Source organism: Schistocerca gregaria, chromosome 6 (assembly GCF_023897955.1).
Source record: "Schistocerca gregaria isolate iqSchGreg1 chromosome 6, iqSchGreg1.2, whole genome shotgun sequence".
Lineage (NCBI taxonomy): Eukaryota > Metazoa > Arthropoda > Insecta > Orthoptera > Acrididae > Schistocerca > Schistocerca gregaria.
Window position 1 is genome coordinate 339,089,963 of NC_064925.1, and position 1,153,433 is coordinate 340,243,395.

The following is a 1,153,433-nucleotide window of genomic DNA, read 5'->3' on the forward strand; positions in this document are numbered from 1 at the left end:
ATGAGCAAGAATTTTATATGTTAAAAAGGTCTGTTAAATATTTTAATTAGATCTTTGTATAATGAATATTATTGGAAGTTTGATTTGTGAGTTGTAAGTGTCTGTGGCGCCTTTAATTTGGGTTAAAGTAAGTGTCCGCCTCTACAAGGAAGCTTGTTGTGAATTTCGTTGGCAGTGTGGTATTTATGTGTATTTAACTGCTCCTACCTGCCTCTTATTATTTCTCGCTTTCCTTGAGGCAAATAACTATCAGCTGATACCAGTTCTGGCGCACGGTATTGGTCGATGTTTCATGTTATCACAGATTATCTATTCCTGGTGCGAAACGTGACTTTCGTGTTGTGCGAGTGTTATCAGGGTCACTGTTAAGAAACGTGTGACGTATGTTTAATTCAAACATTTTGGATAAATGTTGTTTTCAATTTTCTAGTTGTAGTTTGGAGAAACATTAGCCGTTTCTCTCTTACTCATTAAGAGTAATGTACTGCTTATTCTGTTTCAGGTCGTGTATATCTTGTGTCTATTTTAAGTAGTTTGTATGGAAATTTTAGTTTGCTTGAAGACACATTGTCGTTTCTGGGCTTAAGTTGGACTGGCCGTAGATTTTAAGACAATTGTCTCTGGGTTGGCTAAATCATTTGTTCCAGGGGGATTTCATATAACTACTTAATTTTGAAATTTCCTTAAGCCGGTTGTAAGTGGTGTCTTCAGTTTACTGCTAACTTGTCAGAAGGCTTGTAATGTCCCCACAGCAAATACCATCTACCACGCACCAATTAATCATTTTCAATCAAACCATCCACATTCATTCACTTTGGAAAAGTTATCTGATCTGATTTTCTCGTAATATATGCGGCGACAGCTCGTCTACGCCTAAGTATTTTCTAGTGCATTTATTCTTTGAAATAACAGAGACGCAGATGTTTGTGATATCCTTAGGTTAGTTAGGTTTAATTAGTTGTAAGTTATAGGCGACTGATGACCAGAAGGTAAGTCGCATAGTGCTCAGAGCCATTTGAAGTAAGTGCTAAAGCATAACTGTGATGCTCAGCCGACTCCAGTGGCAGATGTTGCAAGAGAGGAATTCTGCATCATGTTGTGGGTTGACGTTAAAGTTCAGAGAGCGTACGATCTTGGGCGAGTCAGCCAATATGTTTCTTCCTCCTACGTATATCTGGCGAAAGAATCAAGAAGGTGACTTTAGATACATTAGAGCTCACACAGAGGCTTATCAACAATCGCTTTTCCCGTGGAGTTTTCGCGACTGGAACAGGAAAGGTGGGAAGTGACAGTGTTACAAAAAGTACCTCCCACCACACACCGTAAAGTGGCGTGCGGATTATAGATATACACTGAGTGCCAAAGAAACTGGTCTGGGCATGCGTATTCAAATACGGAGATATGTAAACAGGCAGAATACGGCGCTGCGGTCAGCAACGCCTATACAACACAACAAGTGTCTGGCGCAGCTGTTAGATGGGTTACAGCTGCTACAATTGCGGGTTATCAAGATTTAAGATCGTCTGAAGTGGTGTTATAGTCGGCTCAAGAGCGACGGGGCACAACGTCTCCGAGGTTGCGATGAAGTGGGAATTCTCCCGTACGACCATTTCACGAGTGTACCGTGAATATCAGGAATCCGGTAAAACATCAAATCTCCTAAATCGTTGCGACCGCAAAAAGATCGTACAAGAACGGGACCAAAGACGGCTGAAAAGAATCTTTCAACGTGACAGAAGTGCAACACTTCCGAAAATTGCTGCAGATTTCAGTGCTGGACCATCAACAAATGTCAGAGTGCGAACCATTCACCGAAACATGAGCGATATGGGCTTTCGGAGCCGAAGGATCGTGTACCTTTGACGACTGCCCGATACATAGCTTTACGCCTCGCCTGAGCCAATCAGCACTGACATTGGACTGTTGATGACTGGAAAAATGTCGACGAGTCTCGTTTCAAATTGAATCGACCGGATGAACATGTACGGGTACGGAGAGAGCCTCATTAATCCACTGACATCGCCTGTCAGTAGGGGCCTGTTCAAGCTGGTGGAGGCTCTGTAATGGTGAGGGCGTATGCAGTTGGAGTGACATGGGACCCCTGAGACGTCTAGATACGATTCTGAGAGGTGACGTGTAAATAAGCATTCTGTCTGATCACCTGCTTCCATTCATGTCCATTGTGTATTCCGACGGACTTGAGCAATTCCAGTAGGACAATGCGTCTCCCCTACGCGTCCAGAATCGCTACAGAGTGGCTCCAGGAACAGTGTTCTGAGGTCAAATGCTTCCGATGGTCACGAAACTCCCCAGTTATGAGCATTATTGAGCATATCTGGGATGCCTTGCAGCGTGCTATTCAGAAGAGGTCTCTACCTCCTCATACTCTTGCGGATTTATGGACAGCCCTGCAGTCGTCATGGTGTCAGTTCCCTCCAGCACTACTTCAGACATTAGTCGCGTTGCGGCACTTCCGCGTGTTCGCGGGGACCCTACACGATATTAGGGAGTGTAGTTGTCGCTGGTATTGCAGTTGTGCAATGATGATAGGTATATCATATATGAGGATTGGTATTGAGGACAACAGACTAAGAATGTAATTAAGTAATTCGTGACAATAACGAACTTGATGGCCTCTTCCCCTCGATGCGCTATACAATGACGTTGCCTGTTCCGAAGCACCCCGCACGGTGTGCTCTGCCGTACTGAGCTACGGTCCTGCCCCGCTCAGGCTAAGGAGGAAGCCCTGCAAGCGCTTGCGGGCTGAGCTACAAGGCCGCCATTGTCTCGCCCTCCATACGGCCCGTGCACAAAGTAGACAATGGCGGATGCAAATGGACGCAGTGACGCACGCCGCGCTGCTGTCATCTGCACGGCCGCTGTCCCTCACCCTTGTATAAACGCGCTGTGGCCCTCATCATTTCCTTGGCGGTGGCTCTAGTCATACCGTTTCAGAAAACGCGTGAATTACACAACAGTCTATGTGGTATTCACATAAGAGGATTTTATCTCATGACTACTATCCAGCTTGGGTTTTGGGTACGCTTTTCGCATTTGTTAGGTCCATAATATTTTCCAAATACACTAGATGAGTGTTCGTCAAACTTTTTTGCTTAAGAGCAAATACTGATATTGTAGGACGACACCTCGGACCACAGAGGAAGTGGGGGTGGTGGTGAGGGAGGTGTGGAGGGAGAGGAGGCTGGGGTAAAAAAAAAAAAAACAATTACATATTGTGAATGTACATATTATAAGGTATCACACCAAATATTTTCGAGTGAAAAAGAACATAATGTATAGGAACTACCTGCATTTTTCTGAAGGCTTACATAGGGAGCAATTTCCTGTAGCCAAGCTGTTCCTCGAAATGTGAAAATATGGCCTCTTAATTTGGCCAGTAAGGGAAACGAGGGAAGGCTGGAACAATGGAGATTAGTCACAGTTGATTCACTGTTAACAATATACAATTTATTTTGCACAGCCTGAATTAAACAACAGTTAATTTGAGTCCAGAATGAGATTTTCACTCTGCAGCGGAGTGTGCGCTGATATGAAACTTCCTGGCAGATTAAAACTGTGTGCCGGACCGAGATTCGAACTCGGTACCTTTGCTTTTCGCGGGCAAGTGCTCTACCAACTGAGCTGCCCAAGCACGACTCACGTACCGTCCTCACAGCTTTACTTCTGCCAGTACCTCGTCTCCTACCTTCCAAACTTTACAGAAGCTCTCCTGCGAACCTTGCAGAACTAGCACTCCTGAAAGAAAGGATATTTCGGAACCTGGGGGATGTTTCCAGAATGAGATTTTCACTCTGGTGCGGAGGAGAGCTTCTGTAAAGTTTGGAAGGTAGGTGACGAGGTACTGGCAGAAGTAAAGCTGTGAGGAGGGGGCGTGACTCGTGCTTGGGTAGCTCAGTTGGTGGAGCACTTGCCCGCGAAAGGCAAAGGTCCCGAGTTCGAGTCTCCGTCCGGCATACAGTTTTTATCTGCCAGGAAGTTTCAGTTAATTTGAATACTGAACAATAACCAATGGTGGCAGAAAATATCAATTATAACTAGCACGCACTCACTGTTTGCCAAAGATAAAAGACGCATCATACAAAGTTCAAGTCAAATATAAACAGCCACAAAAATTACTAAAACTTCGTGAGCAGAAGACACCAATAAACAATTTAATAAAACTGAACCGACTACATAATAGACCACTGCCAAAAAATTCTTATGCGGCAATACAAAGTGACCAAAGAAGAAGAAAAAAATGTTAAAGCTCATAAAACAGACGTGGTAGCAAGGCTTTCAGGATTCCAGAACAATATTCAAATAATTAAAATTTACACTAAATAAGAGTGATCGCTGGGATCTCAAACACTAGTAAAATGTTTAAATAACTTAAAGAAGCAATAAGGTTGCAAAAAGAGCCACTTTCAATTAACAAATAGAATGTCTCAGCATAGCTCTAAAATTGCAACTTAACTTTAAACAGCAGTATTAAAGGCTACGGCAATCTAATGCCTGCCCACAGAATCGCATAAACAGGCGGCTGTGTAAGTGGACTGGGCCGAGAATGAATGGGCCTGACAAGGATCGGTAAACAACACCGGCGCCACGCACAAGCAGTGTTAACAAAACTCACTGCAGCACAAGTAAATTCCAATATATGCAAGCTCAAATCACAGCTAATATTCTAATAAATAATGATTACGCTCATAATAATGCAATTTCTTACAGAGCGATACCCTACATTTAGCATGCTTTAACATTTTTACATGGACGAATAATAAGTTGCCGTCTCTTTAATCTAAGAATAGATGATCAATGCAGCTAACCGCAACTCTATGTAATGTCTTGTCTGTATAGACGTGTATCTGTTGTCTCTAAGATCCCTTCACCTTAACACATACATCTATACAGTAAAGTAAGGCCCTCCCAGTTCTTGGCTGATCCGTGATAAGACAGGCGAAACATTAAGACTAATGGAGGATTCTTAGTATTATCTCTATTTTCATTCGCTCTCTCTCTTTCTCTTCTTTATCTATGTATAGTTTTTAATATAAGATTTCATTACGTGATATAGTGATAAAAAGAATCAGCCAAGTAGAATCTTTGGTGGAGTCCTTCGTCTTGGTAATCAGCGGCTGGCTTGCTGTAAGAGATATTTACATTTATTACTACTGTTAAACAGTGCAGTCAGTCGGGAGAATCAATCGTTTGGACAATATGTTCCTTTTACGAAAGATTGCGAATTCCAGCCTTTTTGGACGATTTAACACAGACTTAGTGATTGCAGGCTCTCATCGACACAGCTGACACTTCCGCACTAATTACAAGGCCAACGTGATCAACAAATGATTCAGAAAAAGGTCATTCGTTCATTCACTCCAGAAAAATAAAGCCACAAACCTTATTTATGGAGGAAATCGTGTATTAAATCCATCTCCATTACATGTCGAGATTTCCGGTGATTCCACGCCTTAATTATTTTCCTTTTACAATCTCTTTCTCTTAAAAAATAACCGCTAACGGCACAAAGTTAATTGGCTCGCTTTAGATAGAAGAAAAGCAGAATATGTATCTCTCAGAAACACGTCAATCCCTCAACAGATACTCCAGAAGCTGTCCTCGTTGCCCCTCTAACAACCATGGAGAATGCATATATGCGTCTCTGTTATTTCAAAGAATAAATGCACTAGAAAATACTTAGGCGTAGACGAGCTGTCGCCGCATATATTACGAGAAAATCAGATCAGATAACTTTTCCAAAGTGAATGAATGTGGATGGTTTGATTGAAAATGATTAATTGGTGCGTGGTAGATGGTATTTGCTGTGGGGACATTACAAGCCTTCTGACAAGTTAGCAGTAAACTGAAGACACCACTTACAACCGGCTTAAGGAAATTTCAAAATTAAGTAGTTATATGAAATCCCCCTGGAACAAATGATTTAGCCAACCCAGAGACAATTGTCTTAAAATCTACGGCCAGTCCAACTTAAGCCCAGAAACGACAATGTGTCTTCAAGCAAACTAAAATTTCCATACAAACTACTTAAAATAGACACAAGATATACACGACCTGAAACAGAATAAGCAGTACATTACTCTTAATGAGTAAGAGAGAAACGGCTAATGTTTCTCCAAACTACAACTAGAAAATTGAAAACAACATTTATCCAAAATGTTTGAATTAAACATACGTCACACGTTTCTTAACAGTGACCCTGATAACACTCGCACAACACGAAAGTCACGTTTCGCACCAGGAATAGATAATCTGTGATAACATGAAACATCGACCAATACCGTGCGCCAGAACTGGTATCAGCTGATAGTTATTTGCCTCAAGGAAAGCGAGAAATAATAAGAGGCAGGTAGGAGCAGTTAAATACACATAAATACCACACTGCCAACGAAATTCACAACAAGCTTCCTTGTAGAGGCGGACACTTACTTTAACCCAAATTAAAGGCGCCACAGACACTTACAACTCACAAATCAAACTTCCAATAATATTCATTATACAAAGATCTAATAAAAAATATTTAACAGACCTTTTTAACATATAAAATTCTTGCTCGTACAATTTACTTGCAAATGCCATGGAGGCGCGGAGCCGGCCGGAGTGGCCGGGCGGTTCTAGGCGCTACAGTCTGGAACCGCGCGACCGCTACGGTCGCAGGTTCGAATCCTGCCTCGGGCATGGATGTGTGTGATGTCCTTAGGTTAGTTAGGTTTAAGTAGTTCGAAGTTCTAGGGGACTAATGACCTCAGAAGTTAAGTCACATAGTGCTCAGAGCCATTTGGAGGCGCGGACTTCAGTACCAATAAATAGAATTGGAGCATCCAGAAATTCCGGGAAAAACGCCTTTGAGTAAGTTTTTAGTAACCCATTCCTGAGGTTTGTCGGCATTGCAAGCCGAAAACAGACCAATATAACTCCTACATATCCTTCCCAGTTTACTCGGATACAGGGACAGGTGGGTGGCGTCTAAAGGCCTCTTCCCCTTGTTGTTCCACCTTTACTCCCCTCATCATGCTTTCATACTGACCTTGCAAGGCCCAGCAAGCCGACCCAGCAGGCTACGCTAGATGGAGCTGCTGCCGCTGGGCGACATCTAAGAGCAAAAGCTAAGAGCATATCGATACCGGTACAGTAGGACAATTCGCCACGGCACAGTATTGCGGCCAGAGCCGTCGCAACGGGGTCCTGTCTTTGTTCTTCTAATTTCAGAGCACATTTTCTAGCCATCTCGAAGCCCTTGTACATGAAATCGTTTGAAATCGGACTTTTGTATTAGGCCTAATATAACAGAACAGAGACGGTTTTAAATTATATAAATTAATTAACAATTGTCACAAAGGAATAAAATAGTGGTTTAAATGGATCTGAGCACTATGGGACTAACATATGAGGTCATGAGTCCCCTAGCACTTAGAACTACTTAAACCTAACTAACCTAAGGATATCACACACATCTACGCCTGAGCAGGATTCGAACCTGCGACCCTAGCGGTCGCGCGGTTCCAGACTGAAGCGCCTAGAACCGCTCGGCCACTACCGCCGGCCTCCTTGCTGACTGAACGACACAAAGCTTTACGCCTCGCCTGGGTCCGTTAACACCGACGCTGGACTTTTGATGACTGGATACATGTTGCCTGGTCTAGTTTCAAATTTTATCGATCGGACAAACGTGTACGGGTACGCAGATAACCTCATGAATCCATGGACCTTGCACGTCAGCAAGGGCCTGTTCAAACTGGTGGAGGCTCTGTAATGGTATAGGGCACATGTCGTTGGAGTGATATGGGACCCCTGAAACGTCTATGTACGACTCTGAAAGGTGACGCGTACGTAAGCATCCTGTCTGACCACCTGCATCCATTTATGTCCAATGCAATTCTGAAGGACTTGGGCAATTCCAGCAGGACAATGCGACACCCCACGCGTCCAGAACAGCTACAGAGTGGCTCCAGGAACACTTCCGAATTTAAACGCTTCCGCTGGCCACCAGACTCACTAGACGAACATTATTTGGCATACCTGGGATGCCTTGCAACGTGCTGTTCAGAAGAGATCTCCACCCTCTCGTACTCTTATGGATTTATGGACAGCCCTGCAGGATTAATGGTGTCAGATCCCTCCAGCGCTACTTCAGACATTAGTCGAGTCCATGCCACGTCGTGTTTCGGCACTTCCGCGTGCTCGCGATGGCGGTACACGATATTAGGCAGGTGTACCAGTTTCTTTGGCTCTTCGGTGTATATCTCCAAAAGCTGAGCAATAAGGCAACGAGGGATGAGGTGTGGTAGGAGTATGGTGCTGTTAGGATCGGTACCCATGTAGAGACGTGTTACATAGCAGAAGCAAATCAGTAGAAAAAGCTTAAGGTAAAATGGTCAACCCAGCAGGAATAACAAGATACACATTTCAGACAGCACTTTGTATCACATAGTACCAGACGTAATAAAAGTAAGCGAGGAGTAAAAGGGGCTATAAACTGGGACTAAAGAAACCAAGTAAGAATATTAAGCCTATGAGCAGTGGATGAGATCCGTGTGGTTGGGATACAATAGGATTAATGCAACAACAGAGTCCTTGAAATGAAATAAAGTAAAGTGACTGACCAGACCGCCACACATTTATGTTTGCATAATTATGTGAGTACACCACTTTCCACAATTGTATCTCGCATTTTACTATGCCAATCCACCAGTACTTATACTTGAGTACCCCTCCTCTTTTTCACGATCGGTGGCACCTTAAAATGAAGCTTTAAAATATTAAATTATAAAATTACTGGCGACTGAAGTGGGTTTTTACTTTACGAAAACCTCTAACGAAACGCGCTGCTCTTCTTTAGACCTTCTCTAATTCCTCTATCAATCCTACCTGGTACGGATCCCAGACTAACGAGTAATAGTTATTGGACGATCGAGGGTTTTGTAGGCTGCCTCCTTTGTGCGTGATCATACTTCTGTGCAGTGAGTCTGACCATCTGCATTACCTGAGATTAGCATTACTTGGTTATTCCAATTTAAATTGCGACATAGACAAATTCCTAGGTATTTTCTGGACATAAATCCTTCCAGTGATAGCTCTGCAATCGTTTAATTATACAATAACCGGTCTTTTCCCCTAATTCATCATAGTACGTTGTTTTTTTATGTTAAGGATCAGGTGCAAGTCCCTGCTAAAGGCGTCGGTTCCCTGCACGTCTTCCTGAATTTAGCTACAATTTTCTAGCGATGCGAATTCTCTGTATAAAACAGCATCATTCACGAAAATCGTCATGGAATTTCCGACTTTATCCACTAGATCATTTACACATACTGAGAAATGGAATGGCACTACAAGACTCCTGTATGAAGATTTCTCTTCCTTGCGAATGACGTGCTGTGTTCCGTTTGCTACAAACTCCTCTGAAGCATCCGTCGACTGCGTATACTCACAAAAAAGTAGCCCAGAAGGCGTTTAAGAAAACTTAAAAATTTATTCACAGTTTTCAAAGTTCCAGAGAAAATAAATATGTTACCGAAAGTTCGCGATTCTCGCGTCTTTTTGCGAAGTATCAAGTAAACAGAACTCTACTTGTGCGGTCTCAAGTCTGGAGTACTGAAGATTAGAAAGAAAACAAGTTGAACAATTAGTACACTGCCACGACGCACCGGATTAAAGTCGTGGACTCACTATCACCTGACAATCTAAAGAGCAAGCAGTGAGTGAAAGAGTTCAAGGCAAACATATTTTCGCTGTACTTCTCAGAGACCTGCTATAGAAACAAATTCCTGAGACAACGAAATATAAGAAGGAGAAAGTGTTATGTTTTCAGTACATCGCATCACAAACTTAATTGAAAAATCGACTGCCTACAATTGACGAATCGCCTTGGTTCTTTTATTTTTGCAATATCTTTGATTACTGCTGTAAACTATTTAATAATTAAGAAACTAGTTTTGCGTATTCCCATTCACTAATACCTTCTGCAATTATTTTCTTGTGGTCTTCAAGTTACAGGGTCAATATTTTCAGAGTACAAAAACGTATTATAAGGATTATATTTGGCATCAATTCAAGGAAGTCTAGTTGGGACTTCTTCAAAACTGATGATTTTGCCAACCACTACAAAATATATATTTTCGTTAATATACGACTAATAGTTCTCTTTTCACAGAAATGTACTGAAAAGTATGAGTATAACCGCAGGTCGAAAAGCAAACTCTGCAAAGACTTTATGGGGTTAACATTAGTACAAAAACATATCAAATACATCAGCATCCCTGAATGCAACGACCTACCAGACCACATTGACATGCAAAATTATGTCTTCCTACATTACTAAACGAAATACATTATGAGTTACTATGTGTGTATTTATTTCTGCTGTCTAAGAACTAATACTGCTAATTACATCTTTTAAGTGCTTATGAAGGGCATCACCATTGCACTATTTGTGTCACTATATCTAGACGTATTACATATTTTATGTGTGCTATCATGTTGTATGTTCGTGTGTGTGGTACTGTTTCCTTTAACTCGTACCATAGGCGGGAGCCAAGCCTCCCATTATGGCGTATTTCTTAAATATGATTGTCTCGACGCTTATATTATGTAGTATTTCGCGTTCGCAGCTACTTCAGGTGGGACAGGGTAGATGATTCTGCCGAAACCCTCTTAGCTAGAATAGCAACAGCTTGAACAATAATTTAATGCTATGTTTTGTTTTAAAGGTAAAAGAAAATCTGTAGAGCATCTCTTTCCTATATTTCTATTATTTTCTTCGAAATTAGTAATATTTATTATTTTGACATTCGATTTCCTACTAATAATTTAATTTTATGTGTAACTCATTGTTATTACTGTCATGTATGAGGTGGAACTATGTGCCTCATGGAAAAAGTGTGACCCGGCTGAGTCACGCAATTTGAGACTCTTAGTCTGATCACAAGAGATGTGGCCATTGCACACGTTGATCCCGTAAGCTGACGTGAGGATCAGTGAAGTATACTTGACGGGATGCATCTGTAACATCTTAGGTGATTAGAAGGTTAGTAGACAGGAATACAATTAAATACTTAGGTTTATTTCAGCATCAGCGCTGAACGTCGATCTTGACTTTGTGCAATAATATTTACAAGTGCAGTTATAGACTGAACTGTGAATACTTCTTTGCAAATCTGATTACTTCACACATATAGATCAATTGGCAGTGCATAAACTGTACGTGTTGCCTGGCTAGGTCGTAGCTACTGACTTAGCTGAAGGCTATGCTAACTATCGTCTCTGCAAACGAGATCTCTGAAGCTCTAACAAGTGAACCATTCCTATTAAAGTCGACTATAGAACTGGCCAGTGCGCTAGGTTGTCTCGTTAAGACCAGCCGAGTGGCGGCGCTCGGTCTGCTAGCGTCGACAGTGCCAACTCGTGGGTCCGATGTGTACTGACGGACCGCGGCCGATTTGAAGCCTACAACCTAGCCAGTGTGGTGCCTTGCTGTGACACCACAATTATTCTTGTTTTATTACTAAAAACAAATTTTGTATGTACGGTAGACTAGAGTACTATTACTTGTAAAATTGTGTAATGTATAACCTGCTTTTTAAAATATCAGGCACCAGATCTGAAACATGAAATGTCACAATAAGTCTTTCACTCCCTGTATACCAATCATCCCAAACGAATTTACCCATTTATTTTAAGTGATTTGAATTCCCAATTAATGTTTCGATTACATCAATAACAACAAAGAAGGCTCAAGGGCAGAGAGAGCGTTGCCAGTTGGGCTAATGTAATGTAAAAACCAGAGACGTGAACTGAACTCGTAGCCACGAATTTTAGTTAGCAACTTTCGGACCTTATTATTTGCTGGGAATGATGGATCACTTCAGAGAAATCTTCTGTGAGAAGTGTCGCCGTGGTGCAAGCAGTTACGCTACCAATATACACTGAGATGAGAGAAGTGGGACACCTCCCAATATCGTGTCGGACCTCCTTTTGGTCTGTGTAATGGAGTAACTCGACGTGGCTTGGACTCTACAGGGGGATGGAGGCCCCCTGCAAGAAATATTGAACCATACTCTCCTATAGCCGTCCATAATTACCAAAGTGCAGGATTTTGTGCACGAACTGACCTCTCGATCATCTCCCATGTACCAAATCATTCATTTGAATTGTCCAGAATGATCTTGAAACTAATCACGAACAGTTATGGCCCGATGACTTGGCACATTATCATCCATAAAAAATCCATCTTTGTTTGTGAACAAAAACATGGATGGCTGCAAGTGGTCTCCAAGTATCCGAACATAACTATTTCCAGTCAGTGATCGAAGCAGATGCATCCGAGGATCAGTGCTTCCATGTTAACTCGGTCCACATTATTATCAAGCTACTACCAGCTTGACAACTTGGATCCATGGCGTCTTGTGGTTTGCACCACACTCTAACCCTACCATCAGCTCTTAAAATCTGACATCGGGTCTCATCTGACCAGGTCAAGGTTTTCCAGTCGTCTAGGTTCCAAATGATATGGTCACGAGCCCTGGAGAGGCACTGCTGGCAAAGTCGAGCCGTTAGGTACTCGCATCGGCCGTCTGCTGCCGTAGTCCATTGAAGTCAGTTTCCGCCACACCGTTCGCCGTACGTCCCACATTGGTCCCCACTTTTACGTCACGCAGTGTTGCTTGTCTGCTAGCACTGACAACTCTACACAGACGCCACTGCTCTAGGTCGTTAAGTGAAGGCCGTCGGCCGCTACGTTGTCGGTGGTGAGACGTAATAGCCGAAATTTGGTATTCTCGACACACTTTTGACTGCTTAACGATTTCCGTAGCTCCAACTCTGCGTTCAATGTCTGCTAATTCCAGTCGTGTGATCATAAACACGTCCGAAACGTTTACGCATGAATCACCGATTACAAACGACAAGTCCACCGATGTACTCCCCTTTTAGACATGTGTACGCGATACTACCGCCATCTGCATGTGTGCGTATTGCTCTCTGTCTCATGACTTTTCTCACCTCAGTGCATGCGCGTTTTGTTTCGTGTTGCGAGTTGAAAGAGGTGGAATTCGCCGTGGATAGCGATGTTTGGCCAGAGTTCGCTATATGATACCTGACACTATACGGTATTCCGCAGCGCCGGCAAGCGACCTGTGTGCGACAGAAAAAGAGGAGCGCCGAGCTGATCTCTGGCCGGTGGACGGGCACCTGGCCCCGCCTCTCCTGCTCGCCCTCTCCCCACACACACACTCGCTGCCCCCGATGTCGTTTCACAGCAATCCGGTATTTTTCCGATACGCGGTTTCAGAGAAATTGTCACAGCGTGCTCTTTTTTCTCTGGACCCCAATTTACTCTCCTATTTGTTTTATCGATTACAGACTGCGGAGGCCGTCGCCAATTGGCGCTCGGCAGACTGCTGTGCTCCATTTGGAGACCGGGGTCCGGATCTGGGTTTGCGGTGTCCGGTTACGCGGGTAGCCTACCCACGGCCGCCCCGCGGCGCTGCCGAACGGCTCCGTAATCAGCCTGTTTGGTATCGGTGGCGAACCCCTGACAACAGTTGACTTACTGCAAGCAGTGCTCCACTCAAAATACTGTGTACCAACGCTCGTGTCCTCGCATCCTTGCGGTAAGAACATTCAATCTACTGCAAGAAAAATTACGTAACTTCAGCTTCTTTCAAGGAGGCAATGATTCACAACTTCTAAATTCTTCCCAAATTTCTTGATTTGGCGCAGCAGCCTATGACATTTCCCTTACTTTATGAACGCATATTATTTATTTATCGGTGTGTTAATATAATTCTACAGTCCGGAACGGTCGCAGATTCGAATCCTGCCTCGGGCATGGGGGTGTGTGATGTCCTTAGGTTAGTTAGGTTTAAGTAGTTCTAAGTTCTCGGGGACTGATGACCATAGCAGTTAAGCCCCATAGCGCTCAGAGCCACTTTGTTAATATAATTATATATTTCCACCAGGAGTGGACCTAAGTAAGGGCGAGGCCCTTATTGTACTTATCTTGTAATTTGCCTGAGTCAGCTAGCTGGTGATTCCTTCTAATTAAAACTTATAGCGTCCCCAGCAACATAATAAGAAAGGACTTAAAAAACAGTATTTATAAAGAACAGACATTTAAAAATTGAATAATATACTTTTTTCTCATGTACCCGTAAAATAATAATTTCTCTGTGTAAGTTTCGAGGGCAAAGAAATATAACAAACTGATCTAAAGAGACGACAAGATACGCTCTTTTGTTAATTTTTTAGTCGTTTTCACTTCTTCTCTTGTCTTGGTTGCCGGTAGACGGACATCTTGCGAGTGCTGGCAAATGTAAGCATATTTGTACTAATTAAGCAGATAATATACTGATTTAATATTATTGTTCACTTTTAATGTGTAAGAGGTGATCCCGATTTCATGTCCGCCTTCCTTCAAGTAGCCTGCCTTCGTGTAATTTACAGTGCAACAATCGCAGCGGCCGATGCAGACAACGACGCCATTACGTGGCGATATTAACTTATAAAAAGATGACCATAATACACATTTTTCTCCACAGCCGACGTTGCAGAAATACATAGCTCTAAGATTCTTATTTTCAGTACCATAGCCGAGAGTCAGAGCCAGGACTCCGACTACAATGCAATGGTTAACGGAGGTAAGAAAAAATACTCTCGCGCGTGTGTGGGCCGCAATTGTAATTAATAACTAAAGATTTTTTGCTTTAAAGTGAGCTGGCTAGACGAGGAAATTAATATGAAAAGCTTATTCCATTGTTCAACTTAGGTGCTCATGTTTTAAGATTCTGTGAGTCTAACGTTCATTAACGTGACAAATAATTTATACTGAAGATTAATATTGTTAAAAAGGGGAAAACTTCGAAAAAGCGTTTAATCGTAAAACAAAATAAAATGAAATTTCATTTTTATTAATGCCCACCACGTAAGTCGGCAAGAATCAACATAATAATAATAAATTAAATTACGACGACCGACGGACTCGAGAAACTCCAGGTATACAATTTGTGGAGGTTTATTTGTTGATGATAATTTTTCCAAAGTCATTGCAGAATACATCAAACTTCAGATATAATCTCTTTGACAATTCAACAGCTGACAGACTCACTTACTGACCGAAAAGACTTGACTAGAAAGTGAACCCCTAGGCGAACTGATGCTGCATTGACGCGTTTGCGTATAAATATTGCAAACAATGAGTGTTCATTACTTCAATTATTACACCATCGTGAAATCAATAGTTACAATTAAAAGTTACAAATTTACAAAAGTTTGACAATCAGATTATTTACAACATAAAAAATTAGTTCATTACAGATGAGTTTTAAGTTAAAAATTGTAAAATTTAAGATTGAAACTTAAATATGACTTTTTTTACAACAATGCGTTTCATTAATTTAATAAATACAAATGAATTATCGATCGGAAAAAATTGCTAACATTTATATAATATATACACAAGTTGTTTAATCTCTTTAATGGCTCACAACTTTGAAATATGCATCCAAACGTAAGTAATGGAGTTAATTACATGTGCAAACAATGTTCAATTAATTATTTTAGTAATGATACAAATTCTGGTTTACAAATTTTGGTTTGAAATTGCATATCACTTGAAATTACGTGAATTTAAGTTTGGTTCTTGCTTTCTGATCGATTTACAATAACGTTTTCCAAACTGAACTTTCGAGATCTAATTGCAGTTAATTAACGAAAGTAATAACGATGCTAACATTTATAAGTACTTCTAATCAAATGAATTACATACTGATTATTATATTCCTGAGTAAATGTTGATGGTTCATAGTGATTATTATGTCACATATGTACATATTATTTAATTATTCGTAAATTTTGTTTAAATGTCATTCACAGTATTATATAGTACAATTACATAAGAGGAAAAGGTGCCATAGTGGCATGATTTTTATTCTTTGTGTAACAGAAAGTACCGATACCCGGTTACAAATTCCGGGTATCGAATATTATAGTATTGTTGGGGGGGGGTATTTTATAAACTGTATGTTATTTATTAAAACTCCCTATTTAGATGAAATAACAGACCATCCTCAAGCAGTAAAAACTACGTTAATTACAGGATATCGTGATCATGATCAGTTGTGTCTAGGTCAGAGTTGTACAGGGTGAACCAAAATTCACGCTGTCTGACGCCACAGAGCGATTCCCTGTATACTAACAGTACCGGTACAAAACGTCTCCAAAGTTTTCGTCCTGTACACATTTAAATTATTACTTTATGTAGATAACTTCCTACATCTTTTTAATATTTGAGAAGAAACATTTTTATAGCTGTCAGCTGTAAACATTCAGCGTCATTCTTCACCGGTTTCGAATTTTACAAGCATCCTCACTGGAACGAAATCAGTACATCAGATGGGTCAAAAATGCATACTACTCGCAGAAGACTCATTAGCATACCAAACCCAATGATATCTTACAGTGTCTGGTAAAACACATACAATTTAGCTAATTGCAGAAATCACACAGACACGTCACGTAAAAACTACTCACAGTTAACAATTTCGGTAGAAACAGAATAGACGTCAAATAAAGGTCATCTGACAACATTATAATTCCTTGTATTTAAACTATCTTCTATCAGCACTGTGTATATATGCTGTCCAGTTAAGCAAGACGCAGAGCTTTGCGTTAGAACACTCGAGCACAGGAGATAGATCTTAGGTGGTAAGTGTACATTTTTTTCTTTAATTCCCAGATTATTTCCCTCTCAGATATTCAAATGTGTGTGAATTCCTAAGGGACCAAACTACTGTCGTCATCGGTCCCTAGGCTTACACACTACTTAAACTAACTTATGCTAAGAACAACACTCACACACCCATGCCCGAGGGAGGACTCGAACCTCCGGCGGAAGTGGCCACGCAATCCGTGACATGGTATGTCAAACCGCGCGGCCACTCCGCACGGCTTTTCTTCTCAATAAAGCCGTAGTACATGCTGTTTCTTAAACGATACACATTACACATCTCACAACTACAGTTCTGACAAAAGTACCATGATTTGTTCATTGAGTCAAAGAGCGTGGTTTCTGACCTGTAGCTGGTGCCAGACATCTATTTGCTTAGAATATTGTTACGTGGCGCTTCACAAATGCAGTGCAAACGAATGAGTCGAATTAGAGAATTATTAGCATAGCGCTATTTCATTGTTAACATTGCTATTGTGCATCATTTTATTTGGACTTTAAACCTAACACTGTTAAATTGAAGTACATTTGCAGAAGATAGTATACTCTTATACATGTTTGAGATACATAAATTTTAAATAAAAAATCATTAACTTCATTTCATAATAATTCTCCAGTCGCTTAGTTTTATTTTCCTTTTGAGCCTATATGTAGTTCCACAATATCAGTTCGAGAATATTGTTAAAATAAGAATAATATTAAAAGTATATGTGTCTGAGATTGACATATCACGTACTCCAGTTATTTACCGTTTTTCGCGAAGAATGACAAGACTGTTTGTGCACAAGATTTCAAAACATGTCGGGCAGATGTGTCCAACTCCCGTCTCCAATTCCTTCCTCTTCAACATCCTACGAATAAGAGGGCTGCACAGTATTTCGCGCTCACGCTGCAGTGGAGAGGAGCAAGTGGCTAACATCCGGTGCACGCGAAAGTTTGATAGCTGTACTTTCAGAAGGTAATAACTGCCTGCTACCAAAATTATGGACCAATTTTCGCTCGGAATCGATTGCTGGGGGCTGATATCTTGCAAGTGTGCTTTTTCCTCTTTAAAATACAAGGTCAAATTGTTAGACAGCGTGGCCGTGTGATTTACGCAGTTGCCGCGGAGCTACCTAAAAAGAAAAAAAGAAGAAAGGATAGACAAGGAAGAAGAGCGATGAAGATTTCTTTTTACTTTGGGGAAAGGTGTATAACTGAAGAACAGAGCACTGGAACGAAAAACTCTATCCACTGCTCTGTCTCCTGCCATAGCGAGGCAGTACTGAATGAAGGTATTTGTTACTCATATGGTTGCGAATTTGCCAGACGGTCTTCTACTGAAAACATGCACTGGACAGAATTTTATAGGAGACACTTTTGTTCTGTTAGCATCGTGCTGTCACGTCCTAGTATGTGAATTTTGTTTCACCCTGTATATTAACTGAGTCAAAATCATAGTCACATCAGTTACATGTGCTTCGAAAATGCTGTGCAGGGAACACACACGGAAAGAAATGAGCCAAAGTAGAAGTCGACAGTACGGTCACTAACAACGTCATTAGAGAACGAGCTCGAAACGGTGTCAAACAAGGATGGGACGCGAAATCGTCTGTCTCTTAAAAAAGCGCAGAAAAAACTGAGTCAGAATGGCTGGAAGACCAACGTACGTCGAACTCGTGACAACTGTCGTTCTGCCTTCGCAAAACATTTAACAAAACACTATCACACACCAGCGAACTTGACCGGGATAACATGGACATATAAACAACCACCGTTCGAATTTCACGACAATGCAAAAGGCTTATCGTGCAGACAAGGTGATAAACCACATAGAAAACACAAGTAGATTATCACGGATTAGGAAAACAGCAAAACCACAATAATTGAATTAATTCTATACTTCACCATCTTCATTTCCCAGCCTCCTGTGTCTTACTCCTCTCCCCCAGTCCCCGCTTACCTTTGTATCCCAAGTTCTTTAGCAGACACAGACCTGCCCCTGCCCCCATAAACACCACTACACACAGATACACATTTCAATAAGTGTTGAATCTCTCCCTCTCCCTTCCTTCTGCAACTCCAATTTCCTTTCTTCTTGGCTATACACAAGGTTAGGAAACTTGATGGAACACTTAAGCGAACACCATAAAGTCAATATATCGAGATACCGATTTTCTCTTAGTTATAAAGAACAATGTGGCGAATTCGCTGACGTAGGGAAGTAACTTTTAAAATGATCTCTCAGGTTCTCTTATGGCATTATTGTTCTGCATTTAGAATGACACATAATATGGAGACGCATATTTCTTATTGACTTGTGTAAACCCCATGGCAGTCCACCACAATCTTGCATCTGGAAAGCAATGAATAACCAGGACATACACGAATGTTATATACCAGCCGTTAGAAAGCTGCATTGGGATAATATCTTTTTTATCTTTCCAATGATACAGTGTTTGCTTCGCCACAAGCACTGTGCAGTTTTAAACTGGTAAGTCCCCAGGGTCCATGAGAAGAAATAAGAGTGAAGCAGTGAAGTAATAAAAAGAGAAAAAATGAGAAATGAAATACTACGAAAACAAACGGGAGTCACCAAGGACATTGTAGACACAACTGGAAACGTCGGACATTGTATGGTCATCTTAGAAGAAAACCACAGGAAAGATAACTTTGTAAAGTACGAGTATGTCAGTGGAGACCTCCACGACACATAAAAAGAGGAAGACCCGCACCTACAATGGAATGATGGATTGAAGCTGCGATGCATGACAGAGCCATCCAAGAAGAGGGCTGGGAAGGCGGAAGATGGAAACTTTGATGCTACAGATGCCGCATTTTGTAGAAAATTCGCAGAAAGAAGATTTTGTTTGTGTGGCATTGGAAAGAGCCTTCAAAGAGAACTTCAGTGGCATAGCATGTGTGGAACGTGATAAATAGTAGCAAGATAGCGCCACAAACTTCCGTCCCGCCATCTGGAGACGTAGTCCCACAAAATCTACTGAACTGCACCTGTTGTGGTCCTCAGTCCTGAGACTGGTTTGATGCAGCTCTCCATGCTACTCTATCCTGTGCAAGCTTCTTCATCTCCCAGTACCTACTGCAACCTACATCCTTCTGAATCTACTCAGTGTATTCATCTCTTGGTCTCCCTCTACGATTTTTACTCTCCACCCTGCCCTCCAGTACTAAATTGGTGATCCTTAGAACATGTGCTATCAACCGATCCGTTCTTCTATTAAAGTTGTGCCACAAATTTCTCTTCTCCGCAATTCTATTCAGTACCGCCTCGTTAGTTACGTGATCTACCTATCTAATCTTCAACATTCGTCTGTAGCACCACATTTCGAAAGTTTCTATTCTCTTCTTGTCTAAACTATTTATCGTCCATGTTCACTTTCATACAGGGCTACACGCCACACAAATACTTTGAGAAAAGGCTTCCTGACACGTAAATCTACACTCAATGTTAACAAATTTCTCTTCTTTATAAACACTTTTCTTTCCATTACCAGTCTCCATTTTATATCCTCTCTACTTCGACCATTATCAGTTATTTTGCTCCCCAAATAGCAAAACATATCTACTACTGTAAGTGTCTCAGTTCCTAATCTAATTCCCACAGCATCACCTGATTTAATTCGACTATATTGAATTATCTTTCTAATTGCTTTTGTTGATGTTCATCTTATATGCTCCTTTCAAGACACTTAACTTCTTTACCTGGCGATAAAACAGACATCGCAGGACTGCACTAGCGGAGTGCACAAGGAGGGAGGAATTACTTTTTAATACTGCACGATGGCAGTCCTTCATACTGAAAAATTTGATCGTATAATTGTGGATTTCTTTATCCTTCACATGGGTTAGTCAACAGACGAAATTTGTTCTGATGCACCGTAAAACATCGTCACGTCAGTCAAAAAGATTTTGTATAAGGCTGTTGTAAATTTCTCAGGTTTTGATAAAGTAGTAAGGACATTTCCATATTTTGTCCTTTTCTAGTGGGTGGCTTACTTTGTTCACATCCTATCGTTTCACGAGAACTACTTTTACCAATCGATAAAAATGTCCAGGGTTCTCTTGTAACCTGATTGGTACTGACATCCTGGAAATAGAACACGCTAAGGTAATTTTTTTTTTTTTGCACCTTAAATTAAAGAAAGTATGTCGACTTACCTGTTTGATTAGATATTTTAACTGAAGTTCCTTCTTCGAAAATTGTTTGTAGAGTGCTTGTGGACACTGTAACTACAATCCTTGGAAATTCATCTGCAATCTCAAATTTTCCTTTTCATGCCTTTTATAAAGTTTATTTTGGTTCATTTGCAGTGCAAGTAACGCAAAAATTGAAAAAAGAACATTTTTTTCGGTGACCTGTCAACAGCATCACATTTTTGAGAAATGCGTGATACGCACTGTGCTGTATTACAATATGTTTATTCACAACCAGTTTCGATCATGGACCATCTTCACAGTGGAAAAGTATCTGTTGTGATAACTTCATACGTCAAGCATGCTATTTAACCAGAAATGTATACTCCATAACTGACTTGAACCCGTCATAAGCAGGTATTGCCGCGTTAGGTATGATTTTATGATGTTTTCAAAGTCAGCAATGGCGTATACTTTCCTGGTTAAATAGCTTGTACGACATGTGAAGTTGTCACAACAGATATTTTTCCACTTTCAAGATGGTCCATGATCGAAATCGGTTGTGAACAAATATATTGTTAGAGAGTACAATATATATCATGCATTTTTCCAAGACGATAAGATAGTGTCCAAACAAAGGCTCGACCCCAAGCGCTCAGATTACTGTTATGTACTATTCTCGCTACGTAACAGTTTCCTGGAAACTACTCTCAATTCACTGGCACATGCTTCGCCCGTCCCGCGCCAGTAGCGCTATTCTTTTTAAACGCTTCACTTCCTGGAGCTCCTATTTCTGTCACTTTCGTTCCTGGCAAAGCCCTGCATGTATCATAAATTGGGGCGAAACCAGTGATGACGAATAGGCGCGGTGCTCTTGTGAGTTAACAGCGTCGGTCAAAGCACCGCACGTGACTCCCTGCGACACCAGACAGCTGACGGCGGCTACAAGTGCTGCGGCGCGTCGCGGGGTGTCGCACTCTGAAATGACGGCAGGAGAGCCGCGGCAGGTGCCTGGTGGAATCCGACGGTACAGTGCTGGTAGCTCGTCCCTTCATTCGCCTTCCAGGGACAGTACCAAGTACAAGGTCTGTTCAAAAATTCCGGAACTTCGTCCACACAGTTTTTCTACGCATACCTTGTACTTATTGTGCACCCTCTCCTTCGAAATGCTCTCTTCCGCAATTGATACACCACTCCCAACACCGTTTCCACCTAAGTGCGTATGGGCCAGGTCCGAAGAGTATGGAGGATGAGGCAGCACAGTGATTTCGTCTTTTGTGCAATAGGCACACATCAACAGGGATGAACGTGAGGGTGCGTACTGTGATGAATTGTCTCGCCACATTTGAGTTCGTTTCCTTCTAATATGATCCACCTGAAATTTTAAAATCTTCGATTGGCACGCACAATTTCGTTGACATTCCTGGCACGAGCGGTAAACGTCGAAGGGCGTCCTGTACGAGGGTCATCTTTAACTTCTGTCCGAACATTTTTAAACCTTGTGAACCATTCTTAACACGGAGTATAGCTTATGTACTCATCACCGTAGGCTTCCTGCACCATTTGGTGTGTCTCTGTAAAGTTTATCGAGTTTCACGCAAAATTTTATGCAGACGCGTTGCTCTTCTAGCTCCACCATCTCGAAATTCGCAAACTGTTCGACACAGCACTGAACAGTAAGTAACAGTCATATAACAATTAAATTTTCGGCAGTTACACATTAAACACGGATGTGTGTAGGGGTGCCAACAGAATTTCGCTCCAACACATTATTGGCCCGAAATTACAAATGTTTCGGACTTATTTGAGCAGGCCCGTACATCGGCGAGCTGTCTCATTGAGAAAGAGTGCAGACTGACAGAGGCTTGGCATTCAGGCAACGCTCTATAGTTCGTGGTCCAGGGACTGTAGCAGTGGTGCCGGCGGGTGTAGCCGTACGGTTCTAGGTGCTTCAGTCTGGAACCGCGTGACCGCTACGGTCGCAGGTTCGAATCCTGCCTCGGGCATGGATGTGTGTGATGTCCTTGTGTTAGCTAAGTTTAAGTAGTTCTAAGTTATAGGGGACTGATGACCACAGATGTTAAGTCCCATAGTATTCAGAGCCATTTGAACCATTTTGTAGCAATGGCGGCAAATCCAGTACTGCGGCTGACGGTGTAGGCGCAGCTACGTTACCCTTCTAGTCGCTGACGACGGCTGATCCAGGAGCGTTTTGAATGCAGATGCTCCCAGCTGACTTTACAGAATTATCCAGGCTTGTGTCTCACGAGTAAAGGTCCAGAGCAATGGCCAAAGCAACTGTCATCTTGCATAAGGCTATCAGACTAGAGTGACTTCCCAAAGGGTGCCAACTTGAATGTGTGAATGGTCTCAGCGAAAGGATTGATCTAGGAGTATTATATTACTACACACTTTACCCCTTCCACATTTCGCTCCGTCAATAGCTTCATGACAAAATCGAATTCTTTTCTTTGAATGCTGTCCAATACAACTGCAAATTGTTGAAGTTTCTACGCTACATATTGTTTGTACACGAAACATGGTTTACAAACCATGGGTAACTCAGCTTTTGCAATATGCATTACTTAGATGCAAATCCACGATACTTCAGAGAAGTTGCTTATCAACGGGTGGTGCTGGGATTTTCAAAATCGCATCGTTGGTCCCCGTTGTATTGTTGGTACTCTAAATGGCCACAGAATCTAAATTTCCTAAATTCCTTCCAGTTATACATAAATCAGTCCACGTGGTAACAACATAAGGATGTATCACGCCTGACACGCAGACAGTTATCTTCTTCTTCTCCTCAGCGATCACAGGCCCCATAGACGACGCGCTGCGTCAACTATCTGCTTCCACCACCTTCTGTCTCTCGCTGTCTCTCTCCACCCTGCGGAAATTGCTAATGCTGCGGTGTCCTTCTCTATGTCATCTTTCCGCCTTGTACGAGGTCGGCCCAATGACCTTGTTGCCTGGAGAGTTCCAGACAATTATAGACCTTGTTAAAAGACAGTTGAAGGTCGTTGGACCAGTGTTCCGGAAAGCACAAAATGAGCTGCATTCTCAGCAGATTTAACATCTCTAGACTTTTGCTGAGGGGAAAATTGAAGCAAGAGGTCTAAAAGGAAAACCCAACGACTCCCGAAGACCTGTAACGATATAGGCCACAACTCTGTCTGCAGTAAGATCATATGCAGTCTAACATTCTCTGTTGTCTGGCCAGAATTCTTTTATGTTCAAATGTGTGGGAATTCCTAAGGGACCAAACTGCTGAGGTCATCGGTCCCTAGACTTACACACTACTTAAACTAACTTAATAACTTACGCTAAGAACAACAGACACATCCATGCCTAAGGGAGGACTCGAACTTCCAGCGGGAGGGGCGGCGCAAGAATCGTTTTATAACATACATTAGTGCTTCAATGTCAACATTTTGAGCACTTGCTATAATAATCAGAATAATAATGAACACATATACCTGTGTTACAAGCATCTGTATTTTTGGTAAAGCAGAGAAAATGTTTGGGACCTCCTCTCCCGAAGTCGGCACAGTGGTTTTTGGCGCTGTTATGTTGTTAATACTTAAGGAAACTCAGAACATGTTATGACATTCAAGTCCTTCTCTACGAAGGCTCTTTCAAATTCGACAGAAAAGAAGTATAGCTCCATTTTTTAAAGAAAAGTGCGTCTTGTAATTCAGCAGCTGTTTTTTTTTCGGTTATAGCCCTTCAGACTGGCCTGACGCGGCCAACCCTCTTTATCTCAGAGTAAATGACGTTTTGGATACATCCAACCCTGTTTTCCCCTACAGTATGCAATCGCTACAGCTCCCTTTACTGCCGTGCAAGTTATTGCCTGATGTTATTGCCTCATCTCTAATCAACTTATTTTTAGCATTCTCATTGGTTCTGCGGTCAACCTCTTCTTTTGTCTTATCAGTGACCTAATTCTCAACACATTTCTGTAGTATCCAACATCACACGCTTCGATTCCATTTTTTCACTTTTCCCACAGTCTGTGGTTCATTTGCATACAAGTATCTTTTCCGATCGTACATTTTAGCAAATTTCTTCCTCAAATTAAGGATGATGCTTGATACTGGCAGACTTATTTTGGCCAGGAATGCCCTTTTGGTTATGCTAGTCTGCATTTTTTACCCTCCTTGCTTCGTCAATCAAGTGTTATTTTTTACATATACGTCTATATGATTACTCTGCAGTTCACACTTAAGCCCCTGGCCGAGGGTTCACGAACCATCTTCACATTATTCCTCTACCTTTCTACTCTAGAACAACGTGCGGAAGAAACGACACTTCAGTCTTTCGATGTATTTTTGCTTCTTAAGTAGCAGAATTTATTACTTGGTCATCACCAATTCTGATATAAAGTTTATCGCTAATCTCATTCCTGCAAGCCACATTGCACATGCATCTGAACAATCACAGTTAGGAAGACGGGTAGAGCTCACGATGAGACTCAATAGAGTAGCTGTACATCACAGAACGACACATCTGGTCATTCGGAACAACCCTAATCTTTCAAGCGTTTAGACAATGAAGGTGACATATCAGGCAGATTGGCTAATTACAACACGATCGTATATATCGGCGAAAAATAGTGCACCAATGTTTCGAAGTTTTCCTATACATCTCGTTTATGGTTTTCTTAAATTTATTCATACTTGGACGAGTTACAACCCAAATCAACAGGATCTCATTTTCATTGAAAGCCACCAGTGATGATAGAAATTTTACCCTTAATTTTTTGGACACCAAGAGGAGGACAGGTGGCGTACAATTTCTGATCCTGAGACTGTGTGTCTATGCCCTGAATGACACTGCAAACCTCTGTCCATTGTCCCGTGGTGTGAGAGCATGTGACACCGTTGAAAGTGTTCTGTTCAGCGCATGGTTTATGAAGGTCACTGCTGTTCGAAAGGAACAGACTGTGTGTCACTGGTTGAACCCTCATGGTAAAACAAAATGCAGGTAGACCATTAACCTCTACACGCGTCCATCAGTTACATCTTAAGACACTATAATCATACTAAGGGACTGTCGCTGTGCACAATGAGAGAAATCATTTTCAGAAATCCTTATATCCACTTCATTTCAGCGATTCTCGTTATTTATACACACACATCAAAAAAAGTTTTGCATCACCCCGGTTCTCAGAACTCCTGAAGATAGAGATCGACTGTGGATACTGTATCACAGACACAGGCCTTTGACTGTTCAGAGATGTCACTAAACCAGCTCAAAGATGTAGACAACCATTCACGAGCAGCGCCTATTAGACGGAGGGGGTCCGACAGCCGATCACTTCCAGTCATTCCATCAGGAAGGAGGTAGACGGCTCGTGTTGTCTGTAATTCAACCAAGCCTAGACAGTCAATACCGCGGTTCGATCGCGTCCGCATTTTTACTTTGTGCCAGGAAGGGCTCTCAGCAAGGGAAGTGTCCAGGCGTCTCGGAGTGAACCGAAACGACGATGTTCAGACATGGAGGAGATACTGGGAGCCTGGTACTGTCGATGACATGCCTCGCTCAGGCCGCCCAAGGGCGCTGCCTACGGATTATGGGCTCGGAGGAAACCTGACAGCAACGTCACCATATTGAATGCTTTTCGTGCATCCACAGAACGTCGTGTTACGACTCAAACTATGCGCAATTGGCCTCATGATGCGCAACTTCACTCCCGACGTCCATGGCGAGGCGCACCTTTGCAACCACGACAGCATGTTGCGCGGTACAGATAGCCCCAACAACATGCTGAGTGGACGGCTCAGGACTGGCATCACGTTATTTTCACTGATGAGTGTCGCATATGCCTTCAACCAGACAATCGTCGGACACGTGTTTGGCGGCAACCCGGCCAGGCTGAATGCCTGAGACACACTGTCCAGCGAGTGCAGCAAGGCATTATGTATGGCCGACGTACGCCGCTGGTGTTCATGGAAGGTGCCTTAACGGCTGTACGATACGTGAATGCCATCCTCCGACCGATAGTGCAACCATGTCGGCAGCGTATTGGCGTATTCGCGTCCCCATCGTGCTCATCTTGTGGATGACTTCCTTCAGAATAACGACATCGCTCGACTAGAGTGGCCAGCATGTTCTCCAGACATGAACCCTATCGAACATACCTGTGATAGATTGAAAAGGGCTGTTTATGGACAACGTGACCCACCAACTGCTTTGAGGGATCTACGTCTACGTCGAATCGCCGTTGAGAAGTGGGCCTTGATGAACTTGTGGATAGTATGCCACCACGAATACAGGCATGGAACAATGCAAGAGGACGTGCTACTGGGTATTAGAGGTACCGGTGTGTACAGAAATCTGGACAAACACCTCTGACGATCTCGCTGTATGGTGGTACAACATGCAATGTGTGGTTCTCATGAGCGATAGAAGGGATGGAAACGATGTTTATGTTGATCTATGTTCCAATTTTCTGTACAGGTTCCGGAACTCTTGGAATCGAGATGATAGAAAACTTTTTTTCATGTGTGTAGATTGAGTCTTATTATTTCCCTTTTAAGTACTTCTAGCTTCGCTACCACATTCAGACTTATGACATTCCATGCTCATGCGCGTAGAGCGTCAACCTTTCCTTGGTTATTCAATCTTCTTATGTTTAGCTCATGTATGACAGTCACTTCCCGGCTATACGAATAAGGAACTATTCGTGAGTCTTTTGCTGATGGAGAGATTATCATGACAGTTTCTCACTCATAGACCACATGTCCATGTCGACACAAATTGTGTGTCTTTAATGTATCCTCATGCTGTTGGTCATTGTTGATTCTTCCACCTTTAGGGACAGTTTCCCGTTCCAAGGGCAAGAGGGAGCCCCAAACTCTGCATGCTCTTCCTCCCTCTTTGTCAAGGCAGAGCCAAGTCTTCGGCAGCCATTGATGATTACAGCGGCTAGTCTGGAAAAGAGACTTGTCTTCTTCATTGCTAGTCAGACACGCTATCCCTAGACAACTGCTCCACTATTCTGAGCCATATCAGCAGTATACACCACGGTGACAAAAGCCATGGAAACCTCCCAGTAGTGTCGGGACTCCTTTGCCCGGCGTAATGCAGCAACTCGACGCGGCATGGACTCAACAAGCTGTTGGAAGTGCCTTGCAGAAATATTGAGCTATGCTGCCTCGATAGCCGTCCATGATTGCGAAAGCGTCAGCTGTGCAGGATTTTGTCCACGAACTGACCTCTCAATTATCTCCCATTAATGTTAGACGGGATTCTTCTCAGGTTATCTTCTTGGCCTCCTCATTCACTCGAATTGTCTAGAATGTTCGTCAAACCAATGCCGAAGAATTGTGGCCCGGAGACATGTCGCATTGTCATCCATCGTTGTTTTGGAACATCAAGTTCGTAAGTGGCTGCAGATGGTCTGGAAGTAGCCGAAAGTAACCATTTCTAGCCAATTATCGGCTCAGTTGGACCAAAGCACCCAGTCCATTCCATGTAAACACAGCCCACATCATTATGGAGCCATCACCAGCTTGCACAATGCCTTGTTGATAATCTGGATCCATGGCTTCCTGTGTCTGCGCTATAGTCGAACCCTACTATCAGCTCTTTCCAACAGAAATCGGGACTCTGACCAGGCCACAGTTCCCCAGTCGTTCAGGTACCAAGCGATATGGTCACAAGCGGCGTTGCAGGCGATACCGTGTTGCTAGCGGAGGCACTCGCGTCGCTCGTCTGCTGCCACAGTCCATTAACTCCAAATTTCGTCGAACTAATCTATCGGATATGTTAGCGGTACGTCCCACATTCTCTTCTGCTGTTATTTCACTCATTGTTGCTTGTCTATTAGCACCGACAACGCTACGCAAACGCCGCTTTTTACGGTCGTTACGTGAAGGCCTTCGGCCACTGCGTTGTCCGTGGTGAGAGGTAACGCCTGGAATTTGGTATTCTCGGCACATACTTGATGCTGTGGATCTCGGAATGTTCAAACCCTAAAGATTTCCGAAATTGAATGTTCTAAGTTTCTAGCTCCAACTACCATTCCGGGTCCAAGTCTGTTACTTCTCGTCGTGCGGCCATAATCACGTCTGAAACCTTTTCACATGAATCACGTGAGTACAAATCACAGCTCTGTCAATGCACAGCCCTTTTATACTTTGAGTACGTGCTACTACCGCCAAATTGTAACTGCCCTGTGACTTTTATCACTTCAGTGTATAGAGAGGTAGAGACAAAACACTTTGTGTCACTTCAGTGTGTCGTTGAATTGTATGGGGTTGGGCAGGGTTTACTGAACAAAAGAATTCCGGCGTGAGAGAAAGGAAGCTCTAAGATGGACTTGTTCTGCTGGAAATGATTGGAGGTGCGTAGGTTTGTAGACGCCTTTAGGTGTTTGTGGAAACACTCGCGTAGCTGAGGTTCAAAGACTGAAGCAGTTGAGCTGATATTTCGAGAGGATAAAGTCGGCTTCCCCTTATGAAGGTTAAGATCTCTTCACATCGCATATTCACTGTGAACCGATAACCTTTTACACGGAGCACATACCTGAATCAGCTACTTTTACATTTTTCGCGTATGAGGAAAGATGTTACGAATTTCCCTATTTTGTCAACGTTACTCCAAGTGTACTGTACCCCTCGAGGCATGTGCCAGACAGAAGCTCCCTCCACTCTGACAGGCGAGTAATCTGCTGCAAGGGTTGTCTTGTGATGGGCTGTGACAAAGGAAATGAGGTCGCTCTCGGCTTAATCCCTCTGCCGGAAGTCTTCTCTCGCATCCGGCGCTCTCTGGGCTCCCAGAAACGCTCAGCACATCGTCTGCTCTCACCATCTTGGTCTGTGCTAGAGACATCTGGCAGCAGCTTCATGACACTACCTCTACGTCTCAAGTAAAAAGCAAAAAGACTATGCGTAGGTCTGTTGTGCAACTATTTCGCTAGGAGTAGAAAATCTGAGACACTATTTTATTACTCTCTATAGAGACTTTTATACAACATCCTTGCACTACTTCATAAAAATCGGAAAGTACGAGCCGTTTTTGATCGGTTAACAATACCGTAACTCCCTTTGGTATTAAATCAACGATCGTAGCGAGAAAATCACTGAAAGGAAATTTCTTCAATATGGCCAAAGAATTTCAAGTAGCTTTCGAATCAATTTCTGACTAATGATGAAACAGCATTCTGGGCAGTGTCAGATACTTCTGACTAACTCGTACTATACGAGATTTTAAAAAAGAGTACTCTTTGCCCATAAGTCTTTATCTGTCGATATTAGTTTTGTCCCTCTCAAATCACTACCCAGAACAAATAATACATTTTTACTAGTACTTTTCCAATTCTTCGAAGCGTTTTTCGTACCTCAGTTTTCAGAATGCCGATAACATGTTTCAGACAACTGAAGATCACTCTCACAGAAGGTCGTATAACAATAATATAATTTTTCAGTGAGTAAAAATAATTGTTTTAGTTTGGTGCAGTTTATTTATATATTTTTTATGTATGCTCAAGTGATACAGTATGTACTATGGAACAGAAAAATATATTTAGTATATTTCACAATATTTAGTAAGTTATCCTAATTTTTACGTAGCTTTCCGTGTAAGAACGTTGCGTATGCAGTAAAAGTCGTCGTGGAATACCGCTGAATATCAAAAAAACTTCCCGATATTGTACAGCAAGATATACACAAATGCAATAGGACTCTCATTTTCCATGCCGATAGAGGAAGAAGCTCTATATATAAAAAAGTATGCACTCACCATACGAGAACCAACAATTTTCCCACAATGGAATTCGTTTACCTCGATATAACGCACTCGCGACTTCACAGAACACCGTTCTCAGCAAGCCTGACACTCGGAATGTATCGAAGGATTGCACAGGCACTGCACAGGTAAATGGATGTTAACTTCAGTTGATTTGCTCTTTCGTTTTTTTACTGGGAATGACACACTCAAGATCGAATGAATCGTGCGTAAGATGCAGATACACTGCATCTTGATCATCAGCAATGATATTCAGCCACGTAACTAATAAGTTTCTAGGTTCGGTCAGACTTCATAATTACTTCAAGAACACTGACAGCAACAAAGTCTTTTTGACTCAGTTCCTCTGTAATGAAAGGCGTACTTAAACAAGCTTCAGATATTGCATACTTCCTTTCATATATAATCATGACATACGTTATTTTTTTCCCTGTTAATACAAAAGCTACAGTCCGAAGACGGAATGTAACCCGAAACAATAAACTTCTGCTTTACTGTTGTAAAATATCCTGTCAAAACAAGGTAGTTGTACAAATGTACTGCCCAGCTGTTTTGCCCAAACCAGCGGAAAGACCACGCAAATCATTCTAGTGCACAATTCCTACGTCAGAATGATATACAACGTTCTTATACGTAGTACTTTTGATATGCTTTTTTTTCAGGTACATGATTACAATTTGATGGATCTGCTTTCCTTTTTATGTTCATATTTAACGCTACAATATCCTTTGGAGCGAAACTTACATCAGTCACGCCCGCCACTTTCATTCATGTACAACGTTCTTCTAGGATGGTCAACTTGCAAATAGACCAACTTGTAAACATAAAAAAGAAATCCATTGCTATGGTAGCATGTTTCAAGTGATGTACCACTTTACGCCGGTGAAAACTCATCCTTACCAAACATTTGATATACTCGTACAATCTTGTTTGAGGAAGGTCTTGGAAATTCTGAAAGTACACATGTCCCCCCCCCCCCCCCTCCTTTCCCATATACCCAAATCACTCTCGGCAAAAAAAAAAAAAAAAAAAAGGTTCAAATGGCTCTGAGCACTATGGGACTCAACTGCTGTGGTCATCAGTCCCCTAGAACTTAGAACTACTTAAACCTAACTAACCTAAGGAGATCACACACATCCATGCCCGAGGCAGGATGCGAACCTACGACCGTAGCAGTCGCACGGTTCCGGACTGCGCGCCTAGAACCGCGAGACCACCGCTGCCGGCCCACTCTCGGCAGCCTGGAAACATCGTTAGCTTACACTCTGATATTTCCTCTATTCATAAATTTCCATCTTGATGGCACACACCAGAATAATTGAGGATGATCGGTTTTGACTTACTTCCAACATCAAATCTGTTATAAGACTAGAAAACACACTAAACTGACAATAACAAGTTCAGTAGAATGAAGGCAAAATATACAGAAAACCTATCCATAAAAAAAACCTAAGAATATACAAACAAGGATAACAGACCATTAAAATTTTCTAATACATGTAACAATTTCAAATGACTAACAGTCTTAAAATAAATTTTCATGAGAAACCAATCTGAAACTGCGTATTTTCACAAAGGGTTAAAATCTTCCATCACATAGCTGAGGCAGTTCACGGACGTTACCTTACACCGGCGTAAAAGATCTAATTGGATACGTTGATTTGGTGTATGCCGATGAGAGAGAATCCTTCATAAATATTCCAGTAGTTGAGTTGTTGGGTACCATGGAAGACAGTGAGAAATATGCAGGGCACGAAATATGTAGGCCTAGAATCACAGATGACTATGATTATGACGACGACGGTGTTATCAGCTCTTTGGATGTCTCTTCTATCCCCGGATGCAAGTCGTCCAGCGAGTCACATTTTGCCCTGTCAAATTTTTAGTTTGAAACTCTGAACACGGTCAGAGCAGTAAGTCACAAATGCCTGATGTAGAATTGTTATATACGATCTAGCTACAACCAGAATGAATGTTTTACTGTGCAACTGAGCATGTGCTGTTTTGAAACTTCCTTGACATTAAAATCGTTTCCAGGACCAGGATCCGAACACTGTACCTTGCTTGTTGTGGGAAGATAAATCATATTCATCACGTGTTTCATCTGATGAAAAACGTCGGCTTGTTTTTAAGGCACAAAACATTTTTTTAAAGAATTTTGCACGTACATTCCAAGGGTTATTAAAAAATAACGCAAGTCGCGCAAGAAGGACATGACCAATAAATTTCCACCGATTTTTCGGTGTCTGTTGTTGTTGATCGAGTGAAGGACAGGTAGCCACAGTAGTTATACAGCCCAGCAGATCTGAGAAATTGTCAACGTGCCCGACTTGCCTCATCGCGTTTATCGGCCTGGCTCCTACCGTCATATTTTTGCATCTAGTAGTGGATCCGAGTGAAACTTTCCCATTTTTATAGTTTTAAATAATGACAGTATCTGGAGTAAGTGCAGTTGCGGTGGTAGTTGTGAGAACGAAGAGAAAATAACTTTAAAAATGAACTGAGCGCTGTGAAATAATAAACAAGAATTTATGGTACATCCTCGTATATACATTTCCAGGCAATATTGCTTATGATTTCTAAACGTCGGCCGTAATATTTACATTTACCTGTTGCTGAAGAGAAGTTTAACGAGAAATACCAATATAAAACACAGAAAAGTAAATAATGTGAAACTTGTAGGTTGGAACGTGATGTTCGTTTCTTACTTGGTATATCACTAAGGTCAGAATAAGCCCTAACTTTATTTTAAGACTGTAATTGCACTTTGTGCTTTATATAACCACGTTAATCTGTAAGAAAAATAGGTAAACCACAATTAAAGGTGACAATGACAGATATATTTGTCACTTCGGAATGTATTCTCATTTAGAAAAATCTGATTGTACGACGAGCGAGTGAATTAAATAGTGAGATAAAGCCAGTTCTTTCCCTCTTTTATATCAAATTGGTAACAAATTAATTATGCAAATTAATTAATTAATCAATTATGTACTCCCATCCCCAGATGACATCAAGGGCTTTGCCTGGCTGGCGCATGGCTCCCCCTTAGCTCACTCCCTCCCCCTCCCGTGACGTAATCCAAGATGACGGCCCAGAAAAAGTGGCGGGAAATTCAAATTGATTGGTGGGAATACCAAATTTTGTGTGTTTTCACCCTGAGGTTCAGAGACAAACTGGCCTAGTTGACATACCACCAGTAGCGAGCACTATTGGCCCTCTCCAACTCCCCTCTCCCTTCGCCTCCCCTCCCTCCTATGATGTAAGCCAAGGTGGCAGTGCAGAAACAAAGAGCAGGTATCAGTAGGATTGCTGAACCCAGTCACTTGATAGGCTTTGGCCAACAGGTTCGTTGTGTCTGGTGATGCCATCGGAGGATATAGAGGGTGGTCAGAAAATGTGTGAAATGCTTGTAGGGATGTTACAGGGCAGGCTGTACTGAGACATAAATGTTAAGAAATAAATTCGATACGTTGCTCCATTTCCGAGTTATTTAGCATAGAATTTAGCCAATCGGGGCGTTGTGCGCTCGCATTCAAGTGGCCTGCCAGGGGCGGCGTTGCTCAACGAGTGCTTTGACTCGTTAGCTGAAACTTGAATTTACGCGCTCGACGATCTCATTGGCTAACTTCATTGCTAAATAACTCGGAAACGGCGCAACGCATCGATTTTTTTTCTCTCCACAACCTCAGTCTCACTCAGACAACCAGCAGCAGCAGAGGCAGAAGAAGAAGAAGTCGAGATCGAGCACAGCCCTGCAGAACAGAAAGAAGTGGAAAAGTAAGTGTCATGTATTACATCTTTGTCTGGACTGCTGAGGTCATCGGTCCCTAAGCTTACGAGCTACTAAATCTCACTCAAACCTACTTACCCTAAGGATAACACTCACACCCATGCCCGATGGAGGACTCGAACCTCATACGGGGGGAGCCGCCCGGACCGTGACAAGATGCCAAAGACCGCACGGCTACCCCGCACGGCTAAGAATTTAGTATGCCAATCATAAACCAGTTTGTGCAGAGGCCGATTCTTGATGAATCGACGGCGGAATACACGTTGCACTTGAACAATGGACTGACTTCGAGCGAATTAAAACACACTACAGCGCAGCTCTGTCAAAACTTTGAACCTCCCTCTCTCCAGTGACATGCACAAAGTACACTCCTGGAAATTGAAATAAGAACACCGTGAATTCATTGTCCCAGGAAGGGGAAACTTTATTGACACATTCCTGGGGTCAGATACATCACATGATCACACTGACAGAACCACATGCACAAAAACACAGGCAACAGAGCATGCACAATTTCGGCACTAGTACAGTGTATATCCACCTTTCGCAGCAATGCACGCTGCTATTCTCCCATGGAGACAATCGTAGAGATGCTGGATGTAGTCCTGTGGAACGGCTTGCCATGCCATTTCCACCTGGCGCCTCAGTTGGACCAGCGTTCGTGCTGGACGTGCAGACCGCGTGAGACGACGCTTCATCCAGTCCCAAACATGCTCAATGGGGGACAGATCCGGAGATCTTGCTGGCCAGGGTAGTTGACTTACACCTTCTAGAGCACGTTGGGTGGCACGGGATACATGCGGACGTGCATTGTCCTGTTGGAACAGCAAGTTCCCTTGCCGGTCTAGGAATGGTAAAACGGTGGGTTCGATGACGGTTTGGATGTACCGTGCACTATTCAGTGTCCCCTCGACGATCACCAGAGGTGTACGGCCAGTGTAGGAGATCGCTCCCCACACCATGATGCCGGGTGTTGGCCCTGTGTGCCTCGGTCGTATGCAGTAGGGATTGTGGCGCTCTCCGGCACAGCGCCAAACACGCACACGACCATCATTGGCACCAAGGCAGAAGCGACTCTCATCGCTGAAGACGACACGTCTCCATTCGTCCCTCCATTCACGCCTGTCGCGACACCACTGGAGGCGGGCTGCACGATGTTGGGGCGTGAGCGGAAGACGGCCTAACGGTGTGCGGGACCGTAGCCCAGCTTCATGGAGATGGTTGCGGATGGTCCTCGCCGATACCCCAGGAGCAACAGTGTCCCTAATTTGCTGGGAAGTGGCGGTGCGGTCCTCTACGGCACTGCGTAGGATCCTACGGTCTTGGCGTGCATCCGTGCGTCGCTGCGGTCAGGTCCCAGGTCGACGGGCACGTGCACCTTCCGCCGACCACTGGCGACAACATCGATGTACTGTGGAGACCTCACGCCCCACGTGTTGAGCAATTCGGCGGTACGTCCACCCGGCTTCCCGCATGCCCACTATATGCCCTCGCTCAAAGTCCGTCAACTGCACATACGGTTCACGTCCACGCTGTCGCGGCATGCTACCAGTGTTAAAGACTGCGATGGAGCTCCGTATGCCACGGCAAACTGGCTGACACTGACGGCGGCGGTGCACAAATGCTGCGCAGCTAGCGCCATTCGACGGCCAACACCGCGGTTCCTGGTGTGTCCGCTGTGCCGTACGTGTGATCATTGCTTGTACAGCCCTCTCGCAGTGTCCGGAGCAAGTATGATGGGTCTGACACACCGGTGTCAATGTGTTCTTTTTTCCATTTCCAGGAGAGTATTTCTGTCTTATATAGTTTGTCTGCAATAAATAATTGCAATCCGTTCTTTCTTTTTCAATCACCCGGTATTTCTTGGGACATAATCGCGAAAAAACACGTCCTATATGAGGTCACAAGTTATTTATAGAGGATGCTAGCAGCGTGTGTTATTCAAATACAAATACAAAACTACATATGATTAAGCAAGCACGTAAATGTTAGCAATATACGTTTTAATTATCAGCACTACACTCCTTTACTATTCCATATTCTGCTGTTTCTTATAACTTTGTAGCTCAGGCTTCTAACTATGTGCAGGCCGATTCTTAGGATTCAGCACGTAAAATGTAAACAATGTCTCCTTCGAAAAAATCAATTTGTAAGTGTAAAGCGGAGTTGGACACCGCACGTTACTCTAGTACATATTTTTAGTGCTGGTTGCAAATCTGTTTAATGCATAAAGGGTATTATTCTCCTTAACACCATATTGTTTCGTAACCTGTTCTGTAAACCAAATTTTGTTTCTACATCGGAAGTCGTTTCCAAGTTATCGTCAAATAACGTGTGTCAGGTCAACACATTCTCAGGCGCATAGTTCTCTCTAAGCATCATTTTACACTATATACTGCCTACAGTATTGATCAAAAGTATTAGAACGAAACTATGTAATGCGATATTGAGCAATAGATGGCAATAGAGATAGATGTACCAGTGTAAAAGAAGACTGCGAATATTGTCAGTAGAGAAACAGTAACAGCACAATGAGTAGAAAAGAAAAGCTCATTGTTTTCGGACGTTGACTAGTCATTGGATGTCACCTGCGCATAAATCCATAAGGGACATTTCAGCACTTCTAAAGTAGTCCAAGTCAATTGTTGCATATGTGACTGAAGGGGAAAGCGAAGGAACATCCATAGCTAAACGAAGTCTAGGCAAATGACATGTACTGTCGGAAAGAGGCCGATTAACATCGTAGAGTCTGGTTGTCAAAAAGAAAAAAAAGCGTGAAATCAACGATAGAATCAATCTTGAGATACACAGTGCTATCATCAGTTCAGTTAGCTCAAAGAGTGCGTGTAGGGAGTGAAAAAGAATGGAGAACAATGATCGAGCAACTCCTCATACTCCAGACAAAAAAATGGCTCTGAGCATTCTGGGACTTAACTTCTGAGGTCATCAGTCTCCTAGCACTCAGAACTACTTAAACCTAACCAACCTAAGGACATCACACACATACATGCCCAAGGCAGGATTCGAACCTGCGACCGTAGCGGTCGCGCGGCTCCAGACTGTTGCGCCTAGAACCTCTCGGCCACTCTGACCGGCCATACGCCAGACGTTTCTGTAGTCATTGCTAAGCGACGCTTGGTGTAAAGAGAAACTTCACTGATCGGTGGATGACTGATAACGAGTGGTTTCGATTGATGAATCATTCGTTTGCTTTGGAAATGCCTGGAGAAAGCTACCTGCCGTCATGTACAGTGCGAACACTGAAGTACCTTGTCATAAAGCAACATCCGTGAGGCAATGGTTCATGGACAATAACGTTCCTGAAATTATCTGGTCTACTCAGAGACCCGACGTGAACTCAACGGAACACCCTACTGTTAGAACGTCGACTTCCCTGCAGACCCAAGAGTCCAACGTAACTATCTTCTTTGGTTTCGGTTCTTGAGGAGGAATAGGCTGACTCCGCAGACATTCAGACACCTCAGTGAAAGTGTTCCCTGCAGAGTTCAGTGCGAACACACCCCTTATTAACGTCCACGAACAGCGATCCGCTTAGTGTACTAGTATGTGTATTCCTATTTATTCATCCCAAGGTACCTTGATCTTGGATGCTTACCTAGTTACTTCAATAAAATGGAGAGATAGAATCTGAAAAGAGGAGAGCTGTTGGTTATGTGTTTGTTTACCCAGAGTAAGTCGTAGAAATGGTAGTGGTAAGTTCCTATGGGGCCGAACTGCTGAGGTCATCGGCCCCCAGGCTTAAACGCTACTTAATCTAACTTAAACTAACTTACGCTAAAGACAACACACACATACATGCCGAAGGGAGGACTCGAAACTCCGACAACCGTGACAAAGCGCCTAATACAAATCTGTAACAAACTCCAGAGGGAAACACGGTATGAAGACCAGATTTGAAGGGCCCACGGAAAAAACAGGGCAAGTAAATTTCATTAAAAAATGAGTTTATAGCAAACTCTGATGGCCAGCCGTTGGTTCTAAAGGACAGTTAAACTTACTTTCAAGTACAGACGGTTTTACTGTTAGTGGTAGCGGAAAGAACCTTCTAAGTCGGCCTGCTCACGGAAAGAATGGGGCAAGTTCGAGGTTTGCTTCAGCTGTTTGCAATACATCTCTTAGGTCAGTTGGGTTGTGACTGCAAACAAGATCGGTTGAGATTCTTACTCTGTATTGTTTTTTATAGTAACAATGTTTAGTTTGAAGCGTGATAGTAGTATGGTCTCTTAGAATCTATAAAATGTGTGGATCGTCACAAGATGGTGAGAGGCCACCTGTTAATCAGCTAAAAAGAGGAAAAGTCATGACAGAGTAGGTAATACAGTAGGGCAGTGTCTTACGAGTTAAGCAATGACTGCAAATGCTCACTGTTTGCGTGTTTCAAAAAAATTAATCCCACGAAAGAGGACAGCTTATCATTTCGTTAGGTAACAGATGACAAATCTTCCTATTTAACCAGCTCAATTTCTGTGATGATAATTACTCGTAGAAGGCCTCGACATGACGATTCCAATGCCAGAGACTGCTCTTTACGATGAAGTGTAAGAATCAGACTAAATGATACCATGTGTGAAATTCCTGTTTGCCAAAACGTCTTCATTGCTTTGCATCGAATCATAGTTTTGCCTTTTCAATACTCATCAAATGTCCAACTTGAATGCAATTTTTTTTCCTTGAAAGTCTTCGGGAATAAAGGAGCGAATGATTTTTTTTGCACCATTATGTAAGTGAAATCTGTAATATAAAAATAAGAGTTCTTGTGATATTTTGTGATCACTACACAGGACAGAATTAAGTGTTCATATACCATTGGTATATATCAATCACGCCATTAAGAAATTACAAATCGTCAAAATATTATTTCCAATAAGAGGACATTCTAACATGGAAAGTGATAAAAACTTGGTTTGACACAAAGAAAGCTATTGTTGAGTTATAAAAATTCTGTTGAAACCGCAAGCATGAATCTAATGCCTTATAATATCATTGTTGTTCAAAAAGAAAGTACACAAGATGGGACGACCTTCTTAAAACCATGTTACAAATCATAGTTCTTTCAAGATACGACCACTCAGAGAAGCTCTGTCTGTGAAGGCAGATAAGCTGTTCAAAGACACGTTTATTTACAACTGAGACTGAACACCAAAACATATGGAACATTCCGTTGGCGTACAGGTAGACATCAGCCTGAGTATTAACCACAGGAAGATGACAAATTTTTATTGCATCCTGAATATTAACCACAGGGAGATGACAAATTTTTATTGCCACATTGAGCATGTAATGGTGTTATGTAATATGAAATTTTTCAAAGGTATATCACGATTGTTTTGCAAATGGATAATTCAGGGGGTATATTTTCAGAATTCCTGCCAGTACCTCATGGAAAATATGCAGACTTATAAGAACAGTTTTGTGGTCAGGGCTCAAGGAAATTCTATTCCAGTCTGTCACATAAAGAACCAAAATTCAAGACCCATAAATACAAATTTCCAATGCTAAACAACAGAAACAATGGATGAAAGTGTACCATAAACTGATGGGCTTACTATATTCTTTACGTGGTAAAGATGTACGCCTTTCGCATGTATTGTCTTTTCCACCATACAATTTCTATTGCCATTTTATCTGATGTACATCCTCTACAACCATTAAATTTGCCTTCATAATTATATTGGTTGCACTTGAGTGGAGTGTTTCATGTATTTTTTTGTAGCCCTGACAGTTAAAATCTCCTCTCCTGAGACCCTCCCCGTACTCTTCATTTGTTTTTACAATCCGAAGACTACATTTCCAAAATCAACAACACATTTCACGTTATGATTATGAAGGTAAGACTAAAGACATCGAGCAAGTACAGTAGGTCTTTGCAAGATACAATTTCCTTTATTTTCGTCGTGATATGTAGTATATGAGCCATGATCGGCGATCTATTCAATGTTCATATCCAGCCTGCGTGTGGCAAGTCGTTGTATGATTTCACGGAGCGGCTTTGGGAGTGGATGAATGCGTGGGCAGGGGCGATTTGTGAATGTACACCCTGTGTGTAACGCGGAGAGAGGGGTCAGGAATGCGTCTGACTGCAGAACTATGCTACATGGAAACGAGGGGTCGAGCTCCACGCATGGACTGCGCACAGTTGGCGGTTATTGTCTGAGGCGGAGAAAGGCCACGCTGCACTTGCAGGCGGCGGGTCTTTGTCCCGTTCAGAGACAATCGACAGACCACTGGGCCGCCACTGTGAGCCTTGCATTCTGGCGCCGCACTTCCTCGCTTGGCTGAGTAAATGTTGTCGGCATATGACTCAATGACCATCGCCCACGACAGTAAAAACTACCCTGTTCCTAACGGGGACGATTTCATTACTCACGTTCAGTTCTACGGAACTGCTACATTGCCGTAAACTATAGCTTTATCCATTTCTGTCTAATCATCCCTTAAAGGTCAGATTCATGACAGTACCATTTATAGAAAAATTTCACTGTTAATTTTGTAACTGGTTTATCTTTTTGGTTTTAAGACAAATCTTTCAATTCTGTACTGTCTCCAACTCTGAACGCCCTCCACTGCAAAATAAACCTTTTCCAATCGTCGCAGTTTCCTCTTCTAGCACTGTATAAATGACCCAACCTTCTCATATACTTTAACTTATCCTTCACGATGCGCACACACAAGAACACGATTTATGCTGATTTTAGATGTAGTTACATTTTGGATCGCTTTATGTACTTCAGCGTTTCGGTTCAATTTGAATGCCACAAGCACTCCTAAAGATGAACTTGTGTAATATGTAAACCGATCGTGTGAATTAAATATCGACAGGATAACAACTGACTGGGTTATACAGTAACAGAATATTAATGAAATACAGCTGAACGTCAGCGTTCCATCCATGAACATGATAAACGAAAAATTATTAGTTGAATTTTACATAAAACGATAAGAATACTACATTCATAGCATGAAATCCATTGCCTGTACATGTAACTGTATATAATTCTGTGAAAGCAGCTGTTTATTGCAAAAAGAAAATATCTACTAGTACATCATTTAAAGAAATGTCATGCATATGCGGGAAATTGCTGGGCCCCTTTAACAATCTAAAATCAATTATATAAAACACTGAAATTGTGAAGCCAAGTAATATCGACTTACAATAACTAACTGGGAGTACCGTCTTTGACTAATAATCAAAACGTCCTCAGATTTCTTTTCCATTATTCTATGTTTTATTATTGTCAGCAACTTGGACGCATCAGCTGTTAAACTGATTGTGCGATAATTCTCGCACTTTTCGGCTCTTGCATTCTTCTTAATTGTGTGGACGACGTTTTTCCGAAAGTGTAATTGTATATAGCCAGCCTCATACATTCTACACACGAACGTGAATAGTAGTTTTGTTCCCATTCCCCTCAGTATTCTAATACTGGATCACCTATTTCTTCTCTATCGAATTTCGTTTGTTCTTCTATCATGTTATCAGTCAAATCTTCCGCCTATTATAGGCCTTCAGTGTAGTTTTTACACATTCCGCTCTCTCCTCTGCATTTAAATGTGGAATTCTCACTGCACTCTTAATTTTCCCGAGTTTGCTTTTAATTTCACCAAATGTTATATTGACTTTCCTATATGCTGAATCAGTCCTTCCGACAATATCTTCACGTTTCTCATGCAACCATTTCGAAAACAGTCACTGCTTATATTCTGAATAAAAATCATCAGCAATGGCTGCCGAAGACTTCGGCATAAGAAGTCGCCCTCGTTCTCCCAACTTGTCAGAGAGGGCGCAGTGGCGCACAGAGGTTCATGGCGGTCTCTTGCCCTTGGGGTGGGAAACTGCCCCTAAAGGTGGAAGAACCAGCAATGATCAACGACACGACGAGGATTCAGAAGGCAATGGAAACCTTTGCATTAGAGGCAAGTGTATCCCCAGGGCATCTGGCATGTAACTGTAAATGTGTCATGATGGTCTCTCTCCATTGCCAAATAATTTTGGTTTAGTCCCCATTCAGATCTCCGGAATGGAACTGTCAAAAGGGAGATGACCATGAGAAAAAAGATGGAATAGTCAACGAAAGGGTAACTTTCTAGGGTCGCAGCGGGAAACGTTAGAAGTTCGCAGGTGGTGGGGAAGCTAGAATATCTGGAAAGGGAAATTCAAGATACAGCTGGGGTCGGTGAAGTGAAATGAAAAGAAGATAAGAATTTCTGGTCAGACGAATGTAGGGTTATATCATCAGCACCAGAAAATAGTATAACGAGAGTAGGACTCGTTACTGAATTCGAAAATAAGACAGAGTGCATTACTGTGAACAGATCAGTGATAGGGTGTTCTCATTGGAATTATTGTCAAACAAATGCCGACAGCAATAGCTGTCATACACAGCCCAACGTCGCAAGCAGGAAATGAAGAGGCAGAGGATGTACATGGGGATACTGAAAGGGTAATTCAAAATGAAAAGCGAGATGAAAATCCAATAATCGCAAGGTTGGCTGGCTCTGAGCACTATGGGACTCAACTGCTGTGGTTATCAGTCCCCTAGAACTTAGAACTACTTAAACCTAACTAACCTAAGGACATCACACACATCCATGCCCGAGGCAGGATTCGAACCTGCGACCGTAGCACTCGCACGGTTCCGGACTGCGAGCCTAGGACCGCGAGACCACCGCGGCCGGCAATAATCGCAAGGAACTGTGACGTTATTGTAAGGGGAATGAGCAGAAGAAAGAATTCCAGGAGAGTATTGGCTTGACACTAGAAATGAGAGTGGAGAAAGACTAATTGAGCTCTTAAATAAATGTCAGCTACTAGTAGCGAATGCACTGTTTAAGACTCACAGGAAGAGGAGATATACTTGGAAAAGACCTAGAGACATTGGAAGATTTCAGATGAATTACATAATGGTCAGACAGAGATTCTGAATCAGATGTTGGATTGTAAGGCGTACTTGGGTGCAGATATAGACTCAGGTCATAATTTAGTAATGATAAAGAGTAGACTGAAGATAACCTGAATATTCCAGAAGAATCATTGTGGAAGGGAGTGGGATGCTGAAGTGCTGAGGAATGACGAGATGAGTTTCAAGTTTGATAAAGATGTTCATACTGCGATAAGGAATGCTACTGTGGCCCCCCAATTCAGTTGAAAAGGAGCGCACGGCTCTAACAGGAGCAATCATACATATTGTAGAGACAAACATAGGTACAAGGAAGGTAACTGCGAAGAAACCTTGCGCAATAGAAGAAATACCTCAACTGAGCGACGAACGAAGAAAGTGTGAAAACGTTCAGGGAAGACAAAAATACAGTAATACAGTGAAGAGCCAAAGAAACTGGTACACCCGCCTATTATCGTGTAGGGCCCCGCGAGCACTCAGAAGTGCCGCAACACGACGTGGCGTGGACTCGACTAACGTCTGAAGTAGTGCTGGAGGGAACTGACGCTGGGCTGTCCATAAATCCGTAAGAGTACGAGCGGGTGGAGATCTCTTCTGAACAGCATGTTGCAAGGCATCCCACATATGCTCAAATATACTCAGTAATGTTGATGTCTGGGAGTTTGGTGGCCAGTGGAAGTGTTTAAATTCAAAAGAGTGTTCCTGGATCCACTCTGTAACAATTCTGGACGAGTGGGGTGTCGCATTGTCCTGCAGGAATTGCCGAAGTCCGTTGGAATGGACAATAGACATGAATGGATGAAGGTGATCAGACAGGATGCTTACGTCCATTGATTCATGTGGTTGTCTCCATAACTGTACACGTCCATTCACTCGATACAATTTGAAACGAGACCAGGCAACTTGTTTCCCATCATTAACAGTCCAGTGTCGGTGGGGACGGGCCAAGGCGAGGCGTAAAGATTTGTTTCGCGCAGTCATCTAGGGTACACGAGTGTACATTTGTCTCCGAAGGCCCATATCGATGATGTTTCGTTGAATGGTTCGCACGAGGACACTTGTTGATGACCCAGCACTGAAATTTGCAGCAACGTGAGGAAAGGTTGTGCTTCCGTCACGTTGAACGATTCTCTTCAGTCGTCGTTGGTCTCGTTCTTGCAGTATCTTTTTCCGTACGCAGCGATGTCGGAGATTTGATGTTTTACCTGATTTCTGATATTCTCAGTGCACTCGTGAAATGATCGTACATGAAAATCCCCACTTCATCGCTGCCTCGTACATGCTGTGTCCCATCGCTCGTGCGCCGACTTTAACACCACTTTCAGACTAACTTAAATCTTCATAAACTGCCATCACAGGAGCAATAACCGATCTAACAACTGCGCCAGACATTTGATGTCTTATATAGGTTTTGCCGACCGCAGCGCCGCATTCTGCCTTTTTACACATCTCTGCATTTGAATCGCACGCCTATACAAGTTTCTTTGGCGCTTCAGTGTATAATTCACTTAGGAATGAAATAAATAGGAGTTGCACGGAAGCCAAGACGACATAACTGCAGGAAAACTAAATGTGAAGAAATCGAAAAAGAAATTATCGTCGAAGGGGTTGACTCGGCGTACAGAAAAAAAAACAACAACCTTCGGTTCAATTAAAAGCATGGGTTTCAACATTAATACTGTAAAGGTAATTTCACTGTTGAAAGCAGAGGAAAAAGCAAACATGTGAGAGGAATACTACACTGAATGCCTCTATGAAAAGGGGGGAGGGGGGAAGGGAAGAGAGGAGGAGAAAGGGAGGAATTGCCTGATGAAGCGACAGAGGAAGAAATTTGAGTCGATGTGGAAGAGAGAGGAGATCTAGTATTAGACTGAGGATTTAAAACAACTTCATCAGATATGGGATGAATTAGCGCAGGATGGATAGATAACATTCCATCGGCTTTTCTACAATCACTGGAAGAAGTGTGAACAAAACGACTACTGACGTCGGTGTGTAGAATATATTAGACAACCAATGTAAATCAGACTTTCGAAAAAGTATCATTCACACAATTCCGAAGACAGCAAGAGGAAATAAGAGTCACAAGTGTCGCAATATCAACTTAACATCTCTTGCATCCAAGTTGCTGGCATGAATAATATGCAGAAGAGTGGAAAAGAAAATTTAGGACACGTTACATGACGGTTAGATTCGCTTTAGGAAACGTAAATGCACCAGGGACGATGTCCTGACGTTGCGCTTGATAAGGGAAGCAAGACTGAAGAAAAATCTAGACACGCTGAGGCGTAGCGCCTTACATCGTTCCCATTGAAAGCAGAATAGATAGAGCAGATAGCGTCATACACACGATTCGTCTTGGTCCTATCACTGCAGGTGTGCATCTACGACCGAGCAAACCTATTACTTCCAAGTGGTAACGGGTTTGGCCGAAAGGTGTCAGCATCTTATGGACTATGAAGTTTCTATCCATCAAAACTTATTTTGGAAACGAGACCTTACCTTCTGTGAATATTATGACTTCTATTAATTATTACTGCCTCAGTATGTTTGATTACTAGTGTAAATGAAGGGGTGACTGAATAGTAATACAATGCATGATAACTGTTATTTTTATTAAGTGACTGTACATAAGCATGAAAAGTCTGTATGTAAAAAGAGAGTGAATCACATGCTCAGGGGAAATTTGTAAAGTGTAATCCGCCAGTTTATGGATTGGGGAAACAAACATTTTACGATTATTCATTTATTTACAGAGGTAGTTATTTTGATATATCACTACTGTGCTGTGACGGTTCATAGTAAAAGGTGCGGGTCTGCGCGGGTTAATACTGATATCGGATTGACTACGATATATATCAGCTAATCATAGAACAGTATATTAGTGTGTAAGATGTGGTCTAAAGAATTGCTTTGTGAAGTCTAGATTAAGTTCGGAGTTATCTAACCGTGATGGTAGGATGTGTGCATTAGAATCTTTGAACAGGTGTAATAATTTTGCGAAATCATGACTTAAAACCGACCGTGGAGTGCCACAAAGTAATCGCGAATGGAAGCTAAAGACGAACGCGCGAAAGTCCGATTTTTATGAAGTGTGACTTTTTAACTAACTAAAATTCGCGTGGCTTATTGTGCAAGACGGGGCCGAGAACTGAACGTTCAAAGGAATCGATGCGGAACATTTGAGGGAGCGTTCTGTCACAGATAAACCATTTTCAAAAATTTTCTGTTAACAGTTTAGGTTCATTACAGTAACCTGGCTATGAATGACAGTGTTTGTGTGTGAATATCGAAAACTGTAACTTCAGACTTCTTTTTGTACAAAAGAAATAGCACTATATCAAAATTTTCACTCAAAAAACTATCTCTCATTTAATAGGTCAATAATCCTGATATTAGAAATCTTTTTATGCCTCCTATAGGGACGTGTAGTGCGGCTAGTTTCTGCTAGCCGACGGAAATTGCTCTTTTGCTAACAAGTCAGGTGTGGACTGAACTGCAAAATAAGAAAATTCCCAGAGGATGAGTGGACGTTTTCTGCAAAAGGAACGTATAAGCGCGCAGTCGCAACGTTCATAGGATTTGTCGACCTATAAGAAGCGTCCGTCAATATTAAATGGCACAAGATGATCGAAATTACGAGAAAAGTAGGAGCAGGCTGTAGATAAATACTGGTAGTGTGCAATATGTACGACAGCCAAGAGGGAAGAATAAGTATGGAAGACGAAGAACGAAGTGGTCACATTATGAAAGATGTGAGACAGGTTTCAGCCTTTCATCCCTACTGTTCAGTCTATATATAGGAGAAACAATAACGTATATAAAAGTAATGTTCAAGAATGGGATTAAAGTTCAGATTGAAAGGAAGATTCGTTGATGACATTGCTATCTTCACTGAAGAAGAATTACAGAATCTATAGAATATGGACTGAGAGTAAGACCTAAGTAATGAGAAGTAACAGAAAAGCGAGAAGCCTAACATCAAAGTTGTTGATCACGACTACACAAAGTTAAGAAATTGGAGAAAAAAGGGAGAAAAGAAAGAAATGACTGATGAAGTAAGGACATGAAAAGCAGATTATCAGAGGCAAAGAGGGCATTCATGACTAAAGTAAGTTCACTAATATTATACATAGGCCTCAAAGGAAGGAATAAATTTCTGAGGTTGTACGTTTGGAGCACACTGTTGTATGGTAATGAATTACGGACTATGGGAAAATCGGAACAGACGAGGATAGAAGCGTTTGAGATGTGGTGCTACAGAAGAATGTTGAAAATGAGATGGACTGATAATGTAAGGAATGAGATTTTCCACAGAATCGGCGAAGAATATGGAAAACACTGACAAGAAGAAGTGACAGCATGTTATGACACGTGTTAAGACATCAGAAAATAACTTCCATGGTACGAGTACTACGGGGTGCTGTGGAAGATAAAAACGGTAGAGGAAGAGAGAGATTGGAATACATCCAACAGATAATTGAGGATGTAGGGTGCAAGTGCTACTCATATGAAGAGGTGCATACGAGAGGAATTTATGGTGAACTGATCAAACCAGTCAGAAGACTGATGACAAAAAAAGAAGGAAATTTGCGATTACTGGGAACATTAAAAACTCATGAAATTAGGAAGGTATACGAAAAATATTGTAACAAATGACGGAATTATTAAAAAGTATGGAATTATTTGCTATGAGAATTTGAACCAGTACGATTCATTGTCTAAATCGTTATTAGTAATACATAGGTACCTAGCAAAGACCACTGAGAACCGTATTTCCAGCTCTTTTCAGCTGTAGGTGACATTTTCGCTTTGGTATTCCCAGTTCTGATCTGTGTGCCATTGTATACTGCATAACGATATGTTTCCAGTATCTTAATAAATTACTCTGCATTGTGGCATTGCTTTTTTTTTTTTTAATTTTGTAGGGGAGGGGGATGTCAATAGTCTTATGATTGGTTTGATACTGAACTCTACTACTTCCTCCCCGGTGCCAACCTGTTCCTCTCTGAGCAGTACCTACATCATACGACCTCAATTATTTATGAATGTATTCCAGATTCGGTCTCTCTTTACAGTTTTACTTTCGACAAGGCCCTCTGGCAACATGGAAGTTTCACCTTGATTCTGGTGTCCTATCCCCGCCCCTCCTTTTCAGTCTTCTCGATACATTTCTTTTCTCTTTGATTTTGCGGAGAGCTTCGCGCTCTTAATCTTATCATTCCAATTTTTAACCGCTTTATATATCCCCATATATTTCTTTTTGGATTTTATCACAGTCCAAGATTCACCATAACCTAATATGGTGCTCCAGAAGTAGATTCTCCCAAACTTCATCTAGTTAATGTGGATATTTGGTACTAGTATACTTTTACCCAGGAATGCCCTCTTTGCTTGCTTTAGTCTTTTTCATGTCTTCTTTGCTTCGTCTGCCGTGTATTTTGTTTTCAATTCCTTAACTACGACTTCTTCGTGATCACCAACTTTGATACTGTGACTCTCGCTGTCCTCATTTCTGCTGCTTTTCGTTACCTTTGTCTTTCTTCAGTTTACTCTCGACGCGTATTGGCGACCAGTACACTGTTCACAACTATTCACTTTACTCAATGTGTTCTTTAATTCTTTCCCGCTTTCACTGAGAATAGGAACGTTATCAGTGAAACGTAGCAATGATAGTTCTTGAACTTGCATTTTGATACCACTACTGAACCTTTCATTGCTACTATCACTTTTTCAATGTACTGACTGAACAGTAGTTGGGAAATACACTCCTGGAAATTGAAATAAGAACACCGTGAATTCATTGTTCCAGGAAGGGGAAACTTTATTGACACATTCCTGGGGTCAGATACATCACATGATCACACTGACAGAACCACAGGCACATAGACACAGGCAACAGAGCATGCACAATGTCGGCACTAGTACAGTGTATATCCACCTTTCGCAGCAATGCACGCTGCTATTCTCCCATGGAGACGATCGTAGAGATGCTGGATGTAGTCCTGTGGAACGGCTTGCCATTCCATTTCCACCTGGCGCCTCAGTTGGACCAGCGTTAGTGCTGGACATGCAGACCGCGTGAGACGACGCTTCATCCAGTCCCAAACATGCTCAATGGGGGACAGATCCGGAGATCTTGCTGGCCAGGGTAGTTGACTTACACCTTCTAGAGCAAGTTGGGTGGCACGGGATACATGCGGACGTGCATTGTCCTGTTGGAACAACAAGTTCCCTTGCCGGTCTAATAATGGTAGAACGATGGGTTCGATGACGGTATGGATGTACCGTGCACTATTCAGTGTCTCCTCGACGATCACCAGAGGTGTACGGCCAGTGTAGGAAATCGCTCCCCACACCATGATGCCGGGTGTTGGCCCTGTGTGCCTCGGTCGTATGCAGTCCTGATTGTGGCGCTCACCTGCACGGCGCCAAACACGCATACGACCATCATTGGCACCAAGGCAGAAGCGACTCTCATCGCTGAAGACAACACGTCTCCATACGTCCCTCCATTCACGCCTGTCGCGACATCACTGGAGGCGGGCTGCACGATGTTGGGGCGTGAGCGGAAGACGGCCTAACGGTATGCGGGACCGTAGCCCAGCTCCATAGAGACGGTTGCGAATGGTCCTCGCCGATACCCCAGGAGCAACAGTGTCCCTAATTTTCTGGGAAGTGGCGGTGCGGTCCCCACTGCGTAGGATCCTACGGTCTTGGCGTGCATCCGTCCGTCGCTGCGGTCCGGTCCCAGGTCGACGGGCACGTGCACCTCTCGCCGACCACTGGCGACAACATCGATGTACTGTGGAGACCTCACGCCCCACGTGTTGAGCAATTCGGCGGTACGTCCACCCGGCCACCCGCATGCCCACTATACGCCCTCGCTCAAAGTCCGTCAACTGCACATACGGTTCACGTCCACGCTGTCGCGGCATGCTACCAGTGTTAAAGACTGCGATGGAGCTCCGTATGCCACGGCTGACACTGACGGCGGCGGTGCACAAATGCTGCGCAGCTAGCGCCATTCGACGGCCAACACCGCGGTTCCTGGTGTGTCCGCTGTGCCGTGCGTGTGATCATTGCTTGTACAGCCCTCTCGCAGTGTCCGGAGCAAGTATGGTGGGTCTGACACACCGGTGTCAATGTGTTCTTTTTTCCATTTCCAGGAGTGTACTACAACACTGGCTTCGACCCCTTCTAATTGGAGCACTTCGTTGTGGGTCTTTCATTTTTGGTTCTCGTAAAGACTGTACGTTAACCGTCTTCCTTATAACTTACATCTACGTTTTTGCGTATTTCGAAGCTCCTACTCCATTTTACTCTGTAAAACCCTTTTTCTAGGTATACAAATCCCATAAAGGTGTCTAGATGTTTCCTAAGTCATGTTTCCATTACCGAACTTAACAGTAAGACTGCTTCTCTGATGCCTTAACATTTAAGAAAGCCAAAGTGATTGTCCTCTAACAGATCGTCTATTTTTTCTATTCCTTTATATATTATTCTTGTTAGCAAATTGCTTGCTTGAGTTGTTAAACTGACAGTGCTATACACTTAGCTGCCCTTGCTGTCTTCGGGATTGCGGTTTGATATTTTTTCGAAAGTCTGATGGCATTTCTCCACCCTCAGTTTCCTCACACTCGACTTGAATTGTCATTCGGAAGCCATTTCCCCGAACGATTTTAGAAATTCCGAAGGAATATTTTCTATTCCTTCCACCTTCTTTCATCGGAAGACTTCCAAAGCTCTGTCAGGTGCTGATTGTAAGACTGGATCCCCATGTCTTCCAATTTTTTTTATTTCTCGTTTTGTCACTTCAGCAGATAGTTCCTTCCCATCGTAGTGGCTTTTAGTGCACCCTCTACACCTATCCTCTCTCCCCTCTAAACATAACAACGGAGAGCCTCCACCACTCCAAAAGCTGACGCCTTCGGTTTTCATACTCGTACTACCGACGTTTATTTTTATCGTTTTTGTTACAGCCATTTCACCTTAGCTTCCTTCTACTTCCTATTTATTTCATTCCTGAGTGATTCATTTCTGTATTCCTGTTTCACCCTGTGAGGTAACGGGCGAGTTGCGGTGCCCTGGAAATATTCTAGCAATGTGAGGTTTGTCCGGAAAATACGTATAAAAGTTGAATAATGTCTTTATGTTACAAGTTGCAGTCACCGCCAAGTGGGATTACTGCAGTAATCAATCCCATCAACGCTCAGTTCGAGTCAGAGCACTCTGCGTGAAGGTGGGAGTGTGCGGCAGCTTGTTGACTGTTACCCTTTTCCACCTGCCGTCGGCATGGACCTGTCTCTGATTGAGGAACAGCGCGTCAACATCAAGTTTCTTGCAAAGCTAGGCAAGAATGGCCGTGAGATTTTTGAGTGTTTGAAACAGGTTTACGGAGACAATTCTCTGAAGGAACCAACCGTGAACAAATGGTTAAAAAGGTTCCGAGATGGCCGAGAAGAAGTGAACGATGGCCCTCGCCCAGGACGCCCGTCGACATCGAGTTTTGATGCAAATGTTGAACGAATTCGGGCTTGTGTTCTTAAAGACCGTAGATTGACAGACAGAATTATTGCTGACGAGCTGTCAATCCCCAAAACAATCGTTCACGAAATCCTGACACAAAAACTGGAAATGAAGAAATTGTGAGCGGAAACCGTACCGAAGCTCTTGAAGCCAGAACAGAAAGCAAAGAGGGTTGAGTGCTGTGAGGATTGGTTGGAAGCAGAGGAACGAGGTGGACTTTCTCAACCGAGTCATCACTGGAGACGAGTCCTGGTTTTACGAATTCGATGTGGAGCTCAAATCTGAAAGCAATGAATGGAAACTAGCAGGAGAACCGAGAACAAAAAAGTCGCGAAAATCAAGGTCCAGTGTGAAGACAATTTTGATTCTTTTCTTTGATTCTAGGGGCATTGTTCACAAGGAATTTGTCCCTCCCGGCCATAGAGTGAACGGAAATTTTTACGTTGAAGTTGTGACACGTCTCAGAGCTCGTGTGGCCCGAGTTCGACCGGAGCTGGCAAAAGGGGGCAGGTGAATCCTTCATCACGACAATGCGCCCGCTCACACGTCGCTCGTTGTGCGCGAGTTTTTGGCCCGAAGCTTTAATCACCGTGACAGACCACCCGCTTTATTCACCCGATTTAGCCCCGTGTGACTTCTTCATGTTCCCGAAATGCAAAATGGTGCTTCGGGGGCGGCACTTGGGAGATGTGGAAGCCATCAAGGCAGAAACGACACGGCAACTGAACAACATCACAACTGAAGACTTTCACCAATGTTATCAACAGTTGAGACGGCGTTGGCAGAAGTGTATCTCGTCTCAGGGCGAGTACTTTGAAGGAGACCCTATTGTAATACCTGAATAATTGTAAAATAAAGTTATTATTCAACTTTTATACGTGTTTTCCGAACAAACCTCGTAAGTTCAGAGTTGGCGGCCACCGCTCGGGCCGCGTGGCAGGGCAGAGTTCGTTAGCGTCCGCGTGGTGGCTCACAACGGCCGGAGCACGTGGTCCATCGAGCACGTGGCTGTGAGTTCCTTGGTGACGCTGTGCGTCGGGACGGCAAAAGTTGGCGGTCTTTGTGAAACCTTAATGGCAGACAGTTCACAGTTCGTATAGAAATTAATAGTAGGCAGATGAATCATGGTACCTCAAAAAAGAAACATGTACATTACCGTTATTTGCACGACAATTCTGATGCTGTAATCAGATTTACAATATCTTTATTAGTTTAAAGTGTAGTATCTGATGGTAAATTACACAAGTAACACCCAGCAACGAATTTCAAAAATATAAACGCTTCATCCGATTTTTTCGATCGCCATGTCTTTAGAAAGCTGTTAGTGTAAACCTAAATTGGTATGAATAACAGGCATGTAACTTGAATAGTACGTGAGTTATTGGGGGTGAAAGTGGCCGATTACTATCGATCGCGTCAAGCCATAAGTACTCCACAGTTACACGTAAAAACGGTAGCAGCATGCTTATAAATGTATTTATTCATCTATGTCTTTGTTTTTATCCGAAGAAATTGGTTAAATATTTACTGTGTTTAGGAAACACAGAGACATTAGGCTACTGGCCTACCTTTTGTTGCTAGTCCTTTGGTATTTGTTTATTTAATTTGTTTATGTATTTAATAATATGTGTTTGAGCGTGTTTATGGTACAGCTGTAGGAATATTTATTGATTTTCAAGTTATTTAAATGTAAATTTCGAATGAGTTTCATTATGTTTGTGTGGATACGTTGGCTTGAAGACATGGCGGGAGCGCTCTAGCCAATCACAGCGCTCGTTAATAAGAGAGACGTACGGAGGTTGGAGAGGATCACCTTTCTGGAGAGGACACGAGGCAGTTGAGGGGAGTACAGCACAGGACATGGGAAGTGCTGGACACGGACAGTACAGCGCGTTGGACGCACGGTCAGCGGAAAGCCTTGGACAGTAGAGCAGTTTGCGCGTGGTCGCGGAGGACAGAAATATTTGGGAGTGTCGACCTGTGCTCGTGTGTGATTTCCGTGCAGTAAAGACGCAGTGTGCGTTTAGAAGTGAATATCTCGCGAGCTATGTTGTTGTTCATAACTAATTACGTGCAGTTGGAATCTATTGTTTTCCTGTTATTCGACTTATATTTTATTTTATTTCTGGACGATCGACACCAATAAGTGTTTTGTAGAAATATAGGGCATTCTCAAAAGTACTTCTGCTATCGTACTCATCATATAAAGTTGTTAAGATAGTACCTTTAGATTCTATTTAATTGCAATCTTTCATTTATAAAATCATACGTTACAATCATAATTCGCAATTGCCGAGTGATAGAAACCTTCGACCATTCGATTCATGTTTGTATTCTTATCGTATACCGTAGACTCAGCAGTATTTGGCCTGTAATGCGGCAACTACGTATCCCAGCCCATAGACAACGAAACCAGCCAAAACTTTTAATATCTTAGCGTTGAGTCGGCTGGTACGTAGTTGAGGGCCACAACATCTTCACCATTTCGTTTTAATGTGAAAGCCCACAACCGTGAGCATTCTTATACTTCCTTCCTTCGTCGAAAATTTGAATTATTCCTTCTGTTGCCCAAGGTGTCTTCGTCGTTAACTTCGTTGTACCGATGTCTGTGCGTTTGTCCAACTTCTGTTATAGCCCTTTTTAGAGATGCCCATTCCTCTTAAACCGATCTGCCTACTGTGATATTCATGTTTGCCGCATCTATCGCCTCAGTAAACATGAAACGCATCCCATCATAAATTGTGATCTGTGTCTGTATCTGCTCCCGGATATACCTGATTATCCATTATCTGATTACTGACCCTCACTGCCTGACCGTGACGCAATACAGCTGGTATCTTCCAGTGCCTCAGGCCATCTACGTCCATATTCTGCAAAGCACTGTGAGGTGCATTGAGGAGGACACGCCCCATTACAGATTATTCCAGATATCAGGGCATTTTGCTGTTGCAGTCACATACTGAGCGCGGGAGGAATTGCTGCTGAAACATCTCTGTGTTGTAATTTTAGTACATGCCAAGTGGCTCTCCTATTGGACGTCAGGCACATTTTCTCTGATGTTTCAGCATACAATCGCAATTTAGTTCTTCAGCCGGTGTCAGCTCAAACAAATACTGCCCATTCGTTTTTTATGCAATTCCCAGTGTGATGGAAAGTGTCGGTTTATTTCCTGTTACAAGGAAAATGATTTTTAAATCTTAATTTTACGTACCCTTTCGACAGAGAGGTCTCGAATTTGTCAAGTGCGATATTTGTTATATCGATATGTGTTAACAGATAACAGGGACAGTAAAACACGAAGAGCATCTCAGTAGTCTAGCAGCGACTGAGCAGCGCTTCTGGATAGCAAAGCAGTCGGTACGGGCCAGGGCAGTGCAGTCGCTGCTTGAGTAGAGTTTATTCTTTATGTTTCTCTGTTTCCGCTCATACATGTAGATAAAACAAATATCGCACTAGACTTATTTGGGACCACTCTTTTGAATGGGCACGTAAAATGCTGATTTAAAAATAATGTTCTTTGTAACGGCAAGCAAATCGACGCCCTCCGTAGTCGCTGGGCGTCTCATGAAAGACGTGATGAGCAGCATTTATTTGGTCTGACTCCAGCTACACTTCACAAAAACGAAAATGCAAATATCTGCTGAAAAACTAGAGAAAATGCACCCGACGACTGTTAGGACAGACCCTGTATATGCGCTGCTTGATAACTACACTACTGGCCATTAAAACTGCTACACCACGAAGACGACGTGTTGCAGACGCGAAATTTAACCGACAGGAAGCAGATGCTGTGCTGTGCATATGAATAGCTTCTCAGATCATTCACACAAGGTTGGCGCCGGTGGCGACACCTACAACGTGCTGACATGAGGAAAGTTTCCAACCGATTTCTCATACACAAAGAGCGTTGCCTAGTGAAAAGTTGTTGTGATGCCTCATGTAAGGAGGAGAAATGCGTACCAACACGTTTCCGACTTTCATAAAGGTCGGATTGTAGCCTATCGCGATTGCGGTTTATCGAATCGCGACATTGCTGCTCGCGTTGCTCGAGATCCAATGACTGTTAGCAGAATATGGAATCCGTGAGTTCAGGAGGGTAATACGGAACGCCGTGCTAGATCCCAACGGCCTCGTATCACTAGCAAAAAAAAAAAAAAAAAAAATGGTTCAAATGGCTCTGAGCACTATGGGACTCAACATCTTAGGTCATAAGTCCCGTAGAACTTAGAACTACTTAAACCTAACTAACCTAAGGACATCACACACACCCATGCCCGAGGCAGGATTCGAACCTGCCACCGTAGCAACCCCGCGGTTCCGGACTGCAGCGCCAGAACCGCACGGCTACCGCGGCAGTCGAGATGACAGGCACTTTATCCGCATGGATGTAACGGATCGTCCAGCCACGTCTCGATCCCTGAGTTAACAGATGGGGACGTTTGCAAGACAACAACCATCTGCACGAACAGTTCGACGACGTTTGCAGCAGCATGAACTATCAGCTGGGAGACCATGGCTGCAAAAAATGGCTCTGAGCACTATGGGACTCAACTGCTGTGGTCATCAGTCCCCTAGAACTTAGAACTACTTAAACCTAACTAACCTAAGGACATCACACACATTCGAACCTGCGCGCCTAGAACCGCGAGACCACCGCGGCCGGCTACCATGGCTGCGGTTACCCTGGACGCGGCATCAGAGGCAGGTGCGCCTGCGATGGTGTACTCAACGACGAACCTGGGTGCACGAATGGCAAAACGTCATTTTTTCGGGTGAATACAGGTTCTGTTTACAGTATCATCATGGTCGCATCCGTGTTTGGCGACATCGCGGTGAACGCACATTGGAAGCGTGCATTCGTCATCGCCCGGCGTGAAGGTATGGGGTGCAATTAGTTACACGTCTCGGTCACCTCCTCTTCGCACTGACGGCACTTTCAACAGTGGACGTTACATTTCAGATGTGTTACGACCCGTGGCTCCACCCTTCATTCGATCCCTGAGAAACCCTACATTCCAGCAGGATAATGCACGACCGCATGTTGCATGTCCTATACAGGCCTTTCTGGATACAGAAAATGTTCGACTGCTGCCCTGGCCAGCACATTCTCCAGATCTCTCACCAATTTAAAACGTCTGGTCAAAGGTGGCCGAGCAACTGCCTCGTCCCAATACGCCAGTCACTACTCTTGATGAACTGTGATATCGTGTTGAAGCTGCATGGGCACCTGTATCTGTACACACCATCCAAGTTCTGTTTGAGTCAATGGTCAGGCGTATCAAGGGCGTTATTATGGCCAGAGGTGGTTGTTCTGGGTACTGATTTCTCAGGCTCTATGCACCCAAATGGCGTGAAAATGTAATCACATGTCAGTTCTAGTATAATATATTTGTCCAATGAATACCCGTTTATCATCTGCATTTCTTCTTGGTGTAGCAGTTTTATGGCCAGTAGTGTACTAAGGAATAACTGACACTTGCTAAGAAACAACAGCCAATTGCTACCGACTAACCAGCAATTACTACGGAACACCCCGTCAAAGCCAGTAGAAGGGAATGTAGAGGGCTGTTTATTGTTAACTGCAGCGAAGCACGTGCACGAACGCTCCGTATTGCAGTCGACAGTTCATGTGATGCAGCGTTTGACGAAGGTTATTGTGGAACCGATTAGTGTGACATTGCATGTGGCAGCGTAACATGTCTGCAACACATCATTTTACGATCGTGGACGAGCATTTGGACGACTCAAAGCCGGCCCAAGTGTCACTCCTGTGATCACAGAAATGTTGTGTCCAAAAGTGTTGTCTCGCGATTATAAAAGGCTGCTGATGCTGCAAACGCCGTGTGAGAGCATGCAGGAGTTCGTAGACGGACCAACACACCTGAGCCGTGCTGACCCCGCTTTATGCGTTGCTTCAAAACTTAGCTGTTACTCTGCGTTTGGATTCCCGCGGTTATTGCGATTATGCCGTGGTTCTTCCTCTTTCTACGTGTGGCAGCAGCGGTGTGTATCGATATTTGCACCGTATACCATCTTTGGTCTGGTACTTATAGTGCCGGCTTGGCAGTGTGCAGCCAGCCGGTCGGTTGGAGCGGATCAGCAAGCAAGCCTCCACGCGGCACAGTCTGACGGGACTGCTGGCGGTTTCTACGCAGTGTCGGAGCGCGTGGGCGCTGTTCCGAGTACTATGAGGTTCGTGGCACACCGACCCAGGACATGAAAGTTGAGTGGTGATTTTATTACGGAAGCCACGTCTGTTCACGTTGTCCCGTTGGTTGGTGGTTCGCTGTTGGTGGTTATCCTAGGAGTGTTCAAGTTGGTGAAGATTTAGCCGCCGTGTGTTGGAATTAACTATTTTTGTAGGTTTCAGATTCAAGTGCCCCAGCGGAATTTTCTGCCTTGTGGCCGTTAGTGTTCCGGTGACCTGCCCTGGTCGCTGACATAAATTGAGGCAGTGTCCTTTCCTCACCTGTTGCTGCTGTCTAACATGGTGTGTAGTTTTTGACAGCTTAATGTACTTTTGGTTGTGGGCAGCTATGTCTAACGTTTTGGCTTTGGAATTCTCGTATACTGGTTAGTGGTTAGCAAGTCGTCTTGTCGGTGGGTCCCTGACTGTCTCTTGGTTGTGTTGCCAGCGGATCGAGTATACTTCGGCCGACTTCTTGTCTCACCTAAGCGAACGTTAAGATTTAAAGGGCAGACCGTGCCCCATGGAAACTTCTGAGCGCCGTTGCCTATACCGCCTTCAAATGGTTCAAATGGCCCTGAGCACTATGGAACTTAACATCTGAGTTCATAAGTCCCCTATAACTTAGAACTACTTAAACCTAACTAACCGAAGGACACCACAGACATTCATGCCCGAGGCAGGATTCGAATCTGCGACCGGAGCGGTCGCGAGGTTCCAGACTGAAGCTCCTAGAACCGCCTAGAACCGCTCGGCCACGACGTACGGCTATACCGCCTTCTTATTACCGTTTAATTGTGTATTTTTAATGACTCATAGCCGATGGTTGGAATTTGTATGCTTGTAATTATGCTTAAAAACAAAGGCCTTTAGCCACTTTCAAAACAAGTTTTTCTAAATTGGACAAATCTTACGTTGTCTGGAAATAAAGCTTGGGCCTTCTGCCTGTTGAAAATTTATTGTATTGTTTTTAAAAGCATGAGCCTTCAGTCGCTTTAAGTGTTAAGTATCCTACGTATCAAGTATTATACATTTGAGCATAAAGCTGTGGGCTTTCTGCCTGTTGAAAATTTATTGTCGTTGTATTGTTTTTAATAGGAATGGGCCTTCAGCTGCTTTAAGTTTTGGTTCTTATTTATTAAGTCTTACATTCTTTGTAGATAAAGCTGTGGGCCTTCTGCCTGTTGAAAATTTTTTGTAGTTGTGATGTTCTTAAAATGATAGGCCTTCAGCGGCTTTAAAATTTTGGATTCTTACTTAAGGTCTCACATCACTTGTGCTTAAATATATTTAAGGTTAGAAGCTTTGGGCCTTCTCCCTTTTAAAATTGGTTGCAGTTTTTTTAAAACAAAGGCCTTCAGCCGTTTGAAGTAAGGTTTCTTGTTGGTGATAAAGCAGGGCCTTGTGCCTATTGAAAGGTTATTGTAGTTATGTTGTTTTAAATTTATGGGCCTTCTGCCTCTTTAAAAATTTAATCTATCTGACTAGTCAAGTCTTACATAGCTTGGCCTTGAACACTATTAAAGGTTGAAACCTAGAGCCTTCTGTCTCAAAAGAATAATAATATAATTATTACTATTATTATTATAGCAGTTGTATTTAATTCATGGGCCTTCAGCCGTTTTAGAACTAAAGTTTTATGACGATCGTCAAGCTTAGACGGTGCGCTGTAATGTTTGGACAACTAAATAAAGTGTTATGTTTGGAGTGTAAATGACAGCCGCTCATTCTGGCCACTTTCCACAGTTCCTACTACTTGTCCTGTCCTGCGGGTTTAGCAGGGCGTCTGAATACCTAGTGGCGAAAATGAACAGACATCTCACTACTAGGGAGATCGCTGCAGACCTTGCAACGGCTACCAGTGCACAAGTCTCTGCCAGAACCATTTCGCAGCGATTAATTCAGGTTGATTTGTATGATCAGAAACCTGTTGAATGCATCCCATATCAACCACGGCATCGTCCTGAAAGAGTTCGTTGGTGTAGGGAGCATGTTGGTTTGGGGGAAGTAACAGCAGTCTAGAGTTACGTTCTCCAACGAAATCCCTTCACAGTAGCAAGTGATTCCGGCCACCATTTGGTGTGGAGGTAGAGGGAGAGGAACACGTTGCACACCACAGAATGTCCGTGAACGTTATCGATAAGGACCGCTGAAGTGCCAGATACGCTGGAGAGTGTAAATATTGGATGTATGAAATGGCCTGCGTACTTACGGACCTAATCTCTGCAGCACGTACCTGGGATGATCCTGGCAGACTTTTTTTCTGAACGAACTCCCCCTCACAGATCCGCGCAGGAATTGCAAAACGCCTTGAGAGAGCAGTGCGACAGTATCCTCAAAGACTGCTCAACACCTTGGTAGCGAGCGTGAATAATAGATGATTCCACGAAAAGCAGTAACCATACGTGTATTTAAAAAATATATATATTTGAGTGCGACAAAATGTAGTAAAGGGTAATGAAATATATCAACAGCGGTGCCCTACACAGTACTTAAGGAAATTTGCATTTTATCAGTGGGTGCACTAGGTTAAATATGGCTACCCATCAGCTGGTTTGTGTATGCTGAATTACTATATCTTCAAGTGGCACAACTACATACCTAGGGTGTGATACACTGAAAGTGGTTGTAGTTTCTGAAAATTGTAATACTTAGATATTAACGTATCTATAGCTTAAGACCATATAATTTTGAGTTCAATTACTCAAAATCAGTTGTCCTGCACGTAACAAGAATAGGGTTATGATTCAAATTACATCCAGAGAAAAAGTTCAAAATCAGGACTGTCCTCTTTCCTAAGATCGGAGCAGAAGTACTGTCATATGACAGCAATAGTTCAATCAACTGTTCACTGTAGTCATGTACATCTTAGTTGTACTTTTTCCCACGCGTGACGCCATGTACATATGAACGTATGTAAAGGATGCTGATTTTACTGAAATAATGCTCTAAGAGTTTGAAATTACTCCTTTGCGTTGGTATTTAGCTTCAGCCAAAGGGAAGTAATTTAATTTTAAGACGCTCATAAGTATAATTTTCTTTATGTTTTGACAGAAACGGCAGATCAAGCAAAACAACATCCACAAGCGCATCCAGGACGAGTTTCATAAAAAATAAAATAAAGTTATAAACTAAATTAAAAACATAAAAAGGAACGTATGACAGAACTGGAACTCCAGGTGCTTCGAAAGAAGGAGCTTGATCTAAAGCGCCATCAGAGGACAAAAAAGAATGGTACTCTTCTGACTATCCCAGTGCCAACTGTATCACCATAATGATGTTCACAGACATTCTACAATGCTGTATCAAAATCTGTCCAGGCACTTCCCACATCCCCTCGGAAGAAGACAGCTGTAGTTGAAGAACTGGCAAAGAAACTTGGCCTGGCCCTTACAAATGAAATGCACAAGCAAATGTCCACTAATCACAATAAAGATTATTCCCAAGTTGCAGAGTTGTTCTTTCGCAATGATATTGTATACACATGTCCAGGGATGAAAGACGCTACGTATGTTTGGTTAAATGGAAGAGAACAAATTTTGCAGAAGTATTATCTGACAATGTTTTTCTGAGAGGCCTTACAGTTCTTTAAGGAAGAATGTAGTACAGATTTATATATAATCTTTTCAAACTTTTGCTCCTTGAGACCAAAGAGTGCTCTACTTTTGAAGTCTACTCATACTGACCAACGCTAATGCAAACTTCATGAGAATTTCACTACAATGATGACTTTTGGAAATCCCGTCTGTGTGAGTCTACTTTATATTATAATTGTTGGCAAAATAAATATTCCACGTCTACTTCTCGGAGTAAACTTGTAGCTCCAAGTGAGCCTGAAAAAAATAACAGCTCGGAAAGAATGGAGAAAAGACGATACTGGGAGGTTTCAGCTCCTCTGTACGGAAGGGTGTTTGGGAGAGTTGTGTGAATTGCTTGTAGAACAATTCCCTAAAATGTTGCATGATGTGAAAAAATGGTTCAAATGGCTCTGAGCACTATGGAACTTAACTTCTGAGGTCATCAGTCCCATAGAACGTAGAACTACTTAAACCTAACTAACCTAAGGACATCACACACATCCATTCCCGAGGCAGGATTCGAACCTGCGACCGTAGCGGTCTCGCGGTCCCAGACTGTAACGCCTAGAACCGCTTGGCCACTCCGGCCGGTGTCTTTATGAATACATGGTAATACACAATTTGCCAAAATGTACTCATATCTGATTCGCTAGAGGTGGTAGTTTGTAGTCGTGATCCATCCCCAGAATTTAAGAATCGACTCATGGCTACACTTCTTGATTTTGTGTTCGCAAAGAATTCCAAGAAATTTACTTGGAAATATTTTGCCACTTCACATGGAAAAGGTGTTGTGGATGGAGTGGATGGAAATGCAAAGCGTCTTTTACTCCCGAAGAGCATGGCTCAAGGAGAGTAAGCAGTCTGCAGATGACATCTACAAAATGGCATCTGAAGTTTGCAAAACACTAACTAAAACAAACTCTGGAAAAATGTTCCTGAGAGTGGAGGAATATCTCATGTGATAGAAATAAGTGAAGAAAGAATAATGCGCAAAAATTTACTCCTGCATCCACAATCAACATGACAGTTGGTCAGCGGACATCGGGTAATTTTGTCATACAATGGACAAAAGATCCTGGAGAGATTTGTAAGATTGACTCTGAGGGGATCAAGATATCAGTTACGCGCAAAGCTGCCTCAGCTACCTTCAGTTGGCCAATTCCCCCGACCACAATTTTTTACAACAATAATGAAATTTCAAAGATTACAATACCAGAAATTTTAAAAAACCGTGAACACTTCCGCTTCATGGGACACATTTAATTGCCACTGTTTATATTCATATTAAACCGAATCTAATAACCTTAAAAAGTGTTAATTTTAAATATTGCATTTTGTTTATCTTGGTATTTTTATAAAATAAGTCTGTCACAGAGGTGACCATTTCCTAAACTGTACTCTACAACTTCCTTCGTCACTAGATCTCAAATATTGCATAAGCTATACATGTTTATTATTGGAATATAGTTAGCTGATCCCTTTACATACTAGTGTCTTACCAAATGTGTGTATAGAGTCCTGTACGTGACAGATCTGTCCTACACGTGACAGAAATAAATTATTTTATTCTAATTTCCAGGATACTCTAATTTTAGCAATGTTTTATTTATATCATGCGAGACACTCCACATTCAAAACAATTGGCATTCGAGTAAGATTTCTGAATTAGCAGAATTTTTTTAGTAACTCTTGTCATGTGCGTTTTGTATTTTGTGCAATGTCCTGCGAGTGATATGTATAGAGCATTTCATCGAGAGTGTGTAAAAGTACAAGATAGTAATCCATAGCAAAAGAAAAGAATGTTTAGTACTTGAGATATGCCTTACTGTTTTGATATTTTTGACAGTAACACATAACAGTGTTTTATGAACAAAAAAACACTATACAAGTGTCCCACACGTGACAGTGGAATTCCCACTTACAGTCCGATATCGACCTTAATGTTGGGAGTGTGACCTGTGTCAAACATGAAAGAAATATGTCTGTTACCCTGCTTCCCCATGTGGTGAAATAGGTGTCATATTGAGTTATAAACATACCACTCCATCTGTGTTACTAACGTACTGTGTTCCGTGTCGACCATAATTGCCTGTGATTATTGCTGTACAACAGCATCTCCATTCTTTAACAACTGTCAAATACCACTTAAAGTTGGTATTAGATACGTTTTAAGTATGTTTTAGAAGGATTGTTTGCATCTACCTTCAAGCGGCTGCCTCATCAGTTCTTTGAGGAACTTCATGGTACTCTCCCACGAATGGAACACACTTTTGAGCCTTTTATATCCGTTCCACGTCACCTGTTAGTCTTACTTGGTATGGGTCCGATACAGTTGAATAATATTCTACGCTGGGTCACACAAGTGTGATTAGTAATGTGATGTGAAATAATAGTGTAAGATTTGCTTTGGGATTATCAGCTAACTTGTTTGCAAGCATGTGTGTGTGTAAACTATGTAACAGCATTTAAACAATGTATAAATATACAACTTCTAGGACATGTAGAGGGTAGTGAGTACATAACATTTTGAATAGGAACCCTTGTCCGGAATAGTATCGTTTCCGTTCTACGACAGTTTCCGTTCAGATGTGTACCTCGTCAACATCTTCTTAGGGCAAGAGAAACGTGTCAGAGTTCGCTCTCCTGGTATGCAACAGGGTAGAAACGATGACGTGTGCTACGTCAAACGCTGCCCAGATGTCACTTATTGTCTGCTTTGCTGTGAGACCGTGTCAATATCGGTGCATCACCGATAGAGAAAACATGGTGCAGTACATGTTTGAAGAATACACAGACATGCTCCTTGTGTATGGGGAAGCTGGAGGTAACGAAAGAGCTGCTAGTCGGCTGTATCAAGAACGTTTTCCACACCATCACACTCCATCGCACAAACTGTTTGCCCAAGTTACACAACGGCTACGAGAAACGGGAGGAGGCAGGACTGTGGTGCTCCACGGCGACGCCGCACTCCCTAATTTGAAGAAGGTGTACTGCGTTGCATTGAAGACAGCCCGCCAACGAGTTCGAGAACAACTGCAATTGCAATGGCTGTTAGTCACAGCACCGTCTTGGACGTCCTGCATGAGCAACAACTACATCCGTACCACTTACAAAGGGTACACGCTATGGGTCCAGCAGACTTTGCACAACGCGTCGCCTTCTGCACATGGTTCCTGCAGCGTTGCATCGACGCGCCCCTGTTTCCACACGTCGAGTTCTCTTCACAGATGAATGTAGGTTCACTAGGGATTGTGTTCTGAATGCTCGAAATAGCCATGTCTGGGCAGGGGAAAACCCTCACGCCACGCACATTCAGGGATTTCAAGACAGGTTTGGAATTAACGTGTAGGCAGGTATTCTGGACGGTCATGTAATTGGACTATTCCTGCTTCCATCCTAGCTCACGGGTCTCTCATAATTAGTCTTCCTACGACTCTAACTGGAACTGTTCTTGCAAGCTGTGCCATTGAATGTTCGCCAGGAAATGTGGTTTCAGCATGATGGAGCACCACCTCACTTTTCACTGGCTGTCCGGAGACATCTCAACAGACGATATGGTGGAAGATGGATAGGCCGTGGTGGTCCAACCGCGTGGCCGCCACGATCGACGGATTTAGCCCCTATGGACTACTTCTTGTGGGGTCGTATGAAGATCCTAATTTATGAGACACCTGTAGAGATAGAGGAGGATCTGCTGGCACCAGTTCTGGCCGCTGCACAAGACACTGAAGCGACACCAGGTGGGATGAAGAGAGTGTACCAGGAAATGCTTCGGAGGTACAATGTGTGTAACAACGTTGGTGGTCGGCACATCGAGCCGCTGTTGTAATGCATCGTTACGTTGCGGCTGGTGTCGTAAATGCTGGGTTCTTGTTGTTTTCGACTAATGTAAACCATAAGGTGTAATAAGTAATAACGGATCGAGTCAGTATTCTTTTCAAATAGATTGCAACAATTGTACTGCGTCACGCCTAAGTACATTCCTCACGTGCGTGTGGATGAGATAATCATCTGCATTGAAACTGTCGTAGAACGGAAACGATATGTTTCCGGTCATGGGTTCCTATTCAAAATGTTATGTACTCACTACCCTCTTTATGTCCTAGAAGTTTGTAACGGGAATTTCCGACCACCCTGTATATAAAGCTAGAACTGTAAGTAATTAATGTCTGTACTCACCAATTAGTTAACTTTTATTTTTTTTTACCGATACATTTTAACTATATTTCACTATCGTATTAAGTTAATACGCACAGTTTCAGTGTAAAGTCATCTGCGGACGAATAAACTAACTGTATTACTTAATCCTCAAATATGTTGCTTTTATATTCTTTATCCCGTCGTAGGATTATTCTCTGTTTCCAGAATTGGCAAATTTATTTTTTAACTTTGTGGCCTGACGCCCAACCTTTCTCAACAATTATCATTTAACTAGGCGAAGAATCGTATTAACTATGTTCTCCGTTTCACCGTACTTTAAATGAGTCTGTATCGTGTTTTCTGACTGGAGTTTGGGGAACCGCTCAGAACTTTTCTAAACGGCCATGAAAAACCGCAAAACAACCACAATGGTCGGTGTGACCCACCTCTGTCTCGTAAACGTGATAGCGGCCTTCGCTTTAGGCTATACGCGTTTAAATATATTCTTAAATTTGGGTGAGTCATTCTCTACGTTACGAGCTCTTTTACAGTGCTTGCACCAATTCTACGTTTTAGCCAGGACCTCTGTTAGTCCATCATAGATGGAGGTCATCGACTGGTTATGTAACTGTGAATGTCAATGAAATTCACCGACAGCCTTGTATCTTAATATGTTATTTTATTTTGAAGGCTACCAGTTTCAGCATTACACCATGCCATCTTCAGGCCTCATATTCATCTCTTCCGTAAACTAAAATGCCATTCACAGCCATAAATTTCTGTATGTCGTGAATTCAGTCGTTACACTAGTGCTTCATTCGAAGACTTATGGCTGTGTATAATGAAATGCTTGGGTGACAGAAGAAATAGTGAATTCAATTGAAGAAAGGAGAAAATATAAAAATTCTGTAAATGAAGCAGGCAAAAAGGAATACAAACGTCTCAGAAATGAGATCGACAGGAAGTGCAAAATGGCTAAGCAGGGACGGCTAGAGGACAAATGTAAGGATGTAGAGGCTTATCTCACGAGGGGTAAGATAGATACTGCCTACAGGAAACTTAAAGATACCTTTGGAGAGAGGAGAACCACTTGTATGAATGTCAAGAGCTCAGATGGAAACCCAATTCTAAGCAAAGAAGGGAAAGCAGAAAGACGGAAGGAGTATATAGAGGGTCTATACAAGGACGATGTAGTGATGGACAATATTATGGAAATAGAAGAGGATGTAGATGAAGATGAAATGGGAGATACGATACTGCGTGAAGAGTTTGACAGAGCGCTGAAAGACCTAAGTCGAAACAAGGCCCCGGGTATTGACAACATTCCGTTAGAACTACTGACGGCCTTGGGAGAGCCAGTCCTGACAAAACTCTACCATCTGGTGAGCAAGATGTATGAGACAGGCGAAATACCCTCAGACTTCAAGAAGAATATAATAATTCCAATCCCAAAGAAAGCAGATGTTGACAGATGTGAAAATAATCGAACTATCAGTTTAATAACTCACAGCTGCAAAATACCAACACGAACGCTTTACAGACGAAAGGAAAAACTGGTAGAAGACGACCTCGGGGAAGATCAGTTTGGATTCCGTAGGAATGTTGGAACACGTGAGGCAATAGTGTCTCTACGACTTACCTTAGAAGCTAGATTAGAGAAGGGCAAACCTACGTTTCTAGACTTAGAGAAAGCTTTTGACAATGTTGACTGGAATACTCTCTTTCAAATTCTGAAGGTGGCAGGGGCAAAATACAGAGAGAGCGAAAGGTTATTTACAATTTGTACAGAAACCAAATGGCAGTTATAAGAGTCGAGGGTCATGAAAGGGAAGCAGTGGCTCGGAAGGGAGTGAGACCTAGTTGTAGCCTCTAGCCGATGTTATTCAGTCTGTATTTTGAGCAAGCCGTAAAGGAAGCAAAAGAAAAACTCCGAGTAGGTATTAAAATCCACGGAGAAGAAATAAAACCTTTGAGTTTCGCCGATGACATTGTAATTCTGTCAGAGTCAGCAAAGAACTTGGAAGAGCAGTTGAACAGAATGGACAGTGTCTTGAAAGGAGGATATAAGATGAACATCAACAAAAGCAAAACGAGGATAATGGAATGCAGTCGAATTAAGTCGGGTGATGCTGAGGGAATTAGATTAGGAAATGAGACGTTTAAAGTAGTAAAGGAGTTTTACTATTTGGGGAGCAAAATAACTTATGGTGGTCGAAGTAGAGAGGATATAAAAGATAGACTGGTAATGGCAAGGAAAGCGTTTCTGAAGAAGAGAAATTTGTTAACATATAGTATAGATTTAAGTGCCAGGAAGTCGTTTCTGAGAGTATTTGTATAGAGTGTAGCCATGTATGGAAGTGAAACGTGGACAATAAATAGTTTGGAAAAGAAGAGAATAGAAGCTTTCGAAATGTGGTGCTGCAGAAGAATGTTGAAGATTAGATGGGTAGATCACATAATTAATGAGAAGGTATTGAATAGAATTGGGGAGAAGAGGAGTTTGTGGCACAACTTGAAAAGAAGAAGGGACCGGTTGGTAGGACATGTTCTGAGGCATCAAGGGATCACCAGTTTAGTATTGAAGGGCATCGTGGAGGGTAAAGATCGGAGAGGGAGAGCAAGAGATGAATACACTAAGCAGATTCAGAAGGATGTAGGTTGCAGTAGGTACTTGGAGATGAAGAAGCTTGCACAGGATATGGTAGAATGGAGAGCTGCTTCCAAACCAGACCCCAACAACAACAACATGACATTTTCCTTTATTTGACGAGATGCGTATGGAGCCTGAAAATGGCCTAGTGAAATGCTGAAACTGGTAGCCTTAAAAATAAAATAACATCTCAAGATACACGACTGTTGGTGAATTTCACTGACATTGACAGTTTTAGCCAGGAGTTCAGTGTGTGTAAAGCTTAAAGCTGGTGAAAACGTCACAGTGCAGTTCATTACTCGAGAATACGGAACCAAGCGATGCCTGCACCAATGGCAGTTCTTTTACGCCAGCGAGCAGTGTACAACCGAACAGTGACACGTTACGTCGTCTTTCCGCGATTACGCTCGTTACGCAGGCATTCCGCACAATACCGCCATAAATCAGTTACATCATGAGACACAACATCTTCCTAGTTCCCTATCGCACATATGCTGTCCGCCAAGTCTTAACCCCAGCGAGAGAAGAGATAGCTCAGTGAAAATAGTAAATCAACAGGACAGTTACAGATGTACTTGTCATACACTGTGGTAATGTTGCAACTCGCGTCCATCCCAACACACCTTAACGTAACTTTCAAAATGTAGACGTAGATGTGCAGGGGTTTGATAAAAATATGGAAACAGAGTCGAACAGATTTCACTGTTGCATTTGACCACGAAAATTGCAAATGGCAGTCGTCGTCAGACCAGTGTTCTGCGCAATTGTGAGAGCGTTTATGTCGGAGCTAAGGAAATTCGAACGTGGGCAAATTTTTGCTGCTCATACGGTGTGTCCTTCCATAATGAAGTTAGCTGCAGTGTTTGGTGTTTGAAGAGACACCACATCGAAGTCCTGCGTACAGGAAACGCGGAAAACATCCGCTATCTCATAAAGAGAACGAAATTGTGTATTGAGTAATCGTGGCAGACGATCATTCAAGAGAATTTTGACGAAAAATAAGAGTATGACAATTGCAAAAGTCACTGCAAAACTGAATGTCGCACTCGCAAACGTTGTTAGCACCAAAACAACGCAAAGGGTGCCCCATTAGCTGGGAAATGCACGGCGAGCTGGGATTCCGGAACCACGCAACAGGAAAGCATATGTCCGTAACTGGTAAACTAGGTGGTTAAATCATAAAATCCCAACTCTGTAACAACGGAAGAAAGTCATGTGGTAGAATTAATAGTGCTTCACTTTGTTTCCAACTTGGGAGAGTGTTCACGTCCCAAGAGTGAAACTTGACAGCAGTTTAGCGATGATGTGGGCAGCAATATCGTGGCATTCCATGGGCTGCGTGGTTATTGTGCGAAGTCACATAACTTCCAAGGATGTCCGCCCCGATAGCTGAGTAGTCAGCATGACGGATTACCGTCCTACGGGCCCGGGTTCGATTCCCGGCTGGGTCGGAGATTTTTCTCCGCTCTTGGACTGGGTGTTGTGTTGTCCTTACCATCATTTTATCCTCATCACAGGCACGCAAGTTGCCCAGATTGGCGTCGACTGAAATAAGACTTGCACTAGGCGGTCTAACTTCCCCAGATGGGGTGTCCTGACCAACAATTCATCATCATTTCAAACCCATCCGGCGCGCAGGTCGCCCAATGTGGCGTCGTATGTAATAAGACCTGCCCCGCAAGGGGTCTCCCCGCCAAACGCTCATTTTCATTTCACTACCAAAGATTGTCAGCGTTTTGGCTGATCAGGTCCATCCCATGGCACAATGTTTGTTCCGCATTGGTGATACTGGGTTGCAAGACGACGGAGTCACTGTACACAGCTCACCATCCTTCAGGACTGGCTTTGTGAGCAGGAGGATGAACTGTCACATCACCCCTGGCCACTGCGGTCACCATATCTCACTATTATTGAGCCTTTGTGCTCTACCTTAGATAAAAAGGGGCATGATGGTTACCGACCAGTATAATCGTTCTCTCAACTTGCCACTATTTTGCTGGAAGAATGGAATAAGAATCCCCTGAAAACCGTACAGGAATTACGTAGCTACTTTGAGACGACTGTAAGCATTTTTAAATGCCAACAGCTGTCCTGTAAATTACTGGACTTGGCAGTGTTTAGCGTTTTCGGTGTTTCCATATTCTTTCCCACGTCCCGTAAATGTAGCTTTTTCTAACGTCTTATTAATTGTCATTTACAGCAACAGGTTTCTATGTAATGTCTATACTGGATGAACGATAGACAGTAATCGATAAACCTTTAAACTTTTCGACATCTTTTCAATCAGTGCCACATAGATATCCGGTCCTTTCTGTAGTGGCAACTTCCGGCCCACACCTAGCTAAACGTGTGCTCATAATATTGCACAAACCTAACCTTCTGTTGTGTACATAGTTCCGCGTAGTCAGAGCGTACACAACTTTCCCACTAGTGCACATCCCGCTAAGCACAACAGCATAGGCGCCGTACTCGTCCGTCTCCGCACTATGAGATGGCGCTGCCTTAGAGACGGACCAAATTCTGCTTCCGCCGATCCGCTTATTAATATGTAACACAGCCAATGAGATTGCTGCTAATGTAGAACCTTTTCTCCTTGCAGATCACACTCGCACAGTGATATCTGAACGCCCGAGGTATTATTATGAGTGTACAGACCTCCAATTAGTCAGTCTGCATTTGTCTGCAACACTCTGTACCAGTCTGCATTAGTCTGTACCAGTCTACATTCAAGTTTCAGTCTGCGCCTAATAAGATTACCATATTCCTGTATGTAGCCATGAAGATAAATGAATAGACACTTTGTCAAGTATGAGAGATATGTGAGAATAAGATTAACGTACCAAAACCAAAGGAACTTCAGATTGTCAATTGTAAACAGCATCCAGAATCAAGTTACCTAATGTCTATCGTTTATATTATTTTGATGAACGTGGGTGAAAATTAATCAAGTTCTGTTTAAAGTTGGTCACCGTCAATCTGCTACTCTAAGCGTGCAAGTGGCATTTCTGTCGTCTGACCTAATGGCAGAAGATACACACGCCACAATAAGACCACGAGACATATTGCTGACACTCGCCTACTTCGTTAGAGCGACAAGTCAAATAATCTGATGGTGTGTGTACCGAAGGTCTTACAGTACGCACACCACACTTTCCCTATCCTAAACGGCTGTGCCGCTACATTTCAGACAGAACTGCAAATTACTGTGCTGTAACTTCAGTTGCTCGGACGGTTATCACTAATTGACCGTGCGACTGCTACGGTTGCAGGTTCGAATCCTGCCTCGGGCATGGATGTGTGTGATGTCCTTAGGTTAGTGAGGTTTAAGTAGTTCTAAGTTCTAGGGGACTGGTGACCACAGATGTTAAGTCCCATAGTGCTCAGAGCCATTTGAACCATTTTGAACTAATTGACCAATGTTTCTGACTGGTGGAAGAGGTGTGAGATGTACGTCAAGTAAGAAAACATAATAGCTGTTTACACACGTCGACATGAAATAGCCGCTCACAGACCGCTGATGGCAGCACTAGCAGTGAAGCGTATAAAAAAGGTGTTGGGGAGACGCAGAAATGAGTGCAGTCCTCGTCGTAATGCGGAAACGGAGCGATTTATCTGACGTCCAAAAGGGCACGGTCATTGGCTTTTGGAGAAGGCTGGAAACGTTTCCGAAGTGGCTCAAGTTTTAAAGCATTTTTATGCTGCCGTAGTTGAAATATACTGCGTATGGCAAAATGACGCTATCCAAAACCGGCGCCTAGGCAATTGTGGTGCACCAAGGGCCTTACATGACAGAGGTGAACGACAGCTGCAGAAATCTCTACGGGGTAATTGACGTGCAACTGATCACCCAGACGAACCACGGGGCTACCAATAGTGTTTTCCGAACATTGCTTCGTATAGGCCTCTGCAGCAGGTGCCAGTTTCTTGCACCATTGCTGACTGCTGTCCTCAGTGACGAGGGCTGGAATTTGCACGCCAGTTCTACAACAGGACATCCACTACGTGGCGACAGGTGGCCTTTTCAGACGACAGATGTTGTTGGTATGTCGGAAGAATCTAGGCCGGAGGAGAGAGTGTTATGGTGTGGGAATGTTATCAACGCATTCTCTGGGTGGTCTGGTCATTCTCGAAGGCACAATGTATCACCTCAGGTATGCCTCAGTCCTTGATGGCCATGTCCAATCCTACATGCTGTTTATTTTTCCTCGGCACGATGGCATTAATAGTAGGACAATGCAATGTGTGACACGGCTCAAAGTGTACATACGCGATTCGAAGAGCTCCAGGATGAGCTTACCGCACTCCCCTGGCCACCAGACGTCCTGGATCTAAAGTCAATCAAGAGTCTGTAGGACCATCTCGATCTGGCTGTACCCACAATGGGCCCTCAATGGATAAACCTAGCGCAGCCAGCCACAGCACTGCACCGGAGCCAACATAGCTCCACACCTTGGCGATGTCTTCCAGAACCTCACTGACTCCTTCCTGTACGTCTCTGAGTGGACCTCGCTACAAAGGTGGTCACATTAATGTGATTGGGCAGTGCACTACTTTAAAACCAACCGATCACGTACAAAGACAGAGGAACTTATTCAGTTAACCTGTAGTGATTCAATATCTCTTAACAACCTTAACAGGGCGTTAAACCCTAACCTCTCTTCTACGTCTACATCTACATACATACTCGGCAATCCACCATACGGTGCGTGGCGGAGGGTACCTCGTACCACAACTAGCATCTTCTCTCCCTGTTCCACTCCCAAACAGAACGAGGGAAAAATGACTGCCTATATGCCTCTGTACGAGCCCTAATCTCTCTTATCTTTTGTGGTCTTTCCGCGAAATATAAGTTGGCGGTAGTAAAATTGTACTACAGTCAGTCTCAAATGCTGGTTCTCTAAATTTCCTCAGTAGCGATTCAAGAAAAGAACGCCTCCTTTCCTCTAGAGACTCCCACCCAAGTTCCTGAAGCATTTCTGTAACACTCGCGTGATGATCAAACCTACCGGTAACAAATCTAGTAGCCCGCCTCTGAATTGCTTCTATGTCCTCCCTCAATCCGACCTAATAGGGATCCCAAACGCTCGAGCAGTACTCAAGAATAGGTCGTATTAGTGTTTCATAAGCGGTCTCCTTTACAGATGAACCACATCTTCCCAAAATTCTACCAATGAAGCGAAGACGACTATCCGCCTTCCCCACAACTGCCATTACATGCTTGTCGCACTTCATATCGCTCTGCACTGTTATGCCCAAATATTTAATCGGCGTGACTGTGTCACGCGCTACATTACTAATGGAATATTCAAACATTACGGGATTCTTTTTCCTATTCATCTGCGTTAATTTAAATTTATCCATATGTAGAGTTAGCTGCCATTCTTTACACCAGTCACAAATCCTGTCCAGTCATCTTGTACACTCCTTGTATACAGTCACTCAACGACGACACCTTCCCGTACACCACGGCAGCATCAGCAAACAGCCGAACATTGCCATCCACCCTATCCAACAGATCATTTATGTAGATAGAAAACAACAACGGACCTACCACACTTCCCTGGGACACTCCAGATGATACCCTCACCTCTGATGAACACTCATCATCGAGGCCAACGTACAGGGTTCTATTACTTAAGAAGTCTTCCCATAGTGATTCAACAATAACTCGAAAAGAGACTTTTGTCTCTGACAGATATTTTCGATAGGCTCTCAGTTCCAGTCTTGAGGGCACTCACCAATCTAATGACTGAAGAGGACGTCGGTATCTTTGTCAAAACTGCCGTAGAAATGTAACAACGGTGACTGGAATTGATCTTGCAGTATATAGTTATCGTGTGTGGAAATCACTCGAGAGTATTGTCTCCCGTTGGTGTGGTTAGTGTTCAATTTATTGGCTTAAACTCCTTTGGCAGAAAGGCCGTGGCGTTATCACTCACCAGGTCTTCAGGAGATCCGAATGTGGAACAGATTTTGGAGAGATGGTGGATGGTAACGCCACACTACTACGGACAAGCCAAACGAAACGGCAAAATGCATTTACCACAACCATAACGTAACAGATTCCTCCCTTTGTGCGAGAAAGAGGCCCCACGTAATCAATAAACAACTTATCCATATGGTGTTGCTCTCGCTCGGACTCTAAAAGTCCCTTGCATGAGTTGTGATTGGATTTTCCCCTCTTACATAGCTCGCACTCCCCCACTAGTGACGGCAAGTCACGTGTTGCAGTTACTTAGCGATAGTCTTGTGAGGCCTTAAATGCCTCTCAGACAAAGAATCATGAAAGTGATAAAAATGGAAGAAACAAGCTCCACAGGCAAACAAATCCTATCATCAGTAGATCTCCTGACCTCCCGACAAACGTGCCCTTCTCCAACAGGTCCCAAGTTCGATTCCCGACTGGGTTGGGATTTTCTCCACCCGGGGACTGGGTTTATGTGTTATCCTCATCATTTCATCATCATTCATGAAATTGGCGACATTTGACTGTGCAAAGGTTGCGAATTTGTACAGGCGCTGATAATCGTGCTGTTGAGCACCCCACAGACCAAACATTTTCATCATAATCATTCTCCAACAGGTAACCGGGTACACGTTCTCCAGCTAGCAAACGTTTTCTAGTGGCTTCCAGAAAAGGTCCTGGCCCTCTTTTAACATAAAATCAGTAATAATTTCCGGTACCTCGGCCAAGACACCACAAATAGGATTCACAGACGAGGAGTGACACACTCCCACTCCGTCGGTGCCTTCCTCGAAGATGCGACTAAGTGCGTCGGTCGCCTAACAGTCAGCCCCTTAATGTGCCGAACTCTGAAACGGAATATGGATATCCAAACCGACCCTCTGGCGATCCTACCGGTCTTTCTAGGTCACGCTAAGACCCAGCTTAAGGCTTGGCTGCCAGTCTCCAAATCATACTTCCTGTGCTCAAGGTAATTCCCTAACATGTTCAGTAGCTGCCTATCTTCAACATCCCCCAGATGACTCACTCTGAATGAAATGAGTTAAGCAAACTGGCATTGCTAAGAGTACGGCAAGAACAGAGGGTTATCTTTTCTGAAGGACAAAATTTAAAGAAAGTCTTGCTACCTAAATCCACAACCACACCAGTCCGCTCCATAAAGTCACAACCGAGAAGTAAGGTGACAAATTCTTTACAACGATTAACTTATTAGGCCAAGAAAAATTACAAATAGGTCATTTCCCTCGCACCTCACTGATTATTATTCGTGAGTAACAAAGATTCTGAAAAATTACTTAATTGTAGTATTTTTGGCTGCTATGTATGTTTTCATAGTAAATAAAATCCTTTACCTGTTTACGTCACAAGTGGGATAACTTCATTTGAGCTCTTGTATCTGGTCTATAATCTGATAGAATTTATTGGAATTGTTATTGCGAGTTATAAAAAGAGGTTCTGATAATGTATCGATCCAAAAGCGGTATGAAAAGTACAGTTAAATTTTGTATTATAGTCCAAGTAAGCCATTAAATATATCAAAACAAGAATAATGTGAGTTACACCACTTGGGCTCTAAGGGGCTCATGTGTACGTCAAGAGATATATATGTTGATATAAAGATCCTGTATAATTGACACATGTGGCTCAACCACAATCTCAGAACAGCACTGTAGAATATGAGATGGCTGCCAAAAATAGTAGTGCTGATTAAGAAGAATGTGTAAGTTTACTAGACGGTTTACGTACATCATCTGGACTAAAAAACACATCACAATCTGCAAGACCTATAACCTTTTGCACACAGCAAATTGCGACAGATAGTATCCAACCGAAGATAAAAATTTAGTTCTGACTAGCTCTCGAAAGAAAGTAATCAAAATGAGGAGCCAAAGCAAAAAAGAAAAATATCTAAAGCTGAAGAACCATGCCTCCACTTCCTACAAATAACCTATGAGATTGTTTCCCTTAAACTTTTAGTAACAGAAACCTTGGTCAGAACCAACAGTGGATGCAGTGGTTGCAGTGCAAAAGATTATCTTAAGAATGACCCATATTATATTTGTTGTAACCAAAAATCAGGCTGCGAAATTTGAGAGTTTAGTAATTATGATACTTGATAAATATGACGCATTGTTCTTTTCTACACTCCTGGAAACTGAAATAAGAACACCGTGAATTCATTGTCTCAGGAAGGGGAAACTTTATTGACACATTCCTGGGGTCAGATACATCACATGATCACACTGACAGAACCACAGGCACACAGACACAGGCAACAGAGCATGCACAATGTCGGCACTAGTACAGTGTATATCCACCTTTCGCAGCAATGCAGGCTGCTATTCTCCCATGGAGACGGTCGTAGAGATGCTGGATGTAGTCCTGTGGAACGGCTTGCCATGCCATTTCCACCTGGCGCCTCAGTTGGACCAGCGTTCGTGCTGGACGTGCAGACCGCGTGATACGACGCTTCATCCAGTCCCAAACATGCTCAATGGGGGACAGATCCGGAGATCTTGCTGGCCAGGGTAGTTGACTTACACCTTCTAGAGCACGTTGGGTGGCACGGGATACATGCGGACGTGCATTGTCCTGTTGGAACAGCAAGTTCCCTTGCCGGTCTAGGAATGGTAGAACGATGGGTTCGATGACGGTTTGGATGTACCGTGCACTATTCAGTGTCCCCTCGACGATCACCAGAGGTGTACGGCCAGTGTAGGAGATCGCTCCCCACACTATGATGCCGGGTGTTGGCCCTGTGTGCCTCGGTCGTATGCAGTCCTGATTGTGGCGCTCACCTGCACGGCGCCAAACACGCATACGACCATCATTGGCACCAAGGCAGAAGCGACTCTCATCGCTGAAGACGATACGTCTCCATTCGTCCCTCCATTCACGCCTGTCTCGACACCACTGGAAGCGGGCTGCACGATGTTGGGGCGTGAGCGGAAGACGGCCTAACGGTGTGCAGGACCGTAGCCCAGCTTCATGGAGACGGTTGCGAATGGTCCTCGCCGATACCCCAGGAGCAACAGTGTCCCTAATTTGCTGGGAAGTGGCGGTGCGGTCCCCTACGGCACTGCGTAGGAGCCTACAGTCTTGGCGTGCATCCGTGCGTCGCTGCGGTCCGGTCCCAAGTCGACGGGCACGTGCACCTTCCGCCGACCACTGGCGACAACATCGATGTACTGTGGAGACCTCACGTCCCACGTGTTGAGCAATTCGGCGGTACGTCCACCCGGCCTCCCGCATGCCCACTATACGCCCTCGCTCAAAGTCCGTCAACTGCACATACGGTTCACGTCCACGTTGTCGCGGCATGCTACCAATGTTAAAGACTGCGATGGAGCTCCGTATGCCACGGCTAACTGGCTGACACTGACGGCGGCGGTGCACAAATGCTGCGCAGCTAGCGCCATTCGACGGCCAACACCGCGGTTCCTGGTGTGTCTGCTGTGCCGTGCGTGTGATCATTGCTTGTACAGCCCTCTCGCAGTGTCCGGAGCAAGTATGGTGGGTCTGACACACCGGTGTCAATGTGTTCTTTTTTCCATTTCCAGGAGTGTATAATACTTCATTATTATTATTATTACTATTATTATTATTGAGGATACTGTACATGCCATAATTTATAAATATTCTGCATAAAAATCACAATTATCAAGGAAAAAGTAGCATCACTACGGTATTATTTCTAGGATAATAGTTTTCAATAACTCTCCTGCCATTGTGAAGCATTACTCAATCAGGGAGCAAGTAGTTACACAAAGCGACTATGAGCTAAAAGCTATTTAAGTAACAGTATCAATATCGACGAAGCTAAATGACGTTTAGAATATACCGAGACGATTAGTCTTCTAATTCTCCTACTGTAAGGATTTTCTAGCAATTGAGATAATTATAAAACATTTTAAAAAATTTCACGCTTTTTTAACGACTGTCGTCAGCCTCATCTAATCTATTAATGCCCTCTCATAACTCAGCATTTCATAGAGCAACCCAATACCGTTATTTCCAGCATATTTTTCCTTTGAAAATAGGCCCAAAAACTGGATGTGTCTTACACAACGGTAACAAGTTAACGTTCTTACCCAATACTCGGATTTTAGAGAGCAGACAAGCAAGAATATCTGTTTCTACGTAAACGCTCATTCATCAAGAGAAAGTAATATCCACTGACAAAGGGATCACCAAATTTACTAGATCAACATCCATGTTATTCAAGATTGATGAGGAGGTATCGGCTTTGTACGTGGACCAAAAAAAAATATCACACAACATGCCGAGCACCAAGAACAAATAGTTGAATTCATCGATTTGTCACTAACGCAAAGAAAAGCGAAAAGTTTTAACCTTCAAAAAGTTGAATTTTCGGACATTGCAAACATCAACGAGATGTCCCTTCTAACAGAACTGTGGATTCCAAACGCACAAAAAGCGTTATTATTAAAACTTCCTGGCAATGAGAAGATTCAGTACACAGTCGTTTTATCCCGCTGTGCTGAAGGGACTAAATTACAGTCACTTTTGATTTTAAAAACAAAGACGCTTCCTATGGAAAAATAGCCGAAAAGAGAATTTGTCCATGTACAAATAAAGGCTGGACGCATAGAGGGGGAATGAGATTGTGGATAGATAAAATTTTGTCTACGCAATCTGGAGGCCTAATGAAGAAGTCTGCCCTGTTAGTACTGGATCAACTTCATTTTCACAGAACAGAAGATGTTAAAAATAGAGTAAACTGTAGACTAAGTTAGCTGCAATTCCATGAAGGCTAACCAGTTTCCTTTAACCATTAGATGTATGTAACATTTAAGCAATTATGAAGGAAGAGAGAAACAAATGTATGCAATCTACAGTTTCTGAAACTGCTGGAAGAGACCTAGCATTTCTCAAGATTGTGAGTCGGTCAAATCTTCGTGGAACTCTATAAAAACTAAAGCAGTGATTAAATCGTTTCAGAAGTGTGGAATCAGTATACCTTGGACGATACAGAGGATAACTTATTTTATAAGGATTCAGTTTCTGTCATGATGGATTCAAGTACTTCTTCCTTCAGCTCTGGGCATGAATTTTGCGGATTTGAGGACGAAAATTATATATGGGCACTTTTTCCTATATACATTGACTAAATATTCGTATTTGATGTACGTGGACATATGTGTTATTATTGTTTTGCAGTAGACGTATTAAATGGGAATTTTTTTCCTAAAATAGCTCTTAAAAAGTGGGATGTGTGTTTTACGCCAGGGCGTCTTATACGCCGGCAATACTCATAGTTAAACGTGTTACCGAATGATGTTGTGGAACAAATACGGTGAACGGTTATCGTGTTACCACTGCTTCAGCACACATTCGCGTTATCGTGCTCCTTTGCAGAGGAAAAAATCCCTAAACAACATTTTATCGGAACGGACAAACACTTCTTGTGAGCTCAGAAGGTCAGAATCACTGCAGAGTATGTTGCGTAGATGTAAACTTGATCAGTGCGCTGTTACGCTTCTGGTTATCTCTTGATACACACTGACGTGTTGAGTGTGATGTGTGTAAAACAGCGCAAAAAGGAAGGGGAACCGGGAGATGGCTGATAAAAGGATACAGTGCGGTGCTGACACAATGAGGCGCTTCATGTAAAGTGGCGAGCCAGCACCTCATGTGTACCGCTCGCTGAGTTCGCTTCCGGAGAAAGTGCAGCTACACTTTTGCGGAAACAGTTAAGGTCAGTAAAAGCACGCTGAATTACTATGCACTGCCATTAAATGCGAATAATTCTCACTGATAAAGTCCTTCATCAGAAAATTGTGTGAGCTGAAGAATAGGCGCACTTTTTGCCCTAAAAGAATGCTCTTGAAGTTTTCTAAACTGGAATGTAAGCTATAAAGATTTTTCAACATTGCTCTAATACTTAGTTTCTAATCAATCAACTACTGAGGCCGCTTTTTCTCCCTATACGCTCGATGTCTCCTATTAATTCGACTTGAAATACACCCATTGCATTGAGCAGTATTTTCCAGTATAACAGTACAAATGTTTATTATTATTATCGTTAATTCTTCATTTAGGAGAGCGTTAAAACAAAATCAATTTCCATGGCACTTTGTTTTGTCTATTTCTTTTCATACGTTCACTTTGTTTCACCTTCCTCTCTTCTGTCCACTTCTTTCCTGGTTTCTTCTCTTTTGGTGTTTCCTCGAATTCCTGTTTTCTGATTTTTTTCTCTGTATTTTTCTGTGTTTGTTATTTCTTCTGTGGAGATAGTTTTCATTGCATTACTCATCACTATGTTAAAAATCTACTTGATGAGCCTATTTTCGTTCATCCTATAAATGTGGCCGTAGAATTTAGCCCTTCTTTTTCTGATGTTATCTGTAATTGTGTCTGTCTGTTTGTACAGTTCTTTTGTCGGTCTTTTTATCCAGCTAGCCTGTCTCTGAACTGGCCCATAGATCTTTCTTAGACTTTTCCTCCTTTGCTTTTCCATTTCTTTGATTTTCGTTCTTTCTTTGATTACTGTCGTTTCTGAGGCATACAAGGCTTCTGATAAGACTACTCTTTTGTAATGTCTTAATTTAGCATCAACGGAAATACTTTTTTGTTGTAATGGTTTTATGTCTGTAAGCTTTTTGTAGCTTTGCAACTCTTCCTTCATTGGCTGTCGAGTTTAGTCCTGTTTTCTGTGTAATCTCTCCCAGGTATTTGAAACAAATGTTATGTATAAAATGGTTCAAATGGCTCTGAGCACTATGGGAGTTAACGTCTGATGTCATCAGTCCCCTAGAACTAACCTAAGGACATCACACACATCCATTCCCGAGGCAGGCTTCGAACCTGCGACCGTAGCAGTCGCGCGGTTCCGGACTGAAGCGTCTAGTACCGTTCGGGCACCGCGGCCGGCGTTATGTTTATTTTCGTTTAATATACGAAATGCAGTGTTGTAGTGTCTTGCAACTTCGTCAGGGTCTGCCAATTACTGGGTTGGTGCTTAATTCGTAACGTTTTTCCATAAGTTTAGTAAACACAACAGATAGAAATTATATTAAAACAGTCTACCACCGCTGAGGTAACTTTTCAATTGTACGACTGTAGAAATGACTTGGTTTTGAGGCAAAGAACTCGTCGAACCATGTTCGAAACACATTTTCATCCCGAAAGAAAGTTTCTTGAAGGTTGTTCGGTAGAGAGTGGAAAAGGTGAAAATCTTAGGGTGAAGATTAGGTAGGTGCAGAATGACTTACCAAGCCAACTCCTCCAACTCCTGTGCAGTGTTTCTTGTCAGTCTGACCGAAAGCGGGCGGGTGTTATCGCGGAGAAATACCATCTCACGCAGTCTTCTTCGTCGTTTTTGGATTGCGCCTGCAAGGCGTCTCAGTTGCTGTCAGTAAATGTCAGCAGTGATGGGAAATCTTCGGGGAAGCCATTCGTAGTACACCAAACAGTCGCTGTTCCACGAGACGCATAACGTTATCTTTTGTGGCTGCGCACAGGTCTTTGTATGGGCAGTTGATGTTTTGTTTGGGTTCAACCATTCTTTGCTTTTCCCAGTGTTAGCATAAAGGTACCATTCCTCGTCACCAGTAATGACACAGGATAGGAATGATCGGTGTTTTTCACGAACCATTTGATGACGAGCAAGCAGAATTGCACATATGGCCACCCGATGATTTTTGTGATTTTGGGTTAAAGCGTGCGGTACACTTACATTCGATTTTTAACCTCCCCCATTACATGCGAATGTCACGTGGTGCTGGAATTATCACGATTCATCATATTTGCCGGTCTTAAGTACAATGACGTGAATCACTGTGAATTAAAGCGTTTAAAAAGGCCTCGAAGACCTCTAAGGTCTTCCTGAACATGGGGAGTCACTAATGTCAAAACAATCCTCCTTAACACGAAAAAACAATTTTGCATTCGCTTCCACCCCTCTATTCAACTCAAACAGAAGAATATGTCGGAAACGTTCCGATTTCTCCACTTGGTGCTCCATTTTCTAGCGTCCACAGTTCCACTCCCTATCCCTAAACGACAATATGAAATCTCAAATAGCAACAATGAACTACAAATGAAAATGACAATCGATAAATAAACCATTAGCAACCGGAATACCAACAAGCAAAACAAGAACGCTTCGCCCTTATGCACCAACCTTATACTTTATCTACAACTGTTCCTATGTGATTGCTCACTCCATATCTCTAGAAGCTATCCTGGAAGACATTTGGTGTTTGGAATTTAGGCTGTGATCGTAAGCTGTCTGTAACGTTTTGTCTCCTGCTGGAGGAACTTGTGCAGACAGATTTTTAAATCCTCTGATATTAATTTCTTTGAAAAACGAATACTTGAAACTGGTAGTTCTAGTTACATCAGATGTACTGCATCTGTATCTCGCAGCATGGCCTATATCCCAAAAACCCTATGTACCAAGGCTGCCATAAAGAAAGCTGTCTGCTGCAAAACACCATTGATACAGAATTTGAGAATTTCAAATGGCATGTGTATCATTCGCCGCATCTTTCGCGGTTACTTGTTTATTCAAATGAATTTTCACACCTCATGCTGCCCCAATCACTAAGTGTTCTTTAATCGAAAGGTCTGAGGGGACCACTTCGGTGATCAATAATAACGTCATGGTACTCTAATTCAAGCTCATCCTGCCATCTCTTCCACGGCTTCACTAAATCTCTTCCACCAACCGGTTTGAAGAGTAAAAACTTCTTCTTAGGTTTCCAGAATGAGATTTTCATTCTGCAGCGGAGTATGCGCTGATATGAAACTTCCTGTCAGATTAAAACTGTGTGCCGGACCGAGACTCGAACTCGGGACCTTTGCCTGGAAATATCCCCCAGGCTGTGGCTAAGCCATGTCTCCGCAATATCCTGTCTTTCAGGAATTCTAGTTCTGCAACGTTCGCAGGAGAGCTTCTGTAAAGTTTGGAAGGTAGGAGACGAGGTACTGGCAGAAGTAAAGCTATGAGGACGGGGCGGGGGTGGTTGGGTAGCTCAGTTGGTAGAGCAATTGCCTGCCAAAGGCCATGGCAGGAATTTTCTTCTTACGTCCTTTGCCCTGCACTTGGGGCTTGTATCAGTTGCGTTTTATTTTCCATTTATATCAGTTATCTTTACTTCTTGCCTGTTGTTTTCGATCCTTATTTGACCTCTAAGGGTATCTCCAACCATTTGTGTCAGGGATTTCATTTCACACTGTCTCAACAGGTTACTTCTCTTTATAGTGACACACATGCTGAAATTTATTTTTCAGATCTTCACTGTCGGAAATTAAACATTTTTTTGTTTCTTTTTTTGATCAGTTTTCTGGATGGCGCTAACTTCAACTCAGAGCAATACTTGCACCCATCGTCTTCAATTATTTCTTGGAATTATTCCAATTTCTATTTTCCCCTACAGTTTTTACCAACAGTATCTCCCTTGTGTACAATGGAAGTTATCTTAAGTAGTTAAATTTGCCAACCTGCTTAATTAAGCGGTTTGCAATTCCAGTCTTTGAATCGACTGGACATTGTCTCTTTCCTTAGACTTGTTGAAAGGTATATATAGGTTGTAGCTTCAAACAGAGTTAAATACTTGATAACTGTGTAATTAAAGGCCCTGTTAGTACCTGCATGTAAAACCTGATCAACAGTAAATAAAATCGTGTTTCAGACTGAACTGCCGACTCTAAAATGTTGTATATCTTTTGGCAAGCCTCTATAGTTGTATTACTACAGATTTTAAATATATTCAGTGACACGGGAAACTTATGTCTTAATCCATCCTCATCCTCTTTTAGTCCTCTCCCTACATCGCTTTTTGAATAGCCCTTAGCCGCCTTTCCGTGATTTCCTGTTCTTCTCCTTCCGAGAGGTTGCCATTAAAATGGTCTCTTTGGATATCTGTCTTCTTACATTCTTTCGACTTGTCCCAACCATCACACCTGTCTGTCTTTTATTTTGTCCTTAATACTATGATGGGTTTGCGTCCTTTCTCTTATTTCTTCAATTCTTCAGTGGTCAAATCGAAAAATTCTTCATACAATTCTAAGGTGGTCCATTTCTAAGACTCTAAGCCATTTTTTATTTCCTTTGGTAAGTTCTCAACACTCACTTCCATAACTTTTTATTGGTTGCTCGATGGATTTGTTTAATCGAATTTAACTTTTAACTCATTTTTAAGACCAAAGTATAGGATTTAATTTTTGGATGCCCTCCCTTTCCTGCCTGATCCCTTATTGGGTATTTTTGTTGCATCACATAATACGATACTATCAACGCACTTAAAGTGTCTGCACACTTTAATTTGATGACTGATATGTCAAAGTTGCTTCCTTCCTCTCCACAACAAAGAAATTCAGTCTTCTTATTCTTCTCAGCATTAGTATTCCACTTTGTATATTCTCCAGTAAGACATATCCTCTTTCTCGTTTGCTGCAACGAACCTATCGAGAGTGTGCATATGCTGGTTCCCACTTCAGTCCTTGCTCACGCAATCTCTACACAAGAGAACCGAGAGGGATGGCGCAGTTGTTAGCACAATGAACCCCCATTCGGGCCATCCTGATTTAGGTTTTCCGTGATTTCCCTAAATTGCTTAAAGCAAATGCTGGAATGGTTCCTTTGAAAGAGCGCAGCCGCTTTCCTTCTCCATCCTTCCCTAATCCGAGCTTGTGCTACGTCTCCAACGACCTCGATGTCAACGGGACGTTAAATACTAATCTCTTCCTCCTCCTCCTCCTGCCTCCCTCCCTCACCAGAGACCGAGTGCCTTCTGCGTGGAACAAATGGTACTAATCATGGAAAATATTTTTTGTAGTCATTTATTTATTTATTTATGCATTTATTTTACCTGGCAAGATTAGGGCCTTCAGGCCCTCTCTTACACCTAACCAGGCATACTCAGATTGAACGAGTTACAGTTTCTACATAACATTAAGGACATATAGCGTATTATGCAGTATTGATGTTCAAGAAAAAAATAGATATTATAACAGTAGTACAATGATAATTATAACAATAAAAATAATTATAACAATCAAAAATAATAGTGATAATAATAATAATAATAATAATAATAATAATAATAATAATAATGACTATGTATATGAAAGTAAACATGCTTTTCTTTTGTCAATGTTAGACCCATTGTTAGTTGGGAATTTTCTCGTTATGTTCTTGTGAGTCATTCTCATCGAGCAGAGACATAAGACGATAGAATGGGGTGAAAGAGATATATAAGAGGTAGATAGGTTAGAGGAAGAGAAACAGAATGGTAAAATGTGGGTTGATAACCATTGTCTCATTCAGTCCTTGCTCACTCAATTTCTACACAAGAGAACCGAGAGGGATGGCGCAGTTGTTAGCACAATGAACCCCCATTCGGACCATCCTGATTTAGGTTTTCCGTGATTTCCCTAAATTGCTTAAGGCAAAAGTTTCAATATTAACAAACAGTGCCTTTTGTTCATCGTATTACGAGGCGTCTTTTTTAAGTAAGTACCGTTTTGTAATTTAAAAAGACGTGCCAAGATATCTCAATAATTTTATTTTCACATGAAAGCCTGTACCTTAATCTACTTTTCTACATAATTTCCATCAATATTGAGGCACTTGTCATAGCGTTGTACTAGTTTTTGAATACTCTCCTCATAGAAGTCTGCCGCCTGACTTATTAACCACTGCATCACCACTGTTTTGACTTCGTCATCGTCTTGAAGACGCTGACCGTCCAGGTGTTTCTTCAAGTGCAGAAACAGATGGTAGTCACTGGGCACCAGATCGGGGCTGTACGGAGGATGATCTAGAGTTTCCCATCGAAAAGATGTAATGAGATCTTTGGTCTGATTCGCCAGATGCGGACGGGCATTGTCTTGCAGCCAAATGACGGCCTTGCACAACTTGCCATGTCTTTTGTCCTGAATGGAACGGCGCAGATTGTGCAATGTCTTACGATAATCTGCTGCATTGATTGTCTCATTACAAGACGGAAAGTCCAGAAACAATACTCGTTTTCTGTCCCAAGAAACTGTGCACATCAATTTCCGGGCAGAAATTGTTTGCTTAAACTTCACTTTTCTGGGTGAATCTGAACGCTGCCATTCCATGGACTGTTGCTTTGATTCTGGTGTGACGTAGGCTATCCATGTTTAATCGCCAGTAGCAATATGGCTTAAGAAATCATCACCATCGCTGTGGTACCGCTCAAGGAAAGTCAGTGCACTGTCTAAACTTTGGTTTTGTACACATCCGTCAACATTTTCGGTACCCAACGTGCGCACAATTTTCGGTAATTCAAGTGCTCGGTCACAATGCCACACAAAACACTATGAGAAACATTAGGAAAGTCATCCCACAAGGAGGAAATCGTAAAGCGTCTGTTTTCCCTCACCTTATTATACACTTCCTGCACCAAACTTTCATTAACGACTGAAGGACGCCCACTCTGTTATTCATCATGCACATTTGTGCGGCCATCTTTAAATGCTCTCACCCACTTTATTACCATTCCATTACTCACAATGTTTTCTCCGTAAACTGCAGAGATCTCATGATGAATATCGATCGCTTTTAGGACTTTAGCACTTAGACATCTTATAACAGCCCGTACTTCATAGTCGGCGGGACTCACGATTATCGGAGTCATCTTCGACGCTAGCTACACAACGTAAACAAGGAAGAATCAGACTGTAATGGCGTCAGTGCGTAGACAACAGATGTAGATACCCAGTGCACATGCGCAGAACGCCGACTGCAGCGCTGCGGCCACAATGTGGCAAAACGGAACTTACTTAAAAAACACACCCCGTATATTCTTATAAATGAAGTACACTACAGGACATTAAAATTGCTACACCAAGAAGAAATGCAGATGATAAATGGGTATTTATTGGACAAATATATTATACTAGAACTGACATGTGATTACATTTTCACGCGATTTGGGTGCGTAGATCCCGAGAAACCAGTGCCCAGAACAACCACCTCAGGCCGTAATAACGGCCTTGATATGCCTGGGCATTGAGTCAAACAGAGCTTGGATGGCGTGTACAGGTACAATGCCCATGCAGCTTCAACACGGCACCACAGTTCATCAAGAGTAGCGACTGGCCAAGAGAAGTGACTGGCGTATTGTGACGAGCCAGTTGCTCGGCCACCATTGACCAGACGTTTTAAATTGGTGAGAGATCTGGAGAATGTGCTGGCCAGGGCAGCAGTCAAACATTTTCTGTATCCAGAAAGGCCTGTATAGGACCTGCAACATGCGGTCGTGCATTATCCTCCTGAAATGTAGGGTTTCGTAGGGATCGAATTAAGGGTAGAGCCAGGGGTCGTAACACATCTGAAATGTAAAGTCCACTGTTCAAAGTGCCGTCAATGCGAACAAGAGGTTACCGAGACGTCTAACCAATGACTTCCCATACCATCACGCCGAGTGATACCGCCAGTATGGCGATAATACACACTTCCAATGTGCGATCACCGTGATGTCGCCAAACACGGATGCGACGATCATGATGCTGTAAACAGAACCAGGATTCATCCGAAAAAATGACGTTTTGTCATTAGTGTACCCAGGTTTGTCGTTGAGTACACCATCACAGGCGCTCCTGTCTCTGATGCAGCATCAAGGGTAACCGCAGTCTTGGTCTCCGAGCTGATAGTCCATGCTGCTGCAAACGTCGTCGAACTGTTCGTGCAGATGGTTGTTTTCTTGCAAACGTCCCCATCTGCTGACTCAGGGATTGAGACGTGACTGCACGATCCTTTACAGCCATGCGGATAAGATGCCTGTCATCTCGGCTGCTAGTGATACGAGGCCGTTGGGATCCAGCACGGCATTCCGTATTACCCTCCTGAACCTACTGATTCCATATTCTGCTAACAGTCATTGGATCTCGACCAACGCGAGCAGTAATGTCGCGATACGATAAAGCGCAATCGAGATAGGCTACAGTCCGACCTTTATCAAAGTCGGAAACGTGATGGTACGCATTTCTCCTCCTTACACGAGGCATCACAACAACGTTTCACCAGGCAACGCCGGTCAACTGCTGTTTGTGTATGATAAATCGGTTGGAAACTTTCCTCATGTCAGCACGTTGCAGGTGCCGCCACCGGCGCCAACCATGTGTGTGTGCTCTGAAAAGCCAATCGTTCGCATATCACAGCATATTATTCCTGTCGGTTAAATTTCGCGTCTGTAGCACGTCATTTTCGTGGTGTAGCAATTTTAATGGCCAGTAGTGTACTTTCAAGTTTGCTTCAGTTGATCGATTTCTAGACGTAAATCATACAGTATTTCGACAGCTCGCTTCTTGTCTTCTCCTACACTTCCAGCAGCTAGGAGAACACCTGTCCGCTGCGCCTGCCGGAGCTGAGGCCGCAGCATGAGCGTGTCGAGGGGCGAGGCGCCGCTGCTGGCCGTCGTCGACTACACGGTGTTCGTGCTGATGCTGTCGGTGAGCGCCGCCATCGGCGTCTACTACGGCTTCTTCGCGCGCTCCTCCGGAGCTGACGACTACCTCGTGGGCGGGCGGTCCATGAGCACCATCCCCGTGTCCATGTCTCTTATTGCCAGGTCGGTCACGAGGTTACACACGTCTTCTAAGAGTCTCTCTGCGTCCTCCTCGACCCCGTCTTTCGCCCCTCTACCTCCTCGCTCCTCTTAACCCTTTATCTCTCTTTACCCTATTTCCAGCTCGTTTCCAAATCTTTCTCACACCTCTCCCCCTTTCTTCTCCTCCCTCTGCCCTCTTTGCCCTCCCTCCAACTCTAACCTCTCCATTTCTCTCTCTCTCTCTCTCTCTCTCTCTCTCTCTCTCTCTCTCTCTCTCTGTCTCTCTCTCTCTCCCTGTGTGTGTGTGTGTGTGTGTGTGTGTGTGTGCGTGTGTGTGTGTGTGTCTGTCAAAAGTATCCGGACACCTGGCTGAAAATGACTTACAAGTTCGTGGCACCTTCCATCGGTAATTCTGGAATTCAGTATGGTGTTAACCCACCCTTAGCCTTGATGACAGCTCCCACTCCCACAGGCATTCGTTCAGTGAGGTGCTGGAACATTTCTTGGGGAATGGCGGCCCATTTGCTGCGCTGAGGAGAGGTATCGGAGTCGGCCGGTGAGGCCTGACACGAAGTCCGAGTTGCAAAACATCCTAAGGTGTTCTATAGGATTCAGGTCAGGACTCTGAGCAGGCCAGACCATTGCAGGGATGTTATTGTCGTGTCAGCACTGCGCCACAAACCGTGCATTATGAACAGGTGCTCGATCGTGTTGAAAGATGCTATCGCTATCCCCGAATTGCTCTTCAACAGTGGGAAGCAAGAAGGTGCTGAAAACATCAATGTAGGTCTGTGCTATGATAGTGCCACCCAAAACAACAAGAGGTGCAAGCCCCCTCAATGAAAAACACGACCACACCATAACACCACCGCCTCCGAATTTTACTTTTGGCACTACACACGATGGACGTTCAGCGGTCATTCGCCATACTCACAGACCCTGCCATCGGTTCGCCACATTGTGTACCGTGATTCGTCACTACACACAACGCTTTTCCACTATTCAATCGTCCAATGTTTACGCTCCTTACACCAAGCGAGGCGTGATGTGTGGGTTATAAGCAGCCGCTCGATCATGCAATCCAAGTTTTCTCACCTCCCGCCTGTCATACTACTTGCACTGGATCCTGATGCAGTTTGGAATTCCCGTGTGATGGTCTGGATAGATGCCTGCCTATTACACATTACGACCCTCTTCAACTATCGGCTGTCTCTGTCAGTGAACAGACGAGGTCGGCCTATACGCTTTTGTGCTGTACGTGTCCCTTGACGTTTCCACTTCACTGTCACATCGGAAACAGTCGACCTAGGGATGTTTAGGAGTGTGGAAATCTCGTGTACACACGTATGTCACAAGTAGTGACACACAATCACCTGACCATGTTCGAATTCTATGAGTTCCGCGGAGCGCCCCATTCTGCTCTCTCACGATGTCTAATGACTACTGACGTCCCTGATATGGTATACCTGGCAGTAGGTGGCAGCACAATGCACCTAATATGAAAAGCGTATGTTTTTGGGAGTGTCCGGATACTTTTGATCACATAGTGTATGTCCAAAGAAGTTCACTAGCAAAGTGTGAATATGATGAGTATACAATAGCCGCTTTCAGAGCACTACAGTTCTTGTGCGGCGACAGCGACTAAACACGTTAAAGGAAAGAAAGTTGTCATTGAGCTGCACCTCGTTCTTTTTGTTTTTGTTTTTTTTTTTTTTCATACGTAATACTCCTGCAGTTCTCGTCGCTATGACAGTTGACACTATTGGTAATAAGCAAACACGTGTCAAAATTCTACAATCATGTACTGATTGTATGTTCCATTATTGAACCTTATAATTATGACAAGAATGAAGCAGTTATTATAAAAGTTTCAAACTTCATTAATAGTGCAGAAATTGTGAGATACGACTCTACGGTTACAATTTTTACTTTAAGAAATACGAACTTTCTTTTAATTAAAAGAATTAATAAAATAGGCCAGTTGCGAGAAGGACTCGCACACTGAGGCCTCCATACAATCTTTATTACGTATGCAGACAGTTCATCTGTTTCGGAAATCGTGAGTCTCAACCATTTTTGCCTGCTATCGATATTGATACTGGCAAGATATCGATACGAATTGCGTCTTATGAGCAATAAAGTCATTTCTTACTGATGTTTGGCCTTCACCATTACGGCCCACTCAGCCAGAATGCAAACTACTGATAATTTGAATTTAAAGTTTGACGTCGGATAACAAGCGACAAAAGAAATATTCTATGTGATAAAGTTATAATTAACAATTTTCGGATCTTTTCATTTACGTGTACTGTACAAGCTTGTTTTTCGCCAAATTTCATGATTCTAGGCCAACGGAGAGTATCGATAGGTTTTTATGAGTGAGTTTGCAAGTATCGAAATATGTGACGTAAATGACTGTGTTTTTCGACTGCGATGACTTAGAAACGTCAATGTTTTACACCGATGTTTTAGACCTCAGTATGTGACACACATTTCTGCTAGATATCTCTCTACTCGTTCCTGAGAAAAGAGGTTTTTAACAGACGGATAGACAGACAAACTGACAAACAGATGAACAACAAAGATCGTATGAGGCTACCGTTTTTACCGACTGATGAACTGAATCCTAAAAAAACAGTTTGACTTGCTTTTGATTTTATGAGAACCAAATAGCTCGTAGCGTAAATAGTAGATCAAGCAAGCGCTGTACAATTATACAGGACAACACAAAGCTGTGATGAAGAACAGACTCATCTCAGAGTAGTAATGTACCAGAAATTATTTCAGTCGGTGATCCCCATCTGTTACCAGTGCGAGTGGAGGCGAAAGTGTCAACCAGCTCAGTCAGCAATAAGAGAAAAAACATCTAAGCTTGACCTACACACCACACCAACGCGTGCCTTTCTTATAGTGAACAAGCCCAGTTCGTCGATGGCCAGCTCGTAGCATCCACACAGCTGACGTAGCGGATCGCCGTACTGTCGCACGCCCACTCACGTAACACAGCAGACGTCACTAAACTACGCTGGTGTGGAGGCAAGTCCAGTCCAGATTCAAAAATGGTTCAAATGGCTCTGAGCACTATGAGACTTAACACCTGACGTCATCAGTCCCCTAAAACTTAGAACTACTTAAACCTAACTAACCTAAGGACATCACACACATCCATGCCTGACACAGGATTCGAACCTGCGTAGCGGTCGCGCGGTTCCAAACTGAAGCGCCTAGAACCGCTCGGCCACACCGGCCACCCTCTTTCAGTTGTTTTTCTGTGCCAGGGATGCTTGTTACAACGTGGTCCTCATGGGACTCTGTGCGATTGTCAAACGACGGTACATTTTTACGATTCTCCTGCGTAAACGATTTCTTAAACGTGGAAGTTAAAACATCAACTTTAGTTTTGTTATGTTCAACTGCCGCACGAGTGACTGGATAGACGGCTTAGATCTGCTAACCGATTTTACATAGGACTCCAATTTTCAAGGGTTCTCGGCCAGATAGATCTTTGGCTAGGGTATGAGTGGCTATGCTTCGCGCATAGATCTTTTCACAGACACACTTCTGCGTGTCATCATTTGCTCGTTCTCCTTTGAACCGAGAGTGCAACAAAAAAAAAATGTTCAAATTGCTCTAAGCACTATGTGACTTAACTTCTGAGATCATCAGTCCCCTAGAACTTAGAACTACTTACACCTAAGTAACCTAAGAACATCACACACGTCCATGCCCGAGGCAGGATACGAACCTGCGACCGCAGCGGTCGCGCGGTTTCAGACTGCAGCGCCTAGAACCGCTCGGCCACCACGGCCGGCGAGAGTGCAACAGACTTGTCTTCCCCACCATTTTCCGGATTTCGTTGCTGTACCACGGTGGGTCTTTTCCGCCCTTAATCCGCTTACCAGGCACATTATCGTCCAGAGCACGATTTACAGTCTATTTAAACTTTGCCCATAATTCTTCTATGCCCACCATACCGGAACTAAATTATTGCAATTCATTATCCAAGTGAGATACGACTATTTATCTGCTCTTTCTGGCACACACGCTCTTCTAGCCGTCTCGACTGATATATTAACTTCCGTAACCACAAGGAGGAAGGCAACGGCAAACCACCTCCACTAGGAGCTTGACTAGTACGGCGGTGCGGGTCTCCCGCATCGCTCCCCTACGCTCTGTCCATGAGGTATGGGACTTTCATCATCATCATCATTAACCACAATAACTACGATTACATCATGATCACTAATCGTCGTCTCTATAGTCACGCCACCGACAAGGTCCTGCTGTTTATACACTACTGGCCGTTAAAATTGCTACACCACGAAGATGACGTGCTACAGACGCGAAATTTAACCGACAGGAAGAAGATGCTGATTATGCAAATGACTAGCTATTCAGAACATTCACACAAAGTTGGCGCCGGTGGCGACACCTACAGTTTGCGGACATGAGGAAAGTTTCCCACCGATTTCTCATACACAAACAGCAGTTGACCGGCGTTGTCTGGTGAAAAGTTGTTGTGATGCCTCGTGTAAGGAGGAGAAATGCGTACTATCACGTTTCCGACTTTGATAAAGGTCGGATTGTAGCCCATAGCGATTGCGGTTTATCGTATCGCGACATTGCTGCTCGCGTTGGTCGAGATCCAATGGCTGTTAGCAGAATATGGAATCGGTGGGTTCAGGAAGGTAATACGGAATGCCTTGCTGGATCCCAACGGCCTCGTATCACTAGCAGTCGAGATGAGAGACATCTTATTCGCATGGCTGTAACGGATCGTGCAGCCACGTCTCGATCCCTGAGTCAACCGATGGGGACGTTTGCAAGACAACTACCATCTGCACGAACAGTTCGACGACGTTTGCAGTGTCACCTCGGAGACCTTGGCTGCGGTTACCCTTGACGCTGCATCACAGACACGAGTGCCTGCGATGGTGTACTCAACGACGAACCTGGATGCACGAAGGGCTAAACGTCATTTTTTCGGATGAATCTAGGTTCTGTTTACAGCATCATGTTGGTCGCATCCGTGTTTGGCGACTTCGCAGTGAACGCACATTGGAAGCGTGTATTCGTCATCGCCGTACTGGCGTATCACCCGGCGTGATGGTATGGGGTGCCATTGGTTAGACGTATCAGGGCCGTAATTACGGCCAGAGGTGGTTGTTTTGGGTACTGATTTCTCAGCATCAATGCATCCAAATTGGGTGAAAATGTAATCACATGTAAGTTCTAGTACAATATATTTGTCCAATGAATACCCGTTTATCATCTGCATTTCTTCTTGGTGTAGCAATTTTAATGGCCAGTAGTGTAGGTACAAGGTCTAGCACAGTCGACCCAACGAGGTGGCGCAGTGGTTAGCACATTGGACTCGCATTCGGGAGGACGACGGTTCAATCCCGTCTCCAGCCATCCTGATTTAGGTTGTCCGTGATTTCCCTAAATCGTTTCAGGCAAATGCCGGGATGGTTCCTTTGAATGGGCACGGCTGATTTCCTTCCCAATCCTTCCCTAACCCGAGCACGCGCTCCGTCTCTAATGACCTCGTTGTCGAAGGGACGTTAAACACTAACCACCACCACCTAACACAGTCCCGACTTGGCCCCACCCGATTTTGATGTCTTCCCAAAACTTAAAGAACACTTTCGAGAACTTAACTTCTATGGAGATGAAGTGGTTCAAGTAGAGATCAACAGAGTCAGACATTCTACAGTGATGGTACTAACAAAATGGTCCCTCGTTGAGAGAAATGTGCTCGTCACCAGGGTGACTACAATGGTAAATAAATATCTATACATGAAGAACAAAGATATTCAATGATGATAGCGTTTATTTTGTTTAGAAAATTTTAAGAGTTTTCGGATAAAAAATCCAGAGGCAGCTCTCTTCACTATGCCCTGGCAACAGCCATTTGTTTGGGAACTATGCTTCTTCCGATGATCAGGTTGTCGTGTTCTGATCTCATCCTAACAAAACCGGTGTTTCTTTTCTAGAAAGTGTGTCAAAAGCAGAATCATTGCCATAATTCTTACAAAAAGTGTGTGTAAGCCAGTCTTATGGTTATCTGTATACAGTGAGGCAAAGTATTCTTGTCTGTTGGTAGGAATGTACCGCCCTGTACGCAAAATGATTCATGATAAAAATGGAGGTATTCTACAGCACTAAATGTACCGTACCAAATTCCAGTTGGCATTTTGATACTCTTTATACTATCTACGTTGCCAGCAGTGAAGCAGTACCAGCCAAATGGGTCGGTAAGGAGAGCTGCAGGAAATCAGTGGAAGGAATCATTTGTCAGCTCGGAAGTGCTATCAGCAATTCAGCTCGCACACTGAATGTGCATAGGTAGTTAAAATTAATGGAAAGCAATGTTCAAGCTTCTCCTCATCAATACACACACATCAAAAAACTTTTCGTCATCCCTGTACCCAGAACTCCTGAAGATAGACGTTGACCGTAGATATTGTTTCACAGACACAGTTCCTTTGACTGATGTCACTAAAACCGCCCAAAGATGTAAACAACCATGCATGAGCAGCGCCTATTAGACAGAGGGGGCCCGATAGCCGATCAGTTCCAATCATTCCACGATGAAGGAGATACACGGCTCTTGTTGTCTGTAGTTCAACCATACGGAGACTGTCAGTACCGCGGTTCGATTGCGTCCGCATTGTTACTTTGAGCCAGAAAGGGCTCTCAGCAAGGAAACATCCAGGCGTCTCGGAGTGAACCAAATCGATGTTGTTCGGCCATGGAGGGATACAGAGAGACAGAAACTGTCGATGACATGCCTCGCTCAGGCCGCCCAAGGACTACTACTGCAGTGGATGACCGCTACCTATGGATTATGGTTCGGAGGAACACTGACGGCAACACCACCATGTTTAATAATGCCTTTCGTGCAGCCACAGGACGTCGTGTTACGACTCAAACTGTGCGCAATAGGCTGCATGTTGCGCAACTTCACTCCCGACGTCCATGGCGAGGTCCATCTTTCCAACCAGGACACCATGCAGCGCGGTACAGATGGTCCCAGTAACATGCCGAATGGACCGCTCAGGATTGGCACCACGTTCTGTTCACCGATGAGTGTCGCATATGCCTTCAACCACACAATCGTCGTAGACGTGTTTGGAGGCAACCCGGTCATGCTGAACGCCTTATACACACTGTTTAGCGGGTGCAGTAAGGTGGAGGTTTCCTACTGTTTTGGGGTGGCAATATGTGTGGCCAACGTAAGCCGCTGATGGCCATGGAAGACGCCGTAACGGCTGAACGATACGTGAATGCCATCCTCCGACCGATAGTGCAACCATATCGGCAGCGTACTGGCGAGACATTTGTCTTCATGGACGACAATTCGCGTCCCCATCGTGCACATCTTGTGAATGACTTTCTTCAGGATAACGAAAACGCTCGACTAGGGTGGCAAGCATGTTCTCCAGGCATGAACACTATCGAACATGGCTGGGATGGATTGAAAAGTGACGGCGTGACCCACGAGCTACTCTGAGGGATCTACGCTGAACCGCCCTTGAGGAGTGGGACAATCTGGACCAACAGTGCCTTGATGAACTAGTGGGTAGTATGCCAAGACGAATACAGGCATGCATAAATGCAAGAGGACGTGCTACTGGGTATTAGAGATACCAGTGTGTACAGCAATCTGGACCACCACCTCTGATGGTCTCGTTGAATGGTGGTACAATATGCAATGTGTGGTTTTCATGAGCAATAAAAAGGGCGGAAACGATGTTTATGTTGATCTGTATTCCAATTTTCTGTACAAGTTCCGAACTCTGGGAACCGAGGTGATGCAAAACAATTTTTGATGTGTGTAAATATGACTCTAAACACGATGATAGACTGCTGAAATGAAACAAATCCAGATGTTAGTAAGTCCTTTATTGTGTTGACGCGTTTCGGGTATCAGAGTTCCTAGTAAAAAAAAAAAGCGGTACAAATGGTACAGTAACATAGCACTTGAAGTTGTTGAAAACGAGCGGAGCAACTAAAGGAAAGGAAATACATACCACTTCTCACGAAAGAATTAAAAGTACGCAAAATGACGTCCTTACAAAACTGACAAACAACATTTGTTGTCGTATACAGTAAGTGACACACCAGTCGAAGCCAAAATATGAAGTGAGACTGGTTGTCTACGAAGCCATAATGAAAGCACAGAGTACATAAGCTGAGCTCTTTCTACATCGTACTATACGTCATAAGTTTAAGAAATAAAATCAATAGAACAATTTTTATGTTTTGCCACTTGTCATTAAATGACAACATGTTAAAAGAGCCTCCTGGAAGTTTGTAGTTTCTCTTGAATCAAACTTGCCACAGCTGTCAGAGGAAAACTTACGATACTCCCACCAGAGGTGCTCACGGTTGACCATAGCTTTAAATGCAGAAAGTCTAAAGCTAACATGTACGGAATTTCACAATTTTTAGATTGCGACCTTAATACGAAGCGGTAAATAACAAAGCAGTTGAAGATCAACATACAGTTTAAAAAGTCCTCTTTTATTTTTTTATCGGCTATCGAAAAACCATTTACGACAGTTCGTTACCTGCTCATTTGTCAAAAAGATTCATACCCTCCTGATAGCTGACGTAAGTTTCAATCTCCCCCGCGCGGGATTAGCCGAGCGGTCTCAGGCACAGCAGTCATGGACTGTGCGGCTGGTCCCGGCGGAGGTTCGAGTCCTCCCTCGGGCTTGGGTGTGTGTGTTTGTCCTTAGGTTAATTTAGGTTAAGTAGTGTAAGCTTAGGGACTGATGACCTTAGAAGATAAGTCCCATAAGATTTCATACGCATTTTTTTTTCAATCTCCTCCAAAATATCCAGGGTCGTGCATTTACTACCATAGCGCAGGATCGACATGTAAGTAACGCCTGACTGCTCCTCATCAGCCATGCATTTCTTTACGACTGCTAAGAGACGCTTGAGGTGGCGTAAAAATCTACACCACTGGACAGTGGATGACTGAAATAGAGTGATTTGTAGAGATAAATCACACTGTACCCTCTGGTAATCTAATGGAAGGGTTTGGGTTTCGCGAATGCCTAGAGAACATCTGTCATCGGTGTAGAGCTAACAGTGAAGTACAGGAAAGGTAGTGTTACGGTAGCGGGGTGTTTTACAGTCCCCTTAACACGCTTAAATAAACGCTAAATGGGAGAAGGATATTAACAACTTTTACACAATTGTGCACTGCGTACAGTAGAGGAGCAGTTTGAAAAGGACGACTGTATCAGTGTGACAGTGCCACCTGTCATAGACCATCTTCTGTGAATCAATGGTTGTGAATAATAACATTCTTCAAATGGAATGACTTACACAGAATCCTGACCTGAACCCATTGGAACACCTTCGGGATTAGTTAGAAAGTCGACGAGGCTCCAAATCCGAGCAGTTAACATCAGCAGCTTCTCTGGTTTTGGCTCCTGCGGAAGAATGGATTGCCATTCCTCCACAGACATTCGCGTACCTTGTTTAAAGTGTCTCCAGCAAAGGCGAAGAGTGGTCACACCCAGTATTCGTGGCCACTAATAGTTGTCCCGACACTTTGGTCTGACATTGTTACATCACTTTTCTTCTGCACACATTCTTTAGATGGAATGACCTTCAAGGAGTCCCGACCTGAACCTATTGGAACACCTTTGGAATGAGTTAGAAAGTCGACGCAGCTCCAAATCCCAGCACCTAACATCAGCAGCTTCTCTGGTTTTGGCTCCTGCGGAAGAATGGACTGCCATTCCTCCACAGACATTCGCATACCCCGTTTAAAGTGACTCCAGCAAAGGCGAAGTGTCCTCACACCCAGTATTCGTAGCCACTAATAGTTGTCCCGATACTCTGGTCAGGCATTGTTGTATCACTTTTCTTCTGCCCACATTCTTCAGATGAAATGACCTTCACGGAGTGCCGTCCTGAATCCATTGGAACACTTTTGGGATGAGTTAGAAAGTTGATGCAGTTTTAAATCCCAGCAGCCAACATCAGCAGCTTCTCTGGTTTTGGCTCTTGCGGAAGAACGGGTTGCCATTTCTCCACAGACAATCAGGGACCTCGTTGAAAGTGTCGCCAGCAAAGGCGAAGAGTGCTCACACCCAGTATTCGTGGCCACTAACAGGTGTCCCGATACCTTTCTTCTGCACACATTCCTTAACGTAATCGCATCTGATGATCGTTCTTGTAATTCCCAAGCGTAAATAACTTCAAAGACGCTCAACACGATGGTCGCAGATGTGATACATCCAATACTAGCTAACGTGATAAGTGGTTTATTTTGGTGAGTTTTCGTTCTCAGTCCGTGTGACTTCAATACATTAAATTTAGAAACAAAATGGTCAAATTTTTGGTTTTATTACGAAACCGATGCCTCATTCAACTGCGTGTTGGGTCCTCGTTGACGGCTGCTGAGTCAGCTCCTCATCTGCAGGCCCAGGCGAAGAGTGAGTGAATTCGCGCCACGGCAAGTATCCGGCGCGGCTAGGGTCCAGCAAGAATGGTCTTGTATTAGCTACTGGAGTGTGATCGATCCCACTCCGAAGTTTATGTTGACGCTTGACGACCCATGTGCCATGTAGTGTTGTCGGAAGTAGTGTGATCGATCGATCTCCTTCCTATTGGCCAGATAGGCTTCAGAACCCTAAGGCGCCTAATTGTTGAACAGGAACGTGGACCCCACAAAGCCCTACTGCCGGTTTCCGCGCTGATGTTCAGTGCTGTCAGGACTCCGCGCCATGCTGTGGTCAGAGGACAGTCAGCTTCTCCATCAGCAATGATAGGTTGGCAAACAGTAGGAAGTTCATCAGGCGAAGACCGTCATCTCAGGTACAATTTCGGCTGGTTCGTAGACTGTTCTGGAGAATCTACATCTACGTACACATCTACATGGATACTCTGCAAATCACATTTAATTGCCTGACAGAGTGTTCATCGAATCACCTACACAATAATTCTCTGTTATTCCAATCTCGTACAACACGCTGAAGAGACGATCATCGACATCTTTCTGCTTGAGCTCCGATTTCCCTTATTTTATTATGAGTATCGTTTCTCCCTATATAGTTTGGTGTCAAAAAAAGATTTTCACATTCGGAGGACAAAGTTGGTGATCGAAATTTCATGAGAAGATTCTACTGCAATGAAAAACGCCTTTGTTTTAATGATGTCCACCCCAAATCCTGTATCATTTCAGTGACACTCTCTCCCCTATTTCACGATAATACAAAACATGCTGCCGTTCTTTGAACTTTCTCGATGTACTCTTTCAATCCTATCTGGTAAGGAGCACACGCGGCGCAACAGCACTCTGAAAGAGGACGGACAAGCTTAGTGTATGCAGTCTCCTTAGTAGATCCGTTACATTTTCTAAGTGTCCTGACAATAAAACGCAGTCTTTAGTTAGCCTTTCCCACAAAATTTTGTATGTGTTCCTTCCAGTATAAGTTGTTCGTAATTGTAATTCCTAGATATTTAGTTGAATTTACGGCCTTTAGATTTGACTGCTTTATTGTGTAACCGAAGTTTACCGAATTCCTTTTAGCACTCGTTTGGCTAGAACATAGATTCGCTACAGCATCTTAATCGTGGAATCGAGTGCTATTACTGTGAACTCCGTCGATCCCAATGGTAGACTCTTTGAGAGCTGGAGAGCTCGATTATTTAAAGGGAGCTAATGCGAGCCTATGGCGCGATGTTCCGTCCGCAACGGCCGCATGTGTCCTACTTCTTCTGTTATATTCGCTTAACATGCTCTTAACTGCTGTATAGGTTCTCTGATACTGGTTCTTAACAAACAGGCACAGTTTGTTTCGACATCTCTTACGAGCTAATGAATATGTTGTCACATTTTCTTTGGTTTTCTTTCGCATGCTATTTTCTGCTGAGTTTGTCCTCTCTCTCGGCACGGCGTTGTAACGTGCTGACGCATACCTCTTATTTCTTGGTTCTGTCTCTGTCTCTGACATGACTGCACTTTGCTTGTAGCAAGGTGAGTGAATTTTAATCCTCCAGACTGTGAACTAGTGTTCTGAATTAAATATTAAACCTTTGTATGATATCTCGTGGCGCGAGGTCATGTGACCTTGCTGACGCCGATCTATCCACTGAAAACAAAAGTTAACGAACACTAGAAGACGTAGTTATCTTTGTTACCCAAAACTAAAGCTGAAAGTCTCTCAGAAAGTGCAACAGATAGCCAAAAAATGACCAGCAACAAATTTCTGACAGGTACCAAAGGCAGTTTTTAAACTTAGCCTACATCAACTTGTTTTTGCCAATTCATACTGCTCCAGAAGTGGATTTTTAATTATAAACTATCATTTGTATGAGATAAAAAGAGCATGTTAAGAACCTTGAGAATGTTGCTTTTGTACGTGACCTCTTGGTTTTCAGAGGTAATCAAAAATAAAAATGGTTCAAATGGCTCTGACCACTATGGGACTTAACATCTGAGGTCATCAGTCCCCTAGAACTTAGAACTACTTAAACCTAACTAACTTAAGTACATCACACACATCCATGCCCGATGCAGGATTCGGACCTGCGACCGTAGCAGTCGCGCGGTTCCGGATTGAAGCGCCCAGAACCGCTCGGCCACCGCGGCCGGCAGAGGTTATCAGCGAGGCTGCAAAACTTCATGGATTTTATATAACTTGATGTGTGTTGGAGTATACCTTGAACTAATTCACAAATGACGTCAGATTTCTGAATGAAAAAAAAAAGTTCGAATGTGTGTGAATTCCTAAGGGACCAAACTGCTGAAATCATCGGTCCCTAGACTTATACCCTACTTAAACTAACTTATGCTAAGAACAACACACACACACACACACACACACACACATGCCCGAGGGCGGACTCGAACCTCCGGTGGGAGGGGCCGCGCAGTCTGTAACACGGCGCCCCTTAGACCACTCGACCACTCCGCGCGGCCTTTATCAATGGAGACAGCAGAAGTATAGACGACTGTCGTGTAACTGATCGCGGGGAGACAAAGAGGCAATCAGGCACGTATCGAATTGTTAACTAAATACGAGGACTATTTTTTCAAACTCCGGGAGCTCACGAAATTAAAACTACAGTGAAAATCCGGCAAAGCTACGCGCAGACGCACCGCTGTCCCTAGTATGCCCCTCTGTCGCATCACGTCGCATTTTTAAATTCTGAGCTCACGGTTAGCACGTAAAGATGTCTGGAAGACAGTGTCTCCTGTCTGGTGTGAAGTCAGGCTAAGGAGTTTCGGCTGATGTCATGCAGCCTACATAACATAACCCTGAATCGTTTCTTTCTTCATGACAGTTCTCGGCCACAGGGAAGAAATTCCTGCTACCTTTGCAATGGAAGTGTTTGATCGCCCAGAATTCATCCCTGACTTTACTTACCGAATAGCTCTCGTAAATAACTACTAAACCTAAAGTGATGGCATGAAACACTTCTTATCTGAGACAAACGCCTCAAAACAGATTATTTACAAGCTTAGTTAAACGAATAATTATTTAATCTGCTTTGGTAAAGATGATCCATGCTGTCCACTTCAAGAAGGTATACTTTATAAATGCTTCGATTTTATTTGTTACTTTTTTGTTTTGTCATTTTCTTCCATTTCCCCAAAAAAGATCTATTCTGGAAATTAGTAGAAAATGATCTGATCCTATACCTCGTCCTCTATGAATTCTTGTATCCTTTATTTAACCTTCTAGCTTATCATTTACTAAAATGTAGTCAGTTGTTAATCTAACACCTCAACTGGCCCAAGTGTAATTAGGTATATCTGTTTTCTTAAAACTTGAGTTTGTTATTTTGAGATTATTGTTAAGTGGTGAAAACTCTCAGTATTTTTCCATTTTCATTAGATACCGTTTCTCCAAAAGGCCCCTTAATATTCGTTACTGGGATATTTCCTATACGATCATTAAAAGTATAAACAAGCTGTTAGCGTGGCAAGTTGCTATTAAACTGATCAACCGAGAGGGCAGTCCGAGAAGTGCACGCCTCTAAACCTGTGTTTTCTTGCTCTTGGGTTGGGCAGCTTCATCTCGGGCATCATGCTGCTGGGCATCGCCACCGAGAGCTACCTGTACGGCATGCAGTACGCCTACGTGTGTCTCGGCGTCATCCTGAGCGCCGCGATAAACGGCTTTGCCTTCCTGCCTGTCTTCTACGACCTCGGCATCACGTCCACGTACGAGGTAAGGACACACTGCCATCGTTTCTTCATCTTCAAGACTACTCTGCTACTCACAATTAAGTGCCCGGCACAAGATTCGTGGAACTATCTTCGATTATTTCCCTACTGTTTCACTTTCAAAGTGCGAGAAAAACGGACACTTAAATCTTTGTATCCACCCTCTCATCATCAGTGTTCTGCCTAAAGGCAGATTTCCACAAGGTAGTTCTCCAGGCTGTCCGGTCTTCTGCCATCCTCTTCCCTTTATGTCGTCTATCATCTTGTATCTCCTTCTTCCTCTCAGTCTTCTCCCACAAACCAACCCTTCCAAAGGATCTACTAGCAAGCATTCCCTTCTCAATGAATGTCCCAACCAGTTGTTTTTCCTTTCTCTTACAACCTTCAGCAGACATCTTCTCTCACCAACCCTTTCCAATACTCTTTCATTACACACTCTTTCCATCCAGCTTATTCTCTCCATTCTCCTCCACATCCACATCTCAAATGCTTCTAACCTTTTTTCATCCTCTCGTCTCAGTGTCTATGTTTCTGCCCCATATAGTGCCACAATCCAGACAAAACATTTGCCAAGCCTTTTCCTTAGTCCTCTATCTAATTTGCCACATGAGAGTCTCCTCTTTCTGTTGAAAGCTTCCTTCGATATGGCAATTCGAGTTTTCACCTCCTGGTGACATCTCAAGTCTTCAGTTATTGTGCTTCCGAGATGTTTAAATTCACTTACTTGGCTAATGGTAGATTGTCCTATTTTAATATTGGACAGTCTGCGTCTTTTGCTGATGACCATACTCTTTGTTTTTGCTGTGTTTATTTGCATCCCATATTCCACACAAGCTTCATTCAGATCTTTGAGCATGTTATTCACTGTGCGCTCACTTTCTGTCACATCAGCAAATCTTATACATTCTATTCTCTTTCCACCAATTCATATTCGTCTTTTCCCGTCTAAACTTTTCGCAATAATCTCTTCAAGGTATACGTTAAACAACAGTGGGGAAAGGCAACAACCTTGTCTAACACCTCGTCCAATGCTGATTCTTTCTGACATTTCATTTCCAATCCTTATCCTTACTTTCTGGTGTAAATATAGATTCTGTATCAGTCGTCTCTTTTTCCAATCTACTCCTTTCCTCTTCAAGATATCCATCAGCTTGTTCCACTGAACTGTCAAAAGCCTTTTCTAAATCTATAAAAACAGCAAAGATTTCTCTACCCTTTTCCATATATCTTTCCCCTGTAGTTCTTAGCAGGCCAATAGCATCTCTTGTTCCTTTTCCTCTTCCAAATCCGAACTGCTCCTCTGCAATCCCTCTATCCAGCTTGCCATATAACCTTCTATTCAACACTCTCAGCAAGACTTTAGCTGTATGAGAAATTATTAGACTGATGGTCCAGTGCTCTTAACATTTTTTAGTATTTCTCTTTTTCTCTATTGGTATCATAACTGTTGCAGCTAAGTCCTCAGGCCATTCCCCTTTGTCATATATCTCGTTGCAGAGGTAGACTATTTCTTTTCTTGCCTTGTTTCCCAGACTCTTCAACAGTTCTGCTGGCAAATCATCTATTCCACATGCCTTCCTATTCTTCATCTCCTTCAGCGCCTTTTCTACTTCTACTTCCAAGATGGTAAATCCCTTTCCATCTTCCGGCACATATTGCTCCTCTTCAACCTTAATTTCGCTTTGCATTTCATCCCCCTTATACAGACATTCAATATATTCTTGCCATCTGTTCAAAACCTCCTGTGGTTCTTCTGCTAGAGTACCATCCGCTCTTTCTATTTCCATATTATTCCTCTTTCTTTTACGTTCAAAAACTATCTCACTAGCCAGTCTATACATCATTTCATACTTTCCCTCTCTCTCAATTTTCTCTATTTCGTCGCATTTCTGTTTCATCCATTTCTCTCTTGCTAATTTACCTTATTTTATGATGATGATTTATGGCTACGTAATTACACCCAAAAGAAGGCTGCTGCGACCGTGGCCGAAACGTTGGATTTTCTACAGCAGCAGTAGTTTTACACATTTTGACGTGGTACCATATCAAGAAAACTTTTATGTCGAATGGTGACAATTATTTGCTTATTTTATCTCAAATATGTTTCTTTTAAGAGTCTGCTAGTTACTATGACTTCCTTGTGAGATGGCAAGGTTTATGTATTGCTCGTAGGCTCTCTCAATAGGCAGATGAATGAAAGTGCCTGGCTTGGCTTCACCGAGCGTCAGTGATCGCTTTCAAATTTTAACGACTGTAGAAAGAACGCCAAGCGACTGAGGGCCACATGGTAGAAATGTGGACAGCACCCTTCCCCGCAGAGTGGATGAGCGCAGAAGTCGCTCAGCACATTCCCCTCGTGCTAGCCAGAGCCAGGAGAATTGTTCCGAGGCTTGCAGTTCAGGCACTAAAAAGGCTCTTCACGGCATCTTCTCTGTTGATAGCCGCAGAATACCTGGTTAACTGACAACCTTACGTGTCAAAAGTAACTTCAGACGGTTGCAAATGGTGTGGAGAAGGATTGAGCTGTTTGGAAAGTGTTTATTAGTGTTCAGGGTACTCTGGGAGTCTGTGCACTGCGATTATTGTTTCTTTCGTTGTGTGAAACATGGCGCACGACTACAATTCAGGGGCACAAGAGGGCAGTACGCTTTGATTCGTACCAAATGCCATGCTGGCACATTTCGCAAACCACACACCATAAGGCGGCTTTCGTAGTATAAATGTAGAATACCCATAGTGTCACGCTGGCTTTTTGGCAATGGGAAACGTTGAGTTCTTCAAACCGTTTACGGCGTAACTGCGACTGAAAGTTTATCATGATGGCGTGAACCACTACTGTGTGCTCGGTATCTAGGCTTAAAGCCGCAAGACATCAACGCCGTTAAGTCCCATAGTGCTCAGAGCCATTTGAACCATTTGAACATCGACGCCGGCCGTTCGCCACCTATTTAAGAAGAAATCTGAGAGGTATGTGCATTGCTTGGAGATATGGAACATGCCGTGGTCTCCCGTAAACTAACACACATTTTCGGAATAGTTTCATTGTTTTCTGTAAAAATTGAAATCCGAAATGAGTCGCATGAGATGGCAAATTCAGTGGAGGCAATAAAACAAATTTGGAAGTCAATAAAGCTGGATTCCGCGTGCTGTTAAAATTATAAAACAAGGTCAACAAAGAGCTATGTGGAACAAACAAGAACCAAAAGTGGGCTCGGTGCAAGCCGAGGGCATTAGCAGCAGGTGTCCTAACTGTGTGCAGTGCATTAAGTTGGAAAATCTTCGATGGTATCAACAACTTTACCTAAATAAGAAGGTAGGTAAACGATAGAGGCCCTTTATGGGAAATTTCGAAGGGAACATCCAGTTTTGGCATTCGTGTGGTAATCAAGACAACCTCTGGAAACCTTGGACAGATTTGGGAGATTACGACTTTCAATTCAGTGACTCTACTACCCTGTTACAGATAAGATACACAATATCACATCTGTATCAGACTAGTAAAGCGTCTGACATTGTGTCATTTCTTTTGTATAAGAACCTGCACCTGGGATTCAGGATGGATGCCCCAACGTTCCATGTTGAGGTGCCATTCCAGAACATGGAGGTCCTCGGCAATTCAGTTCATGCCTAAGGGAAAATTTAAGGTGGACTGGGACGGCAGTGATAATTTGAATCCAGGAGGGAGGCGTACCAGGATAATCCGTGGAGTTGTCTGAACCGCTGTGCCATGTTGGCTTAGTGGCTAACGCAGATGCCTACTAAGGAGGAGACAGTGTTTGATTCCGGCCTCGGTACCAATTTTCACTCGCCGCTTCTGCCTATATACATAAAATCAAATTTTTAAATTTTTCCGAGCGAGATGGTGCGGTGATTAGCACACTGGACTCGCATTCGGGAGGTCGACGGTCCAAATCCCCTTACAACCATGCAGATTTAGGTTTTACGTGATTTTCTGAATCACTCCAGGCAAATGCTGGGAAGGCTCCTTTGGGAGGGCACTTTCTATTTATTTGATCTTCCTTTTCTTAAAAAAAAAAAGAAAAAAACCACTTCTACTCCGTCTCTAGCGATCTCGTTGTCGAAAAACGTGTGTTGTAAGTGTGTGTGTGTGTGTGTGTGTGTGTGTGTGTGTGTGTGTGTGTGTGTATGCCGAACTAAGTAATCTCCGTCTTGTTTTCACTGTGAGGATAGAATAACTGCCGGAAATAGGAGCACGTGCCCTGCTTTATCTCCGGCAGCGTTATCTCATAGTTCATCGAGGACAAGGATACTGGAGAGTACAACTATTCACGCCAGGCAAGTGCACTCACTTCTGCCCGTTTACAGTGCTGTGAGAGACACAAGCACTGGGCCACGGATTACGGGAAACCGTTTCCTACTCAGACGATTCGTCTGTAAGCGGGTGATGAGTGTTGACGGTAACGTACAGGAACATATCCAGGATGATATCCGAGTCATTGTGCTGTAGAATCAAATATGGAGAAGAATCGGAGAGGAGGGTGACCGGGGGGGGTTTGTGACCCGAGGATACCTCCTTCACGTATAAATAGTACTTCTGGCTCATTTAATGGGTACTTTGCTAGACAACCAGTATCTCCATTTTGCTGGTACCCCTAACGTGGGTCGTAAAATTAAGAACCTGCGTTTCAACCACGACAGTTATATCGGGTATAATTTCTTGCTATTTGGAGAAAGGGAAGAGAGGTAAAGTTCCTGCGTTTTTCCTCGAATCTTATTGAAGTTATTGGTGTTTATAAAGGCATGTGACACATGGCGTTCGTACAACTCTTATTAGAGGCCTCATCCGTCGATCATTATTTCGGAACGGACTGGCTCACTAACATGGGAGGCCATCACTTCTCCGCCCATAATCTTGGAAAATTAGTTGTGATATGTTTTCAGTTTTTAATGTAGTAGCCGTTCCACGTAGGATACACTTGTACAAGGGGTATTCAAATGCAGCCCTTTTTTCTGAAAGTAGATTTTATTTAGGATTCCAATACAGCACATTATTCCAGAATTAAATTTTCACTCAGCAGCAGAGTGTGCGCTCATATAAAACTGAAATTTCCTGGCAAACCAAAGTGTGTGCCAGACGTAGACACGAACTCGGGGCCTTTGCCTGTCAGTAGCTAATGCTCTACCGGAAAAGACAAAAATCTCGGGTTCGAGTCCCGGCCAGGCACAGTTTTATTCTGACAAGACCTTATTGACTACATAACTGTATTTTTCAACGTAATATCTGTTCAATTCGATGGCCTTACGCCATCTAGAAGGGCCTGTATGTCCCCATGGTACCACTCTATTGGTCAACATTGGAGCCAACAACTTGCTGCACCAGTAACCTCCCCGTCATCCAGGTACTGCTTTACGCGTAGTGCATTCTTCATTTGGTCAAACTAATGGAAGTCGAAAGGTGCGAGATCCGGGCTGTAGGATGGATGAGGAAAAACAAACCAATGCAGCTTTGCGAGCTCCTCTCGGGCGCACAGAGTCGTGTAAGGCCTTGCGTTGTCATAGGGAAAACGTTGGTTTGACTTTTTGTGGCATTGAACACGCTGAAGTCGTTTCTTCAGTTTTCTAAGGGTAGCACATTACACTTCAGAGTTCATCATTGCACCATGAAGGAGTGCATCAAACATAATAAGCCCTTCAGAATCCCAGGAAGCTGCCACCATGACTTTAGCGGCTATGAACTTTTTCCTCGGAGGAGAGATGGCGTGGCGCCACATCGTGGATTGCTGTTTTCTTTCCGGTTAAAAGTCATGAACCTTTGTTTCATCACCTGTGACGACGTTGACGAAAAATTGTCACCATTACCCTCGTAACTCCGCACAATGGCTCTTAATTGTTTGTTATTGTCTTCTGTTAGGCGGCGAGGAACGCAACAGGTATATACCCTTGAGTACCCCAAATGGTGGACGAGTGTATTATCACTACGCACACAGATGCTCTGTTGTGCACCAAGGTTTCTGACTGTAATCGGTTGATCACCTCGAATGAGAGAGTCCGCACGTTCCAACGTTGCAGGAGTCAAAGCTGTGTGTGGCCGGCCAGCAAGAAGGTGATCGAACAAGACTGTGCGACCTTATTGCGATGATAACAGACGCCTCGTCCAAGGACTAACCGTACTTCTGTTCACTTCCAGCTCCCCACAGACATTCTCCAAGCGTCTATCTGCGATGCCGTGGTTTTCCGCCAAAAGGAACTCAATTATGGCTGTCTGGTTCGAACGCACCTTGAAGGCTACGTACAGAACGGTCACCTATCGGAACTTCATGAAGATGCAGGGGCCGAAGCGGGAATATTCCACAAATTCTCACAACAAATTTCGCATTTTTTCACCGAAACTGGCGGAGAAAAAAGTGTGTTACCTTATTTACTGAACGCTGCTCGTATTTACAGATGTGTCATAACTTTAATAAAAACTACACTACCCTCCATAAGTTCGGAAACACATATTAATTATAAACAATGGAAAGGAAAAACAGTAGTAAAAATGAATTTTATTGTTTTCTAAATGTTTATTAAGCTCAAATAATGTTGTGGTTGGCAGGAGAGCCAACCCTTATAACTAAAGGAGGCCGAAATGCACGCGTTTTAGCTCACGCAGGCTGGCGTGAGGTCTGGAACATGACAAGGGAATTACAATTGAGAAAAACGGACGTAGCTGGTGGAATACTTAACTTTAATCCATTAATGGAGAACGTCGCTCTTTGTGGTACATGATTCACAATATCAATAGTACGGATACTGGCGCCTTGCTAGGTCGTAGCAAATAACGTTGCTGAAGGCTATGCTAACTATCGTCTCGGCAAATGAGAGCGTAGAAGTCAGTGAACCATCGCTAGCAAAGTCGGCTGTACAACTGGGGCGAGTGCTAGGAAGTCTCTCTAAACCTGCCGTGTGGCGGCGCTCGGTCTGCAATAACTGAAAGTGGCACACGCGGGTCCGACGTATACTACCGGACCGCGGCCGATTTAAAGGCTACCACCTAGCAAGTGTGGTGTCTGGCGGTGACACCACAAATAATACACAGGAAGATGCAACAATAAAATTTTCGATTCCTCAAAATAACCACCCTTTGCTTTCATCACTGCCTTGCACTCTCTCGGCATGCGCTGCGTCAGTTTTGCCAAGTTTTCAGTTGGAATTAATCTCCGTTCTTGCTGCAGGACCTCCCACAATTGTGACCCACTCATGATTTCCCTTTTTCGGATCCTCCTGTCCAATTCATGCCATAGCAGCTCGATTGGGTTACAATCAGGGGATTGGGGCGGCCATTCCATGTTTTGCAATATTTTACGAATCTCTAGAGACTTCACATAGTTCTGACACAAGCGAGACGTATGTTTCGGGTCGTTGTCTTGCTGCTAGACAAACCCTTTCCCTATCAAACGCAAACCAGATGCCTTAGCATGTCCCTGCAGTATGGAATGATAATCCTTTTGGTTCATTTTTCCATCTGTTTTCATCAAATCTCCGACTTTATTCCCTCCAAAGGATCCCCATACCATCACAGAACCCTCTCAATGCTTTACAGTTGGAATTACGCACTGAAGATTCAAGCGTTCATGTGGTAAACGGCGTTTACTTCCAAATATTTTGAACTTGGATCCATCAGTGAATAAGACTCTTTCCAATCCCCCGCTGTACAATGTTGGTGTGTCTTAGCCCACTGAAGCCTGTTCTTCTTGTTAACAGGGCGCAACAGTGGTTTCCGTGTTGCCACATAACCTAGGAGGTTGTTGTGTGCCAGGCGTCGTCTCACTGTTGACTTCTCAACGGTGTATCCCTCGTTGCGTTTAGTTCTGCAGTCAATTCACGGACAGTTTTTAATCTGTTATGTTTACTGTTCACTACCAAATACTTCCCCTGGCGTTCTTATATTTTCGTGGGTGCTCCTGAGCGAGGACGATCTCCATTGGAGCCTGCTTCTCGATGTCTATGTATGGTTTTGACAACTCCGCTGATGGAAATCATCAGTTTCTTTGTTATTTGTCGGACACTATTGCCTTCTTGGTGCAAAGTGATTATCATTACCCATGATTCATAAGGAATCTGGCACTTTGGGGCCATTTTCAATTACTTTCGCGGCGTGTTATACCTTTATGCAAACGCAACTACAACTGAACAGAAATATAAACAACGTACCTCTACATAGCCATGCGGTCTACTCGCGCCACCTTGCGTGTTTAGTAGAACTGCTTCGACATGTAGCGTCGGTTTACATAAAACGCAGCAATACTAGCATGTTCCAATATGTATGTATCTGTACAGTAATTAATTGTAAAATACTGTACTTGTCATTATTAACCGTTATTTGAGTTTGCTATTCCGTATTCTAACTAATAACTCACGTATATCACTTCCATCTTGCTCTGTTGTAATACGCAGCGTGGTGTTTCCAAACTTATGGAGGGCAGTGTAGCTGATATTGTGTTTTCCCGTTCTGACGATAGTACTACGTTATTGGTAGTAGTGCAACATGTGGTTTGCGTATTTTACTGACACTCTGAAGATGAGTGGAAAAAGCGGACAAGAAACACTGAACTGATCGACGATAATGCTACAGTGATGATACTATTTGGCGAGTGTTTGGTGTTTCGAGAGGCATCGTATCGAAGATTTGTACCGCATACGGAAAAAACGGATATGCATCATCCACTACGTAACAACGCAGACCAAATTGTGGGCCGGCCGGGGTGGCCGAGCGGCTCTAGGCACTTCAGTCTGAGACAGCGTTACCGCTCCGGTCGCAGGTTCGAATCCTGTCTCGCGCATAGATGTGTGTGATGTCCTTAGGTTAGTTAGGTTTAAGTAGTTCCAAGTTCTAGGGAACTGATGACCTCAGAAGCTAAGTCCTATAGTACTCAGAGCCATTTGAACCAAATTATGTGTCAAGTGACAGTGATAGACCGTCGACAGCTGCAAAAGTCACTGCTGAACTGAATGTCGCACTCACGAGCGCTGTCAGTACCGAAACAGCACGAAGAGAACTCCATAAGACCTAAACACCAGTGATGCAGATGCCTACAACGGAAAAACTCGGTGTCGAAGCCACAGAACCTGGACTATGGAGCAATGGAAGAAAGGCATTTTGGGTGGATGAGCCTTGTTACACACTGTTTTCGAGTTTACGACCCAAGAATGAAACTTGGCCGGGGGGGGGGGGGGGGGGGGGGGCGGGAGGGAGAGAGGTTAGTTGATGATTTGAACAGGAATATCATAGCATTCCATGGATTCTGTGGTTACTCTCCAAGACCGCATTATTGCCAAGGCTTATGTGACCGTTATCGGCTGGTCCCGTCCCACGGTACAGTTGCGTTCCTCAGTGGTGATTCTGTGTTCCAAGACGATAGGGCCCCTGCTTACACAGCTCTCAACGTTCAGGACTGGTTTTGTGAGTACGAGGAGAAAGTGTCGCATCTTCCTTGGGCCACTACACTCACCAGATCTCAACATTATTCAGTCTTTGTGGTCTACTTTGGTGAGAAGGGGGGAGGTGAGACGTGACTGCTATCCACTTTCATCATCGATACCTGAACCGTACAGGAACTGTATTTATCCGTTCCGAGACGACTGGAAGCTGTTTTGAATGCCAACGGTTTTCGTACGCCGTATTAGGCACGGTAATGTATTGCGTTTGTGACGTTTCCATATTTTTCTCAAGACCCCATGCACATACCTCATCGCACCGGCGGCGCTGTCGCTCCACTTGCCGTCTTGGAAAATCGCGAATGTCGTGCCATACCGTGCACCTCCAGCCAGCTATTGCCCAGGTTCTGTTTTGTTCGACCCATTGAAGACGTGCCGATTTATGAGCAGCAGCAAGCAGTGTCTTCCTGTGACGCACAAGACATCGCAAGTCCCACGCGCACAGTTCACTTCGCAACGTTCTCTGGGAAACTGGGCGACATTGATCTGCATTCACTGCCAGCAGCCATTCTTGGAAGATTTAAAACAGACTCTCATTGACAAGGTGCGACACTCCTCTTCAGCTCCTTCATGATAGGACATTCTTATTACCAAAGCTCTTATATCCTTTTACATGGCTGCGACTTGTACCAAAGCAGGTGAATGCTTTCCTCCTATTATGTTTATCTCCCCCCCCCCCCCAAAAAAAAAAATTAAATTTCACCAAATATCTCCAGTAATGTTATTTTTATGGTATGTGCTGCTAGGTATCCAAAATCTTGAATATTAACTCAGGACTTAGCCACCTTTATTACTCATTACCTTCTTTTAGACAGTTAGAACTCATAAGTATAATTAGATTACCTAGAAACTTTGCTAATTGCAGAATACCAGTAATATAAAACTTCTTTGTGATTGTTCCTATGTAAACATGTTTCCAACTGTGAGACCTGGGCTTCTCCTGATGTATACAACTTTCAAATGACTTCCGAGAATTCACCCAGGTAACACTTTCAGCGACCGCCGATACTTAGGCGGGAGAACATAATAAGGAGGCAGTTGAGATTAAATTAGCGAGCTATCTCGTTAACAGGGATGGAGGTTTCTGTTTAAACTCTGTTTGGTATCCGACACTCTCGCTTGTCAAAAAACAGAGGGACAGAGTCAGTGCTACCTCACCTGCGAATTCATAGTCTCACTATCGATAGCTCTGACTTTGGTTATCTTTGGTGGCACTAGTGTTCAGTGTGTGTTTTATCTTTCCTGCTTCAGTCCGAGAACCGAGGTTTCAAATTTGCATGTACGTTGCCTGTCGGTTGCAGTTGCCTTGAAAATGGCGGGGTGTTCTCCCACCGAAATATCGGCGGTCGCTGAAAGTGTTACCTGGCTGAATTCGCGGAAGTTATTTGAAAATGTATCCAACTGCTAACTTTCAGATAAGGCAGATCAAAAGTTTATGTACAGTATATATACTGTAAATAAGTGAAGTACCTATATAGCTAATGCTGGAAATATGTTAGCAATTTTTTCACTCATTTATTTTCAGAATAATTAGCATTCTTAGTTAAAACACTTTTACTGAAGTAGAATCCTGTATTTCGGCAAAGGCAAAATAGACAGCAAAATTCAATAGCAATTACTGCTATATCTAAAACCTCACCACACCATTCAGTTGTCCAGCAATGTAAGTTTTTAATTTTAATTTGTATAAAGACGGCAAAGAAAAGTAGCTGAATATATTGCTAATTATTTTAATCTTACTTGTAAAAGATAGGCTGTTGGAAGCCATTTTAGTCACTGTGTGGGACGTTATGAAATGAGCATGATCTGTGGCAAAAATTACTGCACAATGTACACAGCAGAGTTGACACAAAGCACAATTCGTAAAATATGCCGAGTTTTATCTAAATGTGTTGATACATTGACTATTTTTCAATGATCAACTGTGAACTCGCAATTAATCACACGAACTGTTTTAATTTTGAGTAATGCATTCTGCAAACTGTAACAATAGTATTGTACTGTGAAGTGTGGTATTTCCAAATGACATTTCCTGCGTACATGCTTCTCCTCTTGACATGACTATTTCGAAGGACAGTGTACTCAGGGAACGTGTTAACGACTTACTTGCCACACGTAAACTTTTGGGACATTTCAGTGTGAAATTACTGCACTCTAACAATCACAATACAGTGTGTTTGAGAAGCAATGGCCAGTATTCAGGGATATGACAGAAATGACCATTCGAAATAAAAATGTCAAGTAGACATGGGATCTAAAACGCATACCTTAAGAGTTATGAGCAATTACTGATCTTTGAAATTGTGAAACAAATCTCTTCTATTGCAAGCTCTTCGTTTACCATATTTTGAGAGGTGGTAGTATGGACCAAAAAAAAGAAAAAAATGTCCAGTGAACACGTGCTCTAAAATGCATACCTTAAAAGTTATCAGCACTTGTTCATTAGGAGAGTTGTGTTTCAAAGCAGCGAAGATCAACAAGTGCTCATAGCTCTTAAGGTATACGTTTTAGATTCAAAATGGTTCAAATGGCTCTGAGCACTATGGGACTCAACTGCTGTGGTCATTAGTCCCCTAGAACTTAGAACTACTTAAACCTAACTAACCTAAGGACATCACACACATCCATGCCCGAGGCAGGATTCGAACCTGCGACCGTAGCTACGTTTTAGAGCACATGCTTACTGGACATTGTTTTCTTGTTTTGGTCCATACTACCACTTCCCAAACTATGGAAAACAAAAGAGCTTGCAGTAGAAGAGATTTCTTTCACAGTTCCAAAGATCAAGACTAGGTCGTGGCTCTTCAGTGATGCGTTTTACAGCTCATGTTTACTTGACTTTTTTGTTTCGAATGATCATTCCCGTCACATCCCTGAATACTGACCATCACTTATGAAACACCCTGTATATGACATCAACAAGCTATGGCTTACCCTTTATCTGTGAACAAATTATAGAAACTGAGACTCGACCTGGTCGTAAACAGTAGGTTATTCAACATCAAAGTGCTATTGAAGTATGTGTACTGTAAATTTTGTGTAGACCATGTCATTTGAAACAGTATAGTTAATATACCCACTTTTCAGTAATTTCTGAGGACGTTTCTCGTGGAGAACAGCAGTCTGACAAACAGTACTTTAAAAATAGACACAAACAGTCTCGACAGCAAAAACATTTATTTTTATGGTAACCGGTTTCGCACATTTCCTGACCATCCTCAGACCGTCGTATCGTGATTGTAGGCTATAGCTGTGAATGGAGCGGGTGTTGTAACGTCGACTGTTGTCAGTTAACGTTCATGGAGTTACAACGCATGCCTAATGTACCGCAATCCCCTACCGTCATGGTATGTGGGTCGGAGGATGGTCAAAAAGTGATCGAGACCGGTCATCCTTAAAATACATGTTTTGCGGTCGAAAGTGTTTGCGTACAGTTTTAAATCACTTTTCAGCCAGATCTACTGATGACATGTTAGCAGAGGTAAATAAGATAATGCTACAGACTGATATATCATTACATTGGGAAACCCGTGTTGGAACACCAACAAATCGGATAACTTCATTCACGGTGAGCTCACGGCATAGGCGGAACTTAGAAAGTTAACAGTGGCTTACACTACACATTAGTGCTCGCTAAACAGTCGAATCACGAGCTACCACACTCGCCGTGGACTACTCAGTGTCGCCGGTTGCGTCTCAAAGCGCACCGCCATTGCCCCTGCAGTGTATCTGTGCCACGTATCGGCTGGTCTGTCGTCACAGTTTCGCTACTTCCGCATGTTTTCTTACATTTTGTTCCGTGAACTCGTTGCGCTTTACATACAATTATGATTGATACTATTTAACTAGATTACAAAATTTAATTTGAGGGCCCGGGAAAGTACGTTCTTCTCCATAAAAATTACATCGGTTTCAGGTCCAGAAAATGTGACAATCGACGCAGATTTATTATGGGATGGAGGGTTTCTTTCCTCCTCGAAGCTACTTTTTTTTCAGACTATGCATTAATTGCATACGGAGGGCAATAGACCTATCGTTTCTCTGGATAGAAGTTGGCTTTCGTAAAACATACACAACAAATATTATATATTTGGACAATACCAAGGAAAATGGTGGCCCGAAAATATTTACGGACACTTTTGTACAGCGAATATCAGCGTTTCCGGTGATGGATGTAGTGATGAAGAGTCTGTAAGAGATGCAAATGTAGTCCTGTCGAGCGGAAGGGAATATTCTAGTCTTATTAAGGCGATCCATCGGAACAATAATCCTGTAAGCGACGGGCAAGCCCTTCCGAGTATCTCAGTAAACCTCGTTCATACGCGTCACTATACAGGAATGATGTCTTACATGTTGCTAATATTAATTATACAAATTTCTTAACAGCTTTCTCACCGGAAGTTTCTACGGGCTCAAACAGAGCGCAAACTCATCAGCGACGACAATTTTTTTTACACAGGTGAAACAGTTCCACACCTCTTACCGTATTTTACTTTTAGTCTTCATATACACTCCTGGAAATGGAAAAAAGAACACATTGACACCGGTGTGTCAGACCCACCATACTTGCTCCGGACACTGCGAGAGGGCTATACAAGCAATGATCACACGCACGGCACAGCGGACACACCAGGAACCGAGGTGTTGGCCGTCGAATGGCGCTAGCTGCGCAGCATTTGTGCACCGCCGCCGTCAGTGTCAGCCAGTTTGCCGTGGCATTCGGAGCTCCATCGCAGTCTTTAACACTGGTAGCATGCCGCGACAGCGTGGACGTGAACCGTATGTGCAGTTGACGGACTTTGAGCGAGGGCGTATAGTGGGCATGCGGGAGGCCGGGTGGACGTACCGCCGAAGTGCTCAACACGTGGGGCGTGAGGTCTCCACAGTACATCGATGTTGTCGCCAGTGGTCGGCGGAAGGTGCATGTGCCCGTCGACCTGGGACCGGACAGCAGCGACGAACGGATGCACGCCAAGACCGTAGGATCCTACGCAGTGCCGTAGGGGACCGCACCGCCACTTCCCAGCAAATTAGGTACGCTGTTGCTCCTGGGGTATCGGCGAGGACCATTCGCAACCGTCTCCATGAAGCTGGGCTACGGTCCCGCACACCGTTAGGCCGTCTTCCGCTCACGCCCCAACATCGTGCAGCCCGCCTCCAGTGGTGTCGCGACAGGCGTGAATGGAGGGACGAATGGAGACGTGTCGTCTTCAGCGATGAGAGTCGCTTCTGCCTTGGTGCCAATGATGGTCGTTTGCGTGTTTGGTGCCGTGCAGGTGAGCGCCACAATCAGGACTGCATACGACCGAGGCACTCAGGGCCAACACCCGGCATCGTGGTGTGGGGAGCGATCTCCTACACTGGCCGTACACCTCTGGTGATCGTCGAGGGGACACTGAATAGTGCACGGTACATCCAAACCGTCATCGAACCCATCGTCTACCATTCCTAGACCGGCAAGGGAACTTGCTGTTCCAACAGGACAATGCACGTCCGCATGTATCCCGTGCCACCCAACGTGCTCTAGAAGGTGTAAGTCAACTACCCTGGCCAGCAAGATCTCCGGATCTGTCACCCATTGAGCATGTTTGGGACTGGATGAAGCGTCGTCTCACGCGGTCTGCACGTCCAGCACGAACGCTGGTCCAACTGAGGCGCCAGGTGGAAATGGCATGGCAAGCCGTTCCACAGGACCACATCAAGCATCTCTACGACCGTCTCCATGGGAGAATAGCAGCCTGCATTGCTGCGAAAGGTGGATATACACTGTACTAGTGCCGACATTGTGCATGCTCTGTTGGCTGTGTCTATGTGCCTGTGGTTCTGTCAGTGTGATCATGTGATGTATCTGACCCCAGGTATGTGTCAATAAAGTTTCCCCTTCCTGGGACAATGAATTCACGGTGTTCTTATTTCAATTTCCAGGAGTGTATATTTATGTTTTCAAGATAAAATATGTATCGCACCCACTTGTAGACTTTGCGAATGCTTATACATTTTTTCATTTCAAATACGTTAGTGCTTCTTTTAAAACAAAAAAGTAATTCTTTAAAAATTACTTTTACCGTTAGTTAGTAATTTTTTGATGACTACTGTGTAAGGTGGCTATAATTTCGTACCTTACAAGAACTCATCCACATACTTTTCCGTGATCTATTAAACAAAATTAGGTATCGTGTGATAGACTGTACATCGTATATATGAATATATAATGGAGACTGACAATGTCACGTATGTCTTGTAACTAATTGTTAACGCTTATTGCATGAAAGGTGACGGAGTGTCTTTATTATAAAAACGGCGTAATGAATGACTGCCTATATTAGTAGAAGTTCGAACGCCAGTAGAGATGAAACAGCAGGCAGAACTCAAGTTTCGGGTGGGAAGACGCACAGGTGTTGGTCCTGCTTAAGCACAGGAAGTAGCTAGACAGACGTCGTGGCACCTGAGCTCTGGAGCACAATAGGGTGACAGCCCGCCGCTATTGTAGTAGTGACCGGAAGGACAACTTGATGATATTTCAGAACGCTGGGAGGAACGAAGAAGCGGCAGCTCGGAAACTACGCAGGCTGGGTTATTTCCAAGCATTTTTACTCAGAAGGTTACCATTGTACGTGTATAGGTTTTTCCTCGCAAACTTTCCGTGCTGCACGACAAAATACTAAAATATGGTTGGTCGTCGTTCGGAAGAATCTGTAGAGAGGGAGAATAGTCCATGGTTTCGGGAATATGTTTCGTTTTACGAATTATGAGGGTGGCGAGCCGAGCCTTGCTGGGAGGCCAGCGCTGGAGAGACGACGTCTTCCATTGTGAGCGCCCGTGTGTGACGGTCGCTCGATATCATCTTTGCTGGTACTGACGGACTTGCTGTCTTACCTCTCAGGAGAGTTCATAGTTAGAACAGTTAGGCACTGTACTATTGCTAACCTATACGATCTGGATTTCACCTCCAGGTTCGAAGTCGTCGTTGAGTACGCGGCGTTCATTAGCTGAAAGCACTTCCTCTGGCTGTACTTACGTTGAGACGTTATCTGAACTCCGTCCTTGTGGCTGGGAGTTCGGGTTTCTCGTCTGTAGAACACAGAGAGGAGAAGACAGTATTAGAATATATTAGCCAGATGACCGCCTTCTGCCGTCCTAGCATTTGAAAGAGTTTATTTGTGGCTGGACTTCTTCCATCGTCGCAGACGAGTACGAGAACCATCACTTCGACACACCAGATGCAGTACATACGGTTATATCGCAAATTGCTTCTGCTTATTAGGGCTATAAAGCTAAACATTTGTGACCACGTTAGTTTATTTCCACTGACGTTCCACACCACCGTAGATCATCTTTGAAAGTAGTATCCTCTAGTATTTGGTACATAGATGATGACAGTCATTTCGCGTTATTGATATTAGGTCGCGCAGTCATAGCAAGGGGCAGAATTGGGCAACTGATTAGTAATTTTTCTTAGGAAATGTAAACTTTATATTACAAAGTTTTTTTAATCTACAATAAATATGTAAGCAGGAACAACATTTATCATTTAGTATTATTAATTGCCTAAATCGTTCATTTATGTTTAGGTTGTAATTTTATGTGTTAAAGTCCATTAAGAGAGCCTAAGATCTGCTTCAGGGGTAGTCAGATAGGACCAAATCATCATTTTAGCGTTAATTATTTTCCGCTGCTCACATTCATTTCACACCCGCCTGGAGTAGCATCTTGGAACTGACTTTTAGACTAAAAACAGAGATGTATGTCATTTTTATTAACATTTGAAATTATCACTAACTGGCAATACTGTAAAAATGTCGTACATCTCTATTTTTATTCTAAAGGTGACCTTGATCTTGTAGTAGTTTGCGGGGATATTGTCGGTAGCTCACGGTACCGCTCAGGCTGGCTAGCCTGGATTGCTCCACTAAGGAACGGGATCTGTTGATCACGGAGCTTGATGAGTCTTCGGTATGTTGCTGAGAGCTTTGCATGTGACGGCCGCGAGTTTGCGAGAAAATCGATACTGTAGTTTCATGCATACCCGTTATTTTGATGAGTATGAACTGCTTGGTTATCAGCGTCCGTACAAGTTCCCAAAATGTGCTCAGTCCACACTCGCCACTTTCCTGAATGATGATGAAATGATGAGGACAACACAAACGCCCCGTCATCTCGAGGGGGTGACAATCTCTGACCCCGCCGGGAATCGAACCCGGGACCCCGTACTCGGGATGCGAGAACGCGACCGCGAGACCACGAGATACGGACTCGAAATAAGAGAAGCTGGCAAAGATTACACTAGCAACCGGGCGCGTTACAGGACAGGACTAATTTTTAGCGGTTAAAGATCTTATCATCTCTTAAAATATTCCTGTGAAGTTGGTGGGCTTAGAAACGGATGGAGCTTCTGCGATGGTGGGAGCAGAGGAGTGATCCGCAGCCTTGTGTGGTATAGACGACAGCTTTCCGAAATTTCTTTCTTATAATTGTTTAATACATCAACACTCATATTGTGGGAAGTTTTTAAGTATGAATAATGGACCGCAAGTAGTCATAAAAGCAGTGAACAAAGTTAGAGATGATGCAATTCAGAGGCATTTCTTCAGAGAACTGACTGATACTCTGGATCCCAGTGTGTTCACCTAATACTTCATGCGGAAGTTCGTTGGCTTGGTAGAAGCAGAATCTTATAACGGTTTAAAGAGTTGTTTGGTGCCTTAGTAGACTTTTTGAAAGGGGCAGGCGAGTCCTTCCTTGAGTTAGAAGATTCGGTTTTGCTCCAGGGTTTTGGTTTTCTCGCAGACATCACTGAAAAGTTATTTTGTTTAACTTGCAGCATGAAGATAAAAATAAAGATAATGGCGGAACAATTTCAGATTGTGTTTCATTCTCATTAAAGCTGAAACTGTGGAAAAAATATCTCATCCAATGTGAAAGTAAACACATTGCCTGTTTGAAACAAACCCCTAACAAATAAAGCTTGTCTCCCTACAACAACAAACAATACATTGAAGTTCATTCGGGTTTGAGATATCAAGTCAACAAACTCTTGTAAGATTTCAGAAACATTTCAACTAGTGCATAGTTTGTGAAAACGCCTTATCGAGATTGATATCGAAGAGCTCTCTACTCTTGCCATGGAGCATTTTGATTTCTAAGGAGACAATGTTGCAGTGGAGTTGGAACAGACTCATTTTCAAAATGATTTGTCTTTAAAATTCCTTGCTTCAAGCTCTGAACAAATTTGGCCTGTTGTTACTATAGAAAAATATCCTATTAGGGTCCAGGTTGTTCTCAAAGTGAATGCAGTGTTCTGTTCGACATATCTGTGTGAGGTTTCTTTCTCGTGTGTAAAATTTATAAAAAGCAAATACAGAAAGAAACTGATGAACAGTTGAACAACTGCATTCGAATGGTAGCCACTACCTATTCTCCCAACATTAAAGAACTTGGCTTAAAAGAGTCTTATAAAAAGATTTGTTTTTACATTTGTAATTTATTATGAACTACACTTCAGTTTCTTTCTTATGAACAACTCAGTTTCAATCTCTTTTTCTTATATACAGTTTAATTATAAACGGAAGTCAAATGAAAATGAGACAGATGGAAAAAAGGTAAGTAAACTGTGCATTATTTTAAAACTAATCACCATTACTCCTGTAAGTAGGCTGTTTAGGTTTTTTTATTGGTAACGCCGCCGCCACGTAGCGCTGTGTATAAAAATCACTGGCTGTGCCGTGTGCAGTCTGTGGCTGGTTTGCATTGTTGTCTGCCATTGTAGTGTTGAGCAGCGGCAACTGGATGCTAACAGCACGTAGCGTTGCGCAGTTGGAGGTGAGCCGCCAGCAGTGGTGGACGTGGGGAGAGAGATGGCAGAGTTTTGTAATTTGTAAGACTGGATGTCATGAACTATCATATATATTTTGACTATTAAGGTAAATACATTGTTTGTTCTCTATTAAAATCTTTCATTTGCTAACTATACCTATCAGTAATTAGTGCCTTCCGTAGTTTGAATCTTTTATTTAGCTGGCAGTAGTGGTGCTCGCTGTATTGCAGTAGTTCGAGTAACGAAGATTTTTTGTGAGGTAAGTGATTTGTGAAAGGTATAGGTTAATGTTAGTCAGGGCCATTCTTTTGTAGGGATTATTGAAAGTCAGATTTCGTTGCGCTAAAAATATTGTGTGTCAGTTTAAGCACAGTCGCGTATAATTTTTACAGGGGACGTTTCACTCCTTATACATTTATCCCACTGTGAGACAAGACGGTCAATGCCTCCATGGAAAGATGTTCGTGGTTGCGTATGGAACAATGATTGTACCCAGGTGTACATATCTTCGTCTGAAGCAAACCGATGGCCACGACTCTTTCTTCAGGGCTCCCGACGTACGCAAATAGCGTGTGAAGAGACCGGGACTGTGTGGAGGATGTGTAAGAGTTTCTCACCGAAACTCCTACAGCGTTCTCGAAACAGCCTTGGAAGCATGTGGGCCCGAGGTCGTCCGGAAGTTTCGCTGGGAAACCCTTATGCATCTTCCATACAGTACCGATCTCTACTTATGCGACTTCAATACTGTTGGGGCCCTGAGGAAAGACACTCATGGCCGTAGATTTGATTCGGACGAAGAGGTGCACACCTGGATACAAACATGATTCAGTACGCAATCGCAAAGAAGGCATTGACCATCTTGTCTTACCGTGGGAGAAATGTATTAACAGCAACGGAAATCACTTTTGATGTAATAAACAGTTTACTTACCTTTTTTTCCATGTGCCTCCTTTTCATTTGACTGTACCTTCTAAAATTGATCTCACGTTTACTACGAGTCTTCAAAAATGGTTCAAATGGCTCTGAGCACTGTGGGACTTAACATCTGTGGTCATTAGTCCCCTAGAACTTAGAACTACTTAAACCTAACTAACCTAAGGACATCACACACATCCATGCCCGAGGCAGAATTCGAACCTGCGACCGCAGCAGTCGCGCGGTGCCGGACTGAGCGCCTAGAACCGCGAGACCACCGCGGCCGGATACTACAAGTGTAAGTTTACAGGCAATAAATAAATGTAAGATGCTTTAAAAGGGTTTTTATGCCTGTCTTTTTTTGGCAGTTCACCATAGGATTTAAAAACGGTGGGATAGGTGAGAAGCTTCATAAGTTTACAGCTGCTACGCATCATGAGTTTGAAAACAACTTGTAAGACCTTATAGCGACAATAATATACGGTACAGATACACTGGAAATGATCTACATGACACGATTTTTCTTTGACCGCAGTGCTTCATTTCTAAAATTTTAGATGCCGGAAATAACACATTCACCCCCACACCGGTCCCCCTCCCCAGCCGTAAGAATCACAAGTTTCGATTTTTGAAATCGTGTGATAAAGCTTAAAAAACATTTCTTATAAACAAAACAATAAAACCACTCAGTTGCTACTGCCCTTCCCCGTAGCAGCATCAGTTTACTCCTGCTCGATACATATCGGTAAAAATTGGTCGTCTTCGGACTATGACGTCACGTTCTCAACTGCTGCCAGCTGCAACGTTCAGAAAGTTGCATTGTAACTGATCGGTGAGCGAGTGTCCTGTATTAATTAATAAGGCATTTAGCGATGAATGAGTGACGATATTCCTGGTCCATCGAGCCTACGTACTATTCCGACTTCCCCAAGATCAAGGAAAAACAAAACTATATATGACATGAAACACAGAGTTAGATGTTTATTAAATGCTTTAAATGTCATTTGTTTCTCCTCACTGAATTATATTCCAACTGGATTGATTTAAGTTCATAGTCATTGCTACAAACAAGCAACACGCCCCTATAATACGTCTCATGTGTCAGCGTCAAGTTATACAGCAGTTATGTTGCGCTTTAAAGCATGTGTACTAGTTTAAATCTCCAGTGCTCACTTGTTCTAGTGAGTTAAAAAAAATTCGCTGAGAGGTGCTGGAACATTGTTGCTGGAAAGCCGTTCCTACTCGTTGCGGACGAAATGAGGTCCTATATGACAGTGATTCTTGTGGTGTCACCGCCAGACACCACACTTGCTAGGTGGTAGCCTTTAAATCGGCCGCGGTCCGGTAGTATACGTCAGACCCGCGTGTCGCCACTTTCAGTGATTGCAGACCGAGCGCCGCCACACGACAGGTCTAGAGAGACTTCCTAGCACTCGCCCCAGTTGTACAGCCGACTTTGCTAGCGATGGTTCACTGACTAAATACTCTCTCATTTGCCGAGACGATAGTTAGCATAGCCTTCAGCTACGTTATTTGCTACGACCTAGCAAGGCGCCATTATCAGTTACCATTGATATTGTGACTCATGTACTGTCACGAGCGACGTGCATCATTAATGGATTAAAGTTAATTATTCCACCAGCTGCGTCCGTTTTTCTCAATTCTAATTCCCTTGTCATGTTCCAGACCTCACGCCAGCCTGCGTGAGCTAAAACGCTTGCATTTCGGCCACCTTTAGTAACACGGTGTTGGCTCTCCTGCCAACCACAACAATTCTGTTCCCCAATTCTGACTTCACCAATACACCAACTTCCAGTGCATGAATAAAAAAAAAGAATGGGTTTCGATAAATAAACGGTACCCATGGGAAAAGGGAAGGTGGAGCACTCTGATTATCGTGTAAAAATCGAGTCGAGAGCTACGGCCTTTTCTCATATGCATGTATTCAAAAATTCGTTAGCAAGGGCTCACGCGATTCACGGACAAATTAAAAACTATCGCAAAATTGACAGATAAATTTATAAAGTAGCACAACGGCCAATGTTAGCAGCAACAGCTGAAGGCTTTCGATAATCGAACGTACAATAATGCATTGACCACAATGAGCGTAATACTTATACAGCTCAAAGCTGTAGTGGCCGAGCGGTTCTCAATCTGGAACCGCGCGACCGCTACGGTCGCAGGTTCGAATCCTGCCTCGGGCATGGATGTGTGTGATGCCCTTAGGTTAGTTAGGTTTCAGTAGTTCTACGTTCTAGGGGACTGATGACCTCAGCAGTTAAGTCCCATAGTGCTCAGAGCACTTCGAACCATTTTTGAACGCACATTTATTCAACAAATGAAAAAGATAGGACACATCAAATACAAATGTTGCGGTAATTATTCAACTATGAAATTCACTGAGTGCATTGCGTCAAATTTCCCAAAGGATCTTTATACTCAGACCACAAAGTGTATTTCAAAAAAATCTAAATGTCATAAAACCTCCGCAAATACAAGGACTCATCTTTGAAACGCTGTTCTGAACAGTGTTGACCTCAAAGAAAGAGCCGTACGTATCGAGATTATTGAAACTACCGTGTCTTAGCACATGTGTACTGAACGACACGACGCAAAAGCTGAATGGCCGATGGTCGCGTCCACCTTATCCCGTCACGTCCCGGTTTCGGACTGAGGCGCCTCGAACAGCTGGGCCACAGCGGCCGACGTGTTTTCTTCGTGTTAATTAAAATCTTATGACTACCTTTGTGCCCTTCCGTATGCTGCACCAAACTGGTGAAAGTGCTCGTGACGTCACGTCATATGACTTTCGGAAAAAGAAAAAAAAAATTCACGCGATGTGCCCCCATCCCTTGGGTACGTCACAGATGCTAGAACTTCCTAAAGACATCTCTTTCTTCGCCTATTATCTAGACTAGTAAGAGAAAGACGTGATGGAGTGCCAAGATATGCGCAGGCAGTGATCCTTAAATTGTTGATCTCTGCATTGCTTGTCATCTGCCACAAGGTAGCAGATATCAATGTCTTACGTCTCTGATATGAGTAAAGGTTACAGTTATAACAGTCACATACCGACTTACATAGTCACACATTTACTTTTATCTGTCCTACTACATCTAAGCATAAGACGTTTAAGGCTGTTATAAAAAATCTCGAAAAGTTGTCGACCAGTTTTCATTAAATTTTTACATGATGCTCAGATAAACATTAGAGTAACACCTAAAAATTTTAAGTAAAACGCTCAAGAACTTTTCAAATTTTTGGAAACAGCATTTCCCCTTCATATATAAATATATAACAATAAAACGTTGTTTACATAAATCTTCACCGAGTTACTTCAAAATTTTCACATATAACCCTAGGAAAATATAGACAAATGTTGGCTATATATTTTAACATACATATTACTATATATCTCTACCTATACTAATATGGAAAGACGAACTCCTGTTTAGCCATTGTTTCCAAAAATCTACGCCATGTCATGACCGATTTACTTCAGATTTTTACACGAAACCCTAATAAACGTTCAGATGGACGTAGACTACATATTTCTTTAGACAACAACGTACAGGTTTTCTTTTTAAAACCGACTATGATAAAGAAAATGCCGAGCTGTCTTTGCTATGAAAACATCCGGTCTTTTTTCTTTCCCGCAGTCAGTTTCAGAGACACAGAACGAAGTGTTCAGATTAAAAAAGATATTAAGACAGGGATGTAGTCCTTCGCCTCTACTGTTCAGTCTATACATAGAAGAAGCAATGATGGAAAGGAAAAAAAGGTTCAAGGTTGGACTTAAAATCCAAGGTGAAAGGATATCAATGATAAGAATCGATAATGGCATTGCTATCCTCAGTGAAAATAAAGAAGAATGACAGGATCTGCTGAACAGAATGAACGGTCTAATGAGTGGAATTGAGCGCAAATCGAAGAAAGACGAAAGACAGCGAAATAATCAATCACGGACGGAACAAGCAGGACATCAGTAGCTGATAGCACTGGCACAAACAATATTCCTGGCCACTAGAAGGCTACTAGTATCAAACATAGACGTTAATTTTTAAATTTTTTTGTACAAAAATTATATTCATGATTATGTACTGTTTACTTTTTCACAGCCAGTTTGAACAGAAAACTGGAAAGTTGTATTTATGGCTTATCGACCTATGATGAGAATACCGTTACGGAATCCGATTGTCTGAAACTTTTGTAACTGTACCCACCCGCAGATTACAACTTTGGTAATGTTGTCAATAAAGCTACTGTCCTCACAGATTCAGCAGTTGGAGCGGTCTCTTTCATATCCCGTAGACCATGGATCCTGACTGAGACATTCACTTTTAGGAACTTCTTCCCTATCAAGTTTACTTTAGCAGTAATAATAAGTCAGAGAGAGGGGGCAAGAGGAGATGCAGAGAAGTACTGTAGGAGGGGTTGCAAATGGACAAAGAGAGGGGGAAGAAGGACATGGACAGAGAGACAGGGGAAGAAAAGATGATGAGAGAAATACAGAGGGAGGAGGTGGGCACGAGCTCGGGGGGGTGGGGGGGAGGGGGGGTTATGACAGAGAGACAGAGAGGGGGGTAGGTGTAGGAGATGCACAAGGAGAGGGGGAGGAGGATGGGGACAGAGAGAGGGAAGACAAGGAGATTAGAAAGTACATCCAATTCCCATTCACATTTACCAATTGCACTGACAGGTTCGCATAGTTTACGTGCACTGAAGTGACAAAAAAAGCATGGGATACCTCTTAACGTGTCTGATCTACTTTTGTCCGGCATAGTGCAGCAACCCGGAGTAGCATGGACTGAACAAGACGTTGTAAGTCCTCTGCAGAAATATTGAGCCACGTTGCCTCCGTTGCTGTCCGTAATTGCGAAGGTGTTTCCCCTGCAGGATTTTGCGCACGAACTGACCTCTCAATTATGGCCAATAACTGATCGACGGTTTTCATGTCGGCGATCTGTGTGACCAAATCATTCACCCGCATTGTCCAGAACGTTCTTCTAATCAATCGTGAACAATTGTGGCCCGGTGAAGGCCTGATGATATGGTGCATTGTCGTTCACAGAAATTCCATAGTAGCTTGGGAACACGAAGTACATGAATGGCTACAAATGGTCTTCAAGTAGCTGAATATAATCAGGACCCAATCCATTCCACAGCCCATACCATTATGGAGCCACCACCAACTTGCACAGGGCCTTGTGGGCAACTTCTATCCATGTCTTCGTGGGGTTGTGCCACACTAGAACCCTACCATCAGACCATACCAGCTGAAATAGGGGCTCATCTGACCGGGGCGCAATTTTCCAATCGTCTGGGGTTCAACTGATATGGACACGAGCCCAGGAGAGGTGCTGTAGGAGATTTCGTACTGTTACTAAAGACACTCATCGTCTGTTGCAATAACCCGTTAACGCCAAACTGTGCCGCACTGTCCTAACGAATCAGTTCCTCATACGTCCCACATTGATTTCTGTATTTTTGCCTCTCTGTTAGCAGTGACAACTCTATGCAAACGCTGCTAGTCTCGGTCGTTAAATGAAGGTCCTCGGTCGCTGCTTTGTCCATAGTGAGAAGTAATGCTTAAAATTTTGTATTCTCGGCACATTCTTGACACTGTGTATCTCAGACTATTGAATTCCCAAACGATTTCCGAAATGGAATGTCTCATGCATCTAGCTCCAACTACCGTTTCTTTTTCAAAGACTGTTAATTGTCATCACGCGGCCATAATCATGTAGGATACTACTCCACACAAGTCACCTGAATGCAAATGACAGCTCCCTTTTTTTTTTCTTTATTGTGTTTTCATTCCCCTGCCCCATATGGGCAGGAAAGTGCTGTAAGTGCCACAATCTTCTGCTCTTCAGCCAAGTTACATGACAACTAAGACAAGAATAAAATGTTATGTGTAAGGCGATAAAAAAGGGGGACATAAAACAGAGTAAGTGGACATAATGGAGGAAAAAATACACTGACATGGAGACGTTTGTGGGGGGACAGTTAAAAAAGTCGACATAAAGTTAAAAAACACAGTTGGCGGTTCGTATAACACAAAAAAGACACTGAAGTCACATGCACAGGTTAAAAGCTGGCCACAGTACTAAAAAAAATGCATAACAACACACTTTAAACCCACTTTGAGCACACACAATGAAGAATAAAACTGCGAGGTGGGACCTGCTGAGGGAGAGGCCTGAGAAGATGGAAAAGGAGGGGAGAGCTAGGTGCAACAGGGGAGGGGGCGGGATGAAAAGAGTAGGGGAGGCAGCAGGTGCATCAAGAAGCAGGAGACAGGTGGGGCAGGAGAGGAAGAGGGAAGACAAGGCAGGAGGGAGCGCAGAGACAGTGAAGGGGAGCACAAAAGAGGGATAGGGAGTAGGAGGGGAAAGCCAGAGGGGGAGGAGAGGTAGCCCTGAGGAGGAGGCAGGAGGAAAATGGGGTTCAAGTTGGTAGGAAGGGTAGATGTCAGGGCGAAGCTCATCATCCAGGAGGGGTAGATGGTTGAAGCTGTGTTGGGAAAGGAGGTTGAGGGTGTGGAGATAGAGAGAGGGTGGGCTGCAACGGTAAGGCGCGGCAACGGGCTGGGGGTGGAGGGGAAGGGAGACACCAGGGGGTGAGACAGCTCCACCAATGCACTGCCATTTTATACCATGTGTACTTGATACTGCCGCCATCTGTATACGTGCACATCCTTATCCCATGAATTTGGTCATCTGAGTGTATAAGAGCGCACTCTTTCCGAAATGGGTTTCTTCGATTTTGTGACTGATGTCTGAATAGAAAACGAAGAATGAAGCTCCTGCGAGCGAAACGATGAGCAATGACATTTATATTACTTGCTTATCACATATATTTGGCTGTTTTTTGCAACTGTGTCATCATTTCCGAGGGTGTGGTTAGGCAAGAACCAAAGTGCACAGCTTAAATCGCTGCGAGCGAAATATTTAGCCATTCACTTCTGCGATTTCCGAGGGTCGACACGCCCAGGGGAGAAGCTGGTGTCAGTACCATTCTCGGTTTGCACGAGATGTACTGGCGGACACGTGTCCTCCCTTGATAAAGTGGTGATTGGCTGTTCCATTTTGTTTATAGGTTCCTTTAATGGCATTCTATGGTACTGTGGCGAGGGTATTTCGATGTGTACTGGGACTCCAAACATATACCTCAGAACATACAAAAAATTGCGTAATTTTAAGTTTTCTTCGTGTTAGTTAAAATCTTATGACTACCTTTGTATTACATCCATCTAGTGGAACATTATTACGTCGGAACGGAGAGAAAACTTCCTTATGAGTAAAGACACTCTTATTCTGTGCTCGTAATTAGAGAAAATTTTGTCAGTAGCTATTGATTGTGTGCTACCGAAGAGTGGACGTAACAGTTTAGGAATTATCTGGCTAGACACCATGCAGGGTCGTTACTAAGCACCTAAATTTTATTGAGTGAGGAAGTGCAAAGCATCAAAAAAACATTTAAAAAAAGACTTAGCAACCCAACAAACCAGTCACGTCGCAAATTCGATAGAGCGTTTACATGACGCGAAAATAAATTGTGGACTATGAAATCCAGCAGCAAAATTCAAACATAACCACCCCGAAGCGATACTGAGTAAATGTTATACGGCAAAAATCATATTTCGGTGCATATGTAAGAGGCATTCTGAAAAGTAATACCTCCGAATTTTGCATGTATGAACCCTTAAAGCTTTTTAAGTAAAACAAATCTTATTGACGTTCTACATCTTTATTCTTCATTTCAACGTATTTATTTCTCAACAGTTCAGTCTGGTGACGTACACATTTCTCCAAACGAGAGACCAGGATTTTTGATTCCGTCGCTGTAGTATGTTCGTTGACGTAGCCACATCATCACCTCTGTTTGCATCACTGCATCACCATCAAAGAGAAATGATCAAAAGTGTTCTTTAAGTTTTGCAAACAGATGAAAATGTCATGGGACCAACTCGGGGCTGTATTCAAGATAACCGATGACGGCAAACCCATTATTGCAGACATCGCAAAGCTCGTATATGGTCTCAAATTGTCATGCTAAAGGACAGGGTGCCCTATGTATGGACGAACTGTTAGAATTCGTGCTTTCAGAAACCCAATTACAGAATGCTGTTTCTCATGCACCGACATAGTTACGCTACAAACCACCATGTTACTCATTTCAATTCAGAGACCCCAAGAGGCAGAGTGTTATGGCTAAGACCAGCGAAGCGAGAAAGTCGACAGAGTAAAATGCGTGTCGTGTAATAACTCAATCCGATACTGAGAAACGAAAAAAAAGTCGGAGGCATTACCTTTCAGGACGCTCTCGTAAATTTCGTTATTTGGTCTTTGATGATGCAAAAAGGTATAATACCATAGAAACCATAATACTGTTTCATAGAAACTATTACCAGAGATTTTTCACCTTCCGTTCATTTTCTTCTTTCCACAGTACTTGGACATGAGGTTCGGCAGAAGCGCCAGACTTCTGGGTTCCTTCTTCTTCGTAACTTTTACGGTAAGTACTCTCAGGTATCGTGTTACACGTAAGACCCTGTATGTAACGTTTTTTGTGTTTATTTATAATTTTATATGAAAAATGATTTTTAAATTTCCTGTTGTCGCTATCAGTTTTCCTCTATTAAGAAATTCTGATGTGTCGTCATTCAACCATGTATTTGCTTCGCATACGGTGTTCTCTCTGCCTTAATCGCTCCCTTCTTTATTACAATATTTTTTTTTTAGTCGTCTGTCCTCTGATGGGTTTGGTACGGAACGTCATTAGTTCCTGCCTTGTGCCAACCTTTTCATCTCGGAGAAGCAATTCCACGCTACATCATCAATTATTTGCTGAATGTATTCCAATCTCTTTCTTCCCCAGCAATTTTTAACCTCTACAGCCCCTTCTAGTACAGTGATAGCTATTCCCTGATATCTTCCGCACACCTTATCATCCTGTCCTGTCTTCTCCTCAATGTTTTCCATACATTGCTTTCTTGGCCGACTCTGCGAAGAAACTGCTCCTTCCTTACCTTATCAGTCCAGATAATTATCAACATCCTTCTATAGCACCACATCTCAAACGTTTCGATAAACTTGTACCAAAGTACTCTCAGCACTTCCGCTTAACCCCGTGTCACTGCCCAACAAATGTCGAATTAATATCATTATTTCTTAATTTATGTTACTTGTACATTTGCATTCACCCTCTCTCCCATGTACCTTTGAATTTCAGGCTAAAATTCGTCACAAAGGCCTTGCGATCCGAATCCATACTGCAGTCTCAACGAAGTCAACTTCCTATAGAATAAGCCTTTTCGTATCGCGTGCCGCAGCAACACATTTATTAAAACACAATTTCATTATCCATTTTTGCTGTTATAAAATCGCTGTTGTCATTCATCTTACACGATCAGCCTATTTCGGCGGTATGCAATTTTGGAGTGCTACTCCTACCGTTGTAATTTTACACCATTATCCTATACAAATCTCTTCTAGCGCAAGCTCTTCGCTTTCCATATGTTGAGAGAGGTAGTGTGGATCAAAGCACAAAAAAAAACATACCCAGTAGGCACGGGCTTTAAAGTGTATACCTTAATAGTTACGAGCACATTTGCGGCTTCACTATTGCGAACGTCTGCTCGTATCTCTTATGGTATGCATTGTAGATCCCATTTTATAAGATAACTTTCCTTGTTTTGGTCCATACCATCTTCACCCAAAATGTGGAAGGTGAAGAGCGTGCAGCAGAAGAGATTTGTTTCATAGTAGTGGGTGCTCATAGGTCTTAAGGTAAGCATTTTAGTGCCCACTTTTAGTGGACAGTTCCCTTCGAATGGTCGTTCCTGTCACATACCTGAATATGAACCATTCCTCCTGGGGCACCCTGTACAACCGCTGCCCTAGTACACTCGACCGACAACAACTTTACACATTCATCAACGATTTAAATCAACATCACAACCGAAGTGGCATACGTACGTAAACATAAAAACTCGTAATGCGTAGCTCACGGTGTACTCGAAAATGGAATAGCAAAAATCAGCAGTTCGTTTAATATAAATGACAGTGGCTTAATGACAGTCAAGGTGGAATTGTAATCGCATAGAATTATGGAAAAGGTTATGTGGTCGTGAACGACGTATTTCTAGGCGATCGAAAATCTCTACTGTGATAATAAAAACGATTCCGCAGTCACACGCCTTCTGAACGTCTGCTCTCTGTGTTCACACACGAAATAAAGAAGGTAATAAAAGCGAACCCCATATTGATGCAATGTTAGTCAACCTTCGGAAAGCATTCGTCTTCAAGTAAATAAAAGAGGTACTTACAGAAAATCAGAACAAACGTGCCACGAACCACCAAATGGTATAAGTACATCGTTTTTTATGGGAGACATTATCATAAGCTAAATTACTGCCCGACAAGTACCAAGTAATTTAGAGAGTACTTTCATTGATGACGATACATGTGAACAGCCCAGCAGACAACGCATTTACTCTCTGAAGCCAGTCGCAGACGATACAGTTATTGTGTACAGAGAAATCGAGGCTTTAGAAAATTGCTCCGAAGTGTAGGAAGTGTTGATGATTAGAAGTAAAAACAGTGAGTGGTAGCTGAACCTCAATCCTGAGATTAGAAAATAAAACTCGTAAGTAGTACTGAAAGTTGCTGTTTGGGTAACAACTGAAGATGGCCGAAGTACAGAATATATAAAATGCAGGTCTGCAATAGCACGAAAAGCATTGCTCAATTTCTCAACACCTAATATAAATTTAAGATTTACAAAGCCTATTCCGAAACCATAGCCTTGTACGCAAAAGAAACGTGGGTGATAAGTAGTACACAGAAGAACAGAAAGAAAGCTTTCAAAATGTGACACTACAGAAGAATTCTGAATATTAGGTGAGTAGATAAATAACTAATCAAGTAGTGATTCGAGTCTGGAAGAAAATACGTTTCTGACACAATCTTACTAATTGAATGAGTCGGTTAATACGACACATCCTCAGGCATCAAGAAATAGTTAGTTTGGTTATGAACGGAAGGGAACAATGGGGGAAGGGGTAAATTTTGTAGAGAGATACCAGTAAACAGGTCCGAATGCATATAACCAGCAATGTTTATGCAGAGACAAAGACTACATCCAGCTAATCTTCGGACTCACAAACATTATAAGGCAACAAGCAGAAGAAAAGACTCGATATCGTTACACATTTAAAATACTTTTTCAGACGACAGTCAATAGCCGAAATATATCGTATAAAATGCATTGACACAGTGCTGATATTTAATTTCGCGTTTATTCTGACCGGTTTCGCTCATAGTTCCTGCAGGAACTATGCAACCGTCAAGAAACAGAACGTCAACACACAAAATCCTAAAACACATGTGGTAAACAAGTCTTAATTTGATACTTGCAAAAGAAAAAGGAAGTAGCTCTCAGATGCAATACGTTATACAACATAAGATTATCATCCTTACCGCAATCACAACTACTGTTAACATGATATCAAAGCATCCAACAACATGTGGACCACTCAGTTAAACATTATAATTTCTGGTGGACGTAAACAAGCATATATGGAAAAATACCAAAGAAGAAATGTGAGAAAGATACTCTTATGGCAGTCATCACACAATTGGCACAGATTCTAAGAAAAATTTTTGAACAAAAACAGAAACTGATGTACTCATATAAACCTAAGTATATCTAGATTTTACTAACACAAAGTGTTGTACAGTGCTTACACACAAATAAGTAGGCCTTAAAAGTACAGCACTGTGTTAATGTACACCATAAAACTTGTCATGCCTATAACGTAAATTAGTGTCATCTTACAATCATGAAATAACATACTCCATGTACATGATACATTTAAATATTCGATGCCAAGAATTCATGAAATACAAACTAAAACAAGGTGCAATACAATGTATGTATCTCAAGAAATCTGGAGCCATCCTGTACAATGATACTCTATACCAGAAGTGTGTTGTTATTAATTACAGGGAGGTATCATTATGCATAATTATGTTATGTTCATCTCTTATTGCTGACATATGCCAAAGTGCATCAAGTCATATTATGAGAATGGATATTATTCCCCAATCCAGGAACAACAGAGGTAATTATTGCTATATTAATATAATCATACCTGAAAAACATAAAAAGAAAGGATGAAAACATTGCTAGTGTCTCTCACTCATTGGAGCCAGAACGAATATTGAGAAATTCTTCTAGAGTTACAAAGTCCTTATATAAGGAAGGTTCACTTATGAACTTCAGAATTCACAGAAAAGTATGAAACATATTACTGCTTCTATTACATAATAAACAAGTTATTAAAGTATCTAAGTGACTAGTGGAACAGCAACAGAGATAACGTTTAGAAATGTTTATTTCCACTTACAATACATTGTTAACGCAATCTCAGATTCTATACTTCATCCACAGGTATCACTGTTCATACATCTCATCATTCCAATACACAGTTGAATTTACTTCTGACATTACAGACATACTGTTTCAGTATATATGCTAAGGTACAAACATAATTCATACATATCAGTCAAAATACAGCTTCTCAGTAACTGACCAAATAACCTTCACTCTGATATTTGAAAATTAAACCAACATTAGCCAATTATAAACTATGGGGATAAAGCTTTTATTACCATCCCTGACTCGTCACAAAGGTCAGATAGTTAAAACCAACATAATATTTCCAGTGATTAAAGATAGTTACACATAAAATAAAGTCAATTGTGTGATACTTTGAGATATATCATAAAATGAAAACAGTTATTATAAGAAAGGACAAAGTTAGATATAATCCATGTGTCACTTGGTAGGTAGAGCCTTATGTACAGAGAAATTCACCATATAAATTGTTCACATATTGTATAGGAAATACAATAGTAAAAAAACATGCTACATATATAGTTAAATGCCAGCCAAACATAAAAAATATTCCAAGTCATATAATATAAACAAATAATGAAGGGCGAAAGCAGTCCAAGTGTGTCTCTTTAACCGGAGCCACTGCACGAAATGAGAATCATCTGTAGAGTTCTGCAGTTCCTTCATGAGAGAGGAACAATCATGAAAAAGAAGATGCTCAATAAAGTACAAAATTACAGTTATCAATACATTATATAACACGTTAGTGCAAATTTCTAAAATATCCTCAGAGGTGAACTAAACTGTGTGCATGTGCACTAGACGTACATTGATGAGATTTTCTGAAATTTTATCTCATCCTACGTCTTCTTGACCATGAATTACTACTATAATATGCTGCAATATGAATCCATGCCTGTCATTAAAGGCATACTCAACCAGTGCATATGATAAATTAAAACCAAACTAGATGGTTTCCCCAAAGGTGGATATTACAAGCTGTAGACCACATAGACCCACCTAGACCATATGTGGTGAATATATGGTTGTTGAATATGTCTGTAATGTCACGCAATAATAAGTTCACCTTCCTATTGAAGGGATAAGATTTATGAGCAGCGATAAATGGATGAGATAAAGAATTTGAGAGTGCCTTACAAATGTATTTGAAGTGTAAATAAGCATTCCTGTTCTTGTTCCACTACTCACTTAAATGTTTTAGAGATACATATTTAATGATTTATAGTAGAAGCTGTAACATGTTTCATACTTTTCAAGGAATGATGATGTTCATAACTGAACCTTCCTCACATAAGGACTTTATAACTCTAGAGGAACTTCTCCGTTTTTGTTATGGCTTCAATGAATGAGAGACACTAGAAATGTTTTCATCCTTCTTTTTCCTTGTTTTTCAGGTAACTTTATTTCTTGTTATATTAATACACCAATAATTGACTATGTTGTTTCTGGATTAGAAAATGACATCCAATCTTATAATGTGACTTGAGACATTTTGGCGTATGTTGGCAATAAGAGATGGACATAACATCATTGTCCATAATCGTACCCTAGTGTAATTAATGACTGTATATTTCTGGTGTAGAGTATCACTGCAAGGCTGGCTCCAGCTTTTAGAAGATACATTCATGGTATTGGACCTTTTTTTAATTTGTATTTCCTACATTCCTGCCATAACATATTTTAATGTATCACATACATGGAGTATGTTGTTACATAATTGTAAGCTGACATAATTCACGTTTTAGACATGACAAGCATTATAGTGTACATTGACATTACGCTGCACTTTTAATGCCTATTACATCTGCATATATCAACTGCACTACACCATGTGTTAAAAAAAAACTGAATGTACTTACGTATATAAGTGTATGTGGGTTCATGTTTTGGCGTAAAAACTTTTCATAGAATATATGTCAGTCGGTATTATGACTGCTGTAGGAGTACCTATCCCATGTGTCTTCTTTGACATTGTTCCTTATACACTTATGCCGACCCACCAGACATTATAATGTTAAGGTTTTCTTTTGCCTCTGAATGAACACGTCATCTAGTTGGGTGCTTTGATATTATGCTGCGTACAATAGTCGTATTTGCAAGAAGGATGGTAACCTTGTGTTGTATAATGTATGACATGTGAGAGCATTATTTCTTTTCTTTTGTATGTATCAAATTACGACTGGTTTACCGCACATGTTTATGAATTTGTACGTTTTTCGTTCTGCCTTTTCTTTGTCTCATGTTGGTATGGTCCTTGGATGAAGACCAAAACCGGTTGAAATGAATTTAAAATTAAATAAGAGCACAGTGTCTTGCCTTTTATATAGGTTATTTAGTTATTTAGTCAGTGACTCATCCATAGATCATTTGACAAATCTTAGTCACATCAGCTTAATTCAATAATAAAACATTATTAAAAATAATGAAATGAGACATTGTATAATTAATTGCAAATCTCTTTAAATCCAAACCTAACCTTACACTAGTTTTTAAAGTTTCATGAGTCTCTTCACACATTGCCCTCACCACCCACATTTCATACGCATGCCTTTAGCTGACGTCAGGACAATGAAGACAGGCCTACTTCTCCGTCACGGCCTTGGCTTCCTATTTGGTGACTAAAGCAATGAAGCAGTATTCCTCCATATTGAAAGTAATGTTGAGCTCACAAAAATGAGAACTTAGCATTCTCCACCACATAGTTTGCCCATACAGATTTCTAGTAACATGCATGGTACTCATAAAGAATAATGCGGAATTACTGAAATTTTTATTTTTTTTATTTTTTCAGTTTCAGTTTTTTTAATAAAAACTTTTTTATATTTAAGTAATTCTTTAATTGAATAGTATGAGATGTATACTAATTTGACTGTCCTTTTTAACTATGTTGATTTTAATTCTGTCATTTCCTTGGACAAGTTTATGGTACAATTTGCTTCATGACAGGAAGTGGTATTTGAAATATTTGTTTTAGTCTAAATCTTATTTCTTGATCATTAATATTCCTGTTAATGTAAAAACTTTTCGCTTTCTGTACTTTACCCCTGTCATATTGAAAATTTCTAAGATTGTATTACTGGCAACATTGTCTGAAGCTTTCTCTAAATTTACAAATGCTATAAATATACGTTTGGCCTCTTAAGGTTCCGTGCATAAATCTGCAAAAACAGAACACCTTATGGGATCGGTCTGTTGTCCGTCCTTCTGACTGTTCGTCTGTTGTCCAACTGTTAAGAACCCTTTTTCACTGGAATGAGTAGAGGTATCAATATCAAATTTGTATCATATGATAAGGTCTACGGCCACTTTGTGGTGTAATAAATGTAAGCGTCTGAGTCAATGCATTCTAAAAATACGGCCATTTATATTATGTATTTTAATACCAGCAAATTCAGTCATTAAAACCTGTTGGATACTACCTCTTTACCTGGAATCATCATATTTGGCAAGAAGCAAGGTTTCATAGTACAGGTAAAGGAAAAAATCCTAACTTTTTTAATTTGTAATTACGTAACAGGATAAAATATTTATTGCCGTTTTTTAATCGTCTGTCTGTTTGTCGCTCTGTTAAAACTCTTTGTCTCTGTAACGGATTGGCGCATCAAGTTAATTTATGTCACATACTAAGGTCGACTGTATCTTGGCGGTGTAAAAATTTTAAGCTTCTACATCATTTCAGTCAAAAGCTGCGGCCTTTTCTGTCATACTTTGGCACTGGAAAACTCACTCGTCAGAATCCAAGTTAAGGGAAAATGCCGAAATTATTAATTTGCAGTTATAGGAGACGAAAAAAGTATTTCTTTTGTGACTTGTTATCACAAGTCAAACTTGAAATTAAAACATTCTCGAAAAACTTGGAATTCTTAGGACCGATATCTTGTCTGTACCAATGTCGAAAACAGGCAAAAATCGTCAATATCTTCGATTCCCGGAATGGATAAACTTCCTATGTACATAATTAAGTTTGTACAGTCCTGAGTGCGCGAGTCTCCCTGGTCAATTTGTTAAATACATTTTTAATATAAATCTTGGATTTAGTCTTGTACTGCGTGTTCCTACATTTCCTCGGAATCCAAGCTAATCTTCCACGAGCTTAGTTTCTGCTAGCCTTCCCATTCTTCTGTACATAACTAGCGTCAGTATATTGCAACCACGACTTACTGACCTGATGGTTCGGTAATATACTTGTCAGCACTTGCCGAAACCAGACTGCAGTTATAATAATCGAAAGACATGGTATGGAGCAAGTAGCTGAGAAGAGTGTGAGACAGTGTTGTAGCGAATCCTTTTTATTCAGTCTGTACATTGGGCATGAAGTAAAGGTAACCAAAGAGAAATTTTGCAAAAGAATCGAACAAGATGAAACAAAAACATAAAGGTTTGTCTAGAAACTCATAATTCAGTACCAGAGGGCGAAGAAAGGGAAGGTGGTTTGAACAGAATGGACAGTCTTGAAAAGAGTAAAAAGAACATAAACAAACGTAAAATAAAAGTGTAGTCGAATTAAATCAGGCCCTGTTGAGGGATATAGATTATGAAATAAGACACTAAAAGTGTCGAATTTTTGTATTTGGGGAGCAAAATACGAGGGTAATCCCAAAAGTAAGGTCTCCTATTTTTTATAAGCACATAGACCTGTTTATTCCTTCCATTGTTTACATCAGTTTACAGCTTCAACGTTTAGCTATTTTTCGACATAATCATCATTTCCGTCGATGCATTTTTGTAGACGCTGTGGCAGTTTTTGTATGCCCATGTCATGCCAGCTCACCGCCATGCAGTGACTATCACCTGTTCCCTAGGTTAAAAGAACATTTCGACGGAAAGCGATTCAGCTCCGACGACGAGGTGAAAGGAGAGGTTCATAACTTTCTGAACAGCATGGCGGCAAGCTGGTATGACATGGGCGTACAAAAACTGCCACAGCGTCTACAAAAACGCATCTACAGAAATGGTGATTATGTCGAAAAATAGCTAAACGTTCAAGCTGTAAACTGATGTAAACCATTGTAGAAATAAACAGGTGTATGTACTTATAAAAAAAATAGGAGACCTTACTTTTGGGATTAACCTCGTAATTGATGATGGGTGAAAAAGTATATGAAATTAAGACTGGTAATAGTTAGCAAATCGTTTCTGAAGATGATGAACATTTGAACTTCTAATACAAAGTTAAGAGTTTGGAGTTCTCCTCTAATAGTACACGGTCCAGTAACATAAATGTGACCACTTGTGAAAAGCCTGATTCAGCGCGGAGAGGCAGGTAGAGAGTTAGTGAAGTTTTGGAAGGTACCAACAGGGATGTGGAGGCATGCCGACTCCAATGGCTTGGTCAGCTACGCTAGGTTTCACGTTTGAGGGTCCATGGCGCGAGCAGGCAAATCGAGGTGGTCTCTAGATTCTAAATTGCGTTTACATCCGGGCGGTATGATGGCCAGCGGAGTACGATGAACTCATTCTGGTGCTCTTCGAACCACGCACGTACACTGCGAGCTGTGTGACATTTTGCGTTGTCCTTCTGATACATGCCAACATGCCGAGCAAAAACAAACTGCATGTACAGGTAGACATGGTCCCCATGGATAGGTTCATACTGGTGTTGATCTGTTGTGCCTACCAGAATGACGAGGTCGCCCAGCGAATGCCACGAAATCATTAACCAGACCATAACGCTCCCTCCTCCGGTCTGAACACTTCCTGCGATTGTTGCAGGGCATTAAACGCCAAAGGACTCATGTCTGATGAAGCATAAAACGTGATTCATCTGGAAACGCCACTTGTCGCCAGTCAGTGGACGTCCTGCTGCAGTACTGGGGTGCAAATTCCAGCCCTCATCGCCGATGAAGAGGAGTCAGCATTGGTGCATTTATCAAGTACCTGCTGCTGAGACCCATACGCAGAAACGTTCGCTGAACGGTCGTTGGTAGACCGTTGGTTCATCTGGGTGTCAGTTCTCTGTAGTTTCCCGTCTATTTTCAAAAAACGGTTCAAATGGCTCTGAGCACTATGGGACTTAACATCTGTGGTCATCAGTCCCCTAGAACTTAGAACTACTTAAACCAAACTTACCTAAGGATATCACACACATCCATTCCCGAGGCAGGATTCGAACCTGCGACCGCAGCAGTCACGCGGTTCCGGACTGAGCGCCTTAACCGCGAGACCACCGCGGCCGGCGTCTATTTTCCTGTACAAATCTCCGCTGCCGTCGTTCATCCCTCTCGTCTATGGCCCGTGACGCATTCACGTTGCCCAGGCCCGGTTTTGGATAGCGCCATTCTGCAATGGATGGTATACATTAGCTACGGAGGCAAGCCATCAATTTAGAAACTTCCATCCTTATCCAATGGTTAGACGTCCGATAAATCACTGTGTTTCTGTATTTAGAGCCGCGCGTGGCAGCCGCGTGCTCTCAGGCGCCTTGTCACGGTCCGCACGGCTCCCCCCGTCGGAGGTTCGAGTCCTCCCTCGGGCATGGGTGTGTGTGTTGTCCATAGCGTAAGTTAGTTTAAGTACTATGTAAGCTTAGGGACCGATGTCCTAAGCAGTTTGGTTCCATAAGATCTTACCACAAATTTACAGTTTTTTTCCGCATTTAGACAACGACTGCTCTGCTTTCCGCGTCCCAGCCCTCCCAGAAACGCTTTATACCCCCCCCCCCCCCCCACCCAATTGCTAGTGCTACCACCTGCCGTGTGTTAGTGGTTATTGCACGTTGACGTCGAATATTATTAATGTGACTGGACCGTGTATTTGTTGGTAATATTGTACAGAATATTGTACTCAAGAGAGAGGTGAGTTATAAACAGTTCGGACAAGCAGACAACTGAAGTTTCCGAAGTATGATACTGCATAAGAACGCTGAAGACGTGACCGGTATACTGAGTTCATAATGAAGAGATACTGGGTGTAACTGGGGAGAAAAAGTCTTTATGGCACAACCTGACTAAAGAAGGTAAAAGTCTTATAGAACACATCCTCATGCATCAAAGCATTTTCAATTTCGTCTTGGAGAGAAGCGCGAAATGGGGAGGGACAAAAATTGTAGTGGGAGACTAAAGCTCTACTGCAGTACTACAGTAAGCTTGTTAGAATGGTAGAGACCAACAGGCTTGCACGGCCTCAACTAGCAGTGAGAGCTGCATCATACAGGTCTTCGAACTGAAGGCTACAATGTACACTGCCTAGCAGAAAACAGTGAAGTGCGCAGAAGGGGAGGAGGAAACTAAATGAAATTTCACACATTGAAAGGGTATGAGACGTTATTGCAGTGATTGTAAAACTGAGCCAAATTTACAAGGAACTTGGTAGCATGAGCTCACATATCAGTGTTACGCTGCATCTCATCCAGCCTGCATTCATGCACTGAAAGCGGTGTCATAAGGCCAGTGTATCGTCTCCTGAGGCAAGTTGGCCAAGAATTGGTTTGATTGGTCCCTGATATCCCGGTCACAGGCTGTGGAACGGAGATGTCTTCTGAGCGCATCACACTTTTTCTTGTCTGGTAGCATAATTATGTATACACTTTCATATAGAGCTTCATTTTTTACAGTCATACACATTAGTTCTTAAATGGTTAGACACGAATGTCAGATAACGTATAAAGTTACCCTCTCCGTTTCATTACGACATTATTGTGGTCTTAGTTCGAAAAATGATTTGTGGGTGCTCTCCACGCTGGTTTGTCCTAAAAAAATTATCTTCACCTCTCTATCGACCACTCCCTTCTTTTAGTAAAATAGGGCCATAAATTTCCATTCTTCCCGATTTGATTCTTCATTATTTATCCGATTTGTACGTCTAACCTTCAACAGTTTTCAGTACCGCCACGTTAGAAAAGACTCTAGTTTTTGATTAAGGTACAGAAAAGACCCACTAATTACGTAACTAATTACATTAAACAAAATACTTGCTCAACATTCCTGAATGTTTAGTACAGTGAAAACGTCCATGGTACGTATTTCACTCCTGAAACATCACACAAGATGTCGTTAAGCCATACTGTCCATAGCGGTCTTTCTTTCAGGAGTGCGAAGTCTGCATGGCGTCAAGGAGAGCATCTAGAAAGACTGGAATGAAGGGGGTGGGTTAATGGCAAGCTGCAAATCTGATGTTATCTACGTAAATTTCAAACTATATATTGCTGCGGAGCTCTACTAAGTTACAAATTCATATACGTGAAAGAATTTTCATAGTTCTCTTCCATCCCGTTTCTGAGGTTTACTTCAAGTTCTATCCAAAATTTAATGGTATTCATTCAATGATTATTTACCAACGTACATTTTTCTACTTTCACAGCCTTTGCGGGAGAGGTGAAATGGGATTTAACTGCAGAAATAGAAAGACAATAACAGCATAAGAATAATTCTCATGCTTTCCGACTTACTAGTATGAAATATTTAAAACATGTTTCGTTTCTACCTTTGCAGTAAAGACGGTATATCCGTTGTTTCAGCTGGTGTGGATTCCCATAGTGATCTACGTCCCTGCTGTAGCGTTCAACCAAGGTGAGTCGGAGTTCCTTAAGGTCGAACACGCTTCACTTATATTTAAGGAGCTATCATAATGTAGTGCATTCAATATTCTTGTAAATATTCACATCCGATGCTCGTTATGTGACATCCAATAAGCATTACATCTGGAGTTTAACTTTTTGTAGATTGCAGCTGCATCACAGACAACCAACTCAAAGGGGTCGATTGTCTAGAAGTGTTACTGAACTGATGACATTCACTACTTTTTGAGAAAATTGGTCATATGGGATTTCATGTGGTCCAAATATTTCCTATAATAATATACACTCCTGGAAATTGAAATAAGAACACCGTGAACTCATTGTCCCAGGAAGGGGAAACTTTATTGACACATTCCTGGCGTCAGATACATCACATGATCACACTGACAGAACCATAGGCACATAGACACAGCCAACAGAGCATGCACAATGTCGGCACTAGTACAGTGTATATCCACCTTTCGCAGCAATGCAGGCTGCTATTCTCCCATGGAGACGATCATAGAGATGCTGGATGTAGTCCTGTGGAACGGCTTGCCATGCCATTTCCACCTGGCGCCTCAGTTGGACCAGCGTTCGTGCTGGACGTGCAGACCGAGTGAGACGACGCTTCATCCAGTCCCAAACATGCTCAATGGGGGACAGATCCGAAGATCTTGCTGGCCAGGGTAGTTGACTTACACCTTCTAGAGCACGTTGGGTGGCACGGGATACATGCGGACGTGCATTGTCCTGTTGGAACAGCAAGTTCCCTTGCCGGTCTAGGAATGGTAGAACGATGGGTTCGATGACGGTTTGGATGTACCGTGCACTATTCAGTGTCCCCTCGACGATCACCAGAGGTGTACGGCCAGTGTAGGAGATCGCTCCCCACACCATGATGCCGGGTGTTGGCCCTGTGTGCCTCGGTCGTATGAAGTCCTGATTGTGGCGCTCACCTGCAGGGCGCCAAACACGCAGACGACCATCATTGGCACCAAGGCAGAAGCGACTCTCATCGCTGAAGACGACACCTCCATTCGTCCCTCCATTCACGCCTGTCTCGACACCACTGGAGGCGGGCTGCACGATGTTGGGGCGTGAGCGGAAGACGGCCTAACGGTGTGCGGGACCGTAGCCCAGCTTCATGGAGACGGTTGCGAATGGTCCTCGTCGATACCCCACGAGCAACAGTGTCCCTAATTTGCTGGGAAGTGGCGGTGCGGTCCCCTACGGCACTGCGTAGGATCCTACGGTCTTGGCGAGCATCCGTGCGTCGCTGCGGTCCGGTCCGAGGTCGACGGGCACGTGCACCTTCCGCCGACCACTGGCGACAACATCGATGTACTGTGGAGACCTCACGCCCCACGTGTTGAGCAATTCGGCGGTACGTCCACCCGGCCTCCCGCATGCCCACTATACGCCCTCGCTCAAAGTCCGTCAACTGCACATACGGTTCACGTCCACGCTGTCGCGGCATGCTACCAGTGTTAAAGACTGCGATGGAGCTCCGTATGCCACGGCAAACTGCCTGACACTGACGGCGGCGGTGCACAAATGCTGCGCAGCAAGCGCCATTCGACGGCCAACACCGCGGTTCCTGGTGTGTCCGCTGTGCCGTGTGTGTGATCATTGCTTGTACAGCCCTCTCGCAGTGTCCGGAGCAAGTATGGTGGGTCTGACACACCGGTGTCAATGTGTTCTTTTTTCCATTTCCAGAAGTGTAGAAACATTTGTGAAAACTGCAGCGCTAAGTAGGATACAAGTGAATGAAACGTTTAGCAGATTATTTCGAAATAAATTCGCTGACTGCGAATAACTTGGCATCGGCTATGTTAGGTATAGATATACTACCTATTACTGGCCTACCAAAATTTGCGTTGGACCGGGACTCGATCCCAGATTTCCCGCTTACTGCGAGCAGTCGCCTTAACCCTTTGTTTTTTCTTCAACTCCAAGATTTGGGGCACAGTTTTAATATACGTTATCTCTGTTATAGAGAACACAAGGTAAATAATTTAAATAACATAAATCACATAAAGATGAAATGAAATTTGAGCACATTTGTTTCGTGCGTCCATCTTCCATCACACGGCTGAACTCCAAACACCCAACAACAAATAAGAGAATGGATTCTGCTACTGTTATATTGCTTAGACAACGATGACACAGTCGAAGGAACTCGAAATAATGATGTAAACAAATACTGCACGCCATTCTAAGCGCACTTCTCATCTGACGACAGTGTTCAATAAGCATTTCGCCCCGTGTCAAGGTCAACTACGGAGATTGTCCCCTGCCCAGTATTCTCCACTGTTAGGGGGGTTTACGAGGACACTGCACAGCTAATTTGCGAAGAGCCGGCCGCTGTGGCCGAGCGGTTCTAGGCGCTCCAGTCCGGAACCGCGCTGCTGCTACGGTCGCATGTTCGAATCCTGCCTTGGGCATGGATGTATGTGATGTCATTAGGTTTAAGTAGTTCTATGTCGAGGAGACTGATGACCTCAGATGATAAGTGCCACAGGGCTTAGAGCCATTGAACCATTTTGAATTTGCGAAGAGTCGTTGATGCAGAAGAGTGCTCTCAAGTGTGCTATGATGGTCTTGGAGATATTTCCGATAGTCAAGAACCAACTTCTCATCATCTCGAAATAAGTAGTAAATAGACATGCCTTCAAACCATGTGAGAGAGTGAATCTTTGCGGTCGGGAAGTAATGCCTCCAAGCGTAGGAGGAGCAGTTGTTTGAGGCGGGGTGCGAAGATAGCACGCGATGATTTTCTGCGCCAGCATCCATATATCAAATGCTGAGCCACTTGTTAAACGATGTTCGTCAGTGTCTGGCAGGTGGCACTGCGAGCAGACGGGAGAATCTGTTAGCCCAGTAGTGTGCAACCTGTGTCACGCCACCTATTTCTGGCTAACCACATGGTACGACATTGCTTGAACCCGTGTAGGGAGGAAAATCTGTTAGATTGTCTATCGGTTCTCTTTTAATATTCTGTATGGTTTTATACTTTTTGATACTACGTAGGATAGGAGATTAGCATTAATTGTTTTCTTTACGTAGGTGAGATCGTTAGTAGCAGAGTATCTTATAGGAGGCCTAAATAAATGTTTGTTTTCAGTTTAAATGAGCGCCAGGCTCCCTACAAGATTGTCATAACTGGTTTTCATCTAAATACCGTCAAGGCCGAGGTTCACAGACCTACAACAAATGGTATCACTGAATGTATTTGAACTCTGGCAAAATTAACTCATGGAACTATTCATGTTTAAATTAAACAATGTTTTAAAATGATTTTATCACTTCTGCTCTTGTGGGAAGCTGTAAGAAAAGTTCATATTAAGTCCACCGCTTAATGGCGGCCACTTGCCAGTCAGCGATTACTGCTTTCACCTTCTTGATAGCTGTAAATAGTTATTATTCTATCTTTTCAATTAAAACATTGCGATTAGTGACTGGCATGTTCTTGAAATAATACAATGAACTCACTTTTACACATATATTTTCACCAATAACCTGACACAAACCTTTTTTATCGTCTAGTCGAAAGAACAAAAAGAACATCTGCTAGCATTCAACGCTACACACAATATCTGTCTAACAATAGTAACATGAGAATCAGAAACAGCAGAAGAGTGAGTAATAACTTTTTTTCCGTCTTCTATAGTTATACAAAGATATAAATGTTTTATTTCACCCTATTCTTTACTGCGATATTGTTTATCATCGTCATTGTCTTTCCCTACCGTAGTATCGACGTTATATTTTTTGTAATTTTTTTTTCCGGAATTGACCTAAAGTCTGGTCTGTTTGGTCTTATTCAGTATTTTAATACACACTTCACACGTATTATTCTTAACCATCGCAAAAGGGACACTGTAATTGCTCTCCACGCCGCAGCCCATAGTGCTGCAATTACGTTGCGAAGCATGGATGTCAGTAGCAACGATAGATGCCCCTCGCTTTCGGAGCTCGAGTGGTGCAGACATAGCGAGCCATTTAAGTGCATTCGAGTATGAATGTCAAGATGTTGGAAACAGGGGGAGCGGTGTGCAATCGTAACAGGTGGGATGGGGAACGCAGGCATCAGTTCCTATAAGTGATGTATGTTGACAGATCCACAGTTTCGCCATTATGCACAAATACACTCCTGGAAATTGAAATACGAACACCGTGAATTCATTGTCCCAGGAAGGGGAAACTTTATTGACACATTCCTGGCGTCAGATACATCACATGATCACACTGACAGAACCACAGGCACATAGACACAGGCAACAGAGCATGCACAATGTCGGCACTAGTACAGTGTATATCCACCTTTCGCAGCAATGCAGGCTGCTATTCTCCCATGGAGACGATCGTAGAGATGCTGGATGTAGTCTTGTGGAACGGCTTGCCATGCCATTTCCACCTGGCGCCTCTGTTGGACCAGCGTTCGTGCTGGACGTGCAGACCGAGTGAGACGACGCTTCATCCAGTCCCAAACATGCTCAATGGGGGACAGAACCGGAGATCTTGCTGGCCAGGGTAGTTGACTTACACCTTCTAGAGCACGTTGGGTGGCACGGGATACATGCGGACGTGCATTGTCCTGTTGGAACAGCAAGTTCCCTTGCCGGTCTAGGAATGGTAGAACGATGGGTTCGATGACGGTTTGGATGTACCGTGCACTATTCAGTGCCCCTCGACGATCACCAGAGGTGTACGGCCAGTGTAGGAGATCGCTCCCCACACCATGATGCCGGGTGTTGGCCCTGTGTGCCTCGGTCGTATGCAGTCCTGATTGTGGCGCTCACCTGCACGGCGCCAAACACGCAAACGACCACCATTGGCACCAAGGCAGAAGCGACTCTCATCGCTGAAGACGACACGTCTCCATTCGTCCCTTCATTCACGCCTGTCGCGACACCACTGGAGGCGGGCTGCACGATGTTGGGGCGTGAGCGGAAGACGGCCTAACGGTGTGCCGGACCGTAGCCCAGCTTCATGGAGACGGTTGCGAATGGTCCTCGCCGATACCCCAGGAGCAACAGCGTACCTAATTTGCTGGGAAGTGGCGATGCGGTCCCCTACGGCTCTGCGTAGGATCCTACGGTCTTGGCGTGCATCCGTGCGTCGCTGCGGTCCGGTCCGAGGTCGACGGGCACGTGCACCTTCCGCCGACCACTGGCGACAACATCAATGTACTGTGGAGACCTCACGCCCCACGTGTTGAGCAATTCGGCGGTACGTCCACCCGGCCTCCCGCATGCCCACTATACGCCCTCGCTCAAAGTCCGTCAACTGCACATACGGTGCACGTCCACGCTGTCGCGTCATGCTACCAGTGTTAAAGACTGCAATGGAGCTCCGTATGCCACGGCAAACTGGCTGACACTGACGGCGGCGGTGCACAAATGCTGCGCAGCAAGCGCCATTCGACGGCCAACACCGCGGTTCCTGGTGTGTCCGCTGTGCCGTGCGTGTGATCATTGCTTGTACAGCCCTCTCGCAGTGTCCGGAGCAAGTATGGTGGGTCTGACGCACCGGTGTCAATGTGTTCTTTTTTCCATTTCCAGGAGTGTATAAGGCTGCATCCCTCACACGTACGACTACAGGCCACAGTCTGCCTTCACAATGAGGGAGAGTGAGGGTATCATAGCGAACTTTAAATGAGAATCCAGCAGTAAGTGTGCCATCGCTGTAGGTAATGGGAATAAATCAGCCACGTATATGAACTTGGTGGCCACATGTAGGTTAAGATATTCGATACACTCTAGCAGGTCCATGCATTGAAGTAAGTTCCAGAGGACGTCTGTGCGTGTAGCCTGCAGTAGTTCCCTGTAGTTCATGACAGCCATGCCTTACACTTCCCACAGAAAGGTATGCCCAAAAATATGATCACTTTCAGCTGTGAGAGAGGCACCACGCAGCCCTCCTGGAGGACCCTTACAATTTGCATCACCACCAACTTGGCTACATTCATGTGGCTTCTCACCACCGATCCATATCGCTTGACCCATTCAAGCACAGAGCCCCCCCCCCCCCCCCCTATTACCCGATCGGACCAGCAGTAGACGGCGATCAGCAGACGTTCTGCAGCGGAAAGTGTTCCTCAAAGTTATCCCCGAAAATCTGCTTTTCAGCCCTCCTATAAGCAGTTCCAGTGCGATCGTGAAAAAAATCATGGGAAGTAGGCATCCATGTTGAACAGAACACTGGACTGAAAGTGGTGCGCTGTACATCCCTTTACCAGTAAATGGCCTGCCCGTATGACCGACCGGTTCTAGGCGCTTCAATCTGGAACCCCGCGACCGCTACGGTCGCAGTTTCGAATCGTGCCTCGGGCATGGATGTGTGTGATGCCCTTAGGTTGGTAGGTTTAAGTACACTACTGCCCATTAAAATTGCTACACAACAAAATATGACGTGCTACAGACGCGAAATTTAACCAACAGGAAGAAGATGCTGTGATATGCAAATGATTAGCTTTTCAGAACATTCACACAAGGTTGGCACCGGTGGCGACACCTACAACGTGCTGACATCAGGAAAGCTTCCAACCGATTTCACAAACAGCAGTTGACTCGCGTTGCCTGGTGAAACGTTGTTGTGATGCCTCGTGTAAGGATGAGAAATGCCTACCTTGATGGTACGCATTTCTCCTCCTTCGATAAAGGGCGGATTGTAGCCTATCGCGACTGAGGTTTATCGTATCGCGACATTATTGCTCGCGTTGGTCGAAATCTAATGACTGTTAGCAGAATATGGAATCGGTGGGTTCGGGAGGGTAATATGGAACGCCGTGCTAGATCCCAACGGCCTCGTATCACTAGCAGCCGAGATGACAGGTATCTTATCTGCATCGCTGTAACGGGTCGTGCAACCACGTCTCGGTCCCTGAATCAACAGATGGGAACGTTTGAAAGACAACAACCATCTGCACGAACAGTTCGACGACGTTTCCAGCAGCATTGACTATCAGCTCGTAGGCCATGGTTGCGGTTACCCTTGACGCTGCATCACACACAGGAGCGCCTGCGAGGGGGTACTCAACGACGAACCTGGGTGCACGAATGGCAAAACGTCATATTTTCGGATAAATCCAGGTTCTGTTCACAGCATAATATTGGTCGCATCCGTGTTTGGCGACATCGCGGTGAACGCACGTTGGAAGCGTGTATTCGTCATCGCCATAATGGCGTATCACCCGGCGTGATGGTGTGGGGTGCCATTGGTTACACGTCTCGGTCACCTCTTGTTCGCACTGGCGGCACTTTGAACAGCGGACGTTACATTTCAGATGTGTTACGACCCGTGGCTCTACCCTTCATTCGCTCCCTGCGAAACCCTACATTTCAGCAGGATAATGCACGACCGCATGTTGCAGGTCCTGTACGGGCCTTTCTGGATACAGAAAATGTTCATCTGTTGCTCTGGTTAGGACATTCTCCACATCTCTCATTAATTGAAAACGTCTGGTCAATGCCAGCCGAGCAACTGGCTCGTCACAATACGCCAGTCACTACTGCTGATGAACTGTGGTATCATGTTGAAGCTGCATGGGCAGCTGTACCTGTAGACGCCATCCAAGCTCTGTTTGATTCAATCCCCAGGCGTATCAAGGCCGTTATTACGGCCAGAGGTGGTTGTTCTGGGTATTGATTTCTCAGGATCTATGCACCCAAATTTGCGTGAAAATGTAATCACAAGTCAGTTCTAGTACAATATATTTGTCCAATGAATACCCGTTTATCTTCTGCATTTCTTCTTGGTGTAGCAATTTTAATGGCCAGTAGTGTAGTTCTAAGTCTAGGGGATTGATGACCTCAGATATTAAGTCCGATAGTTCTCAGAGCCATTTGAACCAGTAAATGGGACGAGGCACTGCGTAAGAGGTTCAAAACTACGTCGTGGGAAACCTATGCTAGCCACAAGTAACGTAAGAAACTTGTGCACTTTGTCGAAAGCATCGTCGAAATCAACTGAGACCACAGCAGCTCAACGGCGTGGCGAGAGCTATCAAATCACTAGATTCGTCGATGGCAATTTGCATGTTGGCCTCTCCTTCTTGTGTCTTTGTTCCATCAAAATGGTTAGTGGCAAGACTTTCTTTATGCTCTCCATCAAAGCCGGGAGAAGAATCCGCCTTTAATATTGTAATCCGGCATTAGTCCTCTTGAAGGCTTGTGTTTTGGGATGAACAGTCCATCGACAAAGGCAGGTGGCACGCAAAAACAGGGGGGGGGGGGGGGGGGGGTATCATCTCTCGCGGATCACTTGCTAAGTGCTCCCTTGTCTAGGGTGTCCTCAACGGCATCCTGCGCAATCTCCGCTAATAATAACGATGCTGCTATGTCGTCAAGGGTGTCATACACTTACCGCAAAACATCGTTATTGTCCCCCTCCTCTATATTCTCCTTCTGATAAGAGTCCACAGTGGTCTCCTGCAAGCAAGGTCCACGATGAGCTGGGCTACCGTCGGCGTCGACGACTATCGACCACGTTGAGCGTAGATGGGATTTCGCGACTCGCTTGGTCTTGACGCCGCGACTGTACGATGACCTCTTCCAATTTTCGTCTTGTAAGAGGCAGTGTCTTGGCTTACTTCGATGGCTTGCAAATCTGTTGGTCTGGTTACAGTGGTTACGATGCGAGTGTGCAATAGAAGTAGAAAGTATGACGATACTACGCAGTGATGTCCTTTCCGTATTGTATCAGCAACCGCCGGAACATCCAAGGATATTTCAAACGACGCCGTCTGCAGTCTACCCACGCGGCTGCGGCAACCTGAGGGCATCCCGGGTCCAGGTGCTGTGACGCATTCATCTTCCTGATACCAACATGTTGTTGGTGGAGGGTGACCGTGCTCAGAACACACTATTGTCTGAGAAGGGAAGTGGTCGTCATTCTGCGTCATACACTCGCAATACAAGATCATGTGGGACATAGATGCGATTAAGATGAGTGTCCGAGTGAGTGGTAAGATACATGTGTCCTGGACGGTCACTTTGCGTCATATACGTCGCATAACTACAGAAGTCGTGCAGCCACTGTAAGTGCGCATATTGCAACAAAGCAAAGTCAGTATGTGACACAAGAAGCATCTCTCGCCATTGTCCCAGTCGTATTGAGGTTAATTGTGGCGATACATTAGGCCTATCGTCGGACTGCAGGTGCTAAGTTATTTATTAGGTCGGAAATCTGTATTGACTATCAAGCTGCGTCGGCACTTCCAGCCACCCCCAACGTCTCAGTTGGAATTTCTCCCGAAGTACCAGAGCCATTAGCGTGAACCCTGTCGGAGTAACTTATGCTGCGTCATCGTCCTCCCCAAGGCCGTGGAATGCAAATCAAGACCATTTTCCATCGTCTCCTCGGCACAGAGATGGGTTGCCGCACTCCGGCATGTGGGGAGCAGCACCAGTCTCACGTATCGATGTTTGATCACTCAGCTGCAGGTACATACAAAACTTCCAAGTCCCATTCTGCGTTCCCACGATGCAGCCGACGACGGTTGCCTCTGTGGAAGCACCGTAGTGGTGTGTGGAGCCGTCGTCGCTGGCAGCTGGTCGTCAACTTGTTCTGAAGTTGTCCTGCATTGAGGTCATTCCATTTGGGTGTGTCCTATGTCAGACAATCAGACAAAGGCAGCGATTCATGATGCTTCAGCACAAAGGCTGCATTTGACACTATTAGTGAGCCTACCACCATTCTGTCGTCAGAAACATCGTCATCTATCCACGAGGTCTTGCTGCAACAGAGGATGCTAACGTCGGGCCATCAGGGAGTGCTGGATGCAGTGGTGAAGCGGCATCAGTCCTATGGGAGGGAACATAAATCACAGGAAGCTACGTCAGAGCCATGTCCGCTGGCGGTAGTTGCATGATCCGGCGTTAAATGAATTCGGATGGGAGGTGCCCCTTCTTCCCACGTCCGGAACAGTTTTCTGGTTGTTCACCGTAAATGGGGATGGCACGACAGCCACCGATGTAAAGATACGAGGGAATGTGATAAAACTCTCTCGGGCTTCCAGCCGTGCCAAGTGGTTAAAATCCACGAGTTTTTGGCTGTGTGCTCCTCGTCCATTGTCAAGTGGTGACTGCTGCTCTCCTTATGTACTCGGGCTGCGTTCAGTGACGTCACTGGAGCACACTCCAGCACCAGATATGGTAATGTTTTCATTGCACGCATGCCACGCCGACTTCAAACTTCCAATGGTCGGGTTCCAAGCTGCGCTAAGCTGCAGGCCGCCGTCTTAACTGTGTTCTCAGAAACTTTTATCTCGATCGCTTTTATGACGTTGTCCCAGAAACTTGCAGGCCGTGTGGTAAAGATGTCTCGGCGAATGAAATACATCAAGTTTTTGTACGTCCATCCTAGTGCCTGGAAGTCTGGGGGACTACGGCCATTCTTGCAGGGTTCAAATGGCTCTGAGCACTATAGGACTTAACATCTGAAGTCATCAGTCCTCTAGAACTTAGAACTACTTAAACCTAACTAATCTAAGGACATCACACACATCTATGCCTGAGGCAGGATTCGAACCTGCGACCGTAGCTGTCGCGTGGTTCCAGACTTTACATTTACATGATTACTCTGCAATTCACATTTAAGTGCTCGGAAGAGGGTTCATCGAATCACAATCATACTATATCTCTACCATACCACTCCCGAACAGCGGGTGGGGGGAATGAACACCTAAACCTTTCTGTTCGAGCTCTGATTTCTCTTATTTTATTTTGTTGATCATTCCTACCTATGTAGGTTGGGCTCAACAAAATATTTTCGCATTCGGAGGAGAAGTTGGTGACTGAAATTTCGTAAATAGATCTCGCCGCGACGAAAAAAGTTTTTGCTTTAATGACTTCCATCCCAACTCGCGTATCATATCTGCCACACTCTCTCCCCTATTACGTGATAATACAAAACGAGCTGCCCTTTTTTGCACCCTTTCGAAGTCCTCCGTCAATCCCACCTGGTAAGGATCCCACACCACACAGCAATATTCTAACAGAGGACGAACAAGTGTAGTGTAAGCTGTCTCTTTAGTGGACTTGTTGCATCTTCTAAGTGTCCTGAAGCGCCTAGAACCGTTTGGCCACCACGGTCGGCCATTCTTGTACGACGTCACATGCGAAGTCGAGGATTACGACCCTCCATCAAGAAGACAAAATTTGCGGTAAGTTCCTATGGGACCAAACTGTTGAGGTCATCGGTCCCTAGGCTTACACATTACTTAACCTCGCGGATACCTAGAGCAGCCGTCGTCCATGCCCTCCGTCTAAACGCAGATTAACTATGAGGGTTTCCAGTCAAATCTGCAATGGGAGAAGCTATCTTCCTTGCTGGCCTTAGTGATGAAAGACCAGAAAGCGAGATTCCACCAGGGCTGCCATATAGAGGATCACTGACAACATTCTCATTCAGGTTGTTGTAGTCAGCTCTAATGAAAATTTCTGAAACATCAGGTCGCTATATCTTCATAATATGGAGCATTGCGGTGTGGCAAAGCAGTTAGCGTCGATATTTGGCGTCTTCAGGTCGCCCATTCAAACTAGACCACCTGAAATTATTTTTTATTTAGGATTCATCCTTTATGGAAGGTTGTCGAAATTTCTTATGTTTGTAATATTTGTATAATCTGGAATACTCGATGTCTTTATAAATATCTACACTCTCTGTCCAAGAGTTCAGCTCTGTATTGGTGTTCGTAATAAGCGTGCTTTCAGTGTTGAATGTTGAGTTTCACTGTCGACGCATCTTTCGGGTTTGGACGTGACACTGTTCTGCGCTATGTGTTTTCACGTGATTAAGCGCACAAAAAGTTTTCACTGAAATCAGAGGACACGAGTACACTTGTATTGTTCACTAACTGCAGGGTCTCTAATATTTGCCATAAAAAGTGATTGTCTCTGTGCCTCGTCAATACTCAAAGCGAATGCAAGCCGCATGGGAAACTGCAGTTATTTTAAATGGAACGGCATATTTGAATCACCGGGTGTCAACGAAATGCGACATATAAATACGTCTTCACATGTATGAAAAGATAAGTTGCACCATCTGTTGTAACATTTTGCGTTGTGAGTCTCATCGTGTTTTTGAAGATTTGCCTTCTATTGTTTCATATCAGTTTTCATTATCTCCAGTAGGGCTGAGTTGAGCACGACCACATTAACGCGTCAAGGTCACTGATGTTCCACTTGTCGCAACCATCGTGGATTTTCCGTTGCCCAGTAGTGCATATTATGCCGGTTTACGTTACCGCTGTTGGTGAATGACGCTTCCTCGCTAAATAGAACGCGTCCAAAAAATCTGTCATCGTTCCGTAATTTCTCCTGTGCCCAGTGGCAGAACTGTATACGACGTTCATAGTCGTCGCCATGCAATTCCTGGTACATTGAAATATGGTATTGGTGCAATCGATGTTGATGTAGCATTAGCAACACCGACGTTTTTGAGAGTCCCGATTCTTGCGCAATTTGTCTGCTACTGATGTGCGAATTAGCCGCGACAGCAGCTAAAATACCTACTTGGGCATCATCATTTGTTGCAGGTCGTGGTTGACGTTTCACATGTGGCTGAACACTTTGTTTCCTTAAATAACGTAACTATCCGGCGAACGGTCCAGGATACCGAGCAGCATACATATCACACGCCCGTTGGGAATTTTAATCACAATAGCCATAGATCAACACGATATTGACCTTTTCCGCAATTGGTAAATGGTCCATTTTAACATGGGTAAGGTGTCACGAAGCAAATACCGCCCGCACTGGCGGAATGTTACGTGATACCACGCACTTATACGTTTGTGGCTATTACAGCGCCATCTATCACAAAGCGAAAAACGTGGTCCAACTAAAACATTCATATTTCTTTACGTACTACACGAATATGTAATAAAAACGGGGGTTCCTGTTTAAAAAAAAAAGCGCAGTTCATTTTCGTTTGACCTATGGCAGCGCCATCCAGCGGGCCAACCATAGCGCCATCTGGTTTCCCCCTTCAAGCTAGACAAGTTTCGTTCTTTGTAGTTTTTTTCGTTTGACGCTTATTTCGTGAGATATTTGGGCCAGTCACGATCGATGGACATTCAGCCCGCGCCCGGTTTTTGGTAACAACTTTTCCCATTTATATATTACGTACGCAGACGGTTCAAGTAAAACAACGAAATCTTATGTACGTAGTCAACTTCCTCTTGGCTTAAAGGTGAAGTGTGCATAATTTCATCAAGATAGAAATAAAACTGTAGATTTGAATGAATTACAAACCAACAAACGGACACTCGTCTTTATACATATAGAGTAGTTAGCAAAAGCATCTATTTTAAAAAGTTACATATAGTGTCTGATTTTTTGAGACATACTTTCGGGTTGACACGACCGAGAGAGAGAAATGAGAAACAACAGTAGAAAATGACGGCGTGTTACCTAACCTGCACTATGGGGTGCCATCTAGACATGTAGCTACACACAGGGGACCGACAGATCTTCCAGTAAATCACGAAGGTAATACCCCTTGCGAAAGATACGCCACGCTTAAAGTTCCTCTCTGTGTATGAGCCCTAAGTACCAGTCCTTGGGATCTAGACAAGGCCATGCCAATGTCATGGAGAGGTAGACCCCAGGAATGGGAAAAACCGACTGGTTAAAACTGATACCGGTATTTTAGTTCTGAATAATCTGTTTTTTCGGTATTTGTTTGGTCTCGGTTATAACAGGTCTTTTTCAGTGGTTATTAAGAACTGGAAATAAACCGGTAGTTATAAACCAGTCTGTCATTTTTCATTGCAGTGGTGCTAAAATTGTTGGTTTTTAAACAAACCATTTTTTGGAAAACGATTTATATTTATTCATAAAAATTCCATTGCTTTCAAATATTGGAATATTATAAAAATGGGAAACGCTATCAGTGCTCTTTTAATAACAACTCCGAAGGTTAAAAATTATCAACAAACACATTACATAAGAATGGGTACTGCACTGCTGGGACAACAATGTGCCTGATGTTCTTAATTACCCAGAATTAGTGATCCTTTTGTTTTTTGGGTGCAGAGTAGATGGTGTACGCCAGGCTTTTCATTCACAAACACACACAAAAATATCAATGGTAGAAAGTTTTATGGCTTTTGAAGGATTTGTTTCGTCTTGGAATGATATAGTTCCTGGTGAAAGGAGTCGACTTATAGACCACATTATGGAACAAGTATTTATGAACAGACTGGACAATACTGGCCTATGGATTAATTCATTATTCAAATTTTAACTATTGTCAAATAATTATTCCGGGTAAATGTTTTATTTTGTCAACTTTCTAAACTGTACAACTGAATTTTTGAAAAAAACAATTTTATTTTTGTTATCAAAAAATCGTTTGTATTCGAATTCCTACTAAAAGTAAAGAAATATATATGACTGCAAAATACGATTACCTTTGGAGATAATTAAAGAGCAAGAAGACTACAAATTTTACACGAAAGCTTATTATTTGTCTTTATTATTATTACTGCGTGAATTGAATAAGGAAGGGAGAAGGAGGAAAGAAAAGAAAGGGAAGGGAATGTTGATTGTATGCAAGCGTGGTGTCTGTTGTTTTTGACATGTCCGAAAGAACAGACACTATGCGGAATCCGCAGCTGTGATACATATCATATGAGTTAAAATAGAAGGGGAGGGAGAAAGGAAAGAAAAGAGAAGGGATTATTGATATCAGCTGCATCAGGACTTCCGTCTGCCGTTTCTATGAAATTAGAAAAGAGAAAGTAAATTAAGGCAACAGTAATAAATTAAAAACTTAGCAATTCATACATTGTTTATAATAAAAGGAAAAAGTAGCTCAACTGCTGCCTGTGTCTATACAGTATGTATTTATCTGTTTGTAGTCTTTGAAAATACGTAACAAGGAAAACAGAGTTCTGCTACCACAGTTTTCACCCTTTAGCACTAACTTCTCGTAATGGGCAAACAGCTGTATGATCCTCGATTATAGCATGATTTTTGAGCAGAGTTCCAAAGAATTAGAATCAATTAGAGAATACTGATGACTTTTTTAGCATTCAACCACTCCTTTCCTTTCGAGATTAGCCTCGAACGGTATACAGACTAAGTTTTCTTTTAGTTACCCATTTTATTTGACATTTGGATTCCAGTTATCTTGAAACGTATATGATATCTAAGTTTAATACTGGAAAAATATCAATTAAACCGAAAATAGATTATATCAGAAACAGGTTATTTTGAGCAGTTATAGGAGTCAGGTTAAACTGGAGATGAAAAAACCGGATAACCAAAAACCGATTGATTCAGCGATAGGTACCATCACTAAGAGACCCCCACCAAGGGTTCAGGGACAGAGTGGGCGCAAAAGCTGACCAAGAAAAAGTGATTAAAGGACCAGGAGATGTACGTGAGTTCTCCCATTTCTTGTGTTCCTGTCTTTTCCCTGAGAGAAGACGCAGTTCCGTCGTTCTGAGACTGTGAACACATCTCGTTGTCACCGCGTCATTTCGTCCAAGTAGCATGACAAAGAAATGATTACTATCGAACAGGTGGCATGCGGGTTATGTGCCAATAGTGCGCTTTAGTGATACAGATGGCGCCTACACAGCTGGCTCGTGTTCACCGAAGGAGTCTTGCTCTAATTCGCTAACGTACCGTAGGACATCAAAGGCTGGACAGCTGGTGCGGAAGCAAAGATGCTAATTGACCCAAGACCCGACATTTGCCGGTTTCTGCCAATTGAGGACTGAGGGGAACTGAGCTAGAGTGTTGTAAAGTATTTGTTACAATAAGAAGAAGATTCATCATATAATAAACCCTCACTTTAATGTACCCATGGGAACATGAGCGACCGCAGATATTTTTCCAAGAGGACGGTAATATTCCAAAATTGCCTGTTTTGAAGTTACTTATTCGGTTATTTTCAAAACGCAAAACTTATTGTACCTCAAACGATTGATAGCTATCCACTTGGTGCTCTTAAGGTGGATTATTTTGATTCGCAAATAGTAAGCATATTTCGTTGTTTTGCGTTATTTACACGAATATAGATACCACATTTCTGATTCGACGACCTGAAATTTAATTGTCATATAACTAAAACTGGGATATCCAGTAAGTTGGGAAATTAAGCTAAAATGTTCCCAAAAAATAGTCATATCCCCATTATGCTAAGCTGAAACTGAAAATTAAAAATCTGAAGTTGAAAGAAAGTCATAAGGAATGGGAAGATCCTGCTGCATATCAACAAAACTAACCAACAAAAAATGCCAAAGTATATTGCTCGAAGTGGACAAACAGGAAATAACTTAAAAAAAGATTTATTTACAACACACTTTTCTTATAACACTTCGTGTTTGGTCACATTAATGGACTTATTGTATTACTTTGAGGCTTTCCGGTTTTCGATGTTTACTGGCACAACTAAAGTTGAACACAATGAGTTTTGAAAGGCATATTTTTTTGGGTCTGTTGGCTAACGTAAAGGCGTCACGCGTGGTCTAGGGGTAGCTTCTTTGACTGGTCCTGAGTCACGGCTTAGATCCCAGCCAGTGCTTAAATTTTGAATAAAATTTATCACCAATGACGGATACAGACTGACGCGTAATAAGTCACCCCCGCTTCCGCTAAGGGCCTTGTCAAAGAGAATAGAGCAACAGTCAGCGGTTCAGGCACTCTCTTGCTCTTGGGATTGGAAACTGCCCTAAAATGAGGAAGAATCAGCAATTAATAACGACATGAGGGTACAAAAGGCAATGGAAACCACAAATTAAATACATATGTTTATCCACAGACAATAGATTAAGAGGTAGAGAAAGTATATGAGAATATTGAACGGGCAATTCGATACTTAAAGGGAGACGAAAATCGAATAATTATAGGAGGTTGCAATGAGATTGTACGGGGAAGAGTAGAAGAAAGAGTTACGGGAGAATATGGGCTTGGCCTTAGGAATTAGAGAGGAGAAAGACTAATTGAGTTCTGCTATAACTTTCAGCTAGTATCAAAGAAAATTCTGTTCAAGAATCACAAGAGAGTGAAAGAAATTGAAAAAGGCAGGGAGATTTCAGTTATATTTACATCGTGGTCAGGCAGAGTTTCCGGAATCAGATATTTGATTGTAAAAAGTAGATATAGATTTAGATCCCAATTTAGTAATGATTTGAAGAGTAGAACGAAGTTTATGACATTAGTCAGGAAGAATCAATACGCAAAGAAGTGGGATACAGAACTACTAAGGAATGACGAGATACGCTTGAGGTTCTGTGAGGCTGTAGATACAGCAATTAGGAATAGCTCACTAGGCAGTACAGTTAAAGAGGAATGGACATATGTACAAAGGGCAATCATAGAACCTGGAAAGAAAAACGCAGGTACAAAGAAGGTAACTGTGAAGAAACTTTGTGTAACGGAAGAAATACTTGAATTGATCGATCAAAGACGTAAGTACAAAAATGTTCCCGGAAATTCAGTAATACAGTAGTACAAGTCACTAAGGAATGAAATAAATAGGAAGTGCAATGAAACTAAGGCGAAATGGCTCCATGAAAAATGTGAAGAAATCGAAAACGTAATGACTGAATGGGTGTCCGAAGGACTAACTCAGCATATAGAAAATTCAAAATCTAAATTGTACAACAAATGGTTCAAATGGCTCTAAGCACTATGGGACTTAACATCTGAGGTCATCAGTCCACTAGACTTAGAATTACTTAAACCTAACTGACCTAAGAACATCACACACATCCATGCCCGAGGCAGGATTCGAACCTGCGACCGTAGCTGCAGCGCGGTTCCGGACTGAAGCGCCTAGAACCGTTCGGCCACAGCGGCCGGAAATTGCACAACAACATTTCCTCCAGCTTTCTATGCAGACAGGAAAGGTGCCAAGAAGCAACTGAGTGATACAAGAAGAACTGAGCTAGACGTTGTTTGAAAACAAAAAGATAACGAAAATATTACACAGAGGTTGTAATTACTATATCATCTCAGATATTGGGTGGCTGTGGTTTCTCTTTCCTAATGTTCTATTGTAGTATGTAATCTTTGGCTTTTCCTCTTAAATCAGCCCCATGATTCTCTCGAGAAATTGTGACTTATTAGAGTTTCTGAGGCGCTCGCAGCGAAATGTCTCTGCTAGTTGGTGCACTTCTCTGTCACCTTTTTTAAGAAATGGAGAACTGGTGTCTTCAGCGAGACAGTATGACGAATAACGGAATGGAAAAAATTAATAAATCGAAAGAACTCTTGTAACCTACCCCACTGTCACTGCAAACTTAACTGTCGACGACAATGAAGACGTGAATATGTAATCACTTTGTCAATCTTGGTGCCTCTTGTTTATCGTTCTCTACGAATGGTTTTTATCACAGCTGGTGAGAGATAACTGTTCATCTCGAAGTGGTGCGTCTGTTTACAGTACTTTCAAATAGATATCGAATCTGACGAGGTGTACCATATCGTTATCAAACATCTTCCCGAATTAACTGCACTGCTTTTTTAGCGATGTCTATATAGATAACGATATCGAATTAAAACTGTATTTCAGATCAGTATTACTGAAGCCACTCAAGAATTATTACATCATTTGCTTCTGGCACATTATTATCACTGTTGAGTCCGTTGATATCAAATGCCTGGATTCTTCAGCATGAATTTAGTAATTGGGAAATTTTCTAGGAGAGTAGAAGTTTTCGTCTCAGATGTGATGGTAGAGTAACAGAACATCTACATTTTATGAACTTGATTGATACCTTCGAAAAACACATACTTTTTGCACTGAGCGTAACGGCATTGGGCATGATCTGATAACACCACATTTTTTGCATCCTTTGGTAGATTTAGTAAAGCAGCTACAATCAGTACGCACCAAGCGTACTGTGACATGATACTGAATTCTGGAGGACAACGGTTCAAATTCCTAAGCAGTAATCCAGATGTAGGTTCTCCGTAATTACTATAAATCGCTCAAGGCAAGGCCTGCCTTCCCAATATGAGCGTGTCTTCCGTTTCTCGTGAACACGTCGTTGGCGGCATCAAACAAAGTCGGGATTTTGGCTATAAAAATGGATTGGTTAAAAAAGTTGTTAAGATTCTTTTGCAGGAGGACAACAGACACGTGCGTCAGTTTGAAAAATTGGAAGCGCTAGAACCACCCAATTTCGCAACTTGTAAGGATTCATCAAAATCCAATGGTTCGTCCTTCCATATATCCGCATGAGGGATATCTGTTTAATCTCACCAACGAATATTTCACGTGAACTTTTTTGAGCTGGAATAGCTAGTAACCAGAAACCACCGATTCATTAAAGAATCAAACTCCCATGTATAAAATAGCTTTAAACGTCTGATTACTTTACCAACAAGTTAATGTGTTAAATACTTCATGTTGTTAAGATTGTAACCTAGAAGAAATTTAGGAAGGGTTTGAAATTCTGCTTAAAGTTTGCTGGATATCGTTAAGTGTTCTCATTATGAAACACTGAATGAATGTAGTCTGTGTAATCTACGCCCCAATTTATGGAGAAGTTTGTTTTTAATGTATCTAAATGTTTACGTCATATCTCCTGAAATGTGTGTCGCACAATGATATAATTTTGCAGGTATACTCAAGCAAGAAACTATTAGAGGCATACGTATTCAAATACAGAGATATTCAAAGAGGTAGAATATGGCGCTGCGGTCGGCAACGCCTATTAGACAAGTTTCTGGCGCGGTTCTTAGATTAATTACTGCTACTACAATGGCAGGTTATCAAGATTTAACTGAGTTTCAACGTGTTGTTATAGACGACGCACGGGTGATGGGACACAGCATCTCAAAGGTAGCGATGATGTGGTGATTTTCCTGTACGATCACTGCATAGTGAATATCAGGAAGCCGGTAAAACATCAACTCTCCGAATCGCTGTGGCTGGAAAAAGATACTGTAAGAAAGGGACCAGCAATGACTGAAGAGAATTGTTCAAAGACAGAAGTGCAACCCTTCCACAAATTGCTGCAGATTTCGTTCTCTGAGCCATCAACATGTGTCAGGGTACGAACCATTGAACGAAACATCATTGATATCGGCTTTCGGAGCCGAAGGCCGACTCGTGTACCCTCGATGACTGCGCGACATAAAGCTTTACGCCTCACCTGGGCCTGTCAACACTGTTGATGACTGGAAACATGTTGCCTGACCGGACGAGTCTCATTTCAAATTGTATCGAGCGGATGGATATGTGCGAGTATGGAGACAACCTCATGAAAACGTGGACCCTGCATCTGAGCAGAGGACTGCTCAAGCTGGTGGACGCTCTGGAATGGTGTGGTTGGAGTGATATGGGATCCCCGATACATCTAGATACTACTCTGACAGGTGACATGTACGTAAACATACTGTCTGATCACCTGCATCCATTCATGTCCACTGTGCATTCCGATCGACATGGGCAACTCCAGCAGGACAATGCGACATCCCACACATCAAGAATTACCACAGCGTGGCTCCAGGAAAACTCCTCTGAGTTTAAACTCTTCCGCTGGCCACCAAACTCCCCAGACATGAACATTATTGAGCTATACGTGGGATACCTTGGAACGTGCTGTTCAGAAGTGATCTCCACCCCCTCGTACTCTTACAGATTTATGGACAGGCCTGCAGGATTCGTGGTTTCATTAATCGAGTCCAACTCTTACAGATTTGAGCTGCTCGGGGAAACTAAATGGTAAGCGCCAAAATCACAGTTTCGAGATACAGCACATCTAAAGTTTCAATTGATCTACAAATCTGAATAATTATTTTTTTTGAACAGTCCTTTTATTCTGTAGTAATTTTAACATCTATCTTATACTATACAGACATAAATGAAACTCAGAACTGACTAAAACAAATGAAATATACAAAAATTATTACATTACCATACACAATTAACAACACATAATGATAGAACATTACATATTAAATTTTACAGTAAGTCTTCAACACTTTACTGAAACTGCAAAATCATTCATCACTCTCATTACTAATAATCTTTTTCATCCAAAACTGTTGGCTTTAGTGACAGGAAAATCCATGGTGGACAGGAGGTATGTAATTTAGGAGCGACAGGACGTCAGCAACTTTCTTCTTTCCAATAAGCCTTGGCTCATTGTATTTGTCGGAGCGTAGGAAGTGGTCCTTGCCTTCCACGTTTCCTGAAGCTTATTTCATGCTTAATGTCATGACAAAATGTCTCTCTGATGAATAAAGATGATGGATATTCGGAGGTCGCATCCACCTACATACTTTCCTTAGGTAGACATCTCGACCATCAACTGTCTTCAAACGCTTCTTTAGAGTGTAGTATTTGATAGAAATACTCTGCACCAAATAAGTATGCATTGTGAATGTTAAAATCACATGCTTCCAAAATGTTTTGAATAGTTTCATCACATTCAAATCTCCTACTTTTTCGAAACATTTACGAGGTCACTGGCAATTAGATCCCACAGTTGTTTTACTTACAGTTGCTCCCAAATTACGCCTCTTCTGTTTAATTGTACGTTGAGAATCTACTCTCAGCCTTTTTCTGAGACGACCTCTTTGTCTGTTGGAGGGCCCCTTCCTGACTGGTTTCTGCAGGAGCGATACACTGTTCGTTGTTTTCGGCAACATGATCTGATTCGCTATTAACCTGTACAACAACAAAAACTACTATTACCGTTACCATTATCATTATTACATGTAACAATATGAATGAGAAATGCGCATACACACCCCACTTAGCCAAAAAAATGTAGCCATTCTAAAATAACCTCAAAATTAACGTAGTTCAGGAACATAATGGTATGTACATGGACTTACCATTATGTTCGTGAAACCTACTAAAGACAGTATATTTACAAAATAACATACCTCTGAGTCATCTGAATAATTAGGAATGTATTCTGGATACCTCTCGAAGATATTGGTATCATTGTAAGTATATTACTGGTCTTCTGCCATGTTCACTGTTGCCATAATCTCGGAGATGTTTTTACTTGCCGCCATTCTCTCTGTCACTTACCATTATGTTTCCGCAACAGACACAGTGGCGCTTACCATTAAGCTCCCCCTGACATCTGTTGAGTGAATTTGGAACTAGTAGTAAGTTCACTGCATTGTGCATCCCACAGGGGATGTCATCAGCCATCTACCGCAAAATACACGGCGATGGTGCTTACCATTGTGTTCCCCCGAGCAGCTCATTTATGGACAGCCCTGCAAGATTCGTGGTTTCAGTTACCTCCAGCACCACTCCAGACATTAATCGAGTCCAACTATTACAGATTTATGGACAGCCCTGCAAGATTCGTGGTTTCAGTTACCTCCAGCACTACTCCAGACATTAATCGAGTCCATTCCACGTCGTGTTGCGGCACTTCTGCGTGCTCGTGGGGGCCCTATAAGATACCGAGCAGGTACACCAGTTTCTTTGGGTCTTCAGTGTACATTCAGTAGTAGACGTGGATACTATCTGCAAACTGTGTTGCGAATAAAGTCCATAGTACAGAAGTAATAAATTACAACGTGATGCCTAGTTGCTAAAGTCTGACTGCATTCACACTAAAAATATAGTAAGTACAGAAAATTTTTTCCTTTCATCATTTTGCGTTGGGTGTCAGCGATATACAGGTTTGTAAAAGTTTGAAATCATGTGTAAATCCTGTTGGAAGTCGCAAAGTGTTCTCATTCCCAAATACTGAATTACTTAAGTCCGGTTATTTATGTACTGTAAATTACGCTGCCTCAAGAAAACCCACTTTCTAACCGTACTTCTTGTCTAACTGTATTAAACTTTTAACATAAGATTGTACCTCTTAATGAGTAGATTATGCCTGTATTTTAAATTTTTTTTATTCGATGGATAATTACTTTTTTTTTCTTCCCTGGAAGCCAATAGACAGGCAACGTCCAACTAATAGCGGGCTCCGAGATAGCGATTTAGTAACATAGACGTCCAGTCTATGGCCTGTACTTCTGCCAGCGTGCTACCGCTTTTGTGGAAGTGCTGGGGTCAGTATCGCTTGCTGTGTACAGTAGCCTTTGGCTCTATCATGGTAGAGCCCCAACCCATTTCAGTGAACACGGCCGAGCGCAGCCGTTGACTTTGTAAACCAGTGAGTAGGCCGTGGCCAGCTTATTAGCTATATTGAACGCCTCTTTAGCTTCTGCACGTGAAGAGTGTGGTGTACATTACTCTTATTTTTTAAAAGTACGTGAGAGCTACTTCTGGCCCTAACTGTGGAGAGCTGTAAAAATCATAAGTGGTGCGTGGATAGCCCAGTCGGTATTGACATTGCCCCTAAAGCTGGATTTCTCAATCGATCCTCAGTGCAGCACACAGTTTTAATCGGCCTGAACGTTAATTTACTCCACAAGTTCCACAAGAGATTATCAGATTACCCGTTTCAGTGATGCGTCCCATTACACGGAATGGAGCACTTCTGTGATTGACAGATCCAATGAATCTCATTAGTGTGAGGAGGATAATGATGCATAGGTCGCACATTTTGTAAATTTGTTCAACCATGACTTTAATGAAATTTCTGCGTAATTATTATTCATTTTAGAATTTTACAGGAATCTCGTCTGAAACGTAATAAATGAAGAGTATAAAAAAATTGTTCTTCAACAGAATATGATTATCTGTGTCGCCTTACTTGCTCCACGCCACTGATTAAATTTGCTACTGGAGGAATTTAATTTATTAATTTCTCGCGCAGTTACCGTATATCACGGTTATCTTAATTTTCGTGAATCATTATAAAACATTTTGCACATCAAATGAAATTGGTTTAAATTGTTCTTAAGACGTTTTGCAAGACCCATCTTTCTTCCTTTGTTATCCAGATTCCTTATGGCTGCTGGTACACATAAGACGGATTCTGATACTTATACATCAATTCATAATACGCCTAAGTGAGAAAAATTGAACATGAAATACATTCGCAGTTGCAAATATGGACAACCCTCAGCTACACTACTGGCCATTAAAATTGCTACACCAAGAAGAAATGCAGAAGATAAACGGATATTCATTGGACAAATATATTATACTAGAACTGACATCTGATTACATTTTCACGCAATTTGGGTACATAGGTCTTCAGAAATCAGTACCCAGAACAACAACCTCTGGCCGTAATAACGGCCTTGATACGCCTGGGCATTGAGTCAAACAGAGCTAGGATGGCCCATGCAGCTTCAACACGATACCACAGTTCATCAACAGTAGTGGCTGGCGTATTGTGACCAGCCAGTTGCTCGGCCACCATAGACCAGACGTTTTCAACTGGTGGGATTTCTGGAGAATTGTGCTGGCCGGGGCAGCAGTCGAACATTTTCTGTATCCAGAACCCGTGCATTATCCTGCTGAAATGTAAGGTTTCGCAGCGATCGAATGAAGGGTAGAGCGACGGGTCGTAACACATCTGAAATGTAACGTCCACTGTTCAAAGTGCCGTCAGTGCGAACAAGAGGTGACCGAGACGTCGAACCAGTGGCACACCATACCGTCACGCCGGGTGATACGCCAGTATGGCGATGACGAATACACGCTTCCAATGTGTGTTTACCGCGATGTCGCCAAACACGGATGCGACCATCATTATGCTGTGAACAGAACCTGGATTTATCCGAAAATACACTCCTGGAAATGGAAAAAAGAACACATTGACACCGGTGTGTCAGACCCACCATACTTGCTCCGGACACTGCGAGAGGGCTGTAAAAGCAATGATCACACGCACGGCACAGCGGACACACCAGGAACCGCGGTGTTGGCCGTCGAATGGCGCTAGCTGCGCAGCATTTGTGCAGCGCCGCCGTCAGTGTCAGCCAGTTTGCCGTGGCATACGGAGCTCCATCGCAGTCTTTAACACTGGTAGCATGCCGCGACAGCGTGGACGTGAACCGTATGTGCAGTTGACGGACTTTGAGCGAGGGCATATAGTGGGCATGCGGGAGGCCGGGTGGACGTACCGCCGAATTGCTCAACACGTGGGGCGTGAGGTCTCCACAGTACATCGATGTCGTCGCCAGTGGTCGGCGCAAGGTGCACGTGCCCGTCGACCTGGGACCGGACCGCAGCGACGCACGGATGCACGCCAAGACCGTAGGATCCTACGCAGTGCCGTAGGGGACCGCATCGCCACTTCCCAGCAAATTAGGGACACTGTTGCTCCTGGGGTATCGGCGAGGACCATTCGCAACCGTCTCCATGAAGCTGGGCTACGGTCCCGAACACCGTTAGGCCGTCTTCCGCTCACGCCCCAACAACGTGCAGCCCGCCTCCAGTGGTGTCGCGACAGGCGTGAATGGAGGGACGAATGGAGACGTGTCGTCTTCAGCGATGAGAGTCGCTTCTGCCTTGGTGCCAATGATGGTCGTATGCGTGTTTGGCGCCGTGCAGATGAGCGCCACAATCAGGACTGAATACAACCGAGGCACACAGGGCCAACACCCGGCATCATGGTGTGGGGAGCGATCTCCTACACTGGCTGTACACCTCTGGTGATCGTTGGGGGGACACTGAATAGTGCACGGTACATCCAAACCTTCATCGAACCCATCGTTCTACCATTCCTAGACCGGCAAGGGAACTTGCTGTTCCAACAGGACAATGCACGTCCGCATGTATCCCGTGCCACCCAACGTGCTCTAGAAGGTGTAAGTCAACTACCCTGGCCAGCAAGATCTCCGGATCTGTCCCCCATTGAGCATGTTTGGGACTGGACGAAGCGTCGTCTCACGCGGTCTGCACGTCCAGCACGAACGCTGGTCCAACTGAGGCGCCAGGTGGAAATGGCATGGCAAGCCGTTCCACAGGACTTCATCCAGCATCTCTACGATCGTCTCCATGGGAGAATAGCAGCCTGCATTGCTGCGAAAGGTGGATATACACTGTACTAGTGCCGACATTGTGCATGCTCTGTTGCCTGTGTCTATGTACCTGTGGTTCTGTCAGTGTGATCATGTGATGTATCTCACCCCAGGAATGTGTCAATAAAGTTTCCCCTTCCTGGGACAATGAATTCACGGTGTTCTTATTTCAATTTCCAGGAGTGTATGACGGTTTGCCATTTGTGCACCCAGGTTCGTCGGTGAGTACACCGTCGCAATTCGTGCAGATGGTTGTTGTCTTGCAAACGTCCCCATCGGTTGACTCAGGGACGTGGCTGCACGATCCGTTACAGCCATGCGAATAAGATGCCTGTCATCTCCACTGTTAGTGATACGAGGCCGTTGGGATCCAGCACGGCATTCCGTATTACCCTCCTGAACCCGACGATTCCATATTCTGCTAACAGTCATTGGATCTCGACCAACGCGAGCAGCAATGTTGCGATACGATTAACCGAAATCGCGATAGGCTGCAGTCCGACCTTTATGAAAGTCGGAAACGTGATGGTACGCATTTCTCCTCCTTGCACGAGGTATCACAACAACGATCCACCAGGCAACGCCCGTCAACTGCTGTTTGTGTATGAGAAATCGGTTGGAAACTTTCCTCATGTCAGCACGTTGCAGGTGTCGCCACCGGCACCAACCTTGTGTGAATGCTCTGAAAAGCTAATCATTTGCACATCACAGCATATTCTTCCTGTCGGTTCAATTTCGCGTCTGTTGCACGTCATCTTCGTGGTGTAGCAAATTTAATGGCCAGTAGTGTCTATAATGGAATGATGACATTGAAAATTTGTCTCTGAACGGGAGTCGAATCCGGATTTGCCGTCTGTTGCGAGCGGTCGCCTATACCACTTTTTTTTAAATCTCATTTTGTTCGTTATTCGTCGTTGTATTTACTTGGAGCGGATGTCCCATGACGCTTGTTCAAGTTAATAATTGTTGATCCAGTCACTCAGTTTCTATTGATTCACAGGGCATCTATCATTCTGACCCAACACGCTGAGTTACCGTGCCGGCGCCACTTGGGCTATACGAGCCTGCTTGACGGCTAGACTGAAACTTCCATATGCCGTTGTTCAGATGTCTACAACCTGCACTCGTAGATTCATTATGTGTGTTTCCGTACAGGGTAATTGAAACTGCTTGCCCGGTATCTGCAGATAAATACGATTTTGCGATGCATGCGACCGCGGCTGGTCGCGACAAGCGCGTATTTCGGCACAAATCTTCACCATTGTCATTCCGTTGCACAGCTGAAGGTCGCCCATATTTGCAACTTCGAGTACACTTCATAACAGCTGTAGCCGACGCAGTACTCGTCCCTTCGGACATGCACGCACTGCAGTATCAGAGAAAAATTGTTCCTCAAAGTCATATCACAAAAGCAAACCTGTGTCAAGAAATTTTATGTGAATGTTATGTACGATTATTTAACTGAATATGTTTTAATTAATTTCATAAAATATAATTTTCTGCACTAAATATGAATTAAGATATCACGAAGACTGTACATATTCGAGTAAAAGTGCCATCCTCGTTCATTACGTTTTATTTTTGCTTTCCCAGTTACCGGCATCAACATCCACATCGTCTCCTGCGCAGTATGTGTGGTGTGCATCTTCTACACCTGCGTGGTAAGTTGCTCTGCTTGCTCTTCATTCGTGAATTTAATTCCTCTGTCCGCTGTGCCGACTGTTATTTTTCTCGAACAGTTCGCGGACCACGGAAAGACAAACACTCAACTACATTGTATTTTTTTCGGGGAATTGAAGCTTCCTAGTTGTATACCGTCACTATTTACAGGTCAAAAGCTCCTGCTTGTCTGTATGATTTGTTTTATTTGCCAGCACACAACACGGTCATTCTGCAAATACCGATAGAGCAGGCGCAGTGGCAAATGGACTGGATTCATATTCTGCAAGAGCACGCTTCGAACCCACAAAAAAAGTCAAATGGCTCTGAGCACTATGGGACTTAACATCTATGGTCATCAGTCCCCTAGAACTTAGAACTACTTAAACCTAACTAACCTAAGGATATCACACAACACCCAGTTCGAACCCACAGCTGGCCTTTCTAATTCAGATTTGCTATATCACCAAAGTCAAATGCTGGGATGGTTCCTCCAACAATCCTATGGCTAGTTTCCTTGCCATGCATAAGTAAGTCATCCAGATACAAATAATGACGCTGCTTTCCTCATGCAAGGCTCAGAGGTCATCTTCTCAGACCTTTGCGCCTCAGAAAAAATCTATTATGATAACCAAATTTGAATCCTGGACTGTCATAGTCAAAAAAAATGGCTCTAAGCACTATGGGACTTAACATCTGATGTCATCAGTCCCCTAGACTTATAACTACTTAAACCTAACTAATCTAAGGACATCACACACATCCATGCCCGAGGCAGGATTCGAACCTGCCACCGCAGCAGCCGCGTGGTTCCGGACTGTAGCGCCTAGAAGCGCTCGGCCACAGCGGTCGGCCTGTCATAGTCAGCAGTCATCTACTCTAACCACCAGTCCACATAGAAGTTCTCCAACTGAGCCACTGTTCCGTCCGTAACAACATCGAAGTCGATAGTAAATTCCAATCACTCCTCCTCTTAAGGAAAGTGTTCAATAGCTATTGTTGTTGAACTTCATTAAGACACTAACATCTGATTCGACTAGACTTTGGAATTTTGGAACGAAATATCATCTACAATGAAGAGTCAAAGAAACTGGGGGCCCCCGTGAGCACGCAGAAGTGTAGCAACGCGACTTGGCATGGACTCGACGAATGTCTGAGTAGTGCTGGAAGAAACTGACACCACGAATCCTGCAGGGCTGGACATAAATCCGTAAGAGTACCAGGGGTTGGATCTTCTGAACAGCGCGTTGCACGGTGTTCCAGATACTCTCAATAATGTTGATGACTGGGGAGTTTTGTGGCCAGCGGAAGTGTCTAAAGTCAGGAGAGTGTTCCTGGAGCCGCTCTGTAGAAACTCTGGACGTGCAGGGCGTCGCATTACTTACTGCTGGAATTGCCCAAGTCCGTCAGAATGCGCAATGGACATGAATGGATGCAGGTTCAAAATAATGTTCAAATGTTTGTGAAATCTTATGGGACTTAACTGCTAAGGGCATCAGTCGCAAAGCTTACACACTACTTTATCTAAATTATCCTAAGGACAAAAACACACACACCCATGCCCGAGGGAGGACTCGAACCTCCGCTGGGACCAGCCTGGATGCAGGAGATCTGGCAGGATGCTTACGTACGTGTCACCTGTGTGAATCGTATCTAGATGTATCAGGGGTCTCATATCACTCTAACAGATGAGGCGTAAGGCTTTATGTCGTGCAGTCATCAAGGGTACACGAGTGGGCCTTCGGCTCCGAAAGCCTATATCGATGATGTTAATGGTTCGCACGCTGACACTTGTTGATGGCCCATTATTGAAATCTGCAGCAATTTTGAGAACGGTTAAACTTCTGTCACGTTGAACAATTCTCTTCAGTCGTTTCTAGTCCCGTTCTTACAGTATCTTTTTCCAGACGCAGCGTTGTGAGAGATTTGATGTTTTACCGGGTTCCTGATATTCATGGTACACTCGAGAAATGGTCATACGGGAAGATCCTCACTTCATCGCTACGTTCAGACTCTCTTAAATCCTGATAACCTGCCATTGTAGCAGCAGTAACCTATCTAACAACTGTGCCAAAGATTTGTTGTCTTATATAAGCGTTGCCGACCACAGCGCAGTGTTCTGCCTGTTTACATACCTCTGTATTTGAATACGCATACCTATGCCACTTTCTTTGACTCTTCAGTGTATAATTTGTACATAAATCCGATTGCAGATACAAGAGTCGAAAACATGAAACGTAAGCATTTATTGCGAGTGATACAGGGTTGTAGCCTTAACGTGAATAGCAATACAGATAATATTAAAGGTATTCGCGGTATAAATCCGGTTTGCCTTTCTCTTTGTGTCACAATACTGGCTGCGACGATGTTAATCTGCAGTTGTTTGATGTAGAGTCTTGTACCGAGTCTTGCGCTATTACACAGTTTCGGCCAATTCAAATTCCGCAGTATAATGACCGGCGAATCAACAATCAATTTGAGGCAAAGAAACGGCATTCCTGGAACATTAACGAATTTAAAAATTTAGTACGAAAATTTACAATTTCATTTTCAACGGTCATGGTATCAATCGACATGTAAATTTTCTCTGCTCCCGATATTATTTCTTAGACGGTCTTGTTGATATCGTCGTCGATTTCGGTTTTCATCGCTAGAATAACCCGGTCGCTTAACTATTCTGAATTCGTATAGTTTTCGACAATATCCTGGCATATTTCGTTCATGAGTTGTTCAAGTGTTTCAACAATATTACACAATTCATTTGTCAGTATGATTTGGTCAGAATTATCGTCTTTTGGATATGTGCCTTCATCTATTTGTGAAAGGTATTCGCCAAGTTCTCGCGCTCTTTCGTCTCCCGATATTTCCGTTCTCACATTTTTTGTTAACCTGATTATTTTTACGTGCTCCCAAATGAACGACTTTTTTTAAGCAGGCGTTCATTTCATTCGCTCGCGTAGATTTCGCAATGACAGGCAGCGTTTGACGAAATCCACCTGACAGTGTCAGTAATACACTTCCAATTAAACTCGCGTTATCTCGTAAGTCCTGGAGTGTTCTGTCCGATGGTTCCTAGGACTTTCTGTGATGTCACATATCGGAAGTTCTTGTTCAGCTACACTTAAAGGCAATTTTAAAGCAGAATATGCTGTCCGTACGCCATTCATAAGAGCAGCCACTGCTGGCCATTTGCCAGTACAACGTTGCACACCCTCTGGGCTGGACCCATGAATGATTCGGCCATTATATTCTCACCTGACGCAAACTGGCCCACAACTGTTGTGACTAGTCCTTCATATCCTGGAAACTGGCACTGAAACGGAGTAGTCATCCTGCCTGGTTCCACACGTGTATCTGGAATAGATCTGTGGTTCTTGCTAACCAAGGGAGTAACTTAACGTTAGGAATTAGACGAGTGTCACGAGTAGACGAGCATTGTCCTGTTGGAAATTGGCACCAAAACACAGTCACATGAGAGGTAACACACGAGGATGCAGTATGTCTGTGACGTACCGTTGTGCCATCAGAGTTCTCTCTTCCAGTACCAGCTGTGACATGAGTCGTACCCGATGGCGCACCACAGCATGACGCCGGGAGCAACACATCCAAAGAATGGGAGGTATCATACTTGCCAACGATGGTCACTTGGTGTGATGCAGAACCGCGATTCATCACTGAACACAGTACGGCGCCATTCATCAGCAGTCCCTGTGTCCCAGTCACGGTACCACTGCAAACTTAGCCGTTTGTTTTGGGGTGTTGACGGCAACCGATACATGGCAAGTTAGTTCCTTGGTCTGGCTGTTACCAGTCTCCGACCAATAGTGCTGGATGACGCTGAATGTGGCAAGGACTGTATTAATTGTTCTCGGATGGCAGGCTCAGGTGTAAAGCGGTTTCGATGTGCTTGGTACATAATACTTGCGGTGACCGGATGTGGTCAAGCACAAACTTGACGACAAATATGCCTGGCCTCATGTTCCCGTCCAGTCCAACGAAGGATAACTGTCACATACGAATACTCCACAAACTTTGAAAGTGCACGATTCGATCAGTTGGCGAAATTGAGCCCCACAATGAGGCTCCTTTCACACTATGTCAGTTGAACAAAACCCTGTGTTTCACGAGTACCCGGCATCTTCGTGTTTATTGTGCAGGACGAAATAGCACTCGTCGGCACTGTAATGGGCTCTTAGATTTACTTCCGGAGAAGGCTTAGTTGATACTACAACACACACAAAATTTTAGATCTCTTTATTATGATTGGAACAAGATGAAAGAAGTGATTCTTCAGTTTCTCCTGGCGTATTTCTTGCTCTAACAGTCCACGGTTGTACTGCTGGTCCATACCGTCCAAGGGGCACAATATTTCGGCGATCAGATATGTCGCCATCCTTAGGTGCGCTGACGGACTGAGTTCGTGAGAGCGGATGGCAGATCAGATGCGCTCTGGGCCCCACACCTACAGTACAGCGTGCGGAGACAGAAGAAGTCACGGAAAAAGAGATAGCCACTGCCTATATACCGTATACTGGCGCACTATCGGGGAAAATAGGACGAATATTGAGGAACCACCGAATAGGAGCTGTCTTTTGCCCACCAAATAAAACGCGAGCATTATTGGTATGTGTCAAAGACTATCTCGGTTTGCGGAAGGCCGACATATACCAGATTCCGTGGGAAGACTTGTATTGGACAGGCAGTGCGCACCATCGAACATCGTTGCCAAGAACATCAGAGGCACACTCGACTTGGGTACCCAAACAAGTCGGCTGTCGCAGAGCACTGTTTGTTCGAAAATCATGAAACGGACTACCAACCTACCAGGGTCCTGGCACATACATCTAAATACTGGGACTGCGTCGCTAGAAAGGCTGTCGAAATTCGTATCAGGGACACACTCATCAACCGAGATTGCGGCTACAGCCTCAGCAGTTCATGAGAACTAGCACTGAGCCTAATTAAAACTACGCTCAGCCAAGGAAAGGAACGGGCGACTAGGGTGCAAGAGGCAATTACACCGACGCCACCACAGACGCCGACGCCAGCGTCTCACCGATTGCTGACACGCGGACCGCGGAGAGAACACCTCGCGAGGGGAGGGGATTTAAGACATCCGCCCGCCCTCAGGAGCTCAGTTAGTCAGCATACCTGACGACGGCGACATGTCTAATCGCCGAAATATTGTGCTTCTTGGACACTATGGACCGGCAGTACACCCGTTCACTGTTTGGGCAAGATGAAACAAATTCTTAACAACCGCCGGCCGGAGTGGCCGAGAGATTCTAGGCGCTACAGTCTGGAACCACGCGGTCGCTACTGTCGCAGGTTCGAATCTTTCCTCGAGCATGGATGTGTGTGATGTCCTTAGGTTAGTTAGGTTTAAGTAGTTCTAAGTTCTAGGGGACTGATGACCTCAGAAGTTAAGTCCCGTAGTGCTCAGAGCCATTTGCAACAATCCATGGCCACAGACAATGTCTTGTGCATTTATTACGGTCACTGAACACTGACGTATCACTTGATACTGTACAAGATAGTAGTCTTATCTCTCAAAGTACAACTGGTTATAAGCTTTGCTGCATGGTTCTGTCTGATACAACTCTCATACTGCTGGCTGTATTGAGACGATGCTGTCGTCTTCGGCGATGATCGCAGAGTGGACCGTCCTGACGTAAGAAAGCATGCTGCACGAGTTCCAAAAGAAAGACAGGTAGCGGCGCTTACGTCACAGCACGTAACACTACGGGTCTTACGAGTTGCAGCGACCGTCTCCATTAGGAAGCGACTTACTATTTGAGACACCTTTTTACTCAGGTGCGGATGTGTTGTAGAGTTGTTTTAGAATGTTCTCTACTTTATATTCCTATAGTTAGGAGTGTTTTGTAGATTAGGCTACCTCTATGTGCTTACAGTTTCTATGTATGAAGATGATCGTTGTGAACCAAGACTGGAATTATAAGAAAGAAAATTAAATCGAGATGCCCGATGTGGTAGTTTTCACTCTTCTCACTACTTATGACGTCCTTCTCTCCTATATCGTATATTTTGATATTGTCTGCAATAAGTATTACTAATATAGTTATAAATAAGTAACTAATAAAAACGTCGTGCCTGATGCAACCGTTGTACTACAAGAACAGGGAAAATGCAGAATGCAGTAAGCAATAAACTTTTCTGATTTCATCATTTTATGGGCGGGAGGGGGGGGGGGGCGGAGACAGGGGTGGGTAACAACAAGGAAATGTTCCGTAATGGTTTGAAATTATGTGTATAGTTTGTTCCAAGACGATAAGTGATCTCACGCTTAAATAATGGATGAATATACTTGCGCGTGGTTCCTTACGCTTCTTCTTCTCCCAATTCCCACTCTTAGGTTGTTCTTACCATCCTCTCCCCCCCCCCCCCCCCCCCCACACACACACACACACGAAGTGCTTCTTTCCGGATAGAAGCGATATGTGTTCCATGAACTGTTGAAGTCGATCCAGCGGTTTAGGATGAGACATTGAAGATACACATATAAATACATTTTAATTAGATACAGAGATTTTGACATAGGGATGTAAATTCTACGTAACTGTGACGTTCGCATTAAACAGGTTTTGATCCAGCCCGTACATATACCGCTGATAATGTTCTGTTTAAAGTTCCGTAAATGCTTTAAGTATCACATAAAAACAGCTGCTGAGCAGAGTAAGAGGAGAAGCATAGGCTTTTTTTTCCTTTTTTAAGTAGCTGCTATTTTCTTAGTATTCATACACACATATATAAAGCAATCTAACACTAATTCTCATAATTATCTGAATGAGTAGATTAATATAATTTAAGCTATGAATTATTGTTAGAATACAGAAATAGCCTGCAGTGGTTTATTCTGCTTTTTAATGTACAAGATGTTCAAAAAGTAACGCAACCTTGTGGATAAATGACTAATTTACAAAAATTGATGTAAGTCGCCTTTATTATGCAATTCATAAATTGAATAAAACGTTGCTTATTCTTAAATACATGTTGAAACGCTTTTTGAGGAATTGCAGAAACACGTATTTCAGTTTCTTTCTGCCATTCAAGAATGATCTGAGAATGAGTAACATTTTCAATATATCTCTACCAGATGCGAATAAATCGGCAGATTGACAAGGCAACAACACTTCAGAAGTCACTTGCCCACTAAAACACTGAAACTCATAGTGTTATTAGCTGTGCGATCCATTGCCTTGTTCTACTGATAATACGTGCAAATGTAGCTGATCTGCTCCGACAGTGTTCACAAATCATTGCACCGTTTACATTACATGTAGCACGCGCTCTTCATTCTATCAGGAAACAATGTGATGAATATTCGTATACCTGATAACAATGCACACCAAACACACCTTATATGCATGCAGGGGCCTCGTGCAGCTGGTGTATATTTTGTGCTTGCTTGTGGAAGATAGTCTCAGTTACGTGATTGGATTCGTGATTGCCTGTCAGAGATGTCAGTTCGTAGTAATTGACGGAAAGTCATCGAGTAAAACAGAAGTGATTTCTGGTGTTCCCCAAGATAGTATTATATGCCCTCTACTGTTCCTCATCTGTATAAATGATTTGGAAGACAATCTGAGCAGCCGTCTTAGGATGTTTGCAGGTGGCGTTGTTTGCAGATGACGCTGTCGTTTATCGACTAGTAAAGTCTTCAGAAGATCAAAACAATATGCAAAACGATTTGGAAAAGATATCTGTATTGTGCGAAAATTGGCAATGGATCCTAAATAACGAAAAGTGTGAGGTCATCCACAAGAGTGCTAAAAGGAATCCGTTAAACTTCGGTACACGATGAATCAGTCAAATCTAAAGGCCGTAAATTCAACCAAATACCTAAGAATTACAATTACGAACCACTTAAATTGGAAGGAACACAGAAAATGTTGTGGGGAAGGCTAGACAAAGACTGCGTTTTATTGGTAGGATACTTAGAAAATGTAACAGGTCTACTAAAGAGACTGCCTAAACTACGCTTGTTCGTCCTCTTTTAGAACACTGCTGCGCTGTGTGAGATCCTTACCATACAGGGTTGCGGGGTACACCGAAAAGTTCAGAGAAGTACAGCACGTTTCGTATTATCGCGGAATAGGGAAGAGAGTGTCACTGAAAAAAAATACGGGATTTGGGGTGGACGTCATTAAAAAGGTGTTTTTCGTTGCGGCGGAATCTTTTCACAAAATTTCAGTCAGCAACTTTCTCCTCCGAATGCGAAAATATTTTGTTGATCTGGTCAGCATAGGGAGAAACGGTCGCCATAATAAAGTAAGGAAAATCAGAGCTCGCAGGGAAAGACATAGGTGTTCGTTTTTTTCGTGCGCTATAAGAGATTGGAACAACAGAGAATGGTGATGGTGGTTCGATGAACCCCCTGCCAGGCACTCAAATGTGATTTGCAGAGTATCTATGTAGATGTAGATGTAGACTAGTCCAAATGTAATCTGCACATTGTAACGATGCTAAATTCTTCTTGATCGTTACGTAAAATTACTTAACTTTTACTTGGAGTTCATTTTGGTGAAAGCACATAAATTTGGAACTTCTCATTATTTATAGATAACAAAACTGCATTCTTGACACATTTAAACAAAGCACTTCACAGACATCACTGATCTCTTTGACAAACAGACTCAACAACAACAACTGACTGACTCACAGCCTCGCTGCTTTCCCTTATATAGAATTTTAACAATTGCTCACAAAATATTCCATTATTAATTTTGATTAATTTTAATGTTACAATTAAAATTTACAAAAAGTAAAGAAACTGATGTTACAGCCGAATAAGGTATAAAATACAAATCTTTAGTTTTCCTTAAGAAAATCATTCTGAACTTTAATTACAATAATGTGTCTCGTATTATTTTAGTTACATAACTAATTACAATTTGGATTTGGTTACTAACATTTAATGGTATTACAAATCTTCTGCTTTATTCGACTGCATACGAGGAAGTTACAAAGAAAGCTTCAAATTCTGAAATTGCAAAACTGAAATGTAAACAACTGGAGAGTTAATTAAAAATGTAATTACAAGGACTATTAATTGCAGAGGAAGACATAAAAATAAATAACAAATGAAAATGCATCGTCTGCTAATAACTTTCAAGCCTTTTCTCAAGATAATGAGATTCTTTGTGTTAACTGTTTACTCGATTCTAATTACGGTAATTAGAGGCGCCCACAGTATTTTAGTATTTTCCGCCAAACATTTATCCCTTCAATTTCTTTATTATACATTCAATACAGCATTTGTACGTGATTTTGTTAATGACAACAATCTCTTGATAACGATGACAACGCACGATCTTCTAGAACATTCCATACGCCTTCGCAATGAATATCAAGTTTTTTATTAAATAGGACAGAATGATATATACAAAGACATACATACAAGGCCTTACGAAGCACTGAATTGTCTGACAACTATGGAGATGCATATAAAAAAATAAGGTGGTATCAGATATTTCATATGAATCTTGGGGAAGGCTGCATCGTTACAACATTCACATATCCATTGAGATGGAGCCATGCCTCATCAGACCAAAACTTACATCATGTCTTTATTGGACTATCAATAGCAGAATCACATGCTCAGATGTTCTCCTAAATCGTTTATGTCATGGTCAATTGCTGCGTGCCACACTCCACACGAGCACGATGTGCTCAGTACTTCTCGGCTTTGCTCAGTCCTTCGTGGAAGTACCCAGCACAACGTGACGTATCATTCAGTACTGTGGTGCAGCACGTTTTGGTCGACACGACATTCTTCAGATCGGCAGAATCGTGGTACAAAGGAACTTCACAGCTCCAGTTGCTGTCCTCACAAAACGAGGAATTCTAGCGATCTATTGTCAGAAGCCTTTAAAAAATGAATCGGTAGGGCACAGACAAGAATGAGAATTCTCAATATCTTATGTGCAGTCGCATAATCAATGGTACCAAAAGAATTGAAGATGTAATTGACAATGAAAGAGGAAAATACTGCACTGATCGACAGACGGAATTCATTGTTTGTACATCAAATGCATGTTGTGATGAATTTGCAAGCATAGAGGACATGATGAAATTTGCGGCACGCATTTTTACACATGTCAGTTGCAACAATCTTCGATAAACTTGAACGAAGAGTAAGGAGACTTTATATATTACTGTAAAGTACGTTGGTTAAGTCGAGGGTCATGTTTAGTACGATTTTTCGGTTTAAAACCCGCTATTGTTGAATTTATACAGGAAAAAGGAGTGCAGGAAGGAAAATATGAACATTCGGAATGGATTGCAAACCTCGCATTTAAGTGGACGTGATTGCACACAGCCCATACTAATACACTGAAAGATCAGAAACAACTTATTTCAGATTTTTCAGAAAAAATCTGTCCATTTCCCTAAGGTCACAGGTGTCGAAGAAGACGCGAGTTTTAAATAATGCACTGCATCCTTGAAAGAAGTACAAGGACAGTTTTCTAAAGGTTTTGCCAATCCTACGCCTGGTTTAGAGACCGTATGTCGTTTCAGGTTAAACTGCCCCTGCGAATGTGCAGATGTAACGGCTTGATCTGCAGTGTAATTCCTAGTTAGAAGGCAAATACTTTTACGTTAAAAATGTGCACGAAGAGTTTCCACGCCTCCATAACGATGTTGCGAACGTGACAAAATATTTCAATCAACGCATATCTATGGAAGGGTATTTTCGATTATAGAACTAAATAAGTCATGATTACGTAGCAAGCTGTGTGCGGAAATCTGTGAAATTGACTGCGTCTGTCGATAAGCTAACAATTTGCACTAGATGAAACTGCATTACTCTTCAGCGCGCCAAAAATAATTAAATAATAGCATAAAATTGTTTCGTTTGTGGTCTTGAAACGTCCCCTTTGAACAATTTATACACGACTGTGCTTAAACTGACACAGAATAATTTTTGGCGCAACGCAATCTGACTATCAAAAATCCCTACAAAAGAATGGCCCTGACTAACATTAACCTATACCTTTCACAAATCACTTACCTCACAAAAATCTTCGTTACTCGAACTACTGCAATACAGCGAGCGCCACTACTGCCAGCTAAATAAAATATTCAAACTACTGAAGGCACTAACTACTGACAGGCATAGTTAGCAAATGAAAGATTTTAATACAGAACAGACAATGTATTTACCTTAATAGTCATAATATATAAATCAGTTCTTGACACCAATTCTTACAAATTTTAAAACTCCACCATCTCTCTCCCCACGTCCACCAGCAAATGAAAGATTTTAATACAGAACAGACAATGTATTTACCTTAATAGTCATAATATATAAATCAGTTCGTGAGACCAATTCTTACAAATTTTAAAACTCCGCCATCTCTCTCCCCACGTCCACCACTGCTGGCGGCTCACCTCCAACTGCGCAACGCTACGCGCTGTTAGCATCCAGCTGCCGCTGCCCAACACTACAATGGCAGACAACAATGCAGACTAAACACAGACTGCACACGGCACAGCCAGTGATTTTTTTATACCGAGCGCAATGTGGCGTTACCAATAAGAAAACCTAAACAGCCTACTTACAGTCTGAGCAGTTGAGGAACATGAAGCATAAAACCAAGTCATATATAAAGCCACTGCTTTGCAGTTTAAATGCGACGCATTCGCAATTTCCCCTTTTCCACCTCCTCACATTCATACAGCGTGACGTAGCGGTGGGGAAACTGTGCAGCCAGGAGAGACAGCTTCGGCACTTGTCAAGGGTCACAGCTCCCCTGCTCAATTCCTGACAGTCCCTGGTTTGTACACGTTAGGAACAGCAGAGTGCCTGCAACACTTCCTTGGAGAACGCCAGATATTATTTCCATTTTACTCGATAACTTTCCATCAAACTTCCCGGCAGATTAAGATTGTGTGCCAGACCGGTACTAACTCGGTACCATTTCCTTTCACAGGCAAGTGCTCTACAATCTGAGCTACCCAAGCACGACTCACGAGCCGTCCTCACAGCTTCACTTCCGCCAGTACTTCGTCTCCTACCTTCCAAACTTCACAGAACCTCTCCTGCAGACCTTGTAGAAGTAGCGCTCCTGGAATAATGGATATTGCGGGGACGGCTTAGCCACAGCCTGTGGGATGTCTCGAAAATGAAATTTTCACTCTGTAGCGGAGTGTGCGCCGATGTGAAACTTCCTGGCAGATTTAAACTGTGTGCCGGACCAAGACTCGGTCCTTATTTCGAGTCATGGTCAGACACAAAATTTTTATCTGCCAGGAAGTTTCACATCAGCGCACACTCCCCTGCAGAGTGAAAATTCCATTCCGCAACTTTCCATCAGTTACCATGAACTTTGTAACGGGAAACCACGAGTCCAGTCGCAAAACTGAAAAGGGAAATTCTCCATCAATCACTCTCTGGCACAGCTTTGGTGCTACGTCATCAGTCTGCGCGCGTAGCAGTAAACCAAGCGAATTGATATCGTACTAGCTCAGTTTCGAATTTTTGCACTCCGTGTTGTTTTTTGTCCTTCTGTTATTAGGGAAGTATGTAACATCAACGACATCAAATTTTTTGTGACATCGATACAAAACAATGGGGATTATTGATAAAATAAATAAACATTTCAAATTTATTAATTTTATATGAAGATTTCAACTCATTAAAATCGATTTTATCATCGCTAATCTTATACAACTTTATACAATAACTGAAAATGAAAGATATATAAATTCTAGTATTTCATTGTTTCATTTTTTACGTTTAAACTCAAAGAGTGAGATATATATAACAGAAACATTCAACGCATAAAAGTTCAGAGCACCACGAATAACGAACGTGCCACAGTAACATTTGTAGTGTGAATATCATTGCCTCGTTAACGTTGCGCTTTCGCGATAATTTAGTGGTAAACAAAGCATACTAAAGCATTTTCTCGAAAACTGGAGTCTGCAATTGATTACAGATACAGGCGAGTATTTTATTAATTGCTTCGATTCCTCTTATGATTTCCGGTTGCTGTGCAGTGAGAATAGGACACTTCTGCAATAGTCAAATGTAATTCTTCACCTGTCAGTAAAAGTATGCTTCATAGGGTTCATAGAACGGCATACTCTTTGGCGGAATAAACACGCCCATGCTCTGATTTCATCGATAACCACTCAATCGCTTAAGGAGTCAACCATGTACAAAAGCGGCTCCATATATATTCGTAAGATCGCAAAATTATGTCCAAACGCCGATGATAAGTATATTTTATGAGCTTTCCAGGTTTTGTAGCTGTTGTGTACACATTGTGATGAGGTTCCATTAACTGATTTACGTCTTGATGGACTCGAGGACCAAATTTACACTGACTTCCTGGAGACATACAAAAACTGTTGGTAACAGTTTTCCGGAAAGAGTTAAGCCCTACGTGTACGAGTGCACAAGCTCACAAGTATGAAAGAGCTATCGCGATGCAGGTGCCAGGTGACAATTGGACAATCGATTCGAAACAAACATAAAATGATCGACTCGTGAGTGTTTACTAAGGCTAGATACAGCGGTTACTATACGAAAACTACGGCAGTGGACAATGCTGCAGCAGCCTTATTGTTGTCGGATAGTTTTGAATTCAAAGCGACAACTGCCTGGTGCGAGTCACGCAAGGGGGAAAAGAGAATTCAGCACCGTCATGTCGCTAAATACATCTAAATACATCAACACCAAAGACAAGCGTACGTTTGATGAATTATTGGGAACAGACTCTTTGAACATCAAACCTCCACTACTGTTCCTGAATCCAACCATTATTTTGTTACAAGTACAGGTCAACAGAATGTATCATGTCTCTAGCAAGAGAGTCATCGCATTGATATGAGAAGGCTACGGAAATCATCATCAGTTTTTGGACAAAATTTTGAGACCTTAGATAAAAATGGAGCTGCTTCTCTACATTATTGGCTCTTGGGATGAGCAAAGCTATTCAACCATATACGGCGGCGCGGTTGTCGAAGAAACTTGATTATCCATGTGTTCATTAAAAACAATTCCGCCATGGTGAACGCCGTTATGTCATCTCTGCGAAACGTACTTTTAGTGATAGGTGAAGTTCTACATTCGCCCATTTCAGAAGTGCTCATTTCTCGTGGCGTAGTAAATGGAAATCACAAGTAGAAGCTGAGAAATTAATAAAATATACCCTTTCATTAGTAATCAACTGCAGGCTCCAACTTTCGAGAGAATGCTTTGATATGCTTTGTTTGCCGCTTTATTATCGCCAGAGTGCGAGGTACATATCAACAAAGTTGCTTTTCTTATTGCTATTTATACTAAAATAATGTGACTGTGGCACATGTGCTTTCACACATTGCTCGTGGTGCTTAGAATTTTCTTTAATGTTTTTCTTGTACATATCACCCTGGAGAAGGTAATGATTCTCTTGAAGTATGAAAGTAAAAAAATAAAAGCAAACAATGAAATACTAGAATTTATGTTACATTTTCAATTACTGTCAACTACATAAGGTTGTATAAGATTAGTGATCATAAAATCTATTTTGATAAGATTTGGACTGCTTATTTCTTTCATCAATAATCCCATTGTATTTCTCGACGTCACAAAGAAAAAACTGATGTCGATGTTACATACCTCCCCAACAACAAAAGAAATAGAAAATTCTTATACGACTGGATTTGAACACGGAACGCAAATATTCGAAACTGTGCTCTTAGCTAGTACGAGTGATTTGATGAAGTACCATCAAACCTTTAATTATCATCTTCTCAGGAACTACTGATTGTTGGCACCTAAGGCGAAACAGGTTCACCAAGCGAAGTTTCGACTGTGCCGGAGGGCGACTTACGATGGCTTGCCCTTGTGGGACCAGACACGGGAGGACGACAATTCAAACCCGCGTCCGGTCATCCTGATTTAGGTTTTCCGTGATTTCCGTAAATCGCTTCAGGCAAATGCCGGGATGGTTTCTTTGAAAGCGCATGGCCAATTTCCTTCAACATCCTCCCATATCCGATGGAACCGATGACCTCTCTGTGTTTGCTCCCCTTCCCCAAATTAATCAACCAACCAACGAGACTCCATAGGCATGCAATTTTATTAGAATACGCTTGTGAGGAACAATGTCAAGGACCTTCTGAAATATCTATAAATATGGAATCAATTTGAGATCTGCTGTCAATAGGGGATTATTCACTATTAGTAAAATATTAAGTGCTATTGTGCAGCGGTCGAAAGAATTTCGTGTAGAAACCCCACGTTTCGTTCCCAATTGCACACAACAGATGGGTATGAAACTTCAGGTTTCTCCAGGAAATTCTTTCAGTCGCGGCACAATAGCGAGTAATATTTTAATAACTATGACATTTCCGGCGGGAAACTTACATTTCAACAAAAAAAGACTTCCATATGGTTGCGTCGCTTGAAAGTTGTTCATTTTAACTATAAAAAATGATAATAATTATTATTAGCCTGGTCAAAGACGTACGGAAATGTGTAAATCTCCATCTCTAACGCCGGCCGCTGTGACAGAGCGGTTCTAGGCGCTTCAGTTCGGCACCACGCTGCTGCTACGGTTGCAGGTTCGAATCCTGCCTCGGGCATGGATATGTGTGGTGTCCTTAGGTTAGTTAGGTTTAAATAGTTCTAAGTCTAGGGGACTGATGACCTCAGACGTTGAGTGCCATAGTGCTTAGAGCCATTTGAACCATCCAGTCTAACAATATTATCGTTATCTATACTTTTCTCTAAAAACAGCAAGGCAGTCTAGTGAAACTGAAATATCGCTATCACAAAATCTGATATGTAGCAGTACAATTTGAATTGAAAACCCGTATTCTGACATGCCAGTATTCAAACATTTTCTGGGAAGTCCTACTATCGAATATGTCAGTATTCAGATTGAGAACAGGAATCGGAAATTAATTACTCTTCCTGCAAATCATGAAAGATCAATTCTCTTGTACCTGCCTGAGAATTTTAAAATATTCTCTAATGCCTCCCAACGATTATACTGCAATGCTTCTGTACGCAACACACAGCTTACCTCGTCTTGCCCCTACAACTGCGTGACCAGAAACAAGCTAAAATACACTCCTGGAAATTGAAATAAGAACACCGTGAATTCATTGTCCCAGGAAGGGGAAACTTTATTGACACATTCCTGGGGTCAGATACATCACATGATTACACTGACAGAACCACAGGCACATAGACACAGGCAACAGAGCATGCACAATGTCGGCACTAGTACAGTGTATATCCACCTTTCGCAGCAATGCAGGCTGCTATTCTCCCATGGAGACGGTCGTAGAGATGCTGGATGTAGTCCTGTGGAACGGCTTGCCATGCCATTTCCACCTGGCGACTCAGTTGGACCAGCGTTCGTGCTGGACGTGCAGACCGCGTGAGACGACGCTTCATCCAGTCCCAAACATGCTCAATGGGGGACAGATCCGGAGATCTTGCTGGCCAGGGTAGTTGACTTACACCTTCTAGAGCACGTTGGGTGGCACGGGATACATGCGGATGTGCATTGTCCTGTTGGAACAGCAAGTTCCCTTGCCGGTCTAAGAATGGTAGAACGATGGGTTCGATGACGGTTTGGATGTACCGTGCACTATTCAGTGTCCCCTCGACGATCACCAGAGGTGTACGGCCAGTGTAGGAGATCGCTCCCCACACTATGATGCCGGGTGTTGGCCCTGTGTGCCTCGGTCGTATGCAGTCCTGATTGTGGCGCTCACCTGCACGGCGCCAAACACGCATACGACCATCATTGGTACCAAGGCAGAAGCGACTCTCATCGCTGAAGACGACACGTCTCCATTCGTCCCTCCATTCACGCCTGTCGCGACACCACTGGAGGCGGGCTGCACGATGTTGGGGCGTGAGCGGAAGACGGCCTAACGGTGTGCGGGACCGTAGCCCAGCTTCATGGAGACGGTTGCGAATGGTCCTCGCCGATACCCCAGGAGCAACAGTGTCCCTAATTTGCTGGTAAGTGGCGATGCGGTCCCCTACGGCACTGCGTAGGATCCTACGGTCTTGGCGTGCATCCGTGCGTCGCTGCGGTCCGGTCCCAGGTCGACGGCCACGTGCACCTTCCGCCGACCACTGGCGACAACATCGATGTACTGTGGAGACCTCACGCCCCACGTGTTGAGCAATTCGGCGGTACGTCCACCCGGCCTCCCGCATGCCCACTATACGCCCTCGCTCAAAGTCCGTCAACTGCACATACGGTTCACGTCCACGCTGTCGCGGCATGCTACCAGTGTTAAAGACTGCGATGGAGCTCCGTATGCCACGGCAAACTGGCTGACACTGACGGCGGCGGTGCACAAATGCTGCGCAGCTAGCGCCATTCGACGGCCAACACCGCGGTTCCTAGTGTGTCCGCTGTGCCGTGCGTGTGATCATTGCTTGTACAGCCCTCTCGCAGTGTCCGAAGCAAGTATGGTGGGTCTGACACACCGGTGTCAATGTGTTCTTTTTTCCATTTCCAGGAGTGTAATTGAAAAGAAATTCTGCGATCCATGCAGAGTGCAGTGTATCGTCACAACTACTGATACAACTACTCCTGTGTTTGTTTTTATACAGAAATCGAATGATGCTCTCAACAACTGTTCGCTCGCTACTACTCGCGATAATAATATCTCAGACTCAGAGTTTGTCTATTCACGCCACAGCAGCAGCAGCGGCCAACTTTTTAAAAGATATGAACCTCCAACTTCACACTCTTGAAAAACCTATAGAACTTGAACGTTCCACCCCGTTCAACACTCTATTTCATGAATGGGTTCGCGGTACACGATGTGTGATTGAAAGAACGATTGGACCTCTTTTGCTGCAGCGTTGTGAGGATGGTACGACCCTTTGTTAAAACCTGCACATTTGTTCATCCCATCAAGTGTACTTCTGTTTGGCTCACAGGGTGGCATCAAGGCGGTGGTGTGGACGGACGTGGTGCAGACGGTGTTCATGTTCGGCGGCGTGCTGCTGGTTATCTTCAAGGGCACCGCCGACGTCGGCGGCTTCGGCGTCGTCTGGAGTCGCAACCTCGAGTCGGGACGCATAGAGCCTCCAGTGTGAGTGCGTCTCTGGCCTCGCCTAGGGAACCTACACAGTGTAGACAGAAAGTGGCCAATGACGGCTAAGAGCTCTAGATGTATATTTTTACCTGTCTTTCGTAACTGAAGGGTCCCATTTTCGCTTTCAGAGTCGTGTCGATAATATATAAAACAGTAACTCTACTTTGGCAGTTTAACGCTGCATTAAAGTGGCATTAAACAGCGCAAGTGGAGTCATTATTTCGTATGTTATCGACATGGCACAGACCAAACAAAGTGGAACCTTCAAGATTCTGCCCTACCAGGTGACAGCTTTTAAGTAAAAAGGCTGACTCAGCATTAGATTAAAAATGGTTCAAATGGCTCTAAGCACTATGGGACGTAACATCTTTGTGGCCAAGCTGTTCTAGGCGCTTCAGTCCGGAACCGTGCGACTGCTACGGTCGCAGGTTCGAATCCTGCCTCGGGCATGGATGTGTGTGATGTCCTTAGGTTAGTTAGGTTTAAGTAGTTCTAAGTTCTAGGGGACTGATGACCTCAGATGTTAAGTCCCATAGTGCTCAGAGCCATTTCGACTTAACATCTGAGGTCATCAGTCCCCTAGAATTAGAACTATTTAAACCTAACTAACCTAAGGACATCACACACATCCATGCCCGAGGCAGGATTCGAAGCTGCGACCGTAGCAGCAGCACTGTTCCAGACTGAAGCGCCTAGAACCGCTCATCCACAGCGGCCGGCTACATTAGATTATTCCACGATGCACGCTGTATGGAGCTGTGGGTGACAGGACCGAACTCTAACTGTCACGTTACATGCATCATCTGATCAAAATTATATGGACACCTATTAGCAGACATATAGTGTGTCCCCCCCTCCGCATTTTTGATGTCTTGAACTCTACTAAGGAAACTTTCAAATGTCTGAATATCTGTGGAAGAATGGCAGCCCATTCTTCCTCAAGAGCCGAAACCAGAGAATGTAGTGGTATTGGACGCAGGAATATGCACCAAAGTCGACTTTATAGCTCATACCAAAGGTGTTCCATGGGGTTCAGGTCGGGATTATGCGCAGGCCACCCCATTTCGGGAATGTTGTTATCCACAAACTACTGACCCACAGATGCTGCTGTATGAGAGAGGTATTGTCTTTCTCCTATAACAATAGTTCCTCTACTGTACACAGAAAACAATAACACGACAACAAATGTGTTCATATCCTTCCGCATTCAGCATTTTCTTAAATGTAGTAACGGGAGCCTAGTCTGACGACGAAAGATATTCCTTGTAGTTTAATAGCACCACCATTCTTCAGCGTTGGCACTACACTTGGCGGCAGATAATGTTCTCGAGGAACTTAACAAACCCAAACCCTTCCGTCGGAATGTCACAAAGTATAGCATGATTCATCACTACAAATCACTCGCTTTCAGTCATCCACTGTCTAATGAAAGCACTCTTTACATCACATTAATTATCACTTACAGAAACGTGTGGCTTATTGTACCCCATTCTTTTTAATTCACTAAGCACAATCATTGTGCTGGCTCACAGGTGGCCAAGATTTCTGCTTGCGGTCCATGCCGGGGTCCGATCGCCAAAGCACTCAGCCACGCTTCACACTGCTCCCACCACCACACCGCGCTGCCTGAGCGCGATGGGGAACAGGGGAAGACTGCGAACGCGCCGCATTTAAATGGCAGTACAGTCGTACTGCAGATGACTTGGTTTAATAATTCATATTTCTCAGCATCATAGATCACAAGCTAAACAAGTTTCTGTATTAAACAATTTTTTTGGCGCGCTGAAGACGTAATACAATTTTTATCTGATACAAACTGTTGGCACACGGGCATACACAGACAATTTTACAGAATTTCACACTTAAGTTGCCACGTAATCGTGACTTATTTATTTTGGTAATCGAGGAAAGGTCTTTCACACAAATATGTCGATCGAAATTTTATATCACTTTTGCATACTTATTATGGAGACTTGGAAAACCTATCCAGAAAAGCAATATAGATGACCTGGACAGTTTTAACGCAAAACTGGAATTGCCTTGCAGGCCAATCAGTTACATCTGCACATACAGGGGCACGGTCTCAAAAATAGCTCAAAAACAGTAGCTGTAAGATTGACAGTGTCCTCAAAACCTTTATAAAATTACCATTGTAATTCTTGCAAGGCTGCAATGAATTCTTCAAGCCTCTCACTTTCTTTAACATCACTGAACTTAAAGAACTGGACTGTGCCAGAATAAGTCCCTTGTACAGCGCGATGTCTTTTTTTTTTTTAATGCATCTCCATCAAGATAGAAAGAAGTTACCTTGCAATGTCTACTGTGGGCAGTGTGTAGTCGAGTCCATTAAAATGCGAGGTCTACAATCCATTCCTTCCATTCCTGATGTTCTAATTTTCGTTCCTGCACTTCTTTTTCTTTCATAAATTCAACATTAGCGACATTTCAATCGACAATCGTTCGACTGATACCCTTTGACTTAACCAAAGTACTTTGCAGGAATATATGAAGTCTCCATACTCTTGCTTCATTTCCAGTGAAAACTCTTGCAACTAAATATGGAATAATGAGTGCGACTTCAGAAATTTCAGTATTTATACCATCAATTTCTTCAAGTGCTCCATGCCTACAAATTTAGCATAAAGTGCTGCCTGATGTACAGAACAACGAATCCCATCTCTCGATCACTGTAATGTTTTATTCTTTCAATGCCACCTAAATGTTCTAAATTCTTTCTTCAGTATAGTGCTGTAATGTCATTTTATAGAAAATTAGCAGTACCTGACACTTATGCTAATTGAGAATTCTCATCCCTCTCTTCTATCCTTTCCAATGATTTTAAACGACTGTGAAGATAGATCGCTAGACTGCCTCTTCTTGTGCAAACAGCCACTCGACCTGTGAACGTCCTTCATGCAACGAACAAATAGAGAAGGATAAATAGCGCTGACACCACGACTCTTCTGAACTCAGAGTGTTGCGCCAACCGCAAAATGCCTCACTGCAGTGCTATATGAAATGTCAAGCTGTTCCGCATACTTCCGAGGACTGAGCACAGCCGAGCGACAGGCCGCGCTTTGCACCACAAATGGCCCTCACACGGTGCACGCATGAAGTCTGGCAGGCCGTGGCCGGCGCTGTGCTAGCTAGGCTGCTGGTAATGCTTTGGAACTATAGAGTGGCTTCGTGTGATTTTTTACAAGCGCTCTTTGCAACGCTCCTCAGTCTCTGCCCGTCACTACGCGAGCTCAGCATGGTTTTCATTTATCTGTGGTTGTTTCTTCTCGTTTACACTTCACAATTATATCACCAACACTCGACTTACACAACTTTAGAATGATAACTCTGGGCAACATGGTCCAAAGGAATAACAGTGGTCTAGTGATACAGCTGGGTTAAAACAACGGTCTAGATGGTAATAATATACTGCTGCCCATTAAAATTGCTACACCACGAACATGACGTGCTGCTGGCCGCGGTGGTCTCGCGGTTCTAGGCGCGCAGTCCGGAACCGTGCGACTGCTACGGTCGCAGGTTCGAATCCTGCCTCGGGCATGGATGTGTGTGATGTTCTTCGGTTAGTTAGGTTTAAGTAGTTCTAAGTTCTAGGGGACTAATGACCACAGCAGTTGAGTCCCATAGTGCTCAGAGCCATTTGAACCATTTTGAACATGACGTGCTACAGACGCGAGATTTAACCGACAGGAAGAAGATGCCGTAATATGCAAATGATTGGCTTTTCAGAGCATTCACACAAGGTTGGCGCCGGTGACGACACCTAGAACGTGCTAAAATGAGGAAAGTTTCCAAACGATTTCTCATACACAAACAGCAGTTGACGGGCGTTGCCTGATGGAACGTTGTTGTGATGCCTCGTGTAAGGAGGAGAAATGCGTACCATCACGTTTCCGACTTTGATAAAGGTCGGATTGTAGCCTATCGCGATTGCGGTTTATCGTATCGCGACATTGCTGCTCGCGTTGGTCGAGACCCAATGACTGTTAGCAGAATATGGAATCGGTGGGTTCATGAAGGTAATACTTAACGCCGTGCTGGATCCCAACGGCCTCGTATCACTAGCAGTCGAGATGACAGGCATTTTATCCGCATGGCTGTAACGGATCGTGCAGCCACGTCTCGATCCCTGAGTCAACAGATGGGGCCGTTTGCAAGACAACAACCATCTGCAAGAACAGTTCGACGACGTTTGCAGCAGCATGGACTATCAGCTCGGAGTCCATGGCTGGTCAATGGCGGCCGAGCAACTGGCTCGTCACAATATGCCAGTCACTACTAGTGATGAACTGTGGTATCGTGTTGAAGCTGCATGGGCAACTGTACCTGTACACCCCATTCAATGCCCACGGGTATCAACGCCGTTATTACGGCCAGAGGTGGTTGTTCTGGGTACTGATTTCTCAAGATCTATGTACCCAAATTGCGTGAAAATGTAATCGCATGTCAGTTCTAGTATAATATATTTGTCCAATGAGTACCCGTTTATCATCTGCATTTCTTTTTGGTGTAGCAATTTTAATGGCCATTAGTGTATGTTATCCCTATTTATTTATTTATAGATCTGAAGATGATCATAATATGACCAAAACTAGTTATCATTTGTGATAGTTTGCAACTGAGACTGTTGTAATAAATAGTTCTTATAATTTACAGTTGCAGCATTTTTCGTGATAAAATCTAAACTATTACAAAAACAAAAAAAAGAGGTGGCTTTCTTTCCTTTTGCCCATAGCCTGGATCCTGACCCTACAGTTCGCACAGCGCTGCCCAGCCTCGTTCTAGGAGGTGCAATACATTGGCTGGCAGTGTCTGGCATCCACCAGATGATGATACAGCGCTACATGTCACTGCCCTCGCTCTCCAAGGCTAACAGGTAACTACACGGACTTAATCGAACAATGGTGCAACAAATCTCTTGCAATTAACGAGTCTGTCGTGATTCGTCCAGTGTTGCTAGGAAAATACCAGCCAAACGTTTCCACCGCAGTTATCTTGTTTCACAGTAACGTATAACTATTCTCGCATCGAAATTCTTGTATAGAACACTGTCCCTTTTTTTCGTGTCAAATCGGAGCAAACAGCTCAAACATTCGACCAAGATCTCCATCGTCTTCGTCAAGAGTAACTAACTATCGTGCCTGGTGGCTGCTTTTGTGGTGATATTTTGTAGCCCAATGGCAGCTTATGATTGGTCGGCGTACATCATCATGACGTCATGCCGCCAGAGATTATGCATCACCAGCGCAGAACCAGATACAGTCTCTGACAGCGTGCCGTAATGGCGATGTATATTGACCATTCACAAACTATGGGCTATAAGAGGTTATAACAACAACAGCCACATTTCAGGCGAAAACGATGCAGGTGATCATTGTTTGGATTTTTACACCGATCTGACGAGGAAAAGAAACCTAGAACGTTTTATTCGCTTTCATTTAATGTGCCTTGTGGCTAGCAAAACAAATTCGTATTTTGGGGGAACGTGATTCTGATAAGCCATAGTCATCCAGATTTAGCTTCCCATAAATTGCAAGTCTTTTACAGATCAAACGTTTTGCTTGCGTACTTATTGTTGAATTCAGTCTCATTGTTTATATTTACATTATAAGCATATTATAAGTTGAGATAACAAGTTTCTTAGAACTGTTACAGTAAGTAATTAATAACATTAGCTTTATAATAATAATAACAACTGTTACAGTAAGTAATTAATAACATTATCTAAATAATAATAATAACAATTATTATTATTATTATTATTAAATAATACAAAAAATATTATGTGTTACAAGTGAAGGATTCTATCGTTCTTGAATTATTAACGTGTGTTACCTTCATATCATCTTGATCGTCATCTCTTGTAAGGAACTTCCGTTGCTGTTCATAAAAACTATACTACAAAACCAAACTTCCATTAAATAACATTGGAAGGTCATCTTGGATCCATAACTCATCTATTAACTCTTCAAATATGCATTTTCATACAGATTACAACAGGACCTCTTGCAAACATTAACATTCCACCTTGGAGTCCAGACACGAAGCAACGAATGAAAATTAAAAGAACATGTCACCTATTTTCTAACACAGAGTAAACGTCGTTGTCAAAAGTGTCTACATAGCCTCTTGGAACTTCTGAGTCTCTGCAAAGCAGTTGATCTATCCTCGGAACTTACACTTTCGCTCACAAGAAGATGTTTCCTCTCACGATGACACCCCTCGTCCCTCGTGATGACTCGCCACGAGCAAATAAAAATATCGGTACCATACGACATCTGTGCTCTTTCTTACTTTATTTTATAGTTTTCGTTCGAGAGTGTCACTTGTCAGTAACAATCCTATACGCTTCACTTCTCTGGAGTGGTGTGTATCACCACACAGGCCTAAGTAATATGAACTGAGATTTGTGTATATGCATTGGCTAAAAGTAAAGTAGACGAAAATTTGCAAGGAATGGATGAGTACTGCACAAATACAATTTAACGATAAGAAGCATTATAAACATAGTTCAACAGACGAAGGATACAAGCAGTGAAATAGAAAACTGTCCCTTATACACTCCTGGAAATGGAAAAAAGAACACATTGACACCGGTGTGTCAGACCCACCATACTTGCTCCGGACACTGCGAGAGGGCTGTACAAGCAATGACCACACGCACGGCACAGCGGACACACCAGGAACCGCGGTGTTGGCCGTCGAATGGCGCTAGCTGCGCAGCATTTGTGCACCGCCGCCGTCAGTGTCAGCCAGTTTGCCGTGCCATACGGAGCTCCATCGCAGTCTTTAACACTGGTAGCATGCCGCGACAGCGTGGATGTGAACCGTATGTGCAGTTGACGGACTTTGAGCGAGGGCGTATAGTGGGCATGCGGGAGGCCGGGTGGACGTACCGCCGAATTGCTCAACACGTGGGGCGTGAGGTCTCCACAGTACATCGATGTTGTCGCCAGTGGTCGGCGGAAGGTGCACGTGCCCATCGTCCTGGGACCGGACCGCAGCGACGCACGGATGCACGCCAAGACCGTAGGATCCTACGCAGTGCCGTAGGGGACCGCACCGCCACTTCCCAGCAAATTAGGGACACTGTTGTTCCTGGGGTATCGGCGAGGACCATTCGCAACCGTCTCCATGAAGCTGGGCTACGGTCCCGCACACCGTTAGGCCGTCTTCCGCTCACGCCCCAACATCGTGCAGCCCGCCTCCAGTGGTGTCGCGACAGGCGTGAATGGAGGGACGAATGGAGACGTGTCGTCTTCAGCGATGAGAGTCGCTTCTGCCTTGGTACCAATGATGGTCGTATGCGTGTTTGGCGCCGTGTAGGTGAGAGCCACAATCAGGACTGCATATGACCGAGGCACACAGGGCGAACACCCGGCATCATGGTGTGGGGAGCGATCTCCTACACTGGCCGTACACCTCTGGTGATCGTCGAGGGGACACTGAATAGTGCACGGTACATCCAAACCGTCATCGAACCCATCGTTCTACCATTCCTAGACCGGCAAGGGAACTTGCTGTTCCAACAGGACAATGCACGTCCGCATGTATACCGTGCCACCCAACGTGCTCTAGAAGGTGTAAGTCAACTACCCTGGCCAGCAAGACCTACGGATCTGTCCCCCATTGAGCATGTTTGGGACTGGATGAAGCGTCGTCTGACGCGGTCTGCACGTCCAGCACGAACGCTGGTCCAACTGAGGCGCCAGGTGGAAATGGCATGGCAAGCCGTTCCACAGGACTACATCCAGCATCTCTACGATCGTCTCCATGGGAGAATAGCAGCCTGCATTGCTGCGAAAGGTGGATATACACTGTACTAGTGCGTCATTGTGCATGCTCTGTTGCCTGTGTCTATGTGTCTGTGGTTCTGTCAGTGTGCTCATGTGATGTACCTGACCCCAGGAATGTTTCAATAAAGTTTCCCCTTTCTGGGACAATGAATTGACGGTGTTCTTATTTCAATTTCCAGGAGGGTATATACACTCATGCTCATAAATTAAGGATAATGCTGATACATGGTGAAACGACGCTCTGGTAGGCGGTTTGCGGGTTTAAATCATGTCGGGTATGACCATGCGGTGCAAATTTGACCTGCGGTCGTCGCACGGTGGCGCTGGCAGCAGTCCACATACGCAGAAGTGTGTTGGTGCGTGTCAAGAGTACGGCGCAGTAAGTAAGTGTGCAGACGTTTTCAGACGTGCTAATGGTGACTGTGTGTTGAAAATGGCTCAAAGAACACATATGGATAACGTTATGAGGGATAGAATACTAGGGCGACTGGAGGCTGGACAAACACAGCAGGTCGTAGCACGGGCCCTCTGTGTGCCACAAAGTGAAATCTCAGGATTATGGCAACGATTCCAGCAGACAGGAAACGTGTCCAGGGGCTACAGTAAGGGACGTCCACAGTGTACAACACCACAAGAAGACCGATATCTCACCATTAGTGTCCGCAGACGACCACGGAGTACTGCAGGTAGCCTTGCTCGAGACCTTACCGCAGCCACTGGAACAGTTGTCTCCAGACACACAGTCCACAGACGACTGAGCAGACCTTGTTTATTCGCCCGGATACCTGCAAGGTGCATTCCACTGACTCCTGGTCACAGGAGAGCCCATAAAGCCTGGTGTCAAGAACACAGTACATAGTCATACGAACAGTGGTCCCAGGTTACGTTCACGGACGAGTCCAGGTATAGTGTGAACAGTGGTTCTCGCCGGGTTTTCATCTGGAGTGAACCAGGAACCAGATACATACACTTTAATGTCCTTGAAAGGGACCTGTATGGAGGTCGTGGTTTGGTGGTGTGGGGTGGGATTATGATTGGTGCACGTACACCCCTGCATATCTTTGACAGAGGAACTGTAACAGGTCAGGTGTATCGGAACGCCATTTTGCACCAGTATGTCCGCATTTTCAGGGGTGCAGTGGGTCCCACCTTCCTCCTGATGGGTTATAACGCACGGCCCCACCGAGCTGCCATCGTGGAGGAGTACCTTGAAACAGAAGATATCAGGCGAATGGAGTGGCCTGCCTGTTCTCCAGACCTAAACCCCATCGAGCACGTCTGGGATGCTCTCAGTCTACGTATCGCTGCACGTCTTTACACCCATAGGACACTTCAGGAGCTCCGACAGGCACCGGTGCAAGAATGGAAGGCTTATGCCCCAGCAGCTGCTCGACCACCTGATCCAGAGTATGCCAACCCATTGTGCGGCCTGTGTAAGTGTGCATGGTGATCATATCCCATATTGATGTTGGGGTACATGCGCAGGAAACAGTGGCGTTTTGTAGCACATGTGTTTCGGGACGGATTTCTCAACTGATCACCAATACCGTGGACTTACAGAACTGTGCCGAGTGTGTTCTCTGTGTGCCTATGCTATTAGCGCCAGTTTTGTGTAGTGCCACGTTGTGTGGCACCACATTCTGCAATTATCCTTAATTTATGAGCATGAGTGTACATTGCTTTATATGCTCTGGAATAGTATCGTAACATATTGCGGTAGCACCTCTGCTTTACCACACACTACAATTTTTTGGTCTTAGAAAACAGCCTAGCTAAGATAATCTAGACTGTTTGCAGCGTCCCCATGAACACTAGAAAAAAAAACAACGCACCACGAAGAAATTATCCCAATGGTACAGAAATAAGCAGATGTGATGTACATTTAAAGTCAAAAAAAATGATTACAATTCCAGAAAATCTGAATGATTTATTCAAGAGAAAGAGCTTCACAAATTGACCAAATTAAGCTCCTATGCAAGCAGTTATTGCAATGATTGAAAGAGTTGATTGATGTCCTGCTGGGGGATATTGTGCCAAGCGCTGATAAATTGGCGCGTCAGATCGTTAAAATCTCGAAATTGTTGGAGGGACCTGCCCATAATGCTCCAGATGTACTCAACTGGGGAGATATCTGCCGATCTTGTTGGCCAAGGTAGGGCTTGGCAAACATGCACGGAGGCAGTAGAAACCCTCACCATGTGCAAGTGGGTATTATCTTGCTGGAATGTAAGCTTAGGCCTGCTTGCCACGAAGGGCACCGAAACGGTGTGTACAATATTGTCGACGTACCAATGTGTTGTAGGGGTGACGAGGATGACAACGAAAGGACCTTGCTATGAAATGAAATGGCAAAGACTATCACTACTGGTTGTCGAGCCGTACGGCGGGCGACAGTCAGGGTGACATCCCATTGCTCTCCAGAGCGCCTCCAGACCCGTCCTCAATGGTCATCGGGGCTCAGTTCGAAGCGGAACTCATCACTGACGACAGTTCTACTCTAGTAAATGAGATTCTAGGCCGAAGACTTGGAGTTGCACCTTGGATCGGAATCCACGTTTAACTGCAAGCCCCCGTCAGATCACCAAAGTTAAGCACTGTAGGGCTTGCCTAGCATTTGGATGGGTAACTGTCCAGTCTCCCGAGCGCTGTTGGCAAGCGGGGTGCACCCAGCCCTTGTGAGGCAAATTGAGGAGATACTTGATCGAGAAGTAGCGGCTCCGGTCACGAAATCTGACAATGGCTAGGAGAGTGGTGTGCTGACCACACGCCCCTCCATATCCGCATCCAGTGATGCTATGGGCACCAGATGATTGGTTCAAATGGCTCTGAGCACTATGGGACTTAACTTCTGAGGTCATCAGTCCCCTAGAACTTAAAAGTACTTATACTTACACACATCCATGGCCGAGGCAGGATTCGAACCTGCAACTGTAGCGGTCGCGCGGTTCTGGACTGAAGCGTCTAGAACCGCTCGGCCACTCTGGCTGGCGGCACCAGATGACACAGCGGTTGGTCAGTACCGTTAGGCCTTCCAAAGCCTCTTCAGCCGGAGTTCAGTTTTAGTTTTAAGTCTGCTGAAAGGTCGGAGGAAGACAACAGCATAATATCATCTCCAACAGGACTATGCCTAGTAAAGCACTGTGATGTGCAAAACAACTTTTGAATTGGCTAAAATGGTTCAAATGGCTCTGAGCACTATGGGACTTAACATCTACGGTCATCAGTCCCCTAGAACTTAGAACTACTTAAACCTAACTAACCTAAGGACATCACACAATACCCAGCCATCACGAGGCAGAGAAAATCCCCAACTTTTGAATTGTTCACTACTTTACTTTACTAGTATCACACTGAACTCCACTGTAAGTACTGAGACTTCCTGAGAGATATGGAACTGACCGACTGGCGTGCCTGTTTATAATACGTGACAGCTTCCACAACACTGGTTAACACCACATATTCATGTTCGCAATCGCGCTATCACTTTCACTGCTGCTACTATTGTGCCAAGGGGGCTTGAGGGGAGAGGGTTTTGTAATTGTCATACCCTGGCAATTATTTTCATGTCGGAAATGTTGTTAGTGATATTGTCTACTGCCGTCCACCATTCGTGACAGCAAAGAAATTCGTAGTGTGGATGGTTTATCTCGGTAGATTCCCCAATTCGCCATAGGCGTCACAGTAAACAATGGTGCGGTCAGGTGTTCGCTTACGACAACACTGTTGATATCATTATTTTTCCTGTTGAATTTGCCTTGGTAAATTGGATATGGAGAAGGGGTATGTAGTTTTAGTATTATACCATGCCCTAGCCCCAGAATGTATGGCCACACATAATTTTAAATGTGGTTCTGATGATGCGTATAGCCGAAACTCGTTAAGGTGTATATTTTTTTTAAATAAAAATATAAATAGTGATCAATACTGACAATTATATTGACTAGTGATAATAATCGTGGGCACGTACAATGGTTTTATGTCATTTATAGCAAAAAAGAGTTTCGGTTGGGAAATCCTAGAATACTGACCGCTCCAGTCGATCACTGTGTGCACCATTTCGTAGCTTTCTCTATTACCTTTGATGTGACGGCTGTGCATTGCACAACTCTACACCTGTTTGTAAAGCTTTAGTACAGGCACCATGATAGTTGCAACTATCGCATTCGCGCAAACAACGAGAGCCACCATAGCAATAGATACAATGTTGCAGTGGCTATGTTATTCCGAATTGCGATGCAAAGTTACTTTGGATATACATGCATGTCCAAAGGACCAAACACTGTGGTGACTGCAGCCGTTATGAAATACATTAAATGTATTCGCATTTGCGAATATGAACAACCACCAGCTGTAGAAATTTGTGCCAGACTAGGACTCTAACCTGGAGTTATCGCTTATCGCTAGCGGTCGCCTTATCAGTTGGCTATCCGTGCACGAATCACGGCCAGACACAAACTTGCATACGTCTTCAACCACGCGCCTACAGCCTGTACTCGTACATCCATTATGTTTATTCCCGTACAGGTACGATGTTTTACCTGAAAGTCGCTTGCCCGGTATCGTCGTACTTCGGAATAACAAAGGCACTGAAATACCGTATTTATAAGCCGACACCGCACAAATGACTTTCAAGTAAACTGTCTCCCCTGTACGGGAATATACACTAGTGTTCAAAATTAAAGAAAAGAAACACTATTTCTCCCTTGTGCGTCTAATTCACGATATATTCATACAAACTGTCAATAGATATCCGTACGATCGTGTTCTGCACCGACGGGCAACCACGCCAACAATGACATCACGACACCTACTAAACGGGGTAGTGTTTGTCGGATAGCCTCACACCCACAATCGCTGTGCACACAGCCACAGACGGTGCAGTATAGCGCAGAGAAGACGCCAACCAGACTTTCTGCAGTGGAGGGCCATAGGAAGAAAGGATGCAGTTGTTGTTGTTGTTGTTGTTGTTGTGGTCTTCAGTCCTGAGACTGTTTGATGCAGCTCTCCATGCTACCCTATCCTGTGCAAGCTTCTTCATCTCCCAGTGCCTACTGCAACCTACATCCTTCTGAAACTGCTTAGTGTATTCATCTCTTGGTCTCCCCTACGATTTTTACCCTCCACGCTGCCCTCCAATACTAAATTGGTGATCCCTTGATGACTCACAAGTGAATGGTCAAACTTGTCATGTCGAAACCTTTGTTGCTTTTTGTACCACTGTGAGGTAACATTTCAAGAAGTCTGTATGCAGAATTTTAGCTGCTGACATGACCTGGAAGTCTGTAAACAATTTTAAGAAGGAAGACATTAATGTCGCATGTTTTACGCGCTTATGACTGCCTCTTGTACAACCCTGACCTCTCTCGCTACATTATACCAACGCCATCTAGGGACAAGGTGGCGTTAGCTACGCGCCGCTCTCTTGCCACAGCTGTGAGAGAACTGATTCCCCAGTGAAAGCGATCACATGAAAATTAAACATTCGTTGACAAATATGGCTGATATGTTATCTAGAACATTCTTTCCAAATAGCTATGAAATACACACAAATAAATATACGGTTTAGAACACGTCGCGAACATGCGAAATATTGATACAATGTTCAAAATTTAGGTTTTTTGTGCACCAAGAACATTCACTTCATTTACAGACGACATATGACAACCCTGCGAATCATAGACGTTGTTAGATGTCACTGCAAGCGCCAAGCAGGAAACACAGCCATGTTCGTGATTTTTTTTAGGTGACTTCCAGTTCATGTCAGCAGCTACAATTTTGCATACGGACCTTTTGCACAGTAAATAACAGTGCTAAAAAAAACCAATACATGTTTCGGCATGACAAGTCTGACCATTCCCTTGTCAGAACATGTCCTACCAACCGATCCCTTCTCCTGGTCAAGTTGTGCCACAAACTTCTCTCTTCCCCAATCCTATTCAATACTTCCTCATTAGTTATGTGATCTACCCATCTAATCTTTAGCATTCTTCTGCAGCACCACATTTAGATAGCTTCTATTCTCTTCTTGTCCAAACACATTTCTCTCGACGAGTGACAACTTTGTTGACACCTTCACTACAAAATGTTTGACTTCGTTGACGGATCCACACCTTTACCTTGCGTGCACAGTTTCATCTCTATCAAAGTGAAGTTCTCGAAGGTGTTCGTTAAGTTTAGCAAACAGATGAAATTTGGATGGGGCCAAGTCGGCCAGTATGGAGAACGATGTATAACAGTGAACGCGATGCTTCTGAATGTGGCAGAGGTCGCAGCGCTCGTGTGTGGTCTCGCATTGTCCTACTGAAGGAGAAGGTGCTCCATGTGCGAACGAACTCTTCGGTTTCGAAACTCGTTAACAGCACACTCTTTCTCTAGCGACAGAAGATCGCTGAGCCGTGCACGGCTCGCGTTCATCCCACTCATTGCTTGTCATCTTCTATTACGGTACTGCCGCCTCGATTTCTTATTGCATTTACTGGCGTCACTAACTTCCTACCTTACTTGCCCGTGAGCGGCAGCAGCAGCGCGTATCGATAAGTGCACTGTCGTACCATCTCTGGAGCGATCGGTAGTCTTTCCGGCTCGTCGTGTGTCTGGCGGTCAGTTCGGGACGGACCAGCAGCGAAGTCGGGGGACGGAGCGCCGGTGAGGCGCCGACAGCCAGCCAGTGCTCGCCGACCACTGGCGACACACATGAACTGCCCGACGGAGGGACATTGGAGCGGGGCGACCGTTGGTTGGTCGTCCCATCGGCGGACGTGTATTTGTTCCTTTCACCATTTCCGGGCCTGGGCAGTTGGTCGGTTGGCGTGGGACAGCGAGGAATTCTCCACGGCGCGTAGTTTGGCCCAGACCGCGCGGTCGGAGTGTGTGGTGCTGTTCCCATTGCTACGAGGTCCGTGGCTCACCGATCGTGGACACGAAAGTTGAGTTTTGACTTCATCTACCAGCAAGTCACGACTGTTCATATTGTGTCGTTTGGATTTCGAGGTCGGCTGTTGGGTCACTCCCGCGAGCAACAACGTGTGTTTTCAAGTTGGTAAATTTTAGCCAACTTCTGCTGGAGTTTAACTGTACTTGGTTATTTTGAATAGAAGTGCACCAGCGGAATCTTCTGCCTTGAGGCCGTTAACTTTCCGGTTACCTGCCCTGGCCGTTGACGTAAATTCAGGCAGTGTATTTTCCTCACCGTGTTGTCGCTGTCCAGCACAGTGTGTAGTTCAATGTATAATTGGCTGTGGGCGCCAATACCTTCTACGTTGTTGTGTGCTGGTCGGGTGGAGCGGAAGTTATCTTGTCGGTGGGTCCGTTGAATGTCTGTCGGTTGGGTCGTCGTCGAATCGAGAATGGTTGGGCCGACTGCCTGTCTCACCTAAGCGAACGTTAGTGTGGAATTCCAAGCCGACTCTCGGAAACTTCTGAGCGCCGTTGGGTGTACTGTCTTTTCTTATTTGTCCTTGTTGTTTGCATATGTATGGCTTCTATCCGATTTTTAAATTAAGTTTGTTTTGCCCTTAAGGCGTAAGATTATTTGAACCTTCAGCCTAATTTAAAGAACTGTTTTAAGTAAGGCCTTTGGCCTTTTTAAAAATTTAATTTTGTTGAGTCTTAAGTGATGGACCTTCAGTCGATTTTGAATTAGTTGTTTTGCTCTTAAGGTGTCAGACTCTTCGGGCCTTCAGTCTAATTAAAGAACGGTTTTAAGGTAAGGCGTTCTGATTTTGGTTTGAGTTTTAAGTTATTGGCTTTCAGCCGATTTTAAATTAAAGTGGTCTTGCCGTTAAGGCATGAGATTGAATGGCGTATTCAGCCGGTTATTAAGTTCCAAAAATTAATGCTATGTTTTTTTAAATTTTCTTGGCTCTTGTAATGTTTGGTCAAATAAATAAAGTTGTATAAACTACCTGTCCTGTGCTGCGGGATTAGCACGGCATCTCAATCGCAAATGTATGGACTTGAAGGATAAAGATGTAGAATGTTAGTAACATTCGTTTTATTTAAAAAGATTTAAAAGTTTTCACGTAACAAATTCGGAGACATTACTTTACAGCACGCCCTCCTATGTTCTCGTTTCTGTATAGATATCTTCTGAAACGGAAATATGTAGCCCAGCAATCTGATGAGTCATCATCCACGACGGTGACGGTGTTTTCTGTTCTGCTCACAGAGCTCTGTGCATCTTCACAGTGGGGTCCATGTGCCTGGTGCTCATCTGTTCCTACTGTGGCCTGCTCATGTACGCCAGGTACTTCGACTGCGACCCACTCACCACCAAGGTATGCGCCGTTTCGACTAGTAGACTAAGTCACACCTCCTAACGGCAGTCACTACCCCGCAGGATACCGCTGTCATTAAAATATCACGATGTAATACGCAAGAAATATTAAAAACATTGGAGGGGGGGGGGCGGAGTTCTCCACCATAAGGAGGTCCTTATAAATAAAAGGTAATATCCTCCATTTTTAATGTTCAGCGGGTTTCGAAGCAAAATCAGACGGCTGCAATTTGTAGGCCTAATCATTAATTAAAATTCATTTTGTTAGATGATGGAGTGATATTGTCGACTCAAATCAGTCGTCAAGTGTACTCATAACTTCGTATGACATCTTGAAAGTAACCGACACAGCCACTTGATTTCCGAAAAGCATTTGACTCTGAACGATAGAACGACCACAGGAGAAATCAAACAAAATTTATGACAGCATTGAGGATTTCTTGGTAGGAAAGATGCGGCTTGTTATCTTGGACAAAGAGTCGTCAAAGATGTAGAAGGTACTTCAGGCATACCCCATCGAAGTTTACTCGGACCTTTTGTAACAATCTTTCTTTCCTTTTACATTGTACTTTTCATGCCATCCCTCATAACCATTTTTTTTATATTTTATGATCATTTAATGTTTCTGGCTCTAGTATAGCACGAGGAATATGATAAACAAATTTACATCATCTAGAATAGGAACCTGGGAATAAAACTCTCAATACATGTTAATAATGTACACAATACGCTGAATAGATTTTTACGATTATTTTTTTCATTATTATTACTACCAATATGTTCAAAAACGCCGCGCTTAAAAACGGGATTTCTCCAGGGCTCATACCTCTGCTTCTGTTGATGGTAGAAAGGTAGGATCAAGTCTTTTGTTTAGCCCTTGGACTAGGAACCATTTGTATATCCAACAGATGGATCGTCTTATCGTATCTATCCTATAGCACAGGGTCAAAGTTTCCCCCCTGCGGGTTCGGGGGTACGAATAGGCCCGCGGTATTCCTGCCTGTCGTAAGAGGCGACTAAAAGGAGTCTTCAAAGTTTCGGCCTTATGTGATGGTCCCCACTTGGGTTTGACCTGCCATTTTCAAAATTTCCGTTGTTAGTGCGTGCCATTTGGGGAAGGACGCCTTACGTGGTGTTTTTCTATTGGTCCATCGTGCACCTCCATATTGCATGCTATCTATTGTCGTGTGGAGGGATTTACACCCCATGTCTTCTGGGTTGCCTCCTCGTCTTGTGCGCAATCCCCTTCTTAGCGCCCACGGCAATTGTGGACCCTTTCAACACCTAAAATCCAGCACGGTAGCCAGTCCGTTGTGGTGGGGTCGTCATGTACCCTCTTGGTGGTAGCCCCCTGACCACGCAGGGATCGCACTACAGATGCCAGAGCTGTTTCCTCCCCATGCATGCCAAGGAGTATGTGCCCATCTTGTCTGGGGCACGGGGACTCCGGGCAATGGGATATCGGCCAGGTACCCGTTGCTTTGGCTGGGTGGCGCCCTTGGGGAGAGCCCTCGTTCGGAGTAGGTGGCATCTGGGCGGATGTGGCGCAATGAAGCGCAATAAATCTCAGCAAGCTGGTGGCCGCACTGCCACCAGCGTCTCTAAGCGAGGTAAAATTGAATTCGATGCTGCACAATATGATCCTCAGTCGTTCCCCTCGTTGGCTGCGCCATGGGAGGGACGCAGATCTTTTGCCAAGCAGGAGCCTTATGTACCACAATACCTTGTCTGCAGCAGAAGTGATGGTGACTCCTTTCTTTCGACAAAGCCTATGTTTTTTGTGGAACACCTGGAGGATAAGTTTGGGGAAGTGGCGGGTTTGTCTAAAATGAGGAATGGGTCCATCCTCCTCAAGACGGCCTCCCCAGCCCAGTCACGGGCGTTGCTCTTGTGTGATAAGCTGGGAGATGTCCCTGTTACCGTCACTCCCCACAGTAGCTTAAATATGGTCCAGGGGATTATTTACCATCGCGACCTCTTGTTACAGTCCGATGACGAGCTGAGAGCTGACTTGGAACGACGTGGTGTGCATTTTGTCCGTCGTGTGCACAGAGGACCCAAGACCAACAGGGTGGCCACCGGTGCCTTTATCTTGGCCTTCGAGGGTGCTGTATTGCCTGAGAAGGTCAAGGTAATGGTTTACCGTTGTGACGTCAAGCCATACGTCCCTCCCCCGATGCGGTGCTTCCAGTGCTGGAAGTTTGGGCATATGTCCTCCCGTTGCCCATCCAGTGCCACATGTCGAGATTGCGGACGCCCCTCCCATCCCGATTCTCCATGTGCGCCTCCGCCTGTCTGTGTCAACTGTGGGGAACACCACTCTCCATGCTCGCCGGACTGCCCCGTTCTTCATAAGGAGCGGAAGATTATGGAATTTAAGACCCTGGACCGGCTTACTTATCGCGAGGCAACACTGAAATTTGAAAGGTTGCATCCTGTCCCTCTTCAAACTTCTTATGCTGCAGCTACGTTGTCGTCGCCCTCGCGGGCGGCAGTTGTCGCCTCCTCTGTGCCGCCTTCAGTTGGCCCTCGGGGCCGTCCATCTCTGTCTGCCCCCCTTGTGTCTGGGGGCAAGCCTTCCTCTGTTGCCCCCTTAGCAGTTGGGGGCAAACCCCCTTCTGTCACTCCCCCCGCACATGCTTCAGGAGTGACATCTGCTCCAAAACCAGGGGGCTCGATCCCTCCCCCTCCCCCTCCCCCTTCTCTGCCGGCGTCGTCTCCGCCGGCGTCGTCTCTGCCGGCTCCTCTCTCGCGGAAGGGGTCCCTCGGGGCCCTCCCTTCTTCCGTTTCTTCTGCTACCCCGCCGGATGTCAGCCAGTGGCTGAAGGTTCATCCACCTGCTGGTCGTAGGGCTTCTGCGTCGTCGTCAGCCTTCGACGCTCCTTCAGAGAAACTCTCCCAGCCCTCTAAGCCAAAGGACAGACGCGAGAAGAAGGACCGGAACGTGTCCAAGAAGAAGGACGCTCCGGCAGTTTCAGTACCGCCTGCTGTCAATAGCTCTGGCTCTGGGGATGCGGTGGAGATCCTCGCCTCTGCCGCGGATCTCGCCCTCACGGAACCCTCGGGGACGTCTCCTATGGACACAGCTGACTCTCGCTCGGTGGCGGCCGTTGACTCTGCGGCGCCGTCTGCCTCTTAGTGGACTTAACGCCCTCCCAGTCCCTTCCTGCTTCCATTCTCCAGTGGAATTGCGGCGGTTATTTCCGCCACCTGCCTGAGCTCCGGATGCTTTTGAGTGTTTCCCCTGTTCTGTGCATTGCTCTTCAGGAAACTTGGTTTCCAGCAATGCGGATCCCTGCCCTTCGCGGCTATCGGGGATACTATAAGAACCGCGCTGACTGTCAACGAGCTTCAGGTGGAGTTTGCCTCTTTGTTCACCACTCTGTCTGTAGCTCACCAGTACCCCTTCTGACGCCTTTAGAGGCAGTCGCTGTCAGGATTGAGCTCTCGCCGGCTATTACTGTTTGCTCTGTTTACATTCCTCCATATGGGCAACTCCCCCGACATGTCTTGGCTGCGCTGCTGGCTCAACTCCCGCCGCCATTGCTGCTTCTGGGCGATTTCAATGCCCACAACCCTCTATGGGGTGGGACTGTCTCCGATGACCGTGGTCGCGCTGTGGAGCATGTGTTGGCTCAGCTCGACCTTAGCCTATTGAACACCGGTGCTCCCACGCATTTCAGTGTGGCCCATGGCTCGTTCTCGGCCATCGATCTCTCTCTTTGCAGCCCCGGACTTCTCCCATCCCTTCACTGGAGAGTGCATCCTGACCTGTGTGGTAGTGACCATTTTCCCATCTATTTGTCACTGCCCCAGTGTCATTCTTCTGGTCGCCTGCCCCGCTGGGCTCTCAACAGGGCTGACTGGCCGGCTTTTACTTCCGCTGCCACCATTGCTTCTCTCCCACAGGGTGACATTGACGAGGTGGTCCGTGTCTTGACCTCGTCAATTATTTCTGCGGCCGAGACTGCCATCCCTCGCTCTTCTGGACTCCCTCGGAGGAAGTCTGTCCCCTGGTGGTCGCCGGAGATTGCTGAGGCTATTCGCGACCGTAGGCGGGCTCTCCAGTGTCATAAGCGGCACCCGTCTCTGGAGACCCTCATCGCCTTTAAGAAGCTCCGTGCCTTGGCCCGTCGTCTTATTGCACGGCGTAAGCAGGAATGCTGGGAGAGGTACATTTCATCCTTGGGCTCCCGTGTCTCCCCGTCGCTCGTGTGGTCCCGCATCCGGCGGATTTATGGATACCAGACCCCTATGGGTGTCCCTGGAATCTCCCTGGATGGCGCTGTCTGCACGGACGCCGCCACCATTGCTGACCACCTTGCCACGCACTTTGCTACGAGCTCTGCGACTGCAACTTACCCTCCTGCCTTTCGCTCTCTAAAGGAGCGCGCCGAGCGGACGCCGTTATCGTTCCACACACGTCGTTCTGAAAAATACAATGCTCCTTTCAGCGAGAGGGAATTCCTTGCTGCCCTCGCCAATTGCCCTGATACAGCGCCAGGACCGGACTGCATCCACGCGCAGATGCTGAAGCATCTCTCCAGGGACTGCCAGAGACACATCCTCACCATCTTTAACCGCATTTGGAGCGAGGGCGTGTCCCCGTCGCAATGGCGAGAGGGTGTTATCGTTCCCATCTTGAAGCCCGGTGCGGACCCTCTGGCGGTGGACGGCTATCGCCCCATTACACTAACCAACGTTTTGTGCAAATTGCTCGAACGTATGGTGGGGCGGCGTTTGTGTTGGGTCCTTGAGTCGCGCGGTCTCCTCGCTCCATCCCAGGGTGGCTTCCGTCAGGGCCGGTCTGCTGCGGACAATTTGGTGCGGCTGGAATCTGCTATCCGTACGGCCTTTTCCCGCCGTCAGCATCTCGTTGCTGTATTTTTTGATCTGCGGAAGGCATATGACACAACATGGAGGCATCACATCCTTGCTACGTTGCGCGAGTGGGGTCTTCGTGGTCAGCTTCCAGCTTTTCTTCAAAACTTTTTATTGCGCCGATCTTTCCGGGTGCAAGTCGGTGCCGCCTCTAGTTCATCTTATATACAGGAAAATGGGGTCCCGCAGGGCTCGGTATTGAGCGTTTCCTTATTTCTAGTGGCCATTAATGGTCTGGCTGCAGCTGTGGGGTCGTCGGTGTCTCCTTCTTTGTATGCCGACGACTTCTGCATCTCATTTAGCTCAACGACTACGGGAGTCGCCGAACGCAGGCTGCAAGCAGCCGTTCGCAAGGCGGCATCATGGGCTCTGACTCATGGATTTCAGTTCTCTGCGGCCAAGACTCGAGTTATGCACTTCTGCAGGCGTCGGACGGTCCACCCTCATCCGGAACTTTACCTCGACGGTCACCTACTTGAAGTGGTGGACACTAGCCGCTTCTTAGGACTCGTCTTTGATGCCCGGCTCACATGGGTTCCTCATATTACTCAGCTGAAGCAAAAGTGCTGGCAGCACCTCAACGCCCTCCGCTGCCTGAGCCATGCGTCTTGGGGTGCAGATCGCAGCACGCTGTTGCGATTGTACAGAGCCCTTGTGCAGTCCAGGCTTGATTATGGGAGCCTGGCCTATGGGTCTGCATCGCCCTCAGTGTTGACGTTGTTGGACCCCATACACCACTGTGGGGTTCGGCTTGCAACTGGTGCTTTCCGTACGAGCCCCGTGGATAGTCTGCTGGTGGAGGCCGGGGTTCCCCCGCTGCGGATTCACCGCCACCGACTGCTCGCCGACTATGCTGTCCATGTGCATTGCTCACCGGGCCATCCCAATCATCGCCTGCTTTTCCCTGCCAGGGTCCTCCCTCTGCCCGACCGGCGACCTAGGTCTGGGCTTTCCATAGCTGTCCGTGTCCAGTCCCTGCTGTCGGAACTGGGGTCGTTCCCTCTTCTGCCGCCCTTCCGGGCCTGTGCACCCACGCCTCCCTGGTGTCGGACCCGTCCGTCCGTCCGCCTGGACTTGGCACGGGAACCCAAGGACTCGGTTCCGCATGTGGCCCTCCGTCACCGTTTTCTTGCGCTCGTCGCCTCGTTTTCAGGCTGTGAGCCTGTCTACACTGATGGTTCCCTGGTGGATGGTCGTCCTGCCTACGCTTTTGCTCACGCTGCCCATGTTGAACAGCGCTCCTTGCCGGCTGGCTGCAGTATTTTTACTGCAGAGCTGGTGGCCATATTGCGCGCTCTTGAGCATATGCGTTCCTGCTCAGGTACGTCCATCGTCATCTGCAGTGACTCCCTGAGCAGCCTCCAGGCTATCGACCGCTGCTATACCTCTTGTCCTCTGGTATCCTTTATTCAGGAGTCTGTTTTTGCCATTACCCGCTCTGGTCGTTCGGTGGTCTTTGTTTGGACGCCAGGTCACGTTGGCATCCCGGGGAATGAACGTGTCGACAGGCTGGCCAAAGGGGCGGTCGACGCCCCCACTTTGGCGATCGGCCTCCCGGCTCATGATTTGCAGCTGGCGTTGCGCCGTAAGGTGCTTCAGATGTGGCGTGACGAGTGGCGTAGCCTGACTTCTCCGAATAAACTGCGGGCTGTCAAGGAGACGACCGATGTGTGGCAGTCCTCCCTGCGGGCTTCTCGCAGGGACTCTGTCGTCCTGTGTCGGCTCCGCATCGGCCATACCTACCTGACGCACGGACATCTTTTGCGTCAGGAGGATCCCCCCCTGTGTCAGTGTGGGTCCCGGTTGACGGTCGCCCACATTTTGTTGGAGTGTCCCTGCCTGCGCATCCTCCGGCAGACTTTTAATCTCCCGGGCACGTTGCCTTTGGTTTTATGCGACGATGCCTCCATGGCTGACGACGTTTTAAATTTTATTCGTGGTAGTCCTTTTTATGGTTCCATTTAGGGGGGACCTGTCCCTTTCCCTTTCTGTGTATCTTGTCCTCGAGTGTCTCATTGGTTGCAGATTTTAATGGTATTCGGATGGTTGACTCTTTCCCAATTTTTGTACCCATGGTCAGTCAACCAGTCTCCGACCCTCTTATTTTCTTCCGTTTCTTTCTGTCCAGTGTTCGTCTGTACTCTTCTTGTCTCTAGTGTTCGCTGACACATTGGTGTTCTTTCAGTGACTGGGGGGAGGGGCGTCTCCTCCCCCCTTGGGGTTTTACCTGTTCCGTAAATTTTGTTTCGCCGGTTTTTTGGAATGGGGGACTGATGACCTTAGCTGTTTAGTCCCCCTTAAACATCCCAACAACAACAACAACAACAACAACAGGGTCAAAGTTTGAATATTACACACTTCCTCTGGCTTAGGCGAACGGAGAAAATCGGTTGGTTCTTTTGGCATTAGATGTAGTATAGGGTGCGCCTTAGGGATTTAAGGATGTACCGTTTAGTTAATGGGCGGTTCCTGATAAAACTTTAAAACTATGTTTTTTACCATTTTTTTCGACGTCAACAGCGGATACGTAAACAACTAACCGTGGAAAATTGCTCAAATTTCAATGATGCATGTCTAGGCATTTATCTAGAACTACCGTCCTCCAGTTTTAAAAAAATCTTTGTTTTTTATTGAGAAACGTCTCAAAAACATGATTTTTGGGTAACAAAACCGGACCGCGGATTCCAAGACGGGTATTCACAGCCGACAGCTGTAATTTTTGCGATATATTCCTAGGATCCCGATGTCGAACAACCTTGAAAAGTTCATTGATATCACGTCCGTTTCCGAGATATAGAGGTTCAAAATTACCCTACTGCACACGTAAAATACACATATAAAATCCGGTGTGAGGAGAAAACGTAGTTCACAAAGTGGCATAACACAGAGAATATGCTGTAAAACGTCTCCATTACAATCAAAGGGTTGTGGGAACCCTATGTTGTAGTACTGATGTACCTGAAAAATTTTTGTGCACGAAAAACCAGGTCTGAAGTATAAAATTAGTTTGCACTATTTCAGTTTCACGTAAGTAAAGTATCGAAATTTTAAACCAGCGTAAGAATACTCGTATCGGAGCACAAAAGAGGCGAATATGATCCTGTTGAAAAGGTTCTGATAAGTGAGATACCATTTGACTCAGACTACTTTCCTCAGCACCTTTAAAAATTTTCGCAAAAGTTTTGGCATGCGAAGACATTCGCGCTTTTTATGGGTGAGAGAGAGGGATGCAGTGGCACTGGGAAAGAGACGGAAAATTAATAAATACTGGGACATAGTAAGCAGTGATTGTGGTATAGGAAGGGCGAAGGAGACAGTGGCATCGTGAGAGAAAGAGAGGGACATAGTGGCAGCAAAAGATATGTGGCAGTGACAGAACATTGCTAGGAAAAGAGTGAAGGAAGCAGTGCCAGTAGAAGAGTAATAAAGAGAATGAGAAAGTGGAAGAGGAAGACGCTGGAGATAATGATCGAAAGCTCGAGTTTTCACCTCGTTCTGACGCGGCAAGAAGACCGAGAACATTTCCACCTAGATCTGTTCATAAATAGGGACCCAACATGCTAAGAATAACTTCATTTGCTGTACACAGTTATAAGAATTCGTCAAGTGAGTTTTTTCTTGTATGTGTACTAGGTTACGACCTGGTTGTGGTACTCAATAAATGTCATTCACAGTTAAAGCTCTTCATTACTCTCGTGATGCTTGGGCTATGACAACCTCGACTCGTTCTGTGTGTGCAGATGGCGCGTGCCAAGGACCAGCTCCTCCCTCTCATGGTGGCCGACTCGCTGGGCGGTTTCCCGGGACTTCCCGGGCTCTTCGTGGCCAGCGTCTTCAGCGCAGCACTAAGGTACGTCGTCTGTACAGTTTCCACGAAATTCCTCCCTAGGCTGTGGACTTCCGTTATCTCATTCCTCCTTAATTGGAGTATTCCGTAACCTCTAGCATCCAATTTACAGTGGCTTGTGGAGCATAATTTTGGTTATTGGATGTTGGGAACAGCAGTAGCGAGTAGCAATTTGCAGAGATTTTAGCTGTGATATCAGTCATACATAGCCAGTGACACGTTGTGGGTCGAGCCGCTTTGTATCTAATGCGATGGTGGTCACGGAGAATACCACGAAACAAGAAAGTGTGTACAGTAGCATTTATAGTAGAGAGATTTGAAATCGCCTCGGGAATTCCATGTACGGTCAATATAGCTTATATATGAAGATGGTGACCATGCAGCTCTCTCAGAATGAAATGATAATTAAAAAGCTATCGACAGGCATTGATGTACATCAATGGGGGCAGTTGAAAATGTGTGCCCCGACCGCGAATCGAACTCTGGATCTCCTGCTTACATAGCAGACACTCTATCCATCTTTTCTTTTTCTTTTTTTTTATCCCATTTTGTTCGCTTTCGTTCGTTGCATCTGCTCAGGGCGGACGTCGTACGACATCAGTTTAAGTTCGTTGTTGATCGATTAACTCAGTTTTTTTTTTTTTTAATTACAGAGGGCAGCTAACCGTCTGACCGAGCACGCTGAGCTACCGTGCCGGCTCCATCTGAGCCACCGAGGGCACAGAGGATAGAGCGCCTGCAGAGACTTACCCCTTGCACGCTCCTCGTGAGACCCACATTCCCAACTTAATGTCCACACACTTCATTGGTAGTGCCCCTGACCATTACACTCATTACTCGGGCAGACAATCTTACCGAGTCCCGTAAGAGTTCAGGGAATGCATGTGCATCCAGCATAGAAGAAGGACGTCAATGGTCGGTTAGCCGTAACTATATATGAAGGGCTTATTTCAGTAGTGGTACAAGTCAATTTTTGTTCGTTCTGGGATACAGAGTCCTAAAGTTAAATGAGCGTTGAAAAATCTGCAGTTGAGATACCAGAAATATTAAAGTATATATAGTTAATGCTAACCACCCATTGACCTTAATCTTCCGTGCTGGATGCACACGCATTGCCCGGACTCTTACGGGAGTTGGGAAGATCGTCTGCCCTGAGTAATGAGTGTAATGCTCAGGGGCACTACGAATGTAGTGTGTGGACATTAAGCTGGGAATGTGGGTCTCACGGGGAGCGTGCAAGGGGTAAGTCCCTGCAGTCGCACTATCCTCTGTGCCCTGGGTGGCTCAGTTCATTCCCGCTTCGCGCGTGGGGCGACTAGGTTGTGCTATTAGTTCAGCCTCTACCGTAGCGCTGCGTATTTTCCTCGTGTCCGTTTAGTGCCGTGTTGGTCTCCGCGCGCGTCACATCGCTGGTTGTCGGCTGGTGTTTGGTGTTCGTGCGACCCTTCCTGTCGCGGCGTCGTCTCGCGCGGTGATGTCCACCACAGTTCCCACGAAAATTCCGCGTACAGGTACTGCCAGCTTCACCTTCGACAAATCCACGCGTCACCTCCATCCCGGTTATTTGGAGATACATGACTGGTTAGCCGACACAATTAAAGTCACTACTGATCAGGTGCATAGTGCATATTTTGACAGCGAATTATATCTGTTTTTTGTTAAGTTTCTTGACCCGCTCCAGGTTAGTAGGATACTTTCTCGTCACGTTTCTCAGGTACTCTTTGCGCACCGTGATGGTTCCACTAGTATGTTTCTCTTGGGGAATGCAGAAGTGCTATATACGAATGTCCGGTTCTTTAACCTTCCGCCCGAGGTAGGCGACTGTTTCCTGAGGCCTGTTTTGCTTCCGTATGGGGAAATACGACACATTCGAAAGGAACGCTGGTCTGCTCAGTACCGCTTACAAGTCTATAGTGGTGTTCGGTCGGTGGAAATGTTGGTCAAAAGATTTATTCCTTCTCATCTAAAGGTATGTGGTTATAGGATCCATATTACAGTGGGCAAGAAGGAACATGTTATTACTGTAATCAATCCGGTCATTTCCGTACTAATTGCCCGCGGCGTGTGGTGGTATTAAAAACTACATACGAACAGAGTAAAAAATTGACTTTAGCTGATCTTCTCCCGCAAGGATCTCAGACTGAATCGCTCCCTGTTGCTGAGGGACGCAGTGATCCGATGACCGACACCGCCCGTGAACCCCCTCCCCGCTGTTCTTGCGTAGGGATGTTGGTGCCTTTAATTCCGATGTGCCCGCCATGATTTCTCACAACAAGCGTCGCCGAACACAGGATGATGCGGCTGGTGAACCTTCCCTATTGGCTCGCCCTTCGGATGGGCCTCCAGTAGCGGACCCTCCTCCTCAGTCTGAAACCGTGGATGCGGACGCCACAGGTGCTTTCACGCCTGTACAGAAGATCCGTGACAACTTATCAGGCGTTGTTCCTGTTGTCGAGGCCGCCCCTTCGGAGACGCCAGTGCAGGAACCTGCTTCCGGTTCCCACGTGTCTTCTCCGGTTCTCTCGGACACTTCTCCTGTCGACTCTGTTTCCAATCCCTCTTCTGCGACTTCTGCCGCCTCCTCTGGGTCACAACCTTTTCCCATGAAACAACTGAAGAGCCCGTGGATCACTTTGTTATTCACCAACCGTCCCTCTGTGAACCCATGCCTGCGGACGAGTGGGATGTAGAGGCCTCTCCCTCGCAATCTGAAACGGAATACCTACATGATGCTCCCACGCGACCGGACGCGGCAGCGTCGGCGCCGCGGAGCCGCAGTAGGCTCCGCAAACAGCCAGGGAGAGCCGCATCACGGCCGAAGAAAAAGCGGGAAGATTAGCGTTCTGTTTCGTAGTTCTTCTCTCCGGTTCAGCGATTGACTCTTGTATGTTGCTCCGTCAACTGACGGATCTCTACCGTTCTTTGTTCTTTTTTCTCGGTTGAAGTTCCGTGCAAGCATACACATTTCTTATTCTGAATAATAACAGAATACGTTCTGAGCTTAGGCTCGCCGCTTTGCGACAGTTTATATGTTAATCTGGGGCAGATGTTGTTTTTTACACGAAGTCTTATTCGACCAATTTTCCATTCCTGGGTTCTCCACCTTTTTTTCCGAACTTTCTACGAGCACTGCTGTGTTTTATAGGGAAGGCATACCGTTGACGGATTTCGAAGTACTCGACACTGGAAGGGGGATCGGGTGCACGTTTTGTGATCTCAGTTTACTCCTTCTTTATGCCCCAGTCTGGCACAGGTCGTACTACCGCACGTTCGAGTTTCTATAAAAAAGAAATCATTTATCTGCTTCGCAATTCCCCGACGAAACTTATCTTAGGTGGGGACTTCAGTTGTGTTCTACGGCCGGTGGATCAGTCCCCTAATTTTAATTTCAGTAAAGAACTCGACGATCTGGTGCGCTCCTTGCGCCTGCGTGACTTGTTGGTTTCTCGCTATCCTACACTTGTGCGACATACGTGCTTTACTCTCACGTCTAGCAGTCGCCTCGATCGCTTTTACCTTTCCGATTCCTTGTGTGGGCAACTTCTGGATGTTGATGTGATATCAGCCTTTTTTACTGATCATTGCGCCGTAGTCGTCACGTTTAATTACGAGCAGCAACTGGTAAAACTGTTTCGTCCTCCCTGGACGCTCAATATGGCCTATTTGCAAGATACCTCTCCTGGTGTCGCATGAGTTCGTTATTCTCGTACTATGTACCAGTACTCGTCTATTGTGGCATGGTGGACACTGCATGCTAAACCACAAATCTTTAGGGCTCTCATGCGATTTGGAGCTGCGAAGGTGGCAGACGATCGACGAACGCAAGAATTTTACTACTCAGTCTTACGTCAACTGCACGATAGTGCTACGCATGCTCCCCTACGGGTTATTGATATACAGCGCGTCAAAGCCAAATTGCTGCAGTTCAAACGCCTTCAAATGGAGGGACTGCGGACGAGGACTCAACCACGTTCCCTTTTACGAGACGAACTGACGTCACTATACCATCTAGTCCGTTTACGGGCGCGCCGAAAACGTGTGGGCCTTGCCTCCCTTACAACCGCTAACGGCCGCAGGTTCACCTCTCACCGTGACATTATCCAACTTTATTTACACCTGTTTTACTGATCTGTACGATACCCGCCTGAAAACAGAATCGCGTCGTCACTCCTCAATTAACTGACGCCTTTCTGCGTCCCTTTCACAAGGATGATATATATGATGTTTTTAAGGATCTCAGTTCCACAAGTCACGATTAGATGGTATTCCTAAGGAGTTTTGTGTTAAATTTTGGCCACTCATTGGTGACAACATAACGTCAATGGGAAATGAAGTGATGCGGGGAGCCTCACTTCCTGCTCCTTTTCAGGAAGGTAAACGGGTCCTCGTCTCGAAATCCACAGGTCGACCTGCGATTGATTTCCTCCGTCCTGTTACTCTCCTTAACTTCGATTACAAAATTGTCGCTCGAGCAATTAATATCCGTCTCTCTAAGCTGCTCTATTCCATTATTGCCGCCCACCAAAACTGTGTGCCTAGACGCACGATACTGACTTCTGTTCTCGAATGTCGCGATGTAAATTCGGTGGCGGCTGCCGCTAATATCCCAGTGGCATTGCTTTTTCTTGATTTCCAAAAAGCGCTTGATCGTGTCGGCCATGATTTTTTAACGAGAGTGCTCACCGCTGTCGGCTTTAATAATGATGCTAGACAGGTCTTAACTCGCCTTTTTACCGGTATGAGTGTCTCGATGATTGTGAACGCCGGCCGCAGGTTCGAATCCTGCCTCGGGCGTGGAAGTGTGTGATGTCCTTAGGTTGGTTGGGTTTAAGTAGTTCTAAGTTCTAGGGGACTCATGACCTAAGATGTTAAGTCCCATAGTGCTCAGAGCTCAGAGCCATTTGAACGATTTTTGATTGTGTTCTGTGACCCTAACCCCCCCCCCCCCCTCCCGGATATCGATTCGACGGGATTTACCCCAGGGAGGCCCTTGCCACCTCGCCATGCAATTACATGGCTGGACTATATTGGGGGAACTTTTTTCGGTCCGTGCATACGCCGATGACGTCATGGTTTTAGTAAGACATGTCGAGGACATACCGAGGTTTAAGGGTACCTTGGATTCATTTTGTCGTCTTGCTGGTGCTCGCATTAATGATCGTAAATGCACGTTTCAACCGTTGCGAGGCTCCGATCATGTCGTCATTCCTTGGGCGACGGTTGTCAGTCGCCTTAAGACCTTAGGGATGTTAGTGGATCGCAATCCGATCAAAATGGCGACACTAAATTGGCGTGCGGTTACGAGTCGTGTTCACGGGGAGATCCTTGAACACGAACGCCGTTCCCTTAGCCTCCTTCACAAGGTATGGGTTTTAGAGACCTACACTCCTGGAAATTGAAATAAGAACACCGTGAATTCATTGTCCCAGGAAGGGGAAACTTTATTGACACATTCCTGGGTTCAGATACATCACATGATCACACTGACAGAACCACAGGCACATAGACACACGCAACAGAGCATGCACAATGTCGGCACTAGTACAGTGTATATACATGCGGACGTGCATTGTCCTCTTGGAACAGCAAGTTCCCTTGCCGGTCTAGGAATGGTAGAACGATGGGTTCGATGACGGTTTGGATGTACCGTGCACTATTTAGTGTCCCCTCGACGATCACCAGAGGTGTACGGCCAGTGTAGGAGATCGCTCCCCACACCATGATGCCGGGTGTTGGCCCTGTGTGCCTCGGTCGTATGCAGTCCTGATTGTGGCGCTCACCTGCACGGCGCCAAACACGCATACGACCATCATTGGCACCAAGGCAGAAGCGACTCTCATCGCTGAAGACGACACGTCTCCATTCGTCCCTCCATTCACGCCTGTCGCGACACCACTGGAGGCGGGCTGCACGATGTTGGGGCGTGAGCGGAAGATGGCCTAAAGATGTGCGGGACCGTAGCCCAGCTTCATGGAGACGGTTGCTAATGGTCCTCGCCGATACCCCAGGAGCAACAGTGTCCCTAATTTGCTGGGAAGTGGCGGTGCGGTCCCCTACGGCACTGCGTAGGATCCTACGGTCTTGGCGTGCATCCGTGCGTCGCTGCGGTCCGGTCCCAGGTCGACGGGCACGTGCACCTTCCACCGACCACTGGCAACAACATCGATGTACTGTGGAGACCTCACGCCCCACGTGTTGAGCAATTCGGCGGTACGTCCACCCGGCCTCCCGCATGCCCACTATACGCCCTCGCTCAAAGTCCGTCAACAGCACATACGGTTCACGTCCACGCTGTCGCAGCATGCTACCAGTGTTAACGACTGCGATGGAGCTCCGTATGCCACGGCAAAATGGCTGACACTGATGGCGGCGGTGCACAAATGCTGCGCAGCTAGCGCCATTCGACGGCCAACACCTCGGTTCCTGGTGTGTCCGCTGTGCCGTGCGTGTGATCATTGCTTGTACAGCCCTCTCGCAGTGTCCGGAGCAAGTATGGTGGGTCTGACACACCGGTGTCAATGTGTTCTTTTTTCCATTTCCAGGAGTGTATGTCTTCAGTAATGTATATTACGTTGCGCAGGTCTTCTCGCTTCCCGCGATGAAGGCCCGCAGACTGAAACAGCTGACTGGCCGATTCCTGTGGCCATATCTTTGTGTCCGTTATGAAGTAGTGGCCAGGCCTCGAAAGTTTGGAGGACTGGGTCTTTCCGATATCGAAATAAAGACATCCATCTTATTTGCCGGCCGCCATGTTTTAACCTCCACGCGGGCTCAGTTACCTCTCGTTTACTTTCCCGCCTCTGGCCGGTCAGTCTGACCCCCCCCCGGTTGATGTTGGACGGATTAATCCTAAACTGCGGCACATTCGTGAATACTTTCTAATCATCGTTATCTTAGGTGCTGATATACTTTCTATGACGCATATTCCTACCAACATGTTATTACCCCGTTGGGGTGCACCATGTCCCCTTTCCTCCGTTGAACTTGCTTCCCCGTCAACGTCTTGGAAAACGGTCTGGTCTCATCTTAGTCTTCCTATATTGCCGATGGAGATTGTTTCAACGTAGTATAAGGTCATTCGCCGTCTGATACCTACTGGTGATAGTCTTTTTCGTATTGGCGTTCGACCGACTGATCAGTGTGAGCAATGTCATCAGACTGATACCTTACTTCACAGGCTTTTTACTTGCGGACGGGATCAATGGCTCTGGGTCCGCCGTCAATTACCTTTCCTTACTCGAGGGCCTGAAACTGCTTTCCCAGACGACATTTTCTTACATCCGGACATATCCTTTTTTCCTCAGACGAACACGATTGTCTGGTTCTTGGGTTACTATGTTCACTATGCCGTTGAAGGCAGGAATGACCCAGATCCCCTCGTTTTTCCCCATTATCAGACAACTGCGCATTGGCAATGGCAGCGGTTGTCACGATACCGATCACTTTTTGCGAATATGCTTTTCTTGTGATTAACCGTCAGGGTGTTGGTTAACTTCCCCTGTGATCCCTGTTTCTTCCCTGAGCTTGAGTCCCCTCCCTTGTAGCTTTATTTTGTCACTTTTTCTCTTCCACACACACACACACATATATATATATATATATATATATATATATATATATATATATATATATATATATATAATGTTGACAAGAAAAGTGGGATAATGGGTTAGTCTTCCCGTTCAGAATTTAATAATTGTTTGTGCTTGAACTAATTTGATTTTCTTTTGCAGCTCATATTAAATGATGATTTGACTACGGTTGCCTGATTTTCATGAAAATACCAAGTAAATATGATAATTTAAAAAAAAGATGGATAGAGCGTCTGCTATGCAAGCAGGAGATCCCAGGTTCGAGTCTCGGTCGGAGCATACATTTTCAACTACCCACGTTGATGTATATCAACGCCTGTCGACAGCTTAGGATCCTGATTTAATTATCATTTCAATACAGATTCGTTGTGGAGCTATTCAAGTTCATTCAGTGAACTCTTACACAATTCGTCTCTGGAAACCTATACATACTGCTGTGTGTCATTGTTAATATATAGCACTGCCGAAAACAAAGTCGAGACAGAACCGAGCAGCACCGAATGCAAGCCTAGGGGCGAAGATTAAAGTGAGCTTTACTATCATAAACAGCAAGTACTGTCAAGTACCGTAACTATACGGAAAACTTTTGTTTTCAGACAAGACACACAAAACATACCGTCCATATTTTGCGCTGTATCTAGATATTTTCAATGCAACGCGGTGGAAGCTAGGTTTGCCTCCACAACGAAATAACATTTTTCTTTCCAACGTTGTAGGGACGGGTTATACAAAATACGTTTAATCAGAGAAGGAAAACCCATCAAACGCTTCTATTGAATACTCGTGACCCTAGCGGTAGGTGTCACAATTCCTGTGATTTTATTGTGTAGGAGTTTCAAATTCTTAAAGTTCGTTGGCAAAATGTGTCCTTACAGATCTATACACTTTAGAATAGTATGTCGTGACTTTTTTCTTGTTGTCTTCCAGATCATTATGTCAGGGACATATAGAAAAGAAAAGCGATAATACCATCACGCTGTAACCTATGCACTGTACAGCGGCTTGTATGGAATTTGTGCAGGTGTAGATGTAGGAGGAGGCATTTGTCTATAAGATCATAGTAACGAACTGCAGGAAGTCCTGTGGGGGTTAGGTGTAGAGGCCGGCTGTTGACATCAGGGTAAATAAATGTAAATATTACATCTAAATAGGGCCAGTTGTCCTCTACACCGTCACTGGCAACATTAACTGCCACAAAAAATTGCAGGGACTTGCGGTTGACTCTGAATGTAATGTAAATTACTGTGCATAAATAGATGGACAGATCCATTACTGTTCGATTATGATTTTGATGTAGCAGCAAAGCTTACTTGATCAAAAGCAGCGCCCCATAGCATTACTTGTGGTTATTTACCTGAAAAAAAATGTTTGGGTAAGTATTTATTCCAACCTTCTATTTGTCCATCCACTCCTTCTCCTTTTCTGACCATCTCCACCCTCCTCCCCCTCTCTGTCTATCACCACTTGCCCCTCTTTCTGAGCACCTGCTTCCCCACCCCCCTATGCCCAACTCCTTCGTCACTCCCCTCTCCTAGACCATCTCCTCCCCCACCCTACCTGTCTCCATCTCTTCCTTCCCTCCTCCATGTCCATCTCCTCCTAATCCCCTTCTCTCTCCACTTTATCACTTCCATCCCAATAAAAGGATGGTGGTTCTTACTCCCAAAGTATTTCTTTTCCAGATCATAACTAATATAGATTTCGTTGAAATCGTTCCAAGGGTTTAGGAAGAACTTTTTAGCCATGGTTTTGCCCAGGTACGCACATAACAAATAGATTTCATATATATTACCATATTTCACGCGAATTGGTACCTATATTTCATTGTGAAGTCGTATCTCCTGAACTCTGTCGTACAGTGATATAATTTTGCAAAAACATACTGCTACGGTCTACGAAATGTGTTGTGAGCAGAATTAGTATAACTGAAGTAATAAACTAAGTCGTCATACATGATGCGGCAGATTGTCACGCATCTCAGAGTTTATAACGTCGTATTTTCTGAATTATGTGTCGTACAGTGATATAATTTTGCTGGAACATTTAGTGGTAGGGCCTATATATGAATGTTGTCCGCAAAATGCGTCATGAATACAGTTAGTAGTAAAGAAGTAATAAACTAAAAGTCATGCTTCTTGCGGAAATTTTACTACATGAGCAGCGGAAATGTTGTAAGTAATAAACTGCTTCCCTTTTACAAGTCTCTAAGTACTCTACTTCTTAAAAACTGTTTGATTCAAACATTCGCATGTCACAGGCTGCACTTCTTTTACATCGCCACCTGTTTGATAGGCAGATATATCTAAGGTAGCCCATGTGTAAATTCGGGAATAAGCTATCTCAAATTCCAGATTTCTTCCAAATCTATCGTTTCAGCGTGAAACGCTGTGTGTAACATACACACTCACAAACTTTCTCATTTATGAGTTATAAGATAGCTCTGGGGAAACCATTAATCCACTATGGACTTATTCTCACCATTAACAAAACACTCATTAAAAGCTGTAACCTTTGATAGGAAGAGTGGTCAGACTTGACGTATGGCAATTTAATTTTCTATGTATCTGCTGTAACTTCGAAGTGTTATTTTGTGTAATTCGTTAAAGTAACGCGTTGTGTTGATTGACAAATACGAGGGGCGTTTGAAAAGTCCGTGCAAAATCCGAGAGAATTGGAAAGAACCCACACCAAGTTTCAGCCATGTTGGCCTATTGCTTTGTGTTTAGAATTCGTGTGAATCAAGGAAGTCGAGTGAGTGTCAAAAAATGGACGAAAAAGAATTTCGTGTGATGATTAAACATTACTTTATGAAAGGCAAAACGCCTCAGAAGTCTAAATAGAAGCTTGATAAACGTTATGGTGACTCTGCACTTTCGATTAGAACAGTTTATAAGTGGTTTCAAAATTTTCGGAGTGGCCATATGGGCACATGTGATGCTGAACGTTCTGGACGCCTTGTGAAGGTTATGACTCCAGAAATCATTGATAAAATCCATGATATGCTGATGGATGACAGAAGGGTTAAAGTGCGTGAGATTGCTAGTGCTGCCGGTATCTCAAACAAACGAGGACATAATATTTTGCATAAACATTTGGACATGAGAAAGCTATCCGCAAGTTGGGTTCTGCGACTGCCCACGCTTGACCAAAAACGGAATCGTGTGAAGTGTTGCAAGGATGGTTTGCAGCTGTTCAGGAAGAATCCGCAGGACTTTCAGCATCGTTTTGTCACTGTGGATGAAACATGGATACATTACTATACTCCTGAGATCTAAGAACAATCCAAACAATGGGTTACCAAGGGATAATCCGCACCAAAAATGGCGAAGCCCATTCCTTCGGCCAGAAACGTTATGGCGACTGTGTTTGAGATTCGCAAGGGATAATCCTCATCGACTATCTGGAAAAGGGTAAAAATATTACAGGTGCATATTATTCATTGTTACTGGACCGCTTGAAACCGAGCTGCAAGAAAAACGCCGGCGATTGGACCGCAAAAAGTCCTCTTCCATCACGACAATGCACTAGCACACAACTCAACAGTTGTGGTCTCAAAATTAATGGAAATAGAATTCCAACTCGTTTCACATCCCCCCTATTCTCCAGACTTGGCTCCCTCGGACTACTGTTTGTTCCCTTATTTGAAGAAATGGCTGGCGGGACAAAGATTTTATTCACACGACGAGGTGATTGCAGTAACTAATAGCTATTTTGAGGACCTGGACAATTCCTATTATTCGGAAGGGATCAACAAATTAGAACAGCGTTGGACGAAGTGTATAAGTCTAAACGGAGATTATGTCGAAAAATAAAAAACACTTAAGTAGTTTTTATTTTTGCATGGACTTTTAAAACGCCCCTCGTATTTTGCGTGTCTTCCTGAAAAATATGGCTAGTTGTGAAACATTGCTAAACAATCAGTAAATCCATAAATAGTGGCGGTGTACTTGTTGAAGGTACCTAAGAGGATTTTATTTGTTGCTAAATAATGTGTAGCTGAAATTTTTAAACATTCACAGTCCAGTATTTATGTGTGCATTCTTGACAAATCGGTGAAAGTATCCCAAGGCCTACACAGAGTGCGCGAAAGAACTTCCCCCCTTCTAACAGCCGTGTACTGCAAGTCTGTAGAGGAACGGAAGGTTCCAAATGATTGGAAAAGAGCACAGGTAGTCCCAGTGTTCAAGAAGGGTCGTCAAGCAGATGCGCAAAACTATAGACCTATATCTCTGACGTCGATCTGTTGTAGAATTATAGAACATGTTTGTTGCTCGAGTATCATGTCGCTTCTGGAAACCCAGAATCTGCTCTGTAGGAATCAGCGATCGTGTGAGACCCAACTCGCTTTATTTGTTCATGAGACCCAGAAATTATTAGATACAGGCTCCCAGGTAGATGCTATTTTCCTAGACTTCCGGAAGGCGTTCGATACAGTTCCGCACTGACGCCTGATAAACAAAGTAAGAGCCTATGGAATATCAGACCAGCTGTGTGGCTGGATTGAAGAGTTTTTAGCAAACAGAACGCAGCATGTTGTTATCAATGGAGAGACGTCTACAGACGTTAAAGTAACCTCTGACGTTTCACAGGGGAGTGTTATGGGACCATTGCTTTTCACAATATATATAAATGACCTAGTAGATAGTGTCGGAAGTTCCATGCGGCTTTTCGCGGGTGATGCTGTAGTATACAGAGAAGTTGCAGCATTAGAAAATTGTAGCGAAATGCAGGAAGATCTGCAGCGGATAGGCACTTGGTGCAGGGAGTGGCAACTGACCCTTAACATAGACAAATGTAATGTATTGCGAATACATAGAAAGAAGGATCCTCTATTGTATGATTATATGATAGCGGAACAAACACTGGTAGCAGTTACTTCTGTAAAATATCTGGGAGTATGCGTGCGGAACGATTTGAATTGGAATAATCATATAAAATTAATTGTTGGTAAGGCGGGTACCAGGTTGAGATTCATTGGGAGAGTCCTTAGAAAATGTAGTCCATCAACAAAGGAGGTGGCTTACAAAACACTCGTTCGACCTATACTTGACTATTGCTCATCAGTGTGGGATCCGTACCAGATCGGGTTCACGGAGGAAATAGAGAAGACCCAAACAAGAGCGGCGCGTTTCGTCACAGGGTTATTTGGTAACCATGATAGCGTTACGGAGATGTTTAGCAAGCTCAAGTGGCAGACTCTGCAAGAGAGACGCTCTGCATCGCGGTGTAGCTTTCTGTCCAGGTTTCGAGAGGGTGCTTTTCTGGATGAGGTATCGGATATATTGCTTCCCCCTACTTACACCTCCCGAGGAGATCACGAATGCAAAATTAGAGAGATTCGAGCGCGCATGGAGGCTTTCAGACAGTCGTTCTTCCCGCGAACCATATGCGACTGGAACAGAAAAGGGAGGTAATGACAGTGGCACGTAAAGTGCCCTCTGCCACACACCGTTGGGTGGCTTGCGGAGTATAAATGTAGGTGTAGATTTATGCGCTTCTTCTTTAAAAAAATTTTAAAATAGCAACGAAACATGCATTTATGGTTATCTTCTTAAAAAGTGATGCAAAATCAATAAAACAGCCATGAAACCTATTTTTATAAGAGTCTTCTTAAGAAAATCACTAACCCATTCCAATAGCCCTGGTGCAGTACTCTTCCAGTAATTTGTGAAAATGACGTAGATATCACTGGATGCAATACTACGCTTGAAATTTGCGAATATCACCTGCACTTACTGCTGTTGTGGTTGCTCGAGCGAGACACAAACTACGATTGCCAAGTCCCCTCTCAGGATGCTGGGCACAGGGGTGGTGTTGGGGATTCGACAAATAAGAGCGCACTGTACCACAGAGGAAGAGGGAGGGTAGAGGAAGTCATCATTTTTTGGCTAATAAATTACTGTCTTTATGATGAGTCATCAGTTTAGGCCAAAAGCAGTTGACTATTAGTTAACACCTGAATCAAAATGAGCGCAAGTGCACTACTCGGAGCACACTTGACTCGCATTCAGGAGGACGACTGTTCAAAGCCGTGTCTGGCCATTCTGATTTACGTTTTCCGTCATTTCCCTAAATAGGAACAGGCAAATGCCGGGATGATTCCTTTGAAAGGGCACGACCAGCTTTCTTCCCTGTCCTTCCCTATTCGATGGGGCCCATGACATCGCTGTTTAGTCCCCTCCTCCAAATCAACCAACCAACCGGCACTACTCTGCCACCATTTTGATTGCAATTTGTTGTAATTGTATTAACTATTGTGGATCATTAATTGTGATTATAATGACAGTTATAGCCCGTTAGTAAACAAAAAATGAGCCATTTGTTTATATTAGAGGTATGGCAAGTGGCCGGTTTATTTACATAAGGAGAACAATTTGGCTTTTGTTGCAGGACGGGCTTTGTCCCACTACTTACGTCCATAATGGTTCATCGACAGACGTATAAGTAGTTTCGGATGTGCCCAGGGAAGTGCGCTTGAACACTTGCTGTTCATGTTAATATTCAGTCGGATGATTTTATACTGATGCAAGGATTGGAAACGAGCTTCAATTATTCAGAAATATAACATTGTGTACATCACCAAAGGAGAAAAAATTAGTATCCTGTAAGAACCATGTTTACGAGTCACAACTGGACTCGGGCAACTTATACAAATGTCTTGGAGTAACAGTTTGTAGTGGTATAAGATGGAACGATCATAAACATTCAGTCGTAAGTAAAGCAAGTGGCGGGCTTTGGTACATTGGTAGTATACTACGGAAACAAGCAGTTAGTCTGCAAAGGAAAGCTTGCAGAAAAATCGTCCGACCCATCTTAGAATGATGCTAAAGTGTGTATGATGCGTACTAAGTAGGACTAACGTACACAGGGAATGGCGGCAGGTATGGTCACAGGTTTGCTTGATCCGTGTGGAAGTGTCAAGGAGATCTGGAGAAACTGAACTAGCAGACGCTTGGGGATTGACCTAAACTATCCCGAGAAAGCCTACTTAGAGTTTCAGGAACCGGCTTTAACACCCACTTATCGCTTCGCTTTGGTATGCTGTTTCTGGTAGTCAAATTATTTGCTCAGTATTATATCAAACTACTGTCCATGAAAGGTAGTACTGGTTTTCCAGCAAGATGCAGCTTGTAAGCGGTGCTGTTATCGATAGGCGTATGACGTAGTAAATCATACCCCTTACACGTCTCTGATTATTTGCAGTTTTCTGAGCTGAGAGCATCTTTCATCGGCAGGGACATTGTCTTGCTGTTACTTCCAACAATGCGCAAGCACTACCAGCTACTTGCCAGAATGTGCATAGGTAGTCGTTGTTCGGGTTTCGTGCGGAACGATCGCGTGTAGTCGCATTGCAACAAAATCATTTGAACGGTTTGCTGAAGTAACGAATTATGCGTTTGGACGTATTGCATCATAGCGGGTAACGATTCGGTGTATTCGTGGATGGTGAAACCGGTGAACGAAACAGTATGTTCGCTCTTTGTCAGTAATCTCCGTTGATGGAAAATGTTGTTATTTGAACAGTTATAAAAAGGTTACTCTCAACAGTTATAAAGAAAAGAGATTAATTTATGCCAGCCTTTCAAAGTAACATTTTTACTCCTAAAATTTTTGTGGAACTTCAATACTCATTAAGTAAAGAGTAACGTTTTCGTATTAGGCAACATGGTCAGATTTCTTTTGCAATGAATTGTGTTCTCTCTCTTAACCACTTCCCAACCATTCCGATCACCACAAATTAATCGCCGCAAAATAACGTAAGATGGTTACAAGGTACTTATACATGTCACACATCTCGCCAGCCGATGTCTAGTGACCATGAGGCATTGTCAGAAGAACACACAAAAAGCAAAGGTTTCTACTCTCTTCGATCCCCGGAGTTGCCTGGTTGTTGTTTTTTATCGACGAGAATACTTAAAACCAAAAATGTACGAAAATAACAGTAGATGAACAGGAGTGAGTTTAAGTATGGTTTCACGGGGACAGAAAGTCGTGCGGGGCGATAATTTTTAACGTACGTTATTCTGTAAAAGGTATACGAACATCTGTTAGCGGACATTAATGAGGGGTGAGTTCACCCTTCGTCTTTCTGACAGTTTGAAATCTGCTGGGAATACTTTCAGTGATATTTCTGAATGTCTTGTGAAGGAACGGCAGTCCAACAGCGAAAATCAGAGAAGGTAGACGCTGGTGTCCGGAGCGAAGTCGATGTTGTAACTCATTCCAGAGATGTTCCTGAGCAGGTCAGTCCATTGTAGAAATGTTATTGTGCATGAAACATTGTCTCACAGATATTGCTTTATGGCAGGGTGCTTCGTCATGTTGATGCAAATGGTCATCACGGATGCAGTACTCAATGCTGTAAAATGTGTGCGTATCATTCCGCATTTTGCGGTTTCTAAAGAGAAACAAGGGGACCATACCTTAACCATTAAAAACACTACCAACTGCAACACCCCTGTACAACGAAGTTTCACTCTGTGCACGGATATGAAACTTCATTGCCAGATTAATTACAAATGTGTGGTGGACCAGGGCTTGAACCTGGGGATTTTGTCTTTCGCAGGCAAGTACTCTACCTACTGAGCCATCCAAGCAAGATTCACGATCAGGCCGCACGGCTTTACTTCTGCCAGTACCTCGTCTTCTTCGTTCCTAACTCCGGCAATGTATGCGAGACAACTTCAGTGAAGTTTGGAAGGTAGGAGATAAGGTTCTGGCGGAAGCAAAGCTGTGAGGGCAGTTCACGAGTCGTGCCTGGATAGCTCACTCGGTACAGCTCTTGCCTGCAAAAGGCAAAGGTCAAAGTTTCGAGTCCCATTCCAACATACTCTTTACATCTGCCAGATAGTTTCATAATACCACCTCTTTCATATTTCACTGTTGGCACTACACGTGATTGTAGACTAGGTTTTCCAGACGTATGCCAAACCCAAACCTTTCCATCAGATTGCCACGAGGTATTCCATAATTCATCACTCCAGATAACTCTTTCCAACCCGGTGCCATCACTCTCTTAAACCATCTCAAGTGTCATTTGGCACAGACTACAGAAAAGTGTAGGTTACGACTAACTGTGTGACTATTGCAGCCCTTTCTTTATTAACTCCCTATTGTTTTTAATTTCCTACCCGCAGTCATTGTGCTAGATAAACTTATGGTAGCACATTGGAACTGACCGGTCATTCCTACTGCTGTTTCCATACGATTTTTTGCAATCACCTTACATAATGCTCAATGGTCCCTGATCGTCAGTGCATGAGGTCTGCATGGTCTCGGTTTAGCTGTAGTTGTTCGTTCACATTTTCACTTCAGAATCACATCACCAACAGTCAGCTTCGGCAGCTTCACATGGGACATCCAAAGACAAGTTTGTGTTCGAAGTCACTTAGTTCTTCTGTCGGACGCATTCTGCTGTTATTGCTTCTCTAATGACTACGCAATACTCCTCACCCCCTTTTTTGCTGGAGGATCCACATTTCGTGACATCTAGTCGTCAATTCCACGTTATGTGTGGGTGTCCAGATACTTTTGACCAGATAGCATACGTTTCTCACGATACGAACCATTTTAACACCCGATATAAGAACGTAGGCTTCCGCGGCCAGTGTCATAGTGATTAAAATTCTTCTGGGTATTATGCCACGTCACTACTAAAAACTAACAACAATAATAAACTGAAACCGACGTTTCGGTCGAATTGCAACGGCCTTCATCAGGTCACGACTGGTTTTTCATGGGCATAGATGCTTCTGTTTACTACAGATTATCGATGTCTGACGTCACTGTTGTAAAACTTTTAATTGGCCCTCTAATGTGATTGGCTAGTCATGACGTAAGGGAAGACGGAAGTAAAGAGGCTATTCGTGGATGTCCATGTCGCCAACGATTGGTAGCTGTCCGCCAATCAGCGTTCGGCTTCTGGTCGGCAAGTTTTCCTCCTGGTGTGCGCGGAAGTGGACTGACAGTTGCTCTACAGCTGTTTGTGCAGATACGTCAGTGTCCCGTGTAGCTTCTGCCAAGCGACGTCTCGTGGCCCGTTGGACTGCGATGGCCGGCAGCCAGGACGCCGGGAGTTTGTAGCCATTTTCTCTGTTGATGTTGTCAGGCTGCTTAATAATTTCGATCGCGTCCCGTATTTAGCGTTCTCGCATCCACGATTCTTTCGCCAGTACTCAGACTTCCTGGAACCTAATAGGTTGTCCACAGTCACGGTGGGGTTGTGCTATCGCCGATTTATTATACTGTTGTAATCGTACATAGCGTTCATGTTCTGCTACTCATAAGCTGACAGGTCTCCCTGTTTCTCCTATGCAGGCATCTCTGCACTCACACCGTAGTTTGTAAACACCTACAGTGAGTACATCCTCGATGGAACCTACCATTTCGTGGATCCTGTGACTGCTTCGAAAAATCGGTTTGAAACTTCCTCCAGCACTTAAATAGCCTGCACAAAAATATAAAGTTCACACATGAGACTGAAAACAATGGTACCTTGCCATTTCTGGATGTGGAAGTATACAGAGCTGCCGAAAGTAAACTGGGACACAAAGTGTACCGGAAACCAACGCTCACTAATTGGTACCTGCACGCGGAGAGCCACCACCACCCAGCTCAAAAGTATTCTGTTCTGCATACGTTAACTTCCCAAGCCTACCGGATAAGCGATGAGAATAACATCAAAGAAGAATTAAAGGATCTACAACACATGTTTCGTGCCAACGGCTATGATATCATCACAAGAAAGGTAGCTAAAACCAAAGGGAGCAAAACACGAGAAGAAGGCAAAGAAAAGAAGCTTCCATTGGTACACTTACCATATGTAAAAGACGTCAGTGAACGGCTAGGCAACGTCCTCCGCCGACGAGATATCAAACCGATTTTTCGAAACAGAGGATCCACGAAATGATAGGTCCCACTAAGGATGTAGTCAACAATCTTAACACTGCAGTTGTTTACGAACTACGGTGTGAGTGCGGAGATGCCTATATAGGAGAAACAGGGAGACCTATCAGCTTACGAGTAGCGGAACACGAACGCTATGTACGATTACAATAACATAATAAATCGGCGATAGCGGAACACCACCGTGACTGTGGACAACCTATCAGGTTCCAGGAAGTCCGAGTACTGGCGAAAGAATCGTGGATGCGAGAACGCAAAATACGGAACGCGATCGAAATTACTAAGCAGCCTGACAACATCAATGGAGAAGATGGCTACAAACTCCCGGCGGCCTGGCTGCCGGCCATCCCAGTCCAACGGGCTGCGAGACGTCGCTTGGCAGAAGCTACACGGGACACGGACGTATCTGCACAAACAGCTGTAGAGCAACTGTCAGTCCACTTCCGCGCACACCAGGAGGAAAACTTGCCGACCAGAATCCGAACGCTGATTGGCGGACAGCTACCAATCGTTGGCGACACGGACATCCACGAATAGCCTCTTTACTTCCGTCTTCCCTTACGTCATGACTAGCCAATCATATTAGAGGGCCAATCAAAAGTTTGACAACAGTGACGTCAGACATCGATAGTCTGTAATAAATAGAAGCACCTATCTCCATGCAAAACCAGTTGTGCCCTGAGGAAGGCCTCTACAATTCGGCCGAAACGTCAGTTTTAGTTTATTATTGTTGTTAGTTTTTAGCAATGGCGTGGCATAATACCCAGAAGAATTTTAATCACTATTTTAACACCTGTTCACCTATTGCTTCTTGCAGCTCGTTGTCGACAGCACTCAATTCGATGTCGGCCGTGGTGCTGGAAGACTTCTGGAAGGCTTTCTTCCCATTGCGGCGACTGTCAGAGCGCCAGACAGACCTCCTGATGAAGGGTGTTGTGGTGGCGATGGGTGTCCTCTGCACTGCACTTGTCTTCGTCGTCGAGAAGATGGGCTCAGCAGTTCTCCAGGTATAGCTGTTACAAGTTTACATTTCAAATGAGTCTTTCAACTCATCTGCAAACGTCCTCCATCTCTCGCTATCCACTACTATTTGTTTCTTCTCTATACACCTGCTACAGCCTACATTGTTCATACATTACTTTGCATATCCTAGTCGTCTTTCACCTTTGTCTGTCCTTACAAATATTCTTCTTTGAACTCCCTCTCAGTTGTGACACCGATAACGAGTCCAGCTAATACATATTACCATGTCAAGACGCTCCACCATTAAACTCTACGACAGTAGAGCCCACCGTAATTAACTTCATTGGGTGTAGCCTTTATCCTGCTGCACCCAGTCAATGAAGAGGAAAAATAAATGTCGAATACTTTAATAAAATAGTGTAGTCGCAAATTTTTGTGCAGTAAAATGATGGAGTACCATGTGCAAAACACGAAAAATCCCCACCTGTGAGGAGGGGGGGGGGGGGGGGAGGCTTTTAGTGTCACCTTCTTTATGTTTTTCCTACATGACTCTAAAACTGAAGCTACTAGCAAAATATTTTCCGTGGACAAAATTAAACTATATTCGATTTCCTACAAAAGAGTCCTATTCATTTTTTCTCTAGAAGTAACTGTTTTCTTGTTGCAGGGAATGGGAAAATCGCTGATTACTAAAAATTGTGTTTTAATAGTATAAAATTACTGTTTACTGTAAAATTAAGTGGGTTAAGAACAAATATGAAATATGTGTATCACGTCTAAGTGCAGTAGAGTGATATCAAGGGATAAATTGTGTTCTGGGGATGTAACAGGGTTGAGGAGTGGAGGTGGAGTGCAGAAGCATGAGGGACAGTAGATCACTAGACTGTGGCCATCTACTTCCCTCCTTCAAAGGTTTGCAAATTGAAGAGCAAACAGATGATTCTCCATTCTATCTACCTCACGACATCAGAAGATACAACTACAGGTGTTTATTTTCCAAAAAGTGTGTTAACACTACATGGAATACAGATGTGAGTTGTGTTGCTTGAGTATGGCTGACAGCTACTGCAAGTGCATCGAAGTTTTCAGTTCATTGTCTGACACGTGGCATAGCTCTCGCCATCAATCAGCACAATTGGTCACCAAATTTGGCACATTGTCATCTGTGTAGTTTCTCCTTACACTGGTATAAATAGAAGTCTTTGGCCACAACCTCAACAGTGTGTTAGCTGCACATCAAGAGTCTGTCAGTTGCACTGTGGAATATTGTGGAAATTTCACAATGACATTCAGCATCTTGCTTGAGAATCATATTTACAGGTATGAGTTGCTGATAATACGAACACAAGAAACAGAAATGGAAAGGATCTATGTATATTTCTACACTTCTAGAGGGGAAATTGACTTTCAGTCAGCTGTAGCATTCTTCCAGCAACTCATCCCATCATGAGTGCTATTTGCTTTTCAGTTTGCAGGCTGAATGTTATATTCCTCCCCAGAATTTCCTGTCCAGTTGTTTTATATGAGCGGACAAAATAGCTTCACTGAGCTTTTGTTTATATAGTGGAGTTATTTCCAGTTTATTAGATTAGTACTTATTTTCAATTGTGTAAGCTGTTGCTGGTGGGAGGTGCTTTATATTAAATGGTTTAATTGAATACATTAATGTGGCCCTGTATAAGTGACATAAGTAAAACGTTAGCCAACAAAAGAATGATAAAGGGAGTTCATTCTACTATGAAATAAAAGCAGGATTTAAGATAACTCGGTTTATTACACAAAATCCACAAGAAATGATTTAAAAGTTGTTGACAATAATAAGCTTGTGGGTAGATGGTAGTACAGGCTAGTATTTGCAACTACCATAAGTAATGAATATAATGGATCTACATAAACTTTATTAGCCAACATAAGTAAATGCAACTGCCTCGGACCAAGACTCAGATTGCACTAGTCTCTCTTTCCACAGCCCAAAAATTGTTCTCTTCTCATGGTGGAGGATCTCTGGAGATTGCACTGATATCTATACTCCTTGGTAAACCTAGACAAGAGATCTGTAATATTATGTAAATGAATTCATATCTGGAGTAAAACAATTACATTCAAGTAAGCTGTACCACGATTACCAAAGGTTAGTGTGTAAAGATAGAAGACACTACTTAAACGTATGAGTTTGCAACTATGCATGGAGTTGATAGCATGTTGAACCTCTAACTGCAAACACTTCTTCATGATGAGCTTGGAAATTACTGAATGGCTAAACTTTCCCTACATTTTGCTTAGCTTCTCTGTTGTGGCTGGATCATGCCATGCTCATAATCTGCAAGCGGTAGCTGAAGCAGCTGCAAAATCAGTCACTGGCTCTGTACCAACAAGTTACATCTGCACCTAAGTTTAACTCAGTTTGATGAGTACCTTTCATCTCCGAAGTAAAGTCCACCCGTGGAGTCATCTGTCTGAGAAGCCAGTCTGCCTAGATGCTGAAGTCAGAAGTCTGCCTGTGAAGTTTGCCAGAGAGAACTTCCCGCAGTACATTTTCAACAACAAAGACTCGGTTCTCTACATTTTCCTTGCATCACATAATTTTGACTGTCTGAATGATAGTATTGTGATTGTTGGCCAGTAAGAAGTTCTTTTAAAAGATGCTTGTCTCACTCCCTTACTCTAATTTCAGGAGGTTAATCAGTTGCAAAGTTTGTTACACCTTGTGCTTCAAAACTGTGTCCTACTCTCTCACTCTATGGTCATATGCTGGCCAATAAGGGTGGATATGTTAAGCACAGCCATTTTTCTTACTCCAATTTCTAAGTTATTTAGGCTAGCTGTTTTTGCATTTCATTACACATTGGGTCCTGTGAGACCTCAGCAAGGTGTCAGCACATCATGGTTTTCAAAAGTGCCCCAAAGTTTTCTGTTTCCATTCCACTTTCTAAGATGCTATCTCAGTGGCCCCTGTATTTCTACAGATTCTTTCTGCATGCAGTACCATGTGCAGTACTCACTCTTCTGGGACACAGCTTTAAGACTCACATCCCCCGACCAGATACAGCTTATTAAAAACAGTCTCTGGTCTCTTCCCCCCCCCCCCCTCCCCACAGCTTGGAGATACAAAGTGTATTGTGACTTTGGGGTATCTGGTGCCAAGGCTCCTTGTTGCAAAGCACTGTCCCATCTGACCTCCTGGCATGGTGCTTTGCATGTGCGTGAGCATTCTGCCTGTGACTTCTGCTAGGGGCTGTTACTGCCAGTCTTATGATCCATGGCACATCCCCTTGCCTGCAGCAAAGTGTAACTTGTTTTCATAGAGGCTTCATATTTAGTGTACATGCAATTCAGTATAGGAAATTATAATCTAAATACTAGCAGCCACTGGTGCTGATAGATATTTCATTTACTGGTGGAGATTAAATTAAACTTGTTTGATTTGAATTTCTGATTTGATTTTACATCAGTTATGAGACAGTTTGGGAAGATAGTCAAGTAACATCAGCCCTTCCTGCTCTTTTTAATTCTATGCAGATGCAGTCGCACTCTGAGCTTATTATAGTGTAAGTGCATCAAAGAAATTTGTCGTCATGTGGCATTGGAATTATATGCTCATCGTTGGTTCTGTTTCCTTGGAAAAGGATAGGACTTTTCCAAGGGGCCATATTATTTATGTTTCTTACCAATCTAATCAGTGTGCTCCCTGCCGCCGTTGCATAAGCAGCTGCAGCAGCAGATCGTATACTCCTAGATCACTTATTTGTTACATAGTTTAATTCTTAATTTCTTTGCGTGTTTTTGGTACTTGCATTGTTTAATTCATAAATTTGGGTGTATTATAGTATTTGAGAGTTGTAGCATCGCGTTTTAGTACCTGAATAGTGTAAAATCGCGTAGTCTCTTTCCGCCGCCGAGCAGTGTGTCAGCAGTGCGCAAGTAGCAGCATTACAGCATTTACTAGGCAATCTTGTATTTTAATAACGGTTTAAATTTTGTGTCGATTTGTTTGCACTCTCTGTAGATTAGTTCAGACATTCTTTGCACAACAGTTTTTAGCATGGATAGGGACTGCAACTGCTGTGTTCGGATGCAGACTGAGTTGGCATCCCTTTGCTCCCAGCTTCAGGCAGTGTTGGCTTTGTTCACACAGCTTGAAGCTGTTGCCAATGGGCATCATTTTGGTGGTCTGGATGGGGGTTTGTCGGGGACGGCCAGCTCGTCCCACGCATCCCCCGATCGGACTAAGACTGTGGTTGCCCGGGATATTGCTCGCATTGATGATGATCCCTCACCTGTGGTAGAGTGGGAGGTCGTCTCAAGGTGTGGCAGGGGACGAAAGACATTCCGGAGGGCTGAATGGAAGGCCTCTCCAGTTTGTCTGACGAACCAGTTTCAGGCTCTGTCTCGTGCTGCTACTGATCTTCGGCCTGACATGGATGCATGTCTTGTTCCAGAGGTTGCCCCTCAGTCTGCAAGATCCGGGCGGTCACTGAGGGTGGGCTTACTGGTAGTTGGGAGCTCCAACATCAGGCGCATAATGGGGCCCCTTAGGGATATGGCAGCAAGAGAGGGGAAGAAAACCAATGTGCACTCCGTGTGCATACCGGGGGGAGTCCTTCCAGATGTGGAAAGGGTCCTTCTGGATGCCACGAAGGGTACAGGGTGCACCCATCTGCAGGTGGTTGCTCATGTCGGCACCAATGATGTGTGTCGCTATGGATAGGAGGAAATCCTCTCTGGCTTCCGGCGGCTATCTGATTTGGTGAAGACTGCCAGTCTCGCTAGAGGGATGAAAGCAGAGCTCACCATCTGCAGCATCGTTGACAGGACTGACTGTGGACCTCTGGTACAGAGCCGAGTGGAGGGTCTGAATCAGAGGCTGAGACGGTTCTGCGACCGTGTGGGTTGCAGATTCCTCGACTTGCACCTTAGGGTGGTGGGGTTTCGGGTTCCGCTGGATAGGTCAGGAGTCCACTACACGCAACAAGCGGCTACACGGGTAGCAGGGGTTGTGTGGCGTGGGCTGGGTGGTTTTTTAGGTCAGATGGCCTCGGGCAAGTACAGAAAGGGCAACAGCCTTAACGGGTGTGGGGCAAAGTCAGGACATGCGGGGACCAAGTAGCAATCGGTATTGTAATTGTAAACTGTCGAAGCTGCGTTGGTAAAGTACCGGAACTTCAAGTGCTGATAGAAAGCACCAAAGCTGAAATCGTTATAGGTACAGAAAGCTGGCTGAAGCCAGAGATAAATTTTGCCGAAATTTTTACAAAGGCACAGACAGTGTTTAGAAAGGATAGATTGCATGCAACCGGTGGTGGAGTGTTCGTCGCTGTTAGTAGTAGTTTATCCTGTAGTGAAGTAGAAGTGGATAGTTCCTGTGAATTATTGTGTCCGGAGGTTACACTCAACAACTGAGCTAGGTTAATAATTGGCTCCTTCTACTGACCTCCCGACTCAGCAGAATTAGTGGCAGAACAACTGAGAGAAAATTTAGAATACATTTCACACAAATTTTCTCAGCATGTTATAGTCTTCGGTGGAGATTTAAATTTACCAGATATAGACTGGGACACTCAGATGTTTAGGACAGGTGGTAGGGACAGAGCATCGAGTGACATTATACTAAGTGCACTATCCAAAAATTACCTCGAGCAATTAAACAGAGCACCGACTCGTGGAGATAACATCTTGGACCTACTGACAACAAACAGACTCAAACTTTTCGACTCTGTATGTGCAGAACAGGGAATCAGTGATCATAAGGCCGTTGCAGCATCCCTGAATATGGAAGTAAATGGGAATATAAAGAAAGGGAGGAAGGTTTATCTGTTTAGCAAGAGTAATAGGAGGTGGATTTCAGACTACCTAACAGATCGAAACGAAAATTTCTGTTCTGATACTGACAATGTTGAGTGTTTATGGAGAAAGTTCAAGGCAATCGTAAAATGCATTTTAGACAGGTACGTGCTGAGTAAGACTGTGAGGGACAGGAAAAACCCACCGTGGTACAACAACAAAGTTAGGAAACTACTGCGGAAGCAAAGAGAGCTTCACTCCAAGTTTAAAGGCAGCCAAAACCTCTCAGACAAACAGAAGCTAAAGGATGTCAAAGTTAGTGTAAGGAGGGCTATGCGTGAAGCGTTCAGTGAATTCAAAAGTAAAATTCTATGTACCGACTTGACAGAAAATCCTAGGAAGTTCTGGTCTTATGTTAAATCAGTAAGTGGATCAAAACAGCAGATCCAGACACTCCGGGATGACGATGGCATTGAAACAGAGGATGACAAGCATAAAGCTGAAATTCTACACACCTTTTTCCAAAGCTGTTTCACAGAGGAAGACCGCACTGCAGTTCCTTCTCTAAATCCTCGCATGAAAGAAAAAATGGCTGACATCGAAATAAGTGTCTAAGGAATAGAAAAGGAACTGGAATCACTCAACAGAGGAAAGTCCACTGGACCTGACGGAATACCAATTCGATTCTACACAGAGTACACGAAAGAACTTGGCCCCCCCTTCTAACAGCCATGTACCGTAAGTCTCTAGAGGAACGGAAGGTTCCAAATGATTGGAAAAGAGCACAGGTAGTCCTAGTCTTCAAAAAGGGTCGTCCAGCAGATGCGCAAAACTATAGACCTACATCTCTGACGTCGATCTGTTGTAGAATTTTAGAACATGTTTTTTGCTCGAGTATCATGTCGTTTTTGGAAACCCAGAATCTACTCTGTAGGAATCAACATGGATTCCTGAAACAGCGATCGTGTGAGACCCAACTCGCTTCATTTGTTCATGAGACCCAGAAATTATTAGATACAGGCTCCCAGGTAGATGCTATTTTCCTAGACTTCCGGAAGTCGTTTGATACAGTTCCGCACTGTCGCCTGATAAACAAAGTAAGAGCCTACGGAATATCAGACCAGCTGTGTGGCTGGATTGAAGAGTTTTTAGCAAACAGAACGCAGCATGTTGTTATCAATGGAGAGACGTCTACAGACGTTAAAGTAACCTCTGACGTTTCACAGGGGAGTGTTATGGGACCATTGCTTTTCACAATATATATAAATGACCTAGTAGATAGTGTCGGAAGTTCCATGCGGCTTTTCGCGGGTGATGCTGTAGTATACAGAGAAGTTGCAGCATTAGAAAATTGTAGCGAAATGCAGGAAGATCTGCAGCAGATAGGCACTTGGTGCAGGGAGTGGCAACTGACCCTTAACATAGACAAATGTAATGTATTGCGAATAAATAGAAAGAAGGATCCTTTATTGTGTGATTATGATAGCAGAACACACTGGTAGCAGTTATTTCTGTAAAATATCTGGGAGTATGCATGCAGAACGATTTGAAGTGGAATGATCATATAAAATTAATTGTTCGTAAGGCGGGTACCAGGTTGAGATTCATTGGGAGAGTCCTTAGAAAATGTAGTCCATCAACAAAGGAGGTGACTTACGAAACACTCGTTCGGCATATACTTGACTATTGCTCATCAGTGTGGGATCCGTACCAGGTCGGGTTGACAGAGGAGACCCAAAGAAGAGCGGCATGATTCGTCACAGGGTTATTTGGAAACCGTGATAGCATTACGGAGATGTTTAACAAACTCAAGTGGCAGACTCTGCAAGAGAGGTACTCTGCATCGTGGTGTAGCTTGCTCGCCAGGTTTAGAGAGGGTGTATTTCTGGATGAGGTATCGAATATATTGCTTCCCCCCCCCCCCCCCCCTACTTATACCTCCCAAGGAGATCACGAATGTAAAATGAGATTCGAGTGCGCACGGAGGCTTTCAGACAGTCGTTCTTCTCGCAAACCAAACGCGACTGGTACAGGAAAGGGAGGTAATGACAGTGGCATGTAAAGTGCCCTCCGCCACACACCGTTGAGTGGCTTGCAGAGTATAAATGTAGATGTAGATGTAGAATAAGTGTTTTAATTGAATCAACTAAGAGTTCCTTGTGAAACAAGGCCAAAAACAGTGTTCATTTAGTTAATCTGATAAGCCATCACTCACAAATTCTTTTTCTTGCTGGCATTAAAGTTAACTCCACTTATTAAACACATCTGATTTATCTGGTGCACCAGCTCACAACTCATTCACTCTTCATTTACAATTAATATTACAATTTGTACTCTTGGTTGGACTCAAATTCACACTCACTGACTTTATATAACATTTATTTTTACTTTCCTTACTCATTCACTCGCTGAAGACCTACACTAACTCATACCTTTTCATTCTTTAAACTTCAACTTATCATCCATTCTCTCTCTCTCTTAAAAACTTTTTTGTAATTTAACTCACTAATACTTTTTGTAAATATACATGCTGTGATATGGCAAACAAAATAATGAATTTCAACGTACATTGTCAGGCATACCAAGCATTTTTTTTTCCATCCTTAGATAATATACATTGTATGGATGTCATCAGTGAATGTACAAATTCTGGTATGAAGTCTAAATATTTTCTTAGCAAATGCCATTTTACATTGTTTAATAAGCATAGGTATTTTGATGTAGAACTAACATACATAAATACAAAGTCCTGCATACATATTACATAAATGAAAAAAAGGTAATTTATATTGTTTAAATAAATATATTAGATGTGTTAATATGGAACTGGCAGACATAAATACATAGGCATAAATACAGAATGTTGTTGTTGTCTTCAGTCCTGAGACTGGTTTCATGCAGCTCTCCATGCCACTCTATACTGTGCAAGCCTCTTCACCTCCCAGTACCTACTGCAACCTACATCCTTCTGAATCTGCTTAGTGTATTCATCTCTTGGTCTCCCTCTACGATTTTTACCCTCCACGCTGCCCTCCAATGCTAAATTTGAGATCACTTGATGCCTCAGAACATGTCCCACCAACCGATCCCTTCTTTTTGTCAAGTTGTACCACAAACTTCTCTTCTCCCCAATCCTATTCAATACCTCCTCGTTAGTTATGTGATCTACCCATCTAATCTTCAGCATTCTTCTGTAGCACCACATTTAGAAAGCTTCTATTCTCTTCTTGTCCAAACTAGTTATCGTCCATGTTTCACTTCCATACATGGCTACACTCCATACAAATACTTTCAGAAATGACTTCCTGGCACTTAAATCTATACTCGATGTTAACAAACTTCTCTTCTTCAGAAACGCTTTCCTTGCCATTGCCAGTCTACATTTTATATCCTCTCTACTTCGACCATCATCAGTTATTTTGCTCCCCAAATAGCAAAACTCCTTTACTACTTTAAGTGTCTCATTTCCTAATCTAATTCCCTCAGCATCACCCGACTTAATTCGACTACATTCCATTATCCTCATTTTGCTTTTGTTGATGTTCATCTTACATCCTCCTTTCAAGACACTGTCCATTCTGTTCAACTGCTCTTCCCAGTCCTTTGCTGTCTCTGACAGAATTACAATGTCATTGGCGAACCTCAAAGTTTTTACTTCTTCTCCATGAATTTTAATACCTACTCCAAATTTTTCTTTCGTTTCCTTCACTGCTTGCTCAATATACAGATTGAATAACATCGGGGAGAGACTGCAACCCTGTCTCACTCCTTTCCCAACCACTGCTTCCCTTTCATGCCCCTCGACTCTTATGACTGCCATCTGGTTTCTGTACAAATTGTAAATAGCCTTTCGCTCCCTGTATTTTACCCCTGCCAACTTTAGAATTTGAAAGGGAGTATTCCAGTCAACCTTGTCAAAAGCTTTCTCTACGTCTACAAATGCTAGAAACATAGGTTTGTCTTTCCTTAATCTTTCTTCTAAGATAAGTCGTAAGCTCAGTATTGCCTCACGTGTTCCAATATTTCTACGGAATCCAAACTGATCTTCCCCCAGGTCGGATTCCACTAGTTTTTCCATTCGTCTGTAAAGTATTCGCGTTAGTATTTTGCAGCTGTGACTTATTAAACTGATAGTTCGGTAATTTTCACATCTGTCAGCACCTGCTTTCTTTGGGATTGGAATTATTATATTCTTCTTGAAGTCTGAGGGTATTTCGCCTGTTTCATACATCTTGCTCACCAGATGGAATAGTTTTGTCCAGACTGGCTCTCCGAAGGCCATCAGTAGTTCTAATGGAATGTTATCCACTCCCGGGGCCTTGTTTTGACTCAGGTCTTCCAGTGCTCTTTCAAACTCTTCACGCAGTATCGTATCTCCCATTTCATCTTCATCTACATCCTCTTCCATTTGCATAATATTGTCCTCAAGTACATCGCCCTTGTATAAACCCTCTATATACTCCTTCCACCTTTCTGCCTTCCCTTCTTTGCTTAGAACTGGGTTGCCATCTGAGCTCTTGATATTCATACAAGTGGTTCTCTTCTCTCCAAAGGTCTCTTTAATTTTCCTGTAGGCAGTATCTATCTTACCCCTAGTGAGATAAGCTTCTACATCCTTACATTTGTCCTCTAGCCTTCCTGTCGATCTCATTTTTGAGACATTTGTATTCCTTTTTGCCTGCTTCATTTACTGCATTTTTATATTCTCCTTTCATCAATTAAATTCAATATATCTTCTGTTACCCAAGGATTTCTAGCAGCCCTCGTCTTTTTACCTACTTTATCCTCTGCTGCCTTCACTACTTCATCCCTCAGAGCTACCCATTCTTCTTCTACTGTGTTTCTTTGCTCCATTCCTGTCAGTTGTTCCCTTATGCTCTCCCTGAAACTCTGTACAACCTCTGGTTCTTTCAGCTTATCCAGATCCCATCTCCTTAATTTCCCACATTTTTGCAGTTTCTTCAGTTTTAATCTACATTTCATAACCAATAGATTGTGGTCAGAGTCCACATCTGCCCCTGGAAATGTCCTACAACTTAAAACCTGATTCCTAAATCTCTGTCTTACCATTATATAATCTATCTGATAACTTTTAGTATCTCCAGGGTTCTTCCACGTATACAACCTTCTTTCATGATTCTTAAACCAAGTGTTAGCTATGATTAAGTTGTGCTCTGTGCAAAATTCTACTAGGCGGCTTCCTCTTTCATTTCTTAGCCCCAATCCATATTCACCTACTACGTTTCCTTCTCTCCCTTTTCCTACACTCGAATTCCAGTCACCCATTACTATTAAATTTTCATCTCCCTGCACTATCTGAATAATTTCTTTTATTTCATCATACATTTCTTCAATTTCTTCATCTGCAGAGGTAGTTGGCATATAAACTTGTACTACTGTAGTAGGTGTGGGCTTCGTATCTATCTTGGCCACAATATTGCATTCACTATGCTGTTTATAGTAGCTTACCTGCACTCCTATCTTTTTTATTCATTATTAAACCTACTCCTGCATTACCTCTATCTGATTTTGAGTTTGTAACCCTGTAGTCACTTGACCAGAAGTCTTGTTCCTCCTGCCACCGAACTTCACTAATTCCCACTATATCTAACTTTAACCTATCCATTTCCCTTTTTAAATTTTCTAACCTACCTGCCCGATTAAGGGATCTGACATTCCACGCTCCGATTCGTAGAACGCCAGTTTTCTTTCTCCTGATAACGACATCCTCTTGAGTAGTCCCCGCCCGGAGATCCGGATGGGGGACTATTTTACCTCCGGAATATTTTACCCAAGAGGACGCCATCATCATTTAATCATACAGTAAAGCTGCATGTCCTCGGGAAAAATTACGGCTGTTGTTTCCCCTTGCTTTCAGCCATTCGCAGTACCAGCACAGCAAGGCCGTTTTGGTTAATGTTGCAAGGCCATATCAGTGAATCATCCAGACTGTTGCCCCTGCAACTACTAAAAAGGCTGTTGCTCCTCTTCAGGAACCACACATTTGTCTGGCCTCTCAACAGATACCCCTCCGTTGTGGTTGCACCTATGGTACGGCCATCTGTATCGCTGAGGCACGCAAGCCTCCCCACCAACGGCAAGGTCCATGGTTCATGGGGGGAAATGAATAAAAAAAATATGTCAGTTATAACATAAGCTAGGTGTTACTAACAATAATCTGGCTTTCATTTAAAATATTTGTCCAAAGTGTAGAAACAATGCTCTTGCAAAAACAGTTTTAGAGTTTTTATAAAATAATGCATACTGCTAATTTCTTTTATATTCTGTGGCAGCTTATCGATTATCATGCATCTATAATCAACTGTTCTGAGCCTTTAGCTTATTCTTTCTATCTAAATGGAGGCAATGACTCAACCTTGTGTTATAATCATGAATAATGTTAAAAAGCTATAATAATCCAGATTTATTGTGATACACATTTTGGTCTGAAAAATAAACTCACAAGGAACAGTCAGAATGCATAGGTTTTTCAATAATTCTTTACAGTGAACCCATTTATTGCATTTTGTCACTATTCTTACAGTTCTCTTCTGTAATATGAAAATTGATTGTAGATCCTGGGTACTATTTACCCAAAAGATTATTCCGCAGCTAAGGATGGCGTGCACGTAACCAAAGTAAGCTAACCTTACACAGATGTCACTGCATGCTGATGCAAGAACTCTAAGCATGTAGCATGCTGTGGAGACCCTCTTTGAGTTAATGACATGTTCATTTCATTTTAGTTAGCTGTCGATGTACAGTCCTAGGAATTTAGTGCTGGTTACATCTGTTGTTGAAGTGTTGGGTAGTTTTAAATTTATGTACTTGTAGTTCTTGTTTATTCTAAAGAACATGCTGTTTGTTTTCTTAATGTTGAGACTTACTCTGTTCTCTGCAGACCATTTGTAAACATCTGCAAGTGCTTCATTGGCTTTTTCCAATAGCAAGTTAAGTGTTTTGCTGGTAATCAGTATATTACTGTCATCAGCAAAAAGTACTTTTTTTCTACATGCTCTACACATAGTGGGAAATCGTTAATATAAATTAAGAGCAATATTGGGCCCAGAACACTTCCTTGTGGGACTCTTATATTAACATACTGTGGGTAGGATAAGTGATATACCACATATTTGGATGGAAATAAAATAAAAGAAACTTCCACATGGGAAAATATATTAAAAACAAAGATGCCAAGCGGGAAAGCGCTGGTAGACAGGCACAATAAAATAAAACACACACACACACACACACACACACACACACACACACACACACACACACACACACACACACACACACACACACACACATATCCATCCGCACATACACAGACACAAGCAGACATATTTAAAGGCAAAGAGTTTGGGCAGAGATGTCTGTCGAGGCGGAAGTGCAGAGGCAAAGATGATGTTGAATGACAGGTGAGGTACGAGTGGCGGGAACTTGGAATTAGCTGGGATTGAGGCCTGGCGGGTATCGAGAAGAGAGGATATATTGAAGGGCAAGTTCCCATCTCCGGAGTTCAGATAGGTTGGTGTTGGTGGGAAGTATCCAGATAACCTGGACGGTGTAACACTGTGCCAAGATGTGCTGGCTGTGCACCAAGACATGTTTAGCCACAGTGATCCTCATTACCAACAAACACTGTCATTTTATCGTGCCTGTATACCAGCGCTTTCCCGCTTGGTACATATTTGGATGTGCTATATGAAATTTCTACTCTCTGCACTCTGTTATTTAGGTACAATTGGACCCATTTATTTACCACTCCCCTGATTCCCAGAGACACAAACATTGTGTAGATAAATGTCATGATCAATGGTACAGAAGGCCTTCGATAGATCTAGCAAAATTCCAGTTACATAACTGTCCTTGTCTTGGTGAGTCAAGCTCAATTTTTGAAAACTGAGCTATTGAGGTTTCAGTCCTTCTGCCCAGTCTGGAGCCATGCTGTTCCTTGCAAAGATTATATTTATTTAAGTAGCTCATAAGTCTATTTTTTATTAAAGTCTCCACTATATTAGAAAATGCTGGAAGTAAAGCAATTGGTCTGTAATTTTCTATGTTTTCAACATCACCTTTTTTGTGAAGAGGTGTGATTTTAGTTAGTTTCAGGTAGTCTGGGAAGCAGCCAGTCTTAAAAGACTGGTTAATGATGTCAGTTAAAGGGGATTTAATGCTGTCTATGCACCCTTTAAATACACAAACTGGAACTTCATCCAGTCCTGTTGAGGATTTGTTTTTTAATTGTTTTATGGTACTGCTTACTTCTCTATATACTGGGGAGTAGAACCACTGAATTTTTTATGCAATTTTGCACTAGAAGATCTTTTTGGAAACTTGCTCTACAGGTCTTTTGCAATGTTGGTGAAGCATGAGTTTATGGAGTTAGCCAGCTCTTTTTGATCCCTGATTGTTTTGCCTGATTTCTGGATTTTAATGTTTGAGTGTCTCTTTTTTTTTATTTCCAGTCTGACATTTAACTAAATTTAAAGCAGCTTTACTTTAGTTACTTATATTTTTTATCAGTTTGTCATTAGCTGACTTTTTAGCTGCCTGAAGTACCTTTCTGTAAATTTTTTGTAGTTTTTGTAATAGCTTATAAAACCAGTGTCACTACATCTATTCTTTATAGAGCTGAGTTGTCCGAAGGTTTGGGCAGATTCCCCTGTAATCCATTTTGTTTTGCTCTGAGCTCCAACAGGAAGTAGGACTTTGGGAAATGATTCTTCAAATTTGAACTTAAACAATGACATGAAATGACAGAACGTTTTGTTGGCATCTGTTTGTGCATATTTATTGTCCCAGGTTTCCTGACTTAACTGTACAGTAAAATTTTGCATGTCTGATTTGGAGTAGATTCTTTCATATGCATGTAGCTTGGTTGCTTTGCCCATAGGAACATTTATTTGTGCAATTTGACAAAGATGATCTGAAATTGTAGTAGTAGTAGTAGTAGTAGTAGTAGTAGTAAAGCTACATAAAATGCTCAGAAAAGCATTAGTAACATATCTATTTTTACTGTGTTTGTTAATATTTCCACATAGCAGGATGTTACTTTTAATATTTGATGCTTGCTCTAGAATCTGTATTAGTCTTGCACAGACTATATCAAAATCATCACTATAAAAACAATATACACATAATATTAAAACTTTTTTGGGAACATTTTGAGGTGATAGCTCTATTTCTGACATTTTAAAGTGTTTTTCTTCACCAAGAGAGTCAATGTCACTTCCAACCTTATATTGGAGTTCATTCTTAATATAAATAAATGACCATCCCCCTTTGGTTTAAACTCTACAATAAAAAGATGCTAGTATACAGAGTGTCCGATTTTTCTTGATCACACTATATAACTGTTTATCCAGATGCAAATTGCAAAATGTTTCAAGCAAATATTTTTTAGCTGTCAGAGGGACATCAATCAGCATGACTGCCTACGTTGTAGCTTTGTTTTTGTTTATAAAGATATGAACAGCAGTAATACTTCTTTAAATGGCACCCTGTATTTTTATTTGGTAATTCATTTCCTCTAAAGACCTATTCAAAAATTATCACAGTATACCATTCACTGAAACACAATATTATTAATTACGTAACACAACATTGACATTGACGCTCCCAGTGCTTAGTGCAGGTACTCGGAGTAATGGAACACATCCATGTGCTGACATTGTCAGAGGACAAATGTAAACATAAGCAGAATGCACACCTGTCATTCCATCAACCATCATCAGTTGAAGAGTTGTGAGAGTAGAATGTACAACAACGAAGAGAAGGTAGAAATGCTACTCATCTATTTAGAACGTAAGTTAGCAAAACAGTAATTGCAATATTGTTTTCTTACATATGGGTACATTTTGTACAGTAGTTTAGTCCTTTTAAATACTGTTGTGTAGAGTAGGCATACAGTTAAGGCTGTCCTTCCTACAAACTGCATTGGCATAACATTTCTTTTATTGTTGTTGTTGTTGTTGTTGAAGGTAGGTGAAATGATACGCAGCGGAAGTGCACAGAGAGCAATATCCTGATATGAACTCACCTTCCCGATGGAAGTTTTCTCATGTTGTTGTGACGCTTCAGGAAATCTGAAGTTTCAACCCACAACAATGCAGTCATCATAGCACTCGCACAGGTGAAGCTGCCGAAGTTACTGTTCTTGTTTCCATTGCTATGAATCCATATGTGATCACATGACACCTTGAACACAAGATTGGCATTCCTAAAACCAGTGTGCATTGTATTTTTACATGTTACTGGTTCCATCCTTACCATGTACACCCACATCATGAAGTGTATGGGAATGATTTCCAGGATTGTGTACTGTTCTTGCAGTGGGCACAAAGCAAATCCTCACCAACCTGAACTACTTCTCCAATGTTCTATTTACCAATGTATGTTACTTCTCAAACAAAAGGCAGGTAAATACAGTAACATGCATTATGGATCCAGCGACAACCCATGATGGCTTAGACAGGTGGAGCATCAGTGTCAATGGCGAGTTAACATCTGGTGTGGGATGCTTGGTAATACAATTATCGGCTCTTATTTCATCAATGGTAGTCCAAACAGCACACCGTATGCCAACTTCATCAGATGAATTCTTCCTCCTCTTCTGGATAAAGTGTCACTAAGAACCAGAATGTTTATGTGGTATCAACATGATGGATGTCCAGCACATAATGCCTTGCATTCTCATCGTGTTCTGAACTGAACGTATCCTGCCAGATGGATTGGTCGAGGAGGAACAGTTACTTAACATGCTAGCTCTCCTGATTTAAATCCTCTGGACTTTTTTCTTTGGGAATGCATTAAAGACGTTTCTATTGTGATATTCCAACAACTCCAGAGAACATGTAGGAACGTGTCATGCTTGCTTGTAATTCTCTTCAGCAGGCAACACTGGAAGCAGTAAATAATTCTTTCATGCAATGAGTGCACCAGTGTATTTGTGTCCAGGGTCACCACTTTGAGCACCTTTGAATGTTCTCCTCCTGGGCAATGGTACAGGAGATTCAGTCAATTTTGTGTTATGTTTTTATTTGGTTTTCAAAAAATGGTTCGAATGGCCTGAGCACTATGGGACTTAACATCTGAGGTCATCAGTCCCCTAGAACTAAGTTCTTAAACCTAATTTACCTAAGGACATCAGACATTCATGCCTGAGACAGGAGTCGAAGCTGCAACTGTAGCGGTCACACGGTTCCAGACTAAAGTGCCTAGAACCACTCAGCCACTCCGGCCGGCATTTTGTTTTCATTTCTTTTCTGACAACTCCAGCAAGTTGACAAGTTTGTGATCCCAGCTCAGTCAATGTTGTGTAATTAATAATGTTTCAGTGAATGGTGCACTGTGATACATTTCTGAATAAGTCTTATGGAGAGGAAATGAATTACCGAATAAAAAAATACAGGGTGCCATTTAAAGTCATACCACTGTTCATATCTTTGAAAAAAACAAAGCTACAATGAAAGCAATGATGCTGATTGATATCCCCCTAATGGCTAAAGAACATTTGCAACTCAACTTCAAGCTGCTGCACTTTGTTTTTGATACACTGAATGTTTTGGTGGAACACTGTTAGACATGTAATTGTATGTGTGGGTGTGTGTGTGTGTGTGTTTGTGTGTGTGTGTGGGTTTTTTTTTTTTTTTTTTTACACACGCACACAAGAGCACAGCTATCTGTATGAAGTGCTTCACTGCAGTTACCATTAGACACTAACGCGTTGTTTAAGCTTAAGCTACTAGAAGAATCAGCTACGTAACATAAATTAATTTGCATAAGACCATTAGCTGTTAAGCCAGTTTAGCACAAGATATATGGTAAATAAATATATACAGCATGTTTGTTTCAACCTGAGACAGCTAAATACCTCATAAAAGATGCATTGTACAAAAGAAATGTTCAAGCTCAAAAGTAAATATTAGCAAAGCGTAATCTGTCTGACATATCTGGCCACCTCCTAACTATCTGTCCTGTGTGGTTGGGGTCAATTTTGTATTTTCAAATGGGAACCCCAATTTTTATTGCAGATTTGGATTATGTGTGAAAACATACTTAAGTATTACTCGGACTATTGTTTCCCACTTGCGGTATGGCAGTGTAATCGACAAACATCAAGTGTGCCAGTTTGTTATTAAGAAACAATCCATTTGGCTCTACACGACTTTTACAATGAAAATGTAAACCTTTGTGTTCTAATGGTTAAAATTGATTGAAATTAAGCTTAATTAGAAGTTGAGACAGGCAGGTACTAGAGATGTAAAAATATCACAAGAGCCTCATAACAATACAGTGAAACATAATGTTAGTATGTCACAAGAGTCACATAAAAGTACAGTGAAAAATAATGTTAATATATTGCATCAGAATATCAGGGGGTTAAAAAACAAAGTAGATGAGCTTCTGGTTTGTTTAGAAGATATAGAAACTGAGGGTGGAATAGATGTACTATGCCTGTCTGAATATCATAGTCACAGCTATGGAAATAGTAAATGTAGCTAGATAAAAGCTATCAGCACATGTAAGAAGAGACACTATGGAGAGAGGAGGAGGTGCCATCTATGTTAAAATCTGTCATAGTGTGAAAAATTTGGAAACTAAAAAATTTTTGTGTAGAGCAACATATAGAAGCATGTGCATGTGAACTCAAACTAAATAATTGCACTTTTACAACTGTAGCCATGTAAAGGTCCCAATTGGGAAATTTTAAACTGTTTTTGAAAAACTTGGACTCTTTGATGTGCTATGTGTCAGACAGAAGAAAGGAAATTATTATTTGTTGAGATTTCAGTGTAGATTTCCTGAAAGAGTTCGATAGAAAGCTTGACCTTGATGTATTACTTGGTTCTTTCAATTTGACATCAGGTATTGATTTTCCTACTTGAGTGGTACAGGAAACTGGCACACTGATAGATAATAGTTTTATAGACGAAGATAAATTTAAACAAATAAAAGCGAATCATCTATCTGACCATGATGCACAGCTAGTTACAGTATATGATATAGCACCATGCAGTACTGAAAGACAGTCCTCCAAAATGGTGCATTCAATTAATGATTTAAAAATTCAAAATTTTAGGGAAAGCTTGCAACAGTTCGATTGGGATGAGGTGTACAGGGAACATGATGCTGATTTAAAATTTAACCTATTCCATTATACTTTTTGTGAGTATATTTGAGAACAGTTTCCCTAACAAACCGGTCAAACATAATTGTAAGAAACCATGTAAAAAGTAAAAAGCCATGGCTTATTAAAGGGATAAAAATATCTTGTAAATGAAAAGGGAAATGTATCTTATAGGTAGGAGAAGTAATGAGCCCAAGACAGTGCAACACTATAAAAACTACTGCACTGTATTAAGTCCATTATGTCTGAGATTAGCACATCTGATGATAAAATTAAAACAGTTTGGAATGTTATTAAAAGGGAAACAGGACAACTGAGAGCACAAGAAGACTGTATTTCTATCAAACACAATAAAAAGTTTAACAAGAAGTCAGAAGTAGAAAACATTTGTAATAATCATTTTTAAGTATTGTAGAGAAAATAGGATCCAGCTATTCATTAGAAAATGCAAGGCAGTATATGGAAGAGGCAGTACCTATGCAATTTGATAAAATTGAAAGTCAACCCATCTCTTTTACTGAAATTAGTAAAATAATAGTCACATACCCATCCACACACACACACACACACACACACACACACACACACACACACACACACACACGGTGTCTGTGTATGTGCGGATGGATATATGTGTGTGCGCGCGAGTATATACCTATCCTTTTTTTCCCCCTAAGGTAAGTCTTTCCGCTCCTGGGATTGGAATGACTCCTTACCCTCTCCCTTAAAACCTACATCCTTTCGTCTTTCCCTCTTCTTCCCTCTTTCCTGAAGAAGCAACCGTTGGTTGTGAAAGCTAGAAATTTTGTGTGTGTGTTATTTTATTGTGCCTGTCTACCGGCGCTTTCCTGCTTGGTAAGTCTTGGCATCTTTGTTTTTAATATATTTTTCCCATGTGGAAGTTTGTATAATTTCCCTGAATCGCTTCAGGAAAATGCCGGGATGGTTACTTTCAAAGGGCACGGTCGACTTCCTTCCCTAATCCGATGAGACCGATGACCACGCTGTCTGGTCTCCTTCCCCAAAACAACCAACCAACCCAGTTCAAAAGTAATAGCAGTGTGCATAGCTATAACACCAGGAGAGAGGATGATCTTCACTATTCAGGGTTAAATCTGACTTTGGCACAAAAAGGGGTAAATTATGCTGCCACAAAAGTCTTTGGTCACCTACCAAACAGCATCAAAAGCCTGACAGATAGCCAAAGAACATTTGAAAATAAATTAAGACTTTCTAGATGACAACATCTTCTACTCATTGGATGAATTTTTAGATATAAATTGAGGGAGGAAAAAAAAACTTAAACATTAGTGTCATGCAATATTTTGTGTAATGTAATATCTTGTACAGACATCTTTTATTAACCTGACACGTTCTTCATCATTATGAATTGTTGTATTCATGATCTATAGAACAATTATTAATCTAATCTAATCTAATTTGCGGCTGTATAGACTTTCTAAATTATACACTGTTGTGGTGAACAATTTTCAGGATGTGGTAAGGTCCACAAAATACATAAAAGAATTTACTGCTTATATTGGCTCTTCTTTGATTGTTTCCATGATATCAAAACCTTCTTGCTCAAATAAGCTTCATCTTTATCAGTCCTCTTTGATTTTTCTTTTTCTTAGCTTTTGTACTTATCTTATCCTATGCTAATTTTACAGTTTCCTGGTGGCATTTATATCTAACAAGTGTGAGGTCTAAAGTTTCTCTTATTCAATAATCTTCATTCTCTAATCTTTCTCATATTCTGCTGTGCAATTTTCATTTAAAGTGACCTCACTAAGATTCTTCACATTCTTGAAATTCTGAACACAGATTTACTTTCCAGTTATTTCCATTGAATAGGTTACTCCACAGATCATCTCTGCAGTCACTAGCTGTTACATCTTCATTGTTCTTCCCTTTCACCTCCATAGCACATCTGAACACTTTCCAACTTCAAAAACTCTGTTGTACTCTCTTCATCTTCTGACACATTTAACAGGGCATCAACAAATCTCCTCAGGATAAAAATGAGATACTTCTCTTCTACACTTGAGTCACAGCTTTGATCAAATCATCTGATGGAACATCATCAATCTCTCCCTCGTTTGCAGTTAACTTCACCTGCTGCTTCTCCCACCTGTTCCTTTTTATTCTGTAATGCTATTCCCTCTTTTTTTCAGTGACAACCAGGTCTAATGAATAACTCCCTTCTCCTGATGTTTTTACATTATCTACGAATTTTAATTTGATCTTCTTGTGCTTCAAATTCACAAGTGCAAATCTCTCCTTCAAAAGTGGTTCAATGCAACAATGTTTCAGAAAATTAAGTCCTAATATGGTTTTTCCTGTCAAATTCTTTGCAATCAAAAATTTGCACCAAATGTATGTGGACCTACAGCATAAACCTGGTTTACAGAAACTGGGACAACATTAAAATTGTTAGTTACCACTGCACCTGCTATTTTTCCTGCTATATTGATGTTCTCCTTTTTATCTTTCTTGTTTTCAGCTACTTGTCATCGCTTCTGCTTCTGTTTTGTTTGTCCTTAACATGAAATCTGCATTATATGTCTATAGTAACATAATCATTGTGATGCCAACAGGAAACAGTGTTGTCTGCTTTTTAAATCTGTAAAGATTTTGGATGCTTCTTCTGCTTGCTAAGCTTGGTACTGGTTGTAATAGAGCACCCTAACTTTAATACTGTTTCTTTCTTCAAATCAACTGCTGTCTCTCTTCCTTTTTTTACAGATGACTATTTCTCTAGGATCAATGTCACACGGACCATCATTGGCACTTTTTACCAGTGGGATGTTCTTCCCATGGGTCAATGCCAAGGTAAGCAGTGAAATTACATTTACTTTGTACAGTTCCTTCATTATTTCACATAGTTTATAGAAATTAAATGATTGTAGTAGCCTTACTGTAATTAGCCAAATCATAATGCTTCCAAAGAGCAACGTTAACAACAAAACTGAGAGTTTTCTGCAAAATTCCACACTCAGACATGCACGTACATCTATGGCTGAAATTTCATACCCATATGGAGAAGTCAGTTGTCAGACAGGGTGAGTCTATTTTGGTAAAGTGGCACTAGGCAGGAGTGCAGATGAAATTACCATTCCCTCTCAGGACTCCAATAATATGCACTCTTTACCACCCACACTGCTATTACTGCTTGTGACAACGTTTTTGAAAATAGGGGCAGGCAGGGAGGGTGGGGTGGGGTGGGGTGGGGTGAAGGATAATGCTTTAAGTCAGGTGCATGTGCTGAATCAATAGAAAGAATATGTATTCTACTGAAGCGTGTGGAACTGTTTCTCATGAAGTGTGGGATCAAGAACAAAAACAAAAACAAAAAAAAGAAAATTATGTTAATACTTGACTTACAAGTGATTAATTGGAAACTCATTTAATAATAACTCTGAGTTCTAGAATGAAACACATATCACAGCTAAGTGTGCCAAACAGTTGCACACAGTGTACCCCATCTGGCAGTGATGCAGGTGTGTGTTCTCATGTGCAAACATTCATAAAAGTGCCAGATGTGATAGCTTGTCACCACTACTTTGCACCTTTTGTTGCAGTTTGGCAGTGAATTTTGCAGCCTCTAAGGAATGAGTAAGTTCCTGCTTCATCATGTCCCATATGAGTTCTATTAGCAAGAGATCTGGTGATGTACTGGGCAGGGCAATTATACACCACGAAGAGCACACTACATTGCAGCAGCTGTAAGTGGATGTGGATTGTCCTGCTGAAAAAGCACATCACTTTCATGTTGAAGAAATGGCAGTAGCACAGGGATAACAGCCTGTGCAAAAGTAGTGGATACTGGTTACTTTAACCTGCAGAAAGATCTGATGTAACCACAAGTAATCACAATTGGCAGTGTCATGGTGTCAGTGGAAGTGTAGCCAGATTGACATATGTTCTGAGATCTGTTGCAAGCAGACAGTTCCTGATGGTCCCTGATGACACAGAAGGTGAAAATGGTGCCCAGCTCTCATTCCTGGATGATGTTCGGTCAGCCACCATTGTCTGCACACTGCATCAATCTTGATGTGCATCTGTGCTGCGCTGATGTCCAGAACTTGGTCTACCGTGGGGGAATGTTTCACAGACCACTATGGCACCCCACCATTACACTATGCCCAACATATGCTCCAGTGTGTCAACACATGCATCCAATTTCCCACAGGCCCACAGTCTGACCTCTCTCAAATGACTGAAGCTGTTCAACAGGAGTATTTATTCATTGGTGGATCATAGTTATACTATAGAATAAATGGTGCAAACACCATACATGTCTAAACTCGGACAGCTAATGCCTGCAGAATCAAAACTGAGGATGCATAGACAGACTTCCTGAGTGCCATCTGATCATCTATGTCAATGAAACTGAATCACTAACACTACAACCCCTCATTATACACATATTGTACCTAGGTGCCACTGAACACAATACTTGAGGGTGTTTCACTTTTTTTCTGGCAGTGTAGAAAACCTATGCACACTGACCTCATCTCCATGTTTCTAGCCGTCACTATCCATCACAAATAAATCCTAAATACTATGGTTCACAGAGCTCAAACTCAGTTATAAACAGCGGGGCAACACCAACAACAGTTCACAGTCTGAAGTAAGTCCAGGCAGCAAATTCACATAATAACAGCAGCTAACAACGATGGCTGGGTCAGTTATCGAAATACTGTGCATAAAATGGAAACAATGACTTGGCAGAACACCCAGAATTACACCATTAAGCAACATGGATCAAAAAACATACTACAGCCATATGAGAATCATTTCCATAGAGCATACAAAGACAGGATTAAAGTTATTACTTTCAGCATGTACAGAGTAGTTGCACCATGCTTTTGCCCTCCCCCCTCCCTCATCCATTTCACATTACTATCAGTGTTAAGTACTGAAGGGATAAACACCTCAGTCCTGAGATCTGTTATCCAGAAAGCACTGGCATTGTTTCTGTTTATTTAATTTGCTTGCTGTAGTAGAGCATCTCTGTGCCACCAGTAAATCTGGAATCATTGCGGTGGTTTCTTGATTTTCCAAAAGGCCATGCAGGTGGCATATTGCTGTCAATGATTTCAGATCTGGTGTTTAGATGTCATCTCAAATGTGAAATGTAAATCATACCTGTTGGTACAGTTGTTGAACTGGAGCACGGAATTTATCTTGTCAACCTTTGAGATGAATGAGGGTATTTGAAAGAATTTGTAATATGCCGCCAAGTCGATGGCAGTGCGATATTGTGCCCAATGTGAGGATAGCACATGGAAAACCTCTTTTCACAGGTACTTGTTGAAAGACAGCTTGTTAACGGCATGAGCTGTATGAAAAAATTTGCATTAGCAAGATGTCTTTCAGCAGGACGTGGATGACATGAGGGATCAAAAACTGGAAATTTTGTTTATTATTCAATAAAATTCTGTGATTCTTCCTGATTCTAAAAATACATGCTTTGTGTATATTACCTCATCATTTTCATGTTTAAATGCAGTTTCAAAGTTAGTGCAGTGCATTTTTTTCTTTTATAATGCCTAGCTGTCACACTAGTGCGAAACACAAAACCTTGCCTAAAATGTCTCATTATTTAATTTTGGTGCCAGTATTTCCATAGCAACGCATTTGTGAAATACCCTTGAAGAACAGATTCTATACTCCGGGAAAGAATGTTTACATGGCAAAACTCATAATCCAAATAAAAGTTTCAGTAGTTGCATTTGGGAGTACTTAACAAAAACTGTTTTTGTTGGCATGTCCGCTATTGAGACTGATGTGATGCATGCCATAATGTTTTAATGGTGGAGTAGCAAACATATTAAAAACCATGAGCAGACTATGCATAAAAACTGGAGACAATGTGAAGAATGAGCTGCTGAAACCATGAGAAAGATGGCCCAAAGAACAAAGAAAAGAAAGAAAGCTTAACAAGATGAAGAGAACACTCAGAATCAACAAGATTATGAAGCTGTGATGTTTTCATATGTTAGCATTGAGAAAAAATGACAAGCAAATCTTTAGTTCCAATTTCCCATAACCAAATTTTTTTCAAACTTAGGTATCCCAATATTAAAGCTAAAAAAATTGTATGAATAATAATACAGAGCTTGCTTACACAGTAAGCCTGAGTATTAAAAAATATATTAAATAATTTAAGCTGCAGCATTTCATATGTTCTTAAATTATCATGAGAAAAAATTGATTTCTAAAAAACATGTTTTTAAATACACAAAACAAGGAATTGGTAAATACTTCCACTTTATTCTTTTAAAACATTAATAATTAAAAGAATACAATTTGCTTTGACCTTTAATTCTAAATAGTGTGGATACACAGGGTACTTAAAATAAAAATTACATGTAATTCAGTATGTAAGATAAAAGTTAATTTTCACCCATTTATGACTTCCACAGTACTTAAGGTTTTTATTACATACAGTTCACAATACACTAATTATTTTATAAAAGTTTCATTTCAATATCTATTAAAATGTTTGTTATTATACTTCAAAATACTAGTAAAATTACAGAGCATGATGTCCAGATCTCATAATCATATACTTACAACCTGTGGATCGCAAAGCAAACAAGATTTACACAGGTATTAGCATATAGTAGATTATAACATGTACTGTGCTGATGTAGTATTGTATTTCTTGTTGAGGTAGACAATGAGTAAAATTTGAGTCCAATTAGATGATGATGTAACTGACAGGTATACATTTCAAACACATTTGAACTAACTAGGACAATATTTCATATGAAAGCCAGTGGCAGCTCGTAACCACATGTTTGCATTGATCACACAATGACTAATTTGCAAACATAAGTTTTTGCTTCTGTTGTCATATATTTTAACCCAAGTCAGTTTCCGTGATCAATCATTATGCATCCTGCTTAGTTACTGCATTTAGTGCCATTAACAACAATATAATTTATCTAACATATGAAGTCACACTGGGAAGAAAGTTAATGGATGAATAATTTATATTGCATTTATTGTAATTTTTGTTATTACCTGCCCAACTACTGTGATGAGGAATTCACAATACTTGGAAATATTAGTAACAGGATCACCACTGGGATACCTTCTGAAATGATGATAATCATCTGAAATAAATATTATAAGTGTATTACTGAAAAGACCCACCCAGTAAGCACGTGTGTTCAAGTGCCACTTCCAGAAGTGGGAGCTGCACTGGCTCCTGATCGAATGTGCATAGTGGATTAACGACAAGGGTTGGTGTGCTGATCAGCCTGAATGTGGTTTTTACACTGTTTCCCACATCCCAGTAGGTGAGTACCAGGCTGATACTGAAGGCACTTAAATGTGATCTGTAGAGTATCCATGTAGAAGTACAACCTCAGTTACATGAGTCACAAACATTTAGAAAACATTCACATGAACAACACTACATGTAGATAGTTGAGGTACACATATTCCATCTCAGGGTGTAATGGGATGGTGACAGGAGGGGGCATCCATCAATCTTGTGCCAGTGAGAGACAAAGACACAAGAAAAAGATAAAGAACTATAATGCAGAAAAGATCTAAATTCAATCATTGCGGTTGAATACATCACAGAAAGAACAAATTACCTTCAAAGAAAGGGGCAGCAGAGCAGGCATTGGAATACTACAGTTGTAATTAATGAAAAAGGAAACGACGAAGCAAAAAAGTATTTGCAAAATCCTGACTTGAAAGCTGATGATAATGCAAACTATAATGAATTCTGTAACATAGACATTGACCACTTTGGTAGCTGTTGTTCTAGGAAGTTAATCTATGGAAGTAGATTAAATGCACCTAAGCCCTGGGATGCATATGGAAGCTGAATGCCACACAAAACTAATGAAATATTTGAAAACATCAGCAGATGGATTACCATTAAATTTTGTTAAGTATCAGCATATTCAACTCAGTATTTCTCATGAAACCCCAATACCTATGAAAATAACTAAAACAATGAAATACAAGAACTAATTTTCAGAACTATAGATAGATCACAACTTAGGCTGAAATCCTACCATCTACAATTAATTATCTGAGTCCAGTAAGTGTGATTCCTACTATAGGTGATTTTATAAATGAAGAAACTAATTGATATGACATATTTCCATTTAGTAATGGGTTACAGAATTAATTTGTCAGAAAACAAAACACAGAAGTGTTGTCATAATCATACATGGTGTTAGTTCTAGGACATCCTGTACAGACTTACATTGAAAATGAAAACCTTGGTATTGTAACAATTGCTATACAGTATGCAGGGGATGGACAAAAATTTGGAAACCAAAAGCACAACACAGTTCCATGCCCAAGACCGTGTAGGAAATCCCTTCTAATTGAAAACAGCTTTCAGTCACCTTGGAATGGATAAATAAAGGTCCTGTGTGGTTTTCAAGGAAATCTTATTCTCTTCTTCCTGCAAAATAGTGGCAAGTTATGGTAACGATAATGAAGGTGGATAGCAATCATACACTTCCAAAGTAAACCACCAAAGCTCTATAACACTGAGATTGGGTGACCGTGGTAGCCAGGAGATATGCGACAATTCATCCTCATGCTCCTGGACAATGCGAACTGTGTGAACAGAGGCTAATCATCTTGGAACACAGCAACACCATTAGGAAACAAATATTGCACAGTGGGATGGACATGATCAACAAAACTGCCACATAGTTCTTGGCAGTAATGCAACCTTGCAGAGTAAGCATACAGCCTATAGAATACCACAATATGGCTGCCCAAATCATCACTAAACCCCCACCAAATTTCATTCTCTGAATGTAAACTCAGACAGAAGTTGGAAACAATGTGAAATGAGACTCATCTGACCAAATGGCTTTCTTCCATTGCTCCATGGTTCACATTTTACAGCTTCATTTGCACATTTCCCTGTTACAGGGATTTACATCACTGATGTGTTGTATTATTGCATCTCACCCTAGAGTTCCCAGCTTATAGAGTTCCCTCCATGTTGTTGTGTTACTGACATGGTTTGTCAGTGTGACAGTCAGTTCTGCAGTGACTTTTGCAGCTATCGTCCCTTTATATTTAGTCACACTTCTCTTCAATGACCAACTGTCACAATAATTCAACATACATGTTTTGACCTAGTGGATGATATGTTTATACTTTTCCTGTATACACTATAAAACTTCAATACAGTACCTCGTCAAACACACAAAACTTCAGCTATCTTGGTTACAGAAGCATCCACCCATAATAGCACCAATCATTACCCACATTCCATTCATTTAACTCTGATATAATTCACTCAAAACTCCACAGAACACTATTCTGAAATTGACTGATACTTGCTTCATATTGAGAAAATTGCACAGGTGCCATCCATAACCAAATACAACAGTGCAACATACAGGTTTGGCTAGCATTTGCATTCATGTTCAAGCATGCATGTCTCACGGTGTTTCCATATTTTTGTCCAACCCCTGTACACATAGACTGATGTCCTTTCTCATTATTAATATTTCTCTTTTGCCAAAAATAATGAAATGCAGGAATAGAACATTAAGAACAAAAACAGCTTTGAATACATGGTTTATCAACACAGCTGGAAAGTACATAGGTAATTGACGTCAAAACAGTTTTCTCATCAACTAACAATTGCTAAGTCTGAACACATGTACACAGTTTACAAGATACCAACCCATTGACCACAAAAACTATGTCAAAAATGTGTCCTTGTTATTCCAGTGCAGCTTGGCAAATGAAGGATCTTTTTGATTGATTTTATATTGGTCCAGTTTTATCATACAGCACAAATTGTACAATTGATATTGGACAGGTCAAATATAAGTTACAATAATACATAGTATTAGCAAAATATTAGGCAAATTAAAATTAGGTACTTATTAAAATTAATTTTGTTACGTATTCAGAAATTCTCTGACAGAATAGAAACAGAGCTTTATTAGAAATGCCTTTAGTTTAGCTTTGAACATTGGATGAGTAGCATTTTTTATTTCCTCTAGTATCTTATTGAGTAGTATTACACCAATGTTAATTATGCTCCTCTGGTAGGAGATTGTTCTGTGATATTTTTGATGTATATTTGATTTTCCTCTGGTACTATAGTTGTGTACATTTTTGTTCTGTAGCAGTTTGCCTGTTTTCAGGAGGTAGTCCCTAGTGAACAAAATAGTTTCATAAATGAATAAATTTGGAACATTTAGAACACCAAGCTCAGTATATAAAAGTCTTGCTGAACCCATAGACCCAAAACTTTTGTGACACTTACATTTTCTAGGGGATCATTTTTTAATTGGGCTTGAATAGACATTTGATTAATTGGAGGAATTAAATGAAAATTGACACACACAGTTTTTTCAGTATTTATGAGTTTGTTTTTTGGTGAACCACTCAGAAAGTCTTTTCATAGAACTTTCTGTTGTGGACGAAGTTTCTGGACTGGATCCAGTGAGCATTATGCTGGTGTCATCGACAAACAGGATAGTTTTTGTGGGACTCATATATTCAACTAAGTCGTCCACATAAATTGGAAAGAGTAGTGGACCTTAGATTGAGCCCTGTGGTGCACCATATTTTTATTGGTAATTTCCTAGAAGGAAAGAAGTTGTTTCTTGTTTTATTCATTTTGTTGAATTCATACTGAAGTGATACTTTCTGCCTGCAGTTTTTTAGGTATAAACACAAACAGCTATGTGCTACACCTCTTAGGATCCCCTTCACTGTCACTGTGGTGCAAACATGACGGTGGCCCATATATTGTTGGAATGTCCTCTTTTAACCACCCTCAGGTGAACTTTTAATCTCCTGGGTGATTTATCATCTCTTTTAGGTGACAATGTCTCTATGGCAGATCATGTTTTAAGTTTTATTCGAGCAAGCGGCTTTTATAGGTCCCTCTAATTTTATTGCGCCACCCTCTTTTGTGCTGCATATTTTACTTAGTTTTGTGTTGTAATTCGACTCCACCCTAATCTTTTAGAATGGAAGTTTTAACATGTTGCAGAGTGGCTGCCTCATCCTATTATTTCCATGATCAGCCAGCCACAGTCCTCTGCTGTACAGTTTTCATTCCTTCTGCCTTTCTTCTACATCTTGTTTTTGTTGCTGTGCTCAGTTTTCCATGTTTTCTTACCACTGACCTTGGGGCTTTTCTTCCCCTGGAATTTTTATTTTAGTGCTTAGCCTGACTAGTGGATAGTTTCAATATGCTCTGTGTTTTTATGAAACAAGGGACCGATGACCTTTGATGTTTGGTCCCTTTAATCTTTAAATCAACCAACCAACCAGCTACACCTCTTACTCCCCGTCTTTCTAATTTTTCAAGCAAAATGTTATGGTCCAGGACTTTGAAGGCTTTTGATGGATCTAGAAAAATACCTGCAGCTAATTTATGTTGATCAAGGGATTTTAAAATGCAGTCTAAGAATTTGAAAATTGATGTCCATGTAGATTTAGACTTTCCAAAACCATGTTGTTGTATTGTAAGAGGTGCATGTTTATGTATGCAACTTAAAAGCCTGTCATAGAAGAGTTATTTTAGAATTTTTTAGAAGGAACTTAACTGTGACACAGGTCGGTAGTTTGATATTTTTTCAGAAGAACCTTTTTTTTTACCAGTGGTGAAACTTTTATTTTAAAATATCTGGAAATACATCATTTTTTAAAGAGAGGTTGAAAATTTTTGTTAAGGGTTTGCTATGTGGTGAGCACATGCTTTTAATATGAAATCACGTACTTCATCAAGACCACTTGACATTTAATTGCTTAATGGTTTAATTTTAACTGTAATTTCATTGGGGTTTGTTTCATACACATACATAGAAGCAGTCGAGATCACTGACTTGCTGAAGAAACTTGGACTGGTTCTTGACAGTGTACTTGAATGAGGTTTTCAGCTAGTGAGGTGAAATATTCATTGAATTTTTCCACAACTGAATTTGAATATGTGGCTTTCGAGCCTTCTAGTGCTAATGATACATTCTTTTTCTTTGGCACTGAACTAAAAGTTTCTTTCTTTACAACTCTCCATATGGATCTCATTTTGTTAGATGAGTTTCTTATCAAATTGTCATTCCACATAATTTTTGCCTCTTTGCCTACTCTACCATAGGCTTTTGGATAATCTGCGAATTCTTTGGTTACTCTATATTTCTTACAACAGTACAGCTGAAATCTGTTTCTATCACTGGAAATTTTTATGCCTTTAATTACCCATAGCTTATTATTGTTAGGTTTTACTGGTTTTACTTCTTTTGGAAATGCTACATTAAAATAGTGAAGAAAGATACTCTGAAAACTCATTTACATGCTATCAACATTGTTCTGAGTGGCAATGCTTTCCCAGTTTTCCTTCACCAGTAAGAGATTAAAAATTCTAACATTATCTTCAGAAAAGGTTCTATATTGAACTACTTTTTCGGATCTGCTACTACTTGTTGACATTTCTATACACATCAGCTATGCCTTATGATCACTATAACCCATGCTGAGTAGTCTGCTTGTAAATCTGTAGTTTGTTTCTGAAATGAATATTTGTTCAATAATGGAATTTGTGCATTCTGTTAATCTTATTGGGCAGTGTATTGTGGGGATCATATTGAATGTGTTGGTCATATTTATCAAAGCATCTCTGGTTCTGCTGTCTTTTGAAAAATCAATATTGAAATCGCCACAAAGCACTATCTTCATATTTATTGTACTGATCCTGTTCAGCAGAACCTCTAGTGGAAAGTTCAAAGTCTCTTTCAATTGTCATATAACTTTTACTGACATCACAGAACTTTATTCGTTCTTTCACAAAGATAGCAGAGCCACCATGTTTGGAAAACTCTTGGCTAAAATGACTTGCTAATCTATATCCTGAGATTGAGGTTAATTTTACTTGGTCATTCCATAGCCAATGTTCAGTAATGCAGATTATGTCTACAGTTAGTGCATACTGGAGTAGTGCTTCCAACATGGAAATTTTATTTGTGAGTGACTGAACGTTATGGTGTAGTATAGCAAAATTTGGGTATTAAGTAACTTTAGTTGAAATGGTTTCTGATTCTTTATCTAATGGCATTTCTAATACAGCACTTACCCTAAAAAAATTCCAGTATCTTTCTTGTGTGTGGCTTCTGTTTGCTTGTGGCAATCAGCAGATGAGTTAACTTCTGGAGCTTGTATAAGTTTTGTTACATCCATATCTGTCCCCTTCGGTTTAAACTATTTCGTAATTTTCATTTGGCTGATGACTTAATTGTTTGTTTCTTGCCTAATTGGTTTAAACCACTTGGAAATTTGTATTTGGCCAATGGCACAGCTTGTAACTCATCTAAAGCACTTCTTAATCTCCGTTTGTTTGTCGCTTACACTTTTTTCTTCACTCTTCTTCGAAATGCGAGTACATATTTTTTCGGCTAGTAATTTCTTTCCTGGCGGATTTAAATGGAGTCAATGGACCGTATGGAACCTTCACTCCAATCTGTTTATATCTACAATACCGACATTCTTAAAGTTAGTGCATATTTCAGCGATAAACTCGTTTGCAACATCAATTTCGCGGTTCACACATGACCAGGGTGGTAAATCATGACGATGTGGGATGTTCAGAATGAGTACATATGTGTGGGTTAAATTATTTAAACATTTCCTCATTTCTGTAATAACCTTGTATGTCTTGTTTCTATAGACGTCGTTTGATCCTCCTATTAACATTGAGGAATCGTCTTTATTCAAACTAGCTACGTCAGTTGATGATGTTAGGTCCGTTATTTCACTCAATGGAGCCCCTGGCTTTAAGAAACCAGATGCCTTGAAACTACATGTTCTCATCTACATTGCAGAAATTTCATGGCAATGACTGTCACCTGGCACACAGATTGTTTTGTGTTTCACAACCGGAGGATTTAAGGTTCTTCTTCTCACCTGACTAGTGTTGTTTTTTTGCTGCACATATTCTAAATGCCCTTCAGTTTGCAGTTTCAGTAGCTCAGTTCTGTCACGACACTCAGAAGTCTCTACTCACTCATTAGTTCCCATCCTATGCTCATCTGACAATTAATTTATAATACAAAGCAAGGCACTTGTAGCTAGTTCCAATTGATATAATTATACAAGAAAGTAAGTTTGATTCTTCTCTACAAACTTTGCTATTTGCCCTTTGGTTACAATCTTTATGTCAAAGTGCTTTTTCAAAGGTCATTGTTCTCTCAAATTATGGTTGTGGTCTGGTGTTGCTTTGGTTGCAATCTCCCACACCTTTTGGCCCATATAAAGGGAGGTCACTGCTCTCTAGCTGCATCGAATGTCAAGTATGCATTGACTGCAAAGAGACAAAACGCTGCATGCTGTTTTCATCCAGACACAATCAAACTGTAACTTCCATTTTATCATGCTTGTGGCTTAGAGTTATTCATGATATTTCATAATGTTCACTTTATGGTATAGATACTAGGTTGCATCTTGTGAGCTGTTGGTGTCCCCTTTCAGACTACTTGAACTATCAAAAATCGGTTTGTTGACCCCCACTATGAAACAGCCATTGTCAGTTTATTAAATTATTGTTGTAAAGCCTTTGTGACCTGTAACTAAAAACAATGAAGAGTGCATTAAGTTCTACAGTATCTCTATTGAATTTGATTTGTTTATTCTAGGAAAATGTTGTAATAACACTGTCAACCACCATCCATGAGCTATCTCTTGATAAACAGCAGAATTAAGGCTGTTTTTGCTGTCAAAGATGTTCCTAAACAATACTTAGTGTTTATATATATTCTTCCCTCCATATCCAATCATTTAGTTGTGTCTCCCATGAGTTTTCTCTTTCTAGTATGCGTGCCTGAAGAGTTGTAGGTGTAATCTGTCTCTAATACACTTGCTGTTTTTCCACAGAGTGCCATTGTGGGTAGCATGACTGGCATGGGAATGATGGGCTGGTTGGTGATTGGTGCGCAGCTACACCAAGCTCGTGGAAACATTGGCTTTGCCACCAAGCCGCTGAGCACTAATGGCTGCCTCTACGAATTTGACCACTCACAGAATGGCACTGTAGCTGTATCCAGTGATTTTTGCACCAGGTGAGGCCGACTCCTTTTTCTTTGTACTTCTCAGCGGTACGATATAGTCCCCCTGGATTTCCTCTACTGTGACACGTGCTCTTATTCTCCAAACAATGTGTGGAACCATACATGGCACATGGTCCAATCTCAGCTTTCCCCTATAATTTTTGCCCTTTACGACTCTCTCATCAACTGTATTTACTCGAATACCTTTTTCCGGTTTTTGTAATCCAAAACATCTGCCTGCGGCTTAGAATAGAGTGCAAAGCAAGCGGAAGTTCTGAAAAAGGTTGGTAGGTGCCGCTACAACTAACTTCTGCCGTCAAATATATGTAGCGCTACACAAGAATGCTTTGCAGGCACAAATATAAATAATGGTGCCAAAACCTCTGTGTCAGTAAATAATTTTTTTTGTAGTGGAAGATGAGCTTTTTTCTCTGCCCTGAGTTTTGACCACTGCATTTTCATACATTTCCCAGTTAAGTAAATACAAATTCTGTATTGTTCATCTCCGAATCTAGCAGCATTCCAATGTACTATGAAAATCCAACTGACAAGACTGTTTGCGATGTTTGTCAATATGGCCAACTCTACATTCTGAATTTTTTCCTACCTGTGAGAAGAGGTGGTTGTAATAGGAACTTTCATGAATTTTGAATCACATGCAGTATTCTCTTCATCATAAGAATAATACGAATATAAATATTTTGCCATGTATTGTTTCATGTTTGCTGCTATCTCATTTAAATCCTGTCTGCCTAATAAACTACGAAACTAGAGTGAGACAACAGCAAACGTGGAAGAATATACATATCATGTCATGTTTATAATCGTATTATTCTTATGCCTAATAGTGATACAGTCAGAAATGAAGCACAGCAATTTACTAGATTTTTAAATCTAAGATGACTCTAATTTCTGTGTAGAATGTAGTGTACTGAAGAGATGCCTGCAAAGATTTTCAAACAGAGAAAAATTTTCGCTAAACTCTCATTCAGAACATCTTCTATCATACGCAGTCTATTATTTGGTTCTTGTTTATCATTATCAAAGAAAGCAGCAGTGTAAGTAATAACAAATAGCGGTTTCTTGCCATTGTTTAGGTTATGAGAAAATTCCTCTCATTCTTTTTTTTTACATTTTTTTTATCGTAAGCTGCAGTAGCGTGCACAAAAGCGAGCCATGCCGCGACAATGCATGACACAGTACAGTAATGAGTTTTCAGTTAAGAGTGACGTAAACACCTATAACAAAGAGAACGGCACTTATTAGATCAAAGAAAAATATGCAATCAGTTCAAACCAGACGAAGCACGTGAAAAAGGAATGGTACCCATATAAATACAGACGGAGCGCCTGACACATAGCAATGACTACCTGGTAAAGCTTAACTGCTAAGCTTACGACTCGAACCAAACTACTGTAGCTGTATCGTCATTCATTCAACCTAAATTGTGCCTCATATTACAATGGACCAACTTTGTTTCAATTTGGAGGTACGGCCTAAAACTTTTCTCTCCCCTTGAATTTCGAGTCTCATTTTTCAGGTGCGGCTTACATTTGAGTGTGGCTTAGATTCGAGTAAATACGGTACATCCACATCTAGATCTATGTCTGTACTCTGCAAACCACTGTGAAGTGCATGACAGCGAATAAGTCTCACTGTATCATTTTTTTCAGGCTTTTGCTCCTCCAAATTACATATGGAGCATAGGAAAAATGATTGTTTAACTGCCTTGTGCATGCTGTAATTAATCTAATCTTATCCTCACAATTCCTATGGGAGTGATATGAAGGGGTTGTAGTATATTCCTAGGGTTCTCATTTATAGCTGGTAAGGTAAGGTCTTATGTGACCAAACTGCTGAGGTCAGCGGTCCCTAAGCTTACACACTACTTAACCTAACTTAAACTAACTTATGACGAGACACACACACACATAAAGAGTCTGCCAGTTCAGTTCTCTCAAAATCTGAATAATAGTCTTCTGTGGTCAAACAAACCTGTTACCATTCATGCTGACTTCTCTGATGGAAGGTATTCACTGATGTACTGACATATATTCTATAAACCTCACCCTTCTTCCAATCAGTGTTTCACATATGTTTCATTTCTCACCAGTTCTGTGGATACCCATCTCATTTCTTATCTTATTAGTCCTCTTAGTTTTCAGCCTTTTTGTATAACACATTTCAGACAACTTGATTCTCTTATTTTCCAGTTTTCCGCTAATCGATTTCTGAATATATGTCCAACTTCCAACTCTTGCAGCTTTCTGAAATCCTACTGTACCTGTCTACAAAGAAGGACCATAGTATTTCCAAACTTGGCTTCCTAACTGAACATGATTATAGGCAAACAAAGTTTTAATAAGTGCAGAAAGTTCTAAATGCTAAGTGAGGTGTAACTGATTTGTTTGGAACAATTAATAATTTGGAATTACTAGCACTTTTCTGCCATTCCACCTTTTGCACCAACTTACATGGAGCATACAATAAGCAACATAACACTTTTCTCCTGAAAGCAAGTTGGTTTTATTTTAGATTTCAACACACCATATAATTCTCCCACTCTTTTGGCTACAAATTCCTATTTTTAACATTATCTCCATTCAACACAACGGCCTTACACCACCTTATTCGGGGGTCCTGTATACCTGCATAGTACCACTCCACTGGTCAATTTCAGAAGCACTGTCTTGCTGCATCATTAACTTCCTCATCATCCACGTACATCCCTCATTAGACCAAACAGATGGAACTTGGAAGATGCAAAATTTGGGTTTGTATGGTGCATGAGACTAAACAGTCCAATGAAATTTTGAGTTCGTCTCAGATGCACAGACTTGTGTGAGGCCTTGCATTGTCATGAAGGAGAAGTTCATTTGCATTTTAGTGGTGATGAACACACTGAAATCATTTCTTCAGTTTCCTGAGGGTAGTACAATACAGTTCAGAGCTGATCATTGCACCGTGATGGAGGACATCAGAGTGCCAGAAGCTTGCAACCACAACTTTACTGGCTAAGGGTGTGACTTCGAACTTCTTCTTCAGAGAAGAGTTGGTGTGGTGCCACTCCGTGGATTGCCATGTTGTTTCCAGTTCTAAGTAAAGAAATCGTGTTTCATCATCTGTGACAATGTTCAACAAAAAATTGTCATGATCAGCCTCATAATGTGCAAGCAATTCTGCACAAGTGGCCCTTCATTGGTTCTTTATGGTCTTCCACTATGCTGCATGGAACCCAGCAGGCACACACATTTGAGGACCCCATCTAATGGACAAGTGTGTCAGCCCTACGAGCAGAGAAGTCCAGTTGTGAAGTGAGATGTTTGATTGTGATCTGTTGAGCAATTTGAATGAGAGTGCCCACACATTCCAACATTGCAGAAGTCACAGCTGCGTGTGGCTGGCTAGCATGTGGAAGATCAGAGAAGTTTATGTGACCTTATTATGATGATGACAAACACCTCGCCCAATTACTAACCATGCTTTTGTCACTGCCAGGTCTCTGTAGACTTTCTGCAAGCGCCTATGAATATCTGTGAAGTTCTTGTTTTCTGCCAAAAGAAATTCAATGACAGTTCTCCATTTTAAAGGCTACATATAGCACCGCCACCTATCAGAACTTCATGAAACTATGGAGGATGAAGCAGGAATGTCCCACAAAAGTTCCACACTTTTCAACAGAAAGTGGCCAAGAAAAAAAAATTTTCTGCATTATTTATTGAACAGTGACCTGCAGCTTGAAGGTAGGAACTGCTAGAACAATAATGTCAAATTTGCTCTCAGATATCAACAGATGTATTTACAAACTCTGACAATAAAGTTCAGTGAATAGTCCTGTGACATTCACATAGATGAACTATGAACTAAAGTTACCTTACTGTTCTTTGAAATAGTCACCTCCCATAACCATGCACTGCTGAGCTCTGCGATACATGTCGTGGAAACTTTGCTCGAATCTTCCTTTGTGATGCTGCTCAAAAGCTGTGTCACATTTCATTTTATGTCAGGAATATCATCAAATCTCTTTCCTATCAAACGAATTTGAGCTAAGGGAATAGGAAGAAGTCTGAAGGATTGAGAAGCGGTAAGTATGGCGGTGTTAAAGTTGCACCACCCCCTTTTTGCCAGGAACTGTTTGATGATATTGGCTGTGTGGGGGTGAACTTTTTCATGAACAAATAACCAGGAACCTTGTTGTGAGTACTGGGGTCATACCCTGCATGAAAATCGCATGAAACAGGTCAAAATTTTAACATATTGTGCAGCATTCGACGTCATTTCCTCAGGAAGAAAGTCCTTGTGGATAATGTCTTGAATATTAAGAATGATTGTTTTAGGGTCATACTGGAGACACCAGGTTTTGTCCTTAGTGATAATACAGTTCAAGCAATTGTGTGTCACATCTACCATTTCAATAAAATCCTGTGAAGCCTCTAAATGTGTCTGCTTCTGATTGTCAGTCGAGTGATGTGGCACTAGACAACAACACGTTTTCCTCTTCCCTAACTCCTGGGTAAGGATTTGTCACACAGATTCACATTCATCTGCAGTTCATTCACTATCATGTGCACAGTTAATCAATGGCCATTCATGATTAATGTCCTCACTTTCTCAATGTTTTTGCCACTGGTAGCAGTCACCTGTTGTACACTATGGAGATTGTCAGAAACACTTTCCCAGCCTCCTTGATAACAGGCTAACCACTCATACACCCACTTCATAGACAGTGCTTGATCCCCATAAACACATACCAGCATTGCATGCATTCCTTTCAGTGTCTTGCCAAGCTTAAAACAAAACTTTAAATTGATCTTTTGCTCGGTCATTGTCCTGTTCTCAGTTCTGAATCAACAAGCCAAACAAGCACTTTGTCCAACAGGTCTAACACGGAACACACACAGTGCTGAACTTAACTATGTTGGGGGCAGGTTATCAACACTGGCTGCTATGCAGGTGCAGTGTTGTGAGTCACCAGTGTTGCCCAATTGACCTTTCTGACTTCATTCATCGAACTTTGTCAGATGTTGTATTACAACTGAGAAGTCAACAAAAAGTGTATTCATAAATCGTGGTTGCCCCACTTCAAGTCATTCATTAGCCAGTTTTATATCAATAAAGGATTTAGTTTAACTTCCTTTTTAATTTATTGCTTCCTATAAACATAGTGATTCTTACAAAATCTAGTGTGAGACATCAGCTGAGTAATTATCATCTCCCTGAGACACTACAGAATTGATCCCTGGTGATCTACAGTGATAGATAATTCCTCTTGTTTTGCAATGTTTTTACAACTGGATGCCCTTCCTGCTGCCAACCCCCTTCCCTTGTTAGAGGGGTGGAGGCTTGCTAGTTTGATCCACCCTGAGTATTTATTTCCCCGGTACCCACCATTGTGAAGGAAAAGAAAGACGCTAAGAGGAAGTGGGAAATGTCCGGAAGTGCTGAGGATGGGCAAGCATACAAATGTGCAAAGAAGGAGGCAAAACGAGATATGGCTAAAGCTAAAGCTGAATCAGTAAGGGAGGCATACGAACAACTACAGAAAAATCAGGATATGAGACAACTGATATGGATAGGCAAATCAAGAGATAAAGCTTCTAAGGATCTAACAACAATAAAACAAATGAAAGATGAAACAGGAATAATTCTGAATGACCATGGAAATATAATCTAAAGGTGGTTGAATTATTTTGAGAAATTGCTGCATGAAGAAAATGTAAGAGTGAAAACTGAGGAAGGAGGGACAAACAAAGGATTAACTATGGATATAAGAAGAGATGAAGTTGAACAGGCAGTTGAAAAGATGAAAAATGGGAAGGCAGTTGGCCCAGACCAGATCCCCATTGAGGTATGGAAGTGTCTTGGTAAAAAGGGAATTGAGTTCCTTTAGGATTTAATGAAGAAGATTTGGCGACAGGAGGAGATGCCAGACGAGTGGAGAACTAGTGTATTGATCCCAATATTTGAGAGGAAAGGTGATGTGCAGGACTGCAGTAACTATAGAGGTATTAAACTGATGGCACACACAATGAAAATTTGGGAAAGAGTTATGGAAGCAAGATTATACAAGAAGACTGTGGTGTGTGAAGAACAGTTTGGGTTCATGCCTGGAAGAGGAACAACTGATGCAATACATGTTTTAAGGTGGATAGTGGGGAGGCACGGGGAACTACAAGCTGATCTACATATGGCTTTCATTGATTTGGAGAAAGCATATGACAGAGGCCCAAGGGACAAAATATGGAGAAGCATGAGAGAGCAGTGCGTGCCAGAGAAGTATGTGAGGTTAGTAAAGGAAATGTTCAGAGGAGCAATGACACAGGTGAGTAGTAGTGTGGGCATGACAAAGGAGTTTCCAGTAAAAGTAGGGTTACATCAAGGGTCTGGGTTTAGTCCCTACCTCTTTGACCTGATTATGGATGTGCTGGTGAAAGATGTGAAGAAGGAAGTGCCGTGGAATATGATGTTTGCGGATGATGTGGTTCTTTGTGAGTAGAGCATCGACAGACTTGAGGAAAAGCTGGAGGATTGGAGGAAGGCACTACAAGAAAGAGGGATGAAAATTAGCAGGACAAAGTCAGAATAATCAGCACTGAAGGATGTGCAGATGAGGTCTTGCAAGATCCAGGATAATGAGCTGAAATCAGTCTGCAAATTTAAATACCTGGTGTCGTACATACAGAGGGACAGAGGACTGGAAAGCAAGATATAACACCTAATAAATTGCGGTTGGAACAACTGGAGGAAAATGAGTGGAGTGTTGCGTGACAAGAAGGTGAGCATTGGGTTGAAAGGGAAAGTGTACAAGTCAGTGGTAAGGCCTGCTATGATATACGGGGCAGAGACATGGCCAATCACAGTAGTCCAGGAAAGGAAGATGGAAGTGGCAGAAATGAGGATGCTGAGGTGGATGTGTGGGGTAACAAGGAAGGACAGGATTAGAAATGAATTTTAGAAGAGCTGTGAAAGTGAGACCCATGGGGAAAAAGATACAAGAGAGCAGACTAAGGTGGTACAGACACTTACAGAGAAAAGGGGAAGAGTATATCGGAAACAGAGTTGAAGATATAAAGATTGAAGGGGCGAGAAGGAGAGGGAGACTGAAGATGAGGTGGAAGGATAAGACATCCAGGGACCTAAGGGAGAAAGGATGGAAGAAGGAAGAGGCAATGGGTAGATTACTACGGAGGAGAAGAATCCAGAAGAGCAACGCCAACCCTACGTGACATGGGACAAGGTGACAATAAAGAAGAAAGAAAGAAGAAGAAGATCTACAGTGATAGATAATTCCCCATAAGATCATGTAAATTAAAAGAAAAGTCATGCAACAGAAAATGGCTTGTCTAATTAAATTGCAAAGGGTGAACAAGTAAAACCAGTCCTCACACAGACATATTGATAACAGGAACCATCAAATTAAGAAAAGATCTTAAGTGACACTGTAACAATCTGATTTATTGCTAAAAGACAACAAAAATATTTTAGCCACTGAATCAAGGATAATTATTTATCAAAGGAATAAGGGACTGAATACATGTATGACAGCCTTGGTACAGATGGGTGGATACGTGATAGACAAGACTTAAAACTGTGTTCATGAATATGACCAATCATTGTGAAATAAGTTAATGACCCAAAGGAGAGTCCCAGAAAAGCACGACCAAATACCAGTACACTCACCTAAGCACATCATGGGTGCAGCTAGCTGGCTGTGAAAATCAGATCGGCAAATGCAAGTATGGTCCATGCTTACCACTCCACTGATGTATGAGAGCAGAGAATGGCTTCAGTAATGGCTGAGAATTCTAAGTTCAGCATTTGATTTCTGCTCCAAGTTGAAGAAATCTCATTCTGCAGCTCTAGGGAAAGCATACTGTATTAAGCCCTGTGGAGAAAAGCCCTCTATGATGCTCCTGGAACAAGTGTACTCTTACCGACCCCTATAAAACTTATCTCGTTCTGCCAATATTGGAATCTCGCTGGCCAGTTGCAATAGAACTTTCAGTTTCCAACTACTGATAATTTAATAAATATTCTAATAAATTCCCTACGCTTAAGGATTCTGCCATGGCTAACCAATGAAGTACATCTCCCTGTTGGAGTGGGTAAAACACAGCAAATCTCCTCCACTGGCCAATGAGGGAGCATGCACATACACTTGCACATGAATTATCCCCTGATACGAAAATAAGTTCTATGAGCCAATCAGGGATCTCCTTGCTAAGTTTTGAACAAAATTTCCAGCTGGCACCCTTTGGGCCTAACGGTTGGGTCCAATGATAGCAGTAGTGTTTTTCCTCTTGTCCTTCAGATCTTACGTTTGGCAAAAGCCATTCTTTGTGCTTCACACTCACTGAAACTTTATAATGGGCTGGGCAAGCCTCGCTTGTCATCCCCAGTGCATCCTGCCAGAAGAGTGCTCTTCCCAGCATATACCTGGTTCACGTCTTGGCTCACAGCAAAAACATTTTTAAGACCCGTGGAGGTCTCCCAATGACTATCACCTTTTGCCAACCAGCTAAAAGCCCCAGGTTGAGTGCATTAGAAGACATCTTCACTATATCAAAAGGGAAAGGGATAGAGCTAATCAGAGATTTGCATTCAGATTTCATGTAGCATTGATTGGATTTACTAGTTGGATCTGCATATAAGATTATTAAACAGATTATGTGACTGTTTTGGAAAAAAAACATCACCTAACACTAAGAATAATAATTGTGAATTTTCTAAAGCAATTGTCATGGAAGTTAAATTTTAGTAATGAATAACTTTCTTATTTTATCATCTTTATTTGTTCTATTGCTCATAGGTGAAACAAAGTTCACAAATTTGCAATTTGGATCATTCCTCTCTTGGTTCTAAGCGATAACTTACAAAATTTATATAAAATTGCAGTGAGCATTGTTATTACAACGATAACAGAGGTAATTTTAAAACATACACATTACCAACTAACTGATGACTGTACACTTCCAGATGTTGTATACTGTAATAGCAGGATACAAAAACATTCAGCATATTACAATTTTTGGAATGGGATGTTTGTTATTAGCTTATTTCATTGAAATAGCTGTTAGCATATGTAGCTGAACTATTGCTTTCCTTGTGCAGTGAGGTGTGGGCAGTGTACTGTGTGTCGTACCTTTGGTACACAGCACTGGGCTTGGTGACATCGGTGACAGTGTCTCTGGTGGCAAGCATATTTCTACGCCAGGATGCCTCCAGACCAGATGCTCGCCTCATCAGCCCATTGGTGCGTCGGTGGCTGCCTCCAGCATCAAGAGCACAAGTTTACAAGGTGAGTCTCTGCTGACCAACATTCTTGCACTGGAGTGGTGAATTAGTTCCAATGAACATTCCATCCATTCACTGCTGAACAAAGCTGACCCAACCACACAGGACAGATGGTTAGGAGGTGGCCAGACATATCATAGATAGATTCCACTTTGCTAATATTAACTTTTGCGTTATGGTGAAGCACTTGTACCATCTTAAAGCATGACGGCAAGAGCCTTCATAGATTAGGCCATGTATAATCCTTAACCCTCTTTTTTGTAGCAATAGTACTCTGTTAATGTGAATGACTGCAGCACAACCCCATCTTTCTTACAGTTGCTAAGATGGGGATAGATTGTCCCATAATACAGTTTTAAGCTTGTGGGTGGGCCACCATTTTGGACAGTTGGCTAAGAAGATACAGCCCATTGCTGACTTTCTTACATACAGCATTAATGAGGGTAATTAACCAGAGGTATGAGTCCAGATGGACCCCTAGAAATTTACACACATTAGCTTCCTCTACCATTATGCCACATACCTCATTTATGCATGAGTGGCATAAGCTGCCAGTTGTAAATATTAGCATCTGAGATTTATTTACATTGACCTTTAATCCTTGTGCATGAAAACATGAACTTCATTCTAATATCCCATTACATGCTGAAAATTGAAGTTCCTCACAATTTTTACCATGAAATAAAACTGAGGTGTCATTGGGGAGAGTGGGGCACCCTGAACCATGGGGCACAATGAATCAGGAAGCATAATTTCAGTATAAGGTGGTCAATAATTTTTTCCTCTGTGCATATGTTGTCAGTACTGCTCTACCAACTGCCACTTGTTTTCTGCAGGATCTAGTTCCCTGCCATTAGAGTTGTACTGGTGATATGTTAGTTTCGTGACAGCAAAGTAATTTTTGGGGACATAGATAGATTGAATTTGGTTCAATCCTTTGTCACCAAATTTTAGAGAAAGTAAGCCATTGTAACAATGGTTCATTGTGCCCCAGGAATCTTTTAATTGTCCAATACAAGCACTCCGTACTTTGTTTCCTTAGCATGGGTAAAACATATGTGTAGGAATTTAAGGCTTTTAAATCACAGACATTCAGCAGTCCTGTTTTATATTATCAGGTTTGAAGATGGTTCTTTCATACCGCAGGAAGATGGACAGAGGTAAAACTGACCATTACGTTGTGCAAGAAGCTGTACAGGATATTCTTAATAAGAGTATGGCAGTTCACCAAGCAGCTAAATCTCATTTAATGCCTTCCCCAACTCTTCATTGATATGTTCAAGACATTAAATGTGGTTCCAGAGAAAGATTGACACCAAACTATGACAATAGTAGGGTATTTTCTGTGGAGCAGGAGAAAGAATTAGGTAAAGGATGAAGCTTTTGTTCCAGATAGCAACATCCTTTGTGTTCCGATGTCCTTCTACCGATGGTGTGACAAAGAGACGAACATCATATTTCAAATTTGGAATCAGCTTCGAGTCCATTGATGATGTTCGGTAATTCCAAAATAAGTAACATGATTGTGTGCCTACAGATTTAATTATGATTCACACATGGAATATATGCACACATTATGTTTAAAGTATATTTACACTTACTTTGTATGCTAAATAGGTTCTTTCAATGAACCTGTTTAAAGTGGTTCATTGTATCCCACATGTGGGGCACAATGAACCATTTACCAAATTTTCTCTAAAGGCCTGCACCTAAAAAACAATGACATTGCAATCATATAAGGCCATTTCATACTTGAATGATTAAACTGTAATATCTGTAAATCACAACTCTGTAATAACATTACTGGATGAGTAACACGGAGAAATATTTTTATGGTTCAATGTGCCACAATATCCCCTATGCTAGAAAGAGGAAAGGTCCAAGAATTGAGCCTTGAGGGACTCCCTGTGTCACTGTTGCACTTTTGGATTTAAAAGTTAGGATCTTATTGTCAATTTGATGTGTAATACCACCTGTAAATAATGTTGCACTAAAAACAATGATGTTACTTCCAACCACAGAGAATGAAGTCAGTAAAACAATTCAAAAACTAAAAAATTAAAAGGTCAGTAGGCTTAGATGAAGTACTAATGTGTATACTGAAACAATGCATGGGGATTATACAAGGCCTCTTAACAAATATAATAAATGAATCCTTCACGTCAGGAACATTTCCAGAGCAGTTAAAACAGCAAGAGTTGTACCTTTGCTTAAGAAAGTTAATGCAGAAAACATAGAAAATTACTGGCCCATTTCCCTGCTGTCAGCATTCTCAAGAATAAAAGAAGAAATTATGAAAGACAGATTAATGAATTACCTGAATAAATACAATCTTTTAAGCGAATCACAGTTTGGTTCCCGAAGTGGCAAAATTATGGAGTCAGCCACAGTACAATTCACAAAAGTTGTACTTGATGCTCTTGATAAAGATGAGTGTGTCACAGGCATATTTTTGGATCTTTCTAAGGCATTTGATACAGTCGACCACAAGATTCTATTAAATAAATTAGAAGCTTTAGGAATAAGAGGGGTAGTTAATGGCTGGTTTTGATCATACCTAACAGATAGGATACAAAGAGTAGAGATAACACATACTTCAAATAGATCTAAACATTTAGTAAAACACTTTTCAGAACCAAATAGGTGTTCTGCAAGGAAGCACATTTGGACCAATACTGTTCCTGATATATGCCAATGACTTTCCCAGTAGTGTTACTCATGGTGAAAAAATCCTCTTCACTGATGAGAGCAATATTATAGTCACTGAGAAAACAAGGGAACTCCTTGCCGAGAAACAAATGAAACTCTCAAGGACGTTTATGACTGGTCAATAAGTAATAAAGTGACATTGAACATAAAGAAAACTAATGCCATGAATTTCAATTTGAAGAGAAAAAATGACCATGTTAAATTAAATGTAGATGGCACCTCTATAGACTGTGTAACAAATGCAAAATTTCTAGGAATGAATATTGATTCTCAGTTGAAGTGGTGTGAACATGCAAAGGTACTTGCAGACAGAATGTCATAAGCATATTATGCCCTTAGATTCCTATCATCAACGTATAACATGCAATGTCTTTTAGTTCCATATTATTGACATGTGCACTCAATTCTTAGCTATGGAATTCTTTTTTGGGGAACAAATACACAGAATATGAACACAATTTTCAAACTCCAGAAAAAAGCTATAAGAATAATAACCAAAAATACTAGTCGAGCTCATTGTAAAGATCTGTTCAGAACACTGGGGATTTTAACTGCTCCATGTGAATACATTTACCAGTCAGCTGTGTACATCAAAAATAACATTGTTAATTACTGCACAAGCAGCTCTGTTAATGACCATGCAGCAAGAGACAGACTCAACTTACCTTTACCAAGAAAAAATAAACATAAAACTTGAAACAGCATTTTCTACCAAGAAATGAAACTGTACAATAAATTACCAAAAGAGATTAAAGAAATTGCAAAAATACACTTATTTAAAAAGACAGCTAAAAATTACCTGTTTTACAATACATTTTATACTTTGAAGAATTACTTAGCTAAAACAGATCAGGGGTTTTTATGAAAAATGTTATACAAATAATAATGATGATGATGATGATGATTATAAAATATCCAACATTCCACATAACACCTTCATTTTGTTTTTTCCCCTTTTTAGAAATACTTATCCCCAAGCTATGTGTAGCACAGTAGTGAAAGCTCTTCCTCTTTCTGAGCTCAACATCTCACTCATTATGGAGGGATGCTGACTCGGCTTTTAAGGATAGCAAATGGGAAGTTGCGGCACAGAAAATGGCCCAGAGATCACCAGTGTGTGTGTGTGTGTGTGTGTGTGTGTGTGTGTGTGTGGTGAGTGAAGTATTAGGAAACAATGTGTGTATAGTGTGTGCTGTGACTGATAGTGAGATATGAGTAAACAATGTGGCATTACATTATTTAATAAGTTATTTGTAAAAAAAGTGTTGTATAACAATAGTAAATCTAATGATTGTCTCTAACTACAATTCTGTAAATATATGTTTGTACGAATTAGCTTATTTTAAATTGATCTAAATTTGTAAATACTTTGACATGTCCTATATCCTTGTAAAAGAGATCTACAGATGAATACAACTACAACTACTACACTGTTTCCAAGTCACCAGATAGATGGATAGAAGTTTCATTGATGCACCACTGATATTGTATGCCTGCAGTTTTTTTTTTTTAAGAGAAGCTCATGGTTTACTGAGTCAAAAGCTTTGCTCAGGGTCAAAGAATATTCCAACTGTCTGCATACCCTGTTATATATTGCTATATACTTCATGGAAGATACTGGTAACAGCAGTGGCTGTGGTGCTTAGGTCTTTCCTAAACCCATGCTGCATTTCATTAAGCATTTCGTGTCATGAGAAAAATGTTGTGAGTTGTGACAGGACAACAGTATCAAATATTTTACTGAAGGTAGGGATTAGTGATATTGGTCTATAATTTTAAACTGCTTCTTTACTTCCCTTCTTGTGGACTGGCTGAATTACACTTATTTGTAAGGCATATGGGTATATGTTTGCATAACACTACAGTTGATAAGATAGATAGGGGTTTAGTTATTTCATTGGCACATTTCTTTAACGTCACACTTGAGATACTATCCCATCCAGATGAATGCTTGTTCTTTAGTTTCTGTATTGTGTTAAATATTTCCTGTTGATTCACCTCCATAAATTCGAGCTCTATCTGTGACATCATTTGGTGTGCCAGTCTGTAGATCTATAATAGGGGCTGGTTGGTCAAAAGGAGAGATAAAATGCTTATTGAATAAATTACATACTTCATTTGGATCTTCCAATGTGTCTCATGTCTAATGCTAACTGGTTCACTCTGTTGCTTGCTGGTGGCTTTACGATGTTCATTGATTAGTCTCCAGAATGCCTTACCTATGTAGGCTGAATGCTGTGTTCCATCATTGCTTTATCTGTTTGCTCAAGTTAAAAGGTCTGTCTTAAAGGTTTTTTTTGGGTTAACTGTACTTTTCCTTAAATATATGTAGCTTTGTTTCCTTATATAAACAGTCAAGATCATATATATTCAGCCTTAACTTAATCAGCCTAGGTGTAAGTTTCAGCCTATTATTAAAGAGGAGAGTTGATTTGTACCATGGTTATTTCTTTGAGAGGGCAGCAGCAGTTGAAATATTCTAACATCTGACAATAGTGATCTGAGTAATGAAAATCAACACTTTGAAAGTTAACACTGTCTTTTACATTTTTGTTGACAATAACATAACCTGTGTTACTGGAGCTTGACTCTGTTACTCTAGTGTCAGAGTTCACTATATTTGAGAGATTATATGAGTTAAATATATCTCTTATTTTCAAATAGGTTATAGTATAGGAGTCTGCATAAATATTTAAGTCTCCAACTATGCTAAGGTTAGTGGGCATGTTTGTCTAATTGCCCTGTTAAGTCTATCAAGATAGTACAACACATCTGTATTTGGTGGGCGGTACATACCAATAACTTTGTTTAGCTAACCTGCTTGAATGAGTATTTATGTGGACCACAACATCAGCCATTTCAATTGTTCCTTCTTTCCAGTATTGTTCAATCAATGACATTTTCTTAAATGGTAATGGTCATTTACAAAAACTGCCACCCCACCCCCTTTGTGTTGTTGCTTGCAGTAACTATGTGCTAACACATAACCATCTAGTTTGTAATACTCAATTTCATTGTCATTTGGTTCATGTTCTGTAATTACTAACAGGTGTGGTGAATTCTCATCCATGAATACTTGCAGCAAATTGAGTGTATTCCTAAGATAGTTCACATTTAGATGCATTATCCTAAAGGACACTAAAAGTTGTTCCATGTAATTTAACTTTAGATAGTGTATTTGTGAGAATCTATTTAATTATTTCCAGAGATTTCCTAGAGAAAACAAATTTCTTCAAGGTTTTGAGAGGGGAGATTTTGTATATTGAATCATAAGCCTTTTAAAGCAACAAATATTAGCACTTTCAAATAACTTCCAAGAATTAAGCCAGGTAACATTTTCAGCAACCGCCGATATTTTGGCAGGAGAACACCCCGCCATTTTCTGAAAGTTATTTGAAAGTTGTATACACTAGGAGAAACTTGGGTCACAGAATATTAGCACTATCTTTTAATTTGATATTTTCATATATCTAACTGTTTGTTTCAGTTGCTAATGACAGGATTTGTTTCTCCTAAAAAGCCAGCTTGATACTCACCAATTTGTTTATCTAATTGAGGATTTAATATGTCCAGAAGAGCTTTTAATAAGATTTTGTATTCTAAGAACAGTAATGAAATTCCTCTGTAGTTACTAATATCTGTTCTGTCTCCTTTTTTATAAAGTAGGTAAATTAATACTCCTTTGAGTTTTCTGGAGTTGTTTGTTTGATTTATTTTTATTGTTGTAGAGACCTCAGAGATCATCCGAGGCATTACAAAAGTCAACATTACACAGTATTATTGACTTTTGTAATGCCTCAGATGTTTTAGTGTCCCAGGCTGTATCCCGTTTTTCTTTTTTAAGTGACATATAGATCATCATGAGCTTTTAGAATTTCTGCTGTGAGACCATCTTCACCTGGGCTTTGTTGTGTTTTCATAGACTGAAGTAATTTTTAATCATATCAGCACTTGGTGGTTTTCAGTTTTTATGTGGAACATTATAAGGGATTCCCAGTTGTTTGCTCAGTTTTTCACAGTTCAATAGCTTTTCAAATTATTGTGCCAGTAGCTCATAGTTGTCTTCATTGTTAAGTGCAAGTTTTCTATTTTCTCTTTCTGAAGAATAGTAAGTCTAATTATTATGTCCTTTATGATAATAATTGAAAAGTAATAGAGATACAACAGATAGTGAAATGAGTTTGTTTCAGCAAAAGATACATAGCTATAAAGTGATGCGATAACAGGCACTACTTTACTAGTGGGAAGTTATAATGTGATGTGGATCCCCAAAATTCACGAAGAATTTTTAAGACAGTGAAAACTTCTAATTTGAATAGTTAACAAACAAACGCGTTATTTAAATAACACTGGATATTTTTGGAAACACAAAAATTAAGGCTATAAAATTAAGACACGGAGTTTGGGATGTAATAATTTTAGGATTGGAATATTTTTGAAAACAAACAACTTTTGAAATTTTAAGGTTTCAGAAAAAATAAAACAATTCCTTGGAAGACGTGAATGAAGGTGCTCTAATAAGCTATGACAAACTTAAAATAGACTGTTTCTGAAAAGATTATGAGCAAGAATTAGCTTTTGTTCTAGAAGCAGTGTATCATTGGTAATTGAAAGAATGAAGCATTTCTAGTGATTTGAAAACTGCAAAGGTCATTCCTGTACTGGAGAAGGGTTGCCAAACAGATGTACATGTCTATATACCTGTATCACAGAAATCAATCTGTTATAACTTAGATCACACTTTATACTTGCATATTAACAAAAATTCTCCAAACAACCATTTAGTGCAACATAGCTTGCTCTATTCGTTCAAGAGAACCAAACGGTAGTAGACACCAATGCATCTGTTGACGCCGGGTTTCTTGCCTTCTGGAAGGGGTTAGATATAATTTCATACTGTTTGCTAATGAACAAAATACAGAATACAGAATATCAGACCAGGCTTGTGATTGGGATGAAGAGTTCCTAGTAAACAGAATCCATCATGTTATTCTTAACAGAGAGAAATCTTTAGAAATAAAACATAGCATGTCCTCAAAGAGTGTTACTAATCACAATATATACAAGAAACCTGTAGCATAACATCAGAAGTTCAACAGGCTGTTTGTGCTTGATGCAATTGTAAATAGTTTAACAGAATAAAGTAAGATTATCCTATTTGTTTGTATGCCAGTATTCCATGTCTGACGTATTTTTATTAATAGCAAGTATACAAGATTTTTATGTACTTATTTCACTAAACTTCATTATTAACAGAAGAATTTACAGAAATCTGATGATGACATTGTAAATAGTTCACATAAAAACATTTCATTTATAGAAATATTCACAATTTACATTACCTGCAAGTCATATGCACATTGAAATTCAGTGCAAATGACATGGATAGGTCTGTTTGTTAGGAACTCTTCATTTGAGTCATATTTCTTTGTTTAGCAGCTTATGATGTACATCTATGGAGTAAGCCCAAGTACATATTTGGCTTTGTCAGTTTTCCAATAAAATACATTACTTTTACTGATCCTAACTATAGTTTTGCTAAGATAACTAATAAATTGTAGCCACAACATCTCTGGAAATTAACAACATAGTTACAAAATTTTAGATACTGTAAACTGAATGGATTTTATGAGGCATACATAATCTATGTACCTAAATTACAGAACATTTAATCGCAATAATTCTATGCTATGGGTCCATCATTTTATATATACAGTATAATACAGTCACATAACACATACATATTCTAGATCCTGTTTTGTTTCCATTTATAAAAAAAAGATAACAGCAATAATACTGGAGGAAAACAAAATCTTTAGATAAAACAATGCTGTTAAGTTAACACACTTTACTTTTTCTCTATACCTGTGTATGTTTTTCTTTTAGTGTACTATGCCTGTTTGCTTCAGTTATTTTCATTTGAAAGAAATTCTCTGATTGAATATAAAGGGGTATCTAATAGTAATTGTTTGATTGACTCTTTAAACTTATCCTTCGATTTGGCATTAGTGATGTGTGGTGGTAAAGAGTTGTACAACTTTACTGCCATATAACCACTGCTTCTCTCATATTGAGTTGTGTTATGCTGTGGGATTCTTAATTTCTTGGTGTTTCTGGTGTAGTGGTGGTGTACATCTTGAATTTATCTTTATGATCCCAAGCAAGGAGCAGAATTTTATGTATAGACTCATACAAGCTGTAGAAGGTTAGAATCTTATATTTTTTGAAAAGAGGCTTGCAACTATCTCTTGTTCTTTTGTTTCCTATTATTCTAATTGCTCTCTTTTGTAATTTGAATATTTCAATTGCCTCAGTCAAGTGGCCCCAGATTCCTATACCATAGCTCATTATAGCATTGAAGCATGAAAAATGCACCATGCTCACATAATCTTCAGATATTAGTGGCTTAATTTGTCTCAGAGCAAAAACAGCACTGCTAAGTTTATTGCTTATATTGGAATTATCCTTCCTTTCCAAACAACTGTCCATGGTGATCCCTAGAAATTTAGCACTTTAAACTACTCTTACGTCTAGCTCTTACAAATTTGTTAGTTCACTTGTTTTTCTTTTGTTTTTACTAAATAGGATTGCATTAGTTTTCTCATAATTGAGAATTAACCTATTCACTTCATGTCAACAGGTGATCATTTCAACTGTTTGATTACTTTTACTTATGGCCTTCGGTAAGCTCAGTCTCACAGTTATGCTTGTTGTATCATCTGCAAAGAGTATCAGTTCACTGTCCATGTTACAAGGTAAAGTATTTACATATATAAGGAAAAGGGTCCTAGAATACTACCCTGTGGCACCCCATGTTTTATATCTCGTAGTTCTGATAGCTGTTTCCCTTGATTGTGTGACACTTCCACTGCTTGTTTTCTGTTCTGCAGAAATGACTTTATGATATCAAGAGCAGTTCCTCTAATGCCATAGTGGTGTAGCTCCATTATTAATATGTGCTGATTGACAATATCAAAAGCTTTAGATAAGTCAGAAAAAACACCAACCGGGATTTGGCCTTGATCTAGGCCGGCAAAGATTATATTAATAAGTTCAAACGCAGCTCACACTGTAGATTTTTCCTTCTAGAACCCAAACTGTCTACCATTTATGTTTTTATCAAAAATGCCATTAACCTGACAAATATTATTCTTTCTCGGATCTTTGACAAAATGGGAAAGAGGCTAACTGGTCTGTAATTATCCGGGCAAATGTGATCACCTTTCTTGAATAGTGGTAGTACTGTGGCAATCTTCATTCTGTCTGGGAAAATTCCTTTTTCGAGACATGATTTGACTAGGTGACAGAGGGTTTTAGCGATTTCCCTAGTAATCAGCTTCAAAATCTTATTTGACAGGCCATTCATGTCTGTGGATGCTTTATTTTTTAGTTTCTCTATTATTTTTCTTATCTCTTATTCAGTTGCCAGATACAGGTAACATGAGTTAATGGGTGACTTTTTAGTTCCATTTTATATTTTGATTCAGATAGGGAGTCAATATTAAAGTCTCCACATAAAATTAACTTGTTCTGCCAAAATTGTGATAGCAGCCTATTAAGGGTTTTTTATGAACACAATGAAATCACCACTGCAAGCTCTGTATAAAGACATTATTACATAGGTTATATTTTGGAGTTTAATTCTTATACCACAACACTCAAAATGTTTTTCAGTTGCATACCTGCCCAATGGAATTGCAGTTACAGGGCAGGAGATGCAATCTCTAACAAATATGCAGCTACCACCATTTTTTAAATTCTTTCTGCAAAAGTAAGATACTAACTTATAATTGTCTAAGTTTATACAAGTTATTTCATTGTTTTTTAGCTAATGTTCAGTTACGCAGAGAACAGCAGGTCTTATACCACTGCTTTCTATAGGTACTTATAAGTTTAAGATTTAGTTTTTGATTGATTGAATGTTTTGATGTGTAATTATTAATGTATAGACTGAAGTATTTACTCCTCCTGTACTTAACGTTTTGTTCTTTTTATGGCACCCATCAGAAAAAAGTCTCTTAAGTGAGATGGAGTTACTGCTTTCCTCTTCTGTATCTGAACCATTGTTGTCTCTCTTGATGCTGAGCACTTCACTTCTGGTGAGGCTGTAGTCTTCCCTCTCGGCACTGGAACTGCTGTCTTATTCCTCTTCTGTTGCTCATCACTAGATGGTGCTCATCATTAGATGGTGATTTTGCTGTCTTCTTTTTCTCTTGCAGAGGATTATTTGATGTTTTTCATGTCCAATTCAATTCTTCGGTGGCAATGGATTGGTTTATATTTTTTGTATTGTTTTCCATTTCTTTTGTTTCCTCCAATGAAGAATGACTTTGTAGTTTTGATTTAGAATTCGCTGAATTTTTCTGTGCACTTGAATTGGGAGGGTAATGTCAACAATGAATCAGCTTCAATCAAAGGATTTTTTCTGCCTTTCTGACACAATATCAGCTATTTGTCTGGCTACCGCCTGTTTCCACAAAATCTTAAGATGTAGGCAACGCACAGTATAAAATCTTCGACCAATATTGCTAATGTCTATAGTCACCATGTTTCTGAAATGCTTACATACTCCTCACAGACATTTATTTGCCTCTGCAATTTCTTTGTTCACATGGGACCAGTCTGGTTAGTCATATCTACATGGAATATTGCATACTACCATGTGTGGGTAAGGTGGCTGAAGCATCTTTTCAGACTTCGTATGACCTTTTCAGTTTTGTTTTTATATACATAATTTGACCCTCCTAATAATGCAACAAAATCATTTTAATTAAGACTGGTATAATCGGCAAACTAGCTTCCCTCCTTCAGAAAATGGGGCGTTTGGTTTAGTAATACCTGTTGATTTTAGTTGGGTTGTCTGGTTGAAAATTTCCGCTAGTCCGCGACCATGGCTGTCCACCAACACTATTACTTTGCTTACGTTATTTATCATTTTGTCTTTATCTGGAGTCACTGTTTTGATGTTTATTGGTCCACTGCTAGTATATGCACACAAATTGTCACAATGTTATTTTGTTTTTGTTTCACAGTTTTTGGATACACTGTTTTCTTTTTCTCATAATAATTTATCATTTTCTTGCTTTAGAGCCAAGACTTCTTTTCAACACCTCAATATCACCTTTAATATTTTGATAATTTTGCTTTTTGTTTTCACTGCTTTTTCAAGTTTGGATGTTTCGAAATGTAAACAGCCGAGCTTGTAAAATGTAATAAGACTTACAAAACTTCCTGGCAGATCAGTGCACACTACGCTGCAGAATGAAAATCTCATTCTGGAAGACTTACAAAGAAGGCCCATTTATATGGGTTGAAACCTAGGTCAACTGCTTTTTACTACTAACTTCCACAGCTGGTGACTGTTTTTATTTGATATATCACATTTTTACAATTGCTGCTCCAGCCATGCTTCAGAATCTAAGTAGCTGCCTTCATGTGTCAGTTGTTTGATTAATTGATGAGGCCATTTTCAGATAATACATTTAGAAAAATTTCACATGATTCACCCACTCTCACTTGACTCTCCCACTACATCTACATATATACTCTGCTAGCCACCATGCAGTGTGTGGCGGAGGACACAATTGGCGCCAAAGTCACATCCCCCCCCCCCCCCCCCCCCCCCCCGCGCCTGCTCTGTTCCACTCGCGGATCGCACAAGGGAAAAATGACTCTGAACGCCTCAGTACGAGCTCTTACTTCCCTTACATAGCTGGTAAGTGGAAATCTCCATGAATATTGTAATATGATCAGGTCATTTACACAAAACCTTCTCCAAGATGTTTTTATTACTATGGGAGGAGGTCTAAAAAAAAAAAAAGCATCTGATTACCATGTTAGAAACACTTATCTTCATCCAACATGGAGTTTCCATTATTTTATCTTCATCCACATTATTTTATACATGTATTCTGTATTAACCTCACTACACATTACCATATTTACAGCTATAAACTCTCTCCCACCACCAACATCCTACCTCACTTTGTAATACATACTATTTGGAACATAGATTTTCATTACTACTAACACCCAGATAAAGACATTTTCCTGTCCCTGGTACTACATGGGCTTTACTACCATAGGGCATTATTACTGTTTATAAACAAGGCCAGATCTGCGACCCTTCCATTGATGTTCCTGCAATTAAGTATTACTATATTAACATTTTAATAATTAATGGAAAATCTCATGTAAAGATGTGAAACAAATACTAAGAAAGAGGTAGGGGAGCTGGCCAGTACTAACCTCAGCTCAGTACAGCCAATAGATACACAAAAACAACCGAAAATTTACATTCCTAGTTTTCGGAACAAATGTTACTTCATCAGGGAGGAGAGAGGGGAAAGAAAGGGAAGAAGGGAAAGTATATTTAGTTACTCACAACCCAGGTTATGAAGCAACAGGTAAAGGAAAACAGGGTGGGTAGCAAGGATGGAGGCATGGTTGTCAGAGGGAAGCCAAAGGTATTCTACTGTAGGTACTGTGCCAGCTTCAAACCAGAGGATTCATACACAAGTATAGAGGTATATAGTATAAAGATGTAGGATGAAAAGATGCATGAATGGCTAAAGAGAAGAGGGAAAGAGGACAAGACTGAAGAGTAAATGGGAGTGAGGTTGTTTAATGTAGGTTCAGTCCAGAGGGATGGCGGGATGAAAGGATGTGTTGGAGTGCAAGTTCCCATCTCCGCAGTTCAGAGGGACTGGTGTTGGGTGGGAGGAGCCAAATGGCACATACGGTGTAGCAGGTTTCTAGGTCCCTAGAATTATGCTGGAGGGCATGCTCCGCTACTGGGTATTGGACATCGCCTAGGCGGACAGTTCGTCTGTGTCTGTTCATGCGCTCAGCCAGTTTAGTTGTTGTCATACCAACTGTATGCTATATAAGACAGAAACTGGCCAAGGCTGTGCAGTGCAGGCATGTCAGCTGATAAATGACATGTGTAGTTTCACACGTGGTCCTGCCTTGAATTGTGTATGTTTTACCAGTAGCGGGGCTGGAGTAGGTGGTTGTGGGGGGGATACATGGGGCAGGTTTTGCAGCGGGGTCGGTTACAGGGGTAGGAACCCGCTGGGTAGAGAAGGTAGTCTGGGAATATTTTAGGGTTTAACAAGGATGTTACAGAGGTTAGGGGGGAGATGAAAGGCAACTCTGGGTGGTGTGGAGAGAATTTTGTCAAGGGATGATCTCATTTCAGGGGTTGACTTGAGAAAGTCATATCCCTGGCGGAGTAATTTATTGATGTATTCGAGGCCAGGATAATATTGGGTGACAAGGGGGAAGCTTCTGTGTGGTCTGGGGGTAGGACCATTGCTGTTGGACGGGGAGGAATGTATTGCTCAGGAGATGTGTTTGTGGACAAGGTCTGCAGGATAGTTGCGGGAGAGGAAAGCACTGGTCAGGTTATTGGTGTAATTGTTGAGGGATTCGTCACTGGAGCAGATACGTTTGCCATGAATACCTAGGCTGTAGAGAAGGGAGCATCTGATGTGGAATGGATGGCAGCTATCAAAGTGAAGGTAATGTTGTTTGTTTGTTTGTGAGTTTGATATGGACAGAGGTGTGGATGTGAGCTTCAACAAGATGGTCAACATCCAGGAAGGAACACCTCATATCCATTCCCACTCCTCTCCCACCTGAAACGTTTCTTGTCACCCATGAAGAGGTTGGCATAGGACAGAGCCATCCTGGTTCCCATGGCAGTTCCCCTGATATGTTTGTAGGTCTGGTCTTCAAAAGTGAAGTAATTATGGGTGAGGATGAAGTTGGTAAGTGTGATAAGGAACAAGGTTTTTGTAAGATCATCGGGTGGGCATTGGGAGAGGTAGTGCTCAAGGGCAGAGAGACCATGGGTGTGTGGGATGTTTGTGTACAGGGATGTAGCATGTATGGTGATAAGAAAGGTTTCAGGTGGGAGAGGAGTGGGAATGGATTTGAGGTGTTCCTTCCTGGATGTTGACCTTCATCTTGTTGAAGCTCACATCCAATGCTCCCTACCCTACAGCCTAGGTATTCGTGGCAAACGTATCTGCTCCAGTGACGAATCCCTCAACAATTACACCAATAACCTGACCAGTGCTTTCCTCTCACGTTACTATCCTGCAGACCTTGTCCACAAACAGATCTCCCAAGAAATACATTTCTCCCCGTCCAACAACAATGTTCCTATCCCCAGACCACACAGAAGCATCCCCCTTGTCACCCAATATTATCCTGGCCTCGAATACATCAATAAATTACTCCGCCAGGGATATGACTTTCACAAGTCAACCCCTGAAATTAGATCATCCCTTGACAAAATTCTCCCCACACCACCCAGAGTTGCCTTTTGTCGCCCCCCCCCCCCCCCCAACCTCTGTAACATCCTTGTTAAACCCTACAATATTCCCAGACTACCTTCTCTACGCAGTGGTTCCTACCCCTGTAACCGAACCCGCTGCAAAATCAGCCCCATGCATGCCCCCACAACCACCTAGTCCAGCCCCGCTACTGGTAAAACATACACAATTCAAGGCAGGGACACGTGTGAAACTACACGTCATTTATCAGCTGACATGCCTGCACTGCACAGCCTTTTACATTGGTATGACAACAACTAAACTGGCTGAGGGCATGAACAGACACAGACGAACTGTCCGCCTAGGAGATGTCCAATACCCAGTAGCGGAGCATGCCCTCCAGCATAATTCTAGGGACCTAGGAACCTGCTACACCGTATGTGCCATTTGGCTTCTCCCACCCAACACCAGTCCCTCTGAACTGCGGAGATGGAAACTTGCAGTCCAACACATCCTTTCATCCCGCCATCCCCCTGGACTGAACCTACATTAAACAACCTCACTCCCATTTACTCTTCAGTCTTCTCCTCTTTCCCTTTCCTCTTTAGCCATTCATGCATCTGTTCATCCTACATCTCTATACTATATACCTCTTTACTTCTGTATGAATCCTCTTTGGTTTGAAGCTGGCACAGTACTTACAGTAGGATATCTTTGGCTTCCCCCTGACAACCATGCCTCCATCCTTGCTACCCTCCCTGTTTTCCTTTCCCTGTTGCTTCATAACTTGGGTTGTGAGTAACTAAATTCACTTTCCCTTCTTCCCTTTCTTTCCCCTCTCTCCTCTCTGATGAAGGAACATTTATTCCGAAAGCTAGGAACGTAAATTTTCGGTTGTTTTTGTGTATCTATCGGCTGTACTGAGCTGAGGTAAGTACTGGCCAGCCCCTGTATATTAACATTTTCTCTCTTCAGTCTGCCATAACAATTGCTACTCTCTGTAATTAAGGAGGCTGATACTCTTTTCTCTCTGAAATTTGAATGTGACCTATTGGGCCTGAGGATGGCTTTCTCTACCATAAAAGCTCATAAGCTCATGCTACAGGTGCTTTGCTAGCCTAGTAGCCTTGTCCTATGTGTAAGCTCATACCTGACCTATTAAGAAGGGTCATGTCAAACTCCCATTTAAACCTTCCAGTCAACTCCAAACAAGAGGACCACAACTGGTTATAAGAATGATGCTGCAGATTGCTCCCAATAACTTAACAAACCCACCCTCCACTCTTGTCCGGACCTTCCAGGAAGATCAGCCCCAATCCCAACAAATGAAGCTTCCCATGCTGGCTCAGATATACTTCAAGCCATGGGAAAGACCTCAAACCTGTTTTTAAGGCATAATGGAACAGCTGTGAGACCAGTAGCTACTTTCACCTTCCACCCACAGACTCTTAACCACAACACTGTCCATTACTTGCACCCAAGTGAATGTGGACCAGGCAGAAGATGTAAGTAACATCAGGGATCTCAGGTGACCAGAGGTGTCACAGGTTTCTCCATCTTAAATCTGCATTCATTTATGCAGCAAGGAATGTAATACTAACCTAGGCATTCACTGCTGCTATGCTGCTACATTGTCACCTAAGATAGACACTTCTCAGAAGCACATGAAACAGACAGCATTAAATGCTGGATATGTTTTTGTCCTAAATGGATTATAAACTCACATTTCAAATTTCCCACAGCAGCCACACATTCTTCCTGGTTTCTTCAAGAATAAGCATACTGTTGAATTATAACATAAAATCTCAGTGCGACCTAGCTTCTGTGCCTCTGTTAATTACTGATTTTGTTTTGAATTCACTTGCATCTGTCTTTCTCATGTTTGTGATTATAATTGCTCATCTTTGTGTTTTCTTTCTTACCTACACCATGAGCTTCAAATGTATTATTTACAAATAATGACTTCAGTTATCAGCATACAGCAATATATTCAATTTTCTCAACAAATATTTTAAATGAAAAGCTTTGTTGCAGCGACACTCATCCCCAGAGTCAGAGATGTTATGCCACCACAGTTTCTTTACATTTTTTGTCCATATCTTACAAATAATATTCCTTTCAGAATTCAGCCTTAACTCCAATAGTATTCTCCATCACAAAACCAACATATAAATCTTGCTTGGACAGCAACTTTCTTGTTTATCAATGAAATGTCTTGTCAAAGCTTCTCCTCTAAATGGTTAACTTCTGGTACTTACATCACTTAAAACACAAATCCTGCTCACTGGAATACTGGCATTGCTTAAATTTCTGTCAGTTATTCGAATAATTTGGCCACTATGACATCCAATAGGCTCACACTTTATGGAAGAATGTGAATTTTAAACTCCACATATTTCACATTCTCTTATGGGTGTTGGTATTTATTTAACATCAACTTCATTTTCACACACAACATCAATCCGAATCTCCCTCCTATCTACACAGCACATTGTCAAAATCAGCACTGTTTTCTGTTGGAGCCTCATCAAAACTTTAATTAATTTTCTAAATATCTTCATCTTGTGCCACATTTTTCCCAATCTTCATTTAGGGCTATGTGTTCAATGTAATTGTGTTGACTGTCCTGCTAATGTCCTCTTACTTACTGGTAGTTCAAATAATTTTGTGATGCATCTTCTTATCTATAAATTCTGTTGTGATGCTGTGCAGTTTTTTCATCTTAGTGACATAGTGTGAGTGCTAATCATCCCCTATAATGACATGTCATTCTGCCAACATAATATTCATAATTTGAAAATGATTCACTGATTGTGATTTCTGCATTCTTGATGTCTGCAACCCAAATTTTGGATTCTTCTTCACCCTCTTCCCTGTCATGTCTTCTACTTCCTTCTCCTGCAATTGCTTCAACATAATCTAATGGAAATATTAGGCTCTTTGGCATCCCAGTGTGACAGTAATGACAGTTTTTGACATACTACAACTGGCAGTCCCTGAATCAGAGTCTTAATTAATTGTTCTTCACAAACAGGAATGTCAAAATACACATTCTTGTCACAAAGCTTCTTTATAAATTCTTTCATTTTCTCAATGTTTTGCAAGTATGCAAACATCATTAACTGACTGAACATTATTTATATCTTGACCAGTACTTGGTTAAAAATACAACTCCCCATGCATGTGATTCTCCTTGTAATGCAGAATCTCATTTCTTGCATTTGCCAATTATGTATAAATGCAACTTTAAACTGCTTTATATATCCAATTGAGTGAACACTGTCTGATGGTGAGAACCATTGGAGTTGCTGCACATTTGATGCAATTGTCTTCTATAGCACCCAAAGTGATAGTACATTCATTTCTTTAATCTTCCATCATTGTAATAATTTCTATGCCTAATTTGATCTTATCAATTTCACAATTTGCAAAACTATTTACTGCTGTATGTTTATGCAATTTATTTATCCTTTGCTCCAAATAGCGACACTGATTTTGCATGCCTCCAATCATCTTAATGAAACTGCCTTTATTGGATTAGAAGACATCTTGCTCTTCGCCTTTTGCCATGCCCTTTGACACAACTTTCTGATTTCATGGTAATCTCTTCAATTAGATCCTCATATTAACGGTATTATTTTTTTTAATTCTGCTACTTTGGCCTGCCACTTTTTTATTTATTATTTTGAGAGATACAGAATTCCTCTTGAACTTATCTAATACTCTTAGTAGATGACTCTGTGAATGAATATTTAGTTCACAATTACTTTCTTTACTTTTTTGCTTTTATCAAGTTTTAAAGAAACTCTCCTCAATTTGAAAATTAAATATTTCAAGAAACACATTGTTTAAATGTCACACCAAAACACTAATTACATAAATGAGATAATTTAACATTTACACAGCTTTTGTATGCATAATTCTAATTGTGTGTTTGACTTTTCTAAAATTTTCATGTTTATTTCAGAATAGAGAGACAACGTTTCCAAGTTTTCCAAAAGTTGATAAATGCAAATATGGAAGATGGAAGTTTTCTGAATATACAAATTCAAATTGCCTTTTCTCCACTTCTTTTTTATCTTTAACATTAATTACAAAGAAAGTTACTTTATTGTTCATTTTGTATAGAAATACAATATGTAATATTACATGTTAGTTTCATACTTTTCCACAAATGTTTGATGAGCTGAAGTGTGCAACAGGAACAAATACTATTGAAATACAACACAAAGTAATGGCTATAGCAATACTAGACTGGACATCTACTGACCACTTTCAACATGTCTTTATAAAACACTTATGTTCCTTATGGTACATTACAATGCCTCAGAAGTTTTAAGAGATACTTTTTCATTTCCAAGATGGCTACTGTCCTCATTTCCTGGCTGTAGTTTCTGGATTTCTGTGCCTCATCCTTTACAGCACTTTCATTTCAAGTGTCTGATACTGAGAACAATACCTTCTTCATACCTTCAATCCATCTCTCACTGAGCAATTATTTTCAAAGGCATCTTAAGATTGTAGGGCTTTTGGTGCATTGGACTTGAGGTCCTCTGCTCTACAATATTTAATTATTGTCTTGACTTAACCATGTTGTTCCAGTACTTCACAGTACTCAGACAGTGAAAGAATATCTTCATTTTCTGGTACTCTACCTACTCTACAAGACACTACATCAGTATTATAGCTGTGACCAGGGAAAGAGAAATATTGTACCAGTTTATTAAATTTTCTGCATTCTTCCATGAAGGTCATTAGTGTGCACATCATTATTATACTTCTTTTTTGCTTGGTACAGGAATCAGAAAATAAATAAATTTAATTTGCATGATTTTCTTGCTGTGATGTCTCAAGGTTTCTTAGAAAATCTAATACAGCAAAGGCTACTTGATTGCATATTTTCAGTCCTTCTGTTTCAATCCAAGTATAAAACACAACCCTTTCCTTTCCCTGCTTTCAGGAATGGATCATAATGCACAAGTTGTATAGCTGAACCTGTCTTGAGTAGAATACTTCACCTATGAGGAGCTTTGGAATTGGCTGATTCTGTTGTATATCAGATACACTTTACTGTATTGAAACAGATTCTTCCTTTATGCTTCTTTCTTGATATTCCTTCTTCCTCACAAAGCTGATTCGAATTGATCTATAATCAGGAGTTTGTGTTGTGTAAGCTACTAATTTATTTCTATAGTTGGTTATGGTGACAAGTACTTGCTTACATTTCCTTTTTTTCCAGAAAACTTTCTCACATTATCATTGACAATACATTCCACATTGTTAGTCGTTCTTCAGTTCTCCAAGAAGCATAGCACAGTTTGCATTTATCAACTTCTCCGTTAACTGGTTGAAAACAAACAGGGAGTTTTGCAAAAATTTGTAGTTTTCAGTATGCTATAAAAATTAATGGGGTAGTGAGGGGGGTGAAGATTGTGGATTGTGTTGCAGCATGGACCACATTGTGGAAGCAGAGGTTAGTAGAGGGCTGCCTCTTTTAAAATGCTTGCGCTAATCAGCATTGCATTTCAGGAAAGGTTTAAATTTTTATCTAGAAAATCAATAAATATAAATATAAATGATATAAAATAGTGGCAGTTTTATTCAATTTATTTATTGTGCTAATTTCATTTAATCTACAATTGCAATCACATGTAATTTTTGAATCAGTTTAACGAGGCAGTTAGTGTACCATATCACGCTTTTCTACAGTTTTTTTTTTTTTTTTTTTTTTTTTTTACCAACAGTGAGGTTTCTTTTTGAGACTCTCATCACAGCCTGCACGTTAATGTCAGAGCATTTAGGAGCCTACATTTACTCTCATTGTTTTTCAAGCAAGAAAAGCTTTGCACACAAATTTTGCATTCATGGAATTTTTTCAGCACACAAAGATTTATAAAAGTCAATGTCACACCATTAAATATGCCTTTGAATGTGTGTTCTAACTGCATGTCCATCAGTAAAGAAAAATGTCTTTATGGGTACTCCCATGAGCTATTGTGCCAAGTGTCAACTTTGTTTGTGCTAGTACTACACTGTGAATTCTGCATATGAATTGACATGGCCATCCTAGTGGAAATCCTCAGTTGAGCACAGGAAGGAAATCTCAGTTCAAGGCAATTTTTTTCTGACTGTGTTGGCAAGCAACACAAAAGACCTCTGGGGGCCACATGCAGACTGTGGGTCACCATTTGTCCACCTCTGACATATAACAACATTAAATATCATTTTTGACAAAACTGTTTCAACAGGCTATGCTTACAACTAGCTTGATTTGTAACTATAAAAATCCTAAATTTTGAACAATTGAGCATTTACTGACTTTTGAAAAAATGCTCCTAAATTACTGGTTTCAACTGTTTCCAGCTTTTGATTCATAGTTTGAGAAGATGCAGAAATACCTGCGCTCCTGAAGTACTTATTCAAAAATTGCTTTCTCTTCCAACATTCGAGAACCCATTTTGTTTTCTACACTGTTTACATTTATCACTGAAATATATGTACCTCTATATTCCTGATCACTCTGTTCTACATTAGCCACAACATCTAGGAAATTGGTCATGAAAGGGATAATCAAGTTATTTCAACAATGCTCAAATTTAATTAGTATTTTCTGCACTTCTCATGCATACAATGTTGATTTTATATTCTACATGTCCAGAGCCAGCTCCAGAGATTTTACCCCCCCCCCCCCCCCCCCCACACACACACACACTCACACACACACTCTCTCTCTCTGCTGACTTCCCCTCCTTGCATTTTATTTTCTGACACAGTGAACCTTTTCTGCAATGTCCATCAATATGCCATTTCATTTTCACACATCACACATATTCCACTTGCTGATGTGTGTTATTGATGTGAATATGTCTTGAGACCAAAGCCAGGTATGAGACATCACTCAGTGAAACAGAAATAAAGCACTTAGAGTGTAATACATTTTGAGTTATGATTCCAAAATTAATTATGTCAACCAAAATAAGTTATGTCACTTGCAGAATACACAGTGTCCCACGAGGAATGGACAATATTCAGGGATAAGACAGGGATGATGCCTACCTTAAGAATTATTAGCAGCTCATCTTCAATATTGTGAAATAAACTCTTCTACTGCAAGCTCTTTGGTTTGCATATTTTGAGAGGTGGTAGTATGGACACATAAAGGAAAAAAAATGCCCAGTAAACAAGGGCTCTAAAGTATATATCTTAAGAGCTCTGAGCACTTGTTCAAATTTGCTACTGTGACATACCTCTTCTACTGAACAAAATCCCTTGTTTACTAGGTTTTCTTTGAGTTATCATTCCTGCCATATCCCTACATATTGACCATTCCTTCTGAGACACGTGGCGTGAGACCTGTAGCGATCGGCACAGCTGAATATTGTACTGTCAGCAGTATCAGTGGCACTTCTGCTGTACAATGTGGAAGACAATAGGACACCAAGTGACTTACATATAAAGGCTATTTTGTGTGTCCATAATACATAAAGAAAAATGTTTACAGTCAGATATCGAGAAGGCACGCTTTCCAGCATGTCTCGAACTGATTTATGGCTCAGAACAAGCAGTTTTGATAGCACTTTTATTTACTGAAGTGAAAAGTAACAGTTAAATCCTAAATAAAGTTGTTGGAATGCAAACAGTGTGAAATACAATTAAACTAGTTAAACACTTTGTGCAATTCAATTTAGTTGCTTCAGCTCCAAAACAAGTCTGATAGGTATTTTTTCCACATGGTATTAATATCAATATCCACTGCTTATAGTTTCAACATCTGGCAATAAAATACACTCCTGGAAATGGAAAAAAGAACACATTGACACTGGTGTGTCAGACCCACCATACTGGCTCCGGACACTGCGAGAGGGCTGTACAAGCAATGATCACACGCACGGCACAGCAGACAAACCAGGAACCGCGGTGTTGGCCATCGAATGGCGCTAGCTGCGCAGCATTTGTGCACCGTCGCCGTCAGTGTCAGCCAGTTTGACGTGGCATGCAGAGCTCCATCGCAATCTTTAACACTGGTAGCATGCCGCGACAGTGTGGACGTGAACCGTATGTGCAGTTGACGGACTTTGAGCGAGGGCGTATAGTGGGCATGCGGGAGGCCGGGTGGACGTACCGATGAATTGCTCAACACGTGGGGCGTGAGGTCTCCACAGTACATCGATGTTGTCGCCAGTGGTCGGCGGAAGGTGCACGTGCCCGTCGACCTGGGACCGGACCGCAGCGACGCACGGATGCACGCCAAGACCGTAGGATCCTACACAGTGCAGTAGGGGACCGCACCGCCACTTCCCAGCAAATTAGGGACACTGTTGCTCCTGGGGTATCGGCGAGGACCATTTGCAACCGTCTCCATGAAGCTGGGCTACAGTCCCGAACACCGTTAGGCCGTCTTCCACTCATGCCCCAACATCGTGCAGCCCGCCTCCAGTGGTGTCGCGACAGGCGTGAATGGAGGGACGAATGGAGATGTGTCGTCTTCAGCGATGAGTCGCTTCTGCCTTGGTGCCAATGATGGTCGTATGCGTGTTTGGCGCCGTGCAGGTGAGCGCCACAATCAGGACTGCATATGACCGAGGCACACAGGGCGAACACCCAGCATCATGGTGTGGGGAGCGATCTCCTACACTGGCCGTACACCTCTGGTGATCGTCGAGGGGACACTGAATAGTGCACGGTACATCCAAACCGTCATCGAACCCATCGTTCTACCATTCCTAGACCGGCAAGGGAACTTGCTGTTCCAACAGGACAATGCACATCCGCATGTATCCCATGCCACCCAACGTGCTCTAGAAGGTGTAAGTCAATTACCCTGGCCAGCAAGATCTCCGGAGCTGTCCCCCATTGAGCATGTTTGGGACTGGATGAAGCGTCGTCTCACGCGGTCTGCACGTCCAGCACGAACGCTGGTCCAACTGAGGCGCCAGGTGGAAATGGCATGGCAAGCCGTTCCACAGGACTACATCCAGCATCTCTACGATCATCTCCATGGGAGAATAGCAGCCTGCATTGCTGCGAAAGGTGGATATACACTGTACTAGTGCCGACATTGTGCATGCTCTGTTGCCTGTGTCTATGTGCCTGTGGTTCTGTCAGTGTGATCATGTGATGTATCTGACCCCAGGAATGTGTCAATAAAGGTTTCCCCTTCCTGGGACAATGAATTCACGGTGTTCTTATTTCAATTTCCAGGAGTGTAGAATGAGGGTAAACTTGAAAGTAGTGACAGACAAAGCAGGAAAAGTTAATTTGAAGGAGCATAGCAAGAGTAAGAGCAATGTAAATGATATTAATGGCATATCCAAAGGAGACGGAAAGGTGGGGAAAAATTTCATGCATCTTTTTGTAAACACCACTTAATCACACTGTCTAGTTTCAAAATACTATATGTGACAGGCAGTGGATATTTTATTTATTCTTTATTCATTAGAAAGTATTTTTCTCACCAATAATGTAATAGGTGTTTAAGGTTACTGTACAAGAACTGTTAGGCTGTCATATGCTGACATTTACCTTTATTCCTTAATTATAAAGCTTTTCACTTCTGTAGGGCCGGCCTTTCAGGCTGACATGGGTACATTTCCATGTTGTGCAGGCACATGATGAAAAATGAGTTGGCAACAATGCCACAAGCAAGCTGTGCTATTTTGAAAGATGCACCCAAGGTGACCAACTCCGGAACTTCAGCTGTCACCTGTTTCACAAAAGCATAGATAATTTCCAGTAAGACACTAGACTTTATGAATAACTAATATTTCCAACTTATTATCACACTTCCTCATTTACACAAAACTTTCATAATCTTGTCTAATTGATTGTTTTTTGGACTTTAATAAAATTTTAACATTTTTACACCCACAGAAAATTGCCACCCTGAGTGGCGACACAGTCCTACCTCCCTACAGGTTTATAGTGTTACAGCACCATTTGACTGCATCTGTTCATTGCTGACTGGCCACTTCCTAAGACTGTCAAGGTGCCAGGAGCATGGCATCAAATTGTGAGATTTCAGAAGTCACAAAATAATCATATCTATAAATTCACATTTATTGTTCATCAGAAATATTAGAAAATTAATGTCTGAGCAAAATTCAGCATCAAAGGTGGGCATAAATTTATTATTGCTAGCTACTGTTAGCTACCAGAATCACATTCTGATATATCTGAAATCTTAGTAAGAAACTTTAGCCCACTAACACAAACATTCATGAATCATAGTGTCATTGACCAATGAATCTTTATAATCACTGAACATTTGAATGGGGTACTACAGCTTTGTAAGTGGTGAACATAACAAGACAAACTGCTTATTTGCTTCTGTCTCGGGTTCTTCGGCCGACGTTCGTGTGATGATTTTGCTGACGTTTCGCCAGCACGAGTGGCTGGCATTGTCAAAGCTTCACCCTCCATTGCCGGAGGTGAACTGGAGCCGGGCTCGCGGCCGCAGACTATATGTACCTTGCGCGCCAACGTCCGAGGGCTTCTCCGCGGTCATTTCCGCGGTCATTTCCGGTGCGTTTCTCCTCTTGCTACCTGCTACGGTCGTTCTCTGCAGTACGGGAAGCCAGGAGCCGTTTACCTTAAGGCTTTCTTCTTTCTTGTTGAAGCTGTTCCCGTGTTTGTGTATTTCTACAGCTTCTCTGTACAAGCGGGTGTGATAGTGCTTCTCTACAGCCAGAACTTCCGTGTCGGTGAATTTTATTACATGTACCTGGTCGGTCTCACTCAGTGCGTGTTCTGCCACGGCCGATTTTTCCACCTGTCCCAACCTGCAATGTCGCTTATGTTCTTTGATCCTGGTGTTGATTGATCTTCCAGTCATTCCGACATAAACTTTCCCGCATGTGCATGGTAAGCGGTATATTCCTGACATTGCAAGTGGGTCCCTTTTATCCTTTGCCGATCTAAGACATTCTTTGATCTTCCTTGTCGGTTTGAAAATTGTCTTTACGCCGTGCTTGTGTAATATACGGCCGATTCTGTCCGTCACTCTGGGAATGTATGGCAGAAAGGCCGTACCCGACATTTCTTTTTCTGGTTTCTTACTTCGCCGGTGGTTTGGCTCTGTTACACTTCTAATATCATTTGTGGAGTACCCATTGCTCCTCAGAACACTTTCCAGGTGTTGCATTTCGCGTTTAAGGTGCTGCGGCTCACATATTCGTGCTGCTCGCGTTACGAGCGTCTGAATCATGCCTCTTTTCTGGCTCGGGTGGTGGTTTGACAGTTTGTGCAGATATCGGTCCGTGTGCGTCGGTTTTCGGTACATGCTATGTCCCAGGTTTTGGCCATCCCTTGTGACCAGCACATCTAGAAATGGTAGTTTTTTGTCCTAAACTAGAAAGATTTACATGTTCACTAAAGTAGACAAAATGGCAGTAGTCTCATATATTGAGACAGAAATGAAAACTTTTAGATCTGAAAATGATCATGTAGAGGAACTGTAGCTCAACCTTAGAAAATTAATTGACCACATATTGGTAAAAGAATTCATCCTGGAGGGGGGGGGGGGGGGGAGGAGGAGATCCTGAATGTTGGTCCACTTTAAACCAATTTCTAAAGAAATAACTACTACACAATAGGTGTAAAACAAAGTATAGGGCTATAGAGAGACAGATTTCTTTAATTGTCAAAATGGTGGTCTTAAGGTTTCTTGCATTGCCAAAGGGCCTCTCACAAAACCCACAGAAACTCTGGACATAAGTAAAAACTGTCAGAGGCATCAAAGCTACTGTCCAGACACTCACAGATGAAACAGGAACAAAAACTGAGGGGAGCAAAGAAATTTTGAACTCAGTTTACAAATGTGCCCCTTTGTAAAGAAAGGTCAAATACTACTGCCTCGGTTTAATATTCACACCACTGAAAAGATGAGTAATGTAGATGCTAGTGTCATTAGCATTGAGAAACAGCTGATATCAAAAAATTGATCAAGGACGCAGGACCTGATAGAATCCATGTCATGATTCTTTATGGTGATTGATACTTTGAAAACAAAAACTGCGTCCTGTGGCTGGTTCACAATATCGCTGACATCCATCTGTCATAGAATCTTAGAAAACATGAGGTACCCCAAACACAATGACCTTGTCTACAATATCCAGCATTGATTTAGAAAAGCCAACTGGCACTTTCTCACATAACATTCTAAAAGTTATAGTTCAAGACAATTGGGTGGATACAGTGTTCACTCACTTCTAAAAAGATTTTATTCAGAATGACATTAATAGTTAATAATGGAACTATGATTAGAGTATCAAACAAAATTTGTGATGGGACTGAGGATTCGATGGTAGAGAGAACGTAGCTTTTTGCTTTCAAGGAGAGTCACTGACTGATATAAAATTAGCCTCAGACATGCTCTGAAGAAGTGTGTTGGAACCTTGGTTCATTTGGTATATTAAAGACCTTGCAGACAATATAAATAGTAATCACAGGCTTTTTAAAGGTGATGCACTTTCCTAGAAGGAAGTATTTTCCAGAAAAGCTCCACAGATATGCAGTAAGATCTGGATTTCAGTGTGTTGCAGTGTTTGGCGTCTTTCTCTAAGTGTTCAATAATCTAGGCAAATGCAGTATCCAATGATGAGGTTAGCAGTAAATGGTAAATTAAATTAGTTAATTCATATAAATACTTGGATGTAACAGTTGGTGAGGATATTAAGTGAAATGCTCACAATATAGGCTCAAACACAGGTAAAACAAATGGTGGAGTTGATTGGTAGATAACTTGGGAAATGTGATCACTCTATGAAGGAGATAGCTTACAAGACAATCGTGCAGTTCTTGTTGCAGAACACCAAGGTAACACTGTGAAACCTGAATAGGCACATGATTGGTAACTGACACCAAGTATCTTATGAATGTGTACTTACAAAGTTTTGAGAATCAGTATCAAGTGAGGCTCTAGGAATATGTTGCAATCCCTTATGTATTTCTCCCATATGGTCCAATTAAAGTGCGCGCATAAAGACTCATTTAAGCAGTCTTTCTTACTGTATTCCATATTTGAATGGAGCAAGATGAAACCCTAATATTTGATGCAATGGAGGGTGCCCTTTGCCAGGCCATTCATAACAGTTTCAAAGTTTGAATGTTGATGTATATTATAGGAATCACACGTTGTATTTATTATTGAACAATTACTGAAGTGGTACAACATACAATAGGAAAAATTAAGATATTTTTGATGCACAAATATGTGATCCAAATGAGGCACAACTGCCCTTCTCAGTGAGCAAATACTAAATACACTCATTGCTTACATTGTTTAACAGACACATACATTAACTGTTAGGTTCAACAACTTCAAATATTATTTACAATAACCACTGATGTCTACTGCCAGAGTATGCTACGCCCATCAGAGTAAATCTAATGACTCTGCTTTCCGCGGTCCTATTTTGTCCCTGAATTTTCTGCCAATGTTGGCAATAATTCATTGAACTCAGTGGCCAATGTGAATCATCAATAACTGTAATACAGTTACAGTCATTATGGAGCTGAATATCATTTGCAATGCCAAGTTTACTGATTTCACATCTAGCAATGCTTTGCCATTCACCACTGAAATTATTGTCAAAAGAAATCATATCACTGTGCACTGTGCACAGTAATTCTCCTACTCACAAAACAGACAAGAATAACATAAAACTTTTTCAGAAATATTGATTATCATCTTAATATCCTGACTCTTGCAAAATGATAAATTGAGTTTTGGAACAGGTGGTGGTGGTTAGTGTTTAACGTCCTGTCGACGACGAGGTCATTAGAGACGGAGCGCAAGCTCGGGTTAGGGAAGGATTGGGAAGGAAATCGACCGTGCCCTTTCAAAGGAACCATCCCAGCATTTGCCTGAAACAATTTAGGGAAATCACGGAAAACCTAAATCAGGATGGCCGGAGACGGGATTGATCCGTCGTCCTCCCGAATGCGAGTCCAGTGTGCTAACCACTGTGCCACCTCGCTTGGTTTTGGAACAGGAAAACATTACTAAATCTTTACTACTTATCTGGTTGAAATGGAGGCATTGGAGAATGACAGACATTCCTGCAAAAGTCTAGAGATGAATATTTTGAATTTTTTAAATATTATGAGGATTTTGTTGAAATGAAAATTTTAAAGGAAAAAAACTCACTTCTTCATTTATCCATACAAATCAAACAGTACTTATAGTGATTCACATTACTGCTACTAGCAATAATGTTACTTCTAACAATGCCATGTGAACACAGCCACTGTCTCGTATATAACATTCTGATAATGTAAACAATCTTAGGCATTAGTAAAAATTGTATTTTTAGTGTCTTAAAACGAATAATAATCTGTAAATAAACAATCATTTAAGCACGGCAGGAAAACATACACATATTTCATAATTAGTTTTGAAAATATAGAATCTTGCAGCATTGAACATTGCTCAAAGGTTATTTTTAACAATCAATTGTACAACATTCAAATTTCAATTACAGTAAATAAATATATCATTTGCTTGCAATTGTGGTATTTCCATTCATAAATCCTAACTAATTTACACAAAACACATCATCCCATCTTATACTTAAAACTTCATGGTCAATAGGGCTTGAACAAAATTGTATTAAGATGTCTTCTGTAGTCTCTCAAATGTCATTAAACAATCATTAGTGTAAGTTGAAAAACAAGACATCATTGATAGTACACATATAACCACATAATAAAATTATGGTGTAAAGTGTTCTTCATTAATCAGATGTGTGTTGTGTACTACAAGAAGTGAATTTCAGTCTGTTAGATTGTAACACACACATTACAGGTATCTGAAATGCTGTTTTGGAATGCCAAAGAGACAAATAGTCTCCAATACATGCTGCTTACAACAAACTGAGTCATTACATAGCAGTGCAACAGTACACTTGTTTCCTTGAGTGTATGTTCTCTAGATGAATTGTGGATTACTTCAAAATGTCCCAACAGGAAACTAGAATTTTGTCTTTTCTATATTGTTACATTCCATCCTGGATTTTCGATTGTTTGACTTTGTATTTTCTGTGTGTTTTAATACATTTTAGGCATAATATGATAAATTTATATGATTAGATGCCACTCAGTAAAACTAACATATTGATGAAACACTAATCAGTTACTTAGAATACGAATTTATATTACATTTATGAATGAATGTTTACATGCTAAGTTTTAATTTTAAAAAAAGCAATATTTTGTTTTTAGGTGGTAGAGATGGAGACAGTACCGACCATTCAACAGAGAAAAGTGTATGATCCTGCAGACAATGCACTGTCACAATGATTAAAAAAAAAGAAAAACTGGTTTTCTTGCAGTATTAATATGGGTATGACCTTTCCCTCGATAACTGTAATGTGAATTTTTATTTTGGTATTTCTGCTAAGTGCTTTCATCCCAGTTACAATATACCTTTCCAGAGGCAATAATATGAAGCACCTGTTGTACAATATACTGTCTGCAGAGCCAGAAGTGTTATATTTCATGTAATTTTTTAAAAAAATAATAAATGCAACTTACTTTATTAATAAAAGAAAACCAATATTTTCATTCACTGAGTAGAATATTCTTCGAATAAGTGCACATCATAAGTCATATTTTAGTATCTCTTTACTGACCACAAATTATTATTTTATTGTGACTAAACATGCATAATGTTAACTTATGCATCTAAATGTTACTTGTGTACCTGAAAAATCATCACAAGTGGAGGACCAAACAGTTAGGTCATCAGTCCCCTCAGAGTCGGGAAGGGTTGGGAAGGAGGTCTGCCATGCCTTTTCGAAAGAACCATCCCAACATTTACCTGAAGCAATTTAGGGAAATCAAAGAAAACTTATATCAGGGTGGCTGGATGTGGCTTTGAACTGTCGTCCTAACCACAGTGTCACCTTACTTGGTTCAGTAAGCTAGAACTGATAGTATTTACAGAATTAATACACTGTCACAATGAAACATAGGTACACACTTTTAATAAGTTTATCATACATAAAATACCTAACCCTGACTGTTGTAAGTGCTGTCAAAACTGAAATCTAACAGAAATTTTTACTTAATCTGGTTTAACAGTCCCTGTTCAGATATTTATCCATAGAGTAAAAGAATTTGCTTTGAAAAAGTCTTCCAAACTCTGTTTAAACTGTGCTTTTCTGGAACCAAGTTTTTAATGGTTGCTGGCAATTAAGAGATTTTAGCCTTTTATGTAGATCATTTTTAGTCATAGTATTAATACTATGTATTGGTAGGAAACAGACACATTATATGCAACAAATTTCAATAAGGAATAAACATACTGAGAAGCAGTGGTCAGAATACCCAGTTCCTTGAACAGATTTCAGCATGATATTCTTGAATTATTATTATCTTGTCTTATTCCACACTTTTGCATTCTAAAAACTTTTGCTCAGTTTGATGAGTTACCCCAGAATATGATCCCAAATGTAAGTAAGTATAATGTTGTATGTTAGGACTTTTACCAGCCTATAATATAAACAGTGGTCTTAATCATTTTACAGGGTGCCACTAGGATGATTGGTTCTTTGTGAAACTGGAGAATTGCCACGTGTGTGTGTGTGTGTGTGTGTGTGTGTGTGTGTGTGTGTGTGTGTGTGTGTGGAGAGAGAGCAAGGAGAAAAGAAAATAGATTAATAGTGGAAGAGAGAGTGTGTGTGACACATTTATATTGACATCCTGTAATCTAGTGTTGGTGCCATGTCCTGTGGTGTCAGGAGTTTATTTAACGTGTTGTAAGAGGGTTCAAATTTTGCAACCACTATCTGTAGCACAGTGTTCAAGCATGGGACAAAGGGTGGGCTTTTGGTAGAACATCGGCGAGGGAGTCTTCCAGCAAGTTCGTCATGATTGTCCATGTTTAGTAAGGGTTGCTAACGTGGAAAGGTGACAGGTTTTTCAGTCTGGAACAGGCTGTGTTGCTAGCCACATATAAACTCTTCAGTTCCTCTGTGGCCTTCTATTGCTGATCTGGAACATTTCCATATGGTGGATCCCAGTTCTGATCCAGTCATGAAGGTAGTTCAGTGATGTGTACCCTCTGTGAGGTCATTGCAGTACTCATTATCAGCATTTGATGGCAGTCAGTGCTGAGCTTCCAGTGGCCAAGTTACATCATAACTGATGCCAGTGGTTTTGCGTGATTGACTGTCCCATCATTAATGTGTTGCCAAAGGTTGGTTCTGTGTTTGATGTTTAGAAATCAGGGGCCAAGCATGGAGGTACAATGTTAGATTTATGTGTTTCTTTTACTTTATAATTCAAAATGGAGTGTTAATAGTAATTTGTGTGCTCCTCTCACTTATTTTAGCCTGGAAATACTGTTCCCCTGGGTGGGATCTAGGTCCGAACTTCATTTTGCTAATTTGATGTATGCTGTTGAGTTGTGGAAATGGCGCAGGTCTGGTTCCTTCTATTAAATTATACGTAATATTTTTAAAAAGTTATGCCATGTGGTGTAACACTGCTTTTTCTGTTTTAGAGCTCCAGAACCTAATTTTTTTGTGGTACCTGCATATATCTGTTGGGAGGGCCTATTGAGATCTGTGCCATACAGTTTCTGAAAGAAGTTTTTTCAGATCAGTCCTTGACATGCTTCATTGGTTTTTCATCCACCTTTCGGAGCTGAAAATAATTTATGGGTTGTAATTTAACTCTTGTTATTGGTGTTCTGTCAGTTATGAAGTTTAAGGCACAGAGATCCTTTTAAAGAAAAGTTTTTTGAGTGTTTTGTTTTAAAACTATATTGAGGTCGACAGTGACTGATTTATTTATTGGTTAAATAATTTTTTGTACGTTTGAATTGTTTGTTTTACATACTGACACCTTTAAACTACTACAATTTTCATAGTATCTGATTTATTTATTTGTGACCTGTAAAATGATTTAACATGGAAGTTGCCCAAAAAGGGAAAAGAATTCAAAATAGAGTTATTCACAGCTCTGTCTCAGGAAATAGATATGCTACATAAAAAGGTAATTGATATTGACAAGGCAAAGGAGGAAATGACACAAAAGTTGAAAAACGTAAGAGACACATAGATTAAAACAAAGGGCAGACAATCAGAAATTAAGATAAATGTAAAGGAGATGCAAGATACTATTATCTAGTTGCATCATCACTACATGCCAGGATTTGCCTGAAGTACAGGAACTGTCCGTACAAACGAATAATTTAAAACTGAGCAATAAGTTCATGAAGAAAACCCAAGAAAGAATTGATAAGGACATAAAGAACTTCATGGAGAGATCCAAATCAGGATTACTGGATAAGGATGCAGCCTAACAAAGAAGGTAGTGCAAGAGTATAAGACCTACATAGAAGGGATCAAAGAGGTAGTCAAGGAGAAGGAAAATGAATTAATTGCCAGGACTGAATCAGGTTTAAATGCAGCAGAAGAAAAATTGCAGAACAGTTTAACTAGAGGTACTGATACCACAAAGGAGCCACAAGTCACTAGCAATCAGGTGCAGTCAGGCAGAGTAGAGAACTGCAGTACCTATCCTCCATTTACCCTTAGGTCTTCAGGTGGAGAGGAAGGGGATTATAAAATGCAACAAGCACTACCAATGTCAATATCAATTGCACCAGCAAACTTGGAATTCTCTAACATTCTGGGAAGTTAAAGTGTGAGTGTGGGTGTGGGTGTGGGTTATATTGATTTATTTCCCTAAACCACATTCCACTTCTTTACGAGGTGACTGACTTGAAATTTTGTGACCCCTCTTCTTTACAGGATAGCCGGCTGCTTGAAATTTTCTTAACTTCTTCCCCGTTGAATAGTGTTAGGTACAGGAACTTTTAAGCCTCTTTCTACTTATAAAATGAATAGGCGTACAAACTTTCCTTTGCATCAGTTAATGGTGTATTTGACTTTCATGCACAATATAATTCACACTCTGAACATACATATATAACTTTCTGTAAGTACCTTGTATCGTCGAACATTAGGAACAAAATGCATTAACAGTTCAAAGAAAGTTGGCTTGACTACCATAACTTTCTTAAAATGAATCAGAAAATACGTCTCGCTTCTACCAAGGCTGAGTCAAGAGTGTATAATAGTACTTTTTCAACTGTTCTTGCTTCATACAACAATAGTCAATGACACAACAAGCACAAAGCAGCATAAAAACTCCATGATTCTTCCTTAAACATGCACTAAAGCTGCTATGGATTTCCCGACAGGTACTCGTCAGAGCCGTTCGACTGCCGCATCTACTTTCTTCCTGAGATTGATTTTAAACCTGCACACACAAATATGTGATGCACAATAGGTAGAATTTTACCATCCCAAACTCATATCTAGAATATCATGTGTTCAAGATGGTAGAAGGCTGAGAGGTTATAGAATTTACACAGAAATTCTCAAATCACTGTGTATTCCCCCCCCCCCCCCCAGATTGAATGCAATATTTTATACATAATCATTATGCACGTAATATAACTCATAGTAACATTTCATATCTTAACAGTATACATTTTTTTTACATATGTTTATATACAAATCTCTCCTTTCCATAACAATTCTCTATCCTCTCTGGAACAATCTTTTGCTTATTGTTTCTCTATTCTTTTCGTATTTTTCTTTGTTATTAAGACATGAGCATTTACTTGTGTTTTCAGTCAGCTTTACTAATATTTAGGAATTGTGAGGACTCTTTTTCTTTTCTTTATTTCCTTTTTCAATTGAAAACTTTTGGTGTTTATGACACATGAGTAATCTATTTTCTATTCTTATCTTTTTGTACTACTGTTTTCCTAGTATGTACTATTTTTATTAGTTGTAGCTTGAAGGAACTCTGGGTGAAATCAAAGTGTTCTTTTGATACTCGTTTACTACCACAAAACATAATAATGCTAGTTGGTCATAGAGTTTACACTTTCCAGAATAATTCCTATAAAATTTGTGACTTTTGCTACAGTACTGTCCCCTTTTCCTAGGATCAGCACCTATTGCTTGCTTGTGGGTTGACCTTATGAGATGAGAGCACTTCCTCTTTCCATTCTGGTAGGTATGCCCCTTATAAAAATCCCTATTTTTTATTACGGTATATTCATAATTTTTATTTATGGACCGTCTGACAGCAACTGAATAAAACACCATTTTAGTGCCATAGGGGTTTCACCTTTATTTTCTGCAAGGCATCATCAGTGGCCTGGAATATGTACATATGTTAGCTATTTTATTTACATTTTTGTCATTGTGCCTATAGGTTATAAACAGTTCTGGTGGTTGGTATTTCCTATTAAGTAGGAATGTTTTGAACTGTACTTACAGGTTGCATGAACAATTTCTTACATATTACACCCCCGTAGTGTTTTTGGTGTTGTTCTTCTTCTTATGAACACCAATTTGCGTTGTTTCCCACATTCCACAGCACTATGCACTGAACACTTGTTTTAATGCAATGTTTTGGTTTCTGTTGCCTACTGTAAAATGTTTTTGCCAAAGATCGAATGTTATTGCCAAACTTATGAGTGTAACTATTGAAGTATCTGTGGTCTGTTCGTGTATGCATTTGTATGCATTTGTGTGTGTGTGTGTGTGTGTGTGTGTGTGTGTGTGTGTGTGTGTGTGTGTGTGTGTGTGTGTCCAGACGGTGTGGGGAAGAGTTTTTTTATTTTTTGTTTTATGTTATAATTTCCTTCACTATGTGTAGTAGGGAGCCTGTGCTGATGTGTGTTTGTTCATTTATTACATGTTTGTTTTCTGCTATGGCTTTCTGGATGTGGAAGTTTTCTTGCATTTGTATAAGATGTTTGTCATGGTTGCTTATTCTCATTATTTTCACTTCTTGTTCCATGTTTGTCGGATGATAGTTGTAGTGTTTTAAATGCTCTGCAAATGTGGAATGGTTTGTTTCATACTTCCAGCATCTGATATGTTCTTTGTATCTTGTTTCAAAATTCCTGCATGTCATGCCTATGTATACTGCATCACAACTTTGTCATTCAAGTTTATATATTCCTGATTGTTGGAATTTGTCCCTCTTGGTAGCTGGCTGGCTTAGGTGTGATTGAAGGGTTTGCCCAGGCTTATATGCTATTTTGAAGCCCTGTCTCTTTAGGATGTTTGCAACTCTGTGTGTTAGTTTGTGTGTAAGTCATGGTGTACCATCTGGTTCTTTTCTGCATGGTGTTGTCATTGTGTGTGTGTTTGTTGAGTGTGTTTGTAAGTTTTCAGCTTGTGAGTTCTTTTGTATTGTGGAACTGTTGTGTTTGTTTTTTATTTGTGTTTTTATTTTTTGATTGAGCTTGTGTACCACATGTGTGTCATACCCGTTGTTCCTAGCTATTTGTATGATTGTACTCATTTCTTGTCCATAGTTTCTCTTACTGAGTTGGATTCTGTTTAATCTATGTAACATGTGTCTTAGTGCTGCAAGTTTCTGGCTGTGGGGGTGGTTGGATGTGGAATGTATTATTGTGTCCGTGGCTGTTGGTTTTCTAAAGATGTTAAATGTATGTTTACCATTTTCTTTTTTAATTGTAATGTCAAGAAAATGTATTTGATTTTCTTTTTCTTTTTCAAGTGTGAATTTTATGTTCTGATGAGCTATGTCTATTTCTGAATGGAGTTCATCTATTTTTTTCACTTGGCTCATCTACCAGGCAAATAATGCCATCCACATATCTGTACCAATATATGATTTTGAAACTTTCATTTGCGGTTATCTTATCAAATATCTGATTTTCTAGGTGACTGATCAAAATGTTTGCTAGTATTCCTGATATTGGGGATCCCATGGGCAGTCCATCAGTTTGTAGATAATATTCTTTCTCAAAACCGAAAGTAGTTTTGTTCATTTGTCAGTCTGAGCATATCTGTTATTTCTTTTATTGCGTCTGTGGTGAGGCTGCTGTGGGATGAGAGATTTTGTCCTATGATTTCTATTGTTTCTGTGATAGGGATGGAGGTGTAGATATTTTCTATATCAAATGAAATCAGTGATGCTGTGTGTGGTACCTGTATGTTCTGTATGTTTTCTATTAGGTTTCCTGTGTTTATCACTGTTCTGTTGTTTTCTACTTAATAGTGTTTTGTAACTAACTTTTGGAGGTGTTTGACTATGCAGTATGTTGGGGCTTTCTTGAAGTTGATAACAGCTCTCATTGACATTCCGCCTTTATGTACTTTCGGTTGACTGCGGAGTGTTGGTGCTTGTGGGTTTTTCTGTGTTAAGTAGTTTTTCTGTTTGTCTGTGAGTGTGTGTTCAACGTTTTTCAGTGTTTGTTTCATATTTGCCTGGAATCGTGTAGTTGGATCTGACTTCAGTTTTTGTATGGCGTTGGTGTTTATGTATTCCTTGGTTTTTGTGATGTTTTGCTCTTTATCCATGAGTACTGTTACATTTCCCTTGTCTGTTCTTGTTATTAATACATCGTCTGTTAACTTTTGTTTTAACTTTTTTTTAGGCCACAGATTGTCCTATCTCCATGTAGGTATGCCTGCCCTTTATACCTAGTAAATGCCGGGTACGCCCCCTTATCCTTTCTGAGTAGGCCTCATGGTTCATTACCCTAGTATACATTTCTATGTAAACCATTATTAAGTATCTTCCAGTAAAGCTATAAATCTATTTTAAACTTCACATTGTTCTTTAATATATCATTCACTCCCTAGAGTCCTCCTCTACTTATCAACTTCTATACTTTCAATAGATATTATGTCTATATATGCTAATTACATCCCCCTATCCTTCAATTCAACAGAGTTTTTATTGTACTGACATTACTCACACCTTTCTCTTATTTATCTATTACTCATTACTATTTTATAGTTGTTAGTTATGTATGTGAACCAATTCTTATGTATATTCAATGTAGAATGTCATAACTCCCCATATATGTGCACATAATTCCCTATGTACACACCTTTTCCCCTATTACACCTGATGGTTCTCACTTCATGACAAGCTTTGTCTAATAACATTTAATGTTTACATACAAGTGTATATTTGTGTATATGTGGATGTGTGTTCGTGTAGTCTGATTCTTTGGCCTTCTTATCTAAAGATAAGATGTATGTTATTAGTAACCAATGAAATAAGGAAGGACTTCAGTGATAGAAGTTTATGAATATGGAAAGGGGGAAAAGATAGACACATCCTCAAAATAATACGGAAGAAAGAAAAAAATAGATGTGGTTGCTAGGATCTAAGAAGATAGCGCCAATGACAGGAAACCCTTCCCACCCCCATTCCCCAGGATTCCTACCTCTCAGGTACTTCAGTGAGATGCCAGAAGAGGTTTGGTGTTAAATAGTCTCCTACAGAATGGAATTGTCCCACCTCCACCATTTGAAGTCCCTGAAGGAAACCCTAGCAGCAACCCTACGGAAATGGCAAATGAAGAAGAATCTGGCACACTTGTTTTGTGAGCATTGTTTGAAAGGTTTAATGTGTGTTTTGTGTTGGCCATGATTTATCTGTTCTTGTAAATCAAGCTTTTGTTACAATACCCACCCCTCTCAAAATTTATACAAACCCTCCCTTCTATATCATATCTCATAAAAAGTATAAAATACTCTATACAAAATAGAAAAGCCATACACTTCAGTATGACAGTTATTCAGCTAGTCATATCATATTATATTTTCCACAAATATAATACTCTATTCAGTTATTTCGTTTAGATATCACATTATTCCTGTGATTCTCTTAAGTTGTTCTCTATTTTGTAGTCGTATCTGGTTTTCTAAGCAATAAGATTACAGGATAGCTATAGATCTTAAAGGAATTTGGTGCAGGAAACTATTTTGGAAGAAACACTGAAAACAACTCCGGATCCAACGATCATCACTCCGTGCGTTAACTCAGAATGTTAACATCCCTGGGGGGATAGATGACTCCGCCCATGTCCCATGGATCTGATATTAACTTTGCTTGTGCACTGGCACACCAGTAATTTTCTTTAAATTTATTTTGAAAGTCCTCCCAAGAAGAAAAATTCTCAATATTTACTGTACCCCATTCTGAGGCTGCCCCTAAAAGGTACACCACCCCCCCCCCCCCTCCCCTACAGCAAGTTCGATCTTCTTGGAATCTTCCCAATTTTTTTGGTAAAGCTCGATTAAATCTTTTTAAAAAATGTGTCGGATGTACATCTCTGTCCAACTTAAATTTAGGGAACTATCTAGATAACCCTAGAATCCCCATTGCAAATCATTCACCACTTCACTAGTTAATACCACATAAGGTGAAGTTACCCTATTTTCTACTTTGTCATGGATAAGCTTACTCTCTTTCCACAGGTTGTCCATACCCTTCCCGGTATCATTAAGTTCGTAAAAGAATGAATAGGTGATATGTTCTCGGATGTTATTCTCTCGATAACTTTTCGACCTATAATTTCTCCAAATCATTCCTCCAAACTAATTACATTCATAATATCAGGGTTGGCTATTTTCTATTTGAAATCCCATTCTACATTATCCACTCATGTACTGACACCTGTAATTTTTAACTGAATGATTGACATTAATTCATTATTCTTCTCTACACTCTCTTTAAAGTATACAACCGATGCGCCTTACATCATTAGACAGGGTGGTCCATTGATAGTGACCGGGCGAAATATCACATGAAATAAGCATCATAGAAAAAACTACAAAGAACGAAACTCATCTAGCTTGAAGGGGGAAACCAGATAGCACTATGGTTGGCCCACTAGATGGCGCTGCCATAGGTCAAATGGATATCAACTGCTTTTTTAAAAATAGGAAACCTCATTTTTTATTGCATATTCATTTAGTATGTATGGAACTATGAATCTTTTAGTTGGACCACTTTTTTCGCTTTGTTATAGACGGCGCTGTAATAGTCACAAACGTATAAGTACGTGGTATCACACAACATTCTGCCAGTGCAGATGGTATTTGCTTCATGATACATTACCCATGTTAAATGGACCATTTGCCAATTGCAGAAAAGGTCTATATCATGTTGATGTATGGCTGTTGTGATCAAAATACCCAAAGGGCGTGTGCTATGTGCAGCTCGGTATCCTGGACATCATCACCCAAGTGTCCGGGCCGTTCGTGGGATAGTTACGTTATTTAAGGAAACAGGAAGTGTTCAGCCATATGTGAAACGTCAACCACAACCTGCAACAAATGATGATGCCAAGAATGTGTTTTAGCTGCTGTCGCGGCTAATCCGTGCATCAGTAGCAGACAAATTGTGCAAGAACTGGGAATCTCAAAAATGTTGGTGTTGAGAATTCTACATGAACATCGATTGCACCCTTACCATATTTCTATGCACCAGGAATTGCATGGCAACAACTTTGAATGTCATGAACAGTTCTGATACTGGGCACAAGAGAAATTACGGGACGATGATAGATCTCTTTGCACGCATTCTATTTAGCAACGAAGCGTCATTCACCAACAGCAGTAACGTAAACCAGCATAATATGCTCTATTGGGCAACAGAAAATCCACAGTGGTTGCAACAAGTGGAACATCAGTGACCTTGGTGGATTAACGTATGGTGCGGCATTATGGGAGGAAGGATAATTGGCCCCCACTTTATCGATGGCAATCTAAGTGGTGCAATGTATGCTGATTTCCTACGTAATGTTCTACTGATGTTACTACAATATGTTTCACTGCATGACAGAATGGCAATGTACTTCCAACATGATGGATGTCCGGCACACAGCTCGCATGTGATTGAAGCGGTATTAAATAACACATTTCATGACAGGTGGATTGGTTGTCAAAGCACCGTACCATGGCCCGCACATTCACCGGATCTGATGTCCCCGGATTTCTTTCTGTGGGGAAAGTTGAAGGATATTTGCTATTGTGACCCACCGACAATGCCTGACAACATGTCAGCACATTGTCTGTGCATGTGCAAACATTACGGAAGGCGAATTCCTCGCTGTTGAAAGGAACGTCGTTACACATACTGCCAAATGCATTGAGGTTGACGGACATCATTTTGAGCATTTATTGCATTAATGTGATATTTACAGGTAATCATGCTGTAACAGCATGCATTCTCAGAAATGATAAGTTCACAAAGGTACATGTGTCACATTGGAACAACTGAAATAAAATGTTCAAACGTTCCTACATTCTGTATTTTAATTTTAAAAACCTACCTGTTACCAACTGTTTGTCTAAAATTTTGATTCATATGTTAGTGACTATTACAGTGTCATCTACCACAAAGTGAAAAAAGTGGTCCAACTAAAACATTCATATTTCTTTATGTACTACACGAATATGTAATAAAAAATTGGGATTCCTATTTCTTTTAAATGCAGTTGATATTCGTTTGACCTATGGCAGTGCCATCTGGTTTCCCCCTTCAAGCTAGAAAAGTTTCGTTCTTTGTAGTTTTTTCATTTGATGCTTATTTTGTAAGATATTTGGCCCGGTCACAATCAATGGACCACCCTGTACATAATATTGTACACATTTTCAGAAGATCCTAACTTTTCAATAAGTTCTGATTCTACATGGTTACATTTGTTCTCAATGTTCAGTACTAACCTTTTTGATAAATCTTACAAATTGTCATTCTGTTTCTGACTAAGGTCAGCAAACATATCATTTATAAGAGTGGTTAAAGAACTTGTCAAGTCGTTCTTTAAATCTATTTTTAAATTCTCTACTTTAGTACTTATAGCGTCAAATTCCGTCTTCAAAGCACCCACACCTTCACATAGATTACTAAATTCTTTACTTTGAGAGTCTACTTTGGCACTTAACAAACCTATATTTGATGTTTGAATATTGAGAGTTTCCCTCTGAGCATTTAAAGCCTCACTCTGGGTATTTAATTGCAGACTCTCAGCATTTAACTGAGAATTTACCAAGCCTACCTCTTTCCTTAGAGTCTCACTTTGAGCATTTAATTGCAGACTCTGAGCTTTAACTAAATTTATCAACTCAGTCCAGTCAGGCACTTCTTTGCTAACTTTCAAGGCCATAGCCAGTTCTTGAGTGTCCCCAAACTGCTGTATATTTTCCATACACTTGTATGCTTCAGCTCTTGTAAGCATTTAAAACTAACTTTAAATATGATAATCACACAAATAAAGCGCACTCAATGGTATCTTGTACCACTTCATGCTAAAGTAATGAAGTTTTGTTTCATGCTCACCCGGCATAGAATTCTTGTAGCAGCAGCATTTAATTGCAGACTCTGAGCTTTAATTAAATTTATCAACTCAGTCCAGTCAGGCACTTCTTTGCTAACTTTCAAGGCCATAGCCAGTTCTTGAGTGTCCCCAAACTGCTGTATATTTTCCATACACTTGTATGCTTCAGCTCTTGTAAGCATTTAAAACTAACTTTAAATATGATAATCACACAAATAAAGCGCACTCAATGGTATCTTGTACCACTTCACGCTAAAGTAATGAAGTTTTGTTTCATGCTCACCCGGCATAGAATTCTTGTAGCATAGGTGAGCGAATGTGGAGGCAGGTCAGCACTGGAGAACAGCAGTTGGTGCCCCCGTGACATGTGAGAGCTGTATACTCCCTGCACTGGATCTTCTTGGTTGAAGCATTCCATGCATATTTGTTCTTAGACAACTACGTCAAAATCTTCTTCGATGATTTATTGTTGTGAATTTTTCATGTCTTCAACATTTTTCATTCAAATTTTGCTCCATTAGATACCTGAACATATTTCAATGTCTCAGAGTAAATCCCTTATCGTATTATGTTTGGTAGCTATGGCGACACACAACAGCAGCTTTTCTCCTTTTTGACTGAAAATTCCTGTTTTTACGGTCATTTCACACAGGTTGTCATGTTCTAACATTTTGTGATGTCCTAAAGTGTGGAAGTAGACATACAAACTTTCCTTTTTGACAGTTAACAATGTAGTTGACTTTAAAGCACAATATAATTCACACTTTCAACATACATATGTAACTTTCTGTAAGTACCTCATACTGTCGAACAATAGGAACAAAATGAGTTACAGTTAAAAGAAAGTTGGCTTGACTACCATGACTTTCTTAAAATGAATCAGAAAATACATGACTTTCTTCCCACGACTGATTTCAAACGTGCACACACAGACATGTGACGTGCAGTAAGTAGGACTTTACCATCCCACACTTGTATCTAGAATATTGTGTGTTCGAGATGGTAGAAAGCTGAGTGGTTCTAGAATTTACACAGAAATTCTCGAATCTCTACAGTTCACCCATATGCAACCAAATAATGCAACAGCCTTAGCAGATGGTACCTACTGACTATCTACTTTTCTAGCTGATGAAGGGTTACTCTGGCACAGACAGTTTACAATTTTTACTACAGATGATAAAAGAACAAACCCTACAGTATTCATCAGAGCCTTCCATAACATGTTACCATGGAATTGGACTGTAGCACAGAAAATCAGGTTCATTGTGGAATACATCCAAGTTGATGCTTTATTATGGGCAACAGATATGACCGAGCTCTGCCACACTTATGAACAGTTTTAGTGTGCCTTTTTCAAGAAATTCTTATCCATAGCAGTTCAAGAGTGGCTAAGGCAGGAGGGATATTAAAGCCAGCCCCATTCAAAAGTGAACTACAGGAGCATTTTGAAAAATACGTGCACAAAACAAGGTATTGGACAAATCCAGTATCTCATATGGATGTACTAAAAATACTCAAACGTCAGTTTCCAGCACTTATCAAGGAAAAATTGATAACAGTACTTGAGTATGACATAGAATACTTTTCATCCATTCTGGACCCAACTGACCTGATGTATGAAGAGAGGCAATCACAACTCCAGAACAATAATGTGAAAAGTGAACCTCCAAAAATGGTGATTCACAAAGTAGTAATGACAGAAGCAACTGACACAATGGGCACCCATACCACCTGCATAATAATAATCACACAAGAGTTAACTATGGTAACTAGGGAAACCAAGGACAAAAATGAAGTTTTACAGGAAACCACAGCTCAAACTACAATGGACCAACACATGATGAACAGAGGGGTTTTGGACAATAGGTTCAAAATATAACCCCAGCACGCAATGGCTGACCAGTGGGAGACAGCCAGGCAGCTCTCCTGTCCTCCTCTTGGTAGTTATAACCAGCAGAACAACAATTATGTACCAGGCAGAGGTCAAGACCAAAGAGAATTTAATTCATGGGCATCGCAAGACACAAATTAGTGAAGTCAAGGCCACACAGTGCATATAGTGGAGGTTACCCATAATGAGCAGATTACCCTCCACCAACTAATCAGGAAAACCAAAATAGGTTGCAATACATCCCTGTTCACCCATCGAGGAAGAGGATGGGGACGTACAATTAAATCCTAATTATTTTATGAAATATGACAAAAAAGTTGATATCAAGGATGACTTATCCCAGGAAAATGTGAACAAACTGGAATAGAACAGAAGGGAATCTGTCCAGGCCTTAATAAATGCCAGGATAGCTGATTTAGCTATATACATTGCAATTTAGGTGCATTGACAAATGTATCTCACAAGGTTTATTTAATGACTTGCAAAAGGGAACACGCATGCCAACCTTCCTGTGAAGAGCTATCGAATCATGACTGCAGTAAGGAGTAAATCTAAAGGAGAGAAACTGCAAGCATTAATACTCATTACTATCGAAAAGTTTTCTTTAAAATGCATTTTTCTAGTGGTGGAAAAACTCTAAAATTGTCTTACTGGGATGGACTGATACCTTCCAACGGTGCAACAGTACAAGGGACAGATTGACACAGGACAGCGAAAATGTTTCTTTACAATTAACAAACAAAGGTTATCAGTAGATTAATCACAGCTAGTATAACAGAAAACTAACCTTTGCCAAATACAGACATTAGAGTACAATCGTCTTATTCAGATGTATTGTTCTGCAATACATAAAATGGTCAACAGCTACAAGGAAGAAGTATGGATCTAGCATTAGTACAAGTGAAGGTAAGTGAATCAGTTTGTTTGCTGGAAGACCAGAAAGAGTAGCTACAGAAATTAATACTTAGGTATGTGCATGAATCTGAAAAGTGCCCAGGAGTAATTAAAGGTTAAATAAAATGGGTGTTTACCCACAGGAAATGTTCTGTTTTTCAGCATACCATAGCATGATACCTAGGCATGTCATGCAACACTCATATTCACTGTATTGTAGGCCTGTTTTAGCTGTTGCCAAAGCTGCTGGTAGTGTCAGGCTTATACTCAACGTGCGGAATATAAAGGGGATCATTCATCTTAGGACACATCCCAACAACAACTTAAAAGAACAGTTACTAAAGTTCCATCAAGTGAATTATCTTGCCATAATCCATTTAAAGGCGCCATACTGGCGGATAGGTCTCCATGAAGACAGTAGGAAGTACATAGCCTTTGTATTGGTCCCTATGAATATTGTGTCATACCTATGAGGTTAAATGTGAGCACAGGTGTCCACATTTCCATGTTAGACAAAATTTTAGATTCAGAACTACTTAATAAAGTCATTGTCTATGTGGATGGCTTGCTAATAGCAGTGCCTTTCTGGGAAGAGCAATAGCAAAAAGTACTATACCGAGTCTCTGAATGTGGTGTTATAGCAACCTTAAATAAGTCTGAATTTCAGAAGGAAAAGGTCATATTCCTCTGATACATATCATCACAAGGTATTTTGCCAGGTCCGAGGAAATTAAATGCAATCAGACATTTTCCTCTGTCTCAGCACAAAAAAACACTCAAAGCTTATCTGGACTGTGTCTTTATTTAGAAAATTTATAAACTTGTTACAGAAGAAAAACTCATGGATATGACCAATCAATGTCAAATTGTCTTTGAAACCATAAAAGAAGCTCTACTCAATGCAAATATATTTCATCACCCAGACTTGTCACAAGAGTTTTGTTTAAGCTCTGATGCATCTTTGTATGGTGTGGGGGCCATGCCTATTCCGAATCACCAAGACAGGACAACAAACACCCAAGATAATTAGTTCTGCAAGCAGAACCCTTACTGAATGTGAGCGATCATATTAAGTAACAGAGCTTGAAGCTCTCTCTATAATAAGGGCTTTTAAGAAATTAAAGTATTATTTGTGGGGAAAACACAACAAAGTTTACTGTGATCACCAAACACCTTATTTTTTCAATGTGCAAATTGCTGCATAGAAGAATAGCCAGATAGTGTCTTTATCTGCATGAATTCAGTTTCGAGGTAGTGTGTATCAGAGGTAAACAAAATATAATTGCTGATGCCTTGTCAAGGCTACCCCCAGGGTTACATGAATTTGTAGAAGTCACTGAACAGAATTCTGAAATCTGTGTCACTTATGCAAGTCAAAACATACCAACCATGTTATGTAAAAATACTCAAGACTGGAGCAATTGCAAGAAGAAGATAGACATTGGAAACAGGTAAGACTCAAACTATGTGAAGGAGATGATGATAACTTAAACAATTTTTATACTATTTATAAAGGAGTATTGTTTTACCAATTTACACCTAATCATGAATGGTGGTGCATGTCTACCTGGAAAGTATGTAGATGAATTCATTCTTTACACTCACAACATACGGGGTCATTATGGTGTTTCTAAATGCACCAGTAAGATAAACATGTACCACTATTTCCCCAACATGTGCCAAATTCTCCAAGTAATTCAAAAATGTATTACTTGTCAGAAGACCATACACCCCAACAAATCAAAATTAATTGAACTGCATCCAATAGTTCTCACATACCCTTTAGAATTAGTATCACTGGATGCTGACGGTCCTTATCCAAAAGGAAAGCGGGTATTAAGTACATAATTGCCTTACACGATACCCCTATCATTAGAAGGATTACATACAACTATCTCCCAAGAGCAGGGAAGCCACAGATACTGCCAATTGATAATGCATCATACGTTGGATGTAACAGATGGAACGAATTCATGACCACAAATAAAATAAAACACTTATTGGTATCACAATTCCACCCCAAAGCAAGCCCCATAGCAAGCTTATTTAAGGAATTTAATAAATTTATACTCTGCTACATGCCACACTAACATATAAAATGGATCGAGTTTATCTCGCCATTTCAGCAAATCATCAATAACTTGTCACATACTTTGACAGATATTACACCAACTGAATTAATGTTTACAAAACAAAAAAAGACAAGCAAAAAAAAAAAAAGACTGCCTAAAGTACCCAAGGGAGATATGTATGTCATTTGGATATATATATATATATATAAAATAGAAAGAAACTTCCACATGGGAAAAATATATTAAAAACAAAGATTCCAAGACTTACCAAGCGGGAAAACGCCGGCAGACAGGCACAAAAACACACACACAGAATTACTAGCTTTCGCAACCGATGGTTGCTTCTTCAGGAAGGAGAGGGAAAGACGAAAGGATGTGGGTTTTAAGGGAGAGGGTAAGGAGTCATTCCAATCCCGGGAGCGGAAAGACTTCCCTTAGGGGGAAAAAAAGGACAGGTGTACACTCGCGCACACACACACACACACACACACACACACACACACACACACACACACACACACACACACACGCGCGCACACATATCCATCCGCACATACACAGACACAAGCAGACATGTCTGCTTGTGTATGTGCGGATGGATATGTGTGTGTGTGTGTGTGTGTGTGTGTGTGTGTGTGTGTGTGTGTGTGCGAGCGAGTGTACACCTGTCCTTTTTTTCCCCTAAGGGAAGTCTTTCCGCTCGCGGGATTGGAATGACTCCTTACCCTCTCCCTTAAAACCCACATCCTTTCATTTTTCCCTCTCCTTCCCTCTTTCCTGACGAAGCAACTGCCAGTTGCGAAAGCTCGTAATTCTGTGTGTGTGTGTTTGTGTGTTTTGTTCATGTGCCTGCCTGCCGGCGCTTTCCCGCTTGGTAAGTCTTGGAATCTTTGTTTTTAATATATTTTTCCCATGTGGAAGTTTCTTTCTATTTTATTTATATATATATATAAGGGAGAGGGTAAGGAGTCATTCCAATCCCGGGAGCGGAAAGACTTCCCTTAGGGGAAAAAAAGGACAGGTGTACACTCGCGCGCACACACACACACACACACACACACACACACACACACACACACACACACACACACACACACACACACACCATTCACACATACACAGACACGTGTATGTGTGAATGGATATATGTGTGTGTGTGTGTGTGTGCGAGTGTACACCTGTCCTTTTTTTCCCCTAAGGGAAGTCTTTCCCCTCCCGGGATTGGAATGACTCCTTACCCTCTCCCTTAAAACCCACATCCTTTCATTTTTCCCCTCTCCTTCCCTCTTTCCTGATGAAGCAACTGCCAGTTGCGAAAGCTCGTAATTCTGTGTGTGTGTTTGTGTGTTTTGTTCATGTGCCTGTCTGCCGGCACTTTCCCGCTTGGTAAGTCTTGGAATCTTTGTTTTGAATATATATATATATATATATATATATATATATATATATATATATATATATATATATATATGCTAAGCCTTGATTAGCCTAAGAGAAAAGGCCAAGCACAGGAAAAAGTCTTGCAACAAAAGATTAGAGTGCAGTGCACAATTCCATATAGAACAAGAAGTATTACTGCAAATGCACACAAAGTCTACCAAACACAGAAAATTTAACTGCAAATGGCAACTGTTATACACTTCCCCATCTGTAATTACACAAGTCCCTCATCCAGGGTCATACACTCTAGCTTACTCTACAAGCAGAAAGCACAAGGGACTTTATCAACACAAGGAACTAAAGAGATTTGTACGCTGAATGGGTTTGACAGGTTACACCAACTCTTGAAGTTATTGGCTTAACTACTGTGAAAATATTTTACTATAAATGACGAAAAATGTTCACTTAGTTTTAGGATAAGTTTCTTTCTTGTTGTTTATATGTGTGCAAATAGAAATAAGGTAAGTCATTAGTTATTTGAGATTTTACTCACTGACAAAAGGATATTGTGAAATAAGTAATAAGCTATATTTAATTGCCATGGTATGAAATCAGTACTAAAAAACATACAACATACAACATACAACATACAACAACAAACTGATAAATGTGGTGGGGAGAAATAAAAGATGTAGCATTATGACGAGAGGCAAGGCACAACTGCAATGCAGGACAGTGACTTAAGTGGATGTGCAAAGGCAGAACAAGTCTAAGATGCTTCTTAACATGCCAGATGCTCAGCTAATACTAGTATCTGTATGCTGAGTAGAATATACCCAAAAGATTATGAATATAAATTTATTACTAAAATAAATACTGAGGTTTATGCCATAAGAATAAAACTAATATAAGAAAAGACAACGAAGATATGGAAATATTTATACAGATGGAAAGAAAACGAACCTAGGCTACTATGTACAATTTATACACAAAAATCTACATTATAGCTGTATACAAAATAAACTAAGCACTACAGTATAGGAAATCTGTATATACCATGAAAGAAATAGAATAATTCTAGGGATATGCTCACACACTGTATGAGCTATGAGAGAGGGTAAAGACACTGTGCCTCATCTAGGAAGATACCTATTAGTTTCATGTGGACTCACTGTATGACTATAGAAGAGGCAGAAAAGGTATGTTGAAGCAATAAACATGCTGTTAATATTCCTCTCACAAAAAGGTTTGAATTCTGTGAATCTGTCAGAAAATATTGAACTAAAAACATCTGCTTAGTGCATGATTTTATATATAAGAGTTATACAGTGGTTGATCTTGGAGCAACAACATACTTAGTTCATAAGTTAATACTAAGTTTTTTTTACAGGGAACAGTGCAAGGACATGTTCTAGTAATGAGAAGAAAGAATTTAGGTAGCTGGTACCATAAGAAACAGGCCACACTGCAATAAGAGTAATTATTTATAAATATATAAATTTGCATTTGAATGTGATAGTGTGAATGTTATGTGTGAATATAAAGAATTTACAGTACGTAAAATGTTGCAGAATGAAGTCTAGGTCCTGCACTACTTAAAAAAATGGGGGTGGTGGGGGGTCAGAGCGAATTCAAGTAACAGATACAAGTCTTCAAGACACATTTACGCATGATCAGAATGTCCTTCGATGAACATTTCTTTTACAAGTCCAGCAAAGCTCTTCTTCCCTCTTCCCTCTTTCCTGATGAAGCAACCATTGGTTGTGAAAGCTTGAATTTTGTGTGTATGTTTGTGTGTCTATCAACCTTCCAGTGCTTTCATTTGGTAAGTCACATATTAAAAACAAAGATTCCAAGACTTACCAAGCAGGAAAACGCCGGCAGACAGGCACAAGAACAAAACACACAAACACACAAACACACACACAGAATTACTAGCTTTCGCAACCGATGGTTGCTTCTTCAGGAAGGAGAGGGAAAGACGAAAGGATGTGGGTTTTAAGGGAGAGGGTAAGGAGTCATTCCAATCCCTGGAGTGGAAAGACTTCCCTTAGGGGGAAAAAAAGGACAGGTGTACACTCGCGCACACATACATACGCACACATATCCATCCGCACATACACAGACACAAGCAGACATATTTAGGCCTCCGCTGTGATGGAGGACGGAACTGTTGCGGGCAAGGTTCAATTTGGATAGTGTCTTGGGGAGTTGGATCATTAGGAGTGGGATCAGGATTATTTTTCTTCGTGGCAAAGTGATATTTCCAGCAGAGACTACGAGTGTAGGACAGTAAATCTTTGACAAGGGCAGTTTGGTTGAACCTGGGAGTGGGGCTGAAGGTGAGGCCTTTGGATAGGACAGAGGTTTCGGATTGGGAGAGGGGTTTGGAGGAAAGGTTAACTACTGAATTGGGGTGTTGTGGTTCCAGTTTGTGTTGACTAGAATTTTGAGGTGTTGGGGGGACTGGAGCTGGAAGTGGGAGATTGAGTAGATGGGAGAGACTGGGTCTGTGTGCAATGAGAGGAGGTTGAGGTTTGTTGGAAAGGTTGTGGAGGTTGAGTGAGTTGCCTTTCCGGAGGTGGGAAACCAGGAGATTGGATAGTTTTTTGAGGTGGACGGTGGCATGCTGTTCTAATTTGCGGTTGGCCTGTAGGAGGATGCTATGTACAGCCGGTGTGGATGTGGGAGAGGAAAGATTGAGGACTTTGATTTGGGATAGGAGTTGACAGGTGTGTTCATTGGCCAAGTCGATGTATAGGTGAAGGATTAGGCGGGTGAGGGCTATGGATTGTGCTGTTTGGAACTGGTATAAGGACTGATGGAAAGAAGGATTGCAGCCAGAGATGGAAACTTTAAGTGTGAGGCCTTTGGGAGTAATGCCAAATGTCAGACAAGCCTGAGTAAATAAAATATGGGAGCGTAATCTGGCTAGGGTGAAGGCATGTTTTCGGAGGGAATGAAATAAAATTTAATGGGGTCATTGTAGGGATGTTGTGAGGTGGACATGGTATTAGAAGGTGGAAAGGGTAATATGAGGTTAAAGTGAAAGTAAATAGAAATTTATATGTTGTTGTTGTTGTTGTCTTCAGTCCTGAGACTGGTTTGATGCAGCTCTCCATGCTACTCTATCCTGTGCAAGCTGCTTCATCTCCCAGTACCTACTGCAACCTACATCCTTCTGAATCTGCTTAGTGTACTCATCTCTCGGTCTCCCTCTACGATTTTTACCCTCCACGCTGCCCTCCAATGCTAAATTTGTGATCCCTTGATGCCTCAAAACATGTCCTACCAACCGATCCCTTCTTCTAGTCAAGTTGTGCCACAAACTTCTCTTCTCCCCAATCCTATTCAATACCTCCTCATTAGTTACGTGATCTATCCACCTTATCTTCAGTATTCTTCTGTAGCACCACATTTCGAAAGCTTCTATTCTCTTCTTGTCCAAACTAGTTATCGTCCGTATTTCACTTCCATACATGGCTACACTCCAAACAAATATTTTCAGAAATGACTTCCTGACACTTAAATCTATATTCGATGTTAACAAATTTCTCTTCTTCAGAAACGCTTTCCTTGCCATTGCCAGTCTACATTTTATATCCTCTCTACTTCGACTATCATCAGTTATTTTACTTCCTAAATAGCAAAACTCCTTTACTACTTTAAGTGTCTCATTTCCTAATCTAATTCCCTCAGCATCACCCGACTTAATTTGACTACATTCCATTATCCTCGTTTTGCTTTTGTTAATGTTCATCTTATATCCTCCTTTCAAGACACTGTCCATTCCGTTCAACTGCTCTTCCAAGTCCTTTGCTGTCTCTGACAGAATTACAATGTCATCGGCGAACCTCGAAGTTTTTACTTCGTCTCCATGAATTTTAATACCTACTCCAAATTTTTCTTTTGTTTCCTTTACTGCTTGCTCAATATACAGATTGAATAACATCGGGGAGAGGCTACAACCCTGTCTCACTCCTTTCCCAACCACTGCTTCCCTTTCATGCCCCTCGACTCTTATGACTGCCATCTGGTTTCTGTACAAATTATAAATAGCCTTTCGCTCCCTGTATTTTACCCCTGCCCCCTTTAGAATTTGAAAAAGAGTATTCCAGTCAACATTGTCAAAAGCTTTCTCTAAGTCTACAAATGCTAGAAACGTAGGTTTGCCTTTTCTTAATCTTTCTTCTAAGATAAGTCGTAAGGTCAGTATTGCCTCACGTGTTCCAACATTTCGACGGAATCCAAACTGATCCTCCCCGAGGTCTTCATCTACCAATTTTTCCATTCGTCTGTAAAGAATTCGCGTTAGTATTTTGCAGCCGTGGCTTATTAAACTGATAGTTTGGTAATTTTCACATCTGTCAGCACCTGCTTTCTTTGGGATTGGAATTATTATATTCTTCTTGAAGTCTGAGGGTATTTCGCCTGTCTCATACATCTTGCTCACCAGCTGGTAGAGTTTTCTCAGGACTGGCTCTCCAAAGGCCGTCAGTAGTTCTAATGGAATGTTGTCTACTCCAGGGGCCTTGTTTCGACTCAGGTCTTTCAGTGCTCAGTCAAACTCTTCACGCAGTATCATATCTCCCATTTCGTCTTCGTCTTCATCTACATCCTCTTCCATTTCCATAATATTGTCCTCAAGTACATCACCCTTAGATAAACCTTCTATATACTCCTTCCACCTTTCTGCCTTCCCTTCTTTGCTTAGAACTGGGCTGCCATCTGAGCTCTTGATATTCATACACTTGGTTCTCTTCTCTCCAAAGGTCTCTTTAATTTTCCTGTAGGCAGTATCTATCTTACCCCTAGTGAGATAAGCTTCTACATCCTTACATTTGTCCTCTAGCCATCCCTGTTTAGCCATTTTGCACTTCCTGTCAATCTCATTTTTGAGACGTTTGTATTCCTTTTTGCCTGCTTCATTTACTGCATTTTTATATTTTCTCCTTTCATCAATTAAATTCAATATTTCTTCTGTTACCCAAGGATTTCTAGCAGCTCTCGTCTTTGTACCTACTTTATCCTCTGCTGCCTTCACTACTACATCCCTCAGAGCTACCCATTCTTCTTCTACTGTATTTCTTTCCCCTATTCCTGTCAATTGTTCCCTTATGCTCTCCCTGAAACTCTGTACAACCTCTGGTTCTTTCAGTTTATCCAGGTCCCATCTCCTTAATTTCCCACATTTTTGCAGTTTCTTCAGTTTTAATTTACAGGTCATAACCAATAGATTGTGGTCAGAGTCCACATCTGCCCCTGGAAATGTCTTACAACTTAAAACCTGGTTCCTAAATCTCTGTCTTACCATTATATAATCTATCTGATACCTTTTAGTATCTCCAGGGTTCTTCCACGTATACAACCTTCTTTCATGATTCTTAAACCAAGTGTTAGCTATGATTAAGCTGTGCTCTGTGCAAAATTCTACTAGGCGGCTTCCTCTTTCATTTCTTAGCCCCAATCCATATTCACCTACTATGTTTCCTTCTCTCCCTTTTCCTACACTCGAATTCCAGTCACCCATTACTATTAAATTTTCGTCTCCCTTCACTATCTGAATAATTTCTTTTATTTCATCGTACATTTCTTCAATTTCTTCATCATCTGCAGAGCTAGTTGGCATATAAACTTGTACTACTGTAGTAGGTGTGGGCTTCGTATCTATCTTGGCCACAATAATGCGTTCACTATGCTGTTTGTAGTAGCTTATCCGCATTCCTATTTTCCTATTCATTATTAAACCTACTCCTGCATTACCCCTATTTGATTTTGTGTTTATAACCCTGTAGTCACCTGACCAGAAGTCTTGTTCCTCCTGCCACCGAACTTCACTAATTCCCACTATATCTAACTTTAATCTATCCATTTCCCTTTTTAAATTTTCTAACCTACCTGCCCGATTAAGGGATCTGACATTCCACGCTCCGATCCGTAGAACGCCAGTTTTCTTTCTCCTGATAACGACATCCTCCTGAGTAGTCCCCGCCCGGAGATCTGAATGGGGGACTATTTTATCTCCGGAATATTTTACCCAAGAGGATGCCATCATCATTTAATCATACAGTAAAGCTGCATGTCCTCGGGAAAAATTACGGCTGTAGTTTCCCCTTGCTTTCAGCCGTTCGCAGTACCAGCACAGCAAGGCCGTTTTGGTTAATGTTGCAAGGCCAGATCAGTCAATCATCCAGACTGTTGCCCCTGCAACTACTGAAAAGGCTGCTGCCCCTTTTCAGGAACCACACATTTGTCTGGCCTCTCAACAGATACCCCTCCGTTGTGGTTGCACCTACGGTACGGCCATCTGTATCGCTGAGGCACGCAAGCCTCCCCACCAACGGCAAGGTCCATGGTTCATGGGGAGAGATAAAGGTGTGAAAAAAGTCGAAAAAGTGTTGGTTTGAGATGCGTTATGTTGATCCTGTGCTGAACTTAGGTTGGTGAACAACAATGGGTGCAAAGGTTAGGTAGTTATGTTGTCTCCAGATCACGTTAAAGGGTGGGAAAATTGTGTCTGTGTATGTGCGGATGGATATGTGTGCGTGTGTATGTGTGCGCGAGTGTACACCTGTCCTTTTCTTCCCCCTAAGGGAAGTCTTTCCGCTCCCGGGATTGGAATGACTCCTTACCCTCTCCCTTAAAACCCACATCCTTTCGTCTTTCCCTCTCCTTCCTGAAGAAGCAACCATCGGTTGCGAAAGCTAGTAATTCTGTGTGTGTGTGTTTGTGTGTTTTGTTCTTGTGCCTGTCTGCCGGCGTTTTCCCGCTTGGTAAGTCTTGGAATCTTTGTTTTTAATATATATAATGATGTAAATAAAATAGAAAGAAACTTCCACATGGGAAAAATATATTAAAAACAAAGATTCCAAGACTTACCAAGCGGAAAAGTGCCGGTAGATAGACACAACGAATAAAACAAACACACACACACACACACACACACACACACACACACACACACACACAGAATTTCGAGCTTTCGCAACCGATGGTTGCTTCTTCAGGAAAGAGGGAAGGAGAGGGAAAGACGAAAGGATGTAAGTTTTAAGGGAGAGGGTAAGGAGTCATTCCAATCCCGGGAGCGGAAAGACTTCCCATAGGGGGAAAAAGGGCAAGTGTACACATACACATACACATACACATACACAGGCACAAGCACACATATTTAAAGGCAAAGAGTAAGGGCAGAGATGTCAGTCGAGTGGGAAGTACAGAGGCAAGGAAGTTGTTGAAAGACAGGTGAGGTATGAGTGGCGGCAACTTGAAATTAGCGGAGGTTGAGGCCTGGCGGATATCGAGAAGAGAGGATATACTGAAGGGTGAGTTCCCATCTCCAGAGTTCGGATAGGTTGGTGTTGGTGGGAAGTATCCAGATAACTCGGACGGTGTAACACTGTGCCAGGATGTGCTGGCCGTGCACCAAGGCATGTTTAGCAACAGGGTGATCCTCATTACCAACAAACACTGTCTGCCTGTGTCCATTCATGCGAATGGACAGTTTGTTGCTGGTCATTCCCACATAGAAAGCATCACAGTGTAGGCAGGTCAGTTGGTAAATCACGTGGGTGCTTTCACACGTGGCTCTCCCTTTGATCGTGTACACATTCCAGGTTACAGGAGTGGAGTAGGTGGTGGTGGTGGGAGGGTGCATAGGACAGGTTTTGCACCGGGGGCGGTTGCAAGGGTAGGAGCCAGAGGGTAGGGAAGGCGGTTTGGGGATTTCATAGGGATGAACCAAGAGGTTATGAAGGTTAGGTGGACAGCGGAAAGACACTCTTGGTGGAGTGGGGAGGATTTCATGAAGGATGGATCTCATTTCGGGGGGGCAGGATTTTAGTAAGTCATATCCCTGCTGGAGAACCACATTCAGAGTCTGATCCAGTCCAGGGAAGTATCCTGTCACAAGTGGGGCACTTTTGGGGTTCTTCTGTGGGAGGTTCTGGGTTTGAGGGGATGAGGAAGTGGCTCTGGTTATCTGCTTTGTACCAGTTTGGGAGGGTAGTTGCGGGATGCGAAAGCTGTTTTCAGGTTGTTGGTGTAATGGTCCAGGGATTCAGGACTGGAGCAGATTCGTTTGCCACGAAGGCCTAGGCTGTAGGGAAGGGACCGTTTGATGTGGAATGGGTGGCAGCTGTCATAATGGAGGTACTGTTACTTGTTGGTGGGTTTGATGTGGACGGATGTGTGAAGCTGGCCATTGGACAGATGGAGGTCAATGTCAAGGAAAGTGGCATGGGATTTGGAGTAGGACCAGGTGAATCTGATGGAACCAAAGGAGTTGAGGTACCACGACCGTGGTACTTGATCGTCAGGAGTATGTGGCTGAGGGACTGCGTCAGCTTTCAGACAACTCTACATACAAAGTTTGCCAAGGTAATCCCATTCCTGATGTCCAGGGAGAGCTTCAAGGAATCCTCAGAACCTTAGGCCCCCTTACAAAACCTTTCACCTGACTCCATCAAACTCCTGACTCCACCGACACCTCGCACTCCTACCTTCTACCTACTTCCTAAAATTCACAAAGCCAAACATCCTGGCCGCCCCATTGTAGCTGGTTACCAAGCCCCCACAGAACGTATCTCTGCCTACGTAGATCAACACCTTCAACCCGTTACATGCAGTCTCCCATCCTTCATCAAAGACTCCAACCACTTTCTCGAACGCCTGGAATCCGTACCCAGTCTGTTACCCCCGGAAACCATCCTTGTAACCATTGATGCCACTTCCCTATACACAAATATCCCGCACATCCAGGGCCTTGCTGCAATGCAGCACTTCCTTTCACGCCGATCACCTGCCACCCTACCTAAAACCTCTTTCCTCGTCACCTTAGCCAGCTTCATCCTGACCCACAACTTCTTCACTTTTGAAGGCCAGACATACCAACAATTAAAGGGAACAGCCATGGGTACCAGGATGGCCCCCTCGTATGCCAACCTATTTATGGGTCGCTTAGAGGAAGCCTTCTTGGTTACCCAAGCCTGCCAACCCAAAGTTTGGTACAGATTTATTGATGACATCTTCATGATCTGGACTCACAGTGAAGAACAACTCCAGAATTTCCTCTCCAACCTCAACTCCATTGGTTCCATCAGATTCACCTGGTCCTAATCCAGATCCCATGCCACTTTCCTTGACGTTGACCTCCATCTGTCCAATGGCCAGCTTCACACATCTGTCCACATCAAACCCACCAACAAGCAACAGTACCTCCATTATGACAGCTGCCACCCATTCCACATCAAACGGTCCCTTCCCTACAGCCTAGGCCTTCGTGGCAAACGAATCTGCTCCAGTCCTGAATCCCTGGACCACTACACCAACAACCTGAAAACAGCTTTCGCATCCCGCAACTACCCTCTCGACCTGGTACAGAAGCAGATAACCAGTGCCACTTCCTCATCCCCTCAAACCCAGAACCTCTCACAGAAGAACCCCAAAAGTGCCCCACTTGTGACAGGATACTTCCCGGGACTGGATCAGATTCTGAATGTGGTTCTCCAGCAGGGATACGACTTCCTAAAATCCTGCCCCGAAATGAGATCCATCCTTCATGAAGTCCTCCCCACTCTACCAAGAGTGTCTTTCCGCCGTCCACCAAACCTTCATAACCTCTTGGTTCATCCCTATGAAATCTCCAAACCACCTTCCCTACCCTCTGGCTCCTACCCGTGCAACCGCCCCCCAGTGTAAAACCTGTCCTATGCACCCTCCCACCACCACCACCTACTCCACTCCTGTAACCCGGAAGGTGTACACGATCAAAGGGAGAGCCACGTGTGAAAGCACCCACGTGGTTTACCAACTGACCTGCCTACACTGTGATGCTTTCTATGTGGGAATGACCAGCAACAAACTGTCCATTCGCATGAATGGACACAGGCAGACAGTGTTTGTTGGTAATGAGGCTCACCCTGTGGCTAAACATGCCTTGGTGCATGGCCAGCACATCTTGGCACAGTGTTACACCGTCCGAGTTATCTGGATACTTCCCACCAACACCAACCTATCCGAACTCTGGAGATGGGAACTTGCCCTTCAATATATCCTCTCTTCTCGTTATTCACCAGGCCTCAATCTCAGCTAGTTTCAAGTTGCCGCCACTCATACCTCACCTTTCATTCAACATCACCTTTGCCTCCACACTTCCGCCTCGACTTACATCTCTGCCCATACTCTTTGCCTTTAAATATGTCTGCTTGTGTGTGTGTGTGTGTGTGTGTGTGTGTGTGTGTGTGTGTGTGTGTGTGTGTGGGCGCGCGCGCGCGTGCGTGCGCGCTCGAGTATACACCTATCCTTTTTTCACCCGTAAGATAAGTCTTTCCGCTCCCGGGATTGGAATGACTCCTTACCCTCTCCCTTAAAACCCACATCCTTTCATCTTTCCTTTTCCTTCCCTCTTTCCTGACGAAACAGCCGCCAGTTTCGAAAGCTTGAAATTTTGTGTGTGTGTGTGTGTGTGTGTGTGTGTGTGTGTGTGTTATTTTATTGTGCGTGTCTACCGGCACTTTCCCACTTGGTAAGTCTTGGAATCTTTGTTTTGTATATATATAAAGACGATGTGACTTACCAAACAAAAGCTCTGGCAGGTCGACACACACACACACACACACACACACACACACACACACACAAAATTCAAGCTTTCACAACCAACAGTTGCTTCATCATATAGTACACATATCTATATCCTCTAGTGAAAAGTATAAATTAAGTACCTGAAGTACAATCATTACAGGTACTTTTAACAAATGACATCAGTAAACTTGTACGACACAATGATGTTAGAATTTTATCCATAGCGCTGCAAACACTGAGTAAATAGTTTGTTGCAAGACACAAAGAAGTGTTCACAGAGAATTTTCTCAATTATTGTGTGATGTGTAAATGATAGATTTCACCAGGAGATGATAAATGCTTCCTTCCACTCCTTATCAGAACTCCCAGTACATTCACAGATCACCTCCTTGTAGATTTGAGAGAGGCATGGCTAAGCATAGTTAAGCTTGGTTGTGTTGGAAATGCGAGAGTGCAGTCTCTATTCCTTTCACTAGCAATCCAGAATTACAAACACTTGACTTAAGTGAGAAGATGGTAGTAGCTCATGCATATTATCAGATTGCTTGTATGTACATTTTTTTCTATCCTAACATGCAACATGTTCTGCAAATCATTCATGTAACGTCATAAGTTAAAAGTTAAAGAAAGTACCAGTTAATCATAAAAGTTGTAAACATTAATGATTTATTAATGATAAGAATTAATATGAAATAACTTGTCACAGAAATGTTGCCTTATTAATTTTGGAAGCAAAAACAATTTTTAAATGTTATTCACTTGTATTTAAATATTATTATGCAAACACAAAAAATAAGGTGACAAATTCATGTAGAAACTTGTATATAAGTCAAATGTATTAAAACTCATGTATCAGCTAATATTATGAGAGTGGTTTGAAAAGTTCTCGGAATCACCACAAGAGGTCAGCATTAGCACAACGAGTGTTTACATGATATTCATAGGACTGTTGCCTGTAAACACGTGCCACGTCAGTGCTCTTGCAACAGTGCTGTGGCGGTGAGATGGCTCTGTTGTTGTTCCCGTGTAGTGATTTGCGAAGGTGGACAAAATCGAGATTCGAGCAGTGATTAAGAACTTTGTTAAGAAAAGTATGAAAGCAAAGGACATTCATGCCAATTTCCAGAATCCAACGATGGACTCTGCTTCTTCATATTCAACTGTTGCCAAATGGACAAATGAATTTAAATTTGGTCGGGAGAGCTTAGATGACGATCCGCGCAATGGGGTCGGCCAAGATGTGTCACTACTCCAGAAATCATTGCAAAAGTGCACAAAATGGTCATGGAGGATCGCCGATTGAAAGTGTGTGAAATTGCTCGTGTTTGCCAGATGTCATCTGAAAGGGTATATTACATTTTATTGAAGAATTAGAAATGAAAAAATTATTTGCAAGATGCGTGCCGCGACTCTTGATGCTGGATCAAAAACACGTAAGAATGGACATATTGGAACAATGTTTGGCCCATTTTAGGAGAAACAAACAAGATTTTTTGCACTGGTTTGTGACCACAGATTAAACTTGGGTGCACTGCTATTCGCCAGAGACGAAACAACAGTCAAAGCAGTGGAAACATGCTGATTCTCTGCCACCAAAGAAAGCAAAGACAATTGCTTCTGTGGGAAACGTCATGGCATCAGTGTTCTAGGATGTGAAGGGAATTCTGTTTGTAGATTACTGGACAGTACTATGCTAACCTCCCAGACAAATTGCAACAATAGATACATGAAAAAATGCCAGGTTTAGCAAGGAAGAAAGTCATCTTCCATCAAGACAATGTGCGCCTGCACACATGCCGGCCCTGTGGGAAAATTACATGAACTAAGGCATGAATTGTTGCCACACCCACATTATTCACCTGATATGGCTCCGTTAGACTTTCATCTCTTTCCAAAACTGAAAATTTTTCTTGGTGGACAAAGATTCACTTCAAACGAAGAATTGATAGCCGGAGATGACAACTGTGTTGCAGGCCTGGAGGAAACTCATTTACGAGATGGGATCAAAACACTGGAACATTGTTGGACCAAGTGAATAAATCCACAAGGAAACTACATTGCAAAATAAAAAAGTTTCAGTGATGTAAGTACTTTTTTTCTATTCCGTTCCGAGAACTTTTCAAACCATCCTCATAAAATGACATTTACATGTAGTTATAAGGAGCAAATTTATGTCTTGTTTTAATTTCTTTATGCAAGTCATGTAAAATTTTACACACTCGTAGAGAAGACAGATACGGAAAACTGCATATGAAAAAATGTTTAATATACGTGAAATGAAAAGGGACTTCAAGAAAAACTATCCACATATCATACATTTAGTGCGTGTTGAATGAGGAACACACACTCATGTGAAATAATAATAAAACTTGTGTTTGCCTACAGCAATGAAAATGTTCTAACTGCCCTTTGTAGTGGTGGTGGTGGATGCCACAGTTTACTAAGGAGGAAAAATTAAAGCAATTTATTTATTGAGCTATTGACGTGATGCCGATGATACAGGATGGCCTTTTGGACATCTTATAGATGATGTGGTCTATATAACCATGGTCAGAATTTCTCCATTGCAACATTGACCTTTTTAAACAAATGCACATCAATGTGCTCTTATCCTACAGAGCTACCCTCTGGACACTATAACGATAGGCAATTCATTGTTGTCTACAATTTTTTAGGCTGAACTGTTCTCTGTAGTTGTGCCAGTGATACAGCGAGGCATGCACACAACGAACAATGCTTAAAGTGTGGAGATGTGGCCGCGCAAACTATGGGTGGTGGTTACATCTCAAGTAATGGAGCAAAAGACTCTTAATTCAAACACGCCCTTTGTTGAGTCATGATCTCTTAGAAACTGAACCATTGAAGTTTTGTGCGTTTCATGTCAATTAACTGTAACATAAATAAAGTCGACACATGCAAGGGATAATAAGATGTAAACCTAGCAACAAATAAAGTGATTTGATTCCCAACCAGGCCATAAAGTACTTTAAGTGGTACTTCCACATGAAATTTGATTATTTATGTTATGTATGTTTGTAAAATGCACCACTAATGCATACTGTTGGCTAATAATCATGGACAACGCCAGTATACTATAGGGGGGCAATTGGGGTAGATCTTATTTTGGTTTAGCCATAAAGTGTATGTCATTCAACAAGCATCAGAATACATTGTGGAGCAAGATGCAATATAAACTTGCCCATGCCAAGAAATGATATGAACATATATCTGTACTCCAATGTTTCCTTAAGCTAATATCAAATTTTTCACTCTTCAGCTATAGGTCTCTGACCAACTGTGAATCTGGATGGACATACTACATGTATGTCAGACAATAATATATACATTTGTCTAAAAGTTCTGGAAAGGAAGGCAGTTTCTTTAATCTCTAAACTGCTTCATCCTGAAAATGATACCTGGATACACCATAGTCTGCAAACTTAGGAACACAGGGTGACATTATTTACAACTATATTATACTGCAATTCTCCATCACAGAGCTGGAGGCTGCTTCTTCTTCTTCTTCTTTGTCTTCGAGAAAGAAGAGGTAAATATCACTCTGTTCAAAGCAGAATTAATACATCAATCAGTTTATATTGTTACAGTGGTAATTGAAACAACAGATTACGTAGGTGTGAACTTACATGTATTAATTGCTGCTGGTGAAAGTACCCACCACCCAAACAATTCCAAACAATCCACATTATTCGCTCCTCCTTATGGTGCCAGTATTTAAATACCAGGATGAAATACTGAATGTAATTGAAGGACACCTGACCTGGTAAAGCATGAACTCAGATATTAAGAAATTAGTAGGTCAATATCACTAAGATAAGAGTGCTAAGCCTAACACTAGCACCAGAACGGATTTTTTGCCGTCCACTAGGGAACCTCAGCCCATGAATAAGTTTTTTATTGATTATGTACTAGAACTCATATGTACATTTTAGTGATGGTTGATGCTTTTACAAGGCTTGCATGTTTGGTGCCTAGTAAAGGAATGATGACTGCTGTTAGTCCTCAAGCATTATTTTTGATAGTTTTGGTCCTCCTAAGGCCTCAGTAAGTGTCAATGCTCTCACCTCCACGTCAAGTGAACTCCAAAATTTTGTTTTAGTAATGGTATTTATCACATTATTATTGCCCAGTATTACCCTAAGAATTTTGTGGAATGTATTAACAGAAGTCTGAAATCTGCCTTAATAATTTATCATTCTCATTTACAGAAATGATGGGATACCTCTGTAGATTGGTTTATTCTTGCCATGAGGCAAATAAAACGATAGCTGCCAAACAAGTGCTCACATCCTCCTTTAATTCACCACTGAGTAACTTGTGGCTGTTAAATGGTCTATTACCCAAGTATATTAATTCTGTGGATATCAGGGCTAAATCAGATGTAGCGAAAAATCTCTTGCACATCAGAGAGGCTCATAGGTACAATCGAGGGAGACGCGTGAAGAATTACTGTGGGCAAAGTAAAGGGACACAGGGGATCACAGGGAAACAGCTGGTCTGATTTCTCAGGCCATGTAGGGTCATTCAGAGATTGTACCCTTTCAGCTTCTTGCTCTAAGACCTTAAAATGCATACGAAAAACAGGTCACATTTGGGTCAGCTGAAACTAGGTAGTGCCAAAGAGGAGGCTGGTGTGAAACGGCTTAAAGAAACTGGGCTACTCACCTCAGCTTTCAGTTTAAGAGGCAGGAAATTGATAAATTTGCATTGATATCCATTACGCCAGCATTGGTGCCTTGACCTGTGGTGTAAGAAATTTCACTGGCATGAGTTTTGCATGTGCTAGTTTTAGCATGGTGTGATGGTACAGTGCAGAGGATGTGTTTTTCATAGGACATTGGTCAGGAAGTCTTCTGGCAGTAGCGAGGGCATCAACATAGCCCATGTTTAGTAATGGTTGATAACTTGGAGAGTCAACAGGTTCCCCAGTTTGGGGTAATATATGTGATTGGTATCCACATATAAATTCTACAGGTTCTTCATGGCTTTCTATTGCTGATCTGAAACACTTACATATTGTAGATCCATGTTCCAATCTGGTCATGAAGGTAATTCAGAGAGGTGTACCTCCTGTGAGATCACTGTAACAGTCATTACCAGTATTTGATGGAAGTTAAAGTTGAGCTGCCATTGCCCAAGTTTAATTGTAATGATGATTAGATGTACCTAAGTGAATGAACATACTACTTGTGTGGGTTAAATTTGACAGTATTTGCGGATAATTGGTTGTCCCATCACATACGTGTCACCAAAGGTTGGTTCTGTGTTTGACGTTTAGAAGTCTGGTGCCAAGCATTAAGGTACAATACATTAGATTTGTTTAAGATTCAAAATAGAGTGCTAATGATAATTCTTGTGCTCCACTCAGCTAGTTTACCCAGGAAATAGGACATCCCTAGATGAGATCTTACCACAAACTTCACATTGTTTTGCTAATTTGGTGTATGGTGTTGAGTTGTGGAAAAGGCAAAACTGTTAATATTGTTTTTTTCTGTTTTAGAGCTCTAAAACCTAATTGTTTTATTGTACCTGCTTACATCTGATGTGACAGCCTGTTAGGACCTGTGCCAAATCCAAATATGCCTGTACCAGCTTCTGAATGAAGTTTCTTACAATGAGTCACAGACACACTTCATCGTTTATTGGTCCACATGTTGGAGCTGTAAATAAGTTGTGGGTTGTGATTTAACTCATTTATTGGAATTCTGACAGTTACTAAGTTTAAGGCACAGAGACTATTTTAAAGGAAAGTTTTCTGGGTGTTTATACTGTCTGTTCTATTTATTGGTTCCTATAAAACAATTTGAGGTCATAGTGTCTATTTATTGGCACTTTTAAATAATTATGTGGTTTTTTTATGCTGACTGTTTTATTTATTGGTATCTTTAAAATTAATTTTAGGTTTCTTTATTGGCACTTTTACATTTTTTTATATTTGTAGTGTTTGTTTTACTTACTGATGTGATGTTGATAGTATTTAATTTATTTATTGGTGCATTTAAACAATTCAATAATTCTCTTACAAATGATTAGCTTAATAATGAAGTGTGCTCAGGTTGCCAATGTGCACCTTGTGTAATTAGTTGGAGCGAAATAAATTGTAAAAATGTTCTGCCGAGTGTGATCTCTGTCACTTACCACTCTCGTATCCCCATATACTTACCATTTCAGACTGAACATCGTCAAGTAAGAATCTGTAAGTATATATGCATGCAAAAATTAAAATAAAAAAACCTCAAGAAATCATGTAAATTGTTAGCATGTTGCCATATATTTTGCTCAGAAAGCGTGATATTATAATTGTAAAACTGACTTATTTGCATCACAGAGAGAAGTCAAAATTGTGATCAATCAAATGCAACTAACTGTCGATGCCATGTGGGGCTTCACATTACATTTGAGTGTCATTACAGGGGTACAGTGACTTTAGAGTTATTAACATCACTGGTGCATCCAAACATTATATAAAACTATTATATAGAGGGATAGCAATATACATCACTGGTAGGGAATTTGACAGAAAATTGCTCATTGCCCTACAGCACATTTTCACACATTGAAAATGACTTGCGACATGTAACTTGACCAGCTCGTCAAACCAAGCTTCACACATCTACACACAGAGATCAGATGTTACACACATCACTACACATTATTAAAGGCATTTCTGGAAACTCAATTGTTATCAATCCTCATATAGCTTTTTGTAGTGATAACAGATAATGAAAATATGATTGGTCGATTTAGGAGAGGGGACCACACAGCAAGGTCATCAGTCCCAAGAAATTTGAATGTCAGTTTAATGTCTAAATTAACTTTTGAAGTATGGTATCCAAAATAACTTCCTACCATTCTAAAATGTTTTGTGTAAAAGATATTAAAGAGCTTTATCTAAATACTTGAGCCTTAAATAACTGAGTAGACAGCATCTTGATCAAAAAGATACAAGTCTCAGTTTCATACAGCTACTATTACTTTATCCACTGGTTTACATTATTTTCTTTTTTGTGTTGTCAGAAACAACAAGGGGGTGAATGCAACATGTATGTGAAGCATGAATTATTGAAACTGTCAATAACTAAGCATGAGTGAGCTTGGGAATCAAACTGTGCAGCCTTGATGTGAGTCATGTGCACGGGGGAATATGGTATTTGCAAAGCAGCCAGTTTTATGTACTTTAGAAATATGGTATTAACTTAAGTGTAAAGATGAGGTTAATTTTATTTTATATGCATTTTTGGAATACGTTAGTCTGTGTTTCCATGTAAACTGATTTTTGAACTAGTTTTGATTTAAAGAGGGAGAGTACTGGATTATGCAAATTTAAATGGGAAGCTGACTGGCTACCATGTTATTCAAACAACCGGAGAGAGATTTTTCATGCATTTTGGTACTGGAGAGGTCTGTCACGATCGAGTCTGTGGTCAGCTGTGCTGATGTAAGGTTATGTAGCCTAGTGCTCTTATCATTTTTGTGACAATGTGCAATAGTTATTTTACAAAAAAATGGATTAATTGGTAAAAGATCTGATCAGCCAGGGAGGACGGCTACAGAAATTTTGAGTTTTTAAAGAGAAGTGAGACTTTCTTTCAAGGTATAAAATTTGCATGGCATACTGTGTACTCATAGGCACAAACTTTCAGTGTCCTAAACATGATGAACTGCATATTATCTGTGCCAGTATTCAAAACCATGAAATGCTTTCTGTTTTTACAGACTACTTATTAACTGACAAGAGTGTGGTTTTCTTAGTAACAGGCCCTGACTTCAATCTTCAAGCTGGCTACTGGGGAAGGGAGGGAGGTAGGTAGTGTACTTTAAGTGTGGAGGAACATGAGTACTTTCAATGCTAGCAGAAAAATGAAAGACAATGTGCCACCTCAGTACGGTCGGCTCATTAAATTTAGAGTATTCAAAAATTCTAGAGGGCTATGAACTGAATCTTCTGTACATATCACTGTCTTTAATGAATTGCACACCAGTTATTTTGCCATAAATGATTCCAAGAGGATGCCACTGATGACCTCCACTTAATCATTTTTTGGAGTAAGAAGTGCTCTACCCCACAAAATTTCCATAGGCTTGTTCTTAATTTGGATAACATTTGAAATAAATTAATGCAGTTGGTCCTGAACTGCAGCCACTAATGGGCAAAACTTGTTGGTATAGATACCCTGACATGTATTTTTTGGACAATCACTACTTCGCAGTTTAACTCACATGGAAATCCATCAGCTGATAACATCTCTCAGATGCAGTCTCACATTTTTGTATATTATTAAAGCTTCAGATATTCTTATGTTGGGTAGCAGTTGACAAGCAGACGTGTTTTCATTTTGTGTTTAGGGTTGATTTTATCTGTTAAATTATTTACACCACTAGGTAGGTGGTAACGGGCTGAAAATCTCTCTCCTTTTTGTGCCACATTAAGACTGAAAGGAAGTCATTTCTCCTTCTAGTTTCATACTAATGAACTTTACTGCTGTTCTTAAATTGTGATTGATAGTCAACAACTAATTGCATAAGGGGCTAACTGTCTAGTGGACTAAATGTATGGTCAGATTGTGGTCAGTATGCCCAATTATATAAAGAGATGTCTAAAGAGGCTCAAAAGTGGACATCAAGTGCTTCACATGCTTATCAATACAAAATCAGATATGGATAATGCAGGAGTAGGTCTAATAATGAATAAGAATTTTTGTAATCTCCTATGAGCTTCATAGTGAACACATTATCTTTGGCTCAGCCAGCACCCACTACAGTAGCACATATTTATAAGCCTATAACTCCACAAATGATGACGAGGTTGAAAGAAGTATGGTGAGGGAAAAGAAATTATTCAGATAGTTAATGTATACAAAAATGTAATTGTGATACAGGACTTGAATTTGAGAGCAGAAAAAAGAAGAGAAGGAAATGTAGTAGAACATGAAGTGGGGGAAAGCACTGTAAGGAAAGCTATCTGGTAGAATTTTGCACAGAGCATGATGTAATCATTGCTGACACTTGGTTTCAGAATCATTAAAAAAGTTTTACATGGAAAAGACTGAATACATCAGAAGATTTCAGATCATTTATATGATGGTAATTCATGGATTTTGAAACCATATTTTGATCTACAAAACATTTTCAGGGGTAAAAGTGAGCTCTATCCATACCATATTGGTTATAAATTACTGATTAAAATTTAAGAAACTGCAGAGAAGTCGGAAATTAAGGAAATGGGACCTGGAGAAAGTGAAGAAAGATAAGTTATTGACAGTTTCAAAGGATGCATTGGACCACAACTGACTGAAGCAGTGGAAATGAAGACAACATAAGATGAATGGGTAGCTTTGAGAGATGAAATACACAAGGCAGAGAGGATTAAATAGGTATAAAGACAAGGCCCAATACAAATCCTTAGACAAAATGTGAGATATTAAATTTGTTCCATCAAAGAAGAAAACATAAAAACGCAGCACTGAAGTAGGTAATAGCTAATACAGATGTCCAAATAATGAGACTCGCATAATTAGCAAACTGGGCGTGCAGGAATGACTAGAGGAGAAATGCAAAGTTGTAGAAGCATGCATGATTATGGGAAAGATAGATACTAATTTGGGGGGGGGGGGGGGGGGATCTTTGGTCTAGGGGTAGCGTCTTTGATTCATAATCAAAACGTCTTCAGTCCCGGGTTCGATCCCCGCCACTGCCTAAATTTTGATAAATAATCAGCACTGGCAGCCAAAGACTTCCGGCAAAAGAAGTCAGCCTCATTCTGCCAACGGCCTTCTCAAAGAGAGTGGAGGAGCGGATAGAGGTGAGAAATTGCCCATGATCAACGACATGAGGATGCAGAAGGCAATGGAAACCACTGCATTAAAGACACGTAACGTGTATCCACAGGACATGTGGCCTGTAGTTGAATAAGTGTCATGATGATCTCTCCATTGCCAAAAGATTCCAGAATAGTCCCCCATTCGGATCTCCGGGAGGGGACTGCCAAGGGGGAGGTTACCATGAGAAAAAGATTGAATAATCAACGAAAGGATAATGTTCTACGAGTCGGGGCATGGAATGTCATAAGCTTGAACGTGGTAGGGAAAGTAGAAAATCTGAAAAGGGAAATGCAAAGGCTCAATCTAGATATAGTGGGGGTCAGTGAAGTGAAGTGGAAGGAAGACAAGGATTTCTGGTCAGATGAGTATCGGGTAATATCAACAGCAGCAGAAAATGGTATAACAGGTGTAGGATTCCTTATGAATAGGAAGGTAGGGAAGAGGGTGAGTTACTGTGAACAGTTCAGTGACCGGGTTGTTCTAATCAGAGTCGACAGCAGACCAACAACGACAACGATAGTTCAGGTATACATGCCGACGTCGCAAGCTGAAGATGAACAGATAGAGAAAGTGTATGAGGATATTGAAAGGGTAATGCAGTATGTAAAGGGGGACGAAAATCTAATAGTCATGGGTGACTGGAATGCAGTTGTAGGGGAAGGAGTAGAAGTAAAGGTTACAGGAGAATATGGGCTTGGGACTAGGAATGAAAGAGGAGAAAGACTAATTGAGTTCTGTAACAAGTTTCAGGTAGTAATAGCGAATACCATGTTCAAGAATCACAAGAGGAGGAGGTATACTTGGAAAAGGCCGGGAGATACGGAAAGATTTCAATTAGATTACATCATGGTCAGACAGAGATTCCAAAATCAGATACTGGATTGTAAGGCGTACCCAGAAGCAGATATAGACTCACATCACAATATAGTAGTGATGAAGAGTAGGCTGAAGTTCAAGACATTAGTCAGGAAGAATCAATACCCAAAGAAGTGGGATACGGAAGTTCTAAGGAATGACGAGATACATTTGAAGTTCTCTAATGCTATAGGTACAGCAATACGGAATAGCACAGTAGGCAACACAGTTGAAGAGGAATGGATGTCTCTAAAAAGGGCCATCACAGAAGTTGCGTAGGAAAACATAGGTACAAAGAAGGTAGCTGCAAAGAAACCATGGGTAACAGAAGAAATACTTCAGTTGATGGATGAAAGGAGGAAGTACAAACATGTTCCGGGAAAATCAGGAATACAGAAGTACAAGTCGCTGAGGAATGAAATAAATAGGAAGTGCAGGGAAACTAAGACGAAATGGCTGCAGGAAAAATGTGAAGACATTGAAAAAGATATGATTGTCGGAAGGACAGACTCAGCATATAGGAAAGTCAAAACAACCTTTGGTGACATTAAAAGCAACGGTGGTAACATTATGAGTGCAACGGGAATTCCACTGTTAAATGCAGAGGAGAGGGCAGATAGGTGGAGGCAATTCTGACATTACAGATAATAATGGAAGCAAGGATAAAGAAAAATCAAGACACGTTCATAGGATTTGTCGACCTGGAAAAAGCGTTCGACAATATAAAATGGTGCAAGCTGTTCAAGATTCTGAAAAAAGTAGGGGTAAGCTATAGGGAGAGACGGGTCATATACAATATGTACAACAACCAAGAGGGAATAATAAGAGTGGATGATCAAGAACGAAGTGCTCGTATTAAGAAGGGTGTAAGACAAGGCTGTAGCCTTTCGCTCCTACTCTTCAATATGTACATCGAGGAAGCAATGATGGAAATAAAAGAAAGATTCAGGAGTGGAATTAAAATACAAGGTGAAAGGATATCAATGACACGATTCGCTGATGACATTGCTATCCTGAGTGAAAGTGAAGAAGAATTAAATGATCTGCTGAACGGAATGAACAGTCTAATGAGTACACAGTAAGGTTTGAGAGTAAATCGGAGAAAGACGAAGGTAATGAGAAGTAGTAGAAATGAGAACAGCGAGAAACTTAACATCAGGATTGATGATCACGAAGTCAATGAAGGTAAGGAATTCTGCTACCTAGGCAGTAAAATAACCAATGACGAACGGAGCAAGGAGGACATCAAAAGCAGACTCGCCATGGCAAAAAAGGCATTTCTGGCCAAGAGAAGTCTACTAATATCAAATACCGGCCTTAATTGGAGGAAGAAATTTCTGAGGATGTACGTCTGGAGTACAGCATTGTATGGTAGTGAAACATGGACTGTGGGAAAACCGGAACAGAAGAGAATCGAAGCATTTGAGATGTGGTGCTATAGACGAATGTTGAAAATTAGGTGGACTGATAAGGTAAGGAATGAGGAGGTTCTATGCAGAATCGGAGAGGAAAGGAATATGTGGAAAACACTGATAAGGAGAAGGGACAGGATGATAGGACATCTGCTAAGACATGAGGGAATGACTTCCATGGTACTAGAGGGAGCTGTAGAGGGCAAAAACTGTAGAGGAAGACAGAGATTGGAATACGTCAAGCAAATAATTGAGGACGTAGGTTGCAAGTGCTACTCTGAGATGAAGAGGTTAGCACAGGAAAGGAATTCGTGGTGGGCCACATCAAACCAGTCAGTAGACTGATGGAAAAAAAAAGATACTAATTATAGTCAAATTAAAGAGACCTTTGGAGAAAACAGAAGCAACAGTATGAATATTAAGAGCTCAGATGGCAAGTTGGTTCTAAGGTAATAAGGGAAAGATGAAAAGTGAACAGGAAGAGGAAATAAATGAAGATAAGACAAGAGATATGGTGATACGAAAAGAATTTGAGAGGCCACTGAAAGAACTAAGTCAAAACAAGGACCCCAGAGTAGATGTCAGAATTGATGAGATCATTGTAAGACCTAGCTATGACAAAAACGTTCTACCTGGTATGGAAGATATATTAGACAGGCGAATTACCCTCAGACTTAAATGAAATAATTCCCATTCCAAAGAGGGCAGATGCTGACGTGTGTGACTATCACCAAATCATCAGTTTAATAAGTTGAACTAGTCAAATGCTGAAAATACAACATCTTTTGTTTGTAACATTGGAAAAAAAACAATCAGTCATGAAATTGAAACCACAGTGAAAATCAAAAGTGTTTTATTTTCAACATTTAGCTACACCTTCCAGCTAATTCTCTACATAGTCGCAGTGCTGACTTACACATTTGTCACAGCAAGATACCAACTTTCCAATTCTCTTGTCATAGAAGGCAGCTGCCTGTGACTTCCACCAATTCCCTACACTGGTCTGCAGCTCATAGTCTGTGCCAAAATTCTTTCTTCTCAGTCTGCGTGAGTGAAGAGATGGAAATCAGAGAGAGCCAAGTGAGGGCTGTGTGGTGGGCGATCAAACACCTGCTGTCAAAAATGCTGCAGGAGTGCCTTTGTTGCACCTACAGTATGCAGCCAAGAACTATCCGGAAGAAGATGCATGACAGTAACACCCTGCGGGCTGCATGAAATCAGGTGATATCTCTCACAAGGCAGTTCATACTTGGCAGGAGATGCTATTTTCTAGGCATTTTTACATGCTCTATGTTCTAAGAAATGAAAATGCGATGTGATGAAGTACACAGGTGCACTAAAGACACAGCACAATTCATCTGCACAAAGCTTCACTGGATTTTAACTGTGTGTATTATTTTGCAATCCATCAGAGATGGAAAAAAATGGCCCTTGTATTTTTCAAGGAACAAATGATGAACTGATAAAAGCTGAACTTGGGCAACATCAGTTTAAGTTCCATAGAAATGTAGGAACATAAAAGATGATGCTGACTGTATAACTTATTTTCAAAGATATATTGAAGAAAGACAAAACCACAATTACAGTATTTGCAGATTTAGAGAAAGATTTTGACAATACTGACTAGAATTCATTCTTGAAATTCTGAAAGTATCCGAGATAAAATAATGGTAGCAAAATGTTATCTACAGCTTGTACAGAAATGAAACAACTGGATGAGTCAAAGGACATGAAAGGGAGGCAGTAGTTAAGGTCTTTGTAACTCTACTTTCAGGCTGAGTAGCATCTTATTTTTATTTCGCTTCAATCCTCACCAATGAAGTATATCCACAGAAATTGAGCAGAGTCCCTAGTTTGTGATAATAAACTTCCAGTTAATTGACAGATGTGCCATTGAGCTTTGGTAGTTAGCATGAACTCATGTCCTGCCCATTATATTAATGGATATTAACAATAAAGTATCTGTGATCAGGGTGCTGACCGATTAACAAACTTTGAAGATTTCTGGGAAGACCATATAAAGGTTCAAGTTGCTCTCTCTCATCACTACAACACATACCTTGTTTTTCCACTGAAGTGCATTACAGTTGATCAGTTGGTTGGTCGGTAGGTTGGTTGGTTTTGGGGGAGGGGAGCAAGAAGGGAGGTCATGTCCCATCATCTACAATGGCAGGAATCAAGGGAGAAACAACAGAAAGATCAAAGTCCAGTCAAGGGGAATGGATAAAAGGCAAAGAGGGAAAAGGGATGTCAGGGCAGCAGAAAGAGGATAGAACAGAAGAGGGGTGGGTGGAAATAGGTAGAGCAGGGATGAACAAGAAACGCTACACGTGGTGGGGCACCAGCACCACCACCGATCCACCTTGACAACAACACCAAACCATACAATGGGGATAACACCAGGGGAAGAAGACACAATAAAAGGGGAAACAAAACTGTGCAGCAGACTACATAAAATGTAGGGAAAATGCAGGGAGAACCTGGCCAGTGTGATGGCAAGATCAAGGCTTCCGTAACCAACGCATATACTTACTGAGGGGCTCAAATTTCAGAGGAAAATTCAAGAACTTAAACCTGAGAGGACAAACGACTTCCTCAAGAAAATCAAGGACAGATGTAACCATGGGAAAGTTGTCTGCTAACAACCGAGACAAGGAAGGTGGGAGGGCATACTCAGTACAAAGGACCAAAAGGCAGGGCAGTCCAACAAAATATGAATCACCATGGAGGAAGCCCTACAGCTACAAAAGGTGCAGGGTGAGGGAGGTGGGTAGATTTCAATTCCCACTGGGAGAGGCAGAGGAAGCAACACCATACGGTGGGAATCTCCTTGATTCAGCAAGGGTGTCGGTCCACAATTGAGAAAAAGGGATCTGATGTACAGCCGCAAATCTGTCGTCAAGAACGTGGAGAAGAGGACAAGGAGGGGAGATGGAAGTCACAGTGGGAAGCAAGGAGTCCTCCCCCCCCCCCCCCCCGCCCCCCTTCCCCCTCCCCAGCCAGACGAACCATAATTTCATTACCCAGAGTGTCTATGTGGACAGGAATCCAAAGGAAGTCAAATGAACAAGCAGCATCAAATCAACTAAATCAACTGAACAAGTAGCATCACCAAGATCAATGAGAAGGTTGTGGATGGCCGAGACCACAGGGTGGAAGGAAAAACTATGAGTTATGGCCTGAAAACCAGTCATTGAGTCTGTACATAACAAAACCAAGGTGAGTGAAGATCATTTAATGAAGCAGAGGAGCCAACAGATGGCCACCAATTCTGCAGTAAACACCCCACATGTGGCAGGCAAGAGATGGCGTTCCATGTGAATGAAGGCATATCCCACATGACTGGTGAATTTAGAACCATCGAAGTAAAAAAAACAATGGCATCCTGAAACTCTCATAAGAGTGTTTGGAACGAACAATGGAACACCATTGGGGGAGGGGGCGGTGGGGTGTCAGGAGAGAACGTGGAGAAGAGGTCAAGGAGGGGAGGTGGAAGTCACGTTGGAGAGAAGCGAGGTGGGGCCCATCCAGTAAACACACACAAGAGCATGCAGCAGGCAGACAACGGCCCAAAGCCGCAAAAAGAATAGAATAGGAGGGATGAGCAGGGAAAAAAGCAGATATTCGTGCTCAGGAAAACAGGAGCTGGGACAACCGAATGGAAACAATAGGGATCCCTCCATCAAGCACAAAACTACTGACAGGGCTAGTGAAAAAGGCACCGATGGCTAAACTGATACCAGGATGATGAACTGGAGCAGTGCAGAAGGGCCAGCATAAACTCAACAACCTTTTTCCGGACAAGACAGAACTAATACTGGGTAAATGTGGAGAAGGGCTGAGCCATCTGTAGCCCAAGAGGTGTGAGCAATCCATTTGGGTAAGATTATTTAGTTATCAGCAGAGTTGAAGGCTTTGGAATAAAATCAGTTGATACTTACAACTAAAGGAAGTCTATAAAATCTAAAAACAATATTTCATAGTTTCAATAAAATCAAATAAATAGCGATTGCTCACCTTCAAAGCAAATTACAGAATGAAGGGGAAGCAAATGAAATACAATATATGTCCACTATTAGTAACTAAATGACTTATCAGTAACAGCTCTTATTGAACTTCACTGTTTCCATTAATTTTTTTTCTCCACAGAAAATAATTCTTTATGTATCAACAACGGAAATTGCAAGTTGGAATATCAACAGTATACTTATTGTATAGATGACATGTTAAGTAGCAGAGAGACAAAACTAAAAAACACTTACACATTTGCTTTTGGCCACAGCCTTCGTTCATCAGAAAAGAAAAAAAAAACACACACACACACACACACACACACACACACACACACACACCACACATCACACATCACACACACAAGCATGCATCCACACATGACCTCCATATCTGGTAGTTCAGATCGGAATGTAGAAGTCACATACAACAGAAGCAGCAGTATAGGTGGGGGGGTGGGGGCAGCAGTATAGGTGTGGGGGAAGATCGAGTGCTCTCTGGCAGAGCATGCAGAGGCTGGACTGCCAACAGGCATAACTTTGGGAGGCAGTGGGGCAGGGCAGAGGGGAGGAGGAGGGGGAGGATGAGGTGGCCACGAAGGAGAGGAGCAGGAAAGGGGAAAGATAGTTGGGTACACTGGCATAGGAAAGCACACAAAGACGGGGGGTAAGGATAGTTATGTTACCGTAGGTTGACACTGGGATAATTTTGCAAATGGAGAATGCATTGTAAGGATAACTCCCATCTGCACAGTTCAGAAAAGCTAATGGTAGAGGGGAGGAACCATATGGCTCAGGCAGTGAAGCAACCATTGAAATGAAGCATTTTATGTTCAACTGCATGTTGTGCCACATGGCAGTCTACTTTGCTCTTGGGCACAGACTGGCAATGGTCGTTCATCGTAGATGACAGCTGGATGGTAGTCATACCAATGTAAAAAGCTGTGTAATGACTACAGCAGAAGCAGAACTGGTATACGACATGACTGCTTTCACAGTTAGCCTGGCGTCTGATGGGGTAGGATATGCCATTGAAAGGACTGGAATAGGAAGTGTTGGGCAGGTAGATTAGGATATGATTCCTATGGCAAGGGGTTGGGACTGGGAGTAGCATAGGGATGGGCTAGGATGTTGTAGATGTTGGGTGGGTGACTGAACACCCCTTTATCAGGGGTACTAAGGATCGTAGATTAAAACTGAAGAAACTGCGGAAAGGTGGGAATTTAAGGAGACAGGACCTGGATAAACTGAAAGAACCAGAGGTTGTACAGTTTCAGGAAGAGCATAAGGGAACAATTGACAGGAATGGGGGAAAGAAGTACAGTAGAAGAAGAATGGGTAGCTCTGAGGGATGAAGTAGTGAAGGCAGCAGAGGATCAAGTAGGTAAAAAGACGAGGGCTAGTAGAACTCCTTGGGTAGCAGAAGAAATATTGAACTTAATTGATGAAAGGAGAAAATATAAAAATGCAGTAAATGAAGCAGGCAAAAAGGAATACAAACGTCTCAAAAATGAGATCGACAGGAAGTGTAAAATGGCTAAGCAGGGATGGCTAGAGGACAAATGTAAGGATGTAGAGGCTTATCTCACTAGGGATAAGACAGATACTGCCTACAGGAAAATTAAAGAGACCTTTGGAGAAAAGAGAACCACTTGTATGAATATCAAGAGCTCAGATGGAAACCCAGTTCTAAGCAAAGAAGGGAAAGCAGAAAGGTGGGAGGAGTATATAGAGGGTCTATACAAGGGTGACATACTTGAGGACAATATTCTGGAAATGGAAGAGAATGTAGACGAAGACGAAATGGGAGATACAATACCGCGTGAAGAGTTTGACAGAGCACTGAAAGACCTAAGTCAAAAGAAGGCCCTAGGAGTAGACAACATCCCATTAGAAGTAATGATGGCCTTGGGAGAGCCAGTCCTGACAAAACTCTACCATCTGGTGAGCAAGATGTATGAGACAGGTGAAATACCCTCAGACTTCAAGAAGAATGTAATAATTCCAATCCCAAAGAAAGCAGGTGTTGACAGATGTGAAAATTACCGAACTATCAGTTTAATAAGTCACAGCTGCAAAATACTAACACGAATTCTTTACAGACGAATGGAAAAACTAGTGGAATCCGACCTGGGGGAAGATCAGTTTGGATTCCGTAGAAATATTGGAACACGTGAGGCAATACTGATCCTACAACTTATCTTACAAGAAAGATTAAGGATAGGCAAACCTACATTTCTAGCAGTTGTAGACTTAGAGAAAGCTTTTGACAATTTTGACTGGAATACTCTCTTTCAAATTCTAAACGTGGCAGGGATAAAATACAGGGAGCGAAAGGCTATTTACAATGTGTACAGAAACCAGATGGCAGTTATAATAGTCGAGGGGCATGAAAGGGAAGCAGTGGTTGGGAAGGGAGTGAGACAGGGTTGTAGTCTCTCCCCGATGTTATTCAATCTGTATATTGGGCAAGCTGTAAAGGAAACAAAAGAAAAATTCGGAGTAGGTATTAAAATTCATGGAGAAGAAATAAAAACTTTGGGGTTCGCCGATGACATTGTAATTCTGTCAGAGACAGCAAAGGACTTGGAAGAGCAGTTGAACGGAATGGACAGTGTCTTGAGAGGAGGATATAAGATGAACATCAACAAAAGCAAAACGAGGATAATGCAATGTAGTCAAATTCAGTCGGGTGATGCTGAGGGAATTAGATTAGGAAATGAGACACTTACAATAGTAAGTGAGTTTTGCTATTTGGGGAGCAAAATAACTGATGATGGTCAAAGTAGAGAGGATATAAAATGTAGACTGGCAATGGCAAGGAAAGCATTTCTGAAGAAGGGGAATTTGTTAACATCGAGCATAGATTTAAGTGTCAGGAAGTCATTTCTGAAAGTATTTCTATGGAGTGTAGCCATGTATGAAAGTGAAACATGGATGATAAATAGTTTAAACAAGAGGAGAATAGAAGCTTACGAAATGTGGTGCTACAGAAGAATGCTGAAGATTAGATGGATAGAACACATAACTAATGAGGAGGTACTGAATAGGATTGGGGAGAAGAGGAGTATGTGGCACATCTTCACCAAAAGAAGGGACCGGTTGGTAGGACATGTTCTGAGGCATCAAGGGATCACCAATTTAGTATTGGAGGGCAGCGTGGAGGGTAAAAATCGTAGAGGGAGACCAAGAGATGAATACAATAAGCAGATTCAGAAGGATGTGGGTTGCAGTAAATACTGGGAGATGAAGAAGTTTGCACAGGATAGGGTAGCATGGAGAGCTGCATCAAACCAGTCTCAGGACTGAAGACCACAACAACAACAACAACAACAACAACAACAACAACAACAAGGATCGTAGGTAAAATGTCTCTCATACCAGGATATGACAATCGGTAATCAAAGCTCCGGCAAAGGACGTGGTTCAGTTGTCCCAGTCCAGAGTGGTACTGGGTATCCATTACCTCCTCTCTAATCTTGTCTCCCACCCTCTTTGTGTCCGCCCCCTGCCAACGCACCTGCCCATCTTTCCTCTTCCCTCCCCCTCCCCTCCCCACCTCCTTGGTCCACAGCCTCCCTACACTGCGTCTGTTGGCAGTCTAGTCCTTGCATACTCTGTGAGACAGCACTCTTTGCTGCTCCCACCTGTACACTGATATCCCTTCCCCTTCCACAACCCCTCCAGACTGCTGCTTCCATTCAGTGTTACAGTTACATTCCAGACTGTAAGAGATTGCAGTCATGTGTGTGTGTGTGCGTGTGCGTGTGCGTGTGCGTGTTCGTGAGCGTGAGTGTGAGTGTGAGCGTGTGTGTGTGCGCGGGCGCGCGCGTGCGCACTTCCTTTGTCTTTTAGTTGTGCCTGTCTGCATCTTAATTTTTTATGTATCCCATTCTTAAACTACAAAAATAGGACAACAATCGTGATACAATAAGTAATATGGTCTCTAAAAACAACACAGAGATGCTGCACTCTATTAACAAAGATCTAATACATATCATACAAATAATTTACATTTAACTTGTGAAGAGTAATTTGATTTCCTTGTTGTGTGAATTGTCTAACATAGCAATCCAAGATCTCTCTGTAAGAGTGACTGCAGTGATGTAATATGGATGATATAACCCATTACTACATTTCAAACATAACTTTTTAGAAGAGACAATGAGGACCCAGCAGATTCAGGAGTGCAGCCATAACATCTTTGGAAGTACCATACTTTTTTGCATTATTCAAATTAGTCCATGTCACTATCTAAATTTTTTTGTCTTAACGTGTTTTTATGGTCTTCTACACAGGTGTGTTCATCACACAGGAATGATAACATACAGAGTAAGAATTTCATATTTTTAGTTTTTAAGTTAAATGTGGGTTGTAATACGAACATCATGTGGTGATGTCACAAGATGTTGGTGGCATACATGAGTGAATGTCCCTATTAGCAAAACATGCATGATAGATCAATTTCTCTGTGTAATTTGTACACAGAAGAATCTGCTTTTTATGTTAAATGATGCAACAATCACTGCATTATAATCGTTAATGCATATTTAACTTAACTGTGAATTTTCTATAAAAAATAATGTCACTCTATCTCACTTGTTACTCTGCTACAGTTAGTGCATACTGTTTGTATTTCACTAGTGGTTTCCACTGCAAAAAAATAATGTATAATGTGCTGCGAAAGTAAAAGCGATTAGTATTGATATTATTGGCATAATAAGTATTGCTATTACTTTAGTTCATGGTATTAATTAATGAGGAAGCTTAGAGAGGTAATTGTGACGGTTTATTGCAGTGGTTAGTTTTGGTGCCTGTAAACGATCCACGATATATTTTAATGAGATTGTGAGCAATGTTTGATTTAGTGAAAGCTAATATCATACAGTTTGTAATGTTGGTTCATAGACTGAGTGAAACTACGTTTTGTGTATTTATTTTTGAGAGAGATAAGATTATCCATTTGCACAGTATCACAAAAAATTATGAACTGGTCCAACAAAAGTTATTACTTCATTTTAATTTTAATTCCTTTGTTTTACATGTCAACTTTTGGACTGTCACTTCCAATAATCAACATATTTGTTTACGGAATAGTTCATTTGCTTAAAATTTTGTTTAAAGGCATTAGTATTTTGTATTTGGGTAATAACATTTTCAGTGCAACTGTATAAACACATATCCATATATATTACAACTTCTCTCATAATCAATACTCCGGTGTGTATTACTCTATTTCAGAAATTTCCTTATCTCCTACTGATGTACCCTTCAATTATTTTTTAACTGACAAATATTTTTAATAGCAGATGCTACAATTCGTGTTGTTGTTGTGGTCTTCAGTCCTGAGACTGGTTTGACGCAGCTCTCCGTGCTACTCTATCTTGTGCAAGCTTCTTCCAGTACTTACTGCAACCTACATCCTTCTGAATCTGCTTAGTGTATTCATCTCTTGGTCTCCCTCTATGATTTTTACCCTCCAATGCTAAATTTGTGATCCCTTGATGCCTCAGAACATGTCCTACCAACCGGTCCCTTCTTCTAGTCAAGTTGTGCCACAAACTCCTCTTCTCCCCAATTCTATTCAATACCTCCTCATTAGTTATGTGATCTACCCACCTAATCTTCTGTAGCACCACATTTTGAAAGCTTCTATTCTCTTCTTATCCAAACTATTTATCGTTCATGTTTCACTTCCATACATGGCTACACTCCGTGCAAATACTTTCAGAAATGACTTCCTGACACATCTATACTCTTCTTCAGAAATGCTTTACTTGCCATTGTCAGTCTACATTTTATATCCTCTCTACTTCGATCATCATAGTTATTTTGCTCCACAAATAGCAAAACTCATTTACTACTTTAAGTGTCTCATTTCCTAATCTAATTCCTTCAGCATCACCTGACTTAATTCGACTACATTCCATTTATGTATGGACAAGTTCCATTTACTTTACATGATGAGTGCAGTTCAAATGTTAATATTTTGTGAAGTATCTGCAAATTGACAGGATATAGGTTTCAACTAATTTAGAGTGGCCAGCTCTTTCCCATGGATAATTACTTCACCTTTTGACATTTTACTTTAACATGCTCAAAGGATAAGCTTTTATTAGTTTTATAGCTCATTCATGTCTACGGATAGTGTGTTTCACTGGTAATCAAGGACCCAGATTCAAACCGAGCCACTGTCTGAATGAAAATCATCGACAACGGTGGCCAAATACTTCAAGAATAAGAGTCCAACCTTGCTTTGCTGTTGACCTTATAAAAGAGGGTGGAAGAGCAGACAGAAGTTCAGGGAATTCTCTTGCACTTGGAATGGGAAACTGCTGCTAAATGGTGGCATGAGGATGCAGATGGCAATGGAACTGCTGGATTAAAGAAACATAAGATGTACCCACATCACATATGGCCTGTAACTGAAAAACTGACATGATGCTCTCTGCACAGGCTTAAGATTCTGAATAAGTCCCCCATTCGAATCTCTGGGAGGGGACTGACAGGGAGGAGGTGTCCATGACAAAAAAGGTGAATAATAACAAAAGGATAACATTCTATGATTCGAGGTGTAGAATGCACGAAGTTTTGCTAGAAAACCTCAATAGGGAAGTGCTAAGGATTAATTTAGAAATAGTGGTGGTCACTGAAGTAAAATGGAAACAAGACAAGGATTTCTGGTCAAGTGAATGTAGCATAATATAAACAGCGGCAGTAAATTTTATAACAGGAGTAGCATGCATTATGAATAAGAACATAGGGCAAAAAGAGAGTTACTGTGAACAGTTCAGTGCTAGGGTTGCTCTCATCAGAATCAACAGCAAACCAACACTGACTACAATAGTTCAGCTGTACATGCCAATGTTTGAAACAGAAGATGAAGAGATAAAGAAAGTATATGAGGATATTGGACAGGTAATTCAGTATGTAAAAGGGGAAGAAAATTTAATAATAATGGAGGATTAGAACATTGTCGTAAGGGAAGGAGTACAAGAAAGGGCTACAAGAGAATATGGCTCTGGCAGTAGTAATGACAGAGCAGAAAGAGACCGAGCAAGGTGGTGCAGTGGCTAGCACACTGGACTCGCTTTCGAGAATATGACGGTTCAATCCAGTGTCCAGCCTTCCGGATTTATGTTTTCCGTGATTTCCCTAAATCGCTCCTGGCAAATGCTGGGATGGTTCCTTTGAAAGGGCACAGACAACTTCCTTCCCTATCCTTTCCTAATCCGATGAGACCTATGACCTCACTGTCTGGTCTCCAAAACAACCCCAAACCAAGTATAGTAATTGAGTTCTGCAACAAATTTCAGCTAGTAATAATGAATACTCTGTTCAAGAATCACAATGGGATGAAGTAGACTTGGAAAGATTACAGCTGGACTTCATCATCATCATCATCATCATCATAGATTCTGAAATCAGATATTGGGTTGTAAGGCATACCCAGGAGCACATGCAGACTCAGTTCATAATTTAATAATGGTGAAGAGCAGGCTGAAGTTTAAGAGAATCATATAGAAAAATCAGTGCAAAAGGGAGTGGGATACTAAAATACTGAGATGCATTTGAAGATCACTGAAGATGTGGATACTGCAATTAGGAATATGAGATTGAGAGGTCAGCTGGAAAAGAGTGGGCATCTCTAAAAAAAAAAAAAAAGGGCAATCACAGATGTTGGCAAGAAAAACACATGTACAAGGAAGGTAATTGCTAAGAAACTTTGGGTAAAAAAAGAAATCGATTAATCAACGAAGGAAAGAGACACTAAAAGGTCAGGGGAAGACAGGAATACAACAACATAAATCACTTAGGAATGAAATAAAGCCAATGTGAAATAACTGCAGGAAAAAAGTGCGGAAAACGATGAACAAATGAACGTTGGAAGGAATGACTCCACATACAAAAAAGCCAAAACAATCTTTGGTGAAATTAAATGAAACAGTGGCAACATTAAAGTGCAATGGGAATTCCACGATTAAACAGAGAGGAGAGAGCAGAAGCCTCCGTGAGGGGGACAAATTGTCTGTTGATTTGGTAGGAGAAGATGTTTAGAGTCAATATGGAAGAAACAGGGCTCCAATGTTAGACTCAGAATGTAAAAGGGCTTTGCAAGACTTGATATCAAATATGGCAGAAGACAGATAACATTCCATTGGAATTCCTACGATCATTTGTGGTAGTGGTAACCAAACGACAACTCAAGTTAATATGCAGAATACATGAGACTGGTAGCGTACTGTCAAGACTTTCCGAAAAATATCATCCACCCAATTCGAAGATAGCAAGGGCAGGTAAGTATGAGAACTATCACACATCAGAGCTTAACGGCTCATGCATCCAAGTTGTTGTCAAGAATAATATACAGAAAAATGAAAAAGAAAATTGTGGATCTGTTACAGGATGATCATTTGGTTTTCTTGGAAAGGCAAAGTCCAAAGAGGCAGTCTTGACATTGCACTCTGCGGCGAGGTGGGGCGGGGTCAGTTGTATGTATTCTCTCTTTCATTTATCGAAAGTCCATCTACCTAGATATGCTTCTTTCTTATGTCCCTTCACTCTGTAGTAGCAGATATGTGTTAGGCAGTGTAAAGCAATGTTGATGAAACCACTACCTAATACCTACCACACAGAGGCTGCGTAACTTGAGTTGAAAGTCAGTTCCTGAAAGTCCATTTTTAAAAAGCTGGGCATTTGGAGGATGCAGTCTACTTGCAGAAAGCATTTAAAATTAGATTGAATCTACTTTTTATTCATATGAAAACACGTGAAATGGCTAAAAAAGTCCATATTTACTATGGTACTACTCTATCATTCAAAGTTCACTGTCTGTACAACATAGATTCACTTGAAAAGCGGCCAGAATTTTTGCAGGTTTGACCTGACTAATCTTCATGTTGTAAGTCACAGACCCAAAAGTAATCGTGAGTTTAACATTCGGTCATTTCAGTGATCTTCTTAGTAAGAAGTGCTTGCCAAAGTATTCCATACAGAGAACGAAACACGCCATGCGGAATTGTTACTACCCGAGAAAGGTCACACGCTCATAACTTTCAGACTATTTTATTTGGAAATACCAAACTTTCATTAAAATATTCATAACTCCAGTTGCTTCAGTCATGAGATATTTAAATTGCAATTAACTCACTATTTCTTAATTTTACAAAGTATTTTTAAAGATCTATCCAACATGATGTTATCTGTAGGCCGGTTAGCAAGTGACTATCTCGAACTATTCTACTCACTGCCCACCCCACTATATTCGCACGGGAACAGCTTAATTCTGATTGACCTTTGGAACTAATCGAATAATCAGAATGGTTCTTCCAGATCATTCTCACGGCAAAACTTGCCTTATCCAGTCAATAAAGAGATAGTAATTAATGTAATTAAAACTTCAATTTCTAGTATAATGTTTGATAAAAATTCTCAAAGTATGAGTTATTCTCTAAATTGATAAATAAATTTATTCTGTCTCTAACTTTCATTCTGGCTGCTTTCATACAAAAGCTAGCTCACACTGCCATATGTCATCTGAATCATGGTGCACTATAACTTTCCCACAGTCTATTTGGACAAGTTTTAATGTATGTTCCACACACACTCCCTCAATCATTCTTAAACACTCACACAGTAAAATATAATCAAATAATAATTTTGAAAGATTTTTGTATTATGTAATGCACAGTGACTAAAGTGTTAAAAAGAAAATTCTAATTAATTGATTTTTGTGCACTGGTAACTATGTAATGGCTTCAAAAGATAATGCAAGTCAATCTGTATTCGTTCCTAACTTGTTTTTTAAAAACCAGCACTGGGTTTAGGACTTTTAGGTAATTTTCTTTACCCCCAATTTGGATGGCATCATTCCATTAATAAAAGAAGGCTGCATACCAAATTTGAACAAAATTGGATAATAACTAATATGGATTATTTAGATTAATAGAGAGTATGACTCTTCATATTGACTGACCGTTACGCTATGCAGTTCTTACGGCCGGCAGCGTTAGTTGCGCTGTGAGTAAAGCGACACACACACACACACACACACACACACACACACACACACACACACAAACCATAGCCATCCTGCAGCCACCACACCAAACGGCTGCATGCCTTACTGCAATGAACGTCTTCTCATAACAACTTGCTACATTACATATGGAAACAAGGCTGAAGAGAAATAAAGTAACATTCATAGGATATGTTGTCCTAGAAAATTTAACAATGTACAATGTTGAAAGACATTAAAAATTCTGAGAAAAATAGGATTAAGCTATAGGAATATATCAAAGAAGCAATGATGGAAATAAAACAAAGGCTCCAGAGTGGGATTAAAATTCAGGGTAAAAAGATATAAATGATTAGACTTGCTATAGAAATTATCATCCTTAGTGAGGGTGAAAACAAATTACATGACCTGCTGAATGGAATGAAGCATCCAATGAGTACACAATATGGATTGAGAGTAAAGTATAGAAAGACAAAAGTAATACAAAGTAGCAGAAATGAGAAAAGCAAGAAACTTAAAATCAAAATTGATTATCACAAGCTGGCCATTGTGACCAAGCCGTTCTAGGCACTACAGTTTGGAACCACGTGACTGCTACGGTCGCAGGTTCGAATCCTACCTCGGGCATGGATGTGTGTGATGTCCTTAGGTTAGTTAGGTTTAAGTAGTTCTAAGTTCTAGAGAACTGATGACCTCAGATGTTGAGTCCCATAGTGCTCAGAGCCAATTTTGATGATCACAAAGTAAATGAACTTAAGAAATTCTGCTATCTTTGGAAGCAAAATAACTCTAAACAGATGCAACAAGGAGGAAATATCAGCATACTAGCACAAGCAAACAGGTCATTCCTGGCCAAAAGAAGTCTACTAGTACGAAACATAGGTCTTAATTTGAAGAAATGATTTCTGAGGGGTATGTTTGGAGCATAGTATTGTATAGTAGTGAACCATGGACTGTGGGGAAAACCAGAAAAGAAGAGACTCAAAGCATCAGTGAAGGCAGAAAAATATGGAAAACACTTAACAAGAAGAAAGGACAGGATAGTAGACATGTGTTAAGACATCAGGGAATAACTTACATGGTACTAGATGTAAAAACTATAGCGGAAGACAGATTGCGATACATCTAGTAAATAATTGAGGATGTATGATGCAAGTGTTACTCGGAGATGAAAGTTTGCCACAGGAGACAAATTAGGTGGCGTGCTGCATCAAACCAGTCATATAAGAAAAAATGATGGTACATGTCTTATGCCCGGGTTATAAACATGATTCGACTCAAAGAATAGTGCCAGGAAGACATAGGAGCTAAAGAGGATTGTGTTTAATGTTCCATTGACAATTTAGATCATTATAAACTGAGCACAAGTTTGGACTAGGGAAATAAAGTAAGGAAATCAACTGTGCCCTTACAAAGGAACTATCCTGGTATATGCCTTAAGAAATTTGCACAAATCACAGAAAATCTGGATGGCCAAATAGTCATTTGAACTGCCATCACCCGGTTTGACAACCTTTTTTTTTTTTTTTTTTTTTTGTGGTTACAGAAAGATCTTGGGAAGGACATAGGAACATATGCATTTTTTTTAATACCAAATCTTAAATGTAGTGGCACTCTGATAACTGGGCTCTGCAAGAATCTCAACACAAAATGATAGTTATCTACATAAATGTCTATAGCTCATGTGTTTATGAAGCTTTTGATTTGGATATTATTTTTTTTAAGTTAAGAGAAGCACATACTTAACAGAAATGTAATTATTTAAGCAGTTAAGTTACAAAGAACAACACAAAAAAATTTAAAATGCGTAACTTTCCATTTTCCGGAAAAAGGACAGATACATTGGAAAATCTATATAGCACATTTTTCCATCCTGATGGGAACTTAAATAATTCCCAAAACAGTGCACATTGTAATAAAATAAAATTATTAATAAGTTTTTTGCAAATGGACATACAAATCTGAAATCACAATACCTTGTGCTGTGCTGAAAAAAAATCTATGCAAGATCATCCATACCTGACACCAATTGTTTCAGATTTTCACAAAACTTTTTCTACTTGTTACTTTCTGCATAGCAATACTCAATGAAAATTTCTCCACTTACTTCATGCAGATTAAGGGTGAAAAAAAAATGGAAATTTTTTTACAAATGTAAATGCTGCAACTGAAGTTTGTCATTTGTATTACATTACTTCAGACAGAAACAGTAATAACAAAAATAATAATAATAACAGAAAGTATCTTCTTTTCAACACATCACTGTCATATTTCCCCAGGTGTCACAAAAGTAGTGTGTCTTTATTGAAAATCTTTTAATAACTATTTTTGACTTACAGGAATATAGAAAATCAACTTAAGATGATGTGGTCCAAACTATGATTTTTGAATACATAAAACACTTTCTGTCAGCTGATACAAGAATTATTTTTATTGAAACAAAAAGAAGAAGAAACACCTGTAATTTTTATAAATATTGGATGTTCATTTAACATACATCACATCATTGTTCAGAATATCATTCAAATCAGATTACATAAACTGACAACCTATATTAAGGCTCCCTCATGAAAGTATAGAGCGAAAAGTTATAAATTAAATTGAAATTTTTTTAATACACGGATTAACTATATTTAGATATTCAAATTAGAATCTTTAAACAACAATTATTCTAGCCACACTAATGTTAATTTAAAATTTACATGTTCAGCAGTGCAGGTCACTGAAACTATCAATGAAATTTCTTAAGAACATCTTTGTTTTTAATGCACTGTGACAAAATATGTCCTGTTAACTTCATATCCTTTTCATTAACGTAATACATTCTGTCTAATGACGTTGATTTAGGTTCACCAACATCACACAAAATGTTTTCCAAAGGCACAAAACAATACTCTTCCTTCTCAGGTCATAGAATGACACAGCTGGTCCAGGAGGGTGGAGAAAAAGCAGTTCAACATCTCCTCCTCCAACACAGGCATTACTGACGAATGCAAAAGACCACCTGTCACCATATACAGCTGCTACAAAAGATTTTTGTTGAGGAAGATTGCATGTCCATTTTCAGGCACTTTCACTGAATGAAAAAAAATCAAGGAAGGCTTTTCAGAAGACGTTACTCTTCTAATCTCTCAAGAATAACAAGAAAGTGGTTTGTAACGACGAAAATTCCTAGTACCAGGTACAAGGCGTCTTGGCGAAAATCTCTTCTAGAGGTTCACACACAGGGAATCTACATTGACTTTCTCCCAAAAAAAAAAAAATAATAATAAATAAATAAATAAATAAAAATTGCAGAAATCGTAAACACCAGGCACAGTTGTTATTTGCGTATCATCCCCTAGTTGAAGAGTAGCTCTTCTCAGTATGCATTTTATAGTTCCTGCCAAACTATCACACACAGATTTACCATGACTAGTAGCAAAACAGGAATACTTAGCATCTATAGAAAAATCACTTTTTTATTCTTATGTTGAGCAGCACAACCATCAGTGAAATAGTGTACTTTCGTCACTTTTGGGTAATGCTCTGCCAGACACTTAACCATTTTTTTCTGGACACCATTTACAAATCCTGCATCATGCTCCATATCACCACTTATAAAGCAGTAGCTCACTACTGCCAATTTACTTTCTTCATTTATCACATAACCACACACGGGATGGGTTGTACAGCTGTTTCTTGCCCAGTGGTAACTGGGAATTTCATTCTGAATTACGAAACTGTAGTTTTCTGAAAAGTCCATTAACAGAATTGCTTTTTCCGGGGTTATGCTTTCTTTCAATTTTTTTAATGATTTTGACTGACATTTAGATATAAATGTGTGTGGTTTATGTTCCTGTAATGTTGTTGCCAACAAGTCTATGTATTCACCAACAGATGCAGACTGCTTTACCAGTCATGCCTGATGATCTGTGTTTATTCAATGGCTGAATTAAGTTTCATCATCAGCACCTGTGTAAGCTAATTTCTGTTTTACTAATTCTGACAGTTTGTCGTTACTGGGACAACTATCAGGTTCACTTACAAGAAATTTTGCATGTTCTTTGTATGTTTCTTCAATGTGTTACACACACACACACACACACACACACACACACGCACGCAACACACACGCACACACACATACACACTGAACAAGTTCCGGCAATACCAGCTAAGATACACCACTTCGGTCTTAGTGAACAAAATTTAGAAACAGGAGTGGGTCATTCCATCCCAAATCAACTAACAGTTTGAATCTTGATATCTCAGATTCGGATGAATTTTTTTTTCAGGTAATGTAACCACTAACACTAGTTTAAATTTGAAATTGTAGTTGCACTACGTTTTTCAACAGTCAGATCCTAATATAACATGAAGTATAAATAGAAATAAAGTAAAGACTGACTGGTTGCCTTACAAATAATTGTTTTACCTTCCCTTAAAATCTGAGCATCAGAAGTTTACAAATTGAGCTGTTATTCGTCTTTAAAACTTTGTCACAGGTAGGACAGCAAATAGACGTAGTGCTGAATAACCACCAACATTTTAAAAGAAATCTGTGATTTATGCACTTATTTTATTTTGAAAATATTGAATTCACATTAGTAAAACAATTCTCTACATGACATAATATCAATAAATATTAGATTAGTAATACTTACTTACAATAATTGCAATCAAAGAGTCGCGGGTGGGACTAGGAATTGTCACGGGTGGGACTCATGTTAAGTACAATCTGTTATATTTTTTTTTATTATTATTTAAACTAATTTTATTATGTCAGTTAGCTATGAATCAGTAGGTAACATATACTCAGAGGACACTAAGTTTTAATAACTTTGTACAGCATTTTTGTTGCTTTTAAATAATATAAATTTTGGTATAGTATTAGTTTACAGTTCTGAGTACTTCATTATTTCACTTGAAAAATGTACCACTTCGAAAAAATATACACTTAACCTCTCACCCACTTTTGAAAATGTCTAAATTACCGGGAAACTCGTAATATAAGGTGTCCCTAACATGTTTGACATTTGGATTCAGGAGAATAGCAAGAACTTGGGGAAACTATGTAGGATACATCCTGCTCATCAGCTTTAAATACTTTTGCCGAGTCCCCAACAATCGCATACACATAACCTATATTTCCCCATTGTCTTCTACACTTCCCTGTGCAATTGCAGCATATCTATATGTAGTGGAGTTCTTTCATGCAGTTTGGAACTCAACTAAAATAAATGTTCGTGGCATGATTTGTTCCACAGCTGGTGTCAACAGGGCATCAGGATATGATTCCTCATCACTCATCTCAGAATCTGTGTATATTAGTGAATACACATAGGCATCAAGGGATCACCAATTTAGTATTGGAGGGCAGCGTGGAGGGTAAAAATCGTAGAGGGAGACCAAGAGATGAATACACTAAACAGATTCAGAAGGATGTAGGCTGCAGTAGGTACTGGGAAATGAAGAAGCTTGCACAGAATAGAGTAGCATGGAGAGCTGCATCAAACCAGTCTCAGGAATGAAGACAACAACAACAACAACAACAACAATAACAACAAATGATCATTTACAATTTAGAAGGTGTCTTATGGTTCATTGGATGTTTTTCTTACTTCTAACCTAAAATATATACAGAATTACTATAATTGCTTAGTTAGAAGGTAAACTTTTTCATGTTTTTTGTCATGGGTGGGACACTAAATACATAGAAACTTTTGTGAATTATTTAATAACTTACCTTTCTTTAAAAACTGAAGTTTGTCAGAAAGATAAGATTCTGCTCTTGAAATTTAACAATTAAAACATCAACAATCGCTGCAACCCAAATTTAAACAGCTGCCAACACAAAAAGCAAACCTTTTGTTTGCCTTCCTCATCTGTAAAATCGTCAACTTTGTTTAACTGTATTTCCTCAGCTAATTATGGAATTTTTATAATTTTTTCAGGACAGTAAAATTCAACTTTTGTAGATTCGAAAAACTATAACATTGTTAAATTTGGAATTTTTTCAAAAAATAAGCCTCAGGCTGAGTTTGGCATGGAATGACCCACAACAGAGGACTATGAACTGCCCAAAGAATACTTACTTCCTCGGTTTAGTGACTCAAAAGCGATTGTCGGAACACAAAAGTTTCACTCATATAAACCCTGCACAGAGAAGCCTTATTTTGGTCTGGATGAGTCTCTTGAATATGTGACAACACTGAACCAAATAACACCATCACATATGGAAAATATTACTGCTGGTTATGTAACAGTAGCATATGATGACTCTTGGTGGCTAGGATGCATTGAAGAAAAATACTATGACATGTACCAAATAAATTTTTGCACCCAAAGGGTCCAGACAAGTCTTTTTACTATCCACAACCAAGAGATGTATTAGATGTCCCAGGAAATACTCTTTTACAAACAGTGAATCCAACAAAAGCTACACTTTAAAAGCTAAAGAAACGAATTTGCCTTCTTTTGCTTTGGAAAAATATCTTAAAAGATCATAAAAGAAGTATGTTTAAATTATGTTACACCTACTCTCACTAAACATTAAGTTGTATAAATACCATGTGTATTAACTTTGTAAATACCAATTGGTATTAGAAATACAGTTCTATTCATGCAGATATCAACAAGTTAATCTTTTTCCCAAGTGAAATTACTTACTTGCCAATTTCAAATATAAGGAACTTCTTGTACATGATTACAAACAACACTGGAAAACCAATAAAAAGATAATCTATAATCTCTGCCATTTACAACTAAGGATGAAGGTGATTTGCTTTATTCAAAATTTTGACTTGTAGCACTTATATTACCAATTAAAATGTGTTCACTTCCTTCTGATGCATAGTTAAAAGAATCATGAACATTAGATTAAAACAATACTATATGATTTAATGAATTAACAAACAATAAGAGGGTAATGTTGCATAAAAAGGCTAACATAATAATGTACATTGGTTAGAATTACATAGGCCTCACTTAGTATTCATAGCGTAGAAATAGTCTGCTTTTCACCTCACTAGTGTGTATTGTAGTAGTAAAATATTATTTTACACAAGAACCCATTGAGATCCCATCTTGAAATTTTGCATGCATGTAGTCAGTTAGACTGGACAACACACACAATTTTTATAAAAATATCCAAGGGTATATTTTGGAAACTTCAAAAAATGTTTTTTGGAACAGTTTAAAATTTTCAGATTTAGGTAGCATAGTCATGTTACATATCAAATTGAAGGGAATTTTTAGAGGAAAACAATGGTGCAAGTTTGAGCTCTAGGTTGCATAGTTTTTGAGCTACAGCATTTTAAAACAATCATCGATTGATCAAAATGGAGGTTTTCTTTTATTTTTAAACCCTTGGAAACTCAAATACCAAAGATCAGAAAAATTTAAAATCTCAGATTTAAACTAGTGTTACTGGGTACATAACCTGAAAAAAAAAAAAAAAAAAAAATCATCCAAATTTGAGAGGTCATGGTTCAAATCATGTAGTACAATTGGTTGATTTGACATGGAATGACCCCAATGTTAATGTTTGGATTTTCCCATTTAAAACAGGATTACAGTTCTCTTAAGTTACAAAGGATGAGTCTTTTTTTGCAGATACACATTCTTCTGAATGCTACCTTTGGCTTTTGCTCCTGGTAACTTTCAAGTATATTATCATTTTAGTAGAAATTAGTGACAATCTTTACCACTTCATCAGCAATAACGTCCTCCCTTTTTGGTTCAGGAATTGATAAAATACTCATTTCTGATTTCAGTTTCCTTGCTTGTTGAACCACATACTCACTAACATTGAATTCTAACTTTATGTTTTCTTTTGACCAAGAGGATGGAGTTAATGTTAAAATTTGATTTTTAAAGGTTCTCTTACACTAGCCACTTTTTCTTTCATTAACAATATCATGGCATCAAAATCTTTGGCTTTCTTAATAATGTATCATCAAATTTGTGTTCTTTAGGGTGAGAATCTTCAATACTACAATCTAATGCCCAGCACACTTTTCTTTCCAAACCATGCTTCACCTTTTCTAGCTTCTTATGCCATATGAAGCAGCAATGGCATTTTGTTGGTCTTCACTCAGCTCTTCTGTTTTTTTAAGTATTTTTACTAAGGTTTAGGTTGTCAAATGACATGGTGTTTTTAGTACTTTTCCAACAGGACATGAATTCACATTTTCCAGTGCAATTAACTGAGCACTAATTCATTTAAAACATACTTTTGTAAATGGAATGATAGGGTTGCACCACAAACAGATATGACCTAACTCACAGAAAGACAAAGAGCAACTGAGGCTAAATAGACTAATTGTTGCATGCCAGTTATTCTCAACAATGAATTTCATCAATTGTTGCATTGTTTTCATGTCTATATAGGTTTCAAACAAGCTACTGCTGTATAAGAACACTTTTTCATCACTGTGAGCAAGTGATTTGCTGAATACACAAACCATATATATTATAGTCTTAAAAAATTACTGAATTAGTCAAATAAAAGGAAATAAATTTTCAAACTTAAAGTTAACTTGCCTGCTTAGAAGGAGTTGTACTTCAATATGCTAATTTGATACCTTTGCATCTGAAGCAGAGACACAGTGAAAGGATCAACTTACTTAAAACATAGCAGAAAGTATTTTTTTACAGCGTAAAGTCAAGCGCCAGCAGGCCAGTCAGGAACAATAGAGAAGAGATGGCTGTGAGAAGACAATAGCCAATTGCATACTGACCGTTCCCTCTCCAGGACAATAATGCGACAGCTGCAGCCCCTATGTGAGGACGACATTAAGTGCCATGCCCGAATGGTTGCAGCCCAATACAGACTTGTGACTGTTTGTACCAAAGAAGATTCTTTATTTCACATGTCGCCCCTTGCTTGTGACACGTCTGTGTAACACAGACTTAAGTATGATGATTTGTAAGAAGAAGCTGTAGTGACAACCTGTTAACCAGCCACCACATACTCTTTGTTTTCTCTAATGGGTTTTTGTATTTTTCTGGCTCCTTAATTCCTACTTGTCTTTTCTTTTCAGAGGTGTGTTTCCATGTATTAACAGTGTCTCTTACAGTGTTTATATGAATCAGTATTACCAGGTGGGCATTAGAGAAATTTTCTTTGCTGGACTACTTATTGTTTGCATTGTCTGTTTACTGAATTTGCCTCTTCCAACATGAGCAACCCACCTCTCCCACCCACTGCTCAGACACCACAGCTGCAAGCAACAGATGCAATGCAGCTAACAGAGATGTTTAAGTTGCAGACCCAGCAGATCGCCACACTACTAAACATGGTACAGCAGCTCCTGGCGAAGCAAGCCACGAATGCTGCGAGCCTAACAGAAGAACCAGCAATACCTGTAGTTCCGAGTGCCATAAGACCTTTTCGCCAGTTTAATGAAAAAGATGGGGAATGGCTCAAGTTGTTGCAACAGCATGGCACCCACGTAATTGTCACAAAGTATCAAGTACTGTGAAACTACATTACTTATTGTCCATGTTAGGAAGTGCAGTCTTTCGTCTCATTCAGAAATGTTTCCCTAATTCCACTCTGAGAGGACTTTCCTATGATCAGGTTGTAGATTCACTAACTATTATGACCAACAAGTGAATTTGGAGGCAGCTAAGTATCAATTCTTTCGTTGCAAGAAAAGGTGAGAACAAACTTATCACGTGTGGGTAACAGATTTGGAGGGTAAGACGATGAAATGCAAATTCATATGTGCTTGTGGTGCTTTATATTCAGATGAAATGTTGTGCAATGCACTCATATCCAATGTAACTGATGTCATATTCAGAGAACAGATTTTGAAACAGTCAGATTTATCATTTCAACACTTAGTGCAAATAGCAGATCAGTACAATTCAGGTGCATATCAGCCGATAAATTGAGAAGCCACCAATTTGTTGGGTTTAGTCGCCCCTTGTCCGTGACCGCTCCATTAGGCAGCAACTGCCCACATGCACATTGCTGCATAAACAGCACTCTGCACACACGAACAGAATTAAGTCATGCCCTCAGTGCTATTCATGGCACAAATGTCAACACTGCCCGTCCAGACTAGCACAGTGTCACACTTGTGGCAAGAAAGGTCAGAACAAACATAAGAATTCTGCCCATTCACAAAAATCTATTTCACAAGACCCACATAATCAATGCAGTGTATTCAAAGCCTGCTGCAGTGCAGGCATTAGCAAAACTAACAAGCAAATGGTTTCTTCAGGGTTATGACAGTCCAACAATCTTTTTGTTCATTTGCATATTAGTGGAAAACGTGTGAAATTTCAGTTGGACATGGTTGCCTCAGTTACATTGCTGAATCGTAACACGTTATGAACTGTTAGGATCCCCATGCCTGTCTAAGACTAGCACGCACCTAATGGCTTATAATGAACAAGACATTGCAAGATAATGGTGCTATTGTGCCCATACAAGCTAGTCATTGGAAAAGTTCACTGGCTTTGCTCCCCAAACCTTCAGGTCGCATTCGCCTCTGTGCTGACTTAAGTCTACAGTCAACCAACAAACTGTAATTCATACTTATCCATTGCCACATCCAGAGGATCTCCTGGACAGATTAGGCACTGGTCACTTCTTTTCAAAAATTGATTTGTGCAACGCACATCTTCAAATACCACTACATAAAGCATCTCAAAACATGTGTGTTGTGAGCACTCATTTGGGCTGGTTTAAATACTTGCATTTGCTTCTGGCAGTGCTTCTGCACCCACTATTTTCCAGCAGTATGTGGAACAGCTGACTGCTCAAGTACCAAACTGCTCCAATTATTTGGACAATATTGTCATGGCAGGTTGTACACGTGAAGAACACATTGCAAATTTGCGTGCTTTGTTTTCATGTGTTATCTGATGCACGACTGGACAAGTGTGATTTTTTAAAGCCTGAGTTGCAGTATTTTGGTCATGCCATAAACAGTCAAGGTGTACATCCTGCGCAGTCACATTTGTTAGCCATCCGTGACCTGCCAGTTCCTAGCAGTGTCACAGAATTGCGGTCAGTCATAAGGAAAACGAACTATTATATTCAGTTTATACCATATGTCGCACAAATTGCAGCTCCATTGCATCCCTTTAGTTGCAAGAACATTCCCTTTGTTTGGGACAGGTTAGTGCCAAGAAACTTTTCAAAAACTTGAAGATGGATTGCTCAGTGATTGATGCTTGGTTCACTTTGATACTGAAAAACCATGTGTTACAAGTTGATGCTGCTTCTTAAACAATCAGTGCAGTGCTTTCGCACAGATTTGGTGATAAATACAAGCCTATTGCTTTCACGTCAAAAGTGTTGTCCAAAGCACAGTGTAACTATTTACAAACATAGAAAGAGGCACCGGCTGTGGTGTATGGTGTCACCAAATTCCACCACTATTTGTATGGCAGAAAATTTTACTTAGTACTGTATCACAAGGCAATGCAGTCCTTGTTTCATCTGATGAAGCTGGTTCCTGTACAAACTGCCCAAAAATTGTAACGATGGGATGTGTTATTGTCTCAAGGTCAATACAAGATTGTGTATCACCCGAAAGCTCAACATGGTACAGCGAACGCACTTTTACATCTTCCAGTTGGCCCTGATACAGACTTTGATGCTTCTGCTGCATCTTGTTGTCACACCGATGCTCAGGATTCTGCATTGCTTCAAATCTTTCCTCTGAACTTTAGGAAAATTGCACAGGCCTCGGAAACTGATCCAGATTTGAACATTTTGCTAAAATACATTTGCACATCTTGGCCTCACTCATTGCACTGCATAATAACTCTGTAGTGGGCCAATACTTTACTTGTCAGCATAGCCTCACTATACACCAAGGTGTGATTCTTGTTCAAATTGACAGTGGACAGTTACGTGTTGATCCCCAAATCTTTGCAAAAGGAAATGCTGCAGTTACTTCATCAATGGCACTGGGGGATTGTTCGTATGAAACAGTTAGTGCATCGATACTGTATTTGGCAGGGTACGGACACCTAAATAGAACAGGCGACATCACAGTGTCACACATTTGTGAAAGATCAGTCCGGTCTGCCACAAAAAATGCTCTGCTTGGCCCACGCCACAGTAGTCGAAGCCTTCTATATCTTATGGGTCTCAGGAGGTGGACACATACCCTTCTAGCATTTTCCGTGGGACATTTCCACCAGAGTGTAGGCGTATGGTGGGTACGACTGGAAGACAGACGTCCCCTGCAGCCACAGCTTCCAGCCGACCAGAGCATCCACGCTCCTGCCTCCCCCACCATTGATGTGCTCCCTATACGATGATGGTCCATTGCTTGGGGGGGGGGGGGATGTTACGGCATAAAGTCAAGTGCCAGCAGGCCAGTCGGGAATGATAGAGTGACTTGGATAGATGCATCAACTCTAATCACTTGCTTGTACTGTCTATGTAACACAGACTTGTGATTGTTTATACTAAAGAAGATTCATTATCTCATATGTCACCCTTTGCTTGTACATATCTGTGTGACACAAAGTATTGTATCTTTTCATTTTATAAAAAAAACTCATTAATACGATTAGTTTCAACTGTCTGTCTAGCAATCCAAGAAATCAGGTTTCCTAGACACCTCAAATATTGGACGACTAGGCTGGATTTAACAATTTTAATTTCAGATGTGTGTGTCAATAAGCAGAACACCAATTAAAAATTTTATTTTATCAGAAAGCTTAGAATCTAGGGGATTATTTAAGACCAAAATCAGGTTCCCAGCAAGTTGGAGAAATGTGATATAGGCCTACACATTTTTCCACATCCCCACAATTTTTCTGAAATCAAAAATTGACACACATTAATATCATAAAATTTTCTTTGTAATTTTACTGCTTCAATAACTGGATATCCATTAACTATATGCCTTACATAAATTCTGAAAAAAATGCAAATCAAAAGCTTCACAAACAGCTGAGTTATGAGTATTACTAAAGATAAATACCATTTTGCATTGACATTCTTGCAGAACCCAGTTATCAGAGTATCACCACATTTAAAATTTGATGTAAAGTTGTAGTCTGAGACCAAAAAGATTTTGCAGAAGTTCCTACGTTACAAATATAAGCAAATGAGCAGAGTTACATGAAAATCTGAGACAGAGGGTTACAAATCCTTGAATTATTGTGTGTTTTGACATCTAATGACCCCTCTCGCATTCACTGGGAAGTAAAGCAGCTTCAGTTCTGTGGCACCTCAATGTTCTCTGATTCAATATAAATATTTGCTTACATTTATTCAGCAACTTTTCCAGTTTACTTATCCCTTTGGGTTCCAAATTTTTTTATTTAAACATACAGAGTTGAAAAAGTATATCTACAGATATCTACACTGCACCTGAGTGAACAAAAAGACTGAAAATCACAATCTTATAATTTTTTTATGAACACAAGTATTTACATTACTAATCCAAGGACAGACTTCTTTCAGACTTTGATTAAAATTACCTTGTGATTGATATATTGCAATGGTATGGGGTAGTGCTGATGAAGCACAGCCAGTCATGCTTCACAAGGTGCTGCATGTACCAACAAAAAAAGCAACACTGGGAGCATGTGGCACTCGAGAAAGAACTACAATTGAACGGCAGCTGGCCCTTACCACATGACTCACTGAAACATCAATCACAATGTAATTTTAATCAGGGTGTACTTCTGTGGAGGGGAGGCATAGAGACGGACCACAGATATATATATTTTTCAGTTAATCACAATATACAATTCTGTAATAAAATAGAAAGCAAGTTTAATTAAGTATTCAAATAAACATTTCTACAATGAATAAATACTGGAGTGTACATCATTCAAAACTGTGTAGTACTTGACTAAATTACACATGAAATTAGGCATCACACTTAACATGACTACAAGAAACCAGAGTAATACAACAGAATTCTGAACACAGCATTCATGACATAATTCTGCTAGTACACAGAAGGTATACCAAAGAAATATAGAGGACAAAAACTTAGGGCATCTCACTTTGTTTTTCATATCCATATTTTAATGTACTCTCTCTCAACCATAGGCACCCAACAAAATTTTGAATTATGAATGAAATAAAAAATCTGTATAAAGAACAACAATATACAAAATATGAATATAATCAGCCACAAAGAAGTGTCACCAGGAAGTACATACAAAAACTATTCGGAGAAAGAGAAGGCACTTTTATCCCTTATTTTACACCTAAAGTAAATACATTTCTCTAAAAATAACACACTATGCACTGGAACAAAACACAGTGTTCTCTATATCACAAAAGATTTAGAACAGTATAAAAGTAATGAGCGTAACTTCTGATCTAATATACATATTTCATCTCCATCAGTTGCTTCTACTTCATTCCATAAAATACTTTTCCTACAAATTTGATGGACACAAACACACACACACACACACACACACACACACACACACACACGCACGCACGCACACACACAGAGAGAGAGAGAGAGAGAAGTTGGGGGGAACACATACAATTGAAATAATGAAAACATTAATAATTTCTTTATCATCTACTCTCGAACCTCTTATGTATGATTATATACATTAAGGCAAATATTACACTGTAAAAGTTCTTTGATAAATCCTTTACAAAATCTAAGCCCACATTATAACTTTCATAAAACATAAGACAAATATACCCCAGACACTGTCAAAGTTTTCACAAAGTTTTGACATAATCAAATAATAGCAAGTCAAGGATGGAATAACAGCAATATGGAAAGGACTTATTACTACTCATCACAACAGACGAGGTACTGACTTGTAGACAGGCACAATGAAGACAACTGCTAAAATATTACAGCTTTCTAAGTTCTTCTGTCATATAAAACACACACACAAGCACAACTCGTACACACATGGGCACTGTCTCAGAATGATGGAGCCTGACTGTGACTGCTTCTGGCAGAGACTGCTGCTCTGACAGACACAGTCACAGTCAGGCACCAGCACCCTGAGACAGTATTCACTTGAGTGAGAGTTGTACTAGGGTGAATGTGTGAATATTTGATTAAGATCCTTAGCAGAGTAACACAGGCCTACCTACAACTGACAGTTTTCTTCCTTTTAGAATTCATTTCTTGAAGATGCTTATTCTCTATGTACTTAATCTGAGTTGGTGGTTTAGTATATCACCCCACCCATTTTTCTCCTTTAAAATACCTATTGTATCCTCTTGCCAAATTAGTAACTTTGTTAAAATCTAGCAGAACCTAAATTTTACATAAGCATCTACAACCTAAGCAACTGTCAAGAATGGAAAAGAAACTCATACATCATGCAATACCATGTATTCTATGGGGAATTTCAATTACATGAATTCTTAGCTGTCAGTTATTGTGCTGTTACAAGGAATGGTTTGGTGCAAGATGGAATCAATGATTTGCAACATAAAGAATGGATGCACACTGTACCTGGCAATAAAAGGATGAAGTAATCAACAACTAATATCAAAAATATTATCCATTACCTGTATGTATATGAAACTGGTATCCCACAACGAAGAATGAAAGCTCCTTAAAAAGATGGATGTAATGCTTTCAGAACAATTTTGTTTGTCCAAAGAAAAAAAAGAGTACAAGAAGAGGAAGAGAAATGCAAAGACGATTAAGCAATACAGCATAAAATCAGCCACACTCTTTACTCAAATGGGATGTAACAGAAAGTGATGGTCCACAGATAATTAAGAAATATCAAAATAATCAAATGAAAGTATTTCCACTGCAGACCATTGAAATATGTAATCACATGTAAATCATTGTGATTATAAAAGCTGTGGAAATCATTCAAAGTAATCTGAAGAATAATGGTCATTAAATCTTCTCATCAGAAATCGGTAATCCATGGAGTGTGAACTTTACTTCACATGAGCATTAGGGGTCCCAACAACCATGACTGACTCTATGATACAGTTTTACCACAACACAGAAGAAAACACTGATGGTTTAAGTTCAATAGTTCGCTGGTATTATTGGCATTTAGAAATGGAGCACTACCTTGGAGGCAGAACGATGAAGGCAGAAAACAGCTACATGAATTTCAATTCTATTAATCCACTGCCTTAATTTCTGCAACTTACTATGCAGTCCTTATCTTTCTCAGTTGGTAGAAGAGGCAGGATAGATTCCATGATGTACTATGAGGATTATAAAAGTTACTCAAGTAACTGTGAGAACAGAGTAAAAATACTGCCTGATATGTACATCATGATATACAGAGGAGGGGGGGGGGGGGGGGGGCTTAATCAGAGCACTAGCAATGTTTTGTCTTGCATGGAAATTGCATGTCATGACTTCGGTGTAGCTTCTTGATAAAATGCCCAAGACAATACATACGACTGATGAAGTACAGAAGTCACAAGTGCACCAAGTATCTAGACAAGTGATCTGAACACACTTTATGAAAAAGAGCATTTTGTGCCACTCATACCATTGCTAAATTGTTAGAAAAGTAATTGTGGGTTCAAACTGTAATAAACATCAACAGACAAGAGAAGCATTATTGGTACAACACAGTGCATTTAACCAAAGCCGGCATAATACAAAGTAAATCTATAAAAAGCAGAAACTGTTATGAAAATGCAACAACATTCCAGACTACAACACAATGCTGAGACTATTGCTTAAACAGAGGTTGGTCAAATTTTCAACTGTCAAGTGGAAGCTGCACTCCCAATTCTTAAAAGAACAGAAAACAGTTTAACAGTCATATCCATTTGTGGGAAGCTCTGAGAGAACCAAATAGTGAAAACTAAAGAAACACAACTCTACACACAACAGAATTATACCAAACATACATAAAATTTTAACAGTTACACACTGATTTTTAATAAAACTTCTTTCTCATGAAATAATCTCTAAACATGCCAGTTTTCCCAACCTTGTCAGTTACCCAAAATTATTACTAATGATACTGAACCAACATATTACACACATCAACCTCTAACAATTTCTGACAATGGTTCTAGTTCTTGTCCTTTGCAGGCAATGCAACCTGCAACAGTACAGCCTATTTTCACACAGATCATGTGAAGACGAAGAGATACCTCGAGGTATTCAAGAGGAAGTTCTCTTACTTTTAAAGACAAGGTTAGGTTAGGTTAAGGAGGAGGTAGGAAGTTATTCACTACTTTCACCAGTTCACTGAAAATGAGCCAGTTGATTGTGTTCAATTCATACATAAGGAAAGTGAACAATGAACCAACATTTGGTTAATCTTTAACTACTTATGCAATTCTCTCTCTCTCTCTCTCTCTCTCTCTCTCTCTCTCTCTCTCTCTCTCTCTCTCTGTGTGTGTGTGTGTGTGTGTGTGTGTGTGTGTGTGTATTTGGATCCAATTTATATGAGACAAATAAGCAGCTTAATGTTTCAGTTTTCATCAGTGTGCAAATTGCATATCTAAAAAGCAAGTCAACTCAACATACAAATATATGCATGTGTCATGTATCACACAGTACAGTGTGTTACCCATGAGGAAAAATTTATTACTATAATATTTGCGAGAAAGTTACTTTCCCAAGTTAACGTGCTTTGGGGTATCCAGCAATCACTTGTAAAGCAGCACCTGTATCAAATGGATATTTAAAAAAAGCCAGCAGTCTTACTCTCCACAAATATATACCCAACTGCTCGATTTCACGGTGACTGCTCATTAACAACACACTCTAAATACTTATTACATAGTAAGTACTATAACATGGAAGCATATACATTGCAAATATAAAACATTTCTCTAAAAAATATGTTCCACACTTTCATTCCCTCAAAATATCTCTCAATAATGAAAAGTAATTCTTGTAAGGCTGGGGTTAACATCTCCTATTCTGACACTATTGATGTCACTGTCCAATCTCTTCTCCATAAAAATCTATTTTACTGTCTTAACATACAGAAAAGTAGCATTTTTTGCATTTAAAAATATACATTTACTTCCCAACCTTAAATGATTATTGCATCATTCATGGAAGAAAAACTTGCAAGGAGAATATAATAAATGTAATAATGAAAGTTCTTCAAAGTAAAAATACAGGCTATAAAAATATATTCTAATCTCTCAAACAACCATTACAAATCTTTGTCTACTGCTGTTTCACATGTGCCTGTAACAATGTTATAAGGAAGTGCCACTAATTTGAGAAAACTGGATTTACACAGTGCACTTAAGCATAAAAATACTTGATATTTGTAAAAGTGACAGTTGAGTAATTTACAAAATAGTTCATATCTTACATTTCATCTTTCATATACAAAAATATGGTCATATCTTTTGTCACGATTTTCTTTTACAAGAAAATTTATTCCCTATTAGTGCTCCTAGTTGTCACTTGGCTCTCTGTATCAGTCAAGGCAATGAGTATTCTCAAACTGTAATTGAAATTCATGAAAATAGGATTTACTATTTTATTCAGAAGGAAGAAACTTAATGAATTTCATGGTCCCTCAAGATAATCTACACCAGTCTCATTACAAATATGCGTGTTCTCTGCAACTGTGCAGGCCTGAGAATGGCAGCATCTCTTGATTACATCTGAATTCGACAGAAATTTTTGATCATGCCAAACAGATATTCCCTTGCGCCATGCAGAAACTAATTAGTTAATCAAATTATTTTACATAATGGAGGAAACAGAAGACAAGGCTATTATAATTAATTAATCTTATACAGTGGAATGCAGTTTTCAACTGAATGGTGTAAATGTGAATGATTTGAGTATAAGAAAGAGAGGATAAATCCACTAGTAAATGCAACTATCAACTGTTATGCAAGTCTGGGGGGGGGGGGGGGGGGGGGGGGGGAACTAGAACTAGATGTGAAAGCTTTACTCAAACTTTACAGCTAAATCCTTTATGATCCAGTAGTAAGCAAACAGCAACGTTCTTACAATGAACCCCTACACCTGTGTTAACAATATCTTTGACTTCAAACTCTGGATGTAATGTCTTTATTGAAGAAGGATGAAAAAGAAGAGCAGCCAGTCAAAGGCACCAAATGCAATCAAAATATACCTCTCAAAAGACTGAAATGAATTCAGTGTCTCCTGGTTCAATAGAAAATATGTCTGTGACAGAGGAACTAACACACACACACACACACACACACACACACACACACACACTTTTTATGACTTGGCGAGACGAAGTACATGCAAGATGACTTCATCAACAGTCTGATTGTTGAGCAAAGTCTTGACAGCAGAGTCATCTATGACAACAGTGAACAGCAGTTTGGCATTTTCACGCAGTCTATCTGGGTACAAAAGTTCCTCTGAGGTAACAGGTTGATGGCCACATCGACGAATTACTGCTTCCAGCAACTGGTCCACTTGAGTTTCCGGCCATCCAAAAGCCTTTAGAGTGGCTTCATCAACCAGTAGGGCCAGGAGCTCACGGACTGAGTCAGCGAGAGCAGCTTCACTGAGTGATGGTGTGCTACCAGGGCCACCAGAACCCCCATCACTCTCACTACCATTCACACCCACACCAGTCCCACCAGTGCCTTGAGCTGCTGCTGCAGCCAGAAGCTGCTGTTGCAGTTTTTTCTTTTCTGTTTCAGCCAATATCTCCTCCAGCATGTCTCTATGCTTGGTGCGCATATGACGAAGTAAACAATCTTGTCGAATGAATGCTCTCCCACATTCATCACAAGAACGTGGTGGTTCCTGTTGGAAGGATTGAATATTTTAATTTAATGTCATTTCTAGTTATTTTTCTCTTTTCCTTTGTAACTATTCTACAATGATTATTACTTATGTTTTCCACAAATGGGCTACTGACATTTTCACATTTGAAAAGTGCTGATAAGGTAAAAAAACACAGGAAAAGCACTCAACAATGGAATAGATTTCTCTATTCAAGAATGGAACATATATTGCCCAAAATATTATTTACCAATTTCTTTTGTTAAAACTCAAGAATAAAGAAGAATTTATGTCAAGAGTGTACTGCACTCCATATGCATACTGCTATAGCTTTCGTATTCTGTCTAGTTAATGTGCACTTTTAAGAGGTTCCTATCAACTAGCCTTGTATAAAGAATTCTTACAACTAACTTCAGGTCACATTATGATATCCAGATCAAATCAAACACATACAAAATAAATGATGAAGTACATCATGACAACTCATGAGAAATGTAACCTTCACACCATAGAATTTACTGATGAAAAAGTTGAGCAGTTTATTTTGCCTGTTTTAAAAGCTATTATAACAGTAACAAAACAAATGCTCCACAGCCCTTTGTCTTCTTGTTTTCTGAGATTACTAAATCACCTAAAGTGCAGTACTTAAGTCACAAGAATTTGCTGTAAAGGTAACTTTTATCCATGGAGCTCAGCTGCTGAAAGTAAATATTCTCAGGAACATTTTCTAATCACAAAATAACATTCAAATTTAATTAAATAAATTCAAACTATTAACAGGACTGTGTAACCCAAAGAACTAATCAATTTTATAGCTGCATATCTTATTTTAAGGTGGGAGGTAGGCAACACCAGATCCCTTCTTCTACAATCTATCAGGAAACAATAAATCAATTCTGGAAATTGACCATCGCATGCTCTTTTTTATTTGCCATTTCCTGTTTTCAAACATGGTGCTTCAATTATTTTTCATTTGCTCCATATTGTAATTAGTACTGATGGAGGATTTTTTGGTTTTCATGCAATATTGACATGCTTAACGTGTGAATTTTTTACCACTTCCTGAGTAATGATCCACTTTTCTTCGCTTGTTAACTGTCTCGCTATCTTTTTGTCCATAGCAATTGATACACCATTCAACACAAAACAATTAATGTACTGTGAGTCAGTCAAATGCTAAGCAATACAAAAGAACACCAGTGACTCAGTTACATGGTAATAAATATTTGGTTTACTGTTTGCCGCTACCATTTCAATCCTGCTTCTGATTGGTGCTTACTGTAAGTCGTAGGAGCTGCTGCCAACCTATGCAAATTACTCCCTTGTGTCATTTCTACCCTAGCAAATGATCTGAATGATGTACAAAGTTGACAGCACTGAACAATGCTGTCTCCTCACACATTTACTCCCCCCGTATCAATAAACATCCTCCTCTCGTCACTTCCCGAACTCTCGGTGGTAAAAGTTGCAATGGCCAAACAGTACAGATCCTGCCACATTAAAATGCACTAACTGGGAATGGAGAACATATAAACAAGTTGTTTTTACATGAGTTTAATGCAACTGGGACCGAGGCTTGCAAAAATAGATGTACTATGTGGGAATACACAGTAATGAGGAACGTACTATTGGGATTCCATTGTACCTCAAGAGTTCTTAAAATTTGTTTTGAATAGCATAACTAACTTGATGTAGCCATAAATAATCACTTTCCAAGCCAATTTATGGAATACCTACAGCAATTACTGTGGTCAAACTGTATCAGTAAATTTTGTTCTGTAACTACTATACAGAAACTGATTAAATGTAATACCTTTGTATGCGTCAGAAGATGTATCTTCAATGAAGATTTCATTGCGAAGTTCTTCTGACAAATTGGACATTTGTGTGCTGTAAAAATGAAAAGAATTAATACTGAAAATAAAAAAAATAAAAAAGTCTATTGTAATATACTACATAATGGATTTTACTTACCTTTTACACCTGAGTGAAGAATCGTGTGACGAGCCAAATCTTCCTTTCGAACAAATGTTTTTGGACATTGTTCACATTCAAAAGGTTTTGCACCTTCATGAACATATTTCACATGCATAAGAAGACGAGATCTGCGATTGAATGCCTTGCTGCAGTGAACACATGTAAAGCCATTTTCACCTATACAATCATCATCACAAGTGAAAAACAATACTTCTACATTAATGGAACAGACAAAATCAAGCTATACTGAAAATGGTTTGTCAAATTTCAAAGAAATTATTTAATCCCTTGGTATTTCCATATTTCCATATTTGTATTTACATATTTTGTACTAGTGCTACCATACAAAACTTTAAATAAAAATTGTTATTCAGCTTTCAGTTGCAATGTGCTGGGAGTAATGGTTGAGAAACTTGAGAAGGTGGGAGTAACTAAAGTACTGAAAAGTGAGTTTCAGTGCATGACTTAACTACCAAATCGAATACACAGCATTTCCAATGGCAAAAACATAAAACATATTCTGCTAAGTATGTGAATGAGTGGAGTAATCAATAAGTGTGGAAAAACAAATGATGCTAATAAATCATATTAGCAACCCTTTGTGTGTCTTCCAGCAACTAAGAGAACAATTGCTTTAAGAGATATTTATCTACCACATAAAAACACTAAGAAAGTGAAGTTGAACAGGATATAAAATCATAAGCTGCGACATGGTCACAGTGATTAAAAAAAAAGTGTAGAATAAATTTCTTTATTTCCGTTTACGATCTCAAACTTGTTAGTCCTCAGACTACTGGTTTCGGACAGCAATGACCATTTTCAAATCTGCAGCAAAACATGGGAAAAACACAAATACAATTAGTGGATTGCCTACAGTTTAAAACAATAAAATAGTCCACAATGAAAAGTTTTACTCAAATACATGTGAAAATTATTAGCTTTATGATGAGGATACCTTTTTTAAAAACATGTCCTAATATAATGGAGCCATAGTTGCATCACCAACATAGGGCGCTGACTGCTTACTAAAGTATGTTTCCATTCATTTAGCCTCTTTCCCTAATTATTTTATCATTTTTATATTATTATGTGAACTCCGTGAGCTTGTTCTTATTTATGTCATTATATTTTTATCTAACATTTGCCATAAGGGCACATCGGAATTACTGTCACTTAACTATTCCCCTTTTAACAATCTAACTTTGGTCATGTTTTTAATTTACGGAATTTTATTCCTGTAATGACTTACACACCTGATAACCGCACTACAGATTTTACCAATTTTACACAAACACAATGTGTTTGTCATATTAACGATTCTCTCAAGATGACTCAACATGTTGAGCAAAGATACTGAATCAAATTTTGTCAAAAACTTGGTGATTCTCAAAGCGAAATAATTTGTAAGATTTAGTAGGTATTTGGAGAAGTTGCAATGGGTGTAACACAAATTAAGGAGTTGTTCAACCGATTCAAAAATGGCCGCACATCAGCGGAGAGTGACCAGCGTTCTGGCAGGCCCCAAACTGCTTGGACTGCAGCTGTTGTTGAGAGGGTGCAAAATATGGTGATGGCAGATCGTCGTTTGGCCATGCAGGAGATTGCCCAAGAGGTTGGAGTGAGTACAGATTCTGCACATGCAATTTTGCATGATGATTTGAACATGCACCGAGTGGCTGTGAAATTCGTTCCCAAGCTGTTGTCACCAGAACAAAAAGACCTCCAATTTGACATTGCACAGAAACTTCTGCGCACCACCAACATTGATCCTGGGCTTCTGAACACCGTGAAAACTGGAGATGAGTCATGGGTGTATTGGTACGACCCAGAAACAAAAAGACTGTCGTCGCAATGAAGGCACCCCGAGTCTCCAAGGCCGAAGAAAGTGTGGCAGGTGCAAAGTAAAATCAAGGTGATGCTGACGGTCTCCTTTGATGTCTGTGGAATTGTGCATCATGAATACGCACCGGAAGGACAAACAGTGACAAAGGAGTACTATGAGATGTTCTCCGGCGACTCAGTGACACAGTTCGGCGCAAAAGACCAGACGTGTGGACAGAAAAAAAACTCACAACACAATCACAACAATGCTCTCGCACATTCATCCCACTTAATCCAAAATTTCTTGGCCAAACGTGGAATTACAGCCATTCGCCAACGTCCCTACTCTCCAGACATGGCTCCTTGCAACTTCTGGTTGTTTCCAAAATAGAAGACACCACTGAAAGGATCCCGTTTCGTGAGTAGAGAAGAGAGAATGTGGAACACTATGACGGAGCTGAACACCATTCCAAAAGACAACTTCCAGTCCACTAGTTGTATTTGTGTTTTTCTCATGTTTTGCTGCAGGTCCGAAGATTGTCATTGCTGGCCGAAACTTTTAGTCTGAGAGACTAAGAAGTTTGTGATCATAGACAGAAATAAAGAAATTTATTCTACGGAAGATAATATTTCTGTTCCTGAAATTGCACCAAAAATGTACAAATAAAATCTGCACTTTGGCTGAAGTAAATGCATGTGTATGTTATTGGAGAGTTACGAGTACTGTAATTGGGTAACATAATATATACCAGGTGGGGGGTAGATCCATTAGTATAAAAAAAGTGAAATGTAGAATCAGGATATTAGTTCCACATCTGTATTTTATAGGATTAGTAACAAAACAGGACATTTATATGTTAATCATAAAAAATACAACAATTAAGTTATTGAAGAGTACTTCTAATAACAATTATGTGATGTGACCTTACAACATAACAACATTGGATTCAACTGTTAAAGAATTTTCTTGGAAAAGGGAGAAGGCAGGGTGGGCAATCTGAACACAAACTAAAAATTACACTTTTTTTCATAATACCATAATTAAAATAACACTAACTATCGCTACGGAAGTTGACAAAACAACAAATGTGAATAAAGGCAGTGACCCACCTGCAGGTATCAATGGATGGTGCACTGGCACATATATAAGCTACAAAAAAATTGAGAGGGAGCGATGGAGGGAGGGAGGAGGAGAGGAACACACAAGGATTTGCTCCTTTCTGGTATGATTCTCTGAGCTTTGTGTGTGTCCCTGAGCCACTCATTATTCATCTGCAGGTACTGGATTGGTGCCTAACTTTCGTTAATTTAGAAATAAATAGTATCTTGCCATCAGGTTAGGTATAGATGAACCATCTGATAGTGACACGTGAAAATCTATACCAGACCAGGACTCAAACCTGGATTTCCCACTTATTGCAAGCAGCAACTTAACCATTTTGGCTTTCCTAACACGTAGTACATCTTTGTCTAACACAGCTGATATCAAGGTATTCACATTCAGCAAACTTATTCGGAATTAATTTTAGACAGCTGTTGATTGTTACTAATATCTGTTCATTTAGGCGTGCAAATAAATAACTTTTGTTTGTTGTTTCCACCTAAAAGTTCTAATAATGTAACAAAACCTGATAGAAGAAGTACAATGGTACTAATATGTGTAGATAATTAAAATAAAAAACATCATTTTCTTTAAGGAAAGCATAATTTTTTGAGCCACTAGGCTAATTGGAGACAGGTAAAATGATGTTAAATTTCAAATTTGATCATAAAGTACTCTGTAAAACCTTCTGGCAGAGTTTAATAATGGCTTTTATGATTAAAATGTTTAATAATACAATGAATTTGTAAAAGTAACACTTTCTGCCATTTGTGTGTTATATACTTATAAAAAAAAGTAAATAAAATAACTTTGATTTTACACTACCAATACATTTGATTCATTTTGCTGCCTATAAAAGAACAGGATAACCAGGAAACAAGTGAGATATCAGTTCTTAAACTACCGAAGCAAGTGATTATGACCACAATTTGTAGAATACATAAGTAACAAACAGCAACATGACAATGACGACCTGGTAATTAAAAAAACTGTTAACATTAAGTATAAATTCATCATTATGATGTACTGAGGTATCTAATCCGATAAACAAATACCTTGTGATTATTTGATGAAATAGAGGTTATAATATAATTTTGCACCGACACAACTATTGGGAGAATCTAATACATCACAAAATAGGAGTAAAATACATGATGTACAGTAAGAGAAATAAAATGCAACATCTGCAAGACATTTACCTGGCGATAAAGTGAAGTTTTGTGGCAAAGTCATCATTTGAAAAATACAGGCCTGTCTTGTATTCACAGATTATACTATTGTTGCTGAGATCAACATTTTTATGTTGTGTAATAGATTAATATAACATTTAGGAATGAAACTATGGCAATTGAGGTCAGTGCAAATTTAATCTGAAGAATTCAGAAGCTTTGGTGGTGGACCATGACACCAGTTGGTCTGGGCACTGGGACAAATGAGAGGAAGGGAATGATGAATGGGCAGTATGATACTATACATTTCTATAAGAGACAAATTAAAGTAAAAAAAAAAAAAAATAATATGCTTGCACAGAGCAATTTAAATGCACCACAGCAAATGAAACATGAGATTCAACAAAGACCAGAAAACTGCTACTATTGTACAGCTCTGCTGATTTTCAAAGTTGGCTACTGTGTTGATCCAAAGTGGTAATAGTTTCTCATATTTAGCTGTAGGGAGCCGAGAGGACAACATATTGTCTCCATTCAGTTTGTTTATATTATCAGCATTGTAAAACCTGTAAATTATAACAATTGATAATGGATCTAAATACAGCCAGGACTCTTGTTAAGAAAAGTAGATCTACAAGTTTGTGGTTCACAATAGATAACCACAGACAATATATGAATTTTAAATGAATGATGATTCACGAAGCAGAGGCCACAAACAACTATGCAGCAGTAAGAAAATTTGGAGTCACAGAAGTGGTGGTCATAGGTGGAATTAGATATAGAATTAATCTACTTTCATACTCTACAAAACACTGAATAGCATGACAGAAGGTACTTCCCATTGTACCAGTTCCCATTCCATTCACATAGGAGCGCAGGAAGAATTGCCTTTTAAATGCCTCTGTCTTAATTTAATCTTATCCTCATAACTCCTACAGGAGTGACATATTCCTAGTCATCTGGTTCTTGAAACTTTGTAAGTAGGCTTTCCCTGAAGTGTCTGCTGGTACAATTTCTTCAGCATCTTAGTGACACACTTCCATATGTCATACAAGCATATAACAACCATATGTGCTGCCCTTCTCTGTATATGTTCCACATCCCCTATTAGTCCTATCTGGTACATGTCCCTCAAAATTGAGCAATGTTCTAGGGTGAGTTACACGAGTGGTCAGTAAACAACCTTCTTCATAGACTGATTGCAATTTCCTAGTATTCTACTAATGGATCAAAGTCTGCCACCTACCTCATCTATGATTGAGACTATGTGACTGTTCATTTTCATATCTCTACAAAGTATCAAACCTAGGTATTGCTGCGAGTTGACTGATTCCAGCTGTGGCTTGTTTATACTGTACCACAGGATACAACTTTATTATGTTTTGTAAAGTGCACAGTTTTACACTTTTGAGCATTAAAACTAAGTTGCCAATCTTTGCATGAATTTGATATCTTATGAAAACCAGAATGAATATTTGTGTAGCTAATCCATTAAATTTTGGGCATACAATAAATACTACTTCTTCAGACGATATTTTGGGTGAGTACCATCTGGCCATCCTCAGAGTGACTCTTAACTCCAGCAAAACAGATGCTGGCATATCTGCTAAATTCACCTACAGCAAATTTATGGAACATTAATAACTTGTTGCCTGAAAAAATTTATACCAAAATGGTTAAAAACAACTGGTCTAGAGCATTGACAGATTTGGCTTGCACACCAGAGAGAAGTGAGGAGATACAGCCAGGGAACTGGTAATTTGGTTCTGTGCCCAGAGTAAAGCTATGGAAAAGATTTCAGAAAAATTTTTGGCGTGTTTCATGTGGCCCCATAAAAATTGTGGAGATCCTTACACCATTCAGTTTTTGGGTACAAAGCATGGCCAAAGGCAAGGTAACAAGGGTCCATTGGAATCAAATCTATGATGGAAAAATGTCAGGTCCACGATATATATAAAAACAAAGATGATGTGACTTACCAAACAAAAGCGCTGGCAGGTCGATACACACACAAACATACACACAAAATTCAAGCTTTCACAACCAATGGTTGCTTCTTCAGGAAAGAGGGAAGGAGAGGGAAAGACGAAAGGATGTGGGTTTTAAGGGAGAGGATAAGGAGTCATTCCAATCCCGGGGGCGGAAAGACTTACCTTAGGGGGAAAAAAGGACGGGTATAAACTCACTCACTCTCTCTCTCTCTCTTTCTCTCTCTCACACACACTGTATTACGCCTCTACGGGGAGGAGATTTGCACATTGTACTGACGCCTTGACCAACGACGGAAAAAGAAAGCCCGACTGATGTCCTCTCTCGCCTTTGTCATGGTGCCGAGATGAATGTGCTACACCGAAGTTCTTGAGATGTAAGCGCCTGTTCACCACTGTCCAAGCACATCGTATGTACGACAGAATGGAATGAGCTTTTCTTCCTGAGTGAATACATACAACACGGAGAGACTTGGCAAGAACGGATCAAGAACTTCTGGACATTTTCTATCAACTAAGTAGCAGAATGCATCGAGATGACTGGGAAAAGATAGACAGCATCACTCACAGGAGCATGCAGAACGAACTCGAGCGCTGCACCGAGCGACAGAAGAAAAAGTTTGAAAGATGCCAGAAGCAGACCGACAAGGCGATTCCCGACATGTCACACACAGTGGTCAACCTCACTGAACGACAATTGACCAAAGAGGAAGTGTCTTTTCTTCAAAAAGGAGGGAATTTCGATATCATCCCGAGAAATATACCTATGGAGGATATCATTGCTAACACCAAAGCAACCATTCGGGCCCTTCCTTGTGAAAGGGCAGAGGAAATACGCACGGAAACAGCCAGGATACTGCGCCGAGCAAAACCACCAGCTTGCAACCTGAAGAAAGAAGAGGTACAAGCCATTAAGAATCCCCCATGCCGACAAGAGTATATTGGTACTGCCTGCCCATAAGGGGAAAGCGACCGTCGTAATGAAGACCGAAGATTATGAGCAGAAGATCCGAGACCTATTAGATCCGACGACGTACCGAAAACTAAGCGCAGATCCGACACAGCGTATCACACGGAATATGAATCGATTAATCACGGAGTCTTCTCTGCCGGCGGACATACAGAGAAACCTGCGCAACACAGAAGCCCTACCACCTTGGCTGTATGGATTACCCAAGATCCATAAGAACAACGTTCCAGTAAGACCAATTGTTAGCGCTCCTGGATCACCGACATATAAAATGGCAAAACACTAGGCCTCTCTGCTCCAGCCACACGTGGGGAAGACTGACACATACATTAAGGACTCAGGACATTTCATTGAGAAGCTGAAGAAACTGAAACTTGCACCAAACGACATCTTGGTCAGCTTTGATGTTGTTTCGTTATTTACGAAAGTGCCACTCAGTGATGCTCTGGAGCACATTGGTTCCATTTTCCCGCAAGACATCAGAAAGCTCTTCCATGCATGTCTCACCACGAGCTATTTCACGTGGAATGGCGATTTCTATAAACAGCTGGAAGGCGTCGTCATGGGTAGTCCTCTCAGTCCAGTGGTGGCCAACTTCTTCATGGAACAATTCGAAGCACAGGCACTGGACTCGCCGACTTGCAAACCTAAGGTGTGGTACAGGTACATCGATGATACTTTCGTGGTGTGGAGCCATGGTGAAGAACAGCTCGGTGACTTCCTAAGACACTTGAACAGCCTCCATGCCAACATAACATTTACCATGGAAGTAGAAAAGGACAAGAAACTGCCATTTCTAGATGTGCTGGTCACAAGGGACGGTGAAAACCTGGGACACAGCGTGTATCAAAAACTGACACACATGGACCAATACCTGCACAAACTGTCAAACCACCACCCGAGCCAGAAAAGAGGCAAGATTAGTATGCTCGTAATGAGAGCAGGACGAATATGTGAGCCGCAACACCTCAAACGAGACATGCAACACCTGGAAACTGTCCTGAGGAGCAATGAGTACTCCACAAGTTATATTAGAAGTGTAACAGAGCCAAACACTCGGCGAAGTAAGGAATCAGAAAAAGAAATGTCAGGAACGGCCTTTCTGCCATACATTCCCAGAGTGACGGACAGAATCGGCCGTATATTGAGCAAACATGGAGTAAAGACGATTTTCAAACCGACAAGGAAGATCAAAGAGTGTCTTAGATTGGCAAAGGAGAAGAGAGACCCACTTGCAATGTTGCGAATATACCGTATACCATGCACATGCGGAAAAGTTTATGTTGGAATGACTGGACGATCCATCAACACCAGGATCAAAGAGCATAAGCGACATTGCAGGTTGGGACAGGTGGAGAAATTGGCCATAGCAGAGCACGCACTGAATGAGACCGACCACGTAATATAATTCGCTGACATGGAAGTTCTGGCTGTAGAGAAGCACTATCACATGCGCTTGTTCAGAGAAGCTGTAGAAATACAAAAACACACGAACAGTTTGAACAAGAAAGAGGAAAGCCTTAAGGTAAACAGATCCTGGCTTCCCGTACTGCATCGAACGACCGTTGCAGGTAGCAAGAGGAGAACCGCACCGGAAATGACCACAGAGAAGCCCTCGGACATTGGCGCGCCAGGTACATATAGTCTGCGCCCGCGAGCTCGGCTCCAGTTCACCACGGGCAATGGAGGGTGAAGCTTTGACAATGTCAGCCACTCGTGCTTGTGAAACGTCAGAAAAATCATTAGATGAACATCGGCCGAAGAACCCAAGACAGAAACCAATAGGCAGTTCGTTTCCAAACTGTCTCTACTGCGTAAACAGATTTTCGTGACTTTTGTGATCATTGTGTCACCTTGGTCGAATCATATTTGTCATGTTTCGGCGTTTGACCACTTGTAGCACTAGCTGACACCATCATTCACTTTTTGCTCAAATGGGTTACTTTTTAGCATACACACAGCACTGATTATGCAAGTTCTTCATGCTGAGCAAAATGTGTTTTGAAAATTCATTCTCATTGTGAAGTGCAGTATTTAAGTGTATCCCCCCCCCCCCCCCCCTTTTTTTTTTTGGCGACGTTACACAAACAATGTGAGTGATAGTTTGCGAGTGTGTGGTTTTCTACATAACTGAAGAGGCACAGTACTTGATAACCTCAAAAAGACAACTACAGGAAAGACGCAGAACACCACATGCAAATGCAATACAAAATACTTATCTACATATCTGCCTTTGACAAGGAGAAAAAATTCTGGAAACGTGTCATGCTAAGCATAAAAAAATACGTAAAAAATACATAACTAGTGCAGTATTTCAGTATTTAAATAACGAATGGCAACAGCTGCAGGTTTTCAAAAGCATCAATTATGACGTATGAAATTGAGTCAAATGTTCCCACTCCCCAGACAGTTATCAGTTCCAGTTACATCAGCAGTTTTTATTAGATAATAAACAAGTCCCTAACAAGTCTTTCGATGCCTATAATGTACATATATCACACACAATGTGCAAAAATGCGAAAGGGTATCCTAGACACAACTTTTACAGCTTAAAACATTATTTCCCACATTTTACATTTTCCAGCATTTTACACCTTCTTAAGTATCTTGGAAATTGTAAAAGCAGGGTTTCACTGTAACTAAAATCACTAATGAGGGAGATTTTTCTCTATATCTACCAAGGATCATACATATTAGAACTCTTTAATGTAATGTTCTTAGTGCACATTGTGTGTTAATTTTTCATAAAAATCCAATCTTTCGGCAATATACACCATTGCCCTCTACAGGAAAACAAGTCTCAAAAAAGTAATGGGGTCATACTGATGTAAATGATGCAGTCATGCCATTGAGACACAACATTACATTGGTGCCAATTATGATACATTGCCTGCAGTGAATTTGTTTCCATCACAACATATTACACAGGACCTAATCCTATGAAGTCTCTTGGCATCGTCGCCCACTTCCACGCGTAGCTGAGTGTGTGAAACATACCTCTATCAAAAGCTGTTGACTAACATTCAAATTTCCAAAACCTATTTGATGACAGTAGTTTGATGGATGGGCTAGAATCAGCTTTTGCTCAAACAAGATCTAGTGATTATTCATAAAGCTGTGTTCAGCAACAGGAGTTATTTTTTTCCTAGATTCCGTGATTTCTTTGGCAGTCAGTTGCTTATAAATTAGAACTAACAATTCTGAGGTCACTGCTCCATGAAAATTTTCTACAAGTCCTGGAAGTTTTATGTAATAGATAAATTCAATTTCTTATAACTGCACTACAAGATATCAAGATCAGGAAATAACTCCTATAATCAATTCCTTACTGTAATTTTTACAGTAATTATTAAACGCATTCATGACTGTAACTTGTACTCCACTTGCCAAATAATTTTGAGTTTATTAACAACATGCTTTGCATGATCAACAACTTCATGCCTGTGGGCAGGAAACAGCCAGTAAGAGGGTAGTGGACAGGGATGGCAAAGCTATACATCCACTGCTGAGGAGCACACAAGTGAACAATGTGAGCCATGTGCGACTGAACTTCTTGTAACATTGAGCTTATCACAATACCATCTTGTTACTCCAACAGTCCATCAATGTTTTAAATTATACATTTCACATTGTTATTTAAATCTTTTGACAAATATGAGATATTTTCTTTTTCTTTTCATATATATCTTTTAACAGCTGTACATAATGTTATCATATCATATTAGCATACTGAATGCTTATTATCTTGTGACACCAGAGTGCTACCGAGCAATGGCAGTACTCTTGATGTGCCTTTAATTACATCTTCTTACACTTTAAGCACTTAAATCCTTGTTGATACAAACTTGGATTCTTGCAAGAAGATATGTAACTTGCTTTCATTATGGTATTTCATGTGTTGTTATACACAATTTACATTTTCTCATAATTGTTTTAAATTGTAACTTTAATATCAGTGGGAGCTATGTCAATGCAGTTTTGTAAGTATTGCACATTGACTGAAGATATTATGAAATGACATTGGTCATAGCCTAAAAATTATCACACAACTGTGACTTTATAGTGTGCTATAAAATACTGGCCATAAAATCATGAGCCTTATTAATTTGTTGTGATCTTTATGACAGTCAGACTAATTATTTCTAACATCAACAAAACAATACTTCCTCTAAAGTTCAATTTAAAGCTGTAAGTTCATGAACAATTGTGTAAGACTCTTTGTTTTTAAAAATACCTGTATGATGGAAGATGTGAGCTCGAAGCTGAGAAGACTGTATAAAACTCTTGCCACAAAACTGACAGATATGAGGCCTGATACCTGTGTGCGTACGTATGTGACGATTTAATGTTTCCCGTGCTGCAAATTTGGCATAGCACTGCAAAAAAAGAAAATAGTTTATCTGATGCACATGTACAAATATACACACTGGTTCTGTGCCACCAAAACAATACAATGGTGTACCACAAAAATTTTAATGTTATTTTGTAGAAGATAGCAGATGCGACACTGCTGCAGAAATACTAACACACCTGTTTCTGTTACAGATACTATGTACAACTCAAGGTGCAGATTGCTTTCGTATTAAATTACAACTGTTGCTTAAAACAAGACTTTTGCCTGAACAAGTTCCAAGACATAACACTTAGAATCTCTCTCTCTCTCTCTCTCTCTCTCTCTCTCTCTCTCTCTCTCTCAGCCCAAATTCCACAGACACTCTCCTGCATACCTTACTAAACTAACACACTGTGCTGAAAGCATTTGATAGTCTTGTACTCATTATGTTTATACAGTATTTCCTTCTGGATGCTATTACCTGACAGTAAACTATGTAAGGAAATGAATTCACTTGAATGCCACCAAAGTCATGTGCGTGTACTATGATAGTGGTTTATCCTAGCATACTTCCTGGTGTTCTCCACCACTAACATTTGAGTTATTCAGTGAACCTCCAGGACACATTAACTACCAAGAGATATTCACCTCTGAAAGTCTTTGTTTCTGTTTGACTCTAGAAGAACCAAAAGTTATTATTTTCTGTGATTTATTTGTACACATCCTTGTAATGCTGAAGAGGCAGCTATGTAACAACTTATTTTGTCGCCACAAATTACTACACTACTTCAAAGGATATTGTCTGTTTCGTGAGAGGTATAGGTCCACGTCTTTCAGATTCATTGACATGTTTGTTGCATGGGATTACTGTAAATGTAGTATGTGTGTTTTATATCAAACATCTGACATGTGTATTTACTGCCTCACTTTTTTTCATAGATGATAACTTTTTTTTTATCTTTCTCTCTTGGCTCTATTACCATACATTAAGGACACAAAAATATTAGTACTTCACTTAGTAATTTCCTGCTTTTCCTTTGCAAACAGTCTGTGTTTTAAACCACTGTTACTTCTTTGCAGTTGGATCTGTTCTGATGCAAGGTAGTCAGTAACTATGCTTGTATGTCACAAATGCCTGCAATAGGGCCATCTGGTGGGTAGCCTACACTACGTGTGCCTGCCTACTAGAATGGTTTTTAAAAGTTAAATTGTAGTTCATTTCGCAGAAACAGAGTGTTACAAAAATGATAACTAGTTACAAACATTTTATAAACATTTTCAGTATGTCACGTCTGGCAGCTCTCAAATATTGGAAAAAAGACTAACACCAAAGCTGCTGTTTACTTACTCGATGACTAGTTCTGGGACTTGCCAATTTACAAAAGCCACATATTACAGAGAACCAAATTCGTTATTAGTGGATGTGCTTGAAGTGGATAATAAAGGTATCAGTGATAAGAAGGTTCATATGATAACTACCTACATATTTGTATTCAGAGTTGGTTGGTGTGGACACTTCTGTTTATGTCATAACACTTAACTATCTCACGTTGTTGTTGTTGTCTTCAGTCCAGAGACTGGTTTGATGCAGCTCTCCATGCTACTCTATCCTGTGCAAGCTTCTTCATCTCCCAGTACCTACTGCAAGCTACATCTTTCTGAATCTGTTTAGTGTATTCATCTCTTGGTCCCCCTGTACGATTTTGACCTTTTTTATGCTTTTTTTTTTATCTCATATTTGTGTTCATAATGTCACACCTTACAATTATTATATGAATGTACATGCATCATATACATTTTTCTTTATTTTGGTACCTTCATTATCAAGCAAAATGTGATCCACATGATAACAGTGTTTTATACACAATGGAGAATTTGTTCTTACTGGATTACACTTTGGGTCACACTGGCTTATTTACCGTATGCTGGATGATAAAGGTATCAAATTTAAGGAAACAAATATATTATACACATACATAAACATAATACTTAAGGTGTAATTACATCCGTGACATCTTTTAATGCAGACGTGAGATAAGAGTTAAGTACGATGATGTAAACTAAACTGTCCACACCAACCATATCCTAAATACAATTAAATGAAGCAGTTACGATATTAACCGCTTTATAACAAGTTTCTTCTAGTGGTCATTTTCACAGCAGCTGTATTCAAATTGCATTAGTTTCAAAGAAAAATGCCTTTTTGCTTCCTGCACGTAAGGTAAAACACTTATAGGTGCACAAATTAAATAAAAAACTTAAGGTGCAACAAGCAAGAAGATACTTTTACTTTTAAACTACTACAATTTGAACCATTTTATTATTGATGTCTTCATCATCAACATCCAGTTTTAACAAATTTTGTTCTTTGTTATAGGTGGCTCATGTTAATGGGCAAAGCCTGTAACAAGTCAACTGGTAAATAAACAGCAGCTTTGGTGTTAACATGTCTTTTCTTCAATAGTTACAAACAAGCACTAATCAGCACAGTGCCTGAGGCTGTTGAACAGTACTGAGGCTGTTGAACAGTAGTCAGGCCGGTCAGAAGCCACTTCAAGAAGGGTGTCAGTGTTCAGGCATGCTTCTGTACATACCAAAATGTCACACAGTTAGAACTTCTAATCCTACCCTAGATCATTAGGATTAGCTACATGACTTTTCAAAATGCAACTTATCAGCTTATCCACATTTAGTGGAAAAAACATGGATTTCAAATCCATTGCCACTGGTTGTGAACATGAATACAACAATTTTCATTGTTCTGCTCCACTTTTCGACATTGTCAAAAATATTTAAATTATGTGATTCAACCAATGGTAATGATCACACTGTTTCATTTATGTGTATTTGTACACTCTCCCCTATGTCACTCACTGACATGTTTCTTCTTGACTAATATTCAGGGAATTAAAATAAATGCCAAGGAAAACAAATTACAATAAAATAAAAAATTAAATTATTTATTCAATAGAAAGAGCGTCACAAATTGAGCAAGTCTAAACACATTGGTCCACCTCCGTCCCTTATGCATGCAGTTATTCAGCTTGTCATTGATTTACAGAGCTGTCGGACATCCTCCTGACGGATATCAAGCCAAATTCTGTTCAACTGGTGCTCTGGAGCATCCAAGGTGGTTGGATGGCCTTGCCCATAATCAAAATCCCAAGATGGTTGGACAGCCCTATCCACAATGCTCCTAATGTTTTCAATTGCGGAGAGCTCCAACAACCTTGCCGACATAGAATACTGTTGACAGCACTTCTGCTGCTGTGAAGGTGCCATGGATGACACCAAAGGGGTCCTGAAAATGAAATGGCACCCCAGACCATAACTCCTGGTTGTCAAGCTGCATGGCGAGTGACAGTCAGTTTGGTATCCCACCACTGTCAGGGGTGTCTCCAGACACGTGTTTGCTGGTCATCAGGGCTCAATTCGAAGGAGGACTCATCGTTGAAGACAATTCCACTTCAGCCAATAGGAGTCCAGGCTGAATGTGTCCAACAACACTGCAAATGTGCCTATTGGTGTACAGAGTTCAACAGGAGTCATAGCAAGGGATGTCATGGTCTCAATCCTCTTTCTGTGAGCCACCTATTAATGGTCCCCCGTAGTCACTGAAGCCCCAGTTGTCCATCAGATCAATGATAATGATGATGAATAAAGCATTTTGAGTGTGCCTCTGATGACTGCTCAGTTCCTACATTCTATTGTCTCTCTTCAGGGTGTGTTCGGCCATGGTTCACCTACGAGGTGCGACAATAAAGTAATGAGACTGATTTTCTTTGAAAGATGTGGCAAGCCTGCAGGCTTGTGTAGGCACAATATCTTTGACCTTGGTCTATAAGCTGCTTCTAGCCAAGCGGCACATCGATGCAACTGCCGTGTCATGAGTTGTGCTGTAATAAGTTAACATAAGCTTCAGAAGGCTTTTGGAGAGGAGACAAAACACCAAAGTTCGCAATGGTACTCAAAGGGAGTACCCAGACCAAAGAAAGTTTGTATGTCAAAGTAAAAAGTGAAATGCATGCTTGTGTGCTTCTTTGATTCTAAGGGAATTGTTCATAAAGAGTGGGTGCCTCCTGGACAAACAGTTAACAAATATTACTACAAAGAAATATTAGAAAGACTTTGTAAAAGAGTTCTTAGAGTCCGTGCCAGCATTGCTGATAATTGGATTCTGCACCACGATAATGCGCCATCCCATACTGCTCTGTCAGTACAGCAATTTTTTAACCTCAAAACAAATTTCAGTACTACCACAGCAACCTTATTCGCCAGATATTGCTCTGTGTGACTTTTTCTATTTCCGAGAGTCAAAACAGCGGTCAAGGGATACCATTTTCAAACAACACAAGGTGTCCAAAAAGCTGTGACGGGGGTCTTGGTGGATATTACGGAAGATGAGTTCCAGAAATGTTTTCATCCATTGGCAGAAGTGCTGGAAAAAGTGTGTGCAATCAGAAGGGTACTACTTTGAAGGAGACAACACTAAATTTGACTAAAACGGTAAACAACATTTTTTTTTCACATCAGTCTCATTACTTTATTGTCACAGCTCTTATTCCTGGCAAAGTCATTGTGACATCACTCCTATTTAAATATCGAACAATTCACTGATTATTTCAACTAGCTTCTTTGAGCCCAAATACACGTCCTCTCTCAAACACTGACAACTGTGTATATTGTTCACACGTTGGTCTACAGGGCATAGTTCCTGTCCAACTGAGTGCACGGAATGAATTTTGCATTCACACGTTGGTCTACAGGGCATAATTCCTGTCCAACTGAGTACACGGAACGAATTTCGCAAAGACTTTATGGCCTGATATTGACATGTCCCCTGTTTGCTATCCTTGCCAGCTGCAGCATCACAGATTCATCCATCAGCTGCCAATGTTTAAGACTTTGCATTTTCCTTCGATACATGTATGAATATTGCTTTGCGACCAATTTGAATAACTCCTTCATGGTGCATTGTGTATATTGCAACCCAATGACAGCATAAAGCTGACATCATGGCAGGCAAAAGTGAAAAGATGGTCACCATCCAGAATATACAATTAATAAGTGCTAGGGCAGCAAGGAGTGAAGTTATTTATTATTTATCACTGTGCAGCATATGAAAGGGCAGAAATTATAACAATTTTAAAAATCACCACCACCCAAAAGTGTATTTAGTGTCAAATTTGTATATGTATTCTGCAAACATGTTTTGGCACAATTAGGGAGGTGGTGTAGCTGTAGAACATACTGTGAATAGAGATCTTTATTATGTACTATTAATGAAAGCTCTCTTTTTTATTAGAAGAAAGATTATATTATTTGTTTAACAGGAATTAATCATGGGCATCTACAAGTATCATTTGTAAATAGTACTAACATTAATATGTACAGTCTGGGCAGTTAGGCATAAGACAAAAAGAGCATACGACAGTTATAATTTACTTTTTTTCTGGATTATTTCAATTTTTTACTTCAAAAATTTTATGTATTTAAATATTCCACTAGACAAAATGTGTGGTATGATCAGCTTTGCTCGTCAGACCATTTCAGAAACTTTACGAATAGGCTACAGCTGATGGTAGAACAAGCTGGCTTCAGAGAAGCAGTTGTGAAGAATTCCTCTACCTTAATTGACTAAATTACTTTTTTTAAAGTTTAGTTCTAATGTATTTCATAAAACAAAAAATGTTTGTTTCTCTCTTCCTCACAACAGTTGGGAGTCCCCTTCATCCTGGCGTACAAGTGGTCTGCAGCTGCTTTCTAATCTTCCCGACTTAGCCCCCTTCCCTCTCTGAGGAAGAAGATTGTCGTTTTCACTTTTACATGTACTTTAAATTCACCTCCTGAAGATAAGCATTTGTCAGTCATTCTGTGTCTCTGTAAATTACCTTGTGTTTGAAATGTGTATGTTATTCCTCCAATGGTTCATAGTACATACACTAACCATCTAAAAAGTTCTGAGACTGATTTTATCCCTGGCGTATAAGCAATGTCCACACCGTAACTGTGTTGGCACCTTGAACTACTGACTGTAAACAACAGACACGCATTCAACCAGATGTTTCGGAGCACGCGCTGTTAAGTAGCGGACATGCGACATCAGCTTGCCCACATTGTTATGCCACAAATTGCAATGAAAGCAACATCTCTAAATCAAGTGTTCACTGTATTCCTCCATAATGTTTTGGAGAAAAGTGTCTGCAAAGTTTGTGTCACACACCTGGATTTCCAAACAAAAACGCATGGACACATGTCAGAAATTGATTGATATGCAAAATGCAACAATTCTTTATGGAAAAAATCATCACGGGTGATGTAACATAGTGTTATCTACATGAACCTACTACAAAAAGGCAAAGCACAGAAATTCACATGAAGGGTCAACGTTTTCATGAAATAACCAAAATTCAAACCAATGTGAAGCACCAGTTGAATAACATCACAAAGAAGGACTTTTTGATGGTCACTTGTTTGTATGAACTTTCTGTGCACTGTATTCAAGTCGGGGGTGGAGATGTGTAGGATACCTGAAGCATTAAAAGAACTATCTTAACGTTTCTCTATTATTTATTAATTCAGTCTCAAAATTTTTTGGACTCGTGGGGTATCTCTTCAGCAAATAGCTGCTGCATGGTTTCAGTACTCCAAAAGTTTGATAACCTATGTCACATTACACAGTCATTTCTTGGTGGTGATATATACTTTTTGTATACTGGTCTAGCCTTGGTGTTGCAGATGCTTTTTCCACTCTTCTGTTAATAATATCACTTAACTATCAACTTTTTTTTCTAATATATTTCCATCTCTAGCACAGAAACTCCTAATTTCAAACTAGACTTTTAGTGAAACTTCCTGGCAGATTAAAATTGTGTGCCCAACCGAGACTCGAACTCGGGACCTTTGCCTTTCGCGGGCAAGTTTCATATCAGTGCACACTCCGCTGCAGAGTGAAAATCTCATTCTGGAAACATCCCCCAGGCTGTGGCTAAGCCATGTCTCCGCAATATCCTTTCTTTCAGGAGTGCTAGTTCTGCAGGAGAGCTTCTGTAAAGTTTGGTAGGTAGGAGACGAGATACTGGCAGAAGTAAAGCTGTGAGTACCGGGCGTGAGTCGTGCTTCGGTAGCTCAGATGGTAGAGCACTTGCTCGCGAAAGGCAAAGGTCCCCAAGTTCGAGTCTCGGTCGGGCACATGTTTTAATCTGCCAGGAAGTTTCATATCAGCGCACACTCTGCTGCAGAGTGAAAATCTCATTCTAGACTTTTAGTACTTTTTCATTTGCACTTACCTCCTTGCATTCATAAGGCCGCTCGCCTGTGTGCATCCGTCGATGTTTCTTCATTGCACCACTTGAAGGAAATCTCTTGGGGCAGAGATCACATGCATATGGCCTCTCACCTTAAAAGAAAAAAATCCTTTTCAAAATTCACAACTTCCACATGATAATCTACTGTTTCCAAATGTGAAAAGTCACAATTTTCCTAACAAAAAAATAAAAGTTATCTCTGGTTTTTATCTGTAAGGATTATCTGGTGAAAGGATTCAGCCAGCTGTTAGATTTGTTCACCAACAGACCCAATTCCAGAAATCCAACATGATCTCCAGTCTCTCCTCAAATCCTCAAGCCCATCCCAGAACCTCTCTCTGGAGTCTATACATCTCCTCATCCCTACCACTTCCCACACTCCTACCTTCTATATGCTTCCTAATTCCATAAACCCGACTACCAGGACACACCATTGTGTCCAGTTACTGTGCCACTACTGAGAGAATCTCTGCTCTTGTAGACCAACACCTTCAGCCTATCACCCACAATCTACCCACTATATAAAATCCACTAACCATTTCCTCCACTGACTCTCCACAGTACCTGTTTCTTCACCACACAGTGCCCTGATCGTCACTATTGCTGTCACCTCCCTTTACACTAACATCCCTAATGCCCATGGCCTTGCTCTGCTACTGAATACTACATTTCCCAATGCCCAATGGATTTCAAAACTACAACCTCCTACCTGGTCACCAAGACCAACTATATCCTCACCCACAATTACTTCACCTTTAAAGGCATCACCTATAAAAAAAATCCTTGGTACAGCAATGGGCACCTGTATGGCACCATCCTATGCCAGCGTATTCATGCACCGGTGAGGAATTCTTCCTAACCACCCAGAATCTCAAATCCCTCACCTCCTTCAGATTTATTGATGACATCTTCATGGTCTGGACCAAGGGTGAAGACAACCAATCCACATTCCTTCACAACTCAACATAATCTCCCCCATTTGCTTCACCTTATCCCCTTCAAACCAACAAGACACCTTCCTTGATGTTGATCTCCAACTCAAAGATGGCTACATTAGTACCTCCGACCATATCAAATCTACCAACAACCAGCAATATCTCCACTGCAACAGCTGCCATCCATTCCATACCAAAGAGTCCCTTCCATACAGCCTAGCTACCCATGGCCTTTGCATCTGTAGTGATGAGCAATCCATCTCAAAACATACCAAGTGTCTCATTGAGGCATTCACAGACTCAGATTACCTTCCAAATCCTGTACAGAAACAGACCTGCCGTATCTTCTCTCTCCAGTCATCGCCCACCACCTCCCAAAGTCCCATCATCCAGCTATTAAGGAGCATTCCCTCACCACTCAGTATCACCCAGAAGTGGAGCAATTGAATCACATTATACATCAGAGTTTTGACTATCTGTTGTCATGCCCTGAAATGAGGAACTTCTTACGCACTATTCTATGCACCCCTCCCACAGTGATGTTCCGCCGTCCACTGAACACACACAACATCTTCGTCTATCCCTACTCTACCCTGCTCCCAACCCCTTGCCACTTGGCTCATATCCCTGCATGCAAGACTTGTCCTCGCAGATCCTACCACCACCACCACCACCACCACCACCACCACCACCACCAACACCACATACTCCAGTCCGGTCACAAGCATCTTATAAAATGCAGGGCTATCTATGAAACTAGTCATGTGATCCAAAAGGTAAGCTGCAACCACTGTGCTGTGTTCTACATGGGCATCACAATCAACAAGCTGTCTGTCCATTGTACACATGAATGGCCATCAACAAACTGTCGCCAAGAAACAGCTGAACCACTCAGTTGCTGAGCACACTGCCCAACACTGTTCTTCACTTCAATGACTGTTTCACAACCTGTGCCATCCGAATCCCTCCTACTAGCATTTGCTTCTCTGAACTGCGAAGCTGGGAACTCTCCCTGCAGTATAGCTTATGTTCACATAACCCCCATGCCTCAACCTTCTTTAATCACTGTCCTTCATCCATCTATCCCCTCCCCTGTTCCACTACAGCACTACACAGCCTTGCATTGCACCAAAACACTCACAGTATTTTTATTTCTCTTCTTTTCTGTTCAATTCACTCTTCACCGCCCCCACCTCCCCGGACTACTCCTGCTCTCCTTCTAACCTCTCATCTGCACATAGCTATCCTACCACTCTCTCCACCACATCACTGTACGCACCATAAACAGCACTTTACTGTTCCCCCTAACTTGCTATCCCTCCCCCTCCTCTCCCAGCCACTTCCTTACCCCCACCAACCAGACCGCTTCTCCCATCATATGCAGTTCCTCACAGTCTGGGCTCAGCAGTGAGAAACAGTGATCATGTGCAGTTGAGTTGTGTTTGCATGAATGTGTGCGCGCGCTACATCTGTCTACGTCAGAAGAAGGCCTTTCAGGCCGAAAGCTCACATATTTATCAGTCTTTTGTTGTGCCTGTCTGTGACTCAACACCTTCACTATATGGCGAGTACCAATCTATCCTTTTCATAATATTGTCTTTATTGTATTTTCTGCTTTTTAACATTGATGTTTATAGCATTTTTACTAACCAGCAACCAAGAAATGATGTTAGAGCAACACCTCTAATCCTCAAGTGGGCATGCCTATGTATAAAGTGCCCCAATCACAAAAAAGTTGTTTCGTACCATTCCATTGCTGTTTTACAATTGTGAGCCTTTACCTGTTTCTTCATTACAGTTTCAGCTAACGCAGTGAGAAGTTGTGTTGTGATATGTCCACGTGATCAGCAGTAACATAAAATAAACAGCGAGCTATGTGAGGAAAAAATTACGAGCTGTGCAAGAAAATGACCCCACTTCCAAGGTGGCAGCACAATCCCACAGTGATAGTCAGTTATCCTCGAGATTATTAGTAATCGTGTAAGCAGTTGACAGGGATCTGACAACTGTGTCCACCTGCTTAGCTGGATGGTAACGTGCTTGCCTCCTATGCAGGTTTCTTTATTGTTTAATTAAACAGTAATTTAGCTCATATGATTTAAGTTTATTTTATCACTGTGTAATAAAACTAGGACTAAACTATGATTCTGCTCATCCATGTTTCTCTTGGTAACATAACAACAGCTATTCATTACATGTGTATCAGATATGTCTCATGCTCACTCGTGTTATCAAAAATGTCGTGCCCGCTCGAGGATTAAACTGACAACATAAATTATAAAGGACTGTATCTTGTATTCAATGACAACATTAATACTCTGTGTTACAAGAGCCACAGAAAGCAAAACACATCTTACTGGACAAGAGAATTATCCTCATAAAACTCAGATAGCTATTTAGCACTGACTATCATAATACAAATAGTAAGAAAGAAAAATATATGTTAAGCTTATATATTTTCTTTCATCAGGGAATATGGGAATAACTGAAAACAAACAAAACATTACAGGAAGCCCTTATAAAAAATAATTTTATTGTTCAAAATGCTTAACATTTTCCTGGATATTTTGATTCAAGGATGTAAATTTGAGTTAACACTAATGTTACCTAACGAGGCCCCGTGCAAGTGTTATAGCACACTAATGACCCACTTGCAGCATTAAACCATACCATTGCATCGAAAAAATAAGGAAATGATCATATGGCATTGTTGGCAGGGAGGCCCCATCAGGGAAATTCGGTCACCGAGTGCAAGTCTTATTTCAGTCGATGCCACACTGGACAACCTGCGTGCCGGTGGTGAGGATGAAATGATGATGAGGACAACACAACACCCAGTCCACAAGCGCAGAATATCTATTGACATAACAATATACTTTCATTGCTGAAATTAAGAATATGAGTGGGCTAGTACTAGTTTCAATTGGTTTATTATTATTATTATTATTATTATTATTATTATTATTATTCATATCATCATCATCATCATCATCATCATTATTATTATGTGTGAGTGGACCTTATTGGATCACACAAAGTTATTATGGTTCAGTCTTCTGAGTTTCCAAGCAGCTCTCATTTCTTTTTCCTGTGGGTTTTTTTCCTTCTTCAGTCCTCTTTGTCCCCGATTTACATGAGCCTATACTAAATCATTTTTGAGTTGTGGGATCCAGGGTATGGCTTTGAGTTGTTCTATGTACATCCTCCACCCACAAACTAATTTAATGTTCTCATATTATGTTTCAGACTATTGCCAGACCAATGGCTATAAAGTCTAAAAGAACAATAAAATGATAATTTAATGTATTCATATCATTGTTCACACTATTTGCAGACAATGGCTATATACTCTAAAGAACAATAAAATGATAATCAGTCATAAATAGTGTCCGAGTCGTATGAAATTCAGCCTTTTCTTGTTGGAACTTGGTGGAGATGCCAATAAAATTTCAATCTCCTTTTTCTTATGTCTGTATCCAGTTTTTGTTGTTTTGGAGCCCAAGTATCTTACTTAGAATTTTGTTGTTCTTTTAGGATACCTTCCAGATCACCTTCTCTGTAAAGTGGACGTGTTTTGCTAGCATACAACACTTCAGGCTTGAAAACTCTAAATAGTGCCCAATTTTTCTATGTATGGACATATATTTCTTTGTTTGTGTTTTTTTTTTTTTACATTCAATTTTTTGTGCCATTTTAATTCCCTTATAGGCTCACATATTTCACGTACGTACTAGAAATACAGAACATTCTCGATTTGTCCATATTTTGTGATTAGTTCTTGAACAGGATGTTATGAGCAGATGTAGCTGGTTTTTTTGGAAGGATATTTAGAGATCAACTCTTTCAGCACATTCCCTGTTTAATTGCTGTCATTGCATTATCTGCTAGTGTTACCACATCATCTGGTACTGGCTGCTCCTGTCTATTAATGTCTCTTGATTTCTTCCACATCCTAGAAGGCTTTCCTTCAGAATGAAGATTTACAGAAAACAGTTTGTGAATTAATGAATGAAAAGTGTACAGACACATATGATATGGAAAATTTGTTCTAAATGTGTCAAATGCAATATAAAAATATTATCAAGGTGAGGGCAGGCTGCAATGAAACACACGTGATCTACAAAGTAATATGCAAAGTTTGTCTAGCTTTTGACATTGGCATGACAATTACGAGTATTTTTACTCAAAACAGTTGAGAAAGAAACTGCCTACAGCAACAACGTCCAACACCCTGTTCCCAACCTGGCTATATTATTTTGTTTTCATCTTTGAGCTTCACATTCCTGTTAGTGTTATATGGGAGCTCCGAAACTTAACTCGGATATTTCAGCTCCGTGTTACTTCCAGGTGCATTGCCTTAAACGATGCAGAGAAATTGCCAAACACCTACACATGTGTAGGTGGACAGAGATCTGAACCCCAATTCTCCTGAATGTAATGTTAATCACTGAGCCAGCTTGCTTGGTTTCCTTGTGCAGTGCAAACTGAATCATTGTGTTTCTATTTCTTATGTTATTTCTTTGAGTACCAATCCACCTCCAATAATCAATATTTCTAGTTTGTACAATGCTTTGTATAACCATGCGTCATTATAATGTTCTACATCGGTTTTGCATTTTCAGATAATAATTTTTGTTATATCTATTCCATATCATATTATTGATTGTTTATAACTTAGATGTTATGTCTTCACCCGGTGTAATTCTCTGGGTTGAATCACTTCTCCTGCATATTTGAATCATAGATTAATATGAGCTGCTAATGGGGGCCATCAACACAGTGTGGGGCTCTCATTTTGCCCTCTGCCTGCAATGTTTAAGTATTGATGTTTATACAGCTGCTAGTAAGAAAGCTGCAAAGAAAGCCTGGATCAAAATTATTTACACAGCTGCTCAGTAATTATATTGGCATCAAAACTGAAGATGACAGAGAGAGAGAAAGCCAAATATTGAATTCAGTCTTCCAAAATTGGTTCACTGAATATAATAATAATAATAATAATAAAATGGTTTCTGTTTTCACTCACTGCACAGCACTGAAATGGTATGCCTGTGGTAAACAGTAATTTTTTTTTAGTTTGTGACAGTATAGGTTAATTTGAATAGAACATTCTATATATACCATGTCTTCACTATTTATTGGTTACAGAGATCCAGCTGCTAAAATTCAACCCAAACAAATACTCAGAAAAGGTGTTAAGAAAATGCAAATAATTGTGTTAATCATAAATTGCACCTCCAATGTCAGTGGACTTCGAAATTCTCTTGATACCACCTTCGAGTACTGTAGCTCTGCTAAGGTGACTCTGGAGTAACTTATGGGGGGCAGCCCTAATCATGATCTGCATTATCATTTCATCTCTTGTGTGTACTTTTTATTTGTAGAGTTCAGCTTTCAACCACTATCCCAGGAGAAAGAAAGAAAGAAAGAAAGAAAGAAGTAATATCCAGATAGCTGGGTGGCCAACAAACATCATCATTCTGTGGATCCATCTGCCAATGTATTTTAAATTTATAAATATTTCACCTGATGACTAGAATGTGCAGTGGCCCAACATGCTGGAAGAACATACAGCCTCATAGCCAAAAGAACCTCTTCCAATATTGATAGAAGCTGATTTATAAGATATTCTAGATGTTAGGGGCCTGTAAGATTATTCAATAACATAACAAGTCCAATCAACCATTGTCCATCAACAATATAATGAAAAAGATAGATTGCTACTCACCATACATATAAGATGTAGAGTTACAGACATGAACAACAAAGAGGCTGCTATACATATAAGGTTGTGACCAAAATATCATTTTCCAAAATGGAAAAAGCACACACATATATATATATATATATATATATATATATATATATATATATATATATATATATATATATAGATTCCAAGACTTACCAAGCGGGAAAGCGCCGGCAGACAGGCACAGGAACAAAACACACAAACACACACACAAAATTACGAGCTTTCGCAACTGGCAGTTGCTTCGTCAGGAAGGAAGGAAGGAGAGGGAAAAATGAAAGGGTGTGGGTTTTAAGGGAGAGGGTAAGGAGTCATTCCAATCCCGGGAGCGGAAAGACTTCCCTTAGGGGAAAAAAAAAAAGGACAGGTGTACACTCGCACACACACACACACATATCCATCCGCACATACACACACATATATATATATATATATATATATATATATATTCACACAAGCACAAGTACCACACAAATTACCACTGTCTCCAGTGGCCAGCGACAGTAGTCATCTGTGTGCGAGTTGTGATTTCGTGTGTGTGTGTGTGTTGTTGATCCCACATTCCTTGGCTACCAGAAGATATAGACGTAGTTTCACATTGTGGCCTAGTGAACAAAACAACAGCTTATGAAACACTGGATCAGCTTTGTGACTGAATTCAGGATTTCCTCACAGACTTCAAAATGTTGTTCTTAATGGAGTAACATCTTCACATATAACAGTAATTTCGGGAGTACCAGAAAGGAGTGTTTAAGGTGTGTTACTGTACATGAAATACATAAATGAGCCTCTGAAAGCTTCAGAACACTGCTCACAGGTGATACTGTTGTATATAGGAAAGTTTCAATTTAAGAAAATTGCAGGCAAACATAATGTTTACCCATTAGTATAGTAAACATTTAAATAATATGTGAATAGTAAGTAAATACAGGTTCAGTTTCCAAAACAATAACCAAATTAACTGTAAATTAAACAACATTCTGCCACCTTTTTGTAATTTTACAGATGACTATCAGTAGTGTTAATGCTAACATGATTTAATATTTAAATACAAGTGAGGGACTATCAATGCACATGCACAGACATTCACTGTAAATCAAATGAAAAGTGACAAGTTAACTGTCAAAACTTAAAATCATAATGGTGCATTAAAGCACGGTGTTTCTGATGAGAGGTATTTATCAAAAATGTATTACAGATTCATAAATTTTTAAGAATCACACATGTCTGACACAGCATTTTTGTAATACACAATAAGGTCCTTTAGTTATATTTTAGATATTATAATATTAACTAATGGTTAGAAATTATTTTATTGTCAACACAGTTAACACATCTGGTTGGAATCTTTCATGAAATATTCGTATCCCATACAGAAAGGAAGACATTGAAGTTATGAGCAAGATCTTAATAGAAATTTGAACAAACAAATTTCAAATTACTTTGCTAACCTGTATGGGTCCTCAAATGAACCTGCAAGAGTGTAGCACCCTGGAACTCTCGATGACAATGTTCACAAGTGTAAGTCTTCTTGCGTATCACCTGACCTGCATGAGCACGTAGATGCTGCCTCAAATTATCTTTGCGGCTGAACATTCGCCCACACACCTGAGTAATAGACATAAAAATTGTAAAGAAACTTATAACGCGATATGATGAATAAATACAAAGTTTAGGTCAACTACAATTACCTGACATGGAAAATTAGTCCTTGACTTCCCATCACAGCCTGTTTGTGAAACGTGTCTCTCTAAATGATATTTTCTACTAAATGTTTTCTGACACCGTGTACATGAGTAGGGTTTCAGACCTGTCAAACAAAAGAAATAAACATAATGTTTTCTCTTAATGACATACATATTTCTAATAAAGATTCTGCATTAACTGCCGTTACAAGTCAAATCAAAATAGTAGCTGTAAACATTCAGTCAAATATGAAATTGTGGCTAGTGAATGCCACTGCTAGCATTTATAAGTTTTTCTTTTACATGTGAATCTGAATTACTTTCCCAGATGTGATTTACAGTAACATCACCAAACAGCTGTCCCTAATTCTTTGTCTGGATCATCCTATGTCAACTGATTAAAGTAAAAACCAGTTTCCAAAAATGGTTCAGCAAATGAACCATCAGAAATGACCAAAAACTGATTTGGTATACACATTCCAGGCACATTAATGTGGCCACATTTTTCAGTGCTCATCACTGCACGATGTGCAGGAAGTGTGTCAGTGAGGTTCTGTAAGGAACAGAAATGAATGTGGAGGCATGCCAACTGTAGTGCCATGGCAGGCTGCACCAGGTTTCTCAGTTGAGGAACCAGGGCATGAACAGCTCAATCGGTGTGGGCACAAAGATTCTCAATTTGATTTGAATCCAGCGAGTTTAGTAGCCACGGGAGTATGGTAAACTCAAGTGCTCTTCAAACCAAGCACACATACTGCGAGATGTGACACATTGCATTGTCCTGCTGGTAGATGCCATTGTGCCAAGGGAAAACACATGCATGTAGTAATGTACATGGTCCCCAAGGCAACATGCATACTTGTGCTGATCCATTATGCCTTCCAGAATCACGAGATCACCCAGGGAATATCACAAAAACATCCCCCGGACCATAAAATCCCTCCTCCAGTCCGGAAACTTCCGACAATTGTGAAAGTGTTTGTACCATCTGTCTGGTGGAGCATAAAACGTGATCCATTTGGAAAGGCCACCTGTCGCCACTCAGTGGCAAATTGTAGCCTTGGCCACCAATGAAAAGCAGTCAGCATGGGTGTATGAACCAAGTGCCTACTGCGCAGGCTCACACACAGCATTGAATGGTCATTGAGGAGAAACCATTGGTAGCCCCTTGGTGCACCTGGACAGTTAGCTGCTCAACAGCTGCCTGTACACATCTCTGCAGCTGTCATTCACCACTGTCATCTACGGTCTGTGGTGCACCAAAGTTGCCTCGGCACCAGTTCTGGATAGTGCTATTTTGCCTTCCATGGTATACTATAACCTTGGCAGCATGGGAACAGTTTACAGGCTTAACTGTTTCAGAAACGCTTCCAAATCTTGGCCCAAAAGCCGATGTGATAGGACATCACAAGAAATTGCTTCATTTCTGCATTACAACAATGACTGCCCTGATTCCCGCATCTTCCACAACATAATTTATACACCTACCACTTTTAGTGCTGCCACATTTGTGAGTGCTTACTATGCTTCGAGATTGAACATAGGTGGTGGTCACATTAATGTTACTGGACTGTATACTAAGTACATTCTTATGTTTTGAGTATACTGAAATAACCAAAAAACTGCCAAGATTCACTAAATATCCAAGTATATAAAGAAAGAGAAGCTTTATAAGAACTGAATAAGAAGTTGTTTAATTATATTGTATGAGGGTTGAATGAAAAGTAATGCCTCCACTTTCATTAATTGTGTTTGGGTGGTAATATTTTAATAAATCAAACACTGAAATAATCCTTAGAATGTGATATTCAAGTACCAATATTCACACTTCCACATGGTCACCAGCCAATTGGATACATTTCTGCCAATGACAAACAAGTTTTCTGGCGCCGTCATGGAAGAAGTCAACATACTGTTTCCTCAACCACAGTCGCACAGTTCTCTCAACATCAGAAGCATAATGATGTCCCCACTGATAGGCTTTCATTATTGGGAACAGATGGAAGTCAGACAGTGCTAAATCTGGATTGTATGGACGATGCCGTACGGTGGTGAGATTCAGTCTCTGAAGTTCTGCTGTGATGGCACGTTAAGTGTGTGGTTTGACACTGTCATGCCACAGGAAAACATTTCCCTTTTCCTTTCGGACCCTTGGTAGCCGTCGTTTAAGAGTTCGCAGCATTTTGATGTAATGTTCTGAATTTACTGTTGTTCACAATCAAGGAAATCAACATGGATAACACTATCTGCAGCCCAGAACACAGTGGCCATGATCTTTCCAGTCGAGAGCTGTGTCTGGAATTTCTTTTTCTGGGGCGGGTCTTTGTGTTGAAATTCCATAGACTGGCATTCCGTCTCCGGGTCGTAATGGTGTACCGGCTTTTGTCTCCTGTCACAATTGAATGGAGAAAAGCATCAGCATCTGGGGTACCCAGCATGCACAGATCTTTCAAAAGCCAAGCAAAGCAATAATGTGACCCACATGTTCTTGTGAAATGCTGATTGTGCTTCTGATTTCTCTCTGAGTGATACGACGATTATGCTGAATCAATCTGTCAACATTTAGCTTGTGAAACACGGTGGTTGCTGTGACAGAACGTCCACTCTTTGTTTGTCATGTAGGTCTGATGTTCTCGCCTCAACATCTTTACACTTACTTGACCAACGACACACAACACTCAAATCAACTCAATGACTATAAACTGCTGTCATACTCCGATGAATCTCTTGTGGGGTGACACCTTCTGCTGTCAAGAATTCAGTGACTGCATGTTGCTTAAATTGCACTGACTGACCGTCCAAGCAGGGTTCCATACTTTACATGATAACAACATAACCGTTCAATGCTAAGGCTTCCTGCCAACTGGAGTTGTAGAGAAGAGGCTACGAAACAAGCCAGTACCTGCCACATACCAACACTGCCAACTGAAGAGTTACGAAGGTGGAGGCATTACTTTGCCGTCAACCCTCGTATATGATTTATGTAGCACATTTAGCATTTAAAGTTTTTAAGATTAATTGCTCTAAATCCGTCTATTTCGTTACTTTAAAATCCATATTTTTCACTAAAAATATACAAAAATTATGATCTTTTTTAATTTTAATATTCACATTCATTTACAGTCATGTTTATTGTCTATAGTACTGGTAAGATGGACACACACACACACACACACACACACACACACACACACACACACACACACACTGTTTTTTTTTTTTTTTTTGACCTCTTTATTTTGAGACTCCTAAATTATGTGAATCCAGAAACTTTGAGTATGGACCACAATATTGGTCTCACCATATTTCCTTTCATGGCCAATTTGATGTGTTGTTTTAGACAGGTATGTCGCTGATGTTCCTTACATCTTTCCTCACCTATCCTGATAGACAGTACACCTCTATCAAAACATGGCATCCAGTGTCTTTTGTTCGCTTCAACTAAGGTAAAAATTATTCTTTGTAAATTTAAAGATGATCCAGGTCTCTGAAAGCTTGGTGTGTATCACATTCCATGTGTTGTGCTTTGTTTTGTTTTAGGGTGCAAAACCAACTAGGGTCATACACTCCCATGTCAAAACAGTAGAACATGAAGACAAAGAAAGGAGTTAAAAATGACAACACATTAATCCCAATCGACAGAGGAGGAGACAGCTATAAACATGGATGTGGAGAAAGGTCTATAAAATACGCCATAGAGAAACGGAGGTCCTGAATTAAAAATTAAATGGGCTTCACCATACTGCTACAACGGTTAAAAAGTAAAACGTGGTCAAAAGCCTGCGTGTTGTTCAATAAAACGGTTGATAACTCAGAAGGCAAACACAAATAACAATATAAGTGGTTAAAAAAAGGGCATTCTGTCAGGAAATGGCTGACCATCTAAGGCTGAGCACAATGAGCACAAAGTGGTGGGGGAGCACCACTTAACAAATGGTGGTGGCTAAAAAGACAGTGCCCGATATGCAACCTATCTAAAATTATCTCATCAGGCTGAGAGGAGGTTCTCCAAGCCGCTGGGAGAGGCTTAATAACCCAGAGCATGTTCCATAAAGGGAGGACCAGTGACAGATCATTAGAGGGAATGTAAGAACTAGCGGGCTGAAGTATGAGGACTGCAGCCTTGGCGGCAGTGTCAATGGCCTCGTTTCCTGTCAGACCGACATGATCAGGAACCCACATAAACATCACAGTGGCCCCATCAAGAGTGAGTAAATGACAACTTTCCTGGACCCGTTGCACTAAGGGATGGATGGTGTACAGCTCACAGAAGCTTTGAAGGGCACTGAGAGAATGAGTAGATGACCCTATTGAAAAGCCTGTGTAGCCAGATGTACTGTGTAGCTTGATACAGGGTGAAGAGCTATACTGTGAACACTGAGCAGTGTTCTGGAAGTCAATACTGAAAAATGTCAGTGCCAATGAGAAAAGCATACGAGACACCAAGGTCTTGCATACCTGTCACTGCGGTAGGACAGCAGTAGATCGACATCTTCTGCATACAGGCACTCAACCAGGCTTGTGTAAAAGACGCCAGTGGCCAAATGGATGCCATGATGGTGAGTAGTATTGAGACAGTGTAAGAGGGACACACGTGCAGATGCATGAACGAAACACCCATAGTCTAGTTTCGAACGGACAAAGGACCGGTACAAATGCAGGAGGGTGGATTGATCTGCCCCCCAGGAAGTACCACTGAGGGGACAGGACACTGAGGGACCGCATACAGCAGGCTGCTTGGTAAGAGATGTGGGAGGACCAGGAAAGTTTCCTATCGAGCATGAGCTCCAGGAATTTCGTAGTTTCAATGAACAGAAGAGCTACAGGCCTAAGAGGTAAAGATGATGGAAGAAACCAACCACGCAGCCAGAAATTCATACAAACAGTTTTTTCAGTGGAAAAACAAAAGCCGTTGTCGATACTCCATAAGACAGACAATTGAGGCATTGCTGAAGACACCACTCAATGAGATAAGTCCATGGAGAACTGCAATACATGGCAAAACCATGAACAAAAAGGGAGCCGGAGATGCCCGGCGGGAGACAGGCCATCACAGGGTTAATGGCCATAGCAAAGAGGACAAAGCTCTGGACAGAATCCTAAGGAACACCGTTTTCCTGGATAAAGGTGTCGGACAAGGCAGAATCCACATGTACCTTGAAAACTCGGTCTTTTACAAATCCCTCAAGGAAATGAAACATGCGGCCTCAGAAGCCCCTTGTGTAGACATTACAGAGGGTACCAGTCCTTCAGCAGATGTCGTAGGCTTTCTCCAAATCAAAGAACACAGCAACAGTCTGGGATTTCCACAGAAAACCATTCACGGCATGGGTGGACAATGACAATATGGTCAACTGCAGAACAGCACGCTCAAAAACCACACTCTGTAGTGGTTAGTAAATTGCAAGACTCGAGCCACCATACCAGCCAGGCATGAATCATGGTGAGAGAAATGGGGCAGTAGCTAGAAGGAGGACGTTTGTCCTTATGGTGCTCAGGTATGGGTATGACAGTGGCTTCACACCAGCATCTGTGAAACTTGCTCTCTGCGCAGATGCCATTGTATGCATGAAGTAGAAAGTGCTTGTCCACACGAGAAATGTGCTGCAACATCAGAATGTAAACATCGTCTGCCCCTGGGGCGGAGGGTCAGGATGAAGTGAGAGCATGATCTAGCTCCCTCATAGTAAATGTGGCATTGTAGCACTCACGATTCTAAGAAGAGAAGAATATCGCCTGAGTCTCCTCTACTCGTTTTCGATGGAGGAAGGCAAGGTGATAGAGGGAGGAGCTCAAAATCTCTGCAAAATGGTAACCCAAGGTGTTGGAGATAGCAATTAGGTCCACTACAACATCATCAGATACCGTCAGACCAGAAATTCAGGAATGGGTCTTGTCCCAGAGAGCTACAGGAGGTTGGTCCACATGACGGAAGAGGGAGTGGAACTGTTAAAAGAACTATTGAATGAAACCCAGCTAGCTTTTTTGCTATCCCAAAGAACGCGACGATACTCTGCACACAACTGTTTATAATGAATGCAGTTTGCCATCATGGGACGACAGTTAAACATTCGAGGAAGCACATCTCTGCACACAAATTGTGTCACAGCATGCCTCAATCCACAAAGGTGACTGGGACACGGCATGGTAAAGAGGAAGTGCGAGTAATGGCACATTCTGCGGTAGTAAAGATAATGTTTGTAAGATATTCTACCTGCTCATCACAACTGGAGAAATCTTGTTAACCAAAGGTCACCAGGGACGAGTAAAGCCTCCAGTAGCTGGGCATTGCAGAAGGTTAGGTCAAAATGGGAATAGATGTGTATGGACTCTGAGAGGAACATGGATGCTCCTGTGTTAAGGCAGGGGAGGTTAAGTTCAATGATAAGATCAGCAAAGAGGGCACCTCTTGGACAGGTTCCAGGAAAACTCCAAATGGGATAGTGCGTATTAAAGTCACTGGGCAGCAGAAAAAGGTAGCTGCCCAATCAGCTGGAGGAAGTCTGCCCTGGTAACATCAAATGATGGAGGAATGTAAACAGTACAAAGGGAAAAGGTCAAATGAGGAAGGAAAATGCGAAATGCAACTGCTTGAAGGCGGGTAGTCTGGCAGATGGGTTAACTATAAATGTCATCCCGTGTGAGCAGCATGATTCCCCATGAGATGGAATGCCATCCTTGGGGTGAAGGTCAAAATGGATCAGGAAACAATTCAAGAGCTCAAAGCAGTCATGAGAACGCAATTTTATTTTCTGAGAGCAGAGAACAATCAGAAGCTGTGATTCTAAGAGCAGTCATAAATCCTCTTTGTTTGATCAAAATCCAGAAATATTCCACTGAAGGAGAGTCATAATGAGGAACGACGAGTGGGAAAAAAATGGGAGGGGTGTCACCTCGGCGGTTGCCAAGTGCCAGCCTTCAAAGTCTCACTACTACAGGGCACAGAGGCTGGAGGCTCCTGCTCCATCAGATCTACAGAGGCATCGGCGTTTCCCTTCTGTCGATCTGCAGAGTGCATGGCAGAAAAATGGTTGGCGATGCGCACCAGCAACATGGAGGTCCGTTAGGCGAGAGTATCAAGTAGCGACACCGTCAAAAAGGATCTTCAAGCTGGCGAAGGAGAAGACCATTTGCCTTTGTTTGACTTCCTGAAGCCTTTCCGGTTGGCTGAGGAAGACTCACAGGTTTGTTGGCCGGAGGGACATAGGTAGTCTTTGCAAAAGTATTCCTTCTGTCCTGTTTGGCCTGCCGATTGTGTAGCAGGTGACTTTGTCCCGGGAGGCAAATGTTTGATGGCTTGTTGAAAAGCTGGAGGAGGACATAGCAATGCTACCACGACACTGGGCAATTTCACAAACACAGTGCTGAATTTGATGCCGCATGTCCACATGGCCATGTTCTTCATGGAGCGAGATGTAGCAAGAACAGTACCGTAAGTGACAGATGGTAGAATGCACTGTTTGTGACTAACCAGTAACTTGCGAGCAGCCGGGTAAGCCACTTTCTCCTTTACCTGGATCTTCTGGATGGTCCGCTCATCGAGATACACGGGACAATCATGGTCGCTATTGCAATTGATACAGCAGGGAGGAGGAGGCAATCACCCTCTTGCGCACCCTTACCACAGGTTACACATTTGGTCAAGCATCGACAATACATCTGGTTGTGGTTTAAATGATGGCACTGGCAGCAGCACATTGGGTTCAGAATGTACGGTCGACCTGTGATAACTTCATAGCCTACTTTGATCTTGGACGGAAGCACCACTCTACCAAAGATGACAAAAAGAGTACATGTGGGCACTAAGAATGCATCTCCCTTTTTCATCACCCAATGGATGGTGATGACACCGTAATCTGGGAGGTATATTTCAATTCAACAATCGGACCATCAAGCAGCCTAGTGTAAAAAAAAAAAACACACACACACAGGAAGAATTCAGGGTTCTGTGGGCCTCAACACAAACAGGATAGCCATGGAGAAGTAAAGTGCAAACAGTTGTTGTGCTTGAGAATCGGAAGTAGTCTCCAAAAGCAAATTGCCATTGCGTAAGTGAGAGCAGGATTTCATGCAATTGCGTAAGTGAGAGCAGGATTTCACCGCACCGGCAATTGCATTAATACCTTCCTGAATAAGAAATGGATTTACCGTTGCAAAGTACTGACCGCCTCCAGTACGCGAAACCATGAGGAACCGTGGTGCAGCTGAGAGGGTCTTTGAATCGGGATCTCCATTCCGTTTTATGTTGGGTAGATGTGGACTGTGAAGATGATGATTGGCTCATTGTGAGAAAATATCTCATGATGCCAGCATCTCCGATGGTGCGCTCCTCCCAACAAGGAGTCCCCCATCATAGAGGCTCACCCATCTTAAGTGATTGTTCACACCTCAGATCACACCTCCTGAACACCTGACAGGTGGACCAATCGACAATTTGGAAAGGTAGCAGCTCAGGGACCCTATTCTGTATCTTTCTGCCATTTTGCCGATTGGTTCGGTATGCGAGCGCATCAAACAGTCTTGTTTTCAAAGGAGAGCCCCAACATTATTCTGTAAGCATTTCAGATGTGATTCTGAATGGTCCTAAAGAACCAAAATGCTGCTGTCAGTTCTCCTCGCGCCAACCAACCAAAAGCAATATGCTTCAGATCCACGCATGCGCACTGCAGCCCCACAGCGGCATGAAAACGAAGCAGCTAGCAGCCGACACAGGCACGCTATTCTTCACAGTGGCGAAAAGTGTGGTTAGAGTATGTAATACTGTTCAAATTTCGCTGACCATGTGCTACCATTAATGCATTATAGTGTTCTAGAAACTATCATAAATGTCACATTATGTCATTTTATTCTCATTCACATCGACATTTTGTTTTCGGATGTAACGTTTTGGAATGTGCTTCACAAATAAGAGAAGTGAAACATATATGGCAAGAAACAAACTGCCTTCTGCTAGTTGCATAGACAAAACACATCGCTACGAACTCGATAAATTGTTTAAGAGAGTGTTAAAGAATAGAAAGATGCATAGAATGTGGTTGTAACTCGCTCCTAGAGATCCAAATGATAAAGCAGCCTACTTGTCTATATGATAAAACAACAATTTGGTTCATAAAAACAAAATTTAAAAAATCGACTTTTCAAGAGCATGTGGCGAGTCTGATGAATCAAAAAGTTTCATATATGGGACTATAGTCTGAAAATATTGTGGCAGGAATCTTTCAACTCTGTCCACTGTTGTTAAGGATTCGATCACAGATAAATACTTGTGACAAGCTAGAGTACAAAGACGCTTGCTGCTAGTTTCATTTGCAGTAATTTACGATAAGATATTAGTTAGATTCCAGTCTGAGCCCACACTCGGTAATCACTAGGTATCCAGAAAGAATGGTGAATTATATGTGACAAGAAAAAATATAAATTTCACTGTCAGTTGTTTCATGCACAGCACTTTTATCATTCATTTCTTACACAAATGGAAGTCACAAAATCAAAGATATTCATTACTGAGAAGGTGCACTCTTATGTGTAAATAACAATGAATATTTCAGAAAAATGCTTAACTTTGATGATGAACGAAGTCTCAGAAAGTGTTACAAACACGAAGAGGGAAATAAAATGTTTTGGTATCATGGGATATGAGAACCTATGACCTTCGAGACAGCAGTTTGTTGCATTATCAACATCACTATTACAACTCGCATGCCTTTGGCGCTATATTCCACGTAACACTCCTGAAAGATGCAGGCTGACTTCATTGCCGAATGATGGCATGAGCCGTATATGTATGAAATTTTGGGAGGTTGCCTCCATCAGGCTTCACAAAATTCCTTTGCATTGTCACTTAAAAGTTTTAAATGTGTTTTGATAATTAATAAGTAAACCATTTGCAGAAAAAAGTACATTAAGTCACTAGTAATTTCAGCTATCACCCACGTGATGTACGTAAGCAGAGCCAACCTTTTGAAATTTAATGACTTTTTAAACTCTTAATTACACAAAAATAGCAAGTATTTTGTGAGAATGTTGACCAAAACTATTTTTTATGTTATAATCATTCACAGTAACACAACAAACCATATTTCTAACAAAGGTAAATAATCTGTTATGAACTCACTTTCCACCTGGATGCATCCTTGTGATTCTTCAGTGACACAATCACCAATTCCGAAGCTTAAACTGCTCAATATGTTTAAAATAACAAATTGTAGGTGTAAATAAGCCACACCGAACCAAACGAGAGGGCCATACTGAAATCCAAAACCTCTCAGTACAATTGTCGAAAAATTGACAGGAAGACCGATCGGTGGCAGATTTCAGAAGCTTACTGAATAGGAACTTCAGATAAATAACCAAAAATGACGTAACTACCGAGGTTAAACTACTGCACCGACCGGTATGAACAATACAGAATAGGGCTCCAGGCAATCACCTCTCTCTGGGCCTGGCTTGTTCCAGGGTCACATGCAAACCCTAACTGTCAACGCGGGGCTGGGAATTATGCATTACGCAATCACCTGTTAAGTGTCAGACACGTGAGCCAGCCTTCAAGAGGGCACAGGGAGGAAGAGGAAAACAGAGGAGCTTCAAACGAAGAAGCAAAGGAAGGATAGGAGAAGGTAAATGAAGAAACGAAGAAAGGAAAAAAGGAAAAACCGTGGTGAGATTGTAAAATGCGGAACATATTCTCAAAAACACCCCAGACATGTTCCCCAAGGGAGGGGAAAAGGAATAGCAAAAGGACAGACATCCAGCATGGAAGGGAAAAGATGTTACTAAGGCTAGGGACTCGTGGAAGTCAAGCACGGACTCGCCAAAGAGTGGCAAGCCCCCCGGGTGGAAGGGGCGCATTCCATGTGAATGTGGCATGTCTTAGGGCGTCCAGAAAGGCAGTTTGAAAGAATAGTTACAAAATCTGCAAACAGATGGCGCTGTAATCGCCATACGTAATGCCTAGTATAAATAGTGATCCGAAGCCCAGAGCGATCAGTTCAACTATTGAAACGTGAAAGGAGGTTAGTGTACCAAAGGAAGAGATTAAAACCATGTACTCCATTGAACAACACGTTTTTCTGGTGCTAGAGTACCACATGTTAGAAGAGAGTCGTACGGCAACAAGGCAAAGTTTTCAAGCACGATTTAATGTTCCAAAAGGACCCGATGTGAAAACCATTTGCACACTCTTCGGCAAAATTTCAACAAACAGGCAGCGTAACTGATGATCTAGTGAAGCAAGTTGGCCGCAAGCAAACCGCAGTTACACCTGAAAATATCGACACAGTTTCTGGAATTATTCAGCGAAATCCAATGTCATCCATCTGCAGAATTGCATCTGAGACTGGTTTGAAGCGTTCCAGCACGCAGAAAATACTGAGAAAGAGCCTACACATGTTTCCATTCAAAATTCAAACGCACCAGGTCATACCCGTAAGAGCTGTGCAACAAAGGGTTGCCTTTGCTAATCAGATGCTCACAATGATTGATAGTGAAGGATTTGATGTTGGCTGCATCTGGTTTACAGATGAAGCACACTTCCACCTGAATGGATACGTGAATAAGCAGAACTGGCGATTTTGGGGTTCTGAAAAGCCATATTGGTGTGAAGCAAAACCCCTGTATTCTCCTAAAGTTACTGTGTGGGCTGCAGTATGCAGTAGAGGCATTATTGCCCTTTTTCATTCGAGAAACGGTCACTGGTGCACATTACATTGCGATTTTGGAACAATTTGTCAGCACACAGCAAGCGTTAGAGGATCGACCAGGTACTGAATGGTTTATGCAATATCGAGCCCGACCACATCAGACCGAACAAGTGTTTTGCTTTCTTGAGGACTACTTTGGGAATCGAGTCATTGCTTTGGAATGTCCCAAATTTACTGGTGCAGGCATGGATTGGCCTCCATATTCGCCGGATTTGACTCCTTGTGACTTTTTTTTTTTTTTTGTGGGGCACAGTGAAAGACATGATCTACCCGAAGCACCCCACCATGTTGGACGAGCTTCTATCGGTGATCTCTGTGGCATGTGAATCCATTTCGGTTGAGACACTACGAAATGTGATAGCCAATTTCATTCTTCATTTGTGCTACCTCTGTAGTGCCAATGGTGAACATTTTGAAAACAGTGTGATGTGATTGTTTGCAAAGGTTGTTTTCATATGATTATTTCACTTACGTATTCTAATATGAGCTGCACAGCGTACAGCGCCGTCTGTCAGCAGCTTTTGTAACTATTATTCCAAGGAGAGATGCAAGGAACATTAGCAACATACCCGACAATAACCACCAAGCAAATCAGCTGTTATCGAACACTGCCTTGATTACAATTATGAAATTAAATACAGTAAAACCGGTATCGTGATGCAAATGTAAAGTTAGTGGGACAGCATAATTAAAGATTCTATTGGAATAAGGATTTGAGAAAACTAATAAACACGGACAGTGGTTTCAATTTAAATACCGCTTGCAGTGCGACAATCAATTTATTACGATCTCATCAGCCACCAAATTCACCAGAGTTACCAAATTCACCAGAGTTGGAAAGAACTGAGGGACATTGTGTTCCACTGAACAGAAGTGTGAGCTCCAAAAAAAAGAAAGAATATCAAAGGATGCTGGGAGTCAAAGGTGGCCGTATATTGGTTGTGAGTTCAACAATAGTTCACAGTCTGGTTGGAGTCCACAAAGTGAGTACACTTACCAGAAAAACTCACAGTACCTCACAAAAACGGTTGGGTCTGTCATCTAAATACTGCACTTTAAATTAAAGCAATAGACGAAAACTGCAGAAACTGCAAAAAGATACAAAATGTAGAAGGTGGGACCTGATAAAGTTGAAAGATGCAGAGGTTGTTGAGAGTTTCAGAGCAAACACAAGTTAACAACTGACTTGAAGAGGGAAAAGGCACACAGTAGAAGACAAATGGGTGGCTTTGAGAGATGAAATAGTGAATACAGCACTGGATCAAATAAGTAAAAAAACAAGGTCTAGTAGAAACACCTGGATAATACAGGAGATATTGAACTTAATTAACTGATGAAAGGAGAAATAAAAATGCAGTAAATGAAGCATGTGAAAGGGAATACAAGTGTCAAAAAAAGAGATCGACACAAAGTACAAATTGGCAAGCAGGAATGGCTGGAGGACAAATGTAAGGAGTTTGAAACATGTATCACTAGTGGAAAGACAGATATTGTCTCTAGGAAACTTAAAAGAGGCTTTTGGAGAAAACAGAAGCAGCTGTATGAATACCAAGGGCTCAGATGGAAAACCATTTCTACTCAAAAAAGGGAAATCTGAAAGATGGAAGGAGTATTTAGACGATGTGGATGAAGATGAGAAGGGAGACATGATACTGTGTGAAGAATTTGACAGAGCACTGAAAGACCCAAGTTGAAACAAGACTGCAGGAGTAGACAACACTCCTTCAGAACTACTGATAGCTTTCTGAGAGCCAGCCATGAGAAAACTTTTCCATCTAGTGTGCAAGATGTATGTCACAGGCAAAGTAACCTCATACTTCAAGAAGAATATCGTAATTCCAATCCCAAACAAAACAGGTGCTGACAGGTGAACTATCCATTGAAGAAGTTTTGGATGCAAAATACTAACACGTTATCTACAGAAGAATGGAGAAACTGGCAGAAGCCAACCACAGGGAAGATCAATTTGGATTCAGGAGAAATGTAGGAACATGCGAGACAATACAGACCCTACAAATTTTCACAGAAAATAGTTTAAGAAACAGCGACCTATGTTTATAGCATTTGTGGACTTAAGAGAAAGCTTTTGACAATGCTAACTGGAATACTCTCTTTAAAATACTGAAAGTAGCTGGCGTAAAATACAGAGAGCAAAAGGCTATTTACAATTACACAGAAACCAGATTGCACTTATAAGAGTAGTAGTAGTAGTAGTAGTAGTAGTAGTAGTAGTAGTTGTTGTTGTTGTTGTTGTTGTCTTCCGTCCTGAGACTGGTTTGATGCAGCTCTCCATGCTACTCTATCCCGTGCAAGCTTCTTCATCTCCCAGTACCTACTGCAGCCTACATCCTTCTGAATCTGCTTAGTGTATTCATCTGTTGGTCTCCCTCTACAATTTTTACCCTCCATGCTGCCCTTCAGTACTAAATTGGTGATCCCTTGATGCATCAGAACATTTCCTACTAACCGATCCCTTCTTCTAGTCAAATTGTTCCACAAACTCCTCTTCTCTCCAATTCTATTCAATACCTCCTCATTAGTTACATGATCTATCCATCTAATCTTCAGCATTCTTCTGTAGCACCACATTTCGAAAGCTTCTATTCTCTTCCTGTCCAAACTAGTTATCGCCCATGTTTCACTTTCATACATGGCTACACTACATACAAATACTTCCAGAAACGAATTCCTGACACTTAAATCTATACTAGATGTTAACAAATTTCTCTTCTTCAGAAAGGCTTTCCTTGCCATTGCCAGTCTACATTTTATATCCTCTCTACTTTGACTATCATCTGTTATTTTCTCCCCAAATTGCAAAACTCCTTCACTACTTTAATTGTCTCATTTCCTAATCTAATTCCCTCAGCATCACCTGACTTAATTTGACTACATTCCATTATTCCATTATATGTATAGAATTAAATCAGGTATTGCTGAGGGAATTAGATTAGGAAATGAGACACTGAGTACTAGATGTCTTTTTGTCACTTGGGCAGCAAAATACTTGATGATGGCCAAAGTGGAGAGAATGTAGACTTTCAAAGGCAAGAAAAGTGTTTCTGAAGAAGAGAAATTTGTTAACATCAAGTATAGATGTGTCAGAAGTCTTTCCTGAAAGTATTTGGCTAGAGTGTTGCCATGTATGGAAGTGAGACATGGACGATAAACAGTTTAGACAAGAAGAGATTAGAAGCTTCTGAAATGTGGTGTTACAGAAGAATGCTGATGATTAGAGGGGTAGATCATGTAACTAATGGTGAGGTACTGCACAGAACTGGGGAGAAAAGATATTCTGAGGCATCAAGGGCTCACCAATGAAGTGTGGGGAGTAGAAAATGTAGTGGGAAACAAAGAAATGAATACAGTAAGCAGATTCAGAACAGTGTAGGTTATTGTAGTTATTTGGAGATGAAGATACTTGCACAGGATACAGTAGCATTGAGAGCTGCACCAAATCACTCTTAGGAGTGAAGACCACCCCCACAACACCAACAGCCACAATTTGGCAAACACTCAGAAGCACACTATTAACCTTTTTAAATATCTTCACTGAATTCTTAGTTGTATCTTTATTTATAGACATATTTTTATATAAGTTTTACATATTCATAGCTTGATGCTCATTTTACCATCATGGCTGCTCTACAAAATAATTTTATCTGTTGCTGTTAAGGTGAAGGTGCTTTTGTAGAGCGTACATATATGGTTATCAACAGATAACTCATAGCTACATGACTATCACAATATTTTGTGATCAAGTCATGCATATTATCACTATGTCACACGTTTCTAAATTTATAATAAGTAAATAAAATAGAAAGAAACTTCCACATGGGAAAAATATATTAAAAACAAAGATTCCAAGACTTACCAAGTGGGAAAGTGCTGGTAGACAGGCACAATAAATAAAACACACAAACACACACACAGAATTTCTAGCTTTTGCAACCAACGGTTGCTTCTTCAGGAAAGAGGGAAGGAGAGGGAAAGACGAAAGGATGTGGGTTTTAAGGGAGAGGGTCAGGAGTCATTCCAGTCCCGGGAGTGGAAAGACTTACCTTGGGGGAAAAAAAGGACAGGTGTACGTGCACACACAGGAGACCAGTCACCGAACAGTAGAAGTGTTGACTCATTGACAGGCACACACAAAAGAATATGAGAAGTTACTAGCTCCCGGAAGACAACATGGAAATGAGGGACATCCTACCCAAGACCCTTCCCATTGCTCTTAAAGTAGTATACTGTTGCCCAGGCAACCTACTCTACATCCTGGTCCATCCATATACCATTTCCACTCCCAACCAAATGCCACAGGGGCAAGTCCTTGTGGAAGAGACAGGTGAAGACCTGTCCAATTCACCAACGCAGCACTTCCTACTTCAGTCATGACACAGGCTTATCCTATCCCATCAGAGGCAGTGCCACCTGTGAAAGCAGTCGTGTTGTATACCAAATCTGCTGCAATCACTGCCCAACAGCCTTTTATGTCAACATGACAATCAACCAGCTGTCCTCCAGAATGAATGGTCGCCACCATACTGTAGCCAAGAATGAAGTGGTGCACCTAGTGGCACAATGCACTCATGTGCACAATATGCTGAAGTTCAAACATTTTCTTGATCATGTGTCTTACATGCTCAGCAAATATTGCTTTTGCCACCATGTGATACACAAATGTTACATCGGCAAAAAGTACCAACTCAAAACATGGACCTTTCCTAAGATTCGATAATGCACACAAAGTGTTCCAAATCATGCTTCAAGGAAACAAGAGTCATATTTTTTGACATAATGAAAAACAAAATGCCAAATCAAAATACAGTGAATATGACAAATAAGACACATGAAATAACTGCTTAAACAAAAATAAAGTCTTTCAAAGAAAACATGGCAAGTGAAATAACTATGTACCCAAAAACAACGCCTTTTAGTGGATAAGACAGGTGAAATAACTACGTACACAAAAATAAAGTCTTTCAGTGATCTGGGAAAACAAAATAACACTCATACCTCCCCACTTTAAAGATTTATATTGATAATAATAATGCTGAATAATAAGCAACTTCACTTCAGCACAGTGACAACATACGTACACAGATCCAAACAAAGCACAGCACTGAGCAATATGAGTACAAAGTGCATGAGAAAGAGGAAAAATAAGAATTGATGTAGAGGTCGCACATGACTTACTTATCTTTATAAATTTTGTAACGTATATTGTGATAATACAATTAATGAGTGAAGGACTTCTGAACTCTGACCACTAGCCAAAAAAGCTGAAATGGTAGATTTTCACAACAAATGTGTTAGGTTTGAGAACAATTACCTAAAATTTTGGAGATCTAATGGAATAATTGGAAGGCAGGAGAAAAAGTGTAGAATTGAGAGTCTCCTCCTAACTCAGGAGAGTTGGCAGATATGCAATAAGGAAGTGTAACAAGACTGTGCAGATCCTTGGAGGTAAGACCACACTTTACAAGAATGCTCAAGGCTCCTCCAGGCCTGTCAGTACTTAACATAGTTCCCTGTCAAGTTTTCCTTGAATTCTTGTTTAACATGTATTTAGAGCATAGATCCATTAGGATAAATACAATTACTATTTTGGTTACTGTTTGCGATGTACCTCTCATTTTGGACAAAATTTATTTGTTAGTTTTAAGACTGTATTTGGATGCTGCAATTAACAGAAATAACTTGCTTTCTCAAGCAGCAATGCAGAATACTATAGCGGCAAGTAAGAAGCAGTTTCCAGATTTGGAACACAGGCAGTGAGATGGACTGCATCATATGGCACCCAAAAGGGGGGGGGGGGGGGGGAGGGGTCACGTTTTGGGAAGATCTTTGATGTGCAGCAACATGTACGCCGCATATTTTCGTATTACAAAAGTATAAATGTGAATCCACCAAACAGCGAAAGTTACTTTCCGAAGCACTGAAATCAAGATGTGATGCACTTTTGTAAGCCAGTCACAGCCCATGTCACATGATCTCGCCAGCTGATGACAGCGGATATTCAGTATATAGGGAACACATGACATAGTCAGCCAGTAGCAACATCACAATTAAGTAGCGCGAACACACAAACAGGAAAAATTAATGGTTTAAATTAATATACATAGTGTAGCTTTCACATATAACATTGATCTCTAAGATTTGTGAGAACGTAAAAACCACTGGCTTACCCCCCAATAATATCGCTACCCTACCGCAGCAAGAACAACTGTCAGATTAGTTCTCTGTAGTCGCCCTGTATGCTACGTGCATTGTGTATACGAGAATAAAAGTATGCAAGAGAAGCTAAGCTTTCACATAGAATGTTGATCTTTTTTTGTGCGTGTTATACTTTAAGATACATCACACAAATGTGCCAGTAACATGTTTAATAATGACATAAATTTCTGATGTGGACTCTCAATTCTTCTAAATGGCTCACCTCAAAAAGTTGATTTTTAAACGAGAGTCAAATGCTCCATGATTTACGAAATTCATCGTACATTCTCGCACACAGTTCATCTTGTGTAAAAGGAAACTCACTTTGAAAGTCAAGCCTAGTTTACACGACGACACTAGGTTGCAGGCAACTGCGCTACCATCCACTGCACACACGCGCCCCACATTTGCCCAACTCAATGGTGAAACTAAATGCTTTCGGCATATTCCAACTTTGCCGACACTAGTTGCAGGAGTTTTCAGTTTATGTGAGTTCATAGCGTGTGCACAAACTGCAATATGAAGTGGGGAACAGAGAGTAATGTTCGCTTTTTGGATATCTATGGTTTGCATTGGTGTTTGTGGGATTTCAGTGATGCTGATTACAAAAACAAGCAACATATTGCTGCTCCTGAGACCGTCATGTGCGATGAGAACATAGAGGTTTTCACAATATCTGACAAGTACAATTCTGGCTGTGGAAATGCTCTCATCTACAAGACTAAAATCCCATCATTCTAGTTGGCCAACTCTTTTTTTAAGATATATTGCTGACAGGAGGGAAGGGTACACAAATCAAGAAACTGCATTTTTTATTCAATATTCATCTATTTAAAACGTTGCAGCAGTGCTCCCCATTCACATATGTTTGAATTTTGAAATATTTGCACTGTACAGATCTATCTCTAAGACAGTAGTTTGTAAACCATTCTCTTCTTAATTCGACTTGCTTTGAATAATTATTGCTGTTAACGTTTATAATTATCACTGTTAATGTTAATAATATCACCAACTAAAACTGCATCTTCTAGCATGCCGAGTGTTCTTGATTTTAATGCACGAAATGTGATGTGTAATTTCAGATCTAGTGACAGTGCTTCATGCATTACAGTATCTTTTCCTTATCACATAATTAACACTATTTACAAAAAACGTGAACACTTCTGGTGACATTCTAAGATAATTAAGAGAACTTCCTGGGTCTTCCACTATAAATTATTTCAACAAGGCTACTGAGCAACTGATCTGACATCTTCTCTTCTTCCAGTCACGAATCCTAACACGTTTCTTATTTTCTTATTATGCAGCAATTTCACACAGCAAGCTCCAACTCTGTCTTAACTTGTGTGACGTGCAGCTGCCAGAGCTTTCATTTCAGACAAGACTCAGGTACACACAAAACGATGAAACTGAAGTGTATGTTGATTTCGTCATGTCTACAGTCATATATGAAAGCAACTGCATGCAACTCATTCCACACAACGAGTGGCGCAACCCAATGTTGCCGTGTAAACTAGGCTTAATGCTTTTCAAACTACGATTTGCAATATTTTCCCATGACCTGTTAGAAACAGGTTCATTTCAGCAGTTGCCAGAGAGCTGTGCAGCTATGATGACATAGGAAGCCCGTATGATGATTTTTGTAAAACATTAAAAGATCTTACATTATGTCATAAAAGAAACAAGACATCAGACGATCTCCAAGAGCATTGGAATTTCGTAAACGATAGTAAAATGTGTAATTCGGCCTATAGTACACATTCGCATGTCCAGATTCCCAATGAAGTAGGGCTTGAGCTGATTTATGTTAAGCTTTTCAGTGTGGCTTCCAGGATGTAAATTTTACCAGTACCGTATTATCTCCAGTTTGGTTCTTTATTACGGACTAATGCCATGTATGCTAAAAGACGAAAACGTGCATTTGAAATGCAACGAACAGTTGAAACTAGACAACAGAGTGGAATTTAACACTTTGTTTTGAATAAATTCACTGCCTCAGCAGAAAATATCAATAAAAGCACAATTTCTTTAGCAAACTGACAAAAATAACTTCATTGTTTTGCCAAGCGATTAATGTTTGACTGTCATAAAGGATAAAATAAATTAATATCTCAAACCAATAACATTATAGCCCTCAGTAATTGTGTGAATGTATTTTGATTTACTTGATGGCTCCTGGCCACATAAACCAGTTTTGTTTTCATTTGACATTAACATGAGAGAAGGAAACAAACAGGAAACAGCAAAATCACTAAACGTAAACATGGGTCACGTGGACCCTATCCACCTCCCTAGTACATCTCAGACTGCTCTGTGCACCTGCACTGGATTTGAAGTATTTCCTAACACCCCCTGCCCCCCAAACGTTTGAGATAGGACGCTAAAAATTTAAAAAATAGACTTTTCAAACAAATGTTCATTTTGTAGTGCACATTTTCTGAACAGCCTGATACATAAAACATATATGTTCAAGAAAATGTAAGACATGTTATTCAGCCTTAAAGTGCGCCAAAGTGCAGTGCCACCCCTCTTCACACAACATTCTTCTATTGTACGTCGCTCTATTTTGCTCCGTGGAATTCAAACACATGTATTTTGTAATGGATGCCATCAAACTATATTCATGGCAGTGGGAATTAAAATGTCCTGCGGTGCCTCTCCTGCTCCCAGTCAGCCAGTCTGACATCCTGCCCCTCTTTAAAAACTTGCAATTAATACTGGGTGGGATTATTTGTAACTGGGAGAACAGGAACTCTTCCGAAAATTAGCACTCTTTATTGCCTATTAGCTAATAACTTGCTGTTTTGTGTGACAAAATTAAATACAGGATATATAAAGACAAGAGACAAGCAAGACTGTACACATTTCTTCAATCCTCAGGTCCTAGCATGTTTTATCTCTAATCTTGCAACAGCTTTACATGGCATGCTTGCCTTTCTGTGAAAGGATGTATTACCTCACCGAAGTTCATCAAATGTTTTGCTATATGAAAACTCAAAATGCTGTCTAACACGGAGAAAGCTGTTAATACAAATAGTACCCAATAATGGTGTGATTTCTCAATCTGATTACGACTATTTTGTCACTGTCTGCTAGATGAAACAAAATAGGCCTGTCTAATATTGCAGCAATTGTAACACACACCAAATAAACATGACTGTTTTGGCACAAATGGTCATTTTTATAGCACAACAGAATATAATTCACACAATAACAATATCAAATGCCTATTGGGCCTACTAAAAGCAAAAAGCTTTATGTTAGGAAATAGTTTCACATTTCATTCGTACATTCCAGCTTCTCAAGCACGAAAGTGAAATGTAGTAGTACGAAATTTTTATATAAATTTGGAATAGTCTTATTCTTCCATAATTTGAGTGATGTCCCCGTTTCTTCGCCTTGCTTGATCTAACAAACAATCTTGTCATCACTAATTTTGAAACCATTCCTGACAGTGCAAGACTCATTCTCTGGTTAACTTTACTAACACTGCAACAACAGAAATGAATGGAAATGAGCATTTGGTGTCATTGGCCAGAGGGCCCCTTAAGGGGCAAGTCTGGCCGCCTTGGTGCAGGTCTTGTTACACTCAACGCCACACTGGGCGACCTGTGCGCCGGATAGGGATGAAATAATGATGAAGACAACACAATACTCAGTCCCTGATCGGAAAAAATCCCTGACCCAGTCGGGAATCGAACCCGGGCCCGTAGGATGGCAATCCATCATTCTGACTACTCAGCTATCGGGGCGGACACTGCAACAATCACCGGTTTAGTTATCCCATGTTTATTCTCCAGTTAGGCATTATTACATGTTCATACAATGCGTTTTCCGCACTACTCCCAGAACAAAACTTACACAGCTGCTGGCTAGGTCTTTACAACTGGCCCTTACTAGTGTAGAAATCAAGGTCAAAACTTTTCTGACAAAATTTAATTTTCTTGGATACACCGAGAAGATAAAACATAACCTTTCTTATCCGTTATTCCTGTTTGTCGTTTATTTCCTCTCTGGTAGTCTGAATCTATGGCTTTCGTTAGTAATTATAAAAGAGCTGATCATTCACAAACCCAGACAGCGATTGGCATTCACCCCTTCGGCTTTATTCACCTCAGCTCATTATAGCCCCGTCCCCTTTTGTCTGCGATGACTGGGCTTCCTCTGAGAGACACCATGTACACTGTGCATGCATTAAAAAATCAAATTATGATTCATTCAGAAATCAATTTAGAATGTGTTCCAAAATATTAAAAAATATATATATCAACAGGGATATGTTTCAAAATCATATGACCAATCGATAGACCAACGTGTGCTGGATGCTAGGCGCTTTGTGAAACAAGGTTTTTTTCCCCCTCAAGAATATGAATCTAGTGCCCTCCCTGAAATTGCCGCCTGAGGCAGACGCCAAGGTTTGCTCCCACCCCCACAGATCCAGGCCTGCTGTGGAGGTGTGAACCTGGCAGCTTGTGGGTGGCAGCAAAATTTTTCCACGTAGCATCTAGCTGCTTACTGCTGCTGCTTATACACCTAACAGCCACACTTCTGCAGCCAGTAGTCGGAGAAGGTACTATTCATAGGTGACTCAACTGTGCATGCGCATGAGCCTGCTCACAACTGCTAGAAGGAATCTAATTTAAACAGTTGTGACGTCACGCTCATCGGGGCAATTTGTTGTTATGAAGAATTGCATAGTCTTCCTAAAGCCTTTGACACATTTTGCTGTTGGCAGATGCTTGTATGAGTGATGTGTTTTGTTGTTGTGTGTGGCCCATTTCCTTTGCAACTGAAGTTTTATTTTCAATTTTTGCTCATGTTCTTGTTTTACTGCTGCAGTATTATTCTGCAGCAGCAGGATACAGTAATATCCTTTGTTAGAGTATTGGTTCATACCAGAAAAAATTACAAAAATTTAACTGAAAACTATAACAATGAAAAATTCCCAGGTTTTTCCCAGATCTTCAAGTTGTCCCAGGTCGTACACACCATGATAAAATATCACACATTACATTATAACTCCATAGTATTTATTTTTTTATTGAACTAAAAATGGTATTGAATATTACTACTGCAAGAGAGTGACAGGTAGGATATAAATCTCACCATAATCTGATGGAAAAGAAAATTAGTATGGACTTTTATGTATTTCTGTAATTTTGTAAAATTTATTTATTTTGTAATAAGATTCCAAAGAAATAGCTAATGAAGAATTTGTGTTTAGGGAAGTTTGTAATGAAAATACACTCCTTAATTACCAAAGTTAAATAACAGCTCAAAAGGCTTCACAAAAATTCCTTGTACAAGCATTTAGGTTTCTGCTGATTCCCTAAATTAGTTAACGCAAATTCCATAAGGTTTCCCTCAAAAATATAGGACCATTTTCCTTCCCCAACCTAGTCGTAGTTAAGTTTGTTTTCAATCTCTAATCTTGACACAACAGTTTGTTAAATGCTTGTTTCTTTATTTTTTCATTCCTGGCTACCCTCTTGTCCTGATCTGTCAGAGTTGACATGAATTTATGTTTGTGCCAAGATACATTTTCTATTCTCAATCTTCAAGGAATAAGTCACAAAAAGGAGTCTTACATTTTTGCACACAAAATCAATGTACAAGAACAGTGAATATATTTTGAAAATATCCAAAAAGCGTTCCTCAACTGATCTCACAAAAGTTTTTTCACTGCACAGCAATGTGAGAAAACTGCACAAGCACAGACAGTAACAGAAATGAGACATTGCTTACCAGTATGAGTATACATGTGCCGTGCAAGAGTTCCTTTGTCTGGACATCTTGCATTACACTCTACACATGCGTATGTTTCTCCTTCCATATGAATCACTCTTCTGTGCCTCTCCAGACTAGACTTCAACTTGAAGCTTTTAGAACAGTCAACACATTCAAAGTCACCCCCCTGCAAAATATATTGCACTAAATGTAATAAAAATAAAATATATTTAACATTAAGCACTATATAGATTCAAATACATAAAGCAGTTCAATTAATGAATATATTCAAAAATAACCACACAGGACATATCCTTCACATTTTCAGAACTATTTTCCAATTCTCATATAACTCCTGGACACTGCTGAATGGAATTATAACCTGGAGCTTTGATTTTTACAAAATGAATGTGTTACACCAGCTGGCACTGAAATTAAAGTGAAGGTGGTTATTTTCTTGACCTCAACAACAGGTAAATGATGAAGTCATGTCCTGTTGCGATGCACACCATAATAAATGCATTGGCAATGTAGTCTTTGGGCAGATAGTAAGAATTCGATCCACTAACATTGAGTGTTCTGGGATTTTTCTGTCTCTACACATAAGTTATAAGCTATTTCAATAGTTGAGTAAAGAGTTTACATACCGAGTGTGCAGTGTCAAGGTCTTCACCACAGCAATGACATTTCCCTGGACCCAAAGCTGAGGTCTCGTCTATAAGACCATTTACTTTATCCAGCATCATACCTGCGAACAGAGTTTTGTATATTAGAAGACATACTATATTTTTAGCATGCTAGAAATGAACTAAGATATTATGTCCTTTCATTTTCTTTCCTTTAAAAAATAAGTAAACAAATAAATATAATTTTTAAAAAAATGTGAGGTCGAAACTCATGGACCCAGCAAATCACTTGAATTCTCAATGCACAGTGAGTGATATTACATATAGTTCAAAAACACTTATAAAACAGTGGGCTGCATCAACACTACAAAATATTTTACAGAAAGCTTAAATAAATATTGGCTCACGTAAAGTTTATAATGAACACAAAGGCAACTCTAAATCTAACATATTTCTTGACACTTGCATCAAGCTCTAGTGCAAAACTATATCAACCGGATCCTGCTTATTGCAGACAAGCTTTGGTTTTCCTCTACATTTTTACACCCTATACTTACCTACATTGCAAAACTGACACTTTTTTGATGTCTCAATAAGTAACATACCAACCAATACCCATTGTGGATTCATGGATAGGAACAAAATACGACACTCAATATTTAAAGATTTTGGAAAATGTCCTCCTTTAGTATATTAAGAAGACAAACTAGAAACTTAGTGTAGATAGACAAACACATTTCATCAGTTAAGGTGACAAGTGGCACAGTAACCAACTACAGAGAGAAAACAGAACATTCAATTTGTGTGTGTGTGTGTGTGTGTGTGTGTGTGTGTGTGTGTGTGTGGACAACAAGTATCATAGGCTATCCCCAAATCAAAGAAAAGGCCACTGTTTGTCGCTTCTGCAGAAAATTATTCATGATGAACATAGACAGGGTGACGAGATGATTAACCGCGGAGTGGCGCTTTCGGAACACACACTAAACATTAGTGAGAAGATGGTGCGAATCCAACCACGACACTAATTGACCATTGACCATGCGTTCCATCACCTTACAAATGCTGCTGCTACGAGAAATTGGACAATAGATGGAAGGAAGAGATTTGCCTTTACCAGGCTTAGGTAGTGGAACAATAGTAGCTTCATGCCAAAGCGTGGGAAATACGCCGTCAGTCCAAATACAGTTGTAGGCATCGAGGAGAAAGCATTTTCCCACAGGAGGAAGATTCTGCAGCATGAGGACGTGGAATGCATTGGGCCCAGGAGCAGAAGACCTGGATGAGGAGAGAGCACGCCTGAGCTCCCTCATAGTAAAAAGAGTATTGTAGCATTCTCAATTCAAAGAGAGAAAAGAGATGGCACGAGCTGCCTTCGCCCGTTTCCAAGGGAGGAAGGCAGGACGGTAGTGGGTGGAGCTTGAAACTTCTGCAGAGTACCAACCCGAAGCATTGGAAACATCGACAGGGTCAATTACGATGTTTCCCACCACAGTCGGACCAGAAATCGGGGAATGGGTGGTAGTCCCAGAAAGCTGGCACAGGCCACCCCAAACAAGAGAGGACGGGGTAAATCTGTTGAACAAGCTGGTGAAGGAAACCCAGCATGCTTTCTTGCTTTCCTTAATAGTACGACGGCACTGTGCACATAGTTGCTTGTAGCGGATGCAGTTCGTTAACGTAGGATGACGGTGAAAGACACGAAGCGCATGGCCACAGTCCACAGTCCACCAAGGGACTGGGACCTGAGGGGGAGAAGTAGTGGTACAAGGGATAGAGGATTCGGCTGCCACGAGAATAACATCCACGAGGTGCTTGACCTGATCATCACAGCTGGGAAACAGCCGGTCGTCAAAGACTGCCAAGGAGGAATATAGCCTCCAGTCAGCAAGATAGAATTTCCAATGAGTGGACCACTGTGGCGAGTCACACAAGGGAAGTGGTCACTTGAGTAAGTATCGGAAAGAGCACACCACTCGAGACATCGAGCGAGCTGGGCAGAGCAGATCGAGAGGCCAAAGTGGGAATAACTGTACATGAAATCGGAGAGAAACGTGGCTTCACCAGTGTAAAGGCACACGAGATTAAGATGATTAAGAAGATCCGCCAACAGAGAACCTCTCGGACAGGCGACAGGCGAGCCTCAAAGAGGATGATGGGCATTGGTGTTACCGAGGAGCAGAAAGGGTGGAGGAAGCTGAGCAACAAGCTGCATCAGGTCCGCCCTGGTGACAGCAGAAGATGAAGGGATATAAATGGTGCATAGGGAAAAGGTAAATTAAGGAAAACACAGGCAGCAACTGTTTGCAGGTGGGCGTGCAAGGCGACAGGATGACGACAAACATCATCTCGTAGAAGCAGCATGACGCAACCATGAGCAGGAATACCTGCCGTAAGGGGAAGGTCCATCCATAGCGAAATGAAATGGGAAAGAGCAAAATGGTCTTGAGGAAGCAGCTTGGTTTCTTGGAGACAGACTACAAGCGGACATTGAGATCGCAGGAGCAGCTGGAGGTTTGCCCTGTTAGATCGAAGGCAACAGATATTCCATTGTAAAAGGGCCATAAAATTTAGGAACACCAGAGAATGAAGAAGAAACACTCACCTCGACGGCTGCTTAGGGGGAGCCACTGAGCCACTGGAATCCACAGGTGGAGGATCTTGGTCCATCAACTCAGCGAGATCAATGGAGCTTCCCCGGTGTCTGTCAGTTGAAAGGGACGAATGAGTCGAAGAGGTCCGACAAGTCAGAGAGGGGGAAGACTGTTTGCCTTTGGATGATTGTTTTGGCTTTTGGCGATTGGCAGAAGAGCCAGACGGCTGTGAACTCAAGGTATGGTATGCAAGATATCTTCCCGGGAATATTCCTTTTTGAATTGATGGTTCGCTGGCTGCACTGCAAACGTCTTCGCTAGTGAGGGCGAAGAACAGGTAGCGGAATCTACAGCCCGGGAAGCAGGAGACGGAGTGTCAACTTGAAGGCGAGGCAACTTTGCCACCATCGAACTGAACTGTATGTCACAAGTTTGCTTAGCCATGTTTTTCGTGGAACGGGGAGAGACTAATATGGTGCTGTAGCTTCCAGACGAAGGGACAGTCTGTTTATGGTTTGCCAACAGTTTCCGGAAAACAGGAAAAGGTACCTTCTCCTTCACCCTTATCTCCTGAACAGCCTGTTTGTCTTGATAGATGGGACAATAACGAGAAGAAGCAGCATGATCTCCATGACAATTAATGCAGCGGGGGGAAGGAGGTGGACTTCATAGCCTGCCTTCATCTTGGTAGTAAGCGTTAACAGAGGAACAATGTGCGAGTGGGCACCAAATCGGCAACTTCCTTTTTCATAACTCTATCCGATAGATACCTAGTTATTTCGTCCTCCATCACACCATCCAACAGCCAGGTGTAGATAACACCGCGGGACAATTTAAGTGTGCTGTGAGCCTCCACTTTCACAAGATATTCGAGGAGAATTTGGGCCTTGAGTAGTTTCTGGGCCTGGAGAGACTATAAATTTCCGAAAGCAGAGTACCATTGTGGAAATGAGAGCATGACTTCACAGGGCCGGCGATGCCATCCATGCCTTTCCGTATAACAAAGGGGTTAACAGTAGCAAAAGTCTGCTCTTCGTCTAAATGTGAGACTACTAGATATCAAGGGCAACAGGAAGAGACATTGAGGCAGGAGCCTCATTCCAGTTTTGTTTATGGGAAAGACTCGGAAAGTCAGTCATTGGGAAGAAGTCCACCATGATTGTCAGCATCTCCGATGGCGTGCTGCTTCCAGCAGGGGCCCTCCAAAGGGGAGCTCCCTGCCTTACGTGATTGTCCTCATCTTAGGTCACACCTCCCGAACGACAGATGGTGGGACCAATAGGAAAGAAGGAAGGTAGCAGCTCAGGCAATCACCAGTCCCTGGGCCTGGCCTGTACCAGGGGGTATGTGCAGGCCCTACATGCCAACCCGGGGCTGGGAATTCGCTGTTACCCAGTCTCCTGCTATGTGGCAAATGCATGGGTGGCTGTCAGGCACACACAGGGAGGAGAAGAAAAGATAAGAAGGAAAGGAGGAAAGAAAGAATGGCCTCAAATGACACAGCAGAGGAAAAAACAGATCAGAACAGGAAAAGAGCAGTACAGCAAAATAAGGGCAGTGCGGAGGGGGGGGGGGGGGGGGGGAAATAAGGGCGGTGCGGGGAAATAAGGGTGGTGCGGGGAAAGAGAGATACAGCAAAAGAGCAGTGCAGGGAAAGAGCCATACAGGAAAAGAGCAGTGTAGGGAAAGAGAGATACAAAGAAAGAACAGTATGGGGAAAGAGCAGTACAAGAGTGAAGAGGCCTACAAGTAAACCAATGCAAATGAGCTTCAAGAGCCCATGGAAGCACGAGACATCTCCCCAAGAGAGGGGAAAAGGACAGAAGAAGAGGAGACAAGCAGCACTGAAAAATAAGTGGTGCTGTGAGGGCTGGGGCCCCATGGTCACCAAGGACGTACTCACGAAAGAGCGGTGAGCCCCTTTGGGGGGGGGGGGGGGGGGGGGGGGGGGGGAAGTAGTCCAAAACTCCATAAACAGACTGGGCTGTCCATAACTGAATTCCTGAACTAAACACAGATTCCAAAAGCATGTTTCTCATGTGAATGGAAGAGAAGGCTTACAAACAGTATCGACTATCTGTTCTGGGCTCCCCTTCTAGGCAGGAAGTCAGCATGAAAGTGCTACATCCATGATAGATGGCTCCCATTTTCCTATGGAACATTAATAGGTTCAGGACACAAGAGGAGGAACTAAAACTCCAAGTACAGAAAAACCTCCTGTGCTTATGTTTGCAAGAAACTCACTTGAAGGCAGCTGATGTCCCTGTACTACTACGGGTCTATACCTCTATCACAGCTATGATCTAACTGAGGAAAGAGCCAAAGGAGGGGTCACTGTCCTGTCTGGGGAAAGGGCCAAAGGAGGGGTCACTCTGTTTGTCAATAATGCACACCACTCCTCTGCTCTCCCTCCTGGCTGCTGAATTACAAGCAGTTGCAGCTTAAATTCATGTGTGTTAGAGGATCACTTTTTGCACACTGTATTTACCTTTGCATGATGCAATAAACCCTGTTGCTATCACAGATCTTATGGGAAAACTCTCCGGACCATTTCTCCTACTGGGACACTTCAATGCTCATCATGTCTTTGTGGCTCAACCTCTACTTTCCCTCACAGTCAAGTTTTGGAGAGTCTCATGAGTTGTGCATTCTCAACACAAGTACCCCACTCATTTTTGTGCTACTTACGGGTCATTCTTAGACATCAACCTCTCTTTCTGCTCTCCAGCTCTCACAGACTCTGTTCAGTGCGAAGTCAACGACCACTTCCCACTCCGCATTCACAATCTGGATGGAAAATTACCTGAACAGAAGCCAACAAAATGGATGGTCAGCAGGGCTAACTGGATGCCGACCAGCCAGCTGGCTGCCTTTGTTTGCCTACTGCAACAACATGCAGGAATGGGTGGACAACACCACACAAATGATCCATCATGCCCCTGACTTATCAACCCCAAAGTCCTCAGGTCATCTTAGGTCACCTGCTCCTTAGTGGACCAATGAGTGCCACTCAGCAAACCAGGACAGGCATGGGATCTTCAACAGTTTAAGTACTGCCCAACATCAGACAATCTTCAGTCTTTTGGGGCATGGGGCCCCAAGGCTCGAAGCAATAAAAGGTCATGGGAAATGTTCCTGGACTCCCTCAACTGTTCCACTTGTTCTACAAAAACATGGGAAGCATTCTCGAACAATTCCAGTAAATATAGTCATTTAACAACAGCAGCAGTGCTGAAACAGGCCCTGCCCCCCCCCCCCCCCTACACACACACACACACACACACACACACACACACACACACACACACACACACACACACACACCACTTATAGCTTGGAGTGGGGGGGGGGGGGGGGGGGGAAAGAGACGCCTCACTCTCGTGGGGGTTGGGTAGAGGGCACAGGGAGAGCAAAATGGACAGAGAAAGTTGGAAGGATGAGATGAGCATGGACAAGGGGGCTGAAAGAAGGATGTGGGTGATGGCTAGTGAAACGGGGAGGAGGAGATGAATAGAGATATAGGGAAGGAGATGGACAGAGGTATGGACACTGATGCAGAGGAGGAGATAGACAGAGAGAAGGGTAAGGAGTGGGAAGTGTAGGACATGGGTGGAAAATGGAGTGGGATAAGAAAGGAAGGAAGAGTAGAGTTCTTTCCATAGACAGCACAGTCACTACAGTCAGAGCAAAAGCTCAGACTTCTAAAGGGTGGGGAAGGAAATTGACCATGCCCTTTTCAAACAAACCATCCCAGTGCTTGGCTGGAGCAATTTAGGTAGATCAGTGAAAACCTAAGTCTGGATGGTTGCAGAAGGATTTGAACCACTGCCCACACAAACTTTACAGTGGACTGTCAGATTACACTGCTAAGTTGAATTATGGAAAAAATTGAAAGCATAATTTTAAAAAATTGCTCAAATAATGTTTTTACTCAGTATGTTATTATGTTGGTTAATAACATTTTTCTTATAATGTTTATATTAAGCTGAAGCCGAAAATACTGTCTTTCACCCATTTACATTTTCATTGTTTTACATATCTAAATGGAAACCTGCTGTCTGACTGTCTATGATTACTCAATTGTTGTGCATAACAGGATTTGCTGGTTAGTATGGGTAAAAGTAAAGGCTTTGATGAACAGAACAAATAAATGTCACATAGCATGAATATTTTGATTTATTTTTGTCATGACATTACAACCATTTCTCTGATTGTAAGCTTAACGATGCAGAAGCATATATTGTTATTTGATATGAATGGGGGAATCATGCCACAGGGATAGTGATACCAGTTAGTTTATAGATTTAAAGATTAAATGAGAGAGTGGTTCCCAAAATATGGCACACTTATTTTTAATCTCAGAATTCTTTCCAAAAACTTTAAAAGAGGGGTAGTGTGTAATGTAAACATCCAGTACTTTTATCTGATAAATTTTCTTTTATTTGCTATAATATTTTGTAGCCATTGTTAAAGTACTCTTACACAATAATGGCTAACCAGACTATGTATGTCTAGTATTGGCCATAAAAACTAATGTACTGTATGTGTTATGCAGGGATCAAATTCAGAATGGGCAGTACTGCAGTCAAAACTTAATAATGTATCAAAAAGGAGGGGGGGAGGGGGGTTGAGGATTGTGATGGCATCATTATAAACTTGGCTCATTCAGTATGAAACTTCTTTTTGCAAAGATTAATCACAGCAATGTTACGAGCAAACATGTAAGCTGCTAAAAATAAATGTAACTGAGTAAAATATTTTTCCAAAAGTCTGTCTTTCAACACTAAACAGTAAAAGAAATTGCTTCCATAAAACAAGGCACTGGTCTTAGGAAACGTCATAATGAATATTATTCAATAGTCTACACTAGGATTCCAGTGACCACTGACACTTGGAGTAATGTGAGTATGAAAGAGAGTGGGGACAGTCTTACAAGAACAAAATAAAAATTATATCTAGAAACATTAATGTGCTTGTTTATGTTGATCATTAGTCTCATTTTGTCAGTTGTAGTGATGACTACAATGAAATAACCAAGAAGTGTGTACCATTCATCTGTTGTTGAAGGCTGCCACCATCTTGTGATTCTGGTGGGTTATCAACTTCCCTTTCCTCTGAACTCTGTCTGCCTCTTAGATTGTTCTCATGTGCACTAGAGTCATCAATGTTCCTTTTGTCAACTACAAATAATGACCCATCAGCAGCTGGGCAGTAACGCATGTGCCTCTTGCAACCCTGAAAAATGTGTGTGTTAATCACGTTTAACATGACATAAACAATTTGATGATTACTATACATAGTGTCACTGGAAGGAAACTACCAAACTAAATGTTTCATAAGAAGAACAATTTAAAAAAGCATCATCTTAAGTTTTCTTACTTATTTTGCAATACAATGCAGATAGTCACATTATTTTTTAACAGTAGTTGACCAATTTCTCCAAAATCATGAGTGTTTTGATATTTTATTAAATTATTTCATAGTTATTTGCACCACTGTTGCTGACAGACTACTGGTTACACCTGTTAATCACTGGTAAATTGATCATTGAGGCAAATGAACTTTCATCTTGTCACACATATGACTATGGGTAAAACAGTAAGCACCAATAAATTTCATGGCTACAAAGTGGAGTCTTTTAAGACGACAGCACTGCAAACATAACACATTCTGGTTCAAATGTGTTGGAGATATGAGGAGATATTATGGCAACCAGTGTTCAGCTTTTTGCCTTGAGATTGTCATGTCTTCACACAGCTGAAGGACATCTGAAATAGAGGGAAGACTATGGTTTGGTATGATGAGATCATTAGAGGTATAACATAAGCTTGGATGGCGAAAGGATGGGCCTTTTCAAGGAAACCATCTGGCCATTAGCACATGGGTAGGTGGTCCTCACTAAGTGTAACTTTAGCACCTTAACCACTGTGCCACTTCATGTGTGTAAAATACTTTCCCTATGGGTCAATGAGAAAGGTGTCAATTTTTAGTGCAGATTGATGGATCAACAGAGAGATCAGAAATCAGTGAAGTGACAAAACAATGGAACTATCAAAGACTAGATCAAAAAATACTGTGGACTATCTGCATCATACTGTGACCACCACACCAACACCACCACCACGATCAGAAAATTACTGCTCATTGATAACAAAATGTAAATTACAACTGTTGCAGCTTTTAAGGAAATGCCTGGCAAATGTTGCTTGATCTTAGGAGTGGTTTTTCCTGACAGAATTAAAATATGACTAAAATTTTTTCAGCTTTCATGGCATGTTCGACAATGAAGATTTACAACCAGAAGTGTGAGCACAGCTGGAAATGTTCTGTTATATGCATGAAAAAAATATATCTGTTGAACTAACTTTGATATTTACAGCAATGATTATACAGCTTGTGATTGCTATCACAATAACTGTATACAAAAGAAAAAACTAACTGCTGCTGGAAATGGACAAGGTACCCTGACTAAACATGCAAAATAGCAGTTTCAAATCTTCCAGAATTGGGCCACATTTGCACAAGTGAAGGAAAGTGAGTTCAGATTCTTTCATAATGATGAAGTTAAGTATGTTCTTACTTCCCTTTTTTTTGTCTGCCTTCATCTACCCCGCACCACTACTAGTTATTTCCTTTCTTGTCCCACTCGCAAATAGAATGAGGGAGAAACAACTGCCTATATGCCTCTACATTAGCCCTAAAATTTTTTTGTCTTGTCTTCATGGTCCTTACACACAATGTATGTAAGAGGCAACAGAATCATTCAGCAGTCAGCTTCAAATGTTGGTTATATAAATTTTCTCAATATTGTTCCTCAAAAAGAATGTCACCTTCCCTCTAGTGATTCCCATTTGATTTCCCGAAGCATCTCTGTAATATTTCTGAGTTGTTCGAACCTAACAGTAATAAATCTAGTAGCCTGCCTCTGAATTGCTTCAATGTCTTCCTTTAATCTGAGCTGGTATAGATCCATAGTGCTCAAGCAGTACTCAAGAATAGGTTGCAGTAGTGTCTCCTTTTCAGATGAACCACAGTTTTCTAGAATTCTAGCAAAAAACAGAAGTCGCCCATTTGCCTTTCCTACCACAATCCTCACATGCTCATTCCAATTCATACCAGTTTGTAATGTTATGCTCAGCTATATAAAAAGACATGACTGGGTCAAGCAGGGCACTACTGAAGCTGTATCTGAACATTAAGCATTTGTTTTTCATACTCGTCCACATTAACTTACAGTTTTCTACATTTAGAGCTGGCAGCCATTCATCACACCAACTATAAATTTTGTCTATGTCAGCTTGTATCCTCCTACAGTCACTCAACTTTGATGCCTTATCGTACAGCACAGCATCATCAGCAAACAACTGCAGTATCAAACAGAATTGTGCCAGTAACAGTTTGAACAGTGGTATAAATTGATGCTTTTTTTCGGTCCCCAATTTGTTCTAAGTGATTGGACTTGGGCAGTTTGTAACTGGGAGGAAGCAAAGAATTTAAGCAACTACCTCTATACAACATATGTCATAAGTACAGTCTAGGTAGAACAAATGAAGCATTCCTAACACACAGATTTTTCAGAAGTGAAAGAATCACCACTATGAAAGTTCACATGTAAAGCGAAAATTCACGCCTAAAGAGAAAATTTTTAGGTCTCTGTAATGCAAAAGCATTTCAAATAATACTAATACTACTTCAGGACATTTATCTTTGGCCATTTTGAGACAAGTGCAACAGAGCATTGGGAACAATCCTGTGCACTATTTTCCACGGAATGAATAAGTTAGGCTTTATCTTTCTTAAGTAACAATGCCATTATCGGAAATATAATCTGTACCCAATGATTTGTGTGGAACAACTTGTCAAATGTAATCTAACATATGCAGTAAACAAAGTCTAAATGTTCAGCAATTTAGAATTGAAGTTATTCTGCTTAGGAATGCTGTAACAGAACAAGACAAATAAAAACCAGCAAAACAGAAGAGACACTATTTAACAGCTGTGTTTTGGCGGCACAATTAATTTAGCATGTTTTCACATCTAACAAGATAAATGTGGGACACTTTCATTTCTTTTAAATACTCTATACGATAAATATTACTTATTTTAAAAGTAGTTATTAAAAAAGTGAAAAAACCAACTCAGTGGGCAGAAGAAAAAGAAAATCAACGCAAAAAGGTTGCTAAGGACTGACATACTGCCTGAGTGCTAAATGTTCTGTTACAGCCACAGCAGGCAAATGGTTCTTCACATTCATTTTCTGTATTATTTTGTTGTCCATTTTGTTCTTCCTTATTTTTCTCCACATTCAGCATTGTTTGTCTTCTTGTCCCCATTCTTGTAACTGTAAAAGTAATCATTGACAGAAAAAATTATATAATTAATATGAGCAGTGAAAGGAAGGTCATTAATGTCCATAAATATAATAGTAATAAACAAATATGGAATTAATCTTAGATATCTATCAAATGCTATTCTAACCTGGAAATGCAATAAAAACAGTTGTTACCAGATTAAGAGTTAGGATACAAAAATGCAAGCAAAATAATATAGAAAAGTAAAAGGTAACATACATAATATATTAAAGTAAACAAACCTCATTTCTCAGAAATATGGTGATTGTAATATGTAGAACAGGGGATTCAGAGGTAGGGGAACAACACTCCAAACTAATGTATGGTATGTTCCAGTATAACAGTCTGATGACCATACAGTCACTATGAAAGGGAGCACAAATTTGAGTGGAGGGTAATGGGTTATACCCTTGGTTATGGAACCATCCATGTAATTTAGAAATACCGCAGAAAACAAAGTGAAGAGTGTTTTTTAGTCACAGAAATTGTAATTCAATAACTGCACAGCAGACAAATTTCAGGTTCACACCTCCTGGGATGCATAAATTTTTACAAATAAAATTAGTGTGCTTCTTCTCACATGCAATTAACTTTCTTTAAAGAGAGTCTGGTCTAGTAACACACAACACATTACACTGATATGAAGTAGTAGATGTAGCACTTTAACAAATACTACCAGCATGTCTGTGATAAGTACTTAGCATTCTGAAACTGATAAATGTTTTCATCTGTCATCTAATGTCTTTAGTCCTAACTGTCACAAGTGCCTATATCACAATTTGTACAGAAATTGCAGATCTGTATTACAAAATGGCTAACTTAGTTCATAGTTCATTGTGCACAGTTCTAGCTACACATTGCATATCTAACAGCTTCCAGGGACCATAAAAATTTGATTTTCAATATTTCATATAATTGTTGCTCACACTTAAAAATTCAAAATGCCTTCTTAATCTACTCATTTAGAGGCATAATCTTATGTTAAATTTTAATACAGTAAGACAAGTTTACAGTTACAAACTGTGCATAGGTTGTGCGGTATCACATTTGCATTCCAATCAGCATTTAGCAAAATCTGCCAATAGTTTGTTCTTCAATGTCACCTTTTTTTTTTTTCCCTCAGCACTCCAAACAAATACAAACTTGCCTTTTCAGAGATAATAAAATGCACTACTATATGCAACAGGAATTACAACATTTACAATTCAGTGTAACTGAACACTTTTGTGCATTTAAGTGAAGTAAGCATTTTATTATTTTTGTTCAATGTTCTTGGTCCAGATGAAAAGTCTGGAGAGACTGGGGGGGGGGGGGGGGTTGACTGATGTTTTTGGATAGCTTGAAGCTTCATTGGCAGCTACTAACCTGAGGCTTTATATTACCACCACAGACAGCATCAATGGAGAAGTCATGAAGCACTCTCTTGTTGCTGACATAGTCCACAGTAAACCCTGGTCTCACATTAAGCTGTTACTGAATGGCAGTTGATGGGTCATGCACAGATATAGAGCTGTTTCATAGGAAAGGGCCAAGATGTAATTCCCATACTTGTAACAAACAGATTTTATGCACGCATTCCTACTTATAATGAGACAGAGCAAGTGGGTCCTGTCTCTCCTGATCTGGCGGAGATCTCTCATCTGTCACAGTCTAGGCACCGAAAGAGCGGAAACGGGGTTATTAGTTATTCGTAGTTTCACAGTTAGGTTTGTGATGAACACCACTGAAAAAAATTCCACTGCGGGAGGGGAACAAATCAAACGTGCACTAGTGTGTATACTGGTAGGAACTGCCCATTAGGTGGAAGAGCCCATCCTGGGAACTACTGACAACACAGGTTGCAAGTAGTGGCAATTGTCACCACTGTCCGTCATCTGACATATGAGACGGTTCTCGGTTCTTGACCTGTTGTCAGAGACTTGCAAAAGTGGTGAGACAGGGAATTTCATTTTTTGGGTCTCAGCATAGTAGTTGATCCGTAGCACCATTCCAATAACTGGTTCGAGCACTCTGGTTTGCAATGGAGTTTGGAGTGTGTGTGTGTGTGTGTGTGTGTGTGTGTGTGTGTGTGTGTGTGTGTGTGAGCACGCACCTGGGGTTTTTTATACCATACGCTTCATCCAATTATGTGATGAGCTTGACTGGTGCTATGGGATGGACACTTGTTAAGTCAAGTCATGCTGCACAAGTCAGGTATATAGCTAACAGAGTATTCACAGCCAAGTCCCGGAAACCATGTGTCTTACACTGATATCAGAGCTTTCTACTGGTCATCATATTCAGATACACATAGCTCAGAATTATTCAAAGATAGCTTAAATTTGATTGCACATAAATAGTCTGAATATACAGGTGATGAGTAACTTGCTTAGTATTAACTGGAAAAGCTACGCACCTGTTATTTGAGACTAATGAGTAACAGTCTTGAAAATACTACTGAATACTTTGCAAAACGACTGCCTCACCTCAGTATTTCGATATCTCAGATGCCAAGGAAATATTTTATTATTACAATCTTCTACATATGTAAGGTATACCTCTGTGACTAGACAAACGGCTTTTTCATTGCCATATGTGTTTCGTTTCTTTTATTCATGAAGAATCCTTGCTGGCCTGTGCGGTAACCATTAAACTACTAACTAGGGATCAATCACGCACCAGCCGACACCTCCATTAGCGATCACTAGAAGGTGACACGGCGGCCAAGTGACAGTGCACAATGACCATGTAGGCACATTCACTGCTCCCTGCCACACGTCCCTATGTAGGCAATTGCCGACCAACACTCACTATTGAACTTGTTACTGTTTTTTGTCACGTGGCACTCTAAATATTGTACTCACTTGTTCTATCTTATACTTGCGATCTGAAAAATATAACTGCTCTAGCAGAGATGATGTGTTTCAATGTTGTGAGTTACTATGTAATTGGTGAGACTGTGGGAATTTTTCGTGTTTGTTTCACAATCACAGATCCTGTGCCCCAGGCTACATTGCTGGGGGTGTCAATGGTAGTTGTGTTTCAACAATTTCTATGACAGCAGTATGACAAAAGTCAAGTCACACCTGAGGATGCATCTTTAATTGATGCAAAATCGGTCATGACTTTCAATAAAAAGTATTCTGCAGCCAGCGTGGACCATTTAATTCAAAACCTCTTATTTGTGATAACCTCCCAACAGTCAGCTGTGAATATGCTGCTGTTCCCACAAAACAATGAGTCAACAGAAGCCCTCCAACAGCTTTTCACTGTGTTACAGGTAATGGGTCCAGGAGTGATCAGAGCCCTTTTCTTCTCATGGATCGCGCCAATCACACTATGCGATCAGAAGTATCCGGACACCCCCAAAAATATATGTTTTTCATATCAGATGCATTGTGCTGCCACCTACTGCCAGGTACTCTATATCAGTGACTTCAGTAGTCATTACATATCATGAAAGAGCAGAATGGGGTGTTCCACAGAACTCACGGACTTTGTACGAGGTCAGGTGACTGGATGTCATTCGTGTCACATGTCTGTACAGAGATTTCCACACTCCTAAACATCCCTAGGTCCATCTGATGTGGCAGTGAAGTGGAAACATGAAGGGACACATACAGCACAAAAGCATATAAGCCGACCTCGTCTGTTGACTGACAGAGACTGCTGACAGTTGAAGAGGGTCGTAATGTGTAATAGGCATACATCTATCCAGACCATCAGGAATTCCAGACTGCATCAGGATCCACTGCAAGTACTGTAACAGTTAGACGGGAGGTGAGAAAACATGGATTTTGTGGAAGAGCAGCTGCTGATAAGCCACACACCACACCAGTAAGTGCCAAACGACGTCTTGCTTGGTGTAAGAAGCAGAAACATTGGACATCGGAAAACGGTGGAAAAATGTTGTGTGGAGTGACAAATCACAATATACAATGTGGCGATCCGATAGCAGTGCGTGGGTATGGCAAATGTCCAGTGAACATCATCTACCAGTGTGTAGCACCAACAATAAAATTCGGAGCTGCTGGTGTTATGCTGTGGTCGTGTTTTTTCATCCAGGCGGCTTCCACCCCTTGTTATTTCGCATGCCACTATCACAGCACAGGCCTACATTGACATTTTAAGCATCTTATTGCTTCCCTCTGTTGAAGAGCAATTCAGGGATGGAGATTGCATCTTTTAACACAATGGAGCACTTGTTCATAGTGCACGGCCTGTGGCAGAGTGCTTACACGACAATAACATCCCTGTAATTGACTGGCATGCCCAGAGTACTGACCTGAATCCTAAAGAACACATCTGGGATGTTTTGGAAGGCTGACTTCATGCCAGGCCTCACTGACCGACATCGATACCTCTCCTCAGTGCAGCACTCCATGAAGAATGGGCTGCTATTCTCCAAGAAACCTTCCAGCACCTGAGTGAATGCATGCTGGCGAGAGTGGAAGCGGTCATCAAGGCCAAGGGTGGGCTAACAGCATACTGAATTCCAGCAGTACCAATGGAGGGCACCACAAACTTTTAAATCATTTTCAGCCATGGGTCCAGATAGTTCTGATCACATAGTGTATGTAACAGCTTTTGTGCAAACTGATCCCTCACATGGAACGAGTGTACCTGTCCTTCAATAAAATTTCTGCTTTGCTATCTGCCTACTTTCAACGCCACTGCCATGTCAACTATATCCCATGAGGAATTTTATCCAAACTAATCATACCATGCATGGATGGCTTAATTGCAGGGACTCAACGGGAAATGCCATTTTGCGGCTTGTGTACATAATGAATTGTATGCCAAAGTCATAATTTAGAATTCCATTATTTGGGGGGAGGGAGGGGCTTTGGATAAGGAGGTGTGTTAGAAGCTTTACACTTTGAAGACCCTACTTTGAAGGACTTTTAAAATTAGCTCAATCTTTCGAAGTATCCTGTCCCATGGGCCGTCTGTTAGATTTTGGATACGAGGTGGCATCTCTCGCTTCAGACCTGGAAGAGAAATTCGACCTAGCTGAAACAGCAAATGCAGCAACCGCTGGGGGCAAATATTACCACCATCCAGCTCAGTCTCGTAAAGTAGGAAAGCAATCTCGTCCCCCTGACCTGTGCACATTTCCATCATGCCCAGAATGTTTTCAAAAACGTGTCAGAGATGACTGCCCCAATAGGTGAGCACAGTGCAAGGCATGCTAGATGGCATGACATCTCGTATCACTTGTCATGCTCAAGATAAACAACACTCACCATTTCAGAACAAACTGGATATTAATTGAGCTAATTATTAAGTCATCGAAATCCTCCAACCTGGGAGTCTACCTTCAGAAATTGTTCATCATGCTCACTTTTTGCTACAAACAAGTCCAGCCGCAGGTTGATACAGGTCCCTCTGTCCCTGTTAAACTTTCAAACATATCTGCAACTGGGAGTGTCTCCCCTGCCTCCTACAGCTTACCGCTTGGTGGCATATAACATGAAAAATATTCCACTTAAATGATAAATTATGACTGTGGCATCATGCACACAAGATGTACACCACCTCACCTTTCTGATGGTTCACTGCACAGATAGAGAGAATCTTTTTGGCCTCAACACTATCTCAGCCTTCAGATTTGCCACCAAGGTGGCCCATCTGGTCTCTGAACAAATGCTGTTTCAAGAACTGTAAGGAATACGCTGAGATTTTTTCTGGGTGTCTTGGCAAGGTGAAGATCTTTATGGTCCTCATTACCTTAAAAGTGTTAGCACGCCCCTGCATCTTATGTGCACTACTGAAGCCCGTCGCATTGTGGAACACCATTAAAAATTAATTGTACAGGCTGAACTGCCTTGAATGTCACTGAACCAGTGTCTTCAAGTTAGTGGATGACATCATTAGTTAGCAGAAAAAAGCCACTGGGAAAACTGTGCCTGTGTGGAAATTTTAAGGTTACCATCAATCCTGAATCAAAGATCGACACATATCCCATTCTGAAACCTATGAACTTTCCTCAGCACTAGTGGACAAACAGCATTTTTCAAAAATCGATCTCACTGAAGTCTGTTCAAAACTACTTCTGGACAAAGAATCACAGAAAGTCCTCATAGTCAACCCGCTGCATGGGTTGTGTGGGTTAAAATGTATAGTTTTCACGGTGGCCAGTGCCCCAGCCATTATTTCAAAGATTCCTTGAACTACCGCTGCAGGTTGTGCCAGTATGTGTACATTAACTCGACAATATCATGGTGATAGTACGCACTTAGCACACTTGTGGTAGCTGTTTAACACCCTCCAGTCTGCAAGCCTCAAATACAACCTTGAGAACTCAATTTTCTTTCAACCTAGGGCATGTTATCTTGCACAACAGTATTCAACCCACACAGAAGCTGGTAGAAGCTAGCATCGCACTTCCTCAACCCAGAAACCTGAAAGTGCTTCAGTCTTTCTTGGGACAGATCACATATTACAGTAAATTCAACCTAGGCGTGGCATTGTTTAGGCACCCGTTAAACAATCTCCTGAAGAAGGCAATACTTTTCGTCTGGTCAGAAGTGGATGAACAGGCTTTCAAGACTTTGAAACTGGCCCTCATATCCACCCTGTGTCTGGCAACATTTTAATTGGGTAAACAGTTGGTGGTGGTAGCCAATGGACCCTTCTGAATGGGGGCCTGGAGTTGTCTTGGTGCGTAGAAATGCAGACAGCTGGGAACATCCAATCACATTCAAGGACACTCATTGCCACACAAAAGAGGTATTCACATATCAAAAAGGGTGCCCTTGTGATTACCTTCACATGGAAGAAATTCCAACATTTTCCTATATGGAATGAAGTTTTACCTCATCATGAATCATAAACAGTTAACAGCAAAACTACCTGAAAGGTCTCCCGACCGCCTACAGCACTTGGGTCTCTCTCTCAGCAGGTATTATTACGATATTCACTTCCACAACATCACAGCACAAGCCAAAAAGGCCTGCTTTGCCATCTCCAATGGGACTTGACCTGGAGTTTGACCATGATATGACATTGTGCTTTCATTTTTAGGAAAAGATTGAGAAGATGCTACAAACTTTTCCAGTCATGGTGCTCTGTGTGATGACAGTAATCATGGAAGACACAATTTTACAGCAGTTGCTCTGGTCCTTCCAACGGTGCTGGCCCGACCGTGTTCCTGGTCAGGACTTCAACCCATTGCATCATTATTTTCATCTTAACCACTGGCTCATCTTGGCAGGTAGCATCCTCCTCTTCACTACTGACCAGTGGTCTCCCCAGAACCTTTGTACCCAACAATATTACAGTCCCTGCACAAGCATATTGTTCCAGCTGTTCTCAGTGTGAACAGCAGCACATGGTGTCCTGTCAGATGTTCTCTTCCACACCGACACTCTCCCACCCATAGGATCGGGTTCATGTCAACTTTGCAGGATCCTTCTTGGATACAATGAGACTGACTATCGTTTTCGATGCGTATTATAACTTTCCGTACATGGTCAAATGTCAGTCCACGAGTGCGGAAGCTACAGTTGCTGTGCTTGCCAATTTCGTTTTCACGTTTTCAGCAAGTTCAGCCATCGCAACAGCGTTCCCACACTCACTGTCACTGCCTTTCCACCCCCAGTCAAATGGTGAGGCCATAAGCTCATGCACACATTCAAGAAACAGATGCTAAAGTACATAGCCAATATTTCTCCAGAGGAGGCTGTCAAGGTGGCCTTGTGTCTGTGTATGTGCGGATGGGTGTGTGTGTGTGTGTGTGTGTGTGTGTGTGTGTGTGTGTGTGTGTGTGTGTGTGTGTGTGTGTGCGCGCGCGCGAGTGTACACCTGTCCTTTTTTCCCCCTAAGGGAAGTCTTTCCGCTCCCGGGATTGGAATGACTCCTTACCCTCTCCCTTAAAACCCACATCCTTTCGTCTTTCCCTCTCCTTCCCTCTTTCCTGAAGAAGCAACCACCGGTTGCGAAAGCTAGTAACTCTGTGTGTGTATCCGTGTGTTTTGTTCATTGTGCCTGTCTGCCGGCGCTTTCCCGCTTGGTAAGTCTTGGAATCTTTGTTTTTAATATATTAAAAGCGCCGGCAGACAGGCACAGTGAACAAAACACACGGATACACACACAGAGTTACTAGCTTTCGCAACCGGTGGTTGCTTCTTCAGGAAAGAGGGAAGGACACACACACACATATCCAATGAATGGATGGATATGTGTGTGTGTGTGTGTGTGTGTGTGTGTGTGTGTGTGTGCGCGCGAGTGTACACCTGTCCTTTTTTTCCCCTAAGGGAAGTCTTTCCGCTCCCGGGATTGGAATGACTCCTTACCCTCTCCCTTAAAACCCACATCCTTTCATTTTTCCCTCTCCTTCCCTCTTTCCTGACGAAGCAACTGCCAGTTGCGAAAGCTCGTAATTCTGTGTGTGTGTTTGTGTGTTTTGTTCATGTGCCTGTCTGCTGGCGCTTTCCCGCTTCGTAAGTCTTGGAATCTTTGTTTTTAATATATTTTTCCCATGTGGAAGTTTCTTTCTATTATATATATATATATATATATATATATATATATATATATATATTAAAACAAAGATTCCAAGACTTACCAAGCGGGAAAGCGCCGGCAGACAGGCACATGAACAAAACACACAAACACACACACACAGAATTACGAGCTTTCGCAACTGGCAGTTGGTATGTGCGGATGGATATGTGTGTGTGTGTGTGTGTGTGTGTGTGTGTGTGTGTGTGTGTGTGTGTGTGTGCGCGCGAGTGTACACCTGTCCTTTTTTTCCCCTAAGGGAAGTCTTTCCGCTCCCGGGATTGGAATGACTCCTTACCCTCTCCCTTAAAACCCACATCCTTTCATTTTTCCCTCTCCTTCCCTCTTTCCTGACGAAGCAACTGCCAGTTGCGAAAGCTCGTAATTCTGTGTGTGTGTTTGTGTGTTTTGTTCATGTGCCTGTCTGCTGGCGCTTTCCCGCTTCGTAAGTCTTGGAATCTTTGTTTTTAATATATTTTTCCCATGTGGAAGTTTCTTTCTATTATATATATATATATATATATATATATATATATATATTAAAACAAAGATTCCAAGACTTACCAAGCGGGAAAGCGCCGGCAGACAGGCACATGAACAAAACACACAAACACACACACACAGAATTACGAGCTTTCGCAACTGGCAGTTGGTATGTGCGGATGGATATGTGTGTGTGTGTGTGTGTGTGTGTGTGTGTGTGTGTGTGTGTGTGTGTGTGTGTGTGTGTGCGCGCGAGTGTACACCTGTCCTTTTTTTCCCCTAAGGGAAGTCTTTCCGCTCCCGGGATTGGAATGACTCCTTACCCTCTCCCTTAAAACCCACATCCTTTCATTTTTCCCTCTCCTTCCCTCTTTCCTGACGAAGCAACTGCCAGTTGCGAAAGCTCGTAATTCTGTGTGTGTGTTTGTGTGTTTTGTTCATGTGCCTGTCTGCCGGCGCTTTCCCGCTTGGTAAGTCTTGGAATCTTTGTTTTAATATATTTTTCCCATGTGGAAGTTTCTTTCTGTTTTATTTACATCTATATATATATATATATATGGATGTGTGTGTGCGCGCGAATATATACCTATCCTTTTTTCCCCCTAAGGTAAGTCTTTCCGTTCCCAGGATTGGAATGACTCCTTACCCTCTCCCTTAAAACCCACTTCCTTTCATCTTTCCTTTTCCTTCCCTCTTTCCTGACGAAGCAGCCGCCCGTTGCAAAAGCTCGAAATTTAGTGTGTGTGTGTGTGTGTGTGTGTGTGTGTGTGTGTGTGTTTGTGTGTTATTTTTATTGTGCCTGTCTACCGGCGCTTTCCCACTTGGTAAGTCTTGGAATCTTTGTTTTTAATATATTTTTCCCATGTGGAAGTTTCTTTCTATTTTATTTTTATAGGGCAAAGCCAATAGGGGAAAGGCACTTGGTGGAAATTCCTTACGATCAACAGATCCGCACCTTTCTAAACTCAAGCTGTGTTGCCTGTGGGCTCGTTCACAATGCCACCTTGATATTTCTGGGTGGCACTCACATGTGGGCATGGGGATCTAGGTGCCATCAGGACAGGTGGATTCCAGCAGTTGCACGGCGGCTGCAGGGCTACCACGTGTTCACTCTGGAGACCAGGTAGTGACTCGCCATCAAAATCAGCTGCATTTGCGGCAGGGGACCCAGCTGCCTCCTCCTCTGAGCCCTCTGCGATTTTGCCACCAACCTTCACCCCTTCTAGTACCCTCTGCTTCCTCCCCTCTTGTTCCTAAGCTGTTCCTGCCTTCAACCTCTCAGCACTTTGTGCCCTCCATGACCCTGCTCCCATCTTCTGCTGTCTGCGGGCCGCAAAGATAGAACAGATATCAATGACAACCAGGCTACAGTACTGGTTTTGTTGGCACCGCCCTCTTCTCTACTGTGTTTTTTCAGTGCCAGGACCAATATGGACATGGCATGGCCTCCACTAAATATGGCAGAGACACAGTGACAACTTCCGTGCTACCAGGAGGGATCCTTCTGACCATATACTCCTGTCTGTGCTGACAAGAAGTTCATCAAGCCGGAGAGGTCATCTAATGCCCCCAACATCATCATCCTGATTCAGGGCACTGCCGAGATGTCAGCCAAGCATGGGCTGTGGTGCCGAGATACAACTCGTTGCTGCTCCACGGACGAAGGGTTGTGGTAACCAACGGATTACCACCTAGGTGTCAGGCACCAGGTGATGTCTCCATCAGTGGTTGTAGGAGGGAATATGGCAGCCGAGCGACAATGCACAATGTCTGCGCGGCCACACTCAGGGCCCCCGTCACATGCCCCCATATAGGCAATCACCGTCTGGCACTTGCTCTCATTCAGTTCTGGCTCCACATGCAGCTGACATTGTTACTGGGCTCCATATGCAGCATACATTGTCACTGAAATGTGTGAAACTGTTGGCACACGGACTGTACAGTCAAACACCAACACTGTGGTTCAGCATGCTGCTGAATTCTCAAATGACATAACTTGTGCATATTTTTACGCTTGCTTTAAAGTGGTATACGCAAGCATAACACACTCCAGTGGCAATTGTCAGCTGTAAATCACACTGTTTGCAAAATGAATGAGCACAAAATTCCTATATTAGCTCTATTACAATTTACTTTCGTCCCTTGTCTACCTGCTAGTCAGGTTGTTCTGTCTGTAGTACACATGAATAAAAACTTAAATATCAGTAAAAATGTCATAAAACATTGGGAAAGTACGATGTCCAGGACATTGGCTTATAAAAGTCCCATTACAAATAAAGCAATGCAAATTTACAATAGTTATCCACATAAGATAAAAATTTTTCATCATTCTCACTTTTTAGTAAAAAAAGGTCATTCTTACTTGATCAATGTTCCTACTCAGTACCAGAATCTTTAGAACATCTAAACTACAAAACTTAAAAGAAAAAAGGGGCAAAATTTCTTACTGCAGGTGGTGCAAGCTGTTTAGTAGATTAAGCTAACCGAAAAAACTAACTCCTCAAAAAGAACACACTTATATTTACATAACATTGAATATTATAATATATTAATCTAACAAGAAAGTATAAAAACCTATTAAAAACACAAAGGTTAGAAAAAAATATTTGCATGTAGTGGGACGCAAACCGTCACCACATCAAAATGTAGTCACAGAATCTGTGATGCTATTCATTGTGCTAAAGCAACCACGTACTAGAGCGGACCGTATCCAGCTTCTTAACGTTTACTGGAAGCTTCAATTATAGCTACATTGATAACTGAATTTTTATCATAACAAATTGAACCAAAACAGCGAATTTCTTAATGGATCATCAACGTGTATTTGACTTCAAATTACACACTCTCAATATATGTAAGTAACAATAATTCTTTTCCCACGAATATGACGTTTCTTATCATTTTATTACACCAAATCATACAATTAACAGTGGGTTTTTGGGATCTCCTCGGTTCGCTGTTGTTCAGAAACGGCACATGTACATATGGGTTTCAACTGAAGGCCAATATGGTGCCTTACAAGTTTGCACCGAAGGGAGATGGCATGCATGTAACATAGGTGGCATGCTGGCATCTCATTGATCAATATTTAAACACATTTTCAGAGTATCTAACATGCTATACATTTCTCTACATGTTTGGAAAGACTTCCCAACATGCTATTCCACGCCATGACGTCAGAAATTCGGCACGCTCAATGCTCATGATTCAGATGCATGGCTCGTGTGCCAACGACTTTACTGTTTCTTGCTACATGGCACCCCAAACATTGTACTTGCTGTTCTACCTTATACTTGTGGTCTGAAAAAGATACTTAATCTAGCTTGATTGTGTAGTTTTATATATTCAGTTACAATAGCCCAAAACACATATTTTTCTTCTTACTGTAAGTATATACAGGACATCTGCTAAAATCGTTCTAAATCTGTTTCTACACTACATTTTCCACAAGTCATCTCCAATCATTAGGTTAAAAGAGCTTTTTTGATGCACCAGTTACAAGATTTTAATGACTGTTTCACTTGCAATTCTGTGTAGCACAATTGTGCCACTATGGGACTGTGTTTATTTACCTGAACAGACATGGATGTCCTATTCTGAAAACTTGTATGATTATTTCAGTATTTGCTGTTTCAAATTTATTCAAATGTGTATTTTTAGAACTGTATGTTTACCATCTGTAGTAATTTCAGTCACAAGCTATTACCTTCTATCATCTTTTCTTTATGTTTTGGTAGCTGAGTAAAATTGTTTTCGTTTGGGAATGATAGAATTTAAACAAAATAAGTATTTTATACCTTCAGGCTACCTCCAAGAATGATTTTTTTCAAGAATATCACCAATGAGACAAAATTAGCAACTTTGTGGTTCTGGGTAAGAGGAGGAAAAGGGTAGGGGGAGAAGGAGGGAGTCTGAGCTGCAGTAAACACTGTAGTCTCTGGTGTTTGTAATGAGCGCGATTTCATTTTAACCTTGACACTAAGAACTTCCTGTTTCCCTCGCCTTCAAGATTTCTCCCAACCCCAAACTTTCTCCATTCATCAACGTCCCCCCCCCCCCCTTTCTCGTTCATCAGTTTCCAGTTTCTTTCAGTTACAAATAAGCAGTTAGCATTGCAATGACAGTGAGTGTTTGCGAGAGAGAGAGAGAGAGAGAGAGAGAGAGAGAGAGAGAGAGAGAGAGAGAGAGAGAGAGAGAGGAGAGTGAGGGGTGTTTTCCTCATTCTCCTTCAATATTTCCATCCTGTAAGTGCCATTAGTGATGCTGTGCACAAACAGCACGCACCAGAAGCTGCCTGCACAACACACATCACAGCATCAGTACCAGAGCCCACATGCCAACAGACCAGAGGCCACAACAATTCAAAATGGCGAGCTCCAAGATCAAAAAAGAGCAACAGCAGTGGCCATGAATTGGCGTGCACAGGCCACACTATTTCCTGCTACCAGATAAATCAACTGGAGCCAATGACATATGGGGTATCACTTCACAAGGCAATTACTTGGGCTCACAATCTAGCTCCAGTTTCAGCACAGCAAGAGGCACTGCAAAGGCTTCACCAGAGCATCACTCGCCACACTCCAAATGCCTCTCCACTCTGCACGTCACTGAGGAACAAGACTTTGTCAATTTAACAGTGCCATACCAGGAGGTCTCAGCAATCTCTGCTTGACTACTTCTTCGCAGCTTTGAAATTTCGGTCTTAGTACTGGTAGTATTTGCACAAACTCAGACAATTTCTCTGGTTGTCTCATAAGGAATTCATCAGGTAAGTATGATCCTGAGAAATTCCAAGTATTGTAATTACATTACAATTTTTTATTTTTTATTTTAACACCCGCCTAAGACTCTGGACATTAACTTTTGGATTCTATTTCAGAACTTAACTTTGTTCAAGTAATTGGGAAATTTTATGTTAAACTTCAGGCTTTAATTTGGTCAAACTTACAAACTTTAACTTTGTGGAACTCTGAAGCTATTTTTGTTGTTAATCACTCACTTCCAGAGGACTCATGTTGTTTCTTTGGAAGTTACTCATTGTGTTATGACAGAGCCAGTACATGATACATACTTCGTTTACAATAAAACTTTTACTTTTTAATGCTGCGTCTGATGTATTTCCATGTATTATTTCCATTGGGATGGGAGATATCAATTGCAATATAAGAATGTAATAAAGCACAACTAAGGGTTCAAAGAATTAAAAATCACTCATCTTGCAGATTTCTTTCATAACAAGAAATGGAAATTCAAACTGAAAATAATAATTCAAAATCTTTAAAATTGCACAAGCCAGTTTTTGTAGTGTTCATTGCTGAAGGTGGTTATAAAAGTGAGGAACCCTTGAAATTTCATTCACTTCACTTCAGGAACTCAGTTCCAACAAAATTTGATCATTTTGAGACCTGCTGAGATATTAGTATCTACATCACACACAGGTACTGCAGTAATTCATATTTCTGGGATAGCATTTGATATGATCACTGTGTTTCCACAATTATTTGTGAGCATAAGTGTCTTATACTCAAGCAAGCATTTGATAAGACAAGCATAAGCAAACAACATAACCAAAAACATCTTAATAGTTGTAAAATGGGTTCTATTTTCACTTTGAACAGGAGCATATACATCACTCATTTATCTCTGGCTAGCCAACAACATAGTCCTATGTTGCATTATTTATGCTGACTGTGTTTTTACCACATATTTCATGCTTTGTACTGTTGTTGTTGTTGTTGTTGTTGTTGTTGTTGTTGTTAGTATTCAGTCCAGAGACTGGTTTGATGCAGCTCTCCATGCTACTCTATCCTGTGCAAGCTTCTTCATCTCCAAGTACCTACTGCACCCTACATCCTTCTGCATCTGCTTAGTGCATTCATCTCTTGGTCTGCCCTCCAATACTAAATTGGTGATCCCTTGATGTCTCAGAATATGTCATACCAACCAATCCCTTCTTCTAATTAAGTTGTGCCACGAATTCCCCTTCTCCCCAATTCTGTTCAGTACCACCTCAATAGTTATGTGATCTACCCATCTAATCTTTAGCATTCTTCTGTAGCACCACATTTTCAAGCTTCTATTCTCTTCTTATCTAAACTATTTATTGTAAATGTTTCACTTCCATACATGGCTACACTTCATACAAATACTTTCAGAAATGAGTTTCTGACACTTAAATCTATACTTGATGTTAACAAATTTCTCTTTTGCCATTGCCAGTCGACATTTTATATCGTCTCTACTTTGACCATCATCAGTTATTTTGCTCCTCAAATAGCAAAACTCCTTTACTACTTTAAGTGTCTCATTCCCTAATCTAATTCCCTCAGCCTCACTCGATTTAATTCAACTACATTCCATATCCTACTTATGTTGCTAATTGGGTAGATATTCATCAGATCATTTACCACATCAAAACGACAAACTTGTGACTTACAAAAGAAAAGAGACAAAAGGCCTGGTTCTCAGAGTTAGTTCATTTGTCTCCATGACAAAATGATGTTTAACACTGCCTGAATACTTTGTATACTTTCCCATTTCTTCATAAAGTGAACATAATTGTACACTAACATACCATAGGCAATTAAATACAACATAGATTCGAGGTATCTACTAGTGAAGTGACCACTGATCTGATGGATTGTGGGCACACTAATATTTGAAATATATTGTATCTCAAGCTGATAGAGTGGATTGTGTGCACACTAATAAAGATTGTTGTTGTTGTTGTTGTTGTTGTTGTTGTTGTGGTCTTCAGTCCTGAGACTGGTTTGATGCAGCTCTCCATGCTACTCTATCCTGTGCAAGCTTCTTCATCTCCCAGTAAATACTGCAACCTACATCCTTCTGAGTCTGCTTAGTGTATTCATCTCTTTGTCTCCCTCTACGATTTTTACCCTCCACGCTGCCCTCCAATACTAAATTGGTTATCCCTTGATGCCTCAGAACATGTCCTACCAACCGAACCCTTCTTCTGGTCAAGTTGTGCCACAAACTTCTCTTCTCCCCAATCCTATTCAATAGTTCCTCATTAGTTATGTGGTCTACCCATCTAATCCTCAGCATTCTTCTGTAGCACCACATTTCGAAAGCTTCTATTCCTTCTTGTCCAAACTATTTACCGTCCATGTTTCACTTCCATACATGGCTACACTCCATACAAATACTTTCAGAAATGACTTCCTGACACTTAAATCTATACTCGATGTTAACAAATTTTTCTTATTCAGAAATGCTTTCCTTCCCATTGCCAGTCTACATTTTATATCCTCTCTACTTCGACCATCATCAGTTATTTTGCTCCCCAAATAGCAAAACTCCTTTACTACTTTAAGTGTCTCATTTCCTAATCTAATTCCCTCAGCAGCACCCGACTTAATTCGACTACATTCCATTATCCTCATTTTGCTTTTGTTGATGTTCATCTTATATCCTCTTTTTACGACAATGTCCATTCCGTTCCAAGTTCTTTGCTGTCTGACAGAATTACGATGTCATCGGCGAACCTCAAAGTTTTTATTTCTTCTCCATGGATTTTAATACCTACTCCGAATTTTTCTTTTGTTTCCTTTACTGGTTGCTCAATATACAGATTGAATAACATCGGGGAGAGGCTACAGCCCTGTCTTACTCCCTTCGCAACCACTGCTTCCCTTTCATGTCCCTCGTCTCTTATAACTGCCATCTGGTTTCTGTACAAATTGTAAATAGCCTTTCGCTCCCTGTATTTTACCCCTGCCACCTTTAGAATTTGAAAGAGAGTATTCCAGTCAACATTGTCAAAAGCTTTTTCTAAGTCTATGAACGCTAGAAACATATGTTTGCCTTTCCTTAATCTTTCTTCTAAGATAAGTCATAAGGTCAGTATTGCCTCACGTGTTCCAACATTTCTACGGAATCCAAACTGATCTTCCCCGAGGTCGGCTTCTACTAGTTTTTCCATTCGTCTGCAAAGAATTTGTGTTAGTATTTTGCAGCCGTGGCTTATTAAACTGATAGTTCGGTAATTTTCACATCTGTCAGCACCTGCTTTCTTTGGGATTGGAATTATTATATTCTTCTTGAAGTCTGAGGGTATTTTGCCTGTCTCATACATCTTGCTCACCAGCTGGTAGAGTTTTGTCAGGACTGGTTGTCCCAAGGCCGTCAGTAGTTCTAATGGAATGTTGTCTACTCCGGGGGCCTAGTTTCGACTCAGGTCTTTCAGTGCTCTGTCAAACTCTTCACGCAGTATCGTATCTCCCATTTTGTCTTCATCTACATCCTCTTCCATTTCCATAATATTGTCCTCAAGAACATCACCCTTGTATAAACCTTCTATATACTCCTTCCACCTTTCTGCCTTCCCTTCTTTGCTTAGAACTGGGCTGCCATCTGAGCTCTTGATATTCATACACGTGGTTCTCTTCTCTCCAAAGGTCTCTTTAATTTTCCTGTAGGCAGTATCTATCTTACCCCTAGTGAGATAAGCCTCTACATCCTTACATTTGTCCTCTAGCCATCCCTGCTTAGCCATTTTGCACTTCCTGTTAATCTCATTTTTGAGACGTTTGTATTCCTTTTTGTCTGCTTCATTTACTGCATTTTTATGTTTTCTCCTTTCATCAATTAAATTCAATATTTCTTCTGTTACCCAAGGATTTCTACTAGTCCTCGTCTTTTTACCTACTTTATTATCTGCTGCCTTCACTACTTCATCCCTCAAAGCTACCCATTCTTCTTCTACTGTATTTCTTTCCCCCATTCCTGTCAATTGTTCCCTTACGCTCTCCCTAAAACTCTTGTACAACCTCTGGTTCTTTCAGTTTATCCAGGTCATATCTCCTTAAGTTACCTCCTTTTTGCAGTTTCTTGATATTGTTCTGAAATTTGGCTGAATTAACTCTTTGGATTGTCCACAAGGTGTAATAGGCTGATTTTTTCATTTTAATTTATTAATTAGTTACTGCAAAAAACATGACCAAAACACATGATAAAACTACATCTTTGTTTCAAACATACACTATTTTATAATTTTGCCAAATTTCAAAAAACTGTGCTACCAGTCTGTGCACAATACCCTATAGATTAAGAAAATGTTTTTTTTTTCTTTTTTTCCAGTAATGATTTGCAGACTGCATGATTTCCATCTGGGTACACCTCATTTTGGACAGAGCAACTTTTAAATCCTCACATAGGGGGAGCCCTTAATGATAATTGATTTTTTTTTTTTTTTTAAAAATCAGAAAATGTTGTCAATAAATCAGAAAATAATTTGCAAAAAGATTTATGCTGATTACTTCACTAGTTTTTTAAACAAAAAATCATAAAAATTGTTTATATTACAGGCTGACTGAGGGGAATTGGCCCTTTAGAAGTCATTTACTCCTGTAGTGCACAACAACACTTCACTTTAAAGAATACCACAGTACATTTGCTTTATCTCTCAATCTCTGTCTCTCTAGATGTGAAAGCACACATGTAATACATCAGCATATCTCCTAAAATTGTTGCACAAAACTACAGACTTAGTATTTGACCACCATAACACAGACACAAAAATAAAATACTGATAAATGATTTTGAAACTGAAAAGTAATTGAAGTAGCTTGATAATAAGAAAGGAACTAGACCCAATACGCATCTTCTAGCAGCTGTTGTTAAAGGTCACCAGAGCAAAGTAACAAGGTATCCTATGCAACTGAAAAATGCAGTTCATTCTAGCTTTTATTTTTTATTTTTAACAAATGTCATGAAACGTGTTATCTATGTTGTTCACCCTGCTTGTTGCAGGAACCAACAAGTATTTCAACAGATGAGATAACAAAAAATTAAGGTCTGCTATTTATTAATAAGATCCAAAACTATACCATGGAGAGCAGTAATCAGGATGGTACTATGTTTGTTTGTTTTATATTCTGGGAATCAACAAACTAGCATTAACCCTTTAACTGCTCTGGACATGTGAACACTTGAGCCTTTGTACCTGTCCCTGTGTGCTCTGAATGTGTTTACACATGCCACTAGTCCTTCTACCTCATATTCTGAATGTGTGTATGCGTAGACACGTTCAGAGTACCAGATAGAAGGACTGGTGGCGCGCATAAACACGTTCAGAGCACACAGAGACAGGTACAAAGGCGCGCACGTTAACACACCCAGAGCAGTTAAAGGTTTAAGTAACCAAAATAAGTACTGACAGAATATCAGACCAGGTATACCATGAGTGAGTGTAGCAAGGAAATTACTTAAAACATTTCAAGACAGTTATTAAAATAAATGCTGGATGAACACAGTTTTACATCTCACGAGCAGTATGGTCATTAGGTATTAAGCATATGCTCAAATCGCCCAAGGATGGGGGAGGAAATTGAGCACATTCTGTGCATACGAACTAACCTTGTGCGCCCCTCCCCTTCTCCCACAACAGTTTTGTGAAATTATGAAAACCAAAATTTTTCTTGCAATCGATACCATGCTACCTGGCTCAGTTAATAAAATTACTTTGGTTACACATAAATCACTGTGCAGATAATGTCACTTCCTCTGTGAGATTAAAAACCAAAAGTTGTTGTCCTATATCACAAGATATTCCAATATCACTTTGTTAAGTGAAGCTGCACTTACAGATAATCACCACTCAGAACTGATATCAAGCTTCCAAAATAAGTCAGGATAAAGTAATGTGCATAAATTGATAAAGGTTTACACACTGTTTAATTAAACTGTATATGATCAGTCATTAGCTACAGACAAACCAAATAATTTATACTTAAAATTCACAGCAATATAAAATGAAACTGCCACCTAAATCAAGTTGCTTAACAGCATTTGCCTAGATGAGATTTGATGAAAAAGTCTTGCTCTCAGTGTTTTTAACAGCCCCTTCCTTAAGTTTCTCAGCCTGGGACACACAAAACAAAAACAACATACAACATACTGCAGGATCAAAGATCTGTATTAACAATCACAGGTTTTTGAACATATACTTCATGGAGTTGTTGTCATGTCATTAGTGTCAGTCTTGAGCCGAAATTTTCAACGCACTTCAGCAGGAGATTCTAATGTAAAGGTGTTGCATATCACAAAAAGAGTCATCTTAAAACAGTAAGAATCCAATTACGAAGAGTCAAGAACGGTAGGAGTCAAGAAAGGTGGTAGAGGAGTCAAGAAAGGCGGAGGAATCATTTTAAAAAAAAAGGAAGAACACTGTATTTTTCGATTCCATATGAAACCAAATCCACCAAGTTTTAGTCACACTGTGCTGTAATGAATGTCCCCCCTTCCCCCAACTCCTGCCATTGTAAGTGCTGACACGATTGTAAATGACACCGTGATGATCACCAGTGCACTGGTGCGGAATGTACATGTGTATTCCAATTTCATGAAATGCTATGGGTGATCAGTGCCGTATGGGCTGTCATAGAGGTAATACAAAAGGTGGAGGGTTAGACTTATGACAATATTATTGGAGACAGGGGACAAGCTTGGATTTAAACAAGGATGGGGATAAAATTAGATGTTGCCTCCTTTATGGTAATTTAAGTGATTAAAGGAAACCCTGGAAAATGAGGATGACTGCAGAGAAAATAATTTCTGTTGAATGTGAGTGGAAGCAGTTAAAGTATGCCAACCAAGATTTACTGAAATGGATTTTAAGCTACTTGCAACATCAATATAACATACAGAAGGTTCTGTTTTCGCTGTACAAATCAGAAATAGCATCACTCTTATCCCTAAGAAATCAACATGATATACTTTCATCAAAATGGTATTCCACAAATGACTGACTGACACATTTGCACAACACTGACACTAATACAAATGATTTCTCATATAAATAAATTGACAGTTAGCAATTTTGTGTGCAAATGTTTGACCAAATTAGAGACAATGAGACATTACTCTGTACAGTGATAGTTAATACTTCATATCACTGGCTATATAATCACAGGCTACTGCAGGATCTGAGATAGTGGAGACCAAAACAAAACAGTGTTCTGTGAATGTGATGGCACAAAAAAAAAAAAAAAAAAAAAAAAAAAAGAGAGAGAGAGAGAGAGAGAAAGAGAGAAAGAGAGAAAGAGAGAAAGAGAGAGAGAGAGAGAGAGAGAGATTTTATATTTGCTGACTGAATTCCCCAATGTTTAGTAGACACAAAAATATTTTTTAAAAAATTTTTGCTCTTTATTATTTTGAAATGGCGGTCATATTTGTTCCAGGCCGCATGCGTTTCTTTTGTATTTGCAAGCATCTACATTATTTACAATTATTCAGTACTGCATTGTCCTAAGCGTTTCAGATAAAATGGATTTAGTTCAACACACTCTGGACTACAAATTAACATCATTATCACTAAGCTGAATGTATTCTTTAATATATTTTTAATAATTCAACATTATCAGCCACAAATTAAAAAAAACTCAATTTTTGAACAGTAGTTTTCCAAAGAAAGATTAATTTCTCAGTTTTAATATTTTTTCTGCTATTACACTGTATAGTATAGTTACTTTTTGTAGAGTATCAATGGTGAGCAGCTTACACTTAAAAAAATACACTATTTTAAAAAATTGATTTTTTTTATTTTTCCCTTTTGTGGCCTGCAATATCTTTATTGGGGGACCAGATAAAAATCTGAAAATTTCACAGTTAATAGACCTTTATGATATCAAACTTCAGTTTAAATTTCAACTTTGAGATTCAATTGGAAGTTATGGAAAAAATTACAAACATGAGTCAAAAATAGGTTTATTTAAAATCTGCAATATCTAGGCTTATGGAATAAAATATATCAGTTACAGTATATAATTTAATGATATCTATGATTATTTGCTTTTTTATTGAAAATAAGCCTACCAATTACATTATATTGTTGTCGTTATTCGTTTTTAGTACATCGCTCATTGAACATTTGAGAAATTTGTTCACTCAGTTTGGGTGTTAAGATTATAACCTCGCCCAGTCACAGTTGTAAATCCCATGGGATACAGGTTCCTTAGTACATTTTAAGTGGCATCCAAACTTGATCCTTCTCAATTTTTTTAAAAGATGTCCTTGGTCCTGGAGGGTGATAAAATACAACATGTACATCTTGCTTTTGACAGTCAATATTATCAGCTTCGCCAATCCACCACTGTTCATCGTAAACACAAGCTGCTAAGTCTTTATTTTGAAGTAGCAGTTGTACAAATTTCCCACTCTGATGAAGTTCACTATCAGGGGAAGTTGATGTGATCTTACACTTCTGTAAGTTGTGTGAATAGGGTACAAAACAATGAAAAGATTGAGTGTCTTTAATCTTCTGACAAGTGTTGTACCTTTCCTTCAAGACACTGTCATAGACTTCTCATATTTCCTGACATTGTACATAAACATAGGTAATTCCTCTGATATTTTTTTTACACAATTCAAACATTTCTTGAGGTGTTATGATATGATTGTCATCGGTCCGCTGCGGACTTGCTTTTGTGAGAACTCGCTTTGTTGTACCCCCGACAACATCACAAGCATTCTTCCATTGCATGAAGTGAAAAAGTGCCATTCTACATCAAACTTTAACCTTCCTTATGAAAAGAGCTGCTAATATTATTTTTTTTTATTGACTTGCTGCCCCATCCAAACAGTAAATCAGTTTTTTATGGGAGGGTGGTGCTGTTTAGTGTAGTTTGTTAATTTTAGTTGAAAAATGTGCACTGCCGTAGTGTTGTGTTCAAGGTAGTCACTTATGACACAAAAGCTGTAGCTCTTTTGTTTATCTTCATCTTTATAATAGAATACAAATGGATGAACTGTGGTCAATCTGTTTACCCAGTGGTGCCCTTGAAATTCATCTTGAACGACAAAGGAATAATTTTCCGAAAAGTCAGCAAGAACTAAGAATTCATCAGCTGCCAAGGTTTGCTTTCTGTCTTTTAAAAATTTATTTTGAGCTTTTGCAATAAAATGATGCATTTTCAGATTTTCAAGGTTACCGTATTTATTCGAATCTAAGCCGCACCTGAAAAATGAAACTTGATATCAAGAAAAAAAAAATTTCCCTAGTCTAAGTCGCACCTGAAATTTGAGACTATAAATTCAAGGGGGGAGAATAATAACATGAGACACAATTTAGGTCGAATGGACGAAGATATAGCCACAGTAGTTTGATTCAAGTCGTAAGCTTATCAGTTATGCTTTACCAAGTAGCCATTGCTATGTGTCAGGCACTCCATCCGCATTTATAGGGGTACCCGTCCTTTTTCACATGCTTCGGCTGTTTTGAATCAATTGCTTGTTTTGCTTTGATCTTATATGTGCCGTTCTCTTTGTTATAGGTGTTTACGTCACTCTAAGCTGAAAATGCATTATAGTACTGTGTCATGCATTGTTTGTTGCATTCTGATAATGAGAGTTTACGACTTGTCGCCGCTCACGGCACGGCTTGCTTTTGTGCGCGCTACCGCAGCTTACAATTAAAAAAAAAATGTCTTGTAAGCGAAACAATGGCAAGAGACTGCTATTTGTTGTTACTTACACTGCTGCTTTTTTTGATAATGATCAACAAGAACCAAATAATAGACTGCGTATGATAGAAGATGTTCTGAACGAGAGTTTAGCGAAAAATTTTCTCCGTTTGAAAATCTTTGCAGATACCTCTTTAGACATTCTGCATAGAAATTAGAGTCATCTTAGATTTAAAAATTTAGTCAGCTGCCGTGCTTGATTTCTGACTGTATCACTATTCAGCAGAATAATAATATGAATATAAGCATGACATGATATGTATATTCTTCCATGTTTGCTGTTGTCTCACTCTACTTTCATAGTTGAATAGGCAGACAGGATTTTAATGAGATAGGAAGAAACACAAAAGAATACATGGCATAATGTTTACGTTCTTCTACCTTTTCTTTTAATTTATTTACTGACGCAGAGGTTTTGGCACCAGTATTTATCTTTGTGCCTACAAAGCATGCCTGTGTAGCACTACATATATTCAATGGCAGAAGTTGGTTGTGGCGGCACCTACAAACATTTTTCAGAATTTCTGCTTATTTTGCACTCTATTCTAAGCCGCAGGCAGTTTTTTGGATTACAAAAACTGGGAAAAAAAAGCGGCTTAGATTCGAGTAAATGCAGTAGTCACCAACACTTCAAAAAACTCTTCTCGTAATATTATGACTGTCACGCATTGTTTGTATTTCATACTGTCAGGCATCAAATCGTCGTCTTCCAATTCTTCAAACATGTCAAGTAAGGCGTGTTTTCCTGGACAATCTTCACATTTTCCCTTGGTCATATAATTGTAACTGTCAATATTGCATACCATAACTTCCAAAAGGTCTTTATAGTCAACTCTAAGATTGGCCCCATCTATCATCAACTTTACGTTCTGATGATACAAACACAAACATTATGGGTGCCAGATGCCCCTGCAACAATACACCATCTTGGTCTCAACTCACAAAACTCTGATCTTCCAATTTTAAGGTCAGGATTTTCCTTTTTTAAATTCAGTGAATAGTTCTTTTAAATTAAACAATATTAACCTTTTTTTGTCTTTTCTTTCACAGAAATACAGTCTTTTTTGCCAGACTTCAAATGGCTATTATTGTCATCATCGTAATACTTAATAACTTTATAGATTGTGTTTTCATCTACCAAATTAGATGCCCTTTTCTTTTGTAATGCTGGTAAAATTCCCTGTTCTTTTACTAATTGCCTTGTTAACTGAACAAGACATTGTGACACATTAAATTCATCATTAACTTTTGCTCAACTCCACCAGCAAACTGATAATCTTAATTTTATCCTCTTTGTTTAAAGTACTGCATTTAGTTTTTCTATCAAATAATCATATTTGGTTAGTAACATTTTAGAACTTCCGTCTGTTTTAGTACAAATTGTATTTTTAAATGAAGCTTCCAAATTCTTTTTGACTGTAACTGGCACTTTCTCAATTTTTGTATTCAAAGCACTTGGTCTTTTATCTTGACTTAGTTTTCTAATTTCACTAGCATGTGATATATCCAGGATTTCACAAACTGTATCTACTTTTTTAGTGGTTGCTGATAAGTCAAAAATTCTGTATCTGAGGTTTCACTATCCTTTCTCTTGTGAATTGTAAATATCTTAGAGTAACTTGTTGGACACAATAATTTTCCTGGAATGTGATGGACAAAAGGGCTTTTAATTTTACAATGATAATCAAGTGTTATTTCTCGCAGACCTTTTTTATAGGTTTCTTATGTTTCTCAAAAGGGTCCACGCAAGCCTGGACAAAAAGGTGATTTTTTTTTTTTTTTTAAGTATTTCACCATGGTACTTGCATGTTGATTTGACCTCTGGGCCAACTCAAAACTATTAAAGTAATGTCTTTAGGATACACTCCATACACACTTTTATGACATGCTTCATTAACACCAACAGAACCCCGAGACACCATTTTTCAACTGAACACTTCAAGAACTTCTAGCTAAATAAGTGTGAGTAGACAATTGTTGGTGTATGGGGGAAGACAACAATCAGACTTCTGTAGGCTTGCAGATGCAATTGTTAGCCTGCTGAAATAATTACCACAGCATTGTTTCGACAAATAATCATTAGCTAGTGTAACGTGGTGTGTTACATTATGCAATTGGTATACTTTATTTCATTAACTTACTAGATATCACATGTGCTAAAGAACGTATTTTTGACTCCTATTTGTATTTTTTTCCATAACTTCCAATTGAATCTCAAAGTTGAAATTTATACTGAAGTTTGATATCATAAAGATCTATTAACTGTGAAATTTTCAGATTTTTATCTGGTCCCTAAACAAAGATATTGCACGCCATAAAATGGAAAAATTTTAAAAATCCATTTTTAAAATTGTGTATTTTTTTAAGCGTAAGCTGATCACCAGTGATACTCTATAAAAACTAACTATACTAAACCATGTAATAGCAGAAAAAATATTAAAGCTGAGAAACTAATCTTTCTTTGGATAACTACTGTTCAAAAATTAAGTTTTTTTAATATATGGTTGATAACTTTCAACTATTAAAAATATATTAAATAATATATTCCGCTAAGTGATAATGACATTAATATGTAGTCCAGAGTGTGTTAAACTAAATTCATTTTATCTGAAAGGCTTAGGACAATCCACTACTGAATAATTGTAAAAAATGTAGATGCTAGCAAATACGAAAAAACGCATGCAGCCTGGTTCAAATATGGCCACCATTTCAAAATAACAAACAATTTTTTTAAAAAAATATTTTTGTAACTACTAAACATTGGGGAATTCACACGGCAAATAAAAAATTTTCCTGAGATGGTCAAGCAACCAGTGCTGGACCACTTGGTATGGATTGACCCCAAGTGCTTTTCATTCCCTGGTTGGTTTGTGGGATTAAAGGGACCAGACTACTATGGTCATCGGTCCCTTGTTCCATAAAAACTAAAACCACCCGAAGAGAATAAAAAACGAACAACAGGAAAGACAGCAGATGAAACAGGACATGAAATACTCTCTAAGAGACCAGACAAAACAAATTAAAACACACAGTGTGACGGTGGTTGGCCGACCGTAGACAAAAAGAGGAAAAGCCAACCACCAAGAACACTTTAAGAACTCAGTTTAAAATCAGAGGCTAAAAGCCAGAATCAACACTAAAAAACAAACACTCAGATTAAAGGATAAAAAACCCCTGCCCGAATAAAACACTAAACCAAGTCCACCATGGCAGAGTCATCTGATAAAAGAGCAGAGAGCGTGTCAGGCATTGCAAAAGTCTGCCCGAGCACGGTTAAAAGGGCGCACTCCGACAGAATATGGACCGCCGTCAAGGACGCCCCACAACGACAAAGAGGGGGATCCTCACGACACAGTAAATAACTGTGCGTGAGTCGGGTGTGGCCAATGCGGAGCCAACAAAGGACGACTGAGTCCCTGCAGTTGGCTTGCATGGACGACCGCCACACAGTCGCCGTGTCCTTGACGGCACGGAGTTTGTTATGGGTGGTCAGACCTCGCCATTCAGCATCCCAAAACGAGAGAACTTTGCGGCGTAAGACTGTCCGCAAATCAGCTGCCAGGAGGCCGATCTCCAGAGATGGCGCACTGGTGGCCTCTTTCGCCAGGCGGTCAACAGTTTCATTGCCAGGTATACCAACATGGCCTGGGGTCCAAACAAAGACCACAGACCTGCCGCTACGGGCGAGAGTATGCAGGGACTCCTGGATAGCCATTACCAGACGAGAACGAGGGAAACACTGGTCGAGAGCTCGTAAACCGCTCAGGGAATCGCTACAGATAACAAAGGACTCACCTGAGCAGGAGCGGATATACTCTAGGGCACGAAAGATGGCGACCAGCTCAGCAGTGTGAACACTGCAGCCAGCCGGCAACGAACGTTGTTCAGAATGGTCCCCTAGAGTTAGTGCATAACTGACTAGACCAGCAACCATCGAACCGTCGGTGTAGACAACGCCAGAGCCCTGATACGTGGCGAGGACGGAATAAAAGAGGCGTCGGAAGGCCTCCGGAGGGACTGAGTCCTTCGGGCCATGTGCCAAGTCGAGCCGAAGGCTCACACCACGGGGGTGTACGCAGAGGGGCCCGGAAAGGAGGTGGAACAGGGAAACACCCAAGCCAGGAAAGAAGCTGTTTGACACGTACGGCAACCGGACAACCGAACCGGGGCCGACGTTCTGGCAGATGAACGACTGACTGCGGGAAGAGGACACGATAATTTGGATGCCCGGGCAAGTTAAAAACATGGGCAGCATAAGCAGCCAGTAATTGTTGACGTCGTAACCGTAGTGGACGGACACCTGCCTCCACAAGTATGCTGTCCACAGGGCTGGTCCAGAAGGCACCAGTGGCAAGGCGTATCCCGCTGTGGAGGATTGGGTCCAGCACCCGCAACGCAGATGGGGATGCTGAGCCATAAGCCAGACTCCCGTAGTCCAGACGGGACTGGATTAACGCCTGGTAAAGCCGTAGTAGAGTAGATCGGTCGGCGCCCCACCTAGTGTGGCTTAGGCATCGCATAGCATTTAGATGCCGCCAACATGCCTGTTTAAGCTGCCGAATATGAGGCAGTCAAGTCAACCGGGCATCAAAAACCATCCCCAAAAACCTATGTGACTCCACCACTTTAAGAGGCTCGCCGTCAAGATTGCACCTTGCGGATTGCGCCCTGTAGCTGACATTCAGCAGCTCCAATGCCAATAGAGCTGTAGTAAAGGCAGAAGTCGTCAGCATACAGGGAAGCGGAGACAGTATTTCCCGCGGCCGCAGCGAGCCCGTTAATAGCTATTAAAAACAGACACACACTGAGAACAGAACCCTGTGTCACACATTTCTCCTGGAACGACGTGCACGCAGAAGGTACGATACGACAGAAAATTGCGGATATAGATCGGCAGAGGGCCCCGAAGACCCTATCCATGAAGCGTAGAAAGGATGTGATGACGCCATGTCGTATCATACGCCTTCCGCATGTCGAAAAAGACAGCAACCAGATGCTGACGGCGGACAAAGGGTATACGGATGGCCGACTCCAGGCTCACCAGATTGTCGGCGGCGGAGCGGCCTTTACGGAACCCACCCTGAGACGGAGCCAGAAGGCCTCGAGACTCCAGTACCCAATGCAAGTGCCGGCTCACCATCCGTTCAAGCAACTTGCAAAGAACGTTGGTGAGGCTAATGGGACAGTAGCTGTCCACCTCCAAAGGGTTCTTCCCTGGTTTCAAAATGGGGACAACAAGACTTTCCCACCATTGCGACGGAAGCTCACCCGCGACCCAAATGCGGTTGTAAAGATCGAGGAGGCGTCGCTGGCAGTCCACTGAAAGGTGTTTCAGCATCTGAGAGTGGATGCTATCTGGCCCAGGAGCAGTATCAGAACAAGCGGCGAGGGCACTTCGAAATTCCCACTTACTGAATGGAACATTGTACAATTCAGGATGGTGAGTGCGAAAAGAAAGACTCCGACGTTCTATCCGCTCCTTAATGGAGCGGAAGCCCAAGGGGTAGTTGGCAGGAGCGGAATTCATAGCAAAGTGCTCTGCCAAGCGGTTTGCAATGACGTCGGAGTCAGTACAAACTGCTCCATTCAGTGAGAGCGCAGGGACACTGACAGGGGTCCGATAGCCATAGAGGTGGCGAATCTTGGCCCAGACCTGGAATGGAGTGACATAGAGGCCAATGGTGGACACATACCGCTCCCAGCACTCCTGCTTGTGTTGGCGGATAATGCAGCGGGCTCGCGCACGCAGCCGTTTGAAGGCGATAAGGTGGTCGATTGAGGGATGTCGCTTGTGATGCTGGAGTGCCCGCCAACGAGCTTTAATCGCTTCAGCGACTTCAGGCGACCACCAAGGCACAGTCCGCCGCCGAAGGGACCCAGAAAAATGGGGAATGGCAGAGTCGGCGGCAGTAACGATGCCGGTGGTGACCGATTGAACCACTGCATCAATGGCATCATTAGAGAGAGGCTCAATAGCGGCAGTGGAGGAGAACAAGTCCCAGTCAGCCTGGTTCATAGCCCATCTGCTAGGGTGCCCAGAAGACTGACGCTGTGGCAGTGACAGAAAGATCGGAAAGTGGTCACTACCACACAGGTCGTCATGCACTCTCCATTGGACAGACGGTAAGAGGCTAGGGCTACAGATGGAAAGGTCAATGGCGGAGTATGTGCCATGCGCCACACTGAAGTGTGTGAAGGCACCATCATTTAAGATCGAGAGATCGAGCTGCGCCAATAAATGCTCAACGATGGCGCCTCGACCTGTTGCCATTGACCCACCCCACAGATGGTTATGGGCGTTAAAGTCACCCAGCAACAGGAAAGGTGGAGGAAATTGAGCTATCAGAGCAGCCAGGACATGCTGCGCGACATCACCATCCGGTGGAAGGTAAAGACTGCAGACGGTAACAGCCTGTGGCGTCCACACCCGAACAGCGACAGCCTCTAAAGGTGTGTGGAGAGGTACAGACTCGCTGTGAAGAGAGTTCAGGACATAGATGCAGATGCCACCAGACACCCTTTCATAAGCTGCCCGGTTCTTTTAATAACCCCGATAGCCACGGTGGGCGGGGGTTCGCATTGCCGGAAACCAAGTTTCCTGCAGAGCAATGCAGAGGGAAGGGTGAAGGCTGATAAGTTGGCGGAGCTCAGCTAGATGGTGGAAGAAACCGCTGCAGTTCCACTGGAAGATGGTGTTGTCCATGGCTGAGAAAGGCTTGACGGGACTGGAAAGGGAGATTACGCCGCTGGGTCACCTGCTGCCTCTGATTTAGCACCTGTGATAGTGCTTTCCATGGCGTCAGATGGACCGGCGAGATCGACGTCCTCAGCGGACGCCAGAATCTCCACCGCATCCTCAGACGCAGAGCTGGAAGGTTGCGGTGGGATGGCTGCCACCGCGAGTTCCTTGGGCTGTGCTGATTGTGGGCACTTATGCCATTGTCGGTCGTCAGGCTTCTCGCTGGCGGAAACCTGGGAAGGGAGGGACCCAAGGGACCCCTTGCGAGCATGAGAAGCCAAAGAAGTTGGACACTTCTCCAGCTTAGAAGTGGGGACGGACGTCCCCGATGGGTGGGATGGTGTTGCTCCTGAGGTAGGTGGCGCAGGAGCAACCCGGTGGGTAGAGCCCCCCACTGGCAGGGGCAGGAGGAGTTTTACTACTCGTCGATCCGGCCACAATTGGAGAAACAGACGGGGCTAGCAGAGGTGTTGTAGCAGCAGCGTAGGAAGATGTCATTCTCACAGGATTGAGACGGTCGTATTTCCTCTTGGCCTCAGTATAGGTTAGTCGGTCCAGGGTCTTGTATTCCATGATTTTACGCTCTTTCTGGAAAATTCGGCAGTCTGGCGAGCAAGGTGAATGGTGCTCCCCGCAGTTGACACAGATGGGAGGCGGGACACATGGAGTATTGGGATGTGATGGGCATCCGCAATCTCGACATGTGAGGCTGGAAGTGCAGCGAGAAGACATATGGCCAAACTTCCAGCACTTAAAGCACCGCACTGGGGGAGGGATATAGATAGGGCTTAACGTCACCTTCACTTTTTCCGGTAATGTATCCCCTTCGAAGGCCAAGATGAAGGCACCGGTAGCAATCTGATTTTCCTTCGGACCCCGATGAACGCGCCGGACAAAATGTACACCTCGGCGCTCTAAATTGGCGCGCAGCTCTTCATCAGACTGCAAAAGAAGATCCCTATGGTAAATAACTCCCTGGACCATATTTAAACTCTTATGGGGTGTGATCGTAACGGCAACATCCCCAAACTTGTCACAAGCGAGTAACCGTCGTGACTGGGCAGAGGATGCCGTTTGTATCAGGACTGACCCAGAGCGCATTTTTGACAAGCCCTCCACCTCCCCAAACTTGTCCTCTAAATGCTCGACGAAGAACTGAGGCTTTGTGGAGAGAAAAGACTCCCCATCAACCCTCGTACAAATTAAGAAGTGGGGCGAATAACTGCTACTGCCGTCCTGAGACTTACATTCCTCCCACGGTGTGGCCAGGGAGGGGAACGTTTTCAGATCGTACTTCTGAGCATTAAACTGAGCCCGAGAACGCTTAGAGACTGCTGGCGGCTGGCCACCAGCGAGAGATGATGTACCACACTTCATTGCGGGTCATCCGCCCTGATGCCACCTACTCCGACCAAGGGCCCTCCCCACGGGTGCCACCCAGCCACGGCAAGAGCCACCTGGCAGGATGGCCGTTGCCGGGAGTCGCGATACCCCAGGAGGATACGCATCTACTCCTTGGCATACGTGAGGAGTTAACGGCGCAGGCATCAGTAGAGCGATCCCTGTGTTGTCAGGGGGCTACAACCAACAGGGTACATGGCGGCCCCACCACAACGGACTGGCTACCGTGCTGGATGTTAGGTAACATGTGGTCCATGGTCGCCGTCGGTGAAGAAAGAGGCACTGCACAGTGCAAACTGTTATCTGCACGCAGAAAAAGAGTCATGCCCAAGAGATGGAGAGCGGACAGGACTGCAGTTCAACGGTGTATAAGCTGGCGAAAGGTCTGATCGCAAGATGGACACAATGCACCAAGTAAGGCGCCCATCCCCAATCGGTTCGCTCTTTGGAAAATTTTGAGAGATGGAGGTCAAACCCAACAGGGGACCATCATATAAGGCCGAAAAGTTTGAGACTCCTTTTAGTCGCCTCTTACGACAGGCACGAATACCGCGGGCCTATTCTAACCCCCGAACCTGCAGGGGGCACTTTTCATTCCCTACATAAAATTCAATGTTGTTTATGCAAATAAACATAGCTGGACTTGCTTTAGAATTGTGTAATTCCTGTTAGACTTAACCATCCAGATTAAGCTACTTTGTCATCTGCAAGACAAATTACCAACCATTTCACCTGACAAGTCAGAGTTTCATGATACTCAATTCCAAAGTATTTCAACTGGCCATCAATCTTCTTGACTTTTTTAGATTTTGTTTTCAAATGGTAAGAGTATTTGTTTCACCTTCATCTACAAATATTGATATTATTTTTCAGTTGCAATGTGGCATCCAACCTATTAATGAACCGTAGAGACGAAACAGACACAGAACAAATTATATAATAGCACTTTAACAAAAAAGCACATTATATTTTTTGCTTTCACATTATAGCATAACCAAGCATATACAAAATGTGTAGAAATTAGTATTTTTTTTAATAGTTGTGAACAGCTTTTTGTATCACACTGTATTATCTACTTTGACACATCCAATGATGAAGATTATAAAATTTAAGAAAATTGGTACCTTCTGGCACACACTGAGCAATGGTTACAATTACAAATACAGTACACATTGTGTTCTAACTCATGGCACTAATTCTGAAAAATTATCTGCACTTAAAGAGTATCACTCTTCTTGTAGGCTAATTCCACTACTTAGAATATTGTCTTTGGATTGTGTCATAGTCTGATCTTTTACTAATTGCTTATTTTTACTACCCTCTTTTCCACTGGGAAAACTTCTCGAAATGTCAGTACTACAAATAACTTTTTATCAGCCATTGGCCAATAATACTGCTATTTTAAGTAAGAATTACTTAATCTACAGAAGTTCTAAACCTGTTGCCTAAAATTACATCTAGTTCTACCTTTTATACTACCAAAAGATCTCAACATACTAGGAAATGAAGGATGAGCAACAAAAAAAAAAAAAAAAAAAAAAAAACATCCAATGTTTTAGAATCATACAGATATTCGCCATGAGCAACTGAATTAGCAAACAATGAAATACAACAGTTAAGATCTGTCACTTGGAAGAGTCAGTAATTTTAAACACATTGAACTGCTAACCAATAAGTGATTGTGCGTAATATGATGCGGGAATGGAAGAAGTGGTGCTTCGATATATATGTGGAAAATAATTTGAGATGAAAGAAAAGAAGAAAGTAGATACGAGGAGGTGTGTAGTATACAAAGAAATTTTAAGCAGTTTGATTTTCATTCCTGAACTCAAAGTAAGACATACCATATTTTTCTTGTTTTTTTTACCAATGACAATTTCATTAAGGTAGAGACTATTTTAGATTATAATGCAACACTAAGAAACAAAACAAATTTTTTCAGAAAAATGCATATTCACCTTCAGTTGTATGTTCGTCAGCCATTTTGAAAGTCTGCTGGTGAATCAATTCTGTAAAAAGAATGTACAGTATTAGGTGGAAACAAAAATAATCTGTGAAAGTTAACAATGAGGGCAAATATTACTGCAGTCAATAACTTACAAGGCATAATTAATCACATTACTGACTCATTTCTGAGTGGAGTAGTGAGTAGCACAGTTGGCTCTCATTCAGAGGACAATGGTTCTAATCCCTGCCCAGTTATCCAGATTTAGGTTTGAAATCATTTCTGTCAATTGGTGAAGGTAAATGCTGAAATGGTTCCCCTGACAAAAAGTCCATTTCTGATATCTTTACCTGTCCTTCCCCAAAACCAAGTTTGTGTTCTATCTCTAATGATATCAATGTCAATGGGGAATTAAACCCTAATCGTCCTTCTTTCTTCAGTGGATTTCAAAACAACATAAATATTTGAATGGGCTAAATGATAGCCTAGTATACGTCTTCTGCATGACTATTTGCCATACACCAGAGTGCCAAGTTTCTTAAGTGATGGTGGACATTGAAACAGGCTCCAAACTGTATGCCCTAAGCCCCACTAGACACTGAGGTGACTAAAGTCATTGTTTAGGTGCATATCGCTGTCCTATGACAGCGATATGCACCTAAACAAACGGAGGTCGTATCACAAACACAGGGTATAAAAGGGCAGTGCATTTGCGGAGCTATCATTTGCAATCAGGTGCTCAACGTCAAAAGGCTTCCAATGTGATTATGGCCGCACAATGGGAAATAACAGACTCTGAATGCAGAATAGTAGTTGGAACTATGAAATGGTAGTTGGAGCTAAACGCATAGAACTTTCCATTTTGGAAATCGTTAGGGAGTTCAATATTCTGGGATCTAGAGTGTGAAGAGGGTTCTGAGAGTACCAAATTTCAGGCATTACCTCTCACAATTGACAACACAGTGGCTGACGCCCTTTACTTAAAGACTGGGAGCAGTGGCATTTGCATACCATTGTCAGTGCTATCAGACAAGCAACAATGCATGAAATAACAGCAGAAATTGATGTGGGATGCATGACAAACATATCTATTAGGACAGTGCAATGAAATTTGGCATGGACAGGGTATGGCAGCAGACAACCATCCTGAGTGCCTTTGCTAATTGCACATCACCTGCAGCACCTCTCCTAGGCTAGTGACCGTTACTGGTTGGATCCTAGATGACTGGAGAACCATGGCCTGGTCAGATGAGTCCAAATTCCAGTTGGTAAGAGCTGATGGTATGGTTTGAGTGTGGTGGTGACCCCATGAAGCCATGGACCCAGCCTATCAACAATGCATTGTGCAAGCTGGTGGTAGCTGGTTGCAGCTTTGTAATGGTATGGGCTGTGTTTATATGCAATGGACTGGGTCCTTTGGTCGAACTGAACTGATCACTGACTGGAAATGGTTATGTTCAGTTGCTATGACATCATTTGCACCCATTTGTGAAAGAATCTTTAGGGATGACAATGCGGCACGTCACCGGGCCACAATTGTTCACAATTAGTTTGAAGAACATTCTGGACAATTCGAGCAAACAATATGGCCACCCCAATCGCCCAGCATGAATCCCATGAACATTTATGGGACATAATCGAGAGGTCAATTCGTACACAAAATCCTGCACTGGCAATACTTTCGCAATTATGGCTGGCTATAGAGACAACATGGCTTGGTACTTCTGCAAAAGACCTCCAACAACTTGTTGAGTCCTGCCTCAGTGAAACACTAATATGGTCAAAAGAAGGAAACAAGTATAACTGGGAGATATGGTGGCCTCAATCAGCGTGTTCTTCAACTCAGGCCTGATGAGAATTTAACACTGAGAATTGGCTCACTGATGGACAAATAATTCTTGTGTTTCTGAATATTTTCCTGCCACTAATGGGCAAATAATTCTCATGTTGTTGACTATTTTCCTGCCATTATTAACAAATCATACTTACAGTCATTAAATTATGAGTGCTCACAAATTATGCAGTACTCAAAAAGAAACATGTTTTCATCTTCTTCATAATCTGGAAAAAGGAACATAACCCTTGATTATTCTACTTTAAATGCCATACTATCTCAATGAGGCTACCTTCATATGACTTTAATCTATGTCTTCAGCTGACATAAAGACTGCAGGATGTTACTAAATATAGCTTCAGTGAATAAATAGCATCTCAAAAATTCTCAAATTTCTCTCAGAAAGGATCATTATTTACGCAGAATGCCTTAACTGAAAGGAACTTTAAGATACTACTACAAATAAACACAAAAGTGTACTTACTGAATCAATAAAGCTAGTGCTCCAAAAAATGTATACTTTTTCCTCAGTCTTTTGAGTCAATGCAGTCTAAAATGGTACAAAAGAAAAAAATATTACAGAGACTTTCAAGCAAATAGAGAGAAAAATGAGGTAGTTAAAAAGCCAAAAAACTATGACTCAAAATTTTATGTTTACAAAAGGAATACAATTTAAAAGAAAAATTATTAATAACTTCCTTTGTGATCATTGATATAAATTTATCACACACATTTATAAGAAATTTCCTTCTCCACTGTAAGGTCACCAATGTTGTCTGTGGTACAACACATCCAGGTTATAATGTATGCACATTATCCATAAAGCATGTTGATGTTAAAATGTAAAGCCAATTGTAATAATGACACAGTTTTTATTTCTAACAATAGCTGAGTACCCAGATTTCGCTGGATACATATTCATTCCAATTCTGATAGTCCGATTCCTCCTGCCATTCTCTCTGTCCATTTGCTAGCCCCCCTCTCTCTGACCATCTGCTCCTTCCCGCTCTGTCCTCCTCCTCTCCCTGTCACAGCCCATCTCCTCCATTTCCCTTCCTCAGTCCATTGCCCCTCCCACTCTCTCTGTTTACCTCCTCCCTTCTCCTGCCTATCTGACATCTTCTCTTCTGTCTCCTCTCTCCACATTATAATAGAAAGTAGCTGATTCTCACCCCCACAGTATTTCTTTCCGGATAGTAAATAATGTGTGTACCAAGTTTGGTTGAAATCAATCCAGAGGTTTAGAAGCAGTCTTTTTTTACCCATGGCTTTGCCAGTGTATGCATGTCACATATATTTAACACATTTCACACATTTGCACACATATTTCACCTGTATCTACAACACGCTGCAGATTCGTTTCCAAGTAGTTCAAAATTTATGACATATCTGTTCATCTGTATGTCATAAAATGATATGATTTTGCAGTTATATCCAATTATATACGTGAATACTGTGTGCAAAATGTGTTGCAAACATAATTATTAGTAAACAAGTAATAAATTTAAAGGTCATGTCTAATGTAGCAGTTTTACTGCATGAACAGTGAAAGTGTTAGTGATACACTTGTTTCCTGCCATCATTTTGTGGAGGGCGTTAAGCGAGATAGTGTCTCGTAAAGGTCTGACATTATGTGTAAAAGAGTCACTGATTGTTCTCATTCTAAGATACTAGATGAATGTAGTTTTTCTATTGGCACGCTGTGAGCTAGACTTCTTTCCCCCCCCCCCCCCCCCCCCCCAACCCTTTGAGAAGTAGGTGGATCATACACCCACAGTGATTTTTTCTGGACAATCAGTGATATCTGTACTAATTTTGGTTGAAATTGATCCAGTGATTATACACACACACACACACACACACACACACACACACACACACACACACACTTTTATAATTTGTATGAATCAATAAGAGGAAATTTATTAAAATTAGATTTCCATCCTATTTATATTACTGGCAATTGGACATCTGATTTCCTACATAACTGGTGGAGCAGCACACTCTCTGTATGGAGCTGAAATAGCTGTGATGTTCATAGCAGAGCCTAGCCGGCATAACATGCACTGTCTGGGATCAAAAAATGCTTCAGCTACAAACTTTTAATACTTGCACATTTAAAAAAAAAAAAAAAAAACCTATACGACCTGTGTTGAAAGTTCTTTACATGGAGGAATAGTGTGCACTGGAGTGACAGCAGTGCACTTAGAAATGTTGACTATAGGGCTACCTCCATCTCCTCTGAATTGAATCGCATCTATTGTTTGCCCATTGCCCTGCCTGTCTGTATTATTACTCAAGTACAAGAGTGGCTCCAAGGAAAGGGGATTGGCACGGCGGTCATAATCCCACCAATGTGCTCCCCAAAGAATATTTTAGTGAAAGTATTTATATTTTTTACAGTTTCCAAATTACACACCTAAATTTCGGGGAATAAAGTAGCATGAAAATTAAGAGCCTCAAAAATGGCAAGAAATTCCAGGAAGTTAGGAGCTATACTCAACGGACAATATTTTTCAGTTGCTTGTGTGAGGGCCTGCTCCTGTGGATAAACTTGCGACCTGAACTCCTGTACAAAACATTCTCGCCAGTTAACGGTTCCCATTACCAAGCTGACCTGCTGCCAGCAACAAATTTGACACAGTTTATTAGTCTACTGATAGAACTGGAAACTACAAGTAGTTGAGTGGGGCAAGGTGGAAAATTAAAAAAAATTACAGAAAAATTTACTTTCCCAACACAGGCAAAAATGTGTGAAAGAAACAGCAACCATCCCGCCCTCTCCAAGTATATACCCACGCAGGACATAATCTGAAGACCTGCTTTCACAAGCACAGCACTAAGTGAAATACTGATAATCATGAGGGTACACAATATTTACCAAATTGTGCATGTTTGTTGCTACTATAGCTCCCAAATCAATTCATGTCACCTGTACTACTTAAATTTTCTGCCAAATTGTTTTCTAATGGCATATTTTTGTAATTACAATTCTTAAGTACTTTTGCTGAAGAAATGTAAACAATTTGGAAAAAGACAGAATGCTACACACCATAAAGAAGAAATATTAAGTTGCAGACATGCACAATTAAAAGACACTTACATAAAGCTTTTGGCCACAGCATTCATCACCAAAAGAGAAACATACACTATTTATACATACAAGCAAGCATACCTTGTGCACACGACCGCCAGCTCCAGCATCTTGGGCTGGAATTGTTTAGTCTGATAGTGACTGAAAAATCAGTTCTGAGATTTCAGAAAAATGGCTCTGCTACTAGCCAATATTCATCACTGTGAATGCTGTTCTCAAGCACGGGATGAATTGGTTGAATTTCAAAAGCAGCTGGAAATTGCCCTGACTACTGTCAAACTATTGGCAGCTGCTGTGAATCAGTGTGTCGGAAGAGCTCCCAAGAGCCATGTACCTGTGATACCGGTACCAGAGATATCTCAGATACTATCCTCTCCTGTGGATGCTGTCTCCTCTGAAGGAAGTACAGCATCTGTTGTTTCTAGTCCACTTGGCTGTGAGCACTGTGTCAATGGTAGGTCTGGGTGCCCTGTACAGGGACCAGGGAAGTCAGTGTGTTGTTCCAATCACCACAATCAACAAGTTTGAAGTGTTATTTTTCACTGAATCTGAAACAGTGGGATTCACTTCACCTGTTTTGGGGAAACCTCTTTTGTCCAGTGTCAAGAGGAGGCCAACTGAATGTTTATGGGTCTATAAATCGTCAACAGTTCAAACATACAGCAAATGATGGCGCTCCTTAGGGAAATGGCAGCAAGGGACAGAAAAGGGCAGCAAGTGCACTCCGTGTGTATGCCCGGGTACCTATTCAACATGTTGAAGAGGCTATTCCAGCACCCACTGATGGAACAGGTTGCAGCCAACTACACATTGTGACGCACATTGGAGCAAATGATGCCTGTCACCTGTCATCTGCGTTCTGAGGTCATGCTCAGTCATTCCGGTGAATAGCAGAGAAAGTCGAGAAAACTAGCAATGTGCACGGAGTTTCAGTGAAGCTCATAATTTGCAGCATTGTCCCCAGAGCTGATCACCCTCTGGTTCCGAGTCGAGTGGAAGGACAAACAGACTCAGAAGGTTCTGTGACAAGATAGGCTGGAACTTCCTGGACTTACACCATAGGGGTGAGATCTGTAGGATCCCCCCTAAATAGGGCAGGTGTGAACTACACAATGGAGGCTGCCACTTAGGTATCTGACTTTGTGTGGTGTGCATACAATGGTTTTTTAGATTAGGCGACTCTCCACTCATCCAAATAACCATAGCTGTAGGAAACCCAGAAAAATTAGTGTAAGATCGAAAGAAATGCTTCCAAAGAGTGAGAGTATTAAAATCCTAATGGTAAACTACTGAATAATTTGCAAAATAAGTGCCCAAGTGGAAGAGCTCATGAAAAGCAGTGAAGCTCACATAATGCTGGTTGAAACCTGAAATTGATAGCAGTGAGATTTTTGTGGAAAAAAAAGAGTATATCAAAATGCAAGGCAAATCGCAAATGGAGGTGGCGTATTCGTCACTGTAGACAAGACACTCAAATCCATCGAGATAGAAATTGGAGTTGCATGTGAGGTTGTTTGGACAAGATTCTGTATCAGGGATGGACATCAAATGATAATTGGGTCGTTCTATCGCCCCCCAGACTCATCTCCTGGTGTAACCTCAGTTCACTTGTTCATAAGTTCCTCAATCATATTGTAATCATCAGTGGAGACCTTAAATCATTCACCAATTAATTGGGAAAATTACAGTTTTGTTAGAGATGGATGTGATATGTAATCATGTGAAACATTACAAAACGCCTTCTCTGAAAACTATCTAGAACAAATAGTTAGGAACCCCACTCACGATGGAAACAGAGTGTTTCAGAAGTGACAGTCAATAATTCACACAGGGAAAGCACAGGACAAAAGTAGCTAAAAAGCTCCAATAAACATGGGTTCACAAATCAACAATTGTCAAGATACAACATATTTTCTGTTGCTGTTCAACAGTGTCTCTGAACACATGGCATCTGTAAATGTTGCAGTAGGTGTTCAAAGTGTTGTCCATGCATCTGAATGCAACACTGCACTCATCTCTGAAATGAGTTGTGAATCTTCTCAGGCAGTCATGGGGAAATCTGTGAATGCTTGAAGGCTGCTTCAATCCGCAAGCGTAATTCCTCAAGAGAGTTGACCCTGGTAACATAGACCAGGTTTCTTACATGATCCCACACACAGAAATCCACGAGACTTAAATCTGGAGACCTTGGAGGCCATGGCATGGGCCCTCCTCTACCTACCCAATGTTGACTATATGTCCGAGATAGATGCCAGAGCACTCACAAATGAAAATATGCTGGAGCACCAACATGCATGAACCACATGTTCATACATTGGTTCAGTGGGACAACAATACTGTACATCTGGAAGTACAGTCCACAGAAACCACATGTACTGCTGTCCAGTCAGTCTCTGTGGTAGGAAGTGTGGTCCACGAATGCAGTCTCTAAGTGGTCCTGTCTAGACATTCTAAAAATAATGCTGCTGCTGTCATGAAACGTGTGTTGCATTAGGATTGACATCAGCCTCAATGTCACAGTTATGGTGGTTAAAAATACCATCACGGGTAAACCCAGCCTCACCCATTAGCAGAATACTGCTTCCAAACAGGGGATTCAGGGTAAACTGTTGTTGCACACATTGGTAGAAATTCTCTCTATGAGGAAGCCTGCAATTTGAGGGTTTGCACTCACTGGAGATTATATAGGTAGAGTACTAGCCAATGTAAAATCCATCACGCACTGCTATGGCTCAGGGCAAGCTCTTGGGTAGCAATCCTCAGACGTTCGCGTACAATGTGTAACACCCTTTCCTGAACATCAGGTGTTATGGGTCTGGATAGGCCTTCTCATACCTGGTTTCTCTAAGGCGCTGATGTAACTGGCTAAATGTACGTCTTAGAGGCTGCCTGCAGAGAGAAAAAGCTTCTCTTCATACAATGGTGCAGCCTCAAAGGCACTTTGCCATACGTGAACTGCATGTCAGCCAACTCTGCAATGGTGTAACCTCTGTCCATGGTGCCTTCACGTTTGTAACTGACTGTGAGGCTGGTACAGCACAGTGCACAGGCGATCAAAGGGAAGTACTTGAGCAAGCATAAACAAACGGGGAGTCGGTCCCAAACCTTGAGGTACCAATGTAAGTATCACTGTTTTCATGGCCATTCACAGTTGTTTAGCAGCTCAAATTAGAGCAATACCTTGGCAATGGTTGATTTGCACATCCATGTTTACCAGAGCTTTTGGCTACTTTGGTCTGTGCTTTCTATGTGTGAACTATTGACCATCACTTCTGAAACCTCCTGTATATTGCATCCAATGACAACAAATAGACCTGACCTCTTTGAGGATGTCCGCATCGGAACTGATATTAGTGACCGTGATGAGGTTTTGCAACAATGATAACCAATGTACAAAAGACTATTAAAACAAGCAGAAAGATATATATGTCCAGTAAACTATATTTAAAAAAAAAAAAAAAAAAAAAAATCAGGAGTATCATATCTCAGTAAGGAACTTAAAACTTTCAGCACAGGGCAGGGCAGAAGCATGTAGAGGAACTATGGCTCAAGATTAAAAGAATAATTGACCATGCACTGGATATATGTGTACCTAGTGGAACAGTTCATAATGGAAGGGACCCTCCACAATATACAGACACAGTCAAGAAACTTCTAAAGAAACAGATTACTGAATAATAAATGTATAATAAAGCATAGGGCTATAGATAAATGCAATTGGCTGGCAAGAGTGCAATGTGTGATGCCTTCAGTGACTACTGTAGTAGAATACTGTCAAATGATATTTCACAAAACCCAAAGAAATTCTGACCATGTGTAGTGGCTGTTACTGACACCAAAGTTAGCGTCCAGCCCCTAAAGAATAAGACAGGAACTGAAATTGGCAGTAGCAAAGCAAAAGGTGAAACACACAACTCCGTTTTCAAATGTTTCTTTACAAATGAAAACCCTGGAGAATTGCCTCAATGTAATCTTCATCCCACTGAAGTGATGAATGAAATACATATTAGTGTCAATGGTGTTCAGAAACAGCTGAAATCATTAAAATGGAACAGAGCTCCATGCCCCGATGGAATCCCTGCCAGATACTAGACTGAATTTGCAGCTGGGTTAGCCCGTCTTGTAACTATAATCTATCCTAGATAGAAGTCGTGCCCAGTTCTTGATAAAAAGCACAGATTATACCCATCTACAGGAGAGGTAGTAGAACTGATCCACAGAACTATGTCCAATATTCTTGACATTGATTTGTTATAAATCTTAAAACATGTTCTGAACTCAAACATAATAAGGTATCTTCAACAGAAAGACATCCTCAGAGCCAACCAGTATGGATCTTGAAAACATCATTTGTGTAAAATGCAAACTCGCACTTTTCTCACAAGACATACTGACAGCTTTGGATCAAAGCAGTCTGTTAGTTGCAGTATTTCTTGATTTCACGAAGTATATGACTCACCACCACACCTACTCAAAGGTACAATCATATAAAATCCAATCTGTGACTGGTTAAGTTTGGTAGGGAGGATGCAGCATGTTATATTGGATGGGGAATCATCATCAGATGTAGAAGTAACTACAAGTATGCCCTGGAAGCGTGTTGGGACCATTGCTATTCACGTTATATATTACTGACCTTGCAGACAATATTAATAGTACCCATGGATTTTTTGCAAATGATGCAATTATCTATCAAAGTACCATCTCAGAGTAGCTGCTAAATATTCAGACAGATCTTGACAAGATTTCAAAGTGGTGCAAAGACTGGCAACACGCTTTTAAATGTTCAGAAATGTAAAATAGTGCATGTCACAAAACAAAAAAATGTAGTATCCTATTATTATAATATCCATGAGTCACTGCTGGAATTGGCAAACTCACACAGATATCCATGCATAGCACTGTGTAGGGATATGAAATGGAATAATCACATTGACTCAGCCGTGAGTAAAGTAGGTGGTAGATTTGGTTTAATTGGCAGAATACTGGGGAAGTGCAATCAGTCTACCTAGAAGATTGCTCACAAATCACTTGACTGGTTCTAGAATATTACTCAGGTGTGTGGGACCGAATCAAATGGGACTGGCAGGGGACACTGAACATGTACAGAGATCAGTATGAATGGTCACAGGTATGTTTGATCCGTCGCAGTGTCAGAGAGATACTGAAGGAACTGAACTGGAAGACCCTTGAAGATAGACAAACTATCCCAATACAGTATAGAAACTAAGTTTCAAGAAGTACTGCTCACATAGGAATCTTGAGGATAAGATTAGGAATAATTACTGCATGCACACAATCATTCAGAGAATCATTCTTCCCGCACTCCAAATAATGGAACAGGAAGAAACGCTAATAACTGGTACAGTAGGACGTACCCTATGCCACACACCTCACAGTGGTGTGCATAATGTAGATTTTCCTCTACTTAATTATGAAAAGGGAAGTTGCCACTCACCATATAGCAGTGATGATGAGTCGCAGTTAGGCACAACAAAAAGACTGTCACAAATAAAGCTTTCTACCAGTAAGGACTTCATCAAAAATAGACCAGTCTCAAGCAACTGAAACCACTTGGTTGCCTGAGACTGCAGAGAGTGTGTGTGTGTGTGTGTGTGTGTGTGTGTGTGTATTTTTGACGAAGGCCTTACTGGCTGAAAGCTCTATTTGTGACAGTCTTTTTGTTGTGAGTATCTGCGACTCAGCATCTCCACTATATGCTTTTCGTAATATTGTTACATCCCATCCCAGATGTTTCATTGTTTGATTAAGCCAATTGCTGAGTGGATTTTCAGTCACCTCAGAGGAGTTTTGACTTACTAGTTTCCACCATATTTGCAGAGAGCTCCTGCTCATCAACCCTATACGAACTGATGAATAACTGTTCCACTTTTTTTTCATCCCATTGATACCCACTTCTGTCGTGTGAATCTAACTAACATCTACACGAGACACAGCCTTCCCACAATCTCTGTTTGTCGATTTCTGTCTGCCTCTGCTAATGTTAGATCAAACTTGTCAGTAACAGCTGTAATAGTTCTACCCTGTGCTAACTTACTTGCTTACAATGGGGCAAGTTGGTAAAGATCTCAAACACATTAGCCTCAACAATTCCGAACTTAAGTGGTACTCTGAAGAATTGGTTACCCCACAGCAGACAGCAAAAAAAGATCCCTGACAATGGCAGTGCTGTCGCCAGCTTTCAATTCTAAAGCGCAAATGGCTGCAGATGTGAACAACAATACCTTATAGAGCTGCAACAATACTGAAACACTGCTATATAGATATTTATAAAATCAGGTTATATGAGTGGTCGAGGCAGACATGAAAAGCATCCACATCAAGCCCATTGCAACTGTCAGGAATCTGTTTTCATTGTGTCTACTACAGCACTTCGCACATTTGTAGATGCACTACTTGTATTTAAATTACAACTTACTCACAATGGTCAATGCATTCCTTACAGCTCCATAGCTTTATCACTAAGATAGGGGATGTGATTGAGTCTAGATACTAGTGTTGCGTTTTCAAATATGCTGATATACTTGTATTTAAGTCCCAGCTGAATGATTTGCGGATTCATCACCCAGCCTAAACTACTAACGACAGAAACTTGAAATTTGCAAGCATTGATCTTATACTTCAGACATGGTTTACGAATGGATTTTTCAAAATTCAACCCCCAAGGGGGTGAAATAGGGAATGAAAGGTTTTTTGAAAATATGTAGCTATTAACTCAGTTTTTAAGCTAGACCCACGAAAATTGATATTTGGTTCCCTCGTCAGAAATAAAGAAACGTGTTTTGGCATTTTTGGATATTTAACCCTTGTGAGGGTTAAGTAGTGGATAAAATAAATTATTGGAGAACTACTAAAGTATTTTAAAACTGCTCTGTGAAAACTGGTATATGACTTCTCAGTTACAAATAAAGGAATACTTGTTTTAGAGTTTTTGGGAATTCAACCCCTAAGGAGGTGAAATAGGGGATTAAATGTTTGATGAAACTGTTCCATTATGAAAGCATTTTTAAAGCTAAATCTATGGAAATTTGACTTCTTAGTGAGAAATAAAAAAATATATGGGTTTCACTGATTTTGTGAAGTCAACCCGTATACGAGGGGAATTGAGGACGAAATTTTTTATGGAAATATTTCATTATGCAAGCTTTTTTAAAGTTAAATCTGTGAATATTTGTATTTGGCTTCTCTGTTAGAAATAAAAAATACACATTTCACTGACTTTGGAAATTCAACCACTCTGGAGGTGGAATAGAGGGTGAAATGCTGTATGCAAATATTTCACTGTGCGTGCATTTTTAGAGCTACATCTTTGAAAAATGGTATTTGGCTTCTCATTTGCTTATAAAAAAAAACAGACTTTTGCTGTTTTTGGAAATTCAATTCCTAAGGGGTGAAACAGAGCAACACTGATTCAGCGACACATTCTCACTCAGCCCAAACTGCTAAGGATACAAACTTGAAACCTGGAGAGGGTGTTGATCTTATACTGCAGGCATCATTTAAGAAGAGATTGTTCAAATATTCTGCTCCTAATAGGGTAAATTCGGGGTTGAAAGGTTTTTTGAAAATATGTCACTATTAAGATCATTTTGAAGTTAGAACTATGAAAACTGGTGGTTGGTTTCTGTCAGAAAATTAAAAAATTGTGCTTCAGCACATCTGGACTACAATCACTAACAGGGAAAAGCAGTGTGGGAAAGTTTTTTTGGAAATAAATCATTATTAAAGAACTACTAAAGCATTTTTAAATGCTACATCTACAAAAACCGGTATCTGACTTCTCGCTTGGGGGGGAAAAAAAAAAAAAAAAAAAAAAAAAAAATGTTACAGTGTTTTTGGACATTCAACTGCAGAAGAGAGTGAAATGGGTGATGAAAAATTTTATTAAATTATTTCATTATGAAAGTATTTTCAAAGTTAAATCTATGAAAATTTATACCTGTTTCACTGTTCTGGAAATTCAACCCCTGCACAGGTAGAATGTCGAACGAAAATGTTTTGTTATATTAACGATATCTTGAAGCTAAAAGTATGAAAATTGATATTTCACTTCTCAGTTATATATAAGGAATGTGTTTTATCGAATGAAAGTTTCTATGGAAATATCACCGAAAGAATGCAAAAGGAACGATTACCAAAAAACTTTGAGACCAACTACCAGAATCTCTGTTTGGTCAGAAGTACTTTCAGAAAAAACCATGCTTTTACTGTCTTAATTAAGATGAAAAGCTTAGGTGCTACAATTTTCTCCTCTTAATCCAGTACTGGTACTATCTGTTCAGAAATTCATGCCAGGAGTAGGTGTATTTGTCAGACAGGAGATATTTCCATTTGTTTTTAAAACTTCTGTTACATACTGGAACTATAAGTCAAAAGGGAGGTGGTCAAACATTTTAATGGTTGCATACTTAAGTCACCTTCTGTGCAACACTGACATTAAGTTGTGGGCAGAAGATGCTATGTTTTTGTATTTTGATATAGCATCAAAACTTTTTTAATTTTTTTTTCCTTTACAGCAATGTTTATGAAATGTATAGAAAGGAAAATCTAAAGAAACACACTATGTCCACACAGAGACAGATTAGCATTTCGTTCATATATTCAACCATTCACTGTGTTCAGCAGATCCAATTAAACAAGGAGAACCTTCAGTGATGTTGAAAAAGTCAAAGTACACGTTAAAAAAATAAAAGCAAATAGTTAAAACGTAATCTGTGCTCCGAATTAGAAATAAATTATCATCACATTGCTTAATTGTATCCAAGCTTATGCTACTTGCTACCCAAACTAAATTATCTGGTCCTTTTCTGGGACTGAAGGAATTACTGCAAGTCGGATTGTGCTGGGCCAATATGGAAGGTTTCCAACCTTAGCTACTGAACAATACAACATGTCACAGCACTGCAATAGATAATGTGAATACAATATCGATTACAGAGTGCTGCTTGCTTTTTGAGAAAGAGTCAGCACTTGTTTCCCCTACATTTGTCCCAGTATCCCCTGGAAAGGCATCAAGAATGAAGTTCTGCAGAGTTTTGCAGGAGAGCTTCTGTGAAGTTTGGAAAGTAGGAGACGATAACAACAACAAGAACAAAAGCTGCAACTTTGAAAAGAGTTGCTGTTTACCTCCCATTGGTACCCTAATATTTATCTCATGGTCTAAATTTTCAAAGCAAATGGTTACTTATTTATGACAACACACAATCCTGCTTACAATACATTATTAGGCCTAATTGTCATGCAGCTTTATGACAAAAACTGCTACCTGCCATGTAGCTAAAAGCAATTTTTAATGTTGGTGTATAGATACTCAGATAACTTGTAAAAAGAGTAGAAAAATCGACATGTTTCAAATTTATATTGACTTGTTGAGAAATCTTAATTTCTCAATTTGCTTAGATGTGAAATGTGCCTATGAACAAGCGTACATAACCCACTCTGAAACCTAGACATGGTAGCAAAATATAAATGAAAATTATTTTTTGTGTCTAGTAAATGTATAGATCACAATTGATTAGAAACTGATTTTTTATTGCAAACAACAAAAACCATTAAGCAGTAAATGTACTGGGAACTGAGTTTAAAAATACCAGGATAATTAAAAAGGGCTCTTCACCACACATATCTCTTTTTTAAGGATATTGGAATTCTGAAATTCATTTCTCCAGACATTTACTCCTTGTTGGTATATGTTGCTTCCAATAAAAAATCATTTCCAGCTGAACTGCGATCGGTAGTTACAAGACACAAAAAAATCCTTTTCATGTAGACTTTGCTTCCTTGTGTACGATTCAAAGTGGATGTATTTGCTGGAACACAAAGATATTCAACAAGGTCCCATCCAACAGGAAGCAAGAAATTTGAAATCCCTACGAATTCCAAAGAAAATTAAGAACATACAATTTCACCCACTCTTTATCTGTACGTCTAGATTCAAGGACTGAAAAGTTCTGAGATTTACTCTGAAAATAAGGGTTCACTGCAAAGTAGTACGGTGAACAATAATATTAGTAAACAGGACTACGCACATACCGACATGGGGACTACTACAAATACTACAACTATTTTCTTTGATAAATACCAATGAAATGAGATAAATGTTAAGCTACAAATAGTACCGAAACAGCAGTTATTTAAATTAGCCAAGGAAGCAGCAACACAGTGTACAAATTAAAATTTGATGATTTTCTCGTCTGCTATTAATGTACACAATGACTCCTGGGACATCCGTGAAAGTTCTCCTACATGTAACATATACACAATCAATGAATATGATTACTGGAATAAACAATTTGGAAAAAGGGGTGCATTTCAGGATTTTTTCCTTTATTGTGTGACATGTGTTTTATTTCCTTTGTAAATCAGTCTTTATCAGATCAACCTGTTACCTTTAAAAGTAATAGGGCTATTAGGATACCTACATCAATATAGATCCCTTGTTCAAAGACCTTCTATTAAATTTAAGTATGTTCTGTACAGTTTTTTTCCTTTTATCTCAGAATCATTAACATAATCTCAATACTGTTGTCATTATTCACATTTCAATTTTTCAAAGTACTCGCCACTTTAAAAATTGCTCTCATTGATACTCACATACTTGATCTCATTACTGTATGTGGTCTGTTCATGAATTCATGGCAAATTTAAGCAGAAAGTGACAAATCACGAACTGAACATCTTCTAAGTCTATTGCTATACTCCTTTCTCATGCATTTCTCTTTAGTTTGTAACTTAGATTATTCATCAAACTACCATACTAAAAAATTATCAATCACAACTTTCCTCAACTTATCTAACTGAAAACACATAACAGATATTAAATGCATTTTCAGTCACTGCCACATTAACAATTCTCTACAAATGATGTAACTTACTACAACTATAAAGCATGTAAACAATCACAGACGAAGAACCTGTCCATGAAATGAAAACCGGATTTTAAAAACGAATGAGTGCATTTATTGAGCATTCCTTCCGTTACATCAAGTAAGACGAATTATTGCAAATAATATATGCAAATATAAATGTTTCACATTTCTGTCTTTAAAAAGCCTGATAATTATTTCAGTCTGCTCGCCATCGAACAGTTTTGAATGCCCTTCCACTTCCATCACTGAATGGACTAAAATATGTTCTCACAGTGACTAACTTTGAAGTTTCTCTGGATCGTAAAAATCAAAACGCAATATAAGAAACATTTATCACAAGCAATAAGTCTCTCGTGACCTACACACTTCTGTCCGACTGTCAACACATCACAAACTGTACGGAAAACTGTATAACTTACAGGCGCTGAAGGTAAGCATTATTTCTTTGGAATGGTGTTCACTTTCTTTAACACAATTCTTCCCCAATATCTGATAAAATGAAAATATAAACACAATAAGATGAAAGAAAACACACAGCTCAAACGTTTCTTCGTAGAGCAAGATACTCACAGTTCATTGTAGGTGCAAATCTTAAATAATAAGTCTTAAACACTGCTTCCACGCCCCTGATACGTTGTCAACCTCAGCGTCACCATTACAGCACAAGAAAGCTACATATCAGGGGCGAAGATATGCCTTGTTTTGAACATGACGAGCGTAGGAAATCTGCACAGGCTCTAGATTTCTCTTTTTTGTGGAAAACTGTGCAGTTTGTAACTTAACAATTCTTTAACCCATGCATACACTAACATTGCGATATTTTTTCCAACAATGGAGGACATTTGCTACAGTTGTGCTTTGTAGAAGAAAATACCTGGGCGTGCCTAGTGGTTGTGTCGGTAGCAGAAGAAACATTGTTTCATGCCAGCTGAAACGTATCGTCACAGCACTTCGCGGCGCTAGCTCATTTTTATGCCTTCGTTGCGATTGTATGAGTGCGGGACGAAATTAAGTAGACAATTCAACAAACTATCGAATTAGCAACTTTGTTGAGTCAGTGGAGTGCATGTGGACCTTTACCAGAAAAGAGACATAACAGAAAGCACTAATAAAGCATAAATGATATGAGGTTTGTGTAAAGCGCAGTTGAACTTTTGCAACAAAAGTAGGGGTTCTTTAGTGTGTGTGTGTGTGTGTGTGTGTGTGTGTGTGAAGATATCTGATCTATTGTACACTAATTTCAAATAAAATTTGATGAAGGGTGTTTCAATGATAAAATATATCTTTGTTGGTGGAATGTTTGATCGGGGCGATAACAAGGCTCCTAAAAAATTACAAAATGAGTTTTGTTCAGTATTTGATAGCCAAATGAAGGGTCGTAAATGAATAAATGAGGTATCAATTTAACCAGCGTGAAGCCTAGTTTTCTGAAAGCTATTTAATTGCTTGAAAGCAATCAGGACAGTACGATATGGTGATTTGAAGGAAAATTGAAATATTTCACAAACAGCTTCAGCTACCGATGTTAATGAAGTCTCACGAGCTTCATCATTTCGAGGCCTAGCTACATTGTGCGTAAAAAGTTACATTGGTGTAAACTGGTAGAATTATTTCTTTCACGTAGAAAAAATGAAATAAATACCAAATTACAGCATATGTTTGAACATCCTTGCTTTCTTGATGTTTACTTTTATCTACGTTGCCTTTTGCTATGCTTCTTGGAATAAAGCGAGTTGTCGAAAACTGGACGGTATTTATTGTGTACGCTAGAACAAGTTAGCGTTGCCAGAATGGTGGCCCTGAAAAGAAAAAAAAAGCAAAGGATAACAGGGAAATACATCGTTGAAAACGATGGATATGTTGACACAAACACTGGACATGGGAATCGAAATGGAACAAGACTTACCATTTGGCCCTTGATCACAATCCGTGACCTTCAATTTGACACAAAATGGTATGATAGATGTAAATATGCAAGGGAGGGAGTACAATGTAGTGGTGATGTGGAAAATTTTAATACGAACACTTGTTGTTGTGGTCTTCAGTCCTGAGACTGGTTTGATGCAGCTCTCCATGCTACTATATCCTGTGCAAATTTCTTCATCTTCCAGTACCTACTGCAACCTACATCCTTCTGAATCTGCTTAGTGTATTCATCTCTTGGTCTCCCTCTACAATTTTTACCCTCCACGCTGCCCTCCAGTACTAAATCGGTGATCCCTTGATGCCTCAGAACATGTCCTACCAACCAATCCCTTCATCCAGTCACGTTGTGCCACAAACTCCTCTTCTCCCCAATTCTATTAAATACCTCCTCATTACTTATGTGATCTTCCCATCTAATCTTCGGCATTCTTCTGTAGCACCACATTTCGAAAGCTTATATTCTCTTCTTATCTGAACTATTGACCGTCTACGCTTCACTTCCATACATGGCTACACTCCATACAAATGCTTTTAGAAACGACTTACTGACACTTAAATCTATACTCGATGTTAACAAATTTCTCTTCTTCAGAAAGGCTTTCCTTGCCATTGCCAGTCTACATTTTATACCCCCTCTACTTTGACCATCATCAGTTATTTTACTCCCTAAATAGCAAAACTCCTTTACTACTTTAAGTGTCTCACTTCCTAATCTAATTCCCTCAGCATCACCTGATTTAATTTGACTACATTCCATTATCCTCGTTTTGCTTTTGTTGATGTTCATCTTATACCCTCCTTTCAAGACACTGTCCGTTCCATTCAACTGCTCTTCCAAGTCCTTTGCTGTCTCTGACAGAATTACAATGTCATCGGCGAACCTCAAAGTTGTTATTTCTTCTCCATAAATTTTAATACCTACTCCGAATTTTTCTTTCGTTTCCTTTACTGCTTGCTCAATATACAGATTGAATAACATCAGGTGACTAATTCCTTATCGATATGGGTTTGGACGTTGGTGTCTGACCAAGAGGTGTCAGTGTAACACTGACTGCAGCAATGAAACATTTACTTACTGCAGCCTTAATTCGAGGATCGCTACCTACGACAAAGAAAGATTAACTCTACACCTATGTTCAAGCTTCCACCCAATAGGGACTTTTGTGATAGCAGATGTTCCTGATCACATACCCAGATCGGACCTTTTACGTTATTATCGGCTTATGGCCAACATAATCGAGCTTCGATTAGTATCAATAGCCACAGAACAGATACCTCATACTGTGCTTTTGGCATTACAGCTAAAACACTGCGACATGCCAGTGGTCTACCGCACGTATATGCCCCACGCCACTACCGTGTCATCAATGGACCTAACCAAAGGGGAATCTTAAAGAAGAATTTAGGATGCTCTAGAGGGAGACATTGGGCACCCATCCTATTGTCCTGCTGTCTCCACAAGACTCACTATATGCAATTCAGAACCTGTAAGAGCTTTCCACCCAGCATATGCATAAAGTACGAAGAAGAGCAGATAGAAGAGGTTGACAGTCTTAAATTCCTGGAATTACAACTTGATAATAAATTCAGTTGGGAGGAGCACACTACAGAACTGCAGAAACGCCTTAACAAATCTGTATTTGTAATTCGATTGTTAGCAGACATAGGCGACATAAAAGTGAAAAAGCTTGCATACTTTGCTTACTTTCATTCCATAATGTCATATGGTATAATATTTTGGGGTAACTCTTCAAGTCAAACAAAAGTTTTCAGAGTCCAAAAGCGTGTAATACGTATTATTTGTGGAGTAAACTCACAGACGTCTTGTAGAAACCTCTTCAAAGAACTGGGTATACTAACTACTGCCTCTCAGTATATTTACTCCTTAATGAAATTTGTCCTAAATAATATATCTCTTTTTCCAACAAACAGCTCAGTTCATACATACAATACCAGGAACAAAAATGATCTGCACAAGGACTTAAAAGCACTTACTTTAGTTCAAAAAGGGGTCCACTACTCAGGAACACTCATCTTCAATAATTTGCCAGCAAACATAAAAAATTTAGTTACAAATAGAGATCAGTTTAAAAGGAGCCTGAAGGACTTACTAGTGGCACCCTCCTTCTACTCCATAGACGAATTTTTTAATTGAAAAATGGTGTGTTGTATATATTTATACTATTAGTATTAAAAAATTTAAAAAAATAAAGGTGACATGTTCCACACCCACGAGGATCTCCTCAACAAGGATCTATGGAACGAAAACTAATCTAATCTAATCTAACCCTTATAAAAAGGCCTTGCATGGTTGACAATTCCTGTTGGACAAGCAAATGCAGAAGCCGTTTACGAACTTCTTCATGTAGCAGGATACGATTGTTTTACCGAACAGCTATCTTCAATTTGGTACATCACTAGGATGTTTTCCTAAATACCCACGGCCATTTTGAGTGGGTGACATACAGATTTTGGGTTGTGTGGCCTACCAAAGGAAACTTTTTGATCGCCCCTTGTATTTTGATTTTCAGTCGTATGACGAATAAGGGATACCCATTATCGTTATGCAACAAGACTATCGATAGATTTAAACTATTGATAGCACTATTGGCTTTCGCCTATCCCTACTTTTAACCAAGATCAACTATTACATAATGTTGGCATTATCTGAGCTCAGTTTTTGTTTTGTTAATCATTTCAGTTCTTACTTGCAGTTTAATTTAATATTGGTGCTGCTTTTTATAATTTTTGTTCTGTGTGCTGTTCTGATAGTTTCCAATTTTGTATAAGTTTGTAACAAGAAAGAAGAAGAACCAACTTTGATTTGTCCACTAGCGTTATGATAAATTTAAAGAATGTATGCACTACTATAGTAGCCTAATTACCCATCTGTAGTGGTTTATTGTTAACACTCATGTCGATATTTGGAGACTGATAGAACTTAGACGCTGAAATATTTCAATAGTTAGCAAGGCAGCATAGTGGGAAATATAATTGCAATTAACATTAAACTAAACTCAGTGCATAAAATATATTTACATTTACATGATCTATAATTCGTTCGTTTCTAAAAGATTTTTTTCTGCAAACAGCTTGAATTTGTTCAAGCTGGCTGCATGCTAAACAGTCACCTGCTTTAGTACAAAATATATTTTCACTCCTGTAATATTGTAATAACTGAAGCCACGAATTCTTGAAACAATTACATCTTAAAATGCATTACCAGAATTCCATCTTTTACTGTGATGCATTTTATTTTATTTGTAAACAATGTATATATCCTTTCTTTCAAGAGTGCTAGTTCTGCGAGGTTTGCAGGAGAGCTTCTGTAAAGTTTGGAAGGTAGAAGACGAGATACTGGCAGAAGTAAAGCTGAAGCTTCCTTGCAGATTAAAACTGTGTGCCCGACCGAGACTCGAACTCGGGACCTTTGCCTTTCGCGGGCAGAAGTAAAGCTGTGATTACCGGACGTGAGTCGTGCTTCGGTAGCTCAGTTGGTAGAGCACTTGCCCGCGAAAGGCAAAGGTCCCAAGTTCGAGTCTTGGTCGGGCACACAGTTCTAATCTGCCAGGAAGTTTCATATCAGCGCACACTCCGCTGCAGAGTGAAAATCTCATTCTAGAAGTAAAGCTGTGAGTACCGGGCGTGAGTTGTGCTTCGGTAGCTCAGATGGTACAGCACTTGCCCCCGAAAGGCAAAGGTCCCGAGTTCGAGTCTCGGTCGGGCACACAGTTTCAATCTGCCAGGAAGTTTCATATCAGCGCACACTCCGCTGCAGAGTGAAAATCTCATTCCGGAAACATCCCCCAGGCTGTGGCTAAGCCATGTCTCCGCTATATCCTTTCTTTTGGGAGTGCTAGTTCTGCAAGGTTCGCAGGAGAGCTTCTGTAAAGTTTGGAAGGTAGAAGACGAGAAACTGGCAGAAGTAAAGCTGTGAGTACCAGGCGTGAGTCGTGCTTCGGTAGCTCAGATCGTAGAGCACTTGCCGCGAAAGGCAAAGGTCCTGAGTTCGAGTCTCGGTTGGGCACACAGTTTTAATATGCCAGGAAGTTTTAATGTATGGTCAATCTGGGAGAGATATGGCATACGATCAAAATGGCATATTTAATGTCTCATGGTGCATATTTAGTAAAACTTCTTTTTGTACACTTAAACATACCAATTTTCTATGACATACAGTTTTTAAATTTTTTCAATGTAACATTTAAACACAATGTTTAACCACGAAAACATCTTTAAATTGCCTCATTTAGCTCTTATGCAATTGATGATATGCGAAATGCCGAAAACCGAAAAACTACCCTGACTTTTAAGCCAAAACACACACATAGTTTTATACATATATGGTTCAAATAAGAGAAAACGATTAGATGTTAACAATAGTTAACTAGTTTATATAACTACACTCCTATAAATTGAAATAAGAACACCGTGAATTCATTGTCCCAGGAAGGGGAAACTTTATTGACACATTCCTGGGGTCAGATACATCACATGATCACACTGACAGAACCACAGGCACATAGACACAGGCAACAGAGCATGCACAATGTCGGCACTACTACTGTGTATATCCACCTTTCGCAGCAATGCAGGCTGCTATTCTCCCATGGAGACGATCGTAGAGATGCTGGATGTAGTCCTGTGGAACGGCTTGCCATGCCATTTCCACCTGGCGCCTCAGTTGGACCAGCGTTCGTGCTGGACGTGCAGACCGCGTGAGACGACGCTTCATCCAGTCCCAAACATGCTCAATGGGGGACAGATCCGGAGATCTTGCTGGCCAGGGTAGTTGACTTACATCTTCTAGAGCACGTTGGGTGGCACGGGATAAATGCGGACGTGCATTGTCCTGTTGGAACAGCAAGTTCCCTTGCCGGTCTAGGAATGGTAGAACGATGGGTTTGATGACGGTTTGGATGTACCGTGCACTATTCAGCGTCCCCTCGACGATCACCAGAGGTGTACGGCCAATGTAGGAGATCGCTACCCACACCATGATGCCGGGTGTTGGCCCTGTGTGCCTCGGTCGTATGCAGTCCTGATTGTGGCGCTCACCTGCACGGCGCCAAACACGCATATGACCATCATTGGCACCAAGGCAGAAGCGACTCTCATCGCTGAAGACGACATGTCTCCATTCGTCCCTCTATTCACGCCTGTCGCGACACCACTGGAGGCGGGCTGCACGATGTTGGGGCGTGAGCGGAAGACAGCATAACGGTGTGTGGGACCGTAGCCCAGCTTCATGAAGACGATTGCGAATGGTCCTCGCCGATACCCCAGGAGCAACAGTGTCCCTAATTTGCTGGGAAGTGGCGGTGCGGTCCCCTATGGCACTGCGTAGGATCCTACGGTCTTGGCGTGCATCCGTGCGACGATGCGGTCCAGTCCCAGGTCGACAGGCACGTGCACCTTCCGCCGACCACTGGCGACAACTTCGATGTACTGTGGAGACCTCACGCCCCACGTGTTGAGCAATTCGGCGGTACGTCCACCCGGCCTCCCGCATGCCCACTATACGCCCTCGCTCAAAGTCCGTCAACTGCACATACGGTTCACGTCCACGCTGTCGCGGCATGCTACCAGTGTTAAAGACTGCGATGGAGCTCCGTATGCCACGGCAAACTGACTGACACTGACGGCGGCGGTGCACAAATGCTGCGCAGCTAGCGCCATTCGACGGCCAACACCGCGGTTCCTGGTGTGTCCGCTGTGCCGTGCGTGTGATCATTGCTTGTACAGCCCTCTCGCAGTGTCCGGAGCAAGTATGGTGGGTCTGACACACCGGTGTCAATGTGTTCTTTTTTCCATTTCCAGGAGTGTAGTTTACTTATTGGTAGTTGAAAACATTACAACTAAGACAAATGATCCATTTATCTTTCGTTATCACACTCAATAATTCCCAGTGAAATATTATCAAAATAAAATAAATAGATTTACATGTTTAGTTCATTTGGTTTTCTTACTATTATCTCGACCACTATCAACACAACACATATCAAACGTTGTGCAAACATTCGCTGGATAACATAACCAACCTTCGCTATGAAATCTTCACGGGTTATCAGCTGAGTGGCGTCGTCTTCTAGTCGCAACATTTCAATGGATTGCATATACATCATCTTCAGGGGAAGTGTTGGGATGCTCTCTCTCTTCGCACTTGAATTCTTCTTCTTGAGGAAGATAAGGAGGAGTCTGTTGTTATTAGATATTTACTCCACTTAGATGGATTGAAAGTTTGCTGGGGTGTTTAGGAATAACTGGGATGGTTGTGCGTGGTTTGGTAGACTGGTGATTGGCCGTCAGAAACAGGGGCCTTTACTTGATTGGCCCTGTTGACGCCTAGGACTGCCAGTCAACGACTAACAGGGCGATTGGTTGATGATGTGGCGATGATGATGGGTACTTCTTCTTGTCCTTCTTCTTCTTGGATGTGTCTGCTTGTGACACTTCGGGACGTGGCACGCCCTCCTAGCTCGCAGCTTCAGCGATTTCAGCAGTCCTCGCACCTTGTTCTTTGCTTGCGTGCTCGTCTTGAAAGACCTGAGAGTGAGAAAACGAACGAACACTAACTTCTGCGTCTGCATCTTGGAGTGGGGGCATGGAGACTTCTCTGTAATGACCTAGGTTGCCTTGGTCTTCGCCGTAACAGCTATCTGTACGGCGGCGTCTTATGTTACCATCCCCATGGCTTCCTGTATTGCTACAGGCTCCATAGAGGCGGCAGTCTGTGTGTCGGCGTCCTTCTGTGCTTGGTGGTGCTGGCTGGCAAGTGCATCACGGAGACTGTGCACCCGATGCTGAACCTCCGCCAGTTCGGCTTGGAGTGCCGCTGTCTCTTCCTCCATTGCGGCTTTCAGGGCAGCAATTTTTCCTTCGGCGGGGACGCGGACCCTGGCTCACGCATCGCTGACTGCATCAGGTGGAACAGCCACGTCATCGACCAGCCCGGATCCGCCGAGGGCGGGGGGTGGCGAGGACGCAGCGGCCGCCGTTGTATCCGCCTTCTTGGTGGTCTTGCGTCTCCATCTCCTCTTCACACCACGACTCCAGTTCTTGATATAACTGCAGCCTTGGTAATTCGCTGAGTGAGCACTGCCACGGTTGGCGCAGCCGCGTGTGGCGTCCTTCTTCGTACAGTAGGGCGAATCGTGTGCTTGCGCACACCAAAGGCATGCCTTTGGGTTCTGGCAGTACTTGGCAATGTGGTCAAGTTTCTGGAAGAGAAAGTACTGCTCCTGCCGTTCCGTTGTCTTCTTCTTCTTGCATCCCGCATATTCTGATGTGCCGAGCATGAGGCCCAGCAACTGCAGCAGGGCTGCTGCTTTGCCTCCCTTTCCACTTCGTTCAGGCATGCTGGGAAGCGACAGCGTAGGTAGCTAGTTGGGGGGGGGGGGGGGGGGGGGGGAGCGCTTGTGGGCGTCGATTGACGGTGTCTGTTCATATCAGTGCCGGCCGCAGTCCCCTTTCGGACCCGAGCGTTCTTGCTGAATTTTCCTAATTGCAGGACCCTAAGATGAACTGAGATGGTAACCACTGTCTCGATTAATTAAATTTTCGTGCAGACGAATCTCTTCTTTTATCACTGAATCCCAAAATCCGCTGGAGCTGCATAACTTCTTTGTTTCTTCCAATTCGAAGGTATGCTTTTGGTTGATGTTGTGATCTGCCACTGCAGACTTGTCAACCTGTCCAAGACGCACGTTTGTTATATGTTCCATACGGCGCTGTGTAATGCAACATTGCGTCTGCCCTATGTACTGCATTTTACATTCGCATCCAAATCTATAAACACCCAGTGTCATTAGTCCTAGTGGGTCTATGCTCGATCCAAGAATATCGTTGATTTTCTTTGCTGTGTGAAAGACGATCTTCACTTGGTGCTTCTTAAGGATTTTTGCGATCTTCGCCGTTGGTGGTCCCGCATATGGGAGGAATGCACAACCTCTTGTGTAGTCCTCTTCTAGTCTCTCCCCTCCTCTCTTCTTATTGTTCCTCAAAGCTCTTCCTATTAGTTTCTCGCTGTAGCTGTTTCTTCTGAAAGTTTCCGTAAGATGTTATAATTCACTTGCATATAATCAAGCTTTTCGTTTTTGCTTTTCTCAGGTGCAATCATGACGCTGAAAAGGATTTTGAAGGGATGTTTACAGACTTACCTCAGTTACACATCTCAAGCTTAAGTAAAACTTCCTCGATCGAAATGTCAATGCTTTTGTTATGACCTGGAATCCACTGACCAGCTGCAGTGCCGACAGGCGCTCACTGTGTCGGTATTTGTCAAAACTATGAAGAGCACACAGTCTTTTCCTCATGCAGTACCTCTCACAGATTTACTCTACAATAACAAGTTTGTCACATTCTCCACAAAACAGGATCGCTCTGCACCTTGAGGTGTTGAGCTAGCAATACCTGGCGAGATGGTTCTAATACATCCACCAACAACAATGGATATGGTGTACTGTGGTTTCCCATTTTTATTTTAGGCAAATGCGTAGATTAGACCCCTACTAGAGGCCAGAGGCAATTCCTTCTAAAATCCTTTCTCTCCTGACAGATCCCATTTCCCATAAAGATGCAGACTCTATGCTTAAATGAAACCAGGTGCATCGAAGGCAAGCATCTTTGCAGAACCTTGAGACTGAAGGCCATATTTACATTGGAAGGTAGCTAGCGATGGTCATTTTGTACTACATTTTTATTCATAGTGATGGCTCACATGTGGAACTGCAACATATCATGTCTTCAAATTTTACTACAAGAAAGATATTCTTGTGTGACTTGTCTATTCATAATATCCTTGGAACACAGCTCTAGCATACTTGTAAACAAACGGCCATATAAAGACAATGTATGTCATACATCCTAGAGAATTTTATGGCATCTAAGACTGTTGTTGTTCTTGTGGTCTTCAGTCCTGAGACTGGTTTCATGCAGCTTTCTATACTACTCTATCCTGTGCAAGCTTCTTCATCTCCCGGTACCTACTGCAACCTCCATCCTTCTGAATCTGCGTAGTGTATTCATCTCTTGGTCTCCCTCTATAATTTTTACCACCCACGCTGCCCTCCAGTACTAAATTGGTGATCCCTTGATGTCTCAGAACATGTCCTACCAACCGATCCCTCCTTCCAGTCACGGTGTGCCACAAACTCCTCTTCTCTCCAATTCTATTGAACACCTCCTCATTACTTATGTGATCTTCCCATCTAATCTTCAGCATTCTTCTGTAGCACCACATTTCGAAAGCTTATATTCTCTTCTTGTCCAAATTATTTATCGTCCATGTTTCACTTCCATACATGGCTACACTCCATACAAATACTTTCAGAAACGACTTCCTGACACTTAAATCAATACTCGATGTTAACAAGTCTCTCTTCTTCAGAAACGCTTTCCTTGCCATTGCCAGTCTACATTTTATATCCTCTCTACTTTGACCATCATCAGTTATTTTGCTTCCCAAATAGCAAAATTCCACTACTTTAAGTGTCTCATTTCCTAATCTAATGCCCTCAGCATCACCCAATTTAATTCGACTACATTCCATTATCCTCGTTTTGCTTTTGTTGATGTTCATCTTATACCCTCGTTTCAAGACACTGTCTGTTCCGTTCAATTGCTCTTCCAAGTCCTATGCTGTCTCTGACAGAATTACAATGACATCGGCGAACCTCAAAGTTTTTACTTCTTCTCCATGGATTTTAGTGCCTACTCCGAACTTTTCTTTTGTTTCCTTTACTGCTTGCTCAATATACAACCCTGTCTCACTCCCTTCCCAACCACTCCTTCCCTTTCATGTCCCTCGACTCTTACAACTGCCATCTGCTTTCTATACAAATTGTAAATAGCCTTTCGCTCCCTGTATTTTACCCCTGCCACCTTCAGAATTTGAAAGATAGTATTCCAGTCAATATTGTCAAAAGCTTTCTCTAAGTCTACAAATGCTAGAAATGTAGGTTTGCCTTTCCTTAATCTTTCTTCTAAGATAAGTCGTAGGGTCATTATTGCCTCATGTTTTCCAACATTTCCCAAGGTCGGTTTCTACCAGTTATTCCATACGTCTGTAAAGAATTTGTGTTAGTATTTTGCAGCTGTGACTTCTTAAATTGAAAGTTCGGTAATTTTCACATCTGTCAACGCCTGCTTTCTTTGGGATTGGAATTATTATATTCTTCCTGAAGTCTGAGGGTATTTCGCCTGTCTCATACATCTTGCTCACCAGATGGTGGAGTTTTGTTAGGCCTGGTTCTCCCAAGGCTGTCAGTAGTTCTAATGGAATCTTGTCTACTCCGGGGCCTTGTTTAGACTCAGGTCTTTCAGTGCTCTGTCAAACTCTTCACGCAGTATCATATCTCCCATTTCACCTTCATCTACTCCCTCTACCATTTCCATTATATTGTCCTCGAGTACATCGCCCTTGTATGGACCCTCTATATACTCCTTCAACCTTTCTGCTTTCCCCTCTTTACTTATAACTGGGTTTCCACCTGAGCTCTTGATATTCATGCAAGTGCTTCTCTTTTTCTCCAAAGGTCTCTTTAATTTTCCTGTACATATACATCTACATGACTACTCTGCAATTCACATTTAAGTGCTTGGCAGAGGATTCATCGAACCACAATCATACTATCTCTCTGCTATTCCACTCCCGAACAGCGAGCGGGAAAAACGAACACCTAAACCTTTCTGTTCGAGCTCTGATTTCTCTTATTTTATTTTGATGATCATTCCTACCTATGTAGGTTGGGCTCAACAAAATATTTTCGCATTCGGAAGAGAAAGTTGGTGACTGAAATTTCGTAAAAAGGTCTCGCCGCGACGAAAAACGTCTATGCTGTAATGACTTCCATCCCAACTCGTGTATCATATCTGCCACACTCTCTCCCCTATAACGTGATAATACAAAACGAGCTGCCCTTTTTTGCACCCTTTCGATGTCCTCCGTCAATCCCACCTGGTAAGGATCCCACACCGCGCACCAATATTCTAACAGAGGACGAACGAGTGTAGTGTAAGCTGTCTCTTTAGTGGACTTGTTGCATCTTCTAAGTGTCCTGCCAATGAAACGCAACCTTTGGCTCGCCTTCCCGGCAATATTATCTATGTGGTCCTTCCAACTGAAGTTGTTCGTAATTTTAACACCCTGGTACTTAGTTGAATTGACAGTCTTGAGAATTGTACTATTTATCGAGTAATCGAATTCCAATGCATTTCTTTTGGAACTCATGTGGACCGTCTCACACTTTTCGTTATTTAGCGTCAACTGCCACCTGACACACCATACAGCAATCTTTTCTAAATCGCTTTGCAACTGATACTGGTCTTCGGATGACCTTACTAGACGGTAAATTACAGCATCATCTGCGAACAATCTAAGAGAACTGCTCAGATTGTCACCCAGGTCATTTATATTCACTCCTGGAAATGGAAAAAAGAACACATTGACACCGGTGTGTCAGACCCACCATACTTGCTCCGGACACTGCGAGAGGGCTGTACAAGCAATGATCACACACACGGCACAGCGGACACACCAGGAACCGCGGTGTTGGCCGTCGAATGGCGCTAGCTGCGCAGCATTTGTGCACCGCCGCCGTCAGTGTCAGCCAGTTTGCCGTGGCATACGGAGCTCCATCGCAGTCTTTAACACTGGTAGCATGCCGCGACAGCGTGGACGTGAACCGTATGTGCAGTTGACGGACTTTGAGCGAGGGCGTATAGTGGGCATGCTGGAGCTCGGGTGGACGTACCGCCGAATTGCTCAACACGTGGGGCGTGAGGTCTCCGCAGTACATCGATGTTGTCGCCAGTGGTCGGCGGAAGGTGCACGTGCCCGTCGACCTGGGACCGGACCGCAGCGACGCACGGATGCACGCCAAGACCGTAGGATGCTACGCAGTGCCGTAGGGGACCGCACCGCCACTTCCCAGCAAATTAGGGACACTGTTGCTCCTGGGGTATCGGCGAGGACCATTCGCAACCGTCTCCATGAAGCTGGGCTACGGTCCCGCACACCGTTATGCTGTCTTCCGCTCACGCCCCAACATCGTGCAGCCCGCCTCCAGTGGTGTCGCGACAGGCGTGAATGGAGGGACGAATGGAGACATGTCGTCTTCAGCGATGAGAGTCGCTTCTGCCTTGGTGCCAATGATGGTCGTATGCGTGTTTGGCGCCGTGCAGGTGAGCCCCACAATCAGGACTGCATACGACCGAGGCATACAGGGCCAAGACCCAGCATCATGGTGTGGGGAGCGATCTCCTACATTGGCCGTACACCTCTGGTGATCGTCGAGGGGACACTGAATAGTGCACGGTACATCCAAACCGTCATCGAACCCATCGTTCTACCATTCCTAGACCGGCAAGGGAACTTGCTGTTCCAACAGGACAATGCACATCCGCATGTATCCCATGCCACCCAACGTGCTCTAGAAGGTGTAAGTCAACTACCCTGGCCAGCAAGATGTACGGATCTGTCCCCCATTGAGCATGTTTGGGACTGGATGAAGCGTCGTCTCACGCGGTCTGCACGTCCAGCACGAACGCTGGTCCAACTGAGGCGCCAGGTGGAAATGGCATGGCAAGCCGTTCCACAGGACTACATCCAGCATCTCTACGATCGTCTCCATGGGAGAATAGCAGCCTGCATTGCAGCGAAAGGCTGATATACACTGTACTAGTGCCGACATTGTGCATGCTCTGTTGCCTGTGTCTATGTGCCTGTGGTTCTGTCAGTGTGATCTTGTAATGTATCTGACCCCAGGAATGTGTCAATAAAGTTTCCCCTTCCTGGGACAATGAATTCACGGTGTTATTATTTCAATTTCCAGGAGTGTAGATCAGGAACAGCAGAGGTCCCAGGACGCCTCCCTGGGGAACACCTGATATCACTTCAGTTGTACTCGATGATTTGCCGTCTATTACTACGAACTGCGACCTTCCTGACAGGAAATCACGAATCCAGTCGCACAACTGAGACGATACCCCATAGCTCCGCAGCTTGATTAGAAGTCGCTTGTGAGGAACTGTGTCAAATGCTTTCCGGAAATCTAGAAATACGGAATCAACTTCAGACCCCCTGTAGATAGCGGCCATTACTTCGTGCGAATAAAGAGCTAGTTTCGTTGCACAAGAGCGATGTTTTCTGAAGCCATGCTGATTACGTGTCAATAGATCGTTCCCTTCGAGGTGATTCATAATGTTTGAATACAGTATATGCTCCAAAACCCTACTGCAAACCGACGTCAATGATATAGGTCTGTAGTTAAATGGATTAGAGCTACTACCCTTCTTGAACACCGGTGCGACCTGCGTAATTTTCCAATCTGTAGGTACAGATCTATCGGTGAGCGAGCAGTTGTATATGAGTGCTAAGTAGGGAGCTATAGTATCAGCGTAATCTGAAAGGAACCTAATCGGTATACAATCTGGACCTGAAGATTTGCCCGTATCAAGCGATTTTAGTTGCTTCGCAACCCCTAAGGTATCTACTTCTAAGAAACTCATGCTAGCAGATGTTCGTGTTTCAAATTCTGGAATATTCCATTCGTCTTCCCTGGTGAAGGAATTTCGGAAAACTTGCGTTCAATAACTCCGCTTTAGCGGCACAGTCGTCGGTAACAGTACCATCGGCACTGCGCAGCGAAGGTATTGACTGCGTCTTGCCGCTTGTGTACTTTACATACGACCAGAATTTCTTCGGATTTTCTACCAAATTTCGAGACAATGTTTCGTTGTGGAACCTATTAAAGGCATCTCGCATCGAAAAACATGCCAAATTTCGATCGCCTGTAAATTTTAGCCCATCTACGGGATTTCGCGTTCTTCTGAAATTCGCATGCTTTTTCCGTTGCCTCTGCAACAGCGTTCGGACCTTTTTTGTGTACCACGGGGGATCCGTTCCATCTCTTACCAATTTATGAGGTATGAATATCTCAATTGCTGTTGCTACTATATCTTTGAATTTGAGCCACATCTCGTCTACATTGGCATAGTCAGTTCGGAAGGAATGGAAATTGTCTTTTAGGAAGGCTTCTAGTGGCACTTTATCCGCTTTTTAAAATAAAATTATTTTGCGTTTGTTTCTGATGGGTTTGGAAGAAATGGTATTGAGCCTAGCTACAACGACCTTGTGATCACTAATCCCTGTATCAGTCATGATGCTCTCTATCAGCTCTGGATTGTTTGTGGCTAAGAGGTCAAGTGTGTTTTCGCAACCATTTACAATTCGCGTGGGTTCGTGGACTAACTGCTCGAAATAATTTTCGGAGAAAGCATTTAGGACAATCTCGGAAGACGTTTTCTGCCTACCACCGGTTTTGAACAAGTATTTTGGCCAACATACCGAGGGTAGGTTGAAGTCTCCACCAACTATAACCGTATGAGTGGGGTATTTATTTGTTATGAGACTCAAACTTTCTCTGAACTGTTCCGCAACTGTGTCATCGGAGTCTGGGGGTCGGTAGAAGGAGCCAATTATTAACTTAATTCGGCTGTTAAGTATAACCTCCACCCATACCAATTCGCACGGAGTATCTACTTCGACTTCACTACAAGATAAACCACTACTGACAGACACAAACACTCCACCACCAATTCTGCCTAATCTATCTTTCCTGAACACCGTCTGAGACTTCGCAAAAATTTCTGCAGAACTTATTTCAGGCTTTAGCCAGCTTTCGGTACCTATAACGATTTCAGCTTCTGTGCTTTCTATTAGCGCTTGAAGCTCAGGGACTTTTCCAGCGCAACTACAACAATTTACAACTATAATTCCGACTGTTCCTTGATCCAAGCACGTCCTGTAATTGCCATGCACCCTTTGACATTGCAGCCCACCCCATACTTTCCCGAGGCCTTCTAACCTAAAAAACCGCCCAGTCCACGCCACACAGCCTCCGCTACCCGTGTAGCCGCCAGCTGAGTGTAGTGAACTCTTGACCTATTCAGCGGAACCCGAAACTCCACCACCCTATGGCGCAAGTCAAGGAATCTGCAGTCAACACGGTCGCTAAACCGTCTGAGCCTCTGATTCAGACCCTCCACCCGGCTCTGCACCAAAGGTCCGCAGTCGGTTCTGTCAACGATGCTGCAGATGGTGAGCTCTGCCTTCATCTCGTAAGCAAGACCGTCAGCCTTCACCAAGTCAGATAGCCGCTGGAATCCAGAGAGAATTTCCTCAGATCCAAAGCGACACACGTCATTAGTGTCGACATGTGCCACCACCTGCAGCTGGCTGCACCCTGTGCTGTCCATGGCATCCGGAAGGACCCTTTGCACATCAGGAATGACTCCTCCCGGAATGCACACGGAGTGCACACTGGATTTCTTCCCCTCCTTAGCCGCCGTATCCCTAAGGGGCCCCATTACGCGCCTAACATTGGAGCTCCCAACTACCAGTAAGCCCACCCTCTGCGATTGCCCGGACCTTGAAGGCTGAGATGGATCCTCTGAAACAGGGCAGGCAGCTGCATCTGGCTCAGCCAGAGACAGTGCCTGAAACCGGTTTGTCAGACGCACCGGAGAGGCTTTCTGATCAGCCTCCGGGGACGCCTTTCGCTGCCTGCCACGTCTTGGAACGACCTCCCAATCAACCACAGGCGAGGGCTCAGCCCCACTGCGGGCAGCAACCGGGGCAACCACAGCGGCAGACCGATTTGGGGACAGACGGGACGAGGTTGACATCCCCCTGATACCCAAGTCCGGCTCCCCACAGTGGTGCCCATTGGCAACAGCCTCAAGCTGCACGACCGAAGTCAGCGCCGATTGCAGCTGTGAGCGAAGGGATGCCAAGTCAGCCCTCATCCGAACACAGCAATCGCAGTCCCTGTCCATTCTAATCGATGTTGAACAACAGTTACTGAAACACGAGTCCGTGCCTAGATAACGCAAGCGAAACACGCAAAGAATGTATCAACTAACCTGTACAAATGCCTAACGACTGCTCTACAATCTCCTGAATTTACGATTACACTAACTAAAACTCGAAATTGCACCTCCTATACGAAACTCACACGCAATTTAAATAAGAATCTACCAAGTAAACACTAAAGCGCGATGCTACAACTGTCAAATACTATAATACGCCCGAAATATATGAATTAAACAATGCAAGTACCCAAAAACACGCAAAGAAATTAATTAAACTATCTAACAAATAAGTAAGCTAGGGTTATACGACTTGCTGCTGCAGCTGCTTATCCAACGGCGGCAGGGAGCACACTGACTGGCCAACCGACACTGGCCGTTCACAACAAAAACAGAAGACAGACGACTACGCGAATTTGCACTATTCAGGTACTAAGGCGCGATGCTACAACCCTCAAATACTATAATACGTCCGAAATATATGAATTAAACAATGCAAGTACCCAAAAACACGCAAAGAAATTAATTAAACTATCTAACAAATAAGTAAGCTAGGGTTATACGACTTGCTGCTGCAGCTGCTTATCCAACGGCGGCAGGGAGCACTATCTATCTTATCACTTGTGAGATAAGCCTCTACATCCTTACATTTGTCCTCTAGCCTTCCCTGCTTAGCCATTTTGCACTTCCTGTCGATCTCATTTTTGAGACGTTTGTATTCCTTTTTGCCTGCTTCATTTACTGCATTTTTTATGTTTTCTCCTTTCATCAATTAAATTCAATATTTCTTCTGTTACCCCAGGATTTCTAGTAGTCCTCGTCTTTTTACCTACTTGGTTATCTGCTGCCTTGACTACTTCATCCCTCAAAGCTACCCATTATTCTTTTACTGTATTTCTTTTCCCCATTCCTGTCAATTGTTCCCTCACGCTCTCCCTGAAACTCTCTACAACCTCTGGGTCTTTCAGTTTATCCAGGTCCCATCTCCTTAAATCCCCACCTTTTTGCAGTTTATTCAGTTTTAATCTACAGTTCATAATCAATAGATTGTGGTCAGAGGCCACACCTGCCCCTGGAAATGTCATACAATTTAAAACCTGGTTCCTGCATCTCTGTCTTACCATTATATAATCTATATGAAACCTTTTAGTATCTCCAGGGTTCTTCCATGTATACAACCTTCTTTCAAGATCCTTAAACCAAGTATTAGCTATGATTAAGTTATGCTCTGTGCATAATCCTACCAGGCAGCTTCCTCTTTCATCTCTTAGCCCCAATCCATATTGATCTACTACGTTTCTTTCTCTTCCTTTTCCTGCTGTTGAATTCCAGTCACCTATGACTATTAAATTTTCGTCTCCCTTCACTACCTGAATAATTTCCTTTATCTCATCATACATATCATCAATTTCTTCATCATCTGCAGAGATAGTTGGCATATAAACTTGTACTACTGTAGTAGCCGTGGGTTTCGTGTCTATCTTGGCCACAATAATGCTCTCACTATGCTATTTGTAGTAGCTTACCTGCACTCCTATTTTTTTATTCATTATTAAACCTACTCCTGCATTATCCCTATTTGATTTTGTATTAATAACCCTGTACTCACCTGACCAAAAGTCTTGATCCTCCTGCCACCGAACTTCACTAATATCCACTATATCTAACTTTAACCTATCCATTTCCCTTTTGAAATTTTCTAACCTAACTGCCTGATTAAGGGATCTGACATTCGACGCTCTGATCCGTCGAACGCCAGTTTTCTTTCCCTGATAACGACGTCCTTTTGGGTTTTTCTTATTATGTTATATTTTTTAAGTAAAGCTTTTTCTGCTTAATGTTTTAGACCAAATACCGTTTGTATGAAGGCTTCCTGAAATCAAATTATGTACATAAAATTTTTAAATAAATTAATGTAGTTTCAGAATGCAATGAAAAACCTGAGCTTTTTTAAGGTCCTCTTTAATAATTTGAACCTCTCCTTTGACAGAATCCTGGTTACGTCCTTGCATCATCCATGCCGGGGTATACTGAATCAGTTCCTTTCCTGCAACTACACGAGCTGCACAGGTGTGTCACATAAGAAGATCTCCAGGCATTATAATGTGTCTTGTGCGGTAGAAAAACGCTTGGCGTCACCAGGGAAGTCACATTTTCATACTATACTTCTAGACTTTTCAGTACTCACCTAAACCTTTTGTGACATCCTAGAATGCTAACACAGTACTCACATCACATCCACATGACACAAGTTCAGTTCGTTGCATTCGGCTTTGTGGTATCCGCATTGAGAGAAATTACTTGCAGCACAAGCAGAGTTCGACAAACTGTTCAAAGCAGGTATTCCGACCAGGATGATTAGTCAGTGGGCTTTACCAATCCATATGGTTTGTAAAAAGGATAATATATGAAAAATATATGGAGATTGTAGAGTGCTTAACAGAAGCACAATTCCAGACCATTATCCTGTATCAAATGAAACTGATTTTAGCATCACTATCAGTAACAAAAAAATTTTCAGTGTAACAGTCCATGCCAAAGCATATTCATAAATTCCCATGGCACCAGCTGACATTGAGCAAACAGTAGCGACCACACCATTTGGTTTGTACGAGTACCATTTTATGCAATTTGGTCTGCGGCATATCTGCAACAGATTTTCAACCGCTTACAAGAATATGGCATAATAATCAATAAATGTACTGGGAAAATGCAGGGTTAAATTCCTGGGATACTTGGTCTCACCAGTACGATTGTCACAATTGCCAGAGTGGATCAAAGTAGTATGACAGATGCTTCTCCCCAAAATTTATAAGAGACTTTACAGATTCTTAGGCATGCTGAACTGTTATTGAAGGTACCTACCTCACATAGTTGCCATCCAAGAGCCGCTCACAGCAAGAACACTGCAGGTACCGAAACAGATTTCCAAGACCTCAAGAGACTTCTAGCACAGGCAACAACGCTGAGACAGCCAAGACTGGACGTCCCCTTGGCACATGTGGTAGATGCAAGCAAAACAGCTTGAGAGCAGCAGTGCAACAGACAGTAGACAGCAATTGTTCTTTTTTCTAAGAACCTAACTTGACGACAGCAAAAATGGAGTGAGCAGGAAAAGACAGCCTGGCTGTAGATTGCCCGTCTCGGAACTGTGCCAGCATAAACTCTGTTCGTTGGGTAGAGGTAGCTTTAAACCAGTGGGAGAATCCCCTTTTGTTCAGTCTCAAACAAGAGCAGCGAACAGCGTTGCAGCTCAGGTATGCACCAGTCGAAGACGCGCTGGATGGTATTTAGTGTCATGTAGCAAGAGTGGGGCAGCGACCTTACATACCCGAACAATACTGTAGAAAGGACTGTGACATGCTGCAGAACTTAGCTTACCCAGGAGTCAGAGCAACAGCTAAGTTAGTCTCCACTGGAGTTGTGTGGCTTCGAGTACAGAAAGATTGCCATGCATGGGCACGTACGTGACTGACTTTCAAGTGTAATAAGATCAGCAGATGTGGTTTCGCACCTGATGTACACTTCCCGATCCGCCAGATTTCCCACATACCTTGGACATCATAGGGCAACTACCATACTCTGTCAGACAGTGCTATTTATTATCATCGATCATTTAAGCAGGTGCCTAGAGGTTGTAGTGTTACAGGATAGAACCATGGAATTGGTTGTGAAAGCGTTGCTGTGCACTTGATTCAATAGGTTTGGTGTACTGCAAGACATAACTAAAGATCACAGAAAATAATCAGTAAGCCAAGTCTAAAATGAACTTCTCCTATTGCGCAGCTGCAGTCACCTCTCCACTATAAGCTAATATCCAGCTAGTGATGCAACACTAGAGTGACTCCGCCGTACCATCAAAATGACCTTGAGGTGCAGTTTCCCATCATTGTCTAAAGCATTGGCGCTGGTTCTACTCAGTCTGAGAACAGCATTGAAGGAGGGTTTCCAGTGTTCACCAGCACAAATGGTATACGGCGAACATTTGACGATTCCAGGAGAACTAATATTCTTAGTACTCACGCAACCGGTTCTTCTGGAGCTTGGCACCCAGTTTTCACAGTAATTCAGTCTCAGAGATCGGCCGATATTTGTGCACAAAGACTTAGCAAAAGCGACGCACGTTAGGCTCATGGATTATACCATAGATCCTCCTCTCGTTTCAATATATTCAGAATAATCAAGCATGAAAACCACACTTTCAGTATCGAGGGATATGGTAAAGAAGATAGAATCTCAATAGAACGAATCGAGCCTGCATATATCTTTGCATACCATACATCAGACTTCAATGAGGAGGCAGAGCCTTTAGCAGCAGCAGAAAATATCAAAGCGTCTACCTCGCATCAGGAGCAAACATTGCTTCCACCAGCCATTTGTTCGAGGACCGGCATGTAGATTAACTGCAAGTTCCTTCACATACTCGCAGCAATCGGTTTCAAAGAAAGAGGGGGGGCAGGGGGGTCTGATGTTGCGACACAACAGCACACTTCGTTGTGGTAAGTGGGTTAAACCATTACAAACGATAATAAGCATCGTTGCCGCTGTTGGCATATTTACTGTTGTTACATACAGTTGTTGTTAAGCTTTCTGTGCTTTGCTTCTTATAGTACGTGTTGGAACAAAGATTATTACCGAGTACTTAGCGACCTTTACTGTGAAGGTTAGAACAAGTTAGTGTATTCATAACCTAAAGCGGTCCCTAGATGACCAATAATATCGACAGTATTTCGCAGATGCACAATAATTTTGACCACGTAGTGCTGAGATTGAGATATTGTGACACTGATAACATCGAAATCTTCGGAATTACCTTGCACTGCCTGGAAATATTGTGGACAGTATTGATACTAACTTTGGACTGATTCTCGCACTGCAACCTGCTGTCTTTAACCAATTTCTGTTCGTTGTTTGTTTACCATGTGTGGGCGTGGCGTGTACCTTTAAAATTAATCAGAAAGAAGGGACGGATATAATTCATTGACCACATTGTGAGGGCTGAACAATAGAAACATCTTGTGGCCGAAAGTATTTCTTACGATATTTTACTTAATAAATATAGGGAGTGCTAGCCCCATGCACCTAGATTGTCTTAAAGCAACAAAAAGTGGTGTGTAGGTTATCTTATACTACTTTGAATGAGTGAGCTTTCTATTGGGCCAGGAAGCTTTGACATCAGTGAGTACCATGCAAGCAGTGGACGAGGTGGAAGTATTAGTATCAGTATTTTTTTCGTGAACATATTATAGTAAAATGAAACATACAACAGTTAATTATGATACACATCTGGTCATAATTCATTCATTCAAATAAAATTAACAAATATTATCTTGCCAAGCAAATTTACCCTCACCATTACAGTAATTACTGGAAGTATCTGATAATTTTGCTACATACCAGCGAATTTCTTGATCTTATAGGCTGCAGATTAAATAAACTGCCTCTTTTTCTCCATGTGCTGACATAGTACACATCTCCTTATTGTCACTGTCTGTCTCACCTAGATGACAGTAAGATACAATTTCCTCCTTAAGTAATTGTGTAGGCCCTAAATAATAACATGCCAGTACTGCTACTCAAGCTTTGTCAATAGACAGAGCAACAGGCACTTGAAGTACATCAAATATGGAACTTAAAATTTCGCAAGCATTTTCCACTATCCAGAATGCATGACAGATGGTAGATGAAAATTCTTTGTTCCATAGTCAATCCTATCTGACTACATGGTTTCAAAAATTTTCTGTAATTGCAAATGACCTGACAAATACAAATGGAGCAGAGTTGTGTTGTTTGGTATGTCTTCTTTTGGTGAGATGTTTAAGTTGTTGGATCTGTAGGATTTTTAAGTTCGCGAATAAAGTACACAATACAGTTATTAAGTAGATGTGATCTCTAAATACACATCTTTATTTTACCTCACTTCATGCTACAAGAAAACTTCATATAACAAGCAAAGGTGCGCAATGGGCAAGAAAATAGGGCACAACACAGAAAAATACAACACACTTTGCCTTTTGTTTGTTTGTGACTGATCGGTCGATCCTGTGGTCGCTACATCAGCCCCTCCCATTCCCTCCCCTCCTCTTGCTTTTAGTAGCCTAGGCATGTTGGAGAACTGGCATTTTACTGATCTTCCTGTTCTTGGTACCACTTTCAGATGCCGTGGAGAACTTTGTAATAAGTGATACTTATGCACCAGCAAGTTTTCCACCACATTGTCCATGGACCCCATTATTTGCGTTGGACGCGATGGGCTGAAGTTAAAGCCCAATGGAGCAGGCGGTGTAACCTGTGGCTTCTGATCCATTGAGCCATCCTCCATGTGGGCTAGCTTCATCCGTTTGATGAAGACCATTCCTTCCCTATCATTCCATGCTGCTTGAAAATGTTTGCTCCATCTTAGGTAACTTTATATTGTCCTCTATAAGGAAGTCTTAAAAGTTGTTGTACGATAACATCCTACAATCAAATAGGCTAGGTCTTTTGTAGGTCTTTGTGGACAAAGATAGGTTCAGTACCATGCATTTTTGGGGTAAATGTCGAATTTGGGCCATGATTCTTTCAAGAAGCTTCCCAAATTCCATTGTGGCTTCATCAGTAGGCGGAAGTCTCAGTTTGACAGAGATGTTTTCATTTGGAAGTCTCAGATGCTCTCCATACACCAGTCGAGCTGTGATGTAGCCTAGATCTCCATTACTGTAGCATCAGAGGTAATGCCTCAGTCCACTGCTCTCCTTGGCACATAATGGCCACCTACAAGTTGCTGTAGAACCTCTCTACCAGCCTGTTGATGCTTGTTAGAATATGCAAGCAGTTACAAAGTCGTCGGAGCTCATGGGACAGTAACAATTTGAATTTCCTTCCACAGCCTGTTGTTACCATTTGAGATATCCCAAATCATGCAATCCAGCTATTTACAAAAGCTCCCACATGCCAGCTTGTAAATCTGTCAGCCACTATTAATAAGTAACTAAAGTGTCCTGTACATGGCAAATGTCCAACCAGGTCAACATGAACATGTGCAAAGTGTGACATAGGTGTGATTAGGGTGCCGATGTGTGCTGATACATGGGTAGCAATCATGCACTGTTGATGTCTATGGCTCGCTGGAGCCCATTTTTGGCTGTCTTTATTAATTCCTGACCAAATCACTTTTTGTTATCTACTTGACAGTAGCTCTCACTGTCTGATATACCAAATTGTGGAAGGCCATGAAAACTTGGTGCTGGACGTAAAAGTGCCCACTGTGGTTTGCGATACAAATAAGCTTGTAGTTTGGGCGCATGTCTCTGTGGCAAGTTGAGGCTGGACTGCTGTTACTCAAGCATAAAACATAGGACTTTATCATACTGTTATTGTTCTGGAATGTCATCCCACAGAATGGCCTTCATGCTAGTACAACAATGTGTGAAAAAATCAACCATCACATTTCTGCAGCCACTGATGTGTGTCTCATTAGTAGTGAATTGAGAAATGTATTCAGTTTGTCTACATTGCCTTGGTGATCTGTGTGTAGAGATTTTACAAAAAAAAGAGGATATGATTGAGGCATCACTTATGGCCATTTTGAGGACAATTCAATATAGGCTTTGTGTTTACTATACGAAATAAGTTCACAAATTACTAGAAGAAATCATATCTATTTTTTAAAAGACTGTACGTTGCAGCTATGTAGGAACAAATGTTCTAAAATAAATAAATAAATATTGAATACCATGGGGCATACTTCCCCAGTTTTGGCCACATTAACTCCAGGTGTCGCCAGTTATTCCCCAGTTTTGGCCACAGCATATTATAATAAAACAGGCTTTTAAATAATTCTAGACTCAGTTTGCTAGAAAGTAATTTGTTCTTTATACGAGCATGCAAGAAAATTAACATGCATGAAGTAAGTAAAAGTTACTGAAATTGAGTGGAAAAGAAAATAACCAATCATCCATATTAAAGATCATTAAGACCATCTAATGTATTCTTATCACTCAGCCTTTAAGGTACTTCCTGGAACTAATTTCTTGTTTTTGTCCCTTTTAAAAGAACCTGTAGTCCCATTAGCATCTGGTATGTGACAAAACTTAGTGTTTCTTGAGAATGATCTGTTATCACTTTTTTGAAGCTGATTGTGCGCAATGCAGCCGTAGAACTTCTCGATTCTGCGTTTTCAATACGTTTTTGCATAGGTACCTAGATATTTTCCTTAGTAAGTTGAAATACCATGTAGGAAGAGTCCAGAAGTAGGTCCATCAACATTTTTGTTTTCTCCCAAGACGGTGTTTTTACTGTTAAATCTATATAAACTCTATAGTTCCTTTATTCTGTGCTCCTTCGTAGAACGTATATCTTTCTTTGCCTTTCGATACTTATAAATTTCGTCATTTTCAGTAAAAACACTTGATAACGCTTAACCACAACACAACTTACTCAGCTCGAATTATGTTATGGAGCTCACTCACAAAAAACAATGAATGTTCTCTGCTTTTGACTAAGTTCCCTGATTTTATTCACACAAAATCGGAGAATATTCTTTGTTTTGAGCAACTTCCCCCACCCTTCAACCCACACTGAGAACATATTTTCAGTGAAGCATGTTCTTAGACACGCTTTATTCATGCCAACCAGAGAACTTTCTCCGAACTTCAGAGTATAAAATATATTCTCCGTTTTATTATTGTGGATTATATGCAGGAAATAGCTGTGATGCGGCAGCTGTTAAACTAAAAATTATTTATTCGAAATGCTGATATCAGCGAATAAAATAATATTCTAAAATCTTGGAAGCGTGACGTGTCTGCAGACGATATTTTCATGCCAGCTGTTGGTTACTTTGCCACTGCAGACAGCATTTTTGTCTCCTAGTATTATTATTTTTATAAATATGTTTTTGGCCCCTGATTTAACCCATTGCGATTTTTTTGGGATCCAAAAGTGCTTAACTGTTGTCACACATGCCATAACTTGCACTAAATAATCATACCGCCCATATGAGTGCAACTACGTAGAATTTGTTCATCCTGCATGAAATGTAGCTCATGATGCCACTACAGAAAGCCACAATCTGTGCTGCCACGTAAGATACGTGTGTGAATCCTACTTAAGGACGAAGACTGCAATTCTTAGTAACAATAAACTGCTTTCGATGAGCGTGACGTCACAACTGCTTACATTTGTAAAAGATCGCGGGAAAAATATTGCAAAAAGTGGTTTGCGGAGCATTTATTTTTCAAAGCAAATTTTCTTTTACATAAGACAACTTACGTTACGTGTGAGTATGAGCAATGTATTTCTTAAATCAAGGAGTGTTTGACTCTTTCAAAACAGAACACTTCGAGGATCAGTAAAATTTTGGGCGCAGAGCATCGGCTGTTTATGCCATCATTTAACATTTTACTGGCACATACATGTTTGATATATCTTAAAGGTTAACAAACGCTAAAAAGATCTATCTTCAAGGCTAGTTTTTCATATTTTGGTTGTCTCAGAGATTACATATGCAATAACGATGGCAAAAATTATAATTATCCTTAAAAAATGTAATATTGTGCAATTTCAAGGTAATCAGCTTTTCTGTGGAAAAGTGGAAGTGTTCGATAGAATAAGTATTCAGCCTGGTAATCCAGGAAATGTCCAATTTACAGCAATGAAATTTACGATCGTCCTTCTTGGAAATGTTCAACTGCCGCAATTTAAGCTGTGCTCTTAACATTCTACCTTAACTTCATAATAAAAAAAATTGATGACAGTATTGTAAGCTTCGTTTTCCTTGATATAAAATATCGTCTAGTAGTCGTATTTCCCAAAGCAAGAGAACATATTATCGCGCCATATTTTCCCGAATTCGAAGTTCACTGTCAGGCCATTCCAAGCGCTTATTGCTGTTTCTGTTTCAGTATCGTAGCATGCCGTGCTGTATTAGGTGAATTCGTATTTATACTTTCGTAGTACGAAAATACCGTAATCTAGGGTGAAGTGATTCAATGGGTTGAAATGAGAGAAAATGCAAAGTTTTTTTTGTAATTTGTGCCTGTATTAGCAACTGAAAGTAAATGTTGGTAACAATAATGTATCTCTGACCCTCCAGGTCTGTTCTAAAACCTGTGACAGTCAACTATTTTTCCCTGCCAATTTTGCTGCTCAGTTATATTATTTACTTTATCAGGTTAGTAGTGCTTTTTTTAAGGTCTGGAAACTTTACTCGACCAACACATATCCCATATTTGAATAAAGCTGAATTTCCACTTCACTCCATTGAACATAAATTCTACAGAATTCAAATTTTTTTCATTTTTGTTATGGCTAGATTTTACAAGAGGCCCCTTGGAACTCAATTTTTGAATCAGTGCAATGCTGATGATTTAGATAAAGTTGTGAGTGAAGTGAAAAGCGGAAAATAAACTTTGCGTGCTGCTTCATAAAAGTATCACATAGACAAGATGATGATATATTTAAAGTGCAGAAACACTGACCAAAAGTCTCACAGTGGGCAGACAAATTTACGTTCTGTGGAAGAGTCTGTTTTAGAGGTAGTTCTTATTAATCTGCTGCGATGAAGCACAGTACAGTACTGGTTTCATTCAAAGTTATTAAAAAGTTACCATAGACAATTGTAGTACCTACCATGTTTAGGCAGAGCCCGTTTAGGCCACATGCACTATACTATAATTAAATTAGCTTATGAGGCAAACATACCACGTTATTTAAACATATTTCGTTTTCAGATAAAATCGTTCTTCTCGAAGAATGGGGTTTTCAATTAACTTACATGGATTTGCTTGTTGTTAAAGGATATTTGAACAAGCAAGGCAGGACTATTAAGAAGTTCAAAACTAATCTATGAGGTGAAGATAAGGTCATTTCTTTTCTGATGAGGCAGCAAAAGCAGCTTAGCTCAAGAATGAGCCAAAATATCAAAAGGGACAGAGTGGGCATTTCTGAGCAAACAATAAGTGACTATTTTTACGATCTGGAAGAACCATTTAATGGTGTGGAGTCTTGCAGTATTGTAAACTATGATGAGACAAATTTGACAGACAATCCAGGAAGCAAAATAATTATTTGTAGAAGGGCTCAAAAGCACCCTGAAAAAGTAAATGACTTTGCGAAATCAGCAACAAGCTTAATGTTTCCTTGCAGCGATGCAACCAATTTACCATGTTTACAAAGCTGAAAATTTGTATCACTCATGGCACATTGGAGGGCCTAAGGGCACACGTTATGAGTGTACAAAGAGTGGCTGGTTTGATCAAAACCATTTTTGAGGCCTGGTATTGTACAGTAGCCTTGCCTTACCTGCAGAAACAACCCCAACCAAGAGTTGTCATTGGTGATTATTTTTCAAGCCATTTTTCTGGAGCTGTTTTGACATCTTGTGCAAATAATGGAATCACATTTAAAATGCTCATCTGGCCCAGCCTGTAGATGTGGCCTTTTTTAAGCCTTTAAAAAGTAAGTGGGAGTCACTTCTCCAAATGCGGAGAAATCAGGGTAATCGAGGCTGTCTGGCTAATATTCCACCAATGTTGAAGAAAGTCACTGAAGAGCTCAGTGAAAGTCATGGAGACAACATTAGGAGTGGTTTCAGAAAAACGGGCATTGTCACATTAGATCGCCAGGAATTACTGAATGTGCTGTCTAACAAAGGAGTGGCTGCAAATCCTGTTGGTACAGAAGAAAACATGGATGATTTTTAAAAGGTCTGCTTTGGGAACTACGATATGGGAGAGAAAACCCAAGACCAAGAACCAAGTGTCTAACGTTTTCAGACTACAAGAGACAGTGTGGTATTGGGTTGCAAGGCACACACGTCTCCCAGTTCAGTTAACTTGCACGTTGCGTGTAGCCGATCCTCTTCTCTGGGTAATAAGGTACCTCATTCTCCCATAAGTCTCACTGCAGACTATGGCTGGTTAAGAGAATTTATTAAAATTCTTTTCTATTCTTGAAATAATTTTGGCACTCGTAGAATACTTTCAACTTTCTCGGATAATGACTTCTGCAAGCTAACTTATTCCTTACTCAGTAGACTCATTTACACATATTCAAATAGCATGCATGTGTCTTGTTTCGTTCACAGCCAAGACATGAAATAATTTAAAACTCTCTAGTCTCAAGCGAGTCCAATACATAAATGTGCATAGCACTCTATATTCAACTGTTCATTAGTCTTTTTTACAATCAACACAGCACTAACACATCAAAGAATACTACGTAATTATTACCTGAGTGTTCATCACGTCTTCTGTGATGCTGGCTGCAAACACCTATAGTCTTCAGTGACTCGCCCTTCTTACAGTCTTCTAATAACAAACTTCCGACCTGCATATAGAAACAGGTGGATCGGTAGAAACGTTCTCTCTCTCCCACACTCGTACCTAAAATATAGGGTGGTCGATACGATGGAAGGCCGAGTGTTTCTAGAATTTACACCGAAATTCTTGAGGCACTACATATCCCTCTCCTTAGCTCGAACATGCGATGTTTTATACATATTCATTATGTACAATAATATTAAATGAGATAATTCTTTATCATTTAACAGTACCTCTCTTTTTACTATAACTGTGGATATTTTACCACGATTCCAAAATAACGATGCAGAACCGTCACATTTGAACAATGTAATATGTGCATCCACTCAGATGTACATACTTCAAATCCCTTGGCGGTTCTGACATAACTTGAGATTTCTAATTCGTAATTCTCCAGTTTGTGTTTAAGTGTATGTTTGTGTGTATGTAGATGTCTGTTTGTGCATCCTAATTCTTCGGCCTACTTATATGAAATAAGTTGAATGTTACTGAAAACCACGGAAAATAAAAAGGACTTCAGCGATGAAAGTATATGAATATGGAAAGAGGATTAGCTAGGCCGGTACTCAAATGAGACGAAAGAAAAGAAAAAAGAGAACTGGTTGCTAAGATCGAAGAAGAGAAAGAAGATAGCCCCAAAGGCAGGAAAACCCTTCCCACCCCCCTTCCCCAGGATCCCTACTTCGCCGGTACTTGAGTGAGAAGCCAGAGGAAGTATGGCGTTAAATGCCTGCTACAGAATGGACAGTCTCACATTCACCTTTGAAGCCCCTGAAGAAAAATCTTAGCAACACCTATGGAACGACAAATAGTAAAGAATCAGTTACACTTGTGTGCAAGGGCTTCTGAAAGGTGGGTTGTGTAACTAGTGTTAGTCATGCCTGTACTTACACTACCCACCCCTTCCAAAAGTGAGACCAACTCTCCCATTTCCATTATATCTCACAAAGGGTAAAAATTATGTATCATGTTCTCACAATTATGTAATGATTCATATAAACTTCCATTTTCTATAAATCTAATATTCCTTGATTACGCTCAAAGAATAACTTAGACAAAATTAAGATGTAAGTATACTCTGATGCTGGGATTCGAGACCACCCTTGACTTGAGCGGAGCGTTCAGGCGACTTAAATACTTATTGGGCACTAACAACCGAGGACGTAACTGCCAATATATCAAATCGGAATCCAACTGCTTCTAAGGAGCATATTATGGAACATTAGTAGATGCTTCAGTCCTGACTCGATATAACAACAAAATTTGTCAAGTTGATGACATAGTGTGGACCAGAAGCCCACGTAACTCATATGAGACCATGAGTATGATACAATCACTTATTGCTATTACTGGAAGAAGCAGTATGGCCTTGATATCAATGACTTCCAGCAGCCATTGCTTGTCAGCCAAATAAATACAAGGATGCAGAAGCAATAGGATAGTATAAGAATTAAAGAATATATTACAGAATAGTTTAAGATTTGAAGGGAATTCGGTGCAGGAAAACTAAATTTGAAGAAAAGCTGAAAACAACTAGGGATCCGGCGGTTGTCACTTTGTCCGTTAACATAGAACGTTAACGTCCTTGGGGGACAGATGTGACTCCACCGGGATCTCATGAATCTGATATTAACCTCAACTGATTACACATGGACGAATAGTTCTGGTCCGATTTTTTTTGAAAATGTCCCCACAACAAAACAATCACCCTTTTACTGGGTTACATAACAGCAGGTAAAGTTGTTCTATATTCTCATCTGTCATGGACAGGTTTGAATCCCTCGTACGAGTCGTCTATAACCTTATTAGCATCATTAGGTTTGGAAAAACAATAGTCGTACTGTTTCTGGAGACAATACTCGCGGAAATTTCCCGATTTATAATTAGCTCAAAAGTTTCCGCCAGACTACTTACATTTATAATGTCAAAACTGACTGATTTTCCTTTGAAATTTTGTTCTACATTATTTACTAGCGAGCTGACAGATCGTGTAGTAACAGCTCGTATACCTGGAATTCTCGATTGAATAATCGATATTAATTCCATAGGCTGGTCTGTGCTCTCTTCCAAAGTAATCGTTTCCTGTCTTACAGAATTAAATTTAATATTAGATACATTTTCACAAGTTCAGCTGAAGTTACGCGACTGTTTAAGAAGGGAGACAAAGAAATAGCATCAAATTTCCGTCCAATTTCACTGTTGCCAGTATTCATAAAAATTTTCGAAAAAGTAGTGTACAGTTGGCTTTATAACCATTTTACTGTCAAAGTCACAGTTTGGATTTCTAAAAGGTCCTGATATTGAGAAGGCTGTCTACACTTACAGTGAAAATGTGCTCAATTCATTAGACAAAAAATTGTAGGCTACTGGTATATTTTGTGATCTGTCAGAGGCATTTGACTGTGTAAATCACAATATTGTTTTAAGCAAATTAAAATATTATAGTGGAACAGGAAATGCTGAAAAATGGTTCAAATCTTATGTCTCTGGAAGGAAACAAAGGGTGTTATTAGGAAAGAGACATGTATCAAGCTATCAGTCCATTTTGGGGCCCTTACTTTTTCTTGTGTATGTCAATGGCCTTTCATCAGTAACATTACCAGATGCCAAGTACGTTTTGTTTGCTGATGATACAAACATTGCAATAAATAGCAAATCAAAAGTAGTCTTAGAAAGGTCAGCTAATAAAATATTTGTGGACGTTAATCACTGATTCTTGCCCAATTCTTTGTAATTAAACTTTGAAGAAACACACTACATGCAGTTTAGAACTTGTAAGGGGTTTCCCACGAGTATATGTCTATCATATGATGACAAGAAGATAGAAGAAGTGAATAGTGTTACAGCTTGATAATAAATTCAACTGGGAGGAGCACACCACAGAACTGCTGAAGCGTCTTAACAAATCTGTGTTTGCAATGCGAATTTTGTCAAACATAGGGGATATAAAAATGAAAAAGCTGACATACTATGCTTTCATTCCATAATGTCATATTGGATTATTTTTTGGGGTAATTCATCAAGCCAAGCTAAAGTTTTCTGGGCACAAAAACGTACAGTAAGAGTTTTATGTCGTGTGAACTCAAGAACATCCTGCAGAAGCCTGTTTAGGTAACTAGGGATACCAACTACTGCTTCCCAATATATTTATTCCTTAATGAAATTTGTCATTAAAACTATATCACTTTTTCATACCAACAGCTCAATTCATGGAATCAATACTAGAAATAAGAATAAACTTCACAAGGATTTAAAGTCACTTAGTCTTGTACAAAAAGGTGTGCATTATTCAGGAACACACATTTTCAATAACTTGCCAGGAGCCATAAAAAGCCTAACAACCAATGAAATTTAGTTTAAGAGAAGCCTAAAGGATTTATTGGTGGCCAACTCCTTCTATTCCATTGATGAATTTCTCAGTAAAACCAACTGATATATATATAATATATAATATATATATATATATATATATATATATATATATATATATATATATATATATATATACACACACTCCTGGAAATGGAAAAAAGAACACATTGACACCGGTGTGTCAGACCCACCATACTTGCTCCGGACACTGCGAGAGGGCTGTACAAGCAATGATCACACGCACGGCACAGCGGACACACCAGGAACCGCGGTGTTGGCCGTCGAATGGCGCTAGCTGCGCAGCATTTGTGCACCGCCGCCGTCAGTGTCAGCCAGTTTGCAGTGGCATACGGAGCTCCATCGCAGTCTTTAACACTGGTAGCATGCCGCGACAGCGTGGACGTGAACCGTATGTGCAGTTGACGGACTTTGAGCGAGGGCGTATAGTGGGCATGAGGGAGACCGGGTGGACGTACAGCCGAATTGCTCAACACGTGGGGCGTGAGGTCTCCGCAGTACATCCATGTTGTCGCCAGTGGTCGGCGGAAGGTGCACGTCCCGTCGACCTGGGACCGGACCGCAGCGACGCATGGATGCACGCCAAGACCGTAGGATCCTACGTAGTGCCGTAGGGGACCCCACCGCCACTTTTCAGCAAATTAGGGACACTGTTGCTACTGGGATATAGGCGAGGACCATTCGCAACCGTCTCCATGAAGCTGGGTTACGGTCCCGCACACCGTTAGGCCGTCTTCCGCTCACGCCCCAACATCGTGCAGCCCGCCTCCAGTGGTGTCGCGACAGGCGTGAATGGAGGGACGAATGGAGACGTGTCGTCTTCAGCAATGAGAGTCGCTTCTGCCTTGGTGCCAATGATGGTCATATGCGTGTTTGGCGCCGTGCAGGTGAGCGCCACAATCAGGACTGCATACGACCGAGGCACACAGGGCCAACACTCGGCATCATGGTGTGGGGAGCGATCTCCTACACTGGCCGTACACCTCTGGTGATCGTCGAGGGGACACTGAATAGTGCACGGTACATCCAAACCGTCATCGAACCCATCGTTCTACCATTCCTAGACTGGCAAGGGAACTTGCTGTTCCAACAGGACAATGCACGTCCGCATGTATCCCGTGCCACCCAACGTGCTCTAGAAGGTGTAAGTCAACTACCCTGGCCAGTAAGATCTCCGGATCTGTCCCCCATTGAGCATGTTTGGGACTGGATGAAGCGTCGTCTCACGCGGTCTGTACGTCCAGCACGAACGCTGGTCCAACTGAGGCGCCAGGTGGAAATGGCATGGCAAGCCGTTCCACAGGACTACATCCAGCATCTCTACGATCGTCTCCAAGGGAGAATAGCAGCCTGCATTGCTGTGAAAGGTGGATATACACTGTACTAGTGCCGACATTGTGCATGCTCTGTTGCCTGTGTCTATGTGCCTGTGGTTCTGTCAGTGTGATCATGTGTTGTATCTGACCCCAGGAATGTGTCAATAAAGTTTCCCCTTCCTGGGACAATGAATTCACGGTGTTCTTATTTCAATTTCCAGGAGTGTATATAAGTACAATATAACTTCTGATCATTTCAGTGCAGTAATGTGTTCATTGTAAATAAATATTATATTAGTTGTATTACATGTTTATTCCCTTATAAATAAATAAAAAACTTTTTTATTTTAAATTCAGTGTATTAGTATTTGTAAAATCACTCTTTCATACAGTGTTCATTAAAAAATGACGATCATTCGATTTGGGACCTGTGGAATGGTACATTAGCTTATTTGCTTTAGCCGTAAATATTTGTCATGTTTTTCTGGCATGTTCCACATCCTGGAGGACCTCCTCACTACGGATCAATTGGAATGAAAGTAGCTCTAATCTAATATAATCTGTTCCTATATTGTTATTATTATATTTGACGTCGCATTCAGTCTCCAAAGTAACTATGCCTTCACATCGGTTACTAGATTCTTTGCTTTGAGTGTATATTTTGACAGGCAAGAAACCTATACAGTATTTGTCATTTGAATATTTAAAGTTTCATTCTGTCTCTGAGTAGAGTCAGAGAACAGTTGATTTACGAGTGTATTTAAAGAACTAGTGAGCTCACTCTTTATACCTAACTTCAGATTTTCTACCTTTTATTTAAAGAGTCAAATTCAGTCCTTGATAAAACGACCGTCTAACATAACAGTCGTGACACTTCGCCTCGATTTTGTTGCCTTCCGCGCCCCCAGCGGCCAGTAACTTAAACTGTGAGTTCGGCGCGATTTTGAAAGCGAATAGTGGTTGTTTATTTCGATTTCTACAATGGTTTTTACAAGCAGGAGTGTTTGCATTGCAATAAATTGCAGCAACAACCGGAAGAGGACGCCACAGTTGTCTTTTTTTAGGTTTCCTAAGGATCCTGAGAGGTATATACACCATCATGTTACTAAACTGTATCGTCAGGAGTCACTTGCAAACTACATGTGTATTAATGATTGTTTCGTTTTAGGAGCAGAAATGGCTAGTTAATAGCAGACGAGATGACCTTATGAAAATAGACCCAGTTTACCTGTATAATAATATTAGGTTTTGTTCGCTACATTTCGAACATAAACAGTTCATGAACACAGACAATAGTAAACTCGTATGGAATGCAGTACCCACACTGTTTGACATCCCGAATAAGCCGCCTCAACTGACGATGAGGAGGAAACTGCCACAAAGATTTGACAATCCATCTAAAGCTGTAAAAAAGAAGCAATCAGTTTAGCTCTCCATGTATCAGCGCTAGATTCGTGTGAATCGTCAACACAGACCTTCTTTGACGATGAAGTGGTTAGATTAAGTGCAGTTATTCGTGTCTTACAAAATCATAATGTTTGGTATGTATTTCATTCACTTCTGCCGTTAGTGACATAATTTTCCTTGCCTCCTTCGTGTGATGACGTTATTTTGTTAACACCTTGTTCACTGACAGATTGTTTGAAAATTATTCAAATATTTGGTTTTGCGTTAAATGTAATGTAATCAGCTCATTATAAAGTTTTCAACATATTTCACCCACTATTTGGCAGTTGCTTGTCCTACTTAGAATATAAAGTGAAGGTAGTACTTGTGGCAACAGGTGACAGTAGGCCTAGAGAAGTATAAATGAGCTGTCGATCTCTTTTCCATGTAGAGGTACATGTCTGTGTTTCTTATGTGTGAATATGTGTGTTTGTATTCTTTTGATATCAACGAGGTGAGCTGCAATGCTACCCAACATCACAAGTGTTTCTTCACGAATGTGTTGTAACTTGCCACTCGATTCATGTTTTTTTCCATACTTACGCTTATTTTAGAATCAGTTTTAGAAACATATATGCATTCTGGTACTACACAAACCGTTGGAGGCACGAAAATATCTCAAATATTTCGAAAATTACGTAGGTAATGGATGCAAAACAAACATTATGCTCATGACTCGTCTGATGTTCACCTTACTCGCCGCTTGGAGCGCTAGTGTCACTCAATCTGTCAAACAGTAACAACTTTTACAGCAGTGAGTGTCGCGACTGTTATGTTAGACTGTGATAAAAGTATACAGGGTGTTACAAAAAGGTACGCCCAAACTTTCAGGAAACATTCAAAGAAAGAAAATATGTTATGTGGACATGTGTCCGGAAACGCTTACTTTCCATGTTAGAGCTCATTTATTACGTCTCTCAAATCACATTAATCATGGAATTGAAACACACAGCAACAGAACGTACCAGCGCGACTTCACTTTGTTACAGGAAATGAAAATGTCCTCAGTTAGCGAGGATACATGCATCCACCTTCCGTCGCATGGAATCCCTGATGCGCTGATGCAGCCCTGGAGAATGTTGTGTTGTATCACAGCCGTCCACAATACGAGCACGAAGAGTCTCTACATTTGGTACCGGGGTTGCGTAGACAAGAGCTTTCAAATGCCCCCATAAATGAAAGTCAAGAGGGTTGAGGTCAGGAGAGCGTGAAGGCCATGGAATTGGTCCATCCCTACCAATCCATCAGTCACCGAATCTGTTGTTGAGAAGCGTGCGAACACCGACTGAAATGTGCAGGAGCTTCATCGTGCATGAACCAAATGTTGTGTCGTACTTGTAAAGGCACATGTTCTAGCAGCATGTGCCTTTACAAGTACGACACATCATGTGGTTCATGCGCGATGGAGCTCCTATAAATTTCAGTCGAAGTGTTCGTACGCTTCTCAACAAAAGATTCGGTGACAAATGGATTGGTAGAGGCGGACCAATTCCATGGCCTCCACGCTCTCCTGACCTCAACCCTCTGGACTTTCATTTATGGGGGCATTTGAAAGCTCTTGTCTACGCAACCCCAGTACCAAATGTAGAGCCCCTTCGTGCTCGTATTGTGGATGGATTTGATATAATACGCCATTCTCCAGGACTGCATCAGCGCATCAGGGATTCCATGCGACAGAGGGTGGATGTATGTATCCTCTCTAAAGGAGGACATTTTGAATATTTCCTGTAACAAAGTGTTTGAAGTCGCGCTGGTACGTTCTGTTGCTGTGTGTCTCAATCCCATGATTAATGTGATTCGAAGAGAATTAATAAAATGAGCTCTAACATGGAAAGTAAGCGTTTCCGGACACATGTCCACATAACATATTTTCTTTCTTTGTGTGTGAGTAATGTTTCCTGAAAGTTTGGCCGTACCTTTTTGTAACACCCTGTATGCTGCTTGACTGTCCAAGGTTTCACTTTGATTACTTAAAATTTCGCTCTGAGCATCTAATTTACTTTTTGATTGGGGATTCACTGAATCTAGCGTAAGACTTAAATTTGCACTCACTTCATCTATCAATGAAGCATTTTGAGCATGTGACTCAGGTCATCTAACTTGGCATCTAATCTAGAATGTACTAAACCTATTCCTCTCTTTAGAGCTTCATTCTGAGCATTTAATTATTCATTTAAATTAGCAATTTGAGGGTTTACAGCTGCTGAATCTGCTCACTGGGCTTTCATTAAATTCACTAATTGAGACAAGTCTGGCATTTACCTGGTCACTCTAATTGCTGTGAGCGGTTCTGCTAGTTGTTGGTCTTGAGCCATATTTTTATTGATCTTAGACCTAGTAACCATTTAAAGAAAATTCTCCCTTGAGTACAATAACTATAATAACAGTTGGTAATTTCCAAGAATGATTGCCTATGAGCGTGCGATAGTAAATCGATCATGAGACTCCGCTGGCGGGCGTTCTGATCTATTACTTGTGATAACCATTTTTATCTGTTTTGCATCGTTCCCGTAGTTGCTCTAAATTACAAGCCTCTGCGAATTATTCGTGAGTTGCTACGGAAACCCAGACGAGATATGTCGTTAGTGAGTTGGATGTCTTGTGTACTTAACGTTTCTTCGGCGGATTGTCTCACATGGAAGACTCTAATTCCGTTTATCCACCGTAGAAAATTGTTCGACTTTTCGTCGCAAATGTGTACTACCAGACGAGGAAAGACGGGATTGTGAGACGATGGTGGTGCGAAGTGTGTAAAACAGCGTCAGAATATTTTCGATGCTTAAATACCGTTACACTTTCATTGCGGACAGTGCGGAAAACGATCGAGTTTCAGAAAGAATACATGGTTCGACTCATCCAAATTATCCATCAAGACCACCGTAATTGACTTTCACAAGGCGACAATACCGACGACGAGTAAGGTAAGTCGTCTCCTTTTGCAGTGTCAAGATTAGACTGTGGTGTGAAGTCTTCGACCATAGTATCTATGATCGAAGTGTCAAGTATTTTTGTAACGCTTATCTTTTGTCGTTACAGTAGTGACCAATGTAAACAGAAGGAACACTTGCTTCTAGGCACGGCCGCCCTTCGACCATAGGTCTATGGTCGAAACGGCCGCCTCTAATACAGGCGGCCGTGTTCTAGGGGACGCCGTGGAATTGGGTTTCTGATTGGCCATGTCGTCTCCCACACCAGCCAATACAGATCATTGTTACTTTCTGAAACGCGCTGTTCTTTGAACGAGGCGATACGTTGTGTGGCTTACTCGTCATATTATTTCAGTGTTGACGTTAAGTGTTCTAGGCCTATGTCTATAATTGCAGATTCCAACACGTCTTTTGTGTGCGGTAAATCATTTCAGCTTCAAAAAAAGACTTTATACGCGCACATCAGGTAAATGCATGATGTAGAACCAAATACAGAATGTACGATTAAGTGCACACAAGACGACTGCAGCTATTCCTTCAATACATTGGCTAGTTTGAGAGCACTTGTGGAGAAAAAGCAAAAGGTTCGTACTGCGGTTGAAAAGATTGTGTTCCAGTCAATGGACGGTAGGAAACATCGTATAATAATTAGTTGTTCATATTGAATACTAGGAAAGTTTCTGGTAAAACTACAGAATTTCGTTTTTTGTGCATTCAGTAATCTGGTGTAATGTTGTGCTGCAAAGTTTCTTTCAGTTCATATGAAAAGATTATTTGTATTAACGGCCTAGTCTCAGAAGACATTAAAGTCACAATCATTGTAATCTACAATGGGTAATTAATAAACTTTATTTTAACCGTCCATAAATTGTGTAGAAACTGTTTTTTTTGTTTTTTTTTTTCGTACTGCTCAAATATTTGTTTTCAGTAACTTTCTTGCACACACGAAAACTTTTAATGTTTAGAATTACAAGCTGTTTTAGCCGTTCTTTTTTCCAGGCAAATTGGTAGGATTGATTTACAGTGAACAACCAAGGCTTGCAAATAGTGCAATGTTTTTCGTATTTGATGTTTCAGACTTTCTAAAGTGGAAGTCAAAAAGGAACAGTTAGCGAGATGTAGCTTTGCAATGCATGGTGGTGCTAAGATTGTGAAGGGTGGCGTCAAAATCATTTGTGTGTGTGTCTCAGATCTGGGATATTCGTATCTTGGTCAAAGGGCAAGAGGCTACTGAAGTCTTAAGGCAGTAACAAAATGGGTGGCCACACCACATTTGCCATTGAGATCAGCCAAGATAAAAATGGAATGTGTACTTGTTTATTTCAAAACAAATTTTGGCCACGAACTGAATATTGGTTTTCTGCACCTTAGTAAATCTGAAAGGGAGATTATTGCTGGTGAGTTTCAGCTCAACATTAGAATAAATGTTTTTGCAGCAGTTTTTATAATTTTTAAGGCAATTAAATTTAGTTGCCTATCTGGAATCAGCCAAAGACAAGGTGTGTATTATTCATTCAAAAGAGATTTCTGTGGGTTCATATGTATGCATTATGTAATGTTAGTGTTATTGGATCAGAAATTACGCATTATTTTCGTAACAAATGTTGGTGGTGGAAATACTACCATCTGATGTGTCGTAATGATTGGCATTCCTGGTTGTGGAATTCACATGGGGAAATGTAGATAGTGATTAACTTAAATCATTGTGTGATGGTAATGCTATTTTCTTGGAAATGAATAGTTCGTTTTCTACAATCAGAAAAAGTCTGGGAGCACACTTTGAATAACCTTTTAGGCTGCTTGAATAGGTTGTGGGGCTAAATTTTACACTGAGTGATTCATGCACACTTCATGCTTGTTGACTCCAACTTGTAGTGACGAACTAACCTATAGTGCAGCCCGAGGTCTAGGTTGGTTGGGTATGCAACTATTTTGTTGCAAGTAGGCAAAGCCAATGAGTGTGGTAACAAAATTGACTGTTAGTGAAGCCTTCAGCAATAGAGCCTCATTAATCAACAGATGCTCAGATGACCTTAGTCATATTTTAAGCTCCTTGCCTTTTAAAAGATAGTATTTGCAACTGTTATATGCACAAAATGCTTACTTTTTTTGCTTAGTTTCCCTGCATGTACTAAGATGGAGTAAAATAAAACACGGATATATCTTTTATAGACGACACAACACTGACAATACTTGTGCATCAACAGACTAGAAAGAATAGGTGCTGTACATGCCAGTATGCAATAAAACTATATAATGTCATAATGATGATGCATTCCCTAACCAAATGCTAAACTAACGAAATTCTGAGTAATGTCACAATGCAGCTGTGGAGTCAGAACAAAATACATTGAATGTCTGAATTTGTTAATATCTTTTTCATGAAATATTGCTAAGTTCTTGATCATGAATTTTTCATAAATTTCCACCATACTTTCTCTATTGTAATTATAACTAGTTCTGTAGTTTCCTCCACTGCTATACCCATGTTTCCTATAATAGTAGATAAGTTTAGGGACATAAATGCTTATCCTGTTGAGAATGGTCTTTCAGATCATAGTGCACAGCTTGTTACAGTACATGACATAGCTCCATGCAGTATAAGAAATCAGACTTTCAAAGCAGTGCGTTCAATTAACAATATAAATATTGCAAACTTTAGGGAAAGCCTACAGCAGCTAGACTGGGATGAAGTGTATAAGGAACCCGATGCAAACTTGAAATATAACTTATTTCACAATACATTTTTAAGGGTATTTGAAAATTGTTTTCCCAAGAAAATAGTTAAACATAATTCCAAGAAAACATATAAAAAACCTTGGCTAACTAAAGGAATAAGAATATCTTGCAACCGCAAAAGAGAACTGTATCTAACAGCAAGATGGAGTACTGACCCCGAAATTGTTCAATATTATAAAAACTATTGTGCGGTACTAAGAAAAGTTATTAAAAAGTCCAGAAGCATGTGTATCATGTCTGAGATCAGTAACTCTGATAATAAAATTAAAGCAATTTGGAATATTATTGAAAGGGAAACAGGGCAACCAAGAGCACAGGAAGACTTTAGTGCAATAAAATTGAATGACAAGTGCACTAACAAACAATCAGAAATTGAAAATATTTTGAATAATCATTTTTTAAATGTTGTGGAGAAAATAGGATCTAGATCTTCACTAGAAGAGGCAAGGCTATTAATAGAAGAGGCCATACCTGCACAGTTTGAAACAGCTGTAATTCCACCAACCTCTCCCTCTGAAATCAGTAAAATAATAAACTCACTGAAAAGTAAAAGCTCTTACGGAATTGATGGCATTTCCAGCAAAGTACTTAAAGCTTGTTCCCCACAGATAAGTAGAATTCTCAGCCACGTATGTAATAGCTCTTTGGAGCAGGGTGTTTTCCCTGATAGACTGAAATATGCCATTGTAGAACCATTGCATAAAAAGGGGGATATGTCGGATGTCAACAACTACCGCCCAATCTCTCTTCTGACAGCTCTATCAAAAATTTTTGAGAAAGTAATGTATTCAAGAGTAGCCTCCCATATTTGTAAAAATAAAGTACTAACAAAATGTCAGTTTGGTTTTCAGAAAGGCTTTTCAACAGAAAATGCTATATATGCTTTCACTGATCAAATATTAAATGCTCTGAATAACCGGACATCACCCATTGGTATTTTTTGTGATCTCTCAAAGGCCTTTGATTGTGTAAATCATGGAATTCTTTTAGATAAGCTAAATCATTATGGTTTGAGTGGGGCAGTGCACAAATGGTTTAATTCATACTTAACTGGAAGAATGCAGAAAGTTGAAATAAGTGGTTCGTGTAATGTTAAAACAGCTGATTCCTCAAACTGGGGTGCTATCAAGCACGGGGTCCCACAGGGTTCGGTCTTAGGTCCTTTACTGTTCTTGATATACATTAATGACTTACCATTCCACATTGATGAAGATGCAAAGTTAGTTCTTTTTGCTGATGATACAAGTATAGTAATAACATCCAAAAACCAAGAACTAAGTGATGTAATTGTAAATGATGTTTTTCACAAAATTATTAAGTGGTTCTCAGCAAACGGACTCTCTTTAAATTTTGATAAAACACAGTATATACAGTTCCGTACAGTAAATGGCACAACTCCAGTAATAAATATAAAATTTGAACAGAAGTCTGTAGCTAAGGTAGAATTTTCAAAATTTTTAGGTGTGTCCATTGATGAGAGGTTAAACTGGAAGCAACACATTGATGGTCTGCTGAAACGTCTGAGTTCAGCTACGTATGCTATTAGGGTTATTGCAAATTTTGGTGATAAGAATCTCAGTAAATTAGCTTACTATGCCTACTTTCATTCACTGCTTTCGTATGGCATCATATTCTGGGGTAATTCATCGTTGAGTAGAAAAGTATTCATTGCACAAAAACGTGTAATCAGAATAATTGCTGGAGCCCACCCACGGTCATCCTGCAGACATCTATTTAAGGATCTAGGGATCCTCACAGTAACCTCACAGTATATATATTCCCTTATGAAATTTGTTGATAATAATCCAACCCAATTCAAAAGTAATAGCAGTGTGCATACCTATAACACCAGGAGAAAGGATGATCTTCACTATGCAGGGTTAAATCTGACTTTGGCACAGAAAGGGGTAAATTATGCTGCCACAAAAGTCTTTGGGCACCTACCAAACAGCATCAAAAGCCTGACAGATAGCCAACTAACGTTTAAAAATAAATTAAAAGAATTTCTAGATGACAACTCCTTCTACTCATTGGCTGAATTTTTAGATATAAAGTAAGTATAAAAAAAAAAAAAAAAAATTAATCATTAGTGTCATGCAATATTTTGTGTAATGTAATTTCTTGTACAGACATCTTTTATTAACCTGACACGTTCCACATCATTACGAAGTGTCGTATTCATGATCTATGGAACAAGTATTAATCTAATCTAATCTAACAAATTCCTTCCTGAATTTTTTTCTGTGACTTCTTGGAGAGATGTCCAGGAAGTATCTTTCTACTAGTCTTTTCCGTTCTGGGTGCATATGCTTGAATAATTGCATATTCCTGGGTAAATCATGACATTTCAACTGGAACAATATATTTACTGATCAGTTCTAATTTTTTAATTCTTTGATATTTTCTTTCTATATCTTTGATATAAATAATACTTTCATATATATATTACATGGTAACCCAATATATTGTACTAGGCCTAATTCAGAATGAAATAAATTTTTAGTTTGAGGTGACAAAAGTCAATGTTCCTTGTGGATGTTTTCTGAACGTTTGATTTGTCAAGTACAGTTGACTGTCAATTTTAGCACTGTGCCATGACTCCATGTGCCAGCCTGTGTATAATAATATGTTGGCAATGAGCTGACGTTTGAGGCAGTACGTTTGTTAGTGAGTGGACTTGCATTTCATAGTATGTAGGAGATTTCTATTGTCCGTGTTGTGCACATGTAATCACTTTTCACTAAACACCTGCTGAGGACATTTAAGTCCATCCACCCTGTTGTAATTAGGTGCTGCTGTGACCATAGTTTTTCCCACCACCTGTTGTACTCTTCATCTGGTACATTATACTCAAATGAACACATGGTGTCTGGATACCTTACCAATTTAAATTAGTAGTAAAGATACAGTTTAGATCTGTGAAAGGTGTAACTTCTATATACTTGATTTGAACTGACTGTTTTTGTGGCCGTAACATCATAACTTGCAGCGATGATGATGCATTGTGTGAACCGGTATTTGTCCTGACAGAATTGCAGAAACAGTGAAATATTAGGTATAGGTAGTAGTATTTGTTTAATGTTATGGTTGTAGTATTTGTTTAATGTTATGGTTGTAGTTTTATTCACAGTAGAAATGTTGCAGGGAAAATAGGTGAGGGTGTGACATTGCAGAGGATTTTGGATAATGTTCTAGATTCCATACATTTTGAAAAGGTTGAGAGACTGCACCTCCTTACTTGTAAGGAATTTGTAATTGATCTTCACCAGTACCATTCAAGTGAAGAAATTAGTGAGTCACTTTCTAAAAAGTATGAAAGGCTGTGCTCTGATGCACAAACAAGCTGGTCAAAACATGGGAAATTTATCAAGTGAAGAGACAATGGTAGTGTTAATGACAGCATTACAAAGTGAATTTCTTAGAAAATTCGGTTCCAATATTGTTTTGTGGACTTGGCGCATTGCACAAACATATACAAATTATTAGTGACAACATTGTTGGTTATAGACTAATTTGGAAGTGGTATTCCAGTTGCAATTTGCCTTTGTAAGAAAGAAAATACAGCCATAATGACAAGTTCTTTACTTGTGTCGGGGAGGAAGCAGGAATGATCAAATCAATTTTGTTTATGTCGGGCGACACAAATGTTTTTCGATGTGCATGGGCAGGTGTAATGGGTCTGGCAGAACACAATTTGCTATGAACATGGCATATTCACTGCAGTTGGAGGAGCAGCTTGAGGAAGGTGCATGGCAGCCCAAACAAGCAAACGCAAGTTTACGAAGCTTTGCGTATGCTGTTAGAAGCAGCAGATACAGAAAAGTTCAGTGGATTGCTAGAGTTGTTAGAGAGGGAGCTTAAAGAGGATGAAGACACAAGAGAATCTGGAATGTATTTCACAAATCATTACAGGTTCAGGCCCCAACATTGGGCATATTGTTATCTTCGTAATTTAAAGATCAACACAAACATGCATCTGGAAACTATGCATAGAGTATTAAAGTACTGCTACCTTGATGGCAAGACCAATAACAGATTGGACAAGTTGCTGCTGGTACTAATGAAATTAGTAAGGGACAAATGTCTTGAAAGAATTATTAAGCTTTATAAGGGTGGACATCCTCATCGAATAGAGCAAATTCAAGAATGGCATAAATAATCTGAAAAAAATTGACAAAGGCCAAATCATGGCATATAGTGATGGCAAATGATTTTATGTGAAATTGCAATCGATATGTGGCATCACATTTTACTTTACAAGCACTAGAATGTAACTTCAGTTGCAGACTTTTGTGTTGCACTTGTAATATTTGCATTCAGTTTTTCTTGCAATTGTCCGGACAGTTTAATAAATTTGAACATTTGTAAAAACATTCATGCTGTATCAATGACATATGACATACATTTCAGTAAAACAGTCAAAGATAAAAATAAAAAAAACACTTTGATAGAAGAGGAATCTGCTATTTTGTCCTTGATGAAAAAGCAAAATGATGAGGCAACTGCTTCTTGGGGAACACAGTTAAAAGTAAACCATGTCGATTCATTAGATATTGAAATGGAGGAGACAGTGGAAAAAGCTATTGACCGTTTGCTGTCACTTCTTAACTCTCACTCCAAGAAAGAAGGTCCACACAAGCTGAAAAGTCAAATGTTGCAAGTGCTTTGGTGCAACCTGACAGTGAATTGTTGAGTGTGCATGTTTATGTATCATGGTTTATAGGCCTACTGGGCAAACTCGCCATGTAAAAAATGAGTAATGCATCATACTTGGTACCTCAGGCTGATGTGGAAATCAGTGTTCTTAGTAAAGAAAATGTCACTGTTAGTTTCTTTTTACTCATTTATGCTATTGCATATAATTAACAAAATCAAACTGAAATATCTACTAAACTATAACATTAATTGGAATATGTACATAGTCATTTTAAATGGTTCTGTTATTTTTTACATGTAAAGAATGAGTATTCACCAGAATCCTCCAGTACAAATGTTTTCCAGTTAACTGAATGAAGTCAAAAAGCAAAATTTTCTTGAACAAACTGAAAATTGTTTATTCAGTTCCAGTTATTATTTTTTATATTAACAGTCTCTGAGAATTTATTTTGCTGACTTTCTTGGTCTCATTTTCTATATTTAACATGTTGATTATGACATGCTTGGCGATGGCTGTTTGTCACCAGGCATATGGCATCAGGTGTGTGGCTTGTAGTGACAATACTGCAGTTGATGTGTTAACAGCTTTTCAGGACCTTGAGCATGAAGTATATGCCTCTAGAAGTCTTGTTTAAAAAGTGCAGCCAAAATTCTAATGTCTCGCTCAGAAATTTTTCTTTAATGGAATGCTTTTGTCCAATAATTCAGTTAATGTCTGCTAATTACTTAACATGGTAAGTGTTGTGAGACCAACACCAGACACTGCACAGCCATCTGTCATGGTTGCTGGCAACTTCGTGACAGTTAAGGGATAATATACAAAAGTGGGCTAATTTAAATGTTTACATTGAAATGATTCTGACATGTGCACAATATATGGAAATGTGATATTTTCTTGAAACCTTAAGAACCAAACCTATTGGTTGATTGAATTAACATAAGAGTAAACCAATCACAATAGCACAGTTATGCATAAATTAGCTGTAGTTACAGGATAAGTAAACACGTACAGAAAACTTTTCATATAAAAGAAAAGATGGACCGCCAACATTAGATAAACTTGTGTAGGGATCATTGTAAATACATTTTTACTTTGAGAAAGCTGAATAGGATAGTAATCTCAAGAGTGCCTTAAATTGTATGACATATATCACCAATCAGATATTTTCTGTTGGAGAAAGAGTTCAGTGTTTCAGAATGTGTGTGTGTGTGTGTGTGTGTGTGTGTGTGTGTGTGTGTGTGTGTGTGTGTGTGTGTGTGTGTGTGTGTTTTATTGTCTATCTACCAGCACTTTCCCTTTTGGTAAGTCACAGCATCTTTTTTAATATAATTTTCTCATGAGGATATAACAAAAAGAAACTTCCACATGGGAAAAATATATTAAAAACAAAGATTCCAAGACTTACCAAGCGGGAAAGCGCCGGCAGACAGGCACATGAACAAAACACACAAACACACACACAGAATTACGAGCTTTCGCAACTGGCAGTTGCTTCGTCAGGAAGGAAGGAAGGAAGGAAGGAGAGGGAAAAATGAAAGGATGTGGGTTTTAAGGGAGAGGGTAAGGAGTCATTCCAATCCCGGGAGCGGAAAGACTTCCCTTAGGGGAAAAAAAGGACAGGTGCACACACACACACACACACACACACACACACACACACACACACACACACACACACACACATCCATCCGCACATACACAGACACAAGCAGACATATTTAAAGGCAAAGAGTAAGGGCAGAGATGTCAGTCGAGGCGGAAGTACAGAGGCAAAGAAGTTGTTGAAAGACAGGTGAGGTATGAGTGGCAGCAACTTGAAATTAGCGGAGGTTGAGGCCTGGCGGATATCGAGAAGAGAGGATATACTGAAGGGCGAGTTCCCATCTCTGGAGTTCGGATAGGTTGGTGTTGGTGGGAAGTATCCAGATAACCCTGACGGTGTAACACTGTGCCAAGATGTGCTGGCCGTGCATCAAGGCATGTTTAGCCACAGGGTGATCCTCATTACCAACAAACACTGTCTGCCTGTGTCCATTCATGCGAATGGACAGTTTGTTGCTGGTCATTCCCACATAGAAAGCATCACAGTGCAGGCAGGTCAGTTGGTAAATCACGTGGGTGCTTTCACATGTGGCTCTCCCTTTGATCGTGTACACCTTCCGGGTTACAGGACTGGAGTAGGTGGTGGTGGGAGGGTGCATAGGACAGGTTTTACACCGGGGGCGGTTGCAAGGGTAGGAGCCAGAGGGTAGGGGAGGTGGTTTGGGGATTTCATAGGGATGAACCAAGAGGTTACGAAGGTTAGGTGGACGGCGGAAAGACACTTTTGGTGGAGTGGGGAGGATTTCATGAAGGATGGATCTCATTTCGGGGCAGGATTTTAGGAAGTCGTATCCCTGCTGGAGAGCCACATTCAAGGTCTGATCCAGTCCCGGGAAGTATTCTGTTACAAGTGGGGCACTTTTGGGGTTCTTCTGTGAGAGGTTCTGGGTTTGAGGGGATGAGGAAGTGGCTCTGGTTATCTGCTTCTGTACCAGTTTGGGAGGGTAGTTGCGGGATGCGAAAGCTGTTTTCAGGTTGTTGGTGTAATGGTCGAGGGATTCAGGACTGGAGCAGATTCGTTTGCCACGAAGGCCTAGGCTGTACGGAAGGGACCGTTTGATATGGAATGGGTGGCAGCTGGCATAATGGAGGTACTGTTGCTTGTTGGTGGGTTTGATCCGTCCACATCAACAAGCAACATCCCCTCAAACCCAGAACCTCTCACAGAAGAACCCCAAAAGTGCCCCACTTGTAACAGAATACTTCCCGGGACTGGATCAGACCTTGAATGTGGCTCTCCAGCAGGGATACGACTTCCTAAAATCCTGCCCCGAAATGAGATCCATCCTTCATGAAATCCTCCCCACTCCACCAAGAGTGTCTTTCCGCCGTCCACCTAACCTTCGTAACCTCTTGGTTCATCCCTATGAAATCCCCAAACCACCTCCCCTACCCTCTGGCTCCTACCCTTGCAACCGCCCCCGGTGTAAAACCTGTCCTATGCACCCTCCCACCACCACCTACTCCAGTCCTGTAACCCGGAAGGTGTACACAATCAAAGGGAGAGCCACATGTGAAAGCACCCACGTGATTTACCAACTGACCTGCCTGCACTGTGATGCTTTCTATGTGGGAATGACCAGCAACAAACTGTCCATTCGCATGAATGGACACAGGCAGACAGTGTTTGTTGGTAATGAGGATCACCCTGTGGCTAAACATGCCTTGATGCACGGCCAGCACATCTTGGCACAGTGTTACACCGTCAGAGTTATCTGGATACTTCCCACCAACACCAACCTATCCGAACTCCGGGGATGGGAACTCGCCCTTCAGTATATCCTCTCTTCTCGATATCCGCCAGGCCTCAACCTCCGCTAATTTCAAGTTGCTGCCACTCATACCTCACCTGTCTTTCAACAACTTCTTTGCCTCTGTACTTCCGCCTCGACTGACATCTCTGCCCTTACTCTTTGCCTTTAAATATGTCTGCTTGTGTCTGTGTATGTGTGGATGGATGTGTGTGTGTGTGTGTGTGTGTGTGTGTGTGTGTGTGTGTGTGTGTGTGTGTGCGCGCGCGCGAGTGTACACCTGTCCTTTTTTCCCCTAAGGGAAGTCTTTCCGCTCCCGGGATTGGAATGACTCCTTACCCTCTCCCTTAAAACCCACATCCTTTCATTTTTCCCTCTCCTTCCTTCCTTCCTGACGAAGCAACTGCCAGTTGCGAAAGCTCGTAATTCTGTGTGTGTGTTTGTGTGTTTTGTTCATGTGCCTGTCTGCCGGCGCTTTCCCGCTTGGTAAGTCTTGGAATCTTTGTTTTTAATATATATATAATCTCAGCTCAGTACAGCTGATAGATACACGAAAAACAGAACCAAAAATTTACGTTCCTAGCTTTCGGAACAAATGTTCCTTCATCAGGGAGGAAAGAGGGGAAAGAAGGGAAAGTGGACTCAGTTACTCACAACCCAGGTTATGAAGCAACAGGGAAAGGAAAAAGGGAGGGTAGCAAGGATGGAGGCATGGTTGTCAGAGGGAAGCCAAAGATATTCTACTGTAAGTACTGTGCAAATGATTAATGGAAAATCTCAAAGATGTGAAGCAAATACTAACAAAGAGATAGAGTGGCTGGCCAGCACTTACATCAGCTCAGTACAGCCAATAGATACACTGCGGAGATGGGAACTTGCACTCCAACACATCCTTTCATCCTGCCATCCCCCTGGACTGAACCTACATTAAACAACCTCACTCCCATTTTCTCTTCAGTCTTCTCCTCTTTCCCTTTCCTCTTAAGCCATTCACGCATCTTTTCATCCTACATAGTTGTTTATCTTTATACTATATACCTCTTTACTTCTGTATGCATCCTCTTTGGTTTGAAGCTGGCACAGTACTTACAGTAGAATATCTTTGGCTTCCCTCTGACGACCATGCCTCCATCTTTGCTACCCTCCCTGTTTTCCTTTCCATGTTGCTTCATAACTTGGGTTGTGAGTAACTAAATCCACTTTCCCTTCTTCCCTTTCTTTCCCCTCTCTCCTCCCTGATGTAGGAACATTTGTTCCGAAAGCTAGGAACGTAAAGTTTTGGTTCTGTTTTTTGTGTATTTGTCGGCTGTACTGAGCTAAGTACTGGCCAGCCCCTCTATCTCTTTGTTAGTATTTGTTTCACATCAGTTAGTGTAAACAGGCAAGGAATCGGAGTCTTTTTGCCGCCAAGGAAAATTAAAGAAAGGTTGTGACTTGACAAGCATACTCTCAGGCTCAGTGTACCAGGGATTTATATTCCTTGTGAGTATGGTATCAGTTATGTGGGACAGCCTATACAAACTAATTCTAATTGCTGTGTTGATAACCATCACCTTAAGCATGAAAAAATGAAAATCCACAGTTTCTGAGAACTGTTTAATGAGTAAATGCAAGATAGTCTTTAAGCAGATGAGGATCTGGCCCATATTTCTAGCTGTTAGGTCTCTGTAATTACAGAAGCAGCTGAAATTAGACTGTATGATCACAACAATACACACACTGGCTATGTAATTATCAATTTGTTTATTTGCTATTTTCTAATACTAGAACAGACCACATGTTGCACATGAGGCAGTGTATATGAATATAACACAATATTTTCACACAATTTCAAATTAATATAATTAAGCAATGCATGGGAGCATGCACTTCGGAAAGAAAAATTACAGAGAAAACCTTCACATAGTTCACAACCTATTACAAGTGATGGCACTAGAAGTTATGCTGGACAGCTTGCAAAAATGTGACCTATAGATGCAGAGGGTGTTGCTTTAGCATATGCTTTCTCCATGATGTAATTTAGCCAATTGCATTGTGTCTACTTGGCATAAGTGTGGACCTCATTAATTTTATGACATTCAGACTTGACATTCAGACTTGGCCCCTGACAATGCTGATGGAGAAAGTAATCAAAAGCATGGGATTCTATTCAGATTTTATGTGGAATCTTATGAGAGAACTTTCTATCCATGTGAGTAAGATTATTGTGTGAAAGTGATAGTTTGACATCTTACAGAAGCCTCCTCATTGTCCTTGAGTTTTACACTCTGGCAATATATTAACCCTCTAATTTTATTTGCTGTTACTAAGAAGTGTGAATTTAGGATTATCTGTGAAATTAACTGGCATAATACTTGCATAGACTGTTTCTCTGTCTGGGCTTCAGAATAGAAATTTACATTCTGGTGCAAAATGAGAATATTATCCGTGATGGATGGTGGTGATCTCCATGACTGTTCCTTTATTCTACACCCTGTAGTCTAACAGGTTGCTGACAGTCAACAGACAGAAAACTGGAAACCCCAGATATTAAATAAATGTAATTACTTTTGAAACAGTGATTTACTGCCACATGGAGTTCTCCTGCTCCACAAACAGCTGCTGCCAATGGGCCTGAAGATGACCACGTAAGTGGTCGAAACTGGTCACCACAAAGAAATTAAAATTGTGATAGAGAATGATTTAAAGTAAATTATCCAAAATAAATATAAAGTAAGAGTGTTTCATTAGCCTCCTCTCCTATAATTAAACATAATGTTTGGACTCAGGGATGCATGTACTGGATAACAGTAATGTTCATATTAAACAGATACTTAACTTTACAGTTATATGAACAGTTGATGGTGCTTTCTAAAAATTATAAAATGTTTTGTATGAACTTTTAGAGGAAACAGCAGTTGAGTAAAAAAAACTATTTCTAGCTTTCTGTACTCGTAGTTCCTTCCTATGGGAAGATTGGGAATGAGGTGAGTGTCGCTCAGACCACAAGTTGAGAGAAACCCACCTGTATTCAACACTGATGCAATTCATTCTGGAGTACCACTTGAATTTTTGGGATCCCCACTAGGTCAGTTTAAGGAAGAAACCAAGCAGTTCAGAAGTGGGCTTCTGGATTTCTTAATGGTAGGTTCAGTCAACATGCAAGTATTATGGAGATGCTTCATGACCTCAAAAGAGAAAACCCTGGACAAACATGTTTTTTCATGGAACACTATTGAAAAAATTTAGAGAAATGTCATACAAAGTACCCATCACCACATACTGTATTGTCAGGGTGATCCCCTCTTCCTCCTCCTGTTCAACTTTATGGTGGACTATGTTTTAGGTCAACTCCCCTCCCACATCGGAGCTCAGATTCTCGGCTGCAGAGTCAACGCTGCAGATGACATCCTGTTGTTTGCATCAACTCCGAGGGGCCTGCAGTCCCTCATAGATGCAGCTGTCACAGCCCTCGCACACCTGGGGCTGCACATCAATGCCTGGAAGTGTTTCACCCCATCCTTGTTCACGTCAGGCTGTGATAAGAAGGTGAAGGTGGACGGCGATGTCACCTTAAAGGCAGGCAACACCACCGTGCCTGCCTTGTGCGTGAGTGAAACCTTCTGGTAGCTGGGGCTGCAGTTCTCCACCTCGGGTTGCTGCATCTTCAACCCCCGATGCCACCTGGGGGAACAGGTGGATGTCATCTCCCGAGCTCCGCTTAAGCTGCAACAGCCCCTCTACGCTTTCGTCAACGTACTTCTCCCTGGTCTGTGCCATGGGCTGGCCCTCAGCCGCCCCCTGGGTGGGTGCCCTGAAGCCGGTGGACATCTCCATCAGGGCCACCGTCAGGAGATGGTTCCACCTCCCGGCGAACACTCCCCTGGGCTACTTCCACACTCCTGTTGCCCAGGGGGGTCTTGGCATCCCATCATGCCGCTGGATGGGGCCAACCCTCCGACGTTCCCGTCTCCTGGCGCTGAAGAAGATAGGGCCAGCCTTTGACGGTGCAGGCCTGGACAAGGTGCAACAAGAGATCAAGATGCTGGAGCAGCACCTGATGTGGGAGAGCCACCTCCTCAAACCATTGACGCAGATTGGAGAGATGTGGGCCGTGTGCCTGCATATTGCCATTGACGGTGCGGCGCTGTCTTCATCCGCCACAGTCAGAGGGCAGCATCAGTGGTTCGCCGACACCAATCGACTACTATCTGGGTGTGACTACATCAACGCCCTCCGCACCCACATCAACGCCTTCCCATCGAGGGCATGCAGTTGGGGGCGTGAGGCGGACACCAGATGTCGCGCGGGCTGCCAGGCCATCGAGACTGCCAACCACTTCCTGCAGGCTTGCTACAGGACGCATGGGTCCCGAGTCAAGTGACATGACGATATCGTGCGGTATGTCGCTCGTGGGCTTGTGCAGAGGGGCTTCAAAGTCTCCATGGAGCCCCACCTTCGAACGCCTGAGTGACTATGCAAGCCTGACGTGGTGGCGGTAAAAGACGGCATCGCCCGCGTGATAGACGCCCAGGTAGTCGGCGACTCTCTTTGGCTCGACTGGTGTCACACACAGAAGGTGACCTACTATGACACACCGTCTGTCCGGTGTGCAGTCTCCAACCTGCAATGAGACATCCAGGAGGCGACAGTGTCCACCGCAACGTTGAGCTGGAGGGGGACGTGGTCTTCTGCGTTGGCTAATGACCTCATCAACCTGGGGTTGCGACCCCGAGAGCTGGTGGTTCTAAGTGCCAAAATCCTGCAGAGCTGCATGACAGCGAATAGGCTGATGCCACGTGCCGGCGTCGGATAGTGTGCTGGATATCTTTAATTCCCTGACTCCTGGGGACCATCACAGGAGGAATATTGTATTTATTCCACTTTCTCTTCCTCTATCATTTATATGTTGTTTCTTCCTTTCCTACTGGTGTATCGTCCATGTAAGTCCCCGCTTAGATCGCGGACATGGCGAGGTATCGAACACCTATGTGTACCATATTTTACCACTATGTATATATGTATTGTATGTTATTGTTCGGAATAAAGATGGCTTCATAGCTAGCAGATTAGGTCCTATGTTTGTAATACAGAATACAAAAAAGAACTAGGAATGAATGTCTAATACATTAAAACATATGGTATCACTCTGAAACTTTGTGATTTATTTCAAATGTTCTGTTACACATTTCACTGTAACTGATAAACTGTGATTACCAGTGACCTACATCTATAACAGTTTTGCAATTTGGAGATGTGAGTATTGTCTAGATCTATTAATAATTCCTCATTAAGCTTTATCATAATGCATATGAACAGAACCCAGATTCTGAAAAACTAAGGTATTGGAAGATGCAGTTCGTGCACAACATTGACATGTAGTTCTTTGTTTACACGACGACCACCAGCACAATTGAAGCATATCACATACTTCGCTTAGAGCACACTATTGGGACACTTAGGTCTCCACACTCTAACGTTTTCCGGTGACAGAAAATATCTTCTGATTTCTGTAATCTTTTGAACACATATATGAACTTTAGTGTCAACGTACTCACTAATTAATGATGTATAAAAACTGCTATGTAGAATAACATTTTCTTCTTAGACATATAAATATCTTCGGCCTCTCACTCGTACCTCGAACTTTAGAAATAATTAAGTATATTGGGATGTAAGAATTGGTTTAAAAACCATATGAAAATATGAACATGCATCTTGACTTCTCAGAGTCCAAGACATGACTGTGCATAGCACTGTATATTTGACGGTGTATATTCTTTTTTACAATCACTGCTGACACTAACACATCAAAGAATAGTACATAATTATTCCCAGAGTTTTCATCACGTCTTCTGTGGTGCTGGCGGAAAATACCGTTATCAGTTATTCGCCATTCTTACAGTCTTCTAATAACAAACTTCTGACCTGCACACGCAAACAGGTGGATCGGTAGATATGTTCTCCCTCTCCCGCACTCGTGCATAAATTTTGGGTGTTAGAGACGGTGGAAGGCTGAGTGTATAACAAAAAAGGACAAGTTATATTGTTTGCAAGTTTCAGGTGTGTCAGAAACAAGCAGCGGCAGTAATAGAGATATAAAAACAAGTTTTCTAGAATAGTACAGTTGCCATAGACACTTCCATGTGACCAGAAATAAAGTAGTCCAGTTTTGTACCCTCATGATATTATCGCATATCTTCCAAAGCCAGCAACTCTTCAGTATAGTTGCCTTCAATTTACAAAAAGTTTTCAAATTTGTTGTGAATAAAGAGTAGTTCTTAAAAAAAAATACTGTGTGCGCCTCGTTTCTCCTCAACACAACATGATACAAGAGTAATTTCATATGTAGGTCCACTTCACCCCCCTTTCACAGTGAAGTGATACAAGGGATTTAAAAAAAAAATAATAGGTAAAGCAAATAAAGTTAAAAAGGATTATACAGAAAGATACCCCTAATATAGATCTAAGCAGCCATTGGCATAGATTAAAAAAAAAATTGTGTGTGTTAATGTCGTACCCCCTCCCATGAACCGTGGACCTTGTAATTGGTGGGGAGGCTTGTGTGCTCCAGCGATACAGATAGCCATACTGCAAGTACAACCACAATGGAAGAGAATCTGTTGAGAGGCCAGACAAATTTGTGGTTCCTGAAGAGGGGCAGCAGCCTTTTTCAGTAGTTGCAGGGGCAATAGTCTGGATGATTGAACTGACCTTGTAACGTTAACCAAATACTGTGAATTGGTGAAAGCAAGGGAAAGCTACAGCCATAATTTTCCCCCAAGGGTATGCAGCATTACTGTATTGTTAAGTGATGGCATCCTCTTGGGTAAAATATTCCAGAGCTTAAATATTCCCCCGTTCAGATCTTTGGGCGGAGACAACTCGGGGGAGAAAGAAAACTGGCGTTCTATGGATAGGAGCATGGAATATCAGAGCCCTTAATTGGGCAGGTAGGTTAGAAAATTTAAAAAGGGAAATGGATAGGTTAAAGTTAGATGTTGTGGGTACTAGTGAACTTTGGTGACAGGAGGAACAAGACTTTTGGCCAGGTGAATACAGGATTATAAATACATGTAAATAAAATAGAAAGAAACTTCCACATGGGAAAAATATATTAAAAACAAAGATTCCAAGACTTACCAAGCAGGAAAGCGCCCGTAGACAGGCACAATAAAATAACAAACACATACACAAAATTTCTAGCTTTCGCAACCAACAGTTGCTTCTTCAGGAAAGAGGGAAGGAGAGGGAAAGACGAAAGGATGTGGGTTTTAAGGTAGAGGGTAAGGAGTCATTCCAATCCCTGGAGCGGAAAGACTTACCTTAGGGGGGAAAAGAGGATAGGTATATACTCGCGCACACACACATCCATCCATACATATACAGACACAAACAGACATATTTAAAGGCAAAGAGTTTGGGCAGAGATGTCAGTTGAGGCGGAAGTGCAGAGGCAAAGATGATGTTGATTAACAGGTGAGGTATGAGTGGCAGCAACTTGAAATTAGCGGACATTGAGGCCTGGTGGTTAACGAGAAGAGAGGATCTATTGAAGGCCAAGTTCCCATCTCCGGAGTTTGGATAGGTTGGTGTTGGTGGGAAGTATCCAGATAACCTGGACAGTGTAACACTGTGCCAAGATGTGCTGGCCGTACACCAAGGCATGTTTAGCCACAGGGTGATCCACATTACCAACACTGTCTGCATGTGTCCATTCATGTGAATGGACAGTTTGTAGCTGGTCATTCCCACATAGAAAGCGTCACAGTGTAGGCAGGTCAGTTGGTAAATCACGTGGGTGCTTTCACACGTGGCTCTGGCTTTGATCGTGTACACCTTCCGGGTTACAGGACTGGAGTAGGTGGTGGTGGGAGGGTGCATAGGACAGGTTTTACACTGGGGGTGGTTACAAGGGTACGAGCCAAAGAGTAGGGAAGGTGGTTTGGGGATTTCATAGGGATGAACCAAGAGGTTACGAAGGTTAGGTGGACGGCGGAAAGACACTCTTGGTAGAGTGGGGAGGACTTCATGAAGGATGGATCTCATTTCGGGGCAGGATTTTAGGAAGTCGTATCCCTGCTGGAGAGCCACATTCAGTGTCTGATCCAGTACCGGGAAGTATCTGGATACTTCCCACCAACACCAACCTATCCGAACTCCGGAGATGGGAACTTGCCCTTCAATATATCCTCTCTTCTCATTATCCACCAGGCCCCAATCTCCGCTAATTTCAAGTTGCCGCCACTCATACCTCACCTGTCATTCAACATCATCTTTGCCTCTGCACTTCCGCCTCAACTGACATCCCTGCCCAAACTCTTTGCCTTCAAATATGTCTGCTTGTGTCTGTATATGTATGGATAGATGTGTGTGTGTGCGCGAGTATATACCTATCCTTTTTTCCCCCTAAGGTAAGTCTTTCCGCTCCCGGGATTGGAATGACTCCTTACTCTCTCCCTTGAAACCCACATCCTTTTGTCTTTCCCTCTCCTTCCCTCTTTCCTGAAGAAGTAACTGTTGGTTGTGAAAGCTAGAAATTTTGTGTGTGCATTTGTGTGTTATTTTATTGTGCCAGTCTACCGGCGCTTTCCCACTTGGTAAGTCTTCGAATCTTTGTTTTTAATATGGAAGAGGATGTAGATTAAGATGAAATGGGAGATACCATACTGTGTGAAGAGTTTGACAAGGCACTGAAAGATCCAAGTCGAAACATGGCCCCGGAAGTAGACAACTATCCATCAGAGCTACTGATAGCCTTGGGAGAGCCCTAGCCATGGCAGAACTCTACCACCTGGTGAGTAAGATGTGTGAGACAGGCAAAATACCCTCAGACTTCAAGAAGAATATAATAATTACAATCCCAAAGAAAGAAGGTGTTGACAGGCATGAAAATTATCTATCTATCAGTTTAATAAGTCACGGCTGCAAAAATACTAACACAGATTCTGCACAGATGAATGGAAAGCCAGGTAGAAGCTAGCCTCGAGGAAGATTAGTTTGGATTCTGTAGAGATGTTGGAACACGTGAGGCAATACTGACCCTATGACTTATCTTAGAAGAAAGATTAAGGAAAGGCAAACCTACATTCATAGCATTTGTAGACTAGAGGAAACTTTTGACAATGTTGACTGGAAAACTCTTTTTCAAATTCTGAAGGTGGCAGGGGTGAAATACAGGAAGTGAAAGGCTATTTACAATTTATACAGAAACCAGATGGCAGTTACCAGTCAAGAGTCATGAAAGAGAAGCAGTGTTTGGGAAGGGAGCGAGACAGAGTTGTAGCCTCTCCCTGATGTTATTCAATATGTATATTGACCAAGCTGTGAAGAAAACAAAAGAAAAATTTGGAGTAGGGATTAAGATGCATGGAGAAGAAGTAAAAAACTTTCAGGTTTGCCGATGACACTGTAATTCTGTCAGAGATAGCAAAGGACCTGGAAGAGCATTTAAGTGGAATGGACAGTGTCTTGAAAAGTGGGATTTAAGGTGAACATCAACAAAAGCAAAACAAGTATAATTGAATGTAGTTGAATTAAATAAGGTGATGCTGTGGAAATTAGATTAGGAAATGAAACACTTAAAGTAGTAAAGGAGTTTTGCTATTTGGGGAGCAAAATAACTGACAATGGTTGAAGTAGAGAGGATATAAAATGTAGACTGTAAATTGCAAGGAAAGTGTTTCTGAAGAAGAGAAATTTGTTGACATTGAGGTTAGATTTAAGTGCCCGGAAGTCTTTTCTGAAAGTATTTATATGGAGTGTAGCGGTGTATGGAAGTGAAACATGGATGATAAATAGTTTAGACAAGAGGAGAATAGATTACAAAATGTGGTGCTACAGAAGAATGCTGAAGAATAGTTGGGTAGATGATGTAACTAATGAGGAGGTACTGAATAGAATTTGGGAGAAGAGAAATTTGTGGCACAAATTGACTAGAAGAAGGGACCAGTTGATAGGATATGTTCTGAGGCATCAAGGATCACAAATTTAGTATTGGAGGGCAGCATGGAGGGTAAAAATTGTAGATTGCAAGCATGCCAAGTGGCAACTCTGTGTCTGCTGCCAAAAAATACAAATGTGTGTAGGGAGGCATTTGAGCCACAACATCAATAAGAAATTTTCTGGTGACAAATCTGCCCCCATTGGTGACCTAAGCTCTCACTATAGTTGCCTGGGCGATCTGTTTCTTAACTGCTCGCCTGTAAGTAATCTTGGAAGCCGTGTTTGGGCATTGGCATGAAACACTAGATAAGGCAGTTTTTTAAGGCACAGTAACCGTGTTTTTTTTCCCCCCCCTCTCTCTCCTCCCCCCCCCCCCCCCCAAGTGGACAATGACACAGTGAAATTGAAATTGTTTCGTATCATTCGTGACGACCTGCTAATGGAAAATGATTTCTATTTGAGCAAACCACAACTCTGGTCTCATAATCACAAATGGAAGCAATTTAATGTGGCTGGAGATTGTACCATGTACTGACATCATAAATTACATGGGATGCTGATCTGTTGATATACCTCCCTCGGAATGCTGTACTATATGCATTTCTTTACGTGTATCAAGCTGCTTGACCTTGTGCTGTCTTTGAGACTATTCCTTTCCTGTGTTCTTTTGTGGGGTCACCAGTGTAGAATCTTTTCATTCACAAAGTAAACAGACACCACAGTGATTATGGACACACAATCTCTGAATACACATGTTTATTTTACTTCACTTTACATCACGTGAAAACTCCTTACAACAAGCAGAAGGGCATGATAAGTGAAAAAGTACAGAGAAAACAACACGGAAAAATATCACTCATAATATGTCTTTTGTTTGTTCACAACTGATCAGTCAACCCTGATACAGATTTAAGTAAGTTACTATACTTGGAACAGTGCACCTTATGCATGATCATTCATTCTGACATCCGCAATTAAGCACTCATGGTTGGCATTTACAACTTGCTGTGTAACTATCCTGATAAAGTGTTTATGTTTGTAATAAAGAAATCCAGACTCAGCTAGTTTTTTGATGGCTACATGTTTCCCGTATATAACACCGAGAGAATGTGGAAAATTTCATTGTAGCTCTGTCTATGTTTCTGGTATACCAGGCAGCTAAATAAAAGTAGTAGTTAAGTTTGTAGGCTTTCAGTTTGGTGTGATTCTAATTACTAGTAAACTTTGTTTTTTTATTTTATTTATTTACAACATGCTCCATTATATTATTTGTATAATCTTGTGTGTGTGTGTGTGTGTGTGTGTGTGTGTGTGTGTTTAGTGTATTTTTTGTAATGCATGATGATGAAGGGGGCCGCTCAGCTTAAAATCTCCATCCAATGGATGGGTCACCATCAACAGTGCCACACACCTTCACTTCTTGGGACATTTCAGAAAGATTTGGTATTTAAAGCAGGACATAGAGCAAAGATTGGTGGTCAGGAACTTTACACCACCACCTCTACTCTTCACCTTGCTGGCCAAATACTGGCAATGAAACTTTTTTCCACCATCAGGATTCAAACTGGCTTCCCCCCTCCTGCCGCCTACACCCCCTCCCCCCGAGTTGAGCATTTGAGTTGGTGACCATGGAGTCAGGTTGTAATCTTTGTTGTAGATCACTGAAATGAGCAGACAGACAGTCTGATGCCTCAGTTTGTCAAAAGAAAGAGGGAAAAATTATGCCAAAATAAATTCATAACTGGGCAAGGTCGTGCCTACAATGTGTAGAAAATGATGCAATGCACATTGCCAGAGTGTTGGCAGTAAAGCTCAAGAAGCTAGCTCCAGAACAACTTCATGCAAACAAGGCAATCAATGACATTTTATATGTTGATCAACTTGGCAATTTCCATCAAAATTGCAAATCATACCACTGTCATCAACCACACCTACAAGTTAGTGCACTGCATCCCCTTCCACATCAGACAATAACAGTGTATGCACCAGATATGGCACAATTCTTTGTTCAGTTTAAGTGAAATGATCTATTTATTTATAATTGCAGTGATATATAGACAAGCGAGGGCATGCATGTTCACACACACACACACACACACACACACACACACACACACACAGGGTGATACAAAAAAACTTTTACAAACTGACATGGTACATCAGGTGTACAACAAGGATCAGTAATCACATAGTAAATGGGGCTCACAAATGCCACACTAGGATGCTATGGTCATGGGAGAGCATTGCTACATAAAACAAGAACTGAGTGCTCGGAGACTGTCGTCATTCTCAGTGTGGAAGCGTTGGGAGTGACATGGCTAGCAACATGTACCACAAAATGGCTAAGATGCATTTCATTTATCATGTGGACAACTAAGTGGAGGAGAAGCCATGCAACTGTATTGTTCGAAGTATCCTAATAGAAATGTGCCATGCGACACATTATTCGCCATGGTGCACCACCACTCGTATGGCTGTATTCTGTGCCACTGATATCACCTAGCCCTCCATCTGGTGCACTGAACACCAGGAAGGACATCATCTGTTTCATTTCCAATGCATTCAGGCATTTCAACTGGGGGACCACAACAAGCAGATGGGATTTGCATGATGGTTTCTGCAGGAATATGCTGCAGACTGAAGCTTCACAGTGAGTGTTCTCTTCATTTAGGAGAGTGCATTCTCACTCGAGGGTATGATAACCATTCATAACCTGCATACGAGGGCAGATGTGAACCCACTTCCTACATATGCACATGATTCATAACGCAAAGTTACCCTTAATATGTGGGCTGGCATTATCGGAGACTGTTTAACTGGGCCATACATTTCCCAGGACTGACTTCATGGTTGGACATATCTTGTATTCCTGCGAGAGGTTCTGCAGGACATGCTGAATGATGTTCCCATGCCTATTTGTCACCAGGTTTATTTCAGCACATGGAGTGCCCGTGCATATCAGCAGATATGATAGATAAACTCCAGTGGAAGACTCTGCAGGAGAGACGCTCAGTAGCTCGGTACGGGCTTTTGTTAAAGTTTCGAGAACATACCTTCACCGAAGAGTCAAGCAGTATATTGCTCCCTCCTACGTATATCTCGCGAAGAGACCATGAGGATAAAATCAGAGAGATTAGAGCCCACACAGAAGCATACCGACAATCCTTCTTTCCACGTACAATACGAGACTGGAATAGAAGGGAGAACCGATAGAGGTACTCAGGGTACCCTCCGACACACACCGTCAGGTGGCTTGCGGAGTATGGATGTAGATGTAGATGTAGATGAGTCAGAGCAAACCTGGAGGCAACCTTTCCCAGCCACTGAATTGGTTGCAGTGGGCTAGTTGCATGGCCACAATGTTCACCTGATCTGTCCTCAATTGATTTTTTCCTGTGGGAATAACTGAAGGGTCTTGTGTGTGAAACACCTGTTACATCACTGGCAGACCTAGTGGGCAGGATGTCTTTGAGATATACCACATGTATTTGAGAGGGTGCACCATTCAATGCAGCATTGATGTCAAGAATGCCTTGATGGATCTGGGCAAAACTTTGAGCATTGCCCATAGTGGGTGTGTCCATTTGTAGCACGTAACTAACACACCATTTGCAACACCATTTAGTAGCCCCGGATGTCTCCCTTACAATGCCTGGTTCGTATAAGATTACCAGTTTATGTTGTATGACCAATGTGCCACGTCAGTTTGTAAATATTTTTTGTATGTATACGCAAGCTGCATACCTAAATATAATCCGTCATTGCATGTATTATTGCACGACACATTTTCACAACTATTTGTCCAGTACTTTGAGTTGAACCTGCACTTGTAAAATTCAAGCCTTTGAAAAAATTGCCAGTAGGCAGATATTATAGCATAACAGATAAGTACTGGCTTGGCAAAATTGTGTGTCACATTACAATGGTTTATTTTCCAGTAATGTATCAAATGTTGGACCATCAACATATAAAAACTTATGATAATTTTTCATTTCTTCCATAATTTTCCCAACAAGTTTTCATGAATGAATCTTTAATGCACCATGTACCACTTTATGATCCTCTTTCCTTTTTTTCAGTTCACAACAAAGTAGAGCAATTATCACACCAACAGTGTCTTTATTGTCCAACATTTTGAACCTCAATATTATTGCACAATATTGTTGAGCAGTCTAAGGGAGAATCACAGTAATATGGCATAATATAATTGTGCAGTATTATTGACCATCTAGGGGCTACTGAAAAGTAAGAAATAAGGTACATTAGAGAACCATTTGATGCACAAGAAAAATTGTGACATTCACAACCATGACACAAGACAGGTGAAAAATTTCCACCAAGGCTCTGCAACTCTTACAGGAGTTCATAACAGAGTTACTGATCCCCGTGTGGGTCCAAGGGTTAGAATAGGTGCGAGATATTCCTGCCTGTCGTAAGAGGTGACTAAAAGGAGTCTCACACGTTTCAGCCATTATGTAATGGTCCCCTGTAGGGTTAATCTCCATTTTTCAAATTTTTCCTGAAGAGCGAGCCAATTGGGGAAGTGCGCCTTATGTGGAGTATTGTGTCCATCGTGCATTGAGATCTTTTGCCCATTTTCTCATCGTCACATTGCAGTCCTGCCCATTCTCCATCTCTTGTGTAAGGGACACCTTCCTGTGTGCGTTTTCCACCATGCACTATGCAATGTCACTTTCTGTGCTGACAATGACCATGGACTTATTTGCACCTCATATCCAGCATGGAAGCCAGTCCATTGTGGTAGGGCTGCCATGTACCCTGTTGGTACACCTTCCTGTGTGCGTTTTCCACCATGCACTATGCAATGTCACTTTCTGTGCTGACAATGACCATGGACTTATTTGCACCTCATATCCAGCATGGAAGCCAGTCCATTGTGGTAGGGCTGCCATGTACCCTGTTGGTAGTAGCCCCCTGAAAATACAGGGGTTGCTCTGCTGATGCCTATGCCATTAACACTCTACGTATGCCAAGGAGTAGATGCCCATCACCCTGGGGCATCAGGACTCCCAGAAATAGCCATCCTGCCAGGTGGCCATTGCTGTGGCTGCGTGGCACCCATGGGGAGGCCCCCTGGTTGGAGTGGGTGGCATCAGGGTGGATGACACGTCATGAAGCATAGTACATTATCTCTTGCTGGTGGTCCACTGCCAGCAGTCTTTAAGCGGACAAAGTCTAACTTCAATGCTAAGAGATATGACCCCAAGTCAGTCCCCTGCCTGGCCTTACCATGGGAGGAATACCAGGCTAAGGCTGGCAGTGAAGCTTATTCGCCCCGGTACCTTATATGTACAAGCATTGATGGGGAATCTTTCATGTTCATGAAGCCTCAGTTTTTTGTGGAGCATTTGGAGTACAAGTTTTTGAGGTGGAGGGCTTGTCCAAAATGCGCTCTGTGTCAGCTTTGATAAAAACAGGATCCTTTGCCCAGTCTCAGGCATTACTCACTTGTGGCAAGTTGGGGGATGTTTCTGTTATCGTCACGCCTCATAAGAGCTTAAATATGGTCCAGGGTATTATATACCACAGGGATCTCCTTTTCAGTCTGACGTCAAGCTGCACACCAATTTAGAGCAGTGAGGTGTTCATTTCATCTGGCACATCGATCGGGGTCTAAGGGATAACCAGGTAGCTAGCAGTGCCTTCATCTTGGCCTTTGCGGGTGACACATTGCCCGAGAAGGTCAAGGTGATGGTCTACCACTGTGACGTCAAGCCATATATCCCTCCCCTGATGCGGTGCTATAACTGCTGGAAGTTCGGCCATATGTGTTCCTGCTGTACTTCCAGCCCCACCTGTCAGAATTGTGGACGTCCATCACATCCCAATACTCAATGTGCCCCACCTTCCATCTGTGTCAACTGCGGAGAGCACGATTCACCTTGCTCATCAGACTGCAGGATTTTACAGAAACAGAGGAAAATCGTGGAATATAAGACCCTGGGCTGACTGACTTACACTGAGGCTAAGAGGAAATTTTAGCACCTACATCCTGTAGCTGTGATCTCCTCAACTGCCACCACTAAGAGAACAGTTGTTGCTTCATCAGTTCCTTAAATTCCTGTCGTCTCTCAGAACCGGGAGACTACACTTGCCCCCTTGATGGTGGGGGGCACTTCCCTCCCTGTTGATCGTGCACCACCTACTTTATGAGCAACACCCCCCCACCCCAACCATCAGGGATTTGAGTTCCCAATTCTGAGCCAGAGAAGTGTGAAGCTTCTTCGGCTTCTCTCACTAGGAAGGGGTCCCTTGGGTCACTCCCTTCCCAGGTTTCTGCTAGTGGGAAAAATGACACCCGCCAGTGGCTGCAGAGCCCAAAAACAGCTGGTCGTAGGGCTTCACGCTCATTCTCAGTACCGGAAACTGATTCAGAGAAGTCCTCCCAGCCAGGGAAACCCAAGGAACAGCACGAGAAATCGAAAAAGAAGACCCCCAAGAACAAGGAACTTGCGGTGGCACCCACACCACCGCTACCTACAACCTCTGCATCTGAGGATGAGGTGGAGATTCTGGCATCCACTGACGACATGGATCTCGCCAGACCCTCCGACACAATGGATATAGACTGCTAAGGCAAAAACTCGGTGGGAGCAGGTGACCCTGAGGCATAATCTGCCTCATTTAATGTTCCATGCCTTCCCAGTCTCATGGTGATGTCATCTGCCAGTTCAAATGCGGTGGTTTTTTCCACCACCTGGCTGAGCTACGGCAACTGTTAAGCTTTACACCTGTTTTCTGCATTGCCCTCCAGGAAACCTGCCCTCTGCAGCTATAAGGGGTATTACAGGAACCGTAGTGACTATAATCGAGTGTCAGGTGGAGTTTGCGTTTATGTCCTAAACTCAGTCTTAGTGAAACTGTGCCCCCTTCAAACCCCTCTTGAAGCAGTCGCTGTCATAATACAGAAAATGCAGGGAATAACTGTCTGAAACATATATATCCTCCAGATGATGCAGTATCCCTGAATGTATTAGCTGCAACTCACTAAACCTTTTCTGCTTTTGGGAGATTTTAGTGCCCATAATCCCTTGTGGGGTGACATCATGCTTACTGGCCAAGGCAACGATGTCAAAACTTTACTGTATCACTTCGACCTCTGCCTCATAAATACTGGGGCCGCCACACATTTCACTGTGGCTTGAGGTAGTTACTCAGCCATTGATTTATCAATTTGCAGCCCAGGACTGGAGAGTACATGACGACCTGTGTGGTAGTGACCACTTCCCCCATCTTCCTGTCACTGCCTTGGTATGAGGCCCACAGATGCCTGCCCAGATGGGTTTTAAACAAGGCGGACTGGGAAACATTCACCTCTGATGCCACCATTGACTCTCACCCACATGCTAACATCAATGTGATGGTTGAGCAGGTGACTACCACAATCGTTTCTGGGACAGAAAACGCTATCTCTTGCTCTTTAGGGTGCCCCCAGCAAACGACAGTCCCTTGGTGGTCGCTGGAAGTCGCTGAGGCAAGTACGGATTGTCAGCAAGCTCTACAGCAACATAAGTGGCACCCTTCCCTAAAGTTTCTGATAGCCTTTAAGCAGCTCTGTGCCCGTGTATGCAAACTTATAAAACGACAAAACAGGAGTGTAGGGAGAGGTATGTGTCGACCATTGGGTGCCATACGTCACTTTCAAAAGTCTGGACGAAGATCAGACGTCTTTTTGGGTTCCAGATCCCAACAGATGCCCCTGGCAATACCATCAATGGTGTGCTATATCTAAATCTGCATCTACATTTATACTCTGCAAGCCACCCAGTGGTGGGTGGTGGAGTGCACTTTATGTGCCACTGTCATTGCCTCCCTTTCCTCTTCCAGTCGCGTATGGTTCGCGGAAAGAAGGACTACTGGAAAGCCTCCGTGTACGTTCGAATCTCTCTAATTTTACATTGGTGATCTCCTCGGGAGGTATAAGTAGAGCGAAGCAATATATTCAATACCTCATCCAGAAAGGCACCCTCTCGAAACCTGGACAGCAAGCTACACTGTGATGCAGAGCGCCTCTCATACAGAGTCTGCTACTTGAGTTTGCTATACATCTCCGAAACGCTATCACGCTTCCAAATAACCCTTTGACGAAACGCGCCGCTCTTCTTTGGATCTCCTCTGTCAACCCGACCTGGTACAGATTCCACAGTGATGAACAATACTGAAGTTTAGCTCGAACGAGTGTTTTGTAAGCCACTTCCTTTGTTGATGGACTAAATTTTCTAAGGACTCTCCCAATGAATCTTAACCTGGCACCCGCCTTACCAACAATTAATTTTATATGATCATTCCACTTCAAATCATTCTGTATGCATACTTCCAGATATTTTACAGAAGTAACTGCTACAAGTGTTTGTTCCGCTATCATATAATCATACAAGAAAGGATCCTTCTTTCTATGTATTAGCAAAACATTACATTCGCCTATGTTAAGGGTCAGTTGCCACTCCCTGCAGCAAGTGCCTATCCATTGCAGATCTTCCTGCATTTCACCGCAATTTTCTAATGCTGCAACTACTCTGTATACTACAGCATCATCCGCGAAAAGCCACATGGAACTTCTGACACTATCTATTTGGTCATTTATATATATTGTGAAAAGCAATGGTCCCATAACTGTCCCCTGTGGCACGCCAGAGGTTACTTTAATGTCTGTAGACATCTCTCCATTGAGAACAACATGCTGCATTCTGTTTGCTAAAAACTTTTCAATCCAGCCACACAGGTTGTCTGATATTCCATAGGCTCTTACTTTGTTTATCAGGCCACAGTGCAGAACTGTGTCGAACGCCTTCCAGAAGTCAAGGAAAATGGCATCTACCTGCGAGCCTGTATCTAATATTTTCTGGGTCTCATGAACAAATAAAGCGAGTTGGGTCTCATACTATCGCTGTTTCCGGAATCCATGTTGATTCCTACAGACTAGATTCTGGGTTTCTAGAAATGACATGATATGATATGCGAGCAAAAAAAATGTTCTAAAATTCTACAACAGATCGATGTCAGAGATATAGGCCTATAGTTTTGCACATCTGCTCGATGACCCTTCTTGAAAACTGGGACTACCTGTGCTCTTTTCCAATCATTTGGAACCTTCCGTTCCTCTAGAAACTTGCGGTACACAGCTGTTAGAAGGGGGACAAGTTCTTTCGTGTACTCTGTGTAGAATCGAATTGGTATCCCATCAGGTCCAGTGGACTTTCCTCTGTTGAGTGATTTCAGTTACTTTTCTATTCCTTGGACACTTATTTCGATGTCAGAAATTTTTTCGTACTTGCGAGGATTTAGAGAAGGAATTGCAGTGCAGTCTTCCTCTGTGAAAGAGCTTTGCAAAAAGGTGTTTGGTATTTCAGCTTCACACGTGTGATCCTCTCTTTCAATGCCATCATCATCCCAGAGTGTCTGGATATGCTGTTTCGATCCACTTACTGATTTAACTTAACACCAGAACTTCCTAGGATTTTCTGTCAAGTCGGTACATAGAATTGTACTTTCAAATTCACTGAATGCTTCACGTGTAGCCCTCCTTACGCTAACTTTGACATCCTTTAGCTTCTGTTTGTCTGAGTGGTTTTGGCTGCATTTGAACTTGCAGTGAAGCTCTCTTTGCTTTCACAGTAGTTTCCTAACTTTGTTGTTGAACCACGGTGGGTTTTTCCCGTCCCTCACAGTTTTACTCGACACATACCTGCCTAAAATGGATTTTATGATTGCCTTGAACTTTTTCCATAAACACTCAACATTGTCAGTATCAGAACAGAAATTTTCGTTTTGGTCTGTTAGGTAGTCTGAAATCCACCTCCTATTACTCTTGCTAAACAGATAAACCTTCCTCCCTTTCATTATATTCCCATTTACTTCCATATTCAGGGATGCTGCAACGGCCTTATGATCGCTGATTCCCTGTTCTGCACTTACAGAGTAAAAAATTCGGGTCTGTTATCACTAGGTCCAAGATGTTATCTCCATGAGTTGGTTCTCTGTTTAATTGCTCGAGGTAATTTTCGGGTAGTGCACCCAGTATAATGTCACTCGATGCTCTGTCCATACCACCCATCCTAAACATCTGAGTGACCTACTCTATATCTGGTAAATTGAAATCTCCACCTAAGACTATAACATGCTGAGGAAATTTATGTGAAATGTATTCCAGATTTTCTCTCAGTTGTTCTGTCACTAATGTTGCTGAGTCGTGAGGTCGGTAAGAGGAGCCAATTATTAACCTAGCTCAGTTGTTGAGTATAGCCTCCACCCATAATAATTCACAGGAACTATCCACTTCTGTTTCGGTACATGATAAACTACTACTAACACGACAAACACGACACCACCGGTTCCATGCAATTTATCTTTTCTAAACACCGTCTGTGCTTTTGTAAAAATTTCGGCAGAATTTTTATCTCTGGCTTCAACCAGCTTTCCATACCTATAACGATTTCAGCTTTGGTGCTTTCTATCAGGGCTTGAAGTTCCGGTACTTTAACAACGTAGCTTCAACAGTTTACAATTACAATACTGATTGCTGCTTCGTCCCTGCATGTCCTGACTTTTCCCTACACCCTTTGAGGCTGTTGCATTTCTGTACTTACGTGTGGCCATATAACCTAAAAAAACCGCCCAGTCCATGCCGCACAACCCCTGGTATCCATGTAGCTGCCTGCTGGGTGTAGTAGATTCCTGACCTATCCAGCAGATCCCGAAGCCCCACCACCCTATGGTGCAAGTCGAGGAATCTGCAGCCCACATGGTTGCAGAACCGTCTCAGCCTCTGATTCAGACCCTCCACTCGGCTCTGTACCAAAGGTCCGCAGTCAGTCCTGTCAACGATGCTGCAGATGGTGAGCTCTTCTTTCATCCTGCTATCGAGACTGTTCTCACCAAATCAGATAGCTGTTGGAAAATAGAGAGGATTTCCTCCGATCCATAGCGACACACATCATTGGTGCTGACATGAGTGACCACCTGCAGATGGGTGCACCCTGTACCCTTCATGGCATCCGGAAGGACCCCTTACACATTTGGAATGACTGCTCCCGGTATGCACACGGAGTGCACATTGGTTTTCTTCCCCTCCCTTGCAGCCATATCCCTAAAGGGCCCCATTATGCGCCTTATGTTAGAGCTCCCAACTACCTGTAAGCCCACCCTCTGCGACCGCTCGGATCTTGCAGACTGAGGGGCAACCTCTGGAACAGGACAAGCAGCCATGTCCGGCCGAAGATCAGTATCAGCTGGAGACAGAGCCTGGAACTGGTTTGTCAGAAAAACTGGCGAGGCCTTCTGTTCAACCCTCTGGAATGTTTTTCGGCCCCTGCCACACCTCGACACGACCTCCCACTCTACCACAGTTGAGGGGTCAGCCTCAATGCGGGCAGTATCCCATGCAGCCACAGCTGTAGCCCGATCGGAGGATGTGTGGGACAAGCTGGCTGTTCCCGACAAATCCCCATCCAGACCCCCACAGTGATGCCCGTGTGACCGAAGCCAACACTGCCTGAAGCTGGGAGTGAAGGGATGCCAACTCAGCCCACATCCGAACACAGCAGTCGCAGTCCCTATCCATGCTAAATACTGTTGTGCAAAGAAAGTCTGAACTAATCTACAGAGAGCACAAACAATTCAACACAAAATTTCAACAGTTATTAAAATATAAGATTGCCTAGTAAATGCAGTAATGCTGCTACTTGCACACTGCTGACACACTGCTCGGCGGCAGAAGGAGACTACTTGATTTTACACTATTCAAGTACTAAAATGTGATGTTACAACTCTCAAATACTGTAATATGCCCAAAATGTGTGAATTAAACAATGCAAGTACCCAATTAAGAATTAAACTATGTAACAAATAAGTGAGCTAAGAGTATACAACTTGCTGCTGGCAGCTGCTTATCCAAAGGCGGCAGGGAGCAAACAACACAAACACGATTGCTGAACACTTTGCTTAGCACTATACTCGAGCCTCTGCATCAGAGAACTACCCCCACAGCCTTTCGCATCCTCAAATGGCGGATGGAAAGGAAAGTCCTCTCATTCACTACACGCCACAGTGAACCCTATAGTGCCCCATTTACACAGTGGGAGCTCTCAGCACATTTGCACATTGCCCCGACACAGCTCCTAGGTCAGATTGGATCCACAAGCAGACGATTAACCATCTTCCTTCTGACTACAGGTGGCATCTCCTCGTCATCTTCAACTGGATCTTGGGTGATGGCGTCTTTCCTTTGCAACGGTGGGAGAGCACCATTATTCCGGTGCTCAAACCCAGTAAAAACCCACTTGATTTGGGTAGCTATCGGCCCATCAGCCTCACAAACATTGTTTATAAGCTGCTGGAATGTATGGTGTGTCAGCAGTTGGGTTGGGTTCTGTAGTCACATGGCCTACTGGCTCCATGTCAGGACGGATTCCGCCAGGGGCACTCTACCATTGATAATCTTGTGTCCTTCAAGTCTGCCATCCGAACAGCCTTCTCCTGATGCCAACACCTTGTTGCCATCTTTTTTGATCTACGGAAAGCATATGACACCACCTGGCAACATCATTTCATTGCCACATTATACGGGTGGGGTCTCCAAGGCCCGCTCCCGATTTTAATCTAGAATTTCCTATCGTTCTGTACTTTCTGTGTCCAAGTTGATGCCTCCCATAGTTACTCTTACATCCACAGGGCTCTGTATTGAGTGTATCACTATTTTTAGTGGCCATTAATGGTCTAGCAGCAGCTGTAGGGCCGTCCATCTCACCCTCTCTGTATGCCAACGACTTCAGCATTTTGTGCTGCTCCACCAGTACTGGTGTTGCTGAGTGGCACTTACAGGGAGCCATCAACAAGGCGCAGTCATGGGCTCTCGCCACGGCTTCCAGATTTCAGCCACTAAGTCGTGTGTTATGTACTTCTGTCGGCGTCGTACTGTTCATCCAGAACCAGAACTTTACCTTCATGACGATCCACTCACGTCAACTCATATTGATTCTTAGGACCGGTTTTCGACCTTGATTGACTTGGCTACTTCACCTTCGTCAGCTTAAGTGAAAGTGCTGGTAGCACCTCAATGCTCTCTGCTGCCTGAGCGACACCAACTGGTGTGCAGATCGCTCTACTTTGCTGCAGCTCTATAAAGCCCTTGTTCAATCTCACCTTGACTATGGAAGTATGGTTTGTGGTTTGGCGGCACCCTCAGCATTGCATGTACTTAGCTCAGTGCACCATTGTGGTCTTCACCTAGTGACAGGAGCTTTTAGAATGAGTCCGGTGACCAGTGTCCTGGTGGAGGCCAAGTCCCTCCATTGCAGATCCAGCATCCACAACTGCTCGCCAGTTACATTGCACACATTCGTAGTCTTCCTGAACATCCAAATTACCGTCTCCTTTTTCCACCTGTGGCAGTTTATCTCCCGCATTGGTGACCTAGGTCAGGGCTAATGATTGTGGTTTGCAAGCGATCCCTTCTGTCTCAACTGGAGTCCTTCTATTTACCACCACCTATCCAGGCCTGTTTGCATACATCTCCATGGTGTACACCTAGGCTGCAGATTCATCTGGACATTTTGCATGACCCTAAGGACTCAGTTACTCCTGCCACTTTCCGCTGTCACTTTCTCTCAATTCTTGACGTGTTTGCCTAGGTCCACAGAGGCCATTTTGAACTGCATTTCTGCCTGATGGCTGCAGTGTGTTCACTGCAGAGCTGGTGGCCATCTCTCATGCACTTCAGTATATCCATTCAATCTCTGAGGAATCCCGTCTTCTGTGTACTGACTCCTTGAGCAGCTTACAAGCTGTCAACCAGTGTTACTCTCATCATCCTTGGGTAATGTCCATCCAGGAGTCCATCTATGCCCTGGACCAGTCCCGTCATTCGGTGGTGTTTATGTGAACCCCAGGAAATGTTGGCATCCCAGGCAACGAACTTGCCGACAGGCTGACCAGACAGACTATGCGCAAACCGCTTCTGGAAATGGGCATCTCTGAATCTCATCTGTGCTCTGACTTATGCCATAGGGTTTTTCAGATTTGGGAAATGGAATGGCATAACAATACACACAACAAACTGTGTGTCATTAAGGAGACTACGAATGTGTGGAAGTCTTCCATGCGAGTCTCTCACAGGGAATCAGTTGCCTTCTGCCAGCTCTGCATTGGCCATGGTTGTGCAACCCATGGTTACCTCCTGCACCATGAAGACCCGCCTGAGTGTCAGTGCAGTGCCTGGTTGACAGTTGCCCATATCCGGGTGCACTGTTCCACTTTGACTGCACAGCGCCAAAATCTTGGGTTACCGGACTTGTTGCCGCTAATTTTATCTGTCAATGCCTCATCAGCTGATTTAGTTTTATGTTTCATTCATAATCTAAGTTTTAGTGCATGTCCTTTGTCCTTCTGTGCCCTCCACCTTAGTGCTTCAAGGATGGAGGTTTCAATGTGTCGCAGAGTGGCTGGTTTCTCCTTTTTTCTTCTTGTGGTCAGCCAGCCATGGTAATCTGCTTTGTTGTTTTATCTCTTCTTCCCATTTCTTGGGTTTCTGTGGTTTGCTTATCCCCTGTTGTCGATTTATGTGTTTGTTGCTCTTCATTGTTCGTGTGAATTTTCCTGTCATTCCATTTTGAGTTGTCAGTCTCGCTTGTTGTATTCAGAACAAGGGACTGATGACCTCGTAGTTTGGTCCCTTTCCCCCTGTTTTAATCCAATCAACCAGAGCTACTGAGTCAGGTATAAAAGTATATAATAATCTTTCCACCAATATAAAAAAGGAAATTAATAATTTAAGGCACAGAAAGGAAACTGAAAGCATTCCTCATTAATCAAACTTTTTATAAAATGAATGAATTCTTTGAATTACAAGGTATCCTCTAGTATAAGATTAGAGGAAACCATTTAGATAAAACCACACTGTTGAAAGAAAAATAAAAAGTTGACACTTTTACTTATGTCATGAAGCCAAACTTTTATTGTAGGAAAGTTCTTGTTGAATGTAATTACTTTAGAAATAAAGGAGAACACTCACCAAAAAGCAGAAGCATCTGAGTTGTAGAAAACACTCATGTAATAGAGTATTATTTCATTTGACTATCCTGTATTACTAGTAAATTATTTGTACTATACATAATCAGCTGGACCAAATGAAATTTAAGTCATTCATTTGCTGTACATGATTACAATCATAATTGAAAGCTGCATCAAATGTTTCTCTAATCTATTTTATTTCTTACTTTACGCAAATAATTTCACAAAACATTGGCCTTTTCCATCAGGTTTTTTCCTGGCAATCTTTGAGACCTTCAACTAGAGCTCCACAAAATTCATGCAGTATTTTGGATATTGTGTGCTTTGAAATTTCGATTGAAGGAAGGTTCAAAAATGTCCAAGCAGATTAAAATCATTCTTGAAAAAAAAAAAAAAAAAAAAAAAACCACATAAAAGTAAGATAACAATATTTTCTGTATTACTCTTGGAAGCAGGTCACCATCAACACAGTGTTGTGTCTGGAAACGTCACAACTAATTTAAGACATGTCACATTAGTGTTTTAAATGTCACATCTCATTAGCCACTCAAATAATCTATCAGTATATTAGGACAACCAACAATTGTTAGCCCTACTGGAGGAAATCTGTTACATATATAGAGCAGAGAGTGTTTGTATATGTCTGGGATCTTGTCCCAAACCACAGGATCAATTTCGAATAACTCTGGCACAGAAACAGCAGGCCCCACAATACCAGCAATGTGGGATTTATAACCTCCTAGCTCCAGTAGGAGCGGAGATACTGGCAAAAACTTTTTTTTCAGTGCCTTGGCATGTGAATTGCTCTGCACAACAGGCATTTAATGTGGGAACAGTATTGGCCTGCCACATCAACCTGATTTTCAAGGCAACCTACATGACAGAGGTAAGAAATGGTTTTCCGGCCCCAACATGTAGATTGCCCTGGACAACAGGTGTGTTGTGAGAGTAGCATTGGCCTGATTTATTGAAGTGTACTGCAGGGGCTACATCTGCTGATGAGCATGACTGGGGAAAGGCTGAGGTGGGTAGTGGAGGGGATGGACAGAGTGATGGGGAGGGGGGAGGAGGAAATGGACAGAGAGGGGGAAGGAAGGGGAGATGCATGAGGCAGGTGGAAGGTGTAGAGGGATAGTGGGCAGGTGAAAACGGAAGGAGGTGAGGAAGAGATGGAAAGAGAGAGGGGGAAGAGGATGTGGTCAGAGAGATGGGGTGGAGGAAGTGGGCAGAGAGAGAAGGAGGAGGATATTAAGACAGAGAGAGTGGGGAGGTGGAGAAAGACAGCTAGAGGTAGGAAGATGAGGTGGACAGGCAAAGGAAGAAGAGATGTGTTCAGAAAATGTGTTGAATGCATAGCAGGAAAAGTGGGAAAAGACTAGTTTTAAAATAATTATTTTCCCACTATTCATAGTAAAGTACACCTCTATTTACCAAGACATACTCCACTGTTTTCCATATAGAAGAGCACCAATGGAAGACTGAAGTTAGAAGATAGATGATGGCTGAATTACATAACTAAAAAATAACAGCCCTTATGTTCATAAAAATTGTAAGACTTTTGCTTCCAGACGCTCATTACACTCAGTTAACTAATAACGTCAAGTATCTTTGGATGAGGCCAAGCGAAGTATGTTAGGAACCTTGCAGACAGCATCAATAATAGCATCAATTTTTTGCAGATGATGCATTTATCTATATTTACATTTATACCTATGTCTATAACCTGCAAACCACTGTGAAGTGCATGGCTGAGGTTACATCTCATTGTACTTGTCGTCAGAGCTTTTTTTTTTTTCATTCTTTTCACATGTGGAACTTGGGAAGAACGAGTGCTTAAATGTCTCTTTGTGCACTCAAATTAGTCTAATCTTGTCTTTATAATCCCAGTGGGAACAATATGTAGGGGGTTGTAATATATTCCTAGATTAAATGGTTAACCTCGGTTCTAAAAACTTGCACGCTAGTCTGTCTGAAAGATACCACACAAATATTCACTCATATCTCAGTAAGATTTCAGAGCTGTGCAAAGATTGGCAACTTGTTTCAATTGCTCAGAAATGTAAAACACTGTACTTCACATAACTAAAAACATAGTATCCTATGACTGTTATACTAATGAGTCACTGCAGAAATCAGTCAACTCATACAAATACCTGGGTGCAACACTCTGTAGGGATACAAAATGGAATGATCACATTGGCTCAGTCATGGGTAAAGCAGGTGGTAGGCTTCAGTTTACTGGTAGAATACTGGGGAAGTGCAGTCATTCTACAAAGGGGATTGCTTACAAATCACTTGTGTGACCCATCCTAGAATATAGCTAAAAAAAAGGGTAGCATGAATGGTCATAGGTTTGCTTGATTTTAGGAGAGTGTTACAGAGATCCTGAAGAAAATTAATTGGCAGACTCATGTAGATAGACCTAAATCATTCTGCAAAAGCCTCCCTACAATGTTTTAAGCACCATCTTTAAATGATGACTCTAAAGATTTACTACAACTCCATATGTATTACTCATGTAGCGATTGTGAAGACAAGATTAGATGAATTGCAGCAATCATAAAGACATTTAAACAGTAATTCTAGCCTTGCTCTATGTGTGAATCATTCTTCACACAAAACATATGCGAGTGGAATGGAAAAAGCCCTAATAACTGGTACAGTGGAATGTACACTCTGCTGTGTGGTTTGCAAAGTATAGATATAGATGTAGAAATTATGATCAGTCAAAATTTAACAAGCGGAGAGCAAAGATAAAAGTCATACTAAAAATATCAGAGGACTAGCAAAAATAAAATATGAGTGATCTATCTCATACTGGTTTTTAAATGAGACTGAACACAGTTATTTTTTGTCATAGTCCTATATACATAGTGCTAGCAACGAGAAACAGTTCCTCAAAATGTCAGGGATTTTAGTTCATCCATTTTTGAGATGATGGGTGTAGCATTCAGTGGCGGTGGGATTAGTTATTGGTGGCATACAAATCAATTTGATGCCATGAACATTAACAAGTCTGAGAAACGGTCGACTGAAGTTAAATGGGAAACTGTCTCAAAGAATAACTTTAACATCATCACATGTCTGGCATGTGGTAGAAAAGGTCCTTCCAGCCAGCCCATCAATGTTGCCTCATAAATTCAACCATGTGAAGTACAATGGTCTTGAACCCCCACAGTAGAATACAAATTGTTGCAGCAAGGCTAGCCTTTGTGGCCATATTATTTGCAAAACTTCTGAATGTGCTCACCTCTGTTTTAGACTGGGAGCACATCACCAGTATCCGACCAATAGATAATGCAACCATTGCAGACTTTGAGTGACTGCATATTTGATGTATGGAATATCTTGTGGTCTGTTGTGTCTGCCTTCCCACCTTTTTGGCATGCTATCTACCTGTTGTCTATGCTGTTGTCTTATTTTCATGTACCAGCATGTGAGTTATAATAAAGTATGTTATCTCACTATTCGTAAGTACTTACTGTACACACTGTGAATTGATGTTTTCTGCAAACGGTGACACCACAGAAAGCCATGGATCACAAGGAGCATGTCAAGTGTGAATTTACAATGCTTGCTACAACAGACACTGTCTCCCTAGAACAGGTATTGTGCAAATCGGATGGAACAACTACTGCTCCCATTCTTCAAGTGCTTCCAACCAATGGACATTCACTGGAAAATCCAGATGCTTTGCAGCCCGCAGACAATTTACCAGGTAGCTGCATCACATCTTTCATACCGTGTAACAAAACTGTTGTTACACTATAAAAGCTGCAACAACTGGATGTGTGGTTGAAACTGTTGGAATTTTCGTTTACTGCCTATGGTGTATATGATTTTAATTGACAAATTGTGAATACCATGAGTTTTTTAGATACTCAAACCCTTTTGTTATTGTCAGATATTATTCATAACATACCTGCTGAAGTACGCACACCTCAAAGATAATGTGCTTAACTGTGTTCAAAAATTATGAGACCCAGACATTCAACAAGTGTTAAACCTGAGGTTACTGGTAACAAACCCCCTTCAGAATTTTGATGCTACGTATGATCCGTAGTGACTAAATCTGAAATTTCAGATATTACCTTAAGACAAATGCGGTATAATCAGTTACCTTTCACTTTTAAGAGTGCTGCAAGTTCAAATAACATCATAGACTTGGGTGATTTATTTGTTTGATTTTAAATGGTATCCACCTATTAACCAGCCAATTTTATTTATACATAAGATTTACAGATTACATATTCTGATGCTATTGTCTATAAAAAAACTGAAATACACATTAATGTGATATGCATAACATATATAACAATTCTTATCTAATACAGTTGAATATTGATGCTGTATCTTTGACATATGTTCCAGTAATGTGATAATTTATACTTATGCTGTGTCATCTGAATGATGACACACAAGAGCACCACAGATGTAAAGATGCAGGCTAGTGCCAATGCCATAGAGACTCACCACTTCTGTGTGTTCCACCAGCACCACAGGCAGCACTGAGGATGAAGATATTGACTTTGCCTCAGCCAATTGCTGGCCAAGTACAATCGGCCAATGACCAGACGACAACTGACAGAAGCGTACTCAGAAGATAGAAGAGCAGTTCTCACCAAATTGGTTATAGATCATTGTCCAAGGCTGACCTGGACAGGGAATGTAGTTTAGTGAACTCTTGGAAGCAAACAGACAGTTGTTAATTGCATTTGCTATGTACTATGAAGTTTACCTTTGATAATTTGCACTTAGCCATTGATGGCGTTTTTTTATTTTATATTACGTGCAGTGTTGCAGACTTCATTATTCAACAAGCCACAAAGATAAGTAAACCTTTTTACTCATTTGTGTGACTTTCTTACTAATTTGTTGGAGTGTTGTAGAACCTTTGTTCTTCTATCCTGTACCTGACCCTATGGCATAACTGTGTAATAGTGCCTTAGCGGTGTACTGCATCAGAAGCCATTTCACAAACTCAGTCTACTGTAACAACAGTGGCATCTCGACCTCCACAGCAGTAGAATGAGGGCTTTACAAAACTGGTAATGTGGGTTTACAAAACTTAGTAACATGTAATGGATTTCAGCCGGGAATCTTTGGCTGGTTGAGCTTTTGATATAATGTCATTTCTGTGGCTGGTATTTGGTGCATGCAAAAATTACATGATGTAGTCAGCTTTTTCTTCACTACCTTGGTTGGACATTGGGGAATCAACAACTGAAATATTATAAAGGTGACTGGGGTAACATCCAGGTCCTATTTACATTAGTATTATTATGGAGCTCTGGTACCCAATGCTCATTCTGGTTCTGTCTAACCACTGTTTTCCCAGCAGTTTGGGTCAAATACAAGCACAAAATCAACCTATGTTCCACCTAGTAATTTTCTACTCCCTGTTCCATTCTTCCTGTGTTTGGTGATTTGTTTCCCAACTAAAATCACCACAGGGTGGTGTATTTTCTTGGAATAGAGATATACTTTCTTTAGCATAACTGACAGTTATGTGTGAGACCCAACTCTCTTTATTTGTTCGTGAGACCCAGAAAATATTAGATACAGGCTCCCAGGTAGATGCCATTTTCCTTGACTTCTGGAAGGCATTCGATACAGTTGCGCACTGTCGCCTGATACACAAAGTAAGAGCCTATGGAATATTAGACAACGTATGTGGCTGGATTGAAAAGTTTTTAGCAAACAGAATGCAGCATGATGTTCTCAATGGAGAGATGTCTACAGACATTAAAGTAATCTCTGGCGTACCACAGGGGAGTGTTATGGGACCATTGCTTTTCATAATATATATAAATGACCTAGTAGATGGTGCCAGAAGTTCCATGCGGCTATTCGCGAGTCATGCTGTAGTATACAGAGAAGTTGCAGCATTAGAAAATTGCAGCGAAATGCAGGAAGATCTAGGCACATAGACAAATGTAATGTATTGTGAATACATAGAAAGAAGGATCCTTTATTGTATGATTATATGATAGCGGAACCAACACTGGTAGCAGTTACTTCTGTAAAATATCTGGGAGTATGCATACAGAACGATTTGAAGTGGAATGATCATATAAAATTAATTGTTGGTAAGGCAGGTGCCAGGTTGAGATTCATTGGGAGAGTCCTTAGAAAATATAGTCCATCAACAAAGGAAGTGGCTTACAAAACACTCGTTCGAGCTAAACTTCAGTATTGCTCATCACTGTGGAATCTGTACCAGGTCGGGTTGTCAGAGGAGATCCAAAGAAGAGCGGCGCGTTTTGTCAAAGGGTTATTTGGAAGCGTGATAGCGTTTCGGAGATGTTTAGCAAACTCAAGTGGCAGACTCTGTAAGAGAGTTGCTCTGCATCGTGGTGTAGCTTGCTGTCCAGGTTTCGAGAGGGTGCATTTCCGGATGAGGTATCGAATATATCGCTTCCCCCTACATATACCTCCCGAGGAGATCACGAATGTAAAATTAGAGAGATTCGAACTTGCACGGAGGCTTTCTGGCAGTCATTCTTTCCGCGAACCATACACGACTGGAACAGGAAAGGGAGGCCCTCCCCCACACACCATTGGGTGGCTTGTGGAGTATAAATGTAGATGTAGACATAGCATGCCATTGATGGTAATGTCAGCAACACCTGTTGGCATCTGGTACCCAAAAAGATGTCTGATCTTCGTCCAGACTTGGGAAGGTGACATATGGCACCCAATGATCGACACGTAACTCTCCCTACACTCCTGTTTCCATCGTTTTATAAGTTGGCATACACGGGCACAAAGCTGCTTAAAAGCTATCAGAAGTTATAAGGAAGGGTGCCACTTACGTCGCTGTAGAGATTGAGGAAGATCCGTACTTGCCTCAGCGACTTCCAGTGACCACCAAGGGACTGTCGTTTGCTGGGGGCACCCTAAAGAGCAATAGAGAGCATTTTCTGCCCCAGAAACGACTGTGGTATTCACCTGCTCAACCATCACATTGATGTTAGCATGTGGGTGAGAGTCAATGGTGATATCAGAGATGAAAGTTTCACAGTCTGTGTTGTTTAAAGCCCATCTGGGCAGGCATCTGTGGGCCTCATACCATGGCAGTGACAGGAAGATGGGGAAGAGGTCACTACCACACAGGTCGTCATGTGCTCTCCGATCCTGGGCTGTAAATTGATAAATCAATGACTGAGTAACTACCTCGAGCCACAGTGAAATGTGTGGCGGCCCCAGTATTTAAGAGACAGAGGTCGAAGTGAGACAGTAAAGTTTTGACATCTCTGCCTTGGCCAATAAGCATGGTGTCACCCCACAAGGGATTATGGGCATTAAAATCTCCCAAAAGCAGTAAAGGTTTAGGGAGTTGATCAATCAGTGCAGCTAATACATTCAGGGATACTGCATCATCTGGAGCAAAAATATATGTTTCAGACAGTTATTTCCTGCATTTTCCGTATTCTGACAGCCACAGCTTCAAGAGGGGTTTGAAGAGGGCACAGTTTCACTAAGACTGAGTTTGGGACATAAACGCAAACTCCAGCTGACACTTGATTATAGTCACTACAGTTCCTCTAATATCCCTTATAGCTGCAGACGGCAGGTTTCCTGGAGGACAACGCAGAAAGCAGGTGTAAAGCTTAACAGTTGCCGTAGCTCAGCCAGGTGGTGGAAAAAACCACCGCAGTTGAACTGGAGGATGACATCACCATGAGATTGGGAAGGCATGGAACATTAAATGAGGCAGATTATGCCTCAGGGTCACCTGCTCCCACCGAGTTTTTGCCTTAGCAGTCTATATCCATTGTGTCGGAGGGTCTGGCGAGATCCATGTCGTCAGTGGATGCCAGAATCTCCACCTCATCCTCAGATGCAGAGGTTGTAGGTAGCGGTGGTGTGGGTGCCACCGCATGTTCCTTGTTCTTGGGGGTCTTCTTTTTCGATTTCTCGTGCTGTTCCTTGGGTTTCCCTGGCTGGGAGGACTTCTCTGAATCAGTTTCCGGTACTGAGAATGAGCGTGAAGCCCTACGACCAGCTGCTTTTGGGCTCTTCAACCTCTGGCGGATGTCATTTTTTCCCACTAGCAGAAACCTGGGAAGGGAGTGACCCAAGGGACCTCTTCCGCCCTAGAGGAGCCGAAGATGCTTTACACTTCTCTGGCTCAGAATTGGGGACTGAAATCCCTGATAGTTGGGAGGGGCGGGGGGATGTTGCTCCCAAAGTAGGTGGTGCACGATCAACAGGGAGGGAAGTGCCCCCCACTATCAAGGGGGCAAGTGTAGTCTTCCAGTTCTGAAAGGCGACAGGAATTCAAGGAACTTATGGGGCAACAACTGTTCTCTTAGTGGCAGCATTTTAGGAGGTCACAGCCACAGGATGTAGGTGCTAAAATTTCCTCTTAGCCTCAGTGTAGGTCAGTCGGCCCAGGGTCTTATATTCCATGATTTTCATCTCTTTCTGTAAAATCCTGGCAGGATGGCTATTTCTGGCATACGTGGGGAATTAATGGCATAGGCATCAGCAGAGAAATCCCTGTATTGTCAGGGGGCTACAACCAACAGGGTGCATGGCAGCCCCACCACAATGGACTGGCTACCATGCTGGATATGAGGTGCAAATAAGTCCATGGTCATCATCGATACAGACAGTGACGCTGCATAGTGCATTGTGGAAAACGCACTCAGAAAGGTGTGCCTTGCCCAAGAGATGGAGAATGGGCAGGACTGCAATGCGACAACAAGAAAGTGGGCTAAAGGCTGAAACATGTGAGACTCCTTTTAGTAACCTCTTATGACAGGCAGGAATATCTCAGGCCTATTCTAACCCCTGGACCCACAGGGGGACCAATAGCTCTGTTATGAACTCCTGAAAGAGTTGCAGAATCTTGGTGGAAATTTTTCACCTGTCTTGTGTCATGGTTGTGAATGTCACAATTTTTCTTGTGTGTCAAATGTTTCTCTAATCTACCTTATTTCTTACTTTTCAGTAGCCCCTAGATGGTCAATAATACTGCACAATAATATTATGCCATATTACTGTGATTCTCCCTTAGACTGCTCAACAATATTGTACAATAATATTGAGATTCAAAATGTTGGACGATAAAGACACTGTTGCTGTGATAATTGCTGTACTTTGTTGCGAGCTGGGGGGGGGGGGGGGGGGGGGGGAAGAAAGTGGGTCAGAAAGTGGTACACGGTGCATCAAAGATTCACTCATGAAAACGTGTTGAGTAAATTAAGGCTGGAAGAAATGAAAGATTATCATTAGTTTTTATATGTTGATGGTCCAATATTTGATACATTACTGGAAATGGTTGTCGCTATGATAAAAAAATAAACCATTGCAATGTGACACACAGTTTTGCCAAGCCCATACTTATCTGTTGTTGTTGTTGTAGTCTTCACTCCTGAGACTGGTTTAATGCAGCTCTCCGTGCTACTCTATCCTGTGCAAGCTTCTTCATCTCCCAGTACGTACTGCAACCTACATCCTTCTGTATCTGTTTAGTGTATTCATTTCTTGGTCTCCTTCTATGATTTTTACCCTCCACACTTCCCTCCAATACTAAATTGGTGATCCCTTGATACCTCAAAACATGTCGTACCAACCGATCCCTTCTTCTAGTCAACTTGTGTCACAAACTTCTCTTCTCCCCAATCCTATTCAATACCTCCTCATTAGTTATATGATCTACCCATCTAATCTTCAGCATTCTTCTGTAGCACCACATTTCGAAAGCTTCTATTCTCTTCTTGTCCAAACTAGTTATCATTCATGTTTCACTTCCATACATGTCTACAGTCCATACAAATACTTTCAGAAACGACTGTTTTACACTTAAATCTATACTCGATGTCAACAAATTTCTCTTCTTCAGAAAGGCTTTCCTTGCCATTGCCAGTCTACATTTTATATCCTCTCTACTTCGACCACCATCAGTTATTTTGTTCCCCAAATAGCAAAACTCCTTTACTACTTTAAGTGTCTCATTTCCTAATTTAATTCCCTCAGCATCACCCGTCTTAATTCGACTACATTTCATTATCTTCGTTTTGCTTTTGTTGATGTTCATCTTATATCCTGCTTTCAAGACACTATCCATTCCATTCAACTTATCTGTTATGCTATAATATCTGCCTACTGGCAATTCTTGCAGATACTTGAATTTTACAAGTGCAGTTTCAACTCAAAGTACTGACAAATAGTTTCGAAAATGTGTTGTGTAATAATACATGCAATGACGAATTATATTTGGGTATGCAGCTTGCATATAATACAAAAAATATTTACAAACTGACATGGCACATTGGCCATACAACATGAACTGGTAACCTTATACGAACCAGGCATTGTAAGGCAGACATCCTGGGCTACTAAATGATTTTGCAAATGGTGTGCTAGTTACATGCTACAAATGGACACACCCACTATGGGCAATGCTCAAAGTTTTGCCCAGATGCAGCAAGGCATTCCTGACATCAATGCTGCATTGGATGATGCACCCTCTCAAATACATGTGGTGTATCTTGAAGACATCCTGCTGCTGCAACAATCCTGCCCACTAGGTCTGCCAGTGATGTAACAGGTGTTTCACACACAAGACTCTTCAGTTATTCCCACAGGAAAAAATCAATTGGGGACAGATCAGGTGACCATGATGGCCATGCAACTGGCCCACTGCAACCAATTCAGTGGCTGGGAAAGGATGCCTCCATTTGCACCCTCACTCATCTGCTGATATGAACAGGCACTCCATGTGCTGAAATAAACCTGGTGACTATTAAGCATGGAAACATCAATCAGCATGTCCTGCAGAACCTCTCGCAGGAATACAAGATCTCTTTATTACCATTATACAATCTATCTGATACCTTCTAGTATCTCCAGGCTTCTTCCATGTATATAACCTTCTTTCATGATTCTGGATCCAAGTGTTAGCTATGATTAAGTTATGATCTGTGCAAAATTCTACCAGGTGGCTTCCTCTTTCATTCCTCACTCCCATTCCATATTCAGCCATTACTTTTCCTTCTCTTCCTTTTCCTACTATCGAATTTCAGTCACCCATGTCTATTAAATCTTCATCTCCCTTCAGTATCTGAATAATTTCTTTTATCTTATCGTACATTTCTTCAATCTCTTTGTCATCTGCGAGCCTAGTTGGCATATAAACTTGTACTACTATGGTAGGTGTGAGCTCCATGTTTTATCTTGGCTACAATAATGTGTTTACTATGCTGTTGGTCATAGCTTACCCATATTCCTATTTCTTTATTCATAATTAAACCTACTCCTGCATTACCCCTATTTGATTTTGTATTTGTAACCCTGTATTCACCTGACCAGAAGTCTTCTCCCTTCTGCCACCAAAGTTCACTAATTCCCACTACGTCTAACTTTAACCTATCCATTTCCCTTTTTAAATTTTCTGACCTACCTGCCCAATTAAGGGATCTGATATTCCATGCTCCTATCCATAGAAAGCCCGTTTTCTTTCTCCTCCTGAGTGGCCTCCGCCCAGAGATCTGAATGGGGGGCTATTTAAGCTCCAGAATATTTTACCCAAGAGGACGCCATCATCATTTAACCATACAGTAAATCTGCATGCCCTCGGGAAAAATTACGGCTGTAGCTTCCCCTTGCTTTCACCAATTAGCAGTATCATCACAGCAAGACAGTTTTGGTTAATGTTACGAGGCCAGATTAGTCAATCATCCAGACTGTTATGCCAATGGCTGCTTAGATCTGTATTAGGAGTATCTGTCCGTATAATCCGTTTTCATTTTTTTATTTTCTTTAGCTACTATTTTTTTAAAAATCCCTTGTTTCACTTCACCCTGAAAAGGGGGGGGGGGGGAAGTGGACCTTCATATGAAATGGCTCCTGTATCATGTTCTACTGAGGTGAAATGAGGCACACAGTAAACTTAAAAAAAGAAAACTTTTTTGGAAATTGAAGGCGACCATAGTGAAGAGTCGTAGTTGCACTTGCAGTACAGTTATCTGTATCGCTGAGGCATATAAGCCTCCCCACCAGTGAAAAGGTCCATGGTTCATGGGGAGGGGGGACATATTGACAGATATAAAAAAAAATATCTGTCCATATAAATCTTTTTTCATTTTTAAAATTTTCTTTACCTATTATTATTTTTTAATCCCTTGTATCATTTCACCCAGATAAGAGGGGTGAAGTGGAACAACATACGAAATAGCTCCTGTATCATGTTCATCAGTCTACTGACTGGTTTGATGCGGCCCGCCACGAATTCCTTTCCTGTGCTAACCTCTTCATCTCAGAGTAGCACTTGCAACCTACATCCTCAATTATTAGCTTGACGTATTCCAATCTCTGTCTTCCTCTACAGTTTTTGCCCTCTACAGCTCCCTCTAGTACCATGGAAGTCATTCCCTCATGTCTTAGCATATGTACTATCATCCTGTCCCTTCTCCTTATCAGTGTTTTCCACATATTCCTTTCCTCTCCGATTATGCGTAGAACCTTCTCATTCCTTACCTTATCAGTCCACGTAATTTTCAACATTCGTCTATAGCACCACATCTCAAATGCTTCGATTCTCTTCTGTTCCGGTTTTCCCACAGTCCATATTTCACTACCATACAATGCTGTACTCCAGACGCAAATCCTCAGAAATTTCTTCCTCAATTTAAGGCCGGTATTTGATATTAGTAGACTTCTCTTGGCCAGAAATGCCTTTTTTGCCATAGCGAGTCTGCTTTTGATGTCCTTGCTCCATCCGTCATTGGTTATTTTACTGCCTAGGTAGCAGAATTCCTTAACTTCATCGACTTTGTGACCATCAATCCTGATGTTAAGTTTCTCGCTGTTCTCATTTCTACTACTTCTCATTACCTTCGTCTTTCTCTGATTTACTCTCAAACCATACTGTGTACTCATTAGACTGTTCATTCTGTTCAGCAGATCATTTAATTCTTCTTCACTTTCACTCAGGATAGCAATGTCATCAGCGAATCGTATCATAGATATCCTTTCACCTTGTATTTTAATTCCACTCCTGAACCTTTCTTTTATTTCCATCATTGCTTCCTCGATGTACAGATTGAAGAGTAGGGGCGAAAGGCTACAGCCTTGTCTTATTCCCTTCTTAATACGAGCACTTCGTTCTTGATCGTCCACTCTTATTATGCTCCTGGTTGTTGTACATATTGTATATGACCCATCTCTCCCTATAGCTAACCCCTACTTTTTTCAGAATCTTGAACAGCTTGCACCATTTTATATTGTCGGACGCTTTTCCAGGTCGACAAATCCTATGAACGTGTCTTGATTTTTCTTTAGCCTTGCTTCCATTATTAGCCGTAACGTCAGTATTGCCTCTCTCGTGCCTTTACTTTTCCTAAAGCCAAATTGGTCGTCACCTAGCGCATTCTCAATTTTCTTTTCCATTCTTCTGTATATTATTCTTGTAAGCAGCTTCGATGCATGAGCTGTTAAGCTGATTGTGCGATAATTCTCGCACTTGTCAGCTCTTGCCGTCTTCGGAATTGTGTGGATGATGCTTTTCCGAAAGTCAGATGGTATGTCGCCAGACTCATATATTCTACACACCAACGTGAATAGTCGTTTTGTTGCCACTTCCCCTAATGATTTTAGAAATTCTGATGGAATGTTATCCATCCCTTCTGCCTTATTTGACCGTAAGTCCTCCAAAGCTCTTTTAAATTCCGATTCTAATACTGGATCCCCTATCTCTTCTAAATCGACTCCTGTTTCTTCTTCTATCACATCAGACAAATCTTCACCCTCATAGAGGCTTTCAATGTATTCTTTCCACCTATCTGTTCTCTCCTCTCCATTAACAGTGGAATTCCCGTTGCACTCTTAATGTTACCACCGTTGCTTTTAATGTCACCAAGGTTGTTTTGACTTTCCTGTATGCTGAGTCTGTCCTTCCAACAGTCATATCTTTTTCGATGTCTTCACATTTTTCCTGCAGCCATTTCGTCTTAGCTTCCCTGCACTTCCTATTTATTTCATTCCTCAGCGACTTGTATTTCTGTATTCCTGATTTTCCCGGAACATGTTTGTACTTCCTCCTTTCATCCATCAACTGAAGTATTTCTTCTGTTACCCATGGTTTCTTTGCAGCTACCTTCTTTGTACCTATGTTTTCCTTCCCAACTTCTGTGATGGCCCTTTTTAGAGACGTCCATTCCTCTTCAACTGTGTTGCCTACTGCGCTATTCCTTATTGCTGTATCTATAGCGTTAGAGAACTTCAAATGTATCTCGTCATTCCTTAGAACTTCCTATCCCACTTCTTTGCGTATTGATTCTTCCTGACTAATGTCTTGAACTTCAGCCTACTCTTCATCACTACTATATTGTGATCTGAGTCTATATCTGCTCCTGGGTACGTCTTACAATCCAGCATCTGATTTCGGAATCTCTGTCTGACCATGATGTAATCTAATTGAAATCCTCCCTTATCTCCCGGCCTTTTCCAAGTATACCTCCCCCTTTTGTGATTATTGAACAGGGTATTCGCTATTACTAGCTGAAACTTGTTACAGAACTCAATTATTCTTTCTCCTCTTTCATTCCTTGTCCCAAGCCCATATTCTTCTGTAACCTTTTCTTCTACTCCTTCCCCTACAACTGCATTCCAATCGCCCATGACTATTAGATTTTCGTCCCCCTTTACATACTGTATTACCCTTTCAATATCCTCATACACTTTCTCTATCTGTTCATCTTCAGCTTGCGACGTCGGCATGTATACCTGAACTATCGTTGTCGGTGATGGTCTGCTGTCGATTCTGATTAGAACAACCCGGTCACTGAACTGTTCACAGTAACACACCCTCTGCCCTACCTTCCTATTCATAACGAATCCTATGCCTGTTATACCATTTTCTGCTGCTGTTGATATTACCCAATAGTCATCTGACCAGAAATCCTTGTCTTCCTTCCACTTCACTGACCCCTACTATATCTAGATTGAGCCTTTGCATTTCCCTTTTCAGATTTTCTAGTTTCCCTACCACGTTCAAGCTTCTGACATTCCATGCCCCGACTTGTAGAACATTATACTTTCGTTGATTATTCAATCTTTTTCTCATGATAACCTCCCCCTTGGCAGTCCCCTCCCGGAGATCCGAATGGGGGACTATTCCGGAATCTTTTGCCAATGGAGAGATCATCATGACACTTCTTCACTACAGGCCACATGTCCTGTGGATACACGTTACATGTCTTTAATGCAGTGATTTCCATTGCCTTCTGCATCCTCATGTTGTTGATCATTGCTGATTCTTCCGCCTTTAGGGGCAATTTCCCACCCCTAGGACAAGAGAGTGCCCTGAACCTCTATCTGCTCCTCCGCCCTCTTTGACAAGGCCGTTGTCAGAATGAGGCTGACTTCTTATGCCGGAAGTCTTCAGCCGCCAATGCTGATTATTTATCAAAATTTAGGGAGTGGCGGGGATCGAACCCGGGACCGAAGACGTTTTTTGATTATGAAACAAAGATGCTACCCCTAGAAGGTGAAATGAGGCACACAGTAATTTTTTTAAAAAAAAGCTATTTATTCACACAAAAAAATTAGAAATCTTTTTTGGAAATTGAAGGTAACCATAGTGAAGAGTTGCTGGCTTTGGAAGATATGCGATAACTTTATGAGAGGGTACAATACTGGACTACTTGATTTCTGGCCACACAAAAGTGTCTCTATGTCATCTGTACTATTTTAGAAAACTTACTTTTATAACCCTATTACTACCGCTGCTTGTTTCTGACACACCTGAGACTTGTAAACAATATAACTTGTCCTTTTTTGTTATTTGGTCTTTTACTTTTACAAGCAAAAGTTTCCTACAGTGAGGACCATGTAATCAACTTCTTTGGTTGGCTCAACTACTTCAGTTTCTTTCTCACTTTCTTCTGGGGCAGCCATATAGTATTTCTCTCTTTGCTGCCATGCGACATCTCCAACTCTTCTGATTCTGGTTCATCAACATTCCAGACACTTCTTCCTGGTTAAACATGGAGCTTTTCCGTCCACCTGTAGTGCCTCAAGAATTTGGATGTAAATTCTAGATACACTCAGCCTTCCACCATCTTGAACACCCGATATTTTAGATACGAGTGCGGGAAAGGGAGAACGTATCTACCGATTCATCTGTTTCTATGTGCAGGTCAGAAGTTTGTTATTAGAAGATTGTAAGAAGGGCGAGTCACTGACAACAGCTGTTTCTCACCAGCCCCACAGCAGACGTGATGAAAACTCAGGGAATAATTATGTACTATTCTTTGATGTGATAGTGTCTGCGGTGATTGTAAAAAAGATTATACACAGTTGAATATAGAGTGCTATGCACATTCAAGTCTTAGACTCTGAGAAGTCAAGATGCATGTTCATATTTTCATATGGTTTTTAAACCAATTCTTACGTCTCAATATACTTAATTATTTCTAAAGTTCGAGGTACGAGTGAGACGACGAAGATATTTATATGTCTAAGAAGAAAATTTTGTTCTGCGTAGCAGTTCTAGAACTGATTTTCCTTTACCTTTTAAGGAGTGGGTACACAGTGTACATTAATGTAGTGAGAAGGAGTGGGGACTGATGGAGTGTATATCAATATTTACATATTGTTAGTACTCTGTCTTCCATGCGAGGAGAATCCCTGTCGATCCTTGCTACAGGTGTAACAGTTTGTCAGTAGCAACTTAACCCGTCAATGTATCTTTATTAATAGAAGATAGTGGCTTATCATTTATTAAATCCACATTATGTGTAATCAGTCCACTATCAGAGATTTCTACAATAGCTTGTAAATCATCTATTGGTTCCATATTGTTTCTAGTTATTGTAACAGTCTCCACATTCTTAAATGTAACATGTTCTGAATATCTGATATTTCTAATAATTCTGTTTCTACCATTTGTTCTTCATTCACTGTAATATCTTGCACTGTGTTAATAGTAACCAAATGTTCAATATTACTTTCTACTGTTTCTTTTATTACATTTAAAGAATCATTAAAGTCTGGTACCATTTTATCATCTATGTTTGTTATTCGTGCCCTTTCCTTTAACAGATTAGACTCATTATAAAATCAATAACAACTATTTGCTGTTATGTGGCTTCTGCTTCAAGGAACCAAGCCATATCCCCAAAGTGTTGAAGTTTTCCTCTTTATCTTTAATGCTATTGTGAAACAATTTTTTAAAAATATTCCTTATTTTGTGTATTAAGTTTCCATTTGCATTTTGTCTTCTTATACCCTCGATTATGTTCTGCTTTTTCTGTATCATGTTCATTATCCTGGTTTGTTTCATTTGATATTTTATTATTTGAACTATTACTGTTTTGCCATTTGTTGGATAATTTCTCTAGCATGCCAGTCTGTTCAATACTATAATATATTGATAGCTTTACCCAATCTTTATAAAGTAGTTTATTCTTTACTCTTCATGATAACTTACTAATAAGTACTGCTAGGGTCGTCTAAATAAATTGTTTTATTTAAATGCCATTCAACAAAATCTCTATATCTTTTCCAATTACTATTGCCAGGCTTTGAACTAAATAATTCTAAATGTAATTTATTTTGTTCACTTTCATGCCAATGCTTGGACTTAAAAGTTGTAAAATCTCCCAATTGTAACATACCCCATCATGCTGCATCCCCTTCTAACTGGCTTACAGTAAAATCGATTTTCTTTTGGTCACTGCAGATCTTGGGTAACATACCCTTACATGATTTCAGAAATGAAATTGGGTATACCTCTCCTGATGGAGTAGAAGCTGGGAATCTACGGCTTAACCTTTTACCATATACAACAGAGAAGTTGTCACAAATGTTGTACTGTAATATATGCTTGGCTATTGCATGTCATTCTTTTCTTATCTCATGACTTGCACATTCAGAGTTTACATAATCATTAATTGGTAATCCCTGTGTAGTATCTCTTTTATCCCTTTAGTACTTGATACGGATCCCACATCTCCCAGTACATTAGTAGGTGAAGACAGTAACAACTTTATATCAACCCCTACGAAAGCCACTGAGTCAATCTGCTAACAAATGCTAACATACAAGATTGAAGTACAAAACTTACAACTACCACTATCATACCTTAGCAAAAGATCTTGCTGAGCCGACGTACAAAGCTTACAACTACCACTATCATACCTTAGCAAAAGATCTTGCTGAGCCGACGTACAAAGCTTACAACTACCACTATCATACCTTAGCAAAAGATCTTTCTGAGTCTCTGAGAAAATTTTGGTCTTGGGCAGGCCTAAGGCTTTTATTGGTTCACTTGTTGACCAATCTGGTGTTTCAGAACAAGATAGCTAAAGGAAAGATGAATTTTTAAACTTTGCAGTTAAGAAATAGTTCAAAACAAGAATTATGTCGATAGGTGTGTTACTAATAAACTGTACACCTGCCCTGTAGTAATCGTGAAACTCCCAGCTAGATGAATTCTTCTTAAATCTTGATTCAACATCAATGTTTACTAGATCAGCATTCTGACAACTTCGAGTTACAACTGGACTTTATTACACATTGACTACTATACATCCGACAGAGATCAGTCATTAGCATGTGTCTCTATGTTAAAGTGACACCCAGTCTACGATGTGATATTCAACCAATCAAACAAAATGCTATTTCAGAACAAGTAATCTGTTTGCTGCACTTCTGATGATGTTAAGCAGAACATTACGGTTCTCATCGCCGCACAATGCCTATAAGGAATACCTCAGCCAAAAACATAGAACACTCACAACAGAACATGCTTTGTAATAAACCTTCATGCATAATAAGGATCCATCGAAATGACCTACTCTGCTTTACCAAAACACACCACTATGTATGCCTGTTCATTTTTATATCAATTTAGTTCAGGATTTTCCCATTAATAAAATTGATTCCTGATTTGAAATCTTTACCAATACAATAGTGGAAGATCTCATACCCTCTCACCTGCCATCCCATATAAATGAACCAGTGTCAAACTGCTTAAGCACATATAATAAATAACAAATTCGTGTGAAAACAATTTCAGTTATTAGCTTTACAACTGTTGGACTGTTGTTCAGTATATTGTTTCATTTTGACTATTGATTACACTAGTGTATAATACCTTTTTTCTCAAATCAACCTAAGTCTGTATCTCATACATAAATAAAACTGTATATGTATTAAGTCATTTTCTATCACATCATGTTTGCAAAAGGTGCCAGATAGATGATTAAGAAAAATGAATAAAACAGCAGCTCATTGGTTGCATAAAAATAGAAAAATGGCAGTTCGATTATACTGTGGTTGAATTCACCTTTGAAAGATTAGTAGTGGTTGTTAAAGTATTTCACACCAATCTTAAAATATCTGTATTCATGACTAGTAGAGTAAATCAAAATACACCACTGTCCAAAATTAAAGCAACAAACAGAAATTTTGCAAGGTTGCATTTATTTTGTTACAGAACAGTGCAAACAGGTGACAGTAATGTAGAAACGAATATAAAGAATACAAAAAGCAACAACTGCTATGTGCATAACAGTAGACCAAAACAGTCTTCATTTTTTCCAACTTAATGGATTTGCACACACACTCTGATGACTGGTTAATGTGCTCAGCATGGAGTGTAGTCATCTTTGGCAGCAGTACAGGCCTGACAACAATGAGGCATGCTGTGAATGATGTCATCAATCTCATGCTGAGGCAATAAAACCCACTATTCTTGCAAAGCTGCTTGCAAGTCTTGGAGAGTGGTTGGTGGATGCTGACATGACGCAATCCATCTGCCTAGTGCATCCCAGACATGCTGTAAGAGATTACAATCAGGAGTACGATCAGGGCCATGCCATTAGTGCAATACCTTCAGTTTCCAAGAAAACAACACCTCCCTGTGCTCTATGAGGTCAAGCATTGATGCCCATCAGTATGAAGTCTGCCCTTGTGACAGTTGCACATGAGGTCTCTAGATCTCATCACAATACCACCAGATAGCAGTTAAAGCTTGCTGATTCACCCGTACAATTTAATGAAAAGATGTTCGATTGGTCAACATAATCTTTGCCCACACCATTAAAGATTCTCCTTGATACTGGTCTCTTTCCACAATAATTGGGTCCCAAAATCATGTTCCATGTTCCCTCCAGATGCGGATCTGTTGAGAATCACTCTCCAGATCAAATCAGGACTCATCTGTGAGAAGAACACTGGCCCACTGTTTGACCATCCAGATGACATGTTGACGACTCCACTCTAGAAGTTTCCTTCTAAAGACGCATCACAGATGCACTTACAGCAGGTCTCCAACAATAAAGGTCACTCTGCTGAAGCCTTCTGTACACCATTTACCTCAATACAAAATGTTCAGCGGATGCTGTGAGGTCAAAAAAATGGCTCTCAGCACTGTGGGACTTTAACTTCTGAGGTCATCAGTCCCATAGAACTTAGAACTTCTTAAACCTAACCAACCTAAGGACATACCACACATCCATGCCTGAGACAGGACTCGAACCTGTGACCGTAGCAGTCGCGTGGTTCCAGACTGTGGCGCCTAGAACCATTCGGCACTGTGAGTTCAGATGTCAGTTTCTGTGCATTACTAAGGCAGCACAATCTTGCTCTTACAACCAAATAATGTCTTCCATACTGAACATAATTGTATGGACATCTGATGACAGATGTTTGGTTATACCGTGAATTAGACACGGGAATGGAAAATAGCAGTTTGTTGCTTTAATTTTTGGACACCAGTGTAGATCTGTGGTGACTACTGAGAAGAGATAAGCATCTTTTATCTGTGAACGACTTTCTTTGGACCAATTAGATGCCAGCTTTCTCATGTGCTGTAACACTCTTGTTTTCTGTTGTATTGTGTCCAGTAAGTGTTTGATAAATGTATTTCCATTGAAATGCATGTTATTAGTGACATAAGTTACCTTGATAGCATTAACAACTGCAGTAGCAATCCCTTGTTGTTGTCTTCAGTCCTGAGACTGGTTTGATGCAGCTCTCCATGGTACTCCATCCTGTGCAAGCTTCTTCATCTCCCAGTAATTACTGCAACCTACATCCTTCTGAATCTGCTTAGTGTATTCATCTCTTGGTCTCCATCTATTTTTACCCTCCAATGCTAAATTTGTGATCCCTTGATGCCTCAGAACATGTCCTACCAACTGATCCCTTCTTCTAGTCAAGTTAGGCCACAAACTCCTCTTCTCCCCAATTCTATTCAATACTTTATCATTAGTTATGTGATCTACCCATCTAATCTTCAGCATTCTTCTGTAGCACCACATTTCGAAAGCTTCTATTCTCTTCTTGTCCAAATTATTTATCGTCCATGTTTCACTTCCATACATGGCTACACTCCATACAAATACTTTCAGAAATGACTTGTAACCTCCCCCTCACTTATCGACCTCAATGACAGTGAAAAATTAAACCACGTGTACCTAATGGAAATTTGGGAAAAGCAATCGTCACTGAAGTTAATCTGTCGGTAAAGAGGGAGGAAAGGGTTACATCTAAATGAAAGGAAAAATGCAAATGAAACTGGTGGAAATTAATTTTGAAAAGGGGTAAAGTCAATAAAGAAAGTAAATGTGCGGCCGTTACGTTAACAATTAACTAACAGTAATTAGATATTTGAGATTTGGGGGAAATTACGGTCGCCAGTCCTATGGACAATTACTATAGTAACTGAAAAAGAAAGGTTATTATACATATAATTAGCACTAGAAGCATGGCAACTGAAGGTTGACATGTGTAGTGTGAAAACTGAAAGTTTGTCAGAAGTAATAAATTTTGCTACACTGACTTAATTTAGCAAAATAATTAATAAAACCGGAAAATTGAAAGTTAATTTAGTGACTGAAATTAATAGTGAGCTTTGTTTCTGAAGCACATCGAAATTCAGTAAAATACGGTTAGTCTTGGGCTACCTCAACAATCATTTCAATAGCTACTTGAATCTACACAATTTAGAAATAAGAGATTTAACTTTGAACTTGAATTAAATGATTCTGAACAGTTAACAATAGTAAAATTTAGTACGTACCACGCTGAGCTGCAGTCACAGGTAAGCTAAAATACGGTAACAAAACTCGCACTCTTAATTTGTGCTTGTGTAATCTCAATATTGTAGCCAGCTATGAATACCTTAACTGAAGTTTGAAATTAAAGCAGTGAAATCGAATGATATTACTTTAATGCTGGCATTTGAATTTCAACGACACTTGGGTTCATTCTGGAAAAGGAAGGGACCCTGCTTGGTAATGCAATTGGGACAATGAACAACAAAGGTTCATGGTACGTTGCTGTAATTTAGTGGGAAAAATTTAACAGCTTGAAAAGCTGAGGTCTGCCATACAGTTCTAAAACTTTAAGTGCTACCAGTCTTCCTTGTTGGTTGATTAAAGGTTTGAAGTCGTTGATCGAGGAGGTGGCGACAGTCACTCATTGTCGGCTGTCGCTGTTGCAGAAGCTGGATGTTGGCGCGCCTTCTTCTTGACACGGTCTCCAGCCAAAACGGGCTCTTGATGTGTGCCAGCTAATGCACCTGTCCGCGACACCATGTCAGAAACTAACATAGCAAGTCGAGCGCAATTACATGCTGCCAAACCCCGAACGCGCGGCAACTCGCAGGAGCGTCACACAACACACCTGCTCCACTGCACTACTCCAGCCAGACTCTCTCTGCTCTGCCCGCACGACCTATCGATGTAGTTGTTCGATAGCATAGTTTTCCCTAGGCCAGACCCAGCGTATAAATACAAATAATATTCACAAAACAACCCAATTATACATCAACATAATTGCATATATATACAAATAGTAAAACAATTACAGTATACAAAGACACAGAAATGTTATATCTTCAGGTAACAAAATAAGGAAAAAAATTTGCAGTGCAATAGATGGAAATAGGAGGATATGCATTTCCAGCGTTACAGACTTCCTGGCACTTAAATCAATACTTGATGTCAACAAATTTCTCATATTCAGAAATGCTTTCCTTGCCATTGCCAGTCTACATTTTATATCCTCTCTACTTCGACCATCATCTGTTATCTTGCTCCCCACATAGCAAAACTCCTTTACTACTTTAAGTGTCTCCTTTCCTAATCTAATTCCCTCAGCATCACCTGATTTAATTTGACTACATTCCATTATCCTCATTTTGCTTTTGTTGATGTCCATCTTATATCCTCCTTTCAAGACTCTATCCATTCCGTTCAACTTCTCTTCCAAGTCCTTTGCTGTCTCTGACAGAATTACAATGTCATCGACGAACCTCAACGTTTTTATTTCTTCTCCATAGACTTTAATACCTACTCCGAATTTTTCTTTTGTTTCCTTTACTGCTTGCTCAATATACAGATTGAATAACATCGGGGAGAGGCTACAACCCTGTCTCACTCCCTTCCAAACTGCTGCTTCCCTTTCATGCCCCTTGACTCTTATAACTGCCATCTGGTCTCTGTACAAATTGTAAATAGCCTTTTTCTCCCTGTATTTTACCCCTGCCACCTTTAGAATTCGAAAGAGAGTATTCCAGTCAACATTGTCAAAAGCTTTCTCTAAGTCTACAAATGCTAGAAATGTAGGTTTGCTCCCCCCCCCTCTTCCTGCCGTGATGACCTCTGGTCACACGATTTCAATTTCGCATGCTTACTCAGCAGTGCTGGTCACTTCTGCCATGCTGGTTCATCTGCATCCTCACCAGGCATTAGATTTCGGCTCTTCCTTGTTGCTGCCAACTTTTGCGGTAATGCCAGTTGCCCCCGCTGCATCGGACACCTGCACATCTCACCTTCCACTCGCAAGGATTCTCAGCAACACTGATCGCTTCTGCTGTTTCATATACATTTACTCTTGCACCTTATGCACCTCTCACCTGCACAGATTTCCACTGATACTGATTGCTTCTGCTGCACCAGATGTCTTTGCTCTCACACTTTCTGCATAGGTTCCTGTTGCAGTGATCTACAGCACCCACACTCTGCTTGCACCCACTTCAAATGCACCGGACCAAGGTGCTACAGCCTTCGTGCCTGCCTCGATTGTTCCCACCACTGCTTCTATAGACCATGGCGTCCCTTCCTTGTTTGCGCCTGCATTGTTTGTGCCTGCTGCCTCTGATTATGGTGCCACTGCCTTGTCTGCACCTGCTTGGTTCGCCACTGCTGCCCATGTGCTCAACCCTGCTGTTATGAACTACGCCACCCCTACTCTGACACCCTCCAATGCCCTGTTGTCGGCACAACTGTTTTGCCCATGGCCATTCTGGACATTAGCATACTTCAACAGGCCAGACCAGGCTTCCACTGTTTCAGTCACTGGTCTGGTAACATCCTTTTGCCCCTCAACCAAAATTTCGCAACACATCCCAGTATGGCTCTCTTGCCTCAGTGCATGTTGGTTGCTTCCTCGTACACTCATAATACTACCTTCTAAGGTTTCCCAAGCTGCCAGCCCTGCAAAAGACAGTCCTAAGATGTGGTTTGCTCTAGTGGACAATATCCTCGATTTCCATTGCATCTCAGATGGTAGCACAAGGTTAATTTTCTTAATCAGTCACTTGCACTACCACATCGACCTCATCAGTGATATATTGATTTTGCTGCCTAAGGATTGCAAATATATGTCAGTTAAAAATTGCCTCATCGAGTGTCTCTCCCATCCTCCCATGGAGGCAATACACCACATTATTCATAACTAACTATTAGGCATGCGAACGCTGTCCCAGCTCTGGCGGCACCTTCAGTCCCAAATCGACAGTGAAGTTATGTCTGACATCACTCTCTGAACTCTTTGGCTTCTCAAACTTCCTTATGATCTACAGCCGCAATTGCTTTCACACGTCCTGGTCCCTCTGGAGTCATGCTTCCATTTCACTGACCAAGCATTCACTATTAATTGCCACTGCCAGTGCATGCCTTGAACGCTATCACCGGCAGCAGTGGTGGGGGCAGTGACCTCCTCGCTTCCCCCTTCCTTGTGCGGCCACAACGGTGTCTGCCCAGGCCAGTCTGCTGTTGCTACAATGCTGCCACCTGGTGGCCTCCAGCCTGCACTGCCGTGTCAACAACCTGACGTGCACTGGCTTCAGCTGAAGCCGTGCTTGATCAGCTCTTGAGTGCTCAGCAATGACGCGACCTGTCCTCCCATACTGCCTCCCCGCACTACCCCCCTATCTATCTCCACTGTTGATTTCATGTAATGTTTGACACTGCTGCTCACAACTGCAGGCCTCCATGCAGTCACCCAAACTCCAATGGCAGGAATGTTTAGGTGTTGTTCATATGGCTCTGAGCACTATGGGACTTAACATCTGAGGTCATCAGTCCCCTAGACCTTAGAACTACTTAGACCTAACTAACCTAAAGACATCACACACATGCATGCCCAAGGCAGGATTCGAACCTGCGACCGTAGCAGCAGCGTGGTTCTGGACTGAGGCGCGCCTCGATGAACATGGTGCCTACCAGCTCAGGTCACACAGCATCTGCCTCAGGCACACGCTCACCACCTCTATGTGCAGGACATCGTATCCAGCCTCTGCTTTCTCATGGACACAGGGGGGATGTCGGCATCATCCCTGCCACTGGGATTACTATTAATACCTCCCTGGCTTTGCCACTCTTCAGGTGCTTTAATCTCCTTTGATGTCAGCCACTGCCGCACCTGCTGCCTGCTCCTACATCCCTGCAACTGGCAGTCCTTACAGAATGCATGTCACTGACCTCTCAGATCCTGACCATGCTCTTGCATGAGTGACCTCAGACAGCAGCCCTCCGTGCACAAAACTCGGAGCTGCTCTCACACATCACAGGGCGTTGCACAAACTGCCATGTGTACTGGCACACTTTCAGCGGCTCTCTACTGATGCCAGGGCTTTTGACCGTGATCTCAACCTGACGTTGTGATCCAAGCTGACTCACTGCTCCCTCTATCCACAGCAACTGTACGAACTCCAATACTCGGGACCCAGCAACCGCACCCACTTCCGTGTGACGTGCATACTGACTGCAACATTGTTCTTGCTGCCACACACACCGCCAGCTGTTGCAGTGCGCCTCACTAAGGGTCTCCTTACATCAGCTGCCACATCACTGGCAGGCCCCACCCCTGCCTCCCATGTGCCAACACTCTGTCCTTTGTCAACGCTATGTTTCATTGGTAATCAGTGACCCGCAGCTCTCGCCACATGACACCCCTCCCCTCCTGCCTCACCTGCTGCTCAGGCATCATCACAAGTGGCACCTGTCATGAAGTAAGTACCACAGAGGGTGCTTCCATTTGATGCAATGCTTGGTGCCTTAACACATCCAAGCTATGCTGTGCTAAAGACATTGTAAAAGACTCATTCGATATGGGTATTTTATGGCACTTGAACACTAACTGGTCCTCACCAATACACTGCGTGTTGAAGAAAGATGGTACATTTCGCATGTGCAGCAATTACAGAACATGATCTTGTATAACTACCCTGTTCCCCACATCCAGCACTTCATACAGTTGCTACATAATGCCCCAGTGTTTATAGTGTTCAACTGCTGTAAGGTGTACCACCAAATTCCCATGCACACAACCAACATGTCTAAGACTACTATCATTACACTGCTTGGGATTTTTGAATATCTGTTCATGCCTTAAAAATGTTACCCAAATGGGGAAACATTTTATCGACTCACTGTTGTTTAAATTTACCTTTGCCTATGCGTGCCTCAATGATATTCTTGTGTTCTCATAATCTATCAGTGTGCATCAACAGCATGTTGAACAAGTTTGTGTGGCCTTGGAATTGAATGGCATCAAAATGAATCATGAAAAGTTGCATCTAAGTAGCACCGCTGTCACTTTCCTGGGTGCTACTGCTTTGTCTGATGTCGTGCACCCCACTTTGGACCGAGTTGACCTCATTCTCAATTTGCCTCTCCCAGAAGATTATTCTGAACTAAGATGCTTTCCAGGTATGGTCAGTTTTTATCGTCAACTCCTCCGCCATGGGGCTTCCATACCGATACCTTTGACTGATGTGTTGGCTGGGAAGTACACATCAGGCAAACGGCGTCTTTCTTGGACAAATGATATGACTTATGCATTCAACAATCAGAACACCACACTTTACAAGGCTGTTACCCTTGCCCACACAATCCTGGAAGCACACATGTCCCTCACAGCAGACACCTGTGACATGGCCATCGGTGTCATGCTACAACAGCATGTGGGTGACACTACGGAATCACTCCGCATCTTCTCGAAAAAACTGACATCTCAATACAAGTAGTAAGTGTTTGATCAAAAACTTTTAGCGGTCTATAAGGCAATGAAATACTTCCATAACAATATCAAAAGGTGTCCCTTCACTGTATACATGGACCATAAACCTCTTGTTGACACCATTGACAACCCTGTCTCAGGATCTCCTTCCCCACAGGTTTCATCATCTTGACTTCATATGCCTGTATTCCACAGACATGCAATGCATCCATGGGGCATAGAACATGATGGTGGACTGCCTCACATGGGTCAATATCATTAATGTGCTTATCAACGTCAATGACGAGGCATGCCAGCATGCCGTTGCCACGTCAATCCAACAGCTACGCGCTGACTGATTGAGTGCATTTATGCTTAAAATGCGCCACCGTCCCAAAGTGATGACACCAGTGCTCTGTGAAACATCAACAGGCAGGGTCTAACCAATCATCCCTGTCACATTACATCTTCAACACCTTACTACAGTGCATAAGAGCAACCACCACTCTGATAACTGAATGCTACATTTGACCAGGAGCCAGGCACGACTGCTGCACATGGGTGAGGGCATGCACCCCCTACCGCCCACATCAGTCTCGAGGGTCCACTCTCTCCAGCCAAGGGTTTCAAATACGACAACATACTGCCTGCGATCAACCAGGGCACCCAGTGGGTTAAGGCCATTCCTCTGAAGGTCATCACAGCTTACACTGTTGCCCGCATGTTTATAAACATGTGGATCTCTTGACTTGGCTGCCCTTTGTCCCTGATGATGGACCAGGCCTGCGAGTTGGAGTCTAACCTGTTTGACTGGCTGTGTGCTCTGTGCAGTGTGTTAAAGTTCCACACCAGGCCCTGCCACCCACAGAGCAACAGCCTGATCAAATACTGGCACAGGATACTTAAGGCTGCACTCATGTGCCATAGTGGGCTGTAGTTAAAGGAACTTCCCTGGAGACTTCTAAACATAAGTGTGATGTACAAGGAGGACCTGGATGCATCACTCGCAGAAATCCTGTGCAGCAAGCCACTAATCCTGCCCACCACATTTGTGGATGGCATCCCACTTCCCTCTCAAGACTCACTACCTGCTCTGGTCAAGCATGTCTGTGCGCCATCTCTAACCTTCGGACACCACCACCTAACCCTAACACCGCTCCACCTGTGTTCCTCCATAAGAACTTGGAAACATGCTGCTTCATCATATTATAAGATGATTCCATACATGCAGCTCTTCAACCCCACTATTCGTGACCACATAAAGTGCTCACGTGTGACACGAATACTATGTGCATCATGCTCAGTGGCAAACCTCAAACAGCATCGGTGCACCGTGTGGAACCTGCTTGGACCCTGGGAGACTCTCCTAAGGCATTGGCTCTCCCATTGCTCCAAGGTGACACCCCCTTGTGTCCACCCTCAGTGTATGAACACAATGATAATGCTCCCACTAAACCAATGCATGCTGATATGCTTCCCATCTCCAGACCCAGATGCCTTATTTCACTACCCCGCTGGCATGAAGACTACTATGTCTCTGCACATCCAGTATAGGGGGGTGCCTCAATGGCAACTATTGATAAGTGAAAAGCTGATGCTGCCTTTCTCCTGTGCTGTAACATCCATGTTTTCTTCTGTATTGTATCTAGTTATTCAGTGTTTCATAAAATGAATGTAACCTTAACTGCTTTAATAACCACAGATCCTTCCAGTCTTACTGCAGTACACACTCATACCCACCAATTAAAAGCTAACACTACTAAGGTCAGAAACCTTGTGGAGCTGCACTACCTTGGTTTGATTTATGAAGAGAAACAAAAGGAAAGGAAACTTAAAACTATGGTACTAAGATTTTATACCACATATTAAAAAGGTTCAGAGATGTCTGCTTGTTTCTGTAGAATGGGAATGATTTCTATACAATACATTCCCTAAAAAAAATATTTATGCAACCTGTGCCATTCCACTTCAACATATCAACAAAAACAGGTACAATGTCTTTTCCTACAACACTTATTCAAGCTACAGCTGCTACCTTCCCATAGAAAGATATACACTTTACCACCTAATGATCTTACCTGATTGGTGTCCATGGGGAAAAGACCAAAAAACATCTCCTCATGTTCTGATCTCAACAAGTCATGTGACCAACTACTTAGTCAAAAGTCTATCTGCAGCCTACTGCATTTGATCATAACAGTCATTTACACTTAACATTTTAAATACAGCCACAAAAATCGTTAGGCAAAAATATTTTATTTTTTTAGATTGTTATATCACTGGAATCAGTACTCATTAGTCAAGGCTCTTACTTTATTTACTCCTGGTGTTTCCATGCTGCATTATTCTAATGTCTTATTTTATGATAGTAATATCCAATTTTTCACATAATAAACATACAATCAAATCTTATTACAATAATCGATGCAAAGCCTTAACTGTTTTTCTGTGGATGAAATGTCTTGGCATATAGCATCAATATCTTATGTTTTTTATTTATAAAAAACTAACTTAATTTACTCTATTGTTGATATACTTATTAGTTTCCCAGTCTCACACATTCACAGTCGTGATTTTAAGAGCATTGGCAACATATTGCTTTGGCAGTTAATGATTGTATTACCAAATGAGATTCCTCTAATTTTGTCAGAAAATTCTCGGCAAAATTCCACACAGTACACATGTTCAGCAGACTATGCGATGACATAGCTGTGATATCTGTGTTATTATATAACACTGTCATCTGAAATCTTACAACACCCTCATTTCATGAAGTCATCAACATTATCTCGGTAATACATGTTCTCTGTAAGGCAAAAAAGAAACGACACACCATGAAGGAATTATCTGAATGGGATTGAAATCAGTATATCTGATGTACATGTACAGACAAACAAATGAGTACAATTTCAGAAATACTGGGTGATTTAATCAAGAGAATGAGATTCACAAATTGAACAAGTTATTCAGCTTGGCATTGATCGAAAGGGTTGTTGGATGTAATCCTGAGGGATATCATGGCAAATTATGTCCAACGGTCACATCAGATTGTCAAAATCCTGAGATGGATGGAGGGACCTACCCAGAATGCTCCAAAATTTTTCAATTGGGCAGAGTTCTGGCAACCTTACTGGCCAAGGAAGGGGTTGGCAAGCACAAAAACAAGCAGTAGAAACTCGCGCCATGTGCACAAGGGCATTACCTTGCTGAAATGTAAGCCCAGAAAGGCTTTCCTTGCAGGGCAATAAAACGAGCCATGTACCTGCTGTCCACCTACAGGGATCAGCAACCCCTCAGACACTGTTGCATCATGGGTTAGCATATGTATGAGGCGTTGCCTCTCAGGACTGCATTCGTCACAATAAGGACAACAGATAACAGATGGCAGGACAAGTGTCACCAGAGGTCCTGTGTGCCAGGGAATTCTCCCACACCCCAGCTGTATAGGGCAGTGCCGGTCAATATGTTGACAGTTCGCTCCACTGCAGTTCTGGGCCAATTCATGCAGCCCGTCAGTCAGAGTCTGGTCACAACAGAACCTTTGACTTTCCAGCAATACCATGAGATGTATGTGTCAGCCAACTACACTGAAAGCTCAGCATCCATTGTTGGGCATTAACAGTGATATAATCTTCACATCCTGCTATGTTTATTCACTGTGTGTTCCAGGCATAGCCTGTTAGTGGCTGAGAAAATGCTTTATATTTTACTGAGAAGATTTTTCCTTTGGTGTTAAATCTTTCTACTGTGGTCATAATAAATCGTTGTTCTAGTTTACCTGACATTATTTTTTACAGTGGGCCTTATTTTACACCCACCGAGTTCATATCTTTCTGCTAGTCAGATGGAATTGCTCTTGTCCACACAGCTTATTTCCACCTGGCATCTAGTGGTCAGGTGGAGTGGTTTGCTTAGACATTTGAGGATCAGCTATCAAAGCTTCATCATCTCCACTCTCTGGACAATGAGCTCTCCACCTTTTTGGCCTCCTATCGACTGACACCACAGGAGCTGACAACAGTCCAGCTGAACAACTCTTTCGATGGCTGCAGCGATCACTTGTGTCCCTCCTCCAACCACGGCAGCTGAAGGAGCTACCATTAAGGTCATACACACCACTTTTCCATCTGTGATGACATTTGGATCCTGATGTCCTCCCGTCAAGGCTGCCATTGGATTCCAGTAATATTACATAGCTGTTGGGATGGGAAATGGTCAAAGTACAACTATCGGATGGGTCATGCAGTCACGAACATCTGAATCAAGTCCAACCCAGGTTCATCTGCACCACAGTGGAACACTGTAGCCCAGACACCATCTCCGATCGCCCCTTTGTCTTGGACTTCAACCACACTGCAGTGGAACACTGTTGCCCAGACACCATCTCCGATCGCCCCTTTGTCTTGGACTTCAACCACACTGCTTTGGACCCAAGCCTGCCAGGGGGCCCTCCTGACACCATGGATATTGAGCCTGATAGCAAAATCAACTACCATCTCTCTCATTCTTTTTTTGGGGGGGGGGGGGGGGGGATCCATGCACCCGCCGTTCACCTAAAGGGATTGGCAAGCCCTCAGCACCGAAGCATCATACGTTTGCATACGTACAAGGTGTTGTTTCCCCAGACTGTATCGATCACAATGATGACAGACTACAAGGCAAGCACCACCAGAGGTCTTCTGTGCCCAGGACCTATTTTCTCTGCTGTGTCACATGTGTGGAACTGGATCGGTATGAGCCAACACGTCTCTCTACTTCGACCAACATCAGTTATTTTGCTCCCCAAATAGCAAAACTCATCTACTACTTTAAGTGTCTCATTTCCTAAACTAATTTCCTCAGCATCACCTGATTTAATTAGACTACATTCCATTACCCTTGTTTTGCTTTTGTTGATGTTCATCTTACATCCTCCTTCCAAGACAAAGTCCATACCTTTCAACTGCTCTTCCAGGTCCTTTGCTGTCTCTGATAGAATTACAATGTCATCAGCAAAGCTCAAAGTTTTTATTTCTTCTCCATGGGCTTTAATTCCTATTCCACATTTTTCTTTTGTTTCCTTTACTGCTTGCGCAATGTAGAGATTGAATAACATCAGTGATAAGCTACATTCTCCTGTTAACAGCGTCTTCTTGAGTGGCCCCATATGGAGAACCAAATGGGGGACTATTTTACCTCTGGAATATTTTACCCAAGAGGACGCCATCATCATTTAACAATACAATAAAGCTACATGCCCTTGGGAAAAATTACGACTGTAGTTTCCCCTTGCTTTCAGCCTTACGGAGTACCAGCACAGCAAGGCCGTTTTGGTTAGTGTTACAAGGCCAGATCAGTCAGTCATCCAGACTGCTGCCCCTGCAACTACTGAAAAGGCTGCTGCTCCTCTTCAGGAACCACACATTTGTCTGGCCTCTCAACAGATACCCTCTATTGTAGTTGCACCTACGGTACAGCTATATGTATCATTGAGGCACACAAGCCTCTCCACCAATAGCAAGGTCCATGGTTCATGGGGGGAGGGGGCGGGGGGGGGGGGGGGGGGGGAGGGGCTTGCAGTCATATCCCGAGACATACCTGTCAGCCAACTACGCCGAACAATCAACCTCTGGCTTTAGGGATTATCAGTATTAGAGTCTTCATATCCCACTATGTTTATTCTCTTGTTCCAGGTATATGCCTGTTAGTGTCTGGGAAGATGTATTGTTTTTAAGGAGAAGAGTTTTCCTTTGTTATTAAATCTCTCTAATGTGGTTATAATAAACCCTTATTCTCCTTTACCTGTGACATATTATTTCATATCAAGCATCTCCCCATGGGAGATAAAACAAAATTGGGCATAGAATTCATCGATATACCACTGTGTATAAGCAGTAAAAGAAACAAAAGAATAATTTTGAGTATAAATTAAAATCCAAAGAGAAGGAATAAAAACCTTGAGGTTTGCTGGTAAAATTGTAATTCTGTCAGAGACAGCAAAGATCTTGCAAGATCAGTTAAGTGGACACTGTCTTGAAAGGAGGATATGAGAGGAACATCAACAAAACCAAACAAGGATAATGGAATGTAGCCAAACTAAATCAGGTGATACTGAGAGAATTAGATTAGGAAATGAGACACCTTAAGTAGTAGATGAGTTTTGCTATTTGGGCAGCAAAATAACTGATGGTGGCCAAAGTAGACAAGATATAAAATGTAGACTAGCAATGGCAAGAAAAGCATTTCTGAAGAAGTTATTAACATCAACTATTGATTTAAATGTTAGGAAGTGTTTTATGAAGTATTTGTATGAAGTATAGCCATGTATGGAAGTGAAACATGGACAATAAACAGTTTAGACAGGAAGAGAATAGAAGCTTTTGAAATGTGGTGCTACAGAAAAATAATGATCAAATAATCAATGGGGAGGTACTGGATGGACTTCGAGAGAAAAGAAATTTGTGGCACCACTGGACTAGAAGAAGGGATCTATTGATAAATACATTCTGAGAAATTGAGGAATCACTAGTTTAGCATTGGGAAGAATTGTAGGGGATAAAAATTGTTGAGGGAGACCAAGAGATGAATACAGTAAGCAGATTCAAAAGGATGTAATTTGCAGTAGTTATTCCAAGAGGAAGAGGCTTGCTCAGGCTAGAGTAGCATGTAGAGCTGCATCTAACCACAATACAATATGACTGAGGTTACAGGGAACTTCACACTTCCGTCTTTTAATAGAAAAATCCTGAATTAATTGTGTACCATCACAATAGTGCACACCATTTTGTAAAATGTTTAAGGAAGTATTGTGCAAATGCATATTGCTTTTCTGTTTAGTATTCACTCAATGAATGTTACTGTTTCATTGTCAACAATGAATCCTGTGATGTGAATACATGCATAGGTATCACAGAGTTAAAATTCTAAGAAACCTCAGTAAGTGTTACGAGAAACCTTAATTGAATCTTAATCCATGAAACAATTTTGGAAAAAAGAAATTTAATATTTTGGCCTTCCCTCTGATATGCTCCACTTCAATTTTATGTCAGATTTATAGAAATAATTATGCTTTAAAATTCACTGAATGCTTCACATGTGACTCTCTTTACACTTATTTTGGCTTGGGACATGTTTTGTCTTCAAGGCTTTGGCTAAATTTAAATCTGTGACGAACCTCTCATATATATGTTCACTCATGACACGCATGGTTTCAGAGATCACCATGCAGTGCACAGGTCCTCTTATAGAGGTTGTAACACCAAGGTCGATTATAAATAATTTATACAATGTAATTATGTCTATGTAACTATGAAGGTCTTTACTGATTAAGTTCATTGAGTTGTGAAAGGGAGGTTGATATGTGTAATATATGTAATACAAAAACTTAAAAGACGTTTAAAAATAATGAAATTTTGTAAATTATGTCTGTTTATAAAAGAGAATTTGTAATTTGAATAGCGGTTCACACTTATGGAAATTGTATGATGTAACTTAAAAGATGTAATCCCCTCCACTATAGAAGGGGTTTGGCACGTGGGAAAAGATAACCCTGGTGGTCAATCTGGGCAGCAAGAGAGAGAGCACATTTTGCAGTCAGTGGCTAGACGTTGTACTGTTAACAACACGGGTGCCAAGTAAGGCATTTGGAGGCAAATTTATGTTGAAATTGCCTCAGATGTGGTTTTGGCTGTCATGTGGTGCTGTTGTTATCATGGAATGGCTCCAAAATGAAGGAAATATGTCACCAAGAAGAATTTATAAACAGCATTCAACTTCAATAGCATGGGACCACTTAACCGCCACGTGCTTGCCACTACCATTGCGCCACTGCTGCACCATCTGCAGTTCAGATATGTAGCACAGTATGGGACAGTATATTGATGTGAGTGTTTTTCAATAATAATTCCAGTGACATAAAACTGTGTTTGCACCTTAAAAACTGTCCTAATCACAAACCATTGCAGGGTCCTGTCCTTAATGTCCAGATAACCGAGCTTCCTGTTTCTGAAAATATAATGGTTTGTTTTTGCACTAAAGGTGCTAAAGTTCATTGCTAAAATGTTTAAATGTTGCTATCAAAGTTACCTGCTTCACATGTAGTGAGAAAGGTACATATATTGCACTATTATGAAAAGTAAATTGCATTGATTTTTCTGAAACTAATTGAGCTTAATATTTGAATAACTTGTTTTAAAGCATTAAAACATAAACAAATTTAAGTGGGGGTTAGAAATCCACTATAGTGTAAGGTAATTTGTCTCTGAAATAGTTACAGAATTTCCAGTAGAGTAACTGACTGTTTATGAGCACCTGCTATATTATTTTCTATTATGAGAAAATTAAACTAAAGATTGTTTTGCTAAATAAATCGGAAGTATTTCCATAAATGAGAGAGAGTAATAAAGTGTTTGTACAGTGTTATTTGTCTGCATTTATGGCGTGTGTGTTAGTTAAACCAGGACTATTGTCATACTTCATTTAGTCTCGTAAGGTCTCTGATAACTTTTTGGTGCTGAATAAGTTAATGGTTCAGGTGGTGATTATTATCAATAGGAGTAAAGTCCTCCCCCCTTGAACCATGGACCTTGCCTTTGGTGGGAAGGCTTGCGTGCCTCAGCGATACAGATAGCCGTACCGTAGGTGCAACCACAAAGGAGAGGTATCTGTTGAGAGGCCAGACAAACGTGTGGTTCTTGAAGAGGGGCAGCAGCCTTTTCAGTAGTTGCAAGGGCAACAGTCTGGATGATTGACTGATCTGGCCTTGTAAAAATAACCAAAACGACCTTGCTGTGCTGGTACTGCGAACGGCTGAAAGCAAGGGGAAACTACGGCCGTGATTTTTCCCAAGGCACGCAGCTTTACTGTATGATTAAATGATGGTGGTGTCCTCTTGGGTAAAATATTCCGGAGGTAAAATAGTCACCAATTTCACATCTCCGGGTGGGGACTACTCAAGAGGATGTCGTTATCAGGAGAAAGAAAACTGGCGTTCTACGGATTGAAGCGTGGAATGTCAGATCACTTAATCGGGCAGGTAGGTTAGAAAATTTTTAAAAGGGAAATGGATGGGTTAAAGTTAGATATAGTGGGAATTAGTGAAGTTGGGTGGCAGGAGGAACAAGACTTCTGGTCAGGTGACTACAGGGTTATAAACACAAAATCAAATAGGGGTAATGCAGGAGTAGGTTTAATAATGAATAGGAATGCGGGTAAGCTACTACAAACAGCATAGTGAACGCATTATTGTGGCCAAGATAGATACGAAGCCCACACCTACTACAGTAGTACAAGTTTATATGCCAACTAGCTCTGCAGATGATGAAGAAATTGATGAAATGTATGATGAGATAAAAGAAATTATTCAGGTAGTGAAGGGAGACGAAAATTTAATAGTCATGGGTGACTGGAATTCGTCAGTAGGAAAAGGGAGAGAAGAAAACATAGTTGGTGATTATGGATTGGGGCTAAGAAATGAAAGAGGAAGCCGTCTGGTAGAATTTTGCACACAGCACAACTTAATCATAGCTAACACTTGGTTCAAGAATCATAAAAGAAAGTTGTATACATGGAAGAATCCTGGAGATACTAAAAGGTATCAGATAGATTATATAATGGTAAGACAGAGATTTAGGAATCAGATTTTAAATTGTAGGACATTTCCAGGGGCAGATGTGGACTCTGACCACAATCTATTGGTTATGAAATGTAGATTAAAACTGAAGAAACTGCAAAAAGGTGAGAATTTAAGGACATGGGATCTGGATAAGCTGAAAGAACCAGAGGTTGTACAGAGTTTCAAGGAGAGCATAAGGGAACAATTGACAAGAATGGGGGAAAGAAATACAATAGAAGAAGAATGGGTAGCTCTGAGGGATGAAGTAGTGAAGGCAGCAGAGGATCAAGTAGGTAAAAAGACGAGGGCTGCGAGAAATCCTTGGGTAACAGAGGAAATATTGAATTTAATTGATGAAAGGAGAAAACACAAAAATGCAGTAAATGAAGCAGGCAAAAAGGAATACAAACGTCTCAAAAATGAGATCGACAGGAAGTGCAAAATGGCTAAGCAGGGATGGCTAGAGGATAAATGTAAGGATGTAGAAGCTTATCTCACTAGGGGTAAGATAGATAGTGCCTACAGGAAAATTAAAGAGACCTTTGGAGATAAGAGAACCACGTGTATGAATATCAAGAGCTCAGATGGCAACGCAGTTCTAAGCAAAGTAGGGAAGGCAGAAAGGTGGAAGGAGTATATAGAAGGTTTATACAAGGGTGATGTACTTGAGGACAATATTATGGAAATGGAAGAGGATGTAGATGAAGATGAAATGGGAGATATCATACTGCGTGAAGAGTTTGACAGAGCACTGAAAGACCTGAGTCGAAACAAGGCCCCCGGAGTGGACAACATTCCATTAGAACTACTGACGGCCTTGGGAGAGCCAGTCATGACAAAACTCTACCAGCTGGTGAGCAAGATGTATGAGACAGGCGAAATACCCTCAGACTTCAAGAAGAATATAATAATTCCAATCCCAAAGAAAGCAGGTGCTGACAGATGTGAAAATTACCGAACTATCAGTTTAATAAGTCACAGCTGCAAAATACTAACATGAATTCTTTACAGACAAATGGAAAAACTGGTTGATGCGGACCTAGGGAAGGATCACTTTGGATTCCGTAGAAATGTTGGAACACGTGAGGCAATACTGACCTTACGACTTATCTTAGAAGAAAGATTAAGAAAAGGGAAACCTACGTTTCTAGCATTTGTAGACTTGGAGAAAGCTTTTGACAATGTTGACTGGAATACTCTCTTTCAAATTCTGAAGGTTGCAGGGGTAAAATATAGGGAGCGAAAGGCTATTTACAATTTGTACAGAAACCAGACGGCAGTCATAAGAGTAGAGGGGCATGAAAGGGAAGCAGTGGTTGGGAAAGGAGTGAGACAGGGTTGTAGCATCTCCCCGATGTTATTCAATCTGTATGTTGAGCAAGCAGTAAAGGAAACCAAAGAAAAATTTGGAGTAGGTATTAAAATCCATGGAGAAGAAATAAAAACTTTGAGGTTCGCCGATGACATGGTAATTCTGTCAGAGACGGCAAAGGACTTGGAAGAGCAGTTGAATGGAATGGACAGTGTTTTGAAAGGAGGATAAAAGATGAACATCAACCAAAGCAAAACGAGGATAATGGAATGTAGTCGAATTAAGTCGGGTGATGCTGAGGGAATTAAATTAGGAAATGAGACACTTAAAGTAGTAAAGGAGTTTTGCTGTTTAGGAAGTAAAATAACTGATGATGGTCGAAGTAGAGAGGATATAAAATGTAGACTGGCAATGGCAAGGAAAGTGTTTCTGAAGAAGAGAAATTTGTTAACATTGAATATAAATTTCTGTATCAGGAAGTAGTTTCTGAAAGTATTTGTTTGGAGTGTAGCCATGTATGGAAGTGAAACATGGACGATTACTAGTTTGGATAAGATGAGAATAGAAGCTATCGAAATGTGGTGCTACAGAAGAATGCTGAAGATAAGGTGGATAGATCATGTAACTAATGAGGAGGAATTGAATAGGATTGGGGAGAAGAGAAGTTTGTGGCACAAGTTGACTAGAAGAAGGGATCGGTTGGTAGGACATGTTTTGAGGCATCAAGGGATCACAAATTTAGCATTGGAGGGCAGCGTGGAGGGTAAAAATTGTAGAAGGAGGCCAAGAGATGAATACACTAAGCAGATTCAGAAGGATGTAGGTTGCAGTAGGTACTGGGAGATGAAGAAGCTTGCACAGGATAGAGTAGCAGGAGAGCTGCATCAAACCAGTCTCAGGACTGAAGACAACAACAACAACAACCTCTACTCATTAGGTAAAAACACAGTCAAATACAAAATTCCTCTCTGAGGGTAACACTTATTGTGTGATAGTGTCATATTTAGCTGCTGACGTACAGTGTAGGTGTTATAAGGCCATCTGGGTTGGCCCCCTGGCAGCTCTGGTGAGTTGTCAAAGAAACAGTATATTTAAGTGATTGCAGACAAATGCTCAGCCTGTTCTCTAGCCTATATTACTGCCGTCCAGTCAACGTGTTCAGTGCTATGCACTATTTGTGATTCATTGCACCTTACGCGTTGCTCTATACAGAATTACATCCCATGATTGCGTTTGTTCTTTGCTATAGCAAAATTGGCGATGAGTGAGGGTTACATTTTCTCCATATGTTAGTGTCAGTGCTATGTCACCCGGCAAATCTCTCAATGGGAGAAGTAGTCCAATGTATCATTGCCCAGCAACAAGCTTTTGTGAAACAACAGCAGGCTCTCACTACCGCTCTAAGTGGCAGCTACCTGCTAGCAGCAGGTTACTCTTCTATCAGTGCAACCATTGTCCTTTTCAGCACATGGTGAATCGGCTGAAAATTGGAACTTCTACAAGACATGGTTATGCCAACATTTCCAGGTTTTTTGCATGGACGATGCCAACCTGTGTAGGGGTTTCTTTTTTTCCTGGCTTTCACTGCACATTTACCAATTGATATGACAACTTGCATCTTTGCAGGAACTGACCAGCTTATCACCTAATGGAATGTGAAAGTTTCTCTCAAACTACTACTGCGACAGAATGCATGTCATTGTGATGTGTGTAGAAATTGACGATTGTCAGAAATGCCCAAACCAATCTTACAAAAAATATGTGGGTTGATCCATCATTATAATTTGTCAGTAGTACCCATTACGACTCCTACACCGATAACATGATGTGTGATGTTGTTATTCATCTGGCCCTGAATAGTGAAATCCACAAAAAAGCAATTAAGTGTGGGAATCTGACACTTATGGATGCGTTCAGTATAGCACAGTCCTTTGAAGTGTCATACGCCCCAGGTGATCAGATTGCTGCGTGCGAGGAGATATCGGAAGTTGCTCAGTCAACCCCTGTTAGGCATACTGCAAGTGTTAAGGATGATGGGCGAGCCATTGCAGCAGTACAACCTTCAACTCAGGGTCACATGGGGCAGCTTCGGTTGCGGCTGCAGCATCAACAAAATGCATCACAGCAGGGGCCACGTGTCTCCCTTCCATCTTGCCCGTGCTGCTTCATATAAAATGAGTGTCCTGTGTGCATTAAGCATTGGGCAGTTTGCAACAAGTGTAAAAAGAAAGGCCACATAGCACGAGTTTGCATCTCCTCTTCAAACATGGTGGACACAGTAGTACCAATAGACATAAATTTTATCTCTACAATGACTGTTTCCCCAAACAAATGGTTTATTGACTTGCAGTGTTTAATAAACCACTAAAAATGGAAGAGGACACAGAAGCTGTGGTGACTTTAGTAAATGTACAAACGTATGTGGGCTTTGGCTCCCCTCCCCCAACAAAGGATTCATGGAAGTTGGTTAGCTACAATAAACAGCAGTTTCTGGTGCTAGGTCAGTTCTCCATTCCTGTCTCTGACAAATTTGTTGCATGCCTCCTCAACTTCCTTGCTGTGGATCGTTCCCAGATCACAGACCTGTTTTTGAGTCAGATGTGTTTAATGCTTTTGTTTTCTCCATTGGTAATGAGGTAAATTTAGTGTCATATCAAGTTTTGTATCAGCAACTGGAGTCCCTCTGCTCTGAGTTTTTGTCTCTGTTTTCCCTTGGGCTCAATTGTGCTACCAGTTTCCAGGCCCACATTACCATGAGAGTCTGCCCACCCTTGTTTTTCTCAGGTGCCTCTCACACTGCACAATTCTGTCAAGGCCAAATTAAACTATTCGATATTGCTCAGTCTCATTTGGCGTTTTTCTTCCAGTGAATGGACTACACCACTGGTCATCATTAAGAAGCCGATAGGTATGCTTTGCTCTGCAGCGACTTCAGTGTCACTATTAATGCACAGTGTATTAAAAACAAAGATTCTAAGACTTACCAAGCGGGAAAGCGCCGGCAGACAGGCACATGAACAAAACACACAAACACACACACAGAATTACGAGCTTTTGCAACTGGCAGTTGCTTCGTCAGGAAGGAAGGAAGGAGAGGGAAAAATGAAAGGATGTGGGTTTTAAGGGAGAGGGTAAGGAGTCATTCCAATCCCGGGAGCGGAAAGACTTCCCTTAGGGAAAAAAAGGACAGGTGTACACTCGCACACACACACACACACACATATCCATCCGCACATACACAGACACAAGCAGACATATTTAAAGGCAAAGAGTAAGGGCAGAGATGTCAGTCGAGGCGGAAGTACAGAGGCAAAGAAGTTGTTGAAAGACAGGTGAGGTATGAGTGGCGGCAACTTGAAATTAGCGGAGGTTGAGGCCTGGCGGATATCGAGAAGAGAGGATATACTGAAGGGCGAGTTCCCATCTCCGGAGTTCGGATAGGTTGGTGTTGGTGGGAAGTATCCAGATAACTCTGACGGTGTAACACTGTGCCAAGATGTGCTGGCCGTGCATCAAGGCATGTTTAGCCACAGGGTGATCCTCATTACCAACAAACACTGTCTGCCTGTGTCCATTCATGCGAATGGACAGTTTGTTGCTGGTCATTCCCACATAGAAAGCATCACAGTGCAGGCAGGTCAGTTGGTAAATCACGTGGGTGCTTTCACATGTGGCTCTCCCTTTGATCGTGTACACCTTCCGGGGCCTCGCTGCAATGGAGCACTTCCTTTCACGCCGATCACCTGCCACCCTACCTAAAACCTCTTTCCTCGTCACCTTAGCCAGCTTCATCCTGACCCACAACTTCTTCACTTTTGAAGGCCAGACATACCAACAATTAAAGGGAACAGCCATGGGTACCAGGATGGCCCCCTCGTATGCCAACCTATTTATGGGTCGCTTAGAGGAAGCCTTCTTGGTTACCCAAGCCTGCCAACCCAAAGTTTGGTACAGATTTATTGATGACATCTTCATGATCTGGACTCACAGTGAAGAACAACTCCAGAATTTCCTCTCCAACCTCAACTCCTTTGGTTCCATCAGATTCACCTGGTCCTACTCCAAATCCCATGCCACTTTCCTAGACGTTGACCTCCATCTGTCCAATGGCCAGCTGCACACATCGGTCCACATCAAACCCACCAACAAGCAACAGTACCTCCATTATGACAGCTGCCACCCATTCCATATCAAACGGTCCCTTCCCTACAGCCTAGGCCTTCGTGGCAAACGAATCTGCTCCAGTCCTGAATCCCTCGACCATTACACCGACAACCTGAAAACAGCTTTCGCATCTCGCAACTACCCTCCCAAACTGGTACAGAAGCAGATAACCAGAGCCACTTCCTCATCCCCTCAAACCCAGAACCTCTCACAGAAGAACCCCAAAAGTGCCCCACTTGTAACAGAATACTTCCCGGGACTGGATCAGACCTTGAATGTGGCTCTCCAGCAGGGATACGACTTCCTAAAATCCTGCCCCGAAATGAGATCCATCCTTCATGAAATCCTCCCCACTCCACCAAGAGTGTCTTTCCGCCGTCCACCTAACCTTCGTAACCTCTTGGTTCATCCCTATGAAATCCCCAAACCACCTCCCCTACCCTCTGGCTCCTACCCTTGCAACCGCCCCCGGTGTAAAACCTGTCCTATGCACCCTCCCACCACCACCTACTCCAGTCCTGTAACCCGGAAGGTGTACACGATCAAAGGGAGAGCCACATGTGAAAGCACCCATATGATTTCCTTTCACGCCGATCACCTGCCACCCTACCTAAAACCTCTTTCCTCGTCACCTTAGCCAGCTTCATCCTGACCCACAACTTCTTCACTTTTGAAGGCCAGACATACCAACAATTAAAGGGAACAGCCATGGGTACCAGGATGGGCCCCTCGTATGCCAACCTATTTATGGGTCGCTTAGAGGAAGCCTTCTTGGTTACCCAAGCCTGCCAACCCAAAGTTTGGTACAGATTTATTGATGACATCTTCATGATCTGGACTCACAGTGAAGAACAACTCCAGAATTTCCTCTCCAACCTCAACTCCTTTGGTTCCATCAGATTCACCTGGTCCTACTCCAAATCCCATGCCACTTTCCTAGACGTTGACCTCCATCTGTCCAATGGCCAGCTGCAAACATCCGTCCACATCAAACCCACCAACAAGCAACAGTACCTCCATTATGACAGCTGCCACCCATTCCATATCAAACGGTCCCTTCCCTACAGCCTAGGCCTTCGTGGCAAACGAATCTGCTCCAGTCCTGAATCCCTCGACCATTACACCGACAACCTGAAAACAGCTTTCGCATCCCGCAACTACCCTCCCAAACTGGTACAGAAGCAGATAACCAGAGCCACTTCCTCATCCCCTCAAACCCAGAACCTCTCACAGAAGAACCCCAAAAGTGCCCCACTTGTAACAGAATACTTCCCGGGACTGGATCAGACCTTGAATGTGGCTCTCCAGCTGGGATACGACTTCCTAAAATCCTGCCCCGAAATGAGATCCATCCTTCATGAAATCCTCCCCACTCCACCAAGAGTGTCTTTCCGCCGTCCACCTAACCTTCGTAACCTCTTGGTTCATCCCTATGAAACCCCCAAACCACCTCCCCTACCCTCTGGCTCCTACCCTTGCAACCGCCCCTGGTGTAAAACCTGTCCTATGCACCCTCCCACCACCACCTACTCCAGTCCTGTAACCCGGAAGGTGTACACGATCAAAGGGAGAGCCACATGTGAAAGCACCCACGTGATTTACCAACTGACCTGCCTGCACTGTGATGCTTTCTATGTGGGAATGACCAGCAACAAACTGTCCATTCGCATGAATGGACACAGGCAGACAGTGTTTGTTGGTAATGAGGATCACCCTGTGGCTAAACATGCCTTGATGCACGGCCAGCACATCTTGGCACAGTGTTACACCGTCAGAGTTATCTGGATACTTCCCACCAACACCAACCTATCCGAACTCCGGAGATGGGAACTCGCCCTTCAGTATATCCTCTCTTCTCGATATCCGCCAGGCCTCAACCTCCGCTAATTTCAAGTTGCCGCCACTCATACCTCACCTGTCTTTCAACAACTTCTTTGCCTCTGTACTTCCGCCTCGACTGACATCTCTGCCCTTACTCTTTGCCTTTAAATATGTCTGCTTGTGTCTGTGTATGTGCGGATGGATATGTGTGTGTGTGTGTGTGTGCGAGTGTACACCTGTCCTTTTTTTCCCTAAGGGAAGTCTTTCCGCTCCCGGGATTGGAATGACTCCTTACCCTCTCCCTTAAAACCCACATCCTTTCATTTTTCCCTCTCCTTCCTTCCTTCCTGACGAAGCAACTGCCAGTTGCAAAAGCTCGTAATTCTGTGTGTGTGTTTGTGTGTTTTGTTCATGTGCCTGTCTGCCGGCGCTTTCCCGCTTGGTAAGTCTTAGAATCTTTGTTTTTAATATATTTTTTCCATGTGGAAGTTTCTTTCTGTTTTATTTAATGCACAGTGTGTAATAGATACATATCCTTTGTCCTGCTCTGATGCGTTGCTTGCAAAATTATCAGGTGGCCACTACTTTTCCAAGATTGATTCATCGGAAGCGTAGCTCCAGCTCCCCTTGGATGAGGTCATTAGGTGCTTTCTCATTGTCAATACATCTATTGGCAGGTGCCTTCTCATGATCAATATATCTGTCAGCCTATACCAATACCAATGCTTGCCTTTTGGTGTTGCTAGCACACCTGCAATTATTTAGCATTTTTTAGAACAGCTGACAGCTTCTGTACCAGGATCCACCAATTAGCTTGATGACATTATTGTTTTGCGTTCTTTCCAAAGATAATCTTCGATCATTGTTTTCGGCTTTGTAGTCTGTGGGTCTCAAGTGCAACTGTGCAAATCTCAAATTTTTTCAGCTGTCAGTTGAGTACCTAGGTTTTGAGGTTTCTCGCACAGGGGTGGTCAAGCTTGTGTCACAATGTTGATGCAATTGTGGCTTTGCAATGGCTGACTGCCATTAAGGAACTGCAGGCATTTCTAGGTAAAGTTGCTTATTACCATAAATTATTACCAGATACATCCACCATTGTGCAGTGCTGTATGTGCATTTTTGTAACAATGAGCCTTTTTTCTGGTACTCAGCTGGTGAATGAGCATTCACTTTGCTTAAATCTAAGCTCCAATTTGCCCCACGTCTGACCACTTTTCAGCTGGGTCAGCATCTCGTGCTAGCTACAGATGCCTCTCAAGACAGTCTTGGTGCAGTGTTGGTGCACAAATATGGGGACAGGTCTGAACAACCCAATACTTATGCTTTTAAGACTTTAACTACTGCTCAGCAGTGGTATTCTCAGATTGAAAAGAAAGCTTAAGTGATTGTGCTCACCCTCAAGAAATTTCAGGTTGTCTTGTATGGTTCTAGCTTCCATTGCACCATGGATCACAAGCCATTGGTTGCTATTTTTAACCCTTCAGCTTCCATGCAAGACAAGGCAGAACGTCATTTAGAGCAGTGGGCTCTCTTTCTTTCCCGTTATCATTATCAAATCCATTATTGGCAGAGAGTGCAACATGCCAATGCCAATGCCTTATTTCTGCTTCCAATCAGACTGGAGCTGGCACTCAATCAGGACAAGTTGCTTTGTTTCTATTTACATACTAGGAACCAAAACAGTGTCAATGGTTTTCCCATCCCTCATGCCATGATAGCATCGGACATTGCCATGGATCCTGCACTAAGTCAGGTCCTCTCTTTTGTGCAGTGTGTTTGGCCGGAAAAACCTCTGAGCTGTGCCTAGGATCCCTTCCATAATTACTTTGTCCTCCAGCACCGACTTTCTGTGTTTGATGGGGTTCTTTTGTTAGCTACAGAGGATGCTGCTCCATGGATTGTGATTCCCTCTTCCTTATGTCATAATGTAATGCGGCTTCTGCATGGCAGTTGTTTGGAGACCTGTCACACCAAAGCTCTGGCCCACCTGCATGTGCATTGACCAGGCATAGATGGGGATATTTCACAGCTTATCACCATTTGCACACACCGTTCAGCAACAGGCAGCCCTGCAGGTGCCATTTTCCCCCTGGCGAATGCCACAGTGCCTGCGGGAGCATCTATGTGTTGATTGTGCGGGGCTCTTCCTAAATTGGTATTGGTTCATTGCAGTGGACACCCATTCCAGGTTCCACTACATGGCACATTGTCCGTCAATGTCTGCAGTGACCACTATTTCAGCCCTGTCTAAGATTTTTACTATTGAGGAACTTCCGTATACCGTAGGTACCAATAATGGCCCCCAGTTTGTTTCCTGAGAATTTGCATCTTTCTGTCAGGGTAGTGGTGTTTGCCATCTCATAGCTCCCCCATTTCATCCTCAATTTGATGGTGAGGCCTACCCATGGTTCGAACATTTAAAACTCAAATGCAGAAATATGTATCTGACAGGCCCCTTGAAGCTTCTCTAAACCATTTTTTTAGTTCATACCATTTCACTCCAGTATGGGGACAAGAGCCCAGTGTAGCTGCTACATTTACACCAGCCACAGACCCTCCTTCACCTGCTTCAGCCGATGCCATGTCTGCTGTCTCCATGATGGCTCCAGCTGGGTGCACCTGTCTAGCCTCCAGGCTTAAGCTGCCAGCAAACTGGGTTACTGCCAACATCAAGCATCAGCGGGGCTGGTGCATTTGCGTTGTCCACACTCCTAACAGGTGGACATCCTGTCACTTTGACCAGCTGTGTCTGTGCACAACGGGATCTGTTCTGAAGGCCCACTGCCTCTCCTGCCCTCACCACCTCCAATGCCTGTTCCTGTGTCGCAGATGGTCCAGTTCGTGCCGCTGTGGGGGTCACTGCCATAAAGATTACTGTTTGTGGTTTCTGCTTCTGCCTCCACTCCTCGACTGCTGTCGCTGTTGCAGTTCCTGCTGCACCTGATACCACATCCACTACCATTTCTGGTGCTGCATTCTGTGCAGCCATCATCTCTGAAGCCTCCCCCCCACCCCCCTGCCCCTGCTGCTGACCATTGACCTTGCTGTGGACTTCACTAAGGAGACTTTGTTCCTGGTCCTGCCCTATAACCTCTCATGAGAGGATGTATGCTGCACCAAACCACCCCCTCATCATTTCCACTTCTGCTTGCCAGTGCCTGCCCACCACATGCTACAGCAGCCACCATCGTCAGGCGATGGAATGGTGTTTGGTGTTTTCCATTACTTGTAATCTCAGTGCCTTTTCTCTGTACCATCTATACCATGCATTTTCTCTGTACCATGTCTTTTTCTGTGCCTAGTGTTTTTATGGAAATGTTTTCCCGCCCCTGGAAGGGAGGAGTGATGTACTTTCTATCAGGTTGGACATGATTTCAAAGATTGCTTGTCCATATAGTTCACAGGTGCTCCTATAGAGGCCACATGCATTAGACCCTGGCCAATGAGTGCTTGGCCTAGTCTGTAACCTGTATTACTGTTGTCCAGTCAATGTGTTCAGTTGCAGCGATGCAAGGGGCACCGAATTTGTTATAAAAGTCAGTAAATAACTCAATGGACAGTATTTTTCAGCACAGGTATTTCACTAATTCCAAGCAATTGTTGATTCATGACGACATTGTCCAGACGTGAGTTGACTGTAAGCTAAATCCGTTTTAGCAAACTAATAATTTCTCTCAGGCGATAAAATTTTATTGATTATGAAATACAAGTTCTTGAAGTATATTCAGAATCGGAAAAGTTTAATTACTAATTACATGCCACAATTTATTTGTTTAATACAAAGGTGTTTTGAATTTTTCATGCATAAAAAAGTGTGAATTTATGAGCAGCATTTACTCTGAGACAAGTTATCACTTAGAGTGCTAAAAGTGCATGTGTACAGTTCGCTGACCTATGTGGTGAATTTTATTTTGTGATCTTGAACCAAATGGAGAGTAAATCCAGTTTCATTTAAACTTTACATGAGATAAACACATTACGCTATTACGAAAGAGTCGTTTGGCCCATTAGGGAAAACTGAAACCTGTGTGCTCGATTTGAAATACTTTACATGTCAGTGCATGATCGAGCTGTCCAGTAAATCGCATACAATAGTTACAAATGAATTTGGACTTAATGAACAAAGTTGGAAATTAATTTTGAGACAAGTGCTGATTTTGACAAAAAATGAACCAAAAGAGTTTATTCAAAATATCGAGGTCCAGTTTTAATTGAGACACATATCACATTGTTGATTACGTTGCCTAGCAACACTCTAAAGCGGCTTAATAAGTTCATTAGAATGATTTGCGACTTAGTAAGGCCCGTTACACACACAAAATGTTACACGAAGTTTGCTGACTGCATGAGAGTATGAGAGTGTTTTTTTTTCCATAAATGCCAATAAACTGGCAGTTTCAAAAGTTAATAATTTAACTGTTGTGTAACTTCATTGATTGTCCTACACCACTACAGAACTTGATATATCGTGTCTCTTCACAAGTGGTCTCAAGAAGCCGGGATAAACAAGAATAAGATAAAGACTATAGAAGAGGCATTAGTATACAGTGCTATGCACAACCTGTGCTTATGTGTTTCTCTATACAGCACTAGTTCCATGAATCCTGTTTGTTCTTATTATAGCACTCTCTTTTCTTTAGGAGCAGTTATTTAAGGCAGCTCTCTTGAACCATGGTGGGTCTTTCCCAAGCATCACCGTGTAGTGTTTAGGAATTTCCGTGTAAATTCTAGAACCACTCAGCCTTCTACTGTCAGGAACACATGATATTTTAGATATGAGTGCGAGAGAGTGGAATCCTACCTACTACGCACCACACGTCTGTGTGTACAGTTTTAAATTCAGTCGCAGGAAGACTGTAGATGCGGCGGCAGTTGAACTGCACCGACATGTACCTGTCGGGCAGTCCATGAATGCTTAGTGAGTGCATACAAGAGGATGGAGTATTTATGTAACTCTATGATAATAGTGTCAGTGGCTATTGTTAGTGAAAAAAGAACTCTTAAAAAACTCTTATTCCAAACTTGTTAGAAGCAAGACATGTTTATGATTCTGGTGTAATAGAGTCGTGGTTATTTTATCAACTCTGTTGTAAATGTAACTTAATTATTTTTAATGTGAGACGACATGGCTGACTTACAAGAAGTTGAATGTTTATGTGAGAAGTGTGAATTTTGTTCTTTGTTGAAGTTAAAATATACAGACAGTGGACTAAAAGTATTCTTTGAATACCTCCTTATTTCACAAATAAAGAGGGAGTCTTAGAGGTTCCTTTAACTAGCATCATCCTTCGGAGAAGTAGTTTATAGAGATTTCAGCAGCTGCCTAACCAGCGAAGAAGATTGTCTGCGCACTCCCAAGTAAGTCAACTTGTGTAAAGGAGGTGGGAAGGTAGCATACATACACTTCACACACTCTTCTGCCGTCGAAAGCGTTAGAACTGACATTGCCACATACATGTCTAAGGCATATTGTACAATACTCTTGAACTTTATCCATTTGTAGCCAACATTTTCAGTCTGATGGCTGAAGTTGATGTTGGCTGCTCAGGTAATCTGTTATCTATTTCTTGTTAGATTTGGGAAGCAGAAATATCTTTCTTTATACTCCTACTAAAACTCTAGTCAGCAGTATTATAACACCCTATGGAAGACTAGCTTCCTGCCCTGGATTAACTGAGCCAAAAGCTTCAGGCCTATCTGTAACCAGGAGATCTAAGATGTTACCCACATGAGTTGGTTCTCTGATATGAAAACCACTAGGGTTTACAGCTTGGTGATAAAACTGAGATACTGCAACATTTCGATGAGTTTCATATCATTATCTTCAGACAAAGTGTCAAGACAGTGCAGCTGTCCCTATATGTATATTAGTGGGGTGGCTGCTCCCTCCAGCTGGCTGTGGTACCAGGGTCTTGCATGGCCACAGAACAGGGAGGACCATTGAGGAAGAGAGGGGGATGGGGTGAGTGAGCTGGAGCTCACAATTTTATATCTCCATGAATATTCTTGATCATCTTGAATCATGCCCACTGCTGGACGCACCCTCAGTGTAAGGCTGCAAACACAATAGGATTCCATGCCAAACACAGTTGACAACTTTTGCCCCCATTGAGGAGATTCTCATGGATCTTATTTTTATGGATTTCTTAAAAATGCTTTCCAGACAACCTAAACCAACTTGGTTGGCACAGCATCCAGGTGTTCACAAAATCAAATGTGTGTTCTTCATTTAGACTGTGCTCCAGCATAATTGATTTCTCTGTGTGTCTCATATATACATACCTGATATGTTTCACGCAATTTTTCGAAATATAGTGCTACATTTTCGCTGAATATAGATGGCTGAATTTTGCTATGTACCTCTTGCCTGTTACGTTACTCTGGGTGGAGCAAAGAATATTTTTTGTCTTCTGCTCTGGTTCAGAGGATGATTTTAACTGAGTCACTTAAGCAGCATCCTCCATCAAAACATAACTTTCATGTTTGTATACCTTCCCTTCAAAGGAGTAGTAGTTCAGTGTTACAATGTAGTTGGTAAAGTGTATAAGGAATGAGGAAGTTCTCCTTCGAAGGAAACGTATATCAACAAATCTACAGCACAGCCATGGGCACCCACTATGGCACCCCCCCCCCCCCCCCCCCTCCGCCCCTCCCAAACACATGGTCGGGTTCAGTTTCACTAATGATATTTTCATGACCTAGAATCAGAGCCAGGATATCCTAACTTCATTCCTTCAAAATACCTATATTTTTACATCTGCCATTCCTTACACACCAAAATATCCCCCCTACAGTCTGACAACTTGGAGACGGTGGATCTGCTGTGACAATAACTCCCATGCTCAGTATGCTTTAGGTCCCACCAAGGCCATCACCAGACCTAGTCCGCAAACATATCTCCTGTGCCGTTTCCCCACACACTACCAATCCTCCCACAACATCCATGAACCAGCTACAAAGGAGCTCCCCCTTCATCACCCAATACGGCCCCGGACTGGAACACCTGAACCACATCCTTCATCAGAGCTTCGACTATGGAACATCATGTCCTGAAATAGAGGATATCTTATCCAAGAACCTTTCCATTCCTTATAAAGTGGTGTTCCATCCCAAACCTCAACAACATCCTGGTTCTATCTCTGTTGATTCATTGTGGATGCAGGACAATGGCTCATCAAATATTTAACAAGGAAAACGGCCAAGCAGCCATGCAATTTGAAAATTTATTTTATTTTATTTTCACAACCAGTTTTAGCGATTTAGAATACCATCTTCAGGCTCATATGTGAGTGCCTATACACGAGGTGCACATGGGGCCTGAAGATGACACACTGAATTGCCGAAACTGGTTGTGAAAATAAAACAAAATAACTTCTCAAATTGCATGGCAGCTTGATGGTTTTCCTTGTTAAACACCTAGTTCATCCCTATGCTACTCCAAATCACAACCTATGCCTCAGAGATCATATCTGCATGGAAGACCCAAGTGCAAGACCTGCCCAATCCATCCACCCAGCACTTTCCATTCCATTCCTGTTACAGGCTTATCCTACCCCATCAGAGGCTGGTGAAAGCCACTATGTCGTATACCAACTCTATTGCAGTCATTACTCAGCTTTTCATATTGGTGTCACCACCAACCAACTGTCAACCAGGATGAATGGCCATTGCCCAACTGTGACCAAGAGCAAAGGAGTCCACCCTGTCGCATAACATGCAGCTGAACATAACATGCTTGATTTCAAAGGCTGCTACATGATCCAGGCCCTCTGTATACTTCTCTCCACCACAGCTTTTCTGAACTGTGCAGATAGGAGTTATTCTTGCAACACATTTTCCACTCCAGGAATCATCCCGGCCTCCTATGGTAACCTATTGTCCCCACACCTGCTATCCAACTCTTTCTGCCCCATGTGACCTATCACCTCCACCCAACTCATGTCCTCTTGCTCTCATTGGTCTCTACTCTCTGGCTACACAACTCCTTCCCACAGCCTCCTGATACTGTTTTTGGCAGCCTTATTCTGCCACCTCTAGTTCCTGCACACTTGCCACACACCCTACCCTACCCTACCCTCCTTGTTCCCTGCCCCACTGTGGATTGTTGCTCCCATTAAACGTGTTTCAGATGCGTTCTCATTGGAGCAGCTGGAGACAGTGGTCATCTGTATATGAGGTGTGCTTGCTTGTGTGTTTTTCTTTTCCGAAAAAGGCTTTGGAAAAAGCTTAATATATGAGAGTCTTTTTGTATTCCCTGTCTGCAGCTCAACATGTCATCTTTACGGTGAGTAGCACTCTATCCTTTTCAAAATATTGTTGATAACCAAAGTAGAAAAGATATGAAATGTAGACTGGCAATGGCAAGAAAATTGATTCTGAAGTATATAAATTTCTTAACATCGAATATAGATTTAAGTGCTAAGAAGTCTTCTCTGAAGGTATTTGTCTGGAGTACAGGCTTGTATTATAGTGAAGCTTGGATGGTAAACATTTCAGACAGTTAGAGAACAGAAGCTTTTGAAATGCAGTGCTAGTGAAAAATGCTGAAGATTAGATGGGTAGAACATGCAATTAATGAGGAGATACTGAACAGAACTGGAAAGAAATGAGATATTTGGCACAACTTGACTAAAAGAAGGGATTGGTTGATAGGACATCTTTTGAGATATGAAGGAATTATCAGTTTATTACTGGATAGAAGTGTGGAGTTACAAACCAGTAGTTACAAACCAGTTTTTGGATGGAAGACCAGTAACAACCAGTCCACAGTTATTATGGCGGCTTTGGTTAGTACCACAGGTCCCCCAGAAACCCAAGTGGTGTTCCCTATAGCTTAATATTGCCTCCATCAGCCAATGTCTGTGGCGCAGTGCTTATTTTGAGCAGTTGTTCACCTGGATGACAGTGTGTCTGGAAAAGAAACACGATTCCTTTGATCAGGCAACATGTTTCCACTGATCCACTGTCCAATCTCAATGATCCTGTGTGCATCACAGCCATAATTTATGGTGTTGTTGGGCCAGCTTGGGAATATAATGGGTTGTATGATGCGGAGCGCCATTTTCGACAATGTGTACTGAACAGTATTCTCTGAAACACTTGTGCCTCCAGCAGCATTGTACCCTGTTGCCAGGTCTGCAAAGATCACAGAATATCATGCTGTATAGCTGTGTGCTCCCTGCCGCCGTTGGATAAGCAGCTGCAGCAGCAAGTCGTATAACCCTAGCTTACTTATTTGTTAGATAGTTTAATTAATTTCTTTGCGTGTTTTTGGGTACTTGCATTGTTTAATTCATATATTTCGGACGTATTATAGTATTTGAGGGTTGTAGCATCGCGCCTTAGTACCTGAATAGTGCAAATTCGCGTAGTCGTCTGTCTTCTGTTTTTGTTGTGAACGGCCAGTGTCGGTTGGCCAGTCAGTGTGCTCCCTGCCGCCGTTGGATAAGCAGCTGCAGCAGCAAGTCGTATAACCCTAGCTTACTTATTTGTTAGATAGTTTAATTAATTTCTTTGCGTGTTTTTGGGTACTTGCATTGTTTAATTCATATATTTCGGGCGTATTATAGTATTTGACAGTTGTAGCATCGCGCTTTAGTGTTTACTTCGTAGATTCTTATTTAAATTGCGTGAGAGTTTCGTATAGGAGGTGCAATTTCGAGTTTTAGTTACTGTAATCGTAAATTCAGCAGATTGTAGCGCAGTCGTTAGGCATTTGTACAGGTTAGTTGATACATTCTTTGTGTGTTCCGCTTGCGTTATCTAGGCACGGACTCGTGTTTCAGTAACTGTTGTTAAACATCGATTAGAATGGACAGGGACTGCGATTGCTGTGTTCGGATGAGGGCTGACTTGGCATCCCTTCGCTCACAGCTGCAATCGGCGCTGACTTCAGTCGCGCAGCTTGAGGCTGTTGCCAATGGGCACCACTGTGGGGAGCCGGACTCGGGTATCACGGGGATGTCAACCTCATCCCGTCTGTCCCCAGATCGGTCTGCCGCTGTGGTTGCCCCGGTTGCTGCCCGTAGTGGGGCTGAGCCCTCGCCTGTGGTTGATTGGGAGGTCGTTCCAAGGCGTGGCAGGCAGCGAAAGGCGTCCCCGGAGGCTGATCAGAAAGCCTCCCCGGTGCGTCTGACAAACCGGTTTCAGGCACTGTCTCTGGCTGAGCCAGATGCAGCTGCCTGCCCTGTTTCAGAGGATCATTCTCAGCCTTCAAGGTCCGGGCAATCGCAGAGGTTGGGCTTACTGGTAGTTGGGAGCTCCAATGTTAGGCGCGTAATGGGGCCCCTTAGGGATATGGCGGCTAAGGAGGGGAAGAAATCCAGTGTGCACTCCGTGTGCATTCCGGGAGGAGTCATTCCTGATGTGGAAAGGGTCCTTCCGGATGCCATGAAGAGCACAGGGTGCAGCCAGCTGCAGGTGGTGGCATATGTCGGCACTAATGACGTGTGTCGCTTTGGATCTGAGGAAATTCTCTCTGGATTCCAGCGGCTATCTGATTTGGTGAAGGCTGCCGGTCTTGCTTACGAGATGAAGGCAGAGCTCACCATCTGCAGCATCGTTGACAGAACCAACTGCGGACCTTTAGTGCAGAGCCGGGTGGAGGGTCTGAATCAGAGGCTCAGACGGTTTTGCGACCGTATTGGCTGCAGATTCCTTGACTTGCGCCATAGGGTGGTGGGGTTTCGGGTTCCGCTGAATAGGTCAGGAGTTCACTACACTCAGCTGGCGGCTACACGGGTAGCGGAGGCTGTGTGGCGTGGACTGGGCGGTTTTTTAGGTTAGAAGGCCTCGGGGAAAGTGCGGGATGGGCTGCAATGTCAAAGGGTGCTTGGCAATTACAGGACGTGCTTGGATCAAGGAACAGTCGGAATTATAGTTGTAAACTGTTGTAGTTGCACTGGAAAAGTCCCTGAGCTTCAAGCGCTAATAGAAAGCACAGAAGCTGATATCGTTATAGGTACAGAAAGCTGGCTAAAGCCTGAAATAAGTTCTGCAGAAATTTTTACGAAGTCTCAGACGGTGTTCAGGAAAGATAGATGAGGCAGAATTGGTGGTGGAGTGTTGGTGTCTGTCAGTGGTGGTTTATCTTGTAGTGAAGCCGAAGTAGATACTCCGTGCGAATTGGTGTGGGTGGAGGTTATACTTAACAGCTGAATTAAGTTAATAATTGGCTCCTTCTACCGACCCCCAGACTCCGATGATACAGTTGCGGAACAGTTCAGAGAAAGTTTGAGTCTCGTAACAAATAAATACCCCACTCATACGGTTATAGTTGGTGGGGACTTCAACCTACCCTCGGTATGTTGGCAAAAATACTTGTTCAAAACCGGTGGTAGGCAGAAAACGTCTTCCGAGATTGTCCTAAATGCATTCTCCGAAAATTATTTAGAGCAGTTAGTCCACGAACCCACGCGAATTGTAAATGGTTGCGAAAACACACTTGACCTCTTGGCCACAAACAATCCAGAGCTGATAGAGAGCATCATGACTGATACAGGGATTAGTGATCACAAGGTCATTGTAGCTAGGCTCAATACCATTTCTTCCAAATCCATCAGAAACAAACGCAAAATAATTTTATTTAAAAAAGCGGATAAAGTGCCACTAGAAGCCTTCCTAAAAGACAATATCCATTCCTTCCGAACTGACTATGCGAATGTAGACGAGATGTGGCTCAAATTCAAAGATATAGTAGCAACAGCAATTGAGATATTCATACCTCATAAATTGGTAAGAGATGGAACGGATCCCCCGTGGTACACAAAAAAGGTCCGAACGCTGTTGCAGAGGCAACGGAAAAAGCATGCGAAGTTCAGAAGAACGCGAAATCCTGAAGATGGGCTAAAATTTACAGACGCGCGAAATTTGGCACGTACTTCGATGCGAGATGCCTTTAATAGGTTCCACAACGAAACATTGTCTCGAAATTTGGTAGAAAATCCGAAGAAATTCTGGTCGTATGTAAAGTACACAAGCGGCAAGACGCAGTCAATACCTTCGCTGCGCAGTGCCGATGGTACTGTTATCGACGACTGTGCCGCTAAAGCGGAGTTATTGAACGCAGTTTTCCGAAATTCCTTCACCAGGGAAGACGAATGGAATATTCCAGAATTTGAAACACGAACATCTGCTAGCATGAGTTTCTTAGAAGTAGATACCTTAGGGGTTGCGAAGCAACTCAAATCGCTTGATATGGGCAAGTCTTCAGGTCCAGATTGTATACCGATTAGGTTCCTTTCAGATTACGCTGATACTATAGCTCCCTACTTAGTACTCATATACAACCGCTCGCTCACCGATAGATCTGTACCTACAGATTGGAAAATTGCGCAGGTCGCACCAGTGTTCAAGAAGGGTAGTAGGAGTAATCCATTTAACTACAGACCTATATCATTGACGTCGGTTTGCAGTAGGGTTTTGGAGCATATACTGTATTCAAACATTATGAATCACCTCGAAGGGAACAATCTATTGACACGTAATCAGCATGGCTTCAGAAAACATCGCTCTTGTGCAACGCAGCTAGCTCTTTATTCGCACGAAGTAATGGCCGCTATCGACAGGGGATCTCAAGTTGATTCCGTATTTCTAGATTTCCGGAAAGCTTTTGACACCGTTCCTCACAAGCGACTTCTAATCAAGCTGCGGAGCTATGGGGTATCGTCTCAGTTGTGCGACTGGATTCGTGATTTCCTGTCAGGAAGGTCGCAGTTCGTAGTAATAGACGGCAAATCATCGAGTAAAACTGAAGTGATATCAGGTGTTACCCAGGGAAGCGTCCTGGGACCTCTACTGTTTCTGATCTATATAAATGACCTGGGTGACAATCTGAGCAGTTCTCTTAGGTTGTTCGCAGATGATGCTGTAATTTACTGTCTAGTAAGGTCATCCGAAGACCAGTATCAGCTGCAAAGCGATTTAGAAAAGATTGCTGTATGGTGTGTCAGGTGGCAGTTGACGCTAAATAACGAAAAGTGTGAGATGATCCACATGAGTTCCAAAAGAAATCCGTTGGAATTCGATTACTCGATAAATAGTACAATTCTCAAGGCTGTCAATTCAACTAAGTACCTGGGTGTTAAAATTAAGAACAACTTCAGTTGGAAGGACCACATAGATAATATTGTCGGGAAGGCGAGCCAAAGGTTGCGTTTCATTGGCAGGACACTTAGAAGATGCAACAAGTCCACTAAAGAGACAGCTTACACTACACTCGTTCGTCCTCTGTTAGAATATTGGTGCGCGGTGTGGGATCCTTACCAGGTGGGATTGACGGAGGACATCGAGAGGGTGCAAAGAAGGGCAGCTCGTTTTGTATTATCGCGTTATAGGGGAGAGAGTGTGGCAGATATGATACACGAGTTGGGATGGAAGTCATTACAGCATAGACGTTTTTCGTCGCGGCGAGACCTTTTTACGAAATTTCAGTCACCAACTTTCTGTTCCGAATGCGAAAATATTTTGTTGAGCCCAACCTACATAGGTAGGAATGATCATCAAAATAAAATAAGAGAAATCAGAGCTCGAAAAGAAAGGTTTAGGTGTTCGTTTTTCCCGCTCGCTGTTCGGGAGTGGAATAGTAGAGAGATAGTATGATTGTGGTTCGATGAACCCTCTGCCAAGCACTTAAATGTGAATTGCAGAGTAGTCATGTAGATGTAGATGTAGATAGAGTGAACAAGCCTCTGATCCCTACATTCTGCGATGAAGCGTGGATTTACAACTCCTTGTTGCTTACTCATGGTTTCACTTTCCATTGGTGCTCTCATGACAGTAGTATGCGAACAGCTGACCTTTTTAATCAGTTCCGAGATGCCAAGCCATAACGACCTGCCATTTTTCAAATTGTTTATGTCAGTGGATTTCCTCTTATGTGGTCCATATCATCTCATGAATGAGTCCACTTGTATATTTTGTTTGCCACATGTGTTTGCAATACCACCAGGTCACATTAAATCTCACAATGGGGCAGCAGTCGTAATGGAAAGCACCCCAGCTTTTAGATTTCTTTGGTAAAATGAATATTTTTATGGATATAGTTGACAGCTGTCAGTAGCACAGTTTAGAGTGAATAATTATCCAAGAGAATGGCTGGTTGGTTATTATACCAACATACAATGAGTTGGAATATATGTAACTTCTGTACTCATAGGTTGCTGTGTCTCTAATGAGTTTCCTCCTTAGCCTAGAACGCAAACCACTCTATGGTGCTTGTAGTGTTCCAGTATCAGTGTGCCACAATCAAGTTGGTTTGTTTTATTAGTTTACAATAGGGCAAGCCTACAATTATGTAAGACTTGACATCCAATTTAAGTGATGAGTGCGGCACACCACATTTTAGGTGGCAGTGCTTTATTAGCTGACAAGAAAGCACTCATATAATTAGCCAGTGGCCTGGCCACCATTTTAAGTAAAATGATGTGCAGATGTTAAAATTTTCTAAAGTGTCCCTTGGGTATTAGGATGTAGATTGTAACCAGTATCAGAGCAGCTGGCTGAATTATTTCACTTTATGACTGTTCCTGTTAACATCATTACAGAAAAGATTTTATCAGTTTTAAAGCTCATTCATCCTTGAAGAATTTTTACACCTCAGCATGAGTACATCAAAACTGAGGACCATGTAATAGAGGAAATGAAGCTGCAAAGTGAAGCATGTCAAATGAAGGAAGGAGGATATAAGAAGCAGACTGTAAAAAGCAAAGAGGGAATTTCTTGCTTAAAGAGTGTAGTGTACCAAACGCAGGCCTTGAGTTCAGGAAGAAATTTCTGAGAACATTCATCTGGTGCATAGTGCTGCATGGACAGAAGATTATCAAATATTTGAAATATGGTGATGTAGAATGATGCTGAAAATTAAGTTTACTTACCAGATAAGAAATGAGTTGGTTCTCCACAGGCAAGGAATGAAAAAATTGTGGAACACAGTGAGTAGATGAAATGACAGGATGGTAGAATATTTGTTGGCTGCCATGTCACTAGAGGGAGCCACAGAGGGCAAAAGCTGCAGGGGAAGACCGAGATTGTTGTGTATCAAACAAATAACAGAACATTAGGTGTAAGTGCAGCTCTATAAGGGGTTGGCAAAAGAGAGGATCTCAAAGTATGGTGCCATGAGAAGGAAGGAAGGAAGGTGTGGTTATAAGAGACAGAGCATGAGCTCAGCAGACTGGAGAATGAAACCAGCCATACCCTTTTCAAAGGAACTATCTGGGAATTTGCCATGAGTGATTTAGGGTAATCATAGAAAACCTAGACAGCCAAAAGGGGAATTAACTTAGCATCCTCCAAATTAAGAGTCCTGTATCTTACTACTGGATCACTTAATAGGTAGTTTGTTGGAGGATCAGGAGTGGTTTATAGCAAATCATTATTGGGGGATTAGAGACCTATTTTGGGAAGGATACGATCGATTTTATGCACAGCACAAGATGATAGTTGTGTTTGTGTTTTAACATAACATTTACTCTAGCATTTATGAGCACAGTTAGCATTTCATTTTCTCTGGAGAATGTAGTGGCTTCAAATCTATGACACTTTGATGTGTTACAAAACACTGTAATTCTTTTTTTACATTTATTCAGAAAATGCTTTCAGAATGCTGCTTCTTAATATTTGTGATAAACTCAGGTAGTTACACTGCTGATACAGAGACAACATTCTTTCAAGAACTACTGCTTTGCATAGCGAAACAGGGTCTCATTTCAAAACAAACATTTTTCAGGTTATCATAATAGAAATCACAAAACTCTGTAATTAAATAGAAAGCAAGTTTAATCAATGTTTAAACAATGTGAATATCTGCAACAAATAAATATTGACGTGTACAGCATGCAAAATTGTCTGGAACTTCAGTAAATTATACATGAAATTAGAGAATGTATTAACAAAACCACAAGAATCACAGTAATATAACATAATTTTGAATGTAGCACTCATATTATTACTCTACTAATACATAACAGGTACATCAAAGAAAAAAAGACCCAAAAATATAGCATCTCTTTGCCTTTCAAATTTGTATTTTTATATACTGTCTGTCAATAATACTTCAAACATTATAGGCATTGAACAAGATTTTGTATTGTGAAGAAAATAAAAGTTCTGCATTAAAGCACCACAGTATATAAAGTCTCAATACAACCAAGTGCAGAGTAGCGAAACCAGAATGTACACAGAAAAAGTGTTTAGTGAAAGAGAAGGCACTTTTATCTCTTATTTTAAGCCTAAAGTAAATACATTTCTCTAAAAATAACACACTATTCACTGAAACAAAACAGAGTGTTCTGTATATCCACAAAAGATTCAGAACAGTATAAAAATAATGGGCACAACCTCTGATGCAATATATACACATATATATCTCATTTTCATTGGTTACTTCTTTTCCTTCTATGAAATATTTTCCCTCCATATTTGATGAACACATGGTTAAATTACCAAGAATGAAAGTTCATACAGGTAAATCTTTACACACACACACACACACACACACACACACACACACACAAGGGGGTGGGGTGGAGGGAAGGGGGGGAGAGAGGGGGAGGGGGAGAGGCAGGGAGGGGGGGAGGGAGGGAGGGGGAGGGAGGGAGAGAGGGGGGGGGGGGGGAGAGAGAGAGAGAGAGAGAGAGAGAGAGAGAGAGAGAGAGAGATGACTAATATCACATATTTCTGCAGTAACTGTTTACAGCTGAACATGATCATGTTTAAACACTTTGGTGCAAAAAAAGTGTGAAATAATGATTCACAATGTAAAGTATGCATGCACAAGGTACCTGTCAGTAAAAGGGGTTAAACAATCATGTATCATGTCCTTTAGGATTACTTGTAAAGTTCGTATACAATAACTAAGAATGAAAGGATCTTAAAAAGGCATATCAATGTTAAGCTTTCAGAGCGAAATTAATTTGTCTAGAGAAAAATAAGAGTGCAAAAAGTGGAGGAGAAGGGAAACATTTTTAGAAATTACAAGGTATTAAACATCCACAACTTTAGCTCAAATGGATTCAACACAAATCATCTACTACGAGGCAAATGAGAAGTGCTGAAATAAATGAACAAAAGTATTTTCTTTGCAGAGAGGACTACTATCTATAACTGAAAATTTATGGTTATGTGGAAATCATTTTTATTATTAACTTTGAGGAATCACACAATGTAGTGTGAAGAGTGGTGATCAGTGGCATGATGAGAGCAGGAATCAGCTACTAACATGGAATGATTTCAAGAAAGTGAATTTCCATAAATCCAATACTTCAATGACTGCATTAGTTAGCAAATTTGCTATTTAGACCTTACCTTTTGAATTGGTAGAAGAGACACAGTGGGTTTCATTATATGCTCCAAGGATTATAAAAATCCATTGAGTTATTGTGAGAAAACTGTAGAAAATTTTGACTGATATAAAATTTGATACACTGGAGGAGGGAGGGGGCACGAATGTTTATTTCTCATATGATAACAAATATTTTTTCATGCATTGAAAAATACCTTAAATGAGTTCTGCAGAAGTTCTCGGAGATGCCAAAAGCACTTCAGTGATTTTTAAGATAAACAGAATGCTTATGTATAATGCCTTTCTGGGGTGAAAACTGTAGAATACTAACAAGAATGACATGGAATAGAGTGACTTAATAAGAAGTATCAGAGAGTGACTGTGTACTCACTTTATGAGAAAGATAATTTCATGTTGCACATACCATTACTGCCAATTCCTTAAAAACTATGCCATAAACTGGAGTGAATAGGGACTCAGGTGTGAATTGGGACAGCAGTTCAGGAAAAAGTTTTATGTGTTACCAACGCAATGAAAAATCATTTGTCTGTAGTGAAATCTGATATCCAAAACACCTTATGAGTTTGTTTCTCTGAAATACTTGGTTACTATCATCTTTGACTTATTTCAGAAGTTTGCAGCCTTGTTCAAACTTGTCATCTGTTTGTGTTGTTTTCATTTTGGCGGAAAAACTTCAGCTGTACATGCTACATACTTTTGAGGAATCTTTTCAAAAGTTTCCAGGTAAATATTATCATTATACACGAGAGACATGCTCAGATATTTATGAAACAATCATGTTTTTTTAGAAACTGTAATATATTTTCTCTTATGCTGTAACTTTATTTAACTTTCAGGGGTGATTAGGGACAACATGGTTAGGAAATATCAGTGTGATCCTAGAGGTCATCGCCACAAAAATGTTACACAAGAGGACCTGAAAGCGCTATAGAAGCCATTAAAAAAGGGATTTAACTCTGAAAAGCTTCAGAAAATGAAGAAAAAAAATTGAAATCTGCATTGCAAAGGTACAGCAAAATGTCTAAGCAGGAAATTGAAAACAGAAATAAGAAGGGAGGACAAACAGCTCTTAGTGTGCCAACTGAAGTGAAGATTGTGGAAAGTGTTGTTACTTGTGGAAGATGGTGATATCCACTATGCATGTTTGATGTATGATGTTATGTTTTGTGAAGTACTATTTGGACAGAGAAGGAAGAATAATAAAGCAATTTAAAAACAATCTTCCAGCTCCAGATTGGGCACAATTTTTCATCGAGAGACACAAAGTTATTTCTTCACGAATATGTCAAAATATATCCCAAACCAGGGCTAAAGTTACCTCACAGGATATTGTTTGTTATTTTGAAGAGTTGAAAATAACTCTAAATGGTGTTCCCCCAGAGCAAATATTAAAGCATGATGAGACACCTGGTGGACGGCCCTGGAAGGAAAAAAACTTCTGTACAAAAGAGATTGCAAATATCCTGACAGGGTTATGAATCAAACAAAATCCAATGTAAGCACGACATTTGCCGCTACAGGCGATGGCACACTATTGCCACCTTTCATGATATATGAGTTCTCATCTGTCTCCAGCTATCATTGATTTGTGCAAAAAGCATGACATTGAGTGTGTTTTCTTACCACCAACCTCAACTCATCTTGCACAACCTCTAGATGTCGCACAGAACTAACAAGTGTTCAGGAATTGATAAGAAGTACTTTCCTTGAATTTTGAAAGAAACCCTTGACATGTTATCACCAACCATAGAAAGAAACATTTGTTCAGGTTTCAAGAAGACTGGTGTTTATCCTTTCAATCAAGACCAAGTTCTTGGAATGTTGCCATCTGAAGAAAGTGGAGAGGGCAGCACTGGCACTGTTAATGGCAGCCTGGTTGAATTCTTAAAGCATCAAAGGGGAGCTGATGGTAATTTTCCAAAACCAGGTAGAACAAGGAAACTGATCATACTGCCTGGCAGGAGTGTTCATGCACATGACTTGTCAAATTCAGTGACTGAATCAGAAGAAAATAGTGATGGTGACACCAGTGACCACAGTTCTGAATAGAGAGAAGACTCCACACCTACTCAGAAACCAGAAGAACTGTCTACTGATAGGGTGTAACACATTGGGGATTGGGCGAAAGTGAAATTTGAGAGTGTAAAGGGGGCTCCTAAATATTTTATTGGTAGAATTACTGAAGTTGTGCTTGAAGGAAAAACATATGTGGCATCATTTTTGAGACAAAACTCCAAAGACAATAGTGTTTATGTTTTCCCAGTTGTAGAAGATGTATCTGAATTTGATTCTATTCAAGTGATTCAAGTCATGAAAGAACCGTTAATAAGATGAGGCACACATATGTTTAAATGATGTTTTAATATTTTAAAGTATTTAAGGTTAATTTGTGTTTTTAAAAACTATTTTTGTGTCCCTTTCGACCCCTGTACCTGTTGCATTAAGGTTCTGTGAGTTACATTTATCACTGTCCCTATTGACCCCTATCAAGGGGTAAATAGGGACACTTTACAATTGCTACTTACTACAAATTATATTAAGCAATACCAAATATACCTAGTTTCAAGGTTGAATGACTATACCATCTTCCACTTTAATGATTAAAAACTCATATTCTGACTGTATTTATTATTTAAAAACCTGAAATTCTGCCCCTATTCACCCCAGTTTATGGTATTAAAAATGAGTGAAATGGTAGATTATATCACAAAAATAATATAATTTTCCCTTTAATTTCAACTCAGAAAATAATACTTGAATCAAGTAACTAACAGACAATGTTTACTGTAAAATACAAACTACTGAATCAAAACCAGCATAGTATTAATTACAATGACAAAAATCAGAAACTCCTTAGGAGTCTTTAAAAATTGGATGTGTAATGATCCAGACCATAAAACTTTAATGCTGAGCCTCCTACATGGACAAGGGTTGGTCAAACTTTCAGCTGTCAAATGAAAGTTACGTACATCATTTTTAAATGAAAAGAAAATAGTTGCAGCCATACCTCTTTGCGGGATGATTCAAGGCAATCTGACACACGTTCGTAGTGTCATGTTATACATTTCTTTCACTTTTTGACGGGTTTGAAACATTACTACAGTTACAGAGAAAAACATGAGCAGTTTACTCATCTACACAACTTGAGTACAGCAGTAAAGTGACCAGTCCACACTGCATTCTCAACATCAGTACTTATGATTTCAAAGTTTTTCTGCAGATGGTAGAGATATTAGTACAGAAAAGAGATAGTGTATTTGCAGACAATGTGTGCTTGGAAGGTGTCCCAGTTTTTGTTGTACAGTCATCAATACAAAATGTAAGTGACTCTTTATTGTTCAGTAACGTGTCTATAACAAAAAAAGGTGTGTGTGAAAAGGAAGTCCTTTTCTGCAAGATGCAGTCTTTATGAAATTGTTTATAGCAAACTGAAAGGTCAAAATGCAATGATACTAATTTGGGTCTAAGTTTATGCTCCTACCTATTTGACATTATACATTGATCTCAATGCAGAGGGAGAAGATATTCTGGCTTCTGCTTCAGGAAAAAATATTGATTGTGATATTCAAGTAACATAAAATCCAGAATGGAATAACAAATGTGCCTGTCTGCCGCTCAACATCACCTCTTTGTCGTGGGTAAACTCTATTCTTTGTCTTAAATGTCTTTTTTAATATTTAGAATGATATTATTTTATTCACTAAATCATAATGGATAACAGACTATCAAAAGAAATTTTGTGTTTGTCTGTTTGTTTATTCTACTATGCATGAGAGAGAGAGAGAGAGAGAGAGAGAGAGAGAGAGAGAGAGAGAGAGCAGACAGGCCACAGCAAATAGCAAACCACAGAAATGACTCACGTAGCCCTCCATGCAGTTAAAAGTCAAAGGTGTATAGTGCATTGAAACACCATACCAAGAACGAATATTACATGACATGCTTGTTAAAGGCTGATGTAGAGCAAATATCATCTTTTCCTGAAAATTTAGTACTCTACTAAGAATTTTATGACTGACATTGTCAATCACAGACTTAAATTTTGTTTGTTCTCTTTTTGCCTTGCCTCTTTAGGAGATATACCAATTAACTGTGAAACAGAATTCAAAACATTCAATGCAGCATGGTTCACGAGGAAAATATATACACTACAACTGTACTGTATTATATGCACCAGATGATACTGAGCTCTGACAAATCTATACAAATCATCTATTTTTTTGTGGAGATAAAGAATACAAAAAGTGATATCTAGTGTGGTAGTCTAATGAAATGTATATCTGTCATAAATAAATAAATAAAACATCTGTAAAGTCTCAAACATGAATTTAAAAAAAAAAAAAAAAAAACACTCACCCTTTTAAAAACTGGAAGAGGTGTCCAAGGTACAACAGTACGATACTTCAAGCAGCAGGAAGGGGATAGAATCCTAACCATTTCTTCTACGAAAAGTAGTTAATCTTATCAGATATGTGCCATATAACAGAATTGTATCAAACACTTCAAATACATACATTATTTTTAACAAAACCTCTTTCCCTTGAAATTTTCTCTAAAAACATCAATTTTTGCAACTTGATAATGTGCCCAACAGGATTATTACCTGTGCTGAACCAGCATATTACATACATTAAATATAACAATTACTAATAATGGTTTTAGTCATTTTCCTTTGTAGATGAGGCATACAGATCTGTTCATGATACACTTTTGGAAACCCACACGTATGTTTCAATTACATAACCTATTTTCCCACAAATCACACTAAAAATGAAATACCTTATTAAGGTATTCACATGAAGTTCTCTTGCATTTAAAAATGCAATAAATAGGGAATTTCACAACACCTTGACCAGGCCATTAGAAAATGAGTTAATTAGTTAGCACTTTGATTTAACAAATACTGAGTGTCACAATTAGCACTTTGATTTAATAAATATTGAGTGTCACAGTTTGGGTAACTAATCTATCTATCTCTCTCTCTCTCTCTCTCTCTCTCTCTCTCTCTCTCTCTCTCTCCCCCAACCCCAAAAAATCTATTAATATTTGGATCCAATTCAGCTGAGACAAATAAGTGATTTTATGTTTAAGTTTGCATGTAAAAAAAAAGTGAATCAAAGAACATGCAAATATATATTCATGTGTAATATATCATATCACACACTACAGTGTGTTACCTGTGAGGAAAAATTTAGTATTGTAATATTTGCAAAAAAGTTACTTTCACATATCAACTTGCTTTGGAGCATCCTACAATCAGCTGTCAAGCAACACCTATATCAAATTGATATGAAAAATAAGACAATAGTCTTAGATTGGACTGTTAATACATTCAGCTGCTTGATATCCAGGTAACTGCTATTTAACAGCACAGAATAAATAATTATTACACAGTAAGTACTACAACATGGAAGCATCTTCATCTCAATTGTAAAATGAAATACTTCTCTAAAAATATATTCCACACTCTCACTCTCTCAGAGTGTCTCTCAAATAATTACATGTATGTCCTATGAGGCTGGGTTCACGTATTCTTTTCTGACACTTGTGTTGCCACAATCCAATCTCTTTGCCAGAAAAATTTACCTTATTGCCATAATATACAGTAAAGCCGTATGTTCCTTTGTTACAAAATATATATTTGCTGGCATTTATTAACATTTTCTCACCAGGCCTGAAAGATTACTGGATCATTTGCGGAAGAAAATGTTGCAAGGAAAATATAATCAATGATAGATATAAGAGCTATTCAACGTAAAACCACAGCTTATCAAAATACAAAAAATGCTATAATCTCTCAAACGAGAATTGCAAATCTTTCAGTGCTGCTTTTTCATATATTTCTGTGACTATATTACAAGAAAGTGCCAGAAATTTTACAAAATTGGATTTGTACAGAGCACTTATGTATCAAAAGACTTTATAATTGTAAAAGAATGAGGTCAATATCTCAAAAAATAATTCATATCTTACATTCTCATCATTTACATACAAAAAATATAGTTACATGTTTCATCATATTTCTTTTTACAAATAATTAATTTTCTGCTGGTGCTCTTAGTTGCCCGATGGCTCTTAGTATCAGTCAAGATAACGAGTATTCACAAAATATAATCTGTATTAATAAAAGTAGGATTTGATATTTCACTCTGAAAACAAACTGATAAATTTCATGGTCCCTAAAGCTAACATACATTGGACTCCTTACAAATACGGCTGAATTTTGCAACTGTGCGAGCCTCAAAGATGTCTATACTTTGTGATTACATCTGCATTTGACACAAATTATGGATCATGTCAAACAGATACTTCCCCAAACCATGGAGAAATTATGATCAGAATGATTTTACATATGGAAGGAAAATTGCAGACAAGGAAATTTCTAATCAAGAAAACTCACACAATGGAATGCAGTTTGCATAGAAATGGTGTAAATGTGAACAATTATGATATAAGAAAGAGGTCTGTAACAATTACCCTAAGGTTAACTGAGATATCTCCATTATTAAATGCAACAATCAATTGTTACTGAAGTCTGAAAGCAGAAAGAGAAAAAAGAACAGTTTGTAAAAGCATAACAGAAACTTCATACCTGAATCCTTTGATTATTCGGTGGTATGCAAAGAGAAATGTTCTGTGCAAGAAGCACCTACATTTGTGCTAACAAAATCACTGACTTCAGGCTCTGGGTGTAATGTGTTCATTGAAGAAGAATCAAAAAGTGAAACTTTAAGTTCAACACATAAGATGCCATCAAATATATATCTGAAATGACTGAAATGAATGCAACAGGTTCTGTTGAAACAATATAAACACCAGGGAGACAGGAGCTAACTAAGTGCACGCGCGCACACCCATCCACCCACCCAGCCACACACAAAATTATTTTTATGACTTGGCGAGACGAAGTACATGCAAAATAACTTCGTCCACAGTCTGATTGTTGAGCAAAGTCTTGACAGCAGAGTCATCTATGACAACAGTGAACAGCAGCTTGGCATTTTCACGCAATCTATCTGTGTACAATAGCTCCTCTGAGGTTACAGGCTGATGACCACATCGACGAATGACTGCCTCTAGCAACTGGTCAACTTGTGTTTCTGGCCATCCAAAAGCCTTTAGAGTGGCTTCGTCCACTAGCAGTGCCAGCAGCTCACGAACTGAGTCAGCGAGAGCAGCTTCACTGAGTGATGGTGTGCTACTAGGATCACCTGAACTTCCATCACTTCCGCTACCATTCAGGCCCACACCAGATCCAACAGGCCCTTGAGCTGCTGCTGCAGCTAGAAGCTGCTGTTGCAGTTTTTTCTTTTCTGTTTCAGCCAATATCTCCTCCAACATGTCTCTGTGCTTGGTGCGCATGTGACGGAGTAAACAGTCTTGCCGAATGAATGCTCTTCCACATTCATCACAAGAACGGGGTGGTTCCTGCAAATAGTTGAATCACCTATAGTTTCCTCTTATTTTCTTATAACTATTCTAATGTTTCTTACAAATGAGCTGCTAACAAATATTCACATTTAAATGTGCAAGCAAGGCAAATCCTTAGCGATAACATTTTACAAAATAATATACATTATTTTTTGTGAAAACTCAATAAAAGAAAAGAATTTATGTTAAACCTGCTAAGTATTATTGCAGATTTCAAATTATGCATATGTAATGTGAACTCAGTGTTATCTGCAGGTCAACATTATGACTGTCACATCAAATCAAGCACAAAACAAATTATGAAGTTGTCATCATAAAATCGGAATAAACATACATGTAAATTCATAGAATTTACTCAGGATAGAGTTCAACAGTTCACTCTGAAAGCCTGATTTCCTTGTGTCTCCGAAGAGATATTAGAACAATAACAATACTATTTGCTTACTAAAATGTAGTATTTGACCTACAAGGGGATGGCTTGGGCCCTACAGGCGATATATATTGATGGATATTGCGCAGTGAAAGTACAGATACTCACTTTATGATCATAAAATAACACTGAAACTACCTCACTCGAAACATCTCTGCAATGGCTACTATTGGTGGTGTCCAACCATTGGATTCACTACACTTCAACAACACTGTATAGCCCAAGAACTCATCACTCATCCATATCTCACTGTCGTATATTATATTAAGGTGGTCAAAAGCAAACCACTTTCCCAATGACAGTAATACGAAATACCCATGGGCGCCTCATACTCATTAATGAGTGCAGAATGTGAACTATCCATTACATGTGGTATATCTGTGGTCAGATGCTCAATGCTGATGACACTATACAACATGGTGAGAGAATCTTACAAAATAGGGAAATAAAAAGTATTTTCAATAATATGCAAAATAAATGAAAGTCACCTATAGCTGACTGATGAATAGAAATACACAACAGAAAACAATATTCACTCTAGCTTTTGAGTTCTTACTTTTTCTCTAGCAAAAGTATACATTTATCTATTTTGCCCATGTGATCAGATAGCACACACTGTTACAGGTGATGGATAAAATTTGTTAACATATATTATGGATAGATCATGGTATTATAATACACTGCAATAGTCTGATTAAATAGCTTCACTGAATAATGAATGTTTTGTACTTAAAGATAACCAGCAAGATTAATTTTCTAGGTATTCTATTACAGAGTAAAAAGAGTCACACAGCAAATAAGATGTCACAGCTTTACTAGATGGTATGTTCTCTTCAACAGACTTAAGCACAGTTTATGTGTACTATAAAGTTACACACAAGTGATTAATATTTTAAATGACTATTTTTGGCACAGTCAGTGAGTTATGTTTTCTCTTTGTTTTAATCTGTTGCTGGATGTACTATTAAAAGGAGTTGTATGAGTTGCAGTTTAGTTTTATGTTGCAATAAAATTAATTTGTCTAGCCCCACAACAGTTGGTGACGTCGATGTGGTCACCCATGTGAAACTCGATGGTCACTAACACTACATATTGTGCCACATCACACTAAGTACAAACATTCATGTCAACTGTGTCTGGCATCTTCTGCAACCCAGTTCACCATAACTCCACAATGTCAAACCTGCCACCAAGAGTGGGTTGTCTGCTGCATAGTAATTAATCATGTGACAGTAAAACTGCCACTGTTTTAGCAACAGAATCCCGTACTGTGGTTTGTGCAACAAGAAAGACAGTTTAGGCTAGTAGTTTAGACAAGAAGCACAGTTATATAGTTGCTGCACTCAAGGCCACAAAGGTGCAAGACATTCTGGTGTCATCGAGTACTGATTGTTACATAACCATCAAGAATGCCCAGATTACCTGGCTCTTGCAATTCAAAGGAGAAGTTACTTTACACCAAAGAGCTAGTTGATCAACCCCCAATGCAGCTATTACACCGAATGCATACATTAGCAAGCAATACAGTCAGTGACACAGTTCTGTGGAATATTTGGTTATTGCGTCTATCACCCTGTGCGCAGAAGATACTGACAGTGTGCACCGGTGATCTAGATGTACTCGCGCAACCAACGAATCACATAGCAGGAATGTATCTGTACATATGTGTCACAACAGTTTTCCCCTAGCCTTGGGCAGATAACAGCATTGCTACCCTACAATCATAGGCTTACAAGCTCACTGGAAATTGTTGCTGCATTATGGATCTAGACTACTAGTCACCAATCTTGTCATCCTCCTTCACAGGGAAAGCACAACTGCTCACCTTCATCAGCAAAAGTCTGCTGATACCATCGATGGTATGGTTCCAAGGCGCAGATGTGTAGAATAGGGAAACTCAGCAGGACGATGGCCAATGTTTCTCCAGGCAGCAGCCAACTGTTTGTAATGCAACATGGCACAAAGTTACAGTTTTTGGTAGAAGGGTGCTGACATCTCAGTCTATCCATCTGCCCACCTGTGTGTTGCAACTGTGATTACTGCCACTTTTTTCCCACCTATGGTTCTACAATTGTAATGTATGGTCATGTCAAATTAGTGCTGAACTTAGGCCTATGGTGCAAATTTGAAAGGCAGTTTGTCATAATGGACATGACACACCCTGTACGCTAAGCAAACATTTTATCGTTTTATGGACTCCTACCTGACCTCCATCATTGATGCCTTCTTGACACTAACACCAACCTAGCAAGCTAAGGGCGAATGTGCCACGTGGAAGACGCAGCAATACAGATGATTACTGGTGATTCTCCATTCATAAGCTCTTCAGACAGTTTTCAGAGATCGCTTGCTAGACTCCCACACTGGTATCTGCACAGCACTCGATGGCGCACAATATTTTGTCTTCCCTGGACCACCACTTTGTCCTTGACCACAGCACTTGACACCCCAGGAACTGAAGATAGTTAAGCAGGAATTCTCATCCATGCTTGCACAAGGAATCTGCCACCCATCAAGCAGTAGTTGGGTGTATCCGCCGTACTTGGTCCCAAAGAACAACAATAAATAGCATCTATGTGGTGACTACAGGCAGCTCAATGTAAGAGCCATTCCAGATAGATATACAGTAACACTGGATGACATTACTAAGACTGCCATCTAAACACCATCTTGACGGTTTGAATTTACCTGAATGCCTTTTGGACTTATTAATGCTGTCCAAACATTTTAACAGTTCATGGATGAAGCCACATGTGCTTAGACTTTTGTTATGTATGTATCAACATTATTCTGGTCATGTCAAACTAAGAGGCTTAAACTAGACACACTTATGACAGATCTTCACTCATCTATGTGCGTATGGCTTGCTCATCAACCCTCAAAGTGCATCTTTGGAGCACCTAAGGTGCAATCCTAGGCTATGTTATCAATGCACAAGGCATAAGGCCAGTGTAAGAGAAACTATAAGCTATACTTCATTTTCTGCAGCATATGACAGTTAAAGAATTATGATTATTTCTTGGCATAACCAATTTTTACCATTGTTTTGTTCACACTCAAGGTCTCTTAGCTGCACCACTGAATAATTTCTTGCATAGTGCACTTAAACCGAAGGCTCCAGTGAAATAGTGAGGCCGAGTTGGCATTTACCAAGCTGAAGAACACCATCACAGAAGCTACACTGTTGGCGCACCCAGTTCCTTGGGCACCTCTTGGCCTGATGGTCAAGGCGTCTGCCACTACAATCAGTGCTTCATTGCAACAGCAAATAGATGTGTACTGGCAGCCCTTAGTCTTTCGTAGTAAAAAGTTATCACCATCTCAACAGAACTGGCCCACCTATGATCATGAACTATATGCTGCCTGTGTTGCTATTAAGAAATTTCATCCCCTGTTGGAGGGACAGCAGTTCACTTTCATCACAGATCATAGGCCACATACATACACTTTCTGCCAGAACACAGAGGAAGTGTCACCATATCAGCTGTGACATCTCAGCTATATCAGACAGTTCACTACTAATAGTGTTCACATTGAAGAGGTACTTAATATGCCAGCGGATGCTCTCTCTTGGACAGAAGTGATCACTTAGGCTGTTCATTCTGAAACTCTCGCCACAGCCCAGCCATCAAATAGTGAGATACAAGATTTGTTGGAGCAATCATCAGGCCTACAACTCTGCTATATTGTGTTGCCACCACCAAAAATGCTGCTGTATTGTGATGTTGCCACTAACAAACCATAACCATTCCTGACTATTGACTTTCACCACCAGGCAATCACCTCTTTATATAAGAGTACGATCCACTACCAGCATGGTAAGGCGAGCTTTTTCCTGGTCACACATAGACAAAGATTGCATGCAATATGTGCGACAATGCATGGTATGTCAACAGGATAATGTTTGCCTGCATGTTAGGTCACCTCTTGACACATTTCTTCCTCCGAATGTCCATCAAGACCTTGTAGGACCTCTCCCGGCATAACAAAGATATACCTACTGCCTTACAGCCATTGATCATTTTCCATGCTGGCCTGAGGTACTCCTGATTTCTGACATTACCACAGAAACAGTTTCAACTGTGTTCTTCCACGAACTGATCACCCATTTTGGTATATCTTTACAAATTACAACAAACTGGGAAAAATAATTTGCATAATATCTTTTTAAAGCACTAAATGTCCTACAAAGTATGAAGCACATTAGATCTACAGATTATCACCTGGCAGCAAATGGTTTAATTGAGCACATGCACTGCCAACAGAAAGTGTCACTTCAATGTTACGACTCACAGCGGTGGACAGAGATGTTGCCCATTATCCTGTTGGGTCTTCATGCATCACTGAAAGGAGACCTGAAGCAATGATTGCAGAACTTGTTTATAGCCAGCTGACACAACTGCCCAATGAGTTCTTTGACAAATGCAATGCAACTGCATTGCCCTTTCAAATTTCATACAAAAGCTGCATACACAAATCTGGTAACTATGCTCAGTTGCTCCAAGGGATCAGTGGACCGATCCTTCTTTTGCTTTTGATGAGCTACGGAGTGCCATCTTGTCTTTGTGCAGCATGACACATACACTAGCCACTGCAGCCACCCTACAATGGACCTTACTGTGTCATCAAGGACGACAAGATATTCCAAGTCAACGTAATGGGTATGCCAACCATCAACAGGCTAAAACCAGCTATACATGCATCCTACACTGGTATGAACTCCTCTACACAGACCACACGCTCAACAAATGATCCAGCTGCTCCATCACCTGTCACAGAGCAGCTGCAACGGATGTAAGACGCTACCTCTAATGTACCATTACCAGCCTGTGTGTGGCTCATTGTTACCCGGCCTGGATGACCCATCTAATTCAACAGAAAATATCATTGACAATAAGGGAGAAGGATGATGGAGTTCAATGTTATGTGTATGTAATGCTAGATGCAAGTGATTACTACTTTTAATTATTATGTTTGGTGCAGTCGCTGGCTTATGTTTTATATGTGTTTTATGCTGTTGATGAATGTGCTATTGAATGGGGCAATGAGTTACAGTTTAGTTTTTATGTTGCAACAAAGTTAATTCAGCTTGCCCTGCAACATACTTAACAAATTTTGAAGCTTGTTGAACAGCTCAAGCCCCCTGTATAATGCACAGTTTTTATGACGTTAAGTGTTTGCACATAACACATGTAAATCTGAGATTAATTGCTGTTGTATTTATGTATTTTACTATTTTCTTTCTCCAGTCTCGATTCTGTTGGCACCGTGTGGTCTTTAAAAATATTTACAGACTCTAGAAGGCGGTGTTACGATCTCCAGCTTCCTGAAGATGGGTTTGCAGGAGTCTTTAGGTTTGCTTCCATTAATAATCTTCATGGTTCTCTTCTGTATTTTGAAAGTGCTCAGAACACTTGAAGAATTTCCCCAGGACATCACAACACACAGACACCCAAACACGCACACCCATGGCGAGACTGTCCTCAATAGGGTTGTATGCATCTATGCATTTGGGTAACTGTGTGGTTGTGTGCAATTTTGCTAGAAAAAGAGGAAGAGCTTGAAAACTAGTGTGAATACTGTTTCCTATTGTGTGTTTCTACACATCACACATCAGTCAGCAACAGGTGAGCCATTGCCTTTCCTTTATTTTAAGTATTATTCTATCCAGAAATTTCCATTGTTATTATACATATTCAATAATGATGATTGATTAGTTTAAATAACGGAAAATCCATGATGGAATAATGACAATATTTTGAAATGGATAGACTGCTACTTACCATACAGCAGAGATGTTGAGTCACAAATGGTAGAATGTATAAGGGGTGTTCAAAAAGAAACGAGCCAGAGTCTGGTATGCGCAAACTGGTGACAGGAGGGTAATATCATGGTGTGTGTAATGAGGTGTGCTTCCAACCAGAGAATGAAAGTTCACAGCCCGTCGCTAGAGGGCACACGTGCACGTCACGTGACTGAACAGAGTAAGCAGCAGCATGCATCAATTGTCCAGTGCTGCTAGTCACATTGCAAACAGTGACATGGAGGCATCAACTGAAGAGCAAAGAGGTGTTATTCATTTTCTGACAGCGGAAGGTGTAGGAAGAATGGACATTCATTGACAAATGTCACAAGTGTTACGGCGAACACTGTATGTCCCTTGCAAAGGTCAAGGTGTGGCACAAACGCTTCAGGGAAGGACTGATGTCGTTAGCCAATCATGCATGGTCTGGAACGCCACACTGCATTCCTGATGATATCATCAAGCTGGTGGATGCACTCATTACCCAGGACCACTGAGTGACAGTGAAAGCCAAGCCCAGTGTTACCCACAAACCTTGACTACCCTTCACCAGGCGATCAAATCAAAGCAACCAGGCAATCTCACCCATGGGGTCATTCTGCTCCACAACAGTGAAAAGCCTCATATGGCCAACACAGTCGTGGCACTCCTGCAGAAATTCAAACAGGAGGTTCTTGGCCACAATCCATCCAGTCCGGACCTCTCTCCCTGTGATTACGCCTTTTTGGTCCCCTGAGGGTCAAACGATTCACCTCAAATGACGATTTCCAACTGTATGTGCAGAACTGGTTAGCATTGCAGCCTTGGGAATTTTATGAGACAGCCATTCACCACCTTGTGTCACAATGCGAGAAGTGTTTCAATGGCCAGGGTCAATACTTTTAACATATAGGTACTGGTTTCTGTAATTATGCCTCTGGCTCGTTACTTTTTGAACGCCCGTTATAGTTTATTCGTCTCATAACTACAGTTTAAAATCAAAGATTTTTGTACTGGAGACATGTCAAATTACTTTAAAGAAATAAAGTTATAATAATATATTCAAGCAGGCATTTTTGAGTTTTTAGATAAGAACAATTTAACAAGAACATATATAACATTTACAGTCATTTTGCAGCTTGCAATACAATTTCTACAAAATATTAACAATTTATTATAGAATACACAATCTTTATTGTTTCTTTTCTTTACAAATTGCCAAACTGTCCTGCATGAATTCTTCAATTGAATAATAACATTTTTCCACTAGTGTATTAAATAACAATCTTTTTAGTGAGTCAAACTCCATATTTAACAGATTTGTGTTATTTTTATTTACTGTAAATTTTTAACACTGTGTACGATGGTGTTTAAGTATAAAGTTTTAAATTATGAGATGGAAGTTACAAACTGTGTCAGTGATGAGAATTGTAATTGTGGTTGAAATGAAAATTGTCAAGTAACTTTTGTTTTTTATACATGGAAATAAGAAGGATTGGTTAGTATTTTTAATTTTTTAAAGAATGAGTACGATGTTCTTTTTTGGACTAAACATGTTTCATATAATTCTCTTTTGAAGTGTAAGTAATATCAGGCTGCTTGTAGAACTTCCCCAGAAAATTATTCCGTATCAAATTATAGTTTCAAAGTAGCTGTGGTAGACCATCTTCCTGATGTCCATAAGGGTGGAACCAGATAAGACATTCATCACATAAGCTAGGCTGTTTAGTTAGTTTGTTAACAAGTCTACATGTGCCTTCAAATTTAAATTTTTGTTGAGATTCAGACCTAGAAGTTTTACATAACTTGCTTCAGTCATTTCCTGATTGCCATGCACTATTTTTATGGAGATGCTGATGATGTTTTAACACTGAACTGCACTAATTGTGTTTTTGTGACATTGAGTTTTCAACCATTTTGCTGAAACCATAATTCTAGGTTTCCCATTATATTTTCCACAGTATGATGAATTTGTCCTAAAATGTCATTTTCAATTAAAACTGAGGTATCATCTGTGAATAAAACAGAGTGAACATCAATGCTTAAAGGTAAATTGTTTATGTACAGCAGAAAAAGATAAAGCGCTAAAACGGAGCCCTCAGGACCCCTGTACAAATCTTTTTCCAGTATAAGAATTATTTTTTCCCATTTGAATTTAGAATAACTCTGTTTTCTTTCAGACAAATAAGATTTGAACCACTGTAATGCCCTGTCCATAATCCCATATCTCTCTAACTTGTGTAGAAGGAGTAAGTGATTGACCAAGTCAAAAGCTTGGGTCCAATCACAAAAAATACCTGTGTCCTTTTCACACTTGTCTAAAGCAGAGTTTATCTTTTCAGTGAATTCCCTGATAGCATTTATTGTATTTTTCCCCTTTGAAATCCAAATTGATATTTAACTATAATATCACTTTCTATAAGAAAATTTTCAAGATGTTTTGCAACAATCCCTTCTATCACCTTAGGAAAAACCGGTAGCAGGGAAATAGGGCAGTAAGTCCCCATGTCATCTGGTGAGCCTTTCTTGAACAATGATCTTATTTCAGCATATTTTAAAACATCTGGGAAGTATAATTCCACAAATGACTGATTAATACTTTTAGCCAATGGATGAGAAATGATGTTAGAAACAGCCTTGACTACAGTGGTTGGAATTTCATCCCATCCAGCTGATTTATTGTTTTTTAAAGAAACTATAGCATCATCTAATTCTTTTGAATGTTTTAAGGCGCGCAATCACAGCAAAAAGACTACTAAGCTTTCAAGCTTTCAGCCAGAAGGCCTTCTTCTGAAATAGGCAATAAACACACACACACACACACACACACACACACATTAATGTGAAAGCAGCTCAAATGCACATGACCACACGAGAGACAGTGGTCTGTTTGAGCTGTGTTTGCTTTGCGTCTGTTTCAGAAGCAGGCCTTCTGGCTGAAAGCTTAAGTGATTTGCAGTCTTTTTGTTGTGCCTGTCTGCAACTCATTATCTCTGCTATATGGTGATTAATTAGTTTCATGCTCATGGTGAGCATGTTGGTAATGATGGAACGTGAATTTACTTACTGTATTGGCAGTTGAGTGTACCCACCTAAGTTTACAATGATAATTAAATGAAGTGAAAATTAAATAATAGTAATAATGATAATAAAGCAACAGGAAGGGTTGAAAATGGTGTACTGAACAATGGGACATGAAGAGGAATATGAAAGTCTGTTGATCCAACTATCATTGTTGGTGGCTCATACCTGTATCTGAGTTTTCATTTTTCTCCTCCATTTCTATTACTGCATCACAGTTTAGGTATGGAGACTCCTTTGATGGTTTAGCAGACCAATCTTGGCATGAAAAATGTGGCCACATGTATTACACATAATAGAGAGTGGAGGGTGTGGCTGGGCCTAGCAAAGCTTGCGTTTCTGATGTTTTTCATTTTTCTGCCTCTGACATTCCTGCTCAAACTGTAAGACAGCAGCTTAAGTAGTTGTGCGGCAATGTTTACATTCTGCTGCTGCAGTGGACCAGTTACTTGGGTCAATGTTTAGATTCCTTAGGTTCTTCTTTAACAGGTCCTTATAGCAATTCAGATAAGCACCATAAGGCCTACTGTCTGTGCTCACTTCACTATACAAAATTTGTCGAGGAGGTCTGTTGTTTCTTATCCCCTGCACATGCCAAATCCATCTCAACTGGCGACCAGTAATGGTGGCTTCTGTACTTTATATATTTGCATGCAAAAGAACAGTAGTGTTTGATATGAAATCATTCCATTTGGTGTTCATAATATATCTAAGCTTCTGTTTGCTGAAGTGTTCTAATTTTTTATGATCACAGTGATGAAGAGGCCAAGTTTTGTAACCACAGAGTAGGGCAGAAACAATTGCTCGATGCATTATCAGTTCGGCTCAGTGTCAGATCTTTATTTGAGGAAGACCCGAAGTAAGATAAGTCCAAATGCAACATGTGCAGCATGCATCCTGTTCTCCACATCCTTTTCTGATGAGCAGTTACTTGATAATATTCTTCCTGGATATAGAAAGTGATTACTTGTACCAAAGGTGTGCTGAAAATAGATATATTGAAATCCAGGAAGGCCATTACAGGAGCGGGCTGTGCTAGTATCTCTGCTTTTTGGATGTTGACAGTCAGGCCATACCATTTATATGCAGTACCAAAAAAATTTACAGCTGCAGTTTTGCGGGTGTGAGAGATGGACAATCACTGTTGGCAGCATACGGCAGTTCCGTTTCCTGAGTGAGACTTGTGAACTTTTTAGAGTGCTGTCTGGACTGACTAAAATCGGAAAGGCCATTCGAGGAGCTGGCTGTGCTAATACCTGTATTTTTTTTATGTCAATGGTCTGACCAAACCATTTATATGCAGTACCAAAACTATTTACAGTTGCAGCTCTGTGGATGTGTGAGCTGGAGAAGTACTGTTGTCAGCATAATCCAGTTCAGTTATATGAGTGAGACTTATGAACTTGTCTGGACTGACTAAATCGCCCTGTGTCAAACATGTATTTACGTTCTGCTCCTGCATTGTTTACAGATGATGTCTCATAAAGAACTGTGGCTAGGTACCGAGCAAAGAATGCTGGCATGAAGACACAACCTTGTTTGAGCCCATTAGTAATAGGTGAATTGTCAGATGTTTCATTTTGGTATAGTACTTGCCCAGATATATCATAAAGAAAAGCCAAAATATTTTAAGACCCTCCACAGTACTTCTCTGGACACTTTATCAAAGGCCTTTTCGAGGTCGTAGAACACAAATAGGAAAACTTATATTGTACCCTGCGCTTCTTCTGCAGTTGTCGTTCACAGAAGATCATATCACTGGTTCCTCTGAAGGGGCAAAATCTGCACTGAGATTCAGGAAGTACAGTCTAGGAAAGACTCTAGAGGCAATTGAATAGAATTCTAGTAAACATTTTACCAGCCACAGAGAGCAAGCATAAGCCACAGTAATTCCCACAAGTGCTTCGGTCACCTTTTTTTAAAGATGTTCGCAATCGTGGAGTTCTTCATGTCATCTGGTAACTTATGGGTTTCCCACATTAAGGAGATGTCTGGGTTTTAGAGATGAGTCACCATTCTGAATGATCTCCAAGGGAATGATATCTGGTCTGGATGCCTTTCTTGGTTTCATACTATCTAGAACCTTGCTGAATTCATGAAATGTCAGTGGGACTGCCTTATAAGGTTTTGTTGAAGGTTGTGGGTCATGTTCGAGAAAGTCACCGGCAGCAGTAGAACTACAGTTTAAGAGTGAGCTGAAATGCTCTTTCCAGCAATTCAAGATGCCCTGACTGTCAGTGAGGGTTGTCGTGCTGACTGTGACTTTCAGGGTTCCTGATGAAGAGCAAACAGGCCCATGTATTTCTTTTATTCCAGCCTTCCCTACTGTAGGGGGGGAGCGAACATGCTAAACTTTTACATGAATATTCTAAGCATTTTTCATAGGTCTGTCCAATGGTTTTCATACAAAATCATTGCAAATTACACAATCCATGTTTGTTGAAGATTGTAGGAAAGAAAATAAGCCACAAGAAAAAGTACAGCTTGTGAGCTACTGTTTGAACAGTATAGGACTGATCCAAGTTTATGAATTATCATACAGAAATCATATGAAACCAACTTCAAAGTATCCAAATAGGTAACTGGCATAGCTACATGGGTACTTAGAAAACTGATTTCTTGTTCTGAAATGACAAAGTACAAATACTTGGGGTCAATATCATCACTTGGTACCACTGGACTGTAACTTTTGCAGTAATCTTACTTAATCTTGCTTGTAATTCAAATCCGAATTTATGTACTACTTTGGTGGACAAGCCTGAATGCAACTCCAGCCAAGACACTGTGATGAAAGAACACCAGTGTATATTTTGGGTCGTGATGTTCCATGACAAAGTTAAAACAATATGGAATATAGTTAAAAGGGAAACAGGGCAACCAAGGTCACAGTACAACAATATTACTGTTAAGCACAATGGAAAGCTTATAAACGAAAAATCACAGGTTGAAAATATTTTTAATAATCATTTTATAAATGTAGTGGAAAATATAGGCACCAGCTGCTCACCAGATAGGGCAGAACTCTATATGAAAGAGGCATTCCTGGTGCAAACAAATGAAATTAAAATCCTACCCACCTCACCGTCTGAAATTAAGAAAATAATAAATTCACTTAAGAATAAAAACTCACATGGACCTGATGGTATCTCGCATAGAATACTAAAATCTTGTCCACACCTGATAAGTCGAGTTCTTAGCCACATATGTAATAGCTCATTGAATCAGGGAATATTTCCTGACAGATTGAAATATGCCATAGTTAAACCCTTGTATAAAAAAGGTGACAAGACAGACGTCAACAATTATCGTCCTATTTCACTTCTGACATCCTTCTCAAAAGTGTTTGAAAAAGTAATGTACTCAAGAGTAACTTTATACATTAGTGGGAATAACATTTTAACAAAATGTCAGTTTGGTTTTCAGAAAGGAGTTTCAACAGATAGTGCTATACACACTTTCACTGATCAAATTTTAAATGCTCTGGATAGTAGAACATCACCAATTGGTATTTTCTGTGATCTCTCTAAGGCTTTTGATTGTGTGGATCATGTAATCCTCTTAGATAAGCTGAAGTACTATGGAATGAATGGTTCAGTACACAGATGGTTCACTTCATATTTAACTGGTAGAATGCAGAAGGTTGAAACAGTAAACCCACATAGTACACAAAGGGCATCAGATTATTCAGACTGGGGATGTATCAAGAATGGGGTACCACAGGGTTCTGTCTTGGGGCATTTATTGTTTTTAATATATGTTAATGACTTGCCTAATTATATTCATGAAGATGCAAACTTGGTTCTCTTTGCAGATGACACAAGTATTGTAATCAAGCCTAAAAAGCAAGAATCAGCTGAGGAAAATGCAAATGATGTTTTTCAAAGAGTTATTAGGTGGTTTTCTGCAAATGGACTTTCATTGAACTTTAAAAAAACACTGTACATACAGTTCAGTACAGGGAAAGGCATAACACTGGAAATAAATATACAGTGTGGGGGAAAATCTTTAGCTAAAGCAGATTGTTCAAAAGTTCTGGGTGTCTGTATTGATCAGAATTTCAACTGGAAGACACACATTGACAATCTACTGAAACGATTGAGCTCAGCTACCTATGCTATTAGTGTCATTGCAAATTTTGGAGACAAGCACATCAGTAAGTTAGCTTACCATACATATTTTCATTCGTTGCTTTCTTACGGAATCATCTTTTGGGGCAATTCATCACTAAGAAAGAAGGTATTTATTGCACAAAAACGTGTTATTAGAATAATGTCTGGGGCTCATCCAAGATCATCTTGTAGACAATTATTTAAAGAATTAGGGATATTGCCAGTAGCTTCACAATATATATACAGCCTAATGAAATTTGTTGTTAGTAACCCAGATCACTTCAGAATTAATAGCACAGTCCACAGCTACAATACTAGGAGACAGGGTGACCTTCACTACCATTCACTGAATTTGACATTGGCACAAAAGGGGGTGAATTATACTGCCACAAAGATTTTTGGTCAATTGCCAAACAATATCAAAAGTCTGACAGACAACCAATCGGCATTCAAAAGTAAGTTAAGGGAATTCCTGAATGACAACTCCTTCTACTCCATAGATGAATTTTTAGACATAGGCCAAAGAAATACAGTAAGCATTAACAATTGTACCGTATATGACTAACAATGATTATTTGGGATAAATGAATCTTGTGTACTTTGACACGTTCCACATCATTACGAAAGAATCGTGTTCATGATCCATGGAACAAGTAATATAACTAACTAACTAACTGACACAAGAGTCATCTATCGTCCAAAAACTGGACTGGTTTCATATGAAAACAATGTATGGACATCTTACTACCCATCTCTTGACAGGTGCTGCCCTCTGTTGTAAGTTATAGAATTACTTTGACAGAAGCAGTGGCAAAGGTAAGAGCTGCTTTGAGACTGACTGAGTCATAGTGTGCTTGTGTTATTGTGATATCAGTGCAAATACTCATTAAGTTTTGATGTCTTCTTTAACTCTGCTAAAGTTTGTTGCCTGAGTAAGAACTTTTTGAGGAGGAATACAATGATTCTGAACTGAAGGGGGAAATATATGAATGGGCAGGGTCTGATGAAATTTGTGAAGGACTCTTTCCTGCAACTGAGGCAATCCAGCATCCAAGCTGGGTTTGCAAGATTGTTCAGAGAAGATGAAATAGTCTACTAGTAAAGCAATCAGTAAAGAAAAAGCTGGTACTGCCCCAATTGCAACATACTTTTCTGCATGTCAGAAAGTTTCATACTTTTCTATACAAAAGCCAAATGCACATGAAATTGCTTAAGAACTCACCTTGTACTTTTTTAAAGGATGGGTAGACTTTCTGTCATCATTACTGTAAAATTTGTAATGTATCACAGAACTAAAATAAATAAGTTAGTGTGTATTACCCCTTTAGACACACCAAAAACAATTGTGCCAGAAGCATTTTAAAGAATGGCATAAATTCTGGTTTTTTAGACCCAAAATTTTGCTAACTGGCTGGGTGTCAAAAGTGTTAAGGAGGTTATACAAGGAATAAATAGGTGTACTGGAAACTCTGAAGAACTTTACTTAAAGGAATAAAACCACACACTAGCTTATGCCAGTGGTAGCAATTGCTCTCCTGTAGATATGAATTCATAGAAACTAGTAATAACTGTTTAATAAAAAGTTGATTATAAATGTTTTGTTCATATGGTAATAGAACACTATCACTGCTATCTCCTGTGACAGTAAGCTGCCTTCCTATTTTTTTACTTCTAGCATGATGATGAATCCACCCTCTCATTATGCAAAAGTTGGCCAATTTGAGCTTAATAATGGCTGTATTCCAAGAGTGTTATAATAGCTTACCATTATTGAAATGCCTTTATAGCAAATTAATTTTGCTCCACTGGAGTTATACCTGGAGAAATAGTTAAAGATGAAGTATTCAGGAAAAAGGGCAAAAAATACTGAAAAGCTGAAAGAGTGCTCTGAGGAGGCCAGTGACACTTTAAATGGAAATGCTAATCCTTATCTTTATTTGTCGACACTAATGTTTGTGAAAACCACAACACAAGATGAACACATGTAACAGAGACCTTTGTTACAGGAAAAAACACCATGTCACGGTTTGAGAATTCTGTATGGTGTCCTGTAGCAATCGGAGTCTCTTAACATCATTGTATGGAATGAATGAGGATCTGAATATTCATCTGACAAATCCCCTTCTACATGATTAATACGTAAGTCACAAAGCATCAACAATGATTGCTGAAATATTGTGGTGAATAAGGTGGTAATCCAACCAAATCCATGTCAAATGGCTGACAAGTCAGGTGAACACAAAGGCCAGGGAAGTAGCAGTATACTTCATTTTCTGAAGAAAGCTTGCACATTCCTTGACAGACACAGATATGCTAAAATTTGGTATGGTGATTCAATTTAATAATGGAGTAGTGCGGCGTCAGGGATTTTCACCTGCCCCAAGATGACTGGGTGTTGCTATGTTGTCTTCTTCAGCATGATTCATCCCCATTACTGATGGAGGAAGACAATGGAAAACCACCTCCATTAGGACCTTGCATCATTCCCTTACGCTCTGTCAAGAAGCATGGGACTTCATTTCCACTCAAGCACTAAAACCTCTGTGGTTTAGCGACTGCTCTCCAAATTGCTCTCAATCCACAGATATTGAGATCACATAGTGTATCTAATTGCACTCTGAACTATCTAGATTTTGCCACTCAGCAGGCCAGTGATGGCATTCATATGTCAATTGCTGTCTGATGTTTTCATACTCCTAGGAGAATGGGAGTTGATGTAATAGCACATATGTAACCAACATAGCCAGTAAGGCATCAAATCACTGACCAACACTGGTCCATTTACAATGCAGCATACCAACACTGACTCAACACTGAAACTAAAACCATGCCTTTCACAATGGAAACATCATGATATGATAGAACCAATTTCCTGCACACTTATAATACAGTTATATTAAAACTGATTCACCTGCTAACATTGTGACCTTTTGCATATGTAAGACATAATAACAATCAGCATTATACTTTAATTCTGTGTGGTGGATCTTCAGTATTTGGCCTTAGTTTGACACCGAATTGCCATCTCCCTGCATTCATAATCACTTAAGCTATTACATTCTTCAACACATCCTCTGAATTTCAATAATTTTTTTAGGTTATTGTAAGTTTCACAATTTTTAGGTGTTATAAAAATAAACTTCCATTCTAAAATGTGTAACCATGTATATTTACTCATATTTTGTTAAGTATCAATTTCCTTCCATGCCAAAATGCGCACACATTACAATGTCAGCAAGTGTACACTCCAAATTATATGCAAAATGCACAATTGTATGAATGTGTTTGAACATAATATTAATGTTTCATTTTAAAAATGTAAACCTCTTCATGATTTGTTTTAAAAATGTATTACTTCTTTGATTGCTTCTTTTCCTGCATTTTTCTTCTTCTTTAGTTCTTATCATGTTGCTGCTTTTTCCTGTCTGTTATAATTTTTGAGTTTGAGTCTGTTTTTCCTTGCTGATCCATTTGCCACTTCTAAGTAGCAGTTGGGGATTGGAGGCTTACCAAGATGCATGGAGAGCACAAGTGCAATCTAGAAAGAAGTCTGCATACCATTTTCACAAGCAATGGACTTAGATATGTATAAAACAACATGAACTGTGTGTGTGTGTGTGTGTGTGTGTGTGTGTGTGTGTGTGTGTGTGTGTGTGTGTGTGCTTCTGTAAGGAGTTAGAACAAGTCATACTGCCCATCTCTGAGTCATTAAGGAAAAAAAAAAAAGGTGTGAGACATACGGATTCTTTATAAGTAAGAGTCGTGAAGCAGTACTTGTCTCTGGCAACTAGGAACCAATATTTTTAGAGTAATTAGGAGAATTTGCTATACCACAACTGTCTCTTGAAGGAGTTAGGCTCGTAAGCCTTAAAGATAAAGCCACCATAAGACACATCTCCCAATAAGGTCAATATGTGAAGTAAACTGTTTAACTATTTATGTGTTACCTGAATATTTATTTATGTGTTACCAGAATACTTCCTAAGCTGGTAACAACCCTCTCCATTTCCCTCACCTTTCCTAAGTACCTGAGGAAGGCTTTTGGTCCCTCTCACTGTATATGACTACACAAAGGACCCAGCCCATAAGCAACTGTCACTCAAGTCCTGACAGGAACTAATGGGGATGTGAAATGTCAAAGAATTTTTGGTGGCAGATGTGGGGGTGGAGGCATTTTGGTAGCCAAGACCAGAAATTAGATGAGGGAATGGGAAGAATACCTAGTCACACTTACAAATGCTTACAGCAAGACGATAGAAGATATTAAGTATAAAGGTAATATGGAAAGAAGAAGCAGCCCATTCTGAAGCCCAGCCAAGCTTATTGAAGGCAGAAAAATTGAAGAAAAATGAAAGAAAAACTCAGAAGGACTTGTAAGAGCACAGAAGGCAACACCAAAAGAAGAACAACACAGCTATCACTACTGCTATGTAATCAAAAACCGCTGGTCCCTTCAACCCCCCCCCCACAAACAAACCAACTAAACTAAGACCACACAGGCGAGCAACAGCAGCATTAGTATTAAGATCTTATATGGCTGTATAAAATGAATCTTTTTAGAAGTAATGAAGTTAGTGGAATCAGTGCTAGCGAAATACCAATTTTAACAAGTAAGTCTACTAAGAGCAATTACTGTGGACCTGAATGCAGCATTTGGGGACATGCAGAGTGAAGATAAGATATTGTTACAATATGGAAAGTCTAAAATTACTTGGGATGGAAGGGTCATGTGAACTGTAAGTGATAAGACTAGCACTGAAAGCCAGATTTGCAAAATGTTAGAAGAGAATTACTCGGATAAAAGAACTAGACGTTTGAAACCAGACAATGCCCATATGAAGCAATAACATCATGGGGAGAATAAATGAGTGGTCCAAATCAGGCAGAGTGGCTATATCCAAGGTGACAGATGTGGTCCAATTTTAAAGGTGCTTTACACATTTATGCATTAGTATGGGCTTATTTTATTCAGGTTTTAGTTAGTAATTGAATTCAAATGATCACACAAAGTAGTAGTGAAAAGATCAGTCCCAAAGAGAAACAAAAAAAAGAGGGGGGGGGGGGGAGAAATATTATAATTATAGACAAAAAGGTCACTTAGCTATAAACTGCTGAAAACCAAAGAGAAATGCAAAAATACAATGAGTAATAGCACCCACAAACACACAAGGGACTAGAAGTTTCAAAATTACTGTCATCATTGTGATAAACCAGCCATACAGATGCTAAGTGTAGAAAGAAATGCCAGAAATGTTGTAGTGCCTCAGGAATTTCGACGCAAGTTCTAGAGACCCTCAGCTTTCCAGCAACTTGAACACCCGATATTTTACGTATGAGTGTGAGAAATGGGAGAGTGTCTACTTCGTGCCAGTTTTGTGAGTGCGCAGGGCGGACATATATCGGGAGAATACGGCAATAGAAACGGTCGATCGGCGGGGGAAGTGTTTGCCACACTCATCAAGGAAATTACATGACCAGCACCAGAAGCAAGCGCTCCTTACTCCGTGGCGGTGCTACGTCTGTCACTATTGTGAACAGTTCAAATGTGTAAAAGAAAAGAAAAGAAAAGACACTACTTACTTACTTACTTACTGCCTATCTAGAATTGCAGGTGGCGGACTTGCGAGAACCTTGAGAGATTTTTGGAACTGTATTTATTGTAAAAGTAATTACAGAAAGAACCAAGAGGTCTTACAGAGTTTCAAGGAGAGCATAAGGGAACAATTGACAGGAATGAGGGAAAGAAATACAGTAGAAGAATGGGTAGCTTTGAGGGCTGAAATAGTGAAATCAGCAGAGGATCAGCAGAGGAGTATATATAGAGGGTCTATACAAGGGCGATGTACTTGAGGACAATATTATGGAAATGGAAGAGGATGTAGATGAAGATGAAATGGGAGATATGATACTGCGTGAAGAGTTTGACAGAGCACTGAAAGATCTGAGTCGAAACAAGGCCCTCGAAGTAGACAACATTCCGTTACAACTACTGACAGCCTTGGGAGAGCCAGTCCTGACAAAACTCTACCATCTGGTGAGCAAGATGTGTGAGACAGGCGAACTTCCCTCGGACTTCAAGAAGAATATAATAATTCCAATCCCAAAGAAAGCAGGCGTTGACAGACGTGAAAATTAAAGAACTATCAGTTTAATGTCACAGCTGCAAAATACTAACGCGAATTCTTTACAGACGAATGGAAAAACTAGTAGAAGCCGACCTCGGGGAAGATCAGTTTGGATTCCGTAGAAATGTTGGAACACACGTGAGGCAATACTGACCCTACGACTTACCTTAGAAGCTAGATTAAGGAAGGGCAAACCTACGTTTCTAGCGTTTGTAGACTTAGAGAAAGCTTTTGACAATGTTGACTGGAATACTCTCTTTCAAATTCTGAAGGTGGCAGAGGTAAAATATAGGGAGCGAAAGGCTATTTACAGTTTGTACAGAAACCAGATGGCAGTTATAAGAGTCGAGGGACATGAAAAGGAAGCAGTGGTTGGGAAGGGAGTGAGACAGGGTTGTAGTCTCTCCCCGATGTCATTCAATCTGTATATTGAGCAAGCAGTAAAGGAAACAAAAGCAAAATTCGAAGTAGGTATTAAAATTCATGGAGAAGAAATAAAAACTTTGAGGTTCGCCGATGACATCGTAATTCTGCCAGGGACAGCAAAGGACTTGGAAGAGCAGTTGAACGGAATGGATAGTGTCTTGAAAGGAGGATGTAAGATGAACATCAACAAAAGTAAAACGAGGATAATGGAATGTAGTCGACTTAAGTCGGGTGATGCTGAGGGAATCAGATTAGGAAATGAGACACTTAAAGTAGTAAAGGAATTTTGGTATTTGGGGAGCAAAATAACTGATGATGGTCGAAGTAGAGAGGATATAAAATGTAGACTGGCAATGGCAAGGAAAGCGTTTCTGAAGAAGAGAAATTTGTTAACATCGAGTATAGATTTTTCTGAAAGTATTTGTATGGAAGTGAAACATGGACGATAAATAGTTTGGACAAGAAGAGAATAGAAGCTTTCGAAATGTGGTGCTACAGAAGAATGCTGAAGATTAGATGGGTAGATCACACAACTAATGAGGAAGTATTGAATAAGATTGGGGAGAAGATAAGTTTGTGGCACAACTTGACCAGAAGAAGGGATCGGTTGGTAGGACATGTTCTGAGGCATCAAGGAATCACCAATTTAGTATTGGAGGGCAGTGTAGAGGGTAAAAATCATATAGGGAGACCAAGAGATGACTACACTAAGCAGATTCAGAAGGATGTGGGTTGCAGTGGGTTCTGGGAAATGAAGAAGCTTGCACAGTATAGAGTAGCATGGAGAGCTGCATCAAACCAGTCTCAGGACTGAAGACCACAACAACAACAACATATGTGAAAACTGTTATGTGGTGTTCTGTATGTGGAAGTGAAAATATAGTAGTATTGATATAAAAGAATCTTGACTGTACACAATAGTAGTACAAAAAATTCCTTCAAACAGCATCATATCTTTGGAGAAGTTGGGAGAGATTGTTGCAGCTGGCTATCCTGGAAAAGAAGATTGGATTTGTTGTTTTGGGGAAGGAGACCAGACAGCAAGGTCATCGGTCACATCGGATTAGGGAAGGACGGGGAAGGAAGTCGGCTGTGCCCTTTGAAGGGAACCATCCCGGCATTTGCCTGGAGCGATTTAGGGAAATCACGGAAAACCTAAATCAGGACGGCCGGACCCGGGCTTGAACCATCGTCCTCCCGAATACGAGTCCAGTGTTTAACCACTGCGCTACCTTGCTCGGTAAGAAGACTGGAAAAGCACCTCCAAGTAAGTGCAATGAAGAGGACGTGTGACTCTTGCGCACCAACACCACATGGCTGCCTCTAGTCGCCAGAACCCACCAGAATGTGGGCATCAAGCAAAGGATTGACAGACACGAAAACACTACTGGTACCTTACGTATGGGCATATTAAGCCTCAGTGTACAGAGAAAGTGACTGGAAACTTGGTGGGAAACACTGAACATGAAGCAGTCACATGTTACCACAATAAAGTACACAAAAATTACCATCATAGGATGCAAAGCAAAGAATGAGATAATTACGACATAAAGCTATGATTAAGCTAAAACATTATGGTTATTAGCTGATAGGGGGTACATGCAAGTCTCTTGAAGAAAGAGAAAAGAGTAATTAACGTGAAGAAATTTGTAGGCTGAAAGGGGTCTTGCAAGATACGATGGATACATTGGCAACCATGGATATGTGTTTGCTCATAGCAGAGAAAGTGCAAGTAGAACACAAATTTCATGCCATGAGACAAGTGCCTGACATTTCGTATGAAGGTTTAATAGGAAGATATTTTTTGAACAAACAAGAGTCTATAATCACTTATGGTGAAAAAGTGTTCAGAATATGGGATAGAAATAGTCTGCTGTTGATAGTGTCTAAAACAGTAACACTAATAGACAAAGTAAAGCAGCAAGTTTTTGAAATACCCATGGGTTGGGTGAAATCAGAATGTAATACAAAAAGAAGTATTACTAGTTGGATGAAAACAAAGAGTGGTATGGCAGTCAGTTCTAGGGAGAGAAAATCTTGAGAGTATATGTAGATAAAAAAGCAATTTTCATGGATGGAAACACAGTGATTACTCCCAAGCAGAAAATAGTATAAGTGTACTAAATATGAACAAGGCTGAGTGTAACCTATATTCAGTGAAAATAATGACAAACCAAATAGTAAATATTGGGAGGATACACGAAGGAGCAGACAGAGTAGACAAATATAAGAAACAAGTGACTCAAGTAAGACTGGCAAACAACAGAGAAGAGAAATATCAATTAGGAGAACGATGTAGAGAGTACTGTGACACATTTTATTTGAAATGTGATTTATTATCCTATACCAAAACAGCGAAGCATGCTCTGCCTACAGTGCACGGGTACAAAGGAAATGTAAATGTATGTCCTTACAGAACACCAGAGGCAAAAAGAAATTGTTACAAGAACACAGTGAGAAAAAGCTAAATGAGGATACATGGTCTCAGACACAAAATGATGTTCCATGGAGTAATTATCCAAATGGGATGGAAATTGGTAGATGTGATGTACAAGGGTCGTTCAATATGAAATGCCCCAATTTTTTTTTTTTTTTAAAAGAAAAAGCCATTGGTGCTTCCCATTTGAGGTTTGTATTGTGAGGCCGTGAAGTTTTGAACCATTCTGGTAGATGGTAGAACTGTAGTACACCATCAAAATGGTGTCTACATATGACTCGCGTTACAAGCAATGTGCTGTTATTGAATTATTGTGTGCAGAAAAAGAAACCATTGTGAACATCCATAAACATTTGTGTGCTGTTTATGGAAATGCTGCTGTTGACAGGGTTACAGTTGGGCAATGGGTGAAGAACGTAACAGCCTCAGGAAATGTAGAAACAGAGCTCCATGAACAGCCAAGCTCAGGGCATTCTGTCACAACCTCTGCTCCAGACATGCTGAATCATGTGGATGCCATTATTCGTGCCGACAGGCACATCATAACTCGACAATTGGTTCTATAGTTGCTGGTCAGCATTGGAAGTGCATCTGCAATTATTGAGACTCTAGGATATTCAAAGAGGTGCTTACGATGGGTTCCACGAATGCTCACAGCAGACCACAAGATTCAAAGAAAGGCCATTGCATCTGAATTATTGGAGCATTTTGAGACTGACGGAGAGGCCTTTCTATCACAGATTGTTATGGGGGACGAAAGCTGGTGCACCACTTTGCGCTGGAAACAAAAAGGCAGTCCATGGAGTGGCATCATCCTATGGAGTGGCATCATCCTAATTCACAACAAAAGAAGAAATTCAAGACACCCGGTCCGTCAGAAAAGTAATGGTTACAGTCTTCTGGGATTGTGATGGCATCATCTCATGGATCTGATGCCAAGAGGGTCAATCATCAATTCAGAGGCATACATGAAGACTCAGAATATTGCATTGGACTGGTTCTGGCCCTTAAGCAAGCCATTATTCAGCTTATCAGTGATTGATAGAGATGTTCGGTGTCCTCCTGAGGGATACCATGCCGTATTCTCTCCAAATGGTGTGTTAGATTATCAAAACCCCAAGATGGTTGGAGGTCCCTACCCTTAATGCTCCAAATGTTCTCAACTGGGGAAAGATCCAGTGACCTTGCTGCCCAAGGTTGGGTTTAGCGAGCATGGAGACAAGCAATAGAAACCCTTACCACATTTTGGCAGGCATAATCTTTCTGAAATGTAAGCCCAGGATGGCTTGCCATGAAGGCCAACAACATGGGGCACAGAATATCATTGATGTATACTGTGTAGTAGGGAAGCTACAGATGACAACCAAAGGGGTTCTGCTATGAAAATAAATGGCACTCCAAGACCATCACTCCTGGGTGTTGGGCTGTATGCTGGGTGACAATTAGGTGGTATCCCATTGCTGTCCAGGGCATCTCCAGACAGGTCTTCACTGGACATAGAGGCTCAATTCAAAGCAATGCTCATCACTGAAGACAATTCTACTCTGGCTACTGAGATTTGAGGGCAAAGATGTGGCTGCAGATGCCCCGAACAGCAGTGGGATACCAGCCTGATTGTTGCCCGCCATATGTCCCAACAACAAGGAATAATGATCTGGAGCACCACTTCTTCTCATAGCCTGACCTTTTTGGTCAGTATCCACAGCACCTTTAAGGCACATGATACATCGACAATATTCTACCCACCATTTTGTTGCCCTTCATGGCAAGCCATCCTCAGGTTACATTTTTGGAAGATAATGCCTGCCCCGCACTTAGCGATAGTTTCTACTGCTTGTCTTCATGTTTGCCATATCTTTTGGGTAGCAAGGTCACCTGATCAGTCCCCAACTGAAAAGATGGGGTACATTATGGGCAGAATTTGGCACAATATACTTCTGGAGGACACTGAACAACTCTATGAATCAATGTCGAGGCGAATAATTGCTTGCATCCAGATGAGAGGTGGACCAACACATTATTGTCTTGCTCAACTTTTGAAGCTCTTTCTTTTGAATAAATCATCCTAGTTTTCTGAAACTGTAATCATTTGTTTGTCTGTTCATGTGCATCATGTGTACCAGTTTCATCACACCTACCAGTTTCCATTATTATCAGTAATTCTTTTATGGTGAAACTTTTTTTTCCTCTTTGAGAGCCAACATCTTTGGACTTCAGCAGCATTGTTAGTACCAAAGAATAGAGATGCATGTGTACAGTGAAATACAGGTCTGTGACAGGTTGTAGAAAGTTGAATGAAATTTCTGGAAGGGACACTTTTCCATACACAATGTAAGTGAAATATTAGATCTGTTGGGAAATGCAAAGTATTTTTCCATTTTAGACTTCACATGTGGATACGATCAGATCTTAATGGAATGACGGAATAGCAAATTTCCTGCACTATGAATATAAAAGAATGCAAATGGCATTGAGCAATCACAGGAAGAGGACATAGGCCCTGAGATCATGCACGCCAAGGTAAATGATCAGCATGTCTTGCGGAAGAACAAAAGGAAGAACTGCATGAGCTTTTAATACATTACACTCATGTTTTTGAATGATGCCCTGGCATAATCAAAGGATACAAATACTAAATGGAGATGTACCAACACAAAACATTTTCGTCTTATGCCATTCCATGGGCCAAGGAGGAGGCTGTGAGGGAAGAGATCAACAGAATGCTAAAATTACAAATAATACAACCATCCTTATCTTCATATTGCAGCCCTATTTTGGCCATTAGCAAATCAGATGGTAGTGTCCGGCTCATTCTTGACTCAGGACGTGGCCTGGCAACCTGAAAGAACAATTTCTAAAATTCCTTAACATTAAGTACTTCACCATAACAGATCTCCAAGCCTCGTACTGCCAAATCGCACTACATGAAGACAGCTGTAAGTACACTGCCTTTTAATGTGGGGGCAGATGCGATGAGTTCTGTTTCTACCTTTTGGTTTAAACATCAGTGCAGGCATTTTTTTTTCTGCTTTAGATCGAGTTTTAGGACCTGAATTATTAAGTAGAGTTGCTGTGTATGTAGATGATTCACTGATTGCTACCCCAACATGGTCAGAACACTTACGGTTCTTGGCTCAAGTCTTGTATAGGTTTACAGAATATGGAGTCACAGCCAGCTTAATTAAATCACACTCTGGTAAAAGAAGGGTCATCTCAAGGCTCACCTCCAGACCCTACGAAGTTCGATGCTATCAGACGCTGTCCTGTACCTGAATATAAGAAACAGCTTAAGGGATATCTTGGATTAGTATATTTCTTCAGAAAATTTATACCACAGCAGCTTTTAAATAGTGATGCTCCACTGAAACTTCTATGGAAGAATCACCCCTGGTCATGGATCAAGCAATGAGAAACTGATTTTTACGACATTACAGAAGCTCTTTCGAATGCCAACATCTTACATCATCCTGACGTGACTCAAGACTTTTGTCTGTGTACAGACGTGTCCTCCCAAGGGCTGGGCACTTGTTTATTTCAAGTCACAGACATGAATGGGGAGTTTACCCCCCAGGTAATTAGTTTTGCTAGTATGACCCTATCTGAAGCAGAACAAGCATATCCCATGACCAAATTGGAAGCTCTTGCAGTAATATAGGTGTTCAAAAAGTTCCAATATTACTTGTGGGGAAAGCATACCAAGGTGTATTGCAACTGTCAGTCTTATTCCTTCCTACTCACTTGTAAACTCTTACACAGGAGGATCATTAGGTGGCATTTGTGTTTACAGGGATCTGATTTTGAAATTGTGTATATCAAAGGTAATCAAAATGTAGTTACTGATGCCTTATCAAGGCTTCCACAAGGTCTAGACCAATTCTTGGAATTCCTGGAGAACAATTCAAGAAATCAGGGGTTTTGTTGATGAAAGATAAAACACAACAGACATACTACATTAGGATGTGTAAAAGCCTGGAGCAACTATAGCAGAAGAGTCCCAGATGACAAAAGTAAGGATAAAACTGCTGCAGAACAATTATGACAGGTTGAAAAAATCTTTTACGATTTACCAAGGTATATTGTTTCACCAACACCACTCACAGCAGAGCCAGTGGTGTGTTTGTTTACCAGAGGATCTTGTTAACAACTTTATATTATACACTCACAATGTTTGGGAACACTGTGGTGTCTTCAAATGCCTTAGTAAGATAAGCACTTATTGTTACTATCCAAATTTAAGACAAAATGTTCTGCAGGTAATATGGAAATGTGTTGTAAGTCAGAAGAATAAGTATGCAAATAAGTCAAAACTAATTGAACTACACCCGATATTGCATAAAAGACCCTGGGAGATAGTTTCCTTGGACATGGCTGGACTGTATCCCCAAGAGAAGGGAGATGTAAGCTATGTTGTTGCTCTATACTGTTTGCTCCAAGTATGCCAAATTGTATACTCTATGGTCAACAACTGCAAGCACCATCATCAGAAGAATTACAACAGATTATCTACCCAAGTAGGCAAGCCAGAAATACTGATGACGGACAATGCAACATACATTACAGGCACCCATTGGAAAGAATTCATGAACACTCACAACATTAAACATATACTTGACTCCAGGTCTCACCTAGAAGGAAGTCACACAGAGAGAGAACATATAAGGATTTTAACAGATTTACCCAGACTTACACCCCTCACAAACAAGCAATGTGGATTGAATATGCTACCACATTCCAGAAAGTTGTTAACCATCTCCCACATAGCTCAACTGGCTTTATACCTAGGGCACTGCTGTTTGACAAAAGACAAATAGACAACTGGGGAAAAACTCTACCCATGGTTGCCAGGAAGGAAATATTGCACGAGGAGAAAATACGCTGAGTACTGGTTAGCGCTTAAGAAAAGGTAGAGTATAGAAAAAATTGTGTGGTAAGTTATTAGAATGCACTGTAGAGTACCACGAAGAGCAAAGAGTACTCCTCAGGCATCATCCAAAATTGACAAAGTATGGTAAGTTGAATAGCAAGTGGTGGAGTGGAATGAGGACAGAACTGTGCACGCGCAGTAGCTAGCTTTAAGGTTGACAACTTCCATGCATGCGGAGAGCACAGTGTAAGACGATGAATCGCTGCTACTGACAACTACCGTAGCCTAGCAAACAAACACCAAGCAATCTACACTTACAGAAAACTTTATAATGTGAGTTGACTACTAAGGAAATAAAATGTCTACACTACAGAACTAAACTAAGATTAAGAAATTAGGAATAACTAATCTAAGGAATACATAACAGAGGACAAAGTAAACACCATCTACAGAACACTAGCTACAAAATTTGATACTATGTACAAGCTACTTATATTTATACAAGTGGATATTTACACACTACGTGCAAGGGAATATCTACATGAGGAATAAAGGAATATAAATTAAGTCTTGAATATACTATGAGAGAAAGGATTGTGCCCTGCCTATGACAACACTTTTCTTTCCTCGTGCAAAAGGATACGTCAAAATGACAACTGCAGCACAAACATGTGCACTCTTACAACACATAAAAAAATTGATAAAGAATGAACTGCATGCTGACAGAAATTGAATATGCGAATACTGAATGTGTGACGTATTAGTAACCAGCGAGCAGCTTGTAGTGCTTCCGCCTGCTTTATTTATTTCATTTGTAGTCCTCGGTGTCGACGTACCACGTGGCTACATTGGCTGAAAAATGGATTGTGGATTCCGACACTGACTACTGTAAATAATGTAGCCGACAGGAGCACAGTTGTGTTTCAAAGTACTTTAATTTCACTTTTCACAACCCCCCCCCACCCCCTCCCATGAACCATGGACCTATAGTCGTTGGTGGGGAGGCTTGCATGCCTCAGCGATACAGATAGCCGTACCGTAGTTACAACCACAACGGAGGGGTATCTGTTGAGAGGCCAGACAAACGTGTGGTTACTGAAGAGGGGCAGCAGCCTTTTCAGTAGTTGCAAGGGCACAGTCTGGATGATTGACTGATCTGGCCTTGTAACAATAACCAAAACGGCCTTACTGTGCTGGTACTGCGAACGGCTGAAAGCAAGGGGAAACTACGGACGTAATTTTTCCCGAGGGCATGCAGCATTACTGTATGATTAAATGATGATGGCATCCTCTTGGGTAAAATATTCCAGAGGTAAAATAGTCCCCCATTCGGATCTCCGGGCGGGGACTACTCAAGAGGATGCCGTTATCAGGAGAAAGAAAACTGGTGTTCTACGGATCTGAGCGTGGAATGTCAGATCCCTTAATCGGGCAGGTAGGTTAGAAAATTTAAAAAGAGAAATGGATAGGTTAAAGTTAGATATAGTGGGAATTAGTGAAGTTTGGTGGCAGGAGGAACAAGACTTCTGGTCAGGTGACTACAGGGTTATAAACACAAAATCAAATAGGGGTAATGCAGGAGTAGGTTTAATAATGAATAGGAAAATAGGAATGCGGGTAAGCTACTACAAACAGCATAGTGAACGCATTATTGTGGCCAAGATAGATACGAAGCCCACACCTACTACAGTAGTACAAGTTTATATACCAACTAGCTCTGCAGATGACGAAGAAATTGAAGAAATGTATGATGAAATAAAAGAAATTATTCAGATAGTGAAGGGAGACGAAAATTTAATAGTCATGGGTGACTGGAATTTGGTAGTAGGAAAAGGGAGAGAAGGAAACATAGTAGGTGAATATGGATTGGAACTAAGAAATGAAAGAGGAAGCCGTCTGGTAGAATTTTGCACAGAGCACAACTTAATCATAGCTAACACTTGGTTTCAGAATCATGAAAGGAGGTTGTATACATGGAAGAACCCTGGAGATACTAAAAGGTATCAGATAGATTATATAATGGTAAGACAGAGATTTAGGAACCAGGTTTTAAATTGTAAGACATTTCCAGGGGCAGATGTGGACTCTGACCACAATCTATTGGTTATGAACTGTAGATTAAAACTGAAGAAACTGCAAAAAGGTGGGAATTTAAGGAGATGGGACCTGGATAAACTGAAAGAACCGGAGGTTGTACAGAGTTTCAGAGAGAGCATAAGGGAACAATTGACAGAAATGGGGGAAAGAAATACAATAGAAGAAGAATGGGTAGCTTTGAGGGATGAAGTAGTGAAGGCCGCAGAGGATCAAGTAGGTAAAAAGACGAGGGCTAGTAGAAATCCTTGGGTAACAGAAGAAATATTGAATATAATTGATGAAAGGAGAAAATATAAAAATGCAGTAAATGAAGCAGGCAAAAAGGAATACAAACGTCTCAAAAATGAGATTAACAGGAAGTGCAAAATGGCTAAGCAGGGATGGCTAGAGGACAAATGTAATGATGTAGAGGCTTATCTCACTAGGGGTAAGATAGATACTGCCTACAGGAAAATTAAAGAGACCTTTGGAGAGAAGAGAACCACGTGTATATCAAGAGCTCAGATGGCAGCCCAGTTCTAAGCAAAGAAGGGAAGGCAGAAAGGTGGAAGGAGTATATAGAAGGTTTATACAAGGGTGATGTTCTTGAGGACAATATTATGGAAATGGAAGAGGATGTAGATGAAGACGAAATGGGAGATACGATACTGCGTGAAGAGTTTGACAGAGCACTGAAAGACCTGAGTCGAAACAAGGCCCTCGGAGTAGACAACATTCCATTAGAATTACTGACGGCCTTGGGACAACCAGTCCTGACAAAACTCTACCAGCTGGTGAGCAAGATGTATGAGACAGGCGAAATACCCTCAGACTTCAAGAAGAATATAATAATTCCAATCCCAAAGAAAGCAGGTGCTGACAGATGTGAAAATTACCGAACTATCAGTTTAATAAGCCACGGCTGCAAAATACTAATGCGAATTCTTTACAGACGAATGGAAAAACTGGTAGATGCAGACCTCGGGGAGGATCAGTTTGGATTCCGTCGAAATGTTGGAACACGTGAGGCAATACTGACCTTACGACTTATCTTAGAAGAAAGATTAAGAAAAGGCAAACCTACGTTTCTAGCATTTGTAGACTTAGAGAAAGCTTTTGACAATGTTGACTGGAATACACTCTTTCAAATTCTAAAGGTGGCAGGGGTAAAATACAGGGAGCGAAAGGCTATTTATAATTTGTACAGAAACCAGATGGCAGTTATAGGAGTCGAGGGACATGAAAGGGAAGCAGTTGTTGGGAAGGGAGTAAGACAGGGTTGCAGCCTCTCCCCGATGTTATTCAATCTGTATATTGAGCAAGCAGTAAGGGAAACAAAAGAAAAATTCGGAGTAGGTATTAAAATCCATGGAGAAGAAATAAAAACTTTGAGGTTCGCCGATGACATTGTAATTCTTTCAGAGACAGCAAAGGACTTGGAAGAGCAGTTGAACGGAATGGACAGTGTCTTGAAAGGAGGATATAAGATGAACATCAACAAAAGCAAAACGAGTATAATGGAATGTAGTCAAATTTAATCGGGTGACAGTGAGGGAATTAGATTAGGAAATGAGACACTTAAAGTAGTAAAGGAGTTTTGCTATTTGGGGAGCAAAATAACTGATGATGGTTGAAGTAGAGAGGATATAAAATGTAGACTGGCAATGGCAAGGAAAGCGTTTCTGAAGAAGAGAAATTTGTTAACATCGAGTATAGATTTAAGTGTCAGGAAGTCTTTTCTGAAAGTATTTGTATGGAGTGTAGCTATGTATGGAAGTGAAACATGGATGATAAATAGTTTGGAGAAGAAGAGAATAGAAGCTTCCGAAATGTGGTGCTACAGAAGAATGCTGAAGATTAGATGGGTACATCATATAAGAGGAGGTATTGAATAGGATTGGCACAACTTGACCAGAAGAAGGGATCGGTTGGCAGGACATGTTCTGAGGCATCAAGGTATCACCAATTTAGTATTGGGGGGCAGTGTGGAGGGTAAAAATTGTCGAGGGACACCAAGAGATGAATACACTAAGCAGATTCAGAAGGGTGTAGGTTGCAGTAGGCACTGGGAGATGAAGAAGCTTGCACAGGATAGAGTAGCATGGAGAACTGCATCAAACCAGTCTCAGGACTGAAGACAACAACAACACCACAACCCCCCAATAATACACAGTTATATATGGCCAGTGCACTATTGTTCTAAATTCCTACAAGCCTCATTAATAATTATCAGGCGTATCATCCACATACTGCTACAATAGTTTACTGTTGAACTTCTACAAGCAGTAAAAACATAACTGCATAATTCAGAGTTCTTTGGAAGAATAAGGTACATATGGAAGAGACACTGTCATTGCTTTAACACACGGTCTATTGGTGTAACACTTCTTTCACTGTTAATTTGATGCATTGTTATCTTTCTAACCAACACAGGTTTCTCGTCTGAAACTCGGCCATTGACTGACTGTCTCGTGACCAAAAATCGAGCCCTTATATATCATCACAATAATAGGTGCTGAAACTACACATTGTTCGAAGTTACAATTAAAACTTAACTCATTAAATTAATTGAATATATATATAAAAAAATTCCTTTTAGGCCACACCTGCAAGGTTTAGGCCAAATTATTTGTTTAAATCGCGAAATTAATGTATATAGTTATGCAAACAATACTTTTGACAAAAAAAGTTAATTACTTTGGAATTAATTAAGGGCTGGTTTTGCTAACATGTTTTTGAATAGAGTCAAATACATACTTTAAAAATACTAGCATTTCATCTTCAAATTGTTCATAATTAGTACAGAATTTATATTTGTTTATACGTCAACAACAGAATTTAATTTATGAAACAATTACTGATTTCACCCTATAATGAAAGATACTAACTAGGAATAGTCAAAATGAATTAGAAAATCAATTCTATATATAAAACTAAGCACAAAATTAGATCTGGTATCATGTTCTTTAAAACTGAGAGCCATATTTTCCCTTTTATGAAAATACAGATTATACTCGAGTGTGTTAATGGTAATTAGTTCAAATTGAAAAAATGAATTTAAGGAGGCAGATGGCAATACAAGAGGGGAAGTAAAATTTATCCCAGTTTTGCTTCGTTACAAACTATGCACTTAGTGTTATGTTTGTATTTAAGTGTCCTTCCAGCAAACGATGCAGAATTACATAGTGGGTAAAACAGGAAACACAATAGTCATGTGTTTGGTACCAAAGCATAAGAGCCACACCAAAATAGATAACTATGTGTATAAAAATATGTGTGCATGTGAAGTTGTGAATGTGTGTGTAAATAAGCTACAGTGTGCCAGATGAATCAGACCAGGTATTACAAGCACGTGTAACCGAGTTATTACAGTACATTTGCACATGAAGACAAGTTATCTCAATGTTGTTTTACACTGTTTCACTGGCATAATTCTCATAAAGCATGGCAGAATACGCAAGAGTGATATCACGTAGCAAAAGGAAGTGTAAGTCACTGACACTGAATTACATAGTTTGCTGCTGCTGATGACACTTTTATAACACAATAGTGTACTGTCAGAATGTATCAGTACATAGTAAACATGAAGTAAGTGGATTGATAAGAGTAGATAGTCATGAAATGATGTATTCAATAGTTTTCTAATGATGAACAAGGGCTTGCAGTAGCAGAGTAAAACTGAATGCTTCTTCATGTCCATAGCATTTTCTGTAGACCAGTAGATACATCCTAATAAACTTGTCAGAGGCATAGCTAAATGTAGTTTCTTTCAGGAGTGCTAGTTCTGCAAGGTTCGCATGAGAGCTTCTGTAAAGTTTGGAAGGTAGGAGATAAGATACTAGCAGAAGTGAAGCTGTGAGGACCAGGCGTGAGTCATGCTTTGGTAGCTCAGATGGTAGAGCACTTGCCCGCGAAAGGCAAAGGTCTCGAGTTCGAGTCTTGGTTGGGCACAGAGTTTTAATCTACCAGGAAGTTTCATATCAGTGCACACTCCACTGCAGAGTGAAAATCTCATTCTGGTAGTTATATAGGTTTATCATGATTTCATGTTATGAAGCTCTCTTTCCTCAGCATATGTAATGATGGATACTTGTGTCAGGTGTGATGTAAGAACACAAAATTTGTGCACATCATATGATAATGTTGTATGCAAATATTATGTTAATACTGGAAAATGAGATTGAAAAATATGACAACCTGTGCAATGTTATGGTGAGACTATGAATACATATTGTTCACAAATGAACATTTAAAAGGGCAATGTCAGAGAGCAATATGGGATAAAAAACTAGATAATGCAAAAATGGAAAAATGTTACACGAGACAAAATCACAAGAAATGTACGTAAACTGTCTTCTATGTATAATTTCTGTGCCGTGTTATGTAAATTTTTGTACAATATTTATGTAAAGAAATGTAATGTCATATGAAAATGTATGTGTACAGAGTAAGAAATATGCAAACCCGACGTGCCAGTATATTTTAAAATTTAAGTAATTAGGTTATTGTAATAATGATGAAATGTAAAAAGTATGTAAATGGTGAATTGTAAAGCTGAATATGTTTTCCAGGACTGCATACATGAACTAATAACTGTAAATGAGCTACAAACATTTTCTCAAGGTTTGAAAGCAAGAATTCCATATGTTCCCATGAAAAATGTGTGCCAGTGCTAGACAGTGATGTACAGTTATATTCTAGGTGGACTCTGGTATCGAAAACACATTTTATCACAGAGGGGGTATGGAAACAAATACAGGCATTGTAGACTTACATTGAACCTATTCATGTGTCTTTGGGATGCTGATTGTGTGATCCTGGTTCAACAACTGAAATGTGTGGATTACAACACGGCCATAAATGACGATCCTACTTGCTACAGCATTGATGGTTTCACTATGCACAGTACACAACATTGCAACAATGGGATGAACACTTTTATTGACTCTGGGTAAATAAGTGAAATTGTAGCACACTCATGGACAGTTCAACTTAATGACAGAGTTAACAAAATCAAGTGCGTATGCAGCATATGTCAGATAAGCTGTGTATGACAGACAATGTCGCAATAACAGTGGTTGGATTCCAACAATCAAACTACAGACTCTGAATTCAAATGCAGCTGTTGATAAAACCCTTAAAATTTTTTTGTAGTAGCAGTAGTAAAGTGTACATTCAACAAAAATGGATATATATGTTATGTGATGTCATGTTCCAGGAGTAAATGAGGTAAACTTGGCCACGAATAGAGGTCTCAGTACCCTGACAGGCCAAGAGTTTAAAGTACAAAAAAGATGAAAAGGTGCATATAGTGTAAATGCATCGCAACTGCATACGGATGTCCAGTTATATGGGTACACCAGTATACAGTGGGCATGGGAGGGGAGGAGGGGGGGGGAGGGGGGAGTTGTGTAGGTTCTTTAAATGGAGTATGCAAATAAAAAAAAAATTGTAATGATTCTTATTCACGCTATCCCTGTGCAGCAAAAATATTGTAGGGAGGCATGATTATACCTGAGTAAGCTGACAGAAAATTTAAAAGTATACCACCAGTTTTTTTTTTCCTCAATTGTTTTTTCCGCCCATGTTGGTTCTTTCAGCTGGTGCAATGAAGACATATGTACTTGTACTGATTAAAAGTTAGAATATGCAGAAGTGACAAGTTTTCATTATCTTACTGAGCTACACCCTCATCCCCTCATCCCCACATCCCGGTGCTATGAGGACTTGCATTTTTGAATGGACATTTTCGGAGAAGAAGATAACATAAAATGAGAATACCCAATGCAGACACTCTGGCATTATTGTACATCATTGAGGAGATGAGATAAATATAAAACCATACACCAATACTCAAAGGAATAAATCTTCAATCAGTGTTCCAGGATTGCCACAACAATTCTTAAACCGCAAACATCCATATCTGTGTCTGGACTTACAACTTGTGTGGTTGCTAAATATGCATCAGCATAGCTACATCAGCTCTGAACAATTAACATCATCTCTCTCCTTAACTACTACAGCCTCTTGTACAGACTGGATTACGTCCAAAATAGAGATATTTGAATTTGAAAGTTGATGCAGTGTTTTAACACTGGATATTTACATTTGCTTTGTGATAATAGTATAGTATTCACCAAATGAAACAGTAGTCAAAATTGTTATTTCTATACCCGCTTTTTACTGGATGATGCTCATTCTGCACAATTAAAAAACTCAACTTCCTTTTACCGCCTACAGACCTTATTCACAATGTGTTTGAAACTGTCAACAAATACCATAGCATCAGCAACCAGCATCCAAATAAGTAAGCTAATCTACCTCAGTTACATTGTTCATGAAGTTTAAATATGTTTCCTACAGTTCTACAGCTCTGATTCCACAGTATTCCTACCATCTACATTCTTCACCTGCAGACTAAAGCACTTACAATATGTCTAAGTTTCCCAAACAGCATCACACACAGTATGTGAATGCAGAAGTCACTACAAGATATGAAGTAGCTCCTTCTATATCTACAACTACATCTACATCTATACTTCACAAGCCACTGTCCAGAGCATGGCAGAAGCTACAACTGCTTAAATGCCTTTATAGGTGTAGTTAATTACTTTAATCTTGTCTTCATGATCTCTATGGGAGCATTATGTAGAGGACTATAATGTATTCTCAGTTTCTTACATAATAATTATTTCTGAAACAAAGTACATAAGCTCTGATGGATCTATTGTTGTCTTTCTTCAAGTGTCTGTCACAGATGTCTTAGCACTTCAGTTATATCCTCCCTTGGGTCAAGCAGAGGCAACGGCCTTGCTGCAGTGGATACACTAATTCCCATCAGATCACTGAAGTCAGGCGTGGCCGGCACTTGTATGGGTGACCATACGGGCCGCCATGCGTTGTAACCATTTTTCGAGGTGCACTCAGCCTCGTGATGCCAATTGAGGAGCTACTCGACCGAATATTAGCGGCTCCGGTCACAGAAAACTTAGCGACCGGGAGAGGGGTGTGCTGACCACACGCCCCTCCTATCTCCATCATCAGCTGAGGATGACACGGCAGTCAGATGGTCCTGATGGGCCACTTGTGGCCTAAAGACTGAGTGCTTTTGTGTCAAGTAACATGAGTGTTATGCTAATAATCTCCTCTGCAGACTGACTGAATTCTTCCAGTATCCTACCAATGAACAACAGCCTGGCACCCAATTTACCTATGACCGAGGTTATGCGATCATTTCATATCATATCTCAACAAATTGTTAATCCCAGGTATTTGTATTTCCATGATATGAAATCAGCTCATAGCTACTGTGAATGCTGACACCATAGCTCTTGATACAATTAACTAACAAGAAACATTTATTTTTTACCAGTATTATGCTGTGGATTCACTTTACCAAGTGATGTAATAAGTTCAGATTTTATTTGTACAGCTGAGTATTTTCTCTTATAATTTTATGTTTGCGGAGAGCCTGCACAGTTGTGTAGCCATTTGTTTTATATTAAAAGTTTTCTCATTACATTTGATGGGCAAACTCAGAAATTTCCAGGTTTTCACAAATCACTTTGATGGTCCTAAGCATTACATAAGGACTAATCCACCAGTTTGAGAGATAAGCAAGTGGTATGAAGCAGTTTGTATAGCAGCCACTGCTCTTCCACATGACAGCAGTCTCTCAATGAATTCAGCTAATTTCTTTTGCTTTCATCAACTGTATAAAAGTTAATATTTCTGGAACTCAGGATCATATGGGAGGCCTTACATGAATTGTTGTACAAGCTCATAACAGTACTTGACAATGTATGCAAAATAATGCAACTGGATTTTTTTGTAGACTGACATTATCAGTGTATTACTGGTGACAAATTACACCAGACGCCTTAGGCAGAAGGATTCATTTACCTGAATTTGTCATCAACTGATTTTGTTATTCTGTCCTGTTAACATAAATCTGAAATAAAATATCTTCAGAAACATCTAACATATTGTAAAGAACATAAAAAAGACAGAAACAATGTGCATTATTAATAGCAATCATGTTCACTTCATTACTCTAATTAACAACAGAATGTACTAAATGTAAACTATTTTCCACAGCAAATAAATCTGGGTCTTTCTTTGTGTGTTAATAGCTGTTACACGAGGCCTTTGTGTGTCATGTCTTTTTCTCAATTTCATCATTTCGTCTGTATGTACAAGATGTGTTTTTATAAGTAAGGTCCGTTTTGTTGTAGACACTAGTAGTTCATGCGCATACTGCAACGAGTGCGTGCGCCGTGTACTGGAATGCCTCGGGAAAAACTGTGCTCAGTTTCAGCTCTGTAGCTTACATGTACGGTTCTATTCTGTGCTTTCAAAATGTTTAAGACTATCAACTCGCCTGCCCCGTGTGAGGTTCCATCAGTGATATGGTTTTCATCAGCAAGGAACCTGTCTACTGCAAAAATTTATCGACAGATTTGCGAAGTGTACAGTGATACTGTTATGAGTGAAAGCAAAGTGCGTAAGTGGGTACAAGAACTCAAAGATGGCCATGACAAAGTCCATGATGAGGACTGCTCCAGCTGCCCTTCTTTGATTACAGACGATTTGGTGGCTTTAGTTGAAAGGATTCGTGAGAACAGGTGCTTCACAATAACAGGTCTCTCAAATGAATTTCCAGATGTGTTGAGATCAGTGCTTTACAAAATTATTTCTGAACACCTAAAGTTTAGGAAACCATGATCCTGTTGGGTCCTGAAACTCCTAACAGGAGACCACAAAAACCAAAGATTTGAGTGTGTGATGAAGTTCTTGACACATTGTCACAAAGAAGGTGACAGCTTCTTGAGTCAGATTGTAACTGGAGACGAGACATGGGTTTCGCATATCACGCTCAAATCGAAGCAACAGAGCATGGAATGGAGACACACACACTCGCCTGTAAAGGCGAAGGCCAAACAGACTGTGTCTCAGTGCATAATCATGGCGTCGGTGTTTAAGGATAGGCATGCAGAAGTGTACTGCCAAACCCTGAGAAAGCTACGCAGAGTAATTCAAAACAAAAGACGTGGCATGTGGACAAATGGAATTGTCCTTCTCCATGACAATGCAAGACCTCACACTGCAGGTCAGACCCGCAATTTATTGGACAGTTTTGGCTGGGAAGTTTTAGACCATCCACTCTACAGTCCTGATCTTGCACTGAGAGATCACCACCTGTTCCTCCACTTCAAACAACACCTCAGTGGCAACCGTTACAATGATGACGATGACATGAAAACGGCGATGAACTCTTGGTTATCGGAGCAGGTGGCAAGTTTTTATGAAGACACTATTTTAACATTAGTTGAGGGGTACGATACATTTTTGAACAAACTTGGCAACTATGTCAAAAAATAGAGTGAAGTATGTACTTTCTGAAAATAAATTTACTTTTTTAAATAACCTTTGATTGTGTACTTATGTTCAAATGGATCTTACTTCAAAAATACGCCTTGTATATCATGAAATTTACTACGAATGTTGTCATATTTACATATTACTTTTTTATTAAAGATGCAAGAAAGGTTAATGATCATATACTTACAAATTTTTGTTTCAAATAGCATGACTTACTTCATATAATCATAAGCAAGTAGTTTGGAAACTGGTTTACGTCTAACACACATTAAGGACAGTATTCAGAATGTATCAGTGAATTTCCTTACATAACAACATTAAGAAAACTGATCAAATGTGATACCTTTGTATGTGTCAAAAGATGTATCTTCAATGAGGATTTCATGGCAAAGCTCTTCTGGCAAATTGGGCATTTGTGTGCTAGAAACATGAAAAGAAAGAATCACAGTTTTGGAAAGAAGATTACAAGAAAGCCTACTACAATATAATACATAACGGTTTCACATACCTTTTATGCCTGAGTGTAGAATAGTGTGACGAGCCAGATCTTCCTTTCGGACAAATGTTTTTGAACATTGCTCACATTCATATGGTTTTGCACCTTCATGAATATATTTCACATGCATAAGAAGACGAGATCTGCGATTGAATGCCTTGCCGCAATGGGAACATGTGAACCCATTTTCGCCTACACAATCATAATCAGGAGTGAAAGACAATATTTACATATATGTTTAGTGTGAAAATGAACTATACTAAAAATAAGTTGTGAAATTAAAAGAAATGTTTGAATCTATTTAATGTGCATATAATTTTTTTAGTCTCCCCCACACATCATACAAACATGAAAGCCAACATCAAATATGGTTATTCAGCTTTTGGTTGCAATATGCAAGACATCATTGGTGGAGAAATCATCCTAAAACACTGACAGTTGAGTTTCAAGACATTGCTTGATTTGCAAACTGAATGTACAGTGTTACTGTACATTTATTCTGGTCAGTTTATGAATTTGCTGCATGACAACTAAAGTATGGGAAAAGGCACAATGTTAATATATCATTTCTGGAATCCTTTATCTGTCTTCCAGCAAAATAATGGGAACAAAACAGATATTGAGATATTTGTCTACTACATGAAAACATTGACAAAATCAAAGTTGAACATGACAAAATATTTCTATTTAAGAATTTGCACGAAAAAAAATCTGCAAGGACAATCTAATGTGTAAAATGAGAACTTTTATGCTTGCATTTCAGAGAACACACAAGATAATGAGAATAAAGTAGTAAGCACAAAAGTCAACAACAGCAGCAATCAGCACACGGATACAGTACACAATTATATCTTTTGACAGCAGCAGTAGGCAATGACAACTTAATCACTCTATCAGGAATCAATAAGAATGCCTAGGATGAATAATCTTCGGTTTTCGTATGAAGCGATACATGTCAGGTACCAGAGACAGTCAAAGGTCATGACAAAATAAAATCAACAGAATGTCTCAAGTAAATGCATGTGTTTGTCACTGAATAATTACTGTAACTGGGAAACATATATGATATTGATGGTTCAGAGCAATACTATTATAACTAGCCTTTCTTAAAAGTTATTGCATGATGAATTGAAAGGTCTAGTATTTCCCAGAAATCAACTGGAAACTTAAACTTGCGAATGCTCCTTAAAATATCTTGTTGTTCCATTGTTATTAAGTACTTTGTACCAAAAAACTTCGGTGAAGTTACCGTTCTAACATATCTTTCTAAAGAATTCAAAAGGTTGGTATGAATGTAGCAGACCAATTATACTTCCATAATTTCACTTGCCTGTCCTTTTATTTACAGTTGTTTTGGCTGTTTTATCAGCGTTGTCTGTTGACTGCCCGTGGACAACATTATCTACCCCATCTGAATTCTCACTTATGAGAGCCCGCACTAATTGGCAGTCATGTGGAATAATAATAATAATAATTCCTCATGACAGTATAACTCCATTGATTTACTATAATAAGATTGCAATATTACTAAAAGTATAGAGTAGTCCAATAAATTAAGCTTACGCACACATTTTCCTTCGTACATGAAACCAATGGTTCACAGCCGGCTGCGGTGGTCTCGCGGTTCTAGGCGCGCAGTCCGGAACCGTGCGACTGCTACGGTCGCAGGTTCGAATCCTGCCTCGCGCATGGATGTGTGTGATGTCCTTAGGTTAGTTAGGTTTAAGTAGTTCTAAGTTCTAGGGGACTAATGACGACAGCAGTTGAGTCCCATAGTGCTCAGAGCCATTTGAACCATTTGAACCAATGGTTCACCACCATCACTTGCAGAATTATGTGATGGTTGATATTCTGATGAATCACTGACACTGGAATTTCTTCTACAGAAGAATCACCACTTTTCTCATCATCAATATCTAAACAATAACAATCGTAATCATAATATTTTAGACCAATCTGTGCCAATAGTGCTTAATGTGCAGCTGTATTATTACCTTCTTGATTATTTTTTGTTTCCCACACTTTTTGGCAAGCATGTGGAATTTCTATATAATAATAATTTCTCATGACAGAATAACTCCATTGATTTACTATGACATTTTTGCAGTACTGCTGAATGTATTAGTGCAGCCCAATAAATTAAGCTTAAACTCATTTTCCTTTGTACCTGAAACCAGTGATTTACTATCATCACTCTCAGAATGATGTGATGATTGATAATCTGATGAATTGTCTGACACTGGAATTTCCTCTACAGAAGAATCACCACTTGTTCCATCATCAATATCATAATAATAATAATAATAATAATAATAATAATAATAATAATAATAATATTTTAGACCAATCTGTGCAATAGTGTTTAGCCTAGAACCACATTACAATATTACCTTTTTGATTGTTGTTTGTTTCCTGTTTGGATGAAAGACTACTCCTACGGAGCATACCTTCATGTTTTGCGTTTTCTGATGAAGGGTCTGGTTGTGGAAAGCTTTCTAAAGCCATTTGTAACATTAATCTGGAATGTCTCATTTTATGCTCTCAACCAAAAGACAGAATGTAAGCTAGGTTAGGCTATACAGTCAATTAGGATAACTTTGTACCACTTTTTACCATTTTTGAAAATACTGGACATAAAATAAATTACACTTCACAACAGACTTTCTGACATTTTACATCTATAGTTACTGAGTGCTTTGAAAAGTGAAAATGTGTGCTAACTACACCACATTAGAGTAAAATTTCATTTTTAATGCTGGTACAAAGTTACACCATTGTTCAGGATAACTTTAGACCAGTCTCAAAAAACAAAGAATTTTTCCTATTTCTAATGCTCTGAGTAAAATTAGATTGTGCTAGAAGGTAATCAGGTGTTAATAAGAGGTAAGCACAAACAGTGTTAATTCAATACTACAGGTTTACTTTGAAATATCAAGTTACTCGTATCGACCTGGTATTGTTCAAATTAAATCACTGTCACCATAAACAATGTTCATAGCCATTGCAATTAAAGGATAATCATAAGCCTAAGAGCTTGTAGGACACTGGAAATACAAGTGAAATATTAACTAGAAATCACGGAGGTAGTAAAACTGTTACTTTAAGTAAAAAATAATGCAAGTAGGTGAAGCAGCAGCCATCTGAAACAAATTTGATAAGTAGTAAAAAGATACAATGACTGGTAAAAGTTACCCTGATTGACTGTATACAACACAACACATTGTACTGTAATCTGATTCATTGATTGTTACTACAATACCTCTAATATGATCATTCAAATACAGTAATCATGCTTATGGCACTTATGACTGGTTGATACTACACAATAAACACAGCACAAAATGGATAAATATCTTCAAAAACAATCTGCTGCTTCAATTTACTCCTTTTCCTGTGCATTATAATGACAAAAGGGTTCAGTGATACCAAAGTAATTGTGCCATGATATAAAAACTTGGTTTTTTGTTCAGTGAAGCAAAATCATAAAAGGCAGTTATGTTAAAAGGCAACCAAGCTGCTGAAGATAAGAATACAAAATGATTGTAAAGGCAGTTGTGATGGTATTACACTGAGAATATATGAAGTTTATACTTAATATGTCTGGACACCTTCTTTGTACGATGGATCAGTAAGCGGGGCTGTTATGATTTTATTTCACAGACAAAACATTAGCTTGGACAACACAGTGGCACTGTAACTTCATTTTCTCCTAAAGTATAGTTATTATAGTACTGCTCTGAATCATCAGTATATCAGGTATAAAATATATCCATTACCAAAAAATATCAGTTTCTAATCCACACTCTACAACATTGCCAACAGTACCTTCACTTTGATAGCTGCCATCCTTTCCACATCAAACGCTCCCTTCTCTACAGCCTAGGTATTTATGGCAAATGTATCTGTTCCAGTGACGAATCCCTCAACAATTACACCAATAACCTGAACAGTGCTTTCCTCTCCCGCAACTATCCTGCAGACCTTGTCCACAAACAGATCTCCCGAGCAATACATTCCTCCCCGTCCAACAACAATGTTCCTACCCTCAGATCACACAGAAGCATCCCCCTTGTCACCCAATATTATCCTGGCCTCGAATACATCAATAAATTACTCCGCCAGGGATATGACTTTCTCAAGTCAACCCCTGAGATGAGATCATCCCTTGACAAAATTCTCCCCAAACCACCCAGAGTTGCCTTTCGTCGCCCCCCTAACCTCCGTAACATCCTTGTTAAACCCTACAATATTCCCAGACTACCTTCTCCACCCAGCGGTTCCTACCCCTGTAACCGACCCCGCTGCAAAACCTGCCCCATGCATCCCCCCACAACCACCTACTCCAGCCCCGCTACTGGTAAAACATACACAATTCAAGGCAGGGCAACGTGTGAAACTACACATGTCATTTATCAGCTGACATGCCTGCACTGCACAGCCTTTTACATTGGTATGACAACAACTAAACTGGCTGAGCGCATTAACAGACACAGACGAACTGTCCGCCTGGGAGATGTCCAATACCCAGTAGCGGAGCATGCCCTCCAGCATAATTCTAGGGACCTAGGAACCTGCTACACCGTATGTGCCATTTGGCTTCTCCCACCCAACACCAGTCCCTCTGAACTGCGGAGATGGGAACTTGCACTCCAACACATCCTTTCATCCCGCCATCCCCCTATTTTTGTGTATCTATCGGCTGTACTGAGCTGAGGTAAGTACTGGCCAGCCCCTCTATCTCTTTGTTAGTATTTGTTTCACATCTTTATATGAGATTTTCCATTAATTATTTCCTTCAAAAGAGAACATACATATTAATTCATTAAAGGACATTTTGAAATTATTCCTCTCAACTGTTTTTAAAAAGTATTCAGTTTGTTATATATTGCATGATTGGCCAGTTTCTGTCTTATATAGCATTTTCAAATGCAATAGGTGTCAATGTCTTGTACAAATACCCTGTTACTAAACAGTGGATATAGCCAAAAACAAAGTGAGCAGATAACATGCAAGGATCAGAACTAAAACCACAAAGGTTCCTGCCTGAAGTAATAGTCATATTCATTAAAAATTTTGCATTACAGGACACTATAAGTACTAGCCTTTGTTGTTGGACACCTTTTTGAAACAATTATTGTGGTATGTCCTTACATCACAACAATGTTAGAAGGAACCATTAAAAAAGTGTAAAGATGGGGGGTAAAATAACTTTTTGCCAAAATATTAAAAAAAAAAACCACAAAATTTACAATTTAATTGATAAATATACTGTTGTAAGGGAACAGGTCAATGAATTAATCAAAATTTAAATAATAATTGAGCTGCTACTGACTACAAAAGTTTTAAAAGAAAAAAATGAACAGAAGCAACGACTCATCTGCAGATAATGGATAATTGATGCATTTCCATTTTAGAACCACCCTGTGACAAAGCAAGCTGGGATAATTTTAAGTCCCCTCTTGTTTTGCCATCTGCCTCCTTAAATTAGTTTTTTTTTTCACTTTTAACTAATTACCATTAGCATATGTGAGCACCATCTGCATTTTCATATAAGAGAAACGTTGGCTCTCAGTTTTCAAGAATATAACACCAGATCTAATTTTGTACTTAGCTTTATGTATTAATTGATGTCTAATTTATTTTGTCTATTCCTAGTTAGTATCTTTCATTATAGGATGAAATCAGTAATTGTTTCATAAATTAAATTCTATTGTTTACTTGTAAACAAATACAAATTCAGTACTAATTATAAACATTTAGAAGACGAAATACTAGTAATCTTAAAGTATCTTTTGAGCTCTATACGAAAACATGTTAGCAAAGCTAGCCCTTAATTAATTCCCAGGTAATTAACAGTTTTGTCAAAAGTACTGTTTACGTAACAATATCAGTTAATTTCACCATTTAAACAAATAATTCGCCGTAACTCTTGTAGTAGAAGAAACTGTTAAAATGGTGGAATTTTTTTATGTATTCAGTTAATTTAATGAGTTAAGTTTTAATTGTAATTTCTGTAAATTAAATATCGAACAATGTGTAGTTTGTGTGCCAACTATTGCGATGATATATATGGGCCCAATTTTTGGTCACGAGACAGTCAGTCCACGGCCGAGTTTCAGACAAGAAAACTGTGTTGGTTAGGACGACGACAATGCTTCAATTTAGCTGTGGAATAAGTGTTAAACAATTATGCATCTAATTATTCTTCAAGAACTGTGAACTTTGCAGTTAGGTTTTACTGCTCGTAGATGTTCAGAAGGAAACTATTGTAGCAGTATGTGGAGGTTTGCCTGCAAACTATTAATGAGGCTTATCGAAAGTTACACAATACTGCACTAGCCATATCACTGTGTATTATTGGGGGGTTGTGAACAGCAAAAGTAAAACACCGTGGAATGTAACTGTGCATCTGTCAGCTACATTACTTACCGTAGTCAGTGTGCAAATTACAAACCCCATTTTTCAGCCACTGTAGCAACGCAGTATGTCTACACCGAGGACAACAAACGAAGAAATAAAGCAGGTGGAAGTGCTACATGTGGTGCCCTGCCGGGTGAGGATTATTGTAGGTAGCCACAATAAAACAAGGTTTCGCAAACTTTGAAAACTGAAACCAAAAGTGGTTTACAGTGAAGAGGTGACAGCCAATCAACGCTGGAGTTACATAACAAAGAAGTGTGACAAATATGTATGACAGCAGCCAATCAGCACGTGGGTGGACACACCTGACTGGAGGTAAACAAGACACCTTGCCGAGAGAATTACAACTTGCCACAGACGTGCACACAAAGGACCGAGACGACAACCACAACAACAACCACAGCAGAGCAGCAGCTGATGAGTGATTAAAAAACAAGGTAATTAATTGCAAAAGCTGTTTTATATTAAGTGATAAATAATGAGTGGCCTTAACGAACAAGACAGTGTGACTGAGGACAAAGCTATAGAGGTTAAGTTGTTAAATGAATAGAAGGACCTAAGTGACTGGTTCTGTAGCTGATTATAAATCAGACATGAATGTAACTTTGCAGGATGTGGACGAAAGTCCTATTGCAAGGAGCAAAATGGACAAAAACAGTACCGAAGTGGGTGGCATCATTAAGGTTAAGAAGGAGGAATCTAGTAATGACAGTCAGCAAGGGCCAAAGTTTATGACATATGGAGAAGTGGAAGTGATGTTGAGGTATATTATGAATAATACAAATATGAAAGAAGACATTAATAATTTGATAGAAGACTTAGCAGGGTGGCAAATAGTATAAAGAAAGAAGTACGTAATACTAATGAGAATATAACATCAAGTAGTTAAGGTGTAGGAGAGAGAGAGAAACTTTGTGACGACGATAGTAGGAAGGTGGAGGTTTTCGAGAGACAATGTTCTGAAAATAAGAGTTAAACTTGAGAACGGGATTGATTACATAAGAAATGATTCAGAAACTGAGGTAGAAAACAAGGTGCAGTAGTGGTAGAGGAAAAACTGGAATAAGTAAATAAAACTGTAGATTCAAAATTGACTGAAATAGAGAAAACAGAGGAAGAGGTACTAAATATAAATCATAGTGCAAGTGAAAGTGTGTCTGATTCTGACTGTAAGTGTAATGATGATAGCCATGACAAATCTAGGAGTGATGAGAATGGGGTATTTGAATCTGTAATTGATAATGAGGGCAATGTGTTTAGTAAAGAAAAAATTAAGGAGGATTTGTTGTATGACGATCACATGATAAGTAAAAAGGAAATGTATCAACCTGTAATAACAGAAGATGTACAATATATACATGTTAAGTGTTTACTGGACAGTGGTAGTGACTTGAATGGTATTTAACAGGCATTTTCTGAATCTATTAAGAACACAGGGGGCATGGTAGTGATGCAAGTTTCTAGAATAAAAATTGTTGGTGCTACTGGTAAGCTACTACAGAGTGTGAAACAAGAGATACTATTAATTGTGGAATTGGCAGGACGGTTGTTGAAATGCAATTTCTTGATGATTCAAAATCTCAGCATTTATGTAATGTTTGGAACTAATTTCTTGTGCAATTAGCTGGTAGGGGGTTCAACATTCTGTGTTGGATTCATAATGTGGTGACAATGCTTCTCCCAGCTGTCTGTCTCATTTTTCATGTTTCATGAGGCAGTCAAACTCTTCTTCTATCCTATCTGCAGTTTATAAGTGTATCACAAACATTTTATCTTCTACTTTCAAGTGATTTTGTGCAATAGCATACTTTAGTATAGAAACATGTTAGAAAAATTCTTCAGTGTTATCTAAATATCTATTTATATTATATTAAAAACAAAGATTCCAAGACTTACCAAGCGGGAAAGTGCCGGCAGACAGGCACATGAACAAAACACACAAACACACACACAGAATTACTAGCTTTTGCAACCGATGGTTGCTTCTTCAGGAAGGAGAGGGAAAGACGAAAGGATGTGGGTTTTAAGGGAGAGGGTAAGGAGTCATTCCAATCCCGGGAGCGGAAAGACTTCCCTTAGGGGAAAAAAAGGACAGGTGTGTGTATGTGTGTGCGCGAGTGTACACCTGTCCTTTTTTTCCCCTAAGGGAAGTCTTTCCGCTCCCGGGATTGGAATGACTCCTTACCCTCTCCCTTAAAACCCACATCCTTTCGTCTTTCCCTCTCCTTCCTGAAGAAGCAACCATCGGTTGCGAAAGCTAGTAATTCTGTGTGTGTGTTTGTGTGTTTTGTTCATGTGCCTGTCTGCCGGCGCTTTCCCGCTTGGTAAGTCTTGGAATCTTTGTTTTTAATATATTTTTCCCATGTGGAAGTTTCTTTCTATTTTATTTATATCTATTTATTTTATGTCATATTAGTTATGAATAATCAAGCGGGAAAGCGCCGGCAGACAGGCACACCAACAAAACACACAAACACACACACAGAACCACCAGCCCTCGCAACCGATGGCCGCCTCCCCAGGAAGGAGAGGGAAAGACGAAAGGATGCGGGTTTCAAGGGAGAGGGTAAGGAGTCATTCCAATCCCGGGAACGGAAAGACTTCCCTTAGGGGAAAAAAAGGACAGGTGTACACTCGCACACACATACACACACATATCCATCCGCACATACACAGACACAGCTTGGACAACACAGTGGCACTGTAACTTCATTTTCTCCTAAAGTATAGTTATTATAGTACTGCTCTGAATCATCAGTATATCAGGTATAAAATATATCCATTACCAAAAAATATCAGTTTCTAATCCACACTCTACAACATTGCCAACAGTACCTTCACTTTGATAGCTGCCATCCTTTCCACATCAAACGCTCCCTTCTCTACAGCCTAGGTATTGGTGTCTGTGTATGTGCGGATGGATATGTGTGTGTATGTGTGTGCGAGTGTACACCTGTCCTTTTTTTCCCCTAAGGGAAGTCTTTCCGCTCCCGGGATTGGAATGACTCCTTACCCTCTCCCTTGAAACCCGCATCCTTTCGTCTTTCCCTCTCCTTCCTGGGGAGGCGGCCATCGGTTGCGAGGGCTGGTGGTTCTGTGTGTGTGTTTGTGTGTTTTGTTGGTGTGCCTGTCTGCCGGCGCTTTCCCGCTTGGTGGGTCTTGGAATCTTTGTTTTTGGTATATTTTTCCCATGTGGAGGTTTCTTTCTATTTTATTTACATCATCATTAGTTATGAATAATGATTCACAAGAGGATGGAAGAAAAGAAATGATATCATGGTTAAAGATTTTCTGTCAAACAAAGAGGTAAGTTAAACTGAAAATGAAAGGTGTCAGCATGTGTGGAGGATAATATGTGAAGTAATGAGCTCATTGGTGCAGCAGCAGAGACAGTGTGCAGTATAAACTATCTTAAATATGAGATCTTAATATTAATTTTGGTATAAAAGAAGTTTTTGTGTTCAATGCGATCAGTGTATGTGAGATAACTATTTATCTGTGTCAAGGTACAGCCTTTTCTAACATTAAGGAATTCTAACTTTAAACATAGTTGCCTGGAGTAATGCATGTGGAATGAGTAAACAAGGTTTGTACGTATATCGCCTTTCAGGCTAGACTATAGTGAAACAATGGTTTGTCTAAGTGTTGATTTAGTCTGATCTGTAATGAGAGTTAAGTTTGTCTTAGCATAAGGATCTGTTACTGTTGGGTGTTTTTCAGTATAAACAATTTTGCAATAGATAAGCAGAGCAGGTGTTTATTTATTAGACAATGCAAAAATAAAGAAATAATAAAATAATAAATAATGTTAGTGTATTAATGGTTAGGGAGACTGTCTCTACTGTAGGGATATTTTTTGAGAATGCACTCCACTAGCTAACAAGGTAAGAAATGTTGAGTGTAATAATGGAGCAGACAGACAAGATTAATGAAAAAGGTAACTGTATACAAACAAATGTTGTGTAACTTTACTGATGATCTAATTGTGAACTAGGCAACATTGAGTACTGTTTATATTGTGCATTTCATGACACTGCAGCTGGGAATGAGAGCTTAACATAAAGAGGAATCTTTTTGTGAGGTACAAATAATATAATGCTGCATCATTGGACCTATTTGTTATCTGAAAACTGGTTTTTGTGTTCTAAGGAATTATGAGCTTGAAGAGGTAACACTGGGATGAAGAACAATAATTTTGCTGATTAACTGCTAACTGTGGTGCTAGACTGATGTGAATATTTGGACAGGTCCACCATTTGGTAACATTTTGTGATTTTTGTGAGGATTTAATTTTCTCGTTGATTGAGAGTATTGCTCAGAGTTGAGTGGAGAATTAGGGCGAAGATTTATTTACAACTTCCGTCCCCAGTAAGTTTGATTTGAATAGTAACTAAGTTTTTTAATGGTGACACTATTCTTTTTCATAGTGTAATGATAAGAAAATCTAAGCTACTGCACATCTTGAGTTTTTACTAGAGGTAATGTACATCTTGAGTTTTTACTGGAGGTGATGCACATATTGAGTTTTTGATATTTTGCAAATGGGAAAGAAACCCAAATCTTTCAAGTTTAACCAGTTTCAGACAGTTATGATTTAAGAGTAATGTTATGTAGTGTAACGTGCACTTGATTTTGAATCTTTACTAGTCCACACCTTTCATACTACAGTCAATTTTTTGATAATTATAGTAATATCATGAGAACTATGTAATGTATGTATATTCATGAAGTAATGACTATCATTTGTCATTACTGTTAAACAATATTTTCTTAGACTTATGGTAGAAGCATACTTGTACTAAAGTAGTGAGTGTATTTTGTCTCATTTTTTCATGAGGGGAACCACCTCCAAGGGAAGTGACATCAGTGCATTTCCTTGTTAACTGCCACTTGGACCTGTTGAAGGCATGGACAGCTTGGTGAGAAAGTGTGTAAAGGCTCATTAAAAATGTGAAAGTGATTGTGAGAAGTACTAAACATTGACAAATGAAATTTTCTGTCTATTACAACCCATGACGATTTATTTTGTTTAGCAAGACAGAACTTGTACAAAGTGATATGTATTTTAAAATGTAATCTTTGCTTAGCAAAAAAAGGACATCACTTATGATGAAGATGCATAATTTTTGTTAAAAGTATAACTTGTGGGTATTTTGTGATATTGTACAACAATACACTGTATGTAATTATTTTGTACGGTGATTTTTGTAAGACCAGTTCTATTTGCAATATCTATCTGGTCAATCCAATGAGGGGGTGATGTGATGAAACAAGCTGGGATCATTTTAATTCCCCTATTTTTTTTCCCTATGCCTCTTTAAATTAGTTTTTTCAATTTGAACTAATTACCATTAACATATGCGAGTATAATATGTATTTTCATAAAAGAGAAAAGTTGGCTCTGTTTTAAAGAATATAACACCAGATCTAATTTTGTGCTTAGTTTTATATACGTAATTGATTTTCTAATTTATTTTGACTATTCCTAGTTAGTATCTTTTATTATAGGGTGAAATCAGTAATTGTTTCATAAAATAAATGCTGTTGTTGACGTATAAACAAATATAAATTCTGTACTGATTATAAACAGTTGTAATATGAAATACTAGTAATCTTAAGAGTATCTATTTGACTCTATTCAAAATCATGTTAGCAAAACAAGCCCTTAATTAATTCCAAAGTAATTAACAGTTTTGTCAAAAGTATTGTTTGCATAATTATATATGTTAATTTCATGATTTAAACAAATAATTCGGTCTAAACTTTTTAGTAGAAGAAACTGTTAAAAGGAAAGAATTTTTTTTACGTATTCAGTTAATTTAATGAGTTAAGGTTTAATTGAAATTTCTGTAAATTTAACTTCAAACAAAGTGTAGTTTCAGCACCTATTATTGTGATGATAGGTGCTGATTTTTGGTCACGAGACAGTCAGTCAACGTTTGAGTTTCAGGCGAGGAACCTGTGTTGGTTAGAACAAAAACAATGCTTCAATTTAACTGTCGAATAAGTGTTGAGCAATTAGGCTGTGTGAAAAAACAATGACAGTGTCTGCTCCATACGTACCTAATCATTCTTCAAGAACTGTGAACTTTGTGGTTAGGTTTTACTGCTCAAAGGTGTTCAGCAGGAAACTATTGTAGCAGTATGTGGAGGTTTGTCAGCAAACTATTAATGGGGCTTATTGAAAGTTACACAATAGCGCACTGGCCATATCACTGTGTTTTATTGGGGGGTTGTGAATAGCAAAAGTAAAACTCTGTGGAATGTAACTGTGCATCTGTCGGCTACATTATTTACCGTTGTCAGACTCCAAATTATAAATCCCATTTTTCAGCAAATGTAACAACGTAGTACGTCAACACCAAGGACAACAAACAAATGAATAAAGCAGATGGAACTGCTACAACCCCCTCCCCCATTCATAATCTTCTGTTCCTTTCTAGTCAGATTTTCTGAGTTTTGAATAAGTCTCTCTCTGAGACACCCATCATTCATCTGCAGGTGAGTTTGTTCCCTTGTCTCTTTTTTGTTTTTTGTTGACATTCAGAAATTTTATTAATTTAACAGAAACTGACTGATGAAATAGAATGGTACAAATCTGTATAGATAATTAAAAGGAGAAACATCAGTTTCTTAGGGTAGCTATACTGTTTTATGTGTTGTTAGATTGTTTGAAGACAAACAAAATAAGATTTATTTCCAAATTTAATCAAATAGAACTCTGTAAAATCTGCTGAAATTTTTTAGAAAAAGGCTCCAAGAAATCATTCTTCATCATATACACATACATTTATATATGGACCTTGCAAGGAACTGGAGCACATGGAAGGTTACAAATAGGTGGTGTAATTAGTATGTGCAGGCATTCAAAAGTGTTGCTTGAACATAATCCTTTTTCGGAATTCTTGGTCCTGGTGTTGTTTGCTGTTTTGAGTGAAATTAATATTACAAATAATAAAATACTTAACTTTATTAATTAGAGAAGGATAGATTGCTCATCACTGTAAAGAGTAGCAATCTATCCTTTTCCCAATATTGTTGATATTCCAACCTGGAGATCCAATGCTTTAACTTTAGTATTTGCATGCTTTACTTACACAAATAAAAAAAAGTAATAATTAAGCTTATCCAATACAGACATTTAAAAACCTTAAACTGTTTATTCAATATAAATACAGAAATCTTGTTTATTCCATAAACCTGTTTTTGAACCTTTTCAGGGTCATCTTCAGATGGTGCCCTGGAGTTTACATGACAGTTTCTTTGTGTAATGCTAGGTGCTGGTTCTGTGACAAGAAGATGGAATGTGCTTTAATGTACCACCATGAGTATTATCTTTATGGTGATTTGGATCCAAAAGCTTACTGCAACAATATGAGTGGCTTTGTTTTTAGTATCCACCTATCAGCTACCATTGTCGTTGACGGTTGGTAACACACTCACTCACTTTTCACAGGATGTGTATATAAATACTGATATTTACAAAACTTAGCTAGTATCCAGCATGTGACAATAAAGGCATGAAACTTGACCTTCTCGAAGAAATTGAAATCTTTACAGCATGTGACTACCTATTCACTGACCAGACTGAACTAAGAAACAACCCCTTCTATCTCACAGTAAACACTGCATCTTTTGAACGTAATTCTGCTTGTCCAAAACAAAGGTATCGTTGCCCTTGTTTGTAAGTGAAATAACTGTCTATTCAGCCTACCACAGGTTTGGTGTTGACCCAACAAAAAGTGTGGATAGAAAGACTAATAACCTCCCGAAGAAAAGTTCCTTGTCGCACAAGACTATCAAGAGTCTTAATTCTTACTGTGCTGTTCCCCCTAAGTTATATGGCATTCCTTAGGTCCACAAGGAAGGTGTTCCTCTTTGTCCAATTGTAGCATTGGTGCTCTGACATATCATGTAGCAAAATGCCATGCTATTCTGTTGAGCCCTTTGGTGGGTAAGTGTGAGCGTCACATTAAGAACACGGCTGATATCTTACATTGATTAGAGGGAATGTGTTTAAATGACTATTATTCCAGTAAGTTTTGATGTGGTCTCTCTCTTCACTCATGTTCCTCTCTCTGATTCGTTAGAGTTGATTAAGGTTAGGTCTGATGTTGAATTAACAAACCTATTTCAACAGGTATTGACTTCTACTTATTTTTTCTTCAATCACCAGTACTACAAGCAGGCAGATGTAGTTGTGATGTGAAGCATCTTGTCATCTATTATTGCCAATTTGTTTATGGACGACTCTGGGGAAGATATCTGGGCATAAGCAGCTTTGAAACATACATTTCTGATACACAGATGATACTTTTATTGTTTGCACTCTTAGCAGTGGCTTTTCAGAACACGTGAAATCAATCCACCCAAATGTTTGTGTCACAATGGAGGTGGAAAAGGATGGCTGTCTTCCCTTCCTTGATAGGTTGGTCAGGAGGAAGGTTGATGATATGCTGGGACATACCATTTATAAGAAGTCTTTTGACACTGACTTGTATCTGCAGGCTGACAGTTGCCACCATCTGGCTCAGTGTCAAAGGGTACTTCGTGCCCTGGTTCACAGGGCCGTATCATCTCAGACCCTGAGAATTTATCAGCTGAGGTGGCACATCTAGTCACCTTTTGTCAGAATGGTTACAGTAGAAGATAGAACAGACATGCATTGTACTGTCGAACAACTGTGCTCCGGGTGAGTGATAATAAAACTGAGGTGGCACCAAAGATTACAGCCTTTTCGCCTCTAAGTTCTGTAAAGGATAACCTTCGTTTGCATAAGGCAGGTGTCTTCCATATTCCTTGCAGTTGTGGCATATGATACATTGGTCACACTATCAAGTCAGTGGAGGACCAGTGTACAGAACATTACAGGCGATCACGCTTACTACAGCTGAGCAAATTCGCCACTGCAGAATATTGTCTTGTTACTGGTCATCCTACAGAATATTCCAACACACAGATAGTGGCATGCACTTTCAGATTTTGAGATAGTGTTATTAAGGATGCAGTTGAAATGAAATTATCAAGTAACCTTATAAAGTGAGATATAATTCTGCAAGAAATCCTGCTCTCCTCTCTCTCTTGTCAAAAGACAGTAGGACAAAATTAATTCTACTTCATGCATTGATTATTAATTTCGCTATCAATAACTTCTGGCATTGGAAATCTTTGGTTTGTGATGGCCCCAGTGTTTGCAGTGTGTGTGTGTGTGTGTGTGTGTGTGTGTGTGTGTGTGTGTGTGTGTCTGTGTGTGTGTTACCTTTCTGGAGTTTCTGTGTAAATCGAGGTTTTAAATTCCCTTGTGTAATGCTTACTTGCTGCAGTTTTGCTGGAATCCTGCCGAAATATCAGCAGTTGTTGACAATGTCACCCAACTGCATTCCCGTAAATTATTTGTATACACCAGGAAAAATTCAGGCCTCATATATAGAATATGATGAAAAGAGTATCTAGGAATAAATATGTGTTTGATAAAAAGAAGAAAAACTGCATCTACATGCATCAAAAACATACATGAGAAATCACAGGCCTCAGGAAAATGTAAATGTCATGTGCCTAGGGTCTCCTGTAAGGTACACTGTTCACCGGTCGCAAGTCTTTCGATTTGATGCCACTTTGGTGACTTGCGATGGGGATGAAATGATGATTATTAGGACAACACAACACCCAGTCCCTGAGCGGAGAAAATCTCCGACCCAGTCAGGAATTGAACCCTGGACCTTAGGACTGACATTCTGTCATGCTGACCACTCAGCTATCGGGGGCAGACAGGCCTCATGTAACCCCCTAAAGTAAATCTGCGTAAGGAAAAATTTGCTGACTAACTTTTTCTCCTAGATCCAGAAGTTAGATGTAAATTATAGTAGGGCTTTCATAGGTAATCGTGGAATAATTAAAATAATGAATCCCTTAATATATTTTTTGAGCCATTTTTAAAACATTGTTTGATCTTTGATTGCTGTCGCTTGATTATGACACCACACAGTAGCTTGTACTCTTCTTTCAAACTGACTTTGAATTTAAGAGTTTGTTTTGCCTAGTAGACTATTATATGACTGTGGACAGGAGCCAAAAGTCTGAGAGCAGAGTTTTTTGTAGGACTGGGCAGGGATGGCATGAATAATAATCTGCAAGTTACTACACAGCAAATGTAAGTTGTGGCACAACAGCAATGCAGTGTGCAGCGACATTCATTGTGCAGTTTAAGGATAGTCTTTGTTCAGTGCCTTGTCTTGCAATACTTCAACCCTGAAAGCATCTGGTCCTGGCCACAGACGTGTCCGAGTACACGGTGGGGGCAATTCTGGTCCACTGCCATTCAGATAGTGCTAAATAGCCTTTCCATTGAAAACACACAGCTCTGTTCAGCAACATTATTACCAGGTGGGAAAAATAAGCCATGCCTTAAAAGAAATGTGTGTTCTTTTATGTTGCAAAATTTCATTTAATTACCAACCTTAAGCTCTTTGTTTCCCTCTTTATCCTGTCACCTATCTTACTGGACAAAGCCAGTCATTGTCTTCAGTGTTAAGCTCTGTTCTTGTTCCATCACAATTATATCAATTTTCACCCAAAGTTGCACCATGTGAATGCAGATACTCTGTTCCAGCTTCCCACGGGCTCTGACTTCTCATTTGACTAGGAGGAACTGCTTTGTTTTCAACTGGATATGGAGGTGAAGCATCAGCAGTTCCCCCGTTGACTCTGCTGTGGCAGCGGATCCAGCACTCTGGCAAGTCATATGCACGATATAAGAACGGTCGCCCGACAGTCCACCATTGGACCCGCTTCGGTATTTTTATGTGATGCAGTCTTGGTTCTCTTTCTTGGATGGCACAATTCCCCTGTCTACAGAACAGTTCACTCTCTGCGTAGTGATGCCAATGGCTCATCAATGGCAGATGCTTCATTTATTACATCAGGGTCACTGAGGAATCTCTCACACAAAAGTATTTGTGTATTGTCAGGTGTTTAGGCTGGGCATCGATAAGAGGTAGACTGCTCCAAGTGTTCAGGTCAACAGGTGGCACCGCACATTTTTTTATGCTATGGCCAGCCCCTACACAGCTTTGGGAAAGAGTCCACATTGACATCATGGGTCCTTTCCAAACACTTTCTGTTTATTGGCAACCAATGTTTTTTCTCATCTTCCTTATGTTGCTCATTGTCCATCCCCAGTGGCAGATATGACTGTCAAGGCCATGTCAAAGATATTCTCCTTAGAAAGCTTAGCTTTTGTCCTGGCTCTGGACAATGGTCCTCAGTTTGTGGTGCAATCTTTCAAGGACTTCTGTACACACAATGGATTTTGCCACATTTAGGCACCTCCCTTCCATCCGCAGTCGAACTGTGAGGCAGAACACCTTACCCGAATGTTTAAGATGCAGATGCACAAGTCTGTACAAGATTTTCTGGCTGAGGAGATACTTTTACTAACAAAGAGATAGAGGGGCTGGCCAGTACTTACCTCAGCTCAGTACAGCCGATAGAGACACAAAAAACAACCGAAAATTTAAGCTCCTAGCTTTCGGAATAAATGTTCCTTCATCAGGGAGGAGAGAGGGGAAAGAAAGGGAAGAAGGGAAAGTGGATTTAGTTACTCACAACCCAGGTTATGAAGCAACAGGGAAAGGAAAACAGGGAAGGTAGCAAGGATGGAGGCATGGTTGTCAGAGGGAAGCCAAAGATATTCTACTGCAGGTACTGTGCCAGCTTCAAACCAAAGAGGATGCATACAGAAGTAAAGAGGTGTATAGTATAAAGATGTAGGATGGAAAGATGCATGAATGGCTAAAGAGGAAAGGGAAAGAGGAGAAGACTGAAAAGTAAATGGGAGTGAGGTTGTTTAACGTAGGTTTAGTCCAGGGGGATGGCGGGATGAAAGGATGTGCTGGAGTGCAAGTTCCCATCTCCGCAGTTCAGAGGGACTGGTGTTGGGTGGGAGAAGCCAAATGGCACGTACAGTGTAGCAGGTTCCTAGGTCCCTAGAATTATGCTGGAGGGCATGCTCCGCTACTGGGTATTGGACATCTCCTAGGCGGACAGTTCGTCTGTGTCCGTTCATGCGCTCAGCCAGTTTAGTTGTTGTCATACCGATGTAAAAGGCTGTGCAGTGCAGGCATGTCAGCTGATAAATGACATGTGTAGTCTCACACGTGGCCCTTCCTTGAATTGTGTATGTTTTCCTAGTAGCGGGGCTGGAGTAGGTGGTTGTGGGGGGATGCATGGGGCAGGTTTTGCAGCGGGGTCGGTTACAGGGGTAGGAACCACTGGGTAGAGAAGGTAGTCTGGGAATATTGCAGGGTTTAACAAGGATGTTACGGAGGTTAGGGGGACGACGAAAGGCAACTCTGGGTGGTGTGGGGAGAATTTTGTCAAGGGATGATCTCATTTCAGGGGTTGACTTGAGAAAGTCATATCCCTGGCGGAGTAATTTATTGATGTATTCGAGGCCAGGATAATATTGGGTGACAAGGGGGATGCTTCTGTGTGGTCTGAGGCTAGGAATATTGTTGTTGGACGGGGAGGAATGTATTGCTCGGGAGATCTGTTTGTGGACAAGGTCTGCAGGATAGTTGCGGGAGAGGAAAGCACTGGACTAAACCTACGTTAAACAACCTCACTCCCATTTACTTTTCAGTCTTCTCCTCTTTCCCTTTCCTCTTTAGCCATTCATGCATCTTTCCATCCTACATCTTTATACTATACACCTCTTTACTTCTGTATGCATCCTCTTTGGTTTGAAGCTGGCACAGTACCTGCAGTAGAATATCTTTGGCTTCCCTCTGACAACCATGCCTCCATCCTTGCTACCTTCCCTGTTTTCCTTTCCCTGTTGCTTCATAACCTGGGTTGTGAGTAACTAAATCCACTTTCCCTTCTTCCCTTTCTTTCCCCTCTCTCCTCCCTGATGAAGGAACATTTATTCCGAAAGCTAGGAGCTTAAATTTTCGGTTGTTTTTTGTGTCTCTATCGGCTGTACTGAGCTGAGGTAAGTACTGGCCAGCCCCTCTATCTCTTTGTTAGTAATTGTTTCACATCTTTATATGAGATTTTCCATTAATTAGTGAGGAGATACTTTCATTTTTTAAGCTCTTACATAACTGTACCAATTGGGGCCAAGAGTCATGCTGAGTTCCTACATGGCCATTGGCCACAACCACTGCTCAACTTCTTGTTACCGGGCAGGTGTTTCCCAGCAGTCCTGGTTTGGTTGATATCATGCCCAGCACACCAGTTTGGGCCCCGGCATTTGAACCTTGCCCTGAATGGACTGCGGTCATCACCTACAGTCAGTCCAGGAATCAACTTGAGGCAAGCTGCCAGAACAGTTGAATCCCAGGACAGCCACAGTACCAGGCCGAGGGCCTGATGCCACACTCTGTGTTAGCCCTGGACACTCCAAGGGGTTGCGCAGGCCGCATCATGAATGCCTGTGCTTGTGGACTGGACTTTGTCAGCACTGATGGCAAATTTGCTTCCTGCAGAGGGAGCTGATGCCTCCCACCGGACTGAGCACGTGTCACAGTCAGTGGGGACGGAAACCCTGTCTCTGTCGCCAGAGCCCCTCTTCTTTCAACTGCCATAGTCGCTGCCCATGCCAGTGCACCTCGTAGTGGACTCCAATGTTGAGATGGCTCCCTCTCCTGTTGCCGGTCCTGTCCACTGGTTGCCCCGGAGTCCACAGGCAGCAGGGGTGCCCTTGTTCCACTCATTTTTGCCAGTAGGCGCTAGTCTAGGTAGATCGAGAATTTCTCACACCTGTGGCTGTCCCACCCACACTGCCTTGGGCGCCATGGACATCTCTTCAGTCACAGCTGTGTGGATGGCAATGCCTGCTTCTTTCCTCTGCAAGGAATGAGGTGTGTAGTAACCTGACGGTTACAACATGTACTACCCGCAGCAGATGTAAGTTGGGCCACTACAACAAGTTTAGCATGTGTCAACATTCATAAGGCACATCCACAACTACCCGAGGCAGTCCAGTTACCAACCACCATCGCCTGGTTCGCCGTGAGTGCTCAGCACAACATGAGATACCTGACAGTGATAGCGTCTTTATGAGGATAGGCACAGGGCTCTGGGCCCTCAGTTCAAAGACTATTTATGTCAGTTTTATAAAAAGGGTTTTTCAGTTTTCTGTTGGCTGAGCACTTCTTCACTCATTTGTGTCTCAATTTTCTTTCTCTATCTGAAATGACACTTGTCAATGTTTGTTTGTTGGTCTAGATTTTTTTTTTTTAATTACTTGATTTTGTCTGCCTTGTTTTTTAAATCTTCTACTGTAATTTTTTGTGCCCTCTAATCTTTCTTTATTTCAATATCCTATGTGATATTTCTTATCTATATTTTGCAGCTGTGAACATGGCTGCATTCAATAGACAGGAGTTTTGAATAAAAACTTCTTCGGTTACAATATTTTTTGTGTTTTATTAAATTAAATGATGCATTTAAGATCTTGTAGTCTATATTCAGGTGCAAATTGTACATTTGTTCTTGATTGAAGTGAAATGCATTTTCCTGTTATGAGACAGTTAGATGTTAGGTTTGTATTTTGTGAATCGAGTGTGGAAATATGTGAGAAACAGCGGAAAAAAAAAAAACCAGTGAAAAACTTATCAAAGAAACAAGGAAGAACATTTTTGACCTGAGGTCAGCACATGTTGATTTATTCATACTGTCATTGCATATTGTCTTACTTGAGGTGCACATTTGTTTATGATTGTTTAAAAATAATTCAGAGATGTAGTTTAACCTGATTAGATCAAATGTAAAGTTTATCATAAAGTGTCAAGAGAGCTAAGCTTTAAGAAGCTTAAGGAACAAATTCACAATAAGTCTTTAAAATTACAAAAATAACTGAGGCTAGCAAAATCTGTTTGTTCGTTTAACAAAGATTCAGACTTTTTGGGCTTGTGGAGGTCTATTTACGATTGTTCTAATAGTTTTAGGGTCTTACCACTGGCTTCATTGCGTAGTACGAGGGTTGTACCAAAAGTAAGGTTCCCAAAGAGTACAGCCTCAGGTGAAGGTGCTTGACTAAATTTGACAACAGTGCCATGTGCAGTGGTTCCTCCACTCCTGAACCCGTCCATCCATGGTTCGCTACATCGCCCAGTGTTAGCTTGGCAGCCGTCAGAGATGGAAGTGTTGACTGCTGCTCCTGCCACATGTGAGGTTCAAGCAGTAATCTGGTTTCTCCACACAAGGAAGTTACCACCTGTGGAGATTCATTGTCAGCTGACTGAGATTTATGGTGAAGAGTGCATGTCCGTTCAGCACGTCCACAAATGGTGCTGGGCTTTAGCTGAGGGTTGCATGGAAGTTCACGATGAAGAAGAGAGTGGAAGACTGCCGGTTTCGGATGCGATTGTCCAGAAGATCAACAGTGAGCTGCTCAAAGATCGGAGGGTCATGGTCTGTGAACTTGTTGAATGCATTCCTGAAGCTTCCCATGCCACAATTGAAAGAACTTTACCAGAAACGTTGGGTTATCGCAAGGTTTGTGCTCGCTGGGTGTCCCGGATGCTGACTGATGGACACAAGGAGCAATGCCTTGACTGTACTTGCATATTCCAACAATGTGATAGGGGAGGCAACAAGGAGAAGTTGTTGGTCTCTATCATCACGGGAGATGAAACGTGGGTGTTTCATAACACCCCCAAAACAAAACAACAATCTCGTCAGTGGCGTCAATCCGGTTCACCGCCACCACAGAAATTTAAACAAATGCAGTCGATAGGAAAGATTATGGCGACAGTGTTTTTGGATCGAAAGGGGGTACTTTTAATCAATTTCATGCATCCTGGGACGACAATAAACTCAGACAGATGTTGTGAAACATTGACCAAACTCTAGCGAGCAATCTAGAATCGCTGGAGAGGACGACTGACGGAGGGAGTAGTGCTTCTTCAGGACAACGCTTGACCCCATTTCGCTCATCAAGCACAGGAGCTTGTGAAGAAAGATCACTGACACTAAGTGATAAACTTTATCTTTGATCACATCAGGTTAACCTGCATCAGTGAAGTGTTTTTATGCATTTTAAACAAATATGCATCTTGAGTAACATTATGTGCAATGGCAGTATGAATAAACCAATGTATGATGACCTCAAAAGGTTAAAAATGTCCTTCCTTGCTTGTTAATTAAGCTTTTCACTTCTTTCCCCGCTGTTTCTCACATTTGAGCACTCAATTCACAAAATGAAAAACCTAACTCACGCAATTTTCTCATAAAATGAAAATACATTTAACTTCACTCAAGAGCAAATGTAAATTACATATTAATTTATTTGGCCCTGAAGATGGACCAATAGGGTCTGAAATGTGTCGTGTAATTTAATAATACATGAAAAAATATTGTCACTAAATAAGTTCTCATTCAAACTTCCTGTGTATTGCTCTTACTGTTCCTCAGGTTCTCTACTGACTTCCTGGCTCTTGTTTTCTGGTGTGTTGATTTGATGTCCAGTAAACAAACTGTATTTTTCCTGATCATGCTCATTACTGACTCGATCTCATGGAAGCCACGGTCCAGTGTCTGTTTTCTTGACATATTTTGTTTATACATGTTCTGATTAGGTCATCTGTGGAGGAGACCACAAACAGATCACATGTATGACTCAGTCTTGAGACTGCACAACTGTTTGGGGTCCCCTTAGCAGAGCTGCGTGAAATTAAAAAATAAACTTTGGAAATTTAGCATTTATATTTTTTGATATGTGGGTCATTTAAATGTGTAAACATATCAAAAAATGTAAATGCTGAATTTATGGACTTACCTCAAAAATTGGATTTTTAACTGTTCACAGTTTTCTTTTTCTTTTTTTAAACAAATTTTGTTAACTGATTATTTCTATAACAGAACACCACAGCGTCAGTTCTAATTCAAACTGACACATGTTATAGGCCTATATACAAATGTTTATCTACTGAATGTAATCACTGAAGCTGTTTCATTACTGTCTGGCTTCAACAACCTCCTTTTGTCACTTACAACTAAATTGTACATTGGACCCACATTGTTCATAGGTGCCCAAATAGTAGATACAACAGCTCTTCCAAACTGATAGCATTTAAACTTGTAACACTGCTAAGACATGTGTCACACATTTGCATTGTCAGAATACTAAACCTAGTGTAGATTCATTATTTAAATGATCAAGAATGAACTCTGCCGCAGCATTTTTGTTTCTAATTACCTGAAAAATTAAGTGATTGCTGGTAAGTATGTGTCCAAGTACTGCCCTGTATGGAAACAAGGACTCCATATTGTGGTTACTGGACTGGGAAAAAGTTTTTGTGGCAAATGACTAAATTTCTCTTTATGGAATTGAAGCTTTGTGCTTTTCATTTTGCAAGACTGCAGAAATGCCAATTTCAATTTACTGACAATAAAATTTAGGTCCTTTAGATCTTTCATTATGTCACCTCCAAAATTTATTTTGGGCATCCTGCATCTGAAATGTTTAAATGGTCTCTAGTCCATATTTTAACTGCATCATTACAAGATCCCATGTATGCACCAGAGTCTGATATTAATTCCATAACATTTTCATATTAAATGCTGTAGTCATTTAAGACATCTACTGTGGCCTGGGCACAAGTACTTCTGTAAGTAACATGTGAAATGTTACAGGAAACCAGATACAGTTTCTGTTCTGATATTTCGGTCTTTGGTTGAAATAAAACTGGAAATAAGTGCCTCCCATTAATGAAGCAAATTCCATCAGCAATAACTGCAATAGGAACCTCTTTCGTATCATCTTTGATTTCTCCTTTCATTCTGCCAGTGCCCTGATATATTCTCCCAAGTCTCCTGAAATGGGTATACAACCAACACAGGGTAAATATTTATTAAAAAATGACCTATCTTCAACATAATCTAGTTTTGTCAATGAGATGTTTGCCTTTATGTGCATTTTAGCTCTCTGTGCACTGTCTAGCATCTCACCAATAGCAGCCTCCCATTCCTGCACCCACCGCAGACATTTTTTTGCGCCATGACTAGCACTTTAAAGGCTCGGTCCTAACAAAACATTCAGCAATGCATTTCAAATGTCAGCATACATGTTGCCATACTGTCACATCGCACACTGTCAAGGTTTCTCAAGAAGAAAGTTTTGACAGCTGACGTCATCTGTCCACTGTGGATCATGTGACCCCACGCTCATTTCCTTCCGATACACAGCCATGCGCAGGTATTTCATTTCATTGTGGTTTTCGTGACTGACATCACGTTGTTTATCATTTGTTATTTTTGTTATATGTAATAAATTTTTGTTACATTATTTCTTTTTTTTAAAATATAGTTTTATAATAAATGATGAGAGGTTTCAGTCCATTCTTTATGAAAGCTGACAACATATAAATAAATTCCACTTACTAATCAGTCTGATTCTACTTACAGTACATTTTTCACTTCAAGTTGCAGTCATAACACTATCCACTTCACTGTAAAATATTAAATAAGATACAGGTATGTATAAACATTTACTTTATAAATGTAGTAGAGGGCAAGTAACACTTCAATTAATCTTTTATTATTTATTACAAAATTATATATTTTAACAAAAGAAATAACAAAACAAAAAAATTGTAATAAATCACACAAATAATTAATAACAAACAACTGATGTCCACTACAAAAACCACAAAGAAACTAAATATGGAGATCAGTGCAAGGCCGTGTATCCGGAGGAAACAGACTTGGGGGTTCACATGACCAACAATGGACAGATGACATCAACCGTAAAACTTTCTGCCTGAGAAACCTCGATGGTAACGTGACTGACATGGCATGACATGATGGCCAGCTTGGACACTGCCATTTGAAATGCACTGCAGATTGTTTTGATGAGACGTGATGTGACGTGACGTGACATGACGGTGACGGTGAGTGTGAACTGACCTTTATCATATTGTAGAAAATAGTATGCAATAATTACAAAAAATAAAGGTAAAATAATATAGATGACAGAAAAAACAGCCATTCCTGCTTCTAACAAACGTTTCTGTGTTTTGTGTAAAACTGCTGTATTTAAATTTGGATAGGGAATGAAGCGAATAAAGGTGAAGCAAAAGATTTATGCATATCAAATTCAAAAATTCTAACACTTTCACGTGTAGCAATATGTACTGTTTAAAGTCATCTAGTAAAGTTTTGTAAGGTTCAGATAGTGATTTTCTACTACGTATCTCCACTCTGATGCTTTTTTTGCCCCACTTTTATGTTTTCATTATTCCAATAGTGCATGTAATAGGCATAAAAATACTCATCAGGGATGAGGTTATTTGAATTTTGTGCTATGTTTAGCAGTTGATGTGACATTTACACTTTTGCTCAGCAAGTCACACTAAAAATAATGCAAACCAAGTGAAGGTACTATACTACACTACAGCCTTTTTATTATAATTTGGAATGTCTTACATAAATGCAATGTGAAGAAATGGGTACAGTTGTTACAACTTTTTAGCAAAAAAATTCAAAACTGTGGATTGTTTTGATTTTTTTGGTGAATTTTTTGTTTTTCATTTTCCAGTTCATAAACACAGTGGAAAGTTTTGTCATCAACATCTGAAGCAGCAATATATTTTTTATTGTTTTCACTACTGCATTTATAATGGGGGAATATCACTGTATCATCACTATCACTGTCATCATCACTATCACTGTCACTTTCTGCACTGTCAGCGTTTTCTTTTGTATGAAAGTCAATCATGTACTCAAGAGGTACACTTTCCACGGTGACAACATTGTCATCAATGTGTACGAAATCTTGAACCGGATGCTCCTGCTGCAGATTTTCCCATGATGAAGCAAGTAGATTTTCAGAGCTGTCATTAACACTCAGGTTTTGTGTGCCACATCCATTTCCCTGGTCGGCTTCAATGAATCCCGTTTTTTGGAAGCAGCTGGAGATGGTGGCCTTCTGAACCTCTGTCCTTACCTTGGCAATATAATGCAAAGCATTTATAATTGACACTTTAAAGGAGGCTGAATGTTTCCCAGTCTCCATCAAAGTTGATGGCTTCTGCACAATTCCTTTCCTGTAGTACGTTTTGAAGGCATGAATAATACCCAAAGCCAAGGGCTAAATTTCCTAGGGAAGCTTGTTGGCAGAAACTCTAATTACACATTATATAAACTTATATTTTTGGGATGTGCAGGGCAAAAATTTGCTAAAAAGAGAATTTTCCTGCTATGGGTTCCCATTCTTGCATCAGGGCAATGTAATTGCTTCTCAAATAATTCTGATATCATCCATGGTTTTCACGGTTAATCATTGGCACTGTAGTTTGTTGGCAATGTTTTTGTATTTTTAAAACAATGTGTTTTTTTTTCAATTTGCCCATCACGAATGGTTTAATTTTTCAGAACCATCCCACATTTGTGCCTAACATTACTGTTGCGTGAACTTTACTGTGTTTTTCTCCATGGCAATTTTTGCCTTTGAAGGCAAGTATTTTGTTTGGCAGGTTGCTGAAAAAGAAACCTGTATCACAGATGTAAAATTATCCTTCAGTTTATATGGATTCATCACTTCCTTTAACCTGTGACTCTGTCATTCACTAACAGTTTTTATATCTACACTGTTTCCTTCACGCATACGGTTTTGTACACAACATTGTACCGCTCCTCAAACCTAACAATCTGCCGCATTTAAAGGTTGAAATCCTCGATCCCAAGCACACTGGTGACTGTCAGAACCTTTTTGTGTAACATCACACAGTTCACTGTAATGTTTGAAGCACATGCTCCCTGAAATTAGTTCTTTGGAACTTCTTATAGCTCAACACATGTAGAATAACTAGTATATTTAAATTTTTAGAATTTGGCCCACTGTTGCTTGCACTTTCCAAAACAGAGTCTCTGTTTTTCATGACAGTGTCCAGCAAAGACACAGGTATTCCTACACTCTGTGCTAATGCAACATATGCCCCACAATGAGCTTCAACTCTTTCGAGAATTTTTGCCATTTCTCCCATAGAAAGGGTTTTCCTGTCTCTTTTGGTAACACCTTTTTTTACGTCTTAAAACTGCGACAGTAAACAACAATGTGAAAGAAACAGCTAATGACACACTTCAATCACTAAACACAAGGCTATGAACATGGTACACACACTAAACTCTTCGCATGGCAGTTGATGGAGTAGCTAAGTCAACTGAAATTGTCTCACCTCAGTTGTAGGAACAGTTTTAATAGTGCTGCCAATGATGTCAATCTTCACTAGCAAATGACACTACATTCTGTGCTTATACAAATCATAAGGGATACTACTGTATATTACTGGGTTACAAATACTGGGAAGTAGACGTCGTCTGCTTATGATCATGATAACAGGACAAAGTTAAGCTGAAACAATATGTTTACAATAATGTAAGGATGATATTTATTGTAGAGCATGCAGTACTGGAAGACACATTTGATAAAGATAGGAAACAAATGGATGTTCCTCTGAAGTCACACATTCCTCCAACTTCTGTCACAACTGTTACTTCCATCAGCCAATATGCCAAGAAGAGGTTGGCAGCAACACGAGACAAATCACCAAAAAAAAAGTTCTGACTTTTATCAATTTTGATCTGCTGAGTAGAGCACCCTAGTATCAAGAAAGTTAACTGTGTAATGTTTGTAAATACTGCTTGAAGGCCAACACAATGCCTGCATCATTTTATGTCAATCACCCTAGTTTTTTTCTCCACAAACATTGTTTCATAATGCATAAATTGCAGGAAAATCATAGATGTATTGACACAAAAACGAGTGCGAATTAACATTTGAACACATTAAATTTGACGAGAGCAATAAAAAAATGTTGGAAATGGAGATAAAATGTTAATTCCAGGAATGGAAAAGTAGCATAACACTGCAATTTCTTTATACCCTTGTTTTTGAAACAGGTGGGTCTTTACTTTGGGATCTTAGTGAGCTGCCACTCCTTTTTAATCTTCATCAATCTATTCCTCTATTCACCCAAGGAATGAACTATGAATTGAAATTATTATTAAAATTAACAGTAATTTAAGGTTAAATTTAGAGGTATGTATAATTTATGTATAAATTGTGTAAAACTCTCTGTTCTTTTAAATACCTGTATGATGGAAAATGTGAGCTCGAAGTTGGGCAGACTGTATAAAACTCTTGCCACAGAACTGGCAGATATGAGGTTTGATACCCGTGTGCGTACGTATGTGACGATTCAGTGTTTCCTTTGCTGCGAATTTGGCATAGCACTGAAAAGAAGGATAATTACTTAAGTGATTTTCATGTATACTGGTATTATTTATTTACTTGGTTAGATAGTTACTTGCATCTCCCAGTAAATATTCTTTAAAAAATGTAATGGCTAAATACATTAAAAACAAAGATTCCAAGACTTACCAAGCGGGAAAGCGCCGGCAGACAGGCACATGAACAAAACACACAAACACACACACAGAATTATTAGCTTTCGCAACCGATGGTTGCTTCTTCAGGAAGGAGAGGGAAAGACGAAAGGATGTGGGTTTTAAGGGAGAGGGTAAGGAGTCATTCCAATCCCGGGAGCGGAAAGACTTCCCTTAGGGGAAAAAAAGGACAGGTGTACACTCGCACACACACACACACACACACACACACACACACACATATCCATCCGCACATACACAGACACAAGCAGACATATTTTTGTGTGTGCGAGTGTACACCTGTCCTTTTTTTCCCCTAAGGGAAGTCTTTCCGCTCCCGGGATTGGAATTACTCCTTACCCTCTCCCTTAAAACCCACATCCTTTCGTCTTTCCCTCTCCTTCCCGAAGAAGCAACCATCGGTTGCGAAAGCTAGTAATTCTGTGTGTGTGTTTGTGTGTTTTGTTCATGTGCCTGTCTGCCGGCGCTTTCCCGCTTGGTAAGTCTTGGAATCTTTGTTTTTAATATATTTTTCCCATGTGGAAGTTTCTTTCTATTTTATTTACATCATCATTAATGGCTAAGTACATTAGATTATGCTTCTTTTTTTTCTTTCTTTCTTTTTTCTTTATCTTAAATTCATGATTGCTTTACCAGACAGAACAAGAACTTACATATGATGCACAACTACACATTCCTACGTGGAAATGGTACTTTCCACAAGGGAGTTAAACTTTATAACAAATTTCCCGTAAACCTAAAACTTTTCAGAACTCGTTACTGTTATATTTAGAGATCCACTGCTTTTAATCCATTGAAGAAAATTTAAATTTACGAAATGTTCTATACAAATACTAAATTATAAAGTATATAATTTGTAATTTTTAATAAGTATTGACAGAAATCACTTTCACCTCTTTACTTATAAACTGACTTGCTCAAAGTCTTATGCATAAGCTGCTTTTGAAGGCAACAGGACCAATACAATACAATCCATGGATAATAATTGCAAACTCTCACTAAGATGTAGAACAAATCAATTTTACAACTATAGTAAACATATTCAGAGAAACATACAGAAAACATGTTTCTTATTTATGTGTTTGCTTAAGTTATACTATTTTTCATGCATGGTGATTAATTTATACTGAAGTATGTTCAATCTTATTCTTGAACTTTTCCTGACATAAACAGTGTTCCATAAAGTTTTGGGACTGCAGTTGGACGTCATCAACATATAGCCATGATATTTTGGCTAAAAAACATCTTTAGGTGAGTGTTTTAGACGGTCTAAAATACTCACCTGAATATGACTGAACAGTTGTTAGGCAAATTATTGTGGCAAAATGTCAACACATCTGGCTGAAATCCTGAATCTTAAATTTCTCTTCCTCTTTTCAACACAAAACCACAGATACACATATACCATGCTACTACACATTCAAAAATTCTTCTATGGAATAGAAAGCATTCTCAAGAAGACAAAATTTCATTTTGTGTTTGAAGTTAATTTTATTAGAGTATTTATTCAGTTACATTACTGATTCAGTACAACCGGTAGTTGTTGCGGTCTTCAGTCCAGAGACTGGTTTGATGCAGCTCTCCATGCTACTCTATCACGTGCAAACTTCTTCATTTCCCAGTACCTACTGCAACTACATCCTTCTGAATCTGTTTAGTGTATTCATCTCTTTGTCTCCCTCTACGATTTTTACCCTCCAAGCTGCCCTCCAATACTAAATTGGTGATTCCTTGATGCCTCAGTATATGCCCACCAGCCGATCTCTTCTTCTAGTCAAGTTCTGCCACAAATTCTCTTCTCCCCAATTCTATTCAATACCTCCTCATTAGTTATGTGATCTACAAATCTAATCTTCAGCATTCTTCTGTAGCACCACATTTCAAAAGCTTCTATTCTCTTCTTGTCTAAACTATTTATTGTCCATGCTTCACTTCCATACATGGCTACACTCCATACAGATACTTACTGAAATGACTTCCTGGCACTTAAATCTATACTCGATGTTAACAAATTTCTCTTCTTCAGAAACGCTTTCCTTGCCATTGCCAGTCTACATTTTATATCCTCTCTACTTCAACCGTCATCAGTTATTTTGCTCCCCAAATAGCAAAACTCCTTTACTACTTTAAGTGTCTCATTTCCTAATCTAATTCCCTCACTGTCACCTGATTAAATTTGACTACATTCCATTATTCTCGTTTTGCTTTTGTTGATGTTCATCTTATATCCTCCTTTTAAGACACTATCCGTTCCGTTCAACTGCTCTTCCAGGTCCTTTGCTGTCTCTGACAGAATTACAATGTCACTGGCGAACCTCAAAGTTTTAATTTCTTCTCCATGGATTTTAATTCCTACTCTGAATTCTTCTTTTGTTTCCTTTACTGATTGCTCAATATACAGATTGAATAGCATCGGAGAGAGGCTACAACCCTGTCTCACTCCCTTCCCAACCACTGCTAGAGAGTATTCCAGTCAACACTGTCAAAAGCTTTCCATTTCCATGGAATCCAACCTGATCTTTCCCAAGGTCGGCTTCTACCAGTTTTTCCATTCGTCTGTAAAGAATTCGTGTTAGTATTTTGCAGCCGTGGCTTATGAAACTGATAGTTAGGTAACTTTTCACATCTGTCAACACCTGCTTTCTTTGGGATTGGAATTATTATATTCTTCTTGAAGTCTGAGGGTGTTTCGCCTGTCTCATACATCTTGCTCAACAAATGGTAGAGTTTTGTCAGGACTGGCTCTCCCAAGTCCATCAGTAATTCTAATGGAATGTTGTCTACTCCTGGGGCCTTGGTTCAACTCAGGTCTTTCAGTGCTCCGTCAAACTCTTCCCGCAGTATCATATCTCCCATTTCATCTTCATCTAAATCCTCTTCCATTTCCATAATATTGTCCTCAAGTACATCGCCCTTGTATAGACCCTCTATATACTCCTTCCACCTTTCTGCTTTCCCTTCTGGGTTTCCATCTGAGCTCTTGATATTCATACAAGTGGTTCTCTTTCCTCGAAACATCTCTTTAATTTTCCTGTAGGCAGTATTTATCTTACCCCTGGTGAGATAAGCCTCTACATCCTTACATTTGTCCTCTAGCCATCCCTGCTTAGCTATTTTGCACTTCCTGTCGATCTCATTTTTGTGACATTTGTATTCCTTTTGCCTGCTTCATTTACTGCATTTTTATATTTTCTCCTTTCATCATTTAAATTCAATATTTCTTCTGTTACCCAAGGATTTCTATTAGCCCTTGCCTTTTTACCTACTTGATCCTCTGTTGCCTTCACTACTTCATCTCTCAAAGCTACCCGTTGTTCTTCTACTGTATTTCTTTCCCCCATTCCTGTCAATTTTTCCCTTATGCTCTCCCTGAAACTTTGTACAACCTCTGGTTTAGTCATTTTATCCAGGTCCCATCTCCTTAAATTCCCACCTTTTTGCAGTTTCTTCAGTTTTAATCTACAGTTCATAACCAATAGATTGTGGTCAGAGTCCACATCTGCCCCTGGAAATGTATTACAATTTAAAACCTGGTGAAAGGGCAGGTACACACACACACACACACACACACACACACACACACACACACACACACACACCCGTCTGCACATACACAGACATACAAGGAACTACCTCAACTCCTTTGGTTCCATCAGATACACCTGGTCCTACTCAAAATCCCATGCCACTTTCCTTGATGTTGACCTCCATCTGTCCAATGGCCAGCTTCACTTGTCCACATCAAACCCACCAACAAGCAACAGTACCTCCATTATGACAGCTGCCACCGATTCCACATCAAACGGTCCCTTCTCTACAGCCTAGGTCTTCGTGGCAAACGAATCTGCTCCAGTCAGGAATCCCTGAACCACTACACCAACAACCTGAGAACAGCTTTCGCATCCCGCAACTACCCTCCCGACCTGGTACAGAAGCAAATAACCAGAGCCACTTCCTCATCCCCTCAAACCCAGAACCTCCCACAGAAGAACCACAAAAGTACCCCACTTGTGACAGGATACTTTTCGGGACTGGATCAGACTCTGAATGTGGCTCTCCAGCAGGGATACGACTTCCTCAAATCCTGCCCTGAAATGAGATCCATTCTTCACGAAATCCTCCCCACTCCACCAAGAGTGTCTTTCCGCCATCCACCTAATCTTCGTAACCTCTTAGTTCATCCCTATGAAATCCCCAAACCACCTTCCCTACCCTCTGGCTCCTACCCTTGTAACCACCCCCGGTGTAAAAACTGTCCCATGCACCTTCCCACCACCACCTACTCCAGTCCTGTAACCCTGATGGTGTACACAATCAAAGGCAGAGCCACGTGTGAAAGCACCCACGTGATTTACCAACTGACCTGCCTACACTGTGAAGCTTTCTATGTGGGAATGACCAGCAACAAACTGTCCATCCGCATGAATGGACACTGGCAGACAGTGTTCGTTGGTAATGAGGATCACCCTGTGGCTAAACATGCCTTGGTGCACGGTCAGCACATCTTGGCAAAGTGTTACACCATCCGGGTTATCTGGATACTTTCCACTAACACCAACCTGTCAGAACTCCAGAGATGGGAACTTGCCCTTCAGTATATCCTCTCTTCTCGTTATCCGCCAGGCCTCAACCTCCGCTAATTTCAAGTTGCCGCCACTTATACCTCACCTGTCTTTCAACAACATCTTTGCCTGTGTACTTCCGCCTTGACTGACATCTCTGCCCAAACTCTTTGCCTTTACAAATGTCTGCTTGTGTCTGTGTATGTGCGGATGGATATGTGTGCGTTTGTATGTGTGCACGAGTGTACACCTGTCCTTTTTTTCCCCCTAGAGGAAGTCTTTCCGCTCCCGGGATTGGAATGACTCCTTACCCTCTTCCTTAAAACCCACATCCTTTCGTCTTTCCCTCTCCTTCCCTCTTTCCTGAAGAAGCAACCGTTGGTTGTGAAAGCTTAAATTTTGTGTGTATGTTTATTGTGTTTGTGTATCTATCGACCTGCCAGGGAACTGCATAATATTGCGCAATGGTATGCCATTTCTTTTTATGTTATATTGGGTGAAAATGTGACGACAATGTACGGTAAGCTTCAGAAGGCTTTTGGAGAGGAGGTTATGTCAAGAGCTCAAGTTTTTCATTGGCATAAAATGTTTCGTGAAGACAGAACGAATGTTGAAGATGAAGACCGCAGTGGACGACCATAAACCTCACGGACGCAAGTCAACTTGACCAGGTTGGGTGAACTCGTACGATGTGATAGAAGATTATCCGTAAAAATGATTGCAAAAGAACTGAACATCAAGATCTCACACCACAACAGTGAGAAACATGTAAAAATTTGGCAGCCGATCTGTTAGAGCAAACGGAAATCAATCCAGAATTGTTGAGCCATGTTATCACTGGTGATGAACGTTGGTTTTCTCAGTACGATATAGAGACAAAACGCCAAAGTTCGGAATGGTGCTCAAAGGGATCACCCAGACCGAAGAAAGCTCACATGTCAAAGTCAAAAGTGAAATGCATGCTTGTGTGCTTCTTTGATTCCAAGGGAATAAAGAGTGGGTGCCTCCTGGACAAACAGTTAACCATATTAATACAAAGAAATTTTAGAAAGACTTCGTAAAAAGAGTTCTTTGTGTCCATGCCAACATTGCTGATAATAGGATTCTGTATCATGATAATGCGCCATCCCATACTGCTCTGCCAGTACTGCAATTTTTAACTTCAAAATAAATTTCAGTAGTACCACAGCCACCTTATTGGACAGATATTGCTCCGTGTGACTTGTTTCTATTTTCAAGAGTCAAAACGGTGGTCATGGGACACCATTTTCAAACAACACAAGATGTCCAAAAAGCTGTGACGAGGGTCTTGGAGGATATTTCAGAAGATCAGTTCCAGAAATGTTACCTTCAATGGCAGAAGCGTTGGAAAAAGTGTGTGCAATCAGAAGGGAACTACTTTGAAGGAGACAACACTAAACTTGGTTAAAATGGAAGCAACATTTTTTTGTAACATCAGTCTCATTACTTTATTGTCGCACCTCGTAAATTGAGGCATCGCAGTGCCCTTGTGACTCACTGTGTAGATGTCAGGTGGCACCATTGTATTATTAATGAAATAGTTTTAGAAATAAAAATTGTTCTGTATTCTTGTTCCCTCAAGAAGCGTCAGAATGTATCTTTGGTAGTCAAAATAGCTCAGGTTATTAGAAAAGAGTTGTCAAACCTATTCCTGGAAAGCTGGCAAACAGTAAAGCAATAGTTATTAAGGAAAACAGAAGCAATGCAGCGCTTGTTTTTTGTGTAGCTGACTGCATTCAGAAAACTGAAAATATTTTTGAAGATAATGGCATAGTGCACACCTATAAGGACCTAATCAAGAAATTTAACGGTGAGATTAGGACAAAAAATCAATCAATTGTCAGACTTCTTGTTGGATGAGAGCACCAAGCAATTGCTCAAAAGTATGTCATATGAATTACCCAGATTAATAACACAAATTAAGACTCAAAACCATGACAAAGCGTTGAGATCAATTGTTGGAGGAAGACATGCCCCTAATGACATCTCAATAGATTTCTTAATAAAAAAATTGAAAGAATTGTGTTTTTGAAGAAGTTTCTAATGTAAAGAATAGTGTAGGGTTGGCAAATGTTTTGAAAACAGCCATAGTGCCAGATATTTTTCACTCTCCCCCCCCCATTTCCTGCCCCTCCTTCTATACTCCCCTACCCCATAGGCCTCCCTTTAACATCCCCCCTACCCTCCCAACCTTCCACCCCTCACACTGGTTTTTGGATTTATTGTTCTATGGTGCGTACAATAATTTTTTTGTATGACTAGGCTTGGATGGATTAGTGAATGGTATGTATAGGATATAAATAAAGAGATCGTTGTGTACAGTGGGCGAGCTCACCAGCTGTTGTGGTGTACTGAGCACCTTGTAGCCCGTAATGACAATCTAGGAGGACTACAAATGCCTGTTACCATCATATTTTTGCGTACATGTAATTTATATTGGTGAAATGCATCACATCTTTGAATATGAATCATGTATAAAGATTTACCTTTGTAATTCTTGTAGTATACAGTATGTTTTTTGAATTATTTATAAAAAAAATTGCATGGAACTAATTTTTTGTAAAATTTGGGTCGTCCCACAAAGTGATTGTATCTTGTGCAGATTACTGACTACCTAATTTCTTTTCATAAAGTGTAATGCCAATCTGAAGATGACAGGACGATTCTGTCAAAACTAGTAATTGGAGTAAAAGTCTTAAAATCAAATGATCTTGGCTTTCACGGAAAAAAATACATATATAAAAACAGAGACTGCCTCAACAGTGTAAGTTATACAATAAGAATAGTGCTACAAGTCACCATAATAAAAGAAAGCTGCCTCGGCTGAATGTCGGAGTAGCACCGAACTATACAAGGCACACCAACAGAGACGAAAATAGTTGAGAACTTGACTCAAACTGCAACAACTGGACAACATCCAAAGCTCTTAATGGCACAAATACAAGCAGCTTCCTTACCAAATTGATTGCCATGTATACAAATGATTTTTATTATGACTCTAAAAAAAGGTGATAGGTCACGAAAAGTAGTCAATAGATGTTAATGGAACTCCTCTATTTTTCATAATGCATTTCAGGTGTAGCCCATCATCAGATGACCACGATGCAATATGAGTACACTGCTGTGACACAGAAGTCATTCAACTTATAAGATATGAAGATAATTTATTCACTGAATGAATACTGACGTGACATTAGACAGCTAAAAGACAAGCACCTACTAGAGTAATCTCTCTCACGCCATTCAGTCGTACTTATAGTAGTTACACAAATTACATTTTATGCCATGCAAGGCAACTGCAAATCACTGCTTCTCTCATGTAGGGCAGCCCGTCACTGTACCCTCACTGAGGTCACTTTCCAACAAGCTGCAGTTGTTCCCCATTGACAAATACAGGTTCCACCTATTATTTCAGGCCCGAGAAAGAAAAAGAAGCAACTACCTGTGCAGGTCAGGCCACTCCAGCAGAAAATCCTCCACAGATGACAGTTGTCAAGATGTAATAAATAACATCAGCATCATCACTGACAACCACTAGTTGAACCTGGGGCAATTTCTTGTGAAAACCGTAAGTTACAGAAAGAGAATGTGATACAATCTTATCTCCATTCGTAAATGCATAACAAACAGGAAATAATTTACATTTTGCTCTTTGCAGATGACATGTTGTATATTGTGTAGCATAACAGCTACCAAAACAAGAGGACAATATCATAATGTAAGATATGTTACTTTTCGCCAATTAAGTTATAAATGCAACTTTAACAAAATGTTGTAAACGATGCAAATGTTAATATTTTAATAACAAATTTACAGTTAAAAATAAAAATAGAACCCACTGACAATAGCACAAAAGTGCTGAAACATGTTTGGGTGAAACAAAAGAAAAAAGGTGTCTTGCATATGGCGGAACTTCTCATCCCATTTTCTTGTGATATCAAATGCTTTTTGTTACAATTTGAAGAAGATTATGCCCTGAGATTCAAAGGCCACTGTGTTGAAGAATTCCAATAGAAACTTATGTCCTGTCAACAGCCCTTTGAATCTGCCATTTTACCAGTATGCAGCCACAGTGTTATCATCAATGGGGCTTCATGCAATCTCAACAATTGCTATGGCTGACTGTCTGCCACTGAAAACACACTTATACCACGGTCAACATCCCAGCCATTCAGTTCAATTGCAAAGCTCTGGTAAAGTGCAGAAAAGATACTCAGGCTCATAGAAGAAACCTATGTACCAGCGATAACCATAATTATCACAAGTGGATACATAACAGTCTGTAGCATCAATAGCCATGAACAAACTCAGTTCTTTACTAAGGCTACGTGCATAGGAACTACCAAAACCAATTCAGAAGGGTCAGCTTAGTGCCACTAATGCAACACTACTGGTAAAAACCACCTACCAGAATAATCTACTATTTATCAGCCTACAGCTCTTGGCTTCTGCATCAATTTTTGGATGTGTTCAAGTATTTGGTGGATAGAAGGCAGACCAAATGATCCAATGTGAAACATGCCAACACTGGGGATCACCTCCCTCCCCCATCAGTGAGTGCTCATAAAGGGTATATCCAGATAAACGGCGGCAATTCAAAATGAAATAGGAAATGGAGAAAATGATGCAAGTCAACATCATTCAGCCATCAGAGAGTCCTTGGTCCTTTCCTGTGATCCTTGTGAAGAAGAGGAAGCATGGCATATGGCATTTTTCTACTGAATACTTGTGACTGAACAAAATCACCAAAACAGGTGTATACAAGTTGCCATGAATTCATGATAGCTTGAAGGTAATTAATTATTTCTCCACAATGAATATGTAGACTGACTACTAGTGAATTGTAGCTGATGAGGCTAACTGGGAAAAGACTGCATTTATAACACACGACGGCCTCAAAGCTATGCCATCTGGTCAGCTGAGCACTCCATACACCTTTGAATGCAAGATGGACAACCTGCTTTAATGTCTTCACTACCTGAATGAAAATGTTCTTTTCAAGAAAACATTTGAAGAGAACCTACGCTGTTAGACAACTGCACTGAAGTATGTCCATAGCATAGGTGTTTGCCAGAAACCAAGGACGTATTTCTTCACCTCCCAAGAAGTAAAATCTTAGGGCATCTAGTTAACAGAAAGAGAGTGTCCATGTTGAGCTAGAAAAAGCACTCCACATGTTGACGCGAGAAGCTTCCTCAGAATTTGCTTCTACTAAAGGCTATTTATTAAAAAGACCTCATCTGGAAGGTGCAAGAAGTGCTTCAGGAAGATACCAAATTTTCTGGGAGTAAGGAGCAAGATAGTTCCTCCGGCATTCATAAGAAGCAATTGGCATCAAGTTTTTGATGTTGCTGAGCAACAGCCATATAATAAATTTTAAATGAACATATTTGGCGGTATTATTGTTTATTTAGTTATGACCAAGGTTTCGGCCTTTTATGCCATTTGCAAGTGATCGAGTTTATGTCATTAACATATATTGCAGGACATCAAGCTCAAAACTGGCCATAAATTAAAGAAAAATATTGGCTCCCCACAAAATGCCACATGTAAAGTTGTGGATGATTTGTTGTGTACATGTTTATTGCAAAAGAAAGAAAGAAAAATTGTGTACCATAATCTTTGCAATAAACATGTATACATCAAATCGTCAACAACCTTACATCTGGTATTTGGGTCATAACTAAATAAACAATAATACAGTCAAATGGCAGTGCGCTCATTTAAAAATTCTCTAGTTTTGTCACTTTCTTGTGATAGTGTCAAGTCAGAACTAAACACTGATCCTCTTAGTTATAGGATAGGTGCACCCTACTGCAAATCTAGGAAGGTGCTGGAAGAGTGAGCGCTTACACCTCTGGAGTACTCTCCAACTCCCAGAAGAATTTTTCTACAATACAGAAAAAGTGGTTTACAGATATTTGGTACTCGGGAAATTCCTAGCTTATTCATACGACACACCATTCACTGTGATAAATGACTAAAATTCTTTATATTTGCTGACAAGCCTGATGGGATTAACTGGCAAGGTGGGCATTGAAGCTTCAGCAGTAAGACATCACAGAAGTATACAAAAATGGAACCAAAACATGAATGCCAACTGACTTTACAGAATCCACTGAAAAAACATCAAAGCACTAGTGGTATTCCAGTCCTCACTGCAATAACAAACATTGCAGGATTACTGAAGACTATAACAGTCTTAGAGAAGGAAGAAGCTGTCAAAGGAGAATTCAGTCTAGTAGATGGAACACAGTATAAAAGCAACTATAAATAAAGAAAAAGGCAAATGGAAATAACTCACCCAATATACTGTCACCAAGGCTACAATGATTTCTGAAGCTCCAGAAATTGCCAGTTTTCTTGCTGATGACGTAATTATAAAACATGGAGCATCTCATGTAATGATATCTGGTCACTGAAAAGTGTCACTCAAGACTGGAGCCAAAGGCACTTTCTCAACAAAATATCATCCATAGTATGACAACTGTCTACCTTCTACAAACAAATGGCCTCATAGAATGTTTTAATATGACACTGGCAGATATGCTCTCAATGTATGTTGACAATGAACTCAGAGGTCTGGATATGATGCTCCGTGTAAAGACTGTGAATGTTGTAAACAAACACTGAACTCTAAGCTACAAACTTGGTGACCTAATAAGGATTTTTACACCTATATAGAAAGTCACTCTATTAGAAAACTACAAACTTGATGAAGATGGCCCCACATTATGGAGACAAAAGTGTAAACACCTGGTCATGTACTTCACATGAAACCTTACCATAGTCTTGAGATGCAGACTGACTTTAGGGTTTCTGACACCAGGAATGTGAAGATATGTCTTGATGGAAATAACTCTAGTTGAATGTCACAGTGACCACGAAGACATGAAAACAAGATCAGAAGACGTGGATCCACAGTGCTACCATGCAAAGGACCACTGTCTAGATCCAGATGCGGAAAGCTATATCCTACTCTGAAACAGAGTGGCACTGTTTTTGCAAGGAGGAATGCCAACTGCAATGCACCATCTACCATGGTGACACATAGGTCACCGATTCAATTCTCACTTCCTCCAGTTATTTATAAGTTGGCATTTGGGATTTCTGAAGGATCGGGGATAACAGCTTTTGCTGGATATATGACTTCCAAGGTTTTTGACGCCGATTTAAAGTGTGAAGTAGATGTACAAACTTCCCACTTCTTCAATATGATATAACTTACTTAAGATTCACAGCCGATCTTCTTGGCTGGCTAGCTGGCTGCTGGAAAACTCTCTTGACTTCTTCTCCATAGAATGATGCTTGGTACGGGAATATTTAAGCCCCCCCCCCCCCCTCTCTCTCTCTCTCTCTCTCTCTCTCTCTCTACTTGTGAAATATGTAGATATGAGAACTTTACTTTTCGTCAACCAACGGTATATTTGGACTCCATACAGAATAAAATTCTCACTTTCCACATACATATATGAAATCCAGTAAGTCTCTCATTCCGTACAACGTCAGAAACAAATTGAATTACATTTATAAAAGAGTTGGCTTAATAACCATGACCCTACTTCATATGAATCATAAAAAAGGTCCTGCCTCTAACACAGCTGGATTAAGAGATTTTTAAGATTACTTTTTCAACTGTTCTTCTTTCACATAACAATAGTCAATGACACAATAGGCACAGAGCTGCATAAACTCCACAGTTCTTCATCTCAAACATCTATGGATTGCCCTAAAAGTACTTGTCAGTGCCGTTCAACTGCCGTGTCTATTTTCTTCTCGTGACTGACTTTAAACCTGCACACACAAACATGTGATGTGCAGTAGGTAGGATTTTACCATCCCACACTCGTATCTAGAATAAGAAGAACTTCAGCCTGAACACGAGACTTACAAGAACAGCATGTATACCATCAAAAACTGGGTGGCCTCACAAATCATGAGTTACCTATATCCAAATAGGACACGCAGAATGGTGTGTTAAACATCAACCAACATTCCTAATTTACTGACTCAACTGTTCTTTTTTGCTACCTAGATTACTAAATGGCTATACTGGTATCAGTTGCAGGTTGCTATGTAATGGCTGTCAGGAGCAACAAAAATTTGATTTTTAATATTTCATATAATTATTGATTGAATTTAAAAATTTAAAATGCTCTCATAATCTACTCATATAGATGTATAATTTGATGTTAAAAGTTTAACATAATAAGACTAGTTACAGTTACAACCTTTTTTTTTTTTTAAGGCAGTGTAACTGACAGTGCACGAATACTTGAAACTGATTCATTCAATACCTCAGAATCAGAGCACTTAGCAACTTCCTGCAGACTTTACACATAGTTTCAAACCTTTATGAAACTTTTTCTCACTAACAGGCCCCAGAAAATGACGAAAAGGAAAAAAAAAAAAATTCATTGCTACATTTTTGCTGTTCATGCAGTAAAACTTCAGCACCAGACATGATATTTTAATTTATGAGTCTTTACTACAGTACCAACTCAATTTGGAACATAGTTTGCAGATATTTTCCACATACTGTGTAACAATAAATGTATCTGCAAGCTTACATCATTGCACGACACATAGTTCAGGGTACATTATGTCATAGACACTTAGATGTGTGAAAAACTAGTTTCTGCTTAAAACGGTGCACAGCAAAACTTCAACATCAGGCATGACATTTTAATGCATTATTTCTTTACTACTGAGTCTATTTGGAATACAGTTTGAAGACAGTATCTACACATATCACTGAATGTAACTACAAAATTACATCATTGTACAACACATATTTCAGGAATATGACATCATAAACATTGAGATACATGAAACACTTGCTTTTGTTTAAAATGAAGTGCAAGTAACCCAGACTATATTCAACCAGTATTTCATAATGCAAGTGCTTAGTGACTTAGAACAAACTTTAAGCATAGTTGCAAAACTTTTCTAAGCTTTTTCTCGCCAAACAAGTAGCAGTTAAAAACAAATTTCAGGTTCTTTCTGTGAGTGAAGAGGCGGTTTAGACCTAACATCGGTAAGGAATCATGAACTTTTGAAGAAACCTTATCAACAGTATGGTGGTACAGGCTCTACGTTCAGAATTAAGGAAAACAGTGAGGTGAGAAATTGATCATGCCATCTTTTGCATGAAGTAATGGGACGCTCGAGAAAGACAATACAGCAGAAATGTAGGCCTACAACAGTTCAAACACGAAAGTAGTGTATTATTTTTAAAGGATAGCCACAGCAAAAACATGATGAGACTTTTCACACACACACACAAAAAAAAAAAAAAAAAAAAAAAAAAAAAAAAAAAAAAAAAAAAAAAAAAAAAAAACGCGACGCAGCAGGTATTGTGAAGCCAGGAGCAACTACATAAAACATTATTGGTGTAGATTTACACGATAAAATATCGGGTAAAAATGACTATGTCATGTGTGTAGCGAGTGCAAATGATATTGCAAAAAACAAAGCAAATAACTGCCTAATGGAACTAAAAAAGTTCCTGGAATGCAATAAACTTTACCACACAGATATGATCTAATGTATCACTTGTGTGTCAACAAAGAAATTCGAAAAACTAGCATTAGAACTAAACAAATGTGTTCTTTGTTTGGAAAAGTGTAGCATCCTTGATACAGGCAAATTGGACAGATGTCAGCATACCAGACACGGGATGCACCTAAATTATGAGGGAAAAAACTTTGTGTGTAAAATGATAAATGAAATCATTGGGTAGAGGGAGAGAACGAACAGCAAAATTCCATGGACCAGTATGGGACCAGTCTCAGCAGTAGAAGAAGCAGCATTTTCAAAAGCAGCAGAATCATAAGTGGCAGGACCAACAGCTGAAACATCAACACATGCAGCAGAAACTGTTGCCAGTCCTACATACAACAGAAAGCAAATCCAGCATTTTTTTATGGTGAATAACACAAGAGAAAAGGAGTCGTTGTGTGAAACATCTCTCTCATGTGTTCAGTATGAGTCTTGCACACCTCAAGTAATACTATCAACCAGTGTACTGGAAAAAGCCACTCCTAACAAACAACAGGCAAATGCAGTGACGAGCAAAAATCAAATATTGTCTTTATTCCACCAAAATATATGTAGTCTCAAGAATAAAACAGACCAGTTAGTAATATATTTAAAAGACCAGTGTGAAAGTGAGCCTGCTATACTGTATTTCTCAGAACATCATGTTATGAGTGGAATCCACATGCTACAAACTGAGAACTTTAATTTAGCTGCACATTACTGTATATCTATTATGAGAAAAGGTGAGTGTATAAATCTCTAGACTTCAGCAAATACTGTGATGAACAGCATTTTGAGGTGTGTGATATTGAGTTAACAGAACATAGTGCAACAGTTACTGTACTGGCTATTTACAGGGCAACTGCTAGAAATCTGAATGTATTTCTGAGACAAATAGAATCACTTCTGTCCCACCTATGTAGGAAAACTAAATCAACCATTGTTATGGGTGACTTCAATGTGGACTTCTTAACAGAAAATAGAAACAAACTACGTGGTGTACTGTTACAACTTAGTACCAATGGTGGACACTCCAACTAGAGTAACAGCCAGTTCTAGCATTTTAATAGATAATGCATTTGTAGATAAAAGGACATTTACAATAATTTAACTGTGAAAAATATTATAAATGGCCTCTCTGATCATGAGCAGCAATTCCTCACTCTAAACCAAATAAACATACAAAGGAAAGAAATTTTCATTTGGAAAAACTTTAGGATAATAAACGAACACACCATTGAAAGCTTTAATCAGCAATCATAGCTAGTGGACTGGTTTCCTGTGTATGCCGCAATTGATGTTACCTCAAAATTTAATATATTTATCAATGAAGTTACAAGTCTCTTTGAAGAAACCTTTCCAAAAAAAGTCAGTGAGAGAAAACCTGTTAAAAATGGGAAACAAGCCTTGGATTACTAAAGGCATCAAAATGTCTTGTACAACTAGAAGAGAACTATATGCATCAGACAAGAGATCAAATGATCCCAGTAGGAGTATGTACTATAAACTCTACAATAACTTCTGAATAAGACCATACAAGCAGCAAAGAACATGTGCATGAAGACAGAAATTGATTACTTGAGCAATAAAGTAACTATTTGGAATTTTGTAAAGAAGGAAACAAGTTTGTAGTGGAAGTATCCAAATAAAAAATGAGGGTCATCTTGTTAGCAATCCAAAAATAGTTGCAGACACATTAAATAAACATTTTTTAACAGTAACAAAAAAAAGTTTACAATGCTCCATGAGCCAAGCCATCGATCTACTGAAGGCCAGAGTACCTAGCTCAGTACAACACATGAAGGTAACAACAGTCACTGTTCAAGAAATTGAAAGAGTTATTAAATCTCTGAAAAGCAAAAACTCTACAGGGATTGACACTATTTCTAAAGAATTATTAAAATACTGCTGCAGCCATGTAAATAAAGCCCTTTGCCACATTTTTGATGCATCACTTAATCAAGGAATAGTTCCTGAGAGGCTTAATTATGCAGTTGTAAAACTGTTGTATAAGAAGGGAGATAAGACAGATGCTGCTAACTATCAGACAATATCACTACTGACAAGTTTTTCAAAGGTTTTAGAGAAACTAATGCATGCCAGGATAGTTAAGCATTTCAGGGATCAAAATATCCTCAGTGAAAGTCAGGTTGGATTTCAGAAGGGTTTGTCCAAAGAAGATGAAATATTTGCATTTGCTGGCAAAGTCTTGGAATCTATCAACAAAAAACTAAAGGTGGTTGGGATTTTTTGTGACCTAACAAAAGCATTTGACTGTGTCAGTCACCAGATTCTTTCACAAAAAGCTGCACATCTCGGTATAAGTGGTTCATCAGGGAAATGGCTAGACTCGTACCTGTCAAACAGGAAACAGAAAGTTCTAGTGGATAGTCAAAATGGAGTCCCATTATCTTCAGAATGGGGTACCATCACATGAGGAGTGCCCCAAGGCTTAGTTCAGGGATCCCCACTTTTTTATCTTTATAAACGATCTGCCTCTCTGCACGGAATATTGTAGATGCACCATTTTTGCTGATGACACTACACTACTTATTGGTAATTCAGGATATAAACTTGAGGAAACAGCAAATAACGTGAAACAGTGAACTGGTTTAATATCAATGGTCTTTCTTTAAACTCAGTTCTTTTTCTTTAAATTCAGTTCCACACAACATTCAAAGATGAAGAAATAGTAGTAAAAATAGGTGAGCAGGTGATAAACAGGGTAGATACCTCAAAATACTTAGGCTTCCATATTGACAGCAAACTGAACTGGTCAAGCTACATCCTGGATCTATGCAAAAGATTGAGTTCAGCAACTTACATTACACATTGTTTCTTCTTATAGAAGTATGGAAACCATGAAGTCAGCCTATTATGGTTATTTTCAGTCACTGGCTAAAAAAGTACTGTGTGCACAAAAAAGAGCCATAAGAATCATGTGTGGAGACCATCCTAGAGCCACATGCAGAAATCTTTTCAAGAAACATGCAATCCTTACATCCACTGCACAATATATATATTCTCTTTGATGAGTTTCATAAGGAAAGAAAAATCCATTTTTAAACTGAATAGTGAGTATCACAGTCATAAGACAAGAAGAAAACATGATATCCACTATGAACAGGCAAATCTAAGTATGGTACAGAAAAGAGTCCAGTCCACTAGCTGTATGATTTTTAATGCCATCCCTTCAAGAATTAAGTGTTTGGTATAAGATGAGCTCTTGTTCAAAAAAACTTTAAGGCAGTTCCTATTAGCAGGATGATTTTATACGATAGAAGAGTTTCTGAACTACAGTGTTTAGCATTTCTTGTATCGTTAAATGCAAAGATGTGCCCAAATTTACATTTGTAGTCCTGACTATCCTGATTGTTTATTGTAAATACATATTTTGCAATATTTATTTTCTGTAACGCATATTGTTTTGTAATATTTATCTCTAAAAATTGTTGTTCTGTAGTAGAACCTAATTTACTGTTTACTGTAATATGAAATCTTTTTTTAATATTTTTTATTATGTGCAACTATAGATTTCTGACACGTTCCTCATCCTGTGATATTGTGACAACATTTATCACCGGAACAAGTAATAAATAAATAAAAATTACATGCCCAATGTAAAATATTTAACACATTAACTAATTTGTCCTCCCCCCCATGAATCATGGACCTTGCCGTTGGTGGGGAGGCTTGCGTGCCTCAGCGATACAGATGGCAGTACCGTAGGTGCAACCACAACGGAGGGGTATCTGTTGAGAGGCCAGACAAACGTGTGGTTCCTGAAGAGAGGCAGCAGCCTTTTCAGTAGTTGCAGGGGCAACAGTCTGGATGATTGACTGATCTGGCCTTGTAACACTAATCAAAATGGCCTTGCTGTGCTGCTACTGCGAACGGCTGAAAGTAAGGGGAAACTACAGCCATAATTTTTACCGAGGGCATGCAGCTTTACTGTATGATTAAATGATGATGGCATCCTCTTGGGTAAAATATTCCAGAGGTAAAATAGTCCCCCATTCGGATCTCCGGGTGGGGACTACTCAGGAGGATGTCGTTATCAGGAGAAAGAAAACTGGCGTTCTACGGATCGGAGCGTGGAATGTCAGATCCCTTAATCGGGCAGGTAGGTTAGAAAATTTAAAAAGGGAAATGGATAGGTTAAAGTTAGATATAGTGGGAATTAGTGAAGTTCGGTGGCAGGAGGAACAAGACTTCTGGTCAGGTGACTACAGGGTTATAAACACAAAATCAAATAGGGGTAATGCAGGAGTAGGTTTAATAATGAATAGGAAAATAGGAATGCGGGTAAGCTACTACAAACAGCATAGTGAACGCATTATTGTGGCCAAGATAGATACGAAGCCCACACCTACTACAGTAGTACAAGTTTATATGCCAACTAGCTCTGCAGATGATGAAGAAATTGAAGAAATGTACGATGAAATAAAAGAAATTATTCAGATAGTGAAGGGAGACGAAAATTTAATAGTAATGGGTGACTGGAATTCGAGTGTAGGAAAAGGGAGAGAAGGAAACATAGTAGGTGAATATGGATTGGGGCTAAGAAATGAAAGAGGAAGCCGCCTAGTAGAATTTTGTACAGAGCACAACTTAATCATAGCTAACACTTGGTTTAAGAATCATGAAAGAAGGTTGTATACGTGGAAGAACCCTGGAGATACTAAAAGGTATCAGATAGATTATATAATGGTAAGACAGAGATTTAGGAACCAGGTTTTAAGTTGTAAGACATTTCCAGGAGCAGATGTGGACTCTGACCACAATCTATTGGTTATGACCTGTAGATTAAAACTGAAGAAACTGCAAAAATGTGGGAAATTAAGGAGATGGGACCTGGATAAACTGAAAGAACCAGAGGTTGTACAGAGTTTCAGGGAGAGCATAAGGGAACAATTGACAGGAATAGGGGAAAGAAATACAGTAGAAGAAGAATGGGTAGCTCTGAGGGATGTAGTAGTGAAGGCAGCAGAGGATAAAGTAGGTACAAAGACGAGGGCTGCTAGAAATCCTTGGGTAACAGAAGAAATATTGAAATTAATTGATGAAAGGAGAAAATATAAAAATGCAGTAAATGAAGCAGGCAAAAAGGAATACAAACGTCTCAAAAATGAGATTAACAGGAAGTGCAAAATGGCTAAGCAGGGATGGCTAGAGGACAAATGTAAGGATGTAGAAGCTTATCTCACTAGGGGTAAGATAGATACTGCCTACAGGAAAATTAAAGAGACCTTTGGAGAGAAGAGAACCACGTGTATATCAAGAGCTCAGATGGCAGCCCAGTTCTAAGCAAAGAAGGGAAGGCAGAAAGGTGGAAGGAGAATATAGAAGGTTTATACAAGGGTGATGTTCTTGAGGACAATATTATGGAAATGGAAGAGGATGTAGATGAAGACGAAATGGGAGATACGATACTGCGTGAAGAGTTTGACAGAGCACTGAAAGACCTGAGTCGAAACAAGGCCCTCGGAGTAGACAACATTCCATTAGAATTACTGATGGCCTTGGGACAACCAGTCCTGACAAAACTCTACCAGCTGGTGAGCAAGATGTATGAGACAGGCGAAATACCCTCAGACTTCAAGAAGAATATAATAATTCCAATCCCAAAGAAAGCAGGTGCTGACAGATGTGAAAATTACCGAACTATCAGTTTAATAAGCCACGGCTGCAAAATACTAATGCGAATTCTTTACAGACGAATGGAAAAACTGGTAGATGCAGACCTCGGGGAGGATCAGTTTGGATTCCGTCGAAATGTTGGAACACGTGAGGCAATACTGACCTTACGACTTATCTTAGAAGAAAGATTAAGAAAAGGCAAACCTACGTTTCTAGCATTTGTAGACTTAGAGAAAGCTTTTGACAATGTTGACTGGAATACACTCTTTCAAATTCTAAAGGTGGCAGGGGTAAAATACAGGGAGCGAAAGGCTATTTATAATTTGTACAGAAACCAGATGGCAGTCATAAGAGTCGAGGGGCATGAAAGGGAAGCAGTGGTTGGGAAGGGAGTGAGACAGGGTTGTAGCCTCTCCCCGATGTTATTCAATCTGTATATTGAGCAAGCAGTAAAGGAAACAAAAGAAAAATTTGGAGTAGGTATTAAAATTCATGGAGACGAAATAAAAACTTTGAGGTTCGCCGATGACATTGTAATTCTGTCAGAGACGGCAAAGGACTTGGAAGAGCAGTTGAACGGAATGGACAGTGTCTTGAAAGGAGGATATAAGATGAACATTAACAAAAGCAAAACGAGGATAATGGAATGTAGTCAAATTTAATCGGGTGACAGTGAGGGAATTAGATTAGGAAATGAGACAATTAAAGTAGTAAAGGAGTTTTGCTATTTAGGAAGTAAAATAACTGATGATGGACGAAGTAGAGAGGATATAAAATGTAGACTGGCAATGGCAAGGAAAGCGTTTCTGAAGAAGAGAAATTTGTTAACATCGAATATAGATTTATGTATCAGGAAGTCGTTTCTGAAAGTATTTGTTTGGAGTGTAGCCATGTATGGAAGTGAAACATGGACGATAACTAGTTCGGACAAGAAGAGAATAGAAGCTTTCGAAATGTGGTGCTACAGAAGAATACTGAAGATAAGGTGGATAGAGCACGTAACTAATGAGGAGGTATTGAATAGGATTGGGGAGAAGAGAAGTTTGTGGCACAACTTGACTAGAAGAAGGGATCGGTTGGTAGGACATGTTTTGAGGCATCAAGGGATCACAAATTTAGCATTGGAGGGCAGCGTGGAGGGTAAAAATCGTAGAGGGAGACCGAGAGATGAGTACACTAAGCAGATTCAGAAGGATGTAGGTTGCAGTAGGTACTGGGAGATGAAGCAGCTTACACAGGATAGAGTAGCATGGAGAGCTGCATCAAACCAGTCTCAGGACTGAAGACAACAACAACAACAACAACTAATTTGTAAAGTAAAGTAATCAGACTTCTGAAGTTGTTTTATACATGGAAGTTTGATTCCTTACAGAGTTAGGAGTCTACTGGTTTCAAATGAAACATAATACACCTCCCTGAATTACTACTTAAGAATGACATCACACCAACAGCTAAATAAGTCAAATATCTAGATTTGTCCATTTACATACAATGTCATTTGCACTCTCTTTGTTTAGCGACTTACTTACTATAATGCTATCATTAACACACTTATTGTTTTTGTTATTGTTTTTAAAGTTTGGACAACTGAAAACACCATAAAACCTCAGTACTAGTTAATTAATGTGTTTTTAACATTGTACTCATTTCACTATCTCTTACAACACTTAATACAGCTTTACTTACTGTCAAATATTAAAACTGATTTAGTGCTTTTTTGTGTTTTACGTCTCCAGACTAATAGCTATGCTTTAAAAAATATTAATTATGGCTAAATTAATGTTTCTGATTGAAACATAAGCCTGTTTGGAATTGTAGTTCTGGACTACAGTACTACACTTACTCATAGACACAAAAAAGTGTAATGTTGCTTTGTTACCTGAACTAATAATCTCAAATTTCGCCACTTCACACCAAATTAAAATAAACAACAATACATAACCAACTAGAGTAATGCTTATAAGGATATTAACAATTCTTGAATATTTTATATGACTAAATTGTGAATAGGACCAAAAGCAAGCAAGGATGATGCAAATTCTTTAATGTACCTAAGCACAAATAATACTTTATTTAAAAAGAAATCAGAGATTATTTACAAATGGAATGCAAAATGCAGAGCCCTCACAACATTCAATCTCTTCACATTTTGTTTTTTCCTTAACAAGAGATAAAGAAAACAATGACTATGCCACTACAGATATGTGACCTAGGAGTAGGGGGACACATTTGTGTTATTTCCCATAAAATACTAATAAAAATCATGAAAGCATAGAAAAATACAAACAAATCACTTGCAGGTGCAAATGATATGATATGGTATGTAGCTAACTGCTGCTTCCAACAGTAAGGAATTATTATTCAGAGTGACAAACTGTTGAAACAGATTCACTGGGAGACTTTACACATGCAACTATTGTACTGCAAAAATGAAAATCTTGTGTATTTTTGTGGGCAGATTTCAATAGGTTAAGAAATATTCTGTGGCGAATGGGGGCGGGGATGGAGGATGCTCATCATCTTCTGTAAATCAGGCTGGATAATGTAGATTTTGTAGATAACAGTATTACAGACAGCAAGCTCAATTGCAGGACTTTCTTAAAGGGTAGCAGTGTGTGTGTGTGTGTGTGTGTGTGTGTGTGTGTGTGTATGTGTGTTTTGGGAGGGGGAGGTTACACACTGACTGAAACAAAAAGTCAGAAACCCAGAAAAATATTAATATTTAGCAATGAAATTTTGGGATTATGTTGGTCTAGGTAGTGATTAACAGTGCAATATCACATGCTAATGTGAGTGCGAGATAAGTCACTGCAAATGTGAAATGTCGGTACATTAATGACCAGTGTAGCTGCCAGAATGTTGAATGCAAGCATGCAAATGTGCATGCATTGTGTTGTACAGGTGGTGCTTGTTAGGTTGTGGGATGGAGTTCCATGCCTGTTCCACTTGGTTGGACAGTACAGGATGGTTAATGGTGTTTGTGATGACGCTGGAGTTGATGTCCGATGATGTCCCATATGTGTTCAATTGAAGATAGATCTGGTGACCGAGCAGACCAAGAAAACATGTCAACTGTCTGTAGAGTATATTGGGTTAGAACAGCAGCATGTGTACCACAGTTATCCTGTTGGAAAATGCTGCCTAGAATGCTGTTCATGAATGACAGCACAACAGGTAGAATCGCCAAACTAATGCACAAATTTGCAGTCGCTGTGTGTGGGATAACCATGAGAGTGCTCCTGCTGTCATACAAAATCGTAACCCAGACCATAACTCCAAGTGTAGGTCCAATGTGTCTTGTTCGTGCAGTGCGTCTAGCATGCAGACAGGTTTCTTGCAGGCTCTCAACTGGCATCCTCCTAACTAACACATGGCCATCACTCACACCAAGGCAGAATCAGCTTTCATTGGAAAACAAAAGAGACCTCTACCCCGCCCTCCAATGTGCTCTCGATTGACATCATTGAAGTCGCAAATGGCAGTGAGGTAGGGTCAGTGGAATGCATGCTATGGGACATCTGGCTCAGAACTGTCCTTGAAGTAGCGAGCTTGTATCAGTTCATTGTGTTACCATGGTGACAATTGCTGCTCAAAGTGGTGCTGCAGATGCAGTACAATGTGTCAGAGCCATAAGCTGAGCATCAAGTTCTTCCCTCTCTATAGTGCCATGTGGCCTCCACAGCCTGGTTTTCTTTCGGCCATACATTTTCATGACCACCACTGCCAGAAGTCATGTACAGTGGCTACATTCCCGCGAAGTATTCCTGCAAATATCGCAGAAGGAACAGCCAGCCTCTTGTAGCACAATTATCTAACCTCATTCAAATTCAGGGAGGTGTTAATAATGGAATCTTCATTGCCTTCAAAGCATTCTTGACTAACGTCAACTCACCACATCCAACCTCCTAAGGTAATTAACTAATGCTTACAACATTCACTTAAAACAAACATAATTTGCATTTTAATAGTGGTGCTACTAGTGTCAGTGTTATCTGCCTGGTGTGAAATTCGAATATGCATCATCTTTCAGATGCAGAAACATGCCTACCAACTTTTATTTATGTCATGTCGCAACCTTTCCTAATAAATTACAGATTCTGGACAAACATTCAGTGCTCAAGAACAAGATAATCTTATGTTGAAACACAAATATCTTAGATAAAACCAGTAGCAGTCTCATAAACATTTTTTGCAGTTTTGACATATCAAAGCTGCTCAATAGTGCAACAAGGGTAAGAAAGCCTCAGCAGCAGTAATCAGTAAAGTTGTTACACATACAGACAGGGAACACTTTGTTGTTGCCAATTAATGAAAATAAAAGTTGCAGTAGATAAGCCCACCAGGCTTCAGACCTATAAAAAGACTTCTTTCTAAATCAGTATTTCTCAAGGGTATTGTCACATCACAGAGTAATACAGGTTCCAAATTATAAAATTTTTAATGGAGTTCAACGACCTCAATGTATGATAGGTTGGTTATGCCATGATTAGCGGTGGACCAGGAGGCACGGTGATGCAAGACCAATGGGCAGCACAGTCTGTAACTCTGCAGTAGCTGAGTGAGAGAGAGCACATGCAGCACAAAAACAGAGAAGGACAGCGACTAAACAAAATAGCACACACACTCATTTGTGCAGCAGAATGCCACAAGAAGTGATAGCTACAGCTAGGAAAAACACTCATTGAGTAATTTAACTGAATTACAGCATGGGTAGCAGAATAACGAGGCTATATGTGGTCACCATTAATAACCCGCATGTCACAGAACTATGGAGAGCTCTTTAAATACTGGAGTAGGAAAGAACAGTTCAGGACAATGGGAATGACGGACTCCATGTCAATAACATTCCATTCCATGACCGTGTTGTTTTAGTAAGTCTTGTCTGAGATCAACCAGTACAGTACCAGCCAGCCGTGGAGTGCCTCAGAGCTGAACTCCACTGATGAACATCATGCCATGTCACACCACCCACTACTGATGGGAGAGCTGATGAACTACCAGCAGCAGTGCAGTACCAGGTGCTGTACTCTCTGAGTGTGGGATGGAAGATGACAACCAGGTTGGCAGTACTGGATTCAACACCTCCTGCCTACACCACACTGTAGATGACTGGTTCAGGGAAGAAGAGGCACGGAGTGGGATCATACAGTCCCTCAGTTGATAGCTGCTGTCCATGCTGCACCAGGCTGGACTAAGCCGTATTGATGCAAGGGGAACAACACTCGCTAGGAATTAGGCGCACGGACAGCGCAGTGTCCAACACCGGGAGTCCGTCCACAACGAGGGCAGGAGGCAGCTACGACCAACAGTGCACCACCCTTTTTAAATTTGTTACAATAAATGATTCACTGAATAAGCATGTTTTTTTAGTGCCAGGAGTGCTGCTATCATCGTGCCAAGGCATCACCTGCTTGGCCCCTCTGCAGTATTATTACACCAAAGCTGGGCTGAAGTAAATACAGAAAACAATGTAGATGCAAAATTGTGTACAATATTTAAAATAAACTTTGAGCAGTCCATTTCCAAAATGTCTGCACCAACAGCTATGCTCAATAAGAACAAATGGGTAACAGCAGGCAAAACAAAGTCCTCCTTGAACATGAAATAATACCACAGTGAGCCCGAGTTCCTAAACTATTATTAAATGTACAAAAATATTTACAGGAAGAAAATGAAAAAACAATACCAGATGCTGATAATAAAATCAAAAGAGTTTGTAATGTTGTAAAACAAGACATAGGAAAACAGATCAAAATCACAGTAATTTACAGATAAAAGAAAGGGTTAGGTTGATAAAGGATCCACAAAACTAGCAAATTTTGTGAATATTTGTCAGGTACAGCAGAGAAGCTACCACAAAAATTTCCAGTACCAAGTATTGTACCATTCAAAATTCATACAATAAGTTCTTTTCTACCACAGACTGTGAATGCAGGAAAAACATGTAAATTAAAAAATAGGAAGTCAGAAGGCGTAAATGAAGTGCATAATCTCTGCACTTGAAAGAATGCATAGGCAGTATACAAGCTCCTTTAATTGTCATAATAAATGACTCCTTCAGCAAAAAGATAACTTTCCAGAATATCTTGAACAGTTGTGCCCCTACTTACGAAAGGTGACGCAAAAAGACACAGAAAACTGCAGGTCCATTTCTCTGCTATCATTTTCTCAAAAAGAATAAACTCATTTATAAAAGACAGACTAAAGAATTAATTGAAAAAAATATAACTTTGTTAGTAAAGTACAATTTAGTTTCCCAGAGTAGCAGAACACAATTGGCCACAGCAGAATTTACAAAAGTGAACCTTGGTGCACTAGATAAGGATGAAAATGTCAAAAACCTAGAGTCATTAGGTTGGTTCATATCTGGAAAACAGTGTATAAAGGGTAGAGAGAGCATAGGCTTTATATAAAACAAAAACTGTAGTGAAACATTTTGTCATATCCCAAACATATTAACATAGGAATCCCTGAAGGCAGTATCTTAGCAACAATATTGTTTTTGATATACATCAATGACTTTCCAGACAATGTTAGATATAGACAAAAATTCTTTTGCTGATTACAGCAACATTGTACTCACAGCTAAAACACAAGAACTCCTAGTACAGAAAGCAAATGGAACCCTAAAGGATGTTTATAATTGGTCACCATGTGATAAACTTACATTTATCATAAATGAAACAAGCATCATGGACCTCTACTTAAAGGCTGAAAACAATTTTGTACATTAAATGCGGATAAAAATGTCATAGATTGTGTAATAAATACAGAATTTTTAGGAACTGATAGTGATGTCACATAAAGTGGAATGAACACATTAACTAGCAAACAAAATGTCATCAGCATGATATGCCCTTAGAATCCTGTCAACGGTGTGTCTCAGATGATGCCTTAAAGTTACATCCTACTCATGTATGGGATTCATTTTAAATGGAATCATTTTTTGATGGTACCATGCACAAAATATGGGCACAGTCTTCAAACTACAGGAAAGAATCGTTAAAATAACAACTACAAACAGATATCGACCTGATGTTTAAAGCTTTCCAGGCATACTGATTGTTCCATAAAAACACGGGAGAACTGCCGGATATCAGTAACGTTCTGCCACAATATTTCGGCGCAGAGTCTTCTGGCCATCTACAGGTGAATGCCACTGTAGTAGTACTGGCGAGTACATGCTGAGCTCCGCTATTTAAAGCCTTCTGAGGTGACATTGCGCATGCGCTGCTCAGTGTGTGCATTCATAATGGCTCCGTGCACTGCGCCTCGCGCCCTCCACTGTGAAAGCCTGGCGTATCGGTATCAGGTCAATTTCCATCTTTATGCAGATAACTACGCCTCTATAACAGGATTCCAAGCAGAGTTTAGCTGATAACCGCTATTTTGTTTGATGAGAGTCTCATTGTAAGACAATCTAGTCTCATTGTAAGACAATCTTATTTCCACAGATTCATTGATAATCGAGCTCCAAAATTTTGATGTATGAGCCAAAATTTTTGTGTCGTTGTAATTCATGGAATGGTCTGTGGAAATACAATGTTCGGCGATTGCGGACTTGGTGGGTTGGAGAAGGTGAGTATGCCGTTGGTGTTCCACAATGCATTCTTGCACAGTTCGTGTCGTTTGCCCTATATATGATTTGCCGCATTCACACGGAATTTTGTAAACACCTGGTTTACGCAGGCCCAGGTCGTCTTTAACGGATCCCACCAGTGATGAAATTTTGGAAGGAGGACGAAAGATGACGCTCACTTGATACTTTCTCAATATCCTGCATATCTGTGAAGAAATATTCGCAATAAATGGTAGATAAACAGTCGACCTGAAGGCCTCTTCCTCTTCCTTGTTTTGTCGTTTGTAGGTCTTCATCACTCTGTTCACTTGCCTAGGTCAACAGCCATTCTTCAAAAATACTTTTTGCAGGTGTTCCAGTTCTGCTTGAAGACTGTCGGAGTCAGAGATAGTATGGGCACGGAGGACCAAGGTTTTGAGAATGCCCATTGTTTGTGCTGAATGGTGGCTACTAGTAGCTTGTAGATACAGGTCTGTATGAGTGGGCTTTCTGTACACCAAGTGACCAAGTGTTCCATCACTCTTCCGTTGCACCAAGACGTCTAAAAATGGCAGACAACCATCTTTCTCTATCTCCATGGTAAACTTTATGTTTTCATGCATGGAGTTCATGTGACGTAAAAATTCTTGGAGACGGTCCAGACCATGAGGCCACACTATAAAAGTGTCGTCAACATATTGCCAAAATACTGTCGGTTTAAAAGTGGCAGAGTCGAGTGCTCTCTCCTCAAAATCCTCCATAAAAAGATTGGCCACCAGGGGAGACAAAGGACATCCATGGCGACACCATCAGATTGTTCATAAAATTTGTTGTTAAATATAAAATATGTAGAGGAGAGAGTGTGCTCAAACAATGCTGTAATGTCTGCACCAAACATATTGCCAATGAGGTGTTGTGAGTCCACCAGAGGCACCTTTGTGAACAGTGAAACCACATCAAGACTGACCAATAAGTCACTATTTTGCAGTTGTAGTGACTGAAGTCGACTGATAAAATCACCAGAATTCCTTATGTGATGTACACACTTGCCTATCATTGGTTTGAGCAAAGATGCCAAGAATTTTGCTAGGTGGTAGGTGGCTGCTCCAATGTTACTCACAACTGGACGTAATGGCACATTTTCTTTGTGGATCTTAGGCAGTCCATATAGCCTAGGTGGAACTGAACTGTTTGGTTTCAGTCTCTTGATAACCTCCTTCGGTAGAGAACTATTTGATAAAAGTTCAGCTGTGTTTCACACTACTCGGCTCGTGGGATCCATATCGATTTTGCGATACATTGATCTTATTAATATAGTCATCCCTTGGCATGAGGACAGTAGCGTTTCCTTTGTCAGACTACTGTATCCTCATCTGCTCATAAGTTACGGAGGACTATCCTCTCCAAGGGCGAGATGTTATTCTTCATTGGTGCACCCCTGGTTAATACATGGCAAGACTCTCATCGAACTTCCTCCGCTTCATCCGTATCAAGACGGCATACATTTTTATAGTGGCTTTCACAGTGGAGGGCGCGAGGCGCAGTGCACGGAGCCGTTATGAACGCGCACGCTGAGCAGCGCATGCGCAATATCACCTCAGAAGGCTTTAAATAGTGGAGCTCAGCACGTACTCGCCAGTACTACTACAGTGGCATTCACCTGAAGATGGCCAGAAGACTCTGCGCCGAAATATCATGGCAGAACGTTACTGATATCCGGCAGTTCTCCCGTGTTTTTATGGAACAGATATCGACCTCACTGTAAAGATCTGTTTTAAACAGCTGGGGATTCCAGCAGCACTATGTGAGTACATTTACCAATCTGAGAAGCATATCAAGAAGAATATCAGCAATTATCCCACAAACAGCAGAATCCAGGAGATCACGGAACATCAACCAGGTTACATTTACGCAAAACGCCATTTTGTACAAGGGATTACAACTTCATAATAAATGGCACAGGGAGATTAAAGAAGCAATTATAATCAAATTATTTAATAAGCTGGTTAATGCACACCTTTTTGATAATATATACTACAAAGTCAACAATTATTCAGATAACAAGAGCACTGAATGCTAAAAAATTAGTATTATTTAATAATAAACAGCTGTCATTCTACAGTTACATGTCATGCTTTAATGATTCTTACAGCAAAATCCTAGGCCAGGACCTGAGATAGATTATTCTAATCTTTTTACATTTTCTTGAGCTCAATATCTCATTCATTGTGATGAGGTGCTGACTCAGCTTTTTCAAATGGGTCACCACACAAGAATTTGACCACCCTTACATACTGGTTCCCTTATAAACAACGATTATAGCACTTTTGCTATTTAGAAGTGTATTGCCTGTATAGTGAGAAGTATAGAGCCACATCTTTCATTAATAAATGTTAATATTAATTTTATGGGGACCAGAATGTTTAAGTTTGTCAACTATAGATCACAAATGTGTTTGTAGCATGAAATTCCTGTAAACACGGTAGTTGCGTTTTTTATGCATCATTAAAGTGTAATTTTTTATTTGCTTGGTTTTCCTTTTTTATTTTATTATCTGGCCCTCTTGCATCTCAACAACAACATTAAGGGCACAAGACAATGGGGCATTATTTTGATAATTTTCTGCTTCTTCTTTTTAAACTGTTCCCTGTTCCACTGTTACTTCATACAATATTTGGATACTCTTACATATCTGTACAGTTGTTGTTGTTGTTTGTGTGTGTGTGTGTGTGTGTGTGTGTGTGTGTGTGTGTGTGTGTGTGAGAGAGAGAGAGAGAGAGAGAGAGAGAGAGAGAGAGAGAGAGAGTCTTATTTATGTAGGCTGCCTAAGCCCTCATAATGTAAAATATGTATACGGGAACTAAGGCAACATTCATTGCCAGATCAGTGGGTTTTAACAAGCAAATTGTGGGCAACTTATTCTTAATTTTAAAGGTAGTGCAGAACAAAAAATAAAATTCCTGCATCTGCCATTAACAGTGCAGATGAATCTGGATTTCCACTGTGCCTAGTAAGCTACGAAAGGTCATTTCACTCACAGGAATTAAGAGAGTTTCCAAAATTGTATATGCAGAGAGAGAGACAAATATTGCTATCATTTGTTGCAATAATATTACTGGATACTACTTGTCCCATTTTTTCTTTCATTTTTGCATGAAAATGAATGCAACCTGAACTTGTGGAAAGCACACCACCAGGAACTGTTGGGCGTTGTAGTGATAATGAGTCTAGCAATGGAGCAATATTTGTTTTGTTTTTGAAACAGTTGAATGTTCATGCAAGATCTGCCGGTGAACCCCTATCCTGTAGCTTGTTGACAATCATAAAACACTGTTAACACTGGAGGCTATCAACTTCTGCAGTGAAAATCATATCACCTTGGCTGGCTTTCCACCTCACACTACCCATCGCCTTCAGCCTTTGGATGTTTTATTTTTTTTGGTGCATCAAAGACATGTCACAATCAAGCTTGTGATAATTTCATGATCACTTCCCAAGGGCAAGCCATAACTGACAAAAATATTGTTGAATTATTTAACACTGCTTATTTGAAAGAAGCTCTAGTTGGTAATGCAATTAACAGGTTCAAAAAATGTGGGATCAGACATTATGATCCCACTGTGTTTAACAACAATGATTTTGCTATAGTTAAAACCACAGACTACATTCTTGTTTTAGACAATGCTGAAACTGAAAATGCTCCTGCTCAGGCTGCAGCACCTGAAGGTCAGTTAACAGAAACTCCTAATGAATCTCCTGGCAGTCATTAGGCTCCTGCTATGGTCTCCAGTCCAGAGACTGGTTTGATGAAACTCTCCATACTACTTTATCCTGTGCAAGCCTCTTCATCTCTGAATAACTACTGCAACCTACATCCTTCTGAATCTGCTTAGTGTATTCATCTCTTGGTCTCCCTCTACGATATTTAGCCCCCAAGCTTCCCTCCAAAACTAAATTGGTGATCCCTGGATGCTTCAGAAGATGTCCTAACAACCAATCTCTTTGCCTAGTCAAGTTGTACCACAGATTCCTCTTCTCACCAATTCTATTCAGCACCTCCTCATTAGTTATGTGATCCACCCATCTAATCTTCAGCATTCTTCTATAGCACCATATTTCGAAATCTGCTATTGTCTTCTTGTCTAAACTAATTATCATCCATGTTTCACTTCCATACATGGCTACACTCCACACAAATACTTTCAGAAAAGAAGTCCTGACACTTAAATCTACACTCGATGTTAACATATTTTTCTTCTTCAGAAATTCTTTCCTTGCCATAGCCAGTCTACATTTCATATCCTCCTTACTTTTTTTTTTTTTTTTTTGGGGGGGAGCAAGCTATCCAGTAACTACACCATCACCACAATTAATGATTATATTCGCATAACTGTCCATCAATGTATGATGGGAAAAAATCTCATTCTGGCCTGACCAAATTTCGTATTAAACCAGTAACATTGTAATACTTTTGAGTAAAATATATAAAATCAATCCCATTTGATTTATAAAGTCATAGTACAAAATTATTCAAGATTATAAGAGAGACCGCTCAGTCCAAATATCAACAATGGAGGAAAAGACAAATTGGTGCTTAACATAGAGAAGAGAGAAGAGAGAAGAAGAAGAGAAGAGAAGAGAAGAGAAGAGAAGAGAAGAGAAGAGAAGAGAAGAGAAGAGAAGAGAGAGCAAATAATTAAAGCCACAAAGCCACAAGGGATATTTGATGGATGGATCTTTCTTTTTTTAAAATTATGAAGTTGGGGAATCATGCATGGATACTGCAGTTGCTAATGCACAGTCTGCCAAAGGTAAGGATTTGCATTTGAATACTAATCTGGTACAAAGTTTAATTGTGACACTTACAAGTAGTGCAGTGCATACTCAGCTCAGAGTAGGAAAATTCACTCTCCTAAAGAATTAATGGAGATCAGACACAGCTAAACAAAATAGATGAGAAAGGGACAATTGGGTGTAAAATGAAAAGGGAAGCAAAAATCACTAGATAACTTTCAAAAAGCACGTACTTGAGGGAAGGATCCAAATGGCTCAGGAAGTGAAGCAGCCACTGAAATGAAGTGTGTTATGTCCAGCTGCATGTTGACCTCTCGGCCACAGTTTGGTGGTAGCCATTCATCCTGGTGGACAGCTGGTTGGTAGTTATACCTATATAAAAAGCTGTGCGATGATTGCAGCGGAGATGGTAAATGACCTGGCTGCTTTAACAGGCAGCCCGCCCCTGATAGGGTAGGATAAACCTGTGACAGGATTGGAATAGGAAGTGCTGGGTGGGTGGACTGTGCAGGTTTTGCACTTAGGTCTTCCACAGGGATACAATCCTTGTGGCAAGGAGTTGGAATATGGAGTAGTATAGGGATGGACTAGGATGTTGTGGAGGTTGGATGGGTGATGGAACACTACCTTAGGAGGAGTGAAAAGTATCTTGGGTAGGATGTCCCTCATTTCAGGGCACAATGATAAGTAATCAAAGCCCTGGCAAAGGATGTGGTTCAGTTGTTTCAGTCCGGGGTGGTACTGGATGATGAAGCGGACACTCCTTTGTGGCTGGTTTTTGGGGGCAGTGGAAGGATTAGGGGTGTGAGGGGAAATAGCATGGGAGATGTGTTTGCAGATTAGGTCTGGGAGATAGTGCCTGTCTGTGAGGGCCTTGTGAAATCCTCAGCATACTAAGCAAGGGAATTTTTGTCACTGCAGATACACCGTCCCCATGTGGCCAGGCTGTATGGTAGGGTTTTTTTGGTGTGAAAGGGATGACATCAAAATACAGGTACTGTTGGTGGTTGGTGGGTTTAATGTGAACAGAGGTGTGAATGGAGCCATCAGAGAGGAGTAGATCAACACCTAGGAAGGTGGCATACTGGGTTGAGGAGGAGCATTCGAACTGGATGGGAGAGAAGATGAGCTATTGAAGGAAAGAAGGAAGTGTGGCTTGGCCTCGAGTCCAGGTCATGGGGATATCATCAGTGAACCTGAACCACACTAGGGGTATGGTGTTTGGGAGGATAGGAAGGTCAGACCATGGACAAGAGGGATGTTGGGAGTTAAGGAGATGGCATCAATAGTGACAAGTAGGGACGTAGGAGGTAAAGGGATGGGGATAGGGGAGAGTCGGTGAAGGAAGCAGTATCTTTGGCATGGAAGGCTAAATTACAGGCAACTGGTTGGAGGTATTGGCCAATGAGGACCAAAATTCTTCCAGTGCAGGCACAATAATCAGACACAATGGGGCATCTAGGATTGTTGGGCTTGGGATTTTAGGGAACATGTAGAAGGTGGGTGTGGAGGGTGTCTTAGGGGTGAGGAAGGAAATGGATTCAGGAGAGATATTCTGGGAAGGGCCTGTGGCTTCTCCTTTGAAAGGAGGATATATAAACAAGTCTACAGCACAGTCATGGGCATCCACATGGCACCTTCCTATGCCAACCATTTTATGGGCATTCTAGAGGAGACCTTCCTAGCATCCAAAACCACCAAACCCCAAGTCTGGATCAGGTTCATTGATGATAACTTCATGAACTGGACTCAAGGCCAAGACACCCTAAAATCTTTCCTTCATAATCTCAACACCTTCTCCCCCATCCGCTTCAAGTGGTCCTCCTCAACACTGTATGTCACCTTCTTAGATGTTGACCTCTTCTTCTCTGATGGCGCCTTCTGCACCTCTGTGCACAGTAAACACACCATCCACAAACAGTACCTGTATTTTGATAGCTGTCATCGCTTTCACATGAAAAAATCCCTCCCATACAGCTTGGCCACACAGGGATGGCGTATCTGCAGTGACAAAATCTCCCGTCCTCAGTATGCTGATGGTTTCACAAAAATCTTCACAGACAGGCACTATCTCCCAGACCTAATCTGTAAATAGATCTCACATGTCATTTCTTGTCACACCCATAATCCTTCCAGCATCCCCAAGAACCAGCCACAAAGGAGTGTCCCCTTCATCACCCACTACCACCCCTGACTGGAACTACTGAACCACACCCATTGCCAGGGCTTTGATAACCTATCATCGTATGGGGCATCATACCCGAGATACTTCCCACAACTCTTAAAGTGGTGTTCCATCACCCACCCAACCTCCACAACATCCTAATCCATCCCTAGGTCAGTCCTATTCCCAACCTTTTGGCACAAGACCCAAGTGCAAATCCTGCACAATCTGCTCACCCAGCACTTCTTATTCCGTCAGGGGCCATGCCACCTGCGAAAGCAGTGATGTTATTTACCAGCTCTGTTGCAATCACTGCACAGCTTTTTATATAGGTGTGACTACCAACCATCTGTCCACGAGGATGAGCAAAGAGCACAAAATGCAACTAAACATAACACACTTGATTTCAATGGCTGCTTCATTACCCAAGCCACCTCGAACCTTTCCTCCACTACTTGCTTTTCTGAACTGCGCAGATGGGAGTTATCCTTACTGTACATTCTCCACTCCAGCAATTATTCTGGCCTAAACCTATGGTAACATACTGTCCCCACACCCTCCATCCAACAGTTTCCAGCCCCACTGTTCTTTCATCTCCTCCCCATTCTCATCTCCCACCCTGTTTATTTGCCACTCTCTGCCAACACATCCGCCTGTCTTTCCATGCTTCACTCTTTTTTTGCTCCTCTCCACCACTCCAGATTGTTGTTTGCATCCCACACAATAGTTGCATTCTAGCCCGAGATGCTGGAGCTAGCACTCATATGTACATGATGTTCACTTGCTTGCATGTGTGAATTGTGTGTGTGTGTGTGTGTGTGTGTGTGTGTGTGTTTCACTGATGAAGGCTGTGGCTGAAAGCTTTGTATAGGTGTCTTTTAATTGCGCCTTCTGCAACTTAATGTGTCTTCTTTATGATAAGCAGCAATCTGTCTTTTCCTACATTGTTGATATTCCTACCTGGAGTTTCCTCTGTTCAGTCCAAAGATTTATAAGCAATATTCAGGGCCTTCAGATGGCCATCCATTATAATGTAGTCTGTCATGATGAACAGTATGCCTTATTTCACCCTGCATGTAGATGAAACATATCCAATCAAGAAGAGAGATATCAAATGGTTTACTAATGCCAATTCCAGCATAGCTACCTCCAGATTATGGAGATGAGAACCATATTAGTTTCATACCCTTACTGCTTTGCCATCTTTTAAGCTTCATTCCCCCCCCCCCCCCCCCCCCCCCCCCCGCCCTCTTTACATTTCTTTCAGCTCTTGCTCCAACTTTTTAAAGTTATCTAGTTATTTTTGCTTCCTTTTCATTTCACACCCAATTGAATTTTTCTCATCTACTTTGTTTAGCTGTCTCTGATATCCATTAATTCTTTATGAGAAAGAATTCTTCTACTCTTAGCTGAAAATGCACTGCTCTACTTGTAACTGACACAGTTAAGCTTTGAGCCAGATTAGTACTCAAAGGCAGATCCTTACCTTTGGCAGGCTGTGTGTTACCAACTGTTGTATCCATTCAAGTTTCCTGATTCAAAACTTCAGCATTTTTTTAAAAAGAAAGATTCATGCCATTAAATATAATATCCCTCGTCACTTTCATTATTTGCTCTCTTTCCCTCAACATTTTTTTCAACTTTTTTTTCATTTGCCTTTTGTATCCAGCTGTGGTGTGGTATAGTGTTCTGACTGAATTGTAGGATGCCATAATAAATGACTGGTTCAGTTAGTTCAACGGTTGGAGAAAGGCAAGTGTATACCGCCTCCGACAAAATAAAGTCTACCGAAGCACTGAGATGCTGAAACCAAACCTTGTGTTGATGGCAACTTTATCTTTTATTTTTTTATTCTATTTGAAGTATTTTTCTTCTTACTTGACTGGTTTGTAGTACACATTTTATCTGCAAAATGCCTGCCACTTGATTATTATGCAATAACTTAAATATCTACCAACACATTATACTGGGACTTATTACTCCTATAACACCTTTTTTATAGCTCACTGTAAACTTTGTCTTCAAGGTGTGCTTTCCACTTTTCTGTTAATAACAGCACTTTCTTATCAATTTATTTGTTTCTAACGTGTTCCACCTATCAGAGCATAGAAACTTGTAATTTCAAATACGAATATTGCTAATTATACATTTTCACTTACCTCCTTGCATTCATAAGGTCGCTCGCCAGTGTGCATCCTTCGATGTTTCTTCATCGCACCACTTGAAGGAAATCTCTTTGGACAGAAATCACAAGGATATGGTCTCTCACCTTGAACAAAAATAACCATTTTGTGAATTCAAAATTTCCGTATGAAAATTCATTATTTCAGGAGGGAAAGTTCACAATTTTCTTCACAAAAAACAGTGACAGTGGCATTTATGGCATACACACTAAGCAGCTGACGAGAAATATTGGTACAGCAACACTTTTAAATTGATTAGTCAAATTATACAGAATTGCAACAATTAAAATTCTATTCATGGAGAGCAGTGGGAAAACAAAAAACATCCGATTGGACAAGTGGCTGAACCTCAGACCACTGCAGCAGCTATTTACCAGCAATTATCATTTCACTGTTCTATAACACTTATAATCACTGATACAGCAATTGATTGAATAAACCGAACAGTAAAATGAGTATGTTAAATTAGTTCTACTCTCTGTGTCATGCTTTATGATAAAGGGAGAGGTAAGGATGTGGGAGCCTAACAATAAAAAAGTAAAAAAAAAAAAACATACTAAACTTCTTAGTTTTTCTGACATTACTAACTGTTCATTCATCAGCTGAAATGGAAATATATAAAAACAAAAAGAAATACAGAGAATTGGGAATCCCCAGATATTTCAAAATAAAGTAAGAGAGTATCTTACTAGTCATTACTCCTATAATTTATCAGAACATCTGGACTGAAGTATGTAGCAATTTCCTGTATGTACTCATAAGCAGATAACAGCAGGCTGAAAATCTGTAAAGTTACGTTAATGCAGTGTATGAAGTAGTAAATAAAATCAGGGGCTGAGCAATGTAAGAAGAGCAGTGGGTTTTTGAAATATGCTTTTTCGGTTAATATAACCAATACCCTGATTTACAGTATACTAAAAAAAGCACTTTCGCATCTTAATGTATAATTTGACTATTTCTACAGCCCACAATGCTCCCCCCTTCATGATGAAATTTGTAGAAAAGAATGTGGAAATCAATGAATGAAAAATCTACAGGTACACAAGGAAAATGTATTTCAAATCTTCCACATCCTTTACAGTCCTACAAGTTACAAAAACATACAGTATTGACATGATGGCAGACTGCAGTAGAATGCATATGATTCCTCAACTGATACTTTGTCCAGCTTTTAACATTTGCATGTCTACTATAGCCGGCCAGGCTGGCTGAGCAGTTCTAGGTGCTACAGTCTGGAACCGTGTGACTGCTATGGTCACAGATTCGAAGCCTGCCTCGGTGATGTCCTTAGGTTAGTTAGGTTTAAGTAGTTCTAAGTTCTAGGGGACTAATGACCTCAGAAGTTAAGTCCCATAGTGCTCAGAGCCAGATTAGATTAGATTAGATTAGATTAATACTTGTTCCATAGATCATGAATACGACACTTCGTAATGATGTGGAACGTGTCAGGTTAATAAAAGATGTCTGTACAAGAAATTACATTACACAAAATATTGCATGACACTAATGATTAAGTTTTTTTTTTTTTTTTTACTTACTTTATATCTAAAAATTCAGCCAATGAGTAGAAGGAGTTGTCATCTAGAAATTCTTTTAATTTATTTTTAAATGTTAGTTGGCTATCTGTCAGGCTTTTGATGCTGTTTGGTAGGTGCCCAAAGACTTTTGTGGCAGCATAATTTACCCCTTTCTGTGCCAAAGTCAGATTTAACCCTGCATAGTGAAGATCATCCTTTCTCCTGGTGTTATAGGTATGCACACTGCTATTACTTTTGAATTGGGTTGGATTATTATCAACAAATTTCATAAGGGAATATATATACTGTGAGGTTACTGTGAGGATCCCTAGATCCTTAAATAGATGTCTGCAGGATGACCGTGGGTGGGCTCCAGCAATTATTCTGATTACACGTTTTTGTGCAATGAATACTTTTCTACTCAACGATGAATTACCCCAGAATATGATGCCATACGAAAGCAGTGAATGAAAGTAGGCATAGTAAGCTAATTTACTGAGATTCTTATCACCAAAATTTGCAATAACCCTAATAGCATACGTAGCTGAACTCAGACGTTTCAGCAGACCATCAATGTGTTGCTTCCAGTTTAACCTCTCATCAATGGACACACCTAAAAATTTTGAAAATTCTACCTTAGCTACAGACTTCTGTTCAAATTTTATATTTATTACTGGAGTTGTGCCATTTACTGTACGGAACTGTATATACTGTGTTTTATCAAAATTTAAAGAGAGTCCGTTTGCTGAGAACCACTTAATAATTTTGTGAAAAACATCATTTACAATTACATCACTTAGTTCTTGGTTTTTGGATGTTATTACTATACTTGTATCATCAGCAAAAAGAACTAACTTTGCATCTTCATCAATGTGGAATGGTAAGTCATTAATGTATATCAAGAACAGTAAAGGACCTAAGACCGAACCCTGTGGGACCCCGTGCTTGATAGCACCCCAGTTTGAGGAATCAGCTGTTTTAACATTACACGAACCACTTATTTCAACTTTCTGCATTCTTCCAGTTAAGTATGAATTAAACCATTTGTGCACTGCCCCACTCAAACCATAATGATTTAGCTTATCTAAAAGAATTCCATGATTTACACAATCAAAGGCCTTTGAGAGATCACAAAAAATACCAATGGGTGATGTCCGGTTATTCAGAGCATTTAATATTTGATCAGTGAAAGCATATATAGCATTTTCTGTTGAAAAGCCTTTCTGAAAACCAAACTGACATTTTGTTAGTACTTTATTTTTACAAATATGGGAGGCTACTCTTGAATACATTACTTTCTCAAAAATTTTTGATAGAGCTGTCAGAAGAGAGATTGGGCGGTAGTTGTTGACATCCGACATATCCCCCTTTTTATGCAATGGTTTTACAATGGCATATTTCAGTCTATCAGGGAAAACACCCTGCTCCAAAGAGCTATTACATACGTGGCTGAGAATTCTACTTATCTGTGGGGAACAAGCTTTAAGTACTTTGCTGGAAATGCCATCAATTCCGTAAGAGCTTTTACTTTTCAGTGAGTTTATTATTTTACTGATTTCAGAGGGAGAGGTTGGTGGAATTACAGCTGTTTCAAACTGTGCAGGTATGGCCTCTTCTATTAATAGCCTTGCCTCTTCTAGTGAAGATCTAGATCCTATTTTCTCCACAACATTTAAAAAATGATTATTCAAAATATTTTCAATTTCTGATTGTTTGTTAGTGCACTTGTCATTCAGTTTTATTGCCATTTGAACAATTTTGTCTATTATAGTCAGCAAAGCATAGCTAGAGCTGCGAGCTGTGTTTGGTGGAATGCTAACTAGAGGGAGGGTGTATACCCCTGCTACTAGCAATCTCAAAAATATGGGGGAGTAAAACAGCACACACCTATAACTGTGAGACTAAGGTCACACATGTAAGAGATGCTGCTGTTAATAGTTGTTCTCATTGTCCTATGACTTATCACTGCTGCTTACAATGTTAGTCTCACTGCCAGTTCTACATTAGCAATGAATGAAGACAAACAAATTATTAGTTGTTTGAAACTGAATGATAGAAAAAGTGCTGATTGGGTACTTTTTGACTGGAATGTTTGCTTTTGCAAAAACTTCAACACTTTTTCTCTGAAATGGCCATTGCTTTCTTCGTTTGGCTGTACTTAAGCTTTCAAAAATGATTGTTCTCTTGAAAAGCAGCAGCATTTTACTGCCAGTAAGTGAATGCATCTCCGATATAAGGTGTTACTGGACATTATTTGTATTTTCCTGCCAAATTAGAAGATTACAAAATCTGCAGACTACTAACTTCGACTTTTTATGGGCAGTCATAGCCCTACAACCTATGCTTGACAACGTTAGAGATGGAACTGGAAAAGCACTTAGCGTAGGAGTAGAACAGAATGTACAGCAAATTGTTTTTAATATTAGGGGAAGAATCTCAGTGACATCGAAAAAAAGTTACAGATTTTGTTTTGGAATTGCTACAGCCTGAGCACGGGCACTAGGCTATAGCCGCAAATGGCCATGAGTGTAAATGTACTAGAATTTAGACTGCCAGAGGGGAAGATGCAATGTGGGGCAACAAAGCCCGGCCTACACATTTCTTTCTTGTAAAATGCTGAATACTACGTTGCATTACGCAATGTGTATCTTAAAAAGACCATTCAACAGTCCACAACTGGCATGGCACCAGCTCATTGAGCACATTGATGCATCATTGTGTTTGTACACTTTATTTTGCAAATAGGTTCTCGCACACATTATCTTTCCACATTGGGCTTCAGCTGATGATGTATAATGCCAGTAACTCCTTACATTTTCCATAGTGTATGCAGAAAATAAAGCAATTTCAAACTATCTCCTATGAATAGCTCATCTGGATACAATTCACTATGAAACAGCATCTGTTAAGTAATTTTGGGTTTTCACATTTTGAGGTACAATTTGCATCTATTTCGCAGTTATCAAAAAATTTGAATTTTTCCGGTCCCCACACACACATATAGCAAGAGTATCAGCAACATTTAACTAAGTTTTTCTACATGAAAATGCTAGTTTAAATCAGCCTTGTACTTCATGAACTTGAATGGAATCAGATGAGCAATGTGGGTGCAGAGGCAGTTGTCACAGGTCTGAGCCAGCTCCTTCCTCCACAACACATAAACAGTATGTGACCACTGTGTATGCTCACATCGTAGCTCATTCTGCATCTTGCTAACCATACAAGTACTGCAGTTCAAAAAACTAAGAAAGAGTGTACACCAGAAATTTCCAAAATCCTGTTTCCAAGTATTGTTTTTTTTTCCCCTGAATCAGGTTTTAGCTCAGCGATAGCACCACCCTGGTCCTTGTTCACTGCTATTGCCATGCAGCAGCATCCCTCAGTTGCTGTTGGAATATTGGTTATTCTTTGCATTTTACTGTCCCTATTAATTCACATCAATAAAACAAATATCACAGTGGACTAATTTGGGAGCCGGTATAGCACAGGCACATAAAATTTCACTTTAAAAATGAATTTGTTTGTTACGGGAAACAAACCAACACCTACTTTCAATGCTGGACATTGCATGAAAAATGTGATGATCAGTATTTGTATGAAGTGATACCAGCTACACTTTGCAAAAACAAAATCATAAATATCTGACAGAAAATGCATCAGGCTATGCTTAGGAGGGATGTCCAAAGTGAGTGTGTGTGTGTGTGTGTGTGTGTGTGTGTGTGTGTGTGTGTGTGTGTGTGTGTGTGTGTGTGTGTGTGTGTGTGTCTCCACTGCTAACTAATCAGTCACTGTATTTGTAAATAATAATTGTCATGTCCATCGCTGCTAATATAGCGGAAACATTACATGTCCTCAGTTATAATTGCAAACTTGTGCACTCACTCTCGTTTCCACACTGGTGGTCCACTTGTCATACACAACAAGCCTCGAGCCACCAGCTTATGACTAAGTGGGCAATGGCTGAGATTTGCAAATCTAGTCTCTGAATGAATGGAGATGGGAAGTTCGGAGATGATGCCATAAGACCAGCTGGTGAGTTTAAAATGAGTATACAGAAGGCATGGCTGATTTTGTCTGATTTCTACTGGGCATGTGAGCTGGAACAGCCTAATCTAGTAGATAAGCCTCTAAGAGGCAGAAGAAATAATGACAGATAACCTGTGTGTATTTGATGCCTACTTCAGGAGATGGAAACCAAAACAAAACCCACTGAAGACAGAAGTTGTTGTATTCCATCTGGGCAACTAGCATGCACATTAACATCTGTAGGTAATACTCACAGACAATGTATTGCAACGCACCATCAATCCAGAATACCTGGGTATAACCTTGAATCTTCAGAAAACAACTGCAAATGTGAAGAGCCTCAAAATTTCTTTCAAAAGTTAACAAGTACTTCTTGGAAAAGTGACTCAAACACTTTGACAACAACAACACTGACATTAGTTTATTTATAAGCTGAGCACTGTCAAGCTGTATATCTCAACAGTTCCTTCATTCACCTAGTGAATGTTCATCTTTGACAGGCAATACACATTGTATCTAGTACACTTCTGCCAATACGTATTTAGTGGCTTCCAGTGCTAAGCAACATCACTTCACCACACATACTCTTGTTGTATTACACACAAGAATACAAAACAATAAGCAGAATTGTGATTTATTTATCTCATGATATACATTTGCAATCCATTTGGTTCATGTGCAGCAGACTTGTCAAAAATTTATAATACAGCTGCCAATAATTTTTATGCTGATAAACAATAGTATTAAAATAAATAAAAACACTAAAATTACATTTCTCTGGATGTATAAAACATTTATCCAACTCAAATTTCCAGTCTGTCCTGCATGAATTCATCCATGAGTAATAACATTACACATTGAGTAATGACATTTCAGGGTCAGAGCATCATATAACTTTCTTTTAAGTGGACTTAAACTCATCTGCATTCACATGTTCCATTTTAATTTAATACAAACCTGCTCAATTTGTTTTCTAGGTACTCAATGTTGCCTGTCAGCTCAAATATTTATCCAAATGTAATCCTAAGAGTTTGACTGAGTCAACTTCTTATATGCCTTAATCTGCTCACATTCTGACTGTTTGGTTTTGAATTTATTACGTGAGTCTTAGATATACTTAGATTTAACACACTTAGCTAAAGTGCTGAGGGTACTGATCAAAGATTTGGGAATTTTTTCCAAATGCTGGTTTTCTTTTAACAAGTATAATCTAACCAGAACTGACAGGGAGCTGATACTTAATCATAAGAAGAGAAGCAGGATTGTACCTAGTATGGAGTCTTTTGGAACACCATGAGATACCTTTTCCCAGACAGAATAATAATGTGCTCCACTTAAATAAATACTAACTCTCTGGTTTCTGTTTGATGAGTAGGATTTAAGCCATTGTAGGTCAATGCCTTTAATGCAACACTTTTCAAATTTGTAATACGCAATGCATGGTTTATGGAATCAAACACCTCTGTGAGGTTGCAGAAAATTCCTGCAACCTTACTGCCATTGTCCAATGATGTACTCATTTTCTCAATGAAACCATTCCCTGCGTCTGTGGTGTTTTTGCCTCGCTGAAAAGTAAACTTACTGTTTAGAATAACAGAATAATTTCAATGAAGTTTTTGATTTGGGCAAATATATTATTTTAGAATTGTCTGGGAGAAATGAGACAGGATGATAATTTCCCATTACCTCTCTGGATCCCTTTTTGAAAGGTGGTTTGACTTCGGCATATTTCAAGCCAGTGGGAAACAGTCCTCTTCAAAATGAGTGATTTATTATTTGAGCTAATGGGTTTGAAGTTTTGCTGTGTTGTTTTTTAGTGCTAGGATTGCATTTTCTACATCCTTCATAGAACCTTTTCAAACTTTTTGTATGGTGTTTACTGTTTTCAATAAGGCCAAAGCGATGTATATGAATGTGTGGTGTCTGTTTTTTCAGACATATCTGAAAGAACATACACATTCACTCATATTATTGATTTGCCTCAATGGGCAATGAATCCACCATCTTCAGTATTGATACACAATGGCATTCGATCACTTGTGAGAATCTCAAAGTAGCACCTATTGAAGACATGGATGGGACTGCAGATAGGTGGTGCTGGTGGAAGTGTGGGTCAGCTGAAAAGTGTGCTGAGATAGTCCATGTAACTGCAATAAACACTGTTCCCAGGTGGTGCAGTGATTAACGCAACTGCGTGGTAAGCAGGAGAACCTGGGTCCAAATTCCAGTCTGGCATACGTTTTCACTCATTTTCACTGATTCTGGATAAAGTCCCAATGCAGCTGGCATCTAAAGTTCTTTCTCTCCCCTTTCCTTTCTCCCCTCCACCTTCAATTTACATAACAAAGGTATTCTGTTTGTTGTGAAATCTGTTACATTTACTTCAGACTTTGCTACATTTAGAAAAAATCCACTGAAGTACTTTGGTATTTAAGTTGGACTTACAATAGCATTTCCTTCAATGTTAATTTTTAAAACATCTTCCTTACATGCTAACTCATATTTAATGAGTGACCACACAGCCTTTGTGCTACAATCTGGAACCGCGCGACCGCTACGGCCCATGTTCGAATCCTGCCTCAGGCATGGATGTGTGTGATGTCCTTAGGTTAGTTAGGTTTAATTAGTTCTAAGTTCTAGGGGACTGATAACCTCAGAAGTCCCATAGTGCTCAGAGCCATTTGAACCATTTTAACACAGCCTTTGTCTTATATGTCTGTTATCTGCCAGGTTTTTTGCTGCTTTGACAACTCTTTTAAATGTAACATATTCAATGAAATCAGTGTCAGTGAAATCAGTGCCTTTTTATATTTTAATTATCAGATCAGTTGCTTTTTCTTCGCAGACATGTTGTAATTCAATAACATTCTCCAATCTGACTGAAATTAATCAGTTGGCTTGGACAATCACCTTTAGCCTATTAACCAGGGTTTCAATCCTGTGGCTGCCCCAAAGTTGGAGTGGTCACCTCCAGCCCAGCAAGGCTTCATGCAAGTCAAGAACCAACTATCAAACTTCTGGACTTCAGTCTTCCTCAGTCACCTGGAGAAAACTGAATCAAATCACACATGGGGCAGGCAGAACAGTCGCTACTCTCTACAATTGGGAGTGGTGAAACTACTCAAACTGTGACTGTAGCAAATGGTGCCGAGAATGTCATATACCTACAAAACCTACATCAGTGTAGCTCTAAAGTAATTGAGTGGTTGGAAAACATGAACATTGATCTTTCATTTTCTTCCTTTTATTTATTTAACAGATTTCTAACAATTTCTTTGTTTATAATTATTTATAGCACAAAATTCTAAATAAATTACAACAAAGATTCAACCACAAAAGAAAAAAAGGAAGATTTTGGTGTGTTTCTGCTCCTCTACAGTTTTTCATAGGCTACAGACACACTGACACTGACACTGGAGATGTCCACTGACTACCAAAATCGGTCGATTTTTTCCAATCATTATGTCAGTAGGCGTGTTGTCTCAGTGCAGCTGACCTCACTGCCCAAACTTATAAACTTCAGATGATAAACAGAGAAATTCAAATCAGTCTGTTTTCTTCAATCAAATTGGTTGACATATCCCCACACAAAACACAGTGTGAGAAATTTGAGAAATGTAATAACAGGGATACATATTGGAATCTATAGTCTGGAATTGCTGCATGATAGGAAAAAAGTTTAGAACAACTTAAAAATTTAATAATAATTAACTAATCGTTGTCTTGTATTACATTATGTATGCTTCGTGGCTGTCTAGCCATTTCAGCCTCATGTCTGTACTTAATGCAGCATGCTATCCACCACACAGGTAATATTTGTATCCAAAATTTTAGGCCCACATTATATCCCCAAAAAGTTAGGTCTCTTAAGTGAGAAATATGGCGTATGCCAATTTTGATGCTTAAAGTTACTGTAGTGGATCTTCTTTAGGTTGTGGTTGGTTGACATTCACTATCTAAGAATTATTATTATTCCTTTCTGGTGTTTTTATGCCAGCAGGGCAGTGATTCTGTTATATGAGGTAGTTTGCAAATTTGTTTCCACTTTTCGGTGCTTTGGATGTTCAGAGTATCTTATTTTAAAAGGCATGTTTGTCTTTCACCCATATGCTGAATGACAGTCATTGAAGACTAACTGACATAAATGTGTTTTGCTGAATTTGTTCGAAGTTATGCAGAGTGAAATGTTGCTTTTCAATGTCTATGAATCATCTAACACATGTAATAGAATGTCTCTCATGTATTCACAAAACTTCTCTGGTTATTAGAATAACTTCAGGAGAGAGTTTACAGTACTTGCAACACATACTTCCGCACACTTACTTCCACACACAGAAGTGTCTTGCCATCCATCCTGCCCATGTAGGTTAAAATAGATTCTAAGCTAACCTATTCTAACTAAACCTAATCCCCTTGACCACACCAAAAACTGCTGAAGGAGGTTGGATGTACTGTAACCAAGCTGTTGGAGAATGTAATCAGACCATGTTAGGTGACAGAATATGATAGCCACTGTCATTGTCATGTGACTGCAGCTTTATTATATTGATTGGCAAGGACATTACTTTTTTGTTCAAATTATCATTTTGCTTGCATCACTACTCCCATCTGAGAAATAAACATGGACTTCATTAGTTAAAGTATTTCCTCTCTCTTCCCATCACAAAATCTCATCATCTTCTTGCCTAAGTTTTTATTAAATTATTCTATCAATGTTTTCTTAGATTTGATACATTGTTTCTCCATTTCTAATTTAATTCTGTCCCATATAATATCCTCGCTGATGTCAGTTCACCTCCTGTAACTTCATGTAGTCAGTTGTTCTTAAATTGCAACACAAGGGAAAAGATGAGAATTCTTTTAGTCAGAAATGATATGTTCTTTCAGATATAGTCACAAAATTTTCAGTTACCTGTTACTAAAAATGTTATTTTTTTAATCAGAATATTGATTTAAGGCATGAAACTTTCTTCTCATTCCGATTCATTCTACGTAAAAGGATGGGTGACTGGAGATTAGTCCCTGTCAACATTGAAGACATTAAACATGGAGCACAAGCTTGGATGCAGTATGTATGAGAATGAAATCAGCTGTGTTCATTCTCCACAACACCTAGATTTGGATGACTGGACAAAGATCTGAACCCCAATCCTGCCAAATTCAATATAAATCACCATCTACTCAGTAATCTGGTGCAGGCCTACTTGAATTTTTCTGTTAAGGTTTCTGTTTCAAGCTCTTTATACTTGCTTCCAGTAATCAACTTATTGATCTGTATACGGCATCATACATAAGTAGTATATCTGCTTTGCATTGCATGAAACCTTTTTTGTACTACAAAGAGTTTTTTGCAATTTATACATTCTGTCACTCCTAGTTTTGTGATTTAATTCTGTGGGTTGAATAATTTTTTTCCAAGCTGTCTCAATTCAGGATTTTTCTGCTAAAAGAGAGTTACCATTCTAATACCGGTTCCCAACAGATCACGGAAGTTAAGCGCTGTCGGGCTGGGCTAGCACTTGGATGGGTGACCATCCAGTCTGCCGAGCGCTGTTGGCTAGCGGGGTGCAGTCAGCCCTTGTGAGGCAAACTGAGGAGCTACTTGATTGAGAAGTAGCAGCTCCTGTCTCGTAAACTGACATATGGCTGGGAGAGAGGGGTGCTGACCACATGCCCCTCCATATCCGCATCCAGTGTCGCCTGTGGGCTGAGGATGACATGGCGCCCAGTCAGTACTGTTGGGCCTTCCAAGGCCTTTCGGATGGAGTTCAGTTTTAGAGTTACTATTCGCTAGTCATCAACACAATGTAGAGATTCCATTTGGTTCTCTGCCTGCAGTGAAGCAGTGTTCAGTATAACTGTTTATCCAGCTGATCATAAGAAAGTTGCAGAGCAAGCTTCATTAGAGATTTGATCACTGTCCTGCACTCAACCTTCGTTAGTCACTGTCCTCACCCATCCAGCCCCCTCCCTGTTCCCATTCCAGCACTACTCAGCCGTCATTTCACCACCACACCCAGTCTTTTAGTTTCTTTTATTTTTATTTCTCTCCTTTCTACTACTTGCCCCCTCCCCCCTCCACACCTTCTCTCACACCCTCCGTCTAAACTACAACACTTCACTGTCCACCACTCCCACCATACAACTTCTCCCCCTCCCTGTCCCAGCCTCCTCATTACCCCACCCAGTCGCCACTCCCATCATGCACTGGTGCTGCTGCTTGCAGTGTAGTTTCAGCTCTCAGAGACTGCAGATGTGTGTGCAAGTTGCGCTTGCATGAGTGTGTGTGTGTATGTGTGTCTACTGCTGACAAAGGCCTTAATGGCTGAAAGCTTCGATTGTGTGAATCTTTTTATTGTGCCTATCACGGCTCAGCATATCCACTATATTGTTAAATAAATAATGGGCATTTTATAATAACTATTCCACTGATCTGAATGCAGACAACTGACCTCACAGGCAACACTTTTTCATTTGGTACTGGAGTTATTTTGTATTGGTTACTGACTGAATATTCTTAAAGCAGCATTAATGGTACGTTCAATTTCCTGGAGTGGAGTTTTAGGTATACACTTTTCTCCATACTGTAAAGTTCCATTTTAATGTCACTTTAACCAGCTTCACCCTGACAGACTGAGATGCAAAATGATGATATATTTAACTGTTATTTTTCTGATCAGAAGTAATATGAAAGTTTTTGTAACTACATGTGTAGTAAAACTTGTTTATTTATAATGTTTCTTCTAAAAAAAAACCACTAAGCAAGAACAATCTTTGCAGAAGCATGAGGGTGAATGAATGGCAGCAAGTGGACCAGGGAAGCTGGACAGTTGATATGCCATGTGATACACACCAAGTAAATGCAAAGAGCATGGCTGTAGCAGCATATAGGAGGAAAAACACCTCAGAAAATTACCAAAATACATTTGAAAGGTTCCCCTCAGTGTTGTTAACAAGTACACAATTAAAGATCACATGACTGGCAAATTTCAGTCCTACAGAAAATTTTCAAGTACGATTGATGACAATATATTGTAATATTAACAGACTATTAAATGGCAGGCATAGTGGATTGGAGACCACGCACGTAACATGTAAATTAAAACCCGAAAGTTTACTGATAATAAAATTATCAATTTTGCAGTGCGACTGTAATGGGAATAATAATTATTCATTCCATTTTGAGTACGACGGAGACAGAGAACTGTGAGAAAGATCACATTCATCGCAAAGAAATGAAGCCTGCTGCTTTTGCAAATCCTGCTGCTTTTACTACACAACCAGAAGGCTTCTATAATGTGAATACAGTGGAAGTAAAATAGACGCACAGAGTATTTCGATGAGCTGGGGAATTAATTAGTTTTGCAAAGGTATAGATTAATAAGCAGCAGTGCAGGCCTGAACTTGGTAAAGATATTTTGTTTGGTAATTACAGTGGCAGACACAAGTACAACTTATTTTTTATCTTTTAAACTGAATGTCAAGTTGGGGGTACAACCAGATGTCTTATGTGATTACTTTGCTGTAATCAGAAATAGAATGTCCAGTGAGACATAAAATGGAATCTATAACTCTTGTTATTTAGTAGCAAGAGGTGTTTACTGAAGTGAAACTAATTTTTGTGTAAATTTGTGGTGCACAACACTGCACTGAAGTAGTAACTCTAACTAGAGTGTTTTTTTTTTTTTTTTTCCTTTCCTTTTCCTGGCAAAGCAAAAATAACAATGAATCTAACTATTGTGTAGCAGCTGGCATGTATTAATAATTTATTCTTTCACACAGTCAAATTTAAAAGCAGTAATAGTCAAAGAGTTTCTATAGAAAAGAACAGGGAATGAATACTTCTATCACACTAAAACATAAATCAATATATTTTACTGTCAGATTATTTCGGTTGCTTGCAGTGCATCCAATGGCAACAGTATCGTATACTTCTTACTTGGATGAAGCACAAGAAAAATAATTTCTGCACTTACATGCATACATGTCTGCCTGCCTGCATGCACGTGCGTGCCCACACACACCCACACTACTACTACTACTTCTTCTTAAATCAAGCAATGTTTACAAAAATGAATTCCTTAGTTTAAGATGATTAACTCTTGCAACATAAATGAAATCTGGATAACGTACTGAGGTAAATAGTATTGCATCCTATGATGAAGTTTATTTCTGTGCATACAGACTAGCTGGATGTTACTTCCATCAGAAGCATGATTTTTGTCTGTACTTTTTGTGTTACTATTATAGTAGTGAGAGACTCTAATAACCACACTGAACAACTGATGGGTTTCGGAGTAACAAACGTGTATTGAAACCAAGCATCTTTGGTTGCTCAGTAGTGCATTGATTAAGCCACAGTACGTGTTGAAATTACATAACACACCTCATGTAACTATCAGCTTTTCTTAAAAGGGCTGTTAGCAGAAGTACAAGGGATTTTACAGTGTTTTCTAGTAAAGCCCATCAAGAATTTTATAGAAACCAAAATTTTATATTTGAGAGCCTTTCACAATAAAAGTATACAGTTTTGGACACAGATAACGTAGGACTAGGAGACAGTGTCACTAAATTTTTAAAAGGTTTGCACTCTCAAATTTGAGCAACAATGCAACTACATGTTTGAGAATTAATATTTCCTGAATTATGAAATTTGGAAAGATGACAAGACATTCTTAACTTGGAAGAGAACCAGGGCTTACAAATGAGGTATGTCAACTTAAAACAAACTGTTATTATTAATGGGGTTGAATTTTTTTATAGATGGTTTCAATGACTTTTAAATTTATAACGTAATTACAGGATCACCATATGTTTTATGTATTTATAACATAGTCTTAATACTTCAAATTTTTTCTGCATGTGAATCGGCTTTCTTAAATTCTGCAAGATGTTCTTTAATTAGATGACCTGTCTATTCGTCAGCTCTCTTCAGTAATACTTTTGGAAGGCAATGCCAACGGGGAGAATCTTATTCAGATTTTATTCTCAACACACTTTTGCAGTGGGTGGATCAGAACATACAGTAAGTCTTCCAGTATTATATCTCTGATCTTCTGTCTCACACATTAATAATATCACACAGAACTTAATTTTAAATGAACATTTAAATGAACATATGTTAGCTGTTTCCAAACCAACGGCTGAAATTAACTGGAAATTAAACATGCCTCTGCCACCAAGTAATTTGGCACCTGAATATAAGTATTGTTTGCGCAAACACAAAGGACATGGTTTAATATTTGAATACAAATGAGGGACTGTCACTGTACAGGCATACACATACATTCTAATTCAGAACAGAGCCTGACAAAAATGATAAATTAATTGTAAAAACCATAATTCACAATTATGATTTATGTGCAGCATGCCTAAAGAGTTAGTTGCAGATTCATAAATTTTAAGAATCAGTCTGCACAGCCAACACATCTGGATGGAATACTTATCCATATAGTGTTACCTCAAACAGGAATGAAGATATGGACATGATCATCACAAAATTTTTTAACCCATGAGCTTTTATTATTTGACTGACCTGTATGTGTCCTCAAATGCACCTGCAAAAGTGTAGCACCCTGAAACTCATGATGACAATGTTCACATGTATAAGTCTTCTTTCGTATCACCTGACCTGCATGAGCACGTAAATGCTGCCTCAAATTATCTTTCCGACTGAACATTCGCCCACACACCTAAGTAAAAGGCACAGAAATGGGGTAAAGAAACATATTAATGATCTGATAGTGTAAATTTAAAGCTAGGTCAGCAACAGTTACCTGACATGGAAAACTTGGCCTTGACTTCCCATCACAGCCTGTTTGTGCAACATGTCGCTCCAAATGATATTTTCTGCTAAAGGTTTTCTGGCAACGTGAACATGAATAGGGTTTCAGACCTGTCAAAGAAAAGAAGTATACATCAGGATTACTTTTCCTCAGTACATTTTCATGATAAAGGTTCTGTAGCGTAAATAATGTTAGCTGCAAACACTTGGTCACATGTGAAATTGTTGGCAATTAATGTCACAATGACACTGCTGTCATTTGGCAGGTATTTTTTTTCTCCATATGTGAATCTGAATTACTTTACCAAGTGTTATTTGCCTTAATAATACCCTATGCCTAATCCTTAACTATTTGCCTTAATTATTCCATACCAAGTGACACAGCTAAAAACCATACCTATTTCCAAATTTAGCCCACCAAATGCACCAGCAGGGATTACTAGGAACTGAATTCATCAATTTTATGTACATTCTTGTTTTAAGTTTGAGAATACTGAAATAATATCCAATTACATGAAGAAAGATTACCTAAGTTAGGGTGGAGTATGAAGTTGTTTAGATACATTTTATATCATGTGTGTTTTCTGTGTGTACTTTACTCTAGCTTGTAAAATGATTACTCTGGGTATTTTATTGTAGCTTGTAAAAGGATTACTCTGAAAGATAGCAACTTTCTTTCTTTTTCAAGCTTTTTGTAGGTAACTATTTATGGCTGTTAAGTATTTGAACAAAAGCATTTCAAGCCTCCAGCTGTACATGTACACCTTTATTCTCATCCAGTTTCAGTTTTAACAACCACCATCATGGAGGACTGAAAAACAAATAAACACAAAAAAATGTTTAATATTCATGACAAGCTTTTTAGGCACAGGAAACATATGTGTGATGAATGACTGCGTGGAAAGTGCTTACAGAGAGCTGTACATCCATGGATCAAAAATACACTACATCCAAACAGGATATCACAGCATGACCAATACAACCTTCTCCATAATAGCACACGAACTCTATAACCTTCAAAACACTATGGACACATAAATACAACAGTGTATACTAGACAACTCTTAGCAAGCAGGTTTGCAAAGATATATATCAGAGACTAACTGTCCAAGACAGTACTGTCAAAGATTACAGAAACATATGACTATCTACACTCTAGTGCAGGTCGACAATAAATGTCAGTATTATAGAAAATGGAGTCCACAACATTGATGCACTACTGAAGTCTGTAGTGACATTTTATCTAATCATAGTGAAATATTTATGAAAATTAAGATTATTAAAATGTGGTTAAACAGATCTTATCAGAATCAAATGGCATTTTTAACACGTGTTTAATTGTAATACTAGTGATACTTCATTTTCATTACTGATGCAAAACTGTATAACAGAAAAACAAAATTCATTTTGTACTTCATCATATCAAGAATTTTTTTAGATTTGCCTGCCATGTTGTGGTTTTATGATATAACACTTGTTAAATATACCATCTGATTCACATAACATCCTTTTAACCACATTTTAAAAATCTTGAATCTATTAAATATTTTATCATAACTGGACAAAATGTTACTAGAGACTTCTACAGTACATTGATCATATGGATTCCACTGGTTGACAACCTTGATGTTTATTGTCAACCTTGACTAGAGCATATATCCTATACTCCTATACTCTTTGGCTGTATATCACTGTATGTTTTTGTAATCTTTGACAGTGTTGTCTTGGACAGTTAGTGTGTAACATAAACCCCTGTAAGCCTGCTTACTAGCTCTTAACAGCCAAGAGTCATCTACTTTACACTATTGCATTTTTATGATCCATAGTGTTTCGGGTGTTACTGAGTTTATGCATGCTATTACAGAGCAAGTTTTCACTGGTCATGCAGGTACGTGCTGTTTGAATTTAATGTATTTTTGATTAACCAATGTACAGTTTTGTAAGTACTTTACACGGGAACATTCTTTGCACATATGTTTCCTGTTTTTGAAAAGCTTGTCTGTATGTACTACATATGTTTTGTGTTTCTTTATATTTTAGTCCTCTGTGATGATGGTTGGTAAAACTCAAACCAATTGACAATAATGGGGTATATGTGCAGCTGGTAGCTCAAAACTCTTCTCTTCTTTCTTTTTGTGTTGGCCTATCGACAACTCAGAGGTTCCACTTTTCTATGAGTGTCTCCTTTAATCCAAAAGTATTTACAATCTAACTGAACTTTCCTACAATATTTCTATCACGTATATAAAACAAGCATGGATGTTAATATTAATTAGTGTAGCTTTGACTATTAGGTTCACATAAACCACATTTTCAATTTTTGAAAAATACAGCTTGACACAGCATACCACATGGGCTATTTGGAACTTCCACCCTGCACTAGTTTATCTGAACTCTGGAGATGGGAAATTGCCTCCAGCACATCATGGCACCCTGACACTCTCCTAGACTTAACCATGGTTAATGTCAACATGTCATCCTCACTCTTCCCACATGTTCTCTTTTTTCATTATGATCATCTTTATTCATTATATATTTTATACTGCTTCTCCTTCCTCTTTCTTCAAGTGTTAGAAATTTGCTCAGAGCATCTATTGTCTGTGGTTGGTTTCTATGTGATCTCTCAACCTTCTTCTTGGTCTGCTTGTTGAGCTCCTCATTTTTAATTGCAATATCTCTTTCTCATCCTCTTAATCTATCTTTACCTCTCACTCTGTCCTAATAATCTTCATAGTGAAGCTGGCATAGAGGTTAGCAATGTCCTATCTCTGACATCCTTTTCTACCTGTAATCCTCTCCCCTTCATCTTTGTCTACCTCATCCTCACTACAGCTGGGTTTTTGTACTCTGAATGACCCACCCTTTGATTTTACATTCCGAAATCTATTCCTCCTCTCCTCCCTGAAAAAGGAATGAATGGTTTTGATATCAAGGATAATGTAATGTACTTTTATTTGTGTTCATAGGCACTACTAAATATTTTGCCTCCTGAACGTAAGCACTGTCCAACAGATCTGGAAAACATCATGATAACAACTCAGCACTGATTGGTAGACAGGCATAAAAAGAAGACTGAGCTTGTCTAAGCTTTTGGACACAACCATATTAATTTGGAGAGAATGTCATCTGCCCATCCAAATTTATATTTCTGTAATTCCCTAAATCAACTGGGGCAAATTCCAAGGTGGTTCCTATGAAAAAGATATCACCAATTACCTTCTCCAACCTCTTTCAGTCTGAGCTTCTTTTCCATCTCTGATTATGTCAATGACAAGATGTTAAACCCTACTATACCTTTTTATCACTCATGACATTTGTCCTGCCCTATTGTGCTGATTAAGTTCGTGCTTTTGCCTAAGTATGCTTTCATTTGGCAGGCAGAAATGTTTTACTCTCAGTCTTCATGGAAAGGCTGCATTCTTGCAAACAAACTCAACATACAACAGCCATGAACACATTTTTAAAGTGTTCATTCTTGTCTTAACCAAATGAAAATTTTTTCACCGGATGGTGAGGTAAGGAAACTGCAAAAATGTCTGCTGTTAACAGAAATGAAATGCTTACCCGTATGAGTGTACATGTGCCTTGCAAGAGTTCCTTTGTCTGGACATCTTGCATTACACTCTGGGCATGTATATGTCTCTCCTTCCATGTGAATCACTCTTCTGTGCCTCTCCAGACTGGACTTCAACTTGAAGCTTTTAGAGCAATCAACACATTCAAAGTCACCCCCCTGCAAAATACAGTGTACTCAATATATTAAACATAAAATATAATTTATGTAGGCCATCATGAAGAGGGATGAGAAAGCAGAAACCACGTGACTTGATTCATGACAGAGCCTAACATTCACAAAAAGATAATATGTTAATATTAACAAAACAACCATATTGTTGTTGTTGTTGTTGTTGTTTTTAGTCCTAAGATTCATTTCATGCAGCTCTACATGCCAATCTATTCTGTGCAAGCCTCTTCATCTCTGCATAACTATTGTGAGCTACACAAATTTGACCTCCTTATTTTAATCAAGGCTCAGTCTCTCTCTGTAATTTCTGCCCTACAACTTCTCTCTATTATCAAACTGATCAGTCCTTCACACCATAAGACGTGTCTTATCAATCAATCCCTTCTTTTAGTCAAGCTGTGTCTTAATTTCTTTTATTGCAGTTTGATTCAGCACATCCTTATTAATAATCCAACTTATCCATCAGCAATCTCCGGTAAAACAATACTTCAAAACCTTCTATTCCATTCTTGTCTAAATCGTATATCTAACAAGTTTCACTACCATATAAGGCTATACTCCGGACTTCAATAAAGGAAAACTAACATTTAAATTTATATTTAGTGTTAACAAATTTATCCTTTTCAGGTATGATTTTCTTGCCATGGCTATACTGTATATTATATTCTCACTACTTCAACCATCATCAGTTATTTTGCTACTCAAATAAGAAAACTCATCTACTACATTTATTGTCTCATTTTTTTAATTTAATGTCTTCTGCATCACTAGATTTGACTCAACAGCATCCCATTACCCTTAATTTATTTTTGTGGAAGTTCATCTTAAAAAGATCTTTTCAAGGCACTCTCCTTTCTGTTAAACTGCTCATCCAATCCATTCGTCATCCCTGAAATAATTAGTGTCACTGTAAAATCTCAATGTTTTAATTTCTTCTCCCTCAATTTTAGTCCTCTGTCCAACTTAACCTATGTCTTCGTCACAGTGTGCTTAATGTACAAACTGAATAACATTAGGGATAGGTTACAGCCTCACTTCACTCCCTTCTCAACTACTACTTCCCTTTAATGTCCTTAGACTCTTGCCACAGGAGTTTGGTTTCTGAAAAGTTATAGATAACCTTTCACTCCCAATATTTTATCCATGTTATCTTCACAATTTTGAAAAATATATTTCAGTCAAAATCCTTTCTCTAAATCTACCAATGTATCTTTAATGTATCTTCTAGAGTATTCAAAGGATCAGTGTTGTCTCAAGTCTGCCTATATTTCTCCAGTATCTGTACTGGTCTTCTCCACCGAGGTTAGCTTCTATCGCTTCTCTCATCTATTCTTCGCTAAATAATTAAATAATCTGTCAGTATTCTGTAACCATGATTTATTAATTGAGAGTTCAATATATTATCTATCAGCACCAACTTTCTATGGTACTGGAATTGTTAAATAAGTCTTGAAGATTGAAGGTACTTCATCTGTCTCATACATCTAGCATACCAGGTGACATAGTTTCATTGTGGTATGTTTTCTCGAGGCTCTCAATAATTCTTAGGGACGGTCTACAGCTCATGATTCAACTTAGGTCTTTTACGGCTCTGTCAAGTACTTCTCTATTCCCTTTTGTCTGCTGCATTTCCCATTTTCTCTTTTCATGAATTAAAATCAGTATCTTCTAAGCTATCTGAGAATTTCTACCATGCCTTCTGTTTTTGCATACTTGGACCTCTGCTGCCTTCACTATTTCATCTCCCATCAGTACCCATTCTTCTATTGTATTTCTTTCCCATTTCAGTCAATTGTTGCCTATTATTCCCTTTGAAACTCACAACAACTTTTGGTTCTTTTAGTTTATGCACGTGTAGTACCTTAATTTCCTAAACTTCTGCAATTTCTTTAATCTGAAGTTCATAATGAATAAATTAAGACCAGAGCCCATAATTGGACCCAGAAATGTTTTTCAGTTTAAAATCTGGTTTCAAATTCTCTCTCTCACCATTATACTGTTATTGTCTATTTGAAACCTTCCAGTACCTCCAGGTCTTTTCCTCATGTACAACCTTCTTTCAAGATTCCTAAACCAAGTGTTGGCAATTATTAAATCATTTCTGTAAACTTCTGCTAGGTAGCTTCCCCTTTCATTCCTTTCCTGCAGTCCATGTTTTTCTGTTACTTTTTTCTTTCTCTTCATTTTCCTTCTATCAAATTCTAGTTTTGAGTCCCCAACCACAACTAAATCTTCACCTCCCTTACGGATCTGAATATTTTTTCATATCATCACACACTCTTTCAATCTCTTTATCATCTGTGAAAGGGAATAGGCAAATAAAATTGTACTATTGTGCTGGGTGTTATATTTGTATCCATCTTGGCTACAATAAAGTATTCACTATACTGTTCATGGTAGCTTATCAACATTCTTATTAGTTAATAGACATAATCCCGCATTAACCCTCTTTGCTTTTTTGTTGATACCCTTGTAGGCACCTGACCAGAAGTTCTATTCTTCCCATCACCATTTGTCCTTAATTTTTACTGCATCTAACTTCAACCCAGACATTATTCTTTTTAAATTATCTAACCTGCCTACCTAATTAAACAGTCTAACATTCTATGCTTCAACCTGACCAGTACCTGCAAAAGTCGGCTGTAATGAGCATAATTTATTTCGAGTATTATACTGGCACAACAGAAACACACAGTAAAGACAATAAAGTATAAGCCTTAATGTCACACTAACAGAAGATAACCAGCAAACATTATAGTCAATACATAGTTCGAGATCAAAGCAAAAGTTATCAACAGACAACAGTGAACATTCCATCAAGTGAGTGCACAAAGGAATGAGTCCTCTGAAAGGCAGGTGCATGGTTACAGCCGATCAGAGGGGTCCTGATAGGTGATGTGACATGATCTCCAAGGGCATGGCATCTTCCCACAGAGCACTTCTTGAGGAAACAGCTTCTAGATTGCAGTACCACCATTGGTGAGGGCTGGAGGCAGGGATTGGTAATTAATACGCATATATACCCTGATAAGTTTTTGACTGGTGTATATTTTCAGCTTCATGTTGCTGTTATTACAATACCAGTTTTATTCTTCCTGATGAGAACATCCTCCTCAGTAACCCCCATCTGGTGATGCAAATGGGTGACTATTTTACCTCCCGAATATTTTATCTGTGAGGATGCCATCCTCATTAAGTTATACTGTAGAGCTGTAGATCCTCCTTGCTTTTAGCTGTTCACAGTACCCAGACTGAAGGGTTTTGTTGACTAATATTATAAAACTAGCTCAGTCAATCATCCACGTTGTTGTTCTTGCAACAATTGAAAAAGCCATTACCAGTCTTCAGGAACATTTGTCTATGTTAATGATTTTTGTGGTTACATATACACTCAGCTGAAAAATGCAATTTACATTTTGCCATAAGTGTTTCACCTGAATTTATCTGACAAAACATGAATGGTAAAACATATATTTTATTTAGTGACTGTAGTTGGCACCAACTGAGGGCTGAGGCAACAAAAACTTCAACAATACTATTTATTCCATAATCCAAAGCACAAGACCGTGGTTCATAAACATGAAAGGTTTGAAACAAGGCATATCAAGCACCTAGTCAGTAGTGATACTTGGAATGCTACCCTTATACCAACACAGATGGAGAGGAGATATGACTCACATCTTGGTGAAATGACAAAGTTGTGAATGCTGTTACTATCAGATCGTGTGAAATGCCCCTTCAGTTGTGAGACGTGCATATTTTTACTCACTCTTTAGGTGAAAAAGATCAAGACTGGAAACAGAAGTTATGAGAAGAGTACATAGATTATCAACAGGCAAATAGAAGAAGATGAAGCTAATTCATGACAACATAGTCTGTATTACAAAGGGACTAGTGGCCAGCCTGTATTGAATATTGTCTCATAACCAACTGCTACATAAATATCCTTCTATTTACGGAGCCGTTTTTTCCAAGCCTCGTAGAACTTCTGGACAGTGCTGCATAAAATCATCATTTAGAGGTTTAGTTTTCACAAAATATATATAAAGTAATTACAAGAACTGAAAATTGAGGGAAAAATGAAATGCCAGGCACTAGTACTGAATCTTTTCCACAAGTATTACAAAGAGGGTGGTCAGCTAGCATCGAAAAGGTGATGTCACATTTCCTATTGGAAACCAAGACAAAATAAATGAACTGATGACTTACTTTTACTTTTGAGGCACACACTGTCTGAATATCATTTTCTAACACTGAACATTTTTTGGCTATGAGAGCTGACTCTCAATGCCATCACTAATGTGAGGAACCAAGATTGTGATGATTCCATATTTCATATCTTAATATTAATTTTTTACATAAAATTTCAATAACAATATAAAGTAAAAAGGTTTACATACCGAGTGTGCAGTGTCGAGGTCTTCACCACAACAGTGACATTTACCTGGACCCAAAGCTGAAGTTTCGTCTATAAGCTCATTTACTGTATTCAACACTGTGCCTGTGAACATAGTTTTGGACATCAGAAGGATATATTTTAACATATTAGAAACAGTACAACTGATAATATGTAGTTACATGATGTATCACTTTTTATATTTGTTAAATGCTGGCTAACGTGAAGTATACAATGAACCCATGCCAGCTCTAAATTTAACATACAAGGGCTACTCCCCCCCACCCACCCACAGGTCCAATTGTCACAAAATTAAAACTACAGTGAAAACCCAATGAAGTTCTGCTTATCTGTATTACACAATATCTCTAGTATGCCAGTCAATCGTATCACTTGCACTTGTCAGTCCTGCGCATTCGATGAGCACACAAACATGCCTTGAACAATAGTCCCACATAAAACGAGAAGTGAGTGCCGTCATTAAATTTCTTCATGCTGAGGATGCAATGCAGTCAAAATTAATAGACAAATGAGTAATGTGTAAAGTGAAACTTTCATGAGTGACAGCAAAGTGTGGCAATGGTGCAAGAACTTTGAAGCAGGACGTACATGTATTCATGAGCCAGACAATCAGGGAAGGAAGCGAGTATCGACTGATGATCTTGTTCAGTGAGTAAATTGGATAATTTGAGACAACTGTCGGTTCACAATTTCTATGGTGAGTGATTCATTTCCTAAAATTTCAAAGGTGGCTCTCTATACCAAGGTGTTGTGAGACTCAGTACCACAAACTCTGTGCGAGATGGGTTCCAAAGATGCTGTCCAACAATCACAAACCAATGTGAATGGGCACTGCCTTAACATTTCTCTGAAACTATCCTTATGAAGCACAATTTTTTTGAATAAAATTGTGGCAGGGAACGAAACATGGGTCCATTTCAAAAGTGAAGGAACACAAGAGCAGTCCAAACAGTAATGCATTATCATTTCCAGAACAAACCAAAAATGTGCATATGAACTTTCTCAATCATATATATATATATATATAAAATAGAAAGGAACTTCCACAGGGGTAAAATATATTAAAAACAAAGATTCCAAGACTTACCAAGGGGGAAAGCGCCGGCAGACAGGCACAATGAACAAAACACACAAAGACACACACAGAATTACTAGCTTTCGCAACCGATGGTTGCTTCTTCAGGAAGGAGAGGGAAAGACGAAAGGATGTGGGTTTTAAGGGAGAGGGTAAGGAGTCATTCCGATCCCGGGAGCGGAAAGAGTTCCCTTAGGGGGAAAAAAGGACAGGTGTACACTCGCACGCACGCACGCACGCGCACACACACACACACACACACACACACACACATATATCCATCCGCACATACACAGACACAAGCAGACATATTTAAAGGCAAAGAGTAAGGGCAGAGATTTACAATGGCAGAAAACATATGAAAATCTTATAACTACACTCCTGGAAATTGAAATAAGAACACCGTGAATTCATTGTCCCAGGAAGGGGAAACTTTATTGACACATTCCTGGGGTCAGATACATCACATGATCACACTGACAGAACCACAGGCACATAGACACAGGCAACAGAGCATGCACAATGTCGGCACTAGTACAGTGTATATCCACCTTTCGCAGCAATGCAGGCTGCTATTCTCCCATGGAGACGATCGTAGAGATGCTGGATGTAGTCCTGTGGAACGGCTTGCCATGCCATTTCCACCTGCCGCCTCAGTTGGACCAGCTTTCATGCTGGACGTGCTGACCGCGTGAGACGACACTTCATCCAGTCCCAAACATGCTCAATGGGGGACAGATCCGGAGATCTTGCTGGCCAGGGTAGTTGACTTACACCTTCTAGAGCACGTTGGGTGGCACGGGATACATGCGGACGTGCATTGTCCTGTTGGAACAGCAAGTTCCCTTGCCGGTCTAGGAATGGTAGAACGATGGGTTCGATGACGGTTTCGATGTACCGTGCACTATTCAGTGTCCCCTCGACGATCACCAGAGGTGTACGGCCAGTGTAGGAGATCGCTCCCCACACCATGATGCCGGGTGTTGGCCCTGTGTGCCTCGGTCGTATGCAGTCCTGATTGTGGCGCTCACCTGCACGGCGCCAAACACGCATACGACCATCATTGGCACCAAGGCAGAAGCGACTCTCATCACTGAAGACGACACGTCTCCATTCGTCCCTCCATTCACGCCTGTCGCGACACCACTGGAGGCGGGCTGCACGATGTTGGGGCGTGAGCGGAAGAGGGCCTAACGGTGTGCAAGACCGTAGCCCAGCTTCATGGAGACGGTTGCGAATGGTCCTCGCCGATACCCCAGGAGCAACAGTGTCCCTAATTTGCTGGGAAGTGGCGGTGCGGTCCCCTATGGCACTGCGTAGGATCCTACGGTCTTGGCGTGCATCCGTGCGTCGCTGCGGTCCGGTCCCAGGTCGACGGGCACGTGCACCTTCCACCGACCACTGGCGACAACATCGATGTACTGTGGAGACCTCACGCCTCACGTGTTGAGCAATTCGGCGGTACGTCCACCCGGCCTCCCGCATGCCCACTATACACCCTCGCTCAAAGTCCGTCAACTGCACATACGGTTCACGTCCACGCTGTCGCGGCATGCTACCAGTGTTAAAGACTGCGATGGAGCTCCGTATGCCACGGCAAACTGGCTGATGCTGACGGCGGCGGTGCACAAATGCTGCGCAGCTAGCGCCATTCGACGGCCAACACCGCGGTTCCTGGTGTGTCCGCTGTGCCGTGCGTGTGATCATTGCTTGTACAGCCCTCTCGCAGTGTCCGGAGCAAGTATGGTGGGTCTGACACACCGGTGTCAATGTGTTCTTTTTTCCATTTCCAGAAGTGTATGTAATGTGTCCGCTGTGCCGTGCGTGTGATCATTGCTTGTACAGTCCTCTCGCAGTGTCCGGAGCAAGTATGGTGGGTCTGACACACCGGTGTCAATGTGTTCTTTTTTCCATTTCCAGAAGTGTATGTAATGTGTCCGCTGTGCCGTGCGTGTGATCATTGCTTGTACAGCCCTCTCGCAGTGTCCGGAGCAAGTATGGTGGGTCTGACACACCGGTGTCAATGTGTTCTTTTTTCCATTTCCAGAAGTGTATGTAACTGATTCTATAATTTATTTCGACTATTACTTGTAAGTATCTTCCATTATAGTGTGAAATCAGTAATTGTTTTGTAACTTAAATTCTATTGTTTATGTATAAGCAAATATAAATTCTGTACTAATTATAAACATTTGGACGAACAACTACTAGTAATCTTAAAGTGTCTATTTGGTTCAATTTGAAAACATGTAAGCAAAGCCAGCCCTTAATTACCCCCAAAGAATTGACAGTTTTGTCAAAAGTATTGTTTAGATAACTATATATGTTAATTTCATGATTTAAACAAATAATTTGGCTTAACCCTTGTAGTAGAAGAAACTGTTTGAGAGAACCAATTATTGATGTGTTCAGCTAATTTAATGAGTTAAGTTTTAATTGTAATTTCTGTAAATTAAACTTCAAACAATGTGTAGTTTCAGCACCTATTATTGTAAGAATATATAAGAGCCCGATATTTGGACCCGAGACAGTCAGTGCATGGCCGAGCTTCAGACGAGGAACCTATGTTCGTTAGAGCAACAACAATGCATTAACTAAACAGTAAATAAGTGTTCCACCAATGTTGTATGTTGTTGTTGTTGTGGTCTTCAGTCCTGAGACTGGTTTGATGCAACTCTCCATGCTACTCTATCCTGTGCAAGCTTCTTCATCTCCCAGTACTTACTGCAACCTACATCCTTCTGAACCTGCTTAGTGTATTCATCTCTTGATCTCCCTCTACGACTATTACCCTCCACGCTGCCCCCCAATGCTAAATTTGTGATCCCTTGATGCCTCATAACATGTCCTACCAACTAGTCCCTTCTTCTTGTCAAGTTGTGCCACAAACTCCTATTCTCCCCAATTCTATTCAATACCTCCTCATTAGTTATGTGATCTACCCATATAATCTCTAGCATTCTTCTGTAGCACCACATTTCGAAAGCTTCTATTCTCTTCTTGTCTAAACTATTTATTGTCCATGCTTCACTTCCATACATGGCTACATTCCATACAAATACTTTCAGAAACGACTTCCTGACACTTAAATCTATATTCGATGTTAACAAATTTCTCTTCTTCAGAAACGCTATCCTTGCCATTGCCAGTCTTCATTTTATATCCTCTCTACTTCGACCATCATCAGTTATTTTGCTCCCCAAATAGCAAAACTCCTTTACTACTTTAATTGTCTCATTTCCTAATATAATTCCCTCAGCATCATCCAACTTAATTCGACTACATTCCTTTATCCTCGTTTTGCTTTTGTTGGTGTTCATCTTATATCCTCCCTTCAAGCCACTGTCCATTCCGTTCAACTGCTCTTCCAAGTCCTTTGCTGTATATGACACATTTACAATGTCATTGGCGAACCTTAAAGTTTTTATTTCTTCTCTATGGATTTTAATACCTACTCCGAACTTTTCTTTTGTTTCCTTCACTGCTTGCTCAATATACAGATTGAATAACATCGAGGAGAGGCTACAACCCTGTCTCACTCCCTTCCCAACCACTGCTTCCCTTTCATGTCCCTCGACTCTTATAACTGCCATCTGGTTTCTGTACAAATTGTAAATAGCCTTTCGCTCCCTGTATTTTACCCCTGACACTTTAGAATTTGAAAGAGAGTATTCAAGTCAGAATTGTCAAAAGCTTTTTCTAAGTCTACAAATGCTAGGAATGTAGGTTTGTCTTTCCCTAATTTTTCTTCGAAGATAAGTCGTAGACACAGTATTGCCCCACGTGTTTCAGCAATTCTACGGAATCCAAACTGATCTTCCCTGAGGTCGGCTTCTACCAGTTTTTCCATTCGTCTGTGAAGAATTCGTGTTAGTATTTTGCAGCTGTAACTTATTAAACTGATAGTTCGGTCATTTTGCACATCTGTCAACACCTGCTTTCTTTGGGATTGTAATTATTATATTCTTCTTGAAGTCTGAGGGTGTTTCGCCTGTCTGATACATCTTGCTCACCAGATGGTAGAGTTTTGTCAGGACTGGCTCTCCCAAGTCCATCAGTAATTCTAATGGAATGTTGTCTACTCCTGGGGCCTTGGTTCAACTCAGGTCTTTCAGTGCTCTGTCAAACTCTTCCCACAGTATTATATCTCCCATTTCATGTTCATCTACATCCTCTTCCATTTCCATAATATTGTCCTCAAGTTCATCGCCCTTGTATAGACCCTCTATATACTCCTTCCACCTTTCTGCTTTCCCTTCTGGGTTTCCATCTGAGCTCTTGATATTCATACAAGTGGTTCTCTTTCCTCGAAACATCTCTTTAATTTTCCTGTAGGCAGTATTTATCTTACCCCTGGTGAGATAAGCCTCTACATCCTTACATTTGTCCTCTAGCCATCCCTGCTTAGCTATTTTGCACTTCCTGTCGATCTCATTTTTGTGACATTTGTATTCCTTTTGCCTGCTTCATTTACTGCATTTTTATATTTTCTCCTTTCATCATTTAAATTCAATATTTCTTCTGTTACCCAAGGATTTCTATTAGCCCTTGCCTTTTTACCTACTTGATCCTCTGTTGCCTTCACTACTTCATCTCTCAAAGCTACCCGTTGTTCTTCTACTGTATTTCTTTCCCCCATTCCTGTCAATTTTTCCCTTATGCTCTCCCTGAAACTTTGTACAACCTCTGGTTTAGTCATTTTATCCAGGTCCCATCTCCTTAAATTCCCACCTTTTTGCAGTTTCTTCAGTTTTAATCTACAGTTCATAACCAATAGATTGTGGTCAGAGTCCACATCTTCCTCTGGAAATGTCTTACAATTTAAAACCTGGTTCCTAAATCTTTGTCTCACCATTTTATAATCTATCTGATACCTTCTAGTATCTCCAGGGTTCTTCCATGTATACAACCTTCTTTCATGATTCTTAAACCAAGTGTTAGCTATGATTAAGTTATGCTCTGTGCAAAATTCTACCAGATGGCTTCCTCTTTCATTTCTTATCCCCAGTCCACATTCACCTACTATGTTTCCTTCTCTCCCTTTTCCAACTCTCGAATTCCAGTCAGCCATGCCTATTAAATTTTTGTCTCCCTTTACTACCTGTGTAATTTTTTATCTGATCATACATTTCATCAATTTCTTCATCATCTGCAGAGCTTGTTGGCATATAAACTAATACTACTGTAGTAGGCGTGGGCTTCATGTCTATCTTGGCCACAATAATGCGCTCACTATGCTGTTTGTAGTAGCTTACCCATACTCCTATTTTTTTTAAATTCATTATTAAACCTACTCCTGCATTACCCCTGCCTGATTTTGTATTTATAATCCTGCATTCACCTGGTCAAAAGTCTTGTTCCTCCTGCCACCAAACTTCACTAATTCCCACTATATCTAACTTTAACCTATCTATTTCCCTTTTTAATTTTTCTAACCTACCTGCCCAATTAAGGGATCTGAAATTCCACACTCCGTTCCATAGAACGGCAGTTTTCTTTCTCCTGATAATGACATCCCCACCCAGACATCCGAATGGGGGACTCTTTTACCTCCGGAATATTTTACCCAAGAAAATGCCATCATCATTTAACCATAAAGTAAAGCTGCATGCTCATGGGAAAAATTACGGCTGTAGTTTCCCCTTGCTTTCAGCCATTCGCAGTACCAGCACATCACACCAATAGGATGTGTGTTAAAGCACTGACAGTGTCTGGTCAATTTATTAGAAAAACTGTGAACTGTGTGGTTAGGCTTTTACTGCTCCCAGATGTTCAACAGTAAAGTATTGTAGCAGTATGTGGATGTTGGCCTGCAAACTTTTAATGAGGCTTATGGAAAGTTAAAACAATACTGCACTGGCTATATAACTTTCTAACATTTTAGGTGGGGTTGGTCAGGGGGGGGGGGGGGGGGCGGGTGGGGGGGGTGGGGCGGGGGTTGTGAACAGTGAAAGTAAAAGACTGTGAAATGTAACTGTGCTTCTGTCAGCTACGTCATTTACAGTAGACAATAGCTGCACATCCACACCCCATTTTTCAGCCAGTATGATGACGCCAAGGACAATCAACAAACAAAGAAATAAAGCAGGCAGAACCATCACCATTGGAATGTTGGTTGCTGTTGCAAATCCTATTCACGGCCAAGAACCAGGTATCACAAAAGATTCACATGTTGTTCTTTCCAATTACAATTATTGGTGTGTGTAGTAGCCTGATATTATGGCTTTGTTGCTGAAAAGTTTGTCCACTGCAACTTATTTATCCAGTTCCTCCCTTCAACAGTTGATTTCATTCTCTTTTCATTTCTCAATGATTCTCTTTGTAGCTGAAAACAGCTGTTGACCTCCAATCTACTATGCATCTCAGTGAACAAATATTGATGTGTACAGTATTTTCTATTATCCCACTTTACAGTTTCCTTTTTTATCATGGCTATCAAATTTTACTAATGTAAGGAGACACGGTGCGTCTAACATATGTTCGGCAGAAAGCAGAGTTGACCATTTGCAGCATAGTCAGAGGTTCAGACAGTTCTGTGACCGTATAGGCTGCAGATTCCTCGACTTGCACCAAAGGGTGGTTGGGTTTTGGATTTCAGTGAATAGGTAGGGTGTCCACATACACAGGAGGTGGATACACAGGTAGCAGGGTCTGTGTGGCGTGGACTGGGAGGTTTATTAGGTTAGAGGGTTTGTTGAAAACACAAGACGGGTTTCAGTCACAAAGGGTACAGGTTGAACACAGGAAGAACGTAGATGCAGGAACCATTAACAGTTGTAAATTGTTGTAGCTGTGTTGGGAAAATACCAGAGTTCCAAACATTAATAGAAAGCACTGATGCTCAAATTGTTATAGGCACCGAAAGCTGGCTAAAGCCAGATATAAGCTCAACCGAAATTTTTGCAAAGAACCCAACGGTGTTCCGAAAGGGAAGGCTAAACATGGTTGGCAGTGGCATGTTGGTTGCTGTTAGAAGTAGATTAACTTGTCGCGAAATTGGAAGTAGATACTTCCAGAGATTTAGTATGGGCAGAGGTCATTGTTGGCAACTGGAATAAAATAATAATTGGATCCTTTTACCAACGTCCCAATTCAGATGACACAGTTGCTGAAAGGTTCAAAGAAAACTTGAGTTTGATTAGAAACACATACATGACTCATACGATAATAGTTGGTGGAGACTTTAATTTACCCTCGATATGTTGGCAAAAATACATGTTTAATTCCAGAGTTACGCATAAAATATCATCTGAAATTGTGCTAAATGCATTCTCTGAAAATTATTTCGATCAATTAGTTCATGAGCCCATGCGAATAGCAAACGCTTGTGAAAACACACTTGACCTCTTAGCAGCAAATAATCCTAAGTTAATAATGAGCATCAAAACCGATACAGAGATTAGTGAACACAGGGTTGTCGTAGCGAGATTGAATATTGTAATCCCCAAATCCTCCAAAAATAAGCAAAAAATATACCTATTCTAAAAACCAGATAAAAATTCACTTGGCACCTTCCCGAAAGACACTCTCCACTCATTCCACATTAATAATATAAATGTAGACCAGATGTGGCTTAAATTCAAAGAAATAGTATTGGCAGCAATTGAGAGGTTTATACCAAATAAACTTAACAAACTTGGTACACAAAATGGGTTAGAACACTGTTGCAGATACAACAAAACAAACACGCCAAAATTTAAACAGACACAAAATCCCCAAGATTGTCGATCTTTTACAGAAGCTCATAATTTGCCATGGACTTCAATGCGAGATGGTTATAACAGTTTCCACAATGAAACTTTTGTCTCGAAACCTGGAACAAAATCCAAAGAGATTCTGGTCATATGTGAAGTATGTTATTGGCAAGAAACAATCAATGCCTTCTCTGTGTGACAGCAATGAAGATATTATCAAAGACAGTGCTGCCAAAACACAGCCTTCTGAAATGCCTTCACAAAAGAAGACAAAGTAAATATACTAGAATTCGAATTGAGAACAGCTGCCAACATGAGTAACGTAGAAGTAAATATCCTAGAAGTAGTGAAGCAACTTAAATCACATAATAAAAGCAAGTCTTCTAGTCCACACTGTATACCAATTAGGTTCCTTTCAGAGTATGCTCATGCATTAGCTCCATACTTAACAATGATGTACAACCATTCGCTCGACGAAAGATCCGTACCCAAAGACTGAAAAGTTGCACAGGTGACACCAATATTCAAGAAAGGTGGTAGGAGTAATCCAGTAAATTACATGTCCATATCGTTAACGTCAATATGCAGCAGGATTTTGAGACATATATATTGTGTTTAAACATTATGAATAACCTCAAAGAAAAGTGTCTATTGACACACAGTCAACATGGTTTTAGAAAACATCGTTCCTGTGAAACACAAGTAGCTCTTCATTCACATTTCTGGAAGGCTTTTGACACTGTACCACACAAGTGGCTTGTAGTGAAATTGCGTGCTTCTGAAATATCGTCTCAGTTATGCGACTGGCTTTGTGATTCCACCTCAGAGAGGTCACAGTTCATAGCAACTGATGGAAAGTCATCGAGTATAACAGAAGTGATTTCTGGCGTTCCCCAAGGTGGTGTTATAGGCCCTTTGCTGTTCCTTATCTATATAAATAATTTGGGATACAATCTGAGCAGCTGTCTTAGGTTGTTTGCAGATGACGCTGTTGTTTATCGACTAATGAAGTCATCAGAAGATCAAAACAAATTGCAAAATGATTTAGAAATAATATCTGAATGGTGCAAAAATTGGCAGTTGACCCTAAATAATGAAAAGTGTGAGGTCATCCACATGAGTGCTAAAAGGAATTCATTAAATTTCGGTTACACAATAAATCAATCTAATCTAAAAGCCGTAAATTCAACTAAATACCTAAGTATTACAAATATGAACAACTTACATTGGAAGGAACACATAGAAAATGTTGTGGGGAATGGTAACCAAAGACTGCATTTTATTGGCAGGACACTTAGAAAATGTAACAGATCTACTAAGGAGATGGCCTACAATACACTTGGTCATCCTCTTTTAGAATACTGCTGTGCTGAGTGAGATCCTTCCCAGATAGGACTGATGGAGTACATTGAGAAAGTTCAAAGGAAGGCAGCATGTTTCGTATTATCGTGAAATATGGCAGAGAGTGTCACGGAAATGATACAGGATTTGAGCTGGGCATCATTAAAAGAAAGGCATTTTTTGTTGCGCTGGAATCTTCTCATGAAATTCCAATCACCAACTTTCTCCTCCAAATAAGAAAATATTTTGTTGACACTGATCTACATAGGGAGAAGAGATCACCATGATAAATAAGGAAAATCAGAGCTCGTATGGAAAGATATATGTGTTTGTTCCTTCTGTACGTTATATGAGATTGGAATAATACATAATTGTGAAGGTGGTTCGATTAACCCTCTGCCAGGCACTTAAATGTGATTTGCAGAGTATGCATGTAGATGTAGATGTAGATGAACAACATATACATATGCAGCTAAAGTCTTTCATAAATGGGAAGCCCAGAGAAAGCCTTTATCCAACAGTGGATAACGAGGAAGCCTAGAGATGTTCTTTATCCAAGAGTGGATGTCATTTTTTATGCACAGATGGCTGAAAGGGACAATACACCAACAATGAGGATCGTGATGACTATGCAGCTTGTATACATGTCAGATGATGCTGACACTACAGTCTGAACTGCCACCATTGACCCACTTGCCACACTAAAACTGAGATGGCGGACATTTACCACCAACACTTAGCTATTTATGTTGCACATGTACACTGATTACTTTTCTCCTGCTATGCACCTTGCCCCTTGGACAGCGGAATTCTTGTGGCACAGCTACTGTATAACAGGAAGGTTCCCATTCCTATGCAGTACTGTCATTCCAGCCAGTCACAAGATACACACTACAGTGTCATTCAAACACTAGAACATCTAGAATTGGTAGCGTGACAAAGGAGAACAGTGTGCTTTATGGCCTTGAGCATACAATTAGCACAGCTGTGTCAGCGTGTTTATTTTGGTGAAGTTATGTGAAATGAGAAGAATGTAACATTAAAGTCAGCAAAAAGCTTTTTTCTTTCTGGACTACTACTAATATACAGGAACATTATAACTGGACCTATGTAATTCTATATGATACATTTGGGCATACAACACTAATGATTTCAAAAATAAATGTGCTTTAGCAACAATCATATGCATTTTGCAGCAAATAACTTTAATGGTTGCATAAGTCTTTTGCCATTGTTTTATAAAAAAAAAATCTGCCATTTACTGATTTAACATTTTCCCTCTTGCATTAATGTCAGTGTTGTTTTTATTGTGGTCATCAGTCTGAAGACTAGTTTGATGCAACTCTAAATGTTAGTCTATCCTGTACAAACCTCTTCATCTCTGCACAACTACCACAATCTACAACCAGTTGAAGCTGCTTAACTGTATCCTTCCTCAACAATTTTTAAACCCCGCCCCCCCAACCTCTCTCACACACACACACACACACACACACACACACACACACACACACACACACACACTACCTTCCATTACCAAATTGACAATTCCTTGATGCCTCAGGATATGTTTCATCAACCAATCTCTTCTTTTAGTAAAGCTGTAACACAAATTTCTTTTTTCTCCAGTGTCAATACATACAAGAGATATGAATATCTTGATTCTTTCCTTGCAAATGTCATGCAATTAGATCCATTAACCTAATCATTATGAAATATATAGAAGTATAGACTATTTTTTTTCTAATTAGTCAGGTTAAAGATGCAGGAGCTTATAATGTTATTTGGTATGAATGAGGGAACATGCCACATGGATACTGTTAGTATGCTACTTTAATGTTTTAAAATTTTGACAGATATACACGAGAGGAGATGTGTGAGAATAATTTGTACGCTCAAATAAAAAAAATAAAAAATAAATAAAAAAATAAAATAAAATAATAATAATATTTGAAACAGAACCATAGTGTGATTAAAAAACCCCATACTTCTTTTTCAATTTCACAATTTTTATTTACTTATTTGTCACATTTTATACACTTTGTTGCTCCTCTCAAATACTCTTTAAACAATAATGGCAGGCTGGGTAGTACTGTAGTCAAAGCTGAATAATACATAAAGACGAACTGTGAATGAGAACTGTTACGCCAGCATTATGGGAGTGTCTCTTACAGTATGAAACTTGAAAAAATTAATGAGTGTAGTGTAGTGAGGAAACATGTTTTCTTCTAAAAAAGACAAATGAACTGTCTGAAACTGGATTTAACCTCAATGATTTCTCATTTCAATAATTTATAATTTAATAGCAAGCAGTCAAAGTAATAGAGGATTGATGGTGGGAGGAGTGTGGTGGTGGTGGGGTTTGAAAGCAATTGGTGTTCACCTTACTGTCTTGAGATTATCCAGTTTTCAGACAGTTGAGAGAATATCTGGAAAATAAATAAGATTAAGGTTTAGGATGATGAAATCATTAGAAAGGTCATAATGAATAATGTTCAAATAATTTGCACTTTAATTATCAGTCTAGTGACCCTGGAGGGTACCAGTAATGTTTTAAGTACTGAAAGACAGATGGGAGTAGTTTCACTAGAATCAAAACCAAATTACAACCCTTAGGCTGTGCTTTCCTGATGTGTAAGCCACTTATCACCTGTAAACTGGACTCACGTCATATGAGAAAAATGTACAGATGTCTCGCGTCATGTCACTTGTCAGGTGCTGCCTTCTGTTGTCAATTTCTAAAATTACTTTGAAAGAAACAGTAGCAAGTGACTTGCTGTAATGACTGATTGAGCCAATGTGAGCTTGTACTGCTGTGAGTTTCATGTGTGAAATCTTCAGGTTTTGCAGTTTGCTGTAATTATGCTACAAATATGTCATGTTGTTAGAGTGAGCAAGAAATTCTGGAAGCTCAAGAGGAATAATTTAATGAGTCTGGATTGGAGAGAGAAATATCTCTGTGATAACAGGCTGACGAGAATTCATGTTCAGCTAAGCTGCATTCTGCTACAATTTTTCATCACTTGGGACCAGAAAATGTAGCACGTATTTTTGGCAAAATTCATATCTATTTTTTTGCTAAATATGCATCTACTTTTGCCGAAATCTGCAACTATTTTCTTTGTTTGTAAATGATTAGACATGCAAATTTAAAACGTTGTCATGTTACATGAGTGAAGACAAACAAATTATTAGTTCTTTGAAACTGATTGTTAAAAAAAGTGCTCATTGGGAGCTTTTTGACTGGAATGTTCGCTTATGCAAAAACTTCAACACCAAATGGCCTTAGTTTTCTTCGCTTGGCAGTATTTAAGCTTTCAAAAATGATTGTCCTGTTGAAAAGCAGCAGCATTTTCCTGCCAGTTAAGTGTATGCATATCCGATGATTGGTATTTCTGGACATTCTCTTTTCCCACACAATTTGAAGATTAAAACATCTGCACACTGCTAATTTTGACCTTTCATGGGCATTCATAGCCCTACGATCCATCCTTGACACCGCTACAAAGACAACTAACGAAGCACTTAGCGTAGAAGTAGAACCAAACGTACGGCAACTCGATTTTAACGTTAGGGAAATTTCAGCGCCATGAAAAAAGTTACAGATTTTGTTTTACAATCACTATTGTGCAGTGGGCAGGCACTATAGGTTATAGTGGCAGATGGTCACGAGTATAAAGAGACTAGAATTTTGACTGCCACAGGGGATGGAGCGGTGTAACAAATAAACATGTGTGTTTCTTTCTTATAAAACGCTAGGTCCCATGGCTGAGTACTACTTTGCATTACGCAAACAGACCATTCAACTGTCCACAATTGGCATGGCAACAGATCAATGATGTACAATGCCAGCAACAGCTTACAATTTTGATATTATATGCAGAAAAAAAGCTATTTAAAACTCTCTCTGATAAATGGCTCACATGGATGCAATCCGCTACGAAACAAAGCTATTACGTAATTTCACATTTGAGGCAGGATTCGCATCAATTTGCATTTATTGCAAAATGTGATTTTTTCCGGTCCCTTTTCATCACTAATATTGTTGGTACAGACACTGCCGCTTTAATTACATTTCAGTTCTGTTTTATTTATCTTAATCTCAACTCTTTTACACATGAAGCTCATTATGAGGCAGCATATAACATGAGTTCTCAAGATTCATTTGCAGAAAACAAGGCAGTTCACTGTAAAACAAGCAGGAAGGAAACAAAATGATATTGCTCTGAATTTGACATACCACTCTGCATATACAGATTATTTTAGCCTTTGGCATATGAAAGACATTTTCATATGAAACTACTCAAGAACTTGCCTCAGACTTTTCTTTCTGGAAGGATAATTACACTTTTGGCCATCATTATAGTAAAATTTGTACTCTACAAAAGAATTCAAATAAATATGTAAAATAAACCTTAAAGCTTGGTCTTTTTGTGTGTATCACCTTTACGATATATCAAAACAAAATTACCAGTAATGTTTCAATGATGGCAAAAAGGGCTGGTTTTCCGGACTCAAAAGTTTTCTGTGTGGCATGTTCTCAAAATGTTAGTGTACATGTATGCTGATCAGTATCCCCATTTATAACTATTGTTTGCCAGCTTTGATGATTACAATGAAATCAGCAAAAGTAGTGTACCTTTTATTTGTTGCTGAGGGCTATCATTAGTTTGTGCTTCTGTTGCGTTAGCTGCTTCACTTTTCTCTGAATTTTGCCTGCCTCGTAAACTGTACTCAGGCCCATTGGCGTTGTCCATGTTACTCTTGTCTACCACTAATAACGATCCATCAGCTAACGCACAGTAACGCATATGCCTTTTGCAACCCTGAAAAATAAACATGTTAATGAAATCTAATTACAGAATACAAATGATAATTGGCAACAATGTGAGAAATAAAAAACACCATCACTTCAAGTTTATTTCTTAAAAACAAATTATTGCAGATACAACTCATTTTCCTCAAAGTGTTATGGATATGATTTTGAGGGGTGGCGGGGATGAAAGCGACTAGTGTTCAGTTTATTGTCTTGACATTATCCAGTTTTCAGACAGCTGAGAGGACACCTGACAAAAAAGTAAGATTACGGTTTAGGATGATGAAATCATTAGAAATTGAACACACACTTAGAACGAAAAAGGACGAGGAAATCTGTGATGACATCTTCAAGGGAACCATCCTGCCATCAAACAGCTGGGCAGGGATTAGTAAGGCCCTTACTCTAAATGTAACTCCAGTGCTTTAACCAATGTGTCACTTATCGTGCATACAAAACTTTATCAATGGGCCAACAATTATGGTGCTGATTATTATTGCGGTCAGTGAATTAACAGAAGCATCAGAGAATCAGTGAAGTGGTAAATCAATGGAACAATCATATAAGGGTTCCAAAAATTCTATGGCTTGCTTGATCCAAACTGTAATATCATCATTACAAACAAAAACTTGTTGATCTGGGATAAAAAAAAGTGTAAATTACATATTGATACATCAAGGTGGTGCCTGTTGTGGCTTGTAAGAAACTCCTAGTAAATGCTGCTTTCCCTTAAAGATGTAATTTCTTTTGTAACAAAATGAACATAACTTATGCCTTATTTTAACTTTACGTGAAAATGAACACATACAAAAAGAAGTTGAGTATTTTCTTGAAAATGGGAATGTGTTCTGGTGCAGTAATTTTAATAGTTAAATCAGTGGTTCTAGTGGTTTTGGCTGCAGTTAATCTCACTTTAAAAACTAATGCTGGAAAGGCAAGGTACTCTGACTAAATATGCAAAACAGCAGATACTCAAATTTTCTGATGCTGGGCTGAATTTACACTTGTGGGTGAAAATGTGCCAAACTGCTTTCATAATGATGAAGTGGGAAATTTTTTCCATCATAAAAAACTGTTGTTTACAAAAGGAAAACCAACATTATGAAATCCAGTATCTGGCCACTGTCTTGAGAGTAGTTGTTTTTATTCAACATACTTAAATAAGTCAGCCGGGGAAGCTGATACTGATTTATATCACATACATTTTGTATGGAAGGTGTAATGAAATATATAATATGGGGCTACTTGTAAACAAGATAAATCAAAGAATTGAAGCAAATGCCTCAACACAACAAATTCTATAATTTTACAATATAGGTGGAACATATGAGATTTTCTTAATATACAGATATTTCAAAAGTGAAAGAGAGACCCAACCAGTACTATACACTTATACACAAAGTATTTAAGTTTCAACCAGTTAGAACTGAAACTGTTCTGAATAAGAGCCTGGAGACAGGTCATAAAAAATGAAACACAGCACAACAAAAAACACAGTACTCAACTGTTATGCTTCAGCTGTACAATCAGTTTTGCATGGAGAGAACTGAAGAATGGACTATGACAAAATTTTGCACAATACAAATTCATGCTAACAACGATCACAAAATTAAATGTTGTTTTCATATAGATTAGATTAGATTAGATTAATACTTGTTCCATAGATCATGAATACGACACTTCGTAATGATGTGGAACGTGTCAGGTTAATAAAAGATGTCTGTACAAGAAATTACATTACACAAAATATTGCATGACACTAATGATTAAGTTTTTTTTTTTTTTTTTTTTTTTTTTTTTTTTTTTTTTTTTTTTTTTTTTTTTACTTACTTTATATCTAAAAATTCAGCCAATGAGTAGAAGGAGTTGTCATCTAGAAATTCTTTTAATTTATTTTTAAATGTTAGTTGGCTATCTGTCAGGCTTTTGATGCTGTTTGGTAGGTGCCCAAAGACTTTTGTGGCAGCATAATTTACCCCTTTCTGTGCCAAAGTCAGATTTAACCCTGCATAGTGAAGATCATCCTTTCTCCTGGTGTTATAGGTATGCACACTGCTATTACTTTTGAATTGGGTTGGATTATTATCAACAAATTTCATAAGGGAATATATATACTGTGAGGTTACTGTGAGGATCCCTAGATCCTTAAATAGATGTCTGCAGGATGACCGTGGGTGGGCTCCAGCAATTATTCTGATTACACGTTTTTGTGCAATGAATACTTTTCTACTCAACGATGAATTACCCCAGAATATGATGCCATACGAAAGCAGTGAATGAAAGTAGGCATAGTAAGCTAATTTACTGAGATTCTTATCACCAAAATTTGCAATAACCCTAATAGCATACGTAGCTGAACTCAGACGTTTCAGCAGACCATCAATGTGTTGCTTCCAGTTTAACCTCTCATCAATGGACACACCTAAAAATTTTGAAAATTCTACCTTAGCTACAGACTTCTGTTCAAATTCTATATTTATTACTGGAGTTGTGCCATTTACTGTACGGAACTGTATATACTGTGTTTTATCAAAATTTAAAGAGAGTCCGTTTGCTGAGAACCACTTAATAATTTTGTGAAAAACATCATTTACAATTACATCACTTAGTTCTTGGTTTTTGGATGTTATTACTATACTTGTATCATCAGCAAAAAGAACTAACTTTGCATCTTCATCAATGTGGAATGGTAAGTCATTAATGTATATCAAGAACAGTAAAGGACCTAAGACCGAACCCTGTGGGACCCCGTGCTTGATAGCACCCCAGTTTGAGGAATCAGCTGTTTTAACATTACACGAACCACTTATTTCAACTTTCTGCATTCTTCCAGTTAAGTATGAATTAAACCATTTGTGCACTGCCCCACTCAAACCATAATGATTTAGCTTATCTAAAAGAATTCCATGATTTACACAATCAAAGGCCTTTGAGAGATCACAAAAAATACCAATGGGTGATGTCCGGTTATTCAGAGCATTTAATATTTGATCAGTGAAAGCATATATAGCATTTTCTGTTGAAAAGCCTTTCTGAAAACCAAACTGACATTTTGTTAGTACTTTATTTTTACAAATATGGGAGGCTACTCTTGAATACATTACTTTCTCAAAAATTTTTGATAGAGCTGTCAGAAGAGAGATTGGGCGGTAGTTGTTGACATCCGACATATCCCCCTTTTTATGCAATGGTTCTACAATGGCATATTTCAGTCTATCAGGGAAAACACCCTGCTCCAAAGAGCTATTACATACGTGGCTGAGAATTCTACTTATCTGTGGGGAACAAGCTTTAAGTACTTTGCTGGAAATGCCATCAATTCCGTAAGAGCTTTTACTTTTCAGTGAGTTTATTATTTTACTGATTTCAGAGGGAGAGGTTGGTGGAATTACAGCTGTTTCAAACTGTGCAGGTATGGCCTCTTCTATTAATAGCCTTGCCTCTTCTAGTGAAGATCTAGATCCTATTTTCTCCACAACATTTAAAAAATGATTATTCAAAATATTTTCAATTTCTGATTGTTTGTTAGTGCACTTGTCATTCAATTTTATTGCACTAAAGTCTTCCTGTGCTCTTGGTTGCCCTGTTTCCCTTTCAATAATATTCCAAATTGCTTTAATTTTATTATCAGAGTTACTGATCTCAGACATGATACACATGCTTCTGGACTTTTTAATAACTTTTCTTAGTACCGCACAATAGTTTTTATAATATTGAACAATTTCGGGGTCAGTACTCCATCTTGCTGTTAGATACAGTTCTCTTTTGCGGTTGCAAGATATTCTTATTCCTTTAGTTAGCCAAGGTTTTTTATATGTTTTCTTGGAATTATGTTTAACTATTTTCTTGGGAAAACAATTTTCAAATACCCTTAAAAATGTATTGTGAAATAAGTTATATTTCAAGTTTGCATCGGGTTCCTTATACACTTCATCCCAGTCTAGCTGCTGTAGGCTTTCCCTAAAGTTTGCAATATTTATATTGTTAATTGAACGCACTGCTTTGAAAGTCTGATTTATTATACTGCATGGAGCTATGTCATGTACTGTCATGTACTGTAACAAAACAATTGTTAATTCTAAAGATTAATGTCACTTATTTTAATAGCAGTTAGAAAATAGGAAAAGAACCAACTTATTAGATGAAAGAAAAAAAATGCAGTAGGAAATGTTACTAAAGACTGACATACTGCTGGAGTGCTAAATGTTCTGTTACAGCCACAGCAGGCAAACGGTTCTGCACATTCATTTGGTTTATTATTTTGTTGTTCATTTTGTTCTTCCTTAGCTTTCCTCTCATTTAGCATTGTCTGTCTTCTTGTCCCCATTCTTGTAGCAACTGTAAAAGTAGTCATTTTTGTAATTAAAATGTTATAAACAATATAAGTTGTAAAACAAAGGACATTAATGTTCATAAACAGAATGCCAATAAAAAAAAATGACTTTAATTTCTGATATCTATTAAATAATATTATAATCTGGAAGTGTAATATACACATCTCCTACCTGACAGATGATAATAAGCAAGAATGTGAGCATAATAATACAAAAAGAATGGAATTTAACATCATGTGTTGCTGTTAGAGGTAGTTTACCTAGTAGTGAAATAGAAGAAGACCAGTAACCCCCCCCCCCCCCCCCACCACCACCACTACCACCTATGATTCTTTAAAAACTTGATCTCCCATGTATAAAACAGCTTCAAACACCTGATCACTTTACAGAAGAATTAATATGTAAAATATTCGACAGGGCATAATTATGCAATTTTGTAGGTATCTTCAGTGGTATATGTGGATACTGTCTGCAAATTGGAAACCGAATAGAGGTAGTAGGAAAGAAATAATAAATATAAAGTCATTCTTGATGCTGCAGCTTTACCACATGAACAATAAACACTTAGTAAGTGATAAACTGTTTTATTTCATTATTTTGTGGGACATTAAGAGTTTATAAAAGGTACAAAATCATGTGTGAAGGTCACTGGAAGTCAGTAAGTGTTTTCATTGGGTGGGAATACTATGGTAATTTACGTGCCATGAGGTAAGCTGCCTCAAGACATATGCAGTTTCTAACTTTAATACTTGACATATTGTGTTAAATCTTGGTGTAAAACTACAGATCCTAATATGCATATTATGACAGCATTTTAAAATTCTGAATTTGGTCAATAATTATATGAAATATTGAGAATCAAATATCAGTTGTACCTGGAAACCACTCGACAGACAACCTGCAGCTGTAATTGGGTGACTGTTTTAGCCATTTAATAATAGAATAATTGGTTCCTTTTACCTCACATCTCTCAACTCAGATGATACAGTTGCTGAAAGGCTGATGGAAAACTGAAGTCTCATTTCAAATAGGTACACAGCTCAGACAATTATAATTGGTGGTGGCTTCAATCTACCCTCAATTAATGATGAAAATACATGTTGAAGGTCAGCTGTAAGCATAGAACATTGTCGGAAATTATACTAAATGCTTCCTCCTAAAATTATTTTGAGCAATTTGTTTAGGAGGCTACACCACGTGTAAATGGGTGCGATGATATGCTAGACACTGTTGCAGAAGCAATGAAAAGGCATTTAAAAGAACAAAAAACCTCCAAAACTGGCAATGTTTTACAGATTCTTGAAACACACTGTAGACTTCAATTCTAGATGCTTCTAACAGTTTCCACACTGAGACTCTTGTCTCAAAAATCTGGTAGCAAATCTAAAGAGATTCTGATCATATGTAAAGTATATCAGTGGCAAGACGCAATCAATACCTTCACTATGCAGTAGCAATGGCAATGTTACCTATAACAAACAGTGCCACTCAAGAGGAATTACAAAACCCAAGTTTTCCAATATTCCTTCACCAGATATGATGAAGTTGTTGTGACTTGCCGATCTTTCAAAGTGCCGCTGCGCAGTTACGCATGTCCTCTACATGCGGCGCTGTCTGCCAGCCATGCAGCAGCAGCGCCACCTAAGCGGCCAGCCAGCCAGCGGCCACTAGACTCAGACTCAGTTATGATTTGACTGTTGAAGCGTACACACGTCTTACTCTGTTTACTTTATCTGTGACTTTCATGTATTGCGTCTTCCTTGAAATATATTTGTTCAACGTGAAGTTATAACAATTGGCGACGAGGTAGTGATTTTTCTTTCCCATCGTTGACCCACATATTTCTATGGCTACTTTAGAGCAACTATTGCAAGGTCTCATAGAACAGCAAAAGCTTCTCACAAATGCGATTCGTGATTTTGTCACGGCATCATATGTGGGGCGTCTCTCGTCGTTGTCTGTACCTCCTTTTTCTCCTTACGACGAGATGGCGGAAGACTGGTCTGATTACGAAAAACATCTTCAACAGCACTTCTTGGCATTTCATGTCGCGGGCGAAGAAACATGTAAGTTTCTGTTCCTTTCATGGATTTCACCTCAAATGTATTGGTTGTTGTCCCAATTGGCTCCTTTGAAAGATCCTGCGTCTTTGTCCTTTGCTGAAATGGCCTACTTCTGTCCGTCTATTTTCAAAAGCAAACGCATGTGGTAGCCTCTCGTGTTGCCTTTTATTGTTGTCAAAAATAACTGAATCAATCCTATTGCGCTTGGGCTGCTGAACTTCATGGCCTCAGTAGAAAGTGTCAATTTGTTACTGAAGTTCACAAAGAATCCTATGCCGATTCCATGGTACAGGATGCTATTATCCAATTGGCGCCAAACAAAGAAGTTAGGCAACGTGCCCTTCAGTTGGCAAATCCGACTCCAGATGAAGTCCTATCCATCGCTTAGTCTTTTGACATTTCTCGCGCTGCTGGTGCACAAATAGAGGCATGGGGCGATGTCGGGGGGAAATACAACACCTCTGTGTGATGTTGACGAAGCGTGTGGCGTGTCCCCGCCGGCCGACGTGGGCGCAGTACGCTTCCAAGCGCAGCCCCGGCCTAACCATAAACAAACCTCTCAGAAACTGCAGCAAAACTCACGGCAACTTCCTCCGTGTCCGCGGTGTTTTACGAAACATTCACTAGAAGATTGTGCACAACGTTGGGCTGTGTGTCACACACACACACACACACACACACACACACACACACACACACACACACACACACACAAAAAAAAAAAAAAAAAAAAAAAAAAAAAAAAAAAAAAAAAAAAGAAAAAGAAAGATCATGTGTCATCCGTTTGCAAATCCAACCGCATACATGATGTTCATGAACATGATGCTGATTCTGTGTTGTCTGTCAATTGTACTTCTTCCCTTTCAGGGAAGGTATTCCTCACTGTCCAAATACTTGGTCGAGATGTTCCATGCAGGTGGATACTGGTTCTGCTGCCACTATCATCAATTCTCAGATGTATCTTCAGTTGGGTTCTCCAATCCTGTCACCTTTCACTCGGCAATTACGGACTTACAATAAACAGAAGATTTCTCTCTTGGGACAATTTGATGCTGAGGTATCATACAAATCTGTCATTCGCACTGTTCCCATATTTGTGCTCAACCATAGTACACGGAGAATCTTTTTGGTTTCGATGCCTTTCGCATTTTTTGGTTCTCTGTAGATGACTCTGTCAATATCGCCTCTGATGCTATTCCTTATGCTCAATTGGATTCCTTTGTGAACAGGTCAAACGGGAGATGGATCATCTCACCTGCAGTGAGTGGTCCTCTCCTGTCGTTATCGTTGCTAAGCCAAATGGTGAAATTAGTTTCTGTGGCGATTTCAAAGCCACTGTAAATGACAAATGCTTATCGACACTTAAACCCTACGCCTCAACCTGAAAAATTGTTCACTAAACTTGCTGGAGGCTAGTATTTTTCTAAACTTGACCTGTCAGAAGCTTATCATCAACTTCCTCTTGACGCTGCTTCCTGGCAGTTTCTGGTCCTTAACCCGCCTTTCGGCCTCTATCAATACCAATGATTGCCATTCGGGGTTGCCAGTGTCCCTGCTCTCTTTCAGCGATTCTTGGAACAATTATTGCTCACTGTCCTTGGGTGTATAAATTACCAGGACGACATAGTTGTCACTGGCTCCACCACTGACGAACATCTTCAAAATATCCGCGCACTTTTTCATGTCTTACAGACTGCTGGTCTTAAGTGTAATCTTCAGAAATCAAATTTTTTTCATGCATCTATCACGTACTTGGGGTTTCAACTCTCTTGGGATGGTATTCGTCCGCTTCAGCAAACTGTCGCTGCGATCGTTGCCCTACCTCGCCGTACATCTGTTAAGGAACTGCACGCCTTCTTGGGGAAAATAGCATACTATCACAAGTTTTTACTGTCTGCTGCTTTGGTGGCTCAGCCGTTGCATCGCCTGTTGCATAAAAACGTACCTTTTCACTGGTCTGCATCATGCGATGCGGCTTTCCAGAAATTGAACACAATACTGAAACAGGCACCGTGCCTGGCTACTTATCGACCTGGCCAACATGTTGTTCTTGCCACGGACACCTCTCAATACGGGGTTGGTGCAGTCCTTGCGCACCGTTTTTCTGGTGGTTCTGAACAACCCATTGCTTATGCCTCCAAAACGCTCACGGATGCCCAACAAAAGTATTCTCAAATTGAAAAAGAAGCTTTGGCCATTATTTATGCTCTTCATGAGTTTGGTGTTTTTCTCTATGGATCCAAATTTCATCTTGTTACAGACCACAAACCACTTGTTTCCTTGTTTCATCCATCAACGTCACTTCCCGACAAGGCTGCACACCGCCTCCAGCATTCGGCTCTTTACTTGTCTCGTTTCAATTATGAGATTTATTTCTGGCCGACGGCTCAACATGCGAATGCTGATGCACCCTTCCCATGGGTCTTGATTTGGCATTCGATAGGGACGAACTTCTGTGCTTCCACCTCGATGTTGCCGAGCAGCAGGTTGTGGTCGGGTTCCCCATCACCGGGGAGCGGCTGGTGGCTGCTACGGGTTCTGACCCTACCCTCTCCCGGGTTTTACGTTGTATTCAGAAGCGTTGGCCAGATCGTCCGTCCATTAAAACTTCTGATCCGTTGTGGAACTAAGACGCTTTACGTTACCGCCTCACGGCTAAGGTTGGTGTTATCCTCCTTTCCACCGAAAATGCTTCGCCGCGTGTTGTGATACCTGCATCTTTGCGTGCCTCGGTCTTGTGCCTCCTTCACCAAGAGCACTGGGGTGTCTCTCGCACAAAATCTCTGGCGCGCCGTCATGTGTACTGGCCCAGCATCGACTCTGAAACTGCACACATGGTTGCTGCCTGCGGTCCTTGTGTGTCACAGGCCGCCGCCCCGAAGTCATCTTTGTCACTGTGGCCTTCGCCTGAGAATCCCTGGGAGTGTATTCATGCTGACTTGTTGGCTTCTCATTATTGATGCTTACTCTAACTGTCCTTTCATTGTCCATTGCATGTCGCTTACCACCGCGGCAACCACCAATGCTCTAGCTCGCATTTTCTCTTTGGAAGGTCTTCCCTCTGCTCTTGTTACTGATAATGGTCTGCAATTTGCCTCTTCCGATTTTGCGGATTTTTGTGCCCATCATAGCGTCATGCATGTCATGGCCCCTCCGTTCCATCCACAGTCAAATGGTGAGGCTGAACGACTCGTCCGCACATTTAAGGCTCAGATGAGGACTTCTTCTGCTGCTGATGATGCGCTTCTCCAATTTCTGGCTTCTTACCGTTTCACCCCCACGGGCGACCACAGCCCGGCTGAGCACTTACATGGCCGACATCCCCGAATGCTACTTCATCTTCTGCGGCCTTCCACCTCACGGTCGCAGGTGCTTTCGCTTGGCTGGTTCACCGCCGACGACCTTGTATGGGTACGGGGATATGGCAGCCAACGACACCGTAGCCAACGCCTGTATGAAATCCAGACGGACATGGGTGTTGCAGTGCGTCATTCAGACCAGCTTCAGCCTTGTGTGTCGGCAACACCTGTTCCGGATGCCACTACACCACCTCCGGCTCTACCTGATGCTTGGGATACTAGAATCTCTCATTACTCACAATGCAGTCCTCTCACCATCATATTGGTGCCAGCACAAGAACTGATGCCACCAGGAGACGTGCCCATGCAGGAACCAGATGACCATCATCTGTCGGAGCAACTCTACTCGCCTCCTTCTCCTACAGATGCGGACACATCGCCCATGTCTCCTGTTATAACAACCAGACTTGCCGCAATGGGCAGATTGGTGCACGGAGCCCCAGCAGATTCGACCCCCACGTTTCCTGTTATCTCGACCTGTTATCATTGGGGACACTTCTGTTCATACGGGAAGCCTTCTCCTTGAGACTTTACGGCCAGTCAAACAACACCTATGGACTTAAGCAATCTACAGGCCACCTCCATCAAGACCTGTGCAAAAAGTTCAAAGGGGGGAAAAGTGTTGTGACTCGCCAATCTTTCGAAGTGCCGCCGTGCAGTTAAGCGTGCCCTCTAGTGTGCGGCGCTGCCTGCCAGCCATGCAGCAGCAGTGCCACATAAGCAGCTAGCCAGCCAGCGGCTGCTAGACTCGGACTCAGTTATGATTTGACTGTTAAAGTGTACACACGTCTTACTCTGTTTACTTGATCTGTGACTTTCATGTATTGCGTCTTCCTTGAAATATATTTGTTCAACTTGAAGTTATAACAGAAGTAAATATCCAAAATTCAAATCACAAACAGCCACAATCATAAGTAATTTAGAAGTAAATACCCTTGTTGTACTGGAGCAAATGAAATCACTTACTAAAGGAAAGTCTTCCACTCCAAATTTTACTGCAACTTGGTTCCTTTCAGAGCATGCAGATGAAACAGCTTCATTTTCAGCAATCCTTTACAACTGCACACTCCATGAAGAAACCACATCTAAAGACTAAAAAGTTGCACCTGATAGTCCAACAGACAAGAAACGAAATAGAAGTAATCTGCTGAATTATAGACCCATATTATTGATATAATATTCAGAAGGGTTTTGAAACAAGTGCTATGCCCAAATATTATGGAATATCTTGAAGAAAGCAATATATTGAAACATAAACAGTATTGATTCAAAAAATATTGTTCTTGTGAAACAATACTGGTTCTTTGTTCTCATAAAGTAATGAATGTTACCAACAAGGGCTCTGAAATTGATTTCATGTTTCTAGATTTCCAGAAGGTTGAATTTTCTCATTTTGTGATCTGTTTATTTTTTAAAAACCATTCAACAGCCAATATTGCATAAAATATTTCTTTATTTTAGACAACCACTTTCAACAGACTATGCTCTCATCTTCACGTCTTAGAATCTTGTGTTGCGAAACATGTTCATTTTATGCTGATCTCACACAGAAGATGTCTAGCAGATATCCACTTGACATCTTAATAAAGAAATATTTTATGCAGTCTTGGTTCCTGAATGGTTTTTAACAATTTCCAGAACGCTTTTGAAGCCTTTCTTCACATGCGGCTTCTAATCAAATCGTGTGTCTATGGAGTATTATCTCAACTGTATCAATGGATTTGTATCAAATTGATCACAGTTTTTAGTAACCGATAGGAAGGCATCAAGTGGAAGAGAGCTGATAACTGGGGTTCCCCCAAGGAAGTGTTACAGACCCTCTGTTGTTCCTAATCTACGTACATGATTTAGGAGATGATATGAGCAACCCTCTTGGATTATCTGCAAATGATACTGTCATTTACGGTCTAATAAAGTCACCAGAATGTCAACAATGAATTTCAAAATGATTTAGACAAGGTGTCTGTATGATGCAAAAAGTTACAACTGACCCTATGCAATAAAAAGTGTGGGTTCCTGAACACTAGTACTAAAAAATACTCCATGAAATTTTAGCTACAAAATAAATGACACAAATTTAAAGGATGACAATTCAACAAAATATCTAGGGATTACAATAACAAGCAATCTGAATTGGACCCATCACATAGGAGTGATGAACCAAAGAATGTGTTTTATTAGCAGAACACACTGACGATGCAACAAATTTACTAAACAGACTGCCTAAACTGTGCTTGCCTGTCCTTTTCTGGAGTACCACTGTGTGTTATCGATACTTATGAGACAGAAATGGAGGAGCATATCAAAAAATTCAAAGAATGGCAGCTCATTTTGTATTATCATGAAATAGGGGAGAGAGTGTCATGGATATGATAAGTGAGTTGAGATGGTGAATATTAAAACAAAGGCATTTCTCACTGTGGCAAGATCTTTTCTTGAAATTTTAATTATCAGTTTTCTCCTGCAGATATGAAAATATTTTGTTTATTCCACCTACAAAGAGAGACATGATCAGCATAATAAAATAAGAGAATATGTGCGTTTACAGAAAGATTTAGGTGTTCATTTTTCCCATGTGCTATTCAAAAGTTGGACAATCAAGAAACAGTCTGAAAGTGGTTCTATAAATCATTTGCCAAGCTCTAAAGTGTGAATTGGGGAGTATCCAATGGAAAGTCCAGGATGGAATAACAGTAGTATGGAAATCACAGATTGCTAAACAAAGGACGTCACAGACATACTCAATGAAAAAGAATACTAGAAATATTTTCAGTTTTTGGACAAAGACCTTCAGAATCAGAAATCTCAGACAACAACCAGTACACAAATGGCCATTGTCTCCAGGCACTAAGGCCCTTGGTTGCGCCTGTCTGTGACTCCATATTGTTGGAGAGTATCACATGTAGATGTTGATCCAAGTGTTCACCTGAGTTATTTAGGGACCACAGAAAACATAACTAATCGATTTTAATTCTGTTCCTCCTAAATACATGTCCAGTTTCTCTATCTTTGAGCTACTTTATTCTTTTCAAAAGCATGTTGATGAAGTGTCATACTTAAAGAGTGGTAATATCGTGTTTAACAATTTCAGACTTGTTTTGCCTGATGTGGTACACCAGTAACCATAACAATTCATATTAAAATGGTCTTGGATACACAGTATTGGTGTTCCACAACAACATTTATTTTATAATTCGTTATGCACCAGCTTTTAGCTTTCTGAGCCATCCTAAGATAACTTACGTCTAAACAGGTAGTCTACACTACATCAGTAGGCACTTGGTTCTCCGAAGATATGTGATCTTTTCCAACTATATATCGATACAAAAATACAAGCATAATAAAATTCAGAAAGAAGCTTGACACAAATATATTACTTTACACTCAATGGATAAAAGTATAAGGGCGTATATACAAAAAACTATATTACGAAAAGAGTAGTTTCTACTAACCATATAGTGGAGATGCTGAGTTGCTAATAGGCACAACAAAACGACTGTCACAAAATAATCTTTCGGCCAACAAGGCCTTTGTCAAAAATAGATGACAGACACACATTCACGAATGCATGTATGTGAGTTGTGTGTGTGTGTGTGTTCTGTCTATTTTTGACAAAGGCCTTTGTTGGCTGAAAGCTTATTTTGTGACAGTCTTTTTGTTGTGCCTATCTGCGACTCAGCATCTCCACTATACAGTGAGTAGCAACTATCCTTTTCATAATAATGTTACATTCCATTCTGGATTTTCCATTGTGTACATGTGAGGATTGGCACAAACTACTATTTGGCATAGAACAACAAACTGGAGTGCAATCGTATGATGTCATTTTTTTTTTAATTGTCTTGATTCCACATATTTTTGAACTGAATTACTGGTTTTGGCTACACTGTAGTCATCTTCAGAATCTCTCATTCTGCAGCACTACAACAAGTCATCACCACATGACTCATATTATTTTAAGTTGTTATTAGTTGTTGCTGTGCAGCAGAATGAGAGTAAGTTTGTTCTAAAAGCTTTGCAATCAAGACAACTAAATACAAAAATATGTACACATCACTACGTTATATGGCCAAAGATACTGGTGAGTGTGATGAACAAGCCGAAAAAAGGGGGCAGAGGAGAGAAGCAGTCAATGGAACAGGGGTGGGAAACAGTTACACTATTTACAACAAGCGTACTATCTAATGGTGAGAAAAAATATTAATTGGCTGCGGCTACTTTAGTAAGGGTGACTAATGGACCTGTGTTTGATCATTAAGGATCAGGTCAGAATTCTTTGATAGGAGTTTACTTGCAGTCAGAATCAGTTCATACTGAATTATAAAATAAATATTATTGTGGAATCCCAGCAAGAAAATCATGCCAACTAAATGTATTGCAAAATATATGAACAGGCATTGTAGGATGCACACACCTAAAGGAAAAAAGCTTCTTGAATACAACTATGACCCTTCAATGTGGGTCTTTTCTAGAAACACACAACATATTAACAAATCGGAAGTACTAGAACTTGTAGCACTTCACAACTACTTCATCTCTTCAATTCTATCACAAGTGAGTATTTCTAATTTTTCTAAGCTTCTCCAAGAACACCAGAAAAATTTCTCTCAAACAGTTTCACTCTTCCTAAACCTACCAATTCACAACAGCAACTGCAGATAACTAACTTACATTATTAGATGTTCCAGGCTGCCATTTGTGAAACACCAACAACCACATATGTACCATCTTCAAGTTCATGTCTCAGGGGATATTGTCTCTGCCATTCTTGAGATCATGACCTCGACTTTACAATCCTTTGCTCACACCTACTTGTAACTAGTCTCTGCCAACCTCGGCTCATGTCTAGCTGTACTATGTCTCTGCAACCCTTAGCTCATATATAGCTGGATCTCGACTCTGGCAAGCTTGGCTCATACCAAACTGGATATTGGTTCTGGTGTCCTTGGCTCATGCCTAGCTTGACGTCATCTCTGACATTCTTGGCTCATACCCAATTGGAGCTCGTCTCTGCCGTTTTTCAGCTCACCTCTCGCAGAACCTCATCTCACCCATCCTTGAGTTCACATCCCACAGGACCTCATCTCTGCCATTCGCAAGACAATGCATCACAGGACGTCATCTCCGCCATCCTTGATCTCTCATCTCATTGGAACTAGTTTCTGCGACCCTTGAGCTCATGTCTCGCTGAATCATGTCTCTGCCATCCATGAGCTCATAATCTTAAATGTACCATCCTTGGCTCATGCCCAGCTGGATCTCATCTCCACCATCCTCAGCTTCTGCCTTGCTGAACCTCGTCTCTGCTACACTTGGCTCACACATAGCTACACTTCACCTATGCTGCCCCCGAGTTCATGTCTCACAAAACTTTGTCTCTGCCATCCTCGAGCTCATGTTGTGTGGGTCTGACGGTCTTAAGCTCATGACCTTGACTCTGACATCCTTGGCACATTCATAGCTCTCTCTGCCATCATCATCTTGTGCTAGCTGGACCTCGTCTCTCGCATCCTGGGCCACACATAGCTCGACCTCATCTCTGCTGTCCTCAGCTCGTGCCTAGCTGAACCTTGTCTTTACTATCCTCAGCACACACCTAGCTGGATATCATCTCTGGTGTGTTCAGCTCACACCTAGCTGTACTCTGTCTTTGCCGTCTGAAGCTCATGTATTACTGGACCTTCTCTCTGCCATCGTCAGCAGGTGCCTAACTGGACCTCATCTCTGCCATCCTTAGCTCACAACTAGCACCTAGCTGGATCTCGTCTCTGGCATTCTTGACTCACACCTAGCACCTAACTTGACCTCGTCTCTGCCATTCTTGGTTCATGCCTAGCTGGAACTCACCTCTGCCATCTTTGTTCGTGTCTAGCTGGACCTCATCACTGCCATCCTCTGCTCTTGCCTAGCTGATCCTCATCTCTGCTGTCCTCGGCTCACGCCTACCTGGACCTTGCCTCTGTCATCCTCAGCTCACATCTACTTGGACCTTTCTCTTGCCATCCTTGGCTCACTCCTAACACCTAGTTGGATCTTGTCTCTGCCATCCTTGGATCACGCCTAGCTGGACCTCGTCTCTGTCGTCCATGGAGCACGCCTAGATGGATCTCATCTCTGCCATCCTGGTGTCATACCCAGCTGAACAATGCCTTAGTTATCCTCAGCTCACACCTAGTTGGACCTCGTCTCTGTTGTCCATGAGCTCACACTTTGCTGGACCTCATCTTCAACTGATCATGAGCTCATTGTCTTGCTGGACATTAATGTCATTGATATACTACCAGTCAAGAACATTACACTGAAAAGTCAAGTATTGACTTTCAGCTGTTTAAAGGAACTGTGTTGTTGTATTTTCTTCATTAACCCTAATAAATGTGTCATTCTTCCTGGATACCTGTGTAAATCCACCTTAGTGTGTTGCTCCCCTTGGTTGCAAATACAAAACACAATGTATTGCCAAACAGCTTTTTGGGATATTTTGTGCTTGTCTTAAATCATGAATTACTTTGACGAAATAAATCTCGGGTGAACAGCCTGGTATGAGTGTGCATAGGACACAATATTTTGGCAATCGACCTCGTTGCCAACATCAGGTGCGCTGATGATGGCAACGTGGTCGATTGCCAAAATATTGTGTCCTATGCACACTCATACCAGGCTGTTCACCTGCGATTTATTTCGTCATAAAATACACCTGGAGATATTGAAGAATCACATGAATTACTTTATCTGATGCTCTGGATGCCCATTACAACATATTTTTTGTTAAATTCATATTTTATTAACGGTTTTACCGTGTGCAAAAAGCTCTATGCTGTATTATTGCAAGAAAATAGTTAAAAGTTTCTTCTTATCTTGAATTCTACATCTACATCTACATGATTACTCTGGTATTCACAATAAAGTGCCTGGCAGAGGGTTCAGTGAATCATCTTCATGCTGTCTCTCTACTGTTCCACTCTCGAACAGCACGCGAGAAAAACGATCACTTAAAGCACTTACATTTTTCCGTGCAAGCCCTAATTTCTCTTATTTTATCATTATGGTCATTTCTCCCTATGTAGATGGGTGCCAACAAAATGTTTTCATAATCGAAGGAGAAAACTGGTGATTGAAATTCCATGAGAAGATCCCGCCGCAACGAAAAAAGCCTTTGTTTTAATGATTGCCACTCCAATTCATGTATCATGTCTGTGACACTATCTCCCAAATTTCACGATAATACAAAATGAGCTGCCCTTCTTTGTACTTTTTCGATGTCATCTGTCAGTCCCACCTGATGCGGATCCCACACTACACAGCAGTACTCCAGAATAGGGCGGACAAGTTTAGTGTAAGCAGTTTCTTTGGTAGACCTGTTGCACCTTCTAAATGTTCTGCCAATGAATCACATTCTTTGGTTTGCTCTACCCACAATATTATCTATCTGATCATTCTAATTTAGGTTATTTGTAATTTTAATCCCTAAGTATTTAGTTGAATTTACAGCCCTCAGATTTGTGTGACTTACCGCATAATCAAAATTTAGTTGATTTCCTTTAATACTCATGTGAATAACTTCGCACTTTTCTTTATTCATGGTCATTTGCAACTTTTCGCTCCATATAGATATCTTATCTAAAACATTTTGCAAGTCGTTTTGATCATCTGACGACTTTACAAGACAGTAAATGACAGTATCATCTGCAAACAATCTAAGACAGCTACTCAGATTGTCTCCTATGTCGTTAATATAGATCAGGAGATCAGGAACAATAGAGGGCCTATAACACTTCCTTGGGGAATGCCGGATATTACTTCTGTTTTACTCGATGACATTCTGTCTATTACTATGAACTGTGATCTTTCTGACAGGAAATCATGAATCCAGTCGCACAACTGAGGCGATACTCCGTAGGCACGCAGTTTGATTAGAAGACTGCTTGTGAGGAACGATGTCGCTCTAAAAATATGGGATCAATTTGATATCTCCTATCGATAGCACTTATTACTTCATGAGTATAAGGAGCTAGTTGTGTTTCACAAGAACGATATTTTCTGAATCCGTGCTGACTATATGTCAATAAACCGTTTTCTTCGAGGTACTTTATAATGTTCGAATACAGTATTATTTTTTATTTATGGCCTTCATTGGACCACTCTAGTCAAAAATACAAAGTTGTAAACAAGTTGTTACACAGGGATACAATCTGGCTCAACAATAACTTAATATGATATTTAGGTAATATAATTATTAGAGTCTATTCTTGTACGAAAGATGTTTTGCTCTTCTGTCTGCCCAATATTTCTTCATTCTTCAGATATATTCTTTCTTTCTTCATCTGAGACCACTCTTCCTGTACTTCTTTTATTGATTTTCATTTGTAGTCTGGTTTGTGGGTCTGTCAGTATTCTGGTTTTCTCTGTCTTGTTTTTTAGGTTCAAATGACTCTGAGCACTATGCGACTTAATTTCTGAGGTCATCAGTCGCCTAGAACTTAGAACTAATTAAACCTAACTAGCCTAAGGACATCACACACATCCATGACCGAGGCAGGATTCGAACCTGCGACCGTAGCGGTTGCACAGCTCCAGACTGTAGCGCATAGACCCGCACGGCCACTCCGGCCGGCTTTGTTTTTTTTAGGTAATCTACTGTAATTTGGAGTTCTTTTATATCTTTCTGTGATCCATTTAATGTCGCTCTTGCTATTCCACAATTTTTGTGTTTTTTTTATTTTACTAATTCTGTTTTCTGGAGTTCTCATCAGATGCCCAAAGAATGAGATGCATTTCTTCCTGATCATGCTCATGACTGGTTCTATTTTCTTATATACTGTTTCATTTGATGCTATTCTCCAATGTCCATTTATTTTATACTGTTTATTTATACATGTCCTAATTGTTCTTCTTCCTATTTTTAGTATTCTGTCAATTTCTGCTATATTAGTTGTTTTGAAGATAGTTTCAGCTGCATACGTCATTTCTGGTTGTGTAATTGTTTTATAGTGTTCTAATTTTGCATCTATAGATAGGCTTTTTTTGTTGTATTAAGATTTGGTAATGTAATTTGCGTAGTTCAGTTTTTTTATTCTATTCTGCCATGATGCCTTCTCATTTAGATTGTATGTTATTATTCCACCTAAATATCTAAATTTATGAACAATTTTGATTTCCTGTTCTCCTATTGTAATTTTGTTGGCAAGTGGTGGATCAGTAAGCATAATCTCCGTTTTTTCAAATGATATTCTAAGGCCTACTTTCTCTGCTATTTCCTGTAGTGATTTCACATGTTGCCTGGCTTCTTGAACAGTGTTGGCTACGAGAGCAAGATCATTAGTGAATCCCAAGCAGTTTAAGCTATCATCATCTTTTGCACTTCCAATTCTTATCATCTTTGGATTGTTCTTGTACCATTCTCTCGTTATGTATTCCAGTGCACAGTTGAACAGTAATGGTGATAGGCAGTCACCTTGTCTTAAGCCTGTTTTTATGAGGAATGGTTCCGAAATTTCTCCTTTAAGCCTCACTTTTGATTTGGCATTGGTTAGGGTGAGTTGTATTATTTTAATTAGTTTTGGATGGAGTCCTAGATTTCTTAAAATTTTTAATACTGAAGGTCTGTGAAGACAGTCATATGCCTTCTTAAAATCTACAAATGTAGATTGTTCCATTTCTTGTAGTATGCCATAATCAATTTTAAACTAATTATCTGCTCTGCACAGCTTCTCCATGGTCTGAAACCTCCCTGATATTCTCCTAACTCCAGTTCTAATAGTCCCTAGATTTTTTCATATAGGATCTTGGATAGAATTTTGTATGTGCAATCTAGGAGAGAGATTCCTCTGTAGTTGTCTGGGTTGCTCTTATCTCCCTTTTTGTGTAGTGGGAGGATGAATGTTCAGGGAATCGTTCTGTTACCCAAATTTTTGTTAGAGCCATGTGTAAAGAGGTCTTGACTGTGTCACTTGCATATTTCCACATTTCAAAAAAAACAACTGATCTTCTCCACATGCCTTATAATTTTTTGTTCTTTAAGAATTTTTTTCTACTTCTTGGAAAGTTGGAGGGTCTAGTTTGATAGGTTTGGTTTTTATTGGGGTATTTATGTTGATCTGTAAGGGTTCTTTGGGTGCCTCGCAATTCATAAGTTTGTTAAATGCTTTTGCCATGATTTCTGCATTTTCCTTGTTACTGTGTTAATTCTTCCATCTTCATCTTTCAGTATTAATGTAGGGGCCTCATATTGTTGTAGTTGTTTCCCAAAGATTTTATAGTAGTTCCTGCAGGTGGTTTTATGATAATTACCTTCTATAGACTTTATAATATCTTTATGGAATCCTCTCTTGATTCTTCTAATATTTTGTGTCAATTTTTTTCTTTCATTTTTTAGGTTGATGGCATTTTCTTCAGTTTTATGTGTTTGAAACTTTAACCATGCTTGGTGTCTATCTTCATGGAATTTGTCACATTCTGATGTCCACCATGCATGTTTCCTTCGTGGGTTCAAGGGAGCTAGATTCTCTGCTTCTTTTTTAAGACTAGGCACTAGTTGTTCTACATCATCTCTTAATTTGATGGTTTGTGTTACTTGTTGGTATTTATTATTTTTAATTAGCTGATGTGGGGCAAACCTCCTTTTTATTTTATTAGTTTTTCTGGTCCTCTTCTTTAACAAAGTGAATTTGATTTTAATTTTAACTATATAATGGTCTAAGCCTGTGTCTGCTCCTCTCAGTACTTTAACATTGTGGATCTCCTTATGAAAATTTTTGTCCATACAGACATGGTCTAGCTGCCACTCCCCCTTCCTCCAGTCTGAATGTTTCCATGTTTTAAGTTTACTTGGATTTCTCTTAAAGTATGTTGATTTAGATATAAGGTTGTGTTCTCTGCAGAGTTCTACAAGTCTTTGACCATTTTTGTTCGTAAATTTATGTGGAATCCATTTTCAAATTATATCTTTATATTTCCTTTCTTTTCCCAACTGAGCATTGAAATCTCCCAATAAGATTTTTACATTCTTTTTATTTACTCTGTTCACAATTTGTTCTAGAAGGCCTCAAAATTTATCCACCTCTTCCTTTGTTTTTGTTAGACTTTTTTTTTCATTTGTTGGCGTATGAGCATTTATTATTGTATAAATTTTGTTCATTGTTTTAAAGCTTAGAGTCGCAATTCTTGGTGATGCTGCTTGGAAATCTGTTACTGAATTTATTATTTTTATGTTTACTAAAAACCCTGTTCCCAACTGGGGACATTGTTTCATTGCCCTCGGTCCTGGTTTCCCATTATAAATTTTGTATCCTTGTGATTCGAATGGGTCCTCTGTGGTGTTTCTCATTTCTTGGGTCCCTGTTATTAAAATTTTTTGTTTATTTAGTTCATCTATGAGCTCCTTGAGTTTTCCGGTCTGAAGTAGTGAGTTTATGTTGTGTGTTGCTATATAAGTTATCTGTTAATGTTTAATCTTCTTTTTGTGTTTTAGTGTGCATTTTGATGGTTGCAAACGCTCCGATTCATTGCTGTCTTCTAGTTAACTACCCACTGAATCCGATGTAGCCTTTTCCTGCCTTTTTGAGCAGGATGGTGGAACTTTTTTCCTAAATGACCTTTCCATTTTTTATTTTCGAAGGTTGTCAACCTTAGTTGGAGCAAACTCCAATTGTTAACCACAGAGGGTGTGTTTGGTCCGCGAGAGCTATTTTATTACACTCAAGTCCGCCGGTAACCCGGTGAGGACTTCCCTATCTGCCACGTGGGACATGCCACGTAGGAGTATCACCTCTCCTCCTACTATTACTCCTACTTCCCTTTTTGGGTATTGGTGCAACATGAGCAATTTTCCAGTCTTGAGGTACATATCATTCTGTGAGCGAGTGGTTGTATATAATTGCTAATATGGAGCTATTTTATCAGCATGCTCTGAGAGGAACCTGACTGGTATACAATGTGGACCGGAGGCCTTGCATTTATTAAGTGATTTAAGCTGCTTTGTTACACCGAGGATATCTACTTCCATGTTTCTCATCTTGGCAGTTGTTCTTGATTGGAATTTGGGAATATTTACTTCGTTTTCTTTGGTGAAGGAGTTTCGGGAAACCATGTTTAATAACTCTGCTTTAGTGGCACTGTCATCAGTGACTTGATCGTTGTTATCGGGCAGTGAAGGTACTGATTGTGTCTTTCCACTGGTGTGCTTTTGTATGACCAGAATCTCTCTGGGTTTTCTGCCAGATTTCGAGACAGAATTTTGTTGTGAAAATTATTAAAAGCATCTCGCATGGAAGTACATGCCATATTTCGAACTGCTGTAAAACTTTGTCCATCTTGGGGATTTTGCGTTCTTTTTTATTTGGCATGCTTTTTCGTTGCTTCTGCAACAACGAACTGACCCTTTTAGTGTACCATGGGGGATCAGTACCATCACTTATTAATTTATGTGGTATATATCTCTCAATTGCTGTTGATATTATCTCTTTGAAAACATTCCACAACTTTTCTACACTCACATGATCAGATCGGGAGGAGTGAAAAGTGTCTTAAAAAGGCGTTAAGAGCATTTTTATCAGCTTTTTTAAATAGATACACTTTGCGTTTCTTTTTGATGGCTGTAGTAGGTATTATGGTATTCAGCCTAGCAGCAACTGCCTTGTGCTCGCTAATCCCTGTATTCGTCACAACACCCACTATTTGTCCAGGATTATTTGTTGCTGAAAGGTCAAGTATGATTTGGCAACCTTTTATGCTTCGAGTGGTCTCATGAACTAATTGTTCAAAATAATTTTCTGAGAAAGCATTCAGTACAATTTCGGATGTTTTATGCCTGCCGTCAGCTTTAAACGTATAATTTATACAGCATATCGAGGGCAGATTGCAGTCACCACCGACTATAATTGTATGAGCGGGGTACTTATTTGAAACGACACTCAAGTTCTCTTTGAACTGTTCAGTAACTATGTCTTCTGAGTTGGGGGAGGGGGGCGGGGGTAAAATGATCCAATTAATAGTTTAGTCTGATTGTCAGGTATAACTTCTACCGATACTATTTCACATGAACTATCTACTTCAATTTCGCTACAAGGCAAACTACCTCTGACAGCATTAAATATTCCACCACCAACTGTACTTAATCTATCCTTCTGAACACTGTTAGATCGTTTGAAAAAATTTCAGCTGAACTTATTTCCGGCTTTAGCCAGCTCTCTGTACCTACAACTATTTGAGCTTCAGTGGTTTCTATTAGAACTTGGAGCTCTGGTTCTTTCCCAACACGGCTACGACAATTTACAACTACAATACCAATCATTTCTACAACTACCTTACTGTGTTTTACCTGCCCACTTTCTGACGGATGCCCCTTATGTGGTTCCCTGAGACCCTCTAACGTAAACAACTGTCCAGTCCCTTCCACACAGGCCCCGCTACGCATGTAGCTGCCTCCTGACCTATTAAGTGGAACCCGGAAACCCACCACCCGATGGCGCAAGTCAAGGAATCTGCAGCCTACACGGTCACAGAACCACCAGAGCCTCTGTCTCAGACCCTCCACTCGGCTCTATCGACGATGCTGCAGATGGTGAGCTCCGCCTTAACCTCGGAAGCAAGACTGGCAGTCTTTACCATTTCCACTAGCCACTGAAACCAGACAGATCTGCCCTGATCCAAAGCGACACACGTCATTGGTACCGACATGAGCCACCACCTGCAGTTGACTGCACCCTGTACTCTTCATGGCATCCGGAAGCACACTTTCCACATCCGGAATGACTCCCCTCAGAATGCACACAGAGTGCACACTGGCTTCCTTCCCCTCCTTGGCAGCCACATTCCTAAGGGGCCCCATTACGTGCCTAACGTTGGAGCTCCCAACTACCAGCAAACCCACCCTCTTTGAATGCCCACTTCTTGCGGGCTGAGAAGCTTCCTCTGGAATGGGGTGGACGGTTGCATCTGGCTCAGAGACATCATCAGCCACAGATAACGCCCGAAACCAATTTGTCAAACGAACTAGAGAGGCCCTATGATCGGCCCCATGGAAAGTTTTTCGCTGCCTGCCAGACTTTGGAATGATCTCCCTCTCGACCACGGGTGAGAGGTCAACCTCAAGGCAGGCAGTACCTGGGGAGGTCAAAGCAGTGGACCAGTCAGAGGACACGTGCAAACGTGCTCGACGTCCCTCGCATCTCTGTGTCTGATCCCCCACAGTGACGCTCCTTGGCAGCAGCCTCAAGCAGTGTGACAGAAGCCAACGCAGCCTGAAGCTGTGAGCGAAGGGTTGCCAGCTCAGCTCGCGCCTGTACACAACAATCACAGTTCCTATCCATTACTGCACTCCTGTTTGAAGCTCGTAAAAATATTTAAAAAGCGAACGGTGTACTCGCCTTAGTAGTAGCAGGAACTAGCGACGCGCTCTCTCTGACGGTCTAACTGACACTTTCTTTTCAAAAGCAGGTGTGGTGGCACTGTTTGGAGCTATGGGATGGACAGGGTTAGCTAATCAACCATTTGCAAGGGCAGAATGCAGGAGGAGCCAATGGCCTTGTCACAGTGGTAAAACTGGTTCCTGTGAAATCACCGAAGTTAACCACTGCCGGGCTCGGCTAGCACTTGGGCGGGTGACCATCTGGTCTACTAAGTGCTTTTCGCAAGCGGGGTGCACTCAGCCCTTGTGAGGCAAATTGAGGAGCTACTTGACTGAGAACTAGTGGCTCATCTCGTAAACTGACATAGGTTGGGAGAGCAGTGTGCTGATCACATGCCCCTCCACATTCACATCCAATGACGCCTGTGAGGTGAGGATGACGGCCGGTCGGTACCACTGCGCCTTCCAAGGCCTGTTCGTATGGAGTTTAGCTTAGTTTTAGAATGCAGGAGGAAAGCAATGGGCATTCACAGTTTTCTAGAATTTACAATATCATACCTGAGTTGTCTAATAGTTCCTCTGCCTCATCTGTTATTAGTCAGAACACCAAATATGGTACTATTAGCTGTCACCTTCCGTTTTCAAAGCTCATGTACTGAGTAATGTTCCTACTGCAGCCAATAGCTTCTTCTGCACCTTTTGCTTCGTGTTTGCATATAACAACATAATGAAAGAGTGTCGGTATTCCAGACAGATTTGCATTTGCATTCTTCTTCATCACATCTGATTCACTGACCTCTGTAACCCTGATACAAACTTCCATTTTCAGAAGCAGTAAAGTGCACTACATGTAACAGTCAATAAAAATGTTTACAGTTCTGTGCAGCTTAACAATTTCATAAATTTATGTGAAAGAAGAAATTTTATTACTTTTGTTCAAAGTCCACGGCCCAGACAAAAAGTTTTTAGTGATGGAGGAGTTGATTGCTGCTTTTCAACAGCCAGAAGCACCACTTGCAACTTCTGATCTGTTTCATATTGGGACTCAGTTAAATAGTTACATGATCCATGGACATTTGATTGATTCTTTTATCAATAGTATGTGGAATGAGTCAGTTAACAGGATATGTAAATGTGTTTAGTGTTAACATTAATGAACACATCATTTTTAATCTTACTCCTGCAACTATACTATTAAATACTATTTATTTAGCACCTACCATTTTCTATTAAAAAGTGAATGAATTTTTATTAAAATCCATGGGCTGGAAAAAGTTGTACAAGAGAGATGATTTTAGGCAAACTGCGGCAATAGTACAGTAGCAGAGCAGTCTCCTCCATCATGTTCAGTTCACTTCTGTTAGTGTTCTGCAGGTTGTTGGTCTTTTAGAGAAACACCAAAGAAAGTTCTCATAATCTCCACTTCAGTTCTAGCAGTCTGGTATCTTTGCTACTGTAGTGAACCTCAGTCCTGCAATATGAGTCACTTAGTGGTAGTGCGTTGATCATGCCCTGATCTGAAGGTGGCTCACGTGAAATGGTAAAAAGACAAGCCCCTTACACAAGCAAATGAGCATCAGTGAACACATGCGAATGAGCATCAGTGAACAAGAATTCTCTCTGGTGTATACAGTACATGAGTGCTAGTGAACAGCTTTCCATCATGTACAGTTCACTTCCATTAGTGTTCTGCTGGTGGTTGGTCTTTGAGAGAAACATCTCTGCTTCAGTTCTAGCAGTCTGGTATCTTTGCTACTTTTCTTGTTGACATTAGTTGTAAACATGACAGAGCGATTTGAGGAGGATGTTGCTGACAAGAATATAGATATCATATACACTTCTGTGGTCAACAAGATCAACAAAACAGGTGCCTAAGGAAAAGAAATATAATCAATGGAAAATTGCTGAAGTACTCAGAGGTTGAAATGACGACATGAGAAAAAAATTAAACTCATTAGACACTTATATCAAGTGGAACAGAGTGAATAAGCACAAGCTTTTTTTCCTATGAAAAAGGAAATCTTTACATGGTTGATGTTTCAGTCTTTGTTGTTGTTGTTATTGTTGTTGTTGTTTCTGTCACCGTCGTTTTGTGATCTTTAGTCCAATGCCTGGTCTGATACAGATCTCCATGTTGTCCTACCCTGTGCAAGTCTCTTCATCTCCAAGTAACTACTGCAACCTACAGCCCAAAACTGCAATTGAGCAATATCAGAACAAAATAAAGCAGAACTAAGGATTCAAAGGGTGAGAGATGACTCCATTATTCAACAAGTTATTCATAAGAAAAACTGAAAATTAAGAATCTTTACAGTTACACAGGGCACTCTAGTAACCTTCTCTGTCACAGGTGGTTAAAAAGCTGAGAAAGCCTTTTAGTTCTTCTTACTTTAGGTAGTCAGTTCCAACAAAACTCTATTACTCTGAATTCTCGTGAGATAACAGTATCTACACTACAGCAGAATATCGGCAGCAATTTCTATTGTTGGGACAGCATTTAATAAATTATTTTGATAAGTTCACCCTATTTCCAAAATTATTTTGTTATCATTAGTTACATGTACTCTAGCATCCATTTGGTAATACCAGAGGCATAATCAAAAGCTTCTTAATGACTCCAAAAGTGTTACATTTTAACTTTGAACATGCACATATACACATTGGGTCCTCAGTTTTATTATTTATGCAAATCACATTTTATCACTTATTTCCAGGTCTGTAGTTTTGATCCTATTTCTGTTGCTAGTTCAGTCAACAATATTGAGCAGGTTTTTTTATTATGCCAAAATGACACACTTGTAACTTCAGAAAAGAAAAGATTAAAAAAAACAACATATATTTTGGTTCACAGAGTTAGCTCATTTGTCTCCATTATAGCACAAAAATCTTTCTGCTCATATACTTCATCCAATTTATAATGCAGCTAAACTTCCTCTTCATTAGCAATATTAAAAAAAACATAAATAGTCTAATTAAACATTGATATTAATGAGTTCAGTCTCATGAAAAACAATGAGGCCATTAGAGCCTGGTTTCTTAATGAAAATTGGAAGACTGTCCATAGTATGTTGCTTATCAAATATTAAACGAATCAGTGAGGTTTCCCATTTCTTTATAAAATGAAAACAATTGTACACTGACACAACATCTGTAATTTAATACAAGTCGAGTCCTGGGTACGTAGTAAAAAGTAAAGCTGTCACAACCAGAAGGTAGCTCTGATCTCTGCAGTGCTTCAGTAGGTATGGACCTAGTATAGCTGGTAAAGCCTTCCTCCTACCTTTGAATTGACTTACTCTAGTTACTGGAGGATGTCGCTTGACATTTTTCACACTAATAAATATTATGACAGGTGAAAGAAGTGGTAAGAGGCAGATGAGTAAACTAGGGCAGCCACAGTAAATATCAGACCCAAATACAGATCTGCAATACTAGTATGTTAGTGTGAGGTGCTCTTCTGCATTTTCATTTACTCTCTGCAATTCATATTATGGTGTTTGGCAGAGTGTACTTGTGGTATCATCACCATTTTCCCCAAATGACAGTTTGTTAAAATGGAGGAGTAGGCCAGCATTTCCTCTTCCAGCTGCAACAGATCACTTTTGCAGATATGTTCATAGTTCAGGGCCGGTATCTTCACTGCCAGAGTTGGTTGTGGAGTAAACAATCAGCCATCTCATTTCCCGAGATAGGTTATGACTTATGGTTCAGGGTAAGACAACAGAGCAGCCAATGTGGCACGTATAAGACCATAGATAGTCGACAGTACCAGGTAGTGAGGAGAGTATCAGCTAATAGCCTGCACATCTCTCACTGAGTCAGAACATATCAGTAAATGGTGATGGTCTTTCTTCTCAGTAAAACAGAGGACTCCAGCAACAGCCACAAGTTCTGATTTGAAGACATTGTAGGTCTCGCAGAGAATATAGCTCCTGGTTGTAGCAACTTAATTTGATCTGATGGATGTGGGGCAGCCATATCAGTTTATTGTCAGGCAGGATTTTACAACTACTTAGAGACGCTTTGATCCTAGGAGAAGTTCTGCAACCAAGTACATGAGCCATGCCACAGCAGAGGAGAAATGAAAGTCATGGCTTTCGGCTGAAGACAAGGCCCTTCACATGATTCCTTTGAGTCAACACTTAGTGAGGTTCATAAACTGAGAGCTGTACCAAATGTAAACAGAGGGTTATGCATGTTAAAATCCCCAAGAAGGAGGAAATGTATGTGCATGCGATGGGGGAAGTTGCCTTATCAGGTAAATGAGGGTACTGTATTTTCCCGTCTGGTGGGAGGCAAGTATCTTGAATCTGCACAGTGACTACCTCTTAACTATTTTGGAGGGCCACCCATTCACTGCAGACATTTGTGTGAATTGCCACACACAATCCTCCAGACCCCCTCTCAGGTTTGGTACGGCTACTACAGTTAGTGTGGTGGAAACTGGCCTTAGACTGGTGATTACCAGAAAGATGACTTCCTTGCTGAGCATCAGAGATTGCAGGGCAGAATGACTGTAACTGTCATAGTTCAGGCAGGTGGCAATAGTATCCATTATAAATCTACTGCATAAATGCCATTGGGGTTAATTTGGGGTTGGGTGGGGGGGCAAGAGGATGGGGGAAGAAGTACTGGGTAACGAATCACCACCTGGTACAATGTTCAGGAACATGGGGTCTATGTCAGGTACAGTAAAGGGTTTAGTGGCCACTGGAATCACTTTTGAAGATCTGGAAAGGTTTTTCCCATTTAACATAGGAATACAAGAAGGGTGGGGCTTACAGCCTGCAGTTCCTGCAGCTGCTGGCCACTGTCAGGCTAAGAGTTCACATGGCTCTGAGAGAAGTGTTGCCCATACCAGGTTCCTCTGGGGACAGGACTCCTTCTTTGGATGAAGATGGGAGATCAAGGTCACTGATGATAAAAGCATGGAGATAATAAAATGATAAAATTCACCTCAGACTGAGGGTATTTCTTTCCAATGTGACGAGGAGTTCGTGTTGTCTGAATGGGTTGCAACACGTTTTTAACTGTTCGTTGTAATAATAGGATGAAAATGTTTGTAATTATTTTTAGTCACAAAATATGGTAATTAATCAAAGGCCCGGTAATACTGGATTGTCTGTTCTATCTAGTAAATAGGACACATCGGCAAGCAGAAGGGGTGCTGGTCCTGATAGTTGACACGAGTTGTAGGGCAAACAAAAGGTATTCTGTCACGCTTAGTAGGACCGCAATTGTGACAGGTGGGCACACTCGAACAATAACATGACTAGGCTCTGAAATGGGTGCACTTCAATTGGTGCATAGGTGGTAGTACAAAGGACTTGAAATCCCAGTGGTAAATCATGCTCTCCAACCTTTCCTGGAAGCATGGTCCCCTTGAACAATAGAGTAAATGCTCCTTTGTCAATTCTCAAACAATGGACAATCCAGGATGGAATGTAAGAATACGAGAAAAGGAAAGTTGCTACTAGCAGAGATGCTGAGTCACGATAGGCTCAATAAAAATTCACACAAATCATGGCTTTCGGCCATTAAAGCCTTTGTCAGCAGCAGACACACATACACGCACACGCGCGCACACACACACACACACACACACACACACACACACACACACACACACACACGCACACACACACACACACAAAAACCAAGCGCAACTTGCACACACATCTGCAGTCTCAGTGTAGTTTCAGCTCTCTGAGACAGCAGATGTGTGTGCAAGTTGCACTTGTGTGTGTATGTGTGTGTCTATTGCTGACAAAGGCCTTAATGACTGAAAGCCATGATTGTGTGAACTTTTTATTGTGTCTACCGCAGCTCAGCATCTCCGCTATATGGTGAGTAGCAGCTTTCCTTCTCTCCTATGTTAATTCTGTTATCCCTCAGCCCCTTCTGGATACAACAGATGCACTCATTGTTCCAGGTTGGGGCAGATGTGTTCATCTGATTGTAACATCAAGTGCAAGTGAAAGATAATACCCTATGTCTTGTTTAAACTTCTATGGGTAGTAAAAGAAACTGAAATAGTGCCCACAGAAGTGTACAAAAGTGGACTAAGTGGAGTCTGCTGTCTCGATCAGAGGGTAGCCTCTCCATGTCTTTCACAGTACTGTTATCTCTCTAAATTTACGGTCAAAAAAAGAACAGAGGTTTGCTTGTTAGAAAGGTCTCGACATCTATTCCTGTACAGACTAGGTACTGTGGTGAAAAGGGTTCAGCCAATTAACATTGCTGTCCCACCTAATATGGTATATCCAGCGATCGGAAATCTTTATGATTGTTTAGGCAAGCATCACAGTGAAAGTTCTAATTTGAAAAGACTGTCAGAATCTTGCAAGCACGAGCTCGAGTTAAGTGGACTGTCCACTCTGGTGTTACCCATTCCAACCAAGAGTGTTATCCGTGGGGTGCCATCCAGACATGGAAAAAGCCACCTGGCATGCAGATGTTGCCCAGAGTCCCTACACTCCAATGGGGTGGGGATCTACTCTTTGGCATACAGTGAAGACACCAGCAGTGGTGTTTCACAGGGCCAATAACTGCTTAAAGGAATGCGAGTTGATTACTGGGGAAAGGGGAATAGGGAAGATGAGGAGGAGGCAGTCAAAATACTCAGATTTTCAATTTTTGGATTTTCATTTGATTCCTTTCGATCCTGAAGATATAGTTCTTTTTTCCTTGAAGTTCTCATTTTTGGCTAGTTTTACACGACAGTGTTTCTGCAAGATTGTCCAGTTTTAAGCCATAATGTTTCATCAAGACATATCATCTCTTCATTTCATATTACAAAGAAGGGAGTTTCATGATGCCCGATTCCCAGATAGCCGGACTGGCCATGAACCTTCTTAGAGTTTTTCCTCTCGGTTTCAAAATGGTAGAGTGCTTGTTAAGCATTCTTCTACTAATCTCTCACAGAATTATGGACACTGGTATCACACAGCAGTTGCAGAAGTGGCATCCAACCTACTGACATCCAACCTACTGACTAAACTCAGGGACAAAACTGACTTAAGTTAGGGTGTGTCTGTCATATCAAAATCACGAAACAAATTACACAATAATGTGTTTGATAAAACAAGCAGTTTATCTTTTTTGCTTTAAAATAATACTTAACCTGTTCTATATACAATGTGCATAAATTAGTGCTATACTTGAAGTTGTGAAGTACTTTCTGTATCACACTGTATTATCAACTTTGGTGCACGTAATGATGAAGACAATAAAATTTAACAAAATTAGGGCAATATACATTGGTGCACAACACACCTTTCATCTCACATTGAGCAATGGCTTACAGAGTATAAATGTAGTAGATTTTATCTTCTGGCTCATAGCACTGCCTCTGAAAAATATTCTATGTTTAAAAGCTTTAAATATTCTTGTGGATTGTTTTCACTATTCAGAACATTGTCCTCGATTTGCATGGTAATATTATCTTTTACTAGTTGTTTTTCGGGAATTTTTCTTGAAATGTCTGTATTATGAGTTTAGCTGCCACAGCTGCAACATTATTATTTTAAGTAAAAATTAATTAAGCTTCACAAGATCTATCCATGAAACTTAAAACTAAATTTAGGAATAGTTTTTAGAATAAATAAATATATTTAGGAATAGTTCAGAGAACAAAGAGTTCAACACATATTGTTGCCATTGTTGTTGTTATGGTCTTTGGTCCAAAGAATGGTTTAAAGCAGCTCTCCATGCTACTCTATCCCGTGCAAGCCTCTTCGTCTCTGACTGTGACCTACATCTTTCTGAATTGGCTTCCTGTATTCATCTCTTGGTCTCCCTCTACGTTTTTTACCCCACGCTTCCCTCCAGTACTAAACTGGTGATCCCTTGATGCCTCAGAATATGTCCTACCAATCAAACCGTTCTTCTAGTCAGGTTGTACCACAAATTTCTCTTTTCACCAATTCTTTTCAGTACCACATCATTAACTACATGATCTACCCATCTAATCTACACCATTGTTCTGTAGTATCATATTTAGAAAGCTTCTGTTCTCTTCTTGTCTAAACTGTTCATCATCCATGTTTCACCTCCATACATGGCTACAACCCAAACAAATACTTTCAGAAACGACTTCCTGACACTTAAATCTATACTCCATGTTAACAAATTTCTCTTTTTCAGAAACGCTTTCCTTGCCATTGCCAGTCTACATTTTATATCCTCTCTACTTCTACCATCATCAGTTATTTTGCTCCCCAAATTGCAAAACTCATCTATTACTCCAAGTGTCTCAGTTCCTAATCTAATTCCTTCAGCATACCTGATTTAATTTGACCACATTCCATTATCCTCGTTTTGCTTTTGCTGTTTTTTCATCCTATATCCTCCTTTCAAGGCACTATCCATTCCATTCAACTGCTCTTCCAAGTCCTTTGCTGTCTCTGACATAATTACAATGTCATCGGCAAACCTCAAAGTTTTTATTTCTTCTCCCTGGATTTTTATTCCTACTCCAAATTTTTCTTTTGTTTCCTTTGCTGCTTGCTCAGTATACAGATTCAATAACATCAGGGATGAACTACAACCCTGGCTCACTCCCTTCTCAACCACTGCTAGCCCTTTCATACAATTCAACACTTGTAACTGCCATCTGGTCTCTGTACGAATTTAAATAGCCTTTTGCTCCCTATATTTCATCTCTTCCACCTTCAGAATTTGAAAGAGCGTGTTCCAGTGAACATTGTCAAAAACTTCCTCTAAGTATACAAATGCTACAAACATAGATTTATATTTCCTTAACCTATCTCCTGTTAAAAATTGTATGGTCAGTATTGTCTCGCATGTTCCTACATTTCTCCAGAATCCAAACTGATATTACCTGAGGTTGACTACTACCAGTTTTTCCATTCTTCTGTAAAGGATTCATGTTAGTATTTTGCAATTGTCACTTATTAAACTGATAATTCGAAAATTTTCCCACCTGTCAGCAGCTGCTTTCTTTGGAACTGGAATTACTGTATTCTTCTTGAAGTCCTGAGGTCTCATACATCTTGCTCACTAGGCGGAAAAGTTTTCTCATGGCTAGCTCTCCCGAGGCTATCAGTATCTCTAACGGAATGCTGTCTACTCCCGGGGCCTTGTTTCGACTTAGGTCTATCAGTGCTTTGTCAAATTCTTCACGCAGTATCGTATCTCCCTTCTCATCTTCATCTACATTCTCTTCCATTTCCATAATATTGCCCTCAAGTATACCTCCCTTGTATAGACCCTCTGTACACTCCTTCCCCCTTTCTGCTTCCCCTCCTTTGCTTAGGACTGGTTTTGGATTAAAAAAAGGAGTGCCCCAAAAATTGCTTTCAAGATGCCACTTTAGTCCGGGTTATGTGATGCCAAAGAAATACTTTCATACCATCAATTTCTTCCCAAATTTAGGTGTGGATTTGTATTTTAACTGTCACTGTTAAGCAAAATAATGATTTTCCTTTCATTGTTGCAACTGACAGTGTCTATCAAGGGCCTTTATTGTGTGTAATGCTTCTTCCTATTATTAACTCTTGCCTTGGGATTCAGTTCAATTTAGACATTGCAGCTACTTGGTTCTCTGCCTGAGGCTTGTTGTGCTTAATTCATATCTGCATGTGTGTCAAGTGAGCTCCAAATACCAAAGCAAAATTATCCTTTCCAGACAAATATACAGAAGAATGGTCTTTCATCAAACAAGGAAGACATGACCATGAAGTGGAACGTGGAATATGTAAGCCATATGTTTCCATTTCACATGGAAGAAGGGCCAATATTACAGATCATTTACGCACCCAAAAGCACAAATCAAACCTGTGCTCTGCTAGCATTAAAAAAAAAACAGCTTTTTTATTTCTAGTCATCAAAACAGAGTCAATCAGTATCAGCAGCGGAAACAAGAATGTGTTATCATACTGCCTCCCCCCCTGAACCATGGACCTTGCCGTTGGTGGGGAGGCTTGCGTGCCTCAGCGATACAGATAGCCGTACCGTAGGTGCAACCACAACGGAGGGGTATCTGTTGAGAGGCCAGACAAACGTGTGGTTCCTGAAAAGGGGCAGCAGCCTTTTCAGTAGTTGCAAGAGCAACAGTCTGGATGATTGACTGACCTGGCCTTGTAACACTAACCAAAACGGCCTTGCTGTGCTGGTACTGCGAACGGCTGAAAGCAAGGGGAAACTACAGCCATAATATTTCCCATGGCATGCAGCTTTACTGTATGATTAAATGATGATGGCGTCCTCTTGGGTAAAATATCCCGGAGGTAAAATAGTCCCCCATTCGGATCTCCGGGCGGGGACTAATCAAGAGGATGTCGTTATCAGGAGAAAGGAAACTGGCGTTCTACGGATTGGAGCGTGGAATGTCAGATCCCTTAAACGGGCAGGTAGGTTATAATATTTAAAAAGGGAAATGGATAGGTTAAAGTTAGATATTATGGGAATTAGTGAAGTTCGGTGGCAGGAGGAACAAGACTTTTGGCCAGGTGAATACAGGGTTATAAACACAAAATTAAATAGGGGTAATGCAGGATTAGGTTTAATAATGAATAGGAAAATAGGAATGCAGGTAAGCTACTACAAACAGCATAGTGAACGCATTATTGTGGCCAAGATAGATACGAAGCCCACACCTACTACAGTAGTACAAGTTTATATGCCAACTAGCTCTGCAGATGACGAAGAAATTGAAGAAATGTATGATGAAATAAAAGAAATTATTCAGATTGTGAAGGGTGACGAAAATTTAATAGTCATGGGTGACTGGAATTCGAGTGTAGGAAAAGAGAGAGAAGGAAACGTAGTAGGTGAATATGGATTGGGGCTAAGAAATGAAAGAGGAAGCCACCTGGTAGAATTTTGCACAGAGCACAACTTAATCATAGCTAACACTTGGTTCAAGAATCAAAAAAGAAGGCTGTATACATGAAAGAAGCCTGGAGATACTGACAGGTTTCAGATAGATTATATAATGGTAAGGCAGAGATTTAGGAACCAGGTTTTAAATTGTAAGACATTTCCAGAGGCAGATGTGGACTCTGACCACAATCTATTGGTTATGACCTGTAGATTAAAACTGAAGAAACTGCAAAACGGTGGGGATTTAAGGAGATGGGACAATTGACAAGAATGGGGGAAATAAATACAATAGAAGAAGTATGGGTAGCTTTGAAAGATGAAGTAGTGAACGCAGCAGAGGATCAAGTAGGTAAAAAGACGAGGGCTAGTAGAAATCCTTGGGTAACAGAAGAAATATTGAATTTAATTGATGAAAGGAGAAAATATAAAAATTCAGTAAATGAAGCAGACAAAAAGGAATACAAACGTCTCAAAAATGAGATCGACAGGAAGTGCAAAATGGCTAGAGGACAAATGTAAGGATGTAGAGGATTATCTCATTAGGGGTAAGATAGATACTGCCTACACAAAAATTAGAGAGACCTCTGGAGATAAGAGATCCACTTGTATGAACATCAAGAGCTCAGATGGAAACCAAGTTCTAAGCAAAGAAGGGAAAGCAGAAAGGTGGAAGGAGTATATAGATGGGTCTATACAAGGGCGATGTATTTGAGGACAATATTATGGAAATGGAAGAGCATGTAGATGAAGATGAAATGGGAGATACCGATACTGTGTGAAGAGTTTGACAGAGCATTGAAAGACCTGAGTCGAAACAAGGCCTCCGGAGTAGACAACATTCCATTGGAACTACTGACGGCCTTGGGAGAGCCAGTCCTGACAAAACTGTACCATCTGGTGAGCAAGATGTATGCAACAGGCGAAATACCCTCAGACTTCAAGAAGAATATAATAATTCCAATCCCAAAGAAAGCAGGTGTTGACAGATGTGAAAATTACTGAACTATCAGTTTTAATAAGTCACAGCTGCAAAATACTAACGCGAATTCTTTACAGACGAATGGCAAAACTAGTAGAAGCCAACCTCGGGAAAGATCAGTTTGGATTCCGTAGAAATGCTGGAACACTTGAGACAATACTGACCCTATGACTTATCTTAGAAGCTAGATTAAGGAAAGGAAAACCTACGTTTCTAGTGTTTGTAGACTTAGAGAAAGCTTTTGACAATGGTGACTGGAATACTCTCAAATTCTGAAGGTGGCAGGGGTAAAATATAAGGAGAGAAAGGCTATTTACAATTTGTACAGAAACCAGAAGGCAGTTATAAGAATCGAGGGACATGAAAGGGAAGCAGTGATTGGGAAGGGAGTGAGACAGGGTTGTAGTCTCTCCCCGATGTTATTCAATCTGTATATCGAGCAAACAGTGAAGGAAAAAAAAGAAAAATTCGGAGTAGGTATTAAAATCCATGGAGAAGAAATAAAAATTTTGAGGTTCGCTGATGACATTTTAATTCTGTCAGAGACAGCAAAGGACTTGGAAGTGCAGTTGAACAGAATGGGCAGTGTCTTGAAAGGAGGATAAAAGATGAACATCAACAAAAGCAAAACGAGGATAATGGAATGTAGTAGAATTAAACCGGGTGATGCTGAGGAAATTAAATTAGGAAATGAGACACTTAAAGTAGTAAAGGAGTTTTGCTGTTTGGGGAGCAAAATAACTGATGATGGTCAAAGTAGAGAGGATATAAAATGTAGACTGGTAATGGCAAGGAAAGTGTTTCTGAAGAAGAGAAATTTGTTAACATCGAGTATAGATTAAAGTGTCAGGAAGTCATTTCTGAAAGTAATTGTATTGAGTGTAGCCATGTATGGAAGTGAAACATGGATGATAAACAGTTTGGACAAGAAGAGAATAGAAGCTTTTGAAATGTGGTGCTACAGAAGAATGCTGAAGATTAGATGGGTAGATCACATAACTAAAGAGGAAGTATTGAATATGATTGAGGAGAAGAGAAGTTTGTGGCACAACTTGACCAGAAGAAGGGACCGGTTGTTAGGAAATGTTCTGAGGCATCAAGTGGTCACCAATTTAGTTTTGGAGGGCAGCGTGGAGGGTAAAAATCGTAGAGACAGACCAAGAGATGAATACACTAAGCAGATTCAGAAGGATGTAGGTTGCAGTAGGTACTGGGAGATGAAGAAGCTTGCACGTGATAGAGTTACATGGAGAGCTGCATCAAACCAGTCTCAGGACTGAAGACCACAACAACAACTGTTAAGATTGTACTTTTAGGCTAAGCTCTAATCTTTCCAATGATTTTGTCATAGCGAAGAGTGTGACATTGGGCAGAACCAAAACAACAGCACTTTAGAAAGCAGTTTTGGCACCTGACACTGTCAAATAAAAATGCTACGACCTTTCACTGTTCCACTATTATTCAATAGCTACAGATGCGAGTAATCCCAAGGCTGGAAAATATTTCCATTTATTGTTCAATATTTTACACCTCAGAATGACATTCAAGTGAAATTGTTTAAATTAGTTTCGCTCCCAAATGAAACCGCCTCTACAGTAAGTACGTACTGCATTAGAAGAAAACAAAATTGATAAGAGTAAGTGTATCACATTTTGTGGTGACAATGCTAATGCTGATTCTGGAGGAGTGCGATGAGAAGGTACAAACAATGTATTTCCTAGACTTAAAAGTGAAGTAAATGAAAATATTTTAGGAATTAGCTGCCCTGTTCGCATACTACACAATGCTGCCATGACAGCCACTGACATCATGAGTGTTGACGTAGAAACCTTTATAATTAAACTTTTCAATTACTTCTCTGTATACACAATATGAACGGAATGTATAAAAGAGTTTTGTGAGTTTGTGGACATAGAGTATAGTGCAATGTTGTCCGATACAAAAACAAGGTGGTTATCTTTGTTGCTGTAGAGAGAGTACAGAAGTTGTATGATGCTCTTAAATCATTCAACCTCTAAGAAGAAACTCCGTCCAAACAGGCCTTGGAAGGCCCGACAGTACCAATTGGCCACCGAGTCATCCTCAGCCCACAGGTGTCACTGGTTGTGGATATGGAGAGGCATGTGGTCAGTACACCCCTCTCCTGGCCGTATGTCAGTTTACGAGACTGGAACCACTATTTCTCAGTCAAGTAGCTCCTCAGTTTGCCTCACAAGGGCCCTGCTTGCCAACAGTGCTCGGCAGACCGGATGGTCACCCATCCAAGTGCTAGCCCAGCCCGACAGTGCTTAACTTCGGTGATCTGATGGGAACTGGTGTTACCACTGTGGCAAGGCCACTGGCCTTAGAAGGAAAGACAGCTAAGTTTCTGATAAATCTCTTCCAGAGTCCGTTAACGGAAGCATATCTGTGGTTCCTGCATAGTCAGCTGACCGTGTTTCAAAGACAAATGCTTAAACTTGAGAAAGCAGACAGCAGTGTTATAGAAGTAGCTACAATTTTGGAAAATATTAGCAGAATCATATAACGTCATAAAGAAGAAAGTTTTATTCCACTCAAAGTGACATCTTTATTGAAGAACAGTGAAGCTGCATTAACTACTGAAATTCAAAAACTTCATGTTGATGTAGAACAGTTTTATGAAACGTGTACAGCTTATTTAGAAAAATGGTCAACAAATCTCAATGAGTTTTCCATTTTTAAACAGATGTTGCTAGATGCAGAACCTGAGTGGAGCAATGTGAAAAGGACAATAACATTTGTACAAGGTAGAGGATTGTCAGTAGATGATAGTTTATTGTTTGACCCGTTTTCTTTACTCAATCAGAAACCAACAAAAATAGCGATAACTGAGGTAGTAATCATGTCGGAAGAAATGGGCCTATTTCTTTCGGCATGAGGAGAACAGTATACTCAGTTGCTGGATCTGTCTGAATTCATCTTCAGTATTCCATGGTATCATGCAAACATGCAACGAGTATTTTCTCTCATGAACGTGCAATGGACTGAGGATCGAAACAGATTACATGTACCAATGGTTGAAGCAATAATGAAATGTGTTTTTAATTATCAAATGAGTTGTTCTAAGTTTTACAAATACATCATACAGCAGAAAGATCTTCTCTCCAAAGCTCAGAATTCAGATAAATATGAGGTGCAGGATAACAAGTTATGTGAACTTTGCACTTCCACATACAGCGTTTCAGTAGACAATTTTGTATCTCATCTTAATGTTCTTGTGTTGCTGTGAGAATAGAAGCATGCAATAAATAAAAATATAAATGTATGAAAAACAAACTAATTCAAATCAAATTACAGAATCAGGAACATATGAAGAACCATATATAAAACAAAAGTTTAAGTGGCAGGATTTTAGTTCATGATCTCAGTAAGTAAGACATACAAAATTATTACTTGTTGTTCTATCAATGACAATTATATTAAATATAAGATATTGACACATATTTTTAGGTTACAAAAAATGCTCAGAATTCAGATAAATATGAGGTGCAGGATAACAAGTTATGTGAACTTTGCACTTCCACATACAGCGTTTCAGTAGACAATTTTGTATCTCATCTTAATGTTCTTGTGTTACCAGTAGTAATATTGTAAAATGTTATTACCATTTGAATGCCTTCCCTTGGGTTTTATTAAATTAATTACAATATAAAGTGTTCATTTATTTATTTATTTTACTAAATCAACTGAATCCTGCAGTAATTTGCACATATATTTCACTTTTTTAATATTAAGAAAACTGTCCCTAAATGTCTCGGTTTATGACTCACAAATTATGGTCATGTTTATTTAATTTTAAAGAAACACCCCAGTTTGGTAGCAACAAATTCTGGCAACCCTAGCTATTCCTGCTTAGCCATTTTGCACTTCCTGTCAATATCATTTTTTAGACATTTGTATTCTCTTTCACCTGCCTCCTTTATTGCATTTTTATATTTTTTTTCTCCTTTCCATTCAATATCTCTTGTGTTACTCAAGGATTTCTACTAGCTCTCATCTTTTTACCTACTTGGACCTCTGCTGCCTTCACTATTTCATCTCTCAAAGCTGTCCTTTCTTGTTAAACTGTATTACTTTCCCCCATTCTTGTCAGTCGTTCCCTAATGCTCCCTCTGAAACTCTCTACAACATCTGGTTCTTTCAGTTTATCCAGGATCCATCTCCTTAAATTACCACCTTTTTGTAGTTTCTTCAGTTCATAACCGTTCCTGGAAATGTCATACAATTTAAAATCTGGTTCTGAAATCTCTCTCTTACAATCATATAATCAATTTGAAGCCTTCTGGTGTTTCCAGATCTCTTCCACACATACAGCCTTCTTTCGAGATTCTTAAACCAAGTGTTAGCTATGATTAAATTGTGCTCAAACAGCTTCCTCATTCGTAGCTTTCCCCCAGTTCACATTCATATACTACTTTTCCCTCGCCTCCTTTTCCTACTATTAAATTCCAGTTATCTATAACTATTAAATTTTCATCTCCCTTAACTATCTGAATAATTTCTTTTATTTCACTATACATTTCCTCAATCTACTCATTATCTGCTGAGCTAGACGAGATATAAGCTTGTACTGCTGTGGTGGGTGTGGGTTGCGTGTCTATCTTGACTACAATAATGCGTTCACTACACTGTTCATAGTAACCTCTTTGTGTTCCTATTTATGATATATTACGATATGAAATACGAGCAACTAAACAAAAATTACCAATGATTTTTCCCACAGAAGTGTATGTATGTGTGTGTGTGTGTGTGTGTGTGTGTGTGTGTGTGTGTATGGATGGGGAGAGGTAAGGGAGACAGTCATACACACAATACAATATGGCTATGGAACATGACAACTGATGTCAAACACTTGGAAGGGTCAACTGCTTAAAATGAGTAGTTCTGAGCTGTGAGAATAGAAGCACGCAATAAATAAAAATATAAATGTATGAAAAACAAACTAATTCAAATCAAATTACAGAATCAGGAACATATGAAGACCCATATATAAAACACAATTTTAAGTGGCAGGATTTTAGTTCATGATCTCAGTAAGTAAGACATACAAAATTATTACTTGTTGTTCTATCAATGACAATTATATTAAATATAAGATATTGACACATATTTTTAGGTTACAAAAAAATGCAATAACTTGCACTTATGGTGACAAAAACAGACATTGCAGCAAAATGCATATTTACCTTCAGTTGTCTGTTCCTCAGCCATTCTGAAACTTTGCTGGTTACTACTCCTGTAAAAAGGAGGTAGTTGATGAGGAAAAAAAAGAAAGAAAGAAAGGTAGGAGAGACAAGTACTTGATGCAAGTTAATGTAAGTTACAAAGCACAATTAAAAACACTTAATATTCATTTCTGAGTGCTGCACATTTCTACATTTCTTTGAATGCTATGACAAACGTGTGAATGGAACCTGTATATATGGTTTTCATCAAGCGAGTTAGTACAGTAGTTAACACAATGGACTTAAATTCAGGAGAAAAGTGGATCAAATCCCCATACAGCCATCAAGATTTAGGTTTCCCATCATTTCCCTAAACAGCTGAAAAGAGCATGGCCAATTTATCACCTGTCCTTTCCCAACACAGAACAATATCCTGTCTCTAATGACCTTACAGTGTATAGTATGTGCCCGATCTATGATGATGATGATAATGTGTAGTTTGTGGGGCACTCAACTGCATGGTTATCCTCGCCCATGCAAATTCCCAGCCTTTGCTTAGTCCAATCTGCCACTTTCAGGAATGATGATGAAATGATGAGAACAACACAAACACCCAGTCACCTCGAGGCAGGTGAAAATCCCTGACCCTACCTGGAATCGAACCCGGGATCCTGTGCTCGGGAAGGAGAACACGGCCATGAGACCACGGGCTGTGGACTGCCTGATCTATCCAGAGTGACTTAACAAGTGCCCAACCTCTAGCACAAGTCATAGAATCTACAGCCAAGCTTATCATGGAACCATAGGCAGAGTCTGATATAGACCATCCACTTTATTTAGAGCAAAATAAGGTCAATGTAACACCTTCTCCCCCATTCAGTTGTGGTCTTCCTCAAGTCAACAAGCCACCTTCCTCAATGTCAACTTCACTTCAAGGATGGCTACATCAGTAGTTCCATCCACATCAAAGCTACCAACCACCACCAATAAAACCTCCACTTCAACAGCTGCCACCCATTCCATACCAAGAAGTCCCTGCCATAGAGACTACCCATCTGTTGTTATCACATCTGTCATGATGAGCAGTTATCATCATCATCTTGGACAGTTTCCAGCCTCTGGCCAAGTCTGTAGGGAACACAGGCCTCCCCATCGTCTTCTGTCTTGCCACCATCTCTCCATCTTCACCTTGGTCCAGTCTTCTCCTTTCTTCTGGACGCATTCCTCTACTCCTTTCAGCGATATGTCTCTCGGTCTTCCTCTTGATCTCTTTCCTTCCAGTTTCATCTCGTGTAACCTCCTGGGTATCCTCTTCTCCTCCATTTTCTTAATGTGTCCATACCATATCAGCCTTGATTTCTGTATCTCCTCCTGTAATGGTTCCACCTTCATTAACTCTCTGATCCTCTCATTTCTTAACCAGTCTATCTTTGTCACTCCAATCCTGTTCCTCAAGAATTTCATCTCACTAGCTTGTACTTTGCCTTTCTCTCTTCCTTTCATAACCCAAGTTTCTGATGCATATGTCAGGATTGGGACATATATGGCCGCTATATAACCTTTTTACTGATTTGGGGTACATCCTTACTCCATATCAGGTTTCTGACACTCTTCCAAAATGCTTCTGCTTTTCTCCCCTGCTCGTTTATTTCTCTGTCATTTTTTCCATCTTCCTGTATTAGGCTTCCTAGGTACTTCAAACTCTCCTCTCTCCTCAATCGTTCCTCACCATTCTTAGTTATACTAAATTTCATCCCATATCCTTGTACTGTCCAACTGCTGTTGTACTTCCTTCTCCTTATTTCCCCAAATCATCAGATCATCTGCAAACACCGTAGCTTTCATTTTCCTTTCACCAATTACTTTTGCTACTGCACTCATTATATCATCCATCACTACAATGAAGAGTAATGGTGAAATTGCACTTGTCTGTCTCAAGCCATTCTTCTGTTCAATCCAAGCTGATCTCTCTCTTCCACCTTTCACACGGCTCACATTCCCATGGTACATTTCCCTTATCCTCCAAATAATCTGCTTTGCTATACCTCTGTTCTCCACAGCTTTCTACAATTTTCTCCTACATACATCATAATACACTTTTTCAATGCCCAGGAAGGCTATTAGTAGATCTACTCCATATTCATAGTGCTGTTCTTACAGCAAAAATTAGATCCACAATGACCTTCCTGTTCTGAAGCCATGTTGCTCTTCTCTCATTCTTCCTTCTAATTTTGCCCGAATTTGTGCTTTCAAAATTTTCTCAAAAATCTTTGCACAATGAGTCATCAATGTCATCTCCCAATAGTTCTTGCACTCTTTTCTATTTCCCTTCTTAATAGCTAAGGACAATTATTCTCTTCTTCCAGTCTTCTGGTATCATCTTCTGTCTCCACACAATTGTCATTACTCAATATAGCCATTGTATCCCCACCTCTCCTGCTGCTCTCACCATCTCTACACTTAGCTCACCCAGACCTGGTGACTTCCCTCCCTTCATCTTGCCCTATGCCTCTTCCACTCCTCCCCATGTAAGGTCTTTTTCTATTTGCTGTTCCTCCTCTTTTTTCTCCTGGCTAGTTCCTCCTCATCCAGGGGCCCATTTGACTTCAGGAGTACTTCAAAATATTCCTTCCACATATTCTTGAGTTCCTCCTTATTCTCTACATCTTATCCACTTTTGTTCACCATTCGAGCATAATCTGTGGTACTGTTCTTCCTCTTACTTTTAATCATCCCATGTAACACTGTTTTTTAACCTCTCCATATATGCCAAGGGTCTCACTGAGGCCTTCACAGATAAGTGATTATTCAGCCAACCCAAGAAATAGATTTCCTGTGCCTTGTCTCACCAGTCACTTACCATACACCACACACCTACAATCTGGCCATAAAGAAGCACTGCCCACATGACTCAGTTACACTCAAGACTAGAGCAACTGAATCACATTCTCCAACAGCATTTCCATTAATTTCATCCTGCCCTGAAATGAGAAACATCCTTGGCACTCCTTCCACAGTGGTATTCTATCACCCACTCCACCTACACAATATCCTTGTGCATCCCTACTCTATCTCTGTTCTCAACCCCTTGCCTCACAGCTCATATCTCTGCAGCAGACCTAGATGCAAAACCTGTCTCATACATCTTCCCACTAACACTTACTTCAGTATTGCAAAAGGAATCTCCCAACCTCTCAAAGGCAGACCTGCCTGTAAAATCTGGCATGTGATCTACAAACTAAGCTGCAGTCACTTTGCCACTTTCTACGTGGGCCTGACTATGGACAAACTCTCTGTCTGCATGACTATCCACTGAAAAACTGTGGCCAAGAAACAGCTGCACCAACCTGTTACTGAACATGTAGCTCAACTTGATCTGCTTCATGTTAATGACTAACAAAGAGATAGAGGGGCTGGCCAGTACAGTTCAGTACAGCCGATAGATACACAAAACAGAACAGAAAATTTATGTATCCTAGCTTTCGGAACTTTGTTCCTTCGTCAGGGAGGAGAGAGGCGAAAAGAGGGGAAGAAGGGAAAGTGGGTTCAGTTACTCACATCCCGAGTTATGAAGCAACAGGGGAAAGGTAAACAGGGAGGGTAGCAAAGATGGAGGCATGGGTGTCAGAGGGAAGCCAAAGATATTCTACTGTAAGTACTGTGTAGCTTCAAACCAAAGAGGATGCATACAGAAGTAAAGAGGTATATAGTATAAAGATAAACACAACTATGTGGGATGAAAATATGCGTGGATGGCTAAAGAGGAAAGGGAGAGAGAAGAAGACAGAAGAGTCACATTCAAATTTCAGAGAGAAAAGAGTATCAGCCTCCTTAATTACAGAGAGTAGCAATTGTTATGGCAGACTGAAGAGAGAAAATGTTAATATACAGGGGCTGGCCAGTACTTACCTCAGCTCAGTACAGCCGATAGATACACAAAAACAACCGAAAATTTACGTTCCTAGCTTTCGGAATAAATGTTCCTTCATCAGAGAGGAGAGAGGGGAAAGAAAGGGAAGAAGGGAAAGTGAATTTAGTTACTCACAACCCAAGTTATGAAGCAACAGGGAAAGGAAAACAGGGAGGGTAGCAAGGATGGAGGCATGGTTGTCAGGGGGAAGCCAAAGATATCCTACTGTAAGTACTGCGCCAGCTTCAAACCAAAGAGGATTCATACAGAAGTAAAGAGGTATATAGTATAGAGATGTAGGATGAAAATATGCGTGAATGGCTAAAGAGGAAAGGGAAAGAGAAGAAGACTGAAGAGTAAATGGGACTGAGATTGGTTAACGTAGGTTCAGTTCAGGAGGATGGCAGGATGAAAGGATGTGTTAGAGTGCAAGTTCCCATCTCCGCAGTTCCGAGGGACTGGTGTTGGGTGGGGGGAGCCAAATGGCACATACGGTGTAGCAGGTTCCTAGGTCCCTAGAATTATGCTGGAGGGCATGCTCCGCTACTGGGTATTGGACATCTCCTAAGCGGACAGTTCGTCTGTGCCTGTTCATGCGCTCAGCCACTTTAGTTTTCATCATACCAATGTAAAAGACTGTGTAGTGCATGCATGTCAGCTGATAAATGACATGTGTTGTTTCACATGTGGCCCTGCCTTGAACTGTGTATGTTTTACCAGTAGCGGGGCTGTAGTAGGCGGTCGTGGGGGCAGGTTTTGCAGCGAGGTTGGTTACAGGGTAGGAATCGCTGGGTAGAGAATGTGGTCTGGGAATATTTTAGGGTTTGACAAGGATGTTACAGAGGTTAGGGGGGCAAAAAAGGCAACTCTGGGTGTTGTGGGCAGAATATTGTCAAGGGATGATCTCATTTCAGGGCTTGACTTGAGAAAGGCAAGGCTGGAGGAGTAATTTGTTGATGTATTCAAGGCCAGGATAATATTGGGTTACAAGGGGGATGCTTTTGTGTGGTCTGGGGGTAGGTAAATTGTTATTGGATGGGGAGGAATGTATTCCTCGAGAGATCTTTTTGTGGACAAGGTCTGTAGGATAGTTGCAGGAGAGGAAAGCACTGGTCAGGTTATTGGTGTAATTGTTGAGGGATTCGTTACTGGAGCAGATACGTTTGGCATGAATACCTAGGCTGTAGAGAAGGGAGTGTTTGATGTGGAATGGATGGCAGCTATCAAAGTGAAGGTACTGTTGTTTGTTTGTGGGTCTGATGTGGACAGAGGTGTGGATGTCAGCTTCAACAAGTTGGTCAACATCTAGGAAGGTGGCTTGGGTTTTGGAGAAGGACCAGGTGAAATTCAGATTCGAAAAGGAGTTGAGGTTATGGAGGAAATTAAGGAGTGTTTTTTCACCATGAGTCCAGACCACAAAGATGTCATCCATAAAGCTATACCAGGTCAAGGGAAGCAGCTGTTGGGTCTTCAGTCTTTCATGCGGCCCATGAAGAGGTTGGCATAGGATGGAGCCATCCTGGTTCCCATGGCCATTCCCCTGATTTGTCTGTAGGTCTGGCCTTCAAAAGTGGAGTAATTATGGGTGAGGATGAAGTTGGTAAGTGTGATAAGGAATGAGGTTTTTGGAAGATCTTCGGGTGGGCATTGGGAGAGGTAGTGTTCAAGGGCAGAGAGACCAAGGGTATGTGGAATGTTTGCGCAAAGGGATGTAGCATCTATGGTGACAAGAAAGGTTTCAGGAGGGAGGAGAGTGGGAATGGATTTGAGGCGTCCTAGGAAGTGGTTTGTGTCTTTGATGTAGGATGGGAGTCTGCGGGTGATAGGTTGGAGGTGTTGGTCTACCAGAGCTGAGATACATTCTGTTGGGGCTTTGAAGCCTGCTACAACTGGACGGCCAGGATGGTTCTCTTTGTGGATTTTGGGTGATAGGTAGAAGGTAGGGGTACGTGGCTCAGGTGGAGTGAGTAGGTCTATGGAAGCTGTTGTGAGGCCTTGTGAGGGATCTTGGATTTTTAGGATTTTTTTGCAGCTCAGTCTGGATGGAGGGAATGGGATCCTGGGTAACAGCTTTGCAGGTTGAGGTGTCGGAGAGTTGACGCATTCCTTCTGCCACATACTCCACACGGTCAAGTACCACAGATGTGGAGCCGTTATCCTTCATCTTGCTGAAGCTCACATCCACACCTCTGTCCACATCAAACCCACAAACAAACAACAGTATCTTCACTTTGACAGCTGCCATACACTCCACATCAAACACTCCCTTCCCTACAGCCTAGGTATTCGTGACAAACCTATCTGCTCCAGTAACGAATCTCTCAACAATTACACCAATAACCTGAACAGTGCTTTCCTCTCCTGCAATTATCCTGCAGACCTTGTCCATAAACAGATTTCCCGAGCAATACATGCTTTCCCGTCCAACAACATGTTCCTACACCCAGACCAAACAGAACCATCCCCATTGTCACCCAATAATATCCTGGCCTTGAATACATCAACAAATTACTCCTCCAGGGATATGACTTTCTCAAGTCAAGCCCTGAAATGAGATCATCCCTTGACAATATTCTCCCCACACCATCCAGAGTTGCCTTTTGTCACCCCCTAAGCCCTGTAACATCCTTGTTAAACCCTACAATATTCCCAGACCATTTTCTCTACCCAGCGGTTCCTACCCTGTAACGACCCCACTGCAAAACCTGCCCCATGCAACCCCCCACAACCACCTACTACAGCCCCGCTACTGGTAAAACATACACAGTTCAAGGCAGGGCCACATGTGAAACAACACGTCATTTATCAGCTGACATGCATGCGCTGCACAGCCTTTTACATAGGTATGATGACAACTAAACTGGCTGAGCGCATGAACAGGCACAGACGAACTGTCCACCTAGGAGATGTCCAATACCCAGTAGCAGAGCATGCCTTCCAGCATAGTTCCAGGGACCCAAGAACCGTCTACACTGTATGTGCCATTTGGCTTCTCCCACCCAACACCAGTCACTCAGAACTGCACTCCAACACATCCTTTCATCCCGCCATCCCCCTGGACTGAACCTACGTTAACCAACCTCTGTCCCATTTACTCTTCTGTCTTCTTCTCTCTCCCTTTCCTCTTTAGCCATCCACGCATATTTTCATCCCACATAGTTGTGTTTATCTTTATACTATATACCTCTTTACTTCTGTATGCATCCTCTTTGGTTTGAAGCTGGCACAGTACTTACAGTAGAATATCTTTGGCTTCCCTCTGACACCCATGCCTCCATCTTTGCTACCCTCTCTGTTTACCTTTCCCCCGTTGCTTCATAACCTGGGTTGTGAGTAACTTAATCCACTTTCCCTTCTTCCCCTTTTTCCCCTCTCTCCTACCTGATGAAGGAACAAAGTTCCAAAAGCTAGGATACGGAAATTTTCTTTCTGTTCTGTTTTGTGTATCTATCGGCTGTACTGAGCTGAGGTAAGTACTGTCCAGCCCCTCTATCTCTTTGTTAGTATTTGTTGCACATCTTTATATAAGATTTTCCATTAACATTTAGATCATGTTAATGACTGTTTCACAGCATCTGACATCAGGACTCTTCCTACCAACACCTGTCTCCCTGCAAACGTAGCCTTCATTCCCATAACCCCTCTGGTATCAACCTTCACTAGTCTCTGCCCTACACCCAGCTATCCCTTCCCTTCAGAGCTATACACACCTCCTATCCCCCAACACTCTCACTACTCTTTTCCTCCTCTCTATTTCTCTTCTGCCCCCCCCCCCCCCCCCCACTCCCCCATATGTACAAGCTCCTGACTCTGCATCGAGTAGTTCTATTCTGTCCCCGGCATTTACACAGGCAGTGCATAATCTTGCTCCACCCCTAAGCTGTTACCACCCCCTCCATAACCCATGTCTCCTCCTTGCCCCCACCACTCACCCCAGCAGATTGCTAATCCCATTAGTGTGTGTGTGTGTGTGTGTGTGTGTGTGTGTGTGTGTGTGAGAGAGAGAGAGAGAGAGAGAGAGAGAGAGAGAGAGAGAGAGAGAGAGAGAGAGAGAGAGAGCAGAAGGAGGTCTTTGTCTGAAAGCTTAATAACTTAGCAGAATTTTTATGTGCCTATGCCTGTCCACGACTCAACTGGTCAGTTGCAGACTATGATTTCCATATTGTTGACAATATTATGAAAAGGATATACTGCTACTCACAACATAGCACAGACATTGAGTCACAGGCAGGCAAAACAAAAAGACTACTAAACGTGTAAGCTTTGGGCCAGAAAGCCTTCTTCTGAAATACACAAAACACAAAACACACACACACACACACACACACACACACACACACACACATTCATGTAAATGCAACTCGCACACACATAACCACTTTCTCTGGCTGCCAAGGCCAGACTGAAGCAACTGCACATGATTGGAGAAGAAATCTGTGTGGTGGGGGTAAGGAGGAGACTGGGAGGGCAAGAGATAGCAGAATAGTGGTGGGGGACAGTAAAGTGCTGCTTGTGGGGGCACACAGGAACAAGGTGGAGAGAGAGTAGGGCATCTGGGTGCAGTCGCAAGGTTAGACGGAGGGTGGAAGGGGGCAAGGGGTTGGGGGGGGGGGGGGGCGGTGCTGGCAGAAAAGGAGAGAAGTAACTTGTCTGTTGGTGCATTTGTGGAATAGAAGGCTGTTTAGTACTGGAGAGGTAACAAGGAAGTGAGTAAGTTGGTGAAGGACAATTACATGAAGGTTGAGGGCAAAGGGTTACAGGAATGTAATAATTGCAGGGAGAGTTTCATCCTGCACAGCTCAGAAAAGCTGGTGTTGGTAGGAAGGATCCTGTTGGCACATGCTGTGAAGCAATCATTAAAATGAAGAACATTATGTTGGTCAATATGCTCAGCAACTGGATGTGGTCCAGCTGTTTCTTGGCCACAGTTTGTCATGTGTGTAGACAGCCTGTTGAGTGCAATGCCTGTATAGAACAAACCGTAATGGTTGCAGCTTAGCTTGTAGATCACAGGACTGGTTTCAAAGGTAGCCCTGCCTTTGATGGGATAAGTGATATTTGTGATCGGACTGGGTTAGGTGGTAGTGGGAGGATGTACGGGACAGGTCGCACATCTATGTCTGTTACAAGCATAAAAGCCATGAGGCAAAGGGTTGGGATCAGGGATGGACAAGAATACTGTGTAGTTTTAGTGGGCGGTGGGATACCACTGTGAGAAGGGTGGGGAAGATAGTGGGTAGAACAGTTGTCATTTCAGGAGACAATAAGAGGTGTTTCCATTCCAGCACTACACAGCCTTCTATTCTACAAGCGCACTCACAGTCTTTTTATTTCTTTCTTTTTCCACTCCCCCCTTCCATCTAGCCCCCCAACTCCACCTAGCTGCCCTACCCTCTCACCACCTCATGCCTGTATCCTCCCATAAGCAGCACTTTACTGTCCCCACCCTTACCTTGCTCTCTCTCCCAGTCTCCTCATTAACCCCATTCCCCAGATTGTTTCTCCCATCACGCGCAACTGCTTGCAGCTTGACCTCGGCAGCTAGAGATGGTGCTCATTGTGTGAGAGCTGCATATGAGTGACTGTGTGTGTGTGTGTGTGGGGGGGGGGGGGGGGGGGCACATGCAGAAGAGGAACAGGAATAAGAAGAAGAAGAAGAAGAAGAAGAAGAAGAAGAAGAAAGCCTCCATGCTGAAAGCTTATGTGTTTAGTAGTCATTTTGTTGTGCATGTCTCGACTTTTCCGCTATATGGTGAGTAGCAATCTATCGTTTTCATAATATATTCATTATTCCATACTGGAATTTCCATTATTGATTTCCACACTCTAGATCTGAATCGATACTTTGAAAACCACTGTGAGATTCATGGTATAGCATACGCCCCATTGGACCAGTTATTAGGGTTTCTTCCTGTTTCACTCACATGTGGAGCATGGGAAGAATGACTGTTTGTATGCCTCTGTGCTTGCATTAATTATTCTAATCTTATCTTCATGATCCCTATGTGAGTGATATGTAGGGGGTTATAGTATATCCCTAGAGTAATCATTTAAAGCCAGTTCTTGAAACTTTGTTAGTTTACGTCTGTCTTCAGGAGCCTGCCAGTTCAGATACTTCAGTATCTGTGACACACCCCCATGGATTAAACAAATCTGTGACCATTCATGCTACCCTTCTCTGTACACTTTCAATATCCCCTGTTAATCCTGTTTGGTACAACTCCCACACACCTGAACAGTATTCTAGGACCGATCACATGAATGATTTGTATATAATCTCTTTTGTAGACTTCCCAGTATTCTAGCAATACACCAAAGTCTACCACCTGCTTTACCCATGACTAAAACTATGGGATCATTCATATCCCTACAAAGTGTTACATCCAGGTATTTGTATGAGTTGGTCAATTCAAACAGTGACTCACTGATATTATAGTGATACATTTTACATTTCTGAACATTTAGAACAAGTTGCCAATCTCTGCACCATGTTGAAATCTAATCAATTCTGATTGAAATTTATGCAGCTTCTCTCCAATAGTACCTCATTACAGATAACTGTGTCATCTGCAAAAAGCCTGATTTTGCTATTAATACTGTCTGCATGGCCATTAACATACAACAGGTACAGCAAGGGCCCCAGCACTCTTCCCTGTGGCGTACCCAAAGTTAATTATACATCTGACGATGATTGTATGTCCGTCTGCTTAGCTGGGTGGTAACATGCTTACCTTCCGTGCAAGTGGGCCTGGGTTCAATTCCCAGCTGGGTTGGAGATTTTCTCCGCTCGTGGAGTAGGTGTTGTGTGGTCCTCATCATCATTTCATCCCCTACACTGGCGCGCAAGTTGCCCAATGTGGCGTCAAATGAAATAAGACTTGCACTTGGCGTCCAAACTTCCCCAAATAGGGGCCTCCAGGCCCACGATGCCATACACTCATTTCCGTTTCATTTCTCCATCTGTGATAATATGCTGCGTACTCCCTACCAAGAAGTCCTCAATCCAGTCACAAATTTCACTTGACGTCTCATGTGATCATACTTTTGACAATAGGCATAGGTGTGGTACTGAATCAAATGCTTTTCATAAATCAAGAAACACTGCATCTACCTGGCTGTCTAATCTGAAGCCCGAAGTATGTCATGTGAGAAAAGTGCGAGTTGGGTTTTACATTATCAATGTTTCCAAAATCCATGCTGGTTGGCATTGAGGAGATCATTCTGTTCAAGATACCTCATTATGTTTGAGCTCAGAATATGTTCTAGGGATATTGGAAAGTAGTTTCGTGGATCACTTCTACTACCCTTCTTGTAGACAGGTGTGACCTGTGCCCTTTTCCAAAAACTGGGCATGGTGTTTTGTTTGGGGGATCCACAATAGATTATAGTTAGAAGAGGGGGCTAACTCAGCTGCAAATTCAGTATAGAATCTCACAGGGATTCCATTGAGGCCTGGAGCTTTGTTCAATTTTAATGATTTCAGCTGTTTCTCAACACCACTGACACTAAAACGTTTTTCATTTGTCTTTTCAGTGGTACAAGGATTAAATTGGAGCAATTATCCCCTGTTTCATTTGATGCTTGGGTGCTACTTCAATACAATACTGTTCAAGTTTAGGGGGAATACCAAGTGGGCTGAGGCACGAGTGGGAAATTGGATTGAGGAGAGAAGTGCGCTAGAGTAGTCCACGCAGTTGTGCAAAGCCACTACAGCAGGGTGGCATAGTGGTTAGCACATCTACCTGGTGAGCAGGAGACCCAGGTTTGAATCCCAGCCTCGGTACAAATTTTTATTCATCCCTTCAGTCTGCATATATACATCATTGATGTTTGAGACTTGAACAGGTCTCTAAAACCATGTAGCTTCATTTGATTAAAGCTTAAAGGTTTTGTTAACATCAGGATTAATAATGTGATAGAGACAAGAAATCACAACATCTTTTCTCTCTCCATGATCTAATTTTGATAAACTAAAGAATATATGGTACTCCAAACTATGCCCAAGTTACCTGCGATGGCCTATGAAAATTTGTATAGTAGTTTTGGAGATTACCATGTTCAAAGACAAACAGAGAGACATGACAGTTTTATATATTTATTGTCCGTATAGAGTAGGAAAGCTACATCAGATTAAATAAGTAATAAGTTAATCAAACAATGGAAAATCCAGGATGGAATTTAGTATCAAGTTAGGCATCTTAAAAAGGAAGTTTATAAAGAGAAAAATGAAAGGGACAACTACTTAACAAAAGTAATTAGACAATCAGCAGATGATCCAGGTATGAAGAAAGCAAAAGAAAAGAAAACTTCATATAGAACATGGTAACTACTAAATAGATGATAATCAAAACTTTATAGAATGTGCTGGAATAAACAAAATTATTTATAATTGTCATAAAATGTTCTCGGGTTTCCAACCATATCAATTGGTTAAAACCAATTGGTTTTAACCAATTGATGAGGTTGGAAACCCGAGAACATTTTATTCAATTTTATCACTGCGAGACTCTGCATTCATACATTATTTATAATTGTGTTTGGCAGTATGCAACAAGATACAATGAGAATAAAGTATGAGAAACAACAGAAGACATCAAGGGTGTTAAGAAGACAAACATAAACTTTTGCTGATTGAACATCACACTTCACTGATTCAGATTGCACAGTAACTAACAACAGAGAGAAAAATGGTGCAAACATTCCAATGTTTGTGTAATTCAAGAGATGAGTCAGAAATACAGAACAATGCCAATGAAAGAGTATAAAATCAAGAATTTAAATCTATAAAGTTAATTTGTAAAATTTTTGTAGAATGTCAGTAGATGAAGACAAGTCACCAAAAACACGAGGAAGACTTACAGGCCCAATCCTATCAGCCTCCTCCCCTTAACATGTAAGATGTTCACCAAAATCATTTACAATTATACAGAAAAAGCATTAAAATCTAATCAAATAAATGAATAAGCTGAATGTACACTGATATGCAGAAACATTAATGACCATTGCCCACTGCAACATTGGGTGCTACATGGTGGGGTCGCAGGAATGTGACGTGGTAACAAAAGAATGTGAGTGGAGCAGACATGGATGGGGGATCATCCTAGCACAGGTATGGGCTGCAAATGGGGGAATTCGTTGAGATTAGCAACTTTGACAATGGGTAGATTATTATTATGCAGAGCCTATGAATGAGTATTTCAAATATAGTGAAGCTGGTTGAATGTTCATGTGCTACTGTTGCGAGCATCTACGGAAAGAAGTAAAAGAACAGTAAAACCACCACTAGGTGCTAAATGGTTGGATGTCCACGACTCTTCTTTGGGGGTTTGTCTGCTCTGCGAAATAGGATACATGGTGATATGGGCATCTCAGCTAAAAGAGCACAATTCTGGTGCACGCAAAAGTGTTTCAGAGCACACCGTTTATTGTACATTGTTGTGCATGGAGGTCCACAGCAGACCACCCCTATAGGTTCACATTTTGACCTGAGATGGTGAGTTACAATTGGGACCTTTAGGATTCAACCACTGATCAATGGAAACATGTTGGCTCTTAGGATGAATCACATTTTTGTTATACTAGGTTGATGGTCATCTCCACAAATAAATCTCTAACTAAGTTGAACGGCTCCTTGAAACATGGAGGATGCCACAGACACAGGCTGTTGGAAGCAGTATTATGCTATGGAAGACTTTACCCTGTGTTTTCATGGGACCTGTGATAGTACTCAAAGACACACTGCTGCATCTCTTCATGCTTGATGTTTTCCCTGAAGGCGATGTCAGCTTCCAGCAGTATAACTGTCCTTGTATCAGAGCCAGAAGCCTTCTACAGTGGTTTGAGGGGCATTATAGTGAACCCATGTTGATGTCTTGGCGACCACATTCACCTGATGTAAATCCTATGGAATCCATCTGGGTTGCTATCGGGTGCCATCACTGCTTACGCAAATCAGTGGCCTACTATTCATGTGAATTACATGACCTGCGTGTAGACATCTAATGCCACATACCTCCACAAACCTATGAACAAACTGTCAGATCTCTGATATGTAGAATCACCTGAGAGTTGCTCAGTGAGCAACGCAGAGATGCATATTAGGAATTACGAGGATAGACAGTAAACCAAACAAATGACTCAGGGAAAAGACTGGAGTGAATGATGTAGTAATGCCAAAATGAAATGAGGGTAGGCACGACACTTAGTCAGGTGAACAGGTGGTAGAAACTCCAAGGAAACTCTCTACCAGGTTACCAGAGATAAGAAAAGATGGAGACCTGTTGGAAGGTGGCTATACGATATTTGAAAAACACGTAGGAGCTTCACGGATCACATGGCTGAGAACTGTGATACGTGGAAAAGTCTGTTTGAGGCCTTACCCAGCAGTGAATGTCAAATTGCTGATGATGATCAAATTTAAAATAATCTAGAAGTAATGCCAATAATTAGCAATTTGAGTAGATTAATGAAAAATGGAAGTTCTGATAGAATAACAAACGTATTAAAAGGATAGATTGTTATTCACCACACAGAGGAGGTGTTAGCAGTCATGTACGAGCAGCTATATACAGTAGTCCTGGGGGTGAAAGACATGCTTGTGTGTTTTCTGCTAATGAAGAAGGACCTATTTTGTGTAAACGCAAGTAGTTAAGCAGTCTTTCCACTGTGTTTGCCTGAGATTCAACGGCTCCTCTATGTGTTGAGTAGAAATCTATTCATATTGAAGAGTGGATTAACACGTTTTCTTGCTTTGGCTTACATGCTTAACGTCAAATATTTGACACATTAACTCATTTGTAAAGTAATCAGAAGTTTGAAGCTGATTTAGGCGTGGGAGTTCAATCAGGGCTATCTTCTGAAGAGCCTTCCTAAAATTTAAATTTATATCCTATGTTAAAGAGTTTTTCTTCTTCTGCTATTTGCAGTCTGTCTCCTACATCCTCTCTACTTTAGCTAAGGTCAGTCATTTTGATGTCAAAATAGCAAATCTTATGTACTGCTTCTAATGTCTAATTTCCTGATCTAGTCTCTCAAAATCATCTGACTTTATTCGACTATACTCTATTAGACGAATGGAAAAACTGATAGAAGCCAACCTTGGGGAAGATCAGTTTGGATTCCGTAGAAATGTTGGAACACGTGAGGCAATACTGACCCTATGACTTATCTTAGACGAAAGATTAAGGAAAGGCAAACCTACATTTCTAGCATTTGTAGACTTAAAGAAAGCTTTTGACAATGTTGATTGGAATACTCTCTTTCGAATTCTGAGGGTGGCAGGGGTAAAATACAGGGAGCGAAAGACTATTTACAATTTGTACAGAAACCAGAAGGCAGTTACAAGAGTCGAGGGGCATGAAAGGGAAGCAGTGGTTGGGAAGGAAGTAAGACAGGGTTGTAGCCAATCCCTGATGTTATTCAATCTGTATATTGAGCAAGCAATAAAGGAAACAAAAGAAAAGTTCGGAGTAGGTATTAAAATCCATGGAGAAGAAATAAAAACTTTGAGGTTCGCTGATGACATTGTAATTCTGTCAGAGACAGCAAAGGACTTAGAAGAGCAGTTGAACAGAATGGACAGTGTCTTGAAAGGAAGATATAAGATGAACATTAACAAAAGCAAAACGAGGATAATGGAATGTAGTCGAACGAAGTCGGGTGATGCTGAGGGAATTGGATTAGGAAATGAGACACTTATAGTAGTAAAGGAGTTTTGCAATTTGGGGAGCAAAATAACTGATGATGGTCAAAGTAGAGAGGATATAAAATGAAGACTGGCAATGGCAAGAAAAGCATTTCTGAAGAAGAGAAATTTGTTAACATCGAGTATAGGTTTAAGTGTCAGGAAGTTGTTTCTGAAAGTATTTGTATGGCGTGTTGTCACGTATGGCAGTGAAACATGGACGATTACTAGTTTGGACAAGAAGACGATAGAAGATTTCAAAATGTGGTGCTACAGAAGAATGCTGAAGATTAGATGGGTAGATGACATAACTAATGAGGAAGTATTGAATAGGGTTGAGGAGAAGAGAAGTTTGTGGCACAACTTGACCAGAAGAAGGGACCGGTTGGTAGGACATGTTCTGAGGCATCAAGGGATCACCAATTTAGTTTTGGGAGGCAGCGTGGAGGGTAAAAATCGTAGAGGGAGATCAAGAGATGAATACACTAAGCAGATACAGAAGGATGTAGGCTGCAGTAGGTACTGGGAGATGAAGAAGCTTGCACAGGATAGAGTAGCATGGAGAGCTGCATCAAACTCATCTCAGGTCTGAAGACGACGACAACAACAACAACAACAACAACAACTCTATTACCGTTGCTTTACTTTTGTTGATGTCCATCTTATAATCTTCTTTCAAGACATTATTCATTCTGTTCAGTTCATCTTATACCTTTTCCATCTACGAAAGACTACACTGTCACTGAGAAACCTCAATGTTTTTATTTCTTCTCCCGGAAATTTAATTTCCTTTCCAATTTTTGCCTTGCCTTTCCTTTCCTTTATTGTATAGAACGAATAACATTGGTCTCATTCCCCTCTTAACTTCTACTTCCCTTAAATGCAATCTGACATCTGCACAAGTTTTAAATAGCCTTCCGCTCCCTGTATTTCAGTCCTGCTACTATATAAATTTCTAAGCAAAGAAGGGAAGGCAGAAAGGTGGAAGGAGTATATAGAAGGTTTATACAAGGGCGATGTACTTTAGGACAATATTATGGAAATGGAAGAGGATGTAGATGAAGATGAAATGGGAGATATGATACTGCGTGAAGAGTTTGACAGAGCACTGAAAGACCTGAGTAGAAACAAGGCCCTCGGAGTGGACAACATTCCATTAGAACTACTGACGGCCTTGGGAGAGCCAGTCATGACAAAACTCTACAAGCTGGTGAGCAAGATGTATGAGACAGGCGAAATACCCTCAGACTTCAAGAAGAATATAATAATTCCAATCCCAAAGAAAGCAGGTGTTGACAGATGTGAAAATTACCGAACTATCAGTTTAATAAGTCACAGCTGCAAAATACTAACGCAAATTCTTTACAGACGAATGGAAAAACTGGTAGATGCGGACCTCGGGGAGGATCAGTTTGGATTCCGTAGAAATGTTGGAACACATGAGGCAATACTGACCCTATGACTTATCTTAGACGAAAGATTAAGGAAAGGCAAACCTACATTTCTAGCATTTGTAGACTTAGAGAAAGCTTTTGACAATGTTGATTGGAATACTCTCTTTCGAATTCTGAGGGTGGCAGGGGTAAAATACAGGGAGCGAAAGACTATTTACAATTTGTACAGAAACCAGAAGGCAGTTACAAGAGTCGAGGGGCATGAAAGGGAAGCAGTGGTTGGGAAGGAAGTAAGACAGGGTTGTAGCCAATCCCCGATGTTATTCAATCTGTATATTGAGCAAGCAATAAAGGAAACAAAAGAAAAGTTCGGAGTAGGTATTAAAATCCATGGAGAAAAAAAAAAACTTTGAGGTTCGCTGATGACATTGTAATTCTGTCAGAGACGGCAAAGGATTTGGAAGAGCAGTTGAACGGAATGGACAGTGTCTTGAGAGGAGGATATAAGATGAACATCAACAAAAGCAAAACGAGGATAATGGAATGTAGTCAAATTAAATCGGGTGATGCTGAGGGAATTAGATTAGGAAATGAGATACTTGAAGTAGTAAAGGAGTTTTGCTATTTAGGAAGTAAAATAACTGATGATGGTCGAAGTAGATAGGATATAAAATGTAGACTGGCAATGGCAAGGAAAGCGTTTCTGAAGAAGAGAAATTTGTTAACATTGAATATAGATTTATGTATCAGGAAGTCGTTTCTGAAAGAATTTGTTTGGAGTGTAGCCATGTATGGAAGTGAAACATGGACGATAACTAGTTTGGACAAGAAGAGAATAGAAGCTTACGAAATGTGGTGCTACAGAAGAATACTAAAGATAAGGTGGATAGATAACGTAAGAAATGAGGAGGTATTGAATCGGATTGGAGAGAAGAGAAGTTTGTGGCACGACTTGACTAGAAGAAGGGATCGGTTGGTAGGACATGTTTTGAGGCATCAAGGGATCACAAATTTAGCATTGGAGGGCAGCGTAGAGGGTAAAAATCGTAGAGGGAGACCGAGAGATGAGTACACTAAGCAGATTCAGAAGGATGTAGGTTGCAGTAGATACTGGGAGATGTAGAAGCTTGCACAGGATAGAGTAGCATGGAGAGCTGCATCAAACCAATCTCAGGACTGAAGACAACAACAACAACAACTATAAAAATTTCAAAGAGTGTTTCCAGTAAGCAAAGTTATAAACTTTCTCCAAGTCTACAAATGCTAAAAATATGACTCTGCCATTCTTTACTCTACCTTCTAAGATAAGTCATAGGGTCAGTACTGACTCCTGAGTTCCTACAATTCTCCAACACGATCTTTCATTTCTATGGAAATAATTTGTGTCATTATTTTGCATGAATGACTAATTAAACAAATGGTTCAATGACACAAAGACCTTTGAGTGCCTGTTTTCTATAGAATTAAAGTTACTAATTTTCTCTTGAAGTCTGACGGTACTTCGCCTGTCTCATATACCTTACATAACAGGAAGAATAGTTTTGTCATGGTATGTCCTTCCTGTGGGCCTTGTTTTGCTTAAATTTCTCAGTTGACTGTCAGATTCTTCTCCTAGTGTCATACCTCCAACCTCATCTCTATTTTCACTCCCCTTTTTATAATATTGTCTTCAAGTTCATTTCCCTTGTAGACTCCTCCTCCCCCTATACATTTCTTCCACCTTTCAGTGCTATCAGATGGTTTGTTGATTAATTGGGGGTTAGGGGACCATATAGCAAGATCATCAGTTTCTTAATCCAGGGATAGTTCATCCAGAATTAGTGATGTCTGTGAAGTACGTGTTCTCCTGACAGAAGTACATAGGAAAATTAAGACCAAAGCACTGAAGGCAATATTGATGCAAGATTTGAGAAACAATTTATGGAGAAGTGTACAGATCAGGACTTACACAGGTCAGAGAAGATGAGGAGTCTCTCAGGGCTCACACCAAGGCAAGAAAAGCCTTACAAAACCAGCCAGCCCGATGAAGGGCGAAAACAGTTACACAGCAAACAATGTGTTCTAGTCAGCAGATTTGGAACAGTAAAAGTGAGCAAGCTGAAAATGTAATGAATATTAGTTGGACCATCAATATTACAAGACAAGAGAAGAGGAACAGGTAAGATAGGAATGGGTGCCCCCAGGGCTGTGCATGGGACGAGAGTTGCCCCACTCACAGCTATCCCACCCCAATTCCAGCATGGTCAAGCCATTAAGGAGCATCACCCAAACCTCTTGAGTACATACAACCTTTTTATATGAGTCTTAAACAAAATGTTAGAAATGATTAAACAATGCTCTGTGCAAAAGTCTACCAGATGGATTCCTCTTTCATTTCCTCCCCTCACTGAGTGAGGTGACACAATGGTTAGTACACTGGATTTGCATTTGGGAGGATGACAGTTTGAACCTGTATATGGCCGTCCTGATTTAGGTTTTCCGTGATTTCCATAAATCACTTCAGGCGAATGCCAGGATGGTTTTTTTGAAAGGGCACAGCTGACTTCCTTCCCCATCATCCCTAATCTAATGGGATTGATGACCTCACTGTTTGGTCCCCTCTGCCCAAATCAATTAACCACCCTATCACTTCCCTCAGTCCATATTTTCTTGCTATTTTTCCTTCTCTTCCATTTCCTACTATCAAATTCCAGTCTCCCATAACAATTAAATTGTCCTTCCCCTTAACTATCTGAATAAATTCTTTCATCTAATTGTACATTTTTTCAGTCTCTGCATCATCTGTGAAGTTAGTTGGCACGTAAACTTGTGCTACAACGGTGGGCGTTGGCTTCATGTCTATATTGGCTGTGATAAAGTATCACTATGCTGCTCACAGCAGCTTAACCTCATTCCTATTTTCTTATTCGTTATTACACCTAAACCAAATTTGATTTTGCATTGATAGCCCTATACTCATATATCAAAAAGTCTCTTCTTCCTGCTATCACACTTCACTAATTTCAACTATATCTAACCTAATTTATCCATTTCTGTTTTAAATTCTTTAACATCCCTACCTGAGTAAAAACTAAAACTAAACACCACCCGAACAGGCCATGAAGGCCCAACAATACCGACCAACTGCCATGTCATCCTCAGTCGACAGGTGTCACTGGATGCAGATATGGAGGGTCATGTGGTCAGCACATCGCTCTCCCAGCCATATGTCAGTTTACAAGACTGGAGCCACCACTTCTTGATCAAGTTGCTCCTCAGTTTGCCTCACAAGGGCTGAGTGCACCCCGCTTGCCAACAGCGCTCAGCAGACTGGATGATCACCTATCCAAGTGCTAGCTCAGCCTGACAGCACTAAACTTCGGTGATCTGACGGAAACTGGTGTTACCACTGCGGCAAGGATGTTGGCTTCTCTACCTGAGTAAGGGTTCTAACATTCCAGCCTCCGACCCATAGAATTTCAGTTTTATTTGTATTTATGGTGATATCCTCCTAAGTAGTCCGTGCCTGGATGGAGGACTATCTTACCTCTGGGATATTTTACCTAAAGGTATGCTACAATCAATTAACTATAAAGGAAATGTAGATGTTATCAGGATGAATAGTGGCTATAGTTCCCTCTTCCTTTCAGCCATTTGAAGTATCAGCACAGTAAGATCATATTGACTTATGTTACATGGCCACATCAGTGAGTCCTCCACACTTTTGCTCTTGCAACTACTGAATAATCTACTCACCTCTTCAGAAGCCACATGTTTGACCTCTTCACAGCCAGCCTTCCGTTGTGGCTGCAGCTGTATCATTTAGGCGAATGCCAATTCATCTCGGCAAGGTCCTTGCTTGTGACACTCTTCATACACCAAATGAAATTTTGTGTGTGAAATTCCTTGGCATCAGCTGAATAAAAAGGTAAAATGAAGCTGACACTCAAATCAACCTGATCAATAAACTCAGTTGAGCATGTTTTGCCCTTGAAGTTTCTCTCACTGTGTTGGTCTCATCACAAAAGTAAAACTTGCAGGCAGATTAAAACTGTGTGCCAGACCAAGACTCGAACACAGGACCTTTGCCTTTTGCGAGTAAGTGTTCTACCAACTGAGCTACCCAACTGACGACCTGTCCTCACAGCTTCAGTTCTACCAGTATCTCATCTTCTACTTTCCAAACTTCATACAAGTTCTTCTGTAAACCTAGCAGAACTAGCTCTCCTGGAAGAAAGGATATTGCGGAGACATGGCTTAGCCACAGCCTGGGAGGGGGGAGTGTTTCCAGAATGAATTTTCACTCTGTAGCAGAGTGTGCACTGATAAGAAACTTTCTGGCAGATTAAAACTGTGTGCCAGACTGAGACTCGAACTCGGGACCTTGGCCTTTCAAAGGCAAGTGCTCTAAAAAGTGTCAGCTTATTAAAAATATGGAATTATCTTCCAGGGCCTGTGGCCAAGCAAACACACATTCTGATGCAATAAGCTGCTGAGAGGCCTCACTTACACAATGGAAGTCACTGTCCTGGTCCTAGAGTGAGACCAATTACTAAACATCCAGCTCGAATTGCAGCTGGCAGAGCTGGAACACTATCGAAAAAGCATATTATGGGGTCCTGAATGTCACAACAGTGAGCTGTATTGTGCCTGGCACTGCGCCGCTTCTGTGGCCTATATGATCAGAAATCATGTCCTGTCACATCATGGTGCGATCAAGTGACAATAAATACTGTTGCTACAGCTATGCAATATCTGTCATCGTCTGCAGACAGTCCCAAGAGGAACTTGGCATCAGCTGTTGACTAAATACTGGTCACCAGCCTACCCCGTTACTAGATGCTGTAGGTAATGCCTCCACTAACAGTGGAACTACCAGGGGTCTGCATTTGGCACATGCACATGAACTGTTGCTGAGCCACTCCTGCCCTGCACACAAGAACTCTGCTACCACAGATTTGTACCTGAAGGTCAGTGATGCCGTATCCTTCGCTGGGCTCCTTCATTTGCTGCTGCGCTCAGATGCTTCCTGCACTAGGCCTGCCACAGGCTGTTAGCTGTTAATTTGTCCACGTCAAACAGAATGATTGATTTCCTAAGGAGACTTTCGTCACTGCGTGCCTTTCGCCTACCCAGGCTGACGTACCTCTACACTCACCTAGGTGCTGACAAAGCTTCGTAACTACTGCTTCTTGCTCAGCTTGGCAACTACAAGAGCTGGCTCCCCCTTGTGGCCACATGCGGAGCTAAGCAGACATCACCTTCAAGGGCCAGCCTGCACCACTGGATGTTGACCACAGCAAGATGATGTTTCAAATGCTGTACTGAATACACTGACTACTGTTTTCTCACTGCTTGTATGATTCGGCAATGGCTGTCTACCTAGCACTATTTAACTGCTGCCCCACCAAACATTCGGCAACATTACTGAAACCACAGTGAGGTCAATAAGCACTCAAGCCATCCTGACCTCATTTTAGTTCGTTCAGCAAGAGTGAGAAGTAAGAATAAAAATTAGTTCCAGCTTAATTGTAATCTGAGCACTTGCAATACAAGGTGCAAAAATAATTTTCTTGTAGGCACCCTTGTCTAAGATTCAGAGTGGATGTATATACTCTGTCACAAAACCATTCAAGGTTTCATCCAACATAAAACAAGAAATTTTGAATCCGTACCAAAATGAAAGAAAGGTAAAAGTAGATGTCTTAGCCACTATTTTTACAAATTATGTATCTAGTCTCTTTCTTCTTCTTCCTCTTTAAGTGAGTTTTCTACACCATGTGGTGTCTCTTGCATGCAAGTTTCCATCTTCTTCTATTCTGCCAGTCCTCTTCTTGCATAGTCCTGTCCTGCATCACATGCCTTACTCCATCATTTGAATGTAGCAGGGGTCTTCCTCTTTTACTGTACCATGGAGATCTCCAGTGCCCCATTTTAGAGGGCCATCTTTCCTCTGGTATTCTTCTGAGATGTCCATGGCACGTCAGCCATTTATTTTCAACTGTGTCTACTATATCTTTTGCATTCCATTGTTTTTAATTTCTTCTCACTGACCCTGGAGACTCCCCACACGTCAGCACCATACAGAGCAATGCTCTCAACTTTACTTTTGTATATTCTCCTCTTCAATTTTTTTGTAGTCATTTTATTCCAAATAATGGAGTGCGTTGTTTAATTGCCATCTTTCCCTTTCCTATTCTGTGCCTTATTTCCTCATTGTTTCCACCTTTGTCTGAAATGATTGTCCCTAAACATTTGTAAGAACAGTTACACATTATTATAGATCCATCATCTATAACAAAATACCACTGACAGCCAAGTATTCCGTCTTTGTAAAGTTAATTTTCATTCCCCATTGCTCATGTAGTTCTTTAAGCTTCCTTAAAATGTAAGATACATACTCTTCTTCCTTAGCATAGATGACCTGACCATCGGTGAAATTTAGGAAGAACAGTAGGTCATCACCTACTCTAATTCCCATGTTTTTGCACTCCCTTTTCCAATTTTTCAGTGTTTCATTCAAAAATATTTTGAAGAGGGTAGGTGCTAAACAGCATCTTTGTCTCAGTCCTTTGTTAACATTAAGTTTCTGTGATAGTAACTTCCCAACATTAACATGATAAGTATTATTCGAATGCAGCTTTCTAACAGCTTGTACATAACATCTATGAAAGTTCTGGTTTTTTGCTTCCCACATCCTAGAAAGTGGTACACCATCACAGGCCTTCTGCAAAAGTCTATGAAAACCACGTGTGTCACCAAGTTATGTTCCAGTCTCTTGTCAGTGACCTGTCTAATGCTGCAGATATTACCAATACAAGAAATTCCTTCCCAAAAGCCACTCTGTTCATCTACTTCCTCAATTTCTCTCTCACCTCCAGTTTCAAGTATCTTACCATACAATCTTGACACAAATCTGAGAAGTGTCATGTCTTGCTAATTTGCACAGTCATACTTGCTTCCTCTTTTAAAAAATGTTTGTCTTGTTTTAACTAGCCAGGGATTTCCCCTCTGCTAAGACAGCAGTTATGATATCTTTCTGAGATGTTCAGATAACGTATTTGGCCTGTCTTTCAACAACTCCAGGTATACAGCTCCAGGTCTTGGTGCTTTGCCATTTTTGAATTGCTTAACTGTATCCTGAACTTCCGCTGCTGTTATCTTATGGATTTCTGTGTCTTCCATCTACCTAGTCTTACCAGCTGTGAGTGTGTTACTTCTGACATTAGCTCTTAGCTGTTTTACCACATTCCATGATTCTTTGAGCTCCCTATGCAATTATTAATTTCTTCACATTTGAAGTCCCACGTAGCACTTTTTTATCTAATTGCTGATTTCTTTGCCTCTCCCTTCAGTCTTGCATATCCACTCCTGTCATCTTATTGCTCATAAGATGTCTGTTAAAGGCCTCCTCTTTCTCCTTCACCTTTGCGGCAATACCATCACCCTGCCACTCACATTTAAATTTGCCATATGTGTTCATGTGTTCTCAACTACTCTGAGAGTTTCAAGGGCAGCTTCATGACTAGCTCTTGCAATTGTCTTATATAATTTCACAGTAGTATTGTCAGTCTGATGGAGCTTCCCACTCAGCCTAAGTTTGTATAAGAAGGCAACTGAAGGATCTGTAGTAAACTTAGTTTCTACTGTTGCTGGTCCAGTTTCTCTCCATTCTAATTACAATTGGTTAAGTTGTTTGTGTAATCAGTCTTTTTGCCAGCGAAACACTTCCTGAATGGTTGACATTTGGTGAAGTTGGCCCTTTGTATAAGAAAGGAGATAAAAAAATATAATCAAAATTCTGTCAAATTTCACTTTTGCCTGAATTCTCCAAAATTTTAGACAGATAATATACGGTCATCTTAATCATCTGAACACAAATAAAATATTATCCATCCTCTTCCATTTCCATAATATTGTCCTCAAGTACATCGCTCTTGTATAAACCTTCTATATACTCCTTCCACCTTTCTGCCTTCCCTTCTTTGCTTAGAACTCGGTTGCCATCTGAGCTCTTGATATTCATACACGTGGTTCTCTTCTCTCCAAAGGTCTCTTTAATTTTCCTGTACGCAGTATCTATTTTACCCCTAGTGAGATAAGCTTCTACATCCTTACATTTGTCCTCTAGCCATCCCTGCTTAGCCATTTTGCACTTCCTGTCGATCTCATTTTTGAGACGTTTGTATTCCTTTTTGCCTGCTACATTTACTGCATTTTTATATTTTCTCCTTTTAGCACAGGATAGAGTAGCATGGAGAGCTGCATCAAACCAGTCTCAGGACTGAAGACAACAACAACAACAACAACATCAATTAAATTCAATATTTCTTCTGTTACCCAAGGATTTCTAGCAGCCTTCGTCTTTTTACCTACTTTATCCTCTGCTGCCTTCACTACTTCATCCCTCAGAGCTACCCATTCTTCTTCTACTGTATTTCTTTCCCCTATTCCTGTCAATTGTTCCCTTATGCTCTCCCTGAAACTCTGTACAACCTCTGGTTCTTTCAGTTTATCCAGGTTCAATCTCCTTAATTTCCCACATTTTTTGCAGTTTCTTCTGTTAATTTACAGGTCATAACGAATAGATTGTGGTCAGAGTTCACATTTGGCCCTGGAAATGTCTTCCAACTTAAAACCTGGTTCCTAAATCTCTGTCGTACCATTATATAATCTATCTGAAACCTGTCAGTATCTCCAGGCTTCTTCCATGTATACAACCTTCTTTCATGATTCTTAAACCAAGTGTTAGCTATGATTAAGTTGTGCTCTGTGCAAAATTCTACCATGCGGCTTCCTCTTTCATTTCTCTCCCCCAATCCATATTCACCTACTACATTTCCTTCTCTCCCTTTTCCTACAACCGAATTCCAGTCACCCATGACTATTAAATTTTCATCACCCTTCACTATCTGAATAATTTCTTTTATTTCATCATACATTTCTTCAATTTCTTCATCATCTGCAGAGCTAGTTGGCATATAAACTTTTACTACTGTAGTAGGTGTGGGCCTCGTATCTATCTCGGCCACAATAATGCGTTCACTGTGCTGTTTGTAGTAGCTTACCCGCATTCCTATTTTCCTATTCATTATTAAACCTACTCCTGCATTACCCCAATTTGATTGTGTGTTTATAACCCTGTAGTCACCTGACCAGAAGTCTTGTTCCTTTTGCCACCGAACTTCACTAATTCCCACTATATCTAACTTTAACTTATCCATTTCCCTTTTTAAATTTTCTAACCTACCTGCACAATTAAGGGATCCGACATCCCACGCTCCGATCCGTAGAACGCCAGTTTTCTTTCTCCTGATAACGACATCCTCTTGAGTAGTCCCCGCTCGGAGATCCGAATGGGGGACTATTTTACCTCTGGAATATTTTACCCAAGAGGACGCCATCATCATTTAATCATACAGTAAAGCTGCATGTCCTCGGGAAAAATTACGGCTGTAGTTTCCCCTTGCTTTCAGCCGTTCGCAGTACCAGCACAGCAAGGCTGTTTTGGTTAATGTTGCAAGGCCAGATCAGTCAATCATCCAGACTGTTGCCCCTGCAACTACTGAAAAGGCTGCTGCCCCTCTTCAGGAACCACACGTTTGTCTGGCCTCTCAACAGATACCCCTCCGTTGTGGTTGCACCTACGGTACGGCCATCTGTATCGCTGAGGCATGCAATCCTCCCCACCAACGGCAAGGTCCATGGTTCATGGGGGGGGACTGTAGATAGGGAGAATTGCACACCAAGGGAACTATGCTACATGGAAATTTACTTACACTTACTTACACTTGGACAATTTATGGGATGCAGTGAATGGTACATTGAAGCCCACTGAGCAAAATTACGCAAATAAGGGCCAGAAGGCAAGACCAAAGCTCATATTATTGTTAGATCCAGTGAACTATGTATACATAGAAAAAACTGTGTGGGCAAAATAAGTTTTGGACAAGTTACGGAGTGCATTTGAAGGCGGTGGCCTGACAAGAAAAGTCCGATTACTCTACGAACTTACAACCACTTGACTGAATAACTGCAAGAAAGTGGACAAGCATGTCAACAAGACAGTACCCAAATTAAATTGACTAAGGAGCACTGGGTACAAGACTGCCGATGAAAGGGTAGGCACATAATTGCTAGCAGGACTGCCGGAAAAACGTGCACCAATGATTATGCTCAGGCACACTGATTATGGAAGATAGCGTAAAAGTGAAGATTCTACAGGACATGAAACGTATGTCAGTAAGACTTACTTCAGAGAAGAAAACAGTTATAGCACTTTACTCTAAGAAGAAACCTATCAAGGGCTAAAAATGCCAGAAGATGGGGCACATTGCATCCCTATGTTGCCAAAAGCCAGGCACAAAGGAAAAAAGGTATGATGTAAATAGTCCAAAGAGGACAACTGCTGACCAAGATAAGGCACTCTCCATGTATTGCTCTTTTGGAGTAAGAGTGACAGAGAACCTGCATGGATATTGGACTCAAAATTGTCAGTGCATATTATTAGAAACAGAACATCTTTTTATGATGTCACTAACATAACACATATGGGCATATCTTCAGTGGATGGTTCCAAGTTATAGTGTGAGCTTGCTGGGAAAATTGATCTTAAGATTCTTGTAAATGGAGAACAAGAAGATATTACAGACAAGATGTTTATTGCAACTAACTTGTTACCTATAAGTAAAATAGTCAAGAAGGGAAACAGAGTAACCTTCAATATAAATGAAGCAAAAATATTTAACCAGTATTGGAAAGTTATTGCTACGATGACAAATGAAAGTGGAATTTTCAAGTTAGATACTGCTAAAAGTGTAGGTGATGATGTAAACCATTCTCTCTGTACTCTGTAAAATGTTTGTTATGGCATAAAAGATTGGGCACCTAAAAAGAAAAGGCACGACATTATTAAAGGATGTAATGACAAAAACGGAAGACTGCAGTAAATGTAAAGAAATCTGTGAAACATGTATACCAGGGAAACAATCCAGACTGTCTTTCAATCCTAGCAAAAGCAGAAGCACAGATGTATTTCAGTTAAATACATACAGATGTTTGTGGACCAATGGAATGTGAATCTACAGGAGGAAGCCATTATTTTGTTGCCTTTATAGACGAATATTCAAGATATAACCATGTTTATTTTTTCAACTTCTAAGGATCAAGTGAGGGATATTTTTGAGAAATTTTGTAATATGGTAGAAAGGGAAATGGGAAAGAAGATTAAAATGGTCAGATCTGATAATGGGAAAGAGTATAACAACCAAAAATTAAAAAAAAAAAAAAAAAAAAAAAAACATTTGGAGGAAGTAGGAATGAGATCAAATACAGTCCATCCCAGGATGGAGTCGCAGAGAGAGCAAATAGGACTGTTGTTGAAAAAGCAAGAAAAGTTAACTGATGCTGGTTTACCTAAATGTTTTTGGGCTGAGACCCTATCAATAGCTGTGTATTTGATCAATCGATCACCTACCAAAGCAATAAGAAACAGAATCTCGTATGAAGTGTGGACAGGGAAGAAGCCAAATCTGAGTAACTTAAAGAATTTTTGGATGGTACAGATCCGAGAACAATTGAGGGGGAAAATGGGACCCAAGTGTAAGTAATATATTTTTGTAGGCTACTGTGAAGACTCAAAGAGTTACCAACTCAGGAATCCTACAAATAAGACAATACTGACTATCAAATAATGGAAACTTCAGGTAGGAAGGTACTGACTAGTACAAATGTTGTATTCCTTGAGAATAACAATGAAATAAAAGGGGATCATTAAGAGAGTACACCACTCCATTAACATCAGAAAGTGCAAGAAATATTAACTCTGAAAAAGAAATAGAAAATGAAGAGGAAGAAGAAGGTGGCAACAAGCATATAGATACATTCTATGAAGATGAAATTCTAGACAATGAAGAAAATATTTTGAGACATTCCTCCCTTGTACCTAAACCTATAGAATATACTGATTATGAAGTGTATATAGCCCAACCTTTTAATGATAAACCTATACTAGTTGAATGGTCAAAATTTACAACAATGGAGAGATGCTATAGAAAGAGAATTAGAGTCATTTTATCAAAATGGAAAAAAACTTATACAATCATGATGGGTGTTTAGCATAAAAAATCCTGAGAGTGCAACACCAAAATACAAAGAATGATTCATAGTCAGTGGATGTTCACAAAAAGAAGGGATGGACTACAGAGGAACGTTTTCACCAGTGGTAAAATATGAATCTAAAGATGCCATTCAGCCCTGGCATTAATAGATATACTAATTCACCAAATGGATGTGAAGACAGCTTACTTAAATGCGAAATTAGGTGAAAATATATATGTGATCCCACCAGAAGAAGCTAGAAAAACTTGTTTAGAAAAAGGGAAGATTTGGTGATTGAAAAAAAGTATATATGGATTGCAATAAGGTAGCCATTGCTAGAACATATGCCTGCATGAAACCTTGCTTAAGATGGGTACGAAATGATCTACAGCAGATCCTGGTCTCTATTATAAAAGAAGAAAAGAAGAGGTCACAATAATGGTGACACGGATGATTTCTTCTTTCCAACTAAAGATGAAGAACAGATGAACAGTTTTCCAAGAGAATTAAAAACCAAGTTTTCATGCATGACTTGGGAGAGGTGAAACAATATCTGGATATGAAGATTTTAAAAAATAAGAAGACAGAAGAGTTGTGCATAGACCAGTTGTCATAAATGAAGAAAATTTCGGAAAACTTTGGTGTGAGTGACCTTAAACCCATTTCTACACCGATGGAACCAGGAGCCAAGTTAATGACCAATAAAGAAGGTGTAGAGTAGATGAAAATGTACCACATTTAGAGGCAGTAGGGAGCCTTTTGTATTTGCCACAAACATCCAAGGCCTGGTATTGCTTCCACCACAAATGTTGTACCGTAACTAGAATCTGCAAAAGCCCAAGAGAGAAACACTAGAGAGCCATGAAAAGGATATTTAGATACCTAAAGGGAACAACAGACAATAAATTAAGATGTTGTAAAAAGAGAAATATGAAATTTGATGGCTATAATGATGCATATTGGGAAAGTGGGTTGGAGAGCAGACATTCCATTACTGGATGTTGTTTTAGATTACGGGGAAGACTTTTTTCCTGATCCTGTAAAAGACAGAAAACAGTAGTCTTGAGTACCATAAAAGCTAAGTAAATGGCTCTCTTACAAGCAATTCAAGAAGCATTGCAGATCAGTACTCTAATAAGTGATATGGAGCCTAAAATTAGTATGGAATCCACCAAGGCATTCTGTGACAACAAGGGCGCTTTAAATTTAGCAAAAATAATGTTACTAGTGTCATAATCAAACACATCAATATAATGCACCATTTTATAAGGGATCATGTAGAACAAGGGAATACTGAAGTGGACTATTTCAGAAGACAGTGAGACAATATGATTGACTTGTGAAAGAGATATTCAAAATATCTGTTCAAAGGGGGATGTAGGGGATATATGAACAATATGTTTTGTATGTGAATGTGTACAGCAAAATGAACTGCATGGACGGTAATAGGCCTCTATGACTGTGTGTTGTGTACTATGTGGCATTATCTTAATGACATACTGAAATGCACTGGTCTATGTAGTTACAGCTGTTAAAATATAGCTTGCCTTATTCCTGCATTTTTCGTATCCAGAATTATTTATTTCATTGTGCTAGTTCCAGCAAAAACTAACAGAAGTGAGATTTTTGGGGAAAATTTTAGAGTATATTGAAAGGATAAGCTATTGAGAAATGGAGGTGGTACATTTGTGGTGCTAGACGAAAAATTCAAATCCCTCAAGATAGAAATTGAGGCAAAATTATTTTGGTAAGACTCAGTATCAGGGCTAGGCATTAAATTATAATTGGATCCTTTTATCAACCACCAGACTCACATCATTATGTAACTGAAAACTAGAGAAAAATCGCCATTCAGTAGTGGGTAAGTTTGCCAATGGACTCATCAGAGAAGATTTTAACCATCCAACAATCAACTGGGATACTTACAGTTTTTTTTTATTTATTTATTTTTTTTTTTTTTTATTAAAGGTGGTCATGACAAGACATCCTGTGAAAGATCACTAAATATCTTGTCTCAAAACTACTGTACCTAGAACAGATAGTTTAGAATTCCACTCATGAGGAAAATATATAGGCAGGAAACAGATCTGACCACTCTGAGGATGTCCACACTATAGAATTCCATTTATGAGGAAAATATATAAGTAAGAAACAAATCTGACCACAGTGAGGATGTCCACGCTAAAGATAGTACTGTTGATGATGAGGTACTTGTAGCAATTCAAAGCATAAACAGTAACTAGAACAACAACAAAAAATGTATATGTTCAATAAGCTAGAAAAAGAAGCAGTAGTGTCATCCCTCAATGAGCAACTTGAAACTTTTGGTTCAGGACAGGAACGTACAGAGGAAGAGGAGGGAGTTTAGTGTTTGATGTGCTGTCAACAACGAGATCATTAGAGGTGGAGCACAAGCTCGAATTAGGGAAGAATGGAGAATGAAAGCTGCCATGCCTTTCTGAAGGAACCATCCTGACATTTGCATTAAGTGATTTAGGAAAATCATGAAAAACGTAAATCAGGATGGCCAGATGCCATATTTAAAGGCTTGAAATATGTCTGCTTGTGTCTGTCTGTGTGTGTGTGTGTGTGTGTGTGTGTGTGTGTGTGCGCGCGCGCGAGAGTATACCTATCCTTTTTCCCCCCTAAGGTAAGCCTTTCCGCTCCCGGGATTGGAATGACCTCTTACCCTCTCCCTTAAAACCCAAACCGCCGGTTGCGAAAGCTCGAAATTTTGTGTGTGTGTGTGTGTGTGTGGTTTTTTTTTTTTTTTTTTTTTTTTATTGTGCCTATCTACTGGCGCTTTCCCGCTTGGTAAGTCATGGAATCTTTGTTTTTATTATATTTTTCCCATGTGGAATTTTTCTTTCTATTTTATTTACATCATTAATTGGAACCCAACAATTTGGCTAGGCTGTCAAGAGGGCACTGCATGAAACTTTTAGTGACTGCCACAGCAAAATATTATCAAATGGTCCTTCATAAAAACCCAAGCAATATGGGTTTTATATAAAGGTTTATAGTGGCGCCAAAGCTAGTATCCAGACACTAACAGTGAAATAGGAACTAAAATTACAGGTGGGAGATTAAAGACAAAAATGCTTCACTCTGTTTCCATATGTTCTTTTACAAAGGAAAACCTAGGAGTAATGTCCCAATTTCATTCTTGTTATTGTATTCAGTCCACACTACTCTATCCTGTGCAAGCCTCTTCATCTACGAGTAACTACTGCAACTTACAGCCTTCTGAATCTGCTTAGTGTATTCATCTCTTGGCCATCCTCTATGATTTTTACCCTCCATGCTGTCCTTCAATACCAAATTAGTGATTCCTTGATGCCTCAGAATGTGTCACCAACCAACACCTTCTTCTAGTCAAATTGCGCCACAAATTCCTATTCTCCTCAATTCTGTTTAGTACCTCCTCATTGGTTATGTGATCTACCCATCTAATCTTCAGCATTCTTCTGTAGCACCACAGTTCAAAAGCTTCTGTTCTCTCCTTGTCTAAACTGTTAATCATCCACATTTCACTTCCATACATGGCTACACATCACACAAATACTTCCAGAAAAAGACTTCCTGACAATTAAATCTAAACTTGATGTTAACAAATTTCTCTTCTTCAGAAACTCTTTCCTTGCCATCACCAGTCTACATTTTATATCCTTTCTACCTTGACCATCATCAGTTATTTTGGTGCCCAAATGGCAAAACACATCTACTACTTTAAGTGTCCCATTTCCTAATTTAATTCCCTCAGCATCACCTGATTTAATTTGACTGCATTCCGTTATCCTCGTTTTGCTTTTGTTGATGTTCATCTTATATCCTCCTTTCAAGACACTGTCCATTTGTTCAACTGTTATTCCAAGTCCTTTGCTGTCTCCGAACATTACAATGTCATTGGCAAACCTTTTTTTTTTTCTTCCCCCTCAATTTCAATTCCTACTCCAAATTATTGTTTCATTTCCTATACTACTTGCTCAATATACAGATTGAATAACACTGGAGATAGGCTACTGTCCTGTCTCACTCCCTTCTCAACCACTGCTTCCCTTCCGTAACCTTCGACACTTATAACTGCCATCTGATTTCTGAACAAACTGTAAATAACCTTTTGCTCCCTGTATTTTATCCCTCCTACCTTCATAATTTGAAAGAGAGTGTTCCAGTCAACACTGTCAAAGTCCAACTCTGGTAGTTGACTGGCCAGTGCAACAGACTGTCAATCCTAAGGGACCGAGTTCGATTCCCGGCTGGGTCGGAGATTTTCTCTGCTCAGGGACTGGGTGTTGTGTTGTCCTCCTCATCATCATCATTTCATCCCCATTGACATGAAAGTCGCTGAAGTGGCGCCAAATCGAAAGACTTTCACCAGGCGAATGGTCTATCCAACGGGAGGCCCTAGTCACATGACATTTACATTTTAACACTATCAAAAGCTTCCTCTAAGTCTACAAATGCTATAAACGTAGGTTTGCCTTTCCTTAAGCTATCTTTTAAGATAAGTCTTAGGGTCAGTATTGCCTAGCGTGTTAATACATTTCTATGGAATGCAAACTGATCTTCCCCAGGATCATCTGCTACCAGATTTTCCATTCTTCTGTGAAGAATTCGTATTATTATTTTGCAACTGTGACTTAGTAAACTGATGGTTCGCTAACTTTCACACTTATCAGCACCTGCTTTCTTTGGAATTGGAATTATTCTATTCTTCTTGAAGTCTGAAGGTATTTTGCCTGTCTCATACATCTTGCTCACCAGATGGAAGAGTTTTGTCATAGCTGGCTCTCCCAAGGCTATCAGTAGTTATAATGGAATGTTGTCTACTCCCAGGGTCTTGTTTCACCTTAGGTCTTTCAGTGTTCTGTCGAATGCTTCATGCAGTATCATACCTCCTACCTCATCTGCATCTACGTCATCTTCCATTTTCATAATATTGCCCTCATGTACATCGCCCTTGCACAGACCCTCTACATACTTCCATCTTTCTGCTTTCCCTTCTTTGCTTAGGACTGCTTTTACACCAGAAATCTTGATATTCATACATGTAGTTCTGTTCTCTCTGGAAGTCTCTTTAATTTTCCTACACACCAGCATCTGTCTTACCCCCAGTGAAATATGCTTCTATATCCTTACATTTGTACACTAGCCATCAAGAATCGCTTAGCCATTTTGTACTCCCTGCCGATCTCATTTTTGAGACATTCTTATTCTTTTTCGCCTACTTCATTTACTGCATTTTATATTTTCTCCTTTCATCAATTAAATTTGATATCTCTTGTGTTAGCCAAGGATTTCTACTAGCCCTCATCTTTTTAGCTACTTGATCCTCTGTACCCATTCTTCTTCTACAGTATTCCTTTCCTCTGTTCTTGTCAGTTACTCCCTAATGCTCTCTCTAAAACTCTCTACAACCTCTAAGACAATCAATTATTAAGGTTAGGTTAGTGTTGTTTAACGTCCCATCGACAACGAGGTCATTAGAGACGGAGCGCAAGCTCGGGTTAGGGAAGGATGGGGAAGGAAATCGGCCGTGCCCTTTCAAAGGAACCATCCCAGCAATTGCCTGAAACGATTTAGGGAAATCACGGAAAACCTAAATCAGGATGGCTGGAGACGGGATTGAACCGTCGTCCTCCCGAATGCAAGTCCAGTGTGCTAACCACTGCGCCACCTCGCTCGGTCAATCAATTATTGACAAAATTATTTAATCAGATACATAAAAAATTTACTCACCAAGCAGGGGCAGAACACACACATAAAGGACTGTTTGATTGGCAAGCTTTCGGAACCAGTGGCTCCTACTCCAGGCAGAAGGTTTGAAGGAGAAGGAAGAAGAGTCAAGGAAAAGGACTGGAGATGTCTAGGAAAATGAGTAGATTTTGGGAAAGTCACCCACAACTGTGGGTCAGGGGAGATTCAGTAAGTGTGAGAAGCTATGTGCATAATATGTGACAGACGTGACAGGGGACGATGAAAAATAGATGGGAAAGGCAAGAAAGACGTAGAAAACTAAAATGGAGTGAAGCAAGGAGTAGTTACAGTGAAGAACAGCTGAGACGGAAGAAATTAATGCAGGCAAGAACCAAGGAGGAGTTCTGAGAAACTGGTGTCTGGGGGTTAGAATCAAGATCTGGTGGAGCATGATGTATGAAACAGGCGAAATATCCTCAGACTTCAAGGAGAACATAATAATTCCAATCCCAAAGAAAGCAGGTGTTGACAGATGTAAAAATTACCGAACTATCAGCTTAATAAGTCACAGCTGGGGGGGAAAAAAACACGCGATTTCTTTACAGACGAATGGAAAAACTGGTAGAAGCCGACCTCGGGGAAGATCAGTTTGGACTTCGCAGAAATATTGGAACACATGAGGCAATACTGACCCCTACGACTTATCTTAGAAAATATATTAAGGAAAGGCAAACCCATGTTTCTGGCATTTGTAGACTTAGAGAAAGCTTTTAACAATGTTGACTGGAATACTCTCTTTCAAATTTTAAAGATGGCAGGGGTAAAATACAAGGAGCGAAACGCTATTTACAATTTGTGTAGAAACCAGATGGCAGTTATAAGAGTCGAGGGACACAAAAGGGAAGCAGTGGTTGGGAAGGGAGTGAGACAGGGTTGTAGTCCCTGCCTGATGTTATTCAATCTGTATATTGAGCAAGCAGTAAAGGAAACTAAAGAAAAATTTGAAGTAGGTATTAAAATCCATGGAGAAGAAATAAATACTTCGAGGTTCGCCAATGACATTGTAATTCTGTCTGAGACAGCAAAGGACTTGGAAGAGTGCTGAATGGAATGGACAGTGTCTTGAAAGGAGGATATAAGATGAACATCAACAAAAGCAAAATGAGGATAATGGAATGTAGTCGAATTAAGTCAGGTGATGCTGAGAGAATTAGATTAGGAAATGAGACACTTAATGTAGTAAAGGAGTTTTGCAATTTGGGGAGCAAAATGGTCGAAGTAGAAAGGATATAAAATGTAGACTGGTAACGGCAAGGAAAGCTTTTCTGAAGAAGATAAATTTGTTAAAATTGAGTATGGAGTAAAGTGTCAGGAAGTCGTTTCTGAAAGTATTTGTATGGAGTTTAGCCATGTATGGAAGTGAAACATGGACGATAAATAGTTTGGAGAACAAAAGAGTAGAAGATTTCGAAATGTGGTGCTACAGAAGAATGCTGAATATTAGAGGGGTAGATCACATAACTAATGTGGAGGTATAAAATAGAATTGGGGAGAAGAGGAGTTTGTGGCACAACTTGACTAGAAGAAGGGATCAGTTGGTAGGGCATGTTCTGAGGCATCAAGGGATCACCAATTTAGTATTGGAGGGTAACATGGAGGGTAAAAATCGTAGAGGGAGACCAAAAGATGAATACACTAAGCAGATTCAGAAGGATGTAGGTTGCAGTAGGTACTGGGAGATGATGAAGTTTGCAGAGGACAGTGTAGCATGGAGAGCTGCATCAAACCAGTCTCAGGGCTGAAGACCACAACAACAACAATCTCATTAACAAAGCACTGTGCTCAGAGGTTGGAAGAGTGCGTGGACCACACCCATCTACAAGTAGAGCAGCAGAACTGATCCAAAAAACTACCATCCAGTATCATTGACAGGTATTTGTTGTAGGCTCTCGGAACACATTCTAAGCCCAGATCTAATGAAATGCTTTGAACTAAATGACCTCCTCCTTGACAAACGACAATGAATTCTGCAAATATTGAATATGTGAGATGTAATATGAGCTTTTGTAATGTGATGTATCCTAAAAGCTATGGACCAATACAGTCAGATACAATGCTTCTTGAATTCCAAAATGCATCTGACTCAGTAATCATGCATAGTCTTATCAAAAGTACAATGATCATGTGGAGTATCAAGTGAGACTTGTAACGGGACTGACGATTTATTGATGGGTGGTGGGGTGGACACAGTATGTTATCTTGAATGGACCGTCATCGACAGATGGGAAAGTAACTTCAGGTGTGCCTCAGGGAAGTGTCACATCTGGAATCAGTCAGTCATACAATTACCTTTCTGAAACAATCTGCAGGGATATGAAATGGAACAATCACATGGTTTCAGTTGTAGGTGAAGCAGGTGCCAGACTGCTATTGACTGGTAGAATACTAGGGAAATGCATTCAGTCTACAAAGAAACTGAATACAAAACACTTGCGCAATACAGCGTAAGTGTGAGAGACTCATACCATATAGGACTATCAAAGGCTATTGAATGGAAACAAAGAAGGGCAGCATAATTGCCACATGTTTGACACACGAGTATGACGGAGATGCTGAAAGAACTGAACTGGCACATGCTTGAAAGTAGATGCAAACTAATCTGTGAAAAGCTACTTTTTCATGTAATCTCTGCCATGCCCGAATAAGTGATTGTCATTAAACAGCAGTTTTTTTCCACGTTAGCAGCCCTCATTCAAATTTACTTAATTAATGTAGTTCATAAAGTTTTCATTTCAATTACCTGTTAATTCTTTTTATTTCTCTGTATAGCAGTGTCATTGTCAAAATGCCTGTTAGATGTTTTTTTTTTTTTTTTTCCGTTCTACAAGTCATCACTGTGCAGGTCTCACTATGTGCATGTAATAAGATTTCCAAAGCACTAAAGTAAACTATCTTGTGTTTTCATTTTTTTATGATTATCAGAATTTTACTTGCGTTGCTGTATTCACATTTTGAATTTTCATAATACTCTAAAACATTTCAACAAAATGGAAAGATAGCTCTACATGACAAGCAATAGAAAATCCAGGATTGAATGTAACAATTTATGAAAAGGGAAGTTGCCACTCACCATATAGCGGATGTGCTGAGTAGCAGATAGACACAACAAAAAGAATGTCTCAAAGGTTTCGGCCTTTGTCAACAATACACACACTATTGTTGACTAAGGTCTTACCTGCCGAAAGCTTTATTGTGACATTCTTTTTGTTGTGCCATGCCAAGCATGTCTGCTATATAGTGAGTAGCACCTTTCCTTATCATTACCTACTGTCAGGTATTTACAAATAAGCACTAACGTTCCTGACTTTCATTTCTATCAACATGTATGATTCTTTATTAAACGTAAATAAGAATATACATGCATACTATGAGAAATCACACAGGACATCTTTTAAATCTGTTGCCATACTGTTTCTCACAAATTAATCTTAGGTTTATTTCCGAAACTAAACATATTCTTAGAAGAAATACCAATTCTGAACTATTAAAATTGAAAGCACACGAACAGTAGATGATAAATTCATTTTCACATCATGATCATTAAATTCTGAAATATAATGCAATTTCTTCCGTAATGTTTAAAATGCAATCCTGTCTTTACCTTCTAGAGGTACCTAGCGCCATGTATTTCACTGCAAGAAAACGGGCCTTTTTTTTCATTTAACTTCCTACTACGGTACTATACAGAATGTGAACAATTACAGATGAACTTATCCATAAATCGAATAAAAGATATTTTTGGAAAGAGTAGGTTTATTTCATGTTCTCTCTGTTACAGCAAGAAAGCGTGATACTAATCATCGTTTTATAAGTATTTGAAATAATTATTACGCGAGTACAACGGCATTACATCTTTAGAAAGTACGTTTACTATTTAGCAAAGCTCTCCACAGAACAGTTTAAAAGCCCTTCATGTTCCACCAGCGAATGGATTGACATAGGTTCTCAAATAGACAAATTCATTAGTTTCTCTGGGTCACACAACAGAAAAACACGTTGTATGAGAAACTTTTATAACGCAACACATCTTTCGTTTCAAAATAAACACCGCTTGTTTGCTAGCATCACAACTCAAACTGTCTTGAATATTGTATAACTTAAAGGCGCTGAAGGTAGGGATTATTTCTTTGGACTGGAGTTCGTTTGCTACAACCCATTTCTTTCGCGAAATGGAACTAAATGAAATTGTATAAAAATTACAACGGATGGAAATGGGCAGCACAAACATTTATTTGTTGTGCAATATACTTACAGTTCATTGTAGGTGTCAAATCTTAAATTCTAAGTGAAAATTGAAAACTCAGTTTCCACGCCCCTGATAAGTCGTCAACCTCAGCGTCACCATTACAACACAAGAAAGCTACATTTCAGGGGCGAAGATATGCATAGCGGGGAGCATGGGGAGCTCACTGTGACACTAGGTTTTTCTTTTTTGTAGACAGGTGTGGATCTAAAAATTGGCTTGCAGTTTTAGTAATGAAACATTAATTTAGTTTGTTCCAACAAGCATTATAAGTGCAAGGTTCTGTGATGTTCCTCACTTAAAGACGCTGTCATTCATAGAGATTATTTGTTACAGTTCTCTTGAATGATTGCAGATGATTCAGTGATGAGCAAGTACAATAAAAATATTTTGAACTGAAAATTTTCCTAATCCGGAATATACGTTATAAGTGATGAACGGAACGGAATAAGCCTTGATGATTACATGACATGAAAATTGCTACAATTTGAAGAGTGAGTGTTATTTATAGACTGTCAAGTTAGCGAGACGATAGACTACAGTAAACAGGTGTCAGATAATGTGAGAATTAAAAGACACACATTTACATACACAGCTAGTCTGTAGAAATTCTTATGCTAGTAGACACGAATGTTTGAGAAGCCCAGTTTTACGTGTTCGTAAGAACAGTCCGCCACAAGCATTGTGTCATATATGAAATGCTGAATTGTGTATGATACACAAAAGTTCCTTACGATGCCTTCATTTATCTATTTTCAAATTTACAACTTCGTTGTCAACGCTCACAAATATAATTCTTAGATGATAATAGTTCACTACTCAACTCGATGTACCGTTGAGTAATGTGAAGATATTACAATAATACATTCCAAAATATAGCTATGTATGTGTTAAGACAATTTTCGTGGAGAAAAGAGTAAAACGCTTCCCAAAAATTTCCAATCTGTGCGCCATACAACAACGGTCAGAACGAAAATCCATAATTATTTAATCAATACAGTATCCAATGTTCTTTGTATTACTTGTAGAAACAGGCTTTCAGTATAATTTAATTCCAGAAAATTCAGCAATAAATGTAAAGAGTATTGATGTAATTTGTCCAATCTTGCCAACTTAAGGTATTTTATCATATTCCTAGGCTCCTCACTTAAAGCTGATTCTTGAAACTTTGTAAGTGAACTTGTACTGAATAGTTGGTGTCTGCCTAAAAACACCTGGTATTTGTTCTTTCAGTGTCCCTATGATGCTCTCCTATGGGTGAAACCGTCCTGTGACAAGCCATGTTCTTTGTATACATGCAATATCCCTTGTAAATCCTATTTTGCTTAGGTCCCACACACTTGAACAATATTCTGTGATTGGTTGCGGAGTGCTTTGTAGACAATCTCCTTTATAGACTTAATTGCATTCAGCCAATATTCTACCAATAAACCAAAGTGTGCTACCTGTTTTACCTATGACAGTCTATATGAATATTTATTTTCTGGCGTTGCCAGGTACACGTATGAGTCAATAAATGAAGAAGAACCCTCAAGATAGTTGACTGTGTCAAAGCTGAAACAAACACAGGGAGAATGAACTGTCAGAAGCTGCTGCTGTAGATTGTACCGACACTTAAATATCACCAATCTGCTGTATTTTATTTGGTCATCAAAGACTGTGAATGTGCACTCTACATAACCACATAAAGAATTTACTGCTTTAAAAGCTGCTTCTGCTTTCACAGTTTTCAGTGTTTCTGTTTTTTACCTACACCTGCTTGGACAATATTCTTATATACAGAAGTTATTTTCATCTTTTGCTGGCATATCGGCAACAAACTTCTTTTACTAATATGTTTTAAGCTCCAGTCTTCAATAAGTTATAGATTAATTAGGTAAAAATACATTTTTGTTTCATTTTTAATTTGAGTGAGCCATAACATCCAGAAGTTTGCCTAAAACCAGACTATTAGAGACCTGTATACTGGTTTACACATTCAGTTTTTAATTGTCAGACAATCTGGATAGATTGCTAGCCACTAAACAGAAGAGGTGCTGAGAGAAAGACAGACAGAATAGAAAAGGATGATTACTTCTTGTGCTCAGCTATGTATAGCCCTTTCCTACATTTTTCTCTACTGCTCACCATCTCTTCTTCTTTCTGAATAATGACAATCCTCAAATAGATTCTCTCTCCGTTGGAAATTTTGTCTTTGATTCTTGTTGCATAAACCCCAGATCATGTTAAACCAAGTTTTATGATTTATTTATACATTTGTGTCATTTAACAGGTATACAACTGATGTAATGTAATGGGGATGTTTGTAAACTTTATGTCCCTTCTGAGAAAATAGTGTGTATTACATTGTATATTATATTTGCTTTCTTTGTTAATGTTTCTGCTGTTGAATATATCATATAAGCTAGTCTGATATTTAAGAAGAATGCAGCTGTAATCCCTACCTGACACTTCAGGTATAGATCTACAATTTACTGAAAACCTCATAACAAAATCCAGATTGGTTCTTCAGATAAGGTCTTAACTCAGTCTTTTCACCATTATTGCCAAGTTAATAGATTGCTCTGTCTCTAACATCAACAGAATGCGAACTTGTAACTATGCTGCTCCTCCTCCTCCTCCTCCTCCTCCTCCTCATCATCATCATCATCATCATCATCATCATCATCATCATCATCATTTTTCTCCTCCCTGGAAAGTAACTTCAACCACTTATCAATACATTTTTAATGTTAAACTGTTGATGTAACAATGCTAATGTGACTAAAAGTCTAGCTATGTATAATTAATTAATGAAACACAGGAAGAACATAGATTTATTATTGTTTTTTAGTTTGTTATAGAACACCTTAAAATATGGTGTCTTGGGCAGGAAACATTCAGGATGATCCAGTTCGACGCACGGTTTTGGAAGGACATGCGGCACTGGAACGAACAGCGGACAGTTTGGCACGTTCCCAGGTGAATGAATGTAAACTCATGTCTGGTACTTAATTGAAGTTACAAGAGTAATACACCCATTCCATGTCTGGAGTTTCCAATGTAATAGGAGGCACAATAGGCTGGATTTCTGATAGGTGGTGCAATATTGTCTAATTATATTATAACATATATACATCATGGTTCCGACCTTGGTTATCTGCTGTCATGCCATTCCTGCGTTTTGAAATAGATGCCTTAAATTTTGATCCTTATCTGTAGTCATACTATAGGCATACTTTAGTCTGAAAGCTAGCAACTCTTCTTTCTCTTTTTGTGTATGCCTGTGGACGACTCAGTGCTTCAGCTGTTTGATGAGTGATCTCCTTTACTCCTGAAGTATTTACATACCCCAGAACTTTCTTCTTCTCCCTCCCCCCCCCCACCCCCCCCCCCCCCCTCTCTCTCTCTCTCTCTCTCTCTGTGTGTGTGTGTGTGTGTGTGTGTGTGTGTGTGTGTGTGTGATATTTCACTATAAAGCCCTGTATTTTTTTTTTTTAAATGTACGTTATGACAGTCATATACATTTCTGCATATTACCTCATCATATTGCATTATTTCTGGGTTTCCTATTAATATATTACCTTTGTAGACAAGTTTTTGTTTTCATACTTCACATCTAGCTTCTCCCAATTTCAGCAAGTTGCTCTTTCTTCTGTCCACTAAGGTTTCTCTGCAGTCTAATGTAAGTTCTCTGTTGCAAAATCCAAACAGTAAATAATCATTACTTATCAATTTAATATGTTTGCATAATGTATGAAACAATAAATAATGCTCCTGTTGGTTTTGTACTCAAACTGTTCACAATTTGTATGTTTTTCAGTGCTGTCCTTTGATTGTAAGTATTTGTTTGTATGTGTGAGGGAGCGGGGAGGGGGGGGGGGGGGGGGGGCAAGGCAGCTGTTGTTGTTGTCTTCAGTCCTGAGACTGGTTTGATGCAGCTCTCCATGCTACTCTATCCTGTGCAAACTTCTTCATCTTCCAGTACCTACTGCAACCTACATCCTTCTGAATCTGCTTAGTGTATTCATCTCTTGGTCTCCCTCTATGATTTTTACCCTCCACGATGCCCTCCAATGCTAAATTTGTGATCCCTTGATGCCTCAAAACATGTCCTACCAACTGATCCCTTCTTCTAGTCAAGTTGTGCCACAAACGTCTCTTCTCCCCAATCTTATTCAATACCTCCTCATTAGTTACATGTTCTATCCACCTTATCTTCAGCGTTCTTCTGTAGCACCACATTTTGAAAGCTTCTATTCTCTTCTTGTCCAAACTATTTATCGTCCATGTTTCACTTCCATACATGGCTACACTCCAAACAAATACTTTCAGAAACGACTTCCTGATAAAGAAATCTATATTTGATGTTAACAAATTTCTCTTCTTCAGAAACGCTTTCCTTGCCATTGACAATCTACATTTTATATCCTCTCTACTTCGACCATCATCAATAATTTTACTTTCTAAATAGCAAAACTCCTTTACTACTATAAGTGTCTCATTTCCTAACCTAATTCCCTCAGCATCACCCGATTTAATTTGACTACATTCCATTATCCTCGTTTTGCTTTTGTTGATGTTCATCTTGTATCCTCCTTTCAGGACACTGTCCATTCTGTTCAACTGCTCTTCCAAGTCCTTTGCCGTCTCTGACAGAATTACAATGTCATCGGCAAACCTCAAAGTTTTTACTTCTTCTCCATGAATTTTAATACCTACTCCAAATTTTTCTTTAGTTTCCTTTACTGCTTGCTCAATATATAGATTGAATAACACCGGGGAGAGGCTACAACCCTGTCTCACTCCTTTCCCAACCACTTCTTCCCTTTCATGTCCCTCGACTCTTATGACTGCCATCTGGTTTCTGTACAAATTGTAAATAGCCTTTCGCTCTCTGTATTTTACCCCTGCCACCTTTAGAATTTGAAAGTGAGTATTCCAGTCAACATTGTCAAAAGCTTTCTCTAAGTCTACAACTGCTAGAAATGTAGGTTTGCCTTTTCTTAATCTTTCTTCTAAGATAAGTCGTAAGGTCAGTATTGCCTCACGTGTTCCAACATTTCTACGGAATGCAAACTGATCCTCCCCAAGGTCCCCATCTACCAGTTTTTCCATTCGTCTGTAAAGTATTCGCGTTAGTATTTTGCAGCTGTGACTTATTAAACTGATAGTTCGGTAATTTTCACATCTGTCAGCACCTGCTTTCTTTGGGATTGGAATTATTATATTCTTCTTGAAGTCTGAGGGTATTTCGCCTGTCTCATACATCTTGCTCACCAGCTTGTAGAGTTTTGTCATGACTGGCTCTCCTAAGGCCGTCAGTAGTTCCAATGGAATGTTGTCTACTCCGGGGGCCTTGTTTCGACTCAGGTCTTTCAGTGCTCTGTCAACCTCTTCACGTAGTATCGTATCTCCCATTTCATCTTCATCTACATCATCTTCCATTTCCATAATATTGTCCCCAAGTACATCGCCCTTGTATAAACCTTCTATATACTCCTTCCACCTTTCTGCTGTCCCTTCTTTGCTTAGAACTGGGTATCCATCTGAGCTCTTGATATTCATACACGTGGTCCTCTTCTCTCCAAAGGTCTCTTTAATTTTCCTGTAGGCAGTATCTATCTTACCCCTAGTGAGATAAGCTTCTACATCCTTACATTTGTCCTCTAGCCATCCCTGCTTAGCCATTTTGCACTTCCTGTCGATCTCATTTTTGAGAGGTTTGTATTCCTTTTTGCCTGCTACATTTACTGCATTTTTATATTTTCTCCTTTCATCAATTAAATTCAATATTTCTTCTGTTACTCAAGGATTTCTAGCAGCCCTCGTCTTTTTACCTACTTGATCCTCTGCTGCCTTCACTACTTCATCCTTCAGAGCTACCCATTCTTCTTCTACTGTGTTTCTTTCCCCCATTCCTGTCAATTGTTCCCTTATGCTGTCCTTGAAACTCTGTACAACCTCTGGTTCTCTCAGCTTATCCAGATCCCATGTCCTTAAATTCCCTCCCTTTTGCAGTTTCTTCAGTTTTAATCTACAGGTCATAACCAATAGATTGTGGTCAGAGTCCACATCTGCCCCTGAAAATGTCCTACAATTTAAAACCTGATTCCTAAATCTCTGTCTTACCATTATATAATCTATCTGATACCTCCAGAATTCTTCCATGTATACAACCTTCTTTTATGATACTTGAACCAAGTGTTAGCTATGATTAAGTTATGCTCTGTGCAAAATTCTACCAGACGGCTTCCTCTTCATTTCTTAGCCCATTTCTTAGCCCCAATCCATAATCACCTATGTTTCCTTCTCTCCTTTTTCCTACTGACGAATTCCAGTCACCCATGACTATTAAATTTTCGTCTCCCTTCACTACTTGAATAATTTATTTTATCTCATCATACATTTCATCAATTTCTTCATCATCTGCAGAGCTAGTTGGCGTATAAACTTGTACTACTGTAGTAGGCATGGGCTTTGTGTCTATCTTGGCCACAATAATGCGTTCACTGTGCTGTTTGTAGTAGCTTACCCGCACTCCTATTTTTTTATTCATTATTAAACCTACTCCTGCATTTGATTTTGTTTTTATAACCCTGTATTCACCTGACCAAAAGTCTTGTTCCTCCTGCCACCGAACTTCACTAATTCCCACTATATCTAACTTCAACCTATCCATTTCCCTTTTTAAATTTTCTAACCTACCTGCACAATTAAGTGATCTGACATTCGACGCTCCGATCTGTAGAACGCCAGTTTTCTTTCTCCTGATAACAACATCCTCTTGAGTAGTCCCCGCTCGGAGATCCGAATGGGGAACTATTTTACCTCTGGAATATTTTACCCAAGAGGACGCCATCATCATTTAATCATACAGTAAAGCTGCATGCCCTCGGTAAAAATTACGGCCATAGTTTCCCCTTGCTTTCAGCCGTTCGCAGTACCAGCACAGCAAGGCCGTTTTGGTTAATGTTGCAAGGCCAGATCAGTCAATCATCCAGACTGTTGCCCCTGCAACTACTGAAAAGGCTGCTGCCCCTCTTCAGGAACCACATGTTTGTCTGGCCTCTCAACAGATACCCCTCCGTTGTGGTTGCACCTACGGTACGGCCATCTGTATCGCTGAGGCACGCAAGCCTTCCCACCAGCGGCAAGGTCCATGGTTCCTGGGGAGCCAAAACAGCTAATTATTAAAAAAAAAGTTAGGTTGGGAAGACCTAATTATAAATATATCTGCTAGATTTTTCTTTCTGGTTTAGAACAGTAGCATACATAATTTTTTTTTCTGAAATACACCTCATTTTTCATATAGCTACATTATGCCAAAAAGTTTCTATATTTGCTAGAATAGAAGTTAATTGACAGTTATAATTTATAAAATGTATGCGATCATGTTAAATATTGTATAACTGGTGATTCATCATAACCTCAAGTTAGTTGGTTCTAAAGTGAAATGTGACAATAAATAAAATGTGATGTATCAAGCAAATAGCTTTGACAACTCATTGGCTAGTAAGAGTTCTGTTTGAGAATTTTGTTTTGCAAGTAGTGGGATAGAGAAAGAATGATGTAATCTCAACAATATAAGTTTGAATTTTCCACGACATTGATCAAAGTAGAAAGGAAAAAAAATCTCTATCTGACAGAAATTTTCCATACAGTAAGTTAGAAATATCTGAATCATGTCAGCAGATATTTTCAATTTGATTCTTTAGTTTCCCTCCCTCCCTCCCTTCCTAGATAGTTAAAACCATTACAAACAGTTAATTATTTTATGAGCATTAACTGAAAAAGTGACATGGTCATGTCACTTGTCAATCCAAAACATTGAAAATGTGAAAAAAAAAGGTCACCAGCTGATTATTACCACAGATGGCAAATTTCCATGGCAGGGTTGCACAATGTAATTGCATCCTGCACCAATGGACATAATATTGTAGAAAAGTAGTGGAAGGTACGTACTTGCATGTACGATAAACACTATTATTGCATTATTAGTTTTACTCTTTTTTTTATGTCACATCAGGACTTACTGTCTGGATGAGCCTCATATAAACTATTTGTGTATTTGACAGTTGTATTACATGCTTTAATGCAAATTCTTTTGAATCAGAAGTGAGAGTACTTCATTGCATCCATTTGTGACTGTGTATAACCTTCAGATCTTTTTCTGTCTGTAAACAATCTGATGCTAAGAGCTATGTACCAATCGGTAAATGAATTTACCTCATCACAGAATAATTATGGCTGTCTATTAATTCAACACTAGCAGCATTATTAGAAGTAGATAATTAAGTTGTGTACGGTGACTTCACAAGCTTTGCAAAAATGCTCTTGAACAAGTGAAATTTATGTAGTCTTAGTTGAATTGAAGTTGTAGAGAAATGCATTATTTGTTTGTAGGTGATAGGTGGCACAATAACAATTATTCACTTCTACTCTCTGTGATCTGAAAGAGCTGCAGGTGTGCTGGTTTTGTTAAAGAACTATGAATTAAAGTCTTTCTCACTTGAAAACAAATGTAATAATTCATCCAGTACCGCTTAGACATGATGCACAAGGTCTAAATGGAAAAATCATAGCTGCAAACCACATTGTCTTAGAAAAAATCAACACTGCTAGAGGCATGTGTAGGAAAAGATTATCTGTGAATATACAACTCATGGTTTACATCTAAACAAACAAGGAAAGATTCGCATTTGTAATAGGCTTGCTTCTTTCATACACATGGCGAAAACTGAAAAACCAACTATCGGTACAACAAAAAAGCATACACAAACGGACAATCTGATAAAAAGTGCCAGTCTCAAAGTGAATGTGCCACCCACGAGAAAACAGACCATTATGGACCATTTTATAACAAAAAAATAAGCCCAATGAAAGTCAACAACACATTTACTAGGTCAAATTTCAAGCCATCAAATCAAGGCAGTCTTTAATGGACAGATGGGTGAAAAAGGACAGAAAAAAGTGAAAATTAGGAAAATTTTGACAGAAGAAAGGCAGGAACCCACAAACAGTGAACCAACAAGCCACACAGTAAACGACATGGATCTCTGGAAAACATTAGGATTTTTTACCACTAAGTGCACTAGCTCAAATAGTGAGTGAGGTAAGTGGTCAAGCAAGAAATGATACCCTCCCTGTCCCTAATTTTAAATTACTCCATCAAAATGTTCAGTCATTCCCAAATAATCTAAATGAAATAGAAATAATATTAAATGATCTAAATGATATTTATGTACTATGCTTTACAGAGCAAACATACCTTCCTCAGTTCAAACATGCAAGCATGTTTTGTTGGAAAATATTGAGTCATGGGGGTACGTGTATATATATGTTAAATAAAATATTGAATTCAGTAGTGTAACTAAATACCATAAACTATCCTGTGAAAAAGATATAGAACAAACAAGGCAAAATACAGTTATTATTTATGCATACAGGTCACCAGATGGAGATAAAAAAGTGTTTTACAATAACATGGAGGAACTCTTGGAAGTAATTCACTCTCCCAATAAAAATATAGTTATATTTCTCAACATCCAATAAATTCAGAGATGACATTATAAATTTACTGCAATTGTTCAACATCAGTACAACAGTAACTGAACCTACTTGAGAAAACCTCTGCATCTATTATTGATCAATCTTGATAAATACATGCAAATATGCCTATAATACACAAGTTGTAAACATGGGTTTTAGCAATCACTATGCTCAAATTCTTGCAATGAATGTTTCAGGACACCAAATTCCCAGTCGAATACAACACACTGTAAGGAATTTCAGTGTAAAAAATGTGGAATATTTTTGTTCTCTCCAAGAGGGTGAAAGTTGGAAAGATGTATATGACTGTAAGGATATCATGTCAAAATAAAAGGAGATTGTATGAGTACTCCAAGCATAATACCAGCCCTGACTTTATTGCATATTTCAAAAGATACAAGATACCTCCCCTCCATGAACCATGGACCTTGCCGTTGGTGGGGAGGCTTGCGTGCCTCAGCGATACAGATAGCCGTACCGTAGGTGCAACCACAACGGAGGGGTATCTGTTGAGAGGCCAGACAAACGTGTGGTTACTGAAGAGGGGCAGCAGCCTTTTCAGTAGTTGCAAGGGCACAGTCTGGATGATTGACTGATCTGGCCTTGTAACAATAACCAAAACGGCCTTACTGTGCTGGTACTGCGAACGGCTGAAAGCAAGGGGAAACTACAGCCGTAATTTTTCCCGAGGGCAGCTTTACTGTATGATTAAATGGTGATGGCGTCCTCTTGGGTAAAATATTCCGGAGGTAAAATAGTCCCCCATTCGGATCTCCGGGCGGGGACTACTCAAGAGGATGTTGTTATCAGGAGAAAGAAAACTGGCATTCTACAGATCGGAGCGTGGAATGTCAGATCACTTAATTGGGCAGGTAGATTAGAAAATTTAAAAAGGGAAATGGATAGGTTAAAGTTAGATATAGTGGGAATTAGTGAAGTTCGGTGGCAGGAGGAACAAGACTTCTGGTCAGGTGACTACAGGGTTATAAACACAAAATCAAATAGGGGTAATGCAGGAGTAGGTTTAATAACGAATAGGAAAATAGGAATGCGGGTAAGCTACTACAAACAGCACAGTGAACGCATTATTGTGGCCGAGATAGATACGAAGCCCACACCTACTACAGTAGTAAAAGTTTATATGCCAACTAGCTCTGCAGAGGATGAAGAAATTGAAGAAATGTACGATGAAATGAAAGAAATTATTCAGATAGAGAAAGGGTGATGAAAATTTAATAGTCATGGGTGACTGGAATTCGGTTGTAGGAAAAGGGAGAGAAGGAAATGTAGTAGGTGAATATGGATTGGGGGAGAGAAATGAAAGAGGAAGCCGCCTGGTAGAATTTTGCACAGAGCACAACTTAATCATAGCTAACACTTGGTTTAAGAATCATGAAAGAAGGTTGTATACATGGAAGAAGCCTGGAGATACTGACAGGTTTCAGATAGATTATATAATGGTACGACAGAGATTTAGGAACCAGGTTTTAAGTTGGAAGACATTTCCAGGGCCAAATGTGAACTCTGACCACAATCTATTCGTTATGACCTGTAAATTAACAGAAGAAACTGCAAAAAGGTGGGAATTTAAGGAGATGGGACCTGGATAAACTGAAAGAACAAGAGGTTGCACAGAGTTTCAGGGAGAGCATAAAGGAACAATTGACAGTAACGGGGGAAAGAAATACAGTAGAAGAAGAATGGGTAGCTTTGAGGGTTGAAGTAGTGAAGGCAGCAGAGGATCAAGTAGGTAAAAAGATGGGCTAGTAGAAATCCTTGGGTATAGAAGAAATATTGAATTTAATTGATGAAAGGAGAAAATATGTAAATGCAGTAAATGAAGCAGGCAAAAAGGAATACAAACGTCTCAAAAATGAGATCGACAGGAAGTGCAAAATGGCTAAGCAGGGATGGCTAGAGGACAAATGTAAGGATGTTGAGGCTTATCTCACTAGGGGTAAGATAGATATTGCCTACAGGAAAACTAAGGAGACCTTTGGAGATAAGAGAACCACTTGTATGAACATCAAGAGCTCAGATGGATACCCAGTTCTAAGCAAAGAAGGGAAAGCAGAAAGGTGGAAGGAGTATATAGAGGGTCTATACAAGGGCAATGTACTTGAGGACAATATTATGGAAATGGAAGAGGATGTAGATGAAGATGAAATGGGAGATATGATACTGTGTGAAGAGTTTGACAGAGCACTGAAAGACCTGAGTCGAAACAAGCCCCCGGAGTAGACAACATTCCATTAGAACTACTGATGGCCTTGGGAGAGCCAGTCCTGACAAAACTCTTCCATCTGGTGAGCAAGATGTATGAAACAGGCGAAATACCCTCAGACTTCAAGAAGAATACAATTATTCCAACCCCAAAGAAAGCAGGTGTTGACAGATGTGAAAATTACCGAACAATCAATTTAATAAGCCACAGCTGTAAAATACTAACACAAATTCTTTACAGACGAATGGAAAAAGTAGTAGAAGCCGATCTCGGGGAAGATCAGTTTGGATTCCGTAGAAATACTGGAACACGTGAGGCAATACTGACCTTACGACTTATCATAGAAGAAAGATTAAGGAAAGACAAACCTACGTTTCTAGCATTTGTAGACTAAGAGAAAGATTTTGACAGTGTTAACTGGAATACTCTCTTTCAAATTCTAAAGGTGGCAGGGGTAAAATACAGGGAGTGAAAGGCTATTTACAATTTGTACAGAAACCAGATGGCAGTTATAAGAGTCGAGGGACATGAAAAGGAAGCAGTGGTTGGGAAGGGAGTGAGACAGGGTTGTAGTCTCTCCCCGATGTCATTCAATCTGTATATTGAGCAAGCAGTAAAGGAAACAAAAGCAAAATTCGGAGTAGGTATTAAAATTCATGGAGAAGAAATAAAAACTTTGAGGTTCGCCGATGACATTGTAATTCTGTCAGAGACAGCAAAGGACTTGGAAGAGAAGTTGAATGGAATGGATAGTGTCTTGAAAGGAGGATATAAGATGAACATCAACAAAAGCAAAACGAGGATAATGGAATGTAGTCGAATTAAGTCGGGTGCTGCTGAGGGAATTAGATTAGGAAATGAGACACTTATAGTAGTAAAGGAGTTTTGCTATTTGGGGAGCAAAATAACTGATGATGGTCGAAGTAGAGAGGATACAAAATGTAGACTGGCAATGGCAAAGTAAGCGTTTCTGAAGAAGAGAAATTTGTTAACATCGAGTATAGATTTAAGTGTCAGGAAGTCATTTCTGAAAGTATTCGTATGGAGTGTAGCCATGTATGGAAGTGAAACATGGACGATAAATAGTTTGGACAAGTAGAGAATAGAAGCTTTCAAAATGTGGTGCTGAAGATTAGGTGGGTAGCTCACATAACTAATGAGGAGGTACTGAATAGGATTGGGGAGAAGAGAAGTTTGTGGCACAACTTGAAGAGAAGAAGGGATCGGTTGGTAGGACATGTTCTGAGGCATCAAGGGATCACCAATTTAGTATAGGAGGGCATTGTGGAGGGTAAAAATCGTAGAGGGAAACCCGGAGATAAATACACTAAGCAGATTCGAAGAATGTGGGTTGCAGTAGGTACTGGGAGATGAAGAGGCTTGTACAGGATAGAGTGGCATGGAGAGCTGCATCAAACCAGTCTCAGGACTGAAGACCGCAACAACAACAACAACAACAACAAAAGAATACTAACATGAGTTATAAAGACACCTAGAAAATGACAAAATATTGTATGATTCCAAGAATAAAGCTAAAGCAACCTGACAAATTATAAGGAAAGAAATGGGTACCAGGCCAGTTAATCACAGTAATAAAGAGCTGATTATGAATAAAAATAAACTTACTGACCCCAGACATGTTGCTAGTACTTTCAACAATTATTTCTCAAATGTAGCACAACAGTTAATAAATACACACCATGACAAACGGCCAACCAGTCACTCAGATCAAAAAATTCATCAAAAACATTCTCACATTATTCTTGTATCCAGCAACACCTGAGGAACTGTCAAGAATCCTCACAGAATTACCTAATAAATATTCAGTGCGTGTTGATGAGATACCAGTTGCTATTATCAAAGCTAGTGCAACATTTATTGTGGAAACACTAACAGACATAGTAAATTCATCGTTTGAGAATGGGAAAAAGAAGGGTGCAAAAAGTGATATTGCTAATTATAGACCAGTTTCAGTTTTGTCAGGCTTCAGCAAAAGTATGGAAAAAATGCTCCTTAGAAGATTAACAGTTTTCTTAAATAAAGAGAGGCTGATAAGTGACTCCCAAAATGGCTTCAGAGCTGGAAAATCAAGTCAGTCAGCAATTTTTGCCTTCTTAAATGAAGTACAAAAAGCAGTGGATCATAAACAATGTGTATCTGGGATATTTCTGGATCTAAGTAAAGCCTTTGATGTAACTGATCATGGCATTCTCATGTGTAAATTAAGTAATTATGGAATTAGAGGCCAGTCTGAAAAGTGGATCCAGTCGTACCTCAGTTATCTTCAGTAGATTACAGAAATAAAACACAAAAATAGTGAAACACAAAAAATTTCTTGTTTTTACAGTGATGGGCAGAAAATCAAGTATGGAGTCCCACAAGGCTCGGTTCTAGGACCTGTCCTATTTCTGCTGTATGGAAATGTCTTGGCTAGTAAAATACATGATGGAACCACTGTACTATTAGCAGATGACACTAATATTCCAATTAAATCACAGAATGAGGAAAATTTGCAGGAGGCTGCAGTATCAGTTATGCATACCTTGACACACTGGTTCAAGACCAATAGGTTCATCATAAATTCTGAAAAAATTGTGGCAGTTAACTTCCATACCACACAAAACCTCCATCCTGCAAGTCCTACTTTCACTATTGAAGAAAAAAATGTGTTGAAGGTCAGTCAAACAAAATTTCTAGGTGCACATGTTCAGGCAGATCTGAAGTGGGAGGTACACCTAAACAATTTAAAAAAGAGACTGAATTAATTAGCATTTGCTGTTAAGATCCTCACTCAAAATACAAGCTGCTCATCAGTGCTGACAATGTATCATTGCAGTATACAGTCGCTACTTATGTATGGAATAATTTTTTGAGGGAATTCCGCAAATACTACAAAAACATTTAAAATACAGAAAAAGAGGATTCCTGTAGACCCCTTTTTAAAACTCTGTAAATATTGCCACTGCCTTGCTTGTACGTATATGAAATACTAATTTTGACAAAAGGGAGCATCTTAATCTCTTTAAACCCAACTAAGATATACACACATATGAAACTAGACAGAAGATGAACCTACACAGGAACACAGTAAATACAAACTTATGCAAATGAGGAGAGTATCATTCTGGAGCTATGTTATATAACCATATGCCTTCTTGCCTGAAATGCATAGCAACATTAAATGCATTTAAAATAAAGTTAAAATAGTTCTTGCTTGACCATTGCTTTTATTCTTTGTCTGAGTTTATGGAACATTATAATAAGTAAACCTCATTTACCAAATTTCACTAATTGTCAGTTCATAATGTAGTTTACATTGTGCTTGTCATGTCATCTCACTTAATAACTGCTATTATCACATGTAGAAGCAATGTAGTACACCAACCTACATTATTATGCATTTTTATATTGTCAACAATGTAGTCAAAATGACTACCGTATTGTAAACTAACTAGGTTTACCACTGTCCTATATCAAATGTACAATCAATGTACAAAACTGATTCTTGGACCAATAAATAAACAAATATGAAAGGGGCAATAGTGGTCATCTTTGCATCTAAGTTGCTTGATGTCTGTGATTGTAGATATGAGAGTTGGTGATCCTGATTTACAAACTTGTGTGTGTGTGTGTGTGTGTGTGTGTGTGTGTGTGTAATGGACACTATTGAACATGGCAGCTGAGAACATTCTTTTAAAATAACTGAGATTCTTGATTCACGGTATCATCAATTCAGAATTGTATTATAGGAATAGTTGTCAAAGGACTTTCTCCTACCTTTATTTGGCCTGTAATCCTTTTATTGGTGTAGCTGCCACAGCATTGACAGCATGATTATAATGAATTCCAAATTATGACTCATTGTGCTAACAGCTTTGATTATCGCTCTCTTTCCAAGCTAACATTGTATCACTGTGCATCCCCATCTTTTGTACAAATTGCCATTACATATCATTCTTTTCCATTATGTATGGGAAAAATTATTGGTCAGATTTGATGTATTGCAGTGTAATAAAGCAAATCAAAAACTGATTGTTTTTGTTGTTATATTTTGCCTAAGTAAGCTATATTTTTCTGAGTAACATTATTCTTTGCTATAGAGGGAGTTGCTTAGGAGCATATGTATTTCACCTTGATATTTAGCTTTTCTAATCATCCAGCACTAAATATAAGTAGTAAGTGATCAAAGATTTTGGCAGTAGTAGCATTAATAATCCCATGTTTGAACTGAAGTCAAATTTAATAAAAAGTAATGAATGCCATCTTTTTTCTGTAATATTGTAATTTTTGGAGTCATTTGTCCCTTCCAAACAATGACTTTTTACAACAGTCTTCACGAGAGAAAGCATGAGCTGTTGTGCTTTCATTAAGTATTTTAACTCTTTAAACAGTAGTTTACAAGATAATTGGGGAAGAGCACCATGTGTATTCCTGTGGTACACTTTTGTACAATGAAAACTTTCTTTTCCAAAGATGGGCAGAATGAGAACTATCTGCTGCACTAGCTGCAGTTGGTAGGAGTAAAACATCCTCTTATATTTTTAAACACCACTACTGCATAGTTTCGACTGCAGAGTCGAAACTGTGCAGTAATGGCTAGTGTGTCAGATAGTTATCATTCTGCCCATCTTTGAAAAAGAAAGTTTTCATTGTGCAAAAGTGTGCCACAGAAATACATGTGGAAGCAACACAATTAAGATGATATTAAGATGATAAAGTCACCATTATGTTCTTCGCCATACATGCTGATAGCACCTAGTTGGAAAAAAAGTTTCCCCACTCCCCTCCCCCTCCCCCTCCCCCTCCCTCTCCCTCTCCCCCTCTCACCCCCTCTCCCTCTCCCTCATCAGTTCCAGCCAATAACAATTAAAATAAAACAACTATTAATGAAGGACATCAGTCCCCAGCTCCCTGCACCTACCACCAAATCGAACTTCGAATCAGTGGTATTTTTTTTATAAACTAACATTAGGAACATGAATAAATAACAGAATATATAAGGCATGGTCCCACTAGTAAATACTCCTCTCTGATGGAGGCCCCTTCCAGCAGTGGCTGGAATTTAGTCTAATCAGCATCATAACACTGTGGTCACATACCCAGAAACGTTCTATTGAAGGTGATGCTGGCCCCGGAAGCCTATGCTCAAAAATAAAAACTTATTTCATTAACAGTGATAATGTGAGTGAACAAAATTAGTCTTCCTACAGTGTAACTCACACATGGAAACATCTGAAAATGCCATTTTCTGGTCTGTGTGTCTTGTAAATTGTTCACAGAAGCCTAGAATACCATTTACTCCCATGAAGAAAGTTGCCTTCAAATAATCTGGATTCACTGAGAAGATCACCAATAATGATGTGGTGATTTTATGACATTCATAGGCGTTGTGAGAACAGGAATTGACATGTAAAACCTGTCACTCCCTTCATCACCATGTACACTTGAATGCCCTATGACATCAACACCTCAGTGCTCTTGAACTGGGGAGTTTTTCAGATTGTGTGATATTTCAGACACTGATATGCTACCATCTTCAGGCAGTACCAATGACCAAATATTTTCCTGTAACCACTGGCCTGTACATCTACTCTCTCCAGCAGTTGTGGGCACAATCCTTGAGCACTAACACATTTGAAACACTACTCTGGCAGGGAAGCATGTCTTGGTGGCGGGCATGATGCGAAATTATCTTCCCCACTTGCTGACACTGACATGTGCATTGCATAAGCTCAAAGCTGACTTCTTTATGTAACTATCAAATGGTCTCCTTATTTATAAGCCCACAGTGTAGCCCAATCCAAGCCAATTTCTTTGAATCACATTCCTAAAATGTAAATAACTGTTTTAACCTTTGTTCCATTATAATCCATTCTTTGATTTTTGGAGACTGTCTTCAACAACAACTGACTTTGATGGTTATTGTTTATCCATGTGGTGCCTGCCCCGCGTTCTTGTACACTGCAGACTATCTCGCATTTACACATTTTCTAATAGTAGAACAGCCTGCAATAGACTCACAGTCCTGTGTTGCTCCATTTCACAGAACCCACAATAGCTTTGATATTGGGTGACAGGTAGACTTAAGACATGATATTATGTTTCCAGATAATTCTTTGAATTTTAGGTGAAGTGTTTCTGACAAAAGGGACAAACAGTTGCACAATAGGTTTTTCTTCTTCCTCTCCTGGATCCTGTGTCATTGGCTCCTTTGCACATTTGATTTACAGCTCTTGTCAAAGGTTTTCCTATCTGTAGTTGTTTAGCTCTGTTGGTAGGCTGTCTTTCCTGTAGATTTCACAGGCCCTCTGTGCAATTGTGCTTAGGGAACATTTACTTTGCGATGGCAGATGACAGCTGGAGAACGTTAGTGTAAATCTGTGTTGGATTTTGTTGAATATTTTGTTTTAGTGTCACCTGGTCTTCACTTAATAAGCCACCGTCTTGGTTGCAGTTTCAGAGGTAACAAATGGTCTTGCAGGTAATCTCATCCACATGGATATATGAAAAGTGTATCGTGCATGTATTGGAAAAGCCTAGAAAGCCTGCATTGCACTAACTCAAGGAAATCCTCATCAAACATGTATTAAATGCATTGGCTTCTATTGATGGTGGTTGGGCAGTCCATCGGTATTTCATCAGTCTGTTTGTAATAATTTCTATGAAATGGCAAGTGGGTTGGTTAGCTTGATGATGAATTCACGGTCCAAATTTCTTTCCAAAGATCCACTTAGAAGTTCTGTCGAAACAAATCCATGATAAATCTTGCGTGAGCTCTATGTTGTGCTGAGTCAGTGGTTTTGAGGCAGCTGGAGAAAATGCACTAAATAATTGTACTGAATTTTTCCAGCAAAGAATTAATTGTGGCTTTAGTTTTGCAAGCCCATTCTTTGTTTTCCCTACATTATGCACAATGGAATGAAGTGGAATATCTTCTTTATGGACTTATGAAGTTGTGTAGAAGAGGCAGCTGCTCATGCATATTGATGTAAAATGCCTGGGCAGATGCCCAAAATTCGTAAATGCTCGGGCATTTGTGTGTTTTAAAGATCAATTGATAATCAGTGGGCCGGCCGGAGTGGCCTTGTGGTTCTAGGCGCTACAGTCTGGAACCAAGCGACCGCTACAGTCGCAGGTTCGAATCCTGCCTCAGGCATGAATGTGTGTGATGTCCTTAGGGTAGTTAGGTTTAATTAGTTCTAAGTTCTAGGCGACTGATGACTTCAGAAGTTAAGTCGCATAGTGTTCAGAGCCATTTGAACATTTTTTTTTTTTTTTTTTATAATCAGTACTTATAAAAAAAAATTTAAACTGATATTTTGAATTGGAATTGATGTTTTGCAACACTGTTTCTGCAGTGGTTGGCTAACCATTTCGAAAAAGCTGCTTGAGAGTTCGAGAAGAGTTATTAGGGGAAATAAATTGGACAATAAATAAAACTAAACTTTTTAATGACATAAATTCTTGGGGCAGTACATAATAAAAAAAACTAAAGTTTTAAGTAATTCTTGAAATAAAGCATAATTTATATTAAGTAGGTAGCCTGTAGTTAGTACTTTTACTTATACTACTGCAAAAAAATTAGAGGAAAAAATAATTTATCTGTAATGATTTTAATTAGGGATGAGTCATGTGCTGATTCCAGTTCCACAAGTCCAGAAATTGCCAGTTCTGTAGGAATTGACTAGTATCGGAATCAAACGATTCTAGCGTCTTTGGGATCAATTCTTTGTTATTAAATATTTTCTATGTTGATGTTCTCATTTTATCATAATAGCAGGGCAGTTATACAAAAGCAGATAAAGGAGCAGAATAGAAAACTAGATCTTTCTCAAATGTCACTACATCTGACAATAAAACACACTCTTTTCTCACTGGAAACAATTTAACATTTAAGAATATATTTACTATCAAGAAACACACGCCAGTTGTTTAATACATTCAGGAATGATTTTGCTATCAATAATAATTCTTCAGTAATATTCAGAGAGTTTACAGAGATTATAAAGTCTCCTGATATTGGGAGTATCGTGCCATCCCTTGTTTTAATTGGTAAATTATACATTCTAGCAGTAAAATTTTAAAAAGTATTTTTGTTGTAAATGCTTGGATTTTTGACATTTCAAACTGCTTTGGGCAAATACCCATTTATAAATGCCCTGCCTACTGGGCACTAGGCCAGCCCACATCAGTACCCATGAGTTATATATTTTCATAGTATTGTCATTGGAAGTATTACAGACAAGTTAAGTTATCTTCCTCTTTGGTTGTTAAGTACTGTAGGAACAGTTTGTGTGTTTTCTGCTCATATTCTTGTAGTGGTAACAGGACTGTTGGATTCTCTTTATCTGCTGGAAGGATGATTGTCTCGAAGGCATAGGAGTACTTTCCTCTCCACCTTGGAAACTGTTTCGTGCAGTATTGCTTCTCCTGGGCCATGTCGAAGAGTGAGGGCAATTATAAGTTTTCCTTCACTCATTATGGCAGGCTTGCCTGTTTCACACAGCTCATGGTGAGTATCACCAGCACTGTATCCTTTCATATTGAGAAATATCTTACCAGATTTTACGGTGAGACAGTTGTTTAATTACAGACTTAATTTTATACACTGGTATATGAAAGCAATCAAATTGTAGGTTAATGTCATTGACAAAGAGCATTCCTGATAGTCATTGCATTGGGTTATCTGGTATAATTGCTGTGGCAGTTAATCTTTACAGCAAGGTTCCGCTTAACATTTTGTAAGTGCTTAGTAACTTTGTCATGTGAGTCACATAATCTGCTCTTTTTATCTCATCCTGTACCTCTCTATTGTATCGCTATAATACATCACTGCAACCAGTTTTAAACCTGACAATCACTGGAACTGTGTAGTGGTGTTGAAACCAAATTTTCATTAAATGACCGTCTGTTCCTGTAGTATTTTTACACATTCTCTTTATGGTCAAGAAGTGCTTTATAAGCCAGTCGAAGTGCCTTAGAGAGAGAGAGAGAGAGAGAGAGAGAGAGAGAGAGAGAGAGAGAGATTGATTGATTGATTTCTAGAAGAACATACGTAACTACAGTTTCGATGACTAATGCATTCCGGCCCATATATCATAATTATACAAGAAAATACAGTTTCACTGCCAAATCTCTGTTGCAGAATTTGTTGATTATCACAGTATCCTGTCTTTATCAAAATCTGAAGTTAATGTTCTGGTAACATGCTTGTCACTGATTATCATTGTGATTATTACACACTGAGTGGGGTAGCACAGTTATTAGCACCCTGGGCTCACATTCAGCAGGACGGCTGTTCAAAACCCCTCCGGCCATCCTGACTTAGGTTTTCCATGATTTCCCTAAATTGCTTAAGGCAAAGGCAGGGGTGGATCCTTCAAAAGGGCACAGCTGCTTTCCTTCTCTGTCCCTCACTAAGCCGAGCCTGTGGTCCCTCTCTAATGGGCTCGTTGTAGATGAGACATTAAACACTAATCACATTAATCTCCTCCTCCATGTTTATTGCAACTTAATGCTGATGAACACTGAGAAGTGAGTGTTACAGTTGTTGTATTTGTGTATGTTGATTTCATTGCACGAGATGCAGAGCCTTGGAAATAATTTGTGATATGGCTGGAAACTTGAGGCTTATGTTATAGAGAAGTTGTGGGATTTTTTCAATTAGATTCTGAGATTGTATGTTTTTGAAACGTGTTTTAATATCTGACTGACACTGTACTTATATTTATGCAGGCAATTGCAGCTGAAACTGAGACACTAGGAGGAGAAGTGATCGCTGAGCTGGGGGAGCAGAGGGAGAGTTTGTTGAGAAGTAAGAGGAGGCTGGCAGAAACAGATGATGAACTGACACGGTCTAGATCATTAATGCACAAAATAGCATGTCATGCTATAAAAAATAAGGCAATTCTCATCATACTGATTGTGCTTGAAGTTGCCATTCTTTCTAGTATTGTGTATATGAAATGGTTTAGGAAGTAGTTCCTGACCATTTGGTCTCAGCCACCAAGAACGTGAAAGCAGTTTTGTATAAGATTTTGATATGAATAATAATCATTTTTTCCATTTTCATGCAGTTGTCATGTATTGTATTTGTATAAATAAGTGAAACCCATAAGTTTCACTATTTTTATTTTTAATAAGCTCAGTGAAGCAATGGAACTGTGAGATATTGAAGTAAAAATTATTTATTTAAAAGTACCCTCTCTCTTCATGTACATAATTTTTCCAGACCTATTTTGTATGGTGAATTGCTTTAGATAAAATATCGATTTTGTATGTATATATTACTAACTTTTTCCCTTGACTGCTGCTGAGTGGCATCTCTATGAACTATTGAGCTTGTATATTAATTCTGCTGTTCAAAATACATGTATGGAAAGTAGAATTGATAATCACACTCTTATTATGGATAACTGCAAACAAGCTTATTGCATTCAGAAAATGAAATTAAATATTAAGTAACTAGAATCAGACAGGACCAGGAACGACTCAAGAAACTGTAGAACTGGCTGACTGAGCAAGGCCATTGGCAGAGAAAAATCTGAGTGTAACAGGCAACAGCTGCGAAATAGACAACAAAGATGGCACGGGAGAATTACAAGTCCAGTATAGTGAATCCTATGATTAAGACAACAATGTATAGTGATAGTGATAACATGAGCACAGTGGAATCACAACTGAAGAGTGACCTGCTGCACTGCTAGGTTTACATGGTGACCATTGGTGCTGATAGGCCACCAGGATGGGTGTGGCCCTAGAGTCAGCACTTTTGGTGGCAACACCAGTGCCGCATGTGTAGCAGTTCTATCTTGTGGCTGTCATTGCGGGCCATGTCTTCCAGCTGCCTTCAAACTCACTGCACTGGGATACCAGACCCCTCCCCACAAAATGGGCACATATGGCTGGAAGTGCAGTGGATGATTCTTTGAAAAACAATGGTGGCATGGCTGGTGGGATGAACCTGTGGCATCTGGCAATGCACTGGGCATGGTGGCATGGATGAGGATGGTGAAGAGACCAAAGCTGCAGCAAGACCTGTACCTCCATGTCCACACCCATGGGAACCACTGCTGATGCTCTGGTGTGCAAGTTATACCTGTGTGGGTGTAGGACCAGCATAGGTGGCTATTCCTGGTCTGATTGAACCACTAAGAGTGGTCTGCAGGGCTATGGTTGCACAGACAAGAGGTACTGTGAGTGCAGCTGAGGTGGTGGTGGTGTTGGTGGTGCACACTGGTTTTAATGTATGGTGTTTAAATGTCTGCACCATACACTGTGATTTGCCATTAGAGGATGGGTGAAATGGCAGACTAGACAGATGTTTGATGCTGTTTGAGATCCAGAACTGTTCAAATGCATCATCGGGAATTGGGGCCCATTGTCTGATATAATGATTTGGGAAAGCCCTTTGATGGCTACAATCTAGAAGAGTGCATTAAGTATGAGTAGTCAGAGTAAGTGACCATGACAGTGAGCCACATAAGAGACCAAAAAGGGGCCAACAAAATCCAAATGAATGTGGTCCTATGGACAGTAGGGGAATGAAACAGATGGCAAAAACGTGGGGTAGAGCAGCCTACTGTAAGGCGCACCATGGTCTCCACACCTTAATTCAGTCATGAGGGCTTTCATCTGTTGACATATTCCAGTGCACACAGTAGAGGAGTCACAAAACTAGAGGGTGCAGGGTAGGCAGAATGAAGGTACTGAGTATCTGCCTCTGCGCTGAGTGGCAGACATTGGTGGCAACTGACAAACTGTAGGGAAGATAAACCCAGGTCCGGAATTCTGCATTGCCATTCTTTGAAAAGTAACTGGGCCAGCTAAGGAACCCTTAGTGAACGACACGCTGTAAGATAGGAGTGCAGCTATTTGAGTAGCTGTAATGGGAAACCAGTCTAAGGTGTGCCGCTGTTCCATGACAATGTGGAAACACGAGATTTCCTGTTGGTCAAAGTCCCCACAAGTAGACAAGAGAGAGTATCCACATTTGCATGATGTGCCATGGGCTCGTATTTAATGGTATAATTGTAGGAAGCTGAGAAAAAGCAACAAGTGCTGGACCCATTGTTTTGTCTACTGTGGAAAGCAGGAGTGCAGCCCAAAGAGTGACACCAGTGGTTTGGGGCCTGTAATGAGTTTAAACTTGTTTCAGAACAGGTAAACACAGAACTTTTTAACGGAAAAGATAATCGCTGAAGCTTCCTTTTCTATCTGTGAATAATTTTTGGGAGTGGGTGTTAGCATATTTGATGCAGAGGCAATTGGTTGCTCAGTACTGCAATAATGCAACGAGAAGCATCTGCAGCCAAAACCAGAGGATATTGAAGGGGAAAAGGGTATAAGGCAGTGCTCTTGAGTACACACACACTTCAGCTGCCTGAAAGCATGCTCACAGACAGCTGTCTACCTGTACTGAAAGCCCTCCTTCCACAGCTGGTTAAGTGCATGCATAATATGGATCACATATAGGAGGAACATCAAATAATTATTCAATGTTCCTGGGAAAAAAAAAAACCTCCAGCTCCTGTGTAAGTTTTGGGAGTGGATTAGAGTGTCGGTAGCTGCAGTATTGTGGTCCGTGGACTGTATCTCTTCTTTGTTGAGCAAGTACCTGTGGTATTCGACTTCAAAAAACTGGCACTTGTGTAAGTGGCACTTAATTCTCTGCCACACAGTGTAGTAAAGAGGGTACACAGTGATGGACGTGTTGAACTGTTTCAGGTATCTGTGGAAGATTGCTGCAAAGGGAGAGTTTCCAAATAGCAAGAACATGTATTAGTGTAAGCTGAAGGAAATATTAGTGACCATGATGTGTTGCGACTCCTCATCCAGAGGAATCTGTAATATTTATCAGCAAGATCTATCGTAGAAAAATACTTCCTCTGACAAGCTTCGTGAGGTGGTCCTCTGAACGTTGCATCAGGTAGGTTTCCACTTGCGCCTGGGTATTGATTGTTGAAAATTGTCGACTAGCAGAAGGGAGCCATTGGCTGTCTTGACCACTACCAGGAGTGTGGCCAAACTGGTTTCAACAGCTTCAATCACCTCTTGTGGAGGCAATCAGGTTCTTGATTACCGGTGGTCCATAAGGAGACAGGGATCGGTTGTGTCCAGCAGAAATGGGGCACCATGTCTGGATGTTAGAAGATACAAGCCTGGAAATTTGTAGTGTACATCAGGCCTGAAGGGAACCGCATCCGTGACGACCTGATGCTCATCAATGATGGTGAATCCAGACAGCATTAGCAACTATGTGAACTTGTAGGCAGTTATAATTGTGAATTGACCTCTGAGGGGAATCAGACTGTCCCCAAACAGCAGCAGCCCCTGTGTCTGCCTGGAAACAGATGTCCCAGCCCGGGTTGTGAGGTTGAGAAAAGACTTGGTAGTGGAAGGATCACCCTGGGGAACAGTCACCTGAAGTTCATGCACTGCCTCTTGATGCATGTGGGAATGGAGTCTGATTGTCCTGATGGTTTATGGCATACAGTTCAGAGAAATCCATACCTCCCACAACAAGTGCAATGATCTGTATGACTCACACATGGGTGTGCTGTGAGTAGTCATTACTAAAGAAAAGACTCCACTTCCCACACTGATGGGGCTTGACCAACTATTCAGAGGCCATTGCTAGATCAGAAATCGACAAATCACAATACTGCCATCTGTAATGTTGGTTACGAGAGTTCCGCCCCTCTGGCATGTGATATGGTGACTGAGCTGTCATTGCTTGTGGCTGAGCCATGAGCTGTGCCAATTTGAAAGAGTACCTGATTTTCAAAATCTCATCCAAGTATGGTTTTTCAGCTTGAGAGCAGCAGTGCATACTTCTGGATCAGGAGCCAACAATCCATGAATGTGAGTACAACAGGATTTTAGAGGGGAGCCAACTTCTTCATTAAGAAAAACATCTCCAGGAAAGCCCAAGAAAGGAAGAGCAACCATTGTAAAGTGTCTTCAGAGACCCAAAAGGCAGTCAAGTGCTTTTTCAGCTGCTGTAAATGTGTGTCCCAATTCTGTTTGGCATCATTAAAATGCAGAAACGTGGGTGGGCTTCTGTCTGCCTGGAAAGTGACCACTCCCTGTATGGGGGGGGGGGGGGGGGGGGGGGGGGCGTACCCTGAGACTGCAGTTGGTCTTTCAAAAGCTGAATTTGTTGCTGGTGTTGTTGAAATTGTTGCAATTACTGTTGAACTGTTTTTACAGTTGCTGCTGCAAGAGCAGCTCGTGCTGTTGCACAAGCTTTACATACACAGGACACTGCTAATGTTTTACCTCGGTGCAATATATAGTGCACGGATTCAACAAGATTATGGACGACTTGAGAAGTCATAGAGCTGGCCACTTGGCCAAGGCCATCAATGGCAAAATTGCTGACTGAAGATACAGTAACAAGTCCAATGCTTAATCAAAGAGTCAAAACCTAAGGGGTAGCAAATCCTATGACCAAGATAATGATGTGAAGTGACATCAATATCAGACTGCAGAGCAATGATGACTGAAGAGTGAGCTGCTGCCCTACTAGCTGTAAATGGCGACTGCGAGTGCTGGTACGGTGGCAAGATGGGCATGGCCCTGCAGTTGTAGCATTGCTGTCTGTTTGCTATGATTGAGGTCAATGCCTCCAGGAAATATTTAAGCTTCCCAAAAATATGTTCAACTGCTCTTTCAAGCATGATGTTTGTGTTGCCTGATGATGGAAAAAAACATCTAGATTCAAGTTTTCCACAGTTTCCCTAAATCACTTAACATGAATGCTGTGTCTGCTGAATCACTAACATGAATGCTGAGTACACAAGAATGCTGAAGATTAGATGGGTAGATCACATAACTAATGAGGAAGTATTGAATAGGATTGGGGAGAAGAGAAGTTTGTGGCACAACTTGACCAGAAGAAGGGTTCGGTTGGTAGGACATGATCTGAGGCATCAAGGGATCACCAATTTAGTATTGGAGGGCAACGTGGAGGGTAAAAATTGTAGAGGGAGACCAACAGATGACTACACTACACAGATTCAGAAGGATGTAGGTTGCAGTGGGTACTGGGAGATGAAGAGGCTTGCACAGGATAGAGAAGTATGGAGAGCTGCATCAAACCAGTCTCAGGACTGAAGACCAGAACATACAACGAATGCTGAGATCCTTCATTTGAAAAGCCACAACCACTTTGTACCTATCTTTCTCCAGTCCCAACTTGTAATCTCTAATGATAATTGGTGATGTAGCAATAAAAAAGTCTTCTTTTCCTTCTTTCCATTCTCTTGTGCTGCTTGGCACAGAGTTATGGCCCCAGGTTTTTGATACTGATACAGGATATTCTTTACAAATCACCATAAAAATAAGTAACCTGACAGTTGTGGTGGCCAGTGCAATACTACTTGACTGTCAGCTACGAAACCTCCGTTCTGTCACTAGGAGGGTGTGGTATCGACATACACATAAAAATATAGTGGTACGATTCACAAATACAAGAAATTTCAGTTTCCCATGTGGCAACTTTTCTTTGTCTACACCTACACTGCGCAAGCTATTTGACAGTTTAGTAGAGGCTACTTATGGTACTACTATCTTCCTGCTCTCACCCCTTCCCTTCTCTTCCTTGTTCCATTTGTGAATGGCATTTGGGAAGGATGATTGTTAGTATACCTCCCTTGCAGTGTCTGTCAGTGGAGTGCTCTTGTGCTGGCTAAATGATTTCAGGATGAATACTGCCACTCTTCATTGGTTTCATGCTCTCTCTCTCTCTCTCTCTCTCTCTCTCTCTCTCTCTCTCTCTCTCTCTCTCTCTGTCTGCCTGTCTGCCTGTCTGCCTGCCCCCCCCCCCCCCCCCCCGTATTAATCCAGTCTGTTAACGGGTCCGGGCATATGAGTGGTGCTCTAGAATTAGCCAAACAAGTGCTTTTGTAAACCACTTCTTTTGTGGCTGAATCACATTTCCTTTAAGTTCTTCCAGTGAATCTCAGCCTTGCATCTGTTCTAATAAGATTTGTTTTATACAGTCATTCGACTTTACAGCACTCCTGAAGATTCCCCGTAGGTATTTCATGGTAGGTGCTGTTTACAGTGACTTCTTGCCAATATGGTAATCATACAGCAGTGAATTTTTTTTGCATATTTAAGCACAGTTTGTTACATTTACTTAAATTTAAGGTAAACTGCCAGTCCCCGCACCATTCATGCATCCTCTGCAGGTATCCTGCAATTTGTTAAATTCTTCTGGTGTTGCCACCGCGCCCCCCCCCCCCCCCCCCCCCACACACACACACACACACACACACAAGCAGACAAAAGATATGTCTGATCTTGAAGTAACCAATTTGTAAGAGTTAGATGTGTCGCTGTGGTGCCAACTTCTGGTCAGATTGCTGTTGCAGATACAGTACAATGCACCAGAGCCCTACACGGAACATGATGGTCTTACCTTTTGGTAGTGCCATGTGGCCACCTGGAGCCTGGTCTTCTTGCAACCATACATTCTCATGACCTCCACTGCTGGCAATCCCCTGACTACATTTCTGCAGAATCGCAGAAGGAATATCCAGCTTCTTGCAGCCCTATTAGAGAGGTGTTCATAATGGTGTGTCCCCCCCCCCCCCCCTCCCCTCTGCCCCCTTTATAATTAGACTGCGGATTTTAGGTATAAACCTATTTTGTTCCTGAGTTCCTATTTGCATAGAAATTTGTACTTATGCGTTTCATGACTATTTACACTTAATAGCATTAATTCTACAGGACCTAAAAAAGCCTATTTCGGCTTTAATATCCTAAAAGTGCCTATTTCATCATATAAGACAGTGGCTCCAAGTTTTTCTACACTATATGACAGATGGAAAAAAATATTTTCTGCCCAGCATTGATATGCGCTCATGCTTGGTATTTGCCTAACACTTTGGTCTTTTTTTATTTTTTTATATCGCTATCGCTATTAATACCAAATACTCTTTATAGGTGTTTTATTATCCATATGTGAAAAATAGATCACGGATCTTTAGGTTAAAACCTATTTTTTTTCCTAAGCTCCAATTTGCGTGTAAGTTGGTACTTACGTGTTTCATGACTAAATAAACTGAATACCGCTAGTTCTATAGGACATACAATTGCGTATTTCAACATTGATGCTTAATTTTGTCTCTTTCGGCATCAAAATCCTAAAAGTAACTATTTCGTTAATCTGACAGAGTTCTTGTGTTTTTAAAGATTAGAAAAAGGAAGTAAACTTAGGGTTTTACGTCTCGTCGAAGGTGAAGGTTACAGATTGTTTACATTTCCTTTGCTTGCCTTACTACCAACAGCACTTGGCATGGTTGAATGGTAATCCATCCAAGTACGCGCCAAGCGCGACAGTGCTTAACTTCGGTGAACGAATGGGAACCAGTCAGAGATTTGAGTTACGCATTAGAATCGAACGTGGGAGTACTAGATGTTATATTTGAAAATATTTCGTTCATAGGACACTTACCAGCTGTGTATTTTCGCAAAGAAATGGTTTCATAGGCCTTAAGCTGAGCATGGATTAAAAAATTACAATGTTGATCGTAGACACCCTCTATAGCTAAATTACTGCCCTTCGCGCATTTTCTCACTGCTGTCTACAGGCAGTCCTATCAAACTACTCTGTTTCGTGTAAGGTATTATACGTGAATTTTCCGGTTTGAAAAATAATTTGCCAGTAGTGAAGTGTTTTCATCTGAAGCACCAGTAGATTCCATTCGCTTGTTCAGAAGGGGTGGCCATCTGTCAGGTGCCATATGTGCAGCAACGAGTACGGTACTTTCTCTACCGCTCCCATGCACCACAGTGGCGGGGGGACAGGTCATTGTTCACTTTTTCCCCAGCAAAAACAAACCAGTACATTGTGTAGCAACCGACGTGTTAAGTGCAAAAGAAATTCTAGTTTCTGTGTGAGAATACTACCCGATGCCAAAAACAGCTAGTTCAAAGTCTACTCATAAGGCAGTGGCTGCAAGATTGTCCGCATTATACAACAGATGGAAAAATTATTTTCTGCCAAGCATGCAACAAGCAGGTTAGTTGATGTTTTTCTTAGACTTCTTATTTTCCTGTCACTTAGGATTCTTTTTTATCGCTATCCTTTAGTAATACAAAATACTCTTTATATGCGATTCTAAACTGCATTTCCCTTTTCTCTCGTATTAGGTTTCAAGTGTTAAGAAATCTCACTTAACTCAGCATGTAGATGGAATCGCCACATAAAGCTATATATAAAATAAATAAAAAAGGTTCTGCAGTGATTTGTGGCAGCAAACATCCCCTTTCGGAAACTAGAAATCCCTCTGTTCATAGGTTTTCTTGAGAAGTACTGCAGAGTCAACTTTACGTAAGAATTATGTGGGTTCATCTTACAATGCTGCATTGCACAGAATCCGAAAAGATGTTGGAGAATCTTGTATATGGATTTCTGTGGATGAAACTACTGACAGTCTTGGCCGTTGCATTGCAAACCTGATTATTGGCAAGCTAGATTCAGATGCTCCATCCAGGGCTCATCTGATTTACTCAGAACAGCTTGCAAAAACTAACCAACACATGATAGCACAGTTTGTTTACAATGGGTTTAAGGTGCTATACCCAAAACGGAGTGGATGAGAATAAGGTGCTTCTGGCCATCACTGATGCTGCTGCATATATGATAGCAGCGTTTCAACAATTAAAAGTATTCTACCCATTGATGCTGCACGTAACTTGTGTAGTGCATGGGATCGACCGCATAACAGAGCAAGTAAGGCTACAATTTCCTAAAGTAAATAAAGTAATATCTATGGTGAAGACAATTTTTGTTAAGGCACCATCAAGAATACAGGCATTCAAAGAATAGCTTCCAGATGTCCCAGTGCCCCTGTTGTCACCCGCTGGGGCACGTGGCTGATAGCAGCAGAATACTATAGTACGCATCTCTCAGTTGTCCAGAAGGTGGTTGAAAATATACCGGAGGATGCTGCATCCACAACTGCAGCAATGGAGTTACTCAAAGGTTCTTCTTTAAAACGGGACTTATCTTACATTAGGGCCCACTACACATTTATGGCAAGAATAATTTCACAATTAGAAGGCTCAGGGAGAACTATCTACGACAATATTTCTTTGCTTGAAGAAGTCAAAATGAAAATTAATGAAGCACCAGGTGAAGTAGGGGAAAAAGTACGGGCAAAAAATGCAAATGGTTTTGCAGAAGAACACTGGCCTGAAGGAGTTGTGTGCAGCAGCTGACATACTTAGTGGAAAATCCAGCACTCCTGTCCAACATGTGCCGAAAATGAAGTACGCCCCTGTCACATCTGTTGATGTAGAACGTTCTTTTTCAGCATATAATTTGACTCTGATTGACAAGCGCCACAGTTTTTCACTAGAAAACCTAGAAAAGATTTTGGTTATTTATTGTGAAGCCAACAATGATTAGAATATGTGAAACTACGAATGTATTAATTAAACCATTGCCACATCTTTTTTATGGAGATCTTCATCTTGCAGGAACTCAAAAATATTTGGAGTTATGTTCAATATTAATGTTGAAGATTGCTGTGCTCTGTAACTGTGTAAATATTCATTCTCCTTGTTTTAATGACTAATAAGATGTTCATACTGTCAACACTGTGTATTTTAATTTATTTTTATTTTCTCTGTATAATTTTTATTAGAACCTATTTTAGGTTTTATATATCCTAAATGAGCTACTGAAGGAGCCTATTTTAGGTGCCTAAAACACACTGTTTTACGACCTAAAAATCTCTCTAATATATATATTTAATATATCAAACTATTCAGGAAGATGTGTGCTACAAAATGGGCATAGTTGGAAAAATTGAATTAATTTTTAAATTATAGACATTCATCGCATTCAATATAAAAGGTAACTAATGTTCACTACCATTACAGTGTGTATTTAAAGCAAACCTGATTTGCATCCTCACATAGTGGCACTAATAGCACCACTCTTATGCGACTGATGCAAAATTTGTTAAAAACAAAGATTCCAAGACTTACCAAGCGGGAAAGCGCCGGCAGACAGGCACATGAACAAAACACACAAACACACACACAGAATTACTAGCTTTCGCAACCGATGGTTGCTTCTTCAGGAGGGAGAGGGAAAGACGAAAGGATGTGGGTTTTAAGGGAGAGGGTAGGGAGTCATTCCAATCCCGGGAGCGGAAAGACTTCCCTTAGGGGAAAAAAGGACAGGTGTACACTCACGCACATACACAGACACAAGCAGACCTGCAAAATTTGGATAGATATCGTCTTTCAGATGTAGACACACACTACCAACTTTTGTTAGTGTCATACAACTCCTCCTTGGTGTTGTGACTCTTATTCCAACAGTGGATAATTACATTGTCAGCATGTAAACTGTGCTAGGTAGTGCAGTCTTTTATGTTGCGTTAAATCTGTGAACAGATGCATATCACTTACATGTACTGCCTAGCACAGTTTGTATATTGACAGTGTAATTTATATTACAATGTGACAACAGTGACAAACTCATAGTGTTGTTATCTGACTTTAGTGATTTTATATTCACATAATGTGATGGTGTAAATACTTTTAAATACCCGATGATGGTCTGTCAACTGAAACTAGTTTTTAAATACAGAATTTAACAGCAGCTCGAGGTGTAATGATGACATCCTATGACAAACTACTGCTAGAATGGGAGCAAGCTATGTGCACACACTCTGCAGAATGACACACTCATCTTGTCCAGTCCTAATGTCTTTCTGCTATTAAGCTGTTATTGCTTTCCTGTTTTACACTCCCTTACATCAGTATCTACTATGTCAGCATACGGTGATTGAGAAGTGGAACCATATTACCACCGTAATCAGTGAAACTGTTTCAGGATATTAAATTCAATAATATCAGTTATGGTGTTAGTATGATTTGTGAGTGACTGAAAAATTGATTTCCATCCATTTACTGACTTCATTTAAGACCAAAACTTGTGGGTTTTAGTCAGATCAGATGTCAAAATGTATGATGAAGCTTTTGTAGTAACTTTTTCACAGCAGGTCTCTCCCATCCCGTGAAACCTTGCTTGGCACCTACTGATCTAAGATTTGTTGAACAATCCTTACGAAGTTTATCCATTTGTGCCCCCCATGTTTTGTTGACTACTCAGATATTCTGTCATTTTTATCTTATCACCCTCAGAAACTCCCTCCTGACACATTGCAGAATTCAGGGCATAAACAGACCTCCAATGCAACTCAAATTCAGTTACAGTTGTTGAACTTCCCACCTTTTTCTCATCCCTACAGTCGAAACACTGTAATCACTAACCCCGTCTATCAGACTAAATCCAAAACCAATACTGAACCATGCCTGTCTCAGTTTAATCCTCCATTTAATCATGGTCCAGTCTCACTGCCTGCCGAATCATCCCTTGTTAACTTATCAGAATTTCCTAACCTTGAATCTTGGCTGACCATTTCTCAAATCCCTTAAATTGGAAATCAACCTCTCATCCACAGAAAGAACTGCAATCCACACCTAAAAACAGGTACTAACCTTACAATTCTATCTGCCGACAAAGGCTCCACCAATGTGGTTACAAACCACATGAAGGACTCCACTGGCTGTCAGAACCAACCACATACAAGCACTGCCAAAGTGACCACAGTCCAGAAATCCAGCTGGATCTCCAGTCCCTCAAGTCTTTAGGTCCATCCCAGAACTTCTTACTTCACCTGCACCACTCCCCACACTCCTACTTTCTGTCTGTATCCTGATGTACATAAATACAACCAAACAGGATGCTACAGAGTGTGATTACTATGCTCCCCTAGAGGGAATCTCCTCCCTTGTAGACTAACACATTCAGTCTAGAGTCTGTAACCAAACCGTCGTATATAAAAGACACCAATTATTGCCTCTACTGTCTCTCCACAGTTCCTATTTCTTTATCAGCCTGTGCCTTGGTCATCACTGTTAATGTCACCTCTCTCAACTCTAATAGTACCAATGCTCATGGCCTTGCCACTATTGAACATTACCTTTCCCATTACCTGACTGATTCCAGATGTACAATCTCCTTCCTGATCACAATGACCAACTATAGTCTCATTTATAATTATGTCTCCTTTTAAGGCATTACCTACAAACAAATCCATGGTACAGCAATTGACACCCACTGGCACCATTCTCTGGTGTATTCATGGGCAATCTAAAGACAAATCAGTAATGAACACCATAACTACACCATATCAGTTGACTGTGAGCACAGATGGAGTCATCCACCAAAAAGTAACTGACTATAGGGATATAATATCAACTGATAAGCTTGTAAAATAAAATGTGACATATTTCTGGATTATGAAGAGGATTTGAAAGAGTAAACCACTCCTACCACTTCAGAATACATGGGTTATGAACTGTCAAGATTTTATCATCATAAAAAAGTTCATAAAAATGCCATATCCAGAATTACTGTAAATGGTTAGTCCAGCAGTCCATTCAAAATCGGCGGCTCAGTAAGGCATGGATGCCTGATGTCCATGGCACTCTTCACCACTGCAGTAGTAGAGCTTCACATTTTTAGCCTAAATCATAACATCCCAGCGTTAACAATGCGGGCTCAGAGTATTGTATTTTGACGACATTGGGTTTCTGGTAATGGGTGCCAGTGAAATACAAAAACGCTGCAGATAATAAACAAGTAAGAACTAGCATCAAGTGCTAAATTAACAGAAATAAGTCTGGAATAATGAATACTGGTTGTGGATTAGAAGCTCTCACCCAAAGACAAAACTCAGGATATTACGAACATGAAAATTACAGAAAAATATGAGCCAGTAAGCATCAGCAAACTTAAAGGACTCTTGATGAAGTATAGAGAGTGGATTTAGGAAAACATCTACACAACATCCGAAATAAATTGGCAACAAGTCCTGCCACTGCCAAAAGTATATCATCTGCTCTGGGTCCCTTCACCAGCTGCAGAAATATCTTTAAAGTGAAATCTGAAATTGACTGCAGACAATGGCAGTTTTAAATCTTACAGATGTGTACAATAATTATGAGAAATATGTACACTCCTAGAAATTGAAATAAGAACACCGTGAATTCATTGTCCCAGGAAGGGGAAACTTTATTGACACATTCCTGGGGTCAGAAACATCACATGATCACACTGACAGAACCACAGGCACATAGAGACAGGCAACAGAGCATGCACAATGTCGGCACTAGTACAGTGTATATCCACCTTTCGCAGCAATGCAGGCTGCTATTCTCCCATGGAGACGATCGTAGAGATGCTGGATGTAGTCCTGTGGAACGGCTTGCCATGCCATTTCCACCTGGCGCCTCAGTTGGACCAGCGTTCTTGCTGGACGTGCAGACCGCGTGAGACGACGCTTCATCCAGTTCCAAACATGCTCAATGGGGGACAGATCCGGAGATCTTGCTGGCCAGGGTAGTTGACTTACACCTTCTAGAGCACGTTGGGTGGCACGGGATACATGCGGACGTGCATTGTCCTGTTGGAACAGCAAGTTCCCTTGCCGGTCTAGGAATGGTAGAACGATGGGTTGGATGACGGTTTGGATGTACCGTGCACTATTCAGTGTCCCCTCGACGATCACCAGAGGTGTACGGCCAGTGTAGGAGATCGCTCCCCACACCATGATGCCGGGTGTTGGCCCTGTGTGCCTCGGTCGTATGCAGTCCTGATTGTGGCGCTCACCTGCACGGCGCCAAACACGCATATAACCATCATTGGCACCAAGGCAGAAGCGACTCTCATCGCTGAAGACGACACGTCTCCATTCGTCCCTCCATTCACGCCTGTCGCGACACCACTGGAGGCGGGCTGCACGATGTTGGGGCGTGAGCGGAAGACGGCCTAACGGTGTGCAGGACCGTAGCCCAGCTTCATGGAGACGGTTGCGAATGGTCCTCGCCGATACCCCAGGAGCAACAGTGTCCCTAATTTGCTGGGAAGTGGCAGTGGGGTCCCCTACGGTCTTGGCGTGCATCCGTGCGTCGCTGCGGTCCGGTCCCAGGTCGACGGGCACGTGCACCTTCCGCTGACCACTGGCAACAACATCGATGTACTGTGGAGACCTCACGCCCCACGTGTTGAGCAATTCGGCGGTACGTCCACCTGGCCTCCCGAATGCCCACTATACGCCCTCGCTCAAAGTCCGTCAACTGCACATACGGTTCACATCCACGCTGTCGCGGCATGCTACCAGTGTTAAAGACTGCGATGGAGCTCCGTGCGCCACGGCAAACTGGCTGACACTGACGGCGGCGGTGCACAAATGCTGCGCAGCTAGCGCCATTCAACGGCCAACACCGCGGTTCCTGGTGTGTCCGCTGTGCCGTGCGTGTGATCATTGCTTGTACAGTCCTCTCGCAGTGTCCGGAGTAAGTATGGTGGGTCTGACACACCGGTGTCAATGTGTTCTTTTTTTCCATTTCCAGGAGTGTATTTTTCCCCAAAAGAACTGTAATGTGAATTCTACCCAAATGTCAACTAAAAAATTACTCAATTGCCAATTTCTTACAGATTTTTGTATGAAAACTGAAATGTGAATGTGTTGCACAGTATATGATTATTTATAAACTGAATTTGTTTTCTGTTATGTTCTTTGATTATGTGAATGTGTTAACTGTAAAATAAAATTTTGGAAAAAAGTTGAATTCTTTCTAACCACCCAGAATCTTGAACCTCATGCCATTATTCCTCCCCCATTCACCTGTCGTTCCTCAATGTAGATTTCCACTTCAAGGATAGTTACATCAGTAACTCTGTCATCATCATCAAATCTACTAACCACCAACAGTACCTCACTTCAACAGCTGCCACCTGTTCCACACCAAGATGTTCCTTCCTTACAGCCTAGTGACCTGTGTTGCATCTGTACTTACAAGCAGTCCTCCTCAAAATACCCCAAGGATCTCACTGAGGCTTTCACAGATCACAATCACCTTCGCAGTCCAACCAAAAAGCAGCACTCCTCTTGTTACTCAGGACTGTAGCAACAATATCACACAGTCAGTGTTTCAAATGTTTCTCATTGTGGCCTGAAACGAATATCCTTTCCACTATTTTCATCAGCCCTCCCACAGCAGTAGTCCCCCATCCACCCAACCTACACAATATTCTTGTTCGTTACTCCACCCTTGCTCCCAACCCTTTGTGTCATATCCCTGCAATTGCCTTAGATGCAAGACCTGTCTACATCCATACTCCACAGAACACTGTATCTTGTGCCATTATGTCCATATGCCTCCATGTGAGCCCTAATTCTTTTCACAAAATGTATGTTAGAGGCAGTAGAATAATTCTGCACTCAGTTGCAAATGCCAGTTATCTAAACTTTCTCAATAGTATTTAGGAAAAAGAATATCTTTGATTGAGGGATTGCCATTTTGAGTTCATGAAGCATCTCCATATGTATAGTGATATATGTAAGATCACACTTAACAAGGGAAACTAGTATGCAGAGATATGGGGGGGGGGGGGGGGTGGTTAAAAAGTGATAATGAATTTGAAACAAAAATACAGAGTTTCAAACCAGACGCCATTAGGAATATTCAAAAAGTAACAATACGTTCATAATGGACTTAACCCATTTATGTTAAAGTTCAAATTACACAAATGGCAGGGAAACAAAACTTAACGACTTACAAATCATTTTGTCAGAAATACCAAATATCAGGATTGTATTCTTGAATGAAAACTGGCTTACAAAGGATATCAATATCTTAAATAACCTTGATAATTTTATGTTGCCAGAAGCTTTTGTAGATGTAATGTAACTTGAGAAGGATCGTGCATACCAATGGAAAGCTCAATGGAATATAGAGCAAGACTCAATTTCGATTCCCTTAATGAAAAATGTGTATTTTAAAGCTGCTGCATAGAGTTAGGGCAATATATTGTAATGTTATCTGTGTACAGAATTCTGGGCGCAGAAATAATGAAAGAATTATTATCGAAATTCCAGAGTGTGTTGCAAAAACTTCTAAAAGAAACCAGTTCAAATTAGTAAAGCCAATAGCTCAACAAAATTCATTGATATGTTTCAAATATCGAGTTTCAGTGCAAATTTCACTCAAGTAAATGAAGTGTCTGCAACCTGTATAGATGATATTTTAACCAGTTACACTTATAATGAGGCAGATTTAGGACTTCCTGATCATTGCACTTTGTTTATGGAGTTACCAAAAATAATGTAACCTTACTCGAAACAAACCTACATCAAATGCCAGTTCAGCAAAGAAAATATAAACTTATTCTATCCTAGATTAAATAAGGTGGAGTGATCTATAGATCATAGTATTTCATGCTCTGAAAATTTTGCTACTTTCTTGGAAAAATTCGTGCATGTTTTTAATGAAACTTTCCCCCTTACTGTTCATAATATAAAAATCCCAAGTGTAAGAAAAAGGCTGTTACATATCTACATCTACATACACATCCATACTCCGCGAGCCACCTGATGGTGTATGGCAGAGGGTACCTTGAATACCTCTATCGGTTCTCCCTTCTATTCCAGTCTTGTATTGTACGTGGAAAGAAAGATTGTCAGTATGTCTGTGTGTGGACTCTAATCTCTTTGATTTTATCCTCATGGTCTCTTCGCAAGATATACGTAGGAGGGAGCAATATACTGCTTGACTCCTCAGTTAAGGTATGTTCTCAAAATGTCAACAAAAGCCCATACTAAGCTATTGAGCGTCTCTCTTGCAGTGTCTTCCACTGGAGTTTATCATCTCCGTAACGCTTTCGCGATTACTAAATGATCCTGTAACGAAGTGCGCTGCTCTCCGTTGGATCTTCTCTGTCTCTTCTATCAACCCTATCTGGTACAGATACCACACCGGTAAGCAGTATTCAAGCAGTGGTTGAACAAGTGTACCGGAACCTACTTCCTTTGTTTTCAGACTGCATTTCCTTAGGATTCTTCCAATGAATCTGTCTGGTATCTGCTTTACAGATGATTAATTTTATATGGTCATTCCATTTTAAATCACTCCTAATGCCTACTCCCAGATAATTTATGGAATTAACTGCTTCCAGTTGCTGACCTGCTATATTGTAACTAAATGATAAAGGGAACTAAAACTTAACAAAGTCCTGATTTTGTTACCTATGTAAAAGATTACAAAAATATTTTTTAAAAAGTTGTAAAGGCGGCCAAAGAACAGGCAAATAATATAGATTTATATTGGATAGTGGAAACAAATCAAAGGCATTATGGTCAATGATCAAAGATGAAACAGATGCCACAGGTATAGGCCATGATATGTCTGAAATCAATATAGAGGATAAAACTATTGTAAATCGTGCTCAGATTTCTGAATTGTTTAATGAATTCTTTATAAATGTAAACAAATCTAATGTCAATGTAGCAGAGTATCCAGACACGGTAAATTTCTTCAACAGTGAGCAACTTTATGGTGAATTTTTAAGTACATTTATAAAAAAAAAAAAAAAAAAAAAAAAAAAAAAAAAAAAAAAAACTGTAAAAGATACAGAAAATGTGGTACTATCACTAAAAAGTAAAACATCAGGATGGGATGGTATACCAAAAAAGTGTTAAAAGCAGTCTCCAAAATAATTATACAGCCACTAACTATAATAATTAACCAGTCTATTCAAGAAGGGTATTTTCCAGGCACACTGAAGTACGCAGTAGTTAAGCCACTATTCAAAAAGGCACAAAAAATAAACACATGGGAAACTATCATCCAGTCTCTCTTATTCCATCACTGTCAAAAATATTTGAGAAGGTAGTCACCATACAAATTCAAAATTTCATAGAAAAATTTAAAATAAGCTCAAAAAAATCAGTATGGATTTTATTGATAAAATTAGCTCATCTCTAGACAACTCACTGCATGCCACAGGAATTTTTTGAGACCTATCAAAGGCCTTTGATAGTATGAATCACTCCTTGCTACTCTGAAAACTAGAAAAGTACAGAATTAGGGGCACGGTATTAGAATGGTTTAAGTCCTATCTAACCAAGCGAAGACAAAGAGTGGTTATAACATCAGAGAGAGGAACTTACACTTCAAAATAGAAAACCATTTCACATGGAGAACCCCAAGATTCTGTCTTACATCCCATTCTGTTTTTATTTTACATAAATGATCTTCCACTTAATATTGAGTGTCATTCAGTTTTATTTGCAGATGACATCATACTCATTGAAAGTAACATTACAGATCAAATTCCAGAAAGTATTAAATACTTTAGAAAACTTAGATACCTGGTTTAATTTTGTGGTGTCACCACCAGACACCACACTTGCTAGGTGGTGGCCTTTAAATCTGCCGCAGTCCGTTAGTGTACGTTGGACCCGCGTGTCGCCACTATCAGTGAATTGCAGACTGAGCGCCGCCACACGGCAGGTCTAGTCTAGAGAAACTCCCTAGCACTTGCCGCTAGTTGTACAGCCGACTTTGCTCGCGATGGTTCACTGTTTACATAAGCTTTGCCGAGACGACATTTTAGCATAGCCTTCAGCTACGTTATTTGCTACGACCTAGCAAGGCGCCATATTAAGTTACTATATGTCTTCTGAACAGATAATAATGTGAATCATGTACTGTCAAGAGCGACGCTCATCATTAATGGATTAAAGTTAAGTATCAAAATAATTTCGTCCGCTTTCTGAATTCTAATTCCTTGTCATGTTCCAGACCTCACGTCAGTATAGTTCTTCCCTCCTCACGCCAGCCTGCGTGAGCTAAAACGCGTGCATTTCGGCCTCCTCTAGTAACACGGAGTTGGCTCTTCTGCCAACACAACAGATTTAAACGTGTTGAAATTAAACTTGGAAAAGATGCAGTTAATGCAATTTAAAACAAAACAAGCAATATTAAATGATATTCAGGTCACTCACAGAAACCAGGTTTTGCAGGAAGCTAGGTGTGTGTGAAATTCCTAGGAATGCAAGTAGATGAAAATCTATCACGTGGGTCACACATACAGTACCTTGCAAATAAATTAAATAGCCTAGCACATGCAGTGAGAAGATTGTACAATGCTACTAGTATGGGCATAAGAAAATAAGTATATCACAACTACTTTGAGTCAGTAATAAGGTATGGAATTGTATTTTTGGGTACCTCAAATCATGTGTGTCAAATACTAAAAGTTAAGAGAACCATCATTTAAAAAATGCACAATGTAGGGCGAAGAAAATCATGTCATCCACTCCTCAAAAAATCTGAGTATACTAAATGTTCCCTCGCCATACTTGTATGAGCTGATTATCTTTGTACACGGTAACCCTGGTTTATTAGTAGCAAATCATTTTCAACACTATGACAACACCAGAAATCAAAATAATTTTATGCGGCCCACCCACCATTTAAAACTTTATGCTCAAACCACACATTATATGGGTACGAAATTTTATAAGAAAGTGAAAGGAAGAGAATTGCTCAGCATAAATTTAGAAACGTTACTATTCAGCAGAATAATTCATAAATGACAACCTGAAAATTTGAGCAGTGGAGAGCAAGTACTTAGGACGGTTAATCTTAAAAGTTTGTTACTTCTGAAGAAAAATTATTAATTGCTTAATTAAGTAATTATTCAGTACTGTAAATTACATTACTGGTATTATAAGGAAAATCGTAAACCAGTTTGTGTTTTGATGAGTCTTCTGTACTTTTAAGTCAATAGCTCGAAATGGTATGTTAAGAGACAAACTTCAACTTATACCACAATACTTGCGTGTCAACTGAACCTACCAGCACCAAATCTAGAAACAAGCCTCTGAATTCTTCAAAGTCTTCCTTTAATTTGACCTTACTGTGATCCCATACATTTAACAAGTACCGAAGAATAGGTCATACTAGTGTTTTATACATGACCTCCTTTTGTAGATGATCTATACTTTCCTGAAAAGTCTCTCAATTAATGGAAGTTTACCATTCATGTACCCTACTACTGTCCTTACCAGGTCATTTCATATCACTTTGCAACATTACGCCTAGATATTTAATTGATGTGAACAGGATTGTTGTTCGTAGTCATCTGCATTAACTTACATTTTTCTATATTTACAGGAAGTTGCCATTCATGTTACAAAATAGAAATTTGGTCTGGCAACCTGTATCCTTCTACAGACATTCAATGACGACACTTTCTCATGCACTCTGGTGTCATCAGCAATCATTCACATTGCTGCTCACCCTATCCATCAGATCTTTTACGTATAAACAGAACAAGAGCAGTCTTATCAGACTTCCCTGCAGCACTCCTAACTACATCCGTATCTTTGATGAACACTCATTATTGAGGATAACATACTAGGATCTATTACTCAAGAAGACTGAGCCATTTACATATCTGGGAATGTATTCCGTGTGCTCGTTCCTTCATTAAGTCTGTAATGGGGGACCATGTCAAACACTTTCTCAAAATGAAGGTGTATGGAATCTGTTGCCTTTCATCCTTGGTTCATTTGATATCATTTGAGAAAAGGGCAAGCCGAGTTTCGCACTAGCGATTATTTCTAAACCCACATTAATGTGTGGACAGAAGCTTTTCTGTGTCAAAGTAATTTATTATAGTCTAACTTGGTATATGTTGAAGAATTCTGCACCAAACCAATGTTAAAAGATACTGGTCTGTAATTTTGTGGGTCCCTTGTTATATACAAGATTCACCTGCACTATTATCCAGTTGCTTGATACTTCGGACTGGGCGAGATATTTCTGATAATGCAAGCTAAATAAGGGGCCAATACTGTAGATCACTTTCGGTAAAACCTAATAGGGATTTCATCTGGACCTGGAACTTATGTATTTTCAGCTCTTTCAGTTACTTCTGTGTCATCAGTCCAATGGCAGTGTGTCTGTACGATCCTCCAGCATGAATGCAGAACGAGGTGGCATAGTGATTAGTACAGTGGACTCGCATTTGGGGGAGGGGGGACAGTGGTTCTACACCTATAGGTCCATATCAACCAAACCCAAACCTCCTTGCAGTATCTTCTCTCCATTTGCAAAATTTTCCTGCTATGTAATCCCAAATTTCTGGAACCCATAACACACACAAACTCTTTCCCTGCACCAACTTCAGCAACATGGACACCACCACCACCACCACCACCACCACCACCACCACCACGAAAAGCTCTCCATCCTGCTCACTTCCTACTCCTGCCTGTGAGTACCACTGTCAACCACCTCTACGACAACCTCCAAACCTCACCCATGTTCCCTCATAGCTGACAAACCCTGTCTCGCCCACCTACTACACTTACCCCACCCTCCAAAACTCACTCTCACCACCGCACAGAATCCAGAACCTGAACAGACCCGCAACACGATCATGAAACTTTCCTTCAGAAGCCTTAGTCCCACAGACCTCACCTTTTGCCCACTCCAAAATTCAACCATGCAGGACTAGTTAAAGACCTTCTCTCCTCCTGGTCCCTACAGTGGAAACACTTTTCCGCTACGAAACTGACCAATCAGACTCAACCAAAGACCAATATTGAACTTCACCTAACTCAGATCACACCTCCACCCAACCGTGATCCACCCCCACTGCCTCCAAACCACCCCCTGTTAACTTTCCAGAATTTCTTATCCTCGAACCTTGTCAGTCCCCAAATTCCTCAACATGCAAACTAACCTTACATCTGGAGAAAGAACTGCAGTCCCCCATCTAAAAACTGAACCAAACCCCAGCCCTGCTTTAAATCTTACCTGCGGACAAAAACTCCATCGTTGTTTTGAACGGCAAGGATTACCTGGTAGAAGGACTCCACCTACAAATCTTGCCACAGTAACCCCATGCTAGTAATCCAGCAGGATCTCCAGCCACTACTCAAATCCTTATGTCCATCCCAGAACCTCTCTCCAGAGTCAATCTCTCTACTTACCCCTACCATTCCCCATACTCCTACCTTCTGCATGCTTCCCAAAGTCCATAAACCTTACCACCCAGGATGCCCCATTGTGGCCGATTACCGTGCCTCCACTGAGAGAATCTCTGCTCTCATAGACCAACACCTTCGACCTATTACCTGGAACTTACCCTCCTGTATAAAAGATGCCAACCATTTCCTCCACCAATTCTCCATAGTTCCTGTCCCTTTACCATACGGTGCCCTGCTCATCACTATTGATGCCACCTCCTTGTACATTAATGTTCCTAATGCCCATGACAAACTATTGAGCACTATCTTTCCAAACGCCCTATGGATCCCAAGCCAACAACCTCCTTCCTAGTCACCGTCACCAACTATATCCTCATCCACAATTACTTCTCCTGTGAAGACATTACTGACAAACAAATCTGGGGTACGACCAGGGCACACACATGGCAACCTATTCATGAGCCATCTAGAGGAATCCTGCCTAAAAACCCAGAATCCTAAACCCCTCACCTGGTTCAGATTCATCTATGACATCTTTGCTATTTGGAGTGAAGGTGAGAACACCCTATCCACATTCGCACGCACCAGAGAGAGAGAGAGAGAGAGAGAGAGAGAGAGAGAGAGAGAGAGAGAGAGAGAGTGTGTGTGTGTGTGTGTGTGTGTGTGTGTGTGTGTGTGTGTGTGTGTGTGTGTGTGTGTGTGTGGGGGGGGGGGGGGGGGGGGGGGGGGGGGGAGGCGGCGCGCGCGCGCATTGTACCTGTCTGCGACTTAACGTTTTATGTTATTAGTAGCAAGCTGTCCTTTCCATATTGTTATCCCAGCGCTTCAGAAGGCCAAATTAATGCTGTATCATCTGCCATGTGCCAATCCTGATTTGTGCTTCTGTAACCAGGACAAGCAAAACACTGGCATATGTAATTGAATTTCATATAAACAGAGTGGGAGTAAGAATGATGGACAGAATAAGAAATTAAAAGACCAGGGAGGTGATAAGTGGAGTACCCTTACAGGCGTGGCTTGTAAAGAGGACACGGAACATGAATAAAGAAAGACAAACTGTAGCTCCAGTGCCAAAGACCCAGAGGTGTTTGGCTGAAAGCAGTGGAGGAGATTATTTGAAGAAAGTAAGATGGTGGCAGACTATTGGTGAAAGGATAGACGACACCACCTATGTTGTAGATAAAGTATCATATTAAGCCAAGTCATAACCTTATCAGTACACTCCTAAATCTCAGACTTGAAGAATGGCAAACTATAGAATTAACAAAGGTAAAGAACGTTATGCATTGAGCCAAAAAGAAATCTCGAGGCACATCTACTGTGTCTGCCTTAAGCCTTACAAGCAGTCCAACAAATTTACTCAGGGGGGAAAAAAAAACAACAACAACAACACAAATGCTTTCGTCTTAAGGCAGGAGGAAAGGTGATACTTTGCGCCACAAGTAAATACAGGCGTGGATTTGGAGAATTCTTGTATTGTGAATCTATGACTGGAAAGCATTAGTAAAGGGGCTGACTGTTACATTGGATGACAGATGCGCACAATATTGATATTTAACAAACCATTCTTTGAGGCGCGCTTATAAAATCGCATGCAGGGGAGAAGGCAACGCTGGGCGGGCACTGTATACGAGTGTGAAGTAATCAGGGCAGGACAAGGCACAGATGTGCTGTGAAGAACCCGTATGTTGCAGGTATAGAAGCACTTAGTGACCTATACCTTTTAGTCATTTTGATGTATTTACTGCAACTCTCCTGAGTTCTTGAGGTTTTAACAGCTGTGAAAGGAGTCTACCAAGGAAATGCAGCTGACCCCCGTGTCATGGGTTACAGGGAGGGGTGAGTGGGAGAGATTGTAGCAAGAAGGCAGTGAAGTGAGCGATCAGATCATGGTGAATCACCTTGCAGGCTCACAAAGCAGACAAATTAATCCTCTCTCCCCCTCATATTGAACATGGCCCTTTGGCACATCGATAAGAAGTTACACTTGTGAGGGGGGTCGCACCTCACTCTGCATTGATATTTTAATTCCATGTGTATTACGTGCACACAACTAAATTCTATGGACTACAAAGAATCTTAACAAAAATTTCAGTCAGTAACAGAACAACTGTAACAACAAACTTTTGTGGAGCATCAGAGCTTTACCTCAACTTCACCTGCCAGAAATTTCAATTTATTTCATGGTGGCTTATTCATTATACATTATGCAGCAACTAGCCACATATCTGCTAAAGTGAACTTACCAGGATGATATTGCATTCCATCTGGCCTAGATGCTTGCACTGATTCAGTCATGAAGGTTATCATAAAACCTTTGTATCTTGCTCTGAAGCAAGTGACTTCACAGGTGTTTTAAATGACCTTTGGTATTTCAGATGCTGACACTAGGACGAAGCTGACATGGGTTGGTTCCCCATGTTCTATTTGTGGGGGGAGGGGGGAGTAGATCTGATTGGTGCCTCATCCTGCAAGCAGTTTGTAGGGACAAAGAGCCATGTGTGGATGGGCATTGTTTTCTTGAAAATTGCACCATGAACTGTATCATATGAAAAGTAATGCAAGAGGATGTCTATGGCACACCATTATACCATCAAAAGCTCCCTTATTCACTACCAGTGATGACCTGAAGTCATATGCGATGGCTCACCACATCATGATGCCACCTGCTGTGCCTCTTCAAGACAGTGAGAGACTGGGACTTCTCCCCAAGTTGCCATTATATTCACCAGCTACTGTCATCCCGGGTAATGCAGAACCATGATTCATCACTGAAACAATGCAGTGCCATTCATCTGCAGACTCTCCGTCCTGATCATGGCACAACATCAAACTGCTGTGTTAACAACAGCCTACACATGGGATGTTAATTCCCTAGTCCAGCTGCTCCTAATCTACCAATGGTGTCGCTTGACAAGTTTTGTGAAGTCCATTACATATTCTCATATGGGAAGTGCAGATGGCTTGTTTGTTGTATGGTGATTACAGGGCCCAAACTACTAGATCATCAGTCCCTTTTTCCTTGAACACACAGGTCTATTTTGCAAAACCTATGGGAAGAAAACCCAGAGATCTACTAAAGGTCAATGAGGCTAGGTAAGGGACAAAATAGAAGAAAGGGGAGATACAGGCAGAAATGCATGCGAGATGTCGTATCTAGGGAGCAGACGGAAGCTATTGAATACAGAATTGAATAAAGAGACACATCTCCCCCCCCCCCCCCCCCCCCCCCCAAAAAAAAAGCCCTCTTCACAAATAAAATGTAGAACTAAGTCAGCTCCTAATATCAGGGGTAGTGTCCGGAGTCAGCCAAGTATAGCCAATGCAGAGCCGGCAAAGGTCAGTAGGATCCTTTTGAGAGGCCTGCATGGAGGACGCCCACAGATTTGTAGTCTCCTTTATCACCCGTAGTTTGGTGAAGTCAGAGTGAGCTACACCTTAAAACCTGACAGCATAATATCGATTGAGGTCTGTTTCCGAAATACCTACTGAGAGTTGGCTTACTGATAGCCAGTTTGGTTAATCTAGCAGCGAGTTTATTCAACGGGGTGCACATGGAGGTCCTTGAGTGTCCACATTGTTCAAGGGCATACTGGGAATTCTGTATAGTCACAACCAAGGAATGGTGAGGGGTAACACTGGTCGATAGCTTCCAAACTGCTCAAGAAGATGCTGCAGATGAGAAAGGAGTCACCAGTGCAAGAACAGATATGCTTAAGAGCATGAAAGGTTACTACGAACTCCGCATTGAAAACGCTATAGCCATCTGGCCAGAAACAGTTCAGTATGTCCTGCATGAGTATTTAAGCAAACCTTATGTGACCTACCTTCGAGCCATCAGTATAGACTACTCCTGAACACTGGGATGTGACAAGGATGCAGAAAATTGGTGGCGGAGGGCCTTGGGATGAACAGATTCTTTCAGACTTCATGATAGGTCAAGACACAGTTGTGGTCAGGGTGTATACAAGTGGACCCAGAGGAGAGGTGATAGAGGAAACAGCTGGAATTCGGGGAGGAGGGACTAGATGTGGATTGATCTTAATACCTGATCTGGGCTGCCACTGCAAGAGATGGGTTTCCCTGTTTGGAAAGAGGAGATGCTAGTTTTAATGCTTAGAGAAGTTGCAAACATGTGTAGCATAATTGACAAGCTGCTGTTGGTGCCTGATCCACAATGGAGGGAGCCCAGTCTGCACAAGCAAGCTGTTTACAGGTCTAATTCGAAAGGCTCCTATTGCAAGATGAATACTGCAGTGGCGTATTGGATCCAGTATCAGCAATGCTGAGGATGATGCCCACACTTAACAGTTCACGGTCAAGGTAAAGTTGTGGGTGAGAACTGAAAGCCACAGGTGAGGGCCCACAACCGTACCTTGCAATGGACGTTTAGTAGTGATACCCACACTGGAGCAGGCAAAAGTCGACAGCATACCAAGAGGGTAATACTGGTCCAATCTCTTGGATATGAGGGGTACTGTGGGAAGCACCAGCTAAAACCCAGAATGTATGATGCAATATAAGTTCTGGATAAAAATGGGGGGGCAGACCCTGTTCAAGCAACTTGTGTAAGGTAGTAAGAATGTGGTGTCAAACCTTATGTAGATCGAAGATGATGTCTTTAAGGTGTTGATGTCTGACACAAGCTGTTTGGATGGCAGACTCCATGTAAACTACGTTATCAGCAGTGGAATTTCCTTGGCAGAAACCACCCTGGAATGCAGCCAGGAGACCCCGAGACTCAAGGAGACCCCACAGCTGCTGGATCACCATGTGTTCAAGCAACTTACAGACAATGTTGGTGAGACTTATTGGACGAAAACTGTTTCTCTCTCGAGGGTGCTTACTCAGTATTAGCAATTTGACAATGTTACTTTCTTGCCATCGCAATGGGAACTCTTCCTCATTCCAGATGTGGTTAAAGATGGCAATGATATGAATTGACAATCCACTGGTAGGTACTTGATGATTTGGTTGTGGATGTGTATCAGGGCAGTGGGCAAGGACACTGACAAATTCCCACTCCCTGAATGGAGCTCCAGGGTGTGTGTAGTGAAAGATAATGGCTTTCAGAACACAAAAAACAGGTGGAAAATTTTCAGATGCTGCAGCTTGAGCATAATGTTTGGCAACTGCGTCTGGGTCAGTGTTGACAGTGCCATTCAAGGTAATACCAGGTACACCTGCAACTGTTGTTCCCATAGAGACATCTGATCTTAGCCCAGACCTGAGAAGGTGCAAGGTACATGGCCTGATGACAAATGCACTGTTCCCTGCATTCTCACTTCTGTCGTTTTATTAGGTGGCAGACCCAGGCATGGAGCTGCTTGAAGGTAAACAGGTGCTATGGCGAGTAGAAAAAGAGAGAGAGGGAGAGACAAGATGACGTGTGTACGATCTACCCCCCCTCTCAAAAATCTCTCTTCATACCTGCTCTGTGTTACCACATATGATGTCTCACTGATCTCACTAAAATTACAGTACACTCTAGGTGCCTACTTGCTTCCACTGCCCTGAGTGAAATGTTCACCAACCTGCTGTCTTCTATAGTTGTCCCCTGCACAGAAAACAGCACGTCATGAATCCATAATCTTGAGGCTGTAAGAAACTCTTTGCGAGGAACTCTTATTTTAGAAATGATTAAATTTGCAATCAGTTTGTTTAGATGGGATGCCACTCGCTTTTTTTTGGCAGAATGAGATACTGCACAATTGCATTACTTTTTAGTCACAAATGATTTCTATTCTGTAACAAATTAATGAACTGCATACTTCTGTAATTAGTATATACTGTTCTCAACTGTATATCCAACTAACCATACATTGCTAATAGAGTCTTGACTAACACTAAATGCTGCAGACTACATGTCTGTCTTCCAACACTGCTGGACCAGCTCCAATTTACACACTACACATTGCTAACTGAGTCTTAACTGATACCGTGGCAGATAACATCTCCTTCCTTCGAGGCTGCCGAATGAGCTCTGATCTTACAGCCAAACCACTTCACCTGCCATCCAGATAAGGATCCGAAGATCATTGAAGCATTTCATCTGCCTCTTCATTTCTCAGTTGTTTATTATTCTGATTGTTATCAATACTTTGAAATAATGGAATGATAGCACAGTATTGAGTGATGCTTTAAATATGACAGGCAAGTAAATACACTGTTTATTTTGTCTAATATTAATAATAGAAGATTACCATTTTGGCACACTACTTCTGAATGCAACAGCCAATCGCTGAGAAGGACCACAGTTTTGGTTGTCTTCTCATGATACCCATACCGAACAAGCCATCTGTCATCATTACCTCACACCACCTTGCCACAGCTGTCTTCTCAACTGATATAAAAAAAGCTGTTTGTAACCAAATATGATGGCTGCAAAGCCAGAAATATTACAGTACTCTATCGATAGGTGTCTTATGTCACTGGAGAGTCTGCTTAGGATCTCTAATGGCCTCTGATTTCTAATGACCACCAAGGTACCGTCTTCCATGAGCCCAGTGATAACACAAGTCACCATGGACTCTCCAGTGGATGGATGGGTGAAAACAAAGGCTGCAAACAGAAAGACCAAGGGCTGAGAAAGTTCTATGCACCACACTGAAGCCAGCTTGGAGGTGGTAAAGCCATTGGTCCCAAAGTAGATGTGGGGGAAGCAACAACGGGAGAGCCCCCAACCATTAGGGAGGGCAGACATGGTTGAGCATCCTTGATGCCCACTGTAGGAGGTGCAACGTGTGGGAATACAGTTGCCAAAGAAGGTGACATCATCGAAACTGTAGCATACGACATCACTGTACATGCTGGGTGCAACTGCTCGTACTACTTCTAGCCTCTTGGTGAGTGAGTTTGTCCAGAGTCTTGTATTCTTTTATCTTTGTCTTTGTCTTCTTCTCTCTCTGGAATGCAGTACAATCTGGTGAGCAGGGAGAACGGTGTTTTCCAGCTGACACAGATTTGGGGAGGGAGGAGGCACAAGGAGCATGTGCATGCAGCACTCATCCACAATATCTACAGATGGTGCTAGCATTGCAATGCAAATATGTGTCCAAATTTCAGATACTTTAAGCACCACATGGGATGGGGAGTGAGAGGAACTGACGAATGGATGGATGGACACATGGTTTCACATCGCATCGGAATACCATCACCTTGACCTTTTCTGGCAATGAATCGCCCTCAAAAGTCAAGATGAAGGCACTGAGCAGCAACCCTATTGTCCTTTGGCCTACTGTGTGCAAGGCGAACAAAGTGTACACCCCATCGCTCCAAGTTGGTGCGTAGCTCATTACCAGATTGTAAGAGCAGCTCTTGGCAGAAAATGATGTCACCATATTAAGACTTACAGGGAGCAACAATCATTGGTACACCACCCAATATGTTACACGCAAGAATTGTTGGTGACTGGGCAGAGGATTGTGGATCAAAATTGTGCCATGCTTCATTTTAGAAATGGCTGCAGATTCCCCTAACTTTTTCTCCATAATTTCAACAAAGAATAAAGGCTTGGCGTCTAGGAATAAATCATCAATCCGTGCGCAAACAAAGTATTGGAGGAGCATTTTTCTGCTTAGCCCATGTTCCTCCCACAGCATAGCTAGAGAAGGGAACTTTTTAGAGTCATATAGCTCTGTTTTAGAAGAGGACTAACTTTTCATACAGATTACTGGGGCTGTATGGCCATTAACTGAAGATAATTTCATCTGCTACAGTGCCACCTACTCTGAGTGCCACCCGGCCTTTGCACCTGCTACCTGGCCTGTAATACGTTGCTTAGAGCTCCATACTCCAATCATGATAAGCGTATACTCCATGGCATACTCAGTTGCCAGTTCAGGCACCAACAGTGCGATCCCAGCGTAGTCTGGGAACTACCACCATGCAACTACTTGACAACTTCCCCCACAATGATATGGCTACCATGCTGGGTTTAGGGTACATTACCTTATTGAAGGGAAGGGTGATACGATGGAAAGGCACAAAGGTGGAGCATACATTACATTGGGTGACCTTCCATGCAGGATATACATTTAAGGAGAATTTTGAAACATTCTGGTAGAGGTCAGACCCAACAATGAAAAATTGAAGAAAACACGAGAAGTGTAAACTTTAGTCCAAAATCATAAACTAAGTCCAAGCAGGGTCTGCAACAAGAAAACCAATGGAAATTCTCCGGAGAAAAGAGTTAGTGGAAGTAATGCTGCAAAAGCTGTGGTCCCGTGGTAGCCAAGCAGGTACTCATAAATGTGTTGTGAGCCCTATGGCTGGAAGTGCAGACGTTTAGTGGTTACGATGTGCTTTGCACACAATAAGGTGACCTTCCCTTTTGGTGGTCAGATGTAGTTGACCAGAACCTTCATTAAAAGGAAGCCCACCCTTGGGTTCCCATGTAGTCTGTCAGGCCACTGCCAATCTCAGTGTACCACAAATCTGAATGACACTATTCAACCAACCAGCCAAATGGATACCCACAATGAGCCCCCTTTCAAATCCTGTCAGGTGCTGATAATGCTGTCTCACCTGAGTATTCGGCATCTCTGTCCTTCAGTTGTCAATGAATATCTGACAGTTCTTGCCGCCCCATTATATAACCTACTAGGCCTGATGATAATATTAAACATGAATGACTAATCCACTCTGGTGACCTTTATACTGTCACAGAGAACTGCAATTCTAATCATTTATATACCTGCTGATGGTATGTACCTGTATGTGTATGCAGTGGCATTGGCTTCCAACCATGTCTTGTGGGTGCTTTACTTAATTTTTCACTCTCCTTTCATAATGTGCCCTCTGTTTATGGTTACTGCTGCAGAATTCTGCTCACTAATCAGTCCATCATTGAACTGTAAGAACGACAGACAATACAAGGTGTAAAATACTTTTGAAGAGTTCACAGGGATGTTTGTAATTCACGGTGAAGCAGGGCATAATGGTGGAGCTGTTCAATGCATGAATCAAGGATGTGTATCAATTACATGGTGTACTCCTAGATTGTATAAATTGAAGTCACTGCCATTACATGTGTCATGTCAGAATTCGGCAGTGACTGAATAATCTGTCACTGCCATAGGATTTTTAGTACAGTGCAGATGCCTATTTGTAGCTGGTCATCTCACGGTTTACAGTGAGAAATGAAAGCCATGTTAGTTAAAAGTACATTATTGAAATATTTTCCATAATACCAGTCCTATAGAAATTCGATCGACTTTCTTCAATGAGACTCCAAAAGCAAAACAAGGTTTTGCAAGTAGGTCACCTTATGACTGCTCCAAGTCAAAACTGAAAAGGAAAGTTTACAGTCTGTATGTATTTTCCAGACTTTGGGAGGCTTCATTTGGAAATTCTCATTTTACCAAAAGCAGTGTAGGCTATTTGTACGATTTTGTTTCTATCTCTACAATCACCACTTTCACTTACTCTTAAAAAAGAACCAGTTGACATTAACTAATACTATATTCTTTCGAATGTATTGATTATACGAAGGTCATTATGAAAGTAAGCTGCTCTATGTAATTTGATGAGTAGGATGTCCATTTTATCCTGAAACACTTGTCATAACCTTTCTGGTACTCAGAATTTGCCTGCCTTTTTCTTGTCTTTTTGTTGGGGATAATGAATGATGTCATTCCACAGACTGGCATGTTGTTCCTGGAATTGCAAACAAAATACAGGTCATGTCACCAGTAAAAATGTGGCACAAAAACTTCTCGTACTGAAAGAAGAAAGTCTGAACCTCCCATTCATCGTTTTTTGTGTTTATACGTCAAAATTCAAAGAAAACATCTGGCGCACATCTTTCTATGGATAAAGTCACCACCAACAATTTCATAAATAACTGGATGTAAAATTTCAGGGAAGCACAAGCTCTGTTCACAGCAGTATAGTTGTAATTAATTTTCAGACCTACTTTCAAACTAACTCTACAAAGTTCTCCTACTCATTGTTTATTATCTGCATTAGAGGATAACAGCACAATGCTATGATCAAAACAATGGTATTTCCGATCTTTACCTTTAATAGACAACCCTTTGTTTTTCCAATTTGAGAATCTGAAAACTTCCTCTTGGATTCCTGAGACTTTCCTAATACACTGTAACAAAGCAGTGATGCTAGAGTATAAGTTAAAGACAGAAGGAAGGATTTAGGAGAGGGAGGGAGGGAGGGAGGGAGGGAATTAATCACCAGTTACGGAGTTATCCTTTGCGCATAAAGCCTATATTTCCTACCAAGTACAAAAAGTCTATCTATTGCAAATGATTGTTTGAAATTAACAAAATAAGTTAATAAAATTCATCACAATATTTCTTACCATGTGCTATTCACATTACAGCAACTGTTCTAAACACTAATGCAAAAGTGTTTACAGCAGCACTGTTGTAATGTGCACCAAAGTTGGGTTTTCATGTCATGAATTCACCATGCAGGATAATTTGTCAATACTCATTGCAGGCACTCAAATGCAGCTGAGATCTTCAAGCTAAGAATGCTTGAAGAGTGGATAGACAGCTTTGCACCCAATCACAGCCATTGCATGTCAATAGAAATAACTTTTTATATCAATAATCAAGTTTTGAAAACATAATTGACAGATAAAAGATTGTACTCACCCAGCAGTGGCACAAGAAAACAAAAGCTATGGAAATATGAAAGCTTTCAGGAACAGTGGCTCCTCTGCCAAAATAGCTGTTTATTGACTTACTAAAGATTTGCCCAAAAGCTGTATTTTTCTACCCTCTCCCTCCTCTCTTTTACATGCCAAGTATATCTCCTTACAGATATTAACTTCCATCCTGGATTTCATTAAAACATCTAATTTTATTTTCTTGGGGTATAGGATTTTAGTCTCAGAAGTAACTGACAGGCATTGCATATTACGTCACTAGAAGTAAAACAAGCACACACGTTTTTTTATGGAGTCTTTAAGTGCAGGTCTGCTGCGCACCACCTCTATTTGGTAATTAGTGATCACTCCTGTGTATATGCCGCATCTGGACTTTATTTCCGTGCAAGCAAACCAGGAGCTATGATATTAGGTTCACCTTGATGTAAACTATCCATATAAACATCTTGTCCTAGAATGTCAAATGAGTGAGAGAATATTTAAATACTCTTCTGGTTGGTGCCCACTCATTATCATTGTCGTGGTCATCTTAAACAACAACATTGTCACTTAGAATCTGAATCATCACTTTAATACAAATCACTTCTTATCATTGTTGAAAATACAATCAGCAAGCTTCTGTAGACCCTCAGGTGTTCCCCAGGGAAGCGTCCTGGGACCTCTACTGTTCCTGATCTATATAAATGACCTGGGTGACAATCTGAGCAGTTCTCTTAGACTGTTCGCAGATGATGCTGTAATTTACCGTCTAGTAAGGTCATCCGAAGACCAGTATCAGCTGCAAAGCGATTTAGAAAAGATTGCTGTATGGTGTGTCAGGTGGCAGTTGACGCTAAATAACGAAAAGTGTGAGATGATCCACATGAGTTCCAAAAGAAATCCGTTGGAATTCGATTACTTGATAAATAGTACAATTCTCAAGGCTGTCAATTCAACTAAGTACCTGGGTGTTAAAATTATGAACAACTTCAGTTGGAAGGACCACATAGATAATATTGTCGGGAAGGCGAGCCAAAGGTTGCGTTTCATTGGCAGGACACTTAGAAGATGCAACAAGTCCACTAAAGAGACAGCTTACACTACACTCGTTCGTCCTCTGTTAGAATATTGCTGCGTGGTGTGGGATCCTTACCAGGTGGGATTGACGGAGGACATCGAAAGGGTGCAAAAAAAAAAAGGGCAGCTCGTTTTGTATTATCGCGTTATAGGGGAGAGAGTGTGGCAGATATGATACACGAGTTGGGATGGAAGTCATTACAGCATAGACGTTTTTCGACGCGGCGAGACCTTTTTACGAAATTTCAGTCACCAACTTTCTCTTCCGAATGCGAAAATATTTTGTTGAGCCCAATCTAAATAGGTAGGAATGATCATCAAAATAAAATAAGAGAAATCAGAGCTCAAACAGAAAGGTTTAGGTGTTCGTTTTTCCCGCTCGCTGTTCGGGAGTGGACTAGTAGAGAGATAGTATGATTGTGGTTCGATGAACCCTCTGCCAAGCACTTAAATGTGAATTGCAGAGTAGTCATGTAGATGTAGATGTAGATTATCACAAACTACTCTCTTCACCACGCTGGGTTGTTTAATGTGGTCAGCTACCACGTGAACATGGCTACCACTTCACGTTAGAATAAATTTAAGATCCACCTATTACCTAGAAATTGAATATACATTTATTTAGTGCAATACACATTCATAAGCTGAGCCCATCATACAATTTAAATGCCGCAGTATCTTCATGCGACTACAACTCATCATGTGATCGATTGGATTAACAATGTTATACCAATATTAACTCAGTGTACTTAATTGTAATGCAGGTAAACAGTTTTATTGACTTTGCATTTCCGTTACGTAAAATGTTTAAAAACATATGCTCATTGTTTGCTGTCCCATATATTCCAAGTTCACCCCGAAGGAAGGAAGATATCTAAGTAAATTGACACAGGTGAACATAGTTTTTTGCAATAATGAAGGCCTACGGCTGATAGAAAATTCTTGGAATGTTTGTGTCTAGAACATAAATTATAGCAATGAAACACAGCCCACCGGAATCTAGGAAAGAATCTCTAGTCATTCAAAATGTGGTGTTACCCAAGAAGGTTATAAATTAAGTGGGCAGATAAACTACAAAATAGAGTTACTGAAGGAAAAAAAAAATAGATGATGAATAAATGCAAGGAAAAATTTTATTAGGATGAGGGTCGGATTATGGGATATCCATTAAAGCATCTAGAAATCAGATAGCCTGGTACTATAAGGAGCATCAGATGGGAATAATTGTAGTGGCAACAAAAAGATTACAGGTGGTGTTTGTTTCAAATAAAATAGCATCAAACCATTGTCAAAAAACAGACAACTTAAAAAAGTTTTTCCTTGTAGATAACCAAATCAACAAGCTTTCCACCAATTGTCCGTGAAGATACTGTACAATAAAGTGAACAAATTAAATCCAGAACTATATTTCTGCAATACATTTTTTCCCAGAATGGTTGAAAACAATGACCATAATCTCTATTTCTGAAGCAAATTATATAGAAGAATTTTTGACATAGGCTCTATCTAATACTATCACGTTATAAAAAAATCAAACCTTTCTTACAGATGAGAAGCTGTAAAGATGATATGTGATTCAAGAGCAACACATTCTTAACAGCTTACATTCTGGTCCCATCTTTTCCTGTATAATACCCATAATAATTGTACTATATAAAACAAAAATATTCAAACTGCACAGAAATTTTCAATGCCAACATTTTCAACAAATATCACAATCTTATTATGTAATGTATACTCAACAATTTGTGGATATGGCAAATCTGGACGTTTAAGCATCCCTGTCAAATACTGCAGGGCAATCAACAGTCACATGTTAAACATTCACAACAATTATTCAATTCAAAGATAAACTATGAGAACACCAAGAAATATTTCATGCATATGACTTCTTCACATTAACAATTGATACAAACAAATGACAACTACTTCTTGATATTTACACACTGTATAATACTGTACATATTTACACCAGTATCTTACATTTATAAAAACGATGGCCCATTATGTACAATTATGACACATGGAACAAAAAAAATGTTGTCAAATGTATTTTAGGAAACTTTACACCAATACAAATGGGATGTGCTGTCCTGATTGTGCAAAGAATGTTTTATACATAAAATTTTCATACTTAATTAGAAAAAATGTAACATGTTTAGTGCCGTTAACACAATTTTACATACGCCTAGAGACTGAATGCGCATTTCCCTTATCCTGCTCTTTATAAAAAGGAATCTCGGCAGTACACCAGAAGTCGTCAATTACTGTAGAAGGATATCTGACTAGGTCACAACCTTACCAACTCTTACATCCGTAAGAAGCCAATAAGAAGCAATTCATAAAGATAGAGAGAACTGAAAACCTGGAGGGGGGAGGGGGGAAAGGGCAGGGCAGGAATTGCCCCAGGAACTACAGCATACGGGTGTACATATGTTATTTTCATTTTTTGATAATACCTAAGCTGTAAATGAATAAGTATACAACCAGGACAGAGAAGACCAAGGGAGCAAGAGTGTGTATTAGAGGCTGCCCATGGATTGGGAATAGCATTAAAATCAAGTTATGGTGGCTTGTGCAGAACAGAATGAAAGAAGAGGTTAAGAGTGGAGAAGTGCCCATAAATTTCTCATTTCCCCCATCACCTCTGTCACAAGCTACTGCTTTTTATTACAGTAAACTTGTTTTACATATAATTAACAGATTTTACACAAATATTCAGACATTCTTTACTTCATGAATCATTTATCCTTTATCCTTTGAGGACAATAGATTTGATACATGTAGGTTAATGTAGCCAGTGACATAGTACTTGCCAAACAAGACCTTGTTTTAGGTTCACAATTTTCCTCCACATTTTCCCTAGGGTTGACTAGTTTTCAAAATGGGTGTAGATCTTGCTGGATAAACAAATTAACTTTTACTGTCCACATTTGCAACATTCGGTCCCAATGTGATCACACTGCACACAACAAAAAACAAACCTATAATAAAACAAATTATCAAATGGGGAAAAACCACCTCCCTGGAAGAAAGATAGAAAGTACTTTTTTAAACAAATTAGTTCACAGTGCAATATTTGTGCTACTGGTATCCCAGACTGACTTATCAGTAGACACCAGTTTTACAGTTAAAGAGAGCAAGTTTTCAGTAGTAAACTAGCCCATGTTCAAAACTGGAATAATGAAACAGCTGTGGCAAGTTGGAAATTAATGCAGAAACGTCAATGAAAACATTAACTTTTACAATTCTGACACAGCAAGGAAGTGATTTTAACTTGTGTGTACAGATTACACATAGAACTTTTAAATTAACTACTCTTAATAAAGATTGTTCCATCATAGCTTTTTCTTGGTAGGGATGTAAGGAAACCAAAAGGGCAACTCTTCCTGCTCTGTCATTACCACACTTTTACAATGATTATTTCCAGTCATAGCAAAAAGGGTGAATTAACTGAACAACATTCTCACTATGGTTTTTTTAAGGTACTTTATGCCTTTTTCTATGACATTATTTTAGCAAAATCTGTTTTTATTTCCATCGCAAGGATAGGTATTGTCTTAAAACACCAGTATAAAATGCTGTGTGTAATGAGTCACTGAACTAATATGAAAAGGAATTTCTTTTCTTCAAGACTCATTTGGAATAGAACTTTACTCCAGGGAGGTATTTACATCAATAAACAGTAAACACAAGTTACGATGCAATGAAAGCAGCACTCTATAGTGAATACAACAAACTGTTGAAACAGTCAAAGAAGCAATGTTACTCAGTTAAGTTAACTGTCTTGTTGTATGCACACGTACTGAGTCATACTACCAGCAACCATCCCCATTAAGTATCAACATGTTACACTAACTCACCTAGATACACATTACTTCAGGAAAGTGAATGCATATTGGGCAAAATATATGAATTTCTTGTCATATATTTTTTACTTTGAAGTACATTGTCCAATTATTTTATCATAGTTCTCAAACAAATGATCATAAAGAAATGAAAACAATCTCATTTGAATAGATTATTGCACACCTGGTATAGCTGCAACAATACATTAATCACCAGTTAACCGTATTGTTGTTTGAATATTATGGTAAGTTTACTTAGTAGCAGCATGCTTATTACAATAACAGGTTAAGAAAAAAATTGTTATGACATTTAACACGAGAAAGATCTGTTAAATTCAACATTCACATTACATAACCAGCCTCTCAAAGGCAACATTCTGTTCAATAAGTGGAGCCATAATTAACATCCTCACCAAGTATCATCAGTAATGAAAAGACCTTGTATGCAAACAAAATATTCTTATCTATCAGGTACATACCTATATTTTTTATTGCACTTAACTGCAAAGAATAGCTGCATGTTCACAAATTTTACTAACACTTTATCAGAAACCGTATCAAGATCAAAATAAAACAATATATTTTCCCACGCATTATTCAAACTGTAACTGCCACAATCCTCTCTAATGTTTATATGTAGGTGGGATGAATATGAAAAATAATATTTTAATTCAGTGTGCAACTTTTAAAACAATTACATGAACATTCTTGTTATTTTACACACAAAAATAAGGACTGTATGTCTAAAGTAAGGCATATTTAAAATCCACAGAATTGCCTTTTAAATCTATTTAAGGAAAAATTAAAATAATCCATTTTATTGAGGCCCAGCTCTTATTTTTGAATCACTTCTTGTTTACGATATAATGAGGAACTGTACTCACTCCAAAATATAGCTTTTGGAGAATATAAAAAACCTCACCAGACCATAGCCATCAATTAACAGGTTAACCCATAAAATAAAGGCCAAAAGAAGCTACCTTTTAATAAACGGAAACCATTTTCAGAAGTTACATCTTTTTTGTATCATTTTGAAAAGGCAGTGTTTATCACTACATAATAACTGATTCAGTGGAAGACAGTTACTCAGAAATTATCGTTGACAATGAGGGAAACAGTAAGAAATTTATAAAGCTTTGGAAAAAGTGTGCAATCCAAATGTGTCATACTAAATTGCATTAAAAACATGAAAGGGAAGAAAGCAAAAGTAGCTTTGAGAGCAATGTAGGTTTACTATTAATACAACTTTACCAAACCCGAATCACAGTACATATCCGAAATACTGTGTAACAAACATTAACTCATTAGAAAGTTTAAATAAGATGATATGTATGATGAATGAATTTCATTTTATTCTTCTGTTCAGCCAAACCTAACACAGTTGGCTCGAAACACACATTAACTCTCAACTCTTGTATTAGACCTTTAGCATAACACAATCAGAGGTTTATGCAAGTCAGCACATCCTGAAAGAGCATTACTCAATCAGTCACAAAGGAGAGTTGGCCAGAACTCACCGTACTGTCTGCAATCTACCTGTACAGTATAACAGGCAAGAACTGCATAACATTCATTAGAATAGAGTAAATGCTACAATTCAAACATTTCATCTTGTTCTTTCTGCAACCTCTGTAACGACGAACGGACTTTGCGTCCTTGCGTCATTACTAAAGTTTGAGGCATACTCAGCACATCATTGTGCGACTGTGAAGATGCTGTAAGAACTGCTGTTGCACCCTGCATTGGTGTCACCCCTGAGGATGCTTCAAACTGCTGCTGCCGAAGCCGGGATCGCGCAGTTCTTCTACGGCCAAACATGTCGTCATCAGAAGAACTGCAGAATCTGGATACGAGAGAACTGACATTATAAGTGTTGTATGTCAAACAATTTAACGTAAGACTCACCATCCAGAAGATAAGTTTTAAAAACTAGGTACAGCTAAGGCGAACACCACGTGGCTAAATATTTCTGGCTGAACTAGACCATGATGTTAATCCATTGCCTGCCTTTTGCAAATTATATTGCCATTGTTTCTTTTGTCAGCTTTTGTTACGACTGATATAATAGAGTGACTATATGAGGACATGATGAAACATATTGCAGTTTATTCTATGTTTGTACTTAGCTTGCTACATATTTCAGTGCAAGCCCGAGAACTAACTCCAAAGTTTCATCCTGTTACTTGTTTCCCCCTCACGTCTGTCTGCACACAGCAAATATATAAATAGTGATACAAATCAACATAGTGAAGAAAAATAGGACATTATGATTCAGAGAGAGAGAGAGAGAGAGAGAGAGAGAGAGAGAGAGAGAGAGAGAGAGAGAGAGAGATATCTTTAGACAAAGCAGTGACATTGGGTGTAACCCAAGGGAGTGTTACAGGTTCATTACTTTTCACACTATATATAAATGATATAGTATGCAATATCTAAAGTTCCACGAAACTTCATGGACAGTTCTCTCTTACACAAAGAAAGTTGCAGTGAAACATAGGAAGTCTCCACAGAATCACCACTTTTTGTGCAGTGTGTAGAAAATGACCCAACATAATATATTGCATATACATTTGAAGAAAGGTCCATTATGTACAAATACACGATTGGGCAACAATCACAGAAAAACAGTAATTTCTGTAAAATATTTAAGAGTATGCGTACAGAGTGATTTAAAGTGGAACGGGTTCATAAAGTTGACTGCAGGGAAGGTAGGTGCCAGGGAGAGATTCATTGGAAGAGTCCTCAGGAAATTTAGTCTGTCAAAGGAGGTAGCTTACAAAACCACCGTTGAGCCAATATTTGAATACTGCTTCTCAGTATGAGATCCGTACCACATAGGATTGTTAGGGGAGAAGAGAAGATCTAAGAAAGAACAGCTTGTTTCATTTAGTGAGGACAAAATCATATATATATATATATATATATATAAAACAGAAAGAAACTTCCACATGGGAAAAATATATTAAAAATAAAGATTCCAAGACTTACCAAGCGGGAAAGCGCCGGCAGACAGGCACATGAACAAAACACACAAACACACACACAAAATTACGAGCTTTCGCAACTGGCAGTTGCTTCGTCAGGAAGGAACTGCCAGTTGCGAAAGCTCGTAATTTTGTGTGTGTGTTTGTGTGTTTTGTTCATGTGCCTGTCTGCCGGCGCTTTCCCGCTTGGTAAGTCTTGGAATCTTTATTTTTAATATATATATATATATATATATATATATATATATATATATATATATATATATATATATATTCTGCATCATGGTGCGGTTTATTGTAAAGTTACAAGAGTGTATATTCCTAGAAGAGTCACTCGTGAAAGGACCATGAAGATATGAGACGAACAAGAAGAGGGGAGTGACAACGGTATATCAAGTACTCAGCACCACATAGCTGAAGGTGGCTTGCAGAGTATAGATTTAGATAGAGATGTAAATAGATTCAGATTCAAAGAGCTTGTTCATTCAAGCCTCTAGTAGAGCAAAGGCAAGAAAACACCATAACAAGAGCCTTCTGCATATGATGATAAAGCACACTTTTCAGACTACATGTCAATAGTAACCTTAATGCACTTGCAAGGACGAATAAACAAAAAAAGTTATGATTCCCCAAGAAATACTTACACTCCAGTTCTACTTCTATACAAAAGAAGTTGTTTCCTTTACAGGAAATATACATTTCCAACATTATGATGTGTCTATCACAAAAGGAAATATAAAGCCAATCGTTAACAAGAACATTAAGCCTTACATATCAATCGCAATATATCCAGGTTCTGGTGGATCATTTGGTTCTTTTTTCAGTGGTAGGTGTTGTTTCTTCTGTCACAAATGTGATACTTTAAGGAAGTAAAAACAGGAACACCGATCATTTAAGGTTTCAGTTTTAAAATTATCCTTACGACAACCACAACAGTCACACAAGCTCACAACATGAACTGATTCTTTATCGTAATTTTATAACAAAGAGAGCTCTAATGATAGTGTTGACAATAACACATTTCTTACAGCAATGATCTTCAGCATGACTTAACAGTTGTGAACTGCTTGATTCCCAAAGCCCTACAGTTGTTTCACTGAATAGGTACAAAAAGCTTCCTTCATACCCACTATTCAAATATTGATAGTGTCCCAGGAGTATGGGTCAATGTTCAAGGATGTAGGAGGAATGGTCATTTGAAGAAAAACACTTTATGGACACGTGCCCTACTCCGAATGGTTTCTGAGATACAACACATTTAATGTACATTGTTATCTTCTATATTATTCAACACATTGTCAGATTTACACATATACAATTGTTAGTAAACCGTAACGTGTTTTACAAAGTATCAACTGAAAAATACGTATTTAGTCATCTCTAAGCATTATCGTTACAGCTGTGGTACAATTCATGAAAAAAATTCAAATATACCATTGTCACTTTACACTGATCAGCCAGAACATTAAGACCACCTACCTAATAGCCAGTATGTCCACCTTTAGTAAGGACAGCAGTGATCAGTCATGGTATGGAAGCAATGAGATCTTGGCAGGTCACTGGAGGGAGTTGGCACACACATGCACACACATGCACACACAATTCACTTGATACCTGCAAGTTTTGTGGAGGAAAGAACGGGGGTGGGGATAAGCTCTGATGCTACATTCAATCACATCCCAGATGTGTTAGATCAGGTTTACATACAGTGAGCAGAGGGGGCAGCACATCAATTTGAACTTGCTACCACGCTCCTCTAACCACTTCATCACAACCCTGGCCTTGTGACATTGTCCATTATCTTGTTGATAACTGCCACCACCATCGGTAAACATGATCACCACGAAGGAGTGTAAACGTTCTGCAACCAATGTATGACTTCAAATACTCCTCTCGGGTTTGCCGCCGGATTGTATTGTGTAACTCGCACAATATTTCGTCGATGCAACTGCTCGACATCATCAGGTGGTGGTAGCTGCTGTTATCACTGCTGCAAGGTGCTACTGATGATGATCGCACGGCGGCGACGGAATTTATCATACCGTGAGCAGGCAATACGCGTGCGCGGGAAGACGCTCGTTGTTGGAGGAAAGCGGCGCTCCTGGTGCCCCCTGCTGGGAGCCGCAGAAAGGCCATCCGCGCGTGAGCTGTGGGCAATGACTGTGCTGCCGGACGCTCCTGTGGTTAAAGTCCGAACTAAACCTTAGTTGCCCGTTTCGTCACTTGACGGATCGGAAGTTCTTGTTTCCCTTTCTTTCGATTTAATGGCAGCAAGTGCTGGATTCCAGGCGGCACTTAGTTGAAACCCTGCATCCCTGTTGATAAGATTGTCCGCTGTACGGATATGTATGGCCTCCTTAACAACACAGTCCCAGAAAGATGACGCTGGGGATAAAATTTCAGTCTGTTTGTACAGCATACGATGTCCCGTGTCCAGGCAATGCTCCGCTACCGCTGATTATCAGGTTGCCCCAGAGCGTGTGTGACGATGGTGTTCGACGCAACGTTCTTGCACGGTTCGGCATGTCTGTCCAATGTAAGATTTTCCACATTGGCATGGGATTTTATACACACCACGTTTCCTAAGGCCAAGATTGTCTTTGACCGAGCACAATAAATTCCTCAATTTTGCTGGTGACCGAACTACACACTTGATATCGTGCTTTTTGAGGATTCTTTCTATTCTCGAACACATGCCGCCAAAATAGGGCAAGGGACAAAGCACTGTCCCCCCATCAGCGCACACAAATGCGAACTGTTGATTGTCAGTCATATCCATACCTACCACAGACGTAACCAAAATAATTTTAAAAATATACATATGACGAACAGAGAACAACACTAAAATAACTTGTGCATAACAAAAACTAAACTGTTAACTCACTGAAAAATATTCCTCTAACCCCACGGTCAACATCAGAACCACACATGTCAAAGGCTACCATGCAACTGAACCTAGTACGCCACATAACACGCTACCCATAAACACACCAACAGAGAGCAGCAAGTGTCAGTACGACACCTACAAATACGCCACTCTCACAAACTGAACTCCGCGCCATCATGATGTCACACGCCACAATAGGACTGTCATGGGTCAGAGCCGACAGGCAGCATTGGACACTTCCGTTGACCCAGGAAGTTGGGTAAAGTCTGAGATGAACTGTTTGGTTGCATCATGGATGCTGTTGCCCTCTTCAGGGAACATGCAGAGGCACGTAGTCACACGTTTTGCCATCCCGTCCAGGCAATAGCAGCATCACCTGGTGTGGCATGACTGACTGAGTTTGACTGAGGACAGATTGTGAGGGCCCAGTGGCTCGGCACGAGCATTTCAGAAACTGCACGACTTATCAGATATTCGAGGAATGCTGTGGCGAGTGTCTTCAGCATGTGGCGAAACGAAGGTGAAGCCACTTAGACATCAAGTGGTTGGGTGGCCACACCTCATTACAGATGTCAGACATAGGCTGCGCAGACTGGTAAAGCAGGACAGGTGGTGGACTGGGGCAGAACTGACATCAGAGTTTAAAATGCTAGGCAGAGCACATGTGCATCTCGACATACAGTGCACTGAACACCCCAGACGATGGACCTCAACTGCTGACAACCCGTGCATGTACCAATGTTAACACCATGACATCATCAAGTAAGACTGAAACTGACTAGACCTTCAGCTACTTGGTCTGTTGGCTGAAGTGGTCAAGTGTTCTGTGCGTTGGGAAGAAATGAGACTTACAAAAGTTCTGGCATCTCTGACCAGGGACAGCTACATGTGGCGGTGTTGTAGGGATAATCTATGGAGCTCCATTAGGCAAGGTTCCTCGTTCGAGAAGTCTAGGCTGGGCATGCGAGAAATTGTGGTAATGACTTATTTTTGTTATAAATCCCCTAAGTTTCTGTGTGCACAAGGTGGGTGCGAGTCAAAGGATGGTGCTTTATTGGTACTTTTTTGTTATGAAGTGTGTTCGGAATATATTAAGTACAGGGGTAAGTTGGGTGGGCCTGGGGTGGTTGTGGAGGTTGATGAGTCACAGTTTAGGAAGAGAAGAAAGTATGGGAGGGGTAAGTTTGTGGTTAGTTTATGGGTGTGGGGCGGGGGGGGGGGGGGCTGTGGTATTTGGGGGGGGGGGGGTGTTCAGAATGAGTATTTAGGGTTTTGGAGGAGCAGATAAAAAGGGAATTAGTGGGATTTATTGAGGATTTCATAGAAGAGTGTAGTACTACAGTTTCAGATGTGTTTCCTTCTTATAGGGGGTTGGGTCAGCAGGGGTACAATAATCTAGTAGTGAACCACAGCGTTCAATTAAAAAATTATGATACCGGGGCTTGTACGAATACCATAGGTGGGTTTTGGGCGGCCATTAAGTCAGTTATTGGGAGGGGGAAGAGGCACTCTTAACCATCAGTCTCTTTTAGATGTTGGCAGAAGAGTGTCCCCGAGGGCTATTGTATTTTTAGATTTTAGATTTTAACGGCAGTTAGTAGGGTGTATAGGCTGAAGGATAAGGGTTAGTGAAGTGTCTGTTGGCGGGTGGTGGCTGCAGCATTGGGGATGGTTAGTTGTTGGTAAGGTTTTTGGAGGTAGGTGGGTCAGGGGTGGTGGTCGGTTTTTGGTTTTGTTGTGGAGATTTTTTTTGTTGCAGTTGATGTTGTAGAGTGTGATTGAGACTGTTTTTGGTTTTTGTTTGTTTATGGGTCTTTGACTTTGGGAGGGGGGGGGGGGGGGGAAGGGGGCTGGGAGCTTTGTGTGTGTGTGTGTGTGTGTGTGTGTGTGTGTGTGTGTGTGTGTGTCCGTCCTAGAGGGCAGTGCCTGAGTTTTTTTGTAGCTAGTTGTTTTTTCAGTGTTTTTTTAGTCTGTTTAGATGGTTGACGGGCTATCTGAGTTGTTTAGTTGTTGGTGATTTCTTATCATGATTTGCTGTTGGGCTATATAGGTCAAGGGAAATGTTTGATTCCAATTTTGTTTTTCTAGGTTCTTTTTTTGTGTTAGCGATAACTGTGGTGAGGTCAAGGGAAGCGACTGATTCCAGAGGATATTGTATGCAGTGGAATTTGGGAAGGTTGTGGGGTCTTGCTATTTTATCATTTTGTGTCATTTGGTTTAGTGGCGTGTGTTTATATTTAGTTTGTCCCCACCTAAAACCCCCCAATTTCCCCCACTTGTCACATTACTTTCATTATATTTTTGGAGGAATATGTGTTTGATGATTTTTCGATCTAATTTCGTGTTTGTCATGTTTACATAATGACGTCATAGGTGTAGTATGGGAGTAGTTGTGAATGGTCGTTTCCACCATGTTGGTGAGGTCATGGGTCAAAGCACACTGATGGAATCTGACATTTCTGTCATCCCAACTCCCTCACAAAAATAGAATGGCATCATGTCTGGCAAGCTTGGTGGCCAGTAAATTTTTCACCATAATGGATACAACAATTGGCAACGGCCTTGCTGCAGTGGCTACACCGGTTTCCGTGAGATCACCAAAGTTAAGAACTGTCGGGTGTGGTCGGCACTTGGTTGGGTGACCATCCAGGCCGCCACATGGGTGACTGTCCAGGCCGCCACGTGCTGTTGCCATTTTTCGGGGCGCACTAAGCCTCGTGATGACAATTGGGGAGATACTCGACCGAATAGTAGCGGCTTCGGTCACGAATATCATCATTACGACTGGGAGAGGATGAGACAGCTTTCGGATGGTCCCGGTAGGCCACTCATGGCCTGACGGAGTGAGGGGTGAAAAAATCTATACAGCAATTATGGTAAGACACAAACATGTGCGTCACAAGCCTAAAAACAAAAGTACATTATACGAGTTCTCTTGGAAACCATTTGGAGTAGGGCATATTTCCATATACAGTTTCTTTTGCTTTAAATGAGCGTTCCTGACATATCCCTGAATACTGACCATTCCACATGGGACACCCTGTATTTAATATTAGTGGAAAAATTCAGAAGTGTCATTTCTCTTTTATTATTTAACAAATGACTGTCAAGTGAGTAAAGGGAGAGCTGTACCTCAATTTACAGCTCAGATTAAAACTGGAATAAAACAAATCACTGTGGCCACTTAGCATGTCAAAAATAATTTTATTATACGAAGAACATTTTAGAAGTCAGCCTAAAACCACAATAAAGAAAGTTCACAGCTTCCAGAAAGCATTGTAGTGTGGTTTGTAGAACCAACGTGTAGAGCTAAGTGACTTACTCAGGATGATAATGGAAAGGTGTGCTGCAGAATCCTTCCATATAACTCAAGAGCAATACCATAATGTGTCTTGAGTATTGAAAATCAATAGTACGTAACAGTAGCAAGCATGAGAAAGTTTGTGATAATGAGATACGCAGTAGCAAAGCAATCTACATATTCTACCCACTGTGTAGATTTTCTAGTGCAAGGTCGAAAAAAAAAAAAAAAAAAATAAATAAACACAACAAATATTACACAAATATTTGAAAACAAGAACATTCCATATGTATGAAGTAATTTTACAATAGCATGTATGGAGAGGTGGGCTGTATGGGCATTGGGGTTTGTCTGTACATGCATCATAAGGCCACGACATTGCCACCAAAGGGAACACCTGAGTTACATAGAGTAGAACAGAAAAACAACTAATTATGCCACAATGCATTCTTTGTCTCTTTCTACACTGAACCCACAGCACTCCCACTTCTTAGTCGCAAACCACTGCAGTTAACATGCTTTACATGTCTCAGTGCAATATCACCCAATAACTGGTTACGAATCATTCAAGTGAATTCATACACATGAATATAGGTTTGCCATCTGCAAGTGAACAGCAATGAGGGCTGCCAAGCACCCATTTTGTCTGGCAGGATGAAGTTCGCAAAAAAGCTATGGCACAGTTTGAATTAACAACTAGTCAAAATTTATAGCTGTACGTAGTAGGGAAATTCAAGCATTTGTTTAAACTGACAAAACTAGCTACAGTCAACAGAGCTACACAGTTCAGAAAAACAGATTAATGATGATTGTCACTTTGTGGAGCTAAGCAGAGAGAGAGAGAGAGAGAGAGAGAGAGAGAGAGAGAGAGAGAGAGAGAGAGAGAGAGAGAGAGAGAGGGGGGGGGGGGGGGGGGGGAATATCACAGCACTCATTCGTTATACACCCGAAGTACAGAGCACTTTTAGCATTATACAACAGAAGAGCAGATTGTGGTCAAAAGTTTTGAGCTCTGCTTTCATTTTGTACCTCCATCCCTGTGGGAGTGTCAGAAACTGTTGATTTTTGAAAAGAAGTCTTATTTCAAAGAGCTTCTGATGAAATAAAACTTTATTTATTACCATCAACTGGGGTTGTTCTGATCCCATGGAGGTAACACTGATCTGGGGTCACTCATCTTTTTCTTTGCATTTCTGGATAAATTTATTCATCTTCTTGAAAATAAAAGTTATCATATAATACAATGAAATTCATTAATTTTAATTACATGCACTAAAAAACGAATAGCATTGTAGTTAAATTTTTTACACAAGGCCCACATATATGCTTATAAATTCAACTACGGAAAACTTTCTGGGCCGAGAAGGAATGGTTAATCCTTTCGTCATAAGGTTCTTATATGTTCGAATTCAAAGATTTTCATGAAGGTGGCTGACACGTAACAGTACAAACAATTTTAACAATTAAAAATTAACATTTCTTTAAGAAGTGTAAGAGCGATCCCCTAACATTTTCCCCCCTCAGGGGTAACACTGACCCCCTGAATATTATACAAATTTGCCTAGATACAGTGTAAAAAGGACAACTCAATTGTCGTTTACAAATTAAGTTAGAGCAACAATGAATTTAAATTCATAGTCAGTCTTGCACAGTCTCTGTCATTACAAGTGTTCTGTCTATTGCTGAAGTTTTAGATTGAGATTCATGTTTTAACTAAAGAACGGACACAATAGGCTACCACTTTATTAGACAATGAAGTTAAAGAATAGTGTGCCAGTTTGAATAGAAAAGTAAAAGAATAGCTAACTTAAAAATTGAACTGAAATGCCTTGGACTTAACCAAAGGTCTAGAGATGCAAAATGTTACCTAGATGTGGATACTGAAATACTGGTAGAAATAATTTTGTTAATTAAAGAGGCGCTTTACTCTCAACTCCCAGGTGAACAGGATATGGAAGAGAAAAAGGAAGCTATAGCTGAATCTCTGGTTTCATATTTAAAGTGTCTATGTGAAAAGAAAAATATCCGTAGCCTTTTCAAAAACAAATGTAAGAAAAACTGGTGCGAGCCCTTGTAAATCTGCACTGATGGTTGGTTGGGTGTGGGATTGAAGGGACCAGACTGCTAAGGTCATCGGTCCCTTGTTCCACGATAAAATCACACGAAATAAAAACTGTCAGTCGTTAAAAACAGAGAACTGAGAGAAGGGACGACACAATACAAGAAAGACAAAGACCAGACAAACGGAACTAAAATCACACCGAGTGTGAAGGTGGTTGGCCGACCATGAAAATAAGGAAAAGCCAACCACCAAATGACATTAAAACCCACAGTTTAAAACCACAGGCCAAAGGCCCAAGTCAATACAGGAAATAAAAGGACGAACACTCAAATCATACGATAAAAACCCCCTGCCCGAATAAAACTCAACACGAGGTCCGCCATAGCAACGTCATCACATAAAAGGGCAGGGAGGGTATCAGGCAGCGCGAACGTCTGCCTGAGTCCTGTTAAAAGCGGGCAGTCCACCAAAATGTGGACCACCGTCAGAGCTGCCCCGCAGCGACATAGCGCTGGGTCCTCCCGGCGCAACAAATGGCCGTGCGTCAGCCACATGTGGCCAACGCGCAGCCGGCAGAGGACGACAGAGTCCTTCCGAGAGGCCCGCATGGAGGAGCACCACACACCGGTCGTCTCCTTCACCGCCCGAAGTTTGTTGGGCGTGGGCAGGGTGCGCCACTCGTCACCCCAGGCACCAAGCACTTTCTGGCGCAAAAGCGACAGGAGATCACACTCCATAAGGCCGAGTTCCAGAGCCGGTGAACTCACTGCCTGTTTAGCCAGCGTGTCAACACGCTCATTGCCCGGGATGCCGACATGACCTGGGGTCCAAACAAAGACCACGGAGCGGCCGCAACGGGCAAGAGCATGGAGCGACTCGTGGATGGCCATCACCAGACGGGAACGAGGAAAGCACTGGTCAAGAGCTCGTAAACCACTCAGGGAGTCACTACAGATGACAAAGGACTCACCTGAGCGGGAGCGGATATACTCTAGGGCGCGATAGATGGCAACCAACTCGGCAGTGTATACACTGTTCCCGGGTGCCAGCGACCGTTGCTCACAATGATCCTCTAGAGTAAGAGCGTAACCAGTGCGACCAGAGACCATCGAACCGTCGGTATAGGCCACGGCAGATCCGGGAAACTCGGCAAGGAGAGAAACAAAGTGGCGGCGGAGGGCCGGAGGAGGGACCAAGTCTTTCGGACCCTGTGCCAAATCCAGCCGAATGCATGGTCGGCGCACACACCAAGGGGGCAGACGGAGATTGGCCCGGAAAACAGGCGGGAGAGGAAAAAACTCAATCCCACACAGTAGAGCCCGGATGCGAACCGCGATCGTACACCCTGACCGGGGCCGCCTGTCTGGAAGATGGACGATCGAGTGCGGGGAACAGGAGACGGTAGTTGGGATGCCCTGGCAAGCTACAAACGTGGGCAGCATAAGCGGCCAGAAGTCGGTCGCGCCGGATCCGCAATGGAGGAACACCAGCCTCCACAAGTAAGCTGTCAACAGGGCTTGTCCGAAATGCTCCTGTGGCGAGTCGGATCCCGCAGTGATGGATGGGATCCAGCAATTGCAACGCTGATGGCGATGCCGAACCATAAGCCACACACCCATAATCAAGGCGGGACTGGATCAGCGCTTGATACAGCCGGAGAAGGGTGGACCGATCGGCACCCCATCCGGTGTGGCTAAGGCAACGGAGAGCGTTTAAATGCCGCCAGCATGTTTGTTCAAGCTGCCTAATATGAGGCAGCCAAGTCAACCGGGCATCAAATACCAGTCCCAAGAACCGATGCGTCTCTACCACAGCAAGAGGTTCACCGTCAAGGTAAAGGCGTGGCTCAGGGTGAACCGTGCGACGCCGGCAGAAATGCATAACGCAGGTCTTAGCGCCCGAAAACTGGAAGCCGTGCGCTACAGCCCACGACTGCGCCTTGCGGATAGCGCCCTGCAGCTGGCGCTCAGCAACTGCAATGCCAGCGGAGCTGTAGTAGAGGCAGAAGTCGTCTGCATACAACGAAGCTGCGACGGACGATCCCACCGCCTCAGCGAGCCCATTGATCGCAATTAAAAACAGGGAGACACTGAGGACAGACCCCTGTGGGACCCCGTTCTCCTGGACCCGGGAGGAACTATGGGACGCAGCAACTTGCACGCGGAAGGAACAAGACGACAGAAAATTCTGAATAAAAATCGGGAGCGGGCCCCTAAGACCCCATCCATGAAGTGTGGCCAGGATGTGATATCGTCAAGTCGTATCGTACGCCTTCCACATGTCGAAGAAGACGGCAACCAGATGTTGGCGGCGTGCAAAGGCTGTACGGACGGCAGACTCTAGGGAGACCAGATTATCGACGGCAGAGCGGCCTTTACGGAACCCACCCTGAGACGGAGCCAGAAGGCCTTGAGACTCTAGGAGCCAACTCAACCTCCGGCTCACCATACGTTCTAGCAACTTGCAAAGAAAGTTGGTGAGGCTTATGGGGCGGTAGCTGTCCACCTCCAGCGGGTTCTTGCCAGGTTTCAACACGGGGAGGACGATGCTTTCTCGCCATTGAGACGGGAACACACCCTCAACCCACATGCGGTTGAAAACATCTAGGAGGCGTCGCTGGCAAGTCACAGAGAGGTGTTTCAGCATCTGGCTGTGGATGCGGTCTGGCCCAGGAGCCGTATCAGGGCAAGCAGATAGTGCACTCTGGAATTCCCAGTCGCTGAAAGGAGCATTGTAAGACTCCGTGTGGCACGTGTGAAAGGAAAGCCTCCAACATTCCAACCGCTCTTTCTGGGAGCGGAAGGCCAGTGGGTAATTCGTAGATGCGGAACACTGAGCAAAATGCGCTGCTAACCGGTCCGCAATCGTGTCGGAGTCAGTACACACCACTCCATTCAGCGAAAGCCCAGGGACAGAGACAGGCGGCTGATAGCCATGGAGTCGCCTAATCTTAGCCCAAACCTGCGATGCAGAGGTACGGACGGCAATGGTGGAAACATACCGTTCCCAGAACTCCTGCTTCCGTTGGCGAATAAGGCAACGGGCACGGAGCTGTTTAAAAACGATGAGGTTCTCCAAGGACGGGTGCCGCTTATGGCGTTGAAGAGCCCGCCGGCGATCTCTAATCGCCTCTGCGATCTCGGGCGCCCACCAAGGCACAGTCCTCCGCCGAGGGGACCCGGATGAACAGGGAATCGCAGATGCCGCCGCAGAAACGATGCCGGTGGTTGGTTGGTTGGTTGATTGGGGTTGAAGGGACCAAACAGCCAGGTCATCAGTCCCTTGTTACAAAGACGGTCAGTTCCGACAGAGGGACAGCTCAGAAGAGTCAAAAACGATAAAAGGTAAAAGGTAAAAGGCTAAAAAAGTGCAGTTGTGTCGTCAATGATAAAAACACAAGGAGGGAAGTCAGTAAATGGGCAAACTCAAGAGAGGAAATATCCCACCTGTGAAGCAGTACAAGCAAGACCACATGCTATTTAAAAGCGTTCAACCGCCAGAGTGTACAAGGGCGGATTGTAAAAGGGATTAAACAAACCTAAAAGGCGATAAAAACAGTAAAAGGGAAAAAAGAAGGAACATGGCCAGGGAGGGGAGACAGGAATCTCCAAGCACAGCCTACAGTGGGAGACATCCCAACCCTCACCGCCCTGCCCCTACTCCAGAGGGAGATGAAAATCCTTAAAACTGAGAATAAAAACCACTTTCACGGAGGAAACTGAGAACCAGTTCAACCATCCGGGAATCGTCTGCTAATATTAAGGGTAAAGTGCAGGGAAGTCTGTACTTAGTACGCAGAGCTAAAAGAAGGGGGCATTCCACCAAAATGTGGGCCACTGACTGGAAAGCTCCACAACCACAAAGTGGGGGTGGCTCACCACGCAAAAGAAAACCATGGGTCAGCCTGGTATGGCCGATGCGAAGACGACAGAGGGTGGTTGAGTCCTTTCGCGAGAGGCGTAAGGAAGAACGCCATGGGACAGGTGTCACCTTAATCGCACGAAGTTTATTAGACAAGGAGGTAGCCTCCCAGGATGTGGCCCATGATTGCGCAAAGTGGGATTTGAGATGAAGCCGTAAATCCGCCACAGGAGGGGTGACAGGGAATGGGGGGTAAGTGACTGCTCCCCCAGCCAAACGATCAGCAAGCTCATTTCCTTGGATGCCCACATGGCCAGGGACCCAAAGGAAGCTAACAGAACAAGCAGCATGGTGGAGATCAGCGAGATGGTCATGGATGGAGGAGACCAAGGGATGACGGGAGAAACACTGGTCAAGTGCCTGAAGGCCACTCATTGAGTCTGTACATAACAAAACGCGATTGAGCTTGGACTGTTTAATAAAGGCCAGGGCCCGGGAGACCGCCATCAATTCCGCAGTGAACACCCCACATGCATTTGGCAGGAGATGATTTTCCATGCCTACAGAGGAGGTGAAGGCATAGCCCACACGATCAGCAGATTTAGAGCCATCAGTGTAAAAAACAACAGCATCCCGAAACTCAGATAAAATGCGGCGGAAAAAACAACGGAACACCATCGGGGGAACGGAATCTTTCGGACCTCGGCAGAGATCCATCCGAACTCGGGGCCGAGGAACTAACCAAGGAGGTGTGTTGGGGAGGGAACGTGGGATACAGGAAAAGGAAGGAAGCTGAAAGTCACGGCGAAGAGACGCTAGGCGGAGCCCAACCGGTAAACCCGCCCGAGGGCGGGAGTCAGGTGGGCGACTTCCTTGAGCAGGGAACAGGATAGAATAGGAAGGATGAGTGGGAGAGGAACGGACAGCGATTGCATACGAAACCAGAAGCTGGGAGCGCCGAACGGAAAGGGGGGGGATCCCAGCCTCAACCAGGAGACTATCTACAGGGCTAGTCGGGAAGGCACCGATGGCCAAACGGATACCACGATGGTGGACCGGATCCAAGAGGTGCAATGTAGAAGGGGCAGCTGAACCGTAAACTTGACAACCATAGTCCAAGCGAGACAACACTAAGGCCCGATAAAGGTGGAGGAGAGTGGAACGGTCAGCACCCCAAGAGGTGTGGGCAAGGAAGCGAAGGACGTTTAGTTTACGGAAACATCCTATCTTCAGGCGTCTGATATGAGGCAGCCAAGTGAGCTTGTTGTCGAAAAGAAGGCCAAGGAAACGAAACTGTGGGACCACAGGTAATCGTTGTGCATTGAGATAGAGCTCTGGATCGGGGTGGACTGTCACACGGCGACAAAAGTGGACCACTCGCGATTTTAAAGGAGAAAACTGAAATCCGTGTGAGATGGTCCATGCAGAGGCACGCCGTATAGCACCCTGGAGCTGACGCTCTGCAGCGGCCATCGAAGAGGAACTAACCCAAATGCAGAAATCATCCACATACAGAGCAGGAGTGACCAAAGGACCGACGGAGGCCACAAGTCCATCTATAGCAATGAGGAACAGAAGTACACTCAATACGGAACCCTGAGGGATGCCATTCTCCTGGGTTCGCGGAGAACTTAAAACTGTACCAACCCTAACCCTAAACGAACGATGAAACAAGAACTGGCGGATAAAAATCGGGAGTGGGCCCCGAAGACCCCACTCATGAAGTGTAAGGAAGATATGATGGCGCCAAGCCGTATCATAGGCCTTGCGAAGGTCGAAAAATACAGCAACCAAATGGCGGCGCTGGGAAAAGGCCTGCCGAACTGCGGATTCCAAGCGAAGTAAATGATCGATCGGAGACCGTCCCTCTCGGAAGCCACACTGGTAAGGGGACAACAGACGCCGAGATTCGAGGACCCAAGTGAGTCGACGGGCTACCATCCGTTCAAGTAACTTACAAACAACGTTCGTCAGACTAATTGGCCGATAGCTGTCGACGAACAGGGGGTTCTTACCGGGCTTAATAACGGGAACCACGATGCTATCCCTCCATTGAGAAGGGAAGTCACCCTGGAGCCAAATACGGTTAAATACCCGGAGAAGATGTCGCTGTTGTGGAGCACTGAGATGTTGAAGCAGTTGGTTATGAATGAAGTCTGGGCCAGGGGCCGTATCATGAGAAGAGGAGAGTGCGGAAAGAAGTTCCCATTCAGTAAAAGCGTCGTTGTATGATTCTGACTGGCTGGGGGTAAAACATAAGGCGGAAGCTTCGGCCCGCTGTTTCTGGGGAAGGAAAGCAGCCGGATAGGAGGCTGATGCCGACGCTGTTGCAAAATGGGTCGCAAGGTGTTCCGCGAGAATCAACGGGTCCGTGCAAAGGCCATCCGGGAGGTGAAGACCCGGGAGGGTAGACTGCCGACGGCAACCTTGGAGAGAGCGAAGTGTAGCCCATACCCGCGACAGAGGGACAGCAGAACCGAGGGAAGAAACAAAGCGTTCCCAACACATCCGTTTGCTCCGTTTGATTAAGTAACGGGCCCTTGCGCGAAGGCGTTTAAAGGTAATAAGATTGGCAACGGATGGATGCCTCTTAAGGTGTTGCAAAGCTCGACGGCGATCACGGATGGCAACGGCAATGTCCGAACTCCACCAAGGGACCTGCCGGCGGCGAAATGGTCCAGATGAGCGCGGGATAGCAAGGCTAGCAGCGTGAACAATCGCGTCAGACATGTCACGTATGACATCATCAATACCATCCGACAATGAGGGAGAAAAAACGACCTGTGCAGTATACAGAGGCCAATTGGCACGTTGGAAGGACCAACGAGGTGATCTGTCCATGGGGGAGCGGGAAGGGAGCGAGAGAATCAACGGGAAGTGGTCACTATCGCAAAGGTCGTCGTGCGGTGACCATTTTAGGGAAGGGAGGAGGGAGGGTGAAGAGAGAGAAAGATCAATGGCAGAAAAGCTACCATGACCGGCACTGAAATGGGTAGGGGAGCCATCGTTAAGAAGGCACAAGTCGTGGTCGGTAATAAACTGGTCAATGAGATGACCCCGACTAGATGGAAATGCACTGCCCCACAAGGGATGATGTGCATTAAAATCGCCAAGTATAAGGAAGGGAGGAGGAAGTTGCTGAAGGAGGGCACTTAAGGAGGCAGGTGTAGGAGTTCTGTCAGGAGGGAGATACAGATTGCAAATTGTGACTCCAGAGTCCAGGTGGATCCTAACAGCAACTGCTTCCAATGTAGTTTGGAGAGGAATCCACGTGCTGGCAATGTCCGTTCGGACCAACGTGCAAACTCCGCCAGACGCCCGTAGGGGGCCGACCCGATTTCGACAGAAAGCACGGAAGCCACGGAGGGTTGGTGAGTGACCACCAGTAAAATGAGTTTCTTGTAGAACCACACAAGCCGCAGAGTAAAACGAAAGAAGGGATTGCAACTCCGGTAGGTGACGGTAATAGCCATTACAGTTCCATTGGATAGCCAAAGAACGATGAGTCAATTGGGGGGTGAACAGGCTAATGTCAGTCATGCCGGTGGGTCACCACCCGTCACCGACAAGGAGGGGGCGACATCCATGAATAACAGGTCAGAGTTAGGTTGTGAAGATGGGGACGAGACCTCTGGCGATACCAGAGACTCCTTGTCCCGGGACTTGTGCTTCTTCTTTCTTTCTGTTTGGGATCGTGGAGGGCTGTGCAACAAAATGGAGCCAGCCACAGCAAGATCGGGAACAGAAAGAGAGCGGGCGATCTGAGGGCCCGCAGACCGTGGTTCTCGTGGTGGCCGCGTGGCAGCAGACCTTTGGCCTGGAAGGTGCCGGGAAGGGGGATCCCGCGAGGGGCGCCCATGACCGGCAGACGCCGAAGAAGCAGGACACTTCTCCAGCCGGGGAGAGGAAGCGGTGCCCAGGGGGGATGGTGTGGGAACCGCAGGGGGAGGGGGGAGGAAAGGGGTTCGGGACTGGGGTAAGGAATGATGAGGAGGGGGTGAAGATACTGCTGAAGCATAACTAGTTGTCAGGGTCACTGGATGAAGGCGTGTATACTTTTTACGGGCCTCGGTATAGGTGAGACGATCAAGAGTCTTATACTCCTGTATCTTTTTCTCTTTCTGATACACTGGGCAATCCAGTGACCGTGAAGAATGATTTCCACGACAATTTACGCACACAGGAGGGGAAACACAGGAACGTCCCTCATGGAACGGATGTCCACAGTCACCACAGAGGGGGGCCTGCGAACAGCGCGAAGACATGTGGCCAAAACGCAAACACTTGAAACATCGCATAGGTGGTGGGATGTATGGCTTCACGTCACACCGATAGACCATAATCTTGACCTTCTCAGGGAGGGTGTCCCCTTCAAAGGCCAAGATAAAGGCACCAGTGTCAACGCGGTTGTCCTTCGGACCCCTCTGAACCCGCCGAACAAAGTGAACCCCCCGCCGGCTTAGATTGTCCCGAAGTTCCTCATCAGATTGAAGGAGGAGGTCTCTATGGAAAATTACACCTTGCACCATGTTCAAGGACTGGTGTGGGGTAATTGACACAGGAATCGTACCAAGATGGGTAGAGGCACGGAGAGCTGCAGACTGGGTAGCTGAAGCGGTTTTAATCAACAGCGACCCAGACCGCATCTTGCTGATTGAGTCCACCTCGCCAAACTTGTCTTCGATGTGTTCAACAAAAAACATAGGTTTCGTATGAGTAAAAGTATCCCCATCAGTTCTGGCGCAAACCAGATAGCGAGGGAAAGGTTTCGCCCCCAGCCGACGAGCCTGGCCCTCCTCCCAGGGGGTAGCCACGGAAGGGAAGGCGGAAGGGGCAGAGGAAGCAGCACGTGAAGAATCTTTTCCAGTCAAAGAGACGGCCGGAGAACGGCCAGAGTTGTGGACTCTTATGCGTTTCATGAGCATAGTGTCCGCCCTGATACCACCCACTCCGATCAGGGGCTCTCCTCATGGGCGCCACCCAGCCACAGCAAGGGCCGTCTGGCACGGCGGCCATTGCTGGGAGTTCCGATGCTCCAGGACGACAAGCAACCACTCCTAGGCTTACATGAGGAGGTCACAGCTCAGGTATCAGACGTGTGATCCCTGTGTTTTCAGGGGGCTCAACCAAAAGGGTACATAGCGACCCCACCACACGGGCTGGCTACCGTGCTGGCTATGGACCCTAGCGTCAAACAACGACGTAAAGGAAACGATGGAATCAATGATGATGGCACACGCCAGAGACACTAGGTAAGGTGCTCTTCCCCAAATGGCTCACACTACGGAAGAAAATTTAGTGATGGAGGTCAAACCCCAGAGGGGACCAGAGAATACCAAAAGGATGAAGGAATTACAGAACAAGGCCGAATTGCAAGGTCAACAGAACCAGGAGAATAGCAGGGCCAACATAAGGAAGGACACCATAAGTAGGGACACCAAGAGAGGGAGAGGAGAGGTCGGAGGGAAGGATGAAGGACAGGAAAGGAGGGGAAGGGAAAGGAAATGCAGCCCGGAAAAAGAAGGAAGGCTGCAATAGCTCGGGGCCCCGTGCTCGCCACGCACGTACTCACGAAAGGACCGCGAGCCCCCTGGGGGGGATGCCGGTGGTGACCAACTGAACCACCGCATCAATGGTGTCAGGGGAAGGAGGTGCGATAGTGGCGAGAGAGGAGAACAAGCCCCAATCAGCCTTATTCAGAGCCCATCTGGAGGGGCATTTAGAAGAGTGACGCTGTGGTAGTGACAGAAAGATGGGGAAATGGTCACTACCACATAAGTCTTCATGGACACTCCAGTGGATGGATGGTGAAAGTCCGGGGCTGCAGATAGAAAGGTCGATGGCCGAAAATGTGCCATGGACTACGCTGAAATGTGTCGGCTCTCCCGTGTTTAAGAGGCAGAGGTCAAGCTGCGAGAGAAGAGTCTCGACATCTCTACCCCGGCCAGTAATCGCGGCGCTACCCCACAGGGGGTTATGGGCGTTAAAGTCGCCCAGTAACACAAAAGGAGGAGGCAGTTGTGCTATCAATGCAGCCAACACATGACGCGAGACATCACCATCTGGCGGAAGATACAAAATGCAGACAGTAATAGGCTGAGGCGTCCACATCCTTACAGCGACAGCCTCTAAAGGTGTGTGAAGAGGTACACATTCGCTGTAGAAAGAGTTAAGGATGTAGACACAGACTCCACCAGATACCCTCTCATAAGCTGCCCGGTTCTTGTAATAACCCCGATACCCACGTAGGGCAGGGGTCCGCATTGCCGGAAACCAAGTTTCCTGTAGGGCAATGCAGAGGAAAGGGTGACTGCTGATGAGTTGGCGAAGCTCGGCAAGGTGGTGGAAAAAAGCGCTGCAGTTCCACTGGAGTATCGCTTTGTCCATGTCCGAAAAAGGCGTGAAGGGGCCGAGGAGGCAGATCACGCCACTGGGTCACCTGCTGCCACCGATGGAGGACCAGTACAATCTGCTTCCATGGTGTCTGAGGGTCCGGCGAGATCCAGGTCCTCAGCGGATGCCCGGATCTCTACCTTATCCTCAGACGCAGAGCCTGTAGGGAGCAGTGGGGTGGATGCCACCGCGTGGTCCTTGGCCTTAGAGGTCTTCTTCTTCGTCTTGTCTCTCTGGTCCTTGGGTTTCATTGGCTGGGAGGGCTCCAGCGAGTCAGTCTCCGGGACGGAGGAGGAGCGGGAAGCCCTGCGACCAGCCGCTGGTCTGCTTTTCTTCCATTGGCTGACGTCACCCTTCCCAGAGGCGGAAACCTGGGAAGGAAGGGACCCAAGGGACCCTTTCCGTGCTATTCGAGCCGGGGAAGTTTGAGGCTTCCCCAGCTTAGAAGTGGGGACTGATGTCCCCGATGGTTGGGGGGTTGCTGCTCCTGAGGCAGGTAGTGCAGGAGCAGCAGGGAGTGAAGTGCCCCCCACCATCAAGGGGGCAGGTGTAGCATTCCAGCTCTGAGAGGTGGCAGTCTGAGGGAGAGCTAATGGGGCCATAACGGTAGTAGCCGCGGCATAAGAGGCAGCCATTCGAACAGGATGGAGGCGTTCGAACTTCTGCCTGGCCTCAGTGTATGTCAGGTGGTCCAGGGTCTTATACTCCATGATTTTGCGCTCTTTCTGGAAGATCCTGCAGTCCATCGAGCAAGGCGAGTGGTGCTCTCCGCAGTTTACACAGATGGGAGGCAGAGCACATTGAGTATTGGGACGTGATGGGTGTCCACAATCTCGACATGTGAGGCTGGAAGTACAGCGGGAAGACATATGCCCGAACTTCCAGCACTTAAAGCACCGCATCGGGGGAGGGATATATGGCTTGACGTCACAACGATAGACCATCACCTTGACCTTCTCAGGTAAAGTATCACCCGCGAAGGCCAAGACGAAGGCACCGGTGGCAACATGCTTATCCCTTGGACCACGATGTACGCGCCAGACGAAGTGAACACCTCGCCGCTCTAAATTGGCGCGAAGCTCGTCATCGGACTGCAATAGAAGGTCCCGATGGAATATTATGCCCTGGACCATATTAAGACTCTTATGGGGCGTGATTGTAACCGGAACATCCCCCAGCTTGTTACAATCGAGTAACCGGCGGGGCTGGGCGGAGGACGCCGATTTGATCAAAACCGAGCCCGAGCGCATTTTGGGCAAGCCCTCCACCTCCCCGAACTTGTCCTCTAAGTGCTCAACGAAGAACTGAGGCTTCATGGATGTAAAGGATTCACCATCAGCTCTTGTACACACCAGGCGAGTATGGTTTGCTGGCATCCTTAGTCTTTCGTTCCTCCCATGGGGTAGCCAGGGAGGGGAACGATTTGGGGTCATATGTAGTTGCGTTGTATTGAGCCCTGGAACGCTTAGAGACTGCTGGCGGCTGGCCGCCAGCAAGAGATGATGTACCACGCTTCATTGCGGGTCATCCGCCCTAATGCCACCTACTCCGACCAAGGGCCCTCCCCACGGGCGCCACCCAGCCTCAGCAACGACCACCTGGCAGAATGGCCATTGCCGGGAGTCCCAATGCCCCAAGGAGATAGGCATCTACTCCTTGGCATACGTGGGGAGTTAACGGCGCTGGCATCAGCAGAGCGATCCCTGTGTAGTCAGGGGGCTACAACCAACAGGGTACATGGCGGCCCCACCACAACGGACTGGCTACCGTGCTGGATTTCAGGTGATGTAGTCCAATATCGTCATTGGCGCATAAAACGACACAGCATAGCAGACTGCAATAAACTGCACCCAAGAACAAATCCACGCCCAAGAGATGGTAGGTGAGCGGGACTGCTAAGCGATGACGACAAACCTGGCTAGAGATGGTAATGTATGATGGACACATCGCTCCTCGTAAGGCGCCCTTCCCCAATCGGCTCGCTCTTCGGAAAGTTTAGAAGGATGGAGGTCAAACCCGTTAGGGGACCATCTCACAAGACCAAAACGTTTGAGACTCCTCTTAGTCGCCTCTTACGACAGGCAGGAATACCGTGGGCCTATTCTTACCCCCGAACCTACAGGGGGGTAAATCTGCACTGAGCCTTGGCCCAAAATCATTTAAATCACCATCAAATGAAAATGTGTGTGCACTACAAAAAAAGTGCAAATTGTCTGCAGATACAAATGATGCAAACAATCCTTAGCCTAGATGTTCGAAGCCATCCACAACTAAAGAAGAACTCTCAAAGGTCAAGAAAAATCTCTTCCAGAAGTGTGATAATTCTTTGTCAGAAAATGAGCTTCACGTAATTAAATTGTCAGTCTCTGAAAACTGATGAAAGAGTCTGGCCGTTCTGATTATCCTGTTGTTGAAAATTTGCTGTTCAGTAAATGTGAGTATCAAGATTGTTTCCCAAATGACTGTCATGATGAAAGTAGTTTAGGCTAAGAGGACGAAGTAACTTTTCACTATGTTTGTACTATTAAAAAAAGGGAAAGGTAGCTGAAGTAATGTAGCTTCACTCTAAAAGACTCAAAGAAAACTACATTTGTTCTGAAAGAATCCAATATATTCACTGTCCATTCTGTTATGTGATTGGTAAGTTGACTCCACCAGCACTACACATTTCCAGGAAGGATTTTAGTGAAAGAAGTTTAATGTTATTTGACAGTAAAAGTTTTTGAAGTATGTTTTCAATAAAGGATTGATAACACTGAGAAACAACGATTTTGTTAAAAAAGAAAAATTTCACTAATTGTGTATTTTGGTATGCTGATTCTGAACATGAAGTTAGAATCGCTCCATTGGGCTCCAATTACTAACATAATGTTAATATATTTTAGTATTTTAAGCTGAATTGTTTATTACTGCATATTAACTTTTATTTCTTTTATCTGAAGCTAAGTTATTTATTATTGGGTACTAACATTTGTTTCCGTTATTTGCAAGTACCATTAAACTGAAACACTATCTTCCAATTAGATGAATATTTAATGAGAGGCAGACATCAGTGAAACCAAAACCCTATGTTTGACATTCTGTAACCAAAGTTTATAAGTGTGATTAAGAACTTCCCAAATTTTTATTGTTTTGTGATCGTATATAGTTAGTTTGCATACTAACAATGCCCTGTATGTGTGTTAATCACCCAAACAGTTTTTGTTACGTCTGTGGCAAGGTAACTTTTACATCTCAAAAGAGAGAGAACCCCACTGATAAAATCATACAGGGTGTCCAGAAAAGGGCTCCCCGATTTCAAAATTATATCTCTAAAACAAAGATCGATAGAGGAATGCAGTTAACAGTATGTTTATTGTGAAAGCTGTAAGAAGTTTATACAGCAGTTTGAAATAATAGTTACAAAAGCTGCAAACAGATGGTGCTGTAATCACCATACGTAATGCCTAGTATAAATAGTGTTCCGAAGCCCAGAGTGATTAGTTCCATTATTGAAACGTGAAAGGAGGTTAGCATACCGAAGGAAGAGATCAAAACCATGTACTCCATTGAACAACGCGTTTTTCTGGTGCTAGAGTACCACAGGTTACAAGAGAGTCCTACGGCAACAAGGTGAAGTTTTCAAGCATGATTTAATGTTCCAAAAGAACCCAATGCAAAAACCATTCGTACGCTCTTCACAAAATTTCAACGAACAGGCAGCATAACTGATGATCTAGTGGGGCATGTTGGCCGCAAGCAAACCGCAGTTATGCCTGAAAATATCGACACAGTTTCTGGAATTATTCAGCGAAATCCAATGTCATCCGTCCGTAGAATTGCATCTAAGACTGGTTTGAAGCATTACAGCACGTAGAAAATACTGAGAAAGAGCCTACACATGCTTCCATTCAAAATTCAAACGCACCAGGCCAGACTCGTACAAGCTGTGCAACGAAGGGTTGCCTTTGCTAATGAGATGCTCACAATGATTGATAGTGAAGGATTTGATGTTGGTTGCATCTGGTTTACAGATGAAGCACACTTCCACCTGAATGGATATGTGAATAAGCAGAACTGGCAATTTTGGGGCGCCGAAAACCCATATTGGTGTGAAGCTAAACCCCTGTATTCTCCTGAAGTTACTGTGTGGGCTACAGTATGCAGCAGAGGCATTATTGGCCCTTTTTTTATTCGAGAAACTGTCACTGGTGCACATTATGTTGCTATTTTGGAACAATTTGTCGCCACACAGCAAGTGTTGGAGGATCGACCAGGTACTGAATGGTTTAGGCAAGATGGAGCCCGACCACATCAGACCGAACAAGTGTTTCGCTTTCTTGAGGAATACTTTGGGAATCGAGTCATTGCTTTGGAATATCCCAAATTTACTGGTGCAGGCATGGATTGGCCTCCATATTCGCCGGATATGACTCCCTGTGACTTTTTTTTGTGAGGCACAATGAAAGACATGGTCTACCCGAAGCATCCCGCCACACCGGACGAGCTTGAATTAGCAATCTCTGTGGCATGTAAATCCATTTTGGTTGAGACACTACGAAATGTGATGGCGAATTTCATTCTTTGTTTGCGCCATCTCTGTAGTGCCGATGGCGAACATTTTGAAAACACTGATGTGATTGTTTGCAAAGATTGTTTTCATACGATTATTTCACTTATGTATGATGATATGAGCTGTACAGCATATAGCGCCATCTGTTAGCAGCTTTTGTAACTATTATTTCTAACTGCTGTATAAACTTCTTACAGCTTTCACAATAAACATAACTTTTACTGCATTCCTCTATCGATCTTTGTTTTCGAGATATTTAATTTTGAAATTAGGGAGCCCTTTTCTGGACACCCTGTATGAACTTTATTTTGGCTATAAATTAGGCAGACCATGCCTAATCCCAGGTGAAATGTTCCCTTCAAAGGCAAGTGTATAAGCATAAAACATATAATATGGCATCCTCGATGGTGTAAACTGTGTCGTTCCATTTCCTCAAGCCTATTCCTCATCCCATGGGGTGGCCACAGATGGGAACACTACAGAATTTTAACTTTCTGCATTGTAACTGCTAGCTTGCTCTGTTGAAATGGCTAGTTTGGTATGGCCACTTGTTCAGACTAATTTGGTGGGTTCCATTTACAGATCACCCATCTTGAAGCTGCTCACTCTGATCGAATCTTCTCACAGCTTGCGTAGGGAGTTTACAATCTAGAGTTTACATCATGACCTTTCCACATCTGACAGCTTCAGGTGTGCACACGATCTTTATGACCTACGGATTAAGTTAGTGCCATGTAGTGTGTCCTTCCCATGGCAGCCTGCACAACTATAAAATTTAGAAAAAAAGAGGGAAAGGATATAATCCTAAAGTGAGGCAGAAAACAATAAGCCAAAAGTTGTGGTGCTTTAAACCAAAAAGAAGCCCCAGTCATAGTCATGCTGTGAATGGGGAAGCCTGCCTAAGCTGGTACTCCATTTAGCTACCTCATATGACATGGAGGAGTTACTGAGAATCTGCTCTAAGCCCAGTCTTGAAAGTGAGTGTATGCAGGGACAATTAGATATGAAACTTGCAGTATAAAAACACTATTGCAAGGGATCTCTGGACTCTTGTGTTAGCCAAACACAGAGCTAAATCCCCACAGTGGGTTAGGCACCTGTGCATGAGGGGCAGGAAAGGGACAGAGGGGAAGAGAGGGATTGATACAAAAAATATACCTGAATTTGGATCACAAGATCATAGAACACCACCGATTAACAGTAGTAACAGATGTTACTGAGAATATCTTTTCTGTGAAACCACGCAAATTTAAACGAGACTGCTCAAGGCAGTACCACAACATACTTGTATGAAGCTTGGCAAAGCGTGCCAGATCAAACAATCCATACAAAAATATAGTCGACTACATGTGGCAACACATACATCTGGCAAGATAACAGTCCAATCCAACATTTTAGAACCTGCCCTCTTTTTTTTCTTTTTTTTTTTTAATACAGGAAGAACACACTGAAAGAAAAGCTTTCAAAATTTTAGCAGTACTTTTCAAAAAAATATTGAAAATTGTCAAACTCTTAGCACATCAGACAACTGGGGGAACGTGCACCCCTAGCATATCCATATCAAACAGCACAGGCACAATTTAGCCGGCACATATCCTTCGTTGATGGCACAAACATGAACTGATAACATGACACAACTTTATCTTAATTTATAAAGAGGATTTCAGTTTCCGTTGATGGTTTCTCTGACAACTGGTCACTGTTTATTTGCTTGAATTAGATATTCACTTAATACCCATAATAATAAATAGTTGCCTTTGCAGTATAGCTAAGCGTTAACTGTGGAGATAAAATTGAATTAATTTTCTTCATAAATGTTTGCTGAAAGCGTATGTCTGTGCAGGCTCCACAGTGATGTCTAACACAATGCTTTCAACCTTGCATAGATGAAATATGAAAAATTCATGTAATTATCCTGAAGACCCACATGTATTATTTATCAGCTAATTTCACAGGTTCATTTGAATGAGGTCACCATTTCATAAGACATTGTGGAAAGATTAGCAGAAACAGGAAAAAACTCAATTCCAATGATCTGTGGTTCAAATGGTGATTGTACATAAGGTACACAACATAAAATACAGTAGCTTCCTAGCCCAAGGAAAATATGTAGATCCAAAAATAATAGTATTCACTGACACAAAAGAGACTACATTTTTTCAGTAAATGAAGGAGGGAGGAAACAGAAACCTAAGCAGTGTGGAAAGCCTATTTTGTTTCTTAAAATCTGAACATGAATTGTATGAAGGGAAGATACATTTTACAGTAAGTACAAAAGTGCCAAAACAAAGCTAACAGAAGCATGAACAAAAAACTATTTGAAAGATTAATAATTTCTCATGAGCGTCAATGAACATGTACCGAGTCAGATCTACGAGACTGGGCACTCTGAATTGCAAGTGAGATGAACACTACTGATTTCCAAGCTTCTTTGACCTGGCTAAACAGTTTCAGAACATTAGATGAAAAGAAGGTTGCAAAATTACGTAGTTTACCTCAAGTAACAGGTAATACTATAGAGAAATACTTAGCCGACATGAGGACGAAGCTTCTTGTTAGCCCCTAAAATGTCTTGCATAAAGACAAGTCAGGTTTCATATAAGCAGTATGAGCAAACTGCAATTTTTCATTTTAAAGAAAGAAAGTTATCTGTGAGGATATGAGTGCTACGATACATTCATATATGACAATGCCAATGATAAGTAGAAGTGGATTAGCATTTCCACAGTTTCACATCAGTCTTCAGTAACCTCGAGGCAAATTAGGACCAAAATTTAAAAAAGAGCCTATTACCTGCAAAGATTTTACAATTGACTTTGGAAAGTCTGGGAAAAGGGGAGAAGAATTTTCATTGTCTTCTTACCATTTGCAGAAAATAATTGTTTTTGTTGGATTTTTGGTCTGGACATAGCAACACCTCTGTCTTTAGGATGATGATGGTAAGATTTAATATAGTTAGGATTCCACCAGGAACTAATAGTGTTACTAAACCTCTATTATAAAATATTTCAAACATTTAAAGCAATTTTTAAAAAATTGTCTGACAATATAATTTCTGATAGCTCTTTGTCGTTTCTGATTTATCAGCAGAACAGTATTGGTAAAGTTCAGTCATTTTCACATTGTCAGTTTGCATCACCACATTTTACAAATTTGAGCAAGTATTCATGGTACATATAACAATGGCCACAAACATTTCTTTCCCCATTCCAGTTCCGTCTAAATAAAATTAACAATTACTGTGAAGTGCCTGAATGCATAAATTTTTCTTTTATCAGATATGCCTAGTGTAAGGAAAACATTTGTTTTCGTCATCCAATAGGTACCTTGCATTTTTGAAATGACTTCAAGGAATAAACAAGGAACTATTTCATTGTTAATACAATAAAAAAAATTATAACAACCGACATGAATTATTGTATTTCATGTCAACAAATTAGTCTCTATTGAGAAGTCATTTGTAATACAACATCATTCATTGCCTTTATTTTTTTCCTGTGGCAGACACTTTTATAACAATTACATCTGCAACAGTTCAGTTGCCAATATGAACTGCAACCAGCTCAAAAAAATTAATGATTTGAGACATTTTTGGTATGGTTTAAGCGATTAAAATACACTTGTGTGTAATCTGGACTTACACAGTGCTACGTTCTCTTGCTGCAGATGTGTCTGCTAACTAAATGACTTGCTTGCTAGGCTGTAAGTTTCGCAAATCACTGTTATTAGCGGTTCTTTGTGCAACAAAAATGAGTAACTTTACCTTTTTTTATCTAAATCTACATCCATGCTCTGCAAACCACTGCGAAGTGCATGGCACAGGGATCTTACTGCACCAGTTATTAGTGTTTCTTACTATTCCATTCACATGTGGAGTGCAGTGCAGGAAGAATGATTGTTTGAATGCCTCTGTATGTGCCATAATAATTCTAATCTTGTCCTCATGATGCCCATGTGAGCTATGTGTAGGGGATTGTAGCATATTTCTAGTCATCATTTGAAACCAATCTTTTAACTTTGTTACCAGACTTTCTCTGGGTAGTTTACGTCCACCTACCAGCTCAGTTTCTACAGCATCACTGTAACACTTTCCCCACACGTGACCACTCGTGCTGCCCTTCTCCGCAATAGTTCATTATCTCCTGTTAGTTCTATTTGGTATGGGTCCCACACACATCAGCAATATTGTAGAATGGGGTATATGAGTGATTTGTAAGCAATCTACTATGTAGACTGATTGCAGTTCCTCAGTATTCTACCAACACACAAGTCTACCATCTACTTTACAGCCTTTGTGATCATTCCATTTCATATCCCTACGAAGTGTTATGCCCAGGGATTTGTATGAGTTGGCCAATTCTAACTAACTGATATTAGTCATAGGATACTATATTTTACATTTCTTAACATTTAAAGCAAGTTGCCAATTGTTGCACCACTTTGAAATCTTATCAAGATCTGACTGAATATTTATGCAGGTTCTTTCAGACAGTACTTCATTTACATCATCTGCAAAAAGTCTGAGGTTACCATTAATACTGTCCATAAGGTAATTAATATACAACATAGACAGCAATGGTCACAACACACTTCTCTGAGGCACACCCAAAATTACTTCTGCATCTGACTGAGCCCATCCAAGATAATATGCTGTGTCCCCTCTAACAAAAAGTCCTCGATCCAGTCACAAATTACACTTGATACCCCATATGATGAAACATTTGACAATAAATGTAAGTGCAGTACTGAGTCAAATGCTTTTCAGAAATCATGAAATAATCCATCTATCTGCCTTGCTCCAAAGCTTTCTGTATGCCATGTGAGAAAAGTGTGCTTTAGCAGCTAAAATTTTGAAAGAGCATTTCTTTCACGGTATTCTCCCTGTGTGAAAAAAATTTCAGAGTAGATTTTGACATGTCGGATTTGACCATTCCATTGTGAGCTTACTGTTAACATATAAAAACAGGTGATACACAAAAGTTTAATCCAAAGAATCACTGTCACATATGAAGTGAAAACTTTCATCACTAGGAATCACACAAAGTAAACAAATCATAAAAGAATCCTGATCACTAGGTGTGTTAAGAGGATGTAAATATAATGCTAAAAGAAATATCTAACATAATATTGATAAGCAACTCAGATGCAGAAATTATATCAGTGCAAGGTAGATCAAATCTTGCATATATGGTTTAATTTTGCCAATGTCTAAATTCTGAAACTATAGAGCCAATAAATATCCACAGTGATTACAGGTTTTATTGACACTTTTCAAATGGACACAGCAGAAATTACATATGTTTCAGTTTAAAGAAAACAGCATTTGACGAAAACACTAAACTATGGCAGTCAATCCTATAGCTGGTATGTCTTTCCCTTTTTCCAAGCCTATAATTATCAGTAAGAGGACTTAAAGAGCCTAATGGGGAATATAGACCATAATGTAACAGTCCTTAACATTAATTAATGCCAAAGATGCTGTTTTTAGTGTCACAAAACTGTTGGACAGACTACAGCCCAAACTGCGAACCTATAAGTTCAGTTTTCGTTTTTTTTTTTTTTTTTTTTTTTTTTTTTTTGGTTACCAACTGGCAGCGCACTGGTTTTCAGATCCGAAATTCAAATCCAGCACAATTTTAAACTGTTTAAACACTCAAAAATGTTTTGAACTTGTTTCTCGCACTTAAACAATTCATTGTACTTACAAAAACAGTTTACATTGTACGAATAATATTTATTCGTGATGAGTGTAAACCTGATATAGTGCAGGAGTGGTGTAGATACCTATAACTTAAAAACTAATGCATGGAGAAGTCCGAAGGAGGTCTTTACTCAGCAGTGCATGTCAATTTTTTATTATATTTGACCCTTGAATAATAGATTGTGTATTACTTGTAGCCATCTGACTTTCACCAAATACCACATTTATGGAGATTCTCGTAAGTGCTTTACTGAACATTAGCTTTCAAGTGTGTGTCTGTAATACCATTACAACCACAAACAATATCTCAGATTAAAACTGTGAGAGTTTTCCAGGTTAGCTGATGTTCCCACTTAATGATCTCTATGTAGTAGTGGTTACCTAAAATGTTTCATTAGGCTGCAATATTTTTCCTGGAGGACTTATTGGTATTATACAACTAGGCCTATATATAAAATTATGAAGCAAATCATGGTTTATTTTTATATGGAAATAATGGGCCAAGCCCTACTTTTATTCAAAACTTTGATCTTCAAGATTAAATAAAGGAAATGTTGACTGCCAGGAGCTTCTATAGCATTGATGACTGTATGAATCATCACCTAGCTAAGTGTAATTGAGAAAAACAGCTGCTCCCATAAAACTCCACAGTCTTACTTCTGAGATTATAAATAGCTCTGTAAAATGCTGACCAACAAAAGGACACAATTTTTTGTTTTCTTGAGTTATTCTGTATCAACACTAACAATATCCTGTTTACTAAGGTGCTAGATAAATAATCACAGAAAAGAATCAAATCAGTGGCAGTCTCCATCCAGAATATAAGCCCACAGATTAATCCATACACACTGACAAAAATATAAAAATCTTATATAACATAAAACATAGTATATCTGATTCTACCAATGAAGATTTTTACAAAATGCACTACCACTGGTCTGACCACAAACACTTAACAAGGTTGGCTTTAAGATTACGATTACTTACTAGAAAAAAACATTTTAGATGGAAACCTAATGAAATGAGTCAAATGTCTATGTCATCTGCTTGGTTGAGGGATTTTGGGGTGGGCAGGGGGACAGTGGGCGCAGTCAAATTGAAGCAATGGTGGACATCCCCTTACATTTTTCGTAAGTAATTTATGTGTGGTGTATGAACACAATATGCATCAAAATACTCATCTAAGACTTATCTGCTATTTAATGTATGTTGCCTGAATTTATATAGCAGTTTCTGCTTTTGTGACGAAAAGCATGTCAAGTATGGCAAAGCACATTCAAATATGACACAAATGTAAGTATTAGACTACTATACAGACCAATCTGCTAGCACAACCTCTTACATTCACTGGCTTTGCCAACCAAATTATCACTTTCCAACATAACCTAGACCTCAGGCTAAGCTGCAAATCAGTCTTCAGTCTGCCCCATAAACAAGATTTCAGAGTGGAGGGCAGGAATAGCAATATCACACTCTAGACTAAAAGGATTAAAGATATGAAAAATTAATTTTCATTAGACAAGTTTATGCGAATAATGACTATAAGTTGTTCATTCTGACTAGAAATATTTTGAGGATAATGCATTCTAAATGTTCAATAAAAATAAGGTGCATGTGCTCTACCTACAGGTGGAACATTCAAACATGATGCAAGTCATGTAGTAATCTACACAGAAAAATAAGTCAGGGTGAATTAAATTCGAATTTTTATCAATTAATTCTGGTTATTCTGAAGGTGGAAATTTTTAAAGTGCATGCAAACTTACTCACTATTTCCTTGTGTTTTCTTCACTTGACTTTTCATGTTTGCTATGGAATTGTCAATATGAACTAGAAAGTCATTGATGCTTCTCTCTTCTGAGTGAGTGCTGTCTGGAGAGCCTGGTGACCTTGCAGGATTAACATCAGTTGATGACTGGCTTGCTGATAAAGCCTTGTCTGCAGGTACTGGTATAAGCAAATATTCACGAAGAAAGAGACTGTCTGTTGCCCATAATCGGTTAAGTCGGCGAATCTGCTCCATCTGTGTCGAATATTAATTTTCATTATTGACTGAAATATTTCAGTGATATAGCTACTTAAATTAGATTTGACCCACATTAGAAAATACTTGACTCATAGCATTTTTTCTCACAATGAGCAGGATGAAACAAAGGTAATCAAAGAATACAACATTTCTGAAGCAACTCTTTATAATTTTGATTGGTCAGAATTCGATGTCTACATGGAATTATGTGAAATTCAAGCTAGAGGTATTCATTATGCTTGTATTACCTTCTAATATTAATTTAGCATTCCAATAAATGATACATTGAAATTTAGAACACACATCTACATCCAGTGCTAAGGAAGGTATCTTCAAGCAACAGGTTCCTCCTTGGTAATGCAGAATTTCACTGACCATAGTCCTATACGATACAACTACATGTCTTAGATACAAACCGAAAACTTATGTGTGTAACTAATATTGTTATGTTGTAGTTAGCTCCCGCAATCGGTAGGCTGAATATGATAACACAGCTGCTGTATGCAGTCAGCAGATATTTCTACGGCTGTGAGACACACTGTTACAACTATTTTCATTGATATGTCATACTTACAGTTACACCGTATTTCAAAGCAATTCCTTGCAGAGTATCGCCTTCCACTATTATGTGTTTGATACAGTTATCTTGCCGGCTAACATGATTACAAAAGCTGCCATACTTTTTAGGTTGTTTCGCAGATTCTCTGATCGACTGTTTTTCGTCTGTCGTGCTACTTGCCATGTTATATTAAAAGTCAACTACTCCTATTAAGCAAAACACTCGCTACCTTGCTCTCCATGCTTCTTGTGTGTGTCTTATGTTTGCCGCTAGTGCTATCTATCTGAACCACCGGTAAGCTTTCTAGCAATCGCCAATCGTTAAAATTAGGCAAATGATATACACATATATTGACTATGGACAGTATAAAAATAATGGCAAACCTACATTATCTTCGTAGATTACTAAAACGAAACTAGAGTAGCCCATCCACTGTTAAATGTCGTAACACAAATGCGATTGTAGTACACCTTATATCTATGCCGAATGACCGCGGGCTTCAAATACACAAACAGAGTAGTCTCATGTACATAAAACGATAACCGTGCGAAACAATAAAGAATTGGCAAGAGTAAAATTAGCACTTACACGGGAGGTCAAACGTAATATTTTCAAGGAGTCCATTGTGCGTGGAACTTTTATGGAGCTTTTTTTGGCCTGTATGTAATTTATTACAATAACAATGTCAATTTCTCCGTTCAGCTGTAGCTTATAATTTATTGATCAAAATGTGTGGTGAAATTAACTCTTAGCTACTACGGATGTTGACAGGAACACAACTACTATTGAGGAGTCTCTCAGACCGGCTTTTTATTTCTTAGTCATAAAACCACTGTTTTGGTGAATATATATTTTCATGTCATTCTGTTATTCGATACACTTCCGGGAAGCAAACTTGATGGAAATTTGCATTTTTTACACAACGCAGAATTTAAAACACTTTGAAAATTAAAACATAGCAAAATTTGCAGTTTGTTTTTATTATTTCCGTACTACTAAAATAACAGCACATAGTTACCTCTCTGATTACTCACACATTATCACCAGGGAGATATTACAGATTCGCAACATAACTGTATGGAAAAACACATTTCAGTTACAACAAATTGTATTTGGAATCAACGTTGAGTTTACTATTCGTCGTTTCAGCCTTAGAGCGATTATTCCACCCCATAATTCTATCAAGGAAGAAATTTCGCCAAATTTTTATTTTAAAAATCAAGAAGAGCGTAATTACTCTATTATTCTTCTGAGGCCCTGAATAAAATAGTAATTGCTTTCAGTCTGTATGTATTTCACACAGACCCTCCTACATTTCTCCAAACAAATCGGAACACCACGCTGTTGACACAGATAAGTCGTTTTCCATTTCAAACGAGAACAACAAAAGGATGACGTTTTTCGTTGTTCAGAAAATTGTTTCTTTATTGAAGCTCATATCTGCAAAACAGTAAATTTTCTCCGAGACTTTCAGATATCTGTTGCAATCCAGGCAGCTGCAAGACAATGTTGACTTTGCTGTTCTTACTTTATTTAGCGGCTTCTGTTTTCTCCACCGAAAACATCTTAATGTTCTTACTGAAGAAGTTCGCTTTTCATTGTTATCGCTTGTCACATCCTCATAACTTTCGGCTTCCTTCTCCGAATTAGTATTGTGATAATTAATTACTCGAATTCAGGGCCATTATTACTGTCATCACAGTCTTCATCTGAGAATTCCCTGAGGCGTTCTTGAACACTCACATCCGTCTCGCATAGAAAACGTTTTTGTTGAAAGTTTCTGTTTCTCCGTGGTGATGAAAGCTACACCATCTATGCAACGTTTTCTGTTAGCAACGTTTTCTGCTGTTAACAGAAAACATTGAATAGATGGTCCAGCTTTCCTCACCAGGAAGAAACGGTAACTTTCAACAAAAACACTACACGCAAACACTACGGTACGTCCGTGAGACCTCTCAAGGCCCAAAAGTAAGAAACAAATTGCAACAAAAGTGCCAGATTTCTGGCATGTGGAGCTTGCCATCCAGCAGGAAGCCACACACAGAGTCCTGTTCACCTAACAGGTGTGTGTGAAATTTCACCACTAAAGACTAAGGACTCTCATGGATATGATGGAGTGCCTAGAAGAATACTGAAGTACTGTGCTGTACATGTTAGCCCTGTATTTAGCCATATTTGTAATTTTACCTTTAGGAATGGTCAGTTTCCTGAACGATTAAATTACTCAGTCGTAAAGCCGCTTTATAAAAAGGGAGAAAGACATAATGTAAACAATTTTAGACCTATTTCTATGCCATCAGTGTTTGATAAAGTTACTGAAAAGGCTATGTATGAAAGGATAATTGATCATTTTATATCACATAATTTACTATTAAACGTACAGTTCGGCTTTAGAAGTCATTTGACAACTGAAAATGCTATATTCTCTTTTCTCTGTGAGGTACTGAGTGGGTTAAACAAAAGATTTGGAATGCTAGGCATATTTTTTTATTCAACTAAGGCGTTTGATTGCGTTAACCACAAAATATTGCTCCAGGAGTTCGACCATTACAGAGTACGGGGAGTAGTTCACAATTGGGTCACCTCTTACTTTAGCAAAAGACAGTAAAAGATCATTATAAACAATGTTGAAAATGGCTGAGATGTGGATTCTGAATGGGGTACGGTCAAGTGGGGGTTACCCCAGGGGTCAGTGCTGGGGCCACTCCTGTTCCTTATTTATATAAATCATATGCCCTCTAGTTCTATGAGTAAATCTAAAATATTCCTGTTTGCTGATGACACTATCTTGTTAGTAAAGGATGTTGTGTGCAGCATTGGCTCAGTTTCAAATAGTGTAGTTCATGACCTAAGTTCACGGCTTGTAGAAAATAAACTAAAGCTAAATCACAGTAAGACTCAGTTTTTACAGTTCCTAACACACAATTAAAAAAAAATCTGACGTTTTAATTTCACTGAATGGGCATACGATTAGTGAAATGGTAAGTTCAAATTTCTATGTGTTCAGATACATAGTAAACTGTCGTGGAAAGGCCACGGTCAGGATCTTGTTCAAAGACTTAATGCTGGTATTTTTACTATTCGAACTGTATCTGAAGTGAGTTATCGTTCGACACGAAAATTAGACTACTTTGCCTATTTTCATTCGCTTACGTCGATTGATGTTATATTTTGGGGTAACTCTTCCCAGTCTAACAGGATATTTTTGACTCAGAAACTGGCGGTTCCGGCAATAAGTGGTGTAAGTTCACGAACCTCTTGTCGACCCCTGTTCACAAGTCTGGGTATTTTGACATGGGCCTCTCAATATATATATTCCTTACTGCCATTTCTTGTTAACAATATTAGCTTATTCCCAAGAATAACCAGCTTTCACTCAGTTAATACCTGGCAGGAATCAAACCTGCATTGGGATCAGACCTTCTTAACTCTTGTGCAGAAAGGAGTGCAGTATACTGTTGGATCTATTTTCAATAAACTACCAGACGAATTCAAAAATCTTAGTAATCCACGCGCCTTCAAATCGAAACTGAAGTTTCCTCATGGGTCACTATTATTTTGACGAAGAGTCTCTTGAAAAAGTAAGGTGATTCTTGTGTTGTTGATTGCGTTTACTTAAACTTATGGATTAACTTTTTTGGGTTCATAAACATTTCATTTTTATCTGTTCTTACTTTTATGTTGTAATTTCATGTACTGACACGTTCCATGACCTTGGAGATTTGTTCCTCAATTTGGTCATACGTAACTTGACGTGCAAAAAATTAAAAAATAAATTAAATCATTAGACAAAAAACTGTACGGGCTGAGAGACCACTCTTAACAGTTAAGAGTTAACATCGTAATTGGAATAAAAAAGCGAATACCATATTTTCGTACCATAAAACACTCTCTGGGGGAAGATTAACGACAGTACCATTCTGCTGTTTCTTTTACGTCAATGAAATCAGTATTAAATCAGTTAACTTTAATCCATATTTTCGTATCGTAAAAACTTTCTGGGGGAAGATTAACGACAGTATCATTCTGTTGTTACTTTTATCTCAATGAAATCAGAGTTAAATCAGTTAATTATAATCCCTTCAGGCCTCACAAATGCGTTCATGTTATAATTCACAGACATTACTGTTATGATACTGAGTATTCTAATCACAAGACAATTGATTTAGACCTTCTTTTGATGAAATAATAATCATTCATTACCTATGCTACACCGCTGACCAGGTAGGACTAAACGGACTGCGTCAGGATTATATTAATCTGCGGTAGTAATATGACAATAAAATGGACTTTTTTTTTAGTCCTCTGGTTTCTGACTGGTTTGATGAGGCCCGCAACGAATTCCTCTCCATGTCAAAGTAGCACTTGTAACATACATCCTCAATTATTAACAGGTGTCCTACCATCTTGTCTCTTCTGGTTGTCAGTGTTTCTCATACATATCTTTCCTCGCTGATTCTGCGGAGAACCTCCCCATTGATTACCTCATCGGTCCACTTAATTTTCAACATTCTTCAGTAGCTCCACATCTCAAATGGCTTCGACTCCTTTTCAAAGTCCCTGTCTCACTATCATACAATGCTATGCTCCAAACGTATACTCTCAGAATTTTCTTCCTCAAATTGATACCTATGTTTGATATTAATAGACTTCTCTCTTCCTTTTTGCCAGTACTAGTCTGCTTTTTAAGACCTCCTTGCTCTGTCCACCATAGGTTACTTTCCTGCCTAGGTAGCAGAACTCCTTAACTTCATTTACGTCGTGATTACCAGTTCTGATCTTAAGTTTCTCGCTGGTCTCATTTTTACTGCTTATCGTTACTTTAGTCTTTTTTCGATTTACTCTCAGTCCATATTCCGTACTCATTAGACTGTTCATTCCACTCAGCGGATCCTGTAATTCTTTTTCAGTTTGACTGAGGAACAATATCATCAGCGTATCTTATCACTGATATCATTTCAATATTAATTCCACCCTTGAACCCTTTTTTAATTTCCATCATTGTGTCATCATGTATAGACTGACTTACATCTCCGTCTTACACCCTTTTCAAACCGAGCATTCTGTTCTTTGTCTTACGCTCTTATTGTTCCCTCTTGGCTCTTGTGCATATTGTATATTATCCGTCTTTCCCTATAGCTCACCCCTATTTATTCTCAGGATTTCGAACATCTTTCGTCATTTAACTTTATAGTATCGTAACATAAAAGTACAATATCAGTGAGTTGCTAGTGTCACAGCACAGGCAAGTTAAGTAGTCATTGTTCTATCATTACAAAAGAATTCATCGACGAGTAGGCCTACGACAAATACTCTTCTAGGTCACTCAACAGTTTTATTTTAAATAGCTCCAATGGTAAGACCTGAACATTGTTACTACGATAAACTTTGTCATATCCACCATTGGCCAAGTGCCTTCAGTCTTGGTCAGTCGATATTCGTTCTCTTCAGTCCGAGTGTGTCAGTACTGAATTTGATGACTGTTATGACTCAGCTTAACATGATTGAGTCACTTGAACACTTACTGTATGTACATTCGCTGGAATTAGTCTAATATTGCCTGTGAGATCTTTATGTGAGCAGTACGTAGAAGAATGTAGTATATTCCGAGACTCATCACAAAAAAGTAGTCTTTCACAGAATAGCTTATGTCTGTCTTAACGCGTCCGCTAGTTCAGTTCTTTTAGCATCTTCGTAACTCTGTTCAATGGGTCAGATAAATCTGTGTACTGTGACCACTTGTACTTCCCTTGTTTGTATCCGTTCAGCATCCACTCTTAGTCCTATTTGGTACGGGTTTCACACACGTGGGAAATATTTATTTTACCCTAGTATTCTACCAGTCAACCACAACTTGCCACCTGTTTATTCATGACTGAGTCTAGGTAATCACTCCATTTCATATCTCTACAAATTTTACTGCCAGGTATTTATATGAGTTGAACGATTCTGTGACTCATTGTAAACATAGGATAAGATTTTTTCCTTATGTGAAGTGCACAGCTGTACACATAAGAATATTTAAAGTGACTAACGAATATGTGCAACACTTTGAAGTTATCAAGATCTGACTGAATATTTGTACATCTTTTTTTCAGGGAGCACTTCACTATGGATAACTGCATCGTCTGCAAAAAGTCTGAAGCTACTATTAATATTTTATACGAGGTCGTCAGTACACAACATGAACAGCAACAGTTCCAACACACTTCTTTGGGACACACGAGAAGTTACTTCTTCACCCATCCAAGATAACGTGCTCTGCCCTCCCCACCAAGATATCCTCAGTCCAGTCACAAATCTTGTTCAACACTCCATATGATGGTACTTTCAGTAATGAGCGTATGTTTCGTACTGAGACAAATGCCTTTCGGAAATCAATAAACACTGCTTCTATATGATTGCCTTGATCCACGGCTTTTGAGGATGTCATGTAAGAAAAGCCCGAATTAGGTTTCACATCTTCGGTATTTTCGAAATCCATTTTGTTTAGCTTGGAGGAGGCGATTCTGTTCGAGACACCTCATTACATTTCAGCTCAGTGGCAAAGATATTGGAAGGTAGTTTTGCAGATCACTTCTGCTACCCTTCTTGTGAAAACTTGTGTCCTGTGCTTTCTTCCAAGCACTGACCACAGTTTTTTGTTCGGGGGATCTTCTGTATATTATGCTTAGAAGAGGGCAAATTAGTTACAGAATGTGACAGATATTCCATCAGCCCCTGGAGCTTTGTTCCATTTTAATATTTTCAGCTGTTTCTCCACGCCGCTGACTCTAATATCTATTTTAATTATCTTTGCAGTGGTATGGGAATTTAATTGGGACATTACTCCTGGCGTTTCCTTTATAAGGAACATTTGAAAGCGAAGTTAAGCATTCCTACTTTTGCTTTGCTTCCCTCCATTTCAGTTCCTACCTTGCCCTTGAGAGGCTGGACACAAACTAATAGCTTTTAAATACGACCATAAATTTTTTTAGTTTTTTGAAAGATCTTTCGATAATATTCTGCAGTGGCAGTCATTCAAGGCTTCACGCATTTCCTTCTTGACAGCCAAGAGCGCTTTATTGAACATCTCTCTATCTATCGACAAATGCTATGTTTTGTTCATATTATATTATTTTTGTTCCATTTGAAGTTTCCTTACAGTGACTGAATACCATGGAGGGTCCCTCCCATCATGTACTGTACTACTTGGCAAATACCTATCCAATTCATAGTCAGTTATTATTTAAAACCTGAGCCATAGTTCCTCTACAAGCTCCTGTCCTGAGTTACAAGATTCATATTCCTCGTGGAGATATGACACTTCTGCTTTCCTGTGCAGTTTACTGAGAATGTAAATATTTCTGTTCGTTTTAGTTGCCCTTTGTACTTTGATAATCATTGTTGCTACAACTGCCTCTTGGTCACTGATGCCAGTTTCAAAGTGAACTTCATGTTTGTTGCCATTAGCTCTAATGTCTTTCCATTGCGAGTGGGATTCCGAACTCTCTCTTCTAGATAGTTGCTACCTAAGGCAGCAAGAGAGTCACTCATCGCACAATCTTTTATTCCATGGCAGTCTACCTATCAACTGATTATAATCAGCCCCTTAAATGACGTTTGCTTATGTTCCAAGTTTTCTACACCCCTCAGCTCATGTTTTAAGCTTTTTTAACGCTCACCGAAATATGTCAGTAAAGCGCTTAATCAAACAATATTTTCACTTCATCTTGCTCGATTCAACTCCTCTTTCTAAACTGTAACTTCGCCTTTTTTCTCTTTTCTCTTAACCTTTAATAGCCAATGACATTTTCCTTGTTTTTGATTTGTGCAAATTCAGAAGCCAGTTGAAAGCGAATACTGTTGCCATGTTCACGTTAACATTCAATATCATTATAAAAATAAGAAATGACCTGCAAAACTATTAATATTACGATGATAAGTTTGCAGGTCATTTGTCATTTTTATAATGATATTGAGCATTAATGTGTACATGGCCACAGTATTCGCTTTCAATTCGTTTAAATTATTTATTTTTGGCTTTCAATCTGTGGATGATGAAGTCATAACACTACAGTGAATGGTCTTCTAGTTCGTATGTTCATCCCAGATTTAGCACCTGTAGGTATAGGCCTATATTCTATCTATATTACCTCGCTGGAGATTAAGACCATTAAATTTCAGGTTACTAAAGTGGATCTTTGCTAGTAAGTTGCTTATTTCCCTTATTGTCAGTACACCTTTGCATAATTCTTCCCTTGTGCTAATGTTCTCTTCTTCTGTTCACTAGTTCTGTTCTTAGCAGCATTTTCTCTAATTTAATTTTTTATGATTTTTTTTCAGAGCTCTAACATCCTGCTTGGTGTCTATTTGTTCTATATCGTGTCTCCCTACCACTTTCGCGCAACGACGCTCTGAGTGTGTTTTTTAGGGAATTGACTAGTTTGAACCCGGGACCTTTTGCTGGTAAGGAGACGCCAGACCACACATGACATGTAGAATTCAGAAAAGTTCAGTGAGACTAGCGATGATATAACGAAATACTTAATGATTTCAGCGTCAGCTCCACTGTATTCCCTGTAAAAGAATCTTAATACTAACTAAATTTAGTGGAAGGGGTTCAAAGCTTTCCTATTTTTAGTTAGCTGGTAAAAATAACGTCGAAAAGTAGTTAAGTTTACAATTGGAAATTTTATTCTGCTCACAAAACATTGTATATAAATTGCACTATTGATAATAGGAAATGTTTTGATACAGGATGGTAAAAACCAACTGCGTTCAACAAAAATGTGAACGAATATTCCCTGAATGGGTTTCCAAGTTCTACAATGGATCGAAGGATGACCTGTGCCATATCACATCTATAATCTAGGTTTAATTTAAGTTTCACAAAAGAGAAAACTATCAACATGGTCTACAGTGACCCTCAATTATCTTTAATTACTTATTTAACTTGTCGTAAATTACAGTGGCTGATGTGGCTTCTCAATAACTATACAAAAGAAAAATCATCGCGTTTCAGATCTGTTCTTCAAGTGGCAAATGTGAACACCATGAGTTTTAATTAACGATCGACACTAGTATTACGCAAAAAGGGGGTGTAACAGATGAGACTTCTGCAGTTCTAAGTGAAGCTTTATGCGCTGTTATGCGGCATCGCGTGCGTTCATTACCTTGTCGGTGTTTGTCAGGGGGTGGCGGACAGCACAGCTCCGCTCACCTCACCATCTCGGAAGCAACTCTCTCCTCACTTCTTCTTACTACAATTTACCGAAGTTGGTTTAAAAAAACTATCTGGCTGTGTTTTCATCTGACCAATCAGGGTCTCAATGTTAACCCTTAAGCCCTGCCTACAAAAATTGTGTCTATCCAATGAGAAACGTTATACTTTTCGTGGTGGGGCAATGTTTTTAAAGTTTGCAACGTAACAGAGACGCGAAAAAGTCTCACGCTAAAACTTGCTGCTGGGGTAGCCCTTTTTGTGTTACCGTAAGATCTATACTGTTCTTCTGGAGGGCTCTAGCTTTTAACATTGGCTGGGGGTGGTCCTAGCTGTTAGCTGGAGACGTGGGTATCAGTCCCTTATCGTAGGGCCTTCCAGCTTAACACGGTTCTGCTCTCGGCTTCTGTTCTCGTTCTCCCCTCGGAACTGTGTCTGTCTCACGGTGGGAAGGTATGACATGCATTTAGGTATTCTTGTGTTAGTCTGTGGTATTCCATTTGCTCACTCGTTGCTCTTATTACTTTGGTTAATTTAATGTTACGATTTATTCGGAGCTATGTGACATACTACTGGATTTGCTTATCATGTCAGGATTTTCATGGAAGGTGTTGAATTTGCCTGAAACCTTACAGAGCTTACTCTTCCTCAGTACTAGATAAGAGAGACCATAAAGCACATTTTTCTTTACGTTTTCACTTTTCTTTCATGCATTCTGCTCTTCATATTTTACATTTTCCCAGGTAGATTCTTTAATGGTAAAGCAGAGATTTCAAACCCAGACTTCAAACTGCAAGAAGATGTTGATTCTGACTTTAATTTATTGGTTACTAATTTCAGACTAAAACCGAAGAAATTTCAGAAAAATAAAAATTTAGGAGATGTGACCTGGATAAATTGAAAGAACCAGAGTTTGTTGGGAGTTTAAAAGGGAGCTCAGACAATGATTAAGGGACACAGGAGACATAAATGTAATCGAAGGCGAACTGATAACTATGAGAGATTAAATAATAAAAACAACAGAAGATTAACTAGGCAAAAAGACAAGAGCCAGTAGAAATTCTTGTATAGCACCCAAAATACTGAATTTAATATTGAAAGCGGCAATGGATCAAATAGACAAAAAATCCATAGAAATCCTTGGATAGTACCCAAGATACTGATTTGATCGACGAAATATGATATTGCCACGGGCTGTGCTGCCTCCAGTGTGGAGCACCAGTTAGCATCAACTACTGGCGTGTTTCGAGTCGTCATTCAAAATCTGACCGCCAATAATTATTTGTTATTTAGTATTTATCGTTTGTAAAGGTTATCGAAATTTCTTATGTTCGCAATGTTTGCATATTCTGGAATACATTGTACATCTACATCTAATTTTATACTCCGCAAGCCACCCAAAGGTGTGTGGCGGAGAGCACTTTACGTGCCACTGTCATTACCTCCCTTTCCTGTTCCAGTCACGTATTGTTCGCGGGAAGAACGACTGCCGGAAAGCCTCCGTGAGCGGTCTATTCTTACTAATTTTACATTCGTAATCTCCTCGGGAGGTATAAGTAGGGGGAAGCAATACATTCGATACTTCATCCAGAAACGCACCCTCTCGAAACCTGGCGAGCAAGCTACACCGCGATGCAGAGCGCCTCTCTAGCTGAGTCTGCCACTTGAGTTTGCTAAACATCTCCGTAACGCTATCACGGTTACCAAATAACCCTGTGACGAAACGCACCACTCTTCTTTGAATCTTCACTGTCTCCTCTGTCAACCCGACCTTGTACGGATCCCACACTGATGAGTAGTACTCAAGTATAGTTCGAACGAGTGTTTTGTGGACTACATTTTCTAAGGACTCTCCCAGTGAATGTCTACCTGGCACCCGCCTTACCAACAATTAATTTTATATGATCATTCCTCTTCAAATCGTTACGTACGCATACTCCCAGATATTTTACAGAAGTAATTGTTCCAGTGTTTGTTCCGCTATCATATAATCATACAATAAATGATCCTTCTTTCTATGTATTCGCAATACATTACATTTGTCTATGTTAAGGGTCAGTTGCCACTCCTTGCAGCAAGTGCCTATCCGCTGCAGATCTTCCTACATTTCGCTGAAATTTTCTAATGCTGCAACTTCTCTGTATATTACAGACAAGGTGACAAAAGTCATGGGATGCCTCCTGCTGTCGTGTAGAGCCTCTTTTTGCCCTGCTCAGTGCAGCAATTCAACGTGGCATGGACTCAAGTCATTGGATGTCCCTTTGCAGAAACACTGAGCCATGCTGCCTCTATAGCCGTCCATAATTGTGAAAGTGTCGCTGCTGCATGATTTTGTGCACTAACTGACATCTCGATAAATGTTCGATGGGATTCATATCAGGCGATGTGGGTGGTAAAATCATTTGCTCGAATTGTCCACAATGTTCTTCAAACCATTTGCAAACAACTTTGTGTCGGTGACATGGCGCATTGTCGTCCTTAAAAATAATGTCCATGAATGGCTGCAGACGGTCTCCCAGTAGCCGAACATAACCATTATCAGTCAATGATAGATTCAGTTGGACCAGAGGACACAGTTCAATCCATGTAAACACAGCCGACGCCATTAAGGAGGCGCCACCAACTTGCACATTGCCTTGCTTACAACTTGGTTCCATGGCTTCGTGCGTCTACGCCACATTCGAACCCTACCATTACCTCTAACCAACTGAAATCGTGACTCATCTAACCACGCAATGGTTTTTCAGTCCTCTAGGGTCCAACTGATGTGGTCAAGAGCCCAGGAGAGGTGCTGCACGCGATGCCGTGCTGTTAGCAAATTTCGTCACCCTGTCCGAACGGATACGTTCCTCGTACGTCCCACATTGATTTCGGCGGTTATTCACGCAGCGTTCTTTGTCTGTTAGCACCGACAACTAAATATAAACGCTGCTGCTCTCGGTCGTTAAGCGAAGCCGTCAGTCATTGCGTTGTCCTGGGTGACAGGTAATGTCTGAAATTTGGTATTCTCGGCACGCTCTTGGCACTGTGGAATATTGAATATTGAATTCCCGAACGATTTCCGTAGTGGAATGTCCCATGCGTCTAGCTCTAACTACCATTCCGCGTCCAAAGTCTGTTAATTCCTGTCCTGTGGCCATAATAGCGTCGGAAAGCTTTTCACGCAAAGCACCTGAATACAAATGATAGATCCTCCAACCCACTGTCCGTTTATACCTTGTTTACAAGATACTATCGCCATGTGTATATGTGAATATCGCTATCCCATGACTTTTGTCGCCTCAGTGTATTCAATGTTTGTATAAACATCCAGGAGGCAGTTCAGTTCTGTCTGTATGTTAGTGTTCATAATAAATACGTTTTTAGTGTTGTGTTGTAGTTAACTGAAGTCCCTGATTTCGGATTTGGATTAGATTCTGGTTACGACGTGACGTTGTTTAGTGGAGACGACAGATACTTGAAAACATCAGTGCTACAGTGGCTCCAATTACGCAGAATAAAAGCAGTCACCTACACGGATAAGAACTGGAATACGAGCAGTACATAGTTCCCAACGTCAATATATTTAGGAGACCAATTGATTCCAGAACGTCAGTAAGTCAGCAGCACATCAGGCATCCATCATTATTTTTTGGAGACGCTGGCCAGGATTCGACGAAATGGCTGAAAGGATTCTACCGACTCGCCGAATACAGCAGGTGGCATGACATGATGGGTTCGTCAAATGCGTACTTTTACTTGGATGGCACAGCTCAGCAGAGGTTCGAGAAACTCGATAGCAGCTTAAATCACTTAATAAAAGTAAGTCTTCTGGTCCAGACTGTATATCAATTAGGTTCCTTTCGGAGTATGCTGATGCATTAGCTCCATACTTAACAATCATATACAACAGTTCGCTCGGCGAAAGATCCGTACCAAAAGACTAGAAAGCTGCACAGGTGACACCAATATTCAAGAAAGGTAGTAGGAGTAATCCACTAAATTACAGGCCCATATCGTTAACGTCGATATGCAGCAAGATTTTGGAAAATATATTGTGTTCCAACATTACGAATTACCTCGAAGAAAACGGTCTAATGACACACTGTCAACATGGGTTTAGAAAACATTGTTCCTGTGGAACACAACTAGCTCTTTATTCGCATGAAGTGTTGAGTGCTATTGACAAGAGATTTATGATCGATTCCGTATTTCTGGATTTCCGGAAGGCTTTTGACACTGAACCACACAAGCTTGTGGTGAAGTTGCGTGCTATGGAATATTGTCTCAGTTATGTGACTGGATTTGTGATTTCCTGTCAGAGAGGCCACAGTTCGTAGTAATTGACGGAAACTCATCAAGTAAAACAGAAGTGATTTCTGGCGTTTCCCAAGGTTGTGTTATAGGCCTTTTGCCAATCCTTATCTATATAAACGATTTGGGAGACAATTTGAGCAGCCGTCTTCTGTTGTTTGCAGATGACGCTGTCGTTTATCGACTAAGTCACCAGAAGATCAAAACAAACTGCAAAACGATTTAGAAAAAAGATCTCAATGGTGCGTAAAGTGGCAGTTGGCCCTAAATAACGAAAAGTGTGAGGTCATCCACATGAACGCTAAAAGGAACTCGTTTAACTTCGGTTACACGCTAAATCAGTGTAATCTAAAAGCCGTAAATTCAACTAAATACCTAGATAATACAATTACGAACAACTTAAATTGGAAGGAACGCGTAGAAAATGTTGTGGGGAAGGCTAACCAAAGACTGCATTTTATTGGCAGGACACTTAGAAAATGTAACAGACCTACTAAGGACACTGCCTACACTACACTTGTCTGTCCTCTTTTAGAATACTGCTGCGCGGTGTGGAATGCTTACCAGATAGGACTGACGGAGTACATCGAGAAAGTTCAAAGAAAGGCAGCACGTTTTGTATTATCGCGAAATATGGGTGAGAGTGTCACAGAAATGATACAGGATTAGGGTTGGACATCATTAAAAGAAAGGCGTTTTTCGTTGCGACGGAATCTTCTCACGAAATTCCAATCACCAACTTTCTCCTCCAAATGCGAAAATATTTTGTAGACACCGACCTACATAGGGAGGAACGATCACCACGAAATAAAATAAGAGAAATCAGAGCTAGCACGGAAAGATATAGGTGTTCATTCTTTCCGCGCGCTATACGAGATTGGAATAATAGAGAATTGTGAAGGTGGTTTGACGAACCCTCTGCAAGGCACTTAAATGTGATTTGCAGAGTATCCATGTAGATGCAGATGCAGATGTAGATAGCTGGGACCATCCAGGACGAATTGAAGAAAATATTTGGTGAAAGCAGAAAGTCCGTTTAGTGGAAGGACAATTGAAGAACACGGTCTAAAGTCGTGGAGAAGCGATATTTTGATGAAAGTAGTCGCGGGAGATGCGTACCTAGCTCCTCTGGTGAAACATGTCACAACAACAGAGGAATTCGTCAAATGGAGACAACGCATCAAGGAAATCTGAGTGGGAATAAACAGGTACGATCGACTCCCGAGTATGGTTCCTATGGAAATTGCAGAAGACCACCATGAACTGGTCTCTGTCATCCACCAGGTAGTAAGAGAAGAGATCAGTTTATGGTTCAAATGGCTCTGAGCACTATGGGACTTAACTTCTGAGGTCATCAGTCCCCTGGAACTTAGAAGTACTTAAACTTAACCAACTTAAGGACATCACACACTTCCATGCCCGAGGCAGGATTCGAACCTACGACCGTAGCGGTCGCGAGGTTCCAGACTGTAGCGCCTAGAAGCGCTCGGCCGTTCCGGCCGGCGCAGCGGTTTATGATAGCCAGAAATGCCAGACTGAGTACACAAGAGACAGAAGCGACGAATGTCGACCCCTTACCTCAGAAGGTAATGTAGAATACTGCAAAAGAGCTATATCGATCTTTAATACCAGTTTCTACCAACAGTGGAACACGTGGTGAAGAATGGACTTGGCAGACTTTGACTTACGCTGCAGCCGGCAGATGACAACCCAGCATCTGACCAACGCAGATACAATTAACATTCCGCTGAAGAACAGACATTCGGAGAACAGAGTACAACACACAGGCACGTTTCCCCAAAACGCCTTACCTTTCCCCGTCGTTATACAGGGGAACTAGCCACTCGCCTAGCCACCAAATCCAGGAAAACTAAGCGAGGCGATCAACTATGAAGGCCATCATAGATGAAAATTCTCCTTGGACAACAGGTGCTACGATATCAGGAAACATCATCGACATCATTATAGATGGCCAAACTGTTCAGGCGGTAGTCATCTCAGGGTCTTCTTTCTGTAATGTTGTTTACTTACCATAGCCAGCTAAAGAAGACTGTGTTCTGTGATATGAATACCATTGTGCTGAACGTCACAGATGGGAAATACATCCAGCTGCTAGGACCATGCATTGTGAAAAGAACTATCAATGACAGAACACTCCCTTAGAATTTGTAATTTTTAACAGAATGTACTCATGATTTTTTTTTTTCGGGTAGGGCTTCCTGCAGATATCACAAGCAGTCAAATGGTTCAAATGACTTAAGCACTATCGGACTTAACATCTGAGGCCATCAGTCCCCTAGACTTAGAACTACATAAACCTAACTAACCTAAGGAAATCATACACATCCATGCCCGAGGCAGGATTCGAACCTGGGTCCGTAGCAGCCGCATGGTTCCGGACTGAAGCGCTTAGAACCGCTAGGTCACAACTGCCGGTTCACAAGTCCATAGACTGTGGAATATCAGAGATCCATATGGACAAAGATATTCCAACGTGCACTTATAATAGCAATTACTCTGAGCACTTCTTTGCCATTGAAGATGTGTTATCCTGCCATCGTCAACGAGACAAGTTCCTGTGATCAGACTAGATGCTCAGTTAAACTCTAAAGCTTCTGTCCATTGCAAAAAGCAGAATGCTACTCAGGTTCACAAAATAAATCCATGTGCCAGCGACGATTATAAGTACTGCAGATGGTCAAGGAGAAATTTGGATCACTAATTGTCATGTGCAGCTACAACTGATCCATAAAGTTATTTGCATAGGAACAGCAGATCCAGTTTAAGATGGAGAGCTTAGTGTCAGCGACGAAGGATTGTATCCCACTTCCACTACCACTACCACTACTACCTCACCAGGTGACGCTGCTATCGCATCGACAGCAGGTCAGTGGTCGTAATATTCTGGTTAATAAGTGTATCTTCTCCACTGCTGGCATTGCTTGAGAAGAATGTCGAGACAGAACTTAACAGTTAAGGGATAGGTGCAATTCTAGCGTGAATTTAAGATGAGGCTGAAAATATGGAACTATTCTATAACCAAGAAATAGCATCCTGCAGTTGTTTGGGAGACCAACAAGTTCTATTATTTGGCAACAAGTTCTGGTCGTATTTATTTGGCAACCATTCACCATTGTGATAGATTACCTATGCTGGTTAAATACCCTGAAGGATTCGTTCGATCGACTGTTGAGGTGGAGATTGAGGCTTCAGCAGTGCGCTGTCAAATCGTATACAAAAACAGAAGCGAACATGAGGTCGCTGACTGACTTTTAAGAAGTCTTTTGGCAGAGCACAGGAGTGTGGATAAAATCTCAGTCATCGCTGCATTAAATGACGTTACTGTTGAACTGAGATAAGATCTTGCACGGCTGAAAACCGTAGAAGCCTTGAAGGCACCGACCAAAGGGGAATTCCAGTTAATAAAAAGACCATCGCACAAGAGGAATTATGAAATAATGAGATGGAAATTGTTGTTTGTCATCCCAGCTCATCTACGGCCAGCTATCGTGAAGTATTTTCACGATGCTCCAACATTTGGTCTCTTGGGATTGATGGCTCTAAGCACTATGGAACTTAACATCTGAGGTCATCAGTCCCCTAGACTTAGAACTACTTAAACCTAACTAACCAAAGGACATCACACACATTCATGAAGAATCTAGACAGAATCAGATGCAGGCCTGCCGATCCGTTAGACACCAGGTGAGCCACTGTAAGCGCAGCCAGTGAAGGAAGGAAATACCACAAATACCTCCACGTCATCTCATAGCAATTTATCCTGCAGCAGGACCATTCTGTCATATTGGAATCGACATTGTAGTGAGTCGTATATCAGGCTAAAACGTACACAATAAATACCATGAGGGGTCGCCACCACGTAGGCATACCACACGGCAGGTGCCTCTCAGTTCCAAGCAAGACCCTCCTAGATGGCACTCGTTATTCGCAATCACTTACTACTTCCACTGTCACGTCCGCCAGCACGCCATAACCAACCGCCAATAGTGTTGCCAGCTGCCAAAGAGAGTGCTGTCATTTGGGGACTAAAACGCTTCCGCGTAGTACTAGCGGCGATGGAAATCCTCCTGTTGACAGGCAGAAAAGACGACGCATTGCGGACACTCACTCAGTTCCGATCCTGCAGTCACAGACACAGTTCAACACCTGCACCGAGCTAAGACCGTTCCTGTAGTTACGCTGTGGTGCACAGTGTCATCAGCAAACCTCAAAGGTTTTATTTCTCCTCCAGCCACCTAAACTTCAGTAATCTTCTTTAGCGGCGCGATCCAAAAGCTTCTATTCTATATTTGTGAGTACCGTTTATTGTCCTCGGTCTTCATCAGCATCTTCTTCTTCTTAATTGTCGCTTTGGAGTGGGAGGCAATATGCATTCTATACATTTTTCCACCAATCATTTCTGTTCCTGACTTTCGTGCTCCATTCCCTTTGTCTAGCCTGTCGCCTCTGATTCTCTGTTAATATCATCCTTCTATCTTGTGTCCGTGGCGTCCCCGGCCCCTTCTGCCCACAACGGATCCTGAGAATGCATCCTCTTCCATCTTCTTCGTCTACATCTTCATCTACATCATACTCCGCAAGCCACCTAATGGTGTGTAGCGGAGGGTACTTTCGGTACCACTATCTGATCCCTCCTACCCTCTTCCACTCGCGAATAGTGCATGGGAAGAATGATTGTTGGTAAGCCTCTGTATTGACTCTTATTTCTCGAATTTTCTCCTCGTGGTCAATACGCGAGACGCATGTGGGGGGAATTAATATGTTGTCCGACTCCTCCTGAAAAGTGCTGTCCCGAAATTCCAACAGTAAATCTCTCCGTGATGCACAACACCTCTCTTGTACCGTCTGCTAGGATAGTTTGTTGAGCACCTCCGTAACGCTCTCTCGCCAGCTAAACGATCCCGTGACCAAACGCGCTGCTCTTCGTTGGATTTTCTCGATCTCCTCTATCAGTCCTAGCTGATAGGGATGTCAGATAGATGAACAATATTCAAGAATCGGGCGAACCAGCGCCTTATAGGCCACTTATTTCGTCGATGAGTTACATTTCCTTCAGATTCTTCCCATGATTCTGAGTCTGGTGTCTGCTTTTCCCATTATCTGTTTTATGTAATCATTCCACTTAAGGTCGCTCTGGATAGTTACACCTAGATATTTTACGGCAGACGCTGTCTCCAGCTGTTTATCATCAATAGTGTAGCTATACAGTAGTGGATTTCTTTTCCTATGTATGCGCAATATGTTACATTTATTTACGTTCAGGGTCAGCTGCCAGACCCTGCACCATTTATCAATTCTCTGCAGGTCGTTCTGCAAATTCTGTCTTCTGACGTTGCTGCTTTGGTACAGACCACTGCATCATCTGCAAATAGCCTTAAAGAGCATCCGACGCTTTCTATTACATCACTTATATATAGTGTAAACAGCAACAGTCCTATCACACTTCCATCCTAAGTAACTGTCTTGCCCACATCAATCTTTTCTTTTCCTCATCATTCGGCAGTTATCAGCTTGTGAGTGTATATCGCCAATTCCTTTTTTTAAAAAAATACGCTATATGACTGGATGTACCTCCTGGAGCCAAATAATTTCCTTATAATATCTTTCACTTGAAGCCTATCAGTTTATGTTTATCTGTTTTCCTTAATGTCACTGTTCCAGACTCATCAGACTGATACAGAGCTACCGGAAGATTTACACTCTGATACAGCTTGATTTAAAAACTTCTACAAACTGCTTTATTGCTCAGCATGTCCCGTAATCCAAAATATCCTCTATTTGCTGCTGCGATCCGTCCCTTAAATCGCAATTTCGATTCTATTCTGCTTGCTAAAAATGCCTCCCAAATATTTAAATATGTCTATTCTTTTGAAAGTGTCTTCATTAACTGTAAATGGGATACCATCTTTGTGTGCCTTATTCACAACCACGTACTCAACACTGCTTTCATTGCTATATTTCTGTAAGAAGAAGTCATGAGCTGTAAGTCCTCTTTGCTACCACTTATTAGAACAACATCGTCCTCATACGCAAACCGCTTTGTTGAGTTATTACCCAATCTTATTGCAGCTGGGTTTAATTTTTCGTGTACTCTGTCTGATGAAGATAATGCGTCTTCTCGTCTAAAACCAGCTTCAGAACGATCTGTCATTTGTGTACTGACCTTTACTCTGCAGTAGGTTTTCTCTAAACACATCTAGACGTAATAGCTTTCATGGAAACTGAAATTCTTTCAAGACACTGGATTTTGTTCTCCTGTGTAAGCCGTCACAAGTTCCTCGGCAAATTGCCATGTGTTCATTGTGTGTTACAGTCTGTGTGATTGATGCAGTGTACTTTAAGCAGTGGAATGGTCAGGTATTCATGTAGGGAACAAGCCGAGATGGTGTTTGTGTACCGCCAAGGAGATGGAAAAGGCTGAGAGGCAGCAAAGTTCCCTCACTGATTTGGAGGACTGGATTCTACAGGATATTAAGACGAACCCTAGTAAAAGCTCCAGACAAGTGACCCACCAAACTGGTGCAACCCAAAGTACAATTATGTGTATCCTGCATGACAACGGCTGCTATCCCTATCACCTGCGACGAGGGCAAGAATTATCAGCAGCAGATTTTCCTCCACAGGAAGGATTTTGTCGATAATTTTTGCACCAGGCCGTCACAATTATGGGATTTCTGTCATCAGTCTCTTTTAGCAGTTTGTTCGTTTTATTAATGTTCACACTGTTAGTTGATCTATTACTTCTAAAAATTTCTATATTTGTACACTCCAGAAAAACACAGGAACATCTTCTTAACACTTACGATGGGTACTCATAAACCATTAATTATGACTTCGAAAATATAAAATTACGTAATTAATTTTTGTTTGTTTGTAGGCCCGCTTCACACTGAAATCCTGTGTCACAGTACCGTAGCGCGTCGCTAGAGGAATCAAAACGAAATGCGCAGCCCGTTGATGAAGTATCATGATGAGGTGGTTCGTTTTCTGTTGTTGTAGGGAACAGTGCTGTAAAAATTCATGCTTTGTTGGTAGAAGCGTATGTCAACAAGGCACCATCACTTGACGTACTGGTCAGGTGGCGCAGACGTTCCTCAATGAAGAACCGGGAATCGCAGGAAGTGGAAGTCCAGGTGCTCACAGACTGTCGCATCACAAAAAATTGTTCAAATGGCTCTAAGCACTATGGGACTTAACATCAGAGGTCATCAGTCCGCTAGACTTAGAACTACTTAAACCAAACTAACGTAAGGACACCACACACATCCAAGCCCGAGGCAGGATTCGAACCTGCGACCATAGCAGCAGCGCGGTTCCGGACTGAAGCGCCTAGAACCGCTCGGTCACAACTGCAGGCGTCGCATTACAGCCGAGGCGATTGGATAAAACTGAAAATCAGTCAAGGGTCGTTTTCAATATCTTGCACGACGTTTTGACCATTACAAGGGGCGCTACCCACTGGTTTCCTCGATTACTCGCACCTATTCAAAGCCCCGTCGAAAAGTGGCAGAAGAAGAAATGTTGCAGGTCAGTCTACGCTGAAGGAGGGAAAAATGCAACACCCTCAAGGACAAGGAAATTTTATTGACAAGTAAGATGATAGGTAGTTCATCATAGTAAGCTGGTATGAAACAAATTCAGACCAGATGAGACAGATGTCACAGTAAAGGGTGTCCGAACAGTCGCATCAGCACTCAGTGTTTCCCCTCTGGCGGCAACGCAGGCGTGTATTCCCACAAGCAAATGATCATTCAGATGGCGGATGGCATTCTGCGTTAGATTGACTCAAGTACATTGTGCCTTTTGTTGCAGTTCGGCAATGGCCCTCGCAAGCTCTGGACGACGAGTGAGTTCTCGCTTCGTAATGTCCCCTACGTGTTCAGTTGACTACAAAAAATGTAAAAGGATGTAAGAGCCAAAAAATAAAAAAAATGACTTTTATAGTGAAAAGGGGCATTGTTTCGACTTAACTAGGCCCCGGGAGTAGACACATTACATTAGAACTACTGACAGCCTTGGGAGAGCCAGTCCTGTCAAGACTCTACCATCTGGTGAGCAAGATGTATGAGACAGGCGAAATTCCCTCAGACTTCAAGAAGAATATAATAATTCCAATCCCAAAGAAAGCAGGTGTTGACAGATGTGAAAATTACCGAACTATCAGTTTAATAAGTCACAGCTGCAAAATACTAACGCGAATTCTTTACAGACGAATGGAAAAACTGGTAGAAGCCGACCTCGGGGACGATCAGTTTGGATTGCGTAGAAATGTTGGAACACGTGAAGCGATACTGACCCTACGGCTTATCTCAGAAGAAAGATTAAGGAAAGGCAAACCTACATTTCTAGCATTTGTAGACTTAGAGAAAGCTTTTGACAATGGTGACTGGAATACTCTCTTTCATATTCTGAAAGTGGCAGGGGTAAAATACGGGGAGCGAAAGGCTATTTACTATTTGTACAGAAACCAGATGGTAGTTATAAGAGTGGAGGGACATGAAAGGGAAGCAGTGGTTGGGAAGGGAGTGAGACAGGGTTGTAGCCTCTCCCCAGTGCTGTTCAATCTGTATATTGAGCAAGCAGTAAAGGAAACAAAAGAAAAGTTCGGAGTAGGTATTAAAATCCATGGAGAAGAAATAAAAACTTTGAGGTTCGCCGATGACATTGTAATTCTGTCAGAGACAGCAAAGGACTTGGAAGAGCAGTTGAACGGAATGGACAGTGTCTTGAAAGAAGGGTATAAGATGAACACCAACAAAAGCAAAAGAAGGATAATGGAATGTAGTCGAATTAAGTGAGGTGATGCTGAGGGGATTAGATTAAGAAATGAGACACTTAAAGTAGGCCGGCCGTGGTGGCCGAGCGGTTCTAGGCGCTACAGTCTGGAACCGCGCGACCGCTACGGTCGTAGGTTCGAATCCTGCCTTGGGTATGGATGTGTGTGATGTCCTTAGGTTAGTTAGGTTTAAGTAGTTCTAAATTCTAGGGTACTGATGACCTCAGAAGTTAAGTCCCATAGTGCTCAGAGCCATTTGAACCATTTTGAACACTTAAAATAGTAAAGGAGTTTTGTTATTTGGGGAGCAAAATAACTGAGGATATAAAAAGTAGACTGGCAATGCAAGGAAAGCGTTTCTGAAGAAGAGTAATTTGTTAACATCAAGTATAGATTTGTCAGGAAGTCGTTTCTGAAAGTATTTGTATGGAGTGTAGCCATGTATGGAAGTGAAACATGGACGATAAACAGTTTAGACAAGAAGAGAATAGAAGCTTTTGAAATGTGGTGCCTCAGAAGAATGTTGAAGATTAGATGGATAGATCAAATAACTAATGAGGAGGTATTGAATAGAATTGGGGAGAAGAGGAGTTTGTGGCACAACTTGACCAGAAGAAGGGATCGGTTGGTAGGACATGTTCTTAGGCACCAAGGGATCACGAATTTAGTACTGGAGGGCGGTGTGGAGGGTAAAAATTGTAGAGGGAGACCAAGAGATGAATTCATTAAGCAGATTCAGAAGGATGTAGGCTGCAGTACGTACTGGGAGATGAAGAAGCTTGCACAGGATAGAGTAGAATGGAGAGCTGCATCAAACCAGTCCCAGGACTGAAGACCACAACAACAACAACAACAACAACAACAACAGTGAAAAGTGTTGTATATGCCAAGCGTAATGAAACGACAAAGTTTGCAAGTGCCAGAAGAATTCCTACTAGTTTCAAGAGCAGTTCGAAGATAGCAGTGCTGTGCAAGCACCAGTGGGGCTGAGGTGGGAAGGGACTTCAGTGCCACCGCCACGATGTATGTGCCTCAGCTAAACAGTGACAGTGGTGACAGTGTGTTGACTCGGCAAATATATCAGAACGAATTTCGAAAGTGAATAAAAAGTTAAAATATTGTGTATATAGCTGAGGCTCCCAAAATAAATTTAAACATCTGATTCAGTTGTTGGTTTTCAGGTGACTTATACTTACCGATGAAAGAAGAAGAGAAATAAACTGAAGACAAACAACTTTGCTTCAAAAAACCATACAAAATTGTATTTTATACTTTTTTTATATTAGCCTAGCATTGAAAGAGTAAAATTATATGTAAAGTTATTAAACGTTCTCAAAACTACAATGGACCCCACCATCTTTATTAAACATAAACCCCCTTGACTTACATTCTTTTTACAGAGGTAGTAAGGTACTTGCAGCGTTTCCAGAAAACGAAAGGATGGCACTTCTTTTTCCATGTAAGTTTTGATCCCTTTATACACATTCATAAAAATGAATTTCGAAAGTGAAAAAAAAGTCAAAATATTATGTATATAGCTGAGATATCCAAAATAAATTTAAAGATCTGATTCAGTTTTTGGTTTTCAGGTGGTTTATACTTACCGATGAAAGAAGAAGCGGAATAAACTGAAGACAAACAACTTTGCTTCAAAAAACCATCCAAAAATTTTATTTTATATTTTTTTATATTAGCCTAGCATCGAAAGAGTAAAATTATATGTAAAGTTATTAAACGTTCTCAAAACTACAATGGACCCCACCATCTTTTTTTAGCATAAACCCTTGACTTACATACTTTTCACAAAGTTGGTAAGGCACTTACAGCGTTTTCCAGAAAACGAAAGGATGGCACTTACTTCTTTTTCCATATAGGTTTTGTTCCCTTTGTACATATTCATAAAAAACTATAATAATGTTTTGTAGAGGTATTTTGATATACACATATTTTTCATAAAATTAATATAATCATCCAATATTTAAGACATATTTATTTGAATATTAAAAATTTTTGTTTGTGCCACTTAATCCTATTCCATTTTTTGTACACAATTGGCGCAAGATCTGGTGATGTTACTTGCCAGCGTAGTTGTTGCACATTGCGAAGGGCACGTAGCGTCGCAGTAGCCGTATGTGGACGTGCGTTGTCCTGTTGGAAACGCACGTCATCTTACTGTCAGAGAAATGGCAGCGCCGTGGGGATAGCAGTCTTCGTGGTGCAGCGGGCACTGCTTAGTTTACCCCGCAGAAACACCAAATGTGATTGTGATTTTAACTGATGGCACCTCACACCATGAAGCCGGGGATGGGACATGGGTGCCGTAGGCGAATGCGTTCTGAATGGTCAGTTCACCAGGTCTATGCCATACATTTGTGCGCCCATCTCTGGCATACAGACGGAAACTATTCTCATCACTGAAAACAACAGAGCGCCATTCCATTCTCCCTTAACCCCTTCACGACATTAGATGCGCGCCATGCCACTTTTTACATAGATTTTAACACGAGTATGTGCTATAGTGATGAGCACTTTCGATCATGCGTGGAAAATCTTAACAGGCTTCTTCTCCAGGAATTAACTCAAAGGAATGTTTGGTTAACTTACTGCAAGTTCGGAAGTTGAGAGAGTCGAAGATTCAATTTCGTACGTATCAAATACTCACAAATCTCCCTCGATTTTTCCAAATTGCACCAACTGCCTGATATCTCTGTTGGCAAGACTCAAAATACCGATCGGTGCCACACTTTAATTTTCAATGACCTTCCAAAATTCATCAATGAAATTCGGTCCTCAAATCAATCGTCACATGACGACGACAGACTAAAAATATTCATAAACGTCTTTACCATATTCCAACATATCAATGTCCATGACTGAGAAACACTTCAACTTTCACAGTTATCGATGTATATTTTTACATCAGGAGTCACTCCCTAACACAGATGTTCTTAGTATCAAATGTCAATAAGATCTGATCTTAAACACACCATTTTTCCGTACCAAGACAAATGTAAATGTCGTGTGACTAGGGCCTCCCGTCGGGTAGACCGTTCGCCTGGTGCAAGTCTTTCGATTTGACGCCACTTCGGCGACTTGCGCGTCGATGGGGATAAAATGATGATTAGGACAACGCAACACCCAGTCCCTGACGCGGAGAAAAATGGTTCAAATGGCTCTGAGTACTATGAGACTTAACTTCTAAGATCATCAGTCCCCTAGAACTTAGAACTACTTAAACCTAACTAACCTAAGAACGTCACTCACGTACATGCCCGAGGCAGGATTCGAAACTGCGACCGTAGCGGTCGCGAGGTTCCAGTCTGTAGCGCCTAGAACCGCTCGGCCACACCGGCCGGCTGAGCGGAGAAAACTTGGGACAAGTTTACAGATTTGCATCAGAGTGCCGAAAACACAATAGCCTGTAAAACATTGTTGCGGAAAAATGCCACTTAGAATGTTTTCTGTTTCCAGTCTTCTTTGGTCGACGATTCTTAGCTTCCTCTTCATCACTACAACAACGCGACGATGGGTTCCTTACAAGTTCTCTCTGATCAATCTGCAGACGGTGACGCTTTAAAAAGCCACATGAGACGGGTCACCCCTTTCATTTCTCATTTGTGGGGATTTTTATGAATATAATGTGTTGTAGGACGCTGTTACCTTCTGCTCCAGAAATCTAGAGCTTCATACGAATCCAAGAACTACATCTACTGAATATGGAGAAACACTGTCATCGAATCGTCCTCCACCACTGTTCCGTCGAAATGTTCTCCCGCTCTCGCTGACACTACTCAGTGAGAAGTGGTGGTCGCACTCCACTGACGCCTTACCTATCGACACACCTGATGGACTGAACAGTGCCCGACAGGAAGCCGCTGAACACGAAGTGGTTTTTTCCATCCAACTGGACTGTGTTTGAACAGCATGGCAGTGTCTAAGATTTTGTAGATCATATACGTCAGAGATTCACCAGGAAACTGAAGCATCCAGTCCGATCAGAGAAACTAGGACTTCATTTTTACCCTGAAGAGGCCGGGGGAAGGAAGTGATGTTCTGTAGCATACCACAGAATAAGGGAATTCGAAGCAAAACACTGGTGGATGCAGCATCCGAGGAAGCCGGTAACATCGTTACTGTACTACAACTTACTGTACTTATAGATAAAGTACTCTAGCTGTTATAGTGCAAGATTGCGGTGAACCATGGATTTAATTTCAAAGAATATTCTTAAGAATTTTATTTTATTTATTAGCGATTCATCAAGAACGTTAATACATTTAATCACTCTATGTGACCGTGGAAGTAGTTGCCAGGGAGTAACTAATGGAATCATAATCAAATTGCTTTTAACAAATGGAAATTTTTTTTAAGGAAAAAGATTTAAAATTATAAGCAGAAAGCACCCTCTAAATATCAAGTTACAATTTATTCAGAGGCAGAAAGAAATTTTTGTTTTGTTTTTTGTATGAGCTTTCGGGCTGAGAACCTTGACGCTCCCTTTTGACACGGCCGTAGTTATGACCGCTCACAAAAACCTCTGAAAGACTACACTGGTGCAAATCTGCAACACACCAGATTACTTTATACTAATAGTTTTAACAATTCACACAAGCACATAAACTATGCACCCCATAAGAGGGGTGGAAATGGCACAAAACACTAAAATTAAAAGATTAACTTGCCACCGAAGTTGCAACTTGATTTTAACTTCTAAGAAAAGTCTTAAGGTGAAAGGGTGACAACTTTATATACTAAAATGACCATTTAAATAAAAGCCCATGAAAAGCAATCTTATATATAATTATACAAAGTTGGCCAAACGAGTTAACATGCTCTACAGTACACATACACTGCCTCTCAAGATGATACGCAAGACAAAAACATATTTCAGGAATTAGGCCGTTACACGCCAAGCAATGAATTCGTTAACACACCAAATCCGACAAACATGACAGAGGCAGCTCCGAACGACAGACATACTAGCAATCCGACCGACAATTTGACCGATTTCCAACCGTCAGATCTAACTGCACAAACAACAGAGAATATCGGCCGATGTCGTGTAAACCAAGATACGTACACCTTCTAACTCGGCCTCACCAAGGTCAATGCATCAAACACCACTCAAGAGAAGTTTAAAAGAATACAGAAAACACAAGTCGCGACTGTCTAATCACTACGGAAGAAGGCTGCGGGTTATAGACAGCAAGACACACCACTTGTTATCACACGCGTGAGCGGCTGAGGAAACAACAATCCACAAATACGAACAAATCGTAACTGCCGAGATTTAAAAGAAGTAACTAATTACCCAACTTGAGGATCCCGCTTTGGAGGAAAGCGAAAAGTCGGTCTCGCAGCTAGCGCTTCCAAATGCAACAATGCGTGCCTGCCGCCAAAAAGCCCCGGCGTGGCTTCGCACTGGGGAGACTACGTCGCTGCTCACTTCCAACGAACCAACAAGGTGCAACCACATCCTGAGGATCCAAGATGTCGTCGACTAAGACGACCGGCCGAGCAAACGACCAACGGCAGCCGACTTTCGCCGACAGCGGTCCCGGCGAATACTAACACCATACATACCCGACTGTTGCTGGCTGCCAACTCTTCCCGACCGATACTGGTGTCAGTGTTGAGAAGACCACATGTCGCCACCCGACGACCAGCCGACCGATCGACCAACGGCCTTCCGTCTGCGTCGACGACGGTCCCGGCGCGTACTTGCACCGCGCGGACCTGCCTGCTGCTGACTGCCAACTCGTCCAGCAGCGGAGTAACGACGAACCCGACTCAGTCCACAACCCAACAGCGACTGAGACTTAGAGCCGACTGAATAACATGCGAGTGTCTGCCTTCCGACTGACTCTGTCGACTCACTGCACCGACTCCCAGATTGACCTCTGGCGAGTTTTTTTTTCTTTATTGTTATTTTCAAACCTGTTTACAGGCAGGCCAGCAGCAGCATACTACGCCGCTCTTCGGCCGCAGAGAAACATACAAAATACTAATGAAGACAATATGAGAGAAAAAAATACGGTGGACATGTAAACGGAGACGAACACTTTTTAAAATACATGGAGCCGTTCACGGGCGTAGAGTCCAAGATAAAAGTTGTTCAGACACTTGGACACAGACATAGACGAAAATTGTCACACGTGAACATAGGTGCACAAAACGAATTACACTGAACCACTTAAGCACAAAACGACGGCACACACAGAAACACTAGGCGTCGATCTCCGGCGCGTGAATGTTCACTAACAGTGTACGAGTCCGGGGACCTGCCAAGTGAGGAGGAGGGGGGGGGGGGGGAATGGTTGGGAGAGGGGAGAAACGATGCCATGGGCAGGGGACATAGGGGGAAGGGAGAACAGGGGGAGCCTGGGGGAGAGGGGGGGAAGGAAGGGGACGGGGGAAAAGGAAAGAGAAGGGAAGGAGGGTGCCAAGAGGAGAGGACGTAGGAAGTGGGGGTGGGGAGGATCAAAGTTGATAGGGGTGGGGAGGGTCGAGTTTGCGGGAGGTGTACAGGATCCATATCCTTTCAAGGAAAAGGAGGAGGTGGGGGAAAGGAATGAGATCGTACAGGATCCATGTGGGGGAGGGGAGACGGATGCAATAGGCAAGGCGGAGAGCATGGCGTTCAGGGATTTGAAGGGATTTATAAAAGGTAGGGGGGCGGAGATCCAGGCCGGATGGGTGTAGAAAAGGATAGGGCGGATGAGGGATTTATAGGTGTGGAGGATGGTAGAGCGGTCCAGACCCCACGTACGGCCCCAAAGGAGCTTGAGGAGATGGAGTCAGGAGTGTGCCTTGGCTTGGATTGTCCGGAGATGGGGGGTCCAGGAGAGGCGACGGTCGAGGGTGACACCAAGGTACTTGAGGGTGGGGGTGAGGGCGATAGGACGGTCATAGATGGTGAGATAGAAATCAAGGAGGCGGAAGGAAGGGGTGGTTTTGCCTACAATGATAGCCTAGGTTTTGGAGGGATTGACCTTGAGCAACCACTGGTTGCACCAAGCGGTGAGCCAGTCAGGATGGGATTGGAAAAGGTGTTGGGAGCGCTGCAGGGTGGGGGCAAGGGCAAGGAAGGCGGTATCATCGGCAAAGTGGAGAAGGTGGATGAGGGGGGGGGGGGTGACGGCGGCGGCATGTCCGCTGTATACAAAAGGTACAGAAGGGGGGAGAGGACGGAACCTTGGGGCACACCGGCGAAGGGAAAAAAGGTGTAGGAATCTGTGTTATGGATGGTGACGTAGGAAGGACGGTGGGAGAGAAAGGAGCCGATCAGACGGACGTAGTTAATGGGAAGGGCGAAGGTTTGGAGTTTGAAGAGGAGACCAGAATGCCATACGCGGTCATAAGCTCGTTCGAGGTCCAGGGAGAGGAAGATAGTGGAGTGACGGGAATGAAGCTGGTCGGAGAGGAGATGAGTGAGGTGAAGGAGAAGGTCGTTGGAAGAGAAGGATGGCCGAAAGCCATACTGGGTAACCGGAAGGAGGCGGTGCTGGCGGAGATGCTGGTGGATGCGGGGGGTGAGGATAGATTCCAGGACCTTGCTGAAGACTGAGGTAAGGCTAATGGGACGGTAGGAAGAGACGGCGGACAGCAGTTTGCCAGGTTTAAGGAACAACAAGATACGGGAGGTTTTCCACAGGTCGGGGTAGTAACCAGTGGACAGGACTACATTGTAGAGCCTGGCCAAGGTGGAGAGGAAAGAGGCAGGAGCTTCACGAAGGGGGAGGGTCATGACGAGGGTCGGGGCTGGGGCGACGACCGTCCGAAACGGTGAGGAGGACAGGGAGATGGTCGCTACCAATAGGTTCCAGGACATCCACTGTTATGAGGAGTGGAGTTGGATTCGGGACGGGTGTGCTGGGGGATGGGGATGAGGTTGCCTTGAAGGGAGGAGAGGAACCGATGCCACCGCCGTAACTGGGCGGCGGAAAGACTGTGGATGTTGAGGTCGGCGGCGATCACATAGGAGGAGAAGGTTCGGTCAACATGGGAGAGGAAGTCGAAGGGAATAGGGGATTTAGGGCGGACATAGATGGTGGCGCAGGTAACGGTAAGGCCGGGGAAGAAGAGACTAAGGACCAGGTGTTTGGTGTGGTCGGGAAGGAGAGGTTGGAGCCGAACAGGGATCTGGCGGTGGTGACCAATGGCAACTCCACCACGTGCAATCGGGAGGGGATTATCAGAACAGTGAAGGAGGTATGACGAAGTGTGGACGGTGTGGTGGGGTTGGAGGAAGGTTTCATTGAGGAGGAAGGCGTCCACGCGGTGGGTGGCAAGGTTTAGGGTTGGCGGGTGGGAGATGGAGAAGGAGCAGGGGTGAGGGAAGCATGGGGGCCAAAACAGGTGACGTGGAGGTGGGAGAGGATGTCAGTATGGAGGATAGTGCTGGGGGAGGAAATGAGAACGGAATCCCGTCTGGGAGTGAGGAGAGAGATGGGAGCACCAGGGAAGTGTTGGCGGAGGAGGAGGAGGGAGAGATTCCGGGCCTCAAGAAGGGAAGGATCGGGATGGGATAGGAGGTATTTGTATAAAGAGGGGGGAGGTGGAGGAGGAGGCGGCGGGAGCAGGGCCAGGCGGGGAGACATCCATGGCATCCTGGGGGGAGGGGAGGAGGATGGGGCGGGGCCTTTTTGGGAGCGGAGGAGGTGGCGGTGCCACTAGGGCACTTAACGGCGGCAGGGGGGTGGGTGGTGATATGAGGGACGGGAGCTATAGGGAGGTGGTGGGAAGGGGCAGGTCCTGGCGTGGACGCAGCAGTCGGCGCCGGAGATGGTGACGGTGACAGTGAAGGCGAAGGCGACGGCGACGGCGGCGGCGGTGATGGCGAAGACGATGGGGAGAGGGGGGCATGGGCAGTGGCCCCACAGGCCACCACCGTAGCTGGAGCTGCAGTGACAGGCTGGGGGAGTGGGGGGAAAGGATCAGAGGGAGAGGAGTGGGAGGAAGAAGCTGGAGAGGGGGCGACAAAGGGCGAGGGCGAAGGGAGAGTAAGAAGAGGAGGAATGGAAAGAGGGGGTGAGACTGGGCACGCCATGTAATGGTGGTGGTGGCGGCAGAGGGGGAAGTGTAAACTATGGCTGTGCTGGTAGTGGTCGTAGTGGTGGTAGGGGCTGACATGACGACGAAAAAATTGGGAACAGACGGAGACGAAGACGGAGACGGAAGAAGACGAAGACGGAGGGAGACGAAGACAGAGGAGGACCAGAGTCCCGAGCTGCTGGCGCTGACGCCGACGACGGCTGGCAGGAACGCCGCCGCAGCTGCTGCTGCTGCTGCCGCAGACGGGGCCAGGGCAGCCGCCGCCGCCGCTGCTGCTGGAGGGCTGGCTGGCCGGCTGGCTGACTGGCTGGCTGGCTGGACCGCCGCTGCTGGAGGGCTGGCTGGCTGCTGCCGGCTGAACCGCTGCTGCTGGCCGGGACCGCTGCTGCTGCTGCACGGCTGGACTGCTACTGCACGGCTGGACCGCTGCTGCTCGGCTGGCTGGCTGGCTGGCAGGCACCTGAAACCCTAGCGTTTCGATTAGTGCGGAAACTGCACAATCGAAGGGCGGTAACCTTGCGGAATACCGCCGGAGATGCTCTGGCGAGCTCATAGCGCCCCTTAAATGCACGTGAACAGGCAACCGTTCCCCTTTCCCACCAGAGGGAGACACCAAAGCTGCGATTGCCACAGCGGCGCCACCACAGAAACGGATGGCGACTGCTTCACACTACCCGCTGCGGCGCGTTCTTTAAAACAGCAATTTTTACCACGGCTCATGCGGGTCATTCAAGAAATTAATGGCTACAAGTGGGAGGCAGGGTGACGTACTCGCTGAAACCTACTACCCTGCTACGGTATAGCTCATTCCATAATGCGACATAAATCGAAGAAGTTTTAATTCGATCTAGAATTGGACACTACACTTTGCAGAATTGATTCGTACTCTATACGCAATACACTGGGGGAGTGCATCAATTTACTCACGTGATGGCAGCCCAAAATTCGGCTGGCGAATTGTATTCCGTTTTTGGTGATGACCGTAAAAGCATTTTATGAAGTGTTACGTTGCTAGCGTCTATAGAAGGAATAGGAACGGGTTGTTAAAGAGTTATAAATTGTTTCTTTGATGAGAAATGTAGAGCATTATGAACAGCAGGAAAGTATGGACAATGGGAATTTCTCTGAGCCAAGAGTTGTCAGATTTTTGGGACCATCCTTCAAACTAATGCTAGTCAGAACAGACTTTCTGCAAACGCACTAAGTGGCTCGAGGACGTGCTAAAAAGCAATGACTCCGATTTTTTATACGTAAATTTTTAATGCTTTTTAAATAAATCAAACGTTGTTAACATTCTGTTTCTCTATTCTTCACGTCTGCATATTTATTTTCACATCACCCTGGTGACGAACACATTTTTCCTAATGAGAGATCAGTCTGTTGGTAGTGTCACTGTGCCACAACCTCAAATCTGCTTGCACCGTATTACCACTATCAAAGTGAAGTGTTTTTGAGACAGATGAAAATCATATGGAGCCAAGTCGGGACTGTATGGAGGAGAACTGAGGACAGTGAACCAATGACGTCGGATTGTTGCAGACATTGCACCGTTCTTGTGGAGTCTGGCACTGTCATGATGTAGGAGGGGGTACTCCATGCGTGGATGGTTAGAAAATCTATTATAGCACGCTGTTTCTCGTGCACCGACATGAGCGTCACCGTCATGTTACACTCTACAATTCGGAGGCCTCTAGCGGCAGAGAGCTATAAATATGAAGATATGATGACTAAAGAAGCAGAATGTTAATAAAGTTTGTTTTATTTAAAAATCTTTAAGAATTTTCACATAAAAATTCGGAGGCACTACTTTTCGGCCCATACACTGATGGGCCAAAACATTATGACCATTACTCACTGCAGACTGAATATTGCCTGGTGGCTGCGGTGCCAAGGAGATATAAGGTCCCTGCAACGAACCTGTGACGTAACACTAGTCGGTTTGTCGCGAACGCTCTGCTCTATGCAGGGCCCATGGGAAATCAATATGTAATTGTTAAGGTACCCACTAAAGGCTTTAACTTTGTTCTGAGGTATTGAGAGCTTGCATGCATCTAAACACGTAGTCAAGAATTATTAAATTCGTTTGAAATAGTTACTCGCTCCAGACGGCTGCTGCTGGCACTCGTAACAGCTGCAGTGTCACGTGCTGTGACGTAAGCGTCATGGCCTTTCTTTCTCGTGGGCCTCGGGTGGTGGGCATGTGACGCAGTTAGGAAAGTATATAAGTGGAGCAGAGACGAATAGAGAATTATTCTAGCGCCGATTCGAGCCTTATACTGTAAAACCCAGTCACATAAGCGACTTCGACAAAGGGCAGATTGTTATTGCTCGGAACCTGGGAACAAGCATCCCGGAAACGACGTAACCGGTCGGCTGTTCGTGTGCTACGGTCATGAGCATTTTATGGAAAACAGTAGAAGGTCAGTGAAACTACGACTGGGTGGTAAGGCGGTAGACGTCCGCGGCTCATCAGAGAACTTGGGCGTCGGAGGCTTGTCTGCTCTTTAAAGCAGGATAGGCAGCGATCTTTGGTAGGCATGACGACAGAGCACAACGATGCTGCAGGCACAACTGTTTACGAGTGCACCATCCAGCACACATTGTTGAACAAGGGAATCAGCAGCAGACGACTCTTATGTGTCTCCGTGGCGACCCAACGACATCCTCAATTACTGTTCCAGTAGACACGAAATCATAGACAGCGTACTGTGGACCAATGGCAAAGTGTCGCCTAATCGGATGAATAACGTTTTTTGTTACACCAGTCGATAGTCGTGTTCGGATGCGCCGTCATCCTGGTAGTCACTACTCGGAACATGACCCGCGTCATAGAAGCAGGCGGCTGGGGTTGTAAGTGGGGGTTCAATAGAAAATGCAATACCACACTTTTTTTCTCGGTCAATTTCGGTTGAAAATGGGGAATTTTTGGAGTATTCCCTCTTCAGCCCCTATGGTATCGTGAAGTCCCGATAGATGGGGACACCGTTACGTAGCCCTCAAAATGGCGTCTGTAACAGAGGTGCGTTCCAAGCAAGAGCTGTCATTGGGTTCCTTTTGGAGGAAAACCAGTGCATCGCAGATATTCATAGGCGTTTGCAGAATGTCTACGGAGATCTAGCAGTGAACAAAAGCACAATGAGCCGTTGAGCGAGATGTCCATCATCATTGCAACAAGGTCGCGCAGACCGGACCGATCTACTGCGCGTCAGCTGGCCACACACAGCTGTGACTCCTGCAATGTTGGGACATGCGGATACTCTCATTCAGATCACAGTCAAATACCTTGCTGCTCAAATGGACATCTCTGTTGGTAGTGTTGACTCTCTCGTTCACCAGTTGGGGTATTCAAAGGTGTGTGCCAGCTGGCTTCCTCGTCATCTAACAGAAGACCATAAAGAGCAACGAAGGACCATCTGTGCGGAATTGCTTGCGCGCTACATGACTGATCGTGACAATTTTTTGTCGAACAACGTCACAGATGATGAAAAAAAGGTTCATACTTCGAACCGGAAACAAAACGCCAGTCCATGGAGTAGCGTCACAACATTTATCCTCCGAAGTACTTCAAAGCCACACCCTCAGCTGATAAAGCCATGACGATGGTCTCGGACTCTGAAGGCGTTATTCTGCTTGGTGTCCTTCCTCATGGTGGAACAATAAACTCTGTGTTACCGATTGGAATCTGAAGAAACAACTTCAGCGTGTTCGTCGCCACAAAAATGTATACGAACTTCTCCTTCTCCACGGAAAGGCATGACCTCACAAAAGTCTACGAACTCGAGAGGAGCTCGCTAAACTTCATTGCTGTGTTCTTTCTCATCCACCCTACAGACCGGATCTAGCATCTTCCGAGTTCCATGTGTTTAGCCCACCGAAGGATGCACTCTGAGGAAGTCAGTACCGTACGTGGATTGTGGGGAGGTTATTGATGCAGCGGGACGTTGGTTACGACGTCGATCAGAAGAGTGGTATCATGCGGCCATACAGGCCCTCCTAGTAAGGTAGCGTAACGCCGCCGTATTGATAATAATAAAAACAGTGATTTGTAGCCAAAAGAGTGGAGAATACGTAAACATTATTGCGGACCCTTCGTGCTTGATTTGTTCCCCAGCGGTAGAAGTATCTTCCAGCAGGATAACTGTCCGAGTCACTGATGTCTTGGCCACTAAAATCTCCTGATGTGAACCCGATTGAACGCGTCTGGAAAGTTATCGGGTGCCAGCTTTGCGCCCGCTACCAACAGGCCCAAAATTTACGGGTTTTGTGTGACCTGTGAGTAATCATCTAGTGCCACATACCTCGGGAAAGTTCCAGAGGACTTGTCGAATTGACACGCAGAATCGCTGCTGTATTGCATTCGAAAGGCAGACCAACACGCTGGTAAGCAGGCGGTAGTAATATTTTGGCTCATTACTGTATGTGAAGACAATGTGGAGATACAATAAATTATTGCACTATAGATTTCGGCCTGGGAGTGAATTTTTAAGTGGTTATGAAGTACCTTACAGCATGTCGAGCTTAACTGGACCAACGATGCGTCAAAAATTTCTTTCCTGACGCTTCACAAGATTAGAAACAATAATAATATCGAGGCATAATACAGAAATATCGTAGACATTTTAATTAGACAAAGAAATAAGCTGGCTTTTGATGTCAGTACAGCATAACAAACGAAACTGTTATAGAACTGAAGGAACCGGCCACCCCAGACATTGCTTAACTTCGGTGATCTGAGCGGAACCCGTGTATTCGACGAGGCAAGGTGTTGGCTGAAAACTCTTATGCCTGTAATAAAAATAAAACGGAGGTGAGCTGGACATTTAGCTGGTCGAATTCGCTGCACATGGACGGGACAAAGACTATTTATATATAAACAAAATTGGAGGTCAGTCAATGATGCAAGCATCTGATAATGTTCCCAAATCGGCTGTCATTCATTTTCATTTTATTTTTATATTGCGTACTGTGACGTTACTGCTGTGTAGCCATTCTTAAGTAACTGCAAACAGAAAAACATAAATAGAATACAAATGAGAAAGCAACCATTGATTACAATCACCAGAATGAAACAAACACAAAAAGAGTAATGCAACGATACCTAATAGATATTCTGCTGAGTAATTTCCCTAACCAGAATTCCATAGGAGCAGACCAATGCGACTTTGCCCGATCTTGCTCGCACCTTAGGTAATTGGGCTTTAAAGTGAACAGCTTGATAATGTCGCACGGTCTAGCTGCACACGTCTGCTTTCATCCCCAGCAGCTAACGCGCTGCAAATAGTAACCTATATCCGTAGTCCTGCAGTCAAATAGTCCATGCATTGGCTAGAACTACGAATTAACCAAATAAACAGAAATATTAAATAAGAGACTAATAAAGAATTAACAAAAAGGAAACCGTTTTAACGATAGTAATGGATGTAGACGACATCAGAGATTTCTGTTGAAAAAAGTTTATTCAAGAAAGTGAGTCTTAGATTTATGGAAAGTGATCTTACGGTAAGCAGTTATAACACAGAGAGAAAATAATCTTGTCTTGTGGTGTTGCAGTTCTTCTTGTTATGACCGTGCTTCCTCCGAAAATAGGACGAGAAATTCAGCCTTATGCACGACACCTTCTTTCTGTTTTGTTTCACTCACACGTTTCAGCAATTTTTGTGCTGTCTTCATTGGATTATTTTTTAATTTCTAACTGTAAAATAGTTACTACATATTAACAGTTAGTGAAACTTTTGGTACATAATATTTACAATTTTGAATGAATAGTTGTTGTAGAATATTATACATCGTTTGTTCATAGTTCACAGTTGGGACATGTATTAACGACCTGATGCACTGTGTGTTGTTTATAACATTATATCAAAGTTCTATTTATAGCTTAATTGTCAAAAAGAGTGAATATATGCATTGGTTTACATACCTTAAATGATGCTATTGGACATTAATTTGGTAGCTATACTGCTACACAATCTATAACTTATCATGGTTTTGATACTGTGGTGCTTTCTCATATGTTTTTGGACAAGTAAATAGGCTGATTTCGTGACCTATGGTCATTTGACACTGCAATTTCTCCGATTTTTCAAAACATAGGCAGAATTTTCGCAGCCATTATGTGTTGTTGTGGCTGTGTAGTATTCATTTCTTTCGTAGAGTGTTTGGCTGGGTGAGGTGCGCGAGTTTGAAGTGTATTTGGCTTGTGTGAGTGTGCTTTTGTGAGCGTGAGCGTGAGCGTGAGCGTGTGTGTGTGTGTGTATGTGTGTGTGTGTGTGTGTGTGTGTGTGTGTGTGTGTGTGTGTGTGTGTGTGTGTGTGTTCAGGACTGGGGCAGAGAGAGAGAGAGAGAGAGAGCGATTGTAAATATTTTGTACCAAACGTTTCGCTAAATGTTAATATCTAGCTACAATGTTACAATTAGAAAATAAAAAATAATCCACTGAAGATAACACAAAACGTTCTGAAACATGTATGGGTGTAGCAAAACAGAAAGAAGGTGTCTTGCAAAAGGCGGAATTCCTCGTCCTATTTTCTAAAATAACGTTATTAAATGCAGTAAACTTATTTTTAGAGTGTTAAGAGAATGGTTGCAAAATCCCTGAACTAAACAGTCATCAAAGACACACAAAAAGCTAAGCCCATTTTGTGATCACATGATATATTCGCGAGCTAAATACAACCAGAGTTCATTATGATAATTTGCACACTAACACATGAGCAGTACCGCATAGAAACTCATAATATACCTATTTTCAATTCCATAATGCAATAGGATGAGTCAGAGTTCAGCACTGGTTCCAGACCTCACTAAACTTCGTGTCCCATCAAAAGTTAAAGTACTGAACTGGCCCTACATTACTCAGAATCTTTCACGAAGACGACATAACAAAAGCTACCACAGGCAGGTCTGCCTTTTTCCCAGTCAAGCGTGTTTTCTTCAAGTGTCCAGAATCGCTCCCTGGAGCACACCACTCAAGAAATGTCTGCCTGCACTTGACTCTAGAAGTGTTCCGTCACTGCTTAACTCTCATTGGCAGAAGGCCAAACCCTCCAGAAATACATCGTTAGTATCTTCTACAGCCATGATTTTGTCTCAACCTGACCCTTTTCCACACTAAACTAATCTATTGCAATTATATTTAGTAAAAGCAATGTTAAAGCATTTAGTCACACATAGACCATGTATAATAAATATAAATAATAGTTCGTTCAAACTTAAATATCTAGTATTCTTGGCAAGTGCACGCACATTATATGCCAACAGATTGTAGTTAAACATTCTCTGAACAATTATTTATTTCTGCTTAGTAGGAGCATCTTTTGGCACTCTTTTCAAAAGTGGTGTCAGCTAACACATTCTATTGACCACTTATTAAATTACCATGGTTTTGCATTGCTGACTGTAATTGTGCTTAAAGTTAGCAGCAAAATATTCACATCCCTTACATAGCTACACAAGTATGACAGGACATAAGATATTTATGCTGCATTCAGTTTCTGTGTTATTGTAGAGGATGCAATGTTCTGACAAACATTTCCATAATGAAAAGGATATAAAACGTAATAAATCTATAAGTAAAATACTTACAGATATGTCACTCCAGGGATGATGGTTATAGTGCAGTGCCGTCATCTGAGATATACACTCCTGGAAATGGAAAAAAGAACACATTGACACCGGTGTGTCAGACCCACCATACTTGCTCCGGACACTGCGAGAGGGCTGTACAAGCAATGATCACACGCACGGCACAGCGGACACACCAGGAACCGCGGTGTTGGCCGTCGAATGGCGCTAGCTGCGCAGCATTTGTGCACCGCCGCCGTCAGTGTCAGCCAGTTTGCCGTGCATACGGAGCTCCATCGCAGTCTTTAACACTGGTAGCATGACGCAACAGCGTGGACGTGAACCGTATGTGCAGTTGACGGACTTTGAGCGAGGCCGTATAGTGGGCATGCGGGAGGCCGGGTGGACGTACCGCCGAATTGCTCAACACGTGGGGCGTGAGGTCTCCACAGTACATCGATGTTGTCGCCAGTGGTCGGCGGAAGGTGCACGTGCCCGTCGACCTGGGACCGGACCGCAGCGACGCACGGATCCACGCCAAGACCGTAGGATCCTACGCAGTGCCGTAGGGGACCGCACCGCCATTTCACAGCAAATTAGGGACACTGTTGCTCCTGGGGTATCGGCGAGGACCATTCGCAACCGTCTCCATGAAGCTGGGCTACGGTCCCGCACACCGTTAGGCCGTCTTTCGCTCAAACCCCAACATCGTGCAGCCCGCCTCCAGTGGTGTCGCGACAGGCGTGAATGGAGAGACGAATGGAGACGTGTCGTCTTCAGCGATGAGAGTCGCTTCTGCCTTGGTGCCAATTATGGTCGTATGCGTGTTTGGCGCCGTGCAGGTGAGCGCCACAATCAGGACTGCATACGACCGAGGCACACAGGGCCAACACCCGGCATCATGGTGTGGGGAGAGATCTCCTACACTGGCCGTACACCTCTGGTGATCGTCGAGGGGACACTGAATAGTGCACGGTACATCCAAACCGTCATCGAACCCATCGTTCTACCATTCCTAGACCGGCAAGGGAACTTGCTGTTCCAACAGAACAATGCACGTCCGCATGTATCCCGTGCCACCCAACGTGCTCTAGAAGGTGTAAGTCAACTACCCTGGCCAGCAAGATCTCCGGATCTGTCCCCCATTGAGCATGTTTGGGACTGGATGAAGCGTCGTCTCACGCGGTCTGCACGTCCAGCACGAACGCTGGTCCAACTGAGGCGCCAGGTGAAAATGGCATGGCAAGCCGTTCCACAGGACTACATCCAGCATCTCTAAGATCGTCTCCATGGGAGAATAGCAGCCTGCATTGCTGCGAAAGGTGGATATACACTGTACTAGTGCCGACATTGTGCATGCTCTGTTGCCTGTGTCTCTGTGCCTGTGGTTCTGTCAGTGTGATCATGTGATGTATCTGACCCCAGGAATGTGTCAATAAAGTTTCCCCTTCCTGGGACAATGAATTCACGGTGTTCTTATTTCAATTTCCAGGAGTGTAATTTGTTGAAATCGTATGAATTGTTTAAAAGTTGTTAATTCTAAGGTTCATTGCGTCAATATTTAAACAATATAAATTATTAACGTCTGTAATTTTGAAGGTTTTGAAAATATTATTGTTTCACTGGATGCACCTCATTTTTCTGAGTTTTCAGTGTATTCAGATTTGCTTTTATTAAGTATCTCAGATTTATTACAGAATTTCTAAGAATTGCAAGTAGCCATATTTCAGGTTGTCCGATGGCCTGCAACTTCTGGTGTATTTTCTGCAGTCTGGATACAAGAGTAACTGTCTCCCTGCTTTGGGATTTTCCCATTTCTGACCACACTGACTGCATTCACACCTGTGCAGGGCCGTACCAGTCGCTTTGCTGGAGCTGCCACTGAGCACCCTGTGTCCTGAGGCCGTTGGCTACCGTTCAGCCACAGAAATAAATTCATTTCACCTCATACTAATTCTAGGCGCGGATAACTCGCCTACGTATGTTTAACGTTACAGTAACAAGTGCACTTACAATGTTTAACCTGTTAAATATGTATGTTTTATGTTAAAATCATTTTTATAGGCAATCAGACACAGGCACGCCATTTTCAGGGGTCATTGAACAGTGTGCAGCGACACCTCCTGGGAAACAAGTCAAACATAAACTTGTGTCGACAGGTATGCTCTACATGGGGTCTATGTTATCTAAGATATTAACAGGAATGTTAGGAAAGAAAGAATGGTTTATTATCTCTTTATTATTTGTACAAGGATCATAACCAATAATATCAAAATATAAGTTGTTCCAATAATAACATTGTAATTGTTGTTACACACAATTTGCAAAAATAACATGAAATAAACTGATATAAAGATTTCAGTCTTCGTTTTTTGAAACAGATGCATCAGGAACAATATGATCAAATGATAAACTATACATATGTATGTGACACTATTTTCATGATATTTTAATCTGACATCATATGTAATTAAAAGTACAGGTCAAGGCTGTGTTCATGATTCTGCACACTTTTTGAACACAATAGTCAACAGAGAATCTTTAGATGAAAGTATGAAAACTAGAAGGTAGAAATATAAAACGTAAAAATCTAAATATCAAGAACATGTAAAAACATAAAAACATAAAACTCCAGGTTTATGCCCTTAACGACTTTGCCACCTTAAGTGAACATACTGGACCAACCTCCATACCGACATTGATTTTGTTTCTCTTTTTATAGCTCTAACAATGGAACTGCTGCAATCATATAAAAAGTGAATACACTGACATTCGTTCATTCATTTATCTACCATGTTCTGTAAACGCTAGAATCAAGGAGCATCCTGGGATATGGAACGAGTCAAGTTATAATTATAAGGTTTATAATTTAAGCAACAACTAAGCACAAATTTAAAAAAAGTTTTTTTTCTAATTAAATCATACTGAACAGGTAGAAGTAACCACTGCTGGGAACTTCTGTAGTAGTGACAATACAATTTGGCAAGTGCTAATCCACACACATTCATAATTACTTCTAGACTGCATTATATAAAGCAGCATGTATGTGCACTATACAATCACGTTAATGTGGCCTCCTGACAAAAGCCTGAATACAAGCCTTTTGCAGCACAAACCACTGTAAGACATTGAGGAAGAGAGTCAGTGAGGTTCTGGAAGGTACTGAAAGCGATGTGGGGCCATGCTGACTCCAATGGCATGGCCAGCTGCACTAGATTTCTCGACTGAACATCCATGGCATGAACAGCCTGATCAACGTGATCCCACAGATACTCGATTGAATTTAAATGTGAGGAGTTTAGTGGCCTGGGGAGCACGGTAAACTTATCCTGGTTCTCTTCAAACTACGCACATACAAGTATGATTTGTTACACTGTCCTGCCATAGATGCCATTGTGTTAAGGAAAAATAAACAGTATGTAGGGGTGGACATGATCCCCTAGGATAGATGCATTCTTGTCTTGATCTCTTGTGGCTTCCAAAATGACAAGATTACCCAGAAAATGCCATGAAAACATTCCCCATACCACAATACCGCTTCCTCTGACCTGGGCCCTTTTGACGATTGTTGTAGAATGTTCGCTTTCAGAGGTTTCACGAAATACACGCCAATGGCCATCTCTCATCTGGAATGGTCACCTGTCATCATACATCAGACGTCCAGATGCGGTACTGGCATGCAGATTCCAGCCTTTGTCGCCAATGAACAGCAGTGAGCATGGGTGTGTGAACCAGGTGTCTGCTGTGGAGGCCCATACACAGCAATTTTCAGGAACACTGTTCATAGCCCCTTGATTCATCTGACCAATTACTCAAAAGTTGCATTCCTATTCACCGTTATACATATCTGCAGCAGTCGTTCACCCTGTCATCTATGACCAGCGGTGCACCACAGTTGCCTCAGCGCCAGTTTTGTACAGTGCCACTTTGCCATATACAGTATTTTTAACTACTGCAACACATGAACAGCTACACATTTAGCCATTTCAGAAATATTTACACCCTTGGTCCGAAAGCCAACGATCATGCCCCTTGGATGCCAGATAAATGACTTCACTTCAACATAATGGTAATGACTGCACTATTTTTTTCTGCATCCCCTAGCCAGCTTGATATATTCTCCACTGCTAGTGTTACCACCTGCCATCTGTGAATAGTTATTACACGTGGGTGTTGAACATAGGCAGTGGTCATATAAACGCAACCTGACCATGCGTATATGTATGTATGCACAATATATGGGACCTTCTTCCAAGCTCCTTGATCAAAATCAACCATATTTGGCAGAGAAACAGCGAACTTCACCAGTATCAGCTCTGTGCAGTTTATAACCTCCATCACTAATAACAGATGCAAGAATGGGGAAAAGTCTTTTATCAGACACTGCAATGTAGGCTGCCCTGCATAACAGGTGTGTTGCATGGAAGTAGTCTTGGCCTGCCATATGAGCTGATTTGCAGGCTACTCTACTAGCCTACATGTAAGTGGCTACAATAGGTTTCCCAGACCCAGATGTGTAAGTTGGCCTGGTCGGGGTAGTACGACTCTTTTTTATTGAGCTGTTTTGCAAGGGCTATGTGTGTAAACAGGGATGGCTAAGAGAAGGCTGAGACGGGCAGTGGAGGGGATGGTCTGAGAGAGAGAGTGCAGCAGGGCATGAATGGGCAGAGAAGGGCACAAGATAGGATGGAAAGTGAGAGAGAGGGCTGGGAGGGAGTGAGTGAGGAAGGACAGGAGGAATAAAAAGAGAGGGGTGGAGGGTGTAGGCAGAGAGAGAGAGAGAGAGTAGAGGATGGGATGAAGAGGTAAAGAGGGGGTGAAGATGGTCAGGAAGAGGAGGTCAAGAAGATGGGTAGAAGTAGGGACAGGAAGAGGAGGTGAGCTGAGAGGAAGGAGTTCATACATTGAGAGAGGGAGGAGGGAGATGGGCAGAGAGGAGTGAGGAGAAGATTGACTGAGTGAGGGTAAGATCAGTCAAAGGGATGATGAGGAAGAGAAGGGCAGAATGAGATCTGGGAACATGATGGGCAGAGAGTGGAGGGGAGAAAATGGAACAAGAGACAGAGGTGGAAAGAATCGATGCATTTTATGTGACATACACATACGTGGGTGAAGCTGTGGGCCAAATATATAGAGCATTATGTCTGTATGTATGTATTTATGTATGACCAAGATCTCCTCCCAGATCTGTGGATCGATTTCAACAAAAATGGCACACAAACAGTAAACTTCTAAGAAACAGCACTGTGAAGCTTATATTCTTATAGCTTTAATACATTACTGGCCACTAAAATTGCTACATCACGTACATGACGTGCTACAGACGCAAAATTTAACCGACAGGAAGAAGATGCTGTTATACGCAAATGATTAGGTTTTCAGAGCATACACACAAGGTTGGCGCCGGTGGCGACACCTACAACGTACTGACATGAGGAAAGTTTCCAACCGATTTCACATTCACGAAAAGCAGTTGACCAGCATTGCCTGGTGAAACGTTGTTGTGATGCCTCGACTAAGGAGGAGAAATGCGTACCATCACGTTTCCGACTTTGATAAAGATCGGACTGTAGCCTATCGCGATTGCCGTTTATCGTATCGCGACATTGCTGGTCGCGCTGGTCGCGATCCAATGACTGTTAGCAGAATATGGAACCGATGGGTTCAGGAGGGTAATACGGAACGCCGTGCTGGATCCCAACGGCCTCGTATCACTAGCAGTCGAGATGACAGGCATCTTATCCGCATGGCTGTAACGGATCGTGCAGCCAAGTCTCGATCCCTGAGTCAACAGATGGGGACGTTTGCAAGACAACAACCATCTGCACGAACAGTTCTACGACGTTTACAGCAGCATGGACTATCAGCTCGGACACCATGGCTGTGGTTACCCATGACGCTGCATCACAGGCAGGAGCGCCTGCGACGAACCTGGGTGCACGAATGGCAAAATGTCATTTTTTTGGATGAATCCAGGTTCTGTTTACAGCATCATGATGGTTGCATCCGTGTTTCGCGATATCGTGGTGAATGCATGTTGGAAACGTGTATTCGTCATCGCCATATTGGCGTATCACTCGGCGTGATTTTATGGGGTGCCATTGGTTACACGTCTCGGTCACCTCTTGTTCGCATTGACGGCACTTAGAATAGTGGACGTTACATTTCAGATGTGTTGCGACCCGTGGCTCTACCCTTCATTCGATCCCTGGGAAACCCTACATTTCAGCAGGATAATGCACGACCGCATGTTGCAGGTCCTGTACGGGCCTTTCTGGATACAGAAAATGTTCGACTTCTGCCCTGACCAGCAAATTCTCCAGATCTCTCAACAACTGAAAACGTCTGGTCAATGGTGACCGAGCAACTGGTTCGCCACATTACGCCAGTCACTACTCTTGATGAACTGTGGTATCGAGTTGAAGCTGCATGGGCAGCTGTACCTGTACACGCCATCCAAGCTCTGTTTGACTCAATGCCCAGGCGTATCAAGGCCGTTATTACGGCCAGAGGTGGTAGTTCTGGATACTGATTTCTCAGGATCTATGCACCCAAATTGATGGAAAATGTAATCACACGTCAGTTCTAGTAATAATGTATTTGTCCAATGAATACCCGTTTATCATCTGCATTTCTTCTTGGTGTAGCAATTTTAATGGCCAGTAGTGTAGTTGCACGTGTAGAACTAAAAACTTCAGTAATATCAATATTAGCACTATTCATGTGTGTGTATATATATATCTTGTAATCTGACCTGTTCCATATCATACTGATAAAATAATCGGGAAAATGAACTATGGAATATGACATAACTAAACGAAAGTAAACTAAGCTCATCTCTATTTCTATTTATTTTCCAAGTGTGTGTAATAAGAATATAGTGCTAAGATGATAACTGAACATCTCGGCACAAACCACTACAGAAAGTTAGAGCCGGCCGGAGTGGCCGTGCGGTTCTAGGCGCTTCAGTCTGGAACCGTGGGACCGCTACGGTCGCAGGTTCGAATCCCTGCCTCGGGCATGGATGTGTGTGATGTCCTTAGGTTATTTAGGTTTAAGTAGTTCTAAGTTCTAGGGGACTAATGACCACAGATGTTAAGTCCTATAGTGCTCAGAGCCATTTGAACAATTTGAACAAAATTTTCAAAAACCGAGTAAAAGAATGCCTCATTAGTCACGTATGAAATTTATCAGAATATTTGGAGCTGTAAGTGTAAAATTTGATTTGACTGATTCCATACATTCAGTGACTTGCTCGTAAAGGATAGCACATGAGCTTTGGAGATCTGGAGGTGAGCCAGATCCGTACTGAACCTGCACAGCTCAGTAATGACCGTGGGCTGGTATAACAGCATGAATATGGTTTTTGGGCGGATTTCCACCCTCGTTTAAGTAAATACTGGACTAGTCCCCAAATCTCACCTCAGAGAAACAGTAAGAATATGTTAAAAATAACTTGCCTCCTTTAAGTTACCTAGACGACTATGGCATTAGGAAGGACATGCAGTTACATAGGGAAATACAATAAAATTTCCAGATTTTGTAAAAGTGGACCCTGTACAAGATGGGATTAACTCTGGGGAAGAGAAAGAAAGGTTTTGCCTTTCCCATGGTTAGATAGTTGATAGGAAGGAAGCAAGAAAGGTTAGGTTTAACAACTCGTTGACATTGATGTCATTAGAGATTGATTGCGTCAAGGATGGTGAAGGCAATCAGAGCCATGCCCTTTCAAAGGAACCATCCTGGAATTTACATGGAGCAATGTAACGAAATCACAGAGAACCTAAATCTATGTGGTCAGACCTAGATTTGAACCATCGTCCTCCAATGCGCTAACCACTGCGCTACCTCGCTCAGTAACGGTTGACAGTGGTCAGGCTAAAGCTATGTAAATACACTACTAGCCATTAAAATTGGTACACCACGAAGAAATGCAAATGATAAACGGGTATTTATATTACAAATATATTATACTAGAGCTGACATGTGATTACATTTTCACGCAATTTGGGTGCATAGATCCTGAGAAATCAGTACCCAGAACTACCACCTCTGGCCGTAATAACGGCCTTGATACGCCTGGGCATTGAGTCAAACAGAGCTAGGATGGCCATGCAGCTTCAACACGATACCACAGTTCATCAAGAGTAGTGACTGGCGTAATGTGACGAGCCAGTTGCTCGGTCACCATTGACCAGACGCTTTCAATTGTTGAGAGATCTGGAGAATGTGCTGGCCAGGGCAGCAGTCGAACATTTTCTGTATCCAGAAAGGCCCGTACAGGACCTGCAACATGCGGTCGTGCATTATCCTACTGAAATGTAGGGTTTCCCAGGGATCGAATGAAGGGTAGAGCCACGGGTCGCAACACATCTGAAATGTAATATCCACTGTTCTAAGTGCTGTAAATGCGAACAATAGGTGACCGAGACGTGTAACCAATGGCACTCCATACAATCACACCGAGTGATACGCCAGTATGGCGATGACAAATACACGTTTCCAATGAGCATTCACCATGATATCCCGAAACGCGGACGCGACCATCGTGATACTGTAAACAGAACCTGGATTCATCCGAAAAAATGACATTTTGCCATTCGTGCACCCAGGTTCGTCGTCGAGTACACCATCGCAGGCGCTCCTGCCTGTGATGCAACGTCATGGGTAACCACAGCCATGGTGTCCGAGCTGATAGTCCATGTTGCTGTAAACGTCGTAGAACTGTTCGTGCAGATGGTTGTTGTCTTGCAAACGTCCCCATCTGTTGACTCAGGGATCGAGACGTGGCTGCACGATCCATTAGAGCCATGCGGATAAGATGCCTGTCATCTCGACTGCTAGTGATACGAGGCCGTTAGGATCCAGCACGGCGTTCCGTATTACCCTCCTGAACCCATTGATTCCATATTCTGCTAACAGTCATTGGATCTCGCCCAACGCGAACAGCAATGTCGTGATACGATAAACCGCAATCGCGATAGGCTACAATCCGACCTTTATCAAATCCTAAACGTGATGGTACGCATTTCTCCTCCTTACTCGAGGCATCACAACAACGTTTCAGCAGGCAACGCCGCTCAACTGCTGTTTGTGATGAGAAATCGGTTGGAAACTTTCCTCATGTCAGCACGTTGTAGGTGTCGCCACCGGCGCCAACCTTGTGTGTATGCTCTGAAAACCTAATCATTTGCATGTAACAGCATCTTCTTCCTGCCGGTTAAATTTCGCATCTGTAGCACGTCATCTTCGTGTAAAGCAATTTTAATGGCCAGTAGTGTACATTTAGGGGTACAATTTTTTTTTACCATTTCTGAGACAGAAACTCGTCCATGGAGTAGGAGTTGCCCAAAGGAAATGATTTTAAGCTAGATTTCAAACTTGATCTGCTACGTGCCAGACACTTTATGTTGTTGGACAAATGATGAAAGATATTTGTTGCTGAATAATGTACCCCTTTTTGAGCAACTGATATCTTCAGTAACGGATAGGCAAGGTCATTTTTCTCTGTAGTGTTATACGTATGAATATCCCTGTTCTCCGTAAATTGAGATGGATTATTTGTAACGAATTTCATGACGTTCTTGGGTGAACACCACTAGTTATTCTCACTGCTGTCTTTTTTGCAACCAATACTTTATGTCTAAGTGGTGAGTTACCCCAGAAAAGTATTCCATGAGACATTACTGAGTGGAAGTATGCAAAGTGCGTTAGGAGGCTGATCTGTTTATTACCAAGACTAGCGATTATACGAAGACTGAAAGAAGCTGAACTTAATTGTTTGAGAAGCTCCGTAATATGCTTTTTCCAGTTCAAGTTGTCATCAATGTGAAAACCCAAAAATTTGGAGGAATCTACCCTGTTAACTGAGTCCTTTTCATATTCTACATCTATTGTCGGTATGACTCCATTTGGTGTACAGAAATGGATATAGTAAGTTTTTCAAATTAACGGAGAGTCCATTTTCTGAGAACCACTTAATAATCCTTTGAAAGAAATCCTTAACAATATCTTCAGCTGCTTTTTCTGGAATGGGATTTATTATAACACTTGTGTCATCTGCAAAAAGTACTAGTTCTACTTGCTGAACATGAAGTGGGAGGTCAGTCACATGAATAAGGAATAGCAGAGGACCTAAAATTGAAACCTGTGGGACTCCCTTTCTGATAAATCCCCATTCACTAGAATTTATCACCCTCCCAACATTTATTGTGCTATTCAGCACAACTTCCTGCTTTCTGTTCCTTAAGTATGATTCAAACCAGCTGTGTGTATAGCCTTCAATTCCATAAAATCGGAGTTTTTCTAAGAGTGTGACCTGATCCACACAATCAAATGCCTTGCAGATATCACAAAAGATACCAATTGGCGATAATTTGTTATTTAGGGCTTGTGCTATTTGATGGGTAAATGTGTAGATAGCATTCTAAGTCGAGTAAACCTTCCAGAATCCGAACTGTGACAGGCTGAGTAAATTATTTTCACTTAAATGTGAGACTACTCATGAATACATAACCTTTTCAAATATTTTAGGAAACGAAGTCATCAATGAGATTGGTTTATAATTATTTAAGTCGCCTTTGTCCCCTTTCTTATGAAGAGGTTTGACAGTTGCGTATCTGAATTTGTCTGGAAAAATTCCCTGTGCCAGTGAAGCATTACATATATCGCTAAGGACTCCACTTATTAAATTAGAACAACACTTGAAAATTATGTTAGAGACTTTATAAACACCACACGAGCTCTTGTTTCTCCAACATATTTATAATTCCCTTAATTTCAGTGGGGGATGTTGGTGCTGTTTCTAAAGGCCTAAAGTCCTGGGGGTGACATTTTAACATATTTTTTGCTTCTTCAACTGAACCCTTTAACCCTATTGTTGCTGCTACATTCAGAAACTGATTGTTAAAAATACTTGCAGCTTGTGAATTATCACTCACATCATTATTCGAAAAACTAATGATGCCAGAAACATGTCTGCTGGCATGACATGTGGCCACATGATCTTTGGACATTGCTTTTAACCTCGTTCTTCGAGGTTATATGTAAGCAGCATCTTTCAATAACCGTCTCGCATGCTAGTAAAGTATTACAGTATGTCAGAGTATGTAGCTATTTACATTCCCAGCATTTGAAGTAAAAAAAGAAAAGAAAGAAAGAAAAGGGCATCGCTATCATTAATTCAACTTGTGATAAAGTAACCGTGGGACAAGAGGACACAACATTTAAGGCGTGCAACATACTCACTAGGCGGAGATGCAAGGTTTTCCAGTGTTCTTTACACTAGCATTAGTTCTAGAAATATTACCAGTAAGAACCTCGCCACATTTTCTTAAGAAAAGAAAAACTCAAACGTAACTTGCTACAGAGGATCCTGTCGCTTTCCTGACAGCGTCGGCCTCGACATAAAACAAATCATCTTGAACGGTTGGCTGAAGGCCGGTTCACAGTAGCGTACTCTTTCCACTGGGCGCTTTCTGTCTGTGAGCTAGTTTTACACTTTTCTTCTCGCGTGTTATCCCTAGGACTGGATTACAATTACTTATTTATTTACCTTCAAAAAGAACTTTTTCAGCTGTTTTGATAGTTAAAAATATGAAACGATTGCAAAAATGTGTTTTATTCTAAGCAAACATGTTTTAAATTTCTTATAATGTGTAACATACACAACCTTTTTCGGAGTTACTCCTTTTATGTAATTGTCAAAGCATAGCAAACTGTTTTGATATGCTCGTGAATCCTGGGCAAGCAGTCTAACAACAGTGGCAATGACAACAATGGGGGCAAAGCGAGTAGTACCCTAAGGAAAACGCGAAGCGCGTCCTTCAGTGGCAGATAGGGAAGCGTTGCTATTATTTGGCGCCCACAATTGGAACAGAAGGGGGAGCGCAGGTCACTGGTACAGGTAGCACATTCTCTCGGACACACAAAGCAATGGGGCTTGGGGAATACTGAATGAAATTAAATCCACTGATCAAGACTCTAAATTCGCCTGCTTATCTTTGGCGCAGATTACAAAAATTACCATTTGATTTTAATTCAGTGTCAACTGTCGAGAAGGGGAGGGGGGCGATCGTCCGCTCCACGCCCTCCCTCTTTAATTCGCCCCTGTTGTAATTATAGCTGTATAATTGTTTCTGTTTTATGTCACTGTTGATTTTGGTGCATCTTCATTAGTTATCCTATCTACTCATGTAATGTTTAGCATTTTGTAAAACAATATTACAAAAGCGCCTATTCTCACCTTGTCTGCTAAATGTTCATGGTCCATGTTTCAATACTATATTAGGCTGCACTCCTTACAAACACTTTCAGAAAAGGCTCCCCAATGCTTACATATTAACATATACATTTCAGAAAAGGTTTTGTTGCTGTTACTAGTCTACATTTTTTTATCTTTTCTACTTTTGCCGTCGGCAGTGCTTTTCCTGTCCAAGTAACTCGTCTAATTTGTATGCAAGTGCTACATCAAGACATGACTTAAATCGCCTATATTACAATACCACTGATTTACTTTTATTGCTTTTCATCTCATAGCATATTGTCAAGACGCTACCCATTGTGTTCAGCTGATCGTCCAAGGCTTGTGTCGTCTCCGAGAGAAGTAAAGTATCATCACTGATCTTTAAATTGCTTTTGCTTCTCCATGAACTTTAATTCCAAAATTTCTCCTTAGTGGACCTTACTGCTTGCTCTATGAACATGCTTGAATGTCACGGGAGACAGGCTCCAACGCTGTCTGATTCCCTTCCCAACAAGTTCTTCCCTGTCATTAACTTCGACGCTTCGAACTGTAGTGTGGTTTCTGTACAAGTTGTTGGCAACCTTTCGGTCCTTGTATTTTATCTCTGATAACTTCAGAATTTCAGAAGGTACATTCCAGTCAACAGCGAAGAGTTTTCTAAATCTACAAATATTATAAAGGTTTTCTGCTTTCCTTCAACCCGTCTTTTTAGATAAATCTTCGGATCGGTATTGTCTCGCGTGTTGCTGTATTTCTCCAGAGTGTAAACTAATCTTCCCACACATTACCTTCTACCAGTCGCTCCGTTCTTCTGCAGGTAATTCAGGTTATTACTTTGAAATCATGAGTTAACATTAACATCTGTCATTTATGTTACATTTTCAAAATAATTTTTATTAGATTAATTCAATCTCTTTTTCTCTTCATCCAGCGTCTCTTAGCGATAGAAATGCCGTCGTTGTTCCAGCCTCGATCAGTCGAAGGGAAACGAAAAGTATAGCTAGCATTTTGCCGTTCTGGAGTTCGTACTCAAGAAGTTCATAGCATACTGCAACTGCATGCTTACTATACTGGCGAGCAAAACTGAAGGACGAAAATAACATACGGATGAAAAGTCACTGCCAAGAAACACAGCTAGATGAATCTTGACAAATACACAGAAATAACTGCTACAGTATAGTGCAGAAGGTAACTGAAAGAAATGCGCAGTGAGACGAACAGAAGTGAGACTATTCTTCGAAGACAATTACACTGATGTCACCACGATTTATGATAGTCCGCTGGACATCAAAAAAAGCGGGACATTGTGCTTGATACCGAGTGTGATCGTCTCGGACAGCACTGCATGCCGTGCATCGTGCTCTCATGCTGGCCACAACGTTGGTAAGGAGTCTCTGCGGCAGGGAGTTTCGTTCCTCCACCCGCGTGGTTGACAACTGAGGTTGGTCTTTGATGTGGACGTGCTGCAATACGGCTGCCCAGCGCATCTCTCATGTGATCAATGGAATTTAAGTCGGGCGAATCCATCCCCCGAATATCATCTCGTTCTAAGAGCTCCTCCACTTCCTCTTCGATGCGGTCTCGCATTGTCACCCATAAAAATAATTTAGGAGCCAGCGCTCCGAGAATAGATGCACATAGGGAAGATCAGTGTCACAATAAAGTTGACAGATGAATCTACCGTTTTCAAAGATCTAACTCAGTACGCCCATGCAACACTGTACGTCTCCTCTCCGCAACACTGGGACACTAAACGATGATGTTCGAGAATGTTCCTGGCTACGTGTTCCCACCTCTCGCCACATGAGGGTATATCTACATGACTACTCTGCAATTCACATTTAAGTGCTTGGCAGAGGGTTCATCGAACCACAATCATACTATCTCTCTACTATTCCACTCCCGAACAGCGAGCGGGAAAAACGAACACCTAAACCTTTCTGTTCGAGCTCTGATTTCTCTTATTTTATTTTGATGATCATTCCTACCTATGTAGGTTGGGCTCAACAAAATATTTTCGCATTCGGAAGAGAAAGTTGGTGACTGAAATTTCGTAAAAAGGTCTCGCCGCGACGAAAAACGTCTATGCTGTAATGACTTCCATCCCAACTCGTGTATCATATCTGCCACACTCTCTCCCCTATAACGTGATAATACAAAACGAGCTGCCCTTTTTTGCACCCTTTCGACGTCCTCCGTCAATCCCACCTGGTAAGGATCCCACACCGCGCAGCAATATTCTAACAGAGGACGAACGAGTGTAGTTTAAGCTGTCTCTTTAGTGGACTTGTTGCATTTTCTAAGTGTCCTGCCAATGAAACGCAACCTTTGGCTCGCCTTCCCGACAATATTATCTATGTGGTCCTTCCAACTGAAGTTGTTCGTAATTTTAACACCCAGGTACTTAGTTGAATTGACAGCCTTGAGAATTGTACTATTTACCGAGTAATCGAATTCCAACGGATTTCTTTGGGAACTCATGTGGATCATCTCACACTTTTCGTTATTTAGCGTCAACTGCCACCTGACACACCATACAGCAATCTTTTCTAAATCGCTTTGCAGCTGATACTGGTCTTCGGATGACCTTACTAGACGGTAAATTACAGCATCATCTGCGAACAGTCTAAGAGAACTGCTCAGATTGTCACCCAGGTCATTTATATAGATCAGGAACAGTAGAGGTCCCAGGACGCTTCCCTGGGGAACACCTGATATCACTTCAGTTTTACTCGATGATTTGCCGTCTATTACTATATCCAGAATCACTAATGAAGCTGAATACGTTCTCATCCGAGAAGAGCACGCGACTCCACTCCCCACTGGTCCAGTCTCTATTCTTCAGGCTCTGTTCTATTGGAATCGTGGTAAACCACGGAACAACGTAATGGTCGTCGGACAAAGAGACCACCCTCATGCAGTCGCCGTGATAACGTGGAGTGTGAGGTTGCGTGCCTTGTATATCTGTCAAATGCGGCCGCAACAGCATGTGCTGTTCGAGTGGGTACGTTCTTCCCTGTTGCACAATGCAGCGGTCATCTGCAGCTGTAGTTGACCGTGTTCGACCACCTCCTCGCCTTTGGGCAGCAACACTTACGATCCGGAACGCTCCCCGTGCTGTGAACAATACCAAACTCCTGGGCTACACTCGTCACTCGCCGTTCTTCCAGTTTCTCAATGATTCTTGCACATGTGAAGCCATGCAAATGTTGTTTCCGGGCCCTGGTGCAATAAAGAACACCACCGTAAATGCTTTCCTTCAACTGTCTTGTGTTGCATGACCAGTACTGTTCGGGGCTTTAGTCACCCTGTTCTGACTCCATGTGACGTTCAGCTATCCGTGCGCGACTGGGAGACCTCTGGAAACATTCTCCCGCGCTTTTACATTTCCACCGAGTCGTTAATATTTTATGTTACTGTATCCATCTCAGCCTTGACTTTTGTAGAGCAGTGTATGAAGTTTTGAGGAATATACCAAAGTAATCTCGTGACGAAAAAACCAAATGCCGGGAGTGCTTTGTAACAAGTGGTTTAACAAAACGCGACATGATGTAACACTCCTCAAACGCTGAAGATAAAAGCCACAACCCTGTTATAGCGGTCCTGTGTTTTACAGCTTCAAAATGCATTTACTATTGTGCTAGTTAGTCAAACCACTGAAGTAACAGAACCAAGGAAAGGAAAGTGCTATACAAACTGTTATGCACCATTTTCAAATTTTTCGGCTCCACTTGTGACATTGGGGTCTTTCTTCCTCTTCCACAGAGTTCAGAGCTAGTGGAAAAGGGATCTCCCTTATACCAAAGTGGGATTGAAGAATGGTGCGAGACGGAGTTCTTGTCAAGCCTAATTCTCGTCGTATGTCATAAACAAGAGACCGTATTTGCACGACAGCCTCACCAGTGCCGATGAAGTAAGTCGACTTGTTAGACAAGTAGCCTCGAGGTATATTTACTAAGATGGTATCTGTTCTTTCGGACATACTATCGGTGACCATGCAGTTCGTTAGAATGAAATTACAATGAAATGAACACTCTTAGCTGCTTACAGGGGTTGACATAGGTCAACGGGGACAGACGAAAATGTGTGCCCCGACCGGGACTCGAACCCGGGATCTCCTGCTTACATGGCAGACGCTCTATCCATGTGAGCCACCGAGGGCACAGAGGACAGCGCGACTGCAGGGATTTATCTCTGGCACGCCTCCCGCGAAACCCACATTCACAACGTATTGCCCCGCACTACATTCGAGGCTTTCGGACACATTTAAACAACACGAGAGTCATTTATTCTAAAGACTGAAAAGGTGTCATTCTGCAGAAGATCGAGCTCTTCTTTTCCTTGACACCTGTTGATGGTAGACGCCTACCGCCAAACCACTGGAGGCAGTGAACCCTAGTAGAGGAGCACGTATGGTTAGGTCTAGACACGCAAGGAATCATGTCATGGTTTATCCATCCTGAACCTCTCATTAACAAGTCTCCCTTGTATCTTTAGTTCTTACAGTTTCCTATACGAAGCAAAGCGTTTTTCTTTTATTTTTCAGCGTGACACATAACAGTTTGTACAGAAAGGCACGTGGGTGCAGTTTTAGTACAGGTTGCTCACCCTTCGAATGTCGTTTTTGACGTGTGGGCAGAACAACTAAGTGGCAATGTTTTTCAGAAGAGGACGTATTTAGGTTTGCGTTTGAAGTAACCAAAACCAACGGCGGGAACGCTGCGGACCGGAGTCGCTAGGCGGGGAAGCCGCTGGCCTTGGAACACGCACCACCGGTAAACACAGGACGAGTCGGACGACAGACCAACGTCAACTGACAACAACCGACCACGACCGACACAATAAGGAAGAGATAAACTACGGAGGCTTGTGGAAACCACAATACCAAACACCAACAGTAAATCCACTCGGAACCAGAGCCAGGCAAATGTCAACAACGAGCAACGACCAGAACGCAGTGCCGCCGAGATAGAAACGAAATACAGAGCGAGTACCAGACTGGCTGGACTAGGTTTTTTTTCCTTTATTGTTATTTTGATCACCTGATAAAAAGGCGGGCTGTCAGCAGCCGACTACGCCGCTCTTCAGCCTTGAGTTTGACAATAAGTATTACATACAGGAGGCACAGAGAATACAATCAAAACGGCGGGCAAAAAGTGCAGACACTAAAAAACAAAAAAACACGGAGCCGCTCACGCTGGACGAGAAATATCACTAACACTAGTTGACACGGCGCACATAACATGGATGAGGGAGAGAGGAGGGCAGATGCCATGGGCAGGGAAGATAGGGGGAGGGGTGAAAGTGGGGGAGCCCGAGGGAAGAGGGGTGGAGGAAGGGGACAGGGGAAAAGGAAGGAGAAGGGAGGGAGGGTGTCAGAAGGAAAGGACACAGGAAGTGGGGGCAGGGAGGATCAAAGTTGATAGGTTGGGTAGATGGAGGGCAGGAGGACATCATCAGGGAGGGGGAGCTGATGGAAGCCACCTTGGGAGAGGGTAAGGAGGGTGGACAGATGGAGAATGGGTGGGACATGGGAATACAGGCATGGCAGCGGGTGGGGGTGGGAGAGGATGGGCCAGACAAGCGGGTGAGGAGGGTCGACGTTGTGGGAGGTGTACAGGATCCATATCCTTTCAAGGAAAAGGAGGAGGTGGGGGAACATAATGAGATCGTACAGGATCCATGTGGGGGAGGGGAGACGGATGCGATAGGTGAGGCAGAGAGCATTGCATTCAAGGATTGAAGGGATTTATAAAAGGTAGGGGGGGGGGGGGGGCAGAGATCCTGGCCAGATGGTCGTAACAAAGGATAGGGCGGATGAGGGATTTGTAGGTGTGGAGGATGGTGGAGCAGTCCAGACCCCACGTAAGGCCCAAAAGGAACTTGAGGAGATGGAGTTGGAAGTGTGCCTTGGCTTGGATTGTCTGGAGATGGGGGGTCCAGGAGAGGCGACGGCTGAGAGTGACGCCAGAGTACTTGAGGGTGGGGGTGAGGGCGATAGGACGGCCATAGATGGTGAGATAGAAATCAAGGAGGCGGAAGGAAGGGGTGGTTTTGCCTACAATGATAGCATGGGTTTTGAAGGGATTGACCTTGAGCAACCACTGGTTGCACCAAGCGGTGAACCGGTCAGGATGGGATTGGAGAAGGTGTTGGAAGCGCTGCAGGGTGGGGGCAAGGGCAAGGAAGGTGGTGTCATCGGTAAACTGGAGAAGGTGGACAGGGGGTGATGGCGGCAGCATGTCCGCCGTATACAAAAGGTACAGAAGGGGGGAGAGGACGGAGCCTTGGGGCACACCGGCGGAGGGAAAAAAGGTGTAGGAATCTGTGTTGTGGATGGTGACGTAGGAAGGACGGTGGGAGAGAAAGGAGCCGATCAGACGGACGTAGTTAATGGGAAGGGCGAAGGTTTGGAGCTTGAAGAGGAGACCGGAATGCACACGCGGTCATAAGCTCGTTCGAGGTCCAGGGAGAGGAAGATAGCGGAGAGACAGGAATTAAGCTGGTCGGAGAGGAGATGAGTGAGGTGAAAGAGAAGGTCGTTGGAAGAGAAGGACGGCCGAAAGCCACACTGTGTAACAGGAAGGAGGCGGTGCTGGTGGAGATGATGGTGGATGTTTCGGGTGAGAATAGATTCCAGGACCTTGCTGAAGACCGAGGTAAGGCTGATGGGACGGTAGGAAGAGACGGCGGACGGTGGTTTGCCAGGTTTAAGGAACATCAGGATACGGGAGGTTTTCCACAGGTCGGGGTAGGCCCTCTGTTTTTAAAGTATGTAAGAGTATTAATCTTTCTCCAAAGGCTACCGAAGAGGCTTCTATACTTTCTGGTGCCCACAGGTGGATGGGTTTTGTTGCAAGATTTAGTTTGGCTATGTGTGTGCAAGGAACGGGGAATGGTTGGATTACTATTGCCTTCGTTCGTTCTAGTGATGTTAAGAAGAGTTCTTTGGATTCCTTTCCAGCTAGTGATGTAATTGCGTGGAAGACATTTAATATTGTACATCAATCTAATAAAGCCTATGGAGGAAGTTATCTGTCTAGTGATGAACCGCTGGTTTTAAGAAGTCGTGTTTGCCGTAAACTTGAAAGTTCAGAATCTCTATATGTATGGTGTAAGAGTGGTGGTTCCTTGGGTAATGATTGTAATGTACAAGGAGATATTATGTTTTATTATTATAATGTTTGATACTAATAAAGATTTCTACCCCGTGAAATTTTTTTTTAAATAACAAAAAAACTACGCATTGAACTTGCCAAAAGCCGAGAAGCGATTCTTCTTGGTGTTGTAGCTCTCAGGGGCACTCTCGGATGCACTGGGATGCACTCTGGCTGGCTGGCTGGCACCTGCAACACCTATCGCTTCGATTGATACCGTAACAGCACAACAGAAGGGCGGTATTCAAGCGATTTACCGCCGGAGATGCTGGACTAGGGCAGAGCGGGTCCCTATATACGAAACCGGAGGGAGCGGCTATTGGCCGCTGTCTGCACGTGGCTTGGTGGTGGCGCCCTCGCTGCGCGAGAGCCGCTTCACGGAACAGCCGCCGCGGAGGCGGAGCCCTCTATGGCGCGTGTTCGACTTCCGCGGCGTTCTGTAACACAACGAAATTATGGCATTACTTTCGAACTTCCTGTGTTTGGAAATCCCTTAAGTGCAGTTAGTGTTATGAGTTACTTCTGTAAAATTTAACTTGGCGGGAGAAAGAAATATCTAAGAACATTCGAAGTCATATGAATAATGCGCTAAGGTGTGAATCGGTTGTAAATGAAAAAAATAATATTTCTGCTTTCTGTCTGTTACTTTCACTTACAGCATCAGACTGGTCAATGAAATACTTGCTGGCAGATTTTGGATCTGTGAACTGAATTCATATAATTGGTCAGAAGCGTGTCATGCATGAATGGCCATTCTTGTTGAAGACTGGCGTCATTACTACAAAACCACAGGTTCCTAAGACATAACAGCATACACTGGAAAAAAACAAATTACAAATAAATTGTGGTATTAACGAGTCCGGAGTCTATGGGCGAGGTCAGTTATATGCATCGCAAAATGGCCACGTGAACTTTAATCTAATGATAATTGTAAAAAGTATCAAAGTGATTTAATTGTTAGTTAAGGAACTCAAGGAACATAAACAGTAACTTTTTTGTCAGTGGTGGCTTTAATATCTCATGTACAGCATGCAAAAGAGACGTGACAATAGAGTTAGTGAAATTTTTGAATGTCTCCTTAGTATGAAAATAATATCGAACTGTTGTGGTCCAGAAAGATTTACACAACAAATAGTGCAAGATGTGTCTCTCAGCACAGTGCAGCATTCTCCAGATGGCGCTCACAAGCCTTGCACTTCTTTCTGCTTCTGCGCCACTTCCTCTAGTGCGTCGTGTATATCTGCCGACAGTGCGGACAGCCAATAACTGCAGTCAACCACGGACCCTGTACTGCAGAAAACTGAAAGTTTTCCGCCAACTGGCACCAAATATGATGCACCGTGGACATTCAGATAGTGTTGCACCAGCTATTATTATTGTTCAGAGCCTTCAGTCAACTCAGTATAGTACAGACTACCTTCTGACATAGCAACGGCTATTTACTGAGTAATTGAACTTTGAGTGTCTGCTCAATTAAAATCAGTTGTAATGAAAATATACAGACTGCCAAGATACAGCAAAGGCACTTACATGGCATTGTCTTAGGTTTAAGACATCAAGTGCCATGCCTCAACCTGTACGAAAGTTAAGTACCACTTTCTGACATATTCTTAATAAATGGTATTTGCTGTTTTGCATTGTGTTTTCACATCTTTGTTGTAGTCTCATCCTGTCAACTCCGTCCGAACAGCCCTTGGGTGGCCCAACGGTGCCGACCGGCCGCCATGTCATCCTCAGTCCACAGGCGTCACTGGATGCGGATATGGAGGGGCATGTGGTCAGCACATCTCTCTCCCGGCCGTATGTCAGTTTACGAGACCAGAGCCGCTACTTCTCAATCAAGTAGCTCCTCAGTTTGCCTTACAAAGGCTGATTGCACTCCGCTTGCCAACAGCGCTCGGTAGACCGGATGGTCACCCATCCAAGTTCTAGCCCAGTCCGACAGCGCTTAACTTCGGTGATCTGACGGGAACCGGTGTGACCACTGCGGCAAGGCCGTTGGCACCTCTAGTGGCGGAGGACTTACGGTGTCGTATGTAATTTTATTTATGTTCGAAACAGACTTATGTCTGTTGAAGATATTTTTTATTGGTCTTGACGCAGCTGCTGGGCTAAGACATTTTCCATTTATTAGTGTGTAAGACTTCCGAAAAAGGCTATATTGTTATAGCAGAAACCATGGTCAAGGTTTAAAATAAACATAATTTAGTTGAACTGTGGGCTGTGTTTCATTCGAAACAATTACAAAAAGTTCTTGTATTGCCTCTACCGAGAAATTTCTGATTGATACTACCTTTGCCCAACGAGTGTATCTGTTCAAATGGCTCTGAGCACTATGGTACTTAACATCTGAGGTCATCAGTCCCCTAGAACTTAGAACTACTTAAACCTAACTAACCTAAAGACATCATACACATCCATGCCCGAAGCAGGATTCGAACCTGCGCCCGTAGCAGCAGCGCGGTTCCGGACTGAAGTACCTAGAACCGCTCGGTCACAGAGGACGGCCGGCAAAATGGGGTTACCACCACAGTCTTGCGTATATTTGCTTCTGCTGTAGGTATCTGATAGTGAGTTTCTTTCAGCCAGTCATGCTGAAGACTTTGGCACCCACTAGTACATTTGTGAAAACACTTGTATTCGGTACCAGACAGCTGTCTGAATAGTGCATGTGTTTAACACGTGGTAGTCACTACAGGGTCTCCAGGTGCCAACTTCCGTCCAGATAAGATACAGTGGTGATGCTGACTGATCTGCATGTAAGCCCCACTTGCCAGAGTTGCTGTCTTTTTGGATCAGAAAATTTAATAAGTTCTGGTAATTTTAAAGCTGTGGTAGGGAAGAGAATAGATGACATGATTGCTGCTGAATATGGGCTCAGTTAAAGGAATGAGAGAAGGGACTAACTAATTGACTGCTGCAATAAATTTCAGCTAGTAACAGCGAATGGCCTTTTCAAAAACCGCAAGAGAAGGTGCGATTCATGTAAAAGGCCTGTAGACATGGGATGATTCCAGATGAATTAAATTCAGTCAGAGATTCCAAAATCAGATTGTGAATTTTAATGCACACTCAGGAGCAGATTTAGATAAAGGTCACTATTTAGTTATGATGGAGTGTAGAATGAAGTTTAAAAGAATCGTCTGGAACAGTCAACGTGAAAAAAATGAGTTTTTGGGATATTGAGGAATTATTAGGCTCGGCTGGAATTCTGTAAGGTTATAGATTCTGCGACACTCAATATGAGGATAGGCAGTTCAGTTGCCCAGCAAGGCAGTCGTGTTGATGAAATTGCTGCTTTTATTGTTGTTATTTCTATTAAATTGTCATTTTTTGGCGTCATATATATCACATACGAATATAAAAATGGATGCATGTTTGTATATATGTACGTCCCTCATCTCCTCCTAAACCACTGGATCGATTTCAACCAAATTTAGTGCACAAGTACAACCCGTCGTCTAAGTCGTGGGAGATAGGCAACGGCATGGAGTAGGGGATTGCCTGTAGGAGTGAGTTAGAATGGGGACTGTGTGTGCCCCGGGACCGTTAAGGTAGCTGGTGAAGCTTCGATAGGCTCAGCAAGGCAGTAATGGATTATGATTTCTGTTTCCAAAAAAAAAAAAAAACGGGCCTCGTAAAGGACGGATTTAACCGATACGAACTGGTTTATAAACAAGGACTAAGATTTGGAACATTAAATATACAAACATTGACTGGAAAGGTGGAGGAGATGGTAGACATAATGGAAAGAAGGAAGTTAGACCTATGGGGGTTAGCTGAAACGAGATGTAAAGGAGAAGGAAGGAGAGAACTGAGGAAAGGCTACCGACTGTACTGGAGTGGAAATGAGGAGAGATGTAGAAATGGAGTGGGAATAGTAGTAAGGGATGGATTAAAAAAGGAAGTGGAGAGAATAAGTGACAGGATGATGAAGATCAAAATATCACTCAAGGGGACGACCATAGAGAGAATACAAGTATATGCGCCGCAGATGGGTTGCACTTCTGAGGAGAAACAAGAGTTTGAAGAGAAAATGCGGAAGCAGGTGGGAAGGAAGAATATGATAGCAATGGGGGATTTAAACGCACACATGGGAAGAGAAAGACAAGGAATCAAGAGTATGCTTGGACCAGAGGGTTGGGGCTGGCGAAATAAGGAAGGTGAAAGACTATCGGAGTACTGTCAAAGGAATGGCTTGCTGGTTGGGAACTCTTGGCTCAGAAAAAGAGAGAACCACAAGATTAACTGGTCCAGTCAAGACTTAAAGAGAAAGTCGATAGTTGACTATTTCCTGTACAATAGTGAGATGAATAGGAACATCATTGAGATTAAGGTAATACCATCAGAGGCCTTTGATAGAGCCCACTGTTTGCTGGTAATGTACCTGAGAGGGACTAAGGACAATAAAGGGACAGAAAACCAGGAAAGACGTATAAGGGTATGGATGTTAAAGGAGGAAGAAAGCACGCTACAATACCTACAAGTAGTAAAGGAAAGCATCCTAAAGGATGAACCAAAAACGGTAGGAGAGGAATGGGGTAGATTCAATGGAACATTAGTAAGTGCCTTGGAAGCGATATGTGGGATGACAAGCAACAAAAAGAGATGGAAAGAAACACCCTAGTGGAATGATAAAACAAAGGATATAGTACAGAAGAAGAATAGAGCCTTTAGGGTATAGTTCCAGAAGAGAACAGTAGAGACAAGAGAAGAGTATCTACATCTGCATATATACTCTGCTAGCCACCAAGCGGTGTGTGACGGAGGGCAGTATACGTGCTAGAGTCATATTCACCCCTCCCCTCCCCCACTGGTCCACTTGCGGATCACGCGAGGGATAAACGACTGTCTGAACGCCTCAGTACAAGCAAGAAAGGAAGAAACAAAAAGAGTGGAGGCGGAGGAGAGAAGAAAGTGGATGGAACAGTGGACCAGAATGATGGAGGAGGAGAGTGAAGGTTCAAAAAAGGTGTTATATGGGATGATTAAAAGTAAGAGGAAGAATAGTGCTACAGATTACGCCCGAAAGGCGAACAAAAGTGGCCAAGATGTAGAGAATAAGGAGGAACTCAAGAGTATGGGGAAGGAGTATTTTGAAAAGCTCCTGAACCCAACTGGAGACCTCGATAAGGAGGAAAGAGACCAAGAGGAAGACCGAGAGACAGATGGCTGAAAGGAGTGGAGGAAAACGTCCAGAAAAAGGAGAAGACTGGACCAAGATGAAGATGGAGAGTTGGTGTCAAGACAGAAGACGATGGCAAGACTTATGTTCCAAACAGACCCTGCCAGAGGCTAGAAACTGTCCAAGATTATGATGATGACTACTTCTATCTAGGAAGCAGTACTGTGCAGGTAGAAACTGCATAGCTCCTACAGGAGAAGAACTATTGATGAAAAGGCCTGGTGAACCATGATTTCTATACCATCCTGCACAACAGGCGTGTTGTGCTGATAGTATCAGAATGTGTTGCAGGGAGCCGATAATCACAGTTGAGCAGAGAGAGGGTGAGAAGGCTATGGGCAGTAATAGAGAGAGGATGGGATGGACACAGAGAAGGGGGATGGAGGAGGTGACAGAGTTGGGAGAAGAAGATGCACAGTGAGAGAGGGGGAAGAGAACACTGACAGAAATGGACAGCTAGAGGAGATACACAGATAACGATGGGAGGATAAGTTGCACAGAGAGGAGAGATGGATAGGGGAAGAGAAGAAGAAAGGACAGATCGAGAATGGGAAGTGAAGCTGAACAGAGAGAAGGAGGGGGAGGAGACGCTCAGGGAGAGAAGGCGGTGAAAACACAGAGGGACAAGAGAGAAGGAGATGTGTGCAATACATGTGCTTTTGCATGCATAGAGGAAGCCACAGGTAAAATTCTAGTTCTAAATAAATGCTAATCAATGTATAGCTTTTTGTACAATTGGTGCTTTAAAATTGTACTGTATTGCTACGTAGAAGGAGTGTTAGTATTACTTACTTTTTTCGTAATTTACCTGGAGTTTCACCTCTAATCAAGGCGTCGTCGTTCACTTTTAGGATTTATTTCTTCCTGCTTAGATTGCTTCATGCGACTAGCTTGATAGTGAAACACTGTTTTGAAGATGCAAATGCATAGTTGGACATAGTCTCATTTTATCTCATACTCTTTGGATAACTTTTTGTTAAAGTAGTATCCCTGGAGTATGTTTCTGGAAAGTCAGTAACGTAAGTACTAGAGTTCTAACCTCCTCATTTAGTTCAAATGGTTTTCCAGCCACAAATGGGAACACGCTGAAAGTTGAAGGACCTAAATGTAGTGAACAAGATCGAAGTTCCAACAATTTATGCTTAAAATTCAGTTACCTCATTGTCGAAGTACCGTTACTGGCACAAGTGATTTACTGAGCATTTATACCATCATCATCAACAGGAGAGATTCGACATCAGCTGATGAGCAAAGGCGTCCACAGCACGTTTCCGTGGATCACAGTATACACATTGTTGTTGTTGTCGTTTTCAGTCCTGAGACTGGTTTGATGCAGCTCTCCATGCTACTCTATCCTGTGCAAGCTTCTTCATCTCCCAGTACCTACTGCAACCTACATCCTTCTGAATCTGCTTAGTGTATTCATCCCTTGGTCTCCCTCTACGAATTTTACCCTCCACGCTGCCCTCCAATATTAAATTGGTGATCCCTCGAGGTCTCAGAACATGTCCTACCAACCGATGCCTTCTTCTAGCCAAGTTGTGCCACAAACTCCTCTTCTCCCCAATTCTATTCAATACCTCCTCATTAGTTATATGATCTACCCATCCAATCTTCAGCATTCTTCTGTAGAACAACATCTCGAAAGCATCTATTCTCTTCTTGTCTAAACTACTTATCGTCCATGTTTCACTTTCATACACTCCATACAAATACTTTCCGAACGACTTCCTGACACTTAAATCTATATTCGATGTTAACAAATTCCTCTTCTTCAGAAACGCTTTCCTTGCCATTGGCAGTCTACATTTTATATCCTCCATGCTTCGACCATCATCAGTTATTTGTCTTCCCAGATAACAAAACTCCTTTATTACCTTAAGTGTCTCATTTCATAATTCAATTCCCTTAGCATCAGCGGACTTATTTCGACTACATTCCATTATCCTCGTTTTGCTTTTGTTGATGTTCATCTTATACCCTCCTTTCAAAACACTGTCCATTCCGATCTACTGCTCTTCCAAGTCCTTTGCTGTCTCTGACAGAATTACAATGTCATTGGCTAACCTCGAAGTTATTATTTCTTCTTCATGGGTTTTAATACCTACTCCGAACTTTTCTTTTGTTTCCTTTATTGGTTGACTCAATATACATATTGAATAACATCGGGGATAGGCTACAACCCTGTCTCACTCCCTTCCCAACCACTGCTTCCCTTTCATACCCCTCGACTCTTATAACTGACATCTGGTTTCTGTACAAATTGTAAATAACCTTTCGCTCCCTGTATTTTACCCCTGCCACATTCAGAATTTGAAAGAGAGTATTGCAATCAACATTGTCAAAAGCTTTCTGTAAGTCTACAAATGGTAGAAACTTAGGTTTGGATTTCCTTAATCTTTCTTCTAAGATAAGCCGTAGGGTCAGTATTGCCTCACGTGTTCCAACATTTCTACGGAATGCAAACTGATCTTCCCCGATGTCAGCTTCTATCAGTTTTTCCATTCGTCTGTAAAGAATTCGCGTTAGTATTTTACAGCTGTGACTTATTAAACTGATTGTTCGGTAATTTTCACATTTGTCAACAACTGCTTTCTTTGGGATTGGAATTATTATATTCTTCTTGAAGTCTGAGGGTATTTCGCCTGTTTCGTACATCTTGCTGACCAAATGGTAGAGTTTTGTCAGGACTGGCTCTCCCAAGGCCGTCAGTACTTCTAATGGAAAGTTGTCTACTCCCGGGGCCATGTTTCGACTCAGGTCTTTCAGTGCTCTGTCAAACTCTTCCCGCAGTATCATATCTGCCATTTCATCTTCATCTACATCCTCTTAGATTTCCATAATATTCTCATAATATTCTCCTCAAGTACATAGCCCTTGTATAGACCCGCTATATACTCCTTCCACCTTTCTGCTTTCCCTTTTTTGCTTAGAACTGGGCTTCCATGAAAGCTCTTGATATTCATGCAAGTGGTTCTCCTTTCTCCAAAGGTCTCTTTAATTTTCCTGTAGGCAGTATCTATCTTACCCCTCGTGAGATAAGCCTCTACATCCTTACATTTGTCCTCTAGCCATCCCTGCTTAGCCATTTTGCCCTTCCTGTCGATCTCATTTTTGAGACGTTTGTATTCCTTTTTGCCTGCTTCATTTACTGCATTTTTATATTTCCTCCTTTTATCAATTAAATTCACTATTTCTTCTGTTTCCCAAGGGTTTCTACTAGCCCTCATCTTTTTAGCTATACACACATAAGGTTTGCTAATGGCACCTTCCGCAAGGTCGTCATCTCGATCTTCGCTTCACTCTTGAATACAGCGAAGAATTTTGGGACTTTACCATCCATTCGCCTGTCGAAATTGCCCTTTTAAATGCGTTGCATTACAGTCATAGATAAGTCTGTTCCCTTGTCCTGCCTCTTCTAGCAGTTCCCAGCATTCATATTTCCACTGGTCGTTGACAAACCCACAGTTTTGGATGGTTTTCTCACTTGTACACGAAAAATGGTAATATAAGGTGGTTGAAAGTATTGTTTTTCAGATGCTTCGGCGGTTTAGTACCACGACGTTTTTCTCGGATGGACCAACTGACGAGAACGTACCAATCACTGTTCCTTATTTGTTTTTCTTTTCTTACAGTACTCCATCATGCCATCACTACCTTTTTTCTTCCTGTCTTCTGACCACGTCAGACCAGATTTTTCACCCTCTTACCGCTGAGTCGTTCAATATTTGATACTTTTCCCCTAAACTCTTCCCTTTCAGATGCTGCTTCTACTTTTATGTTACTTTTTCCTGTGTAGATCCAACATGTTGTTGACGTTTTATCCCACAATTGTTTGATGCCTTTCCGGTCCTAAAAATATCAGTCCACCTTATCTCATTACCTCTGATATGTTCTGAATCTTTCGATAAATTTCCAACCTTACATAGCTTTTCGTGGTCCCAATATTTTCCTAATCCATAAAGGAAGAAAGTAAAGGAAAGTAAGTAAACGCAATGACGTTTTGTACAGGGCGGTCCACTTAAACATTTCAACAATAATTATTGAAAAACGACCAACACGGGTATCGTTGCACCATAAGGGAGAATTATGAGTTGGATTGCTTTCTCAACTGAAGGTAGAGGCACATGAAGGTAAATACTACGAGAGTAAATATTAGTATCAAGGTAGATTTAAGTTTATTTTTTTTAAATGGACACCCCATATTATTTCTTATGCAATCAATAACATGAAAAATCACAAAAATGATGTCGTTGGTTGCATCACCATAATCATGAGAAATTGCAAAACGAAGTTAACGCTTGAAATAAACGAAACGCGCTGCTGTTGCACATCCCGAGTTCTAAGCGTGAGCCCAACGTTGCTCGTAATCGCGCCGTAATAGACGTACTTACATTTTAATGCTTACTTACAGACATTGTGGCTTCACCACTCTGTTGTACTATATGGCGTTCCCATTTAGTGCATCATTTCCTGTATAGCGGCTTTTTTCAAACTATTTTCTTGGATTATCTCCAAAGTATTTTTTAAATCTTTTCTATTTGCCCAATATCTGCTTTCAGATGCCAGTGCATTTTTAATACTTGGCAAAAAAATTCTGTAGATATTATTAAGCCATCCTTACTGGCTATTTCATTTAAAAGATTAACTCGCATTGCTGCAGATGTCACATTTTAGAAAGACATATGGAAATGCGAGACAGTATACTCCAGCATTTTTGTTTCTTCTTCCCTGCCTTATTGGTGAAATTATTCGGTTTTTCATTGTCATGGCTATTTTATAGAACACAGTTAAAAGGAATTTCAGATACACGATCACTGTGCCATACACTTGGATTTATTTCAAAGTGCTCAGATATTTCTCCCATAAATTTCAGTTTGGTTATTGTCTCCGTAAGTGTTTCCTGATTTAGAATGTAGATTTTAAACCAAATTCACAGATTATTTCATCTAGAGCTTCTCTATCAACACAAAGTTCATTACAAAACCTTTTGAATTTAGTAATCTGTGACGCATATTTGACTTCATATTAAACATAACTATTTGTTCATAACGTGGTCTGCCTTTCCTAGAAAACGCCTTGATATTCAACAAAACGACTGTCCATTGCTATTTCTAGACTGTTGAGTAGAATCTTGAAAATCTTTCATATGCAACTTGTAGCAACGAAATTCCTTTTGCAACTATTATCTTCTTATTTATTTTCTACTTTATGTATAATTTTCTTTCTGATAAGTTTCTTACACATTGTTCTAATGTTATTACCATTGGTTTTCAAGCGTACTTCCACACTTAATTAATTATCTCCATTTCCTTGTCATGTATATCTGCACTAGAAACAAACAGTAAAATCTAAAGTTATCGACATATATAGTTTCTTTCTTTTCTCAACTGAAACATCTAAGGACTGCTAGGAATAATTTTGAACTTGTACAATCTCTTTGTCTGTCTTCTTTCTCAAATTTCACTATTTTGATGAAATCTAATAAACTGCGTAGAGCTGACGAATGTATTGTTCAGTACTCCATATGAACATAATTATGTTCCATCAGTGTCACATTTTTTGAGAGATGTCCGTACAAATTTCGCTGAAAAAGTGAAAGCATTTTTGAAAATTTATGAAAATATGGTAATTCGTACTCATTGGTCCATTCGATAAACTCAACACGATTTGCATGTATTCTGTTGACTGTATCGACTTCTAAATCCAATTTGCCTATTAAACTCGTTAAAATCTTTTTTCCCATCACTGATGATAATTTTAATAAATACATTATCAACAGTTTTTGTCTTAGTTGATTTGTTTCTTGTGAAATATAACAGTACCAATGTCGTCTACCTGATACCCTTTCATATACTGGCTTCATTAAAACATTATGTTTTAGATATTCCATTTTAGTATTTGTAATGTGTGCATAGGTCTAAAAGCTCAGTCATCAGCAGCTACTTACTTCTTAAATCTTTTTTTCATTCCATTCAAAGTTTTTATCAAAAGATTGTTTAAATGCCTTGCAAGTATTTATTGTTTAATTAGCCACTAAATCAGTTTGACTGGATTTAGGTCACAATGCTAGAAAGGAAATGCTAGACAGAAAATCAAATTTTTCTTATAAAATCGTCTTTGTGACACGATATATACTGGCGCAAACATTTCATAGTGAGGCATTACTGTCCCTCTCGTTTACAGAAATTTTGAATATTAATATGAAGTCAAATGTTTTTTGCTATGAGATCATGTCACTCGTCACAGCTTCTCAATTCTACTTATTTTAAGAAACCTACAAAACACGATTTTATCCAAAATGGTAAATATTACTGAAGGAAAGCATTCGCTAGCCATATTTTTATATTAATGCTTTATTTCCCTATAATTATTTCCAGGACTGAGACCGATGTCAGATGGCAGCAATGATTTGTTGGACAAATTGATCTCATAATATATCAGAACATTCATTCAAGAATTTCGTCTTTAGAAAAAGTTTGCATTATACAGAGTGGTCCACTTAATCGTTTCAGTGCAAGTCGCTCTGGAACAACAACAGAAATTGAAAAATGACTTTTATGGGTAAAAATGTGAGTCAGGGGCTCATAAAAGAAAATACCATGTGACATTCTAAACGTAAGAAAACATTATTTTGAGTGTAAACATATGGTTCTTTTTAAATGGACTGGTCGCATTATTTCTTGCGCAATCAATAACATGAAAAATCACCAAAAGAATGGCGTTGGTTGCATAACAATAAGGCAGTTACATCCTGAGAAATTGCGAAGTGAAGTTGACACTTGAAATAACAGGGCAGAGCCGCTATTGTACTGTACATCCCGAGACGCAAGTGTGAACCTAACGTTGCTACGGTGCAACAAACGCGATACTTATTTCTATTTACACATTTATTAAGAGGATTGGAAATAAGATAAATGTCCAGTCACAAACAATGAAAAATAAGGAATGGGTTTACTGATTCGTGGTTAATTGATCTTTATTACATATTAGAATGAATATAACGGGAACGAAAAACAGAATATCACCGACCAGGGTAAACATATTTAATGGCTGCTCAAGGATCTAACAGCAGAGTGAATAATAATTTTACGTAACTGTCTGTCTGGACATCTACATTGTTTCCAATCTACTAAATAACAGTACAAATAGCAATAAGTACAGCGTTTGCTCCACCGTAGTACGTCTATCACGGCGCGATTACGAGCAACGTTGGGCTCACGCTTAGAACTCAGGATGTGCAACAGCAGAGCGTTTCGTTTATTTCAAGTGTTAACTTCGTTTTGCAATTTCTCATGGTTATAGTGATGCAACCAACGATATCCTTTTGGTGATTTTTCATGTTATTGATTGCATAAGAAATAATGTGGGGTGTCCATTTAAAAAAAAAAAACTTAAATCTACCTTGATACTAATATTTACTTACGTTTTAGAATGTCTCGTAGTATTTACCTTCATGTGCCTCTACCTTCAGTTGAGAAAGCAATCCAACTCACAATTCTCCCTTACGGTGCAACGATACCCGTGTTACTCGTTTTTCAATACTTATTTTTGAAATGTTTAAGTGGACCGCCCTGTACAAAACGTCATTGCGTTTACTTACTTTCCTTTACTTTCTTCCTTTATGCATTACAGCTCGGGTACCATAGGAAACGACGATGCTACAATTCTTGCTGCCAGCTGACGATGGACACAGGCCTGAAACTAGTTGTGGCAAAATAAAGCAATCATCAAAAAGTGTGGCTGGGTCAGTTTTGTCCTTTAGCGATATTTACGAAAATAGCGGTGTTCTGTGTTATGAACAAAACAATGGCGTTATTACATAGTTAGGTAAAGAGAACTCTGTATGACTTTACAATGCACAAATTTCGGTTGAGAAAGCAATCCAACTCACTATTCTCCCTTATGGTGCAACGATCGGAGCTGAATTGTATTGCGCTACCCTCAGGAAACTGAAGGAACAACTTAAGCATGCTCGTCGCCACAAAAATGCAAACGAACGTCTCCTTATCCATGACAACGCAAAGTAAGTGGAATAAGGCCCTGAACGGAGATTGTGTTGAAAAATAGAGTTTTATAGCCAAAAGAGCGAGGAATAATACTGTCTATTGGAATCCTAAATAAAACTAAACTGCTTTCAGAAAAAAGTGTTGCATTACTTATTGAACACCCCTCGTAGTTTGAAGAGACTTTACTTCTTTTGGAGGGCACCTGTTTCTCCCACAGCCCAGTCCTTGAAAACATATACGATTGTAGTCCGATTAAAATAACTTTGTTATCGACATTTCAGCGAGTCAAGTAGTAGAGGCCAGTCGCCAACCACAGTTCTTTCAATGTCTTCATCTGAATATTCTTGTACACTCCGCATCCACCTCACGCTTGTACTTTTAATACTATTACACATTCTCTCCTTCCCTCTTCCAGTCGTGACTGATCCATGGGGAAAGTGATTGTCAGTATACTTCCTTACGAGCTCTAACTTATCTGATTCTTTCGTTGAATGAAATTTTCATTCTACAGCGGAGTGTGCACTGATATGAAACTTCCTGGCAGATTAAAACTGTGTGCAGGACCGAGACTCGAATTCGGGACCTTTGCCTTTCGCGGGCCAGTGCTCTACCAACTGAGCTACCCAAGCACGACTCACGCCCCTTCCTCACAGCTTTATTTCTGCCAGTACCTCGTCTCCTACCTTCCAAACTTTACAGAAGCTCTCCTGCGAACCTTGCCGAACTAGCACTCCTGATAGAAAGGATATTGCGGAGACATGGCTTAGCCACAGCCTGGGGGATGTTTCTAGAATGAAATTTTCACTTTACAGCGGAGTGTGCGCTGATATGAAGGTTCGCAGAAGATCTTCTGTAAAGTTTGGAAGGTAGGAGACGAGGTACTGGCAGAAGTAAAGCTGTGAGGACGGGCCGTGAGTCGTGCTTGGGTAGCTCAGTTGGTAGAGCAGTTGCCCGCGAAAGGCAAAGGTCCCGAGTTCGAGTCTCGGTCCGGCACACAGTTTTAACCTGCCAGGAAGTTTTATTATTTTGTTATTGGAATTTCTCGAGCCGTATGCTAAAAGTTAACTCAGCTCGAACAGGTCATGAAGGCCCAACCGTACCGACCGGCCGCTGTGTCACCCTCAGCCCACAGGCGGCACTGGATGCGGATATGGAGGGGCATGTGGTCAGCACATGTCAGTTTACGAGACCGCGAGCCGTACGCTGTGGGAAGTAATATGTTGCTCGCCTCTACCTGGAATGTAAAAAATGGGCCCGTCAAAAAAATGGGTCTGAGCACTATGAGACTTAACATCTGAGGTCATCAGTCCCCTAGAACTTAGAACTACTTAAACCTAACTAACCTAAGGACATCACACACATCCATGCCGGAGGAGAATTCGAACCTGCGACCGTAGCAGCAGCGCGGTTAGGGACTGAAGCGCTTAGAACCCCTCGGCCACAGCGGCCCGCTAGTGGAATGTACCCTCTCCCAGTTTCATCAGTAAACCTCTCCAAAATATACAACGCTTGTCTTGTAATATCTCCCACTGGAGTTTACTGATCATTTCCATAATTCCGTGTTAAATGTGATTGGCTATATTGTGGCAACACTGTCCCAAATCCCGTCCCCTCTTCTCCCTCTGCAACACAGTTACGAAGTTCCATTGTTTCTGTATTTGCTGCTGGTAAATACAGGGTGTTAGGGGTATAAGAACACATATTGTGGTAATTGGTACGATGATCTGAAGACACTTAAGTGTGTTCCATGTTTTTTCTCTGCATCTAACAGTCTTCCTGTAGATACATCACATAATTTACAATCTGATGTTTTCTGTGCAGTCGTAACTGCGCCGTGAAGTGAACTACGCCTGTCAGTATAGAGTATCCGTTTTGCTGCCCACGTGTCCACACTTCAACACCTCATCTGCTACCCATGGTAAAATAAACGTTAATAAATTGAAGACAAAGACTGAAAATGAGTCCGTGATCATATTTTTGGCACTTTATTTGATCACGCAAACTTTTACACTTCACTATTACCGGTTTCGGCTACTTCCGTATTCAGATCATAAAATATTCTGTTGTAGTATCAACGTCAAAGTAAACATATAGGTACACGTACTTTGAGGAACTAACCAATCTAAAAACAGGTACTACTCCTAATAATAGCTGTGTCAGGAAATGGAGTAAATTCTTATGTCCCGAGTCATCAATAGAAATATCTGCACTTATACCCCTGGTATCCTCTATATTTCAGCAGAGCGATAACATCAGTTTACCCTTGAGCGTTCAAAAGGAATAAGGCATCAGCGAACGACAAATTACCCTTCTGTGAATAGCAGGCATGCGCGACAGAACAGCGTTCGGTCATGTTCGGTTCACATTCGCTGGCTCTCGCCCGTCTTCCGCTGATTGTGATCTCTCAGAGAATTACCGAAGAAAGTTAGCGTCCTCTGCTCTTAGGCGCTGGCAATACAGAGAGATTAGAGAATCCGCGTAAGAGAGATCATTTGTCTGCAGTTTTAGCGTGGGAACCACTTTTGCTTCTTGACAGGAGCTGAGTGATCGCTAGATCGATACGGAGAGAATTTAATGTTAGTGACAAGAGAATATAAAGACATATGCTTGTGAAGTTGAATAAATCCACAGCACAAACGCCGAAATGGCAAAGAAATGTGACTAGTAGAAAACTGGTTGAGCACTCGTAGGTCAACTGGAGACATGAAGAAGGTGATTTATTCATTAGATGCTGCCATCAGGCTGGAACGGAGTGAATAATTGCAAGGTTTGTATTTTTTTATTGAAAATAAAAATGACAAGAAATGTGCTCGAAAGTGATCAGGTACAAGTATATCTGATCTATCGCTGTTATTTTACTAGTTCCTGATGTAAGAACTGAAAAAATTAAAATCGGTTTGCCGCAATCACCCTGCCAGTCCTTTGACAAACTACATATGCATTTTGTAAAGCAGCTTATGTGACGTGTCCGTATGTATATTTTTCATTCAATTAGTGATACTTTATTGAAATTACGTTCCTTTTACGTACTTCAATAAAATACTTGATATGTCACCGCAGATATCAGCAACTATCTGAGCTATTTAAACGTGAAACAATTTCTAAAATAATTGCCTCCAGTCGCTAATAACCGGAGTGTGAATGCTAGTCTCCTTTAGGTTATGTTGCTCATCGGTAATTAGGGTTGTGCTATTAAATTACCTTCTCCTTAAGTGTCAACCGACGTAATGTGCCAAGTTTTGGAGTAATGCTAAGGAAGACTGAAGCTGCAGTTCAATGTTAAATGCATTGTCTCCATGCAATTCATATTTGCGTTTAATTTCAGACATGACGGTCAATGCTTTCGTCGATCGAACTTCCTTGTGTAACAAAATACCGTCATTTTTGAATCGTTTATAACTATGAGACTAACAATGCGTAAACGTTGGTTGAGCCCATAACGGATGTATCAAGTCTGTACGTGTTACTCGTGCAAGATTTGTTACGCCTGTGCCATCATCGTAACAGTGTAGGGGGATACGCAGGATTTTTACGAATTAGCTTTATTAAAGTTATAAATTGGTGTAGCGTGGAAACGTCTTTAGCTACGACACTAATTCGGGTGTCATAGTGAGCTCTACCAGGACCCAAAGTGAGACAAAAATACTCACCAGAATATAAACGAAAATAGGTACTAAATTGAAAATTACCAAACAACGAAAGATTTCGTCTCGTACGACTCATAAATATAATTGGAATTATAGAAAAAGTAAGACAGAGGAAAACTCTCTGAAGGAATACAAAAATCGTAAAAAGACTAGTGGCGAGCGTATGCGAGAGCTACGGCAGAGTCGAAAAGAAAATGAGAAAACGGCGCAAAGCGATTATGTAGCTGGCCCATCGTGTACACAGCGACCAGCAAAGTTCACACATCCGCGAATCATGTGCAGGTGTCGTCGGAAGGCAACGCAGAGAACAGTGACAATATAGATTCCTCAGCCAGAACATTATGACCAGCGACCTACTATCGACATAAACCGGTCCAGACGATAGAGCGTCACTTGGCGAAAAATGACTGCTAGCCAGACACACACACAGTGCATGGAGTATCCGTGCTGTCCGTGTGTAGAATGAGGAAGGAGCGAGATCCATCCGAGTCTGACCGAGGGCAAATTGCGATGGCCTGGAGGCGCGGCACGAACGTTTCGGAAACTACACGATTTGTCGGATGTTATAGGAGTGTTGTGGTGATTTTCTTCAGCATGTGGCGAAGTCAAGGTGAAACCACGTCCAGACGTGCCGTCGGGCGGCCACTCGTTATTGCAGATGTCGAGTATCGCAGGCTGGGCAGACTGGTAAAACAGGACTGGCGGTCAGCTGTGGCGGAACTAGCACCAGACTTCAATGCCGGGCAGAGTACAAGCGTGTCTGAACATAAAGGGCAGCGAACACTCCTAGCGATTGCCGTCCGCAGCCGACGACCCATGCATGTGCCAATGTTAAAACCCCTTCATCAGCAACTAAGACTGAAATGGGCACGTAACCATTGGCAATGGACATTGGCGCAGTGGCAGAGCATTGCATGGTCTGATGAATCCCGATACCTTCTTCATCACGCTGATGGAGGGCGCGAATCCGTCATCTTCCAGGGGAACAGCTCCTTCACCCCTGTACTGCAGGACAGAATCTGGCTGCGGTTTCGTTATGGTCTGCGGCACATTCGTGTGGGCATCCATGGGTCCAGTGGAGCTCGTGCAAGGGACGACGACGACCGAGTAGTATCGTACACTGGCTGCAGACTACGTATCCTCCTTCATGACTATCATGTTTTCTGGTGGCCGTGGCATTGTTCAACAAGACAATGGACCATGTCACAATGTCAGGAGTGTGGTGGAGTCGTTCGAGAAAGTAGTTCGAGGAGCCCAGTGGCGAGTTTTAATTCAAGCGCTGATCCCCCATCCCCCATTTCGCCAGACCTGAACCCCATCGAAAACATCTGGGACGTGACTGAACTTGGCGTCAGAGCTAATCGCTTCCTTCCCGGTAATTTAGAGGAATGAGGTGACTTGTGTGTGAAGATGTGGTGCCAACTGCCTCCAGCGACCTACCAATGCCTCATTGCTTCCATGCCACGATGCGTCGGCGCTGTTATCTGTGCCAAAGATGGACATACCGGCTATTAGGTAGGTGGTCATAAAGTTTCGGCTGATCAGTGTACACATAGGTGGCAACGTGACGGCGCCAGAGTATCTATCGCGATCGCCAAATATCGCCGTGTTGTCAACCGGCTCTGACGTGTCGGCATTAATACGCGTACATCGCTGCAGTGTGCAACAGTTGACTGTGATGTTACTGAGCATTCGACCAGAGGTCCGCAGATGGATAATGGTTGGAGAGTGGGGCGTCATCACATCGCCAAGGCCTTCAGCGCAAACGAGTTGGGCTTTGCAAGCAGTGTGTGCGATCGCCTATGGTTTCGATGCGATCTTGAAGAAGTTTATGGCAAGACATGTCACTATACTTGCAACTTGTGATTAACTTCTGATTTATCTGTTCTACTCTGTGTAGTCATTGTATTAACCGGTGTTACCTCCGCGTATCATAAAACGCCCAAAGGACTAAGCGGAAGGACTGGACCAACGGGCAGACGGAGCGTTCACCTTTTATTATTCACAATATTTATCCCGAGGTTTCCATGAAACCTGATGTCTTATCAAGTGTCCTATCATCCTGTTCCTTCTTCTTGTTAGCGTTTTCCACATGTTCCTTTTCTCGCTGATTCCGCGGAGAACCACCTCATTCCTTACCTTACCAGTCAACCTAGTTTTAAACATTCTTCTGTAGCACCACATCTCAAATGCTTCGATTCTCTCCTGTTCCGGTTTACCCACAATCCACGTTTCATTATCATACAATGCTGTGCTCCAAACTGAACACATAGAAATTTTTTTCCTATGCCACTTTGCTTGCTTCGTTAAAAAACAGAGCGCTCGCGATGAAAGAAATCCTACCTCAGTATCAAAGTTTGGTACTGTTTCTGTAGCAGTGTTGTATCGATTGAATTCTGTGTGAGATTTATTAGTGAGAAAAAACCGAGACCACAGCGTTCGTAATTTCGTAAAGTTAGGGGTTACGCTTGTTCTATCGTGCTCTATTCCATACTGTTGGCTATATGCGTATTGCGCACGGCGCGATGCGCGACACTTTTGCGCAGCTAATACTCAGCTGTAAGTACATTTGTATTATTATTTAAAAAACGGAAATGTTCTCTACAAGGCCGGAGACTACTGTTGCTTTTCTGCTTGGCCATTGTCTGACATACACAGAATCACAGCAGTTGTCATAAAAGGAAGCAGTTAATAGTCATTTAATAATTCAATGAAAATTATTGATTGTTTCTTTGAATGGTCTCAACGAAATTTCCCTCGTGCTAATCTTCCGACTGGTTTGATGCAACACGCCTGCGCCATCCTCTCCATCTCAGAGTAGCACTTGCAAACTACGTCCTCAATTATATGCTCCATTAACTCCAATCTCTGCTTTCCTCTACAATTTATGCTCTCTGCAGCTCCCTCTAGTACAGTGGAAGCTATGCCCTGATGTCTTATCACGTGTCCTGTCATCCTGTTCCTTCTTCTTGTTAGCGTTTGTCACATGTTCCTTTTCTCGCTGATTCCACGGAGAACCACCTCATTCCTTACTTTTCCAGTCAACCTAGTTTTAAACATTCTTCTGCAGCACCACATCTCAAATGATTCGATTCTCTTCTGTTCCGGTTTACCCTTCAATCCACGTTTCTTTACCATATAATGCTGTGCTCCAAACGTACATTCTCAGAAATTTCTTCCGCAAAGTAAGACCTACGTATGATACTACTAGGCTTCTCTTGGTAAGTAATGCCCTTTCTGCCAGTCTAGTCTGCTTTTTATGTCCTCCTTGCTCTGTCCGTCATGGGTTATTTTGCTTCCTAGGTGCCAAAATTCCTTAACTTCATCTAATTTGTTAGCCTCAGTTTTGATGTTAACTCTCTCGCTGTTCTTATTTCTGCTACTTCTCATTACCTTCATCTTTCTTCGATTTACTCTCAGTCGAAACTCAGTACACATTAGACTGCTCATTCCATTCAATAGACCCTGTAATTGTTCTTCACTTTTACTGAGGATAGTAATGTCATCAGCAAACCTTATCATTGAAATCCTTCCACAATGAATTTGAATAGGAAACTAGATACCACAAGTAACTCCGAAAGTCGATCAGACTCATATATAGCTCGTAATCGAAAACTAGACTCTCCTTTTCTGTCCTCTCTCACGTTGTGCAACAGCTCAAGCAGAGTCCAAGACAATGAGTTACGAAACTCCTACCGTTTTTCTGTAACTTCGCTACTCCATCGCTGGCAAAACGGCTGATCTGTATAAAGACACTCCGAACGTTACGATTGTATATTGTGTACATGGAGTGGAAAAGCTCATTCAGCATTGAAATGAGACGTATTTTTGAGTTTATTGTGACATTAAGATATAAAATGAGTTTTATAGTGAGGGATTAAATTAAAAGTATTTCTTTTTTGTAATGCAGTACCGATAGAAGAGAGAGAGATTGAAATTCACTATTTTCAAAGCAAATTAGAATAGCGTGTAGTAACAGATTTGTGGTAGAAGTCAAAATCAGGAAAGGTGTAAGGTAAGTTCATTGAAGTTTATTTATTCATTGAAAATGGAATGAGCGAAGTGGAGGTTCAAAATGGTTCAAATGGCTCTGAGCACTATGGGACTTAACACCTATGGTCAGCAGTCCCCTAGAAATTAGAACTACTTAAACCTAACTAACCTAAGGACATCACACAACACCCAGCCATCACGAGGCACAGAAAATCTCTGACCCCGCCGGGAATGGAACCCGGGAACCCGGGCGTGGGAAGCGAGAACGCTACCGCACGACCACGAGATGCGGGCCGAAGTGAAGGAATACTACTAATCGTGAAGAACAGATAATTAACACATTACGATTCGTTGCTGATGCAGCAGTAGTGGCCAAAAGTGAAGAGGAATTGGGCTTTGTGCTACGTGTAGTACAATGTGTGCTAGGTGTAGTGTAATATATTGACATAAATAAAAAGAAAGCATTACTCGTGGACCTGCTTGAGGAAAATCGGGCGAGAGAATCTAGATGGGATACTCGTATATACTCTGAAGGGACAAAGATACTGGTACACCTGCTTAATATAGTGTTGGGCCCGCGCGAGCACGCAGAAGTGCCGCAACACGACGTGGCATGGACTCGACTAATGTCTGAAGTAGTGTTGGAGGGATTGACACCATGAATCCTGCAGCGCTGTCCATAAATCCATAAGAGTAGAAGTCGGTGGAGATCTCTTTTGAGCAGCATTTTACAAGTCATTACAGATATGCACAATAATGTTCATTTCTAGAGAATTTGGTGGACAGCGAAAGTGTTTAAACTCGGGAGAGTGCTTTCGTAGCCACTCCGTAGCAATTCTGGACTTGTGAGGTGTGGCATTGTCCTGCTGGAACTGCCCAAGTCCGTCGAACGCACAATGAACATGAATGTATAGCCGGCCGGTGTGGCCCAGCGGTTCTAGGCGCTTCAGTCTGGAACCGCGCGACCGTTACGGTCGCAGGTTCGAAGCCTGCCTCGGGCATGGATGTGTGTGATGTCCTTAGGTTAGTTAGGTTTAAGTAGTTCAAAGTTCTAGGGGACTGATGACCTCAGATGTTAAGTCCCTTAGTCCTCAGAGCCATTTGAGTCATGAATGGATGTAGTTGATCATACAACATCCTCATGCACGTGTCACCTGTCAGAGTGGTATCTAGGCGTATCAGGGGTCCCGTACCACTGCAACTGCACACGCCCCACACAATTACAGAGCCTCCACCAGCTTGAATAGTTCCCTGCTGACATATAGTGTCCATGGATTCATGAGGCTGTCTCCATACCCGTACACGTCCACCCGCTCGATACTATTTAAAATGAGACTCATCTGACCAGGTAACGTGTTTCCAGTCATCAACAGTCCAATGTCGGTGTTGATGGGCCCAGGCGAGGGATAAAGTTTTGTGCCGTGCAGTCATCAAGGGCAAACGAGTGGGCTTCCGGCTCCGAAAGCCCGTATCGATGATGTTTCGTTGAATGGTTCTCATGCTGACATTTGTTGGTGCATTGAAATGTGCAGCACTTTGCGGAAGGGCTGCACTTCTGTCACCATGAACGATTCTCTTCAGTCGTCGTTGGTCCCGTTCTTGCAGGATCTTTATCCGTCGGCAGCGATGTCGGAGATTTGATGTTTTACCGAATTCCTTACATTCACGGTACACTCGTGAAACTGTCGTACGGGAAGATCCCCACTTCATCGCTACCTCGGAGATTCTGTGTCCCATCCCTTGTGCGCCAACTGTAACACCGCGTTCAAACTCACTTAAATCTTGATAACGTGCCTTTGTAGCAGCAGTAACTGATCTAAGAACTGCGCCAGACACTTGTCGTGTTATATAGTCGTTGCCGACCGCAGCGCCGTATTCTGCTTGTTTACACATCTCTGTATTTGAATACTCATGCCTATACCAGTTTCTTTGGCGCTTCAGTGTACATATTGATAACTGAGAAGCAGAATAAACACGAAATGTTCAAGTAAGGTACAGAAGCAAGGACAAGGCCAAATGTTGTAGGTCTATAAGTAGCGCTAATGTCCAAGAACATTTGACTGTATTAAGTGAGTCTAAAATACGCAAAGGAACTCGAGAATCCAACTATCATTGGCTCAAATTATCAAAAACTACTCAGCAAGTACGCGGATATAATCATAAACAGTTCCTTTCATTTTCGATGGTGGATGGTACTGTTAACCTATATACAGTGCTGCCCAAAATTAAAGCAACAAACCGCTTTTCCCCAGCCTGAGTCCAATTCACGACACAATCATACATAGTGTCGACAGATGTCTGTACGATCGTGTTCTGCAGGGAAGATGGCATTCTGGTCGAAGAACAACCACGCCATCGATGACGTGAGGAACCTATCAAACGGAGTAGGATTTGCCAGCTCGTCACCCATCCACAATCGCTGTGTGCACAGTCACAAACAGTGCAGTGTGGCACCGAGAAGACGCCTGCTAGACTCTCTGTGGTGGAGGGCCATAGGAAGAATGGAAGAAACTGGTGTTGCCCGATGGCTTAAAGTCAATCGTTCTATTGCTTCTCGTATTTAGCGACAGTTTATAGAGACCGAAACTGTAGCCCGAAGACCAGAGCAGGGCTAACCATGTGTGACATCCGAAAGAGACCATAATTATTTGGTTGTAAGGGCACGACGGTACTGCTTCGCGGCACCCATTGGACTTGTTGTATTGAGACATATGGTGAACATAAAGCATCGACAGAATGGCCGTTATTGTCGGATACCTGCTGCACATTTATCTCTGACCCTTCTTCACAGAAGGGAACGTGTAGATTGGAGTCGTCAATATACTACCTGGATGGTCTAACAGGGGGACAATGTTCTTTTCACAGATGAGCCCAGATTTGATGTGGTGAGTAAACGGATTCACATCTGAAGGGATCGCAGAACAGGACTTCGGGACCCAAACATTGCGGAAGGAGAACGATATCCAGGAGAATCCCTAATGGTGTCGACAGGGGCCGCTCGACCACTCGAATACCTCTTCATGAAATCGTATTTGTGACTCAGCAAGGTTTAACTGCTGTTAGGAATCGTGAAGAGATCTTGGGACCTCATGTGCTGTTGTTGCGAGCTACAGTGGGCCCAGACTTTGTAACGATGGACGATTATACCCGCCCTCACAGAGCTCGGGTGGGTGATGTTTTCTTGGAAATGGAAGATATTGCACGCATTGCATGACCAGCTCGCTCTTGAACCCCACTGAGCTTCTAAGGGATGCACTAGGGAGACGGCTTGCATCACTTCAACGTCCACCTACGACTCTCCATGATTTGCGAGCAGCTCTGCAGGAAGAACGAGAGTTACTGCTTCCGCCTGAGATTGGTGACATCATTCACAGCATTCCTCGTCATTGTCAGGCCTGCATTGTTGCCAAAGGCGGTTAAGTTGGAAAAAAAGAAGAACATTTTTGTCCACAATTATGCATGTTGCAGTTGTTTACGTTCTGCATTCTTTAAATTGTTTCTGCTTTACTATCATCTGTTTGGTCTGTTTTGTAGCAAAATAGATGCAACCTTGCAAAATTTCTGTTTGTTGCTTAAATTTTGGACAGCAGTTTGTCACATTACAATGAAATTTCATTACTTGTTAAAGTTACCTGGAGATGGAATGTTAGTTTAATTTTATTTTCCTATTCGTATTGGAAAAATCACCGCCCCGATTAGTGACTAGTAAATATGGAAGTAACAACGTTAAAAATAGGAATTTCTCAGTTGATATCATGCTGTTGTTCTGTTATTACATGCCAGCCACTTGGAGCGCTAGCATCGCTACATTTATCGTAAGGTTGCAATTTTTGCCCTATAGAGTTTCGCGACTGTTCGTCGTAGACAGTGGTTGTATGGAGGAACGCCACAGATAACAGTACGCGGAATGCGTTCTTCACTGAGACCGCTAGCAAATATCTACTGCCGGCCAGAATGTCCGAGTGGTTCTAGGCGCTTGTCTGGAATCGCGCCACCGCTACGGTCGCAGGTTCGAATCTTGCCTCCGGCATGGATGTGTGTGATGTCCTTAGGTTGGTTAGGGTCAAGTAGTTCTAAGTTCTAGGGGACTGATGACCTCAGCTATTAAGTCCCATAGTGCTCAGAGCCATATGAAGCATTTTTTTTGAAATATCTACTCTGGCCCACACAAATTGTGCAATTACCAAAATAGACATTACAGTTCCCTCTATACATTTATTCTCAGGTACAGGCGAATGGCAGTGAACACTGACGAATGGCCTATGACTGCTCGTTCGCCTGTGTTCGCTTCCATTCGTTCCGATGTAAACAAGCAGTGAGAGTGCGCGCCCTTAATATCTCAGTCTCTCTATTCCTCTGTCGTCTACACTCTACAGGACGATGCTGTCGGGGCTCCGTTCCGCTTTGCCGAGTTGTACCACAGTGAGAGCAGACTGTACCCACTCACAGCGTGACCCAGTACTTATCAGCGCCCGAAGCGTAAGCGAATCCGCGGTCGCGCCGCCGCACTTTAGAGGATGAATTCCGCAGGCGACCTACATTCCGGCACACTGCGTGCAACTTTGGCGCCGCGGTCGGCGCCCCGTCCCAGTACTGTATAGTCCGACTCGCTCGCTGCGTTTAGTACCAGTGTCAAGGAAAAGTTTACATTTGAATAATCTTTTGGCCATCTAAAGGAAAATAAGTCTGACATTAGAAGTATTGTTCATTTGGAAAATTGTGTATAGGAATAAACTATACTACGCTGCAAAGTGTTAGGACGAGATATACACTGAAGTGCCAAAGAAAGTGGCATAGGCATGCATATTCAAATACAGAGATACGTAAAGAGGCAGCATCAGCGCTGCGGTTGGCAACTCCTATATAAGACAACGAGTGTATGGCGCAGTTGTTAGATCGGTTACAGCTGCTACAGTAGCAGGTTATCAAGATTTAAGGTAGTCGGCGCCGTAGCGATGGGCCTTAGCACCTCCGAGGTAGCGATGAAGTGGTGATTTCCCCGTGCGACCATATCCTGAGTGCACAGTGAATATCAGGAATCTGGTAAGATATCGAATCTCCTACATCGCTGCGGCCGGAAAAAGATCCTGCAATAACGGGACCAACGACGGCTGAAGAGAATCCGTTCAGCGTGACAGAAGTGCAGCCCTTCCGCAAACTGCTGCACATTTCAATGCACCAACAAATGTCAGCGTGCGAACCATTCAAAGAAAAATCATCGATATGGGCTTTCGGAGCCGAAGGACCACTCGTGTACCCTTGACGACTACACGACACAACACTTTACCCCTCGCCTGGGCCCGTCAACACCGATATTGGACTGTTGATGACTGGAAACATGTTGCCTGGTCGGACGAGTCTCGTTTGAAACTTTATCGAGCAGATGGACGTGTGTGGGTATGGAGACGACCTCATGAATCCATGGACCCTTTAAGTCAGCAGGGGTCTGTTCCAGCTGGTGGAGGCTCTGTAATGGTGTGGGGCGTGTGCAATTGGAGTGATACGGAATCCCTGATATGGCTAGATGCCACTCTGATGAGTGACACATATGTAAGCATCCTGTATGATCAACTGCATCCACTCATGTCCATTGTGCATTCCGACGGACTTGGGCAAATCCAGCAGGACAATGCCACACTCACGCGTCCAGAATTGCTACAGAGTGGTTCTGAGTTTAAACATTTCCTCTGGCCACCAAATACCCTAGACATGAACATTATTGAGCATATCTGGCATGCCTTGCAACGTACTGTTCAGAAGAGATTTCTACTCCAGCATACTCTTACGGATTTTTGACACCCCTGCAGGATTCATGGTGTCAATTCCCTCCATTACTACTTCATACATTAGTCGAGTCCATGCCACGTCGTGTTGCGGCACTTCCGCGTGCTTGTGGGGGCTCTACATAAAATTAGGCAGGTACACCAGTTTCTTTGGTCTTCGGTGTATAAAGTAACATAACATATTAACTACTCTGTAGAAATTAATGAAAGTGTGGAAGTATGTTGCCATCGCTCTCCCGGTAGTGCACAGCAAACTTGATGTCATACGGAGTGAGATCAGTGTGACTATAGGTCCGTATGGGGCTGTCTCCACAACACGAGGTAGTTTAAGAAACGGGAAAAGACGGTATGTGTCAATCGGCGAACAGTTACGGAGCCCTGCAATGCGGTAGTGGTGTCTTCGTTACAACATCGCCTGGAGAGAACACTTGTATGACTTCACTAAACTGGAAGAAGGACAAAGTGCGACGATTGTAGTCCAGGAGTTTGGTATAGCTCACAGTATTGTTTCATGTGAATGAGGAGCGTTCAGAACCACAGGCTGCCCCACGGAGAGGAGGTTGCATTGTGCAGCAGGCAAGAAGGAACCCATGACAAACAGCGGGAGTAACTGAAACAATATTTGGCAGGACACCACGGCGCGCAGTCTCAGGCTCCACAGTGAATGCATTGGTGTGGTCTCTTTGCCCAAAGACCAGTACGTTGTGTTCCGTTGCACCCGTACATAGGCGCCACCATTTGTGGTGGTGCCAAGTACGGGCATAGCTACTGGACCAAAGAAGAGAGGTTCGGGGTCGTGTGCTCTTCTCGGTTAGGAACATATTTAGTCTGAGTAGTGATACTTGACATAACACCAGACGACGACAAGAGGGAACACGTAACACACTCAGGAACAGTGTTGGACATTATCGTTTTAGTGGTCCAGGTGTTAAGGTGTGGCATGTCATAATGATGCGTGGACTTACTGACCAAATTTCTGAACACGGTACACTTACTGGTCTGTACTGTTGAGGAACTGTACTCTTTGTGCGTCTTTTCGGTGGCCCAGTCGGCCTACATTGATTTTTAAAGATGACAATACCCAACCACATCGAACTGCGCAGGTGGGGGAGCTCTTGGAACGACAGGATATTCCACGAGTGGACTGGTCGTCTTAACTTCCGACGTAAGTCCCATCAAACACGTTTGGAATGCACTGGGAAGACGTATTGCAGAGCGTCAATATGAACCAACGGCCATCCAGCATTTGTCAACCGCGCTGGTATAGGAATGAAACGCCCTACCAAAATGAATCCTCACAAACCTTGTGGCCAGCATGAAAGCATGTTGCAAAGCGTGCACTGCTGTTCACGGCCATCACACAGCCTACTAAGAGCCACGTCAAGCCTTTTGTAATGTCCAGGGGACCACCACTAATCTCTGTGACTTTCATTATTGTCTTTGAATAACTGAGACGTGAGCGGCTCGCGTTGATGCCGTTCGTAGCTTGGCATCTTGTAATAGCGACAGTGGCGTCTCGTTTTCTTAGTTGTTCACTGTGTGAGTGTGTGTCTGTTGCTGAGGCATATTGAGAATGTGTACGAGAGGTGGGCTGTCTATTTCTGGCTCAGAATATGGCCTACACGGAATGTTGTATTCTGCAAATTCGATGTTCTCGTCCCTTCGATTCCCATCTGTCTGATCTGTCTCAATTATATCCCAATCTAACTGAGACTGCTGATTCAACAGCTCACCGACTGTCCTATTCTCTGATTCACCGTTTGTCCTATTCTCAGGTTCACCGTCTGTCCTATTCTCAACAAGCTCGTTTATTTTCTGTTTATCTGATTGATTTTCCCCCATCTTGTCTACCTGCTGTCTATCACGCAGCCTTCCAGCTTTTGCTCTAGTTAACATGGAAGTTCTTTCAACACACCGCAATCCTATCTACAAAACTGTACGACCACTTACTAATTGGTTGAACCAACAACAACCTCGTGACATTTAGGCTGTTCTGCCTGCTCTGATACAGTCTTCAATCTCCACCTGTGCGCTTGCAAAGGGAGAAAAATGTTACTTCTTAGTTCTAACGTATTTGATACAGTCACTCTGCGTCTCTGCATCACTCAGCATCTGTGTCTATCACCTGAAACTCCTATGCCCTAACAGCTACCCAAAAATCGTAAAAATCCAAAATTTTCCAACACAATAACACAAGACTTTGTCCCTACAATTCTACTTTCCTCGCTACTTGCGTCTATTCTACTCCATAATCTTTGCAAATAATTCTTTAATACATGAAAGAAATTTTTTTCAAAGTGATAATGCTGCGACCTGCCGTACCTATCATATATCACCTATTCTGACACTTTTCTATCTTGGTAACATACCTGTTTTACCTATCCTGGCAGTTTTACCTGTCCTGGCAGTTTTTACCTATCCTGGCAGTTTTTACCTTCCTGGCAGTTTTTACCTATCCTGGCAGTTTTACCTATTCTAGCAGTTTTACCTATCCTGGCAGGGTCACCATTTTCTGTGAGCGTGTGGGTTTTATTTTGTCAAGTCACACAGTGGATTGATCCAACAACAACCCTTTGGCTACTGCAAGAATCAGTTTCTACCTCACGCTACTACAGAAGTCAGACAGACACTCCTAATGTACCAACAAGAACTGCTTGAAAAACATTCAGCAACACATATCTTCTGGAGTCATCCACTGTAAGAAAAAAACATAAAAATAGTCTATATTCTTACATAACTAGTGGAATACTTGGGTACTGGAGTATTGCTAGTTAGTGTAAGAAAAATATTACACAAACGAAAAATATTATTTATTGCAAAAAAATTCTTAGAAATCATGTGTAACTTTTTCTTATAAAAAATAAGTAAATTTCCGGGTTCTTTTTGTAACAGTAGATTGCCTCTTATGAATAGGAATGCTATTATTTTACAAAGTATTGAAAGGTTCTTTTCTCCCTTTTCTTTAAGAATGATATTTACTCGGCAGAATGGCTTAGAACCGCGCCTACACAACTTGAATAACTTTTACAGGTACAGTCAAGACTGTTATAGAGGACAGATTGGGTTCGATTACCCTGTAGCACACAACACCGTGAGCTGCAACGACTGCTGCCTGCGTCGCTTGCTGCTGACAAATAACACAACTATTTCTTTCTATCTGGATTGACCTTCGCCAATCAAACTCTCCTTACACCTTGATGAAGTTAAGGACTCCTATCCGCCCCTAGACTAACTATTGGCATGGTACACCGGTCAGATAAGCAGTCCGCTGTGATGCCACTCAATACTCGCTCGCAGGCGTTTAACTAGTACTCTGTCCGTGTTCACAAAGCACAATAGGTGTGGCGGCCAACACAGTGAACAACGCTTAATCGCGAGTGACTCAATATAGAGTGTCACTCCGATTTGCCAACAACAGAGGTGCTCTCCCAGTGAAGTACTGAGGAGAGACTTTGTTCCTCGCTCTTTGCGTACACGTACGAGTGTGCTCCCTCTCGTTATGTGTTCCCGCTTCAAGAGCGACAACCGAACGGCCCCTTTTTCTGGAAAAGTTGCAAGGGTATATCATTCGCTTTCTTCGCTCACTGCTCTTTGCGTCAGAAATATTCCGCCAATCAGCGTTGCTCTTTTAATTTGGAGAATGACGTTTCGTTCAAGTCGACCAAATATCTCCGTTAAACATATACTGTCCTCCTGTGAGAACGCCGTAATTATGCAGTCGGTCTGTGAAAAAATGAGTCTTCTGAGGGCTGCAACACAATGTAGTGGAATTTGCTTTCAAGTCGAACCCGGGGGTCGTTATCCCTTTGCTCTTCTCTCTGGGCGGTCGCTTCGACCGAAGTAGGTATGTTGTTGGCCCATACCTCTGAAGGAACGGTCTTCCCAGTGGGATGGTTTCCTCTTTAGAACAAAAATTCCTGTGGGCGTCATGTTGTGTACGCCAGACTCGACTTTTTCAACCTCGGTGCACACTTGCGATTTACTTATTAGATCTGCATATCCCTTACATGAATTCAAACAAAACTGACTCTACCTTATCGAGTTTGGGTTCGAATGAAGCATCTTAATGTCCAGAATACGATTGTGAGGACAGAATATGTAAGAAATGAAGGTCAGGAGACCACGCCACCTTACAACTGGTGCCACTACGTTTGCTCGTCTTGTCTGCCATTGAGTGGCAGCAGCAGCGCTTATCGATAGTGCGTACTGTGGTACCATCATTGGAGCGGCCTCATGTGTTCAGGGAGGGGAAGTTGGACGGGAGAGCATTGAGGTCAGGAGAACCAGTACTCGCCCAACCGCTGGCGGCACGCATGCACTGTCTGACGAAAGGACGTGGTCGCAAGAGTGCACGACAACCTCAAGTACCGAATTCAGCGAGTGATATTCTAGTAGTGCAACTTTCACTTGTGTGTATGTGTCTGCCCATAAAAGTGACCTCATGGCAATAAGTTGTCGGTCGACGATTTATACTGGGATTTTTCCCATGCCAGACTTGAGTGGGGACGACCGCTGGTTGGTCGTTCGGTCGGTCGTCGCAGCGAACGACGTGCATTTGGTCTCCCGACTGCTTCTGGCTTCTCTGTGTTTGTGCCGACTTGTCATTGGTCCGTGTTGTTTCGCAGTGGTTGGCTTTGTGTTGTTGGTGGAATTGTTTTCCCAGATCCGTGTGTATCTTGTGCTTTTCAATGAGTAGTTACTGTAATGCCATCTTCGTACTGGATTTGGAGAGAAGGTTGCAAACGGACTTCAGTTCGGCTTCGGACGGAGCAGCGAGGAGGTCCACAGCGCGAGGGCAGGCTGGGACCGCTGGCGGCGTGCAGGCAGTGTCGGACCGAGGGTCTGTAGCCGACGACCGAACCCAGGACGTTTGAAGGTGAGTGAACCGTGTCCAGTGCTGGAACTTCCGCTGTTTGAGATCTCGCTGTGGTTGGGTGTTGCTACTCCCAGGGTCGGTGAGGCCAACTGCAACAACTGGAGTGTGTCTGGTTGGCAGAAGATATTAGCCGCCTTCTACACCTTGATGTTTGTTTGGATTTTCTGCCTTCTGGCCGCTAACGCCCCAGTTACCTGCCGTGGAGGTTAGTGTACCTTTCCCGCAGTGTACCTTTCCTTGTAATGTTGATGCTGTCTGACACGGCGTGTAGTTCGATAGCCTCTTGAATTGTACTGTGCATATGGTTTTTGGAGGTCTATCCTGGTTCTAGTGTCTCCTTCGGCCTTGGGTGTGTTTCTGAAGACTTGGTGCTTTCCGTCTCTTCGCCCTTGCCTAAAAACATTCCATCGTTGTGCCGGTGATCGGACGTTAGGCGGATAGGTTAGTCGGTCGGTCGGCGCTTAAGCTACCCCTAGTGTGAGTTGCCATCCTGTTACGTGAGTACAACTCTTGACTGCCTGTCTCACCGCTTACACAGCTGTAGTCACCTAGCTCAGGACGATCTAGGGAGCACTGTCTGTGGACCACTCCATCTTATTTGGACAAATTGTCATAATTGTTTAAAATTTATTTACCCTAATCTTTTAACTGCCTTCCCCACTTGTAATTCCGGCCTTCAGCCGTTAATTGTTTGTAACACTGCTTGTGGCCTTTAGCCGACAAATTATTTTCAATTTTCTCTTAATAAGGCCTGAAGCCGTCACTATATGCTGTAACAGTTCGTTAAGATTGTTTTAAAAAGGTTTTAGTATTTTAACATGCAACTGCCTTCCTTACTTGTAACTCAGGCCTTCAGCCGTTCAGTATTCTGAAAATTGCTTGTGGCCTTAAGCCGACAAATAATTTTCAATTCTGTTTTAGTGAGCCCTTCAGCCGTCGCTATAGCTTGTTATAAGTCATTAAGATTATTAGAAAGGGTTTTACTATTTTTAAAGTGCAATTGTCCGCCTTATTTGTAATTCAGGACTTCATCCCTTGTGTATTCTGAAATTGCTTGTAGCCTTTAGCCCACGAATAACTTTCAACCTTCTTAATCAGGCCTTCTGCCGTTGATTGTGTGTAACATGCTTGTGGTCTTCAGCCGATAAAACTTGCAATTCTTCTGATACGACTTTCGGCCACCTGTGTAGTAAAACCTTTTGAAAATGATTGTTGAGAGTTCTGTTTTTTAAACATAAAGTGTATATGTTTTACGTGCTACGAACGGTAACTGATTAGGCCCCGTCCACACTTTTCCTGGTTTCCCTAAGTCCCATGTTTCAATAACAGTGGCGTTTCTCTTCGTCTCATTGTCTATTTTTTTATTTTATATACGGTACAAGGTTGAGACCTATTTGGTAGTGAACATCATGTGAAAGTTACTTTCGTCCTTAAGTTTTGCACGCTAGTGTAGGAGCGTGATTCAAAAATTTGGATAACATTGCGAGAAAAGCTGTACGCAGGAAATCAATGAAATACGAGTACACAGAGCTACTAAGGCACACATTACTTTTCCATATAATCGACATAGTAGTGTAAACATTTGTCCCATCTGTAAACCACACTGTCGAAAGCGGCATAAGAGAAATCAGGGTCCAGGTCTACGAGCCATGTAGCCGTCTGCTGAACGTCAACATCTGTTCTGAACTGGCAATAGGTCAGGTGCTTCATTAACGGTTCTAAGAGATGAGAATTGCCTGATGGGAGGTCCATAGTGTATGGTGTGTGTTCCAACTAAGTCCATACGAAGCGTCGGACCATACACGCGTATGAAATCAGTTACACGATCAACACGGACGAGCATTGTTGTCAACAGAGCATACTATTTTCTTGTTATTACACTCGCCTCGTAAATTTTCACTACTTGCCGATGAATTGCAGCTGAGGACGTTTTCTTTAAATGCAAAACTTTTTTTAGTCTTCTATTGAGCAACCAGGATCACGTAACGACTTCAGATCTTCTTCGTCTTTGTTGCCCTTTCCTATTTTTCGTTCTCCCCATGCTAGCTTTTCCTTTCTTCTGTCTATGTTGTTCCCGATTTCTTATTTCTTCAGCTGTTAAATCCTTCCAAATTTAGTATTTTATCCTTAAAAAGGTTTATTTCTGTTATTCTCGATTCTTAACATTGTTTCTTTCTACATATTTTCTTATTTCTATAATTCATGCTACTGCCGATTTCTTTTACCAGAAATGCAAGTACGAGTATATTCATTTAGTTAGTCTGTTCTCATTCATTCTGTAGAGGTGTCCAAAAATGGTTATCTTCGCTATACCGTTTCTTCTGATATTTTCGTAGATCTCCTCGTTACTTCTCATTAACCAACCACCTGCAGTTTGCACTGAGTCCTTTATTTTGCTAATAATTCGTCTTACAAGTGACACTACTGTGCCCAGGTTATAACTCATTGTCAACTATTCACATACATATAAACAAGCTCTCTAGTGTTATGATGTTTTCGTTTCGTTTTCCTAGATATGCATTTCTTGCGGTAGATATTTTTATGAAATCATATGCTCTTTCTGTTTAATTCTCTTACACCTGTGCCAAATTTTTCTAATCCATTTCGCCGTATAGTGTCTGCAAGATATGTAAATTTCCTATCTCGTCCTATTTTTCTATTTGTGTTGCTATGTATTTTGATGATTTTTTAAATATTTGCATTAATTTTGTTTTTCGAGTGAAATTTTGAGACTACTCTTATTCGCTTTTTTCAGAATCTTTATATGATTATCTGCTTATGTCAGATTTTCTGAAAGTATTGCAAAACCGTCTGCAACAGCCAGGCTATTAACCCGAATCACTCTTGCTTCCCTCCCCAGAATTATTATTCCAATTTTGTAACCTTTTAGCTCTAAATTTCAGATCCTTACAACTTTTTCTAAAACGCTTTTAAGTAGTAAAAGTGCTAAGCTATCTTCATGTCCAGCACCAATTTTTATTTCAAATCGCTGAGATACTTCTCCCTTAAATTTAACTTTAGAGATTTACGAGTTACGTCGTTTCTTCAACTCTGTTCAAAAGAATTTTTGATAATATTTCGCATGCTACAGGCAGAAGTGACATTACTCTGTAATTGTTGACATTTTGTATGTGTCCCTTTTTGTGCGCTGGATAGACAATCCTATTTTCCACTCTACTGCAATCTTTTCTGTTTTCCAAATGTTCTCAGAAAGCAGGCGTAAATTATTGTCTGTGATTGTGACTATTTCAGCATATCTGATGTAATGGAGATTTTTGTTTTTGAGTGTTTTAATGGATTCATGAATTTCTTGCTCCGTCTGTGGGAAAACTTCCTCGAGATTTTCTGGTATTGTTGGAAATTTTAAATTAACTGTTGAACTGGACAGTTTAAGAGACAGTAACAAACGTTTGCTAGTATTTCACAATTTTCCTTCTTATTGAGTCCTCTTTTGCCATTTTCATCTTTGAAATAAAGACATGGTACTTGATAACCTTGAAGCACGCGTTTTAAGTTCAGTAAAAATTTCTAGCGTTATTATGGTGAATGTTATATTTTAGTGAGCAGACATTTTTGAAATGTTCTTTTGATTATTATTTATGTTTCTTTTCTTTGTTATCTGAACTGATCTAGGTATCCTATTTTTTAATATCTCCTTTTCTACAATTTTCAGCTCTGTGTTCTAGCGCTTCTTCACATTTCACAGCCCACCATGTCCGCTTTCCATTCTTCGCCAATATTAATGTTTTCTGTGTTGTTTTAGCAATTTGTATCTGAGGTCTTGCCAACCATCTATTTAGTTGACTTAGTTTCTGCTTTAAATTTTTCTGTATTTTCTATTTTACTGTTGGCTCTACGCATGTTGTATCTGATTACTGTCTTGGTTTTCTGTTTCAGATGGAAGAAATCGTCTTTTAACCTCAGAAACTCGATGACAAGCATTAAAGTCCCCATTTCTGATCACTTTGACCTTCACAATTTCCTTGATATTCCTTTTCGAAATTGCTATGTGATTCAGTTGAAATTCTCCTAGTTTTGGATATGGAGCTATCCAAGTTTCAGGTTTTCTTGTTAGTTTGCGAAAATGTGCGTAATTGTTTTAATTCGAAAATTTTACGTATATTGATCAGTCTTTAACCATTTACGTTTGTTCTTAAGTGTGCTGAATATTGGCGTACAATATTCTTAAATTTCTTTTCTGTCCAAACTTGCGCATTAAAGTATTTTAACACTATTTTTAAGCACGAGTATGTTGGAGATTTCCGGTTCTAAAATACCCCAAAATTGTTTTACTTTTTGCAAGTTTTTGCTGTTGTGTCCTTTTATAGGCACATGTCAATTTACAAAGGCATGCATTGCATTCTTGCCCTTTGTTATTGACATGGACTTTATTTATGATTTCGACTTAAAATATATTATAGTATCTATGAGTTTTTTCTTTGGATACAATGCTGTTGCAAACATCGGCATATTTTCCATCATTCTTTTTTTTTATTCGTAATAACCAACTACATTCTGATCTCCAACCTACACTGCTAAAATTTATTTATGGTTCTTCTGTAGAAATAATTCCAGTTCCTTGTGTTTTCCAATTTTCAGAAGAGAATTTACATTTAATGTTCCAAAATAGTAATCCTTCTTGAGCGTAGAAGACATTAGAGTATATTCCATTTCTTCTTCGTTGCAAATTTGGGACTCCCCAGAATCTTTCGGTCGATTACACTACAAGTTGTAATAATGCATTCCTTATTGGAGTTACTACTTGAAGTAGTGCATTCATTATGCAAACTTTCCATTCCGCGATTTGAGGTTGTAAATTGTAGGGAGCAGGAAATCCACGGTCATCCCTCAATCCCAAAATGAGGCCAGATTATTTCTATTCTTATTATTATTACTGTTCTTCTTCTGCTTTCTATTATTATTATTATTGTTATTATTATTTCTCATATAATCGATTGTCTATGTATCTGTCAATACCCTCATGTTGAAACAGTGTTTCTAAACACAACGGCACTGCTATGTTTATCTTCTGAGGACACTTTTTTTTCTTTTTATATTTTTCATTCCTTGTTCGTGAGAGAAGGGCCGGCTATTGGAGGATTTTGTCCTTTTCAGCTAAATATCCCAACAGGCTGGGAGCTTTGCAGACGGAATCCCAGTTAGGAATAGTTGAGAGAGGATTTCCAGTTCTCGTATTTGACTAATGACCAAGAGAAACCAAGCAAAAACCTGATGGCCTTGATCGTATGTCCTACTTGAAATTTAATCCGTGCTGGATATTTATACACCAATGACAGCTCTTGTTATCTTAATTATCGAAACAACCTCGTGTTTTAGTCTGCGGTCCTTTAAATATTTACATTAACATTCACAACTGGTATAAGAGATGAAGTTGAAATGAGTCTTTCTATGTAGAGTGAAAAGAAACTTATTGCAACCATCTATATAGTTTTTTTTTAAATAAATTCGTTCCAAATTGGTTATTTTATTCCATAGGCTTTAATAGAAACAAGAAGAATTTAATTGAAATACAAAAGAAAATCAATTCCTGCCAAAGTGGAGCATTTCATGGTGTAGAGCTTAAAATGTGCTCAGTAGCTATAGTTGTTTTCGTTTATTAAGATATTAACCGTACCGACAGCATTGGTTTTGTAAAATGTTTATATTTTTTGAAGCCAAGCTGCTCATTACCCAGTGTCTCTTAGCTTTTGGCGACTATTCTTCCTTATATTAACCTAGTCAATAATGTAGACATCTTCTATTGAAACGCGCCATGCTATGGTTCCCTTAATGATTTTTGAGAAATTGTAATGTATTGTTTTGGCATCCATACGTTTCCAATTTCATTTTCTGTGATCTACATTCTTTTCTTTCGTCATCCCGTAATTTTATTATCTTCAAAGGTATCTTATAGAACTTTTATCAAACATTTTAAAGCTCTGGCAAACTGAAGGATACCAACGGATGCCCTAGTTATATCACATCGATCATTTGTTGTTGTGCTGTCACGCTAAAGATAATTCTTCCGCTTCACAATGTTCTTTTGAGATTACGAGTGGTTCCTATCGGTATTATTCATACGAAAACCTTAATTTTTCTCTTGCACGAAGCTTCTCTTAATCCTCCTGCAGACATGAGTTCCAGCAACGACTGTGGTCCTTCAGGTTCTTCAAATATCTTTCACATCAATGGCCAAACAAAATTTCCAGACACAAAGTTCCCAGTAGCTACAGGAAGTGAATACATTTTACTGCCGGGTTTTCTCTTGTTGTAACATAAACAACATTCTTAGGCGTTCTTAAGAAAAGTTTGTGATCCATATAGCGTTACATCATATGATAACGATTAAAAGAAAATCATTGAAGTTAGTGTGTTTACCGTTCACAAAAGAACTGCATTAGGCATAATGCAGCTCACTGTAAACGCTGTTGTCGGGCATGGGGTGAGTTAGTTGCTGGAAATCACTGTGACTGCTCTCGAGTGATTGCCAGCTGCTGCGGGTGGTTGTGTTGAACCAACTACGGATACTGTTCCATGTCCACACAACAAAGGACTCGTTGACTTGGACGTAAGTAGCGTGGGGTGGCTTCTTTGAGAGAATACTGTCGTTTTCCTTCCCCACCCTTCCGAAATTCCGACTTAATGCTCCGTCTCTGCCGACACCGTCCTCGAAAGGGTGTTTAGCCTAATCTACCTTGTTTCCTACTGAAACTGAAACTGAGTCAGTGCGACTCACTTCACCTGCTGTCAAACGTGCTGACTCTCGTGTCAAAGGGAAGCAAGTGCAGAAGGGTAGCAGTCTGTTAATCGTTCTAACGTACGTAAGAAAATGGCAGCATGGGATAAGATCATATTTTTGCACTCGGTCTGTATGGAGATCACATACGACCACGTGCAGGAAACTAAACCCGGACAGCTACAGCAGTATGGTTGTGGTATAGCGAAAGGATAGATTTATGGGAAATGGAGGTAACGTGTTCGTCGCCCTATACAAGAATCACAAATACAAGAGATGGAAATTGAAATGGCAATGGCGTGCGAGATGGTCAGGAAAAGACTTAGTGTCAAGGATGGATCTATTCCAAACTCTGTGTTCCTCTACAGTTTTTGCCCTCTACAGCTCCCTCTAGTACGATGGAAGTCATTCCTTGGTATCTTAACAGATGTCCTATCATCCTGTCCCTTCTCCTTGTCAGTGTTTTCCACATCATTCTTTTCCTCTCGGAACTGATCTGACAGGTGACACGTAGGTAATCATCCTGTCTCATCAACTGCAACCATTCATGTCCATCGTGCATTTGGACGGACTTGGCCAATTGCAGCAGGACAATAAGACATATCTACATCTACATCTACATCCATACTCCGCAAGCCACCTGACGGTGTGTGGCGGAGGGTACCCTGAGTACCTCGATCGGTTCTCCCTTCTATTCCAGTCTCGTATTGTACGTGGAAAGAAGGATTGTCGGTATGCTTCTGTGTGGGCTCTAAACTCTCTGATTTTATCCTCATGGTCTCTTCGCGAGATATACGTAGGAGGGAGCAATATACTGCTTGACTCTTCGGTGAAGGTATGTTCTCGAAACTTTAACAAAAGCCCGTACCGGGCTACTGAGCGTCTCTCCTGCAGAGTCTTCCACTGGAGTTTATCTATCATCTCCGTAACGCTTTCGCAATTACTAAATGATCCTGTAACGAAGCGCGCTGCTCTCCGTTGGATCTTCTCTATCTCTTCTATCAACCCTATCTGGTGCGGACCCCACACTGCTGAGCAATATTCAAGCAGTGGGCGAACAAGCGTACTGTAACCTACTTCCTTTGTTGTCGGATTGCATTTTCAGTCTGTCCATAATTGCTACAGAGTGGCACCAGGAGCACTCTTCTGAGTTGAAACACTTTCGCTGCCTTCCAAACTCCCCAGACATGGGATGCCTTACAACGTGCTGTCCAGAAGAGATTTCCACCCCTCGTACTCTGACGGATTTTTGACAGCCCTGCAGAATTCGTGGTGTCAGTTCCATGCCACGCCGTGTTGCGATACTTCTACATGCTCGCGGGGCCCCTGTACGATACTAGGCAGGTGTACCAGTTTTTTGGCTCTTCAGTGCATTCACTTCCCTCCTCACCAGAAGAATCAGCCGTCACAGCGGGACCTATGCTCTCTGCAGAAGGATTCTGATACAGTTTCGACAGACAACTGGCGACATGAAGTGTCACAGTTTGAACCATTCTAATGAATTTTACGGTCTATGAAGTATTTTGAAAGAAAGAAATATAGCAAAAACAATCTGCGCTGCTGTCCAATCCAAAAATATTGCTATTTCACTAGGAATTATCAAACTGTATGTCAGAACAAGACTTTCCATTCGCAAGTGCTAAAGGTGGTAGCTGCATAAAAGAGACAATCTTGGAAGTGGCACTCTTCATCCACTACTGCCATTTAAACATGTAAACTATCTGTTTTAAACAATTTTGTGAGAACTTTGTTTGGGGTTAAGAGCCGCTCGTTGTGCTAGCCACTGCCTCGCCTTGCTCCTACACTGACGTCACTGTGTCAGCCGATCGCAATCCTTTTCACTTTGGGTTCAAATGGCTCTGAGCACTATGGGGCTTAATTTCTAAGGTCATCAATCCCCTAGAGCTTAGAGCTACTTAAACGTAACTAATCAAAGGACATCACACACATCTATGCCCGAGGCAGGATTCGAAGCTGCGACCGAAAAGGGCGCGCGGTTCCAGACTGTAGCGCCTAGAACCGCTCGGCCACCCCAGCCGGCTTTCACTTTGGGCCCAGCCTTCTTTTTAATAGTATTGGTGTGGTGCAAACGTTCGAAAGAAGCAGGCAACCATGCCATGGAGATGCACTCCTCCTTCCTACAACGAAATCAGGGACTTTGAAAGAGGTCAAGTAGCAGCCTTCCTAGTGGCAGGTTGGTCCTTTCAGAGGAACTGACACACAAGTTGGACGTGCTATGCCAGCTGTGCCACTATGCCAGTATCAGTAGTCACGTAAATATTCTCACACCTGTAGACGAGTTTCTGGACGTCCACACAATACGGACGGTCACAGCATTCACGAGCATTATTACCTGCACTGTGGTAGCTGTACTACCTGCCACTGCTACTCTAACAATACGACCTGGCTCGTCGTATTGTAAGGGCAGCAGTGTCAGATCGTACAGCTAGCACAGTGCTGCTGATAATGCTCGCGAGGCCAGACGTGTCAACACGAACTGTTGCGAACCGGTTGTTAGCAATGGCACTATGGACACGTACACCTCTAGCTCGTCTTCCACTCGTACCACAGCATTAACATGCACAGCTCGACTGGTGCGTTCAGAGAATAACTCGGAACATGGAGTGGTGCACCACAATCTTCAGCAATGAAAGCTGGTTCTGCCTGCACGCAAGTGATAGTCGTTTTCATATACGATGTAGACCTGGTGAGCACCATCTCGTAGAGCCACACTGGCCCCATACCAGCCCTTGGCCGGCCGGCGCGACCGAGTGGTTCTAGCCGCTTCTGTCCGGAACCGCGCTACTGCTATGGTCGCAGGTTCAAATCCTGCCTCGGGCATGGATGTGTGTGATGTCTTTAGGTTACTTAGGTTTAAATAGTTCTAAGTCTAGGGGACTGATGACCTCAGATGTCTCTTGGTAATCTGATGTGCTTGTCGATTTCAAGTATAACGCTGCATGTGGTGCCTCGTCTGGAGTAGTCAGAACGATGAGAAATCTGTCTACCAGCAGGGACAAAGTACGGTGAATGGGTTTGTCAAGTTTTACAATTGAAAATAAAGGAGATTCTCTTAAATTGCTAACACGTTATACGATGTAGAGTGTAGTACTATCCATAACAAAGAACACGTTGTCAAAAATGGTTCAAATGGTTCTGAGCACTTTGGGACTTAACTTCTGAGGTCATCAGTCGCCTAGAACTTAGAACTACTTAAACCTAACTAACCTAAGGACATCACACACATCCATGCCCGAGGCAGGATTCGAGCCAGGGCCAGTAGCGGTCGCGTGGTTCCAGACTGTAGCGCCTAGAACCGCTCGGCCACTCCGGCCGGCACACGTTGTCGATATAAAGCCGAAATACGAGCATGTGGAGGACACGAAAGGAAATCGGAAATGAACAGATAATACAAAATGCTAAGAAACAAAATCTAATTTTACAACTATATCATCTCTTTGCAAACCTACGTGGAGTGTACGTATCAAAGAGCTTTCCATTGTACTATATATTAGCTTTTCCATAGTTCGCCTTGTATTTTGTGCTGTCTTCATTGTCTCCTGAGACTGCACAGTATTGATACTTTTTTATTTCATACGGTCGAATTCAAGACATCCTCCAGGATCATCCATACGTCATCAACTGAAAATGTGCTGTGTCTGTTGTGAGAATCAAACTGAAACTTTGAATTTTACACTGGCCAAACTCTGCCACACATTTCCACATAGTCGCACCGTACCCTGTTCTCAGTAACGTACCTGAGTTCTGAGGCACATCTGAACTGCATGTGGGATGCGGGAAAAACGGTTCCTAAAATGCCTCTATGAGTTATGTAGCTAATCTAATCTTACCTTCGCGTTCCCTATGAGAGAGATACCTAGGGGGTTACAGTATATTCCCAAACTCCTCACATAATACTGGTTCTTGAAACTTTGTATGTAGGTTTCGCGGGATAGTTGAGGACTATCTAAATCTATATTTCCAAATACGTACATACTCCACAAGCCACGTATGAGACGTCACGGAGGGTACCTTCTGCTAATTGTAGTCATTTTGTTTTCGCGTTCCTCTCACAAATCGAGGGAAGGATAGACGACTGCCTGTATATCTCCGCATGAGCTCTAATTTCTCTTACCATATCTTCGTGGTCCTTATGCAATATTCACCAGCGCGCCAGTAGACTTCTTCTAGGGCCAGCTTAAAATGATAGTTCCCTAAATTTTCTCAGTAGTGTTCCGCGAAAAGAAGTTTTTTTTCCCTTCAAGGATCCTCATTTGAGTTCACGAAGCATCTACGTAATACTCGCGTGTTGATCAAATTTGCTGGTGACAAATCTAGCAGTCTGTGTTTGAATTTCTTCAATGTGTTCCTTTAACGTGACCTAGTGGGTGTCCCAGACACTTGCCCAGAACTCAAGAATGAGTTGCACTAGTGTCCTATACGCAGCCTGTTTTGCAGATGAACTACAAATTCCTGAATTTCTCTCAATAAATCAAAGAAATGTTAATAGTAACTTAATCTTTTTGTAAACAATGCAACTATACACAGGGCTGGAAAAGAAAATTAGTACACCCTTTTAGAGGTTTCCAGTTCGCTCAAGCTTTATTGTTGCAACAGTGCATATGGAGTACATGAAAAGATTACATTTACAGATCAATAGAACTTGCGGTTCTGAGGTGCCAGGTATCGGCCTGTTCTGAAACACCAATATCAGTATGTGTTGTAACTTTTACAGGCGGAAACGCAGGCGTTGATTCTGTCATCCTGTCGACCGTACAGTTGGCGAATATTGTCCTGGGATGGGTAATGCCACGCCTGCTCGACCTTCACACAGTTCTGTAAGAGATATTGTTTGATGATCCGCACGATTAACTTCTTGTCCTATCATATCTAACATATGCTCAATTGGAGACAATTCTGGAGTTCGTATCGGCCAGAGAAGTTGCTGCATGTCTTGCAGAGCACGTTGAGTTTCACTGGCAGTGTGTTGGCGAGCATTATCCTATTGTAACAACACATCACCTCCTTTTTGCTAGAACAGCGGAAGAACAGATCTGACTACATTCTGCGTGTACTGAGAACTGCTTATCAAGCCCTCCAGAAACACCAAAGGCAAACCAGAGCTGTAGCTTACTGCACCACAGACCACAAGGCCTGGGTTCAAATGGCTCTGAGCACTATGGGACTTAACATCTGAGGTCATCAGTCCCCTAGAACTATTTAAACCTAAGTAACCTAAAGACATCACACACATCCATGCCCGAGGCAGGATTTGAACCTGCGACCGTAGCAGTAGCGCGGTTCCGGACAGAAGCGGCTAGAACCACTCGGTCGCACCGGCCGGCCAAGGGCTGGTATGGGGCCAGTGTGGCTCTACGAGATGGTGCTCACCAGGTCTACATCGTATATGAAAACGACTATCACTTGCGTGCAGGCAGAACCAGCTTTCATTGCTGAAGATTGTGGTGCACCACTCCATGTTCCGAGTTATTCTCTGAACGCACCAGTCGAGCTGTGCATGTCAATGCTGTGGTACGAGTGGAAGACGAGCTAGAGGTGTGCGTGTCCATAGTGCCATTGCTAACAACCGGTTCGCAACAGTTCGTGTTGACACGTCTGGCCTCGCGAGCATTATCAGCAGCACTGTGCTAGCTGTACGATCTGACACTGCTGCCCTTACAATACGACGAGCCAGGTCGTATTGTTAGAGTAGCAGTGGCAGGTAGTACAGCTACCACAGTGCAGGTAATAATGCTCGTGAATGCTGTGACCGTCCGTATTGTGTGGACGTCCAGAAACTCGTCTACGGGTGTGAGAATATTTACGTGACTACTGATACTGGCATAGTGGCACAGCGGGCATAGCACGTCCAACTTGTGTGTCAGTTCTCTGAAAGGACCAACCTGCCACTAGGAAGGCTGCTACTTGACCTCTTTCAAAGTCCCTGATTTCGTTGTAGGAAGGAGGAGTGCATCTCCATGGCATGGTTGCCTGCTTCTTTCGAACGTTTGCACCACACCAATACTATTAAAAAGAAGGCTGGGCCCAAAGTGAAAGCCGGCTGGGGTGGCCGAGCGGTTCTAGGCGCTACAGTCTGGAACCGCGCGCCCTTTTCGGTCGCAGCTTCGAATCCTGCCTCGGGCATAGATGTGTGTGATGTCCTTTGATTAGTTACGTTTAAGTAGCTCTAAGCTCTAGGGGATTGATGACCTTAGAAATTAAGCCCCATAGTGCTCAGAGCCATTTGAACCCAAAGTGAAAAGGATTGCGATCGGCTGACACAGTGACGTCAGTGTAGGAGCAAGGCGAGGCAGTGGCTAGCACAACGAGCGGCTCTTAACCCCAAACAAAGTTCTCACAAAATTGTTTAAAACAGATAGTTTACATGTTTAAATGGCAGTAGTGGATGAAGAGTGCCACTTCCAAGGTTTTCTCTTTTATGCAGCTGCCACCTTTAGCACTTGCGAATGGAAAGTCTTGTTCTGACATACAGTTTGATAATTCCTAGTGAAATAGCAATATTTTTGGATTGGACAGCAGCGCAGATTGTTTTTGCTATATTTCTTTCTTTCAAAATACTTCATAGACCGTAAAATTCATTAGAATGGTTCAAACTGTGACACTTCATGTAGCCAGTTGTCTGTCGAAACTGTATCAGAATCGTTCTGCAGAGAGCATAGGTCCCGCTGTGACGGCTGATTCTTCTGGTGAGGAGGGAAGTGAATGCACTGAAGAGCCAAAAAACTGGTACACCTGCCTAGTATCGTACAGGGGCCCCGCGAGCATGTAGAAGTATCGCAACACGGCGTGGCATGGAACTGACACCACGAATTCTGCAGGGCTGTCAAAAATCCGTCAGAGTACGAGGGGTGGAAATCTCTTCTGGACAGCACGTTGTAAGGCATCCCATGTCTGGGGAGTTTGGAAGGCAGCGAAAGTGTTTCAACTCAGAAGAGTGCTCCTGGTGCCACTCTGTAGCAATTATGGACGTGTGTGTCTTATTGTCCTGCTGCAATTGGCCAAGTCCGTCCAAAAGCACAATGGACATGAATGGTTGCAGTTGATGAGACAGGATGATTACCTACGTGTCACCTGTCAGATCAGTTCCGAGAGGAAAAGAAGTCGGGGATTTGATGTTTTATCGGATTTCTGATGTTTACGGTACACTCGTGAAATGGTCGTACGGGAAAATTCCCACTTCATCACTACCTCGGAGATGCTGAAGCTCATCGCTCGTGCGCCGCCTACGACACCAAGTTCAAACTCACCTAAATCTTGATAACCTGCCAGTGTAGTAGTAGTTACCGATATAGCAACTGCGCCAGACACTTGTTGTCTCATATAAGCGTTGCCGACTACAGCGCCGTATTCTGCCTGTTTACATATCGTTGTATTTGAAAACGCATGCCTGTACCAGTTTCTTTGGCACTTCAGTGTGTATTTGAATGAAATACTGACTAATATTCTTGAATATGTGAGACAGGAGACTGAATACGTGAGAACACGGGAAGTATGGGAGACGTGGCAGCCCTAAAAGAGTAGCCAGACGACATAGAAGTGGCGCGCTGCTCCCCCTGCGAGTGTCGGCGGACTGCCGTAGGGGCAGTGGCGTCGACAGCGACAGCGGCCGTTAATAATTACCACGGCGTGGCTCGGCGACCTTTGGAAAGCGGCACTCCGCGCTGAGCGACATTACTGGACGCCCACGCGCCGTGCAGCGTAGCGAGAGCAGCCGCCAGCAGCAGCGAAGCGCGCGCTAGTCCTTTCCGGAACACCGCACTCCTAAGAAGCGAGCATTCGTACACTGCTCCGAAGGTCGATTTCCACGTCTCCTACATCATCACCAATGTTACGTAAGGAATGAGTTACAACGCTGGCCGTTAGAACTGCAACACAGTGAAGACGGCAAGGAAACAAACGTCGAAGTGCCGTTACGTGTACTATATGCTTGGGTACGCACAGGATTAGCTTGTCACTGCAACTGAACGAAGTACATTGGAATAAGTTCATCTACATTTTGTATACAAGGAAAAGTTAAGCAACGGGTTTTTCACTCAGAATCGCTGTGCGTTATGTTGTGTGATGCATTATTTGCGTGATTTATTGCTTTTGAAGATATTGTGTTACGCTTCGTGTAAGAATGAGAAGCATCTGCTAGTCTGTGTCGGAACCCAGATTAATAAGTAATGTTCTTAGTGATAAATACAATGCATCGCTGGCACACGGAATTTTTCCAGACGGGTTAAAAAAATTATTAAACCACTCCATAAGAAAGGTGACAAGACAGACATAAACAGTTATCGTCCAGACTGATATCTTTTTCCAAAATATTCGAAAAAGTAATGTACTCAAGATCAGTCGCACACTCGGTTGGAAAAAAATTACTTAGCGTATCACAGTTTGGATTCCAGAAAGGTTGCTCTACTGAGAATGCTATTTATACATTCAGTCATCAAATAATGCAAGCTTTGAATAATAAATTATCGCCTCTTGATATTTTTGTAGTCTCTGCAAGGCCTGCGATTGCGTAGTCGTAATACTCTCTTAGAAAAACTCAAGTGTTACTAAAGTGGTGGCCTTACATAGGGCTCGTTTAAATCATATTTGACAAAAGGAATGTTGTGCTGAATAATTCAAACAATGTCGGAAAGGTAGAAAATTTCAGTGACTGCTAAAAAAAAAGAAAAAAAAGCTCAAAGGGAGTCCCACAGGGTTTACTTTTGAGTCCACTACTATATCTAATACAAGTGAATGACCTTCCACTTAACATTCAACAAGCAAAACTGGTACATTTTAGCACATGATGTTATAATAAATCCCATTACAGAGAAAGCAACAGAAGAGTTAGTAAATGGTTTCTCCATAGACTTATTAAGTGGTTCTATTAAAATGGACACTCCCTAAATTTTGAAAAAAAATACATTGCAGTCAGATCTGTACAATAAACAGAGTCAGCCAACATCTGATGCAGCGCAAGAGGAGGAGTCAGTAAGCAAGGTAGAATACTTCAACTTTTTGGGTGTACTTATTGATGACAACTTGAAATGGAAGAAGCATATTACTGAGCTTCTCAAACAATTATTCAACTACATTTGCTCTCTGTACAGTTGTTAATCTTGGGAAGAAACGTATCAAACTCCTGAAACATTTGCATATTTACACTCAGTAATATATTGTTGGATGTGAGGTCCTCCAGTTATGCAAAACACCGTTTTTTCTCAGTAACCAAACATGTTTCGGCATATTGTGCCATCATCAGTGGGTTTTCGTTTTTATTAATCCGTAATGTGAATATTTTTGTTGAATGATTACAAAATTATGTTCATCTTTAGTTCAAACAATAGATCGTTTCTTTTTGCAAATACCTTTACATTTGGTGTGAATTAATTTTCTCGAGCACTTGCATGTTAATTACTACAGGTAGCTTGTCATCTGCAACTAAACTATGTTGATGGGAAAGTTTTTTCCTGGGAGTTAACCTATCTTGTTGTTGTTGTTGTTGTCTTCAATCCTTAGACTGGTTTGATGCAGCTCTCCATGCTACTCTATCCTGTGCAAGCTTCTTCATCTCCCAGTACCTACTGCAACCTACATCCTCCTGAATCTGCTTGGTGTATTCATCTCTTGGTCTCCCTCTACGATTTTTACCCTCCACGTTGCCCTCCAATACTAGATTGGTGATCCCTGGATGCCTCAGAACATGTCCTACCAATCGATCCCTTCATCTAGTCAAGTTGTGCCACAAACTCCTCTTCTCTCCAATCCTATTCAATACCTCCTCAGTACTTGTGTGATCTACCCATCTAATCTTCAGCATTGTTGTGTAGCACCACATTTCGAAAGCTTCTATTCTCTTCTTGTCCAAACTATTTATCGTCCATGTTTCACTTCCATACATGGCTACACTACATACAAATACTATCAGAAACGACTTCCTGACACTTAAATCTATACTCGAGGTTAGCAAATTTCTCTTCTTCAGAAACGCTTTCCTTGCCATTGTCAGTCTACATTTTATATCCTCCCTACTTCGACCATCATCAGTTATTTTGCTCCCCAAATAGCAAAACTCCTTTACTACTTTAAGTGTATCATTGCCTAGTCTAATTCCCTCAGCATCACCCGACTTAATTCTACTGCATTCCATTATCCTCGTTTTGCTTTTGTTGATGTTCATCTTATATCCTCCTTTCAAGACCCTATCCATTCCGTTCAACTGCTCTTCCAAGTCCTTTGCAGTCTCTGACAGAATTACAATGTCATCGGTGAACCTCAAAGTTTTTATTTCTTCTCCATGGATTTTAATTCCTACTCCGAACTTTTCTTTTGTTTCCTACATTGCTTGCTCAATATACAGATTGAATAACATCGGGGATAGGCTACAACCCTGTCTCACTCCCTTCCCAACCACTGCTTCCCTTTCATGCCCCTCAACTCTTATAACTGCCATTTGGTTTCTATACAAATTGTAGATAGCCTTTCGCTCCCTGTATTTTACCCCTGCCACCTTTAGAATTTGAAAGAGAGTATTGCAGTCAACATTGTCAAAAGCTTTCTCTAAGTCTACAAATGCTAGAAACGTAGGTTTGCCTTTCCTTAATCTAGCTTCTAAGATAAGTCGTAGGGTCAGTATTGCCTCACGTGTTCCATTATTTCTACAGAATCCAAACTGATCTTCCCCGAGGTCGGCTTCTACTAGTTCTTCCATTCGTCTGTAAAGAATTCTCGTTAGTATTTTGCAGCCTTGACTTATTAAACTGATAGTTCTATAGTTTTCACATCTGTCAACACCTGCTTTCTTTGGGATTGGAGTTATTATATTCTTCTTGAAGTCTGAGGGTATTTCGCCTGTCTCGTACATCTTGCTCACCAGATGGTAGAGTATTATCAGGACTGGCTCTCTCAAGTCCTTCAGTAGTTCCAATGGCATGTTGTCCACTCCGGGGGCCTTGTTCCAACTCAGGTCTTTCAGTGGCCTGTCAAACTCTTCCCGCAGTATCATATCTCCCCTTTCATCTTCATCTACGTCTTCTTCGATTTCCATAGTATTGTCCTCAAGTACATCGCACTTGTAAAGACCCTCTATATACTCCTTCCACCTTTCTGCTTTCCCTTCTTTGCTCAGAACTGGGTTTCTATCTGAGCTTTTGATATTCATACAAGTGGTTCTCTTTTCTCCAAAGGTCTGTTTAATTTTCCTGTAGGCAGTATCTATCTTACCTTTAGTGAGATAAGCCTCTATATCCTTACATTTGTCCTCTAGCCATCCGCTATGTTTTCGCGCCTATATTCGTTTCTACTTACGTTTTCGTGTGGCAAGCACTTCCATTCTCCGCATCATGCTGAGGTGTTGTGATGCACACGTAACTATAACAAGTATTTTCCACAAATGACGTAGTAAAACAGATTTCGCATCACCAAAACACAGATTGATTGTGGTTTGTCGTGTGTCGCAGCTCAGTCAGTGTTCATTTGTTCACCAGAGAGTTCGGCATTACATTCTGGAAGGTCACACTATTTAACACATTAAAGCATTAAAGGAACTTTACAAATAAAAACAGCTCAAACGGAGAAAGTCTACATACACACACACACACACACACACACACACACACACACACACATATGGAAAATAGATACACTAAAATCTGCAAAGATGCACCATTTATCCACAAAAGGAATACCATATAAAAGACAACACTCCCAGCTAAGAAGTGCACAGAAAACATACACACACAGACACACACACACACATACACAACGATAAAATGCAAACAAAATTCAAATTTGGCGCTGAACTCTCTGGTGAAACGGATTTTGTGCAGCGTGATAATGTTGTAACTTAATGGGCGCTATTCTTTCGGAAGAAGCAGATGTCCCAGTATTTTCATGTGGGATGAAGCCCATTTTCATTTGGATAGCTACGTTAATATACAGATCAGTCGGTACTGGGCGTTCGAGGACCCACATGAATTACACCAGAAACTTCTCTTCAAAAGCAGCAGTGTGGTGCGGTATCTCCAAGACAGGGACTGTTGGACCTTACTTTTGAAAGAGGGAGTAACTGCAGGTGCCGTGACATCAGTGCACTGCGTCGAAATGTGAAGCAACTTTCTTCGTCCAGAGCTTGAAGGGCGCCAAGTGAACGTCGGAGAAATATGGTTCCAACAGAATAGTGCCACGGCTCACACCTGAGAGCATCCATGGGAGTTACCAGAACATGCCATTTCTTGATACGGTGAGATTTCTTGGCCAACACTCACCAGATCTATCGATATGTGACTTCTTTCTTTGGGGCTACTTGAAATCAAGAGAGTATTTGAACAAGCCCCACACAATCGAAGACCTCAAGATTTCTATTCATCAGCAAATTGAACCTAATCCGAACGAAATGTTGGAGAGAACTGAGCATAATTTTCAGGAGAGGATGCAAGTTTATGTCCAGGAAGAAAGACGTCATCACAACGACATTATTTTCCGACCCTACTTAAGGTATGTAGGTTTCAAAAATGCAATAAAAGTACTATTACTGAATGCAAGATTTCGGAAAATAAAACAAGGTTTCAGTTATTCACCCTGTAGCAGTAACTGACAAAAGTCTATAAAGGCTCTGTATCTTATGTGAGACCGGCTTCCCTGTGCTTGAAATTTAATATAGGCATGTACTGCTGCTGGCACCTCACAGAATGTGACAATTTATTTACTGACTACGGAAGCATCCACTACTTAGCTCCACACACCGCTGCTAGATCTGGGCTTTAGAACAACTCTCTGTCCCCTCCTTCTCTTGGTTTCAAATTCTTAATTGAGAATTGCTCTTAGCCACAGCCAGAGTCTAAAACTGCTGGACAGCACCAACGGGACCGACGTGGACGGGGCTTCATCTAGCTGATCACTCAACATCGGATCTGAACAGCGAGTAACGCGATTGGACCTGTAGCCCTTAGAAGGTTCAGTTCGCAGTTATTCAGACCCATCGACTAAGCCCAGGCCCGTACGAACTCACCTGTTGTACCCGCCTTTACCCAAGTTAACCAAATGCTCTGCCACATAGTGCAAAGTCCGAGATGGACGGAACTTGGAACTGAACAAATTACTACTTGTGTCAGTGCTTTGGTCCCACCACATTTGATGAATAAACGCCATGTGCCCTACCACACATCTCACATTGCCTGAGAACGGCCATTCCCTTGATGACCAGGGGTAAGGTAGTTTCACCTAGTTTTATGGGTAACTGCCATGCAGTTTTTAGCAGCATGTGGCAAGTAACAATCGAGGAGACAAATGCCGTGCCTACCGAACATTTATGCTGCCAAGGGCACCATTTACCATATTCTGAAAGGGTTTCGGTAGTATATGACAGCGTTATTACCTAAACCGCAGTGCAGTGTGCTAGGGTTACATCGCGGCCTTCGTTCATTGGCAAAGACGCTCGACACTAGTGAATCCCGCATTGGACACATGGCCCAATCCTCTGGTGATGGTCCTGGCTGATTACCCAGCTTTCACAGGTCGATGGGTCTGCATATTTGCTTGTTATATATGCTTATTCAGCAGCATCCCATTGGTATTGGGGGGGGGGGGGGGACCCCAAATGCAGTTCCAATGCACTTATTCAACATTATATGCGACCCCCCCCCCCCCCCCATATCGGGGTCTTTTAGACGGAACCTCTTGGAGCCGCCTATTCAACATATTCGGTATTTGTATTTCTGTAGAAAATTTTTGAGACCTTGTTGCTGGCATGTCACTTTATACAACACTGGCCCGTTTCAGCTTAATTCATTTAAATAGCGACTCCGAATGAATAGCTGTTAACCACTATCTACAATAGTTTAATGAGCTTAGAACAGTATGTGGTTCATTTTAGAACACACAGTCGTCCATTTAGCTTTATAGTATTACATCCATCAATTAAATCAACAAAAGTGATAGTAGTTTACTGGCCTCCTTCAGTGCCCGATTCAACAAAAGAAGTTAGAGTAATTGTAGTATGCTTTTTCTGCTTCTTGAAGTCGTATGACAGTGTCTTGATTTTTCTTATCTCTTGCTCTCACCATCATCATCAAGTGCACCCTCACAACTGCGTCTCTGATCCCTTCACCTTTCCTGAACGCAAAGTGCTCGTCACCTAAAAGAAATCTAATTTTCTTTTCTATTCTTCTGCATATTATTCTTGCCAGCAAACCGAATGCGTGAGACGTGGGACTGATTGTGCAATAATTCTGGGACTTACTTACCCCTGCTATTTTCGTAATTGTGTGAATGACGTTTTTCCGGAAGTCTGGTGAGATGTCAGTAGTTTCATAGATTCTACCAATCAAAGTGAATAGTCGTTTGGCTCCCACTTTCCCCAATGATTTCAGAAATTATGGAGGAATGTTAGCTATGCTGCCCGCCTTATTTGACTACAGGGTCTCCTAAGCATAGTAAACCTCTCGCTCTAATACTGAATTTCCCATGTCTTACATATCGACTCTCATTTCTTCTTCTGTCACGTCATTAGACATTTACTCCTCTTCGTAGAGGCATTCAGTGTACTCTTTCCATCTACCCTCTCTCTGTTCTACCGTTAACTGTGGAATTATTGCTGCGTAGTTAATGTTGACGACTTTGATTTTAATTTCACCGAAGATTTTGTTGACCTATGTTTAAGCTGAATCCTTTAGATTTCTTCACTTATTTCCTGCAGCCATTTCACCAGGTTCACCAGGATCTCAATATTCGCTGTGTTTTATATGTCAAAAGGGGAACCGTCGTTTATGTGTTCCTGAGGACCTTCATTAATTTAACAGAAAATTCTGATTTTTCCTTTGTGCTCCCTCATTGCTGTTATCGTCTTCAGTTTAGGGAAACTTACGCCAATTATATATCTAGGATGTTATTGTTGTGAGCCGGTTCTTACAAAAAGCTCCCTATTACGCACCGTGCAGTAAAATCATATTATCATACTGCCACATTATTATCAGTAAGCTGTTAGAAGACTTGGCGTTTGCTGCAAATAGAATTTTTCTATCATATGAACCTATTATGAAAACTAAAACAGCATAGTCAACGTTCTGATAGAGAGCCTGCGATACAGTTAGTTGAAGTTTTTTTTAAGAAAACCAGTCATTCTTTCCTTTTGGGACGTGCAACTGTGTTGTTATTTACGGTATCACAGTGGGAAGCAATGAAATACTTTGAAGTTGTGATGTATGAGTGTTGTGTTAGCAGACTTTCAGTTACCTATTTACTATAAATGTAGAAGGTGTGGCAAAACATCAGATAGTTTGTAATTAATGATAAGTCACGTTTGGCACAACATTGTCATTGCTTCATTCAGACGCACTGTTGATCAGGCGATGTAGTTTCAGTAGACATGGAGCTATGGTCCTCTAAGTAACGTGGCGGTAACATTTTTTTTTTAAACTGGTAGTTCTTGAGATGCAACTCCGCGTTGGTTCCGCCAGTACCTCAACATGGATCGAAGAGGACGCGTTCCATACTGTAACACAATTAAAGTTTGGATGAAATTCTGCAGGAAAACAGTCCAGCTCTGAAACGAAAGTCAACAAGTGGTCGTCGTAAGTAACACCAACAGATCAACACACGGAGTGTCTGTAAGTCTCACAGGTCGCTCATAACCACTCTTTTGCTATGCATAACTCTGACCACAGCATAACGCGAATACTTCTACTTCATCACTTTTTCATCGTCACAAAATGACTGAGGTTCAGTAATGAAAGGCTCGGATTAAGCAAAACGAGTAGCATTTTCAGAAAAAGGCTTGAATTGGTGTGTTAAGCTTCTCATGATGAGCGATGAAGCTCATTTCGGTTTATCTGCTTTTGTCAACCATCACAACATTCTTCTCTGGCCGAATAAAAAATGCTAAAGAAATACATGAATGTCCCCTTCATTGTAACAAAGTGACAGTGCGGTGTGGAGGCATGGAGAAGTACGTGATTGGATCATATGTTTTCGAAGAAGATGTCTGAGAAGCAGCTACAGTGACTACCAATACATGAGAATTTGTAATTTATTAAGTAAGATTCCCGTCAGACTTCCATAAAATATTTTATTAGTGACTAGTTTCGAACAACATTTCCGTTCGTTCTCAAGTCATTATCTACATTATAAGGAAGAATACATTTGCGAGAAATGAAATACAAAATTTTCAACCTTTTTGTGTGCACATATTACAGTAGTGCAAAAATATTTTATGACGTACCTGTATTTTCCATGTCTGACTGTACATAATAGATCTGTTTTTACATCAGATGAATATAGCAAAGTTATTTGAATGTGTTATGGTTGTCGCGCTACATTCAAAATTCGAAAGGCATGTGTACTTGTTCATACATACATTAAAATCTGACAGGTGCCCTCAGTTCTTTATTATATATTCATAAGCTCTGTCTCCCAAGGATCACAATCTTAAAACTAAATACATAAACACTGTGTTTATAAAGGACTCATAAACTGTTGCATTATTTTATAAATTACTGATATGTCATCAGCGAACTGATTTACTGAATCATGAATCATTTTTAAGAAGAAAAAAAATTGTGTTTAAAAACTGACTGCTCGTTCATCAATTCGTCCGCATCATTTGCCCTCGGTTTACATACTTCCCTTTTTTAAGTGCGTCTAACTTCATTCCTTTAAGGGCTAAGTTCAAAATTTTCATAGTACATTCAATAGTACCTGCTGTATGTTTCGTGCTTGGCAAATGATGGCCAAACCAAAAGCAGTCGTGATGTTTTGTCTGATACGTTCTTCGTATCTAGTTATAAACTTCCCACTAGTTTGACTGACCAGTTTGGTGTACGTAGAAACGCTCTCATGTTCCACATTGTAATCTATAATGCCTAAACTGCGGCCCGAATGTGGTTCCTGCAAGATAGGGCAACTGCTCGCACAACCAATGTTGTAAAGCATATCTGAGAATTACATTCTACACCCACCTAATTTCTCGTCCCCCATGTCCCAGTATAAATAACCTTTTTCTGTGGGTACCTTAAAAAGAGAGTATACGCAAACAAAGACTGAATGCTGGGCGAACTTAAAAGAGTTATATGTCAGTTAATCTCTGCCAAACCAAATAATTTTTAACAGTATCAGTAGGAATCTTCAAGAGCGTATAGCAAAACATGGATACCACTTAGATAACATTATTTTCAAAAACTATAGCTTTATTAAAATGTTGTGTATTAAATGAGGTATTAGCAACTGAAAACCATAAGATATTTTGCTACACCCTACACACATAAATGTCAATTTTGATCCTCATATCACGTATACTATTACGATTTCTGTATGTGAAAAACATAAGACAAGAGTAGTTGCTTTCGTGTGTCATTAGTGTTTATTACATCATCGAGAAAGGTGCACTTAAGGACGAAATGAAACACTAGCTTATGCAAAAAAGATTGAGTGATGGATTTTCTGAAGGTAAACCACTCAGAATCTAAATGAACATTTTGGGGAACATTCTCCGTTCGGATTTTCCCGAATACGAATCCATAATCTCAACCACATCATATTGTCACTCGGGTCGGTTTTCTACTTATTATTATTTCGATGCATTTTCAAAGAAAGAGCCAAGAGCATCAACTGGTAAGTTCTGTTCGATTTGGACAAAATTTGTGCTTCAGCTGTCACTCCGTTTCAGCCTTTCCTTATTTAGTTGACTACACGTTTAGTGAAAATGCCCGCTAATCTTCAAGCTTTAGCCCCAAAGAGCGCCTGTCAGTGAGATGTCGGTTATTCGTGGTCTACTTTCCATCCGCATACGGGCATTTACCCAGCAAACGAAGCCCACGATAAGACGTTTCCCTTAACCTGTCAAACATTTCATGATAAGAACGAGGAGGAACGCTTTGACGTTGGCGGTAAACGATATTTAAGAGGAAACAATTTGTGGACACTAAAACTCATCGCATGTGTGCAGGAAATATCTGAACGGAGGTCATAGGCTCTTATTTGTTTTAAGAGTCCCAGTCTTGTACATCGGTACATTTGTAACCAAACTTGATATTTTGAGAACAAGTCACAGAAATACTATCAAAAGACAGTCCTACTCTTCAGACACTCTAGCAGAATAGATTCCAAGGCTACACAAAATATTTTTGCCTCCACCCGCAGCCGCTTATATCCGACGAGCCAAATTTTAAAAATATGTTCTTTTGTTAACCACGTATGTGTATTGAAGATCGGACATTTATCGAATAATAGTCTTACTGCCTAGCTCTCTTTCTTTTAAAGCCACCCAACTGCTTGTTTGAGGATGCCCTCCCATTCTGCATCTTTTGAGTAAATCTTACCATCTCTTCATTCTAAGCTCAGCAAAAATTCGCGTGTTTCAGTGTTCTGTAAGAGGCAGTTAAATGAAAACTTGATAGATGAAAAAAAGTAAGCAAACTGTTTCTTATTTGAGAAGTAATCGCCATAATGAAATCTGTTGAATCTTACGGAATACACTAGGTAGGATATTTGGAGAGGATGATGTTTTGCAGGATGCCCAAAAGAATAATGAAAGTCAAGTTGTATCCCACCGGAAGAAGGGGCCAACCAAGAAATAGATGGCTGGACAATATGTTGGCCGCGTGAACAAATTTGGCGATCGGAGGATGGAAGAGAAAAGCAGAGAACGGAGATGTATGGATGAAGATTGTTGAGGAGACCAGGGCTCATCAAGGGCCGGACTGCCAAAAAAGAAGAACAATCACCATAATTGTTAATAAACTTATCCCAGTGTGAGACAAAAAGGTAAAAGCCTTCACGGAAACTGTTTGCAGTTGCCTACAGAACCATGATTGTACCCGGTCTTGCACCTCTTCGTCCAAAGTAAACAGACGGCCACGAATTTCTTCAAGGTTCCAAAAATGTAGAAATCGCATGGGGGCAGTTCGGGACTGTATGGAGGATGTATAACGTCTTCCCAATGGAACTTCTGCAGCGTAGTCGAAACGACCTTGGCAACATGTGGGCTCGGCCACAGGAATTTTGCTGGGAAGCTATTATACTTCATCTATACAGTCTCGATCTCTCCCCTGCGATTTACATATTTTTGGAGCTCTGAAGAAAGATATTCGCTGTCGTCTATTTGCTTCGGACGAAGAGGTGCACTTCTGGGTACAAACATGATTATGTAGGCTACCGAAAACCTTCTTCTGAGAAGGCACTGTCTCATACTGGGAGATATTTTGGAGACGGTGTGTACGAAGCAATCAGAGATCTGCGCGCGACTGATCGCGTATTTGAGAACCTCGTTCAACGGTGGAGGATGCACTTTACCTCGTCCTGTGTCTGCTTCCGTTTGCTACAGAGGACTGGTGATGCAGCTTGCATACATACGCTGGGTATTTGAACTGAGGTATATTTTCTGAAGGACGTTCTCATGCTACGAATTACGAGAATTATGGTGAGGTTGCAGCATCCATTTACAGCTTGGCGTAATATTTCGCTTGCAACGTTTTCAGATCTGTAGATTTGTCTTAACTCTTGTTCAGACATAACTTCCGTTGCTGGAAAAGATAATTTCCCATGGTCGGATATATTATCGTTCTGTCACTTGCACATCCTTGAGGTTAGCGTACGTATTTCATCAGATTCCCGCTAATATAAATGTGTTCAGAATTTGCTAATGTGAATAGAGCCAGTGGCAGCGGATAAGATGGCCTCGACATGTGCTCATAGTCGAGTTTTCAGTCTCCCAGCGATGAGCACTGGTGGAGACCACATCTACTATCACACTTATTCATTTTATCAGAAATGTTCTGTTTGCAATACTTGTGTAACACAAGACTTGTATTTATGGCTGATTTTATAATGGACAAACAGTCAGAAACAGATAATCAATAACTAAACGTTTTTTCCAGTGCACAGTTTTCACAACGGTTATTGCAATCACAAAAGGTTGCGAATCTATTCTGGAGATTAAAAAAAGGGCAGATTGTTATTCTCATGCTGGCCGCGGTGGTCTAGCGGTTCTAGGCGCTCAGTCCGGAACCGTGCGACTGCTACGGTCGCAGGTTCGAATCCTGACTCGGGCATGGATGTGTGTGGTGTCCTTAGGTTAGTTAGTTTTAAGTAGTTCTACGTTCTAGGGGACTGATAACCACAGATGTTGAGTCCCATAGTTCTCAGAGCCTTTGAACCATTTGTTATTCTGGGAACGAGCATCATGTTGGTAAGCTGCTGCCGTGAGATTCTATGGAAAGTGGTTGATGGACGGCGAAACCACGAGTAGGCCACAAGGCTGTATGGTTGGCACGTCATTTCGATTTTTATAAGTTACTGATGTGCAGGTCAGAGAGAGAGTGAGTTACGTTACCGTTAAACAGTCTTTTTATTATAAAGGACTGCAATTATGAATATCACGTATACGTATGTATTGGAAAGCGAAAAGAATATAATTTTTGAATAATGTTATTATTTCTGAAGAGTAGAAGTTGGAGGTAAGACTACTGCACTGAATAGCTAAATCGTTAGAATAATTATTGTCAGTTAACTTCCTCAGAGCTGAGAGGAAGACAAACCCATTCCCTGAATCACGCATCAATATATCAATTAGTTAAATTGTTTGGCTTTTCGTACAAATCCTTTATTAACATTATACCCTTTTCAAATCACTGTTCAATTTGTTAAGCATAGTATTATTCAGACCAATATTATGTGCGAAGATCTACCCTAAATTTAGCTCTGCCATTTTGAATACATACTTCTTTCTAAAATCGTGTCATGGAATATCACTTCATAACGGTAATTGCTCTCCCCGTTCCACTGTTTAAATAAGATTTGTCATTACGCGTTACCACGTTGCGCCATATGGTATGCAACAGTTTGAATATTAATTCGAAATTTTATTTAGAAACAGAAGTCTAGCTTAGCCGCTGCCTGCATTAATGTTTGCTGTTGTACTTTCGAAAAAACTGCAACAATGTTGTCAAGACGCGAGGTAAGTGGAAATTTTGATTAGGCCCAGACAGTTGTTTTACTTCAGTTGCGCGTTTAATATAAAGACAAACTGTATTCAGACCAGTTACAGTTCACTTTAGATTAGGTTCTGTGTAGTCGAAGGTTAGCATATGAGTGTAAGATGGATAACAGATTGTGTGTTCATAGCTTTGGTAATACGTAGACTTCCTATAGTACAGGAGGTAAAGTTGGTGTAAATTTCATACAGAGACACATAATGGGGATTTACAAGGTGTTGGACATCGATATCTCATTTCAGAAGATGGAAGTTGGGGGCTTGCATACTGTGTAAAGCCGGAACCGCGCTGCTGCTACGGTCACAGGTTTGGGCATCTTAGGTTAGTTAGGTTTAAATAGTTCTAAGTCTAGGGGACTGATGTTAAGTCCCATAGTGCTCAGAGCCATTTCGACCATTTGATTTGAATCTCTGTAAAGTAGGATAGGTGGCGATCTGTGGTACATCTGACAAAGGAGTTCAGTGCTGATGCAGGTACAAATGTTTCGGAAAACGCTGTTCAGCGCATATTGTGCGGCATGGGATTCTGCAGCAGATGATCATGACCTATTCCCATCTTGATCCAACAACATTGTCATTCACGATTGCAGTCGGAACGATGTCATCGGTATCTGACTGTGGATCAATAGCTACGTGCTGCCTGATCGGATGAATCACGTTTCTTGTTGTGCCAAGTAGATCATCGCGTCCATATATAGTTGATTGGTTGACTGATTCGGGGGATGGGACCAAACAGCGAGGCCATCGGTCCCATCGGAAGAGACGAGGATGGGGAAGAAAGTCGGTCGTGCCCTTTCAATGGAACCATCCCAGCATTTACCTGAAGCGATTTAGGGAAATCATGGAAAACCTAGGTCAGGATGGCCGGACGTGGGTGTGAACCGTCGTCCTCGCGAATGCGAGGCGAGTGTGCTAACCTCGCTTGGATATATTGTCATCGATGCGAACGGCTTCTCGAAAGATACGGTGCGCCTCGGACTCTGGCCAGTGGAGCAGTGTTAAGCCATGAGTGGCATTTACCAGGGATTCAATAGGATCTTTGGTTGTAATAAGAGGCACCGTGGTAGCTGTGGATTACGTAAATATTATTGCCGAACAACTAAATCTTTTTGGGGATGGTATCGTCGCAGAGAGCTGTGTTATACCGTGAGTGGCATTCACCAGGGATTCAATGGAATCTTTGGTTGTAATCAGAGGCACCGTGGCAGCTGTGGATTACGTAAATATTATTGCCGAACACCTAAATCTTTTCGTGCATGGTATCGTCGCAGAGGGCTGTGTTATACCATGAGTGGCATTCACCAGGGATTCAATGGGATCTTTGGTTGTAATCAGAGGCACCGTGGCAGCTGTGGATTACATAAATATTATTGCCGAACACCTAAATCTTCTCGTGCATGGTATCGTCGCAGAGGGCTGTGTTATATCATGAGTGGCATTCACCAGGGATTCAATGGGATCTTTGGTTGTAATCAGAGGCACCGTGGCAGCTGTGGATTACGTAAATATTATTGCCGAACACCTAAATCTTTTCGTGCATGGTATCGTCGCAGAGGGCTGTGTTATACCATGAGTGGCATTCACCAGGGATTCAATGGGATCTTTGGTTGTAATCAGACGCACCGTGGCAGCTGTGGATTACGTAAATATTATTGCCGAACACCTAAATCTTTTCGTGCATGGTATCGTCGCAGAGGGCTGTGTTATACCATGAGTGGCATTCACCAGGGATTCAATGGGATCTTTGGTTGTAATCAGAGGCACCGTGGCAGCTGTGGATTACGTAAATATTATTGCCGAACACCTAAATCTTTTCGTGCATGGTATCGTCGCAGAGGGCTGTGTTATACCATGAGTGGCATTCACCAGGGATTCAATGGGATTTTTGGTTGTAATCAGAGGCACCGTGGCAGCTGTGGATTACGTAAATATTATTGCCGAACACCTAAATCTTCTCGTGCATGGTATCGTCGCAGAGGGCTGTGTTATACCATGAGTGGCATTCACCAGGGATTCAATGGGATCTTTGGTTGTAATCAGAGGCACCGTGGCAGCTGTGGATTACGCACATATTATTGCCGAACACCTAAATCTTTTCGTGCATGGTATCGTCGCAGAGGGCTGTGACGTGTTCCAGCAGGTAACTGTCCATTTAATTAGTGCAGGCTCGTGCTTCAGAGGTTTGAGGAGCATGATGCTGAACTCAAGTTACCATCAGCTTCGTGTGATCTGAACCCATATGGATAACATCTGGGACGCTACGTCAGAATCGCAACTGCGTAGCATTACAAAGTTAGATCAACATGCTCTTAAGGGGACACAGTCGCGAGGGAACTCCCATAAGAAATCAATGCTAAAACGAGCAAACGTCAGGTATACTTTCTGAAGTAACTAAAGGAGGTAAAGACCTGAAACTTCTACAGTGCACAACTGAAACATCATTCTCAAATCATATAAAAATGGTTAATGTATTTTATATATTTCATGAGTAATCATTTCTTTTTATCACTACTGGTCTATTTTTTATCTAATTAATCATCGTTGTATCAAAAAGAGATACTGTAAGTCTGATGTCTGTAGCAGTCATAGTTTTTGAGGAAAGTGTACCAGAAGGTCAAAAAATGTAGTTTTGAGAAAAATGGTATTAAATTTGTACATGCAGGAAAATAATGTACACTGTCATACAGACACACTTTTAAAACATTCCAGGGCTATACTGTGGCTCAGCTTCTTGATCTTTATCTTCTTTTCTTTGATCTTTTGTCTATCTTGGCCTCCTTAGTAGCATTTCCTGGAGAAACATCAGCATAACGGATACGGTCCATGTCAATCTTTTTCAGTCCCCTTTCAGTACTGATACCATCCTTTGTTCCCAAGAGTCTTAATATATCAGTCTTCTTTGACACAGCAGCACTGAAGCACATCACTGCATCATGAACACCAAATTTTAGTGTTTTTTTTCTAAGGAAAACAGTTTTTGGTAGCTTTGTCCAAATTACAGCATTAAAACTTTCATTTGAGTTCTTAGTTTATCCATGGAGACACTTTTTCAAGAGTTCTTGTTGGCTAAGGTCTCTCAAAATGTGTTTCACAGCTAGCAGCATTTTTTCTAGAACTGAATGTTTATGCTTATAGCTGGAAGATGTAGCTGGGTTGTTGAATTTGCACCAGCTGTCAGGTCCCCGTAGGCAAAGGTTATGTTGTGGTTCCCCATCTGTTGAAATTTTATGAAAGAATATAGCCCAGATGGCTCTCCTCATTGCTTCTACATTGTTGCAGTTATTTCTAATGGCCATACCATAATAAGTCTGGATCCTGTCTATTTCAGCATTTGTCAGGCCCTCTTTACCACCTAACTTTTTTTCCTTACATACATCTACATCTACATGACTACTCTGCAATTCACATTTAAGTGCTTGGCAGAGGGTTCATCGAACCACAATCATACTATCTCTCTACTATTCCACTCCCGAACAGCGAGCGGGAAAAACGAACACCTAAACCTTTCTGTTCGAGCTCTGATTTCTCTTATTTTATTTTGATGATCATTCCTACCTATGTAGGTTGGGCTCAACAAAATATTTTCGCATTCGGAAGAGAAAGTTGGTGACTGAAATTTCGTAAAAAGGTCTCGCCGCGACGAGAAACGTCTATGCTGTAATGACTTCCATCCCAACTCGTGTATCATATCTGCCACACTCTCTCCCCTATAACGTGATAATACAAAACGAGCTGCCCTTTTTTGCACCCTTTCGATGTCCTCCGTCAAGCCCACCTGGTAAGGATCCCACACCGCGCAGCAATATTCTAACAGAGGACGAACGAGTGTAGTGTAAGCTGTCTCTTTAGTGGACTTGTTGTGTCCTGCCAATGAAACGCAACCTTTGGCTCGCCTTCCCGACAATATTATCTATGTGGTCCTTCCAACTGAAGTTGTTCGTAATTTTAACACCCAGGTACTTAGTTGAATTGACAGCCTTGAGAATTGTACTATTTATCGAGTAATCGAATTCCAACGGATTTCTTTTGGAACTCATGTGGATCATCTCACACTTTTCGTTATTTAGCGTCAACTGCCACCTGACACACCATACAGCAATCTTTTCTAAATCGCTTTGCAACTGATACTGGTCTTCGGATGACCTTACTAGACGGTAAATTACAGCATCATCTGCGAACAGTCTAAGAGAACTGCTCAGATTGTCACCCAGGTCATTTATATAGGTCAGGAACAGTAAAGGTCCCAGGATGCTTCCCTGGGGAACACCTGATATCACTTCAGTTTTACTCGATGATTTGCCGTCTATTACTACGAACTGCGACCTTCCTGACAGGAAATCACGAATCCAGTCGCACAACTGAGACGATACCCCATAGCTCCGCGCAGCTTGATTAGAAGTCGCTTATGAGGAACGGTGTCAAAAGCTTTCCGGAAATCTAGAAATACGGAATCAACTTGAGATCCCCTGTCGATAGCGGCCATTACTTCGTGCGAATAAAGAGCTAGCTGCGTTGCACAAGAGCGATGTTTTCTGAAGCCCTGCTGATTACGTGTCAATAGATCGTTCACTTCGAGGTGATTCATAATGTTTGAATACAGTATATGCTCCAAAACCCTACCGCAAACCGACGTCAATGATATAGGTCTGTAGTTAAATGGATTACTCCTACTACCCTTCTTGAACACTGGTGCGACCTGCGCAATTTTCCAATCTGTAGGTACAGATCTATCGGTGAGCGAGCGGTTGTATATGAGTGCTAAGTAGGGAGCTATAGTATCAGCGTAATCTGAAAGGAACCTAATCGGTATACAATCTGGACCTGAAGACTTGCCCGTATCAAGCGATTTGAGTTGCTTTGCAACCCCTAAGGTATCTACTTCTAAGAAACTCATGCTAGCAGATGTTCGTGTTTCAAATTCTGGAATATTCCATTCGTCTTCCCTGGTGAAGGAATTTCGGAAAACTGCGTTCAATAACTCCGCTTTAGCGGCACAGTCGTCGATAACAGTACCATCGGCACTGCGCAGCGAAGGTATTGACTGCGTCTTGCCGCTTGTGTACTTTACATACGACCAGAATTTCTTCGGATTTTCTACCAAATTTCGAGACAATGTTTCGTTGTGGAACCTATTAAAGGCATCTCGCATCGAAGTACGTGCCAAATTTCCCGCGTCTGTAAATTTTAGCCCATCTTCGGGATTTCGCGTTCTTCTGAACTTCGCATGCTTTTTCCGTTGCCTCTGCAACAGCGTTCGGACGTTTTTTTGTGTACCACGGGGAATCCGTTCCATCTCTTACCAATTTATGAGGTATGAATATCTCAATTGTTGTTGCTACTATATCTTTGAATTTGAGCCACATCTCGTCTACCTTCGCATAGTCAGTTCGGAAGGCTTCTAGTGGCACTTTATCCGCTTTTTTAAATAAAATTATTTTGCGTTTGTTTCTGATGGATTTGGAAGAAATGGTATTGAGCCTAACTACAATGACCTTGTGATCACTAATCCCTGTATCAGTCATGATGCTCTCTATCAGCTCTGGATTGTTTGTGGCTAAGAGGTCAAGTGTGTTTTCGCAACCATTTACAATTCTCGTGGGTTCGTGGACTAACTGCTCGAAATAATTTTCGGAGGAAGCATTTAGGACAATCTCGGAAGACGTTTTCTGCCTACCACCGGTTTTGAACAAGTATTTTTGCCAACATACCGAGGGTAGGTTGAAGTCCCCACTAACTATAACCGTATGAGTGGGGTATTTATTTGTTACGAGACTCAAACTTTCTCTGAACTGTTCCGCAACTGTATCATCGGAGTCTGGGGGTCGGTAGAAGGAGCCAATTAATAACTTAATTCGGCTGTTAAGTATAACCTCCACCCATACCAATTCGCACGGAGTATCTACTTCGACTTCACTACAAGATAAACCACTACTGACAAACACTCCACCACCAATTCTGCCTAATCTATCTTTCCTGAACACCGTCTGAGACTTCGTAAAAATTTCTGCAGAACTTATTTCAGGCTTTAGCCAGCTTTCTGTACCTATAACGATATCAGCTTCTGTGCTTTCTATTAGCGCTTAAAGCTCAGGGACTTTTCCAGCGCAACTACAACAATTTACAACTATAATTCCGACTGTTCCTTGATCCAAGCACGTCCTGTAATTGCCAAGCACCCTTTGACATTGTAGCCCATCCCGCACTTTCCCGAGGCCTTCTAACCTAAAAAACCCCCCAGTCCACGCCACACTGCCTCCGCTACCCGTGTAGCCACCAGCTGAGTGTAGTGAACTCCTGACCTATTCAGCGGAACCCGAAACTCCACCACCCTATGGCGCAAGTCAAGGAATCTGCAGCCAATACGGTCGCAAAACCGTCTGAGCCTCTGATTCAGACCCTCCACCCGGCTCTGCAGCAAAGGTCCGCAGTCGGTTCTGTCAACGATGCTGCAGATGGTGAGCTCTGCCTTCATCTCGTAAGCAAGACCGGCAGCCTTCACCAAATCAGATAGCCGCTGGAATCCAGAGAGAATTTCCTCAGATCCAAGGCGATACACGTCATTAGTGCCGACATGTGCCACCACCTGCAGCTGGCTGCACCCTGTGCTCTTCATGGCATCCGGAAGGACCCTTTCCACATCAGGAATGACTCCTCCCGGAATGCACACGGAGTGCACACTGGGTTTCTTCCCCTCCTTAGCCGCCGTATCCCTAAGGGGCCCCATTACGCGCCTAACATTGGAGCTCCCAACTACCAGTAAGCCCACCCTCTGCGATTGCCCAGACCTTGAAGGCTGAGAATGATCCTCTGAAACAGGGCAGGCAGCTGCATCTGGCTCAGCCAGAGACAGTGCCTGAAACCAGTTTGTCAGACGCACCGGGGAGGCTTTCTGATCAGCTTCCGGGGACGCCTTTCGCTGCCTGCCACGCCTTGGAACGACCTTCCAATCAATCACAGGTGAGGGCTCAGCCCCACTGCGGGCAGCAACCGGGGCAACCACAGCGGCAGACCGATCTGGGGACAGACGGGACGAGGTTGACATCCCCGTGATACCCAAGTCCGGCTCCCCACAGTGGTGCCCATTGGCAACAGCCTCAAGCTGGGCGACCGAAGTCAGCGCCGATTGCAGCTGTGAGCGAAGGGATGCCAAGTCAGCCCTCATCCGAACACAGCAATCGCAGTCCCTGTCCATTCTGATCGATGTTGAACAACAGTTACCGAAACACGAGTCCGTGCCTAGATAACGCAAGCGAAACACGCAAAGAATGTATCAACTAACCTGTACAAATGCCTAACGACTGCGCTACAATCTGCTGAATTTACGATTACAGTAACTAAAACTCGAAATTGCACCTCCTATACGAAACTCACACGCAATTTAAATAAGAATCTACGAAGTAAACACTAAAGCGCGATGCTATCTTTAGAAGTCGTGATCCCATTCTTTTCTGTAGATGTCTTATACATTCCAGTTTATTAATTTTGACTCTAGGCCCATAAGGTTTTACTTCTACCACTTTCTGATAAGCCTTACTGTCCCTGTCCCTAAGATAATCTGTATAGAGGACACCTCTTGACTGCACAGACCTTTTGAAAATGTTAGCAACACCAGCCACTTCCATGCCTCCACTAGAACCATCATAGTCCTTTTTGCACACATGTTGTATAGTGGGATTTTTGCTACAGATGTCACAGAACTTAGTAATAATTTCAATATCCAGAACCTTCCCAGTATCAAAAGAAGTTGCTGACACAATGCCATTTAGGGATGTATGCCCACGTTTCTGCCAACTGCCATCAAAACCAGCAGAAATTTGCCTTGGGTCAGATTTCGTATCATTCAACTGAGCTGCTTCTTTTCTGCTTTCAACATTGTAGATTCACTTACCTCAGCTACAACTGCATCAATAGTCTTGTTCTAAACATCAAACTTTCTTGGAGTGGAGGACTGTTCATCACTGCACAAAGAACAGCACCTCCACTTCGCCCTTTTCCAATAGATCTAAGTGCATACACTAATCTAATATTATTTTCACACAATCTGCTTCTTGTTACGTGGGATGCCATTGTATTGGCAGTACAGCTACATTCCAAACATGTCAAAAATAAATTACAAACAGTTCCCTTGGCTTTCACCACATCTTCGTGCAAAGTAACGTTTCCACCACAGTTTTTACAATTTGTGAGTTTTTCGATAAGTTCACGTAATAACCTCATGGAGATCAGAATGTTTGTGTCAGTAACAACAGAAACACTGTTCACACCACATACTGCATTATCACGCATTTGAGAGGCACTTGGAAAACCGGCTTCTTGCTTGAAGCGCTGACACTCGCACTGACTTCACGTTCAATATTATTTTCTGCCCTCTGTTCAAAACTAGCAGTTTCGCCGTTTATTTTTACATATTTATTTCCACGAAACTTATGTTTATATCCAAACTTCCTTATTTTACCCATTGTGTTATAACGTTTCACAAAATCAGCACATTTGTATCACCAAAACGTAAACAACTAGGATGAAGAAACTGACAAACGATAGTCGACAATGCAGACAGGCTAGGAAACATCAGAATAACAATTCTCTCTTGCAACCCAAATAAAGAATATTTATATCCGTGGAACATAAATGATTGTTGTAGTATAGTCAATGCTGACTACTGCGCAAGACACGGCAAAAATGGGCGTGGCGCTAGTTACCATGCTTCACGAACAAATTAATAACTCCGAATCTAGTAATCAGATTTGTATGAAACAAACGGCATTTTGGAGCCAAATAATTGGAGCATAGATTAAGACTAAAAAAATCATTTTTTTAGCCTGTTCGCGACTGTGTCCCCTTATGTAGATGGCCATTAGGTTTTGGCTCGTCTATGTATTTTTAACTGTCCTTTTGCTGACTGTCGCTGATGTATGTGACCAGTGGCCTCTGCTCCTGCTGTTACCGCCGTCACTTGAATCTGCTGTTTCAAGGGAAATGAAGAGCTACACACAAGTGTGAAAAGACAATTTACGTAGATTTGTTCGCAAAGTTAATCGATGAGTTTCCATCCAGCGACATACTACCAATTTCCACAGTTGTCGGAAGCTGTTGCGCCGCCCGGAAATTGCAAATATCTATCTGATTTCAGGCAGCTGCCTCCGGACTCAAACGTTAAATGGAAACAGTTGTACCAGATCTGCACCCAAGGCATAGGAATGTAGTTACTGTTTCTCATTTACGAGCATTTAACAATATGGGTTACTGACTCCACATCTCTGCTCCCAGGTATTTGTGTATGAGCTGTCATTACGAAGTCAGGGAAAATCAGTTGTTTGAGCGCTGCTTAATTTTGGACAATAAAAGAATTTGTTACGGTTCAAAAGTGCCTGTTTGTTAACACGGATGGAATACTTTTGGGCAGAAATATGATCAACTATGTGCCGGCTTGAAACTGGAACCTTTCTCGCGAAATAACCTCCCATTTTAGCCACCTGAACACATTTGTCTGATCGTGTCCAAACTCAATCCAGTCGTTACCACACTCGTTTGCTATCTGTCACCAAAGACACTGTCATACTGTTCTGCGGGTCTAGGCAGCGAACTTGAGATTAAGGTACAAGCGATACATCGGTTGCTGTTTTATCGAACAATTCCAGCAGCTACGTGGATTAAGAACATTCTGGAAAATCTTGTTGGACCTGACATCGTCGGCTGAGGGAGACATAGCGCTCTCTATTGTTACAAATTTTAATGGCGCAATAAAATGTAATTACAATTTGTTGCTTGGAGGTTCTGTTGACCAGCAACCATCATACTTACACTAGAACTAGCACAAAAGCATAGTCGTGATCCCAACACCCTCGCTGCTAAATGTAGTTTGTCAATATTTAAAGGCTTATCAAAGCATAATTGTTTGCATATAAAACGAACAGGAGAGAGTCTTGAACAGAAGAAAAATTCAGCTTGCTCTTTATGTTGAGAAGTGTGCTGAAGAAAACAAGCAGCCAATGAAGGAAAAGTGCGTGATTATTCATGACTAGATAGTTCGAGGATGAACGGCCAGATACCTGTGTTCAAAGGACACAATATTTCGTCAAGCGACAACATTGCCATCATCAGTCTCTGTCGGTCCATTATGGCCACCAACGCGAGCCGCAGCACAGCTCAGTATCTATGAGGACAGTATGGAATAATATTAAATCATTGTGATTTCTCTCAATATAAGATTTTATGCACTGTCGAAAAAAATAGCAACAGCCAGAAGGACTGTCTTCAGTGGAACCATTGCATAATACATGCATACTGAAGGGTTGCAGTAATAGGTATTCATCTCTCATGGTCATCGGCAACAGATACCGCTCAGGTTTCCTCTGTTTTGACGCTGCAGGCAATAACTGTACTGAGATTGGAGGTGAACAGTGTTTGCAACATTCATTCTTGAGTAAACCATGCCCTGTCGACGAGTGCTTCCTCCTGTTCAACAGCTTCAGCCATTTGAACGGGGTCACAGTGAGGGCCTGTATGGGCGTATAGACCGCCAGATGTGCATTTCGACCACAATGTATTGATGTGTGTGGCTGCTTTCAACAGTGATCTGTGAAAGATTCCCACACCTGTACATCCTTCTGAATCTGCTTAGTGTATTCATCTCTTGGTCTCCCTCTACAATTTTTGCCCTCCACCCTGCCCTCCAATGCTAAATTGGTGATCCTTTGATGCCTCAGAACATGTCCTACCAACCGGTCACTTCTTCTTGTCAAGTTGTGCCACAAACTCCTCTTCTCCCCAATCCTATTCAATACTCATCAATACTTAGCTCCCCAAATAGCAAAATTCCTTTAGTACTTTTAATTGTCTCATTTCCTAATCTAATTCCCTCAGCATCACCCGGCTTAATTCGACTACATTTCATTATTCACGTTTTGATGTTCATCTTATATCCTCCTTTCAAGACACTGTCCATTCCGTTCAACTGCTCTTCCAAGTCCTTTGCTGTCTCTGACAGAATTACAATGTCATCGAAGAACCTCAAGTTTTTATTTCTTCTCCATGGATTTTAATTCCTACACCGAATTTTTCTTTTGTTTCCTTTACTGCTTCCTCAATAAACAGATTGAATAGCACCGGGGATAGGCTACAACCCTGTCTCACTCCCTTCCCAACCACTGCTTCCCTTTGATGCCCTTCGACTCTTATAACTGCCATCTGGTTTCTGTACAAATTGCAAATAGCCTTTCGCTCCCTGTATTTTACCCCTGCCACCTTTAGAATTTGAAAGAGAGTATTCCAATCAACATTGTCAAAAGCTTTCTCTAAGTCTACAAATGCTAGAAACGCAGCTTAGCCCTTCCTTTATGTAGCTTGTAAGGTAAGTCGTAAGGTCAGTACTGCCTCACTTGTTCCAACATTTTTACGGAATCCAAACTGATCTTCCCCGAGGTCGGCTTCTACCATTTTCTCCATTCGTCTGTAAAGAATTCGCGTTAGTATTTTGCAGCTGTGACTTATTAAACTGATAGTTCGGTAATTTTCACATCTGTCAACATCTGCTTTTTGGGATTGGAATTATTATATTCTCTTTGAAGTGTATTTCACCTGTCTCATACATCTTGCTCACCAGATGGTAGAGTATTGTCAGGACTGGCTCTCCCACGGCTGTCAGTAGTTCTAATGGAATGTTGTCTACTCCCGGGGTCTTGTTTCAACTCAGGTCTTTCAGTGCTCTGTCAAACTCTTCACGCAGTATCATTTGTCCAATTTCATCTTCATCCTCTTCAATTTCCATAATATTGTCCTCAAGTACATCGCTCTTGTGTAGACCCTCTATATACTCCTTCCACCTTTCTGCTTTTCCTTCTTTGCTTAGAACTGGGTTACCATCTGAGCTCTTGATATTCATACAAGTGGCTCTCTTTTCTCCAAAGGTTTGTTTAATTTTCCTGTAGGCAGTATCTATCTTGCCCCTAGTGAAATAAGCCTCTACATCCTTACATTTAGCCATCCCTGCTTAGCCATTTTGCACTTCCTGTCTATCTCAGTTTTGAGACGTTTGTATTCCTTTTTGCCTGCTGCATTTACTGCATTTTTAAATTCTCTCCTTTCATCAGTTAAATTCAATATTTCTTCTGTTACCCAAGGATTTCTGCTAGCCCTCGTCTTTTTACCTACTTGACTCTCTGCTGCCTTCACTACTTCATCCGTCAGAGGTACCCATTATTCTTCTACTGTATTTCTTTTCCCCATTCCTGTCAATTGTTCCCGTATGCTCTCCCTGAAACTCTGTACAACCTCTGGTTTAGTCAGTTTATCCAGGTCCCATCTCCTCAAATTCCCACCTTTTTTGCAATTTCTTCAGTTTTAATCTACAGTTCATAACAATAGATTGTGGTCAGACTCCACAACTGCCCCTGGAAATATGTTAAAATTTAAAACTCGTTTCCTAAATCTCTTTCTTACCATTCTATAATCTATCTGATACCTTTTAGTAGCTCCAGGATTCTTCCATGTATATAACATCCTTTTTTGATTCTTGAACCAAGTGTTAGCTATGGGCCGGCCGGAGTGGCTGAGCGGTTCTAGGCGCTACAGTCTGGAACCGCGAGACCGCTACGATCGCAGGTTCGAATCCTGCCTCGGGCATGGATGTGTGTGACGTCCTTAGGTTAGTTAGGTTTTAGTAGTTCTAAGTTCTAGGGGACGGATGGCCACAGCAGTTAAGTCCCATAGTGGAATGAACACATAAAACAACTACCGCATTTTACTGGCTGTAAGACGTACGTTTTTCTTCGAAAAATGGCCTCCAAAATTCAGTTAGGTCTTACTCTCAAAATTAATACAAAAATGTCCAGTGTTTGATTTAAAATACCCACGACTCTCAAAAATGGTCATATATTCGATGTCGCGGGAAACCTATCTCTAGCAGCATTGGATTTTACTGGCAGCAGCAAAGTACCGATGCGACGAACATGAGTTGCGGGGATTCACAAGTTTGCTAACACTGTCTCCCTTCCGCTCGACCATCACAAACCCAGAACACTGTCTAGCCTTTGATGCGTCATTGCAGTCTGCGGTATCACTGAACTTGCATTGAAAGCAACAGTAGACTATTTTTGTTAATAGAGAGTTTAGTAATGGGAAAAAGTAAAAGGTATACGTATGTGCGGGCTATAAATTGAAAGTAATAGCAAATGCAGAAGAACATGGAAAAAGAGCAGCTGTGCAACATTTCAGCCCTTCACCAACAGAAAAAACCTTTCGCTACTGGCGGGCTAGTAAATAAGACATGAAAATAATAGGAAGACTAAATGTCCAAATAGAGGACTGAATGCAAAATGGTATTGCAGTTGATTCAAGGACATCTCCAAAATGGCATTGGAATTAATAAAAAATGATTCAAATACACGCTCATAAGCTAACGCTACAGTGGAATTTAACAAACTTCAAGGGTGAAGTTGGTTGCTACAGGTTTCTGAAGCGACAAGCATGTAGCATGCGAACCAAAACTCAAATACCTCAGAAATGCCACAAGAGTATGAAGAGAAAATATTATCTTTCCATCGCTTTATTAATCAACATCGAAAGCAAACCAGTGTGGAACCAAGCCAAACAAAGAACATGGGCGAAACTCCTCTGACATTTGATGTGCTGAGTAACAGAATTGTTGCCATGAAAGGTGCTGAAATTCTAACTATAAAAACAAGTGGATATGAAATTACCCTGTTGTTCCTTCATGTTGTGCTGACGGTACTAAACTGAATCCACTGATTATTTTCAAACGCAAAACAATGCCAAAAGCTTCTGAAATACCGCCGGTGTTGTTGTTCACGTGCATGGCAAGTGCTGGATGGACGAGGCTGATATGAAATTATGGATTAACAGAGTGTGGGAAAGAAGAAAAGGTGCATTATTGAAGAAAAGTTCTCTTCTGGTGCTAGATTAGTTTAGTAGTCGTAAATACATAGCTTGCTGTAATTCATGGAGGACTTATATCACAATTGAAACCTCTTGATGTCTCGATAAATAAACCATTTAAAGTGTGGACGAGAGAGGAATGGAATAAATGGCTAATGGAAGAAACCAACATACATTCAGGCCGAGGGGAGGTTTAAAACTACCTACGATCAAACAAGTGTGTCCGTGGTTAAAACAGACGTGGTCTAGAGTGAAAGAAGACATTATTTTTAAATCTTTCATGCAGGGCGGCACAAGTAGCGTTCTTGATGGCAGTGAAGATAATGTTATATATGAAGAGAACAACGATGACGACGAAGAGGAAGAAGAAGAAGAAGAAGAAAGTTCAGATGATTTTCAGGGTTTTAAAGGCCAGTCCGGTTTTATAAAATAAGATTTTTTAGTCTGGCCTCGCTATCTAATAATAAAAATGGTGACAATATTTTTTAAAAAAGAACTGCTTAAAATTAAGGTGCATCTTATAATCCGTAAAGTACTGTAGTAGGAAAGGCCAGTCAGCTTGTATAGCACCATACATCACGCTTCGATTCATTTTCTTTTCCCGTTTTCCCACAGTCCATGTTTCTCTTCCATACAAGGCTGTGAACCAACCGTAATATATCAGAAATTTTTGCCTGGCGTATTTATTATTAGTCGACTACTTTTGGACAAAAATGACCTCCTTGTTTCGTCCGTCGTGTTATTTTGCATCCTATATTTTCCTTAAGTTTGTCTACTTCGTGATCTCGCAATTTTTTGTTATTGCTAATTTCCCTCTTGATACTCCACATTACTGTAGTCTTTGTTCGGTTTACTCTTAATTCGCGATGTGTGCTCAATGGACTTTCCATTACATTCAGAAGGTTCTGCAATTCTTCCTCACTTTCTCAGACGATAGCAATATTATCACTGAACCTTATCATTGAGAGCTTTTCACCCTGTATTTTAATCTCACTTATGAATCTTTCTTTCATTTCCGTCGTTGCTAGTAGGACGTGTAGATAGGATAGTAAGGACGAAATTAAAACGTCCTTGTCCTATAACGTTTCATTCTTATTTTTCGCTCTTGATTTCTGTACATAATATACACGAGAATCATTTCAAAAGTCCAGCACACAGTGCATGCACGACCATTACCGTGGAGCGATCAAGTTGAAGTTCCTGTCAGTTGTGAACGAAACGTTAGGCGTGATGGTCGTATATGTGGTGGGTGGTGTGCGTGGCTATGTTGTGAATACCTCAATGATAAAATGAAAGTTGAAACCGACTCTGGTCGGATTATATGCAGTGTCCAGCGTTCCTACGAACGCTCATCAAAATCAGGTTCTTATGTGGAAAGAACCCCACAGAAATTTTCAAAGATTTGAGAAAGGTGTGTGTGGGAATACTGTAGTGGATCACAATGCAGTAATCTGGTGGTCAGTTCGTTTTCGTGAGGTCGGGTAAGCACTGAAAACAACTCAAGAAGTGTAAGGCTATCAACTGCAACAGACTACATGCCTCAGGTTTTTGTTAATGAAATTTTCAGAGGGGATGGACGGAAAACATGTTAGGACATTGCATATGAGGCCAGAATATCTGTCACTTCAGTTTACAAAATCCTAATTGAAAAGTTAAAGACGAGAAAAGTTGCTGCCAGATGAGTTCCGCATAATATCGAAAAACTTTCGTAAATGCTTCAACGTTATCGAACAGAAGGAGAACAGTTTCTGTAAAGGATTGTTGCACTTAATGAAACCTGGATATGAGATTTTGAACCAGAACTGAATTCTGAGTCGTCACAATGGTAAAGTTCCGATTGTCCGTGCCCGAAAAATTTCCGACGCTAACGATCAAAGCTGAAACTGATGATGTTCTTTGCGTATGAGACGACTGGAGTCATAGCTACAAATAGTGTCCCAGAGGGCGTCTGTAACAGGAGTGAAATACAAACTGTTACTGCAAAATGTTTTGTACCCGAAAATTCAACGTGCTTGCGACTGCTGTCTTCATTTTGCACAATAATGCAGGACCTCATATTGCCCTACTAGTGAGAGAAACACTCGACAAATATGGATGGGAAACACTTATCCACCCACCATACTGTCCTGTATGAGCCCACCAAACTTTGTTTCCCAAACTGAAGAAACAACTCCGTGGAAAACTTTTTCATACAACTGATGCGACTCGAGGAATCAGGCAGCTCAACAATGAAGGTGCCCTACCCGCGATACAGAAGTTGCCAACACGTTGAGAAGCAGTCATAAGGAAGAATCGATATTATATTGAAGAACTTTAAAAGTATTTTGTAATATAAATTGTTTTCTTCAATTTTACCTTACAGGGCTCAGAACTTCTGAAATTTGTCATTCCCAATAGCTTTCGCCTGTTTTCTTGAGAATTTCACACCTCTTGTGCTATAAAAGTTACTTGATTTTTGTTAACCCTTGCTTCAATTATGAACCGTAACGTCGAAACTGCCCCCCCCCCCCCCCCCAACCCGGTTGGTGTCTTTTTGTTGTTGTTGTTGTTGTTGTTGTGGTCTTCAGGTCTTCAGTCCAGAAGAGACTGGTTTGATGCAGTTCTCAATGCTACTCTATCCTGTGCAAGCTTCATCATCTCCCAATACCTACTGCAACCTACATCGTTCTGAATCTGTTTAGTATATTCATTTCTTGGTCTCCCTCTACGATTTTTACACTCCACGCTGCCCTCCAATACTAAATTGGTGATCCTTTGATGCCACAGAATATGTCCTACCAAGCGATCCCTTCTTCTGGTCAAGTTTTGCCACAAATTTCTCTTCTCCCCAATTCTATTCAATACCTCCTCATTAGTTATGTGATTTACCCATCTAATCTTGTGCACTCTTCTGTAGCACCACTTTTAGAAAGCTTCTATTCTCTTTTTGTCTAAAATATTTATCGTCCACATTTCACTTCCATAAATGGCTACAATCCATACACTTTCAGAAACGACTTCCTTACACTTAAATCTATACTGGATATTAACAAATTTCTCTTCTTCAGAAACGCTTTCCTTGCCATTGCCAGTCTACATTTTATATCCACTCTCCTTCGACCATCATCAGCTATTTTGCTCCCCGAACAGCAAAACTCATCTACTACTGTATCTCAGTTCCTAATATAACTCCCTCAGCATCACCCGATCTAATTCAACTGCATTCCGTTATCCTCGTTTTGCTTTTGTTGATGTTCATCTTATATCCTGCTTTCAAGACACTGCCCATTCCGTTCAACTGATCTTCTAGGTCCTTTGCTGTCTCTGACAGAATTAGAATGTCATCGACAAACCATAAAGTTTTTATTTCTTCTCCACGGATTTTAATTCCTATTCCAAATTTTTCCTTTGTTTCATTTACTGATAGCTCAATATATAGACTGAATAACATCGGGGATAGGCTACAACCCTGTCACACTCCCTTCCCAACCAACGCTTGCCTTTCATACCCCTCGACTCTTATAACTGTCATCTGGTTTCTGTACAAATTGTAAATAGTCTTTCGCTGCCTGTATTTCACTCCTGCCACCTTCAGAATTTGAAAGAGAGTATTATAGTCAACATTGTCAAAAGTTCTCCCTAAGTCTGCAAATGCTAGAAACATAGGTTTGCCCTTTCTTAATCTATTTTCTAAGATAAGTCGTAGGATCAGTATTGCCTGCCATGTTGCAACATTTCTACGGAATCCAAACTGATCTTCCCAGAGGTCGGGTTCTACCAGTTTTCCATTTTTTTATCTATTTTTTATTAATTTTGTTTCTATATCCACTAGTGTTGACGCAGCACGCGAAACTTGGTGCTTCCAGTGGCAAGACGTATTGCCAAAAACGAAAGGAAAAGAGTAGGCACACTCTGCTATGCCTCAGGAGGGCGACGACACACACTTGGGAAAATACACCTTCCTCTGCAGGTATGAAGGAAGAGAGGAATTTTGGAACTAAGAGGAAAGAAGTAAATAAAGACAGAAATGAAAACAAAATAAAACACAGGAGGGCGGCTCGCTCAAATGGAACGAAACTGGTGAGATAATAAACTAAATTGTAAGCTTCTAAGATAAATTACGGGCTTTCCAATTTTTCAAGAAGTTTCACAGAATTTTTCATATTATTCATATTACCCTTACCAGAAGAGAATAGACTCCAGTAACGGCCAGAAGGTCAAAGTCAAATCAAATGGAGTTCGAAAGTCCGAGGTACAGAGATACCGGGCCTCTCTCAGCTAATCCGGAAAACCTTTTGATAGCCATGAATCATTGCCACTTTAAGAAACACTGCGAAGGTAGTGGTGTATTGGTTTCCGCCAGACGATGCTGCCTCCAAAGGTAGTCCATGAAAGTGACAGAATTCGTCTGTAAAGAATTCGTGTTAGTATTATGCAGCCGTGGCTTATTAAACTGATAGTTCGGTAATTTTCACATCTGTCAACCTGGTATCTTTACCTTCCCTAAATGGAAACTAATTGTCGTCTAAAAGATCTTCAATTTTCTTTTGCACTCATCTGCGTATTATTCTTGTCAGCGACTTAGTCCGACTATTGTTATTATAAAGACAGTCCGAATGCGGTCAGGAAGACGTGTTGTTAGTTGCTAGGCGACTGGTGTCGGCAGTGGATGGCGCGGTGCCACCGCCCGTCTCAGCACTGAGCAGCCGCAGTGGCCGACAGGACCTGCCCTACTCCACTCGGCCACCGCTCGCTGCTTGTGGGGTCATGTTCACGGCCGCAACTTTCGCCCAGCAACTGGAGTGCGTTTCCCTCGCTACTGCTGCTTGCAGACTTTCTCTGCGAGGTACGTAGCTGCACGCAGAAGCGCAGCTCCGGAAGTACAAAACACATACGTCCTGTTCCTACGCTGAACGCTTTGTAAGCATTTTCATGTGTATAACATTACGGCAGATGATACAACCTACCTACAGAATGAAGAAAAACTCCCGCACTCGAACTTCGAAGGACGATTCCTCACATTCTGGCAATACAAAAATGTCTGTCATAAAATTTCGTCCTGCGCGTATTTCGGCCAGTAAATGGACACCAAAGATTGGCAGTCTGACAAGACTGTAATAACGTGTACGGTAACTACTTCTGTCAGCTGGCGTGCTGGTGCTGTACGTTTGATGAACTGAATTTTGGGCTAACACGCAGGAGGTCCATGGTTCGATTTTGGGTCGAGGATCGTTTGTTTTTATTTGCTAAACACAGTCTGCCTGGTATGGTATCTGGCGTCTCAATCGTCATACAGAGATGACAGTGCATCTTCTGCAAAACATATGCAGTTACATATTACGAACAACGAAATGGAAGTCCGCTTTTAAAGCAGCGTTTTGTGCGTCCTGGGCGCGAAATATTCGCGGCACTGCATCTATTAGATTCCAAACCTGTTTTCTGTGTACCCCGATGGTCCCATCGAAATTATTTGGAAAGCACGTTGCTAGCCTTACTGATGAAATAAGGCCGTAACGAAATATAATATACCTGAACGTGCCAACAATAATAGTTGGCTTGTAAATTATAGATTGCAACAACCGTCGTCTTTTTTAAATTTTATTATGCAGATCTAGATTTCGGCTAGAAGCCTATTATATTTACTCAAAGCATACAAGTCCCTGTTAATCGGGCTTCACCCACAGTTCATAGAATACTACTCATTCAATGAACTGTGGGTGAAGGTCGATTAACAGGGGACTTACAAACTTTGAGCGAAAATAATAGTGCATTGAGAATGGCTAGCTTTTAGCCGAAACATAGATCTGCATAATAAAATTTAAAAAGAACGACTGATCGCTGCAATCTATAATTTACAAGTCAAATATAACAGTCACTGAGTGCAACTGCTTTCCAAATGGAAGGTAACCTGATGAATAATAGTTGGTATTAATCAATGGGACCATGGGGAAGGGTAAATACAAAACAAGTATCGAATCTAGTAGCTCCAGTGGTGCGAAACAATTCGCGCCCATGACGTGAAAAAGACTTCTTTAAAAGCTGGCCATTGAAAACTATTACATTTCCATTTCTGTGTTCGTAGTACGTAAATGCAAATGTTGTGTAGAAGATTCACTGCAATCGCTCTAAAATGGCTCTGAGCACAACGCGATTTTACTTCTGAGGTCATCAGTCGCCTAGAACGTAGAACTAATTAAACCTAACTAACCTAAGGACATCACACACATCTATGCCAGAGGCAGGATTCGAACCTGCGGCCGGAGCGGTCGCGCGGTTCCAGACTGAAGCGCCTAGAACCGCTCGGCCACTCCAGCCGGCCCAACATGCTATCCAATGAACCATGTGCACAGAAGGCCTCCATTATCCTGACAGAGATGCTTACTGTACACTTGATTACCATTCTTTAACGTCCACTTACTGCCCGAAATGTACGCTGGACGAAATTTTGTGACAAATATTTATGTATTGCTAGTATATGAGGAGTCGCTCTGCGAAGTTCGAGTGCGCGAATTTTTCTTCAGCCTGTATATTAGTAAACGGATAAAGCGAGCGCATGGCACAGTCGCATTTGCAGGTTGCCTACTGCACCTACCTCTACATCTATACTCTACGAACCACTACGAGCTGTGTGGCAGAGTGTACGTCCCATTCTGCCTGTTTTTAAGGCCTTATCCCGTTACAATCACGTATGAACCGCGGAAAGAATGATTGTTTAAATGCCTGTGTGGATGCTGCAATTAATCTAATCCTGTCCTCACTATCTCTATGGCTGCGATATGTAGCGGGTTTTAGTGTGTATATTTTTAAAGATTGTTTAAAGCCGGTTCGTGAAAATTTGTCAGTAGATTTTCTCGGGGTTGCTTATATTATTTTCAGAAGTCTTGCAGCTCCGTTTTTTCAGCATCTCTGTGACACTCTCCCATGGTCAAACAAACCTGTGACCACTCGTGCTGACTTTCTCTGTACACTTTTACACCCACTGCTGGTTCACTTTGGTACGAGCGCACTGGAGCAATATTCTAGGATGGGTAGCGCGAGCGATTTGTAAGCAATATTCTTTTAATTTAATTGCATTTCCTCAGTACTCTACCAATAAATTATAGTCTGCTAACTACTTTACCCACGGCTGAGCCTTTGCGATTGTTTCATGTCCCTTCTAAGTGATGCAGAAAGAGACAGCTAGAGTTACAACTAAAATGGATGTTTATTAATGACTGTACGCATATGTACGCACTTTGTTTAGTGCTATTTTGACGGACATTTTACTTGGCAAACATCGGTTGGTGCCGCGCGGGATTAGCCGAGCGGTCTGAGGTGATGCAGTGATGGATTGTGCGGCTGGTCGGGGCGGAGGTTCGAGTCCTCCCGCGGGCATGGGTGTGTGTGTTTGTCCTTAGGATAATTTAGGTTAAGTAGTGTGTAAGCTTAGGGACTGATGACCTTAGCAGTAAAGTCCCATTAAGATTTGACACATTTTTGAACATCAGTTGGTTTGAGAATGGGCGTAGCCTGAAACAGGTCATCGACTAAATAAACATTCTTCTTAGTTGCAACTGTGCCTGTCTCTTTTTGCATCACAATCTAAACGTGAGTTGCTGTTCCAATGTACTCAGCACGCTGCGAAAAGGTCATTAATTTCCGCAAGGTCATTAATAAACAGTCCGAGGAGTAAGGGACCTAACACACGTCCCTGGGTCACACCCGAAGTAACTTCTGTATCTGTAGGTGTGGTGTGTATCTGTATCTGTATCTGTAGGTGTGGTAATGAGTCAAAGGCTTTTCTGAAATCGAGAAATGCTGCATCTGACTGACTTGATACATAGCTTTCAGGAGATCAAGACAGAAAAGAGCAAGTTGGGTTTCACATGATTTGTTTTCGAAACCCTTGCCAGCTGGTAAGGAGGAGGTCATCATGATCTAGATATTTTGTTTGCGCTCGGAATATCTTCTAAGTAAGATTCTACAAGAAATGGATATCAATGATATTGGATGGTAATTTTGGTGATCGCTTCTTGCTATCCTTTTTGTAGGCAGGTGTGACCCATGCTTTCTTACAACTACTGGAAGGGATCTACAATAGCTTTTAGTTAACAGAAAGGACTAATTCGGCAGAAAATTGAGATTAGAATCTGATTGGGATTCGATCAAGCTGTGGGAATTTATACAAAGTATTTTCAGAGCAACAACCGTTTGATTTCATATTTCAAACAGTTATCGACGGAGTTTAAAAATCTGAAATGCTATTGTTATATATTCGTTAAGGGGTATAATATTAAGTTAAAAGTTTAATATAATAAGACAAATATTAGAGTTAGATACTATGCATACGTATTGCGGCATCGTACGTTTTGGCGCGCAAATTATGCACACTACATTCACCCAGTGTTTGAGAATGAGAGTACTTAACGACTTCCAACAAGTAGTATATAGAATTCCAAGCCTTTTCAAGACTATTCCTCCCTGATGTCCACAAAATAAGAGGAAAAAGATTTATCACTTAATACATTTTCATGGGTTAGTAAAACTTCAGCCTAAGGCACGTCGTTTTAATTTATTATTTCTTCATTGTTAAATTTATTGGCTACACATTCTGCAGACAGTATCTATAAATAACACTGAATATTCTTGCAAAATTATATCATCATGTGACACATAATACATGAGTAATGACGTCATAAGTACTGATATTAGTGAAAAACCATCTTTATTTTTAAAACACAGTATTGAAGCTGTTTTATACATGGGAATCTGATTTTTTAAAGAAGCGACAGCGAGGAATTACTAGTTTATACTGAGTGGCCAAAAGTCGCAGGAAGGCACTGGACGTGGTGCACCAGCCTCCGTACAGTCGTGGCAGAAATTCGTCTCTGACGGCCCAGATTCAAACTGGTGGCGACTGACCCTTAACATAGACCAAAGGTAATGTATTGCGAATACATAGAAAGAAGGATCCTTTATTGTATGATTATATGATAGCGGAACAACCACTGGTAGCAGTTACTTCTGTAAAATATCTGGGAGTATGCGTGCGGAACGATTTGAAGTGGAATGATCATATAAAATTAATTGTTGGTAAGGCGGGTACCAGGTTGAGATTCATTGGGAGAGTCCTTAGAAAATGTAGTCCATCAACAAAGGAGGTGGCTTACAAAACACTCGTTCGACCTATACTTGAGTATTGCTCATCAGTGTGGGATCCGTACCAGATCGGGTTGACGGAGGAGACAGAGAAGATACAAAGAAGAGCGGTGCGTTTCGTCACAGGGTTATTTGGTAACCGTGATAGCGTTACGGAGATGTTTAACAAACTCAAGTGGCAAACTCTTCAAGAGAGGCGCTCTGCATCGCGGTGTAGCTTGCTCGCCAGGTTTCGAGAGGATGCGTTTCTGGATGAGGTATCGAATATATTGCTTCCTCCTACTTATACCTCCCGAGGAGATCACGAATGTAAAATTAGAGAGATTCGAGCGCGCACGGAGGCTTTTTAGACAGTCGTTCTTCCCGCGAACCATACGAGACTGGAACAGGAAAGAGAGGTAATGACAGTGGCACGTAAAGTGCCCTCCGCGACACACCGTTGGGTGGCTTGTGGAGTATAAATGTAGATGTAGATGTAGATATCGATCGGTGCCTATGACCATGCTGAGGCGACGTGAGGTCCGTGCGACCTGTGGGACGGTTAAAGGGAGTGAAAAGCGCTGATGACCCAAAACATTATGAACTCCTGCTCAATACGGAGCCGACTCTGCGCGGCATGGCTTCGATACGTCCACGGTGGTAGCTTCGCGGGGATACGTAGCACCAAATTTCTAACCACAGGGCGCACAGTTCCCATAAATTACGGGCAGTTGGTTTGTGGGTGCGGAACTGGCGCCAGTAGCTACCCAGATGTGTTCGAACCCCTTCAGGTGAGGTATATTTAGCGGCCAAGACATCAAAGTGATTTACCATCATCTCTGGCCTTGTGATACGGACAGTTATCCCTCTGGAAGGTGTCATCACCGTCGGGAACGACATCAAACATGATGGGACGCAAATCGTTTGTAATAATGTTAGTCCATAGTTGTCACGGTACCTTTGATCAGAATCGCAGCATCATGGAAGACCGGGCGGATCTTCCCCTTAGCATAGGACTACCCCCCCCCCCCCCACCCCCCTCCCCCACCGATGGCCTGTGGCCGAGGCATAGTACATCTTTCGAACAGACGTTCCTCTGGATGACGATATGTCTGAACAACGACATCGGCCTGATGTAACAAGAAACGTGATGCATTCGACCATTCGACACATTTACACAGATACACCGTCAAATCTCCTGATTCTGTTCCCACTGCAACCGACCACTGTGGCCGAGCGGTTGTAGGCGCTTCAGTCCGGAACCGCGCTACTTCTGCGGTCGCAGGTTCGAATCCTGCCCCGGGCATGGATGTGTGTGATGTCCTTAGGTTAGTTAGGTTTAACTAGTTCTAAGTTCTAGGGACTGATGACCTCAGATGTTGAGTCCCGTACTGCTCAGAGCCATTTGAACCATTTGTTCCCACTGCAGTTGTAATTGGCAATGTTGTCTCGTCAAAATGGGAACGTGTAGGGAAGAATTTAACATCCCGCCGACAGCGAGACCTTTAGAGACAGAGCACAAGCTCAGATTACGAAAGCACAGGGAGAGAAATTGGATGCGCCCGTCTCAAAGGAACAATACCGGAATTTGCCTGGAGCAACATGGAAAAACTAAATCTGGATGGCCGGACAAGTATCTGAAACGTCGTTCTCGCATTTTCGGTCCACTGTGCTGTACGTTGCGTCACCTCGCTTGGTTAACGCGCGTAAAGTTTCTAGCTTATTTGTAATATTCACACAAAGTGACTGGAGCTCTTTTTTTAATCGATATCTCATACTTCATATCTGCACATTGAATATTTTTCAAACTGAAGTCTTCAATAGTCAATATGCTACGGCACAGAGGTTCCGAGTACAAGCAATGTGGTTTTTGGAAATTGATTTTGTGAAGACTGATTTGTGTAGTGTGAAGATATTCTGGTAATGTCGCTGAATTGTTTGCCCATGCATAATTTATCATGCGTTGAGAAAAGTTTTTGGTATGGTTTTTCTGTGTTGGTACGGGTCAGTTAGGTTGACTATCGAGACGAGATCAAGCGAAGTTAACAGGTCACATGGTTTGCTCGCAGTACACTGAAGAGCCAAACAAATTGGTACACCTGCCTAATATCGTGTAGGACCCCCGCGAGCACGTAACATGTGGCGTGGACTCGACTAATGTCTGAAGTAGTGCTAAAGGGAAGTGATACCATGAATCTTGCAGGGCTGTCCATAAATCCACAAGAGTACCAGAGGGGTGGAGATCTCTTCTGAAGAGCATGTCGCAAGGAATCCCAGATATGCTCAATAATGTTCGTGTGTGTGCAGTTTGGTGGCCAGCAGAAGTGTTTAAACTCAGAAGAGTGTTCCTGGAGCCAGTCTGCAGCAACTCTGGACGCGTGGGGTATCGCATTGTCCTACTGGAATTGACCGAGCACTTCGGAATGCACAATGGATATGAATGGATGCAGGTGATCAGACAGGATGCTTATGTAAGTGTAACCTGTCAGAGTCGTAGCTAGACATATCAGGAGTCCCATATCACGCCAACTGCACACGCCCCACACCATTACTGAGCCTCCACTACCTTGAACAGTCCCCTGCTGAAGTGTACGGACTTATGAAGTTGTCTGCATACCCGTACTCGTCCATTCGCTCGATACAATATGAAACGAGACTCGTCCGACCAGGCAACATGTTTCTAGTCATCAACAGTCCAATCGCGGTGTTGATGGGCCCAAGCGAGGCGTAAAGCTTTGTGTCATGCAGTCATCAAGGTTACACGAGTGGGCCTTCGGCTCCGAAAGCCTTTATCGACGATATTACGTTGAATGGGTCGCAGCCTGACATGTGTTGATGGCTCTTCATTGAAATCTACAGCAATTTGCGGAAGGGTTGCACTTCTGTCAAGTTGAACAATTCTCTTCAGTCGTCGCTAGTCCCGTTCTTGCAGGGTCTTTTTCCGGCCGCAGCGATGTCAGATGAAAACCGGATTCGTAATATTCACGGTACACTCGATAAATGGTCGTACGGGAAAATCCCCACTTCATCGTTACCTCGGAGCGCTCGTGCGTCGACTATGACACTACAGTCGAACTCATTTAAATCTTGATAACCTGTCATTGCTGCAGCAGGAACCGATCTAACAACTGCGCCAGACACTTGTCTTATATAGGCGTTACCGATCGCAGCGCCGTACTCTACCTGTTTACCTGTCTCTGGATACAAATATGCATGCCTATACGAGTTCCTTTGGCGCTTCAATGTAAATATACCACTCCTTTACCATTTGGGTAACTAATTACATGTCGGAACTGTATTTTCTTATAATAAATGTATTTTGTTAAGATTGTTGTAACTGTTAAGAAATCATAGTTTCACAATACAGTTTTTGAATGATAGACTCTTCTATATCTTTCAGTAAGTTCAATTACTTCCACCAACTCCCCACGGAAATCTGTATTGTAATTACTTACCACTGCTTAGTACTTAGCGCCATACAGTAATTCCAATTAAAGCGTGATGTGCTCCACTAGTATAGCTGCATTTCCTTACATTTCGCTTGGGCAAGGTTTAATCTCTGTAGCTGGTTTTCTGCTGCGCTGCGTGTTAGCTTTCCATTTCAAAATTATCAGGTTAAGTCCAGTGAAGTTTGGTTCAGATATCTCTTACTTTGTGAGACAGTCTTATTTTTACAGTGGAGTGTTACATATGCGGGTGTGTGTCATTAAGAGTTCGGGATTTTACTCTGTCAGTTTGTGTACGTAAAATTACGGGGCATTTTAATTGAAGCATTGTGGGCATTTATTCTTCATAATTTGATACGCAATTTTATGTAGGATTTTTATTCTGTTAGTTTTGTGTGTTGGAACCGCAAGTCACGTTCTGTGACGTTCCGCATTGTAGCACTGTTCGCTGCACAGCACGATACAGGACAGTTTCTTTCGTATACAGATTTTTTCTAATTATTTTTGGTAAATGTTGGTTACATTACAGCTATACTGTTTCATTTGGATCTGGCGATTTACTTCACCAGATAGCGTTTGCGCAAGCTCAGCACTTGCATTGTTCTGGTTTCATTACAACGCCGATATACACGAAAGTTTGAGGATAGGAAACCGATTTACATACGCAGCAACGAACACAAACAAACTAATAAAACAAGACAGTTACAAACGTCGGAGCCAGTTGCTGCAGAACTCTATGTTCAACATGTACGCTGAACTGTATGCAGGGAATATTTGTACCTGCTCCAGCATAATACTCTGTCGTCAGAATATCACAGATGGACGCTTTTCCTTCTTTACAGAGAACGCAAGCCTCCGACCTCCATGTCCAGCACTCTGTCGCGTACCCGTGGTTCCACCGTACAGTCACTTTCTGGTTCCACTGTCCTTCGTCGTGATTTCTTTCCGTAGATTCTCAAGACGGTAGCACATGATCAGCCGACCAGCTTCGCCATTCCCGAGATGTTTGTTCCCATGCAGCACACTATAACTTTCTGTCTTTGTCAAAGACGCTTATGTCCTTGAGTATCCCTTTTTTCGCCTTTATCGTCTCTAGAATAATTCGCTATTCGTCTGCCCCTTTTATATTCTTTCCTTACCTACGTGTCAGCAACACCAGCATTCACTCTTGCTGTGGGCGATCGTAGTAATATTTTGGTTCATTGCAATAACCCCCACTCATAACCCTTCAGAAACGTCGCAGTTTAGCCGGCAAGTCCGCAGATTGTGGGATAAGGGGCGTACAGTGCAACTGGCCACGCATTCCCACATGAGTTTTCCAATAATTAAGCCTGCCCGTCCTTGGACTGACTTAATGAGCCTCCGCAAAGGAATTCCTCCTACCTGTTATGTTACGTATCTCTTTTCTAACGTCACAAGCGATTTCTGAATCGGCGGCTCATGCCACTGGCTCTGACAACGTCAGATGGCCAACCGCTTCTGCTACGCAGCGTGGGAACCTACCGCTCGCTCCTTACTCCGTGCGTAGTGCAGTGCTCATACATTTACTTCACGTATGTGAAATAGCAAAAGTGGAAATAAAGTAAAATGCGCTCTTATCTGGAAATAAGGGGTACCTTTCAGATCAGAGCATAGTTTATATGATACTGAAGATCCACCTTAAGATACATGTGACTTTGGAAACCATAATTTTGGTGAAATCTCCGATACGCTATGCGTTCAGCACCGATTATCGTTTCACATTCAAAATCGGTTAACTCATCACGTGATGTTATGTTCGGTACATGGTTGTTTATAATAGACTGCTCAAATTTGATATCTGCACTAGCGCTATACCCTCCATCTGGCCGCTACATCCAGAAGTCATAAACGACAGATCTTCAAATGATTTTTGGGCGCTCAATTTATATATCTGCTATGGACTGGTGTACTTTTACTGCATAACAGATGCAACTGACTGATTCCTAGAAAAAAGAAACAAGCTTTCAGAGAATTTAAAAGCAAAGGCGCCAACACTAATCTCAAATGAGAGGGCGGATTGGTGGAAAGAGAACACTGAAGGCCTTTACGAGAGAGGGAAATTCTCTCATAAAATTACTGGAGATGAGTTGGTTGCTGGTCTAGAGGACATAGAGAGTTCACTGTTTGACAGAGTTTTAGAAGACTTTTAATCAAACGAGGCAGGAAGGATAAAAAATTCTTGGAATTGCTAAAGTAATTGGAGAAATGGTAACGGAACGACTATTCAAGTTATTGTGTGGAATCTGAAATTGGAGGCATTCCATCGGACTTTCAAAAGAATATCCACACAATCTAACTGATAGCAAGAAAAAGAAAAATTTGAAAAATGTCGCAGAATCATCCTGACAGCTCATGCATCAAAGTTGTTGATCAGAATGATTTACAAAACAAATGGAAAAGGAAGTTTCAGATCTGTTGGATGAATAATTTGGATTAAAGAAATTTTAGGCACGAGAGTGGTAGCTCTGACCGACTTAAGACACTCTCATAGGATTTGAAGAGCTATGAAAAGATTCCAACAATGTCAGGTAGTGCGAGATATTTCACATCCTTGGAAAAAACAGTATAAGTATAGGAAAACTAGGATAAAATACGAGGTATGTTAAAGAAGTATCCGACTTTTTTTTTGGCAAGCACCTGGTGGATTTAAAACTAGCACTCTTGCATGAGCCGACATTGAACCATCGTGCACTTGCGTGAATTTTTTCCCGTCTGTCGACAGGGTCAGTTTCTGGCAAGCAGCAGTTGAGTGGGGTAGTGGGATGTGATCGCGTCCGTTTTCCATTGCAAGGGCAAAGACGTAACGACTGGAGCAGCGCTATTGCCTCAGATTTTGCCAGAAACTGGGAGACAGCCAGGTGGATACCATTTGGAAGACCCAGACGGCTTTCGATGACGACGCTATGGGCATCACGCACGTTAAGGGGAGGTACAATCGGTTTAAAGACGGCTGCACGTCTGTGGAGAGCGAGTCACGCTTCAGTTGGCCATCAACACGCCGAAATGACCAGACCAGTGCCAAAGCGAACGAGACTATCAGAGAAACTGCGTAAGAGACGGGCATCAGCACTTTTTCGGCACATTCTGTTGTGAGCGAAGACTTGGTCATGAAGAGAGCGTTGGCGAAATTCGTGACGAAGCTGCTGACGACGGAGCATTAGCAAATTCGAATTGAAGCCTCACTGGACATGCTGGACTCCAAAAACAGTGAACCCAACTTAATGAACGCCACAATCACAGGTGAAGAGTCTTCGATGTACGAATACGACCCAGAAACCAAATCCCAGTCGTCAAAGTGGAAGCATTCCTCATCACCAAGACCAAAGAAGGTCCGCCAAATGCGCAGCAACGTCAAAGTGATGCTTACTGGTTTCTTTGACTCCCACGGTCCGCGAACCACAGGGACAAAAAAAAATCACCAAAGAATGCTACAGACATGTCCTCTGTCGCCTTTGAAGCTGCGCAGCGCAAGAGACGGGATATGCGGTCAACTGGAAACTGGTGCCTCCATCATGACAATGTTCCAGTACGTTACTAGTTCTTGATCCAGACTCCTTTGGCGAAAAACTAGATTCCCCTGATATGGCCGCCTGCGGCTTGTGGCTTTCCCCAAACTCAAGAGGCCATTGAAAGGAAAGCGATGTCAGACAAGAGAGGACGTTATGGCAGCAACGACAGCCGAGCTAAACTCCATTCCGAAAGAGGTTTTTTCGGCATGCTTTCAACAGTGCCGACACAGCTGGGAGAAGTTTGTGGAGGTCTAAGGGAACTACTTTGAAGGTGATTAAGTGTCCAACTCTCCAGGTAAGCCAATTTTTTTCCTGCCGAAAGTGAGATACTTTTCCAATAAACCTCTTTCTTATAAGAATCACGAGATAATTGTTCAGATTAAAAAAGGTTTAAAGTAGGGTAGCGATATTTCCCTTCTGTTGCTCAATCTCTACGTCGAATGAAACCATGAAGGATACAAAAGAATGTTGGGAAGTAGGATTGATGTTCAGAATAAAAGGACCTGATGACATTCCTATACAGTGCGAAAACGAGGGAGAAATACATAACTTGTTGAATGAAGCTGTCTAATGAGCACGGAATATGGAATTAGGATCAACCAAAGAAATAGGAAGGCTTTCAAGGATGACAGACGACAAACGAAATTAACGACAAAATTTAAATCAATATTGGTGACCACGAAATATGTGAAGTGAAAGAATTTTTTAACCTTGGAAGCAAAATAACGAATGACAGTAGAGGGAAGGAGGCCATAAGCTGCAAACTAACGCAGGCAAAGGAAGCATTTCCCTCCAAAAGATGAACATGAGCAACACTGAACATGAAAAAGGTATTTCTGAGAATTAACGTCTAGTGCACAGCACTTTGCTAAGCAACTGTGTATAGTATCTAACGAAAGTGTATCGAAAAATTTGTGTGTTGTGCCTGGACTGTGTTGTATACTGTAGATATATGTAACATCTGAGTTGGTGAAGAATGAAATATGAAACAAAGGAGATGTGAGATCCGGTCATAAGCGCAGATCTATTAAGTAAATGTCAAAATATGCACTATCATTATGTACTTAGAACTTAAAAAATAGTAAAAGAGAAAATCGTATGGCATTTTTGAGTGGGAGATCCCAAAAGGTAAGTTCAGCCGCTATACTCCGAGCACTATGGCGCCTTCCCTCGCGGATATACAGGGGGGAGGACAAAAATACAGAAGCACGAAGACCACAACACATTACCATACCTAACACGGTGTAGGAAAACAGTCAGCATTCATAACAGCTTCTAGTCCTCTGGTAATGGATCTGCCGATGATGTGTTGTTGTTGTTGTGGTCTTCAGTCCTGAGATTAGTTTGATGCAGCTCTCCATGCTACTCTATCCTGTGCAAGCTTCATCTCCCAGTACCTACTGCAGCCTACATCCTTCTGAATCTGCTTAGTGTAGTCATCTCTTGGTCTCCCTCTACGATTTTTACCCTCCACGCTGCCCTCCAATACTAAATTGGTGATCCCTCGATGTCTCAGAACATACCCTACCAACCGATCCCTTCTTCTAGTCAAGTTGTGCCACAAGCTCCTCTTCTCCCCAATTCTATTCATTACCTCCTCAGTACTTATGTGATCTACCCATCTAATCTTCAGCATTCTTCTGTAGCACCACAGTTCAAACGCTTCTACTCTCTTTTTGTCTAAACTATTTATCGTCCACGTTTCACTTCCGTACATGGCTACACTCCATACAAATACTTTCAGAAACGACTTCCTGACATTTAAATCTATACTCGATGTTAACAAATTTCTCTTCTTGAGAAACGCTTTCCTTGCCATTGCCAGTCTACATTTTATATCCTCTCTACTTCGACCATCATCAGTTATTTTGCTCCCCAAATAGCAAAACTCCTCTACCACTTTAAGTGTGTCATTTCCTAATCTAATTCCCTCAGCATCACCCGACTTAATTCGACTACATTCCATTATCCTCGTTTGGCTTTTGTTGATGTTCATCTTATACTTTCCTTTCAAGACACTGTCCATTCCGTTCAACTGCTCTTCCAAGTCCTTTGCTGTCTCTGACAGAATTACAATGTCATCAGCGTACCTCAAAGTTTTTAATTTTTCTCCATGGATTTTAATGCCTACTCCGAACTTTCTTTTGTTTCCTTTATTGCTTGCTTAATATACAGATTGAATAACACCGAGGATAGGCTACAACTCTGTCTCACTCCCTTCCCAACCACTGCTCCCTTTCATACCCCTCGACTCTTATAACTGCCATCTGTTTTCTGTACAAATTGTAAATAGCCTTTCGCTCCCTGTATTTTACTCCTTTCACCTTCAGAATTTGAAAGAGAGTATTCCAATCAACATTGTCAAAAGCTTTCTCTAAGTCTACAAATGCTAGAAACGTAGGTTTGTCTTTCCTTAATCTTTCTTCTAAGATAAGTCGTAAGGTCAGTATTGCCTCACGTGTTCCAACATTTCTACGGAATCCAAACTGATCTTCCCCGAGGTCGACTTATATCAGTTTTTCCATTCATCTGTAAAGAATCCGCGTTAGTATTTTGCAGCTGTGACTTATTAAACTGATAGTTCGGTAATTTTCACACCTGTCAACACCTGATTTCTTTGGGACTGGAATTATTATATTCGTCTTGAAGTCTGAGAGTATTTCGTCTGTCACATAAATTATGCTCACCAGATGGTAGAGTTTTGTCAGGACTGGCTCTCCCAAGGTTCTCAGTAGTTCTAATGGAATGTTGTCTACTCCGGGGGCCTTGCTTCGAGTCCGGTCCTTCAGTGCTCTGTCAAACTCTTCGTGCAGTATCATATCTACCATTTCATCTTCATCTACATCCTTTTCCATTTCTATAATATTGTCCTCAAGTACATCGTCCTTGTATAGACCCTCTATATACTCCTCGCACCTTTCGGCTTTCCCTACTTTGCTTAGAACTGGGCTTCCATCAAAGTTCTTGTTACTCATGCAAGTGGTTCTCCTTTCTCCGAAGGCTCTTTAATTTTCCTATAGGCAGTATCTATCTTACCCCTAGTGAGATAAGCCTCTACATCCTTACATTTGTCCTCTAGCCTCCCTGCTTAGCCATTTTGCACTTCCTGTCGATATCATTTTTGAGACGTTTGTATTCCTTTTTGCCTGATTCATTTACTGCATTTTTATATTTTCTCTTTTCATCAATTAAATTCAATATTTTTTCTGTTACCGAAGGGTTCCTACTTTCTCTCGTCTTTTTACCTATTTGATCCTCTGCTGCCTTCACTATTTCATCCCTCAAAGCTACCCATTCTTCTTCTACTGTATTTCTTTCCCCCATTCCTGTCAATTGTTCCCTTATGCTCTCCATGAAACTCTGTACAACCTCCGGTTCTTTCAGTTTAAACAGGTCCCATGTCCTTAAATTCCCATCTTTTTGCAGTTTTTTCAGTTTTAATCTACAGTTCATAACCAATAGATTGTGGTCAGAATCCACATGTGCCCCTGGAAATGTCTTAAAATTTTAAAACCTGGTTCATAAATCTCTGTCTTACCATTATATAACCTATCTGAAACCTTCTACTATATCCAGGGTTCTTCCATGTATACAACCTTCTTTCATGATTCTTGAACCAAGTGTTAGCTATGATTAAGTTATGCTCTGCGCAAAATTCTACCATGCGGCTTCCTCTTTCATTTCTAGCCCGATTCCATATTCACCTACTATGTTTCCTTCTCAACCTTTTCCTACTCTCGCATTCCAGTCACCCATGACTATTAAATTTTCGCCTCCCTTCACTACCTGAATAATTTCTTTTATCTCATCATACATTTCATCAATTTCTTCATCATCTGCAGAGCTAGTTGGCATATGAACGTGTACTCATGTAGTTCACTTTGCTGTTTGTAGTAGCTTACCCGTACGCCTATTTTTTTAATTAATTATTAAACCTACTCCTGCATTACCCCTATTTGATTTTGTATTTATTACCCTGTATTCGCCTGACCAAATGTCTTGTTCCTCCTGCCTCCGAACTTCACTAATTCCCACTATATCTAACTTTAACCTACCCATTTCCCTTTTTAAAATTTCTAACCTAGCTGCCCGATTAAGGGATCTGACATTCCACGCTCCGATCCGTAGAACGCCAGTTTTCTTTCATTTGATAACGACGTCCTCTTGAGTAGTCCCCGCCCGGAGATCCGAATGGGGGACTATTTTACCTCCGGAATATGATGTACGCTGAAAAAAAAACGGTAACAGAAAAAGCACAGAAAATATGCCGCAAACAGCGACAAAATTCTTAAAAAACATGCCATAAGATTTAAACAATCCAGTGACGATGGTGATATTTGTCACCGAAACTATTTTGGGTGATACATAAGCAAACAGATAACAAAGTGTTTTACATCAAGTCGGACTCACAATTCCGATGTTGTTGCTTTTCTATGCGTACACGGACCAAATGGAAGAAAAGTTCCAGGATAAATTTATCGTATTAACAGGGTCTCTGTGTTTTTGAACACAGCATCACCATTGGGAAACAAACATTGTATCATGGGATGGACCTCATCAGCCAAAATGGTCACACAATCCTTACAGAGGATCCATGGAGCCCATGGAATACCATGATATGCACTCCGGCTTGCTTCACTCTGACGTGTAAACTCAGCGATAAATTGGAAACAGTGTGGAACCAGACTCAGACGATCAAATGACTTTCTTCCATACCCTAGATTTTATGGCTTCTTTACCATTTCTTCTTGTTATGGGCATTTCCGTCACTGATGTTTGATTTCGGAATTCCAACTCGCCGTCCAATTCCCAGGTTATGTAGCTATCTTCGTATTTTGTTGCTCATACGGCTCGCGAGTGCGACATTCAGTTCTGCAGTGACTTTACAGCTGTCGTCCTCTTATTTTTCGTCACAGTCCCCTTCAGCGGCTGTCAGTAACAATTAATCAACACACACTTTCATTCGCATGTGGCTTAGCGGATGATTGTTTTCCACTTTCCCTGTAAGTCATCGATACGGTGACTCTTGAGACACGAAACAGATGGGCTATCTTGGTTGCTGAGTACCCAGTCATATGAGAACCAAAAATTTGCTCAGGTTCAAGTAGCTCCGACATAATGGACTCACAACTACAAAGAACACTGATCTGACGTCGACTGACACGTGTAACGTATTGTGGACTTTGCACAGGCGCCGTTCGCGGTCACATACAACAGCGCACGCTGCAGGCTTGGCTAGCATCTCTATTTATGTTCAAGCACGAATTTCTCGCGGCGTTTCCATTTTTTTATCCGACCCCCGTATGGGAAATGTGTCTCATATGTTAGTTGTTGAGTGTAGGTGACTGTGATGGATGCTATGTTTGTACCGTATGTTGATGAAAGAAGGGACTGGATGAAACCTGGTGCCGGCACAAAGCTTGCTCTTCTCGGCTAGCACCGAGAGGACGCCGGACTTAATTTCCCCATACGACAGAAGGACCACCACCAACATCTTTACACGCCGTCGCTTCATGGACTCTGTGGACGATATCGAATTTAACCCAGTACATTGGCGAATTCCCTGGTGATCAGGAATCTTACCACTTTTCCTTCCTCTGCCGACTAGATGTTGGAGATGAAAATTTCATCCATCTTTTGGATTCGAACTTATTCTCTCTCCCTTCCTCCCTCCCCTCCCCCTCTCTCACTCTTGGCCGAGAAGGGAGAGGGTGGGGCAGGAGAGGGCTTGTTATATATAGATAAAAGAGTTGGAGCCCCTCCACGCTCACACCGGCATGATGGCCAACATAAAAGGTCTACTGCCATCTCTGCAAAAGGGTAGGTTTTCACTAAAGTGAGGGTTCGGAAATTTGTGGTAAAGTCTTATGGGACCAAGCTGCTGAGGTAATCGGCCCCTAAGGTTACGCACTACTTAATCTAATTTAAAGTAACTTACGCTAAGGACAACACACCCACCCATGCCCGAGGGAGGACTCGAACCTCCGACGGGGGGAGCCGCGCGGACGGGGGTAGCCGCGCGGACCATAACAATGTGCCTAAGACCGCACGGCTACCCCGAGCGGCAAGAACTCGCAGGATGTGGGGCATGTGGGTACTGCGATGTTTGCGTAAGTCTGGTAATGGTTAACCATTAATACGCGCTCATCTTTAGATAAGTTGGGTCAAAAGTTGAACAAAGGGTAGCGGTTTCAAGGGCAGAGAAAAAAGTGCCAAGGCAAGAGCCAAGGGAAAAAAACCTCTATGATAGTTGGGTTTTCTTGCTGTTTGACACAGGTTATCTAAGGGTGGGCTTTGTTAGTCGTGGGTATCGTGCAGGTCGATACCTTTGTCGCTGTGCGGTGCTGTTACTCGGCGCCTGCCGCTGGATGCCGATGTTCATTTCTCGGTCAGCATCAGCATACCTGCAACAGTTAAGTTCAAATGGCTCAAATGGCTCTGAGCACTATGGGACTTAACATCTGAGGTCATCAGTCCGCTAGAACTTAGAACTACTTAAACCTAACTAACCTAAGGGCATCACACACATCCATGCCCTAGGCAGGATTCGAACCTGCAACCGTAGCGGTCGCGCGGTTCCGGACTGAAGCGACTAGAACCGCTCGGTCACAACGGCCGGAAACAGTTAGGTTCATCATCGTTTTATGTCGGACAGATTCACAGTGTAGGGTAGTGTAGGCGGTTTGTTTGTGCGTCAGTGTGCGAGGTTGTCGGTTTCCATGATGTAGCCTGTTGGTCGGCTTTAATAGGAGATGGCATACCCAGTCAACGTTACTGATATGCAGCGTCTTGCCGATGTTGTCGCTAGTGGATGTATGTTAGCTCGCCGTAGGTGGTTATGCCCTAGCTAGTAAAGTGTTTGTCCGCTTATGCTGCCACCTTTGGTTGTGATAGGTGGGGTTCCATCTCATTAATATCATTAAAGCCCATCTCGTTTCTCTCCAAGATGCCTTCTTTGGCTAGCTTCTCTCGCTATACCAAAAGTAAAATAAAATTTTACAAACAAGAACAGTTACGAAATAACAGCGGTATCATAAATACAGCAAAACCTAAGAGTTAGTACAAATCGCCTCAGTCGCCAAGGAGGAAAAGTGCAGTGTCCCGTCCGGCGCCGACTCGCCAACCGACGCGCCACACTGACCTTTAAGCTAAGCACGGGAACAGAACACGTCAATAGCACACAAAATACTCTCTTACAAATATACCTAACAATTAAATACCAATTTAAGGAACCAACCTCAATGTCAGGTGTGAGTGCAGCTTAGCTGAAACAACATATTCAGGTGAGCGAGGTAAGAACGCAATGAATAATTAGTGTTAAGTTGATAACTACCTCTGCTTCCACCGGGATGATAAACGACTCGCCTGGAGCGCCAGAAAGGTTAGGGTGGACCGTAAGGTTCTCATATGTGTCCTGCTACTGTAAATAATTTGACACATTTACTGTACTGGGACAAAGGTGAATGAATGCACCGTAGCAGTAGTAAATAAGAACCTAGACTCTGTGTTTAGTTTTATCTGTGATTGAGTTGTTACTCATTTGTGCTAGACTGTGTTTGTGAAGCGCTGAGGCAGTCTTATTTGAGGCGTAGTAGCATGCAGTTGAGTTTTTCATAGAATGAGATCCGTAATTGTCAATCTGGGAGAAGCTATCTGGAATACTTTATTTTACAGATGGAAATTCATTTAACACTTTCCTTTTCCTATAATGGTGAAGATTTTGGATGAATTTTAAGGGGTGTTTGTAATTTTTATAATCAGAGAATTTTGTAATTGTTAGTCTTCTTATTTTGTGCTGTATTTTTCTCGATAATGAGAGTTTGATTTCTCAAAAACGATTTTCTTTAAACTTATACCCACCTTCATGATTCATAGTAAATTTTTGAATTTTATCATGTGTGCATTGCACCTTGCGCCACACGAAGCAGAGTACTGTATCTGACAAAAGGAATATAGAGTAGATTATTTATCTTTAACTACTGCATCTATTGATTTATATTTACTTTCGAGAACTTCCGTACATTACACACAAAACAGCGTGTTGAGCAAGAGGTAAGTCACTTTTATTTCAGGGCAGATCTCACCTTGCATTCTTGTGCAGACAGTGTGTAGACAGGATTGTCAGGTGTCGTGCTAGCAAATAAATTAGCTTTCAGTTAACAGCGTTCCTAATTTAAACAATTATTTCCTTCCGAGTAGAGAAGTAATTTATTTTTGAGAGTATTCTTACTTCATATTCCGCATCGTTCACAATGTGTTTCAGTACTGAGTTTTAGCTGAATAGTTTTCATAGCGCACACAATTACTTTGTTTTGGCATTTAATTGGATTCATTTTATTTTTTCAAATTTTGTGTTTCATGAAGTTAAAAGTTTAATTTCACTACATTGTTCAAATGCGCAACACAAGTTCATCCAACAGTTAATTCTGCTAAGCAATTGAATATGGTATCTAGAGTACACGTTCCATGATGAAAAAGTTTTCGAAATCAGTGTATTCAGTTCTATCACAAACAGACAATATTTTATAGGCATCTTACAAAACCAATGACTAAATTAAAAGCGGGAGAAAACAGCGCACAAGACGTAGCAGAAAGACTCAGAAAATTGTCCACTAATCATAAAACCCGCGGTAAGTGCCACAACTGCTGTTTTGAAGAAATCGCAAAAAACTTCCAGAAAACATTCCATTTTGATATCCTTATTTTTTACATCCTAGACAAATGAAGACAGGTAATATACAAACTTTTTTAGAGTAAAGTTACTGTAAAACATTTAACGACACAAAAAAATTGTTGATGGCACAAAAAAAAGTAAAGGGCTATGAGCCTACCTTCCTAACATGAAAACTGGGCTAAGTATACCACTTGTATCTGTAAATAAAGGGGTTTGTACTGTTTACAGTTTTTCTACGATAACTATTTCTGAGTCGTGCAGCTCGTGTTCATGCCATTTATTGTTTGTCGTCTTCTATTACGGTACTGCTGCCTCGTTTTCTTATCCATTTCCTGCATTACTTGCTCGTGAGCGGCACCATCAGCGCGTATCGACAAGTGCACTGCCGTATCATTTCCAGAGCGAACGATATTATTACCGGGTCGTCATGTGTCTGGCAGCGGTTCGAGACAGACCAGCAGTGCAGTCCGAGATGGAGCCCCAGTGAGGTCGGCACAGCCGTTACCAGTGGGGATGACCGTTGTTTCGTTGTTCAGTCAGTCGTCTCATCGACGACGTGTATTTGGGTCACTTCCTTCGTGTCCAGAGACGTCGGTTGTGTTACCTCTGCATGGTTGGGTCAGAGCCAGTGTCTCCGGGGCGTCGTTCATCCGAGGAAAGAAAGTCAGTTGAAGAAGGATCAGCATGGCGGTTGCAATGCAGCATCAGTGCAGTTGGGCATGAAGCCCCAGTGAGGTGGGCACAGCCAGTACCAGTGGCGACGACCGTTGGTCTGTTGTTCGGTCGGTTGCCTAATAGGTGACGTGTAGTTGGGTTGGGTCCTTCCTGTGCAGAAATGTCGGTTGTGTTACCTCTGCATGGTTGGGTCAGAGCCAGTGCCTCCGGGACGTCGTCCGTTGAAGGAAGTCAGTGAGTTGGAGTTGCTTCAGCAGTGCAGTGGGGCACGGAGCGGCAGTTGCAGACAGACCAACAGTGTAGTTGGTCGGTTGGCGAGGAGCAGCAGGCAAGCCCCCGTCGTACGGGTTTGGTTGGGCTGGAGCCGCTGGCGGCGTGCACGCTCGGTTGTAGTGTGATATGCTGCTGGCGAGTGCTACTAAGTTCGTCGCCCACCGATCTTGGACATGAAAGTTGAGTCCTCACTTAACTTCCTATCTAGTCCCAACTGTTTACATTTCTTCGTTTCATCCTGCAACCACAATATTCTGTGTGTCATTGTATTGAAATCTTGTGGTCGTTTTTTCTGGCTACGTCGAGCGGAACTGATTTGATTGATTGGTCGGCCAGCTGTCTGTCGGTTGGGTTGCCTTCCGATTAAGAGATTGTGGGTCAGGATGCATGTCTAGCCCAAACAGGGGTTTGTGTTACAATTCCAGGCCGACCCTTGGAACTGCTGAGCGCCGTTCCGTGGCTGTTGCGTAGTAACTTCCCTGTTTGAGTTTTAGTTATTTGGTTGATGTGTGGCCTTCAGCCGAGTTTTATATATCCTGAATTAATGTTCTTGTCTTACACTTAAGGCTTGAGATTGTTGTTCTTATAGGGGCCTTCATCCGAATTTTACATCTGATCTTTTAAGGCCTTAAACCCTTAAATTATTGTGTTGATGTGTGGCCTTCAGCAGAGTTTTAATATCTCTTACATTAATGTTCTTGTCTCTCCCTTAAGGCATACGATTGTGATGTTTTGTATGGGGCCTTCAGCCGAATTTGCTTCAATTGTTTTATGATGAGGCCTACTGCCGTTGGATTGAAACTCCTATTATTGCTTAATATGCGGCCTCCAGCCGAGTTCCATTAAAATAAAAGTCCTAAGGCCTTTAACCTGTTTAGATTGAAGATGTAGAAAATATTTTTTGTGACACCTCCAGAAGAACCATCTATATCAATTTCTTACTTAGATCTTGCATCTTGATTTTGAGTGTGGCCTTCAGCCGATCTAAAGTTAATCAAAGGAAATCCATTACAACTTTGAGTGTTTGCATTCATGTGTAATATTGTGTGTGGACAAACGAAGTTTGTATGTTGAGTGCAACTAACAGCAACCTCATTTTGGCCCCTTTCCACAACCTAACCCGCCCTGGCCTGCTAGCACAGACATTATGAAAAGTCAGTTAGGCCTACAGAAGTGCTGTGTTAGCAAACAAACTAGTTGAAGAACACAGACAAAATCAAGCAAATTACTGTGTTCTTACAAGTTTTATTTCAAAATAAATTCCTCTTACAAAGCTGAAAAAGTTAAATTTTGTTTTAATTTACCACTATTTTATAAACAAAATATTACAATGTTCGTCTATAAACAGCTGCTGTTTACTCAACCAGATTTTGGTAAAACAGTTCGTTTTCTTGCTTGAAATAAGGTATCATCTTTTTTAAGTCCTCCTCCTTCTCAGTTTCCAATCTGGCTGTTAGTTAAAGCTGGGGTACATCTAAGCCTTTTATTGTTTCCGTCTTCACATCTTTTTTGAATACATTCGTTTGCCACCACGTTTCAACTTCATTGAATGTTTTTTTGGTAAACACTTTTCCTGCGTTGGTTTTGGAAACTTTGAGCCAAACGGCCTTGGAAATTTCTAACTTTTTTGTGATGAGGCATTCTTTAACTGCTTTGAAGAAGTCATAGAAATCGTTATCGTTCATCATAGTGGTTAGAAAAGGAGTTTTGCTATTGGCATTATACAAAACTGTCAGAAGTTCCAAAGGGACCTCACATTTTTCTACTCTTTTTCTTTTTTCAATTAGAGCAAAGTCTCGGTCACAGTTTAAGTATGAGTGTACAGAGACGACTTACTTGTGACGAACTTCGACAAAGAAATCATTACAGACCAACTACATCCTTCGGAACAATACCATTTGACTTTTGTTTTGGCCGCAGCTGTTGTCATACCACACTATTAACTTTTTCTTCTGAGTAATTTTACTTTTAATCACCCTTAACACACAGCTCGCTATTTCGTTGTGTCCCCTGCCACTCATGCCCTCGTGCCAAAGAAACATAAAACCTTTATTATTATCTGCCATATGCAATCCCACATTCTAACAATAAAGTTGACGTAAATAATACATTTGGCAGTATGTCAATGTTGGCAAAGAGAAAACATGTTGTAAATCTATGGATACTGTGTATGTATCACTTGTTGGAGTGGTAGAATATACACGATCACGCTTCATCTCTTCTCTAGCGTTTTCAGCGCGTCTGTGACGAAATTATAGTGAAGTATGACGTACAGCTCTATTTGTTGAGTCATTCAACATTTTACTTTTAATCAGATCACATGTGTTACAGGCATCTTTCCTTGGGCGGCGAAATCTCAGTTTGGGAAAGTGTTCTTTCAATACTTTTTTTTAGTACAAATATCTAATGTTTGTGTTTGGGTAAAGCATAAAAAAGCCTAATAAATTCTGCTGTAATTGGCTTAAAAATAGAAGGGATCTTTTAGCCCTTATGTATTGGCTTTCGTCCTTGGAGAGTGTTCAACAATACGTTTTACATCAGCAGCTGTATATTTCCTTTGTTTTGTTTTTATTTCCCCTACTTTTAATGTGGGTAACACAAACTTGAAAATGTCCGCCTTCGTCAACAGGAACTGTATAAAAAACACTAGCCGGTCTGCGACTCTCCTCAGGTTCTTTGTAAGAACCATGACGCCTTCTTCTAACATTGCACACACGTTTCCCATCAAATAAGAGGTTTGCTTAACGTTATCACCTATTTAGTAGACCTGATTGAATATGTTTAATTTGTGTTCCAATGAAATGTCTCTACACTGATAGCGGCACCAGCATGAAACCTACAACAAACAAACAAGGGAATTAGAGGCAATAAATAATTTGTGACTGACACGAATAACCTGTTTGTTTGCTACTCTGCACAGTTAGGTCTAATATAGTCCAGGAACCAAGTCAAACATAACCTAACGTGGCCTGCATAATCTAAACATAGGTTAGTTTGAAACGCCACAGAAAAATCATAATCAAGGGAAGCTCTTCAAAGAAGCCTTAGTCCTAAGGCGTTAAAGTTGTATACACTTAACTTATCAGGTGTAGGTTGTTTTTGACGTAAGGTAACTTTCTTATTGTTCTCTTTTCGTCGGCTCTTAGCTTCTTATTTATTTGCGAAACACTACCTTCACCCCTTTTCTTTCAGAGCATGTGACACTTAGCACCTGGCGCATTCTGGTGACAATGTATTAAACCACTTCCACACTGATTCCTGAATAGCCCGGTTATAGCTGACGAAGCTTAGGCAAATATTTTTTACAATAAAACGAATTTATTTTTGGCACTTAGACCGGATTTTGTAATTAGTCGACGGTTTAGGAAAGCTCTCTCACACTGCTTTTAAACTTGAACAAACACATCCCAGTATAAACGCATTGCTATTATACTGGTTAATTTTTACTTTAATCTTCCCACAAAAGGGAAGCAAGTTACAAAACAGAGCCGCACAAGGCCAGTAAGTCCGTTCTGTTTCACAGCGTAAGGTACACAAATACCAGAGGATAATCAATATCCACAGTACCAACGTCTTAATTAGAAAATAATGAGCAGCGTCAATACTATTGAGGCCAATAGGTTAACGACCAGGGAGGCACGGACATCAAAATCTCTCATACACAGAATACTACAGCATGCACAGAACTGGCGCTAATCCGTGAACACTTACAATACAGGGAGGCTGAACAGAAACTCTCTATAGAACTTAGTAAAATATCGGCCACTGCAACTAGCGAATATTAAGGTTCTGGCGGGAATCATTAGCACGGAGTCATGAAATAGTCGTCGAATTAACCTGCATCAACAACCAGTTAACTGCAGCACAGAAACGAAACCGTGATTCGAATGATTCCACATTAAGTATGTTCTCACCGTGTTCTTCGTCGGCGCTGAAGGCAGCTGATCAGGGTGGCGGTTGCAGGGAGGTCGGCGAACAAAATTCCGAACGGTCACAACCTCCCAAAGCAGATCCAATTGCAAATAGACCAGATGTCCCAAACAGCATAAAACTCTCCACGCCCCACGCTTTGTATGATCACAACATCTTCTATGGGACACAGGAGCCTTGCAAGCCAGAACGACACGGGCTAAAATCAGTATCCAACCGCCACTTAGCTCTCTCCACCATGCACCTCACCGTAATGACAAAATTCACTTTGCTACTCCGTGCGCGCCATCTCCCTGAACCAGAATCTTTGCCTCAGCGACGGGCTACGAATTACTGACAGGTCGTGACACGACTCATAATGTTGTGTAAGTCCTCTCTAGTTGGAATCTTCTCATAGATGACACTCAACTAAATGGATCTGACATCTGACGGTAGGAATTTTTGATGAACATTTCGCCATACTCTGTTCCGTGAAGAGCATTACTTATGACGCTCTTCTTGAAAGGTATGACAATAATGTCTTCTCTCACTCTATACCATGATTGTTTTATCCACTGACACACTTGTTTGATTGTAGTTCGTTTTATAGCTCCTTTCGGCTTGAATTCCGGTCGGGTTTCATCCATCATCCATTTGTTCCATTCGTCTCTCATACACAGTTCAAATGGTTTCTTTATCGAGATATCAAGAGGTTGCAATTGCGAAGGAAGTCCTCCCAGAATAACACCAAGCTCTGTATTTCCCCTGCTCAACTTATCTTTCCCGAGAAGAGAACTCTTCTTCAGTAAATCATCTTTCCTTCTCTCCCACACACATCTAATACATAATTTCATACCAGCCTCGTCCATCCAACCCTTGTCATCTACGTGAGCACCTGGCCATATTTCAGAAGGTTTTAGTATTGTTTTGCTTTTGAAAATCATTGTATTAAGTATAGTACCGTCAGAACAATATGAAAGGACAACAGTGAAGTGCATTTTTCCATATCCACTTGTTATAGTTACAGTTTTGCGCCTTTCATGGTAACAGTTCTATTACTCGATATATCAAATGTCTGAAGAGTTTCGTCCATTTTCGCTATTTGGCGTAGTTCCATACTGGCTTTCTTTCGATGTTGAATAACGAAGCGATGGAAAGATAGTATTTTCTCTTCATACTCTTGGTGAAATTTCTGTGATATTTTGGTTTTGGTTCGCGTGCTACGTCCATGACGCTTCATAAACCTGTAGGATCAACCAACCCCACCCTTAAAGTCCGTTACGCTCCACTGCAGTGTTTCCTTACGAGCGCGTATGCGAATCATTTTGTATTAATTCCGATGCGATTTCGGCAGTGACTTTGAATCCATTTCAAAACCATTTTGCATTTATTTCTTTATTTGCGCATTTACTTTTCCTCATTTTTTTCAGTTCTTCTTTACTGACCCGGCAATCGGGAAGGTTTTTTTCTGTTGGGGCAGGACCGAAATGCCGCTCAGCGGCTCTGTTTCCATGTTGTTCTGCATATGATATTAATTTCAATTTATATTCCGCATCATATGAATACCTTTTATTTTTTTCCATTGTGAAGCTAGCTACTAACAAAACCACTGCACTGTTACTGATAACAAATAACTTTTAAGTACATTGGCACTTAAGACTGCAATGACGCTTAATAGGGTAGACAGTGTTCTGCGTTTGTGATGGCCGGGCGGGAAGGAGAGAGCGTTAACAAGCTTGTGAATCCCCGCAACTCAAGTTCGTCGCATCACTGCACTGCTTTTGCCAGTTGAATCCGGTGTTACCAAACAGAAGTGGGTTTCACATGTCATCAAATATATGGCCATCTTTAAGAGTGGCGGAAATTTTAAATCAGATACCGGACATTTTTACACTAATTTCAAGTATAACACACACATGAATTTTGGAGGCAATTTTCGAAGGAAAAGTACATTTATAGCCCGCAAAATACGGTAATCACTGCGTCATCTGGACACAATGTTTATCGCTATTGGACGGACTATCACAGCACGCTTACCGGCCGACCCCCATTCTCATCTAACACCACCTATCCAAAATCCTTGTCCATGCCGTCCATGGTCGCCACTTTGAGAATAACACTGGATGCCGAACGATGTTATACATCCGCAATGAAGAGATGGATTTATTGCCTATGAAGGCGAATTGTTATACCTGTATAAATGGGTGGTGTGTGTTCTTTCGGACATATACGAAACTGTGTACTGCTCCTTGTTTAAATCATTATTATCAGCAGGAACCATGTGCCATACGCTGGTGGATAAATGACTTCTCAACAGTTTTCCTTGTGGTACGGTATTCGATGTTACGCATCCGCTTAAAGTATGCTAACGCGATCCTTCCACCTTCCAAGGTCGTCAACTTAGTCTCTTCTCGCCTTCGAATCTAGCAAAGAACGTTCTTGGGCCGTTTACCGTCCATTCGCCTGACTACGTATTCCTCTCATTGTTGTACAATTTTCACTGTAGTCATTACTTCTTCTACTCCAGTAATTTATTTTCATATCTCCCCTAATATTTTCCAACATTCATCTCTCCACTGATCTCTTCGTAACTCTTAGTTTTTAAGCAGCTCTCGTATGTGAGAGCTGTATGTGATGGATGTGATGTGATGGATGATTTAACATTTATATTGTCATCTCTCTTGGACGCCTATGTGCTACTTACGACAATTTTGTAAGGCCTGCGTCTTACAGGCAACTATTAATATTACCATTGTTTGCCTTGATGTTGCAACCTGTATGTTTCCTAAGATCCGATGATGGCGGCTTTAGTTTCACAGAAAACGGTAATCATTGAATAAAAACAATTCCTGCGATCTTGGCTACCAGTTTATTGTTTAACAAGCATCTAGATTACTTCCACATGAGCACAATGTGCTCCCTACAAAAAGCTTCTTTATTGTTACTGCAGATTCAGGTTCTGTAGTAGTGATCTGATTGAATGCCTGTTTGCTAACAACGTTTCACAATTACACATCTTTTTTGAGTCATTAGTCTTCTGACTGGTTTGATGCGGCCTACCATGAATTCCTCTCCTGTGTCACCTCTTCATTTCAGAGTAGCACTTGCAACCTTTGTCGTCAATTATTCGCTGGGTGTATTACAATTTCTGTCTTCCTCTACAGTTTTTACCCTCTACGGCTCCCTCTAGTACCATGGAAGTCATTCCCTGAGGACTAATAGATGTCCTATCATCTTGTCCCTTCTTATCACTGTGTTCCACACATTCCGTTTCTTTCCTCATTCGTGACCTTATCTGTCCACCTAATTTTCAACACTCGTCTGTAGCACCACATCTCAAATGCATCGATTCTCTTTTGTTCCAGTCTCCCCGCAGTCCATGTTTCACTACCATACAATGCTGTGCTCCAGACGTACATAGTCATAATTTTTTTCCTCAAATTAAGGCCTATGTTTGATACTAGTAGACTTCTCTTGGCCAGGAATGCTCTTTTTGCCCTTGCCAGTTTTCTTGTGATATCCTCCTTACTCAGACTGTCATTGGTTATTTTGCTATCTAGGTAGCAGTATTACTTAATTTCATCTCCTTCGTGACCATTAATCGTGATGTTAAGTTTCGGGCTGTTCTCATTTCTGCTCCTTGTCATTACTTTCATTTTTCTTCGAGTTACTCTCAATCCATATTATGTTCTCATTACACTGTTCATTTCATTCAGCACGTGATCTAGTTCTTCTTCACTTTCACTCAGGATAGCAATGTCATCAGCGAATCGTATCATTGATATCCTTTCTCTTTCAATCTTAATTCCACTGCTGAGCCTTTTTTTTTTAAATTTCCGTCACTGCTTCTGCGATGAACAGGTTGAACAGTAGGGGCGAAAGACTACATTCCACTCTTACACCCATTTTAATCCGAGCACTTCGTTCTTGATCGTCCACTCTTACTATTCCCTTTCGGCTGCTGGACATAATGTACATTAACCGTCTCTCCCTATAGCTTATCTTTATTTTTCTCTGAATTTCGAACATTTTGCACCACTTTACATTGTCGAACGCTTTTTCCAGGTTGACAAATCGTATGAACGTGTCCTGATTTTTCTTTAGACTTGGTCCCCTTATCAACTGCAACGTTAAAATTGCTTCTCAGGTTCCTTTACCTTTCCTAAAGCCAAACTGATCGACGTCTAACACACCCTCAATTTTCTTTTCCATTCTTCTGTATATTATTCTTGTCAGTAACTCGGATGCACGAGCTGTTATGCTGATTGTGCGATAATTCTCGCGCTTGTACTCTCTCGTAGTCTTCAGGACTGTGTGGATGATATTTTACGAAAGGCAAATGGTATGTCACCAGACTCATACATTCTACGCACCAACGTGAATAGTCTTTTTTTTCTTTTTTGCCACTTCTCCCAATGATTTTAGAAATTGTGATGGAATGTTATCTATTCCTTCTGCCTTATTTTACCTTAAGTCCTCGAAAGCTCTTTCAAATTCTGATTCTAATATTGGAACCTCTATCCCTTCTAAATAGACTCTTCTTCTGTCACATCAGACAAGTCTTCCTCGACATAGAGGCCTTCAGTGTACTCTTTCAACCTATCTGCTCTTTCCTCTGCATTTAACATCACCCTTATTTTTACCACCCTTACTTTTAATTTCACCGATGGTTGTTTTGACTTTCCTATATGTTGAGCCAGTCCTTCCGAAAATCATTTCTTTTTCGATTTCTTCACATTTCTCATGAAACCGTTTCGTCTTAGCTTTCCCGCACTACCTACTTATTTCATTCTTCAGTGACCTGCAGATCTGTATTCCTGAATTTTCCTGAATATTTTTGTGCTTCCTTCTTTTATTGGTCAGCTGAAGTATTTCTTCTGTTCCCTATGATTTCTTCGCAGTTACCTTCTTCGTATCGATGTTTCTCTTTCCAACTGCTGTGATTGCCCTTTTTAGAGACGTCCATTTCTCTTTGACTGTTCTGCCTATTGAGCTATTCCTAATTGCTGTGTCTATAGCCTTAGAGAACTTCAGGCGCATCTCGTCATTCCTTAGTAGTTCCTTATCCCAATTTTTTCCGTATTGGTTCTTCCTGACCAATCTCTTATACTTCAATCTACTCTTCATCTCTGCTACATTTTGATCTGAGTACATCTGTTCCTGGGTACGCCGTACGATCCAGTATCTGATTTTGGAATCTCCGTCTGACCATGATGTTATCTAACTGAAATCTTCCCCTATCACCTGGCCTTTTCCAGATATACTTATTCCTCTTCTTGAACAGAGTAGTCTTTCTCCTCTCTGATTCCTTGTCCCAAATCCATATTCTCTTTTAATCTTTTCTTCTACTTCTTCTCCTACAACTGCATTGCAGTCTCTCATGATTACTAGATTTTCCTCTCCCTTTTCATACTGTATTAACATTTCAGTATCCTCATATACTTTCTCTATCTCTTCATTTTAAGCTTTCGACCTTCGCTTGTACACCTGAACCATGGTTGTCGGCGTTGGTTCGCTGTCGTTTCTGATAAGAACAACCCTATCGCTAACCTGTTCATAGTAACACACTCTCTGCCCTTCCCACTTCCGTTATACCACTCTTTTTCTGCTGCTGTTGTATTACCCTATACTCATCTGACCAGAAATCTTTGTATTCTTTCCATTTCACGTCACTGACCTCTACTATATCGAGATTGAGCCTTTGCATTTCCCTTTTCAGATTTCCTAGTTTCCCTACTACGTTCGACCTTCTGACATTCCACGTCCCAACTCGTAGAACGTTATCCTTTCGTTGGTTATTTTGTCTTTTTCTGATGGTTACCTCCCACTCCGCAGTCCCTTCCCGGAAATCCGAATGGAGGACTATTCCGGAATGTTTTGCCAATGGAGAGATCATCATGACACCTTTTCAATTACAGGCTACATGCCCTGTGCATACACGTTGTGTGCCTTTGATGCAGTGGTTTCCGTTGCCTGTATCCGCGTGCCCTTGATCATTTCCTATTCTTCCGCCTTTAGGGGCTGTTTCCCACCTCAAGGACAGGAGAGTGCCTCTATCTGTTCCTCCGCTCTCTTTGGCAAGGCCCTTGGCAGAATGAGGGTCACTTCTTATTACGGAAGCCTTCGGCCGCCAATGCCGATCATTAATCAAAATTTAGGCGATGGCGGGTTTCGAACCCTTGACTGAGGACCTTTTGATAACTAACCAAACTGGAATTTTTAAAAAAATGGTTAAAATGGCTCTGAGCACTATGGGACTCAACTGCTATGGTCATCAGTCCCATAGAACTTAGAACTACTTAAACCTAACTAACCTAAGGACATCACACACATCCATGCCCGAGGCAGCATTCGAACCTGCGACCGTAGCAGTCGCACGGTTCCAGACTGCGCGCCTAGAACCGCGAAACTACCGCGGCCGACTGGAATTAAACCCCCACTCCTGTGGAGTACGAATGTTTTCATCATTAAATCAACCTTTTTGCCAATTTTTTTAACATGTGTAAATTTTTGCTTCTGATATGACCGACACGTTCACTGCAAAAATAAATTTGTGACTCGTTAACGTAACCGTTAACATCACAACATGGTTTTAATGTGGGATAGTTATGGACAAGTGACTTTGCTAACCAGAAAACCTTAATATAAAGGTTTTTTTTCAGACGCTCTGCCACTGACAGAAAATCCTGTAGTGTCATGTTTGACAATAATCTCGTTAACCGTCAGGTGACAATGTGAAAGAAAATCGATTTACACGACTTGTTGATTGAAATGAACAATAAGCCTGGTAACAAACTGCTTCTAGCGCGGTTACGAATAGTGTGTAAGAACGCAGAATTAGAGACTGAGTCACAATACCCTGACACATCTTGGAGACAACATGGTATGCCTAATGGCTTGGAGGACGCGAAGTTGGCACCCGATAACATCCAAGATATTTCCATCGGGTTTAGATCCCTCGAATTTGGTAGCTAAGGCATAATGAGGATACAGAAATACAAGTCGCCGAGGAGTATAATAAATAGGAAGTGCAGGAAAGATAATACGAAATGGCTTCATGAAAAATGTGAAGAAATCGAAAAAGAAATGATTGCCGGGAGTACTGACCAGCATGTTGTTGTTGTTGTTGTTGTTGTGGTCTTCAGTCCTGAGACTGGTTTGATGCAGCTCTCCATGCTACTCTATCCTGTGCAAGCTTCTTCATCTCCCAGAACCCACTGCAACCCACATCCTTCTGAATCTGCTTAGTGTAGTCATCTCTTAGTCTCTCTCTACGATTTTAACCCTCTACGCTGCCCTCCAATACTAAATTGGTGATCCCTTGATGCCTCAGAACATGTCCTACCAACCGATCCCTTCTTCTGGTCAAGTTGTGCCACAAACGCCTCTTCTCCCCAATCCTATTCAATACTTCCTCATTAGTTATGTGATCTAGCCATCTAATCTTCAGCATTCTTCTGTAGCACCACATTTCGAAAGCTTCTATTCTCTTCTTGTCCAAACTATTTATCGTCCATGTTCCATTTCCATACATGGCTACACTACATACAATTACTTTCAGAAATGACTTCCTGACACTTAAATCTATACTCGATGTTAACAAATTTCTCTTCTTCAGAAATTCTTTCCTTGTCATTGCCAGTCTACGTTTTATATCCTCTCTACTTCGACCATCATCAGTTATTTTGCTCCCCAAATAAGACTCATCTACTACTTTAAGTTTCTCATTTCCTAATCTAATTCCCTCAGCATCGCCAGACTTAATTCAACTACATTTCATTATCCTCGTTTTGCTTTTGTTGATCTTCATCTTATATCCTCCTTTCAAGACACTATCCATTCCGTTCAACTGCTCTTCCAAGTCCTTTGCTGTCTCTGACAGAAGAACAATGTCATCGGCGAACCTCAAAGTTTTTATTTCTTCTCCATGGATTTTAATACCTCTCCAAATTTTTCTTTTGTGTCGTTTAGTGCTTGCTCAATATACAGATTGAATAACATCGGGGAGAGACTACAACCCTGTCTCACTCCCTTCCCAATCGCTGCTTCCCTTTGATGCCCCTAGATTCTTATAACTGTCATCTGGTTTCTGTAAAAATTGTAAATAGCCTTTCGCTCCCTGTATTTTACCCCTGCCACCTTCAGAATTTGAAAGAGAGTATTCCAGTCAACATTGTCAAAAGCTTTCTCTAAGTCTACAAATGCTAGAAACGTAGGTTTGCCCTTCCTTAATCTAGCTTCTAAGATAAGTCGTAGGGTCAGTATTGCCTCACGTGTTACAACATTTCTACGGAATCCAAGCTGATCTTCCCCCAGGTCGGCTTCTACTAGTATGTAGGAAAGTGAGAACAACCTTTGGTGACATTAAAAGCAAGGATGGTAACATTAAGAGTGCAACCGAAATTCGACTGTTAAATGGAGAGGAGAGATAGGTAGAAAGAATACATTGAAAGCCTCTATGAGGGGGAGGATTTCTCTGATGTGATAGAAGAAGAAACAGGAGTCGATTTAGAAGATATGGGGGATCCAGTATTAGAATCAGAATTTGAAAGGGCTTTGGAGATCAAATAAGGCAGAAGGAATAGATAACATTCCATAACAATTTCTAAAATCACAGGGGGAAGTGGTAGCAAAAAGACTATTCACGTTGGTGTGTAGAATGTATAAGTTTGGAGACATACCACCTGACTTCCGGAAAATTTTCATCCACGCAATTCCGAAGACTGCGAGAGCTTACAAGTTCGAGAATTATCGCACAATCAGATTAACAGCTCATGCATCCAAGTTGCTTAAAAGAATAAAACACAGGAGAATGGAGAAAAAAATGAGGGTGTGTTACACGTCGATCAGTTTGACTTTAGGAAAGGTAAAGGCACCAGAGAGGCAATTCTGACGTTGCAGTTGATAATGGAACTAAGAATAAAGAAAAATCGACACGTTCATACGATTTGTCGACCTTGAAAAAGCGTTCGACAATGTAAAGTGGTGCAAAATGTTCGAAATTCAGAGAAAAATAAGGGAAATCTATAGGAAGAGACGGTTAATATAGAATATGTACAACAGCCAAAAGGGAATAATAATAGTGGACGACCAAGAACGAAGTGCCCGGATTAAACTGGGTGTAAGACAGGGATGTAGTCTTTCGCTTCTACTGTTCATTCTGTTCATCAAAGAAGCAATGATGGAAATTTAAAAAAAAGGTTCAGAAGTGGAATTAAAATTGAAGGTGAAAGGACATCAATGATACGATTCGCTGATGACCTTGCTATCCAGCGTGAAAGTAAAGAAGAACTACATCAGGTGTTGAATGGAATGTACAGTCTAATGAGTACAGTATATGGATTGAGTTTAAATCGAAGAAAGACGAAAGTAATGAGAAGGAGCAGAAATGAGAACAGCGAGAAACGTAACATCAGAATTGATGGTCACGAAGTAGATGAAGTTAAGCAAATCTGCTACCTAGGCAGCAAAATAACCAGTGACGAGCAAGGAGGATATCACAAGAATACCGGCAGTGGAAAAAGGGTCATTCCTGGCCGCGAGAAGTCTACTGGTATCAAACATTGGCTTTAATTTGAGGAAGAAATTTATGAGGATGTACGTTTGGAGCACAGCATGTATGGTAGTGAAACATGAACTGAGGGGAAACCGGAGCGGAAGAGAATCGAAGTATTTGAGATGTGGTGCTACAAACAAATGTTGACAATTAGGTGGACTGAGAATGTAAGGAATGAGGAGGTTATGCGTAGATTCGGAGATGAAAGGAATATGTGGAAAACACTGATAAGGAGGAGGGACAGGATGATAGGACACCTGTTACGACATCAGGGAATGACTTCCATGGTACTAGAGGGACCTGTAGAGGAAGACAGAGATTGGAATACATCCAGACACAGGTTGCAAGTGCTACCCCGATTATGGCCTTGTGACATGAACAATTATCTTGCTGAGAAATGTCACCGCCACTGGGGAAGACTTCAAACACGAAGCGATGCAGGTCTGCAATTGTTAGTTACCTGTTCCGTAGATCATTTGAACTATTCTTTTACGATATGGCGTGGAGCGAATCAGTTTCAGGATATGTGTATACGATTATTGTTAACGTTAAAGCACGTTATTATCTTTAGTCGTACTAATGGAACTACACTTAATTTATCTTTTTTCTAATTTTTCTTTTATTTTTACCAGTTCGTAAGTAGAAATTCGTCAATGCAATAGAAGGAGCTGTCCAGGAGAAACGCTTTCAAAATAGATTTAAAATGTGCTACACTACCTGTCAGACATTTTATGTTTTTTGTCAAATGATCAAAACTTTTTGTTTCTGGGTATTGAACTCTTTTCCTGAGCCACTGAGAGCTTTAACAATGGGCAATAAAGGTCATTTTTCCCCTCTAGTGTGGTAGATACGTACTTCACAGTACTTCTCAAACTGGGGTGGTTTACTTATGAATAATTTCATTAGCAAAAATATGTACTGCGACGGCACAATTAAAATGCCTAGCTCCTTTAAGAGTTATCTACATGACGTTCTTAGGTGAATACCACACATTATTGTTACTGCTTACGTTTGCCCAATTAATACCGTCTTTCTAAGTGATGAGTTACTCGAGAAAATTATTCCGTACGACATTATTGAGTGAAAATGTGCAAAATATGTCAGGAGTTTGATACGTCTGTTTCCAAGATCAGCAGCTATATGGAGAGCAAAAGTAACCGAATTTAATTGTTTGAGAAACCCAGTAATGTGCTTCTACCTGTTCCAGTTTTCAACAGTAAGTTGGATAACTCTACCCCACTTACTAACTCCTGCTCATGTGTTACATCAGTTGCTGGTACGACTGTGACCGAATGCAGGTGTGTTTTCCAAATTTACGGAGAGTTCATTATCTGAGAACCACTTAATAATTCTGTGGAAAGTATCATTTACTAACTCGTCTGCAAAACGTACCGGTTTTGCTTGATGAATGTTAAGTGGAAGGTGATTCACATGTACAAGGAACGGAGTGAACCCATAATTGAACCCTGTGGAACTCCGTTTGTGGTTTTTACCCCAGTGGCTAAAAGTTTCTACCTTTCCGACATTATCTAAATTATTCAGCACAACCTTTTCCGTTCTGTTTGTCAAGTATGATTCAGACCAGCCGTATGCAGAGCCATCAATTCCATAAAACGTGAGTTTTTCTGAGGGTGTATATGATCTACACAGTCGAAGGCCTCTGAGTGACCACAAAAAATGTCAATAGACGATATTATTACACGAACAGGTGCTAGCATGAGTTTCTTAGAAGTAGATACCTTAGGGGTAGCGAAGCAACTCAAATCGCTTGATACGGGCAAGTCTTCAGGTCCAAATTGTATACCGATTAGGTTCCTTTCAGATTACGCTGATACAATAGCTCCCTACTTAGCACGCATATACAACCGCTCGCTCACCGATAGATCTGAACCTACAGATTGGAAAATTGCGCAGGTCGCGCCAGTGTTAAAGAAGGGTAGTAGGAGTAATCCATCTAACTACAGACCTATATCATTGACGTCGGTTTGAAGTAGGGTTTTGGAGCATATACTGTATTCAAACATTATGAATCACCTCGAAGGAAACGATCTATTGATACGTAATCAGCATGGTTTCAGAAAACATCGCTCTTGTGCAACGCAGCTAGCTCTTTATTCGCATGAAGTAATGGCCGCTATCGACAGGGGATTCTAGTTTTCCGGAAAGCTTTTGATACCGTTCCTCACAAGCGATTTCTAATCAAGCTGCGGACCTATGGGGTATCGTCTCAGTTGTGCGACTGGATTCGTGATTTCCTGTCGGGAAGGTCGCAGTTCGTAGTAATAGACGGCAAATCATCGAGTAAAACTGAAGTGATATCAGGTGTTCCAGGGAAGTGTCCTGGGACCTCTGCTGTTCCTGATCTATATAAATGACCTGGGTGACAATCTAGCAGTTCTCTTAGGTTGTTCGCAGATGATGCTGTAATTTACAGTCTAGTAAGGTCATCCGAAGACCAGTATCAGTTACAAAGCGATTTAGAAAAGATTACTGCATGGTGTGGCAGGTGGAAGTTGACGCTAAATAACGAAAAGTGTGAGTTCCAAAAGAAATCCGTTGGAATTCGATTACTCGATAAATAGTAAAATTGTCAAGGCTGTGAATTCAACTAAGTACCTGGGTGTTAAATTTACGAACAACTTCAGTTGGAAAGACCACATAGTTAAATTGTGGGGAAGGCGAGCCAAAGGTTGCGTTTCATTGGCAGGACACTTAGAAGATGCAACAAGTCCACTAAAGAGACAGCTTACTCTACACTCGTTCGTCCTCTGTTAGAATATTGCTGCGCGGTGTGGGATCCTTACCAGGTGGGATTGACGGAGGACATCGAAAGGGTGTAAAAAATGGCAGCTCGTTTTGTATTATCACGTAATAGGGGAGAGAGTGTGGCAGATATGATGCGCGAATTGGGATGGAAGTCATTACAGCAAAGACGTTTTTCGTCGCGGCAAGATCTTTTTACGAAATTTCAGTCACCAACTTTCTCTTCCGAATGCGAAAATATTTTGTTGAGCCCAACCTACATAGGTAGGAATGATCATCAAAATCAAATACGAGAAATCAGAGCTCGAACAGAAAGGTTTAGGTGTTCGTTTTTCCCGCGCGCTGTTAGGGAGTGGAATGGTAGAGAGATAGTATGATTGTGGTTCGACGAACCCTCTGCCAAGCACTTAAATGTGAATTGCAGAGTAGTCATGTAGATGTAGATGTAAAGGTTGCACTATTTTATGAGTGAATGTATAAACAGCACTTAGAGTCATGCAGCCTTTCTGAAGCCCAAATTGTGATGTGCCAAGAAAGTTGTTTTCACTGAAGTATGCGACTACTCTTGAATGCATTATTTTTTGGAAAATTTCGGAAATAATGTTCACGTTGTTCACAGCTGACAAGGCACTTTGGATTCCTATCCCAGGCCTGATTTTTTCTCCCAGAACATACCTCTGGCCCTGCCAGTCTGCATCTGTGGTGCGGTCCACGTCCCGAGCAGCAATGCGCCCAGATGATGGCGGATCCAGACACGACCATAGACATGAGGTAATTCGTATGACCAGATGACAAGTCTGATTATCCTGTGTCCATTGCAGTGACAGTTGACGATGTCGTTGTGTCAACATGGAAACACATACGGGGCGGCCGTTGTGAAGACCCATGTTCAACATTGTGCGCTGAACACCGTGATCTAAAACGTTTGCACCTGCACCGACATTGTGCTCTGTCGTCGTGTCTACCATGTCTACAGCCCATCCTGTTTCACAGAGCAGACAAATTTCCGACCTCAATGTTTTTTGACGAGGCGACGTGGCCACCCCACACATTTCACCGTCCTTCAACCATCTTTACATAGATATTTATGACAGCAGCACGCCAAAAGCCGATCAGTCTCGCCGAGTTGCTCTTTCCCAGGCGCCGGGGCAAAACAATCTGTCCTTTGTAGAAGTGGCTTTTGCGAATGAATGTACTCTGTAAGCTTTTTATAAAAATTTGTGTATGTATGTGAATACTGAATATTTTGTTTTCCAAATGTTTCTCCTCGTTTAATGTGCGGTTTAGATATTGTGTTCAACCGCTGACCATTATGACTATTGGTTGACCCTGTGATGCAGATATGAACAGTGTCGCGAAACAAAATTTTAAACTTAATGAAATGCAGAATTTGAAATAATGAAAATGAATCTAATTACCTGCCCAAAGAATCTAATTTTGTGCTCAGAAAAACTATATAACCGAAACTCAATACCGAAGTACATTATGAAAGTCGGGTGTTACGAAGTCCAGTGTCTGACCTGGAATAACCATAAAAATAAATTACTGCTCTACTCAGAAAAAATGACTGTATGAAATTACCAAAACTGTTCACTAAAAATTAATTGGCTTGCTTAGCACAACACATAATTCTATTACACGTTTGCGCGGCATGCTATTTTGTGTCTGATGTACTGACGTTCTCGAAAGCAGATACGGATCAGCAGATTCAGCAACTAAAGAAAAACAATCTTTTTTTCGGAAATAATCTGTTGCTACGCGTGTCATAAGGTGCAATGTCCACTTGACAAAATATTCAAAACTTTACTAAGAATGATGGAGGTGGATTTTACTTTAAAGACAATCGTTCTTGGAAAATTAAACTCTGTTTATTCATAACTCTACCAACTACGAAATTCTCTCATTACAAAAATTACAGGCATCTCAACCAATTGCGTAGTTTGTGGTATAATGAAAACAAAGACATGAAATTAGCACTAATCATAAATATTATTAGTTTTCTGAGGGACAACGATTTCCTTCAATTAAAAGTTCTGACGAACAAACATCTTTTGCTAGGGCATGCATGGGTTACATTTAAAAATTCCTCCAAAAAGCTTCTCCATTAACACAAAGAATAAAACAGTATTGTAAACCAGTTTTTATCTCCATAATTAAGTATTCCAGATAGTTTGTCCCAGATTTGCAAATAACAGATCTCATTCTCTGAAAAAACTCAACTGTTCGCTACTATGCCTCAAATAAGAACGCCCCCGCGCTTTACCACTGACTCACCACCAAGTCAACCACACATACAACTGAACACAAAGGGTCTTATTCACTACTTGCGCAGGGCGCTCATTCATTTATGTCAAAGTTCAGTAAAGGCGCAATATTTACAATGGCAGAAAACATATGAAAATCTTATAACTAATTTACGGCTTGAATGGTTCTCCACTTGTCTTTGTCCAAAACGGCACCAGACGGTACTCCGTCTTATAGTGGGCGATGGTCGTAATGTTTTGGCTTAACAGTGTAAGTCTTAAGAGCCGCCTTTTAAAAATTTTACACCCATGGCACCTCTATTTGCTGCTAACGTTCACTCGATGTGAATAAAGATGACGCAATGTGCAATCAGTGTTGTTTAACGAAACCTGGAGCATAACGAGCAGCTACGATGGTAGGAGCTGGTCACAGTGTGAGGTAACCATTGTCACTATACATTCCTGAATAAAGTTCCAAAGTTATGCTTGCGCAGACATTTTAAGAAGATAAGGAGAAATGGTCCATGAGACAGTCAGAGAGGATAATATTGCCTTTTGCACAAAGCTAGTATGAACAGTCAGTAATACACTAACAGGGAACATAATCACAACACCAAAGAATAATAATTAATGTAGAGTAATGAAATTTCGGGAATACATTTGATTAGGTAACATATTTAAGTGATTAATATTACGAGATCACAGGTTTGTGTAAGATCGAGCCGGTGGAAGTGGCCGAGCGGTTCAGGCGTTACAGTCTGGAACCACGCAGGTTCGAATCCTGCCTCGGGCATGGGTGTGGTTGCAGTCTTTAGGTTAGTTGGGTTTAAGTAGTTCTAAGTTCTAGGGGACTGATGACCTCAGAAGTTAAGTCCCATAGTGCTCAGAGCCATTTGAACCATTTTTTGTAAGGTCGAGATAAGGCATTGCAAATGTGGAATGCTCGTTCATTAACAACCGGTGTAACCGCCACAGTGCTGAATGGAAGCATGCAAACGTGGTTGCATTGCACTGTACAGATGCCGGATGTCAGTCCGTGGTATGGAGTTCAATGTCTGTTGCGCTTGGTCTTCAATGCAAGGAACAGTAAATGGTGTTTGTATTTGACACCGGAGTTTTCCCCCGATGGTGCCCCAGTATGTGCTTTATTGGAGACTGATCTGGTGATCCAACAGGCCGAGGAAACATATCGAAACTCTGTAGAACAAGTTGGGTTACAACAGCGGTATGTGGGTGAGCGTTATTCTGTTGGAAAACACCCCGTGGAATGTTGTTCATGAATGGCAGCGAAGGAGGTCGAATCACCAGATTGACGGTTAAATTTGTAGTCACGATATTTGGGATAACCACGAGAGCGCTCCTGCTGTCGTACGAAATCGCACCCCAGACCATAACTGCAAGATTAGGTCCAGTGTGTCTAGCACGCAGACAGAGTAGTTGCGGGTCCTCAGCTGGTCTCCTTGTAATCACCCGACTGGCACCGAGACAGAAGCAGATTTCATCAGACAAGAAAACACCTCCACCGTACCATCCAGTGAGCGCTCGCTTGACACCACTGCAGTCGCAAATGACGGTGTTTTTGGGTCGGTGGAATGCACGCTACTGGGCGTCTGTCTCGGAGCTATCCTTAAAGTAACCGATTTATAACATTTTGTTGTGTCACTGTGGTGCCAGCTGTGCTCAGATTGATACTGTAGATCCAGTACGATGCGCCAGAGCAAGACACAGAACCAGATTTCCTTCCCTCTCGGTAGTGCCACGTAGCCGTCCGGAGACCTGTCTTCTTGCGACAGTACATTCTCGTGATCACTGCTGCCAGCAATCATGTACAGTGACCACATTACTGCCAAGTTTTTCTGCAGTACTGCTGAAGGAAAATTCAGTGTCTCGTAGCCCTATTACACGACCCCGTTTAACCTCAGTGAGGTGTTGATAATGGTGTCTTTGCCGCCTTAAGGCATTCTTGACTAACTCATAACGTCCATTCTTAAAGGTAGGTATTAAAATCCATGGAGAAGAAATAAAAACTTTGAGGTTCGCCGATGACATTGTAATTCTGTCAGAGACAGCAAAGGACTTGGAAGAGCAGTTGAACGGAATGGACAGTGCCTTGATAGGAGAATATAAGATCAACATCAACAAAAGCAAAAGAAGGATAATGGAATGTAGTCGAGTTAACTCGGGTGATGCTGAGGGAATTAGATTAGGAAATGAGAAACTTAAAGTAGTAGATGAGTCTTTTTTGGGGAGCAAAAAACTGATGATGGTCGAAGTAGAGAGGATATAAAATGTAGACTGGCAATGGCAAGGAAATCGTTTCTGAAGAAGAGAAATTTGTTAACATCGAGAATAGATTTAAGTGTCAGGAAGTCGTTTCTGAAAGTATTTGTATGGAGTGTAGCCATGTATGGAAGTGAAACATGGATGATAAATAGTTTGGACAAGAAGAGAATAGAAGCTTTCGAAATGTGGTGCTACAGAAGAATACTGAAGATTAGATGGGTAGATCACATAACTAATGAGGAAGTATTGAATAGGATTGGGGAGAAGAGAAGTTTGTGGCACAACTTGACTAGAAGAAGGAATCGGTTGGTAGGACATGTTCTGAGGCATCAAGGGATCACCCAATTTAGTACTGGAGGGCAGCGTGGAGGGTTAAAATCGTAGAGGGAGACCAAGAGATGAATACACCAAGCAGATTCAGAAGGATGTAGGCTGCAGTACATACTGGGAGATGAAGCAGCTTGCACAGGATAGAGTAGCATGGAGAGCAGCATCAAATCAGTCTCAGGACTGAAGAGCACAACAACAACAAGATGTACATCAGCCGCAACAATCCTTGCAGACTGCAACAGAACAAAAGATACGAATCTAAACTGTTAGCAATTATCTTTATTATTGTGGCACCCAAACATGAAGGGCAATGATGTTCGTCGCACTACTTACGTCGTAGCACACGATACAGGGCAAAGGATTTTTCTACAACGGGTGTGCTTCCTTTGCAGATGAACAGCAAATTTCCATGTGGCTCAGAACAAATCTGTCTTCCTTTCACCTTCATTGCTACACATTTCAAATACCCTCCTATTTAACATATTTAACATAATATCATACATACAGGGACGGACAAAGAAACGGAAGTACCCAGAATGGGAGAAGGAAACGAGATGGTATTAGAGTGTATGTGATGTTTTTTCTTTGAGTACAAAGTCGATTTAATTTTTTTTTTACTTCCTTACCCGGACTTCGAAAAACTATTCTGTATAACAGCGGACGTGTGTGTGCATGAGACACTTGTGGCATTGTTTCAAGCGGACAAAGAAGTACACAAACCATTGCATTTGCTAGTAGATCTCTACAGAAAGCAGAAAGCAATTATTGTATCTCAGAGCAGAAAGCTTTAGTTATAACTTTTGGATTGCATAAACTTTAACCATTTTTACTGGGACACAATTTAATTGATTATGTTGATGACAGGACTTTGACTTTCTTACAAATCTTTACGTTGGAACAACCAAGGCTAGAAAGATGGGCTCTGTATTTACAGGAATATAACTTCAAAAATAAATACATCAATGTAACTGAAAAAGTAGTAGGAGATGTTATGTCTAGGAGTGTAGATGATATGGTAGGAAATGAGAATCAATTTTTGTGCAAAGATGATTTCCGATTGGTGATTAGTAGGAAGTGAATAAAATTATGGAGGAATGCATTTTTTTAATTCTGAAAATCTGTTTGCTGATTAAGAAGTGTATCTGGTTGACTTTTTAAATGGCCACTCATAAATCATGTATACAATAAAAAGAAATTTAAAATTTAATCTTGGTTCACTACATATTTTGATATTTATTTTTTATTTTATTTTCTATACTACTTTATTTTGTACTATTTTTTACCTTTCCTGAAATTCACGCTCAAATATGTATCTCAACCCAAGCTGTGTGTAGGTACGTGGAGAATGAGTGATTATTACGTTCAGTACTGTAAATTGAAACGGACTTCTGCCATGCACATAATAAGATGAAATTTCGGAAAACTTTTTGTAATAATAATAATAAAGACCACGAATTTCAGTTTACTATGTAAAGTCATTTTTGAGATTTACCGAAATACATAAAACACAAATTTAGAACTGTCATTGATGAGTCACTTACGAACATGTTGATATGTTTTGTGTAGAAGTCTGTCGAGAAGGCTGACTGAATATCTGATCTATAAATAAAAAAAGAAGTCAATTTTTGAAAAACACTCAATATTAAAGAATAATTTCATTTTTACGTAGATAATGATTTCTATTAAGTAATATTCATGTTCTTTCTTTTTTTGTGCCTGAGTATTGAGGGAACAAAACTACCATGTATGTGAAGTATGAATCATTGTAATTGTACGTAACGGAGTATCTATGAGAGTGGGAATCTGATTGTGTGGTGCTAATGTGAGTCACATATGGGGGGCAAAATGGGAAATGGAAAGCAAAAAATACCGGCTGATCAAAAAGTCAGTGTAAATTTAAAAACTGAATAAATCACGGAATAATGTAGATAGAGAGGTACGAATTGACACACATGCTTGGAATGATGTGGAGTTTTATTAGAACCAAAAAAGGACAAAAGTTCAAAAAATGTCCGACAGATGGCGCTTCATCTGATCAGAACAGCAATAATTAGCATAACAAAGTAAGACAAAGCAGAGATGATGTTCTTTACAGGAAATGCTCAATATGTCCACCATCATTCCTCAGCAATAGCTGTAGTCGAGGAATAATGTTGTGAACAGCACTGTAAAGCATGCCCGGAGTTATGGTGAGGCATTGGCGCCGGATTTTGTCTTTCAGCACCCCTAGAGATGTCGGTCGATCACGATACACTTGCGGCTTCAGGTAACCCCAAAGCCAATAATCGCACGGACTGAGGTCTGGGGACTTGGGAGACCAAGCATGACGAAAGTGACGGCTGAGCACACGATCATCACCAAACGACGCGCGCAAGAGATCTTTCACGCGTCTAGCAATATGGGGTGGTTCTAACAAAACACCATGTCATTCCAAGCATGTATGTCAATTTTTACCGCTCTATCTAGATTATTCCGTGGTTTATTAAGTTTTCAAATTTATACTGACTTTTTGATCACCCGGTATGTGGTATTTCAGTTCTCAAGACATTTAAAGAGTGAGCTAATTTGTTCTTGTTTTCTCTCTAGAAGGTATTATTTATAATTTCGACTAATATGATTTCGGAATGGAGTCGCTCCAAGACGAAAAATAGTAGGTTTTATGAATTACAATCAAAAGTTGACTGGACACATTGCGATTTAGCCAATCAGAAGAGAAATATTTCACGTGCTGTAGCAGTGGTAGCGGAATTGCGAACTTGCATTGAGAGGAAACAGTGTTCAGATCCCGTAACGATTGATCGTGTTGCATTGAGCTCTAAAAACGTTTTATTGAGTAGTGGGGAAATTTAGAAGTTTAAGAAGTATCAGAAAAAGTTTAGGAACAAAAGTAGACGAAATTATAGGAAATTTCGGATTTTTTTCTGTATAACCTAAAACTTTCTTTGATAGGACAATAGTTCCGCACAGCGCGCTGTGCGGTCGTAACGTAAACTTTCCAAGCCTGAAGTAATGCAAAGCGTATGAGTTATGCAAAGCGTATGAGTGAATACTCAAACTGTTAAACACCGTGTGTCTTTTCAATTTCAGATCAGGGTGAAAACAAGCTGGCTGCTTGAGAGAGAGAACGTGTTGTGTGTATGGAAGACGTATTACATTGACGTCTACATACATGCTCCGTAAGCCACCGTATGGTGCTTGCTGAATGGTACCTTGTACCACCACTAGTCATTTCCTTCCTGTACCACTGACAAACAGAGCCAGGGAAAAACGATTATCTATATGATTTCTACACGATTTTTGTTATGAGTTTCTTAGGCGGAATGTATGATGCCGGCAATAAAACCGTTCTGCAGTCAGTATCAAATTCCTGTTCTCTAAATTTTGTCAGTAGTGTTCCTGGAAAATTACGTTGCCTTTGACTTCGGGCAGTTTTCGTCCTTTCATTTCTGAACCTTTACTAATTTGGACTTGTTGGATAATAACTGTACAGAAAAGAGACAATATAACGGAGTTTACGTCAATAGCTTTCGTTCTTTTGTGGCCTAGTCAGATCTGGAAAAATTAAATCGTTTTGCACTCTGTCGACAAGTGTAGTGCAGTAAATCTACAGCTACGTCAGCCGGAGAATATTATTGAAGGCAATCGTGTTTCTGCAGAGACTACAGAGCTGAGCGCTTTCCACTGTTAGTACGAAGCAGGAAAATCACCGTCTTTCATAACAGGATACCCGTTGAGACATCAGGTGATAACTTCCGTGCTATTAGGAGCTGTAGAAGGTAAAAGCTGTAGGGGCAGACAGAGACTGGAATATGTCAAACAAGTAACTGAGGACACTAGGTGTTTCTACTCTGAGATGAAGAGGTTGGCATAGGAAAGGAAATCGTGGCGGGCTGGATTAAACCAGTCTTGTAACTGATGATCCATAAAAAAGTGTGGAAGAGACAACAGAAAAATCCGTGAAAATTGTGTCAATATTTCTAGCCGATCTGATATGGTTTTCAAAGCTATACCTAAGTTCTGTTTGGTTTTGTAACCGGGTTTTGGGAACATAGTAAGAGTCGGTTCTTCGCGGAATTCAGGATTAAATTAACTCGTGATACGATACTACAGTTATTTTGGAGCTCTTTGCCATTGAGCATTTAACACAGATTTTGTGCCTGTCTGAACGCCTAATACACGTCGACGATCACCTGTAAGATTGCAATATTGATACTCACATTATCAAGTCTTGTACTTAAGTAAAAATGAAAGTAATTGTAAGAGAAGTGGTACGTATTTATAAGAGCACAGAATATGGTTCAAATGGCTCTGAGCACTATGGGACTTAACTTGTGAGGTTATCAGTCCCCTAGAACTACTTAAACCTAACTAATCTACGGACACCACACACATTAATGCCCGAGGCAGGATTCGAACCTGCGACCGTAGCGGTCGCGCGGTAGCACAGATAGCACAGAATACAGGAGATATCGCTGAGATACAAGTGGAGCAGCAGTGGGACCAGTACGACCCCTGTGACATTCTTGAGAGAATTTGCTCGCTGGACGGCTTTTCACTCACTCAGACAACTCGCCGTTGTCCGGTACTGCGCCAAATTTTTAAGTCACGTTTCTGTGAAAAGTTTGTCAAAGCTGACTGCACCAAATACATTGTTGAAGTGCAGTAATGTCGATATTGTGGCCTTCAGTTGCCTACGCCATGTTTGAGACCACCAGTCACATTAATTAGTGTAGCACTCGTAGCATGGTGCTTACGAAAGGGGACTGGCAAGTTACATCTGGCTAAGTCAGTCAATTTATTGTGGACAATATACTTCACGGCTTTAGACACAAAGAGTAAAATCGTGATCAGTAATCAAGAGGTTCTTCTGAAAGGAAGAAAAATGAGAGTTTAACGTCCCGTCGATAGCGCGCTCATTAGAGACATAGTAAAAGCTCGGAGTACGGAAGGATGGGGAAGGAAATCGGCCGTGCTCTTTTCAAATTAACCATCCCGACGTTTGCCTGGAGCCATTTACCGAAATCATACCTAAATGTGGATGGGCGGACGAGGATTTGAACCGTCGTCCTCCCGAATGCGAGTCCAGGGTGCTAACCACTTTGCAACGTCGCTCGGTTATGCTGGGTTTTCCTTCTTATATACAGACTGGACTATGTTTGGTTTCTATTTCTTGATATGATTATGCCTGGATTGTCATTTACTTTTACTTCGGACGATTTTCGTTATTTCTTTTCCTAATATACATACATTGAAAAAATTTTTGCACCACCCCGGTTCCCAGTACTTCTGAATATAGACGTTGACTGTGGATATTGTATCACAGACAAGTCCCTTTGACTGTTCAGAGATATCACTAAACCCGCCCAAAGATATAAACAACCATGCATGAGCAGGGCCTATTAGACAGAGGGTGCCCGACAGCCGATCAGATCCAGTCGTTCCACAAGGAAGGGGTTACACGGTTCATGTTGTCTGTAGTTCAATCATGCCTGACGGTCAATACCGCGGTCCGATCGCGTCCCGCATTGTTACTTTGTGCCAGGAAGGGCTCTCAACTAGGGAAGTGTCCAGGCGTCTCGGAGTGAACCAAACCGATGTTGTTCGGATATGGAGGAGATACAGAGAGACAGGAACTGTCGATGTGACATGACTCGCTCAGACCGCTCAAGGGCTACTACTGCAGTGGATGACCGCTTCCTGCCGATTATTGCTCGGAGGAACCCTGACAGCAACACCACCATGTTGAATAATGCTTTTCGTACAGCCACAGGAATCAAACTGTGCCCAATAGGCTGCGTGATGCGCAACTTCACTCCCGACTTCCATCTTTGCAACCACGACACCATGCAGCGCGGTACAGATGGGCCAAACAACATGCCGAATGGGCCGCTCAGGATTATTACTTCGTATTTGCGACAACCTTGCTACGATATATCTTCCACAGAATCGCGGAACACGTATCACTGTCGAAATGGAATGAGTGTGCCTGTTTTTCACATTGAGAACGCATCGCGTTGCCTGTTTCACTGTTTGCTGTATGTTGTTGCGTTAAAGCGTCAGATTTAGTGTAAAAACTCTGAGTAGCTTCCTGTTGTTCATCACTTGACGTAAATCAGTTGTGAGTATAGAAGCCACGCTTTTGTCTTTCTAACTACACGTTTGGGCGCATCTTTGTTGTAGTGAGCCATCAGCTTATCATAAAGTTCAAGACTTTTTCCGCCCACCGATATTCTGGTTATTTGATGTAATTTTGTTTCTGAGCAATTCGCTGTAAGAGTGGCATAATCTCTATGTTTAATGTTCCTACAAGTTGTACGAAGCGATTGCGGGCTCTCAGAATCAGACCGCAAATATTACGTCACTTAATGAGAGACCGCAAGCTGGTATCGTATCACTAGCAGTGTAGAAGAAAGGCATCTTATCCGCATGGCTGTAACGGATCGTGCAGCCACTTCTCGATCCCTGAGTCAACAGATGGGGACGTTTGCAAGACAACAACAATCTGCACGAACAGTTCGACAACGTTTGCAGCAGCATGGACTATCAGCTCGGAGACCATGGCTGCATCACAGACTCGAGCGCCTGCGACGGTGTACTCAACGACGAACCTGGGTGCACGAATGGTAAAACGTCATTTTTTCGAATGAATCCAGGTCTTGTTTACAGCATCATGATGCTCGCATCCGTGTTTGGCGACATCGCGGTGAACGCCCATTGGAAGCGTGTATTCGTCATCGCCATACTGGCGTATCACCCAGCGTGATGGTATGGGATGCCATTGGTTACACATCTCGGTCACCTCTTATCCGCATTGACGGCACTTTGAACAGTGGACGTCACATTTCAGATGTGTTACGACCCGCGGCTCTGCCCTTCATTCGATCCCTGCGAAACCCTACATTTCACCAGGTCCTGTACGGGCCTTTCTGGATACAGAAAATGTTCGACTGCTGCCCTGGTCAGCACATTCTCCAGATCTCTCACCAATTGAAAACGTCTGGTCAATGAAGGCCGAGCAACTGGCTCGTCACAATACTCCAGTCACTACTCTTGATGAACTGTGGTATCGTGTTGAAGCTGCATGGGCAGCTGTACATGTACACGCCATGCAAACTCTGTTTGACTCAGTGCCCAGGCGTATCAATGCCGTTATAACGGCCAGAGGTGGTTGTTCTGGTTACTGATTTCTCAGGATCTATGCAGCCAAATTGCGTGAAAATGTAATCACATGTCAGTTGCAGTACAATAAATTTGTGCAATGGATACCCGTTTATCATCTGCATTTCTTCTTGGTATAGCAATTTAATGGCCAGTAGTGTATTTCAGAGTGTGTACTTGCGACTGTATATTTAAGGATGTTACTGTGCACCGTCTTGTGTATGGATTATGGTAGAATAACACTGAAGTCATTGCAAGTTCTCAGATTTGTTACAGAAGGAGTGTTTCTCAATAAATCTATGTTTATGTTTCCCATTGCGATGTGCCCAGATTGAGTCTGAAGTAAGTATAATGCTGACTGAAAAAATGTCGAAGAGTTGATTTTGGCTTCTGATGGGCACCGTGTTGCATGTACTTACTATATAAGACGGCACGGAATGTAAGGTATCTGATCCCAGGACATTTAGGCAAAACCTTGTGGCACATTATATCTTAGCCGCAAAGTACTGTTGATAAAAATCTCTTTCATCGCCAAGATTGAACATTATAGGCGCCGATCGAAGAGGAAGAGGGGGCGGGGGGTTAGGTGTGAGCGGGAGTTCCCTGGGGTCCGTGGTTGATAACCCCCTCCTTACCAAGAACATTTTACTAAACTCGAGTATATTTTTACAAATATCTGTTTCCATAATTACTCAACCTAAATGATGAAGAATGAAGAGCTTGAAAATGGCAAGGATTTCTGCAAAATGCAAGTTCTCTTTGATACAGGATGCTTTTCTGTTGCTTACCTGACGGCTTGCACATGTGTATTTGCTTGTGGCTTGACTGGCTGCAAAAAATTTTCCAGCCACCAAAGGACTCGCCTTTACACAGGCTGAACGTACCAGCTGTCAAGGAATGCCGTGACTCCACAGGTAGAACTGAGAAACCACAGGACGTTGAGTAAAGCAAACCGGAAAAAGAACGACTGGCTTTACCGAACGAAAGCAAGAACAAGTGAAAGAAAGGGCTTCCTCACCCATTGATACGCTCGCATAGCCATGTATGAAGTCGGCTTATAAGAACGCCCCACACATCGTACATATTGAAAATCACCATGATTCACCGCCAGAAGCTGCCGATAAATATTTTGTTTCTTATACAATCGGTTTCGGTCCATAGACTGTTATCAGGAATCCTCCACCCAAACTGAAGGAGCACATGGAAAGCATTAAAAACTGAACAAACAGTATACCACTAACTGTTTTACGAGAAGCTCATACACTCACATAAAATATTTACAACAAAAAAGTAATATGAAATCATTGGTATCGACTAATATGAAATACATGGTTCGTCAGTCACTGGAAGTAAAAGTACGAAAGGTAAAGTAATGTAAGAGACTATGTCTCACATTTTAGTAGAACTAATTTACTTATCATATCAAAATTTAGATTCCAGAAGGATTGCTCGACTGAGACTGCTCTTTAAATATTCATTCAGCAAGCATAACAAGTCTTAAATGATAAAATATCATTAGTTGTTATTTTTTGTAACCTTTCCAAGACGTTTGAGTGAGTAGATCCAGTTGGAGAAACTCACGTTTTATATAACTCAAGTTGGAGAAATTCACGTTTTATATGACTAACAGTTTTACACTTAGCTAGTTTGAACCATATTTAACAAACAGAATGCAAAAGGTTGTACTGAATAATTCAAAAGATATTGGAAGGGTATAACATTTTAGTAACTGTGGAGAAATCACAAAGGGAGTCCCATAGGGTTCAGTTTCAGGTCTATTCCAGTGGCTTATATACCTGAATGATCTACTTAATATTCAGTAAGAACAATTGGTACTTTTTGTAGACGCTGTTAATGTTATAATAAATCTCATTAGAGAGAAACTAACAATAATCAGGTTCAGTTACTTTTGCTGCTCGTATAATTGTTAATCTTGGAAACAGAAGATTTAACTTCCTGACATATTTTGCATATTTTCGCGCTCCACTATTTTTTCTGTACACTGGTTTACCTTGATTAATTGTATGTTGCGAACAAATGAGATTAATTATTATTGTACTATAACTGGCTTCTTATTAAATGAACAGTTTTGTTACTGTAACTCAATAGAATGCACAACATATCCATCTCTGCTACAACTATCGTAAAAATTTTCTGATATTATTTCTGTTATCAAAAATAATGAAGTTACCGTACGCAATGCTTAAAGAACCTCAAACCTTGCAGTGGTTTTATCGTCAACATTAATTATTAATCAGTGCCACGGCTAACACTAGAGCATGAGACTATCATTATTAACCAGAAAATGATTTTTCTGTTACTTTTACCAATCCAGAATCTTTGCATAGCAAGATTTCCTTTTGAAACATGAAAGTATTTTAACTTCGTCGCTGTTAAAGTTTACAACATTAGCAACCCACGTCCACCAGTGAAACATAACGTAATGTCTGCTGCTTTGTACTCCGGTCTCGCATTACTGTAAGAAATAAATTCACTTTTTACCTGACCGCTTATTGCGGTATGATTGCCCTTATTACCATATTTGAGTCTGCCGCGGCGGCGGCTCATTCTGTCGTGTCGCAGCTCTGCATTACGAACACTACTTAAAAAGCTGAAAATGTCTTAAATAAATGGGTAAAATGCCAGGCAAGCTTTCTAATAACAACATGCGAGTTCTCATTAAATAACTATATTTAAAACTCGAATAATAACAAGTTTACACACCTTTCTTTATTAACAGCGCCTAATGGCGTCCTGCTTACAATCTTGACAAATGAAAGCCACCTATGCGTTAAACATAGCGTCACAGGTTCCTCTTCTCTAAGTGACTCCAAGAAGACGACAACGACATTATTATTCTTACACTACTATTTATACAATGGCTGATTGGCATGAAATGTCTGAGTTTTTCTTTACTAATTCTTTTCTGTGGCGGTTTTGGAACTCGCCCGACACAGGTATTATATCACAAATCCAGTACTTAACCCGTTACAGATACAAAGTATAACATAATTGTCTCTGTTCTGTTATTATTCAGAATCTACAGACGTAATCAGTGCCTATATATAAATAAAATTGTAATTGCATTGTTCTAAAGCATGTTTTACCGGGAAACGTTATAATATGTCCACTCAATAATACTTACAGAATAATTTTCTAGAGTAACTGATCACGTGAAATAATCGTTTGCCCAAAAGCGGGCAGTGAAAATAACTGGTGATCAACCATGGACGTCATGTATGTACCTTATCAAGGAACTAGGCATTTTAACTCACAAGCATTTATGACAGAGATCACAACACACACGTTCGTTAATGAAATTAGTCATAATTAATCCATCATAATTTGCGAAGAACACTGATGTCTGTACCGGCAACACTAGAGGGAAAAATGACAGTTATTACCCATTGCTAAAGCTGTCAGTGGCTCAGAAAGCAACTCAATATGCAGCAACAAACATTATTAATCATTTGTCTAATACTATAAAATTTCTGAAACGTAGCAGAGCATGTTTCAAATCTAACTTAAAACAATTTCTCCTGAACATGTCCCATTCCAATGGAAAAAAGTGTAGCTGCATGAGTAGGACCAAAACGGTAGTGTATTCATTAATGTTAACACTAATTGTGTGTACATATTCTTACTCATTCCACATCATTTCCATTGAAGAATGGTCTGTGGAACATGTAATAAACTAACCAACAAATCATGAAATAGTGAGGTCGTGTGTGTGTGTGTGTGTGTGTGTGTGTGTGTGTGTGTGTGTGACTAAGGCCTTCCGTCGGGTAGACCGTTCGCCGGGTGCAAGTCTTTCGACTTGACGCCACGTCGGCGACTTGCGCGTCGATGGGGATGAAATGATGATGATTAGGACAGCACAACAGCCAGTCCCTGAGCGGAGAAAATCTCCGACCCAGTCGGGAATCAAACCCGGGCCCTTGGGATTGACATTCTATCGCTCTGCATCTGGCCACTCAGCTTCCGGGGCAGGACACTAGCGAGGTGCATTCCATATATACAGCACTGCCTGAATCAAATAGTAATGTAAACTACGGCCGTTCAGCTTCCGGCGGCGGACAATAGCGAGATGCATTTCATATATACAGTATTACCTGAATCAAATAGTAATGTAAACTACATCATCAATTAAGAGCAAGTATGAGTCCACCCTCTCCATATTATACCAACAGTCAGCTTATAACGCTGCGAGAGGAGGCGTTCTGTACGCTGCGGACTGCACAGCTGATTACTCTTTACAAGTCGTACCGCAGATGATCCGTAAGTCTACATACTTCAACACCATAGTCGGCATACCTGTGATCCCAATGGTACTGCTAATGGTAAGTCCAACTTAGATTATATATCATATAAATTACAACTGTCAAAGTTAAGTTTATTGTTATTATAGTTCTTAAATCAACCCGAAAAGGGAAGGGAATTCAGCTATCAGTCACAAATCCAATCTATATTTTATTGCAGATTTTGATTTCAGTTACTGAATAACTATGCTCAGAGATAAAAAATACAAGAAATATACAGAAATTATCAAATGAAAACATAAACTAAAATCAAATTGCACAATAGTAGTGACAACATATTAGGTAAAGTACCATTTAAAGCAATTCTTATAGTCTCATCAGGCTTGTGGCAACGTGTGTTAGTATACGACCTTAACATGCATATTACCCGATTTTAACTGAGGCTATTGTTTACAGAGCAGAACAAGTAGCCACAGCTTACACCATGCAAGTGAAGCAACGCCCTCTGTACCACTAACACCAATGCAGAATTAAAAGTTCACTTTTTGTATTAATTTGATATTAAATTTAAAAACTAAAAAAGAGGTAACCTTTATTACAATTAACAATTTGGTTTATGCCCATGTATACTTAGAAATAGGAAGAAGTACATTTTTCATAAAAACGGCAGTTAGATGTGTTAAGTATAATATATTCGATGAATTTTATATTTACATGACATATTTATTCGAACTGATCGGAAAAAAAACGAAAAAAAAATAATGGCTGAAACGAGACTCGATCTAGCAATTATCAGTTTCTTGCGCTTTATATATTCTACTCTTCAACGAAATGGTTGTACAACATGGTGTTTGTTTAAAAATTTATTCCATCTGGAATCGAATCGAGGTCCCCCATAAAGTGAGTGAGCACTCTACCACAGAGCTGCGCTGCTCCTCGCAGAATCTGCATCTTATTATAGCATGTACAACATTCTTGAAAACTTCAATGTCGATTTCCTCGAGAATTTGAGAGAGTTGCTTCTAACTGCTTTGCGAAAGGTTTATTTCAGTTCTGAATTTCATGTTCCATGAATATTAAATATTACAAAAATTCGATTGTCCTGTGGTCCTCTTCTTACCTTTTTTTCTTCAGTATTCTTTCAACGAGTGCTTCATTGCGTGAATGATAAAAAAGAATTGAATTTTTTCTATGGCGAAGTGTTGTGGAGTGTTGTAATGCATAAGCCAAGCAGTGCTATTTTATGTGTAGAAAGACTAAATAAGATGTTTCAGCGAGCCCAGTAATTGGTGGAAGTAGCTAGGACTCCAATATGATTATTTAAAGTAAAATGTCTTACATACTAAAAAGGGAGAACGATAAGGAATAAGTAAATTAACACGTAAGTTGGACAGAGAGAGTAAATATATTTGTAAGTTAGAAAGGTTACAACTACTTAGAACAAAACAAATTGCAAAAAAGATGTATGGAAGCCAGTCAGAGAAGGTGAATAGAACAAACAATAGTGGGCCCTCATCTTAGTGAGACAGGCAAAACAGGACCCAAAGGGCCGCCGGACCTGCGGCAGCTGTAGTGGATGGTGGGCGCGTCGGATCATGAGCCTGACTGTGTTAGTTTCTAGCATAAGTGTTTACAAATTTGACTGATCGAAGGCTGCACGTCTTGATAGCCGGTATACATGCTGCGCTTTGGGCGTGAGTGTTGAGGCGTAATTGTGCAAACTATAGACGGGGTGGGTAGCAGAAAACAGTAGACAAACCGTAAGCTGGATGTGATCGCGATAGCGTGTGAATGCGAACATTTCTACGCTGAAAAAATATAACAGAGTCCAGCCAGGACTACAGAAACAATATGTATGTGTCATGACTTCGCATGTGTTGAAAAACAATTCCTAGTTCATACGACATATTGAACGTTCGCTTCCAGAATAGTTTATAGGCGCTCGCTGCGAAGTGCTGTGAGATCACTCGTGGCCCTAATATAGAGTACATAATACACGAAGGAACTTTGTGAAAACACGTAGTAATTGATTTCATAAATATCTTTTTTTTTAAATTTTGCTTTCGTTTATTGAACTGTACTTCCAACAGATAGGTATGAATATAGAACGTAGGTACAGAGGACCAAGATATAAAACGTTTGAACAAAATAGAAAGTAAAAATAGCTCAACAGAGATTTGTAAGCAAACAACTGGAGATTAGCATGCAGATGTAACTACAGATACAATAGTAAATTTCTTATATACAAGTAACAAACTTGTAGAAAACAGAAAAGGACTACGTAGATCTGGGGACATTCATTACATAATAAAACTGTATTTAATATTCGACTGTCACATTATTACTTTACTACATTCCAATAACCAGTAAGTCAAACCAAAAAAGGTAGAAGTATTTTTAAAGACCAGTTAAAAGTTTATCACATTTTTAAATAGAACGTTTTGAAAAGTAACACACATTTTCATTCTGAAGAGGTGTAAAATTGTTGACATTAAAGAAACTCAGTTAATTTGCGGATATCATATGTTCCATGGTAGAAGTGTTGCAAAGTGCTAGATGGTGCACAACTGATGTAGTTGACTTAACGATTCAGGCGCTATACAGTTAGTTTCAGAAATATATAGAATTTTCCTGACTATAAAATTCTGTAACTGGAGAATCAACAATATCTTCCAGTTACCTTAAATGTATTATACAGGACTTAAATACACAGAACTAAAAATATTCACAGATGCTGCTCTAAACACAACCGCATGTTTCACAACCACAAAAACACGCACCCCTTCATGTGACTCTAAAATCGATCACTAGACTGAAGCACCTATCAAGAAACATCAGTGTTGGTGGGTAAACTAATTTCAAGGTGCAATACTCTCTCCTATTGTTTGGTATATCCAAGGTGGACTGTCCAAACGAGATAATAGAGCTGTTTATTGTCCATCGAATCCATTTTTGAATGATTACAAACGTTGCGAAGCTTAGCAGGAAGGCGATTTTTATTTTCATTTTTTTTGGTCGGCCCGTAACACAGACCACGGGCAGCCAAGGGGCGGAAGGGTGAGAGGGGAAGCATTATTTCCCCGCTACCTGGCACACCTCCTCCACAAATTATTCTGAGTTGGCTGCAGCACAGGTTTTGATTGCAGAATTGAAAAAAAAGCAAAGATAATTTTTTGCTTGATCTTGGGATTCATTACAGATAAATGACATTCGGGACAACAGCAACTGCGTTTTATAATTATTACGGTGTTACAGGCCACGTTAAAGAAAGCGAGGTGTGTTGCAGGAGAGTAGTGCGCAGTGTGTGTTGCTGACTTGCATCATGTTGATTAGCGAGAACAGTAGAAACTCTCGCAAAAGCAAATACTTTCAACGTTACTGAGAATGTAGTTAGAATCGTAAGTTACGTATCCAATACGCTAACGTAGGAAGAATATATTTTATATTACGGTAAAGAAAAAATCATTTATGGCATTTCTTTAACATTTTCCACACTTTTATTGATGAGTGCGACATTTAAAGATTCAACAAAAAATGAAGCTAAGAAATATGTATGTGATATTCTATACAACTTTGTGCTTGACTGCTATTATATTGCATCATCATACCATAGAAACTAAGGTGTTTGGGGCTAGAGTAGATAGAGCAGTAGACAGAGAAAGTATAATGTTGTAAAAGTGTACCACCACGCGGTATTCCGAGGATGAAGGTGTTTCCTATGTCTCACAGAAAATTATTTTCACAAAATCGAAGCAAACCTTCAGACTATTAGCCAGCAGCCTCTCGCTATGGACTCACTGCTGAGGATCTAATTTTCTCGAAGCGATACGTGTGATGCTCATACACCGACTCTATTAAACTACATTAGAGGGGGAGGTGCAGTAGTTAAAGCACTGTGTTCAAATAAAGTCCGGAGATACAGCACATAGTTGTCGGTTATAACACACCCATCAGTGCAAATATGGTAATCGTAAGGACGTCGTAGTTTGCATATCTAGTAGACAAGACAATACTGTGGACAGCTGAAGTAGGACACGATGATACTGGCGGCGGGCAGCTGAGAGGCGTTTAATTCCCAGGACTGGCCCACGCATCTCTCGTCCGTGTGGGTGGCGTCGCCTGTGGGTCGTTTGTCCCCATACATTACAGATGCCCGCTTCTCATCTCTCTTAAAGCAGCTTTATGCTGCCATTGGAAAGATAGCGGCACAATACAGTCTGTATTCGGTTCGGTTCGTGATGACTACGTCACTAGCTGATTTAAATTTATCCCAATTCACATAACACACCCGACTAAAATCAGCCACTCCTTGAATGATCGCTTTGATTGTTCTCATTCTTTTCTTCACATTCAGCCCTAGGCCAGTCTATTCGCTTTGTTATTCTTAACAACAGCATTTTCTGCCAGGGCTATCAGCACCTAGAAATAATTTATATTATTTCCTCCAGTTTACAATTATATGTTTTTCTTGTCCAGGAATGATCATCGGCTTGTACGTCCTCTCCTCCTAATTGCTCCACCCTCCCACCCTCCCGCCCTCCTCTCTCCCGCTCGCTCAGTCACCATTATACCATTATCCCTACAGCGTCTACATTGACATTAAAGAAAGACAAAATGAAACACTGTCTTGTTTCCTTTTTCACATTAATTCGATCTATATCGCCGTGCCTCTTCTTATGGTTGCTTCCCGTCTGTGTTAGATGCTAGGGAAACAATGCCACAGTGTGGTGTGATCAGTAATGTTGGAGGTCCGAGCACAGTGAATAAATCAAAAGACCCTTCTAATATCCTCCTGCCCTCTCCAGATACTCACAAAGTTGGTTTCTGGGTCTTTTTTACCTTCCCCTTTACGAGATCCTCCTCGTGTTTCTTACGCACCCCTGTCCACTAGCAGGCCGTGTAGCAGTAGCTTCTGGACGACATGTGCAATCAACAGGATGCTTGAGCATTTGAAAACTTCAATATACTATCATTTACCGCTTTTAGGACAGATCCATATTCTTTTCTTTGACCACTCCGAAATTCATGGTCTAATCTGGTACTCTCACTAGTAATACATCAATAGTTCTTCCGGAACGCCACCAGTGCATGTAAGTTTGTGAATTACACTGCTTCAAAGTCACCAGAACGTTCTCTAAGATATTCTGCTGTGGTTCTTGACGTGCATCTTTTAAAAAAGTTTATGTTCGAAAGGAAAAAATCTTGATAACTGCTTACTGAGCATGCAGCACATGCCCTTGCCAGCCTGGATCCTCGCTTCTTTAACACATGTTTTCTCGTCTTTTCCGTACAGACTGAAAGTTTCCTTGCATTACGTTTTCCCCGAGATACCTTCAATTTCTTTGAAACGTAATGTACATGAACCTTTGGCTCCTATTATGAAACACATGTACTATTCAACTGAATTAATTACATACATTAATTTACATAAACAGCCAAAAGGAGGGAATGTAATTAGATGAGCATTCAGTCAGTGCCCTGCCTGTCAAATTTAGTTTAACAGGATACTTTAAACTTTTAGAGAGTTCTCAGACGTGACTTATTTCAAACCCAGTGTGATGTGACTTCGCTACCCTGTTGCAGCAATATGTGTGTTGATGTTCGTAGTTTACAGGCAACTCTTGTCTCAACGGAGTGAGTACTAAACGCTAATCCAATGGCCGTGAGGGTCATCGGAAAACTTTTTGTTCTTTCTTACTTTCAATTTTTACGTTACTTATGATGTTGATAAACCGAAATAATGCTCAGTGCACTGTCATAAAAGACATGACAACGAACGGCAAAGGAAAATTTAGGATTGCAAAAAGTTTGCAGGAAGTGTTGTAAGCCGTTCACGAGAACTTTGTATATGAGATTAGATATTTTGCAGTTGATTACTTACACGGTTGATATTCATCGCAAAACCAGGAGATGCAGTAATAGTCTCAGCATTTTTCACACTTTATGAAAGCCGTACTTGTTTTAACGTTTCTATACAAAAACAAAATTGGTTTGCATTCATAAAAGTAAAAAAAAATCTTATCGCACAGTTGAGCATTAAACCACGTATAGCACATCATTTTGCTTAAATTCACGAGTATAGCTAGCGATGTACTATGAAATGTATTTTGATGGCGTCTTCTCGGAATGTGGTTTCTTTTTTCTCCCAATGAGATAAAAGTAGTTTCTTACGTGACGAAAATAATAGACATCGCAAGCATGGGCAGTCACATTAATACTGTACAATGACAGTCCTACTCCATATTGAGAATACGATATATTTAGCGTTATTTCGACTTATTTACAGAATAAGTAATATAAAAATTGAAAATAAAAGAAGTTCGCTTAGGGACTCGACCCCACGACTTTCAGGCTACCTTTCAAAACTCTTTTTGCTCCGCTAACCGCTGTCTGGAAGCTATGCTAACATACAGGACTCATGTCTCGTCTGCTCCGAGCCAGAAATGCAGATTTTTTTTTTAAACGTGTGGTCATCTGGAGCTCCTTGTCCTATCATTTTCATTTACTGCCAAGCCCTGCGCATACCACAAATATGGACGACATTGATCAGGATTAGTGGGCGTGGTCTCCTTGCCACACATCGATATCGACACACTACAATCGCTGGGAGAAACTGCGGCCCACACTATGAGGCGGAAGTCAAGTGTAGAGGACCTACATATAGAGAGAGGTGGCAAATGGAGGTATCGACGCCGATTGGCAGAGGCCTTAGGCCGGCTTGTATGAGGGTAAGTCAATTATTATCCGCAGTTTAGTAATATTTTTTGTTTATTTTGGTAGCACTGTCGTTTTACTTTGATGACGCATACTTTGTTGATTTGTTGTTATATCTTTGCAATTTTCAAGCTGATAGGTTAATTTCCTTATCGCTGCCGTTCTGTTAATCATGACTGCTCCGCCGTCTATTTGCACCAAAGAATAACAACGTTCAGTGAACCGTACTTTGTGATCGGAAGGCACCAGCTATATCAGGGGCCGAAATTTATCGAAGACTTACGGTACAGTTCGGGAACAGTGCTTTTCCAGAACGGAGTGTCTAATAATGAATTGAAATATTCCGAATGGTCGCACAAGTGTTACGCACGATGAAGGAGCCCGACCGTTTACCGCCACAAATCAAGAAACCATTGAGCGTCCACGTGAAATGATTCTCTTAGACAGACGATTAACTATTGGCGACGTGGCACATCGTCTGCATATTAGTTACGTTTCTACTTACCATGTCATCCACACAGTCGTGAATTTCATAAAGTTTGTGCAAGATGGGTCCCAAAACAAGTCGCACAGTTGCATAAACAAACGCGATTGGACATCTGCAAGAAACATTTCGATAGCTATGGTAACGAAGGAGAGAAAGTCTTGGACAGGATCATTACTGGTGACGAAACATGGATTCTTCATTAGGAGCCGGAGAGCAAACGGCAGGGCATGGAATGGAACCACCCAAATTGGCCGTGCAAGAAAAAGACCCAACCGTCCGCAGGAAAACTGATGACTGCGGTTTTTTTGGGACGCACAAGATCCAATACTGGAACATTATGGCGAAAGGGGCACAACAATAAACAGTGCACGTTACAGTGAGATGCTTACTGCCAGGCTAAAGCCTGCAGTTCGAAGCAAACGCCGAAGATTGCTGTCAAATGTGTTGTGTGGTTGCACGACAATGCACGTCCGCATACTGCTGCCCACACTGCTCAATCGCTCCATAAACTTAAATTTGAAGTACTGGAACATCCTCCATATAATCACGATCTTGTACCTTCTGATTATTACTTGTTT

The 1,153,433-nt window shown here is 41.1% G+C and overlaps 5 protein-coding genes, 1 long non-coding RNA gene, 2 other non-coding genes and 2 pseudogenes across 25 annotated transcripts; 4 read left to right on the plus strand and 6 right to left on the minus strand.

Annotated features, from left to right (window-relative positions):
• The first annotated feature begins 79,838 nt into the window (after positions 1-79,838).
• LOC126278597 (sodium-coupled monocarboxylate transporter 1-like) lies at positions 79,839-307,944 on the plus strand. 2 transcript variants are annotated; one of them, XM_049978819.1, is made up of 15 exons: positions 79,839-80,107; positions 88,718-88,955; positions 102,982-103,141; positions 131,759-131,824; positions 144,186-144,237; positions 171,692-171,759; positions 189,687-189,841; positions 194,595-194,735; positions 205,823-205,931; positions 214,552-214,661; positions 233,973-234,162; positions 255,783-255,869; positions 267,927-268,111; positions 277,211-277,397; positions 307,603-307,944. In XM_049978819.1, the coding sequence occupies exons 2-15, from the start codon at positions 88,765-88,767 to the stop codon at positions 307,678-307,680; spliced, it is 1,779 nt and encodes a 592-aa protein (XP_049834776.1). In that variant the 5' UTR covers positions 79,839-80,107; positions 88,718-88,764; the 3' UTR covers positions 307,681-307,944. The 2 variants fall into 2 exon arrangements, with proteins under 2 accessions (XP_049834776.1, XP_049834775.1); XM_049978818.1 differs by having other exon boundaries at positions 79,927-80,107; positions 88,715-88,955; positions 307,603-307,932.
• A 68,249-nt stretch (positions 307,945-376,193) lies between these two features.
• On the minus strand, positions 376,194-862,576 carry LOC126278599 (gastrula zinc finger protein XlCGF57.1-like). Of its 10 annotated transcripts, none has more exons than XM_049978826.1 (15): positions 496,283-496,378; positions 496,132-496,201; positions 482,214-482,279; positions 479,909-479,959; positions 446,208-446,353; positions 443,061-443,247; positions 435,443-435,543; positions 434,814-434,982; positions 411,163-411,281; positions 410,923-411,079; positions 402,767-402,876; positions 395,379-395,520; positions 384,092-384,271; positions 383,931-384,007; positions 376,194-382,138 (listed from the first exon to the last, which is right to left on the minus strand). In XM_049978826.1, exons 4-15 carry the CDS (start codon positions 479,931-479,933, stop codon positions 381,599-381,601), a joined length of 1,953 nt encoding a protein of 650 aa, XP_049834783.1. In that variant the 5' UTR covers positions 479,934-479,959; positions 482,214-482,279; positions 496,132-496,201; positions 496,283-496,378; the 3' UTR covers positions 376,194-381,598. The 10 variants fall into 10 exon arrangements, with proteins under 10 accessions (XP_049834783.1, XP_049834787.1, XP_049834779.1 ...); XM_049978830.1 differs by lacking the exon at positions 496,132-496,201 and adding an exon at positions 481,885-481,956 and having other exon boundaries at positions 496,283-496,367; XM_049978822.1 differs by lacking the exons at positions 496,132-496,201; positions 496,283-496,378 and adding exons at positions 481,885-481,956; positions 495,994-496,123.
• Positions 534,991-550,772, plus strand: LOC126278602 (uncharacterized). The gene is made up of 2 exons (XR_007550729.1): positions 534,991-535,473; positions 548,964-550,772. It is a non-coding gene; the product is annotated as an uncharacterized LOC126278602 (long non-coding RNA).
• Positions 630,487-862,543, minus strand: LOC126278598 (zinc finger protein 726-like). The gene is made up of 13 exons (XM_049978820.1): positions 861,050-862,543; positions 823,506-823,555; positions 786,564-786,712; positions 782,198-782,384; positions 767,432-767,532; positions 762,851-763,019; positions 759,279-759,397; positions 759,038-759,194; positions 743,936-744,045; positions 707,182-707,323; positions 678,677-678,856; positions 678,512-678,588; positions 630,487-639,454 (listed from the first exon to the last, which is right to left on the minus strand). Exons 1-13 carry the CDS (start codon positions 861,139-861,141, stop codon positions 638,915-638,917), a joined length of 2,073 nt encoding a protein of 690 aa, XP_049834777.1. The 5' UTR covers positions 861,142-862,543; the 3' UTR covers positions 630,487-638,914.
• On the minus strand, positions 820,524-820,641 carry LOC126279778 (5S ribosomal RNA; annotated as a pseudogene).
• A 74-nt stretch (positions 862,577-862,650) lies between the features above and the next one.
• LOC126278600 (vesicle transport through interaction with t-SNAREs homolog 1B) lies at positions 862,651-884,507 on the plus strand. Of its 6 annotated transcripts, none has more exons than XM_049978833.1 (3): positions 862,651-862,751; positions 865,386-865,513; positions 884,043-884,507. In XM_049978833.1, exons 2-3 carry the CDS (start codon positions 865,409-865,411, stop codon positions 884,286-884,288), a joined length of 351 nt encoding a protein of 116 aa, XP_049834790.1. In that variant the 5' UTR covers positions 862,651-862,751; positions 865,386-865,408; the 3' UTR covers positions 884,289-884,507. The 6 variants fall into 6 exon arrangements, with proteins under 6 accessions (XP_049834790.1, XP_049834793.1, XP_049834791.1 ...); XM_049978836.1 differs by having other exon boundaries at positions 862,654-862,751; positions 865,396-865,513; XM_049978834.1 differs by having other exon boundaries at positions 862,656-862,831; positions 865,396-865,513.
• A 31,143-nt stretch (positions 884,508-915,650) lies between these two features.
• LOC126278262 (lysM and putative peptidoglycan-binding domain-containing protein 2) lies at positions 915,651-956,553 on the minus strand. 3 transcript variants are annotated; one of them, XM_049978265.1, is made up of 3 exons: positions 956,063-956,386; positions 955,229-955,485; positions 915,651-915,847 (listed from the first exon to the last, which is right to left on the minus strand). In XM_049978265.1, the coding sequence occupies exons 1-3, from the start codon at positions 956,228-956,230 to the stop codon at positions 915,673-915,675; spliced, it is 600 nt and encodes a 199-aa protein (XP_049834222.1). In that variant the 5' UTR covers positions 956,231-956,386; the 3' UTR covers positions 915,651-915,672. The 3 variants fall into 3 exon arrangements, with proteins under 3 accessions (XP_049834222.1, XP_049834221.1, XP_049834220.1); XM_049978264.1 differs by lacking the exon at positions 915,651-915,847 and adding an exon at positions 918,630-923,567 and having other exon boundaries at positions 956,063-956,553; XM_049978263.1 differs by lacking the exon at positions 915,651-915,847 and adding an exon at positions 918,630-923,582 and having other exon boundaries at positions 956,063-956,381.
• A 54,734-nt stretch (positions 956,554-1,011,287) lies between these two features.
• On the minus strand, positions 1,011,288-1,011,362 carry Trnat-ugu (transfer RNA threonine (anticodon UGU)). The gene has a single exon. It is a non-coding gene; the product is annotated as a tRNA-Thr (tRNA).
• Positions 1,011,363-1,016,242: 4,880 nt separating this feature from the next.
• Positions 1,016,243-1,016,360, minus strand: LOC126279513 (5S ribosomal RNA; annotated as a pseudogene).
• A 12,110-nt stretch (positions 1,016,361-1,028,470) lies between these two features.
• Positions 1,028,471-1,028,545, plus strand: Trnas-cga (transfer RNA serine (anticodon CGA)). Its single transcript has one exon. It is a non-coding gene; the product is annotated as a tRNA-Ser (tRNA).
• Positions 1,028,546-1,153,433: the final 124,888 nt, after the last annotated feature.

Coding starts and splice junctions, on each gene's coding strand:
- LOC126278597 (XM_049978819.1), top strand. CDS start 88,765: ATGAGCGTGTCGAGGGGCGAGGCGCCGCTGCTGGCCGTCGTCGACTAC. Junction 103,142..131,758: donor GCATCACGTCCACGTACGAG/GTAAGGACACAC, acceptor TTCTTTCCACAG/TACTTGGACATGAGGTTCGG. Junction 131,825..144,185: donor TCTTCTTCGTAACTTTTACG/GTAAGTACTCTC, acceptor CCGTTGTTTCAG/CTGGTGTGGATTCCCATAGT.
- LOC126278599 (XM_049978828.1), bottom strand. CDS start 479,933: ATGGCTGACGAACATACAACTGAAG. Junction 384,272..395,378: donor TCACATCTTCCATCATACAG/GTATTTTTAAAA, acceptor ATGATTGTATAG/GTGAAAATGGCTTTACATGT. Junction 384,008..384,091: donor TCTTCACTCAGGTGTAAAAG/GTAAGTAAAATC, acceptor TCATTTTTACAG/CACACAAATGTCCAATTTGT.
- LOC126278598 (XM_049978820.1), bottom strand. CDS start 861,141: ATGACTTGTAGAACGGAAAAAAAAAAAAAAAAACATCTAACAGGCATT. Junction 763,020..767,431: donor ACCTCGACACTGCACACTCG/GTATGTAAACCT, acceptor TGTATTTTGCAG/GGGGGTGACTTTGAATGTGT. Junction 678,857..707,181: donor TCACATTTTCCATCATACAG/GTATTTAAAAGA, acceptor ATGATTGTGTAG/GCGAAAATGGGTTCACATGT.
- LOC126278600 (XM_049978833.1), top strand. CDS start 865,409: ATGGTGTCTTGGGCAGGAAACATTCAGGATGATCCAGTTCGACGCACG. Junction 865,514..884,042: donor ACAGTTTGGCACGTTCCCAG/GTGAATGAATGT, acceptor ATATTTATGCAG/GCAATTGCAGCTGAAACTGA.
- LOC126278262 (XM_049978263.1), bottom strand. CDS start 956,230: ATGGCAAGTAGCACGACAGACGAAAAACAGTCGATCAGAGAATCTGCG. Junction 955,486..956,062: donor CTTTGAAATACGGTGTAACT/GTAAGTATGACA, acceptor TATTCGACACAG/ATGGAGCAGATTCGCCGACT. Junction 923,583..955,228: donor AAAACACAAGGAAATAGTGA/GTAAGTTTGCAT, acceptor TTATAATGTCAG/TTCTCTCGTATCCAGATTCT.